Below are 1,122,984 nucleotides of genomic sequence, written 5' to 3'. Positions count from 1 at the left end.
TGGAAAATAGCAACAAAAGGCAAATGCAACAATACCTTGAGTATTTTACGAGTATGTGTGTTGTAGATGTGGATGGCTACGGATGCATGTTGCGATTTTGCGTTTAACGCAAGCTGGCGTGCTCACAAAGGAGACAATGCGAGTGCAAACAATTTGCATGCCTGCGCACAAGATGGACGCCACACGGGAACCGATTAGATCTGGATGAGTGAGAAGGATAAAGGATAAAGAACAAAAAAATGCGTACAGTACTGTTACAGTTATTATGCAGTAACTAAAACGTTAAATCTTGAATTAAAAAAAATATTTTTCTTCATAAATTAAAAAATTTAATTGAATTGAATAATAAACAAATCAAAATCACATTCCAGACATAAACGTACATTCCTCATCTCCAAAACTAAATGAAAACAAACACTGTGCATTTTGAGTTTAGTGAACTAAGAAAAAAAGAAAAATTGAACGCCCACTGCATATTATTAGAATATCTCATCTTCAAACGGCCTCGGGTTAAGCATAACAAGAACAAGACATTATTAATAAAGTAAACTTCCTGTCACTAATAAACTTTCAAGTTTTTTTCTTCTAATTTTCAGCTGAAAACGCGACTAAATTAACTTTTAGTTCAACTCTAGGAGATTATTAAGTAATTTTATAAATTTGATTTAATAGGAAATGATCTCGGTAATAATTATACACCACTTAAACTAGTATTAACTAGTCTTAAGATTGAAACCAATTAGATCTACGGTGAATGCGCATTTGTGCATCAATGACGCTTTGAATGAACTAGAATAATAGAAAGAGTTGCGCGCTGAATTGGTTGAGTAACGAGCACTGATTGCGATTATGTAAAGTCGGTTTAGTTCAAGGATTCGTGACGAATCGGATAATAATAGGAAAACTCATTATTTACTAACTTGATGATCGCCTCATCAAGTTTTCTATTAATATTTATGCGTTTTATGATTCATATTTTTTAAAAATGAATAGAAATCAAAGAAAAATAAATGTTATATTAATAATTATAATTTTGGTGGGTTTTCTTTATGTATAATGTAAAATATACAAAATTATCCATACAAATGCAACAGTTAGACGTCAAAAAGATCATTTTCTTTCCCTCGCATGAAAACACAATTCTACACTATTCAACTTCTTTATTTGCTTTCGTTATCCTGCATTTGGCGTTGTTGCCTGCGTCTGAACGTCTCTGTGCGCATGTAAAGAGGTGAATATTGTGCGCACCGAAATGAAATGAAAGACTGAACAAGTTCATTGACTGTGACGCGAGCGTGTGTTGGCTCAGATGCATTAATGTACAATAATGTACTATACTTGTATTCACGTGTGTGGTGTGCGTATTAATTTACTTGAAGTACACGTGCATGTTGCTGTGCTTTACAATAAAGTACCATCAGTGGTCGCTGGGTAGTTGGTGAGTTCTTGAACTGAATGTACGCACATGATTGCATCATTGCTTTATGCTAAACGCGCTAAATTCAGCCAAGCAAAGAACAAACATGCAAAATACTCAACTGGCGAATAACTGGTTGCTACATCAAGGAAATGAGATGAAAAAATAATAGAATTTTAGTTTATTTTGTTGGTTTTGTTTGTTTTGTGTCTAGAGAATGGAAAAATAAATTCTAGGGTTGGTATTAAGGGAGGGTTTTATGTCTCATGCACGTTGTGTTCATATAACAATGTGTTTTCTATTTTATTTCTGCATTTATCTCGGGAAAATCAATAAAATGCAGATATAATAAAAATTGTATGAATTTTAATTTTACTTTGAAAATTATTATTTTAAGCATTTTGCGAAAATATTTTCCGTTTTAATATGTATTAGCCGGCATGGAGACTGAGAATTAACCCTAATTTGCATGCATGCGAAAAATTAATATGCATGAGCATGTCTGTTTGCATTAAATTTTTCATTCTGTGTTTGTTGAGTCGTTTTTTTGCGTTTTTTGTTTGCATTTATCGCGCTTTTTAAAGCCATTTTTGCCCTCAGTCTAAACACAGTTTATTTTCATTCATTGTTATCTTGTTCAATTAAATTTTTCTATTTTTCATTTGCATATGCGCTTATATTAATCGTTTTTAGTACTTTTTTGATCATTTTTTCCTATCATATGCCACACGCGTTTGCAACACGTGCTGATTACATTCGAAATTTTTAAATTAAATTAAACTAATTAATTACTCTGCATTTTTATGGCTGCAAAAATGTCAAGAAGCAGTTAAACTCAAATAAAAAATAATTCTATTTTCTTCTATCAACATTAACTGTTTTTCTGGTACTTGAATATTTTTTATCGTTCGTTTCTCCGTTGTCACACTATTGTTGACTGTAATGATTTTAATGATTTATTGTTTTCGTCGCGTTCCCAACGAGCCGCGTCTCGTTATGTTGCATTTCTTCTCGTGCGGTATTTTTTGTCGATTTTACTGCAAAACTCAGCGCATACATTCTGCACATTTGTGTCGAGCTTAATATAAAAGTGTGCTCACTTACCGAGTATTATTTAGCTTTCATTTTTTGCGTTGTTATCACGAATTTAAAGAGCAAGCTGCTAAAAATGGCACAAACCATTATTTATAACTTAAAATGGTATTAAGATGAGATTATGGTTGGTAACAAGACAGATGAGTGAGCAAAGTAACACAAATCGGAAAGAAAAGTGCAGAAAAGTAGAAACGTAGAAACTTTATGTTTACCTACGAGTATTTGCAGTGTTTTTTATGGAGGAAAGGAAAACTTGTGTTGATTTATGTGCTTAAACTTGTGTACTTTCATTTGTTTAGATTTCCAACTGTTCTTTTAGATATTATTTAATTATTTTGTTTTCAATTTCTTTTATTTCATTGAACATCTGCTAACGTTCACTATTACATAAATTTTAAGTATAAAAAAATACAAAATAAAGTTATCGATCAATATTACAAGTAGTAATTTTATTTTTAGCATTTTTAACGTTTTCTTTGTAGAATTTATTACATTCTTTTAATTTTCCACTTGTTTTATATTCTGTATTGCTTACCTTGAATGTATTTTTATAACAAAGTTAAATATTTATAGAAAATGCACTCAAGTAAAAATAGTTCTTGTTTTCCACCGCAAAATCGGTTTGATTTTTTCATTCTGAATTGAAATGAAAATAACAACTTTGTGGGCTGCCGATAATAATATGACAATCATTTGAAGTCTAAACTGAAACCCGTGACTGATATATGTATTAACATTAGTAATTCTCGTTACAGTCATTTCGCTTTTTATATCCAGCGCAATTATTATTCATTATTTTCATTACTATTCATAACCATTCATTACTGAAATCTATGCGGTAAACTAGGAAAATGACTTATTTTCGTTTTTAATACTTATTAAATATTTCCCAATCACAATAGGTAATAAATCTATACTGGTATAATCATAATCGTAATTTCTGTTTACTTTTGGCGACGATAAAATTAATTAAATTCTTATGTAATGTTGACTGTCGCATGTTTTGCAGTTTAGTTTTGAGCGTGTAGTTGTAGACTTTTGTGAATTAGCGAGTTCCTGTAATCATCGACTTCCTTTCCTTTGCGTTTTTATTTTTAGTTTGTGTGCGTGTGGCTGGTCGGAACGAAACAAAACATTCGACACCGGACAAGGAACAAGCAGTCCAAACACATCTGTTGCTTTTGCTTACGCTTGAACGTGCCTAGTTATTATTATGCCTCTACTTTAGCTGCCTACCAAGGTGGAGCTCAAGGTTGTCGATATGAAATAAATGCACTCAAGCATGTTCAAGCAACTACTACCGTCAATACAATCCAATACAGGGTGTTATATAAAGTTAAAAGTCAATGAGTAGGAAAAAAAAGTCAGTTGATTAAATGTTTGTTCTCATGCTTCTTATTTTCGTGTGGTTGATTAACACGACATGAGCCGAAACGTTTTTCACCCCAAGTTTTCGAATTGAGCCAACTGTTGCTCATAAAATTAACCAGACACGCAATGTGGATTGTTCAAGTGAAGTTATCAATGAGTCAAGGCCCACACCCTGAATAAACTGAATAAATTCACGGCTTTCCAAATTAGATTCAGCTGTGTGCCATTTAATTACTTAAATTGGAATTTATAGCCGAAAAAACAGTAACCTCTAATAAATCATTCTGTAATTTTTAAATACTTTCTAATAATTGATTTTTTTCTTGTTTCAGGTATGTACCTTTATTATTCTTCTTCAAAAAGACAAAAAACCATGAGTAAAAACATGTAGGTAAGTCACATTCTTTATCTACTTTGAAATTTCCTTTTAAAAGTTTCTAGAATGGAATTAAATAGGGGTGAAAGTAAAAAATGTTTGATTTAGTGGTAGATAAAAGACAGAAGGGTCTTTAATACGTCCCTAATTCATTGTAATACTTTCTAAACGTTTTAAGTTAATACCTGACATTGTGACAATGGAAGACATTGTCCTATCATGTTTTCTCTTTGACCGAAGATCTTCACTAAACATGAATACAAATAAAATAACTTTAGGGTGACTAAAGTTATGTAAGCTATTAAATTTTACATCATACCTAAACAAATTATGGGATTTTAACGACAAAGAGACAACATGAATAGAATTTTTTGTTTTACAAGTTTTTTTTAGTGTTTCTAGTAGTTGATCATGAGAATATATTTCGGTGCCATATGAATATGTGAAATTTAACAGAGGGTTGAACATTTTTATAGTCTAATGCACGTTAATTTGTGCAGATGGTGAAATATTTCGGGTTGAATGAAATTTCAATCAAATTTTAACCGAAATTTTAGTTTTTGAAATAAAATTTTAAAATTTTCTGATAATTTTGGCATTTTACTAAATTTTAAACGTTTTTAGTGGCAAATTAAACAATTATCGTTCGTGTAACATAAATATCAAAGCAATTTTCGATATTTGCACCTAAGTACCGCAATTTATCATTCAGCACATACACGTAATTTCTTTCGCCATTTGCTTGCAATGGCCTTATTTGATTTTATATTTAATTCCATTCAATTTATTCAATTTTCATCAATTTTGAGCAATTGCAGCCCGCCAGTCGTCGTCGTTCGGCGATATTAATCTCGTTGCATGCACTCGCCTAATTGTATGTGCAAGGCAGTCGGTAATGGTAATAGCGGTGCGAGAGGGCCGCGTACTCTCGCAATGTAAATATCTAAATATCACGTCGATGGCAATAAACCGAGCAATCGTCGTCGTTAATATGCACTCGGAGTCAATCTCTCAATTACTGTAATGTGTCTAACAGTTACATCGTTACACTCACTATATTTATACTTATTCGCAGGCACGAGCAGCAGACATTTTATAAATCCAATCAATGTTACTGATTCCATTAAAATATGTGTTATTCTGATGTTATAAACGTGAAAATTTGTGTTTTTGTATGTTTGTGATGCTTTCACTCGAAAACCTGTGAATACATTTTTATAAAATTTTGTTTGGAGATATTTATGATCAAGGAAATGAAAATAGGGTACTTTTTGTTTTCAAAATATATATGAAGGGTGGAAAATAGAGGTTGAAAGTGGGTAGTTATAAAATTCGAATCGAGATGGCGCTAAAACCTTTTTTTTGCAAAAAAATTACTGTATTACAAGTATTATATTCACGCTTAATTAGCAATGGACACCTAGCAACTGTAGATGATCTTGAATGAACAACAATGTTGTAATTGTGCGTGTACTTTCCGAACGGACAATTGAGTCTAATTGTAAGTGCTAACTGTAGTTTAGAACTCAGCCCGCACAAAAGTGCTTCGTGTAATTATTTCAGCTGTAATTTAAATTACATGAGCAGTTTTAAGCGCGCACAAACAGATAAAGTGCACAAGTAAAGAATAAACAATAAAAATTAAAATGATGAATTAAAAAATTAAGTGAAGACAATACGAAACGCGCCGCTTGTTAACAGCAAGGCGTACTTTAGAAGTAATTGCATTTATAATTGGACGGTTAATTATGCTAAGGACACAATGCATTTATTTTATGCAAATTTTCAGTTAAACTAGGCAATGTGAAACTCAAATTATGCATAATATATTACTACTGGTTGAATATTTACTGTTTATTGACAGTATTCACCCCTTGAGGCGCTGGATTTAATGATTTGCATGCGCGTCAATTGTCGACGACGACGTGTTTCAAAAGGCGTTCGACCGGCAGTTCTAACGTTACCAAGTCATAACGTTGTATGCCTGACTCTTCGTGCGCGTTTAACTGCATTCATCGTCTGCATCGTAATCAATGCGCTTGCTATCGTCACATGTAGCACGTTCTCGTTGGTGTGCTCATGTGTGTGCACATTGCACATGCATCGTTCCGCTGCTATAACAAAACAACAGTAACGCTGTTTTGATTGGCGCTGCGCGTTGGCGAGCAGATGTGCTTGAACATCATGCGCATGAATGTAATACTCACGTTTATTCAAGATAACCACTAGCAAATTAAAAATCATATTTAGATAGTTTTTATATTAATTAAATGGTTTTGTATACCGTTTTGAATGAGAAATATATTTTAAAAATTTTCATATGTTTGTTCCTCGTTTACGGCTAAACCACTCAATGGATTTTGATAAATTTTGGTGTAGATATACTATAGACATTGGAAAATAACATAGGCCACTTTTTATTCCGAAAATATTACTTTAAAAGAGTGAAATTAGGGTTTAAAGTTCAAATTGCACTACCGATTTAATATAAACACTGCAAGTCTGAAAAACATGTGTCATCCAACACTGCGCATGTTCTGTGAAAGTTTAAACGATAAAACTACGAAAAAGTTTTCACAGATGTGCGCCCATTTTGATTTTAGATGGTTGCAGCATATTTTGATTGCATTTACTCGTTTAATTTCGAATATAAATCGTGTTTTGTTTTCTCGTTCGCTTTTTACTAACGTTTTGCTCTCCGCACGGCGTAAACTGCACATGTGAGCATTTAAAAAATGTTTGCTCTGTAATGTTCTGTAATCAAACACATTCAGGGGCCGCTGGTTTCATCGTAATTTGATCGCCATCAAAGCCCGCGGGCGCTGTTGAAACCTTAAACTTGTTTAATTGGGAAATATTTGCGCATTTATCGAAATTCACGCACATCTGGTAGAAATAAAACATCAAACACATTATATTATTCAATATTCAGTTTGAAAAATGAATGGAATGTTGTATGGTTGGATTGCCCCGGCGTATGAATAATAAACCGAATGTTAAAATGTGTAAAATAGAATATAAGCTGGAAGTTGAAGCGGCCAAACACGAAAATCAACGTGCTGCGCATATATTAAAGTTATTCAAGTGCATTTGTGTATGTTAATAATTAATATTCATTGCGAACACCTTATTCTTGACGGATTTAGCATTGACACTACAATACTGAGTATAAATATGTTTCAAAGTGGAATAATCTTAGATGTAAATAATGTAAAGTTGTTTTTATCTATAATTTCATCTTGTTTTTCACTTATTTTCTTGTAAAAATTAATTATGAATCGATAAACGAAGGAAATATTTGTGTTATTCGTTGTTAATATTCATAGAGATTGATATAGCTGATTATTTTTGAATTTATGCCGATAGATGGCGTATAAAGTATCAAAATGATTTATTCTGATATTATGACTATCAACATTAAACGTTCGAATGATTTAACATTTACATCAAATATATTAATGTTTTCAACACACATCAAAGCTGCTTTGCTTCTTTATCTGCGCGTAGAACGTTAAAGAATCGCAGGAGCGTCGAGAACGACAAATTTACCGTTTGTTTAATATCGACACACGTCGCACCACGCCATATCGCGAAACGGTTTGCGGTGTTCGATGCGACGATTTTCATATCTAACTGTTGTTTTCTACCTAAATTAATTTATACTGGTATTTCCGTGATTGGCACTGAGGCATCGAGTCACTGGCACAAACCAGTAACACAATCTAGCAAACCATCAAACGATAATTTATTTATATTAGGTCGTAGAATAAAAAAATATAAGAGATAGAAATTATTTTATACGTAGCAGAGTTTTTATATAACTTTTTATATCTAAATATTATTAAGAAATAGAACCTTGAAACGTTATGCATGTGACTGGTAATAACTCGTCACTCATAACAAACAATAAATTATTTATCAATATGTACTTTGAATAAGTATAATGCTTAAGTAGGTTTATAAAGCACTAAAATTATGCGCATGTTTCATTGTGTTACGTGTTGTTCGCGGTGTGTTCATTGTCATTTTTGCAACACATTGGTTTTTTTAAACTTGTCTTATTATTATTATCGTTTATTGCGTTTGTTCTTGATGCTTGACATTGCAATCACCAATTTATATCGTGTTTCGTAATCGAAAAACCCAACAATTTGAATTTTTGTTCGAAATTCAAGTTGTAGGTGTGTCAAACATGCAAATATTTTAAATTACAAAAAATAGTAAATAGAAATTATTTTTGTAACTTTTTAGAGCATAACATCGATTTGTGGTCGATTTTTAATAAACTGCGCCTTCTCCTATTATCATCTACGTTTTATGAACTTATTAACACTAGTTTTGGTGCTGTGGCTTTTTTCGTGTCTTGTAGGTGTGTCAGCGCCGAAACACGACTTACATTTTTAATATTAATAACTGTTAAAGCAGCAAACGTGCGCACGTCGCTGATTTCCTGCAAAACTTGACTTGTTTCAGCCATTAATTCTCTTTCGTCCACTCTGAGACATGTTTATAATCTCTTTAACTGCCCACTTCTTTGTTCGTCACCGTCTTTGTAAGTCCGACAAGTCTTTCTACACAACATTTTAAATATCAACATAATAAACTCAACATTGAACCCAATAACCCGCAATAGTAATATTCTCAATACAATCACGATTCACGAATATGATCACTGCTTGATATTATGTGTGTATCTGTGTTTGGGTCTGTAATTTTCTTGTGTGCACATTTGTGGTGAATCTGAATCTGGGTCACAGTTATTGTCGCATGCAGGACGGCAGCGTTACGTGGCCAGTAATCCGAGGTGTATTTGTGTGTAAGTCTACGAGTAGAATGCATATCGATGAATATCAAACGGCGCCAACGCGAAAACTGCGAAATGTGCTACGTGCAATAACATTTGTCTGCCGACGTCTCGAATCCCTCGTAAATGCTGTAATACGAGCCTATAATTTACATTTTCATCGTTTTCAAGACGCGTCTGGTGTCTGCTCGTTGAACTTTAAACTTTAAACCTTTGCTAAACTTCAAAAGTTTATAAAAATTTAAGAAAAACATAGCAAATTAATCTTCAGTTTTGCGCGTGAGTAATTTGTGATATTAATTAGTTTTCCTATGAATTGTTGGCAGCATGATTGTCTGATTGCAACATGTATGACACAAGCTGCTTCCAATTTTACTGCATGTCGAAATAATACGAGTAACATTCGCACTTTCATGAATCGATGAACTGCGCCGTGCAGTTTCCGGCGGCAGCATATCGCGTTGCTTATTTTATCTCAGCGCTCTGGGTCTTTGAACGAGAATATTGCAAATGAACTATAATTATAATTAGCGAACACACGGTGCAAAACATTGCACAACGTCATCTATTATAAGAAATTCTTTTATTTGTAGAATCTTAAAAGTAAAACGTTGAGAAATGAACGGGAACAAAATTTTATAAATATTTGAGCATTAATTTTATTTAAATTAATAATTTGGTCTGACGAGAGAAGAAGAAAAGACCCTGGAGAACTGCTGGACTGCTGGGCGACTCAGGCACGACTGAGCACGAGGCGCACTTGTGCAGCCCTTTTATACCTGCGGGTGACCCGTGAAAAGTGGTGGGAGAAGGTGCTCGCGTTGAGTCTCGAGCTGCGCCAGATACTCACTTTCTCCTCACCACTTTTAGCAGGTAGTCCGAACGAAAGGCGAACGCCTTGAGCACAACAGTGCTCGGTCGGAATCACATAGTAGCGGGTCACCCCCACCACTTTTTGCGGGTTGCCCGCAGGTACATAAGGGCTGCGCGCAGGGACCACCGTGCTCAGTCGTCCATCAGTTCAGTCGCTCTCCTCAAGGTTTTCCCCTTTCTCTCTTCCGGCCTGCAGTGTGCGATTCTGCAGTTAATTTCTGCGCTTTATAAATTTTGACGTAAACATTTGCAAATTACGAAAATATGTTTACTTGTAACTTATTTAAGTACCATGTTTGCAACAAGACTCAGAATTCTCACGTAAGAGAAGAAGGCATGAAATTATGAATACGAAATATTGCGTAACGTGTAATGTAGGTAATATGCAAGTACGCGTTCATCAACTACCATGGCAGATGCATTGTTAACTCTAGAATTATGAAAGGCAGGATGCAAATGTAAACGCTCAGCAACATCTGCGAAAATGAAGTCGTGGCGTGTTCCGGTGCGAATATAAAGATTGCAAGACGAAGAATGACTTAATTAATGTTTTTACATGTTCGCCTACCTCTTGGAAATAGCGGAGATTATCTTAAGCAGCGGAAAATGCAAAACAATGCAATGCGTGTGATTCTCGAAATTCATTCTTCGTTTTCAATCGATATCTCATTAAAAACAAAGTCAAAGAGAACAAAAAATAACATTTATATATTTTATGATGCATCTCTGTGATGATTTGTATTTGGGTTGTTTTATAGCGTTTCGGACATTAGTGGGTCCTGTGTAGGCGGGAGATACGCATGAGTACGCAAAACTTCCGTCCGGTCGGGTTACACACAAGCGTTTCCGGCGCATTTTGTGCTGTTTTTCAAAACGCATACTGTGTGGTGCGTGCCTCGGACAATTCCAACAATTGCACTCGAAATGAACAACGAGCACGTGCGCAACACAATCGTAATAATGAAATCAACAAGCAATCATCCAATCATTGAAAATTCACACTATTGCGCAATATTTTTGTCAATAATTTCACGTCAAGGCGAATTACATAGCAGTGAGTCATCAATATCAACTCACATCTAGGTGGAACTTCTTCGCAAATTCACATGCCAGCAAAATACGAAAGCACTTCATGTTGAATCACTTGAATCTCTAGAAAGAGAGGTCAGGAGGAGAGACCAAAGTCAAGGAGCACGTTTCAAGTTGTTTTTACTCGTACCTTATTTATGAATTGGCAATGAACTTGAACATGCAATATTAAATTTAAAACATTTAAAATGTTTAAATTTTTTAACTCAATTACTCATTTTTGTTTTTACTTCAATGTGTAATTCGGTGGCTTTTGCGCAGTAGTAGTCTATTACCGCACTTAACTTACTCATGCACTTTGCGTTTGCATACACTCGACGTTTGTTTTATTTGGTTTAAGTTGGTCTCCACGGTCTACGCCGGCTGTCTAGATATCTGACTAATATCATAATGCAAATATCTGCCGGTTGCAAGTGACTCCACCGTCACCAGCGGCTGCACGGCTTCACTTTGCTTTAGAGTAGAGCCGAAATGGATACGCTCCGCTATGACATCGCAGTAAAGTTGGAGCGGAATTAGCAAAAAGCGCAAAAAGTTGACAGGCGACATTCGCAGGCGGCTGCTGGAGAATTGAAGCTGTTTGCAAATAGTCACAGTTGACACTGACATAGAAAACTACCGGGATATTTAATATCATAGCAAGAATATCAATATTCAAACTTTATATTGAAATTAAAAAACTTTCAAGCGATGGTTTTTAATATCTGTTCATTTTTTTCTGGGTTTTTACGAAGTTTTTATGTAGAAATAAATTTCAAGTTGGAATTAGAATGATTACCGAGCTGGAAGTGCCAAAAGTGGCCAAAGTGCCAAGCGCAGCAACGCCCCATCGTGAAAACGAATCACCCAAGGCACACAAAAAGGCCAAGCGGAAAGTGGAAATGCAAACAAAGTGAAATTTACAACACGCCGCGGAGTCGTTCGTTATGCTGCGGATTCTCTACATCTACGAGTTTACTTTTTGGCCAGCCGACAACGTAACACTGCTGGTGTATAAATATCACTTTGCATCTAGCATCCTATTATCCCTAAATAATAAAAGACGTAAATATAAAACAAAACTAAATTTTACAAAGAAAAATTTCATTACACAAGTTTTAATTAGTAAAAATTGAAAATGTCATAATATGACAATGACATTTCCACGTTTAATTCCCAACTATGGAAATTATTGAGTATGCTTGATGTTGCAAGTGTTTGTGGACGTTGTGAGAATGACCTATTAGCACACATGTGCAGAATTTTTCAGCACTTGCAAATTCTATGTTTTTTTTGTTTGATTTTTGTGTGTTGAAAGTCAACATGCCAAGTTACACGTTAAAAAGTGTTACGTAAACTTTCGCCGGTCGCAAAACGTGAGCTCGGCGACGGTTTTGTGCAATAATCGGATTACGAGAATAAAAATTATCCGCGTTTGTTATTTTTAGTCATCGGTGCGTCGGCGACATTTTCACATTTTGTTTTCATTAAAACTCGTCTGCAGAGAGCCACAGTATTCAAATGTAATTCAAAACAAGCAAAATTTGTTTTTCGCTCATTTTTGTAGTTTAATTATAAATATTTAAATATTAACTAACGGGAAATGAATGGAAATTTACCAGCGTGCGTACGTGATATTTATGTATTTTTCATTTCATGAACGCGAATTATTCATTCATAAATATTTGAAATTGCTTCGTCATTTGCGTTGTGTAAACGTTATTTGTTTATTGCACGTTCTAAATTTATCAGCTCATCGTAAAACAAGACAATTTGCACTTGAAACATATTTTTTTTCTATTTTTGTTATGTCATAAAACGTAATCAGAAAGAAAAATTTTGTAATTGCAAGGAATGAGTTTTGTGTGCTCTGAGAAACCCACAAAGTTATTAAATGACTCACATGCTCGGCGATGTGGCAATTCGCCTCAAATTCGCCGTAACAAGCATCTGAAGTTCAATTGTGCTCGTTATTATTTGACCCGTGTTATACGCCCAACGCGAAACAACGCCTCACGGACGTCACCGACATGAAAACGTGGAATGTGCATTAAATAAATGTTCAAAAATATTATTTTCACGATACACCTACGTCAAGCAATTAAAATTTAAAAGCTGCTAATGTGATTTCATATTTTGAGATTAGATTAAATAGGTAAGTGTTAAACTTATCAGTAAACATTTTTTGCAAAGTGTCTACTTGTGTGCATTTTTTTATCTTGATGAGTAAATATGTGTTTAAATCAAACCTGCCTCTATGCGATTTATAAATAAGTAAATAAATAAATATCTCCGTATGAAATTAGTCGATTAATTGGCAATTATAATTATATTAGTCATAAGCCATAAATTTATATCGAAGTTTCACACTCGGCTTGTTTAAATATTTAAACTTTACGTTTTCACTCATTCAATATGTAAATATTAATTAAATGGAGTAGAAATTCATTTAAAGGAAAACTTTCTAAAAATAAACACTGTAAATAAAAATTTCTACACAAAATAAAATAAAAACATATTTTCGTTATCATGTGATTATGATATTTGATATGTTTTTGTTTTGTCTGCATTTTTCCCTTTTATTTTTGTTCGTATCGTTTGTGGTTTTTTCGAAAGAAGACAACGCAAAACCACATCGGTAAACCAATGGAATACCACAAATCAAATTACAAATAACAAAATATAATTACATTCAGTGAAACATTCTTTTATCAAGTTATTACTTTAATAACAGTCATCAAAACATAACCCAAATCACTTTTTCCGGCCCGATTTTTGGACCGCACCAATAAATATCAATTACATGAGTGTTATTGTTGTTGCGTGTTAATAAACTAATGATTTTTGTAAAGCTATGATTAATTTTCTATTTACGTACATCGGAAAGTCATACATATTTAATTTTAGCTCAAATGAATATTTACATTTTAAATGAGATGTTAATTATTTGTAAATCTGAAGCAATTAGCCATACATTTGTTTGTTCTGCTCAAATTCCATTCTTGTGTGCAATTAATTCGAGCAAGAGTAATACTTTTGAAACTTTTTGAAACGTTTTAAGGCGATTTGTTCGCGTCTGCTTTCTAATTAATTACAGCACGCGCGTATTTTAGAAATATTTAACGCTTAATTAAATCCGTGCTGGTCTTGCATCTTTTAATTAACATGCAACGCACGTTTAGACATTTAAAGCACACGAAAAAAGAAATAAATCATGGCGTGCAAACATCGTTTTCGATTTCCACGTTGATTTCATTAAAAATTCAAGAGTTTTAAATATTTTTCTCTCATTAAAACGCAAAAAAAGTTTGGTAACAGGAAGTTTCGTGTTATTTTTTGTTGTTTGCGTGATTTTTGTGTGCTTATTAAGTTACCAGACCAAAATACTCGTGTAATTTGTTACTTTTGCGTTGTTGTTGTTGTTCTTCCGTTCGGTTGTGTTCCGCTGCGTTTTGCGACGCAAGAATTCGTCGGAGATTTCTGATGTGCTTATAAATGCCACAATTTCCTCCTGCTGGAGATCTGAGTGTTCTTGGTTTACATCCTGTCGACAGGTAGACAAAACCACCGACCGGCGACAAGCCGAGAGTAAGAGTAATAAGAGTACGCCAATGACACAACAAAAGTAACACAACACTTGGGTAAAGAATGTTGGATCGTAAATTGAAGTTTTTCTTTAGTAAAGGAAGTTACAGAACAGAAAAAAAGTACAACTTTCGATATAATTTTTATAAATAAAAAAATAGTAGTATAATTCTCAAGTGTTTTTTGTTTGTTTTCAATGTTTATTATCTTTTGTTTGATGATATTATTGAAATTTCCACGCCATTACTCATACTGCGTTGAGAAATAGATTTCTATCGGTTTCTTGTAGTTGTAGTTGTACTTTTACAGTGTGACATATGTTCCACTGGAAAGAAATTAACAATAAAAGCGAACAATAAAAAGTAGACCGCGCCGCGACAATGACACACGGAGCATGAACAACAGTCACAATTAAAGCAGTTTCTCTCGGGGAATTACTGAAGAAATTGTGTGACGAATTGCAAAGACACGGAGAACACAAATCGGGAGCGCGAAGAAATCAAATAGACAATCATGTTCTGCTATACAATTAAACGAAACAACATAAAATAAAACAATGAAAATTTTATGTTGTCTGTGTAAAAAAATAACTAGAAAGGTTGGTTCTATTGAGAGAAAACGAAATTGAGACAGGAAATGAAGAAGTGTTACTAATCAAAGTTTATTTGAATAATAATTTTGCTATTTGCGTCGATGATTTATGCTGGATCAATGTAAACAAATTATATTTGCACATTTGGCAAGACATAATGTGAATTCTCGCAAAATTAGCATTCGCTAATTGTGAATGGAGCTTTGAAAACCTACAAAACGATATTTAGCAATGAACAAAACAGTATTTTGCTATTTAGTAACAATAGCAAGTGGGTGAACAAATGATGACTAGACTACCTACACATGAATGAATTTTGTGTTACCAAAACATAATTTAATGATACATTTCTATTTCTATAAGCAGAAGTCAATGAAATGTATTAAAGTGAGTCTTTCATTTATTTTTAGCGTGATGGGATGATCGGGCTGCAAGAAAACGGGTCCACGGCGCCCCCACGAGCGCCGGGCTCGCGATCTCGTGAGAGGGCCGCACAGGCAGTGGAATATTACAATACCCACCTGCAGAAAGCTCGTGTAAACGCAGGTCTAGCCGCCCCTCGTGCTTCGTTCAACGATCGACATCACCAGCAGCGTTCGGGTAGTGGCAGCGGCCGCCAGCAACTGCATCACCTAAACCCTGACCTGCTCTACCGCAGTAATTCCAGTTTAGAACTTGTGGATTTACACGCGGCGCGCCCCTCGAACAACCGATCGCCATCTTCGGCCGGGGCTACACTCAAAAGGGAGTACGGTAGTCACGGATCCATTGACGTGATTGATCGTCCTGGTCCTGGGTCGGCGGGTACCACCAGCGAGTCTTTCTTTGCCATGTTGCAGGACTACAGACCAACGGTGAGTAACAATGCAATCATTTTGATTGAGAGATTTTGACGAGTTCATTCGGTCTTATCAGTGTGAAACAATGCGATAAATGCGATAGCGATAAGTGCTATCAGTGTGCGCAAAATCGACGATTCTATTCGATGCGTACTCACTCAGGAATTCCGGCGTCCCAGTCGCGCTTATAAGCTCAGTTGAGTGTAAACCGTCAACCACGTACGATGCGTGTTAATCATCATGCCGGTTTTAAGTCAGCTTACCGAAGCTGTTGTTAATGTATAGCCTTTTTGCTGCTGCACTGTTGTGATGTGTTGGGTTTTCATTGATTGGTTTCGCCAGGTTTTGGGTTCAATTTGTACGGATCAACGCTCGCCGGGACCGAATGAATATCTTCGCGGGAAAGTAGACGCCTCTGACGGTGTGTCACACTCCAGCCACCAGTCCAACCACTGCATCGACGATAATCAAACACCACAGAGTCCAAAGCTGCGCATGAAGTTGTCCCGTCTCTGGGGTAGTGGTAGTGTGAATAACAACTCGGTAAAAAGTCAACGGAACGTAATGGCGGCCGCGATGGATGACAGCGTTGTGAATAGCAATAGCAGTACCAGTGTTGTGGTGTCTGCTGAAGCGGAAGAGATTGCTAGACGTCGAGCTTTCGCTCATTATGACTGTCAATCTTTGACGACTCATTTGGGGTACGCCGTGCGTATTAGAAGGAATTTATTGGCGAAACGCAGAAATACTACGACTGGTGCATCGGCGGCATCCATGTTGATTAGGTCATCTACGCCGGATGGGGATTCGAATGATGAGGATTATGGTGATGGGCAAGGTAACGATTTGGTTGCGAGTTGTCCATTCTTCCGGAATGAAGTTGGTGGTGAGGAGGAACGTGTGGTGTGTTTGACGCGGATGCAACACACTAAAAATAGGGTCCTGCATCGTCCCTATTTGGCTTATGGTGTGGCTGTTCTTGAATACGGAATTGGGGAGACTCACTGGAGGCATTCGACTTGTCCGTATCAAAGATTACAAAGGCCGATCGAGAATGTTGATCAGGGTGCTCACTACTACAGGAAACACTTTAAGGATCAAGGTAAATTACTTATATTAAGTCATTGTGGGAGTTATATAAGTTTGTTTACAGAACATCAAAATTGGTTTGGGATTGATGAACAACTCGGCCCGGTGGCGATATCAATTCGTCGCGAAAAAATTCCCCAGCCTGAGAATCAAGCGTTGATGATTCAGTATCAATATCGTTTGGTAATCCGCACATCTGAGTTGCTGACGCTGCGCGGCGCCATTTTGGAAGACGCCATTCCAAACATCAAAGCATCGAGCAGCAACAAATCTCACATCAACACCAAAGAAGTTCTAGAATACGTAGCGCCCGAAATTCAACTTAGCTGTCTTCGTTTGGGCACTCAATCGCCTGTTGTGGAGGATCAGTTGGTTAAACTTGATGAACAGGGCTTGACAAACAACTATAAAGTTGGTATTATGTATTGCAAAGCGGGGCAATCAAGCGAGGAAGAGATGTATAATAACGAAGAAGCTGATCCTGCTTTCACTGAGTTTTTGGAGACGATTGGTAAAAAGGTGCGACTGAAAGGTTTTGAGAACTACAAAGCTGGGCTCGACTATAAAAGTGAGTTCTTATACGCAATATTTAAATTCAAGTACTCATTTGTGTTTTAATCTATAGCTGACTCTACTGGTTTGTACTCAATTTACTCTCAGTACAAGGAGTGCGAGATCATGTTCCACGTGTCGACGATGCTACCATTTACGAAAAGCAATCGGCAACAACTGCTGCGCAAACGTCATATTGGCAACGATATTGTGACGATTATTTTCCAGGAACCAGGCGCTTTGCCGTTTACACCCAGGGGAATCCGCTCGAATTTCCAACATGTGTTTATTATTGTTAGAGCGATTAATCCGTGCACGGAGAATACACTGTACAGCGTCGCCGTGAGTCGATCCAAAGATTTGGAACCTTTTGGTCCGCCCATTAAGGAGGGTGCAGTTTATCCAAAAGGCAAAGCTTTCGCCGAGTTCTTGTTGGCAAAGGTCGTAAACGCGGAGAATGCTGCACATCGGTCGGAGAAGTTTGTAACAATGGCGACGCGTACTCGACAGGAGTACATTAAGGATTTGGTTGCGAATCATGCTACAACTACTCCAGTTGATATGGGCGGTGGTAAATTTAGTAAGTATACCGAAAGCTTATTTTAGCGCTGTCTTAAAATGTCATGTTTTTCCGCAGATTTGTTCAGCAAGAAAAAAGAAAAGATTCGTCTTAGATTTATCCCTGACATCTCCCAACGCGGCGCAATTTTGTGGCAGGTTCTTTTGGAAGATTCGGGTCAATCTCAGCGCATCGAATGTTTTCTGGGTATTTCTGCGGACACTCTTGTTCTAATTGAGGAACTTTCACGCCAAATCGTTTTTGTCGCGCCGTGCAAATCAATTCTTGGCTGGTCGCACGGTTCTGACTATTTAAGGATCTACCATCATCAAGGTGAATGCCTTACCTTTTACATGCGCGATACCAATGTTGAACGCGATGAGTTGATGGAAGTAATAGATCGTCTTAAAGCGGTAACTCAGGGCGTGAAAGTCGAAAAGTTGAGTCTCAATCGAAACATTATGAAACAATTGGGTTTTCATGTTCAACCTGATGGTATTGTCACTCTCGTTGAAAGTTCAGGCCCAGCAGCGATTGCCGGTTTGCAAAAGTTCTCCCGACTAGTTGAAATTTGCAAAGTAGCTGTCTCAACACTGACGTATGACCAGATGGTCGATTTGTTGAAGACTTCTCAGACGGTAACTTTAACTGTGATACCGCCGATCAGCGACACCCAACCTCGTAAGGGATGTACCTTACCGAATTGTAAGTACACCGAAGGCAACTACGAAGCGGATTATGAGAATCCCGAAGAGCAGAAGACACGCAAAGCGCCACAGAGGCAACAGGCCGTACCTGGTAATGTCAAAGTGTACGATAGAAGTTTTTCCCCTCCGCGATCAAGTAATAGCAGTGGCTATGGTACTGGAAACAGCAAAAAGTCTTTTTTAGGCGGGGAATCTAGGTATCCCAATGATGCCGCAAATCCCATGGACGAGGAGCGATGGATTGAGGAAGATAAGTCGGTGTACAAAACCTTGAACACTTTCCCAACGCCGTCCAAACGCAACAATGGGCAGAATGGCACTCATGTCGCTCCTAAGGGTTCAGTCTCTAATCAGGGGTCTAATTTGCAATTGTCCCAATCGCACAATCACTTTCCGCATGTGCAACACAACAAAGTGCATGCCAGTCATTCACTGCCATTACAGCATGTGAATTATACTCAACCGCTATCGGCAGCGTTGCACAGTAACACGGACTACGAGAGCTACAAGTTTGATAAAAACAATCTCCTAAAGCAACACAACGAACGTCAACGCGGCGAAAGAGTCGCAGAGAATGACGAATACATTGTAACGCGTCCGAACATCCGATCCGATTACACCACCATCACTCAAATTGGCCACGTTGGCAATGGCGATGGTCATTCCACAGATAGCTCTATCAGTGACCGCCTGTACGGGGTCGGAAGTGAGGAGGAGCTTTCTAATGGCAGCGGAAATGTCTCACCCCGTGGTACGCGAAGGGCAAAACATCTGGGAAGCATGTCTATGTCGTCTAGTAGGAATCAATCTCCCAGGTCGGTCAACGGTGAAGCCAAACTCCGTCCGGGTGTAACTTCCCGCACAGCAAATCGTAACAGCGCTAATATTTCTAACAATTTACAAGAAGAACTGATAAGATTGATCAGTCCTGACAATATTGAAAATGGTGAAGATCGGAATGACCATCATCCGAGGGAGAGAAACGGGGTAACTGGAAATACGGTCACATCCAAGAAGGAGAGCAAGAGTCGAAGTCGCGAAAATTTAAATAACGCCCCTTTGTCTGTTCACAAGGGCCCGGAAGTGATTTTTACCACAGCCCGCCCAGCAACAGTCATTTCCAACTCCAGCACCACCTCCAGTCCACTCTCAGGAGAGTTCAAGAGCAATACAATGGATAGACTTTCCCCTCGAGTGACGAGTCCTAGCAAAAAATTAACCGTAGGCTCAGTTGGACCAGAAACCATCCTGTTGCCACAGGATATGGACTGGAATAGCCTCGTGGATACCGCTAATCGAGTCGTGGGAACCACGGAAGGCGGTAAGGACGAAAGACATCGTTGGAGCGACAACGGGGCTCAGGATGTTTCCATCAATTCGAAGTAAGTTTTGTACTCGCCAGGCGAACAATAACTCCGCATCGCTTTTCTACGCTACTAACATTCTCTTCGCTTCACCGACATTTGACATAATCGCTAACACAGTATTTTTCGCTCATTATTACACAGTATTACAACCAGTTCCAGCGTTCCCGAGCTGCGCAGTCACGACAATGATCTGGAGTCCCGTTTCACGCATGAAATCAGGCGTAGATTGTCGCTCGAGGAGGAGGTGAGGCGTCTCAAGGACGAAAACCGGAAGTTGCAGGATCAAGCCCATGCCGCCATCCAACAACTGCGGAAATTCACTGAGTGGTTTTTCAAGAATGTCCAAAGCCAATGATCATGCACATCTTCATTACTTTGCAACAAAATGCATGATACTCTTTCATTTAGGAACTGTTGGGCGCAAATTCGAACATGACTAAGAAATCTCTAAACAGAAGCCTCATCTTTTAATATTTAACGGTTACAGGCAGTATGTATTTGTAATTTTGTACATATTCAAATTTTAAGTATTATATCACGTCGATTCTTTCGTGCGACCAGACAAGCTAAATTGCTCTGACCAGGTGCAGGTTGATCGAATCGATGAATTCCAAAAGTATTACTAAGCTATTACATGTAATTTTTAATTTAACCACGTAACTTATATTTAAGACTCGTTTTTAGAGTTACCACATAATTTTTTCACACATTTCGCAATCCAAAGTTTAATTTCTTAATGCTAACTGTAACAATAATGCAAGAAGATGTTATTTATTGCTAGTTAAATATCAAAAACTTTGCAAACATTGCGAATTTGATTTGTACAGCGTATGTAAACTCAGATTTGTAGTAGGTTTTTATATTTGCTGACAGCGATCACGCTCGCCCATTTTCAATTTATACCTGTAAATATTTACATATTTTCGTTGAAATTTTGTTTTATGTACATTCTGCGAAACGTAAATTGTATTATTAAATCGCCTATACTTATCGATATCAAATTGCGACTGTATCTTATGAATATATATCAAAAACATCACTTAACGAATGCAAAATACTTAAAACAATACGAACTTTTTATATGAATCAAAATTCGTGCAACACGACCGTATCTTATGATTACAATATAAATATCTGTATTAATCACGACATGATACACAATATGATATATACAAGTAGATATTCGTATGAGGAAAATTGATAAGATGATAATTAGTTATTTGAATATTATTAATTATTAGGAGATTTTTATCTATTTAATGAGACACCAAACATTTTTATTGTTAATTATATTATTATACATATAGAATATTAAAAACATATTCTTATTGAACGTTTTTAGCGTAAGTTTTAAAGTTTTAACTTTGTATTATTATTTTAATAAATCAATTATTAAATCAAACGCATACTCAAAATCTCAGTAAAAAGGATCGGTAATTTTGGTTTACATTTTAAAAACAAGCGCAGAATTGTAATCAGCAAACGAAATTTTATTTAAAAGTGACCTGTTATATGTTAATTATATTATTACAAAAATTATACATATAATGATAAAATTTTTACTGTGTTATTCGATTATTTTATGACCAAAAATCTTGACTGTTGCCTACATTGATTTCGCGTTTCGAATATTTTATTCGTACTATCGCAAATAGTAAAGTTATCAAGTTAAAACGTAAATAGAAGTTTTATTCTCGTCTTGTTTCCGTGCGTCCACGCGGTTTTCAAGGACGACAACAACTAAACTCTCCAACCGGCTTTCGGCATTCATCAATCTCTTGTCACGCCACAACTGCCTTATCTCAAGAGCATCGAGATACATAAGCCAGTTTATTGTGCGCTGAAGTGTTTAGTTTTCATCTTGAACTTGAGAATGCACATGAACGCATAAACCGCGCGTGTGAATTGCGAATTGTCGTCAACGTAATTTGCAACCAGTGAACGATTTACGATAACGCGCGCGCTCGCGGCAGTAATATTCAAATAAAACGTAATAAGTATTACTTTAGTGTACAAGTACAATGTGATACCAAGTGGGGGCTACTGTAAGTGTATTCGTGTATGTATTCAAGCACGAAACAAGGCTTCGCGATCGAAAAAACGTGCACACAGTCGACCCGCGCGTGTTCCGACGGACTGTCGTAGATTTTTGCCGTTCCTTTCCGTTAATTAATAACCCAGTGCCATCAAATCAACCATCATGCTGTCGCTACCTAGAAATCAGGTAAACTTTCATTCTATCGTTATTCTCACTTCATATATTATCACTACACACGCGATTCAGCACTGTGTGACTGCATAATTTACTTCCAAGCGTAAATCGCACGAAACGCAAGTAAAAGCGAAGTAAATTGTAAGAAATTGTTTTTCGAGTGTTGTTTTGTTGTGGGCCCCGAGCAGTTTGTTGTGGGTTTGTGCATCGTGCACATCGCACGATATTTATAAATTAGGCCAAACATAAACGGCGTGCATGAAATGTGATTTTCTTCGTTTTCACTTTCCGCGCGACGCGTGCGGCCGTCGCGCACGATTCGCAGTTTCCTTTGAGGATGCGGCGGTAGAAAACATCATTTCGAGTGAAATTAATTACACATCTTCAGTGCAACGTACATTCTGAATTAATAGAAAGAAAGTATGAGTGCATTAATTATAGAATTCAAGCAGAGAAAACAAAACTTCTGATTGCACTTGAACTCGAAATTTACTAGCGTTGAAATGCGCACACATATTCTGAAAATATCTAGTTGTGGCGTTAGATATTTTAATATCAACCGACCTTGGTCGATAGCGATGATGGTGTTCAACTTACACTCGCTACGCGCTCGATGTAAATTAATTCAAATGATTGGAGGCAACGGGGCAAACGGGAATTTAACACTTGGAACTACTTCGTCTACTGCTCTAAAAGATACGAACAAAGTATCTTGATTTATTCTGATTGCAGTAGTATATGCGCGAAAAACTTTATCTGCCGCCATTTTGAATTTAAAAATATGGGACCGATTAAAAATGTGTCTTCTGAAATATAAAACTGGAATTATCAAGGAATTTAAAAGTAGAGGTTCAGAACACTCTGTATGACTGGAATATATTGGCTATTATATTCAATGATCCCGTTCAATGAATTACAATGCATGGACTGGTGAACTTTAACTCATTCTTTTAAACTAAACCTGTTTACTACAGTTCTTCGTTTCATATGTTGTGTGTGTGTGTGGATTTTCTCGGTGCACAACTTAGGTTTTATCGTGGGACCGTGTCAGTTTTTCGATCAATTTCTTCAAAAAAAAATCTGTCTCCAATTTGAATACAACTTCATACGATTTTGTCCTGAAAATGCACCGCGTCATAGATATTCGCAAACATTCTTATTACATCATTTGATATCTGGTTATTTATTAATGCAATTGCATAAATATTGATTAAATTGATGATATTCGTTCAACGATTACGCAAACTGCAAAGCTTTGAACTTGAGCGTGCGGTTTTTGCAGATTATTATCGAAGGCAAAACAAACTCATTACGCATGTTTTTGCGTAATTTCAAAAAAGTTTTTATCTACACAAAACACTCCTAAGCGATATTTAACTAGCGAAAGTAATGAAAGTATTCACTGGTCACGACTTGGATTATTATAAAAAGTGATGATAAACAATGCGAAAAGTTTACTAGTAATTATACTGAAATTACCTGAAAATTAACTTAAAAAAACAATTTTGCTTGTAATTCAATGCCAAGAGTCAATTTCACGCTGTGACCCGTTTAAACGTTTGCAAATAAAGATTATTAACTCTACAATACACCATCCTTGAAACGTAAACATCAGCTGATTATTACTCGCGAGTCTTATCTTATCACGAATGTGAAGTTGTGTTTGAGTTACATAACACTGCAAATACATGGAACATCTCACATCATTTTCCAAGGCTAATTCATAATCACTTAATGCTAAATTGGTGGTTTACAAAAAAAAAATTGTACTTTCTAGGCAACGCAGCTTGCCAATGTTCTTCGTAAATATTCCTCGAATGTCGCACCAACAACGAAACTCTTCATCAATGGCGAATTTAAAGATTCCAAGGCTACGGAATGGGTGGATCTGCACAATCCGGCCACCAACGAGGTTGTTACCAAAGTCCCTTTGTCCACAAAGGCTGAAATGGACTCTGCGGTCGAGTCCGCAAAGGAAGCGTATAAATCCTGGAGACAGACTTCGGTCTTGTCCCGTCAGCAACTCATGTTGAAGCTGCAGGCTGTGATTCGTAGAGATATGAAGAAGTTGGCAGCAAATATCACCACAGAACAAGGCAAGACCTTGGCTGATGCCGAGGGAGATGTTCTCAGAGGATTACGTGAGTGTTTCAATGAAAATTTTGTAAAAAATGACTCTAGGTGATGAGATTTCATAATTTGTAGAGGTGGTTGAACATGCATGCGCTGCTGGTACCCTCCTCCAAGGTGAATCCCTCCAAAACATTGCCAAAGATATGGATATTGTGTCTTACAAACTACCACTTGGTGTGACAGCTGGTATTTGCCCGTTTAACTTCCCGGCCATGATTCCATTATGGATGTTTCCAATGGCGTTGATTGCCGGTAACACCATGGTTGTTAAACCCTCTGAACGCGACCCTGGTGCGACCATGATGATCATGGAATTGCTTCAGGAAGTTGGCGCTCCTCCTGGCGTTGTTAACGTCATTCACGGTACACACGACTCTGTAAACTTTATCTGTGACAATAAAGACATCAAGGCAATCAGTTTTGTCGGGTCTGACCGCGCTGGAAAGTACATCTACGAACGCGGAGCAGCTAACGGTAAAAGAGTACAGTCTAACTTGGGTGCTAAGAACCATGCCGTTATCTTGCCCGATGCCAACAAAGAAGCTACTATTGAACAACTTGTGGGTGCTGGTTTTGGCGCTGCTGGTCAACGTTGCATGGCTTTAAGCGTTGCCATCTTAGTGGGAGAGGCTAAGAACTGGCTTCCTGACCTGATTGCGCGTGCTTCCCAACTCAAAGTAAACGCTGGGCACGAACCTGGAACTGATGTGGGCCCAGTAATCACCCCACAAGCTAAAGAAAGAATTCATCAATTGATTGAGGCTGGTATTAAACAAGGTGCCAAATGTCCCTTGGACGGTCGCAATATTAAAGTCCCTGGCTATCCTAACGGCAACTTTGTCGGACCTACCATTCTCACAGACGTTCAAGTCAACCAAGACTGCTATAAAGAGGAGATCTTTGGCCCAGTGCTGTCGGTTATGACTGCCGATACATTAGAGCAAGCAATTGAAATGATTAATGCCAATCCTTACGGAAACGGTACCGCGATCTTTACTAGCAATGGTAGTCACGCGCGGCAATTTGTAAACGAAATCGATGTCGGCCAGGTCGGTGTCAACGTACCCATCCCAGTTCCGTTGCCCATGTTCAGTTTCACAGGATCAAGGGGTAGTTTCTTGGGAGATTTGCATTTCTACGGTAAACAGGGGCTCAATTTCTACACACAAACTAAAACTATCACATCACTGTGGCGCAAAGGAAAAGCAGTGGCTAAGCCATCTGTTTCAATGCCAGTTCATAACTAATTCACATGAAAACCGAATTGAAAATTGATGAAAACGCGAATTTGTGTTACCGCAACACAATAATTAATTGAATAAAGTATTTGATATTTTGTTGGTCAAATGAGTGAATGTTCAAATTCACTTATTTAAAAATGAATATGATTCCAAAATAAATGATATTGAATGTTTGTATTATCAGATTTATTTTCGTTTTATTACAAAGCCTTACTAGTCACAAATAAATAAAAACATCAGTGCATTACAAAAAGTGTCCGTCCTCTTGTACACACTTTGTACAGCCATTCTGATTTTCATGTCACATTCTTCTAAAACTTACAATAAACAATATGTTAATATTTAAGTAGTTACATAAAGCTATTCCAATCTAATTTGTTTCTAAATAATAAATAGGATCTTATTACAAGGTCGATGGTAACGTCAATTCGACGCTGTTAGTATAAGGACTGGTAGTCAGATACTCAGGTATTTCGACTTGTCGCCGTTTCCTCTTTCCGCTCATGGCCATTGGTACCAACAGAGCCATCCCAGCTGGAATCATTCCAGCTCCTACCGCGGCCAACACCGCGCTGGAATCGGACACTGAGCTACTCTGAACAGACTCCGATACAATATTATCTCCATTTTGAATTTGATACTGGCTTGACACTGGCTGCCTCAACGCTTGTGTTTTTTTGGTCCTATATGGTTCTAACTCTCCAAGTTGTGGCCGTACTTTCACTGGTCTTCTCTGCGGGCGTAACTTCAATCTTTGTCTCTTGGCGTGTTGCTTCTGTGCCTCTTCTACAGACTCGAAAGTCCCATCCACTTGTAATAGGCCCCCGTGGCTGGTAGTCATGTTGATACGGCCGTCATCCAGCGGTGGTAGTACTGTAAGACGCACGGATTTATGAGTATTCATCGTTTGCAAGGAGTTGTCGCCGCCGTCCGACACCGAGTCGGAGAATCGGAGCGAACGCTGGCGTGGGTTTTTTGGGTATTTGTAACCCTTAGTGGTAGATAACAACACCCACTCACCCTCTCCTTTAAATGGATGTGTGGCCGACGTAGAAATTGTACCCGACGCAGAGGAATCTCCTCCGACCCCGCGACGTCGATTTCCATAATCGTGTTCCGGGAAGTTTGCAGGTAGACCATCTGTTATAATACCATCATCGGGGACATTACCAAAAGAGCTATGACCAGGGTTGTGATGGTGGTGTTGGTTGTTGTTACAGTTGTCCTTGAATGGACGTTTGTTGCCATTTCCGGAGTGTCCGTAGGATTGTACCGTGTGCAGATTTACTTTGTGTCCATAGGTAGCACTCGGTCGTGGAAAACTAGGTCTTCTGTTGTTATAGTAATCATCATCAACCGGATCTTCAATGTCACCTTCTTCTAATGGATCGTCGTAATATCCGTTGGGACGATGACCACCGATGACCCCGTTTGGCCTGATTGGTTTGGGGTAATTCGGGCGTGGGAACTCTTCCTGTGATCCGACTTGGAATCTATCATTGTAAGGACGATTGGATTGGTCGTAATATCCATGATTATTTTGTTGCTGGTTCTGATATTTGTCTTTTTTGGGTTTGCCATGCCACTTAGATATCTTACTTACTGACCAAGGTACCGCATCCATTGAAACCCACCCTTTGTTATCTTGGGGTCTTTGTTGAATCTTATCAAAATGTAGCAAGTTCCAAGACTTTGACTTTTCTGGTTTACCTCGGTTTTCATCTACGGCGTGTTCTTCTGAAGGTATATCAACATATTTATCGCTTAAATGCAACTGGTCGTCATTTTCTTGGACATTGGAATTGTCAACTTGCACATTGACCTTCTTAACATTCTGCGCGTAAGAATTTAGGAACTTTTTCAATTTTTCCGAGTTATCTTCCTCGTCTAATCCAGTAGGAAATCTATCATTTCGATTGGAAATCACATCGGGTTTTAGAGTGCGGTGTTCGAAATCTGGTCGATGTTTAAATCTATCGTCCTTATCTCCTCGATGTGTGAAAGGTTTATAATTGTTTTTAATATCGTCCAAACCTTGTGTGACGCGATCACTTCGAACTCGGTCGTTGCGATGAAGCGTAGGCGGCTTTCTTGTGTTCAGGTCCCAACCAGGGTCGGCCTCGATAATCCTGATCGGTTTCGATCCTGGCACGTCCAAATCATATGAGCGCGTTGTGAATGCATGCACATTGCGCGTATTTTGAACACCTAAGAGAATCGCGAACGCGATTGTTAGCAACGACACACTCGTTGCACCGGACATTGTGGCCCGAGAAGAAGCTCGATAATAACTGAAGACGATCACCGCACGCGTCACGAATTTATGCCAAGTACACGGCCACAATGTAGTACAACGTGCCCCCTACCAAAAGATGCAAACGCTACGTGAACGCTTTTACTCTTTTCATGCTTCCGTTTTCGAAGAGGTGGGCAAAACAAAAACACGACGAGAAACAAGAGAGATAAAATTATTAAGAAAGGCAGCATTGATGTTTATAGCTAAATAAATACGCTGATTGCTTTATTGTTGTATTATAGAGTTTCAATTTCAATTCAAAAACACTTCTGATAAATTTTCTTTTCTTTTTGACCAATATTTTATAGCTATTAAACCATGACGATTTGAAATTTTCTCTCGTTGCGCTTGTTACCATCGACCGTGACATTGTCACCACGCGAATAAGCAAAACAATGGAGTAATGCAAGAATCGTGCCAGAATCTTCATGAGCAATAACGTGCAAAAATTATAAACGCATTACTCGCGGTCTCGGGCCAGATCGTCAATGAAATTTACTAATTTGCTTTATTCTCTTACTCTCCTCTTAAGTTTTACATTTTTTGACATTTTATTCAATTGTTTCTTTTTAGTTTTGCTGATGGCCGTCTCTAACAATTAGTTTTTTAATTTCTTTTTCACTTTGCATGTTGGTTATTCGGTCGGCGGTCCGTTTTCTCATTGTCGACGCACAAGAAAGCGCCGTTTAACGCCGATGGATGATTATCCTCAACGCCGACAAGAGGAAGCGACGCGCGAAGCGCCTGAAGAACTAACTCGCCGACTAGAAAGACGCTGATTGTGTTGATCTTGATCGTAACGCATGAATTGCACGCGAATCGTTTTGTTGAACAAGTAGTTCACTACGAATGCATTCGATTTGTACCTGGCAGGCTACAGATTGTTCCGAGAAGATAAAACTTTCCTTCTGGCGCGCAGTAAAACAAAACGTCGAGGAAAAACAATCGTAATAGATTAGAACAAAAGAGTAACCAAAAAATTGTTGACATAGGTTCTAACTCGACAAAAACAATTTGAAGTTTACGAAAAAATTAATCTGTAATGTTTTATCAACATTCAGCGTATTTTTTGCATTTTTAACTGTAGAAGTCGACAATGGTAGCTTACAGCTAGTGCATTTGTGAGTTGTTTAGCTTTTTTGCATTCTTATATTCATTTTTGTTTGGGTTCGTAAGTAGTTCACGGCGATTCGGATTTGTACTAATGATCGACACCGGAATTGCGATGGGATGCGAATTGCTGGAAAACTCCCACAAAATTAAACATGCTTTCGAACCGCAGCGTTCATAAATTACAAATTACAAGCTGTCACTCAGAGATAAATCGGTCAGTGATGCGTTGTGCTGTGTTCAGCATCAACAATGTAATCGGGACGTACAGTAAACTCTCAACGTCTCTTAAGAAATAATCAAAAACAGTTAACGAAATTCTATTACGACAAAAGTTAACACCAACTAAAATCAACACTTAATCTTCCTAAGTTTTTAATCGTTTTAATTGGACTGCCTGTTAATTTTTATGTTAGTAATAAATACTAATTAAAAGCTTTCGTTTAATCTACATTGCGCAAGTTAAATATAAAATCCTCACAATTATAAAATGATCAAGATCTGCAATGACAAATATAAATCTTGTTTCTAAATGAACTTGAACAAGCTTCTATAGATATTACAGTTAATTTATTGCTGATCGGCAATAGCAATCGTGCGAGCTCGCGAAATTGTTAAATCGTAAATTGTGATGAGCGATTTTTAAAGTTCGAGGCGGCACGCGCGATTGCAGTTTATTAGGCACACGTTCAGATGCAGCGGCAGATATGTAACGAGAAAAATATTTAAATAACAGTAACCACACGGTGCACTTGATGCACTTCGCCGCGGCCCCGCGAATGCAAAGATTTATGAACGAGGAAATACAGTTTTCAAGCGCAATCGGTGATCTTGCTTGCATCTCGATTAACGGTTTGTTAAAATTCAGTTTTTTGTTAATCATATAAAGCACAAAAAGAATTCAATTTCAGCTATATCATCAAATTATATCTAATAAAACCATTATTTTTTGGGGCAAAGTATGAATGAATACGAGTTTTGCACGTTTTCATGGAAAGTTAACATTTGCAATTTTTGTGGTTCTAATTGTTGATTGTCCTTGGTCACACTAGCATGAAAAAATTATCCAATTAGACTTTTACCAGTTTTGCTTTCTTCACCAACACGAAACCGCGTCAACATGACAGCTTAAAGACGACACGCAGATTAAAACATTACTTTCCATAAAATTCCGGAGCAAACAAATACTTACCGTGTTTATGTACTATGCAACAATTTAAAATCTAAATTGTATGCTAAGTAAACACGGTGTTTACAATTTAGTCCGCTTGAAATTATTTCACTAGTTCACTAGGTTCGTGACATGTCCGTGACGATGAGACCGCGAAAATCGCAGTTTATGACTGACAATCGCAAGAATAACAAATGATCAGCTATACCTGCAAATAAAAAGACGCAATGATGATCATGGAAGTGAATCAAGAATAACAAGACCATTGTTATGCTTCTAAGCGTACTTGGGAAAACTGCATGTACCTCAATCCACAATTACAATTGGACATTGTAATAACTAAACAAAAGAACTCGTGTTGCACGTATTCTCGGCCGCCCTACTTATTAATCTTATATTCAGTAAATATTTTTGAAGCAAGAATATTTCAATGTTTTGGATATGTAGTGTCCGTTTTTATAGCATGGAAATGATACTCATTAAAGAGTTTCTTTTTTACTTTGAGCTCTCTATTTAATGTCATCGAGTCGACAATTGAAAATAATCATAATATTTCTTATTTGAAATAAACGCATGTAAAACAAAAATTAAGAAAACTCTCGATGGTAATACTAGTCTTCAGAATTTTCTTCATGACGTGATGGTCCCTGAGTGTCTGGAGATCTCTCCCTTGCCATTTGACGAAGTAAACTTAAAGTTGCCAAATTTCTTTGCTGTTGTTCCAGTATCAGTTGTGAGTTATCAGAATCATCATAGTTTAGATATGGATTTCTGCGAGTTGGCTCAGCTTCATGTCTATTAGTAGAAGTAGAAGCCGAAGGCGACATCACTTGGAAAAGATTCCCTAAATAGAATACTCCATCACTAGTATCGTCAGAAGATGAGTCTACAGTCGAATAATGCACTTGTTGGTGCCGCACCATCAATGATGATGGCCCAGCTATGCCTAGTTGCTGTTCATGCCCTAACACATGAGTCTGCAAGCCCCTTGAAGTCTTATACTGTTTCTTACAGTAGACGCATTTAAATTCTTTTTTTGGTTTGACAGTCTTAATTAAGCTGCGATCCAAAAAGTAAACAGTATGAAAATATCAAAATAAGAAGAAGGGTGAATTTCTTACTCGCGATTGATTTCGTGAAAGTTAATCACATGGTACTTCATCCCGTTTTGGTTTTTGTAGCTTTTATTGCACCCGGGTACGGGGCAGGCAAACTTTTTATTTGACGTTGTCAATGCCTGCGACGAACAACTTTGATACACCGCAGAAGCAGCATCTAAGAGTTGTTTTTGTTCCGCCATCAACAGATTTTCTACTTCTTGTTGTCGGACTTCTGCGTGTTCATCGGGAGTGCCATATGGTAAAATTAAGCTCAAGGGAATACCTTTCGTGGGCCAGTCCTCCTGAGCGTCGTCGTCATTCAATTCTTTTTTTAGATTATCCTCATCAACATCGAATTCTATCCAAACACAAAATAATAGTTAACATTAAAAATTTTTTAATGATTTATTCAAACCTATATGAAGAGCCTCGATGTGCAACACTAAATTACGAATGTTATCAAATATTTTGCCGCAATATTCGCAGGCGTTGGGTAAATAGCCATCCATTTTTACACTTGTGGATCGTTTTATTGCTTCAACTCAATTTGTATTTGATCACTGATCTAATTAAGTAAAATTAGTATCAGAAGATTTAAATGATTATTAACAAATTAACGGAGGCTGTTTTTGTTTCTGATAAGCACAGGTTACTCGGATTTAAAACACGTGCTGATCAGTATTGCATGAGCTTCGCGAATGTTTGGTGTTTCAACATCGACTGACTGATTTTTTTTCTGTTGCAGTCTGGAATAAATTCGGACGCATGCCGAGTTTGTTTATTTTTCCTGCAAGCACACGGAACTTCGATACCCCTAAAAGAAGTTGGCGTTGCAGCTCATTCTATTATTCTATCTTTTCTTCTCTTCCCCGTTTTTAACCAGGTCCGCAAACGTTCAGTTCATGCTAACTATTTGTGCGAGACTGGGCGCAAAAAAAGAAGGGTACCAGTAAAACATGAGACAGACTCTTTAGCCAGTCGCGCAATAGCGCTGTATTGTCGCATTCGACGGAATAGACTTAATAAGTGTGCAGCTTAGTGCGACTTCTAACTCACGTGTTTCTTCTGTTTTAGTACTTTCTGTGATATCTCGATGAACTAGAAAATTTGTATACATTATTACATCATAATTTTTGTCTTAATGTCGGCTTAATTAATTAATTTTGTCATTTTGTTTTAAACCGCTTATGTCGCTGTATATATTCTACAATTTTCCAATTCTTTAAAGTTTCAAGGTACCATACGAGGGTGACGGTACAAGTGACTCTTATTTAGGGCACCGTACGAGTGTAGCGGTAGAAGTGACTCCCATTTAGGGCACTGTACGAGGGTAGCAGTGGAAGTGAATATTATTCAGGGCACCGTACGAGAGTAGCGGTAGAAGTGACTTTTATTCAGGGCACCGTACGTGGAAGAAGGCATAGCTTACTATAATTCGATGCACCGTAGAAAGATGAATGCACAGGTGGTGACTCTTTTTCAGGGAATCCTCATCTTTCCCATTTTACTTTATGAATTATTTTCGACCTCTAAAATATGTCTTAAAATTGCTTTGCATAGTCCACAATTGGGAATTTGAAAAAAATTATTTTTTTTATGTATTTAAAACTTAATTATTAATTTTATTGATATGCAATGTAAAAAACGAAAAAAATTTTTTTTCAATTAATTATGAACGATTAAAAATTGATAAATTTTAAAAAAATCATGACTTGTGACGTCATAATGTTAAAGCAATTATATTACAGTGCAGCGCTTACGGCTATTATATGTAACTTGACAAAAACATTGTAAATTTACTAGTAAAAAAAGATTTGTTACAGTTAATTTCATTCAGCTATGTGTGATACAGGATATATAAAAGCAAATTCTGATAACATTCCTGATGTTGATATATTTATGATCACCGATTTTTGAAAAAATGACCTGCGGTTTAATTCTGCCGAAGTTCGAGGTGTCAAGGCATCGAGGTAAGTCTGTTAAAAAATATTATAAATCACAATATTTAAGTATTAATTTTCTGAGTAAAGTTAAGTAAACACTTACTGTACGCTATACCCTCACAATATCGCCAAAAACGATATTTTTACTAAACCATTGCAAGTCAATGCAAGTATTTGTCAAGCCTGATGTGGATAGCTATTTCGACCATTAGAGGTCTCATCAGCACACCTACTGGCTTGACTGACTTGCATTGACTTGCAATGGTTTAGTAAAAATATCGTTTTTGGCGATATTGTGAGGGTATAGCGTACAGTAAGTGTTTACTTAACTTTACTCAGCTTATACTCACCCTCTCGTACTACCTACCATTGTATATTAATTTTCTATTGAATATAATTACCTATTAAATTAAATTTAGAGCATCACGTGAAAGTTACGGCGACAAAGCTATAGGTTATGTTCAACTTCGTCGTAAAAATGGCATTTGTATTGTAAAAGGACGTGTATGTCCAGAACATCGAGTTCGAAGTAAAGCTTATTCTGTTACTTTAACAGTTAATGAAAAGTTAAGAAAAGTTCATGACATTGAATGCCATGACTGTGCAGCTTCAGCAGGTAATTAGTACTCCAATTAAACTCAAATTCTTGAATTGAGGTTATGAACGATAATCATTTTTTATATTGAATGCACAGGTGGTTGTAAACATGCATTAGCATTACTCATGTGGACCCATAGCAGGAGTGAAGATCCGACACCTACAGAAGTTGCTTGCTACTGGAAGAAGTCTCGATTATCAGGCATAGGAACAGTAATTAAATATATTGAAGCTGAAAAATTGACAAGAAAAACCTCTGCTACTTCAGTTGACAATTTACCGGAAAATAATACATTTTTACAGGAAGTCATTGAATTTGCCCAAAATCAACAAATTAACTCTCAAATCGGACAGTTAAATTTTGATATAGACTCCAAAAAAGCTTACAGTTTATCGTTACATCGACTTATTTTTGATTTTAATAAAAATGCTGATTCGCAAGTTAAAATTTTTTAGAATTCGCTAAGACTGAAATGAAAGAAGCTGTATGTGCAGAAGCTGAACAACTATCTAAACAGCAAAGTGAATGTGCACTTTGGCATGAACTTCGTTATGGACGTATAACTGCATCAAAATTTTATGAAGCTGCTCATTGTAAAACTAATAATGGCTCACTAGTTCAACAAATTATTGGTGTAAGTAAAGTTCATGAAACAAATGCTATGGCACGAGGAAAAAATCTAGAAAAGGATGTAATTGAAGTTTTGGAGAAAGAGTTGAAAGTACAAATTACGCGTCCAGGGATTTATCTTGTACCTAGTCATCCAGTCTTCGCAGCATCTCCTGATGGAGTTACTAGTAATGCAATTATTGAGATAAAATGTCCCTCCAGTCAAAAATCATTGGACACTTTTTTGCCGAAAGGCAAAATAAGCTTAAAGTGTAATGCTCAAATGCAACTACAGATGTTAATGACGGGTAAAAGAGAAGGTATCTTTTGTGTTGCTGATCCAAATTTTGAAGAAAATGAACAAATTTATGTTAAAAAATTGAAATATGATGATGCACATACACAAGCTCTCATTAATAAATGTCTAGTATTTTGGTCCAAAAATATATTTCCAAAACTATTAAAATCTGTACAAACTTAAGCATTCAGTAGTCTTAATTAATTATTAATCATAATATTTTGATGTTGGTTTACAAATGCAATTAATAAAAAATATATTACATTAAATGAAACATACTCTTAGTCATTTGTTTTGTAAAGAAAATATTCTTACATTTAAGTTGAAATTATAGGCGTCTGTAAATTCACTAGTGCTGCGGCAGTGATAACAATATTATAGTCTGTTAAAGGCAACATATTATGATTAACAACCGCATGAGGTTTGAGAAAATCAAACTCTCTCATTCTTCCGATGACGCGCTCTATATGAATACGTAGAGCAGCGATTCGTTTGCCTTGTAAGACATCAGATTGTGATAATTTAACTCCAGAATTAACTGAAGCTGGTCGAATTAATTCAATATTTTTATCGTCAAGAAGTGAAACAATATTTTTGAATCCTCGATCAGCCATGACAGCACAAGCTCCGGGTAACTCTTCTAATAATCCGCTTTCTTGAAATAATAATTCATCTGAAATTCCACCTCCAAAGCCTTTTGATATGAAATTTATAAAACCATCTGGTGTACAAGATATTAAATACTTTAAAGTATTACACTTTTTATACTCTGCCCAAGTTAAAGATTGATACTCTGGATTACTTGGTTTTTCAATTTGTATCTCGAATGCATCAATAATAGCTATCACATGACTATATGAAGTTCTAAATGGTATTGGTAGTATTCTTTTTATGTTATTAAGCTCAGGCATGTAAACAAGTTTTTTAAAGAAATGTGCTGACACTCATTCCAAACTGTTCACTCAATCTTTCAAAGCTATCTTGGCGTCGTATTTTCATCAAAGATAATTTTATATTGGTAATATTGATATTAGATATGACACTAAGACGTTCTAACATCACATTCCAGTGTCCCTCCAGTGGCTCCAGTAGGCTTTTAAATTGTCATTAATTAAGTAATTTGTAACTTTTAGGATTTCAGCTTTTTTTACAGGAGACTGTAAGCTAGAATCCATAGTACTCGAGCCGGTATTTTCTGAAGGTTTATAAATCTCTTGAGAACTATTCGAATGTGCTGTAAAACTACTAGATGACAAGCTTTTCTGAGCATCTTCAAGTAATTTTGAAGTTAATTTCTGACATATTGGAGATGTTGCAGTACTGATGCTACCAGTTTTAATTGGTGAGCAGGATTTATCTACTCCGATTGATAAAAGTTTACATTGAACTGACACGCTACGATATTTAGGACGTCTATTCACTTGAACAGCAACAGTACGACTGTTAAAATCGGTTTGTGTGTGTGGTTCAACACTGACTTTTTGATGGGATATTACATTTAAAGGAGCAGAATCAACTTCAACATGTTCAACAGCGTTGACTGATACAGCATCAAAGTTTGGTTCTTGAGGATTACCAATTTCCATTTTGTCCGAAGATTCACTTAAAATTTCTTGAATTATTTGTTGTCTCCGTCTTTTTTCTGCAGCTGGTCTAAGAATCATTGAAGTCCCTTGTCGTTTACGATTAGGTTGACATTCGAACTTGTGTGGTACCACATCAATTTTAATCTTGGCTTTACCTCCCATTGTTGTGTAATACATATAATTTTCCATATCATCCTTTAGCTGGAAATAGAACAAATCATAAGAATTATTTAAATGTTTTTATAATAAGGAAACAAAACCATAAAATTTACTTTATAAATATTAATATAGTTCAATGCATAACCTAAAACGTTATAATATTTATTTGTTTATTTGTTTATTTAACGCCGCTCGGCAATTATACATAATAATTTACATAAAAAAAAGATATAAAATATAAAAATATTAAAGTGAATCGTAATTATCAGATAACGATTTATGAATTTATTATTTAAGCAGTTTAAATAATCAGTACAAAATTTTTTAAAGCTGTGATTTTAAAGGTTATGATTTGAAGCCCAGTCAAAAAACTAAATTGACTGAACTCTTTCTAGTTATTTACTTTGAACACTTACATAAAAAATAATTAATAACAATATGATTACGAAATACTTACATCAAAGTGATCTTCACAACAAAAAAAATTCGATTTTGTTTTAGGATTATCTCGGAGCACTGCTTGAAACCATTTTTTTCGACGTTTCTCGTCTTGAGGAACATTTAAAAACATTTTTTCAGGAGTTGTCTTTGTTGTATTTGTACATAATGGTACAAAACAAGAGCGATAACTTTTGAGATTTGACATTTTTTATATATTTTTGAGTATTTAACAATTACAGAATGAAATTAATCAAAGCTCAAAGCACTGTGCTTATTATCTCTGTCTCTGTATACTACTATTGGTGCTATTCTGAGCAGCACCCGAAGTGCTATAGTGTCGAACGAACGCAAATTGCAATTCTGAGTGGCCAACGGAGGTCTTTTGGAGGGTTCGGGTCGCCTCAATTTTTCGAGCAGCTTGAGGGTGCCGATAGCTTTCGTAACATGTTATACGCATGCGCTGCCTTCCTTGGCGCGGGTGAAACTGCTCTACCGCAGCCCCCTGTTCTCACTCGCACCTGCACTCCGTTGTCGGCTGTCTCAGTCTTCGCCTATTCATCGAAATTGCAAAGTGGAATAATATTTTGACGAGCCGTGTGCTCGAAGTAGATGTGAAAAAAAAAAAAGATGAAGATGACAAGGAATTGTGTAATGCATCGAGTGTAGGTATATGTATTTTTCTAAATGCAAATATCCACGTTTTCGCAAAATTTCAAATTTAAAAAATTCGTAAACCAATAAATTTGAGATGAATATTTTGTCGAACACTCTTTTTCAAGCAAGTATTTGCTGATAAGGAGCCAAATACGTAGCATATAAAAGATTATTTATATTTTTTTGATTGTGTTTTCAAAGGTAATTTAAAAAATCAAAGCAATGAACAATAACAACCTTTGATTACGACTTTCAACGCAATGTTGTTTCCAGCACCCGCAAACAGATAAGCGACAGAAGTTTTCCAACTCTTAGGAATTCTGTGTGGTGTGTTATTTATGCCGATAGTGCGTCGCCGCGAACTTAGACAATAAATACAATTAGTAATCACAAGACTAACATCATAATATGTATATCAACACTCTTAATGTTGTGAAATACAGTAGATAGTAAACACATTCGCAGATGAGCAACTACCACGTCATACGCTGACCCCTTGTGCTAACAATTATATATATATCGCTGCTGTATAGTAATTAAGCTATCTTAAGATTACAAATCACGAAGGGTCACTGCCCTGTAAAAGTATGTACGCGGCTAGTTTTACACCAATTTAGAGATGTTGAAAGAATAAAATTAGTAGTTACCGAGCAAGCATCGAGGGCGACGCCCCACCCTCCGGAGCACCTCTAAGACTCTCCGGCCGCCTTACAACCAGCGTAAAAATCCACACATCAGTCCTTCTGCTCTCAGCTTTGAACCCGGCGCCATCTTCAGAGCGCACGCTGGTTTGGCTACTGGTCCTTCCGAACCGGATAATGACGAAATTCAGGAAACTAAGGTTTGATTATAGTTGTTTCTTACTTTATATAAGCTCCACCAGAAAAGCGTACATAGGCACCCGGCTTCTTTACGACCCGTGGTACCTCGCGAATCCGTCCAGTTGCGACTTGTGATCGAGTAGCAAGTTCTTTTGATTGGTAAAAGAACTGCAATTGCACCCGGGCAGCATTACAAAAAGACAGAAGACCGTAACTTCCAAGCGCACTTCCAAAGAAGCACTGACTATCATGGAAGCTTCGCAAATTCTTTTGCTACAAAAGGCAAGAACAGATTAAATTACCGCATCTGAGGCTACAGCCGCAAAACGTATGAGCACAAATAACGGCTGTACAGTTTCAAATTAAAAAAGAATTATGGCCAGAAACGAGGAGTAACGTGATGATTCACTAGTTTCCCATTCAACAACATCTAAAAATTACATAACTACTTCAAATCAAACAATGTTGCCAAATGACCAATAAACATATGGAGTATGAAACCGCATTGGACAAGTCCACGGTAGACCCCATTCACTCCAGCAACAATCGCACAGCATCCACTGTAAGACAAAGGAACATCTACCCTCAAATATACCGAGGAAGAGATTGCTGGCAGCGTAGTTTCTCGACAAGGCGAAAAAGTCCGGAATCATTTAACGTCCAATTCTGATAGATGGAATATCCTGGAATGGTCAGCACGGAGTCTCCAATACCGGATCTACGGCGAAGTAGATCCAAATCAAGCTGACAATGATCGCTTCGAGACAAGTCGGAGAATCATCACCTCGTTTCTGGCATCGTTGCAGACACCAGCAGTAAAGAGTGCACCAGCAGCATCAACTCGTCCACCATTGCCACCCCCTTAACTGTCAATCGTTCCATTTGAGGGAGGATTCAAGGAATGGTCGGAATTCCAAGACGTGTTTAAACGAATGGTGCACAATCAAGCCTATTCGAAGGTAGAGAAACTACAGTATCTCAAGGCAAGTCTTCGCGGTGAAGCGCTGAAGCTAATAAATCAAATTGCTGTGACCGATAGCAATTATGAAACCGCGTGGAAAATTCTTGAAGATCGGTACGATAACCGACGGTTACTACTCGGTCAGATTTTAGATAGGTTGCTAGATCAGCCATCTTGCACGCAAGAATCAGTGAAAATGCTGAAAGAATTGCATGACACGACTAAAGAGTGCTTGGAAGTGCTCAAAAATATGCATATAAATATTGATTCCTGGGGTCCGATAATTGGACGAATCATCACAAGAAAATGGGATCAAGAAACTAATAAAACTTTCGAACAATCGCTGCTAAATCCGTACGAAATCCAAGATTTAGAGGATGTACTATCGTTTTTAAAAAAACGATTCCAATCATTGGAGTTGTGTATGCCGCAAACACTCTCCACAGAGTCGTCAACAAGATACTCAGCAGCATCATCAGCGTGTCAGTTTTGTTCGGGGAAGCACTCCCTCATCACCTGTTTTAAATTCAAGGAGACAAGCGCGCAGAGCAGACTCCAGTTCGTAAACAGCAAGCAGCTGTGCAGAAATTGTCTTAAGAGACATCAAGGAATATGCCAAGTGGAATCTCGATGCAACAAGTGTGGTAAGCAACACCATACATTAATTCACACCGATAGTTTCGTAAGGAGACCGACCAAGAAAAGCCACACCGCCTCAACACATGTTGAAACTAATGCGCTGCTGGCTACCGCAGTAGTGAATATCCCTACAATCCATGGTCACATGTTTACCGCGAGAGTCCTGATTGATCCAGGTTCAGAACTCTCACTGATTACCGAAAATGCAGTACAGCAAATCGGGATTCGAAAACAATCAGCCAGAGCAGAGGTGTTCGGAATAGCCGACGGGGAGCCCAAGATTTCCAAATCTAAGGTAGATGTGCAAATGTATCCTCGCTTCAGCAATTCAAAGGCGTTCAATAGCGAATTGTTCGTCATGTCCAAGGTCACCGACACCCTGCCATCGGAGCCATTAGACTTCAACACGTTTAAACTGTGGGAAAATCGCCCATTAGCCGATCCATACTTCTACCGTCCCGGCAAGATCGACATTCTATTGGGCGTTGGAGAGGTCGCTCAACTTTTATTGGATGGCCTAGAAAAACATAGTGGATATATGGCACAAAATTCAGAGCTGGGATGGCTCATCTCCGGTGGTTGGCATAAATCCCCACAAATCTCAGCACAAGTATGCACTATCAGCGGCCCCCAACCAGACCTAACACGTTTCTGGGAATTCGAAGAAGTAGAATGCAGTATTCAACCCACGGCAGAAGCAGAGAACTGCGAAGTATGGTACAAAGAAAGTACAACTAGAAGCAAGGACGGAAGATATACCGTGTGCTTGCCGTTCAAAGCAAACCTGGGAGAATCACGATCACGTGCACTAGTGAGATTGCGGTGCAATGCAAAATTAAGAGATGATTACCACACGTTCATGCGAGAGTATCTAGAGCTGCACCGTATGAGAAAGGTAAATAAGAGAGACTCTCAATTAAACGGGTATTATATACCTCATCACGCGGTGATACAAGAAGAAAGTAGCACCACCAAATTACGAGTGGTCTTCGATGCATCATGCCAAACATCGTCGAAGCGTAGCTTGAATGAATGCATGTATGTGGGTCCGCAGCTCCAGAATGACATTGCGGATCTATTGCTTCGATGGAGAAAACATGCAATTGTCTGTACAGCAGACTATCCAATGGTCATAGATATCATCAAAAAGGACTTCTACGTCGACGACGTGCTCTCAGGAGCAGAAGACTTAAAGACGCCCAAGAAACTCCAATTGGATTTTCTCGAAGTGATGAAAAAGGATGGATTCACTCTTCGAAAATGGTCTAGTAAAAATTCGGGATTAATTGAAGATCTACCCAAAGAACTGAATGACCAATCCACGTACGACGTGGGCTCAAGTGAAACGAAGAAAACGTTAGGGACCATCTGGGATCCACAAAAGGATACAATTATGGTCCGTATAAATAGGAATTTTTCCACCAAGATAACAAAGCGGGGCATCCTCTCAGACATTTCTAAAATCTTCGATCCTCTCGGATGGCTGTCATCCGTTATCATTGTAATCAAACTACAAATTCAAAAACTTTGGAGTGACAAGATTCACTGGGATGAAAACCTAAATGAAGAAAATACAGATAAATGGCAACTCTTCTGTCGTCTACTCCAGGACATCGAAAGTATTCAAATACAACGTTGGGTGTCTACAACTACGAACATGGAACTACATGGATTCTGTGACGCATCAGAAAAGGCATATGGAGCTGTCGTCTATTGCAGATCACCGAATGGCGGTAAGACGTATACCAATGTACTCCAAGCCAAATCAAAGGTTGCGCCGGTGAAAACCCAAGTCTCGTTACCTCGACTAGAGTTGTGCGCAGCAAAGATAATAGCAGCGGTACTAAGGAAGTTAAAGACCTCGCTAGACATCTCGAACGAAAACATCTACGCATGGTCGGACTCGATGATCACCTTGGCATGGAGTACCGGACCAGCGGAGAAAAGAGAGATCTGTGTGGCAAACAGGGTAGTTGACGTAAATCAAAATATTCCGACTCATGCATGGAGGCATGAAAGGACGCACGAAAATCCTGCTGATCTAATAACACGAGGGGTGGCACCAAACAAATTGAAGGAGAGCAAGCTATGGTGGCAAGGACCAACATGGCTGACGCAGGAGAAGGAAACGTGGCCAACGCAACCGATGATACGAAAGGTCATTCCTACGCCTTCAACGATAAATATACTTATGGTAAAACCAAACTCCTCAATCATCAATCGTTTCTCGACACTACACAAAATGTTACGAGTTCTAACGTACTGTCGACGATTTCGTACCAGAGACAAGGATGAAATAAAGTACGCAGAAATGGAATCAACCATGCAGACAGTCATCAGATTGGTGCAGCAAGAAGGATTTGTTGGTGAAATAAAGGCGTTAACAACTGAGGTGGAGTCTGCAATTCAAGAAACAAATGCACTGTTGGGAAAGGACAGCGCAGTGGAAAGTTCAATACTCGTCAGAACAGAAATGACATAGAATACGTCACAGGTAATCATTTTTGGCTATTTTCCCATCATAGCCAAAGCAGAATATTTAATGATGAAAATAACTGCAACTCCGCTTCATATAACAAATACGTCATATACTGTATATGATGTACCCAATGCCCTGACGGCGGTGAACTATGAACTTCAGCAGTACTATGAACTGAGCATGGACGACCTCAAGAACTGCTACGATTTGGGAGATAATCGGTTTGCCTGTTCACCTAGCTCAGTCCGCAAATTGGGATTCGATAAGAATTGCGTAGTGGAAGCAATCTACGGAAATATCGAGCCGTGCAACTAGCGGACCCAACTGACTTCGTTCTGTTAAAAAAATTTGGAATGTGGCAGATTTTGTTTCTCTCTATTTTATATTCGGTGCAAAAAATTCTCCTGAATAGAACAGGGCACTCCCTTGACAGGCCGCTTCCACGAACTTTCGCCACCCTTTCAAGAACAAATTATATTAGTGGGACCCACTAAAACACCCCGAATTGTGTCACATGCAATACTTAGTGATCGTAGATAATTAACCACTTTGCAGAGGAATATTCCATTAAGGTTGCAAAGGCGGAAAATCCTCTTTTTGGATTATTAATTGCCTTCCGTCTTTCATCATTTTTTCAAGATCTATGAACACGTGTTGTACCAACGCCAAACCCTCCTACAATTTTATCTAGATTTTTGGGGTGCAGTTGGATTAAAAATAACAGAGTTCAAAAAGAGTCTGATCAATTTGAGACGGCACTGTTAACAAATTTTCTGGAACAAACTCCTACAGAGAATCGAAATACCAGCACATACTTACAGGAACCAAAGACAAATATTCTTAATAGTGTTAGCTTATTAAAACTATTAAAACGAATTTATAACAGTGGTCAGATATATAATTTCGAACTGTTGAAGAGGAGGCTAAATCAACAGCTCATCATTCTTATAAAGAGATGAGACAAAGAAAACGCAAATATCCATATGATGAAACGAACAAAAATGATACAGCATTTTCGTCAAGAAATTTTTTTATTGTCAACATATATCATTACATCAATACATCATTATTGTATGTGATGTATTAACATCAGAAATTACTCGAAGGGGCGATGTCTATATCAATGTTCTTAACGATTTTAAAATTTCCAAATTTCCAAATATACACACAATACTGCAAATTTTTTTGACCTTGCCCGTTTCTAATGCAAGTGGAGAAAGGACATTTTCAGTTTTAAAACGAGCCAAAAACAATCTGCGCAATAGTCTTTTACAAGAGCACTTAAATGACTTCTGCATTAATGTGTTCATAGAAAAATGATATTTGAAAAACTAGAGTAATGACAAAATTATTAAATCTTTGCCCAAGAGAAGGCAAGAAAAAGTAAATTTGTAATTTGTATTTAAATACGATTACCGTTTTTGAGCACACGTACGATGAACTCGAGAACCAAGATAGCATTGAAAACGATAATCCCATCGCGGATAGTATGGCAGTCACTTGAAATATTTCGATCGGTCTTAAAAACAATTAACGCACAACCAGGTGCGAAGAGCGAATCGGAAGATAATCCATTAAATTTTGGAATAGTGCGTGTGGATTAGGCCTGCTGGGGGTACCACGATAAAAAAAACGCGCCACGTACTCTACCTCATGGTGATGTGGAAATGAGTTTTTGGCACAAACGAATGTTGAAGTAGACTTTGCAGCGCCCGTACGCTAAAACTATTAATTTTACTGGGCTAAAAACCGTTTTTGAAAATTTTCGGATTTAGGGGCCCCAAACTTGATTTGCGCCTAGGGCCCCACTGAAGCATAATCCGCCACTGGTAGTTACCGAGCAAGCATCGAGTGAAGATCGCCTCACTTCTCCGAGCACCTCTAAGACTCTCCGCTGCCTTACAACCAGCGTAAAATAAACACATCAGTCCTTCTGCTCTCAGCTTTGAACCCGGCGCCATCTTCAGAGCGCACGCTGGCTTCACATCAGTATAGAACCGGAATAGAAATAATAAGTATTAACACATATTTGTTGCATATTTGGATAATTGAAGAACCCATAGATTTGAAACTCGCGCGCTTTCTGTCAAATTCTATCGTGCAGCGGGGTTGACTTTAGGTAAAGTTACAGATGAGCGCACAGAATACCACTTAAGGCCGATCCATAACTTCGCCGTACGAAGCGTCTTGGAGCTTTCGTACGTTCGTTTGTTAAGTGGTGAACAGTGAAAACTAACATTATGACGTCACACGCGCTTGGATTTGTTCGGGAGTTGTCGGCGCGTCTTCGGTACTGGATTCAAAAATTAATTTTGATTTTGATATAACTGTTTAATTATTGCGAAAAAAATTGTTTTGTTATAAAACTTATATATGATCTTTCCATTAAAATAATAAAAAAAAATAATTCAAAAACCCAATTATCAATTATCGATTTGTCGTGGAAATCGGGTGATATCTCGGGAACCCTTCAGGGTATTTGGATGTTTTTTTTTTCAGATTTTGATAGCGCGAGAGTTATTATAAATTATACGTTATCGCCGCTCCCAGAAATCATGCGCTAAGTGCTATTTAATCACTTTGCAAATTTGACAATTTTCTAATATTTAAAATTAAAAAACAATAGTTTTACGTGAAGGTGTAAAGTAAACACTTACTGTACGCTATACCCTCACAATATCATTATGAAAACGATACTTTATTAAATAGCTATCCAGATCAGGTTTAATGAATACTTGCATTGACTTGCACTGGTTTTAATAAAGTATCGTTTTCATAACTGGTTCAGTTCCATGCTGCGCTCGTGCTACGAACGTTCGAACGTTTCAGTCTGTTTATATTTGCACGCGGCGCGACACCTTTCTATCATTCATTCCAATTATTTTAATTGCACTATGCTTTATCCTTAATAATCAGCATAAATATCGGCAGTTAATAACAATTGACGTTTACAGTGATTTGGATTGATAAGTTACGCATGAAATGATCATAATAAAACTCGTGCTTGGGCTGTTGGATTATTTCGATGCTAAGAATTGGAATAAGAAATATGTATCCCATTGATAATTTCGAGTAAGTGTAATTAATGTCAGTTCTCCACTGGATTTTATGGGAATAATGTCGGCCAAAATAGCGTGTGTCATGCTAGTACGTTATCCAACGGATAACGTTGGATTCATCCCTACTAATCCTTACTAATATTATAAATGCGAATGTCCTGAAGTTTATCGTGCTTTCACGCAAAAACTACTTAACAGATCATCATGAAAATTTGTACACATATTCTTAGTGGTCCCCGAAAGGTTATAGGCTACTTTTTATTTAAAAAAAAAATTATATTTTAAATAAAATAAAGAAATTGTTTAGTCAATAATACCTCGCAATCTGGCGAATACTTTAATGTAGCTCAAACCTAAGTACTATAGTACCATCACACTGTATTATCACACTGTATTACCGACAGCTACGTCAACATCAAATCCAATTGTATGGAGACTGTACACTATACTTCCATAGATTATACTTTCAGCCATTTTAAACTTCCCGCCATTCTACTTCATTGTTACTTCTTCTGTGTCTACAGACGCGTACGGAAGCAACTTCATTGATTTCTAATATTTATTTGATGGATTCAACGCGAGCGAAGCCGCGGGATAAAGCTAGTACTTGATAAAGGTGCAGCCCAATACGAACACACGTGCTTTTTCTGTTTCAGAACTTTCTGTGACTACCGGATGCACTAGTAAGTTTGTAAACATTATTACATCTCAATTATATTTTAGTCTTAAATTTTAAATCGTAATTTTTTAATTTTCTTATTAAATGTAGTGATTTTCTTCGTGTATCACCCTATGTACTTTTCTTTCGCTTCACTTTTCTTTTCGATTTATTGTTTTTTAAATTTGTAACACCCTGTATACTAATTTTCCTCAACCTAATTGCTATTTCCTAATGTTATACTCGTAGGTTAGTGTTTATAATTTGACACTAGTGTGTTTGTGCGCGATTATGCAGGTTGTGGGGTACATTTGTCTGGGCTTTGTGTTGGTACGCTCGGTCCGGCAAGAATGTTTAGTAAGGTGTCCGTTATTTCCCACATTGATATTTTTTTTGTTGCCGCCCTCTGAAGTTTTAGTTTTAGCTCTAAAATAATGATCCAACGTAAATTAGTTTTACTTGATGAAATAAGCTGGAACATGATATTTTTCCTTATTTAAATAACATGGTATTTAATGCCCTCCAGTAACCTACAGCTGACATGACAGATTTTCTGGATGTATACTTTCATAAAAGATCTTCTTTGGTTTTTCCATACAACATCTTTTAAAAGCATTTGCAATCAAAATTAATATTCACATAGTTTATAACTCATTCACAGCAAATTCTAACTGCGCCACCTATGGTCAATTGATCGAAACTAGAGTTTAAGTTACATAGTCGCGTATCGACAACGCGTCGATGTATACTTTGACCGCAAATAACTTTACAGGAATGTTTTTATGGAAAAACAAAGAGATCTTTTGTAGAGGGTAAAATTTTGCATTAGAATATGTCTTTGTCGTAGCTGTAGGTTTATTTACTTTGAGATAAAAAATTAAATGTAAAAACGTCAGGAAAATCCCATGTTATTTAAAATGGAAAAGTATCATGAATCCGGCACGGTTTAAATTAAGAATTAAGAGTTAATTTACGCTCGATAATTTATTTCTTTGAAAAACTAAAACTTCAGATGGCGGCAAGTCAAAAATAATCAATGGGAAATAACGGACACCCTAATGTTTAGTCTACATTTATTTTAGTCTGAACGAAAACAGAGTAACCCCTTGTAGTTCAAATGAATTGCTCAACTCAAGGCTCTTTGACATTTATTGGTATTCCTATTCAGTGGTATTAATTGCCGACCAGTCTGAATGACGTCTCGCCCTATTCACATTGAAGCAACGTATAAACACAAAGACCAGATGGTAGAAAAATTTCAGATATAAAGGGACACCCTCGAGAGGTGTTCCGTCAGTCAGTTCTTCGAGTTCATTTGAGGTAGCTGGTACTTATTAATAAACGCATTACCACAACTTCGTAATAAACTTACATCGTGATATTCAAACCAAGTGTCTTTGCATCAATTATAACCCACACTCACCGATCCCACAAGGTCATAAAACTTATTTCAAAATGGCGGCGTGAAGTTTCTATGTATTGTACTTACTTAATTGCATTAGATTTGTTAATAAAGAAATGTTAAAGAAAGACACTGTGATTTGTATTTTTTTTGTACCCCTTCTATCATTGCAGGTACAAGCCAGCACTTGGAAAATATTTCTCAGTTTGCGTCGACTCTCATGAGGTCGATAATATTTGTTCAAAGCCTTATAAGGATTGTCCTTGTAAGGAGTTCTCTCACCCGGAGATGATCCCCTACCATAAAAATTGTTGATGTATCCTAGGGATGCAGCGTACAGACATCGCAGCTGTAGACAGGGCTGTCGAGAATCGCGCGGGCCCCGGGAATCGGGAATCGGGCCCCTGGCTGTAGGACGGATCGGGAGCAATGGACGCATCGAAGCTGTGGGCGGTCGAGCAGAGCGTTCTGTGAGAGCGACCAGTAGACTTATAGAACGTCACGCCGCCAAAAAATTTAAAAATCGGATACCCACCCTTCTTTCGGGGTGGTTCTCTTCTCTAATCCTTTCTGATACATTCTGTCTTCTTCCTCTGCTTCTTTTAACTCCTAGTACCACAAGTTCTTCTTCCGCTTCTTTTTCTCTGCCGCTTTCCCGCTCTTTTATTCTGTATTGCATCTTTTCTCTATACTCCTACTTGTATTGCAATGAGGAGTTAGCATATGCAACCCACATTTCATCACTATCGAACCACCGACCCCGGGCATCGTAGCATATCCCATTATTACTCGGGTCAGGTATATATATATACAGTTGGCTTTAAAAAACTATATATACTCATAATGTTAAATATACCTACATAGAACTGCTGAAAATTAGTTAAAAATTAAAACCGTAAAATTTAAAGTTTCAAAACTTCATTATATCTAAAATCTGACTAATTTTGCAGAAGCGCCTTTCATATGTTGGTTAGCTCATTTTATTTAATTTCATTATTATTTCAACTGTCGCTGTATTGCTTTCCAGCAAATTTAGTAACTCAAGAAGTAAGTCAATTATATTAATGCCAAAGACTGTTTCTCTGAGTTTTGTTTTGTTCAAGGCTTTTAATACAGGCGATGCAATAATCACCTCCAATTGTTACAATCACCTCAAGTTTGCTAAGCTTGTTATTCAAGACATTGTTCAACGAGCAAGAAAAAAAGTTGTATTTTCTGCTGGTGGATTAGTAGAAATTAATCGTGTTGCATTTACTATGGAACATTCGATAATATTACTAATTTGAACTTAATTATATTATCTTACATCATCTGTATTTTCCAAATATTCAAGTGGACCTTATCTTGTTAATGCGTAATATTGAAACTAGAGTCTGACCGAAACTGGTTTTCAGCCGAAACCGAAATTTCGGTCCAGGCCTCAGTTTCGGCCGAAACCGAAACCGAAACTGTAACTTACATAAAAATATGTTTAATTTAAGTTTCAAAATTCAACGATTTCAGGAATGGTACCATAAAATTATTTACACTGGGCAGTATTAAGTAAAGCAAAGTGAAGTAATTGAAGATAGATTGGAAATTTGTTGTTTTGAGAATTTTTAGAACATATGATTGGTTGAGGATTCCCTTAAACCTCTATCGTGTGTCACTTCAAAATGAAACTACTATAATAAAATTCACGAATACTGAGTTTCGGTGCAGAGAAAGTTTCGGGCAATTTTTGGCCGAAAACTGGCTGAAACCGAAACCGAAATTTCGGTCGGTCTGTAATTGAAACAATAATGACCTAGTTTAAATATTACATCTATATTGGTTGATATAGATACAATTCTAAAATTATACAATACTAAAATTTATTGACTTGTCCAATCCAATTTTTTACGATTAAATAAATAAACTTTTGCCACATGTATAACTTTTGTAGTTGCACAGTCAATTCGTATATTAAGAATCGCCAATTATATTTATTGCCATATAAGATTACTTGTAGTGTGAGTTTCTAGTTTTCAAAATGCAGGTAATTGCAATTATTGTCAATGAATTAATGATAATTGTAAATATTTTATGAAACAATTTTCTACAAAACTCCTACTATAATTGAATTCAATTCTTTTGCTGAAACTAATTTAATTACAGTCTAACTATACAGTTTTTTATAAATTGACACAACTAAATTATATGCTCAGCATAATGTTGTATTTTTGGTACGAAAGATGTACATGTCTGACCTTCACATTCATAAAATTTAAATTACATGCACTTGTGGACCCAAGTGTCGTTTTTCTGTAATTGTTTAATTAAGTACTACTTGAGTACAAACAATTATCTGAGACACGTAGCGTAAAGTTTTCTGTTACCTAGTTAACATTTCTTTCAAATGAACTAGCAAACCAACAATTTTTCAAATGCTCTTTGATATCTGAAGAGATTAACAAAAATCAAGAATGTAATACGTTTTTCTTTAAAGGGAATGATGATATAATACATGTAGAAGGAGTTAAAAAGAAACTTGTGTTTATACTTGATTGCTTGAAGTAATCAAGAAAAAATACGTGAGTCTTTTAATATGGGTAGACTCAATGGTATTGATTCCTTTCATTTATGCCTAACTTATACTCCTATTCCAAAACATCTAACTCGAGATAACTCTAACTTAATCATATTGTGTAAACAAAATGACTTGAATCTAAAACATGTATATAGTGATCATGTGGGTAGTGATATGACGTTTGAACAGTTAACAAAATAGGTTATTTTTGCTGGTAAAACAATTTTGATTTTTTGCTAATAAACGAAGATAGTCCTGATGTTTGTTACACTTTCACGCAAAACTACTTAACCGATCATCATGAAAAATTTGCACATATTCTTAGTGGTCCTGAATGTGGTTATAGGCTACTTTTATTGCTTTTTATTGCGAAATTGTTGAGCCACAATACCTCTGCATCTGGCTATTGGACTACTTTAACGCTGGCCCGTAGCATTCCAGCAATGAAGCTCAAACCTAAGTACTAAAGTACCATCACACTGTATTATCACACTGTATTACCGACAGCTGTGTCAACATCAAATCCAATTGACTACACTATGGGAGACTGTACACTATACTCCATAGACTATAAAGTACTTTCAGCCATTATAAACTTCCTGCCATTCTAGTACTTCATTGTTACTTCAGTGTCTACAGACGGTAATGGAAGCAACTTCATTATTTTAGATATTCGCGAGCGAAGCCGCGGGTTAAAGCTAGTTTCTTGGATACTAAAATCTCACAAATTTTTGGACACAAACTTCTTTTATTTCTGGTAATGAGGGAAGGCGGTCAGCAAGGACCTTCAAGTTACTTCAGCAGTTGAGCAGAAAAATCAAATTATTAAACTAAAAATAAATATTTAAAAAACTCCCTTCTTCCTTTTCTTGGCCGCTGGTCGCTTTCGAAGCATAGGCAATTTGCCTGTTTATCATCCAGATTTGGCTGAAAAACTATAAGCATATACACATTCCCATTGGGTAGTAGCTAGCCGTTCCCAAAGCCGTGTTGGTGTGGTTATCGGAGCGTGCAGAGGTGTACGTATATCTCAGCCTGGATTTGAACCGTGGACCTATTGAGTGGTAAGAAACGACCGTACCACTCGGCTGCTACGCCATAAAAAGAAACTTATGGCATTAAAAGTAAACAAGTTAGAAAATGATCGCGAATTTAAAGAAATATATGCCCCGTTGATTAATTCGTTATAGTATATTAAGAAACAAGTGGCTAAACGAGGGAATTGCAGATGAGATTTGATTGAGAGCGAGCGTATCGAGCAGCCCTCTAGACAAGGTGGGGGACTCTCGACGCCGGAGCGGACCACCCCTATGCCAAGGACCAAGTTTTCCCGGGAAATTCCCGCTTGCACCTAATGGCGTACATCGACACCAACGGCAGTGCGAGACCAACCAGCCCGCGCGGCGAGACTCCCAGCTCAAGACAGGGACGGACGGCCGGTATATTTCCGTTGCCGAAGCTACGGTCATGTCGCCCGCTATTGCCATTCGCCTCCAGTTACCGCCGAAGTTAAACAGGAGACCTCCGGAAACCAAGCACAGTTCTACGTCGCCCTACCAGGAGAGGAGTTTGGCAAGTAAGTGAAGAAAGCCTCCAGAAGGGGGAAACCCCACAGTGACGGCATACGTCGATCCGGGGAATACCGTGTGCACGATCAGAGAGAACATCACGTTGGCAAACCGACTGAAGGTGCTGCAATACGTGACCTCTTTGCGAGGTTTTTGTCAAAAGACGGGTGAGACCAAGGGTATGGTGTGCGAGCAGGTACAGCTACTCGTCGTGGAAGATGCAGCCCAGCCTTTTGACCTGGTGCTGGGGAAAACGCTCTTAGATCTACCAGACGTTGCTTTCGTGAAAAATCGGTTTGGTGCTAAGGGTGGGCTACAGCTCCCAGGAAACGTTTCTGGCCAAGAAACTATAGAAAACTATTACAAATGATACAAATTTGTCTGTCAAAACAAATAAATCTTTTGAAAGACAACGTTATGTAATTGTTTGCTTCCAAACCAACAAAAAAATAATCACAAACTAGATGTAGCTAACTAACACTTTTCGATCACTGTAACATTAGAAACATAAAAGTATGCTTAAACTCAAAGCCTTATCCATATGATATCATCAATTTAGACTTTGAAAATAACAATAACAATTAATTTATCACTTTTTTACCAAGTTACTATAACTTGGAAGTTAAATCATCAACCTTTAGTTTAATTAACATATGCAGATTAAAAAAAAACATGCATTTTATGTCTTTAACGTAACAAAACAAAATTAAAACGTTAAATTGTCAACAATTAATTTGCAAATTGAAATGAAATTCAATCAAAATTTTCCAACATATCTAAACTTTTTCTTAAAGCGACGTGTAAATAATTGTGTCTACCGGTTCGTAGTAAAATCTTGTGTCAAGACTTTCTGATTTTGATAAACTGGATTTACTGTCCTGAACCAAATATTGTGTCGAACTCTTTGTTGTTGCTAAACTGATTGTTGTTGATGAACTGATCGTTGTTGATGAACTGTTGTGCCATGACAGATTGTTGTTTTCACCAAACTCCTATCTTTTGCTAATTGTTATAGGGGTAATGAATAAGAGTAGGAGTTTGGCGGTTGTTGATTGGTGTATGTGTAAGGGTAGGAATTGGCCGTTGTTGATTGGTGGAGTATTGGAAAGGTGGTTTAGCGCTGACCGATCAATTTGACAACTTGGAAGTTTGGAACTTTGGAACGTCTGGTTATGTTAGGAATTTCAAGAAATAACGGATGAAACACTAAATCTATTTACAATTTTTTTTTATTTTTTTTTAAATTTTAATATTCAACTGCCAGTGTTAAAAGTTCAGATGAAAATCATTCATTCTTTGATATTCCTTGAACCTCGGTTACCGCCTTGTTGACGGCGTCAATATAGATATGTGGGGACTACCATCTCACCATCTGTGCTAGTGAATTCTTCTTCTGCATTGCATGCAATTTTCCCAAGAATTCCTAAGATCTTATTTTTACTACTTTTCTATTAGTTTACAGCCTTTTATTTTCCAACTTTCTTGCAGTCATAAACTACCCTTAAAAAACCTAATCCCCGTGTCGGACGGTTTGGCACGCGGTATCTAGCGTGAGAACAGTATAATTCTGGCCATGAAACAATTTGACAAACACTAAAGAAATATAGCAATAATAATAATGAAATGAAAAGAAATTAAGAAAAGAATTAAAGAACGTACACATTGTTACAAGAATATGCTTGCGGTAGAAATGAATCATCCCAAGAAACCTACACAATACCTTTGCGATCTCCAACAATTTGAACTTCTTAAGTGAGGAAGTGCGATCTTTCTTATGATTAATGTCGTCAGCAATTCTTACTCCAATAAATGCGCCTGGTAAACCTCAAATACTGTCTCATCTGCATTTGTCACGCCATTCTCACTTAACCGCAACAAAGTATTTCGTTGAATTGGAAAATGCAAAAAATACACACTGCTTGCCCTTTTCACGATGAATTGCATCTTAGGTATATTTTTCTCTTTTTTATGTTGAGCCAAACATTTATTCATATTTAGCTTGACGTACTTATTGTCAGCATGCTAGATATTTTCTTTATTTGAGACTGAACTTCATTTGTAAGCAAAACCGCGCAATTTAAATTCGCCATGGAAACTAGGGCTTCAAGCACGATACCGACATTTTTCTCGTCTCGTCTCGGTTCTCGCCCCGGTAAAGCAAACGATACCGAGACGAGGCGTGTATCAATAATTTTCATGATACCGAGACCACAGTCCGAGTCTCGTTTTTGGTCTCGTTAAATTTTTTTATGAAGATGTTATTAGAAAAATGAGATAAGGTCCAATATTTATAATCTGGTGACTATCTGTGAAATATTTTATTGCACGTATATTCAAAAGAACAACTCAGTAACCGAACATAATATTGACTTTTTGAAAGTTTTATGAAAACTTTGTTTTTATTTATACCTGGAGAATTTCTATTTGTTTTTTTTTCTGTATTTGTTGTGGCAAAGATACGAACTACAATAAGTAATTAAGTAACAAATGGTTAAACGAGGGCATTACAGATAAAATTGAGAGCGAGCGTAGCGAGCGGTCAATCAATCGAGTCTTTAACAACGTTTAGCCACGAGGTGCTTACGCTGTTTTTTCTACTTCCACTCTAATTCCACGATGCGGTTTTTGTATTTCAACTTTTGTATTTTAAATCATCAAAATTTGCTCGCACACTTATTCAAACCGTAAGGTTATAAGTGCCATGCCGCGCGCCGGCCCAAGTGACGTTCGGTTCGTATCGTAGCGCAGTACCGGTTGCTTTGATGTGTTTGACTGTCGTGGAGTGGCATTAATGGCATGCGCAGGCGCTTGCTGCGTCACGTGCATAATGCAAGTATATAATGAATATTATGTTCGGCTTGGCCGTCCGTATATAAAGTACCACTTTTAGTGTCTAAAAACTGAGAAAAACAAGCGCTTTATAGGTGGAAGTAGAAAAAGATATTGTATACATTTGGGGAAATGTATATAATAGATCTTGTCAAATAAGATTTATGCTATAGTGCGTGACGAAAAATTGTTGACAACATTTTGTAGATTATAGAAATTCCCTAAAGAGTTATTCATCCGTTTAACGAAAGGTTTTGAACTGTGAAGATCTGCAATTTTTTTTTACCCTGAACACCATTAATTGTGAAAAAGAGCAAACAAAATATAAGAAAATGGGCTGCACACAATACCGAGATTTTTCTCGTGTCGTCTCGGTCTCGTATCGCTCGTACTTTTGATAGTCTCGTCCAGTCTTGTCTCGTGTGAAGCCCTAATGGAAACGCAAGTAATTTGATTTTGTCTAGAAAAACATCTTAAAATAATGTTTAGTAAAGTTGAATTTGGAGTTAGTTTCTCAGTTTTTCTTGATAGTAGGCACTGACATGTTTAATTTTGGTTTTTGTTTTTCCATGGCAACCGCGACATAGTCATAAAGATAAATAGCTGTATTGTGTGTATTCTGTATTCAGCCATCGTTGCAATATATCGGTATTTTTAACTTGAGAGTGCGTTTTTCCTGATTTGAAAAACCTCAAAAAACAAGCTTAAAAATTATTTAATTCCTGGTCGAGCAATTTCATGGAAAGTATGGAATTTGAGATCGAAGATACCAATGATATATTTACCCTGACACCGGGCATACTCATCGATATAAATTCCGATAATCAATCCTCAGAAATACCTAGGGAATCAAATAATTTGGTAAGATTGCCACTAGATAGTCGTTATTTTATTCGAGACACCGATCCGCTTCTATCGTCAACGGCCACCGATGATCCATATTACCTGGGCAGTTTGTCACCATTCCTCCCGGTAATGCATAAAACCACTTTTGAATCTATGGATTATGCCCCAACTTTCGGCAATTTATTGGATGGTCTGGACGCTGGCACTAATGATGAAAGTGAAGCGAATATTGTACCCTGCCAAATTAACCCACAATCCAATGTTAGTCCAACCTCAATAGATAATATAGCAAGTGCAATAGAAACTCGTAATTTTAATTTGCCGGACAACGACGAACAGTATAAGCGAAACCTTGCAAGAATGCATGATGATATAGATAATTTTTTGGATTACTTTATTGGGCCCAATGGGGGTCTCCAAAACAAGCAAGCTCAAACCCATCAAGCCAAGGGGAAAGTATCAAATAAAAATACCAATGTTAAATGATATTTTCGATTTTTTTTCTGATTAAATACTTATGTAAATACATAGAACATGCTAAATGTTGTTCTATGAAATAAAATATTGTAAACTAAATAAATCTCTCCAATTACCATCTTTGCTACCCCTCCCACTTTTCGAGTGGGTTAGTCGCTATCCCATTTAGTATAGAATATGTTTATTACGAAACTTCTATTTGCCTGTTTTGTTTTTTCTTAAATGTCACTCGCGAAGCTGCAACCGGGTTGGCTGATGATGGCAGAACTTCGCAGTGGTGGTGACGTACGGTGCAGCACAAGTTCATTTAAAGTTCCATATGCCGTGAGCCAACCTCCCATTATGCAGCTGCTGCCCATGCTCAAAATGGCTCCGGCGGGATGCGCTAAATATTTATAACCTTACATTTACAGTAGTGTGCGCGTATTTCAAAATTTAGGCCTTAAAATAATAAGTGCTTGGCAGTAAATTTATTGTATGTTTAACCTCTCACTGGTTTTGGTTAAAGTATCGTTTTCAAAGCGATATTGTGAGGGTAGCGTACAATAAGTGTTACGACGTAGCTTGTTATTAATACTCACCCTCTCGTGAAACTATTGTTTTTCAATAAAATTCAAAAGTTCAAATACAAAAACCTCAACGTGGAATTGGAAGTAGAAAAAATCCTTGTTACGCTCGATCTCAATCAATATCGTGATACAATTTTGTTTAACTCACTTGATTCTTAATATGCTATTAGAAGTGAGGACCATACAATATCTGCATGCTAAAAAATCATGTGTGCAGTTCACACGTGGTAGAAGTGAAATCTTCAGAACATTGCACTGCGAGAGAATGAGTAGAAAATAGTATCAGGAGTAGGATAATTATAGGGTTTATTTATTATACAATTTTATTAAAAATAATTAGTACTCAAAATAACAAAAATCTCTTCTTTGACCTGTTGCAGGATATTATATACAAGTTAAGCAGAGACAGGGAAGTGTACAGAACAGCAAAATAATCGGTCGATTTGGTGAAAGTGTGAAAAATGATAACGGGGCCGATTAAGAGTACGGCACGTACTTAAAACTACCCTGCAGACTTGTACGTAACAATAAAGCCGACCCTGCACAAGTAAAACACTACCATAACGTCATGTATACAACCTTGAAAAAAAACACACACTACGAGTCCGACGGCTGTGCCAGCCCCCATTCTTCGTATCATAACAAGTAACGCGCCTTGTTGGCGACATTTCACACGCATTGATTCTCTTTCTTCGAATGAGAAACGATAAGGGCGCCTTTGTACTGTTTTTGTTGAGTCTATAAGTCTGATCTCAAGTGTGCCCGTGTCGTTAATGGCATTTGGTCACAAAGTATCTTGTGAGAAACTACTTATCACGCTCTCGAGTTTGCTTTTGACAAGCAAGGAAATATGGGTTTCTAAAATCCTCTAATTTAAAAGTTGTGTTTTCTGAACACACGAGTAAACGTTTTCTCAAATGCTCTTTTTACCTTCATACGACCCATTGAATCAAATAAATACAAATCAGGCAAGACGTGAAACTGATCTCAGCAAAATGACTTTGAATTTCAACTTGACATAATATTTGCCTCAAAACGAACTAACTTTACTTGTACCAATTCCAATCAGTGTTACGGAATTATAAAATTTCTTTCCGTGCAATACTCTCTTTTACTAATGAGCATTCTGCTCCCGAATCAAATGAAAGGTAATGAATCAATATTATGTTTAAAGGTATTCATACAGGTAAATCAACTGCACAGGCGTTGACGGTCTTTATGGAACCCTCATTCTTTCTGCAGCGGTTGGCGAAGTGTCCGGTCTCGCCGCATTTGAAGCATCTCACGTTGTTTGACGCTCCCGATGTGGATGGTTGAGGGGTGAATTACTGGTCTTGCCTTTGCTTCGTAGGGGTGTCGGTATTTGTCGATGTCCAATTTTGCTGCAGTTGAAACATTTCGTCAGCTTGGGTTGGAATGATGGATAAGCATGTTGTGGGATGCTGATATACTCAAGTAAAACAAGATGAGCAAACAAATATTCTTCCACACTGTCAATGCAATTTGGTCGCTGGGTTCGTAGATTTTGGACTTGATGACAAATATCCACTTGAGCTTCCTGCTGTGCTTGTTGCATACAATGAACCAGTATAAATATAACCGGCGCATACATTATGCTTCAAGCAAATGTATGCAGAATTCAATATAGGACGATGGGCAAGTCTTTATCGTCTGAAGTAATTGCAGAAATGAATCTATACTGCGGGATATATTTGCGTCTCCATCTCTTTATCCCAATTCTTGTGAAGTGCAAGAAACGAGTCTGTCTTTACAATATTAGCTTGCTGAACTCGGAAAATGGTGTATCTTGTAATTTTTAAATGGGTATACTCTATAGCTGTTACTTTGATATTTGAGAGGAGAATTGATTCAATTGAGCGATGATCAGCCAATATTGAAAGCTTTTCCTTGAAAAATTTACAGTTAATTTTAAACCATATAAAGTGTTAAAGTATGCATACATTTTTATATCGTCTGTGCTCTCGCAAAAAGCACAATGTTTTCTATTTCTTCTATGATCATCTCCAAAACAGGTGTGACAGAAACCGTAGGGAGCTGAACAGAAAATATACGCCTTGTCATAAAAAGGACTCTTTAAATTATAAATTGGTAAAATTAAAGGCATAAGTAATTCCTATTAATAAAAACTTACAGCTATGTAAGTAGCATCAAAACACTCTACTGCTGAATATACATGACGCAATTTATCGATTTTCTGGGTTAATGCAACGATTTCATTAAACTCCGTGGTCAACTCGTACCCATTTGCCACGCTTTTTACATATTCGTGAAATTCATGTACAGCTACCAGTCTGGAACATTTCTCATTTTTATCTTCACTAGAATTGAATTCTTCCATTGCAAGTAGTTGGTCATCTGGTGTATTGGAATGTCGAAGATAGGGTGTGTTAGTGTCTTCTCTAGGACGAATATTCCTCCAGTACACGAGTATAAGAATAATATTTATTATTATTGTTGTTAAAAGAAAGAAAAATTGGAACATGATTGAAAACTCGGTATGTTCCAATTTGCTTTGTTTTACCAGATACCAATTAGATGATATTTGGTCATCTAACTCATTGACAATCAATATGCCTATTTCACAAAGCTCTCCAGTACAGTTAAATCCTGGTATTTGAGATAGGTTTATATTTACGTCTGTTCCGACAATGTCTTTGTATTCACTTTTCTGGTAGTGCCCAACAATCCAACATCTCTGTTTCTCTTTAATTGGAACAAGTGACTTATGATTTTCCCCTAATTTTTCTCTGCAATCGCTGGTATCGTCCAATTTATTTGCAGCAAGGAAAATTATGTACAAATTGCTAATTGCTTCATCATTTTGAATATTCGACATTGAAATAGTTATGGAATTGTTGTCATTTTGTCTTAGAAAGGGCTCAGTGAGAGATGGTTTTAAAATTGGACAAACATATTGTTGAGTAAGCAAAGCAGAAGTAAATTTTGAGTTAATTGTTTGTATAGAAACAGTTGTCTGACGAGTTTCAAATGTACACTTAAATGGCGTCTGAAAAAAAATTTTAAAAAATTATTTAATTATTTTTTTGAAGAATTTAGATAACTATATTATGATTATTAACTACTTTAATAGTATATGTCTTATTTTCTGGTACTTCGTGATAATATTGATGTCCATTCACAATGATTTCAAATTTTAAAAGTGGTCCATTTGTTTTATTGGGATGTTGCCATTGCAACTCCAGAAATCGAGACTCATTCCAATTTGCAACCAAATTTACTGGAGGTTGCGGGACTAATTAAAATAAGATTTTATCAACAATGCTTTTGCATATATTACACAAATTACCTCCAATCAATGTGGTTTCGTTTAAAATTGTTTCTAATCCATATTCTGATATACCCTGATTTTGCCCAGCAATTGATATTATGTAATTTTTGTTGGGTATAAGATTAGTTAATGTAGTGCAATACATATTTGTCCATATTTTACATGGACTCAAATAATTAATATAAGTTTGGGGCGCGCTATGTTCTTCTGAAGTGTAATAATATTTTATTACAAATGAATCCAGAATTCCAGTTGGTGGATAAGGTGGACTCCGCCTCAGTGACAAACTTGTTTCTGATAAGCTATATACTTCCGCAAATGGAATTTGATTTGGTACTAAAATCAGCATTAAATTCAATACTTAAATTTTTTTAAGCTAAGGCAAAGTGAACATACCACCTGATAATGTCATCCAGACAGTTGACCAAGATTTGTTATAATCATTAATTATATCCATTTTATTACCAAATATATTTACTTCTAACTTGTAATTTGTATATGGAAGTACACTATCAAGTGTAGTAATATCATTATATTGCATGTGCTTTGTAATATTAACCCATTGCATGTGCTTTGTAATATTAACCCATTGTCCTTCACACCATTCACTCATACAAATAGCATATGCATTGAGATAGATTGGACCATTCCAATGTTCACAATCAACAACTAAACCTATCTGAATTGAAGTTTCTAAAGTGATAATCTTACGATTAAACGTGTTTATGTCAATTGTTTCAGCTACATCAGTAAATCCTAAAATATTCTCAATGTCTCCTTGACCTTTCTTGGTAACTGCTGATACTGTTATATTATAAGTTGAATATGGTTTAAGATCACTTAATTCAATTGCAAGGGATGTTATATTTGTTGATTGAATATTTGATATTCTATTTGCTATTTTACAGCCTCTTTTATCAAAAAACTGAAATTACAATTTGATAATTAGACAATATTAAATTAGGGTATAAGCCAGTTACCATCCATGTGACCACATAATTGGTAATAATACCCAAAACAGGTGTTGGTGCTTTCCAGACAACATTAAGTTTACTTGATGATGAGGAAATAATTGTTAAGTTTCTAACTTTGTTTGGAGCTAAACAGAATTGTACCATCATATTTTAATTCTTTATCGTAGATTGTAATTGTGCAATTTGTGACACAATTAGTTTGAGTTGATGCTATCCTTGTTAACACTGGTAGATTTCTTTTCTTACAGAAGGGTACAACATATTTTAAATCATTGCAACCAAAGTAGCATTCACCATTTACATGATTGCAAAAGTTTGAAATGCAGTTTCCGCAATCAAATGCACATTTGCAACCATATTTTCCAATGTCGCATACTGAAACAATATAAAACAGTAATGTTTGCATATCTATTCCTCATTTTAAATTATTCTTATTACCCATGTCACAGTATTTTCCAGTGTATCCTGTTTGACAAAAACATGATTCCTCTTTACACGTTATTTTGTGTGGACATTCTGTAGTGTTGTAGAATTCAGTACATATATTACAACGATTCTGATTATCACTCGAGAAAACACCAGTACTTTCGTTTGGTAATGAAATTTTAAGTTGTGTGGTTTTGTGTCGAAGAGATGAACATTTGATAATATTTCTTGAATTAAAGTTGTACTCTAATGATGAAAAATGAAATTTGTCTGTTTTACTTCCTTTGCAGTCTAAATGCCGAACAATATTTCTGATTGCTACCTGATTATTAGGGCTAAACGAAATGCGTACATAATATTCAGCATCTTCATATACGTCTGAATAAAATGTTTTATAATTCCATTGTGTGTTTTGATCATTCTTATAGTATTCAGTTTTGATCAGGTCGTGCGACACATCATAGAGTTGTATTGTAATATCATCGGTGAATTTTGCAAAAAACGAAATACACAAGTGACTAGAATCCATATAAAACCAATTACTAGCAATAAAATTATTAATTGGTTTTTGAGGTTCATAATATGTATCTAAAATGCAACATTTTTGATTAAATATATATGCATTAAAATTTGTTTACATACAATCATGATATTTCCACATCGCATTTTCGGTATTTGAATGTATGAACAAGTTTGTTAAATTGTTAAGTTCTTCAGCATTTTTAGTAGAGTATGATAATAAAGGTTCGTTATTGATTATTACTTGTAATTGTCGATGTATAAAACGAACTGAAATTTGACTCCATTCCTCGGTTGACAATAATGGTGTATGTTCAATCTAAAAATGTCCTATATAAACTTCATTAGGGTTATTTAATATAGCATACCTTGTTTACAATATTTTCACATCCTCTTAATCGATCTTCAGAGTTTGTAGGAGATGCACCTCTCTTACATCGTCTTAAAACACTTCCTTTTCCATTCCACCCACCCACAATAAAAATAATGCATTCACCTCTTTTTATCAATGGGTTTGAACATAAGTAAATTTGTGCACTTGATTTTCCCAAAAATGAAAAATTTATTTCAAAACTATTTTTGATATTAATTTCTCCTAATTTTTCAAAGTTATAATTTTGTGTAAGTTGTGCCGATCTAGTCATAGTAATTGGAAACACTGAAGAAAATTTATTATTAATGTGTTATAAAATATATTAAATTAAAATATTACTTTCCCAAGCATAATCCATCACTGGACCATACGCTGCGTTGTAGGCTACTTCTATATCCCACCCATATTTTTTCCAATTAAAATCAAGATAGCGCAGGGTTTCATTACCTTTAAAGCAAGATTATTATTTGTGTTTAATAATATTTTTTGTAGTTCAACCATATAAGTGCCACGTTTTCACGGTATTGTGACCCGAAAAGTGACATTTTAGTCACGGACTTTAGTCATGGGTAAAGCTAATGTCTGCGTATTCGATTTCGGTGCATCACGTTGCCATGCGGCAAACTTACCCCAATGAATTCATAAAATTACATTTTTTAGTAGTATGGAAAGTCTGTTTATAGTGGAAATAAAGTGCAAGTAGATTGAATCGTGAGCTCAGGTGAATTTTAATATACTACTAGCTGACCTATCCTACACTTACTAAGTCTTATTCAAACAAACAAATCAATCGGGCAACTTCAACCAACACGTACAAACACACGCACGTCTATGCTTAGGGGGAAGCTACGAATCGCACACTCCTCTTTGTGATAAATAGAAAAAGATAATAGAAAACATTATATTTGTATGCTCTTTTTCTCCCGTAGGCTAAACCATATAAGCGAATATGTTTGTTTCCTTTTAGTGTCGTTTAGTGTTCTTTAAAGGAGTTTTCACTTCAAAAAGTATCCTAGTAACCTTCTCCAAACAAAAACATCAACCGGTCAACTTCAACCCACACGTACCCACGTCTATGCTACGAAGCATCGCACAAAGAGAGGAGACGGGGGTAATAGAAAACTTTTGTATTTGCGTTCTCTTTATTCTCCTCCCGCAAGATAATCCATATACGCAAAATATGTTTGTCTCTTTTAGTGTCGTTTTAGTGCCCTTTTAGAAAGTTTTCTTACTTCAAAAGTATCCCATCTTCTCCTGGCCATAAATCACCTCTCCACCCAATTTTAGCTAAATTGGATTATCCGTTCTTTTTAGTTATACTGGAGTTAACTACAACACGATCTTTCTTTTATATATATATTTATGACTTTCGCCCCTCAGCTTCTGCACGTGGAAGTAAAATGTATCAAAATCCAAGGTTATGTTTCAAAGATTTAAGTATACAAAGGGACAGACAGAGAAAGCGACTTTCCCTTCTCCAAACAAAAACATCAACTGTCAATCTCAACCTAATAATGTCTATGCTTAGGAGCCAAGAAGCACGCAACAAAGAGTGAGACGGGATACAGAAAACTTTGTAAAAATAACAACAGACAAATAATTAGCAAATAAAATTAAAATTAAGGACTATAATTTGAGATTTAAACTATCCTATCTCTCTAATTCTATCTGTCCGTACTATTGTGTGCGGAATTTTGCTTATAATCGGTTAAGTGGTTTAGAGTCCATTGAGGACAAAAACATTGTGATAATGAGATTTATATATATTAAGATAAGTACTAAAATACCTGAAATAGGGTCCAATCATGCTGGTACAGTGATCCATGTAAATTGCGTCGCTGTAATCAATACTGACAATAATGCCGCAATGAACTCTCGCATTCTTTCCAAACCTGGTGCAACACAAAGCAAAATAACAATTGTGTCTTTCCATTCACCTTATAAGAAAGTTAAAGTATGAAATATGAGTAATATGAACGATCTCATTTTGAATACTAATTTGCTTCTAAAGCACAGGCATAGGTTATCACCTTTACTTTTTTATCTAATCAATCATTGATAACTTGTACATTCCAGGAAAATATCACTTTAATCAATATTTCGCAGTATTTTTATTTATTTATATAATATTTTTTCAAAGAATGCCTTATCAAACGTATATTATTCTTGTGCAAACAACAAATATTGATATTTATCCAATTCAAATAAATAATAAAATTCAAGTAAATAACACATCTATATTCGTTGGCAAATATCTCCCTTCCGCTTTTTGTTCTCTTTATTCAATGCTTTATAAAAAGGGTTACAGTGATCGGATTTAGTTCAAATATGCGCCGTTTTGTTCGATAATCTGTTTCTATCTAGACGGCAACTTACAATACCTCTGTGGTATTCCCATGATTTTATCGGTATTTCTGCCAACACAGGTCTTCCGCCGGCTGGCTTATCCATGGTGTCGTTTTCACTGGCCTTGAATCGTCACCGAAACCATTCCTCCGTGATTTGAAGTGAGAGAGCACCATCCCCAAAAACAACTACTAATCTCACGGAACGTTTTCAGCGGATTTGCCTTTAACGAAGGAAAACTTTAAAATAGCGCGAATTTTGGCGTTAGTGAACCTTATGTTTACACGTCTATAACTGCTGGAACGCAATATCCAAACTAATCATGCATAGCGTCAAGTTTTGTAGGTCATGTCTTAGTACATAGCTTTTGTACATAGCCGCGAAAATCAAAAGACAAAAAGTGGCGGAAGGGAGATATTTCTTTCCAACCTTAGAAGTTAACGCGGTTAATGGCGCTGTTTCTAAGCTGAACATTTTTCAAGTGCACAATCAACGTTTTACGTAACACTGATTTGGGTTGTGGTTTCCTATAAAAATGTAACGTTTCACGCATCGGGCCAATGCTTAGAACGCTACGAATCGCGTAATGTCTATGCTTTAGAAGCTATGAATTGCACAAAGTGGGCAGACGGAGATAATTAGAAATATTTTCATTATATTTGTGTGCTCTTTTTCTCCCGTATTCTAAACCATATAAGCGAATATGTTTGTTTCCTTTAGTGTCGTTTAGTATTCTAAAAGAGTTTTACTCAAAAAGTATCCTAGTAACCTTCCAAACAAAAATATTTAAATCGTCAATCCCAACTCACACGTACACACATACACACGTCTATGCTACGAAGCATCGCACAAAGAGGTGACGCGGATAATAAAAAACTTTGTATTTGCGTTCTCTTATTCTCCCGCAAGATAATCCATATATGCAAATATGTTTGTCTCTTTTTAGTGTCGTTTAGTGCCCTTTTAGAAAAGTTTTCATTTCAAAAAGTATCCCATTACCTTCCCTGGCCCTAAGCTGCCTTCCACCAATTTTAGCTAAATTGGATTAGCCGTTCCTTTGAAGTTATACCGGAGTTAACCAACGCGACTTTCTTTTATATATAAATACTAGCTGACCTGGCGAACTTCGTACCGCCTTATTTATTTAAACTTTATTACACAAAAAAATAATATTGTACAAAAGGCGGACTTAATGCCGTAAGGCATTCTCTGCCAGTCAATATCGTGCTAACGACCCGCCCCGGTTTCATACACGGAAGTAAAACCGCATCACAAAATCCGTTGCGTAGTTTCAAAGATTTAAGCATACAAAGGGACAGACAGAGAAAGCGACTTTCCTTCCAAACAAAAAAACATCAACCGGTCAATATTGTTATGGCGGGTATGTTACAAATTACCACAGCTTCTTACTAAATAAGTCAGTCATGCGGAAGTTTGTATATGCGTTCTGAAATCTCACAATATTTAAGCGCACAACGGGAAACGGGTTTTATTTTTTTCAATCATTCTGAGTCATTTTCCCAATATTTTTCCGTAAGAACCTTCTGTACAGAGTATTAGAAAAACTGCTAAAAAAATCAACAGCCAATCCCTGGTCTAGCCGTTTTCTTTATGTGATAGCTTTCTGACCAGGCGAAACGGGTTTCATTTTTCTATATATGATGTCGGATACACCTCCCTAAACTACATTAACAACACATCTCCAATTTAAATTACGCTTACTTCTATTACATAAAAACAAAGTATGTCTTAGATTAAACAGAACGAATTGAATCGGCGTAACGGGATGAGTTCTGGGTGCGCGCTCAACGGTGCCTCAGAGTGAGTGTCTCTACACATACCGCCTTTCCCCGAAACCTTCGAATCTCTCTGCGCTTGTCGCCTTTACTCGAGGCAATACTACTCCAGACCACATCGATGCAAGACTGCACCTCTATTAGCTGATTCATCTTCTTATGCCTAGATGGCGTCCTTGTTCGTATTCGAATCTCGACACGGCCATCCTGCGCACACACGTCCTGGCTTATTCTGCCAAACAAAGTAAATCTCTCAGAATCTTAAGTTCTGAAAAATTTTAATCACCGGTCACTTCTGACTACATCTCTGTCATATCTCGTATATGCAGCAATATTACATTGTATAAAATAAATCTACTAGATTTGAATCATAAACCTTGAAATAATATGTTACAAAACTACTACAATGGTTTTCAACCCTGCACACCACAACAATGATTTCCAGTATCAAGCACAATCACTACAATGATTGACTTCAAAACAATTTCAAAACTTACCATAATGGTTGAAATTTACCTAGCTACTACAATGGCTGGTAGTCTACAACTAATTGGCTACACTAATGATTAGGTCTCATGTTACACAACCATTACCCAATGGTTGGCAAACCTACTCAACTACTACAATGGTTGGCAGTTCACAAACTACTACACCAATGATTAGGTCTCGCGTCACACAACCACAATTCAATGGTTAAGTAAATCACTCAACTACCGCTACAATGGTTGGTGTTCACAACCATCACTCCTAAATGGGATTAGGTCACACGTTACACAAATCTAAACAAAAAGAAAAATAATTTAGTCATAAATGGTACACATTATACTCATTCATCAAACTACAAACTGCTCCCATGCTTCAAAACTTCTATATACTGTTACAAGGTATTGGCAGCGGTTACACTCCCTGTGCACCCTCTTCCAATACTCCTACGTAGTATTGCTCTAACAATTCCTTCTGCCGCGACTTGTGCGTCCGGCATCTTTTGTTAGTCGATCGTGAAAGGTACTTGTACGTTCTCTCGAACTTAACGACTTTTAATTTGTATCTACTACTATCGTAAGTAGGTACCTCTATTACTCTTACAAGGCCCTTATACTTGGCTTCAGTTTAGTTTGATTACGCTCCTCATTTTGCATGAGCACAAATTTACCGGAAAACGCTTTATTTTTTGCTTTGTCTTGTCAAATCTTGCCTTCTCGTACTTTGCCAATTTTGAATTCGACGGTCGCTACACTTGTCGAATTAAATTACATCTATGTGTCATTTTCCCGCGTTATCTACCATCATTGCCAACGGTCTCGCTACTTTCCTATTAAGAGTTTTAAGGATTGCCTTGTAGTTTTACACTGTGCAAATTAATTGCTAATTGAATATTTCCTAACTCATTCTTGCCAGCGACTCTTATCTGGTGTAATTTCGATTGCCGTTAACATTGCTTTTAAAACGCCTAATACTCTATCCATTGGCCGTTTGCGCGCGACATGCTCCTGCCGCAATAAGATGTGGTTAATATTTTTGAATTACAATAAGTTTTAAAATCATTACTGGTAAAACATTTTACCATGGTCGGCTATACTCTTTTGTTGGAGTAGCACCAAACAAAGCATACAGCTCATTTAATGCGCGTCGATACAGCTGTTGCTATTGATATTTTTTGAGTGATGTAGAAAAAAAACAAATTTTGTGAAAGAGCTCCATTAATACGAAAGTGCGCCTGTCGCTTGCCTAGCTTGCCCGTCGCGTCACACATGTAAATAAGTATCTACCGGTAGTAGTCTTGGAATAGGTGTAATTCTGTCTACCTTGCCGCTCTGAATTTGGTTTCTACTGGAGTTTACAAGTGATGCAGTTATCTACAAAAACGCTTGGACAAGTCGTGCCATACCTTTGGAAAACCAATAGTGTTCCTGTAAATTTTTTCGAGTTGCCCTATCCGATCCTAAATGCATTATTGACTCCATGGTTATTTATGACCGACCACTTACCGGAGTGAGGAATTATTGGTATTGGATATGTCGATAAAGAATGCCCGATCTTAACCTGTATGTCACCGCTATGTTTTCTGTCTAATGTGTTATTCGCTAAGTCTAATTTTAATTTCGAAATCTCTTCACTTTCAACTGTTCTGCAAGTAGCCAGTTGTCTTGTAGTTCTGCTAAGTTAACAATTTTAAGTTCTTTTCTATTTTCCATTCGCGGTGGGTTTTTATTTTCGCCTAGGTGGTTACGCGATAGAAAATCTACGTGCCATTCGCTTTCCCTCCCCTTTACTCTATGTTAAAATGCAAACGTAAGAAATACGTCCACCATCGATGTATTCGTGGTGTTAAATCACATTTCTTTTGTGCAGCTTTTATGGAATTACAATCTGTAAATATTGTAAATTTGCGTCCGCTTAGGTATTGACGAAAATGTTTTATAGCGTTCACGGTGTTGCTCTGCTTCTTGCTATAATACGTGCGCATCTTCACATAAGCTTCTTTCCTTAAGTTCTTTATCTGCATTAAAATTCTCCATGACTGTCTGGCTATGCCCAAGTTCTTTTGACTTTCCCGCGCATTGATTCTCTTTCTTCGAATGAGAGACGATAAGGGCATCAGTACAGTACAACAGTACAACAGTACAAAGTTTTTGTTGAGTCTATAAGTCTGATCTCAAGTGTGCCCGTGTTTACGCGCGTTAATGGCATTTTGGTCACAAAGTATTCAGAGAAACTACTTATCACGCTGCCCACAGTCATAACTGCGCACATGAACAGTTGCTCACATGGCTTTTCCTCACATTGACAATTGCTCACAGGAGTTTTGCTCACACGGACAATTGCGCACACGGACAATTGCTCACAATTTAATTTTTTTATATTTATTAAAAAACAATGAATAATACGCAATATTTAAGGAGATTGGCAAATTTACAATTATTCATATATTATATTTATTTAAGCGTAATTATTAAAAATTATGTGTGCGGAAAGTATACTAGAAGTGAAACTTCAAAGAGTTATATTTATTGCCAACAATTAAGATAGAATGAACAAATAGTTTATTTTGAAAAATCAAACATCATTAGCGTGCTGAGGCCCCTAATTGTTATTATATATTTGTATATAAATTATTTTCTCATACCATATTCATTGTTAAAAAAGAATTTTAAAAATTAAACAGTGCAGCAACCGTCCGTGCGCGCATGGCGACTGCGGGCAGCGTCTGTGAGCAGTTGTCGTGAGCGATCGTCTTGGGGGGCAAAAAGTCCGTCACAATGGTCCGGCTTGGATGCGTTTTGTTTCAAACAGGGACATAGTAAGTGTAGGATACTTTTTTAATATTTTTTGAAGTGAAAACTTTTTGAAGATACTTCAAACGAGTTTTCTTCCGTCTCTTCTTTGTGTATGCTCTGTAGCTTCCCATGCAGCGACCCAAAACGATCAAATCTTATCCGACAAAACCAGCAATGCAACTAGGATCTGTGTTGATTGCGAAATGAAAGGACCGAAAAAGAACAAGAATTGCACGTGAAAAGCGAGGCAGAACAAAGTTTGCCGGCCTAGTATATTTTAGATAATAGATTTATTTCATTAACAATAAGTATAACTCTATTTTCAGTTCCAAATAAAATACCATTTGCTGATGTATATAGTTTATCAGAGACATCTTTGTCCATTCGATGGAGTGCACCTTATCCTCCAACTGGAAAATTGGACACATTTATAATACAATACGGTTATAATACTGAGAAAGAAACCACATTTCAAAACGTAGCAGTTTTAACAAGTTTTTGTGAAATATAGCCGGAAATGTTTTGTCTGACATTAACTGACTTAAAATATAACAAAACATATACAATATCAATAATTGCCCAGAATCAGGGAATACCTCACAATGCATCGGAAACTGTATTAAGTGAAACAACATTAGTAAAAGGTAACAGTGGCAATAAATATGAAAGAATACTAAAATATATACTTTAATAATACACAGTTCCACAACCACCACAACTAAATGCGATTTCTGCATTTAGTATGGAAACATCCAAATAAAACAAATGGGCCTCTTCAGGGGTTTGCAATCAGTATTAATGGTGAAAAGTTTTTTCATAAAGATTTAGAGAATTTGACCTACACTTACCAAGTAAGTAAAAATCTATAATATAGAAATGAATTGCAAAATCTGTTATTACAGTGAGAAATATTTGAATAATTGCCGGGTAAACTCTAAAGACATCCCTTATCTATGGGATAAAAGTTTGCATGAGATTCAATTATAGTTATAGTTAAATAGTTGAATCCAAGATGGCACGCTGAGGTGCATTATTAGCAATTCTTTATATAATTAATTTCTTTAAATTAAACTTACCAACTTATTGATAGAATTGGCACTTACTATATCTAGAACAAGGGAGTAAAACGAATTACATTTTTATTAAACGGTACCAGGACGAAGTCGCGGGATGAATAAAATTATAATTTATTTCAAAATATTAATTATTAAGTGAAATGCTATGTATACCTATGTATACCTAACATTAGGAATGAGCCACACAAACAACCGCAATGTTGTGTATTCTGAAATACCAGTATTGCTCAGTTCATCACATTACATAACTTCGGAAGTAATACCTCCACCACTTCCTATGAAAAAAACAAAGTCGGCCGCAAATATCAATGAAAAATGTTCTCGTTTTGTTGCATTAGCCGATTTGCATGAATATGTGAGGGATCTTGCTGAAGGGGATGATTTTATTGCGCAACATAAAAAAATTGTAAAATTGACTCCAGTTAATAATGAATATCATCTTGTGGAAACAGCGCCAGAGTGTTTCAATGCTAGTTACATAGCAGTACGTATTATTTATGTAAAGTGTTATTATTTACTTAATTATGTTAATTTGTAGAGCACATTATGCCGAAATGCTTATATTTTATGTTCGCTGGCATCCACTCCAAATCTTTATTACTTTTGGGAGATGATTATCAGAGAAGCAGTAGAGACCATCGTTCTATTTGCGACCTTGGCTGATATAAAAAATGTATTTAATAATAGTTTATATTGGTCCGACCTAATTAAACTTTGAATTTTTAGGAAAGGCTGTCAAAATACTGGGCTGATTTCCGTAGGAACAGAATCGTTACTTATTTTGATATTGAAGTTACGGCTTTGTCCGTAAAAATGTTCCACAACTATGAAATGCATAATTTTATAGTTAAACAAAGTATTCGTGCAAAAAAGATTAGTTTCTTCCATTTTACAAATTGGATAAAACGAGGAACTCCGATGTATCCGCATAATCTTACGTCATTCTTCCAATGTCTTCAGAAGATTGAGCATTCTTTACAGCATCCACTTTTAGTGCAGAATTTTGAGGAACTTGACATTTTTGTCTGTTTGTTTACATTGGTAGACATTTCAAACACTTCGAACCCAGCGATCACATTGCATTGAAACTGTTGAAGAGTATTTGTTGGCTCATCTTATTTTAGTAGAGTATATCAGTAGTATACCGCAACATGCATGCTATGTGAATACTATCCCATCATTTACTCTACATTAGATGATGAAAAATTGACACAAAAATGCAAAATATTTTAGAATCAATGTGGTTAGTTTACTGTCAACCCGAATGTCCTATTTTGTATCACAACAAAGCAGAAAAAAGCCGCAATCAAAGTATCAGGCCTGATCCGCCATGCTATGTTTTTCTGCGGCCTCTGGATAAGGAAGACTCTTGTTATATCAACGTTTTATTTGTAGATGGTTATCAACAGACTAAAAAGTATATTGTTACTCAACATCCACTCGCGAACACTGTTGACGATTTCTTGAAATTGCTGGTTGACAGCAATGTACAATTGATAATATCGCTACAATCTGAATACGATGTATGTTAAACAGGTTTAATAGTTGCATATAAGAAATCTTTTGTGTATTTTGTTTAGATGAAATTTTGGCAAAATGACGGTGATTTTATTACTCCAAGTGGATTTTCTCTAAAACATTTTAAAAATTCAAAAAATGAATGGATTCGATATTCACACTTTAAATATAAAACTCAATGAAGTTCCTATTGAAGTAAAACTGATAAACGAATGGCATTTGAATCAAGCAGTTCCGCCTGATATACGCACTTTGTTGACAATTCGACTCCAGATGAATAGAATAAAGTGTTAAGAATTTAGTAGCATTTTAGTGATGTGCAGGTATTTTAATAGAATAATTATTAACCGGATTAGTTTTTATCAGATGCAATTCCAGAAATGGTGCCACTGCATCAGGTTTATTTATTGCAATGTGTAGGTAATCTCTTGGATTGCATTGAATCCGAACAAGTGCTCGACGTGTGTACGAGTGTACGAAATATTCGAAATAAGAGGCAAGAATTTGTCGTAGAAAAAGTAAGAAATACTTACATGTAAACTCATAAATTATATGCATTTTCTATCAAATTTTTCATTGCAGAGTCAACTCCGAGCTTTGTTTGATGTTGCAACTTTGTTTCTAAATGATTTTGAAAAATACGCTAACACGGACACAACAATATCTCTGGTCATTTGACTAAGTCATACCTTGCAATGCTTACAGGTGTGACTTGATGTCGCCTTAGCGATGAGCTATTTGGAGTAAAACTTGTATGAAAGATGTTAGAGATTGATGAATGGATTGGATGAGTATGTACTTGAAACAATGTAAATAGAGGATTCAAAAACAGATGCTTGAAGAAAGTTTAAGGAGTGTGCAATTTTTGATAGGAAGAAAAAAAGCAGATAAACGAAGAATTAATTAAAATGACAATTTAAATAGATGTTAATGTGGGTAGCTACTTCGACCACTGAAAGTTCCATTAGCACACTTGTTTGACACACAACATTATATTTGTGTGTGTTAAAGCTTCCTTTGACATATGTGCAAAAGAAAGTGATAGGCTATCTTATATTACTTAAACTGTTGATACCTAAGTGTTTTGGTGTGTATAAAAAAACTCAAGTCTTGTTGATAAAAAGTACTCAGTAGTAATCTATCCATTAATACAATTGAAATTTCATCACTTATAGCTACAAAAATAAAAATACCTGATATGGAAGTACTTTAGAGATCAACATAATAATGATTCTCATGGCACGTAGAGATTTGATTATTACTAGCTGTTCTATTTTTATACATTGTGCGAGGTATCAACAATTCATGCATCTGATTTTTTCGAAAAATAGATAGTAGCCGATTCTCAGACCTACTGAACACGCATATAAAATTTGGTAAAAATCGGTAAAGCCGTTTCGGAGGAGTATGGAAACAAACACTGTGACACGCAAATTTTATATATATAGATCAATATTAGTTTCTTAAATAGAGTTAGTTGCTTGTTTCACGCTTCCACCCTCTGGATATGATTGCGCACATCGATTACGTGGTAATCTATCTGAGGGTGCAGGCAGTAGTTCCCTATTTGGGCTTTTTCTACGCAAGCAACAACACAGAGCTAACAGTTGACTGATGATACCGTTTCGCATTGAGACAGAGAGACATTCTGCAAGGGGGTGGTGGCGTCCAGATAATTTTCTTTTCGCACTCTTGTCCATCCGAGGGTAACACAAACACGCGGTACATTCCCATTTCTATTCCAACAGCCGCCGCCACCCTTCTGTTCTACACGGCCGTTTGTTAGGCGAGTGCTGTGGAGTCCGGTGGCGGCGTTTTCTCGCTTTTCTCGTTTAGTTTTCTCGTTATTCCGTGCCGTGCGACGGTTTGCAATGAAATGACCACAGATCATCCACCTAGTCGTTCGTTTTTCCAGAACGCCTGCCACTTTTGTTCGGTAAGTGGGCAAAGTAGCCCAACCAGCATCAGCTGCTACGTTTAGAAACTCATTTGCATGTTATTCCGATGATGCATTCTTCATGTAACACGTAAAATTTGAATTCACTCGCGGGATCTTTATGTAAATCATCTACCTTTTCAAGGAAGAGAAAAAACTTTTATTTTTCAAATTCTCTGCACAACCGAGCTTTAAAATAATCGCGATTTTTTCTATTTTTCCGTTTCAATACGAGCGTTGAATTTTTGATTGCCTCTCGACATTTGCCCCCATCGCATTGTATAAGCTCTTGTTGTTGGAGGCATAGGCAACGGGAGGCAGAAACCCGTGTCCGAACAACACATATGCTCCGGCGTAATGCGCGTCGCGCCGATAAAAATGTTAACGAGCGTTCATTTGCGGTCTCGACGCGCCGCCATCGCGCGAATAATTGTTCACCCTCCACGAACCGAAACGAGCGCGGGCACCAAACACACCAAAACGTGTTGCGCTTAGAATATGTACGATCGCACGCCTACACACAAAGCGCGAGCGGAAAAAAAAAACCAACGCGCATCCATCTACCATCCATAATCCAGCAACACCAAAACAACCCCATCGCTTTTTGTTCACTTTTTTCACTGACCAGCACGTCGAGTATCGTCCAGCGTATAGAGAAAAAAAAAACGCCAGTAACCATTTGATGAGTTGGCATATCTGCGATAGTGGTTTTTTATGCGCTCTTATAATAAGTCATTGTGTTGGCTGGTGTGCGGTGTGCAACGTTCACATTGTTTCCCTTTTCAGTACCGGCCAGTGCCGGTATATGCTATCTGGATGCTGTCGAATGGCCTCGATGGTCGGCTGTCGTTACGCGCTGAATTTTGCATAGTGCACATTGTCCACCCTTTTATTCCACGCGTCATGGAGCAAAATCTCCCCGAATCCTTTGCTTTTTGACCCCGAAAATAAAGAAAAAAACTAGCAAAATCAATTTTTTAACAAATTTATCTTATCACGTTACCACGATAAAAATAAATTCAGTAGATTTTTTTTTTGTTGAAAAAAATTTGCTAAATCGAAATAAATCGTTACTCGTTTAAAATCAATAGTATTTGTTTTCGAAACCAATCAATGAAATTGTATACGGACGTGAAAAGCTTTGGTTTGAGGTAGTATTAGTAGTGCGAGTCTATCGCTGGGTGTCATATAACATTAAAGAGCATTTTCCGTAATGGAAAAGCGGATAATGCGCACTTGCGCTCGCGCGCGCTCGGCCGCTAACATCATTAATCTTATATTACTGTTTCGTAATAACGTTACGCGCCGCACGCGCGCTCTATAATGCGATGTGATGCGATGTTATACGAATTATTTTATAATTTACCCTCGGTCGGGCGCACACCGTGCGCGCTGCCCTAAAGTGGGCACTAATTTAGCGCCGGAAAACAAATTTTAAAAAAGCTATCGATGACCGTCGTAATGATAAATGATTTTCATTAAGACATGTGTAGACTGCGAAAATAATCGCCGCCCCCGCACTGAGCGTGGTTTCTTTGTTTCCGGCGCGCTGTGGTAATTATTCACCCTCGCATAACCAAAATGCGCAACGGCTTGGTTTAATTAATGTAAAGGAAAAGTGCGCCCGCCATCCCCGACCGCCAAAAACTCATAGACATTCTGATGATTCCAAAAAGCAGCGAGCGCGGCTGAATTTCGCGCGAATTGCGAATTAATTGCGCGATGTCACGAGATAATCGCCGAGAGTGCATTACACGCAATGCCGGCCGCTTTCTTCACGATTCCGCAATTCACAATCAACATCAACTTCGGAGGCTGTCTTCGTGTGACTGCGCGATGCACTGGCTGACACTGCGTTCCATTTAAAAGCGGGAATTGCATGAATTGGTTGAAATATTAATGATTTATGAAGGCGTCGCTGGCAATCTCTGCGCCGACACGCTATCATCAACGCGCACAGTGGTGTGCCACCCTTTTTTTCGCAGCGAGAAAGAAATTGATTAAATTTGACTACAAGAAAAACTTTTATTTTAAAAAGTGGATTTAATCAAAAGTTTGGAAATATTTTCAGGGGGAAGGGATGAATGCATACCACATACTAACATAAAATCCTTTCACTGCTATTGCGTATATTTCTACATGTTATTCAGTGCGGTATCAGGAATCAGGATATAAAATTAGATTACTTTCCGGAGCAATGAATATCCTTGCTTCGGGCGATATCAGCACTTCAAAATGCATCAAAATTTATTCTTTCACGTTACACACGCATTATTTCTTCGCCCACTAAAGAATTTATCGCCATTTCTAAAAATATAATCTTAAAAACCTACATAAAATTATAAAAAATGTAAAAAATACTTTAAAAAATTAATTTTACTGAAAAGCGTTTAAAACTTTTGCAAAATATCTAAAACTTAATTTTTTTGATGTGCTGCAGTGAAATAAAATTGTACTATACTGTGTCGCAACATTTTGTCATTTTTCCCATTCTCATTATCGATTAATCATCAAAACATGATTGCAAACCGAGTTCGCCGTCTCGCGTATGAAAATTACATCGGTTCGCATGCAGACGCAAATTGATTTCGCCCGCTCGCTAGTTTCAGGCTTTTTTATTCCACTGATTTCATTGATGCACGCACACGACAAATAAATAGAAATCTCGTTAGTTACCTTCGCCGAGTGTCCTTTGTTGTGTAACGTTAATTCACATGACGTGACAACTCCGGTGAAAAGCCGCCCACAATTTCAACTAATTTTTTTCGTTTTATTCGCCTGGTACGGCGGTTGGTACATAATAATTCCCGATTGTAAATTATTATCATATACATTTATTTTTAGCGTTCCATCCGCAGACGAAATACATTAAGAATTAATAATCGCAAGTAGTGCTTAGTGCTGAAAGCTTAAGAGAGCAATCTAGATTTGAATAAAACACGCAAATAAAGTGGCCGTCCGAGAGCAGGACCATGGCGCGAGGGTGGTTTCCTTCAAAGGTGCCGGTCGGATGCGTCCACCATCAACACTAACTATCACCAGGGTAGCCAACAAACGCAACCGCATTGTATATAAATAAGCATGGAAATTAGTTGTTTAGATACGCCGTTTGTCGTGCAGTTTTGCGCTTTGAAACCCGCCGTCCTGGCTGCCGGTCCGGCCGCGTTCTAAATATTCATGAAGAATGTCGCGCAGTTCTCTGCGAGAGTATAGTTTTCCGGGGCGGCTACAGTACGCGCCGAAAAGTGGACTTGAAACTCGTTAACCGTTTTCGATAATGCTCATGCCCCTGTCAGAGTTGAATAAAACATTCGCTGACGGTGTTGTTGTTGTTGGGCGTGAGTTTTCGGCGGCGGCGCGGGTGTGAGCCGAGTTCATTGTTTTGTTCGGTGAGTTATTCACGCCCTGATATTTTTTATTCCAAGCGAAGCGGAGGCGTTAAAAAAGGCGCATACGGCGGCGGCGGAGGGCACTTTATCGCCAGCGCACAGCTTCCTAAGCACACACACACACACACATACACCCACGCAAACATTTCCACACACATCGTTTTCTAAGGTTGCCTTGCTGGCCATTTCCCACCTGAATCGTAACTCGTTTTATTCGCGCAATAAAATGTGCTTCGCTCTCCGACGTAATCTAGAGCAATATTCATTTTGGCAGCAAAACAACAACACTACCAAACTAATCAATAAATAATTATTTATATTTTTAAATATTTAATTAAAAATTAAAATTTAGATTTTCCCGGTAAGAAAATGCCACAAAGTAGGTGATTATTACAAAATCCACTTAGTTCATCACTCCGTATCTATGCTGTCGCCTAGAAAGGGCTAATATTAATAAGTTTGCAGCGAACCGCGAGAGCCACTCGAGAAATAATGCGAAATTATTCATTCTCAGGTGGAGTACGACCACCTCCGCGCGCGCGACACACCGGTTATTTAGTGCGAGCCGCCACACGCCGTGTGTGGATTTTCCCGAAGAGCTTAGCACCCGCCCGCCAACACCGGCGTACATCATCGCATCGGCAGGCTCACCAGCTTAGCTCACAATTTATAGTTGTTAACGGCGCTAACGCTCCCACGAAAGATGGAAAACGATGTAACACTACTACTTAAATAAAGTATATTTCAAAAAAATGCATTATTTCTTGAAAATTTTAAACTTAACTTGAGTCCGGTAAAGATGGAAAAAGCATGTCACAGCTAACTATACTTTTTTTTTCTTGAATTTGTTAGTATACAAATAGAGGTTTTTTTCTTCAGCCTCCTCTACAACCCGAGCGAAAAATATAGACAGTCGCTGTTTGGAGGTGTATTTATTATTTATAATCAGCGCGCTCGCGGCTTATTAAAATTGCAAAGCCGGCGCCGGCGCCCGTAGGCAAAAAAATATACGCGAACGTGTTTCCGGCGGCGGGCAATAACAGTAAATAATGCGAAATTGCACGTGAGTTTGTTTGCAATTTAAGTGCGCGAAGCGCGGCGAAGACGATGCGCTCGAGTCGTTTCGAAACTCTCGAAAGTTTGTGTGCGAAAAAATAAAATAAAACACACAACTCCAGGTCCAACTTCAACTTTAGCATCAACTTGATAATGTTTATTATAAAAAGAAGTCCAAAGTCGCGTTTCCGGTGGGAATTTCGGACGTTTTTTTTTTAGAGGTTACCGAGAAAAAGTAACGGTGACTTCGTGAGAGGTTTAATTGCTACGATGACAACTGCCGGAAATGAACAGACGGAAATGAAAAAATCCAAACACCTGTTAATATAAATTTTTTGAAAATATTACCTTGACTGATAATTGTTGCGATGTAAATGATTCCCATACTCAACGTACGATTCGGTTGCTTCCTTTTGAACGCCATTTTTTTTTTAAGTTTTAATTAAAAGTTCAATTGTGTTAGATGAAAATTCACTATTATGCACTGCGAATAATCCGTGCGGTTAAACCGAGAAAAAAAGTTCGGCTTGCTTTATTTTCAGCTGGTTGTGAGAATCACTGGAAGAAAAATGATCGCACGTGCTGCGAATGTGTGTTGCGCCGCGCGTCACATTCTGAACGTACACGACGAACGAAATTCTGCGAGCGACCGACCGGATGGTGCGATGCAGACAGCAGCTCGACCGAAACTGGCGGCGGTAGCAGCGGCACCGGCGGCGAACGCCCGCCAACCCGCCAATCTACGGCGGATGCGCAACGCGACGCGCCAACCAAACGTGCGCCGAGTTAATACGGCTTACATTACAATTATTATAAACAAATATTATTTTAGGCTAAAATTGATCTTAGAAGCAAAAATATGTTATTTTAACTAGTGTATAGTGAATATATCCGGATATTAAATTAATCACTGTTTGATTTATGAACGTGTAGAATTTTGTTTTGTAATTAATGAAATAAAGCGCATAATGCGGTTGCGACTCTTGAAGGAATGCAGATATCGTAGAAAACGGCGAACAAAGCTTGCTCTTTTCACTGCGCTCCCAGAAGAACGAACACGCGAACGGCGTTGTCGGCGGCAGTGGCGGCGGCGGATCCTAGATTATGCATGCAGCCGTTCTGCTGCATAAGACATGCCTTGTCTTGAGCTACGTGGCAATCCACTTGTGCTTGTACGTACACGTACACCGGCGGCACACCGGCGTTTTCACCCGTCCTCCGCCGCCGCCGCCGCCGCCGCCGCCGCCGCCGCCGCCGCCGAGTGCTGCGACTGCCTCGCATCAAACATTCATCCGGGTCACGGCGCGCTCGGCCCATCCGTCTTGCGTTTTGTCGACGCGCAACTATCATCCGTTTCTACCCACTGCCGCCGCCGCCGCCGCCAATGCTACCAACGTTGCTTAAAACATTGCGCGCCGTTTTATGCTTTTATAAGAGGAATACGGCTAGGCCGCGCATGAAACGAAGATAAACTCGAGTTTCCTTAGCCGTACCTTGCCGATTACGCCGCCTCCAGCAGCAGTGGCATCAACTGCCTGCGTGCGTGCGGTGTACTGCGTTTGTCCTGCGTGTGTCCTTGGGATACTAAAACGTTGTTACACGTTTGTTTGCCATTATGTACCTATTTGTGTCAAAGTTGTATATTTTTTTACAGAAAAATTGAAAATTTGTTTAGATGCAATATTTTGCATGTAAAAATATAGGAAAAGCACGTCATCTTTCTGTCTTTGGTCTTTGGACTTGGCGAAATCGACAAAAATTCAACACAGGCAGCAATTGCATTTGTTTTGCTCCTTTCATTTCCCGGCGCGACGCGACGCGGCCGCGCTTCGTTTTGCCAGCAATTTCGTTGTTGTCGGCGCGCGGCGCGCGACATCAAACGGATTTTCGAAAGCCGAGTCACTCGCATAAAAATTTATTTCGATGTCGGAAAGTGAATATGCTCGATTCGTCAGTGTCTCGTCGCGACAACGCAAGAGAATAAACTACATTTGCGCCTCGTATTCAATCCAAAAATCAAAACGCGAACAATGTAAATATTCCTACAAATTCCAAACCGGATGTTACCGGTTCCTCCATCTTGTCGACGTTCATTTATTATGAAAGTGGCGGGCAAATAAACCCGATCGTCGCCGCCGCCCTCACGTCCCGCACTTTACGATCGGCACGTAGCGGTACCCAGGTGCAAACCGATACTCGATTCATAATGCAGTGTGCACCGCGCCGCACGGTGGAGAAAACGACCGGCGGAAAGAACGCAGTTCCGTGTAGCCACAGCCAGCCGGGGCGATATCGAAACGATCTCGGTGACAGTGTGCGGTCGCCGGAGGTTTGCGGTTCTGCGTCCCGCAGGTCGTCTCCTGGTCGTGTGATTTGCGTCCGCGATTTGCTACCACCTCGGGTGCCGCATGTTTCCGGAAACGGTAGAAACGTGGTTAAGCCGGTTAAGCGCAACACTTCAACTTAATATACCTACACCGCAAAAAAAAAACCGGAAATGCAAAAGTAATCTATGTGCGTATTTTTATTTGCGCGCACGCATTCATCCAATTCACTGAATGTCCTTGCTTTGCACGCATGAATCATCGAGACATTTAAGACTCCTCTGGTCCCGCGGGAAGCGTTCCTGCAGCCAGCCTCCCAATCACTTATTACGCCCGGTAAGGAAAGTAAGCGTGCACTGAGCGAATACGAGTACCGGTACGCGTAGGTACGCTGGACGCATCCACCCCTAAGCTAGTTGGTCCTTTGCAGGTATAAGGAGTGGTAGTGGTGGTGGTGGTGGCGGCGTTTTACGACGGTTAAATTGCCGCCGCTGCCGATGTTGCAGGCCCGCAATTTCGTTTGCCTCTCTCCGGCGGGCGAACGGCGGGCTAAAGAGCTCAAGAACTCGAGGGTAGTTTACTAAATAAAATGTTGCCCCGCGTTGTAGGTATAGTACTCTAGGCAAAGAAGAAGGAGAAGAGGATAATAGCAAGCAAATGAACCGCACGCGTGCACGCGCACGACAATGTAATAGAGTCTCAAGCACAAACAACTCACCTATAGTACTCTTGACTTTTAATAACCAGTTTGCAAAAAAAAGGCAAAGGCGTATATTATCCAACTAGTGTAAATTTTAGGTTGTGCACGAAAATACTAACCTAAAATTTGAGATTCTACGAGTACTAATGAAAACAATAACAAAACTAGAAATACAACAATACTCAAAGATAAACAAAACAAAGCAGGAAATAACTATGCTTATTCTATTCCATAGTCTAGATTGTAGCCAATCAACTGCTGAAGAGGGGAAAATAATCTCCGCGAGCGCAAACCAACGAAATTGAAATAATCACCCCGGCTTGATTTGCGATGCGCACTCCAGTCGCCTTTAAGGACTCCATGACCTCGCCACTACCACCCACGCGCGCGCGGTGGCAAACTGTCGACCATTATGGTGATTCGATTTCGGAGCGCTCCAGTAATTGCGGTTTGGCGTGCAAGTAAACACTTACACACACATGCGGGGCGCACGGATAGTTGACGCCGAGGTGCGTCGAGTGTCAGACCATTAGTCGTCGAACCGACAATTTCACTTTAACTCGTTGATTCGTCAATTCCGTCCATTCCGTGAACGAGGAGAGGAGAGTCAATCAATTCGAAGATATCCGCTCTTCGATTTAATAACCGCGACTGCACACGTCACTTCGGAGGCTTTCATTCCCCCTATAGTGTGAACGGCCGGTCGGAGCTTTCGAGCGGTAATTGGTTTGCTTAAACAAAAACACGTTTCGGATGGCAGGCCCACCGCCGCCGCCGATATCGTGCTGATATAATGATTGCGCGATCCCGAGAGCTTTCACATTCAACGCATTCAAGATCGAGGGTGTAATTTGTCGCGTTTGATAGCTTCCATAGACCAGAGAAGAGAAGAAAAAAAGCACACACGCGAGTTAAATGCAAATTATTATTCCCTAGTTGTATAATGTGCAGCTGAATGTTTTCTTCTTCGTTTGCAGTTTAATTTTTTTTACGTTTTCATTAAACAGTCAAGTAGGAAAAAAAGCGCTCAACATTACAAAATATAATTCAACCCGCTTGGCTGGTTGGCGCTGGCGCTCGTCCTGAGGGCAAATTGCAATCGATTTGTAGCATTCATTGCAGTCGAGCGTAACGGAACGCACCGCCAGAGCGATTATCACTGACGTTGACGAAGAGACAACAGGCTGTCGACTAATTGCGCTTCTTTTGCGCGCCGTGCACCCCGTTCTTTCACCAAAATCTATTACCCCGCAATTACAGCGGCATGTCGTGCGTAAACGCGTAAAACAACACAAAATGCTTTTAAAAACATAACATAATTCGATCAAAACACTGCGCGCGTATACTACTCGCGTATCGATACAACATTTTTTATTGTTGTTTGTTAATTCCTAACCGGATTGCACACATATTTCGCAAACGCAACGCGTGCGGCGGTGCGCAAAATTGTGATGCGCTGCGAAGGGCAAACAACACGTGAATAATTGGCCATTAAAGCATTCATAAGCGTCGATCGCGCCCATTATTAAACACAATCAAAATGTAAAACAGCGGAACGCATTTGCCACAGTTTCGATTGGCATGGCCGGCGATTGGCTCACAGCATTATTTATTTAATATCAACAAATGTGTAATGAACGCAGGAGAGCCATGCAGTCGTAATTTATTCACAGCTGCTTTTGAGTTGTGTCCAATGCACTCGGCAAGTTTTAAGCATTACTAAATTAAATTAATTATAGTATGTGAAGATGTACACATCGCCAACAATTGAAAATCTATAATATTAAAATGAATGGTAAAATCTGTTGGTAAGCGCATCATTCAACAACGCCTTGACCAATTTGGCCAATTCTTTTTTTAAAATGTTCGTTAAATTCCAAGGATGGTTTTTACAGCGAGAAAAATTCGAATAATTTCCGGGAAAACCTTTAAAACAGCCTTTTACTATAAGATAAAAATAGGCATTGAGATTCAATCGTAGTTATAGTTAAATAGTTCAATCCGAGATGGCGCGCTGAAGTGCATTATCAGCAATTCTTTATATAATTAATTTTTTTTTTAAATAAAATTACCAATCTTATTGATTGAATTGACACATACTATGTCTAGAACAAGAGAGTAAAAACGAATCACATTTTTATTAAACACTACCGAGACAAAGTCGCAGCAAAAGCTAGTTATCGAGATTAATAATAATAAACAAAACAGTTAGTTTTGACGCTAAGCGACTAGAGATATCTCGACAATTCTTCTATTTCTATGCTTGATACATTTCCATAATAAATGCATGCGCCAATTCGCATGCACATGACCAGCGATAGCGAGCAAATTGATTAACGCGGCACCGACCTACCCATGCCCACTCGTTTTATTTAGAAAATATGTAAATACGAGTCATGCGAATCCCACAGACCTACACTTCCAGTTATCTTGACATAATTAACTAATCACATGCAAGAAATGACGAATTTTTCTATTTTATTAAAGATCGTTTGTCTTTTTCGGTATTATTTTTGGAAAGTCATTGGGTAATTCAACACTCTCGCAGCTGCAGGTCTTTGCGGATTACATTTACGTGTAACTTTAATTCCGCCAACGTGGGCGGCAGCGAAGAAACCGTTGCACCGTTAGTGGAACCTGCTGCTGCTGCTCGATTTGCATCTCGCGCAAACTCGCGCTAATCGCGATTCGAATTGAATTGTAAATCCTCGCGCGAATCTCTTCTTCATCTCAAATGATCTACAGATCTCTACAAACTACACTCCTTGACTACGAGAACATTCCAAAGAGCGACTTGTTTTTATCCAAGTGTATGTCAATTGCATATCAATTGATACATCTCTAAATCACCGTTAATCATTAGCATGAGCTTGTGGACCTTTGTGTCACAATGTCGATTGTCGACTACACATGTGCTCTTGTTGTCGAGAGCTTCAAACCCAATTGTCTAACCACTTCGGAATTGTAACAATGTGTATAGAATGTGTATTGAAATTAAGTCTACTAGTATTCTATTCATGCAAATGCAAAATAATTCGACTTAAAAATCAAATTTTCATCGTATTATAAATCATCTCCATGTCGCGCGGATAACGCTGTCGCAATTTTAATTAAAAAATTAAGCAGGCGAAGCAGGCAGGCAAAGCAGACATACGTCCTATCATATTCCGGCGCGAGTGTCCGAGCAAAACGCTTAAAATACGTTTTCTATTTGAACGTCCGACTCGTCCTGTTCGTCGGGCGCTCGTCCTGCCGGCCGGCGTCGTGTAATCCTCATGTAATATTGAACGTGCTCGACTGCTCGTCCGTATGTTCCACGAGGCCACACTCAAACACGACGCTTTTTGCAGTTTGCAGCAAAGCGTGTTTCTTTTTTTCTCTTGTGTCCACCACGTTCATGTCTTAATTGATTCGGGCGCTCGTTTTTTTCCCCCGGACCATTCCGCATCGTTTTGCGGGGTTTTTCTTTCTTAAGCTATTTGTTTTGTTTACAACTTGATGGACAATAGACTGCGCAATCAATGACACACTGGCCTCGGCTCGCATCTGCATTTATTACTATGCAGTTATGTTTACATCGCGCTGGGAAGCAATAGATCTTTCACAAGCGAGCAGGCAAAGAGGAGAAAGAAATGCGCGAGCGCGCCGCCGCACGCGGCCTCAGCAGCGTAATCGCATCTCGGTGAAGGGAATGCCGCGCAAAAATCGCCAACAGGTAGGTGAACACAAAACACCTTTGCACACGCAATTGCGCCGGCATATAAAGCCGACGACGGCTCTCTGGCGGGCATTTTGCTTGTAGTAGTGGCATGAATCTAACACCAATCACGGTAATCACATTCATCAACACGCTAATTACCGAATTACACAAATTAAACGCTACGAACACAAATTAAATCATTTGTTGTTATTAGTCAAATAGACCGCTGGTGTGTGCATGAGCGAGTGAGTGTGAGTGTGGCAGTGTGTTGAAATGTAAAAAGTTTGTGATGATAAATTCCAATTCCAACGTAAAGTTGTTCGAGCATAGTTCAGTTCGAGCAAGTTTTAAAGCGTGCAAATTATAACATCGCACACCGCGTGCGCAAAAAGTTCGAATTTGAATAAATTTAAATTCTTTTACCTTTGTGGAAACATTTGTTACACTTACACTGCTAAAACCAGATATTACACGCCTTTGACTCTCCCAACTCTTCCGCATCTGAAACAGAAAATATAAAAATGAAAAACGATCCGATTTGAAAAATATCTATTCAAATTTATTTCTCAACTTGCGAGTTAAACACCAAAAGTGATTTATAAATCGTAGTCAGTCATTTATAATGGTAACACGTGGACTAAACGATTGGAATAATAAACTTGTAACAATAGATTTAAAAAATTTATACGTATTGAGCAAGAAAACACCTTGAATTCAATAATAACCTTGGAATAAGACAACAAATGTTTAGCAAAAGTTTAACTTCTGTAATAATTTGTTTCTAGACATGTTAAAACTTCAAAAATGTTATGGATGATGATGATAGTGTGGTGTGGTGTAGGGGCGGCAAGAGCGCCAAAATATACAACGCACTAATCACATCCGATGAAAATCTATCGCCTAGCCAAGCTTTTCCGATAATAGAGCCTGTTTTACAAACAACAGCTCTGGGTGTTGCACCACCACTGTTTCAACCACTTGTAGTACATCAAACGCAACATAATCAACAAAATCAACAACAATCAAATGTAAGTTTATTTAAACTGTAAAATAAAATTAAAATTTTCATTTTTTTAATTTTTAGGTTAATTCTAATCCTGGTCCAGCAAATGTACAAAAAATACCATCTGGACAACCACAATTAGCATATCATGATGCATATTCGTTATATCCAGTATCCTATGATCCATATTTACAATATGGTTACCATCAAAATTATGTCTATTCACCGCCATTGCCATATTATCAACAACCCGTTTATATTGATTACGCACATCAAACAAATTACGCCAACGCACCTCAAAAACAAGAAAAACCGGAAATTGTACAAGAAAATCAACGACCGGTTGTACCAGTGCTGCCACCACAAGTACCAACAGCATCCGCAGCGCCCCCACATGTCAATTTTAAGAAAAACCCAGAAATTCCGGATGTTATCCCACCGCTACCATTCACATTGCGCAAGGAAACGAAACAAAAAATGAATCAATTGCAATGATTTATATGTCTATTGTTATTTTTATTTATTTTATCTGCAACATACAATTATCTAAGTTATTAGTGAACAATAAAAACTGATTAATAATAAATCATAATAATTTTGCTTTTGTTACGGCGATAATTGCTGCAAATCTTTGCCGAAAATCTGCACAAAGAACGCAAATCCTTTACCATATTTTGTAATCACGCCGATTTCTACGTAGTTATATCCAACACCACCTCCGGCGTATGATGGATACGCCCCGATACCAGGAGCCTCGTCATAGACATTCACACAGGATATTACAACATTTTTATCGGTTGCTACGTTGAACTTTAAGTAAAAAAATAATTGAATAATAGTTTTGTAATAAAAAATAGAAAAATCAGTGACTTACTCTCATAACCGCTGATAAATGTGAGTTCCCATCGTTATTTACGACAATTTTCTGTGCGTGTAACTCATTTTCGTTTTCCATACACCGTCCGATAAAGAGATTGTGAGGTTTTTCAATAACTTGCACATTAACTACATAAATAATAAAATAATTTCTTTTTGTAAAATTAATACATTTAGCGATTTATCTTACTAAAAGTATCCCGATATGGTTTTAATAAAGTATCCGACCCATTCGAGAATTTAATTTCACCAGTTTCGTTATCTTGAGACGTTACCAAAGTCCTAAAAAAGCTGTCTTTGGCAGGGGTAACTTCCAAACACAAAATAAGTGCCCAAACACACCAAACAACTAAAATTTGTAACTTTTTCATTGTTTTGACTTAAGTCACCAACCGCAAGTGAACGAATGACCAGTGAAAAACATTTCCAAGTGATGTGTGTACTCCGTGTGACATTTTAACCTTTCACACAAAACGCTCTATTGAATGCAGTTTAATCTGAATTCTATTCAAGTAAACACGCGTAAAATGGGACAGACAAAGAGGAAGAAGAAATGAACCACACATTGTATCAATCTTATCAGTATCATTAATTACACACACATTACTCAATCAGTAGTTACAGAATATTTCGAGATTCATAGGAAGTAGACTTATGCGGATTCAATGGTAACTGTGTCATCATCATCCGACAAATTCACACTGTCATTTTGAATATTTTCAATGGTATCTTGTGGGTTTTCAGTTGGGATATCAGTTGGAACTTGTGTGGGTGGATGACTTTCAGTTGCAATGGAATCTGGCACATTGGGAACACTTTCAACTGGTGTAACGGGAGCAATTGGTGCAGGAACATTTACAGCGTCTAAAAATGGTACGCCAGCAAACTGATGACCGCCCACGAAGGAAACACTTGGTGTATAATAATTGACAACTGGTGAAGCTACATGAAACTGATATGGATAGCCAGAGTAACCAGAATATCCAATTGTTTGCGCAAACGGAGAGTAAACGTGAGCTATTTGAGGCACTGGCGAAACATCAAATGTTCCCAATATTCCATGATAGGTACTCCTTGTTCCAGGAACAAAATGTTGAGGAACTGGTACTGATCCGACCGAAAGCAACGCAGAAATAAGAACTACAACGCTCTGAACACACAAAAAACAATTACACTTAACTTAAATCAATTAAAATTTAAAATCACACACTACCTTCATGATTATTAGAAATCTATTCAATTCAAAAGAGGTCTGAAAATTTGTGACGCTATTAATTTCGGCACTCGGCCTTATATACTACCGGGAAGAACAAGTCTGAAGTCTTTTTTTGTTGCAAACCCCTCTTTCTTTGATTTAAACTCAGGTCGTTTTCAGTGTTTGAACTGGAGGCACGATTGGTATGCGTGACATATACACACGCGTCACATAATTGTTTCATTCACACCATTCACACAGCGCATAATTATTAGTATGCTCGCGCTAGTTATGGGCTTGTGGGCTGGTTTTCTAACCAGCATGTTTTTTTCGGAGGAGTCTTCGGCCGCTATTGAACTTTAAAATGTGACAATTTAATCCCGAGCAAAACAAAATTGATATTTAACTATACCTACACAAAAATAACTCCACAACATTAAAGGAGTTCCAGTACTTATTTCCGTAAATAATAAATTAATTTCGCAGTGACACGAATTGTATCAACTTACGCCCTTTTCTAAATATGATAAAAACGCGTACATAAATAAGCCGGCGGTCATTCCGGACGTTTGGACTTGAGCCGGCAGGCTCAAGCACCAGATGGACGCATGAAGCGCCGTTTCAGAAAGAAGAAGAAACGCACAAAGCAAGGCAAGCGCGCAGTATTTACGATGACATTTTGTCACGCAAAAAAGTTAATGATTTATGTATGTGCAAGCGCGTCGGATTTACCGCGTAAATTCCTAAACACACACACACAGATAGAAATAAATATCCGAAACAATCGCATCAAATAAATCGTAAATAAATTCAAACTGAATATGTTTTGTTCGAATGTTGCAAAACCAACATGTCCGAAACTCGCGCGACTAATCCCAAGTCACCAGAATTGAACCCGGCAAACAGATTTGTTCCGGCTTCGAGAAGCTGAGGCGGCGGCGGCGGCGGCGTGCGTTATGTCCGCCGTGTGTGATTCGCCAATAAATCGACGGTGTTATTACATCCACATCCGACGGCTACGTGCGCGTAATTTTAAACAGAACGATTTTCCGCTCGAATGAAAACTGCCACCGACTGCCACCGCCATTGGGCACTACTCCAATGGTCAAGAACGTACATTGCTCTTCAAAAATTAAAAAAAACCACGACCTTCGAGAAAAAATTACTCTAGTAAAACAACAACAAAATTATGTAAATGTCAATGCTACAATCACATTTTAAACGTAAAATCAAATGTGACGTAAAACAATCTAAATTGCTATTTATAGATTGATTATAAAACAATTCCAATGCAAACATTATTCTACTCGGCATGAGATTTAATCACGACTGAAATCAGTATGAATATGGTAGCTATTTTTTAAATAAATTATGAGGCTATAAATTGCTATGCGGTTAATGACGGGCTCGATGGTTTCGATGATCATCGGGCGTGTCAGAACGCTGCGTAATTGATTGTGAATGATTCGAGCGTTGTTATTCCATTACCAAACGATTTATATTCCGTAATTGCCACAGCGCGATACAAAAAAGCGTCGCAGTTCTTTAACCACATATAAATATAGATTTATTCACATTCTACCAGCTCTCCTATAACATGTGATTACAATTCAATCGCTTCTCAATCTGATATAGTTATAAATTTATAAATTCCAGCGTCATTAGCATTTCGTTCGGACGACGACATTTTGAAAACATGTGTCGGCTGTGTTTAGAATAGAATAGATGAGAATATTAACAAGAGGCTTACAAGATGACAAACATGGCTATAAATCATTTGTTATCGATAGTAATATCTTTTTTTGTAAATTAATTGTTTTTATAATTGTGATATTAACATTTATGGAAATTGAGTGTGTGGAAAATGTCATTCAAAGTATAAATTAATTTTTTTGTTGGTGAAACTTAGAAGATCATAGAAAATAACAAACTTGACTTTTATGTACCTACATTTATATAAATTCGTAATGTTGTTTCAATCTACAGTTAAATCGTAAATATAAGATAGCCAATGAAAATGATTTTTTTTATCTTATCTTATAAAGTATTTTCTGAAGTTTCATATTCTTCAATTTTTAGTCGATATCGCTTTTAGCTTGCAAGATATTTGTTACCAAAAACTTTTTTCTTGAGAATCAACTCCTTCACCCTTTTATGCTCTGAATAAAAGTCACTTGTACCGCTCCCCTCATACTCGTTCAATGCCTTGATTGCGAGTCAATTATGAAGTAACCTTCGTACGGTGCCCTGAATAAGATTTCCCGTAGATAAAGAATCTTCAAACCGTTCCTCTCTATCGCCTTTAGTTTGCGAGATAATCGTAATCGAAATATTAATTTCTATTTTTCGCATGCTAGCGACATCGCTGGGTTTGCTAAAGAGTTATATTTAAGTATGATGTACCCAATGCGTGATTCCTCGTGCACGGCACGCAGATTCACTATCGATACAAACAACTAAACGATACGAACGCAATCTGCATAAACATTGTGCATACTAAGAAACCTTCTAACATGTGCCACTTGTTATAAATTTAAACAAATATAAAGTAGTGCAACTAGGATAACCGCATTCATTGCCTTTATTGCAACATGCAACGCTATAAAGTATTACAAGTTAACGCCCAAATCCGAACCAAAGCAAATTTAAATAATTCATTATCTATTCCCCATTTTCATATGTTTTTGTTTTGAAATTTTGAATTTGTATTAATGAGACGAATTTTTAAATAAATTCTGTGATAACTATTAAAATTAAAACAGTTTACAGCTAGAAATAATGAAATCAAATATAACGCAAGTCAAAATATTGACTTACGAACACACAATGCACTATCAACATCACAACACCACAAATTCATGGAACTAACAAAAAAGGTAAATACGCCGCATCAGGTGATACTGAGCCTGTTCAACTTTAATTTTTGCAAGTCTACGGAACTACAGTCGCCATCTCGCGACATAAATAAACAACTCCTTTATAAGTCATTGATGCGTAAAAGATTAACTATACAATCGCATGTAGATAAACATTCTATTAATAACTATGTTGTGAGTTGTTCAACTAAAACAAACACGCAATGTATCCTCGTTCCCACATTTTTCCCTATTAAACAATAAACTCCTAAACAGCACGATTGCATTTGAATTGCGTTTAATCCACGCAAAGTTTATTAAAGTTGATGTCATAACAGCCGTAACAGAAGTGATAAAGCTTTATTGCCATTATGCAAGTGGCGATAACCGAGCGAGAACTGGCGCATCAAGACGGACGTTCTCAAAGTTCACTCGCCGGCCACGAGCGAAGAAAACCATCCAAACACGTTTCAATTCCATCAGAAACAAGTAGGAACTAATTAAATGATGACTTATTGTCCGTGCACGGGCGAATACCAAACATGCGTGCGTTTATTCATCAAGCACGGAATTTCCAAACAAGAAAAGCAAAAAATGAGGAAGTTTACGCGTGGAATTTGCGTCGAATGTTGCGCTAATCAAGTTTTGTAATCAACTGATCAGTCCACGAGTGTGTTTTTGCTCTCTAGAGACGCAAAGTAGGGAAAGTCGGCCTTCGACCACGCCGCACATGGCATCGACACGATTTTCATACCAGAGAGCGACATTTTGTTGTATACATGCACGACTTGCATTCGCGTTGCTCGCTGGGGGCCGGTTTGTTGTGGGTCGTGCGAGAACCGAGGCCGGTTACTTACCGTGCTACCAGTTTAAGCGCGTCAGGCAATAATAACGCGCGCCACGACTGCGCCCAGAAAATAAACAAAGACAGAGCACCAAGGCGCAAATACCCAAGACTTTGGATTTAGAAAAGAAGGGAACCAAAACAGAGAACAGCTGCTTGCGTGCTGTTTCAGTTCGGGTCTCAGCGTCGTCGTCGTGCATTCAGCAGTAGTCGAAGTTTACTTTGCCAGAGTTCTTGTGACTTCTTGAGTTTGTGCTGCGGTGTGGTGTCAAGTGCCATCCAGCGTCTTCAACTGTTGACCAACATTCGAATTCTCAACTAACAAGTTAACTACAGCGAATCACAGAAGGTGTCAAACGTGTGTGGTTCGTATGTGCATAGTCTATTTGTGGTTCTAAACATCAACAACACAGCAAACGTGAGTTGAACATTTATTTTTAGACGTTAACGCGTATATAAATTAATTCTGCTTAAATGTGTACTTTGTATTCGGTGCGTTTGTGTCTAGACTTTGTTTCCGACTTAAGTGACTAAGTCCAAACTAAAGTCGCAATTTATTTGACTTTTATCACGGCGCGCATTTATCACATTCGTTCCATTTTGCAGCGCATTGTAACAGAGATAGTGCGGCGCCGTGGAAGGTAAACAATGAGTCTCTTCAGCGCTCTATTCGGCCACATTCAAAACAAGTTCGGCGAGGGTAGCGCGCTGCGTACGCCCGCACAGCGGCCCTTCCAACCCACGCCCGGTGCGCATCGTCCCAACGAAAAAGAAAGCGAGACCTACTTTTGGATTATGTAAGTATAAAAAAAAAACTACACGTGCATTTGCAATGCTTGAAAAGTTTTACTTTTTACTTCTTAGTCTACGTCCTTCGTGATTACATATTTTCTATCGTGCGACACACTCGAACGCTTTTTGCATACACGCATAATCACACACTTGAATTTTGTACTCGTGAAGCAATTCACTTGGAATTTCGCATTATAAATCATTGATAAGTAATTATAAATAAAAATAATTATTATCTGTAAAATTGGTTAATTAAGTGGTACTTAAGTGTTTAAAATTACATTTTTGCCCCGCCTACTTGATAGAATCCTCACTATTATACTACAAGTTGCATAAGCTTCAAGCAAAGTTAATTATCTAAAGTTTAAAACGTTTTAAACAAACATTTCCAACCGGCCTTCGAGTTCCACCGGCCAATACAAAAACGAGAAACCAGCCGATTGCACACACTCCACGTCCAAACATTGGCAAATCATTTTAGTGGCCGGCAGACTCGCATCGCGACGCAGAACATAATCAACATTTAACTATTGAACAATTACGCTGCGACAGTAGTCAACTCAGCGCCGAAATCAAACTCATCGTGCGCGTTAAAAATTTACTCACAGTTGCACATTTGCAGAGAGTGTGTTTGCGGCTTCTGGCTGTTCATTAAATTAAGAACACAACGCCGCACGCCTCTCGCACAGTTCCGCATTAAAGCGGCGAAACAATGGCGTGCGCGCGAAATGATCAACAAAAGCGCGCAAAATAGAACAACTCCGGGCGAGAGGAGAGTGTGTGATTATTACGCATGAAGTGTTAATTAAAAAAAGGCGTCGGTTGCGAGTGCATAAATATATATGTATACACATCGACGAAACGAGAGTACTTTGCGTGCGTGTGTGAGGTGCAAAAGTGTAAGTGCAAAGTTTTCACACTGAGCTTTCAATTTTATTTTCAAACTTCATCGCAATGCGATGTGCGCACGGTTTGTGCAACAGCGCGCTAATACAATGCTTTATTAAATTCCATGCATGTGCGATTAGTCTTTTGTTTACTTTGAGTTTCAAAATAGTTTCAGTGTTCATTTTCATACAGATTTAATTAACATTACTGGAAAAACATTTTGAATTATTTTTTATTGTGATATTTAGGTTTGTAATCTTTAAAAACATCACAATGATAAGAAAAAAACACAAATATTGTACGTTCGCGTTTGTATCGCGGCAGGTGTATAAACAAAGTATTTTATCAGAATTTAATGAAAATAAGTGCATCGTAGCGCCATCTAGGTTTAAACCCAAGAGTTGTATTTTAGTCAAATGTATACATCACTACCGCCAATAAACAACTTCACGCATTAAACAAGCAATATTAAATGCAAATAAGTGCATCGTAGCGCCATCTAGGTTTATACCCAAGAGTTATATTTCAGTCTCTTATGCACATTACTACCACCAATCAACAACTTCACGCATCAAACAAGCAATATTAAATGCAAATAATATTTTTAACAAAAAATTAATGAATTTTTATCATTTTCAGGTGGAGATGGTAACAATTGATGAGACTGACTCAAGATAACACCACCGACGCCATCGCAACATCTCACAAATGATTCTTCTGATACTCTTTGCGCTTTTCCTAGTGCTCTGCACCCCTCATTTCTTAATAGCTGCGGAAGTATGCTTCTCATGCCTGCTACAATTATTTCTCCGGCGCGTCTGCTCAATCCGATTCGAGTCCGTTTAGATTTAGATATAAATAGGTATAAGTTCTATTAATAATTAAGTTACCTATATCATTTTATACTATATAATTTACATTCATATATTATTAGATTTATTAAACAATCAATGCAATGGTAAAGGTAAGAGGAGATTGTGCATCCGAAATACCGACGTCTGTGATGATTTTTCATACAAAAAAATCGCAATGCACACCTGATACAAGATGTAAACGCAAAAGAAACGCATTTAACACTAGTCATGGCACTTTTTGCAGCCTTGGATCAGCTCAACTCAAGGCGCTTCACGTTCATTAACATTTAATTCATCATTCATGGTCATTAAAGCACTTATTGCAGCAAATATAGCTATAAAGTATTTTTATATTGGAATATTGTACGAATAAAGCACATTATTACTTTTATTAAACTTATTAAATCTTTATTTCAATTTTAAAAACCATATTTAGCCTGTGTTTGTTTTCTAGAATATTTATTAGAAGCCCATCTATTTTTCAACTCTTGTTCATTTGCCTTCCCCTAAAAATCACCGAAAATAAACTCCAATTTTTTTTTAAATTTAATTAAAATCATCATTACCTGTTGAGCTAGGTAAGTAATATGATGTTTCCTTTTACTCATAGCACTTATTGGCTCTCCTTCAGCTGCTGAAAGTCTTTCTACTTCTGGATCTGTCAGGGCTTTAGCTCTTATGATATCTTCATCTGTCATTACTTCCTCTTCATTTATATCAATGAATTTAATAGGAATTTTAGAGGAACCAACTAATTTTTTTAACTAAAATTATGTTTAATAATATATAAATCTATATTGAAATAAATAAGTAAAATATTAATCCTTACTGCTTCATTGTCTAAACCTTCATATGGCTTAGCAGGTTCAGGTGCAGATACAATTTCTGCTTGAATATTTTGTTCACTGTGATCAAACACTGGCACAATTGGCTCTGGTTTAGGTTTTCTGCCACAGACAGCTTTCCATGCATTCACATCAAACTCCTCTACTTTAAAATCATCATCTTCATCATCAGAAGTGACATTTTTACCTTGTGCAGTTGTATTTTGTGCTTTTGTTTTGACATTTCTTGGTATTAAATTATTTTTAGCATTTTTGGCAACTGAATTAGGTATTAAAGTCTTTGTTGTGACTGTTGCAATCTTGGGTGGTGGTAATATTGAAAATAAACCACTGGATTTCTACAAAATTATTATTTTAAGTTGATTTATCAATAAGAATGTATTGAATTTAACCTACTGAGACAATTTTTTGTATTTTATCTTCTGGTTCATCTTCTTCATCACTATCAAAGTCTTTCAAAGATGGTGCGATTATTCTAACAGGTTTTTTCACTGGTTTTTCAGTGGGTTGTTCTTTTTTCAACAGAAACTCATCGTTTTCTTCTGTGATATCCACAAACTGATTGACTGTTTTTGGTTGAGGTAAAGTTGTGAATCATTCTGGATTTTCAGTGGATATTACAGGCTTTTCGATTATTTCAACACCACCAGAAGGTAAATCGTCTTCATCATCAGTTATGTTATCACTATCACTATTAGCATAAGCAACTAACGCCATAATATCAAATTTATATTACGTTCTTTTTTCTAAAATATTGACTGGTAATGTTTACGTATTTTATGTAAGACAATTTCGAGGTTGTGTAGTATTACAAATCTTTACAAAGCGCATGCGTTGTTAACCCTTCCATCGCGTTCGCATCTTTACAACGGTTTTACTCTCATTATCACTCCTCTTCACCTTGAAATACGTGGCGTCAGTACGCATGCACATGCTATTCGCGCGCTTTTAACAAGCTAGTCCTAATCCCACTCATCAGAGAACGATCACCGAAGAGTGTTCACTTATATTTTTTGATCAATTCTAAAATCTCTCAGAAAACATGCTTTATTTTCTTATCAAATCAAGTATTCTAAGCAAAAGAAACGTGTTTGTTTGCAGGTAGTAACCTCAAACAAAATGGGCAAACAGGCGAAATGGGTGAAACCCGTTGAACCTGAGCCAGAACCAGTGACACACAGTATGCCGAAAAGCAAAATAAAGAAGCAATTTTTGATTGCACCAGAGACCCCGGTTGAGATTGTGAAACCCTCATAAAAAAGAACAAATCAAACTGAAGTTGGTAGCTACCATTTTGGGATACTGCCCCAAGCGGAAAGTGGGGTGAAACTGGTGAGTCATCATAAACACTCCAAAGCCGTGTTTCTGAAGAGAAATTACAGCCAATCTAAAAAGAAGCCGCAAGAAGAAAGAGCGCAAAACCAGTAAAAGTCAAGAAGATGAAGAAAGTGAAGAAGAAGAAATACATGTGTGATGTTGGATTCCACCAGTAATAACTGAAGAGAAAATATATGGCGATCCACGGGCGGGAATTGATTTGTTAGAGATTCCGTGACCTGCAATTATAACTAAATGGTATCCAAAAGTGTTACCAAGAGACTGAAAGTATCGCCTGGTAGAACTAAAAAATGGACTGGTATGCAGATTCTGTGATATTTAAAGTCCTAAAATGTACAATTTTCATTACAGGTTGCATTTGGTGGCTACACAGCCGAAAGATGCGCAAAGATCTGGAACGCGATCCACGGCAACAAAAGATTGGTATCGCTACATGTCTGAACTCACATCGAAGATGCTTTTGGTATGGTTAGACACACGCCTGGCGAAGCGCAAAAATAAAGCTACAAACAACTACCCTGACTTTCCCAAACGGCCTAAATCTGCTTTCCTTTATTTCTCCAAGATGCGCTAAAGCGGGCGTTTATACTGACACGAAAGACGAAAGTACGAATAGCATTGAACATGGCCAAAGGTGCAAGCAACTTTCCGAAGCCGCAAAACAAGCTGCGCTTGGACCGTGCTGCTGTAAGCATGCGCAAGTACGAACGTAAGTGGAACAATTCTACGAGAAACATCCACCGCAGCGCCAGGGCCGGTGATTAAAAGTACCCAGGACAAAACCCACGCACTGCATTCACGCACTGTTTCTGGAAGATCACTCAACAGGAGGAACATGTAGCTGGTAGCGCGCAAATGGCGTCAGAGAAACAGGCAGCGGGTAAAATGTCGAGAAGCAAAAAGAAAGTGCCATGGACAAGCGGTTGCAGAGCATACCGCAGAAAGTACTTAAGGCGAAGTAGGTTTATAACTTTCACATCCTACTGAAGTAGGTAAATACATTGAAACAATCCTCAACAAAGAAAAGAGCTGCAAATGTTGAATAAATCCGAAGGTAAACCATGAAGCCCTTAACATCTGCTTATATTCTATTTTCACAACAATTGATGTCTTCTGGTAGGTTATCGGGGTTAGCTGCCAAAGATCGCGTAAGCAGCAGTGGAATCAAGTGAGCAAAAGAGGATCACTTGATGAATGGTAAGTGACCTGAAAATTACAAAAGATTATAAAAGTAACCACCTGGATAAATTGCCAGGAAGGCGAACGGCTGGAGTTGTGGACATGGAAGAGAAAAAGAAGACCGAAAGGTGAAGAAGGAGAGAAAAAGACAATCTGTTTTCAATATAAATTATTACTTAATTATTTTCACGTTTTGTTGTTTTATATAAAAAAAATTAAATTCCCAGAACAATTTTAAAGCTTTACCCAGCACTGGTCAGCAATGAGTGAAGACGATGAAGATTTACATGTCTGCGCGCTAGCGAACCGCGTTCCGGGACGCTTCGAGACAGAAACAGCGAGTGTGAAAGTGGAAGAAAATGTACCTGGAGGACTGCCGACGATGGTATGATGAAGATGATGACGATGAGACCGATGCCGAAGCGGGAAGCGGCTTAATGACGATTCCGGTGAATCCGAGTGAAAGGCGACGCGTCTTCCGACTAACCAACTAAAGATTGTTACTCGTTCCTGTGCGGCGCGTACTTTTTTAACTCGTTTGATATTTTATTTATTTATTTTTTTGTATGTATTAGTAATGATAAGTTTATTGACGAGTTTATGACGATTCAAACGATTGTTATAACAAATTTATTGTACAGAGTATGTAAAGATGAAGAAATTCATTTGATTATTGAATATAACACAATTTACAAACAAGCGCCGGTTGCAAACGTATTAGATTAATATTGCGGTTAGCGCGAGGTAAAATGGCCGCGCTATAAAGGTTTGCGACGTAGCGCATGATGCACGCGATTGATTACCAATGCGGTAATGGCGACGGTTTAAGCTAGCAGGTTACCTACGCAGGTAACCAGATTATCCTGAGTAGTCGGTACCAAAACAGCATAAACAAAGGGGATGGCACTGGCTTCCGCAGTACGTGCAACTACCATCTGGATGCACTATCAACACCTCTGGTATTAAATATTCGAAATCATTTGCGACCGCGAAGATGTAATAAAATTCCGGAGGCACTTACTTGCAGAAACCGAAAACTTTGCGTTTCTCACCTCGGCAATCACATGGAAGAGAACAAAGAAAACAGAGGAAACCTCAGTTAACGGTAATCATGCCGAAAGTCAACTCAGTCGCGCATGTGGCGAATTGAAAGCCAGGTAAGAAGTACTTCAATGGTTTTGATGTGGACTATGACCTGATTATTAACCTTATTTGGGTAGGGAGCTTTGGATCACCAAGTTTCAATTTGTAGTGTTATAGAAATTTTCATCAAAAACACTAAAAGTTGTGGTTTTATCTGAGTATATATGATCAAGAATCTGATGAAACAGAGAAATAATCTCAAGACATTTTCTCCTACAATGGCTTTATCAAGTTTTGGCACAAGTAAGTCGTTTTTTTTCTAAAAAGAAAATCAACATTTCTTATATAATATGTAGAGAGGTATTAACTGGATATGAGGCAACTACTCATCAATTTCACAATACACTGGTTTTCATACTAGTATGAATTACACCTACTCAGCAATAGCCAACAATCATAAGATTGGGAAATAGCTGATAATATTGGTGAAACTCAGGGTAGTTTAATCAAACCTGAAGAATTGATCAAACTCAAAGAAAGTGAAGATTTAATGAAGATGTTTGGTGATATTGTGTTGTCATTTCAACTACATGGTTAGTAAAATTATTTTAACATAAAACTGATTAAAAAATAACTGAAATATTTGCAGATAAAGATAATATACCCACAAATATTTATGTTACAAAATGTGATTCAAATGAGGCGGCGTTTTTAGACTTTCACAAACGTTTCCAGGCGCTGATAGTCTTCTTTATTGATGCTGCATCAATCATAGACTACACAGACCCAAACTGGGTGTATTATTATGTCTATAAAGAGGTTTTAAAGGATGGCAAAGTTGTATCACGTTTACCGATTGGTTTCTGCACGGTTTACATGTTTACAGTCTCGAAACGTGCAATCCGATTCGAGTCCGTTTAGATTTAGATATAAATAGGTATAAGTTCTATTAATAATTAAGTTACCTATATCATTTTATACTTTATAATTTACATTCATATATTATTAGATTTATAAAACAATCAATGCAATGGTAAAGGTAAGAGGAGATTGTGCGTCCGAAATACCGACGTCTGTGATGATTTTTCAAACAAAAAATCGCAATGCACACCTGATACAAGATGTAAACGCAAAAGAAACGCATTTAACACTAGTCATGGCACTTTTTGCAGCCTTGGATCAGCTCAACTCAAGGCGCTACAATAGTCATTGACATTTAATTCATCATTCATGGTCATTAAAGCACTTATTGCAGCAAATATAGCTATAAAGTATTTTTATATTGGAATATTGTACTGAATAAAGCACATTATTACTTTTTATTAAACTTATTAAATCTTTATTTCTATTTTAAAACCATATTTTGCCTGTGTTTGTTTTCTAGAATATTTATTTGAAGCCCATCTATTTTTCAATTCTTGTTCATTTGCCTTCGCCTAAAATCATCAAAAAATAAAACCAATTTTCTTTTTATATATTTTAATTAATTAAAACCATCATTACCTGTTGAGCTAAGTAAGTAATATGATGTTTCCGTTTACTCATGGCACTTATAGGCTCTCCTTCAGCTGCTGAAGGTCTTTCTACTTCTGGATCAGTCAAGGCTTTAGCTCTTATGATATCTTCATCTGTCATTACTTCCTCTTCATTTATATCAATGAATTTAATATTTTCTGGGCGAATTTTAGAAGAACCAACTAATTTTTGAACTAAAATTATGTTTAATAATAAAACTATGTTGTTTAAATGCAAAATATAAATGCTTACTGCTTCATTGTCTAAACCTTCATAAGGCTTAGAAGGGTCAGGTGCAGATACAATATCTGCTTGAATATTTTGTTCACTATGATCAACCACTTGTACAATTGGCTCTAGTTTGGGTTTTCTGCCACAGACAGCTTTCCATGCATTCACATCAAACTCCTCTACTTTAAAATCATCATCTTCATCATCAGAAGTCATGTTTTTACTTTGTGAAGTTGTATTTTGTGCTTTTGTCTTGACATTTCTTGGTATTAAATTATTTGATGCCTTTTTAGCATTTTTGGCAACTGAATTAGGTATTAAAGTCTTTGTTGTGACTGTTGCTATCTTGGGTGGTGGTAATATTGAAAATAAACCACTGGATTTCTACAAAATTATTATTTTAAGTTGATTTATCAATAAAAATGTATTGAATTTAACTTACTGAGACAATTTTTTGTCTTTTATCTTTTGGTTCATCTTCTTCATCACTATCAAAGTCTTTCAAAGATGGTGCAATAATTCTAACAGGTTTTTTCACAGGTTTTTCGGTGGGTTGCTCTTTTTTCAACAGAAACTCATCGTTTTCTTCTTTGATATCCACAAATTGATTGACTGTTTTAGGCTGAGGTAAAGTTGTGAATAATTCCGGATTTTCAGTGGATATTGCAGGCTTTTCGATTATTTCAACACCACCAGAAGGTAAATCAAGAAAGCCGAAAACCGTTGAAGCCGTTGAACCTGAGCCAGAACCAGTGACACCCACAAAAATGTCCAAGAAAAACAAAAATAAAAAGAAGCAGACACCTATTGTAGTTGAGACTCCGGTTGAGATTGTAAAACCCTCGCCAAAAAAGAACAAATCCAAAACTGAGAAGTTGAATGCCTTAATTTTGGAGGACATAACTACCCCAAGCAGGAAGAGTAAGGGGGATCATGGCAATCATCATAAACACTCCAGAAATGATAGTGTTTCTGAAGAAAGTACAACCAGCAGTCCCAAAAAGAAGCACAAGAAAGAAAAAAAGCACAAAATTCCAGTAAAGGTCAAAGATGAAGAAAGTGAAGAAGAAGCCATGTTTGATGAGCTGATTCCACCAGTAATAACTGAAGAAAATGGCGATCCTGAGGCAGAGATTGATTTGTTGGAGATTCCAAAAGCTGACCTGCAATTACTCTTAAATGGTATTCAAAAATTGTTACCAGAGACTGAAAGTATCACTCCTAAGGCCAGAACTAAAAAACTGGACTGGGAAAAGGTAAAATACCACAGATTCTGTGATTATGTATATTTTTTGTTCCCCAGGTTGCATTTGGTGACTACACAGCTGAAAGATGCGCAAAGATCTGGGACGCAATCCAGAAACGACAAAGACAGTATCGCTACATGTCTGAACCCTGGCGAAGCGCAAAAAAAAAGCCACCAAACAACATCCCGATTTTCCCAAGCGACCTAAATCTGCTTTCCTTCTATTTCTCAAAGATGCTAAAGCTGACATTATGCGCGAGACGAAAGACGCGAAAATCACAGAAATCGCACGCATTGGTGGTCAAAAGTACAAACAACTTTCCGAAGCGGCTAAACAATGCTACTTGGACCGTGCTGCCGTAAGCATGCGCAAATACGAACGTAAAGTCGAACAATTCTATGAAAAACATCCACAACTCAAGACTGAAGTGGTCCAAAAGTACCCAGGACCAAAGAAACCACGCACTGCATTCACACTGTTTCTGGAAGACCACCTCAGCAAAGAGGAACATGTCGCTGATAAAAGCGCATACAAAATGTCGGCTAAAAAGAAAGTGCCATGGATTAAACAAGCAGTTGCCGAGCATAGAAAGTACTTGGACGAAGTTCAAGTTTATAACTTTTCACATCCTACTGAAGTAGTGAAGCCATTGAAGACAATCCTCAACAAAGAAGAGCTTCAACAAGTGAACAAACCAGCAAAACCACCAAAGTCAACAAACATCGCGCGTATATCTTATTTTCACAAATAAATTGATGTCAATGTATTGTTTACCGACGTTAGCCAAAGGGATTACAATGTTCTTAACACCACGAAACAATTATTTACACCCCGTTTAAAGGAACACAACCCCTCAATTGAATTAAACAAACAAGTCAAAGAACATTCCTTTTTCGCTCACAATCTTGAAATCCATGAACCTCGTTACGTTAAAAATTATATTCCAGTAACCTCTCTAACTTCAACTCGATAACTTAAACCTTGATAACTTAAAATTTTCACCGCTTTCCTGAACATATCGAGATTCTAATACTGTAGATACCCTCAGAGTACCACTTCCGGTGCCTCCTCAGCCTCTTAAAGGATTCGTAACGTAACAAAGCGGGATTAATTTATTTCCATTTTTGGATTTAATATTTGTACCTCTAACAAGCTTTATGTGTGCTATGTTTTATATAATTGTGTGATCGGTGTGAGTTATAATTGATAGAGTGTAAAAGACACGATGTTTAATTATCACGAACAGTGTGGTTATGGTATATTTGAGAGCATTTATTAAATGTAAACGACACTCTGTCAATTATCAATGAACCATTATGTTTAATGTTAAAGTTTACCAACTCTTGAAGAAGAGTAGAGTAAGAAGTACTGTAGAAGCGTTGCTTTAAGTGGAATAACTGATCTTCTTGATACCCTTGTCACTACCAGCAACCTTCAGGTGGTGACAAGAAATTTGGAAGCCAGAAAGCGATAGATTTGATTGGTAGAAGAAAGTGTGACATTGAAGAGAGGGAAAGTTGACCATCGGATTTGGGAACTGGTTGACCATCTGTTATCGACCGCACGCTAGATACAGCGTGCCAAAACCGTCCGACTCGGGGATTAGGTTTTCAAGGGGTGTATTAAAAGTAATTAGGAATTTTGGGAATTTTATACGAAGAATTATGGCATGCAAATATAGATGAAGAAAGTTATAGAGTGCATGCAATATAGATGAAGAAAATTATTGAGTTTGTAAATATAGAATAAGTTGTTAGTAAAGATCCCTACATAATAATAATTTGTTGAAAATGAAACGTAAAATTGAATTACAATAACTTGGTTGTATTTCAACCATTGATGAGAAACTCCAGGAATGGTTTCCACATTTAATCAAACCTGAAGAATTGATCAAACTCAAAGAAAGTGAAGATTTAATGAAGATGTTTGGTGATATTGTGTTGTCATTTCAACTCCATGGTTAGTAAAATTATTTTACCATAAAACCGATTAAAAAATAACTGAAATATTTGCAGATAAAGATAATATACCCACAAATATTTATATTACAAAATGTGATCCAAATGTGGCGGCGTTTTTAGACTTTCACAAACGTTTCCAGGCGCTGATAGTCTTCTTTATTGATGCTGCATCAATCATAGACTACACAGACCCCAACTGGGTGTATTATTATGTCTATAAAGAGGTTTTAAAAGACGGCAAAGTTGTATCGCGTCTACCGATTGGTTTCTGCACGGTTTACATGTTTACAGTCTCGAAACGTGCGAGAGTCTCGCAGTTTTTCATTTTATAATTTTTATAATTTTCATAGTGGAATGTCCATGTGAAGAATTTTCTATGCTCAGAGACAAATTAGACCTGGCATTCATTTGCAAATCTACCAGAGTTCTCAAAAGAATGCGTTTTGCAAGGCTACACACCCGCAATGGGCATTTTAGCGCAAAAACGCTGGAAGTTAACAAGCGAACAAGTGCGACATCTTGTGGCTGTGCTTAGATGTTACTATACCAAGACTGATCCCGAACAACATGAAATGTTCATAAGAAATTTAAAACTAAATAGTTATAATAATTATAAGGTGCGTGCACTATCATTCAGTCAAAACAATTGTTTATACATTTAAATATTTTTTAAAATTTCATTTCAGAAAAATTAACTCGAATCTCAAGCAAAGCAGCCAAAGAAGAGCGCGTTGCGCGTCTGAAACGCATCGTCGATGATGATTACATGCTGAACCGCACGATTCACCGCGACGTCGTCAACTACGTGAAGCGAATGCTGCCGCACATGAAATACGTCGAGAGTTTGTTAGCGCAAGCGTCATCCAAAGTTTAAGTGTTTTAAATCTGATAGTTTCTATGATGTTATAGCGAAACGGAATCTCGGAGTACGCCATCTTTAATTTATATACTATTGCATGTTTAACTCGATTTTGTTACGGTCAAGAAGTATATAATTCAATTGTTGGGTGGTTTCTCAGTAAATAATTCTATTTGGTCGATAAATAATGATGGGTTTGTAAAGTTATTTTACCTTTTTCGTTGATTCTGTAGCGGAATTGTTGAAAATCTCGGTAGCGTCGGTGGTGAACAGCTTCTTTGAAACAACCGCACGAAACTGTCGAAAAGTTTTGCATGTTTAACAGTGTTCTAAGCATTTTGACACTGCCAGCGCCATCTATTATTAGAATACGAACTAATCTATTATGAAACCCTTGCGTTTCTTGCGTTTTTAACATTAAAAACACTTATTTTAGATGAAAAAATGCACAGTAACATTTATTTAAATTATATATACGTTAAATATTTAATTGAAATCGTAACACGTAAAATTTTGTGTTGTTTACAAGTCGACGCCGACTGTAGCACTGAAAACAAATGCCTGCGAATGTTGTTTTTCTTCTTTTGTTTTTTTCCTCACCGCACATGGCAACTCCGATAAGAAAAGACACGATAAAGAGATCCCACAGTGATTCGAAGCAGTGTTTGGTACGCGTTCATCGTGTTTGTACGTTTTTGTGCTCGTATTGTCAATAAAAATCACTAAATCACGAAAAATTAATCAAAATGTCTTGCAAACAACGCAAAGTCGTTATAATGGGCTACAGATCAGTTGGTAAATCATCTCTGAGTATTCAATTCGTCGAAGGACAATTCGTAGACGATTATAATCCAACGATAGAAAACAGTTGAGTCAAAAAAAAACTTAAATCATTAAAAAAACTTAATTTTTCAATGTTTAAATTAACATTTGCAGCGTTTACAAAGCGCGCGCGTTTCAATTCGCAAGACTACGAGCTAAAGGTGATCGACACGGCGGGGCAGGACGAGTATTCGCTGATAACATCACAGTACGGTATAGATATCCACGGATATGTCCTTGTTTACAGCGTAACGAGCAATAAATCGTTCGAGGTGATTAAGTCTTTGTACGCCAAACTGTTGGACATCACGGGGAAAGTTGAGTATGTGTCGGCCATTTTGTTTTGTTGCATTTCATGTTTCAACTCGTGTCATTTTACAGTTTACCAATTGTTTTGGTTGGTAACAAGACGGATTTGCACAAACAACGTGCGATATCACCAGAACAAGGGCGCAAATTGGCCGAGGAGTGGAAAGCGGTGTTTTTGGAGACGTCAGCTAAACACCAAGAAGTAAATATTAATAACTAACACTTACTTTGTATAATAATCTATTGTATGTTGTTGTTTAAAGGATGTTCTTGATATTTTCAACGTGCTGCTGCGTGAAATCGAACGCACGAATGGAAACCTCACAGAAAGAACCAACTGCGCCGTGTCTTAACCTGAAACAGAACACAAGCAACAAACGCAAAAGAAAAGTAAACAAAAAGTAAACGTACCTAACATATTATTTATATTTACATAGAATAGGAACCAAAATAGTAATGACCAATGATGATTAATGACGTGTGCGTAAAATAGTAAAACTTTAAAACTTTCAAAATGAAAAACAAAAAAAAAAACTAACACTTTTAGGTAATTGTTTTATACTACTGCAGTATAAATGGTTTATAAATCATTTTATATATTTATATTAAAAGATGTATTTATGTATTTGTTATTGTCGTAGTCAAAACAATTTAATTAGGTTTAGGATGATCTGTTAAAAGTTCAAAGAAGTGACTTTTGTACATGTATTTCATAAGTATTAATCTTGTAAACAAATGAACATATTATGAAATTTACGAATTCATGATAATGTTTCATTGTGTTTCTGTTTTCTTATTTGTAGATGTTGTAGATGTAGTAGATGTAGACTTTGTAAGTTATTTAGTTTATAGGAATGTGATTAGTAGTGTTTTTGTACTTTAATATTTAAGATTTGTCAAAAGTTTGCAATATTTATCATTGTTGTCATTATTGGAAAACATGTAATACAAAAAAACAAATAATAAACAAATTGATATTTAGATATTGTTAAATAATAAAGCGCAAAGTAATAAAAGATAATAATGTACAGACTTTTATGTACATCTATAATATAAAAATGAACCGCAAAATTTGTTGGTAAGCGCATAACTCAATAACGCCTAGACCAATTTGGCCAATTCTTTTTTTAAATGTTCGTTCAAGTCCAAGGATGGTTTTTACGGTGAGAAAAATTCAAATAATTACTGGGAAAACCCTAAAGACCGCTCTTTTCTATAGGATAAAAGTTGGTATTGAGATTCAATCATAGTTACAGTTAAATAGTTGAATCCGAGATGGCGCGCTGAAGTGCATTATTAGCAATTCTTTATATAATTACTTCCTTTAAAATAAAATTGCAAATCTTATTGATAGAATTGACACATACTATGTCTAGAACAAGAGAGTAAAAACTAATTATATTTTTATTAAATACTGAATAAGGAAGGAAGAAAGGAACCTAGAACCAGCAAAAAGTGCAGGGAGGTGCACTAGCGCGTGAAATACAACTTATACACTATCCTAGCGCAATCGCACTTTCCCCACCACTCTTATCTAATTTTTTGTCGTTTTCTGAAAGAAAATTTATGAATCTCATGGTCAAGTGTATTTATTATCATTTCATGAACCAAAAAGGCCAACTGTTCACAGTTTGACAGCTCGCACAGTCAAATAAAATTAGAAAAACAGCGACAATGTACAAGGAAAAACATTAAATATATAATATGTGTATATATAATGTGGTATGTATAAAATATTATGTCATAAATAGTCTATGGCTTTCTCAAACTGAATAATATGTGTATGTATACCTGTTCTGCACTCTATTGTATTGTATTGTATCTGTAGTAATCCTCTGGCTATTGCTATTGCTTGTGATGGTTTGGCTCGAATCGAAAACGACTCAGTCGGATAAAAATTTTTAACAAATGATAGAAAATCTAATAATAGAATAATATAAAATACTAATAACACATCAATATTTTTTTCTTGCCTTGCGTATTCGATTCAATATTCATATCAGGATAAAAATAATTGTATGTGCTATCACTATATCCACACACCACACAATATCCAACATCACACCGCAGGCAATCGAATAATGCTGTTGTAAAAAAATATCTGACTACGTTTATCATTTCTTAAATTTCTTTTGTTTGTGTTTTGTTTTGCTGCATATTTGGTTGTCTAAATCATGCCACAGCGCGGTGTGCTTAACCTCTTCACTTTTTCGATTGATTGATTGATTGAGGGTGTGTATTAGAGTTAAATGTTACCTGGTCAATTGCGTGCGAGTTTATTCAATTCCACGCGCGCCATCGATTGGCATCGTGTGCAAAACCTCATCGAGCAGCTGCAGGGCGCGATGCAAATGCACTTCGATCCAACATGGCGTTTCTTTGATCGACTGCCGCGGGTAATCCGGGCCCCAGCCCTTCACGAAACTCAAACGTAGAATACACAATCGTCGCAGATCATCGACGCCAATTCCTGAAGCTGCTGATAAACCTATTGTTATTAAAGTGAAAATTAATAAAATTAGGAAAAAACAAAAAAATAAAATGACTGCTTTGAAGGAAACTTACTTATAGCTGGTGCAATTCCACCAACACTATGAGGTCCCGGTATGTGTCCAGCAACAGCAGCGGCCTGCGCAGCCGCCGCCGCTTGAGCAGTCGCAGCTTGCTGAGTCATCTGCCCGTGGCACTGCCGTAAATCAAACACTTTGATATACGCAGACGGATAAATCTTATGCACGGCATCGCCCGGAGCACGTCCAGCTTCCCTATCTAAATAATAACTCTGCACGAACACAGAGTGATCGCTTAAACATCTCAACCACACATCGCCTTCGCCGCGCAAATCAAGCTGAACACCTTTACCAATGTGCAGACGCGCACGCTCGCTTTGTTCAGTACGATGGACATTACTCAACGCACCGAGACAGAAACGATTACCACCGCTTGGATCCACATAACCATCGACTGTTACATTCGGACAACTCGATGGTACTTTGAATGTTTCACCCACTTGAGTGTCCAGCTCAAAATACGCTACGGAACACCAAAATTCAGGCGCTGGTTGATTACTTAGCAGTCCAGCGATGTTACCCACATCGTTACCGATTTGATTTGTCGAATTGTGATTCCCTGAAGACACAAAACATAAAAATTTAACTAAAAACAAGTAAAAAGATGAAAAAACTTACAGTAATTATTGTGATGATTGCGATTCTCAGGTGGTTGCATACTCTGTGTGTAGGTGAGAGTATTCGCACCGGTCCAAGTCCCACCGGCGCCCGTAAATGCTTGCCCCGAAGCAGGTGTGGCGGTTTGACCACCGCCCGTGCTCACATTAGCGACTGGTTGCTGTTGATTAGCGAAACCGTTCTGTTGTAAATGTGGCGACACAGGCGAAGTACTACCAAGCGTGGAATTTATATCAGCCACCTGCTGGCGCTCAACCTGCTGCTGGCCGTTGTTTTGCGGCGGTGGCGCCGCTCCATAAAACTGCCCCTGGCCAGGCCCGGCTTGCTGCGGCATCGCGTTGTGTTGGTGCACACCACCAGAAGCTGAAATATTTTATAACTTTAACTACAACCACATTGCGCTGCGATTCAATCGCGAATTACGAGCTTCTGTGAGGTGGAATCGCGCATGAAAAAAACACACCAACTCGGCGCGCATGTAAACAAAATGGAGTTCAATGCATCGAGCATTTACTTAACGCGTTCGCAAATCAGCCAAATGTAAATTGATATGTCGCGCACACGATACCATAACAAACAATTGTTTGCAGCGGGTAATTGCACATTACGCGGAAAGCAACGATAAGGAAACTTAAAAGAAAATCAAAAAATCAAAAAGTAATCGCTTACGAATCGGTAGATGCATACGTGAGGGCAGCCAATTGTTGCGCTGGTGCGCATCCTGCGCGGATGCGACCGATTCCAGCTTCGGCACCGTCGGCGGCGGGCCCAGAACCGGCCGATTACTTGCATAATTTATACTCGGATCACCTACGTAAACGAAATCAACACAAAAAATAGAAACAAACAAAACCAAAATCAAAAAACAGGTTATGTTTTTAGGTTAAGTTAATAATTATACCTCCAGGTGGCGGTGATTGTAACGTAGCTAACGTATACCCCTGTTGAGGTGGGTGATGTTGTATAGTCTGTGTGACTCCACCAGCCATCGCCAGCTCAGTGTCCACTTCCATGCCGCTGCCACCTGGGACAGGCCCGCCTGCGCTGTATTCATCTTTGACAAGACGCGCGGATGGTTGGATCGACAACCCTGAGAGATCAATGCCGGGCGATACCACGCGCTCGTAGTGGTATGGATTGACGCACACCGAATCGCATTTTAGATCGAACGCAAACTGGCAGTATTTTACGTGTTTTAGTTCGTTTTTATGCAGGTCTGGCCAGCGCCAGATTCGGGCGTAGATTACATGAGGGAAACCTTTTCTGCCAGCAACCTAAAACATAAATATTAAGTTAAAATCGGTCATAAATCAGAAACTAAAAGAGAAAACAGTGTAAATCTTTCACAGGGGTGTAGATTATCATGTATTCTATGAAATTACATAGGTTTGGAGGGGTATTTAATAAAATTTGAGGTTAAAATATCTAAAAATTACAAAAAGTGAATTTTTGTTGCAAAAGTAGTGATAATTACTAAATAAATCGAAATAAACTAAATATTTATGTGTACTGATGTTGCTAGGGTCAAAAAATATTCTTATTTATCAATTTTAGTGATAAATAAAGTTTTAGACTTAAAAAAACGCAACATTTATGCAAAAAAGAAAGCTAAAAAACACGAATAATTTCAAAATCTTGTAAATTTGAACTATTTCTCTAAAAATTTAAAGTAAATCTACTCAAAACCTACGAAATATTCAAAACTATCCACATTTAGAGGTTAAAATTATTTAGATTAATATAAATCTTGTAAATTTTTACTATTTCTCTCAAAATTTGAAGCAAATTGACTCAAAACCTATGAAATATTTAAAACTATCAACATTTTGAGGTTATGACTCTTTAGTTTAAGATAAATCTTATATATTTTAACTATTTCTCTCAAAATTTGCTACAAATTTCCTCAAAACCTATGATATATTCAAAACTATCAACATTTAGAGGTTATAACAGCAATTTTTCACCTGTAATCGCCCGTCTAGCGTGCGCTGAATCGTAACACATTTACTCGGATGTGCCCCATTTGTAGTGATGGCAGTAATGAGTGAGTCCAGCTCATCCCGCTTCTCCTTGAGCTTCTTCACCAGTGATTCAATGGCACGCTTGGCAAATCCTTCACTCTCACCACCCTGCCTATGGCACATCAAGCTGTGCACAATGCTAAGACAAGCATCAGCTGATGTCGGCGCGTTTGTTGCTAAACCCGACATCGCATCTACAAAACCCCACAAAATTAATAATAAATCATATCCTATGCTTTGTTTAAGTTTAAATTAATGTATAATGTATAACTTACATATTCCTGAGTATTAAGTTGAGGTGATGTTAAACTGGATCATCCTTTGTGTGTAATGATCACATTCCTAAACTAAAACACACAAAACAAATTGCAATTCGTTCGGAATTCGTATTCTTGATTCTTACATTGTGTTGATTTTGGTTAGCTTTCGCTTTCGCACTGTGCGCACTATGACTAATTGTTTACGCTCGCAGGCCGCTTTTTTGCCTAGCGACCGCTGCGTAGATTCACCGGCGAATGAAAAGAGGCCCTTTGCACACTGCGTGTTCTAGTAGTAGTAGTAGTAGTAGAGGTAGTCGAGGTCCCTAATCCGCTGAAGAAATGTGTATAGAGATGAATGCACTTGCCTCGCTCAACACTTGTACGGTCGTTGTGTATTTGTTGTATGTTGTACCCGTACCCGCAGTCCGCACCGGCCGTACCCTTGGCAGCAGCTTGAGGTTTCTCCGTTTCTGCACTTCGCGGAATCCGAATGCGAGCGCCCCACCACTCCTTTACGATTTATTTACGAACGCGATGAAAACGACGTTGTTTCCGGCGGACCGGCGGTCCACAACGGCACACAACTAACTTCAGGAGGATGGTTTTATTATGCGCTTCGTTTTATTTCATCGTGAACTTACGTTTTGCGTTTAGTCGTTGCGTGTGATCAGCGGCATGATGAACGTGGTAAGTCAATGCGCCGATGAGTTCCGTATAGGATCGTTCAAATTGTCGGCGATTTATGTAATGATTAGATTGGTTAATCTCGCGAGTCGCGAATACGAAGCGAGAGCGCGAACCGCGCGAGCAAAACAAAGGTTGTTTATTTAGTTGGCGATTTTTCCTGCGAGGGGCGCCACCAATCAGACAATTCATCAAAATGTCGGGAATTAAATTTAATCTTAGAAAAGTAGAAGTTTTTCGTTAATTACTTCAAATTTAGACGTTTTATATTAATTATTATTGCGTAAAAGTCTTCCTAATTAAATTTGACATCTATTATTACAAAGATTTAGTTGAAATTTGGTTTAATTAATTATTTACGACGCAATTTAGTTTTGTTTTTGTAAATTCTCACAAAAAAATTAATTTCGATTAATTTTGGAGTTTTCATTTTAATTTCTAGACAAATAAATATCATTTTTGTGATTATTTTAAATATAATTTGTTGCTTTACATCGTTTAGTATCAAAATAGTCGAAAAATTAGTTTAAAACACGAAATTAAACTAAAAAACATTAAAATAGTTGCAAATTAATTCCCATCTTGTTTATTTAAACAAATAAAAGTCTCCTTTGACCTTGTAGAATGAAATACGAGATTTTCCAACATTTGCAACCCAATATCCCGTTTTTTCATACTTCTACTCTTACAATAAACAAAAAATATAATAATTATATCAAGAACATAATTAAAACATTATGTTAAAGTTCATTATGTAAATTAGCGATGATTACAGCTATCAGCAGTAGTTACGTTGCGTATAAACATTGTTTTGAGTTGAATGTCACAGTTGTTTTGTAATTGACGAATAAATAACGTTGAGAGTTCGATGAATTTCAATTTGGGATGCAACTAAACATTTAAAGCGTCAAAAAACGATTAAAACGTACTCGCAGTGCGAAAAACGTGATTGTGTTTTTTAATCAACCTATGGCGCATAATAAAAAAATGCGTCGTGTATGAATATGTAAACAGCGGCTAACAAAAACGACAACTTGAGACGTTCGAGGTAATCGTGTAGTGTTATTGAGTGAAGGACTAAAGTTTCAAGTTTATTTTGAGTTGTTCACATTTAAAAAACACACAATTATTTAGTAAAAACAAAAATAAACAATTTAAAGTGATTAGTTGTACATGTTTGGGGTTAGTTTAAATATAGGCAACCAAGAATACCGTTTTACTTGTTTTGCATTGGTTTAACCATGTTTTAACCTCAAAACATTGATTTAATGGATAAAAAATCGTTTACTTTGCAAAGTATAATGCGTGTACAATGATAATTACCATCTACTTTTGCATTATTGAAGATATAAATAAATATTCCAAGCGATTCCTGGTAGTAATCGATTGTAAGTAATCAAAAAACACTAATGATGAGCAAATGTCCTTCGAGAATAAAGTTAATTACAAATAGAAAATAGATGCGTGCATTTAACTGCAAAGAAAAGGAATACATTTGATTATTATTATTATTACTGCATCAAATTAAAGTCTATAAAAGGTGATAACTCACTACTGCATAATTTTACTACCTGGTAACAAAGTGCAAACAACTAAAACAACTAATTAATAAGTTTTATAGCAAATTAAATTCAATTCAACAGAAAAATTACAATTTTTACAAAACAATTGTTAATTTATTTGATAAAAGAGGTAAAATTGCTTATTTTTTTCACTCTTTTGATAAGTTTACATATAATTCTTACTATAAACGCTTAGAAAATAAGTTTTTACTTTCAATCTAATCATTTCTAATGCAATTATAATTTCTCGTTGCACTTGCGTACTCATCACACGCTAATTATGCAAATCAATAACCAGTTAAAAAACGCATCTGTCACATAAACACCCATGACACAAACGTGTTGAATTACTTAAATGTACGACGCAACAACGACATATTACTGATTCCTTTCAATCAGAAATTAAAAAAGTTTCGGTTTTGTTTCGCGCTTCGCAGTCTTGCGACGCAGTTCGTGCGAGGCGGTCGACGCGCAGTGAAGAAGCGGACCAGACACGACGTGGTACAGTTACAACAAACAAGAAGAAAGCGGCGCCGATCAAGATCTTGACCATTGATAGTTATAGCAGAGGAAGAAGAAGAAGTGCATTGCCATGGGCGTCTTGAGTTCCAAGTGCAGGTCGACGGCGCGTCTTGATGGCAAAACCGTCGTTATTACTGGATGCAACACCGGCATTGGCAAGGAATGCGTTAAGGAGTTTTATCTGCGAGGTATGCACTGGAATTCGCTTGATTAATAATAAGGAAGTCGACGGTTAACATTTACAAGGCAATTACATTGCGAAACGTTGAGATTGAACTAGATTAATGCAATTAAATTAAAATTTCTGTTGTAATTTTGAAGAATTTGTGTTTATATTGCATAAAATGCATATTTGGTTGCATAAGTACTAAATTACCGTTCGACACAATTTGTGTTCGATATTTTTCATAATTACGCGTTAATATAATGTAGAAATATTGTATTTTCACTCATATTACATGTATAAATGTTAATTTGTTTGACCTAGTAAATTTTCTTGATTGCTCATTGCCGAATTCCAAGTGGACGCTCGAAGTTCATTGCTCAAGAGACTTGAAAAAACTCTAGATTATTACATAACGGAATAAATACTCTTACGCACCGAATAAATATTTGTACTTATTGAAATTTATGATTTCTTTTCTGTGCGATAGGTGCCAAGGTAATCATGGCGTGCCGAAATCTCGAAAAAGCCACCTCCGCTCAGACAGAAGTGGAAGACGAGTGCAAAAACGCGCCGAATGTGGGTTCCATCCAAGTGGTTAAACTGGACCTCACAAGTTTACGCTCCGTGCGTGAATGTGCGAAGAAAATCAGCGACAACGAAGAGAAAATCGATATTTTGCTGAATAATGCTGGTGTGATGATGTGTCCAAAAGATACGACCGAGGATAACTTTGAGATGCAGATTGGCACTAATCATTTCAGGCATTTTTGTTTACGCTGTTATTGTTGCCGAGGATTATTGCTAGTAATAGTCAACCGGCGCGGATTGTAAATGTTTCATCAATGGCGCATTGGCGTATATTTGGTAGGTGTAAAAACAAAATGGCGGCGTAGGTTATTGATTTTTTTGTGTGTTTTAGGTGGAAAAATGAATTTTGATGATTTAAACTGGAAAACACGGCGGTACAATTCAATTAATGCTTATGCTCAATCCAAACTAGCGAATGTTTTGTTCACCAAGGAACTGGCACGTCGTTTACAAGGTAAAACACGTAAAATTAACGGAAAATCTATTAAAAAATGACTAACAAGTTAATATAAAGAATATCTGCTTTAAAATAACCTTGAATTTATATTATTACACATTTTAATAGCAATCATCTTGAATTTTATCAGTTTCTGCTTTTATCTTGACGGCCATGTTGTTTTCCAACACTAAATCAGCTTTTTTTTGCAGAAGCTGGTATAAATCATGTTCACACTTATAGTCTACACCCTGGCGTGATAAAAACAGAACTTGGACGTAATCTAGACCAGACTTTCTTCAAAGGAGTGACATTTTTGTTTCTTACATTTACTACGTTCATGTGTAAGTCACCGCAGCAAGGCGCGCAGACAAGTATCTACTGCAGTTTAAGTGAAGACTGCGCTAAGGAAACAGGATTATATTATCAAGAGTGCAGTAAAACAAATCCTTCCTACAGAGCGAGGAACAAAGAGGACGCAAAACGCTTGTGGGAAGAAAGTTTACTGCTCACTGGATTGGGACCAGACTATAATTTTATAAATCCATAAAAATTTCATGCGAAAACGTACGATCACTCATAAAGTATTTCATGTTTAGTTAATCTTAGCTTAAATTTACTATTGTGGATGTTTTCGTGTTTGTTTAGTGATAATATTTAGTGTTTTTTCTTTGTGTTTGCGTTTAGTTTACAAACAATGTGTAAAAATGTGTTTTTGTTATTGTTTTCAAAACAGTTTGGATAATATAGGCAACACATGTAACACATTAAACATTGTTTTTGCTGAAAATCAGTTATTAATAACTTTAAAAGTTAATATTTGTTGTTATTCGTTAGATAATAAGTAAAATGTAAGAATTGAAGTTTAAAAAATCAATGTTTTTGATGTTTTGAAGTGATTATTATCAATCTTGATGCAAAAAATAGGATAAGAAGTTGAACATTTGCAAAATTGTGCAATATTATACAAAAAAGGTTGGAATGCTGAATAAATAACTTCCGGACCTAAGTATTTCATGTTTAGTTGACCTTTGTTTAGTGTTTTTTTTTGTGTTTGCGTTTAGTTTACAAACAATGTGTAAAAATGTGTGTTTTTTTTTTGTTTGGTTTAAGGTATTTATAACAAACAACTTACTTTCAAAGCAATTTGGTTGATATAGGCAACACGTTTAACACATTAAACATTATTTTCGCTGATAATCAGTAATAATTGATAACTTTAAAAGTAAGAATTTGTTGTTATTCGTTAGATTATAAATAAAATGTAAGATTGAAGTTTAAAAGATGATTGTTTTTGACGTTTTGAAGTGATTGTTATCTCTTTTGATATAAAAAAAATAGGAAACAAGTTGGACACTTGCAAAATTGTGCAATATTATACAAAAAAACGTTGGAACGCTGAATAAATAACTTCCGAACCTATTTTTTGTTGCTACTTGTGAAATTTCGCGAAATATTGCAACGTGAATTAACTGATGATGATTCACGTACATCTCCACAAAATGGACGCCGAGTTACGGTTCATGAGCCAATAATAACTCGCAATTATTGCAAAATACCATGACGTACCACAACCTTACGTGGGAGTGAAGGTGCGGAATTTAATTTTACACACAATGACGATGTTTTTGCTGTGGTATTGACAAGAATTTGGCGTTTATTCCCAACAACTCTTTTAAACTCAAATAAAATTCCTGTTTCTGTCAGTACTGTGTAGTTTATTAGATCAAATAAAAGCATAGCAATTTACAATAGTTCACAACAGCAGTTATCCAAAATTCAAAGTGAAAGTTGTTGCACACTCGCATCCGGAAATTTTGCCAATTGCCAGCGCATCGCCGTCTACCGTACATTAAAATAAATATCCATCTTTTAGCACACGCCGTTTTTTCGTTCTTTGCATTCACGGCTTTTATTGATACAAAAGCCGGGACATTTCCAAAAAATATTGTGTAGTAAATGCTTCATAAAAGTTGTCCCACGAGTAGGAAGTAAGCCTAAGAGTTGTACAGTATTACAAAAGTTTCAGTTGGTTTTGCTCGTTTCCCTATCCCGTACAAAAAAATATCCTTTAGTTCGGTAAATTTCATATAAATTCTAGACTCCGGTCATAATCAAATTAAATAAAAAACAAAAATCTGGAGCTTCTATGATCAAAAGCAAGAAAAATAAACAGAATCAATCACAAAGTCTCGTTATTAAAACCTATTCGAATTCTTTCCAGTAAATCGTAACTATGGAAGAGATAATATTTATTATATTATAGTATATATGTGCAAAAAACAAACCGGATGGAATTGTAAGTGGAGTCGGCTACTTCTTCTTCGTGCCTTTTCGGCGGCTTCGTGACCTTGCCGGCAGCGGGTCCTTGAATGATACGGACTTACGACACCGACAGCGACCGTTTGCCCCATGTCACGCACGGCGAAACGTCCCAGAGGTGGGAACTCCTGGAATGACCTCGACGCACATCGGCTTGACGGCTGCAGGATGACGATGGCAGCGTCGTACCACAGACTTGATGGCTGGTCTTGGGTTGTCCTCGGTGGACCTAAGCCGGAACGACGATCGACCTCTCCTTTGATCTCGGCGAATTTGCGCTAAATATGTGCGGTGTGGCAATCGAGCACAGGCGTGTAGCCGTTGAGATCTGACCAGGTGGTTGAGCACGATTACCTGAGCGGTGAAGTCGGCGGCGCCTTGGGTGGTTGCTGTTCTTGGTGTCTCCGGCGACGTAGCGCCACGACGCAATTCCTTAACGGAGACGTTCTGACGTTGAAACCGACATTGTCGCCGGGCACGGCTCCGTAAGGCTTCGTGGTGCATCTCCACGGACTTGACTTCAGTGGTCAGGTTAGCGGGCGAACACAACGACCATACCGGGCTTCATGACACTGGCCTTCAACACGCATCGACCGGTACCGTTCCAATACCGCCAATTTGTACACGTCCTGAGATAAATACACAATTAAACATTTGCCAACCAACCCATTTCCTAATTTGTTAATTAAAGCATAAATCAGTAAAGATTAAGCCATTAAGTCACCACTAAATAATCTGACCATTAAAAAATTATCATCATTTAAAACAAAAGCGGCAAAGATAGGTAGTAATTAATTACCTGGAGTGGCAGACGAAGGGGTTTCGGTGGGACGAGATGGGGCAGGATAGCGTCCAAAGCTTCGATCAGGCACTTGCCGTCAGCCTTGCCTTCCTGCGCTCGATGTTCCATCCCTTTAAACCAGGGCATCTTGCGGGAAGCTTCCAACATGTTGTCGCCGTGCCAGCCGGAGATGGGCACGAAAGCAACAGCGTCGGATTGTAACCGATCTCTTGATGTAGGAGGAGTACCCCTCTTTGATTTCGAAACGGCCCCTCATTGTATGGTACCGGTGGAGTCCATCTTGTTAACACCGACGATGAGCTGTTTCACGCCCAAGGTGAAGGCGATGAGCATGCCACGGGTCTGGCCGTTCTTGGAGATACCACCGAATTCACCAAGGTACCGCAGCAACAATCAACACAGCGCAATCAGCCCGAGAGGTACCAGTGATCATGTTCTGATGAAATCTCTGTACAGGGCATCGATGATGGTCACATACATAGTACCCTTGGCGGTTTCTGAACTTCCACAGGGCGATATCGATGGTGATACCATCAGCTCACGCTCGGCCTTCAGTTTGTCCAACACCCACGCGTACTTGAAGGAACCCTTACCCATTTCCTACTTCCCTTCGAACTCTCGACGTACGTTTACGATACCGCCGCATTTGTAGATCAAATGACCGGTGGTGGTCGACTTGTCGGGAGTCGACGTGACCGATGACGAGACGATGTTAATATGAACCTTTTCCCTTGCCCATGTCTGTTCGGAAACGCCAATGAATTCAATTAGGCATCACAAGAGACAAGATGAAAATCGATGATACAAGCAGGAATTTTGATGAAACATGAGTCGAAACACGTGATGCATACGCATATGGTTACCATGGCGGACGCTGTGCATAGCGGCTGGGGACACGTACACGTGGTGCGAATCATGTTTTGTAAAATATCGCGTGAAATAATACGTGATGAATCGCTTCAAATTGCATGCACTAGATGTGTAAACAATGATGATAAGAAATTGTACTTACTTGCTTTGTTTGTGGTGTGTTAAACCAAGTGCAACTTTGAAACTTGTCGGCGAACTAACGGAGTCAACCGCACCGGACGAAGAGTCAGACAGAAAGGAGGATTGAGCTGGAGTCGACGGCCTTAACGTGCTCCCACTGGTGTTACTGGTCGACGTCACATCCGAGCACGCGTATGCGCAACAAGTGGTTACACTACCGGATGTACGCCGAAGGTGCCCTCTAGATAAATTCAAAAGATAATTTCACAATATTTCGATAATAGATAAAAATATGAATAAAACATCGGAGTAAAAGTAAAATATATCTTATCATAGTATATTCAATGTCTCCATACACTTTAGTAGCATTTTTAGGTATTTGCATTGAAAACTATGAAAATGCTGCAATAACGTGGTTCACATGACAAACACGATGAAACACGATGGCAAAGCCGAGCATGGCGAGTCATTCAACCAGCTTGACCTTGATTATTAAATCAACGTGTTTTACATGCATTATTAAGCTTTGATTAGCTCCATTAGGTTCAAAATGTAAACCATGCATTATTTTGCAAGACTCTAAATTTGTTGCACGCCAAAATTTTAAAACTTGCATTAAAAAACTAAAACAGAAAGGGATTTTATATACTATTTGCAATCAAGTTAATGATTAATTTATGGGACTTAAATATACATTTAAACAATGTTAATTATGTTGTACTAGTTGTACCGTTTGCAAATGAACATTTCAACAAGTTACGCCATTTCTAACAAAATACAACCAATCAGCCACTCTTGGTATGATCTTCTACACCAATCCTACGTCTTAATTCACGGTTTGAATCTCAGCTATGTTAAGTTCAACTTTAAGCCACGCTGCGCCACCGCTATTCAACGAATTTCCCCGTTTAAATGGTAGCCGCTTTTACCAATGGTGCGCGTGCGCCGCGCCATCTTGTCGATGTTTGTCGATGATTACGCTCGGATTTCCATAGCATCGCGCGAATGTGCGCATCGTTTGTGTGTATGCGCACGAGAAGTACAAGAAGTACGCGTCGTGGGTGTAGGTTAATTCTCGTGACGAAGGGTGCATTCTCGGTGCGAAATAACGTCTTCGGCGTCCATAATCACCTACAACCCTGTGTGTGCAACCATCCATTGCAGTATTGTGCGTCGCGAATATCACCGCTCGTTTGGGCGAAATGCGCCTGCTGTAAGCACACGTACGACCTCCGCTGCGTAGATCGAATTCTAGTATTCGAGAGAACGATGCACCATCACAGCTATCCCAGCTCGTGGAATTCGTGTGCGTAAAACAACATTCGCATTGAAAAAACTTTCTTGGCAATTGGTTGTCACTGCGATTTGTTACGTGGGTGATGTAAACACAGTGATAAAACCGAGATAAACAACAAGAGCAGGTCAGTGCACCCTGAATTTGTGTTTGTGCGTCGAGACGGGATTTACAAATGCTGAACGTGATTGATAACATCAGCGTAAGTAAATTGATTTCATTTCTTTACTTTGGCATGAAAATAAAACGCGCAATCTGCCAGCGCGGTCAAAATTGCGGACCAGTGTGCATTGTGATAAAACAATCGCGGACCAATCACAAACAACCACCACCTCTTTAGCCTGTTTCCAGCGTAAACAAATCATAACAGGTATTACATGCGCAAAGAATACATCAGTGGGATATCTGCCGAAAGTTATTCTATTATCTGCCATCATATTCAATCATCATTTATTCGCATTGTGGTTGGAAGGAGGAAGAAACGCGTCGCGCGCGCCGAGAACATCTACACAGAAGCCAAAGCCCGCGCTGCTGCTTCTTTCTCTTCACTACTTCGGTCTGTATGGCTGCGCGCTGCCGCTGGTAGTAGTAGTTGTAGCACGAATGACGGCCCGGCCGGCCTCCTGGAAGCGTATTTTCGCGCCGTGCGTACACAACAATTACGGAACACACACGAACGCCCGTCGAAGGCGGAACGCAGTTGCCTTCCGTGCTGCTACGCCACTCTTTACACACAGACACACACAACACACGGCGTGTGCTTGCATTGCGTTTCGTGCTGCATGCACACTGCTCCCGGCCGGCGACCGGATTTGCTTTATGGCCTTTACGATTCGAGGAGTAGAACGCGCCCAGGAGCCCCTGTGAGCCCGGGGAACCCAAAGGCTTTTGATATTGAAATAATAAATCAGACATTGTACGCATTTTATTCACGTTCGGGAAAACACAGATAAATCTCTCATCTAAGGGTATAAAAGTCTATAAATAGATATAGAAATATCTTGAAATGTTAAAAACTTGAGTTTTCTCTGTTATTTTGGGAAAATATCAATGCAAAAAGTGAATGAAAAGTATAATTATTGATATTCAATTATTTTGTCTCATATTTTGACATTTTATAAACAAATTATTGCTATTTTTCTTATCCTAGAAGTAAATTAGCAAATTATTGATATGAAGTAACACATTTAACACATTAAACTTTGTTTCTTGTTATAATTCAGTGATAAACAACCTAAAAAGTTAATTTTATTTTATTTCCTTAGGTAATAACGAATATATACCAGAAAATTAAAAACATTATTATGTTTGGTGATATTTATATACTTAGTAATTAAGATAATTAATACACTTTGTTTGAAGAAAATCGCAAGCCTTGGTGTTGTAGCCCCAACACTGGTAGCCGATTTGCACAAAAGTGTACGCATGGCGGTAGCAGGAAATAAAACAACAGCACATAATGATATTTATGGTGCTCCAAACCCCTTTGACCACCGCCTTTTTTATTTCTGCGCTTGGTTTCATTCGACTTTTTTCCCTTTACGTCAGGCCATTACTTCTCATTGTGTTTGCCCCTTCTCGCGGTTGACTGTTTATGGCATTACGTTTTGTTTTCTGTTTACCGATTCGAGCTAATCGTTCGTCGATGCGTGCCGCGCACTTTCTATTTGTGCGCCAGCCACAACACTCGCAGAATATGTGCTGGTTTTTCGCGTTGCAGCAGCAGTTTTATCAGTTGCGACGCGTGCGGGAATTACAACTCGTCAAATATGCGAGTTGACGTCTTTGCATTCATAATAAAAATAACAGTAGATAACATTACCAATTGTTTGCGCGTTCAATTGGTAATTTTTCAGGCTTCTATATCAAAGGTCGCGAAGAGAAGAAGCAAACAAACGTTACGCTTGCCTTCGCAGCAACATCATCCTACCGAGAAGTAATAGCTGCAGAAATAGTGTCCGCTGCGTGTGTTTCTTTCAATCATTGTTTACATAATTCAGCATGATCATCAATGCTAACGCGCAGTGTATACACACCACAATACGCAATTGCGTTTAGCGCCAATGGTTCACTATTTGCATGTGCCTGTTCCCAACCAGAACCAGTGAAATAACACGAATTGTAAAAGCATCGCGCGACAATTTCGAATTTGGAAACAATTTCCAGGAAGAGATTTCGGTCGGTCGCGAATTTGTTTTGGCATTACACACGCGATGCGAATCAAGACGTGTGCTTCGGCGAAACCTCACACAGCGTAAGGAAATCAATGCAATACCACATAATCTAATCAACATTTTCGTTATGCAACAAACGATGATAGAGGCATATCTCTGATTGCAGGCAATCATGTCGTCTTCCGCGGAGCTTATTTAAACGCTGAAGTTACATCGCAGGATTTCAAAAATGGCGTGAAGTTGATTGCGGTAGCATTGCTGCGTATATAGCCACGGCGCAGAAAATGTGCGCCACTACCAACGGACTGGGTTACACATCTCCATCGGGGATATTCTCATACATCGCCAGCAAAGTGGACGATCTGGATCTGGAGTGTATTATTAACAAGCCGGAGGTTTGAGGAAGTATCCCAACACTGCGAATGATTGGCTGCAGTTTAAACACGGAATAGCCTGCTGAACTTCACGAAAGCCGGGCTGGGGATAAAAGTGAGGACTACCCGCATGTTGATGCCGATAAGCTGGGAGTGTAAATGAGACATGCCCGACGTATTCTCCGTGTTTGTAGGAGGTCGGAGATTGTGTGCGGACAAACGTTGTCTGCAAGCAGCGTAAGTTGCAACAGTGCAATAATTCAAAGGAAAATGTGTATATTTAATATTTTTGTTTTATTTTATTTCAGCACCACCGAAACCTACAAGGATTTTAAATGTATGTTATAATAATGATAATTTTACATGCACGTGGACTCATCCGGAAAACGGCATCAAACCAACGATTTATGTAAATGCTTCATACAGTACAAAAGTCAACGGTGAGTAAAACTTCATTTTTGCACGCATAAAAACATTGAAATTCTATTGCGGTTTTTGCTATTTAACAGACAAAGTACTGCATACACCAATATACAACATGGCTGACCGAAGTTACAAGTGTAAGTTCGACATTGACTTCAACACCATCCTATCGGCAGTCAATCTGAATACTTTCACAACATGAAACCTCACAATGGCATCTAATAAATTAGAGATTATAGAATAAATCTTCCTGTATTTCATCACTTTGCGCATAACCCCAACAAAACCCGAGGGTTTGGAAGCCAGAATAAGTACAACATCATCGCTTTACCTGCGATGGGGAATACCAGCGACCATTCAACACCGACGCTTCAATACCGCGTGATGTACCAATGCGGGTTGAAATGCCCGAAAGAGTACGTGATGGCATTACTGTAAAATGCCATCATTGACACTGTCAGTGAAAAATCTTCCTGGACGTTCACCTGACAAAATCTACTACATCCGCATGATTTGTGCGATGTGAGAGTCTCTGCTGCGCATTAATTACCCGCGAGATGAAGGCATGTGGTCGCAGAATGCTACGGGCTGCGCTGACAGCGCCTACGTGCCCGGACAAGGACCACAGGTACATGGGCAGTTTCAAGCATAGTTAACGACACCGCCAAAAGTGCGGTATCTATTGGTACCCCGTGCCGGCGGAGTTCCAACAACGGGCCGAACTCAGAATACGACGTGCGGTTGGTTCGCGGAGCTGGTAATGTGATTATCGATCGCACGCGCCAGATGAAAACTCCCGCGGTTATCGGAAATCTGACGCTCGAATCAGAATTACACCTTGCGGTATGCTCGAATGAAATCGACCGCAGATCACCTGCATGCGCATATTATTACGATCTCCAGCGCAGTATCAGCGTCGTATCGCGCAAGTGAGTTGAAAGATTGAAAAACACGAAAGGATTTAAGCTCAGTTGAAGCCGCGCTTCCCCGACAATGAAAACCCGATTGTAAACTATACAGCCGGTGTCGAGAGATAACTAAATCTTCAATGAGGATTGTAAATGGCGACTGGGAATGGGCACTGCGCCACGTGACCAGAACGAATCCGCGCATATATAACACCCCGTTGAATGTGAATATACAACATCATTCCGTGTTGCAATTGCGTCGAATCTGAGCGCAGCAGCGGAATGTTCTTCCCGACGTGTGAAGACCCCGGGGAACAGATACCATCGATTAATTTGATCAAACCCACGCAGTTTGGCGACACATCGGCAGAAACTCAACTGATGGTGAAATGCACCACTGAGGGGATCGCGAATTATCGATTGAGTATTGTATCGGCGATCAGGTTCGCACGATTGCAGAAGCAAAGAAGAGGTCGAGGTGAACGTGATGGTAGTGTTACCGAATTCACCATCGGTAATCTAACGCCGTACGCGACTTATCTCTTTACGATTTACCCGACGATGAAAACGGTGTAATAAAGGCAAGACATCTGATCCTGAGCGTAGTTACTAACAAAGTGGAAGGAAAACCCACTGAACCAAGTTGGATCTGATTGCTACCAAAGTTACGAATACATCGATTGCGTTGGAGTGAAAACCGGAGACTGCGAATGGGTTTATCAGCTACGATATTTTGAATAATAGCGTTAGGTGGCGTCAAATAAAGATAAATACTGTAAGTTTTGTTTAACAAGTGTTTTAAAAAGTAAGTGAATGTATTTAATAATGAATTATTTGTTTCAGAATTATTCACTGAGGGATTAAACTATTATGATCTTTACAATCTCACGGTTGTCGCGCACATCGAATAAAATGTTCAAACTGTCAACTACTTCTCTCAGGTAATATTAATGGGCAGCACGCTAGGCGTATCAAAAGCACCCACGGCCAAGTCTATCAACACCACGATATATTTATTGTTTGGAGCAAACCAAGGATCCTAGAGGGCCTGTCACCTATGAAGTGCTTCTGTGGATGATGGTGAAGTAACACATTTACCAAATAAATTAGGTAATTTTCTTTAAAATAATCTTTAAATGATATTTTACTAAATATCTTGTTTTTTATTTGTTCACAGAACTTCACCACTATAATGTGCCAAAAATCCACATCATTTACTCCGACGGTGCGTGCGGTGAATCCGCGACGAAGATCTCAACAAAACCTACTACGGTGATTGAGCATGAATTGCGGTAGTTGCTCGCCGAGCATGGGCTGGTTAATTCCGCTCCTCATTGTTCTGAGTTTTCCCTTGTTGGTTCTACCCAGCAAAAGATTCATACAATACGCCACAAGAAAAATGCAGGACATCGATGTGAAACTACCATCTACGCTTATCATGCATATGACATCCGTAATGGCCCCTCGCAAAACGATCCGAACATTCGTGATCCGAAACCTCCTTCAGCTGCTGACGAAGAATTACTCTTGCAATCGCGTCCGGAAGGTCTTAAAACTCCATATATTGGCGATTCGAGCGGTTGTAGCTCAGCACAAGGCAGCGTTACATCAGAATCTGAAGGCACTTTCTCAGCAGCTTCGGATTCAGGCACAGAACAAAGCGAGTTGCGCAAGCGCTCATTCCGCAACTCATCGAAGACCTCACTTTTGGGTGCCGAATGTGGCGGCACTGGAAAAAATGAGAGTTATTCACAGGTCGGGATGAATATGGGCATTGAATCGAATCCGCTCGCGGAGATGGACGATGTTATTCCGAAACCTTCACTGTGCACATACATGCAACCGTATGTCGATGCAAATCCGGTGGTTAATCGACCGCCGGAAACGGCGAATTCATCGTATGTGACTGTTGCTCAGGCGCGCAGTCTGCCCAAACCCAAAGAGGAGGCGATCACCGTCAATAAGCCGTACGTGCAAGTGGCGGACATCAAATCAGTGGGTTTGAAACGCGAACCGCCGCAGGTAGACGCGAATCGATCGTATGTAACCGTCGGGCAAATGCCGCAAATGAAGCTTTTCAAGGAGGATTGAAGACGTAAAGAGAGAAGAAAATGTGCAATGGGACGTTTTAAGTTTTTGACAAACAAACAAGTAGCAACGAATTTTGCGCCACACACAACTCATACATTAGCTAATAAGAGATATTTTTGTAAATAATTTATTTGCATACTTGTAATGCAGCAGCAAGCACAGCATGACTGTTCAACACATATTTTCCTAACCCTTTTATAATAATGTACTGCATGCTCCGATTTACCTGCGTGCACTGATTGCACCTCTGTAATTGTGTGGTGTACAACAACTCATATGGTATACGTATTTGATGGACTGATATTTTTTTTATATGAAAAGAAATCCACGTACCTATGAGCGATTGAGATTGAATGTGCCTTGCGATGCAAGCGGAAATCTTCGGAAGTGAATAATTGTGATGAAAGTAGTTAAGAATTAATCGGGCGTCAAGTATGCAGAGCTTAATTGCCATTTATATTAATTGTTATAATACTTACATAGTATATTTAATAATTGTAAACAATACTACAAGCAGACCTATGAGAACCGTCATTCTAGTGGAATTTAGTAACGAACTTGCCGCTGAGAATTGAAGAATTCTTATACTTGTTACATTTGTGAACTTGATACACATTTGTTATTCGTGTTACAATGGTTAAAAGACTATTTGAAGGTAGATGTGATGTCAATTCGGAATCCGGCCTTGCTTACTTAGGAGTTGCAAATTTTTAAACAAAGTTAATGGATTATTGTCTATTAGTGTAACACGCATTTATATACTTTGCTCAGTTCTGAATAGGATTACTTGAGTCTACTGCTAGGTTCCACCATGATCTTATTTATTCGTTAAGCCGCCGCCTTTTGAAACAAATGCACAACTCATTCGCATGCGCATTTTGACACCGGAATATTTGTTACGCATCCTGTAAATATTCATCATCTTATTCATCCAGCGCTAAGTTTTAACGTACACATGTATTGCGTCACACACAAATTGTAATCATTGAATACTGATGAAATGTATACTTAGAAATAGTTACATTTAGAGTTTCGCACCTGTACATATGTTGCCCCTACAAGCATATCATTGTTCCTTTAATTGATTTATGAATTTTATTGATTACGAATCTATAGAGATGTACATGTATTGTACTCGTGTGTACAATCAACTATTCAATGTATTCAGATTGATTGTATATCGGTAGGAATAGGATGTATTTTGTTACGAAACAGCCGGAGGGGAATGTTGTGGACGTGGATGATTGGAATGGAGTAAACAGGAGTGCTGGAGGAAGCTGCTTTGTCTTTATAATAATCCATGATAAACAAATATATTTATCGCATTTGTAATTAATTTCTTTGAATTCAGCCTTGAATAGAAGTTCCAAGTTGATTTAAATGCAGGCATGTTACAATGGCGATCAGTCTGTTGGTGAACGGTTAGGCAACCATTAATACACGGCTTTTAAGCAAAATTTTACTAAATAAAATCAATGTGGTAAATAATTACACTTTTATACGCGTTTTTTGATTTATAATACGGTATAAATACTAGTTTGGATCCTCAGTACCTTTGTTACACAACAAAACCAATTATTTAATGTTTTCAACAATATTGGAGCCTACAGCGACATCTGGCGCTTAAACTTATAACAAATTTAATGAAATTTTCAAAATAAGACGAAAATTCAGCCCTTTTTTGTACCTTACAGATTATCTCCCTGTATTTGTTATTAAAGTTAATTTATTTACTGTTTCTTATGCTTGAAAACTAGTTTTATGTGACGTTGTCTAATCCCTAAATTAAATTACACATGTAATTTTTTGTTCTCGCTGCAAACCGCCTGTCATCAACAGTTGTTGAGACTCGCCCGACGAATGATTAGTTTATTTACAAGAAACACAAATACACGGTTGTGCCACTGTGGCAAACCATTTGGTTTTGTTTAATTGCGTGCTTAATTAATGTTCTACAATGTTGAAACCTACACGCCCCTTGTATCTGGCCAAAACCCTGCCAGAACTCAGTAAACTCTGCACCAATCAGTCTTATGGCAAGAAACTACCATTGTAAGAATATTATTTATTATATTTCATTTATATTTTATTGTTTTATAACAACCTATTATATATTATAAGAATTAATATGGTTTTTAACTTTAAATAGTAAAGTTTATAATTTTTTTCTTTTAGGTTATACAGAGCTTCAGATAAATTAGCCCAGAATGTATTTGATGGAAATCTGGACCTTCCCGTGGATGAGGAAAAGCTTTATATACTTGCAATGCGTTATATTAATCTTATTAATACAATACGCGTCCAGGTACATGATGAAAAGTTCTTTTCAACAAGATTTGCATCCACCTTGAGGAAGGTTGAAGAGGTGAAGTTGGAGGTTTTAAAATCACTCACCCTAAGATATGATATGCTCACAACACCAAATATCGCTGCTGGTGAGATTAAATCAGGGCTGTATGATGGTGGCAATGCAGAGAAGCTTAACAAATCAAATATTGTTAAGGATAATGGTAATTACTATGTTTTTATTAAATTTTAAGCAAAAAATTGAATGTTTTCACTTAATTTAGCATGCAAAACTAATAAATTGTGGTTTTAGATGTTTATATCAGTCCTCATCAGTTGTATGCATTAATGAATGATAAAACAATAAAGCTTCTCATCATGGACGCGCGACCAAGCAACGAATATGCTCAATGTGCTCTTAAATTCAACAATATAATCTGTTTGCCTGAAGAAATCATTCACAAAGGGTAAATTTACACATTATTCACATCATTATTTACCAAAAAAATCTAACAAAATTTGTTTTAGTCTATCAACAAACACTTTACAACAAAAATTATCACCATCCACCTCAGAAATATTCAAAACTCGACACGATTTCGACTATATTGTCCTAACAGACTTGGACACCAATAAAATATCATACCAAACAACAAAACTGCATGATCTACGAACAATCCTAATCGAATGGGATCCCGAGCAGCGATATCAAACTCTTCCACTTATCCTCGAAGGAGGTGTGCGTGGCATGGCGGACAACTACCCAACACTACTGACAAACCCCGGCAACATTTTCAATCAACTCTTTCATCAATTCGATGATTTAATGAAGGACGACATTGAATATCCAGATGTTCAACTTTTGGAATCGCCTGTTTCTAAACGTATTCCACATCAACCGGATGATTCAGGTTTCACATCAGAAGAATACAATGATTATCCAGAAGAAGTACCAGAAGAATTAGAAGTTCCTTCGGGTGATAAACAAGTGTCTATTCATGCTGTAGCTCAAAGATTACTAACAGTCTGTGAACATCAAGTGGCACTTGAAGAGAAACTTCTTAAACTGACCAAAAAACGCTTGGAAACAAAACGTAATGCAATAACAGGTAGTTTATCGAAGAACGAAGCGCATACGATATTAAACGAGATCTCCAAAGAGATATCCCAGGCAGAATCTTATCGTTTGGAGATAGAAGAAAGGCGGCGATTGATCCGCAAAGATTTCGATGACAAATGTCAATCGGAAGATGTAGGCTACCTTGATTACATCTTCAAAGATGTATCATCACTGGAAAAGAAACGATTGTTGCGGTATCAGAAACGAAAACTGTTAGAACACGAAGAAGCAGAGTTTGATAAGAATTCATCGAAACCTGGCGAGCCTAAATATGACCCACGCTTGAAACCGAAGAGTTTAACAGGGTTGCCTATACCGGACAGATCAACAAAACCCCAAGCAGCCAACACACTCGAACTGGAATTAAACGCATTGATACAAAACTTTCCAGATTCTGGTATAACAGGTCTCGTAAACATCAAAAACACATGCTATATGAATTCTCTGGTACAATGCTTGAGATTCTGCCCGTCTGTGGCGTATTTCTTCACGATGCGCACCTTTCCAATCGGTAGATTAACCAATTCTCTCTCAGACTTGATGAAAAAACTATGGACTGAGACTCGCGTTGCCATTCGCCCGCATAACTTTTACAATGAATGCTGTCAGTTGCAGTCACGCGATTATTCCACCGGTGAACACGAGGATATCCACGAGTTCTTTCTGAATGTCACGAATGCGATGCATAAAGAACTCGCGGAGCCTCTGGAATCCTCGGGGGATTGCACGTCGTATCTCTTGGACTGGCACAAGCACTTCAAGAGTAAAATTTCGTTCATCAAACGTACTTTCTTTTATCAACTGGAGGTGACCACGAGTTGTTCCCGATGTAATTCACGAATTGTCAAGTATGAGTATGATAACAATGTCTTTCTGAGTATGGATTATGATCAACAGCGGCCAATCAACGTGCAGAACGAGGTGGATAAGTTGATTTATCCTAGCAAAGATCCATCCTCACAGAAATACTGCTCGAAGTGTGAGGTGGAAATGAATATTGCGCATAGAGTCACGTATTACCCGAATGTTCTGGTGGTGAATATCATGCGATACACTTATAGTATAAAAGAGAAGTGTGTGTTGCGGTCGTTGAATGAGGCGTATTTTCCGATGGAGTTGGCTTTTGGCAGCGCACGGTATAATCTAAGCGGGATTGCGTGCCACAGTGGGAATAGAGATCGAGGGCATTACACCGCGTGTTGTTATCATCCCTCAGCGAAGAAATGGATCGAATTTAACGATGAGAATTGCTCGGTGGCGAATGTGAAAGATTCCAACTATCGAGTGCGAGCTTTCTTGTTATTCTATTCGCTTGCGCCACAGTATGACGGTATAAACAGGCAGTTCTTCCAAAAATGATCATGATCATGAATCAGCTAAGATTTTAGTATATTTGGGTTGGAATGACTCGAATATATGTAAAATCAACACATTGTGATATATATTCTACATATTAGTTTATAACCTGCATTTCTGTATATTTGTTTAGTCATATTGTTGAATTTTATTGTGATTATGAGTTAGCTCACTGTTGTTGAATGCAAATGAATAATTCAAAGTTTAATTAACTAGTGAATGATGAAAATATGAGAAACTATATTTTATTATCGCATATATTTTTAGTTTTAACGCGAATGCCTTATAAACTAACTTAAAAAACTATTGAGAAGTGAAACAATGGAAACAATTGAGAGTCTGTATACAAATTGTATGGTTTTATTGTAATTTGATGTGGTTTTTAACTTTGTAACATCTTTCAAAGTAATAAAGTTTATAAAAATACACATCTGCATGAAAAATATTCAAATTAATACTTTTATTGCAAGTATTTAGCTTTTAAACACTGCAAAACTCAAATTTGTGATTAATTTTCATAAATTTCACCAAAACATCATTATTTTCATAGATAACAAGACAAAAACGTTATCGTTGATAATCTAATAATCGAAACATATTCACACAATGAAATAGACAACTATACAGTCATAATACCAGTGATAAAAGTGTGATAAGCGCGTAGATAGATAATCTTATCATGTATTATTAAGAGTACTTGTTATAGCCTCATCTGTACCTCGAATTTCCAAGCCTTTCAACGTTTTAAACAAACAGCGCACTGCAGTTTACCTCAATATCGATTATTATTCATTTGTTTATTCGTGGAATGCACAAAACACCTTACACTCACCAGAAACAATACATTCGCCATGTTTAAAACGCATGATTGTGACGCCGCTGAGGATCACACCACTGGTAACAACTAATCAAATCAATCATGCCATTAATATGTATTAATATCTAATAGAATATTTAGAATTGGCATCGCCGGTGTTCAATGAGCCAAATGATGATTTTCTTGTGTTGAATCAACCTACAAGCACACAAAATGAACAGAATGAACATAATGAACTGGAACAGTCTGATACTATGGATAGAGGTTTGTAAAATGAAATTTTTTCGATGTTTTGTTGATTTTGCTGTGTTTTAGGGACGAGGAGACAAATTCCTATCTCTACCATCGATTGGCAGAGCACTAATAGTAGACAAGTGATGGCCCGTGATGGAATTGACTTCCTACGTGGTATTGATCAACTTTACATCCAACAAACCGTCGAATTGAGTGATTGTAAGTGTGAAAAGATATGAATTGTGGTTATGTTATACCTGACGGTTATTTTGTAGTGATGGCGAATGTAAACTCTGAAAACCGTTACCGTCTCTCTGTCCCGCATGGTGAAACATTGTTTTACGCCATGGAGAACTCTTCAGAGTCGCAAAGGATGCTTTGTGGGTCAAATCGTGGGTTTAAAATGACTATGTATGATCACACGCATCAGGAGGCTTTGTATTTGATGAGGAGTGCTACATTTGGATGTTGTTCGTTCTGGTGTAAAATGCAAGTAAGTATTTTATTACTTAGTTGAAATTGTAAACAAAAATTAACCTAAAATTTTGTTTTTTCTAAGAATATGGAAGTTTTCATCCCGAACAAATGCATCGGACGCATCAAACAAAAGTTTTCCATGACACTGCCTTCCTTTGAATTGTACAACGAATACAATTCAATCGTGTACCGCATCGAAGGTCCTGCATCATATATGAGTTCAGCAAAGGAAGCGCATTTTGGGGTACGGCGCCATTTTGTTTTCTTTATCTGTATTCAATTTGAGTGTTGTTTCATGCGTGCAGATTTACTCAAACGACGGATTAACTCAGCTGGGCAGCATCAACCATCAATGGGATCAGGTGCAGAACGAGTATAACATTTCGATCACGTTTCCCAGCCATCGGGACGACCCAAAGTACAAGGCTATTGTTATTGGCGCAGCTTTCCTTCTGGTAATCTCTTTGTATCTACGCATGCGCATGTTTATTCAATTAGATTTTATTTGTTTTAGGAATACATGTATTTCTTCCACACGAAAAAGTCAGGCAGCAGTTGTTGGTGTTGAAAACCTATCGCTACGCATTATATTTTATTATTTTTTGACATTTATGAAGTGATAATCAGAGTATTTTTAGGTTATTGACTGTTTTTTGAAGGTTATGATTTTGATTTGTTTGATTTGCGCTTCCCAAATTGCTTGAACATAAAGAACACAATCGATTGTTGTTCGGTTCCTTCAGGCAAACACAAAATGAAGCCTTTTTTATGACAGAGTGGAGATTGATTAATAAATATTTTATGCCGTGTAGTTTAAGACGTCGTAAAGTGTCTCACTTTTAGAACACAATATAAAATCGTTTACTGTTTACAGCTTTCACAGATTAGAGCTTTTTGCATAGCTGGGATTCATGTCACGTATAACAAACGACAAGATAAAGTGATAAAAAGAGTGGAAATAGACTGGAGACAAGCGACAAATGGCGGCGAACGAGTAAATAACGAAAATGCGAATTCTTCGACTGCGAAAAGACGAGTTTTACAAATTGTAGATGGAGATTCGACGTGATAAAATCGTAATGGATGTAAATGGATTTGAGAGTGTTCACAGGACGGCTGGGAAATGTCCTGAATTTATTTACGAATGTCATCAGCATCCAGAAAACGCAATTTTCTTTTTTTTAGTGTTTTCTAACACGACCAGTGACAAATCCAATGCAATTCTAGTTGTAACAAGAAACAGTTTGTTTAATTTACTTATGCACGTAGTGTGGGAAGTCTAACCTAGCAGTTAATCAAATCAAGCGACAGGTGAGAAAGGAAATATGCGTCGTAGTGCAACCGGAGAAGCGGGCAACGCGTGGGAATGTCAAGTGTTTCAGGTGTGTTCAGGTGTCGAGTGTCGAACAAAAGGCAGGCGGCGGCGGCGGAGGCGGCGTGTGCGGCATAGGCGTGCGTGCGTGCGATATTGATTGAATCAACAGCTGGTGGGCGGTTGCGCGCGCCCTTGGTGTGCTGCGCGCCGCCGCCTCGCCGCCCAGCGTCGCTGCCGCCGCCGCCAGACACGACTCGAACCACGACCGGCGATGGTACGCGTGGCGATGGCGCCGCACCCGCTGCTGCTCGCCACGGTGGTGGTGGCCGTCGCCGTCGACGCCATAGACCTGAGCAGGCTCTATGGTCACCAGGGATTCGTCAAACGTACAGGTAAGTCTTCCTAAAAATAAATTTTTAAATTAATTTTACATTTAAACGCGTAATTATAAATAAACATCGTCAAACGAGTAAAAATTTATTTGTTTCGCTGGTTATTTTGATGTTTTTGATGAATTTTTACGCGTCGCCATGTTGTTTGTTGATTTACTGTAAGAAGTTAATGATTGTGCGGCATTGTGCGAGTGGTAACATTAGGAAAAGTTAATTTTCCGCTCGCGTTCAGTTGGAATTGTTCGGGAAGCGCCGCGCCGAACAAAAAGGGCAACCTGTTTGGGTGGCATCAACAGTTGTGTGTCGCAGTGCCCGTCATAAGATCGATAAAGAGGAAAAGGAAAGCGGGAAAGCGAGGAGCGGCGAAAAAGCGGCCAGAAATAGCCGCGAAAATGTTAAATCCACCCTGCACAATAATTTTTCATCTAATTTTGGTACATTTTTTTATATTTTTCATGTTTGAAACGCTATAACTCGAAAATTAAAAGTCGAAGATTAGTCAATGAGGTGTGCTTAGAAAGGCAATTCAATGAAGAATCATCGTTGAGAGTGGCAAATGTATACGAGTTGTCATTATTCTGTAATTAGAGAAAAAGTAATAATGTTGCAATAGCACTTGATTTGGTAATTGAAGTTGTAATCAGTGAGAACTCCTAAAGTAATCGTGATAAATGCAGTATTTTTATTTCTATAGGTAGATAATAACATTCTTTATAGTATAGATTACTTTTTGTTTAAATAAAATTAATTAATTTAGAGATATTTACCAACAAAGAAAATTTTTATGAACAAAATGACTTTTTTGTAAAAACCAAAATTATTGTATCAAATACTTATCAAAAATTAATTAACTTGTAATTTTTATACAGATAATACTCTAAAAAACCCATTAAAGTTTAAATTTTTGTTTTAAAGTGATTACAATAATATTTACAGCCTCTCAAAGTTCAAGCATGCTCAAAAACAACTTCAATTCTCTAAAAAATGATTAATCAACGTAGGCAATTTTAATCACACGTATCATTTTTATTCCCTTAAGACTACCTTGTGATTATACCGCTAATAATAATTTGAATTAATGGGTGGCGCTCGAATTTGTTCAACATGGCGAATAACAACCGAAACGAACGGAAACGTACATGGCGAACACAACAACAAACGGAAACTTTCCACGCTCGCCGGAATGTCAAGCCGGGAATTAATTACGCATGAAAAATGCACAAAACGAGCGGCGATAACACGCACGACACGCGACACAAATTCAACACGTTCGTTTTACACTATTACCCACCACACATAAAACTAGAATAAATGTTTGATTATGGTCATGTTATGCAACCCAATAGTCAATTTGCTATTGTGGGTTGCATACATTACACCAATTGTGAAAACCGTGCTATTCATCGAAGTTTAAATATTTATTTAATCGACGATGGTTGAACGCCGAGTGTAGAATATCGATGAAGTCGGGTTGAGGGTTGACATTTGATTGAATTTCTAAACTTGTGCATGCTAATCATTCGGATGAATACGCTATGATGGCGCTGTGGGTAACTCATGCGGAAAGTCAACATTAATGACATTATAGGGTTGCTAAACGAACCGAATTATATTTAACTTCATTCCGAACACTTTACCCTTCAATTTTCAACTGAATTTCAACAGTTAACATTTAACATTTCAAAATATTATTTGAATTGAAAAGCAAAGTTTTTGTGTACTTTTGGTTGCCTATATTATTTTATGATGAGCAAAACATCAACATGGTTATAAAGTCTGCGATATTTGACATTTCGATATATTCTTGCGTGGGCACACATGTGGCCAATGTGGACGGACGAAAATATAGATCATAAATCATGTTTCATGTTTCGTGTTGTGGGATTACGTATTACGTACTGGGATTACGAATTTGCGATGGAATTGAGCCGCTGGCTCTGGTAATATTCGCGGGCGTTTGGTGGGTGTTGGTTTTTCGGCCAAAATTCGGAATATTTTGTAAATCCTATAAGTTGCTTGCGGGCGGGTACGTGATTTACATTTGGAAATTTATTGGCTTTGAGGGTATTTTACTACCATCATAAATTTTGAGATTTTTTGGAGGAAAACGTCTAAAATTCAATATCACCTAGGAATATATGATGAATATCAGAATGAATGACATGGGGTTAGAAAATGTCTCGTAACTTTTGAGTTTCTGCTTCGATTTTCTTCTAGTTTTTGTTATTTTGAAGAAAATGAAATTTTTTATTGGTAGATATATTGTTTTAGAAATAAAAAATATTTGAACTCATCTAAATTTTCATTTAAATATTAAAATAAGTAGATTTTTTCTATTTTTTGAAAATTTTATGTTATTTTGTATTTTTCTTCTTTAATTTTAACCTAAACTTAATTTTTGTGCATTAAAAACAATTTTATATTATTTAATATTTTGTTTAACCTCCAAAAAAATATTTAAACAACCCTAAAATGCTATAAAAACCAAAAAAATGATGAAATTAAAAACTCTTACTTATCTTATTTTTTGTTTATAAAATCAAATTTAATTATACTTTTATTATTTCACTGAGTTTTTCATGCTAATTATTCCGCATGCAGAGTTTTCTTTAATTAAAATCATCCGTTAACAACTTTATTATCCCTCTCTCCACTTTTCCCTCCTTACAAAAAGTCTTCTTCATCTATTAGAAGTAATTTCTCTCCTCGACGTGTAAAAAATTCCTCCGCTTTACTTCACTTCCAAGGAGTTTTTAGTCGCTTCAGTTATTTTCCATCATCATTTCCTATTCCGTTTCGTTCTTCCAAATAACTCCGTTCAGCGCCGTTTCCTGCAAATTCGAAACAAGTCGAAACTTGGCACGGGCGCAAAAAACTCGCGTGCGTAACGAAGTTTGTTTCATTAAGGGAGCAAAAGTGACTCCCGTCGGGGTTAAATGTGTCTATTAGGTATTCATGATGCCGACGGAGCGAAAATTTAAAAAAAACTGCTCTAACCAGGTTAACACGTTGAGGACGGCGTGTACCACCGGTGGTACACACGCGTCTGGTCTGTGGGACGGCGTGTACCACCGGTGGTACACGGCTCATTGGAAACGAGACTTATTCATTTTTGACTACGCCACTGGGTAGGTTATATCTTCTCCTCGTTTCACCTATACAATCAGGGCCTTGCATCTTTGTCATCAAATGCGTCACTCAGATTACATATTATAATAAATAGTGACCGACCAAAGTTTCAGTTTTGGCTTCAAATTTGGTTTCGGCCAAAAATTGGCTCAAACTTTTGGCAGAACCGAAACTCAGTGTTCGTGAATTATCGTGCGTCGTTCGGCTAACTCGCGGCTAAGTCGTGGTCGTCACTTGCCGTCTCAGTTGGCACATAGTTTCGGTCGGACTCTAAAGATAAAGGCATTCATTACAAAGAAAATAAATAAATGGCGACGCAACTGCAAAAACAATCGCTTTTTGATACCGCAATGCATAACCACCAGTGGCGCACAGCTGAATTAATTAGACGGAGTTGAAAATGCTCAAACGCCGCCCGATGCGACAGACACCCAAAAACCGCGCCGTCCTCAACGTGTTAATCTTTTTTTATGTAAAAAATGGAATCTGTTGCTCGAATTCCGGGCAAATTGCAAAAAAATAAAATTTCTCGTCGAACTTTGTGATTTTTATCTTTTTTATCTACGGCAATGTGTTTTTTACGAGCAAATTTTCTCAATTTTATGTGTATCTACGTTTTGCGCTTACTGGAGAGTGGAGTTTTTGTTTTTATTTTGGGATATTGTTTCGAGTTTCGGGAATACGAGTATTTCGTTTCACTTTTTTTACGACTGCGTGGGAGATGTCCCGGGACAAGTGTAAAGGATATTTAAATTTCGGCTAGGGCTCTTTCGGCTCTCACATTTCATGGATGACAAAGTAAACATGTAAACAAAGTGTTTAAATAATGATCTACTAGGCTGGCAACAGGTTGACTTCATTGACAAAGTGATAGAACTGTCTTAAAACAAGTGTTGCATAGCTAAGAGCAGAAAATGATGTAAAATAAGTTGCCTATCAAGTTTAAATCACAAAAAAAGCAATGATATTTTTTTTTCTTTCACTTTTAAAAGGCCAGTTTTCCACGATTTTCAGACACAAAAGTGATACTTTAATCACGGATGACCAAAGTCGTGACTAAAGTACTTTAATCACAGGTATTAGTCACAAATAAAAGTTCAAATACAAATCAACTACGTGGAAATAGAGTGGAAGTAGAAACAAATAGCGAAAGCAACACGAGGCTAAACGTTGTTAATCATTCGATTGATTAATCAATCTCGTGACTAAAACTGAGATTAGTTACTTAATACTTAATATACTATTATTTAATGAAACTTAAGTATTAGAATATATAATAAGTAATTATTTATTAAATGTTAGGTTTATTCTTATTTGAACATAAAAAAAATCAAAATCTTGCAAAATTGTTAATGGAAAGCACCACTTCATTACCTACTAACATCTCCATTAAACTTTAGCACTTATAACATAAATATTTAATATGAATATTACTATTACTGAACTTATAATGTTTTACTGATAAAGCTTGTAAATTATTCACTCGAACAATTTTCATTACATTACATTCAGAACAAAACTTTGACACAAAAAGCTTCAAAGACATTAAAGCATTTATTAATGAGCATGCCGTTCAAGGACAATGGACAATTATAAAGTCGTTAAAGTTCAGTAATGTGAATTAAACTTGAAGCCGTTTAATTGTCCTTGATATCACTTTTGAAACATATTCCGACTGCAATCATTTGCATTTTATTTGCAAATTTTTATTTAATATTCCTTTTTATAACCTAAAATAGAGCATGAAACGCGGCTAAGGGTGACGCTCTCTGGCTTTTAGTTAAAATCCACGTCGGAGGACTGCGCGGGATGTAATAACTTTAATAAAACTTTGCGCTTTGCACTCCAGCCGGAAAGGAAAATACGTCGACGTGAGCTTTGTGCGCCTCTTGGGGTTGTTTAACGTTTTAACGTTTATGGCGTTCACGGTTCGTATGTCATTATAAAACCCAGCGCAAATAGAAAAAGCACTCTATTCGTGGTTATGTTTTGAGGTTACGGTTTAGAAAACATAGACAACCCAAAATACACTTTTTTCAAAAACATTATTACGAGTAATTACGTCACGTTTCCAACTTCCGATGTAGTTTACTTTGTTCTTCTTCTTCGTAAACGTGACACAACTAGTAATAAGCAATGCGCCAATACGAGCCGATAATGTCAAATGTCAGACGAAACGAAATTGGAAACGTTGCGGAAACTTTGCCCGAAGATTTGTTCTTCTGCCAACCGCAGCGCACACACGCGGATAATACAAATTACAAAGGAAATTATTGAAATTTCATCCCAAAGCAAATTCAATTTATTTCTTGATAATTGCTTTAATGCTTCAACATCAAACGCATTACAAAGCGGATTAATTTGTTTTTTTGTGTGTGTTTATGTGGAAAAATGAAGTATAGGTGAACTTTGACCTTTATAAATGAAAATCCACCTACATAATTTCCACATTTCCACATTTCCACCCCACGATGGGAACACATTACGCCTACGTGCACTGTACTTATGCAGGTGTACTCGTATTTATCATAATTTGCGGTGACAGTCAATGATTTCATATTTATATGATTCTACTAATACATTATTCATGTTATGAGAGTTGTGAGAGATTTATATTATAAATAATAATAATATTTCGGTATTTACGTGTCTATTAGGCAATATTTCACGGAATTTAACCATTTTTTGTACAAAAAACTGTAAAAACTGCAAACTGTCAAATGCAATTTTATGTTATTTTGGTTGCATACGTTGTTTTACTCACAGTGTACCATGTCACGTACCATGTATTAAATTAGGTAATGGATTTAGTTAGAAGTAGATGGCGCTAGAAGAAAGTCAAAAGTCTAAACATCTTTGTATCAGTCCTATTCGCGTAATAAAATTATTTTTGCTTGTTTAGTTCTTTAGAAATTTAATAATCTAAGTGCAAAAGCATGTAGGATGTTACAATGTTATTAATTACTCTTTGTCTGCCGCGATCGACGTGTTATTGATCAATCAATCTACCTACCAAGCAACCTTCGAAGCCTGCCAACGCATATTGACGCATTCCGCCGCTTCATTAATGCGCAATTAAAATGCAAGTGTAACACATGCGCTGCCTGCGTAATACCGGTAGAAATTATAACTGACGCCTTCATTTATTTATTAATTTATAAGTTTGACATTTTATTTTATTTTTTGTTGTTGGTGTTGTTGATAATATTACAATAATACATGCAGTTTTGTTATTTTTATTAATATTTTAGTTCTGTTACAATGCACACATTGTTCGTTTTATTTATTTATAATTTAATATCAATAATAGAAGTGTGTTTTCTTTATAATTTAATTTTTCTGTTTGTTTGCGCAAGCGACCAGTAGAAATACGTAGCACTAAAGTAAATTGAAGATAAACAGGTTTTACTTGGAATTTTGTAGAAAAAACGCGAAGAAAAACATAAAATAAAACGAGTTACGCGAATAACCCTATCTTTACAATTTGTTTCGAAAATAACCCGCCGACGGATGCACACCTGCCCCTGGACGCGTGAAAGCGAAACATTTGGGAATTCTACTCGCGCGTGACGCGAAGTGAGAACGAAATGAATAAAACACGCGCCGACGCTCACACGTTCGCCATTTTGCGTTTTAGCAAACACACAAACACAAACAATCCCCAAACAAACACCGAAAACAAGAATTAACATTACAAGTAAATAAAATGGACGCGCAACAAAAAAAAACAACAACACTGTTGATTCTTACCGCAACGACAAACGCGTGAAACTCCCGCCGCATTTGTGTTGTGTTGCGTTGGTGGAAATAAATGAAACGCAAACCTAATTACGTTTTCCATTAACTACCCTCGTAGTGTCTACGGTCGGGCGCCATTCATGACTCGCAACATGGTCACACCGGTGCATTACGTCTAATGTCCCAATGTAGATAACTGTAATTTTGAAAATAAAAACATTTACCATCTAAAAGCCAAATATATGCAAGTCATTTAAGTTTAAGGTTAAGTTATTCATGTATGTATGAAATTAGCACAAGTTGACTTTCGGCCATCTTGCTGCCCGGGCAACTTTAATATCCTACTGGTTTAATCCAGCTAAATTTAGTTAAAACTCCCTGCGGACACACGTGAAGCAAACTTTATTATCCGGACGTCACGCAGCGTTTGCAATTAAGTATCCGACACAGCGTCAAACGAACTGTGAACTCATTCAACAGTTTTATTCGCAGTTAACAAAATTTTAACTTCTACACAATATAGCCTTTCATGCATGGGTGTATAAAGTGTTGCCTAGCATAAAGATACACAACGCGATAAACCAAAAAAAAACATAAATCGTGTGTGTTGTGTGTGGAATAAAAAAATAACAAAAGCCGCAGGCGTAGGTGTACATACCGACGCGGTTATCAATTATTCAGGCCGTGTGGTTTATTGATTTTTCTTTTATCATACTCACGGTTCGTAGAAAATAAATAACAAAGTAGGACTTGATTGTATCAACATGATATAACTTGGAATGTGTTTTTGTTGGTTATGTTGCAGTCGGTGACGCTTGTCACCCGTACGAGCCGTTCAAGTGTCCGGGCGACGGCAACTGTATATCGATACAGTACCTCTGCGACGGCGCGCCCGACTGTTCGGATGGCTACGATGAAGATTCGCGTCTCTGCACGGCTGCGAAACGCCCGCCGGTTGAAGAAACGGGCAGTTTTCTCAAGTCATTGCTCGCTAGTCATGGCCCCAATTATTTGGAGAAGCTTTTTGGTAGTAAGGCGCGAGATGCGCTCAAACCACTCGGCGGCGTTGACAAAGTCGCTATTGCTCTCTCAGGTATGCAACCCAATACACATATAAGTTGATGTTATGCTATAGTTTTGTTTTGTGTTGTTATGTGTAGAATCTCAAACGATTGAAGACTTTGGCGCAGCATTACATCTGATGCGTTCCGATCTTGAGCATCTGCGTTCGGTTTTCATGGCGGTGGAGAATGGTGATCTCGGCATGTTGAAGTCATTGGGCATCAAGGACTCCGAATTGGGCGATGTGAAGTTCTTCCTCGAGAAGCTGGTGAACACTGGTTTCCTGGACTGAATGCTCGCCGACCCTGCTGTCACCGCCAACCGCCTCTTCTTCGCCCACCCTCTACCGCACGCGCCCCTCAGCAAGGACTTCTACTCGTATCTGCCGTACGACGCGGCGCGTCCCATCTACCGGCGATGAGAGGTAACATCCCATAAATGACATAACCTACATCTTACTCGCTTCCGGCAGCAGAGTCCTCTGAAATCCGTCCCTTTCCACTTCTAATCCTTAGAGAATGAGAATGAGAATGAACACTGAGAGCATCAGTGCAAACAAAATGGCGGTCCGCGTCTGTCTCCGCGCATCGTCCAATCAGCAATCAGCAAAACAAAAGATTTAAAAATCGAAACATATCAATATTTATATGCATTTATGGCATTTTAAATGAAACTAACAAGAAAGACGTGAAAGAAACACATATTAATTGTAGATTGTAAGCAATTTTGATTCTATACCAACACAAACAAAATCGAACAACATATCATTAGTATTAGCGTATAATATTCTTAGAAAATAAAATCTTCAATTAAAATTAATCATCAAGATAAAGACAAAAAACAAAACCATCGACGTGTAAAATATGAAAAAAAGAAGTGAAGAAAAGGTACGACGGACAAAAGAGGAACAAAAAATGAAACAAAACGACAACGGAATAAAAAACAAGAAGAAAATGAATTCGGGCGGCACTAAAATATAACAGAATTGCAATGTATGCAACCCAATGTGCAGCATAATGCGTGGACGCTAACTGATCAGTCGCCGTTTGACTACAAATCAAAATCGTACGCGTTGGATTGCTTTTTTAGGGCCTTGCGCATCCAACTCACACGATTTTAACACAGACAAAATGGCGATTGACCAGTGTGACAGTATCAAACATTATACTATTGTGATCTCTTGATGTACATACATATCTACGTGGATTTCAACAAAAATAGATTAGTATAGCATCTTTAGAGGTTAGAGGTTAGGTGACACTGCGTGTATCGGTGCGTGAATGCTGCAAGACACATCTATATGCAATTGATAACGACCTGACACATCACAAACAAGTGCTGGATGTGTCTTCCACCTGCAACCCACCGTACACCGCACCACTGAAACAAAGAATGACAGTAACTGTACTTGTACAAAACCAAAGAAATACAATCAGAATAAAAACAGGAAAACCTTTGAAATAATGCACAATCACAGCGTGAACAACAACAAAGTCAATACATATTGAATAAAAAACCATTAATTGGAAGAGTAAGTCGAGAAACAAACCAAATGGCGACGCGACGCGATGAGAATCACAGATGAAAATAAATCAATCTTTATTATATGAACGTAACTTAATGATAATGATGCATAACAAAATATATTATAAAGAAATATTGAAGAATATATTGAAATATATAAAGAAATATATAGAAGAAGCTAAGAATATATTTTTTCGACTCGTAGTGGAGCTCTTTGTGCCCGGTGTGAGCAACATTTCCGACTATGATGCAAATGATGACGAAAAGACAAGAAATTATTAATTAAATGTTATAGATGTACATCACAATACATATCTATCTCTATTTTACAAGAGAGGCTGGGGTTTCAAACTTGTAAACATCTCTATATCGCATACATATCAGTGCAAGAATTTTCGTTGAATTGAGAACAAAATCTATAAATTTGAGGTTAGAATGGAAGGATTAAGATTAATTAAGTACATAAATTGTTTATTTGTTATGTGAATTTTTCAAATCAATAAATATATGAACCGAAACAGTAAATGCATATTTTCAGATGATTTTCAGATGATAGGCAACCAAATATTCACACACGCTGGTTTTATTTTTATTTTTGAACGATATTAACATTCTGCGATATGTTGCGCTCGTTTAATTGGCTCATTTATTTCATAAGCTTATATTGCGCGATGCCCGCGCTGAGATAACGACAATAATATACTTAGGGTTGTAAAAAATTGTTTTTGTTTTCTGTATGATATACATTTTGTTTGTTTGGTTGCATTTTGATACACTTTGTATATTAATACTTAGTGTCTGCTTTTGTTGATGTTGGCGACTGAGGTAGCTATGCAGGAATCTCTCTCTGGGTTTTAGTGCGCTGCAGCCGCTGCAGGATTGTTGTGCTTGTAGATATTCGCCTGCTTTTCAGTGCCTGCGAAGATTTATCGACGCGTGTGCGGAAATGCCGCGAGTATAAAATCGCATAATGGATGCGACGCATCGGCGAGCGCATCTCGCGCATTTTTCAAATTCGTCTTCAATTCATCTTTGCACTTCGGAACTTTGCGCCGAGGATGGTTTATTGCCGTTGTGGACGTTTAGTCAATGATGTATTGGTAAATTATTGACAAATTTTATATTTATTGTGGTTAATAACCTGCAAAATATTAAAAAATCATTTTTTAGTACTTTGAAAAACACGGGTTTTTAAAATGCGGATATTTTATAAACGATTTGAGTTATTGTTATTTTCTTTTTTGTAATTTGTAGCTAAAGAGTTCCTTTTTAATGTTAACTGAAGTTTATTAATTAAATATTGCCAAAAATTATCTTTAAATTCAATTAAAATTGAAATAAATATTTTAGTGAAAATAAAAAAGTAAACTTATAAAATACTCGGTATACAATAAACTACATTTATATTTTAATCAACTAAATTGCATCTGGTAGCCAATTAAATTATCTTTCAGTTACATTTTATTCCAAACTTGTAACTTTTTGGGAACTACTCTATAATTAAATTTAAATATGACTAATTAATAAAGTTTTTAAAATCGCGAAAATGCTGGAAATTGTCATATAAAAACTAAACCAACAATTAAATATTAACTTTCTCAACAAAATTAATTACCTAAAGAGTCTATTTATATACCCTACACATTTCAACCCTTAATTCCATCAATAAATGCCCTTAAATTAATTTTAAACACTCTGCATTCTACAAAAACACTAGTTCTGTACACGTGTACACGTGGATGCCTACCGTTATAATTTATTGTCTTCCGAACGCTCGAATAAATATTATTCCTGCGCGAACTCGTATAGATTGTAGATTATCTCCCGACAGCGCGTCTCAATCAAAGATGATTTACAATTAGCGTAAAACGCGTGCGCTCAAGCGGAACATCAACATATTCGTCGAGATTAATGGACGCTGTTAACGAAACCAAGGCAGTAAGCACGAACATAACCACAATCCACAAATAGGTGCAGAAAACGATCAAAATGGGCGCGGATTTAATAAATTTTAACAAGTTGATATAATCTTTTAAATATTTTCAGTTTTTAGTCATTTTTGCTTTGTTTCTCCTCGTTTTTAACATATTTCGGTGGTGGCGGTCTGTCAAACAACTCTTGCAAGAATTGCAACACCATGTAGAAGACGTACATGCCAATCAACCATAATGCAACACCAAGGACAACAATATCGATCAATAAATACTCGAAAATGATTAAATCAGCACTTAGGGACCGGATGTGTTGTCCGCCATGTTTCATCGCGTATTCCGTCCAGTATACAGCTGCGTCCAATGGCGGGATGAGTCTATCCTTGAATATATTCGACAGTTTTACTGCGTGTGTTTTATATGTCTCGTTATTCATAACTGTATTGATGGCGTCTTGGAAATTAGTCGCGTCCAAGTAGCTGTAGTCAATTGGACGCCCGCCATCTTGTCGACGTAGTTCTTGACATTCACTTCTTGATGCGGATGGAACGGCATGCCTATTATTGGTGTTCCACAGTACGCTGCTTCTTGGATACTCAACAATCCACCGTGAGTGATGAAAAGTTTTGTGTTCGGATGACATAACACGTCTAGTTGTGGAAGAGTGTCTGCGATGTAGACATTTTTAGGTTGTGTGAGGTTATCCAAAGCGTCCTTGGGAAGTTTCATCACTACGTTTTGTTTCAGAGTGGAAAATACTTGTAGAATTGTTTTGAGACTTTCCGGCGAGAAAGTTCTCATGTTGATTAATGTACCCATGCTGAAGTAGACAACGCCATCTTTTGAATTCTCAACAAACGTTGCTAATTTCTATAAAATTTAAAATAACATATTTTGGTGTTAATAATATTTTATTTATGTTATATTACCTCTGGTGTTATTTGTTTAGGCGCGTCAATATGCATCCCACCAATTTCAATGACACCCGGTACTAAGGGTCGTGGATCATCCAAACTAAAATGGCGGTTGGCAAGTAATAACATTGTGTCCTTCGCAATGTTTTCAATAGGTGGCATGTCACCAAACACTTCCCGGCCACGAATCTCCGCTGGTAATGTTAAAATTACATGATACCTAACAAAACATGTTTACTTTTCATTATATGCAACCCAAAATACACTTATGTCCTACAATAACCTACCATGCTTTCGATGCGATATTCATCATTGTACTGAAACACTTTTCGACGAAATTCAACTTTCCGCGTAGTGGTAGAAAATAGTTTGGTATATACGCTGGATTATCAGGATTACCCATGCGTTCATCCGCCCATGGCATGATCCCCGTGCTCGATATTCCAATTATCGGCGCTTTGTAGATATGCGCGTATGGTAGCAGACAATCAGTGACAAACATCTCTGTGATCACAAGATCATATTGCTTTGATGGTGTTTTCAACTCTTGTATTAAGGGATGTTTCAATACAGACGTACACGCATCGTTACCCATGTTTGCAAACTCCAACGCATAATGCACTATAGTCTTCCAATCGTGATCGGCAATCGAGATGTTATTTTCTAACGTAGGCATAGACCCCGCTACACTCAGCTCATTGAAACTAGAACATAGGCAACCAGTTTTACATGTATGTTGTTATGAGGGTAATATAAGTACTTTTTGATGGTTTCACCACTGGGAAAATGTGTGATTACGTCGACTGTGTGTCCGCGGCTTGATAATGCGACGAGCAGCTTTTCATAGAAAACATAATGGCTGCGAATCGGCACAGGAAATAAACCAAGTATACGGGAACCAATTGCGCATGAGCAGAACCCAAGGGTGAGGAATATTAACACTGCATTACTTCGCATTCTTAAAATATTTCTAATTATTGATTTGTTTGTGTGAAAAGTTGAATTTTGTGTTTTACGTGTTATTCAACCAATGATCAACAGCGCAACCGACCAATTCAAGGAGAAATTTGGAACTGAGCGATACTGAATTTATCTGTGACCCACCGACGCATTACTCAAGGTGTGTAAGCATTGTTCCTCGGTGCATGTTAATTAATTAGTTCTATATTCGTAATTGCTCGTAATTTCCTTTCAATGATATGAATTATTACGATTTTAATTTTAAATTTTATTTCCTACACAGTTAGAGATAATTTCTATGTAGGCAACCAAATGTGCATCTTATTAGAAGTAAATACAAAGTTTAGGTTGTGTTGCGCATGTGCCACATGCTTAACACCCGTACGCTGCGGAATCATTCTCGCGATACGCTTGGTTTACGCGGATTGTGGAGTTCGTTTCGAAAGGCAAACAAAACGTCGCGAATTCGTCGGCGTGCGCGCATTCGTCGAGCGCTCCCGACCGCGCTCAACTTTAGCGCTGGTGAATTTTTCGTAAGTCGCTTGTGCGCGGTTCTATCGCGTTTGCGGTGCGCGGCGCGTTTAGTCGCAAGAAGAAGTCCTTCGTCGGCAGGTGAGGCGCGAGACGAGATAACGACCACGCGGTCGCGGACAAATGTCGTGAATCGTGGACGATCATAAACCAAGCGTGCGGTATCAGTGCGTATCATCTCTCATGGGTTAATAAAATTCGTGCGCGCGCGCCGCAAACAAAAGGTTTAATCGACGACGACGACAACGGCGAATAACAACTTTAACGATTGATAAATAATCGACCGTTGACCAAACAACCACTAGTTTTACACACATTCAATTTTATTTAACAGGTAAGTCAAAGTTTTATTAATAATATGATAATTTGTTATCTTGTTGCGGGTATTTGTTGATTTCTTAAGCAAAGATGTCGAAATCGGTGTGAAATGAAGCGAGAAACTTCATAAACAACTTGCAAATGTCGCCATTTCTTATCCAGTATTGCACAAACTCTACAAACATCTTAAATATGTTTATGAATAACAATTAAATTAATAATTTTATGGAAAAATGTGTTATTTTTGAATTTACAGAAGATTTAATAATAAAAATCGGTAATTAAACAATAATTAACAAAAATTTAGTTTTTATGCATCAAAAATTGCTTAAAATATATAAAAAATTATTTATTTATGTTTTAAACAAAGATTTGGGTAAAAATAATAATTATTTTTAATTTTACAGTCGATTTAATGCCAAAAAACAAGTAAAAGGTGTAAAAGGCAATATCACGCATTATTTATCGACCATTTCGAATATTTTTATGCAAACAACGTAAAACCCATTGCAACTCAAATAAAAACATTAATTGTTATTAGTTTTACACCATATTTATGCGTTAAAATAATACTTTTACGAGTAAACTCTCGAAGTAAACAACCACAAAACAAAACGGTAAAGTTTCCTGAGTTTCACACTCGATTTGTTCGGTTTTCGTTGATTTTAATGATTCACATTGATATTCCAATAAAAACAGCGCGTTATTCGCACTTTTATGGACATTGTGTGGTTGTGTTTTGAGTCTGGTGTCTTGCAGCACATTAGTGAACGTTCGCGAACGATCGTGGGTGTCTGAAGCATTCACAACTCAAAATAGATCAAAAGTATTTCATAAATATTTTTAATTTTGAATAATTTATTAAGAGTATTAAAAATATTAATATATTTTGGGAGATGTAGAGGAACAACAATGCGAAATAATTCATTGTTATTAATTTAGCAGGACGTTCTTATCACTATTTTATCACGTAATTTGCGCGCGTGACTTTTTTATTTGTGTGAGTGTTTTATTCGTGCGTAAAGTCGCTGGGTAAATAAAGTTAACGACGTAACGACATTAATTAAGTTAATATTGACCAGTAAAGCCGTATCCAAGGTGTATACAGAAAGATTTTATTTTAGATTTCGTGTAAAACCTTAGGAAAAAGTTAATTACATGTGGAAATTAAAGAAATTTATAATTTTTAGGTTAGAAATTAGATTTTTACAGGTAAAAACACAGAGATAGGTTAATCTAGAATATAAAATAGAAGAAATAAGATTGTTTATGATTTTATTGATTTTATTGTTTCTACGTTTAAAACACTGAAAAACTAAATAAAATATGATTTTGTTATTTTTATTCAAAAATCTTAAAAACTCAATTTCTATAACAAAGTTTTTGTCAACGTTTAGCCACGTGCTGTTATTTTAGTCATTACTTTAGTCACGACCTTGACCATCCGTGTTTAAAGTAGCACTTTTTGTGTCTCAAAACAGTGGAAAAAGTGGCGCTTTAAAGGTAGAAGTAGAAATTGTTAATTTTATTGAAATTTTTTATTTTAGTTGTAAATTTAGTTGTTACAAGTCAAATCAACGGTAAAAGGTCAATTTTAAAGAGAAAATTGAAGAACTTGAATAAATTTTGTTGTTTTTACGTTTAAAACAAAGAAAAACTAAGTAAAATATATTTTTTTGTTAAATTCAATTAAAAATTCCTGAAATTAATACAAAATTTCTAGAAAAAACTTAAATTTCCACTTTATTAATTGCATTTTTATTATTTTCAGAATAAATTCATCATTTTACTAAAAAAAATCTTTGTTTTTAATTGTCGTGTTATTATTTTATCAAGCACGTATGACCTGCGCACGCGTTTTAATTCATGTCACGTTTCAATTACTTGTATTATTGAAACTGTCGCAGAAAACATCGCGACTCTTGCACGAAGTGTTTACCTGCCGAAGTGCTGACACATGAAGATTAAGTACTCGCACTTGAATTAACACTTACTTAAATTATGATTAAATACGTGTTTAGACCCAACACGTTGCGTAAAACTAAAAAAATATGCGCAAAACAAAACAGTCACAAGCGGAAACAAGCGATATTCTAATCTGAGTAATAGAAATTTGGTTTTGCGGTTAATTTTGATATAAATTCGTCAAAATAATGTGTATTAATAATTATTCCGGATGTTGATTAATAGATTTTGCTGAGTATTCAAGTTTAGGATGTGTTTTGTTGTTGGTATTGAGTTTGGAGAGTGTGTCGAGGACAAAGGGAGTTTTCTCGACAGGAAAACTAGGGCACGACCCACTGACGAGACCCAGACCCTCGATTGACCCAATTAAATCTAGAACTTTTTGAAATTCAACCCCAGTTTACTTGGGGTGCATGTTAAATAAGCAATTTGTTTCATATAAAATTTTATACATTGCCATATCCATATTATTATTATTGTTATTATATTAATATTGATAACTAGCTTTTGCCCGCGACTTGATCCCGGTATTGTTAAATAAAAATGTAATTTTTACTCTCTTGTTCTAGACATAGAATGTGTTAATCGTATCAATAAGATTCGCAATTTTATTTTAAAGAAATTAATTATATAAAGAATTGCTAATAATGCATTTCAGTGCGCCATCTCGGATTCAACTATTTAACTATAACTATGATTGAATTTCAATGCCAACTTTTATCTTATTGAAAAGAGCTGTTTTTAGGGTTTTCCCGGCAATTATTCGAATTTTTCTTGACGTAATAACCATCCTTGGACTTTAACAAACATTAAAATAAAGAATTAGCCAAATTGGTCTACGCGTTGTGGAGTTATGCGCTTTCCAACAGATTTTGCTATTTATTTTTATATTATAAATTGATGATATTTATTTCCTTATTTTTTTCTTGTTTGAAGTTGTAATTCCGGGTGGGTGTTGATGAGCTAGACTAGGCTAGAGAGTTAGTTTGTGACCTAGCTAATCAACAAATTGTACAAATTGTGCAAATTGTGCAATTCCGTGTAATCGCGTGCGTTCCCAGCCTGGTAATCCGCGCTAATCACTGCTAATTGAATATCCAGCGCAGACGTGAACGCCACGCAGAGTTTGTTATCTGTGCGGCGGCAGCGAGCGAGGAAGTTCGTGATTTTGCGATGCGAAAATAGGAAATAAACACGTGGAAAGCTATATTACTACCTGAAACTAACAAATTGTTTATATGAATATAAAGTTTTTTTCTAATTTTGTGCAATACCTGCAATTATAAACCATATACATGTTTCAAATCGGAAACTAATGTTATATTGTTGGTTATTTTTTATTTTTACGATTTTATTATAATTTATTATAGAGAATTTCCCGTAGATTATAATTCTTCAATCCGTTCTTCTCTATAACTTTTAGTTTCCGAGATATTCGCAATTGAAAGAACTGTGAAAAATGTGCAAAAAAATTTTAAAAATTCTCAAATTTGTAATTTTGGTCACGTTTTCTGACCTTTTACTCCATGAAATTTATACATTTTATTAATTTGTCTTTTAAAAAATTTTCCAAACTTTCATGGTCTTCTATCCATTAGTCTCTATCTCTCTTTGTTTAGAAAATATTCGCTACCGAAATTACTTAAAAAAAACTTGTAACACAACACATTTGCAACATATTTTTCGATAAAAATTAATTTTTCCTTTATTAGATTTCCAATAAAAGTTGCTAATCTTATAGAGAATTTTTCGTAAATTAAGTATCTTCAATCCGTTCCTCATTATCACTTTTAGTTTACGAGATAATCGCAATCAAAATATCAAAAAAACAAATTATTCGCTAATTATAAATGACTTTCAGTAAAAATCTGAATATAATATGCAATGTTTAATGCTTTCTCATTATTCACGTCGTACGTTATCATTTATTTATATTTTCTATGAAAGCACAGTTAATAAATAATTCGTTTGGCATTCTTTCCATCCTTCCAAAGCACACTCTCTTTCGCTTTGCAGCAAACGAATCGTTCATGAAAAGCCTTTCACAGTTCGGAATATCCAAAGCAAAACGTCGTCGCTAAGCAATCCAAGAGTGAGTTACAGCCGAGACAAGTGAAGCACAAGCGAACGAAGCGAACACAGTTAGAATATACGATTTTGCAAAATCATCTCGTTCGTGTCATCTCCTTCAATTTAACATTCCACATCGTACCGCATCACGCATTCTTCCGATTCGTTTCAATCTCTTCTCTCTGCTTTGGCGTGTTTCATTTGTTTGCTACAGCAATGTGCGCCGAGCAAGTACAAGCACTTAATGTACGCTTAATACTGAATGTTCATGGTTGATCCATCTGCATGCGTTCGCTCATTGTTGGGTTTAGAGATGATGTGCGCGATTCATTTTCGAAAGGAGCGCGCACAATGCGCGCAATACGAACCGTTTCAATTATGCGGCGATGGGCTTTCAATTTTTGCGATTTGCCGAGTGGAAAAAGGCGAAAGAAACAATAACTGCGGCGGACGCGATTCAATCGATCGGCATTGTTACGCATAATGTAATAACGCATAATAGCACAACATGTGCACAAAATTAAATTTTAAAATTTTACACTTTCCAACTTTGAAACATGAAATATTAATATTAATTTCAGATAAAAATGTATATTCGAATGTTAGAAGAAAGAAAAACGTAATTTTGGAGATATTATTGGTCTAATTTATATATTTTTCTACTTCCACCTATACAGCGCCAGTTTTTTCATGGTTTTGAGACACAAAAATTCTACATATTTCTGTTTTATACACGGACGATCAAGACCGTTACTAAAGTGCTTTAGTCACGCACTTTAGTCACGGGGTGGATCAATCTCGTGATTAAAACGCCCGTTTAGCCACTTGATACTTAATATACTATTTTTGTCTTATTTTGGTTTGTTGTCGCGTCTTTATGTTTGGTGTTGCGTGTGACGTCATAGTTGAGTTAACAAATTGCTAAACTTGATGTTTACTGCATTTAATCTGCAGAAAGAACGCAATTTTAGTCAAATACAGCAAAGTTTCTATTATTTCTGACTTTAGTTTTAAGTTCTTTGCGCCAATTGGTATTTTACAATTGTTTTTTGTTTTTTTTTTCAGGTTATAATTACAATGTTTTTTAGGTTAGATGTAAAAAATTTCTAGGATTATATCAGTTCAATGAGATTTTGTATGTGTCATATACATAACCTTAATTTCAAGCTCGTGAAATTCTATTTTCCGCTAATTTCCAAGAAAACCACCGAAATTGTCGTTATTATCGATTCTATCATTTATTTGGATGTTAAGTGCATTTTGCTGTTTTCGTAATTTTAGTTGCCATTGTCGAATCGCTCATTGCCTCGATTTCAATTCCAATTTCGGTTTGATTTCACCAGTTTTAATTGTCATGCATCAATAATTATTAATTAATAATGATTGCAATTGGAAAGCAGGCAATTTGCATGAGGATAATGTGGATAAGGACGGAATAATTAGATACACACACACACAATTCACATATATCGTTGTTATGGCAACCATAAATTAGTACGTGTATAACATCACTAATAGTTGCGTTCGATACTTATACCGCAACTCAAAACTTATTACAACTTATTTTTAAATTTTATTTTTCTATTTTTACATTTAAATCGCCCGTTTTCCACAATTTTAAGAAATAAAACGTGGTACTTTAATCACTATCGACCAATGCCGTGACTAAAGTACTTTACTCACAGGCTTTAGTCACGGGGTGGAGCTTGCGCCTGGTGCAGCACAATCCCAAAACAAATACTCACGTTTAGTCACTTAAAACTTACTTTGCTATTATTTATTTCTTGTGATGTCATTATTATATATTCTCATTTTTAAAATGCGTCTAATGCAAATTTATGAATCACTAAAAATTACCACCTTTAAAAGATCAAAACATAATTTGTCATCAAAGCAAAATGACCTAATACATAATTCCAATTGTTACATTGTAATATTACTAATTGTTTACCAAATTCAATCAGAAATTTAATTTTTTTTGTTTAAGAAAAAAGTTGATTGAATTATTGATAAGTGCAAGTGCATGAAAGTAAAGAAATAAACATAAACAAGTGAAAGATGTGTCGTGTGAGTTAAAAACGAAAGTTTACGGCCAAACAGAGCACACAAGGCGGCATGAGACAAGACAAGGCGCAAATTGCATGCTCAAATTACACTTATGAACGCTTCCAGCCATCAGAGGCCTTCGAAGTAAAACTACCTCAACAGTTTAACATTTTAACGCTATTAACCATCTGTCGTCTGCGACCGGCAGGCGGTGTCGTATATTATACTCATTACTCGCATTTTCTTCTTCGATTTTGTGTTATTCGCTTTGGAAATAATGACAAAGCGGAAAACAAACAGTATATTTATTTTAATCAAATTAAAAAAATCGAAGAATTTAAGTTTTTTGGATTTTAAGATTAATTATACACAAAATAAATTGTTTATTTCCATTTTCAACTAATAATTCCAGTAATAAATAAGTTTTTCTACTTCCACCTTTAAAGCGCCATCTTTTTTCTTGGTTTTGAGACACAAAAAGTGGTACTTTAATCATGGAGGGCTAAGGCTGTGACTAAAGTACTTTAACCACGGGTTTTAGTAACGGGATCAAGATTATGCCTTGGTATTTGCCTACGATACAGCACAAGACGTGGAAATAGAGTAAAAGTAGAAAAAATAGCGAAAGCATCACGTGGCTAAACATTATTAAACACTAAATTGATTAAACGCTCTCCACTTGATACTTAATATACCTAAAAATACTTTTCTGTTAAAAACTTATTAAAATTTGATTATTTTTAATATGGGCAACCAAAATTACACTTAACCATCAAGCAAAACATGTTTAAAAATAAAAATAAATGATAACAACGCAAATATTAGAGATTTCGTTAATTAAATAATAACCAAACAAAATATAATGATTTTTTAACAAAACACCTCTATAATATGAAAATAAATTGCTAACATGATTTCAACATTTCCTTTCCATGTCTCCGCGAGATAAAAACTCTAAATCCCAATCGCGCAATCTCTCGAATCTCGAACCTAACGACAAATGAATAAAAGCTTCGTGTGGGCACGTGTCGTAAAAGCTAGGTACGCGCAAAACGAATTATCCGTGCACCGCGCCGCCATCGATACGACCATATTCGCAATCCAATGTTTAACGCCTCGCACTTGCCCATTAATGTGCCAACAATATTAACCAACGCAACGCAAACGCAACATGCATTCATTTCAATTAAACACACAGTAATCTAACAAACAGATAACTACGCAAAGTCATCATGGGAAAGAGTTGGCGTTTAATTAATTAATAATACTTGTTATAATTGTTATTGTTCAATAAATATTAAATGCACAATAGTGATATCAATATCATAATTCGTAATAATTAATGATTTATCATGTGGGTTGATGGAAATGGAAATGAAATGATTACTTGCAATTATTTTGTTATTTTGCTGAAGATTAATTTAATTCAGCACAAAAAAAACCTAATAAAAGAGGGATTTAATTAGTGGTAGAGTAATTAATTAGTGTTTTATTACATTTTTGGCATTATTTCTGTTATTTGGTTTGTTTTATTACTTTTCTGAGGTTATTTGAGGTTATAAATGGTTTTTATTGACATTTGACAAATATAACCTTTAAAACTTTTTTATCGGATGTGTCATTACTTAATATATGCAACCAAAGGAGCAAAATTCCCTATTTTTGCTATCTTGGTTCCATATACGGGTAAAATACAGGCAAATTATTAAATTAGTGGTAGTGTAATTAATATTAGTGTTTTATTACATTTTTTGTCATTATTTTAGTTATTTGGTATATTTTATTACTTTTTCTGGGGTTATTTGAGGTTATAAATAGTTTTTTTATTGACATTTGACAAATGTAACCTTAAAAATGTCTTTTTATCACATGTATAACTAATATATGCAACCAAAGAGACAAATTTCTCTTTTTTTGATGTTTTAGTTCTATTTAAGTGTAAAATATGTGCAACTGATTTATTTAGGGTTTTATAATATTTTTTGGCATTGTTTTTGTTGTTTGCTCCGTTTTATTACTTTTGCAGAGGTTATTTGAGGTTATAATTGCTTTTCTTTGACATTTAACAAATCTAACCTTAAAAACTTTTTTTTATCGTATGTGTCATTACATAATACTACATGCAACCAAAGAAACAAACCTTATTTTTGCTAATTTGGTTCCATATAAGTGTAAAAACGTGATTTAATTAGTGGTAGGGTAATTAATTAGTATTTTATTACATTTTTGGCATTATTTCTGATATTTACTCCGTTTTATTACTTCTTAGGTTATTTGAGGTTATAAATGTTTTTTTATTGACATTTGACAAATCTATCCTTCTTTTCATCACATGTGTCATTTCACTTTTAAATTATAACATCTTCTAGTTCATTGTGAATCGAAACTTTTCAATTTCTCTTCTTTTCTTCTCTTCTTCAACAAATGTACCCATTATATTTTAAATTTGGTTGTGTGGCTTTTGTTTGGTTTTATTCTGATGCATAAAAGAAACCTGCCGAATGAAAACAGTGTGACCGATTACTCTGGTCTGATAATTCCGCACGAATATATTTCATTCTATTCTTTTCTTTTCTTTTCTTCTTCACCGTCTAAATGTTCAATTGTTAATGGCAATTAATTGCAATGATACCTAGACTTTAACGCTCTGCGGCATAAATTTGAATGCGATTGTAAAATTAATGTTGAGCCAACAAAACGCACGGAATATAGCGGATAATAAAACCGAAGTAATGCTGGAAAGACAAAGGTGTGTTAAAGTTTAGTTTTGCGCCAAACTAGCGCCGTTTGCTCTTCGAGTGCAATTGCCCGCGATAAAACCAGCTAGGAATCTCGTGTGGGTGCACACAACCGTTGCAACGATGTTGATCCAAGGGGATCATTATTCATACGCCAACATGTACACAATTTACGAATTTATATCATATTTTAACATATTTTACACTTATATGCAAGCAAAAATAGGAAATTTTGTTGGTTTGGTTGCATATAGTACGTGAATTGAGATAAATGTGAAATAAATGTGAATTCTGAAAAAAATGTCATTATTAATTCGCTAAAATGTATAAAATTCACGAATTTATTTCTTATTTAAACGTATTTTTCATTTATATGCAACTAAAATAGCAAAAGTTTGAAATTTTGTTTCTCTGGTTGTATATAGTAAGTAAATGCAGAGAAATGTGAAAGAAATGTGTTGATAGATGAATTTTGGGGAAAATGTCATTTTTAATAGGCCAAAATGTACAAAATTTACAAATTTAATAAAAAAATAGGAAACTTTGTTTCTTTGGTTGCATAAAGTACGTAAATAGAGATAAATATGAAATAAATGTGAGTTCTGAACAAAATGTCATTATTAAAACACCAAAATGTTAAAAATTTATCAATTTATTTCAGATTTTAACATATTTTACCCTTATATGCAACTAATAGGAAACTCTGTTTATTTAGTTGCCTATATTAGGTAAATATAAAAACCTGGGAAGTAACGATGTGTTGATTGATGAATTCCGAACAAAATGTGTAATTAAATGCATCGCAATCCGTTTAATTACAGTAATTATAGTGCATTATCTCATCGCCTCGCACTGGTTTGCAAATATCACATGTAGCGATTATTTTCACATCACAAATTTCCTCACACATCCTGCTCATCAACATATTGCACAAGCAATATACAATATACAACCTTAAGCTGTCTTACATCATGGCGCAACATCTCGTAATTTCTAATTATTGCTGATGATTACTATTGATGTGCAGCAATACAAATCATAATAAACAACAACAACAAATGCTTCTTTTCGCCTAAAAATATAAAAGTATCTAAATTTGATTAGTTTTAATATAGGCAACCAAAATTACACATAACCACTTCAACTAAATAAAAAAACGAAGGTAACACAAAAAATATTCAAATTTAATTCAATTTCCGGTGGTTTTATAATTGAATTTCGTTATCCAATGAATAATCTCAATGATTTATTTACATATAGTTATTCGCTTTGATTAATTGATTGGTTTTTGGTCAGTCGCTGGTTTTGATGTACTGTTTCGGTGCGAATTAATATTCAAATGCGAATAATAAACTAATTGGATCGTTAAGTCATTCTTAACATGCCAATTTATGCGTAACTCTTTAGGTAACATTGTAACTTTTTATTGCGCGCAATTTCCATCTTGATTATTGCTAGTTCGGTGGTATTTCGATTCGGTTTTATCGATGGCGCGCATATTCGTGCGGTGAGCTAATTGGAATATTTAAATGTTTGCTTAAGAGAGCTGCGCAAAGCCTCCGAGGCCCAATTATCCATCGGAACGAGACGAAAACGCAACGACACGCAAGAATTATTTATTATTTACAAATTTGATGAGTTAAATAAACATAATTGAATAAAATTTATTGTATTTGTTAATATTTTGGTAATATTATCATTTATAACGGAAAATCATAGAAAATAACATAAAAATATATAAAATCTAAGCGCCCTCTATGAACCAGCTACTAAACTAAAACTAAAACTTACTATTTTGACAGAAATAAAGGTTCAAAGTTGAAAAGTTAGGTTAAATATAAAATTTTACAACAATGCTGAGAATTTTTATTATTATTGTTTCCCATAACAACAAATTTTATCTTCCCGCATAATTTTTTTGCTACAAACCTGTTAATAATACAACAAACGATAAAATATTAATTATTAAAGCAAAGTGTTATTGGTTCTCGCCGATTCGCATGGATTCCCGAGGTATTGCGTTTCCTTTAATGAAATTTTATGATCGTAGATGATTTACGCTCGTGCACAGGAAGTTATCGCAACCAATAGACGTTTTGTTTTAATTTATGACGCAATAAACCAACATAATACGATAATGACCTTCCAATCTAATAAAATAATTAGTGAATTTATATTATGAGGTGGATATCAAAATGGCCGACGACTAAACGATCGCATTAGCTTAATTATTCATAGAAGCAATGATTTAAGAGCGGTTAAGCGTATAATTATTAATTAGGAAATTAAAACGTGTTTATTCTGATTGTTTTTGAGTATTTGTTTAGTAAAATTTATTATTTTTTTGTTTTTTTTTATGTAAATAAGTTATTATAGGCAACCAGTTGTGTTCTGATTCATGACTGGTTGCATACAATACAAATTTTTATTTTTATTTTTTGTTTTTATTGTTTTTATTGATACATTCGGTATATATAAGTCAAACTTTGAATACGTGAATACGAACGAATCTTTTTCCTGTCCACAGCGAGTCTCCCTGAATCAGTAATGGAACGACCACGCTTCGTCGCATTGACACATTGTCGACTTTGTCGTACAACTCCGTACGTGTTCATTTATTCATGCAAATTTCGATTTAGGTATTCGGATTGTAGTTGTTTACCTTTGTTAAACATTCTTGTAAAGTATACACATGCAGATTGGCGTTTTTTCTAACGGAACGCCACGATCAATGCAATTCTACATCCGCCATTTTGTTGAATTTAATTTTTATGTTATTTTAAAGTATCTCCCGTTGTAATCTCACCACAGGTGCAATATAATGATTTCAATAAATTGCTGATACTCAATATGTCCTAATAACGAATGCAATTTTCTCACCGCGCAGGCCGCAATAAGAAATAATCAAGTGGGCACTAGTCATGGTAAATAGTAATGGGTAATTGGTGTGTTTATTGGTTCAAGGAAACCAGCAAACGCCAAGCGGCGCGTCGCGTTTAATGATCGCCTTGCATGTGATCATAACTCACGAATCTATTGCGTTTGCTGCCTTCTGTAAGAAAACCAACCTGCTCTTTGAATGCAATTGGCATTCCGGCGGTTTTCCATCATTAATTCATCCTTTCTAAACAGTATTAGAATGTATACAATTAATTTATTGCAAATAAACACAGATTTATGATATTTACGTTCAATTTCACTAGAATATTACTAATAAAGCAGTTTATAATGAAATTATATTATAAACAAACTATCAAAACATAAAAATGAAGTAATCTATAATTTTAAAATGAAAAATCTGTTGGAAAGCGCATAACTCAACAACGCCTGAACCAATTTGACCAATTCTTTGTTTTAAATATTCGTTAAAGTCCAAGGATCGTTTTTTACGGCGAGAAAATTTTGAATAATTGCCGGGAAAACACTAAAGACAGCTCTTTTCTATAGGATAAAAGTTGGCATTGAGATTCAATCATAGTTATAGTTAAATAGTTGAATCCTAGATGGCGCGCTGAAGTGCATTAATAGCAATTCTTTATATAATTTATTTCTTTAAAATAAATTTGCGAATCTTATTGATAGAGTTTACACATACATGTCTAGAAAAAGAAAGTAAAAACAAATTACATTTGTATTAAACACTACCGGGATGAAGTCGCGGGCAAATGCTAGTATATAATAAATTTCATATTTTACAATTGCAATATTAAAAATTGAGCAATAAAAACCTTATTTTACAGAAACTAACGTTTAAAACGACTCTCAATGAAATGATGCGATTATTTCGACGACGATGCTCCGACCCCAACCCCCAATTAGTGAGTTTATCACCCCTCACCGACGGATACGAAGACCAGACACAAAATGCCCAACCCACGCATCCGGCACCAGTGATAACCTCACAAATCACTCCGGTTCATTCCAGGGATGCATCACCAAAATCTAGTAAGACACATTTTAAGTGCATATTGGGTTGCCTATAATAAAACTTCCAGGTCGTGCAACATGGAGTAAACGCGTCGGTGAGAAATGGGACAAACTCAAACGTGCAGACTCTTCGGAATTATTAACAAACACACCAACGAGAAGAAAACAATACACACAAACACCAACAAGTAATCCAGTATCACCTGTGGTGCAAGAAAAACGCATTTCAAGAGTAGAATCTTTACGAAATCTAATCCAACGTGTTGGAGATAAATTTTCAGACACAGAAACGGATAATGAAGGCTCACAATGTAAATTTTTCGCGAAAGAATCTGGAAAACGCACGTTACGACACAAGAAAAAGTTTAGATCCACCGCGGATAATCTAGCATTGACTGAAGAACAACTTCTGAATTATTTATCGATAATTAAACCGAATAAACAAGAATTAATCGATATGTTATCAGATTTAAATCATGAACAAGATAAAGAGTTGCGGGAACGCGAAAGTCGTGATAAAAAAATGTCCAAATCGAAAGCTTTTTCGATTCTGCAAGATGCACAGAAAGGTACTCCTCGATTAGGCAAAAAATTCCGAGGTGTACGTAATATGTTCATGCGATCTTCTTCAAAATCAGACGATGAAGGTGATTACAAACGAAATTCTGCAACCAGTGTTACAAGTCTTTCAGAATTAATAAAACAATCACGAAAAAGTCTTTCTAACACAGAAATATCTTCAGTTTTGAATTCTCTGTTGATTAAAAGCGATGAAAGTGGTTATGGAAGTGATTCGACTCGAACCGGCTTGGATTCACCGCGAGGTTCGATAAAATCTGAACTTTCCGAGCACAGTCCGGATATGAGAGAAGAAGCTAATTGCACTGCAAATATTAACACTCCGATTGATACTAATGACATTACCATAACGAACGATACGAATATGACCAATGGACAGCAGACACCCGCACAGGCGACATTATCAACGACTCCGAAGAGATTTAACACTTACGAAGACGATACTGATACAGCCGAAGACGACGACGACGAGGATCATCATTCCACGTTGAAGATGCAACGAATGGCGGTGCATAGAGGTTCCGGTACGACACCGAAGAGGCCGAGATCAACGAGTGGAGATTTTGATACTTTGTTATCAAGGAAGAAAGCGTCGAAGATTTTTGGGAATAGTAAAGAGTATTCACCTGCGAATGTTGAAAAACATGTGAATAGGGATTTTATGAAGGAAGCCAAAGAGAAAGAAATGCAAGGTTAGTAAAATGGCCGCCATTTTGTCATAAAATATATGTTTTATGTTTTTTTTTAGAAGAAAAAAAGTTAAGTTATACTGAATTAAGTCATACTTTCACCGAAAAATTAGACCAGCTTAGTTTAAAACCGGAAAATCAAGTTTTATCTCCTGAGAAACGCACACCTATCCTCGAAAAAGAATATAAATGCGTCAGACTACGTTTGGATTCATCCGAAGTGATAGGAATCGAAATTCAAGTGAAAAACCCAGCGGATTATTTAAAATCTTACGTTGTAAGTGAGATAATTCCTGCTTCAGCTGCAGAAAGGTACAATACAAAACATAGCCTACATTAAATATTCATGTATATATGGTTGCCTATATTAAACACATTTTTTTGTTTTAATTCTAGAAATGGAAATATTTTCATTGGCGATGAAGTAGTAAAAGTAAACGGCACACGTCTGCGGGGCTCCACCCTGGACCAAGCAGTTTCCTCACTGCGTGCACAAAATGGCGAACTGGAGATTGTAATAAGTCGCTTCAAACCAAGCGAAAGAAAAGTCTCGACTGTTTCGGACACGTTCGGCAACCGTTTTGCTCAACCCTACTCACCTTCGTATTCAAAATACACTGCCAATGTGTCCGACTTCCAAGAATACGTCCCGCACGTCCGAAAAACCAGTCCAAGTCATAAATACTCCCTGAATAAACACCCGAGTAATCCTGTAATCAGTCCGGTTACAAAAACTAGTCATAACCACAATATTCCACATCAAAGTAATCAAAATGGCGTCGAGACACGGGTGACTTTCACAGATGGTTATGCAACGTCGACAAAATCGAATAATTTTAAAGTGCCCACTGTAAGATCACCGCATTCGTCATCAGCAAGTCAATTAGGTAATGGGAATAATGGAAATTTTAAAATTCCCGCCAGTCCGAAGAAACTCACCGGAATGCGGAAGTTCTCCTGTTCGAATTTGGAGAACTACGGAAGTAGGAGGTGTAGTATTGCTGTACCAATCCCTGCAGCACGTAAAACTCAGCAGGTTTACTCTGCGACATTCAGAAAAGGTCCCGGGATGAAATCTTTAGGGTTTTCTATTGTTGGAGGGATTGATTCACCTCGTGGACCGATGGGGATCTTCATCAAAACTATTTTCCCGCAGGGACAAGCTGCTGAATCAGCAATATTACAAGAAGGTATTGTTTAATTGTTAATTTATTGTTTTCTATGGAATTTTGTAATTATTTTCTGTTTTTATGTTCAGGAGATGAAATTTTATCGATAAACGATGCACCTCTTGATAATATAACCCACAATCAAGCGATTGTGATGTTTAAGAACATCAAGAGTGGCGATGTGGTGCTGGAAATCGCGAGGAGGAACAACTACCAAAGAAGGTCAGAATCTGTCTGAATTCGCTTTGCTTCTTTGCTTTTTCCGCAGCTACTTTACTTTTTCTAACGTTTTCTAATGTTTAGCTTTGGTGTAGGTTGAATTGAAGTCAATTTTGACGTTGAACTATGTTCAGGGGTAATTATATTAGGTTATGTTTACATTTCTCTAATTTCCATGGATTTCTGCGACACTTTTTGCTTGATTTGCTTCGCTTTTTGCTTAAAATGACACATGTTTGGTGATTTCTTAGATTAATCAAGTGTTTCATTAACAGGGCAATTAAATCCCGATCATGTGATGCGTTGGATATGTTTGACTGAGCAAGAATTTATTTAGTTTGTAATCTATATGAATTTACAATAATAATTTGACGATTGTGAATCAACCACGACTAGTAATTAAATAAAACCGAGTTTACTAATGTTGTACACTGGTCAGAGTGACTAAATACAATAAAATTGAACGATTGATTGATATTTGATGAAAAATTTGTTTGTTTTACAGGTTTAGGCGTTGAAAGACGTTAAATTATGAATTTTAACTACTGAAATGTTGTTTTTTATATGGCACATGTTTAAACCCACTAAATACTTCTCAAATGTTCGTTTTTAATTTTAAAACAATAAAATAAAGCAATATTTTGATTTTTAAACAAAAAACTTATAAAATACAAAAGTTTATGTTTTGATATAGGCAACCAACATTACAATAGAACACGTATTTGTTTACATATACCGCGAGTATGTTATAGTCATGGTAATTTTCCATTTTTAATTGTTAACCTATAAGTAATAGCAGAGTCCAATAACCCGCAGTCGGCGGGCGCGGCTTGATTAATCATTATCGCATGATTAATAGAATCAGATACATATCAAAAAAGTCAGTGTCAAGAAAATCAATATGTCCAAAACGTTCATGTACTTTGCGTACGGCAGCAATCTGCTGACAAAACGCCTGCACGTTCAGAATCCGTCGGCTGTTAAACGCGGATGTGGTAAATTAAAAGTAAGTACCTTCTTATGTAATCACATTACGAGTATTTGACGCTGTGTTAGGATTTTCAGCTCGATTTTAATTACTACTCAAAGAGATGGAAAGGGGCCGCAGCAACAATTGTGCCCAAAGAGGGCGCTTATGTCTGGGGCGCTATTTATGAAATCGACAACGAGCACATTCCGTCTTTAGATAAGTACGAGTAAAATCATATTTATAATTGATAGAAAGACTAATAAACACTTCTAGTCAAGAGGGAGTTCATGATAACGTCTATTTCCCATTGGAAGTTGACGTGGAGACGCTCGAAGGTGCATTCACCAAGTGTCGTGTTTATCAACAGTGCAACAATCCCCCAGCTTGTGATAATCTTGCTAATCTCCCAGACGATCGCAAACCTTCAGCGGTGTACTTGAATCTTATCAGGCGCGGCGCTGTCGAGTCTAATTTACCTGAAGATTATGTTAAGTTTTTACACAACATTGCTGATAATGGATATGATGGAGAGGTAGATGTTAAAATGAACATCACTTAAGTGATACGGTGATAATATAAATGTTTACAATAGTATTTTATGTTTCTTGTATGTTATTTTTAATTTGAATGTATTTTTTATTCAAACGTCCATTTTGAATGTTATTCTGCGTTCGTCAAGCGTCGTAGAACTTCGTGTTGCAAACTGCGCATATGCAAGATGGCCGTGCGCAGGGTCGAATTCATTTTCTGATAAATTTAAGCGTAAAATATGTTTAAAAAGTAGTTGAACAGTAAATTTATATGTGGGGATACTCAGAATAACAATATTTAACGATACAATGACCTGGTAAGAACTGTTTTCTTTAAATTAATAAATAAAGTAATAAATTTTGGATTAGTACGCACATGCGTAGTATTTAGGGCTGCGCCGCTGTCATTTTTTGTTAGTGGTTGCATGACATGCGTGTATGTGTCGTGTTTGTTTCAATTTGATAAATTTTAATAATTTCCTCAACCGCAGTAAAAGTTGGAAACCACCGTAACTAACGTTATCGCAACGCGTAAAAATACCGCACACACAAAATGCACTTGACATTGTACATTGTAAACCAAACAAACCGCTCGTCGTCAATTGTTATCCGCGACTTGAACTAGCGCCAAGCGTTTTTCTTGTTTGTATGTGTCAGTTGTGTGCGAAACGCCTTCGGGTTCGGACGCGATCAAAAACCTTCGCTGTCCGATAACTGGACGTCCTCAATCGAACCCGTTCGATCTCGCGCGCAGATCGATTGTTCTTTCGCTTCAATGGCAGCGCGGATGATTTGATGGGAAAAACACACTGGGAAAGCGGAAACAGGTCGTGCGCAGTGCGAAAATCCGGTATTGTTCCTGCAGGATCGTAAAACGCGATTTTTACGCGAACTATAAATAAATACGAAAGCAAACATCGCATCCGGTAACGCGACGCGAAACTAAACGCAGCGAAATCTAATATGTGAATTGTGAAAACACATCGCATGTCAGAGCAGCGATGAAGCACGCGCCTCTCGAGTCTTCCAGTTCCATATAAATTAATTTAAATTAAACATAATCAATCGTGTTGCGTGTGTGTGTGTCTGTATGGTGATCGTCGATTGCAATTGTTTTCGGCCAAACAGCGGCGCGGAACCTTCCAGAATGCGCTGACCGTGTTTTCCTAATTACCGAAAACCGCTGCCTGTATTCGCACGGTGTATACTTAACCGTGGTCGGGGATATCCTAATCAATTATTTGATAAAATACGCGCTTTGGATGTGTGTAGCAGATATAACCTTAAAAAACTGCGTATGTGTAACGAACGACTCGAGTGGAAACAAAATCGAGTCGGGGTTTCGAGCGTCCAACGGTTAATTAATACAATTACTTAATTTACCAACGAGTGAAAGACGCTGTCGGGCACGTTGTGAGTGTATTTGTGTAATAATTAAACGTTTAACAAGTGGGTTAGATTCTAGCAAAGATGGCAACAAGTTTTGATCATAATGATAGAAACAGGTATGGCATATTTTTCATCTGTTTTAGCCAAGGGAATTGCAATAATTTGATTGGATTTTTAGTTGGTACTTTGGGTCCATTACCAGAAGGGATGCAACAGATATTTTGCAAGCAGAGAAGGAGAGTGGTGTCTTCCTTATTAGAGACAGTGCTACAAGTGTAGGAGATTATGTATTATGTGTAAAGTAAGTAAAATTTACTGCAATTTTGTGTTTGGATGCTGTGATAATTGTCAGCAACCAAATATACAGGAAATTTATGATCATTCATATAAAAAGGATGTTATCATTGTGTTGATTGAGTAGCTTATATATATCAAAAAGTTTATGGAACACAAAACATCCACAAATGTATATGATTCGTTATAAAATGACAATTGACACTAAGCCAATCAGCAGCCGGAGTTATTGCACATGCGTTGAATCATGTGCAAACATCTTGAAAATACAAATAGATGTTGAAATTTTAGTAATAAATTGCTTATCTTTGTTATTTATATCTACAAACACTTAAAAATGTGATATAATCAACTGTATTTGACTGGTTAAAAGTTATAATGTAGTAATTTTCAAGCTATAAATATCCCAAAATTAAACTTTACAGTCAGTTAATCATTGTTTATTGTTTTGTTTTTATAGAGAAGATAGTAAAGTTAGTCATTACATTATAAATAAAACGCACCACACAGAGGATGTCTGCTATCGAATCGGTGATCAAGCCTTTACCGATCTGCCGAATTTACTGGCGTTCTACAAACTTCATTATCTGGATACGGTGCCATTAATTCGGCCAGCCAAGAAAAAGGTCGAAAGAGTGATCGCGAGGTACGATTTTGATGGACAAGTACGTATTAAACACAATTTTGCTATTTTAACACTATGTTTACATTTTATATTTATATTTTAGGATCAAGATGATTTGCGTTTTAAGAAGGGTGACATCCTGACTATAATCTCCAAAGATGAGGAGCAATGGTGGACGGCAGTCAACGGAAACGGGGAGAAAGGATCGATTCCTGTACCTTATGTTCAAAAAGTATTGAATTGATTGTAATTACTATGCACGAAACACACAACTATGCAATACAAATGAACATAACCAAACCTATGCATTAGTAGCACCCAAATCTAACCTAAAATAGTGTTTTTGTTTGTTTGGTTTGCATGTGATTGTAATATTTATATGTAGAAATGTGTTTGTGAATAGCTTGTTGTTTTTAAATGTTTAGCTGGAAGACGGACAAATAATGATGGATCTTCCACGGCCGGGTTCTGGTGGACCAATTGCACAAGCCATGCCACCGCCACACAACAATGATGCCGCTAATAAAAAATATCAAATTCAGGTTAGACACTGTTTAAATGTTTTAATATTTGTGGTTATAATGCGTTTAATTTAATTTTAGCATAAATATCAACGACAATTACCTGCGCGAGCACGCGTAAAACAAGCGCGCGTACCAAATGCATACGATGAAACCGCACTGAAGCTCGAACTAGGCGATATCATCCTCGTACACAAAACCAACATCAACGGCCAATGGGAAGGCGAGGTGAACGGCAAGACCGGCCATTTTCCTTTCACGCACGTCGAGTTCCTAGACGACGAGCCGGCGCCCAACGACGCGTAGGCAAACAACCGCGGACTGAAACATCGCAACAACGAATCAACACCACACTCGTAATTAATACGAAAATATTAATTAATTGTAACGAACAATGTTCTAAAAGTATAATAAGCTAAACGAAACCTAGTCTCCAATCACACAAACACATACACCCACATATTTTGTGTGAAACAGATGAAATTGATCAAACATGGCAGCTATAATCAAAGATAATGCCAATAATCAAAGAAATTCAAACAAGTTTCCTCTCGTAACTCTTAAATAACGAATCTAAAACGAATTGATTAGCGACTTTGCTGTTTATCCCAATGTATGTGCGGGAAATTGTACTAAGAGGGTGGCGAATGATGTAAAATGTTGTGTTTATTTGATCTGCATCTACAATGTATAAAAAGAAATGTAATTATGTTGTGAGACACTACTAAGCGCTTAGTATTTATATTTCCGGCGGCGGTGGAGTCATGGAATATGTTGCGGTTTGAGCATTTGTGCAAATTATCATCAAATTGTATTTTTCTTAATTACATATCATATTTAAGTAAAAAAAAATACGTTTTTCTGATGATAGTGTATCGGAAACATCCAGTATATATGTTTTTAGCTCTTTGTTTATTTCTGGTTTGATGATTATTGGGTTGCCTATATTACAATCGCTTTTTATCAGAAAAATTTTAAGTATTTCGCTTATTTAAAACAAAGTAATGAAACTATTTATTTAATTAGATGTTTTTAATGTTATTTGTATAAACAAAGTTGTTATTGCTGTTTTACTTTGACATTAGCACATTTTTCTTAAATTTTTAACGTAGTACGCAAATTTGTCGCCAGGGGGATGTGTGACGGTTAAATAGTAGAAATATTATTTGTTTATGCAAAAATGAATTCATATAATATTTAGTGATACAAATTATTGTTTCAATCAAGTATATTTAAGTGTTTTAGGCGTTTTAATGTTTTGTTTGGGTAAAATTACGCCGTAGGTTGTAAAATTGAAGGTTTTTCTGTTGTAGAGGGCGCTGCTTGACATTTTCAACATTTTGTGCGTTTCTGTGCCCGCCCGCTGGCCGAGATTTCAGCGAGCGCGCCTGGCGAGAGTGCGCGTGCCCATAGCAACGCATTCCAGCGCCGAGCAGTTGGCGTTTGGCGTACAAGCCTGACCCGCGCCTAGACACAAAACAAGATACACACAACGAGTGCAGTGCGTGCGCGTGCATCGTCCGCAATACAAAGCTTGAATGCGTGTGCCGCGAGTGCCGCGAACGCCATACGCTGTTATGACCGCCGACGCCGAGGAGCGACGCCGCGCGACCGGGCGAACGCAGGTGCGATGTGATTCTGGTGCGCCGCGGTGTGCGAAAATGGGACGATCGAAGTTCCCCGGCAAGCCGTCCAAGCACGGCAACCGGACGCGCGTGAACGTGCTGGCGACGAACAGTGCGACGGGGCCGGCGCCCGCCGGAATCGCCTCGGCCACGGCTGCCGCCGCTGCAGCTGCTGCGGGAGGAGCGGTAAGCACCAACGGCAATGCGACCAATCGGGCCACAGCCGCCGCGAGTGACAATAATCCAAGCGTGGTGGCCGTCGGCGTCGACGACGAGCTCGACGAAGATGAGGAGCGGCAGGTAAGCGCTGTTTATGTAAATTTCATTATTTTGGTCCAAGTAGTATACAAATACGCAGTGCGTAACTGGACGCCGCGCGCTAGTACGGCGGGCGGGCGAACGTGGAACGTCCCTGACCATAGACAGCCGAGACGCGCTCAACTCGCTTTTGTCTGATTTCGCCGATTTGCGATTCGCTGCGCCTTCTTAGTTAGTCACCGCGCGTGTTTTGGAGGCCGAGAACCCTCGCAGAACTCACGAAACTCGTCACTCACCAAACTTGTAACCTTGGGCGCGTGTATCCTTGCGTTTTGTCTCTTCACGCGTTCAAAAAACTCGCCAAACAAACACGAAAACAAAAGAATCAAGCGTTGGTGTTTTGTTTATTTACTCTAACCACCTAAACATACAGGACCGGCATTAAAAAATATTCACTAAAAAACAAATTTTAATTGTTTTTTGTTTTACTTTTGCAGCCAATCAATGACAACCTCAACAAAACAAGTGAAAATCTCAAAACATCCACAAATGAAACAATCGACAAACGTCCGACACGCGTATGTCGAACGCGAACGCAATTATCATCGAATAAGAAAAAGAAATGTTCGCCTGTCAAGAAGCGAGGACGACTTTTGGCGACAACCAGCCCCCACCCACGCCCTCTCACAAGAAGTCGAGTAACTCGCCGGACATCAATCAGCGGCGCGCAATTGAATCGCAGTTTACGCCGCGAGCGTTTAGAGCGAAAGGAGCGTGAAGTTGGTAAATTTGTCCTTCCAAGTCGAAGCGTGCACTCTTCCAGGGTGATAAAACCCAATAAACGCTTCATCAGCCTCGAGCAGGACACGCGTATCATACGAAAACGCGTCAAACGACAGTGTAACATCAATAAAACTGTCACTTTCGCTGATGAGGCCGAAATTATTAACAATTCTGACGATTTGATAACGACAGAAGTTAAAAAAGTCGATGGGAAGGCTAATGACAGTCCGACGAGTTTAGCACACGGTAAAGTCTTGCTTAGGCAACCCAGATTGCAGTTAAACTCGTCGAAAGTTTTTGGTACGAGTACCGAAGGACCTTTTTCGGTCTCCACGTCGTCTTCGCCGAGGACAATCACTTGTGGAGTTTGCGGTGCGGTTAGATTCTACCGTTTCGTGAAAAACGCGCGGAAGTTTAATATATTTAGTTGTGAGTCCTGTAGAAAGTTTATTTCGAAACTTATAAAGCGGACGACGATCACAAACACCACCGCGACGTTGAATTGCCTTAAAGGACAAGGCTTGTGCCATGTTCCGCCCAATGTGCGCTCGCAGATGCACAAATTCAACCAGCAGTACAACAGTCGATGTCCTGCCTGCTGGCTGAAGTTATGTCTGCGGTCTTTTCAAATCCCTATGGCGTTGAAAACAAGTTTAACGCAGTTATTGCCGAAGTATATGCAACCGAATGAGACGAATTCGCTGCCATTGTTGTCGTGGCAGGCAACCACATCTACACCAAACGGTGAGAAGGAGTTTGGTGCGATTTCTTCCAGAATATCTCTGTCGCCATTAGCTTCTACTTCTTCATCTACTACAAGTAATGTTGAGTGTACGTCACCACCGAGTACACCTTCTAGTACACAAATTAATACAAACTTGAGGCAACGTCCGGTGCGACACAAACAAAACGTTAAAAATGTCAAATTACCGGAGAAGACACCAGCGCCACCCGTGGTTGAAATAAAACGGGCGAAAGTTGATATGAAAGGACCGAGGGTAAAACATGTTTGTAGAAGTGCTTCGATTGTTTTGGGACAGTTGCCGGCGACTTTCCCGGTGGAGAGCAGTAATAACTCGTTGAAAATCGAAGAAAGTAAAGAAGAAACCAATAAAATCGAGGAAATTCGACAGAAAACAAAAGAAAAAGATGTTAAAATTGAATTGTCTCATTCAATTGATAAACCCGAAGAAGTCCAGTGTGTTAATCATGATATTCCGAAGGAAAACAATGAAATATTACCAGAGAAACCTGTTGTACCACCGCCTGTAATATTCGATGTTGAAAAGAAGCCGAAACAACCACAATCACAGCAACCAGTGCCTATTTCCATGCTTCCAATGGAGATTGTAAGTGTTTTTCATGCATTTTTGTGATTATTTAGTAATTTTCTTTGTTTTTTCATAGACAAACCCGTCCTTTAATAAGAAATGTAAAAAAATCACGCAGTTGGAGAATCCCAACCTGTTGAATATAGACTTTTGGGAGAATTACGACCCGGATGAAGTCGTCTGTAATGGCTATGGTGTTATATCTACGGAGGCGTTTCCAATGCGCGCGATTTGCTTTCTTTGCGGTAGTGCTGGCAAAGAAACATTGGTTCATTGCTGCGTATGTTGCGAACCGTATCATCCGTATTGTCTGGAACAAGGCCCGCCGAAATTTCAACGTCCCGAGCAGAGGTTTTCGTGGGTTTGTCCGAAATGCACCAAGTGTAGTGCTTGCGGTGAGGCGGACAAGCAGAAAATTCATTGTCAAAAGTGTCACAAGGCGTATCATCCACAATGTTTCAATCATAAGTGGAGGACTGACGACAGACCAACTGTAAGTTGATTTTTTTGTGTTTTTAAGTGAAAATTATTCTTAAAAAATATGTTTTTTCAGGTTTGTTCAAATTGTCTACGATGTAAAAGTTGTGGCACTGATAATATTACAAAATTCGTCGGGAATTTAGCATTGTGCTTAGCGTGTTTCAAACTTCGGAATAAAGGAAACTTTTGTCCACTTTGTCAGTGCTGTTATGACGACAATGACTTCGATACAAAAGTAATATAACTATTTTTATCCAATATTTACATTAAAAATTAATTATTTTGCTTACATTTTATAGATGATGGAATGCGGCAAGTGTAATAAATGGGTTCACGCGAAATGCGAAGGTCTCAGCGATGAACACTACCAGATTCTCAGTATTTTACCCGAATCAGTCGAATTCATTTGTTGTCTTTGCTGCACGGATGCGACTCCATTTTGGCGCAGCGCCGTCCAACAGGAACTGCGTTCCTGCCTCAACAATATTCTACGCCTGATGAGTAAGAATCGTATTGCGCGTGAAGCGTTTAAACTCACTCCGCTCAAGGCATCCACCCCGCATGTGCACATACACGGCCATTTGCAATCTGCGCGTCGGCTGCAATTCGTCGACGCGAACAATCCAACCAATCAGGACGACGTCGACGTCATTGAAACCGAACTAGAACAAGACAACGCAACAACGTTTAAGAACAAATTTGATTTTGGCGATAGTTTGAACACGAGCGCATCGTTTCTGAATGATTCCAAACTTCCAATTTCACCGCGTATGGTTGAAATCAAAAACAAACTCAACTGTAATGAATATTTTTCTTTACATGAGTTTAATGAAAGTATGGAGTCTGCGCTGCAGTCAACATCCGATGGAAAACTTCTAGAAATTTACCATTGTATACTCAAAAATGTCCTACCATGGTTTGATCCTACCGTGAAAGAAGACCTGAACAAAACAACCGCAGATCACGAAGGTAAGACGACGAAAAATATCGATAACTTTGAAATCGATGGATATCCCGACGATTTCCAAAGTATCGAAACAATCGACACGCGAGTATGCAACCTGTGTAAAGGCATCGGTGATGGCCTACCTGAACAAGAAGCTAGGTTATTATACTGCGGGCAGAATGAGTGGATTCACGCGAATTGCGCTTTGTGGTCTTCCGAAGTCTACGAAGAGATTGACGGCTCTTTGCAGAATGTACAAAGCGCGATTATTCGCGGCCGCTCGATACGCTGCGCGCAATGCAAACAGAAAGGCGCGTCGGTTGGCTGCTGTCTGAAAGGCTGCTATCAGACTTATCACTTTCCGTGCGCACAGAAAGCCAATTGTCATTTCAACGCGGACAGAACAATGTACTGTCACGTGCATGACCCAACTAAAGATTTCAACGTTACGCTTATTACGAATCCGCATGATTTCGCCATCAGACGGTCGGTGTACATCGAAGTGGATACAAAGAAGAAGAAGTTGGCTGATCGCGAGAAAGTTCATTATATGGTCGGTGCATTATCGGTTTTGTCTTTGGGTAAAGTCATCCCGAGTATTTCGGATACAGTGGATGCGATTATTCCGGTGGGGTTTGTTTGCTCGAGGTTATTTTGGTCTACGAATGAGCCATGGAAGTTGGTTCCGTATAAAATCACAACTTCTGTGTTTAATTCATCTACGGAAACTTATATAGATCGAAATTTCACTGTGGATCATTCTCTACCGAAGAATATCGTTGAGAGGAAGTTGAAAGAAGTGAGTCTGTGGCAGAAAGATGATCGCGAACGTTCGGATATTTACGAGTTTGAAGATTATGAAGAACCGCAGAATGCGGGAGACATTTTATCGCCGGAATTGACAGACGCCATCTTGGAAGAACTGCCGCATGATTTGTTAGAGGGCCTGTCAATGCAGGATATGCTCAAAGAGTACGAGGAACTCATGAATCTGGAATTCAGGAATGAGATCAATAGTAACGATAATATGAGTTTGAATATGAACGAAAAAGATGAGCAATTGGCAGATGCGAAGGATAAGGAGACATCAGTGAGTGTGAGAGAATTAAAACGATCAAAATCGGAGGTTTTTCAGAAGATTAAAGACCAGAACAGGTCTTGTAGTCTAGCGTATCTTCATTTGGATAATACACTATCACCAGCGATCAAGAAAAGAAAAATTACAACACCTTCCTTCATGCAGATTGTACAAGTTGATGGTGCTTGTGATTCTGGTTCAGAATGCGCATCACCAACGCATGAGGTGGAAGATCCATGGGCAGAAGACGGGAATGTCAAATGTGCGAAATGTCGATGCACATATCGCACCAAGATTAGCTATGAGCGCCATCTGGAGAACTGCGACGCCGCCATGTTTACCAGCGAGAGTGAGAATGAAGAAGCGAGCGGAATTACAACCGAAGAACAATCAGTCATCTATGAATCTTTTTCATTTCAAGCTGCAACAACAGCAACAGCGCAAAATCAGATAAAATCAACTTCTACTGTCCTGAATACATTGAATACTCAGACGATTCTTGAAGCGAAGACGCAAACCGTGCAAGGAGTACAAGATTCCGGTGTGGTTTATAACTATCACAGTCATCAGGCGCAAGGTGTGAAACCCAACATGGCGAATATAGTCACCAGTCAACATGGCGTCGTGGACAATGGTTTGTTACAATGTATTATTCCTGTTGACAGTATTCAGAACGGACAGGTATTGGGGCAGTCGTTGAATATCGAACCGATTCTGCAACCAGTTCAACATCAACAACAACAGACGCAAGCATTACCTTTCGCCACAACTCAAGATGTAAATTTTATTAATCTAGATCCGAAATTATTAGGTCCCGTATTGAATCTTCAACAGAATCAGTTGCTGGTACGTCCACAACACCAGCAACAGTTGATTCAGAAACGCGTGGTGCCAAAACCACGCGCTGTTATATCAAAACGTCCGATTGTCGCACCACAACAGCGGGTTGTACAGGTTCTACCACAGATTTCGCAAAGTCAACCTGTAATCTTACAACAAATACCTTCGGGTATCAATACAGTGAATGGTATGAGTATGAATATGTTGCCATTCGTTGATGCGAGCGGTTTTCAACAGAATGCCAACCAAAATGTGCAGTATGTAGTCGCCCCGCATGTGAATCCAGTACAATCACAACCAACAACACAACTGGTACAACTCCCGGATAATAACTTCCTGAGTTTGGTGCAAAATGTTCCACAGATGCAACCGACGATGATTATTCCTCAGCGGGTCGAGACTGGTCAGATTGTGATTGATAGTAATGGATCTATGATCTGGGCGCCGCCACAAATGCAACCGGTGTATTATGGTATAGAAACTGTTCAGACAACAGTCATGCAGAGTCAGCACTTTCTCCCCACTGCGATGCCTGGTATGATGACTACGAATAGCAGTTATTCAGCGACTACCCAAGTATTCCAGACTTCAAAGCTGGAACCATGTCTGGATGGCGCGTATGTTTTGGTTAATCAGGTGAATCAGAACCAGGTTGTGAATAATGTCCAGGTGCCACCTCAGGTGCAACAAGTACAACAGGTACAACCATCTCAGATACAGATTCAGACATCCCTGCCGAATGTACAACAACTGCAAAATTTGCAAATCAAAGCTGCGCCTATCCAGCAACATCATGTTGCTACTCCGGTTACTATACAGCCACAACCACAGCAGATACAACAACAGATTCCGGTTTGTAGTGTGGCGCCACCTTTACAACAACCACAACAACCGAAGATTACTATTCCGATAAAGGTTACCACAACGCCACAGCTTCAACAACATCAACAACATCAACAACAACAACCTGAAATGAAGACTTTGCAGGTCATTACAACTTCTGCTGTATCTTCATCTGGTAATCTCTTGGGTAATAATCTCATTACAACAGCGCCTGTTATGAATTCACTGAATTCCGCGACAACCAACTCTGCAAATAGTACAAGTACCAATAGTATTACACTTCCGGTTGCACCGTTCGTGCCTGAACAAGGTATACCCACGAATATTGTCACACCTACGCCTAAACCAATCATTCAGGTGCAACCTGCGCGGCCTATGAGTAGGGTCCTGCCTATGCAGACATCAACAACGCAGAAGAAACCAGTGGAGCCTGTTCTGGAAAAGACTGAGAGTAAGATTACGGTGATTGGTGAGGTGATTATACCCAAACATCATCATCAGAAAATACCGCAGGCGCTTCCTATAGAACCACAGCTAACTTACAAACTGGAAGTGAAGCAGGTGAATGTGGATGAGCTCAAGATGCGATCGAAGGAGAAAGGTAGGGATATGCCGCTGTTGGCCAAGGTGCATAAACTGGAACCGAACGATATTAAACTGTCACCCAAAAAGGTGGAGATGAAGAAAAGCCCGCAGAAAATTGAAGTTAAAAAAGTGGAGGTAAAGGAAGATAAACCGGAAGTCTTGAAAGTAAATAAAATCCCAGTGGTCCCTTTGCGACCTATTAAACCTAAACAACCACTGCTTCCACTACGTTCTGAACAAAACAAGGAGAATATTCTGTGTGATTCCACCGTGCATGAACCCAAATACTCTTCGAAGCGGCCTAATACTACTTCGATTTTCTTCAAAATTGAATCCACCGATGGTTTTGAGTACACGGCGACATCCCTGCCACAAATTTGGAGGAAAGTCTTCGCTGAAGTGCAAGCAGCACGCGCATCTCACAATCTACCACCATTACCAGATGTGGCGTTGAGGGCTTTCAATGATTTGGACATTATGGGATTGAAAACGAAAGGTTTACGGTTTTTAATTGAACAATTACCCGACGCTGTTAAATGCAAACAGTACAAACCACTGTATCATAAACCTAAAGATCCGTATCAGTTCGAAGATGATGACGATGAAGACAGCGCGAGGAGATGTGTAGCGTATGATAATCATCGAGAAAAGTATGACATGTTCGGGTGGTTGTCTTCCAAACATAGGACTTTGGAGATGTATGATCTCGACGCCATTTTGAAGTAAGTAACCTGAAAAGTTGAAGAAATTTGTGTTAAATTAATGTTATAACTTGTTTAGGAAAAATGCCAGCAGTAGTTTACCAATGGCGATGCGATTCAGAGCTCTCCGGGTGATTTCCAAGTATTCCGTTGGTGTTTATAGATCAGACATTCACGGCAGAGGCTTGTTTTCCCCTTCGAGATATTGAATCAGCTGAAATGGTTATTGAATATGCTGGAGAGGTTAGTTTTTCTACATTCTTTCTACTTATACATGTTTATCATGAATTGTTGTTTAAATTTGCAGGTTATTCGTTCAGTTTTAACTGATAAACGTGAAAAATACTACAATACCAAAGGCATCGGTTGCTACATGTTCCGCATTGACGATAATCTCGTCGTGGATGCGACGATGAAAGGCAACGCGGCGAGATTCATCAATCATTCATGCGACGTAAGTGTATTATACGCCATTTTGAAATGTAATGTGGGTTGCATATGTTTGTTTTCCATTTTTACAGCCAAATTGTTACTCGAAAGTCGTTGAGATCCTCGGCAACAAACACATCATTATCTTTGCGCTGCGCAAGATTATCTGCGGCGAAGAACTCACCTACGACTACAAATTCCCATTCGAAGAGGATAAAATACCGTGCTCGTGCGGCACGCGTCGCTGCCGTAAATTCCTCAACTGATATTCGCTTGAGTACGGTCTGTATGACATCACACATTGCATTTTCGACACGTTTTACATTAAGTATATACAGATACACGCGTTTTGTATCGATCGATTGCTTTAACTACGCACTTAGTCTTATTTAGTCGGCGCGCTTACATATGTTTGTCTTTATTTTTACAATTTACAAGGTAATATTGCTTATTATGCGAATAGATTAGTGCTGTACATAAGAGATATTTATAAATGACGCAATTTTGCAAAACCAAGCAGGTAATGAGAATCAAAAGACGAATGTTGAAACGAAGATTACGACGATAATAATTTGATGCCGGTGGGGTAAATGAGTGTGAAATTAAGAATTTAACTTATTAGATGTTAATCAATGCCGTAGGTTTATTCTTATTAATATTATTATATACGATTGTATAGTGTACAAAGCGACGCAGAGTGGAGGGGGAAGGAGGAAGAGAGAAAGAAGAAGAAATTCACACCTATTTATGCCATAAATTTGTTGTATAGATCTAAAAAAATCGTGAATTAAGTCATAAGTAAGAGTCGCGCTTGCGGCGCGCATGATTGCACAAGTTAGCATTATTGACATTATTAAACGAAAACGAAATTCAGTATTTTGTTTACGGACTAGTTGTGTAAAAAGTTTTTTAAAAACGTGTTTGGCTGTGAACTTAAAAGCTAAAGTAAAAAAATAATAATGACGAACAAGGAAAACATTTGAGGTTATATTTAGAAAAAAAGGCAGAGAAAACGATAGAAAAAGAAATATGTTTGTGTGCGTGCCATTTTGTGGCCTGGATAGGTGTAGATTGTAATTAATTCATTATCATTGATTCTGTATCTGTAAGGCATCCGACTCAACACACATCTAAATACACACACACACACACCGCCGATCCGAACCACTCAGGCTGCTGCTCACCTTTCTGTCCAGATATATATAGATAGATATTGTGCAAGATGATGAATTTGTGATACGATTTTTGTTCAAAACGAAAAAAACTACAACCGACAACTTGGCTTGAATATTTATGTCAAACATAGAGATGAAAAATTTATTAAGAAAATGATTGTGATAAAAATGAAAATTTCTAAAGAATGCGTAACGAGAAACCAAAATTAACGAAATTTTTCGCAGATGCTCTATTTTTGTTTACTCGAATATTTCAAAGGTATTTTATAATGTTATGCGCGGCGAGCGGAGGAGGGGGAGATGAGTTTAGTAGTTATTAATATTCGTACCAAGTGCTTCTACTCATCCGTAATACTTGTGTAAATTGTATTATAATTGTAAAATGTAATGAGATTAATTTTTAACGGCGATTTTGATCAAACCCACACCGTAACCGAGCACATTTTGCTTTTCAAACACAGTTCATCTTATTCTGGTTGACATTGAAATGAAAATGTGATTATAGCTTTATAATACATAGATTTAAATATGACGAATTGACAATATCGACATATCATAAGAATTCGGCAGCTTTTAATAACAAACACGGAATGATATAATATGATAGAGTAGATCTGATCGATGATTCAATTCTCAGCGTTAAGCACTAAATGAGTGATAGTAAAAAGCCTTGGAATGCAGTTTTATGTGCGGGAGAACGACGAAATATTCGAATATACCAGTGTCTTATAGTTTTAGGGATTCGTAACAAATACTTATATGAATATCGAGTTTAAACCACACCCACACACACCACATTCACCCGACCGCCATTTTGTTTTTATGTTTTTCTCTCATCTTTCGTTTGTTTCTGTACAGATCTTCTCTTAAACCAAAGACGACACATTTATTTCCTTGATCAAAACATGTTTATATTATCTATCTAGTTGATAATGTCTTATTTTAGTTGTTTGTTTGTTTTTCTTCATTTATAATATGTATGTACACACACACACACACATCACAGAATCTTTCCCGCGTGAACTCTCAACTTCTATTTATTCTCATCGATCAACAATCAATGCAAAGCAATATATACAACACGCACGAGACAAGTTTATGTACAAATCAACATTGACATTATTACATACGATCACATTTTACTACATAATTACCACATTTTGACGCCTTTATATTTTGCCCCGGTTGATACAATTTAGTTGTCTATTGATAGATCTGTATAACGATAGCTCTCCGTACATGTACGTGTACGGATGTATTTTTTCTCTTTTGTTTATAATACTTTTGCGTGCGCAATGACAGACAGCAATTAACAAATACTAACGAACAGAAAAACCGCTACATTAAGTAAGTTTATTTCGATGTATTATATGCAGTATGATACTCAATATAATTAAAAAAATATTTTATTTGTGTTTATTTCAGCAACCAAAATGGTTGATATTCAAGTAGCGGCCTTTTTGGTATCAATTTTATGATTTTTATTTGTGTAATTTGAGCATTTTTATATTTGACATTCCTGTTCCCAATTTTCTGGTAATACTGGTTGCAGCAATTCTTTTACCCGTGTCAAATGGCAACCATTTTGTCGACAACCTTCCAAATGTAGTTCTGTGGCTTTTCCATTTGGATTTTCCAAGTAAAAGAACTAAAACCAAATTAATTGCGTCACAAATATCAAAATTATCTTTTAAAATGTGTTTACCTTAACTATATGATCCTCTTCCGCTGTATATTTATGTAATTCAATGATAACTGTCGCTCCAAAATCGGGTTTAATCAATTCTGGAAACCCGAAAACTCTCATCAGTGTAACAATTGTTAAATCATGCCCGGAATACATGATCATTTTGCGATTAGGTGTTAACTTCTGCAAGGCTTTCATCTCCATGTTGGTAAGAATCTCTTTTGCTAACACACCGCCATGCAACCGCTTCATTTCGATTGTTTTAGTGAACAATGCAAGACTGGACGCCGCTAAGTCTTTCATTTTTGAGGGAAACACGCTGTTTGTCCATTCGGGGAGTTGGAAACCATTCAACTGTTCAATTTCCAGCGTATTGTAAAGTGTTTCCAATGTGCGAATGTCACGAATTTCATCACCGGTGTTCTCGGAGAGGTAATCATAAAGTTGACGGTTTTCCACGTTTGATTCGGCAAGAGACGCGTAGGATTCGTTGAGAGCACGTTGGAATGCAGGACAACTTCGTTTTATTGCTATTTTCTATAAATTTTTAAATTTTTAGTCAATTTATTATTAATCAAATAATAATCACTTACATTATCCATGTTTCTTGGTACGCTGTGTACCGGAATAGGCTGCCAACGTAAATTTTCATTCCAGATTTCACCACCAGAGGGTGGAAACAACCCGGCTAGTAAAAGTTGTGCACTCATCAAACATCTATCAGCATAACTACTCTCCATAAGGAATACTCTCGGATCGTATTCATTTTGTAAGAAGTTTTGGTATCTTCTGCGCAATTCTAAACCTAACGCATATTCTTGTTTCTTTCCAGTCTTAAAATTTTAAACACACTTTGAATTTGAGGTTATGTCTAACATAACCAACTTACAATACTCAACTGATCCCAACCTCCCGGCCATTTGTGGTTTTTATACGGATCATTCGTATATGAAGATGACGGTGAGCGTTCGCCATGTCTAAACAACTTTTAAAATTTCCATTCTCACAGTTTAGTTTTTTACTAATTTAATTACTACTCAGGTATGTACTTACTACGTGTACTAATTGTAATGTCTCTGTTCCGGGTGCGCAAACGTAAATTATAAACCCGGCGAGTAATACTGCCAGCACGGCGAATACGGTAAAATAGTTGCGCATCTTCTTGCGCTTCTGACTCGTCGTCATTTGAACGAATTACCAAGCGCTGCGCGTTTGTTTTAAAATCATCCACTCGTATCAAGCGCATTAACAACTAGAAAAAACAAACGCAATCAGCGTTCCGGCGCCGGTCTACATTTCATCCGTAGACACGGCCGTGGCGATTGTTTAATGCTAACTAGTGGCGAGAAGCAGAGAAATGAAAGTGGAACGTGTGTATTAAATTCATTAAACAAATGCCACTCGACAAGGCCAGCTAACCCTAATAAGGTAGTAAATGTGCATTATATTTTATTTCGCGCATTTATCAACAGATATCAGTATATCTACACACTAAATCTACGTAATACTTATTAAATTAAACATGTTGCGTTGTTTTCTTGCCTAAATTGATAAGAAATTCCAGTTTGTGTGCAGGGCAACGCTACCTGGTGTTGAATACTGGAAGTATTTCTAAGTAAGATGGCGATTTATGGAATAGAATAAGTGGGAAAGAGCGCGGTGCGTGATACTTGCGCAGCAATTTGAGTGGGAGTGGTGCCGCCGTCTTTCCCGCAGCACCGCGCAATCATCTCATCATCCCCAACACTTCGACGCTGACGCACTGATGTGATTCATACTTGGTGCGGGCGCATTGTTTCACGCCGATTTCTATCCGTAGTGTTTTTCTATCCGTTTACACACCGCTCAACTGTGCCAACGAAAGGTACGTACACCTTTACGACTACAACGCCCATTTCGTCATTCAGCACACAATCAAACAAGCAAGTCGCAGTCGTGATTGTCAATTGTTTGTCTTGCAGCTCAACAACTCAACCACCGACGATGGCCGACCACTTCGGGCTGAAATGGGATCCCAAGAACTTGGAGATTCGCACCATGTCTGTGGAGAAGACACTCGAACCGCTGGTGTTGCAAGTGACCACATTGGTTAACACCAAGGGTCCATCCAAGAAAAAGAAAGGCAAGTCTAAGCGTGCGAATGCACTTGTAAGCACCGTCGAGAAAGCCACCGAGAATTTCATCCAGAAAGGTGAACAAATCGCGTATGAAAACAAAGATATTACGCAGGAGATGCTCTCCGCTGTTGACGAAGTCCGCAAAACAGGTAATGCGATGAGTATTGCAGCGCGAGAATTCTCCGAAGATCCTTGTTCTTCTCTGAAGAGAGGAAACATGGTGAGGGCAGCGAGAAATTTACTCTCTGCTGTCACCAGATTGTTAATTCTGGCTGACATGGTGGATGTACACCTTTTGCTCAAGTCTTTACGCGTCGTTGAAGATGACTTACAGAAACTACGCGATGCTTCAAGCCAAGGAGAGCTTTTAGACAATATTAAAGCCTTTGGACATAATGCAAACGAACTTATGAATCAAGCTGCGAAACGTCAGCAAGAGCTGAAAGATCCACAGCTCCGGGATGATCTTGCTGCGGCCAGAGCAGTGCTCAAGAAGCATTCGACAATGTTGTTGACGGCGTCGAAGGTTTACGTGCGTCATCCGGAATTGGCGGCGGCGAAAGCCAATCGCGACTACGTTTTGAAGCAAGTCTGCGAGGCGGTGAACACGATTAGTGATGTAGCGCAAGGGCGTACACCACAACCGTCGCAGAATCCTTATGATGGGCCTGGGGAACTTGCTGCGGCGTTGGATGACTTTGATGTGAGTAAATTTTTTGTTAGATTTTGTACTTTTTATATAAATCTATATTATATTAATTTAGTTGTGTCAATCTCCAGATAGGGAACATTTAAACTTCGTGCTTGCACGTGAGGAAGTATGTTGTGTGTTGAGAGGCTTTTATAAAGTTTGTTTTGAAGGGTTTTACAAAAGTTTTCTGCTTTCAATGGGAGATTTTGATATTTTTAGAATTATTTTGGCCAGAATTTAGGAAAATCTTTTCAAAAATGACATAATTATGTTGTTTTAATGCAAAATTTAAGTTTTTTTGGATTAATTTTTGGCTAAATATGCAAAATTGGTTAAGATTTTCATGTTTCAGCATTATTTTGGTCAAAATTTAGGAAAATCTGTTCAATAATGACGAAATTACGTCGTTTTTATGTAAATTTTAGAGTTTTTGATTTAATTAATGGCTAAATATACAAAATTAGTTTAAAAATTTTATGTTCTAGCATTATTTTGGTCAGAATTTAGGAAAATTTGTTCAAAAATTAAAAAATTATGTTGTTTTACGGTAAATTTTCGAGATTTTTGATTTAATTTATGGCCAAATATGCAAAATTAGTTATGATTTTTATGTTCTAACATTATTTTGATCAAAATTTAGGAAGATTTATTCAAAAATTACAAAATTACGTCGTTTTAGTGTAAATTTTTGCGATTTTTTTGTTTAATTTATAGCTAAATATGCAAAAATAGTTCAGATTTTGATATTCTAGCATTATTTTAGCCAGAATTTAGAAAAATTTGTTTAAAAATGACAAAATTATTTCCATTTAATGCAAATTTTTGAGAGTATTGGTGTTATTTATACCTAATAATGAAAAAATAGTCAAAATTCTGTTTTAAAACATTATATTTCACTTCAAAATCTCCTTTTACAATAACTTGCTTTACATTTATGATTTTTATAACATTTTCCACATTTTTCTTCAACTAATTCATTTTTAAATCTTTAGGAACGTATGGAAATGGAACCACTGGCCTACAATGAAGTCCACACTCGTCCTTCACTTGAAGAACGCCTGGAGAGCATCATCAGCGGCGCGGCCCTAATGGCTGATTCAAGTTGCACGCGTGATGAACGCCGTGAACGTATTGTTGCTGAATGCAACGCAGTGCGTCAAGCCCTCCAGGACTTGCTCTCCGAATACATGTCGAACGTAAGTACACACTTTTCAATACATAATACTTTCAATATTCAATTCAGCATTTGGAAAGTTTGCGAATTTAACATTAAACTCATTAATCTCGTGTGTGTGGTCTTGTTTGTTTAACACTTGCCTCGCGCCCTCAGCAATTGCAAGTTTTACATGGAGGTACACGGGTAAATACCATTTCATGTTTGATTCTGTGCACTTTTGTTTAATTTCTACACTCAAACATCAAAGAAACCAACGTAATCTGACAAATTTGCTTGTACAATCACTTCAATCATCAAGCTTAGCACAATGTGTGTATTTGTGTGTGAGAGTTTTGCAAAGTTTTGATTGTAGCATGAATTTGTTGCGTTGCAGATGGGTAATAAGGACCCAAGCGACGGTCTGGGTCGTGCTATCGACCACATGGGACGCAAAACTAAAGATTTGCGTCGTCAACTACGCAAAGCAGTGGTAGATCATGTCTCCGACAGGTAATTATAGCAAATTTTTAGTGTTTTTTCACTAATAATCTGAAATTTGCAAAGTTTGTTCAATAATTTCTCTTTTTTTGCAAAGTTTTGTTGCTCTAAAGTGAGTTTCAACTAAATGTCTACTCATTTGTACTTCCTGATATTAATTATTGATAAATTTACAGTTTTCTGGAGACAAATCTGCCGCTTTTGATCCTTATCAAAGCAGCGCAGACTGGAAACGAAAAGGAAGTCGATGAAAACGCAATTGTCTTCACAGAACATTCGAATAAACTCGTCGAGGTCGCCAATCTTGTCTGCAGCATGTCCAACAACGAAGACGGCGTCAAAATGGTGCGCTACGCCGCCGCGCAGATTGACAATCTGTGCCCGGAGGTGATCAACGCTGCGCGCATTCTTGCAGTTCGCCCGCGTAGTAAAGTAGCACAGGAGAATATGCTTGCGTTCAAGGAGGCTTGGGAGAACCAAGTGCGCATTCTGACTGAAGCCGTGGATGATATTACCACGATCGATGATTTCCTAGCGGTGTCCGAGAATCACATCCTGGAAGATGTGAATAAATGTGTGTTGGCTCTCCAGGAGGGCGATAGCGATACACTGGAACGTACTGCCGGCGGTATACGAGGACGTTCACAGCGAGTTTGTAATGTTGTCGCTGCTGAAATGGACAATTACGAACCGTGTATCTACACCAAGAGGGTGCTGGAAGCTGTCAAGGTTTTGAATGAGCAGGTAATGCCCAAGTTTGGGCAGAGGGTGTCGGTTGCAGTGTCGGCGCTTGCTAGTAATCCGCAGAAAGATGTGGATGAGAATGATTTTATCGATGCGTCGCGTTTGGTGTATGATGGCGTGAGGGAAATTCGAAGGGCGGTGCTTATGAATCGCGCTGATGAAGATTTGGATCCGGAAGATGTCGAATTGGATGAGAATTACACTTTGGAGACGAGGAGTAAATGTAAGTTTAATAAAATTTGTTGTTTTTTATTTTTTTAATTTTAAAATTTTTGATTTTTAGCGAGTGCACACACTGGTGAACACGGCGTTGATGAGTACCCCGACATTAGCGGTATTACCACAGCTCGTGAAGCTATGGGTAAGATGCCCGAAGAAGACAAACAGAAGATTCTGCAGCAAGTGGAGTTCTTCCGCTCGGAGAAGCTCAAGTTTGATCGTGAGGTAGCGAAGTGGGACGATACTGGCAATGATATTGTCGTGCTGGCAAAGCATATGTGCATGATTATGATGGAAATGACAGATTTTACCCGAGGACGTGGCCCGCTCAAGACTACCATGGATGTTATCAATGCGGCGAAGAAGATCTCCGAGGCTGGTAATAAACTTGATAAGCTGACGAAGCAGATTGCGGATCAATGCCCCGAGAGTTCTACCAAAAAAGATCTGTTGGCGTATCTACAAAGGATTAATCTGTATTGTCATCAGATTAGTATCACCAGCAAGGTGAAGGCTGATGTGCAGAATATCAGTGGAGAATTGATTGTTTCTGGGGTAAGTTGGAGAAAATATTTGTGTTTTACTAGCAGAAAACGTCACGACACACCGAAAACAGAGTCGAGAAGAGCCTGGAGAGCTTTGGCGCGACTTTTCTGCAGGAGGACTCAGGTTCAGGGCACCGTAGTTGCTAGTGGTGAAAAGTGGTGGAGGTATGTGCGCGTGCCAATGCTAGGCACGCAAGCCGCGTAACGTTGCATCTACCACCACCACTTTTTGCGGGTAGTCCGTTGGTAGTCAAGCGCCACACAGAAAATCTACGGTGCTTTGACCAGTCAGAGTCGTCCTGCAGAAAAGTCGCGTCTCAAGCATTTTACTCTTCTCTCTGCGGGTTTTAGGTTTTGTCAGCGACATCGCGTCTATGTAGTGTCGTTTAAACCTTCTAAAATAAATAATTTTAATATTTTACAGTTGATAGCAACATCTTTAATTCAAGCAGCGAAGAACTTGATGAACGCTGTCGTGTTGACGGTGACGGTTTCCTACGTCGCTTCAACGAAATATCCTCGACAACCAGGAATTGCTGCTGTAAGTTTTATCTTTATTTCTTTGTAAATCTCAAAACCGAAAAATTCCTCTTCTCATTCTTTTTAACATTTTTTCCCTAACACTTATCTTAAAATTAATTCGGATTAATAGCAGTAAGTACGCCGTAAGTTACCAGCGTTTGTTTGTGCTTTGCAATTAAATATTTATTATTATTTTTGTCCACAGTCGCCTATTGTCGTCTGAAGATGAAAGCGCCTGAGAAGAAACCGCTCGTGCGCCTGAGAAACCGGAGGAAGTCCGTGCCAAAAGTCCGGAAGGGCTCACAAAAGAAAGTGCAGAATCCAATTCACGCACTCCGAATTCCAAAGCCCGACCGAATGGGTATAGATTTGCTTTAAAATTAAGAAAACAAAAACACATTATATAAAACAAATTCCGTTCGGTCTAATGATACATTCTATCGGCAATAAGAATACGTTTCTGAAACTTTAAATCTGACAAGCTGATCAACAAATACTATTATAACGAACAATGTTTGCCGGAATAATTTAAGTATACATACAGGAGTATTAGTAGTCCTTCAGATATATATCATACATTTATATAATCAGAGGCCGCCGAGTCGCGCATATATTTATTTTTTAGACTTTTGATGAGACGACTATGTATTTAACGTTTATTGTATTGTATCTGATTGATTCGCATAGCTGTAGACTGGTTTAGTGGTGTGGGAACTGAGTTTTTACACTTTTGCAGAAATTCCAAAGTTAATGACGTGTTTGAATGCTACAAAACGATTGCATATCGAGTAAATATGATTGCAGCATTATTGACGCATTGAGATGACGAAAATTATTCAGTCTGAAGCATGAAAGAGAAAAGAAAGAGAGAATGAAATTGATGGCGTTTTAGAAGCTTGTTGTAAATAATCATCGATTCTTACCCCCACATTGACTATAAATATGTAATTATGATGCAGTGGCAGCTGGGGCAAAAGGAAAAATGGCCGCAAGTGAAGTGCAAATGTTTGCTGTACTTCATTTACGATGCTATTGAAACAATTGGTGCGATGTCAAATTATCTTCTCTCGCGAACAAATTACAAAAGTGTAAACTGATTACGGCATAAATGTATTGATAATATAAGCTAATTTATAGAATGTCATAGAAAAGAGAATATCCAGTTTCCACTCCTTTAATTCAATTTTATTGCAACAGAAGTGAAGTTTAACATTAATGGTGTGGGATTGCGCATGCGCAGATTTAAAACAAGTGGACAGCTGATGAATCAAGACATAGCCTAAATGTGTAACACTAAAAACATGAAAAATTGTCGCTAAAATAATGTTTTACCAATAATTATTAGTTGCAAGACATTAAAACATACAAAATGGTTGATCGTAAGTCACAATTTAATATTTAATCTACTGAAAACAATAAGAAGTTGTGTTAATCTGTATAAAATGGAAATTTAAATGATTTTATTTGTTTACACAGCAAGAAGTAAAGTGAACATGAAAGAACTCGACGTGGAGTCGAAAAAAGACGCGACCAAGCACATTGTCAACCTGCTGCAGCGTCCTGGCCAGCTGGAGAAGGTAGCAATGTTTAAGAAAAGGTACAGCCGAAAGAAAGCATCTGTTGAAGCACTATTAAAATCAGCAATGCAGAGTCAACTCAATGGTGTAATTGATGGCCTTAATTTATTAGCAACAAGCATTGTGGACATGAAAGAGGTGGAAGTAACGTAAATATTTCAATTTTTTTCATTATTTCATATCACTTCCCTAATTGATGTTTAAATTTAGTTTAAAATCAATGAACAAGTACTTTGAAACACTCCCAACACTCTCTAACAATCTCCGAGAAGTTCGCGAGGAAAATATGCGTCATTCTCAATATGTCACTGCAAAAGAAAACCTTAAACACATCTTCACTGTACCAGAAAGCATTGAAAAGACTAATCAATGGATTAGTGATGGTAAACTTTTGCATACACATCAATGCCTAAGAGATTTAGAAAACTCTCGGGATGATTTGCTGTTTGAGTTGCATAAACTTCCAAATCAATCCATGGGAGTTTTAACTGTGAAGAAATATTTCTCTGAAGTGGAGACTTTGTCTACTAAGTTAGAAGGACAATTACGGTTGAATTTAACGCGGACATTGAATGCAGTAAGGAAGAAACCGACTGTTATTGTCACAGCGTTGAGAATTATCGAAAGAGAAGAGAAGAGCGATGAAGAGGCGATTAAACAGCATAAAAACAACGGGTTTATGCCACCTGGGCGTCCAAAAGAATGGAAAAAGATGGCGTTTAAGGTGTTGGAACAAGAAGTCGCATTGAGAATTGAAGGAAAATTAGTAGAAGAAAGAGCAGATGATAAATTATGGCTGGTGAGATATTTAGAGCTCATCAGACAGTTAATTTTAGAAGATTTGCGTGTGGTGAAGACACTTTGTGTTCCTGTCTTTCCGCCCTCTTATAACATCATTGATGAGTACATTAAAATGTATCATAAGTGTTTATCAAAACAGGTAAGCAATGTTTTTGCTATATTTAAAAGATTTATTTCTAAATATTCTTGAATATATTGCAGCTTAATGAAATAATCGAGAATGGTCTGGAAGGCAACGAATACGTCTCCATTCTAGCCTGGACCTTAAACACCTATCTTGGTCCTGAATTAATGGGACATCCCGATCTTATCGAACATACCAAAACCCTCCCTCCACTTCTAGAGGATGCAGTTCTAAAGAACTTAAAACAACAGTATTTGAGTAACATGGAGAAGAATTACACCGACTGGTTGGAGAAAACATTGGAGACTGAAGTTCAAGAGTGGAAATCGCATGTTCCGCCTATTCCGGATGTTATTCTGCGCACTTCCGGTCCGTCTATTATATTCGAAATGATCGGACAGAATTTAGAAGTCACCAAGACCATTAATCAAGAGATTACGAACGAAGCGCTGTTTTTGAGCATTCGACATGTGGAAAACTACTCGAGGATGTACGTACCGTTGAGTTCAAGCAGAGACACTTTGAGATAGGAGACTAGTTCCGTTTTTCAGCATCGGCAACACACAACAAGCCCTGCCAACCGTGGTTGAGTTGGGTGTGCACACGGCAAAAGTACGGAACCGCTAGTACAATGAGATGGATCGTGTTTCGAGTACCATAAAGGTATATATCTTTTGTAAGAAATGTTTTTCAATGGATTTTGTGTTATATTTTGTAAATATGATGTTTTTATAGGATTTACGAACTGAATCAAGTTCGTATCTACTTGCGAAGCGTTCCTGGATGTAGACAAACACTTTAATGATCTTTCCGGCCGCGGTGGGATTAACGACAGTACTGCGTTGGAAACGGTTACCGCTACTCTGGAGGATTATTTCTTTGATTGGCAAGGGATTGGTTGATGAGAATTTTGAGCTAATCATGAAAGAAGCTCAAGTAGTTAGTCGCGAAGCGTTATTTGGTCGCCATGTTGTCCAAACGCATCTCGTTTAAAACTTTCGAGGAGGCCAGGTGGTCGCGGCAATAAATAATAAGAGAAGCGCGAAAGTTGCAATTGGTTTTCAAACAACACCGTCCCTGCGAGCCTACGATCCTTTTAGAAATTATTATTATGATGGCGGAAGTCGTGAAGACAGATGATGATATGATGAGTTTAGATTTGCATCGCGTGGTTGAGAGATATCCGGATATTACTGAGGATCAAGGCGGTTGGCTTATTTGCGCGGAGATATTCCGAGGGCTGATATGCGTGATAAAAATTGTTTGGCGTAATTAATGGAAGTCGAATTGCTCCGCAGCGTACAATTTTCTCACAGCTTGTATTCCCCAAGTCGTTGATTCAGGATTTAAAGAGTAATATTCCTTGTAAAATGCGCGGCATATCCGCCATTTTGATAATTTGTTTTCTTTGCTTGATAAATTAATTTAATGTTTCATGGAGAATTACACCTTATTGAAAATGAAGAGAGAAATGTTAAGCATATGATGTGAAGTGTGCGGCTTTTGTCTCTAGTATCTGTTAAAACTTTTGATCGATGACTACTCCAATCCGTCTCTACAGTGACTTACGAGCAGTGCATATTTGTCTCTTGGAGGCGACCTTTGGAAGCGACGCCGAGGTTCCGCGTCTTCAGATGCTTCAATACTGCCGCGTCGTGTCTCGTGGCGCTGGGTCAGATTTTGGGAATTTCAAACCTGGCGCCAACTGTCGGACGGCGAATGTCAAATAACAAATGATGAAGAGGGCGCTGTCGACACGGCCGCGCGCCGCTCGACCAATGAGATGAAAGTTTGGGTCCGCCATTTTAAGAAACGATCGCGACGCAGTGTTTGCGCGAGCTTTGTTTGCCGAATTTCGCGCTAGCGGCTGCTGTTGAATCGCCGCACGCGCGCGCCACCCGACCAACGCAGGAGCGCCGCGCCGACGAGCTGTGCAAAGCGGGCGAGGAAGCCGCGCTCGCTCCTCCGGCCGAGTCGTTTTATGTTCGCGCAAGAAACATTGAGGTTAGCGGTTTGAAAGTGTCAAGCCAAGCAGGCGAAGCACGAACTCAATTGGCGTATGGTTTGAGTGCAATGTGATCACATAATGGCGGGTAAGGCTCTACGGTGGAAATGTGTTGCCGATCCGGCCGGCCCGCAACCACGGCCGCGGCACGGTCATCGCGCAGTTGCCATTAAGGAGTTGATGGTTGTCTTTGGCGGCGGCAACGAGGGCATCGTCGACGAACTGCACGTTTACAATACAGGTATTTAAGCGAGCGATTTGGCCCGCCGCCATCAAACATGGCGCGCGCGCGTATGTTTGTTGTTATTTATACTGGCAACGGGCGGCTTTTTTCCGCGCGCGGCTATTCGAAATTTAAACGCCACACTTCATCGAATAGCAGTTTCCATTAGCAAACGATGGAAATTGGCCAACGCTTCCGAATTATAGATTTTTTTCCTTTGAATTTCGCTCGCTTGTTATTTGCTTGCTATCACTATAAGATGGCGTCGCTTGGATGTAAACTAGAAGTTTGCGGCGACATTTGTGGTTTTTATCTAATTGGAACTAGATAAAAAAGCGTCAATTTCTAGCATAATACCAGATAATTTTAATGCATGCAACAGAAAATTGTCTCTTGAATTAATTTTTATATTTATTCCTTGATATGCAACCAGTTGCACACTAAACTTTCTTTTTTACAGCCACAAATCAATGGTTTGTGCCTGTGCTTAAAGGGGACGTACCACCAGGATGTGCCGCCTACGGTTTCGTGGTCGATGGCACGCGCCTGTTGATCTTTGGTGGCATGGTAGAGTATGGAAAATATAGCAGTGAATTATATGAATTACAGGTGCGTTTATAGTTTAAAATGTTTTTCGGTTTTTGTATTTATTTGAATATTTTGTGAAGGCTTCCCGTTGGGAGTGGCGGAAATTAAAGCCAAAACCACCGAAAGTGGGTCAACCCCCTTGCGCTCGACTCGGCCATAGTTTCACGCTTGTCAACGATAAGGTTTACCTCTTCGGTGGGTTGGAGAATGAGAGCGAAGATCCCAAAAACAACATCCCGCGGTACCTGAACGATCTTTACGCACTGGACATCCGCTCGAATCCGGTGCAATGGGAAATCCCAATCACAAATGGGTCACCTCCGCCCGCGCGCGAGTCGCATACGGGTGTCGCTTTCGTCGACAAGAGCACCAACAAATCATACCTAGTTATCTACGGCGGTATGAGCGGTTGTCGCCTGGGCGATCTGTGGTTCTTCGAAACCAACACGCTCACGTGGAGCAAACCGCAGATCTCGGGCATTACGCCCCTTCCGCGCTCTTTGCACACGTCGACACTAATCGGCAATCGCATGTATGTTTTCGGCGGTTGGGTGCCGGTGGTCAACGATGATGGCAAGACGCCTAACTACGCTAACAGCGAGAAAGAGTGGAAATGCACCGGGACGATGGCGTGTCTCAATCTCGAGACCATGCACTGGGACGACTTGAACATTGGCAGTTTCGATCAGAGTCTGCCGTGCGCTCGTGCGGGACACTGCGCGGTCGGGATCAACACTAGACTTTATGTGTGGTCTGGCAGGGATGGTTACCGCAAGGCGTGGAATAACCAGGTGTGTTGTAAGGATTTGTGGTACCTGGAGGTAGAGAAACCTTCAGCGCCGGGTCGAGTGAGTCTTGTTAAGGCGGGTACGAATTCACTAGAGGTCAATTGGAATGGTTTGCCATCTACGCAGACTTATGTCCTTCAGATTCAGAAGTATGACCTCCCGCCGACTGCGGCCGCTACACCTGCGCCGACGAAGGCGGTGGCGACTGCCAATCCTACGGTACGGGCAATTGCTCCACCAAAAGTGGTGCAATTGACACAGCAAAATCAGATTAAGCTGGCGCCACAGATTGTAGCAAATGCTCCGATTGTGGCTGGACCCATTGCGGTCGCATCACCGCCGCGGATTATAAATCCTATGGTGCGAAGTAAGTTTGTTGTGCGTAACGCGTCGCCTAAGGTGGTGACCGCATCTCCGGGTAGTATTGTATTGCCAACTGCGCAGATTTTATCGCCGACATCTACGGCTGATGGGCAAGTGGTGAAGACACCGGCCAGTATGTCTGGTATTCAGGCTTTGGCCGCTGCGGCGGCTGCCACACAGAAGATAACGGTAACTGGGGCACAACCGATCAAACTAGCAGGTTAGTTGTTTTAAAATACAACCAGAATTGGACTTTATTTTAATTTATTTTGTGTAGCTGGTGGTAAAATACCAACTGCTGGTACAATCATCCGTCAAGGGAATCCGCAGATGGCTGGCAAGCAGGTAATCGTTCAGAAAGGTACCGGAATTGTGCAGAAGGGTCCCACACAGATCGTCACTCTGGTAAAGACGAGCACCGGCATGGTGGCAACCATTCCCAAAACCGGCGGTGGTATTATTCAAACGCCGATTATCCAAGGCGCGGGCTCATCCAATAATATCGTCAAAATTGTACCTCAGAACGCTGCTAATAAGCTACTCACCACTGTGAAAACGCTGCCGTCGAACATGATCGTCAACAAACCGAACAAGATTGTTTTGCAGAAGAACGCCGCTGGCGGTCTGTCGACAATCGGTAACCAGCAGGTGATTGTTGTCAGCTCTGGTACTGCCATTCGCAACATTCAGACCATCTCAAACGCGCAGCCTGTCACTGTCACCCAGCCGAAGGCTTCGACGGTGAATATTATGTCACCGAAGGCGGGCGTTGCAAATCTACCCAATGTTAAGATCGCTGGGAAACCCATCATCATGCCACACTTTGTAAGTTGAGTTGAAAATTTTGAAATTAAAAATATTGATTTTTTAATTGTGGTTTCAGAAACACATGATGATTGGAGGTAAACCTGTTACTGTACAAATTGCCGACGGCGGCACGCGGAAAACGATAATCATGCCGGCGGGCGCCGGTGCCGGAAAGATCATCCGCCTTCCGACTGTCAGCGCTACTCCAACTGTTTCTACAACTATTGGAGAACCTGCCAAAGTTATGATGGTTACACGTCCACGACAACCAACAGCAACCACAATCGGTAGATATTTTTGATTTTTAATTTATAATTCTCACTAAAATTTTATTTACTTTTTATTTAGCTTCCACATCTTTTGATGAACCAGCAACCACCGACGCAGCCCTCGCTGCACTCGCAGCGGAGGCGGGTCTTATTGACCCGGAACCCGAAAAATCTATGGAGGTAGACATGCCACTGCAGACGTCTGATCTCAACATGGAGATGGAAGGTGATGGCGACTCGTCCGCCATGGAAACGGACGCTGCGGTCGGACTTTTCGGCGGTTCCATCAGTTCGCTTACTGGGCTTAAAGGTGGCGGGCGAATACGTCCACCACCTGTAATACCTTTCACCTACCGAGGTGGTCTCAAAGGCGGTGGTGATTCACCCCTTCACAAATCACTGATGACCCACCCGCTGAAAGTCAGGCGTCCGAAGAATCTGCGGAGTTGCCAGACACTGATGGATTAAATAACGGTGACGACAGCCAGGAGGGTTTGCCTCTTGATGAGCTCAATTTTAATGGGTCTGTCGGAGAAGGCGAAAGCGAAGATAAGAACATGAGCGTTGACGGTGAAGGCGAGAGTTCGAGTCAGGATGATTTGAGCGCAGAACATTTATTGGACCAACAAGGCGAAACTTCGCAGGACACTCCAGCTGAAGAAGAAGAGCAAGATCCCACAGCAGCGCTTGTTGCTGCAGTCGGGGATGATGAGGCAACGGCTGAAAGTCGGCAGGATGTTGGTGCACTGGACAAAATCTCTGTAAATGATGCGCTGATGCTTCTGAATGCTCAAGTCAACGACAGCGACGCAGAAATGAAAAGCCCTACTTCAACTGCACCTAAAAACGATGTTGGCGACGTGGATAACAAGGAAAATCACCTGGAGGCTACAGAAAGCAAGACTAAGAAGGAGGACGGCAATGCGCTGGCGGCGCTAGCGTCAGCCGCGCTCGATCACTCGAAAGAGACCAACAATAAGACTGACGCTCTCGCCCTTGCCACGCCGAAAGACTCCAAAGACTCAAAGGAGTGGTTTACGGTGGGATTCGTCAAGGGCACCAGCTTTGACGTGAAGAACTTCTGCATGCTTGGACAAGATGAGCTAGATTTGCTTCGTGAAGATAGCTTGCCGGATATATCGGCATTGACCAAGTTAACGCTTGAGCCGGGCACAGCGTATAAGTTCCGCGTCGCTGCCATAAATTCAGTGGGAATTGGAGAATGGAGCGAAGTGTCGGCGTTCAAGACTTGTCTTCCTGGATTTCCGGGTGCACCGTCGGCGATCAAAATTGCTAAGTCTGTGGATGGGGCGCATCTTTCTTGGGAACCACCGTGCGTCAATCAAGAGAATATTCTGGAATATTCTGTTTATTTAGCAGTACGAAATTCTGCAAAGGTAAAATGCTTTGCTTGTACGATTTTTATATTTATTACATTTTTATTTGTGTTAGGAACGTGCCAATTCAAACCTGGCCTTCGTCAGGGTATACTGCGGTCCGAGCAATTCGTGCACTGTTCCAAACTCTTCTCTTGCCGCTGCGCACGTTGACACCACCACCAAGTCTGCGATTATTTTCCGTATTGCCGCGAGGAATGATAAAGGATATGGGCCTGCTACTCAAGTTAGGTGGTTACAAGGTAAAACACGTTTTTTTATGGTTTTATTTTGTTTTATGGTTCAGAGTTATTATAAAATGAATTTTCTAGATCCGAATGCATCAAGCAAAGGAGCAAAACGAGGACCAGAAGATTCGCCAACGCCTGTAAAAAAGAAACAGTGAGAGTGACTGACTGGCTTGTTGTAAGTGAGACCACATAAAGACAAGACGCTTACTTCGTTACGTTGTCCCTGGGGCGCAGTACGGACGCACTACACTCTTGCGCTTCTTGCGAGCATTTTTCAAACGAACGTACTTGTTCGTGGCCGATCCGATCAGTGGGTGTCGAGAGTGATTTTAATTTAATGTAACATTTACAACTTATGTATGTTTACTTGTTTTTTTACTATTATTATTTTACAACGCCGATCTTAACTTAAAGACCTAGAGAAAGTACATTCACGTTTAGCTAATAGATGATGAAAAAAAAAACGCGATAGAATTCACATTTTCAAACGATGCTGTAAAAATCAGATGGAGCACAATTGTTTGCGTTGTATTTTCTTTTCGAAAACATTCGTTGGAATGTATATTAATTGCTTTTGAATGATAGATGATTGGACTTGGCAAATTTATGGGTAAGATTCAACTTCAAATGATTTTTTATATAATATGTAAATGTTAAGCATCCGCCATTTTGTTATTTACATTTCGTACCCAAGGCTAACGACGCGGAAACTTGTACATATTATACACAGAATATTAATTCGAAGTTAATATAATTATCGATGGCTACAAGAGAAGAGCCGGGTGCAGAGAATAGTTGCAGAAGTGAAAGAATTGATTCATTGACTACGCGCAACACTATGATTGTAATTTTGAAAATATTCAAAGGATTGCATATTTTCATGTTTATAATCAGTTATAACGATGTTGCAGGCATGAAAGAACTTGATGGTAGCGAGAAGTGGGCAAACATCTGAAAATGCATCAGTTTTATAAGCGTAGTACTAATAAGATATACATTTATAGTAGTTTAATTAGTTATTATTGCTATTCTGTTAAAAAGCAAACGCAATTTATTAATTGATGGAAAATCCATGTTCAGGAAGCATAAATGCAGTGGTGATTGTAACTACTTGCGGGCTTCTAAATTAACAATTATTGTTGAATTCACATGCTCCGCATGTCATATATTTTATAAATTCCGGACGCAAGAAAAGCACGACAAAATTCTTCGAAAGTACACCTGTAACACATTCGTTACTGTCTCATTAACACGGTAGAAATCTTTATGTTAGTTTTTAATTCAAAATAGTTTTGATAAAGTCTTAGAAGTTATTTCAAGAACACAATTCCGATGAGGAGTCACTTCAAAATTTCATATGTACATAAGATGTTTATTAGGTTTAGCTGCTCTGATAAGTAAAACAAAAGTAATAAAGGTTTTTATCTGTTTCTCATAAGTAACAAATGTGATTTTTATTATTTAATTGCGATTTTCGCACATAAAACAATGTAATACTCAAAGGTAAAATTGGGGAGAGTTGATTCCTGTAATACTCCAATTACAGTTTGCTGCATTGTAGTTCGAATCCCTGCAATTAGATGGCGATAGTATCGTGGTATTTATTGAGTTTTCTTATCCCACGTGTAGGTGGCGCTAGTATCGCTTTCTTTTGGTTCCAACATTGTTCTCAATCTAGCAGCTCAGTATTCTCTACGCCGTGGTTTGTGGTGTGCGTGTTTATTCCTCAACTTAACTTAACCAATCCGCCGCGTACCTCCATTGTTCTTTGGCGTAACAAGTCAATGCTTTGGTGCTAGCCTTATTGTTTTGTGCGTCGGCTATCTATATTTTTCTTAGCGCAATATGCGCTGCGATATCGGCTGAACGCATTTTCTCGTAATTTGTTTGTGCGCCGCGTGCGTGTTCATCGGCAGTCGTTTATCATCTCGCATATTGGCAAAACTTGGATTTATTATTAATTCCTGCTGATAGACAACGTTGGTGCCCAGTTTTTGATAATAGGAGTCATGGAATCTGCGATATCCATGAAAGAAGTGTTGGAGATGTGCATATTTTAAGGCAAGTCTTCTATGCGGCATTTAATAGTTGTCGATATTTTTTCTGTATAATAAATGTTTATATTTGTAAATGTAGTTAATAAAATAAAAATAATATCAATTAATATCTCATTCATATTTGCTTTGTGGTATCCTTTTTGCCGTTTTCAGTATATGAGCTTTTCACACAATCAATATAGACTATAGATATTAAACGCGTGCAGCAAGTGTAACATATCTGAGACTTGTGTTGTGGTTTTAAAAGTTACATAAAGTAGAAACATATAAATAAAAGAATCAAATATAAACGGTAAAAAACTCGGTGGTCGAGTGGACACGTGCACCTGCTGGCATGCTGGTAGACACGGATCGAATCCCAGGTATAGGAAGCATTTTTCTCAAATATAAAAATAACACGTGAAATTTGGGTTGCATATATGAACTGCAACGAAATATAAGAGAAATTGAAGTAACAGTGAGAGCAATAGTAAGTAAGTAATAAGTAAGTGGAGAAACGGAGGAACAGAGAATAGGAGAAGTAGAAGAAGAGAATTGCAGAGAAACAAGTAGAGAGGAGGAGATAGAAGAAAGAGAAGAACAGGGAGGATCAGAATTTTTAAATTTTTTGGCACGTGTCGTTATAAGACAGTCACAGGTCGATCTCCCAGAGCGCCTCCGGCGCTCTGGTCGATCGCCCACTGCTTCGATGCGTCCATTGCTCCCGGCCCATCCTACAGCTACGATGTCTCTGCGCTTCATCCCCGAAATACTCAGGCATATCAACAATTTTTATGGTGGGGGATCACCCCCAGAGAGAGGGAACTCCTTATAAGGACGTCCTTTTAAGGACTTGTAAAAATATTTCTAATTTTTAAGTCGTCTCAAGAGAGGGGACACTTACAAATATTCTTACAAGTTCTGACCTGTAGCTGAAATGAAAGATGGAGTATACAAGTCATACAGGATACCTTAACAATTTTTATAGTGGGGATCATCCCCTGAGAGAGGGACCTCTCTTAGAGACCTGTACCTGAAATGATAGAAAGGGTACATTCAAAGCAGAAGACATAATATTTCTTAACATTTCTTTATTAATAAATACAATGTAAAATAATACAGTCAACAGAATTCACAATTCGCTATATTGAAATTGGAATTACGACCTGCTTAGCCGCGTAAGTAAGCGCGTACTACTTAGTGAAGTTCTAGCGGGATAAAACAATTAGCAAAGTCAATTTTCTTCGTGATTTAAAACACATATACATAACTATCGCTGGTTTCTCACCGTTACTCTGGGAAACCAATTTTCAGGGCGCTACAAATAGAAAATTCAAAGTGCAAAAAAGTTAAATTCTAAAAACAGTCAAAGCAAAATTTTCAGAGATGAGAAGGAAAACGATTATACAAGGTGACACAAATAGAAAATTCAAACATTAAAGAGGAAAACATCTAAACTCTAAAAAGACCTAAAACCACAGCTGAAGGAAAGTTTTCACGGACAAAAGAAAAGCAAATATATAGGGTGTTCCAGAAGGAAAACCCCAAGTTTAAAACAAAGAACACTCAAAATTCACAAATAAAGGCGATTTACTAAGTACTGTTGGGAAAACTAATATACAGGGTGTTGCAAAAAATTGGAAACTACAAAAATGGTCAATATTCATATCATGTCGAGAGAAATTTATACCAAAACAATTTTAACATAAATTCAAAGATTTACCCGAAAATCATCGGAGAAGTTCAGTAAAAATGGTGTTACAAGAATAAAACACTTTCATTTTAATATATTGTGTATATATTTATTATTTGATGACAGCATCAACTGCATAAGGTAACCGACGGGTGAAGCATCATCATAAATTGATAGAACATCCGGTGGAAAACATCTAAATCAGCAGACGGCTATTTACTTACTATTTACTTGTAAGTATTAAGATGTATGTAGACTATGATAGCGAAAAACTATTCAACGTACAAGATTTTATTAGATCAACACGAAACTTTTTAATTTAATGATGATAAGAAGTGTAATTCGATTAAAAACGTTGACCACATAAATATTGTCATTTTAATAATCCTCAGATACTTTTTAACACTGTGAAAATGAAGTAAGAATTCTGATAAAAATGCTACCATGTGTTTGTAATCTGCAAAATGAATATCCCTTAAATGGAATAACCAATTTAAATTAAACCGCCTTAACTTCTTGCGACAAAAAGTGTTTAAACACCTACCAATGCATTGATGAAGAAATTTTAGATCCGAAAATATAATATATTATTATATTATCTACCGAAAACTCGCGCAGAGATTAACGGACACTTATTTCTCAGTTATGAACACTCTAACCGCCACAACTCATCAAACAAAACAAGCATACATGCTCGTAACGAATATTTTGCTGATGATGAAAAGAAAACACGACGATTAAATGAATAATTGAAGTCTGAAAACGCATGGCGATTAGAGAGACGCGTTCGCGAACCACGCGGTGAAACGACTGCTGTATGCGCTGCGCGAAGCCAAGTACAAGGCAGGGTACGTAGCGATAAGCGATAGCGTACGTAGCGTCAGTCGAACAAAAAAGTTGTTTATACACAAACGTAGTGGTAAACACGTAGTTAAGAAGACGAAAGTAAAAATTCACAATATTGAAATAACACACATACACGAAATCTACTTTTACTTTCAATATTTCTCGGCATAAGAAAAGAATATATTGGTTTTGGGATGCAATAAGGATGAAGAAAATCAGGAATTTGTAATTTACCAATACAAATAAATAATTCATTGTTTTCTAATTGTCTTTGCATAAGTTTACTGTATACCTAAGTTAATTAAATAATTGATATTTACAACACCACGACTTCAAAATTCAAATTCTTAATATACGCAAAATTTCCGATAAGATAAGCTAGCTAAAATGAAAATCTAATAGTAGATTATGAAATATTGGATATATATCTCTATTAGATAAGAATATAAAATTATTTAATTTAATGAAGTCGAAAAATGCGACTAAAATTGCTCAAAAGTGAAATTTTTCAATTTTTGCTCATTTCTTTCAATTACAAATATCACGTAAATTAAAAGAGATAGAAAGGAATAAACTGCAGATTCCTAATCTACGGAAAATTCTCTATAAGGCTAGTTAAAATGGAAATTTAAAAGATGAAATTTTAATTTTTGATGACAATTTACTGCCACGATTTTCAACAAAGTGACTTTTTATTATTGATTATGGAAGATTGAAAAATGCTCTATCAAACGGAAATTTAAAATAATTTAATTTAATGGTGTAAAAAGTCTAAAACAGCGACTGAAAGTGCTAAAAATGACAATTTTTCAATTTTCTCGCAAAAAATTTCAACACAGTGAGAATTAAATTCCGCATCTAAGAAAATTATTCCGAACTTACAGTAAGACCGCGTTCGCGTGTTATAATAAAAAAACGGCGCTGGCATAGCCGTCGGACTCGTAGTGTCTTTTTTGTTCAAGGTTATATACAGGATGTTATGATAGTGTTTTACATGTGCAGGGTCGGCTTTATTGTTATGTGCAAGTCTGCAGGGTAGTATTAAGTACGTGCCGTACTCTTAACCGGTCTCTTCTACCTCCCCCCACCGCCCCATAAATATTACCAAACAAGGCAGCCTACCTAACCACCATCCCCCACGCTTCCTAACGCAAGGAGTGCAAGAGCGTATACACATAACTATCAATATAACTCGCGTTACGGAATTTTCTCGCAATAAATTTCGATGCATGGCGATACAGAATTAAACTCCGCATCTAAGAAAATGATTCCGAACTTACAATAAGACCGCGTTCGCGTGTTATAATAAAAAAAACTATAATTCCTAGCGCAAGAAGTACAAGTGCGTATACACACAACTATTAATATAACTCGCGTTACGGAATTTTCTCGCAATAAATTTTGAAACAGGGAAATACAGAATTAAATTCCGCATCTAAGAAAGTTATTTCGAACTTACAGTAAGACCGCGTACGCGTGTTATAATAAAAAAAACTACAATTCATAGCGCAAGAAGTACAAGTGCGTATACACACAATTGTACATATAACTCGCGTTACGGAATTTTCTGGCAATAAATTTCGATTCAGGGAGATACAGAATTAAATTCCGCATCAAAGAAAATTATTCCGAACTTACAGTAAAACCGTGTTCGCGTGTTATAATAAAAAAAAAACAACAATTAGAAAAATTTTTCCAAAGTTACTGTGACACCGCGTCCGTGTGTTATACTATAAAAAACTACAATTCCTAGCGCAACGAATACTAAGTCACACACACACAACTTTCAATATAACTCACATTACGAAATTTTATCGCAATAAATTTTGACACAGGGAGATACAGAATTAATTCGGTAACTAGGACAATTTTTCCGAAGTTACTGTGACACCGCGTTCGCGTGTTATACTAATAAAACTAGAATTCGTAGGGCAACAAGTACTAAGGCACACACACACAACTTTCAATATAACTCGCGTTACGGAATTTTCTTGCCATAAATTTCGATACCGGGAGATACAGAATTAAATTCGGCATCTAGGAAAATTTTTACGAAGTTACTGTGGAAATGGAAACTGATGGAAATTTAAAATAATTTAATTTAATGGAGTAAAAGGCCTAAAACCGCGACTGGAAGTGCTAAAAATTGCAATTTTTCAATTTTTGACGATAAAAAGGAACGAATGGCAGAGTCTTAATTTACGGAAAATTCTCTGTAGAATAAGTTAGTTAAATTGGAAATCTCGAAAATGTCTAAAAGTCCTAAAAATTGGACATTTTCATTTTCTATTATTTTAATATCTGGAAACAACATAGGGCAACGGATTGAAAATTATTAATCTACTGAAAATTCTCTATACGGCAAAGTCTTAAACTAGTGCATGCTGTACCTCAGCGAAGCAAACACGGTCGCAACAGTTCTTGATAAGACTACGTGCTGCCCGAACGCGCAAAGCCGGCGCAAGGATGGCCGCGGCGACTGCCCGCGCACAAATTGCAATAGACCCGATACATGCGAACTAAACTAAACTAGAAAAGCAGAGCGAGGCGCGAAAGGATGGCAACGACAACACTCGGCAATCTTGGACGTTGCTATTCGCATGGCGTTAAAGAAAGTGGAATAATGATAAATTAAAATTCTATTTATGTAATTTTAAATTCTTATGGTGAAAGATTATTCGTTTTTAACATTAAATATTTAAGTGATATATAAATGTTACTAAGATGAGGTGATGAGGAATATTGCAATCTAGGTACACTACACTAACACGGCAAACAGTTACTATAAATAATGAAATTATTTTACATACCGGTTATGGAAGACGGTATATCGACGGCAAGTTGGCGAATACTGAAATAAATGTGAAACAAAACATAAGCTACAGCATTTTGTGCTATGTTGTAATGAATCTGAGTTCCGTCGGAACTCAAACTTTGAATTAAAATTCTTGTCATTCGCATAATAATCATAGGAATAACAATATTTACCAGGTAGCACATCCATGCTCCCATGATGATGACAAATACGTTTTTCACAAGTCAATTAATTATTAGCGTTCATAGCTTTGATATTTTCATCGGCCATCGCCCGACGGCAACGGACTCACGCACACGTCAATAAATTAAACACGCAAAATTTACAATTACGAAGATTACACACCTGATAAATAGCTTATAAAAGATCAGACACGTTTATGGACACTAATTATCACCGGCTATCAGTAAATATAACACGATTTACCGAACATACATCAAAGAATAACACAAGTCGAAAGTGTAGAATGTGCGCTCGTCGTTATCGCACCGTTTGAACAAAACAAAATCCTCTCGCTGGAATATTTCCAGGTAAACCTACATTGTTACGCCATCTGAGAACACCTTATAGTACCTCACAAAACAACAAAGTGTTTCAAACAGTGTGGCGCGCATGTGTGTCAGTGCGAAATTGTCTATGAGGCAGTGAGTAGTCACGCACTTAAGCAGCAGCGAACATGTGAGACACGTACAAGCAAGTGCGCATGCATCACCCTCTCTAAATAACTAGCAAATTTACATAAAAATGCAATAAGTCAAATCTATATGACGCATGATTTCAAATTTAATCTATCAAATAGCAAACACAAATCACAGACTGTTAAGTCTTTAAAACGACATGATGATGATGATGATGACAACACATAAATCAAATGTAAATAGATTTATTGTAATTACAATAGTCATAATAGTCTTTGTTGTAGAATTCATGCAACAAATAAATACACCCCGACGGCGAATTTAATTCCGCATATCTTGACGCCGCGCAGAAATTATTTTAAAGAAAAAAGGTGAAAAATATCACCCTTCTATGCAAATTTTCGCGTGTTGCAGGTCGAATTCCGGCAACAAATAAATACAACCCGACGAAGAGTATAATTCCGTATCTTCTGACACCGCGCTGAAGTTATTGAGCCACCAAGGTCGCGTACAAACCCGAAAAAATACTAACATTGAAAAAAGTTGCAAAAATCGCCCTTTTATGTAAATTTTCGCGGGTTGCAGGTCGAATTCCTGCAACAAACAAACACCACCCGACGGATAACTTAATTTCACATCTCTTGACTCCACGCTAAACCTTCACAATCGTCAGTAATAATTTTTAAAAATATCAACAAATTAACGCGAGGACACAAGAACACCTTTTTTGCAATTACTAACGGTGCAACCATATCTCCATCAACAAATAAATATAGCCTTATAGAGAATTAAATTCTGTATCTGCAATATCGCACTCAAGTTTGTGTAAGATCTTGTCCGCCGGCAATAATGAAAAAAAATCGAAATATAATTACGCGAACACTTCTACCACCACCCTTATACGGTGCCCTGAACACGAGTCACTTTCACCGCTGCCCTCGTACGATGCCCTGAACACGAGTTACTTCAACCACTACCCTCGTACGGAGCCCTGTACATGAGTCACTTCTACCGCTACCCTTATACGGTGCTATGAACACGAGTCACTTCTACCGCTACCCTTATACGGTGCCCTGAACATGAGTTACTTCAACCACTACCCTCGTACGATGCTCTCAACCGAGTCACTTCTACCGCGACCCTTATACGGTGCCCTGAACACGAGTCACTTCTACCGCTGCTCTCGTACGATGCCCTGAACCGAGTCACTTTTACCGCTACCCTCGTACGATACCCTGAACACGAGTCACTTGTACCGCTACCTTTGTAGGGTGTCCTGAACACGAGTCACTTCAACCGCTACCCTCGTACGGTGCCCTAAATATAAGTCGCTTCTACCGCTGCCCTCTTTTAAACTAAAATCGCAAGCGACCAACGGATCAAAGAATATGAAAGATAGAAAAATTCTCTATCAGGTAAAAATTAAAAATAATTTTATTCCGTGAGGTATATGCGATCAAAACTAAACTGAAATATACTGTATGCAATATGAGCAGCTGGCAACGCGACACAAAAATTGTTGTTATACACAAACGTTTGATAAATTTGAGCAATTTTTGGTTGATGCTAGTCATATCAATGAATTATACTGTAAATAAAAAGAAACCAATTTTCAAAATTCTCCTAAAAATGTAAATGAAAAACCTCTCAGTGAGATGAAACAAGAATTGTCCAAAGCAAATTTTTATTTAAGAATTATTCTCGACCTCTCTTATTTTCCCAATTTGAATACCTTATCTTATAGAAAATTTTCCAAAGATTTAGAATCTTCAATCGGTAATAATTCGAATTTTAAAAAAACGAGACAAAAATGGGATAGGGATGGTTAAGGCGAAATTCCGCTGTATTGCATCTTCAAGGTCAACTCTTGCGCTTTAGTGAAACCGTTAATTTTGAGATGTATCAGCCGAGTACGCGACTATCTCATATATTTGCAACACGCACTGGAACGCGATAAATCAAAACAACGAAAATACAATTTGATTTGATAATTATAAACTTACCAATGCACAACTCATGGACTCCAAGGCACGGCAAACACTGCAAATAAAAAAAAAGAAAAAATAAGTTAAAACAAAAATATTTCATACGACTTAGTAATATTATAATCACACAGTGGAGAAAAACAAACAATCTGTGCTGTTTTGTTAAAAATTATTTACATCATCACGATGGGTCATCCTAATGATGAATATCAAATCAACATGAAGGCGATACATTTAACCGGCATTTATGGACAATAAACGCGCAAACAGTAAATAGCAATTCTATAGTCGAAATTAAATAGTCGATTGATGATCGAATATACTGCGAATTTGGAAAGTAGATGACCGGACAAACAATACGAGTCGCGTAAAATATTGGATCAACCAGATACCGGCACGAAACTGGCTGCAAACTGTGCAAGCAACGACGTGACAGTTTATGATAAGAAAACAAGAGATGCGCATAGCCAGTGCGTCGATGTGACACGTGACCTTGTGCGCGAATCGCTTTGGCGCGTTACCCGCGATCAAAACTAAACTAAAATGCGCCAACATTCGGCGTGAGGGGATGGATCTCATGCCTTACATTCCACGCGACGAATGCGATAAGAAAGTGTAAGTTGTGTTCAAAACAAACACAATTCTCGTGTCGAATGCTCGCGCTTGCTGATAGCTACAGAAATAAACAATACATGTCTATTTTACAATTTTTGTTAATGCTAGTGCCATCTATAAATAATGCAAATAGTAGTCCCGGAATTTGGATTAAAAAAATTAATAAAAATTTAAAATCCGAATTATGTAATTCAGATTTCTTATATTGAAAGACTGCCCCATTTTACACAAATTATTTTTGTGATATTTAATTCGATAGAACAAGACGGAGTAAAGATTAAAATGAACGAATCGCAGATTCTTAGTCCACGGAAAATTCTCTATAAAATAAGCTACTTAGATTGAAAATCGACGAGATGAAAAACGGTGTATACGGTGCTCTAAATACGAGTGATTAACACTTGAAATCTTACCTTCTTTAAAAATAGACGGAAACAAAATATGGGTCGTCAAAATCCATAAAATCAACCAAAAGAAGGTGATGAGCCACGCGGTCGCACAATAACAATAATAAGCACAAATTACGTTGCATTCCAATTAAATGCAATGCAAATTATCGAATTATATTTTCGCGACCGACCCGACGAGAAGAACCAGCTCGACTAAACACAACAACGTATACCTGCGTTATCTATGCATGTGCACTCTAAACCGATGGCGTGAGGTATTGACCGCAGCGATATCAGAGGTCAATGCTGTGCGATTCAAAACAAAACAAAATACCTACATTCATTATAAAACTATTGTATTTTAACATAAAGGAAAATATTTGAAAAGTATTTACAAAGTACGTTCATAATACACATTCATCAATTAAAGTACATTATTAATAGTTACAAATACTTTCCGGCCACTATTGTAATATGTGTCCGCACATTATTACTGATATCGTGAATATTTTGCTACATTTACCTATTATTGCACTAATACGTTTTTAACTTTAATATACAAGTAATTACAAAAATCTCTTCAAGTCATCACAACTCTTCAGCGAACACATTCAGTCATTAAAACAATACACAACTTCGTTATACGCAACTTCATCGTCTTCAAAATGGAATTATCTTACAATTGTGAATAGAAAAATAATATCGTTAAAAGTACGGATAGTTTCCTGACTAATGGACAGAAGGCAAAAGCCAATCGACCGTTCGAATTAAACTAAACTAACCAAGCGCTAAATTAAGTAGTAATCAAGTCTAGTTTGGTGCATTTATAACTAATGTAGTAATAACTGGGACGCAAATACCTTAGAAATTAGACATTATAATAAAACAACCTTACAATTGCCAAAACTTAAACAAAGGTACCGAGTATATTAATCATCGTGCCGTTTGCAAATCTCAATACGTTAATAAGTGATGTGTGGCTTTGATTCATTTACGCATACGTATGTACAATTTACTTTTGTACTTTTGCATAGATACAATTACCTAATAGAATCACTGTACAATTAAAAAATAAAATATGTAAACAAAATAATAACAAAAAAATGCTTTGTTCAAAGTACTGTACTGGAATACGGATACGTTTGCATAACGCAATTAAAAACGAAAAACCGTCAAACAGTGAATAGAAAATAATTATGCTCGTTATTCGCACTTGACTTCCAGTGTTGATTGCTTGTTATGCTCGTTTATGGTTGTTGTTTTGTTCGTGGCGTGCCAAGAATATAACGTGTGCAAAGTCGCCCGCATTAAAAATATAGACATTCACGAGTACGTAAAAATATATGTAACGATATGCATCACAGTTGCTAAGAATACTTATTTAATTGAAGGGAAATCATTAAGTTTCACCGAATATTAATTTTTTTTTGCCCACAAGTCGGAATTGTATAAAATGTATAGCATGCAAATGAATGCGCATTTATTGCTTGCGCCTTGACTTTCAATTTTTTAACGTTTAACGTATTTCGCATTAGTCATGAATATAAGTAGTATGTATTTATGATGACACCTCGCGCTATCGCTTTTACCGTTTTAAGTTGCCCTACATACTTAAAAATGATTATGATCACTGATTCATATGATTCATACATAGAAATAAATAGGATATGATCGGTTTGTGTACATTTTAGACGATTAATATGAAAACTTTCAAACAAAACAACAAATAATAAAGCGCGACGCATAAATAAATAAATATTCCGTTACCCGGCCAGTTAATTAATTAAAAACTGGCAATTAAAGCTTGGTGTGTTTGACGGTGTCCGTCCAATAATTCTGAATAGTCATGGCCTCCAGACTGTTGAGGAATGAATCGTTGTCAAGACTGTACATCTCCTCGGAGTTGTCCTGAAAAAGATAGCAAAGATTAGTCATGCTTTTATTCGGTGTCCAAAGGCGATTATACCCTCACTGATGTGTCGTCGATGTAACCGCTGGAGTCGAGATTACTGCTGCGGTCGGTGAGTACTTGTGGTCGGTTGAAACCGCGATTCCTGTACCAAACGTAGCTGGCACCGCAGACAAGTGCGACTAGCATCACACAACCCAAAGTGATACCGGTGATACCAGCAGCGGATAATCGGCCGGAATCAGCAGCAGGAGCTGAACGATCAAATGCTGTCATGGATTCGTTGTCAGCCTCTTTGTACGCCGTCTCCAGCGTGGACAACGTCTCCTCCTCGGTGGCATTAAACGTGCTACTCGCGCTGGTTACGAGTGTCTCTATCACAGACGATGTCGCATTCGTCGCGTTCTCGCCTGCGGGAAGCAACATGACGCTCGCGTTGGTGATGTTTGCATTCGAGGGTGGCAGAGTTGCAGGCTCAACAATCGCCGCCGGCGGAGGGCTTTTCGTCGAGTTGGATACATTTTGCACCACAATGATTGTGGCATTGCTTGTGGAATGTTGCGTTGATGATTCAACATCACTCTCCAAAGTTTGCACATCTGTTTAAACATGCAAAGCATGTAAAAATTAAACCATTGTTAAGGTTGATGATGACAAATCTTTGTTTGTATTAATAACAATCGAAATGAACAATCGAAACAAAAACTCACATAATTATTTAGTGAGCAACAAAAACATGAAAAATGCACAAATCTAGCCTAATTACAAGGCGTGTGCTTAGACATTGAAACGCTCGCTCATGAAGAAAATTGCGACATTGTTGAAACTCGAGAGGCTCACCTGAGGTGTAAACAATGAAGATTGTTATCCAGAACCAATGTGTGTACCAAAACAGTATCATGACGCCATGTAAATAACGAGCGCTTTTCACTGAAAATGCGTTGGAAAGTCGCGCGATCACCCGCGACGTTGGCACTTAATTTATTTACCATTTACTGACCGTGTGATGCAAACGAGTACTTCACCTTCACCTATGTTTGGCAATCCATAGTAATGCAAGACGCTTTTGTGCAGACGATGTTCGCGCGCGTACTGCAAGCCGAACAAAAGACGACGCACTGAGCTGATATTAAAATGATTACAACCGTGCACGGTTACTTGGGAAACGAATGGAATTAGCACTGCCCTCGTCCTACCGTAATCGAATTTATCGTTTATATTGCGCGCAGTGGCTGACTACACTAGCAAGCGACGGCCGATCAACAACAATTACCTGCTGTTACTCATTGTCATGTTTACGTGTGTGGTGTGTGCGCGATGTGCAGCGATGTAGAGAATTAGAATGGGAGATTTTCACAGGGCGATCGCGATACGCCATCCGCACAAGAATGATTGCAGTAGGTGAATGACTATGTGCGAATGAAAATTATTATCCTGTGCGCTAGATATCTTAGTAGTGGGGAAATGGATCATATACCTAAATATATTTCCACAAAGAAAATAATTTATAAGAAATTATCCGCACATTTATTTAATTCACAGTCAGTTTTACGTTTTGCATGTTGATTTAAAATTGAATTGATTTTGTTTGTTTATTTTTTTGGATGCTATCGGATGTTGTGTAGATAAGGCAAAAAGAGAATGTGATAGATAAAATCCTTGAAATTTGCTTGTAGTCTTTTGTTATAGGCAACCAAACGAACAAACGCAACTTCAACTTTTAAAATCGCGCAAAACTATGTGTATTTAACTGCGGCTAAACATCGTTGAATGATGACTCACCGAATGAAAATGAAATAAAGCGCAGTTTTATAGATTTTTCTATTTAGTATTTGAAATAACTCCATTCAGTCTTTTATAATAACATAGAGTTTTACATTATTACCATTCATATTATTGCGAAATGCAATCGAGTATACACACAGTACACTATGGATACACTGTGCATGCACACCTAATATTTACAAATTATGTGACTGTGTAGCCAGTGCAAAATAATAATATAAATTCATTCGATGATTTGTCGACGAATACATACATACATATACAGTTAAAAAGTACATAACAAACAATATATAAAGTCTGCTGATACATATTACACTTAATGATTACAATTTGTTTTTCTTCGTTTCTTCAATTCTTGTTACTTTGCTTTGTGACTGACTGCGCGTGCGAATGTTGCGCTCGAAACAAACACACTCATCACATACACACACTCGAATTGCGTACTCTTCGGTAAAAAAAGCTATGAATCACACTGGCGTTACAGGCGCGCGCTCGCGCGGTTTTACAAAATGAAAATTATTACAAAGTCGAGGATTCTCCTCTTATCGAGGGGAGGAACTCTAGCAACGAAATGCAGACCAAGACAGACATTGACAGTGACAATTAATCGTCATCATCGGCAAGGACGGTTACAATTCGTATTCGATTACATAATGCTTTTTTTTTTTTGCTTTCTTTACGCACATTCAACTGATAAAACGACAATCATATTATATAATATAAAAACGTATAAATCATCATCATCATCATATCATATCATCACGCCTATCATGTTGTATTATGTACAGAATCCTCGAGTTTGGTTCGTTTGTTTCTCATTTTTGTTCAGCGAGTAGTAAAACATCTAAAATTATAAAATTACAGCCTCAAAACGTTGCGTTCTGGTTGATACTCGCCCGAAGCAAGAACTTCGAGAGGGTTGTGCTTTTCAGGTGTGGTCGAAGAGAGGCAGAGAAGGCAGAGAGCAAGAGAGATGATACAGAGATTTAGAAGAGCGACAGACTTGTGAATGAAGAAGAAGAGGAAGAGTGATTCTTTGGCTGTGGCTGGACAATAAACAGAAATGCACAGCCTTCGACACGTACACAGACCACGGCACACGAAACATAAATGGTTGGCGATACAAATTTCGAACACACCGATGATTGAAACGTCGCAAATAAACGCGCTACCATACACCCTGCTGGCTTCCTTCGCGCGCGCCGAAGCGCCGGAAGACAATCATATCATGATTCATGATTGCGATAAACAAATTATAAAAATATTATACCTGTACAAGGAGATAAATATAAGATAGATTCATTATACAATCATTTTAAAAAAGCATTCTCTTGTTTTAAGATTAATTAGACTTAGGTTTGTTTGTTTGTTTGTGTTTTGTTTCTTACGATGATAGTGATGATACGTTGTGGGGGAGGCAAATTACTCGCATGCGCATACACCTTTCCGTCCGAGTTCCAACTAGATGATGGTTTGAAGCCGAGATGTCTCGAGTTGATGCCAAAGCGTTAATTGACGATGTATGTGCATGTACTGTTATTACTTTGTTGCTTACTTACATTTACGTACGGGCTAAACGCTCAGGAATTCTTATAGGACAGGCGCGAAGACAGCAAGCGCAGTCTCTTCTCTCAGCAGATTGGTTGGTTGGTTGGTGGCGGGGGATCATAAAAATATCGTACACGAATTTCTTACGTCCTACAGCTTCCGCAACTTCCGATACTACTTTGGATTTGGGGTAGAAGGGTGTGTTTTTTGGTGTGTTAGAGAGAGAGATAGAGATAGATAGATAGAGAGAGAGAGAGAACGAAGGGAGAGACAGCACGGTTCACTCATTCCTACCAGAGGCACTTGAAGTCACTGAGTGCGCACCGCTCCAGACACCGAACGACTAAAACGGCAATCCAACAACATACATACAGAACACACACAGTTGTTCTCAAAGTTCGCATTTTGGGGGGCGGGGGCTGCTGGGTGTGAGGGGGAGATATGTATGGGGCTTATGTGGTCTAGCTAACACCTCGCGCTCGTACTCTGACTGCGGCCACGCCGCTCAGCAGGCCAGCTCCTGCGGTGCCGACGGCTGCATCGGCGAGAAGGGCGGTGCCGAGGGCCGCGTCAGGTCGGGCCAATATCACGGCTGCGTCTCACCCATGAAGTGCTGCACCTGCTCGAGCTTGATCGCCAGCCGCTGCTTCTGCGAGAACTCGTCCTCCTCCAGCGTCACCGTCAGCTGTTCGTTGTACTTGACTGCGTAATTGTACAGCTCATGCAAAGCGCAGTTCGTATTGAACTCGGTGGTGTGAAGCTGCGCCGAGGAAAGAAACAAGCGATTTACAATTAGCGCACAACAAGCAAATAGATGATGATTGAAAAATTGGAGCAATGATGACTTACCCGCGACTCCTCGGCAAGCATGGCGTTCATGTCCTGATCCGAGATGGCCGGCATTAATTTAATGTCAGAATAGTATCTCTCCACCCATTCCTTGTATTGCGGAATGTCTTTAGCGTACAATAACTTAGAACTAGGGGAATCTTTGCCTGAAATGTAAATTCAAATTAAAAACCCGCTCAAAATGCTAAAATAAAATAAATTTACCCAATCGATGATCGGACGTGGAACACGAATCCATAAACGTCTGCGCGACAACGCTCAGACACGAGTCGACAATGTTCGACTTGTGAATGTCGAAGACAAAGTTGGGATTCTTGATCAGATTCACCCAGAAACGCAGTGGCAGCGAATTGCTCTTCCACGTGTGCACGACCTCCGGATCGGAGATGCCATGTTGAATGGCCTGGTCGTCCAGGAAGTCGAACATGTACTTGATGGCGAGTGGTAACGCTGAACCGCGATGCGCCGTGCTGAATATCGTCTCGAACAAGTCGTCGACGAACTTCTGCATCGTACCTTTGGTGGCCAGCAGACGCGTGAGGTAAATCTCCGACACCATTTTATTGCCACGCTCGCCCTCACGCTGCGCGTCGGCATCGTGGTGCTTCACAAGATGCCAGCAACGCACGTCCTGGTCATGGTCGGTGTTGAGCGGACTGGTAGCGCGGCTCATCGGCGGGCTTGCCGAGCTGAATTTGCTCAGATTGAGCGTCTCGTACTTGTGCGACTTGTCGTTCTTCTCGGAAAAGATGCTCAGATTGTAAATTGAGCTCTGCTTCGACACCAGATTCAAACCGGCGCCGTCCTGCACGCGGTAGTGTTGCAGAGTATTGCGTCGCTTCCAGTTACCTTCGGTCTTTGTCGTTGTGTCTTCGTCGTATAAAATTAGTCTGCCGGACGTACCCGTTCTCCATTCTTTAAAGAAACAAAATTTTTCATATTTTAACACCGCTATGAATATAATTATTTGTTACTCACCCAAATCTAGGTCTTCCTTGCGTGGTCGTTGCGAACTAGGGGTCGCCCTGTAGATACTATCTAAGGATTTTTCTTTTACTTGGCTAATCGTATCACAATCTAATACTTTTACAGGAACATTTTCGGTGTTGTGATCCAATCCACCAACGAAATTGGTTTGTTGAGATATAGAAACGTAAATTGTCTGCAAATAAACAAATAAGTAACTAATTTATTAACAAATTTTATGGTATATGCTTACCATTGGTTTAAAATCTATGGATTGTCTTATCAACTTCTCCTCGCTGAGAGAATACCTCGCCTCGGAGGTGATCGAGTCCACTGGGCCCTTATCGACCTGCTGCTTCATAGCTCTGAAGAGCATAAACAGTGGCTCGCCCGCGCACTCGCGCAGAAACTTGTACAGCAGGAATGTGAACCATGCGCTGAGCATCTTTTCGGCAACGCTCTCAGTCCGCCGCAGCAACAGCTTCGGATGACTCTTACCCTCCATACACTTCTCAATCAAATCCGCAAGCAGAGTCTTCAAAATATCCGTGCAGTACTCCATTTTGCTCTGCAGTGTGACCATAATCAGACTGGCGACGTTGACGCGATCGCGCATCGAGAAGTAGCGATTACTCTCCAGTGTGCGGATAAACAACAGCAAGAACGTCTTGTTCATGATAAGCTGACCGAACAGACGCAGGCCTTTATCTTTGCGGAGTAATTCCGGCCGATCCCATTGTAGTACAGCGTGATCGTCCACGTTCGGGAAGAGTATTTTCATTGCATAAGTGCGATAGTCCAAGAACGGTATACCACCCGAGGTGAGATCGCCAGTCAGATCCGTCATCTCAGTTTGTAACTCAGCGAACGCCTCCTTACACTCGGCCGCCACACGCAGTTCGAGAATATCCATCTGTTCCTGCATGTTCTTGAGCACGCGATTGTTTTCAGTCGATTTGCGTCTGTACGCAATGAGGAAGACCACAAAGACAATGACAATCACCACGGCTACCACACAAACAAAGTAGACGACTGGTTTCGAAAACGAAGCGTTGATGCCTTGCGGTGATGAATAGGACAAACTCCCAATATTGAACTTCAACGATCCGCCAACAATGACAACCACCTCGGGGAGGACTTCGCCATTTACTTCTCCGTTCTCGCCGTGACCGGGCGGTTGAGTTTCCGGCGGACGGCAAGTCAACTGTTGTCGGGAGAGCGAGGTGACATTGCAGAAATTATTGCCGATACGAACCTCTACATCAGACTCTTGGCACGCCCTATCGATATTCAGGCCGTTGATGTTGAGATAATCAGACTTGTAGTATTTGACTTCCTTATCGAAGGGTTCGAACACAGGGTTGGGATAGAGCAGGAACGGATTGAACTCCCGATTCAGCGTTAGATTCTGCACTCCAGAGACGTTGTCCATTCGGAAGCCGTACTCTAACGCAAGCGGTGAGTCAGCATCCAATGTCGTCAGTCCTTCAATCTCAATCACAGGACTCTCGCAAGTCATGCTTGTATTGCTTATAATTGTGCACCGCTGTTGAATACAAATAGGATTAAAATTTCACAAAATACAACCAAAAAAAAAAGTTGTGTATACTTACACTAACAAACATTTTCTCCTCATAGTAGACATACATTTGCGGATTCTGAATGTAGGCCAGGTTTTTACCAGTCACCGAGATGTTAATCCCACCCGCCGGAATACCCTTCGGCTGTTTTACCTGACTGGCAACCCCCGATTCGACCGAATCGATGATCGGGTCCTCAACGTACTGAAACAACTCGTCCTCGCAGAAGCGATCGCCCTTGTCGAACTTCATGCGCAGCTTGCCGACGCTCGGCTTATCGCTGGCGCTCGTGATGCAGAGCGCCTGATTTTGGTCCGTGCTAAAAAACACACACGTCAGATATATCGTGTCGCATATGGTGCGGTGAAACCCTTGTCGATCGGACTACTTACGAAACTATTCTACATGGAAGATCATTGATATACGCCTGAATATTGCTACCAGCATTCATATACATGCCTGTGATTTTCAGCATGGTGCCGCCGCTTTTCGGGCCGTACTTTGGCGAAATGCCCTTGATTGCCGGATCGACAAAGCGGTAGTGTGTCTTGGACTCGCCGCGATAGTCCTCGACGCGCACGACGACGGGCCCTTGGCGCGGCTGGTTGGTACCGGGCCCGTCCACCTTACACACGATGCGTTTGGTCTTCACGTAGAGCTGCTCGTACGGCTGGCAGTTAATGCCAGCGATCGAGACGCCCGTGTAAATATCCTGAAATTGCTTGCCGAGATTGATGCCGTCGATGGTGATATTTGTATCGCCTTCCCACGGGCCCAAATCGGGCGTGAACGAGAGAATCTCCGGATTGGGGCACGTCTGTTGCCGGTTCAGCCAGACAGCCGAACCGCGCTCACATTGGTCTTTCACTTCGCACCGATCCGAACTCTGGCACCATCCGCATTCATACTTTTCCGAGAGCGCCAAACACATACCGCAGTTATCCGCCATGTCTCGGCAACGATAAATCACAACTAAAATCAAACATTTTTAACATCCTACCTAGACAAACACAAACAAAGAAAACAAAAAAACTTACTGTGAATATTATCAGGATTATCCAATGGTTTCGAACCGCCCCAAATCACAGCAAACGTCGCGGTAATATTAGGCGCCCGCGACGTGTAGGAAAACTCCATTTGATCGCAGTAGATCGTGTCACCCAAAAGATGCGCATTCACACTAGTGACACGTCCCTCGATGTTAAACTGGCAGACAAAGCGTGTTTGTACAATAAACTGCCCAATGATATGCACCTTCACCCGGATGGCCTTCTTAATTCCGGACGCGACCAAAATTTCCGGCGAATTGCCCACGGTGGCATTGATCGTCGGACAGAAGGCCGGTCCTGATCGATAACTTGGTCCCACGCGCTGCAAGCATTCCACATTATCGTCAAAGTACCCCTATCGCAAAAGTCCGCGCAACTTACATTAACTCCAGTTACAAGAATATCATTCCGGCAATTCTCGGCAGTGTCATGTGTGCACCGGTGTCCGTCCACGCACCAATCGCAGGGGAAAGACGAGGAGACGCATTGCGTGCATGAGCTGTACGTGTTGCAGTCAAAGAAGGTGAAGTTCGTCGCGACGAAATCCGTCCCCGAATGCATGCGCACCGAGAGCTTCGCAGTAAAGTGATCTGAAACGCCAGTATGCAGCACCAAATCACAAACGTGAGCCGAGCAAGGAAGGAAAATCAATGAATAGGGTGGAATATCTTACGTTGTCCTGGTGGGATCGACGGCAGCGAATCAGTCCGCGGGTCGTGCAGTTCACGCCGTAATTCTTCTTCGTCGCATTCGTCAGCAGGACTTTGTCCAACGCTGTGAACGCGCATTGAAATTGCCCAGGTAACGTGGGCAGGTTGTCGATTTGCAGATCCAGCTATCGAAAAAGAACCACACACATTTTCCGTTTGACTCAAAAGTCTAAGAATAAATAAATCCGCTTACAGTGCGTGCAGTGGTGCGCTGCAGTTGATTCGGAGTTACCGTGGTGATGCTCGTACAGCGCCCGCCCTTGCTGATCCAGTAGAGCGGATCCTTGGCGGCGTCCATGCAGTCCGAACGCAGGCTACACCTGTGGGTGGTACACGCAAATGTCTAGCAATTAATGTAATTAAGGAGGGCGCAAACTGTCGCCGTTTGGCTGAAATTTTACGCGCCGGAATGTTTCGAGCGAGCGCACATTAGTGCTCGACGACTAATGTCAGCGCTAAGTGGTCGAAATTACAATTCACAAACGCCACACAACACTACTACCACCATCACCTCTTTTGGTGGGTTAGTTGTAGGTGTGTGCGCGTGTGGACAAAATGCTTACTTGTTTTCCAGGGAGCACCAGCCACAGTACGGGTCCTTGACGTTCAGGCAGTCCAGGCACGATTTGTACACGCTGCATTCCTGTACTTTGACCTTTGATACCTAGAGAGCGAACGAAGAAAGACGGGTGGATGTTAATTTCACATTGCCAAGATGTTCGTACACCTCAGTGACGAACAATGGGGAAATGGCCAAACAATGCCACACTAAAATAAGCGGTAATTAAGTGACTACGTGACGCCGGACTAATCGGCATCAGGAAAACCGGCAAAAATTGCGTTGAACTTTGATTTCGATCGAACTGAATAAATGCGCACAAACAAAGAGATTGTGCGCTATCTGGCAGTGTCGCATACACACACATGGCAGCGCGCTTTTGCGATAGCCGCTTTGTTTAAATCAATAGCGGTGATGTTGAGTAATGGATGAAGCAAGTCAAATGTTATTGTAGGAAAGCGATGACTAACGAGTGAGAAAAATGCGCCGCATACTCATACCGAGTGTGACCTTCACGTTTCGCGTTCAAACGAATTGTTGATCTACACATGAATGTAACATAATCATTATTCAAAATAAATGTAAATGCTAGAAAAAAATTCACGCGCATGATTTCATTTTTTTCTTGCAAAGTGAGCACTTTAGCAGAGTAATGTAATAAAGATGACTAATCGGCGAGCGATTTTCGAATAACGCGAATTGGATTGGATCGGGATTGGGATGCGCGCTGGTATTTCGTTTCCCGGGCCCCGATGTAAATGTAAATAAAGTCGAGTGAACGGCGAACATGATATGTGGGTCCGATTCGTGAAGTGGATACAAGTTGTACGACTACGAGTGGTGCGCCGGCTGGCAGGTTGGGGGCGACGAGAGCCGCACGTCGAGCGCGGTTCGAGCTTCTCATGTCTCGCGTACTTTTCCTGCTTTTACTGCCCGCCCTTGCTTGCTATGCCTGTGCTGCCTGCCTGCCGGGCCGGTCGTTCCTGTTCCTGCCATTCCGCTTGCAGGCATGTGCGCGCCGGTACTCGAAACGGCAAAGGCGCGGCGCGCAGCGGGGGCGGCTGCTGCTGCTACCTCGCAGGCCACCGCTGCCGCCGCCGCCACCGCCTGCCGCTACCTATCAATGGTGTTCGGGGGGCTCGTTCCGGCACACGTACACACCTAGAGCGCCTGCGTTCCGTTATTGGGAGTACATACACTTTTCATTGATCATTCCCGTTCCCTATTCCCGTGCGCGCCGCTCGCGTTGGCCGGCTCACCACCAACTTATCAAATATGTATGTACGTGAGGTATTTTTTTAAATAGAAATTACCCACACCGCAGGCGCGCCTCCGACACCTCCACATCGCCTCTGCCAAAGTGCAAAAAAAAAAAAACCAGCAACCACCATCGTGGCTACCCATCGATAAAAATGATGACTTTTCCGAATAGGCGTGGAGCAACAGTGTTGCTCCGACTCCTTAGGGCTGTCGGATTATGGCCGGGCGCTTTTTACTCAACGGCGCGCTCGTTGGATGATTAATTTTCTTATAAAACAGCCGACGGAACGTGGAATAGAAACCGAAGAAAAGTGGCCGAAAGCGAATGGCGCGCCCCGCGCGCGCTCCAAGGACCATTACACATTCGAATGATGGAATGATATTTTTCCAGGTCGCAAACAAACGGAAATGGACGGAAACGGGAATCGCGGCGCGCTACGGAGAATATTTTTCCGGCGAGAGTTTTTCGAGAGCGCGCCTAAAGTAGAGAGGCGAGCGCGTAAAGGCACTTACCATCTTCTCGGTCATCACATAAAGATGCATCATTTGCGAATCGAAATGCAGATCTTGATTTACGGGCGAACCCTCCTCGATGATGAGGTCCCCGTACTCTATCCCATTCTCAATCGATTCGACTACCACCTGCGGGAAGAAAGAAACCAAACATTCGGCATTATGCATCACGGTTGTATATAGCCCACAAAGTCAGTCAAGTCGGGAGTTATCTTATCGGTTTTTTTTCGGCGCTTCCGCCTCCGTAGCGGTGGTTTTATACGCCTCATCCGCTACCCCCCCAACGAGGAGCTGGAGAGGAGAGCTATTCACTGCTCTTTAAATCCAAATTTAAATTGCTTTCTTTTCGTGCTTTTATTTCGGCAGTCGCGTACGTTTTTTCACGGTAGCGGCGGAGAGAGTGCTTACTCCCATTTTTTATACATTTGCATAAAATAAAAATGAAATTTATAGACGCGCGCGCGCGCTTTTTCGGGTCGCCAGGAAGTCGACGTCGACGACGGCAGGTCGCCGCCGAATAAGAAGGCGTGAAAAGTGCAAAAACACGCTGCCGTCGTTACATCTGTAACGATGTCGGGATGTTCGACCTCCCGGCGCGCAGAGCGTCCCGAAGGATAAATTAGGTTCGACCTTTCGAGATATATTCGAATCCTGCCGGTCTTCGCCGCACCTTTGTGACGGTTTTATCCACCTACTCAGGAGTGTTAAACCAACACTCGGGAGCGACGGCGAGGCGGCAAGATTGGAAAAACGCCACGAGTGGGGTTTATTCAAAAACCGACATTAAACGTAAAACGGTTTGCAAAACTCCAACCAAGAAAAAAAATCACGACTTTTGTAAAATAATTTAATTTCCGTATTTCCCGTCGAATTTTTTCGCACACTTTTATATAAAAAAAAGCTTTCTCATTGTAGCCGATAAACCGTAATAAATTAAAGAAATCGAAGCCGTACCTTTTTCAAGTGTCCCTTAGCGGTTCCGATAAAAACAACGGTAAAGTCGCCGGTGGAGGTGGCGGCGACGGCGGTGAGCCGCGACTGAAAATTCAGCACGGGCACCGCCGCCATCGGCATATCACCGCCCAGCGGCGTGTTGACGTCCAGTCCGCAGAAGTCCTCAGCGATGGTGTTCAACTTCTGTAAAGAGCACCACATATACACACATTAATTAAATCGGAAACAAGCCAGAACACATCCACATCTACTACAACCCGACTGACTTCCAAAGCTACCAAAAGCGGACGTCGTGTTTACATTGTAATACAAAACAATCACTAATTTGTCTTCATAATAAACACGCGTGTTAAACAGCCACACTTGCATTATATTTACACCGCGAGACGATGTGCATTAATATTCATGCGTCATCGCTTTTTATTTAGTTTGCATATACCGCAGCCATAGTTAATCCGCTTTTAACTCGATTCATTCACACATTCAAATTGTTATTCAAATTGTGGCTCGCGCGGTGGCGGCGCAGTTCATCATCAACATCCAACCACAGCCGATATGATGATGAAGAGAGAGTTGATGTAATTTTTAGTCAATGAAGGCGCCCGGCGCTGAATGAAACCGCTAAAAAAAGCCCTCCTCGACCGGCGCGCGGCGGTTCTCACACATGCGGCCAGTCCGCTGCGGAACGCGTTTGCTTTCTTTCAGGGCCAGCAGCCCAGCAGCCAGCAGCAGGCCAACAACTCCCATTCTCACATACCAAAGTTAACTGCTCCGACGAACGCGCGGCATTCATATGGCATATACCTGCGGATGAGCCGAACACGACGCAATGTTTGTTAAACACACGCCGAAACTAAAACCACACGCGCATCATAAGCGCGCTATTTACTTAAGTGGGTAATCTTCGGGACGTGCGATGAGCGCCGTTTTAGCATCACAATGCCATGCATGACGGCGAACTTTTCACACGCCCGACGCGAACCGCGCGCACGTGCGACGCATTCCATTCTTTAAGCGGGCGCGAGGCGTGTGATTAATCGCGATTTGCATTGAAACGGTAGCCTACTGACTTAGTGCGACTAAGAAAGTTGGCAATTTCCGCCGGCGCGGTGTACGCATGCGGTGAGCTTGAGGTAAGAGTGCAAAAAATCGCGCTTAAATGAGTGAAATTCGCAACAGAATGCAATGCCGGCGCGTTTTGTTTTTAGTTTGCGCGCATTGTGCGCGTGCGCGCGCGCTGCTAAGGTAAGCAAACACGGCAATTAGGTGAAGTTGACTGCGTGAAGTGAAGAAACGAAGACCGCGATTGCACATCTGGGGCACAGCAACTCGCATAACTAGAAGTTAAGTAAAATAAAGAGTACGAAGCATATCGGTGTTAACTTGAGCTAAGTTTTAGATTAACTTGACTTAACCCTGACATGGAAGACAAATTTTTGGTAACATTGCGCGTTACCATGACAACAGTTTTAACAATTTTTATAATAACCGGTAATTATTGCAGTAAATTAAGTAAAGTAAGAGTTTCTGAAGAATATGAAAGGCTTTACACAACAACGCTTTGACCGTTTGTACGTTTTCTTCCATCCACAGTGAAAGACCAAGAGTCGTGCGCGAGTCGTTCGTGTCTCTCTCCCGACGCGCACGGCCGCTGAAGAAGAGAAGAGTTTCTTCGGTCTCGCGTTACCTTTTCGGCCTGAGCGCAAGTCGTGTGCACGCCGTGGCTCATGCTCATCCTTTGTTCTTTTACGCTGCTCTCGCGCGCACGCTGGCTCTCGCAGTCACAACTTACTCATCTCTCGTGCGCCGTGAGTTACGAATCGCACGACACGTCGCGGCCAATCTGCGCGCATTCCGCGTCGAAAATCAAAAACCGTGCGCCGGGCGGGCGGGCGCGATGCGACGAGCGGAGCGTGGCGCACGAAAACGACCGGCCCGTGCGAACGCCAATTTGCTACGCGGGATATTTCGCAATAATCTAATTATTGCATGCGTTTCCGTTACGATTGGATTTTGTTTATTGCCGCCTGCATTACCTCCCTCCTCTCCAGCTTCGACTCCTTTCTTCATCTGTTATGGTTATGCCAATGGAGGAAACGCGAGTTTAGCAATACAACACAACACAACAACAAGCAAACGAACGCGATTTCTAATGCAGGCGCGCGCGCAGGCGATGAATGATGATGATGTTTTTATATGCGCCGGACAACAATGGATTTATTTAATAATCTGCTTTTTGATGGATGCACAGCCTGCCTGCCTGCTCTAGCGTCGGCAGGCGCATTATGCATTATCTTCAATAAAACGCTAGTTAGTAGAGATGTCGTCATTGTCGGTTGCGTCCGTTTCGAGATATCCTCTTAACGCTCGCAGCGGATAACACAGAGACAACGCGTAAAAACTGCGACAAATTTCCCGTCAATTCTCTCTTCGAAGAGTTTTATCGCGTTTAGCACACACATGGATGAGAGGAGAGGAGATTATCCTCTTCAGTTCAGTTTACTCTAGCCCTGACACGACTTGATTGTAAACTCTTACAATTACAACTTTTGCGCACTTTGTTTCAGCTGCAATTTGCAGAAAGACATTATAGAAATAAAAATGCTTCGTGCAGCCCACAGAGAGTCAGAGGAGTCAGCAATGGCTACAATGTAATGTAATGTAATATAAAACCCGGTGTGTATTAATGTACATATTTCAATGTACTCGCTCGCTCGCATCTCGCTGTGCGCTTCTTACTTTTCATGGACGCGAGCGAGCGAGCGCGAGCTGCGCGTCTCTTCGTGCGGCGCGCCATATCCTGTGTAATAATTGTTATCGTCTTTGTAACACAATTATTTTCTATTTTTAACATTAACGCACAAAGCGGGCCCCAGACGCCGCGATAGCAACAATTCAACGGTTCATTGCGTGCCCGTCAAGTGGCCGGCCACTAATTCGATAACAAACGCGAAAACGTCGGGAAAATTAAGCGCACGCCGCGCGAGCCATGTGGGAACACGGAAAACAACAGACACAACATGCCACATTACTTTTCAACATTTTGTTATATTACCTACAATGATTGTTGAGTTGAGCGGGTTTTCGGAAAAGGTCGGCAATGCTCAAGGTTATTAAGAAATGCTGCTCTTGCCCGTGCTCTTTACACACATTCGCGCATTCTGCGCCGATGTAGTAACATTTAATCGGCGTGTTCGTACACGTCGCCGACATGCGGCGTTCGCGTATTAATTTAAATTCGCCGAGGAGCGCATAGCGAGAAAAAACCAAGAGTAGAGGAGAAAAAAATTACAACAGCCGGTTACTTTGCAACGAATTGTTTTGTCTCGTCGCGAATGCGGAATGCTGCCGATGGTCTGAAGTGATGGTTCACACGACGCCCGGATGAAAGCGATTCATTGTGCGGTGCGTGCGTAGCGTAATGAAAGTGGCGGAAGCAGAATGAAGCAAAACGCGAATCAATAGATTGTGTGTGAGTGTGTTTTTACGCCAGAAACGGCAAACACACCGAGATGTCGCGCGACGAAAATCCACCGTTGGATATATTTCGAACTATTCTCCAGTCTAGTTTCGCCGTTTTTCTATCAAAATATTTCGTCGTGGCGAACACAACGCGCGCACATTGAGAAAGAATATCGGTAGAGTACGCTTTCTAGTCAACTCGGTTTGTTTGCGCTGAGTTGGTGGAATGGCATGGCATGGCATGGCACACTATTATTGTTGTTGGCATGTTGGCGACTTCCAAGAGCAGAGCGCGCAAACCAAAGACTCTCCTCCGCGGTTTGCTTTGCTTTCACATCCAAGTGCGCATTGCGAGCACGAATAAAGTCTACGGTTTCGTTCGTACGCGCGCGGCGTATAACATTTCAACTCTTTTTATCGAGACCATTATCTATCGCTGTATGGGCTAAGCTGAAGCTTGCGTTTTGCGCGCCATATTCGGCCGTCTCTATTAAGACTTTTCACAATAGCACGACGAAAATATTTGGGTTTATTTACGCATAAAATATAAGCAAATCAAATCAAATTCTGACCTCTGAGGTAGTAAAAACCGCAAAAATGGAAATGTTGTACACACGCAACTTTTTCGCCCAGACAAAAATCTATATTTATCCAGTGCATATTACCAACTTCAAAGTGTGATTTCAGACATTCATTTCCACCCTCATCACGCAATCAAATCACGCATGCGTGTATGCATATAACTTAATTCCCCCTGCAGGTTTCTTGCTTTCGTTCTAATGACACCGCCGCACTTGATATTCTGCGATTTTAATGTCCCAAGTTATTCCTACCTATGCAGCAACCTTGACGAAAACAAACAATACTAAAAGTCGACGTAACATGACGGCCCCTTTGAGCAAATAATAAATTTTACTAGGCAAAAGTAAATACCTAAAGCAAAAATATAAATAAATCGTAAAATCAAAAAAGAAAAAGAAGAAAAAAGCATTCATGTAGTTTTTCCTCCCCGGGCTGGTCTACTTTCGGTCCACTTAGGTTAATTAAATGTTTGCACAATGACACAGCGTTCGCTTTGAAGTATTAATGACGAAATCCGCTTAAATATGTACGATTTGTGGAAAAATGAATCAACAGCGCGTACTCTAGCACTATAAAAATATCGACCATTCCGTTGTTGTCATTGATTAATAATTACGTTTACGATTCCTCCACAAGTCGACACAATCCCGGCTATTTGCGCCGGGGCACACCGGGCGATTGCGCGCTCTGTGTTCGTCATAAAAATAAATCGAAAACGAATCATACGTTTTATCATGCATTACTCGTAAAAAACTCACAAAACAAATTACTGCACATACAGGCTAAAACGCAGTACACAGAGTGTGCGTAAAAACTGACACGTAATTTATCGCGCTGATGAATCAATATTTACGACATCATCGATACGATCGAAGCAGCGGTATTCTAATATAATTCAAACGTTTTTTCCCTTCCACCGAAATAAATTCATATTCTATGGGAAGATGTTATTTTGATACACAGAGTATATTAACATGAAAGCACACGCTAATGCTCATGTTTCTTTCCTTCGTGCGTTTTTCACGTGACTCGCGGCGCGGACCATTTTTCAATTAAACGAAAATTTCCTAAACGTTTTCGAAACGACGTTACAACATGCCATAACCATCATTCACGCGCACACGGGGGCGACAAAAGATGAAATTAAATAAATGTCGCTCCGGCCCGGTCGTGGGTCGTTCCGTAGGCACAGATAGCAGAGCGCGTTCGCGCGCGCGAGAGAGCATCCTGGAATTGATGTCGATTTGCGTTTTACGCGAACCGGGGGAATGAATCAACCGGACGGAACATATGCTATCGGCCGGGCGCAAGAAATAAAGCACCGGTCGTCGGTCGGTCGCGCCTGGCGCTGCAAAAAAAAAGCGGTGCTCGCTCCTCCAATTCCGGCGTTTATTTATCTGCCATCCTTGCGCGCGAGTCCTTTTTTAAACATTGTTTACTCCCGCCCTCGAAGCGCGCAGTGCATTTAGATTTAATCTGATTGTCGGAAGCCGGGCGCGTCTATATATAAGTCATCAAACAAACGAAAGAAATAATGCGAGCAGCGGCGTTGTGCTTGCACCCCGTGTGCGGCGCGGGGCGCTCACTGGAGTGGAGAGGAGAGAGCAGCGGCGCACAACCAGCTCCCGACCATTCTGCCGTGCATTAATGGTTCAATTATAGTCGAGAGAGATGCGAGAGATAGCCAGATAGCTTTTGTTAATATCCGCATTCGTCGGCCGGGCGCGCGCCGCCCGCCAGAGGAAGAATTCGCAACAACGCGCGGAAGGTGTATTGTGTGTATCGAGTGAAGAGCAGGAGCCATTGCGGCGGCGAGCGGAGCGTATAAGTAGGGGGTGTGCATCGGCGGTGATGAAGGTGCACGTCGCGCGCCCGTATGCGAATAAGAAGCACGGGATGCACGTGAATTTAGTGCGCGAGATGAATGAGCGGCGGGCGGGCGAGCAGCACACCGAGGCGGCGAGGGAGAGAAACAGCCGGGGCGAAACGACGAAACGTGGGCCGTGGTGGGCCGCGCGCGCACGGGGAGCGAGCCGGCGAGGGCTTGCATGACGAAGGCCCGGCTGAAATCGATCAATACTCCGGCGAGCGAGCGCCGCGCGCCAGGGCAGACTGTACGATTCGCTCACCGCCGCTGCCGCCGCCACCGCTACCGACTGACTCTCTCTCCAAAGCGCGAAGGGTGTGCAAGATGCACCCACACCTGGGGTGTACAACTTCCACCTTGCTAGACACGCATAAAGTACCGAAAAGGAAATGAAAACTTTCGTTTGGCACTCACCGTCGGCACGCATTTGTGGCTGGGCGAGATAAAGTCCAGGCCGCGTTCGCCCTTGCCGCTGAAGCAGTTCTTGATGTTTGCCATAAACTTCCGCCGGATGGCTTTCAGCGAGTAGACGCACAACGCACTCAGCTCGGATGGTTTACCCGTCTGCGTGGCGTCGCTCTCGCTAAACACGGCGAAGAGGACGTCATCCTGAGCGGTTATCCCTAGGTCCGCCGCCAGTTCCGATCCGGCTTTGCCCATGTACGCCGCCTGCACCAGATTGTACTTCCGGCCGCCATTCACACAGTCGATTGGTATCTCCGTGTACGAGTAGTAGTTCTCATCGTCGTGACATACCCTCACCAGCTTACTGATGTACTGATTCGAGGTCATATGCCTCATCTGTGTGGTGAGGAAATAACTAAAACCCTCCGAGGAGAACCCGTACACATAGTTGATGGGATACCGTTCGCGCGCCAGCGAATTAACAAACATCCTTGTACCGGTAGTGACTGCCGTCTGGGCGATGGTAAACATCTTGTCCTTCTCCAGCGAGCGACTGCTCACGGCAGGCACCTCCGAGCGATACGGCGACCCCAAGGTGAACGTCACTCCAACATACATCACTTTCGATACGGGCGGATTCGGAGGTCCGGGCGCGATGAACGCCACCGTCGAGGCGGTCGCATTGTTCGCCACGACCGCCTCGCGGATCGCCTTCACATTCGCATCGGAGATATTGTGCAAATTGCGCACGGTGCACATGCCCTGGAAGAGACTACCGCACGAAATCAGTCTACTATTGGTGTAATCGATGACGAGTGCTTTATTGACGTTGTCGGTGAGCTTCTTATTCACAGATGTGGTGCACTCCAGCACCGAGCATTCGTCGGCGTCCAGCTCCGGGCCGGTGGTCGCCGTGAGCACATTCTCCAGATCCGGCGAGAGTTGATAGAGGCGATTGACGGCGCCGATATACACGCGCCCCGTGTTCATATCGACGACGAGATGATTGAAGCGCTCCACCTCCGAGTCGGAGAAGTTGCGCACCACGTTGCTGCCCTCGCCGACGGCCAGCAGCAGGCAGGCCGCCAACGCGACGCACAGCGATGACCGCTGCATTTCTGCTACGACTCTCACGTCATTAGTGCCACACTGAAAGCAAACGAGAAACGCTCTCCAGTACATGGCAATAAGAAAACACACATTATCAACAAATCAATAATACAATCTTCAAATAGTGTTATCGTAACTGTACTTATCAGGTACTTGCTTCCCGTCATAGGAAATGCCCCGGCGAATGTAATAGCAACAAGAGACAAGTTATGTCAACATGTGTTGCGTTCGATATTCGAAATTTCCATAATTATAGACCCATATTCCGCAACGCTTCGTCGCAAACGCATAGCACCCTTCTCATCCTACCCTAATATTTATCTACAATGTCGTGTACCCGAGTTGATAGTGTTGTAAAAAGTGAAAAGGGTGTCGGGGACGAGTGTAACTTGCACACATATGTCCCCGGCGATCACCGGCCACCACCGGGGCCGATGTTTTATGAAGTGCGCCACCACCACCCCTAAAGGCGTCCCATGCTGTCAACTATTAAATCCATTCATTTTTGCCCTCTCTCGCCAGACGGGCTCGCAGCAAACAAAATGAGCGCGTATAAAGTCAAATTATCAATTACAAAAGCCCCAACCATGCAGCGGGCGAGCAGTAAGTTGGGCGAGTTTCGGAGAGTTTGCGAAGTAATCACAATCGCGGGCGGGCGGGTTGGCTGGCGGGACAGGCGTTGAGGAGGCAACAACGCCAGGGAATTCATAATTCAAGTGATTTCCCGTCCCCCCACACGTATACACACAGAGCAGCAGACACACACCCGCCCCCGCGTTCCAAAGTTTCGATGTAAGCCGGCCCGCGCACACAAACACGCTGTCTATCTGTGCTTCACACATCCTCCGGCGCGTTTGTGAAAGGCCGGATTTGCCGCTCGCCCGAATCTAATATCTAATATCAACGTCTGGTGAGCACTATAAGGCAATTAAGTTATGTGTCATCTTTATACAAATACGCGCGCATCTTTTGCGCCATGGGAGACATTAGCGCCCGACCGGGCGTCGAGTGCGCCTAGGGTGGTGGTGGTGTTGGTGTAAGTTTGTTGTGCGCTACGGCGGGCTGCGAGCGAAAGGAGAAGTGAAGTGAATAACGCAATGATGAATCTGGGGTCGGCGGAGCGCGTCGTCGTCTCACCCTTAGCTCTCAGCTCCTCTCCGCGTCCATATGTTGGCTGCTCACTGGGTTTACACGCGCGCACCCACAACAAAAATTTGAAGCCAGTACGCGCGCGGTCATTACTTTACGATTAGCCATCGGGGGCCAAGCATAACAATCGAGTGGCAAAACAAAAGAGAATATCCGCGCGATAGAAAGCGTTATGTGCTCAGTTTTGGTTCGAAAACGTTCGGAATATGGTCATTATCAATGTACAGTTACGCTCGCTTTTACGCGGTGTGCGCACCGAATGCTTGCCTGTTGTTACCCACCTAGTTTGAGAATGCGGCACCGGCAGACATGTGTCCTTTGCCCCCCTTCTCGACAATGTGCAAGAGCACGGCGGCGAAAGATGCGGATGCTGGGCCTGAAGCCGCGGCTCTCTGGCGTTTTGGTGTGTGAGTGTGTGTGATGCTGCAATCACAATCGTCACGATTTTTAACAATCGAACATCCGCTCGCTGCTCGCACACCACACGCACACACTGAGCACTATTCACAAAAATTAAAATATACAAGAGGGGAAAATAACACACGCGTGGCTAATTAAATCCAATTTTGTTCTTGGCGAATTGGTAAACACACTTGGTCGGCGTGCGCGGTGCGATATTGTTTTTGTCTTACGCCCGCGCGCGGGGACACGTCGGAGCGCAATCCACACCTTTAACACCCTGCGGAACACACACACACGAATCTCGCAGGTTGCGCGAAGAGGTTATTCCTGGGTGTTTATTAATTCATCGCATCTTCGACATCGGCATCGACATCTCGTCGCGCCGCACGCACACAGAGCACAAACACGCAGAGACCTGCCCCGTTTGCACACTCACGCAAAACAACTGCAACCCGCAAAGAATGTGATAACACTGGCGCGATGAAAGTGTGTCCAATGTTTGCAGCACTAAACGCGGCGTGCGCGATGTATAAAAAATAATTGTTTATTGTTTAGTCGGTCGGTCGCTGCGGTGTGGGTTGGTGCTTCGCCCCAAAACAGCACTCTCTCTCAGCAGCAGCGCGCAACGCGTCGACGCGAACCAAACCCAAGAACTGCGCTGGCCTAGCGGCTGCCTACTGGTACTGCTGCCTGGCTAGTTGCTAGATACGAAAACCGAGCGCGACTCGAACATTACCGAAGCCCAAGCTCAACTAAACATACTGCGCAGCGTTAGCACCAGACTCGTCTATGCAGCAGAAAGAGATAAAATCCTCAACTGGTGTCGTAGCTTGAATACGGGAAAGCGCACGCCGCGCACGCCTGTGAAATACCATCCGAGAGTGGCGAAGACTCGAAGCGCTCGAAGAGATCGTGTCGGATCGGCCGAGCAAAGAATCATAGATAAATAAATGCGCTTGCGACCGGTACGCTACACGACTGGCCGTGGCGAACCGTCTCATGTTGCGAGCCCACCGCGGCGTGGGCCGTTTTATTACGATTTATGCTACAATTGCACGTTTACCTTGTCCCCGCCGCCACCGTACGAGTTCCGTGTGTGCGCGCAACCTCCTCGCTAGATTCACACACCTTGGAGGCGACTTTTTCGTCAAAAAGGAGAATAATACAACTATGTATCCGTAACAATAGAGGAAAAACTAAATAAACAACACTATTATTGTATTATTTTTTATCGGGTGTAAAACGTAAACATTCCGGCGGATAAAAATCGTTATCGTCTCGGGGGGCATTTTAAAATGTAATAAAATATATTTCTAGGACACGTAGCGACATCTAGCGGTCGAAATTTGAAATGTTTAGTATTGCCATCTGAATGACGACGCATAAAGCATAAAATATGGAAAACTTTATAGGAATTTAAATTCTTTCCTCCATAAATTTAATAGTATCTCGTGCATTGATAATTTTAATTGTCCCGCATTCATCGGAGTTTACGATTTGGATATTATTGCAAATGTCGGCCGCAGCGATATAAATCTTTATCTTTCGAGTGATTTACGCTCCATTGCGCTGTATGCACCGAATGCAAAACCGCGGCGCGATGATTCCAGAAACCGCGCAGCTGAACGCTGACCCTTCGCCGTTCTTCTGCCTGTTTCTGCTGGCGGGCACACGAAGACGAACCGAAGAAGTGCGTCCGCTCCTCCGGCTATCGGCCGGCGCGACCCCGGTTAGAGTAAAATGCTGCTTCTTCGTCGCACCTAGAGGCGCACGTTCGAGCAGCGACTGTTGCGTTCGGTTGCTGGGGCCAGTCCCCGCCAGTCGCGTCGAAGACGTCGGGGAGCGCGGTCCGCTCTTCAGACACGAGCAGCGCGTTTTTCACCTGCGAAGACATCCACACCAGCGCACACCCGCCAACTATTTTTACACCTGGATTAATATTACAACAGAAGCGTAATTGTAATTCCGTTTAGATTATTGACCAGTGCGGGTGGATGCGTGCGCGATTAATTCTCCGGCGAAGAGGTGTGCGGTGTTTGTGTGCGTTTCGTGCACCGAGCGCGGCGCGTACACGCGGTCTGATTTTCAACTAGGATTTTAAAGTTGAACGTCCGAACAATGGTGCAAACGCTGTGTATTGTTCGAAATCGGCGCTGCCGCACCAACACCGGCGGCGATTCTCAGCCATTAATTAATTACTAAGCGCAACTAAATCAAAAGTTGAAAGAAATCAACAATTTAGACAATTAATCATCGTTATTCCTCTACAGAAATCAAGGTAACTAATAAACTACTTCAAAAATAAATAAAAAACACTCAGCGCTTTATTCAAATGGCAATGTGTTTAATGAGGTAAAATATTTACAACTTACAAAGTCGAGCGCGTTTTCTATGCATCCAACTAGCTTGGATGGCAATTCAGCGCCAGGAACAGGTAATTGCATGCTACCGCGCCGCTCATGCTCCAGCTTGCGAGAGCATCTATTACCGCGATTACCGTAAGCTGAACTTCACTCTGGGCGAGCGCATCTTCGCTTCATTTAGCCACCCGACAATTAAAATTGCGCCGCACGTGGATTATTTTATTCTGATGATTTTAAACACTCTGTATATCTCTTCGGCTGAAGAACTGAGACAATAATGACTGTGCATACGCGCCCAAGACAACAAACAGGAAGTTCGTCACGTTAAGTTATATCAACTCGCAGTTTTTTCCACAGTGAGTTTTTTGCGCTCATCTCGTGATACTTATATAAATTATATTGAATGTTAAAACTTCCTGCTTTGTTGTGACTCGATTAGAATCGAATTCGAGTGGATTATTGAGAGGATGTGATGTGTTTTTGGATTTTTATGCTTGCATTGGCATGCGAGAGTGGTCGAACCGCTCGAAGCGCTCGTCGGACAGGTCTGCGCCGGAAATTGGAAATAGCGGATATTAGAATACACGTTTTTGATATCAATTTACATGCTGAAAGCCCAAACGGCGCTAATGACTTGATCGAAGCGGCGTGATGGCGTTACGCCCTGCCTGGTGACACAACGCGCTAATAATAATTACGCTTTTATTGCGCTGCAGGCGATGATAATAATAAAATAATTTCTGCGCGCAGGGAGAAAGAAAATGGAATGCTTCTGCACGAAACCACGCGCTGTCACATGCAAGATCGTCCTGCTGGACGAGCAAGAGCTCGTGCACGAGATTCAGGTGAGTTGTGTGCATATTGATGCGTTCGCATGCGTATTTATTAAGAATACGAAAGTAACGATGGCGCGCGGGCATTATGCGGCAATTATGCGCCTGTGCGTTTTGTGTTTTTTCACCCGTTTGCCGGCGGCGGTGGTGTTCAACCTCTCGAAAGGTACAAGCAGCGTGAGAAATGAACCGAGGCGTTTTTCGAAAAAAAGAAAAACGTTTTTTTCTCCACGGCGCGTAATTGCCGGAATGCTTCCAATTGCTACGTGTATCGCGTTACACCTTAAAATGCAACACGTCATTGTTTATATTCTTTAAATTATATAAATAAACAAAGAGAAAAACGATGTAATTTTGAAGGATAATTCGGCCGGGCAGTTATTATTGGACGTAGTCACGAAACACCTCAACTTACTCGAAACAGCCTACTTCGGCCTACGCTACCTGGACCCGGACGGACAAACGGTAATTAATTCGCAATTAATTTAATCTAATCGCTAATTAAAAGCGTGCGCTCACACGGTTAACACACATTATAATGCCGCTCACGCGCACGCTCCTATAGCACTGGCTGGATCCGTCGAAGAAGCTCTCGAAGCAGCTGAAAGGCGACGCCGACAACACGCCGGTGACGTTCTACTTCGGCGTCAAGTTCTACGCGGCCGATCCATGCAAACTCCTCGAAGAGATCACCAGGTAAGTGTAAAATATAAAATGATTCAAGAATGAACAATATGGCTGTTGTTAGATGCTTATTACTTCGTTTTTTGTGTCTTGTGTGTTTGGTTTTTTTAAACGTTACCACACCACCACGGTCAGACGCGAGCGTTTTGTGTTCTAGTCGATTACAGTAATTGCTAGTTTGGTTTCGGTATCTTCGGACCTTGCTGCCGGCAATAACAACCCGAGTAAATCTCGCCCGTACGTGCGTGCCCATTTCCACCGGTATACAATGTGTCCGAAAACTTCTTACATCACATATTAAAACTATAAAAAAGTGAAATTCACATTCACTGAATAATGTGATACGTATGATGTCATAGCATCACCGAAAATGGTGTCTGTAATGCGATACGTCTATAAAGACAATGTTTATTGTCGTTGCTGGCCTTCTATCTCGTTATTTCGTATATACTGTATAAGATATCAACACGGCGAGTGAAATCAAAAGTTTTTGTTTTCGTTTTGATGAATTTCAGCGGCGGGATGCTATGAAATTAGCGCTCATAACATGCTTCCAACATTCGCATTCGAAATGAAACACGAATATTTAACTTATGATGACCTTCGTGTGTCTTCACACAGGTCCACACACACACACGAAACGTAATTACCGTAAACGCAACTTCATTTTTCTTCGCCTGTCTTTCATCGTTCAGCGTGCACGCTTTAATTATCGTGCTGTCAGTCGGAGGCGGTTGGAACACTTTTCAAGTATTAACTATTTGCTAGGTACCAATTCTTCCTGCAAGTGAAGCAGGACATTCTTCAGGGCCGCCTACCGGTGTCCTTCGAGTTGGCAGCTGAGTTAGGCGCATCAGTTGTTCAATGTAAGTAAAATTAACATTCCTCTTAAGAAACTGTACAAATAAATACAAAATTTCTTAGCCGAATTGGGTGATTATGATTCGCGACGCCATATGCCCGGCTACGTGTCCGAATTCCGCCTGCTGACGAACCAATCCATCGAGTTAGAGAACAAAATCTCCGATCTGCACAAGACGCTTGTGTAAGTATAACTGTTCACGACCCGCCGCTCATTATTATCGACTCATAATTAAAATTTCCGCTTGCGTTACGCGCGTTTTCGAAATGTTGTACAATCTTCTACAACGTGATTGTAAGAAATATATGGCCAGGCGAAACGTGAATGCATCCACAGTGTAATTTTCAGAGGGCAATTACCTTCGGTAGCGGAACTAAGCTATCTCGATAAAGTCAAATGGCTCGACATGTACGGCGTCGACCTGCATCCAGTTCTGGTAATAAAATCATAAAACTCGCGCGCGCGCGCGTTGTAATAATAAAAACGCGTGTGTTTGCAGGGCGAGGACAATGTGGAGTACTTCCTGGGCCTGACACCGAGTGGTATCATCGTGCTGAGGAACAAGAACACCGTGGGGAACTATTACTGGCCGCGCATTTCCAAGATCTACTTCAAGGGACGCTATTTTATGCTGCGCGTCACGGATAAAAACGTAAGCAACAATTTCCTACAGCAATTGTCGTTGGATCTAAATAAGACTTTGTTTAGAATGATGAAAGTACGTATGGGTTTGAGACACCGTCAAAGTCGGCGTGTAAACACCTCTGGAAGTGTTGTATTGAACACCATGCGTTTTTCCGGTTAGTGCAGGTGTCGCCAACATCTCCAGATATTTTTGCTTTAAGCTCACGTTTTCGATACAGGTGAGTGAAGAAAATAATGAAAAAAAAAACACACTGTATGTTTTGTAAAGAATGCAGGCGCATAAATTAGGTGTTGCGAGGGTGTTGTTGATTACGGGTTGTTTTTCCTTTCCTCGTAGCGGGCGGACAGAAAAGCAGGCGGTGCGTGATGCCCAGATAAAGGTGCGCACTCCGCCTTCGTTCCTTCGCGTCTCGTCGCGACGCTACCAGCGACGCGCCGGCGACGCCGCCACTGATCCAACACCAGCGGACAAACCCATCGAGCACCATCAGCCGGGCGAAGTCAAATACGTGTCTGTTCCGCAACCGGCTCATTTGTAAGTTGAAACATGTTCAAATGTAAACATTGTCTTCGCCGTGCTGTGACTTGAATTTTAATCAGTGATACGTGCTGTAGGGAGCAAGCCCCGCAGCCGAAATCCTGCTACACGCCTATGTTCGCAACCAAGGCGCCGGATTCGCCACGTAGTACACGAAGCGCACCGTGGACGCAACCGCATTCCAGAGGGTTGTACAACACTTCGCTTCCGCCCAGTCCACGATCGGTGCGGTCGGCCGGACCCAGGTATCGCTCCTCGTCGGTTGATAGTCAGAGTTCAAATGAGTCACGTTCGTGCAAACGTAAAAAACATCTGAGTCGGATCACTTCGGATAATGAAAGTGAATTATCGAAGAGTTCGGGACGCTCACATCGGAAACATCGTAGACATCGATCGAGAAATCGTAGAGATTCAGGTTCGGAACATGAAAATCAGTCGCATTCGTCACACAGAAGGAAGTCGCAGAGTCGTAGTCGTAAACCGGAACGCAGTGACAGCCATTACGAGCTGGTTGACTCCGAATCTCAATGGAAGGCGGTGCAACAGGCACAACAACGGAAACAACAAACTGAAGGCCAGCAGACGAATGTACAACGCGCGAATGTTGTACGAAATCGCCGGAATTATCAAGCTGTAGGTGCGGGTGTTCCAATTAATAGTGGTTTTCCCGGAAACCCGGAAAATGAATTGGACCAAGTGAATAATAATCCTAGCCTACCTCCAGCGAGTAATGATGGTACAATTGGCAGTGCTAGAGGGCGTAAAACACGCGCGGCGAAACCCACCGACGGAAATAAATGGCTGTCGGATGAACTGCGCAAACATTTGGAGTTTAAACTCATCGACACTACCGGAATGAGTGATTCCCAGCTGAGGGAGATTCCCTACACGGTGGTGCAGACTAATCATGCCAAGGCAATGAAAATTAAAGCATCACAGCATAAAACGTAAGAAACTACTTTCCTAAATTACGCTTCCGGTTTTCGGCAATTTTATTTATGCTTGTTTTTGTAGCGAATTTCCGCAAATTCGTGATTTAAAGCAAACCGAACGAAACGAGAGTCCCCCACCCCCATACACACCACATGGGATGGAAAACCGCCGCGCTGGCATCAAGACAAGCTACAAACCGGAAAACGATCCAATCGCAATGAGCATGTTACCTCGGTGAGCGGCGCGCACGCTGAACAAATGAATTTAATTAAATTACACTCATACTAATTAATTTCACAGCATTGATCAACTGAGCATCGAGGCGGGAGCAATGAGCCAAATGCCTAAATCCGGCCTGTACGCACCGTCGAATCCTTTCAGCAATGGCAATAATTTAATTAATTTAGGCAATCATAACGATAACGGACTGCCGCGCGTCATCCATCATGAGCATTCCGATTCAGGACTGGGAGGCGAACAGGATGATAGGTAAATTTATGCGAAACACGTTAATTAATTATTTTAACCGATGTGCGGCGTGTGTTTTAGAAATGGCAATCCGAAACATTTACATGAAGCTAGGAAGTCCACTATGGGTCACGTAAGTCGATAGCGCAACTTTTGCGGACATTTCTTTAAAATGGCGGCTTAAAAGGTGGAAAGAAAGCGCAAAGAATAAAAACCAAACGGCTTATTAATTAATGCATTAACACCGGTGGGAATATTCTCATAACATTTCTCATGGTTGTAAATATGCTTCTTTCTTTCATCTTGCATTTTATTACTCGCATCGAAAACAAACGCTGGTTTGCGAGGCGAGCGTGCGCTATATTTCCTATTTGCTTTATTTTTCACGCGCCTGCAGAGATGGCAAAGTGGGCGTAATCGGCACGCTGCTGCCGCCGCCACTACCGCCACCGCTCATATCGCTAAAACCCCACTGTCTTCGCTCTGTAACGACTCTCGCTCGGTCAGCTTGGAATACGTACTAACTCCTCTAATACGCAGCTATCAGTAAGTATACGCTTTTGTATCATACGGCGCTTTCGCTTAAAACACAATTCAAAACACAAACAAAATGGCGATGTAAAAATATGTTAAAATTCTTACTCTGCGGTGGTGTGTTGGTGAATTCTAGGTGTCACAGGCAAGTGGAGATGCCTCCGCTGCAGCCCCCGCGTCCACCATCGCTGCACTCGGAACAGGATCGCCGGTCGCGAACAAGAGAACGCCGGGATTACAGGCCAGCCCATCGGGAGTATCGCCGGTGAAGCACGCCACTTGCGCAGCGGAAATGAGCACCGAGCTGTGAACTCAACCTTCAACTTTGATACGGTGCGCATGCGTTGCCAACTTTTGACACTCTTTGACACATCTAGTGCAATTTTAAAGAAATAAGAATATAAACTGATTATAAACTAATTTACAATATGTACTTAGGTTGCGTTGGTGTTGTGTATCTCGATAACTTTCGAAAAGCGTCGATTTGAGGTTAAATTAACTGACATATCAGTATTTTACTAGTAGTGGTCTTCCGCCTCGCAGCCGCATTCCATGACATTTGATGATATTCATATTTATTTTTAGTAAGTTATGTACAAGACCAAAAAATGTATGCGCGTTGTATTCCTTAGAACATACCTTTTTGACCGAGACGGTGAAATTCCAAGTGAATGTACATTGTTTTCCATTTTTGTGTGTAATGCGAACGATGCAATATATTTTTACCCAGTAATTGATTAAAATTAATTTCACGCATATTATCACTTCATTGTTCCACTCTCTAAACGTAAATACTTTGAAACGTGGCCTAACTAAACGATGAATAACAATTTTTACAAGTATAGCACTACGGAACGCAATCGTAATAGAAAAAAAAAAACATCTCGAATGCCGAGAAGAAATTTGAAGCTTTGCGCATCGCCACCGTTCCCGATTAATCTCGATAATTCGTGTATAAAAACAAGTTATGTACAAATTTATATGCATTAACAATAGTTAAGATTATTTATCTTACGACACTGGCGTTTATCCGTTAATACCGCGCTCGGCGAGAGTGCGTTACATTATACTTGCATGTATCACATACATGTCTTCAATATTTATTTATTTATTTATCCTTATTCGCTAAGATTCTTTGCGTCTTCTGCTATCCTCTATCATCGGGTAAATATTTCACACGAGTGATGTTTCCGTTTGCGCTCGCTCAACGTTTATCATATAAATGTTTTCGTGTTTTTCCTGTTTTTTTTTGAATGGTCGTGAATTGTTTGCACTGTGCGCGACTGCACGTCGCGTCGTAAATACTGAAATCGTCCACCTTGGCGAGCGTGCGCAGCGTATTTACTTGGTGAATGTGCCGAAAACGGCCCACAGCACCTCGTTGGTGTTGGGCTTGGTAGCCTCCTGCTCAAAGTCGAGGTCCAGCAGCTCACGGACGCGCTTCATCGCCAGCTCGTAGTCGTCGTCGTTGAGCGGCGCGAATGCATTCTCCAGGACATCGCTGGCGTGCGCGAGGAAGATGAGCGCTAGCGTGCGTTGGTCCATTCGTTGTGGATCGTTCACCCATCGACTTAGAACAGCGTCTTGTATCTATAGAGAAAATAAATCATAAAATATTAAAATATTACAACTTCGAGGTTTATAAATAGGTTTAGTACCTTTTAACTAGTCTACTCTTGGCAATATTATCTGTCAGCGGATGTGTCGTCATGTCAAACAGGAGAAAGTTTTGTTTCTCCGTTGTAAGCACGCCCTTCTCAACTAGATTCTTCGCTAGACGCTCCCGGACGTTTTTCAGTTGATAACGCAGCTTAAGCGGGTTCCACGTTTCGCCACTCAAATACTCAATCCAACACTGTACCCCTTCTGGCGGTTGTGTTTCCTTTAAATGTTTTAAAGTCTCATCCAGCAGGACATCTCCGGTGGCAGAATCGTTTTTCAAAACGAGTTTTCGACTCTGTAGGCATTTACGTCGCATACCCGCTTTTTCCAGCTCAACTTTACCTTTCAAGCCCAATTCAATCAGGATACAACCTCTGAGTCCACTTGAAATGCAATCATTCCAAAACGATGTGTAGCCCTGGTATAACAGAACAAATATTTGTCAAGAATGAGGTAATTAGAATACGCAGATTATGGCTGTGAATGAACTCACTTCCTTATCTTTGAGACCCAGTAAAAGCACTTCTTCCATTAGTGTGAGCCGCGTCTCTTTGGAGTCGCCATCGTCGGCGCCTTCGCCTCGGTCGGCCTTTTTCTCTTCGGGTGAATTGAGGTCGCGAGGGGTGCCGTCATCACGGCCTTCGCGGAGAATGTTGCGCCGCTGCACCAGCCCGTCACCGCTACGATTCATGTTCGTTGCTTTGCAGCACGCACCCAGTCAAGGGATCGGTTTAAACGCAAGATCTCTCGCCGTCCACGTCGTCAAAACACGCCGATGGCCATTGGCATGACGCGGGTGTTTATTATCGGCGAGACACAGTGCACCCCGAGCGCAGATAGCAGTGGAAAACGAGTTCGCGGAGGCGATAAATATGGCGATCGGGTTGTTGAGTTGTTGTCCACAATCACCACAATCCACAAATAAAATGTGTGAACGTCAACAGATGCGCGTAGCGTCTGCGCAGTATTGCGCCTTACAAATAGTCAACCCAATATACAAAACAATAAAATTTAGTTAAAAAACTAATACTAAACTAAATATTCTTCGAAAACCGGTGAGATTTACAGAAAATCTGTTTAAAAAGTAGTAATTTAATACATAAATTCACATTTTAATGCAACTCCTTTGCCTCGATTTGTTTCAGTTAGTAATTTTCTTTGTTAATCAACAGCTGACCAAAATATTATAATACCTAATGACCTAATAAAGGTGACTCTCAGCCCAAAGTCTTTTTGTTTTCGTTTACTTTACAATCATCCATTCGAAGTTGTAGCGCTAGTGCTAGTGCTGTTGTGGAGATAACTCAAATAATTGTTAGTGTTAATAGATTTATGTGTATCACCAGTTAATTGAGAACGATTTTCATAAGCAAATGAATACTAATATTAATAAGACGACGCACATAGGAAAATATAAACATCGTTTCCGAACGCGCGGGTGGCTGCCGATGAGCGAACTAAACAACAACTACCGCCGCCCGCCATCTGCGGAACTAGCTGATGTTCGGCGTGAACTTCGACGGCTGGATTATGGAAGTTTTTCGTGCCGGGACGGTCTCCGGTGTGGGAATGGCATCGCCAGTTGATCCGAACGGATTCGCAGGGCCGGCGACTTTCGGTGGCTGTTTATTGATGCCAATCTTCTGCTTTGCCATCTGATAATCACCAGAATCAAAGAATTTTTGCTAAAAAACGGAAGAAATTAACATATTTTACTCAATATTTTAAGAAAATCGCGTGTGAATGAAGATTACTCACTCCTTTAGCAAGTCGTTTTTGTAAGAAAGCAGTGTGGCCACTGATTGACCTGCCTGCAGCCATTGCACCCGCCGGATACTTGGCCTTCAACTTCTCCTCTTCCATCTTCTCCATATCATGTGCACTCATCTGCAATTCAAAACCAACATACCTCAATTATTCACATGCCTACCTGGTTATCAACAATACAAACACCTCAAATTACGCATTACGCATTAGATTATGAAAGAACTAAAACTAAACCGCAATTGATTGTGTCTTACATTGGTGTTCTGTGGGTTTTGTGGTTCTGCTTCTTGTTCACTCATGCTGTGCACGATAAGGACAAGTGGGTTACGCGTTAAACAAAGTCGTTTTCGCCGAAGACAAACGACGAACGGCCGTTTACAATCTCTTCGATCCGCTGATAACCTACCGGACGCGCTCGTATTTCAAGCGCGCGGCGAGAATCAAGCCGATGCGTGAACAAAAACGCATAAAAAACGAAAGTACACTTGAGGTTGGCGGTATTGGCGCCGCTCACGCTTCTCGTGACGAGGATCTTCCCCGATAAAACGCAAAACCGACCGCTAGCGAGTGTTCGTTATCAAATTATCATCAAAACAATACAGTAATGCGCATGTACAAATTTTATGACAAACGCATGCCATAAAGTTCACTATTTCAACACAAGAGGCGCTGCGGCATTTGATACACCAATCTATACCGAGTGTTGAACAAAACATCCAAAATGTTCAAAACTAATGCCAAAAAGACTACAAATCATATTTTAACCCAAAAATATAAAGAACCCTTTTAAACAATCCATTAATATTGAAATCAAATACTTTTAATAAACTTTAAACATGCAAAAACAAGATTTTATTTGCTTTGTAAGCACAGTATAAAAACAGCTGAATCCTACTCCCTGACAATGTTTTCATCACTTGTTTAGTTATTTACTGCAGGAATTACTGCAAATAATGGTACCTCCACCGGTGGTGACCGGGCTCTCCCCCAATGAAGGCCCTCATGGCACACGAATAACAATTAGAGGAGAAAACTTCGGAACAAAACCCACAGATCTAATAGGTAGGTCAAAACTTATTAAAACAAAAATTTAGTAGGTTATTACTGATTTTCACTTGCAGGATTGAGAATTTGTGGTTTTGACTGCCTGCTATCAGCAGAATGGAAATCATCCACAAAAATCATAGCAATATCGGGTCCCTGCAAGGGTACAGGAGATGTAATCATCACCACAAGAATAGGTGGTGAGGGTACCTGCAATGTTTCTTTCAAAGGCTACTTTGAGAAAACAATTGGCCCTATGAAAGACAGTTCAGTATGGGTTGAAGAAGCACCTCTTTTTGTATGGGGCAGACACTCCTTATCACCCAGTAGTTATCAACAGGAGGATCCACTGGGTCTATCAGTAGAAGGAAATGAGAAGAAGTTTCCAGAAGATGAATTAATTGAACATTTTCCCAACTCATCAGGGGATATTTCATCAGAGAACTTTTCTCCTGGATGGTTTTTGTTGGAAAATCATCATGTTACTTCTTTTGATGATTTGCAAGCAGGGTAGTGTTAAAAAAAGGTACAAAATTTAAGAAAATAATAATTATTTTGTTTATTTTAGTATGGTACATCTAAGGAGGAAGGTAGATGGGCAGAAAGAAGGACAATTATCTTTTCTAAAAGCAAATATTTCATCTGTCATTGACCAATTGGACACTACAATGATCCTGGATGAGAAATTCAAAAAAGATGCAAGAATACAAGGACCAGAACCAACTTTAACACTGGAAAAAGCAATCAAAGGTTTGTAAACACTCAAAATTTACTTAATTTTATAAAACAAATATATTTTTATTCAGAATCGGAACGTGAAGCAAGAAAACTATTCGATGATGTCTTAACACGTCGTGATCGCGCTGAGAAGACCCGAAACGCACTGAATGTCCTATCACGTTTCCGTTTTCTCTTCTGTTTACCCTGCGTAATCGAACGCAATATAAAGAAAGGCGACTACGATATCGTTATCAATGACTACATGCGCGTTAAAAATCTATTTAATAAGAGTGACGTGCCTATATTCAAAATGGCGCTGGTAGAAATTGAACGACGTGTTGCTTTGCTCCAAGAAATGTTGCACAGCAAACTAACACGCATGCCAATCTCAGTCGAAGAACAAAAACGCCTCATTCGGCATTTGGTTAACCTGGAAGCAGCCTATGAACCAGCATGGGACGCTATACAAAGCCACAACGATTATTTAAACAAACGCGTTAAAGAATGCTACACAGAGCATAAACACGCCGAAGAAGCCACCCTGGATGAGAGTAAAATAAAAGGCAGTGGTAATAAATTCGCAAAATTCAATAACACGCCACAAGATATGACAGGAGTGCCGGAATCTGTCTTATTCGTTGAAGATCTATGCGAAATTGTCTCGCAATTATTCCCTAATCTATGGAAACTTGGTCAGAGTTACTTCACTGGCGAATTACACGTAAAAATAGAACCTGGCAGACAAGTGGAGTTCAAACACATTGTGCTTGCAATTATGGAGATGTTTTGCAAAACATTACGCGCTGCAATTATTCCACATACTTTAGATAAAAACTATGACAAAGCAACGTTCGGATCATGGGCGCAGAGTGATACAGAACTTGTAAAACCGTGGCTGCCGGCTTGCTTACGTCACGTGCGTGCAACCTACGCCATTTTGATTAAGTTGGACTTACCCAATGAAGCGCTGGATATTGTATTCACATTTATACTTGATTTGAGGATTTACTGTATGAATATTCTATTTAAACAAGCCGCGGAACAAATTGAACAGTTGTCGAAGCAAGAAACATGGCGGATTGAATTCAATGGCAAACACAATGGTATTACTGAATTACCGATTAAATTCGAGCAGGCCGTGCAGGAAGTGATCCAAATAATCAGGGAATCTGTGTTGACAAGTGAACAACGCGAAGGTTCATTGTTGGATAACCCCACAGCGCATAAAGAGCTTGATAATCAAGTCGACGCATTATTGGGAGTATTCCACAAGGTTTTAGCGAATTTAGCTGCGAAAGAAGAGAACGAAGATGACGATTCTTCGCCGGTGGTGTCGCAACTTATTGGTACACCTGCGAATTATCGAAACAACGCCAACAAGAAAACACTGCCAACGTGGGAGAAACGATTACTTACTTCATTGGCTAATTGTCAGTATACTCGACAAGTTGTTCTGAAAAATTTAGAAGAGAGTTTCGCGAAGAGTGGTTATCCTGTTCCAAAGCAAGCATTTGAAAACTGCGCATCTAAGTTAGAATCATTGGAGAAATCTGTCCTGGAGTATTATTTAGAAGAAAAAAGTGATCCGCTTGTGGGAACTATTGAACCGTCGATGTATTTGGAACGTTTTGATTGGGATACGAATATTACACCGAAAGATATTCGTCCGTACGCGAAAGAATGCATAAATAATTTGATACATGTGCATTGTGAGGTGAATTGTATCTCGCCTGCGTTGGTAGACAGTGTTTTACCACAAGTTGTGCAGACAATCGCTGAGGAATTGTATAGATTGATGGATTGCGTGCGGAATTTCAGCACGGCAGGCATTCAACAAGCCACGGCGGATATTCGAATGTTACGCGAGGTTTTCCAAGGATATTTAACATCGGAAGCGAAATTTTATTTTGATGAAGCTTTGGCCGCCATTCCACGACTTGAAAACCCCGGTGATAAAACGTAAGTTTGAGAATGATTAAAAATGACTGTTAAATAATGAATGTTGAATTACTTACAGGATCGTTGAAGATATCATCATCAAGTGTAAACAACGCATGCGATTGCAATTGTTATGTCTGCAACCGAGAAATGTATAAATAGTTTCGATATTGTAACCAGTTGTAACCGTTTTTCTGAAGTATAAATTATGTCAAACTATTGAAAGTTTTCAAAGTCCGAATCAATCCGGTCTGTCACGAATGTAGTGCGCATGTGCTGTATGCATACTGGTGCGTGATTCGTTGCGCATACCGCCTGCATACTCGTAACCCAGTTCTATTTCCGAACATTTTCTGCAGTGGAAATTAAAATACGTGAACGGCTTCCACACGCGCAAAATGTCGAAACGAGTGTGTCCTTTTGAAGATCACTGTGAGCCGCAAAGGAAACAGCATGTCGCTACGCGTGACATCGACTTACGCGACGAGTCATACAGAAAAAGTATCTATGGTAAAATTCGAGGTTATCTACGCCTCTTGCACCACTGCGACCGTTAAAACATTTTCCACTCACCTAATTATATTAATTCGCAGATAAAACCCTAAGTTTACTCTTTGCCGGTATGAATAACAACAATGTGTTATCACCAACAGGGGTGGCACTCTCCGATGCAAATGCTGTGAGTAAAATAAGAGATAGAAATGAAAAAAGTTGTGAAATAAGTTTGTTTTTATAGAATTTACCTCCTGCTCATCGATTGTGTGTGGAATGCAATGATATTAAATTCATCCAAGGGAATTGCTGGTTTTGTGAGGTGTCCTTGTGTCCAGAGTGTATAAAAAGCTGCAGTATATGTTCTGAACAATTTTGTTCCAGGTGTTGTGTTGCCATGTAAGTCAATTTCTGTAAAAATTAAATTTAATTATGTTAAATTGAATAATTTGGTTACAGATTTAAAAATGGAAACAACTACTGTTGCCTTACATGTTACTCATAGATATGTTATAAATTTTCCCTGAGAATTGTTTAGCCTGTAAGAATTAGCTAATTTATATTTGTTTTTCTACTTTGTAATCTGTTAAATTAGTTTAAATTGTGGCTGCTTCACACCCCGCGCTCCCGTTTGTGAAGAGGACTGATATTTTGTATAAATTTGCTGTGATTGAGAGACGATCCAATGGATGCTTTTTCGTAATCCTGTGCCGGTCCTGTCAATCTTTATTGACGGCGTCTTCGGTACCTGTGCGAGCTGTGCGCTCGGCGCAAAAGACAAACAAAGGCGAGGCGCAGAGCGCGCAAGGTGCCCCACACACACATAAACAAACACGGCCGGCTGTTGCGTAACACATGTGCTGCCTATTTCGAACGCTAGAAGATGCGCAACGCAAGAATTTCAACTTGCCGGCCATAAACAGCCGAAAATCAAGTTCGGTCGGGTAGGTTTTCGCCTGGCGCGGTGTTCGGAATGGAATCCGAATCCGAGCGTGCGACTGGTCGGAGAGCGCGGTGCGCCGGTCTGCGCTCGCGCTCCTCGTCGCAGTCGCAGTCCGGCGAGTTCGTCGACGGCGCGCGGAACGTTTCCACACGCAGATACCCAACACCAGCAGACGCGATCGCGAAGCGCAAAATTATCAACACGCGATTATTACCAATTTTTTTTTCGGTGTGTATCACATAATACACTATTAAATCTAAATCTTGCCGGCGTGTGTTTTGTCGAAGGACGAACGAATTTGTGACGCAAGTTATTGGATAAAAACCATGTTGTCATCGGTTGCAAATGCAGGTAAAATACGAAGCTACTACACTACTACTTGGGTTTTGGATTTTATTCTAGGTGCAGGTCTTTGCGTCGAACTAGATAATATCGTGGTGCGTCTAGCCGAAAAACGCGCTCGCTCGCGTGACGAGGACGAATTGTGGTGTCCCTTTCGCTTCGCGCCGTCTGGCGGTGCGTCTACGTCGACCGCCCGGCATCGACCGTGTGTGTGCGCACGCGAGCGCGCAGAAAACGACGCTTTTTCGATTGAGCGTGCACGCATCGTAAATATATTTTTATACCCTCCGTGTGTGTTGTACACAGACGCCCGCGCGGCCAAACATAAACAAGCCGCCGGCCCGCCTACGAGTGTGACTAAAAAGAAATTCATCCAGGAAAGTAGCGCCCCGGTATGATTGTATAAATACCTTTGTATTTATTTCATATTTGCGCGAGATAGCGATGCGGTTGCTGTGTGTGTGTGTCTGTTTGCTGGGCCAGACGGCGGCGGTCGCGGTTATCGGCGCGATGAGCCCCGCTGATGCAGGAGAGACGCGGACGACACGCCAGCAGCGGTTGGCCAACAACTTTTTATTTATCTCCCTCGAGAGTGAGAGCGAGACTCGGCTGGCGCATCTTACGACGTGCGATGCGCTCCAGACCTTTTTTTTTTTGCTGTGTTGCACAATGCTATGCAAGCGATAGCTTTGAATTTCTACATAGGTGTCGCTACTGTCGCTGCTTATAACCTAATAAATTTAAAACGCGTATAACTCTGTGTATAATTATCACATTTTAATGAATGTGGTATCATTTTATCGGCAGTGATGTGTGCTTTAATTTGATACCGAGTTTGTTAATGTAGTCATTGGCATTCAAATGTTCTAGCTAAAAATATCTCGGCTGCCACTTGTTTCGATCCGTAAACAAGTGCCGATTATGTTTACACGCTTCTGCTCGCGAAAAATGGTTCTGTGCAAAGGTGACCTTCGTTCACATTAAAACGCCGAGACGCAGTGGCTTGGCCGCGAAATTTCGGAAACCGAAATATCCATACACACACACAACACGGAACACACGACGTAGTTTCGGCGGCGCGCGCGCGCGCGCTCACGCGGATGGATGGGTCAAGGTGAAAATAATAGTAACAATTGAATTTCGGCAGGCCCGCCGCCGGCGCTCGATTCGTTTCGATGATTTCGTGCCGACACACTAAGAAACCACCGAAAAATGTGGTTCGCGCGCGCACGCACCGGATGTGATACGGCGTCTCGGCGTCGTCGGTTCCACGAAACAAGTCCGACAACAAGGCGTTCGAACATTTTTTGGACTTCGGCCCGACTTCCTCGAAAAACTCGGCTTGCAAGTCGAAATAACACACAGAGAGCACCCAAAGCTTACCTGACGCATAATACTCTACTCTAATATACATGTATGCAGGCGCGCAGGCAGGCAGAAAAACAGAAAACAAAATCGAAGCGAATCGTTTTGTTATGCGCTTGTTGGCTCGATTCGCGCCGCCGCGCGTCATTACCAATGAAACAATCAATCGCTTAACCATCCGGGCACTTAACACTCTTTAACTTATCGTGCACGAGATCTACGAGCCGTCTAGCCTAGCGAACGCACGCGTGACGCACAAACAAAGCGATGCATCAAACAATTAGCTGCATTAAAGCGACGATTAAAATCGTAACGCCGCGCAGCGCACAGTGTGCGATGAAAGCGAGAGTCGCAGTCTGGCGTCTGGCGAGTCACTCTCGCCAGATTTATTCTATGAATGGCATGTACAGCATGTACAGTTGCTCGCTGTGCACTTGTGCACTTGTATCTTACACCGGCCGGTAAGACACACGCATTTCACTGAAGAGACGCAACTATCTGCGGAACCTGTTTTACAAGCATTTTCACAAAATGGACTCGCGCGCATATTTGAGAACTTTATTATACGTATATCTATTTATACATCGCGCGTTATTTGCGGTGATAACTCATGCACTCGGGGCGTTTTGCAATTGTTTGTGCTTGCTTATCAGTGTAATGCGTTTGTTTTTGTGATTAATCAGCAGAACATGACTTTTTGACTCTTTACGTGTTTAAAAATATAAAATTTTACACAATTATGACACATTTAATGCAATTTAAATACAACTAATCAACTTTGACTCAAACAGAAAAGAAAATGAGAGCAGGGAGTCTACCCCTACCACTTTTAGAGGGTTTAAGTTCCCCCACCCCTCCCTGTGGGTCAATATGATTAATGATGCCAAAAGACATAACCTTAACCCAAACATTTTTTTAAATCAAATTAAAAGACCATAAAAATAGGTACTACACTTTTTAATGTTATAAATAGCGTAACACGCCTATATACTTTTTACCTTGTATTGAAGCCCAAGTGAGAGTTCTGTGCAGCGTTGCGTTGTGTTGTGTTGTGCTTTCCCTCTCGGTCCGCGTCGGAGCGTGCGCGCTCTCGCGCTTTTCATTCCCATTTCACTTTTCATCTGCGCGCGCGCGCGCGGCCATAAAAATAAAAATGTCCGAATTTGCGCTGAATTCCCGCACGAAAATAAACATGTTTACAATGCGCCTTCTTCATTCATCCGCACCGACGTGCGCTGAATTCACATAAACAAATGCTACAAATGTAGCAAATTCGTCGTGTTATAACCTTGACATTTCGAAAGTCAGACGAATTTATTCCGGTGCTCATCTACAACTACACCAACACACATGCGCCAACACTACGCGGCGAACGCATGCGATCGTTTATTCTCATTCGATTGTGTTGATAAATTTAATTCGTATCTGAATTTGCAATTTCACAACGTTGATGGGTTCATTGATGAGTCGAAAGTGGTTTTATTGAAAGTCAAGTTAAACTAAATCTTTTACCAGCGTTCAAATCTCTTTTTATTCTTCGGGATTTTCCGTGTAATTCCGCCGTGTGTCAGTTTTTTGACCCTGCGCGAAAAAGAAATCATACACTAACGAAAACCCAATTGAATAATAATAATATAATGGCGTTAATGGCGATAACAACGCAATTCGACAAGTGCCATTGTCCGCGGCGGATGAATGGCGAATTGTGTGCGCGCGCGCGCCCCGCGATTTTGTTGACGCGAGGGGGCGCGCCGCTAACACGAAACATGACAATGCGAATAATTCAAATCAAAGACCTACTCACACGACCAATCCGCTACGGGCCTCCTACTTGTGCTTGTACACTTACTTGCGATACGCGCCTATACAATGTGGACATTGTATAAATTGTATTGACCTAAATTCACTTCTGTTTGTTCAGATAAAATTGTTTGTTAATTATATAATTTGAAGAAATCGTATGTGCGACGTCTGCGCGGCGCGTGTTTTATGTGTATGGTGTTATAAATGTTACTTGTTCGGTGTAACTCGTCGCCCAACAACACAAATTCTATCAACGACGCACACTGCTTGTTGAAATAAGTTTTATTGACGTGTTTATTTGGTTGCCTATAGTGCCAACATCGCATAATACCCGACTACAGCGCCATCTGCTAAATTATACTCTAAAATTTTAAAACAGTGAAATTTTAGGGTTATTTTTGTTGTCCAGTTGTAAAAATTGTTTGTACTTGTATAAAACGTTTAAAATATAATCTAATTGCATGAATTGACATGTAGACCTTGATTTTTCAATCAATTTCTGCAAGATACTTGTGAAAACAGGTCAGAAAATATAAACTGCGTGCGTTTTGCTTCTATTTTTTGTTATTTCTTGCTTTATTATATGTTAAATTAAACTTTCTCGATTTCAAACGCATCCGATTGATAAATTATTGTGAGACAACTTTTCGTGCATCTAAATGTGAAATAATTAGGCGAAACCTTAATAGAAATTTAATGTCGGCGCGTGTTTTTTTTCTTCTTTGGTTTTCGGCCGCCGGCGGCTGCAAATCGCCGAAATCGAGCCGCGCGAAGTAAAAGTACAAGTAAACTCTTGACCAACTGAGAAAAATATTGAAGCGACCTCGATTCGGCGCGCAAAAGTAACACAGTTTTACACACCACACACAAAACTTTGTGATTAAGATGTGTTTTTATTGCGCGCGATGGGATTACCCCAAATATGATGTGATATGACATCTGGAGCAATTATCCTTTTTTACAAATTATAAATATTGGATGTGTGGTGTGATAAAACGCTTTCGAATAAAATGCGCGCAGCGGCCGGGTGGCTCTCCGGCTAACTAGCGAAAGTTGAGTGCACCCGTAGTAGGTCACACGCCGCCGGTCGTGGTGCGTTTTCGAGGCGAAGTTTATTTTCGGGCCCGATGAGACGCGTTAATTGTCTCCGCGAGCGGCAGGCGCGCATTCACGATCACAACCATCACAACCCACACCCGCCGCCTGTGTGCTTAGACCTACAACTACCGCCGCCTTCTACACCTCTATGCAAGAAGGTTATTTTCGCGCAAGTTTTCTCAGGTTGAGGCTTTTCACACCGTTGGAAAAAAATAAAGCACCGTTTTAAATTTGGTTTTTATCGCCGATTTCCATATTTATGCGTGTGTCACACACCAACGACACCAATCTGCATATTACAATCGTTATGGTTTTCGAAATGTTGAAATGTTCAACATGCAAATGTCGTGGTATTTCGTTCATCTGTTTTTTTTTTTTCTTCTTTTTCAAAATGGCGTAAAATTAATTGAAAAATGTAAGGTTAGATTCATAAATACCGGTTTTTATGTATTTAATGAAATGATAGTTGATTTGATTGTGCATTTATTTTAACTGCGTGTAAATTGTGCAGCATTTGTGCCGGACTAGAACTAGATAGATTGAAGCAAATGAGCACTAATCGATATTAATTTAGGGCGAATGCAACCAGCGATGCACGCCGCGCCGGCACGACGCGCAAATGACACAACAACTCAATACAAATGTTATTATCGACGAGTCAACATCGTTTTCTTGGAGTATTTCCTTAATTAATGATGTTTTTGTGTTAATGTCATAGTTTTCGGTGGGTTTTCTTGGGTTTTGATCGATTTCTGGGTTTTTCTTCGTATTTAAACTCATGATAAGTAAAAAACAAGAAAAATTAAAGTTGGTATTAACCTAAAAACACATTTTTGTGATAATTTCTCGTTTTTTCCGGGGGTTTTCTTAATTTTTGAGGTTTTTACATCAATTTTCTCTATTATTTCATAAATTTTCCTTGAAAAACAATGTAAAAGACGATATTATGTATTTTTCTTTACTATTTCATCATTATTTTCTATTTTTTAAACTAATTAAACTAATTTTTCCATATTTTAAACGATTTTTCTTACTCTTTCATTGTTTTCGTCACTTTTCGCAATTAAAATACAAGAAAATATTATTATTTCTCAAAATAAAACCTATTTATAATATTTTGCCGCAATTAAACAAAATGTCGCGATAATTTTCAGAATTTTCCAAACACTTACCTAGTTTTTACATTTTCTGTACTTCTCTATGAATGCTGTGGCGTGTAGAGCATGTGCCGGTGTTTCGGCAGCTGAAGAGATAACCCACATCCTCTCCGGGCGCTATCGGCGGCTTGGGTCACGCCGTCCGCGTCCAGTCCGCGCGCTGCATGCCGCGCACCATTATGCTAATAGTCGAGCCCCCCTCGCGGCCGGCCACCACGGCGCTCGCTCGCATGCCAATTCGCAGTGCTCGCCTGACTCTCGTCTTCGGAGGGTGCCCCGTGCCTCAGCGCACACGGAGAAAGTGTTCTTCACGCGCGAGACACACGCACGCGTCTCTCAACAAGTGCCAAACAAAAGTGATCTGAAACAAAAATTAATCACAATAGTTTTCAAAAAAAAAAACTTAAATAATAATAAACATGTTCACAGTGCGCGGAAAAATGTTGATACAATTTCTAACCGTGCGTTAAGTTAAGGATATAGAAATTGAACCGGCGTTTCTGAAGGTATGAATGAACGTAGCAAGTTAAAAGTGAAGTTAAGTTGTCTTGAGAAGAGAGGAGGACGCGCTCCGCCCGCGGGCCTTTCTCTTTCTTCGAGACATCGAAGAATCTCAAGTATCATCTCATCATCATCCCGCAACTCTTGCTTTTCGCATTAAATTTAAATACTTATTATTAATAGTTGCAACTTGTGCAAAAGTTAAGCAGCACACAACCACTGAGTGACGGGCCGTAAAAGGTGTGCATTAGATGTTTGCACGTACTTCAATCCTAACTGTTGATGCACTTGCCAGTTGCACCTTGCGCTGTGTGTGCTTCCTGGGCCTTTCTCGCATTCCACGTCGTAGTATTCGCAGTTCTGCAGCCGTTTGCATCTCCTCCATGCAGCGCCGCAGCGGCGTTTAATTTTAGTATGCATCGCGCGGCGGCGTCGTTTTTCTTTCCCAAACTACAATCGATATTCTTAGTTTAGCCTACATACATAAATGTTTGACGAAACGGCGATGACGTTGACCCCGCCGCCGCGCCGGCATGCCGCCACACGCGCTCGCAACATCAACGGTTTCGCGAAATTGCATGAATTCTAAGCGCCGAGACGTGCGCCGACATAATATTCACATCCAGGCGACATAACCTTACATATTGACTACTTTCAGTCACTTAATAGCCGTTAGTTTAATTCTAACCTCAAAATTTACCTGATTAAGTATGTAACCTAAAATTACTGCTATTGTTAACATGGCGTGTTGAATTTTTGCATAAAAATTCGCAAGTTACATTAAACAGTTGTTCGGCGAGGCAAGAAAACGCGAGAAAGTGACATTACGGACGATTACCGCACGCGCATGCGAGGCTCGGATCTGCGCGGCGTTTCGATTAATTAAATCCCAATTCACTTATGTAAAGATTCCACGCGACTCGGCCGGCATTTTAGAAAGCGGCAGGCGAGATCCACTTTTATTTCTTTTCCAAACACCGTGTACACGAGATTCGGACTTGAATAAAATAAATACCATCAAAGTTTCATTCCAATAACACACTATAAACGACCCATATAACATAGGCAACTTACAAAACAAATAAATACCAACTTATTCTTTTCTTTCAGTGATAACGTACTTGTGATAAAATTTACGTACTGAAATCATCACAGTTTGGTAAAAAAAATGGCAAACCCTGATGCGCCCACCGCTCCTTTGACCAATGGCAGCACATGGTCCACCTCAAACGGCACGAAAGCGTCGAATAACAACGCGCCCACCAATGGTAACGCCCGTTTGCACGCCCATGATGACGACCACCACCTACCCAGCGAGCAAACTCAGCTAACCCTACCGCAGAGTAAATCGTTCTCCGTCAACGGCGATGCTGATTTCGACGAAAGTGACACCGAATGCGGCCTAGGACCATGCGCGCCCAACTGGTTACAGAAATTCGCATCCAAGCAAGCTTTCCTCATGGTATTCTGCATTGCATGGGTCCTGCAGGGAATGTACCATACATATTTCGTCAGCGCAATTACAACCATCGAGAAACTGTTTCAAATCCAATCAAAAATCACCGGGATTATTATGAGCGCGACCGAAATCGGCCAGATTGGTTCCTCTCTTTACTGACCTATTATGGCGGTCAAGGGCATAGACCCAAGTGGATAGCATGGGGTATGGTCCTGTTTGCTGTCTCGTCTTTCACCTGCTCACTGCCACACTTTATCTATGGGAAACAATTGATTAACTCGAATGATTTGACTGGGATTCATAAAGATCCGAGTATTTGCAAGGCGAATTTGAGTGAAGTGATGGAGATGTCCATGTTGACTGATATGGAGTTTGATGGTATGCCACACATGGCGGAGAATTGGGTTGCGGAGCATCGGATACAGCCATCAGTGACGAAAATCGTGCTGGCGATATTTTTCATCAGTTTGCTAGGTGTTGGAATGGGTCAGACTGCTGTTTATACTTTGGGGATACCCTATATTGATGATAACGTCGCAAGTAAAGAATCACCGTTGTATTTTGGTATGTTAAAAGCTAAAACATGACATAACCTAAGTTTAACCTTAATTTTTTATGTGTTTTTATGTAGCTATTACAATTGGGGTTAGAATTTTGGGTCCTGCCCTGGGTTTCATCGTCGGATCACTTTGTACGAGTGTCTATGCTGATTTATCAGTAGATCCGAAAATAGACGCGACAGATCCACGTTGGGTTGGTGCATGGTGGTTAGGTAAATATTATATCTCAAAAAGTGAGGTTATGATACAATATAACTTTGTTTCTTTTTTTTTTCCCATAGGTCTAGTATTAATTTCTGGATTACTAATGTTGACTTCATTCGCGATGTTTGCGTTCCCGAAGCGATTGCCAAGCGCACCACAGCCGCGGATTCATCGCAACGACCGGAAGCATCCGAGCATTAGAGGTGAGCAGCGACATTTCGCACGATTTCACTTTATTGCTCAAAGTATACACACGAACACACAAGCACGGCGCGAACAACGCGCATGGCGATAAGCGCGCAGCGTGTGAGTAATAGCGCAAAGTCATGGCCCAACGTCGTGGTGGTCATTGATCTTTCTTATCGCCGTTTGTTTTTTAATAATCCCTACACAATACCGAACGAAAATCGCTAACTAGTGATTATTCGTTTGCATACGTGCAGGAACTTGACCAATATCAATACTTGTCATACTTTTCAGAAAAAGAGGTTATGTTTGATTATTTTGTATTTTCTAACGAAATTCACGCGTTTTTTTTTGTTTTTTTTTTGTGTGTTGCCTTATTAATTCACATAATAAATGTTTATTACCTTGCAGATTTCCCAAAGACTGTTAAAAGACTGCTGAAGAATGATATTCTCATGTTTCGGACAGCGAGCAGCGTGTTGCACATCCTGCCAATCGCCGGGCTGTATACATTTTTGCCTAAGTATCTCGAGTCGCAATTTCGGTTGCCTACACCTTCAGCTAACATGATATCTGGTAAGGTTAAAGAAGAAAACTCTTCGCATAACCTGTGATTGTTAATAAAACGATTAAATTCTCAAAGGTGTTGGTGGTATTCTCGTCATGGGCCTGGGCATAATCATCAGCGGGGTGTTCATCTTGCGAGTGAAACCAAACGCGCGATTCGTCGCCGCGTGGATCGCCTTTACAGCCGTAATTTATGCATTAGGTACGTTTCGCAGATAGGCACCATTATTACATCGTAATTAATGCGGTAATAATTCATTTCCAGGTATGGGTATACTGATGTTCATCGGTTGTCCGATGCATGAGCTGCAGGGCCACGGCCTGTCCGAGCCGGTGTGCAATACGACGTGCAGCTGCAGCGGCGACCGTTTTGCGCCGATCTGCGGGCAGGACGGTCTCTCGTACTACTCGGCGTGTCACGCAGGTTGTCGGAATTACACCGAGCGTGATGGGAAAATCGTCGAATACTCGGATTGCACATGTTTACGAGACGTCTATGATAATGCCACGCTTATTATTGCGGATGAGCCAGGCGCGCCGTTTCGAAGCGCGTCGATTGGCTCATGCGAGGCGCCGTGTAACAACTTCATCTGGTACATTATACTTTTCTCCGTCTTCGTCTTCATTCACTCGACGTCTGAAGTCGGGTCAATGTTACTAATTCTACGGTGTGTTGACCCAAGAGATAAAGCGATGGCGCTGGGGTTAATACAATTCGCGATTGGGTTGTTCGGGAATGTTCCGTGTCCGATCGTGTATGGCGCTGTCGTCGATTCGGCGTGTTTGGATTGGAAAACGGTGGATGACGAGAAGGGCGCGTGTAATTTCTATGATTCAAGCACTTTCCGTATGTTTTATCATGGTAAGCACCACAAAACAACATTTTACCTCACAAAATGGCCGCCATTGTAATTTTTAAATTTTTGTTTCTAGGGACAACTGGTGCAATCCTATTATGCGCATTTTTCGTCGATGTGATCGTGTGGTACAAAGCAGGCAGTATAAATTTCGTCGACGAGCAGGTGCCGCTCGAAGAGGAGTTGGCGGCCATTACAGCGAAGCAACGCGGCGCTGACAACTGTGAGTAGCGCTGCTGCACAACCTCGCGCTTGCGCAACCACTACATATATATTGTAAATAATATTTTTATCGATTGACACACAACACACAACATGCCGCAATACGCCGGATCATAATCAAATATCGAAAATCAAAATTCGTCGAGCAATGAAAATGAAAGTGAACGCCGGCGACGATTGGCGAGCTGCTGTTTTACTGAGTAAGCAAACGTGCATTGACGATCTGTGATATATTTAACTAGATACTTTTTTTTGTTTTTTTTTTTACTTTATATATATATTATATATTATATATGCGTTTTAGTAAGGATTTTATTAGGTTTCTTGGCTTCACATCTGACGATCACTTAAAACAAAAACGTCTTAATGATAACGATTGTACATACCGATTTTTATATTTACACGCGACACAAACAGTGTTAGGATGGACTATTTACAATATTTAACTCTTTAACTTTTATATATTGATTGTTACACCACTACTATTGGTATATGTAACAAATAAGTGTTGTTTCGTTGTACGGACATGTTTTTCACGAGTTATTCGCTTGCTAACAACTTACACTTCACTTTTTACTGAACTTTTTTAGGTTAAATTTTTAAAAAAACAAAAAAACTTACCTAAATCTCTTCGAATTGGCCTCGTGCAACACTGAATTGACTACTACCTACATAAACTATTCTTGATAATTGTTCGATTATTAAGTATTTAATCAGTTAATAACTTGATGAAAACATGTCTAAAGCACACTTTGCGAACACTTGCGCCTTATTATTTAATACTCTATACTACTTCTAACAGCGCTGCCTGCGCATGCGCAGTTGAATGCACTCGCCGCGCTTAGTTTAATTCGTTAGTTAAGAGTTACCATTATTATTATGATAACATAGGTTTTAGGGCGAATCTCGAAACCTGCCATAAAATAAACAAACGATATCACAATCAATCCAAACCAGCAAATCAACACACCACAATACCAAGTGCCATCTGTTGGTACTCTATATACACTTAGAGTGTTCAAATATTTTCAAATATTTAAAACAGAACTGAAACAAATGTAAACCAGAAGACTTGAAATGTTTAAACAATGGAACCACTACATCACAATAACCGAATTCTAACAAGAAGTATGAAACAAAATAATTCCAATTATATATTTGTAGGTTATATTAATGTTCTTTTTATATACGTCACGTTTTATTATGTATAGGTGTCTATTTCGAGAGTCGCGCACACACAAAACACTTACACATCACATCACACCGGCGACGAATAATGTAATTGTGTAATTCTATGGAACTATTGTAAAATATTGCTCAGAAATTTTATAGATAATTTTATATATGTATGTAAACGAATGGAACGATGGTGGAATGGTTAGATGGCGGCGCGTGTTGAAGGTGTCACTATGTGATATTTTGTTAACTCGTAGGTTTTTATTTAACATGTTGTTTTGCTATCGATGTAATGTGAGCTAGATAAGACACGGGTACAAGCGAGAGAACATTGTTATTGTTTAAATCGAACAGAAAACACGCAAATGAGACATTACTAATATAACTATTGTACAATATGTTGTTTTTGGGGTTAGTTTTTCTTGTTTTTGTTACCGTTATTTTTGTTTCCCATTCGGCTGAAGTATGGATCACCGTAGGCAGTGGCATGACTGCTGGCGACACCTCCTTTACCTGTACTGAATGCGTTTGCTATCGCAATGGCTGCGCCTGGGGGACCACCGCCGCCATTTTGACTTTTACCAAAAATTACCGGGAAAAAAGTGTTACCAGCTTGATTTCCTGGATTTCCAGGACGATTTGCATTGTTTGAACCTCTAAAAGGTGTTTCTTGATCTTCTTCTTCATCTTCTTCACTGTGATCAACTTCTTCAACTGGTTTTACTGTTGTGGTTGGTTTTCTTTTGTTCTTTTTAACTTTAGAAGGCCTTTTTGTTGTTGTTTGTACTTCTATCTCTTCTTCAATAGGTGCTTCCTGTTCATTTGGTCCTGATAAAACTTCTTTTTCATTTGTTTGCTCATTATTCAAATAAATAGGTGCTTCTTCACCAGCGAATGAATTCGTGAAGATCATATCTTTGTTTGCAAACGCAGACATTGATCCTTGATGTCCATATGATGATGGTTGACCATAGAAACCGGAAAACATCATCGCCTGCGGTTGTTGTTGATATCCACGGCGTAAACGTGGTACTTGTCTACTATAACCATAACCTCCATAACCTCAAAACATTAAAAACGCAAATATAACCAAACTTTAAACATTTTAGGTTAAAATTTAAGTTTTTACCTGCTGGTATCGCACTGGCAGTAAAAATAGTCATGGCATACGCCAAAACAACTACAATAATTGTCTTCATGATGAATCTTGCACTTCAAAGTCAACACTGATACTTTCCCATGTAAAAAACGTCTTTTTATATTGATAGGTAGTGAATTCCTCCCACTAGACATCGTGGTGACAAATTGTATCAACCCTAACAGGTGACAGACATTGAAAAATGTTCACGGATGTGCGAATACCGTAGTCAAAGTCGTTAATTTCATATTCAGTATTCAACGCGTGCGTAATTTCATTGATTTGCTTTTGTTTCGTTGGTTAACACAAGTCGATTTAACGTGATCTGATTGCATAACTGTGTGATTTTGAACTTCAGATTAGCGTTAGCTTGCATTGTGAATTTAAATGTAGCTAAATCCTGTTGCGTTTATGTTTTAAGCAAATTTAACGCGTATTTTTATGTCACATCATAATAAAACGGCGCCATTTTGTATTTTAGTCGCATGAGTGCTGTTTTCTGCACAGGAAAGACTCAAGTGTTGTCTAAAGACTTGAAAAACAATAAAATAAAGTGTTATTGGTATGCGACAAATGCCGATATGCAAATATTACGTAATAAACCTCACGCGAAGAGTTTCGACGCATTTACGATGTGACCAATCTCAACAAAGTGTAAATTTCTAAGATTTTACCTTGAATTACGATGTCACACACAGGTAGAAATAAATTTTACGTGTTTTTAGTCATTTTACATAATCCGCAAATAGATAAATCAATAAAAACGTGCAAACAATCGATTTTTAATTATTCATTCAATAGACAACGCAAAGTTCAACGCTCTAATCAATCTACGCATGCGCACTGCATATAAATCGCTTTATTTGTTATTTATTTATAAAATAGACAGAATTTATTATTATAATTAAGTGTAAACGCGTTTTGTGCCTTTTGGATGCGTGACGGTGATGGATGATGCGGACGAGTCGGAATTGCGGCCGTTAATAGCGGCGGTACCGCCGGAAAAGTTAACGTCGATTTTCATTCCGTTAGGGAAATAATAATGTTGCGTGGCTGCTAGACCAGCGGAAGCAGAAGCACCATTCGGGCCGAAATTGAATGCTTGATTTTGTGTATGTGTAGCTGAGGAACCAAAAGAGCCAAGAGGGCCGTTTACGTTATTGGATTGTGCGTGAGCGTCGGCGACACTTCCGCTGAAACCATTCCAAGATGGCGGCTTTTAAAACCTGGAAAACGATTAAATCTAATCACATCGTAAATGTTATTAAAAGTGTTTTGTTTGTTTTGCGAATAAATGAGTATGAATGTTGTAAGTGTGAGTAGAAAAGTATAATTAAGGTTATGTGTAGTTACCCTGATTGTCTTTTAACTTTTGCTGCTGTTTCAGTTGTTGGTGTTACTGTAGCAACTTTAGCAGGGTTTTTATTACGGCCTTGTCGACTTGCGTCGTTTTTTCTGCGCACAGTAAGGGAAGATTCAACGACTATTTCATCGAATACAGGCACAAACGCGGCTGAAATTGTAAAAATGTTCATTTGGTTGCCTATTTTTACGATTGTGAAAGTTATACTTTCACTATTAATAAAAGTATTGCAATTGTTTTTGAATATAAAGAGTTTTGCTTACATTGTGCTTCCTTAGGAGAATCCTTTTGCTCTGCAGGCGCACAGTTGCAGAGCGTCAGCAGGACGCACAGCGTCAACACAAGGAGCAGCGCTTTCTTCATACTTTTGCGTAATCTGCGTAATCTGAGCGCGCAGCTGCTGTTCTCCGTCGACTGGACCAAAACTAAAACTTGTCTTTCTACTTATGGCTTATTGATCTCTCTCGCATCGGACTGACCTCGAGGCAGCGAGAGTTTATCGCGCGTTAACAAAATCAACAAAACTGCATCACGACCGGTTCCAAATTTCCGATTTATTTCAAATATTTGCATACGAGACAAATATTTCTTAGAAAGGTGTAAATAAAAAAACAAATGTTATACGAAAAAAATAAAGTTTTAATAAGAATTTAACCTAAGGCGTTGGCATTTGCGTTACTTTTCGAAAACGTAGCCGAAAGTGGTCCTAAATTAAACGAAGCTGTTTCTGCGTTGGCTTGGGCATTGCTTCCGCCTCCAAAAGGACCACCGCCTCCGGATGACGCGGAAGCACTTGCAGATGCAACGCTACCGCCTCCCAGAGGGCCATAACCTCCATAACCACCTGGGCCGTATCCGCCATAACCACCATAGCCACCGCGACCATAACCTCCATAATTTCCACGCCAGCCAGGACCTTTGAAATGTTTATATCCGCCATACCCACGTCCGGGACCACCTCTCCATCCGGAATATCCGTAGTTATAATTTTCATAACCATAACTACCTCCTCCGCCAAAACCACGTCCAGCTACAAAATAAAACATTAAAAAAATTATTTTTTAGCAAAAATCAATGCTTACCATGCGGAAATGCCGAGCAATAACCCAAAATACATAATATTACAATAAATAAACTTATATTCGCCATTTTGAACACTTTTCAAGACGTCAAATCACGTAATAAGAATAATTTGAAGCATAATCTATATATAGTTGCTTCTAAAATAAGTGGGGACTCTGCCCAAGCGCTAATTGTTGTTTCAGAAGCGCAAAGTCAAAAAAACACCGAAACAAGGCGGTAATTATTTGTACAAACATTGACACAACATTATCCTACGAGTATGAGGTTGCGTTGAGGGGATTTACCAGAAATCTATCGCTCAATGTCGAACGACAAGCAAACATCTCGAAATGTTGTAAAATATTAATAAATTACTATACTCGCACATTAATCGTGTACAATATATATGTTGATTACAAATGTTATTCTTGTAAAAAGTGATCGAAAAGCTAAATTTGTGCATTGTTTTTGTTGTCAGCGCGCCGCTGAATTGCTTACTCTCGTCATGTAGATAAAATTATTAGTCAAGAATTATTCAATAGCCTCGAATTTGAGTCTTTCTAGTCATCGATTAGTACCATGTGGCCGTGGACTGTCGCAGACTGGTGATATCTACGTCGTGATGCAAAATCTTCATTGTCTTCGTTTAGCTGCGCTGAAGTCACGTCAATATTGCGATGTATAGGCGTCACTACGATTTGTTCATATTCATGGACACGTTTTCTGTAATTTAGGAACCAAATTAAGTGTTTTAGTCGGAAAAATGTGTTTTTTAGTGTTAATTTACCCGAAACAACGAAGTAAAGCATTTTTTAACCATTTGAAGAATCGAAACTCCGCAGCTAAACCTGGTTTTACTGCTGGATTAGTCGTCCCGATGTATAACCACACTAAGAATACAGCTAGGATGCTTGTTAGGGCGTAACCCCAGTTGACAAAGAACATTATGAAGAGTTTTAACGCTGCTCCGAAGAGAAAACCATCTGTTACATAATAAAGAGTACCAATTCTTCGGTTTTGAATGAATGTGTGTTTTTGGTACAATTGGAGTGATTTCTCCATTCTCATCTGGTGTAACAGGTGAAGTTGAACTTGATTCACCCTAATAAATATGTAAAATTGATATTCTTTCGTGCTTTTCTTTAAAAAATACAACTTACTCGTATTCTGTGTTGTGTACGTTCCGGAAACAAATTATCCAAATCATTTCCTTCGCTCCCAACAGGCGTGGTACCATTCTGTGATGGTTTCCGCCTCACAAATCGCTCTTCGCGTTGATGTTGCAAGTCAAACGTTTGCGCCAGAGTAAAATACGAGTAGTCAATACACGCGTACGTTAAAAGATAAGGCATTGTGACGATGGGCGCGAGCATGTTGATGTTACCAACGCAGATAAATGTTAAAGTGACGATGGCGACCACAGCCATCGCGTACAAAGGCACTTTGTTTGGACCACGGCCCATGCCGAGCATACCGATGCCCGGAATTACGTTCTCGAGCGCAATTGATTGCAACACACGCGGTGTGCCGTACATAGCGCCGAGACAACTGGACATTGAAGAGACATACAAGCCGGCGAGTAGTAAAACGCTTACTGCTGATACTTTAGCTGCGATTTGAAAGTCTTCCAAGAGGACTTGTCGTGTGCATGTTGCACCAAGGAATAAAACAAAAACTAGATATAAAAATGTGCCTGTGAAGAGTGCGGACAGTGTGCCGTTGGGGATATTTGTCGATGGTGAGCGTAAGTCACCGCTCATGTTGATTCCGGCGAGGATGCCGGTGATTGTTGGGAAAACACGCCGAAAACAGTAAACCAGCTGTAGTCTTTGTAGTCTGACCAGAGATTTGCGTGAAAATTACCGGTTAACCAGCCGGTAAATCCATGATCTGAAAATTTGTTAAAAAACAATAAAAACATAATTTCTTAACTAATTTTATTAATAAATAAATTACCTGGATCAATATGGGTGAAACTACCCACCATGAAGTCTAACCCAGAGAGTAGGAGGATCAACAAAAGGGCAAATTGTAGTTTGATCACCCACTTTACACCCGCCATGTTGATTACACTTAAGAGCATCACTGCAGCGCCTGCGATGCTTCTAACAGCCCAGGGGTAGTCACCAACTCCCAAAAGCAGGGCTATTGATTCACCGAAACCCAAAACATTCAATGCGCAACCCACTGCCTGTAAGTAAACAACAAAACAGTAAGTAAATGTAGAAAAAACGTGGATTTTTGTGTTGTACCTGTCCGAAACAGTATAAAAGTCCAAGAGATCCACCAAATCTTGAGCCCAAGACATGGGCGATTAAAAAATATACTCCTCCGCTCTCGATGCGACATCTTTCACAGATGCCTACGGCTGATAGTACTGATATTAAAGCCACAAACACTGAAAATAAAGAGAATAATAAAGTTTAAATGCTTGGTGAAAAATCGCTTTAAATCCTCCGCCATTTTGTTGATTGTTACAATTAATTGATTATTTTCTCACAATTGATAGCCAAATATACCTTATTCATTTCATGCTATAAATTAGTACATATTCTCAATAAAACAAAGAGTTTTTAAGGAAATACTCAATTACCACTCCAAAATTATTATCTCTAAAGCTTAAATTTGATTAAATTATTAATAAATTCAAATTTCTAGATAATTTAGGCTTAAAAATCAATGTAAATCTAAATATTTTACTTACCAGTAAATAAAACTATTAACACAGCACTAATAATCCCAGCCTGAGCCACAATCCAGCCAGATCTCAAGAACACAATCACACCAAAATGTTAATCAAGCAGGATGTGAACACACCATCCCATGTGCCAAATAACACCCTCTGTGATATAAAAAAGTTTGATTTCCACCAAGGCACCTCACCCTAAGCAAAAACACACAAAAATTAAACAAAATCTAATCTTATACTAATAACACCCTCACCTGCTCTTCAGCAAAGATCTCATTGGCTCCAGAAGCTTGATGTCCACCAGCTGCATACTCATACTCATTCCCCAGGTCCACAAATCCTCCAACATTCCCTCTTGATCGTGTGGCATTCTCACCAAGGCCATACCTGCCCCAATCCACGTTCTGTCTGTTGGTTTCCATAGCTTGCAATTGTTTCCTAGTCCAAAACACGCCAGGATGTAGTGACTAACAGATGTCTAATCATAACAAACGTTTGTTTTACACGCTGCACAGTAGCTGCGTCGTTTATCTGTGCAATATGCTGGTCATTTTGATTGCTTCAAGTGCACGCAATTCGGGGTATTGTTCTATGCTTGCGTACGTACCGATTCGATATGTAGTTTTTATCTAAATTTATCTAACAAAATATCACATTATCTTACATATTTTGAATCGCTCATCGCATCAGCCGCAAGCGTGAGTGAGTAATGACATCATTGTGATTTCTGATGCGATGATTCGCTCGCACGCATATCATTTGCATAGAAAGTTGACGCACGGTGAAATTCTCCGGATCAGAAAATCACATGGATATTTTGATTTATATGATCCACCACATACCATAACCCCTAAAACGCACTATTTTCAACATAAATTACTATTTTCTAGTCTTAAATGTCATTTTTTCAACGTTTTTTGATGATTGCAACATAAATATAACCTTTTTATATTAAAATCAACTAAATTCAACTAAATTTCAGCTATTTTTCGAACGTCCGACACAATCAAGATTTATTTCAATCATTCCAGATTATTAAATAGGCAAAATCATGTTTAATAGTAATAGAAAAATTACAATCGCATCCATTCTCGCATGAATATACAGTCGTGATCATAATTCAAGTATGCATCTGCAATATGGTATGGTATGTAAAAGTCGGTAGAATTGGCTATTTGGTAAATCCGCGAATAAACAAACAAACCGAAATAAAAATCGATCGATGCGCGCAATTAATAAGAACAATATTGTTTCGTCTGCATCGTGTCTCACACACACGCACACAGTGCCCATCGAAATCGTAACAACGCAAATAAATCTCACACTTAGCGCTTCAACGGTTCAGGCTACACGTTATTGTTTTGAATGAAGTGAGAGCTTAACTAGTAAAATTCATTGTAAATATTTTTCCGTTAATTGATCCATTCTGCTGCTTGCGAGTGTGTGCGTGCGAATGCGGGGGGAGGAGTAGTCTTCACATCATTATCATCATCATCATCACTTCTTCATATCGCTGGTGGTGGTGGCGCTGTTGTCTCAGCACATGCAGCCGCCCTCGGAGTCGTTCTGATGATTCTGCAGCTGCGGCTGTGTCTGCAGGTCGACGGCTGTGGGTGCGGCGGGTTAAGAAAATAATCCTCCCCTACGTAAGCGACTAACAAGGCTAACAAACATCGCAAAAATGGTGGCAGGATCTATGTATTAACACTTATTACCTAACAAATCGATCATTCGAATATCTAACTACGTTTTACACAAACATTCGAACGTGTCCGCCGATAATTTATAAAAATTATTTACATCTTTTCATCGTTGTCGTCGTTCGGTTGGTTATTGTTGCCATTGAATTCTTTTGGTTTACGATTATGATTAGTACATACAAGTTTCTTTAAAATATATTAAATGCAATAAATATTAGAGCCTTTTTTTCTTTCAGTTAATAAATGTTTTTGTTTTACTTAAACTTTATATCTTAGACTTTAAAGCGCTTTACGCTGAGCAAAACTTTTCATTTTGATTATTATTTTGCTTAGTGTAATATTACTTTAAAAGTAATATTTTAAAAACGAAATTAATATTTACCCAAGGCACGAATACTTTTTTCTCTCTTAGTTATTAAGTTTATCAAATCTGACTTTGATTTTTGTGTTAAATCTCGTTTTGATTAAATTATTAGTTGCTTGGTCGAGATGTTTGAATGCACCGGTACCAAATTAAATCGATAAAAGCATGATTCGCGCGGTGTTCATTTCAGTTTTTTTTTTCTTGCTCGGCAAACAAAACGAGGAAGGAATCAGAATCAACAAAATCGTCACTAGCATGCACAGCCTCCGTCCGGATCTTTCGCCTCGTTCGGCGTGTCTTTCAAGACGACCTCTTGCACTAGAGAAACAAATTGAGGAAAATACGCAATCAAAAAATAATAAAAATAATAAATAATTAACACATGCGCACACACTAGTAAGTCATGCACGTGCAAAATTGAAGTTTTTAAGTTAAAAAATCAAAGAAAAAATGCAATTTTTAGAATTATTTCGTAAAATAAAAAGGATACTGTCTTCTGGTGGCTTATTCTCCGTGGAATCCATGCCTGGCAATGCGGCGGCAACACGTCTAAATAGCTAAAATGTTAAAAAAAAACATAAAAATATCATTTATAAACAATAAAAACATATTTTTTTATGTTTTTCATTACCTGCTTAACATTGTAGCCAGCTTTCGCGCTGGTTTCAATAAACATCACGTTGAGCTCCTTCGCCTTACGTTCACCTTCCTCGGTGACAACCTGTCGCTTATCAGACAAGTCAGTTTTATTACCAACGAGCATAATAATGACGTCCGTGCCTCGCTCCGTCCGCACATCGTCGATCCACTTGGAAGTTTGATGAAATGAGTTGGCATCTAATAAAACACACAAATTTAATCCCATTTTTAATTACTTAACAACTCATACTCACTTGTAATATCATAAACAACCACGGCGACGGTCGAATCTCGAATGTATGAAGGAATCAGCGATCTGAAGCGTTCCTGGCCGGCAGTATCCCACAACTGCAGTCGGACTGTTCTATCCTCAAGGTACATGGTCTTGGATAGAAAGTCTATGCCTATTGTTGCCTGCAATAAAGTTTTTGGTAATTTTTTGTGTGAAATTTATGATTTAATTGTGTTTTCCTCACCTGATAAGTGTTATCAAAGCTATCATACATGAATCTGGTGATGAGGGATGTTTTCCCGACTGTAACAAATTGAAAACATTTATTTTATCAATATTGATTGGCATTGAAAGAATGAAAAAGAGGTTGAAGTTGTGTGGCCGACCCACCCACCCATGCATATGTTTGCTAGGTGTGTGGAAACTAGGTGGCAGGGTGACAGGACGTTTTGCAGGACGTGTGTGCGCGAGAAGGGCAAGGGCCTCTCCAGAGTCACACCTATGCATAATTGATGCCGCTAATGTGCGGCGAGGTAATATTGATTCGACGGCGCGTTTTGCGGATGATGTGTTTTTTGCGCCCCGGCATTCTCTACTCACCGCTTTGTTCGCCGAGGAAAACCAGCTTGAACTTCCGTAGTGGATTGCCATACTCGGACGATGTGGTCATCGCGGCGGCGGCAACGGAGGCGGCGTGCGGGTGTATATTGGTGGCGGCGGTTGTACGTCGGCGGCGCCCCCCGGCTTAGCTTTAAAATGTATCAAAAAAACACGTACTACAAACAGAAAGTGACAGCCGAGCGAACGGCCGAGTCGGCGGTGTGTGTGGACGACGACGCCACGGCGGCGATTTACCACGCGCATGCGCACCTTGTACTGACACGTTCGTTCTGCGAAGAAACACGAACTGCGTCATAGTTAATTTGATAAAACCCTAATAATACACGCGATAAAACCACAGTTACTTTAGTATATCACATACATTTTCCACTGTAAAACGTGCTGAATATATAAATAAGTTTATGTTTAATATTATAACATGGTAATTTAGTTTAAAACTTGCAAAATTTGAATTGGGTTGTAATGAAAACAAATGATGTTAGTTCGTGGGGGCGCCACCTGTGTCGTTCACGAGTACGGATTTACGGAACCCGCACAACTTCCACTTGCAAGCCCGAGTGATGTTCAGCTCGTTGCGCGTAATTTATTCATCAACAATCGGAAGTATCGACTGATGATCAAGCGCGTCTTCTCGGTACTTGTATGCACGAATATGCGCAAACACGCGACCGGCCGCGTCGCGATCGTGATAAACAGTTGAAGAACGCGCCGCCGTTTAGTGCAAGTGAGTCAGTCATCCGGGTGCCGCATGCTCGCCAGCAGCAGAAGGTCCCAATCGCAACAACTAAGTTAGCGGCGTGCCACAACTTCCGTATAAATAGCGATAACGGCGATAACGTCGTTAGTGAAGTGCGTCGCGTCTAGGCCAGCCTAATTGCAGACGCAATTCGACGGCAGTGTATGCGTATATGCTGAACGTACGTGTTTACATTGTGCGAGCGCACCTGATCGCGCCGATTGCGGGGCGGCATTGTCTGGCTGTGCGAGGGTGAAATTTGTCGCGACGCGCACACAATGCCGGCGCACACAATACGTTAATGAACCACCGCGCGTGGATTGAAATCGGCGGCTGAGCGCGCGGACAGCGGACGGAAGGAAGAGAAACGGAAAAGGTGGAAACGCATCGACGGCAACACACAACACGACGACGACGACGGCTTTATTAGCAATTTGTCGTCGGTCGAGAGTCAACACTGAATCAACACCGGAAAGCCGCGCACGTCATTGATACACGCCCGCCGTGTTGGGAATAACGTTCCACTCTCATCTGCAAACATAAATACGTAAGAGCACACTAATTAATTACGAAATTCAATTCAATTATATGCAACCCAATATACTTGTTGAACTGCAACAACAGGTTAGATAACTGGCAACCCATCATACACGCATGCATGCATTTCGCATAACTCCGGGGCGTACCAGTCAATGATTAATTAAATTATGTTTTTAGTTGATTAGATTAGAGTCATTCGAGAGCACACGCGGTGTACACACCCGTTTTGCGTCACGCCGTGCGAAAATTCGCAATTTACATGCACACAGATGTTTTTCCAGCGACACATGTCGGCGAGGCACATGTGTGCCACGCGAATGTTTGTTTATAACATTAAATTCCCAGCCTCTCGCCGGCTAGTACATAGTTGATAGTTTGTAATGGATAAGTACTGGTGTAGTGTGGCGCGCACGCCGACATTGCTGGTTATTATCATTATCGCGTTGTTGCTATTTTAAGTTTTAAGTGCCGCCCGCACTCGACCCAGCCGCGCGTCGAAAAACTCTTGAACGCGCGGCTTTAACGCTCTGTTTGTTGATACAGAGCCTCATTACGCAAGCCGAAACGCTCGCGGGCTGGCGGGGTGCTGGACGCTTCGCAATTACGCTTAAATACGGAGCCCCCACGGCGCAAAAGCTTCAAGGTATTTGTTTAGACACACACGCGTGCGCATACCGATAACGAAATTAAATAAAACAAATAGTTTGTGTGCGTCGTTCCAAATTTCATTCTGGTATTGTGTTCGGCAGGTCATCGTGGAGGGTGGCAAGGTGCAGGCGCCTCCCCGCAGCAGCCCTGAGAGCGCCGCCGGTTTGGCACCACCGTCGCCGGACATGGACGACACCAGCAGCAAGCGACAAGCGACCAGGTAATAAACACCTTCAAAATAAACATTTAATAAACATATTAACAATATAATAATCTCTGGTTGCATTACAAGTTTATTCGGTTGTAGAGTTTTCAAGAAGTCATCGCCCAATGGCAAAATCACGGTGTATCTTGGCAAACGTGACTTTGTCGATCACATATCGAACGTGGACCCGATCGACGGCGTCGTCCTCATTGATCCCGAGTACGTAAAGGATCGCAAAGTGTTCGGGCATGTCCTGGCGGCGTTTCGTTACGGACGCGAGGATCTCGACGTTCTGGGCTTGACGTTCCGCAAGGATTTGTATCTGGCTGCCGAGCAGATTTATCCGCAGGACCCGAACGCGACGAAACGACCGCTCACACGACTACAGGTAATTTGACCTCGTTTCCACTTCCTGATTAACTGCCATTCGCAGTGAGTGGATAGTGTAATAAAATTAGGGGTTGTGTCATGCTTTTACATTGTTGTGAGAGTGTTACAATGTTTACTCGTGAGTTTTATTGCGTTTGCTACGTGATGAAACAAAATGTTGCGACTTGGGTTATGTTAGGTTGTGTTCTAAATAGATTTACGTGTGTGTTTTAGGAGAGGCTTATAAAAAAGTTGGGACCAAACGCGTTTCCATTCTATTTTGAGTTGCCGCCGCATTGTCCTGCCTCTGTTACCCTGCAACCTGCTCCTGGCGACACTGGAAAACCATGCGGGGTTGATTACGAGCTGAAGGCGTTTGTGGGTGAGACGCAGGACGATAAACCGCACAAACGCAACTCTGTCAGGTATTTTTTTAATCAAATTTTGGGGAAATTTGTTTTGATTTTATAAATTTACAGATTAGCAATACGAAAGATAATGTACGCACCGAGTAAACAAGGTGAGCAGCCATCCGTGGAGGTGAGTAAGGAGTTTATGATGAGTCCCAACAAGCTCCACTTGGAAGCGTCGCTAGATAAGGAACTCTATCATCACGGCGAGAATATTGCGGTGAATGTTCACATAGCAAACAATTCGAATCGCACCGTGAAGAAGATTAAAGTCAGCGTGCGACAGTTTGCCGACATTTGTCTCTTCTCCACTGCGCAGTATAAATGCACTGTTGCTGAAACAGACAGCGAGTAAGTATTTGATTCGACTGGTTTTTGTGTTTCCCGAAAATAGTTTCAGGTTATACGGCAGCCATCTTGTTTTTTTCTTTGTTTGTTGACGTATGTTTTGCGATATTATCTAGAGCAGGTTGTCCGGTGTCGCCTGGTTTTACCATGTCGAAGGTGTTTTCGGTACGTCCGCTGCTCGCCAACAACAAAGACAAACGCGGCCTGGCACTCGACGGACAGCTAAAGCACGAAGACACGAATCTGGCGTCGTCGACAATGTGAGTGCGGCTGCGCAGCTGCGGCGGGTTGAGAAACTTCCTCTTTTAGATTTGTTGGCGCACTCATACTATTTACATATATTTGCGGTGTTGGTTGTAACTTTCATTCACGAGTCGCATGCCTCTAGGAGTACGCTGTGGTGTATAGGACGCAGCAACACACACACACTCACAATCGCTGGTGCGGATCTATCATATATATATATTTCGATATTGGGCGTAGTTGACGTTTTGATTTTTTGTATTTGATCATTTGTGTGTGTGTGTATTGGCTGGTGACTAAAGTGTGGTGTGATTGGGCAGAGAAGGCTGCCCCATTGGCCCCGGCTTCACCCTGAGCAAAGTCTTTGCGCTGACGCCGCTCTTGGCGAATAACAAGGACAAGTGGGGCCTGGCGCTGGACGGACAACTTAAGCACGAAGATACTAACTTAGCATCGAGCACCCTGTAAGTCTCTCACGGAGCGACCGAAAACAAAACACAAACAACAACCACACATATCCTCTCTATAAATATTAAACATTATCGCTGTTCTCTTATTTCACTTTGTTGCCTTTATTTTCTATTTGATGTCACCTGTCAAAGGATAATCTAGCACACATGCTTCTTACAAACTGTATGTACATATATTTCTATTTCCTCTTAGTTTTCCTCTTTAAAGTTTAAACTCGAACAAACACAACACAATGAATGTTGTAACAACCCTGAATGTTGCTGCTCTTATACTCTATAGCTATTACTCAACGCCATCTAGAATATTAACATGAACACGAACAATAGTGGAGTATTAATACGCACTGGCTTGGTAGAATAGATTTTGCATGCTGCTGGCTTTGTTTGGAATGTTTCTTTGCTTTATTTACCGTTTTGCGCGGAGTAAACGCTATTTTTATGCTAATTATTGTTGTAAAACGCAGAGTGGCTGATCCTGCTCAACGCGAGAACCTAGGCATCATCGTGCAGTACAAAGTCAAAGTGAAATTGTATTTAGGCGCTCTTGGAGGGTAAGATTTTCATGAAAAACGTGAATAATTCACGGAATGTATGCTAATTTGGTGTTTTATGTTGTTTTTACAGCGATTTAGTGGCTGAATTGCCTTTTATCCTAATGCATCCTAAGCCTGAAGAGGAATTACTACCCCCGCTGGACTCGTCCCGAAGAGAAAGCAGAGAAATGGGCGCAAATTCCGCCGACGATACGAATCTTATACAACTCGACACGTATGCAATTGTTTTGTGGTTTGTGTGCCAATAAAAAGCTAATTTTTGAGTTTTTGCAGAGATGAGAACAACGACGATATCATCTTCGAAGATTTCGCAAGACTCCGACTGAAGGGCGGCGAGACGGACGCATGAGGCGTCGACTAATCCAAACAAATCCCGAAATCGCGAAGCGGATTTGAACGAATTGTCTTATCGCGCCTGTAAAATGTGCCCTAGTCAAGAAGAAAAAAAAAGTATGAAACACACAAACACACAGAGCATGTGCCGTCAAAATGGCGTCCGGCGGCCATTTTGCCACACTCAACTGGTCAGTCAGTAAAACCAACCAACCAACCCAACCTACCCCTAAATACAAAATATATTTTCTTATATTTATTATTATGCGACGATCGTGGAGGAGATGCGCATTTTGATTTTTTCATGTTTGCTTTCCGCATTCTTGGTGGCGCCGCGCATTTACACTTACCTTAGCGCCACCACCCGCTTGGTGCGCTCAGTGTATTAATTGGAATTGTATGTATTACTAATCATTTATTGTTTTTAATTTGTCTATTCGTGTATTTATTGGCGCCGCGCTAGATTAGTCACCCGCCTAGTCACTTCACACTGACTTCGTGGAACGCAACCGCAACGTCCAGCATGGAATCAACGCTTACTTCTAATTACAATGTTTTATATTAACCGATTTACGCGCGAATCAATTACACATCGTTAATTAACTAAAGACAAGGATATAGACAAGCATTTTTTCCTATACAATACGACTCTATCGGACTTTAGTAATTACTGTAAACCGTTGTTATATACTTGCGTCGCAAACACACAATGAGAGGAAAATGAAAGAGAAAGAAAGTTCTAATTATATATAACACGCATCTATTGCATATATTGAATGTTGACTGTAAGTTTTTTGTGACGTTTTTAAATGTTTAAGCGCAGAGCAGAACTTAACCTTTAATCAAAGACGCAGTAAAAAAAGAAACCCAGATGTGTGTACCCACACACCACGAATTTATTGATCAAAACTTGTATGTAAAAGGAAAAAAAAACGTTTCTCATTGTATGACATTCGAACGCCGACTGAACACACAACACGGAACATACACACACACACACACCATACCATAAATATTAAACATATATTTTTAATGTTTGTATTTTCTAGAAAATGAAATGAAACTAAAAACGTGGAGCGCAAAATTCGGTGGCTAATATTCATACCTGTGTGTAAAACAAAACTGAACAACAAAACGATCACTAAACGAATGTGGAACAATAGACAAAAGGCATAACTTAATTCGGTTCGATGTATTATATTACGAAATATGTATACACTTAAAATAAACGTAAATAATATACAAAATGTAATAAAGCGAATCCTGCGAATATTTCGAATTAAATCAAGCGCACGGTTTGAAGGGGTTGAGAGGGTCGAAATATGAAACGCGAAGTTAATAACCCGGGCCGCCATCTTGCCATCTCGAATAAGCCGAGTATTCATATTGTAATGATGCTTTTTATTATCTCAAGTTGCAATTTGATTCGTGATGCTCACTCATGCGCGAGAGGAACAAGTGGAGCAGACGCAGAGACGCAACATTATCTATGATAACTTATAAAATATGTAATTTTATTCGCATCGCCGATGAATGACGAGATAATGTGATGACTTTTTGAATGTTTGCGCACTGCACGAGATCAAACAAACACGGGGATGGTGCTTTGGCGCAAAAGGTGCCGCCTCGTCAATATAATTGGAGAGTGCCGCGTGGCGCGCAATCATCTTTTGATGGAAGAGACACTCTAGATCTACGAATGCATCCGCCGACACATCACCCGCGGACGAGAAACGTTAAAAGACAACACTCGAGAATTATTGACGCTGATTAAATTAATTAACGTTTTGCTAACGTCTCAAGTATCCGTAGATATATCTACACTAACAATTGATTCAATAATAACATAATCTCTTTTAGGTTTTTTTTTTTATTATTTTGGCGGTGTTGTTAATTCGGTAGAAGAAAATATGGAATAAAATTGTGGTGGTTGGAAAGATCAAAAACGCGCCCTGTACAAAAGGATGCAGAATGGAGTGCGCACTTGAAATCTTCAATCTGAATACACGCGCAGCGCAAAGGGCCGTACCAGAACACACAACACACAAAGCCGCGCGCGGGTTTTTTTAGAGATTCCTTCATCAAAAACACCGAAATGCTCTCGGTGCGTCGCCGGAGCCTGAATTTATTAAGACATTAAGTGTTCTGTTTGTATTTTTGATCCCTGGCCTTCATTAATGCTAATGCACAGCTATACACCGAGTCAAAGTCAAAGCGAGGTGTGATCTTATCACTTGCACACCAGACTACACCACATTCATGGAACCAAAAAGGCTTTTCGTTTGATTAGCCCTGACTGCAACTATAGTCACATATAGATATACCTATGTGTTGTGTGTGGTTGTGCGTTGTGGAGACGGCGAACTCAGGTGAAGCTTCGAAATGGTATCCGAAGAGGCGAAGCGCGCATCCGCGCACAGCCAAAAAGGTGTACACCGTGCAGCTGGCGCGCGTCGTCCCCAGAGGGGTACGTTTCGCAGCTCCGCCTACAACGGCAAAAGGGCGCTGCAAATACGGCGCGTGATTGGTTACAGACTCGGTTGGCGATGAAATGAACAATGTGCGATTGGAGCGCTGCGCCGCGCCCTCAGGCCGTCGGGGCAGAAGGCATACGGCACACAAGGGCAGCCGGCATCAGCGACGCACTATACTCGTTGATAATGTGCATGTGAGCTTCGAAAAGTGCAAAACGCGAAGAGAGCATTTGGCGTGATCATTTATTATTAACAAATGTGCTGCGAACTGAAATTATTGTGCGACAAACAAATTTTCTGCTAAACTACATCAAAATCACTCGCAAAACACTTGGATATTATGTGCTAAAGTTTCAATTTGCGTAAATTGACGGTAAGCGTCTTTAATTTAACTAGTTTTCACCTCAAGGGTTGTTTCTCGTGTATGTGGTATTAATTCACACGCGCCCCTGATTAATAAAGCTCACCCTTTCGAATAATTTTCGATATTGCGAGGGCGTCACGCTGCGATAACGGCAATTAATTCCGAAATGCTTATCGCTTGTCGGATGTGCGCTGGAAAACATAAAAATTACTACCCTTACACCGGTCACAAATTTCAACTATGTAAATTTCTACCGATTTGCATGTTTAGTCATTTTTGTGAGTGTGAATGAGTGTTGACAGAAGTTTCGTTGTGTGATTTACAATGCGTCGCGTTTATTATATTAACTGCAATATTTTGATGGTTATCGGACGCGTGTGCGAGTGGAAATATGAACGCTGGTAGTTTATCGCTTCCGGTTCGGTCGCGCTTATGATTTAACACGGGAAATTGTGTTATTAATTACGTGTAGGACGCGTGCTGCGAGTTTACGCGATTACGCGTTTAATTCCCCGAGCGCATCGGTTATTAGATGCGTTTATAAACGCTATTAGTGTCAAAACATGCTGGGAATTTACTTTCATGCATAATTTTATGTATTTTGCCTGGAATTATTGAATAACAGTGGAAGTATTTAGGTATTGTTTTTGAGTGTTTCTTGACATAATTAGTTAAAAATGCATTATTTAATGTAGAAATTATGCAAAAATTAAGAAATGTGGAATTAATTAAAGATAAATTGATTTTTTTAATAAAATCGTTGTTTTAGGGTTGTTTTTCATTAAAAACTCAAAAAATAGTCATGGCACAGTAACAATTTTAAAAACAATTAATTCTACAATAAATTTAACAGCTATTTATGATTTTTTAAACAGAAATATGTGAAAATTTTACCCAAAGACATCAATTTCATAAAATTGGTGATATTAACTTAATTAATTAAAATTTCTGTTCAAATTCTACTGAATTAAATACAGAATTTAATTCTAAATTTATATCTGAAACAATTGTCACTTCACCTTAATTGGTTTTTAAGTAATTCAACTTATTTTACTCTTCTAAGTCTATTATTATTGAATAAAATCATAAGATGAAGAAAATTAATTTTTTTAGTAAAAACGTTGTTTTTCGGTAGTTTTACATTAAAAACTCAAAAAATAGTCATGAAACAATAATAATTTTAATAAAAATTAATTTTACAGTAAATTTGACACCTATTTATGACTTTTTGAACAGAAATAAATAAAAATTTTACTCCAAAACATCAATTTTATAAAATTTAAGATATTAACTTAATTAATTAAAATTTCTGTTCAAATTCACCTCAATTAAATACAGAATTTAATCCTAAACCTATTTCTGAAACAATTATCACTTCACCTTAATTACTTTTTGAGTAATTCAATTTATTTCACTTTTCTACATCTATTATTACTTGAATAACAACATAAGTTGAAAATATTGATGTGTTCTACAAAAAGCCAGCGATAAACAAGCGAAACAAAAGCATACTAAGTGGTCGATCGGCTCGAAGAGGACAAAACACAACATTCGTGGCACACAATGCGAACGCAGTGCAAATATTGATTGAATATAATAAATCCGCCGCATTGTGCATGTTTGCGTATGAATATGAGTGGCGAGCGAGCTGCACAATCTGTGCACGCAGGTTTTAAGTGCGCGCAATGCATCTGGGGAGCGCACGGCTCTTGTCTATTGTTTTTTCCGTCAGTCTTCCGTGTGCGACGCACAAGTATCGCTCAAAGTGGTCGCAAATCTTGGTAAATTCGCGGGGGGACTTCAGGCTGCAATTTTTGCTTTGTTTTAGAAGTGAAAACAAAAATTTACTACAACTAAATACAATTAGGGGGTATATTTACTTTTGAGTTGGTTATTTTTAGTAAATTGGAAAGAATAAGAATGCAAAATGCATACTTTCATGAATTTTAGTTAATTTTCTTTGATTTACACGGTAATAACCTATAATTTTGCATTTTTTCGGGGTTTTAATGATGAATTATGTGATTTTCATTGTATGCAACCAATTTTACTTGATTGTGAATTAATATAACCACGATTTTGACAGAAACGACTCAAATTGACAGTTTCTTGATTAAAACCGTGAAAAATTATTGTAAAAGTTAATTTTCTGTCAAAAAATTGTTTAAATGTCAAGAATTACTCTTCAAATTACCTAAAAACAAATTTTAAACCGTTTTAATCATATTTTTACTATTTTATTACCAATTTCACGCATCATAAACCAAAATGCACTCATAAAACGATGAGTAAATAAAATGTTGCTTCCGCAATTAAGTTATTACGCAAACCACGCGAAAACGACGGTTTATGACACGCCACGCCGCCTAAATTGTTTCGATGGGGGTGCAGCCACTCGAAACAAATGATACACATATAAAATGTGACACGAGCGACGCCACTAAACACGGCTCATAACTTATACAACTTAATACGAAACAATTGCCGGTTGTCAGTAACGAGGGGGCGTTCAACATGCATTGCATGCAAACCAAGCGTAAGCCGGAATTGCCGCAGGGGCCGCAGGGCAAAAGTTAAAACCTAAGGGTGCGTTATGTGCATCCGTTGGTTTCCTACTAATTTTACTAGCAATTTCGTGCGTGTTGAGCCGCAAGAATCAACCACAAGTGAAACTAGTGTTTGTTTTAATTAAATTTCTATAAAAATAGGTTATGTAGCTGTCAATTTCCTATACCTATAGTTGCAAACATTTTAAGGTTATTTGTGTATATTTGTAAGTGGTTTATTTTTGTGATGTTAATTTGCAAGGAATTTATATGAAAATGCAGTTTCGGTATTTGAATATTTGAGCATGAATGCAAATTAACTTCATATTGGGTGCTCGTGTCATGCGCGATTTGCTCGATCGGAAAAGCCAGTTTATCGAGCGTTATAGTATTCGCGTGCCGGCGTCGTTTCGGCATGCATTATGATCGGCTTATTGAAGTGCCTCGGCTGCCAACAACCGTCAATGTCGATTGGTGGAGGCGCCGCCGCCACCCCCATATCACCGTGGGGGGCGCGACGTGCAGGTCAATTGGCTATCGAATCAATTTATTGCCGCACAATACAACGCCAACTGTGTGTGTAGGTACGTTTTTAGTTGCAATTAAACGCCGCCGAAATCATTTCGCTGTGTGATTTAAGGTTAGACGTTGAGGTTATGTGTGGATGTTTATCAGTTTTATCAAGCCGCCGCCCGTCGTTTAACGTTAACCACTATGCGGAAAGCGCAAAGCGCACGCAAGCGCGCAGGAAAACTCGTAAAAGCGCTGCTTTTGATAAAATATTCACGACGTGGGCATTAAACGTCAAGATGGCCAACGGATCGATGGCCGAGAAAGACTGGGAGTCTACCTACCACTTTCCAAGACTTACGATAATATATCTTGAATACAACACGCGATGCGCTCGTAATTTATGGAAGTTTTGCTTGAAAATAGAAAAGAAAAAAGAAACCCGTCGAGAATTTATCATAACATTAAAAATAAATGCATTAATCGATGCATAATGCTGAGTATAAGTCACGCCGACGGCGGTGTGGTGATGGTGAACATTTTCCAATTGCGGCGTGTCTCTTGGGCGCGGCTGTAATTATCTTCGCCAAATATTTGCGCCGCATTTACCTTTTAACTATTCGGCGTGCGGATCAACTTAACGCCGTGAGGGAAGCTCCCCTCAAACAAAAACCGAACTGAAACTGAATATATTCGTATATGTTACTTGTACACAAAATGGCGTCTGCGGGTTTAATGTTGAAATATCGCCGCCATTTTGATTTCCGCCGTTTTTTTGTTCTGTATGTTGATTCCTCTTCCGGTAGTAAACAAAAGACACATCACACCGCCACCGCATTTGTACTTTTACACATACACATATTCACAGAGAGAGAATTTGCGTCCCCCGGTGGGTTCGCAGTGGGTGCGATTTTAAACGCGGCGATTATGCATTGTCGCCGCCGAGGGCTGGTGCGCGGTGCTGCGCAGCATCAATTCACTCTCGCTCGGCGTTCCCCTGCGGTTTTCTTCGATTTACCCGAAGCATATGTCATTATCACGTCCCGGCGACTTTGCGCCGAAACGTTAATAACACACTGCGCTGTGTGTTTGAATGCGAGCGCTCGCATTGTACATTTCAACGTAAAAACTCAGGGAGCGGCGGAATACACACGGACTCGTACTTGTTATAACAACATCTGTCTACGACTTGTCGAATTCTAGCCTCGGAATCAAACGTTTGGAAAAAGGGGAGCGGGAAATTCTTTTGCGGGATGCCAATTTGTTTTTTCCTAACAAGGCAACCCGCAGTACATGTTATTATACCCACTGGCGTTGTAAAATTACAGATTCCTGTAATGTCATAACTGAATTTTTGTGCTTTTGAGTAATATGGAAGTAAAAGTGAGTCTAGCGTCGGAATACAATTGGCAAAATTCCGTGCCGTGACGACTTGGAGAGCAAGACGACGAGTGAAAAGCTCGAAAGCTTTTCGAGTGTTTATTCAATGTCGCCGTCTCCGACTCCGCCAGCAGGTTAGCCGCTCTAATATGATCAACAATGGCAGCCGACGTCTGCGCGTAAACGAAAAATTTCTTTCCCCTCATCGTAAACAAAGATTTCGAAATGGGAATTATTCAGCACGTCGAAGATTTGGTAGACTTCCAGTCTCACTTCCGTTCTGCAAGCTGTTTCTTGAACTCTAGCAGTACTTTTCACGCCCTCTTGCTTTGATTGTTTTCTGCGCGCGCCCGAAATTGGCTTGGCTTCGCTTCCGGTTTGGCGTCCTCTCAAGAAAAGCAAAAAGAACAATGGACAATACGCGATGAAGACATCTGTCTACGAAAAGTAAACCGGCACGCGTCCGCGTCAAGGTGTTCGGACGTAAAGGCGTGGATTACAAGTAACTCGATATGTTGATATGAATAATCAAGAATTGTTGATGGTAACTTGATTATATCAAAATGTGCTTCTGGTTTGATGAATAGACCTGCATCCGGGCACGTGCCTGAAGAATCTTATAAGAGCACAAGCATTTCCGTTGTATTATTTTTCTTGTTCTCTGCGCAAATGTCGTGCAATACGAACATAACCTTAATATTAAGCTGGTAATGGGAAAAATAATGATCGGAGTGTAATTTGCGACTGCATTTTGCGACTGACATGCTGACAAGAATGATAATGACGCGTGTGATGACGAAAATCGTATTAGCACTGGTTGGATGTCATCGCACAAGTTGGAATCGTTCGGAGCGATTTATGGGGCTAATAATTTGCGGCGCGCGATCCAATTCCGAACGCGATTGAATTGAATTGACATCGTGTTCATTGTGTTGACGCCGGCAGACGAAATAGATTGCCTGCCGATGATGATGTATAGGGTTGGGGGGGCGAGCGTCAAGATTGAGATATTTATGTTATTGACTTGTATATTTGGTTGCCTATACTTTTTTTCACTGGTAGTTAAGTAATAATAACGTAAAAACTTATTTTTCGCCAGATTGAAGAGTTTTGAATTGAATGCGGAGTGTGAATGAATGAAAAACGTGGCGGGATTGACAATAAGCGTGTCGATCAGCAGCAGATAACTCTCGGCGGCGTTAATTGTCTGTGATTAGGCGCGCGCGCGCCCACAAAACCGGCAGTATCGCAGCCCTTGCTCCCCGGCGGAGAGTGTGTTCATGACGTCCGTACGCATCCTGCGTCCGGCGGTGTGTGCGCGCCTCGAATAATAGGCTTTGTCAGTTATTATAGCCGCATTAAACGGGGGCGTGACCGTCAGCAACGACGACACGCCGGATCATTCGGCTTGTTTGCGCCTAATCCCCCTCGGCTCCCTTCCACTTTGTGCACCCCTTGGCTCGTACACACACTCGAAAATGATTTATGTTTGCTGTGTTCTGTTCGCAGAGCGAAACCACCACCGAGATGGCAACCGGCACGGACGTCGACGTCACCGTCACGGAGGCAAAGGCACAACTCAACTTCAGCATCGCGCGAATTATGGAACCTGACGCAAAGACAACCAAACGCAAACTGGATAATAACAATAAATTCGATCATCTTGGCTTGCCGTATCAGAATCTCGAATCGGCGTTCAAGAAATACGTGCCGTCGTCGATGCTGCGTGGTCCGGAGTTCCTGCAATACCCGCTGGTGTACTACCCCAGCCAGCTGATGTGTGTCGCGACTACATCGGTGTCGGTGTACAGTATGTCCCCGGAGGATGCCGCCTCCTCGGCCGCTCCCTTTAGTAAGATCGCTGCTCAGGCGAAAAGCGCGGTCGAGACACGTATCGATCCGCGGAGCGACGCGCCTGCTGTTAGCCCGGCCGCCGCCGGTGCCGCCTCCGCCCCCACGACCACCTCCAGCCCGCCGGCGGCCAATCAGAGCAAACAAAAGAGCTTCGAGTGCGGCGAATGCGGCAAGGTGTTCAACGCGCACTACAATCTCACGAGGCATATGCCGGTGCACACCGGCGCCAGGCCCTTCGTCTGCAAGATCTGCGGCAAAGGCTTCCGGCAGGCATCGACACTCTGCAGGCATAAGATCATCCACACGTCGGAGAAGCCGCACAAGTGCCACGTGTGCGGGAAGGCGTTCAATCGCTCATCGACGTTGAACACGCACGCGCGGATTCACGCCGGGTACAAGCCCTTCGTCTGCGAGTACTGCGGGAAAGGCTTCCACCAGAAAGGCAACTACAAGAATCACAAATTGACCCACAGTGGAGAAAAAGCGTATAAATGCACGATTTGCTCCAAAGCATTTCATCAAGTTTATAATCTTACTTTCCATATGCATACACACAATGATAAGAAACCCTTTACGTGCCAGGTGTGCGGTAAAGGTTTCTGTCGTAACTTTGACCTTAAAAAACACATGCGTAAACTGCATGAGACAACAATGGGTGACATCCCCGGCGAGCGTGATTACCTCCCGAATATGTATCATCATCACCACGGGGGCAGAGATCGTGATTCTTTACATTTCATTAGTCCGTTTCTTTTACCACCGCCGCCGCCAGCACAATCTTCACGTCCGCCTGTGTCAATCTACAGCAGTGGGAAGTTATTATGACCGGTCCTACCTTACTAAAGAACAATCTTCGTGTAAATATCAAGTATGAACATTCCGCACTGAATGATTAAGTGTTAAAGTGTAAGTCAATGGCCGCTTTGTGAATCTGTGTTATCAAAGTAAATCTAAGTGTACAAAGTCTTAAACGTGCAATACATATAATAATTATATAAATGAAAAGAGATGACTTGCTGATTTATGCAAATATTGTACAAAATGGCCGTGAAAATGTGTTTCTTCGGTTTTTGATCTCAAACCTATGGATTTTTGGATTTCTAGGTTACGAAATGAAATGAAATGAAATGCTGTACTATATTCGACTACTATTATTAGTTAAATAAATGTTATTTGACAGATAATCAATGTTTTTCTTCATTTTATGTTTAATTTTAATGTTTAAGTTTGGTTGCCTATATTAAACATCACATTGGGACCTTCATTTTTGAATCAATTTTGTATATTAATTCAAAAAGTTACATAAATAATGCCAAAAAACATTTATTTTAATTAAATTCAACCTTGAAGAACATGATTTTCAAGTTTTTTTAATTTTAATCTTTAATTTCCGTTTATATAACCTCAAATTTAAACTTTTCACTTTTTTATTTGCTACATAGAAGTATTGAAAGTTTATGAAGCGGTGCTTATGTGGGATAAGACTTCCTTCCTTTCGAGTTGAGTGGTCAGCGACAAAACGGACAAGACGCAAACATATAATGGCGTGGAATCCCGGATCCGGGTCGATGTATCAGCCCCCGGTAAACAGATTAGCCGTGGACCCTGTACTGCGCTACTTTTGATCTTTGCCTCTCTGCCTCTTTGCCGAAAAAAACTCACCGCCGTGAACACACACACAAACATTGCAAAACAAGCGACGCACTGAAGTGTGCCCAAAATTCGCAGCCGCAAAACCGGACCAGAAACAGCGGAAGCAAACTATTGCATATTTTTGTATTGTTACACACAAAAGAAATTGTATTATTGCATAATTACGTACGTTGAAAACTCCAAACCAGCGTAATGCAATGTAACAATGAAAGTAAAACTTGAAAGCAGCGCGGTACGAAAACAAACAAACACTAAACGGATAACAATAGGAAACAAGATGGCCGTTGAGTTGGTATACCTGCACGTCAAACAATCTTACAAGTTTATTTTATTTTCCTAACTGCTACTGTTTGAACAGGTTTGCATGTGTAATATAAATATTAGGGATTATAAAATGTATGAGTGCTTATAACATTAATTGTTTTCGAAGTGCGTGTAATTTTAATTCGATTCAATCGTGTTTATGCGCGCAGTGCTTCCGCGATGGTTGGAAAAATACTTACTGCTCAATGCAGCGCAATCGGGGCGCTTCAATCATGTTTACGCGTATGGTTAGCGCGCACACATTGATTCTCCTCGGCCCCAAATGCCCTAATAATGCTAATAGCCCTCGGTGCGTGCAGCATGTTCCTCGAGCGCGCACATAATATATTTCCCTCTTGAATCGGCGCGTTGTGAGCTTCGAGTGGTGTTACGCTGTGCAACACCGTGACCGGCAAAGCATATGAAGCGATAGCACTGGATAACACGTATTCGTGTCATGTGTATGTGGGTTTTTCAACACATGCAATTTGTACATTAATTTATTTGGGCAATACGCATTGATTTGCTACAGTGTAACATTGGTTGTCTATATTGTGGGGCATTTTAGATCGTTGAAATCTTACAAATACAAGCAATAGTAATAAAAAACGAATAATAAAAATTCGTCGTTTTATGTTTTTACGCGTTAAAAACGCAGATTAAAAGCTCAAACGTGCTGTTTTGCTAAAATAAGCATTTTCAAGAATTTTTAGATCGTTGAAATCGTTCACATAGAAGCATTGATGGCTAATAAAAACGACAATAAAAATCGTCGTTTTATATTGTTTACGCAAGTTAAAACGCAGATTAAAGCTCAAAACGTGCTGCTTTACAAAATGCTACTTCGGGCATTTTAGATCGTTGAAATCGTTCAAATAGAAGCAATATTAATAAAAACGAATAATAAAAATTGTCGTTTTTATGCTGTTTTACGCGTTAAAAACGCAGTGATTAAAGCTCAAAACGTGCTGTTTTGCTAAAATAAGCATTTTCAAGCATTTTAGATCGTTGGAAATCGTTCAAATAGAAGCAAGGCTAATAAAAAACGAATAATAAAAATTCGCCGTTTTTATAAGCGTTTTACGCGTTAAAACGCAGATTAAAGCTGGCGTTTTGCTAAAATAAGCATTTTCAAGCATTTTAGATCGTTGGAAATCGTTCAAAATAGACGCAATATTAATAAAAAAACGGCAATAAAAATTTCGTCGTTTTTATGCTGTTTTACGCGATAAAACGTAGATTAAAAGCTCAAAACGTGCTGTTTTGCTAAAATAAGCATTTTCAAGCATTTTAGATAGTTGAAATCGTTCAAATAGAAGCAATATTAATAAAAACGAATAATAAAAAATTCGTCGTTTTATGCTGTTTTACGCGTTAAAAACGCAGATTAAAAGCTCAAACGTGCTGTTTTGCTAAAATAAGCATTTTCAAGCATTTTAGATCGTTGGAAATCGTTCAAATAGACGTGCAATAAAAATAAGAAACGAATAATAAAAATTTCTGTCATTTTTATGTTGCTTCACGCGTTAAAACGCAGAACAAAAGCCCAAACGTGCTGTTTTGCTAAAATAAGTATTTTCAAGCATTTTAGATCGTTAAAATCGTTCAACAGACGGCAATATTAATAAAAAACGAATAATAAAATTTCTGTCGTTTTATGTTGTTTTACGTTAAAACGCAGATTAAAGCTCAAAAACGTGCTGTTTTGCTAAAATAAGCATTTTCAAGCATTTTTAGATCGTTGAAATCGTTCAAATAGACGCACAGGATAATAAAAAAACGAATAAAAAAATTCGTCAAGTTTTATGTTGTTTTACGCGTTAAACGCAGATTAAAGCTCAAACGTGCTGTTTTGCTAAAATAAGCATTTTCAAGCATTTAGATCGTTGAAATCGTTCAAATAGAAGCAATATTAATAAAACGAATAATAAAAAATTCGTCGTTTTATGCTGTTTTACCGCGTTAAAACGCATATATTAAAAGCTCAAAATGCGCTGTTTTGCTAAAATAAGTATTTTCAAGCATTTTAGATCGTTGAAATCGTTCAAATAGAAGTAATATTAATAAAAACGAATAATAAAAATTCGTCGTTTTATGCTGCCTTTTACGCGTTAAAAACGTGCAGATTAAAAGCTCAAACGTGCTGTTTTGCTAAAATAAGTATTTTCAAGCATTTTAGATCGTTGAAATCGTTCAAATAGACGCAATATTAATAAAACGAATAATGCAATTTCGTCGTTTTTATGCTGTTTTACGCGTTAAAACGCAGATTAAAGCTCAAAAACGCGCTGTTTCGCAAAAAAAATAAGCATTTCAAGCATTTTTAGATCAAGCTGAAATCGTTCAAATAGAAGCAATATTAATAAAAAAACGAATAATAAAAATTCGTCGTTTCTTGCTGTTTTACGCGTTAAAACGCAGATTAATGCTCAAAACGTGCTGTTTTGCTAAAATAAGCATTTTCAAGCATTTTAGATCGTTGAAATCGTTCAAATAGACGCACAAAAATAAAACGGAAATAATAAAAATTTCGTCGTTTTATGCGTTGTTCTTACGCGTTAAAACGCAGAATAAAGCTCAAAACGTGCTGTTCTGCTATAAAATAAGCATTTCAAGCATTTTAGATCGTTGAAATCGTTCAAATAGTCGCATTATTAATAAAAACGAATAATAAAATTTCTGCCGTTTTGTGTTGTTTTACGCGTTAAAACGCAGATTAAAGCTCAAAACGTGCTGTTTGCTAAAATAAGCATTTTCAAGCATTTTAGATCGTTGAAATTGTTCAAATAGAAGCAATATTAATAAAAACGAATACCAAAAAATTCGTCGTTTTATGCTGTTTTTACGCGTTAAAACGCAGAATAAAGCTCAAACCGTGCTGTTTTGCTAAAATAAGCATTTTCAAGCATTTTAGATCGTTGAAATCGTTCAAATAGAAGCAATATTAATAAAACGGCCAATAAAAATTCGTCGTTTTATGCTGTTTTACGCCTTAAAACGCAGATTAAAGCTCAAAACGTGCTGTTTTGCTAAAATAAGCATTTTCAAGCATTTTAGATCGTTGAAATCGTTCAAATAGACGCAATATTAATAAAACGAATAATAAAATTTCGTCGTTTTATGTTGTTTTACGCGTTAAAAACGCTGACGTTTCAAAACGTGCTGTTTTGCTAAAATAAGCATTTTCAAGCATTTTAGATCGTTGAAATCGTTCATATAGACGCAATATTAATAAAACACGAATACGTACCGTCGCTTATGCTGTTTACGCGTTAAAACGCAGATTAAAGCTCAAAACGTGCTGTTTTGCTAAATGGGCATTTCAAGCATTTTGTGATCGTTGAAATCGTTCAAATAGACGCAAATATTAATAAAAACGAATACTGGTACCTCGTCGTTTTTATGCTGTTTTACGCGTTAAAACGCAGATTAAAGCTCAAAACGTGCTGTTTTGCTAAAATAAGCATTTTCTAGCATTTTAGATCGTTGAAATCGTTCAAATAGACGTAATATTAATAAAAAACGAATAATAAAAACTTCGTCGTTTTTATGCTGTTTTACGCGTTAAAACGCGGATTAAAGCTCAAAACGTGCTGTTTTGCTAAAATAAGCATTTTCAAGCATTTTAGATCGTTGAAATCGTTCAAAAGAAGCAATATTAATAAAACGAATAATAAAAAAATTCGTCGCTTTTATGCTGCTGTTTTTGCCAACGGCGGATTATTGTGCCTGCAACGCTGTTTTGCTAAAATAAGCATTCTCAAGCATTTTAGATCGTTGAAATCGTTCAACAGAAGCGAATATTAATAAAACGAATAAAAATCTGTCGTTTTGCTGTTTTACGCGTTAAAACGCAGATTAAAGCTCAAAACGTGCTGTTTTGCTAAAATAAGCATTTTCAAGCATTTTAGATCGTTGAAATCGTTCAAATAGACGCAATATTAATAAAAACGAATAATGTAAAAATTCCGTCGTTTTTGTATGCGTTTCATTACGCGCAGATTAAAGCCTCCGCCAAAACGTGCCTTTGCCAAAAATACATTTTCAAGATTTTGATCGCTTAAACGTTCAAAATGGTGCTACAGCCAATAAAACGAATAATAAAAATTTCGTCGTTTTATGCTGTTTTACGCGTTAAAACGCAGATTAAAGCTCAAACGCCGTTTGCTAAAAATAAGCATTTTCAAGCATTTTAGATCGGCAAAACTGTTCAAATAGCTTTTCAATATTAATAAAAAAAACGAATAATAAAAATTGTCGTTATGCTGTTCGCACACACGTTAAAACGCAGATTAAAGCTCAAAACGTGCTGTTTTGCTAAAATAAACATTTTCAAGCATTTTAGATCGTTGAAATCGTTCAAATAGACGCAATATTAATAAACGAATAATAAAAATTGCCACGCGTTAAACGCAGATTTTCAAAAAGCTCATAAATGCGCTGTTTTGCTGCTAAAATGCCATTTCGTGCCATTTTAGATCAAGCTACGGAAACGTTTAAACAGCGCAATAAGCGTTCAAATAAAAAATTCGCCGTTTTTATGCCGTTTACGCGTTAAAACGTGATTAAAGCTCCCAAACGTGCTGGCTTTAAGGTTAAAATAAGTATTTTCAAAGCATTTTAGATCGTTGAAATCGTTCACAAATAGACGCAAATATTAATAAAAAACGAATAATAAAAATTTCGTCGTTTTTATGCTGTTTTACGCGTTAAAACGCAGATTAAAGCTCAAAACGTGCTGTTTTGCTAAAATAAGCATTTTCAAGTATTTTAGATCGTTGAAATCGTTCAAATAGAAGCAATATTAATAAAAAAACGAATAATGTACCTGTCGTTTTATGCTGTTTTACGCGTTAAAACGCAGATTAAAGCTCAAACCGTGCTGTTTTGCTAAAATAAGCATTTTCAAGCATTTTAGATCGTTGAACGTTCGTACAGCAATATTAATAAAAAACGAATAATAAAAAATTCGTCGTTTTTATGCTGTTTTACGCGTTAAAACGCAGATTAAAGCTCAAAACGTGCTGTTTTGCTAAAATAAGCATTTTCAAGCATTTTAGATCGTTGAAATCGTTCAAATAGACGCAATATTAATAAAAAACGAATAATAAAAAATTCGTCGTTTTATGCTGTTTTACGCGTTAAAACGCAGATTAAAGCTCAAAACGTGCTGTTTTGCTAAAATAATCATTTTCAAGCATTTTAGATCGTTGAAATCGTTCAAATAGAAGCAATATTAATAAAAAACGAATAATAAAAAATTCGTCGTTTTTATGCTGTTTTACGCGTTAAAACGCAGATTAAAGCTCAAAACGTGCTGTTTTGCTAAAATAAGCATTTTCTAAAGCATTTGTGATCGTTGTTCGTTCAAATAGATGTAATATTAATAAAAACGAATAATAAAAAACTTCAATGTTTTATGCTGTTTTACGCGTTAAAACGCAGATTAAAGCTCAAAACGTGCTGTTTTGCTAAAATAATCATTTTCAAGCATTTTAGATCGTTGAAATCGTTCAAATAGAAGCAATATTAATAAAAAACGAATAATAAAAAATTTGTCGTTTTTATGCTGTTTTACGCGTTAAAACGCAGATTGTGCCTCAAAATCGCGCCGTTTTGCTGCTAAAATAAAGCCTCAAGCATTTTAGATCGCGAAATCGTTCAAATAGGAATATTAATGCCCGAATTGCGTACCCGTCGTTTTATGCCGTTTGGCCGCGTTAAAACGCAGATTAAAAGCTCAAAACGTGCCGCCGCTAAAATAAGCATTTTCAAGCATTTTAGATCGCTGAAATCGTTCCGCTAAATAGACGCAATATTAATAAACAGTCATGTACCGTCGTTTTATGCTGTTTACGCGTTAAAACGTGCAGATTAAAAGCTCAAAACGCCGTTTGCTAAATAAGCATTTTCAAGTACGATCATGAAATCGTTCAAATAGAAGCAATATTAATAAAAAACGAATAATAAAAATTCTCGTCGTTTTATAAGCGTTTTACGTTAAACGAGATTAAAAGCTCAAAACGTGCCGTTTTGCTAAAATAAGCATTTTCAAGCATTTTAGATCGTTGAAATCGTTCAACTAGAAGCAAAGATTAATAAAAAACGAATAATAAAAATTGTCGTTTTATGCTGTTTTACACGTTAAAACGCAGATTAAAGCTCAAAACGTGCTGTTTTGCTAAATAAACATTTTCAAGCATTTTAGATCGTTGAAATCGTTCAAATAGACGCGTGCAATATTAATAAAACGAATAATAAAAAATTTTGTCGTTTTATGCTGTTTTACGCGTTAAAACGCAGATTAAAGCTCAAAACGTGCTGTTTTGCTAAAATAAGCATTTTCAAGCATTTTAGATCGTTGAAATCGTTTAAATAGAAGCAATATTAATAAAAAACGAATAATAAAAAATTCGTCATTTTTATGCTGTTTTACGCGTTAAAACGCAGATTAAAGCTCAAAACGTGCTGTTTTGCTAAAATAAGCATTTTCAAGCATTTTAGATCGTTGAAATCGTTCAAATAGACGCAATATTAATAAAACGAATAATAAAAATTTCGTCGTTTTATAGTTGTTTTACGCGTTAAAACGCAGATTAAAGCTCAAAACGTGCTGTTTTGCTAAAATAAGCATTTTCAAGCATTTTAGATCGTTGAAATCGTTCAAATAGAAGCAATATTATTAAAAAACGAATAATAAAAAATTCGTCGTTTTATGCTGTTTTACGCGTTAAAACGCAGATTAAAGCTCAAAACGTGCTGTTTTGCTAAAATAAGCATTTTCAAGCATTTTAGATCGTTGAAATCGTTCAAATAGACGCAATATTAATAAAAAACGAATAATAAAAATTTCGTCGTTTTTATGCTGTTTTACGCGTTAAAACGCAGATTAAAGCTCAAAACGTGCTGTTTTGCTAAAATAAGCATTTTCAAGCATTTTAGATCGTTGAAATCGTTCAAATAGAAGCAATATTAATAAAAAACGAATAATAAAAATCGTCGTTTTATGCTGTTTTACGCGTTAAAACGCAGATTAAAGCTCAAAACGTGCTGTTTTGCTAAAATAAGCATTTTCAAGCATTTTAGATCGTTGAAATCGTTCAAATAGACGCAATATTAATAAAAAACGAATAATAAAAATTTCGTCGTTTTATGCTGTTTTACGCGTTAAAACGCAGATTAAAGCTCAAAACGTGCTGTTTTGCTAAAATAAGCATTTTCAAGCATTTTAGATCGTTGAAATCGTTCAAATAGACGCAATATTAATAAAAACGAATAATAAAAATTCGTCGTTTTATGCTGTTTTACGCGTTAAAACGCAGATTAAAGCTCAAAACGTGCTGTTTTGCTAAAATAAGCATTTTCAAGCATTTTAGATCGTTGAAATCGTTCAAATAGAAGCAATATTAATAAAAAACGAATAATAAAAATTTCGTCGTTTTAATTTGAACTTTCAAATGTTTTCCTAATAATGACTTTTTCAATTTTGACATTACATTCTTCCAGAACTTTGATTTTATCAAAACTTGATACGTTTAATTATCGCATTTTGATTTTTGAAAAGTGCGTCAATATTTTTGTTAATTTCTTGTAAATCTTTGTCATCTAAATTTCCGGTAATGAACTTAATTCCCGTTTCTACTACCTTTGCAATTCCTCTTTTATTTCTTTGGTGTAAATTGAATTTTGTTAAAGTATCCTCAATTTGTTCGCAGTTTGATTTTAGGATGTTCATAATTTGCAACGCATCACTGATATTAGCTGATTTTAGCTCGGCTATGTAAACATGACTTAACAACTTATAATACTTAGATTCTATTTCACTAATCTTAATATAAAAATATAACTTATGATATCTATCCAAAATTTTGGATCATCAAAGACCTGCAACGTAAAATATTTCATTTTAATTTTCTTTTGGTTTATGTTTGTTGGTTTATTAGAGCTCTCACAAATCCTTTCAACTTTATTATTATTACTGATCCGCGTAACATTTAGTTTGTCAAAAACAGGATCGGCTTTTCTTATTTTTTGTCGTCTGATATACTCCTCTGGTTCAATTGTTGCTATATCGTTTTTATTTTGTTCATTTTGTTCATTTTTGGTCTTTGTTTTCTTTTCTAACTGTTTTTGATATAACAACTCGTAGAAAGGTAATATTTCGTCCTTTCTCCTGTTATTATAATCTTGATATAAAGTTTTGTTTTCGAGTTGGTGAGCATTAAGATTGAAAAAAGGACCATATAAAATTGAAAATGGTGTGAATTCTGTTGATGAGTGAATTGTTTGATTGAACTTTGTTATTATAGAAATCATTAAATTTTGAGAGGTGTCATTTTGCAATTCTGATTTTTTCATGGATGGTGGAATGAAAACGCTCTATCGGTGAGTTCGAACTGGGATTGTAATTTGTGGTAAAATATAAATCAATTTTGAAAAGCTTGCAATATTCCTAAAACACACTGTTTTTAAATTCTTTTCCTTCGTCGGAAACAATGCTGTTCGGGTATTTGTGATGCGAAAAGTAATGTCTTAATTTGTTGAGTATGGTTATTGCTGTTAAATCAGAAACATAATAAGTTTGTGCGTATTTTGAGCCAAGGTCTATTATGGTAAGAAATTTTCTTTTGTCAAATGAGATTGTGTCAATGTGAATGACTTCGAATGGTTTTTTTTTTAGCAAGCATCGAACCTAACATTGGAATTTTGTAAGGTTTTCTATCATATTTAGCTTAAAGGCATAACTCACATGTATTGATTACCTTATTTGCTGTCTCGTGCATTTTTGGCCAGTAAACTTCCTTCTTCAGGTGGTTTACGGTTTTGGTCGTACCATTATGATTTTGCATGTGGTACTCTTCAACGATTTTATGTTGATCACTAGTGTTTGTAATGTCTTGACAAATCGTGTTAGATTTAACAATTTTGAGTTCGTCATTATAGATTTCTTGGCAGGCTTGAATAAATGGAATTTATAGATTTTTATCTTTAAAATTAAATGTAAAAATTAAATTAAATTAAATTAAATTAAATGTATAAATCTTTCAAAACCTTCTTTTTCTTGTCCGGCTCTTACCGTTACGTAAAAATTTTGTTTGTCAAAAGTTTTTGATATTTTTTCACTGAATTCGTCAGCTCTATCGATAATAATTCAATTCATGAAACAATTTACAGATTTTTTACTGATGGGCATTGTGAAAATTGGATGTTCTGCTGAAGTATGAACTATTTCACCTGATGAAATTTCGAGAATTTGATCTAGTTCTTCAGTGATTAACTCCTGGTTTTCATTTTCGTCAAAATTTGGTAAAATTGATAGATTATCATTATCGTCTAAATCATTTGCTTTAATTTCATTTGTATTGATTTCGACACGTGAAAGAGCATCTGCGACAAATTTTTCTTTTCTCTTTTTATAATTAACCTCGTAATCTAATTCTTCTAATTTCAGTCGCCATTTGGTCAGACGCAAATTTGGATCTTTGATTGAAAATAGCCATACTAAAGGTTTGTGATCTGTCTGAATCACAAAACGTCGTCCAAAAATATAAGGTCTAAAATGATTTGTGCACACAACAATAGCCAATAGTTCGCGTTGGATAGTTGAATAATTTCGTTCAGCGGAATTTAATGTTCTGGAATAGTAAGCAATTGGTTTGTTATCTTGTGATAATACACCTCCTAGCGCTGTATTTAAGGCGTCGCTGGTTAAACAAAAAGTTTTGTTAAAGTCTGGATAAGCTTGAAGATACTCTTCATCTTCAATTTGTATTTTTGAATTTTTCTTTAGACATGTTGTAAATGGTTGAACTGAAATTAAATGAAATGAAATGACTTAATCTCTTTGACTGTTTTTGGAATTGGGTAATTTTGAATAGCGTGAATTTTTGAAGGATTTGGTTTGATACTTTCTGGTGTTATGATATAACCTAAAAATTGAACTTTTGACGTGATAACGTCTTTAAAATCGTTTTAGTCGGGTGACTGTTCAGAAACTGTGTCGCGAGGCCTCACGAGGCCGATCGCAGGTATACCCCCCTCTCGTTATAACCTTAGGCTCGGCCGATAAAAAGTTTGTAGTGTGCGGGGAGCCTAACAGTAAAACAAAATGTGAAGTGCAAGTGAAGTGTTACAACAATTGCAACAAACAAAACTTATATCACCAATAAGACGTTATCACGTAAACATCTCGATCGTAAACCTACTTTACAAACAACCATTTTTTTTTTCTTAAAAATTCGCATTTTTTTCATTTGTAGCTTTAAATTGAATTCACGTAATTTATCAAAAATAAGGCGTATGTGAATTAAATGTTCATGCAATGATTTTGAGAAGACGACGACGTCGTCCATGTAAATAAAACACAATTTATATAAGTATTCTCTAAAAATGTTTTCCATAGCTCTTTGAAATGTATTTGGTGCGTTTTCTAACCCGAACGGCATGCGTAAAATTTCAAAATGACCATTGTTTACGGAAAATGCAGTTTTTTGGCTCCATTTCTATTTGGTGAAAACCTTGAGCTAGATCTAAAGTTGAGAAATAGGAAGATTTTTCAAGATTGTCAAAAATTTCCTCTACTCTTAGAAGTGGGTATTTATCTTCAATGGTTTTCTTATTTAAGTTTCTGTAATCTATGACAAGACGCCATTTTTTTTCCGATGCATCTAGTTTTTTTGGTACAATCCAAACGGTGAACTGTATGGTGACATTGTTGAGGTTTTTCTAAACCTATTGATGTTTTTCTAGTTAAGGAAAAACACAAGCTCAAGTTTTAATAACGACAATTTATTGCAACACTAACTGGAAAAGTGAAAGGAACAATGATGCAGCAGTTTATATACATATGTGTAGGGTTGACGCGGTTGCCATGGAAAAACAAAAATAACAAACAAACAATACAACAAACATAAGATAACATGCCAGCGCCTACTATAGAGTAAAACATAGAAAACATCAAATTTAACTTAACTAAACATAACTTCAACTTTTCCACTTAGTGTTGCAATAAATTGTCATTATTAAAACTTGAGCTTGTGTTTTTCCTTAACTAGAAAAATATTAATAGGTTTAGAAAAACCTCAACAGACATAGATGGGCTGATAATTTTATTATTAATAAATTTCAGTAATATTTTATGTGAAAGGTTCAAATTTGTTTGAATTTAATTCTAAGTAGAATGGAATTCTTTTATTTTCTATGCAAAGAAATGAATTTCTGTAATCGATTAATGCTTTTAATTATTCAAAATCATTATTGCCAAATAATGCGTCAAAATGATCATGCCATTCCATGACTAGGAATTCAAATGAATAATTGATATTAAAATCTTCTAAAATAGGATATTTTATGCAAGTATCATTTGTTCCTTTTTGCTTTAAGCTAGTAACTTCGAATTTTTTTTTTGAATTGAACATTTGAAAAATAATTTGAGACTGGTCCTGGATTAATAATCGAATTACTTGCTCCAGAATCAATAAGAATTTTTAAATTAAATTTTGAAATAATTATGAAAGGTAGTCGCGGTTTTGACTGAATAGTGTTCAAGTCTAATGTTGGTTGTCCGAGGCTTCTACGCAAAAATCCGTGCTTTGATTTGTATCAGAAAACATACGGTCTGTTTCCTCATATTCGTCTTCATTATGCATCTCGTAGTTTTGTTCGTCGTATTCTGTTTCATTTGTTTGTACATTATAGAGCTCCTCAGATATAAAGTTAGGAGGTCCAGTTTGTTTAAAATAGTTATTATTATTCACTCGACTCGGTACCCGATTTGTTCTGGCTGTAGAAACAGACATTGGCGTAGGAGCATTATTTTTATTGTGTCCAAAAACTTGGGAGTTTGTTGGATAGTTTTGTTTATTTATAATTGGTTTTGGCATGTTAATTGGTCCGCGTGGAAAATTCTGATTTCCGACGTAATTTTGTTGATGTGAAATTTTATTTGCATTATTATTTTGTTGAGGTGGCAAGTTATATCTTGCATTATAATTCTGTCTCGGATAATACGTGTTACTATTCCGATTAGTAAATTGCGCATTGCTAAAATTTGAAATTTATTTTTCTTTCCGGTTGCTGCGCAGTTTGAGTCTTATCTTTTCTTCGTAAGAATATCATAAAAGATGTTTGTGTGTTATGATTATCGAAACGTCGGCATTCGTAGATGCACGCTTCTAAGGTGCCATAAGCTACGTTTAGCAAATGAGCACAATACGGCTCCGTTACACCAGCCTTAAACGTGGCTAACACTTGGCCTTCATACATCGTGATTTTATGTTGTCTTATATCAACTTTCGCTGTCCTTAAGGACACGTGCTCGGTGAGAACGCGGAGCTTGCGTTTTAAATCTTCGTAATATAACTCGTAGGTTTCATTATGCTTTTGATAGCACGTCGTGAGATCGGTCGTGAGCACTTATTGCTTCACATTTGATTTTTGATGTAATACTCTCGAATAAAATTCTATTGAATAAGCACTCTGGAGGATCCCTCCTTAGTAAATTTAGGAAAGCTTGTTTTAAAAAATAAGGCAAGTCTTTCGAGCCGCCTAGAAATTCAGGAACCATGTCCTTTGCAAGTTGAATTTCGATATTACCCGGTTGTGCCTTTGTATTTTCTTCTTCTAAATTATATAAAATTCGAACGGGACTTCGTCTTCTATTTCTATTCACGGACATTAACCAATTTAGGTTTTCGTCTTTTTATAAATTTTAACAATTGTATGTCGGAGACGATGACGATGTCTGGACGAAATTCATTTGGATAAGTCGGTTCTCGAAGGTGTGCTGAACGTTTTGTGGAAGGTGCGATGTGGCCAACGCTCTTTCCTCGCAGGGGTAGATGCCCTCGTTTTAGTAAAGTTTATGTCTTTGAAGCTGAGACACTTTGGTTTAGGTAAAATCGGTTGAAGATTTGATAATCACCGTTTTTTTTTTGGTTTAATTAACACTACCGTACCGATTATTCTACCGGTTGCGCCAATTATATTGAACACTCGGATGAGTTTAAAATAGAACGTTTGTAATAATAATTTGATGTTTTTAATTATAATTTGAACAAATATCTTATATAACTTGAATTATCTAGTCGAGTTGCTAATAATAAGTGACGCTGCATTGCAGCGCGCGCCATAAGTAATCGCGGAGAATGCTGACTCCACAACTTACAAAATAAGGCGAGATACGCATAATATAATTATATAAACTCAAAACGTGCTGTTTTGCGATAATAATAATTTTCAAGCATTTTAGATTGTTGAATTCGTTCAAATAGGAACAAATCTATTCAAAAATCCAACAATAGAAATGTCATCGTTTTTATGCTGTTTTTCGCGTTAAAATGCATAGTTAAACTCAGAACGTACTGTTTTGCTATAATAATTATTTCTAAGCAATTAAGATCGTTGAAGTCTTTCAAATAAAAGCAATTTTATTAAAAAACAATCAAAAAAATGTCGTAGTTTTTATGCTGTTTTTTGCGTTAAAACACAGATTCAAGCTCAACGCAGACTGTTTTGCTATAATAATAATTTTCAAGCATTATAGATCATTGAAATCGTTTAATTAAAAACATTTTTTTTAAACCAACAATTGGAATTTTGTTGTTTTTATGCTGTTTTTCGCGTGAAAACGCAGATTGAAGCTCAAAACGTGTTATTTTGCTATAATAACAATTTTCAAGTATTATAGATTGTTGAAAACGTCCAGTTAGAAGCATATTTAAAAAAAAAAAAAAATTTCATTGTTTTTATTCTGTTTTTTTTTTGCGTTGAAACGCAGATTAAAGCTCAAAACGTGCTGCTTTGCTAAAATAATAATTTTCAAGCATTTTAGATCGCTGAAATCGTTCAAATAGAAGCAATATTAATAAAAAACGATAAATAAAAATTTCGTCGTTTTTATGCTGTTTTACGCGTTCAAACGCAGATTTAAGCTCAAAACGTGCTGTTTTGCTAAAATAATAATTTTCAAGCATCTTTTATTGTTTATATCGTTCAAATAAAAACAATTTTATTAAAAAACAAACAATAAAAATTACGTAGTTTTTATATTGTTTTTCGCGTTAAAAAACAGATTTAAGCTCAAAATGTGCTGTTTTGCTATTATAATAATTTTCAAGCATTTTAGATCGTTGAAATAGTCCAAATATAAGCAATTTTAATAAAGAACAAACAATTAAAATTTCGTCGTTTTTATGCTTTTTTTCGCGTTAAAACAAAGATTTGAGTTCAAAACGTGCTGTTTTGCTATATTAATAATTTTCAAGTATTTTAGATCGTTGTTTAGCAATACGTACACTTTTCTTCAATTATTCTCTTTTAATTTCTATTTATTTTTATATTTATTGCTACATTTCTTTTGTGTTTGTCAAATTACTTTTATGTGTTCATTATCGGAAAGACCAAATGTTTTAATAATAAATGTAAGCATTCGGGCAGCAGTACTTTGACCCCGACTTAATCCGTATTTCCATTAATCGGCATTTTTCAAACTTTTGGTTCGTCTTTCATTCTCATAAATCAATTAAATCTGAAACAATCCTGTCCAAGCACACAATGTCACATGATTTTCTTTCCTTAAATACCGCAATTTTGAAATCTAAGAACAATTCCTACTTATCTTCTCACAACTCGTCATGTTGCCCGAGGTGAATCTATCATCATTGAATCATTAAAGTATTTGTGTCTTGTGTTTCTTTGACGTAACATTGCTACGTACCACGATTTGCGCACTAAAGTGGTGACCCCGACGTGATTTAAATTTCCTTGAGCCCGCGGCACAAAGCTGCTGCTGCTAGGATACTCCAGCCCACTCATCAGCAATAAACATCCAACTCCCGGCATTTATAAGCCCAGACCTAGAATTATGGTTTGCGCAAGTGGAATTTCTTTTTGAAATGAACGGGTGCAACGACGTAGAAAAATATTTCAAATCCTTGGCTGTCGCGTTCGGCCCTCAGGAAGCAGCAGAGATGAGATATGTGATCATCAATGGACCGGCAACATTACCGTACACAACTCTTGAAAGGAAACTCATCAAGCGCATCGGCGCTTCACAACAGAAGAAGACGATACAACTTCTCGGGCGAGAAGAACTTGGGAAATGATCGGATGTTGCGGATGGAAAATAAATTTTCCATATTGCAAAAAGCAATTGCCGACCTTACCCAACAAGTACAACAACTCAAAACAGCCTCATTACAGCATAGCAGATTCCGCAATAGATCGTACTCCAACAGCCAACTAAGGTCTAAATCCAAGGAACCGGGTATGTGTTGGTATCATCGGAAGTTTGGAATTAATTCTACGATATGCAAATTATATTCCTCGTTTGTGTCGAGCGGTTTTATATTAACGATTTCGTTATCGACTCACGAGTTATTAAATATAATTTATTTATTTATTGGTTCGAATCGCGATCGCGGATTAGAATTGGGTTTAGACTTTGATGCACTTTTGTTGGTGTTTAGGATTTGTTAAGTGGGTTCTTGATGATTGATTCAGAAGAACTTGTTAACTTTCACTTGTTTATTCAACGAATTTGGATGATACAATAATCACTTAGGTCTAGGTCTGCACTCTATTTATATGGCTCTAATATGCGTTGCAAATAAATATGAAGAGAAGATGCGCAACGAAACAGGAAATGCGCAATTAGGTGACTTTAAGACAATGATTTCTAGAAGTTGATAATTACGTTTGAAATAAATAAGTATTGCGCTTGAAATAAATATCGAGATTGCGTCTTAACTAATGATTCTTGATTGGTCATCGGGTTCTGTTCATATAACTCCTCCCTCCCTCCCTTCACAGAGTCAACCCCGAGGTGGAACCGAGGAAGTTGGACTTCTTGGAGTTCGATGTCTTCGGGGCAAGATTTTTCCCGTCTGCTGTTGAGCCATCGTCGGAGGTAGGGGTGTCCGATGACAATGGTGATGATTATACCAAGCAATATGATTAGCGTATACTGGGTATAATCGTGAGCTTTGGTTTTTGATCGGAATGGATTGATTTGGGACCATTTTGCTCTTGCCTTTAAATCATTAATTTCATTAATATTTATTGGTTCAATATTTACGGTTTCCCAGTCTGCCTGGTTGATAGTATCGAGGTTGTCCTTGTTGAATGCAATGAACAAGGGCTGGCTAATGCCTTCGGTGATGATCGGCTGGACTGTTTCTTCATTGAATTCAAATTGACAGGTGACTGAAGGTCGAAGAAGGAATGTCCCCCCGGACAGATTGAAGTTCCCTCTTCTTTGGGCAATTTACTTTTAGTTCGGTGGCATATGGAGCAAACAATACCCAATATGCTGTGTCTTCTATTTCCTGAATTTGTGGTTCCACGATTTCAATTTCGTGTTGCACACAATTTGATAGATTTTGTTTCGTTATTATGTTTGTTTCACAATTGTCCTTTTGCACATTCTGTACAATCGTTGGTTTGCAAAAATACGTTCCGTTCAGAAGCTGACAATCTTCAGATTCGTGAGCTACCAGATTTCCGGCAAGTAATAAATATCTGGCTTGTGGAAGAATTACTCGGAAGGTATTGTCTTGTAGCCAAATTGGGATGGGATACAATTTGTAAAGGTCAAATGATGTTTCGTAGAACATTGGTACTTCTAGAATGAACACTATTCTAGTGTCGACAATATATGATTTTAACGTTATTAATTTGGAATAATTGATTACGTTTTCGTGTGAAACTTCAAATGGTAACTGATTAAGATTGCCTCTCGATTCTAAATTTTGCAATGAGGTATATAACTCATTTGTTGAAATAATACTTGGGTGCATGAGTCTTAATTTTGAAAAAAGTTAGGGCGGTGACCAAATTACTCAGCATGTGCTCAATTGTTTGGTACATCAGATGTAGTTGATTTAACGTATCTGTGACGTCATGAATTTCCGATTTTTCGATTTGATTCTTTAAATGTGTTTCAGCTCTTTGCAAGTGTAATTCCAGCGAAACTTCGTTTCTACTTATCGTTGCAATTGTCTTATTAAATTTATCTATAATTTCCGTTGATAAAGTGTATTGATCCAGAATTTGACTATTAATTACTTTTTGATTTGCTTCTAGATTTTTAATCATTTCCTCGTACTTTCTGCCATCTTCATTGTCAAGGTTGCCTGATATTGTTTTTATAACTGAGCCCAAGGCATTAATTAGACCTCGTTTAGTTCTTTTATTTGGAATTATTTCATTTATTTCTTCGAAAATAGTATTTTGTATATTCGTAATGATTTTTACATAATTACCCAAGCTTGATTCGTAGTGCGGATTTTTACCAATGGTCTCCAATATCTGATTGCCTCTAGTATTTAGCTCTTCGAAATAATTGATAATCAATGACACATTGTAATAATGTATAATCGTATGGTGATATTTTTGAATTTTTGCCTTCCCAAAATGAATTGGTAACAATCCAGGATTGGATTGCAAATTTTTAATTTCCACCTGCGCTGGTGCTAGGGTGATCAGTGCCAGAAGGAGGGCGAACCTGTAGGAGAACGTCCTGTATTATTTTTACCGGTTTTTTAATATTTCTAATATGATAAGCACGCTTTGTTGTTTTTATTAGATTTTTTGACGGATCTATTGTATCGATTTGTTCTTTTCCTCTAAATTTATTTTGTACCTTCGTGATTCTTTGCAACTCTTTTGGATAGAATGTCTCGTTTTCCCGTAATGTCGGTTGATTAATGTTTTCGTTATATTTTTTGGCAATTTGCTCCTTTTGATTTTGCAATTTTTCATTGATTTTTTGATATAGTAATTTGACCTTGTCTTTATGATTTTGAACATAATTGCTCATTAGTGAAATGTTACAGTCAATATCAAACGGATCTTCCAAATTTAAATGTCCTGTAACTATGTCAATAGGCCTTTGCTTAGTTGCTGAATGAATAGTATTGTTATAAGCAAGAATTGCGTATAATGTTTGGTTTTCTATTGAATCTCGAAATTGTTCTTTCAGTAATCTAATATGTTCTAAGAGAGTGCTATGTAATCGTTCAATCATTCCATTGGATTTTGGATTTTCAGGAGTGGTGAAATGAATTTCAATTTTGTGTAGGGCTAAAAGGTTTTTCAAATTAGTGTTTTTAAACTCTGTACCGTTATCGGTTATGATTCTTTTTGGTACCCCGTAGCATGAAAAGAATTGAATTAATTTTGAAACTATGTCTAATGAATTCAAACTTGGCAGTTTATATATTTGAGCAAATTTGGAAAAACTGTCAATGATCGTGAGAAATATTTCTTTCTGAATTTTTAGAGTGTCTAAGTGAATTATTTCAAAGGGTTTGGTAGGAGTTGGTGTAATACTTATTCCTGTTTTTATTGGTACCCTTTCGTATTTGGTTCTCTGACATATGTCACATGAATTTATATATGTTTGAACTGAATTTCTCATCCCAGGCCAATAATAAATCTGCCTAATTCTACTCTCTGTCTCATTTATGCCTCTATGATTGGTTTTACTTTCATGATATCTCTGTATTACTTCCGAAACTTCATTTTCAGGAACATCTATTAGTTTGTTTCTAACGCAAAGGAATTTAAAGCTAGGCCAACGGAAAGTTTTCCGAATTATTTCTGAAAATTGGTAATACATTTCCGGCGGTTTAAAATGGATGTAATATGTAACCTGTGGCACAATGTATTCCCGAATGAAGTTTATTATTTCTGTCTCGAATTTATCCTTGCTAATCTCAATTGTGAGTCTTAATTTGTTTGGAAATGGCTTGGTTAATTTTGGTTTTTGGGCTGAATGGTTTACTAATATGAACTCTAGCTGATTTTGACCCTTATTTAGAAGGCAAATATTGGTATTACGTTTTCTGGTTCTTCAAACTGATTAGAATGGTCAGTTTGACTCCTGAATGATTCGGGTTTTGAATTGCTAATATCCTGAATTATTTTTTCTTCATCACTCTCAACTGAATTTTTATCATAATTTACTATTACGGATTCCGAAACTTTTTGTGGTTGATTCAATTCCTCATAAAATGCATCCATGTACTCAAATATGTCTTTCGCGTTATCCGTTTCTTTCTCTTCTGTCCAATTAATATCGATTCGCGACAGCGCGTCTGCGTTTGCGTTTAATTTGCCCTTTTGTACTGTGACGTCATGAATTTCCGATTTTTCGATTTGATTCTTTAAATGTGTTTCAGCTCTTTGCAAGTGTAATTCCAGCGAAACTTCGTTTCTACTTATCGTTGCAATTGTCTTATTAAATTTATCTATAATTTCCGTTGATAAAGTGTATTGATCCTAAATTTGACTATTAATTACTTTTTGATTTGCTTCTAGATTTTTAATCATTTCCTCGCACTTTCTGCTATCTTCATTGTCAAGGTTGCCTGATATTGTTTTTATAACTGAGCCCAAGGCATTAATTAGACCTCGTTTAGTTCTTTTATTTGGAATTATTTCATTTATTTCTTCGGAAATAGTATTTTGTATATTCGTAATGATTTTTACGTAATTACCCAAGCTTGATTCGTAGTGCGGATTTTTACTAATGGTCTCCAATATCTGATTGACTCTAGTATTTAGCTCTTCGAAATAATTGATAATCAACGACACATTGTAATAATGTATAATCGTATGGTGATATTTTTGAATTTTTGCCGGGCCAATATGAATTGGTAACAATCCAGGATTGGATTGCAAATTTTTAATTTCCACCTGCGCTGGTGCTAGGGTGATCAGTGCCAGAAGGAGGGCGAACCTGTAGGAGAACGTCCTGTATTATTTTTACCGGTCTTTTGATATTTCTAGTATGGTAAGCACGCTTTGTTGTTTTATTAGATTTTTGACGGATCTATTGTATCGATTTGTTCTTTTCCTCTAAATTTATTTTGTACCTTCGTGATTCTTTGTAACTCTTTTGGATAGAATGTCTCGTTTTCCCGTAATGTCGGTTGATTAATGTTTTCATTATATTTTTAGCAACTTGTTCCTTCTGATTTTGCAATTTTTCATTGATTTTTGATATAATAATTTGACCTTGTCCTTATGATTTTGAACATAATTGCTCATTAGTGAAATATTACAGTCAATATCAAACGGGTCTTCTAAATTTAAATGTCCTGTAACTATGTCAATAGGCTTTTGCTTAGTTGCTGAATGAATGGCATTATTATAAGCAAGAATTGCGTATAATGTTTGGTTATCTATTGAATCTTGAAATTGTTCTTTTAGTAATCTAATATGTTCTTATGTAAGGCTAAAAGGTTTTTCAAATTAGTGTTTTTAAATTCTGTACCGTTATCAGTTATGATTCTTTTCGGTACTCCGTAGCATGAGAAGAATTGAATTAATTTTGAAACTATGTCTATTGAATTTAAACTTGGTAATTTATATATTTGGGCGAATTTTGAAAAACTGTCAATTATTGTAAGAAATATTTCTTTCTGAATCTTTAAAGTGTCTAAGTGAATTATTTCAAAGGGTTTGGTAGGAGTTGGTGTAATACTTATTCCTGTTTTTATTGGTACCCTTTCGTATTTGGTTCTCTGACATATGTCACATGAATTTATATATGTTTGAACTGAATTTCCGGCCCAAAATGAATTGGTAACAATCCAGGATTGGATTGCAAATTTTTAATTTCCACCTGCGCTGGTGCTAGGGTGATCAGTGCCAGAAGGAGGGCGAACCTGTAGGAGAACGTCCTGTATTATTTTGACCGGTTTTTTAATATTTCTAATATGGTAAGCACGCTTTGTTGTTTTTACTAGATTCTTTGAAGGATCTATTGTATCGATTTGTTCTTTTCCTCTAAATTTATTTTGTACCTTCGTGATTCTCTGTAACTCTTTTGGATAGAATGTCTCGTTTTCACGTAATATTGGTTGATTAATGTTTTCGTTATATTTTTTAGCAACTTGCTCCTTTTGATTTTGCAACTTTTCATTGATTTTTTGATATAGTAGTTTAACCTTGTCTTTATGATTTTGAACATAATTGCTCATTAATGAAATGTTACAGTCAATATCAAACGGGTCTTCCAAATTTAAATGTCCTGTAACTATGTCAATATGCCTTTGCTTGGTTGCTGAATGAATGGTATTGTTATAAGCAAGAATTGCGTATAAAGTTTGGTTTTCTATTGAATCTCGAAATTGTTCTTTTAGTAATCTGATATGTTCTAAGAGAGTGCTATGTAATCCTTCAATCATTCCGTTGGATTTTGGATTTTCAGGAGTGGTGAAATGAATTTCAATTTTGTGTAGGGCTAAAAGGTTTTTCAAATTAGTGTTTTTAAACTCCGTACCGTTATCGGTTATGATTCTTTTCGGTACTCCGTAGCATGAAAAGAATTGAATTAATTTTGAAACTATGTCTAATGAATTTAAACTTGGCAATTTATATATTTGAGCAAATTTGGAAAAACTGTCAATGATCGTAAGAAATATTTCTTTCTTAATTTTTAGAGTGTCTAAGTGAATTATTTCAAAGGGTTTTGTAGGAGTTGGTGTAATACTTATTCCTGTTTTTATTGGTACCCTTTCGTATTTGGTTCTCTGACATATGTCGCATGAATTTATATATGTTTGAACTGAATTTCTCATCCCAGGCCAATAATAAATTTGCCTAATTCTACTCTCTGTCTCATTTATGCCTCTATGATTGGTTTTACTTTCATGATATCTCTGTATTACTTCCGAAACTTCATTTTCAGGAACATCTATTAGTTTGTTTCTAACGCAAAGGAATTTAAAGCTAGGCCAACGGAAAGTTTTCCGAATTATTTCTGAAAATTGGTAATACATTTCCGGCGGTTTAAAATGGATGTAGTATGTAACCTGTGGCACAATGTATTCTTGTATGAAATTTATTATTTCCGTCTCGAATTTATCCTTGCCAATCTCAATTGTGAGTCTAAATTTATTTGGAAATGGTTTGGTTAATTTTGGTTTTTGGGCTGAATGGTTTACTAATATGAACTCTAGCTGATTTTGACCCTTATTTAGAAGGCTGTCAATTATTGGTATTACGTTTTCCGGTTCTTCAAACTGATTAGAATGGTCAGTTTGACTCCTGAATGATTCGGGTTTTGAATTGCTAATATCCTAAATTATTTTTTCTTCATCACTCTCAACTGAATTTTCATCATAATTTACTATTACCGATTCCGAAACTTTTTTGGGTTGATTCAATTCCTCATAAAATGCGTCCATGTACTCAAATATGTCTTTCGCGTTATCCGTTTCTTTCTCTTCTGTCCAATTAATTTCGATTCGCGACAGCGCGTCAGCGTTTGCGTTTAATTTGCCCTTTTTGTAAATAATGTCATAATCGTATTCCTCGAGCCTTAATCTCCATCTGACTAATTTTGAATTTGGCTCCTTTAATGAAAATAACCATTGTAGTGGTTTGTGATCGGTTATGATTTTGAATTTTCTTCCATATAAATATGGTCTAAAATATTTGGTTGCATAAACGATAGCCAAAAGTTCTTTTTCAATAGTTGAGTAATTTTTCTCTGACTCATTTAGAGTTCTGGAGGCGTATGCTACAGGTAGATCTTTTCCTATAGTTCCTTGTGAAAGGACAGCGCCTATTGCTACATTACTCGCGTCTGTAGTGAGATTGAATGTTTGAGTAAAATCAGGGTACTGAAGAATTGGTTCATTGGTAAGTAGATTTTTACATTTTTCAAAACAGTTCATATATTCCTCACTTAAGGTGATATTTGCATTTTTCTTGAGACATTGAGTTAGCGGCTTGGTGATTGTGGCAAAGTTATTAATAAATTTTCTATAGTATCCTAGCAAACCTAGGAAGCCTTTTAACTGTTTCTGAGTTTTTGGTACAGGAAATTGCTTTATTGCTTTGATTTTATCTGGGTTAGGTCGTATTCCCGATGGTGTAATGACATGTCCTAAAAAGTTTACCTCTTTCCTGAAAAATTCCGATTTGTCTATTTGAATTTTGAAATTCGCGTTTCGTAATCGATCGAATACTTTTCGCAAATTTTGAATATGTTCCTGTAAGGAAACACTGAAAATAATTATGTCAGTCCATAAACTATGTCTATTGAATTTAAACTTGGTAATTTATATATTTGGGCGAATTTTGAAAAACTGTCAATTATTGTAAGAAATATTTCTTTCTGAATCTTTAAAGTGTCTAAGTGAATTATTAAAAAGGGTTTGGTAGGAGTTGGTGTAATACTTATTCCTGTTTTTATTGGTACTCTTTCGTATTTAGTTCTTTGACATATGTCACATGTATTTATGAATGTTTGAACAGAATTTCTCATCCCAGGCCAATAATAGATTTGCCTAATTCCTCTCTGTCTCATTTATGCCTCTATGATTGGTTTTACTTTCATGATATCTCTGTATTACTTCCGAAACTTCATTTTCAGGAACATCTATTAGTTTGTTTCTAACGCAAAGGAATTTAAAACTAGGCCAACGGAAAGTTTTCCGAATTATTTCTGAAAATTGGTAATACATTTCCGGCGGTTTAAAATGGATATAGTATGTAACCTGTGGCACAATGTATTCTTGTATGAAAATTTATTATTTCCGTCTCGAATTTATCCTTGCCAATCTCAATTGTGAGTCTTAATTTGTTTGGAAATGGTTTGGTTAATTTTGGTTTTTGGGCTGAATGATTTACTAATATGAATTCTAGCTGATTTTGACCTTTATTTAGAAGGCTGTCAATTATGGGTATTACGTTTTCCGGTTCTTCAAACTGATTAGAATGGTCAGTTTGACTCTTGAATGATTCGGGTTTTGAATTGCTAATATCTTGAATTATTCTTTCTTCATCACTCTCAACTGAGTGTTCGTCATAATTTACTATCACTGATTCCGAAACTTTTTTGGGTTGATTCGATTCCTTATAGAATGCGTACATGTACTCAAATATGTCTTTCGCGTTATCCGTTTCGTCTCTGTCCAATTAATTTCGATTCGCGACAGCGCGTCTGCGTTGCGCGTTTAACTTACCCTTTTGTAAACAATGTCATAATCGTACTCCTCGAGTCTCAATCTCCATCTGACTAATTTTGAATTTGGCTCTTTTAATGAAAATAACCATTGTAGTGGTTTATGATCGGTTATAATTTTGAATTTCCTTCCATATAAATATGGTCTAAAATATTTGGTTGCATAAACGATAGCCAATAGTTCTTTTCAATTGTTGAGTAATTTTTTCCGAGTTTTAGAGTTCTGGAGGCGTATGCTACAGGTAAATCTTTTCCTATAGTTCCTTGTGAAAGGACTGCGTCTATTGCTACATTACACGCGTCCGTGGTGAGATTGAATGTTTGAGTAAAGTCAGGGTACTGAAGAATTGGTATTTACATTTTTCAAAACAATTCATATATTCCTCACTTAAGGTAATATTCGCGTTTTTCTTGAGACATTGAGTTAGCGGTTTAGTGATTGTGGCAAAGTTATTAATAAATTTTCTATAGTATCCTAGCAAACCTAGGAAGCCTTTTAACTGTTTCTGAGTTTTTGGTACCGGAAATTGCTTTATTGCTTTGATTTTGTCTGGGTTAGGTCGTATTCCCGATGGTGTAATGACATGTCCTAGAAAGTTTACTTCTTTCCTGAAAAATTCTGATTTGTCTATTTGAATTTTGAAATTCGCGTTTCGTAAACGATCGAATACTTTTCGCAAATTTTGAATATGTTCCTGTAAGGAAACACTGAAAATAATTATGTCGTCCATATAGACTAGGCACAATTCGTTCTGAATTCCCTTTAGTATGATATCCATAACTCTTTGAAATGTTGCCGGTGCATTTTCGAGTCCGAACGGCATTCTTATATATTCGAAATGTCCGTTCTCTACGTTAAACGCGGTTTTTCCGAATCGCGCGGATACATCTCGATTTGATGGAAACCTGAGACTAAATCTAAGGTTGAAAAGTACTGACATCGCCCTAGTTTGTCTAGGATATCCGTGATATTCGGTAAAGGATATTTGTCATTAATCGTCTTTTCATTTAGCTTCCGATAATCGACTACGACACGCCACTTTTGTTTTCCGCTCGCGTCTAATTTTTCGGAACTATCCAGATGGGAGAGGACCATGGAGTTACTTGGTTGAATGATTTTTGACTCAACATTTTTGAATTTGTGTTTGCACCTCTTGCTTATGAACAAACGGATATCTGTACGATTTAGTGTAGATTGGCATTTCGTCATGTGTTCTGATTTCGTACTTAACTTTATTTGAAAATGTTAGAGGCTTATCCTCGTTGTGGAATATGTTCGAATTTTCTTTTACTAAATTTTGAATGTAATACTTCTCTTCTGGGTTCATGTGTTCTGTTCGGATTTTCGGTATGTTTTGAATATTATCTCTTTTCGAATAACAGTTTAAATTATGAAATTCTTCCGGTGTATAAAGTTTTCCTTCATACAATTCCGCAGTTAATGGTTGTGTAAAGTCGACCACTGCGGCTTTGTCGTCTTTATTGACTATTGTGATTAATGCATTATAATTATTACTTTTTGTAAGACATTCTGGGATTTCGCAATTATTACTCTTTATGCTTGGAATGATTACATCTCCCTCTTTTAACTTGTTTTGACTTTAATAACTTGTTCTGTTCTTGGTTGTACCTCGTAACTATTTAATTTCTTACTGATTTTTGGTAATAAATCTGAATTTCGGCGTTCGGCGTTATTAACTTTCTGTATTTTACATCGATTGTTGCATTAAGGAACTCTAAATTATCTATGCTACTATTAATCCTTTAAAAATATTATAAAATTTAAACAAATTGAATTTCATGAACTCATTCGGTCTCTTAAACATTTTGATACAGGCATCTGGCCACTGTATTGATGTGCCGATGAGGAAAAGCATTTGAAATGATAAATGTGTCAAAATGATTGTTTTGGAAATATTTGTTCCGCAATGTCAGGGTCAATGAAAGAAGTTGTTGAACCTGTGTCAACTAGTAATTTTAGATTGTTATACTCTGGGAAAATTATGTACGATAGTCTACTTGTATTGTCACAACTGTTTACTTCTATTATTCTTGGATCTCCGAGGCTAGTGCTTGAAAATTTACGGGATTTTCCTCGAAATTGGTGTCATCATACGGATTTTGTTCGGGGTTACCTTCATCAGGTAAGGTTTCCTCACGAAACATTGACTCAAGCGATGAGTCTAAATTTTCCGATTGAATTTGGGTTTGCACTTCTTGCTTATGGACAAATGGGTATCTGTACGATTTGGTATAAATCGGCATTTCGTCATGAGTTTTTATTTCGTGTTTAACTTTGTTTGAAAATGTTAGAGGTTTATCCTCATTGTGGAATATGTCTGAATATTCTTTTACTAATTTTTGAATATGATACCTTTCTTCTGGGTTCATATGTTCTGTTCGGATTTTTGGTATGTCTTGAATATTGTCTTTTTTTGAATAACAATTTAAGTTATGAAATTCCTCCGGTGTATAAAGTTTTCCTTCATACAATTCCGCGGTTAATGGTTGTGTGAAGTCGACCACTGCGACTTTGTCGTCCTTATTGACTATTGTGACTAATGCATTATAATTGCTGCTTTTTGTAAGACATTCTGGAATTTCGCAATTGTTACTTTTTACGCTTGGAATAATTACATCACCTTCTTTGATACTTGTTCTGACTCTAATAATTTGTTCAGATCGCGCGGATTCTGACACCTTCGATCTGATGGAAACCTGAGGCTAAATCTAAGTTGAAAATATTGACATCAGCCTAGTTTATCTAGAATATCATGTAATGTTTGGTAAAGGGATACTTGTCATTAATAGTTTTTTTCATTTAGCTTCCGATAATCGACTTCTAACGCGCGCCACTTTGTTTTCCGCTCGCGTCTAATTTTTTAGAACTATCCAGATGGGAAGGACCATGGAGGATACTTGGTTGAATGATTTTTGACTCAACATTTTTGAATTTGGGTTTGCACTTCTTACCTTTATGGACAAATGGGTATCTAGCCACGATTTGTATAAATCGGCATTTCGTCATGAGTTTTTATTTCGTGTTTAACTTTGTTTGAAAATGTTAGAGGTTTATCCTCATTGTGGAATATGTCTGAATATTCTTTTACTAATTTTGAATATGATACCTTTCTTCTGGGTTCATATGTTCTGTTCAGATTTTGGTATGTCTTGAATATTGTCTTTTTGAATAACAATTTAAGTTATGAAATTCCTCCGGTGTATAAAGTTTTCCTTCATACAATTCCGCGGTTAATGGTTGTGTGAAGTCGACCACTGCGACTTTGTCGTCCTTATTGACTATTGTGACTAATGCATTATAATTGCTGCTTTTTGTAAGACATTCTGGAATTTCGCAATTGTTACTTTTTACGCTTGGAATAATTACATCACCTTCTTTGATACTTGTTCTGACTCTAATAATTTGTTCTGTTCTAGGTTGAACTTCGTAGCTATTCAATTTTTACTGATTTTCTGATAATGAATTTGAATTTCGGCATTTGGCGTTATCAACTTTTTGTTCTTTACATTAATTGTTGCATTGAGGAATTCTAAATTATCAATGCCAATTAGTCCTTTAAAAATGTTATGAAATTTGAACAAATTGAATTTCATGAATTCGTTTGGTCTTTTAAAAACTTTTGGTACGGGCATTTGGCCACTGTACTGATGTGCTGATGAGGAGAAAGCATTCGAAATGATAAACGGGTCAAAATTATCGTTTTGGAAAGATTTGCTCTGCAATATCAGGATCAATAAAAGAAGTTGTTGAACCTGTGTCTACTAGCAATTTTAAATTATCATACTCCGGGAAGATTACGTACGGTAGTCTACTCGTATTGTCGCAATTGTTTATTTCTATTACTCTTGGGTTTCCGAGGCTAGTACTTGAAAATTTACGGTATTTTGCTCGAAATTGATTTCATCGTATGAATTTTGCTCGGGGTTACCTTCGTCAGGTGAGGGTTCCTCGCGAAACATAGACTCAAGCGACGAGTCTAAATTTTCTGATTCGATGTTGTGGTATTGTTGCGTTCTGTAAAACCCTTGTTTTGGTTTTGAGAAATTGCTGTACGGTACCGATTGACGAGTGCTGGTACTCATGGGGGTTTCCGGATTTGGTTTATAATTCGGATTTGGTTTAAAAACGTTTGTGTCTTTTGAGAAACTCGGTTTTGCTTGCTCATTAAAAGGTCTCGTATTTACAACTTTATTCTGAGGCTGAAAAGGTCGTTTATAGTTTTGATTAGTGTTAAATCTGTTGAAATTGCCAGGTGGCGGATTTACTTTTTGGAAATTAGCGTTTGTATTTGTCTTGATTGTGTCTTTTTGATAATAGCGTACATTGCGTTCTTCATTAATGTACTGTAATGCTACTTGCATATTTTCGGGTCTCATTGCTCTAATTGAGCTCCCCAATGGCTCTTTCAAACCGGCCATGAAGGTTTTTAAAGCTAGTTTATTGTATAGCTCTCTTTTTACTCTTATAGCAATATCGTTTGATTCATGCGCGTTCAGATACGACGATAGTAGATTTTGAATACTTATTACTTTATCGTAATATTGCAACGCGGTTTCGTTCGTCTGCTTTAGCAAGACCATATCGCGTATGAGACATACTTCGTCTCTTTGGTCACTAAAGTTACGAATTAATGTTTCTTTTAACTCATTAAAGGTTTGAACTCCCGAAATGTTCACGGCGATTCGTGCATTTCCGGTGAGTTTGTTTAAAATGGATTTTAATATGAAAATATTAATGAAGTTGCCCGGATCGTTAGCGTCAACGAACGTGTTAACGATGCTTTCGGCGCAACTAAGAAACTCGACTAAATCATTTGTGTCGCCATTAAATTCTGGCACACATTTCAGGTATTCTGGTTTGAATTCGTTCGGCATCTTGAAACAATTTGAATTTTCTGATACTTGATTTCCCGAATCTAAACCTGAATCTATATTATCAATTTGGATTAAGTTTTCCAATGTTCGTGAAATGTCTAGGGATTGGAAAAGGTTTGATAACTCCAAGTCAGACATTAATTTTTATGCTCTCGGAAATCACTCACCCTCTTAGATGGCGTACCGGAGACATAAACTTGAGCAGATGAACTGGTGAACGCAAATTTTCCCGTCCTCGATTGGATGTGGTTTATTCAATGTTTGGAATGACCAACTCGGATTGCGGTCCAGTTTCTTCGTGCTCTTTGGATTTGATCTCGACGATGATTCTCGTGCTGATGATCTCACAAAAGTTCAATAGTCTTTTTCCACTTGAAAGTTCTGCTTTCGCGATTTACGATCTGAGTTAACTGTTAGAACAGCAAGATTTTCTCGATGAAAAACTTCTCAGATCCTACCGACTGCGCCAATTATATTCCCCGTTTGTGTCGAGCGGTTTTATATTAACGATTTCGTTATCGACTCACGAGTTGTTAAATATAATTTATTTATTTATTGGTTCGAATCGCGATCGCGGATTAGAATTGGGTTTAGACTTTGATTCACTTTTGTTGGTTTTCTTAGGATTTGTTAAGTGGGTTCTTGATGATCGATTCAGAAGAACTTGTTAACTTTCACTTGTTTATTCAACGAACTTGGATGATACAATAATCGCTTAGGTCTAGGTCTGCGCTCTATTTATATGGCTCTAATATGCGTTTTAAATAAATATGAAGAGAAGATGCGCAACGAAACAGGAAATGCGCAATTAGGTGACTTTGAGACAATGAATTCTAGAAATTGATAATTACGTTTGAAATAAATAATTACTGCGCTTGAAATAAATATCATGATTGCGTCTTAACTAATGATTCTTGTTTGGTCATCGGGTTCTGTTCATATAACTTGTATGTGCAAAGTAAGGTCCAGGTAATGGTACATCGTTCAAGAGGTCACAAACGTTACCCAAGGAAACGAGCAATTTCTTAAGACAATCTGTACATAATTTCACCCACTTTCATCGCAGATTTGACAAATTCACAATAACACGGAATTTTGAAAGTAATTTTAAGACAATTTTCGTGTTATTTCTGGGGGCGGCAATTGTGCATCATTAAGAATTACTTTTAGATTAAACGTAAAACTAAAATATAATAATCGGCTTCCAAGATAACATCTGATTTCCATCGCAAGGTTTGAAAAAATCGCAGAACCACAAAAATTTTACAGCAATTTATATTTATTTAGCCAATTTCTACCAAGAAGCTTAAAAGAACGAACAACAAAGAACAAACCCCAAATCAATAGTTTAGGTAAACTACGTGCATCACTGTGTCTCTTCTTAACTATATCTAAATTATGTGTCATAATGTGCTGTAAGTAATATTAGTGTAATGATTTTCGAATTGGTGCTCCCATCCACCGTTCTTTAGTGCCCGTAATTAAACCGGCTAACTTTCCGTCAAAAATTTCCATATGTGTTAGTATATTTCTAACTGAAATTTTGTCGCTTTCATCTGGAAATATATTATCTATATTATTTAAAATGCTGTAAATATTATTGGTTTGAATCACCTAATAAATTATGAATGGGTGACATCTCACATTTAAGTATTCCAAACGTATTCTCCAACTCAGTCATTAATATTTTAAGATTATTTTCTGATTGCTCCAGGCTTACTTCAGCATTGCTACTTTCCTCTTTAGCTACAAGAAGCATGTTTTCCAGCTCTTTCAGGGTTACAGCTTGATGTTCGTTTTCTTTTTTCTGTTGCTCTCGTTGTAATTCTTAATATGTATTAGCAATTATACTCTAAATATTTTTATAAATCTATTAATAAATTACCTATTTTCTTTTGTAGTTCAATAGTTTCATCTGTTAATGTATCAATTTCTCCATTCAGAATGTTTACGTAGTTAAATAAAGCAAAATTTTCATTTTCCTTTCTAACAAAAATTGTAGCAATGCGACTTATATCTTGCTCACCAAAAAAATCCTATTATCAAAATGCAAAAACGTGTATAAATGACGATTGAATTTAAAGTATTTAATAATATGAATCTTACACGTATTTCATCAATCATTCGCATATATGAGTCAAACTGATGCTGTTGACTGTCCCAAGCAGCCTGACGTTTCTCATTCTCTTTACGTTCAAGATCTGCCATTATACGACTACAACCTTTGGATCTCATAAACTTTCCGAGTTGTGTTTGTGCATCAAGATGGCGTTTCATTTCCGCCATTTGCTATAATGTTTAAAACAATCTTACTTACGATATTCATCAATAACATATTTTAAAGTCCCAAAATATACCTCTACGTGATCTGTATAAATTAATTTTGACTTGACAAAAAGTGCATTCAGTTTCTGCAAAGACTCTTCACGTTGGTCATACACAGATTTTGCGCTATCCATTGTTTCTAATAGCTGACGCTTACCTACTGCCAAATTTCTCACAAGTTTGTTATATTTTTCGTTAAACAATTGCCTGCATAAATGTTTTATTGAAAGTTATTTATATAATATTAATATTTTAAATCTGGAAACAAACCTATCTTTTAAAAGTGACATCACTTCTTTCCGCAATTCTTTATTATCTGCCAAAATTGCACAATACTGCTTGACCTGTGTTTCGAGTTTATTCTCAAATCTTTGGAGTTGACCTTTTGCATCAGCGTCATCGACTTCATCTTTATTACGCACATCGTATTTTCGGACTGCGTTAATTTTGCTTTCCATCTTTAAGCACAATATTTAAATAAAACATCGACAAATTTTGAACTATAGTTAAAACTGCTACTTTACCACTTTAATTTGGTTCTCAATCTCTTCAATTTCACCATTTTGAATTTGGATTGCTTTGTTATGTGACTCATAACAACGAATGAGAGACCTCACTCTGGCAACAAGACGGCGATCTTCAGCTGTACGCTGTGCTCTGGCTTTTGCCAAGTTAAGATCTGCAAGCTCCTGACGCATCGTTTCTAATATCTTTTTCTGATGCAAGGATTTCATTCCATATGCACCTTTTAGTGCATGTTTGTCGTTCACCAAAATGCGATGCTACCAAAATATATTTATTGAATTCTTTAATATAGAAATAGGTACATTTGTTTTTTACATACCTGACGACGTAATCGTTTTAATTCTTGTTCTTGTTCATCCATAATAAATAATTAAATAGATTTGCTCAAAGATCGACAAGAATAAATGAAACTACGAACCAGAGTAATTGAAGAGCAAACTGTTTATTTGGTAACCAAAGGATACCAATTGGGCTGTTGTGAAAACTATTTGGATCAATACAATACTTTTGTTCGACTATAATGAATGAAATTCTGCACCTCTCAATCAAATACATAAATTGCCAAGGGGGGTGCTTGATAACTTTTATCGATGAGTTTCGATAATTAATATCGCTTAAACTAAAAGAGATAGCAACCAACGAATTGCTGATTAAAGATTATAAAAGTGACATTTTTTAATTTTTGCCCATTTTATTCAATAGCGAATATCTCGTAAACTAAAAGAGATTAGGATCGGATCGCAGCGTCTTAATCTACGGACTATTCTCTATAAGATAGGATAGTTAAAACGGAAATCTGAGAAATGCAATTTTAATTCATAAGGAAAAATGGGCAAAATGGGAAAAGTTGTTATGAAATATTGAAAAATTCTGCATAAGATGAGAATTTAAAATAATTTAATTTCGTGGGAAAAGAGGATCAAAAACCTTTTTTGCCCTAGTTGTGTCCGACCGTGCCGGTCGTCTAATTTGTGTCACAGGTAGGTAGTACGGCATAAATAGAAAATTTGTTTATAAACAGCAAATGTAAATTTGACCGAAAAAAATAATTCAATTATAAGCTTACCAGTGTACAGCTTATCGGACTCCCAGGCACAACGAGTGCTGTAATTAAACGAAAACATAAATTAAAACAAAAATATTTCATACAATTGATTTATGTTATAATTAACAATCAACACAAAATAAACAATCTGCTTAGTTAAAAAATACTTGCACGAGCCTGATGGATCTTTCTTAATGATGAGAATCAACATGGGGGCGATATATATCCGATGAATTTAGTAACCGACAGTAAACACAACGCCGAGTGAAGAATGTTATCAAATCCACCATCACGTGACTTGTAATATACATAACAAACGCGATCAAAAACCGGCATTTCCGATCATTAAACAAATTACTATAGCCGCAAAGTACAAATAAATAGTCGATTGATCTTCGAGTATAACACAAATTCAGAATATTGAAATCCGAATAAACGATATAAGTCTCTCAAAACACCACTGGATTAACAAGCGACCGGCACGAAAATGGCTGCAATACACCGATAGTGCATGCCGAACCTGCGTAAACAACGACGGAACAGTATATGATAAGAAAGCAAGAGATGCGCAAAGCCGGCGCGTCGACGGCACGCGACACTGATCAAAACCAAACTAGACTTACTCTGCATGCAAGCAAGTTGATGCGGCGCTAGGAGACAGCGCGCGGAGACACATGCGATAGAAAGCATTGTATACAAAACTATTCTCGTGCCCACGTTTGTCGATAAATATAAAAATAAGCCGTATAACTCGATTTTATGATTTTTAGTGCAGTCTAGTGCCATCTATGAATGCGACAGATACGAGTCCCACAATTTAGACTATAATAGTGAATAATTAAAGTTTCCACGTATTTCCACTTTTGTATGCAGTACATATTGTCAATTAACATGTAGAGCGTCTCTTAAACTATAACATGGCCTTTAGAAACTCACAAAATTTGTATTAGTTCACGAGATACAGGCTGCTATCTAAGCCAACTTTTTGAAATGTGAAAATAATGTCGATTTGTAAGCCATTTTTAGGACACTTGTAGAAGGTTCAAGGGTCGGGAAGATGCGTAAGTTAATATGGAACTCTTAAATATCATATGAGCAGAAGATGTTGTGATTTGCTCCATTGGTACAAGATATATGGTGTGTTTTCCAGGAAAAGATATTTCCTTCCATGATCAACTTATACACAAAATTAACACATTGTCAAGAGTCTAGGACGTATTATAATGATTAAAAACCTCAATGTGATAGAGATAGAAAGGAACTTATCTCAGATTCTTAATCTACATCAAATCCTATATAAAATAAGACAATTAAATTGGAAATCTAAGAGATTAAATTTTAATTTATAAGAAAAAAAGGACAAATGAGGGTCAGCTATTCATTCATCCACGTAAGGTGCCCTGAACACGAGTCACTTCTACCGCTACCCTCATACCGCGCCCTGAACACGAGTCACTTCCACTGCTGCCCTTGTACGGTGCCCTAAACCCGAGTCACTTCTACCGCTACCCTCATACGGTGCCCTGAACACGAGTCACTTCTACCGCTGCCACAATTAACATTCAGAAGTACATGGAATGAAGAGTTACAGATTTAAATTACCTTCAGATTAGTAATAATCCGCAATGTGGGGATCTCTCATTCGCTTTCAGATACACCGCAACACGGCGATTTATTGAATTACTATTTTCAAACAACATCTCGATCGGTAAACAAACGCGAACAGAGCAACAGCAATTGAAGTCGACACAAGTCAACATGTCGAGCATGCTGAGTACTGAAGTCCGTGCAGCATTTACGAGGTAAGAGAGCTGGTATAGCAGCGCCGATATAGGGTAAAACACCCAATCGTTGGCACTCCTCCAATTATTGGCACTTTATATTTTAATTCGAAAAAAACAAGGAAACCATAGATTATTCAAGTTTGATATGCATTAAATTGTACAATAGTATATTTTTTCTGTTCAAAGTTGACTACACTGTTCCAATAACTAATATGGCGATTTAGATACAACAGCGGATATTTTGTGTTTGTGATTTGGTGTAGTTATTTTGTTTTTTTCTTAAGGTGAGACCTTTTTTAATCATTGTATATCGCAGCTATTCGGCTAATAGATACTTTTGCATTAATTTGATATTCTTAATTACACGTTTAGGCAATAGATTCAAAGATTAGTTCGTGAATATATCTTTTATCACATTGATTTATTACATGTGCATTTAGATCATGATCATGATAGTCATATTAGAACTAACAAAAAGTTAACAATAACGGAAATTAACTTAATGTTACTTTTTGGTTCTAGAACACTGCGAACTAGGTATATAAAATAGGGATGTTGAGTATTTGTTTTTAAGTAGGTTCATAATCCGACTCATTAATATTTTGTTGGTGGTTAAGCATAAATGTTAAAAGATCTCAAGGATAGCCATTTAAGTACTGATAAAGTGAAACTAGTAGCTAGAATAAAATAAAGTGTTTATGTTAGGCATAAAAAGTGAATTACAAAACATTTTTATGCACATTTTAAATACCTACTATAAGATAGATTACTTATGTAAATAAAGGCAGATATTTAATTAATAAAATATTGTTTTAATTATACGTTAAGTAAGTATTTTCAACTTTATTGATAGGTAGGTACCTACATATCTCCTACTTGAACTACATGCCAATAATTAGACGAGTAGGGGCCAATATTGAGATTTTCTATGCCAATAATAGGATTTTCTGCAGTCTTTTGGATTTTGAGCATATGTTTATTTATTATTATTCAATCACTTAAAAACTGTTATAAAAAAACCAAGGTTAAAGTATTTTCTTTGATTTTGTCACATGTTTTGTTTACTAACCAGTTCTCTTTTAGAGTGCCAATGATTGGGTACTTTACCCTACAAGCGATGACGGATATCCCAAATATAGTCGACGATCGCCAGAACAGGGTGGGCAAAATGCTACCGTTCGCTACCATGCTACCAATGCTACCATGATATTGATAACCGATGGATTGTTCCCTATAATCCGCTCCTTTTGAAAATTTTGATGCCCACATCAACGTAGAGTTGTGCAATTCAATAAAGTCAATTCAATATGTTAATAAGTACCATAATAAAGGCAGTGATCAAGCCACTTTCAGCATACAATCACCAAATGAAGTGGAAAAATATCAGTCTGGACGTTACATCTGCAGCTCTGAAGCTGTATGGAGGATTTTATCATTCGAAGTGCACGACCGGGCTCCCACAATTGTACACCTTGCAGTTCATTTAGAAAATGGACGAAGAGTATATTTCACAGAGAACAATATACAAGAAGTTGTAAATAACCCGCGGGATCCAACATTGACAACATTTTTCAACTTATGTGCTCAAGATGATTTCGCGAAAACACTGACATATGACAGAGTTCCAGGTTACTATACATGGAACCGGAGTTCCAAAACTTTTCAACTGCGAAAACATGGTACTGCGGTTGATGGTCTCCCCAGAGTAAAAAACGGATGCTCTTGGCAGAGTCTACGTGGTTCATCAACAGAGAATGCTTTTATCTGAGAATGTTACTGCATATTGTAAAAGGCCCGACATCCTTTGAACACCTAAGAACTGTACAAGGTGTTATATACAATACTTATCAAGCAGCACGCAAAGCTATGGGGCTCTTGGAAGACGATTCTCACTGGTAAAAAACATTATCAGAAGCAGCTGTCTATAGTTCAGCTACATCATTAAGATATTTATTTGCCGTCATAGTAGTGTTTTGTCAAGTAACTGATTCTGTTAATCAATGGAATAAATTTCAAGAAAATATGGCCAGTGATATTCTGATTCGGCGATGGCGAGAGTTAAACTCAGATGGTGTACAATATGATCAAAACATATTTGACGAAGCAATATTGGAATTGAACAAAGTAGTGCAATTACTTTCAGGTAAATCGATCAAGGATTTTGGGCAGCCGATGTCAGCTAATACTAGTAACTCAGATTTAACTAACAGTGCGGGAAAGAATGTGTTAATTGTAATGTATATTTACGTAAATGAAAATGCGACAGAAAAAATTGGAAAGCCTGTCTTTTATTTAAAGTCAGCCTATTTTGTCTCAATCATCGTCCATAACCGTTTCGACTGTATCATCATCTGAAGATCCTTCATATGTTATTCAAGAGAAAATGGAGGAAGAGTTAGAATTTGTAGAGTTGGGTTTTCCCCGAATCATATCGACACACAAATACTGTTGCCTTTGTGGATCATCATCAAATATTACTATAGTTCCATTTGAAGCTCGTAAGCAAGTCATTTCCAAAAGACGGCTCTTTATTCCCCAAGGAAATCGGTGTTGTAAAAATCATATCATTAAAAAACGGTTCTATGATAAAGATATTAACACTTTCCGAATCCACTCTCATACCGGTGTATTTGAAGTAAATGATTTGGAAAAATTACTTTGGCAGCTAGCTATTGGTACTGATTCGTCCATAATTGATAAAATTGGAGATCACTCGTTTTCAGAAAAACAGTTAGGTATTTACGGGTCTAAGCTAGGATGAATTGATAAAACTTAGTGAAATGTTAACGACGATGAGAAAATCAGTCAATCATAATGTCATTCAAGCTCTTGTTATTTTTTTAATTTAAATTACGTACTAGAAATTCAAACGCAGTGATATCTTCCGTTTTTGGTTTAGCTCGAGAACAAATGGTGTCAGACTATTGTAATGAAGTAATATCTTCGTTTGAAAAAGATGTTTTGCCTCACTATTTCGGAATTCATGCTATCAGCCGAGAGATATTACTCGCCAATACATCAAATACAGCTAAAAAGTTGTATCAAGTAAGAGATAACCAGTTAATATTCATTTGCGATGGTACATATATTCGTCATCAAAAAAGTGCAAATAATGAATATCAGAGGAAATCATATTATGGTCAAAAGAAGGTCCCTCTGTGCAAACCATTCACGATATGCACTACGAATGGTTTCGTTATAGACATGCTTGGGCCATACACAGCTAATATGAACGATGCTGAAATAATGAGTCATTTTAAATGACCCAAATGGTCTGATTAAGTTGCTCAAAAAAGATGACATCATTGAAGTTGATCGTGACTTTCGGGATGTAATAGTACAGTTAGAAGAATTAGGCTTTAAAGTGCTAATGCCTACCCTCAAAGGAAAACGTAATCAACTAACCACAAATGAATCAAATGAATCCCGTTTCGTTGGGTCGTTGAAGCAGTTCATGGCATAATTAAACAAAAATATAGGCTTTTAAATCATAAATTGGACAACAAATTGCTTCCAAAGACAAGTGTTTTTTGCAGAATTGCTTGTTTTTTGAATAATGAATTTGGTACAGGACTTGATTCTGATCTCGACCTCTCTGAGAAAATTATTGCTGCCATAAACTGAAAAAAAAATCACGATAATACCTTAGCCTCGGAGGTAGAAACTATTCGTTGGGCGAGAAGAAAAGTTCCTTTTGCAGCAATAACTTCAGATTTATTAACTGATTTTCCTGAATTGACGGAACAAGAACTCAAAATTCTTTTTACTGGATCATATCAAACGTGTCTCAAGCGGTGTCGTACTTAGCTGAAATGATGGATGAAAACGGAATGCTGAAGCTTTATTATTTACTGATCACTCCTAATATTATAAAATTCGAAGGCAGATCTCGACACATTAACTCAAAAACATATCGTTTTATTGAATATCAGCCAGACAAGAATGATATCTCTGGAATAACTCGATACTGTTGTGATTGTGCAAATGGTAGACGAACTGTTGGATGCAGCTCACCCATTGCTGCTATTATTTATTATTTATCTTACGCTCGATATTTAGTTAAAATTGTAAAACCTGCTGAGATACTTAGTCGTCTGTTTATCGATGAGAAAGTTAGTGTCGTAGTAAATGACGACCGTGATGAAGAATAAAGTTATTGTGTCTATTAAAATTTTTATATTTCTTGTATTCTAATTCAAAATTATTCGCAGTTGTTTGGAAAAATATAAAATTCACCTCCAAATGTGTTTTGAATCATTTATAGCCTTTTTCCATACTTAATGTTCGTGATCCATTATTTTTATCTTTTGAAATGATAGTTTTGGTAATAAAAATGTATTTTTTCTAGCAAAAAAAAAAAATAAGTGTGTTAAAACGCAGAATTACAGCGACGCGGATAAGTTTCCAGGGCTTCGCCCCTCGGTACGCACTGCAGCGTCTGCATTGCCACCGCTTGAACAATCTTTATCGCCTGCCCCGGTCGCGCTTCGCTCATTCTCTGCCAGCTCCGTCTGCACACATTACAGACGCTCTTTTACAGGCAATGCAGGGGCTAATGCCTATGTTCACCAACATGCTGCTGCAAGCGGTAGCTTCTCTCAGCCCGGCCCCCTCGCATCAGGCCATATTCCAACCGACACCGCTTTCGCAAACGCAGTAGGGCGTCTCTCCAGTTTCTTCTTCGTCCCTCTCTTACAGTCTTCTCTCTTCACTACCCGATAACCACGGCTAGGAAACCGCTACGCATCGTCACATGGAACGCGAACGGTATGCGTTCGCATACCCCGGAATTTGAGCTGTTCCTCGAAGACAACAACATCGATATTGCGTGCGTCACCGAGACGCGGCTATCAGGCAAGCACTCGCTCTTCCTCAGAAATTACGCTACAGTCCGCCGAGACAGGCCCGGCCCTGTACTCGCAGGCGGTGTCGCCATATTTGTTCGCAGGGGCATTAACTTCCAGCAGATCGGTTCCGACACAGGTACAGTCGAGACCGTCGGCGTCAAGCTCTGGGAAATTTTCACCGTTCCCAACAGCGCCCCAGTCATCGTTGCTGGCGATCTTAACGCCAAACACAGGGCATGGAACTGCGTCGGTAACAACAACAATAACGGTCGCAAACTTCATAGCGCGACCCTGCACCATAACATCGCGGTTTACGCTCCTGACGTCCCGACACACTATCCCGTCAACACCCGCTGTCGCCCCGACATTCTCGACTTGTTTGTTACGGCGAGAACAAACGTACGCTCTGTCGCGGTCCTCTCCGATTTAGGCTCCGACCATTTGCCGGTAGTTATGGAAATTCAGCAAGGTGCCCCGAATCTCCGGCAAGAGGTTTCCACAGTCGATTGGACCATGGTTCAGTTTCTGTTGGAAAAATCCTCCCTCCCGTGCCCTATCATTTCGTCCACTGACGACGTTGACACCGCCATAGACTCACTCTCAACCAAGCTAAATGCTATCGTCACCCGAGCAACTATCACGCGCATGATCCGGCCCGGTCACATCAGCCTTCCTGACGATGTGCTCGAGCTCATACGCCGCCGCAACCGGCTCAGAAAGCGGTGGCACCGCTCGCGAGCCAACGAACTGCGCCACCCTCTCAACATCCTGTGCAAAGAAATCAAGAGTCGGATCGCTCAACTTATGAGCGAACGTAAAGAGGCGTATTGCGCCGAAGCGGAAGAAAGCCCGAAAGCGGCGTTCCGTATCGCACGCAAATTCCGCCGATGGGCCACACAGCTGCCCCCTCTTCGCGTTGGTAACAGAATGTTCCACGCAGACGCGGAAAAAGCGGAGATATTTGCGGAATCGCTCCACAACCAGTGCCAGCCCAACGAGTGCACAGCAGAGCACAGCGAATTTCACCGCGAGGTCGAAGAATCTGTGTCGAACTTCCGCTTCCCACAGTTCACACCACGAATCGCCACTCCCGACGAGATCGAAAACCACATCCGTGCTTTGAAAAGCCGGAAAGCACCCGGCATGGACGACATCAGTAACAGAGTACTGAAGAGTTTGCCGAAAAAGTTCCGGGTAAACATCTGCGTCATCGTGAACGGCATGCTGCGACTCGGTTACTTCCCCGATGCGTGGAAGGAAGCCGTGGTCGTTTGCATCCCAAAACACGGCAAACCACACTCGCAACCGGACAGCTTTCGCCCGATCAGCCTGTTATCTGCGCTGTCCAAGCTGGCAGAGGGTGTCATACTTACGCGACTACAAGAGCACATCGACGCACACAACATCATCCAAGCCGACCAGTGCGGCTTCAGGAAAGAGCACGGCACACTCCACCAGGTACTCCGGGTCACCGAGTACGTCGCCGAAAACCTAAATCGGCGTCGCCATATAGCCATTCTCCTGCTTGAACAAATGTTAGACAAACCTGTACATAGCTATTTCGACCATCGGGCTTGACAGAGAACATAAAATGGTTGTACTATTATACAAAAATGTTACAACAACATAAATGTTTAATAATATTGTTAGAATTCAATTTTTCTTCAAATTTAGAGATCATTTTTTCAAAAGCACCTTGATTTGAAAGCAAGATAAAAATTTTCAAATATTTGCCTCAATATATATGAATCATTCAAAAGGACCAAATTAAATTGAGGAAATGTATAATAAATAACCAAATTAGTAAATAGTATACAGTAGAATCCGTTTATTATGACTCCGCCTATAGTGACCAACCGGTTATTATGACGTATTAGTGTAGATAGTTTAGTTTTCATATAAAATTCTTTATAAAAAAATGGTTGTTTGTAAAGTAGGTTTACGATCGAGATGTTTACGTGATAACGTCTTATTGGTGATATAAGTTTTTTTTGTTGCAATTGTTGTAACACTTCACTTGCACTTCACAGGTGCTAGTAACTTAACCTCCGGCTTTGCAAAACCCATGGGTACCGAATTGCAAGTTGACTGATGTTTCCGATCCGTGCCTGATATGTGCTTTACTCCAGCTTTTACCTTTTAATGGAAAACAAGATTCTTTCAGAGCTTGACAGCACTTCCATTCTCAACGAGGAGTAATGGGATCCGTTTCTGGCGGTCAATTCCCTCCAAAAGTCGACTCAACTTGGCTGCTTCTTTGGTTTCTTTAGCTTGCTTCCGGCCACAAGAACAAAACTGGATTAGATTGACCCCCTCGTGCAGAATTTCAACGGCGGCTGCTTGCATCATGATGTAATTAGAGTGGTATTTAAACTAACATGAATCGTTATAGGCTTCTGGAACCCATTTGTTGCGTCCTTACTTTCTGCATTTTTTCTTCAGAATGTACGAACAAATTCAAGTGGTTCTTAGCGTGATGCTTCAGTCCTCACATCCGCCTGTTTCATGCTATATTTGAAGAGTGTCACACGATGCCACTAGCACTTGTGTTGCCCGAAGCGTGAAATGTATTGAGCGCTTGCGTTGCCGACTCGCACTGAAGAAGAAGTCTGCAGCCACTCGTGCGTGCTTTGCCCTTAGTTCTAATTTTTCCATCCCTTTCAGATCGTCATCGAGCCTCGGAAACTTCGCCGTAGACGTGCGTTATGGTCTATGTGATGTCTTAGTAAATCTTCATACCGGAAAATGTCACAACTTGCTTATTCGATAATAGTTTTGCTTCCTAGAAGGAAGGAGCATTATTTGATGTGCTGCCTTGAGATCCTAGTTTTGTCACGGGAAAAATATCAACGCACCTCAAAGTTTTGCAAAAAGTTGCGCATGTTAAATTATAGCTCACGCGAAGATAAATGTAACGTGTATTGAAACAACCAAAAAAATCGCATCGGGTGTCCAGTACCAAGAGTGACTCACAAAAGCGAGTATGACTTCCATTAACATGGATGCGCTAGATGTGCAACCTTGTGCCTTGGTAAAGGTAATAAAGAAGCTAATGACAAAACACCTTGATTCTAACTATTCCTTGGTTCCTTTGCGTGCATCAGTAGATCCATGTTTCATCGACGGTCACGACACGACGCAAAATTTCTTCGGTTGCGGCTTGTTATCCGGTAGGCATACGCGACACCCATTGCGTCTACAGCTTCTTCAGCTATTTCGCGGTCTGCCAATACGAGATCGTGGACTTTTATCACGTTATCCTCCGGGTGGTAGCCGTTTTGGGGTACCTGGGCGTGGCTTATCAAAACCAACAAGTGGCTTTAACGAGGGCATTAAAACATATAAATTGTTTCGTGGAACAAACGTAGCGCGAGCGGTCAATCAATCAAATCTTTAACAACGTTAAAACAACTTAACAACAAGGAAAAACAAATTTTAAGCGCCTTTGAGTTTACCGCGCAGTTTCCTTCCAAAAACAAGAATCCGTTACGTGTGGCCTTGTGGCGTAGTCGGCTGGCTGCGCGTGTAAGAGCTGCGTGCGGAAGTAGAGAAGGATACTGGGAGTGCGGAGAGAAGACAGGCAGGAGGGGAGTCGAGTTGAGAACGCGGCAGAGTGACGGCAGTGTAAAAAGGAAGAAGTTGAGATCGTGAAAACTCTCGTAGACGTTGTATACTGAGGAAATAAACTAGAGATTTTAAATTAGGGACCATATGCAGAGTTATTTTAACATCGGAAGTGGGATAAATTGAGAATAGGGCTTCACACGAGGCGAGAGTGACGAGACTATCAAATATGTCTCGGTATCGTCTCGAAAAGCGATACGAGACCGAGACGATAATACGAGAAAATTTCGGTATCACATTTAATGGTTTTAAGTGTAAAGAAAAAATTGTAGATCTTGCTGTGTTCAAAAGTTTAATCATTTAATTGCTCCAAAATTACATACATAGTTTAAAATATTAATTTCTGAGTGCATAATTTTTAATTGTAAATATATTTTAATGTTTCAAATTTTAAACGTTAATGTACACAAGGGTACAATAATCAAGTTTATTTTGTGTTGAACTGGCGCACGCCCTCAATTCCTAATAATTCATCACGCACTATTGCATAAATTTTATTTGACACAATCTATTATATACACTTACTCAGTGAAATTTTTCACAGATGGTCAGCAGATTTTATATATTGGACCTTTTCTTATTATTCTAATTACAACTTCATAAAAAAAAGTTTAACGAAACCAAAAGCGAGACTCGGACTGTGGTCTCGATGTCGCCGAGAAGTTTTTGAAACAGTCTCGTCTCGGTATCGTCTCGCTTTTCCAACGCACGGCTCTAATGATTGCAACACCACCGAAAACCCAGGGCATTCTCGGGACATAACCATCGACGACACCACCGGCGGAGGTTTGAATTTGCGCGAACTGCTTTCGTGGACATACACCGAGAACCGGCGTCACAATGAAATCGTCGCCGGCCTTGCGCGCCAAGCACAACAGGTCTCTGCGACGATCATCATGCCAGACGTACTGCGAAATGGACGCACCTTCTCCGGCGTAAGCGACCAACCGGAGAAGTGGCTGGAGACCTTGCGCAGGATCACCACGCTCCACGTCATCCTGGACTCATACATGCTGGAGACGGCGCGCACCCGACTGAAAGAAGAGGCCAGACACTGGTATGCATTGAGCGCAACCCAGATGAACACGTTTAGCGAGTTTGTTACAGAGTTTTGCGGAGGCGTTTTGCGAGCATAAAAGCCTGACGGAGCGCTACGCGGTGATGATCGCTCGAGTCCAGCGCCCCGGCGAGGCGACCGACGCTTACGTATATGAGAAGGCCTCGCCGCAAACTAGATCTTAACCATGGAGAGACATGCGTACAGATAACGGTCGGGTTGTTTTCTAAAGACACAGCCAACGCCGTAGCGCTCAACCGATACATGAGTGTCAACGATTTACTTCACGACGTTTTAAGATTGGAGAAGATATCTCTTGACCGGCGACGGGCCCACAGGCAGCCCATTAGGCAAGGTGAGGGGCTCTCGACGCCGGAGCGGACTACCCCAATGCCAACAACCATGTCTTCCCGGGAAATTCCCACTAGCACCTCATGGCGTACATCAACATCAGCGGCAATGCAAGACCAACCAGCCGCCGCGGCAAGACTCCCAGCTCGAGACAGGGACGGACAGCCGTTATGTTTCCATTGCCAATGCTACGGTCACGTCGCACGCTATTGCTATTCGCCTCCAGTTACCGCCGCAGTTAAACAAGAGATCCCCGAAACCCAGGCACAGTTCCACGTCGCCCTACCAAAAGAGGAGTGTGGTAAGTACCTGAACGAAGCTTCCATAGGGGGAAACCACACAGTGATGGCCTACGTAGATCCGGGGAGTACTATGTACACGTTCAGAGAGAGCATCGGGTTGACAAAACGACTGAAGATGCTGCCACACGTGACCTCTTTGCAAGGTTTTGGCCAAAAGACGGTGGAGACCAAGGGTAAGGTAGAGACCACAGTAAATATTGATGACGTGTGCGAGCAGGTACAGCTACTCGTCGTGAAGGACGCTGCCCAGTCTTTTGACCTGTTGCTGGGAAAAACGCTCTTAGATCTATCAGCCGTCGCTTTCGTGAAAATCGGTTTGGTGCTTAGGGTGGGCTACAGCTCCCAGGAACCGTTTCTGGCCTTATGACAAAATGCGTTATCGCATTTTGAGAAGCCCAGGAAGGTACCAGTGCACACGCTGGGGAAAGCAACTCGTGACGGACCATACGATGCCTACCTGGTCCTTGTGGACTCCGAAACCGGTCAGCTGAAAATTCCCGCCAGTGCAATTCCCAAAATGCAGCCCGAGAGCCAAGTTGCAGAGATCCGGGAAGGGTTGAAGTCAACGGGGGTGTGGACAACCCCACCGAGATGGTGGGTGGATGGTGGTGAGATGGTTATCGCGTACCCATTGCACTCGAAGATTTGTGCGTTGGTACTTCGGACGTCGCAGGGCCCGCAATCGGCCAAGGGGTGTGTTCCGAACATGCCGCTATGAACGTCAATAATTCAACGTCTGAGCCTGTCGCGCAGTCAAACAACCACCAGCATGAGAATGACATGTCGAACGGACTCAGCTTGCTAATCAAGCACAAGAGTTTCAAGTCGGAGCATCGCGACAAGCATTGTGATCTCCAGAATCGCAGCAAGGACCACAAGAGCTCCAAGGACAAGGATATTCAAGGAGTACGAGAGAAGACAGGCCAGAGGGGAGTCGAGGAGAGAACGCGGCAGAGAGAGACGGCAGTGTAAAAGGGGAGAAGTTGAGATCGTGAAACCTATAGAAATAATTAGAGAATAAAATAGAGACTTTTGAATTAGAGACCTTATGCGGAGTTATTTCTTAACATGAATTTTATTTAAACTTAACTGCAATCTATATGATAACTTAAACTTAATTTTTGCTGATAACAATTACTTAACATTAACACTGCATTTCAATAAAGCTACTATTATCAGACGGAAGATTTTACATCACCTCGACTCACTTATAGTTAAATCAAGGATCATCAATTTTTTGAAAAAGTTACAATTTCAAAAGTGTAAAACACCTTTCGATTAAAAATATTGATGGATTACCAAAGTTAGTAGCAATAGTAAATTTTTCTTGAACAAAGATATCATTACTATTTATTATTTTGGCATGGTTGTTAGTGATAAGAATATAATTCTTTTTGCCACTCCACAATTAATCATTGACATATTTTTGAATTATTGTAATTATAATTCGGGAGTTGGTTAAAAAATTGCATTACATATATTAAATTATTTGGGTTCAAATAATATATAGAAAAAGATAGAGAAACTTGGGATATATCATCATCATCAAATATCGTTGGTAAGAAAGTCATAAAGTATTTTCACACCTATAATTTGTTGAAAGGTGAAAATGGATTTAAACTGGTAAACTGGTGTTATTAGATAAATCATTATCAGATATTGATTTTTATGCTGAGCGCGCTTCTATTGATTGGCATTTACAAGGTAAGTCCATTATTATTTTCTTACATCACTCGCCGAAATTGAAACAGTATAAATTTTAAATTAAAATGAAACATCATAAAAACACCCGCGTAAAATCACTGAATAAAGAAATACATAAATTTACAATCAAATTGAATGCGCTCAGATTTCGCACGAATAAATATAATGAACTCCAATGTGTTATTTGGATTGTTGGCTACATTTTCCAATTTTGGAATTATTGTAATTATAATTCAGGTTAGTTAAGAATTGCATTACATATATTAAATTATTTGGGTTCAAATAATATATAGAAAAAGATAGAGAAACTTGGGATATATCATCATCATCAAATATCGTTGGTAAGAAAGTCATAAAGTATTTTCACACCTATAATTTGTTGAAAGGTGAAAATGGATTTAAACTGGTAAACTGGTGTTATTAGATAAATCATTATCAGATATTGATTTTTTATTTTCAAATATTTTTATTTAAGGTAATGATAAATTCTAAAATTTTTCTACTTCCACCTGTAAAGCGCCAGTTTTTCCACGGTTTTTAGACACAAAAAGTGATACTTTATATACGGACGGCCAAGCAGCCGCCTGCGCATTTGCCTTCGGAGCAGCACAAGACGGTATGCTTGTATCGGAGGGGCACGATGTGAACCGAAGCGTCACATGGGCCGGTGCGCGTCATGGCACTTATAACCTTACAGTTTGTAAAAGTGTGCGAGCAAATTTCGATGATTTAAAATACAAAAGTTGAAATATAAAAACCGCAACGTGGATCTAAAGTGGAAGTAGAAAAAATAGCGTAAGCACCTCGTGGCTAAAAGTTATTAAAGACTCGTTTAGCCACTTGTCACTTAATATACTATTATTCAATACACTTAAAAAATACTATAGTATCTGATTGTTGTTTCCTTTCATACACTTATCTTGCAATCGTGCAAACCACTTTTTTACTAACTCGCCTACAAACACAATCGTTGCCAGCATTAATCCACAAAACCAAATTGACATTATTCCTGTTATTTCCTTAATGTTTATTTGCCTAAATTCATTGTTATCATCGGTCTGTTTTAAGTAATGTTGTTTTCGTGTATCATTTGCAATGTATACGGCCTAAAAATCGTTTCATTCACTAACTAATTAACTTACTAATGCATATTGATTATTTTATACTTGCCTGTACCTCCCAAAACTTAATTATTCCTGTATCAAGACATTTACTAACTAATTTATTGTACGTCGGTAAAAGTACAGAGTTCCTTCGAAATAGGGAAGCAATGTATTGCATGGGCATTGCTTCTCGCATTAACTGATAGTTACCGAGGCGTTCAAGCGTAAAATATGGATCGATCGTAAAAAAAGCTTAAAAATAATTACGTAAATTGAAATAGTTTGTAGTAACAAAATATATAAATACGTACAGTGTCTTGAAACGTCAATAAAGTACGCAAACTTCTTGTCATTAAGTGTTGGCAGGTCAACATTGTTGATTTTTCGGAAATTTCGATGTATTGTTTTAAATGGTTCCTGAAAGAGAATAAAATTTAGCAAATTTTCAATTTGCATCAATTTTAAAACGTACAGATTCTTCATATTCATATATGTCAGCTATACTCGAGAATTCAGAATACCATATTAAGTTACTTTTTGCTAGATGCTCAAATGTTTCAATCGCATCTATGTACCTGAAATGGTAAACTAATATTTAGAAATATAATATCCTAGTTAAAAAATTGTATTACCTGGGTTTCATAATTACTACAGCAAGTTTAGAGGAGAAAAACACGTTTATTATGATCGCAGCAATCAAAATCGCAGATAAAACAGCTTTGAAGTGATTCAATTCGGTGAAATTATTTGGTTGTCCAAGCATCGTACGAATTATAATCAAATATTGCATTCTTTTTCTAGAATGCATTATTTTGGATGTGTAACTAAAAATATTAATACATGTATAGATAATTGATTTATTAATTAAATTTATTTTATACTTAAATAATTTTGTAACTAAAAACAGCACCATATAGACAAGTAATGTTACTATCCATGTTTCTTTTTTAAAAATACGAATTATAATCCATTCATCAACCTCCCTAAAAATTGTTTATTAGATTAATTTTAAGAATTAACGTTTTTTTGTTTAGCATTTAGCATATTATTGAGTATACTTTGGTTTTGGTACGAGTAATGTTGGTTTGGATATTGATATTGTACTTGCATAGTCACCGTAAGATGCTCTGAGACTTGTGTATAAAGCAGCTAAAATTATCAAATGTTAATATTATATTGCATGAAATTGATTTTTTCCTGACGCACAGCTAGCAACATCTGCCCTATCTTCAGCAAACATCTTTAACACTCCTGTCCCTGTCCAGTTTTTATAAATATCACCTAGATTTTTTCTCTGACTCCTGTCAAAGTATACGGTTGCATTGTGATGTTTTGCATATTCGATTAACAAGTTTTCTTCTATAAAACAATTTAAAAACTAAAATATTCGGCTTTTTTGTTTATTAAAGAGCGAATTACCTATATACGTCTGTGGTAAAAAGTCACCAGCAGTAACAGTAATAACACGACCATATTGATTAGTAATCTTATCAGGAAACAAATTATTTCCGTTTGTAAAACTATAATTGTTAATATTCCATGTGTCTAACAAAATTGCTTCGTTATTATTTGTTTTCCCAACATATTTATGGGTATACAGATTAAATCGTTCACTAATTGGAGTTTCTTCGGAAATTACTAACAAGTTGGTGATAAATTTTATCGCCGGACTCATAAATATCTCATTAAACTTGTTAGACTCATTTTCTTTTAAGTAGAAAATATATTTTCTATTGGAATATGATATGTGTGGTATATGCATACGAATAAATCTTTCAAAATTTTCTAAAGTTTCTGTCGGATTGTCAGTTTTATAAATAAAAATGTCTTTGCATTGAGTATATTTAAAATCAGATGAATTAAATGTTTTGTTAGTTGATACAAACATGTTTGTTGTGGAATTCAAGTGAAGGAAATCGCCACTCGAAAATTGCAGAACACAATTTGAGTTAAAATATTGATTAATTATTAGATTTACTAACAGTATTAAATTTTGTTTAGATGACATATTCAATTTTTATATATTTATATTTATTGGTAGCACAGAAGTCAAAATATGAGGAACCTTTCAGCTCTACAATGAGTAAAAATGTTTTTCAAACGTTGGGAATAACCGAGCAATTTCAATAAATATATATAATTTCGAATGTTACGCTAGGGAAGTCACTTTCTTTAAGGTGTGGAAAAAGAAAGTAGTTCTTAAAATGACATGTTTGACAAAATATTTGATTTCGAAAGAAACATCTATTTAACATATCTAAATTGTCAGTATTGTAAAAGTTACAATAAAAAGTAATATTTAATTATATTAAAATAATATTGTTTATTTCTAAGTTTATTCAATTATTCAATGTGTTACACACCTAACACATTTATCACGCAACCATGCAATCCACTTTTTAGCTTTCGTGCATGCACTAATTGTTTCGAATAAAAACACAATAGACGCCAGACATAATCCACCACACCACATCATCAAAATGCCTGATATTTGAGCTACGTTTAATTGCGTAAATCGCTCAACTTCTTTGCTGTGTCTTAAGTAACTTTGTCGTAGGGTATCATTAGCGATATACGCCGCCTAAAATCGGTTTATGATTGCTGTTTATACAAATATATTTACGCAGTTATTTGTTTACTTACTTCTAGTTCCCAATATTTGATTAAACCTGTAGACAGACATTCGCCGAGCAATTTATTGAACGACGGTAAAAGTACGGCATTTCGACGGAAAATTGGAGAGATGTATTGCAGTGTCATTGGTTCATGCATCAATTGAAAGTTTTTAAACGCTCGTAAGTGAAATATGAATCCATTGTAAAATAAGCTAGAAATTTATATACATTTGTGTTAAATGTGTGTTAATTAGTAAAAATAGATTTTTATACTTACAATGCATGGAAACATCAACAACATAAGCGAATTGTTTGTTATTTAGTGTATACAAGTCATCATTGTCGATTTGTATATATTTTTGAAACAATCTTTTAAATGGTTCCTATATAAATACATTTAATTAATAAATTGATTGTATTTATAAAATTCATAACATACGTACAACTTCCTCTAATTCAAATACTTTTGCTGGTGCATAGAATTCAGAGTACCAAATTAAATCACTTTTTGCAAGTTGATCGATCGTTTCAATTTTATCTGTGAACCTAAGATTTAAAGTAAATTTGAAATTATTTTAAGTAAAAATATAAATATGATGCTTACTTGGGTTGCATAACAATAACTGCCAGTTTAGAGTTGAAAAATATGTGAAGTATTATTGTGCTTATCAAAATAATGGAAAATACCACTTTGAAATGATTTAATTCGGTGGATTTACTTGATTGTCCAAATAAAGTCCGAATTATAACTAAATATTGTATTCCTTTTCTATTATACAAACGTTTGGCAATGTAACTAAAAGAGTTTTAACTTTATTTCTGGATTTATATAATTAAAAGTTATATTTTACTTGAATAGTTTAGTAAAAAAATACAAAACTATATAGACGAGAAAAGAGAGTAACCATGCATAGGGTTGAAATGCGCGGATGATCATCCATCCATCCGGGTGCCTACGAATTCAAATTTTTGTTAGTGTTTAGTAAATTTATCGCCAGGTTGCAGTGCGAACCTGCAAATCGAGCAAAATTTCGCAGACATAAATGGACAGAAGGAAAGCAAACCTCGTGCCTCATGCCACATTCATCGTACGATTGTCAAGTAAAAAGTGCGTGTGTTTACGAGAAATAAAAATTGTGGTTTGGTGCGAACAAAATATTAGAAGTACGACTTTTAACAATAGTTTACAAATATATTATAAGGTATGATGTAGATTTTCTTCTAAATTTCTTGAATTTCACGCAAAATGATAAAAATAACCGCAATAAACTTGCCTTGGTTTGGGTACAATGCATGTCGACCTTGCAACTGATAACTGACTAGCCGAATCGCCATACATCGGTCGTAGATGTATATATAAAGCATCTAAAAGTATAATTATGAAGAAATCTTCTAAACATGCAAATATAATTTGAAATTCCTGGTTTACAGCTAACAATATCAGCTCGATCTTCAATAAAAGTCTTTAGTATTCCCACGCCAGTCCAATTACTATAAATCATACCTAAGTGTTTTTCATTTGTGTCAAAATATATCGTGGCATTGTGTTTCTTGCCATATTCTTTTATAAGATTAACTTCTAAAACTGATTATGTTTATTTTAATTATTATTGTTATCTATTTTACCTATATTTGTTTGTGGTAAATATGTTCCAGCACTAACAGTGATCACACGTCCATGCTGATTCTTCAACTTATCGGGAAATAAGTCATTTCCGTGAGTGAAACTCTCATTTTTAGCATGCCAAGTATCTAGAAACATGGGCTTGTTGGTCTCCGTCGTGCTGACGTATTTGTGTGTGTATAGATTAAATCTTGTTCTTTTATCAGTGGCACCTTCAGAGATTACCAGTAAATTCGTGACAAATTTCAAAGCAGGACTCTCAAATATATCATTAAATTTATTAGATTCATTATCGTTTAAATAGAAGATATATTTTCTATGTGGATACAGTTTGTATGTGTGCATACGAAGAAATCTTTCAAAATTTTCAAATGTTTCTCTTGGATTGTGACTTTTATATACAAAAAATTCCCCACATTGGTCGTAATAATTTACATCTGATGCATTAAACGACTTATTACTAGAGACAAATATATTTGCAGTATAGTTAAAGTGTAGAAAATCGTTGTTTGAAAATTGCAGCACGCATTTTGAGTGAAAATATTGATTGATTATTAAATTTATAAAGAATCTTAACATTTTCTTAGATTGCATTGCACTTTACTTATTCTGAAGTGTTGATAACTAGACACAGACTAATCTCATTAATAAGGCAGCAATAATTTATAAATTGGAATATTGTCAATTGCTAGTCACTTTTTGTTGTTGTTTATCGATCATTTCATGATTAATTTATTCGTTTAATTTAGTTTGACCAAAAAAGTTATCCAAAAAGTTGTCTATAACGTTAATAAGTACTAATTTGGATAAAGTTATCAGTATTTATGGAGTAAATTCTCGTTTGTCCCATGTTTTGAATCTATCTTTAAAAGTTTGATTTTTGTTAGTATCTCGATTATAAACACAACACTTGATAAACACAATCCAATGAACCATATGATTAGTATTCCGGAAATTTGTGCAACGTTTAAATCTATAAATTCATCAACTTCTTTGGTTTGACTCAAGTAATTTTGTCGCGCCGCATCGTCAGCAACTACATTTGCCTAAAATTGATTAACATGATCTCACTTGATATTAAATTTGTTTTTCTAATAAAAATTCTTACTTCTAAATCCCAATATTTGATGAGTCCAGTAGCCAGACATCTTGAAACAAACTTGTTTATCGAAGGAACGAGTACCGAATTTCGTCGGAAATAAAGTGATATGTATTGGTACGACAATGTTTCACGCATTATTTGAAAATTTTGTAGACGCTCCAGCGTAAAGTACGGATTTACCGTATAGAAATCTTGAAACAATTTCGAGAATTAACGTATTAACCTAACGAGAAATAACGTTTATTGGATTTTATAATTTTATATAATGAGTTTGACATGTTTCGCCCTGAGGGCATCTTCATAAACAGTTTATATAAAATTGTAAAATCCAATAAAAATCACGTAGAAATTTAATAAATAAATATTTTTAACTATACAATGGATTACGTATTCAGAAATGAAAGTAATCAATGAATTTAATTTATACTTACAGTATCTTGATACATCGATAACATAAGCATATTCGTTTCCTTTGAGAGTGGGCAATTGATCGTTACTGATTTCTCGAAAATTGCGATATAAAGTTTTATACGGCTCCTAAAATCAAATGAAAATTACTTGACAATATTTAACGTCTTTTAAACTCACATGTGTTTCAAATTCTATTGCGCTTGCCACGCCATTTGATGCCGAATACCATTTTAAATTACTCTTTGCTAATTGATCAAGTGTTTCAATTTTATTTGGATAACTAAAATTGAATAATTCAGTTTTATAATAATAAAAATATAATAAATGTTAGTATTTACGTGGGTTTGATAACGAGTACTGCAAGTTTCGAACTGAAAAACACGTGTAGTATTATCGTACACAACAGTATTGTGTATAATATTGCTTGGAAGTAATTATACTCGGTGTAATTATTGGGTTGTCCAATAAATGTACGAATTATAACCCAGTAGTCCATTGATTTTTTGGAATGCAAACGTTTTGCAACGTAACTTTAAAATAAAGTAGAAGTGGGAATCAAATTATCTTTAGAAGAGAATAAGTGTAACTTACTTGTAGTACTTATTAACAAAATACAATATTAAATAAACAAGCATTGTGAGTAGAAAAGCATCTACTTCGAATACATGAAGTATCATCCATCCATCTCGCTCGCTATTTTTTAAATAATTAATTAAAATGTAGTACTTTTATGTAAAACTTACTTTCTTTTTGGTACTAAGCATGTTGATTTAGATGTCGAGAATTGATTTGCAAAATCTCCATATCTTCCACCTAAATATGTATATAATGCATCTAAAATCAAGTAATTAACATTGTGAATAATTTAGGACTTTATACGTTGATTATTAAATTAACTAAGCATGCAAATGTTTTTTTCTTTGTTTTAACTTACTACTAACAACATCCGCTTTATCTTCTAAAAATGCCTTCATCATTCCCGTTCCCGTCCAATTTCCGGTAACAGAACCAACAATTTTTTCTGTTCGATTGAAATAAATCGTCGCATTGTGTTTGATTGCATATTGAGTTAAAATGTGCATTTCTAAAATTTATTATTGAATTTATTATTAATAATTGGCAATATTTTATCAAGTTATTCAATAATACCAATGTAGGTTTGTGGATAGACAGTGCCAGCATAAACAACAATCAAACGCCCCTGTTGATTACTAATTTTGTCAGGATATAAGTTGTTTCCAAATGTGAAACTATTGTTGGCCACATGCCACGTATCCAGCAAGAGTGCTTGGTTATTATCAGTTTGTCCGACGTATTTATGAGTGTAGAGATGAAACTGGTCATCTGTACGATTGTCTTTTATAATTACGATTAAATTCGTCACAAATTCTAATCCAGGGCTATCAAATAGTTCGTCAAAGTGGCCAATTTGATTGCTATCGATGTAAAATAAATACTTTCGTTTCGGAAACTTTTTTCTTGAATCCTTTCGTATGAAATTTTCAAAGTTTTCAAATGTTTGTCTTGGATTGTGACTTTTATAGACAAATATCTCCTTACATACGTCGTAATATCTAAAGTGGGATACATCGAATACTCGGTTACTGGATACTATTATAGTGGTTACATTATCAAACTGGATAAATTCGTCGTTTGCTCCAAACTGTAAAACACATTCCGGACTAAAATAACGATTCGCAATGAAATTTATGAGAAAAAGTAAACTTTGAAAGCTTTTTGTTTCCGCAATCTCAAACTCGTCCATCGCACCAAAATATTTAGTAAACATTGGATTAGAATATGTTGTTGTTGTTTTCCTGTAAATATAATTGCATGTCCGCATGTGGATCTTAATTAGATTTTTGAGTATATTTTTTTATTTCTAGTAACTAGGGATATAATTGATAAATATTTATACCGAAGAGTGCTAAATGTGGTAAATTTGTGTAAATGTCTTAATGTATTAGTATTGGAATGAAAAATCATACTTACTCGTGTACTTTCCGGAAATCTAATTGTTCGTGCTCGCGTTGACCCTACGGCATGCGTGTCGGTTAATGGTGTTACATTAATATTGTTGACCCGAACACTTACAAGTACAAATACATTAGTGGAAATTAGTTTAATGCGGAAATAAATAACTTAAACAATATCCTGTACGAGTACTTTAAATATATCTATATATGTAATAGAAAATAGTGTTTGGATTAGAAACTAAGCGAAAATTAGTAGACAATTGCCATCGTATATAACTCTACGCGTTTATCGGTTTGTGCTTATTCAAGCAACATAAAGTACCATAGCAAATAGTTCCTTTAAACTAATTACATTATTTCACTTCAGGTAACCACCGTGGCAGTAGAAGTGATGAGTCACACTAAGCGAGTTCGTCAAAAATCAATTCCACTTCGATCATCATCTCCGAAAATCAAATGACGTTTTCCGCCCAACTTGAACGATTTTCAGAATTACACTACCTAGTTGGAAATGTAAGTATCTAATATTTTCTTGCATTTGTAATTTTATAAGATACATCAAACAAGAACGAACTCATGTATATTAAAAATGTAGCAAAGTGTAATGGTTACGATCCAATAATTGTAAATCTAATTTTAAACAGGTTCAAATTTAAAAAACTTCAACGGGAAAACCTGACTTTAAACACGTTTAACGAAGCATTAGATCAAAAATACATTTTTACCTCCTTTCGATATAAATTAAATTAGAGATTTAAACAAAGTTTTGAAAAACGTAAATTTGGCAATCGCGTATAAAAACACCAACAATATTAAACAGTTGCTCAACAATATTAAACAGTTGCTGGTAACTCAAAAGATAAAAACAACATACCTATAAGAGAGTCAGAATGTCCAATTCGATTAGATAATTTGTTTTTGATCAAATATATTTCAAACTCTCGACAATTAGATTCATATGTAAGCCTAGAAATAATCCCATTACCTTTCCGCTATTTGACATAATCGCGTACAAACCATAATAGGATTAACCTAATTGTCGTGTGTTCGAAATCGAGTTTACCAAAATAGTTTTCAAAGTAGTGGGGGTGAATACTTAAACATGGGATTAAAATTTCGGATAAATTAGGAAGAAGACAGAAATTAGTTCAGTTTACAATTCTTTCGCTTGAAGAGGAAGGCTTAGCTTTCGAAATGCGCTTCGCAATCAAACAATTACTTCTGAGACTAAGTTACCTAAACTTTTCATAAGTGAAACTTATAATATAAATTAAAAATCGTAAAGATTACATGTGCATGTTTCTATCATTTGCTGTGTAGAACTGTGGAAATCTGCTTAAATTTAGGTGTTTCATTGTAGGTAATTTATTAAGCAGTACAGCATTGTATTTCTGTTGTATCCTTACAAGACTTTAGAAGTCTGTGTATAATGTGATTATTCTGGTGTTGTATCGTCCCATCTATAAAAGCACCTTAGTGTCTAGGGAAATAGTTATAGAAGTCTATGTTATCTGCGTAGAACTTTGATAATTTATTTGAAATGTAAATATTTTGTGTAAATGTATACAATTAACTAGTGTTGTCCGTGTTGAACTTCACGGCCGAGTTGAACATTTCAGGACTTCTTAAAGATATAACAGAGCAACTCAAAAAATATGCTAGGCATTAAAGAGGTACATCTCCAAAATATCTACATTTACCAGACCTTACAAATTTCTACAACATTAGATTAACAATGTTGTTACACATAATTTCGCGTATAATTTAGTTTACAATATAGGGGAGAGTAGGGTAATGGTAGTCAGCGGGAAATGGGAGTCATCCACGCATCCACGAAACAGGACAAAGCAAGTAACGCGTAAACGACGTCCCTTTCAAACCTTCAAAAGAGGATAAAAAAGGTTCTACCTCAGCACCACGTCTAGGACGATGAAGGACGATGAAGAAAATAGCTAATATTTTTTATGGTTGCACTGCTAACCAAATAAGAAAAGTGGCTTTTGGATATGCTGAAAAATTGAATTTAAAGCACATTTTTAATCAGTCCTCCAGAATGGCCTTTAGATTAGGAAACCAGAAGCGACCCGCATAAACCAAATCACAGCTTTTAATAAAAATGAAATAAGCTTGTTCTACTTGGCCAGCTAATGGATAAGTATAGATTTGTTCCGAAGAATACTTATAATTGTGACAAAACAGGCATTTAAAAAGTTCAAGCTCCTGGAAAAACTCTGGCTACCAAAGGACAGAAGAGAGTGGGATCGATAACCAGTTGGGAGGGAGGAATAAACATCACCTTGTTGTGTACTATGAGCGCGGCAGGCGGTTACATTCCACCGATGTTTATTTTCCCTAGGAAAAGGTTAACTCCTCTGCTAGAGAAGGAGGGTCCAGCAGGAGCGTTTTACAAATGCCCTAACAACGGTTGGTTTAATGAGAATCTTTTCCTTGAATGGTTGATGCATTTTAAACAGCATAGTCACATTTTTCTTTCCGTCTACGAATATTGTAAGTCCAATCACATTCATATGTTATCCCTGCCACTACACAGCACACAGAATGCATCCCTTGGACGTTTCTTTCTTTGGTCCGCTCAAAATGACCTACAAAAAAGGATATGACTTATTTTTTAAAAGCCATCTTGCCGAAAAGATAGCCCCCCATGACGAAGTATCTTTGGTGAGGAAAGCATTCAATAATGTTGCGCCTATTAGTAAAGGAGAATCAGGGTTTAGAGCTACTGGAATAGTTCCATTAAATCCTGAAGTGTTCACAGAAGAAGACTTCATGGCGGCAGAAATTCGAGATAACAACTTTTGTCGGACTTACGGAATGCGAAGGCGCACGTTCAAACGTCGGAGCATGAACGTACTTCTCCGCGCGCACACGACTATGAACGAATCTATAACTGTAGAAATAGAATACAGGGCAAGTCCGATGATTTCTAATAAGAAAAATTTAGCGTCTCAAATAGGCAGAGCGCTTAGCACGAGCCGCGCTCAAAATTGGCTCACCAAAAAGCGAGCCGTGCCTTGGATGGGAGACACGAAGTTGCATCCAATAAATATTACTATGGCTTTTTGACCAAAATTTGCAAGCTCTAACGAGCAAGGAAAACATCGGCGGTTGATACAATGGGCATTTCTATAGTGGCGCACAAATGCGAAGGCACCACGGGAGAGGTGAATTCCCATCCGAAGACTAATTTATACATCTGCGAGTTATTACTTTGTGTTTTGCAAAACTTTCAAATGTTACTACCTAATTGTCGAGGCTCGTTGCTCACGCAACATATTAGTACGAACCGTTTTGCTGAACACACGATCACTTTTCGCAATCATGGCTTCTGCACGGACTAGCATCATTGACATTGTCGCCACCGAAGAAGAGCTACGGGCATAGAGTTACATCGCAACGCACTTTCAATCAGTTGACAACGCTCCATATTCAATTTCTCGCATATGCTGAAAAATTGAATTTAAAGCACATTTTTAATCAGTCCTCCAGAATGGCCTTTAGATTAGGAAACCAGAAGCGACCCGCATAAACCGAATCCCAGCTTTTAATAAAAATGAAATAAGCAAGTTCTTTGATCTACTTGGCCAGCTAATGGATAAGTATAGATTTGTTCCGAAGAATACTTATAATTGTGACAAAACAGGCATTTAAAAAGTTCAAGCTCCTGGAAAAACTCTGGCTTCCAAAGGACAGAAGAGAGTGGGATCGATAACCAGTTGGGAAGGAGGAATAAACATCACCTTGTTTATTTTCCCTAGGAAAAGGTAACTCCTCTGCTAGAGAAGGATGGTCCAGCAGGAGCGTTTTACAAATGCCATAACAACGGTTGGTTCAATGAGAATCTTTTCCTTGAATGGTTGATGCATTTTAAACAGCATAGTCACATTTTTCTTTCCGTCTACGAATATTGTAAGTCCAATCACATTCATATGTTATCTCTGCCACCACACACCACATAGAATGCAACCCTTGGACGTTTCTTTCTTTGGTCCGCTCAAAATGGCCTACAAAAAGGATATGACTTATTTTTTAAAAGCCATGTTGTAGAAAAGATAACCTCCTATGACGTAGCATCTTTGGTGAGGAAAGCATTCAATAATGTTGCGTCTATTAGTAAAGGAGAAGTTTTGTTTAGAGCTACTGGAATAGTTCCGTTAAATCCGGAAGTGTTCACAGGAGAAGACTTCATGGCGGCAGAAATTCGGGATAACAACTTTTGTCGAACTTACGGAATGCGAAGGCGAACGTTCAAACGTGGGAGCATGAACTTGCTTCTCCGCGCGCAAACGACTATGAACGAATCTATAAGTGTAGAAATAGAATACGGGACATGTCCGATGATGTCTAATAAGAAAAACTTAGCGTCTCAAATAAGCAGAACGCTTAGCACGAGCCACGCTCAAAATAGGCTCACCAAAAAGCGAGCCGTGCCTTGGATGGGAGACACGAAGTTGCATTCAATAAATATTACTCTGGCTTTTTGACCAAAATTTGCAAGCTCTAACGAGCAAGGAAAACATCGGCGGTTGATACAATGGGCATTTCTATAGTGGCGCACAAATGCGAAGGCGCCACGGGAGAGGTGAATTCCCATCCGAAGACTAATTTATACATCTGCGAGTTATTACTTTGTGTTTTGCAAAACTTCCAAATGTTACTACCTAAGTGTCGAGGCTCGTTGCTCACGCAACATATCAGTACGAACCGTTTTGCTGAACACACGATCACTTTTCGCAATCAGCTTCTGCACGGACAAGCATCATTGACAGTGTCGCCACCGAAGAAGAACTGCGGGCATAGAGTTACAACGCACTTCCAATCAGTTGACAACGCTCCATGTTATTCAATTTCTCGCGCGGCATCAGATCCTGCGCAATTCCTTCGACTGCACAACGTGCGGGTTTGCGTGTACCTTTGTCGTGAGACAAACATCGCTGGACGGTTTTGTTTAGCAATGTCGAATCTGCGGCTCGAGTAAAAACATACGTGTAGGCACCTGCTTCGAAGATGAGCGGCTTCCGCTCATCACCACATTATCTGTTCTTCGATATTGGGTCTGCCTGCGAAAACCGTCTTAAAATGCGCGAAGAAAAGCCGCCGCGCGATTAAACTTTCACGGGAACAAAGTTCACGACTTCTGGGAGAATTCCTCGAGGAGAAAGGAGACTTTGCTATTGAGCTCGGCGAAACAATGCTTTTCAAAAGAAAGTATAAAGTTCATCGGGTTAAAAAGCAATAGTGGGTTTTTGTAGGAATTCAGGGCGGAACGCGAATGTGCTTCCTTAGAGAGGTACCGAAGCTACCACACTTCTTCCAATAATAAAAGAGTAAGGTAAGGTATTGACTTGGTTTGGAGTATCGTTTTGGTGTGGGCGTGGGGTGTAGGGAAGAGAAAGATGATACGATTTGATACAAACAAATTCACTTTCAGGCGTGTAGGTACTCCCCGAAACGCTGGGCGAATTAGACGGCCGCATCTACATGCACCACATAGTGGTGCATAAACGGATTTCGTTTCGTTCTTCTATAAGAAATGCTGCTACCTCAGCACCACGTCTAGAACGATTCACTATCTTTAGTGCTGAGACAGAAACCGGACTACCAAACTTGGTGATGAAAATGGCTAATATTTTTTATGGTTGCACTAGTCAAAAAGAAGTGTCTTTTGAATATGCTGAAAATTGAATTTAATGCACAATTTTAATCAGTCCTTCAGAATGGCTTGACGGGTTTGATTGCATGCGTTTATGACTAGGCATAACGTTTCTATTAGGAAACTGGAGTCGAGCAAACGAAGTCAAAGCACATCAAACGACGTTATTGGAATGTCTGAACAAGTAGGCCCACTTGATTCTGAACCAGATATTTCATCACCAGTGTCTGTCATGTCAATCAAAATTAATGCTAATTTGCATGATTTAATCAAGTTGCCAGCGAAAACACCTGTTATAGCTAAACGGTAGGGCCGAAAAGAGCAACATGCCACAATTTTAACTTCAAAGCCAATAAAAGAAAACTTGATAGAAAAAGAAAATACGAAAATGAAGAAAACAGGGGTAAAGAATAGAGATGGAAAGGTAAAGGTCAGTGAAAAAAGTCAACACAGAAGAAGGGTCCTGAAAAGGCAAAACGCCGGGTACTACAGGAAAGTAACGAAACTTCTGTATCTGATGTTGGCACTGACGACTTATGCCAGGACGTACAACGATTTTGGAAGAAACAATTAGATGTGGTTCAGATGCACCTCATGTGAGTTATGGGCTCATCCGGAATTCACTTGGTGGAACTCAGCGGAAGGTTATATCTGCGATATCTGTTAGATTTCGTTTGCCTCCGATTTTCCCCCAGGGTGACCACCATTATCCGCATGTCGGTGTAAAGAGAGTCAAATCTGTTTTTATTTCACATTCAAAGTTGTTTGCCAAAGTGTCATGATTATTTTTTCCACAAATAGTTATTTAAGTAAATAATGTTTAAAGGCGGTTGCAATAAGTATTTTTTTGTAATTGAAATTTTATTCTTTACTTATTTTTACTTTATTACGTGAAGAAACTCCACCGTGAAATAAAAAATAAATCATACAATATTAAACTATTTATAAATATACAAATTTAGTAATAGGATTAACCACATTTGCAATGCGCAGGCGCACGTTCAAAACTCGGAGCACAAACGTGCTTCTTCGTTGCACACGACTATGAACGAAACTATAAGTGTAGAATACAGGATAAGTCCGATGATTCCTAATAAGAAAAATTTAGCGTCTCCAACAGGCAGGGCGCTTAGCAAGAGCCGCGGTCAAAGTAGGCTTACCAAAATACAACAAAATACTACCCTGCAGACTGGAATTGTAATAAATTCAACATTGAGCTTTCAACGTGTGTGTGCGCGCGACACAACGAAGAAATACGTAACTTTTGTAAGTAACTTTTGGCGCACAAATGCGAAGGCGCCACGGGGGATCTTTTAAGTGGGCGGTGGGCAAGGTAAGGTAATGTAAGGAAATGGGAAATGGCTTGGTTTGGATTTACTTTTGGGAGGGCGGTGGAAGGAAAGGTAAGGTATGGTATAGACTTGGTTTGGAGTATGGGATATTTTGAAGACTTTCATATTCTTCGTCTAATTCCTCAATTTTCACTGAACCAGGTGGAATGAACTCATTTTCCTGATTGTGAACTATTTGATTTGCTTCTTTAAGATTTATTCGTTTGTTAGGTCTACGTTTCCAATAAACACAGGCTAAACTTGATATAATTATTATTAGTAATACTCCTGCTACTATACTAATAATCATAACAACATTCTGAGTCTTTTCCAAGTCTTGGGTGACAAATCGTAGCTTATTACTAATTTGATACCCATTGGTGGTATATCCACGGATGGCTAAGACATATTCGGTGTTGGGTTTTAGCGGTCCATTGCAGAACTCATTATTTTTACCAGTACAATTTTGAGTTCCAAGTTTAAAAAAGAATTTTTGAATAGTTCCTTTAAGTGGTTGCCATTTAGCAGGTGTTGCTTGATAAGGCAAACCCTCTTCATTCCAGAACTCATCATTAGGCCACTTGATACCATCCCAGTAACCACTATCTAAATTATTCTTTGTCTCCCACTTTGTTGCTAAGCCAACCAGTAATGCAAAGAACTTTACTTCACCATGACTGTTGTCAAAATAATCATCTCTCAACATGACCTCTACTTGTTTATCATAGATATGTGCAATGACTTCACTTTTGTTCAAGTTTGGCGGATTTGGTTTATCCGACTTTGTTTTAACATCACAAAATTCGTCTCTACTTTTCCAATCCCCTTTAGTTACAACATTAACATCTACTCTGTAGGTTGATTCATATTTCATGTCTGATATTTCAAAAAATGTGGAATTATCTTGATGTTCTAAGACTTTACTACCTTGTTCATCAAAGACAGTGATGCTATAATAATCAAATACACCGTTTGTATCACAAGGTGGTTCAAATTGTATGCTCAAACCAGCTGAGCCATTTGATGAAATTTCAGTAGCACTACATATCAGATTCAAAACTGGTTCACTTTGGAATGGTTTTGTACCAAATTCATATTTAAGTGTTTTTCCAACCATTCGAGAGGTAATAGTAGTAACTTCAAGAAAGTATTTATGATTTGGTTTGACAGTTGGACTAATGTGGGTGCTATTTGTTTCCAACAGTAATGTATTGTCTTGTTCATCACAGCCAAGTTTGTGCAGAGGACCCAAGGAAGTGATATTTACGTAATAAGAAACCAAATTTCCAAAAATATATGTAGGTTTTTCCCAGTACAGGTCAATTTTAAAAGAGTCAATCTCAGAAGATAATAATAATGGCGGACTAGTCACTGTAATCATAAAATGATGTTCAGTTAGTTAAACAATTGAACATTTTAATTCAAATAAATAACATACCTCCTTTGGGTGATTCAAATTGTAAACTGTTAGCTGTGCTTATTTGACTTGTATCTAAATTAATTGTGTAAACCATTATAGTGTAATTGGTAGATGGCTTCAATTCCAGATCTAATGTAAAATTTTGTTGTGGTTTATCAATGTTCATTGTTTCATTAATTCTTTTTGTTGTTTTTGAATTTTCAGCAATATGTATGCTGAATACAACTCTATCCCCGGATGTGTAAGTTGCACAAGGATAACTCCAACTTATTTGGGCTTTTGGTTGATTTATTTTTGAAGCATCTATGAATTTATTTAAATTTTCCACTTTCCCAGGAGCTAAAATAAATGAATAAGACATTAAATGTTTATATAAGCTAATATCTATATATATCATCACTACATAGTATAAAGTAAAGTCGCTTTTTTTTCCGGTCCCTTTGTTCGCTTAAATATTTGAAACTACGCAACGGATTTTGATGCCGTTTTTTTAATAGATAGAGTGATTCAAGAGGAAGGTTTGTATGTATAATAACATCCATTAAATAGTGGTGAAGTACTGTTATTTTTGAGGTTTCTAATGTGATGTCGTAAATACAAAGTTTTCGATTATTCCCGTCTGCTCTTTGTGCGATGCTTCGTAGCTTCCCCCTCCAAGCATAGACGTGTGTATGTGTGTACGTGTGGGTTGAAGTTGACCGGTTGATGTTTTTGTTTGGAGAAGGAAAGTCGCTTTCTCTGTCTGTCTCTTTGTATGCTTAAATCATTGAAACTACGCAACGGATTTTGATGCGGTTTTTTACTTCCGTGCGAAGCCGGGGCAGGTCGCTAGTCTATCTATCTATATATATACTAGTTAACCGGGCAAACGTTGCTTTGCCATATAAATTATTTCTAGTTTCTAGATAAATTTTAGTGTAGACAAAAAGTAACTTACTTATTATAAAAAATAGGGGTTGGTGATAAGAAACCAAAAATTTAGGGTTGTATGTATATTTTAATGCCACATTAAAAAAATAAAAACAAAAAATTTCGCCCAAAATTTAAAAAAAATTAAGGGTGAACAACCCTTATCACTTAGAGATATGAAGTTACCGATTCTCAGACCTACTGAATACGCATATAAAAATTTTCTTTGAGCGGGATGAAAAATGATTAAATTACTAAAATGTCTATAAAGAAATAGGGGTTGGTGATAAAAAACTAAAAATTTAGGGTTGTATGTATTTTTTAATTCCACATTATAAAAAAAATAAAAACAAAAGAATTTGTCTATATATAGATAAAATTTGCGTGTCACAGTGTTTGTTTCCATACTCCTCCGAAACGGCTTTACCGATTTTTACCAAATTTTATATGCGTATTCAGTAGGTCTGAGAATCGGCTAACATCTATTTTTCATACCCCTAAGTGATAAGGGTTGTTCACCCTTAACTTTTTTTTAAATTTTTGGACAAATTCTTTTGATTTTATTTTTTTATAATGTGGCATTAAAAAATACATACAACTCTAAATTTTTACTTTTTTATCACCAAACCCCTATTTTTTTATAGCCATTTTAGTAATTTAATCATTTTTCATCTCGCTCGAAGGAAAATTTTATATGCGTAGTCAGTAGGTCGGACAATCAACTACTATCTATTCTTCATACCCCTTAGTGATAAGGGTTGTTCACCCTTAATTTTTTTTAAATTTTGGACAAAAAAATTTGTGTCTATTTTTATACAATGTGGCATTAAAAATACATACAACTCTAAATATTTACTTTTTTTATCACAAACCCCTATATTTTCATAGCCATTTTGGTAATTTAATTTTTTTCATCCCGCTCGAAGGAATGAGACTGAAGTCGGTGTCCTGTTTCACTCTCACAATAAGACTTCTCCCACCTCCTACACAGTTTTCGGCCATTATTATGGTATATGTATCAAGTGTAGTAGTAACGTTTACAATTATCATATTGCTATCTCAGTGTAACTCTCATATTAACTATTAATTATTACTGTTTTATTCATAACTAGCGGACCCAACAGACTTCGTTCTGTTAAAAAAATTGGAATGTGGCAGATTTTGTTCCTCGCTATTTAATAGTCGGTGCAAAAAATTCTCCTGAACAGAACAGTCACCCCGTTGACAAGGCGCTTCCACGAACTTTCGCCACCCTTTCAAGAACAAATTATATTAGTGGGACCCACTAAAACACCCCAATTGTGTCACATGCAATACTTAGAGATCGTAGATAATTAACCACTTTGCACAAAAAACGAAATGAAACAATCGAACAAAAATGAATCAAAGAAAACTGCGGAATTTGTTTCGTTTGTCAGTGGACAAAAGACAACTCAGTAGAAAACACTTTGCGCAAAACACCATATAAAACAATAAATCAAAAATAAGTCGATGAAGGCTGCGGAATTTGTTTCGTTAATCGATTGAAACAAGAAAACCTCAGCTTTTCCCCGTTTTACCGGTAATTATTCCAATTTTTGTCGCCGTAGAAACTACCCTTACACTTTAATGAACATTTTAAAAGAAGAATTAACCAAATTGGTCTAGGCGTTGTTGAGTGAAGCGGTTACCAACACATTTTGCGATTTATTTTTATATTTTAGATAATAAAATTATTAATTTTAAGTGTATTTGGCACGATTAGTTCAGTTAATCAAGTTTTACATACTTACACACTTATAATATGAAAGTTACTTTTTGTCTACATTAGAATTTATCTAGAAACTAAAAATAATTTATATAGCAAAACAACGTTTGCGGGCTTAACTAGTCTATATATATAAAATTTGCGTGTCACAGTGTTTGTTTCCATACTCCTCCGAAACGGCTTTACCGATTTTTACCAAATTTTATATGCGTATTCAGTAGGTCTGAGAATCGGCTAACATCTATTTTTCATACCCCTAAGTGATAAGGGTTGTTCACCCTTAACTTTTTTTAAATTTTTGGACAAATTCTTTTGTTTTTATTTTTTTATAATGTGGCATTAAAAAATACATACATCCCTAAATTTTTACTTTTATATCATCAACCCCTATTTCTTTATAGCCATTTTAGTAATTTAATCATTTTTCATGACGCTCGAAGAAAAATTTTATATGCGTATTCAATAGGTCTGAGAATCGGATATTATCTATTCTTCATTTCTCTAAGTAATAAGGGTTGTTCACCCTTAAATATTTATTAAATTTTGTTCGAAATTTTTTGTTTTTATTTTTTTATGTGGCATTAAAAATACATACAACCCTAAATTTTGATTTTTTTTATCACCAACCCCTATTTTTTTAATAGCCATTTTAGTAATTTAATCATTTTTCATCTTGCTCGAAGGAAAATTTTATATGCGTATCAAGTAGGTCTGAGAATCGGCTACTATCTATTCTTCATACTCCTAAGTGTTGTTCACCCTTAATTTTTTTAAAATTTTGGATAAAAAAAATTTGTTTCTATTTTTTTTATAATGTGGCATTAAAAATACATACAACTCTAAATATTTGCTCTTTTATTACCAATCTCTATATTTTTATAGCCATTTTGGTAATTTAATTTTTTTTTCATCCCGCTCGAAGGAATGAGACTGAAGTCGGTCTCCTGTTTCACTCACACAATAAGACTTCTCTCACTCCCTACACAGTTTTCGGCCATCATTATGGTATATGTATCAAGTGTAGTAGTAACGTTTACAATTATCATATTGCTATCTCAGTGTAGCTCTCATATTAACCATTAATTATTACTGTTTTATTCATAACTAGCGGACCCAACAGACTTCATTTTGTTAAAAAAATTTGGAATGTGGCAGATTTTGTTCCTCCCTATTTTATAGTGGGTGCAAAAAATTCTCCTGAACAGAACAGTCACCCCGTTGGCAGGGCGCTTCCACGAACTTTCGCCACCCTTTTAAGAACAAATTATATTAGTGGGACCCACCAAAAACACCCCAAATTATGTCACATGCAATACTTAGTGATCGTAGATAATTAACCACTTTGCACAAAAAACGAAATGAAACAATCACACACAAATGAATCGAAGAAAACTGCGGAATTTGTTTCGTTTATCAGTGGACAAAAGAAAACTCAGTAGAAAACACTTTGCGCAAAACACCATATAAAACAATAAATCAAAAATAAGTCGAAGAAGGCTGCGGCATTTGTTTCGTTAATCGATTGAAAAAAGAAAACTTCAACTTTTCCCCGTTTCTCCAGTAATTATTCCAATTTTTGTCGCCGTAAAAATCACCCTTAGACTTTAACGAACATTTTAAAAGAAGAATTAGCTAAATTGGTCTAGGCGTTGTTGAGTGAAGCGGTTACCAACAAATTTTACGATTCATTTTAATATTTTAGATAATAAAATTATTAATTTTAAGTGTATTTGGCACGATTAGTTCATTAATCAAGTTTTACATACTTACACACTTATTATATGTAAGTTACTTTTTGTCTACACTAGAATTTATCTAGAAACTAAAAATAATTTATATGGCAAAACAACGTTTGCGGGGTTAGCTAGTCTATATATATAAAATTTGCGTGTCACAGTGTTTGTTTCCATACTCCTCCGAAACGGCTTTACCAATTTTTACCAAATTTTATATGCGTATTCAGTAGGTCTGAGAATCGGCTAACATCTATTTTTCATACCCCTAAGTGATAAGGGTTGTTCACCCTTAACTTTTTTTTAAATTTTTGGACAAATTCTTTTGTTTTTATTTTTTTTATAATGTGGAATTAAAAAATACATACAACCCTAAATTTTTAGTTTTTTATCACCAACCCCTATTTCTTTATAGCCATTTTAGTAATTTAATCATTTTTCATCCCGCTCAAAGAAAATTATTATATGCGTATTCAGTAGGTCTGAGAATCGGTAACTTCATATCTCTAAGTGATAAGGGTTGTTCACCCTTAATGTTTTTAAATTTTGGTCGAAATTTTTTGTTTTTATTTTTTTAATGTGGCATTAAAATATACATACAACCCTAAATTTTTGGTTTCTTATCACCAATCCCTATTTTTTATAATAAGTAAGTTACTTTTTGTCTACACTAAAATTTATCTAGAAACTTGAAATAATTTATATGGCAAAACAACGTTTGCCCGGTTAACTAGTAATATATAAAATTTGCGTGTCACAGTGTTCGTTTCCATACTCCTCCGAAACGGTTTTACCGATTTTTACTAAATTTTATATGCGTATTCAGTAGGTTTGAAAATCGGCTACTATCTATTCTTCATACCCCTAAATGATAAGGGTTGTTCACCCTTAACTTTTTTTAATATTTGGACAAAGTCTTTTGTTTTTATTTTTTTATACTGTGGCATTAAAAAATACATACATCCCTAAATTTTTATTTTTTTTTTATCACCAACCCCTATTTCTTAATAGCCATTTTAGTAATTTAATCATTTTTCATGCCGCTCAAAGAAAAATTTTATATGCGTATTCAATAGGTCTGAGAATCGGATATTATCTATTCTTCATATCTCTAAGTAATAAGGGTTGTTCACCCTTAAATATTTTTTTTAAATTTTGTTCAAAATTTTTTTGTTTTTATTTTTTTATGTGGCATTAAAAAATGCATACAACTCTAAATTTTTACTTTTTTATCACCAACCCCTATTTTTTCAGTAGCCATTTTAGTAATTTAATCATTTTTCATCTCGCTCGAAAAAAAATTTTATATGCGTAGTCAGTAGGTTTGAGAATCGGCTACTATCTATTCTTCATACCCCTAAGTGGTAAGGGTTGTTCACCCTTACTTTTTTTAAAATTTTGGACAAAAATGTTGTTTCTATTTTTATATATGTGGCATTAAAAAAATACATGCAACTCTAAATATTTACTTTTTTATCACCAACCCTTATATTTTTATAGCCATTTTGATAATTTAATTATTTTTCATCCCGCTCGAAGGAATGAGACTGAAGTCGGTCTCCTGTTTCACGCAAACAATAAAACTTCTTTCACTCCCTACACAGTTTTCGACCATCCGTTTACAATTATCATATTGCTATCTCAGTGTAACTCTCATATTAACTATTAATTATTACTGTTTTATTCATAACTAGCGGACCCAACAGACTTCGTTCTGTTAAAGAAAATTGGAATGTGGCAGATTTTGTTCCTCTCTATTTTATAGTCGGTGCAAAAAATTCCCCTGAACAGAACAGTCGCCCCGTTGACAGGGCGCTTCCACGAACTTTCGCCACCCTTTCAAGAACAAATTATATTAGTGGGACCCACTAAAACACCCCGAATTGTGTCACATGCAATACTTAGTGATCGTAGATAATTAACCAATTTGCACAAAAAACGAAATGAAACAATCAAACAAAAATGAATCAAAGAAAACTTCGGAATTTGTTTCGTTTGTCACTGGACAAAAGAAAACTCAGTAGAAAACACTTTGCGCCAAACACCATATAAAACAATAAATCAGAAATAAGTCGAAGAAGGCTGCAGAATTTGTTTCGTTAATCGATTGAAAAAAGGAAACCTCTGCTTTTCCCCGTTTTACCGGTAATTGAGCCGCTTATTTTGAAAGTGGCCTAACTCCATTTATCTTCAAATCGAGATATTGAAAGTTTTGCGCTTCAATGAATTTAAAAATATAGGTAAAAGATACTAAAGAGTCATACCGCTTAAGCGTATCTAAGGATGTTAAATTTAAAGTTCCTGTTAAAATAGTGGCAATTATTAAGTAAATAACGTGCGTTTCCTTATCAAGAATGGAGTTGGGCCACTTTCAAAATTAACAGCCCGATTCATTATAAAATTTGAGGATGCCCAAGTCCATTCAACATAATTTAAGATGTTTCAAATTGAAGAAAAAAAAACGTCTTCGTTTCACAGACAGCTTCGTGAAGTAATACATTTTGTTTGTTAAAGTCTGCCAAACCCCTAAACTTCTCAAAAATATTCTTTCTTTCTTCTTCATTATAATTTTTTGTGCACGCATTCCGACAACCACAATCTTTGTTTTCGAAATTTTTTTCTTGAACAATACTTCCGGTTTGACTGCAATATCTTTTTCCTGAATTCTGTTTAATCTTTCGCACTTTTTAGATATATGGTGCATCACTCTTTTCTGCATTGTTATTTGAATCTTCATCCTCTGACGAGGAATATTGTTCTATAATTCTTTTTGTTATTCGCTTTTTTTTTAATTATTAATTACTATTTCTTCTTCACTATATGAACTAAGTGGTCTTCTTCTGTTCTTCCTCATGGGTGCAATAATTTCTATAATTTAATATTAAATTTTAAGTTTTATATTAATTAAACGTACAGGTTAATTAACCAACGCAATTGTCCCAAAAATAAGGTGAACTTGTAAATACTAATTAATTGAAATTACCTTCATCGCTGCTTTCCGACATTATCAATAGTAAATAGCTTGATGTAACTATAAATGGAGTTAGGCCACTTTCAAACTGCACGGCTCAGTTATTCAATTAATTCGGAAAACTTATGTGTAAAAAATGTACCGTATTTTCTCTGAATATAAGCAATCTGAAGTGCGTCACTGATAAATAACATGAAGTTGTACATGTAACCATGGTAACCGGCAAAAATTTAAAAAACGGAGTTAGGTCACTTTCAAAATAAACGGCTCAATTATTCCAATTTTTGTCGCCGAAAAAACCACCCATAGACTATAAAAACATATTAAAAGAAGAATTACCTAAATTGGTCAAGGCGTTGTTGAGTGAAGCGGTTACCAATATATTTTGCGATTCATTTTTATATTTTAGATAATAAAATTATTAATTTTAAGTGTATTTGGCACGATTAGTTCAGTTAATCAAGTTTTACATACTTACACACTTATAATATGTAAGTTACTGTTTGTCTATACTAGAATTTATCTAGAAATTAAAAATAATTTATATGGCAAAACAACGTTTGCCGGGTTAACTAGTAAATTAATAAAACTCACATGGTGTAGATGTTTTATTAGTTATTGATTCCAACGGACCAAATTTACTTGTTATCGCTTTGATAGTAATGTTAAACTCGTAATTTCCAGGCAAATTTTGAAAAACAATTTTGATATTTTTATAAAGATCTTGATAAAATACTGGTGAATCATACAAAGGACGATCTTCCAAAGTTATAGTATAATTTGTGAGAATACCGCGAACATTTTTTGGACTTTCCCAATTTATTTCAAAACTCGAATCCGTTATATTAGAAACTGAAATATTTCTAACTTTACTTACATAAAACAATAAAATTTACAAAGTAACAATGATAAGAAGTAACTGTTAGTTTACTTACCACTTTGTTGAGTTTGAAAAGTAAAACTTGTATTCCCCACTGAATTATTGTCTTTAAACAACTCTCCTTGGCAAGAGTAGCTTGTAAAAGCTTCCAATCCAGCAAGTGTTTTAGCATCAGTGTCTTGTACATTAGTAAAAGTTTTATTATAACCAGAGTCACAACTTATTTGCAAACTACTGAAGTTGCTATGGCAATTGGTAGTTATTTTAATCTGTGCCTTGTTACTCTTAATTTTCTCCATTGAAATTTCAAAAGACTTGGCTGGAATAACAATGGAAATGGTTTGATTCACTTCATTGCCGCAGATATTGCTTGCTAATATATTTACTGTGTGTATACCACAGAGATCTTTGATAGGTATATCAACACCAGTTGTGTTTGCAAAACGTGTGAAGTCAAGATCATCATTAAATTTGTTCATTTTTGATGTATATTTGTATTGACAATTTAATTCAGTTTCTTTAATTGGATCCCATTGAATTTTAATTGTGCCAATTATAATTTGATGTTTTAATCCAAGAATTTCAGGGTTTTGTTTGCATTTGTCGCAGGAAGTCTTATAGTTGTTTTCTTCATCTTCTGACAAGTTATTATCTTCAACTTCTTCAACTGTAGAAAAATTATATGAAATAAATAAGCATTTATAGTTTTATTTATATTTACTACTTGGGCTTGAATTTAAACCATCTTTTGATGAATATCTTGAAGAGTTTAAAGTAGATTTATCTTCTGAATCACTATCCGTTGTAGTGTTTTCAGTTGTGGCTGAACATGTATTTAAAACAATTTTAGATAAAATTGAGGCCACTTACATGTTTCCCATTCCGTTGTTTTAGTAATTGTGCTCGATTCAGCAATTTTAGCAACTTCAGTCGATTCAATTGTTTGCTTCGAATAAATCGTTTGAATCATGAAGACACATGCAAAAAGCATAAACAATTTAATCCGCGTCAACATTGTTTCGTCTTTGAACCAAAACCCATTTGAATGCACGAATCACAATGTTGTTATGTTTAATTCGCGGCGATATGATATCACAATCACCAGCACTCGACACTACATCCAGACACGACGCGAAATTTGCATGAAAATTTCAACTTTTCAAATTGTTTTTTCGATTAATTCTCGATATATTAATTCGTCAACGTGTTGTGTCCGGATTACACGACGACGACACACCAAAAACTACTGCCTAACTACTGCCTAATTAGATAAGATTACGACCGAGATAAACCGTTCACACAAGGTATTCAAATATTGTTTATTTAAGTTATTCCCTTACCATTAGCCATTACCTTACCATACCTCACCTCACCTCACCACACCTCACCACACCTCACCTCACCTTACTATACCTTACCTTGCCCACCGCCCTCCCAAAAGAAAACCCAAACCAAGCCATTTCCTTACATCACCTTACCTTGCCCACCGCCCACTTAAAGATCCCACGTGGCGCCTTCGCATTTGTGCGCCAAAAGTTACTTATGATGAATCCCCGTGTCCTCAGCTCTTTTACGTTGGCACTGTCAATAATGCTTGAAATGTTATGGCGTGTTAAGAAAAACGGTCTGTACTGATATGTTGCGTGAGCAACGAGCCTCGACACTTAGGTAGTAACATTTGGAAGTATTGAAAAAGCACCAAGTTATTACTCATAAATGCATAAATTAGACTTCGGATAGGATTTCACCTCCCCCATGGCGTCCCCGTTTTTGTGCGCCACTTTAGAAATGACCCTTGTATCAACCGTTAATGTTTTCCTTACTTGTTAGAGTTTCAAACGAGCTTCAATATTTCGTTTACAGCCGTTGAAAATTTTGATCAAAAAGACATGTGTTTATGCTTTGAGCCATAGTAAAGTTTTTGGGATGCAATTTCGTGTCTGCCATCCATGACAAGGCTCGCTTTTTGGTGAGCCTACTTTGAGCGCGGCTCGTGCTAAGCGCCCTGCCTGTTTGAGACGCTAAATTTTTCTTATTAGGAATCATCGGACTTACCCTGTATTCTATTTCTACACTTATAGCTTTCGTTCATAGTCGTGTGCAACGAAGAAGCACGTGTGTGCTCCGAGTTTTGAACGTGCGCCTGCGCATTGCACAAGTCTGACAAATGTGGTTAATCCAAGATTTGCTAACTTCTATCTGATCGTTTAACAATAATCCCTTTTGGTTATAGTTGTTAATCTCTGAAGATTCCAGTAGATTTAATTTCATGCTTATTTACACCTATGTAAAATTTTAAAATTAGAATTGAATTTATGATTCTTTTTTAATAAATGTTCTGCTTACGATGATTATGTTGAATTAATTTTAAAAGTATGCTCGTGCTCTTTAATGCAGGCATTGACACTTAAATTAAATTTTTGTGCTTGCTTGCATTGTTTTTCTGTTTATGATTTTTTCTTTTAGCTCTCCTTTGCGTTTAAACTTGCATCCATGTCTTTTTTCTGATTTAGCTATGGCATTTGAGTCGAAAGCCTAAAGTTTACTTGCACAGTTTTTTGACCAAATTAAGTTGAATGCATACATTTTCCCAAGAATTTGATACAAATAATGGCTAAAAATAAGATTGCGCTTATTTCTAACCAACACAAATAGAAAACTTTGAATCAGATCTTCGATACAACTAAACATTCGAAATGAGATTTGTACTGATTTGTAATCGAATTAAATTGAAAGCAATCATCTCGCAAAGCATTTGACAGAAATAATCATTGAAAACAATATTTGCGCCGATTTCTATCCGCATTAAATATGAAAATAAACATTCGAGACAAAAATTGTGCGGGTTCTTAATTCGTACTGGTTAGCTTCATTCTTCAGTGAGTGTTCACAATTCTGGCAAATCGTATAGATGTTGAAGCTGATTCCTGGCCCTTATATCATTACGTTAAGAAATTGAATCTAAAAACACAGTATTAAAACACCAATCGTCAGTTTCCAGTCCCTGCGCGTAGAGAAGGTATAAAACTACATCACTTACACTTTTAATTGATTGCAGTTATGGAATCGTTCTTGGTATGAAGTATTTCGGAACTTTTCATTTTTCATTGAACCTTCAGAATGTGGGAAAATTACTTTTTTTACGGAAACATTCTGCGAAATCAAACTAGAAATAGTGTATTCGCTCGAAAATCTATATATATATAAAAATGAATTGCTGTTCGTTAGTCTCGCTAAAACTCGAGAACGGCTGAACGGATTTATCTTATTTTGGTCTTGAATTATTCGTGGAGGTCTAGGGAAGGTATAAAAGGTGGGAAAAATTCGAATAATTGCCGGGAAAATCCTCAAAACAGCTCTTTTCTATAGAATAAAATTTGACATTGAGATTCAATCATAGTTATAGTTAAATAGTTGAATTCGAGATAGCGCGCTGAAGTGCATTATTGACAAAACTTTATATAATTAATTTCTTTAAATTAAAATTGCTAATCTTATTGATAGATTTGACTCTTACTACGACTATGTCTAGAACAAGAGAGTAAAAACCAATTACATTTTTATTAAACACTGCCGGAACGAAGTCGCGGGCAACAGCTAGTATAAACTAAATATTAATGTGATATAATATAGCACACATGTAATGCTTACCACAACGCTGAACAGGCCAATTACTAGAAAGTAACTCAATTTTAAATTAAATACAAGTCGATTTACTGAATTTTAAACGCAAGAAACGCGAGATAAACGGTAGACTGGGTCAGAACAACAATGAATAAGACCAAAAATCTTACGAAAACACGATGTACCCCAATGAACACAAAATTCCGTCAACAGTTGATCAAATTAATACTATTTATGAAATTAAAGTAAAAAATGTGGCGACGCGAGAGGTAAGTAATCTACTAGCAACACCACGACGAAACAACAGCGCAACGAGACTGAAACGCGTGCAAGTCTGCAGCACTGGCGAGCAGGTAGAATAGAGGAGGTGCAAGTCACGGCAATTTGTCGCAAGGAATCGCTCGTCGCTGACAATGTTGATAAACTCTTATTTATAAGTTTGAATTTACTGTCGAATCGCTTTTAACTTATTACAAATATTTAGGTTTACTGAGCTTATCCCTATGTTAAAGTAAGCAAATGAAATTATTTATAGAACTCATGTTCGCTCTCATCCTTCTTGATGTTGTTCTTGTAACCCTTCTCAAAGTCCTTGGGCAAGACAATGTAACGATTTTCACGCACGGCGTGCATGCCTGCTTCCTGACAAATAGCGTTGATATCTGCGCCCGAAATTCGATCGGGTCGAGCGACAAAGTCTTCCAAGTCAACCTGAACAAAATGCCATTTCCCAATTAAATCAGAAACAATCATATCAATTTCAACTTACCTCCTCCGATAGATTCATTCTTGAAGTAATAGTGCTGAAAATTAAACGCTTTTGGCGCCGATCAGGAAGCGGAAACTCAATTTTCCTGTCCAAACGACCTGGACGTAAAAGTGCAGGATCAAGAGTGTCGGCACGATTTGTCGCCATGATGACTTTCACATTCGTCGTTTGGTCAAAACCGTCCATCTGGTTAAGCAACTCAAGAAGAATACGTTGCACCTCCCTATCGGCACCGGTCTGCGCATCAAAACGCTTCGTAGCAATAGCGTCAATCTCATCAATAAAAATGATAGCTGGAGAGTTCTCCTTCGCGAGACGAAACACGTCACGCACCATGCGCGGTCCTTCGCCCAAATACTTTTGAACAAACTCGGAACCAACAACGCGAATAAACGCAGCTGTAAATTGAAATTAAATTAAAACACAATTAAAACAATCTGTTTAAATAATTTATACCCGTTGTATGATGTGCAACCGCCTTTGCAAGCATGGTTTTGCCACATCCTGGTGGACCATACATCAATACACCTCTAGGTGGGTCAATACCAATCTGCTTGTAGAGCTCAAAGTGCGTGAGTGGCAACTCAACTGCTTCACGAATTTCTTGTTTCTGCATATCCATGCCACCAATATCAGCATAACTCACATCAGGCTTTTCATCAGCTTGCAGCATGCTAATGGAGGAGTCTGCCTCTGGAGGCAGCACATCAACTAAAGCATTGCTGTGTTTATGCAGTGCAACACTGGCAGATGGTTTCAGGAGTTCCCTGTCAATAGTGGAAAGAATTCTCACATAGTAATTAGATCCAGTTGTAGAGCCTACAATGCCAGTATTCTGATCTACAGCTTCAAGGAACTGCCCAATAACCAGTGGCACTGATTGGATCCTCTTGACCTCTTCCTGTGCATGCAGATATTCTTTCTTGAGATTTCGCTGCTCATCTTTGATGTACTCCTCTTGTACTTCAAGAAATTCCAACATCTGCTGGAGTTTCTTATACTTTGTGTAGAGATCTTCAGTGTCAGTGTCTTGAAGAATCTGCTTTGTCTCAGCCGGGCTGCCTTCATCCTGCAATTCATCCATTTGTGTCAACCAAATTATGGCATTAGTAACAATCAACCCAACCAGTCAAATAAATATATTTCTGAACACTTCAATTCTTGCTAGTATATTGTTTATAAAGAAGGATAACATATAAAAATGCTTACTTTCTCAGGAATAACAACTTCCATGGTTTCCATCTTCAATGACTTGTGTTTTCGCGACTGACGGCAGACAGAATAAATGTGGAGGTTATGTTACGCTATAACATAGCGGCGCTATAGCAGTTACAGGTTTCTATCTTTTCTTTACCGACATCAAAGTACCGTCAGGAGAAATAAAAAGCAGTACTAATATAAACTTAACATTGGACAAAACTCTCGCACAACTCACATTTCGTAAACTGTTTCGAATATTTGTACCCTTTAAATTAATATAGCCCATTATGATACACAATAAAGGCAAATAGTTTTTTTATATCGTAATGAAATGTTAAACATAATCACAACGCAGATAACAGAGTACATTGCTGGCGAACGGCGTAATATAATTAAAGTGCACCGAGTTTGCTCACTGATAATGACTATTTTGTCTAGTAAACACAAATTACGCGACGTTTCAAGGTAACGCATTACGTATGTCACATTTTAGCGACCTAGCAACTTTAACGCGCGCTAAACTCTTTCAAAGTTCACATAAATCACCAAATATATTATCCAAGTCAACAAAACGCTTTAATTTTTAATTATAACATTCCCGGATAACAATCAGCAATCGGAACAGCATTGAAATCATTGCTGCTGATGGAAATTAGCGCCGTAAACAGAGCGGATCGAAGCCGCGGGCCCTTTTTTCACTTTTTACGCGCTTATCGCGCGGCTGGCATCTCTCAAACAACGCTCAGATTATTTACATTTTGATTATGTAACACACGTAAATCTACCTGGGCGCATAATCGGACGCGCCGCCGAATGCTCAAGAATGGACAGGTAATGTTCTAGGCGCAGTGCGGCAAGAGTGTGCCGAGGTCCTGCGCATCCATCCGTGACAAAAAAAAAAGCCTACTCGCGCGAGGCCTCAAGAAATCGCGTTAGAACGCAAGAAGTTGTTAATCGAGCGGCCAAGGAAATTGGAATTAAATAAATAATCGCATAATCATGATATCAATGACGAAACGCGCACGAGAAAATCCAATCAGCGGACAATGTACGTATTTTATGCGTGCAGGAAAAAAGCCGAATGATTGACGACTTCGAGTGGTGTTTTTTTTTAAGAACAAATATAATTTTACGATATAAAGAATTAAAGATACAATTTTTTTCATCCTATAGCTACAAAAATATAAATATACAAGGCATTTATTAAGGGTTTCTTGCTTTATCTTTTCGTTTTTCCAATGATCGCACCGGTTTGAAGACAGCGAACGGCGTGACAAGTGTGAGGGCGCGCGCGTTCTTTTTTAGTTTTGCAGCTATAGTTAAGATTTTCGCTCTTTATTCAAATATGTGCTGCGCACATTTGGTCACCTACAGAGATAATATTGCAGTAGTATAGTAAATCGTAGTAAATATTAATATAAATAATAAGTTACAAATAATATAAATATTACAAATAAAAAATAATAATAACTACATAACATAAACACGCTGCGTGTTTCTCTCTTCCATATTTATATTTTCACTTGTTTGCGGGAAACATTTCTGAGTGTAGTAAAAAAGTAAGCACAAAAACACAAAAAAAATTAAATAATGATTTAACTAACAAAAGAGAAACCTTGCACGTTTGCATCGTTTTTAAATTAATTGCAAATAGGGAAAGTAAGAGATAAACAAAATTAAAATCGCATTCTTCGCCCGTCATTACCATCATCATCCACATCATCCCTCATCGGTCACCTCCACACAGCGCTTAAAAAGACATTCGTGAGGACGGCGGGGGGCCAACGTTATCATTCGTTAACTCAATCAATAGAAGAAGGCACATCACGGACCGAAAAACTCAACATGTTCCGCCAAAATTAAATTAAATAATTACACGATTAATAATAACTTAAGGTTTCGCCGAGTTTTGCTCTCTAGTGGTAGTACACAACGTATAAACATATCGGTAAAATGCGTCTCTCTTGAACAATTAATAAAATGCTGTTCTGTGTCGTCGTCGTCGTCTCGCAGAGTATGCAGAATAGAAGCAAATAAATAATAATAAATATATTAAACGTACAAAAGTGCTGTCTGGGCGCGCGCATGTGTTTGTTTCGAAAGCGTCCCCCACAATGGGCCGGCTGTGCGAGCAAACACAACTGCGCGCCAGCGTGTGTGTGTATGTGTTTATGTGCGTAAAAAAGTAAGAGAAGCGAGAAAAGCGAATAAATTAAATTAAATAAAACATGAATGCAAAACGCGAGCGCGGAATGTGTTTCTCTATGATACATTACGAACAATCAACGAAAGAAAGATCGGCCTGACCGGATCGTTCCTCAATCAGTTGATACACATACTACATGATTGCATATTTCAAGTTTTCACCATATTGTAAAACCAAACGAAACGAATATCGAGACATTGCCACTGCGGACCGATGAGACACGCCTTAAATAATTAAACCTAACTTGCACATTCATCGCATACTACGTTACGTTTCAACATTCATCAATTTGCGTTTGCGTTATTATCACCGAATGATATGTACAATTTCTTGGTTTCTTTTCAGTTACATTCAGCAAACAGCAAGAAATGTTCGTTCGTTATAGATATATAGAAATAATGTTGGCGTTGCGTCCTTACGTGAGCCCTAAGAGTTAAAAATCAAAATTGGAAGTTGGCGAAAACTAAACATCTATTAGTAACTTCTTGTTGAATGCTCGCTCTCCGCATAGTGTATCGCCGATTGCAGCATTTTTCTTGTCTGTCTCTTTTCGTAAATAGATTTTTATAATAATATATAATATATTATGATATAATATTCAATTACTAATAATAATAATATATTAAAAATCACACATTATGAAAATCACTCTGCACGTGAGCAGAATAGTAATATATAACATAAATAAACACTGCGGACTTGCAAAATTAAATAATCAGTAAATTGTCTTGAGTGGTTTTTCGATTGTTTAAGTTCGTGTTGGTTTCAATTTTTAACGCAGATTTCCTCCTTCCTGATCGCTGATCTAAGCAGCCCGGTTGCTGGTAAAGGTTTTAAAAACTTATGTCTTGATTAACGCGTGATGCGTCTCGGCGATTTCGCAAATAACATAATATAAATAACGAGGAGCGCGCGCAGAGGGCACTACAAGAGATCGGCGTGCGTGAGCAGCTGGGGGCCGGGGCCCGCCAACATATTGAAAACGGGCAGACGCTGCTCCTCGATGCCGGGCGAGTGAAGCTCCGGCTCGCTGCTAAAGAACGAGCCCATCGAAGAGGTGGGCGACTGGCTGAGGCTGCACGGCGGGCTGGACGCCGACGCCGAGTCGATGGAGAGCGCCGGCGAGAGGGCAGCAGGTCGTGCGCCGCCTCGTGACATTTGCATGGGGGTGGCGCGCGAGCTCGCCATCATCGAGGCGGCACTCGGCGCGCGCGTATTCTGCTGCATCACCTCCTCCTGGTTGTGTACAAAGTGGCAGCGCGGGCCATACGGGCAGAAGCCGACCGTGTGATAGGTGCGGCACAGCTCCGTCTTGTACTTGGGGTGGCGAGCGAGATTGCGCAGCTCATTCATGCCGTGCGCGAACTGACACTTGTCGCCGTACTTGCACACGCCAAACTCTTCGTATGGCCGGCACAACTCCGTCTTGTAGCGGGAGGTGTTGACAGCGGAGGCGGCGCTCGCCGGCAAGGCGGACGCTGGCGCCGGCGCCGACTGCGTGCGCTCAAGGCGCCGATGCTGCTGCGAGAGGTTGCCCAGCAGCGACGAGACAAGCGTGGCGGCATTGGTCGGCTGTGCCGGCGACGACGCCATACGTGTCAACGTGCAGCGCAGATGTGCGCCTGGGGCCGTTTCCGGGATTCCGTAATTCTGCAACAAAAAAAATTCAACAATCAGCATCAAACATTCATCAAACTCGACAAATTTCGCGCCGGCGCTCGCAGAGCCGGAATTGGCTGGCGATGTTTTCTCTGCTCGCGATATGTAAATCTTGATAACGCGCGGCGGAAGAGAATAGCATCCCAGTGCACACAGTGGCGCTGGCGCGCGCGCGCACTACACTTTCATCTCCCTGTTAACAATTGGTAAAAGTTCGTTCTACAATCCTACTTTCACGCAGTGACAACCACACACACACTACGCTTACTAGACTGGATGCGCGTTGCGGACGCTGCGTGGCTGTCGATGTGAAAGCTAAGTAAGATCTAGTGGGAGTCTCTCTCTCTCGGCGCGGGCCCAAGACGATGGCGACGCCGCGCATTTCTCTTTTCTCGCCAAGAGAAAGACTCGATTTCAGACCGGGATCACTCTTCCACACACCGACACATCCGATCGCGTCGGCACGCTCTAATGAAACGATCAATCTATTGCGATCAAACGGTTGCACTCAAACCGCAGCGCAAAAAAAAAGCGGCAGCCGTAGTGACGCAAAACATAATTTGCGAATAAAAACTCCAATCGACAAAAACTGCAGTCAAGAAACTCACAAACAGCTCTACAGATGAGTGGAATTGTTGGAGGTTTCGATTTTCGAAAGTTTGTTCACTTCATCACCTTGTGCGTGCGCCTACCAGAAAGTACTTGAGCGTTTTTACTTTTTACCGTCCTCTTCGTCCGGGTACATTTCCGTGCGTGACCAAAATCAAAAATTTCAAATTTGAGAAAAAATGGGGCAGAAAACCCCAAACATTTATTGGTCCCAGGCGATGGTTGGGCAAAGACGCCAATGTAGAGATACAGCGCACACACACACATCATCAGTTTTTACTGCTGGCACACCAAACAACAACAACCACGGCGGACGGCTGGGAGCCGGTTCTGCAGGCCTTGAATTGAAAATGTACTAACCCACAGCGCAACGCACGCCATCCATCCACACACACGCACCAAACACGAGCCGATCGGGCCGTCCCTTTTGCCACCAGCCTCTCTTCTCCGCCACTACACACTACCTGGACACACCACGCAACAGGTAGTTGGAAACCGTACGCCCGGACCAAAGAAACTAAGCAAAAAAAAAAAACACGGACGCACCACACAATGCTAGAGAGCAGCCTAGCATAAGCATGCATGATGGAACATCCGAGAAAAGGGAGAGACACCAACTACCTGCGAGCCTCAAACCCTTAGAGCAATCCAAGAACTAACAAGTGGTAGGAGCGGCGAGGAAAAAACATAGGCAAAAAAGGTGCAGCCAAAATATCCACCTTCATCTTCGTTACGAGAAGACGAAAAAAAAAAACAATCACAGCAAGTGTAGAAAAAGTTAAAGTGAAAAAGACAGAGAAACCATCAAAACATTAGAACAACGCAAAAATAAACGGTCAATCAATGGAATATTTCCTCATGCAATTAAAAATAGAACTATCAATTCGTAATGATGATAATAATGTCGGTTTTTTCCTCTTTTGGAAGACATTATACTAACGCTATCGCTCTGTATTGATTACTGCCACAAACAGATTTACCACTTGTGGCATGTGTATTGTCTCGGAAACATTACCAACAGGAAAATCAGCGCCGCTGACGAGCAAACCATGCTCGCAACAATCGAGAGAGCGAACGCAAACGACGTCGACGTGTTGCTCGTTTTGTGATTTGATTCACTTTCGAGTGGACTTTGTAGCTTCCAATTCAAGAGCTTCAGAAACTCGAGCGCGCAAGCGGCGCACCAAAACTAAATCTCAACGCAACTTCGTCGTCGTCGTCGTCGCCGTTCAAAAGTCAAGACCCACCGTCTGACTTGACTGTCTTGTCAACACACAACCAAAATGTAATGGAAAGTTTACCTTTAAAATGATATCGCCAAAGTCGTACATCCCGTTCTGTGGCATCACCGCAGTCGACATGATAATGTAATCCTTATTTCGGCGTCGCCAATCAGTTCGCGGGCGTTTGCTGGTCAAGTCGAATTCGATTCGCACGAACCCGACCAACTCTTGTTATGCAGTTTTCGCGTCTTTAAAACTACGCACAAACACGCGTAGCAAGCAGCTCTTCAGCGTCGTTGAGACGTGTCAGCGCGCGAACAACATTTAAAGATGCACACAATCCAACCAACAACAAATAATAAATATTCACACTAAGGGTGCACTCGCAAAACCGCAAATTATTTTCAATATTTATTACAAAAACAATATTCCAACCACGTGTGTGTGTGTGTGTGTTCACCAGTGAAAACTCGACTGCGTGCGTGTTGTGTTTGAATGTTTCAAACAAAATTGCGCCTTTTTCAACGTTGTCGCGTTTTCACCGCTTGCTGAGCAACTCAATATTGCCGCACGTCTTTATGCCAACGCGATCTTTCGCACACTGACGTTTCGACTCGCTCTGTGCTGGCTACTCACTCGCACGACGCAGCAACGACGCGCGCTTTACCAAGCCGCCCCACTACAATCGCGCCGGCGCGACGCGCAACGAAAAAGATGCGAAACGCTCCAAGCGCGTTCGAGAACTCGCGACGTCATTGGAGCGCCAAGCGTGCGCGGCTCGCCTGGACAAACAACGAAAAAACAAAGCAGGCGCAGAAAAAAAAAAACCGCCAAGTTCACGTCACACCAACATCGCCAAAACAAGGCGAATTATTTATAACTGATGAATGAAAAGAAGCAGAAAATCATCGGGAAGTACACATTTTTTCATGTACAATTTTTTTCGATTGTTTGACTGAAGTAAAACAAACACGACCTAGTCAATGATAAATTCTAAATCACGTCATAGTTTTGTATATGTTTTAGAACAAAAGATAGCAAACAAGTTCCAAGGAGGCACGGAAATGACGGAAAACCATGGGAATCTAGATGTTTACGTCGTGTAATACCAAGAAATCAAACAAAAACATCGAATGAAAGTGAATCCTGCTTATTATTAAATATTTCGATTGTTTTTAATCATCACCTACCTCGTGTACGGAACCATCCGAGGTGGCTGCGTGACTCTCCTGAATCTCCTCGATAGTCACCTCATTTTCATTCGCCTGATTGTTGGACGACACGTCGGAAAACTGGCGATTGTCGTCGGTGGTTTGCGCAATCAGCGAACGCAAGATATCCAGCTGTGTAACGTCCGGCATGGCCGGCAATTTCATCATGAAATTCATATACAACGCCGCAGAGGACGAGGAGGAGGCAGACTCCATCTTTGCGTCCATCTTTTTACGCGCACGTGTGTAAATTCAATTTGAAGTTGTGCGTCTCACACGCACCGCTTAGTTTAAATTTAATCGCGTTTTCTTATTTTAAAATCAACTACACTCACATTTAGAGCCTAAATTAAATAAATAAACAAATATTACGCAGCTGGCGACACTCGGGAAGCAGTTAAATATAAAAATTAAAACAAAATTCAAATCAAGCCAATTCTCTGGAAGCGAAACTTGAGAGAAGTAAAAATTTAAAATACCACACGTTGCACAAGAGACACGCCGCCGGTGAGAAAACGTCGTCGGCGCACGTTTTGCACGTTGCGATGATGGCTGGAATACGCGCCGAAACACTGAACACGATTGTGCACCGCGCCCGGCTCTTAAGTCCATCGCGCGCGCGCACACGTTGGTCTTATCGACTTATCAATTTGTTTGCGCACCATTGTCAAGGATTGCGCAGAAATCGGCGCACATCCGCTCTCAAATGATGCCCCTCTAGATCAACAAACATTTCCACACACATTTTAAAGGGGAGAAGAAGAAAAATAACACAACCAACGTAATTTATGTCTGTATGCAGCAATACGCGATGCTAATGCAATAAAACTTACAATTGAAGGGCCAAGCATCACGTACGACACCATGATTGCTCCGGAAGTTCCCCAAACGGTACTCCAGACACTCGTCAATGGTATATCAGCGCCGCATTTAGCTGCTGCTTATTTACAATCGTTCATCACAAGTTTATCATGAGCGACAATGATCGGCGACCAAGTCGAGCAATATCATCATTTAGAAAATCACTAATCTCTACAACTAAACTGGGAGGCTAGTTTGTACACTGAAAATTTGCTTCACACGAAAATTTGACAACTTGTTCTTTCACAAAAATTGACAACTGGATCAACATAGTGACTGCTTCATAGCCAACCCAATTTTATCACTTAAAAAAAGACTACTGCGTTTTTAGCAAAGCAAAAGCAAAAGAAAAAAGAGTTTTTATTTTATACCACCGGAAATGCAAATCACGCAAATGGAAAAATTCAATGTCAAATATAAATTTACTACCACGACAGCAATATATTAATAAACCGTGTTAATAAATTGATTAAATATCAAATTGCGCTCGCTACACACTTTATTACGGTAAACATTTGTTTTTAACTGAGTTACAATGATATAAAATGTATATTCACGTCGGCGAATTTAATTACCGCTCGCTGAATAAACAAAAGAAAGTATTTTATTATGAAAATACATATTAAAGGAATAAATACGTAGAATTCGCCAATTTGCGCGCGATACACACACACAAAGTTGAGTAATTAATTAGATTATATTACTGTATTAATAATATACCAGCATAAATAAATATTTCGGTAATTAATTGTCTGCGCGCAATATGTCGTAACATCGCAACACAGACGCGCGAGACAAATTGGCGCAGTGATTGCGCACTGTAATGATATTTTAACGAACTTTAAACTCTCTTCGTGTCCAATTTGAAAGTGAAATTGATCGCGAGTGCAAAAAGCAACAAATTTGATAATTCCGCCGCTAAAGACTTTGGAGTTTCTGGTGCGTGCGTGTGTGAGTGTATGTTGTGTGTGCGATTTCGATGGTTCGACACGCACAACTTTCTGACCATTACCTACGCGTATGACGCTCGCGGTGTTTCGTAACGCGTACATCATAATAATACGCGCTCACAAAACGAAATTACACGGCCATTATAATAAATAGCGAAAATGAAAATTTCACGAGTCACACACACACATACTCAGCAAGAGTCATGCTTGGACAGCGTGCGCGGGCATGGAAGTAATAATAATGTGATGGTGTGTTTACCGCTTGTTGGCCGCGTGGAATTGACATCGAAATTCACTTTCTTTCTTTCTTGCGGTCCGGTCGTTATTAAAGACCGATTAAAGTGCGCCAGCATCCGAGCAATTTATGTTGTATTACGAGAGGATTACTTTCAGATATGCGGAAATAAACAATTTAACAACAAATTAAGTTTTATGCTCCGCCCATAAAATTACTGCGCATGCGTTCGTCACTTTGTAAGTCAAAAAATAAAATAAAGACAGTGGAGTTTGCGCAGCAGCTCATCCGTAGAGATTTGTGCCTTATCAGACCACAAGTCATAAATAAATGATATCTAGTACACGACTTAACGCAACCATTAAAATTATCACACTAGACTTGCTTGAACTCATCCAATTAAACTTTAACCATCCGAGAGCCCGAAACAGAAAAAAAAACACACTCGCGCACGCAACAAACAAACACGCTGGTTATAATGGTGTAGTCGCAAATGAAACCGAAAGCAATCTCGATCACACAAAACGACGCGTTGTCTGTGTTTGTCTCGCATCTTCATTAAGCCGGCGCGCATCTTTAATTAGCGCAATACAATTTATAATTGACCGATTGAGCAACCTTTTTAATTCATATCGATTATCATGCCAATTGTGTGCACTGAGCGGCGAACGCGCTCAACAAAGTTCCTCGTCTCGAGTACAAACTACGACTTTCTCAATCAATTATTTCCTTATCAATATCGAGCATTGCTAATATTGCTGCATTTAAATTAACTCGAATTACGCGCGCGTTATCGCTTGGAACAGAAAGGTTCCTAAAATACGACTGCTACCAAACGCGATAAATGTGAATGTGAAATAAAGCAAAATCAAATTTTAAAAAATCGCATTATTGCGAAATGACTCGTTCCCTACTAATGACATGACGCAAATTTAATTGACGGCGCGCGGCGCAGAAATATGCCTCCATTAATTAGCATACCTTCTTTCTTATCTAATGAATGGCAAAAGCACGCCAACTGTAATTATTCGCTGTAAAATGTCCTTAGCGTTTTTTTCGCCTGATAAAACAAAGTTTTTCGCATAAAAATGTTACTTTTGCTCCGCCCACAGTTGTACTGCGCATGCTCCAGCTGAAAAAAGTCTCCAGTTGAATGTAACTAATTGATCTGCATTTATATTTCGAGTCCGCGCCTAGTTGTCAGTCGGGAAATGCATGTATGTCAGTTTTGCAGCTAAATCGACGTAAATCTTACACATTATGCATGCGGTTTCTTCGTCGCTCCGCAATCTTTACAACTTGTAAACAGTTAGAACAAGTGTGGGCAGTCGGCGGCGAGACGCGAGTCATACATTCGCCAGTCGATGCATTTTGAAACTACAATTTCGCACTTTACAGTAACTTTTGCATAACGTTTCAAAACACACACCAAACACATAGCTGAAAGTTAATTTTCGCCCAGGCCGAAAAAAAAAAACAGAATAAAATTGCAGCAAAAGTTTTTTTTCACACATGGATATTTACGTAATGTTTAAACAAGATTAAACTACTCAGCGCATGGTCATTCGACTACATTCATGACTTTGCTTCATCGTTTACGTCACACGCCAATGTGTGACGACCGAAAGTGCTAAAAGTTAACTAATGTTAATCAAATATGTAAATTTGTCAGTGTTCAGGCGGTGCGAGCGCGAGCTCTCGCTCGAATCCAGCGTATTAGTTTTTCTCGACAACGCAAACATCGATTTTAGAGGTGCTTCTTCGAAGCCATGTGCAAATTGTCGCAAGAATTCAAATTATTGAATACTTAACAATACTTAACTACACTTAGTTTGTGCTTGACATTTACTAAGAGCTCCGCCTATATTGGCTGCGCGCAGGTCACAATTTCAAACTTGCGCATGCGCAATTATCACAACATAACAATGCGTTAATTTTTCACATTATTATTAACATTTTTTGCCCCAACTGCGTTTTACATTTTGTCATGAATTATTCTATTGTGCGTTATTTATGTTATGCAGTCCGCTGGCGTGAGTCACGGCGCATGGAAGGAAAACGCCATATAGATAATGGACGACACATAAATTTCCATTTATTTCCATTTTGTGCGCCGCGCGTCCGTCCCGACAAATGGGTAATAATCATTTTTCAATATTCAAATCGCTCATTCATTTAAAGGGGCAAACTTAAACATACGAGTATACACTCAAGCGCCGTTTGAAAGTAAATTATTCTTTGAACTATAAAACTAAAACATTTGTGCATGCAGGAATTGCGATGACCCGTTCCTCACTTTGTTGTTGTTGTTATTTCCAGGTAGGTAGGTAGGTAGGCGAAGAGGCGACTAGGTAACTCGGCGACTCGTGCCCGCAGAAAAGCAACAGAACCAACAAGGCAAAACCAGAAACGAGAATCGCGCACGCAAAAGAAACACAACGCGAAAACGAAACAAAACACAATGCGTGAGTGTGCGCGAAAGAAGAGTCAAAGCCACGACGTCATCAGATAATTTTTTCCATTGTGCTCCGCATTGAAAAGCGAAACCGAGCAAAGAATATGAGAAAAGCACGCGCGAAAAGAGAAAACCACCAAACGCAAAAAGTTCAAGTACGTTCACGACGAGCGCACGACTTGAAAAACTAGAGCAACGACCAAATTCATTATTTCGCCAAAAAGTCACGCAGCCAGCCAAACACAATGAAAACGAAGATCGCGCCGTGCCTTCGCCAAAGAAATCGAAAACAAAGGAAGAAATCGAGAAATTAAAAGCGAAACACAAAAAAGAAGGCGAATGAGAAGCGGAATCGCGAAATAAAGGAAGAACAGCGACGCGAGCATAAAACAATACGGAATACGGAATAAACTCGCGCCTTCTTCTTCTTCATTGAAAGCACCAAACAAAACACAACCAACAACAAATGCGCGCTCGCGCGCGACTCACATCATGGCGAATCCGCATGAATCGCTACTAAAATATAATAACAAGGTTACGTAACTGTTAACTTCTCGCCGTTTTTACTTTGTGCTCTCATCCTCTCTTCGGAACGATGTCGAGCGTTGTTTATATCTGCGCGTTTCGACGATTTCGATTTCGATAACCTAAATTACTCTTAAAGTCTTACCTTTTTTTCGCTCTCAACTTTTGCTTTTGTTTTCTCAGCAAACACACAACACAATTTTAATAAAAATAAATTTCCCCGACAGAAAGTTTAATTTCTAGGAATACCGTCAACATTTTCTTTTCACGCTCCTCCAATCGTTAATTATAGATTTATAATAAAGTGTTGCTTAAAGTTCAATCGCTTGGGTTTCTTTTACTTTCTACACCTCTCCAAGAACCACGTCGCACGTTTTTGAGTACATCTCCTCTCGAGATGAGCGTGTAATAGACGGTAATTTAAAATCTTATAATTTAACATCAAATTGTTCGAGCGCGCAACAAGATAAAAAGCGAGACAAAGTCATTAGCAACACATGTTCGACTTCAACTCGACACTCTGGCTAACTGAATGAATCATCATGATCATCATAATGGATAATGCACTTGCACAAAATGTGGAAAACATTCCAATTTTTTCCCAATTGAATTCATCCATCCCAAAAAAAGATACGCACAAATATTATTCATATGAGAGATCTCGTTGACATCGTCACATGTGCGCGACTTATAATTAGTATTATTAGGCTCTGCTTCTGGATGGTACGCATGCATGACTTATGTGCGATGTGTTTTCGCCGTTGGACTTTTTGCTCGCCGCTCCATTCTCCATTCTCGGCGGGAGAGCGACAAAAATGACAAAAAGTCACCCAGCAGCATCCACAGCAGAGAGGCGCGCACAATGGAGCGATGCGAGTTGGTTAATTGTACGAGTCATTAGTGGCGCAGCACACATACACACACACACACTCACAAAAAAAGAGACTCATCAGTTGGCTGCTGCTGTTGTGCATTGGAATGATGGTTGGACATTCGTGCGACTTGAATCTTGGGCACACGTTAATTCTCGCCTTTTACGCTCACTCGTTTGGGCGAGTGGATAAACACACACAGAAAGACGACAGACACAGATCATTATGATGATCATGATCGTCGAGTGAACGTTTAACAAATTTCGCTACCGAGAATGTCACAATGCGCATTACTCGCGTGCTTCTTGCGCGCGGATCGCGAGACTATCATTAAGTGATACCATTCTATTGAACTTTTCACAAACACTCAGTTAGACAAAGTTCAGCTAGTAATATTTCAAATAATTAAGCGACGCCCGCGTGGCGCAATACTTAAGTAGCATGGATTAATTGTTACTAATTTGTTGGTGTTATTTTCTATTTATAGTGCTCCAAATTTCCATAATATATTAGGCAACTAATAAACTTAATTTCAAAAAAGATCCACTGATGAATGATCCAAATAAAGTCGAAAAAATCGTTATTGCAAGAAAAATCATTAAAATGCGCCTTAAAATTGGTCAAATTTTAAATGCTTCTAACTCAGTTATGTGAAAACATAGAAAATTGATTTAAATCTCAATTGGGAGCAAATATTCAAGAGATATTACCCACAAAATTACAATATTGTAGTAGCTATAGATTTGCTGCAATTAGCAAAAAACTAAAGTTTTAATCTTGTGCTCTTGTGCCTCTACTCAGACTCCAAGTTATCAAAATGTCACAATGACGGGTTAATATTGAAAGAAAAAGTGCGTAATTAATAATGTTAAAAACAAATGACAAGTGCACATACATGTGACCACACAATATGCAATATTGTTTCGATTCTTACGCGGTGAATGGAAATTCTTCGAACGGCGCAATTTACGATCGCTTATCTTTTACATATGCCTATGGACCGACTAGCGTGGCTTGCCAACGCTCATTATTTATATTTATTATGATTGCATTACGAATGTTTGTGTTTATTGCACTTGTTTATTTATACTTATGCGATTCTTGTTTGCTTTTGCCTCCCGAGTTTGCACAAAGCGCGCACAACTGATATTATAATGCGATGCGTGCGCAGCGCGCGCACAGGTATTTTGTTAATGTTTTAATGTCGTTTATTGAAATATTATGCGCAAGACTAAGTTGTTGACTTCATTCATCACACGCCGCATGTCACAGGCAAAAACTAAAAAATAACCGACAAGGTAATAATAGAAAGTAATACGCGTTGAATTTTTGTTAAAAAATTTTTAAGATGCGATTAATCATGGAAACAATGCAATTTTTTTGCGCCGGCCGTAACCTGTTTCTAAATTAAACCATCTCACATCTCGAACGCATTGCAATTGTGCAGATTAGTTTTAGATTGCAACTGAAATTGCAATGTTGATTGCGCGCCAGCCAGAGAGGAGCGCAGCATTTCGCAATGATGATTACATTTAACGATGTGTAACGGTCGTGTGCATTAATTTCACGTCGAAATCAGGTGTGTAATTTGGCGTTGCCGGCGATTATTATACGCGGCTCTAGGTGTTGCCGGAAATTAAGCGCCAAATATCCAACAAAACACAAACAAATTTATGTCAAAATTATACCATAGCAAAAAATAGCCAGAGCAGCATAATATGCACGTTTTTATTTATTATTACGGAATAATCAGCGTTTGCCGGTTGCGCGCGGTTTTTTTTGCGCTCGTCGAGAGATATCAGTCATGTTCTGTTCACTGTTTACACTTTACACAACACTCGGGACACATGTCCGCCGGTATTGGGTTACGAAAATATGGCGGAGCGCACAAGATGGCACCGAGGGAGGAATCCAGCATGGAGATACTAACCAAATAACCAAACCGAACCAACAAACCAGGCGGCAACTCGACCGTTTTTTTTTTTTCGGTCGTCAGCATTAGCTCTCATACTCACACTCAAACACACACACAGGACTCAGTATCAATATCCAAACATTGGATTACGTTTCGACCATATTTCCAAACATTCCGCTGTGTTTTCCCTCACTGGCCCGCAGCGCGCAAAAACACGTGTGCTTATCTTATTTTTTGCCACCGCTGATGCGGATGCTTGGACCCAGCCAACACAGAGTGTGCGTGTGTGCAAAACAATCGAAAGAAAAACACGCGGCCAATAGGCGTATAATGAGCGCAATTGAAAGCGCAGTGAGCAGCGACCCGACGACGACGACAATGCGATAATAATCGATGTTGATTTGTGTATGCGAGCGTCGCGACAATTTTATTCGGCTGCACAAACTGGAGACTCGCACACATCATAAATTCATTGAAAATCTTGACGCGCGAATCACGAATTTAGCGCGCTGACATAATTTCAATTCGGCTTCACTAGCGCCGAGCACGCGACAATTAAACAACAACAACATATACAATATACAAAGTGTTGCAGTTTCAATACAATACAAAACACAAAAAAATACAAATAAATTACTTCAAAAGCTTTTAGTTCCGGGTGCTGGTGTTGGAATGTTATTAAAACTTTAATACTCGAACGTAGTCGTCCCGCCAACGTGCCGGCAAATAACAAAACCCCAACACAGCGGTTTTGATTGTTAATGCAAAGCGTGTGTGACGATGTGCCCAGTGCCAATTGCAAGAAACCTGCATGACGTGTGCCGTGTGCTGCTGCGGGCACGGCGATTGGTCAACCTTCAAACTTTAAATAGCTAATCACTTCCTATAATCGGCAAGTGAGCGCCTAGCTACCAGCGACACACACCATCAGCAACAATAACAAATAATAGTAACAATGGCAATATGAATTTGTACAATCAATGGAAGACGAATCAAGACACAGTACACTACCAGTCCTCTCCAGGTGAACGATGATGGAGTTATATATGAAAATCCAACGCTAACGCGAATCAATAGCAATATAGGTATTATATGAGCTATGGGCTATAGACGTACAAATAGCCAGGATCGTATTAATTCCTTAAATATACTTAAAATTAAATTTTTAAATTAAATCAGTGACAATGCAATGCTTCAGTAATGAATAATTATTTTTATTAAATTTTATTTTGTGTTGTTTGTGAATTCTGAAGAGTCCACCACTGACCCATCGCGTTTTCGTCGTAAAACTCGCAACTCGCGACTCGCGGCATCATGTTCACGTTAGCCTTGAAAACACCGGCTCATACTTGGTTCACAAATGCGCCGAAGCAAACCAACATCAAACCACATATATTTATGTATATACTCGTACAAAGTGGTAAACTAAGGAGATGTAAGCAACAAAACTATCTAGGTATAAATGATCAAATTAATCAATAGAAATAGAAAAATCATTCATTCCCCAAAATACTAAAACAAATAAAATATGAAAATATGAAAGTAAATTTCTTTCTAACAAACAAATGTCAGCAGTAAATAAATAAATGATATCCATCACGATTTATTCCGCTTCATTAGCACACGTCGCCGGAGATTTCCTGCCTGTTTTTCAGTCAATTAATTTCCCAATAATTACCGCAATTTCCCCACGTTAATGATACATTAAATACATTTACTCCCAGCGTCTTGGAACAATGCATAATTGAACTGTTAATAAAGCAAATAAATATTTACCAACTTTCAACTTGATCAACGCATGATTTATAATTTGCGCATAAATTAAATGACCTTTGCATGTCATTTCCGCAATAAACCTGCGCGCATTTTATTTCTATGAGTGTCATCAACTGAAATTGTTAATTCCGTTAATAACACGCATGTTGTTATACAGGTATACACAGCGTAGAGCGCTCAACAAGTCTAAGACTTTACCGAGTGCAATAAAAACCAATACAGCTCGCGCGCGCGCGCAATATTCGTGTAATTGAGATTGTAATTGTAATGGCACTATGCGAATGTTGTTGTGAAAATCGCAAACAAAGCGTGGTAATGTGTGCGCTGTTAAGTAAGCGCCACAATGACAATGAACGTAATATTACGAGAGGTTTTCCTCCACGCAAAATTTTCCACCGGCGAAAAATGCACTCAAAATGTTTTCCATGTCATTTTTATATGTATTTACACAGGTATCAAATATTGCGCAAAAAAATGATTTAAAGAATTATTTTTTCTTATTTTTTTTTTGCCAGAAAATGCGCAAATCCGCTACCGAGTCCACATCACGATTGTGCAACAAACACACCACCTACAAACACAAGTTATCAAGAAAACGACGCCGAGCAAAGCGTTTTCGAGCGTCAAACAAACGCCAAGTCGCTGTGGTGTGCGATAAAAATGATAATTCCAGACATAATACGTGTGTGCGTGTGTGTTTGCGCGGTTGCACAAAACAACAAAAAGCCGAGGTGGCTCGCCTTATCACTCCGCGCGCCGAACCCACTTGCCCGACATATTCACATAATATATTGTCTTGTTTGTACTGCACGCGAGCGCCTTACATAAATATTTATTCATTATGAAACTAATCATTGCGTCGGGTTAAATTTAGGCACCGATTTTTTGTCATTTTCTATGAAAACAACAGACGAAAAAAATACACCAGATTTTAATGATTTAGCGATTCTTTTGTTGCTGGAAATACACATCGCGTTTCGCGTTTCGCCAAACAACAATCGACAGCAAAAATACGATTCTCATGAGGTTTTTCGGCCTGTTTTGCTGATTATTGTTTGCCAGCAAGTCAGTTATTGTCGGCTGCTTGTTTTTCTAGCATTTCGTGGCGTAATACAATCCGATACACATGAAACCAGCGTATGAGTGTCGAGCGATATTTGCGCCGCGGGCGAAATTTGCAACTTCCACTACGATTTTAATTTCACAAGCCAGCCAGTGTCTTTTCTAACAAAACTAGCAACTCATCAACCACTGAAACCAGCTGAAACCCACAAAAATCTTTTCGAAAAAAAAACTCGGAGATTTAAAAGATTATTTCATTTTCTATGCTTTCAATTTCTTTACGATCCGAAACGAAGGAAAAAAGAAGATGAAAAAATGGAATTATGTTACAGTTCCCACTTGCTTCACATGGCACATCGTAAAATCTTAAAACGTCAGTTTACGCGTGCATGTGTCCTCCGGCACCCCATTTTCGGGCGACTTCTTTTAATCTTCTATTAGGCATTCAAAGCATTCGACGATTCGACCCACAACTTGCACCCAGCGCATCAAGTGAATACACACAACCGTAAACATACAAAAACCAGCAAAAATAATTCCATCTTCCCCCATTTTACAGTGCACAAGTGTTTTCTAATCGTTTACCAAGGGGTGGCTTTCAAGAGCCATTCCCTGTTCCCAGCCATCTTGCATAGGAAAAAAACCACAAACAAGTGCAAGTAATTTACACAAAGTGTTGTTAAAACCCTATTACACCCTCAATTAATTAACCAAAGTACTAGTAGAAATCACCCTGTAGTCACATATGATGAATGTATAGCTATACACACCTGGAGACACAAGGGTAACCTTAGTCAACTCGTTTTCTCAACCGCCCTTCAATGGATTTACCCATGTACTCCCCCATCGTCTTCGCGTGGTGCGACACACGCGTTGCGCACGTTGTGTGCGTGCCTCCTCCTTGGATGTGCTGCTGTCGTCGTCGGCTTGTTGGCTCTCTCGAACGGGAGAGCCGTGGGAAAATGAACATGTGCAGCGCATCCGAAGCGAACCCACCACCAACCGCCGATGCGCACAAAAACGCATTTATTGGGGAAATGCTATTCATGCGTTGAAAAACGGTCCATGGCGAACAACAACACCCACTGCACACTCAACACATGCACAGTAATTCCAATAGTATAGAATCAGGTTCAAAAGATTGGTGCACGTTGCACCAACATGCCTCACACACGTGTTGGTCAGATTTGCAAACCGTTTGTTTACAAAGTGTCCCACCCGAGTTGATTTAGGTCAACGGTCACCCTAAAATGTGTCACTTAATACTTATCTAACCGTTTTGCGTGCTGTTATGTGCAACTGTTTGATATTTTTATTTTTATGCAAAAGTCAAAAATTTTTAGACCAGAAAAATTTGTATAATATTCAACCCTCTTCTCTACCTGCAGCTACCTCCTTGGTCAATGTGTAAATTACAACTTTACTACGCGTAGCATTCAACGCACTGACAGCACCCAACACCTGTTCAATGCGTCATCATTCCCTTCTTTCTTATTTTTATAAAAGTCTATACCTTCCTCCTCATTTATACCAATTTCTATCAGGTACCAGAGACGGACCTATACCCTTAAATTTTTATTCAGTTCAGGTAAGTAATCTCTGTTATATTAATGATTAAATTCGGTTCTGATCAAATCTCCTTCTGTGTAGAGTCCGCAGACCTGTCCAGATTGAAATGAAAACTTGTTGCTCGCAGTGATTTCGAATCTTATTCAATCTTCTATTACCAGCACCGCAGCACACCACTATTACCTTTTCCCCCTTCAACCTTGCTCAATGCACCTATTGATGTGGCGGAGATGTGATGCGCCGCCATTGGACGCCGAGATGCAGGTGTTTCCATCGCGATGAATACCCGACTAGAGCAAAGTAACCAAATAGGGTGTTGGGCATTAAAGCAATAAAATGCTGAATTAATGCCCGATTCGCCCCGAACCCGTATACGAAAAAAGATACAAAACTGGTCGGAAAAATACTACACGACTGAGTAAAGTAAAGTGCAAGACACATGAAGAAACCCGTAACCGTTGCCTTTAATTAACATCGCCAGCGTCCAACAGATCATTAAATAATTAATTAATTGGATTTAATCTGCGTCGATTAAATGTAAAAATGCGTCGCACTCGATTCAATCCGTTAATCGCGGCGTGGCGCGCACATGTAACGAATTAAGCAATTGCCAATTATTATCGGAAACATTATTAGCTAGGCACCACACACTTATGCATTACTAATTAATATGTAAAGCCTAAAATGTGAGCAAAAAACGGCGAAAAGAAAAAGTTTCCATGCCTCGTTTCATCACTTTAAAATGTGTGCTTGCGTAACAAATTTATTTAATTAATTTTTAAGCGATTAATGTATTCTAGAAAAGAAATTTCATGTCGCAACACGCAGTCAACAAGAAATTTTTAGGTTTTAACCAGCCAGCAAGTACAAACAAGTCGATAATATAAAATAACATAACAACATGCAACAATACATCATCTGTGTGACGTATGATGCACGTTATAATAAAACCATAATATAAGAAAAAAACAGCGAACTATAGAGGGCAATTGAATTACGAGTACACATAAAAGAGGGGAAATTGCAGTGTGTGTTTCTTAGACACTTCCAAAATGACGTCTTTGTTGTCTCCTGCGATTCCTGCATGTCTATAGGTATAATCTACCAGCTGTTGATACAAGTGTACAAAATTCATACCATCAAAATAAAATTTTGAAAAAAATCAATAAATTTTCTTAAAAAATAAAATTTCAAGCGTAGAGAATACGTTTCTTCTTCTTTGAGCATGCGGGGCATCGACAGCGCAAGCATGAGCGCATAATCGTTCCACTTTCGACCGTATAAAGAAAGTTGTTGAATAGGGAAAGTGAATCGCACACATACACACAAACACACGAAGATGCCGCATGCGACCAACCAAACAACAATAACAACGCAAGACGCAGCAAAGCAGCAAGACGGCAAGGAAACTTTAATACACAGTGCCACACATTATCGCAGACAGTCAGAATAACTGTTCTAGCTGCGGACTGCCTGCGAAGACTGCTTTTCAAGAATGAAGAACGAAGCGCACACATACAGATACCTACACCTGAACGATGGACGAATGCACGAGCTGTAATTACGCCTAGGATGACTGGCGTACAACTTGTAAGTACACTCTATGTGTGTACGACTGGTAGCCATGCCACAACTAGCAACAGTAGCTAATGATAATAAATTAAATAACAAATGTAACCAACTAGTAACTAAGGCACACGCATATTTTCATTTTTTTCAATATGTTGTAATTTTTTCATTTAATAACACCTTATCAAATTAAATATGCATAAATACGTGACGTTGGGAGATAATAATGTTTGCCGACGAGTGGCGTGCGCGCGAAAATGCTCCTCGTAATTATAATCACTAATTAAAACGACACCTTTTCAGTATCATCGTTGTTATCGTTATAAATCCATCGAAATTGCGCGAAATTGAGCGCAGCGCACGAGATGCGTGACTAATTGTTTGATTACCACGAGATAAAAACAACCAAAAACTCATAAACTCATAAAAATGATAATACAGATAATATCGGGTATTAATCAAAAAAAAATCCAACTTGTTATGTTTTCTAGCTGTATTTAAAGCTTAAAAACAAAAAAATTCTCTATCTCGAAAAATAAAGCACGTCAACGCCCATTTGTTGGATAAACTTCTAATAACTGACAATTAATAACCTGGGACAAGTTGGCTCCAGCTATTCAAACATTCAAACACGGATTTTTAAGAGGTTTAAAGCTGAAAAGTATCGTATTACACGAGGTCGGTGCATGACACATGGGTCAAAATGACACCCCGGGATAATAAATACAAACGAGACACCAATTATACACCCTCGGAAATTTCCACATATAAGTAGGTACATATTTGACAATATTTCAGAGAAATATCAAGTGAATAATGAAATGTAAACACATTATATACACAGGTAGTATACTGCGCATGGTACAGGTCTCGAATTTGGAACGCGCGCACATCATTCGTTTCCGTATTCGATTATATTCACCATTGCCATATACACCAACACCAAAACACCACCGCCGCCGTATGGTGAAAGTCAATATTTGCAACTTCCTCCTTCGCACTTACTTAGTACCGAATCGAATTCGTTGCAATAAAAACTCAACGCAATTTAATTATTTAAAGTAAATTTTATTTTTTCTTACCTTTTAACAAATCCAAGGTCCAAGTCGTGGTCTTCGATTATGTGATTGCGGATCCAACAACAATCTACGAAAAAAAAACATAATGTAACTCATTACAAGTGAGCGAAACGAGATGCACACATTAAACATTCGCGCCGAGTGTAATTTAATGAATCGCGCGATTATGATTTAACGCGAATCCATTTGCGTTCGAAATAGAATTGCGATGCATTGTGAAGCGATGCATATACATGCACACGCGACGCCAGGAAATCGCTGATGATGATCATTCGGATTAGAGTCGGTTCGTTGCATAATCATCTCTAGGAGAAGGAGGAAAATATAAAAAATGCGCAGGTGATTGCTAGGTTGGTAATACCTTGAGTTTAGATGTTTAGAAGTTTATATTCCTGCCATAAATAATCTTTGCTTCTTTTTGCCTAATTAGTTGTTATTTAATAAATATTTAATATTTATTTATTGTTGGTTTAGGGCAATACGCAAGTGATAAAATTCATGCAAAAACTAAACGTTTCAAATAGAAATCGGCGAGATTTTCGTTAACAAATCCAAACGGCGTAACACGTACACGCTAAAATCAACAGGCGCTTGCGACATTAAATTACAAATAAATAGTTAATAGGTGTAAGTAAGCAGGTAAGTGCGGTAGCGTGTGCGCCGGTTTGGTTCAACGAACGCCGCGCGTTTCTCACTTTTATTTTCTACTTTTTTCGTCCTTTTCGTACCGCTTTCGTAATGTGTTTATTTATTGTAATTTTCGATAGAAAACCGCTATTAATTACCCATAATTTCAATGCAATTATTTAACGCCTCGAAGAGAGCCGATATTGCGACATGGGCGCTAATGAATGCGAATTTAGAGACACCACAAACAAACAGAAACAGAATTGCAACAGAGTGACAGACGGAAACTAGTCATGGCGGAGAAATTGCTAAAGAAAACTGCATTCAACTCGCAACAAAACAAAACGACTCAATAAGGCACATGGGTGTTGCTGAACGACTTCCGAGAAGCCAGCAGCCAACCTACAGAGCAGTAATTAAATGTTTAAACATCATAAAAGAAAAGTTTGTAATTTATAGCTTAGTACGACTCTGAGAAACGTAACAAAACTCTGCTGTGTGCATTCGCGCAGATGCATATAAGTCAGCGCAAGCACAATAAATCGTTTCATGAGTTTTACGAGCCGGGGCCAAATTTCACAATTTACTCGCCGACCTTTTAACAGCACAGCACTTGGGATCTACTCAAGTAGTCCGAGCCCAACTTCCGGTCCAACTTTCGATGCTCACAAGCGCTCACATCACATGTCTCAACGGTCGAAAAAACTCAAAACTCTATTTTCAACAAACGCACTACTCCTAATTGCCTATTAACATATTATGCAATTAACGTCGAGTTACACCTCAATCGTTGATAGACAGTTGAGTCACGACCTTTCCGCAGCGCTAATTACGTGCGCACCTCCAGATGCATTCAATTTCGCTTTTTTTTTTCTCTCTGTATGTGTAAATTCATGCGCACAAAGAGTGCAAGATGAACGTTGATTAAACGCACAATAACGTCGAGCAATACATAAAAATCAGCGCGGCGTATTAATGAAATAATGCGCGCTACATTTATGGCGCGCTTAAAAATGCAGCACTAATATGCAAATTCGTTGTTGCGCGAGCTGCACAACGTGCAACCATGACTAAGATGTTGTTCTTTGCAAAACGTTTTGCATTCAGGATTCGCCAATGAAGACGTTTCGCAATATGCCGCGCGCGCGCGCAAGACCGATTGTTAATTAATTACGGACTGCAATCGCATTAATTAACATATTACGAGCGTGTAAATAAGAACCAAGACGCCCACGTCGCGCGCGCTGGTAATGCATAATCGCAATCGCATCTAAACTTACATCTACAATTGTAGAAAATGTAAATTTACGAAACAAACAGAAACAAAAAATGTTTTAATAAAAAAATCGATTCGTGATCAAGCGGAAATAATTTATTGTCTGCGAAAGTTTTTATCAGGAACAAAGTAAAGTTCTTGCAATTAAAAGGAAGGCAAGAAGGAAAAAGGAAGTGCACCAGAGAGACTTATTGCTCGCCAGGTTATTATCAAAGCAAACAAGCGCGCACTAATGAGTTAAGCCAGCGTAAAAGCGGCGTAAAAGCGCCTTTTGCACCGAGTTAAAGTACGGCAATTCGTCTTTTTGCGAACGCAAACTGTCTACATCGAGACGTCGACGACACTCCGAGCACTAAAGGCTAATCAATGAAATGAATAGACTTTCTATACTTTTCCTCTGTGTCAGGTATTTTTCGCCAAAACAAGCACAAAAATCAACGCCGGTTGATTCACGCAATTATTCCTACCATAGAAAATTTATTTAGTTTCATATTTTGCAATTTAATCGCAATTTCCTCACGATACACACACTCATTTTCGTAAATTGTGAGAAATTTTCAATACAATCGCACAATGACGACAAGACGATGACTTTTCGTTTTGTTTCGCTTCTCATTCATGGTGGCAGACGAAGGCATTCACATTTTGGAAAGCGCGACGCGGGCATCAATCAGTCAATCGCGAGACTTTTCTATCGTTTCCGCCATCAGCGAGAAGACATTTATACACGAGCGTAAAATCGCCGAAAATCAAAAATGTACATCACAATCGCCAACCGCGCATGCCAATCATACCTATTCAAATAAAACGTATAATTAAATTGTGGGCGGATGAACACGCGTTAACTAAAAAAGATTAATTTTAATTCCAGCAATGATGAGCCAAAAGAGAAACACAAGATATTAAATATTTAATGATTTCTGCACGTTCGTGTAATACTCATGCACACATATACGCGATGCGTAATGGGAAAGTAACGTTTCTTTTCTTTTAGTACTTCTCGAAAAAATTAAATTAACTCCACGAGTAATATTATTAGTTTTGTGGTGCATTTAGTTAAACGTTATTAATATCGCACATCATTAAGTGCCTGGAATGTCCGAAGGCGAGCACTCGGCAAAACATTTCGAGCATTTAAATGTTAATACAATTTCTATTAAAAACACACACTCAAGAGAGGCGCAAACGTGGAAATTATTCGTGTTTACAACACACCTGACTATTTAACGCTCGTAAAATAAATGAAAACATAATATTTTAGAAGAAAAAGTGTAGAAATATAAATTTATAAAGAATAAAGAATAAAAAGCCGCATTGTTAGCGAAATTCTACTGAAATAAATGAATGCATTCAATGCATCCAAGCGCGCATGCAGCGAGAAACAAGTCAAGATATGGATAAAGTTAATTAGTTTGAAATAGAAAGTGCATTACACGCATGCGCAATGCTACAATTCGCAAAACATGTTCATACAGCATGTACAACACGAAACAAACAAAGAAACTTGTATTATCTTATTGTAAACAATAAAAAACGAATCTGCAAACATTTATCCAACAAGAAAACTTAATTAATAGTAATTTATAAGTTATATTGATGCCCTCATGAACCATATAAGTCCTAACCGCTATTTCTAAATTGCACGCACTCGTAAAACTTAATATTTAATCCAAACAAGAGTGCTCCTAAATTGCTTGATGTGATTTAAATTCAGCGCGTAGGTGCCGCACTGTCGTGCCCAAACTGTCTAATGGTTAATTGCCAATTTGGAGCGCTGCGTAGACTGCAAAATAACAATTCATTAACGTCCACAAAGACACGACACAAGACTTATGATGTGTGTTATGATGCATCCAAGAAGACGCATTACTCACCACTCCAATAATAATTAACATTTCGCCATGGCTCAAATAGTTCAAACGTTCAAAAAGAAATGAAGCAATTTATGTACTGACGTGCAATCAACCCGGAAAGTATAATTCATTTTGATTCGACTTGAATGAAAATCCTTGTTAATCCGTTTACGGACACGAGACTTCGTTTATCGCATACGACAAGTAAGTATTGTGCACGTGAGCAATCCAAAATAAACCTCGCACCGGCAAACCTTCAACATCATTTGCACCATTTGCGCACACGCGGAAGGAAACAAAAGTTTCGACACTGTTCGCGAAAAAAAACCACACACACGTAGTACCTTGCCATGGTTCATTGATATTTAAATACAAAACACACATGTGTGGGCAATACACATGCTCGCTTAAAACGTAAAAGTGCGGGAGGTCAACGATGACGTCGCCGCGTCCCATCTCGCATCGTCGTCCTGTCTCCTACGAGCTTTTCAAATCCGTCATATGTGTACAAGCAAAGAGAATAAAAAACAGCCGCACACACACTCACACAAGTATACAGCTTACAAACCATAAACTTGTATTGTTAAACGACGCATTTTGTTCGCGTTGTGTCGTCGATGTGTAGGTGTGTTGTATACGCACATGTGTCATATGTGTAGAGTACGGCGGAGAGAAGTGCATATAGTTGTATACTTGTACTTACAAACTGCGCCGCATGCATGTACGCAGCTTTCTGTCGTACGTGTGCGTGTAGAATAACATTGAAGTGGTCGTTGGCCTGCCGCCGGTTTATCGAGGACGCACGCACTCTACACCATCACATATTATTCACGCATACAGGCATAAGTTAATATTATAACGAGTGTCTTGTATAATCATCAAAAAACTAACAAAACATCATTTATTTTAATTACTGATTGTAACTAGCGCCATCTATCAAGCAATGGTACTCATAGAACCATTATTTACTGGGCTAAAACGCGAAAAATTGAAAAAAATATATTTTCTTGGTTAATAATACTTATTCATCTTATTATGAGCCCTTATAATAGCACACTATTATAACAATAACAAAATTTCAATTATTTTGTTCACTGGTTGCAACTAGCGCCATCTATCGAACAAAAGTTTGAAGAAAACAATTTTTACTAGTGTAAAATTTTTGGAAATTGAAAAATATGTAGTTTCTCACCTATTGCCCTTAATATGAGCATTTAATTTGTTACTTGCCAAATATTTCATCAAAAACAATATAACAATAACAAAATTTCATTTATTTTAATTACTGGTTACAACTAGAGCCATCTATCGAGCAATGGTTCTCAAAAAACAATTTTTATTGGTTTTAAAAATTGAAAAAAATATTTTCTGGATAAATAACACTTGCTGCTTATGTTAATTTGTCATTTGCCAAAGTTTTCATCGAAAACTATTAGCACATGCTGCTTTGTTTCGCGCGCTTGCTCTTTTTTCGCTTTTTAATCAGCCATTAATTTCGCTTTCTAAGTAAGCGGTTACGTTATGCACGCTGGCGACGCGTGTGCATGCGTGCGGAGCCACGCCAAAGTGCAATTGCAATAATATACCTACAACCACTCCATACAACTGCAACAACCAACAACACAACAAGTGTCGTGCGTTTTGTTTTCTGCCCGCTTTGCATCGCGCAAAAGAAACAGAAAAACGGCCGACGCGAAGCGAATAAAGTAAGTAATCATAAGTGCTCCCGCTCGTTACTCGTCGACCAACAATCGCGCTTATTATACTTGCACAAACACGCATATAGAGGGTGTCGTCATAAAAAACAATAATAACTTAATATCCACATTCAGCATCATCAGAAGCGACCATAAAAGAGATTTAATCACTTTTTTTCGTTTCTGTATGTGAGAATATAAATGTTTCTATGTATATAATGTAGAATAAGGAAAAAAGTGACGTGTGACGTGTATGTCGTCAAGTAAAAGTCGTCTTTTCAGTTTGCTATGTTGAGCGTGAAAACGAAACGCTTTTGTTTTACTTTCGTGCAACCGCTCTGCATGTGCGTGTACGTATCGTGAACAAATTACTCTGCATATTTCACTTTTCTTGCAATGTACGCTTCGGTTTTTCCTCGAGTGCTATCGCTGGTTTAGTCTACATGGGTAGTTAAATGAATTTTGCCTTGTAAAATTAATTTGATTGCGCATTTGTCGCCGGCGAATACAAAACACATAAAAAATTACAATTTACATATCTGACATTTTCAAGATAAGTTAATTTCTTCCACTTGAGTAAAATATAATTAAATAAAATAAAATTCAAGAAAGTTGTTGAAAGTTCCAAAGTGGCATGGAAAATTTTAAATTTTTTCAAGTTTAAGAAAGAAAGTTTTTTTGTGAGAGATATTAGCAAAAACTCGTAAATTTTTATTTAATTTCACGCATTGACTGACTTTTAAAGGTTTACGATTTTTGGTGTGAGTAAAACTAAAATAAAACACAATTTATGCATTGTTTCAAGTATCTTCTTCTTCATTTTTACGACCGACAACAATCCATGCACGTGTAAACAATGAAATTTAATTTCGTTAACAAGTTAACATGATTTAACGACGAGTTTCGTGAAAATATCAAATTGTCGATATTCAAAGCAAATAATTCCGACATCTCAATTTCATAGTAGGTACATGACGTCAGCAGACATAAAATAAACTAAAATCTCTTCTTTTGTATCGCGTGAAATCCAGCAGCGTTAATAAATCGGTTAAGTGGACTTAGCGTTTTTAAATCCGCCGATGTGAAAAACTTTCGATTTTCGAACACAACACAACACACACAAGTGCGATCCGGTTTTTTGTCGTAATTTATACTGTCTCACCTGACAGAGATTGCGTTTCACAAGCAGGCACGAGAGTTTCCTTTAATAATTTAATCCGGTAACTCTCGTAATTCTTAAATCTCGTCGCGGGCGCGCGCGCGTTTCGAGCAAAAGTTAAAATTCATAACCCGGGCTGGAAAAATCCTTGGCGCGGCATGGCACGTCTAATATGACGATTCGTAAGCAAATTGGATGCAAAGCCGATTCGAAATCCAGCTGGCGGTATAAATTACCAAACACTGCTTCCAGCATTGAGCCCCGCGAGTCGTAAGACAACAAAATCGACGAAATTACTCTTAGGTGTCTAGCCAAAGTCTAGTTGCAGACAAATTATTATTTCAACAAACTTCCGCATTCCGTACATACATGCAAACACGTTCTATACTAGCAAATTAGTAAATTTTCAATTAATGATGAAAATATGCGAAGTTGAAAAATTGCCAAAACAAAAAAAAATTAAATTTTCCATCGATAGTTCAATTGCGAATATCTCGTAAGCTAAAAGCGATAGGGACCAACGAGTCAAAGAATATGAAAGTTTGAAAAATTCTTTATATGACAAAATAATAAGGTATATAAATTTCATGGGGTAAAAGTTCAGAAATAATGAATAAAAGTGCTACAATTACTCAATTTATTTACTTTTTCCTTTCTTTTTGCGAATATTTCGGTTACTAAAAGCGATAGAGAGGAACGGATTAGAGATTCTTAATCTACGTCAAATTCTCCATAAAACAAGATAATAAAATCATAAAAATTTGAGAGAGACAGGGAAGAAAAATGGGCAAAATAAAAGTCACCAGTGCATTCAATCACGTACGGTGCACCGAATGAAAGTCACCGCGGTATTGGCCCTCCTACGGTGCCTTGAATAAAAGTCATCCGTATATTTTTCAACTGGAATCATAACGAAAAGATGAAACTAATATAACAACAAATATACAATTAACAACACAAAAAGTCTATTGATGTTGGGAATTTAATTTTGAAGCAAAAAATAAGTTATTTATTATAAAGAAAAATGCTGGCAAATTGTAAATTGTAAAATGCATGACACAACAATTTTGAAGCGTGCAAAGCAACATCTAAAAATAGCTGTGAAGCACAGTAAAAATGTGACATTTCTACGCAGTTAGCGTAATTAAATAATGGCAAACGATTAACATCGCGCAATCTGACGATGCATTTGTTCCAACGACAACGACGACGCCACAACGCTAAAAAGGTTATCTGAAAACACTCAGAGTTGTTTTCAAAAACAACTCACATTTCTCGCGTGAGAGGCGACCGGAGAGATCATGAGTGTACGCACGAAAATCATGTGATAACATATTTTATAATTAGACAGGCTCGAGACTTTTGACTCGGGTCGTAGTCATTTTATCGCCGGAGTCACACAAATCACAAATCATTCAAATTAAAATTAGCGCATTGCACATTTACAAAATGTATGGTTAATTTCCAATGCGAAACAAGCAAATATATTCACCACTAATTGCAGTCGTTTGTAAGCCCATTGTTTAGATGCTTAATCTTGGTAAACGAGAAAATATTAATTATTGTTTAAGGATGTGCAATGAGCAAGCCAACCAGGCATCATCAACGCGGCTGCGGAAAAGAATGAATGAAATGCGCGTGAGCCATGAGAGGTACGTGAATAAATGAATAATACCACTAGTCGTGCCGCGCCGTTTCGTTTCCAAGGTGTATAATTAAAGTGGGACGCAACGAATGAAAGTAAAATTTATTTACCTCTGAATAATTCCGCAGCGAAAAAAAAACATCAACAATTTTTGTTTCAAATTAATTTCTGTTTTCATCTACAACTCAAATTGAATTTAAAACTCATAATCAGTAAATAATTATATTTTGAAAAGAAAAGAAAGGTATAATTCTATATTTGTGTTGGTGATGAGCGTGAAAGCAAGTTACGTCATCATCATCGACGTCGACGAAAGTCTGCATATGTTTTATTCTTGATTTTTTCGCTTAGCGACACATTTCATCCTTCGCGCCGTTCGTTGACGTCGCGCGCTCGCTCATTACCTGTGTTACCTTGCTGATGGCAAATAGAGATCGTCGTAAATTTCAAAACCGCACCAAAAATCCAATATAGAAAGTCACAAACTTAACCTAGCTCAAGATTAAATTTATTCTCTATGCAAATTCGGTTTCTAAGCACCGGAAATGTGCAAATCTCAATGACACGTAATGACATCTCTTACAAGACAATTTAATTAGCTAAATATACTGTAATTTTACGTGCGCCAGCAATAAATCGATTTAATTGCATTAAAAAAATACACAAAAGTAAACAAAACAAACACAAATAATTTAACCTTGTGCAAATATATAATTTGAATCATGCGCAGGTTAAAACTAGCACGAAGCTGACAAACTTTACCTAGAAGAGAATAATCATAAGTCACCCACAGATATACGTATGTATAACTTTATGAGCAATTCCAGTAAATTTACTGCACAGTTGCAATTGCAGTTTCAATTACAGTTGCAACAAAGTAGGAATGAAAACAGAAACTTTACGATACGTACACGACTATTGCGCATGCGCATCGGCATAAAACCTCGCGTCTTAAAATTATACAAATTGCTTACAGGCCTTAGCGAGCTACCGCACTTAAGTAACTTAAATACCAATCGTCCGTTTGTGAACAAACACACAACGGCGCAAAAATTCAAAAATCATAAATAAATATTGTCAGCCTCGGAAACCGCAGTCAGACCGCTGAAATGCGTAGAATATGTGTATGTATTTGTTAAAGCACTGAACTGCAATCAATGCAGGTACTTGTGCGACGGTAGCGCACCGAGTATTTATAGTTTATAGTAGCCGGCATGCACGTGACGCGTGATGTATCTTTACTTAGTCCGGCGAGTGCGTAGGTAAATTATGAATGAACGCTGAGTTCAGAGCCAGACAGACACACACAGTGGGTGCAAAGAACGGGGACGGCAAATAATTGCGCGCATTCGCTTTGTCTCCGATACAGAATGGGTCATTTTTACGCGCATGACTAACCTGTTGTTTTAATATAGTGCTACCACCCAAGCTGCTCAAGTCAGTCGCGCATGCGCCGTACACAAATGGGCGGAGCAAATCAGCATATATTTCATTTTTTCATGTGTTATTCCACTTTTAGTTTGTTATTTTCGTAAAATATGGATAACCTCGTGGTCCCACAGGCGATAAATACATACGGTCGCCCTGGAAGCTAATATAACAACATTTTCATGAATTCATCGTTATACACATATTCTTATCACATCAACCGATAACTATATTTAGAATATACTTCAAATTCTCCCACAGGAATCCTTACAAACTCGAAAAAAATTAAAAGATAACATCAACATCGTGGATGCTGAACTATCAACAAGCTCAAATATTTTCTATCAACTCTATAAATCAATATTTACCAAAGTCATCGGTGATAAGCGGGGATTTTTTCGAAAATCGAATAAATAATAAATTTTCATCATATCGTGTCACAGTTTGCCGTATTTACGAAGCGCGCACGCTGCGATAAAGGTCAGTTTTGAAATCGTTATCGCCATGTTTGTATAATTCATTTCTTGCGCTCAACTTCGACATCAACATGGAACATTCGGTTTACGAATAATTATGAATTATGAATTTATTAATGATGTTTACGAGCTTACACTCCACATCAAGTATTCCAGTACATTCCTACAACCAATCAACTTGAAATTATTAAGAAAAAAAAACTTGCCTAGCAATTTATCGCGTTATAATATTGCTAATAATCGTAATGTCATAGAGTTATCTATATTGCTCGACGATACATCAGATCATTCAATAGAACTATCTATCAATAGATTTTTTGTTACATAAACACGATACTTTGCAATTCAACTGATAAGTCACTACACACTTGTAATTTATAATTAAGATAATCATAGATAGGTGAATAGTCCAATCAATTGTTATCTGTTATTAAAAATTTCACGAAAATACATTCAATAAAAATAGCCGTCTGAGAATTGGGTGATTATAGATTAAATTACTACCGATTAATCAGCCGGAATCCACTCGAACTGTAAAATCAAAATTTTCCAAACATTACCACGTTGATATCAAAACGCTGATAAATTTCACGATAAATTACAACTTATTCCAAGAAATCTAAAATCTCGCTACTGCAGTGCAGTGTAATTTGCACAAATATTTACATACAGTATGTTTAAAGTAAAATTTATAAAATTCATAAAATTTTCTTAAATGTAAATTAATGCCTTTATTATTTCTAGTGTGGTATCAAGTTGTGAATAATGTGTATATGTAATATTATGCTCCTTAAAGATATAATATGACCGCATCGGAGCTGAAGTTTTCTGCCTTCGTGTGAGTGCGTTGTGCATGCGCACGAACTCGATATCAACGTTTATCAGCGATACTCGGGTGCGCGCTGAGCGCGTATCGCACTAGTGTGTGTATTAAATGAACATAAGTCGCTTTGCATTATCTTATAATATGCATGTCGGTTGTCGCTGGCCGCGCGCGCTCGCCGCTTGTTACTTGTTACCGAGCTGCGGATCATGCGAGCAGCGCGGCGCGACGCCATCGCTGCCAAAGGGGGCATTGCCCGATAATAAACGGTAACGGGCCTTTCGCCTTTTTACGAGATAAGAGCAACAGTTTTCATAAATCCTGTTGGCTCCCCAGCAGGGTAAAAACACTCTCCCATTGGTGGATATTCTTTAGGGGAGGCTTGAATGAAGAAATATATTCATTGGGCGTCGCGACGCTCGATAATAGTCATGCGCATTATGAGAAAAACATGGAGTATGTTTAAATGTTATAATATTATACTCTGATCTATATCTATGTCTATATCTACATCATTACCGGTTGACTTCTTTCTTTCTATAGAGTTGCCCGTTGCCCGAGAAAAGCAAAGCAAAAGAAGGCACTAGTGCCCGTTGCGGTTCTTCGCCGCCAGCGCACGGGAATCGTGTGGGTCGCTGCGATCCGACTAACGGAACGACCGTTGTTTTTACCTTTTCTTTTACGCGCACCTACCGGCGCGATGCAACTACAACCGATGCTTTTCCAACTCTGAGGAATCGCAAGTGCGCGACGATGTTATGTAAGAGGACGCGCCCAGAGTATCATCACCAGACACATACAGACACACTAAATGCGTAAGTGAGGACGCAGAGGTGAAGTGAAAATGGTGGATGAGCGTGAGTCAAACAGGAAGTTTTGTAACGGAGTAATGCACTAATGCACAAGTGCAGCAAACCAAGCAAAAGGGCCACAAAAACAATCATTTACTACCGAGTGTTTCCATAAAACATAAAAACAGAAAAAATAAACACAAACCAAAAAAGACTAAAAAATAAAAATAAAATACTTGGCTAAATTTTTACAAGAATTTTTGACCTATTGAAACACTCGGTATATAAATCATAAACACCACGAATTGTGCATCCATCCATTAGTAATGAAACCAACACGAGAGCAAAAAAATAAATAACAACCAGCCTAGATAGATAAAAACAGGAAGAGGCCGCGAGTATCATTTATAATAACAGTGCGCACGCGGTGATCCAAACGTAAGAACGGTAGGAAGTTAATTAATTAAACTTTTAATTATACCATTCACGTAATCAGTAGATACCAACCAACGTGCACGACAGCCAGCGAGATAAATCACTCACGGCGAGCGGGCAAAACAACTCCATAGTTCTCAGCTTTTTTTTTTATTTTCAAAAACTAAAAATGTCTACAATTACAACCAACAACAATGCACTTTGCACTCAGAAATATGTTTTTCATATATAAAATTTATGTGAAATAAAAGCCGGCGTGATTTACGAGCACATCGCATCCATTGGTGAACGTTTCGTCGCGCATCGAAAACTCCAATATGTGAGAGAGGTTCCGTGAGGTGAGAGAGGTGCCCGAGACCCATTAGGAACTTATTTATGTAATAAGTAATAATAATGAGTGTTTTATGGATTCGATAATAAATCGTTTGTTCCTTGGTCATGCCATTACCATCACATTCACAATCCACATGTATTACAACGATATTTAATAAATATTCAATTTTTTTTTCGAAATTTTTGCTAAAATTTCCTTTCCTACAAATCGTGCGGATATATTTATTTATATTTTACCATGCGCACGTTTTATCGCAACTTCGTGTAAGTCACGTTGTAGTTTCCAAACGTAGATAAATATTAATTTCAAATTTCATGCCAACCCAAGTCGGCGATATTTTTCCACACTTTTTTACCGGAGTTTATAGCTTCGCCTGAGTCATCTAATCGAATTACAATTATTATTTCACCAACGCGCAAACGCCCAACACACACTTATGTACTCGTATATAATATATTTCCTTGCAGCGCTAAAAAGTTTAACTGACCAGCAGCCAGCGAACCATTCGAGCAGTGATTTGTTTTTATCGCTCAAGCTCAATGCTTTGCTGCGCAAGCAATGTACACTACACGCGTTCGGTGTGTGTTTGCAGTTTTTCCCAATCATAACGAACCGCGATTGCGAACCAAACGGTAACGTAATACGTTTTCCTATTAATTTCTGCTTGATCAATGATGCGTGGCATGCCCACTTTCTATCGCGTATCTTGAACGCGCCAAGCAGACAAAAAACAACGCACAAGTACGAAATTCATACGAAAACCACTCTGTTTGATATTAGATCCATATTTGTACAAATTGATAAAAAATATATTTTTGGTAAAAACTATTTTTTTACAACTAAGGATGTTTCTAAACAGACAAAACATTCAAACCACGCCAAACATAATTTATCGAAGGATGAACATCAGAATTTCAATCTTTACCCAAACCACCACACATGCCCGATGCACAATGCACATGCATGTTTATTATTATTATATTAGCGTCGCCGTCGTGGGATTCGTATGCGCAGAGAGACGGCCATCAAAACATCAATCGATTTTCTTCTGTTAGTACAACGTGCACGCACTCGGTACGCAAAAAGCACGTCAACACAATCAATAAACATTCAGCATACGTGTTGAACACGACTCTTCCGTCATCGATGTTATGATGATTATTAATTTAACATCAACGGATAGAAACATGGCAGCGGACGAAGCAAAAAATACGCAAACCAAAGTTAATTTCGACGTAAATCGGCTGCCTTATAAGGGATGATTGATTGGTAGAACTTGTTCTCGTTTCGTGCGCAGATTTTAACCCTCAGAGTAAAAATAAAAACAACCATAATTTTAAGCGTTCGCTCGTAAAAGAAAAAAATAACAAAATCAACGAGCGTCCTCACCACGTAGAGACGTAGAGATTGGAACCCCCTCGAGGGCGATCCGAGTTCGAAATAATTCTGACCTGCCCGAACCTTCCGCTGTGCGCATATAAACGACCCACTCACAAACAAAGCCCCATGGCAGAGAGAAGAGGTAAATCTGTGGTAAATATTCCGCTCGCTCGTGCAAAGGGAACCAGGCACCAGAAAAAAAAAGAAATCCGAGCCCTCCGAAAGGCGAGATGTTAAAAAAGATAAATTTTAGCCCCTTGTCAAGAAAAACTCGCCCAACAAAACCCAATTTGTTCCGTCCTTCTCGGGCACCAAGCCCGAAAAATGCTTTCGACGTGGGCCTCGGAATCACGGTCGCCCCAAGTCGCGCGCTTATCTCTATCTGACTTGAAAGTCTCGCTGGTCGCGCTGCGCGCGCGCGTACGGTTCAAGGGTTCCCCACGTCGCCAGCGCAAGCAGTTACTGAGCCACAAGTGTTCACAGTCCACCAACTCAAACACTCCTAGCGCAACATATAGAATCCATCGACAGTCGGCGACTGGTCGCATGCGCTCGTAAATTGTAGCGTCCCTAAAGTAGAAAGATTTAAGCGAATGTAAGTATACTACGCGTCGGCGACGTGGTGCTAATGTGCCTCATGTTTGGCTAGCAGAGAAGATGATAAAGAGTCGCCTCAAAGATGCACTTTGAACGCACACACACACGCATACAAACACAAACGCATCGAGGGTTATAGCTGAGCTAGTCTCCCGAGAAGTGAAAAAATCAATACATAATGGTCATAACAACCGCCCGGAGATAAATGCGTGAAATATCGCTCGCAGCGCTCAAATTGCGGGCTTAATTTCTGAATAAATAACGTGTGAGTGTGTGACTGCTGACGAACTGACAAACAGATTACAAACAAAAAACACACCATGGACCCATATTAAAATTTCATATCTAACGCCGCAGCGCATGATTATTTATGAATCTCTTCATAAATATTTTAATAGGACGACGTTTTCCGTCTTGCGAGGCGCGTACTGTACTTATTTCACGTTTTACGATTAGATAAGACGTAGTGTACGGTTGTTTTGTTTGCGCTTGTAAATTTTATTGAAAGCAACTAAAGCGACCCCTATTTTTGTTCGCGTCCACGGCCTGAAAATAAATAGTCATAGTTGGTAATATAGATAATAAATAATCACAAGCGCTCATTATGCGTTGGCCAGTGTAGCGGGCGATATTGAGTTACAAAAATAAATTGACAAACAACTTCCTTAAATAGCCCACTTAATGTCTACACACACAAAGCCATATGCAGTAATAATGTTGATTTCGTTTAATGTTTAATCACTGTTGACTCGACACACACGCCGCAATCGCTTCGTAGAAAGTCTTTTATTCGGCAAAACCGTCGATAGATTACTAATAAATTTCATAACGTCGAAAACTTGCACGCACAAACTATCATACGATATGTAAATATACAATCGCAAACGACAATTTAATTAATTATGCATTAAATATTGATTTGAATCAAAACGAAAATGAAATTGAATGTGTTTCCAGTCTTTTTATTTAAGTTAAGTAGCAGTCTTGTTGGCTATGCGCAATGCATTATACGCGTACTCGTAAATTCACTTTCACTCGTGTTCGACGCGTAATTTCTATCACTTGAAACACCTAGTGCACACACACCGGCAGGCAGCAAATTGCAATTATTCGAGCCAAACAAACACAGTTACCAAACAAGCTCGAGGTGTTTTCATGAATGTTTAATGCCGTTGTTATACAATTGCCGGCGAAATCGCGCGCCAAATAATAATATCGTAAATTGAAACTTATACTTTTGCTAGATATCAAAAAGGTTGAAATAAAAAAAATCCATAAAAATCATTCATATAAACAGAAAAATACAAACTTTCATTACAATTTACTTTCAACTATCGCAATTTTTATCGTAGGTAATGATTTACCGTGGGTAAATGTCAAACATTTGAAGAAGTTTATTTCCAAAATAATATTCAAATGTCACCGAAAATTACAATGGAATCATATTTCAAAGCATCTAATGTCATAATATGAATGCCAATTTCACAATAAATTAAACAATCAGTTAATTCAACTCGATGCGGTGGAAAAATACGCGTTGGGGAAATATTCTTAATTACATTTAATTGCATTTTAATGAAACACAAAGAAATGTAATAAGGAAGTTTAATTAAGATGAACACATGTTTATGCCGTCGTCGTTTAATCTTATTAAACGGTGGTAAATTTCAAGATGAGATAATTTACCTAAGTGCTCAAGAGAGGAAAACCGAAACAAGTTGTCGCTCGACCTTTGGCATTATTAAATTTTATAAACACATAATTACTAATTACTGGTTGTAATTACCGCTAAGATGTGGGAAAGCGAAATTCAATTTCCTATGCAATGCAATGCAATGAGTTGCCATACAAGTACCGAACATAGAAAAATACTCAACACATACAAAAAACACTTGTCTCGAATGGTTGATCATCTGTACAATATCAATTTATGATTAAACGTTGATATGACAATTCATATGCCTGTCCCTCATAGGAAACGCGCTTGAAAACACACCGCTCGCGCGCGCGCTCGCACACAATGGAAATAATAGTGTTCGGCGCACACAACACACGAAAACGAAAAAAAAAAAGCAAAACAACGCGACCGGCAACACAAACCGGCGCGAGCGCAATTTAAAGGCCAAGGTTGTGCCCGCATCGAAACGCGCTACTGGTCTACTAGACGCGCTCTAATGCTAATAATAATAGCGCGAGCCGCGTTATTATCCTATCCTCTCGTGCATTATCCTGCACATCATCACTCCGAACGCCCGAAACACAAACAACGCAAAAAACAAGCAGCAAAGAGCAAAAAATACGAAATTACTTGAGAGTAACACATAAATGTTTAATTTTTTCCATCCACACAGTTAAAATAACTACAAATATTAATTTTAAACCTTTACGAGCTTGCGAATTGCAAACAAGAATTCAAAGAAAAGAAAATGCAATAAAATTTCGTGAATAAAAACTTGAATATTACTTGAATACTATGCAAATATAACAATAAAATAAATATTAATATCGCACCAGCATATGCTCATATATGAATTATTAATTAACAATCAAAATGTTTAACTTTGTTGTGTCGGCGCATGGTTTATTCTGTTTCGACAAGATCATACATTTATTGTGTACTTTTCTCGTGCTTCAATTCAATTTTGACAGAATGACAGCGCAGAAAATACTCCAATATCAATGTTGCTGATGGTTTTATTCAATTGCTCATCGATTGACGCACTTTCGACTAAATTAGCGAATAACGATAAGACGTCAATTTACTGAACCGCAAAATGTGAGTGAGTGAACTTCGATTTGTCCATTACGACATTCCACAGATCGAAATATAATTTTCCACAGAAACAGAAGTGAACACTTGTATGTTATTTTCATACAATTTCATTTTTTTCTTCATGTACGTTACATTAAATGATATAATTATGGTATTTGGCGGGTAAACACGATAAAAAAATGCTCAACTGGCAGCAAAACGAGTGCGCCGATAACACACATGGCTGTGCGTCACGTTTTTACGCTTTTCGCGTCGGTTTATCGCCGCTAATCATTATTTGTTATTCAATTTTTTTTATCTGCTTCATATAGTCAATCGGCGGGCGAGCGTCGTGTTTGTTTTCGGATTAATATCCGCGTTGCAGCATCTGTGCGGTCACGTTATCTCCTACTATCAAAAGCGCTTACATATATTATTAGGAACTTAATTGAAAAACAACTTGTAAAAAAACAACAACATTCACATGTTTTAACGCAGACCGTGAATGAAGCAAGTTTCGGTTGAATTATCTTCGTTAAAAAACTATATATTAATATTATGTAAGTAAATATTTATTGGGAGATTATTTGACGATAGAAGTTTTGAGGTTTTTTGCTCGTTTGTGGTAGCACGCTGCGAAACCGAACCGGCCAAGCATTTAAATGGTTTATTTATGCGCGAAAACCCGTCCTGAACAACGCCAAAAATCGCAGCGCGCGCAAAAAAAAGAATGAAAATTCACTTTTACACTCTGCGCACAAGCCTTTAACGACTGTGCTTTGGACACAGTGTACTTCAAAAATTTCAAGGTTAAGGCGCAATTTATGCCCGCTTTTTTTTTAGCAAACACTAGGAATAAATATCCAGAAGCAGTATTCAAGTGCTGTTTACCAGCATCAAAAACTGGCGAGGAGTTTTTATCACTCCGAAATCGTGCGCGCCTCATTTGAATAATTAAAATTTATTCCCAAGTCGCAACTCTAATTCCTTATTCTAAATCAGTTGCCATGTAAAGTCTCAACAACCGAAAAAACAAATGTTAACGCTGATTTAATATTAAGATGAGATGCGAATCAATTCTATATTCCGCAGATACTTCCTAGACTTTTATTTGTTGTTTTTTTGCTCTCAAGCTGCTTACTGGTTATTTAGTGGTTAGCCAAATTGAAACCGAAATTTCTTGTGCCAGTGTGTGTCTAGTCCAACAAGTGTACGAAATTACGTATTCAAGGCCGCCGCGCCACTAGACTGGAGCATTTCGCATTCGATGAGGACTTCTTTGCGGCGCAATTTAAATGTTAATTTGCATGTCAAACACGCATACCGCATGCACTTTAGGCGCAAAAATAATTGACAAACATTTTTTCACTTCCTAAGATAGGAAAAATGTAAAAAAAATGTTTTGGTTAATTTTAGATATTAAAATAATCAAACTCAACGGTTTTACTCATTAATTACCCTTTTTAAAGGGTTCTTTTAGTTTTTAAATACTTTTAACTTGTTTTGTGATTGTAGGATTTTTTTAAAAGGCCCTTAACGTGGCCGTACGTGATAAAAAAGAAAGACTGCAAGCCTGCGTTTGGTCCCCTTCGTTAACTCTTGTTTTTTCCCGTGTAGAGTATCAACGTATCAACAAATCAAGACCGACGTTTTTCATACATTATACACACCACAGCAAGTAAAAAGCTTTGAACGCAGTAATACGTCCAACTTCCAAAAACTATACTTAAAATTCACCGTTCAGCGTCGCCGTCGTCGTCCAAGCCTCTCGACAAACACAGCAGTTTTTCATAACAACCCTCCTCGGTTTCTCAAGCGTCAAGTGGGCTCTCCGAGAAGCCCAGGCAGCAGTCAAGTCAATCGACAAACTAGTTTTTTAAATGGCCTGTTTTTTATTTTCAAGCGAATGCGCATGAATTTAAAAGCAATCGATGAGTCCACATATACCGAGCGATACGCACGTCACACACATAGTGTTGTATAACCAATTGCATAGCAATATCAATCTAGTTACACTTTGTATAATCACAACAAGGAATAGTTTTACGTGTAAAAGGGTAAGACGAGAAGGCAAAAATGCAGGTAAAACTTAATGGCAACTCTTAAGGTAACTCTCAACGCAACAAAACTTATGGCATTGTAAGTAAGTTGAGGTGAGTTAAGATAAGCGCGTAGAAGGTTTATGGTTGGCGCGACTTCATAAATGTGTAAATTATCGAGACGATGCGGATGATTTATTTTAATTAACTCGGGGTGAAATAATGAAATAATCCCCAATAGATTTATTTCATTTCATTCCATCTACTACTCGTGATAAATAAATGAGCAGCGAGAATTCTTCGCTTCTAATAATGTCAACTTGTGCAATAGCACTACAAGTAGCCAGACAAACGAGAAAAAATTAATATCCTTGTTATCCTTAACCCAAAGAAAAGAAAATGTTTGCCAACTTGAGAGACAATCAAACGCAATCGAAAGTTGTTCATCGGTCACTTCTGAAAACAAATAAAATAATAGAATTACTCGAAAATAAACAAAGAAAAAATATTTGTGGTTAATTATCTGGCGCTATATGATTACATATTCACGTGTTTATGGCAAATAATGAGTAATTCTGTTATTCTTGCCGGTAAACCGCATGAATCAAGCGCGCAATCATCAAAACGACTTCCGATTCGTGTCGACGCGAATCTTCTGTCTACAAATTGCGCGAATCGCCGGCCGTACGTCATCAATTTACAACTCGAGTGCAAAAAAACAGCAATAATGACAACTTGCGACACATGGCCTACGGCTGTTTGAGTCATATTCATATCGGACGTGAATCATATTCGCACTACACATTCATTGCATAACATCGCATTGTTTTTATTTAATTTATAGATATATTTACAATTAGTGTAAAGTGCAGTATCGTATGATTCATTTAGTTTTTGTCCGTTGATTTCACAATTAATTTCAATTATATCTAAATAAAAACCTGTTAATAACACAAACGTAGAGAGGCGAAGCATGTTTATCTCCTCGGATTTTATTTGTACATGCATTTACCAAGCAGTCAGTCAGTCCGACCGAGCGATTATGTAAAGCCAAAGATGTCACGTACCGTCGACAAACATTCGACGGCAATGGCGACGTAAGAAATTATTATAAACGACGTGCAGCGCACAAACAACACGTACCGAATGCATCGTACGACTGCGCAACATTATTGTTTTCTTGGTGACGGACGAATTAATAAAATTATGCCTAAATTTTCTTCGTTTTTCTTTTTTTTTCTTTCTCAACACCCGCACTGCCGACACGACAACCGCAGTCGAAAACCTTTCAGAATACTCTTGGCTGTCATATTTACAATTCGTTTTAGCCGCTCGCTAAATATTTGAAGATCAGAAAGTCACGGACGGACACACACCACACGCACACACACGCAGTTAATTCTTCTTTGTATCATACAGGATGTTAAATTTCTATGCATATAGTAAAAGTGGAAAGAATCGCCAGTTTATATCTCGTTTTATAGCTAAAAATGTTTGCATGGCGGATCCTGCGGGCCCTGCGGCCCCGGTTGGCTGGTTAATGTCGAAATATATAAAGTCGCGACTTGTTGCAAAGCGTTGCCGGGCGCACCGACCAGAGACGAATATGAGAGACAGGTTTTTCAAGAGTTTATATATGGTCGCGGCGGCGCGAGACTGGCTCTTCGAAAAGGTAATGGGCTATCCGCTATCGGTTTTTGTGAGCCGCGCGAGCGCTCGGCCGTTTTAGTCTTATTTTTCCTTCATTTTCGTTACTCCCTACAGCTTTAATACACTCCGTCACACGTCCACGTCATCAGTTTATTGCAACTGGTATCTCATCATCATCTTCATCTTCATTTTCATCGAAAGCAATACTATACTTTATCTTAAGCAAAAAAAAGCACGATATATTTTAATCATACAGGCTGCAATATAACAGCTCGTGTAGTTAACACCAATAAGGAATAAAACCAGTTAAGATGAAATCGAAATTGAAATTATTGCAAAATATTTCATGAATGAATGACACTTTTCATATTTTTAAACAGTAAGGAAGAAAAAAAATTACTGTTCCCGATCCAAAGCAATTAATCAACAAATAAAAACATTAATAAATCGTGCGATAAACATGTTAATCATTAAACACCAATCACCATTACAACACATTCTATACTAGATTCACATCCCTGCATAATAGACGAACACGTTTTCCTTGAAGCGCGAGCGCAATAATAATAACGTAATTAAATCGTGCAAAAATAACAACAAATAAAATCATAATCGCTAATAACTAGAAAATAAACTAAACACCAACCATACAACACACTCGTCTAAAAAACTACACCTAATCAACCAAATCAGGCGAGTGTCGCAAAACGTCAAACATGCAATGATGATAATTAATGAATTGCATTCCGGGCGCCGCTCAATTATCCTATGCGCATAACAATTAATTGCCGCTGATTATGCCAACGTGTTTGCGCACGCTTCTAAACCACAAACGCACACATCACACTTTGATGACACTGTGCATCTATTGAAATTATCGCTAATTACACCGAAATCATTTTCACGCAGTGATAAAAACAAGTCACGATCAATTTCGACAATCAACAAAATCTATGATATAAATAGTCAGTGTGCCAACTGAGTAGACAATAGGCGCGTAAATATTACACTCGAGACGCTTGACAACCGAAAACTCGACAAAACCGAGACCATAACCCAAATATTATTCACTGTGTGCATTTCTTATCTCAATTTTTGAAACCTTTCATATTTTATATCAACTTCCTTGAAGAGAAAGCATAAACACTTAAAACTTAAAGGAGTAAAATTTGTGGCGCCATCTATGCGCATGAAATAAAACTATTTATTGGCTATTCTTGAATGTATATATTTAATAGACAATTTTGCGGTTGTTACGTAAAGAAAGTGAATCGTAAATCGAACAAAATTCAAAAAACGTCCTCGTTCGTAGCGTATTTGAATACCTAAACGCTCGAAATGTGTGTCGCGTGTCTCAATACTCGAAATTTGTCGAAAACCGCGACGCCGCTTCTTCGGTGGTTGCATAAATTTTTACTACTTACATCAGCCGACCGGCACTGCTGCGTTAAATAACAATTGTGTAATTGTCACGTGCTGTGCGTCTCTTCGATTACAAATGTTTACAAATAATTAACGACTATCAATTTGTGGGAGCTTCTTGTCGTATAGCCTATCTATTTTCGTCATTCGATTGTTTGCATTGCGAGATTTGTAAATGCACACTTTGTAATCGGTATTTATTTTAAATGTTTGCAAATTTACAAATTCCAAGGCATAAATACCTACGCATTAAATAATCCTTAAATTCACTTCTTTACTTTGAAATACATGTAAACAAAATAAAAAGTTGTGTGATGTGATTTCTGTGGCTGTAGTGATAACAAATCATCAACAAGACAAGAAAATCTTAAAAATATCTATTGCAGCGACATCTATTCTCACAAAAATGAAACAAAATTTAAATTCCTTGCTTAACATGACAATGAAGTTATTCCAACAATAAAATTTTATTTTTCCTCAAAAATCTAAATATAATTAAATATAGTAGAGGCCAACACATAAACACGCATTATTTATGCTTTTTGAACAGCGAAATATCTGCTTAGTCAGGGAATTTCTTAACGTCTCATTCTTCGCAGCCACCTTTTGTAAAACAAGCCCGCATGTACATAATGTTGGCACAAATTCAGGAAAAACTCCAATGCGTGATTCAGTCCTGCACGTTGTGTGCGGCAGAGGCAGACGAAAACGCGGCCCCGAAAATAGACGCGCGCGCGTTCGAGAGTCGCGTGCTCAACACGCTCGACATTGACTTTGTGCGCGGATCGCGTATAAATATAATTCCGGCGCGAAGAAGACCAAAACACGGCCGGCGCTAAAATTAAACGTTAATGAGTTATTTTCGGTGCAACGCGCTCGCCACCACGCATTTAAATACAAAGCGCACAGTTATACCGAAAGGACGAGACAAAAACAATGCCACCGTTTCAAAAAAACACTCTGCAAGAGACCAAACGAAGCAAAAATGTTAAAGCGTAAACTAGATTCACTTAAAAAATAACAATGAAACTGAAAGTCATTCATGGATTGAGATATCTGACAAATATTTTTTTACCATTTACACCAAGGTTCTAGTAAGATCATCCTGGATGAGTTTAAATTTTTATTTTTTTTCGCTTGTGAGATTAGTTTCTTTGGTTTGGAAAATAGAAAATAAAATAAATAAAAAGGGTCAAGTATTCAAGGTGCATTCGACCCACTCAGGTGCTGCCCAGCCCACACTAGTACCCGGTAATATTAGTAAATGTTTCCCTTTACTGCGACTTTGATTCCGCCTCAGCGCAAAAGATTTATCGCAATTGTTTGCACCACACACGGGCACCAGGCGCGCAATACGCTGCAATAAAAAGCGCTATAATCAAGGCAGTAGGCAGCACTAGCAGCCAGCAATGGCAGCAAATCTCCGCTCGAATCTCAATTATTTTCCGATTACGCCGCGCGCAACTATACAGCGGCACAAACACGACGCGCGCGCATAATAAAAACAACAAGCTGTTAAATGGAATAAAGTAGTTCGTCACGCTCAGTTGCTCGGTGCTCTTGCAGTGGCCGACATGAAATCAAATTACAAATTATACAAAAGTATAAAAGTGATACCTTCTTGCGATAAACGGCGAAGCGTTAAAACTGCCAAGTGAGCAGGAAGACAACCAAACACGTCGCGCAATATAAGATTCTCAAACATCACGCTTCATGAGCGGACGACAATTCGACTAGATTAATGTAATACAGCTGTCATCAATTGTTTCATATTTAATGCGCGTCCATTCGCGTCCATTGTTGAGGTCAAATGTGTTTATCTAGGGTTCTGGCGGGAATATAAACTAGCCAAAGCAAAGTCACTCAAAAATTAGCAATAATGCACACATATGTTGCTGCAATTATCAAGTCTGGCGTATAGACGAAACTTTTTAATTGTATTTTTATTAGTCATCGCACCCCATGCGGGCTAATTAGCTTAATCATCCCCTATCTCAGTGTTTCCCGTCGCTCCACTTTAAATTGATATTAATTTGTTGGAATTAATAAGCAACTAATGTGATGCAAATGTCTGGAAAGCTCAAGGGAAACAGAAAACATTAAAAATATTTAAACTTTGTTTTTTTGTGTTTTAAGCTTTTTTATAATTTTTTCAATATTTTGATTTCACTTTCATGTCAACTCTTAATATTTTTTATTACTTCTGTTGTCATTGAACAAAAATGACAGTCAAATTAGAAATTATTTCCGCATTTCATTTCAATTAAACTGTAAACTCGCCGCCGAAAAAAATTAATTATTAACACAGGAAATAACAAAAACAAAATGCAATTAGCATACAATTCGTCGGTGAAAGAGCCGCGCGCGTGAGTTTTGCGAAACAAAAACAATAATCACATAAATATAATCGTTAGTTTATGTTTTCTGAATTCTTACGAAATCCAAATTCATTAATTCATACAAATAGCTCTTTCGCAAACAAAAAATATTATAAATTAGAATAATTTACAATAATTATAAATTAGAAGCACTCACATACACAGAGTTTAAAGGAAATATATTTTCCTGGTTAATATAATTTGCATTACTAATAAATTTGATTAAAATTTATAAGCAATCGCTCTGTAGCGTGCGTTTACGTAAGCCAACGAAATTGAAACTTTTTCACGGTTGTGCACTTGCCCCTTTTTTGCCTTTTCTGCCAGCAGCACATAATACTACCGCCAAGAAGGTGTGTGCAACAAGGTTGGTGTTGTAGAAATTGAAAAAAAAGTTGCATAAGACTTTTTCTCAACTAATTAGTGCCCGATATTAGCATAGTTAGCAGTAGAGCAGGAAGTGAGAACGCTGGCGAGCGCTAAAAAAACGTGCGCGCAGCTCACAAACAAAAAATTGCCGAGAATTATTCGAATCATGCGATTTGTGTGCACTGGAGTTAGCTGTAATTGATGTTATAACACTTATTATCACTTTCTATAGAACAGTTTTCTTTTTTTCGCCATAATTTTGATAAAAATAGTTTAAAAATTGTTGGGTATGTTGAAAGTATTTTTGCGTGCAAATAATTCAAATTCAAAAAATAAGCCGTCATTTTAAAAGAGAGGTAATTTCGTAATTTGACGAGCGTGCACCTACACGTACGTCAATTACGCTTTGTGATGACGACAGATGGAAAATGACAGCGTGCTGCATTTTAACTCTGTTTTCCAGCAGTAAACGTGACCACACAACACACGTATAATTACGTAATTGCGATAATATCATCGCCTAAATATTCCCCACCAAAACATCGCTCACATTAATTTTTTCTGTAAATAAATTCAAAAGTTCCAAAAGTCAAGCGTATTTCAATCAGTTAAAAAATTAAAATAAAAATAGTTTTGTTTTTCCTTGAAAAACAGTCAAAATCAGTGTGTGCGCATACTTAATGAACCCAAATGAATTGATTTTCATAAATTTACTTTCAGGCACCAACGAAAAAAAAACCTGTCCGACGTCAAGACTGGATTTTTAATTAAAACTAGTCAAACCCCAACCAATTCTAATTTGAGACGCAAAAAATAGACGCTAGGAAACGGCTCTGCTTCAAAACGCGCATATTGTCAGAGAGCACAATTAGAGCGGACGAAAAACAGGGAAATCGTTAAATTCAACCATCGCGCAATGAAAAACCGCGAGTAAATAAATCATCAGCAAATAGATCGTAAACGCGAGAAAACCAACGACCTATCCCAACAAACGAATTAGATACACTGGCTATAAATACAAAAACGTAAAAAATACATAAAACATTCACTTGCATCGCATATATTTTTGCCAAGACGTGCTCTGACCGAAACCTTTCATTGAATGTTTTTTCAACACTACCAACACCACACACACCGACTAGAGTTAGATAAGTGTCCTTCAAAGAGTTTTTGTTGGCTTCCAATCAACTTTAATTAACGGAAGTCGTCTCATATGATGCGAAGCGGCGAGGCTAGAAATGCATTTCGTGATTTATACGTTTCGAAACTCATATATTTCAAGCGTTATGATTTGATTTCGGTTTCCGTCCACACAGGTAGACAATATCACCGTAATTGCCACTTCCTATTGTGCATCGCTGAGGCATCTCGCGCACGCAATTCGCGTGTATCGCATATAAACAAACACCCACACATCCGTAATGTCCTTGTCGATTTCCTTGCATGATTCGCGTGTTTACACGTTTTCTACACAATTTCCTTCATCCGCGCACGTCATCATACCCCACCGCACACAACATCCTTCGCGTTATCTTATCATAGTGATTATTTCTTTATTATTATGCTATATTGTCGCATGAAATAATAACAAATGTCTATGCACCGCAATTGTATGCGTCTTATTTGATTTTCTGCCATCTATTGTGGTTTAAATTAAAATCTACAAGCAACAATAATGACAAACAAGTCAACAAACAAACACAATGCACAGAGTGCTGCTGCTGCTGGCGAGCACAAAAGGAGAGTTGCCTTTTTACCAAAACCGCCAACAATGGCCGCGCACTCTTGTGTTCTCTTGTTCTCCGATTGTCTCGCATTCAGACTGTCAATTGAGCGATAAATTTTAATTTGCCCAACGCGTTTTGCTCCGAATCGCACTAGTTTATTGTTTTTTATTTTGCTGCGGCGCCTGTCTCATTAGCAACTATTCTCACTTCTCCGAGTGTTTAATTTCTTGATAAATGCATCAATAAAATATACAAAAGGTAATTTAACACGATTGCATGCTGGCAATACCAAAATTAAAACCGAAATAAAACCGTAAATGGCACAGGTTATTAAGGAAATAAACGCCGATTGGATTGATCCATCAAATTCGTATTAATATGGCGTGCGGGTTTATTATTTGTTGTTTGCCACTCGCCACTCGGTGACACAACACCAGCCAAAGCGCAAACAAATGCCAAGGTTAATCGCATTTAGCGATCGTTCCTGCACAATAGATAGGATATTAAAATTGTTAATACATTTATTAACTTTCTATCAATAAATATTATTCGAAAAAAATTGATTTGTTGCATAAAACAACTTATAACTCAAAATAAATAAATACCACTGAGTTTACTTTTTTCTTCTTGATATTTTTTAATTTTACTACTTCCACCTTTAAAGCGCGTGTTTATATGGTTTTGGGACACAAAAAGTTGTAGGTACTTTAAACACAGATGAGCAAGGCCATGACTAAAGTACTTTATTTTCGGGGTGGAGTTTGCGCTTGCGCATTTACCTACGGTGCAGCACAAGACCATGTGAAATGTCATGCGGCGTCAGTCAAACATAGCCTTACATTAAACATAACCTTATAACCTTACATTTCTCAGTAGTGTGCGCGCGAACTACGAAGATTTAAAATACAGAAACCTCAACATGGAAATAGAGTGAACATGGCTAAACGATGTTAAACACTCGATTGATTAAACGCTACGCTCACTCTTAATCAATCTCGTGACAAAAACTCCCATTTAGCCACTTGATACTTAATATACCTACTTTTAAACTCTAAAAATACTTTTATTACGAAAAAAATAATCAAGTACTTAAAATGATAATAGGTTATTAATAAAATTTAGCAATTAAAACGACGTGCGGGTATGATGCGTGAATATGGATTAACCAAAAAACAATGCCATTGTTCGAGTGACATTGACACAGAATCGAATTAAATGTGCCCTCCTGCCATGTCTACCTTGCGTTCGTCGCACTCACAACTTTAGTCACTCACACATGGATAAAACAAAAATATATTACGATGAGTTTTCGCCAACCACAATGCACATTGTGTTCGGATACCACAAAGAAAGGCTAACACACCTTCAACATAAATTTGCATGAGATATTCTTGTTTTGATAAATACGAAAAAAAAAATTAAAATTTATAAGCAAAAGTAAATTACGAAATTTCCAAAAATTAATTACCCACTCTATGCGTATGTACCTATGTGTGAATGTGCATAAATGAATAAACTTATCAGCGAAACGTATCGTATGATAATTAAGCAGTAACGTAACTTCCAGCATGATATTCATAAAGCAGGCAATTCAAAGAAAACTGAAAATTAAATTGCCTAGTGATAAGATACACGTCGTCGTGCCAAATAATAAAAAAGTGTGTTAATGAACCTTCTTATCTCTCATACGATTTCAACGCGTTTTTTTTAATTCAAAAATTATTTTCCACTTTTATTAATAACACAAGCACCATTCTTATGTAAAACGCGATCGCTTCGTGAAAGCACATAAATATCATTGGTTATGTGTATTAATGCACGAAATTACGCTGGAAACGACCGCGGCGTGCCACGGTCGCTGCGCTCTTACAGAAGAAAGAAAAGAAAAAAACACAGCGCATTTCTCCGGCGATGGTGAAAGTGATCACTGATCACCGTGCGATGCCGTGTCGTCTCCGGCGCGCACACGCCGATGGAAAAAGAGTGAAAACATCGCGCCGTGTACGACCGTGACCCAGTGCATTGCACGAGAGATGAAGAAACCGACAATCAAATATTAAAATCTGTCCGAATACATTATTTATTTATTTATTTATTAGCGCACGCGTAGTTGGGAAAATGCAAGCGCATTTCCCATAAAATTCCGCAATTCATATCGCGTCGATAAACGCGTGCAATTAAACAGGTAGCCCCCACGATTTCTCGCACGATAAACCGCAGAAACACCAGAGCAATAAAACAGGACCGCATGCGCGCGCGGACGTAAATTTCGTGCGGTTTCACGCACCATTGTCACTCTTGCAACTTGCGACATGAAAAAGGCGCAGAAAATTCTGCGTAACGCGTCGCGCACGTGCAAATTCCAATCGGCGAATCCACCCAAAGACAGCTGCCATGTTTGCAACACTTGGTAGGCTGTTTCTGTGTGCAAAGCAAAAATCGCAACATCGCTTTGCGTTTTGGAATCACGTACCTGCCGCGCGATTACGCGTTTTTCCAATTGGCGCAATTCTTGCGCGCGCGCGCGACTCTCACTCGCCGGGCTAAGGTAAACGCATCGCCTAATAAGTGCCCATTCAAAGTGTGTGTTGGTGTAAGTCTGCACGCGTCGTTTAATCGAAACAATATGCCATAATACGCGGCCGCATTATAATTCCGAACGCGGCGCAGAGTAATCTAACAATAACACGTCGCGCCCCTTAAAAGGGCACACATAGAAATTCGATGACATTATTTCCGAGTAACGACACATCCACCTCATTACCAACACCATACTAGGTTAGGTTATGTTAGATTACCCAAAGTCACTTGCGCATGCGTAGTTGAAACATGGGCGGAGCGAAATTTCACTTTTGAGCGAAACACGTGAAATTATAATTGCAAAATCGCCCATTTCCGTGTCCACTTTGACCATAACTTCGATGTAATCACAAGCGCAACGTTAAAAAGTAAACATTTGTCTAAAAAAAAAGTTTATTATTCGCGTTTGTGGTGAAAGTTTTACCGAGCGCATCAATCATCATCGTTCGCAATGAGCGAAAATAATCTTGTCGCAATTGTACAAATACAAAATTGTTTAAACAATTGATTCGAAGCGCTTTCCTGACTGCGCCGAGCATTTCTCAACAATGTGCATGGTCAATAAAATACCGAGCATGGATTACGCGATTCACGTAATCGATTTGTGTGCGGATACTTTTACCCGGCCACTTTTTCCAACACGCTCATTGTGTCTCTCTACTTGCAATTTCATCGTTATTCTTCCATTGTGTTCTGCAGGCAGTTACGGCTGAATGACTGATGATTTCTAGATTTTTTTCCGGCCCGCACGTAGATAGATAATCTTACGTAAATTAAGCAATTACCGAAAATGAAAAAGAAAAGCAAAGAGAAAAGAGCACGCGCCGTCAAGCAACAACTCGCACGAATAAATAAAGAGAAAAGCGGGCGCGCGCGCAGTGGCCACACTTTATGAAGCAATCGAAAACGAAATCAAACCATTTACAAATACGTTTAGCTTCGTAATAATTGTCGGCCGCAAATGGACGCAAGCGCCAAACTTCAATTTGTACGTACACACTTCGCAGAGAACAAAAACGGACAATAATCGTCGAGTGTTGCATCAAAAGTGCCATAAAACGAAATTAATTGCACATGTACTTTGAAAATGAATTTCATTTCATGTACGAGTAATATGACGAATGATTTTACACACCTAGACAAATATGGCTAGTGTGTAGTGATAGAGAGAGAGAAATTCATTATCCACATTCGTGCGGCTATCGCGCTGTAGTTTCATTTCGATTTAATGCTTCGACAATTAGCTGTCTTAATGATCCAGCCAGCCACAAGGTGCATGCATTTCGTGAACAAGAAAAAAAGCAGCAACAAGTGTGTGCACGATTATGGCGTGTTACGAAATGTCGCCGCGAGAAAAATTTCTTTCACTTTCACTCATCGACCGCCATATCCACACACAAACTGGCATCGCAAAGTAAAAGCTGCTCTCGCACGACCACCTTATAAGCCTCATCGTTGTAGAAACATTGTAAACGTCATTAAACTCGCCGGAATTTCCTTTTGTTTCCACGTAAAACTTTAAAATTCGCAATTTTTCGTAAAAAGAAAACAAATTTGATTCAACCTTGAATTTTTAAGAGTTGAAATGGAAAGAACACGGATCTAGATTCAACTTCTTCCTTCAACTTCTCAGAATCGTGTGCTATTCATTGCTAAACACGTATTTTTTCTAACGAATGCCAGGTATTTTTGCATTGATTTGTATTTAATATTCTATACATTATAGCAGTAATTATACCTGTAGGAAATGTACGTAAACACTTCATCGATAAAATATAAATGTAAAGTATGTAAACCACGATGTTCGCGTTAATCATTTAAAATCAACATTTATTTTTCCTGTTTATCTACAGCTAATATACGTACGTTGCACAACAAAAAATAACAAATATTTCTATTTATTACACAGAAAAAAGGAAAAAAATATGATGATGAAACTTTTTTGTGATAAAAAATCCTAAGTTTATATTTATTGTCATATTTCACAATTTCGACAACTACTAAATGTTATTAAATGCCACAAACACTAAACTCGCAAAGATATTTAACCATTGCGCAACTTGACGACATCCAATCATGTCTAGAATGTCGCAAAAATTCATCCAAACATTTTTATATCAAAAATTAATTAATTTTCAACGCGTCCCGTGCTGTGTTTGCGTTGGCTTGAAATTCACAGATAACATACATACAATGACGAATAATCTGTTTTGTGAGCACAAACAAAACGCGCGTAAATGCACAAAAGAGATGAAAGTCATTGCGGGTCATTCATTTTGCTCTAATTACCGTCACAGCCGCATATGAGCTGCTGGTGCTGTGCGCGTGGCGCAAATCCGTACAAAACGATTCAGACACCAAACTCATCATCTGGTTGTGGTGGCGCGTCGAGAGAGTTGGAGTTTCCACGCTTTTTGGATCACTTTAAAAACTTTCGAAACTTTTACAATGACAGCACCGGCAGCAGTGTCATCACATATAAATATATTAATTCAACCACGGCGCACCGACAACAACAGCAACAACAATCGACTGTATATTATTAAGTTAAATGTTTTGTGCCCACACGCGTATATTATTTTGGTCATCTCTAGTGTCATTGTCATTGTCCTGGCGCTCTCGAAATTCAATTTGTAACTGTACCACATTTTTCGGTTCCTGTTTCCTGTCCAATATAAAAATACGCATTGAATCTAATTGAAAGTTACAAATGACGACAATATTCGATTATTTCTCACAAATGTAGCTTTACAATCTGGTGAATACGAAAAGTAAAACTATTTTATGTTACAACGCGAGCAATATTCATAAAGATATCCATATCTGTAGACAATTCGTAAACGCCTATCCAATTTCATTCTCTCTTGCGCACGTACAATGCAGACACATTTTATAATCCTTATCTAAGTAAACGTCGAGAACGACGACGCCGAGCCGAGCGAACTGAAATCGAAACTTTGAGCAAACACACAATGCGCCTTCGATAAATAACGATAATCAAAGGCATCAATAAACGTCTCTGTTGCGGGCGAGAAAGCCCGCCAGAAAAGTTGGAAAGTTGCAAGCGAAATGATAAATCACACACAAGAAGTACCTTTTAATGACGAAAAATGCTTAAAAACTCCGGATGCCTGGCGAGTTGAGTTGCATATGCGTGCCGAAACAACTGCGCAAGAAAGTGCTTTCACTTTCTCGTGGCGCCATCGCCAACAACTTGAACTCAATCAGAAAAAAAAACGCGAAGAAAAGAATAAAAAATCCATCGAGTCTTATCAACTATTAACTTGTTTACGAAACAAAATGAAAAGGAAGCTATTACTGTATATAAATTATGTTAATTTATTAACAATTAACTTTCCCGCGCGACTGTTGCCTGCACCGCGTTGATAAACATGTGTATACTATAGGAAATTGATAATATTTTAAAAGGTTGATAACAAAATGCGTGAGCACCACCTACGCTACCGCGTAGCGAAAAACAGAAAAATGCGCATTACATTTATGATTAGCCGCGCGAGTTGTTTGTCAAACGACTGTACTTCGTTCGAGCCATTATCGCCCGCTTATGGGGCGACCCTTCCGGTTTCCTCGACTCTATATCCGACATCCGGTTGTGTCGAAAGTACAAAAGCGCACGTCGAATGTAAACAGCGATTATCGTTACATACACAATCACAAAAATAGCAGACTGTAAAAGCTAAAAATATATTGATAAAAATTTTCAAAACTCGTCGACTGTGCTCGTAATTGATAGTTTGATTTTCCCACTGATTCTTGACGCATAGGGGGCATTACGCGCCCGTATTTCCGGTATTTGCACCCGTTTAGTCCCCTTGTACATTTCTCGAGTGCCCTCAGTGCCCTAGAGGGTGTGACACGACGTGGGTCATTGAATAATCGTTACCAGTCACTGGTATCACCATTAAATCCTCGAAAAAACGCATCGAAAACCCCCGAAAACGTCCAAAAATCAACCCCCATTGTAAACATGCCAATCACACCACAATCGCCGCTTTGATTAGCCAACAAACGCATTCAACAAAATCTATAAATATGAATTCACATGCAAATGCGCATTGATAACCAATAAGGTAGGTAATACCTAGATAAAAATAGATAATAAAGGCGGCGTACGATTACTCGCCGGGGTCAGGGCTCAGCGCGCGATCGGAAACCGCTCGGGGTCGCGGCGAAACATAAACGAATGAAAAATGTAAATAAGCTGTATGCGTGTGTGTGTGTGTGTTTTCGTATTCCATCCAAGCCTACGAATACGACGCCCAGCCGGCGATAAAAACGCATGCATGCATGCCATGCACCTTTGGATGCGGCGAGGTGAGGTAGGTGCAGCCCGCATTGCAATTCAACACTTATCCGTACGCACACATGGTGTTCCAATCAATACTCAGAGTATTAATAAAATTATGCTCCGAGAGTTTAAAGCTGCATCACTTTGTATCTGACTGGTAAGCACATAGGACACACACAAGTGAATGAATTTAGTGGAAGTATAAAGAGTGAGTCTGAATATTATTTGAGTAGTACACGAGCATAGGAGTATTCATATCTGCGCATGGAACGCACGGTTCACTTATTATTAGGGTGTGATAAGTCCCCCACAAAGAGAAACATACGTTACATGTTTAAACTATGAAAAAATACGTTTTTATAACTGACGAGAATAAAAATCTAACGAAATAATCAAGATTTTGTAATTTAAAGTAGTTTCTACAATATTTAGACTGAAAATTAGTAAGTAGAAGGTTTTGAAGATTGTTTATTAGATTTTCTAACTAATTTCCGCTTTATTTAATGTTTTTTTCTAATCCAGGGGCCAAAAAACTTGAAAATAATTGAGATGTCGCGTTATTTCTGGTAAATAAACATTTTTTGTCTTCAAACTTTTTCGTTTGCAAAAAAGAAAGCACCCAAACACATGTTAAAATTAATTTCTCTCCCTATAAATCTCACCCTTAACTTTTCCATTTCTTTTAATGGTTCCCAAGCTTTTCACAATACTATCAGATCGTATAATGGCAATTAATGTTGATAAATACGTTGCGCGAATTTTCTCATGAAAAATGCTGGTTGCTCTCCAAGCATCAAATATTACAATATATAAATCGTCAAATTGGGGTAGTCAAGACACCCTAATTCGCATTCATAAAATACTGACCCCATCACGAGCTCGTGTCTTCTGTCAGCAGTGAAAAAATAAACAGTCGCGTGCTCTACCAGTATGTTTATTGAGAGTTGCAATATGCCGCACGTCACATGCCTACAATACTCACACAAGTGGGCATTGTTGGCAAATTAAAACCCACTTAAACTAGAAATGGAAGACTCAAGGGATGCGCAACGATGCATGGACATAAAAATCATTCCAGCGCGTCATCTGGACACTGAACAGACGAGGAGATTTGCGCGTGCATACGGGTCACGCGTAGATCAAAACCATCCCCTTAAACCACTTATTTAAATAATTTTTTTACATCACTACAACTTTAAAAGTTAACAGAGGAAAGGTGTGCGTGCGCCGCGCATCCCCATAGGGGTCATCATCGCGCCAGTACACAAAAGAGGGTTGCTTAATTGACCGCACAGCCCCACCAATTAGGGGATGATACCCACACACTACAAACGCTCGCGTGTGATATACGACTCTAGCTAAATGCGACATTCAAGTACCTACACCCCACATTTGAATAAAAACGAATAACTTTTATCACACCACGCGAGAATACAATCCGAAATAAATTGATTAGGGTGAATAATTTTTCAAGTGCAATAATATTACTTACAGCGTGTAAAACCGTTAAACTGATTGCAATATATATATTATAATATTAGTATCAAAGGCTGCGAGAAAGGTGAATACGCTCGCAACCTTCATTCTTAGCGCAGATAAATAAAATGATTGCAAAATAAAACGAGCGCGCGCGCCAGTCGCGACTTCCGCATAAATTAATTGTCATCGTGTCACCGCCTGTGCTTAGTGCGAGCGGCTATAATTTGTTGAATATTATACGAACCGTCCACCGTCCACCTACATATACGTGTGTAAAGTGTAAACGCATGGCGCGCCTATCTTTATCTAAATCAGCGCTTTACGAGCGCGCTAAGCGCGTTTAATTCCGAATTTATTGTTTTCTGCGCGCGCCTCTCAGACTGTTCATGTTTCTTCCTCAATATCATGTGCAAATCCCTCACAAGCAATCATTTTCAAAAGAATTTTGTTTTATCTAACAATAAAATACGTTCAAAAAATGTTTTGAGCTCGTTTTACCTTTGTTTTAGTATTTAACATCCCTAAAATTAAATTTTCTTAAAATTTTACCAAGGTTTTCGTCTCTGGAGGATGACAATGACCGAAAATAAACCACAACACACGTTATTTTTAACCCCATCGCATTCTGCATTGTTTACGAGTCTACGCGTTGATATTTTGCCGAATGCAAACTATTTATACATCAAATTTTGCTTATTACACTGCATTATATCTATTTATACCGATTTTTCAATGACGCAGCATTCCAGAAACCGCACCAACCGCAAGATACACAATATTCAATATGCAATACAAATTTCCATCGGTTTGATTATGATCAATTAAATCATAAATTATTTCTAACCAATACACAGCAGCATAGCTATGAATTTACGTGGCGAGTGTTTGTTGTTTTTGATTCGCAGCATCGCGGCATGCCAATTTGTACTCGTCCATTTGTCAGCTCGCCAGCTGTGATTGATCGCCATGTCGATAATTGCAATACTTTCCATTTCTGTGCAGTAATTAATATACTCGTACTCGTACTCGCAATCAAACAGCATTAACATTTCGCATGAACATGCACGCTACATCAACCAACAACAGCACGATATACCTACGAGTCATACAATATTTATTGGAAGACTGTATGTTTATCCTGGTCGAATTATAATTGGGTGTCGTGTGTCGTTCCCATAATGGCCATTGTCTCATTGTTGCTTTATGCAGCTATGGGCAAATGATGGCGATTGAAGCGAAGAGGCACGCGGTGAATTTACGAATGCATGAAATTTCGCCGCGGAACAATAAAGGGATGAATAATTAAGAACGTGTACTCACGATTCGTCGGCTGGAGGCTCGCACACGTCGCCATGGATGGCACATCAGGCACTTTTACTTCGATTAATCGAAGACGACCGTTAACTTGCAGCACGCGCACCATTTCTTCAGTAAGTTCTGTAAGCACAAAGTAGTGATAACATTTTTCTATCAAGCAAAGTAAAAGAAAAAGATCTTAATAAAACAAACACAAAAACAACGTATTTGAATAATGTTATTTTTGCATTATTCATTCATCCAGGCAATAAATGGAAGTGTATTATGTTTCTAATATTATATTTTGCTATTATAATTACTAGTATTGATTTTACCCACTGTACAATTTATATTTTATAAATTGTCTCAATTTGGTATAGTTAGCGCAATCTATCCATTGCTTTACTAATAAATTATAATATCTCGCACATGCCGCGCCATCTAACGAATTTATTTCGTAGTTCTAGGCAAGACTAACCACAAATAATCCGACAGATAGGCCAAATGTAAATTAATAAAATGATAATAATTGATAAATTTGTTAATAAAAACCTGAATTATTTTTATAAGACGTAAGCAAAATATAGTACCTACAATGTACCAAAACGTTGATTTATTTCTTTTCTCAGAGTTTATAGAACTATTCAAAAGAGATATTCTTCGACAACACAAGTATCAAAGGTTGATTTAACTGAAATTCCCTTGGAAAGAATACGAAATTTCAGTATAATCGCTCATGTAGATCACGGAAAAAGTACACTAGCTGATCGCCTACTAGAATTTACTGGTGCCATCAAATCAACTGGTAGCAATAAACAAGTTTTAGATAAGTTGCAAGTTGAAAGAGAAAGGGGCATTACTGTGAAGGCACAGAGTGCTTCACTATTATATAACTACAAGGGGAAGATTATTTGCTGAACTTGATAGATACTCCAGGACATGTTGATTTTTCCAATGAGGTTTGTACAACTTGAAGTTTTTGTTAGAAATCTTATTGATTTATTTATTTTGTCAAGGTTTCAAGAAGTTTATCAGCATGCCAAGGAGTAATTCTCCTTGTAGATGCTAATGATGGTGTTCAGGCTCAAACAGTAGCCAACTTTTATCTTGCATTTGGCAATGACTTGCGCATCATTCCGGTTTTGAATAAGATTGATTTGAAGAATGCTGATCCAGAGAGGGTGTGTGGACAATTGAATACACTATTTGACATTGAAGCAAAAGATGTTCTGAAGGTAACAATTCCTCATTTTACTTTACAAAATGTTGATTTTGAAATAGATTTCAGCAAAAATGGGAATCGGTATTCAAGAGGTAATAGAGGCAATAATTGAAAGATTACCGCCACCAGATGTTGATAGAAATTCAAAATTTCGTGCCTTAATCTTCGACAGTTCCTTCGATAAATATCGCGGAGCATTATCATTGCTCTACGTCAAAGATGGCTCAATTAAAGTCGGCGATTCTATACAATCATGTTATACTCAGAAAACTTACGAAGTGAAAACACTTTCAGTTTTAAGACCACAAGAAGAAAACGTTCAAAAATTGTAAGTATTAACTAAAACAACCAAATTTACCTATTAAAGAGAAAAATTCTAATTCTTTAATAGAATCGCAGGACAAATAGGTCTTCTGGGCTGTAACATGCGCAGTAGTAAAGAATCATTCATCGGCGATACAATTTTCAACACAAATGCACCAACGGAAGCTCTGACTGGTTTTGAACCACCCAAACCCATGGTTTTCGCTGGGATTTTCCCATTTGATCAGTCACAACATGTTAATCTACGGAGCGCAATCGAGAAACTAGCGCTGAATGATTCGGCTGTGTCAGTAAGCATTGATTCAAGGTAAAATTAGTGATAATTCTTAATCAAAACATATAATGCAATTAATATTATGCAGTCCTGCGTTAGGACAAGGTTGGCGTTTAGGTTTCCTCGGTTTACTGCATTTGGAAGTTTTCTCACAGCGTTTACAACAAGAATTCGGAGCTGATCCGATTCTCACCGCGCCATCAGTGACTTACAAAATAAAATTAAAGGAAACGAACAAAACGCTTAAAGAAGGCGTTGATACACTTATGATTAACAATCCGGCGTTATTTCCAGATGCGGTTAAGATTAAAGAAACTTTTGAACCAATTGTAATAGGTTTGTTTCACCCATAATTAGACATTTATAAATGTTATTATATATAAATAATGAATTTCAGGGACTATTATAACCCCAGATGAGTATCTGGGACAGGTGATATCCCTTTGTACAGAACGTCGTGGCATTCAACAAAACGCACGCAACATTGACAATGAACGCATAATGCTGACCTATGAGTTACCGCTGAGTGAGATTGTCGTCGACTTTCACGACACTTTAAAAACTATTTCGTCTGGTTACGCTAGTTTTGATTATGAGGACGCTGGTTATAAATCAAGCCCTGTTGTAAAAGTACGTTGGCGTGAGTCGCCATTTTGTAACGGAAGTTTTGAACTTTTTGGTTATGTTATAGATGGCAGTACTGCTCAATGGCGTCCCAGTTGATGAACTAAGCATAATAATCCATGTCTCCAGAGTACAAACAATTGGTCGTAGGCTTGTATTAAAGTTAAAAGATATTATACCACGTCAAATGATACAAATTGCGATTCAGGCCGTTGTCGGTGGTAAAGTTATCGCCAGAGAAACTTTGAAAGCATATCGTAAAGATGTTACAGCAAAACTTGTAAGTTCTAACTGCAAAACCTCAATTTTCTTGTTTAATTTGAATTTATAAATATTTTCAGTATGGCGGTGATGTAACGAGACGCATGAAATTGTTAGCGCAACAAGCTGAAGGTAAGAAAAGAATGCGTAGCGTAGCAAATATTCAACTACCTCGTGAGACGTTTATCGATGTCTTAAAGAAATAATGTATATAACTAGACAAATAAATTTTGTTAAAATAGATATTCAGGTTTGATTTTTCCATTTTTACTTTCCCAAAAGGTGAAAAATTATATTATATTTCGATGTACAAAAAACAGTCTAGAAAAAACTAACAACTTGTGCACATTTAACAATCTTAGGCCTAAATGTTATACAAAAATTTATAAATTTATATCATATACATTATTGTGATCGTGTGATATGATTTCAGACGTTTTTCTTCGAATTTTAACTTAAGTTTAACTTATTTTCCTAATTTTCTACTTGTATAACATAAACAATATGAACATTTGATTGGAACTTACTTCTAAATGCGTTTTAAATTGAATCTCTTGCAGTATTTGATATTATATATTATATTAAGTGTACTTAGAGTTAATTGTGTGGATAAATATAATATATTCGTGATTACTACGGAATTGTATTAAATTATTCTATTAAAGCTTAAAATTGTCTCAACAGTTTATTGTGTGTGTGGTTTTAATTATTGTGTGAATATTTGTAGTTTATTTGTAAAATTTTGTACGTTGGAGTAGCATAATCACTGATCTGTAATCACCCGAAAGCAAACCATAAGAGAGGAATCTAGAGAGCTGCAACTGGAATGCACTACGATTCAGGCACGATTGAGTGCGATGCTCACTGCGCGTTCGCCTTCTATACATGCGTACTACCCGCTAAAACTAGTTAGGATAGGAATTGGTTCTGTCCGCAGTTTGTGTCTTGGCGCGCGCTTAGTCAACCGTACCCTCCCCCTTCCACTTTTCGCGGGTCGCCCGCCGGCATAAAAGCGTGTTCAGTCGTGTTTTAGTCTTCTAGAAGTGCATTCGCTAGTCTCGGTGGTCCCTGGGTTTCTATCGCGATTCTCCTTTTCTTATTTCAACTCCTAATATCATAACTGGCTTGTTCGCTTTCGGAGTCATTACAGATCAATGATCAATTCAATTAAATTTGATCAAAAATGTTGTATATTGTATAAACCTAGTAATAAGTAAAGTCAAATGGGGACGGAATGAACTGAAATTTGTAAACTAGTCGAAACATTGAGCTGCTTAACAAATGATTGATGAATCATGAACTAATGAGTGAATGTTTATGATTTCTAATTTGTCCAGGAAATACACCAATTTATGTCTGCTACACAAACATTTTCTTCGTTTTTTATATACTTTGATTATGATTGTTTTGTGTTTTGTTTTGGCCACGTCGGAATGTGTGCTTCGTAAAAAAATAAAGTATTCTGTGTGCGTCAACGTTATCGTGTCAATTTGTCAATAATGTTAGTTGTTTGATTTACTTTAGCTTCGTTTTGTATGAGATTAGAGTTAAATGCAAATATTAGGGGGGAAATATATGCACTTACTGGAAGCTCCTCCTAAATTTAGCAGACAATCGCGGTGTGTGTATTTCCTGGGCCGTATCCTAGAAGCGCGACTCCTTGTGACTGAGATCTGGTTCTTGTAAGTAGTGTAAATCTTGCAACTCTTGCATTTTCTCATGATCCCGAATGTGTGCGTAGTTTGCTGACAAGCACATCAAATAATGAACCTGAACATAAAAGAAATTCAGGTTATATAATCAATCCTGTCGCGTTACTATGGTAACAGTAAATAAATCATGAAATTGAAATATTTTGTTTGATAAACACTTAAAAGTACACTCACCAAACTTAAAATGATCAAAATACATGAAACTGTAGCCAAGATAAACATAATCTCGGCCTTTTCAACGTAATCCTTGCAGAATAATTTAACATTCTGCGTGTCGCATACTTTCATGTGTTCCTGTTTGTGTCCATCAGGAAAGTAAAAGTCTGAAACAATTGAATTCACAAAAATGTTACATGTGCACACAGTGTAACTAGAGTGCAACCTACAAAATTGTGTAAAGTCAATGCACGTTTTGCCGGAAGAGACGTGGTCGTTGGCGCACATGAACCAGAACGTCGTGAAGAGGAACGTGACGACTACGAGAAAGATGAACATAAAGATCCAAGCAAACTGCAAGATGTAAGTGATGACCATGAACTGGAACCAAATTAAAAATTCACCATAAACACTTAAAATATCTTCACATTATGTTAAATAACTTGAAATTTTTGTGTTGCTTACCACTGCACAGCTAATTCTGCCACCAATTCTAGACCCCCAGGCTTTGTATACTTTAAACCTGGTTGCACCAGTTGTGAGACACCCAACAGTCAAAATCATGAATCCCAATGCTCCCATACAAGCACCAATGATCACAAAAGTCATCTGCACGGCCTCGATCCAGAACAGCCGAATGTTGAAGACTTGATCAAACATGAGCAGCGCCAGCGTTGAACCTCGGTACATCGTTACGCAAAATACGACCACCCCCAGCACACACATGATGGTGGCTATGAGGGTGGCATACGGGATTCGCGTCATACATGAATCACATCCGCCTGGAAAATAATCACACCAGATTAGTCACTGCACCTGTCACTAATATAGAGTAAGTATAGTATTATAGTATTTAGAAATGCCTTTTTTCTCCACTTCTTCCTCGTAAAAGTAATCATCCTCGGGTAGATTTTCGCCATCTGCACCACCGAAGTGTGTTTCGTACAATGGCCTGGCCTCAACCATTGTGAGTCTAACTAGCTAGTAGAACACCTGCATAATGCGTCAATTCTCCGGACTAATTGCGTGCGGCGATAAAATCGCTGATAAAGTCGTTATCTTGACGAACTTTGTCAAACCACACCTCTTTTACCTGTTACGTGGGAGCGCGCTAGATTTAGTATATGAGGGATGTATGGACACTTACCCATCTTGATGCGGCCGCGATTCGCTCATTGACTAAAACTAATTGAAGAGTTCGAGTTATTAATCAACGTGATGAATTGGAATTAGTCATGAAACGAAACAAATGAATGTTATGAAAAGGTGAATGACATAAACAACATGACAACAATCCAGCCGAAGAGTATGGGGAATTCTAGGGGAATTTAACAGTTTCAAAAGAATTATTGAGACTTTTATTTAATTTTATAAACAACGCAAAGAATAAACAAATTATTTATTAAGAAAAGCATTAATAATGTTTAAACAATGTAAATCTATCAATTATTTCTATTTTGGATGTTATTTTATAAATTAAGACATTATTACTTCTGACAGTTGGTAGTTTGTAAAAAACAGTTAAAAACTTTCGTTTATTTTATCCTTCAAAATTTAAAAATGCTAGAATCAAGGATAACTTCTAAACTAAACGCCTTTGTTGCATGTTTGGTTGTCCAGCATAATTATTTATTTTATTTTAACATATGTAACATTAAGAAACTATTTTCTTCATATGTACATTCACAGAACACCAATTCAAAAAATTTACAATACATATAGACTAGAGATCAGTCAATTATACTTTAATAACTCCTTATATTGCGGTAATCACGTATCCTCTATGTTCATAGATTTGGCATTATTGATTTTATTTTGTTCGTCATCCAAACTTTTATTAGTTTTTCCTTCATTCTCGTCAGTAGCTTGATTCACTTCGTTAAAAAATTCAATTTGTGTGTCACAATTATTGTTCTGTTTAGATATCACCTTCATTTCTATTAAATTCTCCATGTTTTCATAGATTGGATCTAATGGTTTTATTTCTATAAACAAAAACAAGTTAAAAATCAGAGAAATCATAAAAAATAAAATGTACATACCTGTTAATTCCACAGGTTGTAAAATTTCATCCAAAATACACTGATAAATATATAAATATTGTGATTCTGCTTGTACCATCTTCATCCGTTGATGCCTTAGAGCTACTACAGTACCATAAATATCAATATCCTTTCCATCACGAATAGTTTGCAGAAGAATATCAACAGCAACAAGTGTTCCTGTTCTTCCTACACCTGCACTGCAATGCACCACTGCTTTACTATTATTTACTTGCATGTGCCTTCGTAACCTCTTTGTAAACTGCAACATATTTGTTGTTCCCTCTGGACAGCCAAAATCTGGCCAGTTCAAGAACTGTAGATGTGTAACAGCAACTTGTTTCTTATTAACTTGCACAATGATTTGCCTTTCAATGTAGTAATCAAAGTTTAAGGCATAGGAACATCTCACCATCATTTCCCCACCATCATCTAAATAAAGCTCCATTTGTTCTCTACAATCTGGAAAATATCGATGACATTTAATCTTTTTCTGCTCTTCGAATTGGGCAACCATCGCGACCACACTGCAGTTTTCATTTACTACCATCATCCAAAAATCCGCAACTGTAGACTCTAAAGGTCCTTGTGTTGCAATATATTCCACTTCACCAGAATATCCTTTGATGTAGGATGCGTTAATGTAATCACTTTCACAGCCTTCTAAACATACTCTCGAAGAATTGTCTAAAATAAAAAGTATGTAATAAGTTGTCTTATTATTACTCTGATTTTATTACTTACAAGGTAAAATATTAATGTATCGATTCTTTTTTCGATTTTCTGCTTGTGATCCAATAGTCCTTTCATAGTCTCCACCGATATTTTGAAGACTTTCATATTCTTCATTTAATTTAAACTTTCTTTCATTGTAATAAGCAGGGAATTCCTCAATTTTCACCGAACATGGTGGAATAAACTCAATTACCTGATTGTGAACTATTTGATTTGCTTCTTCAAGACTTATTGGTTTGTTAGGTCTACGTTTCCAATAAACACAGGCTAAACTTGATATGATTATTATTAGCAACACTCCTGCTACTATACCAATAATCATAACAACATTCTGAGTTTTTTCCAAGTCTTGGGTGACAAATCGTAGCTTATTACTAATTTGATACCCATTGGTGGTATATCCACGGATGGCTAAGACATATTCGGTGTTGGGTGTTAGCGGTCCATTGCAGAACTCATTATTTTTACCAGTACAATTTTGAGTTCCAAGTTTAAAAATAAATTTTTGAATGGTTCCTTTAAGTGGTTGCCATTTTGCAGGTGTTGCTTGATAAGGCAAACCCTCTTCATTCCAGAACTCATCATTAGGCCACTTGATACCATCCCAATAACCACTATCTAAATTATTCTTTGTCTCCCACTTTGTTGCTAAGCCAACCAGTAATGCAAAGAACTTTACTTCACCATGACTGTTGTCGAAATAATCATCTCTCAACATGACCTCAACTTGTTTATCATAGATATGTGCAATGACTTCACTTTTGTTCAAGTTTGGTGGATTTGGTTTATCCGACTTCGTTTTAACATCACAAAATTCGTCTCTACTTTTCAAATCCCCTTTAGTTACAACATTTACATCTACTCTGTAGGTTGATTCGTATTTCATGTCTGATATTTCAAAAAATGTGGAATTATCTCGATGTTCGAAGACTTTACTACCTTGTTCATCAAAGACAGTGATGCTATAATAATCAAATACACCGTTTGTATTACAAGGTGGTTCAAATTGTATTCTCAAACCAGCTGAGCCATTTGATGAATTTTCAGTAGCATTACATATCAGATTCAAAACTGGTTCACTTTGGAATGGTTTTGTACTAAATTCATATTTAAGTGTTTCTCCAACCATTCGAGTGGTATTGGTGGTGATTTCAACAGAGTATTTATGATTTGGTTTGACACTTTGACTAATGTGGGTGCTATTTGTTTCCAACAGTAATGTATTGTCTAAATAGACTTCATCACAGCCAAGTTTGTGCAGAGGACCGAAGGAAGTGATATTTACTTTATAAGAAACCAAATCTCCAAAAACATATGTAGGTTTTTGCCAGTACATGTCAATCATAAAAGAGTCAATCTCAGAAGATAAGAATAATGGCGGACTAGTCACTGTAGTCATAAAATGATGTTCAGTTAGTTAAACAATGAAACATTTTAATTCAAATAAATAACATACCTCCTTCAGGTGATTCAAATTGCAAACTGTTAGCTGTGCTTATTTGACTTGTATCTAAATTAATTGTGTAAACCATTATAGTGTAATTGGTAGATGGCTTCAGTTCCTGATCTATTGTAAAATTTTGTTGTGGATTATCAATGTTCATGGTTTCATTGATTCTTTCTGTTGTTTTTGAATTTTCAGCAATATGTATGCTGAATACAACTCTATTCACAGATGTATAAGTTGCACAAGGATAACTCCAACTTATTTGGGCTTTTGGTTGATTTATTTTTGAAGCATCTATGAATTTATTTAAATTCTCAACTTCCCCAGGAGCTAAAATAAATGAATAAGACATTAAATATAAATATAAGCTAATATAAATTAATAAAACTCACATGGTGTAGATGTTTTAGTAGTTATTGATTCCAACGGACCAAATTTACTTGTTTTCGCTTTGATAGTAATGTTAAACTCGTAATTTCCAGACAAATTTTGAAAAACATGAGTTTTTACATCAGCGCTCACAGAAACAGGACCAATTTTGATATTTTTATAAAGATCTTGACAAAATACTGGTGGATTATACAATGGACGACCTTCCAAAGTAATAGTATAATTTGTGAGAATACCGCGAACATTTTTAGGACTTTCCCAATTTATTTCAAAACTCGAATCCGTTATATTAGAAACTGTAATATTTCTAACTTTACTTGGTGCTACAAATAAACATTAAACAATAAAATTTACAAAGTAACAGTGATAAGAAGCAACTGTTAGTTTACTTACCACTTTGTTCAGTTTGAAAAGTAAAACTTGCATTCCCCACTGAATTATTGTCTTTAAACAACTCTCCTCGGCAAGAGTGGTTTGTAAAAGCTTTCAATCCGTCAAGTGTTTTAACATCAGTGTCTTGTACATTAGTAAAAGTTTTATTATAACCTGAGTCACAACTTATTTGCAAACTACTGGAGTTGCTGTTGCAATTGGTAGTTATTTTAATCTGTGTCTTGTTACTATTAATTTTCTCCATTGAAATTTTAAAAGACTTGGCTGGAATAACAATGGAAATGGTTTGGTTCACTTCATTACCGCAGATATTGCTTGCTAATATATTTACTGTGTGTATACCACAGAGATCTTTGATAGGTATATCAACACCAGTTGTGTTTGCAAAACGTGTGAAGTCAAGATAATCATTAAATTCGTTAATTTTTGTTGTATATTTGTACTGACAATTTAATTCAGTTTCTTCAATTGGGTCCCATTGAATTTTAATTGTGTCATTTATAATTTGATGTTTTAATCCAAGAATTTCAGGGTTTTGTTTGCATTTGTCACAGGAAGTCTTATAATTGTTTTCTTCATCTTCTGACAAGTTATTATCTTCAACTTCATCAACTGTAGAAAAATTATATGAAATAAATAAGCATTTATACTTTTATTTATATTTACTACCAGGGCTTGAATTTAAACCATCTTTTGATGAAAAAGAGTTTAAAGTAGATTTATCTCCTGAATCACTATCCGTTGTTTTAACATCACTTGTAGTGTTTTCAGTTGCGGCTAAAACAAGTAAAAACATGTATTTAAAACAATTTTAGATAAAATTGAGGCCACTTACATGTTTCCCATTCTGTTGTTGTAGTAATTGTGCTCGATTCAGCAATTTTAGTAACTTCAGTCGATTCAATTGTTTGCTGCGAATAACTCGTTTGAATCATGAAGACGCATGCAAAAAGCATAAACAATTTAATCCGCGTCAACATTGTTTCGTCTTTGAACCAAAACCCATTTGAATGCACGAATGACAATGTTGTTATGTTTAAATCGCGACGAAGTCGACAGGATGCGGCGATATGATATCACAATCACCAGCACTCGACACTACATCCAGACACGACGCGAAATTTGCATAGAAATCTCAACTTTTCAAATTGTTTTTTCGATTGATTCTCGATATATTAATTCGTCAACGTGTTGTGTCCGGATTACACGACGACGACACACCAAAACTAACTCCTGCCTGATTAGATAAGATTACGAGCGAGATAAACCGTTCACACAATGTATTCAAATATTGTTTATTCAAGTTATTCGGTTTTTTTTGCGCGTTCTGCGTGTGTGCGCGCCGAGTGTTTAACGACGGCTGAATCATGCGCGCACATGAACGCGTATCACTTCATCATTTATTACAATTTTAATTGTTCGATGCGTGATGTGCTCCGCACACACATCGGCGTTGATATCCCCCGAGTGCAGAACGCTTGCTATAAATAGAAGCATTTGTTTTACGTACTTTTCATACAGATTAAATTCTCCACATGCATGTGTGTCGTATCTCTTCGTTGTTGTCGCGCGCGCACACACACGTTGAATGCTCAACGTTGAATTTATTACAATTCCACTTCCAGTTGCACTGCAGCAGCATCGGTTATGCGTGTTTTAATGCATGTTTCGTTTTTTTTATTTAATATGCATTACGATAACATGATATTTAATATAATATCACTTGAGACGAGCATGCAGACAGGATACGCGCACGACACGACCGGAAAACCATAACCGAGAGATCTTTTTTGTGTTTTTTGGGTGTTTATTGATATTTATAGTTTTTATTTGAGTGATTTTGGTGACCGCAACACTTTCGCGTGTTGTTGGTAGCGGAAGAGCAGAAGAAAACCAGAAGGCGTAGAAGAGAAGAGACCTGAAGCGACGCTGAAGAGTGTACTAAAGAGGAAGATCAGCGAGGGCTATTTCGGTTCGAGAAATATACCTGCTCGAGTGGTTTAGGACCCTTCTCACCCACTCCAACTGCGACAGCTAAAGCAAGCTCAAGTCGGCATGAAAGAACAAGTCTCTTTACGGTCTTTAGGTTGTACAAGCTGTACGCCAGCAGCATCCTCATCCGCGGCTCAGCTGCATGCGCACATCTGGCTCTTACATACAATTAAACCGAATGCGCTTAATAACGTTGTGGACGTGCAACTGAAGTTGTCAACAGTAGTTGCGGCTCTAATAAACGGATGTTCTCGTCGTTACTACAGATTATATACGCATAATTATAATCTTTTTGGTGGGAAGCGTGAACAAATAACTCCAAAAATTAATATTTTCAAATTAATTTCATGATTAAATTCGTTAACAAATTTTTCTCTGGTTATATAAGAGTGTATTGAATAAATTCAGCTTTCTTTTATCAATAAAATAAGAAGAATAGCTATTTGTTTATAATCACTGTGGTAAAACGCGTGAAATAAGAAATTAGTATCAAACAACATTGCTAGCGACATCTCACGACGCTCCTGAGAACTTCCCAATAATAATATACAATGGAAGCGACACTAGCAATGCAAATATTATTTTAATTCTAAATTGTCCTGGGAATTACATAGAAAATTACAGTGATAAATTTTTTTGTGTGTTTTTATTGATACGTTGATAGACGTAAACATAGAAAACTTAGTACAAACGTTGCGCGGGTCCCATCGACGATTTCACGTGCAGGGAGCGCACGTTCTGCCAATGCTTCTTCAGCAGCGAGACGAGGAAGTTGACTGACAAATGCACATTTTGTACAAGCTCATCCTCGCTCATGTTGACGTGTCCAACGGCAACAGACAAACACAAGACCTAAACAAAATAGTTATTGTTAAACAAAATTTCCTTTTAAATCGGCATAAATATTAAGATATTAATAAAATTGTATGCATTCACAATGATAAAATTTAAATAATAAATTAAACATTTAAAAAAAATTGTGAATGCAGTTATTTTAGCACCATGCTTCCGTACAATCTTGAGTTGGTATTTCCTCAGTTTGTTGGCTTGATGGTGCATAATAAATTGAATAAATATACAAGAATTACATACCTTCTTCATCTGGAACTTGATGGTGGCCTTCACCTCATCAATTTTCTGAGTCATAGACTCCTGGTGAGACAAGAGACCAGGGAACTTGCCAGCCTTGTTAAGACCGGGACCCAATAGACGCGGAATCTGCTTGATGAGGGCTTCAGAAGCAAGGAAAGCATCATATTTCTTTGCTAGTTTCTTAACCAACTTCTTGTTTTTGTTGAGTTTCTTGAGAGCCTCAACATCCATGTAAGGTACATTCTGTGCCTTGGCCTCATCACAATGCTGCTGATCTCCAAGAACACACACTTGCATCTTGGGTCTGGGGATGTTCTTTAGCCTGAGGACAAATGTTATATTGCACAAACAAAATACATCTAACTTCATATCAAAAAGCATTTTAATAAATCCAAATTTGTTTGCTCAGTTTGAATGCTATTGAAGATAGCAATTTCCCTTACCACAATGCTTCTGAACCTGAATATTTAATAAAGAATTTTTCGATACGCCACGTTAAAAACGGACAGTATCTCCCCAATTATTTTAAGACCCTGGGTGCAGGTCCGCCAGTGAGGCTTCCTGACGTACCAGAAGAATACACATCAATCGTTAAGCACACAAACGTGCTCTACGCGTTGATGGCAAACTTCATGTCAGGTGTACATACTTGACGGTGCCGCTGAAACGCTTGTCCTTCTGGGGATCATAATTCTTCAAACCGATTTGGATTTCCACAGTTTCAAGGAACTTCCTTCTGTTCTGTTTGGAGTTCTTTAAGACGGCGCCTACACATTCGTAGAATGTGTCACGCGATACTTTGGACCTGAAAAATTCATACAAAGCGGATTGGTAAACATAAATATTAGTGAAATTATAATCCAGGATGTTAATAAAATAGGGTAAACGATTAATATTAAATTAAAGGTGAAGGATTGCTTAAATATCTACAGATTTATAACTCACGTCATCTTGGTAGGCTGGTATGATGTTACTCACACGCGACCTGGAACGGAAAGAGAGAAGCCCGTCAAATCGAATATAAGGTTAAGTTTTGTACCGTGCTGCGCATGCGCAGATGTTCACTTTTTACATCGGCTACATTCGGATTCATTCGTTAGATTTAAAAGTTCGCAACTTCAATACACGAAAATAAAACTTTTTCATTTGTTTAGAACATTTTCCTCGTTTTCTATTTATGAATATATGGGATATAACATGTTTACATTATAGGTAATAATATGCAGTACCATACAAAAATTTATATCAGCATCTTGGCTCTGATAAGCAGTAATAAAGTTTCTCCTTTCAATATAAGAAAATACCTCTATAAAAACAATTACAACTTGTTAATGATAGCAAACGCATCAACACGCTCCTCTTCGAGTTCCTTGGCGGTGGCTTCCATCATTCCCTTAGAGTAGGAATCAATTTCAAGATTCTTTACGATGCTCCACTTGCCGTCTTTAAGAGTAACCGGGAACGAATAGACAATATCCTCAGGAATGCCATAGCTGCCATCACTGACCACCGCCATTGATACAAATTTCCCAGGCGCAAGTCCACTGAACCAATCCTTCATGTGATCAGCAGCAGCTTTCGCAGCGGACATCGCTGAAGACATTTTCCTCGCAGCAATCACGCTAGCACCGCGCTTCTGGACAGTTTCAAGGAAATATCCCTTAAACCAAGCATCATCCTTGATTTCACCCGGGACTGGACGCTCGGTTCCGTTAATTTTAACAAGTGCATGCGACCCATCGGGATATTGTGTAGAAGAATGATTTCCCCAGATGATAACGTTAGAAACAGCTCCAACAGGTACATTCAACTTGTTTGCAATCTGTGCTTGAGCGCGGTTTTGATCCAGTCTGGTCATAGCAGTAAAATTCTCTTTAGGAATAGAGGGTGCGAATCGAGAACAAACAAGAGCGTTGGTGTTCGCTGGGTTGCCTACGACAAGAACTTTCACGTCCTTGCGGGCGTATTTATCGAGTGCCTCGCCTTGCACCTGGAAGATTTTCACATTGGCAGCGAGCAGATCCTTCCTCTCCATGCCCTGCTTACGCGGCATTGAGCCAACCATGAAGGCGGCGGAGACATCTTTGAAAGCCACTTCGGGATTGTCAGTGGGGATGACTTCTCTGAGCAAAGGCAGGGCGCAGTCTGTCAGCTCCATTACAACACCTTCAAGGACACCCATCATTGGTGGAATGTCCAGAAGATGTAGGATAAGAGGCTGGTTTTGGCCGAAGACATCTCCCTTGCTGATGAGGTAGAGGAGAGAATATGCGATTTGGCCTGCGGCGCCGGTGACAACGACACGAATTGGTTCAGACTGAAATTCACCACAAAATAAATGAACTTATTCAATAATCAACAAATATTATTAGAAAAACTTACCATTTTGTTAAATTAGCTCAAAATTTAAGCTATAAATTGGCTTTGAAAGAGGAGAATCGCCGTTTGACCGCTTGCCAGTAGCACTGCCCTAGAAAATGTGATAAAAGCGACGGAACGTTTGTCAAGGTGAATTATTGCACACGATATCGTGGGTACATGCTAGAGCTAGTAGCTAGTCATTCAACATTCACATGCATGATGACGTTTTATCATGATTTGAACGTTGAACCCTATTAAGCACTCCTATTGCTTGTCCACAAGTGACCGAGTGAGATAATATTATAACATGCGTGGTCGGAAAAAAGATGTAGCTAACCGGTTTAGTGATGATGTTGACGATCTTGTTATTGGTTAAACACTCCACGCACTTCAACAACAACTTGGGAAACTGTATCTGTTTACAGTGGTTATTCTACACTCAATTACATCTACGATAAGCAGCGGTGCATTGCGTAATTCTGAAATGAGCTAACAATTAATAAACAGACTGTTTACTGCTGATTTCTTCGTAAGGTGACGTCAACCGGCGTAATGAAATAATTTACATCGAGGTTAACTGTTTCAAGTTTTCACCACCAGATGGCGGCTGTAATGTTTGAAAGTTTGTGTAAGAACCATCGATAAATTGCGTAAAATCTTAAGAAATGAATAATTACTTTAAAAGAGAGAAAGTTTTAACGTTTACGTAAGATAATAATCGTTTTATACCAATTTGTACCGAAATATAAGCAAAATATAGTGAAATCGTTGTAGTCTGCATAAAAATGCCCAAACACCTAGTCGCATTCTTTATAAGTATTCTTTTACAAATTCACGTATCCAACGAAGATTTAGTCGATTTCCTAACAAATACCCCAGAAGAAGTCGGTTTAAATATTGTAAGTTTTAAGTTTTCTGTATGCTTTATCACTTTTTTATACTTTCATGGCGTTTTTAGTTAGAATTAGTCCCGAAACACGGTTATAGACTTGAACGCCATCACATAACAACCGAAGATGGCTATATTTTAGAAACGCATCGTATTTTACATGCGAATTACCCCGATTTCCAACCAACTAAACCACCAGTTCTTTGTGTTCCAGGCGTTGGTTCATCCGCAATTGATTATGTCAATGGCGGACCAAACAAAAGTCTAGTTTACGCACTAGTAGGTTTAGGTTTTGATCTCTGGTTGGCTAACACGCGCGGTACAAAATTTAGCAAACGCCACGTCCGATTAAATCCAGATGTAGACAAGAAAGAATATTGGAATTTTTCGTTTCACGAGTTTGGTGTCTATGATAATCCAGCCATGATCGATTATATCTTAGCGTTAAGCTCATGGGAGAAATTGATTTATATAGGGCACTCACAAGGAACAACTAGTTTCTTTGTGATGAATATCGAGAAACCTGAATATAATCAGAAGATTTTGTTGGGGCATATGTTGGCACCTGTTGCATTCTGGAGTAATATTATTTCACCACTGTTCAGATATGGGTTGCCGAGTATTGAGGAAACTTTAGTTGTAAGTATTTATATGTGTTTGTTCCGCCATTTTGCATTTTTGATTGTAGTTGCAACAAGATAAGATTCAACTGTATGAATTTTGCCTAGAACAGTGAATGAAATCTTTTGGCCCACAGTGTGTGTTCCATCATCGCCATTTTTTAGCATTTGTAAATTTATCTATGGTTTCATCGTTGGTTTCGATAATAATCAAATAGAAGATGTAAGACTTTTGATGTTGGATGTTATAAAATATGATAAATGTTCAAATTTGTTATTTTAGGATCTGATTCCTATTATAACAGGATCACTGCCGGCAGGAGGCTCAATGAAACAATACCTCCACTATTCGCAACTCGTAAAAAACGGTCGTTTCTGTAATTTTGATTACAGAATCCCCTCAAAAAACATAGAAATCTATGGGCAATTATCACCTCCTGATTATGACTTAAGTAAAGTCACCGCTCCAGTCGCGGTTCACTACGGAATGAATGATTGGCTACTTCATCACAAGGTAAATTTAAAATATTTGATAAAATCTGATAAAAATGAACTCATTTTACAGGATGCCGAGAAAACTATCAAATCCTTGAGTAATGTTGTCGTTCACAATAAAATCAAATACAAACAATTCACACACGGTCATTTCCTGTGGGCGAAAGACGTTTTCCGTCTGCTGTACGACGATATCATAAACATAACACTGCGATATGTCTGAGATTTCTATTGTTATTTCAGTTTGTTATCGTTTCTTTGCCACCAAAGCAATAATAAAATAAAAAACAACAACAAATGCTCCACTTTATATAAAACTTCTACTTAATATCATTTTTTGATTCAACGTCGCGTCCGTAAAGCAAGAACAATATAAAAACAAACAATAATTTCATTCATCATCTGCATGATCATCATACTCAACGCGATTAGCTTTCAATCTCTTGTGTATCATCATTCTCGCTCGCTTATTGGCAAATGTATAATTAGAATATAATATTGTTGTTAAGAGTACTCATTACAATCGATAATAATAAAATTAATGTATGTACAGAGAGATTTTACAAGAAATTAAACTTAAAACTGAAGAAGAAAACGCAGGTTTTGTGTGTGTTTGTTTGCCTTTGTGTTCTCGTGTATGCGTAATCCGTAATACGTAACTATCCTTATAGTTAGATATCAATAAAACTTATGGCAAAAATGAATTACATAACTCCGCGCGAGTACCATATCAATTTTTACAGTATGTATAAAACTCCTCCTCCGCAATATCTTCGACTTCGACTTTTTACAAATGTGTTAAATTTAATTTTGTGTCTTCTTACTCATCATATATATATCTATATGTACACGATTTGCTTCTTTTGTTTTGCACGCACGCAAAATAAACGACGCTAAAATTAGGATCGTAGAATATAACATTTAAATCTCCTTTCAGTATTGTTATGTACAGTTTTGCGGTATGACCTCTTAGTATGACCTACGCTTGAATAGTGTTGATACAAAGTTACGTCTATGTGTCTAGGTTGCTTCTGGTGCTCACGTTTCAAGTCTTTTATCACTGAATCAACTGCGGCCGCTGCAGGAACAGGTGCTCGATGCAGTCCACTTCGCCCCAGTATTTTCTCACATATAAAAATAGCTGCAACCAAACATACACAAAATAATATCGTGCTAAAATAAATCTTTGTTTTGTGATTTTTACCTGTCCTAACCATCGCTCATCAGCGAGGAGTTCATTTAAGATGCACGTGGTGTCCTTCTGGCCTTCCTTGACGCGTTTGTCCTGCACGCGTCGCGCACATTCCAAGTACATGAGATACTTTTGATGCGCGATTTTGTTGTAGAGTTCGACGCGTTTAGAACATATCCGACACATCATAAAATCCTAGAATTTAATGTTGATTTTATTGAATAAAATGTATTGCAAAACACAAACCTTTTCGTTTGGTGCATTGATATCTGGTGGACACATCTCAAGCGTGACATCGTTATACGGCTGACCGAAAAATATCAGCCGTACAGAAGCGCCAGGCGCGTCGCATGCCGCACACCGCTTTCCCATTGCATCCACACAATCCGTGTATGTATTGAAACATGGCCATGTGCCAATCACGCTTAGTAATTGCATCGGCCACCGGAAGCAATACACCAACTTGTTCTTTTTGCTCATGGTGAGATCGTCGATCATTTTTACATTCGTCAGAAAATAATCATCTATCAAAGCACAAAATTAAATTTTAAACATCAAATGTCAAACATTTTTATGGTATTTTTACCTTTTTCATGAAATATTTCCTTCAAAAAATTGCAATCCAACGCTTGCGATATCAAGGTCTGTATGTACACCTCGAAATTATCCTGATACACTTCATGAGATTTGATTGATTTCTCTAGCACCTCTTGATCGTAGATAACCAGCTCGTTCCGCAGAAATTCCACCACTGTTTCCAGCTGATTCTGCATGCGGAACTTGACAGGCACCGGCACGTACATGTGTTTACTATCCGCCATTAAAGAAGAATACTAACAAAACAAAGAAAAATATTAATTTAAAACAATTCCATAAATATCAAATAAATTATTACTTACAGTTGATATATTTTTATATAACCGTATGCCATTCTCATCGAAAGATTCGTATTTCTGTAGGAGATTCTTCCCGTCGATGCGCCACAGCGCCGGCGGCCATTGCAGATTCAACTCCGTTTTCAACGCGAGAAACTCGCCGGGTTTAAACGCGCCGTCAATACTGGAATTGCTTATCGCGTATTCTTGCTTAGCGACAGCCGTAGCCAGATTGTCCTCCATGGTAAGCGCAACTTTCGTCCCCTGACTATCCATCACAGAGATGCCGGCGTCGTGCGCCGCCGCAGAGATCAAATTACGTGGTGATTTGTTTTTGAATGGCGGTCGGCCGCGTTTGCGCTTCACTGGTTCTTCTTCTTCGCCCACAGGTCGCTCTGCAGGCGTCCATGCTGGATCCGAATCGGAATCAGGGAAATCTTGCTGTTCGTCTAAGCCGCCATCTTCATCTTTCATCGAATTCGGGTTTATTCTATCCTTGGCTGCGCGTTTTGTTAACTCACGACGTGGAATATCCATTTCTGTAAAAATAAGTCAATTTTTAGATTTTTAAGAAGTACTTTGATTTTTTTAAGAATATCTTTATAAAGGATGTGTTTTTAAGGTGGGTCTTAATGGTTTTACCATTGAGGGGTGGTTCTAGGTCGATCGACTTGGCGCGTTTCTTGTACGGGCGACGTTTGCGCTCTTTCTTGTGCTTGCGGCGTGCGTGTTTGTCACCCCTGGAGGGCGCGTGAGCGCCGCCGATGCCCATGTCAAAGAACTCGTCGTCGGACGAGAGGCCGTCGTCGGAGCTGTCGAACGCGCACTGCTTGCGCACTTTGGGTAAGGGAAAGTATCGGGGATCGTCTTGCGGATCGCCTAGAACGGGCAACATGCAAACATTGAGTTGATGTGTGCGGCGAGTGAGAGAAGAGGTTATTTCAATGAGTATATGTACCGTGCGTCAATTTTACAGCGTGCGGCGTAATCGCTGAATGCTGATGGGCATGCGGATGGCTATGTGGACCAGTTGGCAGCGTAGCTGACGCCGACGCGCCATTCATTTCCTGTCTGCCGGCAGCGTTCGCATCCGGCGTGTGTTTATTACTACGATTCCAATTGGATTTACGTCCTTTCGTCACCGGCGGCGGTGAATGGTCGCGTTCTCCCTGCAAGAACTTGAGATAGCTGTTGATGAAGCCCTCCTTGCCCTTGTTGGGCATTTTCGAGTCGGGCTTGCCGGGCACTGGTGAATTTATTGCTTTGCTTTGCAGCACCTGCGGCGGTCGAGGCGTTGGCGGTGTTGCATCATTGAGGAAATTCAATTCTTCCTCGATATTTGGTACCACCACCTTCACCTGGTCTTGATCGTCGGGCGGATGCTGATATTGCGCGTTTGGTGGCGGTGCCGCCTGCGCATGGTTTTGATTCTGCTCGTTGTAGTTCGTGAGCGGTGTCAGTTCAACAGACTGATACTCCGATGGTGGCGCGATGTGAAAAGGTGGAAAGTACGGCAGGCCTTGTGTATGCGCAGAGTGTATATGCGGGACCATCAATGGCTGATGCTGTTGGATCCCCTGCGACGTAAAAATCTTCGCCGGCGGCGTTGGAAGATTCCACCGGTCGAAATCAAAATACGCGCCATTTTGTGGTGCTTGTGGGTTTATCGCCGAGCTATGCGCAGGCGGTGGTATCCGACCAGGTAGTTGTTCAGGCGGTGGTTGCACTTTTTCAGTACTTTTCCGCCGCTTTTTACTACTCTCTGGCTTTACCTCAATTTGTGGTATTTGACATTGCTGTTGTTGTTGCTGTAGGTTTTTGACGATACTCATCGGGTCACCCCGACAACTTGACAGATCCTGCAAGGTCACTTGGTGACCCGCTTCGAAATACGGCTGCTGGCGTTCGGGAATGCCAATGAGATTACGCTGGGGTGGTTCGGAACGATTAGGCACGTCGATTTGTCGCGACGGAATCTCTATACTATTCCCGGTTTGATAATTGTACTTGCGGCGTTGCTCGTCCCAGCAGTTTTGATTATTGGCAGGCGCACCGGGTCGCTCAAAGCGTTCGGGCACACGTTCCGCATTAAGCGCGCGCGTAATTACACTAGGATACGCTCCGGAAGGAATCTGCGCAGTACCCGGTCGCGGCACAGTCACATCCAATGGACTTGAAGTGGCCTGATTCGTCTGCGGGCTGGAGATCTGCGAGTTTGAATTCATCGGACTATTGTACAACGGATACGCAGGACTGGAGGCGTGTCCCAGAGGAGAAGCCTGTGAATGCGCTTGCAGGGGGCTAGGTCGTCGTGGTACGACCACATTACAGTCGGGGCCGTTGGAATTATTCGATGAGCGTTGAAAATCCGGATCGGTATTGATACCTTGTTGATATTGCCTTAAAAATAAACAAGTTTTTATTTTACGTGTACACTTGGTTGCCTACTTAAGCACATACCTGAAATTGCCTTGAAAATTCCGTTTCGCGTTTGAATTGTTGTAGTTGAGGCGCTGTCCGTCCATGATGGAAAAACTTATCACGCTCTGTTGTTGTAAATTGGAGTCTTCGTTGGGTGGAGGCGGCGCAGATCGGCGGTCGCTTTGCGCCGTGCCGATATCGTAGATTTTCGTCTGCGCCTTGGTTTGTATCTGAGGTGCAGCCGCTGATTGCTTCGCCGATTGCGGACCACGTGCAGTGTTCGCCACTTGGAAAGCAGCGGAGCGTTGCGGTGGTTGCGGCACGCGGTACTCTTTCGAGTTGGCGTTTGGCGAAGGATGCGACGTGCTGACAATACATGTCTGTTGAATGTTTGGTGAATTCGTCTGTGAATTCGCGTAGGATTTATTACTAGACGATGAAGATTCGGCGTTTGAGTATGTCGTCGTCGGGGCTTGATAAAACTGACTTTTCGTTACAGAAGCCTAAAAAGTATGCAATTATAAATAGAAAAAAATGTGGGAGTATTAATTTTAGGTCTGTACCTGTGCAGATTGATTCCTAGCAGCTGCATTTTTAGCCGCCGCCAGAGAATTTAAGTGATTAATGCTCTGCGCAGCGAAATGCGCGTTAAAGTTTTCATAACTCTTCGCGATTGTTGTGGAAACGACGCTCTCGTGCGGCAAAACCCCAAACGGGCTGTTCTGCTGCCACGCGCCCGAGTTCTGATCAAAAAAGGCCTGTGCATTGTGGAAGTCGCCATCGGCGGTTTGCTTGGCGGCGACGGCTTGCGCCTGTGCCTGCGCGATTGCCTGCCGCTGCTGCTGAGTGATGTAGTGTGTGGTTGGCTTAGCGACGGCGTTATGAAAAAGCGGACTGAAAACGCTTTCGTAGCCAGGCGGCGCCGGCAGAAAACTACCAGGTAACAACTGCGGTGTGGCGCTCGTCGTGGGCGGCGCGTTGCCGGCACCGGCGAGGTGATGGTGCAGCTCGCTGCCACTTGGCGTGCCGCCCTGCACGCCCGAGAGCCGGTTATACGCGTACGCTGACCATGGTCCGACCGGGTCCATTGCGAGTTGTGACACGTGCTGTCCCTCTTCGCGATCGCACTAGCACAGCCATCCCATCTACAAGCAGAGAGAAAAAAAACAATAAACACCGTGAATTACAACGTAAACATACTCCCGATGTGACGAGATCCCATTCATTCACATATGCATAAATCGATATCATGTATGCACGCGCGGGCCGCCCTCCGCCGCCCCCAGGACACTCACTTCTAATTCATCGGGCGTCTGCAAATGTGCGTCGTCCGTGCGCCCCGTGTGAAGATGGCCTCGCGCTGCGCGCATGTACTCCACACACATATCACGCCACGCGCGATTTTTAGTGTCTTCACCTAAGCGGCGGCGGCGTCGAGGTGCATCCGCGGCCGGACGCTGCAAAACATGTTACACACCAATCGCGCACGCACTGCGTGTGTGCACTCCGGAGCGCGCCGTCGGCGGACGGACGATGCGCTTGTTTGGGGATGCGGATCGGCGGCTCACCTTAGCGGCGGACACGCGTCAGTGGTCATCGCGGCGCGGACGCGCCTCGGACATTTGCAATTCGCTCGCGAACGGCCGCAGCGCGGATGCCCATTTAGTAATTTGCCTCGCGACGCACTCACACGCTCAGAGCACCAAGCTGCGTTCAATCGCCATCTTGGGAATTTACTAAACAATAGGACCACTGGCGCCACCTATCGTTTAATGACGATCGATAAACGCAAATTTCGAATTTTTCATGCAAACACTCTTAAAACCGCACAAAATCTACATTATTTATATAATATTCAACCAATCACATCATCACAAACAAATTAAAACCATAAAACGCACAAAATTTATTCAAAAAAGTGAACTTATTCAACTTGCTGCTCAGAAATAAAACAAAAGGTGCGCATTTGTTTTCGCGAATGTTTGTAGTGTTGGCAGCACTGTCGCTTTAGCCAAACAAGTTTGCAAAAATATTTTAAAAACATAAATCAAAAGAAAACAAAACAAATTCTTTCTCGCATCAATTCTTTATAAATTTACTTTTATTACCATTTAATTTCTGAATATTACGTTAGTAATAAGTTTTATTTTATCATTTTCTTGCTTTGCATTTGTTTCTGTTTTGTGTTGGACTTCCATATTGCTAACGACGAATTATCTTCTTTAAAACTTTCTTTCAAACAATCACAATGAGTTTACACTTATAAATATTAATAATATCAGTATTATTAACCATTAGAATTTGTCATACTCTAATATTCTTGTCATTTTCTAGTCAAATTCTTCACCATACGATTAATTTTACATCTATCTACAATTTATTCGTGGTAGTCAGTGATAATATCCTGTAAAATCTAATTTGGCATAAATATTCTTACATCCAACATCGTCTTGCAATCAGTTTCTCTAAAATCTTCAATTTCCAGCGTGAGGAATGTCGGTTTGTTTTGATTATTGTTGTTACATTTTGTTTTGGTTGCCATGGTTACCATGCATGAGTACAATAGCACAAGACGAAGCTACTCTTCAACTATTTACAGTAAATACACGTAAACTACCACAACTGCTACACTCTTTAAACCAGAGATTCTCGCAACTTAGTAATACACTTACATCGACATTTTTGGTATATTCGAGCTTAAACTATTAGAAAAATAAACGCAACAAGTTTGGTCTTGAAGCCATTTCAAAAAATATTTGTTCCATGCCTCGCGTTCACTTAAATAATATTCGATTAGAGCTAAATTAACGAATAAATTAAACTTTTCTTCTTGGAGTGTCAAAGGAACATGTGATTATTACAGTAGTTATAAATTAATCATTCGAAACACTTGTTACGTGATGCAGTAACGTGGTAACTAAAAGCAAGAGAGAATCACATTAATAATAGTACTAAAGTTTAGACGGCAAGATCTTGATATATCACTATGTAACTAAAAGTAAATATTGAACTAAACTACAGGTACTTAAACGTTGCAAAAATAGATTAGCTGTCTTTAAAGTTGCCTACGTTGAGTATTATATCAATAAATGAACAAAAATAGATTTTTTGTACAAAAAACGTTGCAAATCATTCTACCAATGTGTGATCCTGACATTTTATGCGTGAATTATTTGAGTTGTTTGCTTTTGTTTGGTTTGTGTGCTTTCGTTTTGACTTGTATTTACGTTTTGATAGCAGTTTCTTTCGATTATCCATGAGTATTCAAATAGCCTCCAATCGTTTCTTTTGTCTTTAACGGATCATGACCAGATCATTGTATTAATAGTAAATTTAAACGCGTATTAGCTGCACACTGCGACTAGTTATTGTTAATGCACGTTGGCAACGAGCGAAGTGATGCCATGCGTGACAGAGTTCTCTAGGACTACATCTAGTTCATCCAGAGGGACGAGAATTTGCCGCAGGAAGGTGAGAAGTCCGCGATTGCGCAGAAATGAGTTTTCTTCGTACATTTCAGAAGTCACACGACATGTCGCCATTGGGGTTAACATTCTGTGAAGTAAATGCTCTCTAGAACAATAGAAACATAAAAAGTTAACAAAATATGTTAATAAATTTACAAGTTTTTAAGAGTACCTGACACTGAGACAAATAAATAACTGGAACTTTCCATCTTTTCCTAATGCTTTACTCGCAGTTTGAATTTCATCCACCAGATGGCAATAACAACGCCACACAGCAAGTGTCTCCTGATGATTTCTCTCTAAACTTGCACTTCTACATCCGGAACTCTCCTCAATCAAATCCAATTCGAATTGTTCCTTTACACGAACTAAAACCACACATATTTAGCGAAAAATATTCAATATGTCAAGTAAATATTTACCAAAATAATCCCAAATGTAATGATTGAAAACAAAAAGCCGCGCAGATTTAAATCCCAACAAGAAAACCAACTCCAAACATTTTACTAGCCCAGCATCTCCACAAAGAAGAGCTGTAAGAGTAGTATTCCTTTCCGAATTTCGGCGATAGTGCCATTTGACAATGTTATTCACACAATCGCTGAGCATATTTTGTATCTGCGACGGTTTCATTTCTGTACGCGGCGGTCCAGGCGATTGACACCTAGGTGTACGCCGTCCGATGCTGCCAGTTTGCATCCCGCCGCCTGTAACAGTGTGTTCTTCGGCCTTCACACTAGGAATTAATGTACCAACGAGTAAACGCTCAGTAGAACCGTCGTCAACTCCACGGCCCAACCAACGACCGCAAGGAAATTCATAAGTGTGACCTGTTACGTCATTTCGAACCAAAACGTGGTCAACTTGCCACTTTGCAGACATCCCGGTGTTATCATGACCAATTCTCAACGTTGTCAAAACACCCAAATTTTGATTCTTTAAAAATAACAATTTAGATGAATGTTTATACAAAACAAGATTATTTGATTAGATTTTACCTTAATTTGCATACTAAGACTACCCTTTTCAACCGCAATACGTTTTGTTTCACTGAGTGTACCAGAAAGCACAATCCATACATTCGCCGAAGTTGTGGTTCCCCTCTTTGTAGGTACTACTATGATTCGGTATGTTATCACTGCAAAAAATGTGAGAATATGCTTTAAAAAACAGTTAATTTTTCGCAATTATTACTTACCAGTTGTAGGATAAGTGCTGGTGAAGCAAAAATAGTCGACAGCGTTCAACGAAAGCAAGTGGTATAGAAATTGTTCGCGTTCTTCCTCGCAGCGCAAAAAGGCGCTGCGTTTATATTGTCCCCTGAGTAGATTTTGATCCGAGAGTAGTACCCGAAAATGTTTAGATAGCTGCTTTTTCTCGAGTGCAAGGCGTACCCATGCACGGGCCATACCAATACCTGTTTTTACATCGGCCATTGCTTGTACATTACTTAAAAAACGTAAAATTAAATTTTATCGACAAAAAATGCAGTTTTTTGTTGATTAACTTACGCCATATCAAAAAGTAAGCCTTCTGGAAGCGGTGGTAAATCCGCACGTTTATTATCCACGTTCTGCGTCGACCAGTTTTCAAATCTTAGTGCTAATCGTGTAAATTCAACTAAAATATATTTTTTTTTTATTAAAATCAGCAAATTAAACGCTATTTTTCATTTATTTTTACCTTGTGCGAGATATTTCGAATCCAATTTACTATTGCCTTTGTTAATATCTTGATAAGCGCACATATGCGACCACAGTGCGGATTTTCCTCGTTTTTTATGCAAACCATGCGACCAAACCCTCTCCAAAAAGTCACAGAGTGATGTGACAAGCGTGCATTCCTCCACAGCTCCTGAATGATCCGATGTGTTATTACTTGATAATGTAACTCCCTCAGCACCCAGCTTCGCAAGCAACATTCTTTTCGTTTTGGTTTTACAATCCTTCAACAACTTCTCGACAAACAACCAATTCGCTTGCGCTATTAACGCCGGCGACATATCTTTATTATGGTCGTTATTTTCTTTATTCAATGTTTTATCATCAGGCATCATGCTTTTCGAAAAACACTTTTTCATCGCGCTCGCACGCGGGATGCTACCTTTATTAACCACGGGCGTTTTATTGAGAACTTCTTTATCTAGTAGTGGAAAATGCCTCGAAAACGTCGATTTTGATATCATTATTTCTTTGATGGGGGGTGAATCAAAGTCAGGATTGTTTAATCTTCTATCTAGAAGTTTCTGAGTGTCATGTGAGATTGTACAAGGTTCATAACATAATGAACGCATGAGATTCTCGCCTCCGTAGCGTTCTTTCAACATTTTAATTCGATAATCAAAGATTTGGAGATTATAATCCTGATCACCCCATGTCGAGAGTATTTTGTTGTCAATTAGAGTCGCAAACATTTGAGATTCAAGAAAACGCCATAAAAATAGTCGATGCTGCTCGGGTTGGTCAGATAGAAACGAAGCCTTGTCAAAGTTTTGCATAGAGTCACGATTACTAAGCCAATCTTCTTTGCCTTGATTCGGTTGAATGACAAAATTCTCATACGTTTGAAAAATATGCACGAAACGATTGAGGAATATCTCACGCATTGAATTATTGAAGCGTAAATCTTCCGCGTAGCTATCAGTGGGTTGAGTGGTTCCGTTTTGATCTAGTGCGACACCAGTACGTCGCACTAGGTCTGCAATACGTTGGAGGGCTTCAGAACGGGCTGAGCCAGGTGGTGATGGTGGTCTATCAGAGTCCAGAGTGTCATGGATAGATAACTTTCGCCGATTTTGTGGGCGGTGGGGTAATGTACAAGAACGTGACATTATTTCCTAAATATTATTAATATTTAGTTTAAAAATAGAAAAGTTCAAAGATTATCTAAATGCAGACACGAAAAATTGCCCATTAGGCAACCATCAACACTCAATTTCAACGAATATAGTCACTATCGCAAAATACTCCCAGTAAAACGTCTGCAATATAGAAAAATCACGTATTCACACGCATTCCCAACCTTTAGAAAGATGCAGAAATAATCAAGGCATTGCGAATCTTTTGTGATTATGATTTTAGATATGATGGTTGCCTATTCGCTCGCCAACTGGACGATCGGCCATATTGCATGTAGATGATCTTTGAACTTCGCCAGTTTTAAAAACGTAAAAATAGTAAAATAGTTAATATTTACATGACTAGCTCGATTACATTCAGCATTCGGTACGTGAACACTAAATTTATCCAACGCCGAGTAAATTTCAGCGGTGAATGCTTCCAGATGCGGAAAAGTAGCTGTTTCTTCCGGTAGTATCACTTTACACTTGTCAATATCGACAAAGCAGAGCGTAGCTTCACTGGGTAACTTCGTATAATCAGGTGATCCATGTAAACCTATTATTTATCGAATTAAAATCAACTTTAAATAAATAATTATGATTACCCATTAGAAAAGGAACCGGAGCATCTAGGAAATGATGCAGACTCGCTGGGAGTATTGGCACATAGACGTGCGGCCATGTGAAGGGAAACAACAGACTGGATATACCCTCAGCCACAATCATTAATCTTTGGCAATCTAGAAAATAAACAATAAAGTTATTTCTTTTAAGTTTCAGTTATTTTTTTCTCTGCACTTACCAGTACTATAAAGTAAAACTTGATTCTCCAACAACAAGCAGGTAAATAATTGCAAAACAATATCAACCCCCAACCAAGTAAACATCATTCTCATCGAAAAATCCAAATGCGGTAACTCCAACGGCGGTGCAGGTGTTTGAATAACCACACTAGCCAACGGTAACGCTGGATCCCCAGGCGGAAGATTCATTAACAGACTCTTACCGGGTCCCGGCAACTGCACCTCATATAATAAATTAAACACATAGCTCTCTAGACTTAGCCCATCAATATTCGTCTGACGCCTTGGCACGCATCGATAGAGATTCTCCAAGAATGTTTTCGCTGCGTGCACGTGCGGTACCTGTGCTAATATCGCAATACTCTTTGATACAAATAATTTATCCTTTGAGATATCATAGTATGTTAACGCTGCAGCTGATGGGCCAGACGGTGTGCTGATTTTAAAGTGTCGTGGTAATGAGCGACTTTGTGGGCCATGCTGTTGTTGTACCTGGCGGACGCGATCGCCGGAGGATAATTCAGTGACATACATTGCTTGCAGCGTTTGCATTGCGGTGCAAATGTCGCGGTTGCGTACTTCTTCGTAGAAAACCAGGCTGAAGCCGTAGCAGCGTTTGCCATCTTCGCGGGTGATAACAAACGGGTGGAAATTTGGCGCTTGAGTTACAGAATGTTTTTGTGTGCGGAATTTTAGGCCACTTGGCAAACATAACTAAAAAGAAGAGAAATTATGTTATTTCTTTTTAAGAGGAATGTGTGATATTTATGGTTTTAACTCACCATAGACACAGCTGATGCATCAAAAGGATTTGATGGTAAATTTTCTGGATAATGTGCAAGAACTTTATTTTTATATGGTCTTTCCAATGGTGAGCAGTGTAGATTATCACCTAGAAATAATAAAAAAACGGTTTTAAAATACACATTTTAACATATAAACAAATGAAAACAACTTGTGTTTCATAATACTTGTCATTCTTTTGTTTTCTAACTTTATGTTTTCTATTTACCTGACAATCTGTCTGGCTCCAGCCCCGAATTCAGATCCAATCCGCATATTACAAAGTAATCAGCGAATCTGCTCATAGTTTATGCGGCAGTTCGGGGGCGTTACATTAAAATTTTAATTCGTGTGTTCCAGGAAATGTTAGGGTAACCTCAGATGTGTAGCTCCGTTTGTTTCGATCACAGCTGGCTGACATGTCACGTCGTGCGCCTCGTCCGCTATCAGATCATTTTGTGTCGATCAGCATCTTTATCGCTGCCGCCGTTCGACAGTCACTAGGAACACGCGAGAACTTGCCATGGGAAAAATCACACACGCACTTCACGCTCTAGTTTTCAGAGCGCTTTTCGCTCGCATCAGCCATTTTGTGTTTTGATTTATGAGAGATGACGACATTGTACGAAGATGTGCGAAATCCAGCTGGATGTATGCTTGGTTGTCCACATTTGCAAATTGTTTAAAAGTTTAAAGGAAGAAAAATGTTTAAAAACGTGTTTAAAATCAATAATTAATCAACAATTATATTAATATTACATATTTTTAAATTTTATGAATGATATAATAGTTTAAACTTTAATTTAAATGCGCATGTTCAAGATTTTTTACTTAATCCCCACCTAAACAAGTAGTGGTAGGCGTAAAAATCGCGTGGAAGTGTCGAAATGTTTAAATAAATATTATTTTACTAATTATAACATTCACCAGACACACACACACAAATATTGGCTTACGTAACACCTGCGTATATTATAACACTCATTAAGTAATATTTTCGCAACAAAATAGTGTTTTTTTCACTTTTGCACGTTGTGCACTTTATTTTTTCGCGTTTCTCACTTTTTTAGTTTTAATCTTTATATTCTGTAAAAAGAAATTACATCACAAATTGTTCAACCGAGTTATCGCATGCGTTTTATCTTAAAAGGTACAGTAGTGAGTGAACTTGAACACGCCACTCGAAGCGTGGCGTTTAATAATAATTTTCACAGTTTACGCTTTTAATTAACAATATTTAGCTAAAAAATATTTATTTACAAAAAACTATAAACAAAATGTTTGAAATTAAAAACTTTGCCGAGTTAATTGAGCCACATCTTGATTTAATAGATAAATCAGTGAAAGTCGCATTTTATTCAACGAAAAATCTTGTTCCTGTTGGTGAAAACTACGGAAGTGTTATTCTAGCAGTGGAAGTAGTGCTTACAAATGAAGAAAAGAAGCAACTTGTAGCAAAACTCAACCCAACATCAGAAATATTCAAAAGAGTCTTCAATATTTCAATTGCATTCAAAAAAGAAGCTGAATTTTACAGTGTTATAGTTCCAATCATGCACAACTTCCAAAAAGAAAACAACGTTGACATTTTGGACTCGTTTCCTAAATTATACGGATACAGATATTCTCTAAGCAAAGAAGAAGATGTGTTTGATGATGACGCATGTTTTATTATGGAGAATCTACGCTTTCAAGGTTATTCAAGGCCAAACCGACGAGAATTATTCAATTTACAGACTTCAGAATATATTATACGCATGTTAGCAGAGTTCCATGCACTTCCGGTGGCCATTAAAATGAACAAACCAGATGTTTTCGAGAAAATCAAGTCACATCTACCTTTAAATCCAACAGATCCAGAAATAACAGCGCAGCACTCTGCAAGAGTCATGTCCATGGTTGAAAAATTCCTTCTTGAAGACCCGGAAACGGCGCCCTACACAGAAAAAGTGATAAAAGTAATGAAACATGGCGTAGATGATTTCGTTCAGATGAAAGTACTTGGTAGAGAGCCATTCAACACAATTGCACATAACGATGTTTGGATTTCAAACATTCTGCTTAAATTCGACGAAACTGGAAAACCAATTGGTAACAGATTAGTGGATTATCAAACTGCAGCGTATGGAAACCCAGCTAATGATGTTTTACTCTTTTTACATTCAAGTACCAAGCCAGAAATTATTACAAAACATTTTGATCAATTGATTGATATTTATTTTGATGAATTCATCAACAATTTGAAGAAATATAAAGTTGATACGAAACAATTTACAAAAGAAGCATTTATGGAAGAAATGAACTTTGCTGCAATGAATATGCAGCTGTATCATGTAATATTCTTGAGTGTAAGCGTGCATTTTGAAGTACAAAAGAAGCAACAAGCGAAAATCTTCTTAAAGTTGATTTAGCATCGAGTGTTGATTGTGATTACTTTAATCATTTAAAAGCAATTGTGATGAATTGGGTTAAACATAATTGGCTGTAATTAAATAAAAATTATATTTTTATCCAATGTAATAAGAAATTATGCAATCTTTAACATCACACATAATCTGGTCAATGTCAAATTGCGTTATTTCTGCTTTTGCTTTATGAGCATTTTTTGCACGTTCTTCTTTATTACTCGTACATTGTGAAAGTTTTGCTTTTACTATGTACAACCAAGTAGTCAGTCAGTCAGTCGGACGGTGTAATCGCAAGTGTTTGAACAATAAATGATATCACGTAGCGGTTTAATCTTAGCTGAAATTTGCTTGTTTTATCAGTTATTTTACAAAGTGTAAACACAATTTCTGTAAATTTTAGCGTGTGTTGTACGTACTTGGATAATTTACGTTTAATAAACAATTTCTACGCAGTTAACTACGCAAGCTCCTGAAAATAGTGCTAATTTGTTGTGAAAATGATTGAAATTAACAAATTTGCTGAACTAGTTGAGCCAAACCTAAAGTTATTGGATAAATCACTGAAAATTGCATCATATTCAACAAAAAATCTTGTTCCTGTTGGTGAAAACTACGGAAGTGTTATTCTAGCAGTGGAAGTAGTGCTTACAAATGGAGAAAAGAAGCAACTTGTCGCAAAACTCAACCCACCTTCAGAAATATTCAAAAGAATTTTCAATATTTCAATTGCCTTCAAAAAAGAAGCTGAGTTTTACAGTGTTATAGTTCCAATCATGCACAACTTCCAGAAAGAAAACAACGTCGCCATTTTGGATTCATTTCCGAAATCATACGGATATAGATATTCTTTAAGCAATGATAAAAATGCATTTGATGAGGATGCGTGTCTTTTAATGGAAAATTTAAAGTTTCAAGGATATGTCAGTTCAAATCGTCAACAATTATTTGATTTATCTACTTCTGAGTATATAGTACGTATGTTAGCACAGTTTCATGCACTTCCGGTGGCCATTAAATTGAAGAAACCTAAAGTTTTTGAAGAAATAAAGGTACATCTACCATTGAATCTTACTGATCCAGATATTACAGCGATGCATTCTTCACGTGTCATCGCTATGGTGGAAAAATTACTTCTTCAAGATCCGGAAATGGCGCCACATGCAGAAAAAGTCATAAAATTACTGCAACATGGCGTAAATGAATTTGTGCAGATGAAAGTACTGGGTAAAGAGCCTTTCAATACAATTTCACATAACGATGTTTGGATTACAAACATAATGCTTAAATTTGACGAAACCGGAAAACCAATTGGTAACAGATTAGTAGATTATCAAATGGCGGCGTATGGAAACCCAGCTAATGATATTTTATTCTTTTTACATTCAAGTATCAAGCCTGAAATTATTACCGAACATTTTGATCAATTGATTGATATTTATTTTGAAGAATTCATCGAGAATTTGAAAAAATATCAAATTGATACAAAACAGTTCACAAAAGAAGCATTCATGGAAGAAATTGACTTTGCAGCTAAAAATATGAAGTTGTATCATATTCTATTTATGATTGTTAATGTTTTTCTAGAGGTGAAGAAAGAAGCAACAAATGAAAACATTCTTAAAGATGATTTGGCTTCCAGTGTCAATTCTGGTTACAATAAACATTTAAAAGCAATAATTAACAATTGGATCAAACATAAATGGTTATAAATTGGTTATAAATCAACAAAACATGTTTATTTAAATATTATCAAAAGTTTTATTACATTTTTTCGTTTTACTTTGAAAATTTAATCGTATTTGTTCATTGCTCACTCCTTTTGTCTCCGGCATAATAAAAAACAACCCTGTGCCACCAACAATGGTAAAACATCCAAACATAAGAAACGCTACAACATGCCCTAAATTATCAAATATCATGGGCACCAATTGACCACAAGCAAAAAATAAACCAAAGTATAACATTCCTGATAATGTAGTACCACTGGATTTACCTATACCAGTAAATAATTCACCCATGCTAATAATAGCCAAGTTAATATAACCTAAATTGAAGAAGAAATTAAACGTCCAAATTGATATCAACGCTATGGTACTACATCCACTCCAAGAATCTTTTAAATATAGAGATAAAGATATCAAAAGTAATGTAGTAGAACATAATATTGAAGTGAGATTGATGGTAAACCTCACTGAAGTGTATTTTAGTAGGATATTGATACCAAACGTAGAGATAAGCCTCAAAATGTCAGTGATTACAGTTGTCATATACTCATCAATAGATACCACACTTCTCATGATCTCAACTGAGTACAGGGAAATCCCAACTCCACCTGTACACATAACAGTTGTATTAAACCATAAAACAACTCCGAATGGAACTAGGAATTCCCTGCGTTTCCATTCTTTTAATAACTCTTCATAGGTTATGGTAATCTGTGCTATTTTTTGTTCCACACGGAAATCTTCTTCACTTTTTGGCGAATCATCTTTATACCAGAAGTATAATTCTTTCGCACGTTCAACGTTCCCGCGATGAAGGTACCACACATGAGTGTTTTTTAAATAAAGCAAAATCAGGAAATATGTGACAGCTAGCGCTGAAAGCACATATGCAGAAATCTGCCATGCGTAATAGCTTCCCATGAGATCAACGAATAGCATTCCGAGAGCACATCCTATGTTCATCATATTCAACAGGATACTGCGATATTTTAAATCTACTACTTCAGACATGAAGCAGAATCCCACAACGAAGCCTAACCCTGATACTAATCCTTGAAACGCGCGTCCGAGTAATAGATGGCTGACTTGGGTGCTCAGCGAGAGTAAACCCCATGCCAAGGCGTTTGAAAAGGATATTATGGAGAATGCCCATTTGCAACCGAAGAATTGATGCAACATTCCACCGAGAAGCGTGCCAGGAATACAAGTTAGACTTGATATTGAAGCTAAAAATAATAAAATTGTTAATTTAATGTATTAATGGTTATGTAGACGTGTATTTTGGGTTGCCTATACTTACCTATCCATGTTTCTTCGTTTCTTGTTACATGAATTGTTGAATCTTCATTTTCTAATTGTGGGAGTAAAGTTGCCGAGAATGTGTAGCCTGCACCGACGAGGATAACATCTATTGTTACAATTACTCCCACTAAACACTATAATAATTATTAAAGACATAATTATATTTTGGTTATGATTAATATTCATTTACTTACTTGTCTAAAATTGTATTTATTCCAGTTTAAATGTAACATACGTGGATTATTTATTTTTGTGTAATTTGATTGTGAATTCAGTGGATTTTACGTGTTTTTTGTGTTATCACACAAAAGTATTGTTTGAATTTAATGTAGCTGCGATAATTTTACGAACAATTACCGACCGTACTCAACGGCTTAATGGATTACGAAAATAAATGCCTAAGGATTTTTAGAATTCGTTCTTATAAATGATTAGACAACATATTTCATAATCAATACCAATCAATCAATTTAATTGCATCGACTAGACATCAAACAAATTAATAAATATTAAATATAATAAAAAAGATAATAAATCTTATGTGGCAGGAATTTCCGCAGAAATAGTTTGAATGGTTTTACATTTTTGCTTTTTACTTTGGAAGTTTAATCGGATTTGCTCATTGCTCACGCCTTTTGTTTCCGGCATCATGAAAAACAACCCTGTGCCACCCACAACAGTGAAACATCCAAAAATAAGAAACGCTACAACATGTCCTAAATGATCAAATATTACAGGCACTAATTGACCAAATGCAAAATACAACATAAAGAAATACATTCCCGAAACAGCAGTACCACTTGATTTTCCAACCCCAGTCAAAACTTCACCGATGCAAATATTACCGAGGTTTACATAACCTAAGTTAAAGAAAAAGTTAAAGGTTAGAATTGCTATTAAAGCGATTGTGTTACACCCACTCCATCTATCTTTCAAAAAAAGTGACAAAGACACTAAAAGTAATGATGAAGCACAAGTTATTGAGCTTAAATTAATAGAAAACCTTACTGAAGTGTATTTTAGAAGAATATTAATACCAAACGTAGAGATAAATCTTAAAATGTCAATGACAATTGTTGTCGTGTACTCGTCAATTGCAACCACACCACGCATAATTTCAACTGAATATAACATTATTCCGAAACCCCCTGTACACATTGTTGTCGTGGTAAACCAAGCCATCACACCCATAGGAATTAAAAACTCTCTTCGTTTCCATTCCTTGCGTAACTCTTTGAAACTCACTTTAACTTCAGCAAGTTTGCGTTCAATACTAAACTTCTCCTCACTTTTCGGTGAATCATTTTTATACCAGAAGTATAATTCTCTTGCGCGTTCAACTTCACCACGTTGAAGGTACCACACATGAGTGTTTTTTAAATACATAAATATAAAAAGTAGAATAGTGCTAAACCAGTCAAAACGTATGCAGATATTCTCCAAGAGTAGAAACTTCCCATTACATCCACAAATAACATCCCGAAAGAACTTCCCATGTTGACCATGTTTAGGAGCACACTGCGATATTTTAAACCTACTACTTCACATGCAAAACAGAAGCACACAGTGAAACCTAATCCAGCTGTTAATCCTTGAAGCGCACGGCCGAATAGAAGATGCCAGACTTGTGTACTCATTGCAATTGTACCCCAGGCAAAAAAGTTTGATAATGCGATTAGGGAATACGACCATTTACGGCCGAATACTTGAAGCAAGAAGACTCCGAGAATTGTGCCAGGAATGCAAGCTAAACTTGACATTGATGCTAAAATAACAACAGTTTAAACAAGTTTATAGGTTGTTTTAATCATATAATTAATACCAATCCATGTTCCATCTTGTCTGGTGAGAGGAATCTCAGAATTTTCAATTTCTAGCTGTGGGAGCAAAGTTGCTGAGAAGGTGTATCCTGCACCGAGGAGTATGACGTCTATGGTTACCACAACGCCAACTAAACTCTTATAAATACATCAAAGTTAATAATATAGTTGTAGATAATTTATAGGTTCTTACTTGTCTAATATTGTGTTTATTCCAGTTTAATGCTAGATTTAAAGGAAACATTTCACTTTCATTTGATGAAAACAACGTTTACTTTACCGTTTACTTAGTAATGATGTGGAAATGTTGAAAACGGTTTGAATGATAAAATTTAGTGGAATATTTGCGTTATCGCAGAATAAGTATTTATTGTTTTATGTCCTTGCTATTGTAATTTTGCACAAAATCATTAAAACACCGTTGTAAAAGAATATATGTTAATAATGCTTGATTTAATGATTTATTTAGATAATTACATAGTTTTTATCATAAATTTCATCAGTATAAAGAACTAATATAGTTCTAATCTCTATGAAGTTGTCTAAATAAGACATAACCTAACTCTACAACATATATAACCAATTTAATGTTCTTATCAACAGAAGAATTAATGGAAGATTCCACCGAGAAGTGTGCCATGAATACAAGTTAGATTTGATATTGACGTTAAAAATAATTAAAATGTTTATTTAATGTATTTGGGGATATGTAGATGTGTATTTTGGGTTGCCTATCATTACATCTGCATGTTTCTTCGTTTCCGGTTGCCTGAATCGTTGAATCTTTACTTTCTAATTGTGGGAGTAAAGTTGCTGCAAATGTATATCCTACCCCGACGAGGATAACATCTATTGTTACAATAACTCGTACTAAACACTACAATAAATATTAAAGATTTAATTATAATTTGGTTATGTTTAATTTTTTACTTACTTGTTTAAAATTATATATGTTCCAGTTTAAATTTAACATACGTAGATGTTTTATGTTTTATGTAATTTAATTGTATATTCAGTTGTATCTACGTGTTTTTATGTTAAAAATTAAAGCATTGTTATATCAATTTAATTCCTTAATTTTAATAAATTTCATTATTATGAAGAACTAGTAAAGTTCTAATGCCTAGAAAATAGTTTAAATGTGACATAACCTAAACTATAACCTATATAACCTATTTAATGTTCTTAATCATAATTATTCTATAAAAATCTGCACAAAACACAACTTGATTCATAAAAAAATGTAACGGAAACTTACCCAAAATATGCTTGATATTTTAAAACTATGATTTTAAACATAAAAATGTCTAGTAAATTTTTGTAGTACAATTTTTGGTGCATAATTACTTTTAAAATATTTTACCAACCCGTAACGACGCAATACTCTCAAATTCTTTTTGGTGACTTACCAGACATCGAAATAACTCAAACTGAGTAAGTAACTTAGCTTAGTAACATAAAAAAATTCAGCAGTGATTTACAAATCATGATATATCATTACATTCCGCATGCCAGAGACATTTTAAATGACATGTAATTACATAGACCTGTATTTAAACGCAAAAAAGCGCAATGTACTTTAACATTACATCAAACACAGACTTTGATTCAGTATGTTCCATTTGTTTGTTAGGAGTACATTCTCACCGAAAGTTATGATTCCTTCAGCGGATATCAACAAGTACACCATTAGACAGGTAGATATTAATTATTAAATCGTATATACCGAAACACTAACAAATATGTTAGCTTAGATTAGGTTAGGTTTATTATTTTGACCATTTAACCTTAAAATACATTGTAACACTAAATTCTTTATGTTTGCAGGCCACAAATGAATCACAAATGAGAAATGGACGCAAAATCAGTTCCAGTTCTTGTTCTAGCAAGCAATGGCCTAAAATTAACTAAAATTTGTTAATTTCTTATTTTCTTTTGTACCTGCAAACAATAAACATACTAAAATGAAAATTTTAATGATTAATTCTTTATTATTTACTCCATAAGCACTGAAAAGATAGGTTAGACTCGGTTATAACACAATATCAGTTAAACCTAACCTAAAAATTAACTGTTTTTCTGTTTAATTTTTAGTGTTTGCTTGGAACTGCAATCGTAATTGACCTTTTCCTTGGTGGAGCAGGTTACACATACTCAGCAACATTACTACCAAAATTAGATCACTTTAACGTCTCAGAATCTGATCAAGTATGGATTGCTACATTACCAAGCCTAGCCTGTATGCCAGGAGCAATTCTAGGTCCATTTTTCTTGGAATTCCTCGGTCGAAAATGGTCCTACGTAATAATCGCCATGTGGAACTTAATAAACTGGACAATACTCTCTTTTAGTAGTGCAACCTGGCATATTTTACTAGCCAGAACAATGCAGGGTCTAAACGAAGGAATGAGCTACTCTCTCAGTACGTGTTTCATCGTAGAAGTGGCACCTTTACAATACCGTGCAAAATTACTCAACACAATCAACGTAGGCGTCGCCCTCGGAATGTTATTCGTTGATATTGTAGGCAGTTTCAACTCCTGGCGGACTTCAGCTTTGATTTTAGCATGTTTATCACTTATAGATGCTATTATCCTACTGTTTATGAAAAATACTCATGTGTGGTACTTGCAAAGAGGTAGGATTGATGATGCCAAGATGGCGTACTTTTGGTACAGGCCACAGACGAACGAAAACACACAGATATTAAACCAGGAGATTGAAATTTATACACAAGAAGCAAATATATCACTGAATGAATTATCCAAGGAATGGTTAAAGAGGGAATTTTTATTTCCATTGCTAATAATGATTTGGTTCACGGCAACAATGATGACCTCAGGTGGTTATGCCATAGCTCTTTATTCAGTTGATGTTATGTCGAATGTTATCGCATTGGACGGGTACACAATCACGATAATCATTGATGTAGTACGGGTTGCCGCATCAATAAGCACTATTTTCTTATTGGAAGTGTCTCCAATCAGATGGATGATAAACGCAGGGACATTTGTGTGTTCAATATCACTTTTAATACGAGCTGCAAGTCTCTATTGGGAAGAAGTATGGAGTGGAATGCCGATTATTACTTTAACCATGATATTTATCTATACCGTATTCTATAATCTAGGTTATGTTAACATGTGGTCCATTTGTCTTGGGGAATTATTCACGGGGATAACAAAAACAAGTGGAACGGCGTTAGTTGCAAGTTGTTTCTTTGGAATACAATTTGGTTTAGGTCAAGTTGTACCAATCATGTTTGAGAATCTTGGAGACGCAACTTATGTAGTATTTGCTGTTTGTACATTCTTTGGTGGTTGTGGTCTTGGATACTTCATGCCTGAAACAAAAGGTGTTAGTAGTGAACAGATCCGAGCTAATTTCAGAAAGAAAAAGCTGGTTATAAATAAATTAGAGAAATATACCGGTACCGGTGCGTTTTAGGTTAGAATAGGTTATGATTACCCAATCATTATGTAAATAATAATATATGCCACCTACATTATACATAATCATGTTTATTTATTATAAATGACAAATATAAATAAATAATAAACAAATTAATCCAACTTCAACCATCCACGCTTGACGAAATCATCCAGACAGAACTCCAAGCGTGCGTAATACTTTTCATGGTCCATTTTGGATCTGTCATTAATGGCGGCCATGTCCAGTTCACTCAGTTCCGTCGCCTTTTCCTTCTTAGCGTAAATCGGAGTCAACATGAAGAGAGTATGATACATCTCTAACCTTATCATGCATCTGTCAATCTCCTTCAAATACAACTCTTTTGTAAACTGTCCCAGGTCCTCCACTTTGTGATCCTTTAATACTTGAATAAAAGTATCATAATACAAATCGATAAACTCTTGGTAATGTTCCTTCAAAACCGGAAGTTGCACGCTTGAATACAAGAAAAACATCAAATCGGAAAATGGGTTAGCGTAGATCAACATCTGGAAGTCTACGAAGCAATTAGCAATACATTTTCCGGAAGCGTCTTTCTTGATCATGGTATTGTTAGTCCAGTAATCCGAGTGGACAATTGATGCATAGGGCTCAACAACATCATTTTCAGGTTCGTAAAACTGTTTGGAAGCTCCAATCATCATTTCCTCAATTGTACCAAGATGTTTCCGGTATCGTTCAATATGTTCAGCACGCGCAATAACCTCCTTAACAAATTTCGTAGCTTCTTCTTCCGGTAGTGATACCCTGGTGTAGTTAGGTTGACGGATATTCTCATAAATCAGTTTTTTGAAGTTTTCCGGTTCTCGCATCTTGAACGCCACTGGTACCGCATGGAATTTAGCCAGGTCCTGTACCAAAAACCGGGAACAATCCAAATTGAACCCTACCATACGATCCTCAATATCAAAACCTTTGACTTTGATGTTTTCAAGGATCAGGCAACATCCATCATCCACTTCCGTCTTGTTGGGATCTAAACTATAACGAGATCCGTAACATTTCGCGTAGGAATTGAATGGGGTGCAATTGTTCCTACGCTGGAAGTCTTGTAATGTTGGCACGATTGTTTTGTACAACACAACTTCCTTCTTGAAAGTGACACCGATGTTGAACATTTGTTTGATGAATTCAGACGTGGGGCACATTTTCGCCACCAGGTGGAGTTCCTCTTTGGTGTCCAGGACTAAATCCACTGCTAGCATGATACTTCCGTAGTTTTCGCCATTTGCAATCAGGCTTTTGGTCTTGCAGGAAGTGACTTTAGCTCCATTCAACATGGGTTTGATCAAAGAATCCAATTCTGGGATGGCGTCCATTTTGCACTTAGATATAAGGTATTAGCGAGTTAAATTTAGTTTGGATTTTGATCGATTAACAAGTGGTTGACACGCGCGTGCGATTACGTTGCGTTTTCGAATGCGGATGGTCCCCGCACGAATCGTACTTAGTACTTATATCAATCCCACTTTTGCGCGTTCGCTTAAATATAATTTCGCTTAAATGATCGCCGGCCGCGTAGTGGTGATGTTTTTTGTGATGCATCATTAGATACGAGCATCATTACATGCGAAAATGTCCGTCGTCATTGCTCGAGTGTGACGGCAGCCATTTTGTGGTAATCGCACGCTACTGAATAGGTTAAAGTTGAAATTTCGAGCGTTTTTGTTTTCCCGGACGCGTTGCAGGACCTAGGAAAGTACAGCGAAGTGAAATTCGCGTTAAATTCGTATGAGTTAATTGGCAGCCACCGATGGTTATCGCGCCAATTAACGGCGGGAACAATTGGTGCGCAAAAACGCGCGTCGTGACGACACGATGCCGAGATGCAATAATTTACTATTGAATGCGAACGCGTTGCATAATTTATTCATTGAAGCACTGCAGTGCATGACATTCGAATGATTGCTACACTTGGAGAATATAAGAATGAATCTTCATAAGTGTTTCATTGCTATAATGCAATCTTTGACATCTTTTCAGTTTTGAAAGGATGTTAAGCGTTAACCTTGCTTGAAATAGACTAATTTTATATGCATAACTAGTGGTTATGATAACATTTTACTTAATCTTAGTTTTCTTTTAATCGTCTAATGATTATAAATTGCAATGTTTATGTTCATTCAAAGCGATAACACTATCTAAACTTACATGAGAACATTTAAAACTTTCGACGAGACCGTTTAATCATAGTTTTTGACACATTTCTTTGAAAATAATCTGTTGAATGTCAAGAATTTGAAGTGGACACTCAAATGAAGAAACTAAACAAAACAAATTGAATTAACTTGACCGAATTGCAAGTTAAAATAGAAAACAAACTCAAGTTGAAAGTTCGTGCAAAGTCATGATTTTCACTGTGATGTGAACCGACCAATTAATCGATTCGTCGATAACTTTATCAATGAAACATTTGTTGTTGTTAATTCAGTGTTTTATTACCTATAAAATTAATCTTAATGCACTTAAAGTGGAAAAGTTCAAGTTTAAGTTATTTTAAACTCAAAACGATTTAATTTTTGTTTTTCTTGTTTTTCAATAAAGATGAATAGATGACTTGCACGTAAGATATGAGATTATTTGCACGTACGAAAATTATCGATGTGGATATACAATAATAATACGAGTCATTGTTTTAAACTAAGTAGCAAGGTCGTAAAATTGAACATGTGTCAACGAAATTGAATACGCAGGATATATGTAAACAGAACAGTGTAAATACAATGAAACTGGTTAACAACTACGAACTAATTATTGTAAACTGACAAATTGAGATAGTAATGTATTGCTGTTGGATGATTTGATGACCACTTGCTATTAATGATGATTTTTTAAGTGTATGTGCTAAAAGTCAATATTGGTATGGTTTTGGACGGTTTGATTACTCGGCAATAATGCAAATGATAATTTAATGACTTCCACATTTTGTTTATTGCGTAAACAAATTTTGGATGAGTAAAATATATATTTGGATGTTATATTAATGTGTTTTTGGAGGACACTAATGTTTTGGAACGACGTTTGTCCACAAACCGAAATAGAGAGAAATGCGTCTCTTGCAAGTTTTTTCCCCACTATTTTTACTGGTGGACTGGTGAGATGTGCGAGCATGAAGTGTCTCAACGCTCCCCCTCCAGTATAACACGCGGCTGACTTCGTATCGCACGCATAGCCCCACCATTTTTTGCGGGTTGTCCGCAGGTATAAAAGGCCGATGCGCAGCGACCTCTGTGCTCAGTCGTATCTGTATCGTTCAGCAGTCCAGTCCTTATTGAAAATATGCCAACATGCCATGGGGTTTCAATAATTCCCCATTATTATAGTTCCCTAAGTCCACAATGTCATGAAAAGTCAAGAGAAGTTATCAATTTTATTACTTTCTATGTTGAATACGTAATCCATGTTGTATATGTTTTAAAAATATATTTATTTATTAAAATTACAGTTTCACAGTTTCTGAAGATGCCTTCAGGGCGAAACATGTTAAACTCCAAAAAAAAACTGTACATCCAAAAAATCACGTATAATTTGAATAAATAAATATATTTTGAAATTATTAATGTTGAAAGTTTATTTAAAAGTTGTGAAAGCTTAGATAATAGATTGTTCTGGAAACTTTAACGTAGACAACCAGTCCTACACGTCCGACTAGCACGCGTTTTTAATCGATCGATCATTTCTCTCGTGCGCCTCACACCCGCAGTGCATTAGTTAGTGAAAAACGTGCGAGCATGGCTTCGATACTGCGCTCTTCGAAATTCGTGCGGTACATTGCCGGCTTCGCGCGTAACATCGTTGTAAACACACCACGCGAGTTCGACGGCAGCATCGTCAACAGCTCGACATGTCTTTGCGGTGCCATACCCAGGTAATTTCCACTCATTTTACGCCGAAAATAGTTTAACCTCGCTGTACTCGCCCGGCAAGCATTTGGCATTGAGCAACATACAACTCAAGCGCTTCTTTTCCATACACATATTATGCAATGACATAACATCTTGTTCATTTAGATCACTTGCAACGCAAGTCCAGCACGACCAAACACTCGACTCTTGTCTACGACGTCTTGATCAAGATGTACGCCGCACCGGTCGAATATCCCGTCGTGACATCGAAGATGTCCTCGAAGAAATCCGCCACACGCGCTCACCGACCAGCTCACAGAGCCTGCTAGTCATCCGCTGCTGCGGGAATCTTGTTCCTGAAGAACTCCCAGAGACACGCACGAAACTCGTTCAAGAAATATGGAACACCCTCAACAAACTCAATGTACCCATGGACATTTCACACTACAACGCACTACTGCGCGTTTATCTAGAAAACGAACACGAATTCACACCGACAGACATCCTGGCTGAACTTGAAGCCAAAGGAATCGAACCCAATAGAGTAACATACCAAAGATTGATTGCTAAATATTGTCAGAGTGGTGACATTGAAGGCGCAACCAGAATCCTCGAATTTATGCGAGAAAAACAACTGCCAGTCAATGAAAATGTATTCAATGCATTGATTGATGGTCATTCAAAGACTGGTGACATGGAATCAGCTCATGGTATCTTAGCTGTCATGCTACAAGCTGGGCTGGACCCATCTGCTGACACATATACCATTTTAATGTCTGGATATGCCAAACAAGGAGACATGGAGACCATTAAAATGCTCCTTGAAGAATGCGACAAAAGGAGATCTTTTTATTAGATAAAGATTATCTTGAGATTGCTTATTCTTTAACAATCAATGGTCATGAAGCGCTTGTACCTGAGATATTAACAAAAGTCAAGAAACAATTCGGGTATAACCAAGACGCGATCAATGTTATTTTCCGGTTGATTAACAAAGGATTTGACGATACAGCGTTTACTATTATGAGGACAATGGTAAGAAATGAGCGTACAGATGGAACTCAACAATCTATGGGTGCATTCTTCCTCAAACAAATGGTAAAAGCAAACCGGCCAATTGAAAAAATCCTGGATGTTTGCAAACGTCTTGAAGAGGAAGAACTTTTTGTAAATCCAATTAGTTACATCACCGAACGCGCTTTAGAATTAGGCAATGAAACAGTTGCCTATGAGTTGTTACACAAGATGAAAGAACAAGGATTACCAATTAGAAATCATTACTTTTGGCCTTTAATCATCTCGAAAGCAAATGATCCCACTGGTGACGGCATTATTGATGTTTTAATCGAAATGGGTAAATTTGACGTGCATCCGAATGCGGAAACAATTCGTGAGTACGTTTTGCCGAATCTAAAAGGCAAGAGTAGTGATATTATCTCGAAGTTGCGAACGGCGAATATTTCGATTGGTTCCGCTGCGTGTAGTTTGGCGATTTCATTGATTCAGCGCTTTGATTTGGCTGAGGCGGCTGTTATTATGCAAACAGTCCAGGCTTATTATCAACCTGATTTGTTGAGGAAACCTTTGACTGCGGCTTTTTATAAAACAAAAGATGTGGAGAATTATATCACTATCGTGCGGCAGGTTTATGAGAATATGGACAAGAAAGCTGATTTCGATAATGACGACAAAGCCGTTGATAAATCTCCGGTCGTTGGACGATTTATCATGGACTTGGCTTCGCATGGACGACAATTTAACGATGTATGTATATTTTTTTACATTTTTATATAAAATATGAAGAAAATTACATTTTTGTGCTTTATTTAGGTTGTCATTCCTGTTTTGGAAGCTTTAATCGCCCAAGGATTGAGTATTAGTACATCAGTCGCTGAGAAAGTACAAGAAAGAATCGGAGAGAAAATGACACCGGAAATATCCGCCATGTTGGCTCGTCTATCATCCGGAGAATTAATTCCGTCACCGATTGAACGTAAACCACCAGCGTACGTTCCTTCTAGCCAGATGAATATTCCACAACTTGAAATGTTGATTAAGAACCTCACCGCGAAGGGTCAAGACACAAAAGGCATGAAACGTCAACTCCTCAATCTTTACTATCGTAATAAAGAACTCGAAAAGATGGAGGCGCTATACGCTGAATTAGAATCTTCTCCCGATTTTCAACATTCTACTGGTGTATATGCACAATTACTGGACACTTGTGCCTTTCACGAGAAATACGACGAGACTATGAAGTACCTGAAGCGTATTGAAGAATCTAATCCGGAATTTCGTCTGGATGATGCTAAAGTAGTGCGTGTTGCTACTGTGATGGTAAAAAATGACAAATTGAACGATGCTGTTGAGTTCTTGAAACGCCCGAGGGAAATTAGGGAAGAAAGGAACTTTATGTTCAATTCTTTGTGCTGGCGTTTGTTGAATTACCTCGCTGATCAAGGAAATGTCGACGATTTGCAGCTGGTGTTTGATACGATGCTACAAAATGGTTATTTGGAGATGAATAATATCATTCTGGGTCCGCTGGTAAAGGTTCACATTGTTAATAAGGATATTAACAAAGCCCTGGAGAAATTCGAATGGTGCTGTAATCAATTCAGAGCTACACCATGGAAAAATGAATTGGCTTGTCAGTTGATCCAAGCGGAGGATGCGGAACGTTTACAGAAGTTGACGGATTTGAGTACGGCTGTTCACGGGGAGATTAACAGTTTGTATGATTTGGTGTTTGCTTTCGTTGAGTGTGGAAGGGTGAGACAGGCGAGGAAAATTTTGGAAACGCCTGGATTACAGAGTCGTCCACAGAGGATTAATGTTGCTTGTCAGCGATATCGCGAAGAAGGTTAGTAGTAATGCTTTTACTTCTAAAAATATGATATTTATATTATTTTGTGAATTTGCAGGAATGATACAACCTCTTGAAGGTCTCTGTGAAGCAACCAAAGATTTAAACCACATCGACCGCTCGGATATTTATTATCAGCTTCTTTTGAGCTACACAAAGCAAAACGACGTGGTGAAAGCCGAACAACTCTGGACACAAATGCAGGAAGAAGACATCACACCCACGGATCAATTCTTAAACAAACTCGGTAACTTTTTAATCAAGAACAACATAACTCCGCCGTTTGTTGTACCACAAATTGCAACGACCCCTAAATCTTCTAACGCACAACAAAAAAGTGCAGCACAAAATACGCAACCTAGTCAACCCGTTGCACAGCCGAAAAAAATCGTAACAATCTTCAGAAATTGTGTGAAAGCCGGAGATGTTGACAAAGCTCTCGAAATTCGAAAAACCACCGACGAACCTCTCACAGCAACAGATATTTCGCTACTCATCGAAAAATTGGTACAAAACAATCGTTCTAATGAAGCTACAGCGCTGACTATCGACGCGCTTGAAAAAGGCCTCGTACCTATCACCAGAGTATTCAGATTTTTACTAAACAAACTCGCGAATTCAGGTGATGTTACTTCGATTGAAACAATCGGTAGTAAACTCGACTCTGAATTGAAAAAGATAGTTTCGTTTGATAATCGTATTTGTCACGCGAATTTAATCGCTGGTAAAGCTGAGGATTATCTCAAAATGTTGGAGGTGGAATTGGACAACGCAAAGGAACAAGACTTAGAATTGATTGGCGAAAAGTTCCCGCGAGGTGGCGCTGTGGGCATTCTAGAGCGACATCCAGAACTACTCGAAAAATACGAAGAACTCTCATTTAAATACGCCAAACGCGGAATCATCGCACCCGTGAATGTCTTATGGTCACATTATTTCATTAATGATCAACCTGATAAAGCAGACAAGGTCTGGAAGGAGTATCTTGAAGGCGCGCCGAGGATTATGTTCCAACGAGTTGTACAACACGCACGAGAAGTTAATGATGAAAAACTTACAGAGAAACTCATTCAACACTTAAAGACTTCCAAGGTGACTGAAGGTGCCTTGGGGAATGCGTACAGTTGTTATCTAGATGTGCTTGTCAATAAGGAAAAGCACGAAGAGGTGGTGAAGATATTCGAAACAGCGTTGAAGTCTGTTTCGGTTGATTTCATCAATAGAACTGCGGTTTTACGCGTTAAGGAATCATTTGAGAAGCTAGGTAAAGAGTTTAATCATACAATACCGCCAAAACACAAAACACCCGGTGGATCTGCACATGGTGCGCAAGAAAGTAGTAGCAGTAGTAGTAGTGATGATGATTTGAAGAAAAACGCGAGTGGTAAGTAAACAAGCAGCTATTAAAAGCAAGAAAAGAAAAGCCGCATGATAGTATTTTGATTTTTTGGCGGTGGATGATACCCTGGGCGCGTGCATTTATCCTCCGGTTGAAATGCAACCAATGATAGATTATGATAAGTCGAACAAATCGGATTGGCCGAATTTGTTTTTATTCCTTGTAATTACCTAATGTTTATTTTCTAATAAAAATATATTCGTTGAAAATGAAGTGATTTTCAAATCCGCGGAATTTCAAATGCTCGGTTTCATCTATTGTTTTAATACATTATGTTCTTGTTTTGCCCCTAAACGATAACAAGAGATATTTATAAAAATCTATCACCCATGACGTTATTTATATTCTTAATCGTAATAACACGTGTTGTTGTTGTTTGTCATTGCATTGTCAACAGGATTCTGGTTGAATTCACTTCTTAAGCCATAAAAACGACGAAGAATATAAAGAAGAATATCAGCACCGCGAATATCTTTATCATTAGCCACCGGTTGGATGTAACCGATTGGAAATATTTGAGGATTTGCGTGTGCGCCGCTTCTATGTTTAATTCGGCGTCTTGCACGTTGGAATCGATGCGATCGACCATTTCTTCTTGCTCTTTTACCATATGCGCGAGTTGTTGGAATATTCCGCCGAGTTCGACGATTGTCGACTCGATATTTTGCATTGTTTCAGCGCGACTGTGTAGATAATTATCGGTTTGGTCGTGCATCAGCGCCATCTGCATTTGGTTGCGTTGTTGGGGCATTAATGCTTGCGTATTGTCGAAATTTATCGACACTTGGTCTTGTTCTTGCAGTAATACACTATCTGAAACATTTAATTAAAAATTAACCATCTGAAAGAGTAAAAACTTTGTGAAAATTAAGATTTTAAAATTTACTTTGATTTTGTGCAGTTACAGAAGGTGGTAAGCTGCTATTAACACTGCCATGTGAAAATTGATCCCTTCTACTCTTCTGTTCTTTCAAATTCTCCGTCCGCACTTGCAGAATTTGTTTGAAATCGGTTGACATCGTTGCCAACTTAGATTGCAGCGTCAGTACAACGCTGCTCGAATGTGATAATAAGTGCTTGCCATTTACACTATGCTGTTGCCGCTTGGACACTTCTTGTAGTTTAGCTATCTGTTGATTTAAGGAACTCAGATCTCCTTTTATGATATAAGTTAACTCCTGAATCTCTGCTGTTCGATCATCAAACAGAGATTTTCTTTTTGCCACTGAAATTTTTCTTATTTTAATGATTTTATGTGCAAAATTAAACATTTCTTACATAAAGTTAACTTTTCCAGTTTAGAATAAGTGCTAGATAGATTCTTGCCCACATTTTTAGCAATGAGCATGAACTCTGTATGACTTTGAATAACTTTGGACTTCTTGGGATCCCTGGCAGCCACTGCCCGGGCGATATTTCGGCCCTGCAGTGACTGAATGGTGTTGGCAAACTCTGCCGTTCGGTCGCGCCCCGTCATAACTGGTTCCGGTTCCGGCTCTAGGACGAATTCCTCATCTAAGTAATAATCATTACCGACGTTATTTGGATAGCTTGCGTTCACTGCATTGACACTCTGCCATTTAGTGTTTTCGTCAGGGATTACAATGAAAGGCTCGTTTTCGGAGCCGATGTAGCGTCTTCTTGCTGGCATCGCATTCTATACGCTGAATTTCACAACTTTTAGCTTTCACCTATCAGCAAATTACAACAAATTAGCTAAAAAAATCGTATTTAGTGATGCAAATCAGCTGTTACCTTTTTAAAACATTTGTCAGGCGTGGAAAAATAAATAAAACGAGATTATAATAAATATGTGGGATTGGAATACAGTGGACGTTAACAAAAGATACGGAGAACAATATGTTTACACTTTTTAACTGTTTTTATAGCGAAAATAAGTTTGAGGATCGGATGACGGAATGCGAACACGTCTCAATTGTCACAGATGTTTGTTTGACAGATAAATTTGACGTTTTCATCCTGCAGCGAACAAAAACGAAATTTTCTATGCGGAAATTAAATTATTTAACAAATTTAACCGAAAATATATACATTTCTTCCGAAATAATAATTTCATGCAAATAATTATCTCCACTGAAATATATATAATCGATTTTTTAAACAAAACTTATTGCCAAATGTCAGTGAGATTTTAAATTTGACAGACGTCAGAGTACTGATTACAAAATTAACCAAAAATTTTCACAAATCAGTGAAAAACTAAAATTATTTAACCATGGCAACAAAATCGCTCTTCTCCTTCTCGCGATTGACAAAAATTCGCGCTTTTTCATCCTCGCAACGTAACTTCAACGTTGATCGTGTGATCTACAACAAGCCATCATCTGCTGGAACATCTTCATCAAGCTCAAACCCGAATGTAACAGGATTGAGCAGCAATTGCATTGCACCCTCTTCAGGACCAGTGGGTCCCGGTGCATCAAAGGACAGCCCAAAGTACAAGAACCCAGAATACTTCCTATACAATACTATGAGTTACCATGAGGCTGAGATTGAGATGTTAAAATACAGATGCCCACAGCCATCAAATAAGAAACCATTCAAGCAGGGACAAAGTTAAAATTCAGGTTCAGACTTTAACTTAATTCAAAGTAGCAAAAGTACTCTGTGCAGGAGACATATGTGTACTAATGTTGTAAATAAAAATAAAATTATGTGTAGTACTTGAACTTTTGGGCGAATTATGACATTTTGTTACAGTTTTCAATTGTTACTGCTGCTTGTTTGTACAGATGTGCAATTTGTGGGTTGTTGATGCATGTGGTACCTCCTCCTCTTTTCTTTTGGTGTTCCTGGATCACAAACAACATCATTTTATGGGAATTATTAACAACATTGATAAATAACTTACAGCTCTGTTAATATCTCCAATACATATCCAATTCTGATTTGTTTCTGATGATACTGCCCACTTTGAATGGTCCAGAGATGATGAAAATGAAACATCTGCTTCCTTTAAGGTGATTTCTTCGATATTTTTCACACTAAAGTCAAAAAAATTTAAATTTAATTGATGGAATTGATTTTTAACGTTTTACTTGCCTAAAATGTTTACTGCAGTTTGATGCCAGTTTCCCTGGACCATTTAACCATGATTCCACTTCCAGACTACTATTTAACCCAGGTGCAACTAAATCTTCATATAATTCCTTTGAGAAATCCTTTGTCTTGGCAAATGAAACAAATTCCTGTTCTTTTAAGGTCTTTAAACTTTGAATCATGAACCAAGGCGGCGAATCAATTGATTCATGATCAATTATCCTCTTCATATTAGGGTAATAAAGCATTAAATCTGAAGGAAAATTGCTAGAATAAACTTGGGGTTGGTCATAGAATAACTGTAAGGCGGCATTGTTTAGATTCAAAGTATCTAGGGAAATACACAGGATGCTTTGGCCATAGACAGTGCCTGATAAAGGATATGAATAATTATCGTTTACACTTGGAGGAAACGCGGGGGTTGAATGTATTAACCAAAAACCGCCTTTTTGATCAGTGGCCAGTGCTCCTTTTGTGTGTCCTTTGGTGCCTTTGTTACCACCGCTTGGTTTTTCATCGTTGTAGAAAATGTGTGCAATATTATTATCATTCTGGAATAATTGGAATGTATTTGTTGACGCCGCCATTTTGAAACCTTAAATTTACCTCCGATTGATACACTGGTGCCAAAGTGGTTGCCAAAAACGATTTTTCATTATCCATGATGTTTATATTTGATAAAGTCCAATTCTCATCGTTATCTGATGTTAAATACATGTATGCGAAGCCATTCTTGATAAGTTCGCTCGGTGCACCTTTCTTTATATGCGGAATTTTGTACAAAATATACCTAAACACATTAAACTTCAATTAAACACAACTAAAACTAAGTTTTCAAGTAAATTTTGACTTACCAGTCGACAGGATTGTTATTTTCATCCATACATTGCAAACTTTCAACTTTTTAACAATTCCAAAGAAAAACGCACAGAAATAAAGTAAAAAATACTTCATTGTGATTTTTGTGTATACCAAAAGTGAAATACAAAACCGTACTGTGAAGTACAGTAGTTTATAAGTGGTCAATCTGCTGAGTTGAGAAAATAAGCAAACAATGCACCCAACACATAATCATTTGTGTCATGCACAAATGTGAGTCACTGATAGGAAACAAAGGTCAGTTCCTGTATAGTTAACACCACATAAGCATTCAGAAGCACAATAAGATTAATAAAATAAACAAAATGTTTTTTAGATGATTTGTAAGCAAAATAATCAAATTTAAAGGTTTACAATCCCTGTACTTATCACAATTGAATACAACGCACAATACACATTTCCAAAAACGTTTTCACCATTCATACATTTATGTGGAACATATAATCTAACTTATTTGATATATTTACATTCCTCCGGCACACAGGAGGTATAAATGTGTAAATGCTTTAGCACAAAATGCATTTACTTGTCTATTAATAATTATGATATAATAATTGGCTATGAATTACAATTACAAAGCAAGGAGACAGCCGGCGCTGTGGACTTATGTATTCGTTTTCGAAATAACCAACCATGAAATGAAGAAGTAAAATAAACAGATTGGATACACTGCAAGAACTTTCCTGTTTGGTTTTTGACTGTCTCCTAAGAAAATCATCGATGCTGTAATTAAAAATAGAATATTAAGAGTTTTTATTGTTTTAAAATTGTTTTTTGTTGTCTTACCATATGTTGCCCAGCAAGAACCACTCATAGAAACAAAAAATCGTAAGAAAAATAAAAAGTACGTTTGTTCTGTGAGTAGGATTACTCTACATATCAGTAGAGCCACTGCTATAGGCAGTAAACAATATCCCAACACACAAACACTCTGGAAAAATGAGCTGGAAACAAAAATAGGCAATTTTGGTGTGAAACAGTTATATAAATATGTAAAACTTACATGTTACCACCTAATAACTTGGAATTCAGTGTGACTACCATGGAACCAACCCAAACTATGACAAATACTTGTGCAAACTCTGGTCCACCATCATTTGAATTATCTGCTGAGCCTTCACTTTGCAAAATCCTGAAAAATAAATAATTATTCATTATTTTACTGAAATTTCTATACAAATACTATACTTACATGGCCATAAATGTGCATAACAGTAAAGGACCCCATAAATCCCCTAGAATAAATTAGATTTTAAATTAATTTGATTCTCAATAAAATATTAACAAAACTAGTTACATTCTTTTAAAAGTGCTTTCTTTTCTTTTGGAAACAGCACATGTGCAAATTTTACTCCAACTGCCTTAAGGTCTCTCAACTAAAAGCACGATTTTGTATGTATTATTAAAATTATTCTGCCTTTTTGTTAGTTTTGTAACATACAATTGTTTCTCTAATTGGTTCATCCAAAGTATTAAAATCTGGTTCTCCTGGCTTATTGGAACCCCTGTGGGAATGTTCATTTCACCATCCACATATGTGCCAACATCATCCAGCATCTACAACCGTAATAATTTAAATAAATTACTATTTATGTGACTATGTTTAAGTGGTTTACCTCGAGTCTTGCTTCATTCATTGTGACAGGCTTTAATTATAGAGAAAATACTTGAATAAACTAGACTTGTGTGTTTTATTTGTTGAATACTAGATTGTGTGTTTAAATAAACACTATTCTTATCTATTCACTGCAAACATTTAATAATTTCCAGGCGGAAAAATGGGTTTTGATGTGTTGTTTTATTTTTGACATTGTTTGACTGTACACGACGCATATTTGACAAGATTATTTACCACTTTTGACAGTGCAATCAATTGAAGCAATTTAATTAAGTTTATGGATGTTTTAATAATTATAATTGATAATGACTATAAGTTAAAAGCTTAATTAATTGATAATGTAAGATAATATTTTGATAAATAATAAATTAAAGGTATTATTTTAAATACTTTATTGTGCTTGTCATCCGTTAGTACAGCAGCGCCAGTTTTGACAGTACTCCCCCTGTCCCCACGCTCCCTGCGCGAGGTATTAGTCGTGTTTATGGCGTTGGTGTTTTTAGAGCTGTTAGTCCGGTGTTTGTATCCATTTTGTGTTTAGTTTCACCGCATTTCTGGATGTTTTATCAATATAAGGTATGTAAACAACCTAATCACTTACGATTCACTTGTCTACATTGATAATACACCATTATACGTCGATTTCTTACTTAGAAAAACCCGTTTAATTCGCGGAAGTCTGTGCAGGTTTGCTTGGTAATTGCAGCGAGTCGAAGATGAGCAGTTATCGTCGTAGCTTCAGCCGTGAAGACCCGCGTCTCAACCGGCAGGCGTCGAACACGTCTCCGAAGGCTGCTAAAAATCCTAGTGATCCCAGCCATTCAACTTCTAACAATGGACAAGCAGGCAATGAGGGATGGAATGCCCAGACTGCAAACTACAATCATTCAGCTGCCCTGCAGACTGCATATCAGTCATTGCCCTATCACAATGTAAGCTAGATTTTATTAAATTTTTACAAAAAACGAAGAAATCTGCGATAATAATTGAAAATGGCGGATTTTTTTCAAAAATATCGACGCCATTTTGTTACCCTAAGCGGTTTATGATGTTATATTCAATATTCTGTTAATATTTTATTATTTATAGACCGGAGGACATCAGTATCCCACGCAAACGTATTACACGGGTTATCAGAACTACAGCTACAACCCCTACGAGAACTACCAGGCCAGCCAGCAAGCGGCCTACATCAATCCAGTAAGTGGCGTATTTCTATCGACGCACCTTGCTTCGTTTACCTTAACGCTTATACCAGTGACCAGTTGCATTTTCACGCTCAAAATTTTACAGAAGTCATCAAATTATACAGAATGCGTCAATATTATAGACATGTTAGTATTAAAATTAATCAAATTAATCGCGGCAAACGCGCTTGTAAGAAAAAGGAGAAGTATGGTTATTTGAGGTAAAATGACGTGCTCTCGTAAGTTGGTAAAAAGACATGGTATGCTTCCCTAGTCGACGATCTTTGTTGTTAAGTTGCGTGTTTTGCAGGCGGATGAACCACGCCCGCCGGGCGAGGAGTCGCAGTATCCGCATGGGTCGTGGACAGCGTCGAATAATTACTCCGCTGGAGTGCCACCGGCTGAACCGGCGGTCGCACCACAGGTCGCACCGGATTTTAGTAATTCCACTGTGAATAATGATAAGAAGAAAACTGATGGTAACCAAAGTTGCAAATTTTTATTTAGGAAAATGTAGTTTTATTTTCGGGGTTTTTGTTTGCATTGTTTTATTTAAATTGGACTGTTTTAACGTAGCTGTTGCAGAAGAGAAAATCAAGCAACTAGCGGGTTTGATAAAGGAACGCGAGACTTATGAGGATCGCGTTTCGTCGTTGAAGAAGAAATTGTGGTTGCTTGTTGCGCAGAAAGAAGATCTCACCTCGAAACGCTCACCTGACAAGGAAAATCTTCGTATTATTAAAGAAAATACAATATTACAGGTTGGTTTCTAAAATAATTTAAATATATTACCAACAGATATTGATTATTAATCGTTTGTTAGGTTGAAATTCAAAGTAAAATCAAAGACGCAAATAATGTAATCGATATCTTGTCGAATCTGATCGGCGATAAAAAGAAATCGTCAAAACTCGAGTCAAAGTCGTCCAAGGACGATGTGCCCACACTGCGCGGCAGCGAGAAGATCAATTTCAAGCACTTCGACCCGGAGATTCACTGGTGCCGCCTCTGTGATGTATTTCCGCAGTCTGCAAAGGAGCTGCTGCTGCATCTGCACAGCAAGACGCATCAGGCGCAGGCAGCCGCACAGGAGGAAGTACCTTGGCACAAGCTGCCGCCGGAGCCCAAGTTTCCCACACACGATGGCGCCCCCGTCAAGCGGGTGCCGATCAAAGGTAACACCTAGGTTTAAGTGATTATTGTAACGCGAAATGATGATGGTGTACTCACGTGGAAATTGTAAACGTGTGTACGTGTGCGTCTGGTTTAGTTAGCATTGTACGATGTTAGGAATTGGCTGTTAGGCGAGAGCGAGAGTAGTGACTAAGCGGTGGTTGCATTTTTAGGACAAACTTGAAGCGCCTTCTCCTCCTTTAAAATGTTTTATTGTTTACTTGGAATTCCTGCCACATTGTGACAAAACGCAATTATATATGACGACTCTGGTTGCATAAACGTAGGCAGATTGATTTACGCTTGAGGCGCGAGCAATGTTGATAAATGCGGCGTGTTTGTAGGTCTGCAGTTTTTCGTCGCCTCCACGGCGTGGTACTGCCGGCTGTGTGACGTCTGGATCGGCGACCTGCATTGCGCATCGCAGCATCTCATGTCGATAACGCATTCGCAGAATTACACAGTGAGTGATAATCACTTTTTCTTACATTTCATTAATTTTATTTTGATTTATGTAGAATTTTGTTGAACAAAACCCACATTGGGAAACGGAGTGGATGAAAGATCGCGAGAAGGCACTCGATCGTATCAAACGCAACAAGGACGATTCTGATTCGGATGAGGCAAGCAAACGTCGTGATAAGTATTCATCTCCTAACGCGGTACAAGATGGCAAAAAGAAGAAACGGTCGAAGAAGCGTAAGAAGCACTCCAGCGATGAGTCCTCAAGCAGTTCTTCATCTTCTTCTAGTTCCGAAGAGGATAAAACTAAATCAATCCGTGTCGCTATGCGGAATAAACTACTCGAGAGTGACGGAAAGATTGATTTATTGGAGAAGATCCGGCAGGGTAAGAAAGATGATATTCCTGAGGATAAATTGCTCAGTCAATGGATGACTACCGCGAATGATACGCCTGGTAAAGATAAACAATTGTTGGACAATCTTAAAGAGAAATTGAAGCAGAAACAAGACGCCGAGAAGGCCAAGATTGCTTATGAGGCGGAAGTTATTCGCCGGCAGAAGGAACGTGAGGAAGCGGAACGCAAGGAGAGGGAGCGTTTTGAAAAGGAGGCGATGGTTAAGGAAGAGGAGAAGAAGCACAGGGAGAAGATGAGTTTGAAGCTTAGGCAACAGCCATCTATACGGGAATATAGGTTTGTCATTATAAACATTAAAAAATTAAATAAAAAGCTGATAATACTTAATATTATTTTTTCAGGCGTCGCAGTGGTTCAAGAAGTCCTGAAAAACGTCGTCGTCGCTCACGATCGCCTTCACCTTCACGCAGAGGGCATCGAAATGGTCGTGATTATGAGGATCGCAGTCCTCGTTATGATCGTAATCGAAGAAGCAGAAGTCGAAGTCGTGATCACGATCGTCGACGGCGTTCACGCTCCCAATCACATGAATCACGCCGGGATAGAGACCATGACGATGATCGCAAGGACAAGTCCAAGGGGCAACATTCCAGTAAGAAGTTGCCTTTCATCGGCCGTATGCCCCTCTTCAAAAACGTCAAACCCAAGTCGAGGGATAGCGAAAATAAGCGAGAGATACAAAAGGAAGATTATGACGCGCCGAGGAAAACTCGTTTCCAGCCGGGGAATCTCGCTCGAGCTTTTATTCCTGAACCTGAGGTTGTTTGTTTCCCACAGTTGAGTTCTCTACCACCGATTCCACCACCTCCACCGCCTATTACCGCCCCTGTTAAGGTTGTGAGCGCACCAGAACCACCCAAGATCAGTACTCCTAAACCTCCACCACCACCGAAGTTGAAAGTTGTCGCTGAGGAGGTTAAACTTGCGCCGAAAGCAGAAAGAGCGCTTCTGGAAGCTGCTAGAGAGGAGGCGGTTGAAGAGGAAGCCGAAACTGAAGATGCTGATGATGCGGCGAAATATGCTCAGCAAGATCACACCGCGTCGGAGGATTATATGTTATATGAAGATCCAACCAACACGATGTATCAGTATGGTTCAATGGATTATAATAACATGATGTACTCGTCGGCAGCGTATAATTTCATGCCGGTGCCTGTTGTTAATCCTCCCGGAGTGGAAATGGAGGTATCTTCGGAGCCGGAACCGCCCAAGTCGCATTCGCTACCGCTGGAACCGCCACCATTGCCCCCGGATGATCCTAATGAAGATTTAGCCATGTTGGGCTTAAGTTCCGATGATATGGCCGTGCAGCAGTTTTTAAGTTAAGGAAATAATTTCGTTTCAGTGTGGCGCATGTGAAGATGAATCTGGCCATGGTTGAGTTGATTGCACTTTGAATATTTGTTTTTTAAGTAATTTGAATAGTTTCATTTTGGTGGTACATAATGCATAGTGAATTAAAACACTCGCTTTCAGTGATGTAAATATGACTATTAATAACATTAAAATAGATTCATTCGCATTTATCGGTGTGTTATTCATGAAAAAATTATAAAAATGTGATTTTTTTTGTTGAAATTGTCTAGTAGAGTAGTGGTGTCTAGTGACTTTTAGTTTTATCACTAGACGGCGGTCAGCCGGCGTACTTTCTCCGTGTTTTCGGCGTTTGTTCTGCGCACTCCTGACAGGTCGTGAGAGAAGAAAGCAGTTCCAGCGGCAGAAGTGTGGTTAACTTCGTGCGCTGCAGTTGGGTGTGTGTCGCGACAGGCGAACAAGGACCGCCAGTGGTGAATATCGCGGCTCCCTTAAGCAATGAAAGCCGCGATCGCGCCGAATTGCTAACCAACATCGCCGCAGATACCGCTCTCATCAGGTAAGCGCTGATTTTCAATAAAATTTCCATCTATTAATCGCGCGGACGTTGCTATCCAACGCTGCAATAAACAAAAAAAAACAGAAAGACTGGAATACTGATAGGCTGGTCAAACGCGCGCGTTGAGGTTGCGATGTCTTATCTTATCGGCGAAGATTTTGCGAAACAAGAATGGCTACAGCGCGTTTTCACACACGCTGCTTCTTTCCAATTAGAATTAAAATTAACGGGATATTTAATTCATTTTAATGTTTGTTCAAGAAACAATGGGCTTTTAAATTAAATGCATTGAAGTTAGTTTAGTTTTTAATCATGCTTGAAATATAATTTCTTCTTCGTAAAAAATATAATTTAGATATAAAAGGATCTAAAAGTGCTGAATTAACTTTCAGCACCATGGATCCAGCTCAAATGCGCGACTACTCAGAATTCTGCGAACAGCTGAATGACATGCGATTGCGCTTCCAAAAGTGGGACGGTTGCGAGCAAACGGTAGCTATCTATTACCTGATGGTGGGTCTTCCATACGGGAACGCCAAATTCCTGCACCATGCGCTCGACAAGTGTGTAAAAGCCCTGACTACCCCCGAGGCACTGCAGCTGGAGCGCAACGCTAATGATCCTGCATTCATTTGCAGCTTGCTGTCTGAACGCCCACAGGTCGCCCTCTCAATACTACAATCCCACTTGCCGCTGTTAAGACCAGGCAACAAAGAAACCAGCGATTGTTACCTGAAAACAATCCGGAAAGTTCTCTCGGACTTTATCACACCGCCGACGAAAATTTATAACGAGTGCGTTGAGATCATGTCGTACGTTTTTGTTCATCCTGCGTTTGGCAAAGAAGATAAAAAGTCATTCAAACATCTTCTCAAACAAGTCGTACATCGTGTTACACCGGAGAATTTCGTGCACTCTCCGATGAACGAGAGCAGCGATGAGTCGGCGAGTCCGAAACCAGAGGTGAACAATCGTTTTGTCAGCGACATGCAAAACATTCAGAACCGCTTGAATCGGCGCTCGAATAGTCTCACACCCGCGCAGACGAGCAGCCATGAGAATCTCTCACCAGCGCCTGATGTGTGGTCGTCGCAGGAAAATTTGCATCAGCAGAGCATGAAACCAAGGAGTTACTCGCTCTCCAGTGATAAGACGATCAATTTGCATAATACACTACAGTCTAGCAGTTCGGAGACGCGTCTACAGGACCTGCAGATGATGAATAATCAGCCGATTATGCGCAGTATCGTCGGTTGGTTGAAATCGCTACGATTGCATAAATATAGTTGGGTATTTAATAATTTAACGTATGAGAAAATGTTGAATTTGACTGATGATAGTCTCGATAATATTGGGATTACGAAAGGTGCGCGGCATAAGCTGCTCTTGAGTATTTCTAAACTGCGTGAGAGGAGTCTGGTGCTTACGATGCTGGAGACTGAAGTTATGAATGGTTGTGAACTGCCTGCGGCGTTGAGGAAGTTGAAGGGTGTGATGATGAGTCCGCTCCTTTTGGTTGCACCGGATGAGGATTTGCCAGCGCAGTTTGTCAAGGTTATGGGGAAAGGTAAAGATATGACATTTTTATGCTCACAAATGAAAATATGCTTATTTTTGTTGTTTTTTATTAGTTTGTACGCAATTATTGATGTTGCGTCAACCGTCAGAAGAATCTCTGAATAATTTCGTGACACTTTGTGACCGCGCTGAGACCAACGACGCCTTCACGGCCGAACAGAAGCGACGATTAACTTTGTGGCGCGGACAAGTCAAGAATTCACCACAAAATGGCACCACCGCACAGAATCCCAATAATAATTACAGGTAGGTGATTTAGGGGATTTAAGGAAATATTTTGTTTACTAACATATGAAATGATGATTTTATAGGCATCAGAATCAATCGTACAACTCGACGTCGTCAACGAACGCAAAAAATCTTCAAATTTTCAATCACAAAAGCTCCTCGTATCCGAATGTGCAGAACCAAAGCATTATCGGCGGCCATCGCCATTCAATCGGCAGTATTCAGCTGAATAGCATGCTGCCGAACATTTACAAGAACGACCTGACCTACATTCATAAACCCCACGCGCACAAACCCGCCACGATTCAGTCCCAAGCGTCGAACGCGAATCTGAACGTTAATATCAGCGTTAACACGAGTATGCCCCCGCCATCGCTGCCGCTTCCGCATCATCATGTTCGGTTTCAAGAAACCGAGACCGAAAATGACAATTTGCGTGCGGAGATGCGCAGTGATGCGCCTCTGCGGAGCAAGAAACCGTTGAAGAACGTCGATATTGAGAGTAATCTCGAGTCGCTCTGCTTGCAGATGATGGAGCATGCGCTCGGCCCTTAAGAGCAATCACGCGAATCTATTTTTATGACAATTATATTTTATAAGCTGTGGCGTCAATGATACGAACGAAGCGCGAGATTTATTTTTGTTAAGAAAGCTTGTTATTTTTGTACGATGTAAAATGTCCGATGTTTGTTTAGCGTGTTTCGACGGCCTAAGTAGTCAGAGATTTGATTTGAATCGCGTGCTAGGTTTGTTTTGTGTTCAATTTTTAAATTTTCTGTTGATCCGTCCATTGTGATTTAGTTTGTTCGAATCGACGACGCGTGGAGCAACGATACGATGCGCGGAGGCAGGCGAAGTGAGATAGAAACGTAAGGTGACGTAAATAATGTAATATTTTATATATTTATCTACTGCTGGCAGATTTGATTACCTTTTGAGACAAATGGGCACCGGCGTATGTGTCAAACGTGCCTAATTAACAACTTTTATTACTAGTAGCGTGACAGCTATTATGATTTGAAAAATCGTTTGTTTAATATTAGTAAATTAAGTGTCTCGAAGATGAAATTATTTTATATATTATTATTTGTACTATTACGCGTCTTAAATGTGTAAACGATTGCTTTAAGTATGAGACTGCATGCAATATTATATGTTGATGTGGAGGGCGAAGATGACAATGATGATTTGTATTACACATTATTTGTTTCGTTGAAATTGCGTGGTCGTCGCTTGCGTTCGTGAATATTTCGTAATTTCTGTAATGCAAAGTTTTCTCTAGTCTTAATCGAAACAAAAACTTTTAATGTTTGCTAGTAAATCGAAACGAACGAAAACCAATCTGGAACGATATGTGAAGTAATTAATTGTTCTATTTTTGTTTGAATCGCGGTGGTGGAAGGAAAACTTTGTAAACTTGTGACTTGTGGATGTTTTTGTGATTTGTCTATGTGTGATACAAGTTGCCATGCGGCTAAAACTGATGCAAAAAGACTGATTTCTAAATAAAATCTAAATGAATTAAAATTTAAACGAATTCCGAGCGCCTTTTTCGTTTGAAAATCTTGTCTTTATTGGTTAACAAATAATTTATAAAAACATTATTTAAGTTTTGCGTAAGTTAACATAAATTGTTCTTGGCGTGCATTAATTAGTATATTGAACATCGACTAATTAAAACCGAGAAAGGAAATTATGAAGAAAGTGCAGCGTGCATCGGAAGCAGTAAACAAAACAACTGTTTGCACTTATGTAAGTTCAACATGAGAAACGAGTTGGTTTTCGTGCACGCTGGAAGACAACAGCTTGCAAACGTAGCGAGCAATAAAGTCGTCGTCGTCGTCGAGAAGAAAGCCAGTTTTCATGGTACATAAGTGGCGACAATCCCGACCGCTGTTTATTGAATGTCAACCGGACATTTTTCGATAAATGCGAATTTCTTTTTCTATATAGTCTACTTCCGGCTGATATCAATAACAAACAATGCTTGTTTTTCTTGCCACGGTCGACATACGCCACGATATTGGCAAAAAACTTTCACACAAAATTCATTCAGAGACACGTTTTCACACCGCACATTCGTGACAATCGAGACTTAAGTAAGTGACACCTATAAACCTACTTAACAATGCTTAAATCTAAACAAATTTTTCAGGATAGTATTAATAGTGTTCACCGCTTTCTTCGTGACCCTGTTCGTAGCTACCATGCGCACCTTCATCACCCTGTTGTCCTTCGTGATAATATGAAGCGTTTTCGTCGCCTTCATGCGCCGCTTCCTGACTGTATTGGTAATGGCCGCTGGGTTCCTCCTGGCTGTGTGCTTCATCCTGACCGACTTCTTCAGAGTATCCACCGTGGTATTGCGCAGGTTCGTATTGTTTAACATCAGCATGTTGTTCAGCTTGATGCTCCTGATGATCGTCATGTTCGTAAGAATGTCCTCCAGCAGCGACGAATTTATGTCCGCCATGATGACCATAGATTTCGGAGTGGATGGCGGCTACGGCGTATCCTGGTTCGTGTTTGCTGCCATGATGAACTTCCACTTTGGATTCGGTCTTCCCCTCACTGACTGGATGCTCAAGGTAATGCATGTCTTCTTTTTTTGCGTATGTCGGTATCGGATGGAAGTGTTCCATGTGGATGCTTTGATATGATGTGGCTTGGTGATGATGGCCATCGTGGATAACTCCACAGGCGGCAAGTGATGCGAAACTTACTAGTAACACCTTTATTTGGCATTTTAGATTTAAGAAAATAATTTTTTAGATGTTTATGATTACTTACAATAACTTTCATTGTTGTTTGAGGAGTTTTGAACACTTGAAACTTGAATGAACGTGATTATTATTGTTTGCACTAACGGCGTGTGTGATATTAGCTTAGATTTTGCCTTGGGTTGTGCTGGCGTTTGGCGAAAGGAAAGTTGCAACTGATTTTTTCATCCTCGCGCGCTGCGCTTTTATATTGCCGGTATTCGGTCTTCACGTGGCGCGTGGAAGATGGTAGAACGTGCGCGTTCATGGGGTGATGGTGATCTCTGGACTTATTAACCATAAATCTCCTTGAAATGCTTGTTACGTTCTACTATTGACAGTGTTTTGCAATATTCGAAAACAATAAAAACAAAAGCGCTTGAAAATTGATTTTGCAATTTTCAGTTAATAAACTTGTGAAGGAAATAGTATAGAATACAAAAAATAAAAGATTCCTGCACTTTTTATAGCAATTTACCTGACCTGCTAACCTGTTGCTTCTGCATATCTTTTATTTTGATTTCTTGAAGAAACGAAAGTAAAATCCAAAAGTCTAGTGAAATACGGAGAGAACAAAAAGACATTTGGTCTTTGACGCGACATTTCAGGAATATAAATTAGCCTACACTCATTTCTATCAAAATAATTACACCTTTATTGGATTCTTGAATTTTTCTTCAATAAATTTGATCTATTATCTCGTTCAAACAACAGTTTTGTACAATGATTGCAATTTAATATCCCATCAATCACTTTTATTACACATTATCTGCAATCGTAAAGATTTAAATTACCGCCATCGGTAATTATCAATTACCTCCTTACTGTTATTGAGTATTTGCGGCCGTATAATATTCTACTCATTGATTATGCATCCAAGAACCTATTAAAGTATTAATTGTAAAGATATGCATCGTCTTGTGCTCGATCCATAACACTTTCTATTACGCAATGCGCCAATCCGCATAATTATTTCGCGAACCGTTGCAAGCCGAAGAAATGTGCAATGAAGAAAGATGGAGGCGCAGAGCGCGCAGAGAACGACTTCCGTTAGGCCATAAAACAACGCCGGGCCCATTATGGCTATTGATGCGTTCGATACGGTGCATCTTGGCTGCGGGAAAATGCCAAGTTTGGCGAGAGTCGAACGGAAATTGATGAGGCATTATCTCAGCCATGATAAAAACACATTTGAATGTCGCAACTTGAATCTTAACCACGTTAAACACGCTTTCGCCTTAATTTTCATTCCTACTTGGCAAAATTGTGAGATGTAGAATTAATTTGATCTAATAATGTCATTTATCAGGTCAAGAACAAAAAATAACAAGTATTTTTTATAGAAATAATATAAGCTAAGATAATTCAAGGCGTAACACATTATATTACATCTTTTACATATTTCAAACATCTTGTAACAGTTGCAATAAACCTCGATGCACGCACGTAGGAAATAAATATAAAAAATGCGCTGAATTAAATTAAATATAGGGAACTGGAGTAACGCACTCGCGTGCAACAAGAGATGCATTGCGCGCGTTCACTGCGCCGGCGATTACCTTTAATGCTTTTACTGAGCGCATTATTAATCAATTTCGGTTACGCGATGCGTTCGACGCGAAAATGTAGCGCAAACCCACGAAAAGCAAAACCACAAGCAGTCTGTGAGTATATAATGCTTCCACATAACTTAAAGTTAGTCTGCAGGTAGAAAATTAATGTAATTACTAACTGATAAATGTTGAGAGTGCATTATTTCCTCTTGTGTTACATAAACCTAACATTTTAAAGTTTAAAAATGTAATTTAGTTTTCAATTATCAAGTTATTTCTACAAACAAATGATATTAATTGCAACTATGTTTATTTATTTTCAAAATTTGTTTTTATTTATTGTTAATTTTGGAAATCTTAAAATTAGTTTAGGATTATTTTTTATTAGTTAATTATTGACGCCTAAAATATAATTGGATGAAACCACCGAAGTCACTTCGCATTTCGCACTTTTGCGCGCTGCTTTCTCTCAAACTCGATTAATTACGACGCACTTATCTCGCCAACACCACAGCGTACATTATTAAAGCACTCGCTAATCATAAAAACGAAATTGATCGCGCACGCAGATAAATATCGCTCCTATTTTGATCGGATTCGCGCTTCTTTGCGCCGGTTTCCAAATCGCACGTTTCTACTTCCGTTTAATAACACACCGCGTTATTAAATATTTGCTGATCTGCTTTATTCAAATCGTGCTCAAATAGCATTATTGCATAATGTTTGTGATATGGTAATAAATTTGTTTCCTGACGCTGTACGTTACCGCATCTCGTTTTTACGGTCTCGTTGTGTGGTCGCTGTTTTGGTTTTGTGCATAATTGCAATTTTGCAATTTTAAACACATGATACAAAACTTATGGACGCATATGGAGTGAAGGCATGAAATTGGCATGAGAATTAAATTTTCATTTACATGTTTACAAACGTATTGAATAATAATGGGTCACAATGAAAGGAAATGAAATGTGAAGAAAATGATGATGCAAACAAAGTTTTTCCTCATTATCAAGTGAAAATATCTGATATTGATGAGAATATTGAAGATATTTGCAAACAATTAGCATTGCGTGCTCTTGTTTACGTATTCAAGGAAGTATTTTTCTAAACTGACTAGAAATATGTCGGTATTCAAAATGTATAGTTGACTGTAGGCAACCCAATATACATACTTTCATATAATGTATGTGGGATGTCTATTATAAAAGTCTAAATTTATTTAAACGATATTGTTAAACATTTAATTAAAACTAAATATTTTTGTGGTTGACGATAAATTAACATAAGAAAGTTTTGAATTAATTAAAAAGTCTTTATTAACAATTAAAATATATAAGATAAAAAGTTAAAAAACATAAAACAACATTCAACAGTTCAACAAGTATCAATTAGTTAACAAATGATTATAAAATCGCATTAATTTACAACGTTTAAATTAAATTAAAATTTGGTATTGTTTGCAAATTAGCTGTGTTCTTTGCATTCTCGCATCTTCCACGAACAAGCTCGGACGATTCCTAAAGTTATACTTTGGACTTTTTGGGCAAGTTTAATGCTTGCTGTGATGGTAGATGATTTTATAGACGGGCACTTGCACCGGTACAGGTTTAGGGACGGGGATACTGATATGTTTCTCCACATGAACTGGTACGGGTTTTTCAACTGGATAAGGGACGGGTTTCTCGACAATGTATGGTACAGGTTTCTCCACGGGAATGGTAATTGTTTTAATCACGGGTACGGCAACGGGTTGCGGCACATGGATGTGCACCGGGTAGGGTTGAGGCACTGGAATGGCAATTGGTTTCGGGATGGGTACTGGCACAGAATGCGGAATGGGCACGCCGACATGTTGATGGACGGGAATGACGAACGGTTTGTGTATTTCTACAGTTTGTTGAACCGAATGGCCACCGTGTCCACCATCATGACCCTGTCCCTGACCGGAGCTACCATATCCGTAGTCGTGGCTGTAGCTGTGACTATCGCCGCCTCCACCGGAACTACTGAAGTGTCCACCTCCACCACCACCGCCGCCGGAACTGCTGAAATGGCCGCCGGAATCGTCGCCGCCATGTCCGTAATTGCTATTGGCGTAGCCGGCATTTACGGTTGCGATTATGCAGAATGCAAATACACAAATCTACAAACAAACATAAAAAGAATGAATTGATAAATTGACTCAACACTTTCTGTATGTATGGTAAAAGTGGATTCATCACTATTACTACCGATTTGCAGTCATTGCAACCGGAAATTGTATGCAATTCTCAAGTTATTTTCTATCCGCTCTTTTCTATGGTAAATTCTAAACTGCATCTGTAGTCATTTTACTTTCAACAATTTTTTTTCCCGAGACTTGGTACACGTTCACGTTCAATGGCATCCGATGCTGCATTAAACTCTAATTTGTTCATTCCCAGCTTGATAAAAACAACTGTTCATTAAATTAAATTGCAGTTGATCTCTTGCTACTCCTTTGAAAATATTTGTAATCATGACATTATGTGTTGGATTCGAAAGTTTTAACGGATTTTTAAACGTTTCCAGTGTTTTCAAAACCATATTAAAATGTTTTTATTTTAAGGTTTGGGTTTTTACACACTAGAAACTAATTTTCACGCTCTGTTGATTTTATAAGTGGTATTAGAGACTTTCTTTAAATATTTGGTAAACAAAACATTTATTTTTTTGGTCAATGGACTAATTAATTAATTCCTATTCGTTTAATAATTGGTTCAAACGGTTAGAAACTATTAGAACTGAACAAGTTTATTATAATTAACACAAAGAAAGTGTGAATTGATACAAATTCATGTTTTCTTTGATTTTAATAAATAAATTTACATGATTTACGTGATATTGGAAAATCTACTTATCTTATTGATTAAAAATCGTTTAAAAGCGTTTTCTTTGATTTATATGTATAAATCTTAATAATTAATTTGTTATTTAATTTTGTAATTGATTTGTTTTGATTTATATTTGTTTGTTTTTGTACTTACGTATGAATTCATTGTACACTGACTCGGGGCGTGTACGTCACACAAAAAGGGAGAGAAAAACCACCAAAAAAACCAAAAGTCAAGGTCCTATCGACGAAATTGAACAAATTGTTCAATCTGGTGATAGCGGCGAAAGAGTTAGATCGAACTGATGCCACCTGAGCGCGCGCGACGTTCTTTTATACCCGGAATAATAATGTGCTTTCACTAATACACTAATACCGCGGCCGGCGTTTGTTGTTCACGTTCATGTTGGCAATTCACTACTTTTGCGCTTCTTTTTCTACTGTCTACAATGAGATTTTAAAGATTGCAAAGCCTGCAATCGATCGAAACAAGTTCAATTTAATTCCGATTCACTTCCAAGCTTAATTTCAACTTTGGGTAATTTGCATTTAATCACATCTGTTGTTACAATGTGTTTCATCATGCGTTCTAATGAGCGAATGCGTTTTAATAACTTAATTTCTGTGCTTTCAAAGCACCGCGAATGAAATGAGGTGTGTCATGTTTCTAATATCATTAAATTAAGATTAATTATCGCATAAATTACTGCGGTAGGTCGTGTATGGATGATTGAGTTGTCCAGTTTTATTACTAAAACAAAATCGTTTATGTCTTTTTAAAACATTACATTTTTTACTGTCGGAAATAAATTATAAAGAAAATTAAATGATTTATTTGTTTAAATTCTTAAAGTTCTGAGTTCTTAGTTACTTGTCACGCATTGTTAAATTCTGCATGCTTGTGTGACAACAATTAAACAAAATAATCCTTTACAGTTCACGACACGACCGAGGAAGTTTTATAATAGAGATATTTCGCATTTAAACTTTTACGCTTTTAATTAAATTGTTTTGTTTGTTTTTTCTTCTTTTCTTCTTCTATTGTCATGAATACTATTGTTGTTAATTAAATAATTGTGGTTTATAAATTTGTTACAGTTATACTTGCTGTATAATTTATGAGATGCTCTTGTTTGTCTGCTGTAAACAGAAAGCATGCACCTGAAGAAAAATCAATAAATAACAATAAATGAAAGTAATAATACAAACTCGATGACTTTCAAAGTCTTCCAGAAGGTCTATAATTCTAAATTACTTTCTTTTAGTTCTTTCAAAAATTTTTGATGACAATAAGAATTATTATTAAGTGAGCTGTCAAAATTGTGATATATTGATATTGCTTTCTAATAGTTTGCAGCAAAAAATTGACCATAATTTGCATTATAACATTATAAGCACTGTAAGCGTAATAATAATTATGTGTTATGAATACATGTGTATTTATTTGGAAGTAAAAACTTTCAAATATTTAATTTTTACTTAAATTTCATCAAAGATGAACAGTTATATATTTATCTTGTACTTCTGGTGAAGTAAAAGGTGTGAAAAATTAGCATGCACAGTTTTTCTATTAATTTCTATCAGGTTAAACAACTTTTATCAGATTTCGGAAGTGAGTTGCGTTCTCTTGCTGCACACGCAATTAATAAAAATTTTCTATGGCTTCACACGTCTTGCAGCGGATTTTGCGGGTCGCACGTACGACAAAGCGCGCGGAAAAAATGTTAGTATGATGTGATTGTGGTCCGCAATCGAGCGTTGCGCTTTTAATACACATTCAATCTGCGCACAGCGAGTGAATGTGCAATGTAAGGATATTGATATAACTTATAACAAATGGCCGCGAACGAGAAAACGATTTCTGTGCGCACGGTTCCGTTTTTACGTCTGGTTGATGGAACTTCACTTACTTTGCTTCACTTTACTTCCCATTTTAGTTGCTTGTAAGTACATATTTGCAACTGGTATCTTTAACTCGGTTATTTCATTATTGAAATCGCTTTCGTGCATTAGCTGCCATTGGATGAAACAATTTATAAGTCGATTTCCGGTTTTGCAAAGGTATTACAAAGGTTAAGTAAGTTCATGTTCATGTCGGTTTGCATTAGTGCTGGTCGTGATCTCTTCGGCATTAAGTGAGTATAAAACCACAGAATAACGAGCTTGTCCAACCCAATGTGACGATCAAGCGTAGTAATTGTAATAGCAATTTTATTAATAAAACGCCGGACCAAGTTGAAGTTTGCAGTGAAAGCAAACGTCGACAATACATCGGATGTTATTCAATGTTATTTATTGAATGCTGAAATTTAAAATTGCTCTGCGATGTAATGCGAGGCATTAAGTCCGCATCGAGAGTGCGAGAGTAAAAGTCGATGGGAGTTGATACAGAATCGATCATAACAAGAAAATATTGCAAGGTGAAAAGAAGCTAAGAGTGAATGTTATACACTACCACTAATAGACATGAATAAGAGTGGATTTTACTTTAAAAATCATCTGTTAATTGTTAATTAATTAATTTTTGTTTCTGAAACCGTAAAGAATTATTCTTGAATTTGAAGATTTCGGTTTCATGACGTGCTTCAACAATTCAATTTTTGTTATGTTTTTTTTTTTGAGTTTTTAACTGAAAAATTGTGACTTTTCAGATTTCCCAAACAAACAAAAACTTATATGGATGTGGGGTCTACACCAAATAGTGATTAACTAAGAATTATATATTTTTTAATTTAATTTAATGTCTGGTAAAGTTTTGTTCATACAAATTATAATGTGACCCTTATTTCACAGAAAACTCTGGGGAAAACATACTGTATCTTTTGTATTGATAGAGCGATGTAGGCTGTCTCATCGTCATTTAGTAGTTAACGAGTCATTTTATAACGTGCGTATCTCCCCAACTCTTTAAACCCTTGGGAAGTTACAATTTTTTGTTTATTTTGAAAAGATACTATGGAAAACAACTTATACATCACGCCCTAATTAAGTCATTTTCAGTTTCTCATTGCCATTTTATAGTTTATGAGTGCTTTTATAAAGTGCTTTTTGTAAGTCCTCGAAAATGAGCACTAAAGTTGCTGTTCATTTGGTTATTTTTTATTTGTTCGGCTGAAACACATAGCCTAAATTCTGAGTCGAATCCTTTTCGTAAAAATTATTTTTGGTCGAAGAACAGAGTCAAATTTTCGTTTTTTCAAATTATTTTGAATAAAAGGATGAAACATTTAAAGAAAAAATCAGGTTGAAACTGTCGAAAGCGCCTCCACCAAAAAAATTATCTCGAAAACTAAAAGGATTACATATTCTTAATCCTTGATTAATTTTCAACAAGATGGCATATATGTTATAAAATGAACAAAATTGAATAAAAAAATGCAAAAAAGATTTTGTTACGAGGAGAGGCAAATCTTTTCACCTTTTTTAAATACAAAATTAAAAGTTGGGTTTTTAAATTTATGATTGCGGATTCTAAGCAAACGATTAAATTTGAGCAATTAATCTACATTTTACATTTTTTTATCATGACTTGGTTAGGTCCTATTGGGTTGTAAAGATTACATTTTACTCGCAACAGTCCTAGTTAGTCCAGGGCTTACGCTTGATTATTTATTGGCTCAACAACTATTTTTTAAGCTAGAGAAAAATGGGAAATGCTATTCGATAAAGAATTGCAGGAGGATGTAAGATATTCAATCAGTTTTCCGATAGCATCAATGTTTTGGAAAATGCAGGGTAAAGTCAAAACTAATTAAATAAAACAACTTCTACGATTGTCATAACACTTTCCAGTATGGCATAGAATGGTGCAAGGAATACATTAATACTGGTCTGGTTTCAATGATACAAGTAGTTTTCGTGTTAAAGATTAATAAAATTTATTGCATTACTGTAGATAATTGAAAATTTTTTGGCATATGAATCTGAAAACCATTTTCTTTTAAACCTATTTCTTTCCAAGAAAAGCAACAAACGGCATTATTATTTTTTCCATCATATTGAAAAAAATATTGAAAAAAAAAACAATTGTTTTACGAGAGTAGTAGCGTACAGTAAGTGTTTATTTTACTTATCTTCATCATTTCATCGGTGAAAAATAAAAATTTGTAATGTAAACTTTTCATTGAAGAAAATTGAAAAAAAGTAATTTGAAATATTTTATTTTACTGGTACTTTTTTCTACTATAGGTCGTTTAAGCCCTAATCACAATTACTAAAAAAATTAAAATTACTAAGAATTCAAAATAACGTTTTCTTGAGGAATTTGTAAGGAAGACTGTTTTAGAATGGCTTTTAGCCAAATTTGCAGAATTAAAGTACTAAATCTAACATTTTATAGATCTTTGTTAAGGCATGAAGAAAATGCAATAAGTATGGTTGAAACATTTATAGTTTTCGCTTCTATTGAAATACACATTTTTAAAATCCTTATAGAGAAATGATTGCTGAATCCGAAATCGTTTATTGTTTTTACTGGAATACACATTTTATTTAAAGCCATATACAAGGAAAACTCTTAGTACTATTAAGTGAAAAGTTGTGTATATGGGGTTATTAAAAGCTACTCAGTGAATCAATAAATTGACAAGATTTACAAACGTTAATTAAAATTAAAATAACAGGCGCCTCCGCCAAATTTTTATTATCTATGTTCTCTTTTCAGAAACTTAAAAATATTAGAAGTTTTAATTGCGGATTATAATAGGAAACAGTTTTATTGATAAAGTATTTCAGTATACATTTATCACTTAAGCTGCGGTTCAAAAGTTGGAGTTTACGTGTCATATAGAGAATTAAGGTTATGAAGTCCGTTTTTAGTTTAGATATTATTAGCATTAAAACTTGCTAGTTTAATTTGAATCGAAAATAATTTAAAAATTGGATTTGGTTCTGTTGCTTACGCAAAAATTATTTTAACCAAAGAATTTATCTCCGCCTTTCAAACCAATTTTGCTTTTATTTTAAGAATGAAATAGCACATTTTAAGGTACTTCCTGAAAGTTTAAAGGGTTAAAAATGCATGCATTCTGTAAAGGAAACCTCTGCCTATCAAACAAAGATAAAAAAAATTTAAATTCTTTATTGGTACAGGAGATACAGAGTGTTTAATACACAAAATTATCATGTTTTGAGAAGAATTACAATTAATTCTTATTTTGTTAAATACAATACATATTAATAAATAATAAAGAAGTAAATAATAATTTTAAGTAGCAATTTACATCAAAATGTAACAACCTTGTCGTTTGCAAAAGCTATCAAGTATCCTTATAGAATTTAAGTTTCACAATCGATTATACACGTATTACAAAACGCAATAAGTAATAATATCTACTAAGAAAACGTTTAACATTATTTTACAACATTCTAATAATTGATACTACGCTCGAATTTGTGCTATAATAATTATTTCAATCAAGGAAATAGTTATTATGGCAGTTACTCATTCAGTTCTATTAAATACAACCGAAGCTGTATGTTAAGTAGGATAAATATTTACATATTCTTTGAATTGATGGTCTAACAACAAAGCTAAAACAAGATCATTACTGTTTGATTCTTATAAAGTTGGCTGTTTTGAATGGAATTGCCATTGGGGGCGGTCTTAGATCCATTTCGATGTTTGTGTATTCTCTCACAAGGCGCTTATTTCCCGATTGCAAAGGAATACCCTGTCCACCTGGCATTCTAATAGGAATACCATGTCTCATCTTTTCATACTGATGTCGCATAAACGCATTTCCAGGCTTTCCAAACACTTTAAACTTAACCATCTGAGGTTGCGCATGATCAGGCACATGTTCCTTTACTTTGTACATCTTAAGATGTTTGAGTAATTGTGGATCAATTGCTTTGATATTTCCTTGAGGGGTGAACAATACCGGCATTTGTGTGGGATCGCTTGGTTTTGGCACCATCGCCATGATGGGGTTAAACAGACCATTTTGTGGATAACTAAATGTCATATCGTCATGATTCACCTGCCTAATTTGACTTGCATCTGTAAGTTGGCTTTGGCTTTGGCTTGTTGGGGCAGGTTGCAGATACAAAAGTGGTTTTGAATGTTGTTGCTGTTGTTCTGGAGCACTTTGTTCCAAATGAGGTGCCATTGAACTTGGAATCAACTGTTGGTAATTGTGATGTTGTTGGGACTGTTCCGCAAGCAGGTTATTGATCTGTGCCAGATTCTCTTGGTAAGTAGACCCCGGACCAGCAGAAGGTGCATCATTGGTAAAGATTTGGCCATACGCATTGCTAATATCTTTGATCAAAGATGTATCAAAATGAATAGGGAGTTGGGTACCATGAGGCTGCATCCGGTCTTTATGTACAGTCAAAAATGGCTCTCTGATCAAACTGGTATCAATTGGTAACTTTGGTAACGCAGGGATTTTATCAATGGGACCACTTGGTACACCAGAGTGAGACATTTGAAGGTATGGTGATTGTGAATCACCTTGGGGTTGTAATTCTAACTGTGCCTGAACTTGGATCTGTTGGGTTTCATGACCCTGCTCTCCAGAAACAGTATTAAGACCTGGAATAGGAAGATAACCCTTGTGCTGTGTTCCTTGTGTTGGCAGAACTTTTACAATATTCCCATTATAATCAACTGCGTTGGTGTAGTCGAACCCTTCGCTTTTCCCAATGGCTTTCTCGTGATCAAAACCATAATTTTTTGTAAACGTTGAACCACTTGGTAAAGAAATCTCTTTGCTTCTGTAGATTTCAACAGAGGGACTAAGATTTTTCCATGGGAAATTACTTTGAAGTGGTTCTTTCTGTACAAACTTATGACTCTGAATATTTTCTAAGAAAGCCAGTTGTTTCTGTGTCTTAGGAGTCAAATTAGCTTGAGATAAAATTTGTTGTGGGTTATTTGAAGACGCAGAGAAAAACTTTTGATCATCTTGTTGATTTGAAGCAGGGAAACGGTGATGGGTCACCTGTGACAAATGCGATGGTTTGCTAACCTCCTCTTTATGTGACCCAGTAATAATATCAGAATCAGGTCTTGTAGGTTTATAAGGTTTCTTCCTTTGACCTTGATCATTACCAAACTTCACACTGTATCCAACATTAAAAGACTGTGTCTGCCCTGAACCCTCATTATGATTTTGATTTTGATTCTGATGGGTAAATCCCATTGCTTTACCAGATTTCACCGGTTCCGGTTGGTGATAGATTGCTTGAGTATACGCTTGAGGTACCGGCAGTTTATGATGCGTTTGATGCGAGTGACTTCCATGAGATGCATGGCTAGACCTAGTTGGAGCAGGTCTATACACCTGAGAAGTAGTCTTGGGTCTCGGCGTACTCAAAACCCTTTTAAATTGTGTTGTGGGATGTTGAACTTCAATTTTATGATTGGTTTCAGTAAACACAGGTTGTGCATAGACCTGTTTATAAAAAGGTTGATGATTGGGATGGGTATGTTGAGATGAATGAGGAGATTGATCATGGGTATGACTCAATACACCTCGATGACCAACCGATTGCAATCCTTGATGACCCTGCTCAAAATGGAATGTTGAAGTTGCTTGAGCTGCGTTTTTCCCATAAATTACATCGTCGTTTGATTCATGTGAAGAATGAGGTTGGTCCTCAGGTTGAACTTGACTAGAACCAGAATATTCGCTGGATTGCGGATGGAAATCATACTTGGGAGTTGTGTAATAGCTCGCGGATGGTTTGTCATTATGTATAGATGATCCTTTGACATCCGTATTGAGACGGAAGTCTATTGAACTCGCAGCATCTTGTTCCGGATGGTTTGGGTCACGATGGATGACGCTTGATGAGTAACTGACGCCATCACGACGGTTTGCAGGTTGTTTGGTTTTCAATGAAGTGGAAATCTTTTCGTTTGCTTTTATTGTCGATGGTGTGAGGTGTGACGAAGCTGACGTTACTTCTGGCTTGTCAGAAGTGACGAAGCCCACGATGAAAAGTGCGGTTAATACCTAAAACACAATAAAAATGAATCATATGCATTTATTAACATTTTTTTCTTTTGTTTGCGCTTGTAATAAACATACAACTGGTACAAAGTAAGTTATTAGAACATTACGCTATCTTAATTTGCGAGTGTAATAAATGTAGTGAATGTTAGTGCGGAGATAACAGTAAAAATGATTGAAGATCTTAGAAACTCGAGCATACGGATAATATTCACAATCATTGTTCGTCTGAGTGCGCCGAAGACATGCAGATTAGTCGCGCTCCTATAAAGGTACTTACTCATAAATTACAATGACTTTCATGTCGTTTTGCTAGCAACATTTGCATTGTTTTCTTTGATCTAATTTTTATTTATTTAATGCATTAACTTTTCTTGTTGCGGAAATCTATCTGTGATTTTTTACACTTGAAGAAATATCTAAAGTATTTTATTGTAAAGTGCGTTATTTGTGTGTTTAGTAACACGAATTTTAATTTTTGGTTAATTAGTAATTTGCACATCATGCACATCGTGAATATTCGTGGTAGTTTAACATTTTAAGCATCTGGGCATCTAGGTTGCGCTGCTCACTGTTTGTTCAGCATTAGCCAGATTAACGCCGCCGGAGCAAGTAGAGCACCGCCGGACACGCGCGCCTAACACGAAAGCGATTTTAATTGTTAATGAAGATTTGCTAATTAATTGCGCGCCGCCGCACGCGCTCATATATGCATTTTTATACCGCACACGCGAACGTACGAATCAAATTGATTTTTTATATTCATAAATTCATGCAATTATGATCGTGATTAACTTGATTTATTGCATTTGCGTGTTTAATTCAATTAGCAAACGTCTGCAATTGTATTTTTGTGTATTTGAATTATTAATTATGCGCAAATTTAGGTTGTTAAATATTTAACGTTGACATCATTTTCATAATTTATTATTCTTAATTTTTTTGTTAAAATTAAATTATATGACTTTTAACAAATTGTTTTCTTCTTAAAAATGAAATTTACTTTGTTTTCGGTTATTTTATGCGTTTTTATTGTAATTTTATTATTTATAGTGTCATTAAGGCCACAGAAGAAGCATTTTACAACTTTACTACTTTATGACGTGTGTGACGCGCAATTTAAAAAGAAAAATGAAAGAAACTCAGATGAATGGTGCAAAGAAGTAAAGTTTACAACAACTTTCATCGTTTAGTGCCAGTTTTGTTTCAGTGAATTTATTCGTTTAATCTTTTTGTCTAAATATCTTCTGTTGACGACGTCAATGTCAATGTTATAAATATTTCTTTCATGTATTTTTATGTATAAAATGTTTATACTTACAATCTGCTTCATAATCCACAAAATTAATTAACGAGTTAAAATAGTATCACAGATGTCGACGAAATCATGCAATTGTTCGCAAATAAAAATTAATTCTATTAACATTAATCTAATATTTTCTTTTTAATAAATCAAATGCAACACAATCACTAGCCACATCGCACTTTGTTTTGTATATAAGCGAATTATATTAGGATATGTGACCGTGAGGCGCAAAACGATGGAATGATAGTCGCCGACTGATAAAACCGTCTTTTAAGTTCATAAACATTCCCCTCCTTTCCTCCGCTTCTTCTACTTCGTGAGGCGCGACGGCGCTATGCCGCGACTTTGACTTTGACTTTGCCAACGCTCAAACTCTCCGCGTCTTCAAAAAACTTTTGATTCTTAAAATAATATTTATTTAAATATAAAGATATCATATTGATGCATAAAATTGTATTGGAAAGCAAAAGAAAATTCAAAAGTAAATATATTTCCTCTTTAAACTGGTAAACCATCTCAACTCAAACCCAAAACGAAAACACTATAATTAGTTAAGTTTTTAGACGTTTTATGCTGGTTGCAATTAACCTTAAGACTACACCATGTACGTGCGCATTCCAGCGCATATGGTTTTTCTTCAAGAATATATGCAATTTACAAGCAGTCGTAAAGTGTAAAGGTAATTTCATAAACTGAATATAACCTTTAACTTCAAATAGAACACAGAATAGCACATATATTCGAAGATAGGTTAAGCGTGACTGGTTGCCTATATCTAATTTGAATTAAAACGTGTTGCGAATGCAATAAAAAGTGAAAATGCATTTTTTAGTAAATTAATTGTATTTAATAAAAGTGTTACACTACTAATTAAACACATTTTCACGCAAATATAGAAAACTCAGTAAATATCTTCAGCTACGATTCAGTTACAATTCATTTGCGTTTAGTGTTTAACGTTTATGCGTGCGCTTTGTTTTTATCTGATTGCAAGTTTCTATTCGTTTATTCGTTTTATTAATCGCGTGACAAACGCAATAATTTACGAAACGCATTTTTCAAATCAATTCATATAAACTAAAAGAAAATTAATAAAAGAAACAAAAGTAAAAGTTTTAAACTCCGATTTTGGTGGATTTAAATTTTTGTGACATGACAATAGCAATTGCGTGCTGGTTAAACACAGAAAGCAATTTATTTAAATAAAATTTGAATGTGTAACGAAAACGAAACAAGTTTCCTTTTTCTAGATCAAAACTTTTGTTTTGATTTTGAGGTTTGAACTAAAAAAATAAATAAATCCGTTTTTAAGTAGTCAATTCTTTTGTATCACACAGTCTTCAATTATTCCATTAACGTGCATGTACGTTTATTTTGATTTCTAATATAATTGGTACGTTACGTTGTTTCGATTTCATGCAAGTCAATTTTGATTGTTTCGAATCAAGCGGCAATCAAGTCAAATGAATTGGAGCACTGCGCACACACATATTAAATATGCATTACACATTACGATTTTCGATTTTCTTTTCAGCATTTAAACAAATTTTATGCTCATTACTTTCAGATGTACTAAACCTCCGAAAGTTTGCTACAGATAGAGTGTTTTTGCATCATTTGCAGCGCTGGTCGCGGTGAAATCTCGTTTTCTCGGCTCAAAATCGACACGATATATTCAACTTAACGCGCAGCTACTTAGAACGCCGGCAAACGACGCAAAACATCAAATATTTCATGTTTTGAAAGTCGCCGGGCTTGCTGAAAACAAAAACGCACGAAACAAAACGTATTTAACTATATTTGGCGAGCAAGTTTAGGAAACTAATTGAATTTTTTCGAAACGCGCATAATTTAGTCTCAAAATCTACAACGCAAGTCGATTGTGACGATATACGCCTATAAATTTACTTATGCGTTCATCCATGATTTCATTAACTTTACCTATAATATAATTTATACAATTTTAGTGAGTGTATTGTACAATTGGGGCAGAAAAATTATTTTTGGAGAAAAATAATTATTAATATCTTCTATGAAATAAAATTTAAAGATTAGATTAGAAAAGCAGAAAAAAAGGGCAAAAAAATTTGAAAATAAAAATTTAAAAAGAGATTTTATGTTTATTTTGCACTTAATTTTGTTACTTGAATCTAAAATTTATATAATTACTTAAAAATTCATTTATTTCACACTTAAACTTTGTTTTAAGTTACTAAACATGTATTTGAAGTATTTTACGACTACCTAACGTCTAATTAATTGCGTCTGTGCACACACCGTCACAGAATCGTATAATTTTTATTCTTTTTTGTTTTCCTCAACTAGGTTATTGTGTTACTCGCCTGTTAGCAACACGTGACGATTATACAATTGCATATTTATCTAGTCTGCATTTTTCAGCATTGAAATCAACCAAATCGCAGCTGGTGGAAAAGCAGAGACAACTCTTGCCCATCTGGTCGGAAAATTAGAAATCATCGGCGTGATTAATATTATCAGCGTTGCACAAAGCGATAAAATCGAGCGCGGCGTGTCAATAAAACCGAGCGAAACTGAAAAACGCGCGAATTATTCGCCGCAAATTGACAATTTGATGCATAACTATTTATGTAAATGCTTTGCATTATACCGGATGGCAAGCGACCAGCATGCTTATCATTTATAACATATTTTAATCTCTGTGCGGCGAGAATTTATTACTTTTCAATACTTGATACTCGTAAACATCTCACGTGCGCAGGTTGAGGAAGAAATTTAGTCATTTTCGTGTCAGAGTCATTTTTCACATTGTCTTCGGTGATTTTCTTGTCAACTTTGAAGACAAACTAAAACTTAATTAATAATAATTACTTAATAACGCTGGCATTAGCAACAAAGTTGTTTGACTGAAAATATTTTTAACTTTCTTCAAAAACCACGCAAAAATTTTAAACGTTTTGATATTCAAATGAATAGAAACTGCAATTAGAAGTAATTAGCTTTTGTAAAATGGAAAACACCCAGTTCGAATGTTGAATCGAACGACGGGATATGCAAAAATTAACAAATCGACTTCGCAATGATTAATTTCGAGGAGCGCGTGATTAACTCACGACGCTTTTACTTTCATCTCGTTTTGCACGCATAAGAATGTCGATGTCGATGCCATCAAAATCACGATCATGGCTGCACAGTCAACTGGAAATTGCAGCGACGAGTGTTAACTTGCAATTTCTAGCAAATTTCTACAGGTACCCACCTGAATTATGCGGCAGAAAATTAAATTATTACTCTGCAAGAAGCCAACACTGATATTACAAGTGTACACCGTGCAGAAATGCACATGATAATAAAATTTCTTTACATGGATAGACATGTGGACCAATAAGAATAAAATGAAATGACGTATTGCTTCAACTTTCAGTTTTTCGCATATACACTCGATAGTTTACAACTTGAAACGTGAAACATCAAAATTGCATTATGAAAAGTCGTTGCTTTTTTAAATTAACAAAGTCAATGACTTTTCTGATTATACTGAAGTTGGTTATGTGGTAGCGGGTATAATTTGTTTACCTTTGCTCGAAATTAAATTAATCTTAATCACTGTACTTCTGGTAAATGTGTTTCTTCTCTTGTGCTTCACTCAAGACATACATTAATCAAAATTGGTTGTTGGATGCACAAAGGCATGACTTTAATTATTTTTAACTGTAATTACAGCCAAAATTACACACGTTGAATGAATGAAATACAAATAAAACGCACAGAAGTTCAATATCTTGCTTTTCAAAGAGCTTTTCAAATCACTTTCAACACGTAGAGAGAAAATTAAAACCAAGTAGAAACTTACATTTATGAATTACCATTGAATATGAATGATTCATATTCGATTATAAACTAATAACTCAATAAATAAAAAAGTCAAAATAATATTTAAAATTTTGTAGATCTTTTTATGTAAAGTTTAACGTTTCAAAGAAGAAAGTGAAACGATTGCACTCGAGTTAAAACAAACTTGAACAATTGTGAATACGAGATGAGTTCGCAGCGTGCATGTTAACAAAATGGCTGCCGTGCACTGCACGCCATGATGGCATCGTGTCCGGTGCCATTAGCGTTGATTGCCGGTGTGAGTGACACCTCAAGTGACACAATGCAAAGGCGAGAAGCACGAAGACTTCGAATACGCAAAACACGCTCCCACAGAGATCCGAGAAGTCGTAATTGAAACGAAACGAAACGCAAAGCAAGTAATTAGACTACTGCTACTTATAGTCCTACTAGTATTACTTGCAGTCATTTAAAAGCGTTCGTATTGTCTGAGTAATCTGTGCGAATTTATTTGCAAGCCAAAAACGGCTTGATTTCCGCAATTTTCATTTGTACAATGTTTTCACTTTCTTTTTGCGCGAGTATTTAAAGTAAAACCGCATAAAAGTGAAATTAATTTGTTATTAATTTCGTGGATTTTTTTAAAAATCAATTTGTGGTATTTTCACGCATACCACACGTTTTATTTTTCGACAATCCGCCAGACGCGATCACTATTACTATTACTATTACCATAGAAAAGCGTAAATAAATAAGTACCGTAAGAACTAAGTAAACGAACTGGACGCAAGTAAAGAGTAAAAGAGTAAAGTCAAACGAAGTGAATGTATTTTCTTTCGTGCGTTTCTTCTTTACTCGCTGGTTTTTCTCTTCTGCAACGGTTGGCTGCGCCTGCAAAAAGACAAATTTCAAAGAGGTTTTTGCCTTCCAACTTGCGCCAACTTAAAAGTTGTGAAGGTTTTCAACTTGAACTTGTTGAACTTGCACTTGAATGTCACTTTTCATCAATATCTGAGTTTTGTAAAAATTAAATACTTATTATACTCAAATAATAATTCTGCACGACTTTATAACATTCATGACATTTATGATTGGTTTTCAATTGGAAAGAGAAATGTTTCATGTCCAAAATCACTGTTAAAATGTTATTTCTGTTGCTTTTTTAAAGGAATATTATAAAAAATAAACATTTTTATGTCTCAAATTGCATTTTAAGCTGAAAATAATCATATTTGTTATAAAATTAGACCAAGAATTTATAAACTTTTTTCTGTGTGATTTAAAATCACTCATGAAAAGATTAAACGTAGGCAACCAAACATACACTTTATATAATACTAGTTACTTTCTATGAACTAAACACACAGAAATTATTATAACGTTTATTGTAACATATAGATAATTTATAATATAAAACTCGTAATCAATTTACACAATCATCAATCATCAACTAATAAAAAAAGAAATAATACTTCAACATATTGCACACGTTTCATTTCACATATAAATCACTTAAAAGTAACATGATTACTTATTTATACAACGCACAGAAAGAAAAATGCTCGCAGATCATCCATAAGTCATTAATCAGTCATTGCTTCATTAATTTATCCGAAATATTCCATCATTTACTCTGTATTACATAACTATTGCTTCTTCTCTAACGTTTCCATTACATCAGGAGCTAGAACTAAAGGCACTCGATTCTTCCGCTGCTTCCTTTCGCGTTTCTTCTTTGGGGTTCCTCTTTGTTGTTCAGGTGCCCCATGCGCGTGATAATTAAAAAGTTTGGGGTGTAAATCACGCCCCGCATCGTTTGAGTGCTTCACAATGGCGAATTCTTGGTTTTCTGCACCTGGTTCAGGACGTTGCACGTATTGTGCTTCTGTACCTGCAGGATTCTGGTAGCCATGTTGCCCCGAAGGATCTACTTGAGCATGCGTTGGAGTCTGAGCTTGTTGTTGAGCTTGCTGTTGAGCATATTGAAGATACTGCTGGTAATACTCTTCTGGAATAGGTGTACCTTGATGTTGCTGTTGTTGTTGTTGTTGTTGGGCTTGATGTTGTTCAGGGTCAACATTGCTAGGATACGTAGCAATCTGGACATATTGTTTAGCATCGTAATGTTGTTGAGGTTGTTGTTCTTGTTGTGGTTGTTGCTGTTGTTGTTGTTGAGGTGGTCCGTATTGAACATACTCTGATGGCACAGGTTGTACAGGACGTGCATGTTTACCACCCCCACCTTGAACATGTTTCTGGACTTCTTGTGGTACCTGTTGATATTGTACCAAAGATTGAATACTTGATTGATACTCCTGTTGGCTGTGTGCCGAGGGATGTTGAGGTTGTTGTTGGTACTGATCATATTGTTCAGGCTGTTGCTGGTAATAGTATTGTTGTTCATATTGCTGAGCAACTTGTGGTTGCGCATACTGAACATGTTGTTGTACATATTGACCACCATCATGTGGACCTCCATAGGTATGCTCCTGTACCTCCACTTTACTATAAGTATTCTCTGGGATGGTAATCTTAAACTTCTGTGGGGGTCTTGAATGTTTACTCTTTGTTTTTCCACCAGTAGCAGGTTTCTTAAAGATCACCTTTGTATGTGCATCATCCGGGTAGTTTTCGTTTGTGAGCAAACCCGTATCATGATGCTGATGTTGATGTTGATGGTGAGAATGGCTTTGAGTTTGGGGTTGATTACTATAATGAGCGTGAGTTGGGCCTTGTGGAGCGGGTTGGTAATACTCTTGTTCTACTTGAGGAGAATGTGAAGTTTGTGGACCAGGATCATAATACTGCTGCGCACCTTGTTGATGTGGATTATTCTGCACATAACCCGCAAGTAAACTCTGTAAATCCACACTGTTTAAATTTGCGTACGGATGGCCTTGAGGAATATTGGCATGTAAAGCATTTTGTCCTAACTGATTCGTATACACCCTTAAAATAATCACAGGAACCATAGGCCCGTGATTACTGGGAACTTGAGAGGACAATGAGCTTAATTGACCATTGTGGTCCAAAGAAGAAAACAAGGTTGCTCCATTTTGATAATACTGTTGAAGATTTGCTCCCTTTTTAGGAGCTCGTTGTTCGTAAGCAGGAGCTGTACTTCCAAGGTCATATTGAACAGATTTTTGAATTTCATAGTTTGGTGCATCTGGACTACCCCCACCATGTGATTCATGTTGACTGTAACTAGTCGCCCCTGTTGGTCCAGCATGTTCACTTGATCCATGTGCATGACTATTATAATTCTGGTAAGTATCAGGGTAAGTTTCTACTGGTACATGCTTCACTGATCCTTTATAAGCTGGTATATCTTGTTGGGAATACTTGTACACCTCATATTTTGGAGGTTTTGGTTTAACATCAAAAAAGTTTTGATATCCGCCGTTGTATCCATATCCTAACGCTGATTCTATAGTTCTTTTACGACCTTTGCCTTCCTTGGTGGTATTCTCGCTGGGATCTACCACTTCAATGGCTATAATGGCATTTTTTGGCAATCCGGCCCTTGGACTACCTGTAGTACTACCATCTGATGAGACATCTTTTGACGTTGTTATAATTTCTTTCTCTTCAAGCTTTTTGGATGATCTTTTGGTGTTTCCGTGGACTGCACACAATACTACAAGCTACAACAGAAGCAACGTCAACAGTTAGAAATCGGTTACTAATTAAAATCATTTACGTTAGTTGGTATAGTAATTAACAAAATTAGAATCTACCAATTTAAATTTACTGCAGTTTTACGAGCGGAGATTTAGCAATATGCAAAATTGGCTTTCACCAGAAAAGTACGAGAACAATGCAAATATATGTTACATAATTAGATTAAACTTCCAATTAATTCCCAAATTAGATTTGGATGTTTTTGTTATTCAATTTGTTGCTGAAATCATCTACTTCCATGTGTTATAACATAACCTAACAAAACATAACCAATTATATCATCAAGCAATATCACATCAAATTAAATTTATTGTATATTATGGCTATTGAGTGTGGAACACCCAAAAAATCGTAATTCCATCAGTTCAGATTGTTTACGCTTGTCTCTGAACCGGATATCGGTCTGGCACGCCATCTGTCGTACTTTCACCCGACGCATACCGAGCGCGAATACAAAACGCAGACTTATTCGCCTCGAATTATCGCTCAATTCTAAATGATTTTAATTTGGTTTTGCTCGCCGTCTGCCTGTTTAATGCTCGCCGTGTTTTACTTTCTTTCTTACGCATCTCCAACTGATGACCACATTCGGCGGCTAATGATAATAATTAATATCTACGATTTTGATACCCACAACTCTCCTTTCACTTTATATAATATATAGGTAGGTATCTACGTCTCTAGTTTACCAAATAAATAATATTATGTGGTTAAACTCTTGTTTGGGCGGATTTTCATGGGTAATTAAATGTTAATCTCTGATTTAAGAATATTAGCTCTCTAGGTTTACTCGTACTGTTAATTATGTTATGTGTTGCATAAATGCTTGATTTAAGTGGGTATAAACATTAGCAATCCTCTTTTAATGATGTAATTCATCCTACACACATTTCACATCTTCGTGAGTTCTTGGGCAATATTATAACAGTTTTAAAAATGTTATAAATTTATATTAAGCTATTAAATTACGCGAGGAACGTGTTAAACTAAACATTTAAAAAATTCACACAACAAAATGAATTAAAAATATTTCTTGTTTTTATTTTTTAGTGAATATGGTAATTAATCATTTAAGTTAATGCGTAAGCATCTAAAAGACGAAAGTAAACCTGAGAAAAACCACAAGACGCAATAAAAATATGTACGCGATGAAAATTCCGACGTGCACGCATTCGCCAGATGCGATTTTTGCGGAACCTGATTAACATCTGGCTCATCTTCGCATAACTTTTCACTTTTAAAATTTTCACTTGAAATAAAAATCGAAAATAATATTTTTAACGTTTTCGCGTAAAATATTGCTTAAAAGTCAATAAACTTCCTATACACTTGTACCTCTTCTCTATTCAACGTCTTGTTGATCTTCCAGTTCGCGTGAAATGCTATTCCGTCCTTCCGGAATCTGGCGAGTGCGTCACGTCGATTGCTTTTATTTAATACTCTACATACGTGTGCGATGTGCACTTTCTCCTTCGCGCATGATTTACCAATCGCATGTTGTTGTTGTGTTTGCTTTGTCGTGCTTTTTCATCGCACATTGCCAATGACGATATCACGCGAATCACTTATTAATCGCGTCTGCACATCGATTAGTTTTCTGTGTACGCAACGTACACGCGAGATATTATCTTACATGTATATTGTATAATCTAAGGTAATGAGTAAGTGAGTCTAGTAACGAGCGGTGTGTATATAGGAATACAAAAGCGTGAATCTCGACGGAAAAAGTAACTTATGCAATGGCGGTAGCGCAGTAATCTCTTCTCCGCGCGCAAATGTCGCAAAAAATCAACGACCGGAACTCGTGCTCGATGAAATTGTAACATGCGTTACATTCAAGTTATCTAATAAACAGAATTATGTGTGCGGTGACACATGATCACATTAGAATTTGTTACAAAACCAGACAAACAACTATTTTCTAATTATTCAATAATATAAAATAAGTTTTTTTGTAAAAAACACTAATTTCTATAAAATTATCTCCAAAACATCTAATTATTACCCAAACATGTAAATAAATATTAAATTATTCACAAAAACTAATTTTATTTGCCATAGACCGTTATTCTGCACTTAATGTTTTTTCACTTTTTTTCTTAATAAATAAATTATTTGACTTACCAATAATGTGAGTCGCATCCTATAGTAAACCAACACCATCTTCACGAATTTGGCTGCGCGGCACAATGAGCACTGAGCCCACAGACGAACGGGGAGACAGTTTTATACCATCACAAAACTCTTGGGCAAAAGTTCTTCTCTCTTCGGCGGTTCTCCGCCGACGGGCACCAGCTTCACCTACAGAAAGAAAGCAACAAACAACCATCTCACTTCCACTTATAACCCATGCATCTCTAAAGGAAGTCAAACAGTAGTTCACTTTGCATTGCCTCGCCTTACAGAATAAGCTTTAGTTAAATGTCTTGAGTCTGAGATCTTGATCTTTCAACTTATCAACTTTACAGGTATTATTAAATCTCCACAAATAGAGAGAAATCAAGATGCAGCGTCTTTGAATTCCGATTTTATTCTTATAAAGTAGTTAGTAAACATTTTAAGCGTTAGCTGTCAATTCGGATGTAAATTGGTGTAAAATTAAGCGATTGATGCCTTTTTTAATGGAGTCATTAATTGGACGTAGCGAGACGAATGTGAAATTGTTTAATTGGATGTTTCCTACCGTTGAAGCACGAAATATTCTTTTCTCTTCAAATTGGAATTCATTTCGTTTGCTATTCAAAACCGTTTAATTCGATATTTAGCAAAAATAAACACACAAACGAAAATTGTGTTTACAATGAGGAAACAATTTTCTTAACAGTGATAAATATTCATGTAGTAATGCGATGAGTTATCAGCCTTTCGAAAATATCTTCATGCAGCTGATTCATTGATCACGCAGTTGTAAATTTCACTTCTTTCTTCACCACTCGTAAAAATCTCCAATTCGTCAAAAAATTTATCGCACACTTTTGATTGATTTATGTAAATGTAAAGATTTCTAAAATCTTTTACACCTACAACCTGATTAATATTAATTTTAAGTTTATGTGATTGTAAAAAGTGGTTTACGCATCTTTAAATTGTTCTCGCGGACGTTATGAGCGCTTATTTTTAATTTCAGTAAAAGTACTTTTACTTTAACCTGCAGTTCTTCACTTGGTGCATCAATTTGTTCTGTATTTATGCCATTAAAACTCTTCCTGCTCAAAAAAGCAAAAATGTATTACATTTGAGTTAATTTAAACTAAAGTTAATTTAATTTAAATTTAATGTGTTTTAACGTTCACTTGCATACGATTACTATTAAAGATATACGTTGCAAAATGTTTAGTTGCATTATATTAGCGCAAATGTTGCAAAACACGCGACACGCATTGTTACATAAAACAGATAAGAGAAGATTCTTTCTTCTACGGTTGACTAAACTTGCGTTACCTAGAATCGCCCGAGATGGTACTCTCCGGTCTCAGCACACACAGAAAAAGTAATGTACGAAGTGAAAAGTAATAGTAATCTCATTATTCGAAGTAATTAAAACAGTTCAACAACCATCTTCTTCGGCGTCTATTGTTATAATCTATCTGACGTATCTTTACGAGCGCATTTCCAATCGGTTTTTTTTTGTTTTTAACCATTATTTCAAATAAGTTAACTTGTTTCAAATGACAGAACAAACAACAATTAAGTATTTCTTTTTGGTTGTTAATAATTTTGACAAAATAAATGATTTATTGCGAAAAATACTTTCATTAATTATATTTACTTGTCATGAATTGTAGCAAAAATACAATGGCAGTTAATTTTATTGCTTTTTTTGTTGGATGTTGCATTTGATGAATTGGTTTTTTGTATGCATTTTAATGCATATTCTCATGTTGCTTTCATAAATTTCGCATACAGCGTGTAATTATGCATCAATTCTGAGTGATATGGGAAATGGTTTTATTTTTTAAATGCAACACAATGAAATAATACATCGCAATTTTTATATTTTTAAATAAAATTATGAAAATCACTTTTTTTAAATAAATTCAACTTTAATGTATAATAACATCGTATAATAACAAAATATCATGCTAATAAACACTAACAATCAAATTATTAATCATTTAAATATCGTATTTATATTTTATTTATATTTATAAATGCATTGATCATGCACAGCCTTTGAAATAGTTTTTCTAACAATAAAAATGGCTTACATTCTTTCTAAACAAATATATTAAACCCTGATGTCACTTAAATTAAATATTTTTGTATAATTTACGTCTTAAACTTAATTTGTTTCATATATCACATGGTAAATTAAACTATTAATGGATAACTTTAAATATTTTCATTTAACGCTGTGCTGTGAGCTTCCACCGGAGCAAAACAAACGCCATTATTCTCAGGAAGAACAAAATGATCGCTAAGCAGATAATATCATTCCAAAATTGATCTCCTTTCATGTCAATATCTTCTAAGAATTTAGTTGGATATTTATAATGGCAGTATTTGTCTTCTGGACATTCTAACGTGTTCCGATTCAAGCCATAAATTGCACCAACAAAACCTTCTAAACCATATCGTAGGTATGAGATATAACTACCCCAGAAGAGATAAGATGGAAGGTCTTTTAATGCCACACCAAAACCAGCAAACATCATCATTGGCACTGAAAGGGTCGGACCCAAAAATGTTCCATTCTAAAATATACAAAAATGAGGTTAATTTTTTAGATTTAAAGCATTTAAAGGTTATGTATATATAACTTACAGTGACATCAAACACAGCGCCAATCATAAGTCCAAAACTCTGCGCTACAAACACCACCAAAACACTTATAGCAGTAAACATCCCGAATCTTTCTAAACTTGGTGGTTGCGCTGTCATTGTGTAGATAATCACGGAGAAAACCACACAGCAAAACACCTACAATCATCATACATTATAACAGCTGTAATTTTAGGTTATGTTAGGTTGCCTTACAGACAATGGAGCGTCTACTATCGTAACCGAAGTATAGTACATCTTCAACGAATACCATCTATTAAAATGTTCTTTGGTTAGCACCGACATCTCATTGGGAACTATAACAAGACAATAGACAATAAAAAACAGATTAATAAGTGTGCAAAACTCACAAGACAAAATCATCAACATCATTGTCGACATCATATGATGCATGAGTATAGAAAAGAGTAGATTGTAATTGTCCAAGACTTTTGATCCATCAATACCAGCCTGCCAATAGAGGGTACCCAACATGATACCAGTCAAAATGTTTACCATGATTCTGGTGTAAGTCAACGTCTAAAACAAAGCAAAGAATCGTGTTAATTAGCGCGTGACGTAAATGTAACGTAATTTAATCTTACTGAATCACGTTTGGCCTTAAGGAAACCTCGCCCGAGCAGAATCTTGAGCTGATGGGACGCTGAGGTCGCGTGCAGTGATTCACTTCCTTCGGATTTTTTAATCGGGCCGAATTTTTCTGTAATATACAAGACATTGACTTTTAAATTGGATTATGTTTCTTTTTTGTTGAGATTTTACCTCGAAGTGTTCTTGCTGATGGTAAACTAGCGTGGTGTTTCATCCATTGTAGAGTTTTACCGTTTTCTGTCCCTTTGACCATGCGGTCGATTTTATCCGTGCCATGTTCACCACAAGCCAATTCAATAACTAAAAAGTGTTTATTACCATTAATTTTGTTTGTATTTGTTTTAGAAAAAAAATTAATTACCATAATCAGCTGGGTTGTGGTACATTGGGCATGGGAAACCCACATCATCAAAAAAGGGTACCATCATTTTGGTACTACCTTGGTAGACACATTTACCTGCGGCGAGGACGTATACCTGGTCGAAATTATCGAAAAGTGACGCGGAAGGTTGATGAATGGTGCAGACAATTGTTCTGCCTTGACGAGCTAAGACTTTTAAAAGTTTTACACACTGTCTGCATGAAGAACTGTCCAAACCACTAAAAAAATCAACCAATATTATTTTTTCTTGTTTTAAAACAAAAAAAGCAACTTACGTTGTTGGTTCATCCAAAAACATAACCAAGGGATTATTAACCAACTCCAAGGCAATAGATAACCTCTTTTTTTGTCCTCCAGAAAGCCGTTCAGCACGTGTATGCCGCGCTTTGTACAAACCAAGCGTACAAAGAATTTCCTGAATCTTTAACAAACAAAAACCATAAATTAATATTTACATAAATAATCCACGAGTCCGTTTTGAGCAAATAATCGTGAATCACACCTTGTACGAGTACATTACCATAAAAAAGTCATAAATATACAGAGATACGACAGATATCTTCATAAATAAATAACTACGGTTAAAAAAAAACAACTTAAAACGCGATGTAAAAGTGTAAAAGTTCACTGACTTGATGCATATCACAATAATTAATTGTTTATAACATTACGCGTATATATATTCAAGTCATAAAGATTACATAGTGATATTTTTATTGAAAAAATATCGAGCGTGTGTTGTTCTACTGCGTTTGCATTGTTTCTTGGTGCAAGTTGCTCGTGACATTGATAACAACGTGTTGGGAATATTAATGTTGACACAATATTTAAACGCAAAGATTAATGTGTATATAAATATGTAATTTTAAATAAAACTTTAATTAAACTGGTTTTGCATTGAATATTCTTGCACTTTTTGAATAAATTTATGTTTTTTGACGTTGGTTGCATTGTGAATCAACAACGTTTAAGTTAAACATTGCGGACAAACTTCCGCGGATTGTATGTTAATGCAAATGCTTTAATCAAACGTTAAAACCGTGTTTAGTTTTGTATGTCAAATATTTAAATATATTTCCATAATCTGCAATGACATAACCTAACTTTTGCTATTGGAAACTGCGTATAAAACTTGCAATACACAAAAACAGGTTTTTTTAATAAAAATACTATTTTCTTTTACTGGCTTAACTCGATTTACCAATCTAGTCCGGTAAAAACACAAAATTTTATAATTTGTGACTTTATAAGGTTGTTTTTGTTGATAATTCCTTGTAAAAATGTAAATATTCGTAATTATTTATAAATAAATAATAAATCGCAAGGCTTTACACCCGGTTTCCCATCGGATGCCTTCAAATTAACATCTTTCGCAGTTTCCATATAAAATTCAAGGCAAACCAGTAACATTATAAACAATCTTGCAGATAACACATAGTTATAATAACTTACAATGTCTTCCTTCTCCGTAAGTGGTACATCGGCACCGAGTTTAAGATCCGCTGCTACCAACATGTTCTCCATGACCGTGAGCAGCGCCTGTAGTCGATCGTCCTGTGTGATGTAGCAGGAGAGCTTCCGGAATGCGTTTAAATCACGCGGGGAACCATTGATCAAGAACTTTCCTCTTGTTCCAGTGATTGAATATCCACTCAATGCGTTTAGTAGTGTGCTTTTACCGGCACCGGATGGACCCATAATGGCGACGAGTTGACCCGGTGGAAGCCGGCCATTAATCGAGTGGAGAATTTCTTTACTTTCTGCAACCAAACATACAGCAAATTATGAATTATTAAAATTCACATGATTTGAATTAAATTAAAATTCAATGGGTTAAAGTGCATTATGAACAATATTTATGTTGAGTCACAGCGTTCTAATCTCATATCATTTGAACTGTTGTTAGAATGTGCAAAGTTCATTTGTCGCAGGTTGGAATACAACGTCAATACTAATTTATGTGCAAAATCAACGTAATTATAAATGAAATCAGTATTAATTTGCTGCTGTAATAAGTAGTCATGACCTAAATTTACAATTCTAGTTAAATCATATCGATAGCAACAATATAGCAATCATATATTCATAAATACATTAAAAAAAACAAAGAATGCGGCACGAGTTTGAAATAAAATTTAATTGAATGTCCAATAGATAATCTACGCGTAATCAATTTTGTTATATTTATTTTATATGTTATTTGTTTCTAAATTGTTTATGTTGCGTATTTTCATCAAACTGTTTATGAACTGATCTAGTTTTTGTAACACGCTTAAACATAAATACGTTCTAAACAACTTAAATTCTTATTTTCATAGTTTCCAACCGGTTTTTCGTCACTCTACGACTCTTACAATGTTTAAAATGGTCTAAAAAGTTGAAAGAAAACTCTATATTTAGCCAATCAGGTTTTCGTGTGCCGCGTGCTCGATTCAAACGCAATTCCAACTTCATTTACGGTTATAAAAGTTGTGAGTGCATAAAAGTTACGCAAGTTAATTAATTGCGCTGAGGCACTACGTTTTTTCAACAACTTGTGCGTTATTTTTTAGAAATCTGCAACTTTAAGTCAATTCGGTAGCTTGCGTAGTGTAGGTAGGTAATATACAGCGTTATGTTTCGCACATTCGCTTTAATTTAAACTTTTATCTCATGGGTTACTTAACAATGGCGCAATCAATGCGCTGTAGTGTTTGCTTTAAGTTTACTTTGCGTTAGTAGCTGGATAGATGGCTACTTGGCGCACGAGTGTATTACTTAAGTGTGATTAGTAGCAAAAGTACTTTTTAAGACTTATATTAAGCAGTTATGGCTACTTAAGTTGAATAATTAAGATGTAGGATTAATTATTTTATAAAAATTGTAAAAAATGTTTTTTTCGAGTTTTTAGTCAAAGTTTTTATCCAAATTTATCCAAAATTGTCAGAAAACATGCGGAAAAAAATGCCCAAATTTCAAGTTTTAAGTTTTTAATTATTGGCTCGTGGCAAAATTAAGAAATAATTAAAATTAATTCACAATACAATACAATAGGAAATTTTTGTTACGCAATTTAGCACAAATCAGATAAAAGCAAGTCAAAAACAAATGATTAATGATAAAATTAGGTTTAAAGTTTGATTGCGTGAATTACTTGAATTGCATAAGCTCGTGTTACAATGTGCGCGTCACAAACGCCACAATCATCAAATAATAAAGGTCAATTTTTATCGCATCTTATCGAAATCCTTTGTTCAGCGACTATTGTCATCTCGAGATACTTATCACATTTAATGCAGCTGATAATTGTGCTCCAATAATTAAGAAAACCATAAAAAATACAAGAAACCCGTACAATAAAATTTTCAAGGTCAAAAAATAAACTTTTAAAGAAAGTAATAAAATTTGAATGCCATGTTAATTTTTAATTGACTTATTGTTTTTGTTTGAAATTTTAATAACACAGAGAAGAAATAATGAGATTTATTATAGGAAATCTTATAGGAAATGACTAAGTTGAATTAATTATCATATTCATACTGCGCTATCAGCTGATGTTTACATGTTTCTGACCGATTGAACCGAATGCGCATAAAGCACAACTTGAGAAATATTCAAGTTAACAAAACAACAAATAAGATAACTAAATATTTCAAAAATTCACTATTTTTAGTTTATAATTGCAAAATAATAAAAATAAAATAATAACACAACTTATAATTATTTTTAATTAATACCTTTTTTAAATATCCCTTTGGTAGCAGTAAACCGCACGTTTTCGAATTGTATATCAACCGGATCGTCCTTAGGGAGCATGCTGAACTTGGTGGGTTCATCGCGTTCAACCTGCGAGATCATCGACACCGCATCCGAGTTCCTCTTCTTTGGCTCTTCGCCCTCGGGCGCTGGCGATTGCTCGCGCATCTGCACTTCTTTAATCTCACCGCTGCCGTACACAGCCGTGACGGCTTCTTGAATCACCACCTCCATCTTGCGCACTTAAGTCAACTTAATCCAACTGGGTATTGATCACTTGCGCTTTAATTGTTTATTGCATGCTGTGGACGCGTTCGCGCGCGCGGATGATAATCGACGGACTGCGGCCGGGCGGCGCGCGTTGTTGTTTATATTACGAGGAGGAGCACCGCCATCGAGTGTGGTGCATGAACACGGAGGAACGGTATATGGATGGGCGTCTCGGGCGGGTGCTGCGGGTCCGTTTAAAGTCCATTCAGCGCGCACAATTCGACTCAGTTGCAATGTGCGCGATTACTAATGGTACAAATTTCATTAGTGCGTTTCAAGCAAGCTTTTTTCAGCGGACACATAAAATATATTTTTTATGAGGTATAATGAAGTCAAATACCATACATTATTCACTAATTTTTAAAAATATAAGAAAACGTCATTTTTGAGTTAGAAAAACTTAAATAAAGCATTTAAATATTTTTATTTAATTAATAAATACAATTTTACGCATAATATAACTTAAATTAATACTATACTTTATTCACTACGTAAAAAAATGTTTAAAACTAATATTTTAAATTAATTTACACTTTAAAAGGGACATTTATTAAATTATTAGTATTAATTGATAATGAATGATCATATTTACTTTCATGAAGATAATTGAGTGAAGATTAGTGATAATAATAGAATTGTGCAATACTTGATAAGTTTGCTATTGAACTCTAATCATTGTACTCAAGTTTGCATTGTTAACTTATCTCCACATATAAAATCAATCATTTTATTAATTAAATTCTAAAATTTTCACGTTGAAACCTGTTGCAGTAAAATGAAACTGAATTTTCGGTTTCCATGCAAGATTTTTGTTGTTTTTCGACTATAAATATAACTTTATGATGTAATATTACTCTAATATTGAAAGTGTAGCAAATCGGCGATTAATAATTGTCGATTAAGTAAAAAAATTAAGCAACGCAGCTGATCATCACTCATTAATCATAAATCATAACCAGTAACCGGGTTACGTGCATAACCATTGATCATGCACATTTGTGTGATTTCCATACGAAACTTGCAAGTTTTGGAAATTTTACTCAACCTAATAGAATAAAGGTCAACTGAGTGCAGTTGTATGTCTGGGAAACGTGAGATATGTATACGTTTGCAGTTGCAGGAAATGACTAGCTAAATAAATTTATTATTTTTAAAAGTGTTAAAAATTCCATTGAGAGTACTAAAAGTGTTGACTTTGTTTGAGACGTAAAAGATTTATGTGTGAAATTTGCGACTGGAACGAAGATCATACACGTAGCACATGTTTACTTGGTTTATTTTCGCTGATTAGTGAAGTTATCGGTTCATCAACGCGTGTTTAGTTTATTTGTTTATAATTGTCGGTTGTACGTAGCATGGCCACATCAAATTTTATCTGAGTTATGTGATTTTATTTAATTTATGTTTAATAAAAGTTATTTTGTTATATTACACACACTTATGTACTTACTACACACTTATTACACTGTATATTTCCGATACTAATTAGATAATTTGAAGTTTTATAATGTAATATTGTAGCTTAGGATATCTTTTAGAACGTGGGTATTTATTCAACCCTCTAAACACGCCGGAAGTGCCTTAAAATGCTCTTCAAAATGGCATTTTTTAAAGAAATTCATGATTTTTAAGAGAAAACACACTATATCTCTTGTACTACTGGGCTAATTTAAAGTTTCTCGACTTTATATTATACCTGAAAGGACCCATAGGGATTATATTCAACCCTTTATTCCCAAATAAATTACCCTAAAGTGCTCATTAAGATGACTATTCTCTTTAAATACATTAAATAAGAGTTTTTAGCTAAAATTGTCAATAAGGCCAAAATCAGTGCTAAAATAGAGTACGATAAAATACAAAGTGGAAGCCTAATAACAAACACGTTAATCCATATTAATTTCATTTAACAAACGATTTATTGTATGCAGCCAACTTGCCATTCGCAACTTATCCTTTGCGTACTTGCCTGGTAAGCATTTGCATTAAGATAGTTCAGTTTTCGCCAATAGATGGCGATACCTATTCTGATTTCTTGTTTATGCGGAACGTAAGATAATACAACACTACTATGACACTCTTTCCAAGTTGACTCGAATTTCGCAATACCTCGCCTTGCTACATTCGCAGTAAGATAGTTCAATTCTTGCCAACAGATGGCAATACCAATGCTGATTTTCAATTTATTTATGTTTATGCAGAATATACGATAATACAACACTACTTTAACACTCTTTCTAAGTTGACTCGAATTTCGCAACATTTTCCACTTTCCTTTTACGCAATCACATAAACACGCAAATTGACAACTAAATGCATAATATCTTCAACATCAAGCATCATTACAGATTGAAATAAACTTCATTTATTATCATCGATAACAATAACACTAATAATGCAACAAATGCAAATAATTAAAGTTTATTATTCAACATTAACCGGTCTTTATGACTCTATTTCCACTTTAGACTAAAGTAGCGTATGATTGCATGACACAATCTAGAAGAATCCTTCTTGCGGTTGGTTGCTTGGACATTTTCGCTTTGTTCGACCTGAGACTTGCATCATTTCGCATGTAATGCTTCGGTGAAGTGCACTTGTAATGAGAGTGAGGGAAAACTAGCAAAATATCGCGAGTTGTTTGTGAGTCGTAACGCTTGTTGACTCTGCGTTCGCTTTTCGCATTTCGTGTTGGTCTGTTTGGGAATACGAACGCACGAATAAGCAAGATACTTAATAGAGTTGCTAAGAAGCAAATACATTACAAAAGTGCAATCAGAAATATTTTATAGTGATTTTAATCAGTATTTTATTGAAAATTAAAATGAATAAAGTGATTATTTTGTTTATTGCGACGTTTTGTGCGTTTGTGGTGGCTGCTCCTGCTAATAATGATCAATTAGACAAGGTATAAATCACTTTTATTTTTAAATGTTTATAATTTAAATTCTATTAGTAATAAAATAATTTTGTTTTTGGGGAATGACTAACAATTAGTTATATTTTATATTTACTTAGTTTTTATGTAAATTACCTTAATTGTTATTGTTTTATGCACGTTTTAACAGTCATAAACTAACAAAAATTTAAAAAATGTCAGGCTTTCTAAAAACTTTAATAACTATAATAGTATTTAGAGTAAATAATTTGTTGTTGCTGAATTTTAAAGAAAATAAGTTTAAGTTTTTAGTTATTAAGTTTTCAAACCAAAAATTTAATTATTGTTAATTTTATAAGGTTTAAAAGATGAATTATTAAAAGTAAACATTATATTTTTGTATTTGTCAGTATTTTATTGCATATTATATTATTTATAGGCAAATCTAAACAATCCATACGTAAACGATGTGATTGCAAGCAACAAAGCAAAACTACAAGAAGTATCAGCACCAGTAAAACAACCAGAGGACACAACAACAGAACCCCACAAAGAATTCAATCCGAAGCCGGCCGGAACAGCGTTCGTGCGTTTGATTGACGATATTTTCCAGGTAATTAAATTATCAGCCAATTAAACCGCAAAAAACGCAAAAATTGAACAAAACAAACTTTCTAACAACGACCTACACTGTTGTTAATAAATAATTAGAAGCAAATTTAATCTTAATCGTTATTATACAGGCTGAGCTAATTATGCACTTGTAATCTGCGCATCTAGATTCTCTAGAAGCACGCAATTATTAATTTTATTGCGTTACGAATGCACAATATCTCTATACAAACACAAGGTTAAACAATTCATGTTGAATACTAAAGATTAAATATGTATTAACGGATTAAATGAAAACTTATATGAATACAGAATACGAATTTGAAATGGAAAGTTGAAATCAATTCAAGTCACGTGATGCAGGCACATAGGAATAAAGTGACCGCAAAGTACTCAAATGAATCAACTAACAACTTTGATAATTGCACCAACATATGATTAATGCTTAATTGATCATATAACATGATTGCTTGATCTGAAATCTGAATATTTATGTTGTTATGTTTTAGATTCCGATCGGTGTGTTGCAATCCGTTGCAAAACTGCTGACAAATCCGTTTAAACAAATTTTACATCCGAAAGAGCATTCGACACCGCAAGATGGCGCTACCAGTACCGCATAAGAAGTAAATTCACAGCATTATTTGTAGCTTAATTAATAATATAGAGTTTTCTTTAAGAAACGTTGATGATTTATTAAAAATAATAAATAACTTGTCGAATTAGATGATAACAATAACCAATTAGGCAATACACATACATTAATTAATTTTTACACGAATTTAAATTGTTTACAATAAAATATGTAGTTGGATGTACTTATTTTGTGTTTATAGTAATTTTTAGTATGATCTGTAATTTTTGTTGATGGATACTGATCCGCCAGCAGTGCCAAAGGAATTGAACAGATTACCAACGGCTCCTAGAGTAGCGACTGGAATCTGAAATGCAAGCTGTGTGAATCAAACAATAAAGATTAAATTGGTTAACTGGAATACTATTAAAACACTAAAATGTTACACTAGAAAGAAAAAGAATCAAGCAATAGCTTATAAAACACAAAAGTAAATATTGTATTGGTTTAAAGAAGAAAAGAATAAAGTAGAAATGGTGATGCCTAGAATAACAATTAAGTATTACGAGTAAGTCAGTATTTGTGTAGTATTTGTTTAATAACGTTTAGTCACGTGATGTTTACGCTATTATTTCAAATTTCACTCTATTTCCACGTGGAGAAGCGCATATTTTGACTTGTTGGACTGACAGCGCACGACATTTCATATGGTCCTGTGCTGCGCCGCAGACAAATGTGCGGGCGTAAGCTCCACCCCGTGACTAAAGCACGTGACTAAAGTAGTTTAGTCATGATTTTGGCCGTCTACGTTCACTTTTTGTGTCTCAAAATCGTGGAAAAACAGGTGCTTTAAAAGTGGAGAAATAAGTTACACCGTGTGTTTGTATTTTTCTGTGCTGATAAAAGTAAAAATACCGTTCTCGTGCTGCGAATAAATTGTTTAGATATTGCAAGCGCACTGTCAGATAGTGCGATTATTAGGTCAATAGAATATTCCACCCAAAACCAGAAATCAACATTTATTTGATTATAAAATATTGACTCACATTTAAAATGTTTCCAATTAATCCAGCACCACCTCCGGATTTATATTGAACCTGTACGCCGCCATTTCCTGCGTTGGTGTTGCTGCTTCCTGCATACGCGCCGGAAGAAGCGCTTGCGGAAGATGCACTGGCTGCGTTAGTACGAATTCCGCTATGAAAAAGTCCGAAAAGACCGTGTTTATGTATACTAGAAGTGCATAGAGGCAAAACAAACGGATCGATTTAGAAACAAAATTTGGTACGTTCAAAATTTCAGTGCGTGGAAGCCTTCCAAATAAGCCAATTAAGCATATAATTATTAAATATTCATATTAAACCGGTTGCCAAAATTAGTTTTGCTCAGCGCGTGTGTGTTTTTTTTTTTTTTTATAGATTTGATAACTTACAATTGTTTGTTGGCGTAAGTGTTGGGACGTTCTTGCAATTGCACTTTTCCACTTGCATAAGATCTAAAATATTGTTATTAAAAAAAGCTTTTATCATTTTTAAGTTAATTTTAGATTTTACCCTGCGTGCGCATGCGCAGTAGCTCCAGCAGAAGCATGTGCGTTTTCTTCGTAAGTCCTCTCTTCTACTTTCGGCGTAACAGGAACACGAACCTTATGCTCGACTACAGTAGGCACACGAATAGTTTTCTCCACATAACTTGGCACCTGGATGGTTTTCTCAACATATTGCGGAATTACGGTTTTTTCGATGACCGTACGTTGCACTTGAGCTTGACCTTGTATCGTGTGCTCGCTGATCACCTTGGGAGCTTCTGTGAAAGTTTTTTCGGCAACAATCTAGGCAACCAAATATACAATTAATAAATATAGCATTAATATTATTATTTTAAGAGTTTTAAAACTTAAAATTTGCCTAAAAATACAAAATATCTACGTTACAATTGTATTTGTTAGCTACAACATAAACATTTGGTTTTAAGAGGCAAGAGGACGCATTGGAAGCAACAAAATGGTAAATACAAGCAGGATATAACACACAAATATACACAGAATAGAAAAAAGAAGGAGACTAGCACCATTGTCAGGGCAAAGGTGGTGAAAAATGAATGACTGCTTACTTCTGTTTTTTGAGGGATTGTTTTATGGCCATAGGTAATTTCTTTCTCTACTATTGCAGCTCCTGCGCCTGCTCCAGCGCCTGCATGACTACCTGCGGTTGCTGTGGCGGAGGCAGAAGCGAAAGCTGCGGCAGACGAACCAGCTCCAGCTCCAGCTCCAGCTGAACCTAAAAAACATAAAAAATATAAATTTCACAAACAAAAACACAACAACAATTTTTAAAAGTATTTTAAGTCAATTACCTGCAGATGCGTCAAAACCACCAAAATTCACAGCTATATCACCCTAGAAATAAAAAATATTTTAACATGAAGTTGTTATTTACGAAAGTTGTGATTTTTTTTAAACTTACTGATCCACCACTGCTTCCGCCTCCTACTGTGCTCACGGTTTTTTCAAAGTGCACCGTTGGCAAGGCAAACGACATCGAAGCGCAAAAGAACACCATTAATATACATTTATTCATTTTCGCCATCATCTATAATCAAACAGAATTAAAATACAATTTAATACTATCACATAAATTTTTAGATTAAAAAAGACGCAAACTAAAAATAAAAGTCTTCTTCTTCATAATTTAACTAATTTTACGATTTTAGACGCGCAGAAAATAATCCCAAAGAATCTGGTTATATACGGTATAAAATTAATTATGTAGCAAGGTTACTTTGGTGGGTATCAGCAAAAGAAACACCAATAATGGCCGGAATCAAGGTTCCAAATAATTTAAACATCTTATTATAGCGACTAAAATGTATAAAAAGGTGCTATTATTCACGTACAGAAACGTAGTTTAATTGTCTCGATCATTACATTAGGTAATTGTTTATGTGTTCAGCAATAAACAATAATTCTATGACGTTGGTACAAAGTTGACTTTGTGTATAAAAAGTTGTAACTGTTTTTGTGCACAATCTAAACTAATTAAGAAATTTGAGTAATTAATTATTACTAAATGCAGTTTATGGTCGTGTGATGTGTTTGATCTACAAGTTTAAGTTGCAACTTTAAAGTGCGTTTTTTAGAGTGCATAATTAATATCTTTAGTATTTATTACGTATTTCGTAATTAGGTGCACATGGTCATAACAATTTCGTGAATTGATAATTAGTTTGTTTGGAACTATAAAAATCCAAAATACGTCGGGAGGAAAGTTTCCCATAGACTATTAATGATTGTATTAATTGATTTCGTTGGAAATTTGAAATAAATTGTGTTTTTCATGTTTCCAAGAAAATAATTGCTTCACAATATTTTTTACTTTTTTGGCAATAATTTAAAAACTCCGTAAGTTAGAAAAATAATTCTTGAATAATTGAATGCTAAATTAAATTCTGCGTTCACTTGTGAAAACATTTTGTTAATATTTTTGTTACCAATAAAGTTATCAACAAAATAAACTATTTAAATAATGTTTTTAGTTTTATTTTAAGATATTTTTGTGTAAATAATGATTTAAAGTACTTACGATAATTCCTTTTTGAAATATTCACTAGAAACTTCAACAAGTACACTTTAAAAACTTTTTTCTTGTTCGTAATTATCCAATCAACAACGTTTTAAAGTCCAAGTTCAGATGTCGACTGTGCGCGGACGATGCGCGATGGCGATGTGCACGGCTCGGGTGGCAAATGTGGCAATTATACCCAAAGTTTATGCTGGTTTATGCTCGAGTCTCAAGGTTGACATTGTGCCACCACGCCACCACAAACACACCGATTAGCATCGCGAAGAAGTCGCGCTTACGTCAAAGACCGCCACAAAGACATCCGATTCGCATGGCATCGAGATTACCATCAGACGTAAGTAACAAGTTATTCAAACAATAAACTCAGAGACCAAGAAATTCAAGAAATAAAGCTCAAAGTGGATAAAATTTGAATTTTGCAAAACAACTTTAATTAATTGCCACCTGGGTGCTTTAAAAAGAGATTTTGATCTCTAGTGTCAGTGGAGTGAATGTGATTTCATCAAAAATGATATTGACTACAATTTTTTACTCGTTATATTTCATCATTGCCTAATTACTAATTACACACGCACAACTAGTGGCATTACAACGATCGCAACGATTAATGGCACTTAATTGTACAGTATCAGCGTGAAAATAATACGCACAACGAATTTAATTGCCCACAGATTAAAATAACAAATTTTTTTATTGCTATATTTGTTTACATTAAAGCAACAATAAAATTTGTTAATAAAATTTAAATTTCCGGGATGATTTTATAAATATTAATTGTTCATTTAATATATTGATACGTACAGTAGATAAACTTTTGTGTTTCATTTAAAAAAGTATAGTGACTTAAGATAAGTACTCACAAAAAATAGAAAATTACGAGTGATGCACTTTAAGTACATTATAAATGTTAAAAAATCATTAAATGTCAAGATAATCATCATCAGTAACAGCAAAAACACGCAAAGGATTAAACTGGGACAAAATAAAAAATAAGTAATTTGCGCATGCGCAGTCATTATTTTTTGTTACATATTATACAATATATACAATTTCCAATCACAAATCAAACGTATACAAGATTTTGAAAAAAGTTTTAATAATGTCATTCAATTAAACTCTTAATAAAACTCTTGAGCTGGATCCATCTGATTGTACTTCAGGTCCTTCTTGCAAAGGCAACATTGATTCCTCAACATCTTCATCTTCTTCCACAGAAACCACCGAGGGTACTTTCTTCAATGATTTTTCTTTACGCTGGTACTGCTGCTGTTGTTGTTGCAGTTTCTTTTTAGCTTCATTACTGCGACGCGTGCGCGCTGCAGACTCGCGCAGGCGCTGTATCACCGGACGCGCGCTTTGGATAAATTCGTTGACTGCGTTTAATGTCGAAATCGGTACCTAAAATATAAAAATAATACAAATTAATAAACATTAATGATTCAACAGTAAAGTAACTTGCGCATGCGCAGTAATCGCAATGGGCGGAGCAAAAGTTACACTTTCATCGTGACTCAACACTATGATATAAACTTAGATAGTTATGAATATGTTAATCGGTATGACATGAAATGAGAAATATCCAGCAAGCGAAAGTTGGACGCAGTGAATAAAAATGAGAAATGAGATAAAATGACAACATAGTAATTTTGATCAACTTACTGCTTCAAATTTTCGCCGTGATCACATACCGATGCGCATCGTGCATTGCTTTGATGCGCGTTCTGAACGCGCTTTCGTTCTCATCCTCCTAGAAAACCATAATTTCAATCAATCAAAATCACAACAACAAAAATCACATAAATCAGCAGAATAGAAAGTTAATACGCGCGCGCATGCGCAACAAACAACATGTTCCATTCGATACAAACTTATATCATATTACGTTTTAGATCATAGATACTTATATAACTCGGGTAAAGTAAAAGTACTTCCTTGATATTAATACGTAAATTATTAATTTCGCGTACGTTTTACATAATAAATAATAAATTAATTAGCGAAGTAGAGTTTTCACTCGTGTTTAATTGAAAAGTTGTAAAATTGAAAAATAAAACGAACCTACGCTTTATAATTATATGGAAATTCAACTAGGTAGTGCAGGTAATTAGCAATAATTTGCATTTCGTGCGTAACAAATTAATAAATTAATTATATGCGTATGCAGTTAATGCACTTACATTGAAGAGATTGTCGATCAATGGAGATCGGTCGCCTGCCTGACGTTTACCACGTACGCCATGCAATTCTTCCTGGTGAATTGGTGCATAATCATTATTTTCCTAAAAAAAATGAAAACATTAAAAATTTTTTTTCATTTTTTCCAATTTTTCACAGAAAAACAAAAAAAAATTAATTTCAAGATGATATTTATAACTGTGATATAATAATTGAGTTAAATACTATTCTTTATTCCTTATTTTACGTGCACTTTTACTTTTTAAAATTAAATTTCAAATCTTACAAAATTTAATATCTAATAATACTTTCACTGGTCAAATTTCACTTAATACAGACCCGCATTTAATTCCGTATCCAACAAAAGTGAAATCGATAAAATTTTCTCAACTTTAAGTCCGGTACATCTTTCAACAAACAACAAAAGAAAGTAAGTGAATCATGGACACGCACCACAATGAATAATCGAGCATGCAGTGCAAAAACACAATCATAACAATATGACTTTACTAATCGTCACGAATTAGCAATGAAAAATGCTATTGTGTATTGTTAACATAACAATAACAGCATAACTTACCTGACTGTAAAAATGCAATTCTCGCAGGGAAAAATCTTTGGGTCCTTCGACGACGCCTGCGATTTGCAGTGCTTGCGAGGTGAAGATTGCAACAATCAAAATCCACACGAATTTGTCCAGAATGTAAATAACAACCTTAAATTAATTGTAATTTAATTTAGTAAACAATGGAAGAATTGCAGTTTAAATTTCAATTAATTTGTCTGCGTGTGATAACATCCAATGTCAATTGTTGAAGTGACAAATATTTTAATTGTTTAATAATAATAATTACTAAATTAACACTTGGAGGTTAAGATTAAAAATTAAACAATTAATTTTTATAATTAAATAAACTTACCTTCGACATATTGCAGTACTCGTACAATTTTTTTATTCTCTGGTGAACAGTTCGTCCGCCGCGTGCAGACTGAATGGTTGTCTTCGTTGTCTGTCTTCCGGTTGTGTGCGTGGTCGTGCAAAAGTGCAGTTAACTTGCGGTACATGCGCAAATTATATATGAGTATGTGAGCTGCAACGCAACGCTGAACAAAACGTGTGCGACCGTTCGCAGCCAACGCGATATTGTGAAGTAACGCCAAGCAAACCTACCATCAACAACTCCTGGTGTGAGTTTAAACCCGAACACCACCTTTCTCCACTTTCTCCGGCATGCCGTATCGCACCGGCAAACAAAACTACAACACACGTTCGCGTGTTTATGCGTTTATGATACCGCTGATAAAAGAAAACGCAAATAATCATAATATTCGGTAGGTATAATCACGTGAATAATCACCACTCGAGCCGAAAACACCACAAAATATAATATTTCTGTTGTTTGTGATGATTTTTTTAGTGTAAAATATGACGCTGCTGCTGACGCAAATCTGTGTGTTAATCATGACGCAGTATAAATTAATGATTGGTTAATAATATCTACCTAGTTATTTTTTTACTGTTTAGGTGTTTTTAAGTTAAGTATACTTAGTCAACAGACGTGTTGACTTCAATCCACCGGATGTTCAATTGTTTTTTTCCAGGCCGACAAACGTCTATGAATTTTAATCATATTTAACACGTTTAAAGTCATGCAGACGAAATTTTAAATCAAAACTAATACTTATGGTATTACATCATTAAAATACTATACTTTATTCACTTGAATATAATTTTTTTTAATTTATAAACATTTGGTATATATTCTTAATTGAAACTAATAATAATAAAACGTGTCTAGTCTAAACTCAATAAAATTACAATTAAAACACAATCAAACTTTGTACTTAAAGACGTAAAAACTAATTAAAAGTAAGTTTCTCGTTCGAACCACCCGCCCGGCCGCCATCTTATCAACGCCTTCCGCATCTCATCCATTAAAACTATACAAAGTGCAAATGGTATCGCCGGTGCTAAGACGTAGATCTGCACAGGCGAAAACGAAAAGAATTCATTCACGTACGGACAGTAGACTAACATACATGCCAAAACTAATTCGAATAAAAGTCCGAAATTCATCACAGTATTCGCCATACCCTGCTGCAGAATAGATATTCTTCTAGTTTTAGCAATAATACACACGGAGAATTGTGTAACTACTATTCCTAAGAAATAAGCAGAAAAACCTTTCATTGTTAAATGTCTACGTTCTTCACTGGACCATTCACGTTTATAGGAATCTACTAAATCATTTTGCGATGAATACCATTCTTCACGGATACCATAAAGTCTATTAGGAAGAAACCCATTTTCAGCCATTATAAAAAACCAACATGAAAATCCAGCGAAGGTTTGCACAACACCAATAATCAAATTCGCGTAGTAAATCATCCGCATTGTTACTAATCTGTCAGTGGAGACATCTCGTGGTGGACGGTACATGGTATCCGCTTCTGGTTCTTCATAAACCAACGAAATCGACGGCCAGAGATCAGTCCCCACGTCAATTACAAGAATTGAGATTATACTTATAGCTAATGGAATGTTTATAGTCACATGCAACACAAATGGCATTAGTTCAGGACATTTTGAGGTTAGGAGGTAGGCAATGGCTTTCTTCATATTGTCATAGATTAATCTACCTTCTTCTATACTTATCACAATTGTTGATAGGTTATCATCTAGTATAATCACATCAGAAGATTCTTTAGCCACATCTGATCCGGATTCACCCATAGCAATACCTATATCAGCTTTCTTCAAAGCAGGGGAATCATTTATTCCGTCCCCAGTAACTCCCACAACATAACCTACTCTTTGGAATGCTTCTACTATGTGTAACTTTTGTTGGGGACTTGTCCGTGCAAACACTATTTCATCATAAGTCATGATTATGTTATCAAGTTCATCGGAATCCATCTCCCAGAGGTCACTTCCGGTGATGATTGCTGCGTCACATTGGACTGTCATTGCTTCTGTGATCTTACTAGCTGATATGTTTCTTCTCAATGCAATGTCGAACACTGTGAGGCTTTCGGGAGATATTAACCCTACTTTTTTAGCGATGGCCATTGCTGTAATTGGATGATCACCTGTTACCATGATGACCTTAATACCCGCATCTTTACACTTGGTCACTGCTTGTTTGATCCCGGTTCTAGGTGGATCTATCATGGATATAAACCCTACGAATCTAAGACCTTCTGTGGGGAAGTCATCCCTATCTAAGTTAAACTCGTAATTAGCTTTGTATTCCTCAGAGAGTAACAGGTCAGCAAAACCAAGAACCCTTTCGCCCATATATGATAATTCTAGAAGTGCAAGTTTAAGTTGTCGTTTCCTCACAGCAGTAAGTTCCTCAACTGTTTCATTCATTGATATCCATGAACATCTCTCTATTACTTGCTCGGGAGCTCCTTTCATGACCAGATACAAACGTGGGTCATCTGGGATTGTATGAATTGACAGTTGATACTTGCTTGTAGAATTGAAAGGAACTTCAAATATCTATAAGAATAAAAGCACATTAGATTCCCTGATATAATTATAGGCAACCCAACTTACTTTACGATGTTCTCTCCGTATATCTCGCGTTTGTCTTCCTGTGAAAACCTCCAGACATTTCAAAACAGCTGATTCACTAGCATCTCCTTTGGTTGCCCTATTTTTAACCGGGAGATGTTCCTGTCCTTCTTCAAACTTTGCCCGACTACACAAAATCCCCACCAAACACAAATTATCAAACCCTGGGGTATTTGCAGGAAGATACTTCTCTGTCAACACATCAACATTCACTCCATCATAGTACATATGTGATACTGTCATGTTATTCTGTGTCAGAGTTCCTGTTTTATCCGAACACAACACTGAAATACATCCTAGGGTCTCAATGGCGTTAAGGTTCTTACAAAGACAATTCTTCTTATAGAGTTTTCGGGCTGTCAACGTCAAAGAGGCAGTTAAAGTAACCAATAATCCTTCTGGTATAGCAGTGACAACGATGACAAGTACAAATATAAAAGATTCGAAGAAATTGTTTCCGAAACACATGCAGATTACGAAAAACGAAACACCTATGACTATTGCTATTGCAGTGATAATACTGAGAAACCTAGCGAGGTCTTTCTGGATCGGTGATTGTGTTATTTCTAAACCTGCTGTGAGTGCAGCAATATGGCCGATGCAGGTATCATCACCACAGGCGAATATGATACCTCTACCACTGCCTTCAACAACCGTGGTACCATTAAAAGCTATATTCATTGTCTCCAAAGGATTTAAATCAGTCATATCAATAGATCTCAACTGTGGTTCATTTTCTCCTGTGATGGAACTATTATCCACTTTCAATCCGGATGCTTGGGTTATCCGGATATCAGCTGGTACGCAATCACCTGCTTGCAGACGTACCAAGTCCCCGATAACAAGATCTTTTGAATTCACATACATAAGTTCTCCATCTCTGATAACATAAGCAAACTTCGGCATTAGTTTCTGAAAGGTTTCTTCAATCTGCGAATGTTGGGCTTCTTGGTAATACCCGTAGATACCAGTCGCCATGATAACAATGAACAAAACAATCGCTACATAAACCTGGTGATATTTCGTTTCTTCTGGATTGTGAAGGTATGATACTGTGAATCCTGTCAGGGATAAGATGATTCCAATCCATAGTAGGACCGCAAAATTGTAGAACATGTGGTAGGTCAATATTAAACATTTATGTGTTGCCTTTTTTGGTTTGATCATATTGGGACCGTGGAGAGCTAAGAGTTCATTCGCACTGACTGAGCTTAGACCAGATTCTACATTAGTTGAGAAGCGTTTTTCCAACTCGTGGATGGTGATAAGATGGTCGTCGATTTGAAGGTCTTGTTTGTAGGATTCAAGGTCATGGCGTTTTTTTGTTAGGGTCCGAGCGGATGGTCGTGTGAAAACACTTTGCATGTTTACATTAATCTGCATTTTGTGTTGTTGAATGACGGTAATTTGTCAGTAACTGAAAAATTATGACAGTGACTGAGTATATAATACAGTAGCGCCATCTGTGTTTGGATTATATAAATATTTTAATAAGAATCAATCCAAGAATATAAATTAACAATACCCAGAGTAATAATAATAATAATAAGATGACTCATTTGTACAAATTTACAAAATTGACAAAAAAATAAAATAAAATCAATTAGAATGAAATTGTGATTGGAATTCTATCAAAATAAATATAAAAGTTGCAAGGAAGTAATTTTAGCTATCACAGCTTCATTTATGACTTATTTTGACGCTTGTCAAAGGAATTTGGAGACTTCAATGGACGCATTCCGTTTGTACTCTGCCCAATTTTTGTCCGATTGCTAAAAATGAATTAAATTAATTTATTTTGTTCATTAGTGTTATTTTAAAACTAAATATATTCACTTTTAAAGCATCTCGCAATTCAATGTTATATAAACGTGCTAATCCTCGTAGATTTCGTTGGACAATTCTGTTAAATTCGCTGCGTGTGATTTTATATGGCGCTTTTGTTGTTGATACATTCGGATCTATACTTGATGGAGTTGTTGAAACCACCTAAAAATATAAAACGCGTAAAATATACGTTTAATAATTTAAAATTTAAATAATTAAGAATAAACTTACTGGTGGTGCATTCTCTGGTAGGAAATTATCATTTACCAATGAACTAATTTTATTTATTGTATATTTAGTGTCATTATATTGCTGAAAATTATTTTATTAATGTTTTAATGTAAATTTATTGTGCTTTTTTACTTACATCAAAAACAACTGAAAATAATGTTCTAAAAAATCCTGGTTTTCTTGAAGCTCGTTTCATTCGTTTGTGCCTTTTATGTAGAGTTGATGCAACCATAAATTTCTAAAAATATAACATAAATATTTATAAATAATTGAATTTCAAATAAAATAAGTTTTGATTAAATCAATTGCAGAATATTTTAAAGATATTATAAAAGATTGTGCAACATAAAGTGATCATTATTCAATTAGCAAGCATTAATGACACTTTAATTTAAACAATTAGCGATTATTTTCACTTCTTTACGCATTCTAAGCGTTTATACTTATGCAATCACTTTATAAAGTATGTTTAAGAATAGCAATGAGTCTATAAAACGATAATGTTAACAATACATTTATTACAAAGATATAAAGTCCAACTAACTTAAGTTTAAACAATTAATTGTTTAGTTGTTTACTAAAACCGAGTAAATTCACCTTAAAATGATTTTTTTAAGAAAAAAAGTTTTAAGAAAAATAAATCACAAATGTTAAATTAAATTGTTACTTATTATCAACTAATTATTTTACTAATCATTCCAATCAGTGTCATCAAAATTAATTCAATGGTTTTTACGTGAAAAATTTTTTCTATCGATAGTATCATAAATTGTCAACGTAAAGTGACATTGAGAATGGAAAGTTAGCATCCAGCATCTCTTCATGCGAAAATTCTAAAGTTAATCGCTTAGATGTTTTTATAAACGATGAGAATATAACACATTATAATAATTTATATTGATGTCGTATTAAAGTGCAACAATGCTGAATAACGATGAAAACTTTCCTCGGATGATAGCAATTAGAAGTCACTTAAGTGTCGTTTAACTCTTGACTTAAAAGCGAACAAGAGAAATTGTTAATAGAAATAGCATAAAATAATAAACATAATATCTGTATATTATATTAATTAGGTAAGTTTATGTCGGTTTTTGTTAAATTTATTATACAATCTAACATAATATATGTTATTTTATTATTTAATTGTATATTTCTGTTATGTCTTGAGGAAGCGACAAAATGTCGCAATACATATTAGCTTTAAAATGTTTAAAGCACTTTAAACAATTTAAACTAAAAGCGAATGAATGAATTAAATTAGATAATATTTAGTTGGTATAATAGGTGAATAGGTCAGAAACATAATCGCACCTTTGATATTTCGCCATCGTCGTTGTTTGCATCACCGGCGGCGACATCTTCGGAGAATTGCACCGAAATGGCGACCAGCGTGGTCACCACCAAGAGGAACAGCAGCGTACGATTGAAAACCCGTGTCATATCCTAGAGACAATAAATAAACACACAAAATACAATGTTGTAATATGTCATCATGGATTTTCTACGAGCTACGAATGTTATAACACATTTATGCAAATCAAATTGTGCGCGGCATGAAAAATGAAATTTCACGCACAACGGCTGCTGGAATTCCGATATGAATAATTAATCGACTTTCTTTCGACACTAAAAACATTTGTAATTTAAATTCTGCTGTTTAGGCAACCAAGCAAACAACAAAAGCAAATAAAAGCGTCGTGTGGTTGAAACTAACCTCAAAAATTTATTCGTACTCCAATTTTATTATGCGTGCAATGAGATTGAAAGTAATGGATGTAATAAGACATTGAATGCCTCGAAGCGCTCATTGATGGAGCGTTAAAGTGAAAACGCTGTCCAAACAGGGCGTTGAAACTGTTTATTAACAAATGTCGCAACTTGGTGTAACAAATAGCAAATAGTAACAACTAATCAACATTTCAATTGAATTAAATAAATATTTTGTATTTTATTTTAAATAAAATGATTTTTTCATTTGATATTTAAACCGCAACTCCAACATTGGCCAAAAATGATTTTTTTTATTACGAAATAACGTAAACTTTGATGAATCACGATTTTTGGTAAAGTTAAAAACTTTTTGATTAAATTTAAGATTACACAACAAAATTGAAAGTATTTCATAAATAATAAATCCAACTGAGATAATCATGCCTTTAAAATGTATATTTTTCAAATTGTGAATTTGATGAGTGTAATTTCACATGAAATTTCATGTCAAGTTTTCTCAATTTCTCTGCATAACGAGTCATTACATGCATCTATCATCATTTGTCGTTTGCAAAGTGCACATGCACATTACTCGCGTATAATTTGCAACGACATATGCATTTATGTAATGCAAGTAAACATTAAGTAACAACTTTCCTTCGAGGCGCACGCTCGCATTCGAATCGGATTCGGTCGCATCGCAAATATCAATTAGACGCGCAATTAGTTACGTGCAATTGCTGATATTCTACGCGCGTAGAAAATGTTGATAATGTTGATGGAAATTAGAAAAGAGAAACATGCATCGATGTAGAGCGAAAAATTATCGTAAAAATTATAAGAATGAAAAGTAAAAGTTAATTAACCAACAACAGTTTCTAATTATTTATTTTTCGCGCTGGTTCAATGTTTCGATACGTAAAATATCTTACTTAAGTCATGTTCTGGTTTACCTTCTTTTCTGTTTCACGCCGATTCGCCCTTGATCATTTTTTTGCACTTTGCTCCCGCATTCACATTACATTGAAGAATTTTTTCTAGTCTCGCGCACAAATCAAGCAATTAACAATATGCAATTATCCTTGGAACGGCGTGCCCAACTAGAACACGTTTACTTTCATACGATATTTTAATTCATTGCTTATCTGTCGCACATTGTTTTGAAAAACACTTTGTTTCTTTTTTTCTGTTTAAAGTTTAGTTGTAGACTTGTAGACGCTATGGCACACGACGACGTAATGAACGCGCAAAACGCGTAATGAACGTCCGAACGTCGATCGGCTGCAATGGAAAGCAATACCTGGACTTAAGTCATGATGGCGGTTAGACCCGAGACCGGTCGGCGAAGAATGACTGCAAATGCTGCAACGTGACCAACATGACCGGCAAGCTTACGAAATGTCGTAACTGGCTTAAGTCAACTGACTTAAGACAAGTATCTGACTTAATTTTATATCGGAATTTCCATTCGTATGTATGTATAAACTATAGTTTATAAGAGAATGGAGAAAAATTGCGAATTGCTAAAATTATGTAATGTGACTTAAGTCAGTTTTACCAATAAGTCATTTAAAAATTCAATGTTTCGGTTAATTTTAGATTTAAAGTAAAAATTTCTCACAGGTAAGTAATTATTTTCATCACTTATGCTCTAATTTCATCATTACTTAACTCACTTTGGATGGATGCGCGTGTTAATTCGTGAATACGTTAGGTAACACATGTACAAGTGGATTGTTTGATTGTTTGCTAGCGCGTTTTCACCTCATGACACATATTAAAGCCGACGCAATAACCAATGACTAACTTAAGTCACCTCACTGGACAAAAACTGCGAATAATAGTCTAATGACTTAAGTCAAAGTAGGAAAAGAAGAGTTACCTTCTTTTAATTAATTCCTTTTGTATCGTAATTCACAAAACACTTAATTTAAGCAATATGATTTAAGTTAAGTAAGATGCGCATTTAAATGCATTTAGACTTAAGTCAAAACAGCAATTTATAAATTTACCTTTTTATTTTGTCCCTTTTGTATGATAATCCACAATACACTTAATTTAAGCAATATGACTTAAGTTGAGTAAGATGCGCACTGAATGCACTCAGGAACTGCATCAACGTGGAGAACGTGCGCGTCGAGTGGTGCTCACGTCGCGTCTTCGAGTAGATTCAGTGTTTCAACCTCGTTTTCAACCAGTCGGTTAACACCGTGCGTTTCATTCGTCTAATGAGTCAAGGCCGCACAGACTTAATGCTTCTTGAGCTTACATAATCACTCAGCACGCTTCTGCATTCAAAGAAAGACTCATAAACCTAAATGTTGACTTTTCACAACTTTTAATGTATTCACTAGAGGTTACAGAATTTCTCGCAGAACACCAGCCTGATCAGTAGTCAACTGTTGAGGAAAGACAATATCAAAGGTCACCACAAGACTACCACGTCTCAATGGGTCTTTTATGAAAGGTAAACCATATCCGTTGAATTTCTTTACCGTCCGGGGAGTGATTATCTCCTTGTCAATCTTCAAGAGGATATTACCATCAGACGGTTGTAAAGTGGGTATGTTCATGGAAAATCCACACAACGCTTGTTTGAGGGTAATCTTCGCTCGGAAAGTGATATCTTCACCTGACCGACCAAACAACAAATGTGGTTTGTCCCGAATTACAAAAACTATATCAGCTGGTATGCGATTCGGATATCTGTCACCTTCCTTGGCGAAGGTAATCTTGGTACCCGCTTTCCAACCGGGTTTAACGTAGATCTCATGTAATTTTTCTTCCGTTTTGAACGCACCTCGACAATCATAGATCTTCCGAGTCACGCGCATCTTTTTACACACTCCAAGGAGTACCTCCTCTAGACTGACCTGGATCTCGTGCTCAATTGCATTGTCTTGTTGTAGAGTTCTATCCGATTGTAACGTTGGGCCACCACCAGTAAATGAAAACATACCAAAGTCATCATCACCAAAAAATGAACCAAATGGGTTTGAATTGCCGAAGAACTGCGCAAAGGTAGCACGTGGATCACCGTGAAATTCGTAATGGAAGTGGGTGCTTCCGTCTGTACCATCAGTTTGCCCGGTTGGACCACCTTTGAGACCTTCTTCGCCGTAGCGGTCGAATATGTCACGTTTACGTTTGTCTGAAAGCACTTCATAGGCTTCGGCAATTTCCCGAAAGCGGGAATCAGCATCGGCTGATTGATTCTTATCAGGGTGGTACTTAAGTGCCAGTCGGCGATAAGCCCGCTTGATTTCATCGTCTGTTGCGGTTTGATTCAGACCTAGGATTTGGTAATAATCTTTCCCCATGATATGAATAAACTGACATTTAATAAAACAAAAGGAACAAAAAAATTGTCATGGTAATCAATTATATTTTAGAAAGAATACATGGGGTTACACTTATTATAATTCAAGAACCAATGGACCAATTTTTAAAATCTTTTATTTTTCATCTATTAATATAGATAAATAATTAAAATATAGACAAAAAATTAAGAGAAAAGCTTCACTTTTCCTCTTCCTTAACAATATTCTTAATATCAATCATCAAGTTGGCGGTTTTATCTTGTGCCCCGAACCCGATATATATCAAGTCAACGCTTGCGTCGATTACGTAAGCAGCATCTGTTTGGTCTTCGATATTATGAAGAATCAACTCGTGATGGTATGTGGGAACCCCGGTTGTGACCTCGGAACCTTCTGTAGTGGTTGTTGTATCAATAACTTCTACAATTGACAGCTTGTAATGCTGGAATGAATTTGTCAGAAATCCGAAATCCTCGGTTTTAGTGTCTACTCCTAGACCTTCTTTGGTCAACACAACTGAGGCACTGTCCATATGCAATTTGTAGTTGAACAGTTGGTTGGATTCAATTGGGTACATGGTGAGGGATATTTTCAGTGTGCCTTCGCCTTTGGCGTAGAATTCAAATTCATTATTGATAAATGGGAAATAAGTGTAGTTGGGATCGTCGAAAGGTACATTACGTACATCTGCGTCAACCAGGAACTCGTAATCAAAGTTATTAGAAGGAGCATCTGTAGATGTTGATTCTTCAGGAATAATACCCAAGAATATGTCTAAACAAAAACGCACATATTAAAAAAACACTCTAAATAACATAAACATGGTTAATTTCACTTACGTAACAAATTATCCTCGCATTGGATGGAGGTAAGACATCCAAGCAAGAGAATCGCCGATACAAGCTTCAGGTGCAACATGATGACAGATATATATCCAATCCTATTTTGATCAGCGTTTATATACACACATCTCAAGTGGTTACGACATTATTTCTTAATTATAATCAGTCCTTAAATAATGAGATAACAAAATATATTAGAAATAATTGATTCCAGTTATTTTACAGAATCTTTTTTATCATCAAAAAAATAAAAATTAACGCGTGAACGTTTCAAGTGTTCAGATATTTATTAATAATTAAATTAAAAGACATGAATTAAATTAAATTAGGTTCGTTCAGTTTCTAAACGTCGTTATCGCCGTTTGGATCTGAAAAAATCGGCTTGTCAGTCGTGGCTTCAATGACAAGTCCTTTTGCACCAAAAATAGCACGTAAAAATGGCCGCATAGACTCCAATAAACGTTGCGTACGCAATGCTGAATTCTAAAATATCAAGCAACATATTCCATTATCTCAACAAGTTAATGAAATCGTAATCAATCCACTTACAATCATGAAATCACCGACGGTTTCCGATAAGTTCGTGACCAAATTAAAAGACGATCCGAATAATTCGCCCGGAAAATCTAACGAAACTGGTTTATCCTTTTCGAAAATAACAATATCCTGTGTTGTTGTGGGCTTCTTCGTGGTAGATGTGAGTACTCTGGGTTTACTCGCTGCCGAAGACGGCTGAAATAGAGAAATAATTTTATTACTACTATTCATTGGATTGGAATTAGAATCGAAAGTGAAGTAGACTACATGAAACTGTAATTTGGCATTCATAGCTACGAAATTGGTTAGTTGTGCAATACGTGAGCACAATTTCGAGAGGCGTAGTTGTTGAGATTTATATCGAGCACAAATTGTGCAATGTGTATTTAGCACACGTAAACGTCGACAACGAAATTTGACATTTACGTCGACATAAACTAGAGTAATTCAAGGCATAATAAAATTATTCGAGTTTATTCAAGTCTTACGGCTAGTACATTCGATTCTAAAACTATTTACAGATTATTGTGGCAGTAGCGCCCTCTGCAGGTCGGCAGCGGTCGAAGAGAAAGGTTTTTTCGTTTTTCTTGAGCAAATCGTCGGCGTGCAAATGTTTTAAATACAAAATACAGTAGTTTACGCATAGATAATTAGCAGAGTTTATGAAACACATATTACAAATAATAAATTATGTACAAAAGTAGGTAACTATTTTCTTTTATAGTTTCTAGTGACGTAGTGTAGCTTAAAAGTTTTAGCCAGCGAAGGCGTTCACTTCGGCGTGTCCCTCCGCCTCGATGCCAGCTGAAGCACCGCCACCACCACCTCCGCTAAGCCCACCCAGAAGGGAACCAATGTTGAAGCCACCGCCTCCACCCGACAGACCGCCCGAGCCGGATGTGAGCGTCTGCACAGCCACGCCGATTAATGGCCCGGCGGCTTGCAGTTTCTGCCCGATAGCGCCGGAGATGACGCCCGAGAGGGAAGTGACTGGATCGGCGGGCGGGTGGATACCATGCTGGGCGTTCTTCGCCACGTTCGTACGATCCAACTGGTCGATCCACAGCGTCTTTTGATCGATGAACGAATTGATTTTCTATATGCGCAGAGCATACAGACAAGTAATACCAAATTACAGTTTTTTTGTTGCAAATTTTTTCAAGTGAAAGTGATAATAAAATGTAATAATTCAACTTACATTGAACACAAAGCCTAGGAGAGCGTTCTTCACGCCGAATTTAACATCCTGATGCCGTTTGTCTCTGACAATGTCTTCGCCTTCGACCTCCTAGAAAAAAAATTTTGTAGAGAGAAAAAAAATCAAGATGCGCAACAAATGGCAAAGAAAGTGAATAGAAAGTGAAGTCGGTTGTCCTTGTTTTCAATGTTCAGGACAAGCACACACGTGCGTTTGCAACATCCGCGTACCAAAGACGTTAATAGCTTAATGAACGCAAACGCAAACAGTATTTCAATGTGAAAACACATCGATTGCATAATCGCGATTTTTATCAACGTTGAAATTATGATATAGCATATCGGATCGTTGAGTTTATCCTGATGACGTTTTATTGTAATTTTATATCACGGAAGATAAGTTATGCAATTCCGCATATCGCACGCGATAAAAAAACAACGAGAAACAAAACATTTGTTTACAATTTCCTCTTGATAATTAAACAAAATAATCGTGACGTAATTATTGCTTCTGTATTTGTTTTAAACAAGTTCTGGTGAATATATGCAATTTGTTAATTGGCATAATTGACACTCGCTTGAAGTGTCGCTGTAGTAGTTGCATATTATTCAAATAACACTCCTGCACGTCCCACACGTTTATTGGAAAAGTGATTGCTGAGGTGTGAAGGACGAAATGCATTGCAACAATGCAAACAAATTGCAATCGAATAATTAGTTGCAAAATATTTTTGTTTAAACTTGTTAAAACGTTTAAAATATTCTGTGAATTACAAGAAATTTGTGTTAAATGCGTAATTGATTCGTCCTTTTGCGGCTCATGTGAATATTGCAGACATAATTTCATCGTGGGATGAATTAAAGTGAGCTATTAAATTCTTGCGCAAACGCGTCTATAAAATTCGTCAATTTTACGATTATGCAAAAACCGCACAATTTTTGTTCCCAAAAAATTAATCACAAATAAAAGTTAATGATCTGTAAAGTGGTTTGCGTTCGTAATAAAATTGATTATTTTTAATATCATCTTGAAATTGAAATTGCCTAAAATATGTTTGATTTAAAGTTCAATGGCTTACTTCAACTGAAAAGTAGCACGATGGTGTTATATAACACGAGTGACTTGAATAAAATGTGTGCTACTAATGTAAGCTTAATGCGCATGCGCATACGCATACATGCTTCAAATTTGAATACGAATCGAAAATGCAATTTTTGTTTGATTGCATTACATAAATTTATACGAGTACATTATTCGCATTTGGTGCTTTCGCTATGCATTTAATTAACTCACTAATTAAACATAAGCTCAGAACCAGATCAGAATATATTAATATGGCGTGAAAGCACACTGCGCATGTTATTTAACGTTTTACTTATTTTTTTCTTATGTCTGTATAAAACAATAAAACGTTAATAAATCAATGGTTATTACCCTGTCGTGAATATGTAACATATACGAATATGTGTGTGTGTGTGGCTTGTGGTGAACGGCGAAATGCAAATCGTAAGTCTATTTAAGGACATTCTAAGTCACGTTTAATAACATGTGGTTTACTAATGTAAGTCAAACGCATAAGATTAACTTAAGTCATGTTAACAGATGATTTTAACCAGGAACTCGAATGAAATTGAAAGTAACAATTAAATTTACTATTGTTGCTATACAGTGTGTTTAAATATGGTGGTTTAAGATGTAAAATTTCTAAAAAATTCGGTTTCGTTTTCTGTGAGACTTGAAACTTTCACTCCGGTCACCGGACGACACTCGGAAATAATGAACTCCGGTCTTAATTAAATCACCTCGACTGAGCATCTTTCCGCTTTTCGTTTTAGCGCTCCGCGCATGCGCAACGTACTAAATTTACTTTTAATAACAGCAACCGGTTATTATTCAATTACAAATCGCACTCGGTGAACTAATTTGCAATTATTCATAACTGTCGGTTAATTAGAATAAAATAATGACGCAATACGCGCATGACTTCAGTTTCACTTCTTGAATACATGCAGAATTTAGTGGTTTAAGTCACTTACCTGCAGAGTAGGATCCAAATCATCGTAAGCGTCGCGTTTGACGATGGTTCTACCTTCGACGATGTAAAACAAGGCGCACACCCCTATTAAAATCCATGTTTGTCTCATTTTTCGGCTGTGGTCGACGTCCAATTAGATAATAAATTAAATTAAGCCTAATTCAGTTCCTTGGACGGTGCAGGATCTAAAACAAATCAAAATATTTTATTTAAGTAAAGTTTACTTAACTTAAGTCACACGGTTTTATTTTCTTTAAATGTTTGTTTGTGATTTGACAGTGACTTAAATATGGCGACCCTAATGAGGTCCTATTTACTTCGTGCGTGTGTGACCGTAGATGGTAAAAAAAGGCGTCCGATGCGCGCCACGTTCGAACGTTCAGTGCGCGGTTGTTGGAAAGTGAATGCGCGTAACGTAATAGAGTTCTTCTTATTTCTACTCCCGGCGGAGACTTGGTGCGCACGCCGCGGCCGCACTCTTGCTTTTCTTCGGCGGGCGCGTATAATGTAGGTCGGTGTTGAACGCGCGCGCGCACCTGACTTAAGCCACTTTTGGGCACACAGCTGACTCAAAAATCACTTGGAAAAAATCACATGCACTTTTTTTTTTATTTGAGACGATATAGGTCAAGGAAGGTTCAATAAAACAACAATGACTTAAGTCATATTAAAACAAGCTTTTAGAACAGAATACTTAAAATCTATGAACATTTAATTTTTTAAATAAACTTTAAAATTGACTTAAGTCACATTAAACTATTACTTAAAAAATACTCAAAAAAATATTAACATTTAATTTAGATGTAAATTCCGATATGAATAACAAAATCTTTTTTATTTTTTACTCAGAATTTTTTTCTATGACTTAAATTTTGATGAATGGCTTTTTAATTTTTTAATTTGGAGCACACGTTGATGCAATTTGGAATAAATTAATTGATTGATGTTATTGACACACAAACATTGATTAGAGTCGTGTGTGTAATTTGATGCAGGTGCTTGACTTAAGTCACTTTACTTAAGTAACTTAATGACTTAACTCAACTTTACTTAAATATTAAAAAATGTGCATAGTATACTTAATGCACAAATATTATTAATATAATCAAAGTGACTTAAAAAGTGACTTAACTCACGTTATTCAAAAATTTCGCTGCAATTTTTGTTTGAAGTTGAATGTTTGAAGCCCAAACGTTAACTTGCAGTTATCTAGTGTTAACATTTAATTATATAGCTGTAGTTCACTTTAATTATTTATTAATAAAATGGATTAGTGTTAACCTAGATTGAGATGTTATGCAACCAAATGCATTTTGAGTTTTAGTATTGCAATTTAAGTAATCTATGAATAAATTAAAATTCGTCCTTAAAAGGTCACAAACAAAAGATTGCGAATTTTATTTAATAAAATTGCTATTTACAAATGTAATTGTTTATTGTAATATTTTAATTTTAATTAATTTCCTGTACGCATCTAATTCGACTTTTATTTAGTTCATTCATGACGATAATTTATTAATCACCTTGAATTAGGAATGGCATTAATCTAATTTTTAATAAACATTAATACGCATAAAGAAAAAAAAACAAAGTATTAAGTTGTAATTACTTGAACTTAGTTCATAACATAAAATGTATCAAGGTTAAATGTCGGTTTTGTTTATTATAACCTGATCATTTTCATAAATAAATAATTTATTTAAAAAAAATGCGCAAGTGACTTAAGTCACTTAAGAGACTTAAGATGCAATGGTTTATGAGTTTGTTGACATTTATGCATAAAATAAACTTGCAAAACATGCATCAAAATAAAACAGAATTCATTTTACGCGTAGTACAAGACAAAACAATGTAAACAATTAATTATTAAACAAAGTGACATTTCATGACCGTGCAACTAGAAGAATTCATAATTTACAACCAATTAGGTCATATCTAAGCAATATTTAATTATCTACTCATCAAGAGTAAACATTACTTTAATGACATTAGCTAATTGAAAAACAATTAAATAATTTCGTATAACTTGTTATAATATAATTAAAAACAAGTACTTTAATCAAATATTCATTATATTTTAATGTGTTATCTGCTTATTCATGCGAAATTGTTAAATTTCGCAAATTTCACATACATTGGAACACTCTGTGGAAATTGAGTCACTTTAGTGTTATCTAAACGTTAAACTTTAGCCATTAATATTTATGAACTTAGGTTTCATCAATTTCGACACAATTAGCAATAATTAGGCAAGCGTTTATGTTAATGGAAGTTTAATCATCTGTGTACATCGTTATTTTTCACAATTTTTGATGATTTTTATCTTGATTTTTGTGTTAAATACTATTGTACAATATTTTTTACTAGCAATTATATATTACTGGCTTTTGCCCGCGACTTCGTCCAGGTAGTATTTAATAAAAATGTAATTCGTTTTTACTTTCTTGTTCTAGACATAGTATGTGTCAACTCTATCAATAAGATTCGCAATTTTATTTTAAAGAAATTAATTATATAAAGAATTGCTTATAATGCACTTCAGCGCCATCTCGGATTCAACTATGTAACTATAACTATGATTGAATCTCAATGATAACTTTTATCCTATAGAAGACAGCCCTTGTCTTTCAAGTTTTCCAAGCAATTATTCGAATTTTTCTTGCCGTAAAAGGCATCCTTGGACTGTAACGAACATTATAAAATAAAAATTGGACAAATTGGTCAGGGCATTGTTGAGTTATGCGCTTACAAACAGATTTTGCGATTCATTTTTTTATTATGGATAGAAGATTATTCTATACAAAAAAATGTTTTTTTAATGATATAGATGATTTATTGACTTAATTGACATGTAACTGTGTATACTAACGCCATCTACAAGTGAAAAACGGAAATTACTTAAACACAAATACGTTCCTGTGTTTAACTTCTTCTTTCTGATGTTTACAAAGTAAAATAACAGTTACACATTAATAATAAGAGTAAAAGGTGATAATAGTCGTTACCTTGAAAGATATTCGATCGCCAATGGGCTCACAAACTCGTTGTGCTGAACTTAATTCAATTGCATTCAACAACGTACAATCCCACGTTCAACTTCACTCAGCGCGCAAAAAAAATTGTTTAAAGACGCTCACAAACACAAACGTAGTTAAATGTAATTATATGATATAATGGTTCAAAGTTTCATTGACTTTCAATTTTTTTCTTTGCGTAATGATGAACACACCAAATATTAATGTGAATCTCGCACGATTTTCTTTTTTTGAAGATGCAGTGAGCACGGCACAAGCACATCTATCGCACGCGATGACCGCGAGCACACTCTCGACACTCTCTTTTCTCCTGATGACACGTAATGCATGCAGCATCCGTCGCGCGGCAGAAGAAGAAACGCGAGGTCAAGACACTAACGAGTAGATGCTCATAGAAAGAAATGATTCTAGCGGCGTGTCGCGATGATCGCCTTAGACTAGTTGTAGACGTGTTGTCCACTCACAGTTTGAGCTCGAAATTTCTTCGACATTCCGTTTAGGAATAATGTAAGGAAAGTTCGTTCGATTTGCGAGGCGTGTAAAAAGTAGAGAGAAGTGCTATGCGCGGCTGCACGTTGCTTGTTTTATAATTTAAACTTTCTTCGGGCGGTTGAGTTGGCTGCAATGGATGCCAGTTGTAAAAGCAGATTAACTACGTGTTTAAAATGAGTATAATTAACGTGTGACAAATAAAAATAAATGAGATAGTCGTATTTATGAGGATTTTGTATTTTTTGAAGTTATCTTGTGTCAATTCAACGATAGATGGCGTTACTTGGCAAACAATATATTATATTATTAATATATAATATTTTATTGACACTCAAACACTTATGAGAGTTTTGGGTGTTATTGAAGGCAAGTGCTTGACTTAAGTCACTTTACTTAAATAACTTAATGACTTAACTCAACCTTACTTAAACATTAAAAAATGTGCAAAGTATACTTAATCCATAAATATTATTAATATAATTGAAGTGACTTAAAAGGTGACTTAACTTAAATTAATCAATATTTTGCTGCAATTCTTGTTTGAAGTTGAATGTTTAAAGATTAAACGCTGACTCGCAAGTTTTTAAGTATTAAGATTAAATTATATAGCTGTAGTTCCCTTTAATTATCTATTTATAAAATGGATTAGTGTTTACTTAGATTGCAGTTAACAACATAACCGTATTTATTAGATTTTTGCATTTTTTAAAGGTTATATTGTATTAATCCGACGACAGATGGCGCTTTGTACTATTAGCTATCTTTTAATAATATTCCACATTATTTTTTTCTTGATACTATCACATTTGACCGTGATTTAATTCCGTTGCATTTAAACACCATCAAATTACATAATACACTCTCATTTTTTATAGATTAAATTTTTTGTTCTTACTATGAACATTTTTTATTATTCAATCATTTAGTCTAGGCGAATATCTAGGACACATTTTTAATATTTATATACATGATGAACTAAACATTAAATGAAAGCTTAATTTAATTTATAGCTCAAAGTATTTTATTACATCTTCGTTTTTAATTAGTTCTTCTTTAAAATATTAAACATTTGATATTAGTCAAAACGTAGACGGTTACTTAATCCGCTTAATGTTTAATTAATTAATTTTACGGAATTCCATTCATGACGAATAGCTTAAAATGAAACTTTCTTTTCATATTATAAGATATTGTTAGGTTGGCTGCATAACCCAAACAAGTCTGAGACAATAAATCTATCAACACGCTATAAAAACACAATAAAACATAAAATAATTAATACAAACGAATATAATTAAAACCGTTTTTATTTTTTAGTACAAACTCAAATGTTCCATAAAGAATTCACAATACTTTCTTTTATTGTAATTTTTTTGTTTGTTTTGTTTCGACGTTGATAAAATGTTCTGCTTTGTAAACGTTAAGCATCAGTATAAAAATAAACATGAATAAATTTATAAATTCACAACGATATTATGTTTTTTTTGCATTCAAAATGGAGGTTTAGTGTTTCCCGCCGAACTTCTGCGAGCTAGCACCGCTGCTAGCGCCACTTGCTTGTGAAATCCCGCCTGATGAAGCACCCAAAATGGAGGTAATCAGTCCGAATATCGTTTTGAACAGTTCTTGCTTCAACTACACACGAAACAAACATTAGTAACATCACTAGTCTCATCATTACATTAAAATTAAATTAACACATTCGATTAACAGAAGTACTTGACCAAAACCTAGATAATTTATTTATTGTTTATTGCTTACCTTCATGAAGAAACCTGCAGAGCCCATTTTGTGATTATCAGCCTAAAAATGCTCGAAATTAGTCAGCAAGCTGGCAATGCATGTGAAAAGAACGTCAAATGATGTCGATGCAACAGTAACACATTTATTTAACGCAATATCAACACTAATCTAATTAATTACTTAAATAATGAGTAATTATGGTCTTTTACTGGACCCCGCTAACCGCTATTACAAATATTAACTCTTAAGTTATAAAAAATAATATGAAGTAATGATATGAAGATGATTTTTGTTGGTTTTGTTTGTTTTCACCATTTACTCACCCCGTTCATAGGATGAGACCCACTGCTGGTACCACTGGACGCACCCAACATACTTGTGAGTAGCCCAGCGAGAAACGAACCCGAATCAATGGGTTTACCTGGTTGCATAGCGCCGTTACCTGCTTCCTCTGACGAAGATGGCGGCGGCTACAATATAGGCAACCAATTATACTCACAAACATCAAAATCAACTTTTTAAAACACTTACAGGTCCACTTAATCCAGGAAGGATACCAGCTACTAAATTACCTGTCAAACGTCCTGTACCTTTCTAAATATTAAACAAATTTAATAAAAATTGATTTTAAGGTTATATTTACTTACTGGTCCTGGAGGATTGGCACTACCTTGAATTATAGCTCCAAGGAGTCCACCCAAGAAGGCTCCTACATCAGATCCACCCTCACCGTCTCCATCACCCTGGGAAATGAATTTAAAAAATTTATAATTTATAATAAATGTTTAATTGTTTGACATTTAAAATTCCGTTCTATTTTATTTTACAATTTTATTTTATGACTGCGTTTAGCATGTTGTAATTGTTGAGTTAATTGCAAAATGCAAGATTACCACAATCATGATTTACCACCAGGTGCAACTTTAACGGCATTATTATTAATAATATTTCATTAGACTATTAGAGTAATTGTACCTTTCATCTAGCAGGTGATTAAATAGGTACTTGATTATCTCCTGCTGTGAATGGCAATGTGAGCCTTTCATAAACATTGCACACTTTGCAAGTGACTTACTTTCAAGTCATTTTATGAGTCATGTTATACTTACCCCTAGGAAGCTCTGCAGAAGGTCAGTTAGACCACTGAAATCAAAGGTACCATCGTCTCTTTGCTAAAAGCACACACAAAATAAAAATGGCATATGAATAAGTGACATAACCTCAATTATCAGCTACTTACCACACTTAGACCACTGACTAAAGCAACAATAGCATCAACATCAACAGCACCATTAGGTTTACTCAAACTTCCCAAAAATGAAGAAAGTAAATTTGCAACAAGATTACCACCACCTTCTTGTGAAGAACTCTGTTGATCAGAACTCTCCTCTTGTCTGGCAGTGACTTCACCAGGCTTCATTGTTGTAGTGGTAACTTTCGGAGCAATCTGTTCCACATCTTTATTAACATCATTTTCATCTGAATCTTGATCATCTTGATCATTGATGGTATTCTCGTCATCACCACCTTGTCTCACAGGTCTGAACCTAGCAGGCAACCCGCTATCCAATTCAGCAGATGTCAATTCATAACCGTTGTTTTCCTTATCCGATATTACAGATTTCTTTAATTCTGCTACGTGTTGTACAATACGCGCCATTAAAATAGGATCAGTTTTCGTTTTTTCTTGACTATCTTGTTTTGGTATTAAAGGTTTCGCTGATTTTGCAATCCTATTCAAAAGAATATCCAAAGCTTTTGAGATTTGTTTGATTTTCTGTGGACGTCCTTCAATATTTTTATTTTTTGACAATAATTCAACCTGAGTAGAAATGTACTGCACTAATTTTTCAGTTGATGTTGTATTGCTGATTTCCTCATGGATTTTTTCATTTCCATGTTGTTGTATGTACAATAAAGCATTATTAAGTTGTTTGATCATTTGTTCCAGTTCAGACGTGTCGGCGCGAGGTGTCGCTACTTGACCCACATCCATTTTATCTTGCATAATAACCATAGGTGTCACTATCGCTATTGATTCAGTCGTGGGTGTTATAGTTGTGGTTAGGATTTCTGTAGACTCAGTTAATGGCGATTCGGTTGTAGTTGATTCATTCTATAATTAAAATCGAAGTAAAAAACGATTATTTTTTGTCTAATTGACGTATTAAGTTATTATATAAGACTATATCGTTATAGCCGACGCTTTAAGCTTAGTTTTTTCGTGTATTTTAAACTTTACCTCGTGTCGTCTCGACCGGGTGAAATTCTTGAGCGTGTCGACAGCATTCGGATCGATGGGACGTACGGCGCTCTAGAAATAAAATTAATTGACATCGATTAGCGAACGCGCGCGCAAATGATCGTCATAACTAGTTTTGCCAATAATGTAAATAGAGTGTAATTAATTCGTGTGCAATGCTACAATATTTTAAATTTACACTTACTTCATAAACTGGCGGGACAAGATTGTCAAAGAAGTTTAAACCTGCTACAACTCCCTAAAAAAATCGTTTTTTGTAAAAATTATTTAAAATAATTTTCTGCTTACATTTGTAACGATATCAATTGCTCCTGGTGAAGGATTCCGTGTAACTCTTGGATTAATCATTTCACCAATCAAGGCAGGACCTACATATTCGTAATCCTGCGATATCTGCAATTACACATTGCGACAACACTCAATCAATACACATTTGTGACAAAATTACACACTAATTAAGTTACAATATGTCTTAGAAAGTGTATCAGCGTTTTTATGACTCATTTTTCAGAGTTCAGAAGACTTTTATGTTTTATGTGATGTTAGATAATGTTTTCCTGTCGGCAATAGGTTAGCAGTGTCGATGCGTGTTGTCTGTGATTAAAAATCTTTACGCCCGAAATCGAATCAGTGTGATGTGAATTGTGAGCAAGAGCACGTCCGTGTTATGTAATTGTTTCGACAAAATACAGAAAAATATACAATATACGCATCACTGTGGGCGATCTATGTTATTGCACATGATCATTTTTTCTCTTTGATTATTATGTGCGCGTAGTTGTGGCCGTAATGAGTTAATGATTCTATAGGATGGTTGCGTTAAGTGTCTTGCGCAAGCGCACTAGCGCAGATACCTGTGGCTCCCCGTAGTGCGCGAAGGGACTCCATGGTAACTCAACGGGTGATGGCGCTGGGTAGGCGTGGCTCCCGCAACACAACAATATCACGCCGATAGCCAGATGCATTTTTCGACGTTTGCAATCACTTTTTCGGCGGAAATTAGTGCTGGAAACGCAAACGACACTAAAAAGCCTTCTTTCTTAGCTATCTGCAACATATAAACACTGTTTTAAAACACTTTGTACACACTTTATGTTTAAGTGAAACACTAACCGAACGTGAATATTGAAATCACCCCCTTGTATGCGTGTGGTGCGGGTTTTTAGCGTGGAATGCGATGTGACAAATGACGACGATCGATATTTATATGCGTGTAGGAAAAAATACGAACGCTTCCCTCTTTGCCGGACAAAGGGAAGCGACGTTTTCACAATAATGGCACTAATGTGTGTCTTTCGCGTGCGTCGCATCCTATAATTTGTGCGCCACCCAAGCGAATAAATCAAAGCTGTTCCTCGCGTTTTTTGACGGACGGGCGACTCGCGGAAGGCAAATTATACGTATTTGATCACTACCTAGCGGACAACTAGACCTGACTTTCATATTGAAGTACAAAACAAACTTTATTAAAGATGCCAAACGTTTAATCTAACACCATATTAAAATGAATCAGGTTACGGACTTTCAAAGTGTCATAGTGCAAAAATTAGGTTATGTTTTACTAAAGTTTTATTTTTATTATTATCAATGTATACTCAGGGATAAATTAATTTATGGTAAAATTAATTATTTCCCACATTAGTCACCGTGTCATTGGTCGCTTAACACGCCGCTTACTTATACTTTCAATTTTATTTTTATTTCATTCCTAGGGACAAAGAATTGAAATGGAAATAATTTTATTTTTTTTATTTTTACTTAATCAAGGCGAATGAGCTGCCATTTCATGTTTTGCTTAACACTGTTAACAATCCGCTAACAACACATGTGCATGATAGTCATTCTGTCCTACTTCTTGCTCACTTAAGTCACATACAGATGGCAAAAAAACACACTTCTTAAACTTTGTTATCTAATATTTGTCTTTGACAATGTAATAAATAAATTTTAATGAGTAATAGTTGCTTTGTTTGCAACATTTTTTGCGAGACAATTTAATGTAATGTGACTTAAGTAATGTGGTGCAGAGTGCAGTTGAGTAGATTTAGAAAGTACGAATTTCAGTTTTTCGATAATGAGCCACAGAGGCAATTATTATTTGAGGAATGTGCGTTTTGTAGGGGAAACACGTGGAAATGTTTAAGTCGATTTAAGTTGACTCATACACTTGTAGACAACAGGCGTATATCTTATGACTTTAACAATAATCGTAATATTCATAATAAGTATAGGTTTGTGTGATAGTGTAAGTGTACTCACTTTCGTTTACTGCGAACCTGGTGATTGTGATGCATGAATAATGCAAAACTATTCGCTATGGATGACTTTCCAATGACAACAAATATTAAACAAAGTTTAATATAAATTAATATCAATAAATTCAAAGAAATTAAAGAAAAAAATGTGAAATATGCAAAAATTTGAGAAAATTTTATTATTAAAATGTTAATATTTGTTTATTTATAATGATATTATTAAACAATTTCCTAGAATCAATATTTTAGTATATAGGTGTCACATTTACGGATTATAATATTATCTAACAACTATTAAACTAGTTCACGCATGTCGGCACACATTTCAAAATTGATCGTGGATTTCCTATTGCAAATTGTGAATTGCAAATTATTTTATTGATATTTACGTCATAACCTGCAAAATAGCTCCATCTATTAGCATACGTCTGGAATTTTCCTCTTTTTCTTTATTTTTCCTTGTTTTTAGGTAGAGACTGTGATTATTTACTCAAAAACATTCTTCATTAATGTATTCAACGATAAAATTCCTTTAAATATCTAAAAATTAATTTTTTAAAAGTTTTTTTTTGTAAAAAATCTATTTTTTATATTTACTTTGGTAAATGCTCGTTTATCAATATCAATAAGTCCTCCAGCAGTGAATATCAGTCGTTTGTGTGATCTTTGCATACAATTCATCACGACATGTTTCAGTTCCGGACTGTTATCATACCATGGACAGCTATAAATTGCTTCTGCGCATTGCTCAGACTACGGAATAAAAAATCTATTTTTTTATTAATTAAAACATAAAAACAAAATAATAAAAAGTTTATTTAGTACCTACACCTAAATGTAGATTAATTACTGCGTGATATTTTTTAGTGGTTTTTAGTGTTAAGTCCTTGAAAATTCGCGAGGATCATCGAAATAATTATTGAAACGTGACACGCATTTTAAACTAATTGAATAAATAAAATTACGAGCGAATTAATCAAATTAAAGGTCGTGTACCTTAATGTTTAACATCAATGCGAAATAACCTTTAATTAGATTATTTTTTTCAGATTTTAATGAATTTATTTATTTAATTATTTCGTGTTTAGATGGTTTACTTACGATATCATTTACAGCGTCAGCCGGGAAGCAATAAAGCGCCAATTGAGACGTCAACATGCAGCAATAGATTACTCCAATTATCATTCCGACAGTATCCCTGAAAAATAATTATAAATTAACATAAAAAATTTTTTTTTGAGGTAATGAAGTCAAATACCTTTTAGTAAAGATAAAAATCTCTATACACAGCGAATAAGTAGTGACAAAAAATTGAAATATTAATCCAATTGAATACATGTGAATTAAAACATTTGTATAGCTTAAAAAAACAATTATTGAAACAATTTTACAAATTATTAATTAAAATAGTTAAACTTACTGTAGTAAAAAATTATGTTGTTTGACACATCTAACAACTTCATTGTTAAGATCAAAATTTCTATCAGTTTTCTTCGTTCCTAAATTTTTAAGCCGATTATGAAGAATCACAAACTGCGCATGAATATTCAAGCAAGCTCCAATAAAAAACGAATCACTCCCACATACAATAGTTGCATCAAACGACAACATTATAAACTGCAACGCGTAAATCAAATAATATCCGCCTGTAAACGACGGAATCCATGTGACAAATGGTAGTTTATGAAGAATAAACGCCACCGGCACGTAGGCAGTGTATGTAGCGATGATAAGTCGTTTATAAAAAAGCAAAACATTGATTACTTTTCGGTAAAAACTCTCTATTGATTTTGTTTCGTCATTTGTAGACCAAAACAGTGCAGATTTCGTTGTTAACCATAAAAGTTCTTCTTTATAAAATACTATAGGTACTGTAGATTTTAACCCCTTAAATTTATACACATTTTAAGGTTATGTGAGGTTATGTTATGTAAATTTAAATTAGGTGTTACTTGTGTGAATGCTGAAGCACTTGCAATAACATCAATAATCACCATTAAACTTTTCGCTTCCGGTAGTAAACGTAATGCCAAAACAACCATTGTAAGACGTAGTGCTGTAAGGAAAATGGCCGACATGTAACTTATACGTCTCTGTGTTGGTTTCATTAGTATATATTTAAAATATGATGGTCCCATTTCCAATATTTGTTTAGGTAAACTTAATTTATCTTCATTGTCAAATTCAGCCATTTTGATGCTAAAGTATTGAATGTTATGATTTGAATGACAAGTTTTAACTGATTGCGCTTTATATAAAGCTTTCCCGTGTAAACTTTTGACCCAGACAGGTGATGAATAAATGATTTCCTAATTCTGATCAGAGTCATGTCGCTAATGTGTCTAATTAGTGAGATAATTGATTAACCAAATTAACTTACTATGTATTTAGATAGTACAATCATGGAGTTGTATAAAGTTTACAACTTATTTAATTTTTAAGCGTTTAGAAGGCATTCAATCAATAAAACTAAATTTTTGAATAATAATCAGTGATTTCTGTCATTGTATGAGAATATTTCGACATGTCAACAACCTTTTACGTGTATATTGCGAAATTTAATCGTTTACCTTGATTTTAAAAGCCATTAAAACACGTAAAACACATTTGTTTAAAAGAATCGAAACAGTTTGCAACCGTGCAACGATTTTCGGTGTTTTCAACCGAAAAAATCTGTTTCTTAAAGGTTACAACTTATTTTGTTGATACATGTTCAATTCAATTATGTAATAAATCTTTTTACGCTCTGTTAACATCAATTGAAGTTGTGAAGATGGTTCAGATGTTAAATCTCGTAATAATTGCGTGGATTTTCGACTTTTTGACGAATGCTTGCCGGTATTGCGTACACATCTTTTACAGCTGGTTACATCTTGTTAATTGACGTTTGATTACATAAAAATTGATGTTAATTGAGATTAAATCATTTCATGACTAAGTTTAGAACGTGTATTTACTCCAGAGAACAATATAAATTATTATAAATAAATCTCAACGCGACTCGCACGACACTCAATTGTTTTTGAGGTAAATTTCGGTGTCACTTTAAAATAAAGTACTTACTACTTAAGTACACGTTACTTATTTCACATTTGCATAAAATGTTAGATTTTTTCGTTTTGCGTGTGGGTTTTAAGTATCAATTTAAAAATAGCTTTCGTTTGTGATATCGAGCAAGTGATAAAGAATAAAAATGCGTTTACGCAACAACTCAACGCGAAATTCAATATATTAATATTACTTTTGAATATTAGACGTGGATTATTGTTTAATTCAATGTTCGACTCGGCGAATTTCACAATTTCATAATATAACTGCCAATCATTAGCTTTGCATACAATATAATTTACTCGTAGATACATCGATTTGAATAGTGCACAAAGACATATTTTGATAAACGGCTATTTGTTCATTTAGTGCATAAAATATTAGTTTTAAGCATGTCTAATAATGCGTATAGTACTAAATAATTAATTTTGAGGTTTGGTGGCTGTCAAAATATGTATTCAAGCAAAATGTTGACAGAAGGTGTTTGTACATTTGTTTTAAGCACTAGTGTGTAAAATTCTAACCTAAATTGTAAAATTTTTATTGTTTATAGGTTAACAGTAGTTTTCTACCCTTTTTCTACAGCTACCTTCAAAGCGCTAATATCTCTACGCTTTTGAGACATAAAATTTGTATTTTAAACACAGAGGGGCAATGCCGTGACTAAAATACGTAAGTCACGTGTTTTAGTCACGGGATGGAACTTGAGTATGCGCATTTGTCCACGATGCAGCTCCAGACCATTTGAAATCTTTGAATTTTGAAGATTTAAAATACAAAAGTGAAAATACAAAAACCTCAACGTGGAAATAAGGTAGAAGTCAAACAAATAATGTTTGCATCTCATGACTAAACGTTTTTAAACACTCGATTGATTAAACATTCGCTACGCTTGCTTATAATCAATCTAGTGATTAAAACTCTCGTTACATATGCTTAAAGGGTTTTAAAAACAAAATTATTTACATATTTTAAGGTTAATTTTCGGTCAAAACACGGATTCAAGCAATGTTTTGACATAACTTGTTTGAACAATCATTTCGAGCTTCAAATGTGTAAAATCCTAACCTACATCATACATTTTAATTGTTATTAGTGCAACAGTAGTTTAATTGCCTTTTATGTTAATTAAACACTTTGCTTATTGTTTTATTTGGCCAATAAACAAATATTACCATTCATAAACACAAGTTTGACAAGGTGTTATTCCTACCTTGATTCAAACATCTAATTTCCACCCGAAATTGCAAATATATATTAATTTAATTCCGCGCGTGTTACATTTACGACTAATTGGACCTACAAATAATTAATGTTTAATAATTGTCCGACAAATGCGAATGTTAATGAAACAAATATTTTGATGCCTTGCGATTAGGTTGTTCAACTACGCACAGCACTAAAACCGCTTGAAATTTATGTCAGGACGTAATTTTAATAAATAAAATAATAAATTTAATAAGCAGTGTGCTTAAATGTTGCAATTAAAACCATTCGTCTGTGGACGGTGTTCATGACGTAGTTTTCTATCAAGGAAGAATAAAAAAATATCACTGAAGTAATAAATTAATGAGGCATGTTATATCCTAATCAGCCAATCGAAAGTTATCGATATTGATCAATTGTTAATGCAAAAGATTGAAAATATTAAAATTATTGAATGCAAAAAAGTGTAAATGGCTTTATAAATTAGCTTGAGCTAGAAAATTCGGAACATGGACGCTAATTATATAGTCAAACTTAGATTTGAGTCAATTATTGCATTTCACGGCTTGCAAAAGGTTATTTTTTGCATTTTGTCGTTTGTTATGAATTTATTGATCTAGAAATGTTTAATATTTAATGTGGTTGTGTTAGTAGCTGTTTTTTATGAATTATGCGATGCTATTTGCTATTTGTGCAATATCTGCACCTGGATCTATTTATTTAAATTTCGAACATGTTTAATTTGATTTTAATTAATTACACAACATATTTTATCATTATGTATATCAGACAACTATAAAATCAGTAATAAAACAAAGTATAACATAAGAAAAGCAATAATATTGCAATGTGGACTTTCTTTAGATCATTTTATTGCAAATTATACCTACAATTTTATTCGCTAGGTGGCGCTAAATGACGTTTCTCAGTTTTCTGATTTGCCAATCAATCAAAATTTAGAATTCATTAATTTAATGTGTTTCTAAGCTTATCAGCGTTAAGTCTTTGTAATATATTGAATATTATTGAATATTAATCATTAATATTTTAAAGAAGTATTCAATTTCATCCGCCAGGAGGCGCTAAATGGTGTTTTCTATTTCCTGTGGCACGGATCATTCTAATTTCTAAGTTCTCTTATATTTACGGGTTTCAATGCTTATCAGCGTTATTTCTTTGTAATATATTCATTAATATTAATTATTAATACAAAATAGAAGCGCTTGACTTTATTTAGATAATGTTTTTCAAATTAAATCTACAATTTTATCCGCCAGAGGGCAGTAAACGTGGTGTTTTTTTTCCTGATGCACGGCTCATCCTAACCTCTAAATTCATTCATCCTGACGAGTTTCTATGCGCATCAGTGATTTTTCTTCGTGATGTGTTCATTAATATTAAATATTTGTTATTGTTCAAGTGCCATTTTCACTTGGTGTGTTTATTGGTTGAGACTTTGCTCAATATTGAGAAATGCGTAAGCGTTTTGAAAATAACTTGTGTAACGGTTTTCTTAGGATGATTGAACAACACTTGCACATAAACAAAGTGTCTTAACGCACACCTAACTGGAAAGTATTGTTTATCTTATCTTGATTTTGAGAGATTTTCATTGGACGCAAAGTTTCCGCAATGCAGAAAAAGCAATATTCAAAGAATTTGAAAATTTCATATAATTATGGAAATGCACTGACGCATTTGATGTTACATTGAACTAGTTACAGCATTGTGCAATAATTAATACTTTGACGGTTGTTTAAACCACTTGGTGCAACAATAGTTGGTTTAATTGTACAAATTATTGTGTAAACTGATTAAAACACTGATAAGTTAGCCAAAAATTAGATAAAATCATATTTGGGTATAGCTAGATTACAGGTAAACTGTAATTTTCAGCTAATTTACAGTTGCGTCATTTTGATAATACGGAAAATACTCGAACCGGAAGAAAATTTACACACTTAAAAACTGATTGCTATAATTTTACATGCAGTTAAAGTGTTAAAAGTAAAAATAAAAGTAATTAAAAGTGAGTAATATTTGCAAGCGTGTAATTGGGACATTTCTAAACATTTCTCACACGCCGCGTGGCCAAAAATTAAAACGACATTTAATGTCGTTTCATTACACATTACACTCGCTACAACCGAGATTGCATTAATGTAATTACAACGAATTTCATATCTCGCGGGCGCGAATTGTTTAAACCGCGTGGTATTTTTTTGTGCATTCGGGAAGTGAGACAACTCGCGCTTTTAATTGTGCGGGTGCTAGCGCAATGGATGTCGATAACCGAAATTGTAACATAAACACACCGTGTGCAATTGACTCACGCGTAATTGACTCATTAACTTCTGGCCCGAATCTGATTGCAGGCGCGCCGCATGCGTATGTTGTACAAGCAATGAAGAAGAAGAAGAAAGAAGGTAGGTGTTTTTAGTTTGGCGGACCGCCGCCAGAGTGCCTTTGGCGCGCGCGGCGCTGGGTTTAAAGAGAGATTGGCGCTCGGCAGTGCCAACATTCGGTTGCTATCTCAGTAACGGGCAGTGTCCATCAACCTCTGTGCTTGTGGTGCAGTGCGAATACACGTATTTATTTATAAACAAACGTAAGTACATTTTTTACTTTATAATCCACAAAACAAAACAAAAATTTCAATTTTTTAAATTTTTTATTATAAAACAAATGAAATCGTTATATTTTTATATATACTCATCAAAAATATTATTTTTTACGGTTTTTAATTAAATTCCACGCGTTTTTATTACAAATTTTATTATTTTGATGAATTTATTTAGAAAATTAAGTTTTGTGCATGTTTCACGACATCTATCAACGTTTTCCCACACTTATTAATATCCACTCATTGGAAAACCTTGAAATTGCAATAGGACCGGTACGCTAGTAAACAAACAACAATAGATAAAAATAAATCAAGACTTTCTTGCTCAGGAAAAGGCCTGAGAAATAAATTGCAATAAAAATTCGTGCATATAACGCTGGCATCCGCGTGTTGAAGATGTGAAACTGTTGATTTCGTGTGTGTGATGTGCGTTGGTTTAAACTTTTGAAGATGTGAAAGTGCTACTTTCCTATTATGTTTATTAGGCAGACTTATTAAACGATTTTGAGAAGATCTCCGGCATTGATATCTCCGTAACTTTTTGTTTACGAATTGAAATGCCGAGTGTTTTAAAAGATTTGTAAGACATTTTTGCATTAATTGGTTTAATTGCAGTTGATAAACAAATAATGAGAGATGTAAACAATTCAATGTAAATAATGCGAGGTTATAAGGCGTATTTTTTTGCATAATCTTCATAATTTTCAACTCTGTCGCACATCTACATCTCTGATATTGTTATTATTGTTATTTATTTATTTCAACGAAGGCAATTTTATTGTTTGTTTATTGTAATATATATTTGCATCGCAAATTACCGGAAATTATGAATATGAAGAGTTGGCACAGTTTTTACAGTCTACAGTGTTTGGTATAGTTATCTATGAATAACTCGATAACAGATCAATAAATATTTATAATTTTTTATAAATAAATTCAATATTAAAATCTACGTCGAATAGTAAAAATATTTCATTAAAAAAATTAATTTTCAGTAAATTAAAAGCATTTTTAGCGCAACTTTATATTTTTTGACAAAATTTTAAAAAGTTTTTTGTTTATAACTATTCTTACATTGATTGTATCTATGAAACATTAATCTTGGCGTATGTAGAATTAATTCTCTGTTTATGGCTGAAAGAATTATAATTTTACCATAAACAGTCTTAGAGTAATTCATAAAAAACAAAATAAAATGAAGTAAAAGTAAAATTCCTAATAAGTTTAATTTATTTGCTCCAATTTTTTACGTCAATTAATTGCTATTAAACTAGATAGTTATGTATAACAAGAGTAATTATTTTAATATAATGCTGAGATTTCATCTTAAACAATGGAATTAAATGAATAAAAAGCTTTTTTCTGACGAAATTAACACATAAAAATTATGAAAATAATTTTAGTCACTTTCTAAACGCCGTAAAATACTTTTTAAAAAATAGCTAGAAATTACTTCCATACTTCATCACATTATGACAAGGTTAATAAGACTCTTTCAGAATTTAAATCACTTCCATGTCTTTATTTACGTTTTTAACGCATTCATTATTAGTTAGTCATTAAACACATACAAGTAGAAGTTTAAATATTACATTTTAAGGTAACCTTCGCACTTTGCCTAAAATTAAAATCAATACAGAGTGTTCCAAAGTGAAAAAAATTATATTTTAGTGAAAAAAAGTTAATAACTTGATTATTTCATGTTTAAAAAGAAATTTAAACAAAATTTCATCTAGAAACCTCAATATTTTCGTAATTTTACTTGTCTATACGTATTTTCTGTCAATACACGTGTGTATTGTGTGTGAACCTTGCAAATTAAGGACGTCATCTTTTTTTTATGCAATACACACATGAAACCACGTGCGAGTAAGAGACAACCAACAAGATTGGATGGAGATGTGGTGATTGTAGCTGTGTGTGTGTTCGGTTCGACGAAACAACACAAATTGCTCGGACGCAAAGCGTGCCGAGTCAGTGCGCTACCGACTGCGACATCATTCCGATCGAGACGATCTTCAGTTTCAATTTCACTTGCTCAGTTCACTTTTGCTTGCGTTTACGTCGTTTACGAAAAACGCGCCACTTGCGACACACCAACCCAGACCAGCTCGATAGACATCGCATATTATATTATACATTATTATAATATAGCAACGACATACGAAATTAAATTTCACGTTTATTGCAGAGTTTTCGAGAATAATTTCATAAGTCGAAATACAAGTGAAACAATTTCTTGGGTTTGTATGCACTAGAAACACTAATTTAGTTTTAGTTTACATTTCATCATTAACTATTTTTGCACGTATATTAACTGCAGTGTACTATATTTGGACAGAAATAAGTGAAAAGTGTGTGGAATACGAGTGTGAGTCATTTAGAAATTTAAATTTTCAACCAGCTTAGACATTTCTTTGTCCTTGTGCACGTATGATTTAAATTTGGCATAGTTAATACTTAATTAGTGACATTTCAAGTCCAGTTTGCTCGTTAACTGTGTTAAAAGTGTGTAATGACAGGTTATTACCAAATTTATAAGTTTACTACATGTTGTAGATCATATAGATCACGAAAACCTGTTTCAACGCGTTTTATTTTCACTTTATCGATATTTTTGCAAATCAATTTATTTTATTTGTGTGAATTTACTTAATGAATTGAAACTTAGTAAAGTAAACTAAGTACGCGTACTTTCTCTTCGAGTCTTTTGAATTTATCGATCGCATTCACTCACCTAGTCAGCTGCGAAATTGTCTTTGCATACCAATCATATTTTTCGAACGTTCGCGCGTAAAAACGTAATATTTTATAAATAATTACACTAGAAATGAGTACTAATATCATTAGTGACAGCGTGGACGGTTTGTGAGATAAGTAGTGCACTTACTCGAAGGCCGAACGATCAAGGCCTTCTTCTTTTCAATCGATATCAATGAAATTGAGTTTTAAATTAATACAAACATCTAAAAACTACTAAAATTCATTCATTTAATTTTTTATTTGTATTGGTATTGAATAATTTTGTATTTAATCGGTGCCAAGGTAAGGTGTAGAAGAAAGGATTTAGGTTTTGTCTTTTGCGAGAAAACTTTGCGAATTCTGCAAACTTCAAGCGTCCAGCAATTGCAGAGATAATACGCGATGCATTAGTGCTGAATGCGTGAATGCGATTGCATTATGTTGACAAGAGGGGGACAATTATTGCACATTAAAGATGAGCAACACTTAAATCGTGCTTAAGTGCGTAACGAGACGCAATATCAGGCACTAAACTATAAACTAAAGAGGAGAATTAACAAAAGGACGAGAGGAATAAGTTTAGGCATGCGTATAATAGGATTTCTGCCATTTAGGTTAGTTTTAAACATCGTGAGTCAAGATGAATATTTCACGTATGAATTCGTTTAGTTTTTATTTAATAACTTCTAAACTATTAAATATTAATGAATTATTTCTTCAGAATCTTATTAAGCATTAAATTCTTGATCATTATTCTTAAAGTTATTATTTATAGCTTATTTTTATTACTAGTTATTACCAAATTTATAAAAAATATTAAAATTTTATGATTAAAAATTTTATTTGTTAATAACTATAACAGAAATATTGTTAACAACAAAAAATTTATTTAGTTTTGTGCAGAATTTAATCATAAATCAATTTATACAAAAATAATTATCTTATCATAAATAGTGTTTGAGTAATTAATTAAAACCTAAAATCAATTTTTTTTTAAAGAGTTTTTTTAGGTTTTCAATCATTTTGCAAATTTACGTCTTAAATAACATCCTTTTAAACAGTAAACTTAAAATGAAAGTACTTATTTAACGATCGGTTTTAAATTTAAACGTAAATTTGTTTTATTTTTGGCTTGCAATTTACTTGTCAGGATAGAGCTGTACGTTTACGACTTGAATCATTTGATGTGTGTAATCGAAGTTCGAAAAAAAACCGAAAGTTGCACTCAAGATCAAATTCAAAACCCAAACATATGGCATGCGTTAAACTTACCTTCGATTTCTTCAAGTTAGGAAACACATACCTGCGAAAAAAAGTTTGCACTTTTTTTATAATTCGGTTCAAATTATTATATTGATTTGTGTAGCAAGTGGATTACAAAACAGTTGCATGAGTTATTCGAGTTATTTGTGTGTTTGTTTGCATAAAGTTTGTTAACGCAGTTGAAAAGTAGGTAAAGTCGTAATCTGTTGAAATTAATTGTTAACTAAAGCGTTAAGTTTCAAGTATTACCGGCTGTTACTAAATTAAAACCAAAACCAAAATTTACTCACGATTATTTTTCGATTACATTTAATTGATTTCGACTTTGATTGACAATTTTAGATCACTTTAGCGATTGAGAGTAAAAGTGTGGTGACAAAATTAATCAGTCAATTAGTGATCTAATAGATTTAACAAGTTATGTTGGATTAATTTCAGGAAGAAAATATTGATATTGCATAACGTGAATTTCATTAAAATTATTTTAATATTGCAAGGAAGTGTGAAAAGAAATAAATATTTGTTGAGTTAAGTAAGCTTAAAGTTTGGCTTAAGTCAATTCAGCATCGGGTGAGAATTAAAACTTAAAAAAGACCGAAAATGGTCAGTGGTATTGTCAATATTGTGTCTTTTTGTTGTGTATGACACGCGTTCGAACATGTGCGATCGGGAATTAATGGATTCGTTAATAGCTACTTAAGTGAGCCGGGCATGAATGCACATGCACGCGAACGTGTCACTTAATTAATTAAGTACTAGTTACCACATCACTTCATTAGACACTTGTCCTAATACTCTTAAGACTGACTTAAATTGACCTAAGAAATTATTTTGTAACACATGCGAAGCAAGAAATAATTCCAATTGTAATATTTATTTAAAGTTAAACTTTTATTCCGAATAAAATGGAACACAAAGTAAAGTTGAAAGTAAAAGTGACTCGGGCAGTAAGTAGTCGGTTCTTGACGTGTTTGTAGGTCAGTTTTATTAAAATGCTAGTCAACATGTTCTACAGTAATATAGATTTAATCAAAATTTATAATTTAATAGTACGCGTCTATTACGCAGGATAAATGCTAGTTAAATATTGAATCGAAAGTGAATTTTATTGAATAAAGCAAATATCTGCAGAATATTCCTATATTTGTTTATTTTATACTTGATAAACTCTATGTTTGTTTCTTGCACTTTACAAATCTTACGCAAGACAAGAAATAAGAGATTAATTTAGCAGAAAATTTGCATTTATAAATTTCTAATTCGTTAATTCGTGAAACGCAGAGTGGAAAAATCAATGTCACAATGTTTACAAGTTGACAGTAATTGTCTGCATTGTTTGCTTGCATCTTAAAATCGAAAATTGCATTTTGCATTCACTTTCCCTCTGAAAATAACGCGATTTAATTAATTTTTATTGCAGCTTAATATTTGAGTAGGTAAATAAGTAAAAGTAAATTAAGTAAAGCAAATGCAATATAACCAACCACAATTGCTCACTGTTTGCGGTAATTCTTCATAACTGATGTGAGTGTGTTGGCGATTCAAATCCGTATGATTTACCTGCCGGACTTACATAAACCGCGCGTTGTGGCGTCGTCGTCATCGTAAACTTGCAACACACTCTTTGGTATCTCTCGGTTCGCGTTACTCCGTTACCATTTCTTGTGCACACAAGTCCATCGCGTATTCGATCGGACCGATTCGACGTGCCGAGCAAAAGTAAAAAAGCGAAATCAGTCTCTAATTAAAGCTGCGAGCGGTCGGCGGCGCGTTCAACACACTCACAATAAAGCGATTTCATTTCGTACGTTTATTATTATTATTTACCAGCAATTAAATTCCTTAAAAAAATTTAATTATTGTGCAGTGATTAATTTTCTGTTTTGGTTTGTTTCAGGAGTGATAACCTAGTCTAGTCAATATGAAATACTTAAGTGTCGTGTGTGCTCTCTGTGTGTTGGTTGCTCTTACGAATGGCGCGCCTATGCCACAAAATGATCAGGTACGTTATCATCAATCAATTAATTCAAAAAGTTTCACGTCTACTTTATACCTGAAACTTGTATCATCAATAGTTGCATGTTTTAATTATTAAATCGCATGATTTACATGGTTTTTGGTGAGTTTTTTGCACGGGTTTGGGGATAATATTTAGTTTTAAAATTCATTTGAAGCCAAAATTACAAAACGAAAGTGCTTCGACATTCGCTTACCTATCACATTGAAAACTTTTCTTCCACGAACTAAAAACAGACGATGTGCATGATTAGATTCGGTTTGTTTGGTGAACACGAGGAATGTTTTTCTTTTTGTGAGACAAATTTGGTCCGAATTCGTGATTTTGCCGATTCGTTATCACGCTCAGCATTTAATTCGGATCCTCCGAACGTGAAATACTCGACGAGTCGAAGAAGAAAGTAAAATAAGTGAAAGTTTCCCCTTTCTCGATGCGACGCACGTGATGCTCGTACCACTACAATGATAATAATCGCTAAAGGATGATAAACTTGTGTCGTGTGTCATTGCGGACGTATTGCATCACAGAAATAATTAAAATTCACTTTTGGAATTTTTATTCATTTTAATCCAACACGGATGTTTTAAATGGTTCAAATTGACGCGTTTTTAACTTGCGCGTCTTGTTTGACTAAGAAAAACACACAAATTACGCCGTCGGCGACACACCGCACACGAAATCATGCTCATGATTATTTACAGCGTAATAAATATCTCTAAACGTCGATTTTGTTTATGACCGTCATTAGTAACAACAATTGCTTGTACTTATATTACCTACTTCCATGTCACACACAATCGAACATAATGTTTGACGAGTTAAATGTATGCAATTGTGCAGTCACACGTGTGTAGTGGGTTGCAGTGTTGCCATTCGTTTTTCAATAATATATATATGTAACTGTTTGTGCATCCTCGTTAGCGGTAGGGTTATGTTTCTGGCATGCAACATTGAAACCAGCTGGATCTGAACAGTCGATTGACGACTAGATCTCCATCTCAAAAGCAAATAGTCCAAGCGTTTGTGGACTATCATCACATCACCAGTATCTAAACGTAAACGCATGCGTTGTTGTAATGTTGTAATTTGGGTTGTATTTAAATGTGCGTCTCCGCAGGATAATGGAGTGGACACGCGCGCTCAGACGACGCAAATCGTCAACGGAATTAATAATAAAATTAAACTGCTTCGCCAGTATTGTCCGCAACTCTTTCAGGTAAATAATTAATTTGATGAAGAACTTGATCTTTTTGAGAAGAGAAAAAAACTATTATGACAGTTTTATGCAAGAGATGATTTCGACTTTTCTCTCATTTTTGTTATGTCTCATGTATGTTATTGATTTTGAATATTTGAATGTATAAGTTATTGGAGTTTATAAAGTGATCGGTTGACCAACTTTTCTTTTCACTTCCACTTCGCACACGTCTCACGCGATTACGTAACGCCGCATTAAAATTCGAAATTTTACGCGCGCGCGCCGCTATTACTTTTTGTGTTTTGTTTGCCACTCGCCGCGACAAACACTTTCTAATTATTAAGCAGTTATGAATAAACGCAGCGGTGCATTTTTTGTCGCACCGAGTTCGATATTGATCAACATTTGCATTCCGTTAAGAGTAAATCATAAAAAAAAATAGAAATTAAATTATAAAAATAAAAACTCTTCGATTAAGTCATTCGGAAACCTTGTTAGAGCACGCTTTTTATTTCCTAATTGAATTTATTGCTGAATATCGAGATGCAATTACAAAATTTCCGATTGCGTAAGCAATTAGCTCAAATTACTCACTAAATTACGCATGCCACTTTATAAACTTTATGAACTTATGTGTCTCTATGCAAGAGGCAAGAAAAAATAGTACAATATGTCCAAAATCCCAGGTGATAGATAACGTAATACAGAACGTGACCAGCACGGCGTTTAGAGTGATCGGACGAGTGGTGCTGCAGAGCGGCGCGCTTGGCATTGGCGGCGGAGGAGGTGGCGGCGGCGGTAGCAGCTCGGGTGGGTCTCGGGTCAGCGTCGTCCTGCCGACGTTTGGTCCCGATGACGACGACTATGACGACGAAGAGGAGGAGTCGAACAATCTTGTGGCGAGCAGCAGTACTACTGAGGCTAGTAGCTCATCCCCCACCACTACTACTACTACTACTACTACTACTACATCATCATCAGTCGACAATGCAGATATCAACATTCGCATCGACGACAAGCGCAACCTGTTGGCGACTAGCGCCGAACACATTTCTGACACTGCACCGTACACAGTATGCAACGAAATTCAGTCGTCCTTTTTTTTTATTTTGTTTTCAAGACCAACCATTTTGACAGCGTTTGGTCGTTCAATCGTTTTAATCGTGTTCATTGAACATTCCATCATGAATTATGACTCTGTGGAATGATTTTAATTTTTTTTTGATTTTTTTTCTTTTTATTTATTTATTTAAAAGCTTTGTTTAACCGTACACGAGACAAAGCTTACATTAACATTGATTACCTACACTATACTTATTATTGCATGCATTGCTTCGCTTTTTATCTCATATTCTGCATTGTTTTCATTTCATGTCAATTATTTTTTATAGTTTTTGGTTTAAATGACTAAATATTGATAATTTTACAGTCTCCGGCAAGCGAAACGCGATCAAAGCGCGAAACAGCCGAAAGGACGATAAGAGCAGCCGAAGACGCAAAGGCCAGCGATCAGGAATCAGCCGCCTCCGGCGGTAATGCGTTGAACCCCTCTGATGATCTGTCTAATGTGGAGGCGGACGACGCGGACCGCGACAAGCGCTTCTTGCCCTTCGGTGGTAGCTTTGGCGCGTCCGCCTCCGCGGGCGGCTCGGCCGGCGGCTCCGGCAACTTCCTCTTCGATATTATTCGGGTAAGCAACGATTAACAAACAGCAAACTTGTACATGTACAATTTCTGAGAGAAAAAGAAAAGAAATCAGAAGTTTCTCCTCCTTTTTAACCATTAATATTGTGTTATTGTGTATTATTGACTAATATTAATAACTCTACGAGAAGGTTACAACGGTTACAGTTTAAATTAAAATAATTACTTTGTTAGACTTTCATGAGGAGGTAAAAATCGGCACGCAAATGTTTGCGTGTAAATTGCATAATTAATAGCATAACACTAGCTACCATACTATTTTTTTATATTGTCTACAATTAAATAATATGAGTGCATTTCTGTTCAATTTCCTTCAACAACAGTTGCTCGTAAAGCGCTCGTTCACTTTCGCTCATAAAAGCGTCGAACAAAAATTGCCACACCAAGTGAGAACAGAGAGGCGCATCATAGCAATACTTGTAATTAATGATCTGGCCGTAAACTATTAATACCCACTTGCTAAATGATTATTTACAACGCGACGAGGAAGCTCCATAAATCATTTACGCATGTGTGTGAATTTTTTTTGGAAATCGTTTCAAAATGTGGCCTGTTGTTAATTAAACGGCGTTTTTGGGTTCGTAAAACTGAAATTTTATAGTGTCAAGGTGTCAAGGTGATCTGCAAGCGATCCGTGTTGATTTGTGCAATCGGCGATTTATTAAAATATCGCGCAAGACCTCATTTTACCAACTAATTGACATTTAAAACTTATTACGTACGCATGCCTGCATTAATAATTATTTATTTTTTCCTAGTAAGAGATGTTGATTCAATCGAGAATTGTTTGTTTAATTCTTTTCATCACGATTTTTACGTTCACTTTTCAAAAATCAATCATTCAAAGAGTATTAGCTATGAAAGGTAATCTTGTAGGTGTTCACGAATTGCGATTTCTTAATTTAGTCGGCAGCTACTCCGATTGCAGAACACTACATAATAAATGAAATTAATGCATAAAATATGTATTAATTATGCCACAATACGCGCGCGCGAAAGTCCGCGCGCTCGGCCGCACGTTTTGCGCAATCTCGAAGGTTGCACTCGCGATTCGCGAAACGCGAGCACGAAGAATAAAATATAATAGAAACGGTTAACGACGCCGTTAACTTACGACAAATCGCCGCCGAATCTGAACCTACATGTCCAAATACGGCTCCAAACGGAATCATATCGCATATTGCATGTAGTGCAATGCAATGCAATGCAATTGTTGTCGTCGTCGGGAAACGACATTCTTGTAACTTGTACCCGCCGCCATCTTGTTTTTGTTACGTGACACAATGAATGCAAAGTGTATCAATTTTGCTGTGTTACGCCATCGCAAAACTCCGACGAAAACTCATATACTTAGACAAGAGTATCACATAAATCGCTTTCACCTACTTGACTAGATCGAACGAATGCAATATCTCTGAAAATAAATACCAGTAATGTTGTGCGTGACAGACTACGCCCTCTATCGGCTAAGCTGATGAAATACGACGTGGCCATGTTAGTAGCTGTGTGTAATAACTTATTAATCGACAGAGAAGATGATTGTTTGAGATGTGTTGTTGTCCCACATATGTTTTTGGGTGTTGTTTAGAGCACCGCGGACGGAGCAGCGAGGGCGGCCGGCACCGTGTACCGCATGATTGCAGGCACTGAAAACGTCGGACTCGGTTTTACAGCAACTGCCTCCTCGGCGAGAACGTTCTTACCTCAGGTATTTTCTATCCTCAAGACGAATCTTCCCTCAAACACACCTCCAACATAGCTTGATAATCTTTCGATTAATTAATTTAATTAACTCTCGTTATATTTTTCCGTTTTGGCGCAAGACACTTGACAACTTTTTTTAAACAAGAAATTTTTCTGTAAGAAAAGAAGAAAGCATTGTAAGAAAATTTCGGTCAACTTTCTTGTGACAAAATCGATCCAGTCTCTTTTTCTTGACTTCTTGACTAGTGGTTGAACTTTCGTTAGTTGGTGCTTTACTCTACGTCTCTAAACTTCACGCTGTTTTCTATCGCAAATTGTACAAATCATTTTTTATTAATTAGCCACGGTGTTTGTGATATTGTTTTTTGTTGTTGTTGTACGTGGTATTTTTGTTATTAAACTTTTCTCCAACGTGTACATACACCAGCGGCACGGTTTCGGTTTTCGATTTTTCATTATGTAATTAATACTATTTTATGCATATTTTTTTATTTATATTAATTCAACTGTTTTGTGTTTTCGTGATTTTTTATTTTTGATTCAAGTTTTTTTTCGTATTGATTTCACTTTAAATTCGACACTTTTACATTTTTACCAAACATTTGCGAAATTTGAGTTGCATGTTTATACACACAACAAATGTTATAATGTCTGGTTGTTTCGCTACTACTTCTTTTCATTTAGCTCTGATTTTCTTTGATTTGCTAACATTGATCTCTTTGTTAACTGTGTTGCTGCCTCTTCCTACATTTACTCTCTTGATTAATGTTTGTGCTCGATTAATTCATTAATCTTCCTTTTTCTTCAGCTCCCAAACAGCCGCAATCTTTATTCATCGTCCAAATCTCCTGACAATCCTCTCGACGATGACAAGCAGACAGACATAACAGACAAACAAGACATTTGACTCGACAAAAACTGACTTAGTATTCAATTGTTAAAATGGCGACTTGTTGACAAACAGCGCCATCTAGTAACATGTAGCCGACAAACGACGATTGAGTAGTTGCTGTAAAATTTACGCATGTAGACCAAAAACATTTTTGTACATTCGTAGTAAAAATTGTGCCCTGACAATTTGTTGTAAATAATTTTTAACGCAATCCAACAAATGGAAAATGTATTCCAAGGTCGGCAAGGTAAGTATTGTCCATATAATTGCATTGAGTGCATTGTAGAATAAAGTCCTGTGTAAAAAGAAAACCTCGACATAATAGATAATAGAAACATTTTGGATAATCAGCATGCAAATGTACATAATGTAAATTGTCCGCTCGTAGGCATTGTTCGATATCTGCTATTTTGCGATCGCGAAAACGAAAGTTGCGTCTTCTCGTGCGCACTCTCTTCCAATCGGACGCGCACATATGCTCGTTGGGTTGTTCACATTTAACACGAGACGGATGGAAGTGAAAGCATCTCCTTTCACATCGCGCATCATCTTGTCGTCGTACTCCCGCGTCGTAAAACAAACAACGCATCGTAATGAAGGCGATACGTGTTTGTGTGTTACCTCATCGCGGTTAGAAAAATGCCCAAATCGTAATCGACTGCGTAACTCTTCGAGAACAAGGAAACGATTCGGCTGGAACACATGCAAAATCGAGCATTAAAACGGCAACGGTAACTGTTACATGGCGCTGGCGCACTGTTACAGCCATTTTGAGTCATTTCCGCCGTCACACTTACGCATATTTTCAATTCTTTTATTAAATAACACCGAGTAATTTACTTATATTTCAATCAAATGCAAAACACCACATAGCACAACGGGAATTTATTAAAATTAATTTCATTGCGTGTCGTAATGGCGGTTATTTTGAATAATTTCACCGTAAATTCTGGTACGATGGTGCGCGACGTTATGCAACACATATTACAAGGACGTATCGCGAATAAAACCAACACCTGACTAATTAAATCAACGAAAACGGCAGAAAACTCATTTAAAAAATGCATTCTAATGCTGCAATATTATTATTGATTGTCGCAAAGGCATAAACAGCAATAAATCTGTTTAATTTCTGCGCACGTTGTGGTTGTGCTATTATTTTATTGACTCTTTTGTCTGTACATAGTTAGGAATCGTTTGGACGCAAGCCACGCGTGAAGCATTGTTTCATTTTGTCAGATTTATCGCCGATTGAGTCCGAGCAAGGATTCGATTAGGAAATTAAATTTACATTGCGCGGCGCACATTGTGTAATTATGCACGTACAACCAATGCACACACTCTGTACATTCACCAGTCACAATTATCGCATAATTATTCCGCGGTTCTAATTAAGGATACGTGCGTCACACGTGCGTTAATTAATCAAATGCAGAAGGGTGTAACATATTGTAACATATTCTAATTTAAGTGCCACGTAAATGTATATATGGATTTAATAGTTTTATAAATTGGAATTTTGTGCGTAGCAAGCCTTGTTTGTATGCGAAGGCTAATCACTTAATCCAAACCACATGTAGAATAGGAAAACAAATGTTAAGGTTGATAGATTGCGTTACTAATTGCTTGTTTGTACAGTTGGTTGCTGGTTCGGGCGCTACCGAGGAATCCGACGAGAAGGACAACGCACCGGCCGGTCCGGGCGGCGTGGTTGAGATCGACGTCGCCAAGGGTTCCACTGAGGGTATTCCCGGCCCCATCACTCGTCTCTTCGTACTCGCAAACCGAGGCATCGCCAATCTCATTCAAGACCTGATCTTGGTAACGAAAAACAGAATTGCTTCATTATTTTCACGTAGAACGTAGAACGCCATCTACACGGTTGAACGTAATCATTGCTTTGTTTTACTAGTTATACTAACAGAGAACCTGAATGCTGAAATTTAGCTTACTAATATCTACTTGACCCTTTTTGTGTCTCTTATGTTATGTAACTTTGCTTAACGAGATCCCGGCGTTCGCATAAATTCAATTTAAAGTGTGTAAGTTTCCGCAAGAATTTAGAAAGGCTTAACGTTCGGGCGCGGCCTTCCCAAGAAACCACACCACGTTGGCGTCGGTTCGTTTAAGGGTAACACACGCTCACAACTCACAATCACCTTGCATGCACGATTCATTTTTCTCCGTTTCAACTCCGGTTTGAAAACTGGAGCAATAAACGTTTGCACTTTGCATATAAGTAGTCATTACACGACGGTGAAACCAGTTTAGTGTTAAGTATTAGTTATTATTTAATTGACATTTGTATCTGTAGCGTTAGTAAACGTGTAACTAATTTAATTGTTGTGATTTGTAGCGCATAGCCTCCACGAGCGAAAGGATTGTCAACTTCAAGGCGAGATTGATAACCGCCCTGATCTAAGTTCCAACAACCTAGCATCCATCGAAGTCAATCAGTCACCTCTCATCGGCATCATCGAGCGCGTGCGCCACCACCGCCCTCTATCGTCTAATAGCCTCCATAAAAGGCACGGAACCCACCGCCAACGGACGACGTCATCGCGCGCTCGCTGATGATCGCTCGCTCCGTCTTCCAATGTGCACGTGCTGGCAATTCATCGGCATTCGCATCGACATCCATTGACCATCCGTCCTAAATAACTACTACTTAATTAAGACTTGCTTAGGCGTTGGATATGTACATAGATTAACGCGCGGCGTTTGCCTGTTTTCTTCATCTTTTTTGTCTTTTTGATGAAAATGGGAAAGACGCCGATATCACGAAGTTGCTTATAAATGAAAGTGCGAGAGGATGTGCAGGAGCGCCCACTACCTACTAGGATAGCCGTTATCACCGATAGCACAAACATCAGCTATGAGCACGAATTAGCTTATCACCTGCCTTAATATCACTACAACTTATGTTATTTTCTCTTTTTCTTTTCTCGTTCCTCCGGTATTTCTTCACTTTTACTTTCTACTATATTGTCGTAATTGTAATAATTTAATTAGTGACATTTTTTGTAAATACGCTCTTCTTTTCACCACATTAGAAACTTGCCATCGATGAATTGACATTCATAGAAAGAGCTCAGCAGCAAGAGAACTAAAGAATCTAAGATAAAATCATCTACAAAGAGGATTTCTATGTTATTCAGGGTTTTGGTGTTTTTACGATTAATCGCTGTGGATGATTTTATGTTTTCTACTTAGCTCGTTCGTATAACAAATTCTTTTAGGGAAATTTATTATATTTTTTATTTAAAACGTTTGGAAAATTTGAACACTATCATTGGCGGACAAAATCGTACAATAATTGTTTATGAATTATGAAACTGAACGATTGCTCATTCAACCGTATTATGTATTATGTTGGTTTCTTTTCTGATTTGTGTGTGCGTACACGTTGTAACTGTATATATCTATAAGTGATGTGTTTTACTATTACTTTTTCTTTTTTTACGAATCATAAGATTAGCAAGCGCAACATTAGCAAGCAAGAGTAATAAGAAGCTAAACAAAACTAAGCAATGCCAAGAAGGCTGAAGCTATGCTATGAAACTTTTTTGTAGCTGTGTGAAGGCTGTATGCAAGCAAACATGCAAATGAAAGAAAAAAATGGTGTAGATAATATTTATAGACATTTTGTAATTTTAGAACTTTGTAAATAAACACTAAATTTAAACCACGTGTTTTACTTATTTGAAAATTAATTCTGTTGCATGAATGAAATTTGTTTTCAAATTCGCACGCTTATCAGTGTTCGTATATAAACAACTTTTTTATCTCTTTGACCAGTTTCATTCTGCACGCGTGCTATGAAAGTTATAACGTTTCGGTCTTTTCTTATTTGCACGTAGCTTGCTACCTTTCTTTCATTCATTTCGATTAAAGTAATTGCATTACATTTTATCGATTAAAATTGTGATAAATATCGTCAGTTAATGACTACTGTGTTTTGCTAACTATGCGTTACGCGAGAAATGATTATAAAACTTCTGTGTTTATCTGAGAATTAGTGGTGCGGGTGTTGTAACGGGGCTCTAGCTTGTATTAATGCGAATCTCTCTTATCAACGAAATACTATGTTCATATGAGTTTTATTAACAAAGGGAAAACACGGCTGATTGAATAACAAATTGCACTGTTGTGTAGTGACTGTTCTTGATGAACTGGATCTTACCAAATCTTGTGTCCAATTGTTTCTTGTTGATGAACCGATTGTTGTTGATGAACTGGATGAACTGTCGTGAACCAAACCTTTTGTCGAACTCTTCGTTGTTGATGATCTGATTGATGCCTTCTCCAAACACCCATTTTTGGCAAATCGTTGTAGGGGTACTGAGTAAGGGTAGGAGTTTGGTTATTGTTGATTGGTGGAATATCGGAAATATGGTTTAGCACTGACCGATCAATTGGTCAACAGCGCTACTTGGAACTTTGGAACGTCTGGTAATATTGGGAAATTCAAGAAATAAGGGATGGAATACTAAATCAATTTACAAGAGTTGTAAAGTAATGAAATGGAATAATTGAAGATAAATTGAAAATTTGGGATTTAGAAATTTTTTGGAACATGTGTTGCTGTAGATTCCTACAGTGGTTACGACGGCTATTGGATTATTTTGATACTTAGAATTAAAATAAAAAATATGCGTCCTGTTTTTTTTAAGTTTTGCTGTAATAATTGGGTCTTATCTTAGAGACCCTGCGAGTACATGAATTTATTCTTTTTATTCTGATAACGCGAGAGTCGATCTTAAATATACGCTATGAGGATATGGGATGTGAGATTATACCTTCGTGCTGCTACGCCAAACGTATAATCACCCTGCTTGCCTGGCGTGTCGTGAGCCACCTGCAATAGTTAGGTTGAAAAGCCATCTTGCAGGTTTAATCTTTAACCAGATGCCGAATGTGGTCATGTTTCGCTCGCAGATAGTGGAGTCTTGGCTTAACCGCCTGGACCATCCGGGTCGTCAGAATAAACTGCATCATTAGTAAAGGGCAATATGCCCCTTCATGACGTCATAAGCGGAAGAAGTAATAGTATATAAGCTGAGTAATTTTAACAACCCATCCGAAAGGGCTAAGCAGCCTTCGAACGCTCACAACCCTGACAAAGGAAAACGAACTTCTAGTCTGCAACGATGAGGAGTTACTTAAAACAGGCTACGGTACACCCCAAAAATGCTAGGCTAAGCGGTGCGGGGAGGAAGAAAATGAAGTTCCTTATCAAAGGTAGTATGTTGGAAGAGGAACCTAGAGTAAAGCCAGTACTGCTCTTAAATCCTCTGGTGTCCGAAGACGTGGCCAGGGGCGCGAAAGCGGACAAGAGGCAGCACTTTTTGATGGCAGCACTCCGGAAAGACGTCTGGAGCAGCGTACCAGAAGGTAGGATGTGTCTATGTCCCGTGCTATTGCGTCCAGTTCGAGTGTCTCCGCAGGAACATCATACATCCAGCTGGCCAACACCGTGAAGGTTATGGTTATCCCACAAGGATTTCCCCGTATCCAAATTAATGAAAGCCAGGTAAAGATTGTTTGAAAAGCCATCCTGGACGTAATATTCGCACTAAGAACCGCCTTTTTGCAGGCTCTTCAATGGCCTGGATTGGGTAAGGAGCTTAATAGCCCAACTCAAACTATGGGAAGGAGTAGACGTGAGAGTAGTTGAAGCAGCTGAAATGTAGCACCACAAAATTATCTTCGTTTACTTGCCAATCAGTGCAGGTAAGAAAGCCAAAAGGGTCCTGGTTTTAATGGGGGCTCAAAACGAGCTAAACAACTCCTTGTGGAGAGTGCTTCATTAGCAGACCTTGGTTTTAAAGTCAACTACGACTTTGGCCACGCTAAGGAAAACACGACTCCTGGACAGGAGGTAAATGTCCCTTCCAGCAAGAAGCCGGGTGAACCAGTGGGAAAGGACATTTCTCGAAAATATAAAAGTGAAAAACCGCCTAGGAAATCGAGAGGACAAGCTTAAAACCGTTATCCGGCATGGTGTTGGTGTGCCAAAAACCTAACACCATTCAAAGGCGGTGTTCAGCGCTTTACCCGGAACATTCAAGAAGCAGGAGACCCACCCAATTGTCCGAGGCCAGCAGCAGTGTTAATGCTCAGGAAGGACATTAAACATAATCCTATTTCAGAATTCACCACATGAGACCAGGCGGTGGCAGTGGTGGAGATCCCAACAGTAGGCGGGAAGAGGCATATAATCATGGCCTCAATAAATCACCCAGCTGACGAGGTCAACCCCTATCAGGCGCAACCAAACACCTTGTGAAGTGGTACAAGGGGAATAACAGTCACTACATTCTTGGCTGCGATGCCATGCCAACGCTCATTATACAGTATGGGGCAGCACGGACGTAAATACTAGAAGTAAGCAACTCCTTGAACATTTATTTCATAACGATGTAGAGGTCGTTAATGAGAGTAACAAACACACCTGTATTAACGCCATCAGACAAGAGGTTATCGACCTAACCTTAGCCGGTGCGTTTACGAAAAGTGACAAACCATTAAAAAGTAGAATTCAGCTTAGATGAGGTAGATATTGAAACAAGGAGTGCCGAAAACCTAGGCACACCAACGAGGAACTCTACCGTGAGCATCGAAGGGAAGAAACCAACAGGCTACACCTCAAGGTTAATACATGAACGAACTGGAAGCAGCAACGTCCCATATTATGAACATAATCAAAAATACTTAGGAAAGAAGTAGGCTCGTAAAAAAGAGACAATTGTCCAGAATAGTGCCCTGGTGGAACGCTGAACTTGGGCGCCTAAAGAAAACGGCAAGGAAAACTTTCAATAAGTCAAAGCGAACAGGCAACTGGGATGCTTATTGAAGCGCACTCACTGAATTCATTAAGGAATTGAGAAAGTCTAAGCGCAAAACCCGGCTGAAATTCTTTGAGGGGATCAATCAGCTCGTCCCAACAGCAAAAGAACAAAAGATGTTGGCAAAGGACCACTGAAATGACATAGGGCTACTAAAAAAACCAACGGTGAATACACATAAGATGTATACCAAAGCCTGAGTGTTTTACTACAGACACACTTTTCCGGATCTACAGAAATATTCATCAGTGAAAGGCTACGTCGAACGGTTCGAACAACCAGAGTCGGCCGGAAACTGTCTTAGAGTATACTCACTGTCGCAAGCTTCTACCTCTATTGTGGTGTCTGATCGTGGACGACCTTCTAAAAGTTTTCACGGAGAACAGAATTAAAGCGATGACTACTAGCCTGGCCCAGTGCGCACTTAATATTATCAGCTATAGGAGCAAATAGAACGGACTTAACGACAATCCAAAACAGCGCTATTTTGGACATTCCTATTTGGTAAAACATGGGCATTGAATACTAGCGATTCAAGATTTACGCAATAAGTCTCTTAAACAGATTATTTACTTTTCCAGGAAAGTTGAGTTTCCATGGGAAGAGTAAAAGCAGGGTTACCCACCCGCAGTGCAGAAATACTAACTCAAGCAGCCAATCGACCCCTACATACATGTTCACGAGGTTGTTGCGGTTTGTGTTGGAAATATATTTAGTTCCAACAGACATACAGTACTTGCAAGTACAGTACTCTTGCATTTGTATACCTGACCCTTCCCCTTCCATAGTTCCTTGAACCCCTAATATTGTTTCTCTGTTACAGGCGTAAGTCGATATCAACGAGTAGAGTCAGTCGAGCTGATCCCTCTTGAAGCAAGCGGTCAACTTACTCATTGTCATAGATACTTTTGTATACTGCCTTATTGTAATATAAATAAAACTCAGATATTAAACCTAATAATTGTGTCATCAATTACTAGATTTAACAGGTTATGGGCCCAGCACGCTTCCACTGCGCCACGAGTTTTATTTGATAAATAAAGCAGTAAATAAAAGTGTGAATCCGCGAATCCTAGTTAGAGTCTAGTTAGTTCGTGGTTGAGTGTTACGAGTTCTAGTTTGAGTCAAGAGAACAATTTGGTGTGTGTTGGTGTAATTTGTGTATAAACTACCTGTGAAATAAAACTGTTTACAATGACTGAGAAAGACACCGCGAATTTGATTAAATTAGACGGAAAGAATTACGAGATGTGGAAATTCGGTATTACCTTCCTACTGGATGCGAAAGAACTGTCAGAATTTGTTGAAGGGGCTGATGAAGAACCTGATAAGGCGAAAAATTTGAATGAGTGGAAGATGTGGCGTAAGAGCAGATCACAGGCAGCTGTGATTCTACTGACTTCCGTCGAACAAGCACTGCATCCAAATCTGATCAACTGTAGTAGTCCCCAAGCCATTTGGGACAAGCTAAAAGCACTGTATGGTGAAGTTAGTGAAGACGCAGCGGCTAGTGCGTGGCAGCAATACTATGATTTTAAAATTGATGATAATGAACCAGTCAATGTTCAGATCGAGAAGTTTGAAAGCATATACAAGAAGCTTGAAAATATTGGTGAAAAGGTATCAGAGATGTCCGTGATATCGAAACTCCTAAGTAGCTTGACTCCAAGATTCTCAGCGTTTAGAATGGCATGGGAATGCACTCCTAAGGATGCACAGAAGATAGAAAATCTTACTGTGAGAATCATTCGTGAAGATAAACGGTTGAAAGAAGATCACGAGAGTGAGACGACGCTGGCATTACAGGTACAGGCCATGAACTTGAAGAAACAAGAACCAAAGAGGGAGTATTTGACGAAAGCTCAAATACAAGAATTAAAAAAGAGAACACGGTGTAAAATTTGTAAGAAAATAGGACACTGGATGCGAGAATGCCCAGATAACGTCTTTGAAGATGATGGAAAGCAGGGGGTTAAAAATGATGATTTGAAGACAATGGAAACTTACATTTGTGAAGTTTCAGCATTGAGCTCGGAGACAACCTGTAAGGAGAAGGACATCTGGATAGCAGATTCAGGAGCGAGCATGCATATGGCGTGGGAAAGAGAAAGTTTCACAACTCTGCAGCCTTCAGAAGAGATTACATTTGTACGGATTGCTGACAACAAGATACTGCATACAGCTGGGATTGGAACAGTGGACATTCAAGTAACCCTAGAGGGACAAGTTTACGATAGGCAATTAACCAATGTCCTCTTGGTGCCAGACTTAAGAAGGAATCTATTCTCTGTAGGGGTGGTAAATAATAAAAACTATTCTTTTCATGCTTACAACGATCGCTGTGAGATACGTAACCCAAAAGGAGAGTTATCTCTAGTAGGCACACGGTACGGAAATCTATTTCGCATGTTGTTCAAAGTTAAGAAACAGATGGAGTGTAATATTGTTTCGGTTAATGTAGCCTCACTTAAACTTTGGCATGAAAGGCTCGGCCACATAAACATTAGAAGCATTAAGGAAACGGAAAGGTTTATGGCGGTTGAGGGTTTAAAATTAGCATTCAATAATTTTGAAGATTTTTTGTGAGCCCTGCACTTTGGGCAAACAAACACGAAAGCCCCATAAATCAATTGCAAGAAACCGAAATTTTAAACCGGGAGAAATGATTCATACAGATGTTTGTGGCCCCGTGAATATTGAATCACCAAAAGGAACGAGATATTTCGTATTGTTCAAGGATGAATGTACGGGTTATCGCGCAGCATATTTTCTACGCCAGAAATCGGAAACCTTTGATCAATTTAGAAAATTTGAAAGCCTAATTATGAGGCAAACGGGAAACAAACTGAAAGTATTGCGATCTGATAATGGCACGGAGTACTTATCAACCCAGTTCAAGAAATTCATCAATGACAAAGGAATTGTACATGAATTATCTTCACCCTATATTCATGAACAAAATGGGCGAGCAGAACGAGAAATCCGAACGATAGTTGATAATGCTAGATCAATGATGATTGCTAAAAATGTGCCTAAACAACTGTGGCCTGAAGCAGTTAACTCTGCAATTTACTTATTAAATCGTGTGGTCACAAAGCAGAGTAACGGCAAAACCGCGTATGAGAGTTGGTTCAACTGTAAGCCAAATGTGAGTCACTTACGAGTTTTTGGTTCTGATGCATATTTAAGTATACCAAAAGAAAAAAGGACAAAATTTGATGAAAAAAGTCGGAAAATGATCATGGTAGGCTACGATGGTGAGTCTCAGAATTATCGCCTATGGGATAAAGAGAGCCGTAAAATTTATGTAAGTAGTGACGTTGTGTTTAATGAAAAAGAAGATGAAAACATAATACCCAACGACGAAACGCGCAAAACATTTGACCTGAGTTTAGCCCCCATAGAGGAAGAAGAAGAGAATGAAGACAAGGCAGCAGAAAATGAAAATAATAGAAATGATGAAGATCAGCACGGAGAGAACAATGAAGATCAGCACGGAGAAAATGATGGAGATCAACATGAAGATAATGAAGAAAATCAAGAAAACCGAACGAATTATGCTCATAGATTAAGGGAGAGAACACGTCTTAATCGCCCAAACTACTACGGTGTACCTGTGGCGTATACTGTTGACACTGCCCCAGTTTCTTACACAGAAGCAATTAAATCACCGGAGAGTGAAAAGTGGATTAAAGCAATGAGTGAGAAATGTGTGTTTATTGCAACCATTGATGGCAATTTAGTCTATCTTGCACTTTATGTTGATGATGGGTTAATGGCATCAAAATCCAAAAGTGTAATCAATAAAGTTCTCCAGTACCTAAAGACCATCTTCCAAATAACGGTCGACGAGGCAGATCAATTTGTAGGATTTGAAATTCAACGAAACCGTGAAAAGAGACTACTGAAAATAAAACAATCGAACTATGTTAGGAAGATCCTGAATAAGTTCATGATGGAAGAAGCGAATCCTGTAGGTATACCTGCTGAACCAGGACTACACCTAAGTGCGACAACTATAGTCGGCCAAAAGAACCATAATGAGTATATCCCGTATCGTGAGGCCGTCGGTTCACTTTTATTTGCAGCAAGAGTGACACGACCTGACATCGAGTATGCAGTTAACACAGTCAGCCAGTTCTTAAATAACTTCAATGAGACCCATTGGAGTGCAGTGAAAAAGATTTTTCGTTACCTGCGTGGGACAATAGATTATGGAATAGTGTACGGAGCAAGTGGGAGAGAGACACCAGAGCTAGTAAAGGACATTGGAGCAAGTGGGAGACAACTAGAATTAGAAGGATACACTGATGCAGATTTTGCCGGGTGCGTGGATACCAGGAAATCAAGAAGTGGTTTTGTATTTATGCTAAATAAGTCACCAGTGAGTTGGTGCAGCAAGAGACAAGATATTGTTTCGTTATCTACCACAGAAGCAGAATACATTGCACTAAATCATGGAGCTAAGGATGCAGTCTGGCTGCAGAAGATTTTAAAGGAACTGGATGTGAAATGCAAAAGTGTAATAGTCCAGGTCGACAATCAGTCGGCAATTAAATTAGCAAGTAATCCAGAACTCCACAACAGATCCAAACATATAGATGTCCGTTATCACTACATCCGTGATTTAGTGGAGGATGAAACAATTAAGATTAAATATGTGCAATCAAAAGAGCAGGTGGCCGATATCTTTACCAAACCACTGCCTAAGGAACAGTTTGTTTACTTGAGAAATAAACTGAGTATGTCTGATAGGATCTAAACAAGTGGGAGTGTTGGAAATATATTTAGTTCCAACAGACATACAGTACTTGCAAGTACAGTACTCTTGCATTTGTATACCTGACCCTTCCCCTTCCATAGTTCCTTGAACCCCTAATATTGTTTTTCTGTTACAGGCGTAAGTCGATGTCAACGAGTAGAGTCAGTCGAGCTGATCCCTCTTGAAGCAAGCGGTCAACTTACTCATTGTCATAGATACTTTTGTATACTGCCTTATTGTAATATAAATAAAACTCAGATATTAAACCTAATAATTGTGTCATCAATTACTAGATTTAACATCTTAAAGTGGAAAATAGTATTGCTAGCACACACTCTGGATAACTTTTCAACATTATATTAATTGAATTACAGGTATATATTCTTTTTTAAAGTGTCACCCTGTATATTTGTTTTTCTTGATCAAAATAATTGAAATAAATTTTTTAATTAACTGCAGTTGTTGTTTCCAGATTTTCGCGCCTTGGTCGTATGATTTTCTTTTAAAATGTTGTCATTTTTCTTTGAATGATCCTGTAATCTGGATTTCCTTGATTTCCAATTAGCTACTGACCAAGTTTGTTGTCTGTTTTTCTTTTTGAACGTCATATTTTCTTTTTGAATTATACAGTATATCACATTTCTGCCATATCCTGTAAAAATGAGTAAAAACACCCTGTATATTATTTTTCCTCTAATTAATTGCTATTTCCTAGTGCTATATGTTTATAATTTTATGCTTGTGATGCTGTATAGATGCGGATATGCAGGTCGCAAGACTTGTTTCGAAATGGCGGCACAAATTTTCTATGTATCGTACTTATTTAATTGTCTTACATTTGATAATAAATATCTACCTAGGTATATACAAGTATATAAAATTTGCGTGTCACAGTGTTCGTTTCCATACTCCTCCGAAACGGCTTTACCGATTTATACCAAATTTTATATGCGTATTCAGTAGGTCTGAGAATCGGCTACTATCTATTTTTCATATCTCTAAGTAATAAGGGTTGTTCACCCTTAAATATTTTTTTTAAATTTTGCTCGAAATTTTTTGTTTTTAATTTTTTTATGTGGCATAAAAAATGCATACAACCCTAAATTTTTACTTTTTTATCACCAACCCCTATTTTTTTAATAGCCATTTTAGTAATTTAATCATTTTTCATCTCGCTCGAAAGAAAATTTTATATGCGTAGTCAGTAGGTCTGAGAATCGGCTACTATCTATTCTTCATACCCCTAAGTGATAAGGGTTCTTCACCCTTAATTTTTTTTTTAATTTGGACAAAAAATTTTGTTTCTATTTGTATATAATGTGGCATTAAAAAATACACACAACTTTAAATATTTACTTTTTTATCACCAACCCCTATATTTTTATAGCCATTTTGGTAATTTAATTTTTTTTCATCCCGCTCGAAGGAATGAGATTGAAGTCGGTCTCCTGTTTCACGCACACAATAAGACTTCTCTCACTCCCTACCCAGTTTTCGACCATCATTATGGTATATGTATCATGTGTAGTAGTAACGTATACAATTATCATATTGCTATCTCAGTGTAACTCTCATATTAAGGGGGTATTCTACTCTAGAGGCATGAATTTCATGTGATTTTTGAAAGGCCGTAAAAAAAATCAATTAATATTTTTACTATCCATTTTTTTAACACTTATTTATTAATGTTTTGAGAATACAAAAAAAAATAAAAACTGAAAAAAGTTCAAAATTTTAAATTCCAGCAGGTGATGAAGTGGGAGGTCCCAAAAAATTGGCAGGTGACCGTACCCATGATTTTAGCCCTCCAAGTGATCTGAATTAATCTAGAATAATTAATTATTAATCTAGAATAATGTCGCAATCATATGAACTACGGACAAGTGAAAAAAAAAAGTTTTTCACAAAATGGCGACTGTTTGAAAAAATAGTGATTTTTTCAACCTTATTTTTTGATATTCTAGATTTTTTTTGGAATATTTAAAATCGGAATTTGGGGATAAGCGTAGTTCATCTTAAAGAAAAGTCTATAAAGAAGACTCTGTAAAAATTTCAAGTAAATCGGTTCAGTAGAAGTTGAGAAATCGTGGGTACCGTCTCGAAAAATACAGTTTCGAGAAAAACACGTTTAAAGTTTCGCGTCAATGCGAACCAATATGGATGCCGCGTCACCAAAACGGCAATATCTCGGAAAATAATTTCAATTTTGAAAAATCCTCTTGTACACGTATTCTTGAATAGTTAAACTTTGAAAATATCTAGAGTAGAATACCCCCGTAACTATTAATTATTACTGTTTTATTCATAACTAGCGGACCCAACAGACTTCGTTCTGTTAAAAAAAATTGGAATGTGACAGATTTTGTTCCTCTCTATTTTATAGTCGGTGCAAAAAAATCTCCTGAACAGAACAGTCACCCCGTTGACAAGGCGCTTCCACGATCTTTCGCCACCCTTTCAAGAACAAATTATATTAGTGGGACCCACAAAAACACCCCGAATTGTGTCACATGCAATACTTAGTGATCGTAGATTAACCACTTTGCACAAAAAACGAAATGAAACAATCAAACAAAAATGAATCAAAGAAAACTGCGGGATTTGTTTCGTTTGTCAGTGGATAAAAGAAAACTCAGTAGAAAACACTTTGCGCAAAACACCATATAAAACAATAAATCAAAAATAAGTCGAAGAAGGCTGCGGAATTTGTTTCGTTAATCGAAAAAAGAAAAACCTCAGCTTTTCCCCGTTTTCCCGGTAATTATTCCAATTTTTGTCGCCGTAAAAACCACCCTTGGACTTTAACAAACATATTAAAAGAAGAATTAGCTAAATTGATCTAGGCATTGTTGAGTGAAGCGGTTACCAACACATTTTGCGATTCATTTTTATATTTTAGATTATAAAATTATTAATTTTAAGTGTATTTGGCACGATTTGTTCAGTTAACCAAGTTTTACATACTTACACACTTATAATATGTAAGTTACTGTTTGTCTACACTGGAATTTATCTAGAAACTAAAAATAATTTATATGGCAAAACAACGTTTGCCGAGTTAACTAGTATATACATATTAAAGGACCCAGCGACTAGTATCATTTGTGTACCTTTCTCCTGTCATCGCTGGGGGGAAATTTGTTCCGAAAATTCGCAACATATTTAGGAGTTGTCCCTCTCAGGGGATTCCCCAACTTAAAAATTGTTGAGATGCGCTACGCCGGGCCGGGCGCCATCAAACAGTAAGTGGTCGAGCAGAGCGTTCTTAGACTATCAAAAATTTGATTCCATCCTGTGTTCTCGTGGTGGTTTCTTTTCTTCTCCTACTATATTCCCAACTTACTTCTAGTACTGTGCCTTCTTCTACCTTCTTTTTCTCTGCTTACTGTTACATCTGAAATTGAAACGGTGTTGTAAACACAAGGATTAAATGTGAACAAGAACCTAAAATTAAAGTATCCTTTATTCACCGAATTATATATTCATTTATTATTTCGGGACACGCGATAAATCACTCAGTCTATATTCGACTTTTGTAGGCTTTTTCGTGAGCTAATCACAAAAGTTATTTATAAAAATAATAAAGAAAATAATTACTTACTATCTGATGATAGAATTGTAGGGCTCAGGTGCAAAACAATTAAAACAAACAAAAATCAGTCCTTCGATATACAAAAATGCAATTTATGTAGACTCTTTCGTGAGCTAGTCACTCAAGTTATTTATGAAAATGATAAGAAGAAATGAGATACTTACAACGTGATGTCAGAATGGTTCTCCTATGATGACAGGCTCAAGAGCAAAACCCCTGTTGCTTTTTCGTAAGCTAATTACAAAAATTATTTGGAAAATAATAAATAAATTCAATCTAATGCAGGAATAGAATTCATTTGATGTCAGGAATTGGATCAGGTGTAGATGAGTTTAAGTTCCTCATTATACACCTCTCGCGTACCTGATCGGTAGAGGAATGAAACCTAAATGCACAAAACCAATGTTTACCAGCACAGAAACACGTTCAATACAAAAAACTTTACGCAGGTAGATTAATAAGTAATATAATTTATTTATAATCAGTATCCACATATTGATAAAAAGTGGTTATTATTAAATTCGATCAAAACTATAACATTTCTATTTTTCTACACTCATTACAACTATCTTCCACACATCTTTATTGCAATATAATTACTGACAAAGGACGACAGAACTTCGAAAAATAAAGTAATGAACGTTTAATACCTCAAGCGTAAAATACGAAACCTTGAAATGCCGCAGCACGCTCAGTCTTACAAGTGTGCACATGCAATTAGTTCGTTTTTGGTATTTAGTTATTTCTTTTTAGCATTGCGTGCAAGCGCCGAAATCAAGTTTAGCATGCGTACGTGCCGAAATGCATGAGTTTAAAACTAAGCGTGGATAGCAATAAATATTCAAATTAAATTTAAATTCCATCGCGTTAACATTTAATTCAAGGTCCAACACACGCACACAATTATAAATCATGTGTGATTTAGTTTAATGCAGAAGGTATCTGAAGATATTACACTAATAGATGTGATTAATCTACAAGTTATTGTCATATTAATAATAATTGCAACATACACAACATTTTAAATGCTATTCGTAAACTAAAGTTTTATTGTGAATCAATCACAGATATTTTATTAATTTAAAAGAAAATTACATGCTTTATAACTTCATTGTCTTCTTTGTTGATATTTTCTTTTTTTTTTGTATTGAAATCAAATTTTCGAATTTTTTCTTGTTTTGTTTGTTACCAACCATTGTAAATCTATTCTACTTAATAAATTCATAAATAAAAACAAACATTTTGATTGATTAGTAAGGATAGCAAGATATTAGCCACAGCATTTCGGTTTTTAACCCAAATAACTAATAAGCGAGTAGCAATCGTAAAAAAAAACTTGCATTGCGCTTGTGGTGTGAGCATTTGCACCAATAGTGTTGCTGTCAGTTACTAACACTATTTAAACTTTGATTTGGCTTCAACTAAAACCAAAGAACATTGCGCAACGTCAAAGTCGCGCGCGCCGCCGCAGTCGATTGACCTTGTGACGCAAAATCGGTACTTTAATTATTTCAAAGTGCGTGCCATCGGAATGGCGGGTAATAAAACCGCCGAATACTTGAACAAATCGCCGTCGACGCCATCATATTAATAAACAACATCGGAAATTACGCGAGGCGTCGAATAATTATTTATGTTAATTTGTAAAGTAAGTCCGAATGTAGTAACTTAAGTACTTAATTTTTTTATTTGCAATAATTACCAACCATATAAAGAAATAATGAATAGATTGACTAGGCTGATAGCTAACTAAATGTGTGTATTACAGTCAATTGTCCGCCAAAGAAACAAGTAAAGGTAAAACATTCGTATTGCACTCGAACTTGAACTACTTTATGCTTTAAATTTAAGTCATTCGTTAAAAGTGCGTCGAAAAGTTGAAATCTCGAGTTGAGTTTAAGGCAAACTGGATTAATTTGGTTTTATTGATTTTTTTTAAATTAACATTTTATTTATTATTTTTAATCAACACCGAAAACCTGTATTTTTATGTTCGTATTGCACTTGTATGCAGGTTTTTTTTTGATTATTTTATTATTTTCTATTTTCCATGACGAAATCAAGTCGCGCTCTGAATGCAACTGCATCGCAAACTGCACACAAAAACTTTAACTTTCAATATTGTTGCATGTAATTTTTTTTACATTAAGTTGTCTTGTCATTTTTCGCGCAAGGCTGAAACATGAGACGACAAATTTATTATTCATTGTTTGTTCCTATTTGCCTTGTACGTTCAAGTTGCTTCGAGCATTTCGGCAAATATTAAATAACGTGCAGGTTGTTAATTGATGCGTCTTTTGTCATGCGTCAAAGTCCAGTGTCACCGTGGAATTCCGCCAAATAATGTTTTCTAATAGCATAAAAATTTAATCGTTTACTTTTCAATGAATTGAATGCCAAATTCTTTAAAGTAAACAATTAAATTATAAAATTTGAAAATAAATGACCTCCATAAAATTAAATAAAATAAAATTTTTGTTTTGAACAGGAACAAAACGTCACTTTCGTAATAAATTGCATTTTTACTACAATTAATAAATTTGTTAATGTTATCGCGAATTAAAACGCATATATTACACACACGAATGTGTGTGCAATTATAATTAGCGGGAGTAACGCACATGTGCGCGAAAGAGAAAGTTCTATGTGCGTTATCACTTTGTCTTTATCTTTTAACCTAGTGGCACTCATTTATGTGCATTCGGGTGGAAGCGCGCCGCGCATGCTGAGCTTAAGTAATGCGCGGTGTGAAGTCGGCGAAGTGCGCCAAGAGAGGAAGGAAAGGAAACGGGTGGACTCCTCGATACCAGCGATACTTATCGCCCAGTACGAATTCGCGCGTGCGGTCGACAAGAACCAAAACGGATGTTGAATTGTTTAATCTATTAAAATATCATATTGATAATATTGATATAAGATTACAGTGTTTTTAAAGTGACTAAAGTGTGAAATTTCTTTTGTCTGTGAATAGTACAAATCAATTGGAATGCTTACAAATTCAAAAGTAAGTTTTTAAAATAAAATTTAATTGAAATGCCATTTATCTGAATTAAGTCCACGATGATTAGTGTTCTTTTTAATAATGATTGAAGATGTCATCTTGTAAATTGCCTTGAAGTTGAAGAATTTAATTATTTTCAATGATGATCGACAATTATAAGCCATCATCAAAGATTATGCAATTATTTATGTGCTCCTACGAGTAGTTGACATATATTGAAGATGTCTTGACAAAATTACAATTAAAAATAAAATTATTTCGCTTCGTATTGAAAATCAAAACGAATTCATTCTTGAGAAATGTATTGTCAACAAGAAAGAAGTCTTCGTCATGGCAGAGCACAAAAGTTTCATTCAACAATTGCAGCAAACCATTCACGCTTTTTAACTTGTTTTTTGTTGAGACTTATTGATTTAATTCGTAATGTCGCCTCGTTAACAAGATGCGTTTCCCAATTGTATTCTAGAGTTGCAAATTTTCGCAATGCACCAAACCGAAAACAATTGAACGATTTTGACACTCTCAATACATTACACACACTTTTCATCAATCAAGACACAAAGTTAAAAACTAGATTTGGTACGATTTGGCAATAGAAATGCATTTGGTCAAGTTTGTAAATATAAAGAATGCAGTTGGTTTCGGTCTCGATACCAGATTCTTGCGCGCGTTGTTGTTTGCGGCGGTCGTCGTCAACCTTGTACGGAACTGCGGATAATTAACAAACTCGATGTGTGCGCAAAGTGTTCAAACATTTCGGACCGCGCTTGCCGCTATTATGAAACAGTTCCGAATATTAAACACAAACGTCCGAAAACACCTTGACATAAAATATTCATAGAAAGTACACGGCGCATTCGATCAACGCATGCATGTATCAACCGAAGTGTAATTGTAACAATTAAGTTCAACTAATATTAAAACAAACAAAAAATTAATGACAAATAAAAATAACTCGTTTTTTAAACTTTATTAAATGTTCACTTAGCAGGGTTTTGTGTGCGAAGCATAATTTTATTTGTAAAATGCAAATAAAATTGTGAATGCACTCGCCACGACATTCTAACGTTGCTCAATGCTCAATCGCTCAATGCACAATTGCAACATGAGTGCATTTCATTGCACACTGCAACTGCAGGTCAGTAATGTTTTCACCGAAGTGCATTTTGTTGCAACTGCAACTTGTACTAGTTACAAGTTGATAAAATTACCAACAATACAACTTATTTTACAGAATTATGCAAACTTAAATCAAATTTAAGTAAATTTTAGTTTTTAATTAATTTATCCTCCGATTTAAAGGGTTTTTATTTTTATCAAAAAAAATTTATCAAATTTAATCAGATATTGATATTAAAAACGACCTTGCATTCAAAAACTTCAACATTAATCAAGTAAAAGTAATAACAGTACAAAATATTAATAGAATGGTATGTTGCCTGTCTAATAACTGATCTGTTACACATTTTATGTGATCAGCCTTGGCATTGGCCAATTTTTCGCTCGTAAAGATCATGTCACGTACTCACGAAGCAAAATATGCGGTGTTACTAATAAAAGAACATAATATATTCGTGGATCGTTCACGTAACGCGAGAAGACATTGATATTGAAAACCGACTTGCGTGCAAAGCAACGAATTCATTCAATTGTATCCAAATCAAATGTTGCGTGCGATAATGTGCCAAAATATTCAATTATGTCCGAATTAATAAAACCGGAATTAACACAATATTATTAACACACCGAAAAGAATAAAATACTATAAAATACATATTTAATGTCTTAATTTATTTGTCGATGTTGAAAATGAATTAATTAATTTCGAGTAATTTTTGCAATAGATTGATAATTATAGTTTATGCAAATTGATACGATTCTATTAGCCAAACTGCATCAGAACTGTGTGAAGGTCGAGAAACAGGTGTCACTTAATACAGTAGCCAAAAGTAAGTCACGTTCACGTTCAAAAGACGTATTTTTAAAAACTAGTTTTAGAAAAACACGCGCGAAACAAAGCAAGCGCACATGGAATTTTTATTTATCTAAATATTTGATATAGATTGACATTTGTTTTAACTACGAAGCAAAAAATAATTAGAACAAGCTGATTACAGTACTCAACAACATAATTACTTAAATTATATTAGACCACTGTTTAATGTCTTGGATTTCAATAAATTAACTTCTCAAAAAGTCGCTGCGGCAGTTTTACGCAATCCGAATAAAACTGTAAGCAAGTCAAGGTTAATCCAGATAAATTGTGAATTTCAAAGCCATATCAGTCGTAAATTTTATAAAAATTCAAACAGAAATAAAATAATTTAATAATTCATAAATACAACCTGTAGACTTATAGATTTAGACGTTGGGCATTCGTTTTTAACTCTTGAGATGTTTAATTACATTTGAAATTTACATAAATTGCATAATATATATTTTATATATTTATTAATAATTTCTAGGCCATGGATTTTCGATTTTTCACATGTTTCACATTTGTTTTGATGTGCACAACTTCATTTGCTTATCCTTTGGGATTAGACAACGCCATTATTGGCGGTAGTCAAGTTTTAATGAATTTCGGAGATGGTTTTCAACAGTGGGGTGAAAGTAATAAGGTAATAATTCAATTATCATCGAAAATTTCGCGAATTATAATTGACAGCTATGTTTGCTTTATGTTTTAGCAACAAGTAGTCCCACATTACGGTTCCTATGGTCGTGAACGAGCTCTACTTGAAATGGAAGGCAAAATCTCCCAATTGGATTCGGCCTACACGCGCTCGCATCAATTCATCGCCGAGATCGTCGGCCACAAGCCGCTAATTGACATTACACAAGAGCATGAAAAGTACGGAAACGACGGCGCGAAATCACGTCGTGTCGCGACTGCGCTAATCGGAGGCTTCGACGGTGTCGCAAATATTGTCAACAGCGTTCTAGACGTGAGTTTCACTTAAAAATTTAATTAAATCATTAATATTTGATTCATTTTTCAGGCGCCATATGATAAAGCGCGTTATGCGTCGAAACAAGCGACATCTGCGCTGAATGCAATCGGAGCAACTTTTGCAGGACTTTAAAATGTGAAAAATTTAATATTTAATGATTTGTTCAAAAAGCCACACACTGCAACTTGTAACTGCATTACAAATCGAAATTATCTTGTCCTGCGGTTGATGTTCACATAATTAAGACTGAGAATTTTAATTTAAGTCACACGAAATTAGTCAGTGTTTTATATTAGCGGTGTATGCGTAATTTATTTTAGTTTCTGTGTATATAGCGGTTTATAGAATTAATCAAGAAAAACTGGTGAAATGTCTAAACAATAAATGGAAATATGTGATGAGTTTTACTAATTTCCCCCATAAATTATGTTGATTACCTGATGTGACACTATAATTACATCAGGAATAATGTGTTGTTTGCGTTTTATGCAAATACAGTTGCATAACATCGATTAACTTCAATTAATCGTTTTTTTCCGAATGTACGCAATCTACAAATGAAAATTTTAGCACTATAAAAGGACCAAAAGGTTTAATATCCAGGTAGACTACACATTATACACGATTGCATGCATCTTGCATAAAAATAAACAAAACTATGACTAATAAAGCATAAAAAGTAGTAAAAATGCAGTTTGCATTAATTACATTCCTCATTACATGATTCAAGCATTGACCAATTGAAAATGTTGCTTTTTAACGCTAAACATGTTTATAATAGCAATTATTTTAAAATGTGACGTATAAACATCCGATGCAAACTTTGCGGGTAAAAAACATTAATTAGATTATTTGAGCACGCGACTAAGTATAATTTATGCATCCAAAGCAATTTTTTAATAATTTCAATAAACTTTACATAAATCATATCGCATGTATGCTCCAGTCAAACTTCCGTACTGATTGCGTATCATTTGGTTTAAGCCAACTTACAAGTCGTTTATTTAATCAGTAACAACGCCCAAACAAGTCGCGGGCGTGGATAATAACAATTCATTGTTTAAATTTTAATGACTTTGGCGGAAAACTGCCGGAAATCACAGTTAATACGTTTTTAATGCGCAAAACAAACATTTATCTAATAAAATTCTTAGAAAACTTACATTTTAAGTCAAAATAGAAGCTAGAATTATTCAAACGTTGAAATAGTAATTCAAATCAATTCAGGGCATTAATGTCTAGCCCAAACAAACCAATTGAATACGATTGGTAAAAGTGAACAATGCCGACAGGGCGACAGGTCTCCTCGACACACGCACAACTCAACAATATGCATGGATTAGTAACAAGTTACAACCAATAACGATGTGTAATGACGAGGGAATTTCTTCGAGCGCACGAGTCGATGACTAATATTCGGTACGTCGTTTAATAAATAATGCGGGCTCAGCATCTTGCGCATTGCGCGCGATGTGCGCATACGTTCCGCATTCGTGCCACAAATCACACGGACGCAGCACATTGTTTCGACTTTTGAAAAATTTTTATTCGCGACATTTGTGCGTTATCAGTGCATAGTGCAACAGTTTGTATTGTTATTGTGGTTAGTATGAATTGTGGCATACCAAACGATAAAAAGTGCGCGCACTGTTTCATTATTGAAGCTAATTAAGATTAATTTTTAACCATCCGGCGGCGGTGGCGTACACAAGGGGGGAAAACGCAGCCCGGCAGCTGTTTACACATCTCCATCCTTCCTAGGGCAACGTGCTGTGCGCCCATCCAGCCATGGGCGCGAAATTATTGTGTCGCCGATTTATCAATTTTAATTTTCATGCGCGCGAACCGAAGTGAACGTCAGTCAACTCTACACGACACACATACAACAAGCATACACTTTGGTTTCGTAGAATATGTACTTGAAAAGAATTTAATCATTGTAAATATTCTAAACAAACACGAAACTTTATTTAACTCTATCGTTGGATAAACACGTAAAATTTGACTTGTACATTGAATCGAATCGGAATTAAATTTAGTTAAATTGTGAGTGCAATACACGTTGGATTACTTGAATATTCAATCATGGAGGGTGACGATTTGGATAATTCACAGTTTAGCGTTTTAGTTAGGTGAGTTATTAATTAATTTAAGCATAAATTAAACTTTTAAAAGTATAAAAAGTATTTGATGTTAAATAAACATTGAAAATCTATTTTGAATTAAATAAAAATTTTATTTATGTTCCGGTTTACAAATAGCATTGCAAATATACAAACATTAATTTTACGCAGATGTTTTACACTTGAGAAAGTAAAACATAGACGAGACGATGTCAATGGAACCTCTTTCAATCAAGATAACAATTTTTATTTTTAAAATTCATAATATGTCAATAATTTATTTGTAAACATTGGCATTGTTTGTTATAGAGTATTTTCCTTCTTTATAAGTTAATTCATTAAATAATTAGTACAGTTTCAGTTCATCGGCCAGTGTGAGTCAATTTAAAACAAATTGAACTCGCACATTGCGCACAAAATCGAGAAAAGCGAATGCACGATAGAGAATAGAGCGCGCTTTCGGCCGAAATGCAAGAGCGTTTGGTCTTTCGTTAATTAATTTATTAGCCATTTAATTTGTTTTAATTGATGCAAGCTCACAGCGGTTAAGGCGTTCTCCACTGTCACAATCACCAATATAAATATAAATAAGTTTTATCTCTATTGTGACCTCAATATTTGAATTTTTGTTTTATTAATTCGCCACTAAAAACCGTTTTCACGTATAAGTGTATAATGTGTTGCCTATATTGATCTATATTGGTTATGTTGTATGTGTAATGTTGTGTATATATAGTAACACGTCTTCCAGACGGATGTTATGATGACAAAGCTTTGATTATACATGAATATATTGTAAAGCTCCCATTTTGTGTATTCAACCGCAAATGATAAGATTAACAACTTTGCTTTGCGCCATGGGCACATTTCACTTACTTTGCGGACATGGCCGCGTCAACTGCGTCATGATTCTACGTATTTTCTGGTCAAATATTACGCTTGTATCGAAACGCAAAAAAAATGTACGGAAACGAGATCATTCATATTTAGACTGTCAACAAATCAAGTTGTACTTAATTAAATATTTAAAATGGCATTAAACAATAACACGCAAATAAATAATGGCCCTGTACGTACAGAGCGCTATTATATTATGCTCGAGTAAGAAAATCAAAGAATCACGTTTAAAAGTTATAAAATTTAATACATTTTTAGATATTCAGAGGGAATGATGACTGCAGCCGGCGTGGTGACATTATTTATCATGATAATCGGCGTCATCGGCAACTTACTAACCGCCATCGCACTGCTGAGACATTCAAAGATAAGAACTGTTGCTGCCGCTTTCATTGCCAGGTAAGAACAAAAAAATCAATCGAATGATTCATTGTTCATTCATAAAATAAATATGTACCTGGACATGGTCATGATGCGATTCGATTTAATGATTCAATCATGATTACGATGACCTTCATGTGTGGTCATCACTAAATTCCGGTTAAATGAAAGTTTTTACTGTTTTCGCACAAACATGATTCATACTTATGATTGTTTTTCTTTTAGTTTATGTGTTTCGGATTTATTATTCTGTTGCCTGGTGTTACCCTTCGCAGCAAGTCAATTTTTCCATGGAAAATGGATTCACGGGGACGCGTTATGTTCCTTAGTTCCTATGATGAGGTATTTATAAATATAGACTAATAATATTCAGTATTTTTGTTTATTTTGTTTATATTTCAACTTAGATATGGTAGTGTTGGTGTGTCATTGATAAGCGTAGCCACAATATCAATCAATCGCTATATTCTCATCGCATATCCAAACGTCTATCCACAAATCTACACGAAAACCAAAGTAGCGCTCTACATTGCCGCCATTTGGATATTTAGTTACGGTTTGATGATGCCTACCTTCTTGGGTGTCTGGGGCACTTTCGGAAGAGATGATAAACTTGGAACTTGTTCGATTAATCGTGATGCAAATGGACGATCACCAAAAGTCGCTTTGTTTATGTTTGGCTTCGCTATGCCATGCTTAGTTATTATTATTTCCTACGCGAATATTTACTGGGTTGTCAGACAATCGCAAAAACGTGTCGCGCAACATTCGTCGAGCAATCTAAACACGCGACGCAGTGAGATGCACATTACTAAAATGGTCATTGTTATTTTTGTCGCCTTCGTTGTCTGTTATCTCCCCTTGACAATCGTGAAGATATTCGACCCGCAGTTACGATTCCCGGCGATTCACATCACGGCTTATCTGCTGCTCTACACTGCGTGTTGTATTAATCCGGTTATTTATGTTACGATGAACAAACAGTATCGTGATGCTTATTGGGCTACTTTAAGATGTACATCGCGGTCTTATAGATTCGATTCGAAGAGTCCGGATAATGTGCAGAATAGTAAATCGTTTATGTCGGTTAGTTATTTGAAAAATATGGTTGCCAAGAATCCGAAGGGATGAAAAAGTCACTGAGATTTTGTAATCCACGAGATATGTGTTCATGAAGAAACAGTAATGATGTTACCGTTATTCGGTAATCGCTATTTGTATGGATTGAAAACTATAGTATTAATTTATTTGATTTTTGTATTTGTACATATTGTATTGAATTCCAAAGCCATGCTAGTATTAAATACGCCAACATTATTGTTACATTTCATTTGTATGGATATAATAAATATTTAAAACTTACCTTGATATTTGGAAGAAAACTATTAGCCGAACAGCATGCATTGTTGAGGATGTTTGTAAACACACGAAGCCTTACTCACAGATACTATTGATATTATCTTATCACTTGTTTTGAGTAGTTGGTCAAAACAAGTCTGCACTCTGCGTAAACTGATTTATTCAGTGTTCTTGAAACATTTTAAAACTTCATCGTTATATATTTCTAACTTGGGCAACCAGTTATACACATTTCACCATAAAACTTTACAGAATTCAAGAAGTGTTATATTTACCGAATATTTCAAATGTCTGGATTCAATTTCTACGAGTACATCGAAATGATTTCACAAATCTTTCGAATAGCTATGTACCCTGCTGCAACTTAAAATATGGTGTTTATCTGTGAATTAAAAGACATAGATTGAATTCTTAATGTACATTATTATTATTCTCACTTAAAAATAAATCCATTCCATTTTTCGCTGACCATCGTTCAGTGTAACACGTTTTTAAATATCTTTGCTTAAACGGTACGTTAACAGTAAATATATTTTGTTTGTTTCCTATTTCCTGCACACATTTCGCTCTTGTCTCGTCGCTGTTTGTTTCTCTGTCAAAAAACATTCGTTATCGCTACACTGCTAAACTCTACCTAACAACTAATACATTACTTCTTAGCCTAAGCGCATAAATATAATAATATTTAATATTATTATAGTTTTATATATAAGGTAAAATCACATTCGTTTCGTTTGAAATCATATCGAGAATATCAACAAAACACAATTCCTAGCAGCGATCAGCGTATAAAATAAAACTTGAACTTCACTTTTAAATCCTCATAACAAATACATAGTTAAAAACACAACAACGATGAGAAGCCGCGGATTAAGAAACAAATAAAAATCAAATCACCCACTCACGCGCAGTAAAAAAATCGTATACATTGCACATTACACATATGCAAACAAAAGAGAAGAATCTAAACGTAATTCGAACGTAAAATTGTACGCCATCGTTCAATTTGAACGTGTACGAAATCGTCAAATACAAAAAAACAAAGTACAAATAAAAAACATAATCACACGTGTCATTCATCAATCATCAATCTTCACTGTTCACTGTTTTCATTCAGTTGCATTCTAATCGATAATGTTTGAAATTCAAACTTCCAACCACGCTTCATAATTAATCATTTTCCATGTAAAGTAAAAACGCATGAAATTTGCGCTCGATGTCATCTCAACACTGCAAAAAGACGGGTTCTTCATCCGTCTCCGGTTCGGAGTCATCCTTAGCCTTCAGGTGCAGGAGACGTGCGAGGGTTTCAGCGTTCTCCTCCTGGAATGAAATCAACGGATGCAGTGCCTGTCGAATGCTGGCAAACAACTTCGGCACGTAAAGCTCTTGCTGAGCCAAAAGCTGCCTGGCGCGCTGCCGATCTTTCGAGATGTCCGGGCAGACGTAGCTATTCAAAATGGCCGGCAGATTCTGATGCGTTACGAAATTACGCAATACTTTATCGCGTAGGTAAACAAATGGGCGTATTACACGCAAATCATGCTCTCTGTAAACAAACAAAACATAATTAGACATTTTACCTATAAATCTGTGTTTAAAAACTTACTTAATATAATAATGCGCTTTTAAAGTCTGCAACTTTCCTGTATGGAACAAATTCAAGATGAAATTCTCCACTAAATCATCCAGATGTTGTCCAATGGCAAGCACGTTATATTCGCCACTCTTAGCTGTAGAATACAGACGATGGCGAAGTTCTCTTGTTGCAAAACTGTAGAAAGCTTCTTCAGTTTGCGTATTATCATCTAAAAACACATTATTAACAACTCTTTCATTCACATATAAAGAAATAATACCTTCAGATGTTTCATTGTGACCATCCAAGACATAATGCACTCCCAACGACTTCAAATGTTGAACAAGAACGCAAGGATCACATCCTGGTTCATCCGAATCAATGGTAACAGCCCCAATAGAAAATTCTACTCCTTTGGTTAACACAACGCTCTGATACTGCAGTAAAGTATGCAACAGACTCAACGAATCTTTACCACCAGATAAACAAACCATAACACGATCTCCATTACGAATCATTTCAAACTCATCGATGGCTTCAATAGTACCCTCCCAGATATTCTTCGGAGGACATGACCATTTACAACTGGAAACTTCCTCGGAGTTAATCTCTTCCGGTTTATCCTCGCTCTCGCTGTGAATTTTAAGATGTAACTTCATATTTCTCGCACGTTCCGACCTGGATTCCGTACTACTAGGTCTACGTGTATACTCTTGTCCTTCGTGTTCTTGGAATGACAGATTAATACCACTGTCTTGTGAACTTAGATTCGTGTGCATGTAACAGGGCATCATTTTCTTCATCAAAACATGATCGTCGTCATTCAATCCATTGGTACTGTTGGATTTGTTAATCATTTGTATAACAGTCTCACTGCTTGATCCAGGAGTGTATCTATCTTCTTTTGCGCTGGTGGTTGATATAGCGCTGTTGGCACCTTTCTCGCTATCGCCAGAACTGGAAGCTCTTGAGAACGAACGTTTATCGGGGGTTATATAAACATCCACAGCGTTGAAAGCATCGCGGAATTCACTCTTGACTTCATTCGCCATCTCCTTGGAGACTTTCTCGATATATTCAGCGACTTCCACTGCAGAAATAGAATCACTCCGGCCATCATCACTTCCTGATCCACCACTATTAAAACCGCCATGTTTGGTATAATCTGACCCATCTAAAGCATCCTCGACTTTATTAATAACCTCACGAATCTCAGACTTGATATTAGTTGCCAGTTCTTTGGTCATTTCTGTGACATAAGTCTGCAGATCGCTTGGTGATGTCCGGCCTAGATCAAAACTGCCCAACACATTCATGCTATTCATGCTGTGCGTTGGGGACATCTGTGCATCCGAATCTAAGGATTGGAAGTCTTGTGCACTGCTACAACTGCAGTTGCGTTGCCTAAGACCCAAACTCATTTTGGTTTGAGGGCTTAAAATCGGCTGCGCTTGTGTACTGATGGGACCACCAAGACTAAAGCATCTTTCTCGACTAAACATCCCTGGATGTGGGGATTGTGGCACTGGATTCAACACCTGCGTGGAAACGCATTCGCCAACAGCGAAATTCACCGGTCCTTGTGTTGTGTACGACGTGGGGAAGTAGAAACTGTTCATATCCTGAACAAAATATGGCACTGGGGAAGAACTGGTAAGAATCCGATGGTCGTCGATTGCCGGGAGACTAAAATGGCGTGGACTACTTGTGTTCGACACCGGATGCGGAATACTATTACTGGTAATCTTTTCATTCTCCTTCTCGGTCCGTTTTGACCCGCTGAAACCCTGCGGGTTGAAGGGTACATCATGTTTGATATTCTGCGAGTTACCGGTGAGAATATCCTGCGCTTCATGCTGCAGCATAAACCATCGTAACTTTTCAGCGCGTGTGTCAAACTTGATGCCTTGTTCATCCGAAGAACTTCGCATGGCGATCTTACGCGCTCGATTGAATAAATTACGTGCAGTCTGCAGGCATTCGGGGTAACTCTGAGGGAATAACCCAGGCCCGGAAATTCGTCTTTCATTCATTGTCATTTTACCATCAACATAACGAATGGATCCCAGCCATTTACGATCACGAGAAATTGGATTCGTATGGTGTCTCCATTCGCCAGTACCGCCATCAACGGTGTATTGTGGTAAAAGTTTCCAACCTTCGGTTGCCACCATCTTAACGGCTTCCATTATAAACGCCAATTCGTTATCATTAATGAAATATGGAAGACTAATTCGGGTGAAACCAGGACGGAGTAATTCAAGATGTGATTTCTCCATGGATAAATTCAACCTGCCCAAACGTTGATCCTCCAAGATGATGTTTTCGTATTGCGTCGCTAAGGACTGATCAATCCCGAGTAAATCCTGTGCGTAGGCACCTGAACACGGACAACCACCGCGTGCCTGAATACCAAATACGTCGTTCAAGATGGCACAGACAAAATTATGATGTAGAAATGTCCCACGGGGATGGCGCACCATAAAAGAAAACACCGGGATTCTTTTCAACCCAGTGGAACTGTTACCCAATAATATAATCTCTGGGATTGTGCGAATATGTTGCAGCATTTGTTTGGTGATTTTGTCTTGTCTTGCCACAATATTCGCCACTGTGACTGATTCTTTCAACTGCATTACTAACCCAGCACGAATAGATTCGATAATGGCGGCTGATGTGCCTTCCTCTTGCAGTTCAAAGCTACGATTCTGTTCGTGCAACGCAAAGAAACCTTCGGGTTCGAAAGTGTTGACGCGTTTGAATAAGGATTTCTTAGCTACCAGAATTCCAGGTGTTTGTACACCGCCTATGAATTTATGTCCGGAGAAGTAAATGGCGTCTTTGAGTACCAATGAAGTATCTTCCACTCCGGGGACTTTGGGATTCATGTTCATGGTAAGATACGGGGCGGCTAGGTTGTAGTCCCAGAATGCAAACGCGCCATATTGATGGAGTAACATCGTGGCTGCCACGTCATCGACCAAAATACCGGTTACACTGCTCGTGGCTGCAAAACAACCCACCAATTGCCGACCGGAGTTTCTATGCAACTTGAGTTGTTCTTCCAGGTCATTTAGATCAAGATGATTTTGTTTGGTTTCAGCTATTCTTATAATCTATACACAAAAATATAAAAATTGTGTAAAAATGTGATGGATGTATTTTTTAGTGTTGATTAGACTTACTTGTGCACCAATTTCTTGCCAAATTTGTAAGTTATCCTGATGTTCACTAGCACCTACGAAAACAGTAGGAGCGTCGAGATCCAAAGCGTTGACTAATTTCTTAATGGCGCCTGCACAACCATGTCCGACGAATATGACAGCATCGTCGTCGGAAGCATTCACGGCGTTTTTAATGATATCCCTCGCTTCCTGCCTGAAACCGGAAGCATAGAAAGCGTTATTTGAAGTTGTTGAATAGCTCCTCTGAGGTCTTTTTTGTAATATGAGGAAAACGTGCCGAAGGAGATGTTTTCTAGCAGACCGCGAGCGAAAATCGATGCTCGAATGCACTCTAAAAAGAAAGTGGAGTCGTGCGGAGTGCATGAAAAATGCCCCACATTCAAGAATTCTACAAGCTTGCAGAGTGGAAATCTTTGGAAAAATTTTATCTATTTTGATAAATATTTATGATGTTTTTCTGGAACGTCTGGAGTAAGCAAGTTTGGCTCGAGGCCAAGAAAGTGCGATAACACGTGCTGACCCTAGTTGTGTTGTTTTGCAAATGCAGAAACTTCAATGGCGGCGTAGTACACTCACCGAAATAAAGTGCTCTGCAACGAGGTGATATTCGTGGTCGAGTGGGTGTTGCCATGGCACGGAAGTACTTCTCGTTGAATATACTCTTCGATGAATTGTAACGATCGACCGGATGCCACATAATCACAGAATACAACTGCAAAAAACAAAAAAAAATCACTTCAATATAATATATATTGTAAGGTTATACAAATAAGGTTATGTGAGGGTCACTAGCGACATCTGTAAGGTACTATAATTGTTTTGTGCTATTTGCACCGGCTGGCAAACACACGAATTCGCCGTGAATCGATAAATCCTGGAAGAGTCCAAAGTTCCCGGCCGCGGGGATTTGGAGCGCGGCCAATCCGGGGCCAATGCGCGCGGATGCAGCCTGATGCAGAAGTGTGTCGCATTCGCGAGCGACCGCCAAGGTCAGGGCGATAACGCAATTGCATTATATTTAACGCGTGTGCGGCGATAAAAAAGCGAGCGCCTCTCTTGCAAATTGCATCGCGACGTGAAAATATCAAAACATCATAAAGCCTCGCCTCCACCGGCACAAGGCACAACCTCGGCATCTTTTAATATCAAGCGAGTTGCGAGCCGAAAATAAAATGCAAAAACAAATTTCGATTTGTAATGCACATTGCGAGGCCGGGGAAGGAAACATCGTCGTAAATAATGTTTATTAAGAGAAAAAGTAATGATTACAATGAACAAAAGCGAATAATAGTGCAGTAAGTAAACAAAAACGTAGTTGATTCATCACTCAACAACGCAACATGAATTTGATTTATTCTTATTCTAGTTGTATTAAACACAGAAAGTAAAAGTGCGCATAATTAATGTGTAATGTGTAATTCCAATTCAAATTAAGTAAAGTAATATTACTTTTACTTTTTTTCGCCGTAGCAATACAAAACCGCATCGGAAATGAAATGAAATGAAATCCATACGCGTGTAAACGCTTACAATTTGAATCTGTAATGCTTTCGTAGTTTAATCGAGCAAATTAAATATTAATTGAAGGCAGTAAACTTACTCGCTCGGCTTGCGAAAACCAGGAAATCGTTGAAAAACAACATAAAACCTATTTTCTCTTACTACAAACATCTTAAAACTCTATTCATAGATGTGAATGTCGCAATTCAACGTTTCATTGAATATGCCGACGCGTATTCAACGCGTTCAATTGAAGAATTCATGTAATTGATGAACTTGAATGTAATGCGATGCATATATTTAAATAAACAAACAAAAACACCGGCGACACGTGACTAACCTCGTGAACCTTGTACAATGCCCTAAGATGGAGGTAACCTCGCTATTCTTTTCGACGATAAGGAAGAAATATTGGAGATGTGCGTAAGCAGGCGTTTATGAAATAACCTTGAAGGGTAGTTTAGGGTCATTCGTGCAGGAATACGCCGCAGGGCTTTTCGTGTCGCCGCGTTTTGTCCTCGACCTATTTCAATGGTTTATGTGGTGTACAACGCGTGAAACGCTTTTCGTGTAGCGTAGAAGTTATTTCTGTGCACCCTTCAACTTTTGCCTTGGGGGTAGGGCTGCCAAGTGCAACAAAATAATAATAATTTAGGTGTTTTATTAGTAAAACGAGCAAAAAGTTGTTTATAACTTTTGAAGTACTTGAATGACATAAGCGCCACCTATAACATTGTCATGAGTGAAAAATTATCTACAAAATGATGTATTATTTATTTCTGTACTTTATATATTTTATAAATTATTAAGAGTTAAAGAATAGCAAAAAGTTTTTATTAGGAGAAAAGCAAAATTTTTGCTTTGGAGCGCTATAATTATGAAAATATAAAAGTTACACCAACGCCATCTATTTCATTGTCTTCAGTGATAAATTATCCTTAAAATGATGATGATCATTGATTTCTGTAATTCAATTACTTTAGAAACTATTAAAAATTAAAGAACGCCAAACATTTTTATTACTAAAAATCCGAAATTCCACTTTTTTCGAATATAATTAAGAAACTACACCAGCGCTACTTATCTCATTGTCATCAGACAAAAATTATCTCTAAAATGATATATCATTCATTTCTGTACTTAAAATACTTTAGACATTATTAAGAGTTAAAATAAACCAAAAAGTTTTTATAACCAAAAACAAAATTTTAATTTTGTACGACTATAATTAAATTATAAATTCTACACCAGCGCCACCTACCTAAAAAGGTACTTTAATCCTTCCTCTTTAAATTAATATATAAACATTGTTGGTACCCTTCAAAGTCTCAGAGATATCACGTTATTAATAAAACTCGTTAACGTTATCGAAACACTGATGCTCTCATAAGCACGTCAAGTGCGATTATCACCTTCGAAAACGTGCGATATCCGAGCACATATAATTCAACAATAACCAAAACACATACGCGGCGTATTCATCCGGAATAAATCCGCGACGCAATAGAATCCGTATTGCAAAGTCGCTGATAACAGGAAAGAGCGCGTATTGTAACCGAAGTAATGTTGTCGTAAAACACTTTGATTTCGCTGATTCGGCATTGATTTTTGATATTCAACTCACACCCGAGCAGCCAAACCAGCACAAATAAGTACTTAATACGCACACATTGTTTACGCACAAATAAATAAGAGTAGAAAAAAATGTAAATATGTAGGTATATTGTATTGTCGTGTTGGAAAAAGAGAAATGTGTCGCTAATTAAATTCAATTTCTAATTCGAGCTGTGCACGATTTAAATTCGCTGGCATTCGTTGGCGAATTAATCTTGGCTCGTGTCCTTACGTCAACTGAACACAACACAATCGCTTTCGTTTTATTTTTATTCGTATTTCAATAGTCAAGTTCAAAAAAAAAAAAACTGATATCAATAAAATTAATAAATAAAATAAAATTCTAAAACTCTATTATTGTCTAAACTATAAATAAAGTGTACTTTACACCGAGATTCCCATTATATCGTTGCTTATGAGTATGACAGATGCATATCTGAGACGCAAATTTCTCAAGTGGAAAACTACTCCACACGCAGTTCTATAAAACTTTTCGCAAACGTGCGCGTCTAGCAAAAGTTTAATACGCGTGTGTTATGCCTCAGTTGTCGTTGTAAATCTTTCGTTTTAGTTTCTTGCGCGTGTGCGCGACTGCGAAATGAATGTTTAATTGTTACTATTGTGGCGCTAGCGACTTTTACCCGACCGCAACGTGGTAAATACGTTTTATAGGCTGCACGTGTCGGGTGTGATCGAATGGAAAGCACCAGAAGCGATCGGTAATAAAATGCCAAGCGCACACACATGCAATAAACAAACACAGCACACACTGTGCCACTTATTATTATTTCTCAAACATATCCGCACGCAAAAGTTAAAATTTTCACGTATAGATGGCGCAAGTTCATACATAACCTCACTAGTTATCTATTTGCCAATATTTTAAATTTTCATTACTAAAAATTTCAATTTAAATCGATTAAACAAGGAAAAAAGTTAAAAATTACAAAAAATAATAAAAATTTCACGTATAGATGGCGTTTTATGTGCATGCATAACCTTGCAACTTATCTACTCGCCTTGATTCTAAATTTTAATTTGATTGATTGATGTCTGATAATGTAATACAGGTTTTATGAAGGTAATTAGAATAATCATTAGATGATTAAATGGATTAACGAGGAAGAGGCGTGTGGTTAATTTTACAACGCGTTTTTACGAGTCTGAACGCGTGAAGGACACAAAATTCGCTAAATTTCAATATTGAGTTCAAGGTGAAGGTTCTCTTCATCAATATGCAAAAATACTTAACATGACAATTACATTCCCCCTAAAAAAACAAAGAAAACTTATAAATAATTGCTGCATTGTTGGATTTTAAACTTTATTATTTCATTATTCATTGATTAAGAATAATTATTGATTGGTTATATTTATAATAAAATAATCCGCGCGTTGATAATGTTAATCATACGGCGATAAACCTATTTTGTATTCAATTGCGATTATGCTTTTTGTTTTTATTGCAAACCGCGATAGAGCGTTGCCTCCGCTGATAACTTTATTTTCGGTGTTGTCAACGTTCGCAATGACCTTTGACTCGCTTCACATCTCGAATCATTACACACGCATTCCATTTATTTCCATGAAATGCAGGAACTTTTGCACGAAAGCTGCACATGTTTGTTTAGGCGGCTAATATGAGTGTGATAAGTGATAAGCAATCACTCACATACATTCAAACACATCATAAACGTCCAGAAGTTTGCTTTTCGTGTAGTTGATAACTTCACATTGCAAAACTTACTTAATTTACTGATAGTGATAACATTTTCGCAAATTCTAGGTATGTTTCACTGTTATTTTCCACTCTGGTGATAAATATCGGATGTAAATTAATTGTATTTTTGTTAAAAACCGGAATCAACTCGAGAATGAAAAAAATATGCGATGAGTATAACAAAAAGGTGCGATTTTGATGTGTATTTGCTTTTTGATAACACAATCTAGACGTAACTGGTTGTTTTTTGATTACTTTCGAGTGGTTTAAGTGTTTCTCGAGATGAAAAACACAATGAAAAATGTTGCTTTTACAGAATTCATAAGTGCAGCACTTAATAACCTCAAAATTGCGTCCATAACGCTTACCTAACCTCAATTTTATACCAAAAAGCAAAAACTTTAATAAATCAATTAAAATGCAAAATATAATATTATGCACGAGTATTACGTTTGAATTTAACATTTGACTGTCAATATTAGCAACAAGTAGTGTGTATTTATGCAAATGTAATTTTCGCAACGCATGTTACACTCGAATGCACATAAAGCAAAAAATTCGAATGAGTATAATCATACAATCGCATAATGTAAACCGAAATTTACACGATTTGATTTATACGTGGCGCAAAATTTGAAAAAAATATACCGCCCTGTTATTAATTCGCGTTTGTTAATTACAACTTGGAGTGCCATGACCTAATTCTAAGTTCGCACCGCAACACACCACACACCACACGCAAATTACGCTCGAGTGTAATATAATTTAGTAAAATGTATTTGAGTGCGAATGTGTATGTCTGTGGTTGAATTACACGCGAATTTCGTGTCTGAGCGCTTTTTGGAATGCTCGTATGTTGGCCAAACTTGTTACAACCATAGCATGCAACTATTAATTTTCGTAAATTGTTCGCGTGCATAATTATACCCCAGAATATGAATGAATTGTTAATCTTAGATCTTTGTGCAGAAAACATTTAGATCCAGGTGTAGAGTTCTATTTGTTTGAGGAAGTTAAGTTGGAATTTGATAGCGAATGTTTTGTAAACTTAGTTTATCACTGGTTGTAAATCTTGCAGAAAGAGATAAACACGAGGAGGATAATTAAAATTTTGGAAAAACACTTTTAATGCATAAACAAAGTATAGTGTTATATAATTTTAGGTTAAAAATAGCTTCTATATAACGTAAACCTCAACTTTTGAAAAAATTGTGTTCATTTTTGCAAAATGAGATAAATACAATCAGAAAAAAATTAAAATTTAGAAAAAACACATTTTATGTCTTTGAAAAATGTAGTTTTATACAATTTAAGACTAGAAATACCTTTATTTATAAATTTACGCTCATTTTTTGATAAAATAAAATTGCCCAAAATGATATTAATTAAAATTTAAGTAAAGCACATTTAATGTATTTACAATATGTATTTTTATATCATTTGAGGTTAGAAATGCCTCTTTTTATAAATTTAATCTCACTTTTACTAAATAAATGTTATATTTTGACTTCTATTTCGCAATTCATTCACGTGAACTTCCCGTTTCTTAATCTGATACTTTAATCTTTAAATATTTCCTTGCACGCGATCCTCACTCCAGGAGTTTAGTCGTTTCTCGTCGTCAACCGAGCGATATTTATAAACTTAAACTTCATTCATGCACACGCCATACCATAAAGAGTGCACCCGTATATTTTCTTTCCTTTGTGCGGCATTTTCACGTTTATTTGCACTTTGCTCGCCCGTAGCTGTTACTTTTTGCACTTCTTTATCGCTTAATCCGTTTTCTTTACACGTGTTTATTGTCTCGCGACGGTTCGACGCTTTCCCAACGCCATTTTGAAGTCGTATAAGCGCCATTTTAACGTTAAATGCACGCGCGTGCACTTATATTACAACAAAAAGCTATTTATAGATTAATTTTAGTATCATTTGATCTAGACATAGATAAAAACTAAATAAAAACGAAAATGATGTGGATATTAATATTTTTAGTGCAGTCATAACCTATATTTTTAGGTCTCATCCGGATAATAAACTTGGCAAATGGATGTGATTCATGTTTCAGACGACGAGTTGACAAGGACAATACTTGTGGTTGTTGTGGTGTCTTGGATCTTAAAAGCGCATTGCGGGACACAAGTGCATTGGGGCAATGGAGCATTGGGTCGACAACACCAGCATCCTACGCGCCAAGCGCCATATTAATCTTAAATCCGTCTGTATATCTATATCTAAATCCAGTTTAACGTTCCTATTAAATTGCAAGTCAAGCAAAATGGTCACGTATGCGTTTTTACGGTTTATTTTTGCAATTTAAGGGTGTTACGTTGAAATTTATCATGTTTTGTTGACATCATTGGCTAGGATCCAAAGAAATGTAAGAGGATTTAATACGACAACAAATTTTCAAGTAAAATTGATACTAAATAATTAATTTTAAGTCTTTTAGAGACATAAACGTGCAAATAACGTGATATTAGGCAACCAAATGAACAAAATGTTAGTTAGGCAACCAAAATATCAATATACCTCCATTAAAATTCAACTTCTAAAGAATTTAATAACAAAGCAAAGTTAAAAAAAATTCCTGTGATAAAAACAACAATAAAAATATGTAATAACAGCACAGACATAATGAAAATGAAAGCCAACGATTGTTCCAAGCGAATAATTCTACAAATGAAATTGTATTTGCGCTAATAGCTTAATTGTTTAAACCTAATTGTTTGTTGAGTTGAATACGCGCACTGCTGACATTGCAGCCGACCGCGAAATTGTTTATTATTAGATCGCGGATCACAGCGCGATCGATTGCTAGATATTGCTGGTAGGTGATTAGATGTCAATGATAATTGATTAGTCGCAACGACGGCCAATGTTTATTTTCGTCCGTATGTCAATCTTAACACAAACAAACTCATCATGTTCAACCTCACAATGTAATTATAATTAATTTAAAAGCATTTTCAATGAAAAAAATTCAAAATATTTACGTGTGCGTTCAAAATAAATTTAAACCACTTCTGAATGAACTTTAGAGTGAAAAAACTCGTTTGGTTTTTGCAACTGGTACGAATATCTCGTTTTTATTCGCTAGGCGTGAAACAAGAAACAAGACACGTGATGATGTCATAGAAAGCTTGTCGGTGTGCTCTATTTTACAATATTTACATTTTTCACTCAACACAACAAAATACCAGCGTGTATTTTGAATTTTTTTATTTCCTTGTTTGTAATTTATTTGTTTTTATTTAAAACGAAATAATTTCACGTTGTAAATTCATTCTAAAATTTCGTCTGTTAGATACAATAATTTTGAGACACTGAATGCGAATACATGACGTCAATGATTTTTATAGTTTGTAATTTATTACGGCGTGTGCCGCGTTGTCACACTAAAAGCAAATTTTAGAAACGTCATCGCATATTCATATAATTCGCCAATTTAGGTATATCCGAAAATATTTTCTGTTTACATTGTAATGTGTGCGATTAATATAAATATTGTCGGATATCACTTTCGAGGTTATGACGCACTTATTACAAGTACACTCAGTGTAACACTTGGAATTTAAAACTTAGCCGTTATAAACAGGATTATAGAGAAAGGACGCGTGGAATTTTATTTAGGAGAGGAGACGAGTCCAAAGGGTAAAGTCCCAAGTACAATCTGAATTATATTTATGTAAGTATTGTGCACACGCAGTTTCCGTTTCGTTCGATTTAAATGGCCGACAAGGTTTTCCAAATCATCTGGCAAGTGATCAACCAACGTGCGCGTTGGGTAATATGGATATATAGCATTTTAATTCCACAATGTTTTGATACGTCTCAATCTACACCTCGAGAATAATAGGATTGTGGGATCGGTGAGTGAGTGCAAATGTTATAATTGATGAGTGAGTAAAGGACACGATGTTTATTATCACGAACAATGTTTATTAAGAAGTCTTGAAGAAGTATAGTTAAGAAGTATTGTAGAGAAGAATAGTTAAGAACTGTAGTGTTTGAAGTAATGTGAAGAACTGTCCTTCCTAAACCCTTGTCACCCACCAGCAACCCTTCAGGTTGATGGGTGGTGACAAGAAATTTGGAAGTAGGAAGAAAGTAATAGATTGGATTGGTAGAAGAAAGTGTATGACATTGAAGAGAGGGAAAGCTGACCATTGGATTCTGGGAATCCGAGTCGTGCCAAACCGTCCGACTCGGGGATTAGGTTTTTCAAGGTAATAAAAGATATTAGGAAATTTGGGAATTTTGGATGAAGAATTACGGTATACAATAAAGATGAAGAAAGTTATAAAGTTTTGAAATACAGAAATAAGCTTTGGGTAAAGATCCCCACAGGATTTTGTTTATTTTTCAAGAAACTAACGCCATCTAACGAAAATATTTCTCAGAAACGTCATTAAATGTTGTTTTCTCGCAGAGAGGACAAAAAATAATATTTATTAATTGATATATTGCTTTCTAGAGAGAAATTTCATAATATTTTGATAATCATTCTATACCTTAAGAATATTGGATTTTTGTGTACTTTTTCTGGAAACTAACGCCATCTGGCGGAAATTTCACTCAAATACTTCGTTAAATGGCGTTTTTTCGCTCCGAGGACAAAAAATAATAAAAATAATTGAGAGATTGATTTCTAAAGCACAATTTCAAAATATTTTGATATGTATCTTTTTACACCTTAAAAAAATTTGATTTTTAAGCATTTTTTCGATGCTAAACTAGCGCCATCTAGCGAAAATTTTGATCAACTACTAAATCCTCTCACCAAAGATATTGTTTAATTAATACAATGTTTAAAATTGATGAATTCGATTCTAGAGAGTGATGATGTCATAGAAAGTTGTCGGAAGATATTTTTTAATTTTCTGTTCCACTTGAGAATAAAATATAAAGATTTCACTTAGCGAAAACATCACAACTAAACCGCACGCTAAGCAAGTTTGCTAATACAAAATTCTACATTATCATAAATTCCCGCCAGCGGTGTGTTATTGTTTCGCACGTAAGTTAACTTAATCGAGCGTGTATTACATCCATTAATCATTCATTTTCAGCGTGAATTACAGTCAGTCCGGAAAGTTTAGACTAGAAATTACTTTAGTAAGCACGCAAAATCTGCCAAATTTTCAAATGTTAATGAACTTTTAGTTTTAATTTTTGATTTTTTAAAGCATTTTAGGTTTTATTTTAAAATGTTTGAATGTTTTTCGCAGTCTGTATGCAAAAACAAGTTTTATTAAAGTTTGCTGTTTTCTACCCTGTGGATAAGTGTTTGGAGTGTCTTTTTTTGTTATGATAGTTCAGCATGTTTTCGCTAGCTGGAAAACGGACGAGACAAATGACTTTTTACTTCTTATTCGTTTTGTCCGACGGGTGTGTGCTGCGACGAATGCCAATGAACCCTTTTTCGGAGAACGAAAAACACCTCATTAGACGTCTAGCTTTAGCTTTAAGCTTTACTAAAGCACAAAAAAAAATACACAAAATTCAAACAAAAAATCTTTACTCTACAGAATAAAATTTCTATTCATAAAAGTATCTTTAACCAGGAAATAGAATATCACCAAATCTCTAATAAGCAAATAAAAATAAAACGGAAATGGTGTCTACTAGACCAAGATGACATTTCCATTTCTAACCTATATTTAGATTTCCCGTCCAGGTGATGTCGATGTTAATCTCCGACTAAATCCGACTTCACACAAAACTCAAAATTTACATTACATTCATACATTTTTCGTGTTTTGTGTAATTCAGTGTGTAGAACAGCTTTATTTAAATAAAGTATGCATAATTACGAATATGAGTAACGCGCTTTTTGTTTGTGTCTGCTCTTATGTCTATTCTAATAGTATTGTAATCACGTTGCGTGCCTGAGACCTGTTACCATGCTTTTACATGCAAAATGCCTCGTGTACAAGCCGAGAATATCCATATTTATTCATTTGTTTCGTTGGTCGTGAATAATTTATGTCGCCCGCGCGATTATTCAAGCAGACAAGACAATAAATAATAATAATAATCATAAACAATGCATACCAGCGGCAAACAAAACAATAAATCGCCAAATTTTTCATTTTAACAAAAGCTTTAATATGCACTAATAAATTTATTTATATTTTTATTTATATGCTAATTAGGCTAAAATTTTATTAATTTATGAAATAAAATGCATGACAATGCTGACATTCATCAAGGACACACAAAGCTATAAAAATTGTTTTCCACGTTCGTCACACATTGTTTTTAGTTTGCGCCAATCGCAAACACAGAAAACGTGCGCTCGTCAGCTGAAATACGATAGTGGCATGCATGGCGGCCATATTGTTTCACTCTACATGTATTCAGGCACCAATCCCAGAGTAGTAAATAATAAAATTTAGAAATAAAATCAAAAAAGATTTAATAAAACCCAGTCAAACGTGTTTTTAATTTGAAATTTTCAATATAGTTGCATAAGTAGTAATATTTTACATCAAATATATTTATAAGATTCGTTTATGATGATTGACACATTCGACAGATAAATATTAGTTGATTAATTCGGTATTTGACCTACTTTTTATTAGACACTTTGAATCTTAGACAGATTTCCAAATTTAAATATCAATAAATATGAGTGTTGGCCATTTGCAATTTAAATAAACTATGGCTAAACTATCAAAACAATTGCTATTTGCCATTAGTATTTTGCATTAATCATCGTTGAATGTTAGATGTTAATATTTCAGTGACTCCGCCATGTCTGCCAGCTTCAGATAAATAATTAAAGATAAAACTAAACAAAAACAAACAAAAAAATAAAAATATTTACGCTTATAGTCGCGGTGGCCTTATATATTTTTAGTTTTTTTTGTAAATAACTCACAACTTAATTGTGTTAAAATAATAATTCTTTTAAAAATATAATCTTAAATAAATTTTGTATCAAACTAAGCTTATATTTTGTTTGTAATAGTATCATTTTAAGAGTTATAAACAATTAAAGTAGATTTTGTAAAATTTTTAAATATTTTTGTTTTTTATCAATAACTCCAAAACTATTTAAGATAAAATAATAATTCTTGCAAAAATACATTCTTAATTAAATTCTTTATCAACCTAAGGTTAACTTTTGTTTATAAAATTATTATAACAAAAGTTATAAACAATTAAAGTTGTTTTTGTAATAATTATAAATATTTTTAGTTTTGTATTAATAACTCCAAAACTATTTAAGATAAAATAAAAATTCTTGCAAAAATACATTCTTAATTAAATTCTTTATCAAACTAAGGTTAACTTTTGTTTATAAAATTATTATTACAAAAGTATTAAACAATTAAAGTTACATTTTATAAAAAAATCTAAAATCTCAAAAAATATCAAATATCTCTTAATAAAATGCTAAAATCAATAAAATGTTTTTAAACATTGATACAGAATTTAATCCTTTATAGATTAAAACAAAAATCAACATTTTAACTCAATTACTTATCGAGTTATTAATTTAATAACCATAATTATGAACGTATCATACCCGTTCCGTGACTATATCCACTGTTTACGTAATGCAAGTCAAGTTGATGTTGAATTTTCGTTTGGTTTTGCGTTGTTGAACTTGAATTCGTTTACATTCGACCTTCGCATTTATCACCCGCGTTATAAATTTTACTGCACCATACTCATTTATGCTTCGTAGCGCGCACGGGAATACAAAACACAGAGAAACCAGTATGCAGGCTGCTTACAAGCACAAAGCATTTTATTAAACGCGTGCACCAACGTGATAAAAGCTTTTTTTTCGTTAAACAATACGCATGTGTATTGTGTGTACATGTGTGCAAATGTTATCGAAAGTTGAGCGCCTGCTGAATGATTAAAATATTTAACAAATTAACAAAAACAACATGAAATTAACAAAAAAATTAATTAATTTTTGTTTTTGTGGGTTTATTTATGTTTCTATTTGAAATTAATGCGGAAGTTTCGTTATTTCAGACATTTTAAAACATATTGCATGTATTTTGCGATTACTTCATCGTCATTTGCATAAATAACGCGTGAATTTGAGAAATTCAAACACAAGTCAAAGTCCAACTTAAAGTTGTTACTTTGGTGAGTAAGATATTTATTTTCTACTCAAACAACACTCAAAAATCACTAAAAATATCGACATAAAGTTGTAAAGACGTAAAAAACTAAAGTGTTATAAAATTTAATCGTAAATTTATAGTATTCTACGCATTCTAAAACTATTTTTGATCCATCAGCATAAAATACACATTTTTTAATAACATTTTCTCTGTATTTACCTGTTACAATAATATTTTGTAGCCAAAAATAATATTTTAATGTGTTTCTCGTCTAAAACAACTGATTTATAGCTTTTAGTTGTACATTTATCCACGTCTAAGGCGAGAAAATGTTCACGTCAAGTGTGGAAATTCATTGCTAATTTGCCGTCGGCGATGCGAGACAATTTATTAAATTTTTTGCGCTACAATGAAACAATATGCCAGGTAATATTTCACTTGATACAAAATTAAATTTTTGTGCATTGGTTTTTTCTTAATTGAACAAGAGAAAAAAATCTAGACGCGTCTGTCGAACATGGCACATTTTTAAAATAGGCAATGACCTTTTCCGCCGCTTGAACCGAACACAAACACAACCACAAAACCGCCAGCCGGTCTTGTTTGAGTTTGAGTTTAACTTTGCAACGATATGATGATGACGACGTGGACGCCGATTTTATTATTATTATGCCGGCGCTATTTTCGTCACGATTCGTGCCAAAACTCCACACCAAACACTTTCGAATCGTATCGAACGCGAATCAACGCTTCGTAAAAGTTGTATTTTTTAACGCGGCGTAAACACAACTTATGTAAACTTAAAAAGAACTTGAGTAAAAATATTTTGAAAAGCGTTGAAAAACATTGTTTTCGATGGAAAATTATACTTTAGGTAGATTAATTGGTAATATTGGAATTGATCTTAAATTGATTGAATTAATCCGAGTGTCGTAACAGAGTGTTATTCCACTGAGTGGGCAATTGCTTAACAACTTGTCTATGATTACATAAAATGATGAACATCGGTCGAAACGTGGTAAACAAAACTATAAAGTTGATTAAACCCACAACATCGGAAAAATTACGTGTGTAACGAGCGCAAGTGATAAAAAAACAACTGATAACAAAGCACACGCATAAAAAACAATCAAAACTATTAATTTATTAAAGTAATTACTACTTTTACTGAAGTTGTATGCAATTTTAAAGCAAAATAATTTGATTCATTTATGAGACAAGGTTGGAGATGCGGTACATCAACCGAACATAGCTTAAAAATGTAATATTTTGTAAGTTTTTGAATGAAAATCGATTATACATGAATAACGTAAGATAATATCATGTTCTGAAGTAAAATATTTGATTTTATTTTGGAGACAATGTTGGAGAAGCGGTACATTAACCGAACATAGCATTAAATCGTAATATTTTGTAATATTTTGAATAATTTCCGATTAAACATTAATAACGTAAGATAATATTATGTTTTAAAGTAAAATATTGAATTTTATTTTGGCGACAATGTTGGAGATGCGGTACATCAACCGAACATAGCTTTAAACTGTAATATTTTGTAATTTTTGTCATGAAATTCGATTAAACATTAATAATCAGACATTTTGATGATGCATGGATGATTAGATAACAAGTATTGATCTCATCACGAGCTGTGAAAGTGAAAGTGTTGCTGTTATCATGTAATGTACAAAATAAAGTCTGGCAAAAATATTTTTATTTTCGTACTGAATCAGTTTAACGGTAGATAAATTAGTTTATTTTGTGGATTGACGCATTTCGCACGAATTGATAACGGAAATATTTAAAGCCCTCATTAACATATGTGTATCTACTAATGCATGCAAAAATTTGCAATATTTGTAACAAAAATAAACCAAAAAACACAAAAATTATTTTTACTGTTTTAAATTAAGTTAATGTTACTTAACTTGAGTGCAATCGAATCTATATTGTGCAATAATAATCAAAGCATAAAACATTTAAATTCACGTTGTGTTGGTTAGGTTTTTCTAGTAGATAAATTATTATTACGCGAGTAATGATCACAATGATTAAGTATGTTGGAACAAATTGAACATGGGAGGATATCGCCGGTGTACGCCGCGAGGCATGAAAGGAGACGCTGTGTCTAGGCCGGTTCAAACCGCCTCATTACAAAATTACCGTCATTACACACATCACATGTTACGGGCATGACTAAAATGCGACTTCAAAAAAAATTACCATCGCAGATATAATTTCTATTATAAAATAATATCCTCTGATTTTTTTTATTTTCTACAATTAATTTTAATCAATATAAACCGGAAATATTGAATGCAAAACCGAATGACGTAAATAATGTGTTAATTGTTATCTGTTTAGACCGATTTACAATTCACGGCCAGCACGTGTGTACACTCATGCCAAGAGCTTCCTCGCATTGTTTATGTATTTATTTATTTATGCGTCTACTGCTTGTCTCCGTCAATAAATTAAATTGTGATTTGGTATAAATAACAAGTGCGTGCAGTGTGTAATAAACAAAAAACTTAATGGTAAGTGAATTAAACGTGTTTTAACCCAGGAAGAATACGAAAAACATAATTCGTAAATTGTGTCGGTTGAAGTAAAATTTCAAGGGTAAATTTACGCTCTAAATGTATGGTTCAATAAACATGTGCTACACATCCACATCCGATCTCGCACGCATTAATATTAAATATAAATAAATCGCGCTCCGGCGCCGTCCGCATGTTATGTCGCAAAACGCAAATAGACGCTGAATATTTTCTCATTCGTACATTCGCGGTCGAATCTTGACTGAGTGTGCGTGTTTTGCATTGAGGATGACAGTTTTATGCAAAGCGCGACATTGAAATAAGCGTTTATGAAGTTATTGAGTGTTTTTTGTTTGATTTTTCTTGAAAAAATTACTTTTTAACTTCTGGGCGAAAAAGTATTGTGTGTATGGTATACTATAAAGTCAAAAATGGTATAAATGTATTTATGATGATAATAAAATTAAATTTAAACCAAATTTCTATGTAATTTTGAGTCATTTTCTATTTTTGTGCAAATTCATACGTGTTTTGGCAACATTGACTAAAAACCGCCGAAATTCTTTGTTGTCTTTGTCTACTGCAGAAATACAACTGACAAGATGGTGACAACTGTCACGCATTTTCGTATTTATTTAACAACCAAACATAAATCACGCATTTTATCTCCGCACAGCAAATTTCCATGATAAACACATTTTTTGCATTTCTGGCAAAACCACATTTTATAAATATTTTAGTCATTAATACATAGTAACTACATTGATCGACATTTCGGACAGATTTGGGCTATGCGTAACTAATGTGATTGCTTCGAAAAGTTCATCGACCCTGCTCGCCAAACAGGAATTCAAATGCGAATCACTTCCCTAATTTGAAGCATAGCGCACGCGATGTCGAATTTACGAGTTTTGTTCCCATGGTTTCCCGTTTCCCTTCGCGGCGCACGGCTCAAATAGAGGGGACGCCTTCGCATCCTTTGCAGGAGCGATGCCGCGAGACCACACAACACACGACTCACAGCTGGTCGTTAATTTAATGTAGGTCAGCGTACGCACTCGCTTGCAAAACGTGTTTGTATGCGGTGTACACTTGTACGTTGTAGCTTGAGCTTGGATCTTCAAAAAGTGAGCTGTGGACTAGGATATTTTCATTTTCTGACGTCATCTCGTAGTCAACAACGCAATTCAACTCGAGTTACATTAATGATTCATTAGATTTGATAAAATATGAAGATATTGATTAAAAATAGTAAAATTTAGGGTTTTATGACCCTAGGGAAGCAAATTGGGGTAAAAAAAGGGTAGATATCCATTAAACGCATTAAAAATCAAAAATGTAAAGATAGAAAGAAGGGGGAGACCCCTAGGGACTAGCTGGATGACTCATGCACGACTGCGCATCGTACAAATTGCTAGCAGCTCTAGTATACCTGCAAAAAGGAGTGGGGGTAAGCTGCAGCGTGCTACGATCATCCTTACGATTACTGGTCGTCCCCGAGAGGTCACTATTGTACTCTGTCGAGTTTGAGTCACGCAGAAATCCGTTATAAACGAATGTAACCCTGTAAAGTAGTGGGGGAACGAGGAATCATCCTGCAAGTATCCTTTCCTCTAAAAATCGTCTCACTAGTTCCCAAAATTAATATTTTGGCATAAAATTGAAGAAAAATATATTCAAAATTGTCACAAACATTAAAAACGTAATTAATCATAATTTTTGTATGTTTTCTAGGTCATAGATTAATGCATTTCACGTTGACGCATTGGTTCGTTGGCTTGCCGGCCATTTAACGTCCTTGAACATCACGCATTAGTCAAACACAATTTTAATTTGAACTATTCGCACAAAGCAATTCGGCAGCACGTCGATAATTATAACTTATTAGAGACGCAACAGACGCGCAAAAAAACCTCATCTATTATTATCAATTGACCTAAATTTTTTCGCGTGCCATTTTTCGCCAAGCATCAAAATTTTAGCGTCTTGCATGTTGTTTTTTGGTAATAGTAATTAATAGCTATGCTAAAAGAAATGTGCGTACGCGCATAAAAACGTGGAATAACAAACAAACGAGTGTTTGAAGAGTGTGGTAGTTATGCTATACCAATGAAAATAGCAAAGGAAAAAAATAGAAAATAAGTAGCACACACGTCTGTCTACTCTCACTGATCACACGTTTTTCGCACGCGAAAATTTTTCGTCAAATTTAAATTTTAATTCAGTTTTCTTTGAATTGTAAGCCAGGTCGAGCGTGCAACCTGTTTTTTTTTAATAGATTTTATTGCAAAAATAAATCGTTTGAGTTTAGTTGGGAGAGTCAGAATGAAATGAAACAGATGTGTACGCCTTCGTTTAAGTTGTGGTCGCGGTTGGTAATTATGAGAACGCCAAGCTGTCTATCAGTGTTTTTGATGTGTGTTTACGCTTTGAAACGCGAGCAGGAGGGGTATCAGTATTGATTTCATCTAAATTTAATACAGATTATCATATTGCATTAATAAAAATCACGCAAGTGTAAGAATATTGTCGATAAAATTTGTTTTGTAATTTTTTGTAGTTTTTTCTGCTAATTTTAAAATAATTAAGAAAATAAACATAAATTAATATTTAAACTTATAAAAACGACCTAATTGATAAATATTATTAATTTATAACTTTATACAGGGAAATCAGTTATGATGAACCAAAAATATATTTTTTTTGCAATTTTTTGCAATTTTCGATGATTTTCTCATTTTTCGATATTTCAATTGCGAATATCTCGCAAATGAAACGCGATAGAAACAAACGGATTTAAAATTCTAAATCCTGGTGAAATTCTCTACAAGATAAGCAATTGAAATAATGATAATTCGATCAATGTGTCAAAAAAAAATTTAATTTTCTGGATTTCACAAATGTAATTTAATTTTATGAGTGAAAGCAAAATATCCATATAAAATTGAAATTAATTATTCTCGATCGTGCCGAAACTCCTCTCCCAAGATAAGATATAGGTAAGCGAAAAAAGCAGGAAATGAAAAATTTCGCCGGATTCGCTAGGAAACCAACGAACGAAAAGGAAATCGAAGAATCACGACGCGTGCACTTTCGTAAACATCTGCGAGCCGCTTTGCCACGGCTGAAACACAGAAAAGTAACAGTTTCTGTTTGCCAGTCGGCACTCACACTCACGATACATCTAACGATTACATTACGATCTGAGGCGATGATGCCGCCTGCTGTCGACAGTGGAAAATTTATTTCCTCAATGCTTTCCTGTGTGTTTAAGCGCATATAAACACTCTTACTCTCTGTTCCGTGCTGCTGCTTCCACGATTATTAAAAATTTATGATTTTATTTTTTCCGCACCGAAAAAAACATTTCCTATTGATAAAAACATAATTTTCTAATCATTTAATGCATGTTATCACACATTAAGCGCCAATCAAGCGAATTATACGAATATATTTCTGTTTACATATTAATTATGATGATAACTGATAAATAAATGAACAGATGACATTACAACTCTTGATTATTTCGGCAAATGTAATAAATTTAACTATAATCAATGTTTTATGTGACCCGTAGCGCGTCTTACGTAATAAAACAATATTTTATTAAATCTTGGAATAAATTTCACACCGCGTAGGTAAACAAAACAATTTTATTAATATTTATAGTGCATAGTGTAGAATCAGAATAAATTAATTAAATATTCGCGAAATTTGCGCCCACGTCACAATACAAAACACAAAACAAATAAAATAAACAACAACGTAGTAAACAATAATATTTTTGACCTGACAAGTAAATAAATACGGTTTTCAACTGTATAATGGTGGTTTTAACAGTTTTGACTCATCGTATCAACTTTAATTGTATAAATATTAATGTTTAAAGTTGGATGACTTTTTAATAACTTTAATTTTGTTTATGGAATATCAAAACCCAAATTAATTTGTTTGTTTTAAATATTTTTGATAAAATATTGCAAAAAAAATTATTATTTTGCGCGTTTTAGGGCGCTCCTGGGCTGCTTTCGTAATCCCTTGCAAGAAGGCAATGACTTCACGCGTCGCGTTGTTCCGATCGATGGCAGGAGAAACAACCTTGGCCCGAATTTCGCGAGCAAATTCAACAACCACCGCATCATCTCTCTCTGTTTCTTTCTTTTTGGTTTAAATTCAATTGTAAAACATTTCAAGTCTCTCAAAACATGAAAAAAAAAACTTGAATATTTTGCCTTTTTAGCCAAATTTTACATAAAAAAAAATTAAATAATGGTGTGGTTATGATGAAAATGGAAATGGTTACGCTTGGAAAACTTTCATTCCCGAGCAAGCGAGCATGCCAGCCAGCGAGACGCATCAAAATGAATTACGCGACCTTGAAACGAAGCGGCGAGTGGCCACGACTCGACTAACACACTCCGGGATCACAATATCACCACTAACCGCTACTCATCTTCTTCACCATCTCATTCTACGTTTTTTTTTTTCGCCTTTAAAACCAGCAAAAACAGCTAAAAACCTTTTTTGTAGGTTGTTTTTCAGTTGTTCCCTAATTTTTCATAATGGCGGCTTTGTTTTTTACAGATTTCTGTATTTTTTTTTTAATAATATAAATATTTACTGACCTTTCCTGCGTCCAAAAGGTCCCAAAAACGCACTATTCTTCCCAACGATATTTTCATCAATGTATTTAATTAATTTCGCAATCTCTTCGCTTTTGCGCGTATTGCCGCCCCCGACCGTGGGCGCATTGTTCTTTTTCACGAGGCGATAATAGTCCTCCGCACAGGTGCTAATCTTCCGGTTGCCGTACGACTTCCGGACGGTGGTTGTAGACGACGTCGATGTCATCCTGTCATTATCCTCCGCCAGCGCACTCACAAAAAGTTTACAAGCGAAAACGTTCACAAGATAAACCGCAAAAAATCCGCGCGCGCGCGAAGAAAACAGCTGATGCTGCTTGCAAACCGTTGGAAACACTTGAGAACAAAATTATTATTCAAAAAGTAACCAGTATAACGCACAGGAATACCTTATCTATAGTCAAATTCTTTATCGATGTCCTTTTTTGTTTAAAATAACACGCACTGTGACCAAAATTGTATTTGGTAACTCGCCGCACGTGAGGGAAATAATTTTGAATATAATCCGCAGCAAGCAGAGCGTTGATGGTTCGTTCACTCGGCTGCGACTGGCAGCGAAAAGTGCAGAAGCAGAAACGCGAACAAAAGCGCTCGCTGCTGCTGGCACTAGCCGATGTGGAGTAGCAGGAACCAGCAGGTAATTACGCGCATGCGTGTAGCGTTAATGTCTGATGACGCTATCGATCGCGACCGAGAGAACACGATCGTAACTTTATATGATAGACTTACTGCCAGCACTAGGCAACCAATTAAACTAGCAAGTAAATTATCCGTTTTTATTTATAATAACTGATCGAATACTTTTTATTTTTATTATTGATTTGAATAAAAAATATCACCGTGCGTTGTCGTCCGAGTTGGTTATCTTACTTCACTGGTTTCATTTGCCATAAGCCGTCGTTCAAGTAATGGCAGTTTTCGATTCCGATTCCTTTGTTGACCTTTGCGCTGTCAAAAGTTTTCAAAACATAAAATTGTTTCGTTTCAGAATTAAATTAACTTACATATCCTCAGTTGATAGAGATGTAATACCAATTGCCAGTGCATGTTCCTTTCCTTCAGCCATAATTGCCTAAAGTAAATAAAATATTTTAACAAAAGTGTGAAAAATATTGAAATTTTACATACAACTACAGTTCCTTTAGGCACTTCAGTCATCTTTGCTCCTGGTGATGTTAAACCTGGACACATTATGTGTGCTCCACTCAATACAAAACGTATGGCACCTTTATCTACTTGTTGCATTGGCAAAAAGAATGGATCTATAAAAATAATTAATTTATACATGCAACCAATTATACACTTTGCCCCAGAAAAAAGAATAAAACACAAAGAATTGAATTATAACTCACATTTGTGTAATAATTTAAGTGTAGGCATCCATGGTCCCTCTCTATGCCTGAAGAACATCAACTCACCAGCATTGTTAACAATAATTTCAATGTGGTCATGACTGCAAGTAAATAAAAACATAAATTAATCATAGACAACAGAAGGAATTAAGTAAACTTACCATTTAAGAATTCTAAGATTATCCTTCTTAGGTAAAATAGCATCTATATAGTTCTCCAAATGTTCATAATGTTCTAAAATTTTAGCTCGTATCCCTTTCTGCACTGAGGATTTCAGCTGCAGCATGCTTGAAACCGACTCCTTTTCATCAAATCTTCAAAAAATGCACGATTAATAATTAATATTAACATAAAATAAACTCGGGTATTTATAGAATCACTCACTTTTTAAACATTTTAACAGATTTTAACGATAATTAACTACGAAGTGCATGAAAAGACGGCTTGCTGTTGCGTTTTGAGTAGTTTTGAGGTTATTGGATTGTCAAAGTCGTTCACAAATCGGCCGGAATTGCTACAAATGTCAAATTTTGATTCAAAACTTTCAAACCAAAGAAATATTTATAAATAACAATGTTTTGCGCTTGCAGTTATATTTTAACTGTGCAGTATAATACGAATGCCTAAAACAAAAGTAAAAGAAATTATAATCATGTCTAGGAATTATTTATTTAAAAAAATGTAATTTAGCGCCATCTCGAGACAAACGTCACTTTTGTCTGGTTAATGTCAACATAAGTTCCCACCGTTGTTGAGTCTGATCAGGAATTTCCCTTGTGAAAAGTTATTATTTAAAGAAAATATTAGTTTTACCACGTTTAGTTTAAGTTATTGGATTTACGGATGAAGTCCCACCCGTGTAAACTTATTAAAACCCATCATTAAAGGCGGCACGAGCGAAAAAGTGGCTTCAATCCAACCCTAGGAGCTTGAGGCATTCAAAGTACGTACCTCAATCAATTCTTATCACAATAAACATGAATTCTCTGCCAAATTGTGCAAAATTTCCGGGTATTTTATGTGGGATAATTATAATGTTCTTATAACTTACCAGTTTTTACGAATGCGCCGATTAAAAACATAAAAAGCAGTGAATTTTAAGTGCATTTGTTGGTTATTACAAGCCAAACATCAATCAACAAGGTAGGTTTAATTCGATGTTTAAATTTAATCACAATCAGTGAATATTTTAAGTTGCGATGTATTTGTATTTGTAGAGTGTATGAAAAGAGATGTCTTGGCCACAATGGCAGCCTCCTGCCCAGCCTGCAATGCCTATGATGAACAATGCTATGCCAATGGGCATTCAGTATTCAGCTGAGCAATGGCAGCAAATGCAGCAACAAAACTGGCAGCAGTGGGCACAATGGCAGCAGCAATATCAGCAATGGCATCAACAATATGGAGCAGAGGTATAAGAATATTAAACTTTATTTTTTTCTTGTGAATAACATAATTTTTTTATGCTTTAGTATCAAAAATCATTAACTGCAATGGCAAATATTGGTACAATAAGCCCATCAACTCCAATATTGAACACAGCAGTACCACCTCCTTTACCAAATGACGCTAAACCTCCGCCACCACCTGAAGAACCTCAACAAAATCAACTAAAAACAAATAAAAACACATTTCAAAACAATGCAAACATAAAACCTGCATATGGATACAATTCTCTGCCTCCACAAAACAATCAACAAGTGCAGAATCAGCAACAACGCCAGCTTCAAGGTAAACGTCAAGCATTAGAGCATCAACCTGATATTGCTTCATCAAAGAAAAATAAATTAGACTGGCAACCGCCACCTACAACTAATACACCACAAGTTGGTCCACAATTACCTACAACTTCAGTGCATCCTCAACCACAACCACAACAAGAAAACAAGGAAGATTTATCTGATCCAGAGAAAAAGTTTATGAAACAATTCGCTGAGTGGGAAGCACAGTTCAATAAATGGAAAGAACAAAATCAAGATCATCCAGATAAAGCACAATATCGCGAGTACGAGAAAAAATGGGAAGCGTGGCGGAATCAACTCCTAGAAAGACGAGAACTAATGCGTAAGAAACGCTTAGGTTTACTTCCAGCCAATGTCAATATAAACACATCATTAGAAATGAATAATGGCAACACTACAACCAATTCGAATCCAAAAACATCAACAGTTCACAATGCCTTGAATACTGATACAACAGATGTAAATAAACCGATTAATACTAATGCATTATCGACGATATTCAAGAGTAATTTGAATGATGGCATACCAGGTTTAGATTTGGTGGATGCGCCGGGTCAACCAGATGATATACCACCAAATGAACAAAAACCTGCAAATAATGAAGTACAACCTGCGTTAAACTTAGAAGCATTGTCGAAGAACCTGAATTCAATTCTGGGGGATCAGAAGTTATTGAATATATTAAGTTTAGTTGCTCAGAATACAAATCCTGGTGCAGCTGCAATCAAAAATGAGGTTATATCTACTCCACCTGTTGTTGCACCGACTATACCTAGTGGTATTACTCTTGCTCCTGCAAAAGTACAACTTACTGCAGATGATCAGACTTCTAACTGGTCGACGAATACTAATACCAGTGGGAATTCTACTGCTTGGAGTCAGGAGAAGGAACACAAGTTTGATCCAAGTCAGAATAATAGATTTGGGGTTATAGATTCACGACATGGTGGAAATAATGATAGGAGTTATCAAGAAGTGAAAAGATTTGATGAGTTTAATAGGAACGAAGCGAGATTTGGGCCGAATAATCATAATAATAGCTTTGAGGAAGAATATTGGTCACCGAATGGAGTACAAGATGATATTGCGCCTGCGCCGCCGACGATTGCCAGCTTTGATGAGCTTTTACAAATTGATAAGATTGTTGATTACGATCATAAAACAAAGAAACAAGGTACGTTTAATAGTTTAGTGTTTATGTTAAATTAGGTTATAAATAATTGAAAATGGCGTCTTTTTAGACACAACCGATGTGCGTGTGTTTACGCCACGATTATTTGACTACCGCCATAAACTTGTCACGCGCATTCCTCTCCCTGAACGCCCAAGATGGTTATCTGAGACGTTTCATAATATACCAGAGTTTGATCCGCCTATAAGTCGCACTGCGCCGCCATATTTACGCGATAGATACCCGCCTGGTCCATCTGGTAATTATATAGATAATCAATTTAGTCGGCGTCCTTTCCCTCCTCAAATGGGTGGTCCATCGAATTCTCCGCTTGATTATGATATGTCTTATCGACCTGATGATGACTTCCGAAGGCGGAATAATTCTAATCACACAAACAATAATAATAAAGATGATTATGAACGGTTCAAGCGACAGAAGTGGGTTGGTCGTGGGGATAACCGTGATAACCGGTCTCAGGATTCAGATAGGGATCGGGAGCGTGATCGGAATCGTCTTCGAGATAAAGAGGATAAAAATAAAGATAATAAAAGAGATGTTAAAGAGTCAACACCAGCGACAAATGCTAATACGAATAGTTTTGCGCAAAACCAACAATTATTTAGTGCTGCTTTAAAAATGGACGGGAATAGAGTGAGTCAAGCGGTGCGGACAAACATTGATGATCTCTTAAACAAGCCAGGGAGGGCAAAACGTCCTCAAAGGATTGTTATTGTTTTGAGAGGACCGCCAGGCAGTGGAAAAACTTTCCTAGCCAAACAAATTAAAGATAAAGAGGTGAAAATTTGAAAAAATACAAAAATATATAATATTTATTAAAATATTGATTTATAGACTGAAAATGGTGGTTCAGCACCAAGAATACTCTCACTCGATGATTATTTCATGGTGGAACAAGAGAAAGAAGTTGTCGAAGATGGCAAAACAATAAAAGTTAAAGAAATGGTTTACGAATATGAAGAATGTATGGAAGCATCATATCGCCAGTCATTATTAAAGACATTTAAGAAGACTATCACAGATGGATATTTTCCGTTTATAATTGTTGATAATGTCAACGATAAAGTGAAGTATTTTGATGGCATGTGGTCGTTTGCGAAACAAAATGGCTTCCAAGTAAGTGTTTTCATTTAAATTTATTTATTTTCTTCTTAATTAAAAATCTTTTCAGGTTTACATATGCCAACTAGATCTTGACGTACAAATTTGCACGAAAAGAAATATACACGGCCGTTCCGAGGTGGAAATTCAACACATTGTAAACGGCTGGGAGGAAGTGCCATCTCATTATGGTATTCTCGACGCGACGAATCTGATTCAAGCCGGGGCGATAACCGAAGTCGAGATGGAAGAGATTAACTCACCGAATGATGACTTTGACGACGAGGAAAATGAGGTAAGAGCGTGTCCCGCATTGGTGAGCAAGTAATCTTTTCATTTAATTGTTCTGTGACAGTTTGCATATGTTAATTCTTTAATTTAGCAAATTCAACAGAGTTTAAAGTATCTTTACGATACAATCTACACTCGAACGAATTCAATATGTTAAATTATTATTATTAATATCATACATTTGCTGCTTGCAATTTGCCGGTTTTCTGCTCTTTGTTTATACTTGTAACGAACGTTGTGTACAACGCATTTGAGCGTGTGTGAGCGTCACTAAAATTTAGAGAACCTCTTCAGGAGCAAGCGTGCAATAGCAGCAAGTGGGACAAATTCGAGTGTTCCATTGATAATCTCGGTAAGTTGCATTTAAAATACAGATGACACACATGTATATGAATCTATTTATACGATTATGTCTTTATTTCGAGTTGAAAATGAATGAAATTTTGTGATGTGTGGCGTTTAAAGTGCGCGTGTGTGATGGTTTGAACATGGTGTGATTGCAGCCAAGCTTGATGGGATCAATAAACCCCTCCGCCCCGCCGGAACGATGGAAGACTACCTCCAACTGGATGAATGGACCGTCACAAGAACGGAGACCAAACCAGGACAAAAACGAGTATGTAATATGATAGTTTAGGAGTGAAACTTTGATGATATGTTATGGGGTTTGTAAAGGTGCGATGGGCAGACCTGGAGGAACGCAAACAACAGGATAAGATGAGAGCGATTGGATTCGTCGTTGGTCAGACCGACTGGGGACGTATGATGGATCCAACGCAAGGTGGAAGTCGGCTTACGCAAACGAAATACATCGAGCGTGTCGGTGTGCGCAAGGTGAACACGTAAAACACGTTTGCTATTCATCCCTTACATAGGTACATGCTTATGTATATAAGTTCCTTTTTTGGTTTAATCATTGTTTTATTTTCTATATCTATGCGATTACATTACTAATAATAATTTACTACATACTTATGTATAGGAATTATAAATGCGGAAGTCATTGGGACTATTTTCTTTACACACCACAATTGAACCTTTTTTGTGTAATTTGGTGTTTAAATATGTAAAATATGCGATAAAAGCTTAAAGGAAGAAGTGTTTGAAGTTATAGTTATATAATTTGGTTTGAATTGGCGCTAGGATGTCTTATTTTGTTTAAATATTTGTTTTTGTGTATAAGTGCACTTGTTTTTTGATATTAGTGAGTTTATCGTGTAACCTCACTGCATTTTTGAAAAATAATTCTTTTATTAGCGCCTTGATGACGCTACAATGCACTTATGTGAATTTATTTTGTTTGTTATTGGTGGTGAGTGTTTAAAGATCACTTGTCACTCTAGTACTATTTGTATCTAGATAAGATTATGGAATATTATCAATGCGATGCATTGGTATGTTTACATCTGCCGCATCTATTGGATATGCTAAACCTTGAATGGTGTTTTTTCCTGGTGTCGGTGCATTCCGATGCTGCGCTTGTTGCTGCTTATTTTCTTTCTGTTGTTTTTTCTGGTTGGTTTTCTTTGCGCGCGGTTTATACACGCGATTCTGCGCTTCTTTCTGCGCCATATGCGTTTTAATAGGCCACTGACCTAAATCTTCCTCTGATAGTGGAAGTAGTCCATCATCACCTTTCGGGTTGTTTCTACCGTTGCTGTTGCTGCTACTGTCGATTACAATCACATTCGGTAAATTGATGGTTGTATTGCCATTATTATTTCCTTTGTATTTTCCCTTCATTTCTTGCATATGCTCTTGAATGCAATTTTGCAGGATGTGCAGGAAGAAGAGGAATGCAAGTAATGTCAGCGCGGATAGTGCCACATTACCCTTTTTACCTTTTGAATGACCTCTTAAATTAAATAATAAAATTAACAAGTTTAAAATTTATAAAGTGATTGCACTTACTTTGATGTCCATCCATGATGTTCTTCATGATATCGTTCCAATTGCGGTGGTTTTGTTGATGAAGCAAGACCTAATCCACCGAATGCACCAAAACCCAAACTTGGAGAATGCGCACCAAAAAAGTTATTGATTGCATTCGCAGCCATTGCGAAATTTTATATTATGTTTATTATATAAACTTGTGATTGTAATGAAACGAAGAACTGAACTAAAGTTTTGTTTCTTGTTTCCTAGCGACTCAAGTGGAATTCGATTTCTGTCCCCAGAGTAAACTGGGAGTAATCTGTGTGCTCGTGTGCCGGAAATAATAGAATAAATGTGTAATTATAAGGGGCACGTGCGCGTGGTTACCGCTAGCTGACGAATGTACTTTTCCGTGTGACATCAAAGCCCAACCGAGCAGAATATGCTCGCAAATTTTGTGCTTATTAGTGTAAATCTTAATTTATGTCTTCTAGTTACATGTTCGTGACTTATATGAACTGGTTTTTCTTTGGGAAGAAGGTGAAAAAGGCTAAAATCGTTACTTTTAGTTGGAAATTTAATAAAAAGTTACTTTTACTAGACATTTACTTGATATTAAGTATTATATTCCCGAAATATAAAAGAAAATCACAGGATTTTGCTTAAAAACTTTTCTTTTCTTTAGTTTCATTAATTCTTCAATGAATAATTAACGTTTCAGTAAGTCTACTGCAATAATTTGATGATTTTCAACAAATTTATTTTAATTTTCTTATTAAAAAGTAGTTTTGAGGCTAAAAACCCTCGTAAAATGGTTCCTTTTGAAGTTTTGAATGGAAAATTAAGTAAAATCACAAGATATAATTATAAATATTTATTTATATTAAACATAAATAATATAATATTAAATTACATTCGTTTTCCTTACAAAAATTACCAAATAAATCATTTTATAAAACATAAATAGTGCCATCTCGTCCAACATTCCATCTCACCACTCTCCACCGCCTTCATTACGTATAAATATTTATAAATTTGTATAAATAATACTCTCCTAATACAATAAAGATGATTGCCTCGCTTGTGTCTCTTGCCACTCCTTGCTCTACCGCTAAATTATTGACTCATTCAGAACTCATGCATTCGTTTTAAAAAAACTAATCTATCCACTCACACATCACGCATCCAATTCATTCATATTGGTTCATTTGCACGTTAAGTTAAACATAAACATACATAAATAACATTTGATTGGTCCCTCGCGTTAGCGCGCGGGACGTAACAGTGCTGTAACCAAGTGTAACCAATTCAAACATACTACATAATCACTAGCCACCTCAATACAAAATGCAATAATAGACAAAATGTAAATTATCAGTGTTTAGCACGCCAAAATTCAGCCTGGTGAAAATATATATATCAATATTACAAAGTCGTATTAGTAATTTAACGGAAACGGAAATAAATAATCGCGTGGGAGTTGATTTTGGGTAATATTTACAATATTGTAACAACGTGCGGGTTAAACAAAAGGGAATAAATTAAGTTATTGTGAGCACGTCGCGTTTCGAGTGAAATTACATTGCGATCCTGATTGTGGTACAAAATGGCGTCCGGGCGCCATTTTACACCTCATTACATTCCAAGTAAGCTTGGTGACAGTTGTCTCCGGACCTTCCACGCCTGCCAGCCTCATAAAGAACCTCGAAACTTTGACCATTTGTTGATTTTTCTAACATGTAGCTTGTAGCATAGCTAGAAATCAAAAAAATTAATTTTTAAGAAAATATTTTAAATTTTTTTTAAAAACTTACGTTCCAAGTTGACAGAAAATGCTAGTTTGGCCAATGTCTCCTGAACATTCAGCGTTGGCATCACACAGGTACTTCTTGGTGCATCCACTGTTAACAGTTGAAAGGGCCCGGATGTATCCCTTGACCATTGCAATACTGGCAACGGTAGCGTCACTGACTGAATCTTTTCGGCCAAGATTACGCGCGGCGAGTGAACGATGCGAGAAAGATGTCTTCAAAGCGTCCAAAAGATTCACAACGATGTTAATGAACTGTAAATGAATAAATATTTAATTATTCATACAAAGAAACATAAAAAATATGTAAATATACAATGTGTGTTTTGAAAATTAATTAATTTATGATACAAAATGTTAGTTTTTATTAAGTTTTTATTAGTTTTGAGGAACGTACCTCGCCAGCTTGTTTGGCCATGGTGTTCACCTGTTCGGGATTCTGGGAGCCGACAACCGCCGACAAGACCGCCGCGAGAATGCCCTGTGCAAAAGCGAGAAGCCACTACTAGTGCAATTGTTCTTTTTTGTTTTTTATATAGCTAGCTACGCCTTAAGCCTACGCCTTATTCGTATGTAAATGTGTTTCTGATTAGTGTGAAAGGTGTGCGTACCTGCATTGGGGATCCGTTGTCGACTTTGTCAATACCATCACCACCGGCGTTACCGCCGCCCAAGAACGCGGTGAGGATCTTCAAACCCACTGAGAGGAGATTAGCCCATGGGGATGGGGCGATGCCATTGTCGTCTAAACCTTCGGATTTGTTGGGGCCGACGTGTTGACCACCGCCTGGGTTGAAGATCATTTGCATGACCATTCCTTTGATAAAAAAAATGTTTTTTGTTAAATTTACGAAAAATTTTTTTGTGAGATTATTAATATTTTTTGTTTTTGTTTGGAAATGTTAAAAGATAAAATCAAAAAAATGCCTTACCAATAACTTCCTTACCTAATAAGTTGGACCACGAGAAGCCACCAGTAGAATCCGAGATGCTGTTGGTGTTGACATCATCCAAATCATCCAGAGCTACTTTTTTGATGGCGTTTGGTTTTTCGGCGAATTTACGCTCGATGCGTAGCGATGGTAATTGTGGAGTCCTTGACGGTACGAAACTATCTGGATAGTTTGGGTAAGCGAAGGTGCTGATCAAACAACTGCTTACTATAAGGGCGCAGTACGCCCAGCCGGTGACTTGCTTATACATCTTGGAATCTTTAAAAGAAACAGGCGAAGATTTTATAAATTTTATATCGTACTGCTCGGTTAAGAGGTGTGTTTAAGACTGAGACGTGTAAGTTTAACGGTGCGACTCATAGTGTGTGGTGTGTGTGCTCTTCCGAGTTTAATGAACTAACGGTGCACGAAACTGTTACAAGGTCATCGTGCGCCGAAGAGGAGAGACCTAGTGCCCTCCAACCTTCCTTGCAGCGCGTTCCGTACGCGGAGGAATGCGGATTCGAACGCGGAAGAACGATGAAATTTGTTTCAGGTGGAAATTGTTATTGTTTTAAGGACTAGACTTTCATTTTGTTATTTTTTTACAATTATCTATGATTACGCAAGTGTAATTTGTTTTCTTTTTGAAGTTTTGACTTCGAAATAATCTAAATTGTTCTAAATACGCTTTTAAAGAAAACTAGGCCATGATTGTGTTTGTTTCGGTCATTTCACGTCCGATTTAATTATTCCACCTTCTAGAATGTCTTCAGTGCATACATTTTATGCACTATACATTCAACAACACCAAAACGCGTTTGTTTTTTTGTTTTTATGTAAAAATATTAAAATTAATGGCGCTGAAACACAAATGTTTTGTGTTGTGTTGCGCTTTGTGCTTAATTTGCACTCAAGTTTAAGCTCAACTTTGGTCTATTTCGCACGCGTAATTAATCAACTTCTTCCGCGCACTGGTAAATTATTGCTGGAGTGTAAAGAGTGCTTTTTAGTGTTCTTTCACATTCAGCAATCAGCGATCGCGATGATGTTCTTGTCTTAACTGTTATTAACAGTTACTGAACCGAATGCTAATGAACTGTTTCTTTTATTAGCCGCGTCCCGACTTGTCTTCTTGGTTTTTGTTTTGTTTCATAGCTGGTGTTATTGCAATAATATACCAAGTTAGACCTGCGTGTCAAATTCAAAATGGTCGCTTCATGCTGGTTAGGTTTTTATGTATAAATATGAAATTTGTTTATTGTTTTGAGTAACAATCGGACGCGAACAATGCGACAATTTCGAATATGTGCGCGAAACAATGATTCATGTATCATCCATGAGCATGTGCACACGAGTAATGATGATCTTTATTACAGAATAAAATATTACAAAATGTTCTGGTTGGGCGCGAACTTTCACGTTTCCTACATACAAATTTTTCTTCAAAAATTGAATTAAAATTTTATTATTAAATTTAAAAAAATAAATTTTCTTGTTTAATTGACCGAAAATAACGTTACAAAATAATAAACTGCATGAATTGAATTGATGGGTGTGAAAGACCGCAGCTAATTACCATCAGCATCATTAACGGTGATTCTACAACAAATCGAAACTAATTGGAGCGGATTGGACCGCCTGGGAACCAAAACTAAAACCACCATTAATAAAACTACATCAACTACACCGGCAATATATTTTTTTCAATTTTATTTTCGTCACTTCCGGATCACTTTCACTCATATAGGTACGCGCATGTCGAGTGTAAATCATCCGCGTATGCTTCAATTTTAATCTGCACACGTGCGTCGCGGCTTGCTTTCGTTTCGATCTCGATATTTTATTAACTTTTCATCCGTCGAGTGAAAAGTAAAAAAACGAACCTTCAATTAAAACCCAATCAAAACGCGGCTTTGAAATCAAGTTCAATTTCAAGTTCAATTTTACATCATTAGAAAGAAGTGGCTGGTATTTTTACGAGTTGAAAATTAAAATGTGGCCTCAAGTGAAACACCGTTAAATATCGTGTGTATTGAAAGGTAATTTACACCGGCGAGAGAATGTGCGAGCGTCTTATTAATAATAACGTTATGTGTACTTAGGAAGGCTTACAGCAGCTCATATCACTAACTAGCTGTAAGTGTTAAGCTCACGGCGTTTTTTTCTGCGCAAGGCACACAAGTAGCTGTAATTTATTTGATTTGGACGTGTTTGCGTTGGCGCAAGTACGATTTTCGTGTCGAAACAGTTAGAACTCTCTTTATGGTTGATTGACATTGACAAAAGACCCGAAAATTTTGTTACACTTTACAGTTATTAATTTTTTCTTGTTTTTATTTGCAGTTACGTCCAATACAAAGCTCTATGTGAGGAGGATTTCACGGAAAATTAATGGTGAGTGAACATAATACTGAAATTTACAACTGAAAGTCGTCGAACGTGTTTATAATAATGGTCAACAATGAATGAAAATGTCATGCATAAATAGCTAACAACTAAAACTAAGAACCTCTGAAGAGATGCTTATTTTCTCTCCGAGAAAGTTTTCGATTCGTATACTCGTATATTCAATAGCTATTTGTTTATTCATTGATATATCATAAAACACAAAAAACTTGAAGTTGATTGTGTTGGAATGACGAATTTCAATTTGTGTTATTGACACCTAGTAACCTGGAACTCTAGAAGTCGAAAAAGTTTTAACTTGGCTCGAGGCATTTCTTGCTGTCTTGTGTGTTGGCTTTGATATTTTTTAGTGTTTCGTGCGTCGTGCGGCGCAGACAAATCGGCGATTAGCCGATTAGAAAATGAATCATAAAAGAAAGTATTTTTCAAATATTTGTCTCGTATCGTCGAGAGAGAAAAAAAAAACGCACGTACACATCGAGAAATCTAGCGTTAAGCGCTGGAAGTCATTAGCAGCTTTCCTGTCGGCGTGTGTTGCACTTTTATCGATGAAAACAAGATTTGTAGCAAGCGCACAGGAGTAAAAAGTAACATGTGAGCTGTGAGTTTCGCGTGCTGCGTTCTGCTTAACGCGCGTTTGCATGATTTTTCAATTGAATCGAGGTCATCTCGACCATCTGAGAGCTTCGCGACTGCAAAACTTTTACGCGCATGTGTGCACTGCTTACGGTTTGATATTGTAAAGTACGTTAACCTTCTTTTTAACTGATTCATATATAAATTGTATTTTTTTCTTAAATTTTTAATAAAAAATCAATAAAAATTATGATTACTTACCGATTTATTGGAATATTTTAAAGTAATTCACTAAATTTCTATCGTTGCGATGCGTTCGCTTCGACTGCCGACGAAGATGTGCCGCACCAAAGCTCCAATGGACGTGCGGGAGGTAAATGTAAAAGAACCAGCAACAAGTGTACCGATTGCGGTAGGATTGTCAGCACACGGCACTACGTACTCGTCTCTCGACGTGCTTTTGAAACGAAATGGCCGCTGAGATACCTTGAACTTGTATTTATATAGCGTGACCCACTTACCTGAAGGAAGAGATGCACACGCGTGCCAACGACGCAGACGCAATAAACTTTGGGTGGGACGGCGGCAATAAAAGTCTATTACTTTTGCCAACTTTAATTTCTTCATCTTTTGCAAAGACTTCTTCAAAGTTTTTGCATCTTGTTAGCGACTTAAGTCACTTCAAATTTTAAAATATCTTATAAAATTATTGGTTTCGAAAAAAAATTCTAATTTTCATATTTTTGCCATTTCCGCACACTTTTACTCACATTGCTCGCATTATTCATTAGTTGATTCATCTCATGCTCTTTAAGCCATTGTAAATTGTGTGTGTCGTGTGCCATCATTGAGGTCTCTCTCGCGGCTCGCCACCAAACAGGATATGAAACGAAATATGTTGCGGAAAAAACACCTCACATCGCGAACGCAACACAATCGTTAAGAAAACTAGTAGAACATGGCAATAACGCGGCCATCGGCGAATGCAATGCAGCTAATCGTAATCACGATACACCGAATCTCAACGCGCTTGACAAAAGTAAGATACGTGGTTTTTGTTACTCTCATCTGTTCGCAGAAGGATATTAAAATGAGCGCAGATTCGAGGAAAGACCACAAACACGCAACTCCCAATTTCATATAATTCTTCTCAAGATTACTTCCGACTCGTCATCAGGTCATCAGGATGTTTTGATTGTCTTTTTATAAGACACACTTTTTGAACAATTGTATATTTTAGTGTAATTGATTGTAAAATTATTAAATTTCATCCACCTGCGTAAATAAATGCAATTAGGTGTGTGTGCTAACTCGAAGAAGAAAGGTAACAGTAAATATTAACACATTATGTATTTATGTGCTTCAAGTTCAGCGGAAAGCTCGACAGAATGAACAGTAATGTTGTATGTTTTAAACGCAGCGAAATTATCACTTATTAATTTACTTACGGACTTGTTCAGTTCCGAAGTTCGTTGGTGCTTCTAATTTTGGCTTACAAATTATATAAATTACTGTAACAAGTGTTAAAAAGAGTCACACGGGTGTAGGTTGCTCAAGACGGTTAGATTTTAATTAAATGTACTACATAATTACTATTTTTACTTTATTTGAGTGTGTAAAATAGAGATGTACGCACGCAAACAAAAATATTTATAAAAAAAACTTTTATTTGTGGAATTTTAACAAAAAAACTTACAAAAACACAAACAATACTATTTTAATTTTTTTTATTAAAATAATTTCAATATCAACAAATCGAATAAAACCGATCGCATCAAAGTATGCGTTTACAGTTAAACGCTCGTTCGCTCACCGACTCACTGGTCGGGTTTTTCATAAGCTTCTTGCGCTTGCGTGGTGTACACATATTCGCGGTTTGCATCCGTGGCAGTCGTGGACAAGGCTGAAAATTATTCGAAAAGCATCACATGCGTTGATGCGCGGCGCCGAGTGTGTCCGTTATGTCACATAATAAAATGTTTGAATGGTGAATGTGTGTCTTCATTCGCTGGCCCAACTACAACTACATTTATGATATATATCGAGTATCAAATTGGTCCGAGCGATTACACGCCTGCTTGGACGTTTATTTCCTTCGCTTGATTTGTACGATAAGTAATAATTATATGGTTATGGCGCTGGAGAAGATGTGCGATTAAGCTAACAGTTTGTTATTACATCATGGTAGTTTAAAGTAGTTTTTTATTTATTTAAATTATAAATTTGCATAGTTTACGATGTATTTTTTTAAATTTCAATTTTCTCACTCTTTTAGATGTTAATACAACTTCCTCTTCCGTTTTTTGCGTATATTTTGTATGATATTGATCATTATATGAAGTTATCACCGCTTTTGACTTTAAACAATCGCATATTGTGCAATACACGAAAAACAGCCAAATGGTAAATTCCAGTTAAATAATTTACCGCAGTAAAGAAAGTAGATAGACAATGGCGACTAGTCACCATCGTGTTTTCTTGTGTAAAGAACAATGAAAATATGAATGGATAAAATTAAACACGATGAAATAACAAATAAATGACAATGATGAAAATTATCAAACGAGTGCACAAGAACAACCGATTCTAAAGTGAACTAAATGTGAAATTATATAATTTCATACTCATATGACCATCATTTCTATCGTCTACTTTCTTTTATTCTATTATAAAATTATATTAAATTAATTTTTGCAGAGATTTGTTATGTTGATAATACAATTATTATAATAAGTTATTTTGTGCAATTTGCATTGTTTGGCTTTACAGTTAATTTTTCAATTATTAACAAACACAATCGGTTGCAATATATAATTTGACTCTATTGGTATAAATTGCAGAAACAGTTTATTAAATTAAATGTTTGCTTGAAAGCAAACTATATGTACGATTTGTTCTTCCGTGGCGATGCGCATGTGGAACAGAACGTGTAAACACACACACTTATGAATTATTTATTAGTTTGCACTATGTTTTAGTTTAAAAAGATGCGAAAACTGTGAGAAAAGAATTTAAACATCAATTTTTATATTCATTGCACCTAAATTGTTGGTTGCCTATATTAAATCAGATAAATACACGGAAATAACCTTAAAATTTAATTTTCTCATGAAGTATACACAATATTTTTTCGTAATAATAATAAAATTGATTTTTTTATAAGATTTTTGACTTGTCAACGCACAGGATACCTATTATTTCGGTTATTTTGATGATCATTATTAGCGTTATTATTTGGTTCTTCTTGAAAGAATCACGAACCACACAAACCATAATAATTTATAATAACGAAAACAGCAATGGCACTACTCATGGTAATGCTAATAGAAGCACATAACTGTACCCTGTCGGCGAAACAATAAGCCCATCACCTAGATTCCACAAAAATTTAACCATACAAACGCGCCGCGTATCATAATGCACCGTCATAACGTCACAAATGAATGAGGAATGCGAATCCACCATCTCTCATTAGATTTTACAAGATATTTTACTTACAAAGCGAATATTCTAGTTTACATGTGCAATTTTTATAAAATATGACTAATAATAATTTTTCTACTTCCACCTTTATAGCGTCAGTTTTTCCACGGGTATCCACACAAAAAGTGGTACTTTAAACACGGACGGCCAAGGCCGTGACTAAAGTACTTTAAAGCCACAGTTTATCCACTTGATACTTAATATACAATTAATTAACTGATTATATATAATCTAAAATTTGGCAAATGAATTGAACGAATAACAATAATGTCTTCTAAATATGACTAAGTATAAATTTTATGTACAATATAAATTATAATTTTTCTACTTCCAACTTTAAAGCGTCAGCTTTTTCACGGGTTCCACACAAAAAGTGGTTCTTTAAACTTGGACGTCCAAAGCCGTGACTAAAGTAGTGATTAAAGAAGTTTAGCCACTTGATACTAAATATACTATTAATTAACAGGTTATTTATAATCTAATATTTGGCTAATGAATTGAATGAATAATCATAATGTCTTCTACCGTTACTCATCCGAATTATTTTCCTTTGTCGTCGATTAACTATACACAGTCTTATAATAATAATTAATAAGATAAAAATGACTATACTTAATATACTGGTGATGAAATAAATATTTCCTGTTAATTTACTTAGAAAATCCAAGGAATACGAAGCCAGTGTAAGATTTTCTTTTGGATTTTTCGGTTCAGTTTCAAACAAGTCTATTGGACGTTCTGTAGTTCTTCTTCGAGGCTAAAAAAAACACAATTTAATTAGTATTTAATATACTTTAGATACTTTTACATCAACTTACCATTTTTATGTAATTTTTTCTTTTGAACGGAATACTTGCGATGTTTCTGTTAACCAATGTTTTAGATGAGCAATTTAATGTTATACCGTTGACTAGTCTACTTGCATGCTCAAGTAAACGTGATAAATGGCTTATCTCTAGTAAACACACGATATCTGCCCGTATCAGTCAGTTACAACTAATGTAAGTCGCGATATAAATTATATATAAATATAATTATCATAGAAATATGTTTATTATTATTAATATTACAATTTATTCCATTTAAACTTAGCATCTTTCTTAAGTACATTTGTCATGCGCATTGTGTGGTGTTACTCCGAGTCAGCAACAGTATCGACATCTATGAGCGTTTCGTCTTGCGTTGAATCAACTGCGCTGTCGCCTTTGAGCGACTCCTTCGTGTGGCGCCACTTCATGCGGCGGTTTTGGAACCACACTTTTACCTGTGCGTCCGTCAGTCCCAAGGTGGCTGCCAGTTGCCGACGATCTGGCTTGGTAATATATTTCTGTAGTTGGAAACGTCTTTCGAGGCCTTTGCGTTGTAAATTACTGAAAACTGCTCGGGACCAGGAACGTTTTCGTTTTGCTGCTGATGTTGCACCCGCATGATGAGGGGCGGCAACTTGCATTGGCGGTGACTGTGCGGACAATGTCGTTGGAGATAGCGAAGATAATCCAGATAAACGCACTGAAAATAATATTGAATAAATTATAAAATACAATTTAGAAGATCGAATACTTGGAATTATTTTATGTTTAATTTGTTTTACAAGCGATTTATTTGAAAGCTAATTTAACGACATAAATATTTACGCGCTGAGGCTTGAATGAATCACATTCTGCCCTTGTTGCGCACAAAACAGCTCGTTCTTCATTCATAACACGCCTCGGAAGTTGATACATAGTTTTGCGCTGCTTGTTGATAAAGTGGCGTAATATAAATATCTCCAAAATAACTCACGATTTGTTTACACGTCGCAGCCTAATACTGTTTTCTTAATTCCATGTCGCAAGTAAATTACATCTGCTCCACTGCTTCGAATTTCATGTAACATTAGTTGCCTACGAGTCATGTCAATGCTTGGCTAATGTTGGAGTGTTGTAATCGAACATACGAAATTGTTGAAATGTTATTCCACAAGTGTTTTTAACATTTTTTTAAAACTACATTTGTTAATTAATGTTCAGAACACAATTTAAAGAAAAAAACGTAAATATACGTAAAATTACAGTCTCGGTGAATTTTTAACCGATTCATTATAAAATCTTAAAAAAATATTTTCAATAGTTTGCTTATTTTAATGTAATATTGGTTGCATATGTGTGATGTCAACGCTTGGCCAATGTTGGAGTATTGTTTTGGAACATACAAAAATTTTTATTGGAATTTTCTAATTGGAAATCTCAAACATTTAAAGATACTCCACGGACATTTTTAATACAAAACAATTTTTTATTTGTTTGTAACTCTTTAGAAAACACATTTAACGGTTTAAAATTGTAAAAATGTATTTTTCATTATTAAATCAGGTCTTTCTTCTTGTCTTTTTCAATAATTTTGTTTTTTTAATGTAATATTGGTTGCATATGTATGATGTCAACGCCTGGCCAATGTTGGAGTATTCTAATCGAACATATGCAGAATCTGATTATAATTTTATAAGCCTGTTGAGTGATTTGTACAAAGCGCTCTCGGATTGATTGAATTCGTATTTGTTTTCACAATTTCTCCGCTATTTAGTGCCATATTGCATGTGTTTGTTTCCACAATGATCATCGCGCACATTGCAGATGATTCCCACTGATCTTGAAAACAATTTTCGAAATGTGAATTCAACGAATCGCATAATCGCCACTAATTGATTTTCGTGAAATGTTTTTTAATGATTAATAATCCATAAATCGATGATTTATCACCGGCCAGGATGACATAATGATTTAATATCTCGGCACAAGTTACTGCTACAATCACTCGCGAGTGCGTAAATGTGAGCAGGTTTTTTCTCCCGAAATTTTTCGGTAAATGTTTATGTTTCGCGTGCGCCGCGCGGCGATTTGATTTAATTGCCGTCGATAGCTTTTATTGAAAGCAGATGTAACGTGCGCACACATACACTTTGGGAGCTTTTATCGATTTTCGAATATGCTCGCAATATGCTTGAATATAAACACATTTCAATTACCTACTTTCAAAATGTTTATTGCAATGTAATTGCTACAAACTGAAAGAAATTCCTCGCGGAGATTTTAATTTGCTGTAAAAAGTCATAAACCTCAAAAAAAAATTGAGTTTTGTTTACTTGGATCTAATTATTTCGGTCGAATAAATGCAGCGATTGTTTTTGTTTTATCTTCTGTGGAAGCGCGTGTTCTTCGCGTCGTAAACTTTTATCGCTTCTTCTTCATTTTTGGGCTTGCTGATGCTTGTTGAAGATGGGTTTTGAGTTAGTCCTTTGAATTTATTTTCCTTGCGCACGAATCCATCGTGTTTATTGCTCGCCGGCGAAGAGGACGCTAAGTGTTTGTATAATCGATGTTAATAGACGCGCGGCTTTGTTTACGCGTTGTCTATTAGAGAGGGTGCGCATCGAACATTTGGTTTTTATTTCGCTTTATTATCAACAGAACGCGCACGATGCGGTAAACACGACCATTTCGACCATTTATTTATTTTTATGCGATGTGAGAGAGGAAATCTCAATCGTTTCGTCGTTATTCAACCGACATTTTTAATACGAAACTATTTTTCATTTGTTTATTAATGTTCGGAAAGCACATTTAAAGGTTAAAAAGTGGAAAAATACGTAAACAAACAATCACCCCGAATTTGGAACAGTTTAATTATTAAATCAGTTGTTTTCATCGTATTTTTCATCAATTCTGTTATTGAAATACAATGGTAGGTAGTACGAGAGATTCTGTTATTTTTGTGTATTATTGGTTGCATATGTGTGATGTCAATGAATTGCCAATGTTGGAATATTGTAATCGAACATATAAAAATCTCATAATAACTTTCTAACAGGAAATCTCAATCGTTTAAAAAATATTCCTCACACATTTTAAACGAAACTATTTTATATTTGGTTATTAATGTTCGTAAAGCACATTTAAAGGTTAAAAAGTGGAAAAATACTTAAACAAACAATCACTCCGAATTTTAAACAATTTCATTGTTAAATCCGTTGGTTTTCATTGTCTTCTTTATCAGTTTTGTGGTTTTTGTGTAATATTGGTTGCATATGTATGATGATAACGATTGGCCAATGTTGGAGTATTGTAATCGAACATATGAAAAATCTCATAATAATTTTGTAATAGGAACCATTAATGGTTTAAAAGATATTCCACAAATATTTTTATTACGAAATTATTTTTTATTTGTTTATTAACGTTCAGAAAGCCAATTTAAACGTTAAAAAATGTTAAAATACTCAAACAAACAGTGCCACCGAATTTTTTAATAATTTTATTATTAAGTTAGTTGCTTTTCATTGTCTTTTTCATCAGTTTTGTTATTTTTGTGGAATATTGGTTGCATATGTATGATGACAATGCTTGGCCAATGTTGGAGTATTGTAATCGAACATACGAAAAATCTGATAAAATTTTTTTAATAGGAAACCTTAATCGTTAGTCAACTGATATTATCATTTTTTTATTTGTTTATTAAAGTTCAAAAAGCCAATTTAAAGGCTAAAAAAACAAAAATATCTAAACTAACAGTAGGTATAATAACTGAATTTTGAACCTATTTATTATCAAATTAGTTTTTTTGTCATTTTCGTCTTCATTTTTCCTATTTTTTTTACTAAAAAAATTTCTTCCCCATATTTTTTTGTTTTACTCAACATAAAACCAATACCTACATTTTTTATAGAATTTAGTAAGTGGTGTCCTCTAGCGGCCATAAAACAAAATATTTACCTTGTGGTCTTGTGGGATATGGCCGTATAGGAGTAGTATACACATTTCCGGTTGTAAGCACCCCGAGTCCATTAAACCCATGCAGAAAATCATGTCCGTAGGTATTTTCCGGATACGAATCATTATTTCCGCCGCCTCGGATAGCACAACATCTATACATTGAAGTGACACACTCCACACAGGGCACCACGTGTCCATTATGGTCATGCCCGTCGGATTCATGACTCGCACATCTTCCGGTCTCCACACGCTTGAATCCACGTGCTTTTTCATTGTTTTCTGCATCCGGATTACTCGCCAAGAGTCTTTCAATACCAAACTTGAGTTTAATCTTCTCCGGTTTATTGTTGTTGTTATTACTGTTTGTCACACTGTTGGTCACACTATCACTGCTATCGGACATGATGAGAATTTTGATGTTTTGGGTGGTCCTGTCAATCTGAGAGGGTGTAGGGTGTGTAAACACGCGCGCGCGACACGTTTTGGGCGCTACCGACCGGCGTGTTGTGGTAATCGTCGTGCTAATGAAGCGTAATGACTCGCAACACGCATGCGGCGCTTGCTGAACGCGCTGCGAGTAGGCGGAGCAAGGCGGCGAGGCGTTCCAAGGCGCGCAGCTTCTTCCAACCATTTATCTGGCGATTTGTCTTCATCGGACACACACATCGGACCACATGACTTAAGTTAAGTCACATACGCATGCATGTGTTCATAATTTTTTCTGTGCGAGTTATATGTGTTTGATTTTGATGAAGAAAGGATTTTATGGTTTGTGGACTTTGGTTTGCTTAAAAGTTGGAAACGGCGAACGGAAGCGATGTTTGCTTTGTGTCTTTCAACGCCATCGAGACATAAATAAATGCCGAGGTTTATTGGATTAAGGATTAAGGAATGATGAGGAAATTATCGGTGTATACTTAAATTGACTTTCAGCTTGACTGAAATTAAGTTTACTTAAACTTTATTTAGTTATTTCCAAGATATATTATGATTATTGTATTATTGTTTTTTGTCAATTTACACCGCGAGGTGTTCACAGTTTTATTCGTCCTGGCTGGATCCTTTTTGCGCGTACACACGAAGTGTGCAGTGCGCACGCTCCGCCAATCCGCAGGAGGTATACACGGCGTGCAGGTATACCCGACATAAATAATGCTATTAAAGGTGAGGTCCTGCCAGCAGGTGATCGCGCGGCGCGACTCCCGCGGCGAGAATTACTGCCCGAACGAATAACTATATACTTTATTACATACTAATAACGTGTTCACATTAGCCCGACCGACTCATATTCAACAGCGATTAATCACACACCAACACACACATTCAACACGCATATGGTATGAATATGAATCCTCGCCAATAATGCAATACCAATATCGTTTGCAAAGCAGGGTTATTTACACTATACATAACCTCAATACAGAGTCAAACGTAAAATCTACACTTTAAATTAAATTTTAAGGTTATGTAGAATTTAAAACGCTTGGTATGTGAATGTTTATGTGTGATTTGTTTACGAGTCGAAGAAAGAGCGATGCGCAGCATAGATATGCGCATATATGAGCCCTTTCACTACCGACTGCGTAAATTAGCAATCACTTAGCGACGCGCAGGGCTTTGGTGTTTAATGAGCATAACCTCACTTGGGCGCTTTTTTTTTTCTCTCTCTGCGCATGACAACAACGCTTAGCATCAATTTCGCATTGCGCAGTCGCACGACACGCACGCGCGCGAATTATGCACCATGCACGCGATCTGCAAATGCAAACACGGTGGTATTATGCATGTCACTCGCCCGTTGGCATTAATTAACACGGTGGCAACATTTATTTTAATTGACAAATTTCATCTCGTAAATTTCAGCTAATTTGTATTTGCAGTGAATAAAGTTTAGTATTTTATATTGTATTTGTTTTATTTATTGCTCGTTTGCATAAGTTTATTTCAATTTATTTGTAATTTGAGAGGCAACTGTTTGCGCTCATATTAAATCATTTTTATTTATTTTTATCTTTCTTTGTTTTATTTGACATTTATGCAAGAAATGCTGAGTTTTGAACACCTTTTATGACATAATAGTTATGACAGTATCCATTACACAAAACTTATTAGAAAATCTACGATAGTATCATTCAATCAATAACCAATTGGTGAAGATAATCGAATTCGATATCATAGGAAACATCGGAAATCTTCGATATAAATAATATTAAGTTCTATGTGTGTGCGTGTGTTCTAATGGAAGGAAATCAGCGTGAAATCCGAAAAACGATGCGAGGCACCGCGTCGCCTGCGCTTTGGACAATTTACATTTTTATGAGGCCCCGTCACAAGAGCCCCACGAGCGCAGCGCCCAGCGCGCCACGTGATTTATTTATTGCGTTTAATGGCTCGTTTAAATAACGCTTAAACACATATACGAATATCGATGCGACGCTTTTTTATTGCGGCGCGCGCGCGCGCACAGCGTTTATTATATTTCTTATTAATCACGCATCTTCGCCATCAGGAGGAGGATATCTCCTGCGCGCGCTTTATTAAATCATCGAGCGTGTCACATCGGCAAACGCGACGTCACAAATCGAATTAAAAGTTCGTGCAGCGTGTGTGTGTTGGTCAATCGCGAGTGGTTTATGTCTTTCGGGGCATTCGACACGTCCACTTCGTGCGCGTTCGATTAATTAATTTACATGCGATAATTGTAAGCAACTCGCGATCGTAAATCATTATAATTGGCATTTGCATGGAGGTAATTTTACAGGGTTACCAAATTTACTTAAAATCTTACTTAAATATTGCTTAAAATACAAATTTTTGTTTTTTTACTTCTAAAATCTTTGTTTTTAAGAAAATAATAAAGAAAATTTTAATTTACGAACAAAAAGCAGGATTTATTTGTTGTTTAGTTTAATAATTGATGTAACTGTTTTTTTCTTTGATAATTAAATGACATTCAAGCATATTTTTTATTAAAGTTTCGTGGGAGAATCAAAAATGCGTTATTTTGTGAATTTATTTAATTTTATTTTGTTTTAGATTTGGGAACCCCTGATTAAACAAGAAATCTCTTAGCTATAATCAAAGTTTATTAATTTATGATATTATTGACTAATGACATAATGAACGCAAAGTGATTAAATTTATTTCTACGTCTTCTACTGCTTAGTCTTTAGCATTAGCGCTTGAATGACGAAATAAAAATTACAACGCGAGGTGAGGTCCGCCGAGGTCCATCATCATAAAATTCATAAGTCACCATCGCGCACAATGCTCGTCCTATTAACAAAACGATGAAAAAACTCTCCTCCACACGTTGAGTACGCGCACAGCGCTTAAGTTTGTTAATTTCGCGCTCGAGTATAATTTCCACATAATTTACGAGTTGGAAACGACTGTTTATTATATTTCGGTGGACAACCGGACAGAGTACAAGTTGATTAAGGAAATATAAGTCCGAGGCGCTCGTAAATTGTTTGCGAAACGCAGCGAAACGTAAGAAAAACACCTTTTTATTAGTTTATCTCATCGGGATGCGGCCGGAATCGGAATGCGTGATGGTATGATTAGCGCGCGATTAAAGACGCTGGTTTGTAATTCGATAATTTAATGGTTTACTAATATTACCGGATTTAAACCGAGTGTTTCAATTTGTTATTACCGCATGTGCGGTAAACTATTTCTTGGAAATAGTTTGTGACGCTGATTATTTGCTTTAGATAAGTATTTGACAATGCGTTTGGGCAATTTCACGCAAGTGTACGCATGACGTCGGCGTGGCGGCAATTAACAAATTAGCGCAAAAATGTAATGACATCATGGCCGAATTACCGAGTTAAGCTTCAAATTTATGCGTACTCGTCGGGTGTTTTTTACCGTTGTACTTTACGCAACAAGAACTATGCACAAACCGTGATTAGTATTTACGCAGTTTTATGCGTTTTCGGCGGAAAGCAAATTTGGCCACACGCATGCGTCTTTGAGGAAGTTTCTTGTCGAGGTGATTTAAGCCCAGTGCGCACGGGAGCTCGTAATCTTACTTTTGACGTCAGCGACGGATTTATAAGCTTAATATTGATTTATGTTTTCTTCATTATTTTTTATTTATTTATTTGCATCCACTACAGTTGAAAAAAATTAAAAACTGATTTTTACAGCTTACTTAGTAACTTCACGACCTTACTTAGCTGAAACAAACAAAACGTTTGATAAAATCTTAATTATACTAATGTATTATTTCCTATGTGTGTTTTTTTTATATCTAGTGTATTATTAACATAACTGTATGACATTTTGCGCACATGAAGTGACAAGAATAATTATACTTTAATTTAGTTGTAAATTAATTTTTAAAAATATTTTTCATTTTTTAATATATTTTAATTATTTTCAGGTGTAGCCACCTCTAAAAATGTCCACAGAAGAATATAAAAGGTATTATGAACGAAATGAATTATTTTTGTATTTTTTGTAATTGAAAATGAAACTGCACGCGAAAAAAGAGAAATTGCCATCACGAAGCGCCGACCTTAAAGCAACCTTAAGCAGAAAATTGTCATTAAAGATTTAATAGCCCACATAATTTGCTTTCTCGTGTCTCGTCTGCGGCCGTCGTGAATATGAATAATCACATGCGCACGTTCCATCATTAATTTTATTAGGACTAGATGCATCCTTCGCATGATGACTGCTGAATACTTTCTTTCTCAACTAGGTACTCTCCATGAAACTGAATTTATTTTATGCTTAACAATGCAAAAAATTAGCCTGAAAATAAATAAAACTTAAACTTAAAACTTATTAAATTTTGTTCCACTTTATACACGAAAATATTTGAAAATGTTGGTGGTATGTAGATGCGCTGCGCCTTCTCGTGTTGCATTGGATTTAAATTTGTTTTGAAGGCTGCGTGCGTATCGCTGTCATAAATATACTGATCCTGGCGTGCGACCGACCGGCACAATGCTGGAAATATCACTTTACACTTTATTGGTGGCGTTTTATAATCGGTTATGGTATGAAACGCGAGGTAATCTAGTGTTATTGTGTTTGGGAGTGCGTAATTACTTGTGCTCATACTTTTCAATCATGTAATAAAACATTCAATTGTTATTTTTGGCATTGTGTGATATTTTCATACCGGAAATAGAATTATATTACCTACTAATTCAAAATTTTAGTAATTTATATAATAAACACCAAAAAATCACTTAAAACATTTATTTTTAAAATTACAATAAATATTAAATATTATTATCTTAATCTGCGAGGTAATTTAACAATTAATCAAGCTGTTATTCACATGCATATCATAAATATAAATATAAATAATTTTTGAGCCCTCAACTAGCATCTACACACACCAAAATTTGTTTCCACATGTTTCAGAACTAAATTAAGTTAATTAACTACATGAATGCGTCCCTTGTTGGTTCTTCGTGTAGCCACCTACATCTTGGTTGCATTCCGGGCACAATATTGTTCGTTCTCGTAGCATTTGCATGTCGCCGAGCGCGGGAGAGCGTGCACGCAGAGAGTTAAAGTGTAACATGACACGAATAGCTCGCGATCGCTTCGGTTCGGAGTAAATTACTTAGAAATGTATAATTGTCTGATTGATGCGGCGGTAGTCGACGGTGTGGTAGCGCGTGTACGCCTCGGACAGGCTAACCAGAGCGTCAAGCATCGCCTCTGCGTTGACATGCGGCGTCATGTCCACGGTAGGCCCGTCGAAATTCAGCCCACCTTGGTTTTCGTACACGGTGCGTTTCTGGCGTTGTGGACGGCGGATACGCACTGGTCTTCGACGACGGCGGCGACGTCTGGCAGCCGTCGTCACTGGAGCTGCTGTTGTTTGTTGGATGACAATAATCTTCTTGCTGTGGCCTTTGTCCTTTAGACTCTGTACGACGAGACATAGGAGATATCCACCGAAGGCTAGGAAGGCTAATGTGGTGATGGACATTTGGAAAATTGATCCAATGCCTTTTTTTCCTTTTTCCTCTGCTTCCCAACCGCCTCGATTTAGGGATGTGCTGGTTTTCGATCGTGGTTTTGATCTTCTTCTAAGCGCCATAGCGACTGGACCCGAGGAGGTATTCCCACGTGACTCCATTTCTTCAATATCTTCTGATTCGTCTTCATCTGGGATGTCCACTGATGGTAACTCAAACTTGTTTTTGACACTCAATAACTGATCGATTGATAGTTCGCTTAAGGTTCTGATGTCGTAGGAATTTGAGAAGTCCTGTGAACTTGCGATTTGTATCACGATTAGATAGCATGTTAGCCGCGCGCCGCGGAGCATCTTGCATCGGCTCCAACGAGCGTCGGATCGCAACTAAACTCATTTTTCGCGAATCCGCGCAAGCATGGCAGAAGATACCAGAGCACACATTCATTTCTTGGGTGTCTTCATTTCTATCCTCTTCTTGCGAGCGCTTTTTGCTTGCTGTGCGCGGTGTGTTGAAAAAAGAGGAGCAATTATCCACGTTGACATGGAAAATTATCGAAGCTACTTTACTCTTCTTTACTCTTCGAACAAAAGTAATTCGCCGTCGGTGTGTTGTCGCACATGACCTACCAAGAATACTCAGCCAAGCATGTGCATGTGCTTTATCTCACTCACTTCTTTGTGTGGATGCGCGGGTTGTTGTACAGCGGTTTGAGTTAGTCGTAATCTGTCTGTCGCAAAATGAACATCAGGACGTTGGCGATATTTCTGCTAGTAGTGTTTTGTATTGGTCCTGAAGTAGTCAGAGGAGATGAAGGAGTTTTTGGGAAGATTAAATCAGGATTTGCTTACGCTGGGAAGATTCTTGGTTTGGATCGGGCTAGTGAGGTGGCCCAACTTGTCAGTCAAGCATTCGGAGGAAGATCCGCTAGGAAAGGAGATACTGGAGACCCTGGGAATACATTATTCAGTGGGTTCCTGAGGGTTTTAGGGTTTGATACCAAAAGAATTGGAGCTATTGCAGTTAATGCAATAATCTTCATCGCACAAATTGTAAGTTTAATAAAATAACATCCTCCTAACTTCAATACTGATTATTTTTTAGATAAGTACATCATTAGCAAAACCTCCCCCGGCTTTTGTCTCCTCTGAAAGAAATTTTGATGGTACACCTCTGGATTGGATGCTGGCCAACTCCCAAGTACAAAGTTATCTCTCCCACGCCAAAAACAAGAACCTCCCTAATAGAATCATCAATTATCTTCAAGATGGCAACGAATATCAGAACACAGGATGTATCCAGTTGTTGATTTGTAAAAGTGCTCCTTTCATCTGGGGAATGCAACGCGCCCTCAACGCCAAAGGCAAAAATATTAAAAAGGGTAAAGCTGTGTTGACAGAATATCTGCCTACGTATGATGAAATTGCTGATCATGGAGATGCTTGTGAAGTTAAGTATCCTCATTGTAAACTTTACATTTAGGAATATATTTAATTAATTTATTTATTTGACGATTAACGTATGTGGATAATAAATATCTAAGTAATTATTTGGCTTGTTTTTTCACTCCTATGAAGTATTCTTCTTCCTCGCGGCATAATCGGAGTTTGTCATGGGATTTTCCTGATTTTAAGTCACAGATCATTTGAAAACGGCATTTGTTTTCTTTGCATGATGGTCGTACTGGACTTGACTTGAAAAAATATCTAAAAAAATTAAAAATCAATAAAAAACAACAAAAACAAGAAAAAACATTTTTATTTTACCTTTGAAATTTATTGAAAACTTTATCATCAATAATCATTTGATTGACAAGATTTGACCAATCTGCGGGACGTAGTGTTCTCATACCATAATCAGCTCGAGCTGTATATAATTTCCTCCAATTCGTTGGGGTTTCTTTAGGGGCGGAATTTGCTTTATCCAAATCAAGAATCCACGTCTCATGATCGATGACTTCCTAAAATTAATTTTAAAAGAAAGTTTTAAGAATTTAAAAATTCAATTTTTTAATGTTTTAAATCGCGTTGTAGTCTTTCTGGCCTAGTTCTGAATTTTGCTGAGCAATGTCACAAAACTAGATGCCCATGCGGGTGTAACTCATTAGCCGCGCACGAAATACACTTTATAGAAATGGAAACATATGGAAACTCACTCTCAACGAGCTTGGATGATCTCCATCAACATAATAGATCCGATAACCAGGATTCAAATTTTCATACGTGGTCACTGATGGGCCAATATAGGCTATAGCAGTTGCTCTACCTGAAAGCTCAACAAAAAATCAGGTAAGTGATGCAATTATATCATACGCAGGTTCCAAAGATGACTGCTAATAATAGTTATTATCAACTTGTTAGTTAATATCCAACGAGTGGAACAATTGTCATTTTGTAAAACAAATTATGATCAAATGATTGCGTTTCGCTTTGAAATCAAGACGTAACAACGCCGCAGTCAATTTGAAAGAAACCGTAAGACATCATCTCAAAAGTGTGTTGACTTACTGGTGAACTCATCATCGTAGAACAATTCAAACTCGTCATTGTGCGTATGCCCGAAGAACTGTGCCACGACGGTGTTGCGGAATCGGTTGATAATATCGTAATAGTTCTTCGACCATACTTTGATGCAATCGCCGGCGCCGGGTGGAATGTGACCTGCGAATTGTTAAAGCACCATCATCACAAAAATCGCGACGCGTGAAGAGACTTGCCTATGATGTGCACCTTTTCGTCATTGCTTTCAGCGGCAGTCAGTTCATACACGAGCCATTTGAGCTCCTTGGCCGGATCGGTGCTGTTCAACACCAGCCACCTAATCGAAAACGACAAAGCAGATAGAAACGATGCGCTCATTAGACACAATCTTACCAGCTGAAAGCGTGGCAATAGTTCATGTTCAAGGAGATGAGACGAAATTTTGGCCGGATTAGCACCGAATAGAAGCCGCCGTGGATTAGCGTCGTGTTGGTTTCCGGCGGCAGCCATTTTGCCCACTCGCGGGAAACTGCTTCGTAGACCCAGTCAGCTGATTGCGTTTGGGCTTTCATCCATGGCGGTGGAAAACTAATAAATTTACAATAAATAAATAATTAATCATGCAAGTCATTGCTATAAATATGCAATATCATCATTAATAAACAAATATTTAATATTCATTGCGAGAACTTGTCGGGTTTCGGGTTTTACGTGTTTTATTTAGTACACATCTTGTCGAGTCATGTTTGAAATGTTGAAATCGTGTTAAAAAAAGAAATGAACCGGTGAGAAACCGCAAGGTGATCTTGAAAAATATGTTTACAAGAGCATGTTAACAATTCTAACAAAAGTGAAACTTTTTTTTTGTATATTTTTTATCCTAAATATAAAGTAAAACAATTTGTCGCAGTAATTATCACCTAGAATGTCGCAAATCGATGTGTATTAATTTTTAATAACATGTTGTTCATTTCGCAGTTAATTGCGCACGTTTGATTGACTCAACTTAATGACAGTGACCAGTTTGTTCACTTATCGATGCAATGGAAATTTTGAATGGTTATATTGATGTTTTTAATATTCATGTTCATACCAAAGTCTAAGTGTACTTGAGAAAGTGTATATTAAACGATAAATTGTCAAAATTTCCAATTATCACACTTAATATACAATAGAAAATTATTTTTAGCAAAGTACGTACTTGCCTGCGGGTACACCTTCGTGATTCCCCAAGGTCGGGAAAATTGGCACGCCTGGAAAAGCCCCAACTAAGTCCCCGATTGTGTCACGAATATTTTCTAATGTTTGTTGTTTGGTTTGACGCCATATGTCATGCGGGGGAATGTCCCCGGTCCAAATAATATAATCAATGTCCTTGAAATTGAAATTTATATAATTTTACATTAATTATAATTAATTTTTAAAGATATTACATTATGTTTCGTTGAGATGTGTTCCAACATGTTATCTATGAGTAATTTCGGTGTATCACATTTTAAATAAGATCCATATCTTAAAAAAAAGTTTTAAAAGTTTTATTAAAAAGATTTTTTAAATTTCTATTTGTAATACCTTCCAGCAGTAACAACACTCTCATTTTTCATCGGAAAACTACTAAAATTACGACAACATAAAGGTTCCTGGCAGTTGGCAACACTGCCCTCTTGATATTCAGGATCATAGTGCGTGTCGGACAGATGCAGGACTTTAAACACCGGTCCATCCTCCTACAACCACAATGCCCATCTAATATCCATTAAATTCCACTCAAAATATGTAATCAACAAAAATCACACGCATACGGAAGGTCACCTCACTCGGATTACGCAACAACACCGCGAATATTGTAGTAATATCGTAATAATAATAGATAAACCTATATTAGAATGGCAATTAGTTGTTGGCTGGTGTGTTACTGTATAGGAGGTAATTGTACAATGTACGTGTAATTACGCGCGGTTTGTTTATTAATTACAATTCTAGCATTGTGGTCATACGTACCGGAGGTGGAGGCGAATCCCAGATATCGTAATTGTAATCGTTGTTACTCGCGTGGAAATCGCGCTTCGGCTCCGGTGGCAACTCAATATGCCAATCGTGTGTTGGATTATCAACAAGGCCGCATTTTTCACCCAGTAGCAATGCGCAAATCTTCTCTGAGCCTAAATTTAATAATTGTAATTAGCACATTTACGCACGCAACTTGCACAACAAACAAACAAATAAGTTTTGTTTAACTAAAACTATAAATTATTAAAAATTAAAAAAAATTCTTAGAATGTTTTTCCATGTTTTTAAAAATATTATTGCCAATACAAAAATAACTATGATAAATATTATTGCAGACGTTAAATATGCAAGTAGTTATTTTTTTAATTAGTTGCATTTAATAAACAGTCACTTACTGAGCGTGCATATTTTCAAAGCGGGCAAAACAACAGGTCCGTAGGTATCAAACATTCCAGAACAGACAACTTCGACGGCGATGTTCAGCGACACACAAACACCCACAAATTTATCTTTCAAGTCTTCGATGGTCGCGTTCTCATTGTTGACTTCGCCTCGCATCAGTGTTATACCTGTAGATGTGTTGAATGTTGCAATATACGCTTGATTATATTCTTTTACTTTAATGTTAAGGCCACTTTACGTAACACCTAAGATTGAGTTTTAATGGAAAGATTACCTAATCGGCAAGAAGCACAAGACAGTTTGGATGTGAGCGTCTCGAGCTGACTGTGCAAACCATCAACATCTTCATCTTCATTTTCATCTAATTCTTTATTCTATAAAAATATTTTTTAATTTTTTTGCTAAATTTTATTTTGAATAATTACATCTTTAGTTTTTTGAGGCAGTGTGTGATTTTTCGCATTCCCAGCTTGTAAAATCGGTTCGTTGTGTTGAAGTTGTTGGTAATCCCAAGGATCATCAAAGTTCTCGATCGTAATCGTTTCGATTGGTGTTGCATTCACTTCACTTTCATCTGTTAGTATTGTAATTAACACTAGAAATCCTAACAGCACTAATCGCGTACACATAGTATTATTATGATGATTAGCGCGCATTTTGTGTTACTAGCATGACCGATTCGCGACCCGACGCGATGCAACAATTAGCCGCGACTGACCTGGGAGACAACTTGCCGTTCTTTATTATTGTCGATTTTTTCCCAACTTTTTGTGACCCAAGGCTAACTACTCACACTCTCGCAGGTCGCATCGGACTTAGCCATTAAGCACGCCGTTGGTATTATTACAGCTAGTAATGTGATCGTGTTCGGAGACATAGAATAAAATTAACGAAATTTGTTTTTAAATTTTTTTGATTTTGAGTTTTGATGTTTGCTGCTCAGTTGCAGGCGGCAACTGATGAACTGCAATGGAAATTGTAACTCACTCACGAACAGGACAAAATCGTGCAGGAAGCTCTTATCAAGATCGAAACTAATACAAGTTTAATGCATTCCGCATTGTTTGGTAACATTAAACACGGCGCAACTTTAATTGACTTAAATATTTATATGAATAAAACATTGGGTATAAACAACGCTATCTAAATTATGCAAATCATCATTTGATGCTACAATTGTTTTTGGCTCGGAATAGTAATCATGATTAATCAGTAATCGGTAAGTAATAAATATGTGGATTGTTTTTAGGTCGACTATTCTGTTTGATGAAAATGTACCTGCTGCGTATTACATTACGTTGCTTGAATGAACTGCAATTAATTATGATTAGGTTGCATAATTCTAGGAAACTTTGAACAAAAAGTGCGTTTTGTGCGATGTGCAAACCGCACTAGCATTGCAAACATACTAATTATTAATTGCAAACGTCATAAATAGATAAACAGTTGTTTCACTGATGTCACATGAGACAAAATAATTACAGAAATTATGATTTATTGTGCCGAGAAACCGCAAATCACGGATATCTTCTAGACTATAAGCACTAACAACTAACGGATCGAAGTCTATGAATGTTCAGAAAAGTATTTATAGGAAAAAAAATTCAGAAATCATCTAAAAGTACTAATTTTCTAACTTTTTTTAAATGCGTATATCTCGCCAAATAAAGACAATAGAGAGGAACGGATTAAAATTTCTCAATCTACGAGAAATGTTCTATTATCTAAGCTATTCGGTAGATAAGGCATTCACTCTGCATTCACTCTCATACTGTGCTTTGTTTTCAAGATTTATTCGAGAAAACGCAATATATCTCTGGTATCAATGAGATAATTTTGGGTTTTAAAACGTAATATTGTAGTTTATCATTTGTAGATTTTTCGTATGTATTCCACCCTCGAAAGCTTCCAAAAGTGCTCTAAAATGCCCTTTAAAATGAAATTTTTTTGAATATTTTCTGCTTTGTAATGGAAAACATCCTATATCTTTTGTGCTAAATGGGTGATAGAAATATATGCTACGTCATATTATACTCCAAAGGACCTTATATCACATGGATACATATTCTATCATGTATCTTTCTGGGAATATTTTAAAATATACATCAAAAGAGCTACTTATAATCTTTCTCAATAAATTTTATTTTTGATCGAAGAATAACGTCAAATCTTTTTTTCCTAAAACTTTTTTTTTCAGAATGTAGAAGAAAATGTGATTTTGAATACTTTATCTTAATAAATTTTGGTTCTATTATTTACCATTTTATTAATAATCATTTTATTTTAATTCGCGTCTGTGCGAATTCACACATTTTTCGTTAAACTGGTCAATGGGCCGAAATGATCAGTGCTAGTATAAAATTGTTTTGAAATATTTTATAATTGAAATTTAACAAACTATCAAAATCCGAAATCAGAACTTGAAAATTTAAATTTTTAATTTTTGATAAAATAATGAAAAGTATTGCCATTTTTATGGCCAAATATTTTTACGGTTTAATGATTTTTATGACATAAATTATGAAATTCTGAATTTTTTTTATTATAATAAATCAAAACAGTGCAAATTATGTATTATAGTAAATTTTATTTCTACAATCATTATTCACAGCCCTATTGTCGCAGGAATTGATAAAATCGAATTCAAACCAAATTTAGCGTATACCTCTTAAACCAAAAGTGTAATTAAAATAATGTACCAAAATATTTAATTCATATAATTGTGCTTTTTCATATTCATCTATAAAAACTTCATTTTTTTAAATTTTTTGTGCCAATTTAAATAATTAATTTAAATGTGGCGGAGGTGCCGGCCGGGGTTTAGCAAATTGTACAATTTATTTTTAAAAGCTAATAATACCATTGGGTAGTAAAACTTGTAATTACCTTATTTACCAAACTTGCAACTTAATAACTTTAATCGTTTACCAAAGCAAACGCTTGCATTGATTTGCCATCGTTTTAATAGAGTACCGTTTCACAACGATAACTTGTGAGGGTATAGCGTACAGTTCAGTGTTTACTTTGCTTATTATTATTATATACTGTTAAATAACGTATACTTGAAGTCCGATTCAATCATCAAATATCTCAAGAACTAATAAAGATAATCAAGAACTGAAAAGTACATTGCATTTTGCAGGCGATACTGCAAATTTTATTTTTTTGATATTCTTTGCACAAAAAGATTTTAATAAAAAGTGTGGCCCCGTCTTTCGATTGAAAACAATTTAACAACAATGAACTTACTGAACCCAGTTTCAGTAAGCATTTTAGGGTAAATACAAAAGATTTAAAGAATCAGAAAAGCACTCACATAATAAATAAACAATGTAACTATTACGGTATAACAATGATGCAGAGAAATTCGAAATAAGCCCATTGGTACAGCAGACACAAGTAGATTTCCACACCAAGTTTTAAAACACTTCCTAAGGCGTTAGAATGGCGAAAATGTATCACATGGCAATGAAATAATGCTGAAATATTGCAAAGAAAACATATTAGAAATAATCAAATGTGATTCGTCCAAAAGAAGGCACATTCAAACCCCGTTTAGTTCTCAATTTATTTTCCTAATACATTTCCATTAAGAAAATAATTAGCAGGTTGCAACAACAACAATGTTACATCGATAATCTAAGCGGACGCCATAGGGTCCTGTTTATATTTTAATCATTATTATTTTATATACACCTGATTTTTATATATACAATAATATCGATAACAAACGTAATCTTTTCGAATAAATCATAGTTAATAAACATCGTACACATGCGTCTAAACAGAACATATAATCGCACTCGCTTCGACACAGTCACTTAAAAAAATATATACCAATATCATATATAGTTAAGTATGTATACATTCCTTATAGGTTTCTTGTAAATTAATTAATTTTTGTTTAATTACGTACGTTCTGCCGAGAGGAAACACAATCCCTGCTACAATCCAGCATCCAGGGATTGTTTTCCGTTAAAAACTAAAAGTCAGTACATTGTCGAAATGCACAAGAGATTGCACCTAATAATACGCCTAATAAAATCTATGTATTCGCGTTGGGGGAAACAATAAAATCGTCCTAAGTGAATATTGCCATTGCTTCGCTTTGTTCAACAACTGATAGGAATGCGTCGAGTAATAAAAGTGTACAAACAGAGCGCGTTCATCATTATTTTTTTTTGTTTAGTATTGTTCCTAACATCGAATTTTAAAGTTTAGTTTTGTCATGCCAGTGAGAGCTCATTGATGTTGTATATGTTTACGGTAATAACACGGTTTGAAAGTCTGCATTGAAATGTTTCACTACAACAACATCGTCTCGCTTACAATTTCTTTGTAGTTTATATAAATTTGAGTTAGTCGCGCACGATCAGTGCGTCAATAAAAGGCTAGGCAATATATTCTATGATCGGAACAGATAACACACTTGTGTAATGCTTTTATGCATCTCCTCCCGTTTTAGGTTTTATAGCTTTTCGTTATAGTCCTCATCGTAGCTCTGCGCGCTATAAATCCGTGGTTTTTATTTATTTACAGTAAACTCCTTATTGCCGACCTCCAGTGTTAAATATGTAACTATACAAGTAGCTCGTAATCATAGTAATAAATAGTTTCTCTCGTTTTGTGTTTTATCTCAACATGTTTTCTGTTTTAGATTTAATTAAAGTCGCGGGCCAGCAGCGAAAATCACAGCACTCATGTGATGTTTGTTTTTTGTTTCTCTGTTTTGTTTTTAGTTTGTGTGTCGTTCCGATGGCAAACTCAACGAATGCATACAGTTGAAAAACGTGGAGTCTCGAATTTAAGATTTAATCATTATTGATATGCGTCATTATAGGAAACGATTACGGCGACGCTGCTACCGTTTGCCGCCGGACGACATTCCGAACGACTAGCACCTCAAGATTATAATTTTTTTTTGTTACGCCCGTTTACTTATTTCGATCGAATACGTATTGTACTTCTTCTGATCTGCTTCCCCTCTTCTGCTTGTCGACGAAGCAAACAAGTCCAATTATCGATAAGAACAAAAACACGCACGCGGCTATCATTAAGTAGAATGCATCGTAGAAAAAATTCGAAATTTGTTCAACATAGAGTTAGGGGTTTCTACACGATTTTCTCGACATTCGCCATCAACTAGAGTGCCTTCACCCACGCTGCCGGTACCCATTGCGGTTCGCGCTCCAGGCTGTTGATCTCGCCGAGGAGATTCTGATAAGCTCGCTCTGTGTCATTGTTGATGATGATCATGTCAAAGAAGTGGCCGTATTTGTCTTCCATTTCACGCGCCTTTTCGATTATATCCTTTAAATCTTCCTCCTAAAAACATTCATTCAAATAAAAACAATCAATTCTTTTAAATTTGACGTTTGAGTTAAAATTATTTACCTTATAAGTTTCCCCAGTGCGTATCTTTTTCTGCCTCAACTTCTCAAGACTGGGCGGGGCAATAAACACCACGTATGGTTTTAAATCCGAGGTCCTCAAGATCTTCAAACTCTGCGGATGGAGATTGAGCACGCAGATCTTGCCGGAATTGACCACTGATCGAATGGCGTCCAAAGAAGTTCCATAATAAGCTTTCTCGTACTCGCCGTGTTCCACAAACTTCCGCGACAAAATGTCCGCTTCAAATTGAGCACGTGTTATGAAATGATAGTCTTGCCCGTCGACTTCGGTGTCTTTTCGAGCTCTTGACGTATCTGAAAAGTAAATAAACACAATTTATGTCGATCCGAAAAAATAAATAAAAAAGGTAAAAATAACTTACGTGGTATTGCTGCAGCGAATCGTTCAGCGTCCTCCATCAATTTCTGACGTAATTCGTGCCTTCCTATATTTGGTGGTCCTATGAGTACAATCGGTCTCTTATTGTTTGCTCGCGGATAATACAGTGACACTTCTTCGTAAGTTAAAATTTCCTCAGGTTCAAATTCTAAAAATAAAAAAATCGATGGATATTAGATTTAGAAAATGATAAACAAGTTAAATTCGTACCATCAACTGCATTCGAATACATTGGATATCCAGATTCGGCGTATGAACCCTTTTTCTTCTTCCGTTTTGCAGTTTTACCGCAGAGTAAGGTGGTGGACTTACGCTGCGGCTTCGACATGCGTTCCTCGGCCGCTAGTCTCATACTCTCTCGTTGATGCTGGAAGCTCTGTGACGGTACCAGTCCGGCGAGCGTCTGGTCCTCCTCCCCTTCGCGGTACGCCTGCCACCAATTGGGGTCCTCTTGGCTGATGATGTGCAACACGTCACCTTTACGAAATCCGATACCCAACTCACGACATGGAATATACATGTCTTCTTCGGGGTCATAATCAAAATGGGCGCGCACGTGCAGCAGCGACTCGCGACTAGAATGTCGGCTGCCGGGTGTCGCCGGCACGATGAGGAACGTTAGGGTGCCTTCCATCGCCGCCAAAATATCACAGACTGCGTTCACACTCTTTCCACGCATCTCGATGCCGTTTACCTCTAGAATTTCATCACCTTCATGCAGCAGGCCGCTTTTATCAGCTGCGCCACCACGGACAACTCTACCAACAACCACAGCATCACCTTCATTCCGCACGGTTGCACCCAAGGGTTCAGTGCTCTTTTCAATCTTGACAATTTTGATATTGTCATCTCCATAGTGCTCCGGCAGTGCTGTTTTACCCGCAATGGTTGAATTGGTGTCCACTTGGGCAGGCGAAGACACCGGTGAGGTGGAGTCTTCAGGTAGGGCGGATGCCACACCATCATGAGCAATCATCAGCGCCTCAAACTCATATCCCGTGAGGAGGGCAGCGAGTTCAACAGCGTACGCGCCTTGAGACGCACCCAATGCATCCAGGCAATCACGGAGAGCACTTTGTGCGTTCGCCGTTGGCCTGGGCGCAGTCCGATTCCTCACCGTTTGCACTTTATTATGTATAGCCAGTGCGCGACCAAACTGCGGTGACAAAATCAACGACTGCACTGCAGCAACACGTCCTTCCAATCCACCCAATCCACCACCAGTACCCGCTTTCTTCAACTGCAATTGCAGCCGCTGCACTGAAGCCACCAACTCTCCATAGCCTAAATCAAAACATCAAAACAACATTACCAACTCATCCAGATACACTTCCGGTTGACTCGTTTTTGTGTGCGCGCCGGAAGGAAGTTCATTCCGAAGCCATTCATATACAGAACAATGCTTACCGTATGCAGCGTGAACAAGTTCCTTATCCGAGCTGGGCGTCCCCGGTCTGGAGGTAGACTCGCGCCGGCTGCTGGAGACGGTAACATCGTCATCGACGGAAAACGCCTCGTTGTCCGCCCCCTGTGCCTCTCGACGACTCTCCAACGCATGTAGCTTACGCGAATCGCGTAGGGACGTGCGCAGGAATTCATTCTGCGCGGCAATTCGGTCCTCATCCTCCTTCCGCTTCCTGATTTGTTCCTTTAATAACAAAATACACTAGTTTAACAAACAAAAAAATCTCTCTGCGAAAAAGGGCATCAGCATCGGAATGTCGGCGACAGTGCAAACATCCGTTAAATAGTTTATTAGCAAATAACCACCGCGCACAATGTCGCAGTGAACTCTGAACGAACCAAAAGTGGAAGGTTGCAGACACCGTTATCAAATATGTACGTGCCTCTTTAAAACATTCTTTCGCCTATAAAATATCATTTGCATGAGCCACTCGGTTGCGCAAGCCTGGCGATATTGAAGGAGTTTGCGCGCGCGAAAATTTATTACAAAGTCGTGTCGAACGCCACGCCATTTAATCCCTAATCGCCTCGCGAGACGTGTGCGCTGCGACATGCGTTCGTTATTACCCTTTAAGATATTGTTTATTTTAAATTTATCGTTGAAGAACTCCCAGCGTAATCCCACAACGAGAGAAAATTCCACTTTCTACAAAGTTGCGTTTTCACATCACACGCGTATTCTAATGAATTGCATAAAACTACAACAAGAAAAAGTTAATTACGACTCATAATAGGCAAGTCCCGATCATCTTGATTAAAATATTTCACACGATATCTAATTTGAAGATTTATTTTACATAGGTTTAGCTTTCCCTTTTAGATTTTATTTACATGGATTGAGCGAACGTGTGCCCCAAAGAGAAATGCATTCGACGTAATTAAATTGTTAATCTAATCAGTGCGAATGGCAATAATTGAGCTGATTAAAGCCGCTTCGGGCAGAAAGTCGTTAGTTGCGCCGCACAAAATCGCAAATTAAATTATATCGGCACAGATTTCAAATGTGACCAAGTAACCAGGTGAAATAGTCAATGTGCAGGTACCTGCGTGTAATAATTGTTATTCCGTGATACCGACAGCGCCGTCAGCGTTTTGTTGGCGACCATTTTTTGATTAACTGTACATCGCGGCCCAAACTTTCGCACTACAACTGCACTCTTATCATATCGTGATTTTATCAACTTCTTAGTAAATTAACACTATTTATAGATGATTATTATCGTTACGCGTTGGTGTCGCGCCACACACTAATCATAGGAATATGTTTACTGGTTTTAGACTTCGCTGGCGTTGTAAAAATGGTCGGGGGGACGCCCGGTGAGAAATACACACACGCTGCTTCGCACAGGTACAGGTAGTCACACGACAATTGCGTCATGTTTGTATTTACACGCTGCCTCGACTCGCGACTCCCACCTGCTGGCATTTTTTACGTCGTCGGTGCTATCGCTCATTGACTCATCGAATGCAATTCCCCTTCTACAATCGTAATATTCCCGGTGACGTTAAATGAATATAGCACAACAAATATTTTCGAGAATATAATCTCCGATGAAAGTTTAAAACTTTTGACCGGGGACCGTAGATCAATATTGATTCAAAGTTGCGAGTGAGTTTCCCATTGAAAGTGCAGACATTCCAAAGCGTCGCACACCCCTGTGTTCGCTGCCTGTACCATCGAAAGAATTTTCATTCTCTCGACACTCTCGACGCCCCCGCCGTGGATAGTTTCCACCCGCACGTCAAATCAGTTCGCGTCGAATGCAAGAACTCTGACAAGCTAACGTCCAATTTCGGGCGCACAATTCGCATTAGAAAATCGATGCTCCGATTGGAAATTCATTCAGTTATCGGTCGCGTACAAATAGCGCCCACTCAGCGCGCTGTTCACTTCAGCGATATTAAATAATTCGCCGAGCAATTGCACGACTTTCAATACGACTCCGCTCTTCCTTATTAGTAAATAATGCGCCTGCCATGGAGGGCTGCGCCGGGAATAGCTTAAATTCCGCGCGACGGTACAGTAATAAGCGTTGGCCTTTTTAAATAACTAGAAACGCCTTAAATGGCACGAATTCCATCGCTGGCAGCGCCATTAGGAGAGAGGAAATAATGTATGATCCGCCCGTACGGCCCGTGAGATGAAAACGAAAAGGCAAGCATCGAACGAATTATCCGCGCCGTGAGGCGCACCAAGGTAAAACTGGCGCATGCTGCGGTCATAATTTCATATTTCATGTTCCACCCGCTAGTTTCACCGCGCCTAATTGGTTTAATCAAAAATTTCGACAAACAAAAAATATTTTTTCAGGTAAGACGAAAATATTGTTGTTTTCCTCCCCGAAAATACATATTTATGTGTTTATATTGATTGCTATAGGTCAGCAAACAAATTGTCTCTTGGAAAATTGAAACCAGAAACCCGAAACACGGAAGCAAAAGAAAAGCAGCGTGGAATTGCATTAATATCGCGTAGAAGCAACGCAATAACACGTAAAAACGCCAAAATAAAAACGTAATGGAACGTAATGAAACCGATGGAGCGCGCTCCCGCTCCTGTGTGCCGGGACGAGCGAAAAACTATGAGCATCATTTTTCATCCCTTAATTTCCGTGTTTTTGCGCGCCAGCGGCGAGTTCACTTTTCATTACTTATTACGACCGAAGACTTCGTGGAAAACGAAAATAAACAACTAATGCAGTTACCTTCAACCTCTCTACACATCTACGAGTACTTCTCGGAATGCGATCACGATCAAGAGTCTTCATCTTCATCGTGAAACACAAGTTTCGCCGGAAAACTAATCGTATTTCATTGCGACGAGAGACGCTACACCGCAATGAGCTATGACATCTTCCCTCATATCGCCTCTTCCCGCTTCCGAGTGGTGCCCGTCTTGATAGATTGTTATAAATAAAGCCTTGTATGTTGGGATATTTTCATCGCATCATTACGAAGTTGCAAGTGTCGGGCGTTGTTGAAGTTACAAGTTGTGCGGACAAGTTGTTGGCGGTTGACGGTAGCAACGAGCATGTTATGCCTTAATACGCCATTATGCATGCCGGAGACGGGAAGGAGGGCGTAAAACCGGCGGTAGCGCAGAAATGAACGACCCGAGTGTGTAATTTATTGCACGCAATCTATTATTACGTATTTTTTTGCTTACATTCTTGAAGAAACAATCGCGTTTTTCTTTGAAAAATGACGCGTTTTGAGATTAAAAGAAAATATAACTGACCTGATATTTTTTAATACTACTAAGTTGTTCCTTGGTCGGTTCGCCAGTGGTAATATCCACCATTGTTGGCGACGCAATACCGGTGGCAATGTTATTATTGTTGTTCGCAATGCGGCTGGGCAGTTGTGGGGCGGCGGATTTGTTCGTCAGTCGTCCATCTTTGATGTGATCCCGCGGCGGCGGCACCGGCTTGCTCGGCACCGTCGGGGCGGAAATTTGCGTCGAGTTGCCATTCACTCCGGGCTATACAAAGATTAAAGTAAAAGTCAGCATAATATTTTTCGAAAAATTCCATAACGTAGCGTCACTAATAATTCAGCAGTAAAACATTCGATGCTATTGTTGACTGGTTAAATTCTTGAGAAGCAAAGCGCACTAATTATTGACACTTAAACAATGCATATAGCAACATATTTCGAATGTGTTGTTTTTTTGTTTTCGTTCGGAATGCAAGCAAGTGAGAAGTGGGTTCGTGGTGTGAGCAATTATGATTGTTAAAAATTAAAATTGCGTTAAATGTGAACGAAAATTAAAATGCAAATGAGCTACTATTCGTCAATGACTCTACTCTTGAGAATAACCACGAAAAATAACTGAGAAAATACTTTCGAATATATTGCACATGAAGAATGCGAGACGTCGAAGCAATATTAGTTGAAATTTAGCGTTTTTTAACGCTCCAGACGCGATTTATCGTCGCAATATTTTCCCCATTTTATTTTCGACTTTTCCAACTTTTTGTTTTTCGCCCCGCCGAAACGTCGAACGTTAAAACCAAACCATACGAGTATATGCGTGTAAAACATGGCACTTTTTCATCTGAATGTGACCTCTTTTTCCATAACGCCACCCTCCCGCGACCGCGAGCGTTCTTCCCGCCCCATTTATCTCAAATTTCTCGCCGGCGTTTCATTTTTTTATCGCTTTTATTGCGCGCTTTGCATGTCGGTCGTTGTCGGCTCTCGTTCACTCGTAAATGACTGTCGAGAGTAAAAGTACCTTAATGATGGTCGGATATTTCGGTGGCGTCTTTTTGCGCTCGACGAAATTGTCGGGCACGTCGATGGCGCGCTCCTGGTTGCCGTCTCCGAATGTCACGCCCAACAGCCGGTCGTACCCCACCTACATGATGATGATGCCGATGATAAAACAAAAAAAAAAACAACGAAAATAATGATTGTGCAAGCAATGAAATAAATGTTAGATATTCATGTTATTTATGTTTGTGTGTATGTACATGACAGGTGAGGAGGTGAGTCAAGGGGATGATCGATAGCACAACAAATAGTGCGCCGATGAACAAATGAACATGACAAGTGTATTATTACGCCTATCTTGCGAAAGGAGAATGATGAATCCGACCATAATGCCGACTGTAAATACAATCAAGACGCGGCAGAAGCGGAGAACAAGAGATATCGAATTGTAAAGCTGCACTACACATTCATATTGTTCATATGATCAATGTTTGCATGACAATGAAATAAATATTTGCGACATACAAACAGCACATAAAGAAAATTCTATAAAATAAAAAAAATTAAATTTTCACTTACCGTAAGAATAGGTTTCGGGGGTGGATATCGCGGCGGCGTCTTGTTGCGGGCAATGAAAGACTCCGGCACGTCGACGGCCATCTCCCGATGCGGGCCGTTGTCGCCGGCGAGCATCATGCCCATGTTGTACTCGATGGCGGCGACGTCGTCCAGCAGCTCATCGGGCGGCCGCTTCACCGTGTGTAGATCACTGTCGCCGATCACCACGATGCTACTACCCGATCTTCTCCGTGGCCTGCAATAAAATATAAAATTCAACGTCAACTAAAATAGAATAAAAATAAAAACACATCACGTGCACTTTACACGTGACGATTATGTTCGCAGAAGTCGGTATATAATTTTATTTCAACGGTGCGTAAATGTAGACGTAGCCGCTCCTTAATTAAACAAATAATTAATAAAATGTAGCGCGCAGAAATTAAATAATTGCACGAGTGTGGAATGTGGTAATTACGTAAAACTGTTGTCTAGAATTTAATTAAACAACTTGATGTAAAGTAAAATTTTATTGTCCGAATCTAATAGAAAGTTTTTTATTTTATTTTTAAACTTACAAATGCAATTATGATTTGATTGTGATTATGTTGTAGTTTTACTTTTATTATTGTTGGATTAAATTACTTCTGGAGTTTATTTCGAATCGAAAGAAGTACCACGTAATTTTGTGTGCGCGTAAATTTGTAATTTGTTGTGAATGCGTTAGTTTTAACCGCACGAAAGCAATTTATTGGTTATTTATCCAACCTGATATAAATAATTGCACACAGGCACTAAATTTTGAACGCATAGAAATAATAAAAATAAAAATAAACGTCAATCTAGTTTCCAACGAAGAAAAAAAAACATACACAGGACAAAACAATTCTTTGTCCGCAGAGTTGAAGTGCTTTTACGCTTACAATGCACGTATGTGCGTCGTTTCAAAGTTAAGAAATTCTTAAACACCGGAAACGAGAAGCTCGCGCGCGCGCAAGGTACCCATCCGAAAAGGGCTCGTGGTTCATGCAAGGGTGAATTTAATATGTGTCTTCCCGTCCGTTTTATTATGCCCCCTTTGTTTTCTTTGCCTTTCAGCGTTTTCAAGTTTTCATTTCTGGATAATCGTCAGCCATCACGTCTAGTTTTTATACGCAGATAGAAATCGAGTTAGGTGAAGAAATGGCAAAAGACGTTAGGATCCACTGCCCCGTCTGTCGGGGCATAAATCTGACGACAATGGAAATGCACCGGCGGCAGCCAGACGGACCGTCCTCGACTACCTGTCTTGTGTCGACAAAAAGAAAGCTTCGGACGGGGCCCATCCAACGTCGTCACAGCAGGTGCATTTCAATAATCCCAACGTTCATCACATACACATAATCACACATGAGTTTCAAACCCAAACATATTTTTTTTTTAAAGTACACAGCTGACTTTTTCTTTTATAAAATTAGATAAAATTTAACACTTCATGGAAGAAAATATGAAAATTTTATGCAAATGACGATAATCTTCAATTTCTAAAGTCGTAAAAATAAAATTTTAACTTTCACGGTGCAGATTTACGACTGGAAAATCAATATTCACTTTGCGCGCAGCTTTTCCTCTGAACCATTAGCAACAATTATTAATAACAGCCGGATTAGTGACAATCCGATGCTTACCAATAGTATTTGAGCACCTTCATGTCGAACTTCATCCTGGTCGAATTATGATTATCACGTTAGCGGGCGCTAATGCGATGCGCAAGTTGGCGTAATTCAACTTTAATTAGTTATCGCGCGGCCGTGATTGTGTTTCGCGCAGCAGCCGGTAGCATTGCGCGCACACGCCGCATTCCAGAGCGTCGGTCGCGATGTCGCAACACGAAATTTGAAACGTTAATTAATTCGATTCCCTCAGTTCTCTTTCTCGTACAACACTAAAAACACCACACGCACACAATCGCACTGAATTAACTCAACACGCTTCACGTGGATATCCAAAATGCAGGCACTAATTACAGAATTGCACTCACACACAGCCGCACGGGTTTTATTTGAGAGGATGTGAAACAAGTCGCGTTTTAGTTGATTTTATTCTCGTAGCGAAATTGTGAGACAGGTAAAAATACTTGGCGCAACGAAGTTAAGTCACTGAGTGAGTAAAGCAAGTGTTTGAGCTCGCGCAGCGGCTAAAGTTACTCGGCGGTGTGTTGAGTTAAGTTGGAGGGAGGTTTCTCGACCGAGCTGGAATGCGCGCCGCGACCGAGATGAAGTGGGTGGCTCGCGAGCGCAGGTACGACGTACTGAGTACGTGAGCAAGACGAATTTTACCTTCCATGCCGTCAGAGCTTTCCGTTGAAAAACAATTTTTGACTGTGCATACAAAGTGTCCAAATAATTCACCAAAATAAATAAAAATTTAAAAATTATTGAAAAATCACTTTAAAACTAAATATTTTGGTTGTTTTTGATTTTTAAACACCTTGTATATCAGGTGTGTATTCCCTCTACGCTTCCATACCTTCATTCTTTCAGTGGCGGCTGCCTGCACGTCGGAATTCCACGCCGATCTTTTCTACCTGAATATTTTTATGACTGAGGATTCCAGGGTGGCCAGACCTTTTCCGTTTGCACAACCCTACACACTTGCTGCGTATACATTATTTTGTTTACTAAAGCCTCCTATACTTAAGTCATGTTTAACGTTTTTGTTTAGCTTCGGGACTCAAGTGGATAAAAGTCAACATAAACTAAAAATCTGAGATTAATAATTACACCCTTGAATGTGACTTAAGTAGGTTAGTGCCGAGGTGGGTGTGGGTTGTGTCTGGAATTTTAATCGTGAGTCACAACGTTTACTATGACTGAATTCCTGGGAATTTCATGATAAAATTTTTCATTATCATCATTAAATTCTGTTGAAACAATTTTTGCCACTACATGATAAAAAATAAAATCAAAAAAATCAAAAAAAAAAGTTTTTCGTCTCTGTAGGTTGTATTTTTGTATTTTTTGAGTTTTTAACTTGTGAGTTGAGAAAAACCAGAAGCATAAATTATGATTTATTATCTGAAATCGTTACCAACGCAATACCACCGCCTATAATCCGTAAAGAACGCATGAATTACGTAACAGGTAACACGTGCTGGCAACACGCTCGGCTGCATCCAGACGTTTGTTTGTTGGTGCATTTTAATGTTACAACTTTAATCTACTACCGGATCACATTGCATTTAATACCTACACCCATATTTGATTACATTTATTATTTCATAACCTACTCATATATTCATATGCTTTAAGTCGGTTAAATCAAAATTATTCAAGACGTAAACTTTATGCCGTGGCTAAGCAGGCAGCTTAGAATACATATACTCATTCTATGCGAGATAAACATTGCTTGAATTGTTGAGAAACGTTCGTATTTGTTGATTGCGAGTTCGTTGCACCTAACATGCTTACATTCCTTGTTGTGGTTGTTCAAAGTGTGGTAAACAATGGAAAATATGCCATAAAAACCAATCAGAGAGGTGGACCTGGTGCTGGACTAGTAAAAGGTTTGATTGTTTGAGTATTTCGGTAATTAAACAACGACGTAGAGTGGATATTTATGGTATTTGTTACTGTTTGGTGGTAATTAGAAAAAAACGGAATTTATTTCTGTGTTTCACTTGATTTCTAATGTTCTGTCATGAGTGGATTAAGTGATTTGATGTCGATGTTGATGTCGATGTGCGCTTGAACACAAGGAAAGTTGTGTTGTGTTGTAAAATTGATTAAACACGTAACTGCAAAAATTCTACGATTTTACTTGAATGCTAAGTGAAACACTACCAATTTTGTAGTTGAATGTGGAAAGATTTCACTTGCTTTCGATTCGATTTGCACTTGAACGTAGCTAATAAATCTAAATATGGTGAATAAAAACGTCGATACGATCAAATACATTCGTAGAATTCCAATTTATTTCGATTTGTAAAGAAAAAACAGTTTTCGAAAAAATTTTGTTAAATTTTCAAATTTTCAGGTTAGTCAAATCAAAGTAACATCTTATTTTAAAGTTTTACCCAAATTTACGACAAAAGAGATAGAAAAAACGAAGAAAATGCAATTTTCAAATAAAAACATAAGAAAATCTGAGTGTAGACGTATAGATTAGTAATTTATGGATATTTTATGCAAGGTTTGTGTTTCTAGAACAATGGGTTAATATTTTAAAGCAGAAAAACACGCAAAAATTTTACCTCAAAATTTGCCAAAAAAATAAAATAAAATTACAAATTTTTGAGATACTTCAATAATAACCTCAACAAAATGTAATGCAGATCTCTTAAGTTTTAGTTTGTCTATAATTTGACGCTATTTTCACATTTATAGGACAACAGATTAAAATTTAACGGACAAAAAAACAACAAAAAATCACCAAAAAGTTCAGAATTTGCTAAAAAAAATACAGGAAAACAACGAATTTTATAGATTATTCAGTAATATTCTACTCTAAATTCAATCTAAATCTGATTTGACTTCAGATTTTCTTTAAAAACTTCAAATTTTGAGCAAAATTTATTCAGCAACTTCAAATTCCACATTTTTCCCTTTTCTTAAAGAAATGCGCACGTAAAAAAGTAATATTTTCACAAGACTTGTCATGAGATGTTAACATTCGTCATAACATTTCATCATGGCACTGGCGTGAAGTATAGAATTTCAAATATTTAACGCTTTCCGTGTCAACGTGCACTTTTCGTTTCCCATGTCACTTCGGGTAACACTACGCGCGTCTCAGCGTAAGTTAAGCACCGAGCGCGCACTCGTTATAATGTCGACTAAGATTTTTATTATCAAATTATCACCGTACGTGTGTCGTGATTGCGCTCGGCTGCAAGTTAAGCGACGAGTGCGCTTGTAATCATAGACGACAGTCGCATCTAGACGAGAGAAAAAAAGTGAACACACGACGAGCCAGACGCTTTTAATGCGCTCACAAAAACAAAAAAGGAAAAAATTTAGTTTTAAATGAAATTTTGTTTATTTTGAACCAAAAATAGAGGTGATTATAGTTAAAAATTAATGATAATATGTGTAAAATAAATGATTAATCAAAAATCTGCTTTAAATTCGCTCAAAAACACAAAAAAGTAAAAAAAAAAAAATTTTGGATCAACAAATGATAATTTAAAATAGATGATAATAGATGTGAAGGAAATGATCAATCAGAAATCGTGCAGGAATGAAAAATAAATGGAGCGTCCGTCCGCAGGGCGTGTATAAAGTTCGCATAAAAAGGGAGCCGAGAAATAATGAAATCTCACGGCATGTAGAAGGCAGAAATGCATCCAGCGACCTCCAACAAAAAGCGTAATAATATCTCGTTATGTCTGGCGGAAAAACCGAACAATGTAAACGCGTATAAAGCACGTCGCACGTTGCTTCCTATTTCGCTCCTTGCTTGTCATTATCAAATTGCTTCAAATTGCAATCTGCAACATAGTTTCATCTATCCGCATATCCACTAAGAATACAAGAGACATGCGACAGTTATTTTGTAACAGAGGTGGTAGATTTTACATTTCGCGTTCAAGTTCGACGTTGTCGTTCGCGTGTTCATTTTTTATTTTCTTCCATTCAAAAACCGTTCTATGCACTCAACAATTGCACGCTGCGTCTACTCCAGTAAACACAACAATCTCTTTAATAGTGAATAATTATTGTTACGCCTAAATTGCAATATTCTCGTTGAGGATGTTATAAAAACCCGTTGGCAAACATGTATGCGCAACGTACGAGTGCGTTTAACAACTTCACCGTGCAATTTCGCGTTGCATTTTGCCAAGTTAGCAATGTGAGCATCATCTCCATCTAACAGAACTAGGTATGTACAACGGATAAATGCTTCCATCGTTTATTTTCAATGCGCATTACGTACCTGCATACTCGCGTCTTATTATTGTTACGCACGAACACACCTGATGATATGCGTGCGTGTGGAAGACAGGATGAGCCGGCGCTCAATTTACATAACACAACGCAAACAAATGACTAACCGAAATACCTCTCGGATGTTTGCGAATTGTGTCGCTTCTCTTTCGAGGATTTACATAACTAATTGAATATTTAAACTGATGAGAGATCAAAAATCCGTTAAGTGTTATTGAGAACACTGAAAAAACACCAAAATTGGCAAGAAAAAGTGCAATTTTAAGCAATTCTCTGCAGAAAACTTCAGAAAAGTTTGGTGTAGATGAGTAGAGATGGAATTTAGCTATATTTTTATGTAAGTTTTGCGTTTCTAGGACAAAGGGTTAAGATTTTATAGCAGACAAACAAACAAAAATTGGTAAAAATTGAAATTTCCTAAAAAAAATACAGAAGCATTGTGATTTTTTGAGATTTTTCAATAAGAACCTAATCCAAATTGAATACAGATCTCTAGAGTTTTAGTTTATCTATTATTTGACGTTATTTTCACATTTATAAGACAACTGGATCAAATTGAACGAACGAAAAAGTTCAAAAAAGTTCAAAATTTGTTAAAAAATGCAGGAAAATAACAAATTTTATATATTTTCTAATAATATCCTACGCTAAATTTTATGTAGGTTTATAGAATTTTACTTTATCTATCGTTTGAGTCTAGTATCACAATTCTAAGACGACTCATTTAATTTTGTCGAACAAAAAAACAAACAAAAAATCAAGCAAAAACATGAAAAAACGATTTTTATTAATTTTCTAATGATAATTCTATAAAACTTACTCGAAAATCAACGAATTACCTTGAAATTAATAAAATATTTAAAGGTAAAAAACTCTCAACATCGTAAACAATTCTAAGAAAAAGCAAAAAACGCCCCATTACGAAAACACACCTGTGAATGATTGTACATTTTAGATTTTGGGAGAAGTCCAAAAGTGCACGAAACGCTTGTATTCATTTGGCAAACACAGGCAAACGTACAAAAAGCGTCCAAGTGAATGAGACACGTTTTGTCCGCGTTTTTATGCCCTCCCATTGTATCCGAAATACTCCCACGCTCGTTTTATTCTATCTTGTTTTGATCTGATGATCACATACACATCGAAAAAAAGTTGGCATGCTGAAATTACCGGTCACAACACGCCAGAACAATGATTAACCGATATTAGGTTAAGTTAGGTTAGGTTACGCACACATGGCGTGAAAATAAAACGAAATGAAAGAAAGATTATCAAGTAAAAGTGGTGCTCAAATAGCAGCAGTGGAATTCCGTGAAAATACTGAACGGAATACGTTCTTTGTCGTTTTTAATAGAAAAACTTAGAAAATAAGGAAAGTTTTTCTATGAAATATGCTACCGAAGTCAGGGGCTGCAGGCAGACAGCAAAAAAAGCAAGCACTCACAAACGTTTCGCCAAAATTCCATCTGGATTTCCTGCAGTGTCATTTCGTAGCGTAGGTTTCCACATCCATATTTCAATTTATATTCTGTGTGTTGCACGTGCAGTGTGCTACTGTGCGCATAATTTTTTCCTGCCGTTAACCAGCAGAAACAATTTCGTCGAAGTTCTTCTTCCAACAGAGTAATTTTAGGAATCCTAACCCTAAGATTTGTATTTCTCGCAGAATTTCGTTTGTGCGAGACGTGAGTTTTTAAGAAACGCGCATAAAATGGCTTTTGAATTCGCCGAAAAACGCATAAAGGCGGCGAATAAAGTAGACGGAAGAAAAGAGAGCGACTTCAAAAGCGAGGCTACTTTTAAATTGACCAAAGCGAGGCGTTCTAAGAGAACTTCCCAACGAAATTCCACGCGGTTAAGTCATCGTCGGAACGCTGGAACGTGAAACGAGTAATCTAATGTCAGTTGTGAAGAATTTTGAAGACCTACCACACGACTATTAGCACACGAAAACAACAAAAACATCATAGAAAATTACAACGTCGTATTTTTCACTGTTTTTACGTAGAAAAACACGCAAAAATCATAAATATCCAACGTATAAAACTGAAATTTTGTACTTTTGTTTTTGTACTTTTGTTTTTGCACTTTTTTATTGAAATAATTTATTTAGGATTATAAAATCTGCATTAATTTGTTTTTAATAAAATTCCTCATCTAAGGAGTGCTTTCTGAATCCAAAATTCATACTAGAACTGAGCTAAAATTGCAATTTTATTCAATATTTCATCGTAAAATTAACTTTTTTTCGATTTTCAACTTTTAGAACGCAACGAATCCTTGTAAAGGCATAAAATTAACGTGAAATAAAAGCTAATTAACTTCACTCTTACTTGAAAATTAATTTTTGAAAATTTTAAAACCAGAAACTATCACAAAACACAAAAAATTATAAATTTCCAACGTATAAAACTAGAAAATTGTTTATTTATGTTTTATTTTTGCAGGCTTTTTATAGAAATATTTTATATAGCATCATAAAATCTGCATCAATTTATTGTTCCTTAAATTCCTCATCCAAGTAGCGCCTTTTGAACCCAAAATTCATAATAAAAATGTGCAAAAATTGCAATTATAATCAATATATCATCGTTAAATTAACACTTTTTTGTTTTTCAACTTTTAAAACACAATAAATCCATGTAAAAGTATAACATTTACGTAAAATTTTAGCTAATTCAATTATCGTTTCCATAATGATTAATTTTTGGAAATTATAGAACCCGAAAACTATCAGAAAACGACTTTTTTCATCACTTTTTACTGTTTTTACTCAGAAAGCGCAGAAAAATCTAAAATTTCAAACGTATAAAACTGAAATAAAGATTATAGGAATAGTGTCGACAGAGTTTTGTTATTCCGAAGGCCAAAGATCCAACGAAGGCCCTAGAGGCGAAGAGTTAAGGCGATTTCCGGTGCGTGTGCGATATCCGCAAAGCAGATCACGAAAAATAAAAGAATGGCATCCACGTCTGAAGACTCCCGACACTCTTCTCTTCGACTCTCTAGAGTGTTGTCTTATTTAAGCTTCATTTGCATACAATACCAAATATATTCTCAATTTCTTTCTCACCGGTGTGAAAATCATAAATAATAACACACTTTGTGTGTGTCGCCGTCGCATTTATCATAAATAATTCAACTAGACCTACCTAAAGGTCCATCTTTTTGCAACAACACTACAAACTAATTTAGGGTGCGGCTGCATTTGCATATGTCAATCATTTCATGCACGTGTGAAGCACGTTTTCTATTGTCGATTGTTACCGTGTTGTAAAAGATTTAAATTTGAATTTAAATTGGAAATAAGACACAAAGGAATGATGACTAATACACATAAAAAGCATTTCGATGGAATTTGATTAAAAGGAAAAGCTGAAATTGGAACGAATTGACGCTCGAGAGCTAATTCGCCGATTTCAACATTTGAATGGTTCGTTTATCTGTGTCAATATACCGGCGATTAGTTCCCCGTTCTCTCCTCTCTCGCTGAGGAAGTTTACGACTAGCCTTGATAGTTTTAGAACCCGGAGTGAAGAAAATCGATTACCACTCGGCGGATAGTTCGTCCGTACGCTAACTCGATTAAAACATTCATTATCAAAGCATCTTCGCGAGCAAAAGTCGCGTGATTCAATTAATATGTTTACAAGCGAGTTGTGCGCGCTGTTCACCCGCAAATTTAAAAATAATTGATGAAATTTGCGAAAACTTACCGTAACTCCGGTTCGATTGCTAGTTTATTATTGTTGTTCTCGATGATTGCTGTTGTTTTCAATTTGTTGTTATCTTCGGCGCCGATTAGTAGCTCAGTACGGCCGTTTTGAAACGGCGATGAAGCTCTTCGATCGTCTGTTAAAGACACCCCAAATGTATAAATTAAATTTGGCGGTTTGAAAATCTACAGAAATAAAAATAAAAAATAAAATAAAAATAAAAACAAAATTTTTGTAAAAAAATATTTTACCTAGCGATGCCCTTCGATCATCCAATTTCCTCACATCTAAAACTTGTTCGCTACTAGTCCTAATATCGTTTGGCACTTGATGCTTCACCACCGCCTGCAATTCACCGGAAGTGGCAGCAGAAGCAGCGCTAAATTGTTGTTTAAGTATAATCTCCGAGTGTTGATCACGATGATGTCCGTTCGTCTGACTAGTCGGTAATAATTTTTCTCGACCGAGTGTCGACGATGGTGTTGTGGTGGTTGTTGTCGCCGTAATCACAATTCCACCCTGCTTGCATAAACTATTCGGATTGTTGTTTAGGTTTTCAGTCGCAGTCAGTGAGGTTACGTAAATTGGTGAGTTGTTGATGAAACCGTTCAGTTCTTCGTTCGACGTGGTTTGTTGATTCAGCTACAATACAGAAAAAAGAGTTGTTGTATTGATGCAGAGTTATTAGTTATGCATGTGTAGGGACCACCAATCTAATTTAGTTCCGGCCAAATTGGACAGAATATTGCTTTGCATCGGCTGCGACCAACGCGAATATGCAATTACAAAATTTAATTATTTTTGTTGTTATACACTCAGATTTAAATGTGGGTTGAATTTCTTTTTAGTTTTTGGGTTTTTACTGGTGAAATTATTTATGTAGGATTACAAAAATCAATTTATAGTTAATTGAATTTCTCAATCAATAAGTTTTTTTTAATTAGAAGTTTATAGGAGAAATTAATTAAAATTGCAATTTTAGTCAATATTTCGTAGTAAAATTTTCATTTTTGCATTTTTTTCGTTTTTGGCTTTTAAAACGCAATGAATTCTTGTATAATCATAAAATTTAAATGAAATTGTAGCTAGTTAAATTGTCTATAAAGTCATAATTAATTTGTAGGCATTTTCAAACCGGCAACTATCACAAAATGTCTTTTTATAAGCTAAAATTGCAATTATAGTCAATATTTCATGATAAAATTTACATTTTTCGTTTTTTGACTTTTGCAATGCAACGAATAGTTGTATAATCATAAAATTTACATGAAATTATAGCAAATTACATTGTCCCAAAAATAATAATTAATTTGTGCTTATTTTCAAATCGGAAACTATCACAAAATGTCTTTTAAAGAGGAAAAATTGCATTTTTCACCAATATTTCATTCTAAAATTTAAATTTTTGCATATTTTCGTTTTTCAAATTTTAAACACAACGAATCTATATATAATCATAAAATTTACATTAAACTATAGCTAATTAAATTCCCTATTACCTAACCATTAATTTTTTGAAAAAATCTAACCGGAAACAATCACAAAATGTCTTTTTACTAAAAATTTATGAAAAAATTCCCTTTCTCTCCCCTAATATTATTTCAATATAACCAAAATGTCCATAGCAAATTGATTCTGGTTTGAAGCCAGAAAGAGCGCTCAAAACGTCTCAATGCCAGACGATAATGGCGGTAATGTCAGTGTGGGCGCCACGGCTTCAGTGTTCTGCAGTGTGATTTGTGACTGGAGACGCAGACGCCTGTCGTACGTGTGCATATTGTAAGACTTCTTCTAGGTAAGTACCGCACCGATGAGAGTGACACACTGACGGAATAACAAAACGTAGCCATGCATAATACATAAACGCCACACCACAACCGAACCAAAACCAACGCGATTCTTGTTCCTCCGGAGATAAATTGTAAAAAGTGAAAAGTGAAATAGGAATTTACGCCAGCCCAGCCCAGAGTAACGTAACGCAACGAAACAAAGCAAAGATCATATTTCCGAAATGTGATATATAAGAGTTTAAGTTTTATACCACTCAAAACTACTCAGAACGAAAAATTTAAGTGGCGCCACTTGGAAGTAATAAATTTCGAGGTTTTAAGGGTGAAATTGCCATCAGCACTCTCAATGCTCATGTGTTTGGCTGGATATTGATACGTTTTGGTTTTGGCATGTTTTAGGTGCGTTAAATAGAGCGTCAAATTTGTGAGCATGAGCATAATATACGTACGAGTATTTGAAAATTGAATTGCGTCGTTCACTCGGTCGTCGGCTGGCATGTTTGTGCGCACCAGCGATATTAATACCCTTTATCGGCTGATTGTATTTATGTTTTGAGGGGCGGCTGGACAACACGTCGTCGATCGTGCGTGAATAAATTTTGCGGCAACACACATGCGAAAATATAAAAAAACAACAACAACGCGCAGCGAGCGGCAACTCTCGGTCGTTTATTGCGTCGTAAACTTTCGCGTTTCGAGTGCATTAACGTGTGACAACGTATGAGTACACGCACTGCTAAACCACTTTTGTCTACAAGTCCTTTTATAGAGACTGAAATTTTCCAACGGGTATAAATTATGAGGGAATTTGCTCTGAAATGACGGTTAGAATCATTAGAATTGTAAAAAGTTTGATTTTTCTGGAAAACATCCTGTATCTTGTGAATTAATGACGTAATTTTAATTTTTTCAACGGATTATTATAATTTGTTATGTTTCCAATAAATTGTGATAAATAAAAATCCATAAAATATCTTCGAAATAGCTTAAAATTGGTCCTAAATTGTTTTTAAAGTTTTTTGCAAAATATTGTTTTGCTCTACTAGACGCCCTGTATCTCGTGAATTAATCAGGCAATTTTAATTTTTTCACAGGATTATTAAAATTTGATATGTTTTCAAAAAGGTTGTTGTAAATTATAATCCATGAAATATATTTAAATTAAGTTAAAATAGCACCCAAACTTTGTTCACGTTTTTGGCAAAACGTAATGTTTTGTTTCAATAAACGCCTTGTATCTTATAAACTAATGAATTTAAATAAACAAAATTAAGTTGAAATCATAGTTTAACTAAGTTTTATTAATCTTCAGATGAAATTTTTATTTTGTAGGAGGTTTTTTATGTTTTTCGCAAAAAGTAGTTGAAATTACGTAAAATATATTTTTTCCTGGAAAACAACCTGTATCCTGAGAATTAATGACGTAATTTTAATTTTCTTAGCGGATTATTAATATTTGAGATATTGTCAACAAATTTTATCAAGAAACATTTCAGAAAATATATTTAAACTAACTTAAAATAGCTCCGAAAGTTTTTTTTCTGCATTTTAAGAGCAAGAATCATGTTTTGCTTTAATAAACGCCCTGTATCTTATAAACTAATAAACTTAACTAATCCACATCAAGTAAAAACGTAGTTTAACAAAGTTTTATTCTCCTTAAAATGAAATTTTTATTTCCTAAGTAGTTTCTGTTGTGTTTTTCGCAAAAAAGTTGTAAAATGTCGATGAAAATGATGAATTGCTGGCATTCTGGCCTACTGGGCATGCAAGATGAATGAATTGTTCAAAAGCGGACTGCTCCTCGTAACCGCAGCGAACAAGGTTTTAGTTTCAGCATTTCGCCCCGCTTTGGGGTTGGATGCAAATACAAACTGGCCGATATCAGCGGCGATCCGAACAATGCATATGATTTGCCAATTTACGATCGAACCGCAGGCAAACTCGAATTGCCACTCAACTCAACACATTATCCGCATCACTTTACAAAAATAATATAAAACAAACGAAACACAATCAATAAATAATATTTTCACAGGCAAACGTCCCTAAAAAAACACCCTGAGGGCTGGTTTTCATGCATGTAAAATTTATTTGCGTGTGTAACGTGGCCTTTTGAGCAATCGCTTGGCGTTAGTGGCTGCACAAAACTTCCGGGGATTCAGAATCCTGTGGCGCGCTTCCCCACAAGCCCAAAGGTTTCCAAAAACTGGGCTGCAAAGCAAGGGACGGACAAGCAATAAACTACAGACAAAGCAACCAAGGAAGTGCCACCCCCACCGCCCCAACCGCGCACATAACGCGTATTTAACTTGAAAACTATCAGCAGCGCTCATTGTGACATGCTCTAGCCTAGACAATTTCCCGCTGCCTCCCTCATTTGCATTTACATTCACATTCATGCAACCCACTCGAACCAGACAGACATATAACTAAACTACTAGTCGAACACCATTCATTTATGCCTAAAACAATTCATTCGAATCATCTGCGCATGCGTACATCCATCCATAAAGGTCACCATGTCATCGAAAGCTCAGCTTTTATGTCAAGTGGATTCTTTCGGACCATTTTCCCCTCGAGATGCCACAAGTGTGCGCTTCAAGTTTAAAAGTACCCCTAAACTCATATCAGCGCATAAATCTACCGATAAAACACATTCAGATGTCAAATTTCATCGAAATTGCGCCTTAAATCAAAGCGCAAGTTAAATCAACACTCGTATTGTTTAATAATCTGCATTCGCGCACACAGCGCTGAAGTTTAATTGCGGATTGCATCGACAATCGGCAAAGTTGCGATTAATTCGCGCCAGCTGGGTGTAATTACCTGCTCTGACAATTTAGTCATATCGATCGGTTTGATCCGCTTGAGGGCAGAGAGGCGTTCGAGACGTTCGCGCGCCTGCTGCTCCACGGCGATGACGAACGCATCCTGCACGTTGCTGGCGAACAGGTCCAAGTCCACAGCTGCAACCAATGAGACACGTGTTAGCCCTGTGACGTCACCATTACAAAACAGCGCCATCTATTGACGCAATCACACAAAAACAAGTTTTACACGTGGAAATTATTACAAAACAGTTTTTAATTACGACATCATCTTGGGGCTATTGAAATACATAACGGTATGTGAATTGCAATTAATTCGTAGCTATATACAGGGTGTTGGATATTTTATTGTGAATGTGCTGCAGTGCGTGAAGAACGATTTAAGTAGGAAAACACAAAACAAGCTTTGCAGCTTCCTGAAGCTTATATTATGTGCGCTATCGATCGCGGCTGCAAACACATTTTAATGGCGTATGCTGATGGCAGTTATGCCATATGCATTCGACGATATAACTCCTGCACAAAAGCAACAGATATTGCCGAGTTCACGATGATACTCGCGCTCGCGCGCCATGAATGCATTAGGTACATCTAGCGGTTTCGTTATTATCTTGTCACTTACGGGTGCCGCGGTGGCTGGCTACCGCAGACCATAACATAGAATATTTCTGCTCAAACATCAAACATATAATGGCGGACTTACTTTTTTGTAACGAAGGAGAGAGTAGTGTATCGGAATCACCTGAAACGAAGTGACTTCCATCAGTATTGCAAGTATTATCGTCATGTGAGTGCCAAAAATCATTCATGTATGTTGATGTATGTTGATATTGAGATGGAAATTGTGAGATGTGACGAAATGTGAACTGTAACCCGTAGCTTTTGACTGTAGGCAACCAATGATGTATTCACTTGCATTTGAGAGTATGTATAATGCTAGTTTACTATAGGCAACCAATGATACACGTAAAAAGCGGTCCTTTTCAAGTCGAAACAAATGAATGCTAGCAATTGTCTATTGCGAATGTTTGCCGTTTGCACTCGAGAAGATTTCGACTCGAAAAGCACAAAACACATACGTTTGACAATACGGCGAGTGCTGGAGCGTGCGCACAACGAAATGCAGACGAGGACTTGATAATTGAATAGCAGACGTGTCCTCGACACATTCATCACTCGTCGAAAACAAAAACGCACGCCAAAATCGTCATTGTCATCAGCACAAACAACTTAAAACTAGAATTTTAAACAAAACACATACAACATCAACAAAACAATATAGTTTTGATTGATTTTATTTACGTTTTCAATTATTATTGAATAGACTCGGTCGAAAAATAAACTTTCAACTTTTATGACACATTGCTGGAAAATGTAACGACGAATAAAACACAATTGTTCGGATTCTCAGCGGACTTATAGCATTAACCCATAAAAAATCGCGAGCGCGCTTCGATCCTGACCGATTCGTCGGGATTGGTGAGCCGTGGGCGCACTTCCGGTCCGACTATTTCCGGCTCTCGCTTCGCCGATGTCATCGGAGCCAATTGCGCATTCGGCACAATTGTGTGAGCCCAACAATACATGCAATAAATTTAATGCGAAATTGATTTATAATTAATTTACACAATGAGGAAAATTTTCGAACTAATTCAAAACTTGTGTTTTACATCCCAGCGTGTGCTGTAGGCTATTTTACCTTCGTGGTGTTATTTATTCACATGCAATGCATAACTCCGTGGACGTAGAATGTGAAACTGGGAACTACGAGAGGAGACTCAAGTGTTCTCGACATTTTTATAATAGTCAACATGCCAACGAAGCCAAGAGAACTACCGCAGTAGCGCGCAGAGAGCAGCGAGAAACCGGAAAACCCCAAAGTCTCGTTTTCTTCACTTTGCGCCGGACAATAAAAGTCTCTCAACGCGCATATTTCCCGCTTGCTACCAAACCGGGAGACTCTCTCTGGTTGGTTTTATGCGCGACATTACTCTATGACAAACTATGCCACGTCGCACGCTAGGTCCGAATTGTTTCAGCCGGAAACTAAATAATAAAAACACCGAAATGGCGTATGAAATGTCTCCAAAGTGCCATTCGGTTTGCGGAATGAAATAAGACGTAGAAAAGGAATAATGTTAGAATATCTGTGCATTGATGCGGCATATCCTACAAAAATGAGGTTAGGTCAAACTATCATAGTGCATATGTTAGGTTAGAATCATTTTTGACAGTTTTACAAGGTCAAAAGCATAATTTAGCTTAGAATTTTTCTGTTTTTAGTAAAAATAAATCTTGCAATGATAAAATAAAGTTAAAAAACTACTTATGCAAGAAGTAAGAAGTTAGAAATGAGGTTAGATCATACTATGTTATCACGTACGTTAGGTTACAATCATTTTTGACAGTTTTACCAAGCCAAATGAAGTATTTAGTTTAGATTTTACTGTTTTTGGCAAAAATATATCTTACAATGATAAAACAAGAAGAAAAACTGCTTGTTCAAGAAGTTTGAGGTTAGAAATGAGGTTAAGAAATGAGGCATAGCACATATGTTAGGTTATAATCCGTTTTTGACAGTTTTTCAAGATTAAAAGCATGATTTACCTTAGAATTCTTCTGTTTTTAATAAAAATAAATTCTGTAATGATAAGTAAGGTTAAAAACATCTTGTAAAAGTAGTAAATGATGTGAAAAATCTGTAATCAAGTTACGGTTCTAATATTTATGCATTGATGCAACATAACCAATAAAAATGAGGTTAGATCATATTATAATAGCACATATGCTAAGTTATAATCATTTTTCACTATTTTTGAGTTAAATTTTACTATTTGTGGTAAAACTACTTCTCGCAATGAAAAAATAAATCTTCCTTTAGAAGTAGATGTGAAAAAATCTGTAACCAGGTTGGTCAGTGACCTCCTTCGCGCGGTATTTACATGAAAAATTGAAATTAAAGTTATGCAAGTATAGCTCGCCTGCGGGCGCGGTGCAGAGCCGTTCCTTCGGCTTCACGTCTTCGCGTGGTGTTCTTCTTGGGATGGCCGCGCGCGAGCGAGCGCACATCTCGTTAGCCTTGACTCGCAAAGTTCAAACGCGACCTGGACACCGAAAGCACCAAGCCTCCGCACCATCGAAGCCAATACCGCTTTGATTCCTTCTTCTCTCTCAATAACAACTCGTGAATATTTCACATTCAGCGTATAAGTTTCAATAAAAACGAAAATACCGAATGATGCAATATGCAAAGATGATTTACGCACGATTGGATGCGTGTCGCGACTGGTGACTCGAGAAAACTGTTCAAACGACGCACGTGTTTTCTAGGTCGGCATAATGACCGTAATTTGTATGAAAACTATCAGAAAAACACAGGTGTGTCAGTGTGCTTGATTTACACTTCCGGTTATAAATCAAAATGGCATTTAGACCAAGTTCACGCGTATAGATGTCGCTAGTGTTTTTTTATGTGAAACGAAAATAAATCTCCGGATCACTAATTAAAAGAAGAATGCAAACCGAGATAAAGCAGGAAGACAAAAAAAACTCCTGGCAAGACGATCGTTTAAATTTACATCTTGAGTGACTCTTTAATTAACACCCCCTTAAAAAAAAAGTCTTGACATGTTTGCAGCGCGCGGAATTTGCGCCATCACACGCAGAACATTAACGCGCAAAAAATACGTCTCCGGAGTCACTGTGAACAAGTGAAACCCGAAAACCCAAAGAGTAAAGCCCGGAAATTATTCATTGCATGATTACTCCGGACATTATCTATATCTGGTCGACAATTTGTTACCGCTCTTGAGTGAGCAGTAAGCCGCTTTTCGTGCGTTTTAAGCTTTTATCGGCGTACATGGCACACTTTTCGCCTCCTACACGAAACGGGGCGGTCGCAGGACGGCCATCATGCCGCGTTAACTGCACTCCTGTGACGCCCGGCGATAAATTCGGGCCGTGCGGATGAAAATCTTGGGGGACGCGTCACAAATGCGTGATTACGCCACGCCGGTTAGTACAAAACACACGTCACGTGGTTATTGTCTTTCCGGGAAAATGGCCGGCGTGATATACGAGCTCAAGACGGTAAAAAATTGGTTAAGGTATATTTTCGTTTCAAGGCGCGCAGAACTCTGCACAGAAAACTAGAAAATGAAAAATCCTTGTTTTTGTTACGTGTCCGTCTTGAAAAATACTTTTAACCACAATATACAACTGTCAAATGTCATTTTTATAACCTCAATTTAAAGATATCAGTATTTTTTGCAGTTTTATAGTATAAAACTACATTTTTAGAAATTACAGGAAACTAGAGATGAAAAACATGAAAAATCTTCGTTTTTATTACGTGTCCGTCTTGAAAAATATTTTTAACCACAATATACAACTGTCAAATGTCATTTTTATAGCCTCAATTTAAAGATATCCGTATTTTTTGCAGTTTTTGAGCATAAAACCACATTTTTTATGAATTACAGAAGACAAGAGATGAAAAACATGAAAAATCTTTGTTTTTGTTACACGTTCATCTTGAAATTATTTTTAACCTCAACATGCAACTGTCAAATGTCATTTTTATAACCTCAATTTAAAAAATCTGTATTTTTTGCAATTGTAGACAGTAAAAACACATTTTTATAAATTACAGAAAACTAGACATGAAAAATCCTTTCTTTTGTTACTTGTTCAACTTAATAGTACATATTATACTTCTAACCTAAACTTGAAACTGTCAAATGTCATTTTTATAACCTAAATTTAAAAATATCTGTATTGTTTGCAGTATTAGTGTGCAAAACCATGTTTTTCATGAAGTACAGAAAACTAAGCATGAAAAACCTAAAAAATCCTAAACATGCATTTATCAAATGTCATTTTCATACCCTCAATTTTAAAATATTTTTTTGCGGTTCTGGAGTGTAAAACCATATTTCTTATGAGGAATTGTGATCTACACTCACAATAAAGTTCACTTTACAGTTTTACAACGTTTAAACCGGTGCAAATCAAAGAATAAAAGGCTCGAATGAAGAAAGAGAAATGCGAGCACACGACGGCGGCACGTAAACAGAGTACTCAATTACCATTACACGCAGAAGCAGCGCGCACTTCCCAACAGCCGCTACCGCCGCCTCAGCCGCCTCCGCCGCCACATAAACCAACTATTATCGTTGGCTTTATTGCGACTTTCCGCGCGCAGTCAAAATTGTACTTAATTCACTTCACCATTGCGTTTATTTTTATTTTTATTCACATCTACCCTACTGTAAATCAAACCAGCGTAATTGTACATCTAAAATAATCTATACTAAATAATTAGCTTCATAAAATGGTCATCGCTTTCTATTTGTTTCCATTTAACTGTTTAATTTGCATGTGTGATAACTTTTCGTGCGCGTTTACAAACTCGGTCGCACAGCAATTGCTCATAATTAAACGTTTTAATTAGCGCCGATTACAAAAGCATTTCCTAACGAGCAAACGCATTGTTTGCGTTTATTATAAACGCAGGCAAATGCAAAACAATAAATAATTAGTATTTGATTGTTGCAACTTGGAAATATTCAATATTTATCTTGTTGCAATGCCAGCGATTTTTGAAGCGCAAGTATTGCTTAGTCGTAGGAATTAGTATCAATTATATTACATTCGATTATTTAACGATTCACAATTACCTTCGTCGACTGCAGACGAGGAACAGAAACAAGGACGATTACGCAAGCTGCACTACCTTTTAACTGCCTTTAATGCGCGCTCAAAATGCGATTACGATACTCGAGTCGCGTCATCAGTTTTGTCGCAAATGGAATAAGTAAACGATTAGCACTAGCGTGACAATAATTGCAAATAGTTAGTACAAATGATTTGTAATATACTGTCATGAGCAATAAAATATACATATTTCATTGGCATAACTGTATAATTGCTTGAAAATGTGTGTTTTATTTTGTAAAAAAATTAATAACTGAAGAACTATTAAATTCATCTTAATGATTTTTTCCGATATATAATTAGAATTATATTCTTAATCTAATACTTTAAAAAAATTGTTGTTAACATTCAATTTTAAATGCTAATAACATTTTGTTTACCCATTGTATGAGTGGAATTTTATCTAAAAAGATGTAGAATTTAATAACAAACCAGTTTCTGAAACAATTATAAATATATCTCATATATTTTTAGAGATATTTGTAAAAAAGTGTCGCGACTATAAGACTAGTTTTTGTTCGACTTATTCGTAAGACGCGGCGCATCGCGGAAATAGTTCAGTATTTAGTGAATAACTAAAGAACTATTAAACCTATCTATATGATTCTTATAAAAATGTAATCAACATGAAACTACAAATCAATTCCTGAAATGATTATGTTAATAACATAATTTCCTCAAAAGTTATAAGCAAATTTGTGTCAAAATATACAAACATTTAACTTTCATTGTTAATAACTGTTTGTTTAACAATTGTATGCGCATAATTTCGTATGAGTAGATGTAAAATTTAAGAACAATTCTGTCTTCAAAAGAATTATAATAATATCTTATACAGTTTTTGAGATATTTATAAAAAACTGTCGCGACTATAAGACTAGTTTTTGATTGACTTACTCGTAAGTCGCGGCGCATCGCGGAAATAGTTCAGTATTTAGTGAATAACTAAAGAACTATTAAACATATTTTTATGATTCTTTCAGAAATGTAAGCAACATTAAACTACAGATCAATTCCTGAAAAGATTTTGCTAAAAACATCGTTTTCCTAAACGTTATAGGCAAATTTGTGTCAAAATATACAAAATTTCAAATTTAATTGTTAATAACATTTTTGTTTAACAATTTTTTGACCATTATTTTAAGTAAGTAGATGTAGAATTTAAATACAAATCTATTTCCGAAAAAATTATAGCTTTAGGAATGGTTAATTAACATCTATTTAAGTAAAAGTAATAAAATCACGTGCTTGATTAAATAATGATGAGGATAATACAATGTCTCATAAAATTAAACAAATTTCAAACATCTGTTATTACGCAAATAAAAATAAAAATAAAAATTCAAGTTTCCTTCTCATTTCTAAGAATTCTAAGCATTTCAACACGTCAAAAAGTTTTTATTTCCAATGCTCATTTCTATAGTGTTGTCTTCACCTTGAAAGTGAATAAATATATGCTTCCATCCGACTAGTTCCAGGCTGTAACTATGACTGTGTTAATATTGGATACGGAATTACATTAAAATGCCACGACATTGCCACGACATCTCAATGTACCTATATTGATGCCGATGTTGATGTTGCACACGTATTACGCGAATCGCGACGAAACCTTGAGCGCACATAATAAATAATCTGCACGTAGCCACCGCGTAACAAAGCAAGACGCCTGGCGACGCATCGTGCCGTGCTTTAATGAAGAACAAAAAATCGCCGTTCGCGCAAAACTAATTATTGCTATTTGCATCTTCCACAATAAAAGTATTCTTGAGTGCATAACGTTATTTTTTTTACTTTGATTACAATTACAAAACTAGTGTTCCTCTTCACTATTCACCATTCTTTACTCTAGAACATTTTTTTTAAACAATGGCGGCTGAAACTGTAGCAGAATAAATAAAAACGTAATGTTAAATGTTAAAACACACCGTTATAGGTAGCTATATTTCTATTTCGTGACTTTTTCTTGTTTGACTGTCGCGTTTTAGTTGTTATTAGCATTATTCAGCAAAGCGTTACAAATTGGTTGAGTTAATAATAATAAATTTGTTGTTTTTAAATTTGTCCTCTGCGTAGTGAAACTTTCAAAAAGTTAGAGGAACTTTTGTGACAAAATATACAAACATTTTTAATAATAACTCGAGAATTATTAAACATTTTGTAATGATTCTTTTAGAAATCGAATCAAAATTAAACTGCAAATCAAATCCGGCAAAGATTTTGTCGATCAAATTTATTTCCAAAAAATTATAAGCAAATTTGTGTAATAATAAACAAAAATATAACTTTGAATGTTAATAACTTTTTGTTTAATGGAAGTATGTTCATAATTTTATGCAAATAGATGTCGAATTTATATACAAATCTATTTCCGAAAGAATTACAACAATATCTTAAATAGTTTTTGAGTTATTTATTAAAAAAAACTGTCGCGATTATAATACTAATTTATCTCAAATAGTTTTTGCTTGACTTACTCGTAAGTCGCGGTGCGTAGATGAAATAGTTCAGTAATTATTGAATAATTCAAGAACTATAACACTTATCTTAATAATTCTTTCAGAAATCTAATCAAAATTAAACTGCAAATCAAATCATATAAAGCTTTGGCCGATAAAATTTATTTACAAAAAGTTATAAGCAAATTTGTGTCAAAATATACAAAAAATCAACTTTAAATGTTAATAACTTTTTGTTCAATAGATATATGTTCATAATTTTACGCAGGTAGATGTAGAATTTAATTAAAAATCTATTTCCGAAAGAATTTCAACAATATCTTAAATAGTTTTTGAGATATATAAAATAAAACCATCGCGACTCCAATACAGTCGCGGTGCATAGATGAAATAGTTAGTATTTAGTAAATATCTCGCGAATTATTAAACTTATCATAATAATTCTTTCATAAATCCAATCAAAATTAAACAACAAATCAAACCATGCAAAAGTTTTGTTAAAATTTGTTAAATTTTAATGATATCTCAATTGTTTCTAGGCCGGATTCCACTAATAGAAAGCAGCACATGACTCACATTGCACACATTGTGATAAAATGCGATATCACTCGCGATTTCTGCGTGCGACATAACAATTAAACTGGGCGTGTGTATCGTATGACGCCTTATCACATACATTACCTCCCGGCTGCACATTCATTCACTGTTTATTATTATTTTCAATCCGTAGCGCAAAATATTGTTTGATGCGATTTTCGTATTATCCGATAAACCCGCCAGGAAAAAAACAACACTGTGGAGCGAGCGAAGCCCTAGATTCCCTAGAATGCCTAGCAGCACAAGGTATATACGTATATAAAGCCTCGTAATGCCGTTTCAGCGATATTCGAGTGCGGCTCGACCAGACATCGACCCATCAGAGACAAAAGCAGGCTAATAATTTATTAACGTATTAATTTTTTCTGCGCCGTTGTAATAATGCTGTGAATCGACTCGGCAAAAAACACCAATAACATTTAATGACTTCATTCGAATTTGTCATAATACCTTGTAGATATTAGACACCGCAGATATTCTCATCGCAGGAAACGCAATAGACTAGAACTAGTAATATATTTGCGACGGTTTTTTATAAATATCTCGAAAACTATTTGAGATATTATTTTAATTCTTTCATTAATAGATTTGTAATTAAATTCTTCATCAACTTACAAAAAATTATAGTAATACAATTGTTAAACAAACAGTTATTAACAATTAAAATTGATTTTTTGTATATTTTTACATAAATATGCTTATAACTTGATCGAAAATTATGTTAGCAACAAAATCTTTGAGTAATAGATTAAGAATTTAATCCTTAATATATTTCTGAAAGAATCATTAAAATATCCTTAATAGTTTCCGAGTTATTCAACAAAAACTAAACTATATCATTGACGCAGCGTGACTTAAGTCAACATAGTTGCATTTCATAACGTTGAATAGCACTGAACCAAACCAATCGTTAAGTTTAAGTCAAAAGTCGCTACTTTCTAAATTCCTTCCTCTGTACTTCCATCAAAATAGTTTTCACTTAATTTATTTATCAATACCAATAACAGGATGTCGACCATATAAGTTACAAAGAGACAATGATTAACCCAGTGCATATTAATTAATTTATTAGTCATCTTAACTGGAAACAGGATGAAGTCAGTAAGTAGTCTGGCTAAAAATAAAATTACCTAGAATTTTATGAGTGCTGCCAGCGGTTGTGACTCGGTGTGTTTCAATCGAGAGCTATTATCCGATATTTATTGAATCGTAAACATTCCATGCGAGTCACACACTAAAAACACACTTTTCTATCAAATACGCACTGCGCACGCGCGTTACACTTATCCTCTCATCGCATTTAACACAAATCAAACAAGTTAAACTATATTTTAATGTAATTACGAAAGAAATGGCACTGGAAAACACCGCAGAAGTGAAAATTTTAGAAAAAATGTTTTTAACGCGTCAGAGTGTGCCGCGGGTCGCGTTTTAATGAAAACTGGTAACTAGTAACAACTCGGCGAGTCTCTCTGAGCCGGTATGCGTACAACTCGCGCGGGTTCGCCGTTTGTTCGGCGGTTCGCGTTCCGCGGGATGGACGACGACGGATCGGTAAATAAATGGTGTGGTATGGCCACGACCGCGTCCGCGAGGTCGACAAACAACACTCACACACGCGCCCAGCTCAAAACCTCACCTAAACGCGCGGCTCACGAAGAGAAAAGTAAGACGAGCGGCGGAGGCGAGCGCCCGACTGCGCGACTCGCGACTCTACTTGCAGGTAACCAGGTTCACATGCAGGTTTTCCACCGAGCGAGCAAAAAATATCCGCGTACACACACGGTATTAATACACTTTTTGTTTCGGATACAGTTAAGTATGCGCGCACTTTGTATAAATGCATGGAAAAGTAGTGGAAGCACTTGTAAAGTAAGCGAATAAGCGCGAGAAACGAAGGAAGAAGTCGCACGAAGTGTGCCGACGGGTGACGAACGCCGAGCGGATTTTAATTACGGATAGTGCGGTTGTAATGATTACGTAATGAACACGCGAATTCTACAGCGGTGACGCGAAGTGTAGAGAAGGTACTGATGTTGCAGTATAGTGCCTGCTTTCACCAAGAAGTAATATTGATCAAGACTTTAGTTCTTAATGATTTAAACTACGTGTAATCACTAATTTTATATTTATTTGCATTTTTATAAATATTTGTTGTTTTACTTATTTTATTTGCTTGTAAAACAAAAACTATATGAAACAGAATTATATTTCTTTCAGAAACAAACCCGTAATTAAATTCTACAACTACTTGATTATGATTATGGTGATATAATTGTTAAACAAAAAGTTATTAACATTTAAAGTTGCATTTTGGTATATTTTGACACAAATTTGCCTATAACTTTTAGGAAAATTATGTTATTAACTAAATATTTTCAGAAATTGATTTGTAGTTTAATGCTGATTACATTTCTGAAAAGATCATAAAGATAGCTTTAATAGTTCTTTAGTTATTCACTAAATACTGAACTGTTTCCGCAACGCCCCGTGACTTACGTCAAACAAAAACTATAGATAGACTAGTATGATAATCGCGTTTCTATAAATATCTCAGAAACTATTAATGATATAGTTGCAATTCTTTTAGAAAAAAATTAATAATTAAATTCTACATGAATTTACTTAAAATTATAATCATGCAAGTATTAAACAAAAAGTTGTTAACATTTAAAGTTAAATTTTGGTATGTTTTAACACAAATTGGCTTGTGAATTCATGGAAAATTATGTTAACAATCAAATATTTACATAATTAGATTTGTAATTTAATTTTGAGTAAATCTCTGAAAGAATTATTAAAATAAGTTTAACGGTTTTCAAGTTATTTGAGAAAAATTAAACCATTTCAGTAACGGACCACAACTTAAGCGACTTACTCGTATGTTATGAAATACGAGTAAATTGAATATTATTGTACAAATAATAAAATAAATAAGAGAACTTAATAAAAATGGCAATAAAAATTATAAATAATTAAATACTATATATTAAATTTACAGCCTAAGTAATAAAATACAAATTTAATTGCAATTTTTTCAATTTTTACTTAAAAATTTACTAAAACCTTTTAAATTTTCTTTGATAAATGTTTTACCAAAATAAATTAGTTACAATTGACCCCTATATGGGCACTTACAAACTTTTTTACAACTTTTCGCTTAGTAAAAGCCCTAAATTTGTGTTTTATTTCCTTTTTTGCATTATTAATCATTTTAGTGCTCTTTTTAATGAATTTCTCCTGCGTATCCTTCGGCACCTTTCACACTAATCTACTATTTTTGTATCATTCGGTTCATTACGATAATTGCCTGAATTACACCTAGTTGTAACTCGTAAACACCCGTAAACTTTTGCTTTCAGCCCAGCTCCTCCACCACTTCACCCTGCGCGCCCTCTGATGGAAGGCAAGAAGCTGATATAAAACCGAGTCTCGCTCCGCCTCTGCCTTAATTGTAATTAATGACGGCGATGCGAAAACACGGCTAAACTAAGACAAACCGAAGCGAAACTGAAACTGAATCCGAAACTGAAAGCCATACCTTCTAATCCAATGTTCGCAACAATATATACGCACATACAGAGTGTGCGCCGATGAAATTTTACGTTGAAGAGTTAACCAAGCATGATTCGATGATAATCGTTATGAAATGATTCACGCTGTATGAAGGGACTTGTGTACTCACCGAATTTCGCACCGGTTCTCCGCTTTACTCGCAGGCATATCGTCCTTGATCGGATGCACTGCAAATTTAATCGCCAATGCAATAATTAATCACCAGCGACCTCGCAGTGAGCAGTTTAGAATGAGGCAAAAGGAGGATAATACCGTGGAGCATTTTTAATACGCAAGTTACTCACCTGATGTATATGACTGATGACTTCCGTGTGCGTCGCGTCCTCCAACGTCTTTCCGTTCACTTCGAGTATTTCGTCGCCGACCTCTAGATTGTCTTTGTCGGCCGGCGATCCTACATAAATACACAAAAACATATGGAATTTAAAAGGTGTGTATTTGGTTGCTGATATCGCGTTAATTTAATTTTACTGTTTTACTTGATATTTATGCAATTTTTGATTGTTTTGTTAAACTAAATAGTAAAATCAAATAATACCAGAGGCGTTATGCATGTATTCGAAACAAAATGCGGTTAATTAAGCCGAAAATCGTAAATTATTAATAAAACGAGCCGAGCTGGAATTAATAACAATGTGAACGAGTCAGCGGCAAAGCACAAAATTAAATTTAACGACCAATTTCACACGGTGCTACGTATTCAACATGAATACAAAAAAAAATGAACGGCTGCGAATCGTGAAGCACGTTTGAAACAAACGGGATTTTTAAAATTCGTCTCTTTTTTAGGCGTTTTGAGTTGTTACGAGGTGATTTATGTGCCAATCGCTTACATTTGATTAGACTAATTGGCTAAACTTTAAAATGTTATGTTTACGTAAGTTTTAATAAGAATTATAACCTATTTTAAGTTTGTGAAGGTTAAAATGAGGTTATGTTGGTTATAATGTCATAAAATTTATTTTATATGAATTTATGGTATTTATTTAATAAATTAAACGTATTATTTGTCATTTTATACATTTTGACCTCGTAATTTTCATCCTGGACCCTTGATTTATCCCTTTTATTTATTTATGTCAACTTCGTTTTCATCCTTTCTGTGTCAAATAAAAATGCACTCTTTCGCTGCATGGCCTCGCCACAAAATGGATCAATTTAATAAAAACGTTTTCGACTCTCAGTCCTCTTCGCCTCGACTTTTGACACAACCTCGCCGGCCTGAAAAAGCACGCCATCGAAAACAGACGTCTGAAAAGCATATCAAAACGACAAAACTTCCACACGGCTTTTGTTTCGAGCGAAATCTTCGTTGTGACTGAGTCAAGCGCGCCGGAAAAAAGAGTAAAAATACGAAGAAAATCCTTTTAGACGAATTGTTTCTTTAAAAATGCATAACGCCGTCATAAAAATCATAACAATCCTTCAAAAGGATCTGATAGTGACATCTAATTAAATTATCTAAGAGAAAGGATAAAAATAAGTACGCGCCGTCCACCGCAAGACAGAACAACTCACCGTATAATTTAATCTTCTTGTCCTTGGTCTCCACCAGGATGATGACGTATCCGCCGAGATCGACCATGTTGTTGTCTTGGGGTAGCACGTGCGCGTGCTGTGTCTGCAAGCAACCAAAGAACAACGTCACCCACAATCACACAAATTGCATTTAAATAAAACATTAATTTAAAACATTAAAACCAGAAATTAAAGAAAATAAAAATTATTTGCCCGGCGCCTCCACCAATTTTTTTCTGAGATTACTCAAAGCGTGTTTAACATCAAAGAAACATAGGAGCTATGGGGACAAGTGAACAAGACACCAGAGGAAATGCAGTTCGTCGAGATGCGCCGATAAAGGGACAGCCCGCCAGGCTCGCTGATTGCGAATTGTTTGCTGGAAATTCGGTCACCGTGTCACACGCTAAACTTCACCCCAGTGGAATAAATGGGTGCGTTTGTCAAAAATTAACTAAATTGATATGATTTTTAATATTAAAATGTTTACCTTTTCTGGTTAAAGTTGTGATTGAAGTTGTCTTGGTCTCATTTTACGCTAGTTCCCTGTTTATTTTATATCATAAAACTTAATTTATCACAATTACGTTTGTTGCACATCTGGACCACGCACGACAATGATGTAACACTCCGCGAAAAACGTTTTCGCGCACTAAAACAGTTTCATCTCAAGTGTCCGGCACGTTTTTCCCTTCGCTCATCCGCGAGTGTTCGTTAGCGTCGATGATGGTGCATCACATGCTGTTTGGTGCGAGATGTGCTGTGTGGAGATGGTGTTGACACTCGATTCGGGGCGAGAGCAAAACGAGGAGACGGCGCGCCGCGGTGTCGTATGTGTGTCGCGGGCGGGCGGCGGGTGTTGTGTGCTCGCGGATCGCGGGCGCCCTATGCTTGCTCCAGCCGCCGCGCACGGCGCCGCATCGTGGGTTATGTAAGGGGGATGTGCGAGATCCGTGCGTGCGTTGCGATGACCGGGTGCACAGTTATGTGATCAATACGGCGGCGGGGTGGCCTGCCGCTCCCGCTGCCGCACAGCATCCCTGCTCCACGGCCACAGCTGCGGATCTTTCCCCCACCATCTTTGTGTTTTGACCTGACACTGCAGCGGGTGGAAAATTCAAAATTTAAACAATATTTCATTAAAAAAAGATAAATTTTAACGGTTTTTAACAGAAAAACATTTTAAAAATATTTTAAAATTATTTTTGAGATTAATTTATACAAAATCATATAAAACAACCTTTAAAATATAATTTTTACTAAAATTTTATAAAAAATGTAATAAAACCTATTTTATCGTTATAAATATAACGGTCTTCAATTTTTTAAACTTTTTAGTTTTAATACTGCCGGTTTTTGCCCCTTCCGGTTTCCCTATTTCCGCGTTTAAGGTCCTGCCCGCATGAAGTCGCTGCACGTCGCCTGGTTTGTTTGTATCGTTTTCCGATACGCAGCTACTGTCGGTGTTGTCGTCGGCAGTCGCCCACGAACGAGGACAACAACAAAAACGCCTCCGCCCCGTGCTCAACGCCACAGCTGCACCCGCAGGAAAGCAGCTGTACACTGCTGACACTGCCAACGTTGACGTTGACACCAGCTAGCAGTCAGAAATCATTAACGACGCCAAAATTCGAGGATGCGTTGAAGCGGGAAGCATGTCCAGCGCGAACAGCATCGTTTGCGAGGAGATCTTCGATGAGGGCAGTACTCCTTCCGCGGAGGGTGAGGCACAAACATAGAATTAGGGCAATCTATGAAAAATTATGTAATGTTTTGTTTGATTTTAGAAATCAAAGCCTATGCGACGAAACTCGGCATCGATCCGGACAATGAACCACAACTATTGTCCCTCGCAGCTGAAGGGCTCATGAAAGCCCTTCCACCCGGTTGGAAACCAGTGTAAGTTGATAAATACAAAAATTTTAAAAAAATTAATTGTTTTTTTCTCTGTGTGTTAGATTGGATGATAAATCAAAATCTTATTATTATTACAATAATGTTACTGGTAAGACCCAGTGGGAGCACCCACTTGACGACATCTATCGAGGTTTGGTCAAAAAGAAACGTTCTGAAAGTCAGTCACACAGTATTGGGGAACCGAATGAAGATGCTACTACTCTTAGGGATGACATGCCCAGTTTGGAAGAACCACCGTTTGCTAGTTTAGGTGCACGTCGTAAGGAACCCAAGTTATCACCTCTCAATCATGGAGCTAAAATTCTTAGACAGAAATCTGAAGAGAAACCCATCGCGGCGTTTGTGCAAAATCGTAAAATTGGGCTTTCTTTATCAACCAGTTTTGATGGAAAGCCGGATAAGTTACAGGAAAGTCCCAAGAAAGATTTTAAACTTAGTGGTGGGGGTAGTATGTTTCTGAAGAAAGCTAAAACACCTTCCATTGAAATGCTTAACATCGACGATGATAAAACTGAAGATATTATCCCTGAAAACTTTCCAGAATCTTCAAAACCTGAAGAAAAAGAAAAAGAAGAAGAAATTATTAAAGAAAAAGATGAAATTGCAAAAGATGATCCCAAAGAGACTCCGAAAAGTATTCTGAGAGAAAGAAGTTTTGTTATTGAATCTTCTAAAACAGAGGAAGATGACGAAAGGAAAAATGTACGATTTTCATTAGATGTAGATTCTGCACTTAAATCTCCCGCAAACGATGTAATTCTACCGATTAGCAGTTTGAAAATAATCAAAGCAAATCCCAAAGATTTCCCAAAACCAAGAAATAGATCAGATCCAGAAATCAGTATGGGAATCTCAGACTCCGAAGATGATTCCATCATGAAAAGTTTGGATAAGAAAGTGAGCAAGAAATCAGAATTGAATATGCAAGATGAAGAAGAGGAGATTCATCATAATATTGCCGAGAAATTCCGGGAAGATAACGAAATAATTCTGAATAAAATCAGAGATAATGCCGATAAAGAATTGGAGGACATGAAGAAAACCATCTGGGATGAAACTAACATAGAAATATCAAGATATCGACAGGAGTTGCACGAGTCACAGAAAGATGAATTAGAGAGGATTTTAACTACAGAAAAATTAAATTACGAAGCAAATATTAAACGGGAATTAGATAACCTACGAATTGAGATGGAGAGTCGGAATTTAGGAGCGTTGAAACAAGAAAGACTTAAATTAGAAGAAGAATTATCTGGTGCTAAAGAAGGATTAGTCTCCGAACGTGAAAAAGCTTTCGAAGAAAAAATAAAAGCTTTAGAAAAGAACTACGCTATAAAATACGAAGAAATTGAGAAGGAATTATCGCGGGACCTAGAAAAACGGAAAGATGAATTGATTGTTTCCCACAACGCCATTTTGGATCAAATGAGGAAACAGCACCAAGCGGTTTTAGACGAGATTAAACTAGATTTCAAATCTGAGGTAAAAATTGTTAAAAATGATTAAAAGTGTTTTTATAAATAATTTTGTAGGAAAAAATTCTACGTCGGGAACATGAGTCAATGTTAGCCGAATTGAAACGAAAAGTAAATGGCGGAAACCTCGATAATGAAATGAACTACCAAACGAGTTCGAAAGATAAAGAAACCGGTGATGAGCGACTCTACGAAAAGGTGCGATGTGAGAAAAGGTTGTTAGAAGACAAGTACAGGTGTTTAAAAGAGAAGTACATGAAGTTAAAGACGGATGTAAAGCTTACGATTGAAAAACGACATAGAAAACGAGAACAAAGTTTGACTACGACTACAACTGGTTCCGAAACAGAGAAAAGCAACTCTATCAATAAAGAAAAGTAAGTTTTTTAAATATTTACATAAAATTATTATAAAAATCGTGTTTTTAGGTCACCTAATCGTTCGCCAACACACATGAAACCACCTTTGAGTAAACCTGAACTTTCTTCATCGAAATTACTAAAACCGGAGGCCAAACAAGCACGTACAGTAATCATTCAAGATTTGGACACGTCAGCGAGTGATCGCAGTTTTAAAAACGACGGAGTCAACTATGAATCATCCGAAGAAAATGCCAATTTTGGCCGAGGAAGAAAAAAGTATTATTCGCGAGTAAAAAACACACCACCAACGCGGAGTTCGTTGAAATCTAAGCGGACACCGCGTACGTGCTCCCCGGTTGAGAACCTCCGACGACAGTTACAGAAATTGGAAGATTTGGAAGATCAATTGCCACTGGCGCAACACGCTCAAGCTGACACCTACCACTTGAGGTAAACCTTGATTAATGTGTTGGCCTGCTCCTCACAATCTTGTTTGTATGCGCAGTCCCTCCCAATACAATCACCACGATCAATAAGTGTGTCTTCTTAAATTTGTTGTATTCTTGTTGTTGTTTGATCTGCCCTCTGCTTGCGTTCTCGCTAAAAGACACGTCATTGATGATATCTTGCAGCAGTCACGTGTAATTTGCAGATATCCGTTCACCGACGGTCAGAAGTTCGAGGGCAGTTCCGAATTAGAGTTTTTTAGGCACCGCATTCACCTGGAGCGTGATTCCATCAAACGGGCTAAGGAGAGTCTCCGCACGCAGAAGTGTCTCTTCCAACAACGCCAGAATGACCTCAAGTTGAAGCATGGATCGATGGCACGTCATACCCTCCAACAATTATGCCAGGTAGCATGTGACGTCCGTTTAACTCCCCAGAGTGAAAAATTCGATAACGGCGAGTTTCAGGAGGAGAAAGATCTTACAGACATGGAGGTATCTCTTCATCGGACACGGTCATTGCTCGGGGAGAAGGTGATCCGTCTGAGACACCTTGAACAAAGCCTACAAAGAGCTACAGCTGCTTCCAATGAGCCGAAAACTGATGAGGCAACGCTGAGTGATCTTTCTTCGCATAGTGCCAGTTCTGGGATTAGTTCCACTGAGTTTGCTACAGCTGCTGATGGTATGAAAGCTGCGGTACTTCGCGGGGAACACCTGCAGGAGTCTTCGGAGATAATTCAATCTTTGGAGAATCTAAATTTAGAAATTCGGGAGATCTGGGAGGTGTTGAATCAACAACAGAAGTCCGGAAATATGCCTTCAGGTACCACACGTTGAGCAACCTACCTTGAAATGTTGAACTCGTAGATTAATTGTTTTAGTTCTGCCTCTGCCATTGGTATACCCGGATCTTGGATGGCCAATGCTTGCTGGTACGGCAGCTGTGCCTGCCCCACCGTCCATTCCAACTTTGGCGGACCGTCTTCATAATTATCGACAACATGTGGCGCTTGCCAATGCGCAGAGTACGGTTGTCACACATGCTGCTAATCAAGGTGCGACTACAACTCTGGTTGAACGCACCCGCAACTTGAGGCACTGGTTGCGTCAGGCTGGCATTGACCCCAATACGGATGTCACACCCCAGGCGACTCTCTAAGCTCTAATATCTAAGATAAGTACATTTCTCTGATCACTTATCGTCCCCGAATTGAAACCTCTGAACCTGATGTTGTTGGAAACGGAAGCGAGTGCAATTAGACGCGAACAAAGAAAGTTATTGATGTTGATGACTAGATGTGATACGAACGATATTATCTATATGATCTACAACACTTTATTCGTTTATATATTGTTTATTCTTTAAAAAATATTTATTTTTCTACACTTTTGACGTTTTCATTCGAATTCAACAGACAACTTGATGTTGAACCTTTATGCTTTAATGACAATGATGTACTGATGACACTTTGCCTTCCCGAATAAAAAAAAAATGAGAATGTAATGTAACGTCACATTTAAAACGTGCAACGCTGTATGATTCCATGCATAACTGGTTGCGGATTATCGCCTAACATGATATACAGTGTTGCCAAGTTATTGTGACGTGACTGGAACTGTTGATTGTTGAGATTGTTGCATCCGAAAGACTTGCAGACGCAAAACATAAAAAGCACTGAAACTTTTATAAGATAAAAAGACTTGAGTAGAATTCATAAGCCGAACGATTTCCAACTAGAAAAATATGTAAAGATCGTAGCAAATCCACATCTTTGACTATTGTAGCATTTAAAACAAGTTATCAGCACCTTGCAACTTGCGATCTCCAGCGAATAATCATGAAATAATCAAAATTTAGATCGTATCTTAAGAAGCGTTCCAGCTTTAAGTCGTTATTGACTACAGATGAATAACTTCGTACTCGAAATGCCAAAAAATAGAAGAAATCAAGCTTTTTCAGCAGTGACATCAAACGTAAAACATGCAACACTGTTGAAATATGTAATCGACAGTGTTGCCTTTTGTTTTCGCGTCACGTGACTGAAACTGCTTCATTCTTTCACTTTTATTTTAATGCAAATCATAGAGAAATATTTAAATTTTTAGCAAATCTAGTCCAATAGTCCAAAAAAAAACGTACATTTAAATAAAATCAATACGATAATAGCAGCGTTTGTGCCAATCTTGTCTTAATTTTTAACTGTCACAATAAATACGGCATAAAAGTCTACATTAACAATAATCAATGGAAATAATCGAATAGAAAAGTACAAGTTAATGTGTCAAAAACAATAGATATAATAAATACGCACTAATTAAATCAAGTAAACCCAAATACAAGATAATATTACAAAAACGGTGACTATATTTGAAGCTGCGAGCAACACATCTCAATATATTGCACAATTATTCAATGTTAAAATATGAATATTTTTCGTAATATTTTCGCACATGTATATTGATAAGTTTAGTGATTTTACTGTTGCAGAAATAATACAAAATATTCACAGAATCAATTAAACCCCGTCCTAAATGCCAAGTTTTTGTTCTGTTTGCTGCAATAATTGTTGGAAAGTGTGGGAATCAATGAAACTTGTGAGAATCAGAGAAGATTATATTGTTGTTGCATTTGAAAAATTGACTTTTTTGGAATATTTGTGTTTTTGTTTCAAAACTGTACTGGTATGCTTTAAAATGTTGATGAAGTCAAAACAGAACAATCCAATAAAATAAGTAATTAAAGAATAAAGCAACAATTGTATTATTTACAACCAAAGATGCATTTTTATCGATTTCGCTTTGATTGCTGCCATATAATTCCTTTTTCAAAAGATAAACACGTTGGTGTTATGTTGGTTGCCTATAGTATTTTAGTAAACTCAATTTTCTAACCTCTGTACACATTCACTACATTTACTATGTAGTTTCTCAAACTTAAAAATGAGTAAAAAGAAAAAGTTGGACTTAAGAAAACTCCGAAACTAACAACAAAAGAGGAGTTATTAGACTTGAATAAAGAAGTGAGTTAATTGTACTACATTCTTTTGATATAATATTGATTTTATTTGTTGTTTTTATTTAAGGAACTTGTTGCTCGCTTTCTTTCTCTTCAAGCACACAATCAACAACTTAAAAACATTATAAACAAGAACAGCAAGTTATTACAAAGTAATAAACAACCAAAACCAGAAGAATCACTATATAGTAATCAAAGATCATTTGATTTTCAAAAGTATAACTGTTCTTGATACAAATATTTACTGATAACTAAAGTTTTATATATTTTAAATTATAGATACACATTCAGACATGTTTTACTGAAATTTTACTATCTTGGTTGGGATTATCATGGATATGTGATACAGGAAGACACCACTAACACCATTGAACACTATATTTTTGAAGCATTGATGAAAACATGTCTAATTAAAAGCAGAGAAGAGTCTAACTATCATAGATGTGGAAGAACTGACAAAGGAGTTAGTTCATTTAGTCAAGTACGTGCAGCATGCAAATAAATAACTGAAAAGTATTAATAACTTACATACATATAGGTAATATCAATTGATTTAAGAAGCAAATTAAATGAAGATAATAAAAATAACTTAAATGATGAACTTAATTATTGCCAGACTTTGAATAGAGTCTTACCTGAGAATATTCAATGTGTTGGTTGGATGCCAGTTGAAGAAGGTTTCAGTGCAAGGTTTGATTGTAAACACAGAGTTTACAAGTACTTCTTTCCAAAAGGATCATTAAATATTCAAGTAAGTAATAATTTAATACAAAATCATTGTTGAAACATGTATTATATGTTTGTAACTTTAAGAAAATGAATGAAGCATGTGAATATCTTCTGGGCCCACATGATTTTCGTAATTTGTGCAAAATGGACGTCGCTAATGGCGTCACTGAATTTATTAGAAGTATAGAACACATCCATGTGCAACCATTTGAAAAAAATCGAGATAACGAATCGAAATGCAGCCAGGAAACAGGTAATTTTGTTAATTTAAATAAAAATGTATACAAAAGCAATGATTTTGTGGTTTAAGAATATTCTATGTATGTTTTTACCGTTCAATCAAAGGGATTTTTATGGCATCAGATACGGTGCATAATGGGTGTGTTATTTTTGATTGGGGAAGAAAAAGAATCTCCAGAAGTCATCAAAGAACTTCTCGACGTTCAAAAAAACACCAGGTAAGTAAAAATTTGACTTTTTTTTACGTTAATTTATATAAAAAAAGAAGCAAAATCGATTTTTTAAAATCAATTATGGATGTTTTAGAAAACCAGATTATAACATGGCATGTGAAACACCTTTGAATCTATTTCATTGCGAGTACGATCATGAAAATCAATGGCATTACGATTTGACAGCTTTACAAGCAGTGATTAAAGTGCTTCAAGGACAATGGACGGTCGCCAATGTCAAGTAATAGATTTAAAAACTATAAACAACATAACTTAGTCTTGTTTTCTTTCTATCTACATAGATCGACTATGATGAAAGCAATGTTATTCGAACTAGGAGACATTCAGTCGCAGTTAGAATCGAACAATGTTGAGCATGCAAATAAATTCGCCAACGTGCTCAACCAAGATAACAAAACGAAGCGATATGTTCCGTTAATGAACCGACCAAAATGCGGTACGTACCTATTTCCATACTCTAATAATATTTGCGTGTTTAAAATTTCAAAATTATTTTTATCATTGCATGTCAATCCGTATTGGGCAATACACAAAACAGACAGCCTGGAAGTGAAAGTAGAGCACTATCTAAAACGTCGTAAATTGGAAATCAAAACCGATAACAACAAATAAAATTGCTACCAATTAAAACCAATGCGTATATATTGTCTTTTGTTTCGTGTTTCTTGTTAAAAATAAGTTTTACATTATTATATAATATCAGTATGTGTAGGTGTAACAAATGGCTTAACAAAATATTCGCGGCCCGACAAATTTCGCATATTTAAGTTTATCAGTTATTAAATTACAAAATTGTAGCAGCAGCAGCACTACATTTCTCTTAGGTTTAGTGAATACTTTCCGTTTATTTTGAAACATGCATCATGTTTGCTTCAATTCTTTAATTGTGTAACCAAAATGGCCACCAAAATAATCGCCACCACTGTTGCTATGAATACCAGTATGCATAAACGACGTCGATATCGACTTTGATAACCAGAAGCTTTCAAAAGCTGCGCGGCACCTTCTTCTACATGTCCCGTGGCGTAATCTATACTGTTTTCAATCGTATCTATAAAAATATTAAGTTGTTAATGTTTACACATAGATATATTAATAATATTTAGTTTCTTACCGATGGTTTGACCTTGTTCGTGCACAAGCGAACCTAATTCGCGCATTATTTGATTGACATCGATGACGTCGGCCTCGATTTGCCGAATACGCATTTCCCGATCGAGGTGCATGTCATTTTCGAATGCCATATCGTGCAGCACCTGCTGTTGTTGCTGCTGCTGCTGAAACTGGTCGGCGTTTTCCACGACATTTTCGTATTCGATGTTTGCGCGCACCAGAAAGTTGGATTTTAATTTATCTGCTACTTTCTGAAACAAAATTGCAACAAAACGTATTAATATTATGTATTTTGTTGTTTATTAAGTAATTTACCTTCTGTGTGGCCGAATATCGGGCGATTACTTCTTTGAAACTTTCAGTCAGACGCTCGAGTTGTAACTTTTGTGCTTTATCAACATTTCTCGCCTGTATACTGATTATGGAAATCTTTCCTTTAGTGACGGTGATTGCTTCATTAGCAGAGAGTTGTGTTTCATGGCTAGTGATAAAAAATAATTAATTATTGGCAAATAAACAAATAAAAACGATGAAAAAGAGCAAAAACTACGTTTTTCTTAATTATCTTCATAATTCAAAAACTATGCAACTTTTTATACAAATATTAACAAGTTTGCAGTTTTTTACAAGCTACTTTTTATAAATTGAAATATTCTAGAAGATTTTTTTCTTACATCGTGTCTCTGAATGCTTCACTGTCCTTCGCGGTGCCTATCCTCTTATAGGAGGCTTCCAAAGTTTTCCAGCTCTGTGAGATTTTGTAGATTTGATTCGAAATCTCATCGCACAGGTTAGCAAAGTCTTGCGAACCGCTCTGCCCGCTGAATTGCACCTCCGACGTGGATGCCATCGTTCCATAACTCGTCTGAGCGTTCCGATTCATTGTTTACCGCAAGTTTGTGCGCCGCGCACGCTTAATCACAGAGATAATTAGCAGATAATGTCTTATCAACACTTCAGCGTATCGAGTTCGGGTGCTAAGAGTACCGTATTAAACACTGTGCACCCAACATGTGATTCGTTGAGTTGTGCGAAATCGGCAAACCATAATTATGACTCACTAAGTTGTAAACGTTGTTCAATGTTATTAATGTGATGTGATGAATCGAGCTGCTGAGGTCGCAGAGCACCGCACGCGATTGAGTGTCGCGCAAAAACAAGCTGAGCTCATGCTCATGGAGTAAATTATGGAGTAAACACGGTCGGTGCGTCGACAATCGCTGAATGCTGAGCTAAGTTATTTCCATTTCGAGCTATCTGACGACGAATGTACAAAAACAACAATGAAATACCGATGAGCAACGATGTCAAAGTCAGCTGTTAACTTTGACGTTGTTATTAATTTTATTTAAAAATATTACGAATTTTTAAACCAAAGATTATAATATCTTTTTAATTTGTGTAATTTAATAACATTTAATTATTTGTTTCTTGTTTGGGTAAGGAAATACGCAGTAATTTAATGATTAAAATGTTTAAAAAACTATTTAAATGATTTTAAAATTTAGGCAACTTAATATACCCTTAATACCAACATGGTTATACCGCATAACCTTTAAAAAAGTAGCACTGTCTAAAAATGCCCAATTTAAAGTAAACCAAAACCAAAAACTAAATAATATACAAGTTTTTACATCAAAATATATAATACACAGCATGACAACATGCAAAACTCAAAAAGACTATGTGCTTTATTCACGAAACGCCTCGCAACAAATCGCATCAGAATCAAACAAACTTTTTTCTCAGTCTCATCTGCAATACCCAACAACACAAAACTTATAACATCAACAACAAGTAATAACTTCTGTGACAAACATAAGTTATCACCGGGACGTTTATATCATGATGATCACTACACGGACGGAGAAGATGATATCGATACAATCTATCAGGATCAACCAAAGTCAGTAAAATACATTTTATATCCAAATCATGATGATCCACTGCTTCCATTGTTGAATGGCTGTGCATCAATACAAGAAGTATTCAATTTCCTCAAAAAATATCATCACATTCTTCAACCTATGCATCTAGCTCAATCTGTACTTGTCCTATGGGATTTGCAAAAGATTTTCCAGCATGTTACAGAGTTGACAAGCATGGATAAAGTTGAAAAACTTATGAGTGACTACACAAATGAACTTCTAATGAGAAATGAATTTAAAGTACTGTTAGAATTATTAGAACAGAATACACATGGGTATAATGCAGATGAATTGAGTAGTGTTTATATTTACTTGAATAAAATAGGTGTGCCTAGAAATGGCACAACTATGCAAAACTTATTCACAAAATTATGTGAACTAATGCCTAATCATGATGGATTGACAGCTTTGTCAAAGTTTATGATTGCAGTCAATTACAACAAGCATAAAGAAGCATATAACATGTGTAAAGACAAACTATCATCAATTTTGAACAAATTAGGTGAGTTTTACATCTAAAACCATAAAGCAAACACTAAAATTGTTTATTTTTAGAAACATGTGTAACTTCTGAAGATATAAAACTTATTTCTGTATGTTTAAACGTGTTAAACAAAGAAATAACACCAGATATGCTGGAAACCTATCAAAATAAACTTGAAAGTTTATTATCTCAAGAAATAATCACTGCAGAAGACACAGATGTCCTTATAAAGGTAATTTTATTCTTACACTATCCACAATGGCGTCACAAACACGCCGAACTACTGTCAAAATGCATTTTGTTACTTAAACCAAAGATAAGTCAATTATCTTTGAGTGAAATCTTAGTTTTAAACGAAGTTATCGTGAAAACGCAAGAACCAGCCAATATTCTCTTTGAATTACAACGCTACACAGCGAAATTAATGCGTGAGCTTGAAGAAAACGATAGCACAGCTTACCAAAAACGTTTAAAACTTGCTAACTCTTTAATTCAACTCTCAGCGCCCACGCAACGGCCAGGATCTGAACTAATGATCAGAAAATATTTTCTTTATCCTCTCAATGGAAAATGTCTGATAGAATTACTAAAAGCTATGCAATATATTAAAATAATGGATCCTTTATTCTGTAAATCATTCTGGGATAAAATACTCACTGAATTAGAGCATGATGATGAATTTAAAAGCGAATACATGATGAAAGTGTGTTATTTATACATGTCGTGCCATAAATGTCTTCCGTTCAGACATTTCAAGCTTGAAAAAAGGTTAAATCAATGGATTGAAGGATTGATTGAGACTTCTCCGTTGTTAGAAGACACTAAGAATTTCATTAGTGTTGCATCTTTTGTTATTCCGTACGGTAATGATGTTTCGATAATAAATTACATCACGAATATGTTCAGAGACAATTGGGAGAGATTTGGACCGTTGGATTGTGCAGGTTTGGCGCGTGGTTTGCACATTGGGAAGAATATCACGAAAAATGTGCATTTAAAAGATCGATATTACAGTATTCTGTGTAATACTAGCGATAAAATTATTGAGAAAGTATTAGAAGATAGGAAACACGATGAAAAACATCCGATTGATGTGAATATTACAAATGTTTTGATGAAATCGTACGTTTATCGCAATAAAATGGACCATTCAATGGTGGATAAACTGTTGTTAACATACAAAGATGATACGTATTTGTCATCGAAACAGATTAGAAATTTGACGATGTGTTTATTATTGAGTTCTGCACTGCTTCCTGGAATTATTGACAGAATGGTGGATTATGTCTGCAAGTGTAAGGAGAGCATCATGGCGTTTAATGCTGAAAAAGTTGCCTTTCTCTGTTATTACCTGGGGTATATTCCAAAGAAGTCAGAAGTGTTTTCAAAGATCTTGGTTGACTTAATTTTAAGGTAAAGTTTTGTATATTTTGTTAATTAATTTGTTTTACGAACGTGTTTACTGGGATTTTTAGAGATCAAGAGAAGATTAATGGCTTGAGCTACTTACAAAGTTGTTTGGCGCTTTGTTTCTTTAATAACATGACTAGTCCTCTAATTAAACAAATATTTAATGTGCACTTCATGGAAAAGTTGGATTTAGAGTTGAAACATTGTTATGCCAAAGTAAGTATATGAGTTTTCTTGCTATTATTTGTTAAATTAATTGTTTAAATTTGTATTTTAGGATGTTTATCCAAGTCGTGTACGTCAGAAGTTAATGCAACTTAATAGAACAGTGTGTATAGATTATCCTGAATTAAATATTCCGTGGTTTCATCAAAAGTTTGTTCAACAATCAAAACATGGTAATTTTCACATGCTAAACTACTAAAAACCTTATACTATATTTTTTTTACATTTTAGTGACGTTAAGTGATCCAAGTTTTCTAAGCAACGTTGAAAACTATTTAAATAAAATCTTCTATGATTGTGATATTGAGACAAATACATTGACACCTTATGGTTACAATGTTGACTTTACGATATCATACAAAGATGACAATGATAGTATGATCAAGTAAGTTTATAGTCGGTTTATATAATAACTTTATTAATAGTAGTTTTGCTTTTAGGTTAGGAATATTGCTAACCAAATCAAAGCACTATACACGAATTAATTCACAGTTAAAGGGTGCCATGCAAACGAAAATACGGCATATTGAGATGCTTGGCTACAAAGTCAAACTTATTTTTTACAACGACTGGAATTGTTTGGTGTATGCTGAGGATAAGATCGCGTATATTAGGAATTTGTTAAATTTGCCTAGTAGATATCCGAAATTTTATTACCAAATAAATAATAGATAACAGAAAGGTAAATTTGATGTTGAATTAATGCGTCTTTATTTTGCGTATGAGGTGATTTTATTGAAATTGTATGTTTTTAGTACAAAGTTTTTGAATATTTTCAGGATTTTTCTAGAATAACACGATTTCAAGCGAAGTGTTTGCGACTGCGCTGGCGACTGTGCTGCCCCCTCACCAATAATACTAAGAAAGAGTAGGAGTATAACAAGATTATATTTGTAAGAAAGAAGTAGCACTATTGTAATATCAGCTGTTTTGCTACTCCCACTTTGATTGCTATTAATTCGCTGCCAGCGATTGGCATTGTTGCTGCGCTTATGTCAGTTTCCTGTGCTGCGCTGATCTGTCTTCAACGTTTCCGTTCGCCTGCTGTCTCGTGCGATGTGACTAGATGTAAAATTACCGTCTAGATGACCCACAGGTGACATAAGTATTGGCGATAGTGATACGCAGTACACAAGATGAATTTCGAACGAACCATTCAGACGGCGGTGCAGAAAACTGCTCAAAATAGCAAAAATCAGGTCAGTATGGAATAAATTGCATTCCATGCATACTCCAGCGTTTTCGGGTAGAAAATTACTAATAATTTTCCACAGGTCCGGTACTATTCCACCAAATTTGAGCCTCCGAAAAAATTGGAACGCACTAAGAAGCTTTCCGCGAATATCCAAAAGTTTCTTGCGCGTAAGGAGGAAGAAGAGAAGCAGAAATCCATCGAAGCTCGCGACCGACGCGATAAGCTGCTGGAATTGCGATCGCATGTAAGCCACACCATAAATACATAAATATTTACAATTTGTGTAATAATATTATTGTTTATGTAGGATAAGAAAGCAACGCGGCGTGTAAATGTCATGTTAAAAAGGACCAAGTCTGCCAATCAGTCAGCTATACAGGATGCAGTTACTGACCACACTAGTATCACCATAGGTGGCGGGCCAAGCCAACCAGACGAAGATGATTACGGCTACGTATCGCAATCCGCCGCTGATTATTACAACAAAATGATGGAGAAGTACAGCAGCATGCCTGATGAGAAAAAATGGGATTTCACGAAAAAGAAAACAAATGGCAGTCTATCCAGTACGAAAAACAGGGTGAAAGATGCATTGAATAGGGAAGAAGAGGAAGCTATGCAGCCACATCGACGAAAAAGAAAACACGCTGACGGAGAGTCCACAAACGAACCAATTATTGGTGAAGATAAATATAAAAAGAAGAAAAACCGAAACCGAAGATAAAAGCAGCTCCGGTGATTAATTTTAATGATTTATTAAAAATAGCTGAGAAGAAACAGTTTGAACCTATCAAAGTAGAACCCAAAAAGGAGAAGAAGGAAGAGGAACGTCTCCTCACCAAGAAACAAAAACGCGAACAAGAGAAAGAGCGTGAATATCGCGAGCAACGTGAAAAACGCGAGAGGGAACGAGCTGCGGGTGGAAATCCCGCGCGGATTCCGAAATTAATAACAGCCGAAACAAAATCTCCAGCGGTGCCTACGAAACCCAATGGATCTGCAAGTACAATCGATAGGAAACCAATTCCACAAACAAATTCAGCCAATCTACAGCGAGGAACAAGCGCAATCAAAAAGGCACCACCTCCAAAATGTGATATTAACAATAAGCGATCTGAGTTACCCAAAACAGCAATTAGAGATGCGAATAGTAAACAGATACCTAGAGATCCAGCGCGGAAACCTACCACGTCGATGTCGAATGGTACTTCTTCAGGTGCACGTCCACTAGTTAAAGATAACAAACCGAAAGAATTCCCACCGCGTGATTTGAAACCCAAACAATTCCCTCCAAGGGATTTGAAACCCGCTGGTGGAAGACAATTTCCACCTGAAGATGTCCGTAGGAATGGACCGCCTGTTAAACGGAAAGGTATGCCTGCAGTCAAAGGTAGGATTTATGACGATTCCGATGAAGATTACGATTCGGAAATGGACGATTTCATCGATGATGGCCCTGAAGAAGAAGAGATTATTCCAAACATATTCGTGAAATGTTTGGCTACGATAAACGAAAGTATAAATATATTGACGATGATGATGATAATATGGTATCGTCGTTTGCGCAGCAGATGCGCGAAGAGGTAATAAGCACCAAGTTGGGTATCATGGAAGATTTAGAAGAACAGCGCAAGGAGGAAGAACACAATCGGCGGAAGGCGCTGATGCGGAAAAAAAGGTAGGACTATTTCTCGTGCCTAAATTTATCTGAAAAAAAAAATTGGTTAATTTGATTGAAAATTTGCATTTTTTTTGAATATCACTTCGTTTTTTGTGGATTTCTATGAAGTATTTGTACATAAAAGGGTTAAATTATGTATTTGTTAACGTTTGTAACACGCAAATCATTGGGTAACAAGTAAATTTAACAGTTTTAAAGCTACAGGGTGATGCGCAGATGTAAATTCATACATTTTGTACTTTAAAATATAAGAGAACGTCGAGAATTAAACGCATTGATTCAATTTCTGCGTTTTTGTGGCCATCGCAACATCAATGTCGTTAACAAATAACAAATAGACATTTAAAACGTTTCAAAAATAAATTGTTGCTATCATAACTACCGTAAAATTAATAGTGTGCTATCCGGTTGCTTGTTTTTCTTCATTTCTGAAGTGAGTTTTAACCGGGACTGTCTTCTGTTAGCTCGAGTAGTAGTGATTTTATGTCTTCACTAATTTCCTCTGCTTTTGGCACTTCAGATAGAACCCAGGCGTCGTCCTTACCATCCAAATGTTCCCTGCATATTGGACACGTGTCGTGGTCTTCATTCCTGCCCAGAAAATATTAATTTTTAATGTTAAACATTGATTTTACATCAGCAAAACGAAAAAATATTACCATTCTTCAATACATTGCACACAATATGTATGTGCACATGGCAGAGAAATGTCAGGTTTTCTTTCCAGGCAAATACAACATTCTGTAGCAGATTCCACATCTTCATCAGATCTGCCTGCAATCTCTTCCAAGTTATTGTAAATTGTTGAAACAGTTAAGTCATGCTGTTTGCTTTCATCAGCAATTTCTTTCTGGACTTTTAGTGTCCTGTAGATCTGTAGAAACTTTCTAAGGTCAATTAGTTTAAATGAGTGGATTTTTTGAGTCTTTGGATCAACTTTAACACAAGCTATGCGGATGGTGACCTTCCAGAAAAGATGTTCTTCTGTGCCTTTCTTAATAATAAAGAGTAATTTGTTGCCTGTTGAGTCTAAACATTGATTGGACCTGGAAAGTAGGTAGTCAGGGATTTTATTGTTGGGTTTGTTGTGGGGTGTTATTTGCTTACAGTTTATTGAAATCTTTCAGTTTCTCTTTGAATTCGTCATAAGTAATCGTTAAAAACTCGTCGGCGATCGAGGACGATGCATGTACATCGGAGCATATCGTTTTTATCGAATCAACAATGTCGTGGATGTTGCTCGATTGTTGGCCCATTTTTAAACGCAACAAATTACATTTTCTGTTTTGCGTGTTTGTTGTCTGCGAATTCTAACCAGAAACTCGCAGGATTCGCAGGATTCGCTGTGCTGACGCAACCTTGAACATGTTTGAGCAACAATTTGCATGCGCAATGCAATGCAGTACGTTCGGTTGTTGTCGGAATTGAACAACAAATTAAAACAAATGATTTTGACAATTTTTCTACTAATAAAACAGTGGCGACTGTTTTAAGTATATGACATCTGTTAATTATTTTAAATTTGGTGAAAATTGCTATGAAAACGGTAATTAATATCGGTTTTGAGTTTGAATTTCCTACCAAAGAATTGATTCAATGTTTGTCCCGAACATTCCCGATTGTCGTAAGCAACGTCACGCGAACAAAATGGAAGATATGCTCGGCCAAGTTGCGGTGAACAGCGCAAATTCATATTAGAATCGGTCGCTTTCGAGAGAGGGTGAACCAAAGTGAAGCGAAAACGCGAACAAATATTAATCAGTGCGCGCTCTGTGAACAATCCTAATCCGAAGTTTAATCGAACGTGTGCGATTGACGAGCTGAAGAAAAGTATTCGCATGTGCATCAGCGTTTCGAACGCATCCGAGCGCATCGAAAGCCGCTTTCGACGTCGGGCACGAAGCCTAGCGAGGTAAGCAGAAACAAAAAAAAAACGACAATTGGTAGTAAATTTTACGACGTAGTAACGCATTTTTGGCGATAGCAATCTGAAATCACCCTCAACGTGCAAGGAATGCATGTTTTTGCCCTCATGAATTGTATTAGCGAGTGCATGTTTGGCATCGTTTACGTTTGTGCGCGCTGCGCATCCGACTCGATCGGGGCCATTTTATTTTTAAACACATCGGCACACCGACGCTAAAGAAATCTCCAAACATCCGCGTACAATCGCTAGCGAGAGCCGAAGTTACATGCGGCAAACTTTTACTATTCATCGGCGAATGTATTTGCGGCGTAATTTCTGTTCGATTCGGTGAAATTTCGCCTCCATAACCTTTTGTTCCAATTTTACGTGTCACTCACATAGCGACGGTTCACCGACACCAAAATGGTTGTCTATTGGTTTACGCGCCGAGTTTATTTTTTGTGCGATAACGACTGCTGCAGCTAATCGCTCTCATATGTTGTTGGTTTCTCGTTACACAGATATCAGCCATAAGCGAAAATCGCCCGCAAACTTCGAGTGCAGACTGCGCGTGTTAACTCTTGAGAGCACGGATTTGTCCCGGTGTATCCTACATATTGTGGGCGACAAATCGCGTGCACAAATCGTTGGTTTTTGGGCTTTGGAAGCCCGCAAAGTTTGAAATTAAATTCTGAAATCATCCAGAGGCAGCCATGATGACTGACACATTGAACTCAACCAATCATATGATTTCTTCAATACAGAACAAAGGGTTAGTATTCATTTATTTGCTTTTTTTTTATCGTTTTCATTTGCATTTACAGTACATCTGACCAAACTTAATTCAATGTTTGAGTTGGAGGGACGTAAATGCCAAAACATACTTTGCTACTTTATTAATTACTATTTTTATTTATTGAAAATGGTGAAAAAGTATCAAGACAGTTTAAAAATCAAATTTTCATGCATTACCCTAATATTTTTATTCTGTTTGTAGTGATATTGTTGACAAAATGGACGACATAGGCTGGAAAGCCCAGTTAAAGATACCCCCAAAGGACAGAAGAGTTAAAACTACTGTAAGTTGATTATTTGACACATTAACATTAATTTAATGATAATTTTTTTCTTGTTTGGTAAATAGGATGTCACAGACACTAGGGGTAACGAATTCGAAGAGTTCTGTTTGAAGAGAGAGCTGTTGATGGGCATCTTCGAAAAGGGATGGGAGAAACCGTCCCCGATTCAGGAGGCATCTATCCCGATCGCTTTGTCAGGCAAAGATATACTTGCTCGAGCCAAGAACGGAACAGGTACGCAATTTTAAAATTTTCTTGCTTTATTAGCATGTACAGTACATCTGACGCGACTTACTTCAATGTTGGAGTTGGAGGGACGTACATGCAAAAAAATAATTGTTACTTTTATTAAATAAATTGATATTCAATCAAATGTCTCTTTAAAAAAAGTAACAAGACATTATATTATAATTTTTTTTCTGTAAGATGTATTATTAAAGTTGTTTTGTTTGTTGTGCAGGAAAGACTGGTGCTTATTGCATCCCGGTCCTGGAACAAATTGACCCTGAGAAAGACTGCATCCAGGCGCTAATCATTGTGCCGACGCGAGAGTTGGCTCTCCAAACGTCGCAGATTTGCATCGAGCTGGCGAAGCACTTGAAAATTCGCGTGATGGTTACCACCGGCGGCACAAACCTACGCGACGACATTATGCGCATCTACCAGAAGGTGCAGGTGATCATCGCCACGCCCGGTCGCATCCTTGATCTCATGGACAAGCAGGTGGCCAAAATGGACCACTGCCGTATTCTCGTGCTGGATGAGGCTGACAAGTTGCTCAGCTCCGACTTTAAGGGCATGCTCGATCATGTTATCTCGCGCCTGCCACGCGAGCGTCAGATTCTTCTGTTCTCCGCCACGTTCCCGCTCACTGTCAAGCAGTTCATGGAGAAGCATCTGCGTAATCCGTACGAGATTAACCTCATGGAGGAACTGACGCTGAAGGGCGTCACACAATACTACGCTTTTGTGCAGGAGCGGCAGAAGGTGCACTGCCTCAACACGCTTTTCAGCAAGCTGAACATCAATCAGAGCATCATCTTCTGCAACAGCACGCAGCGCGTCGAATTGCTCGCCAAGAAAATCACCGAGCTGGGCTATTGTTGCTATTATATCCATGCCAAGATGGCCCAGGCGCATAGGAACCGCGTCTTCCACGACTTCAGAGCTGGACTCTGCAGGAATCTCGTTTGTTCAGATCTATTTACAAGAGGTAAGCAATTTTTTTCATTATAATCATGCGCATTTAGTACATCGAACCAGTCTTAATCAATGATTGAGTTCGAGGGACAAATGTGCGAAAACATAGTCATGACATTGATCAATTTACTTTCATTATATTTAAGATCGTAATCTAAATCATGTCAAGTACAATTTATTAGAATTTGATTGATTTTGCGTAGTTTATTAATAAATTACTTTCCAATAGGTATTGATGTGCAAGCCGTGAACGTTGTGATAAATTTCGATTTCCCGAAAATGGCCGAAACCTACCTTCACCGTATCGGTCGATCTGGTCGCTTTGGGCACCTCGGTATCGCCATCAATCTAATCACTTACGAGGACCGCTTCGCTCTGCACCGCATCGAGCAGGAGCTGGGCACGGAGATCAAGCCGATCCCTAAGGTGATCGACCCGGCCCTGTACGTCCCCAGCATGGACGATGATCAGAACAACGACGATCTGTTGAAATAGACGCGCACGCACCGGCGAAGTGTTCGCGCTCGATTAAAAACTTGTACATAGTGAACTAATTTTGTGTGGGAACTAAAAGTTATATATTATAAAAGAACCGAACAATTGCGGCGGCAAACGTAGCGAAATGAAAACGTCATTAGACGCGGCGCGAACGGAACGAGACGAAAAAACGAACGCAAATCAAGAAAGAGAAGGAAAATGAGGATGGTCACTTATGTTTTATGTTTTATTTTAATTTAATATTTTTTGTTTCGTTCTCGGACAATTTCGTTGACGCGACTTCTTTCGGCTATGTCCACCCGCGGCGAACCGCCACCTGGGCTTTTGTTATGCATTAGTTCAATGCAGAACAATAACTACAAAAGGTAAAAAATGGTAAAACAAATAACAGGCAGATGGAAATATCGCACGCACAGACAGACACACACACACCACACTTAACGAGTGCGAGCAGAAAAATCGAGATGTGCGCAGTATTAGAAAATATTTCCGCATATTCTTTATATATTTATATAAACTATACAAGAGAAGTAACAAAACAACCTAAAAATTTATCTTCAGTGGATTAATGCCAAAATTTCAGAACGCATAAAAACTTGTACATAGAAAAACCACATTGAATAACTTAAGTGAAAAGGACAAAAGAAGTGACAATGTTTAAAAGTTTTCGTTTTTTGTAACATGTTTAATTTGGATTTGCAATACTTAGCCGGGGAACACACCGCATACGAATTATTATTTATTTTCCAATTTGAATACGACGAGCCACTTACAAAAACGGAAAATGTAAGCAAAGCAAACCTAACAAAACGTTCGTTTCTTTTGAATGATCATTCAATGAACTAAATTTTCAAGAATGCTGGTTAATTTTTTCGATTAAAAATAATGTAAAACTTCACTTCTCTCTTGAGAATGGTCGGACTTGCGCGGCGCGCGCCTAACCACCACACACTACACCGTACACATTTGGTATTTATTTTCTCATTTCTTCAGAATAATCGTGGCGCACAATGCAACAAAGCGCAAGTCCAACACGCGGTAACATCTAGGCTCCTGCGCGAGCTGTATATCTACAAACTAGTAGTTTGTATGAATTTGTGATACAAATCGACAAAGAATTTCGAAAATTTTTTGTACTGTTCAAGATTTGATTACGTTACGGTCAGAATAACATCCGGGATGAATTTTGTATAACATCGAGAATCTCCAATAACGTAATCAAATAGTGAAACATTCCAATTCAATCAAATGTCATTTGTCATCAATCAATGTAAAATTATGTAGTAAGTAAGCAAAGTGAGAATGACACCGACGATGGAATTGTGATAGTGCTTAACGAGCGAACACGCTAACTCAAAAAATACTGTGAATTATGTTAAAAATAGTGAAACGTGAAAATTTTTAAAAGAAAATGCGGGAACTATGTTGCCCGAACAAATTGATGAAGATATGCGTAGGAAAGGAAGAACAAGTGCGAACTCGTTTGGGCAACTGTCGATGATGTCCATCAAACGACTCGAGATTAACAACTTGCTTAGCTTATGAATACATTCTTACGTAACAACATTTATTGTACTGATAGGAAGGAGATTCTCAAAATGACGCAGAATCGGAAGGCGTCTGCGCTTATTTACGCAATGAGTCATTGCATGACTAAATTGAATGCCTTTCAAAACACGTTTGGAGGTTTGAGTTGTTCAATTCAACTGAAAATCTTGTTGCGCATTGAATGCGCAAGCCTTCAAACAAATACCTGCTGCGCTTCCGACTTGCATGGTATCACTGGAACAGATTTAGGGGTTTTATCGAAATTTCTACTACAAACGCTTTAATTGAACACAATCGTGAAAGCAGCAGGTATTCAATAGACCTTGAAAAATTGTGATAAATTCTGATATCATTTTGTTGAAATGTTCAAACAAATCATATTCATAGTGCCGATACTGACTGCACAGAACGTCAGCGGCAGTTTTATTTCGCAGAAAATGGCCGTAAAAATAATTGACGCGTAATTTTGACCGACGGTCGGCCAGTACTTAAAAGAAATCATTTGGGGGGACTTGCAAACACACAAAACACACACTGCAAAAGCATTATCGTAACATTATTTTAATTCTTTTTAGTACAACATGCGCGCAAAATGCAATAAATTGTTTGTAAGGGTTTCCATGAGTTTCAATCGAGACTCACGGGGATCTAACACGCGATCTTTTAATTTTGTAAGCAAAAAAAAGAACACCGGAATACTTAAATAGTCTGGATTAAGTAATTTTCAAATTTATAAAACAAAAAACATTTTCGTTTATTTTCAAATACTCTGTTCATTTCATTTATTCAGAATAAACAAAACAATCTGCAAAATAATTCATTGAGTGCATAAAATGTAAGCACAAATTTTATTTTAAATGATTTACTAATAACTTTTGAGTTGAACTCACTGTGTGCGACTTTAATATTAACATTTTATTTTAATTTACAGTACAATTTATATCGGAGGCGGTGCGACATTATTAATTCGCGCTATTTTCAATTGAAGTAATTTTACCATCATGTCTGCAAGCTGTAGTTCTGCAGGAATCAACTCTCCTGCATCCGGATTAGCCTTGCAATACGCCAGCAGTGCCTTATAAGCATCTATACTCTTCTGTATCCGGTCGGCCAAAACAACCCTATCCGACGTGGCGTATTTCGTCTGTTTAGCTGCTATATGAAAATACGCCAACAGGAAGACCTTCTCCCCGCCATCCGAAATCTTACTCGGTAAATCACCACTCGCGTTTCGAAAACTATCGATGAACTTTGTGAAATTCGCAACAGTCTTTTCCACAAGCGTATTCACTTTAGTCATTTCATGCTGCGTGGGTCGCGAGGTACCGCTTAGTTTCTCCAGTTTAATATCCAACATATCCGAGTACGTACTGCCTAAATGATACCAATTCTGGCGGCAGTAACGCATGTAATACTGCGGGTTAATCGCGCTCTGTAAATCCTCCAAAATATCCGCGGATCTTTTGTAGATTTTACAGCGCACATCCGGGTCTTCGGCGTAAAACGCCAACACATCATACAACCGACTGTAATCTTGCATAATCTCGACATAATCCGACGCGTGTGTGTTGAGAGTATGATATTCTATCGCGGAATTTACAAATGACTGCGCAAAATGGAATACTTTCTTAGCATCGTCCATAGTTAACAGAAAATGATGCCCCACACGACTATCATACTCAGAAACGTCCATATTTTGAAAAATCATCTTTGACATGTCTTCTTTTGTGACTTCAAACTCTGATAAATCCATCTCAGCTAGATCTGTGCATGTACAAGCAGTCAACTCAATATTTTCCGTGTTTATCAATCTTTCCTTTGAGTTTGTGAGCAGATTCAATGCATATTTGATCCAACATCTACTCACATCCCCTAATCTATGTCGATAAGTCTCTAATTTCGCTTCGTATTCCTCACCCTCATCTACTGAAGCATCCACCATCTTTTTATATTCATCAAACATGAATAATGCAGCACTTAGGTGATGTTTTGCTTGTTTGAAGCCATTTCTCACCATGAAAAACTGTGATAATGTGGCTGTATTCAATGCCCAATCAATATGCTCATAGTCTTTGCTATCAAACTGTCTCTGGAGAGTTTGATGGCAATAAACAGCACTTTTTAATGGATTGCTTGAAGCATATGCTTGTGCAATATAAAATAATATTAATGTGTAGGCCTTCTCAAGTTTTTCTTTAGCTTCTTCCTCATTGAAAGTGAAATCATTCTTGAAATAGTCTGAGTAGTCAATGGGGATCATATTAATTTCTTTGAGTTGTTTGCAGAAGTCTTCAGCTTGTGATAAATAAACTAATCCTTTAGCATAGTGTCTTCTGCCCCAGAGAATGCCCAATTGCATGTATAAATTCAAGCAGACAGAGGCTACTTCAACAGTGAGGGTATGGCCATTGATTATTTCAAGACATTCATCATAATGCTTATCACTCAATGATAATTCTTCAGTTTCCAGGGCAATTGTACCAAGTTGTAGTTGAATAGCTCCAAGCATCCCTTGATAGATAAAAATATTGAGTTTTTAAGTTAATATAATGCATAGCATGAGAAACATACCAATTATTTTATTATGCAGGATATCATTTGCCTCATTTTGAGATTTTACTTTATCCAGAAGAGTATTCATTGATTGTAAATGTTCTCTAGCAGCATATTTTGATGTGTATGGTGCTGTTTCAGGATCCGAGTTGGAATTATCAATTAATTTCTTTACTTTATCAAACTGTTCTTCGAGATCGACCAATGTTTCCTTTAATGACATTTTGTCTAATTTGCAAAAACTTTTAAGTTTCAGATTCGGCGAGTAACCTCCATACGAAAATTTCGACTCCAGTATGATAATAAAATAGATTTGTCGCTATGATGTCGATTAGGTCCGAAGATATACGAAATGCAACGATGTTTGATAATTCAGAAATCTATCCAATAAGAAGCGGGTTGTGAAATGTCTGTCGAATGTCAAACGTCATCCCGTTTATAAGTCGAGGTTAGAAAGTAAAATTCGCACAGCAGCAGCGCCGAGCACACACACAGTGCGGTGCATACGAGTGGAGCGACTGTGGAGAGGCCACAAGAGAAATCCGGATCAAAGATGGTGTGCTCGTATCGATCGGGCTCGTTGTAAATAAATCGCGGCCGGGTGCGCGCCGCGATGTAAACATGTAGTTGCGGGCGGACGAACGTGCGCGTGTGGCTTCGACGGGGGCGGCCGAGTGTGTGTATTATGCTCGACGAGCATGACATGAGCTCGCAAACGTTGGATATCTTGCGCCAGGGGGTGTGGGCCTCGCTCACCGGCGGCTGGTTCTACGACCCCCATCAGGACGTGTTCTCGAACACGTTCCATCTGTATCTTTGGTTGTTCTTGCTTTGCTTGCCGTTCACGATTTACGTGGTGAGTATGCAGGCCATGCAATGGCTGCTGCACTAAACAAACAGATGACATTTGTGTGTGCTGACCTATTTTTGCTTGCAGTACTTTCCTCCGACTGAATTTCTATGGTACTTGTACTGCACTGCCATCACAGTGGTGTTTGCCACCATCAAGCTCATCAACTATGGTTTGCACCACATGTATGATCATAATGAGTGCATACATGAGCAGATTGATGATGAATGGACTGAACCAAAGAGGTAACTTTCACTTTATGATTTTAGAAATTTCTTATTGGAATTACAAATTAACTTTTCTGTCAACAGAGAGGATGAAGGCATTGAATTACAAGTGTTGAATGCAACTGGTAATTCAACAGAATGTGAATTGAAGACAAAACCTGAAGGATGCTCACTGCAGTCCTTTGGTGGTGAGATTGGAGTGTGCAGTACTGACATTGATAGTTTTGAGTCAGGGGAATACCAAAGAATGGAAGCTGTTGATGCCAAACAGTCAAGCACAATAGGTGAGTCATAATTGAGAATTTCCCCGAATTTATTTATTCATTGATGATTGGAATTTCCAGATTTAAAAGCAGACGTGCATCGAAAAAACTCATCCGAGAGCAGCGAAGAGCTCCCGGATAACATTCAAACAGTGCCCGATAACGACGCCTTCCACGTGCAGATCGTCCCGGAAACGACGCGCAAGGAACCCAAACGGCACGTGAACAACAGCACTGAACCTAATCTAAGGAAACTCTCCCCGCCGGCGGGCGTGGACGTCAACGAGGCAGAGTTTGCCTTCTCCGGCGCCATCGACTACCGCCGACATTCGAATTTCAGCCAAAGTTGGCTCGGTATGGTGGCGCGACCGTCGCAAATGACCGCCACCGGCTCCTTAGAATTGAACTACATCGATAAAAAGTTCAATCAAGCGCTCATCGACGGTTACTTTAGGTACAATAATGTTGGCGTGCGTCGCATTCGTTCCACTGCGCTGGAAAAATGCTGTCCGCCGCCAGCGCTATCCGCCCATCCGAATAGTTTGGAGATTATCGGCGTTGGTAGCAGCGGTGTGAAGACGAAAAACCCGCTGCCACCGCCGAGTAATACTCTCACACGCAATCAACACTTAAATCTATGCCCTTACTACGGATCGGAAATAGTTTATCCCATAGCTGAACAATCGGACGAACACCAAACCAGCCATGGACCGGACACGGACTTGGACTCCATGGCGCATGTGTCTGATAGTGATTACGAGGAGAATCGAGGTAGTCGGTCTCCGCTCTTGTTGCGAAATATTTACCTGGAGGCCGAGAGCCTACGGAAAAAGATGCAGTCGATGGGCGACCGGCAGAGTGCGACTTCAAAGGACGCGCTTTTAGATAATGACAATTCGAATTCCAGTGCAACGCCGGAGATACAGGACGCGCGCGTTGATAACTGTGATAATGACAGCGAGAAGAAACTTAGTGACTTATCGAGTGGTAGTTCGACGAGTGTGGACGTGGTGTGTGAGTTGCGGGCGGAAGAAGCGCCCTCGACGGCGAAACGAACAAAGATTCAGAGGGAAGAGGATGCCGTTGTTGAAGATGGTGCGAAAGCGCTCGAGCCATCAACCGGTGCAATCAAGCGGCGGAACTGTCGACGTAATCGTAAGAAAAAAGCGGGAGATTTTAAATCGAAGCGACCTGCGACAACTTCCGGTAGTAATCATCGTCTAGGAGAATCAGAAAATAGTCTTGTCGAATTAGACCTCGACTGGTTATTTGACGATGAAAACGAACACGTTAAATACAAAGGTAAGTAATAGTATATTAAGTATCAAGTGCGTTAAACGGCACTTTTACCTCGGGTTTGAAGTACTTTAGTCACGGTCTTGGCCGTCCGTGATTAGAGTGCCACTTTTTATGTCCCAAAACCGTTGAAAAAGTGGCGCTTTAAATGTGAAAATAGAATAATAAACAAATTTATTAAATACTTTTTTTGTCTTAAACAGATGGTAAAAGTGATTGGTGCGGTGGACGACCATCCGGATGCGTAGAGGAAGATGTAAGTAAAGTTCTTCAAGAAGCGCCACCGCGTAGTCTAGGCGCAATTCCGAAAAAACGCGAAAATCGTCGCCATAGCAGCGCGGAAGAAAAAACCCGCAAAGTTGCGAAGTCTGATTCTGAACGTTCCGAACGACATCGTCGCAAAGACGAGCGTTTCAATCGGAATCGGTCTGTGAAGGAATACGTCAGTACACAGACGTGTCTAGTCGAAAGCCCCGTCGAAGGCCTGGAATGTCTGGTAACGCAACCACGCCATCGCAAACTGAGCCACACGCGCCGCCATTCGACGAAACCCTTCATTGAATTACCCGTCGACACGTATCAAGAAGCATCGTCGAGTGGTAGCAACACCGAACTCAGTACCCTTCTACCCCCACAAACTTTCCTGCAAGCATTTCTCGTGTCACGAAGGGAATTCTCAATGCTACCGGTGTGTTTACCGAATGAACGGAGCACATCACCCACCGCATGTCAACGAACCAGCGCGCCAACACATCATCATAAGTTGAAACGCAGCGCGCAGATATGCTCCCGTGGGACACGCGGGCGCATGTCGCAGAGAGACAGCGCCATTTTGACCACGCTCTCATCCGGTCATGGTACGCACTGCGCGAAAAGTTTTAATGATACAAGCGATGGATCAGTGCATTGCTTTCAAGACGAGCATGGTAATTGGATAACGTATACTTTTGATGAGAAAGGCGTGGGTACAGCAAACATGGCGGTGACCACCGCAAGTAAACCCGATTGGGAGAATAATACTGAACCAGTTGATAATAATTCGGTCTCTATCATTATGGATCCACCTCAGCGGTCGCTGATGTTTGTCCCGCCGAGGCAAGTCACCCGGGCGAGAATTTACGCGCATCCTATGCAGGTAAATCTCGATATGGACGATCGCCGGATACATAGATCTATTTCCGAACAAGTCCGGCAGCGAATGCTTAGCGCGCAGGCTACATCCGAGACTAATCCGTTATCGTTGCGAGAAATGATGAATCCGCTTCAATATCGCATGCAGAATGCGGCGGACACGCTGAATAACAACAATCCACGTACAAAGAGCTACTATAAGTTTCGACTATTTCCGTTTTCATTTGTCAAAGTCAAAATGGATCGCCTTAAGTTGTTGGCACTCTTGGATCGGAATCTAACGCTGTTTGAAACAGTCGTGGCGTCGTTACTGGGCATTTTCGTGTCTGTTTTCGGCGCGTTGTTATTGTATCAGCAGTTCTACACGGATATACATGCATTTATCTTTTGTTTCATTATTGCGGGCAGTCAATACTCGCTGATGAAAAGTGTGCAGCCAGATGCCGCCTCACCGACGCACGGCTTCAATCGTGTGATTGCATATTCACGCCCGATTTACTTCTGTTTATTTTGCGGATTAATTCTACTTGTTGATGCGTGCGTTGATGAGGAAGAGGATTTTACGGCCGTTTCACTTTATGGTGTGACGTTAACGAACAACGAAGCATTAATTTTGACGCGCAACTTTTTGGTCACATTTGTATTGTTTTTTCCGCTATTGTTCTCGCTGGGTTTGTTCCCGCAGATCAATACGTTCCTCCTCTACGTGCTGGAGCAGATTGATATGCATGTGTTTGGAGGTAACGCGATGTCCAGTCTCTGGGCGGCGTTTTATTGCGTGTTCCGTTCGATGCTTGCTGTGATAATCATGTACGGATTGGCGTATGGTGGACTGTGTGAACCGAAAGGCTCGCAGCATGTTTTATTCTCGATATTTTGCGCGTGTCTGGTGTCTTGTTCATATCACCTCAGCCGGATGGCGAGTGATCCGACACATGTGTGGAATATGTTGAAGAAGAATCTTTGGCCGCCGGATATTTACAAAGAGCATAAACGTACCCCACGGGTCAGCAGCGATGAGAAAATTAATGAAAGCGGTGAAAAAACGAAGGATACAAATGTTGATTGTGATGATGCTGATGTAGAAAAGGGGGATGTGCCGGACGTGCGTGAAGCCGACACCAAAGAGGTGGATGTCGATCCGTTGCCAAAGAAGTTACAGAAGACAGTAAATGCACGCCTGACTAGTGATGTGCTCCTGTGTGGAATAATCGCCATTTTGGTGTTTGGAATTCACGCCAGTACGGTTTTCACCGCTTTGCAACCGGAATTGAGTCCGGTTTTATGGGGTACTGCGGCAGCAATGGGGTTTCTGTTGCATTACATCATTCCACAGATGAGGAAACAATTGCCATGGCTTTGTATTGCCCGTCCTGTGCTTAGATCACTTGAGCATTATCAATATCAAGTGCGGGGACCAGCGAAAATCATGTGGTTTGAACGGGTTAGTATATTTTTCAATTGTTTGTTTAATTTAATATAAAATAATTTTCTTTCTTTTGTAGGTTTTTGTATACTTGTGTTTTATTGAGAGGAATATTCTGTATCCGTTGTTATTTCTTGCCGCTTTGACTGAAGAAGCACCGAAAGTTGCGGAGAAATTCGGTACGCTGTTGGGAGCGTTGATTGTCGTCGTTTGTGGATTGAAATGTTTGAGGAATTCCTATTCGGATCAAGGCTCGCAATACCTGATACTTACGTTTACTGCGTTGTTCTCCAAATACGACTATAGCATCTTTCAAGAGAGTTTCCTTGTGGATTACTTTCTCATGGGCATTATTTATAGTAAAACATATGAACTTTTACTAAAGGTAATTAATTAATTTTACTTTCTATCATAATCAAATGATAATTTGTTTGTTTTTAGGTGCAATTTGTTGTAACTTACATTGCTCCTTGGCAAATCACATGGGGATCAGCTTTCCATGCCTTTGCTCAACCATTTTCAGTTCCTCACTCTGCCATGCTCTTTGCGCAAGCGATTATTTCAGCCATTTTGTCAACGCCATTGAATCCTTTTTTAGGTAAGCTGTTTTATTCCATATTTAACTTACAAAAATAAATTATGGGTTTGTTTGCAGGGAGTGCAATTTTTTTAACATCTTACGTTCGACCCGTCAAATTTTGGGAGCGTGATTACAACACACGGAGAGTGGATCATTCAAACACGCCACTATCATCACATCTGGAGCGTAATCTCGGCGCGGACGATAACAACTTGAATTCGATTTTCTACGAGCATCTGACGCAATCACTGCAGCATTCGCTCGCGGGAGATTTGATTATGGGCCGCTGGGGACCGATTAGCCAAGGCGATTGCTTTGTTCTTGCTTCGGACAATCTCAACTGTTTGGTGCACATTATTGAATTGGGAAACGGCTTGGTCACATTCCAAATGCGAGGATTAGAATTTCGTGGGACGTATTGTCAACAGAGAGAAGTCGAGGCTATCACAGAGGGGGTTGAAGAGAATGATGGTTAGTTTTATGACGAACATTTTTAATATTTGCTCAAAAACCATGTTTTAGGATGTTGTTGTTGTGATCCTGGACATTTACCGGGCATGTTAAGCGTAAACGCAGCGTTTAGTCAACGCTGGCTTGCGTGGGAAGTCACAGCTGCTAAGTATGTCCTGGAAGGATATAGTATATCGGACAACAGCGCAGTGTCCATGCTGCAGGTGATAGATTTTCGTAAAGTACTAGTCACATATTACGTTAAAGTAAGTTTGCAGAATATTTTATGATATGAACAAGTCGATAATAATTAAAACTTTCAGAGTATCATATTTTATGCTGTACGTTCATCGAAACTGGAAGATTGGTTGAGTTCCAGTTCGATTCTAAAGGCGCTCGAGCCAATGCAAGAACGTAACTTTGTTGATCTTGATCCGGTGTTCAATTTTAACTTTGACGAAGACTTCGACCTAAGTGCCTGCGGCATGACACGCTCCATGTTCTTTCAGATTTATAGCGAATGGATTGCGTACTGCGTCAGTAAAAATGAGAAGAATATTGATGTAGCTAACGGTTCAAGCTTGGTTCTTTTGTGTTTTGCTTTAAGTTTACTTGGTAAGAAATAATTTTGCATTTGTATTATTTTATATATTTATGTTTCGTTTTTATTTTGTAGGACGAAGAACATTGAGTGCAGCATCCCACAACACCGTATCCAGTGTGGAGTTTTTCCTGCATGGCCTGCACGCTTTGTTCAAGGGTGATTTTCGAATAACATGCGCCCGAGATGAGTGGGTCTTTATTGACATGGATCTCATACGCACTGTGGTTGCTCCCGGTGTTCGCATGTCTCTAAAACTGCATCAGGATCATTTCATGACGCCTGATGAGTATGAAGAGTTGCCGGCACTGTACGAGGCGATCTGTAAACACGAAGAGGAGTTGGTGATTTCACATGAAGGTGATCCGGCATGGAGAAGTGCTGTATTGAGTGGCACTCCAAGTTTACTAGCATTAAGGTAATTATTTATATTTGTTAAACGCAAAATATAGGTTTAATTTAATTTATTTATTCATTTAGGCATGTTCTGGACGAAGGCAATGACGAATATAAAATCATCATGCTGAATAAACGCTTTCTAAGCTTTCGGGTGATAAAAATTAACAAGGAGTGCGTACGCGGCTTGTGGGCCGGCCAGCAGCAGGAGCTGGTGTACTTGCGCAACCGCAATCCGGAGCGCGGCAGCATACAAAACGCCAAACAAGCTTTAAGAAATATTATTAATTCATCTTGTGATCAGCCCATCGGGTACCCCATTTATGTCTCACCGTTGACCACCAGTTATGCGGAGACCAATGAGCAGCTAAATAGTTTAATCGGTGGGTCGGTGAGTCTTGGAAAGATTCACAACTATGTGTTAAATTTATTCAGAAGGTACGAATTTCTAAGCAATCTTAAACTATTAATAACTAAATATAATTAATTTCTATTTAGGATTCGAAAACGTTGCGGTGAAGGATGTTCAAGCGGTGGATCAGCGCGTGATGAGTTAGGAATCGGACATGAAGGAGTCTACGCAATGGCGCCGGTAACAACTTTGACAACGCATAACACTGGTAGCCAATCGACGGATGGATCTCATCTTTGTGGAAGTATCGGTCGTGGTTCCAGTTTAAGTCGAACTTCATTGGGTATGTAGTTTATTTTATCTAAATTGCTAAGTAATATTTATTTATTTATGTTTTAAATAGCTGCAAATCGAGGCAGTTTAGCGTCGATGGGCAAACCGACAAGTTCAACATTAGCGAATCTCGCTGGATTGTTCAAAGACCGCGATGATCGTACGACTATTTCGCAACAGTCGGACAAATCAACCAGTGAATCTCAACAGGAGACGGAGATGATCGAAAAAGACGCTGTTTTATTCCAAAGAGTTAAAGTAAGTAAAATAGTAAACAAACTTCTGCATTTTTAATCATTTTTGTTTGGTTAGATTGTAGATCCAAATCTAGTCTACGACGGTATCAATAAAGGTCGACGCATTGACGTCTGTTGGCCGAATGAAGGCATGCGACATCGCGGCGGACGATCTTATTGGAATGACTGGTGTCCGGAAGTTGGTATGGAAGGATTAGTTGTTCATAAATGGATTCCATCGCACCGTGATCTCAATCGGAGATCACACGTAGATAGAACCATTCTTCTTGTGCAAATCGAGGACAAATACATTCCGATTGGCGAGAACGGCGTGCAGCTGGTCGCCATTACTACGACGACGACGACAATGACCACCACGACGACGAACACCATCCCGAGCAGCGAGCGTGAAAGCTAACAGACATGCTGTATCGCACGCGGGTCAGGTACAGAGGTAATCTTACATTACCCCGACTAAAATCACAGTGAGACTATGTTAATTCGAGAGACGCGAGGGAAGGACGACTAGCATAACTGCCATTCGAGAGGCATTCATCTACATACAGGAATATCACAAGTAAGCATTCAACTAAACAATCAGTAACATTTGTCATTATCCTAGCAGCTCATATAACAGGAAAAAATATGAAAATTGATACACACACGTTGTAAGGCTCTGCTGCCTGTATGTTTAGGCTATTTTAGTGCTTCCCAAAGAAAGTTACTCATACATTTTGCTTGCATAACGAGCAAACGAGAAATAATCATTGACAAATGATACAAGTTCATCTATCAAGATATATAAACTAATATAAAACTAACATTTTGATTGTTTAAAGTTAAACAAAACCAGACAAAATGAGCGTAACGCGATTGTTTAAAGTTAAACAAGAAAAAGGATTTAAAAAATACGATGTTGCCTTAAGATTGATAGACTGATTTTTATGTGTATTTATTTTTTTAACAAAGCCCAAAATAAGGATAACTAATTATGTAAATATTATTAATATTATTACCTATAATTAAAGGAGTAAATCACTACTGATGAAAGGTCAACAAACTAAAAGCCAATGACAATTTGATGAGGTGTTGTAAACACTTTTTGGGGTTTCAGTAACATTAATGTTTTGACTGTGTAATTAGTTTATGCAAAAAACTAAAGAAATACTTGTTATTGCTAATTGTAATTAAGTCTAGAACAATGTTTTCTTTTTTTTTTCCTTTTGAATTTCATTCTTGTGTTTCACACATTTGGTTTTTGTTAAAAATCATATAAAAATTTATTTCATTGGTATCTTAGTTGTGTTATGTATAATACATTGTTGCTTGTTGTTTCATTCTTCCACTAACAATAACTGGCCTATGAAACAAACTAGAAAAGTTTATGATTTATATTTAAGTACAATAAATATTTCTGAAAGTTGTTTCTTTGTACTACTGTTGTAGAATTATGAATTAATGGGCCGCCGGAAGAGTAGAATGTGTGGTTCTGGTCCATGAAGCATGTAATGAACCCAATTGGGACTCTGTTGCACACCTAGGTTGCGCCATTCTGTTTCAGTCATCAAATGCGGTCGTGGTACAAGCTTAGCCAGTTCTTGTGGGAGTATTACATGTCTGTATTCGTATTTCGTGTCGCTGTATTTCTCGGAGTACTGAATGTTCTCAACGGGCATTTTTCACTCGGGAAACTGAATCGAGAACTTTTTGATATCAAAACAATCAAATTAATTTGTGGTTAGGCCCCGAACATGGCCGGTGGTTGGAATGTGCTGCGGCCTGGTGGTGCTTAACATAACTTCAGTTATGTTATTCTAAATCAGCTGTTTTGTCATTAACTCTTATCATTTTAAACAATCCGTGTGTTTTTATTAAGAAGCATTGAAACATGGAAGAAGTAGATAATATAATAATAGACTCGCTTCGAAACATTAACTGGTATGTCTATATACCTTATTAAAGATTAATTAATTTCAATCTCTTTTACTTTCAGTAATATTGATGAAGAAGTAGCTTCACTAAAATCCTTCTCTGAAGATGATGTTACATTGGCAATTGTATCCTGCCTAGAAATTATAATACCTAATGTTAAACTACCTACAAAGATGCCTGCATCAATGAGTGCTAGACTGAAATATACATCACAGCTTGTTGAACACATCAAATCTCTAGGATTTAGAGGTGACATTGGCTATCAAAGCATTTTATACTTCAATGAGATTGAAATCAGAAGAATATTGATGTTTTTGATTGAAAGATTGCCCAGAGAAAACAGCAAAGTAGCTGTTACAGAAACTATTGGATATGTTCCCATGTTAGTCAAAGAGATTGAAGATAAAGTAAGATTAGCTTTGTGTCAGACTTGGATTCCACCAGGTTTGCTGCAAAGTGGTGCCAGGATTGTCAATGGTTTAGTTTTACAACAAAGCTTTTCAAATAGCATTCCATTAACATGTAAGCACATAGAAATTCCTCAAACAAAGAATGCCACTGAGGAATTAAAAGATTACTGGGTGCATTGTCTGCCTGCAGTTACACAGCAGTGTAGTAAAGCACAGCTGATTCCGTCGTTACTTTATAATGGTGATGATTTAGATTTCTTGGACAGCAGACTGAAACATTATGTGCAAACAAAAAGAGATCAACTCAATCCTATTGATGTAGAGGTACAGACTATGCAACCAGTTATACCTGTAGCGTCAGTTAATTTGAATAAAACTGTTGACACAGCAACTCAGAATGAGAATGAAGTAGAAATTCAAATTGCGAATACTATAAAAATGATTGAAGCACAAAAAATAACGTTTGCTCAGCTACAGAATGATGTTAAACATGTTGAGGCTCAATTAGTTCAAACACGAGCGTTAAAAGATCAAGAAGATGCCGTACTCAAAGAGAATCTGAATACTTTGAAGATTAAATCGCGTACATTGACAGTGCTCTCTAAAGAAGAGAATATGACAAAGTTGAAAACTTTAGTCGAAAATGGGAATGAAAGACTTTTAGACCTTGCGAATCAGTGGAACGAAGTTCAAACACCGTTGATTGAACAATATCGCTCTTTAAAAACGAGTGTCAGCCAACAAGAACTGAAGCAACAAGAAGAGCAAGAGAAACTCAAGTTGCTCAACGAGAAAGTTAAACAACTTGATGACGAATTAGTGTCCAAAGAGGGTTTGGAATCTGTTTTGTTGGAGGAAGTAGCGAAGATTAACAAAACCAATTCGCGAAATTCGTATACTAAGCGCATAATGGAGATTATTGGCAATATAAAGAAACAGGATTGTGACATTGCCAAGATTCTCAAAGATACGAAAGATGTGCAAAAAGAAATTAATACTCTTTCGGGTCAATTAGACAGATCTTTCACTTTGTCTGATGCGTTGATTTTCAAGGATGCTAAGTTTGATGAGGTTGCGAGAAGGAGTTATAAACTGCTGGCGACGCTGCACATGGATTGTGAGGCAATTGTTCAGGCGGTAAGCGACGTCGGACTAATGGAACGTGAGTGTCGTAATGTGGAGGAGCAAATCGATGCGGAGTCGAATCGGGAAGTGGCCACGAAGTTGAAACGAGTAATGAATGATATCGAACAGTTGCGAAATGAAGGTGCCAAGTAATTTTCTGCTAACTTGTATATTTTTTCAAAATTGTATGTCTAACAACAACACTTTTATTAATTCCATTAAAATGTGCATATTATCTATGAATGCAGATTATTTTAAATATATTTTAATTGGATTATATATTTGATGTTTCAGCAAAATGTTCTGTTAAGTAAAAGAGTTGCCCGTAGCAGAGGTGAAAGGACAAAGAATAAGTTATACGTTATAGTTATTTATCCCACAAACAGTTTGTACACTTTCATTCCTCTTTTTCACGCTTAAAGAATTATTCGCGGATTTTGTTTATCAGTGTTGTACCAACACAGCATTTTATAGCGCTTCGAGCGCGTGTTATTTACGCATCTTCTTCATGATGTGAAAAACTGTATATCCTGATGTAATTGATTTTTTTTTGGGTTCTCACCGTCATGTCAGAACTCGAGAGTCCCTCTACATGACGTACTAAATATACCTTTAAATGACCTTTAAATATTATTATTTTTCCAAAAGAAATTTAAAACATAGTGTGAGAAACACCCTGTATTTCGTAAACTAATTGACTTTATTAATGTTTGTGTAGTGCCTTGAAATGCCCTTCAAAAGTTGGCAACTTTGTGAAAATTTGTAAAGATGATGTGGAAATTGCCCTTTTTCTTGAAAACTAACTGATTTTTTTTAAGTTTCTCAACGTCATGTTAAAGTTTGAGAGTCCCTCTACACTATGCATACCTTTTTAACTTTATTAACCCTAGGGAAGTGTCCCAAATTACCCTTAGAATATCGCTATTTTGTCCAATAAATTTCATTTTTTGGTCGAAGAACAGGGTCGAACTATTTTACTTAAAAAATTTTCGATCGAATTTTTTTGTTAAAATTTTTTCGGTCGAATTTTTCTGTTAAAATTTTTTCGGTCGAAAAACAGGATCGAACTTTATCTAATAAAAGATTTTCGGTTAAATTTTTTTGTTGAAATTAATTCGGTCGAATTTTTTTGTCAAAAATTTTTTGATCGAATCTTTTTGTTAAATTTTTTTCGGTCGATTTTTTTTGTTAAAATTTTTTTGGTCTAAAAACGATCAAACTTTTATACTTAAAATTTTGTGTTAAATTTGTTTCGGTCGAAAAACAGGATCCAACTTTTCTACTTAAAATTTTATGTCAAGAACGAAAAGGTCTACGTAAAAGAATGCATTTTTCTCTGATATTGTAAATAGGGTCTAAACGGTTAATGTTAGTTACTAAAACTAAACGATGTAGAATTAAATTATCTATAACTATACGATTAAGAATTTAATAAAAATTTATAGTTCCATGCATACTACCACACTGAAAGTATCAGTGTTTACAAACAAACAAGTTTCTTTGTCCCCTGCAGTTTTGTGCGGTCGCCACACGGTTGGCGTGCGAACCACGTTAGTCTAATTTTTGTCGTCAGGTGATCTGGACGCACATTTTCTTAACAATAATTTGAGTTCCTTAATTTTTTGTCGCGTTATTACGTACTGTTTCTAAATCCTGAGTGAGCGTGAGTGATGTTTCTTCGGCCGTCGGATACTCTTTTTGTATCATACGCGTTCTTCATACTTGTTTCGTATTTTCTTTGGATATGCCAAACGCGCAAAAATTTACTTTGCATCAAGGTATGTTCTCGCATTTCTTCAGCCAAATGCAAATCAAATTCATTATTGACTTTACTTGTTTTTACTTCAACCGCGTGGTTTTTAACCACCCAAATAATTTTTATCTCTGTTTCAATACGTTGATTTGCAATATGTAGTCGATACGTTGTTTCGTTTGTGTTCTTAATTCTTTGGCGGCTTTTTCCGGCAAAACCCACTACCCACCATTATTAGATACAATTTTTAATTCTGAAAATAAAAAAGAGAAATCTTTTGCCTTTTTTATGATGAAATCTTCTTTTCAGCTAGTGCAGCTTCTGAAATAATTGGAATTTTTAAATTCTGTTTTTGGATTTTGAAAGATAATTTAATTCTTAATGATTATTTAAGTAATTATGTTTCTACCTAGCCAAAATGGCTATCAACAATAATTGTGTTACATGTTTCCGATTTAGAATTTAATATACAGTGGAGCGTCGATTATCCGAACGTCGCTTAACCGAACGACCGCTTATCCGAACGAAAACATTTCGCAACACTTAGAAAAATTTTCGATTTTTTTCGATTTTTTCGGCTAAGTCCGAAAATCGACACTTCGAAAAATTTTCAATATTTTTTCATTTTTTCGACTAAGTCCAAAATTTTTTCAAAGTCCTACAAAATTCATTATATTATGAATTCAAATTCAAATTCAAAAATTCAAATTATTATAGAATCTGGATTTGTTGAAATAAAACATTTCGTCATAAAAAAGGCAAAAGATTTCTTCAAGAAGTTCCATGCATTGTACAAGTACAATTCTTTTCATGTACTGCATTACCACACTGAATGTATCAATGTTTACAAACAAAAAATATTCTTATCTCGGGCAATTTTTGTGCGGGCGACACGCGGTTCGCCACGCGGTTGGTGTGCGTACCAACTCAGTCTCATATTTGTCGTCGGGTGACGACTCAACTGCGTGGTCTTTAAGCCTACAAATAATTTTTGCAGTTTACCGTTGATTTTCATTACGTATTTGATACCTTGTTTTGTTTTTGTTTAATGTACAAATTTAAAAGATTAAGATCGTCGCGTGCCGTCGGCTGCGCTCTTGATCCTCTGGCGGCTTTCGGGGCTCGTTGCTGGTCGCTGGTCATGTAAAACGACGATTTAACATATCATGAATATCATATCAAAAAAAAAATACAATTTTTGAAGTGTTCTATCATTTTGATTTTTTTAAATTGTTATTGTCGCCTTGTTAATTGTTTACATCCGTTTTTCTACTTAAACCTTAATTTTTCTTTGTGTATCACTCAGTAGATATATTTTCCTTATCATTTAATAGACCATATTTATTAGTGTTTGGGCGTTTTACATTTAAAACTTAGAGTTTTTGTAACGCCCTGTATATTAATTTCCCGTAGTGTCAACAGGGTAAAGATGTATGTTATCTCATTTAAACTTAGGATTTACCTTTAAAATATTGTAGTTTTCTTTTTGTATCACCTTGTATTAAGGTTTCCCGTAGTGGGTTTGTCAAAAGAGGAAAGATATATGTTATCCTACTTAAACTTAGGATTTTCTTTTAAAATATTGTAGTTTTCTTTTTGTATCACCCTGTATTATAACTTCCAGTAGTGGTTTTTTTTGTAACAACTTGTATACTAATTTCACGTGGTGAATTTGTCAAAAGGGCAATGATGTATGTCATCCCACTTAAATTTATGATTTTTCTTTAAAATCTTGTCGTTTTATCTTTTCATCACCCTGTATATTAATTTTCTTTGATTTTGCTTTGACTGTGATTTTGATATATGTTTCCCTACTTGAATTTTGCATTTTCTCTTTAATGTTATTATATTGTTTTTGGAACACCCTGTATAATAGTTTTCCTTAATTGTCGCGAAGATTATGCAAAATTTGTTTGTATTATATGTTTTTCTTTGATATTTTTTACCCATGGTACTTGACTGCGTGTTCGGGTCTACACTAGAGTTGCCACGAATAGTGATTTGGCCGAATACCGAATACCGAATATTCGGCAATGCTGTCGGCCGAAGCGCCGAATATTCGGCGGCCGAATATTCGGCTAAGTACGATTCTTTTCCACGTCGTAAGAAGAGAAACTTGAACGAAAATGATAAGACATTTGAAATACACGACAGTTTCTGGAACTGCTTTGAGGAAGTCGCTAAAGATAATATGCGAAATAGTAATAGGCAAATGAGAACGATTTTTATTTGAAATCAAATCGCCTAGATCGGAAAGCTGATCCTTACAAGTGGTGGTCAGCAAATGAAAAACAATACCCAAACCTCTCGAAATTTGCTAAAGTTTATCTTTCTTCTCCCGGGAGTAGCGTGTATAGTGAGAGGTTATTTTCTGAAGCTGGTACCATTTACGACGAAAAGCGTAATCGTTTGCTACCGTCAAATGCTGAAAAGCTTGTTTTTATCCATCACAACTTACCGATGATTAATTTTACTTATTAAAGTATTTTAATTTGATAATAAATACATATCATGATTAATATGATGTGTTTTTTTTCTATGATTTGGTATTCGGTATTCGGCCTATTCGGCCGAATACCGAATAGTAGCCGAATATTCGTGGCACCTCTAGTCTACACTGCTCTTATAACTATATTCAAAATGGAATAAAGAAATGTTAAAAGTGATTGTGCCTCCTATGATTTGTGTGTACCCCTTCTATCATTTCAGGTCAGAACTTGTAAGAGTATTTTTATGTGTCCCCTCCCTGGAGGCGACTTAAAACTTAGAAATATTTGAACAAGACCTTATAAGTATTGTCCTTATAAGGAGTTCCCTCTCTCCGGGGGTGATACCCCACCATAAAAATTGTTGATATGCCTGAGAATCGCGTAGAGACATCGTAGCTGTAGGTTGGGCCGGAAGCAATGGACGCATCAAAACCGTGACGGTCCCTCCCTACGCACCTAAAACAACCGAAAATTAGCACATCGAAGCACAAAAATGACATTTTGCAGGTTTCCGGTGTACTAGCTAATCACACAAATTATTTATGAAAATGATAAACAAATTTAATACTTACAATCTGATGAAAGAGTCGTTGTTCTAGGACAAACGCTTGACACAAATAATTAAAGATATTTATATCAGAATTAAATTGAAAGTAAACATTTTATCAAATTTTTCATACAAATCAACATTCCATACGATCCATCTGGTGTCATCTATATGAAAGGGTACGAACTAGCAACTTGCGCAACTTAATCAAATTTAAACTATAACTCTTAAATAATAATTCTCAGACAAATAAAATTTTAAATACAAATTTTCAACTTTCTTTCATAGGCAAATCAAATGTAAACTACTTTTTACTTTGTCCGTGTTAACGCCCGAGACACCGAAAGGAAAACCGAAAATCGAAAATAGAAACTTCGTTAAAAGTGCATTTTGCAATTAACGAACCCATATTTTGCAGCTATAGCCAAATCAATACAAGGTCGCTATGTAAAGTGAAAACTAAAAAATAACAAATGTAAAAGTTTTGTATGTAAATCTACAAGCGTTCGCGATTATAGATGCAAATGCGTGCAAAATGAAATAATGCATTAGACGTAGTAAATAAGTGTCCAATAGATAACGCGTAATACTTATCGTACGATGTGTGACCAAACATACGATTATATAATAATTATTCAATGTACCTAGACATAATCCCAACTGAATGCACAGTGTTTACGAATGATTTGCATTATAAACTTCGACCTCAACTTACCAAGTCTCCACTGATTTAATGGAAGTAGAACGCTTTTCTTCTATATTCGGGCAGTATACGCCCGAACAATCCACAATGAGCACTTGCAACGCTCCCAGTTTGTTCAGCGATACTTGTAATAGTGTCGCCGGCAATGTCGGAACAAGTGCACAACTCTTCATCCTGTTGCTGAACACAATCGTCAACGCGAAGTGTTCATTTATTGGCAAGAATGACTTCCCAACGAACGTCGCCGAAACACTCCAGGATGGTGACGAATTTGATTTCATCGTGCTGGGTGCAGGAAGTGCCGGATCGGCAGTAGCAAGCCGTTTAGCTGAAGCCAATCCACAATGGAAAGTATTACTTGTGGAAGCCGGCAGTTATCCATCGATAGACTCACAGGTCCGAAATTATTTCACTAAAAATAAACATAATTATTTAAAAAAGAAACAATATAATATATTCATTTTAGATACCTGGTTTCTTTGCGATGATACAAGGCGGTGATCATGATTGGCAATATAAACCTCGCCCATCCAAAGAAGCATGTTTAGGTTTCAAAGATGGACAATGTCGCTGGCCGCGAGGAAAAGTCCTCGGTGGTACATCTGTTTTGAACGCGATGATCTACGTCCGAGGACATGCCGCTGACTATGATGGTTGGGAAGCGGCTGGAAATAAAAATTGGAGTCATGATAAAGTTCTGCCTTATTTCCTGCGCGCGGAAGGACATGTCGCCAAAGACAAACAAGATGAACAAAAGCATGGTTTTGAAGGTCCGCTAACTACTTCGCGATATCATTCTGATTCTGATTTAAGAGATGTGCTAATCCATGCATCCCAGGAATTAGAAAACAAAGGATTGGGGCGTGATGAACACGGATACGGTTTATATGAAGCACCTAGCACCATTGTAGATGGGCGACGGTGTTCAACAGGTAAAGCGTATTTAACAAGAGAAGAACATAAAAATACCAAAAACTTGGTCATTGCAACCGATACCGAAGCAATCAAACTTTTATTCAACATGGAATCCAATAGTGTCCAAGGTATTCCACGCGTCACTGGCGTAACTTTAAATGTCGCAGGGAAAATAGTTAATGTCAAAAGTAAAACGGAAGTAGTCGTAAGTGGAGGTGCTCTCAACAGTCCAAAATTATTAATACAAAGTGGTATTGGTGACAAGAACACAATTCAGTCACTTGGTATACCCTTAACTGCACATGTACCTGGTGTTGGTAAAAATCTCCAGGATCATTTATGCTCATTTGGAGTTATTGTCGAAATGGACGAACGCAATCCCAAAATAGATCCAATTGACGAAATGTACAAATACCTCAAAAGAAACGATGGTAATTTTGCTGGGATTGGTATTACCAACATGGTGTGGTTTATTAACTCCGATCAAAATGCGAAAAAAACGCAGCCAGACTTACAATTACATTTCTGGGAATTTCCAAAAGGCGAGCATGCAAATGTTGACCTCGTAGGCCATGTTTTAGGATTAAACGATCGCAGTACACAAAGTTTACATGAGTTGATAGATAGAAAACGCTTCATGATCATACTTATCACATTATTATATCCCAAATCTATCGGACGTTTGGAATTCCCATCGAAAACAACTGCCAATGATGGATTGGTAAACATGGACATTATTCATCAATATTTGACTGATGAAGAAGACATGAATGTTATGATCAAAGGAATTGATTTTGTACGTCGTATTGTAGAAACCAAAGAATTCAAAAAAGTCAACGCATCATTTGCAAAATTCGATACAGTAAACTGCGAGGACAAGGAGCACGCGTCCAATGACTATTGGAAATGCAATTTCAGAAATTTTGCCAGTACGCTGTACCATCCAGTGGGGACCTGTAGTATGGGCAGTGATGTTAATCAAGGGGCGGTCGTGGACGATGAGTTGCGAGTCCATGGAGTACAGGGGTTGCGCGTAATGGACGCCAGCGTGATGCCGAAAATCGTCGGTGGGAATACCAACGCGCCAGCAATTATGATCGGCGAGAAGGGAGCAGACATGATCCGCATTGCACACATGGCGTAAACAAGTTTGATAATTTAAAATGTTCGGCAATAATGCCTGAATTAAATACAATTTTATACCAGAGCATGTAATTTTTTAAAATCTTAATAATGAAAGGTTGAAAAAATGTCATTTTTATATCTTGAAGCCATTTTTAACAGCATATAACCTAATCAGTTTATTAACTTATTGATCGAATGTGAGCAAGTGTGCAAGGCAACAAACCGCAAGATAATTGGGTAGGGCACTTGAATTCATACGCTTCCCATGCAATTACGATTTTGTCCACTCCACACTAATGTTTGGTAATCTCATCACACTCGAATTCCCCTTCTCATCGCTGCGCATTATAGATATTAGCGTATCATTATTTCAATAGCATGCTAATCGGTATGCTGCCGGTTCAAGTGCTTACACTTCGCGTTTAAATTCAGTACGCGTGCAAACACATTACGACTACACGACTACAACAATTCTGTGCACAAAAAATTAATCGAATTTTTGTATTTACGTGAATAAAATCATTATTTTACTTGTATTTATAATAAACCTGGAAAATAAACAATTGCATTGGTGGTTGCATACGTTAAAAGAAGGATGTACACTTTATTTACAATTGTTTGTTGCATCGGTAACAATAAACTCGCGTGTTTTGTTTGCTTACCAACTCGTTTGCTCGGTTATGTTTACAGCAACATTAAAAACAACCGCTGCGTACACATCAATGCAGGATTTCTTCCCGGAAGTATTTCAACATGGCAACCTGTCGGAAGTTACCTGGGACCATGCCGTCAACAGCAAGCAACTGCTGACAGACGCACTCGCAAGTAAATATTTTATAATTTATAATACTCGTAATACACAATATATTTATCATTATAAATTAATATTTCAGATGATAAACACATGATCGAAGCTGATGTTCTCATCGGATACCTGATAAACTCAAACCCTCGAGAGTTGACTGTTATCATGGGCCATCCACCAATAATAATCTCCGATCTGAGTTTAGAACAATTTTTAAACACTGTAATCGCACACAATGCGGATCCAACCAAACGAAAGAAAGGAGTCAAGTTAGATTTTAAAGGAAGCGACGCCTACGCCAAAGCAATGTCGGGAGGATTTCTTTTGAACACCGATGAGACAGCTTTCCGTGAAGAATTCACCAAATTTCCACTCTGGATCAACGGAGATATTGCAAAGGGCCCCGCAGAGAATTGGAACAACGGGGTCGATCTGCAACTAGCGCAGATGAAGTCAAAGCCAGCGGTAATCAACGCCGCAACATGGTCCCTCGGCTGGACCACCGGGAATTACCAAGAAGGAACCACCTACACCATGGAACAGATCAACGCGATGAAGACCACAGTGCAAGGCATCGCCAATGTGACGTTCCCGGTGCGCGCCATGTACGCGGCGAAGAGTCGCGAGGCAATGGTCGCCCTGCTAGACGTCGGCACTCTGACAATCTGGTCTGGGAAGCAGGACGACGAGCATGTGGACGTCGCACAATTGGCTAAATTAATCGCGGACTATTTGGATAAAGTTTATGTCGATGTGCCCGATACACTATGGCAGCGTCTGCGCGACGCAATGCACTGACGAACTTCTGCGTGCGTTCGCGAATTTTATATGCGCATAATTAAGCGAGCGCAAGATTAATGGCGAGCAATAAAGATTTATGAGAAGCACACGATGAAAATTTTATTTATTTGATGAGCAGACTGTCGTAAAATTAATTTCAAGTGATGAAAACTATCGAAGTCCTGCGGCACAGTCACATATTTGTTATTTTCCTAGGAAATGAGATAAATTTATTGCTGATTGATGCAAATATATCGAAATTTGGGTCGGTTAAAATAAACTTATCAAATGATACGTAAATATTACAAACACACAGGAAGTTTGGATGATTTAATTTGAATAAATAACGGATTATGACCGAAATACCTATTTTTAGATTTAAAAAAATTCTAATTGAGTTGTATGGTAGAGATTAGAAAAGCAATTACAACAAATTAAAATATTTACAAAGTATATGGCAGCAGTCGTGATAAATGTATGCGGTTTCAATTTTTGCAAAGTAGTTTATCGTTCAAGGGGCGGTCTGCCGGCGCATTCATAACTCTCCAGAGTATTCTTTATGGCGAGCGCAACGTCCCGAAGTCAGCACGCGGCCACGTTTTCCCCCGCCGGCAAAACGCGCAACAAAAAAACTCAAATAAAAGCGCATTTGCTGTGCACGAACTTTGGTGTTTTTCGCACTTGCAGCTTGCGATGGTGTGCGGTTCGCGGCGTTCCGCGCCCGATCAAGCATATTCCCATAGCGGCGGGCCGTCCGACCGATTCAGTTGTTCCTCGTCGAGAGCCGTGCGCGGCAGAGAAGCCTCCTCCGCAGCGAGAGTGCCAGCAGTGTCGCGAACGCGCTCACGCCGATCGGGCCGCCACACGAAATATAAATTTTCGCTGAATATAAACTTTTGCCGCATCCTTTCACGTCTCGCGCACAACTGTGTGTACGATGTGGCGCGCCGCGACAAACTTTTGCTAAACTTTTCGTCGTTCTTTTACCCATTGGCGACCAACGACAACAATGCGGTACTTGTGGTGCGTGTCGTTGCTGCTGGTGTGCGGTGTCCTGCATGCGGAAGCCGTCACCGTGGACAATCCGAGCGGCGCGACAGGTAGCAAGGCCGGCCGACACCGGCATCTTCAGCACTTTGCGCGCCCGTTCCGCGGCGACGATTTATCGCCGACGGACGGTTACGAGCACAGGAGCGGCAATAAATTGAGACATCACGCGAGTACTTCAGCAAACAATCAATTTAAGCCGCACGCCGATGCCGCAACACGTCCCAACTTTAAAATAAACTCCAGTTTTTCCAAAGCGGACAAATTTCCAAAACTCAAACAACTCGGTAAGCGATTGGAAACATTGCGGTCTCCAACAACATCGACAACCACCACCGACCGTAATCCGTACTTCTTCGCGGCAAGAACAAAAGATCGTCCGCGATGGAAATACGTGCATGATTATGACGAGGAGTACGATGCCGAAGAAGACGACGCCGACACCGATGACGCCTATGTCGACGAAGTTGCGCGAACAACGGTAAGCGTTAGCATTATGACAATGACAAATTCCTGTCGCGTTTTTATTTCAGTAATTAATAATATAAATGTTAATGTTAGCCGCGTATATTTCCATATATAAACTCAGTCCGCGACGAAACGATTAGCGCTCGCGCTGCATGCAACTTGGCGGCATGTGTAAAATGGGACAACATAATAATTTCTTGCGTAATTGTTCTCAGTTTGTTGTTGTTGATATTTTCATGGCATTCCAGTCGTGGACGCTTACAAGTGAATGGATAACTACGATACCAGATTACACAGATCACTGCAAAGGCTCTCAATCATTTTTGCGCAATTTGTTTTCCCTGCCCACGCGTGAATGAAATCAACATTCGATATCATCTCACACACAACTAACTCGTAACAAAGTTGCTGATTTTATGATGGAAGTTATTGTTGTAGACACATTTACACCAAAGCTCTTTTTGCGTGTATGATGTGCGATGTGTGTCGCGCTATTTATAGAAAACGCGAGCTCGTCTGTCGCGATGTTTAGTGCAGAAAGTCGCGTAATTTAGCAAATATTTGTCGCGCGCGGAAAAAAATGCTAAGCTTTCGCGGAAAAGCATTGCGACGCTAAGTACGCGCATAAAAATGAATGATATGATGGTTGAGTAACACGCGCGGGCCAAAAACGCACTTGTAAAATAAATACATTAATCACTCAAGACGTGCCCAGTGCGCCCAGAGCCAAATTTTATTTCTTCGTTCTTTACTTTCCTTTTGTAGCGAAAAGTTATCATATTCCCGATGATACAACTTTCCCCGAGAGGTAATAAATTGAAAAGTTTTTCGTCTCAGATCTTCCTCTGCTTCGGAATAAATTAGTTTAGGTTTTCCGCGTCGGATAAAAACGATACAAAGACATCAGGAACTTTTTTCATTACTCCTCAACCAGAGAAACTTTTTGTCGCCGCGCTTCAAAAGATGGAACTCTCGCCACTAACAGTTTAAAATGTTTCCAATGTGAATAACGACATAATCAACAAAAGCGCATAAATGGCCGTGGTTGGGTTTCGTTGCGGTCAGCATAGAATTTTTATTACGTTCGTTGCATTGGCAACACTCGACGCAACGATGATGCCATTATAGAAAATATGACAAGCGCGCCTCTTTCGGAAAAAAGAGCTGCGCTCATCGCGCACTCGTATAAACATTTCGAAATCGTATGTGCTCTTCGGTCTAGCACTGAATGATGGCCAAGCTAGCAATACTGCGGCCAAGTTTTCTCGTTGCCGAGAGCCGAAAAAGCACGCACAATTAATTTTTAAAGGTGCTTCGCGCCTTCAATTCGTCATAACCGAATGTCGTAAAACAGTTTAATGTCAAGCGACGCTCTTTGATGCGTTGTAAACAACTTTACGCGCGCGCGTCCTCGTTTCCTGCTCGCTCGAATTGATTTTTCCACGGGGTGCAGCGCGCAAACAAAACGCACAAAAACCGGGAACCCTAGTGAACTACTAATCTACTGCCATATAAAATCCTCGACGCTGGCGGCAGTTATAGAATATGGTTGCTCGTTACTGCGTGAATGCTAAAATCGAAAAGTCGCCGGAATCAGGTCAACCGCCTCGCCCCAGCGCCCGCTGGGAAACGCAAACAACCCGGGATGTAGCCGCGCGCGCTCTCGTTATAAATCTTTTTTCCTCGGACGCGCGTTTGTTTGGTCTCTCGTCCGCGCTACCATTGTGAATCATTGCAGAGTTTAAGTCATCCGGAGATTAACAGAAAAGAAACGAACCTGTCTGACGGAATGCCATTGTTTATGGTTTCAAATTTATCACAGGAGATTAGATTATACGTGCTGCTGTATCATATCAGAGCGCTCATAAAGAAAAAAAAAGATCCAGGGCAAATAAATATCTTTAGGGGACTAAGCAGTCAGCGAAATTAAATAAATACAACATACATTTGAGGAAATGTAACAAGAAGTTGAAGATTCAAGAAGTAAAGCAAATGTTTGTTATGTTTCCGTACAATTACACGCTTTGATTGTTGTGGTATTCTGTGGGCTGCACGTCACGCGAACGCCATATGCGTCTGTGAATCTCAGAATAGAAGAATTAAATTTTTAGGGCGGCGGTATAGGGCGTTCTTTGGTTACCGGTAGCCGGTAACATGATATCGAGAACGTGGCCGAACAATAAGAAAGTGCACAAAGGGCACACCGTTTCAACACTCCTACACGGCAGCATCCTCGTTCGTGTTCATTTCCATGTACATGCTCCACACCGTTTACAATGCGATCTCATCTGGGCCGTGTTATTATCGTTTGCTTTTGGGAGAGCACTTCGTGCTAACAACACGTTCTATCAGATTTTCAAATTAAAATAAATTCGAAAAGCGCTGCCGCAGCCGGAACAGCCGTTTGTGTGCGGTAAACGTCGGGGAACCAATAATACAATTCGCTCCCTTTTTTCGTTTTTCGTGCACTCTGTGTGTAGTTATTAATAATATCTCGCGCCCGGCGACAGAATGAATAAGCCATTGTCGTCGCCGGGGAGTGTGATCGTGCAGAATGTGAAGATTGCCGAAGTCGGCACGTTTCGCATGTTAGCAAAATTGTGGCGCACATTTTATTGCACGCGTCTGAAATTACAGCGGTGCGCGAGCGTGTCTCGTGAGCTTCGCAAAGAAAGTCGTTGACGGCCGCGAGATAATCGCATGCAAAGACGCTTTCGGCGCTTTTCCGACAATTACACCCTTGCACGGATTATCAACAAATGATACGCGCAATTAGATTGGCATCGCGTTTCATCGCGGCCAGCATAGATTTCTGCAGCGCCGCGAGGCACCGAAACGAGTAACGAGACCACCGACAACGTACTTAGCACACAAGTCCCCGCCGTCGACAATTTGCGTGCTCGCCAGCTTCTCTCGTCGGCGATCGGATTGATTAAAACCCGACGTACGCAACGCACCTGCCGATGATAAATCTTTCATCGGTCACTCGCGCCCGTCATCATTGACAATTCAAAAACGAGCTTTCACTGAATGAATTCCCAATCGATCGGTATGAAATGATTCGGCAGCGAATGCAATAATAAATAATAAAGACACAGACAGATGCTAAATCAAATACAAAACGGTAATTTGCCATCTTGAAGAGCAACGCGCAACAGAAAGAAACACACGTGTCGCAATCACGTGTGCGATTTCCAATTAAATTTACATGCGGCTCTCTTAGACGCTCCGACTTTTACTTTAAAGAATCGTGCATCGACGGCCCGACCACGCATTTTCAAGACGATAAAAATGATTAAATAACGCACCGAGAGCGCGGTGCGTAATCAACTTGAACAAAGAAATACACGTACGAAAACTAGTTAATACTATTAGACCTACTCACAAGTGTGCTGTGACGAAACAGAGAAAAGTTTGAAAGAAGAAAAAATCTCCAATGCCAGTCAATTGTCATCAGCTTTATTCATGCGCTGCGCGCTTACATTGAGATTTATTCGATGTTCATTGAATCTACATAGTTACCGCCACATATCATCATTATTTCGTGATGGCAACAAGTAACAAACGGGCATAAATGATGCATGCGTTTCGAAGAGATGTCGCCCGGGAATTACATTGATTCGATAAGATTTCTTCTTAACCCACAAATACTAAAGCAGGCGATAAACTTCAAGAAAAAAAACTTAACTGAATATAAATGTAATAAAGGGTTAAGAAGTTCTTCGTAGAAATCTTCGGATATAATTGCGTAATTATGCTCTGCTACTGTCGTGTCTTGCAGCTTCAAAAATGACATAATTCTTTGGTAGATTGTCTCACAACGTTCACAAATGAAGCAAGCATTAATGTTTGACTCATAAAAAGATGCATCATGCTAACACGGTAGATCGGATTAATAATCGTCGCTTATCAAATGATTTACATATCATAACTCTTCGCGTCGCTTCTCGAACGGACGTGCGACACGTTCGTGCGCTTTACCAAGTTCGCTATCTCGCGCGCGCTGCACTAACGCAATTATGTCACCATATACGTGCGCAGCGGCGCGCATCTCTCGAGATGATACATTAGCATGTAATAAATGGCCAAAATGAATGAAGCATGTTGATGAGGCGCTCGCTCGCGAGATAACCCCGACCGAACCTTTTCTTTCGACGAAGGCTAGAGCCACTCCACTTCAACTTGAACTAAATTCGTAACGAATTAAATTTCCATTAATCAAATTTCGATCGATTCGAATTGGGGACCATCAGCAATTCGTCGTCTGGAGGAATAAATTCGGGCGAGACAACATCATGAAATCATGATGTTGCATTCATGGAAACGTGACTAATCTGTTATGCGATTACTAGTTGTAATTTGACGCACGCCGCGGCCGTAAAACAGGCCGACGTGTATGCAGAGCGCGCAAGGACTGCGGATGAAATTAGCAGAAATAGCCGGCGAATTGCAGCGGGATGCAGGAACGGGATGCACAAACGGTAGCAATGAATGCGCACCGTTGTCTTAGATCGTGCGCGCAAACCAAGCATTTGTTGCCAGTGTAATATCAGTTTGCAAACAAGCAACTCTACTAAGAGAAGAGAGCACTACGAAGCACAAACGATGTGCTTCGGATCGGAATTTCGGGTGAACGCATTCGATATTTACATTCACGCCGCCCGTACTACGATGGCAAAACGGAATGTTTCATTCGGATCGGATTGACTAGCGAGATGTGGGCTCATCCGTCTGGAAGCCGTACTCTCGCTTGCAATCAATCCATTCCACTTCGACGACGACGACGATTTCGACTCGTATTGCACGTTATTTGAAAATAAAATGCACGCGGCAGCGTGCAGCCGTCCGCCGGCCGTCAGACAAAACAGTAAACGCGCGGCGCGTAAACGAAACCAAATGGCATGTGTCGTCCCGCACGCCACTTTGGCTACCGGCCAGAAATTGTTTTCAAAGCCGCGGACGCATACAAATTAAGCTCCGATCGCGCAACGGGCCGATGGCGTGCACATGTGCGCCGCGTTTCTCGATCGAATTCATCATCGGCCCACCCGCTTAAGAGATACACGCCGATTCCGGCACTTACGCGAAGAAAATTCAAACGCGATACTTATAGGCCGATGATGCCATGCGCTAATTGATTTTCGAGCGCTTTCCTCGCTGGAATCCCAGTCAATTTTTAGAGAGCTGCATGCTGCACCACATGTATGATGTCATCGGGAATGTTTGCGGATGCACATGTGCAAACGTGCAGCAATTTTTATTCTTGTGTTTTCAGGAAGTTGCCACCAAGAGTAGCAGAATTATTACCAAAGCCAGTCATTCGGCCTCCTACGAGGATGAAACTGTCGACGAGAATACCAACGACGATTACTACGACGACGAGATTTTCGCCGAAGATACCCTTCGACCACAGCACGACGTACAGGCTGAAGAGGGCCAGCATGAGCAGTCGCCGATGACGCAGTACAAATGGAAGAATTACGGGACGCGGCAGGCGTTGGAGGAATCACAGCGCAGCTCAGACTACGGCAACAACGATCGAAGTATGCGAAAAATAAAATATTTAAATCATAAAGGTAAACTACGCAAATCGTTCAAAATTTCTCTGTGGGATTCCGCCATTACACAATTCAAAGTTGCGCATGCGCAATATAATTGCACACAGTGGAAATTCCAATCTCGCGCGTAATATTTACGATATTTACCAGAGCGCTGTGGAATTTTAATTTTAAAATCCAGGTACGCGATCGCACCTGGCCTCCAAAGCCCACAGCCACTCTTATTAAGCGCACGCCGTGCGCCATTAAAATATCTCAATCGTTAAAACTCCACCGCTACAAGCCGATTACGATTCGATTGCCACTGATTGGCGATAATTTCGCATTTCAGAAAACGTGCGCGCCGCCAACGAACACTTTCTGCACATGAAGTCGGCCGCAAAATGCCGCCTGCCACGACCGCGTGTGATCAACGTGCAGGAAATCCATCAGTTGCCCGGAAAAGCATTCCGCCCGCACTGCACCGTCCTGCATCGCTGCGGGGACGACACTGGATGCTGCCAGGGGCCGGGCAAAAAGTGCCGCGCCAAGAGTCAAGAAGTTATTTATTTACCCTTCTACGTATATGTAAGTTCCACGCGAAAATGCCATCAATATTTTAAATGTTTCCTTCCAGAGCACGACATTCAGCCAGTCACAGGCAGTCGAACGTCTGGCTTTTCACAATCACACAGAATGCGCGTGTCTGGACGAGGAAGAAATGAAATTGGCGCAGAGATTAATAAGACCACGTGCTCAATTGAGCCGCAATAGTTTACAACAGGACAAACCAAGGTAATAACTCCCCCACACCGTCACCCAAACTAATCTGATAAATAATGGACTAATGCACTTACTTGGTACTTTACAGCTGCACATGTCCCGAAGAGTTCATCTCGTCGATGAATCATCGTTTCGGCCGCTGCGCCTGCGATTGTCCGTCCGGCAGCGATTCACTCTCCGGATGCGCCAATATGAAACGCGGCAAGGAGCACCTCTCGCTTCGGGACCGCAAGTGCATCCTCGAGGAGAGATGCGCGCCGCCCACCTGCGAGTACGGCACCTACGCCAAGCAAAAAGGCAGGTGTCCACGACGCCAAGAGGTCCCCGCCGGCACCTACAACAACGCGCTGGGCTCGCGAAGTGATAGTGATAATGACGATGACTCGATCGAGGATTAGTGTGTCTTTGTGTGCATGCATGTAACCTGCTGGAAACGAAAGCAATACAGAAAAAATGATACAGACTGCGGCGTGCGCGACGCGAAAACAAACAAAAATTAGCAAACATGTAATGAAACTTAAATTGAAACGTATAAAACTAGTCAAGTGTCAACTCAAAGCTCGTTCGGTGCGCGGGAGCGCGAACGCTGCGACATACTTTGTGTAGTATTATGTAATTTGTATGCGTATAATATGCAATAGGATAAGAGAATAAGCAATGAGAGTATGATGTGGGTTTCGCTTAAGTGAAATGACGTGAAAGCAAGCGCTACGTGTGTAGATTATAGCTGTACCTCGATTTGTACCGCATGAAATTGTAGGTGTCTCATCAGATCACAATTTTTATGTATTAGAACTTCTTTTTTTTTTACTTACGAAGAGAACATTCATAAAATATATAAATCCACGTAATAAACATTGTATACCAATTTTCTAACAAACATCTACGTCAAAAAGCTTTCACTAGACTTCAGTTTTGTGTGTAGACATCATAAAAATTTCAATATTCATATTTTTTGTTTTCTTAGTAGACACCAACATATGTATTATTAATATGGCAGTGATATTAAGGGTGTTTCACGACGAATAGTTGCCGCTCCTTTTCTTGGCTTAAATTTATTGGCAAATGTGCAAATTTGCAGTGTGTGGCGCAAGTGTCCAAAGAAGAGCAGTTCACATTCATATTGCAAATAGAATTCGAAATCAATAATAACAATTTGTAATTCTCCTCCACCCCTTTTTTACGGCCTTTTTCCCTCGTTTGCAAGCGCAAGCCAAATGTTAATTGACGTTTTATTACCCTATAAGCTCTAATACCATCCGCTTTTCTACCCTTCATCACACACAATCTACTCTTTCCTTGCTTGCTCTGGTAACTAATGAATTTACTCTTAAATGTACTAGTTTCATTTGGTATTTTGATTGCTAAATTTTGTAATATTCATCTCTTGTATGTACTAGATTCATTTAATATTGTCTTATTACCTTCGGCTTCATGCAAGATGGCCGCCTGACCTTTTCTGCTAATTGTCTCTACATCAAACAGCTTTCTCATAAGGAAGGAGTCGTTTTATCCACTCCATCAATTCCTGGAGCTCCTTTTTCTTGAGCTCATGCAGTGTGTTGGACAATGGCACAAATTTCCCCTGCACACCAAGATCTTGCAGGCATTTAAACGTTTTCTCACCCCATGCTTGGGGTACTAGTGTGTCTCTATCTCCATGGAACATTAACAAAGGAATTTTTGATGGATTCTGTTTAAGGTGTTCATAGACAATGGAATTGTGATTAAGGAATGAGGACATGGCAAACACACCAGCCAAACCTGGTAGCCAATGATAGGCAGTGTGTAGGGCCAGGGCACCACCCATTGAGAAGCCACCCACTACAATTTTATCTAGTGATATGCCAGATTTGATTTCTTCATCAATAAGCCTCCTTACTTCAGAGCCCATTGATTCCAGTGTGGGTTTATCTTCTGGGACATCCGGAGTGATGTCCAGACGATCAAACCAAACGTTACTTTTCTAAATATACAAAATAAAATTAAAATCACATTCAACGTTATTTATTAAATAAATAAACAAAGTACCTCTCCATTTAGTGGTGTGTAAGGTCTGGATGGAGCTGTAGGAAAAACAAACTTGATATGAGGCTGTGAAATGTCCCCAATGAGAAATTTAACCCAGTCGTAGATTCCTGAGCCGGTATCGCCTGCAAAGAGATAAGACACATAAAAAATGATTCTTATCTGATGCCATAAATAACACCAGCACACAAAACTGTATCACATGAGAAGATTTTATGAAGAAAGATGAAATAAATGCTCACCTGATCCGTGAAAGAATATAACAGAAGCTTGGTGTGCTTTGTTAGTTGCCCTGATTATTTTTAACGAACTAATTTTGCCTGCCATTTGGGAATAAACTAAACAACTGAATGTGGTTTACTGGGACGCTACGCGAAGTTGAAACAATAACCTACTACGACGACATTTACCGCAGTAATAGCAGCAGCGCTATCGCAAAAACGCGTCTTTGTCCTAAACTAAACACATGCAAGCAGTTAGTTATTTTCTTCTGGTACAACTATGGCCCTCTATGTGCCAATTATCAAACTATTTTAAGAGAGTGCAAATACTGCCATCTATGAATCAATTTTACAAAAAATTATAGTATTCTGTACATATTAACAGACAAGCTACCCAATTTAAAACATGACAAACACAAAATAAGTACCAGACACAAAATTGAAGTACAAACGTATGCTCCTGTTGTTATATTGATCAGGGATACTTATTAGCAAACAGCCACATTCGTTATAAAAACTATCTTCAATTACCTAACCTACTATAGTATAACTTAATTATATAAACATGAAATCGAGTCGATTTATATCGAAAATAATCCATCTCTTTGCATAGAATGCGATACTCGAAGGAGATAATCATACAGTGTAATGAGAAACACAACAACCGATAGACGTCGGCGGCGGTTGTCTCGGTTAGAGGTAGAGAATGTCGTAATGGCCGGGCCGGTACAACAAATGCACGAGTGGCGTCGTCCCTTCGGGCAGGTCATGTTCAGTCACTTTGTCGCCGACGCCGCGATCCATGTAGATTACTTTCACGCCCGTTTTCAGCACCGAGCATGCGGCAATGATGTGTATATGGTCACTCTCCTTGTACATTGGCTCAACTTCTTGATGACAAAAGTCAGCCACCTTTAAAAAAAAAACATAAAAATCCATTAATACAATATTTTTCAATAGAAAATTGAAATAGTTATTACTTACAGATCTATCACCTTCAATGAAACATGTGAAAAATGCTTCCTCCTTCTGTAATTGTCCACTGGTAAGCAGTCTTAAATAAACAACCATGTAATCTGAGTATCCTTGCTCATTAAAAAGTGTGTGCATTTCCTTCTTGGCCTCATCAATATCTTTCAACTCACTAATCCTCCTGAGCACCTCCATGAAAGTGTCATAGAAGTCCTCTACTGTAAACTTTGGAAAACCTAAATCTACCAGCATGTCTTTACTGCCCTCAGCTAACTTGTAAAATGCTTCAAAGTCATCTCTATTTTCAAGCAGTGTTTCAATGTATGCATAGGTAAATGCTCTGAAGAAACAATTGCCATCTGGTCTTGTCCTTCTAATGTGCTTATACTTGGAAGACAGGTCACCAATCTTGCCCAAATAGACGGTGTCACTGCTGTATTCGACATTGAGCGATGAGATAAGATCCAGTTCGCTTACGAGCGGAATCGAGTCTGAAATCTTTGCAAAAAAAAAAGAGAACCGCTTGAATTGCGCGCACGGCAACTTGACCTAACCTCCAAGAGATAAATAAATGATAATTACCTCTTGTTGGATTTGCCGCTGCTGCGCCAGGATGAGTTCGTCCTGGTTGGTTTGATTCTCCTGCTTGCTGCTGTCGTTGGTCTGCTCGCCGTCGACCTTTTCCTCCATTATCTTGGCGGTGGGTTTTAGCTGGGTGGAATTGTTGCGCTTGGCGCACGCATGCAGAGAGAGAATAACGCCGAAACCGAAGCAAAGAGGAATGACATTTATAAAAGCGCCGCTGCCCGGCGACGAGTGAAGTGGACCTGGGCAATTTTATCAAGTCAACGCAACTGCAGCGCCATCTAATAAACATCCATGCAAACTACTTACCAGGGTAGGCAGGGTTGGCTTCAGGGGTTGTTTTTTAAATTTAATCATTTCTTTAAATCTGTGTGTTTGAGTTTGTCGCTGGAATTGAAAAGGCTCTACGCTGCTGTGAATTGTTCCGGTTCACGCCTGCGATCAAAGAAGTTGTCGTGCCCACCGAACAAGAAGATTCGCGTTTCTTGAACATGTTGACCGTTTGATACAATCTGGAAAACCAAAGAATACATTTCACACATTAATCGCTTTCAATTCTTCACATATAAACCGTTAAATTTAAGTTATCGCAAAAAAGTAAATATCATATCTGGTATTTACTTTCGTAAACAAATTTGATCTTAAATAAAATGTTCCCACGTATCAAACGCCAAACAAAATGGCGATGATTTGTTTTAACTTAAAAATCAATAATTTTCAGACAAAATACACCGAATGACATTTTTATCATTTTTCTACTGAAATATCGTCTGTGCGAAGTGTTGTGATAAAAATCTAACCTAATGCTGTCGCCTTTCGATCGCCGGGACCAATCACGACTGCTGTTTCGATTGCGTTGACTTGATGATCTCTGTGATAAACTGCGATGAGTATGCCAGGAATTAATGTGATGCGTAACTGTATTTTTCACTTCGGTATTGAGGAAGCAGTAAAACACAGCCACGGTAAAACCCTGCAATGATACAATATGTTTAATTTGTATTAGTAATTATATCCGTCATCCACATCCGCACCATGCAAATATCAAATTTGGAAAATTCCGGATACAGTCACGTATTTTTCGGATAAATTTAAGTTCAAATTTACTTAATTTAAAAGTGATAAGCACTCAGCCAAATCAATATTATTCCTTGGCAAGCATATAATATTTGTTTAAACTTTTTTACCTTATTTTTTAATATCAATTTCAACATGGCGTGAGACATTTACTTAATGTTAATTTTGATGATAACCGCGTGTTACGCAAACAGATCGAGAAATTGGTTTAAAAAATATGACAAATACTTGAAAAATACGATGTACGAACTTGAGTTGATAATAAAACGGCGCGTAAACACTCGTAGCAACTGCGAAGAAGTCCCGGTTCGCTGGGACCCACCAAAACCACAACGTATGTCATTCCTAACAAAGGAATAAGCACGAGGAGAGCTTTGGCAGCTTTTTGATACTGTTGAGTTTCAACTGTGTTGGCAGATCGTAGTTTTGTGATTAAAACCTATAAAAACAATACTTTTATTTCTGCAATACATTTTTTCATGAATAATCAACTTACCCACATAATAACAATCAAAAATATAACATTTGCTATCAGAACAAATATAGATGGCACCTGATAGATCCAATCTAATCCATCACTCTTCCACGGACAACTCTTGAGATGTTCGAAATCATGCGGGTCTTCTTGATACAAATTCCATGCTTTTGCGATGCACCATGTTAAAATAAACACGCCGGGGAGAATCCAGCCGACTATGACACAAAGTGGGAGTTTTATGCGGTCGCCACGAAACGTTTTCACCACCAAGACGTAGAGGTACATCCCTTCCACAAACATCCAGAAGAAATTTGTTAGGTGGAAATAATGGAGAAGAATAATGAGAAAGATGCATGTGAAGATTTCCTGCGCGAGGAAAACTTGTAGAAGCAGTGTTCCGATCCAGACGAAGTCCACTAGGATGAAACTGATCATTAGGTTCATGTGGATTGTGTTGCGCAAGCAACGTAGGTCTCTAAACAGAGAAACAAAACATGAAACAATAATAAATTTTTAAATTTCAACTCTCAGGATGTGCTAGATACATATTGTAGGTTATGTCATAACACATAACCTCATCTATTAAGTTATTTTCTATTTTTCAGGGCAGAAGCAAGTACAAAACAATCAAAAAACATAAAACTGGGTCCAGGTGTTCTTTAGTTATAAATAACACCAATGTGAAAATATGATTGATTTATATAGGTGTGTTTTACAGATTATTCTGAAGTATTTCTCATTAATCTCTGACAATTAAGTGTACATTTTTGTACAAGCGTAAAATTAATTGATTTTACGACGAAAACTCGTCTAATCTTTTTAAATCCCATCAAATATCTATTATCTTGCATATTATGTTCCCACTTGAAGTTCCTAAATGAAAACAACTTCAAAATTAGTTTCAATAAACTAAAAATCAATGCTAGGAAGTAAATTGAACTAAAACTAATTAAAAAATAGAATTAATTTGTAAGTGCTTCCTGAAATCCATTAAAGCTAGAAAACGTGACAACTTCAAATCCTCAAACTACTTGTATTGATATTAATTTACTAATCAAGTAAACGGATGATACTAGATGATCAAATATTTGTCATCAAACTAAATAATCCAAAGATTGCGAAACATTTTAAACACAATTTTGAGAAATCAACGCGCCCAAATCCCTTCTCTTTCTTATTTTTATCATTCAATTACACTTATCGAGAACAAATATGCCGGCGTATTTAATGCGCGCCCAGATCAACTTCGATCTCAATGTGTCACCGACTGCTTCACCAAAGTCGCAAGTTAGCCGTAAGTTACCTGCAAGGTGGAAGCGTGGATCTCGACAGTGGATATTTTCTGTCAGATCTGACACTTCTACAGTGCAGTGAAAACTTGAAATTCAACAATCAACAAGTAAGTTATTTCCAAAACTTAATAACAATTCAAAACTTAGATTAGAGACTGTTGCAGTTAAACATTAACATTAAACTAGTCTAGAGTTATAATTCAAGCATTCTTGGGAAAAGAAACACATCATAATAAACTAAGATCATGATAAGAATGAGTCGTTAAACAAACGCATTATAAGTCATATATTTAACTTAGATAACAAGCACTTGACACATCTCGTGTAGTCATCTTTTACGGATCATTCTCATCCTCTAAGGTGCGGTGTACCCACCCAAAGTGTTTAAAAAAACGTAAAAATAATTTTCGATGTCATTCAATGTAAAAATGTAAAAAACAACATTGTTTTTAGTGTGAGTGGAGAAGTGGTCTCTTCGCTGACATTAAACTAGTGAGATTCTACTCCTCCATTTCACATTGAAGACAAAACTGCACCAGATTCGATGAATACTCACTTGTATCGACAGAAAATGTAAACAGCCACAGCGAGCGCAATCAGACTAACAGTATATCCGAAGAGATAAATTGTGGTGGTGAGTTCGATCGAATGCGACACGTGATCGTTGACGATGTGCTCATTCTCCAACTCGCGACAATTGCTGTAATCCGTGTATTCTGCCCATGTACCCGTTGAGAGACACTCCCGCGTTGCATTCTCTGTAATAATGTGTAGCAATTTGTGTGTTTTTTCTGATTAAATCAATAAATATTACAAGTGATATCTTATGTCAATAATTTTGTTTGCTCACATAACTGTTCACACCAGGATCAGGTATGTGATAAGCAAACAATAATCATACACTACCTTTATATGCATTTAAAATGGTTTAAAATGTAAAATTTAAAACTCACGTGTTGTGTCGTAGCGTATTCCGTTTAAATGTGCAAAACAAGACATGGTCGCGACGCTGTTTGATGGCGTCCGGGGCCAGCAGAGTAAAGAATCAAAGTTTTCCGGACAATTTGTCCAATCGTCTGCGTCGGATGTACTCGAAGCGCATCCTGCGCTCTCCGCCAATCCCGAAACCATTTTGGATTTCTTCAGAAAGACTACCGCCACTTTTATTTTCACTCTTGCGCTAGATATTTGCTGGAAATCTAGCGCCTGTCCATCGCACAGCGAGGTCACAGCGCTAATGACTAATTACGCGAAAATTTGCCGAAATTATACCCGGAGTGGTGCGCGGCTTTGCGAAAACTAAAAGGGTCGCGCGGTGTCCGGTGCTGTGCGCTTCATTAAGCAGCACCCCTTCTGAAAAGCGCGCCACGCGCTATTTAAGCATGTTGACGGCGCTATTTATAGACGTGTTTCCGACATAAAATGAAAACTCAATAGAGCGCTATTGTCTAGCTATATTGATAGATCTTGCGTACCTTTTAACACATATGTGTGTATGAAACATGGCCCAGTTCTTCTCTATCATCAAAATTTATTCGCTATAAATCACCTTTACTTATTTTATGCATTTCAATTAATGAAATATTTCCGAAGTTTGTTTGCTTCATTAGACATTTCTTCCAGACTTCGGATTGGGTCTGGATTTGAGTCGCGATCGTGTTTTGCTAAATGTTCGTAGATATCATCGTTGCGAGCAAAATCGCCTTGCTTTCGAGGTAGAATATGTACGTGTACATGCTGTAACAAAAACCAAAAAGAAAATAGTATTTTTATCGCTGTGTTTATATTTTTCTGTTACCGGTACTGTTTGTCCGGAATGTACGCCATCTTGAACACAGATGGTGGACGAATTACAGTTGTGTTCTGTTTCCAGAGCTTTTTGAACACGCACTACCATTTGAAATAGTTCACTGACTTCTTCCGGCGTTAAGTCAGCTAAACGTTTCGCAACTCTTAAGGAACTCACCAAAACATCTAAAATAATAATGCCGGACCTGATGATTTGCATACTTTAATTGATTTGCCGCAAGATGGCGTTGGTATAACTTACGTCCAGGTACTACACATCGAATGTTGGTGAAAGCAAACGCGCACTGCGATTTACAAAAACCGTCGACGCTGGAATTGGTTTTGTTGCAAACATGAATGTTTCATTATCATAACAAACACTTTGATTTTCGTGTACTTGTTTTAAAGTATAAACGTCGTTGCGTCTGTGATTCAACACTGGCATTTCAGTGCGAATTTGATTTAGTTTGTGTAAATCGATTGTAGCGATTGCAAAACTTGCATCGGTTGTTTTCTGATCATTTCCAGGAGGAAACGACTTGCATTCAGCGATTATTTGACCCCACGGATTCACCACCTTTACAATATTTCAATTAGAATTCAAATTTGTATAAAAATTATGTTTTTTACCAAAGATTGACCGTACGATTGACGTTTGTGATTGTGCTGTCCATATTGCGCTGCGGCAATCACATAACACTGATTTTCAATTGCTCTGGCTCTAAGAAGTGATTCCCAATGAGCTGCACCAGTTGTTGTTGTAAATGCGGATGGAAATGTTAATATTTCTGCGCCTAGTTTGCGTAAACACGTGCTTATTTCGGGAAAACGCATATCATAACACTTCAAATGCAAAGAAACATGTTTTACAAACTATATGCAATAAAATCGGCTAAATACTTACAATTGACAATCCTAGTTTGCCAATTGGAGTAGTCACAGGAGAAATAATCTTATTCCCCCTTGAAACATAACTAGATTCTTGTAAATTAATATTTTTCTCTGGAATTTTCACATCAAACAAATGCACTTTTCTGTAAATGCTTACTATGTCACCCAAATTGTTAATTATCACATGACTGTTGAATATATGCTACAAATCATTAACAAATAGCAATAAATGTTAATAAATAATAATATTTACATACATTTGGATCATTAATGTTCTTTTCATGAAATCCTCCAATAGACAACCAAACATTGTTTGCTTGAGCACACTTTTTATACTGAGTCATTATTTCCCCAGTTAATTCTTCAGCCATAGCAACTGATTCTTTGGGTGAAGTTGCCATGTAATCAGCAGCTTCAGGAAAGAAGATAAACTATAAAATACATTCATTCCATCATCAATTCATTCAACAATTAGCTTAAACATGCGTTACCTTAACGTCATTGCTTGCACAAGCATCTTGAACAAGTTGTTCAACTGTTTTCAAATTTGTTATCTTGTCTTGCACACTGGTCATTTGACACACCGCTATTTTACTCATTTTGCGTACGTTTTGAGGGAACACGCGACTTAGAACAAGTGACAAATGTTGGCGGAGCATAAATTACGTTAAATTTAACAAATTATTTACGTAAATAATAGTTCACAAGAAATTTACACGAATACACTATGAATAACCTTGAAAAAGAATAACAAACCGTTGAAAGCGCACCCAGCGGCGAATTTTAAAACTAATAATACAGTACCGAACTTGTAGTCAAAACTATATGATCAGTGATTTTGATTGTATATGATCACTGAGTTTGCGAAAACATGTAAAATCAAAAATGGATAGTTTATTAATTTTTCCAATGGAAAGTCGATTTCCAAAACAATATAAGTATTATATCAATAAAGAAGTAACATAAAACGCTCTATAAAAGATGTCTACCATCAAGTGTCATCTTCAATTTTAATTTTAACCAATTCATCCTCATTAACCATTTTTACCGGTGAGTCCGCACGCATGGCGACTTCCGGTTGTAATAAGCGCAGCATACTGTTTTCCTCCTCGTCGTCGGAAATCGCCAGCGGATCCTTCTCGACGCTTGGTTTGTTTAAATTAATAAACACATTCGTATTGAGATTATTCGCAATTTTAATCGTACCAATGCCACCAGCCCGCTGATTCGTCGACTTACTGGTCCGCACCGTGCCGTATGATTTGATCGCCGGCTGGGTTCGATTATTTTGCGGTTTATTCGGGATTACCACCGATCCCTTTGATACGCGAATACCGGGTTGTACAGTTTGCAAAATGACGGGTTTCAAACCTTGCAAAGGCGTCATATTGCTGTGGAGATTCATCGCTGGTCTGACTGCAAGTGGGGGATGACCAGGTCTCAAAATTACCGGCGGTTGATTAGGTCCAGACTTAAGCAGCATCGGCTTGTTGAGAATTTTCAAACCAGTGGGTGTTGTTGATGTTTGTACTAAAGGCGCGTTCTTTTTAAGAACAATTTGACTGCGATTTGCGCTGATGACAGGCACAGTTACTCCTCCAGCCGATTTAATCGCAGGCTTAACAGGTTTTACTGCTGGTGGAGTGGATTTTACAACTTTTGGTGTTGTTGTCGTCGACGTAGTCGTAACAATCTCACATGCCGCAGTAGAGGCTGTTGTGGTACCATTACGACCTACAGACGAATGCGAAACGTTGGTTTTCGAAAGATATTCGAGAAATTCGCGATGCATCTTCTTCCGCGTCTCAATCAGAAGATTCGTGCAATGTGACATGCAATGCTGCATCTTGTTATGCAACTCTGCGAGCTCGGCGGGGCTTTTTGGAAGAGTAGAGTCCTTTTCAATCTCGTTATATGTTTCCAGAAGTGATCTAACACCAATCGACGATGATGATATGGCTGTTTTCAACCAACTAGTGCGATTGTATTGATTCATGCGCCATTTTTGATTTATTGCTGAACGCAATGGCGGTGATCCCTTGTCCGCATCCAGTTTGGCAGAGTTGCCAGCAACAGATAATCGTGATAGAGGAGGTGCTGATGTGGGCACCAGTGGAGGAGCGGATGTGCAGATAAGTGGTGGTGGTGTATCAGACGCGCTCATGTTTACACGCAATCTCAGCAATGTTTCCTGTTTGGATGAATTTGGTGTCGCAAGGCTTAGACGTTTCAAAATGGGTGGAGTTGGAGCGATTTTACGCAAGTGCGAGGAAGGATTGATAATCTTAGGTGAAGCTTCGGAGGATTCATTCTTGGGATCTAACAGGAGGGCGGTAGGTATGGCACGTATTTTCATGATGGGCGTTAGCGATGGCATGGAATCGCCGGGTAGAAGAGAAGATGTTGGTGTAGATGATGTTACTTTCGACTTGTTCAGTAAAGTAACTCTGGGAGATTGCGTTATTTTCGACTTCTCGAGATCAGGAGCAGAGGAATCAGCTTCGTTTGAAATACGAATCGTTGGTCCGGTTCTTTTCTTTGGAGCGGGTATATATTCCACTTCCTCCTCCTCTTCTTCTTCTTCTTCTGAATGATGAATTTCTTTGCGTTTGCGGGAATTGTCTGGTTTGCAACACAGCGAAATGTCTTTTCGTAAAATTTCCTCATTGTTGTTTGATATTGCATATCTAAATAACAAAAACACAAAAATAATAATAATTTGAAATAAACAAGTTGATTATTTTTCGATAAAACTTACATTATTTGCTTCTCAGTATATTCATACAAAGCTGCTGTAAGAATATGCATTTTCGTCAGTGGTAAAGTATTACAATTGAAGCAATCCCAAGTGTCTGCGTTTTCTATTTCACTTAGCACATCTGCACCCAAATTTCTCAAGATACAATCCTGAAATATCAAAAATAAATAAATTTTTCTTCATTTTTGAATATGTGATTCAAAACTAATAATAACTCAATTCACACAAAAATGAATTAAAAATTAAAAATCAAATTGTGATTACCTTGCAGAATACCAATGGACATGAAGAACAGCACATGACAGTGCCACCCTGGGCACACCACTTGCAATAAATCTCACTGCCATCTTCATCCTTAGTAAATTCACCAGTATTATAAAAGTGAAAGCAAGATTCACACAGTAATGTGTTCAACACTGGGTGAGTAAATCTATCAAATACTTTCAGTGGCGATGTGCCCAAATGTTTGTCACATACAGTGCAGTGAACTTTTATTTCTTTAGTGGCACTTGCAAATGCCACCTCGGTTTGGATTATTTCTCTGGATACTAATTTTTCATCAGCTGTGGTTTTCAATGGTACTTGGTCTTTTGTAAATCTAAATTTATTATCTAATATCACTGAAATTTAAAATTTTCTATGAAAATTACTTCAAGAATTGTTGGGTTTTACTTACAATTTATTTTTTCCTCATCAGCCAGATCAGATAACATGCCAGATTTTGGCTTTCTATCTGTAGTTTTCTTTTTATCTGAAGTTGCAACTGTGAAAGTTTTTGTATTCAATGCTTCATTATTTACATCAGAAATTGTATCATTATTATCTGTTGATGTTTCAGAAGTTATATCCACTGTTGTAGTATCTTCAGTTGGTTCTGTAATTGTTTCTGGCTTTTTAAATCTAACTAAAGTATAAAATAAAATGCTAGGTTATATATTCTACAAACAGGCTAGAGCATAATTACCTTGTTCAGGCCTTCTCCTGACATAGACTTCACCAGGTAGTCTTGTGTTTGGTGTGATTTCATTGCCAAATATTTTTGGTACAGCACCTTTTATCAAAGTAACAGCTTTTTTCCCATATGATAAACTGCTCCTTGTAAAGTGTTTCACACAAATAACATCCCCCTCACGAAGGTTTTCCAGCTCTAAAACAGAATATTACCAAATTACTGAATGTCATTCAGATTCATTGGATGTTTATTGTGCATACTATATTTGCCCTGCAATATGGTGAGCCATTTCCTTCTCAGTGTTATGGAACGCGGAAATTCAAAGGAGGGCTGTGCTTTACTCCCGCAGAGAAAGCAAGACCGCATCCTGTCCAAATTAATAAACGATTTGTTTGCAGACGCGGTCATAACTGTTGCAAATTAAAATGGCTACTGACAGGCGATGCGAACGCCAACTGAACAAAAGCTTGCCGTACGGTGGCGCCACCAAATTGACATTTAGGTTAGATAACACAAGTCAAACTGAGTGTTGAAAATTTCTTCAACTCTAAAAAAAACAATAAAATGAATTTAAACTTGTTTCAAAAGCACAAAAACGTATACATTACCACAATACTAAACTTGAAACGGTTGAAAACTTATAGAAATGTTTAGTAGTACGCAGTTATGGAGACATAAAAAATGCACTAGTTGACTAGTACCTACTAATCATACAATGTATTCCGGATGTGTCATAACAAAACACCAGGCGGCGCGCAAATCGACCGGATATAAGGAGTGGGAGAAAATCTTCGCCGAGTAAGCCCTTCTTTCATTTGTATATATAGCTATATATTGTCAATAACGCACGTTATTAATATCTCATCCAAAAATATCATCTTGTAAAAATATGTTTGATATGTACAACGAAAAATGAAAGGCACTTGAAAATTTTGATTTCATAACAAAACCTAGAATAGTTAGTTATAAACGTTATTACGATAAAAATAAAAATGCAATTAGCTAAGAGTCATAGTGCAAGCCGGGCGACGCCACCGGTGACGGTGGAGGCGGCAGCGGGCTGAAATACGTCGAGGACCGAGAGCCGGGCGACGGCGGGCAACTCTCCCTCTCGCTGTTGCAATGAGATCTTGGCGTCGGCGGCGGTGGGAACGGCCCGTCGTACCGCCTGTCATCGTAGCGACTACGACTTGAATAATTATAATCGCTCTCGTCGTTTATGTCAGTCGAACATGGCGTTGGTGGAGGCGGTTGGTTAATGGACCTGATATACAGAAAAATACAAAATAATCGCTAATAAATTCTGCGCATGCGCATAATAAATACCTATAATGCTTATAAGGTCTGTAACGTGATGTAGGTGAATTCGCACGCGTGCTAGCCGCTGTAGTTGCCGGACTCGGCGGTGGATTCAACGTTTCTCTGGGATAACAAACCAGACTAGAACCATTGGTGCTGCTGGAAGCTCCTGTGATGTGTCCGCGGTCATAACTACACGCTTGTGAACCCGCTAGCATTGACATGTGCACCACATCCGGTATACCTACCACCATTTTGTAATTTAAAACAAATTAATGTCAATATCTCATTGGAAAACTTACATTTATTGCGCATCTTTTGTATCTTCATCTGCGCCTGCGCCTGCGTGGGGTTCAATGGATCCTGCGCATGATCCACGACATTCGCCGCTTCCTGATTCAAAAACATCGCTCTTTTGATATAATAATACGCTGCGAGGAAAATAATAATCACGCCGACCACAGACAAGAAGATCCAGATATTCGACATGCTTGCATGTGGGGAAGCATACGGTGCATATTTGCACACGCTCGCCATTTCGTCTTCACCATTCGCACAGTGATCGATTCCGTCACAGAGCAGATTCCGCATGATACAAACCTGCGTGCCGCGGCATTGAAACTCATGCGGCGATTTGCAGCAATTCGTCTCGTCGGATTTATCCTTACAATGCGGCTCATTATCGCACTGGTGTTTGCGATCAATGCACTCGCCATTGTCGCATTTAAACTCCTGCGGTTTGCATACATCCGGACATCCTTCTTCATCGGAACCATCAGGGCAGTCTTTCTGCCCGTCACACTTCCACGAAATCGGTATACAATCCTTTTTATTCGGCTGTTGCACATTGCAGGTAAAATGGCCGCTGCCACAGTCAGGTTTAACCACACACTGCATTTCATCTTCGATTAATTGTAAATCCAACGGACAAGAACACTCCGCTTCACCATCATCGTTCAAAATACAAATATGCGAACATCTTTTCGTCGCGCAGGAGTGATTCTTCTCCGGTTCGTATACAGCGATAAGATCGGAAACATCCGCGTCCATTTCCACAACAACAGCACTGGTATTACCTCCAATCATTTCAATACGCTTCAGACTATCACTGTCCAAATAATACAACCATCCATTCAATACAGTAAGTTGATTAATGTTCGCTGAAGTTTCATTCAGCAGGAGTTTCCTTCCAGTGCCGTCAATATTGCACTTGTGTATCACACGCCCTTGGGCCCAGACTACAAGGTCATTCTCAACATCGACCGCCAGCGCTAAAACATTCGACGCCTTCGGAACGATTACCTTCCTACCGGACCCATCCATATTCCGCCGGATAATTTTAGGTGGATCACTGATTTCCGTGTAGAATAACAACCGCCGCGTTGAATGTATCGCCAACAATCGTGGACGCTCACCTTCATCGCGTGAAACAACCCCGACAGTTGAATTATTATCGACTCTTGTAACATTAATCACGTTTTGGTTCTGACAGGACCAAAAAAGCAGTCTGCCCAATGCGTCAATGACGATATCAAAAGGGTCTATTTGAGCAGGACCCATGATGACTACACTTACATGCGTACCAATGGTTTTCGCGCGTTTAATAGACCTGGCTTTACCTTCAATCCAATAGAGAAACTGTAAATGCGGGTCAAAGTCAATAGCCCGCACAATTTTCATCCCTTGAATGGGTAAAACCGCCTCGAGACATTCTGAAGTGTCTGGTAGAAGACGCACGGCAAGATTCTTGTGACTGTAAACCATGAAACGCTTCGGTGGGACGCAGGTGTTATTCCGTAGGGAGTAATGCGTTGGGCATGCGCATGTATAACTCGGATCGCTATCCGGCAGAGCAAGACACAAGTGTGAGCAGTCCCGTTGTTTATGGCACATTGATTGGTGATGGTTTTGCGTTTCGTGTTCGACACGATGAGCAGATCGGTGGGATACGACCACAATTGTTGAATGCTCGTTTTGTTACCGCCTGTTATCTTGTTAGCGCGGAAGACTTGAGCTAAAGGTCCATGCGGTGTTTTATTCTTACTTACTTTCGTATCCATCGAGGATATTATATCCGTCCAGTAGATATAATCTTGATAGACTGTCAATCCAACAGGCCGATATAATTCGGAATCATCCACTAGAGTTGCTTTGTTTAATCCATTTAAATCCGAAGTGAATATTCCTGCTGTCGGGCGGGCTATGACCCAAAACAGTCGTCTCCGTTCGTAGTCAATTGCAAACCCGCTGGGAAATCCTGTAAGTACAATCAAACTCTTCGGATTGCTTCCGTCCATAGCCGCCTTTTTAATCACATTATTAGGTACGTCCAATGGTGCCAACTCAGTCCAATACATGTAACCCTCTTGTGGATCCAAGACAATAAAGTGTTGTTCTACATTACTCGCCTGCCAGAGTAATACTCTCCTACTAGATCCATCCAGTCTAGAAACTTCGATTCTATGCAGAGCTGGATCAGCCCAATATACATTCAAGGCAACCCAATCAACAGCTAAACTCGTCGGTGATTGCAAACCTAATTCAACCACTTTCTGTGGATCCGAACCGTTGATATACGAACGCATGATTATGCGTTGGCGGATATCACTCCAATAAACCCGCATATCATTCACATCCAGATCCATTGAGCTGGCGTTTTTTATTCCTCCGATGGGTAAAAACATTTCACGCTCACCGGTGCGATTCGCCTGCTCTATACTTACACGAGAAATACCGTCTTTTTTAGTGTAGAGGAGATACGCGTCTGGAATTCGACACGTTTTTCCATCGGCTTGCAATTCGTAGCCGAATTGACATACGCATGTGCGGTTTCCACGCACGTTAAGGCAGATCTGGTCGCATTCATGGGACGCGCATGGATGGGGGCGGTTGTCGGGGACGTACCGCGTGCCTTTTATTGCTTTCAGACCCATTATGTTGGGGATTTGTTCGAGGATATGCTCACGATTCCCACCTAAAGAAATAATTACATATTTATTTTAATTTTGGTCTAAAATTAATAAAAATTTAGAAAAACTCACCGGTTTCTTTATTAACCCGTGCAATAGTCCTGCGTTGCCAATCAGTCCAGTATAAATAATCCCCAAAATAGACAAACCGAAAGTATGCGGGATATTATCATCAATCAGTACCATTCTGTCAGTTCCATCGAACTTAGCATGCTCGATTTTATCACTCTTGGCATCACACCAATAAATCCTCTCCTTGTCCATATCCAGCGCAAGGCCATTCGCCCATCCCAAGTTTTCCGAAACCAATACAATGCGATTATTACCATCTAATGTTGAACGCTCAATTTTAGGAAACTTTTCGCTCCAATCCGTCCAGAATAAATACCCATGATAAGGCGCGACTGCAATCGCTCTAGGATTAATCAATCCTTCATAAATCAACACTTTCCTGAACTTTCCAGTTAAAGTAGCGACCTCTATGCGATCCAATGATGAATCTGTCCAGTAAATATTCCTCGCAATCCAATCTATTGCAATACCATCCGAACTTACCACTTCATAAGACAGAAATCGGTTTGTTCGCTGCCATCGAGTTTAGCGCGTTGTAATTTCGAGAAGTTTGTGTCCGTCCAATAGACGTACCCTTCCACAGGGTCATAGTCTACTGCAACAGCGTGTTTCATGCTCGTTAAATTCAGAACTTTGTAAGTGTAATCCGGTGAGTCTAGATAAACTAAACCGAGTTGTGTACGTCGCGCGAAAATAAGTAGTTCTTGCGGAGCGTCAGCGCATTGAAATCCGTCCATTAATTTAATCCCACTTGGGCATGCACAGCTATAATATGGTGAGGTAGATGATAACAGGCATAGATGTGAACAACCGCCATTGTTCACCTCGCATGGCGTCGACTTGTATGGTTGCCTACGTGCGTCCAGGACATGGATATCCATCGGAACCGTGTCCAGGGGTATGAATTTCGACTGTTTGTTGCGCGTGTGATTATCGTAGACGTAAATACCCCATTCTTTCCAGTCGGTCCAAAATAGACGATGGTTGAAGAAAGTTAACGCGTAGGGGTATTTTGAAATACTTTCGAGGACAGTCTCGACTTTACTTCCGTCGTATCCGACGCATTTAAGGCATAGTAAACGTCCATCGACCCAGTATAATTGTTGTCTATCGTAGTCGAGGGTGAGACCATTAGGCCAGAAAATGTTCTGGTCAACGATGACTTCACGTGTGGATGGATCACCATTGAGACTGGCGCGTTCGATTTTTGCAACGTCACCCCAATCAGTCCAGAATAATAACCTGAAAGTTATGCAACCCAATATACACAATGTAAGATATAATTCCAAAATGGTTGCCGTACACTTTTTGACAATTTTGGTCAATAATATAAAATAAGTAAATATAAACACTTACCCTCTGAGTGGATCCAATGCAATGGCCCTGGGTTGATCCAAATCCTTCCAAAATAAAACTTTCCTATGATGATCCACCATTGAAACCACCTCAATTTTGTTCAAATCTATATCAGTCCAGTATAATTTGTTTGTGAGCCAATCACAGGCCATCCCATCCAGGGAATCCACCTGATTGGTGATCACCTCAATCTGGTCAGTGATAGCAGTCTCATTGAATGAGGCACACTTGATTGCCTCCATGGGCTTATCAAACCAGCATATCTTTGATTGCTTATAGTGATAATGAAATGCTGATCCCTCTTTAACGTTTTTAATTAATGATAAAATCGGTCTATTCTTGGCGGTTGTCTTAGTGGTGTTCGTTATTCTTATATCGAAACCGGTTGAATATAAAAGTAGTGGACCGGCGATTTGTGATCGCACCGCTGCAATAAACAAATAATTACAGGTTAGGTTTCATAATAAAAACAAAAGAATCACGAAAAAATATTATTTACATGGGATATATTTACTACTTACGTCGTATGTATGGCACACATGTTGCGATTAAAATTACGAGCAGGAAGTAATACTGATAGCGGGCGAGTCTGGATAGATCGTGGATGGACATTTGTGTTAGGATTTAGGAGATATGATGAGCATCCACATTACGAACACTCCGATTGTAACAAGTTTTTTACGGAGAAAGAGCGTGAATCACATGGCAGTAATCGCGGATGCGTGTTATCATTTGGGTTTGTGGTTTATTTATCACTGCGCGGATGTGTAAAGCGGTTGAAAACAAAATGTAAACGAAGCGATTTGATGTAAACAATCGCGGTGCAACGCGCCACCATCTTACATTGCGCGACCTTGGACAGGAAATAATACATGCCGACAAACTCGCGCATGCGTAGTACATCTTGACATGAGTACTAAATCTTTAAAATTAATTAATAACTAGTGCAACAAATATAAAAAGTAATATTCTGTTATTATAATTGATTTTTATATGTTGTATAATATTTTCTTTGGTAATATGTGCTTATTTTGTCTTAAAACATGTTTATTGTGATGGTTGCATATATACGTAGTCTATTCCTGCTGTAAAACTACTAGCGCCATCTACATGAGTAAAGGTAAAGCTGTATCTGTCAGTTTCACGTTTATGGTTACGCAGGTTACGCACTTCGGCAGTGTACTCGTCCACGCATCCCACACTCGTCCAAAACCGATCACACCATTTCGCACCACATGCTCGCGACGACGTGACGACGTGTTGTCAATGTGGTAAAACTCTTCAACTAGTCGCGACACCGTTCGTAAATTCGCGCACTCCGATGGTGAACAACACACAACTTCACCTTTAGCCGGGCGCCCAGGAATATCGGTGATCACCAGTCATGATGATGCGCAATTCGCACCTGCAGAGTTCAAGTTAAAGTTGGAAGCAGTGCAAAATAGTGTGCAAACTGGATGACACAACAACCTAACTAATAAACGACAAATACCCACTACGATCTCTCTTTGCAACGAAAACGTGCACGACGAACATGTTATACCTGTAGTGATGAAAAGTTAGAGTAAAAAATTCTAATTTAATGCACATATTCCTAACAAGGTGATAAACTGAAGGTCTGTGTGACACCGCAACTATTTCACACTGAAAGTGATTGTATTTTGGATAGTTTAGTACTTGGCATATTGCTGAATTGAATGACTCATGATGAAACTGTACAAGCAACGGTTGCTGACTGATAGTCAATTAAAAAGGCTTGGGGATCACAAGTATTCCTGCACCAGTGCAAGCCTTTGTGATCCTGTCCTGCAACCATGGTGGACATGGCTTGTGGCAAGGACACCGCTCTGGCTGGCGCCAAATTTGATTACTGTAGTAGGTTTATTAGTTAATATACTGACTACTTTGATACTAGTTTGGTAAGTAAAACAATTTTCATTGAAGTTAAACTAGTTTTAGTTGCAAAAAAGCATAAAACACCATATTTTGCTTTGATTCATGTTTGGATTATACTTTTAGATGAGTTTATGAGATAATACTGAAAAAAATGAATAAGTTGTAAAAAACTTGATTTTTTAAGAATTTGCCTGAAAAATGTCTTTTATTTCAATATTTTGTTTATGAGAACTTAAAATATGAAGAATTTCAAGTGTTTTATGCTTTTTACAACCAACTTTTTAAATTTATGGTTTATTAGTGAAGAAAACCACTTTTCATGTTTGTTAATCTTGTTTAAATGTCAAAAGAGGCGAAAAATAAAATATTTGGTCTCGATTCATGTTCGAATTATACTTTTTGATGAGTTTATGATTAGATAAAACTGAAAAAAATAAAAGCAATTTGTAAAAACCATGATTTTTAAGATTTTGCCTGGAAAATGTTTTTATTGAAATATTTTGCTTGTCAGAACTCAAAATAACAAGAAATTCAAGTGTTATATGCTTTTTTTCAACCAAATTTTTAAATTTATGGTTTATTGGTGATGAAAAACATTTTTCATCTTAATTATACTAATTTAAGTGTCAAAAAAAGCAAAAAAACAAAGTATTTGGTCTAGATTCATGTCCAGATTATACTTTTAAATGAGTTTTTGAGTAGATAATACTGATATAATGAAAACAAGTTGTAAAAAACACAATTTTTAATAACTTTACCCTAAAAAACGCTTATTTCACAATATTTTATCCATAATACTTATAAAAACTCAAATTTCGAGTAATTTATATTAATTTCAACAAACTTCCTAATTTTATTCGAAATTATTAACAATTATTTTACCTCCAGCATAAAAACGAATTACTTAAGTAGCATTTGTCGGAACATGTTATGAAAACGAACGTAACAGACGCAAACATCGCAATAACTCGAGATAAACATTGAAAAGTGCTGAGTCATTATTGACTTTCAACTTCAGTTTCCATTACTTTACGAACAACTTTTGTACCGCACTTTAATTAAAGATAACTAAAATTGATAATTGTGTTTGCAGGTATTCCCCGGATGCAAGAGCCGAACCACCACGATGGGCATGTGCGTTATGTGGCCTCGGTCTATTTATTTATCAAACATTGGACGCCATGGACGGGAAGCAAGCCCGACGCACTGGCAGTGCCAATCCACTAGGAGAATTGTTTGACCATGGGTGTGATTCCCTTTCGACTGTATTCGTCGCCCTTTCTGCTTGTATCGCTGTGCAGTTAGGACATCATTCAGAATGGATGTTTTTCCAAGTAAATATAGCAATATTTAATAAAAACAAAGCGTTTATGTTTGATTTTGTTGTAATTTTTAGTGTTTTTGTGCGATGACATTGTTTTACTGCGCGCATTGGCAAACATATGTATCAGGCACGCTGCGATTCGGCAAGGTGGACGTCACCGAAGCGCAGTTTACCATCATCGGTATTCATATGATATCAGCGATTTTCGGGCCAAATATTTGGACGACTGTGGTAAGTCAACGCTGATAACACGAAATTCATTACCGGTTATATACATTTTGTGTGCCTATTTCTTTATCTCTAGCATTTACGGCGTTTTGATGGCAATTGATGCAAATATGATGTGATTATGTGATAATATATTGTTTTCCTTTAGTTCTTTAACGGCACTGTAGAGCTATGGTACGGAATTCCATGCTCGACGTTCGCGTGCGGCCTCTGGTCGCTTTACAACATGCTAACCGTGATTATAACCGGCGGCATCGGCAAGAACGGATCAACGGTTGCTGTAAGTCCCTTCTTCCACATACAACACCCCCAACAACAACAACTACAATACTATGGACTGTGATATCTAATCTCTCCGACTGACAAATATTGCTCCCCCTAAATTTGGTGGCTGATTTAATCTTGCACGAGAAACCGCCGAGGTCGTTTACTTCTGTTTTTTCGTTTCTAAAAAAACCGCTCGCTTTGCGCATGCAACTTGGTTCATAACATAATATATTCTTTCTTTCCTACGTTACAACACCGACAGAGTGGGGTCAAACGAATTCGATTGAATGTATCGACGAGATTAATTAAAAGCTTGGCGGACTTGAGTGGATTTAATTAGCGCGTGGGATTGAAATCATTACGTTAGTCATCATTTGCATTGATATGGATAATTTGATTTTCATTGTTTTTGTTTTCTATAGATATTTTTATATCCAACCAGGTTGAATATTGGAGCTCTGACCGAAAGATATTTACACGCACGAAATTTGTTTCTGTTATTCTAGGTGTTCGATTTTATGAGCGTGCGTTTCTTGGATCTCATTGTCATTTTCTCGACGATGAATATCTTGCGCAACATGTTACTAACTGTCATGCAAATTGTGCGCGTTCCCGGCTGTGGCAAAAACGGCTCCACTGTAGCAGTAAGACATTCAATAATGGAATAATCTTCGCTTACAATATACATTCTGTTTCAATCGCAAAATTAAAACAAAATCATTATTCATATGCTTCCGTGGCAGTTGACGTGGTAGTTCGAAAGTCAGCGATGAGATATTTTTAACCATTTTGGCCTTTTTGCTTGTGTGTTCTGGGTTGGGGGTTGCTTTGATCGGCAGATTCCAGGCGTTGAGGTGACACTGCGTCTCGTCTTCGTGTACGTCGCGTGCTTAGTCTCGTTGAAGCTCGCCTACGCCACCGCGAAGGTCGTGCTCGCCGGAGGAGTAGGCAAGAACGGATCCACGGTGGCTGTAAGAATCATCATCACGAGTAGCACAAAACAATCAAATAAAGTTCTTTAAATAAACGCACTTTACTTGCAAACTCGTACAGTTGACCGACTAGAACAGACTCTAAATATATATTAGCGAGAAATAAACGTTCATAGATGCGGTTTTGACTCGATTAGATTGGTTTTGATTTTGATTTTGTGCGTGTGTGTGTCTTAAATGTAGGCGATGTATATATCCAGCGTAACGCAATGCTCCACTATCAACCTGTTTGTTTTCGTTGTTTGCATCTACTAGCTTTCATGATCAAGAATAAAAATATGTTGCTTTATGGAATGATATGGGTATGGGGTATGTTAGGTACGTAATTGCATGCTTGTGCTGCACGTTTTGTCACCCTACTACACTTTTGCTAACAACTAATCTGCTAATATTTGCAATTTAAGTTATTTTCGGCTTGTTTTAATCTGGATATTGTTTAGGGCACGAGTGTTTTGTCGCCGATCATTCCATTCTCCACCGTGTTGGTGCCAGCCTTCATCATTTACAGAAAAAGTACCGAAATGGTCTACGAAGCGAATCCTTCACTGTATATCTTGGCGTTTGGTTTTGTTGCTGTGAAAATTACGAATCGTTTAGTGGTAAGTTGTACAACACAATAAAATTTGATTTTATTATAAAATTGTTAATATTTAGGTGGCGCATATGACTAAATCTGAAATGGATTACATGGATTGGTCCCTGCTTGGTCCTGCAATGTTATTCCTCAATCAGTACTTTAACACTTTCATTCCCGAATACTACGTACTGTGGATATGTTTGGTAAATAATTATTTTCTTGTTTTTATTGTTAAAAACTTAATTTCTAATGGTTTTTGATAGATTTACGTAACAATCGACATGCTGCGCTACTGCTATCAAATCTGTTACGAGATTTGTCAGTACCTCAACGTGGAACTCTTCCGGATACCATACCCGGGTGGACCACGTCCCCACAACGTGCACGTGCAAACCAGCGCCACCGGCTCGGAGAAAAATGGTACGAACAATCCGTCGCGAAGTATGAAAACGCGGGGACGTAGCAAAAATCACTAAGTAATAGTATTTCACTTTGAAGCATCAACAAAAAAAAAACTAAACAAAAAAAAACTATTGCCACTATCGATTAGGTGTTTTATACATGCATAAGGACACGATGCATCGATTTTAAAAGCAAGGTTCTGTAATTATGTAAAATGGTGCAACACACTTATGATTGTTTTTTAGTTTGTAATCTAAGTAGGATGGTTACTATGCAAATATCATTAAGTCAGAAGTAATACGAATATAATTCGAAGGCATATAGTATTTAATAATTGTTTAGCTTTGATTTCTTGCTCTATTATTGTGTATCATTCGGGATAATTGAATTGAATTAAGTTCATGTTCACATAACCAGCTGAAATTTTGGTCAGAATTGATGCGGATATCTTATCAAATAAGTAGAGGTGTTGCCAAACAAACCGCTCGAATGTTTAACCATTAATAACACGCCCCGATGTATATTTATTAAATGTGTAATGTTACATAGGTACATCACAGTGTTTTATAAACTAGGCATAAAGTTCGTTTTTGCTAAATGTACTTTGTGTGCCAAGTGAGTGAAAAATGAAAGAAAACTACCACGTGTTTGTTAATATTGACGATTTGATGACTTATTATTACTTTTGGTTGATTGGTGGTTTTGGTTTAGCATTAGTGGATATCGATTTTTGTTGCTTTGTATATTAACTTTCTAGCACTAGCAGCATTCTATGTAACAATTTGATTTGTACTTGCATGCATTGACGACACGGCACACATTTTCGCAAACGTGTCGTGTCATCTTCGGCACACTGCTTGCGTCTCTGTCTCTTTGCTCACTCACCTGAATTGCTCGCCGGTACTTACCTACATGCAATGAGTTGTTTCAGGACACGATTCACTCGACAAACCGGCGGATAGCGTGCCGTTATTACTAGCGCAATCAGACTCTGATTAGCGAAACACGACAGATTGAGTGAGATTACGATCGCGTTGAAAATGGACCATATTTTAAGTACAAATGTATTCGTAGAATTTGTATTGTAAACGAGCAGCAAGCGACTTTATATTATGATGATGTTAGCATGGGAATGAATTATTGTTTAAATATATAGACATATTTAGACTAGGCGAATTCATTTTCTTTTCGTTTGCGTCGAGAAATAAATGCAGTCCATGAAATGTGCCTGATGAATTACTGTGCTTGTCAATAAATTCATTACTGTGAATGATTTTTAGACTTTAACTAGCGACGTCGTCCCGGTAGTGTTTAATATAAATGTAATTCGTTTTTACTCTTGTTCTAGGCATAGTATAAGTTAATTCTATCAATAAGATTCGCAATTTTATTTAAAGAAATTAATTATATAAAGAATTGCTGATAATGTACTTCAGCGCGCCATCTCGGATTCAACTATTTAACTATAACTATGATTGTATCTCAATGCCAACTTTTATTCTATAGAAAAGGGCTATCTTTAGGGTTTTCCCGGTAATTGTTCAAATTTTTCTCGACGTAAAAACCATCCTTGGACTTTAACGAACATTTAAAAAAAAGAATTGGCCAAATCGGTTTAGGCGTTGTTGAGTTATGCGCTTACCAACACATTTTGCGATTCATTTTTATATTATAGATTTAAAAGTTTAATATGTGTGAAGCAAATGAGGATACAAATCACGGGCGTTTTACAGTTTTCCACAGTGGTTTACAACGTTAATGCAGTAATTTGCGCGGCGGGCGTTTTGATAAGAACTTAATGATCCCAGCCACCGAAAGCACCTTCCAAACGCAGCACGCAGATGAGCATAAATTGTTGGCATTAAAAGAGGTCAGACCCATAAACCCAGGCCGCGACCCAGCTATCTTCATAACGCAAGCACTAAATTTTCCAAATCCGAAATCCTCCTGCAACCGGAATGTCTGTGCTTTCACCTTTATGCCTTAATATAAAGCAAAAGCAACAATGCGCATTTATTGAGATATTGTCCTGGCCTCAAATATTTAGTTAGGTCAATCATTAACCGCAGTCTGGGATCCGACAGTAGACTGAGATTCTGTGTCTGGTGTACCGGCCGGATTAAAACTAAAAGCATAGTAATACGGTAAATAATGTTGTATTAAGACTGATGTGGGGTTGAAACTTGAGGCACTGAACGCTATTACCATACTATTAGCGTTACCCTGGGTGCGTGGATGTCTACCTCCGTTTAGTCGACGAATTAGAATCACTTTGCTTGTGTTATTGTGTTATTGGGGACCTTTGCGTAACGTTTTGTGCGACCACAAAGGACGACGGGCGTCAAACGTAGCAAACGCGTCAAGAAATAAGTTAATATTTAAGTTGTGAGCGTTTAAAAGTCAAGTTTTTAAGATTGAGTGTGTTATTATGATTTATCTGAATTAAAAAGAGTTGTTTGTTGGACCTGAGAGTGTGTATCACTTAAATTTGCGCATAGATGTCGCTACAATGCTTATTTTAGCATTAAATATTGTTTTGTTGTGTGCACGAAGTTTCGGGAAAAAACACTGCGTTAAGTGGAGATAGCGCACCATACTTACGTATAACTCTAGATTTTGACGTAAGATGGCGCTTGCATGCACTTTTTCGTATTAAACTGAACTACATTTGACACTTCCAATCACAATCGTTTGACAGACATACAATCAGTTAGATATTTTGTTCGAGTTTATATTTCTTGTAACAAAAACACGACACTACCTGCAATTTATCTTTTATTCTCCTATGAATTGTAAAATTTTATAAAACCCAGATTTTACAAATATTTTCAAACGTAAATAAATATTAAATAAAATCACTTCAAGTCTTTCTTTTTCATTCACGGCGGTGATTTATTAATTCCTTTACGCTTAGCAGCTTGAAGTGCTTGAAAGAAACGGGGTGCGCGGCGCGAAGTGCGAGGTGTAAAGTGGTGAAACGCTTCGGTTGATTAAATTCAATTTCCGGCTTATGGTGCGATTCTGTGTTCACCACTTAACAAACGAACGTACGAAAGCTCCAAGACGCTTCGTACGGCGAAGTTATGGATCGGCCTTAAGTGGTATTCTGAGCGCGCATCTATATCTTTACCTAAAGTCAATCCCGCTGCACCCTAAAATTTGACAGAAAGCGCGCGAGTTTCAAATGTATGGGTTCTTCAATTATTCAAATATGCAACAAATATGTGTTAATACTTATTATTTCTATTTCGGTTCAATACTGACGTTTGAAAAGTCGCAATCAAAAGTTGTTATTGTTCATTGTTTTGATTTTTAAATTACCTTTGAAGAAACACAATCAAAAAATATAAATAATCTCTTATATGCTACGTATTTGGCTCATTATCCGCAAATACTTGTGAAAAATTGACAAAATATTTATCTAAAATTTATTGTTTTTAGGAGTTTTTTTTTTTAATTTGAAATTTTTGCTTGAAAACGTGGAATTTTGCATTTGAAAAATACAGATACACTCGATGCGTGCAATTCTTTGTCATCTTCATCTTTTTTCACATCTGCTGAGCACACGGCTCGGCAAAATATTCCACTTACCAATTTCGATGAATAGGCAGACTGAGACAGCAGACGACCGAGTGCGGTTGTGGGTGAGAACGAAGAGCTGCGGTAAGGCAGTTTCACCCGCGCCAAGAGAGCAGCGCATGCGTACAACATGTTACGAAGGCTATCGGCACACTCAAGCTGCTCGAAAAATTGAGGCGACCCGAACCCTCCAAAAGACCTCCGTTGGGCACTCAGAATTGCAATCTGTGTTCGTTCGACAGTACGGCACTTCGGGTGCTGCTCAGAATAGCACCATTAATTGCCGACCGAAGCGCTTTTGATTTATTTCACTTCTTTCTTTTATTCGTGCGGTTTCTGCAAACACGCTTCGGAGAACTGTCTTAATAAGTTATATGATACGTAGCGAACATCGGTAAGTTCATAAATCAATATTTATATGAAATACGAGGACATTGGGAGATATATTTTGTTTATTTTTGCATGTTTCCATCGACAAAACGAAAAAGTTTTTACCACAATATTTACGTATTTATTCATAGTTATGTAATAATTTCAAGCGTTAACAACAAAAATTACACGTTTTTATTCATTTTATTGAAAATGTGTTTATTTTTACTGCTTATTTGCTTTGTGCAAATATAATTTGTTGTAATTAAACATTTCAGGACAATTTCAAACTGTTTAAATTGTTTCCACTTTGTTTGTAGGTCAATGTGTGTCCTAAACCTTTGTTTATCAACAAACAGTACCTACCACATTGCAAATTGTCTTTCGTTCAGGTCTTATTTATTTATTTCTATAAATATGAAAGATTTAATTTGATTTTAATGACTTTTACTTATAATTATTTCAATTCTTATTTTATAATCACAATTTATCTAACTTCAATCGAAAATTAATGCTTGTTAAAGTTTAATCGTCTTTGCATTCTTCTCAGGGCACTTTAAGTAGAAATTTCTAAACGCCATTTATTTATAAAAGCTTGTTGAACATGCAAAGCGTGTTTCGTGTTAGATTATTCGCGTGTCGCTCAAAATTTCGCTCTTTTCGCTCATCTCATCAACGAAACACGCCCGAAACACCGAGGAGGAAAATGCTCCGGCCTTGTTTCGATACATCAAGCAAGCAAGCGTATTGCATTAAACAAAATAAATGAATAAACTTTTGAAATTAATTTTTGCCCGAAATAAAATGGCCCTTGTATCGCTTCAAAAAGTTGCCGCGGAGCATTTCCGAAGGATAATTTGGAATGAAACGCGTTTGCGGTGGAAATAAATTGACGCGTGCGAAACAAGCGCGCGCTTTTCTGCCTCCACCACCACCGCCACCAGTGGGAATGTTTTGAGGCGGTCGCTGGTCGGCGGCAGTATTCCATCGAGCGTCGTGATGCGCGTTGCAACGCCGCCGTTCGGTAGATACGCCGCATTCGCGTAATTATCACAAAAAGTAAATTTTCTTCACTCAAAAATAAAAAATAAAAATATGTCTGCAATCAAAGTCTTAAACAAATCAAAATATTCCGATAAATTTCCAAACAAATAAAAGTTGTAAACAATCGGGACGATTCAATCGAGTGTTTCTGACTGTTCGAGTTGAAAATTTTTAAAACTGAACGTAAGTACTTCAACAACTTTTTCGACATGTTTTTCTCTTTCATTAAAAAACTTTCGCCGTCTTTAAGAGTCTTAAAAAATACTACACAACAAATTTGAACTTTTAATTATGAGATTAACTTGAATTACTTTTAGGCAGGGAATATTTTGTTGGATTAATAATTATAATTAAAGCGTTGCATGTTGATACGTTTTGCATGTCGGAATTTGATTGATGCCGATTCGAATCGCAAGCGGAAACGTAAACATACATAAAATGCTGGAAGGTGAAGGTTGATTTGCGTGCCGGGTGCCTGGTGCCGGTTTACCGGCATGCGGATGTATGATTGACACGTTTATTCCGGTTTCTGTGATGAAAATATGTCAAAAACGGTTTTTGCACGTTCGAAAAGTGTCTAAAAAGTTATTGTACGCATAATGTTTATTTTGTTAGATTTTAGGTTAGTTTATCATGGAATATATGCAACCAAAACGTCTAGAAAGACGGGAATTGAGAAAAATATTGTTTTCCGGTTTCTATGATAAAAATATGTCAAAAACGGTTTTTACATTATACTGAAGTGTCTAAAATGTTGTTTTATACTTAATGTCTATTTTTATTTAATTTAAGGTTATTTTATCATGTAATATATGCAACCAAGACGTTTTGGAAAACAAAAAATGAGGAAACTATAATTTATTCCTGTTTCTGTGACGAAAATTTGTCAAAAACAGTTTTTGCACTTTCTAAAAGTGTCTAAAAAGTTTCTGGACACATAACATATAGTTTTTTTACGTTTGAGGTTAGTTTATCAGGGAAAATATGCAACCAAAACGTTTAGGCAGGTTGGAATTGAGAAAATATTGTTTTTTCAGTTTCGGTGATACAAATGTGTTAAAATCGGTTTTTGAATTTTACTAAACTGCCTAAAATGTTATTTTGCATTTAATATCTATTTTTATTTAATTTGAGGTTAGTTTATCACGTAGTATATGCAACCAAAATGTCTTGGAATACGAAAAATAACAAAAATACTTTTTATTGCAGTTTCTATGATGAAAAATCTCAAAAAACGTTTTTTTTTACTTTTAACATTTATTTTTGTTAAATTTGAGGTTAGTTTATCTTATAATTTATGCAACCTAACTACCCCGGAAAACGAAAATGACAAAATATCGTTTTCCTATCTCGCATTCATAACACCACTCCCGCCGAGGTGGATTTCCGTGTGCAGCAATCAATCAATCAATTTGCGATTGCATTTAGATACTTGCACAATCCCCCCGATGCAAACAAAAGCTAAAAAAGAAAAACCGCTTGCCGCAATCTCGCCGCGCATAGAAAAAATGGCGCGTTTCGAAATTACTGCCTTGCTTGCTGTAATTGCTAGATTATGGTAGCAGTTTCCAGCGGGAGGGTAAAAACACACACACAAAAAAAAAGAACAACAAAACCTAATGAAAAATGCAAAGCAATGTGAAGGACGGGCGAGCGCTACACGCGGCTACATTCTAATAACGAACTTCGATGAATAAAATATCGAATTTGCCGACGACCTATCTATCGGTACGATGGAAGCGTAAGAAGTAAGAACGTCGCATGGAAATTACGTTTAGGTTTCGAGAACGTTGTTATATCGTTTGTAGGTTTTAAACTCATACTCGTCGTATATCGAGATACTTAGAATTTCCAAATACATTGATTTTTAAATTGAATTTTTTACTTCTACTCCCACATATCAAACGGTAAAAATTACGTCGTTGTAATACTAAAATATTTCAGAGAATTTTTAGGTTAAATTAATTTAGTTTAATTGAAGGTTTGGCCATACTTATACGCCTAGGTCCTTTATAGGCTCACCCAGAGTTAATCCTCATGAGAACGCATGTAATTTGGCAATGCGTGGCATTGGTTAATTCCTAATTTGGTCTAATCTATCATTACGTTCGTCATTAATGCAACGCACAACGCGCGCAGCGCAGTTAGGATTGTGTCAAACCGCAGGCGTTCGCACAATCTACTCATTCGCAGGACGTGAATTCGTCCTGCGTGCTTTGCGAGTTTGGAATGACCGCTTGATGGCTATTTGCATAGTTAATTTGAAATTGGTGTAATTATAACTTTGAACTCAACCTTCTCAACACATTTTTGACAGTTTTCAAGTATTTTTATGCGAATATATGACTTTGACCTTATTCTTCTGTCAAAATTGATCATGCAATTGATATTCTACACTGGTGCACATGATCCTACGTGCCAAGACAATTTATTGACATTTCCCTTGCCAAAAAGAATTTTTATTGCATATTTTTGCAAATTTTCCAATAACATCTGAAATAAAACGAATTACTCTGTAATTTAATGTATAAATAAATCCACATAAAATAGTAATCACATTGTAAGAAGTAAAAAAAGACCGTTAATCTCACTTCTATTAAAATAATTGTGTCTATAAAAGACGTTAAGCTCTAATCTCACATCCGTACGCCCTCGCCTGTCTCAAGTAATACACCTATATAACGACACAACGCATAACGCATAAAGTCGAATTGATTTACCAATGGGATTATGATCTGTTTCATCCCTTCTCGCAGCTCGCACCCGACTAATCTTTCTTGGCGTCGCTCTTTTCGTGAGATTTCCTTACTCGGGGTAAAAACGAGTGACGCGCGTGGATTTTCCTGCGAAACGTTTAATAGTAAGCTTTACTGGAACTTGAAATCACTCTGCTTTAGATATTTACATTCACAAACGTTTGAATTACAAAATAATTGTATTTATACGTCGATTTAGTTATAAGTTTAACTTCAGCATATGATGAATTTGAGATAGGCAACCAAACATACATGAAAGTGATTATGTTTCCATACTATAGCAATATCACGATGATGAATGATTGTTAATTTTCGGCAATATTTTTCGCTTTTAATGAATGATGACACATCAAATCGTATATTGTTATATTAAACAGAACAAGGTCACTACAAATACGTGTTCTTATTAGGATTAGTGAGGGATATAATTATGTTCTCCTCCGTTTTTATTATATTCTCGAAAGAGGGCAGAATGTCGATACGACAAAACCGATAATCAATCAAGCGTCCAAATTATATTACGGCAAGTTGTATTAGTACATTGTGCTGACCCAGTGTTATTTCGTGCTTGAATGCTTCACATTTACACAATAAAACCTGCACGACGTTCAATGTCAATGTTTCAAAGCAACAAACATTTACAAAACCTCACGTTTGATGCGAAAAACTTTGCGAGTTTTGTTTTTCTTTCAAAGTGCTCTTGGAATTTCCGAAAATTTGCGAACAAGAATAATCTCCTAATGCCAAAGACAAATATATGTTAAGTACGAAGGAAAATGTTAAAATTTAAAATCAAATTTTAAAGCAGACGAAAATTCTGCACATGAAAACGGTAATAATCGAATGCATGCGGATTGAATTTTGATCGGGAATATCGAGGATTCAATTGTAGATGCTTCCAGCATTGTGTGTGAATCAAATTTGGAGGTGAATCAATCGAAGCATTAACACCGAGTGAATTATAGTCCGCAGAATCTCATCGGGATGGTGGATACGAGTATTGTAAGCTTGATTGATTTCAATTGGAGAATTTAGACAATGGCGTGTTGTAAATTCTACAAGACAATGAAAAACAAAGTTTTATAGGTTAGGTTAGGTTTATTCGTGTTAAAAGTCTATAAAATCATCAACTCTAAAACATATCATATCATCTTCTTGTTCATCCTCAGCGTGATTAATAAGCTTGCTCTCGATAAGAATGCTTTCCATCTGCACCTTTGTAATCCGCACGGTTTTGGTAATATTTCTCACCGCCATCTTTCGCCCTATAACCGGCATCCTGATGATTGTATCTCCCTTTATCAAAGTGTCCTTTCTCTGATTGTTCTCCTTCCTTGTGGGCACTCGCGTGTTTCCCACCTTTGCGAAACCCACCCTCTGCGCTGGCATGTTCTTTGTGTCCTTTACCATAGCTGTCAAAATGTCCTTTGACATCCTTCTCGTCGTAGAATGTGTGATCTTTTTTGTACTCATCTTTGCGATAGATCTTATGATATCCACTGGTTTTGGATCCTTTTTTGTGTGATTCGGCATGTGAGTGTGAGCCGCCATTTTCTGAACTTCCCGCTGCGTGTCCCTCTGCGTAATGTCCGGCGTCCTCATGGCTGGCGGCTTTGTGTCCGCCTGAAGCTGCGTGTGATCCAGCTGAGTTTTCCTCATCATGCTCACCGGATGCGCCCTTGGCGAAGTTTTCTTTGTTACTGTATCCTGATTGTCCCTTGGAGCCGTGTTTTGATGAGGAGGCATCTTCGTAACTTGACCCGTGATCTTCCTCGTAGTCTTCATCATCGCTGTCATCATCAGAGTTGTACTCCATGTGTGTGGGACCTTCGTTATCTTCGAAAACTTCAGCAGCGTTTGTGTACTTATCATTCTCGTCGATTTCTTTCTTGGTTAGGTGTTTGGTGATCGGTGGAAGATCCGCTGGTATGCTATAAACTTGTTGCTCAGTTTTGGCGTTTGCGGAGGGTTTGAGCGGGCCGTAGGAAGTCTTGAAGTGCACATAACTAGTGGGTCCGTCGTGACCTGTCGTTTTGTACATGTAGCCTGAACTGGAGCCGCGTTGGTCCTCGAATCTTTTCGTCCTCACAAGGTAAACGTTCACGTTAGCTGGATTTTCTTCTCTCGCTGCGTTATCGACTTCTTTTGTTGTCGGGAAAGGACTCGCGCTGGAAAAAGCACAATGCGCAACCAAACAGAGCAATAACACTAAACTTCCGTTCTGAATCTTCGCCATAATCATTATCACTGTTTGCGCTAGTGCAACCTCAGCTAATCTTTATAGTTTCAATACTTGCAAACAGTTGTTGTGGTCCGCGGTTGATTATACGAAAGTTTCCCGTACGATATTTGTGCGGAAATTACACGGTAACTTTCGGTTATTCGGTCTGACTTGAGCGCAGCTGGATAATTGAAGAAACTTGATGCACAACCGCGCGAATGCCACCGGGCTGATTAATTAATTCGTGTTGTTGATTATGTTATCCAACTTTGGTTTTGTTTTCATTTGCAGACAAACTTTAGCTTGTTATTCGTAGGAACTAAGATTGTATTATATTGTATCTTGAAGGTGTCTTGTCTTTTATACAAATTTCTTCCTCCACTTCATATTATAGTGTTATTGCAATAATCTTAGAAATTTGCAACTTTTAGACGTAATTTCTTAATTTTAGCTCAAAAAAACGTTGATAAATAATTGCATGTGCACACTAAAGAGGTTTTCGTGCCTCTTGTGAGCCGCTGAAGGTCGCATTAGCAAACTTCGGTTAATGCACACCGAGTCAGAGTAGGTACTTCAAACAAAGCGGGCTCGATGAACCGAGGCGCGCATTGACAAACTTTAATTTTAGCCAAGGTGAGGCCAGAAAATCGATGCGTTTGCCAATCATCTTTCGACACTTTTCCAATGACCAGACGCGTTTAAGGTCACATTTATAACTAAACTTTAAATGTAACATAACCTACATAACCTATAAAGTTCACTTTTAATTAAATTAAGAGTATTGATCAAGATTGCACAAAATGCATCCTAATAAAACGTTCATTTAATCATTGATCAATAAATCGAATTAAATGTGCGTGTTTGTTCCACGAAGTAATAAACTAAGCGCCATAACCTCAATTGGGTTATCATTAGTTTGGAATTAACTGCACACAGCGTCCATAATAAAATGATTGCAATGCGTTTAACTTCCGCATGCATTACCGACCGGATTTAATCGTGTCAAATTACTCGTGTAATGAAAATGTTTACATGAATAGCAATTTATTAATGAAATTTCGAAAATATGCGACATTGTAAATATGCAAGAATTTCAGCGTTGTAAAGTGCCATATCAATTGTAGGCATTAATTTAAGCACAGCATGACAGCAGCAAATTGCGAAGCGTGCAGATGCTAAAACGAGCAAATCAACCCGCCATGTAAATTAGAACAGCTTGGAATGGGTGAGGAGCACAATGTGCAGATAATGCACAACAATTATATATAATGGTTGAACAATGTGATATAAATGTTATTAATTTATATCAATTAATGGTGGCGCAGCGATGCGGTCAGACACGTTGACGCAGATCAATATTATCTCACGCGTAAATTATTAAAACATAGCTAAATATAGTTGTCATATTGTGTGTAAATAAATATAACCTATAATTTATTTGTTTTGGTGGTTGCCTATCATGAATATAACCAAATTTCTCTGCGTGTTTTATTCTAATGTGGATTAAAAGATCTAAATGCGTTGCAGGCGAGAATTTCACGTGCGCGTTTCTCACAGAATGCACATTTTGTATTATTGCTGGAATGTGGCAAAACTTTAGTTGTGCAAGCACACAATGCGTCCCGCAGACATCTTGGGTTACAAATGTGTCGAGCAAGTGCAGAGTAGTGGAATATTCTAGTTTAATATTTATTATTCTACACGGGGACAAATTGAGGAATAAAATTTAACGCATAATGTGCGTTTAAATTAAATGTAATTTTAGTAAAGTGCATTTTTGGTTCTTTGATTGTGCGAATGTTTTTTTTAACGCGTGGACGTGATGATTCGATTGAATGAAAATTGATGCGTAATAAAATCATTGAAATTGCAGAATTTTATTTGAATGCAACATGAATGCTAATAAATCCACTGAAATGCGTGGAATTTTTTGATTTTTATACAAAAAATAGCGAAATATAACTTTTTGTTATAAATTTTGAGATTTTTTTTAGTTTTTACTTGATTTTAACTTGTAAAAAAGCATAAAATCAACCTCAAATGCTTGGAATTTTTTGATTTTTATGCAAAAAATTACTTTTTTTTAGTTTTCACTTGATTTTTACTCTTAAAAAGCATAAAATCAACCTCAAAATACAAACAAATATTCCCCTAGTGCAAAGGTTTTTCCACCTCCAATAAAACCTCCACCTTTGTCTAAAAATTTCCCCGGAATTGCATACCGAATAAACGTGCCTTCTTTCCGCTGAAGCGATTCGGTCCTTTGCTTCGAAAACGTCTATGACATCGAGTATTACTATCCGGAAACGATTCCCACTAGTGTCACACTTTCTTTGGCTTCGTTTCCGCCATCATCCCGCTGTTCTGCATGCATAAAACGCTAGCTGCATGCGAATTGCATAAATTTCAGCGCAAGTTTCGTCGTTACGCTCCACACAATTTCCGCTTGCAAATAACGAACATCATCAAGTCAAAAACGATAAATATTTACTCTCATACAAATTTTATAATGGAATACAGTGTATATGTCTTGTGTGGAACAGGTGAAATTGGTAAATAAAATACTCAGAGAAGAAAAGAAATAATAAAAATCAAATTCACGTTTTCACCAAACTAAAGCTTTTCTTGACTGTATTACTAGTTGGATTTCATCTTGTCTGCTCATCTGGCGTTCCATTTCCTGCACAGAAGCGAGAATTGTGTAGAGTGTAGACTGAATGAGGTATTCTCGGCGTTGGAAATCTTTCGCGGATCAGAAAACGACAAAGAAAAATCAAATGTGGAAATATCAAGTCGGCAACAAATGTTGCCTAGATTTCGACTAGACGTAGGGAGATGTTTCATGTAAATCTTTGCGTAAATCTACGTTTCGCACACTGCTAACATGTTGATGCGTAGACAAGATTGCTATTGAGATATTTGGATTTCCGGAAGAAAATTCCCAATCTGGAATGCAGACATATTCACTCGATTGCGTTCACATATAGAAAATTATGTCACTAACGCCATCTAGCGTCAACTTGGGAAAATCCAGTAACGCATAGCGTTTTAATGGTTTACTCAAGTGTAAACTTTGTATTTTTTATAATCCACTGCAGTACTATTAACGCTTCATTCAAAAACAGAAATTTACACATATACGGCACTCTTGAGAGTGCAGCATGCTGCAAAATATCCGCAGAGTATTGAAATAACGTTTATATCCTGTGTACTGCGTTAAACAACTCCCCAACCGTCGAGATTTCTAAATAACGTGTAATTGCTGTGCGCAAATTTGTTTCAAAATAGAAAAATGCGAAAACACGCCACAACTTGCGCACGATATGAAAAATAGAAGCAGACGATAATGTTTTATCCGTTTAGACATTATTTGGATAAGGTTTAACAATGTATGTAGTCTGCAGATAAAACATGACAGAAATAACTAACTGAAAATAGAAATGTAAACATGCTATGTGGGTTGTCGAATGTTAGTTTTTCATTCCACGCGTAAATAATGAAAGAGTAAACCAATTAAATTATGTATTTAAAAAGCTCTTGAACTAAAACTAAACACTTATTACGTCTGAACTTAATAATGTCGTATTCTCTTTATTTCGGTTTATTCTTGGTAAAATATTAATTGTGGTTTACATGCTAGGCAACTTGTTATACAAGCCTAGATTCAAGTCAATATGAAGTAAGAAATATGTTCGAAACAATTCGAATGGAAAATCACATCGCCTAAAAACATAATTACGAACCCAACTCCACGGAGAATCAAAAGGAGATGGTGGTTGAGGATGAGCGCAAACAGCTGATTTGCTTTTGGATATAGCACCGAATCCGCTTTCAACTCGTTGCTTTTGATCGTTATTTTACGCCCCGCGCACGGCTATGATGCTATGTTTTCCCAGTTCCATCCGCTCCTTTTTCCTCTCTCCTCAATGTGTGTCGTGTTTGAGTCGATATTCGGGGTAAACTTGCGCGTGAATGTTTAGCTTCCAACTTCCAATAATTACGATGCGAGTTGTGAGATGAGCTAGCGATGAGCTTTCGGCTGCTGCCGAAAGAGCAACACGAAATTATCCGCAGCGACGAGTTATGAGTTAAATAACTAATCAAGCGCGCTGAAATTGCGCCCGCATGTGGAAGATTCCAGCACACACACACAATGCGAAAATTGCTAACCAGGCAGAACAGTAGATAATTACTTAAAAATATTGCGTACAATTAAAATTTCGCTATAAATAAAAAAAAAAGTTTTGCTACAAGTTTGCAAGTAAAGTCAAGTTAAAAGGTCGCCAGCTGCCAAACACCGAAAAACTAAGTTTTCGAAAGTTCCCGGCGAGCGATTGCGACCGATCTCAAGTCACAACCCATGCGACTCTCGCATTATTTATTAACGGACTAATATATTAAAGTATTCAACTTTTTTTTGCCTTCGCCTTGATTCCAGTGCGCGTGGATCCTTCAAAGCTTAATTAATTATTCACTAGTTATTCATCAGACGCCACGCAATCCTCATAACTCGTAACTTATAAGTAATTACTTTATAAGTGTTATTTATTAGTAGGTATTACCTCATGATAATGCTACTAATCATTATCTATTAGTTGAGTATATAATTATTAATTCTCATGCTTAAAAAATTAATTAATTTCTAAGAATAATTAACTATTTAACTTTTACCCTCTTTGTTCATACTTTTATACTTTTATACTTTTATACTTCTATACGCATTGTTGTAATTTGCCTTTGTGCTCAATAATTAAGCCTTTTATACAATTTTCCAACTTTTTCTTATTTCTCTTATAGACTTAATAAAAAAAGCCTTGAAAAAAATGAAAGTTAATTAAATCTTTTTGTATTCGTTGAAAGAATTTCACTGTAAATAATATGCTTGCCTTATGTGTGTTATCAAATTACTTTGATAATGCATGTGATTGTGTGTGTGTGATTCTGCGATCACGCCGCAATACTTCCGGCGAGCGGCAATCTCGTTAACGCTTTTAATTATGATTTGATGAGATTCGCTCACGTGCCGTGATGCCGCCGATGTAACCGAACACATAATGAACGCAGAAAATAATTAAAATGCGAATTAAATACGAGACCGGCTCTCGATTTCTTACTTTTTCGCCAGAGAACTTCATTTAAATATTCGAATGGAATTGAAAAAGTCCGATTTGAATATTTAGCGGATTAATTTTTTCATCTGCGCGAAGGAACTTATCAAATAAATTATTCATAACAAAGTTATCGAATTAAAGAATCAGGAAACTGAATAAAAGGAAGTATATCGTAGAAGAAATGTGAATGATCTACCGTGCTGCCCTCTAGTGGTCGTTTCACGAATGAATTAATGTAAACTTGTAAACCTTAGAAACTTTTTCATTTTTGAATAAAAGTTTGCTAATAATCTTAAATTGATTCGGGTGGGGGATTTTGCGGTAGGTTTCAATTTTTGTAACAAACTGCGAGCTATAGCGCTGCCATCTGGTGGTCGTTTAACGAATGAATTACTGAAAACATTTGAAATCTTTTTATTTTTGTATAAAACTTTGCTAAAAACCTTAAATTGGTATTATTGTTATTTTCATTGATATTTTGGTTCAATTATCTAATTTTATAACAAATTGTGAAAGAATATTCAACAGATTAATTCTCTATCGGCAATAAAATTACCGCGCTGCCATCTGGTGGCCGTTTGACGAATAAATAAGTAAAAATTAAGTTGCCTACGTACATATTTAAGTATTCAAAATATTTTAATATGTGGGTTCATTGTGTTGGCGGTTTTGTTCGGCATTTCATGCGTTCTGCTCATCCCTGAGGCGTTATCTACGCCGCTGGCCTCTTTACCAGGAATCTTTTATTCATCGCCAGCGATCAGCGCTGCGCAGGCAGGTCGAAAAATAAAACCGCCGAAACCGAAAGCGATAAGCACACTTGTGAAACAACGCATAAACACAATAGCGGCGCGCACAGCGCAGCAAAAGTAATATAATGAAAAACCTTTTTCCGTTTCGGAGGCTTCACATGCATGCGCAGCTATCTCCAGCTGCCACAAAAAAAAATAAAAGGTTCAGCACGTTCTGACTTTACGATAAATTAAATAAAACGTTAACTAGAGTGGCGAAAAACAATGCATTTAATTACGCCGGCGTTGAAGAAGGTTGAATTTCATGTAAATCACGACCACTGTGACATTTTCCCGAAGGACTCTCCAGTCGTGTATGGTGCGTTGTTGCTGTGATTTTATTTTCTAGCGTTATTTACGCGCGACGCTACGATTTCTTACAGGCGTTATTTGTGCGAATGTAGACTTTTACATTTTAGGCTCGTATTTTAGGCGCTCGAAGGGCGTGCGAGATTTGCGCTTGTTCAACAATTGTGCGGCAAAGTTTCGAGAGTCGCAAAAGGCGTCCTCGAGCTGTTTCAGCGTGCGGCATAATCAAGTAATTCGGTTAAACTAATGGCATGCGACTCTCTTGCGAACAACCAACCAATCGCTTCGAGCGTTCGAACTAACAAACACACACTTAACATAAAATCTACCAAGTATACAGTGTGTTTTAACGCAAAAACAAACAAAAATTTAAAAAATATTCTATTTTCACATAAATATCAACAAAATATTCTTTGTTTTCTTATTAAAAAGTTAAATTAATGTAGATTTTTAATGAGACACTTGGTATACACTTCTTTGGCATTATTTCGTGCGGGTTTCACTTGGAAGAAGAGTCGAATCGTCTTCGCGGACTCGTTCAAGTGCAAACTGAGGAAATCTAACGGTGCCGTTAACACTATTAGGTTACAAGCGTTACAAGTGAGCGTGCGCGCATATAAAGAAACCAATCTCTCCAATCTGCACAAGGCACACGCGTTTCTTCCAGCCGGGACGCAAAAAAAGGATTCACTAGACCCGGGAGGCTTCTTGAGTAGTGGGAGTTGGGCACATGAATGAATTAAACGAAATTTATTCCGAGAGTAGCTGTACAAAACAGAACAAATTGAATTTAAACTACTACTACGTTTCAAAATGGCGTCCAATGTTACATAACCTCAATAAAAGTAGGGAATTTCTTTTTCAAATGTATTTTTGCTAAAAATGACAATATTTTGGGTTTATGTCGTAAAATATACCGGAAAACTAAAGAAATAGTCTGTAATTGCCTGTTTGAAGCAGAAAACAACAGTTTATCACAACATTTGTCACTACATATTCAAATTCTTTAACCTAACATAACCTAACTAAATTATACATTTAATAATCAGTTATTTGAATATAATTTGGAATAAATAGCCTTGCGAAACAAAATAAATTAAAGTTTAACTACTATATTGTTTCAAAATGGTGTCCAATGCTACATAACCTTAGAAAAACTAAGAAATTTCTCGTTGTTTATTTATTTTTGCTAAAAATTATAACATTTTGGGTGAATATCGTAAAATATAGCGGAAAATTAAAGAAATAGTCTGTAATTGCCTGCTTAAAGCAGATAATAACAGTTTATCACAACAATTGTCATTACATATGCTAATTCTTAACCAAACATAACCTAACTTCATCATACATTTAATAAATTGTTTTTTGATTAGAATTTTGAATGAATAGCTTTAGAAAAGAAATTAAATGAAAGTGTAACTATTATAACGTTTCAAAATGGCGTCCAACGTTACATAACCTCAGAAAATGTAGGCTATTTTTACATTTTTGCATTTATTTTTGCTTAAAATGATAATTCTTAGGGTTTATGTCGTAAAATATACCGGAAAACTAAAGAAATAGCCTGTAATTGCCAGATTGAAACAGAAAATATCGGTTTATCACTACAATTGTCATTACATATGCGAATTCTTAACCTAACATAACCTATCTTGATCGTACATTTAATCAACTGGTTATTTGATTATAATTTTGAATAATTACCTTTGCGAAACAAAATAAATGCAAGTTAAACTACTACAACTTTTCAAAATGGCGTCTAACGTTTCTTGACCTAAGAAAAACTAAGAAATTCCCGTTTTTTAAATGAGTTTTTGCTAAAAATGATAATATTTTGAGTGAATTTAATAAAATTTCCCGGAAAACAAAGAAATTGACCACTAAATGTCATTTTACCTCTCACACAAGTAAAAATAACATAAAATACTCTAACCATGTTAAATAATATATTCGATTGTTGAAAATATTCGCCGTTTTTTGCCCGGTTGATAAAGTTCACAAGAGCACCGAGGATTCATGTCTCGCGGGACACAATGGCGGGTTAAATAAACTGCGCGTAAATAAAAAAAAAATAAAGAAGCGAGTCTACAAGCCGACCAGACAACAAAGGCCCCTCGAGAGCGCGCGAGCGCACGAGTTCTTAAACTTTTTCTATTCCATCATTTTTTCCGAGACGAGAGTCGGCCGGCGAAGAAAAAAAACGGCTTCCAAGCGCATTGTGCGTCGTCTTTCGCGCGTCGGCGTGCATTGTGACTTGTGTTACATCAATTCCGACGGGAATTGTGTATGAATCTCGTCATCGGCCTCTCGCCTGACATCCTATTTACACCCACCACAATACACCTATCATTTTTACCGAAAACTGCTACGTCCTGGAGTGATAAATAAAATGAAAACCTATGAAAAGTCTTTCAATTTTTATATAAAAATTTGTATCATAACCTTAAATTGATACTATTGTTTTTCACGTGGATATTTTGCGTCAAGTATGAAATTTTATAGCGAATTGGATACTTGAGATGGGAAATATATGCGCACACGTTTAATGTATATCGTTTAACGGCTGTCTTGATATTAGAAGTGAACACTAATGGATTTTTGATGGAAATTTTTAATCTTGTTCGTGCATATTCATATTTATACACGCAGCGAGAGGAAAATTCGAAAATTTCATGCTTGGGTTAATATAACTCTCAATTCTAACCTATATTACCAAGCATAATACGTAGACATACAATAGTTTCACTATAATGTGAATTTGGTTGCATATATTACACATCAAAACCTATATTAAATAAATTTCTCAGAACTAATTCAATATCTGGCTGATATTGACATGTGAAAGTAAATAAATTCAATATGTCTGTGTGACATCAAAGAATTCGATTTCCATTTAGTATCTACGACGTTAAAAGTACCAATATGACAAGTCTGTAGTTGGCAGTTAATTGCGACACAACGTACGTCTTTGATTACGCCGTGGGACCGCCTAGGTTTGCGTCGTTAAATTACCAACTCCAACCACTTTGATAATGATGGCCTGATAGCATGGTGCGAGTGCACTTGATGTCGATGTTGATGTCGGCAAGTCTAGATCGACTCTCTGGTGACTTTGATACGCGCGCGTGGTCGACACAATAAAATCCATTACGATGCGATGCGTAAAAGCCGCGCTAATGGATTGCACCGGAAGTATTCGAACAACGCATTAGCCATCGACTATTGAGAATAGACACTGACTGGAAGGAGGCTGTGATACACCGCAATTGACATTACATATGCCAATTCTTAACCAAACATAACCTAACTTCGTTATATGTATAATAATTTTATAATTTGATTAGAATTTTGAATGAATAGCTAAAGAAAACAAAATAAATTAAGGTTAAACTATTATAAGGTTTCAAAATGACGTCCGACGTTAGATAACCTAAGAAAAATTAAGAAATGTCATGTTTTTTAGTAATTTTTACGAAAAAAGAAAATATTTTGATTATATTTAAGAAAATATACCGGAAAACTAAAGAAATTTCCAAAAATTATCCGAAAATAACAGTTTACCACTACAATTGTTATTACATATGCCTATTTTTAACCTAACATAACCTAACTTTATTATATGTTTAAAATCTTGATTATTTGATTAGGTTATTGAATGAATAGCTTTATAAAACAACATAAATTAAGGTTAAACTACTATAATCTGTCAAAATGGCATCAAACGTGGCATAACCTAAAAAAAACAAAGAAATTTCCATTTTTTAAATGTATTATTGCTAAAAAACATAACTTTTTGGATTATTGCCGTAAAATACACTGGAAAGCTAAAGAAATTGTCAGTAATTACCTGCTGGTAAGAGAAAATAACAGGTTGTCACTATAATTGTCATTACATATGTCAATTCTTAACCTTACATAACCTAACTTGATATACATTTAATGAATTTGTTATTTTATTAAAATTTGGATTAAATAGCTTTAAAAAACTGAACAAATAAAATTTAAACTACAATATGATTTCAAAATGGCGTCCAACGTTTCTTAACCTAAGAAAAATTCAGCAAATTCCAGTTTTTAACTCATTTTTTCTAAAACTTATCATTTTTGCTTTATATTTTGGGTATTTAGTAAAATAAACCGAAAAATGAAACAAAATTAATCGTTAAAAGTCTACCAGAAACAAAAAATAAATATTTTATCCACAATTGTCATTCCAGATGTCAATTTTAGTAACCTAACTTAACATAACCTAATTTAACATTTAATTAAAGAGTTATCCGTTGAGAATTTTGAAATGAACAAAATAATAACGACGATAAATCACAAAACGCTGTGCGTACGGAGGTGGTAACATATTAGCCGCTATTATAAGGTGAATTGTGGGATAAATGCCCGGGACGCGCACCGGAGCGAAGGAAAAACACGGACAGGAAATAAATGGCGAAGTGACTCCGTGAGCCCGGCTAAGCTGCCCTGAGATTTCGCTTCCGTCTGGGGAGGATATAATAATACACTCCATCAGTAGATATCACGCAAAGTGCTAAACCAATAATACATTTAATAAAATGTAAAAAATTAAAAATAAAAAAAATTCTAAATCCACAATCTGTTCTGTCTGCATCTGTATGTAGGCGTACTAAAATGAAAGGATTAGGTTACATTTTGTAATCCCTTAAAATAAGAGCTTAAACGTGCTTATAATTTTTATGCCAGCAATATGTTCGGGTGGGCTTTTCGTATAAAAAGCATACGTCGCGCGCAATTACAGGATTAAAAAGGGTAATATGTATCTTTTTATTGCTTCCTGTTGGTGTTTTCATGTTTTTACGCTGCGGCGGCATAATTCGGCTTCATATTTTTCAGTTTCTGTCATTTTTATTACCCCGGGGCGTAAAAATTCCCTTAAAATAATAGACTTGCATAAAATATAAAAAATTTCTTTTCTCAGCTGAAATTTTTCATATTTATTTTCATATTTAAAGGTTATGTTATTACAGAAGTATTTTATTATAGATACTTGTGAGTTGCGATAACTTTGAAAGCAGAGGACTGCACTTGGAGTGTAGTTATATAGTTGCAAAGTGGCTGTTGAAAACACATGCAGTCGTCGGTTTAGCACTGACGTCATACATACGTCCAAACATAGCAGTAGCTTTACTCTCAGGTACGCCGGATGAAAACAGAGAGTCCTTTATCCTTTAGTCCACGGGCACGCTCCATTGCATTTGAATTTTGTTGACCGAGCGGACCGGGAGTATTACTTTACAAACTATATTCAGTTTATGCATATTTAATACGTACTTGTAGATATATTTTACATACGAGTTTGGTTATTGACGTAATTGACGCGACGCAAGCGCCACACCGTGACGAAAAACAAAATTAAAGTAAAAAATATTTTCTGGAGATAAATTAGGGTAATATATTAAAAATAAATAAATTTGATCTATACTTGACTAATTTTATAGTAAATTTATGTTTTTTTTTTGAAAAAAATCTTTCATGTTCGTTTTTCTGCAATAAAAAGCATAATTTTGATAATTTCATTAAAATGTTTGTAAATATTGAACAAATGTATAAATTTAATCAATTTAAAGTAGATTTTTTGGTTAATTTATAAGAAAAAGTAAATAAAAGTTGTAGATTTTGATGCAAAGTTATTAACGTACTTGACGCGACAGTAGCGCCACACAGTGACTAAAAACGAAATTAAAATTAACAATATTTTCTGGAGATGAAATAGAGTAATATAATAATAAAATAAATATTAAATATTACTCATTAGTCTATATTTCAATGCTATTGACGTAATTGACACGACACTAGCGCCACACTGCGACAAACAGCGAAAGTTTAATTTTTAAATTTTCTGGGAATAAATTAGAGTAATATAATAATAAAATAAATATTTCCTATTGCACCAAAATGGTAATAATTAAAACAATGCATAATTAATAATTCTATTCGTATATTTATTTACTAAATATTAATTATTACTCATTATTCTATATTCCATTGTAATTCTGCCGCACGCAAATACACAATGAGAGGTAAAACAAAATTTTACGTTTCGTAATTAAATTTTAATTATACAGTAAATAAATAAAACGCAAAACACAGATCCGATTAGTTCGGCAACTATAGTATTTATCGTGTTTCATCGCCATGCGAATTTTATTACCTAGCCGGCGGAAATAATTTTAATTACTTTTTGATTGCGTTTCATATCAAAACTCGCACCAAATCGATACGCCAATCACGTGACGCGACGATATTAAACTAATTAAAGCTGCGTTTGAATGAAGATTAATTTGACGTCTGATTAAATTACTCGTATTATAATATTATTATTATTATTAGAAAGCTTTAGAAATAGGTTGGGGAATTTTATTGATTCGTGTAACGTCTGCAACCCAGCGAACTTATTAATAGTGGATGTAATGCGTCCTTTGATTTTGCAGTTGTTTGCGTTCATAAAAGCACCGTGACATAATTCAGGTGATTGGCAGCGCAAACTAATAATACATTCAATGTCAGGCGCACTGAAGTTATAGTGTTATCGCGTGGGTGGAGGCGGCGGGGACGGCAAACTAATAAAGTCGCGCTTACGTCTGCGACGGGCGGCGCGCAAACTTCGGTAATACGTTTAGTTTGCTAAGTCGAATTAATGTGCGAACAACGGACGAATGCCGAACATTGAATTGATCGCTGAATGAGAGGAGGAGATGCGGGGACAATCGAAAAATTTGCATAAATTGTGCAAACGCTTAGACTCGGACGGCGATTATTCACGTCCAATTGATTTTCGAATAAGTAACTTATTAATTGTATATTGCATCATAACTCAGCTATTTATTTATTGATTTTATATTTTTATACCGATAATTTTCTAGAAAACTAGTTTTGCCCGCGACTTCGTTCCGGTAGTGTTTAATAAAAATGTAATTCGTTTTTACTCTCGTGTTCTAAACATAGTATGTGTCAATTCTATCAATAAGATTTGCAATTTTATTGTACAGAAATTAATTATATAAAGAATTGCTAATAATGCACTTCAGCGCGCCATCTCGGATTCAACTATTTAACTATAACTATAATAGAATCTCAATGTCAACTTTTATCCTATAGAAAACGGCTGTTTTTAGGGTTTTCCCGGCAATTATTCGATTTTTCTTGCCGTCAAAACCATCCTTGGACTTTAACAAACATTCTAAAAAAAGAATTGGCCAAATGAATCTAGGCGTTGTTGAGTTATGCGCTTACCAACAGATTTCGCTATTCATTTTTATATTATACAGTAGAGTCCGGTTATAATGACATCGAAGGGAATTGACAAACACGTCATAATAAGCGGACGTCATACAAAGCGTTTTGTGAAATGAAATCCCTTTTTTATGTAAATATGTACATATTCATACATATTAAATCAAAATCAAAATTGCACGTAATCAGCACATTATAACACATACAAGTGTATTTTTTACTTCAAGTAATCTGTAATTTTTTTCTGCTTTTGTTTTTTCATTTAATTAATTTTCTTGTGATTTTCGAAGCCTCTTCGGTTTCAAAACATTTGAATTGAACGATTGCTTAATGCGGTTCTTGTTTTTTAAAAAGCATTGAGATTGTCGAATAACCCACGCCAAATTCGGAATAATGGAAAATACGGATTAAGTCGTGGTCAAGGTACTGCTGTCCGAATGCTTATATTTATTATTTAAGCATTTGGTCTTTCCGATAGTAAATACATAAAAGTAATTTGACAATCATAAAAGAAATGTAGCAATAAATATAAAAAGTTCGCCACGTGTCGAACGTCGTCGGGTATCAACGAACATTACCGGAGGTGTAAAGAATCATGTTGGTCAATATAACCGGACATAATCTGTTAAAAATGGGTCATAATAAGCGACATGTCACTGTAAGCGAAGTCATTATATCCGACTTTTTTTATACAGAATTTTATATGAAAACCAAACTTGGTAGTGTAGGTACGTCATAATAACCGGTTGGTCAATATAAGCGGAGTCATAATAAACGGATTCTACTGTAGATAAATTTATAAGAGTTGAAAAGTTTTAATGAATGTTTCAAATGATTCCATTCGCTTTAAATGGGAATCTGCGTTTGAATTGTCTGAAACATTGGTATTTAATGTTGTAAATGAATGCGAAACTTAAACTATAATGCCCTGGTGACTCGTCAGTGAGAAACATCGCATGAATAATGCACAAAGCGCTTCGAATGAGATCTATTAGTTTTGCGTCTCTTTACTGTTTCACTCTGTCGCAAACTCATGAAAACCCTCGTGAACTGTTAAGTAATAAATGATATAATGTCAAATAAGACCCCAAAGAGCAGATTTAACTTTAAATGTTACATTTTACATTATATTTTAGCAAAAAAATAAAGTTTTATTAACAAAAACAGCAAAAAAAAAAAAATTTTCTGCTTTAAAATTTTTATTAAAATTTTTTTAACTTTAAAAATGAAGTTAAACATGTCTTGTTGATGCGGATGGGGATATACGATGCGCCGATACAATTTCTGAAGTAAATATTGTGAGCCGCATCCGCTCTGCGCGCTCGCAAGTCACAAGTGAGTAAACTTATAGTTTTCTAATATATATTGAAGGATTTACCTTGCGGCAATTGATCGGCCCTGCAACCAAGGATGATACTTTTGAGTGAACTCCATTTTACTTTCATGTGTGCACGAAATCTCGCAGATTAATTCCATCTTGATCATGGAGTGACGCCGGCAACTCCGCTACCAAGATTGCATTCAAACGCGTGACGCGCATTTGACACAACGATTATAAGCTTCTATTAGGTTAGGTTCAACGCAAGTTAAAGTAATAAAACTTAAATTATTCACAAATATTTGTCGTGAGACTATCTACACATGAGTTTAATTATGTTTACTTAAATACCAGACGATCATCTTGTTCACACCTATCACAACTGCGCAAACATGTTGAGTAAATACTCGTGTCGTCTCGGATGCAATGTGCTATGTATACAAAGATAGATCATGCTAATATCAGCCAGGATTATATGATTTGAAATGGATAAATGTATTTTTATGGTTTGAATTTAGTTAAATTGAGTTTAGAAATCATTTCATTTAAGAAGAAAAGATGATAATTGAATCAAGAATCGCAAAAGTTAAACTTTCTTCATATTTTCACGCATTTTACAACTTTCAGTTGCAAAAGGGTTTAATAATAGGGTTCTATGTGCCTGCAGAGTTCGAAAATAAAGTGGACGTAATTTTGGCAAGTTAATTAAGTTTCTTTTCGAAGCATGAAACTTGATGCGCTCGAAATGATTTTCTTTTGCGAAAATCAAATTCAAATATTGTTGAAAATTAGTTTAAATACTTCAAAGCAATTAATTAGTATTTATTTAACAATTTGAACTTTATTTAATCTTTATAAACAAAGTTTTTTACTTAAAAATCGTGTAAAATCTTTTTTATTACCCTGACGAATCACATAAAACGTAAAATGTAACATAACCTTGCCTAAACCAAATTTGTTGTTTTATTACATCCTGCAGTATTTACTATGACATAAAATTTTCAAAAGACAACACAGCCCTTGTGTCCCCTGCGTATAATATCATCTTGTTACTTTTTATGCGCGGTACTAACTTTTACTTTGAATAATTTTGAGTTTTTTGCATTTTTATTAAAATTTATTTAATAATTTGCTTGAAGTATAAAAACCTTTCATTCTTTTAACATTTTGATATTTATTGAGTGATTTTGTTAGTGTATAAAGTAAAATAAAATAAATTGCCACCGATGATTTGTCAGCATGCGAGTTTTTGAGCGGAGAAACTTGTTCGGCAAATAAAAGCAATAAAACGCTTTTTTTATCCACTTGACGCTTTCGTGTGATATCTTTGGGGCGTCGCTCATCTCATTCTAATCGTTGACTGAAGTTTCGACGCTTGACTTTGGACTTTTCGACACTTTGAACTTTGCAATTATCTTTTGATAGACTGCGTTATTTAAGTAGAATTTTCATTGCCTTTGATGATACGGGCTTTCATTCAAAAGCAATAAAAATAAAATTTTACTTTAAAACACATTTTTCACTTTAGGGCGCAAAATATTAAAAAAATAATAGTTTTTACTGTGAATACATTTACGTGTGTTATATGCAAGTACTTATTTGAAATATTCCCGACACGTCTAAACAAATGTGCCACTTTAACGCATCTCCAGCTGTTGTTGCCCGGCGCCTTCACCACTCAACACTCAGCATGAGCTTTCTCGTCCTACATGTTTTTCTAATGCTTCACAAACGGCAAACTTGTTAAAAATAACAATTCCAAGCTAAAAATAGAAAAATGAAAAATAATAAAATTTTTATTTGTTTGATTTGCAGATAAATGTAAAGAAAATGTTATGAGATGATGAAGTCAACAATCCTGCATCCCTATGAACACGTGACAATTCTGCGAGGATGTCGCCTCATGAACGCCCGCCATGCCGCCCTCACGTCGGCAATTTATACGCTGGTAAGTGGAATTCCTGCATATTGTGTATCGCGTTAAATTAAAACGCTGCGATGTACATGAAACGCGTAAAAAGCGCAAATTGTGTTCAAGTTCAGTGCTTTATTTGATTCGCGGCGCTCGACGTGTGCATGTTCACGTTCGCTCATCAATCAGATAAATTGGATGGACGCGAAGTGGATGGTCCGCGCGCGCGCGTTTTACTCTCACGTCTACGATTTTACGTCAGGAAGCAACTATTGACTGTCAATCAATCAAATAGAAACGATTTTTTACGTTTTTGTGAAAAAATATTACAAAATAAAGTTTTAGTTAGTTTTTGAGTATTTTTCGCGAATATTTCCACATGAAAATACTTGAAAATGTCTGCGGGGCAAAATATAAAATGGAAAATACCGAAAAACTAAAAAAAATTGCGCACTATCAACATTTGCATTTATGTACAAGTGAACTCTGTTGTTGCTTTACTTTGCAGAATGTTCGCAACATTTGCTTCATGTTTGCATACATATCGCCTGTTTGCCCTCTTCCTCAACATTTGCGTTTGCACAGGAATATTCCGCAAACAAGTTTCGAAAAAATTCAAACAAATTTTGTTTTATTTTTGCAGAATATTTCGATACTGGTGGTACTTCTATACAGTTGGCGTATTGGTGTGAATATTAAAAAGTACGCAAGTTTAGAAGATGTTTATTATGGTAAGAAATTAAATATATTAACTAATGATTGTATTTTCACAATTCTTTTGTTGTCAAATTGCGATTTTGTGTATAAAAGTGCAAAAAACAATATTTTTGATATTCAACTAAAAAAATATTAATATTATTTATTTGTTTAACTAATAATATTATTATTGTTGTTTGATTTTGCATATTAATTGTTTATAAACAAACATTCTAAAATATAAAAATGAATCGCAAAATCTGTTGGTAAGCGCATATCACAACAACTCCTCGACCAATTTGGCCAATTCTTTTATTAAAATGTTTGTTGTCCAGGGATGGTTTTTACAACGAGAAAAATTCGAATAATTGCCGAGAAACCCCTAAAGACTGCCTTTTTCGATAGGATAAAAGTTGTCATTGAGATTCAATCATAGTTATAGTTAAATAGTTGAATCCGAGATGGTGCGCTGAAGTGCATTATTAGCAATTTTTTATATAATTAATTTCTTTAAAATAAAATGGCAAATCTTATTGATAGAATTGACACATACTATGTCTAACACAAGAGAATAAAAACGAATAATATTTTTATTAAACACTATCGAAACGAAATCGCGTGCAAAAGCTAGCTTTTCCTATAAATATTGCGAAGTTTTTATTTATAAGCTTAAAAATTGCAGTTTTCGATATGCAATGCAAAAAATACGCCTCTTAAATACTCAAATATAAAAAATTTATAATTTTCCTGATTTTAATATATAAAAATAAAATAAATGATTTTTTTTAATATAAAAATATTCCCTGAAGCAATTTTTTTCAATCTTATAACGATAATATTAAAAATAAACTTTCTGTGGAATGTCAACCGTTATTGCATTGAATATTTGCACAGACGGTCCAACTTTCCGTCCAAGGCAATTTTATAGCCACAAGCACAAAAAGTGAGCCACAAATACGCCCACAAAAAAATATAACTGACAAGACGATCTTCACACTTTTTGCGCTGCAGTTTGCGTGCATTTTTTACTCCTTTTACGACATCGCCGTAGCTGCGGCTTCGTATTAAAACACTAAAGTACTTTCCTCGCACCCACCACACTCCGTCCGTCTCTGCGCCCCTTTTGCTTGTCATACAGAAGAAAAATAGAACTCTCTACGGTCTGCACGCGCCTTTTTTACTCACTTATACAAAGTGTGCAAGCAATTCGTGTATGTTGATATTCTCTACGGTGTAGTATTGTGTGGTTGATTGTTTTGCAGGAGGCCTCGTATGCGAAGCACTTGAGTTATGGACGTTGTGTGTGCATGAGCATAATATTTTTACGAGTTTTCCGCGCAGGTTGCCGCCGGCACTTTCAGGCACGGCGCAAGTTTCTTAAAGTGCAGTCGTTTTCCGCTCGCGCGTGGATTTCCATATTCTCATTTTTGCCGATGGCGATCAAGGAGAGATGTGGTTTGCTTGCAATGTGGTGCATCTAAAATAGAAATGGAAATTTCAACTTGTTTTATGTGCGCTTTGGGGATGTCTATCTGATATTTTCATATCGAAACAAATGTTTTTCAGTTTTATGCTAAAAGTGATACAAAAGTATGCAACCAAACACACATTCAGTAATAATTACGTTTGTTAAATCCTAAAATAAATAAAATTTTAACTAAATTTACTGTATTAGTATTTTTTAATGAAATTTAATAGTTTTTGCCTTAATTAGTGTTTTCTTATTCGTGGAAGTAATATTGCAGCAAGATTGTGTTTTATTAGGCAGAAACCTGTACTAGCTGCCTTGTTGTTCACTTTATTACCAAGTAAGCATATTTATTCACTGTTTGCGAGACAGGCGTTAACCGACAATATATAAATAGCTAGTTGAGACGTTTACGCCGTATATGGACGTTGTGCATGCACGCGATGCTAATTTACGACCCTAAAACAACCCTTAGCATGCACACAAACATAAAATTTCAGTAAAAAATTAATAATTCCTCCAACATTTACAAAATTAAAATTTTTTATTTTACATTGAGATGCACTATGTTCGATACTTATACCGCAACTCAAAAACACTTCAAATACAATTTCTATCAAAAAAATGAATTTTTCACTAGTTAAACTCAATAATAGTATATTAAGTAACAAGTGGCTAAACAGGACATTACACACGAGATATGATTGAGAGTGAGCGTATCGAGCGGTCAATCAATCGAGTCTTTAACAACGTTTAGCCACGAGGTGCTTACGCTATTTTTTCTACTTCCACTTAATTTCAAGTTGTAGTGTTTGTATTTCAACTTTCGTATTTTAAATCATTGAAATTTGCTCGCTCACTTATACAAACTATAAGATTATAAGTGCCACGCCGTGCGCCGGCCCATGTGACGCTTCGGTTCATATCGTGCTCTTCCGATACGAGCAGCAGCAGCGCCTGCTTTGACGTGTTTGACTGACGTCGCTTGTCATTTCATACCGCCTTGTGCTGCTCCGTAGGCAAGTGCGCAGGCGCTTGCTCCGTCCCGTGCATAATGCAAGAACATAATGAATTTTATGTACGGCGTGGCCGTCTGAATATAAAGTATCTCTTTTTGTGTCTAAAAACCGTCGAAAAACTTGCGCTTTATAGGTGGAAGTAGAAAAAATGAATTTATTACTAGTTAAACTCAATAAAATATGTTTTAAACATCTGATAACAAAACATATTCACTATTAACTGTTTGCTTATATTCTACGTGAAAAACAAGTGATTAAAGTGAATATGCACATGATAAGCATAGTAGAACAACGGCTGCACTGCGTCGAGCAATAAGATGCGAGTGTATTATGTCTATAATTCATTCCGTTTTATAGCCATTGTGCTAATTAAAACGCATAAATAACATCTCGTGTGGAGTCGCGACAAAAACGTCATTCCGACGCTGCGGCTAGGCTCCGTAATAAAACATGCAGTGCAAACGTACGCCAATTCAATGCGAACAACAAAAAGCGAACATTGTTCTATCTGCATGCAAACTTGCGCCATGCACGAGTTGATTACTGCACATTAATGTTTTCATGTATGAATAACTTCATTACGCTGGAATATCAGCAATAAAAGGACGATAACGTTTTTGATTGGAATTTATGCTTATTTGTTATTGCAGTTTTATTTTTGTCAACAAATTATAGGTAAATGTATAAATAATATTGTGGATAGTGAATATTTTAGGTTAGGTATGAAATATTTTTAAATTAAAGGTTAGAAATCATGAAAATCTGTTATATAGATTCAAATATAAAGAAATTTTGTGTTTTAAACGATTTGCATCATAAAATAATCAAAATAATTATTGATTACTTTTAAAAACGGTTTAATTCTATAATGAAATATTAATTAAATAGTTTTTGCCCGCGATTTTGTCCCGGTAGTGTTTAATCAAAAAGTAATTCGTTTTTTACTCGCTTGTTCTAGACATAGTAGGTGTCAATTATATCAATAAGATTCACTATTTTATTTTAAAGAAATTAATTATTAAAAGAATTGCTAATAATGCACTTCAATGCGCCATCTCGGATTCAACTATTTAACTATAACTATGATTGAATTTTAATGCCAACTTTTATCCAATAGAAAAAGGCTGTCTTTAGGGTTTTGCCGGCAATTATTCGAATTTTTCTTGCCGTAAAAACCATCCTTGGACTTTAACGAACATTTAAAAAAAGAATTGGTCAAAATCAGTTTGATTATATTAACAAATGCTAATTAAATTCACAATAGTGCATATTTTAGGTTAAATAGGTAGGTGCTATTTAATTTTAGGTTGGAATTCTAGAAAATATTTTTTTCTATATACAGACATAATGTAATTTTGCATTTTAAACAGTGTGTAATCATAAAATATTGACTTTGATTGAAATTTTGTTTCAGGAGTGCAAATTGCCTACTTTGCCATAATCGGTACGCAGCTTTTTATGATCGTGCTGAGCGCGCTTCTATTGATTGGCATTTACAAGGTAAGCCCATTATTATTTTCTTACATCATTCACCGAAATTGAAACAGTATAAATTTTAAATTAAAATGAAACATCATAAAAACACCCGCGTAAAATCACTGAATAAAGAAATACATAAATTTACAATCAAATTGAATGCGCTCAGATTTCGCACGAATAAATATAATGAACTCCAATGTGTTATTTGGATTGTTGGCTACATTTTCCAATTTTGGCATTTATTAAATATGTAATATAATAATACCCACATACACGATATGTTTGAATTCGTAATTTGTAAATATGTAATTTATATTCAGATTCGGATTCGGATTTATGTTGTGTGTTATTGCTAAGCTGTCCGTGGCGATTTACACACTCTGTTATTAATTAAATACCTTTTAATTAAAACATTCCTGGGGTTGTACTAGTTTATATTATGTTAGATATTGCAATAAAAAAACATTTTAATATTTTTGAATTTTTTTTAGTAAGTTTTCTTTACTTTAATAGTGTATTAAGTGTCACAAGACTAAAAAGGAGTTTTTCTCACGAGCATAGCGAGCGTTTAATGAATCGAGTGTTTTACAACGTTTAGCCACGTGATGCTATTGCTATTTTTACGTTTAGGTTTTTGTATTTGAAGTTTTGTATTGTAAATCTTCTCTTGCACACTACTGGAAAATTTAAGGTTATAAATGCAGTGCTGCACCGACACGAGCAGCAATAAATAGTATAGTAATATGATCTTGTGCTGCATGGTAGGCAATTACGCAGGCGCAAGCTCCATCCCGTGTCTAAAGCCTATGACTGAAGAACTTTAATTACAATTCTGACCGTCCGTTTTTAAATTTCCACTTTTTATGTCTCAAAATTCAAAAATGAAAGTAAAAAAAAGCATTTTAACATCTTTTCAATATTTTTACTTAATTTTTCTTAGTTTAAACCAATATTTCCTACTTTCCTTGACGTGGTATGCACCATTCGTCATTCTTAGCACCCGTAATTCTTAAAAATGATATATGATTACCTGGCGCGTTCACGCTTGTCACCCGGCAACAATGAAACATATTTGCGTCGCGTGCAGAGAATAATAACACATATTTCCAGAAATCAAACCATAATCAGAATAAATACGCGCAGGATGAGCTTCCATTTTGTCGTGATGGAGCAGTGCGGTCGTGCTGTCATTTATTTAGCAATAAACTTGTGTCGTTGCGGGTTTGTTTGTTGGCACGTACGGTGCATTACGCTTGTCGATACAATTTCGCTCTGTGTGACATAAAGTGGACGAAAGTAAGCAACGGTCAAAAAATACTCAAACAATGTTTTCATGCAGTGTAATAAATAACAAGTAAACAAAAAACAAGTGGAGCTTAAATTAATTAATTTTGGTATTTATTAGAATAGATTATTGATTAAAATTGTCGATATAATTTAAAAACATAGTTTTTTCTACTTTCACCCATATAGCGCCAGTTTTTCCACGATTTTTAAACACAAAAAGTGGTATTTTATATACGGACGACCAGGCCGTACATAATATTCATTATGTACTTGAATTATGCACGGGACGGAGCAAGCGCATGCGCATTTGCCTACTGAGCAGCACAAGGCGGTATGAAATGACATGCGACGTCAGTCAAACACGTCAAAGCAGGCGCTGCTGCTGCTTGTATCGAAGGGGCACGAAATGAACCGAAGCGTCACATGGGCCGGCGCGCGGCATGGTACTTATAACCTTACAGTTTGTATAAATGTGCGAGCAAAATTCGATGATTTAAAATTCAAAAGTTGAAATACATAAACCGTGGCTAAACCGCGCGCTACGCTCGCTCTCAATCAATCTCGTTTGTAATGCCCTTGTTTAGCCACTTGTTACTTAATGTACCATAAAAACATAGTTTTTTTTGTTTTTTGGAATAAAACTTTTAAATTACTTCTTTTATTATACGCGGTTTTCAACTTTTTTTCTTGCCTGTTTTCGATTTGCTGAGGCTTCAAACTTTAAGCTGCGATGCAGGAGTGAGTTTGTTGAGTCAGTTGAGTGTATTGCAATTTTAGGGGTGAAAGCATTATCAGACCGCAGATGGATAGACGTGAAATCGTTTTTAATTAAAAACTTTAAAATTACAAACTGTATTTGAATTTAATACCTTCGAGGGCTTTCAAAATTGACATTTACTACACTAACACAATAAATAAAAAACAGAAAAAAAAGTGGATTTTTATGTTTATAAGCCAAATTTGTTTGAATATATTTTCTCAAAAGAACTATCAAAGGCAAAAGATAGAATAATATAAATTTCCGCGCTTGTGAGCTACGATTTCCTTTTGCGATTTTATTTTTCATCACTATCAAAATACGCAAAGCAACCAACGAAGGTAGCGCGACACCGCCAGAAGGACACGAGGTTTCTGCGAATGTGAATAATGCATAATTCAGGTTTTAACACCTCGACGCGCTGGAATACACACCCCGCAGACGTGTATTTCCCTCGAGGACGTGGCTTCACTCTCGTCCTTTTTCGTTTTCACTTCTCAATGCCTGATATATTGGTGTGCGTGGTAAAGAAATACGAACGCTTCTACAAAGACCTACAAATGTTGTCAAAAGCCTTCGATTCAAGGTTAACAACAAAATAAAAATTCACAATCAAATATTTTTCAATATTTAATTCAAATAACAAAATCAATTTAAATAATTTTAATAATAAATTAAATAAATTTTTATTAAATAAAATTATTGAGTATTTTGTAACACTTTATATGTTACCATTGATTGGTCTGTTTGGGATAGAAACCCGATAGATATACGGGAAACGGAAGAAGCGGATTGAGCTACGCCACGCGATTGCGTATGCGTCTCAAGGGATGTTTCCGTGTTTTATTAGTGGCACCATAGTGTAGCCTGTGCCGAAAACGGAAGTTCAAATGTGCAAAGCAAACGGAAACGATGCCAATATCTTTAGTAAAATAACAGCCATGTTTTTGTATACAGCGCCCTCTATTAATCATTAGTTCAACTTTGATTTTTTGTTAATAGATGGCGTTATTCTCCAAAACTAAACTCGCGTGAAAAAATAAAATAAAATTACATTTTTAACTTTTCTACTTCCGTGTTCCTATTACTCGCACTTTTCCTCATTCGTTCGCTGAAGTTTTCCACCTACGTGCCAACTCGTAATTTTTTCCATCTCATATTCCGCGCCGAGATTCATCTCGGCGCACTTCCCCGAACACGTAAATTCATTCCGTTTATTCGCCCATTCATGATAATATAATCATGTTCGTCGGTCGCGGATGGCGGCCAGATAGATATAGATAGAAGACGTCGTGATTGTGGCGCGGCGACGAAAAAAGTTCGGCGCGAACGCGAACGCCGAACAAGCAAACTTTTATAAAGTCACGAACGCGCCCGGCGAAGAATAAGAAAAGTGAAAAAGAAATACGCCGCACATGCTGCTAAGGAAGCAAAAAAATTGCGAGGAATAAGCGCCGAAATGGGAGAAATTCGTCGACGTGTTTGCGGGCGAAAACTTGACTTTGGTGCGCATTATGCGCGATTCTTTTTTTTAACACCGTCGTGAGAATAATTCGATCAAATGTGATTAGCATTTCCTCGATACTTTTTTGCGACATTCAGAATTCAGATTTTATCTGGTCCCTAGAGAAATAAAATCAGTTAAAATGAAAGATTTTAATGTAAAAATTTATTTTTTGATGAAAAATGGTAAAAATTTAAGAAAAAAGAACAAAAATCGGTCTATTGTAAGTAAATAAGCTTGTCTTACCCTTCGAACAGGGATCGATGAGGCTTACCAAGAGAATAGGTATAAAAATACCCTTTTTCTAAGTTTTTTGCTTATATTTACAGCAAAAATAGTTTCTAAGCCCTGAGAAATATTTATTTTTATTATTTACACCAATTTATTGTAATTTTATTAATTTATTAGTTTTACTCTGTAAAAACTCCAAATTTTCTGATTCATAAATTTTGTTTTGTTAAGATTATCCCTAAAATTGAAATAATAATGCCGGCTAAGCAAAAAAGATAATATCCTCTCCGAAAGGACCAAAGGATTAGAAAAGAAAGAATGATGCAACGCATCATTGGCTCTTCGCTTCCGCTCACTTTTTACCTTTTTCTGGAACTACTTGAAACAAGTTTAGCCGGCAAAAAGTCGTCTCCAAAGTCCAGCGCAAAAACTAACAGCAAGAAGAGATTGAAAAAGCGTCCGAGCTGAAACCGGACGTTCGCTTTGGCGTCGTGTTGATCTAGGAGTCCGTTTAAACTTCACTTTTTTCCAGCCCGAATGCAAGAGTTTTCTGCGTTTTATGCGCGTTACTTTACGAGTGGCACGCATTTTACGACTCGGACTTTAACAGTCGCAGTGAAATTTTCAAGCCTTAAAGAATATTAGCGCAAACATCATAAAATTGAAAATTTTGTTGATATATCATAAACGTGGGTGCAAAATGTGGAGTTATAGCAAATTTTTCCAATAAAAATTTATATCTCATATATATTATCACGAGGAGTGAGATGATAATGTTGTATTGCAGTAGAAATGGAATAAAAACTATTTTGTGTATTCATGCATAAATAATATGCTCAAATCGGAATACGGCGCAAATAAATTTCGCGCTCTGCAGAAATACACAATTGGGGCACGTTTGAGATGAAGGTGCAATTCGCCAGCATCGATTTCAAGACGAGGACGAAGATGTGCAGAAACGCTGCTAGTTTAATTTGCCAAACGCTTATCTGTCGCAAGCGTGTCGATTTACTACATTCAGTGCTAAAATACTGGCCTACGTGGACTAATCAACGTGCAACACTCGGAGTGTCTTCAAAGGACATCAGGGAATATTTAACTTGAGAAATTACCCAAGAAAAACACGCCTAAAACGATAAAAACAATGCGCAAAGAAAAAATTTAGCGAGGAAAATAAAACTAAAGCGCAGATGAAGTTTAAAAAGATTTTTGCTACTAATAGCAACCTAAGGGGGAATAATTAAGACGTAAATTGTTATGCGTTTACGGTGATAATTAAATTCTAAGCGGAGGTCGGTTGGTAATTAACGTCCCTGGCGTTAACTCTGTTTAATTGAAATCTGTTTCCATTTTGGGCATTATTCTAACAAAAACTCAAACTACCGAAACGTAAAATTAATCAAATACATTTGTTTGATTTCTATAAAATGTATTTCTAAATTTTCTATGTTGAAAGTTACTTTGAAGATTGCTATTTGCTCTCGACGTTTTCCGCAGTCAAGGGTTCTCTAATTAATTAACAGTTTCTCGTCCTCCTAGCAACGTTCTCCACCTGTAATCACATATATCCTGTGTTTCATTTAGTGTGGAGAGTCTAGGCACACAGGAAAATATTAACACATTGAAAGGGAGAGCGAATCACACAAAGTGGAATCCACACGCAATGTTTCGTCGCGAGCAAACATCACCATCAACATCAACACGAAATGATCAAAGTTACATTTGAACTACACACATTTAACGCTGTTTACCTCAAGGCAGAGTCCTTTAATTAACATAATCAGGTTAATTCCTGTTTAATTGACTTTGATTTATGATATTTAATTGAAATTTATAATTTTTAGTGATTTTTGCTCGCGATTTCTTCTCAGTAGTATTTAATAAAAATGTAATATGTTTTTACTATCTTGTTCTAGAAAAATTATGTGTTAATTCTATCAATAAGATTCGCAATTTTATTTTAAACAAATTAATTATATAAAGAATTGGTAATAATGCACTTCAACGCGCCATCTGAGATTTAACTATTTAACTATAACTATGATTGAATCTCAATGCCAACTTTTATCCTATAGAAAGGTTTTAGGGTTTTCTCGGCAATTATTCAATTTTTTCTCGCGGTAAAAACCATCTTGGGATTTTAACGAAAATTTAAAAAAAAGAATTGGCCACATTGGCCAAGGCGTTGTTGAGTTATGCGCTTTCTAACAAATTTTGCGATTCTTTTTTATACTATTTTTATTATATTTACACCGGAAATTATGCCTTTCGACGCCACAGGTAGGAAAAATGAGTGTTTGAGATGAAAACAATAATAAAGCTGCTCATTTTTGTGCGTTTTCTTTCATGTCCGCTTCCAGATGCCACGCGGAGAGTAGATTTTCCGCCCCAGAGTATTATTTCACTTGTTTCAATACCCGTTTGTTTAAACACGCACGTATTTGCTCAAACGGCACCGCTGCTGATATTGAGATGGTATATTTTTCTCGTGAGTACCTCAGACGCAAGGTAATATGATTCTGAAGAAGGCAAAACAAGAAGAAAAGCTGTTGGAAGTTGCGTGTTACTATGTAAACGCAATAACATCACACGTTTCTTCTGTAAATAAAGCAAAGCAAACACGTTAGAAGCAAAACAAAACAAAAGCTGTGAGTTGGGTTGCATAAGTCTTAACTATAGTTAACTATAATATAAGTTACGTTTATATAATTCTAGTTTTTGCCCACGGCTTCGTCCCGGTAGTGGTAAATACAAATGTAATTCGTTTTTACTCTCTTGTTCTAGACATAGTATGTGTCAATTTTTCAATGAGATTCGCAATTTTATTTTAAAGAAATTAATTATATAAAGAATTGCTAATAATGCATTTCAGAGCGCCATCTCGGATTCAACTATTTAACTATAACTATGATTGAATCTCAATGTCAACTATTATTCTTTAGAAAAGGGCTGTTTTGAGGGTTTTCCCGACAGTTTTTCGAATATTTTTCACCGTTTTCACCATTCTGGGACTTTAACGAACATTTTAAAAGAAGAATTGGCCAACAGATTTTGCGATTCATTTTTATATTAGAGATATACATTTTGAAAGGCTTGCATGTGACACTATTAATTTTTATTAATTATCTTCATAACAGAATGGAATTCACAAGCGTTAAATGAAAATATATTGTGAAAGCACACTGAAAAATGGCACAATGTGCATCCGTTCAGCTGCATCATGAGAATAAAAATGCATCGCCTAGAAAAGTGGAGCTTCCTTTTGTTGGCGCATTTTTCCGCTTTTTGTGTGCTTTAGTTTTGTTGTTTTTTAGCACTATCGTATTGACATACACAAAGAACATTGTAAGAAAATGACAGCAACCGGATGCGGAAGATAGTATGGCTGTTCCTTGAATGCAAATTGCTTTCAATGCCAGGAAATTTCAAAAAGAAAGCAAAGAAAAGGCACGCAGCGCAAAAACGAGCGTCGGATTTAATTTAATTTCAAACTTAATGAATTTGCTAGTGGAAAAAGTGCGCTAATGAAAAGAGTTATTCAACTGGTGCATTCAGTTTGAATTCGTTATAAAAACACGCTACATTTTTGAGGTTATGATGAGTCTCTTTTGTATTATAGGTTAGTTTACTTCCAACTCACCTTTCTTTTATTTTATTCATGTATATTTTAATCAAATCATCGAGAAATGATGAAATTTTTACAGAAAATAAAAATAAATTGAAAGAATTTAAATTATGATTGATAAATATATATTTTTTTTACTTCCCATTTTAAATAAAGAGTAACGTACTTTAGTCACAGGCTTTAGTCACGGGGTGGAGCTTATGATTGCGTATTTGCCTACGATGCAGCACTCCCGTTGATCCATTTAATATTTAATATTCTATTATCAAATTATTGAGAAATAATGAAATTTTGACAGAAAATACAAGCAAATTAAAATCTATTAAATTTTGATTGACAAATATGTAAATTTTTTACTTCCTCCTTAAAAACTCCAGTTTATCTACAGTTTTGAGACACAAAATAAGGTACTTTAAACACAGGTTACCAAGTAACAAACGTACTTTAGTCACAGGCTTTTCTCACGGGGTGGAGCTTGCGCATGCGCATTTGCCTTCGATGTAGCACTCCCGTTGATCCACTTAATACTTAATATTTTATCATTAAATTATCGAGACATAATGAAATTTTGACAGAAAATAAAAAAAAAAATTAAAAGCTTTTAAATTATGATTGACAAATATGTAAATATTTAATATTATATTGCCTGAAATATACATTTTTGAGACTCATGATACTTATAAAAGTTTTAAGCAAAAAATGGATCCATAAAGAACAAAAGGTTCCCGATATCATTTGAAGTAGCCTATTATTAAATATGAGCATGCGAATATGAATAAGCCTATAACCCAGCTCACTGTTCACATATGCGTAGCATATTCGAATGCACAAAGCGTAAGGAAGCGTAAGGACCTAAGGACCCTTTTCACATGAATCACCTTTATGTGTGCAGATTCGATTTTCTTCGCATTGAGTGGCTGCTTGTCTTGTGCGCAAGAAACACGCGCGGCAAATAATGATTGAATGCAGTAAATGCGCGGATGGAAATGCGAAATTTCTCCTTCGGCAAAGATCGACGCCGAACAATGGACTCTCGATGCTCATCGCTCGTCTATCTTTGGATTAAGCTGAGCGCGAGCGATGAATGGTGATAATTTGAATCATATTCATTCATCGCTGGGAATTGGGAGTGGAAACATGGCGTTCACGCACACGCAAAGAGACAGATGTGTTCGTTCGTAATTAGGGACTGCTTCAATTATTCGAATCTGATTCAATTTGCAGCGGATATTGGCGCAAAAAATTCATTTTCTGACTGGATTACTTGTTGAATGTTCAATTTACCGTTTTAATTGGTCATTATAATCATCAGTAACCCACTTAATTTACTTTTTTCCTAATTAAACACAAAACGCATTAAAACTTTGTTTTGTTTAGCTACAGTTGTTCAATATCAACTTTTAAGTAATTTACATTGTATATACTTATGTTTGTATTATGTTTACACAAGTTGGGCATTATTGTACTCACTTGTGTGCTTACTGCATTGCGATAGTTTTAAGTCCTTCGGAGTCAAAAAGCCGCACGCGCGCCAAGCGAATATGATGAGTTCAGCGAGTCGAGGCGAGTTTAAATAAGATTAAACTTACGAGAATGAAAACCAAGCGCGGGCGAGTCGGTAAAGAAGACACGCAACGCGCGTTGAAAGCTGATTCGGGGCGTAGGAAGTTTGAGCACGTGATGAAAGTGTTAATTAACCGAGCTAGGTGGGTACGTAACGCATAGCTCTAGTTACTTTGGTTACCTTAACAAGTTTCTTTACATTTTGCGTCTTTTCTCTCTCAAGAAACGAAAACATAAATATGAATAGCAATATGCCAAAGTTCAAAGTAATCCTGTAATGAAAACTTTAAATCATTGACGTGAGAGGGCAGCACTGATGAATTTCGTGAATGTATTGTTTGTGTTGCATAACCTCTTAATATTTTACAGTTTTCTATAAAAATTGGACTTTCTAAGATATTTGCTATTATTAATAGTGGAATTTAATATTTGTGTAATAAAAACTTTACATTCCACGATAATATTTCGCGATGTATAAAATATGAAAGTTATGGACAGCGTGCAGAAACCGCAAATGATGCAAATTGGAGCGAATGAAATAACTTTTCCGCTGTTTGTGTGTATATAGTTTGCTCCCCCCTGCGTGGAAAATAAATTGTATCTAACGCTGGTAACGAAATTTATAAAATTTATATAGAATGCAGCCGCAAATTGGATTGCTTCGGGTGGGTTTGTGCGTCGATCAATTTTCGTTCATTACGTAATATACTGCAGCGTCGACTTTTTGATTCATCCGAAATCAAATTTACTTGATTGCATTTTCTGATCAAATAATTTCATTTAGTTTCTATTTCTGCACAATGATGACAGTTTTTATCAAGTTGGCACATTTTAAACTAAAATTAGTCTTTGCGAGTATTTTTGTTTGTTTTGTGTTGTATCTGCAGCGTTGGTGTTTGCGAGTTGAAAATGCCAACAACAATTCGCATGCATCGTTAGGTGCAACGAGGAAATAAGTTCAAAGCTGGTTATTGTCGAGGCCGTTTCCGCTTTTCTGGCTGCCATGCGCTTTTTTTTTCTTTTCTGCTTTGTATTCGACGTGAGTTTGAGTTGATCCATGGTGCAGCAGCATGGAATTTTTCACTCTGCGATAATTAACCTAAAAACAACGCGAGTTCATAAATTAAACATGAATAACACGAAATAAATTAAAAGTTTCCTCAAAATATTTATGTTTAATAACAATAATATATGAAATATATATTTTTATATCCAAATTGAAGGTTAAAATCGTAAAAAATTGAATACGAAGCGCGCATATTTAAATTACGAAAATAAAATTCAATATTCGTGACGGGAAGGAACCCGCAAGAAAAATTACAAAAAACCAACGCCCCGGGATATACGAGTATGCGAGGACAAATGGTAAATGTGGAAATTGAAAATACGGAATTTTCCAGTTTCTGCGCAAAAGTTTTATTACATATATTTATTGACACAATGCGTAATGCTTCATAACGAGCCAATATTTATCTATAATATGAAAAATGGTTGTTTGTAAAGTAGGTTTACGATCGAGATGTTTACGTGATAACGTCTTATTGGTGATATAAGTTTTGTTTGTTGCAATTGTTGTAACACTTCACTTGCACTTCACATTTTGTTTTACTGTTAAACATTCAACGAAAACTTAACCGCACGAGAAAATCTCCATTCGTTTGTATGCCGATAGAGTGAGAGAGACGGAAGATCGGTCCACTCACTCGAACGCTATGCCTGCCTCCGCTCGTGTGGATTCCGCGTGTCAAGTTTCACGGAATGACTGGCAGCGCTCGAGATGAGACGGGAGATCGGTCCGTCTCTCTCTCCTATACCTGCTCTCTCTCTTATACCTGCGATCGGCCTATTGAGGCCTCGTGACACAAGTTTCTGAACATGTCACCCGACTAAAACGATTTTAAAGACGTTATCACGTCAAAAATGAATCGCAAAATCTGTTGGTAAGCGCATAACTCAACAACGCCTAGACCAATTTTGCCAATTCTTTTTTTAAAATGTTCGTTAAAGTCCAAGGATGGTTTTTACGGCGAGAAAAATTCGAATAATTGCCGGGAAAACCCTATAGACAGCCCTTTTCTATAGGATAAAAGTTGGCATTGAGATTCAATCATAGTTATAGTTAAATTGTTAAATCTCAGATGGCACGCTGAAGTGCATTATTAGCAATCCCTACTAATATTATAAATGCGAAAGTTCAGATGTTTGTTACACTTTCACGCAAAAACTACTTAACCGATCATCATGAAAATTTGTACACATATTCTTAGTGGTCCCCGAATGGTTATAGGCTACTTTTTATTTAATAAAAAAATTATTTTTTAAATAAAATAAAGAAATAGTTTAGCCAATAATACCTCTGCATCTGGCTATTTCTCAAACCTAAGTACTATAGTACCCAGCGGCGTAGCGTGCCTTGTCGGGGCCCCGTATAAAATTTTTTTTGGAGGCCCATATATGGAGGTATAAATTATTCACAAAAGAAAAAAAATATTGTGAGAAGAAATATTTATTTATCACATAATTTACCAATTTTACAAATAAAAATCGAATTTTAAATATTCACTCTCCTTGCCTTTTTTTCGGCAAACTGATTTATTAAATCATTTATGGCTGATGATGATTTTAGTTTTTCTAAAGTTTCTGCCTCTATGGACAATAGTGAGATGTCTGACAGCCGTTCTTGTCCAATCGAAGTTCTTAAGTAATTTTTAATTAGTTTTAATTTTGAAAAACTTCTTTCTGCCGTTGCGGCTGTAACTGGAAGGGTCAAGAATAAAAAGCATGTTGTGTTTACCTCGGAAAAACTGGATGCAAGACTATTGAATTTTACTAGCAATAATTCAATGAGTTCTTTAATGGAAGAAATTTTGTGCACTTTTTTTATAACCTGGTCCCTTTTCTGTTTAATTTTTCTTTTCTCAGCGCCGCTGGGATAATCTCTTTTCCTTTCACTCATTTCTTTTACAAATCGCTACTAATACTGCTAAACCAGAAGAACAATATTGTTTGTACTGAATTACAATGTAATGCACATTTATATAAAGCGCGTAAATAAACAGTGCACTGCACTCCGTGGTTTAACATCCAATGCAAAGTACAACAACGATGTACGTGTATCGCGATATCGATGAAGGATTCCCGGGGATTCCCCGCTGAGTTGAAGATGAAGTAAGTAAAACGGGGTTCCCGCAGCCCGCCAGTACGATGTAGTGTTGCCAACTTTTGAACGCACGCTTAAGGCGGGAAAAAAAGGAATTGCTTTATAGAATTTTGTCATTTGTAAAAAAAATGGTTGTTTGTAAAGTAGGTTTACGATCGAGATGTTTACGTGATAACGTCTTATTGGTGATATAAGTTTTGTTTGTTGCAATTGTTGTAACACTTCACTTGCACTTCACATTTTGTTTTACTGTTAAACATTCAACGAAAACTTAACCGCACGAGAAAATCTCCATTCGTTTGTATGCCGCTAGAGTGAGAGAGACGGAAGATCGGTCCACTCACTCGAACGCTATGACTGGCACGGAATGACTGGCAGCGCTCGAGATGAGACGGGAGATCGGTCCGTCTCTCTCTCGTTATAACGAGAGGGGGTACTTTAACGCCATCTAGCATTTCAGCAATGAAGCACAAACCTAAGTACTATAGTACAATCACACTGTATTATCACACTGTATTACCGACAGCTACGTCAACATCAAATCCAATTGACTAATACTATGGAGACTGTACACTATACTTCCATAGACTATACTTTCAGCAATTTTAAACTTCCCGCCATTCTACATCATTGTTACTTCTTCTGTGACTACAGACGCGTACGGAAGCAACTTCATTATTTTAGATATTCGCGAGCGAAGCCGCGGGTTAAATCTAATTCTTTATATAACTAATTTCTTTAAAATATAATTGCAAATCTTATTGATAGAATTGACACTAGAACAAGAGAGTAAAAACGAGATACATTTTTATAAAACACTACCGGGACAAAATCGCGGACAAAAGCTAGTATTTTATATAAATCATCAAAATATTAAATAAATATTAATTAAATTAAAAACTTTTGCAATGAAAATTTCACCATTATTAATGCCTGAAATTTACGACCGCTAGACTAACGCAAAACGCAAAAGGAGCGCAAAGAGGACATTTGCGATGTGTCGCAGAAAGTGGCTTTCCTCTATGGGTAAATATAATAATGAGGGTCCTTTCGGGCGTGCGTCCCTCGCACAAATTAAATAACTCCAAACAGACAACTCATTGTGTGTGCGCCATGGTTCCGTCAATGAAGGGAAGCTTCTGTCGCAATTATTTACGACCCACGGGTAATTAAGTCATTTCAATGCTAATATGTCCAAGTTGTGGGTGTTTATATTCTCCATCTTTTAATACCTATATTTAGTTAAATATTTTACGTCAAATTTATCTTCGTAGATTAATATGTGTTATTTATAGAGGAAAACATAAATCACTCACCGGCGATGCATAAATCAATGTGGATATTGACATGCATTATAAAATTGATATTAAAACACTTTAATAATGAGATTATTTGAAATTTGATGAATGTGTATAAAACATTGTGTGTTGTGTTGAGCAAACCGCATAATATCGAAATTAGCACGTTCGAAAATTCCGCCCCGCGATTCGTGCCGCAATTATTCGATTATGCGTCGCGTGTTGACGTGATCGAGTTATCTCCTGATTAAAATTACAGCGTTGGGCGTAATCTCCGATGCATTGCATCATAATCGTTATCCTGCATTCCTTGATACGATTTAATTAACTTTTTGATGCATTTAAAGGTTAATTTCATTACAAAAACTGTTATGCAACCAATATTACACTTATGCAACCAAATGTCATACGTTTATGTGCAAATAATCCTTAAAATTCGCTTTAAAGTAAAATAAGGTTAGGTTTTTAATTAATTTAAATTGTTTGTGTAATTATCCGCCCCATTTACACAATTAAATTCTAATCATACTAATGGATACAGTGGAATAAAGATAAATGAAAGACAAAACATTTTTTGCGTTCGAATGTTTATTGCGCGCATAATTTCCAACCTCTGGTGTACGTTTCCACTCGATTGTTTATTTTCCGCGCCGGGTCTTGTTTTGTATCCGCGCACAAAGTGTGCATTTCCATTCCATTACGAGTACGGAGCGTACAACTTTTAACATTTAACATTTTGAGCAGCAATTTTACATCCGCGCGCCCGACATCTGCCATCTGGTAGTTACCGTTCGACGCTTCAAAATGCGTCAAATGGATTGCAAACGTTCTGCTCGCGTATCATGTAGTAAAACAACGAGAAAACGTGAAACGCTTTTGCTGCTAAAATCGCTGCAATAAAAGCAGTTCTGCAAGCACTAAAGGTATCAGCTTGCACACTATTAGTTTCACGAATCGTTTCGAAACAGTTACAAACATTTGCGTACAGCGAAAAGCATTTCAAAGTTTTACGTTTCGCGAACTCAAAACTAAGCAAGTTAAGCAATCAACGTTTATGGCAACGTATTATTTTTGTTTTTAGTGCTTTAAAACATTCAAAAAACACAAAAAACTTTTTTTATTTTTTATTTAGGGTTACATAATACCTCAATATGTTTCACGTTGAGTTGGTTGCCTATGTTACCGTCCATGGCAGTGTCATAACCACACACGTTCAATGTCAGGGTGAACATGCCACCGGAGCACGGATTTATGTAACTGGGTCGCCCTTCGTCGCTCCCGCCGCATCCATTATTTATCAGGGCGAATGTTTACGTTTATCAACTGCTTCGAATCGTGCGCACGTCATGCGAGGGCTAAGCGAAAATGCGAAAGAGGAAAACCGGCGCGCACGCCACACCACGTTCACATCCTTAACGATATTCAGCAGCGTTGTCATATTAGCAAGATATTACAGCTTTCCAACACCAGTCATCGTATGATTAAATAAAACGTGAAAACAATGTATTCATGACGCATACAAACACTGATTTTAGTCGTACGTTGACATTGTGGCGTAAAACTAAAAATAGACGCTTTGGATAATTTAATTAATGAGATAAAAGCTGACAGTGATTGATTAGTGACGCAAAAATGAGATAATTAATGATTTTGCGCAAATAACAAAATAAATTTTCTTCGACTTGAATTTCTTCGCATCGAAGTAATTATTCTACGCTGAAGTTGTTTAAAACTTTAATTGTCGATCGATTGCGCCATAAAAATGTACCAAATTTAGATTAATTAACACTTTATTTGATTAGTGAAGCGCGCGCGTAAACTTTTCATAATTAGCGAACGGTTCATTAGGTAAATTGCATTTGCGAGCAATAAATCATTAACTAACATGCGGGCGACACTAACGCTTTCCAACTTTAAACCCTTTTGAACCAATAAAAAGAAAGTTCATTATTAATTCTTAAATTTACGTGTCTAATGTATTTTATAAGATGATTAATGTCATGTCACACGATTAATGATTGATTATATCGATTGTTACAGGAGAATTCGTCGCTGATCATACCATGGATCATCGGCTTCATCACGTTCATGTCGTTGGAAGCTGTCGCGATGGTCTACTCCAATGTGCTGCGTGATCACGTCAATAAAGTAAGTCGTCTGAACAGTTTGATTTCCAATCTGGTTAAGCATTAATCAAATAATGCGTTGAAAACAGAAAAAACGTAAATTTTGCTGCAATTTCTCTGAAAATAACCTAATTTTATAGGTTTTATTGTGTAGGTATTAATTTTAGTTCAATTCTGCGCCGTAGATGGCGCTGGAGGCGCTTAATCTACAAAAGCTCTATTTCCACACTAGCTATTTGAAGATTTTAATTGAAAAACGCTAAAAAACAACGAAATCTCTTCAGAAAACAGAAAAAACGTCAATTTTATGACATTTTCTTTAAAATTATCCTAATTTTATAGCTTTTATTGCGTGGTTACTTATTTTAGTTCATGTTTTACGTCGTAGATGGCGCTGAAGGCGTTTAATCTACAAAATCGCTATTTCTTTACTAGCTATTTGAAGATTATAATTGAAAACGCAAAGAAAGCAATGGAATCTTTAAAAAAAAAAAAACAAAAAAATTTTACGACATTTTTCTCCAAATTAACCTATTTTTATAGCATTTATTGCGTAGCTATTAATTTTAGTTTATGTTCTGCGGCGTAGATGGCACTGGAGACGTTTAATCTACAAAAGCTCTATTTCTACATTACCTATTTCAAGATTTTAATTGAAAAACACAAACAAAGCAATAGAATCTCTTTAGAAAACTAAAAAAAAACGTAAATGTTACGACATTTTCTTTAAAATTAACCTATTTTTATAGCATCTATTGCGTAGCTATTAATTTTAGTTTATGTGCTGCGCTGTAGATGGCGCTGAAGGCGTTTAATTTACAAAAGCTCTATTCCTACACTAGCTATTTGAAGATTTTAATTGAAAAACGCAAAGAAAGCAATGGAATCTCTTTAGAAAGCAGGTGTGCGTTTGCTAAGCTGTGGGCCAAAGCCTGAAAGGCGAAAATTGAAATACGAGAATGCCATTTCGCTGCGCCCGAGTATAACGATTTTATTAATTTCGCCTCTCGTCGACTTTTAATTAAAATTCTGCGCCTTTTGAGCGCGCGCGTTTTCACCACCTGAACTTGCAAAAAATCAACAAATTAAACAAAATGATGAAAATAGAAAAAGTTTACAAAATACGAATAGAACACAAGTCGCTGAAGTGAATCCACCTGAACTGAACGATACTGTAAATAATGACGCAAATTGTCAATTAAAATTTATATTGCGCTCGGCAACTAAACGCAGCAGATAACGAAAATATTTTCGTTTTAATTAAAATCGCTGCGTCGTCGCCGGCGTTGTTTATTCAATGCGCGGATGATACCTCCAAGCCGGGGATTAACATCGGAGTAATATCTAATTTAACGAGACGCTTAGAAGGAACGCCCCGAAGGCTGATCGTTCGTGAAAATTACAGAAAACCCAAACAAGATAAAATGTTGCGCGAAGTGACAGAGGTTAATGGAATGTTTTACATTTCTTGTGAATAAACAATGCAATAAACCTAAATACAATTATTTACGAATTAATATTAATTCATTACATTACTGCGTAATTCTTCATTTGGTGGTTTTCATAATTAATGCGCAAAGTTTTCGCAGGTGTTGAGAATTGTGACACAGCTTGCAATTTGTTTGTGTTTTTTGGACAAAAGTTTCTCCAAGTGAATAACTTTGCTACACGTGGGAGACGTTAATTTCCATGATAATTTAATTAAAATTAACAGTTTATTACTTTGATTTATAAACACGTTTCCAATTCGCGAGCGCAAAAAGTTTTAATTGCGTTCTCATGTGAAAGTGCTCCATTAGTAGATATTCGTGTATAAATCACCGTCGACATGCACGTTTGTTAACTAATTGCACGCGTAGTGCTAAATTTACAAAATTTCAATTTCAATCCGCGTGTATTTTACTTCGGAAGTTTCTAACCTAAAATATGGGCCATGTTTATAGGCTACACATTTCGTATACAAATTGGAGTTTGAAACAGTTTTCTACGGTGTAACATCAGTCATTTGTTATGCGCTATCTGCACGTACATCTCAATTTGTTTCCATTGGTCATTTTGCGCACCGCAGGCAACACACAAAGCTTGCGTAGCTATTACGGAGATTTGGAGAGCTTTACGTGCGCGGGCGCGACGCTGATCTCTTCATTCGTGCCGGGCGCGCCGCTTATGGAAGTAATATTTATGCTCGGGGGCGGCTTGCGGCAAGCGGCATTTATTCACCGCAGAAACCAAACGGCAAAGTGGCCCTCGCCCGAATCGCCATAATAAATGTATGGGTGAAATATAAATGGCAGCTGGGAAATGAGAAAAGTGGCGGTTTCGGCTCGGGGGCGGCAAAAACAACACCGAAAGCAATCTTACTCTATGGGGTCATATTAGATTGTAATCTTTGTGGAATTTTTCGCTGTTTTAATAAATTATTTTCATTTTCAGCAATTCGACACTTTTTGTAAAGCCGAAGTTGCCTTCTTCATATCACGAACACTAATTAATGTAAGTAGAAACCATTTTGAATATTACCATGTGAATTGGCATGAATTCTGTGAGTGTTACGATGCTTGACGCGTCGTAATTAAAATCCTTTGATGTTATTAAATCCTGCAGGACGCCGAAAGCTAAATAAATTCTCCAGTCAGTCAGTCGAATAAAATAAGCGCAAAAACATATACGTGGAAATTTATTCCGATTATCCCACGCTGGGAATTTAATTCACTCAGCAATGCGCGAAATAATTGCGCAAAACGATAGTTGCATATTGAATTCCCTCTACTTGGCATGCACAAACGTGGCGACATAAATTCGCCGACAAATGTTAGGGGGCTGCCGCTGCTGCTGTGCTGCACGCTGAAATTCAGACGTGAATATGCAATTAGCATCCGCCTTAGTGCGTCTTAGCGTGAGCCGTCCTCGGGCGCACTCCGCGCAATTAATGCATATTTATTACATCCGCACCGAGCAAAGGGCAAGAACAAGAGGAGCGTTTCGCCAGCGAATAGCTGAGTAGGTATTTCTCGTGTTATAGTGTTACTCTCTCTTAAGTCGATGCGAAAGGAGCTTAATTAAAGATGAACACAACAAAAGATACAGTTTTGGTTTAACTACCAACGCCATCTACTTATGAATACATTAAACAGTATTTTATACTTGGAATTCAGTTAAGTTTGCGTTGCGTTGTGTAATAACCTCAAATTTACATTATTACACTACAGAAATGTTTGTCTTTGTGTGATGAGCTCGCGAAACTCGCTTATAATTGGAAACTTCGATTTGATAAGCACGTCGCGCACGTAAACATTGCCATCGATGTGATGGAGGTTGCAGGCATCGAGAATCATTGTCATGCATGAACGCTGCGACGCCCCGTGGCGAACGTGCAAGATGATGTCGACTGGGTAAACATGGCAGACATTGTAAATAAGCCGAATGGAAAGCGGGCGATAGATGCCTGCAAGATTTTGGACGGCGGACGTGATCACTAGCCACCGCCGTCGACGCATTTCAATTCAGCCGCCGAACGCTATCATTGTTTGGTAACATATTTTGGGATTACGTTTGAAAGCTTTCGCTTGGATAAGCACGTGTTAGAGTTTAAGCAGCAAAGCTAGTGTTGGAGCTTAATTATTCACAGAGTGATGAAGAAAATTTCAAAACTCTGCAATTACCAACTTTGGTGTTTCATTAATAAACGTGGCAGGTATTTGATATGAAGTGTGAAGTGATGGTGTAATCAAAGTGCAGCGCGAGCATTTTGCGTTGAGATGAGCGTAATGAGTAGAGAAACAGGTGACCTGTGCTATCTAACTAACCAAAACTGCTCCTTAGCACACTCTGCAACGCTGATAGTGGAGGTTAATGAGAAGTTGTATCGCAAAATTGAGTACCAGCGGTAACAAGATGAGCTTCACCAATTTTAGAACGATAATTATGCCTTGATCGAGTGGTGCTGACATACAAACTCTACGTGTATAACTGGTTGCCTATATTAGATTTTTTGTTCACTGAGACATAATTTCCTCTTAGGGGTTTCAATTGTTACTCTTAATGATTTCCTCCCAACTCCCACCCACTCTTATGCCATTACTGTTGCTGACAAGCATGTTGAGAATCTCGCATCCCGCAAATGTCCCGACATGCATATTAATGACGACCGCTCGATAATTAATAAACGTCCCACGAACAAGCGGGCCATTTTGCAGTCGGCGGCAGGATGGCCTCCACAAGTGGCACAATGTTCAACCACACACGATGTGCGCTCAAGCACCATCAGCAGAAGATACGAGTACGTCTGACGACTTCATAAATGCCCACGCGAACTAATATATACCTCATACCTCTGCTCTACGTCAACCATTAATGAATACACAAAGGCGTACAGTGAAGTATCAACGCAGGGCATCGAAAATGTTTGCTCTAGTCTTCAAATATGGTTAGAATTTCATAGAATTCGAGATGGATTAGAATAACATGTGAATTAATAGCGGATTGAATATTTTCAATCTACAGGAAATTCTATATACTTCACAATAAAAAACGGAAAATTTTAGTTTTTAGTTTTTATCAATATTTTGATTGCGGATATCACGTAAACTAAAAGTGATAGAAAGAAACGAATTAAAAATTCTTAATCTACGTAAAATCACTTTTATTGTTATTCTTGTACAGTGCACAGAATGAGAGTCAATAGTGCCCTGAATCTATAATATAAAAATGAATTACAAAATTTGTTGGTAAGCGCATAACTCAACAATGCCTAGACCAATTTGGCCAATTCTTTTTTTAAAATGTTCATTAAAGTCCCAGGATCGTTTTTACGGCGAGAAAAATTCAAATAATTGCGGGGGAAATCATAAAGACAGCCTTTTTCTAAAGGAAAAAAGTTGGCATTGAGATTCAATCATAGTTATAGTTAAATAGTTGAATCCGAGATGGCGCGCTGAAATGCATTATTAGCAATTATTTATATAATTTCTTTAAAATTAAATTGCGAATCTTATTGATAGAATTGACATATATTATGTCTAGAACAAGAGAGTAAAAACAAATTACATTTTTTATTTCAATGAATACCAATTCTAACCTCAAAAATGGTTTCCGCTTCTCCAGTACTCTTGTACCTACATTCCCCGCGTTGTATTCTATGTGCTCCTGCGATGCGTGAACATGTGTTTCGTGTTTTGGTTACGCTCGTGGTATTACATGTTACACGCTTCAACATGCTCCCCAGAGCCGAGATTGAAAGGAGTTGCGGTTCAACTGATGCGACATTACACACAGGAGCACATAAAACGCACGTGTTGCTGATTTATCGAAACGAATCACAGGCGTAGGCGGCGGCAGCGCAGCCGGCGACAGATGATGCCGAGGATGATAAATGAACACTTGATTAAACATCAAAATACATAAATTTTATGTGAGCCACCAGTTGAGAAACTCCAAGCTTCAAAGGATCAATCAAAACACATCTTTTGAAATTTGTTATGAAATTATCAAAATTTCACGTCAAATATTTGGAAAATATTGTATTTATCTATATTCTCAATAATAAATCAGAGTTTTTGATAAATTTTTGATCTTTAAAAGCATGTTTTTATTCCAAGTGCTATATAAACGAGGGATTGAACCATAATGTGGTTTGTGGGTTCAAGAAGCGATTATCGATATTGTAAATCAGATGAGAAGTGGAGAAAACACCAAACGTTTCGCTGAGAACCTCCCTTGAGGGTGAGATTGCAAGAATAATGATGGGTGCTAGCGTGCAACTGTCATTAATCATTCCTATCAATAACATACGGTTGCGTTTTTCCTTCTTTTCCTGTTTGCTTCCTTTTCGGCCAGGATTTCGGCGGGATTTTTTTGTTGTCGTGCCAAAAAATAACAAATCCACAAGAATACAATAAAATTACAAACTTACGAATTAATATCACGGACACGTCCTTCAAACAACAAAAGAAAACGCTATATCTTTTAATATAAAAATAAATCGCAAAATGTGTTGGTAAGCGCATAACTCAAGAACGCGTTGACCAAATTGGTTAATTCTTTTTTTATAATGTTCGTTAAAGACCAAGGATGGTTTTTATGGCGAGAAAAATTCGAATAATTGCCGGGAAAACCCTAAAAACAGTCTTTTTTTATAGGATGAAAGTTGGCATTGAGATTGAATCATAGTTATAGTTAAATACTTGAATCCGAGATGGCGCGCTGAAGTGCATTATTACCAATTCTTTATATAATTAATTTTATTAAAATAAAATTGCGAATCTAATTGATAGAATTGACACATACTATGTTTAGAACAAGAGAGTAAAAATGAATTACATATTTATTAAACACAACCGGTACGCACTCGCGGGTAAAGCTAGTCGTTAATAAAAATGTAATTAAAGCATTATTTTAGTATAAAAATTATTTTGAAGTAAATAAAATTGAATTTTAATGAGTAGAAAATGTAATTTTTTTATAATTGTGTAAATTTTTATAGAATTACCAGATTTATTTAATATTTTTTGTAATGTTCTCATTACGATCCTGTAAACAAGTATTCCAACTAAAAAACAATGTAATTGAAACGCGACGTGCGTGAAATCTAAAATATCCGACTTTCCCGTCTGGATTTTTTTTTCGTTTTTCCGCAACGCCAACACATTCAACGCGCTTTTAATAAGTTAGCGATGGTGACACTGCAGTGAAAAACAAAACACAAAATCTCCTGAGTATGTGTGCGCTCCTGCAAGTAGAAATTACGAAACATGTGACACCGGCGAGCAAACATTGCAGGAGCAAAGTGTCACTGCCACGCAGACAATGCACGAACTTATTAGAAAACAACGCGCGCGAAACACAAAACAAAAAACAACACCGAGCGGAAAAAATACAAGAAAGATGAGAGAGAAAAAAAACAAGCTAACAAACACGAAAAGTAGCGGAAACTGCACGAAAATAAAACACCAATTGCGGAAACGAAAAGAAAATCGAAAAAAAAACTTGCCGCCTGACTCTTGTTCGGTCACGTTTTTGCAATATTAATAAAAACCCAAATGGAAAGTAAGAAAAACCTAGCTGAAAATGGCTGCTAGCCTTCATTAATTATCCAGTAATTGAAATTACGAAATTAGACGCTTGTGAAGTCGCTTTTTAAAGATTAAATAACAAAATTATTAATGCTTTCATGAAAATTGTGGTGGATGGTTGAAGTAATTTTTCTAGTCGTTTTTTTAACTCTGATGAATTGCACGATTGCAATTGCAGTCAGTAAACACCCGCCGGCGAAATTGCGCCGCCTCCCAAACCGTTAACTTGTCGCTCAGATAAATGGATGATGCAGCAAAATGAAATACCACGCTAAAATACTCCTACTTAAAAAAAATTTAAAGCAAAATTTTTATTTTTTCGTTTTTTTACTTACAGATAGTGGCGATAGGTGGCGTAATGCGATACTGGAACCTACTACGCGCCGGAATCACCTGGAAAGGACCAGAAGTAATCGAGCTATGATCGAGGAACAACGCCCGGTATGTAAGCCTCAAGTCGTCCTTGGCACGGTATGTACCCCACAGCATGACCCGCCGCCATCACCGCAAGCCACACACGGCCCACCATCGCGGTTGCCGTTGGAATATCGACATGGGCACACTGGAGGAAACCGAAGAAGATGAGCTAGCCTATGAGGAAGACGACGATGATGACGATGATGAGTTGGCCGACGATAGCAACTGCTCCCTGTTGGTGGCGGCACCTTCGTCGCCCACCTCTCTTACCAGTTGCAGCGGCAGTGAGTGCTCCACTGACTTCGTCTGACAACAGAGTGAGGATGCACGCAGTCGCGCAAGGGGATGAAAACTCCTTCGCTGCGTTTAAACAAATAACAAACGCAGAACAAAAGAATGAAGTAAGTGTGTAAGGGAAGTAAGGGGGAAAGAGGAAAAGAGGAAACACTTGTTACGAAGTGCACGCTTTTGAGGACTTTGAAGTTGTTGGTGGAAAGTTTAGACGCCAGCGCGCAAAGTATAATGTTGTTGTATAAAGTGTAAAATTAGATGTTGTTAGCTTTTATGTTTGTTGTTATCGCTAGCGAGAATCGTGCCAAAATGCCAATGTTTATTTTTATGCAGAATCTAAGAATTAACTAAGCAGATAAATCATGTAATTAATGTAAATAAGTAAGGAGGATTAAGCTACACACGAACAAATTGTGATTCAGCTTGGAAATATCCGTAAAATTATTGAGAATCAAAAAAATATATAAAGAATATTGTATACTGAAGTTTGGAAGATGACATTTGAGGTTATGCTCATTATATACATGCTATTTTTGCTAATTTAACTTAATTCTTACAAAATTTACATGAGCAAATAGAAAAACAATAATATATTAAGTATCAAGTGACTAAACGCGAGTTTTTGTCATGAGATTGATTATGAGTGAGTATAGCAAGCGTTTAATCAATCGAGTGTATAACTAACGTTTAGTCACGTGATGCTTACGCTATTTTTTCTACTTCCACTTTAGTTCCACGTTTAGTTTGTGTATTTCAACTTTTTATTTTAAATCTTCGAAATTCGTTGGCAGATTACCGAGAAATGTAAGGTTATAAATACGCAAGCTCCACCCCGTAACTAAAATCCGTGACTAAAGTACTTTAGTTATACCTATGGTCTTTTATGTTTAAAATACCACTTTTTGTGTCTAAAAACCGTTGAAAAACTACCGTTATAAAAGTGGAAGTAGACAAATTTATTTGTTTATTTATTTATTTACCAATAAACTGCAATAGAAAGCAATGGAATGAAAACAAAAATAAAAAAAGAAATTGTGTAAAACGTATTCGATATCTGTGATGTTACCTAACGTAAATAGGCTTAATAAATATGAAATTTATTTTCCGCGCTTTGAAAAATAACATCAATCAGGTACAAGCTAGTCAAATATCAATAAAACAATTTTATTTGAATGAAAACATAAATACAAAAGTAATAAATAAACTAAACTAATTTCATTTTGATAGATTTATTCAATTTTTTGATTAAATTGTTTGTAGCTACATATTTCTACGATAAATATCAAAGTACTTGTAATTTAGTTAAACAAATATCTATCCAAATAATTTTAGGCATCTAAATTGTAAAATATCAGACATAAACAAATAATATATAAATCTATATAAGCATAAAATGTGAATAAAGTTTATAAGGAAACAATTTCGATATTTTTTAATTTTATTTGCGTTAAAAATATTTATAGAGTACTAGCTTTATCCTGCGGCTTCGCTCGCGTTGAATCCATCAAATAAATATTAGAAATCAATGAAGCTGCTTCCGTACGCGTCTGTAGTCATAGAAGAAGTAACAATGAATGAAGTTTATGAAGTTTAAAATGGCTGAAAGTATAGTCTATGGAAGTATAGTGTACATTCTCCATAGCGTAGTCAATTGGATTGAATGTTGACGTAGCTGTCGGTAATACAGTGTGATAATACAGTGTGATGGTACTATAGTACTTAGGTATGAGCTTCATTGCTGGAATGCTAGATGGCGTTAAAGTCGTCAAATAACCAGATGCAGAGGTATTATTGACCAAAAAATTTCTTTATTTTATTTAAAATATAATTTTTTTTATTAAATAAAAAGTGGCCTATAACCTTTCGGGGACCACTAAGAATATGTGTACAAATTTTCATGATGATCTGTTAAGTAGTTTTTGCGTGAAAGCATGATAAACATCAGGACATTCGCATTTATAATATTAGTAGGGATTAAGTAACAAGTAACTAAAGGAGGGCATTTAAATATTTAACGATGTTTAGCCCCGAGGTGCTTACGCCATTTTTTCTACTACCACTCTTGTTCCACGTTGCGGTTTTGGGGTTTCAAATTTGTATTTTAAATCATCGAAATTTGCTCGCATACTTCTACAAACTGAAAGGTTATAATTGCCATGCCGCGTGCTGGCCCATGTGACGCTTCGGTTCATATCGTGCCCCTCCGATACGAGCAGCAGCAGCGTCTGCTTTGACGTGTTTGACTGACGTCGCATGGCATTTCATTCCGCCTTGTGCTGATCCGTAGGCAAGTGCGCAGGCGCTTGCTCCGTTCCATGCATAACGCAAGTACATAATGAATATTATGTACGGCTCGGCTGTCCGTATATAAAGTACCACTTTTGTGTCTAAAAACCGTGAAAAAACTTTTTTGATGAAAGCAGAAAAAATATTTTTTTTGTCTAAACACTAAAGTAAAATAATTTCCTAGGAAAATAAATTATTCCTCTTTATATTCAATTCAAAATTAAAAATTTGAATGTTTATTGTTTGCTCCAGCGTGGCTTGGAAAGATGATGAACGATCGCATTCATGTTGATTTACTCGACCACGTCAACTTTTTCCAGCGTCGCTAAACACGCACATTATAAACCGAAATTAAAATATTTCCATAACAGCGACGCCGCCGACGCACTGTTTATCGCGTTGTTTTTCATCCCTAAGTCGCAAAAGCAATTTAAAAAATTTCATTTAGCGAGATGGATGGCATGCGATGATCAATGAGGTTATGTTATTCAAATAATTTATCAATGTAAGAAAATCTTTTCAAAATATACACCGAAATACAAAATAAAACACAAAAACAATTTTCTTCATTAAATTCAATACGAATCCAGTAAAATGCAGTTGAAATCATGATTTTATTTCATATCGAGAGCAACATCATTAAAGTGACAGCCGAAGTGTGATTTCCGCACGATTAAATCGTCGTAGGAGTATTTGTGACGCCATTAGATTCGCATCCTTTTGCCCGGTTTGCAAAATTGTTAGAAATATCTGTCATCCAGGACGATGGAGTGGAAACCCTCGTTATCCGGACCCTTTTCAATGAATACATGACAAACATATGTTACGATATCATCGTTTTTTTGTACAAATACTTTTAAAATAAAATAAATAAACATTTGTGATGCAGGGGTATTAACGAGGCGAAAATTACGAGATAATGTCGCGATAGGAAGCGCGCCAAAAGCTCTCGGGCATCGATTTTCTTCAATCCAGATACGGATCATCCAGATCCACTTAAAAGAGCGGATTCTAGTCGATTCGCAAAGCCACAGCACGTACACCCACGCCCAGCCACACTCCAACAATATACTTATCTATCCACGACTGTTTTCGTTTCATTTTGTTCTTTAATTGAAAATCCACAAACAACTACACCAAGATACCAAAGAAAAAAAACAATGATATTTCATTAGTTGATGAAATATAGGAAAATGTCTTAAATTTGTCATCATTCATAATAAATTCACAAGAAATAAAGCCGTAAATCCGTAAATATCATTTGTAACACTCAACACTCAAAGTTTTATGCGCCGCAAGATGACAGCAGCGCGTGAAAAATGCTAAAACATTTAGATACCGCTGGAGCTGTTGAAGTTGTTGAAACTTTTGCATCGCGTGTGGGTGCGAAAATGATTTTTTAAAAACCGCCGGATATACGAATGTTGAGTGCCGATGCGGCGCGTGGAGAGTGACGAAGAGCCAAATGGAATGTAATGGATGGCAAGAGGCGCACAAATTAGGATGTAATTAATGATCGCCGGGCGTAAGTGGTGGGCGTGGCGCGGCAGGTTGCATCCGAGCATGTAGCGCCACTCGAGCTGAAATGCTAGAAAGGCATAAATAGAAGTTGAATGCCGAAACGTGTCGACGCTTCCGCACAATCGCAAGCGCAAAACTTCGTCCGACGGGTTAAAGTGATTTAAAACGTGCTGAAAAGTTGAAAAAATAACACAGAAAAACCGCGTTGAGTTTAATTTAAACTTTTACTTTAAACGACCGTCAATTTCAAAGTTTAATTACTGGTTAAAGTGTATTAAATAAATATTTATCCAGAGCACGTTTAAAAAATAATTTTTCTGGTGGATGTGAAAGTTGTTTTTTTACATTAGGCTCTATTATTTGCATAGCTTTCGTTTTGCACGATATTTTTTCACCTTTCAGGCGCGCAAACATTTATTTCACCTTCACCTAAACGCGCACGATTAGAGCAGATTCAAAGCTCACCTCGGCAAAGCTTGAAAGCGCCAGCTGAAGCACGCAAACATGAAAGCCCCAACTGGCGAAACGAGGAGAATTAGCATTATTATAAAAATGTTTGCTTAGGATTGTGCCGGACGATTGGATTTCTCTTATTCAAACAAGCCAGCGACAAAGAGCAGCAAATACAAAAAGCATATAAATACACAAGAAATTCTATAAATCAATTTTTAATCGTAAATCATGACAAGTTTTAAGATGTTTTTCTGTAGATCAAAAAATAGTATAATTGTTGAAAATGCATTAGAGTTTATGCATCGCACGGAGAGGACGAGCACGAACGCTCGGCGAACGTGTCGCCACCGAAAACTGCGTAAGTACTTTCCTCGCAGGCCTGCTGGGCCACTGAGGACGTAGTCACGACGACAAAGAGAATAACAAGGAGTGGAAAACGTACGAAACGTTCCGGATACCTTCGGCTTCCTATATGCGGCATATAAAGTGCACAACTCTGAGAAACTAAAAAAAAACGAAGTAAAGAAGGAAGAATGCCATGGTTGGAAACGTGAGGACGAAATCTAAATCCAACGATAATGATCGATATTTTAGGTTACGTTACTACGTGCCACCTAATAAAAATAAAATAAATAATAAAAACGTTTTTTCAAATATTGAAAAGTAAATAGTTTATTAAGTATCAAGTGGCTAAACGAGAGCTTTTGTCACGAGCGTGGTAAGCGTTTAATGAATCGAGTGTTTAATAACGTTTAGCCACGTGATGCTTACGCAAATTTTTCTACTTCTACTCAATTTCTTCGTTTGAGTTTTTTTTTAACTTTTGTATTTTTAATCTTTAAAATTCGCTCGCATACTACCAGGGAATGTTTGGCTATAAATGCATAAGCTCCACCCCATGACTAAAACCCATGACTAAAGTACTTTAATCACTCCTTTGGCCGTCTATGTTTAAAATTCCACTTTTTGTGTCCCAAAACCCTAAAAACTGACATATTAAAAGTGGAAATAGAAAATATATTTTATTTGCGAATAAAACAGCCAGCACATTGTATAAATCAATGTTTTATTGTAACAAACGTGGCACACTGTGCCGTTCCCGTTCGTTTTGTTTTCTTACCATCGTTATAAATGTGCTTTATGTATTTTTCCGATACGTTACGTATATGAGTTTCTGAGCTTCATGCAAAGCGCTAGAAAACGAATAGCGATGCGAACACGTTTTGCAATATTTATTAGCACAATTTCGTTTTCGAACGTTGCAATATATTACCGGCTGCAAATTTATATTTATCTGCGATACATTATTGCAGAGTTTTACGATTAGACTCAGAAATTCCTGAAATTATTTTTCTCATCATTATTATTATTTCAAATCAATGAACAAAAATAATAAAAATAAATGTATGTGATTTTCGTGCATTGGTCTAACAAGCAAGATTTGTCTGGAATTTTGTTTTGGAACATTCTACATGTTCTCGAAGACATAATTCTTTTGTTCGCAGCGTCTTGTTTTGTTCGCTTTGTCCTCTGTCGCCTTTTCAATTACGATTGCTATTTTCATTTGTTATCTCTGCTAAGAGTCGTATTTAATTTGTACGGTTTTTCATTTCCTTTATTGGCCCTGATTTCCTTGTGTTTCTTTGTCGGGCTTTGTTGTACGCAATTGATTGCGCTACGTAGGTGCTTAATAATAGCTTTTTCCACCATGCGGAGCATTGTGTCCCGTGTAATAGTATAAATTGCTCGCAATGCAAACACACCACTTTCAATCGTCAACATTCATGACAACAAAGCGGTCGAAGTCGAACCCCGATGGCTCCACCCAACGACGATGCGTTGTCGTTGAAATCGGTGAAAATCGGCGTGCGACTTTTGCTCCTCGTCCAGCTCTCCATGTGTTTAATGGTCGAGATTAAGGGACTCAACGCCGATTACCAAAATCTACGCAATGCGGACGGTATTATCAAAGCTAATCACATTCAGGTAGTAACTAAAACATTTCCTAGATTTATTTTAGTTGAAATTATTCCGTAGCCATTGGATAATGAAGAGAATCCGGACGTCAACAAAGACAACATTCCTCTGACGGCGGAAATCAACACTCTCAATCGAGTAGGAGTGGACACAAGCTATGATAATTTCGCTCTTAATGAAATACGTCAAGCATCTCCAGTTGCCAACTCTCAGGAGGGCCAAAGACCGCCGCAGGAAAAAAACACGCGGAACATCAAGAACAACCCGGGTGCTGGAACTTCGGCCGATGGCGTTTGTCACATGGACATCGAGTATAAACTAACAAAGCGTGTCCTCGGGCGGTGCACCAACTTGGGTCGGACAACTCGCGGTTGCATGGCTGGCAACTATTTGCAGATCTACCATTCGGCTTGTTTCTAAAATTCCAAAAATTCCAAACTTTCAAGACGACACTTTGGCGCAGAAAATTTACAGCGCACTATGGCACTATTTCTACTACATAAAATATAAATAAATACACTTTGTAGAATGTAAATTTATCTATAATATAAAAATGAAATGCAAATTATGTTGGAAAGCGCATAACTCAACAACGCCTTGACCAATTTGCGCAGTTCTTTTTTTTAAATGTTCGCTTAAGTTCAAGGATGGTTTTTACGACGAGAAAAATTCGAATAATTGCCGGGAAAATCCTAAAGACTGCCCTTTTCTATAGGATAAAAGTTGGCATTGAGATTCAATCATAGTTATAGTTAAATAGTTGAATCCGAGATGGCGCGCTGAAGTGCATTATTAGCTATTCTTTATATAATTAATTTTTTTTTAATAAAATTGCGAATCTTATTGAAAGTATTGACACATATTATGTCTAGAACAAGAGAGTAAAAACGAATTACATTTTTAATAAACACTACCGAGACGAAGTCGCTGGCAAAAGCTAGTATTTATAATATAAAAATTGTTAAATCTGTTGGTAAGCGCATAACTCAACAACGCCTAGACCAATTTGGCTAATTCTTTTTTTTTTAATGTTCTTTAAAGTCCAAGGATGGTTTCTACAGCAATAAAAATTCGAATAATTGCCTGGAAAGTCCTAAAGACAGCACTTTTCTATAGGATAGAAGTTGGCATTGAGATTCAATCATAGTTATAGTTAAATAGTTGAATCCGAGATGGCGCGCTGAAGTGCATTATTAGCTATTCTTTATATAATTAATTTTTTAATAAAATTGCGAATCTTATTGAAAGTATTGACACATATTATGTCTAGAACAAGAGAGTAAAAACTAATTACATTTTTATCAAACACTACCGGAACGAAGTCGCAGACAAAAGCTAGTGATAAATAAATAACGGAAAAATGTTGTGTGAGTTGTTTTGTTAAAACCCTAAAAGAAAATACAATTTTATATGCCATTGACGGAAATTGCCCGCGAAGATGAAATGTTGTAGTAGAAAATTTGAATAAAAATGAAATTCACTCCCGAGTCAACTCGTTTTTGATTCCGTGAGAGGGTGATGACGACGCCGGGAAAGCCGCGACTAAATCATCGGGAAACTCTGACAGTCTAACGCAAATAGGGAAAAAATTGTAACGCGTAAAGAGCGGAAAAAGGCGAACGCAGTCAATAACGGAGCGATAATTGACGGTCGTATACATACATAACGACGAGAGCTATATGCGTACCAAGATGCGGGACAAACCGGAAAATAAATGGCTTGCTTTTTGCCAAAGACCACCCACGACCATAATACATGTTTTATTTATATATAGTTATAAAGAAATTCATAACTTTTATGATTTATACTTGTTCATCTTCTTTGTGTTCTGAATATAAAATTATTATTACCGATATTTCTTTGAAACTTTTATTAAAATTGAACAAAAAAATAAAAAGAAAAAAATGTGAAACTTGAGTCCAATCATATTTGCTTCCAATTTCCATTAGGATAATACATGCTTCCTATCAGTCAATATAAAATCATAAAAAAATAATCCGGAGAATATAAGCTGAAAAATAAAAAATTCAACAAAAAAAATTTTATTTTGTTTTTTATATTTTTTATTATATATTAATGAATATAAGCATATACATTAGATCCAGGAACATCATTCAGTTTGTTGTCTTGATTAACGTCGGAAGTACCGGAAGGAAAGCGCCCGACGGAAGCCAAACGGAAGCAGGCACGCAAATAGCTTTCATGTTAATTGCCAGATAAAGCTAATTCAATTAAGCGGCATTAAAACTTGCTAAACGCTAAAACTATCGCCGCGTGCATTTTACCAAGCGCAAAGTTTCTGCAAGTTAACTGTAAGCTTTCGGTGCTTTCACTGCGCCATGTTCCGTCCTTTATTCTACCTTTAAAGTTACGTGGACATTCATGTTTCCAGCGGAACGGAAGGTGATAACTTCCAGTTGCCAACTAATTGTATTTCACTTCTCGCTAGAATGAGTTGCTTAAGTTTTACTACAATCACGAGTGGGTGATTGTACATCTTAAGTTAATCGTTTTAACTTGTCGTTAACTTAATTTTATTCTGCGCAGAGTTTGTTTTTTGAAATTTTGTGGATATTTTGGAGTTGTATGCATGTAGTACATGTGGGTGACAGGAAATAATGAAAAAAATAAATCCTGCTGTCTTTCAAGTACGTGTCTTGTTTCGTCTTGTTTGAGCCAGTTTATTTGTTACGCTTGAATTGGTCGAGACGAGGGCGGCGCGGAAGAAATGGCAGAAAGATAAGAGCCTTCCTGTCGGCCCGTCGGCTTTGTTGCCCCGTCGATGTTCTGACAGCTGCAAGCCGGAAAGCAAGTCGGCGGAAAACTATAAGTAACATTTTGGGAACATGACAGGCACAAGGAAAAACAGGTGGAACTCACAGGAAAATGTTTTGAATAATCGTAATTGGGGAAAATTAATTGTGAGTATAACAGGTATTATATACTGATTAACATGTTAGATCTAATTTTTAATAAAGTGTCATTTTGAGATATAGTTGTTTTCATCACAAAATTTTAGAAACCTTTAAAAATACAACTTTTAGCTGGAATTTTATTGCACTTCCGGCAATTTTAGAACCAAGAAAGGGCACGCATATTTTAGCAAGTTTCTTTGAATGAAATATGCTGATTAGAGACCTAAAATAGCCTAAAATTTACCGGAAATACAAGCGTTTTCTACATATGCCATTATTACCATAGTTCCATAATATATTTAACAATATCTGATTAAATATTGTGATTATTAAACAACAATAAAATTAAATACCTAAAATCATGTTTTCTCTTGACATCTAAAATGAAAAATTTTAACTTTAAATAGTTATTTCTTCAGTAGAAGTGATTGAGTAAAGTTTTCCGAGTGAAATATCCGTCAGAACGTGACATAGAGCGACATCTCATGGCAGGAATCGTAGTTATTATAGTAAACTTCTAATAATTTAAATAATATTAGCATCAAATTATAATGAATTTAGTAAAACCTGAATTAAAATCTTAAGCAACTTGTTAATTTATTATCCAGTTACAGCCGAAGAGGACTCATGACACTGATTTTAGTATACATGTCAATATCAGCATAGAAACTGAATTAAGCCGATGCATGTGGGAGATGTTTTGATGACTTGGACGGTTCTTATTCGTTCCTCCGTCGGCTTAACTGTAGCTATTATTACAACATTACGCCGATCAGCAAACTAGCTTCCAGTCAGTCTTCCAGTGTGCTGGTAAATCGCCGGTTAACGCGTAAGTACTCAAATTACTACTGCTTGCATTTTGCACGTATTTTTTAGGTTACCACGTACATACAAACGCTTCTACTCTTCACTAATTTAATTTAATATTAATTAAAAAGCTGTATATCACAATAATAATAATTCTGCAATTACTCTACTTATTCAGTGCACTAGCAGAGAGCATGCACGCATTTATTTTTAGTTTATTATGTTTAACCCAATCACAAACTGCCACATCTTCCTTTCCTCTATTTCATAAATGTTAAAAGTAAAATTAAAATTAAAATCAAATCAATGAATGTTTTTTAAATTTAAATATTATTCTTCTAGAATATTCTATGGAATATTCGATAATTTTTATCTCACAGCACATGCTTGTGCTTTTTAAGATAAGCTGAGATGATGTCAATGCCTGTTAGCCCACAGATGATTTTCTAATCAACTTGGTGCTAAACAAGCCATCTTTCAGTCTCAGTGTGGGTGTTTTACTACACTTTGTGTCTTTAGTAATGAACTGGTGACTTAATCTAATTGAGTTTGTGTTCAATTGCTTTACAGATTACAACAATGAAGGAACTTTACTGCTTTGTGGTGACTATTTTTCTCATGACTGTTGTGGCTATCCCACAGTCAGGTACACATGAGAAAAAAGAAAGAGTGCATGATGCCAAACTCAGTGGCCAAGAACACTATCAGAATGAGCAGCACAATACTCAGTATGATCATGAAGCCTTCCTGGGTGAAGATGCTAAGAGTTTCGAGAGTTTGCCACCTGAAGAATCTAAAAGGAGACTAAGGTTTGTTTTTTACAATTTTGTTAATAAATTTTATAATAAATCACTTGTTACAGTGTAATTGTTGATAAAATCGACACAAACGGTGATAAAATCGTCTCTCTAGAAGAATTAAAAGACTGGATTCGTTTCACACAGAAACGCTACATCATGGAAGACGTAGAACGTCAATGGAAGCAACACAATCCAGAAAACAAAGACACCATTCCATGGGAAAACTACAAGAAGTTAATCTACGGATTTCTCGACCATATGGACCAAGCTGAGCTCGAAAAAGAAGAGGAAGGCTTCAGCTACATGTCGATGTTGAAACGTGACAGGCGTCGTTGGCAAGCAGCTGATACCGACGGAGATGAAGCACTTACCAAGGAGGAATTCGCGGACTTTTTACATCCAGAAAACAGCGAACGATTGAAAGAAATCGTTGTCGTTGAGACGATGGAGGACATCGACAAAGACAACGACGGTAGAATCTCCGTTTTGGAATATATCGGTGATATGTACAAGGCTGACGAAGGCGAGGAAGAACCAGAATGGGTCAAAACAGAACGTGAACAATTCAAACTGTATCGCGATCGCGATGGTGACGGTTTCATGGATCAGGATGAAGTAAAGACGTGGATCTTACCGCCGGATTTCGATCATGCCGAAGCTGAGTCAAGGCATTTGATTTATGAAGCAGATACCGATGCTGATCAACAGCTGAGCAAAGAGGAGATACTCAATAAATACGACTTGTTTGTTGGTTCGCAGGCTACCGATTTCGGGGAGGCATTGTCACGACATGATGAATTCTAAGATGTTTTGCACGTTTATGAAATGAATCAACTTTAGATCAAGCCAAAATTAATTTACTGCATGTTTACTATTTCGGTTCCTGATTAATTAATGCAGTACTTAGTATTTAAGCAAATGTGTTCAATACCATAAATATTAATTTCAATTATCGCTAGTAGATGTCATGGTAGGTATTATTTCTGGCTTTTAATGTGCATTTATGATTTTTATTACTCGGATTAATGCAATTTGTATTTTTATAGCATTTTTATGTAATTAAAACGAAAGATCTGAACTAAAACAAATGTACTGAGGAGGAAATTTGCAATTCTCATCTAGAATAAGGTAAAACAGTTATATCAAGAAAATATTGTATGTTCTATTAGGTTATGTTGTACCATTCTTATTTTCATTTCTGTAAACAAACAATGAGTTTAAACGTTTATCAATTTGATTTTGGATAAATAACTATCAATATTGTGCGGACAGGTGTAAAAATAAAACACAAACATTTGTATAACAAAAAGACAACATTTAATTTATTTAATGATTTTATTTTACATTTTTCCGCATTTTCTCCTCTTAATTCAAGCAGAAATCTGTATTTAACTTTGCCAAATCCATTTATTCCAAATAACTAATAGAGTTTTATATTTCTGCATCAGTTTTTGCCGTTTATGCTTTGTTTCAGCTTCGTATAACTAATCGCTTAAATAATATGTACACATGAATATCGTATTCATAAGTTAACTTAATTAAAAATTTGTTATCAGTGAATAATTACAATCGTATCGTTAGTAGCTTAAATTTATCGTTTATACTTACACGTGTTCGTCATTAATAACACATAATTTACATAATAATTAACAAAGAGCAAACAATAACAGCAATATTTGTACAAATCATAATTTGAGTTACACGTTTTACGTATATTAACTTAATTGAGAATAAAACATTCAAATGTATTGCAGTTTGTATAATATTTATGATGATGGCACTGAAATGTTTCGAAAATGACTAAATCCTTTGAAAATATTGTTAAAACTAACGCAATAATGCATAAAAATGAGATATGTATCCTTTTTGCATTTGTATTCATTGTTCTTATAAACTTCTGTGTCAATTGGAAATAATTTGATGCTTTTATCTATTGGTTCATCTAATTAGTTCATATTTACATAGTGTCTTTCATCATCGTGCGATACTGTGATGTCGATTTGTTTCTCGCCTAGCTTTCGATCACAGCCTGGACATTAACTTGTAAATCGTAGTTTAATAATGAGAATCTCAGTGGGTGCCGTATACTGTATCGCCATTTTACATCATCGTATTTGAACGTGCCTCGAAACATTTAAACAATAGTCAAACTATGTACATTGTACAAACATGATTTAAAGAAGATCAAATAAGTCGACAACGCCGCCATCTTGTCGACAATATTTACAAACTGTGTTTTTGTATTCATTCGTATACGTTTCAATATTTTTCGTCACGTTGATAGTCATTTGTTATTGTTATTAAAGATTAGACAGTTTATGTGTTTGTTTTTGGATTGGACTAGCACATTTCCACTCGATGTGAGTACAAGTCAACATTACGTAAATCGCATTTTAATTCTTCGTTGGAATGATTGGCACGGTCATTGCGTGGCCGTTGGTAAGTCGAGCGTCTCGGAGTCCGGCGAGCCGTAGCCGCTGGAACCGTCATCGCGTTGGCTACTGGGCGGCGGCTGTGGCCCTAGGTGCTGGTGGCGGTGGTGGCGCCCCACCGACTCCGGCGCCGACGACGACGAGCTCTTCTCGCTGCAACACGAAGCAGACGGTGCGGTCAGTGCGTGCGGATGCAAGCCGTGGGTGTGCACGTGCGCCGGGTGCAGTGGCGTCGTGCCACCGCCTCCGCCGCACTGCAGCTGCGCTAGTGTCACGTCTCCGATTGCCGACTGAAATCAAGTGCATTTCGTTTTTCAATTTCACTCCGAACGCATCCAAGCACTTTTATATCTTTAAATCTAAGTGTGAATGATGTCGAAACTAGTGGATTGTGTAATGAATGAGGGTGTAATGTCGAAATATAATGCGAATTATGTTGAGGGGTGGCGGTGGGATGCTTGTTTGCTAAAGGTATTTTCCTGTATGGCCATTACCTGTAAATTATTGACTTGCCTTCGTATGTGCGCCAAGCTGCTGGGATTGTACGCCATGTTGGCGAACACGAGGCGCTCCTCGTAATCGTACTCGCAGAGAATTTTATTGTCGCAGAGGTAAAATCTATCGCCCACGCAAAACCTGTAATAAATAAACATTTGTAACAACTCAGATTTACCTCATTATATAACAACAATACAACAAAACACGTTTCTTAAATATTTCACAGCAATTAAAAGCAATTAGAGGCGCTTGCTGATGAAATTTCGTAATGACCGTAATGAGTTCAGACCTCGCGCGCCATTAGTTCCAATTTGGTTGAATTTATGCGCAACTGTCTTGCATTGTATATATAGATATAAATTGTGTTGATTTTGGCGTGGGATTTCGGTGGCTGTTATTAAAGCTCGTTTGTTGCATGTTTGGGGCGGCGCGTTCGGCATGCCGCACATGTTTCGGCATTTTCATTCTGCGGCTCGCCAGAATTTCCAACGCTAAGGATAATTGCAGAATGCATTCGTTGCGCGAAGGAATTTCTACATTCGTGTAATTCAAGAGCAGAATTTCAGTAATGACCTAAATGGCCCTAATGCCATCTATGGCACTAATTCACTCAGAATGAGATAGAATTAGACTTTGGACAACATTTTTGATACATACCGGTGGTTACACTGCTGACACGCAAAACACTCCAGATGATACACATTGCTTTTTGCGCGCATTACCATCTCGAATGCCGGTATCACTTTGTTACACGCTGCGCAATAACCAGTCGTGCCGAATAATCTAAAACATATTCATTGTTGTATTGGATTTTTTAGGTTAGGTTAGGTTATTCTATAGTTACCTAAGATAATCACGTTTGCATAGAATAAGATCGGCTTTCGTGTATAACGTGGATCCAACTTCACCAAGCCGACAGTCACAGCAGCCACACTTGAGGCAGTCCTCATGCCAGAAGAGGTCGAGGGCTTTCAGCAGGAAGCGTTCGGTAATTCGCTTGCGGCAGCCGGCGCATTCGCGCACGCCGCCCCCGTTGAGCGTCGCCGTGTTGGCCGACAACGAAACAGATCCGCTCGTCGCCACCGACGTCGTCGTCGTTCTTTGCTCCCCTCCTGACTCTGCGAAAACGCACAAAATTCATTATTAAACATTTTACACCCAAAAAACTAATTTCAAACGAATTAAAACACAGCGAGCAGAAAAACGCAGTACGTTGTGATGTCAAATAAAGATACGTCTAGCATTCTGGCGTGTTTTGGGGGGCGAGTCTCGTTGATGGTTTTAATTATATGCAAATTGGATTTGCTTAAATTACTCGCAACGTCGCAACTCGATTCATGAACGATGAATAGCTTACGCCCCGGCATTATACACGTTCATTACGAGTACATACAGCATGTTGCCGATCAAGAGCATACTTTACTAATAATCATTTTAAAAAACCGGCTACAATCACGCGGCCTGAATTGAAAATTGATTAAAAATCGCGTGTGTTGGTTACAGTTTGGAAGAAGCGCGCATTTTTGCGCAGTACGTGAAGAAATTCAGTCGGTAGGCAGGCGGTGGTGGCAGTGTACAAAGCCAATTTTAATTAAAGCGATAATTAAAAAAGATAGGTATCTATTCTTCGCCCGGTGCGATGCTCGCGATGTACACGCGTACACGACGGTGCAAAACAAGCAACGAGAAGCGCGAGGGGTAGTAAAAAGTGTCGGTGGGGGTGGGAGAGAATCAAACTGTAAACGCAGCGCCTGCACATTCAACGAGCGGGAATAAAGTTTGCCAACTCCACTGCAAAATGCTAGGAAACAAAGTTTTTATGGGTAGTAAATGGGAGAATTTAATTTGATTCGTTTTTTTGTTTGTTTACTACGGGTTTTAAGAGTGTGTGCGATTTAGATAATTGTCAGACAGTGGAGAAGAATACAATGAGTGTAAAATAATGTTTTGAGTGTGAATACTTTGAATATACCATACGCTAGGCAACCAGCATTACATGTCAATACTGGTGTCAATATATATTTTCATTATACAACACGCTAGGCAACCAACATTGCATGTTACTACAGTGCTGCCACCATTCCAATGTGCGGCTATAGAATAACATGTCATTTTTGGCTCATGCGTATATTAAAAATAAATTTTATGTTTTTAGTAAGAAAATGTGTATAAAACAATGTTTTGAGTTTGAATATTTCAAATTCACAATACGCTCGGCTGCATTTTGTGTTAATTCATTAACGCCTGCTTCCGCATCGTGCATTTCATTAGCAATCCGAACAAATACGCTTTACTATTTAGAGCTGAGCCGTTGTTATTCCCGCAGCTTTCAAAGCAAACACAAATGTTTAGGGTAATAATTATCAACCAATTGTACAACCAACAAATCAACTGCATGTGTTCTTTTCCCTGCCATTTTACAGCTAGAATGCTGACATGCGTACGTCTGAAATAAAAACCATCGCAACAAATCGCTGTTCGAAGAGCTTCGCGCAGTGGCGGCACTAATTCAACGTGAAATATATTTTGCTTCGATTTTCCGCCGCCCGCCCCCGAGACGCTTCAAGCATTTCAACGCGATCCGTTCTGAAGGTGTGTGTATAATGCGCGCTCGTAAATTCGACAAAGATTTAAGGACGCCGCAGCGAAAAATACTTTAAACTACTTTATTATCGACTGCACACTTTTCCGAAAGTACTTTTTGCGCTTAGGAGCGCTCGGGGGATAACAAACAAAGACATAAATCGCTCTTTTTGATGATCATGCGGATGCCACTCGTTATACGTCCGCATTACATGTTACTGCAGTGCTGCCATCATTCAAAGCTGCTGCTATACAATAAGACTGGTCATTTTGACGCATGCGCACTGAGCAAATCAGACACAAATTTGATATTTTGACTAAGACGCAAAGTGCAACAACGTTTTACTAATTTAGATCAACATCTGCATATCGGAGTGGGATCGTAATGCGCGTCCGGACAAGTTTCCGAAACGGAAATGCAGGATGACGTGTCGAAACGTCGCCGCCACGCTCCCGATAGTGCCGAATTGTGTACCTACCTTCGCGAATCATCTTCAGCTATTAATACATTAAAGCAGGCGACAAACGCGCGCTGACAACTCCACCCCCGATCCTTCTCTTATCGGAAATTCGTCCTTCATTTCCTAATTACATGGATGGCGCTGATAACAGTCGTCAACTTAATGATGTGACGTTCGCGCGGATTCGGAAATTAGGAAAAGCCATTATTTGCGTTAAATATTCATTTAAATTTGCATAAATCGGCGAAACTTATGTGCGGATATTTTAAGTCGAGTATTGAGGTTATCAAAATGTCAAAACTCCATTAAAATAATTAGATCTGCATAGTAAATCAGCCCGGAATTGTATTTTTAGACATTTTTGTTAAATTTAATTTGTTGCAAACACAAAATGTTCAATATACACAAAGTTTACAAGTGCTGTTTGCCGCTGGGGAATGAATTAAAATGAATTAAACATAAGCGTCGTAAACGGAAAGCAATTTTATAGATTGAAAACCGTTTCCTTTGGTAAACTAAATTGGATTATTATTTAAATTCCACGCGTACTTAAATATATTAAATTGGTATATTGTGTTTCAGTGCATTTGCTGTAAAATACAAGCAGTTTAACAAACAAAAACGACGATTTCATCATATCATATCATTTTCATGATGACTGATGCGCAAACACACGTGACCTGTGTGCGCGTGTAATTCGTGTGTAAACCACCTCGAAATCACAAGCAAACACATCATAAACATCACGCACTCAGAGACGCTTTACACACCTTCTTGCGGGCTGGACGTGTGTGCACACCGATTCGGGTTATGTAAATGCAATCAATTAGTCGAGACACCTTTTTATTTGCGCTCGCAATTAGAGTACGCGAGCATTTTATTTCTCTGCCCACATTTCATACATCTAGTTATCACGGTGAGTGTATGTGTGTGCTGTGCGTGCGTTTGTGTAAATGTGCTGCACTCGGGCGAGCAGAATGTAGCAGCAAATTACAGACGTGAATTATTTACGACTCGCATTTAGCGTTTAGCCGTTTACGGCGCGGATTGTGAATGTGCGATGCGCGCAGCGCACAAAAAGGGACAATTAACACTTTTCAGGCTGCTACATGCGTTCAGTTTTAGAGCATGCATCGCAAATTAGCACTTAATTATTTAATTATTTATTTATGATGCATTACGTTGTAAATTGTGAACTATTCCACATTTAACGCATTGATTTCAACAAGAATACAAATATAAATTAAATTAAAACTATTTTCAGCCGAATTACAAAAGTAAAATTATATTATTTTGTGTTATATACCTGTGTAGAATAGATATTGAGTCCATAGAATATCAGAACAATGTTTATTTAAGTTTTTTCTTGAATATTTGAGCCCGAAATAAAGTTTCTCAGGAAGTTCCTGATTTTACCTACAGAGGGCGCTAGTAGTGTTAAAAAAAGATTTATTTTTATTATACAACTCTCAAATCTAATTAATAAAACAATTAAATAGTAAATGTTGTATAATTAAAACACAAAGTGGAAAAAAACATCAAAACAATCGTAAAACAAACACGTTTCGATTTAATTGCTTGAATAATCAATTAAATAATTTAATTGCGTTGTTCCCCGTTTATCCCATACACTTTTCAATTTGATTATATAAAAAACACACAAACACAAACACTCCACTTGAATCCAGTTGGTATTTAATTATGATTATACTAATTTATTAATTTTGTATAATTACGCAGCGCATTCTACGCATTCAATGCATGACTGCATTGAATTATGATGTACGGAGGTAATTAATTAAATTTTCCACTTGATGCACACACAACATTATCAGTATGCGCGCGTATTAAATTAAATAATAAACATTATATAAGTGGAATGTAATTAATTCCGCGCGCAAATAATTTCGAAAATTATTCCACTCTCTGGATATCATCAAGTCACAAATCACAAATCAACATTAATATGAATTTATCACCAAGCGCGGATGGTGTAAGTTAGGGTGGTGTTGTTTCAAAGTGAATTATTAGTTTATTAGCTTCTGACTGGCGTGGGCTAATAAACTAATAACACGGCGCGTGCTGATTAGGGCACTAACAGCCGTCTAAATGATAGTTACTGCCAATGCAGCCTCTGAGAGTCCTGATAATGGCATGGTATTGGATTTGGGATGATGGTGGTCCCTGTATGCAAAGCTGCGCCTCTTGCACTTAGTCTCGCATCACAATTACAGGGAGTCTAATGGTTTATTAGAAGCAAGAAGGATGAAGGATAATTAATATACCTAAGTGCTACCTAAATATACCTAAATATAGTTTATACTAGTTTTTGCCCACGACTTCGTTTCCGTAGTGTTTAATAAAACTGTAATTCATTTTTATTCTCCTGTTCTTTAGAAAAGGACTGTTTTTTGGGTTTTCCTAGCAATTATTCGAATTTTTTCGGCGTAAAAACCATCCTTGGACTTTAACGAACATTTTAAAAAAAGAATTGGCCAAATTAGTCCAAGCGGTGTTGAGTTATGCTCTTACCAACAGAATTTTGCAATTTTTATATTATAAATACTAGCTTTTGCCCGCAACTTCGTTCCGGTAGTGATTAATAAAAATGAAATTCGTTTTACTCTCTTGTTCTAGACATAGTAAGTGTCAATTCTATCAATAAGATTCGCAAGTTTATTTTAAAGAAATTAATTATATAAAGAATTGCTAATAATGCACTTCAGCGCGCCATCTCGGATTCAAATATTTAACTATAACTATGATTGAATCTCAATGCCAACTTTTATACTATAGAAACAGGCTGTCTTTGGTGTTTTCCCAACAATTATTCGAATTTTCCTCGCCGTAAAAACCATCCATGGACTTTAACGAACATTTAAAAAAATAATTGGCCCAATTGCTCTATGCGTTGTTGAGTTATGCGCTTACCAACAGATTCTGCGATTCATTTTTATATTATAGATTAGTTTCAAAACAAAACGAAATTTTTTACTTGTGGACAAACAATAAACTATTTTCAAACATTTATGGTTGCTGGTAAATGTCAAGATGTGAACCATTTAAGTGTGAAATATATTCGAGAGTGCATTCTGTGATATCCTTTTAAAATTGTTGTATATCACTGCTCCTTGCGTCGCTTTGTTGTCGTTTCCTCCTTCACCTTCTCAAAACCGCTTCTTTTTCCAACGCATTAGATTTTCATGACCGGGAAATCAGTTGTTGCAGACCGCGCGATGAAAGTAAGACGAAAGCGTGCGACGAATTGCGTAAGTGCAGCGAAAAAGCAAGCCGCGTTTTCGAAATAATAGCGAATTCTTGTAGCGGTCTATTAGCGCCAGGGATTTATTTTCATTTGGGTGGAAATGCGCAGTAAGCAATGGCTCCCAAGACCGATATAAACTATTTCACACCGGAATAAATCCTTGCGAAGAGATACGTTTACATAACCTGAAAAAAATGCAAAGTTTTTAAGTTTTTCTCATGCTGAGAATAATCTAAGACATTATCCTTCATTTTACTTGTATGATTATGCGAGGTACTTAAGAACTAATCCTCTTGGCGGAAATTGCACGAACAATTATCCACCGCCCGCTTCCCAATTTCCTTTCTTAGATATACGGGTTTATAATACCACGCACGCTGATAGTTGATATCCTTGATAATGCCCCTTAATTATTCCCGCCTAGATTAATCCTCGAAGAGTTTCGCAACTTTTTTCCTCTTCTTTATAATATTCGAGTGCCATTAAAGTTAATTATCCAGCGGAAAATGTGATCCTTTGTCCTTGAAATTCAATCCATCATCATTCGGAGCTCTAATCGTTTTAATCAGGCGCTAGCGAGTGAAGGATGTCGACGGCAGAGGTGGATGACAGGTAAGCGCAACCCCTTCAAGGCGTTCAACCTCTTCAACCTCGTTTAAAATCTTCATTAACGATGTTCATTAACGACGCCAAAGGACCCGGTCGAGGACTTAGAAGCATTCCAACTTTCCGTAAGACGCGATCCGATGGAGTTCTCGCCGCTTTGTAATTTTATATCCTTCGAGGTGATATCCTTCTCATTGAAAACTTTGTTTTGTTTTGATTTGCAGCTCAAGAGTACAATTAGTTGATTTAATTTCTATCACGTTGTATATATGAGAATATTTTTGTGTATGGTGGGAAGTCTATATTGGAACGACATGACCAATGTTGATGGGCGGCCATTTGCTAATGATACGCCGTTGATTTTAAACAATTCGTTGATGGAAATGCGTAAATGGAAAAACTGTGTGCGTCGCGCCGCTTTCGGCTGATGTGAAAGCATCGCGTGATGGACACGCAGAAACCACTTTGGCTAAATTGCCTGCGCGCTTTCAGCCGTCGTAATGTCGCACATCCAAAAGCGGCGGGCACGGGCGCGCACTTTGCGTTCCACCCGGCGGCGGCGGCAGCGGCCGAAAGCCGCCCGGATGCGCACAACTTTCTACATAATACATAATGACAGCCAACATTCAACACGAAACAACACTCGTTTGTTTCCATAACTTTTTATTATTTATTGTCGGCTCTTTCATTGCTACTTTTTGTCGCGCTGAGCGTTTTTGATTTAAGTGCCTCACTTAACGAATAAACACTACACATTATCCACATTTAAATACCAAAAAATCAAGCATTTTGTAGCACAATTTAAAGTTAAAATGAAGATTTGAAGTTTTACGCAGAGAGTAATTACGTTCTTGGGAGAAATTAAAGATTTAACTCGCATGAATGTGTAACGTGTGCAATTTAACGAGGCACGCTTGTCTTCGCTTGCGGGCGGGCGAGACTGGCGAGAGGGATTGAAAGAGCGTTCATTAGTATTGTATGTGCAGTAATTATCTTTGCCTAGTCGGCTTTCGCGCCCCGCAAGCTCGCGCATCGCCGAAAAGCGACTGGAAGACACGATCCCTCAACAGCCTCAACGTTAGACGTGATTCCAACTTTCTGGGCGCGCTCCACTTGCCAGTTTTACAACATCTACAAATCTACAGGGTGTTGTAACCTCCAAAACCTCAAACCTAACTTTATTTATCTACCCCTATAAAAATATTCATTAAAAACATAAAATTTGAATTGTTTTAGGTTGTAAATATTGAAATACAAGAAGATACTTGATAGTTGATACTTTTGACGCTGAGAAATTGCGGAAACAAGAGGTGGTCGTTGATTCCCACACCCCGGGCACCAGCTCCTTTGGCTCTGAGTCTAGTCTAGTCCCAACACTCCCAGCGCAATTAGCAGAGTTCCTTATTAATTAATGCGAGCCGCTTAACTGGCAGTTTGCTTAAGATTCGACTCGACCGTGAGCACCCGCTCTCAGCCCCCTCGCGCGTAAGGGGGTCTTATAGCAGCCTTCGCGTGTGTCCTCTCTAACAGCTTTCCGAGATGAGCGCGCAATGAGCTGAACCGAGGCCGGATATGAGATCGTTGCATGGCGTCGTCGGGCACATATCCCGGTCGCCTAATTTCCTAATATCCTCATGCGGCCAAACAGCCAATCCACACCCCGAGTATCACTAATATAGACCCCAATATGGAATTTAATATGCGCACTTTATCGTTCAATTAATTGAACAATACCTAATTACGAATTGGTCCTTTGTGCCAATGCGGAATGGGATTAGCTAATACAGGGTGTGTATTGGGGAAAAAATTGCATGTATTTAAAGACTTTTTGCTCTTTATTTTAGTTGGCGTCCGTGGGGGCGAAGCAGAAGAATGGCAGAGGAAGAAAAAAAACGTGGACGAGTCCTTTTTATTGACGCCTTTCATCGCCGCCACGCCGCGATCGCTAACTGCCATTATGGGCCTCTTAAGACTTATAAAGGAACCAATTTCGTTGCCAATTTTTCACATTACTCCAATGGCTCCACAACTCCAAGTTCGGAACTTTGGCACGCTCGAAATTTTTATTCATCACGTTCAAGACATTCGGGACATTCAAGATGGGTTGAGTTTTCATTTCTCTGGACTCCACGAAGGTATAATTTAATTTCTACGCGTTATTTAACCTGTAGTGTAATGTGGGTTGCCGAGTGTGAAATAAGCTTACAGTGAATTTTAAAATGTAACAATTGATTGCAGGAGAGTAAAAAAAACAGGAGTTTTATGTAAATTGTGAGGGCGTTTATGCGAAATGCATTATCAGGGACTAAAATCGGCCGCCATCGCAGGCCATCACATCGCATCAGAAGCGCGTGCGATGATGGAAGGAAAATACTAAAAGCTCATTCATCGCCGCCGCCACCACGCCGCAGTGCTGCCGATGCGCTGATAGCATTTACCATTCCGCGATGAGCGCGGTTTATATTTGCTGTTTGGTTTACACTTGCACACAGCGGCGGCGCGATGGGTATTAGCGTCAAAAGCGCTCGCGCCGCGCGAGCTTTCATTTACATAATGGAAGAACAACAAATGCATTTCGTATTAACTCGAGTATACAATATACAAGTTTACCAACAACGAGTACGGCTTCATACAGTGGAGAAACACTCAGCGTGAATTTTGCGTAAACACGCCGCAATCACGACGAAAAACCACGGATTTAATTTTATTAATTAAAAATTACATCCGCGTAATTATTTTCATTATATCCATCATATCAGAATATGCGCGTGCAGTAATAAATCAACAGATTTTAATTACTTAACGTCGAGGCGTTTTTCCGCGTTGTGTTTAGCGGTCATTTTTCATACTACAATTTTATAGAGTATTCAAATATACGGTTCTTTGAAATTTGTTAAAACGGGCAATTTTCCTCCGATGCGGCTGATGATGATGGCTCTTCTTCGCGCAAGAAAAACTTTTATGATTAATAACAATAAATATCCGTTAAATGGATAGCCGCCCCCCTATAATATGCGGCCTCTTTTCGGGCGTGTAATAAAAATAATAATACTCTAAAGAGCGTGGAGTGGAAGCGCGCGCCACTCGCCTCTAAAAGAAAGTGTTATTAGGAAAGTTTGTTTATTACGCACGGTGGTGAAACCGAATGAACCGTATGTTACTGTCTGGATATCGCATCCTGATCGAAGTAATAAAAGAAAAATTTTAAAGCCACACGAACACATTGTATATGAAAATTCGTTTAGTCCTGTCGGTCGGTGGCGGCAAATTGAAAAAATTAATTAAACTCGTAGCTTCTTTCTTTTTTAACTCACTTTTACTCACGACGAGATTGTCCCAGGCAAGACAAAAAGCCCTCGGCTCGTTTAATTACAACCGTCGAAATTATAATTTGATTATTAAAAATTTAAAAGTCTCCGCGCCTCGCATGTCGCCGGGCGCGCGCGAATGTTAATTAAATTGCGCTTCTCTCTTTCGCCAATTTTCAGCTGGCGCAAACTTTTTTCCATCTTTTATTATGCGCGCAAATTGGAAGGGGTGTCGAATAAAGTGAAACTCTTTCTTGCCCTCCTGCGTGATTTCGACAAAGGCGCAGGACGAGCGAGTTGCGAAAGGAGAGGCTAATGAAATGTCAGGGCTCGAGAGATTGTGATTAATTGTAAGATAGCCAAACCGGTACAACGTATACAAGCAAGGCGAGGTGCCGGAAAACAAAGGACATGAAATGCAAGATAATTTCACAGACATAAATAGAATCTTGGCGTTTTTAACTGGTTTTTGGTTTATATCAATATATTTATTAGTTATATTTTAATTAATTTTTACTTTTTGGTTTCTCGGGCTCAGTATGCATCAATTTCATCAAAAAAATTCACAATTTTATGTCACAAATATTAGAAAAACAAGTAACGCCATCTCTGATTGACTTATTTAACTATAACTAAACCTCGTAATTGTGTGTCAAAATGTTAGCAAAGCTAGTGGCGCCCTCCATGATTGAATTATTTAACTACAACTAACCTTAACACACTGTAAGTAGTAATTTTAGTTATTTTAATAGTTTTCTGTTGTTATTACAGGAATTGAATCCAAAATCTCCAAAATTGTTTCAATAATATAGATTGTAATAGAAAATAGGTTATGTCGCGCACGTTTATTTTGTAATGCGAGAGTAAATGAGATTTACGATTGTCACGTGTTGTTGTCGGTGTGCAGCTCAATTTTCGTTATTTTCGTATATTCGATTGCCGCCGTCGGTCAGGCGCGCACGCGGGTGGCATGCCGCCGCCGCTCGCGCTCGCTTTCCGACAGTTTTCCTTTCGATTTATTTCGATTCGTTTTATCGCGATCGCCGCTCGCTCGCGCGCCCGAGCGGAACGCGGCGAACGCGATAGAGACGTACGCCCGCTGCCGCCGCCGCCACCTAGCCGCGCGGAATCGAGAGGTGGTGTTGTTTTCAATTTTCCAATCGCTTCCAAAACACGCGCGTTTCGCTACAAAGAAAAACACGTATCGAATGTCTTCGTATATGGAGGTCCAATGTTTCCAGTTTTTTTCAATTGCGAATATCTCGTAAACTAAAAGTGATAGAGACGAACGGATTGAAGATTCTTAATCTATGTCAAATTCTCTATGAGATTCAATTGAGGAGGACAACAACCACAGAGTGATTCAACGGTTATTTGGAATTTTTATTTATATTCGTAAATCACAATAATAACAATTTAAAATATTTTTTTTCTAGTTTCACCATTAAAACGTCAGTTTTTCCACGGTTTTTACACACAAAAAGTGGTACTTTACACATAAACGGCCAAAGCCGTGACTAAAGTACTTTAGTCATGAGTTTTAGTCACGGGTTGGATCACCGAGGCTAAAAATTGTGAAACAGTCGATAGATTAAACTCTCGCTATGCTCCCTCTTAATAAATCTCGTGAGTAAAGCCCAAGTTTAGTCACTTGATACTTAATATCCTACATTAAAAGATTTCTGAGTGAAATATAAAAATTGTAGTTTTGTTATTGATTTTATTTGTATTGAATGTGTGTGTGTTTAGATTTTAGAAGGATTTAGATGCGACACGGCTGCGAAATCATAAATATCACGAAAAATCAAATATCCTCTGACATATTCTATAATTCCGCGTCCGATTCACCGCCGGTGGCGCACGTGCGAAGCGTGCTGGATGCGAAGGCACTCACATATCACCCGAACAGCGTCAGGGCTACGAGGACGTATTGCTTACATTCGTCCTGCTGCGTCCTTTCGACGCTTTTTTAATGCCTTTTCGAGTGTTGAAAAGGATAAAATTCGCGTCGGCGTCAACACGCGCATATTTGCACGCCGCGTGAATTTCAAAACAGCGAAAATATTTTCACATTTTTAGAAAATATCGTCGATTAGTTGATTATAGTAGAAAATAGGAGAAAACTTACCGGTGCCATTTTCCGTGCTATGCATCGCCGATGCTTCCGGTGCGGAGTGGCGGCAGGCCGCTCCCGACACTCTCAAACGCCAACGCCGCCGCACCGATCACGGCGCCTCATTGTCCCGATGCACTTTGTGTCCGTGTGCTCACCCCCGTCGGCGTGCTGTGCAGCCAATTTAATTTCGCTTCGATTTGTTTACACTTTCGTCGCGAGCGTGGCTGCGTCTCCGAAAAAATCGCATCCTGTAAACAAAATTCTAATTAATATAATATACAGTGTGTCATTGCACAGAAAATACAATATATAAGTTTAACAAGCAACAAAAACTGCAAATTCAAGTAAAAGAGTAAAGAAAAGCCGGAAAACCATGGGAAACGATGCAGAAAATTGACAATTCGATTGTAGACGATCTATTTTCTCAATTGGACGTAATATTTGACACAAAATATCAAAATGGAAGACGTTTTTATTCAATGTTTAACAAAAAATTGGGTTTTTTGGTGTTTTTTGTTTAAAATGATGAAAATTATTGTTTTTAATAGAAATATTATGTGTTTTTTGGTATCACTCGGTGATTCTGTAAATAAAGCGAGTAAACTGGGTTAGATATCATTGGAAGTTATTCAATTTAACTCAGACTATTGGAGATAATGGTAAAAATCCAATTTTACTCGCGAGTGCCTTCGCCTCCCTCCCGGGCGGTGGCGCGCGGCCTCCACCGCCGCAATCGCATCTTCGTCGTTTTCCCTCCGCGCCGTTTCGGTGCTCTCCTTCGCATCTTTTCTCAAGCGAGTGAAGGGTAAGAGCCTTTGCTTTGCGATACATTAAATAAATCTTGCGCTCTGATTTTTCGAGAAGTTTTAATGCCGCTTGACAAATAGACAATTAAGTTGTCTATTCTTCAAGTAAAAAAGTAACATGTTTAACAGGTAATATGTTTATTGTTGATAATTACAAAAAGGGGGTCATCACGACGGCCACGGTTAGTGTATCAGCTCACGCGGTTCAACCGGCATGCTGGGCCTTGGCGACAACGGTCCAAATCGCTGGCCCAGCCTATGCTCTGTCTGTGGCTCGTAACTGGCATACATATCGTTTATGCATCATTCCACCAGAACACCGTCACTGCTAGACTCCGACCCTTGGAGTAGCACCTGCGGTTCGACTTGACTCTTTCCCGAGCGCGTACCGGACCCCCGATGTACTATGCAGACATGATTGTATTTATACCCTAGATGAGTATAAGTCTACAGAGAGAGAAGTATTGTTTAACATTGAATTTAAACATGTTTACAAACAAATATTCAAAATTTACTTCTACAATATTGTTTAAAAATATGTATAGTATTGTATATTGTTGTTAATATATAAAGTTTATATCTAATTTGTTTAAAAAAATTAGTTTTAGTATAAAATGTCTCTTTGGCAAAAAGGGTCCACGCGACGGCCACGGTTAGTAACCACCAAGAGGCGAGATTACTTCACAAGTTGTGAAGATACGATTTCGTGCGTAATCAGTACTTGACGCTTACTGCGCGTCAACCATTTTCCGACACATTAGACGATTCTTTAAACGTTCGATGATAGATTGATATCTTCTACTAGTTAAGTGATTCAACACAGGCGGGCTAGGCTTGCGCCCTGCCCTTATTCTCACGCACCGGTAACATGAGATTTGGGTTTTTTCCCCGAGCCGTACCGGACCCCCGGTGCCGTTGCTTCACATCGCCATATTTGTAATCATTAATAGAATGTTTTGTAAGAGAGAAACATAAGCTATAAAATAGCGTTTAAAATATCAACAAGTAAATGTATTATATATTCACTTCTACAAACAGCTTCGAAATTACAGCAAGTGTCAAATACCAGCATTTATAACCAGAAATATTTATTAGTTTACTGAAAACAATTGTTTTTATACTCTAAACGTTGCGGAGGATGTGATAGAGTAAGAAAGAATGTGACTGTCTCCAGACTGGTTTTCGCACTGCACACGAGTGACCCTCAAACCACTCAAAAAACGAAGATTAACGAAAATAAACGAAGTGCATTCATGGATGTATTCGCAATTCGCATTCGGTGCACTGGCAAACGTTCATTTAATTAATTGGTGAAACATGTACTACAACTCAACACGAAAATGCAATTCAGGTAAAATTTAAATAAATATGATTGTTGTTGATCTGAAGATGTTTTTGAATCCGACAGATAGCGCTGCGTTCGCAGTGCGAAAAATTCAAATTTATTTCAATTTCAGTTTATCCCGGTGGTGGCGTTGCGATCCAATTCATGAAAATTTTGCAAGTTGTGTTATTGTTGTGTTAAAATAAATCACGTACTAATTGAACAACTACAATAAGTTATAATTAGTGTGTAAATGGATTGTGCAAATAAATGACTACATCTTGCAGATTAAGTGAGTATTTTACCTGCTTTTTTAATGAAATTTACGCGAACGTACGTCAACAACCATTCTAACCTAAACATTTATTTGTGAAGTTTATAAAATTCATTTACATGTAAATCATTTCACTGTCGATTATCATCCGCGATTCTTTTTATTAAAGTTATCGATCGCGGATCACGGTCGGCAAGTGATACAGAATGATGGAGCGGCGTCGACGGCGATAACGTATTGTGTAAACAATAATTACAGCGCTCTATTATGTTCGGCGCGCGCGCGCTCACCGGCCGGGGGCGGCTTTAATTACTCGCGTCATTCGCTCGAGCGCAGCTGAACGCGCGCGCGCGTAATTAAAACTAATGAACTAATTCATCATTAAACTAATTTGCGTTTCGCAATCGCGGCGTGGGCGCATATTGTTTACTAATTGCCCATTACTCGCACGTTTAATGTGTGCTCGAAAAACGCGCCGGTACAAATTAGCACTACTTGTAATCAAACAATTGTTTTTTAATAAAAAGGATCTCAGCCAGTGCCACGGTTCGTAGTTTTTTCGGAGTTCCTAGCTTATACAGCTTTTACCAACGACGACGGTACCGTCCAGTAGACAGACCAGGTTTGTAAGCACTCATGTTACCGGTGAGCATACGCTTAGCGATCATAACCCGAGCACGTTGCGGACCCCTGCGCATCACCTAACAAGTTCCTCTTTTATACCTGACGCATATAAGATTCGCGCGTGCAGAAATATTTTATTTGTTTTAAAATTACGAAAAAATTAAAAATAATCAAATTAATCGATCTCTACAGTATGATACTAAATTAAACAAAGATTGTTATGTTGAAAGAAATATTTAAAAATATTGCGTGGTTTTTGCGTAAAAATTATTTTTACAATTGTTTTGTTGCTATAAGTAGTTAATTAGTGTAATCACCACATCTCGGAAATTCTCCGACAGGCCACGCTGGAAATTCGATTGTTTCAGTTGGGAGGTCGAAGTTGGCAGTTGGCAGATGGCCGTTTTCGGCGCAATTAGCAATTTCGTAATGTGTCGACCGAGCGCCGCGTAATCCACTAATCAAGGCGTTTCGTTAGCGTTAGATAATGGGCGGCCACCGCCCGCTCCGCTGCCACCACCCCCGCCGCCATCAGGCGTCGTTAAGCATTTTCGCTACGTGCGTTCCGCGTTCGTTAAGGTCGTCGTCGGGAGCGAGAGCGTCTATTTGTCTGTCCTAATTAGTCGAACGGCGCGGCTCGTTAGCAGCGAAAACGAAACGAATCTGCTCCCCGAGAGCAATCCGACACAAGCCTCCGTTTGACGGCACGTAATTCGAGTGCCACCGGTCGTTATCCACAAACAAACAGACACAACTCGTCGAAAAACAACTCATAAACACTGATTTCACGCCGAGAAAAACCAAAAAAGTAAAAAACTCGAAAACACTCGGTGTATTTGCTAAGTAACATGTCAGAAATGGTATTTTTGTTGCTTCGGCTTGCTGTTGCAAGTGTTGCGACTCGTGATGGTTTCTAATGCGAGTCTTGGGTGTGTCAGAGGGGTGGAAGTGGTGCGAGTATTCGAAATGGAAAATCTAAGTGTGTTTTAAAAGCTTTTCTGACATCTTGACCGAAACGGACGTCGGCGGAGACACGGAACGGCTTTCAATACGCTTTTCACTCTTTTCACTCTCGGCTTGTTCCCCCTCAGCCGCGCCGCCGCCCCACAACACCCTACACATCGACACTACTTTCCTTTTTTCGGCCCTTTTTCCAGCTTCTTATTAAGCCACTTCAACATTCCAACATTTCAAACCGACGACGACGCACTAAACATTAACTTAAAAAAGCAACGCAAATAAAAAATATAAATGCGTGATGTGTGATGTGGGATGAGAGTTGTGGCGAATGCTGCGAATTTGTTTGAAGTCGAAGAATGCCGGGCGTGAAGAAAAAAATACAACAAAAAACCCACCACAAGAAGCAAGAGGAAGAGTGAAAACAACCCTTCGCACTTAGCGTACTTCGGACAAGCATTTTAAACCGAAATAATGTTTTGTACTCTCGGCTCTCCACTCAATCTACTCAGACTGCGCTCGGGCGGGCGCTCCAGTCGACTCAATGTGCACTTACATACACTTACATCCACTTAAGATTAAGGCGCTTTTTTCGCTTCTTTTCAAGCATTGTATTTTCTTATACTCCTACTTTCGCTTCAATTCGCGATTCTTTGGCGTTTTATTTCAAGCTTTCATTACTTCGACGACATTTATACTACGGGGACGGGAAATACCGGTATCGATATTGGTATACCGGTATTTTTTGGGTAAAAAACCGGTATTTTTTATTATAATATCTTGATTGCAATATTTAATAACATATAAATTAAAAATTAATATTTTTTTAAAAAATTAATATTGGTCTACCGAAAAACCGGTATTTTTCTGTCAAATACCGGTTAAAAAATAAAATTTTATAAATACCGGTATACCGAAATACCTGTATTTTTGGTTCAAATACCGTTGTTTTTTTCAATATGATCTTTCGATTGCAATATCAGAAAATAAATTAATTAAAATTTAAATTTTACAAATACCGGTATTAAATAAAAATTTCACAATTTTAACCTTTTCACACATAGATGACGCTGCTGGTCATACAATTAAAGAAGTAGCATCAATGGATTTGTGATCAAAAATTGCATTGTGTCAGATTTTTCACATTCAATTATGAAATTCGTTAGCGCACGCATTCAATAATAACAGACATTGATTGGAATTACCGACTGCGAATTGTGTCGAATTGTAACACAATGCGAATAACGTGTCGCCGTCCCCATGCCATAATCAACCCTCCCCATACACAAAGCCCAGGCGCTCGCAATTGTGACGTGTCCAATTTTCAATTTTTTGTTTAATTTTAGTTGTGCACGCGTTTATAAACCTATAGCGCTTCCAACTTCAACCGAATCCGGCGCGTGGTTTTGATTGCGTTCGACATGCGTTTAATTAAAATTTCACTTTTTGCCTTTGGTTCCTAATTAATTTCTTGTCGCAATGCCAATTAGTGCTAACGACCATTATACGCGTGCGTGTGTATTTGCATCCGATGAGCGCAAAAGTATCGAGAATTGCTCGAAATGACGAGAAAGAAAGAGGCGCGCCATTTGCGTCTCTTAAAAACTCGACACGTGCCCCCTTTGCGGACGCTCCGCAATTTTCGCATTACGAATTCTATATAAAGAATGCGCGCACATGGAAAACTAAAATGTCTTTGCATCCGGAATGCAGGCAAGCGCGCGCGCGCCCAGATAGAATTTAATTAGTAATTAGCTTAATTAGTTAAAGTCGTAGAAAATGAGACGATCTCGTCGTTCGTCTGTACGTGCTGTCGAGAACTCAATATACCGAGTGTTGTAAACACGTAAAACATTGAAATCTTCACTGTGTGTGTTTTATACGTTGATGTTATTTGTTCGGAGGGTAGACTACGACTGTACGAGTACGAGTTGCTGTTGGAGGCCGCAAGATGGGGACAAAACGTGAAGACGCGCGCGCGCGAGCGAACCGAATGCCCGCATCTTATTTCAATTAGTTTAATTAATGGCGGAAATGTAATTAACGTCGCCGTCTTACGCCCGTTTTCGTCTTCGGCGAGCGCGTCACGCGAACGCATGCGATTGTATAATGCGATGCAATTGCGGTCGAATTGCGGCGCGTCTAAATTCGGTAATTAATGGTTGAGATGCTATGTTGATCATTCATCACACAGACAGTTTCTCGCACAGCAAAATCTTAATAAGATATGCTAATTTTTTTTGTTATTTTTGGAATAAAAATAAATTTTTTATTGAATAAAATTTTTGCGGTGAATAAAAAATTCGCAATCAACAAAATGCATTAGATTTCGACAGGTCATACATCAGTTGTATCCATCAGTGGGTCGAAAGTGTGAAATCGAACTTTGTTCTCAGTCGGTCCACGCAGTTGAGCTGGGCGAGAAAAAAAAAAGGGAAATCGCCCCTCGTTTTCGTAATAATGCGCCGCGCTGCCGGCAACCCCGGGCCGCCCTTTTCGCTTCTTGCCTTTCATCCGACGCGCCACGCACGCGGGCAAAACGATTTCGATTTCAATCAGCCGCGGCGTCGGCGGCGCCAGACGAAAATCACTTTAGCGCTCGCCGCGCGCCGAGCACGTTTCAGACGTTCAACTGATAGCCAATCAGTAATCGAAATTCAACAAATCCGAGCCGAAAACGCCGCCGCGCGCAAATGAAACATATTGACGCATTGAAAAGTCAACAAGTCATTTTTTCCATCTTCTTCGCGCCGCGCCACGCCGCGCCAGGGCTAATCAATTCGCTGGAAATGAAATAAAATATTATTGTCGAGCCCCTCTCTCGCGGATATTAAAGCGCGCGGAAAATAAACCAGAACGACAGAGTGAAACAGACGCAAATATCAAAAAAAGGGAAGAGGAAAAAATGCAGACAAAACGAATGACGAAGGTCGTGGAGCACAGGCCGATTTCGATAATAAACCAATTTCAATTTCGTTTTCAATATGATCGCATCAAGATTAGAGGCGAAGGGCAAGCCGTGGAACGTGACGCGCAAGGGAGCAGAGAGCGGAGAAGAAATATCAATATATAAGTGCCATCAATAAAAATGATATAGGCTTTTACTCCAGCGATACAAAAATATTGCATAAATAGTTACATCAACGTCGTCTAGATGGCGCTACACTGTCCAATTCATTTAATTCCTCGTAAATCTCTCGTTATTTGATTGAATGTAATCTAAAATTAAATAAGACGAGATAAAATATAATGACGTTGAGTAGTAATATAAACCCTCGGATATCGCTGCGCGGAATCGAATAGAAGAGGAATCGAACGAAATTGCAATTTTTTTCGCATTTTCTTTTGCTTCGATTTTATTTTCGTCATTTTTTGCCATTTCGCTACATATTCCGACGTTTAACCATTAAACTGCTTAGGCAATAGATAAATAATTTCACAAATCGTATTTGTATCAGACTGTAGGTAGTTAAATAGATTACTTACAACGGTACAATCGAAGCAAAGTTAAGTTATACTTTCGGCTTGATTTCTGAACGAGGGGAGAAACGAATATTGCAAATGTATTTTTGAAGGAATAGAAATACGATGGAGATAGCATAGGATGGAGGCGGAAAGAAGGAAGAGGAAAGGAAAAGCGGGATACATCCAATTTTAAACTATCCAATTTTTCATTTCGGATTTAATAACGTCAGTCGAACGGGCGAATTGCCGCTCGCGTGGCCGCTCCCGATGCTTTCTTTTCGTTCTGTCACTCTCGGCCGCGATGGACAAAGAAAAAATACATCGAAGACGTGCGTCTTGGCTCACACACAGTCCGTTCGGATACTTTTTTCGGGTACGATATCCAAGTCGGAATCGAAATCGAAGTGATCTTGATGTTAAACTGGCCAAAAGACACAAGTTTTAATAGATATAATAGATTTAAGGAAAAAAATTGTTTTTTGTCGATCTATTAAAATAAATTGACACCTGGCGGTATACGATGGCTTCTTGTTACGCGTCGCAGTCCTTATAGAGTTATCATTAAACCGCGCGAGAGTGAATCAAGAGCGGCGGCGACAAAAAGCAGAGAAAAACGCGGCGTGCTGTCTTCGTATATAGTCTGCGTCGGTGGCGGCTGCTCGTTAATAATAACGACCACAAATTTTCACCTTGTTTGCAACCATTTTTCATTTTTAAGAGAACAACTTGTCTGTTTTTTTCATAAAAAATTTATTATTTTGATTTTTTTAAGAGAAAAAAAATGAACTCAATGCAAATCGAAGATGATGTTGATGTGTTTATGGTAATGAGTGAGCGGAGCGAGGATGACGCGTTATCGAAATGCTTTTAGCGACGGCGGCGGCAGATCCACCCCGCGCGCTTCCATCGCAACCCTTTTAGTGGAAAGTGCTCATAGATGCTCACCGCTCACTCAGCGTGCGGCGTTCCCACCACGTCACACCGAAACCATTCATAACAATATAAAGTTTACATTTTCGATGCAATTCCATATAGATTGCAAGTATTTTCAACTTAAAGTAATTTTTTGTTTTTATGAAGATAATTATCAGTGCAATCAAGTGAAGTTGTGCTGCAGCTGCATAAGCTCCACTTCACAAACACTCAATCCATTAATGGCTCGTAATAATAGAGGGCGGTAGTGTATATATGTAATTCCAACACCATTCCTCTCAATTACAGCAGATTAGGCAACATAACCTAAGATAAAATGTATAAAAATGTACGGGATATAAAATATTTGTTTCCGGTGTTGTAATTTTGATTTATCACCGCATCTGTGTGTATCTTCGCGCGCAAATTTGTAATTTAATAAAGTTTACTTAGTTAGATGAGGTTTTCGATGTCGGCGTGCGGCTCCGGGCGCTTCCGGCTTTGGCGCACGTCGTGTTATTAGAAAATGACTACCTATCTAGCGCGGCGTGGATGTATGGGAAAACGGAAACGGAGCATTTGTCAAGTCGGATCAACGCCTTATCTCTGTACAACGCCGCCGATGCTGAAGTCGGGCGGGCGGGCGGGCGGTGGGCTTCGTCGTTCGGTTGTCGTGTCGTCGCGTGTCCTAAGGGGGGCGGCGAGTGCGCTGATCCTGCGACAAGGCCGCACGGACACGGGACACACGTCGTCGCCGTCGGCGGCGCGCAAGCCCTTTCTGCGAAGGCTTCGACATTCAATTCGCTCTGTTCATTACCGGCTTACGTCGCTTTGACATTTAATTATTTAAAGTGAGCGCCCGAAAGCTGGCAATATCGAAATAAATCCACTGCGAATCCAATTTCCCAATTTCGTCACATTTCCTCTCTTCTGTTTCGAGGTGGAAAACGTAAGAAATGAGCCGGATTTGTGTTTGGGGGTTTAGGTGTGGTTTTCAGCCTGTCATTTGTCAGATTACGCAGACTTTATGAAAATGTTGCCACGGAATCATTAAATGTCCGTTTTGCGACTTTATCTGCGCGATTTTCGAACTTCATTACACATGTATGGCAAATGTATCAGCTCAGAAGTGACCATTCGTTCCCTAGCGCCGCCCCCCACCCACCGAATCGAATGCATTTCGCATTTGGCGTTTTCAGACTACGGACTGACTTTCCATTCCATTCCGACTGCTCCAATCCAATACTCGAAATAGATTAGATAGCCGGCCGGCCCGAGTGCAATACACACACACACACACCAACCGACCACATTCACAAGGAGACGTATCACCTCTTAGTTGGATGTAATGCGTATACAGGATGTGCAATTTTTAATATTTAATGCGTTACCCAAGCGTAATTTGTCCAGAATGCATTCGCCCTATGCTATATACTATATGCAACCATATGTACATTAGTTCCAAAGTAAGGTTAGAATTCGCCAGTGTAGGCAGTGCACTTTGCACTTTAGGAAAGTGACCGAAAGGTTGCCTACCAAAAGGGATGGTCACTACTCGGTGTGTGCACTTTCGGAAAGACGTCGCTCGTCTCCGCCGTGGAAGGCACTTAGTTTAATAACACTACATCAACACACACCGCGTCCGACCGAGGGCGGCATTGATCTCCACTTCACTTTACTTTATTTCGCACATACGGAATGCAAGCAAGGGCCCCAGTCGCCGCCGCTCTTTGTTAAAACCACCAGCGTCGGCCACATAAATACTGCATGCGCGCCGGCCGCCACCGCTGCCGCCGCCGCCGTCGACGTCGTGTAGGTGGAAAAAATCACTCAGAGCTAAGAGCTTATCGCTGCTCTCGGACTTCGGGAGTTGATATCGCATACAAGGTATTCGAAAAATGCATTAGCCGAACTTTCCGAGCGCCACTTTCGATACAGTGACAATCCGCATTCGCCAAGTTAATTAAACTTTTACTTTGAGTGCTTCCAGCGCGTAAACTAATAGTGCTAAAAATATGGATTATATCAGAGACTACGAGGAATTTCATTAACATTTATCTCACGGTAAAACATTAAACATACACAGAAAACTTTCCAAGATATAAACAAAAACAAAAATATTAAATTTTTAAATTTTATATTGACATAATAAAATTGAAATCAAAATAACTCAAGAACTAATTAAATTAAATATGCGCTCTAACCTGTCAAATGTGTAGAATTTAATCAGCTTTCATATACAATTTACAGAAATTAATTATCTCTAATGCATTCGGAGTTATAAAGCAAATTCGAGGCGAAACTACTAAAATCCTAAAATTTAACATGTTTCTATAAAATATGGAAATAATTCGCTTGTCAGAGATGATTATTAAAATACCACAAGTCCAAAACACGCTCAATTAAATACTCCATCATATCAAATGTCCAAATTACGTGCTTAATTAATCCGCGCGTCTGCAATCGTAAATTTGGACGCACAAAATAGATTTTCGAAAGTTGCTCACACACTGTATAAACTGTATAAAAGACCACCAGGTTGTAATGGAATTAATACCACACCGGCCGGTAATACCTGCTAAGTGAATATGTGGATTTATATCCTCGTGTGCGTGATACACGTACATCTCTTAAGAAGAAATTCTGTCGGTGTTTGCGTGTGTGTGTGTGTTCCGTACGTGCGCATCGTCTCGTCCGTCTCGGCGTCTCGTCGGGGCACCGTGTGCGCGCACGTAATCCATATCGGGCGAAATTAATTAAAGCGATAAATCATTCCGAGTCAATCCGAATCGGTTAAAGTGAATTAAAAGCTTCCACACTCACATATTCACACATACACACACGCGTCATGTGTATGCGGGACGCTTACCGAAAGAGTTGAATTATATTTTTGCGCCCGGCGCGCATTAAAACAAAACGGCAAGAAATTGATTGCTCAGTTGAAGGCTTCGTAGAATGCGTGTTAAGCAGCGGGGCCGATTATTATCCCGCTGCGCGCTCGACCCGGCCGCAATAATACGGAATCATTAAGTTTACTTATTATGGTGCTTGACTGCACCAGCACCGTTGCTATGCTTCTAGATGTTGCTCAGTGTCGCAGAAAATACGAAAAGTCGAGTATTATCCGCTAGAAACTCATATAATGTAAGGAGGGATAGGGTATAAGCACGTCAAGTGGCGCCACCTAACGGAACATATCCTTAAATTTTGTTAAAGTTTACATTGCGATAAGTTTGTTATTTAAAATCATAGAAATTTGATTCAAAGGTCATTCGAAAGGTAAGGTTAGAAGATTAATTGGCAGTTTAAATAAATAATCTACAATGTGTCAGTTTAAAATTACAAGCAAAAAGGCAAAAAATGTACTTTTGAAGTTAAATATTTAAAAATGTTGAATTTAATTATATTACAAGTGGATAAACACTAAAACGTGAAAAAATGTTTGAAATAACAAATTTCCCCAATGCAAATTCAAACGCCTTCGAATTCCACGCACATTTCTACGTATTCCGGGAGTAAGATTACAGTGTCGCGCCGTGTAGCGAGCTTAGCAGGTGTAATGCGTGCTAATAAATCTTAAAGTTCTTTAATTTGATTAAAGCGGCGGATAAAAGCCGGTGCGCCTTCGTGCCGACGACGCGAAACAACAGCGCGCGAAGCCCTTCCGCGTTGTGTAGACGCCGCACAAAGTTCACCACCACCAACCAACCCCCGCCGCCCGAACGGCATTTATAAGGCTTTCGCGTCCTTATTTCGCTCTATTTTAATCCCCGACAAATAAGCGTCGCGTCGCGCACTCCGCCTTGGACTAATGGCTCATAGAAACGGAAAGCATCTAATAATGTAATAAAAGGGTGCGATATCAGACGAGAGAAAAAAAAAGGGGTGCGTGCCGTACATTATAAAAACTTTGCGTATTGTTGAAGCTTGTTTCGTTTTTAAACGCGACGTCGACTTTTCCTTGGCGCATGATTTACGAGGTTTAATTAATAATGCATCACGTGATAAGCATTTTCCATTTTCGGGGTTAGTTAATATTAAGGAAGTGTGAAACGCGACGAATTGAAAATTTCGTGTGTGCGTCGATTAAAACTCGGATTTAAGCGAGAGAAAAAATGTTAATTTACTTTTGCGCGAATAAAAAAAGTAACGTAAACTTACCAACTTAATTAACAGTTAATTTCTTGCGTCGACGTTCTTGAACTTTCAGCGCGCGCTGGAATCAGAAGAAGCAAAAAATAAAACGTTATTGCATTTTGTTGCTGCGCAAACATAAATAATGCATGCTTGCAATCAGCAATCAGCACACACATGGTCAGAAAGTCAGCAATTTGATTAGTTCTTGTTTACGCGCCGCGTACAATGTCGCCAAGCCAATACACTGCCATAAACATAAATACGCCGTGAATTAACGCGTTAATTAACGCGTCAACCATGGCGACTTATAAAGCGATGCGCCTTCGAAGAAGTCATCATCCGCGAATAGCGCTTAATGCGACATTAATTCAATTCCTTTTAGACCATGTGCAGAATTCTGTTTCACCGTTAATGCAGCTGTTGAACTATGCAACCAAATACACACGGCGTGCACCGTTACGCGTAGGTATAAATAAAGAACGAGAATGAGAGACAATGAAAATAAGGATCATAAAGGAGTCCTCGGTGGATTATACGAGGACTATGAGGACAATAAGGACGAGACCTGTTGCTGCACCGAACACATTCGTACGCAGCGTGGTAAAAATACCTGCAAAATTCTCTTCTCTGCAAAACTACAACATGTAATTTTATTATTTACTAGCTTTTGCCAGCGGTAGCGTTTAATAAAAATGTAATTCGTTTTTACTTCATATTCTAGACATAGTATGTGTGTCAATTCTATCAATAAGATTCGCAATTTTATTTTTAAGAAATTAATTATATAGTGAATTGCTAATAATGCACTTCAGCGCGCCATCTCGGATTCAATTATTTAACTATAACTATGATTGAATCTCAATGCCAACTTTTTTAGAAAAGGACTGTCTTTAGGATTTTCTCGGCATTATTAGAATTTTTCTAGCTGTAAAAACCATCCTCGGACTTTAACAAACATTTAAAAAAAGAATTGAGCAAATTGGTCTAGGCGTTGTTGAGTTATGCGCTTACTAACAGATTTTACGATTCGTTTTTATATTATAGATTACTCTACGATACTTTATTCAACAAAATATGGTGAAATTTTAATGACATTCAAGAAACATCTTTTGATTCTTTACTTTGCGCATCTTTTCGCTTGTTACAAAACTTTCCCGCTCTGCGATTTTTTTGTGCGTTGTTATTGCGATCATAATTACGGCGGATAACGACGATATGATAGCGTTTATCTCTGTGCGGCGCTTTTTGATAACCAAGATAACGACGTTCGGTGGAACCCCCAGCGTCCCTTCTAATGACGATAATGATTATTATAATCAGCTTCGTTTATTTTCCCCGGACGGACACCTTTTAGCGCCCTGTTAAACATCTTGTAGATCATTATTTCTTTTTGTTTTGCGCTGCTTGGATTGCATGCCGTGGACACGCTCATTATTTTAATTCGCGCGAAAGTTGTGCGTATTTTTGAGTTTTAAAGGATAGGGAAATGTGTGCGTGTGCTGTCTATTAGTTTAGCAACCCTCCGAACGCAGCAGGCGGGAGAGGAGTATAGAGTGAGAGTAGTATCGACGCTTTAGTGAAGCTTAAGTAAGCTTTCCTCGCGTGGAAAAAGCCGCCGCGTGCGCTCGTATATTGACTGGTTGAGACCCGCTTTTCTGTCTTTTTCGTTCTGTGTGTGTGAGTGGGTGTATGAGGCTGGGCTGTGAAAGAGTGTCGTGTTACATTACATTATTGCACCGGCGGCCGGCCGGTGGATGCAGGAGGGCGGCGGCACGTGTGTGCGAGAGTGGCCGGGAAATGAAAAATCCAATTTACCTTATCGCCTGGCTAAATCTTGACCAGCGGAATGGAAAACTCGTGTTAGAAAATCAACCTTCGACGAACGACCGACGCCGCCGCCGCTGCCGCCGACGAGCGGGCGAAAGTGCGCGCGTCCTGTCTCTGCGAGAATATTATATACACTCTGTTCGGTTTTGCAGGCGCATTTAATAACATCAAATTGATAGAATTATTATTTTCATTTATTTTTATTTTCAAATATTAGCAACTTTTAAACTAAAGAAATAATTTGAATTTTGTTGTCAGTATGCTATAGATAATTTATTTAACTATTTATATGCAAAATTTCAGTACTATTACTTTAATATTTACAAAATGGCGCTTAAAAAACTAAATGATTTCAAAAAATGTACCAATATAATTAACTTCAAATTTAAACTTTAATAACTTTCAAACAAAATTAAATATTTGAAATTTGTTTTTAGGAAACGCTAGATAATTTATTTAACTATTTATATGCAAAATATAAATGCAATAACTTGAATATTCACAAAATGGCGCTGAAAAAATAAAATGATTTCAAAATATTTACAAAAATAATTTACTTCAAGTTTAAACTTTAATAACTTTTAAAAAAATTAAATATTTTGAATTTGTTTTCAGGAAACTGCAGATAATTGATTTAACTATTTATGTGCAAAATTTAAGTGTTATAACTTTATTGATAACAAAATTGCGTGTCAAAAATGAAATAATTTCAGAAATTTTGAAAAATAGTTTTCGTCAACTTTAACTTTTAATAACTTTTAAACTGAATTAAATATTCCAAATTTCCTTCAATATCAAATTTAGAATTTATCAAGTTATAATCCTACCAATTTGTAATAATGTACCATTAATATTAACCAAACTACACACTAAAAATGTCAAACGCGCAAAAATAAGTTGTGCACTAAGTCAGTTTAGCAGTAATATGGATTAAAACCAATTTCCAACACGTAAAACTAACGAAAATGCGTCTCCTCCACAACGCGACGGTAATATTACAAAAGTTGTAGCCACCGCCACCGCCGCCGACGACGGTCGTAGGCGGCCGTAGTCACAGTTGACAACATATTAGGTCTTACTAGTTGACTTAGTCCGACACCCTCCGAAGTCGTTGGTTCGTGCGGCGTTTCGTGTCCTTAAAGGATTTGCCATGCAGCGTTTTAGTCCTTCGCCGCCTGCTCGCATGCCGTCTATATATATAACGCGCATAAAATCCTCTCGTCCTCCAACCGGCAGGACCTCCCGCAACGCGACGCTATCACAATACATCCAGTTAACGTTAAATACACACCGAACGCATAAAACGAAGCACCGAACGTAAAATATTCTTTATTGCGTTTTTCCTTCCGGGTTTCCCGGCCAAAGTCCGCCCTCCCGACTTTACTACGACTACCGACTCTCTGGTATTCAACTTGTCCGTCTTTAACACTAGCAGTTTTTCTACTTTTCATGCGGATAAGCACATAAATCGCGTTTTTTTCTTCTTCTGCGTCTTTCGACGGCCATTTTTAACAAATTGTTATGACACATCGTATGGAAGGTCATTCGATCAATTTGCCACTCAAATCTTCTTCGGGAAAGTGCGCGAGACTGCTTTTAGGGGCGAAGTTTAAGAGATTTTTATTGAATTTAAAGTTTGCTCTTGTGTCTCCGTCTTTTGCGCTCGAAACGAAACAATATACAGCTTTAGAATGGCGTTTGTGGGTGTATGTGTGTAGATGTGGGTGTGTACGCCGGAGAAAAATGGGGGAAATTTAAAAAAGTTTCCGGCCAAAGTTGAGAGTTATAAAACGAGTCTGCTAGTCGCATAAATTGCTTTGTATTAGCTGCGCGCCGCGCGAAACGCCGCCGCTCGATGGGAATTTGTCGTTTGGACACGTCTCGGTCATTTTCACGATTTTCATGATATTACTCAGCGGGTTCATATCGTAAAAGAGCTTAATGGGTGTAAAAATCACACTAGGACAGGTTTTACATTTTATACTTTCATATAAAATTCATTGAAAAAAGTTGTTTACTTTTTTATTTAAAAATTGTAGAAAATTGTATTAAATGTCGTTGAAAAGAAAATTTATTGTAGAATTGAATTGGAAAATTTTGATAGTGTAGGTGTCATAGCTTTTGTCTGAGAGAAGAAAAGTACGGGAAATAAAGAAGAAAAAACAGAATTTTTTATTTTTAGCTAAAACTAAAAGTTGTTTATCTTTGGTATTAAAAATGGTGGAAAATTAATTCAAATATCATTGAAAAGATAATTTATTGTAGAATAAACATGCAAAATTTTGATATTGTAGGTGTCATAATTTTGGGCTGAGAGAAGAAAAATTAATTATTAAAAATTAAAAAACTGAGAATTTTCGGTTTTTAGCTAAAACTAAAAATTGTGTATCTTTTTTTTATTAAAAATGACTGAAAACCTATTCAAATATCATTGGAAAGATAATTTATTGTAGAATATACCTGCAAAAATCTGAGAGCGTAGGTATCACGGTTTTTGTCAGAGAGCAGAATAAGTAATGGGAAAAAAGATGAAAAACAGAGAATTTCCTGTTTCTAGCTAAAACTAAAAATTGTTTATCTTTTTTATTAAAAATAACTGAAAATATGTTGAGATATTATTGGAAAGATAATTTATTGTAGAATCAACTTGCAAAATTTTAAAACTGTAGCTGTCGTAGTTTTTGTCTAACACAAGAAAAAGTGACAGAAAAAATAAAAAAATTAAAAATTTTACGTTTTCAGCTATAACTCTTTACTAAAATCGTTATAACTTCAAAACTAATGAAGTTTGCAAACCAATTATTGTTTTATCGTATAGATCTCATCAAGGACTATAGAATAACCTACTTAAGAAATACGTAGACATAATAATTTGTCAGTAATTTATCGAAATATATAAAGTTGAAATTAATTGTAATTTTAATGAATCACACAATATAACAAGAATAATAAGCGCGACTAATTAAAATCCGCACTAATTGAATACCTCGGTAACGAATGTGAGTTTAACGTTTCATTCGGCCGGTGTCTGATGTCCATTAAGGCACAAGCGTGCCGTAAGCCCCCGGCGTGGCGCGTCCACTCGAAGCATTAATTAAAGTATGACATTAAGTTCGCATCTCGGCGGTGCTGCTCTCGTTGCATTCGCGCTAGTTTTACTTCTTCCATCTTACGACGCACACATGGCGATCGTACATCGCGCGACCGCGCGGCAATTAAGGCGATTGCGATTAAGTAGTGGCGATTAAAAGTCACTTAAGCCGTTTCTAATTGGACAAGTTTGTGCGCGGCTATACTTGGCCGAAACTTGCTCATACTTCTTGTGTGCGCGCGACACAACAAAGTGACCGCAACATTGCGCTTAATTGATAAATTTAGTAACATTTATAAGCGCGCCGTTTCTAAGCCCCGCGCTAACGACTACAAGCACTTATTAACGTTAATAATCTTTCCAGAGAATGGGCTTAATGTTTACGTATGTTTAAATGGACTTTGATGAAATTAACGAATTCCTTTCAGGTCGACAGTTACGAGCAGTTTGTGTTCGAGTGGTTATTAAATTGAAGGAAAGTTTTCTTAAGTGGATGTGCGCGCATTAAGAAAATTTCTGATTGCGTCGAAACGATTAAAATTAAAAAAATGTATTAAGACGTTAATCGCACACGTCATTCAGTATTAAATTTAAAAATTTGTTTTTGAGTTTTTTTTTTGCGTTTCTTGTTTATTTACGCCCCGGGTGCAAATTTTGAGTGAGTTGCGAGGTCGCCGTCTTCACGTCTACGCAGCGTCGCCCTCTGCCGATCTAATTAAGATAAGACGCGACGCGGTAATACGCCTACACTACCCTAAAAAGCGACTCAAAGACGCTACGCATGGCTCACAAAAGCTGCAAGTTGAAAAAATATATTCACTTTATATACACTGTAAAAGTTTGTTTAAATTTCGCGTGGTTTATTCACTTGAAAACGCCGTGCGGTTAAATACCGCGCATTGTTCGCGTCCCAGTGTAGACATTAATTATTTCCGGGGAACACAGCAGAGCTTTAATATCATGCACGGCGCCACAATGTGAAGAACGACGTTAGTTACAGTGAAGTTTTCCCGCATCACGTCACCAATTTGAGTACACATCATAAAACTAACCACGACATAACCTCACATGTAGGTAGAAAGTTTTAGGAGTAGAAAATGCATTTGAATATGGTTGGAAAGAAAATTTATTGGAGAATAAACCTGGGAATTTTTGAGAGTGTAGGGGTCATAGTTTTTATCTGACAGAAGAAAAAGTAATAGAAAAAAGAATTTTCTGAATTTTCTGTTTTGAGCAATTACTAAAAGTTGTTTATCTTTTTTATTAAAAATGATAATAAATATTTATTTAAAAATCATTAGAAAGATGATTTATTGTAGAATAAACCTGCAAAATATTGATAATGTAGTTTTCATAGTTTTTATCTGACAGAAGAAAAAGTAATGAAAAAAATAAGAAGAAACTGAGAATTTTCTGTTTTTAGATAATACCAAAAAATGTTTATCTTTTTTATTTAAAATGATAGAATATTTATTTAAAAATCATTGGAAAGATAATTTATTGTAGAATATGCCTGCAAAATATTGATAATGTAGGTTTCATAGTTTTTGTCGGAGAGAAGAAAAAGTCGTGGAAAAAAAGAAAAAACGGCGAATTTTCTGTTTTTAACTAAAACTAAAAGTTATTTAACCTTTTTATTAAAAATGACAGAAAATTAATTCAAATATCATTGGAAAGATAATTTATTGGAGAATAAACCTGGGAATTTTTGATAGTGCAGGTGTCATTGCTGTTATCTGACAGAAGAAAGTCTTGAAAAATAGAAGAAAAAACTGTGAACTTTCAGTTTTTTGCTAAAACTAAAAGTTGTTTATCTTTTTCATTAAAAATAACAACAAACTTTATAAAATATCATTGGAAAGATAATTGATAGAAGAAAAACCTGGAGATTTTTGACAGTGCAGGTGTTATAGTTATTTTATGACAGAGGAAAAAGTAATAAAAAAGAAGAAGAAGAAACAGTTAATTTTACGTTTTTTAATAAAAAATCATATTAAAATCTTCAAAACTTTCCTTCAATAGGAAAATAATCTTTGTTTTAAGGTATAGATTTCAACCGTAATTTATGGAAATAAATGAAGTCAACATTTTGATGAAAAAAGAAATTCTTAAAAATTTCTGAAATTTCATTTAAAAATCATTGAAACCGTAATATAACCTCACTTTTAAGTAGAAACTTACTCAATAAAGTTGGTTATGTTACGCTTAACATATAATTTTAATGATTTTTGATGATCCTGAACTAAAACGACAAAAAGACCAAAATTTTCACGAAAAAGTACTTTCTAGAAGAAGTTATGTTTTATTAAAGCACACTATGAGACGAAATGGTATTTCTGGAATTTGTAAGCGAAGCAATCATGCAATAAACGCAATAAAAGATCAAAACCGGATGTGGAATATAGAATATAGAATTGAGAATGTTGAATGTTGAATGTAAAATTGTAAAATGTAAAACACAAGACCGACGTACGCCGGTTTGGGAGTCGAGTAGTGGGTGGTAAAAGGTGGAGAAGCGGTCTGCTTGAGTCCCACGGGACTGGCGACCATCTTAATTGAACTGGACCGCAATTTCCGCAACTTCCCGTGCGCCGTCGCGCCACGACTTTTCAACCTTTCGTGCACGACGTGCGCTCGTTTCGCTTCTTCGACAGCGCGCGCTTTTCATCCGGCATTTTCCGCACATACAACAACATACTAAACATTTTATGCACCCAATTAACTTTTATTCTATAAAATATTTCGCTGGTACTTATTTTCTAAAAACCGAGTAACGGAACATATTGTATGCAATTATTAATTGTTAGCGGCGGATTTTTTAATGTGAGCAATTTACAGTCGACGGATGTAAAACGCGGATATAATCTACGAGCGCGCGCGTTCGTCAGTTGTAATTCAGCATGAAGCGGGCGCCATTAGGGCCGTAACATCATAAATGTTATTTAAAGCCGCCGCTTGCGCTCGGGGCTCGCGCTGAAATTTCAGCAACACATTGTCGAAAGTGCCCTCTTAGTTTTTATTTAATTTTCGCGTTGTGCTGCTTTTTTGTTGTGTTTTTACGTAGCGTGGTGGAAATTCGTACGGGCGTGTAATAAGCAATGAACGAAACGTTTTTCCTTCGTGGTGCGTTTTTATGCAATTTGATTTATGAATTACAATTACTGACGACGTGTGCGCGTGCAATGGAGAAGTGGTGCGGGGGTGGCTCGCTACTAGCCGGCAGCTATGGAGCGCTTGAGCGGCGTGCGCGTTAAAAGTTAATTACTGCGCCGCCGAAGCCAGCCGACGAACGTGCGCGAAAGAGAGCTTATTGTTCGGTAAATTATATCAACAATTTACGAAATTAAATTGCGAGCGAGCGCGCAAGCAACACTTGAAAATGAAAACAAATTCCGCGGGTAATAAAAGCACAAAAAATCGTTATTACTCGAGACGTCAGAGGCTTTCAGCCGCCATCGCCGCCGGCCATTGAAGTGGGAATTAATATGTTTTCAACGTGCGCACAAAAAACGCAAAAAGAATGGGAACACAAGAAGAAAAACATCGAAAAACACATTTTAATTATAATTAATACTTGATTACATGTTTTTGCAGACGTTTTAATTAAAATTAACATTCAACACTCAGAAAAATGTCATTAAGTGACACTAGGCAACCAATTATACATTTAGTACGAAGTGTGTATATAAAGTTGAATAGCAATTAATTTTTTGAGAAGAAAAAATGAAAATAAAATTAGAACACATTGTTTATCGCTCACAGCATATGCGTCCGTCGGTCAATGTGTGCGAGATTATTACATTAATATGCAAATAAGACGGAAAACGCGACGCGCGCGACGGCGGAAGGAGGAGGCGTGCGGCGGCGGGGCCTCGCGCGCGATTTAATTATATTTCCGTGATGAGTTTCAAAACACTCCTCGTTACACAGCACCTCGTTATTGCACACACACACACATGCGCGCAATCACACCCACACGTTGGTAATGTATATATTTACGTCTCTAACTCTTAAGAGGCATTATTACACGTAAAATATATGCAATTATAAATATACACTATGTTCAAGTAAAAATTCATTAGTTAATCATATGATAAACTAACTGCCAATAACTGACATAACCTTATTTCATAGCCAGTCTTGGGTTATAAGTAAAATTATAAATTTTTAAATGTTTCAATTTTTCTTGAAATCTCTCCAAAATTTTTTTGTGGTTTAAAGTTTAAAATCACCGCAGTTTAATAACAAATAAATTTTGAAAAAATTAATCAAATCGGTTGAGACATTAAAAGTTATAGTGACATAAATAATAAATTTCCAAAACACGCTGTATATTAATGTGACTCAGCTTAATATCTAATTTAACGACGGAGACGCGAACACATTATTAATATTAACACTATTCATGTTCGACGCGTTCACTATTTATATGCATATGTGTTGCGGGGGGGATATAGATGTAGATGAGAAGATTGAAGCCAAGTTGGGTTTAGTTAGCATTTGATTTTGATTCATGCATAATAATCTCATCGCCGTCGCTCCTCGTCTGCCATCCACTCACGGATTTCTCTCGCTTTTGTTTTACGTCGCGTCGATGTGTCGTTATTTAACGAACCCATATGTTCGTTAACGGCGTGCGATGGCTAATAATTGGAATTTCCAATGAGACACCACTATTAGAATATCAATGATGGTAAGCACGATGTGAAGGCGAGTAGAACGAATTTAACTTAACGTCAGAGACTCAAAGAGTTTAATAACGAATTTAAATTGGATACAGATGAAGCGTTTAAGGCTGTTTAAAGCGATTTAAGGCACTGATGCGCAGATGTTGGATGATGGGAGGATGAGGCGGATGATTTATGATGGACATTAATGTGATTTTTAACGGGTTTTTAATCATTTTCAATGAGTAATTGTATGAAAATGGATTTTTTCGAGTGCAAAATCGAACAAGTGATTTCTTGAAATGCATAACAAACAAAACGATGGATGAGTGCATGAATGGAATGCAATATTGAAGTAACAGTGCGTTGGGTGGGTAGCTGCGCAGCTTAAACAATAAAAATCCAATCGAAAAACGCAATGAAAACGCTCAATAAAATGCATTACGAAGCACAACTAACAATGCGGCGGGCCGGGCACGCGATAAATTGCATTTTCGGACAATGCGACCGCTCGTAATGTAATAAATGCCATTATTCTCATTTCTCCCCGTGCCCGGACGCGCTTTTACATACGTAATATACGTACTTAGATATTAGAGTACTGCCGATATTAAAGAAATTGGTCGCCGGGCGGACGCAATTTCGCCATTCCAATATTCACCAAAGCGAGTGATAAAAATAGGGACGCGAAAGAATTATAAGAATCGGCGTCGGAATCAAATAAGGAATCTTGCTAAGAAAGGAATAAAATCAATTAAGAAATATTTAAGATGCGAGCACAACAACAAGAGAAAAAAATATTATATGCGTGTAAAATACTCGATTTTATTTTATTCAATGTTAAATCGAAGATTTCCAAAGATATCTGTTGGATTTTATTAAAATAACCAAAAAAATCGCATATTTTCAATGATTTTCTTATTTTTAGATTATTTAATTGCGAATATCTTGTGAACTAAAAGCGATAGAGACAAACGGATTGAAAATTCTGAATCTACGGGAAATTTCCTATGAGATAAGCTATATTTATATACATTTATAATACTATATTTTATCCACCAAAATAATTATATTCACCAGAAAAATTCTTTTCCATGATTTTTTCATTTTTCGAATTTCAATTGCAAATATCTCGTAAACTAAAATCGATATGAAAAAACGGATTGAAAATTCTTAATCTACGGGAAATTGCCTATAAGATGAGCTATTTACATATTATATGCATTTATAATACTATATTTTATCGACTAAAATAATTATGGTGAGCATTAAAAAAATATCTTTCACAAAATTCTAATTTTTCGACATTTCAATTGCGAATATTTCAAAAACTAAAATTAATAGAAACAAACAAATTGAAAATTCCTAAGCTGTGAGAAATTCCTTATAAGAAAAGCTATTAAATATTTTATGCATGTAAAATCCTATATTTTATTAAATCCAACCTTAAATCAATGATTTTCTAATCAATCTGTTTGTATTTATGCTGGGATTGAAGTCGATGCAGTTCGCAAACACTTTACATTAACCAGTTTTAATTAAATTCGCTCGCGAGATTGTTGAATTGCTAATTATCGACGTGAAGTTTCGTTCGCGCAGCGTCAGTCAGTCAGCAAATTAATTGCAGTTAAACGGCTCGCGCTCACCGGCGAACAATTTTCCTCGATTGCGTTGCGTTGCGCGCACCGATCCCGACCGACAATGTATAATGCGATGTGTTTTATGTTTACATTGTATTCAACTTCTAATTGCACCTTCGACCGTAGACCGTTTGCTTTATAACTCGCCAATGAATGTGTGCGTAAATCAGCGATTTAATTTGCATATAAATTACTTCGGCTCGCCAATTAGTTATTAGCTATAACCGATTTATTTGTTATTATTCGCGTGTAATTTATATAATGGTACGTTTCGAAATTCAGCCGCATGCGGGCTTTGTATTACGAAGCCAATTAAACTATACGTACGTATTTATTGTCAATTATTGTTCGATGGTTAATTATTTAAAAATATAAACGTGTGTATATTTTAAAAGTAATTAGGGGAATTGCGCAAAACATATTGTAAATTTTTAATAATTAATGTATTAAAATTTAATGTCATATTGTTTATTCAATAGAGAATATTTACGTGTATTGTGTGTTGCCTAATTGCAATAATATACCCAAATATGCACATTTGAGGTTAGATAATCATTATTATCGACAAATAGTAAATGTTTAGCATGTTTTCTACCCAATGACATTTATATTAATCGATTTGTGGCTGGCAATTGTTATTCCAATCCGCTAATTGCTAATAACTTTGTTAATACCTAGTTAATTGTTTAATTAATCTTGGTATTTCTATGTCTGAATATTAATAGCGATTTTAAACAAAAGATTCACGATTCACTATTTGTTATCTACGAGTATTTTATGAATTTAATTTCTTGGTTTGCATCTAATGTTAATTAAATGTTATTTTTAGTCGAGAGCCCCGTGCGAGCGTATTCATAGACCAGGATAGACTAGAATATGTAAGTACTAGACAATTACTAAATTACGACTGCGATTCTAATTAAATTAAATTTATAACAATGCAGGCTAGCTGCTACGGTATTTAGCTACCGACTGGCTTAGCCGGGTTGGTAAGCGACAGCGAGCAACGAAAAAACAAATTAACTTCGCATGCGCCGGCGTCGCATTCGGCTGCATCTAAAAATATTTAATTAGGAATTGCCACTGCCGGTTTAATTAAGGTATTACACCTGTGCGTAATAATTATTTCAAGCAGTGTCATAATAGAATCATAGCACAATAATTAAATAGATTTAATTCTTAAAATTGCAATATTATTAAAAATATATAATTATTTATAAATAATTATTTAATTAATTAACAATAATCTTCATTATAACCTAAATTATTATGAATTTATTCTGGTGTCCAGAATGTTTATGCAAAATTTCGACACTTGGACCGCGAATATCTTGAATACTAAAAACAATAAAAAGAAACCGACTGAAAAGTTTAAATTGTCGGAAAATTCTCTATAAGATAAACTTTTCAAATTAAATCATTAAAATTTTATGAGTCGATAATTCATCATTACGAAAAAAATCAAAGAGAAAAACTTCAACTTTTTCGTTATTAAATTCCCAATATCTCAAAAACTAAAAGCGATAGAATGGACCGGATTGAAAATTCTGAATCGTTGAAAAATTCCCTATAAGATAAGCTTTTCGCATCAAATTATTAAAATTTAATCAGTCGATAATTGATCAAAACAAAAAAAAATAAACAGAAAATTTTTGTTATTTAAATTCCCAATATCTCAAAAACTAAAAGGGATAGAAACAAACGGATTGAAAATTCTGAATCCTCGGAAAATTTTCTATAAGATAAGCTTTTAAATTAAAATCATTCAAAAGTCGTTCACTCGAAAAATAATAAATAAATATTATTATAATGTAGTTTTGTAGTTGTGTTATGTTGCACTTGTGCATCGGTACATATTGCATTTACGACAGATTATAAAACCAGCTGTACAATCGCAGGCACGTTGTGCATTCGGTATTATGCAAATGGTGGCAAAAATAGCGCCGCGACGTTTGCACTTACCGCGAACAAACACCACGCATGCAGTGAGAGGAAATCTGTTGTACGTAATGCGAGAGCAATTGAAATGCTGATCGCTTACAACTGGAGTGAGTACACACGGCGTGTCGAATGCCGTTACGCACTACACACACATGCGGAACACACAGAGAGTTTAATTTTAATTGACATTTACATTTCCAATTTGTTTTCTTGTTACAAATTTTAAACCACTTTTAAAGCATGCAAACAAATTACAAACAAGTAACATTTTCAGTGATAACTCAAAAATTATTAGTGATAAGAGAATAATTTTTTCACAAATATATTCAGGAATAACTTCTTTATCAAACGGCAAAAAATCAAGTAGGTATATCACTTTATTATAAAATAAAGTTATGATGAAATAAAGTTAGATTTTGTAAAAATTCAGAAATAGGTATCTAACAAAATCACACAAATAAATGATCATTTTTTTGTGATAACATAAAAAATATTAATGATAAAAGAATAAATCTTTCACAAATAGATTCAAGAATATATTGTTTATCAAAGTGCAAAAAATCAAGTTTATCACTTTATTATTAAAAAAGTTATGATGAAATAAAATTTGATTAAGTAAAAAACTATAAAAACCGAACAATATCACACAAATAAATGATAATTTTTCAGCGTTAATTTCGCGTTAAAAACTATTAACGATAAAAGAATAATTCTTTCACAAATATATTCAGGAATAAATTCTTTATCAAACTTCTTAATCAAATTTATCACTTTGTTATAGGTAAATGAAGTTATGAAAGACTAAAATTTGATTTTGTAAAAAAATTCTAAAAATCAAACAAAATCACCTGTATCTTTGAATAAAATAGAAAAATCACTAACTTTTATACATAATTAAATCCGTAATTTAATCCCAATTAAACTTTTAAATCATTAATGTTTGTTGATTACTTTTCGAGTAATTAATTAATAATTATTGCTATCGACCTAATCGGGCTCTACAGTAATTCCGTCAATTCGTTATTTATTGATGCGATACATTTGTCCGGTCAATTATTAGTTATTAATGATTTTCATGATTTGATTAACGAATAATGATCTATTAGTTTCCATTAATGCCCACCCCGCATATTTGTATCTCTAACTACGCCGCGATAGCGTTCTTGTAATTAAAAAAGCAATAACTTTACCTTTCTGTCATTACACGCGCACACAACTCCTACAAGTGAACGATGACCGAACACTAATGATATTCGTTTATTCATTTATGTTTTGTGCCATTAATTTATCATTCACTTCCAGCACGTTGTGTGTGTTTTTCATTATTCAAACATTCATTTTTAAATGTTTATTAATGAACGCAATGGAATGTAGTTAACCGAACGTGAGTTCCATTAATTACTTTATTAATGCAGTGTAATTATAATTGCATATAAATTTTATTTGCGCGCATGCGCGGGTGTTCATCAATTTTGATTACTTCGAAATGAGATAAATATCAGCATCCGGTAATTACTTCTAATTAGAATGCAATCAATCAATGAGCAAACGACTTTTTAATCCAATTTTTTTTCCACCCCCCTGGGGCCGCGGCGTAACAATTAAACGCGCGTCTGTTTTTATTCCTTTTATATCTTTTATTCGCCCCGGCTGGCAATCGCATCGAGTCGTCCCCGGATGACTGCGCAGCGGACGCGACGCGAAAGGATGGAAAATAATAGTTAATTAAGTTTAATTGGCAATTAATGGTGATTGCGTCGATGGTGGCGGTGGCGGTCGGGGCGGTCGTGCAGCCGTTCACCAAGAACTCAACACCCACCACCATCACTACCACCACCACCACCACCCTCACAAAACCAATATGTTTAAAAGCGTTACGTTACGCGGTTAGCCCGCAATAGAAAATCGAGTCTAACGTAAAAATATGTGCGAGTATAATGGGGGGCGGGTGGTGCCGCAATTTCGTAAATTGGCGACTGCTGCAGCGCGTAAAATCGAAGGTTTTAATTTATTGCTTTAATACTCGTTAGTTGGCTCGTCTGCATAAGCTAATTACTCAATTATTGCGCCCGAGTTGCGCCGCCGCCGGCAATACGTAGAGAAAAACGTTAATTGCCATCAATAGAATTGAAACGCGTCGTGTGCTGAACGTCCTCGAAAATAATTAGTTAAATTTTCATATTAATTAGCCAACTATTTATTAATACCAATAAAAATCGAATAAATTTTATTTTTGTGTGTTTTCGTTGGCAATTTTCCGCCTTGCACGTAATTATTTCATAAAAAAGTTGATAGTTGTTAGCTAACGAGCGCTTGTTTGCCATTTCCGCCAACATCGACTGCGTGTTCGTCCTGCGTCCTGCATCCTTCGGCCAGCGCGCATCCTCGTTTCGGCGCGCGTTACACATTACACGTCCGGACGTGGTATCGTCGGCCAGGGGGATGAGCAAGCTTCGGCGCTAATGAGGAAAGCGCCCGCACACGCTGCAGCGACGTGAAAAGCTCATTACCGCCGCCGACAACAACGCGCCGCGTCATTATCTTCTATACAGTCTGTTAAAAACCCAACCAAAGCATCAAAATCATCAAAAAACAACCGAAAACGTCAATAAAACAAATAAAAATTAATTTTAAGTATATTTTAAAGAGAATTTAATAAAATAATTAAAATATCAAGTGAAAATTCAATGTATTTTAAAGGATATTAATCACAACGGTCAGTAATACCATTCATTACACACAGAGAGCATTGTTTCCATTGTGTGATGGGTTGCGCACTCGGTAGGCGCATTCAACGCGCATAATCGCCAATCAGCAGCGGCATCTTCATGCGAAGCGAATTTACTCAACGCGCACGTCAACCTAAACTTTGTTAACCTCCACACTGTCAAATCACGAATTATTTCCAGATACGGTTATGTCACGTGACACTATGTATATTAGGGTGTCCGTTATTTCCCAAAATGGATTTTATTTTTCAGACGCCCCCCAAACTTTTAGATTTTGACCTAAAAAAAAATATGAGTCCCATTTCAGCCCTTAAAATTGATATTAAACCGTGCCTAAATCATAATCCTTTTCTCATTTAAATAACATGGGATTTCCTGACGTTTTGCATTTAATTTTTTATCTCCAAAGTAAATAAACCTACAGCTTCGACAAAGACATATTCTAATGCAAAATTTTACCCTCTACAAAAATGATCTCTTTGGTTTTTTGCTTAAAAACATTCCTGTAAAAGTTATTTGCGATTAAAGTTATACACATAGTTTATCTCATTTACAGCAAATTCTAACTGCGCCACCTATAATCAATTGATCGAAACTAGAGTTTACGTTATAATAATCGCGTATCGACAACGCGACTTAATCTTTGAATAATTTTTACAGGGTTGATTTTATCGAAAAAAGTATTCAGACCTTTTTTGTAGAGCGTAAAATTTCCGACAAAATATGTTCCAGCGGTATTTTTAGCTATATTTGTTTCGATAAAAAAACAATAACTGTAAAAAGTGCAAAAATCCCATGTTATTTAAATGGGAAAAGGATTATGATTTAGGCACGGTTTAATATCAACTTTAAGGGCTGAAATGAGTCTCATATTTTTTTTTAGGTCAAAATCTAAAAGTTTGGGGGGCGTCTGAAAAATAAAATCCATTTTGGGAAATAACGGACACCCTAATGTATATACATACCTACATATAAATTATTTACATCTTCATCTCATCGCCGTGAATGGATTTTAAATGTAAAAATAGCCTCGTCTGCCTTTAATGAAGTAATGCATTAAAGTAATTAAGTCATTAGCATATTAATTAGATTAGCATTAAAATCTCGCATTATTCTTACATTTTCGTGTGCTGCTTGTTCTTCGATTTTTCCTCCTCAGCACGGCGACGTTTTAATTTCGCCGTGTTGCATTAAATTTAAAATATAGACAGAGAGCGAAATGAAGTCGTTAAGATAATGAAAAATGCAAATGTGGCGCGGACGCCAGCGCACAATTAACACGTACGCGACGTATTAATTCTCGTTTAACGGCTGCGCGAGTTAATCAACTTATTAACGTAATCGTTAATTGTTATTTTATGCAACGAGAGCGGGGCGACTGGTTTTTGTTTTCGTTGGAGATAATGAAACCGTTTTGAAATCGATCGACCTGCTGCGGTGTGTGATGATGGAATTTGAATTTCAGTATCGAGTTACATTAACATTTAAACAGATTAGCGTTATTGTTGTGTCGCCGACGTTAACCGCGACTTTTTAAAGCTGGTTTTATTTGTGCTGCCGTTGCCGAGATTATGAGTTTATTTGCGAAAGGATGTTAATTAACTCGTTGATTGCGGCTGGAGCGTGAATTTTTTTTTTCTGTTTCTAATTGAAATAAGACTTGGACGTGAGTTGGAAAGCTTTTCATCTCATTACAAACTTAATTAGGCAAATTATTTAATTAAAATTCACAAAAATAAGTTGCGACGATTATTTATTTTTTCGGTTTTTAATTAATTACGCGTCGACACAATGAGCTAGACTGATTCTTTTTTGCAATTCATTTGTGGGATTTAATGTGGATGAGAATAGCGAAGAGATGATTAACGTAGCGTGTTTTGTTTAAAAGTTATTAATAAAAACTAAAAAATTGTTTTAAATTTTCAAAATATGTGATACAAATTATCCCCGAACGCAACCAAACTTACTAGCCAGTTAAATTCCCCATAAACCGCACAATTTAATTTTACAATCGAATGACGCATTCCCGTTCCGCGCCTGAGATGCCTCTCTACGGGCCCTCGTGCATGCACACGCTCGACACGCCGCCCCTCAACCGCCCCCCTACACACATAATGCCCCTATGCGCGCAGTGCATAATGGCGTCGAGGGATGTAATATTGTTTAGTCGAATTTAATTAAAATTATTAATTAACGAAAGCAATTGTGCGGCGGCGGCGGCGGCGTGCGAAGCATGCCGGCACCGCACAAACACACACACACCCGCCACGCTTTGCCTCTCCCGCTTCCACCCTCGGCCAGGATATAAAGCACTTACCTTTTCGACGCCGAAAACTTTCCCGCTGCTTGCACGCGCCCGCTCTCACTCACTTTTTGTTTCGCCGCTCGCAGCGTAATCCTTTTGAATTTTCCATTCACTTTTGTTCACTTCGCAGTGCCATTGCGGCGCGGTTTTTCCTCTCCGCAAGGCGGAAATCTAACGTAATTAGGATTGTGTGTCTGTGATGCAAAGTTCCGAGGAGGCTGACGAGACAAGTATGAGCACAAATCCGTCGAGGACAATTCAAGACGCGTATTATTTATTGAAAAAACTTTTTTACCTTGCAAATTATGAATCTGTACAATTAGTTTCTAAGACTTGTTGTTTTCTTGTGTTTATATCCGCAAAGTTTTACACTTTTTATCAAGTTTCACTTATTATTTATAGTTTTATAGAGTATTTTGAGGAATATTTTGTTTTTTATGAGATTTATTTGGTTGTTTTGATCGACACGCGACTTTGTTGTCTGTTGGCGTAAGCTGCTGGGACGCAGGAAAGCTCGCGCACGCCCGCACTGCTCGACGACTTGCAGTCAACTGAACTGGTTGTGTTGTCGTCGGTCGGTGATAGGAAATGTGGGGGCGAAGCGCAAAGCGCGCAGCAAGCGAGGAGCGCGAATCGCGCGCGCACCGAACGCAGAAAGCACAAACAGCGCACTTTCCATTACAATTCTTCAGTTTTTCACTTATTTCTTCGTCAAGGAGCAAAATATTGCTAATAATCTTAATAATTATTATAATATATCTATATATTCTGTCAATTGATAGGCTTAAAATTTAAATTTACCGTCTATTTGACTTAGAAAATGAATTTTATAATTGCTGTGTTTTGGGTTGCATATAGTAAAAAGCAAAAATATTAGGTTATGTTGCTTTAAAATTGTTCTTTTTTCTTTTTTTTTCTTTTTAGGTTTTCAAAAGCAAAATATTGTGAATATTTTTCAAAGTTACAAAAAATATCCTATATTTAGTCAATTTATTGGCTTAAAAACGTAATTTATCGTCTATTTGACTTAGAAAATGAATTTTAAAATTGCTGTATTTTGGGTTGCATATAGTAAAAAGCAAAAATATTAGGTTGCGTTGCTTTAAAGTTGTTTTGTGCATGTGATGCTTTATATAAAACGCAAAAATTTTATTATTATGCTTTCAAAAGTAAAATATTCCCAATTTTCTTTAAAAAAACAATAAATTATCTTATGTTTTGTCAATTTATTAGTTTAAAAACTAAATTTATCGCTTTATTAACTTAAAAATTAATTTTAAATTTAATGTACCTGTGGTTGCATATCTTAAATTTGGTTATTCTACGTTTAAAATGGTTTCCTGCGTGTTATGTTTGATATAAAACGTAAAACAATTAAATTAAATGATCCTAAACAAGAAAACAATTTTCCGTTTGAGTTTGGCCGAGTTTTATCGGCGATAACTTTCCATAAACGAGCTTTATTAAAATAATGTTTATCGCCCGCGAGTTCCATTATTCGAATGGCTTTCTTATTACTTTTATTGCCCGAAACTCACAAATGTGTCGTTCCTCCGAACTGTCCAAAGTATACATACTTCATTTCCTTACACGCCTTCCCCATGCCCTCACTTTTTTATTGTTTTATCGTCCCATGTGCAGATATGCTCCTATAATCGACAATGCTTCATGTATCATTGGCTCGAATGCGTTTTTCTTCACTACAACCAGCCAAACAAAATAAAAACAACAATAACAATAAGAATGCGACACTTATTTTTATTTCCGCTTCTGCGTCATTGTTTTATACATCAATGTCGCATTAACTTAACTGGAAAAACACACACGAAGAGCGTAAAACGCGCAAAAAGTTGGGTTTTGAAAAATTAATCCGGGGAAATTTGTTGTTTTCTGGATGTGGAATAAAAATAAGTGGAGAGGCTTGGAAGTCAAGTTTATTTATGCATAAACAAAGGGCATGGAGGCGACCAAAAGGTAAACGGGACAACTTTTGGGAAAGCGCTGCGTATTTTTTATTCATTTCGTGTGTTTTCCCTCTTGTGTTCTAAATATGTTTGACTTCTAATGTTTTCTTCATAATTTCATATAAAATTTACTTGTTACGTCACAGGAATTACGAAAACTTTTCATAATATCAAAAAATTACTTTTTTTTACTTTCACCTATAAAGCTTCAGTTTTTCCACGGTTATTATATACGGACGGCCAAGCCGTGAGTTATATCCATTATCTACGAGCATTATTTGCGGGATGGAGTTTACGCATGCGCATTTCTATGATTTCAATGATTTAAAATACAAAAACCTCAACGTGAAAATAGAGTGAAAGTAGAAAAAATAGCGTAAGCATCACATGGCTAAACGTTGTTAAACACTCGATTGATTAAATGCTTGTTACACTCGTTGTCAATCAATCTCATGAGTAAAGTTCCTGTTTAGCCACTTGATACTTAATATACTATTAAAAGCAATAAAAGCTGAAGAGCCAATGCTTTGAGTTGACGTACAAGTATCGAACATAGTGAAAATTTTATATTAAATAGTTTAATTAGTTATTTTTTTAAATAAGAAATTACGTTAATTACTTTCGCAATCATTGTCGCATAATTGATAAATTAAATTATAATCACCGATTTGCATAAACGCATTAATTTATTAATTTACGTCTGAGTTTACAATAAATTGCGCGCGCAAACAATTAAAATGCAAATGATTTTCCTTATAATTTATAGAAATTATTATTATAAAATGTGAATATTGTATATTACTGCAATATAAATCTGTCACAGCTCTTTTTTTATTTTCTCGTTTTAATTGAATAAACTTTGACGGTAATAAAAATGTACGATATTCGCGTTTCGTAGGTAAATTCGAATCGATTCCAATTAAAACGCCGCCGCGTTTCATTAAAAACACCTCGCGCGTGCACGTCAATTACACGAAATAACTGGATGATTTGATACATATTTCAATATCGGTGCGCTCGCATGTTTTATGCAAATTTATCGCCAGCGTCGTGCGGCGCATCGCAATGTCTTGGCATCGCCATCATAATAAACCAATAAAATACAATTAATACGCTTGACAATTAAGTTTTAATTACTCACGCGGTGTCTTAATATGACTGTAAACAAACGGTGAATAATTGCTCGTTTAATTAACTAGTAATTTACTGCATATAAATTGCTATTATTTATTTTAAGAGAGGTTATGAATAAAGTTAGGTTAAGTTAGGTTAAGCAGGGTAAAATTAGGTTAGATTTGGTTAGGTTAAGTTTGGTTAAATTAGGTTAGAATAAGTTAAGTTAGGTTAAGTAAAATTAGATTTGATGAGGTTAGGTTAGATTGGGTTAGGTTTGGTTTTGTGAGGTTAGATTATGTAACATTAAGTTAGGTTAGATTAGGTTAAAATAGGTTAGACAAAGTTTAGTTAAATTAAGTGACATCTGCTTAAGTTAGGTTAAGTTATGTAAAATTAGATTAGGTTATGTCAGGTTAGGTTATGTAAGATATAGTTAGGTTAAATTAGATTAGATTAAGTTAAGTTGGGTTAAGTAAAACTAAATTAAATTAAGTTAGATGAGGTTAGCTGTTTGGTTTTGTGAGGTTAGGTTATGTCATCTTAAATTAGGTTAGATTAAGCTAATATAGATTAGGTTTGATTTTGTGATGTTAGGTTATGTAAGATTAAGTTAGGTTAGATTAGGTTAGGTTGATGCAAAAAACTTTTCCTTTTCTTCGAAAAACAAAAATTTTCTTGACGAGATTTTTACATTAGTGTCGTAACATTAAGAAAAATATGAAGAGTGCAATTATGTGTATATTAAGACACTAAGCTAAAAGCTTTCGAAATTAAGATTTAATATCACCGGAAGTATCTTTTTGCCCCTGCGCTTTCGCGCGTCTACAAACAACAATGCGACGCAATCCGACAAAGAACTGTTTGCCATCATCGTCCGGAAAAAGCCGGCTGCAGTCAAGCGCGGGCGTCATTTGCATACGTTAGTTGATTTCCTAACGGCATTAGTGCATTAATGCTTTTTGCCGTCTTAATGCGCCGCGCTGTCTTTTTCTTCTGCCAGCCTGCGCCCGCCCGTGTTTACATTCGCCCCGTGGAAATGTACTTTTCTTTTCTTTGCAGCGGGTTGAAAGCAAGCAAAGAAAGCCGAGGGAAGAGAGGACGACCGGCACACACGAGATGTCCATTACCTTAATGCAGTGTTCTCGTCGTTTGCTTCCACTCTGATTAATATTGCATTCCGCGCAGGACGAGAACGGACCCGAACATCTCAACTCGAGAAACTACACCACTACACCGGAGCTTTTCGGGACGGATGATGGAACGCGACAGGAGTGTAACTTTCGTGTGGTGTCTTCGGTGTCCTGATGCATGTTACATGTGTTAAGGACGATTTCAAGTATGATAATGACACCAGACATGACGCGCGCTTTGACCTTTCTGCCCCTTTGATGCTGTGAGATGCACGCAAGCGCTTCTTTTTTCAGATCTTTTGGCAGAGTGCTAAAGTCGTTGAGTTAAAGTGACGTCTTCAACCCTTCTAAGTCTTCCGTTTTTATTTCTACTGCGACCATTTTGTATTTGCATAGTGTAGGTACCGCTGTTTTTACACAGGTTTGCTCGTGTTTGTAAAGAGACATGTAGCACATATATAAGTTACGTGTGGGGTGACCAAACGCGCACTCCAAACATCATGAAACATGAAACGCCGCCGGCGCACGTCAGGGGGGGGGCGGCGGTGTTAAAGATTACGTGAGGCATCTCTTCAAGGCGAGGGCGCAAAAAGTGATGTGTGTCCGAACTGTCTGACTTACTTAGGAAGGTAAGAGCCTACAAATAAAATCTTGAGTGAAAATAAAATGTGAAAAAATGATACTTTTACGCACTAGAGTGAAAAATTATACTTTTAAAATCATAAAATAAAAAAATTTGTTAAAAAATGCTTAAAAGTAATATTTTTAACATTAATTTTTATTCAAATGAACATAAAATGCCTAAAAATACACTTTTGTGCACTAGTGCGTAAAAATATTCTTTTAAAGCAAGAAAACAAAAAAAATTAACAAAAATCTGTAAAAATAATATTTTACAACATTTATTTATTTAAACGAGAACTTTAAGCAAAAAGTTAAAACAAAATGTGTAAAAATATACTTTTAAGCACTAGGGCGTAAAATTATACTTTTTAAAACATAAAAAACAAAAATAATAAATTTCCTAAAATTTTTATTTAAGCAAAGGACTTAAAGCAAAATTTATAAGTAAAATGTGTAAAAATGCACTTTTAAGCACTAGTGTGTAAATTTATACTTTTTAAAGCAAAAAAAACAAAAAATTTAAAACAAAACCTGTAAAAATTGTATTTTTCCACAAATTTTTTTTAAACAAACCCAAAGTTTTCAAAAAAATGAATAAAAATATATTTTTAAGCACTAGTGCGTAAAATTATCTCTTTTAAAACATCAAAAAACAAAAAAATTCAATAAAACCCTCAAAATTCAATTTTTACCACAAATTTGTATTTTATGCACTTGTTATACAATATTTCTTATTTCCGTAAGTCTTAAATACATTTTGCAGACTTCCAGGACATAGTATACTAGTGTAGTAGTGTGTGCATTTTGCTCCATCGCCGTCCGTCTTTATTCTTGCTCCGCGCGCTCTCCACTTTCCACTTTAATTCGTTGCTGCTCTCGCGCCGCCCCCACGACTCGGCTGGAAGTTGTTTAACGCGCGGCGCGTGTGCTCGCAGCCGCCGCCACTTAAATTTTAAAACCTATCTGGAAATTGCCTACCGCGCACGCCGCGCCAACTTCTGTTTTCTTTCCGTTTCCGTCTGCGGCGGCGGCGGCGGCAGTGGCAGTATGGATGTTTTTGGCACGCGGCGGAACCTTTTATTCACTCTCCGATTCGTATATGTATGAGTCGATTTTCCTAAGTGAACGCGCCGCCACCTTTCGCGCGCGGCTTTCAGTCGGCGGCGGCGCGCTTGTATAATTTGTGAGTTTTGCGGCATTTTATGGCCGAATGTGTTTGGCTTACGTTCGTGCAACATGTTATTCAGATATAGCCTAATGGTATTGTTTTCCATCTTTGAAATTTCAAATTTCACTTTGCACATTATGCATTTATAAGAATTGAATTCGGCGTGTTTTTCTTCCTGTTTGGAAACTGTTTTTTTTTTGCTGTGAACGGAAAATTCTTACATCAGAGTTAATTTCCGTACAGTATTGAAATTTCCCCCAATTGGCAATTGAATAAAATCGCAAACGATTGAACGCGAAACGATTGAAGGTAATTTCGTATGTAAACGTCCTTGCGCCAAGGGTGGCGACGAAATGTCGAGCACCTTCTTTTCTTCTCCAAGCCGCTCGCTTCTCTTTTGCAGGAAGAGCAGAACAGAATGCTTAATGTGCTGTAAAATCGATTATGTGCACGCAATAAACGAACTTTCGACGCCGCTCGACGCAAAGATTCCTTGTGAAGAAACACAAGGATATCGATACTTGAATAACTCGACAAGAAGAACAATAAAACACACGTTTTACAAATACGCTTAACATTTTTTACCGAATCTAATATTTTCTAATATTTCTATTTGTACAACAGTAATAAATTAGGCGCACACGTGGCATAAAACAGAAAAAAAGAAGGAATTGTGTCTATATAAAATGGATAGTCCATAAAATGTAATGACTTTGCGTAACATATGTTACCTAGGGGTGTGCTACTCGTCCAACTTCATCTGGTAACAACCAGGAGTGACCAATAACATCTAAAAAAGAAGAAATCATCTTGTTTTTTATTGTTACATAGACTATTATAGCTTGTTTAGTGTGTGTAGTGCGCCTAAATATATGCAACCCAACATACCCATAACCTTTTTCGTTCTTTGTAATTTTCTGATGAAATAATGAATAATTATGTTTCAGGCAGTAATTAGAACATGCAGTGTGTAAATGTTAACATCAATTGCATCGTGTAGAATGCTGGAAGATGAAGGAAAGACGAGAAAGCATCAAAACATCGTTCCATCCTCGTACTCGTCGTGTTTATAGACGTGAACGTTAATGGTCGGCACCGTTCGTGAAATCCAATTTCGTGCTTAATTAAATTAATTAAACGTCCTTGTTGTCTTGATGACGGCGGCGCGACGGGCCGATCGCAAACTCTCATCCTCGACGACGGCGTCGTCGTCTTCGTGTCCGGCCTCGGACCGTGCTCGCCTTCTCGATTTCTCCATCCTACAACAAACATTTATAATCAAGAACTATACAACTACAAAACAAGAAGTTTGCCACCCGTCGTAGTAACTAGCACGCACACAACGAAATATTCAATTTCCCAGCGCACAAGTTTTACTCAGCTACAACTTTGTATGCGGGGCGGCGGTTGAAATTGAAATTTTAGATTTTAATAAATCTGATGAATTAATGAATGGAATGTGTTCGAGCGAGCGCGCTTTCGATTCGTGAAGTCGCAAAAACGCACACGGAATTGTTCGACGGCGGCGGGGAGGGCGCGGTGGCGGCTTTGGCAGCTTTTTCGCGCTCGGCCAGATGGCGAAATGTAAACGCGACGGCGATCCGCGATAACGCGCGCTGCCGGCCAATTAAAATATTAATTGAAGCACGTTCCCGCGCTCGCATGCACGCGCCGCCGGGAGGCAGCGTGGGGGCGGGTTGTGTGTGGCGTCGGCAGCAGCGTGGCCACATTATCGTCGAACCATCGATTTTAATTAAAGCCGGGCGCAACAACACTCGCTTGCACGTACTTACATTTGCCACCAATTCGCGACTGTGCCGCCGCCGCTGGCTCTCACTTTCGGTTTCAAATTAAACCAATCTTTATGACTTTCATTATGGTATCACGTTTTAAAATGCTCACAAATTATTCTATGAATTTTGAAGGCAACCAACAATACATCAAAATATTTTTAGCTGTTTTGTTTTGTTTATGCGGGTTGCACTGCTAGAAATAATTAAATTACTTATTAAATTAACATAAATGTTATATTTATTAAATTGTTTTGTGGGATTACTACTCAAACTATTAAAATAACGAAAGTTTGAATTTTGAATATTTGAATTTTACTGGCGTTTGCACAGTGCTGCCCCCTCACCACTAACGCTACTTATCTGCACACTACAAAAACTAAAAGATTGTTTACTCCAGTTTCGGCCGTGTTAAGAGTAACAATTGTGTGTAAAGATGTCACGAATTAGTGCAAATACTTTAAAATAATTGTGCAGTGAACTACTGTGGGTTGTTCTTGACGAGGTATGTGAATATTGTTGTAAATTATTGTCTAAACCACTAAAATCGTTATAATTTGTAACAGTTGATTAATTTTATTGCACAAAAGCAAGTCACCATTTTTGCAAGCGTCTGTACGGTGCTGCCCCCTCACCACAAACGTTTCTTATCTAAAAAACTTGTTTGTTTCAGTTCGACGAGTTGGCTTGCAAAGAAAATAAATATACCACGTACCTAGTATGCATTCATTTCAATGATTCCTGCCCAAGCAGCTATAGGAGGTAAGTGGATGTCTTTGATAATGATATCAAGGTCAATCATCTAAACATTGACGAAATAAAACTGCAGTAAACAGTTTTTAACTTGACGAAACCATAATAATTCGGTCATTGGCTTTATTTCTTCGAGAAACCCGTGGGCAGTTACACTTTTATTAAAAGGGTGCAACAAAACGCACGTCCAGCACGCGAGAAATTAATAAAAAAACAAAGTTAATTTCTTAATTCTCCACAGTTGGAAGTTTTTGCGCACTCGCTTCTACTCCAGCGCAGCAATGCATCTGGTTTCGTGTTCTTTTGTTTCAATTTTTCATGCGCGTCCACAATTTGCATTTACATTACGTTACGAAATGCGCTGGTGTAATAAGAGGTAATACGTTTAACATTGCTACATTGCGATTACGTGCACGTCGAGAATTAAAGCGAATGCAATTATACGCGGTAAACACGCACCCCGCGTGTGCGCGAGCCCCGAAGTTAATTACAATTTCGTCCGCGATGCGTTTCGTTTTAATGAAAACCAACTGGCGTACGTACCACAATCGGCCCCCGCTCGCGAGTTAAAAGCCAAGTTGAGGTGAAGCCCGTAAAACATGTAAAACTTTGCAATTGAATTCAGCGAAAGAACGGAAACATGAAACCGAAGAGTATTACAACACGCATTTAACGTAGGCAACCCAACACACACCGCAACTATTTTATACTGATATAAGTAGCAAAAATAAAAAGAAAAACGGAAAGATTTTGTTGTTCTTTTTTAATAATTGATTGATAATACATGAATAACATTTATACAAGTACAGTGACAGAATAGCATAATCAGCGTAATCGAACACGTTCGAAATTCATCTTTGATTTTCGTCATTATTTCGTAGTTTAATAGTTTTAGTATCATGAATTTTGCATTCTTTTTAAGTTTGCGATTCGTTCGTAATCTTGATGTTAGAGTCTTCAGAAAAACATTGAAATATCTACCCCATAATAATAATGCGCACCCTTCCTTCCTCACACTCTCCAAAGAATAATTATGTAAACAAGTAAGTAATCAAGTAATTAATCGATAAGTCTTATCTACGCAAAAAAGGAGTCGTACAAAAAATTTACACTCACACACGTTAACAAAGTATTTTGGTAAAATAGCCCTAAAGTAAAAATAAATTAAGTAAAAGCCTAGAAAGTCAAGCAAGTCGCTTATGGTATGACACAATCAAGCTCGCCTACTTGTCATTTATGGTTTTTGGTCAGGTTGTATTTTTGGGTTGATTTGTTGTTGTTTTGGATGACGATGTTGAATAGACAAGCGATGATTGCGCGTTAGGCGAAGTGGATCATTGCTGGACGAGTAAATAAAAGAAGTTTGGAGAGATTTAGGCCATCGTCAGTGTGCCTGCGCCCAGGCCGAAACCAACACCCTTCGGGCCGTAGAATTTGGCGTAGCAGCCTCGGCAGTAGATCTCACCGTTGGGTGCGTCGTTCAAGTTGGTAGAGTCGAGACTGCGGCTGCATTCACAGCAGGCGAAGCAACGCTTATGCCACACGCCGTTCTTGCTGATCATTTGCTCAGCGGCGTAGACAGCGTAGCCACAACGACGGCATCCTTGGCCTTCTGGTGCCTTCTGGCCGGAGTTGGGTCTGGCGGAGTGCAGTGCTGGTGCGGTGGCATCGGCGCATACTAGAGTGGGGGTATGGCCGAAGCCGAAACCCTTGGGGCCGAAAAGTTTGCCATAACAGGCGCGGCAATGGATTTCCTTGTCGGGGCCATCGCAGGCCAGCATTGAGTCGAGTGGACGATGGCATTCGGCGCAATTGAAGCACTTCTTGTGCCACATTGTGCCCTTGGCGAGCTGTTGCTCGGCGGCGAAGACCATGCCGCCGCAGCGGGGACAGCCCTGCCCTTCAGGGGCTTTGATCGAGGTCGTGTCGGGGTTGTAGAAGGGTCGTGCGTTTGAAATTTGATCCTCACTATAAATATATCATTAATAAAGCTGGTTTAGAGGATGAAAAGGGTTGTAACTTACGTCAAACCGTCGGTTTGAAGGAATCCAGAGCCGCAAGCAAAACCATAACCGTGTGGGCCCCACTTCTTGCCATAGCAGGTCTTGCAGTAGACATCCTTGTCGGGGCCATCGCAAGCGATGATCGAATCGAGAGTCTTGGTGCAGTCCTTGCACTTGAAACACTTGCGATGCCAAGGACGGCCCTTGGCCAACACCTCCTCAGCGGCGAATACTACGCCGCCGCAGCGAGGGCAGCCTTGGCCGGGTGGGGCCTTGATCTTGGCAGTGTCGATGACGGTCGTCTTGGGAGCTTGCTCACTGCACAAACACAAGCACAATCAACAATCCCATATAAACTATATCACAATCATAAATTAGCTTTGCATTTTGGAGACTTATTTAAGGAGGAAAGCGAGGGTGTCAGTACCTTTGCACATCTATATCCGAGGCATCTGACATCAAGCCAAGGAAATTGCCACCGGCGTGTCCGACGCCTCTGGGACCAAAGCGTTGCGCATAGCAAGCTAGTGGGAAACACACATCAGAAGCCGCAAACCATCAAATTCAGGCGCGTGTGTGCGTGTGCGAGATTGTATGATTGACAACACACGATGTACAATAGGCGTGCGCGCAAGAGTGCTAAAAGGAGGACAGACAGCTCGTGAGAAGCGCCAGAAATCACAACAGACAGTCAACCACACGAACGAAATGGTACGTACAAGTCGGCGTAACAGTCGCTCTGCAAGGTGCCTCCGCCCTGGCCGTAACCGTAGCCCTTGGGACCGAAGCGCTTACCATAGCAGACTATAAATTGGAAAGTCGGACAAAATCATGGGTGACATACAATGGGCATGTTAAATTATCCAACAATGATTAATTCTTTAACCCCCGAACGGGCACCCATTTTACAAACTTGTACAACCAGAAAAAATTTGACACAGGGTACCCGTTCATACAACTAAAACCTGGTAATTTTAATAAACCAGTTTTAGTCAGATGGTTAAATGGTTAATTCGAAAGAAACACACACCTTTGCAATAGATATCCTTGTCAGGACCTTCGCAACACAAAATGGAATCCAGTCCCTTTTTACAGTCAGCGCACTTGAAGCAAGACTTGTGGAAAGCCTTGGAACAAGAGGACAGAAACACAAACATCAAAAAAATGTGAGCATCCAGTGGTGTGGTGGAGAGACATACACAAGACCAGAAATTAATACAAGTTTAAAAGGAGGACAAAAACGAACATGTTTGATGGTGTATGTACACATTGGTGCGCTAGTCGTCGATTGTCGTTAAATTGGTAGAGTACACGGACGACACAGGTACATACAGTAAATTCCATGCCCAAATTAAAAACAAAAACATTGCCAATCAAAAAAAGTTTCGGTTTGGTGACAAAAATGTCGACAAAAAGGAAAAAAAAAACTGATCATTTACAAAGTGTTGAATCTTTGAGTATTACCACACTTTGTAAATATCATTGCACAATTTGATATCGCATTCAAAAATCAAAACACGATGATGTGATAACAAATTGTGAGTTATCTCTCTCTCTCGCATGAAAAGTGTGTTGGTTGAATACCTCGACAATACACCTCCTCGTCGGGGCCGTCACAATGTGACGTCGAATCCAATGTTCTATCGCAATTGTTGCACTTAAAGCATCGCCTGTGCCATCCCTAATTTATATGCGATAGATGCGTTTAATCATCACCTCTCCACGAGACACTTCACGTGTACGCAACAAACATGTGCGGCCGGATACTCACCCTGCCTCGCGCCAACATCTGCTCGGCGGCGTAGACGAACCCGCCGCATCGGGGGCAGCCCTCACCGTCCGGTGCCTTCGACATGGCCTTCGGCGGCGTCAAGGGCACGCGGTTCATGATCGGGTCTCTAAACACAAATCGAATATTTAGTTTATTGTTAGCAAACCACTTGAGTGGTTAAGTCACACACCATGTTGGGTTAATTTTTATTCTTATTACGAACTAATAGAGTGAGTCTGTACAAAACTAAGCGAAGCTTTAATATGCTTTCTGGAAGCCAATGAACCACGGTGCTCTGTGTGTGTTTCTACAAGTGTTGTAATACAAAATAATAACAAAAACAAATTGTTAAGTAATTGGATGGCAATTATAACACAATTATGCATTACGAAAACGAAATTATGTGTATCATTAAAAGAGATGAGAGATGTCTGAGAGAAAAGATAGTTTCAAACTTGAGGGCAGCTTCCCTATCCCCCACACCCATGGTGATCGAATAGGGAAAACACTTAATCAAATCATTCGTCGTTCGCAGTCGTAGTGTTTATATCAATCTTTAATTTTACTGGGATTAATCGATTAATGCGTGTATGCGTTTCGTTATTTGCAGAGATTATTCGCCAAAAAAATTGTCAACTACACAACGTACAAGAAAAACTTGTTGCGTAAAGTGCCCCCAATCGGTGTGTGTTAGATCGATTAATTCAATGAAAGTCGTATTAATACCGAAACGAAGAAGCCATGCGTTTTTCTTTTTGTCAAAGAACGAAAAGATTGACAAAAATTTTATCTCACCAAAAAACCGGCCGCGTTTTGTGAAGATTGCGATCAATTCTCGTCCGAATTATAATTTTTTTTCTCTGTGCAGTTATGTGCTGTTTCTTGCGTCTCTGTTGTGTTTTTTTCACTTTAAATCCTTTGGTTGCAGGAATCAGGACGGGATTAGTTTCAAAATGGCTCGAAAATCAGAGCAATTTTTTTTTTCGTATTAAAAATTTTTAAAACCGAACACGATTAGTGTTTGCTCTTGCCCTTATTTTCGGCATTCTATCGGCTAATATTTGAGAAATAATAAATCCAGCCAGTTGTCGATTTGACATCAATGTTTATTAATTTGTTTCTTAAAATTTTCTGTTCAATTCAACCGAATATAAGCGCTAATCATAACAAATCTATTGTCCTAAGCAATCGGTGTGAACGTTTACATAATTTTTGACGCTGTTTCTGTTCTGTGGTGAATGTGAAACTGAGATTCAAACGTAACTTATAAAAAAGCTAAACGTACAAGACAACAAACACTTAACTAACAACACATAATAAATTATTACAGAGTAACAAAATACGTTACGAAAAATCTGCGGACTGGTCGGAAACAACAAAATCCAGTGTGTTCTGTGTGCGTGCAGGTAAACTCATTATCAAATCTTATACAAATTCATTTCGTTTTATCAAAGCATACCAAAAATAAATTTTCATCTTCAATAAGTTAGGTTTTTTTTGTTTGTATTCTAAAAGTTTTGTCTCTAGGAAAGCGAGGGGCAAGGGTTCGAACAAGGCAATTTAAGCTAAATTTATAAATAAGGAGAGCATTTTTTGTGTGTGAGAATGAACAAGCCGTTTTTGCGATCTTGTGCGCACTTTTTTGCTCATCAAATTGCTATGTGTGTGTGTTTTGGATAGATTTAGATCGAATTTGAAGTTTTGTTATATTTGAACATCCCCGATGTCGATTTCCTACGAGGAGCTATAACAACAAACAGGGACACAGTGTCACCAACATGCACAAACTCAACAGACTGAAATGTTCACAGTTATGACAACGAATCAACAAAAAAAAAACGAGTCGAAGACAAGACAAATCTCGGAAGACGAAAAAACGGACACAAGAAAGAAAAAAACAAACAAAAAACATTTGGGCTTCCAAAGGAGGCAATCAAAAAATATTCAAATAAAAATCATAATCAAATGAGAAGTGAAAGCAAGCGCATAACACATCTGATTATAAAGCCAAAAATAAAACAAAGCAAATATTCCTCATTTTAAACATTTAAATCATCGATCGGATTTCGTCTTCATTTTTACAGCTACTTTCGTGTAATCAGAGGTGTTAGCTTGCTTTTTAGTGTTTTCTTGGTGTTTTGCGATACTAGACTTCGGTGCAAATTGAACCAACAAGGGGGTGATAAGGAAAAGCCCTCAAATCTGATTGATTAACAGCCTATCATCTGTTGTTCGATTTTATGCCCGATAGTTTAGACGATTTTTGTATTTGGCGCGCGGTTTAGAATCATTGAGATTAATTTTTAATTTTTAAGAGGTCGATTGTGAGATAGTGAAACGCATTTCGACACTTACCCGCCCAAGTGGGAGCCGGTGTCCATGCTCAAGCAGCCCGCGCCGCCGCCGAAGCCGTAGCCCTTGGGTCCGTACTTGCGGGCGTGGCAGTTCTTGCAGTACAATTCCTTTTCGTGTTCGGCGCAGTTGGTCGAGTCGAGCATTTTACTGCACATGCCTGTAGAAATTAATTAAGTCATAGTAAAATATCCTTATAAGGTTATCCATGAATACTCCAGATGTTTTATTGCACAATCACGTTTCCTTTTCGAGTATAAATTAAATAATACCTATCTAAATTTGGAATCGCGCTGAGTTGAGTGAGTAATATAATAATCAAGAGTAGTTACTTACCGCACTTGAAGCACGACTTGTGGTATTTGTAGCCGCCTGCAACGCGCTCTTCGGCCGCGTAGACGGACTTTTCGCACTTGGGGCATTTTGGGTTTTCAACTGGCTTGAAAGGCATCTTGACTGTTTCTCGTTTACTTTGAACGGCCTAAATGAAAATATTTGCAAGTTTTACTCTTTCGAATAACATGATCAAAAGAAGCTGGTATGTTATTAGTGCCTTGCACTGGAAGATTTTATGTAATAAGATCTTACACACTTGGCGCTTGTCCAAATCGGAGGGCAAGCGGCGACTAAGTGTTGGATAACCGGCGTACCGCGCCGGCGTTAGTGAATTATAGATTTGGAAAGTCAAAGCTGCGATGGTGATACGCGATAGTAAGGCACACAACGCGTGCACATCGCCGGCTAAATTTAGATCGCATGCGTGCGAGTGCCGAAAAAAGCGCGCGGCCGACTTGCAGCCGACTCTTTCTCTTTGGATTCTTGCCAAGTACGCGCACGCCAAATTTGGAGAAGCGCAACGCTGACGACCTCGGCAGGTAACCCGAATCAAAACTCATCCAAGTGTGTCAGGACTTTTCAAAATTTTCAATTATTTTCGCAATAAATTCCCAAATTTTCAAATTTTTTGCAGTTAAGTCTACTTAGCAAGCCTTTTTGTTGGTTTTTAGGGGTTAATTAAGCACTTGTAATCCATGCGTACGGGGAAGTAGCTGTTAATGTTGAGAATGCGCTAGTGAAAAGCTCTTAAAACGGCACTTTGGAGGTTGAAGCACTGTGATTAGAAGCACTCGGGCAATTTCTTTCGACTTTTTTCTTTCTCCTGAAGCACTATTAAGATTAAAGCACTGACACTTTCTTTTTTTGCGGCTCTTTTCGCTGCCGGCGGGATTATTTCAATGAATTATTTGCAATCAGAGGATGGCTGAGATGCGTACCTGGTCGTTAAATTCGGCGAAGCGTTTTCACACACTTCTTGTTAAATATTTAACAAATAAAAAACTAAATAAAAACGGCTGACTAGTATCTGTCACTGACTGGTCACCGTTATTCGAATGAGGTGCCTGAGGCCGGCGTTGCTCCTAGTCTATGCACTAGTTTTTGCACACGACCCTCGCGCGTGAATTTGGTGGGGCGGCAAGATGAGGTGTTCCACCACGGCCCACCTTCCGCCGCGTCCAGCCGGCTTCCAACTCTCTCTTTGTCGCCTGCGCGCGGTTTTCTTCGTCCTTCGCGCCCGCCTGCCCAAAAGTGCTAGAAGAAAATGAGAAAACGTGAAAACGTGAGCGCACCGGCTATTTTCGTCGCCCATGTATCGGCTGTCTGCTGCTGGGTACTATATCTTTATGCACACCGTTGTCGTTTTGGTTTTTCGAGATGAAATCGCGCTTTTTTTGGGTAACACGATACACCGTCACCTTATTTATCAGCAATCATATATTAAGAGTTTATGTTATAAAAAAAAACTGCAGAGTAATCCTGTGGATGTAGCAAGTTTTGTTTTTTATTTGCCGGCCGGCCGGTTGGGATGTTTTTCTTTTTCGCAACGTGTTGTGTTCAACAACAAAGTTTTCGCAATTTCGCTGGCATGCGTGTTTATTGCTTTCTTTCATTGTAAGGTAGACATTTACGACAGTGTTTTAATTACAGCCGTTTTCATTAAATTAAATTTAGAAGAAAAAAAGCATAAAAGTTTATAAAAACAAATAAAACGTTTAGTTTTTTATTTTTTTAAATATGTTGATGTATAAATAGAAAATTATCGCATCGAATTATAAATATTGCCACCACAATCGCCACGTAATAAACTATGGACGATTACGAACAATGATATTTTTAATCCGCGAAAACTAAGTGAGTCGGGCATTTGCGTGTTGTTACGCCAACGCGTAAGCCGCCGTGCTTTTCGCTATCGTCTCGAATTAGAAGTCATAGTTCGATGGTGATTCAGTGCTTCGGTAGTTTGCGCGTTAATTTTAGATTCATAATCATCCTCTCGCAAAATCCGTCGTGAAATATTAAAAACCTGAGTGATAAGTAACCTACAACTCAACGCTCTCGCAAAACATAACAAAATCTTATTTTTTGATATTATTGGTACACTAGGTGTATAAATTCGAGTTTTATTTTATTTTTCTAGATTAGAAGCATATTTTAAACGTAATACTCTTCGCAGACGCGTGAACCGTGTGTTATCCTTTATTGCAGGCATATTTGTTGGCCGTCCTTTCGAGAATCTTATGGTTATTACGAGCCGAGTGCAGGGTTTCACTCACTTCGGTCACTATTAATAAAAATCAAGACTGTCCGCCGCGTCACGCCGATATGCGGTGTGCCAACTTACCTGAAATGGTCGTTTCTGCAGAAAAAAATATGCCGAACTCATTTATTTGTTTCATCAGCGACAATTTTTTGCATTCCGCGTTACGTTTTCATGCTTCTCGCGGAGGACACAAATAGAAATAGAACGAAAACATGAAATGATTGAAAATAAAAATCTATTTGTAGCATTGTGAGGAAGATTGAGTCATATTAAATTGAAACATTTTTAATTTTAGTCACACGCTAATATTATTTAATTTCGGAGGTATTTTTACACGCAAATTATATCAAAGGATATTAATCATTTCGATATGTTGCTGAGATACGAGTATGCTATTTCTTTATAGACTTGCTGTGAATGTGAATAGATATGTTAGAAAAATGTTTTTCCGCTGGCAAGCGGTCAGTCATCAACGCCGTGAGTTTAAATATTCGTTAACGGCTTAAAATTGGCCGAATAATATCAACGATGAATAATTTCATGAATAGTTTGTTAATTGATTGCTATTTTTAAATATGTTATAAGGAATTATTGATTTTAATTTAGTTTAATTTAATTTCTGTGTGTAAAAATCGATTTTAATCGAAATTTAGTGTTTTATTTATGTTTATCGGTCGTCGGTGGCACACTCTGTCAGTCTTCCTATCGCGACGCTTTTTCTGCTTGGCCGGGAGTCAAGAAAAGGTGCATATAATTAGATTCCTAAATAGCCGTCCTCAATATGCATTTGTCTCTTGAAAACGTTCGCGTGCTCGGCGCAACTCAATATGCACATGAAATGCAACACAAACAAAAACAACATTGGTCCACATCATTATAAAATATTACAGTTTCCCAATTATTTCTTAAAATGTACAGATTATATTTTGACATTTCTCGCTTAATTTAATTTATATCCAGTGCACAAATTTTCTGTTTTGTTAAAATTACTCAGCTACGAGTGAGTTAAGTAGCACTGTTTACGTGTTATAAAATAGAAGACATTAACAATGTTTTCCAACATAGTAAAATAAACAAAAATGCGTGCAAAAGTAAAAAAAATTTCCCGCTGGGTGATTTCTGACGAAAAACACATTCCAGGATGAATAATTCCTTTTCGTTATTGATAGTTCGAGGTCATGTTACAGGATAAAATAATTATTACCCCATTTAGTCATTAAATAGTCTTTTAAAGTTTATATGTTTAATTTCGAGTTTTGAATTTATTTACTAATGATATATGCGGCTGGCATACGAGTAAGTAAAATCTTACATTACGCGTCTCCTTGAAGTGAAGTTTATTAGATACTTTATACATTAATATATTCGAAAAATCGGTTTCATAATACTCGGCTTGGGTTATTCGGCATCGTGCGAACGTGGCGCATTATTCATCAAATAATTTTAGAAACGCTGAAATCGTCGAACAAACCGCCTACGCGCGCTTTGCCGGCGATGCGCGAACCCAAAAATTATCACGACTGCCACGGGATTGAGTTTCCAATGGGATAAATCACCTGGATGCGATTGCTGCTTGCAAAATAGATTTTTTTAATGCAATTAAAATTGTTTTTTAGGAAATATTTCAGACCCCGCTCTTTACTTTTTATAGTTGTCATGACAAGTGTTACTATTCGTTGAAGTTTGAAGTAATATTTGTTCGATTTTAAGTGAAGAGCTTAAAATATACTCACGCGAAGAAAATGTAACGATGCATAGGTATAAATAGCTTTGGATTATGTTTCGATGCTTTAAGTTTTTAAAAGTTGGAGTATTTTTAGCATTGTAGAAATATTCAAGTATTTGAAATTTGGCTTTTTGAAAATTAAATAGTTGAGGATAAAGTAGCAGGTTTCTGTTGCGTTGTATTTAAATAGGAATGGATGAGAGGGACAGAAAACTGGATGTAGAAGTGTAGGGGCGGGATTTATTCTGGATTGCAGTGGTTTGCGCGCTGAACTCAGGAGTGCGCTAGTTGTTCAAAAAACGAATTTTATTTTTGAGAATTTTAAATATGACAGTTTCATATTTTACTTAATAAACTTTTTTTTGTTTCAGATGTGTTTCTATATTAATGGTCCCAATATATGTGATATAATTTTCGGTGAGTTTTTATTTTAGATTTTTTTATTGTTTCTGCTTTTTTTCAGTATAATGTTTTTAAAAACAATGTGTTTTGCAGATTTTGTAACTTAGAACCTCCCAAATATAACTGCTGCTTGTTAGTTTAATAATAAGTTGCATGTAGTAATTAAATATGACATGCAGATTGTTTTGCCAACGAAATTAGACAATGTATAAAACAGGCAACAGGCGGAACATTCCTAGACACAAATCATGTTTTACAGTAATATGCATAGCCAAGAATAAATCAAATTAAAGCTCATTTTGCTTACTATATTAAGAACTAGGAACTAGACATGCGACTAGGTATTCTTTTGTACTAAACGAATCTGTGTCGAATGATTCAAACCCCAGCTCAGGGCACTTTACCCCCACTCTTTTATGCGGGTTCTACGCAGGTATAAAAGTAAAATGCACTGCGCTATCGTCTAGTAGTCCAGTCACAGGTCTTCTGGTTCTCCTCTCTTCTTTCTTTTTAGTTGTACTAGAATTGCGCATATGGGATGACAAGGTCCTCTAAATCTGCACCATATGCACATGAAATTTTACGACTATTCTTCAAAACAACGATGTAATATAATTTTTAATGAAATATTGCATGGCGAATGCAGCTAACATTTTTATAGACCCTAAATAATGCTAGGAATATTTTTAGAAACTTTATATTTAAATACGCGTTGGTTTATTTGGCATTTCTCACAAGTGAGTACGTACTACAGGAATTGTTCATTCATTAGGAATCTCATTAGTCGCAGTGAATGAGTCATCATGCAGATAATCGCAATTTGTCAAAAAGTTAAATATATCTCATCACATCTACACTATTCGCTCACAATTTCACACTGTCTAAATACTTTATATATTTTCTCTTTTTTCAACATCTGGTTATCCTTAATTTTCATCCGAGAGTGAACTTGAAACTCAGCTACATTTTCTAATGATCTTGAAATGTATACAAACTAGCGAAAAAACAATCAAAATGTTCAGGAACGCAGCGAAGTATAAACGAAACGCAGTTCTTCAAAAACTATAAATAAATAAGTTATTTTGGGACATTCGAGTAAACTCTGGAAATTTTCGGTTTTAAGTATAAACTTGTTCTCAAGTTAAAGTATTATTCTCTTTTAATGTTTTATCGCGCAAAAAATTCTGACACATGTCGAGCATATTTTATATTTCGCGTATTTATAATAATTCCGTAATGTCCCATATCGTGATATTCCACGCTCTCCACGTGTCCGAAAATTCGCGCGACCTCAAATCCCGCAACACTGTTAATACGTTGTTGTATGTGAAACCCGAAATGGAACGAGTCCCAATTTAACGCACCTGCAGCAATTTCGCGTTTGTAATTACACATCGCATGCCAAAATATATAAACCGTTTTTAAACGCGTGCGCTGATTTAGCAAAGCGTGGAAAATGTATGTTCGGTGCTTTATGGGTCTGTTTCATGTTACTTGTTGAGCAAACAATCGCTTTTTGTTTTTATAAACAAAAATAGTAAGTCATTTATTTCATACAAGAATATACATCAACATCGTTTCGTATTTGGTTGCGTAATTTGTTGTAGTGTAGTATTTTTTGCGGTTTTTTTTTTATCATACCCTGCGTTTTTTTATAAACTCTTAGTTAATAAATTAGATTTCGTAATAAATAGTTAGTGGTTAGAATTATGTGTACAAGTTGTGATAAAAAATGTGTTGTCTGGTTGGCTGGTGGCGCGTGATTTACTTGCCGAGCAAGATTTTGCGACCGGCGCCCATGTTTTGACCAGCTTGGGTGGCACCCTTGTTGGAACCGGCTTGGAGACCGATCATGGTCTGGCCAGCCTTCATCTGCTCCTCGGTGAATTCACGTTTGTTTTCATCGGATGGTTTGGGGCCAAGGTAGGGTCCGTTCCATTCTGGGTGTTTGTAAGTCTAGAAAATTTTAGAAATCAAGTTAATTTTAGTTTTGAGTAAGAATTGTAGTTATTTGTTTACCTGACGGCCCAAAGCAAATACGGTGTTTGTCACTTGAGCGATATCCTTCTTCTCCCACAAGTCAACAGTCTGGAAGACATCAACATCGTTGACTCCATACGCCTTCAGCGCATGCTGGAAGTTGTTGATGTTCTCCATCATCTTGAATTGACCACCGCTGGTGTTGATCTTGGGGATGGCGTTGGGTACGAGTTTGTTCATCAGCTGGCAGAGGACGGTGCCGTCACGGATGACATCCTCATAGAGTTCGCCTGGGGGAAACTTGGCTCCCAAGATGGTTTCGATCCATTCCTGGGCTTCTTTGTCTTGTTCAGCATTGCGTTTGCCAGCAATCTAAATAATTTTCATGTTTAATCACTTTTACCCAAATTTTGAATAAAATTTTCTTACCTTGGCGCGGACAGCACGTTCCAGAGACATTTTTTTTGTGTGGTGTGGTTGTAGTGGATTAAACACGTGAGTTTATCACAGTTTTACTGATTGCTAGTAAAGTGCACTTTGCTCTAGCTTCCACTTGAAACTGACCACAACGGCGGTGTTCCGACGCTTTTATACCATAACTTTTGCATAAATATTTGACGCGTCCATGTTCGTCTCCCCACCGGCATCTCCTCGTCACCAGCGGGCGAGAATGTTCGAAAAGCACGGCACGCAAGTTTCGAAAACTGTATAAGGTCTCCCACACGCGTGGGATAAGGACGTGCGTATTTTTACGTGTTTTGCGTAAACGCTCCTCGTCATCCCGACGAGCTTGCGACGCTTCCTCGGACGCTTGAGGATTTTTCGCGAAAAGCGTAAAGCATTCGGAGAGCTATTTTTGGTCGATTATTCAAAATATTATTATGACACACTCGCATGCCGAATGCCGCTTGGAATAACAAGTCAAGGCAACATCTCGACACATATTAAATTGACTAGGCGCTCAGATAAATGTACAAATAAGGACAAAATATTTATTTTTACAAATTAGTCAGTTTTTTCAGAAAAATCTAAAAATAATTGAAAGGAATGATAATGACTAATTAGTATGCGTGGTTAAGTGGAAAATTACTTTGCCAAGCATATAAAAATTAAAATTGTTGGCAGCATCTTCAAAAATGTTGATTATTTTGTCATCCTTCGTCAACAGTTTGAAAATATACACATCATTTACGTGCTAGTAAACAAGCCAATTTTTCACAACAGGTCAATAATATACTAATCATTTAATGGTATATTTTAATGGTTTATTTCTGATAAATCTTAAATTTACATTAATTTCATTAAATCTTAATAATACTGGACTAGAATTCATAAAATCGGACTGTTGTTTACCATACGCTTTCACTGCAATAAATTTTCAAGTTCCTCCTTTTGATTTGTTTCATCTGGACTTTAATGGACAAAATTTTGTGTTTTAGTAATCACGATCCACACTCACAAATAATATCACTAGGTAATTATGTTAACGCAGATGATAATAGTAAGAAAACCTAGTTATGCTTTCGTTTCTTAGCTCATCCATCATCATCGCACTATATATCATCTTTTATAAACACTTAATACGTTTGTACAAAATTTACAGTTTCTCATTCGCGTTTGCTTAGCGTTATTTTTTGGCTCTTTGTAAGTTTGAATATCTACTATCATAAAAAAAATCATAAAACTATTTATAGTATACATAAATTCCATTTTCGTATTACATTTGCTTCGATTCTCTTTGAATAAGTGCTCTACTCGTGTAGAAAAACAAAAGAAATCGACGTATACTTAAGTTATGTCAGTATACATTTATCTGTAATTTTAACTCGCGTTTTAGTTTCTGATTTTCTTTCTTCAATAATTTGTGTACAGTCAACTATTCGCTAAGTATGTATATAAATATGTACAATTTGTGTGGCTTCATTTCAATGCAATTAATTTTTTATTAACAATTGATTCATGACGGAATAATTGGGTTCTTCTCTCGGGTCTCGTTGTATACTGGCGGCAAAAGAGGGTTTGAATGCTTTAAAAGAGATGATTGGCTGCCGGCTTGAGATGGTCGCCGAGCAGGTAGGAGGCGGCGCCGCCGCCGGCGCCCAGCAGTGATGTGAACGGCGCGGCTGAAAGCGCCGCCGCCGCGGCCGCCGCTGCCGAGTGGTGTGTGCCATGATGGTGTGACTGTAGGTGCGGGGGCTGTGACGAGAGCACTTTGTTCGCCTGCTGCACCAGTAGAGCAGTGTTGCACGAGTTGGGACTCATCGACCATTTGTTGTTGTTGGAGATTAATGCATCATCTGATAATTTCCCTGCAAATAAAAACACGGGTTGAATTTGTTGTTTGTTTTTTCTCGGTTTATATTTTGCCAATTTGGCGTGCCGGAAAAAGCGAAACTTTTATTCGGTGTAATTTATTATCGCTGCGCAGGCAATACGTAAAACGACAAGAAAATTCCATCCGGAAATATATCAAAAACATATAGACTGAATAGACTGAAACTTTTATGGAGTATCCCGAGACAAATATTCGTCCCTACACATTCACACTCACACGCATCGAAAAAGCGATATCCGCACGAATCGAAACAGACAATATTATTTTTATATTCGGGTTATAAATCGTTCTCGCAACGACGTCGGCGGTGGTGGCGCGAAGGGGGCGGCAGGAGTGAGCAGCTGGTGAGCATCACAACATTTTCATATCCGCTCCAACACAGGTTTTATCTATATATATAAAGAATCCGAAGCTCGTTTTTCATTTTCATTTTCGGTTTGCCGTTTCCGTTTTCAATTCAACTCGCGACTGGAATCTGAGCTTTTGCACTATACATGTGAATGTATTTGTTGTGTGTGGGTATATTATTGCCGGCTGCGTTTATCGAGGCGCACAAAAATGAGGCCTGTTTGCCTGTGCTTCTTTTCGTCCTTTTGCGCGCTGCTTGTGTGTATGTATCAATTGGAAATTGTTCGTTGTGCTCGCGGGGGCGGCGGAGAGGGAAGTTTGAGAAGGGCCTCGCGGCGCAGCGGCGGCAGGACAGCAACGCCACGCCACTCTGACATTTAATCTAGAAAATTGCCCGCTACCGCTCATTTATTTCCATTACTGTCAACTCTTTAGTTCGACTCGGGGGCGCGCGCGGCGCACACCCGGTGCGGGCGGCGAGCAATCTGATGTCATATTACTCGCTGCCCGCGCCGCTGCCACCATCTCGCACTTTGTTTTACGTGCGCTCACCGTATGTGTGTGTCATTGTCGTTGGCGTTAGGACCTTTTAGGATCCACACGGTTTTCCGGCTCTAGTTTTTCTCTTGCAAGGACTTTTAGCGTTATCTTTACTGTTACCGTTCTGGTTACATCCCACCTACTTTCGAGCAATGATGTAATAATGGATATGTGACGGTGTTTTTTTTTTTTAACATTTTTTTGTTTAAAAATTACGCGGTTTTTATTATTAGTAGAATTAAAGCTAAGGAATTGTAATAAAAATATTTTCATACATCGATAATTACCGTTCATTGGCTTGATGTCGCCATTGGAGGAATGATGGGAGGTCGAACTGGTGTTGGAGTTTGGCGTGGTCGATATGCCGGAATTGGGGGAGCCGGGCTTGACGTCCTTGTTGCCGCCACCACCCAGATTAACGACGCCCTTGACGTTGGTGTTCGTCCCGCCGATGCCGCCCGGATTGCCCACGCCGTTGCTGCCGCCCTCCGCTTTGATGTTCGGCTGTTGCGTACCGTTGGAATCGTTGCTCGAGTTGTTTGTTGCTTTTTGTTGGGCGAGCCGCTCTTGCTTTCGAAATTTTGCTCGCCGGTTTTGAAACCAGACCTGAAAAGCGCAAAAACATTGGTTATAAATGGTATCATGGCTAGTTATGGAAATAATTGGCTGCGAATTGGGAAAAACACGATTAATTTACAGCAGGTCACGTCGGCCTAGGATAGTTAATTTCGGCGCAGCGCTAATAACAATCTGCGCTTGTTAGTTATCTATCTGGAACGGTGGACGCATTCTGCATGCATAAACTGGTGTGCGCATCGAATGCGATTTCGTTTCGCTCGTCGAATTTGTTTGCGTTTGCACAAAGCGCGGCCGGGGAAACACAGTGGACAAATTCGCCGAATCGAATGCGTAGTAGGCATGCATGCAGAGCTGCATGGCATTCTCACGGTTCGTCTGCTTCGGAAAATTGATGCGTGCCTGCCGCCGTCGATCATTACGATGCGCGCTCGCCGCGCTTTGGTCATTTGGTAATTTTCGTGTGCACGTAGCGTGTGTTTTGCATGTTTGCGCTTACTAATGCGCGCCACGAACCAGAGGGGCGGCCCCGTACGGCGGCAGCGCGCGTTCTTTAAATATTATTATTCGGTACGGGTGATTGGTGTTTACCGAAACGATGTAACAAATCATGCACAATGCACACACTCGTGTCCTGTCGTCGAGTGCGCAATGCTCAACGTGATGTGATTTCCATTTTCCACGACTAACATTTGCTTATTGTGCACTTGATTAAGCTTTCCTCATTAATTGATCTTTGTCATTTGTATTGAACTCATGTTTGCATTTATAAATTCCGTGTAAATATATAAAATTTATTTTTTTGAAAAAATAAACGTTTTTTGTGCGTTGCATTTTTGGACGTTTCGTTGAGCTAGCAAGGACCAAAAGGTCAAAACGCGGAAACTGTAGGCTCGTGCACATCCAATCAGACCTTGTAAACACCGGCACGCCGTCCGAATACGGGATGACGCTTAATTGTCTCGGGCCCTTCTCAATAAAGGACACGTTTTGTTCTATTTACAAACAATGACGCAAATTGCGCCCCCATAAATTCTTGCACAACAAAAAAATAATATGATTGATTTTTCGCTTAAAAGTATTAACTTGAAACACCTAGTATTGATATGTTCTGGTTGAATATCCGGCGGTCGGTTGAAAATTGGAAATCACCGCATTCGAGCTGGAGACGGACCCGAGAAGTTGATTTCGGCACAATCAAGCGGGAAATCTTTGGGTACACTTTGCTACGTTTGCTGGTCGAAGTGAAACCGAAAGATTTCCAACCATCTTCTATTCTTTTCCTTTTTTCCTGTACGATTCTAAACGTGCTGGAGGGAGAAAACCGAAAGAAACTTGACTGCCCCAGAGAAAAAAGAGAATTGGGCAATTTGTAATGAAGATTGTGAAAAACTGTGTGATTGCGGAAGCGATGGGATCGGACGATATAAAAAGGAGAGGAAAACAAGCGGAAGATCTTCTCAATTTTTGATTGCGCCCCAATGTGCCGACCAGCACACCCATACACACAGCTACAAAAGCAGCAAACTGTTTCTTATCTTATACAAATACCAATCAACCGGGTCAAAAAAATCCTGAGCTGTTTTTAACTTTTTCCAACTTAATACCATCGATGAAATCATCTTGAAAGAAAATATTTTCATACACTTATTGTATCTTATCCTTGGCGTTCATAAAGCCCTCCCTACAAGCGAGTTTTCCTTCAATTACCACCCCTGTTTTTCGCCCTTTGGATTGTCAGCTTTCAAGCTTCTTCTAAGCCGTTGTGTGTTTATTTGTTGTCCTGCGTCGCAGTGCATCCACCCGAACGTTTTACGCACACACCACCACCACCACCCACCCACTTGCTGGAGGAGACAACATGTGTTATTTATTAGCAATACGTGTTCGTATCGGGGCTGTTTATTCAAGAGCTCGCGTGAATAAACTCGTCAAACATGCACCATCCCCATGCATTTGGGGGATCGCAAAAAAGAGCGAGACCCTTTGTACCACCGGCGGGCGCTTGCTCTTTACACATTCATACGTGCGCAGCGGTCCTCAGTTTTATACACCACTGGTGTTAAACGGCGTGCAATGCGCGTCCCTCGACCATCTCGGAGACAACCCCTCCGGCCGGGAAGCGTTTAAGTTATCGACGCGTTCGGTAAATACGAGTTAATAATGAACCAGCGTGTTTATACGGTTTGTCTCGGTGGCTGGGAGGACACCTGCTACTGTTAGTCCTCTTTAGAATATTACCAGGGTGGTTTGTAACAAGTTACAACACATCGATAAATATGTTGAGTTTTGTGAGCTCTGCGTGCTCATGTGGTCCGAAATGAAAATTAAGTAACTGAATATGTGACAATGTGACATGTCCGCTGCTAATTACAGATGATTAACGAGAATATTTCATGACGAATGATCTTTTCGCGCTCCGCTCACTCGGACAATTTTTTTTTGTGTTGTATGTGTGTTCAGTGTGATTCATTGCTATTTGTTTAATCCGCAGCTTCTTACTTGCATACGGTGTGTTCTTGAAATTATTGCGTTGAGGGTCTTCGGGATGGCCTGCGGAGTGTTTGGCACAACCTGTCGGGATTGAATGCGAGGGATAATGAACGGACCGAAACGGCCAACCCTCATTAGTCAAAAGCGCGGCGGCGCCGGCTGCTTTCTTGTGCTGCTCGTCCGTTCGTCTCCAGCGTTTCGCTTTCGATAATTAATACGAGACGCGAGCGCAGCCTTGAATTGACGCGGATGAAAACGTCAAGCATTTGCTTTTCAGCGCTAATTAACAATGCGCGTTTTCCTACCTTTAATTAAATTAATTTTTAATTTTATTAACTGTCTTTGAAAAAATATGAATTGTTATTTCAAATGAGAAATGTGAAATGTGAAATTACGTGTAATATTAAACTCTTTGGAAATTTTAATTTTTACACGTTATATGAAAGTATGCGTATGTTCAGTGGAGTTTTCTGGTATTTTCTCCGCGCTGGAAGAGCGAATGGTGCCTCCCTTGTGTTATTCTGTTTGGATAATCTTTCGTTTGCTCGTTGCGCCCGCACGAAAGTAGATTCCTCGAGTATTTATACAGTAGATTAGCCCCTTCAGTAGGCGCGAGGCGAATTCGACGGAAAAACCTGCGCGGCACGCATTCCACCACGACCATCATTTATTTCTGCGTGCCACTTGCGCGCGCGTCGTTTGTTCGTTTATCGAAGGCGCAAGCGGCACTTGTTCCTTGTTTCGCGGCGAGCAAACATGAGCATTCCCGAAACCGGCACCCTTTCGAACACAGAGTCCAAACTCTCTCTAGTTAGTCTCTTCGCTGATACGAAATGCGAGGCGAGCAAGGTGTAACAACGCTTTGCAAATTCAATGCGCCGGATGAAGTGGGAGGCAAGCGTGAGCGAACTGAATGAAGTTGAAGCTTTCGGAGGAGAGCTTGAGTTGAAGCGGCGGGACGACAAACGTAGGACATTTCGTATGCAATGTGTATTTAACAAAGTGGCGAGGGAAAACACGCCGCGCAATATTAACGCTTTCCTCGTTTACTTACTTTATTTCGACTTTATTTTAACAACGCTTTTACATTTTCACATTTCGCTAGCGTCAAAAAAACAATAGCAGTTATATCATATAAATTTTTTGCGTATTGTCAAATATTTTTTATTACGTTATGATATAAACACATCAATTACGAAAATGATGTTCCACGCGGAGCGTAACATGACTTTATGCCGGCTTAATTGTACGTTTGACACGTTTATCTGCCACATTTCTCTGCGCCATGCATTCTCATTCTCAAGTACGTGGAACATGTGACAAGACAACGCGCGATTTGCCTTCATTCCTTCCCCATTTAACATTTATGCTCATTTCTAACTTGGAAGCGTGATGAATAATAAAACGATTATTTTGCTTCAACATTTATTTCTTAATCCGACATACGGCGCTGGAATGACAAGTGTTTTTTTTGGTGAATATAGATTTATATTTTTATCTCGGCTTTAATGCGTTTAGCCACGGTCTATTACCATGCGATAATCTCATGTTAACACACATGTTACTATTTTTCAGCGTGACAACTTCATTATTCCATTCATGTTCACTGGACTTAATAAAATCTTGTATCACTGGTAGTAATACCTTTGTCATTGGGGTGCGAACAACCCCTAGTTAATACCGTGACATGTTAAAGTAATAAACACATGTGTTAAACACAACAAAATCACAAATTTAAAGAGTTTGAATTTAAATTTATTTAATTACGTTGCTAAATTAAAATTACGTTGTTTCGTTGTTTAATGCCAATTGATATTGTTAATTAGTACGGATTGAACTCGCCGCATGGCTGTCAATTCGTGCGAATTTCCGAAGCGTAAAAACGAATTGACTTTTGACTGCATTCGCGCAAATTGCACCCATACACAGACACACACACCGAGCGCGATTGTTTAATATTAGTAATAAATCGATTGTTTTATTAGTGTTGTTTTCAATTATTCGCATTGTCAGTGCAGTGTCACACTCGCGCGCCGTTTTTGTTAATTAAGCGTGCACACTGCGTCGCGCACAAATTTTAATTTGCTTACGAGCGATCGAAAACGAAGCTTTGTTTTTGATTCGTAATTTTATTGCCAAACGCATTGAATATGCTAATTAAAAAGCCCGCGAATAATTGCAAAAATAAATTAAATACATCGAGTATAGTTTGATTAGTTTGAGATTCATTTCTAATCGAATAAATAGCTATTGAATTGCATTGATGTAATACATTTAATAAGTCATTCATCCTGTCGGCTTCTCTTTCTCGAATGTTGCACATGTTCGTTTAATAGTGTTGACTGTTGAGGTTGAGGAACACTTTGCCTCGCGCGCGCTCAACTGTCGTGTTCGGTTCCGGCTTGTGGTCGCATTGTTCGGCATTGGGGTGGAACGGGCGCAGCGCCCCTGTTTGAGCCGAGTCGTTCTTAATTGTGCCGTTTTGATTAATAATACCCCGCTTTCGGAGCAGTCAACGAGTCATCCGCTTCTCGCATCTCTCAACTAGCCTTAACCCCACCAACTTACACTACACTCTAAGATGATGATATATAGAGATGAGGGCATTGAAGATCCCGGAGTATTTCGGAAGCATGGCAGGCGATGAATTATGATGCTTATAGGAAAGCAACACTTTGTTTTATTGCTGTGGTATGTTTTCTGTCCAAACTAATATTTCGCAAAGTAGTTTTTGATTTCTCACGTTCATTAAACCGCTTCTTGTTGATATATTTTTGCGAATGTTGTGAGCGGTGATAAAAACGTAATTTAATATACCTCAGGGATGATGACACCCTCTAAGGGGGTAATTGTACTGCGCAATTGAATACTTTTTGTTCCATGCACATATGAAAGTGATTGCTGATGGTGCATGTTGGTGGGTAGCCTGTTGGGAGTTCTATTTTTGGAACGCACGGATCGAAAAAGCGACGCGTAAAATTATTGCCGTTGCGCGTCTTTGGGATTTGGCCCCTTTTGTGTTTTCGCGCGCGGGTTTTTGATTTTGCGCTTTGTGCGCTTTGGAAAACCGTGTGAATCTCAACAGCAACACCCTCAAGCGTCAAGTGAAACATATTCACACGTTTAGAAACACATTAGACAATCCGTTAGCGTTGGGTGACAATGGTTCCTTTGGGAGTCTTGGGAAAAGTCAAAAAGGCCCTTTCAGGACCCATTACTTCATAAAAATATGTTGATTAAATTAAATTAATTTTTATCTTGATAAAAAGTTGTATTAATTACTAGGCTTTTACGTTGTCTTTGCGCTTTTCATATTCTGACATTCCTCGACACCCCTAGTGTTTGAATTTGTAAAGGGTTGGAGTTTCAGAAAAGGGTGGAAAATTTCGCGGAAAATTGTAATAATAACCCCATGAAAATTAACGTCGGGGAGATGAGGGTAACGCGCACGCATAACTGTAATTGTTATGATTTACGAAAAGGGTTGCTTGGATGTTTTTCGCTTCACCTTTCGGGGATATGCTTGCGAATAAAAGTAGAAACAGAAGTACCAAACAGGGTTAGTTAATTACTTTCTCTAAGCATTTTAATTTACATTTTCAAAAACTTTCGTAACCTTGTTTTGAAAAACTGACATCGCAAAGATAAATAATCTAAATGTATCACAACAGACGTAGAATATGAGTGTGATTATCACATGTCGTTTAGTTAATGTGCTCGCAATTAACCCTCGAGTAATCCGACATTTTTCATCACATGTGTTATTTGGTATCTCACATTAGTAAACTTCCCGTGTCAGATATTCAGTTATCAAGCAAGCCAGTAAATATTGATGCTGGAGTGGGCATCGGTCGAGTCTCAGTCGGTCTGTCTATCAGAAAACGAACGGACAGAAAGACAGCACGCACCCGCCTGCCTCTGCGGCAGCCGACTGACCAACCGACCGCAAACTAATCTATTTAAGCGTTAGCACACATCAACTATGCATGGGGCCCTCTTTGTTCGCAGATATGCGCGAGTTCGAAGCGCCACACTGGGCCGCTTGTCATGGACGCAAATCTGAACCATTACACAATCATAACAATAACACGCCCAATGTTTGTACACATTTGACATCCAGGGATGCATCTACAATTGACAATCACAAATTATATAGTGTAGAGGACGAAAAATTAGGTTATGTAGATAATATACAAGCAGTGACTCAGTGAAGAAGTGTAGTTTAGTTTAAAAAGTGGAAAACTTTCGGAGTTTTCAGTAAACTTTGTGGGTCCAGCAGTGTCGTTGTTGTTAATGTATTAGAAAATGCTGCATTTGCTGGGTGAGCCTACGCCGGGAGTGCCACAGCTGTGGCGCAGTCTCAAGCGGCCGGCCTTCACTCGGGAAAACTCATCTCGTCTCACTTTATCATATTCAGTTAGGAAATATATGCGAAACCGATGCTGGTGCTCTTCTCTTCTCTACTCTTCTCCTCACTCGTATTGTTTTGGATATTGTGTGTGGGCGAGTGGCCGATGTCCGGCTAACTCGTAAACTATTTAAATGTCCATCCGTCAGGCGTGCATGGCGTGCCAGCCTGAATTAGTTATCGCGCTCATATTATCTGCCATAATGCGAAATTTCTGCTCTTGTTCTATTTGCCAAACGCAAAAAAAAATCGTCCAATTTTGTCATATTGGTAAATTTTTCACGGTGCGTAATTGGATAATTATGAGTAACATCCAGTTTAATCTAATAATTTAGTAAAAATTTAAATCGAAAAAAACTAGCGCTTGTTTTTGCGACTTTTTAAAAGAGTGTCGGTATTTTTATGTTTGTTTTTAACAAAAAGCAGGTGCATTATGGATCAATTATATTAAGTACAGATGAATGTAAAAACACTAAAAGCATCGTAGAAGTGATTAGACAAAGTGCATTCGAGCGCCATTAAAGCTTCGCCTGATACAATCGACATTTATCTATCCGTCTGGTCTGCTACTGCTCTGTTGCCTGCTGCGCCCTGCGCAATGCAAAATGCGAAACGCCACATTTGGCGCTCGCTCACCATTCCCCATTCGAGTTCTTATTGCCCTTGTTGTGCCGCTGGCCGTTTTGTTTTGTGTTTCAATTACGGCCAGCTTCACGGCGAAACGATTGCTAATAAAAGTGTTTCGTCATAAAAGTTGTGCGTCCTCAGCTGTCCACCTCAACAACAACTCTTGCTCCACACTCCACACTCCTCACTGGGTTTTTTGATCAATAGATCGTTACTCTAATTTTGCTCGCAATTCCACGCTTTTATGATAGATAAATCTTCAAAGTCTCGAAAGAATGGCGGAATGCGCGAATAAAATCGTTAGTTTACAAGTTTTACTAGTAGGTACATGATCAGTGCGCTTCTGCCAACGTTATTATAAAATTATTTATTTTAATCGGCGCGCGTTTCGGGGCGACGCGTTTTGAGAAATGCGTGATTTTATTTTCGGATATTTATTGGAACTTGGCCTGATTTCGCGAAGGTTTTATGGAATTTGGTCGCGGCCGCGTGTATTCGCTTTCGTTCATTTTTTTTGAGTTCCAAAATTATCAAAAACGATTCATACAATAAGAAAAACACATTTTTACACGTATAACTTAAATTTTTATTTTTTACTAGCTTTTGCCCGCGACTTCGTCTCGGTAGTGTTTAATAAAAATGTAATTCTACTGTCTTGATTTAGATATAGTATGTGTCAATTCTATCAATAAGATTCGCAATGTTATTTTAAAGCAATTAATTATATAAAGAATTGCTAATAATGAACTTCAACGTGCCATCTCGGATTCAACTATTTAACTACAACTATGATTGAATCACAATGCCAACTTTTATCCTATTGAAAAGAGCTGTCTTTAGGGTTTTCCCGGCAATTATTCGAATTTTTCTCGCCGTAAAAACCATCTTTGGACTTTAAGGAATATTTAAAAAAAATAATTGGCCGAATTGGCCTTAGCGTTGTTGAGTTATGCGCATACCAACACATTTTGCAATTCATTTTAATATTATAAATAAGTGAAATATCTAAAGAAATAAAAATTTGTGTGAGTTGATCATAAATCTTGATTGCAATCAATACCTCATACAGATAATACGACGATTAGTTTTGATTATGAGACGTTAATTGCAACAGAAATATCGCTCAGCTTTTACGAGTGTGCTTTCGGCGCTGGTTTTGCATTTCGCGGTCGTGCGCCCGCAATTTTACAGCCGCGTCGTGGTGGTGTCCACATTACACATTTGATGCTCATATTCTCTTGAAACACATACGTTTTGGCGTCGAGCACAGCGCGTATATTGGTCGATTCAGCCCAATCGCGGGCCCCTTCTGGTAATGTATGTGCTGAAATCGTTAAAACCTAACCGGGTAACTGCCCAGCGGACGTGCAATTCCGCGCGTAATTCAGATATATGCATTTGATTTTCTTCATTTTCGCAGTGACCGCGCGCGCGAAATAAAGTTCTCGCCATATGTGCGGCGGGCCATAATTTTTGGGCGCGTGCAAATTATAAAACACACACATACGCCTGTTATTCACAGTTTAATTGTAAAAGATTGCATAGACCTAGTCATATCTCATGCGTGTTTAATTTGTAAAAAAAAAACTCAGATATTTCTTTAAATGTGTAAAAATTTCTTTTATTTATTTTATGAAGTTTGTCTATTCAATAGTGACTAATTGTATAAATTTCTATTCTTACACAAATAATTTTCCATGAATATTTATGAAATACGAGTTTGCGAGGCCGGTTTCATGCGGTGCGTTGTCGGCTGCATGGAATAAAATTTCATTGGCTAAATTCGAATCTATTGCTCCCGAATCGTCTATAAATAATTTTTCGAACAACGCACTCGCCTTTTACGCTGGCCGAAGCTTTCGAACGTCGGGCGCAGGCAGGCGATGACTAATGAACGCGCACGCTACGGATAATAACTAATTGCAACATTTGCCAAAGTCGAAACTAACGTTAACACAAAAAACAAACAATAAAAACGATGATTGTACATGATCGTATAAATCATTACTGGGCGCGCATTCATCTTTTAGTTGCGTATAAATTTCAACTACAGTTTTAACTTTGTGTTCTCTAACGGAAAATTTCCACGTGTGTGTGATAAAAATACTTTCGGTGTTTAAAAATACCTGAAATATTTAAAAGTGTCTACAAATAAGTACCATGTAGACATGTAGACATATCAACAACAACAATCAAGAAACAGGTGCAGAATGACTTTGTTTATTGAGATTTTCAGAAGTAGACTATATTTGTGCACAAATTTTCGTGTGAAAATGAAAATTGGGACAGTTTCTACTCAATAACACGTCGTGTGAACATGCATCGTAAACAACCGTATCAAATTCCATTTCTGCTATATTAGGGCACTGCAGATGAGAAATACAACATGAACACAACAAGCATATCGAATCTCATTATGCACACCACTCGAGATTGGTCACACCAAATTGCCGATTAAGGGTCAGAGTTGTCAAGGCACCAAGCGCCCCATGAAGACATCACACAAATATTTGATTACCGTATCGAGATATGAACATATTAGCGATAAAAATCTACCCTTGTCATCGAGGAGTGAGTTATTGTCACGTGCGGGACACACTTATCTCTGCTTGTTTTATTGTTCGTGTAATCGGTTCAAGTAGTGTACTTATTGGAAATTAACGCATTGTAATTTGACACGGAAACAACAATGTTTTGGTCCTTTCTGAATATTGTATAGCTGCTGGGTAGTTTTGTGCTATCAACTGAATGAATCCTTTTTGTCTGGTCTTGGGAAAAATCCCCGCGTGGTGACCGACCGGCCATTCGGCTAAAAGTGTGAGCAGTGAGCACTTTTAGGTAACTTTTCCGGCATTCGATGGCGGACGACGCATCGTCCTCGACGTAGAATGTCGCTTCGAGTGTAACGTTACTGCCAGGCTGTAGCGGTAAAAGCTACTCTACATCAGGAGCCACTTAGGGTGATTAAAAAGTCCTTACGCTCACGTCTTTGCTCGCCGCACTCCAGCCACACTGAGCGCGCCGGCAATAACGGTGCGCAATGGTTCGATAACTCTGTTTTTATATCCGTAACTTTGTCTAACGCAAGAACAATTGGATAAATTCGGGGCCAACAAATACAGAATTACAACTCATTCAAAAATCTGTCGATTATTTCTGGTCTTACCTGAACACGCGCTTCGGTGAGATCGATTTTCATCGCGATTTCTTCTCGGGTGTAGATATCGGGATAGTGGGTTTCTTGAAACGCTCTTTCCAGTTCTTTCAGCTGTGCTGAAGTGAATGTGGTGCGTATCCGGCGTTGTTTTCGCTTCTCAGTTAAAACTCCATCATGTCCCGGATATACTTTGTAAGGCAGACCACCTGCAAGCAAAATTTCTGTGTCAATCTATATCACAATAGTCGCCAACAATTTCTTGCATAATTAATATAACAAATCGAAACTCGCTCAGCGTGTCTCTGAGCATGTGACGAGGGAGAATTTCGGTGAGTTTTCTTCGCCGGCGAGGAACGCCTAAGTATATCGATCGGCGGGGAGAGAAAACGGCCGCGCGCGGCTGGAAAACGACTAGAAACTGCAAGTAAACGCCTGGAGAGAGTGTGTTGTGCAGGAGGAACGTGCGCCCTTGTAAGAAAGCATCCCTATTCCTCGCTTGCGTCGCCTCCTTCGTGCTTCCTGCCGACAGTGTGCCATTTTGTAGCAACGCGCTGCGAGGGTGTCTTCGGCGTGGAAGACCCCGCAGGCACGCAATGAAAAATGTCCGCCGCGTCTTGGCGAATCTGTCTGCTGACAAAAGTTTATGGCACGTCATTATTTATCGACATTGTACTGTACTGTCTATTCTTTTACTTTTTACGAGGATAGAAAACTTTACCAGCTTAAAGTTTAAAAAAAAAATAATTTTAATTTTTTGGCCACATATAGAAATCAGAAATTTGTGTTATTATTCATTATTCATCTGTAAATTAATGGTTAATATAATTTGGGTTGTAGATTATAAACAGGGATAGGTCTAAACTAAAGTGAGCCTATTAAATGCTTGGAGGACTAGTGCGTGCAACCGCAAATTTAGTATTCACCTGCAAACCGCATAATTGGGCGTTGCTAGCTCACACCTCACAAGTAGTCGCTGGTAAACGTAACTCGTAAGCACATAAACCTACCTATATAGTTGTCATGTCCTGCCACTGATAATAATAGACATTTTCGACGATGACACGAAAATATTTACAATTTTATGAGCGCATTAGGCACGAGTACGAGTAGTAAAGCGATGTAACATTACGGTACAATCTCGATGCCTGTTTTTTTTTTCTTTCGACGATTTCTTTATCTTTGACGTCTGTTTTCGGCATGTTTTTTTCGTCCTGTGCGTGTTGTTGTCCTTGCTTGTTGCAAGCGTCCGCCGGCGAGCGACATGTAGAATACTGGTAACTTTACGGCTCTGGGAAGTTTCTTTTATGGCTTTGTTTTATCGGAAAACTAGACGGGACGTGCACAGATGGACGAACGCAAATATTACATTCGAATACATCACGGAATGTGCTCTCCGCGTCGAGACAAAGAAATAAGAAAGAGACACGCTTTCCACTCGGTGTCACTAAAAAATGTAAAAAGTATTTTTATGATGCAACACGACATCCAGCCATTCGGATATTAGAGTTATGGCCGGATGGGAAACAGGTAGAAAAAGAATCAAAGATATTTTCATCTATTCGAGCATAAAAATATTCCTTTCTGCATAATGTTGTGAGAATCAGAATTAATTGTTTAAGGTAGTTTTCCGTGGATTTCGTTTTCATGATTTACCAGCGTAACAAGTTGAATGAACACAAAGCGCGGAAAAAGCGCGAATAAACATGATTGTCGACGGGGCGGAAGCAGCCAAGAATCTAGTGAAAATATTCCGCGAACGTGAGTGTGAACAATATGAAAGACGTGCCACTTTGAACGTGCACAGTGCAAACTTCCGGGGTGGAAAAAAGCGTGAAACGCGCGCTCTCGCCACTTTTTCACGCCGACGAGTTGAAATAACATGCGTCAACGTTTTCTTTTATCCGACACACACGTGTATGTATGATGATCATAATCATACGGTGTGAAAATGATGAAAAATGTGTGAATAACATTCACACCATGAGAAATATACGATTGTAATGCTGCTGAGGCAGTGGAAGCAAAGCAAATTAATTAATTAAATGCACTTTAATTAACATTAGTCACTTGCATCTTTGTAAGTTATGGCGCTGGCGGAACGCACGGCTTCTTGCGCTCAACATTAAACAATCACGAGCGCCCGGGAGCCAAACGGCGTGAGTCAAGAAAAGCATTAAGCAAATGAAAGTTTCTTCAGTGTTCTAGTTGAAACTTTGCGTTTCTTTTCCGTTCAAGTTTTGATTAACCCAACTATTGTGTAATAAGTTATATCTAGTAGTGGATAATATTTTGCAAAGTGGCCGGTTTTCTTTGTTGCTTTGCATGGGTGCAAGAGAGACGCTCATAAATTCGGATCGATCAAGGGGAAAATATCTGCGGGAAACACGCCATCCGATTCAATTACGCGGCCAATCTTTCAAGTGCTAAGTCTAGGGACGCGCTCCGTCGCTTACTACGGTTGCCAGCGCCTCCACCAAAGCTGCTGCGGTCCGCGCGTCGGGCTTTTACTTTGTTGTTTTTTCTGCACGCCGGCGCGAGCGTATTAATTATTCACGCACCAAACAATGTATTAAACAATTACGAAAACTATAGGTATGTATTTATTTGTTGACTTACTTTGTAAATTCATGGACGATGGAAACATGGTTGCCCTATGCACGTCTTGCACGTGGCTGCGTGCACCCATGACAGCACATTGTGATGCTGCCGATCCGGGATGATGTACCCCCATGCCGCCGGCACCGGCGCTGGGGTTATACGTACGCGCCATGGATGCCGCTGCGGCGGTGTAGCGATATGCCGCTTGCGACATTTGACTGCAGGACGTTAGGTCTCCGTAACTGCATGGCATGTTTGACAGACCCGTCGGATCCTGCATGCTCTGCAGGCAGCTGGAGTCGAATCCAGCCGCTGCTGCTTGATTCAGATACGAGTAGTCCATTTTTGATGCACAATGAAGAATATCCGCGCACTTTCCACGCCGGAGTTAATTTTCGTGTTTGTTCGTGAATGTTTTTCAAAAGATGCGCTCGCACAAATCGCGTTAAGGAGTTGTGCGCTGTCGGTAATCGAATTTGGGGCTCGTGGATCCGCGCGTTATCAAATTACGCCGATTACGAATGATATCGGCTGATATCGAGTGGTGGCGCGCCGGTTTTGTTTGTCGACGCTTCGTTGGCTCCGCAGTTTTTCAATTTTCAGTCGCCTCGCGGCGGTCGCGCAGCGACGAAGGGGTTTGCAATGCGTCAAGACGTTTGCGCCTCGGCGCGCTAATTGATGGCTGATTAATTTAATACGCGATCGGGATTGCGCGCCGCACACTTAATTTTTCGCGGTCGGGCAGAGCGAGCGAGCGCGCGCGTCGCGGCGTTTTGTCTTGCGGCGTGTAAGGGTTGTGAGATGCCTATCACTTTGCTCGCTGCTGCTGCTGGTGCTGGTGGCTCCGGGAAGTTTCGAGCGCGCGCCAAACAACACACCACCGACTCTCGACTCGCGCCGAAATCAAATGATAAGCTTAATTCAATAACGCCGCCAGAAATGCGCTCCGGCCGCGTGTGTCGTCCTCGGCGAGCGCGCGGAGGGCAAAACCACCCTCTCGCGCTTTGTCTCTTTCTTTCCTGCCCGAGCACGGCTCGTTTAACTCGCTTTTGTGTGCGTGTCGCGAGCTGCCAGTTGCGAAAAGTGAACAAGTGAACAAGCAAGCGCACGACAGCGGTGGAGTGCGCGGGGGTGCGCTGGTGGATGAAGCAACCCCTCGGTGGATCAGCGCTTACAGAGATTGCGAGCGGTGAAAATGTTTTCGGAGGGTGCTGGGCGGAGCTACGGGGTGCTGTGCTGGCCAATCGTGAGCGTTGTGAGTACATTTTACATGAGCGCATTGGCCGTCGGCGGTCGGCGTCGCGACGCGCTTCAGCGCAGTTCCGGGGTGGCAGCGTTGTGCGCTCGCTTGCCGGCGACACTTACGCTTCGATTTTTGCTCGCTCTCGTCCTCGCCGGCGCAACGGGCGAAGACATTTTCCGGCGGATACGCGATTCACAAAAATAAACGGCTGGAAATCAAAACTACAAAATACCAGGAATATTAAAATGAAATTTCATTTGAGGAAAGAAATAAAAATACAAAATTTACATTTTAGCCTGAAAATTTTATAAAATTTTAAACATCTTATAAAATGTATTGAAATAAGCATTAGGTTGCTTTAAATCCATAAAATTTATTTAAATTTTTACTTTTTTGAAGAAACGCAATGAATTAACGTAATTTTCTTTAGATTTCAAGGCGTGCGCCGTGCCGGTCGTGCCGATAATAATAATTAAGTGCAATTAAGGGTAATGAAAAATTATGTGGACAGCCGCATGAATATGCAAAGAACTTGTTGCGTTTTTCTTCGCAAGCCGCTGGTGTTCTTCGTCGAGTTGTTTTTAACTTGCTTAATTACTTGGGGTCAATTTCTAATTTTGTTTATTTTAACTAGATTCACTTGATTTGATAATACAAAATTGAAGATGTAATCTTAACGGCGTGGGGGCTTAATGAAGTGGAAAATATGAAATCTGGAAGCTCTCAGGATTTAATCTTGTATGAAGAATGAAGTGACTCGGGCGCTGCGAGTCAGTCGAGGCAAACAATAAACAGATCATTAATTTGCGCATGCGAAACGAACGAAGCAACGGAATCAAATCGTATTGATACAGAAAAGCGATGGTGTGGAACATTCAGTTAACTCTATTGAATTGTCTTGAGATATTTACAGTCTAAAATAAATTTTATTTAACAATTTACGTAATTTCGTAATGTCTAAATCGATTTATACGCAGGGCAAACAATAATCTAATGAATCAAACAGTTTAGCAGCTAATAAAGTAAATTTAAAGTTATTTTACGCGCTGGCTTCGGATGTGCACATGCAATAAGCGAAGGCACGGTCTTATTCCCGGCTCCAAATTGACAATAAGACAAAAGAATATGCAAAGTGTACAAAGTAGAGCGCCGAGTAGGCGAACGATGGCAATTTTCTAAAAAGCAATTTGTTCCTCGTGCGCGCATACACATGCACCACGGGCTCGCGGAGTATTTGCTCGCCGAGACGCCGTCCCCGAGACTTGCGTGGGGCGACACGTCGCGCGGGGATGATTTATAAAGTGCCAAAAGCGACGCGAACGAATTATGCGAACGCATCCGGGTGGTGCTACTTTTTGCGGCGTTTTTTTCCTCTCGCCATCTAACACCGCATCTTTTATCTTTATGCTTGTCGCCGATGCAATGCTTGGCAATTTTTAAAACTACAACGATTACAAAAACTTGTTTTTCTTTAGTTGTGAATATCCAATGTGAATTTATTTCGCGCGACTTGAGACAAATATCTCGAGGAGTGGAGCGCGTTGTGCGAGAGCACTCTCAGTGGAAATAAGCAGGAAGGACGACGCGCCGCTCGCCGGGAGGGCCGAAAACTTCCCGAGACTGATTGTCCTCATTGCCGCGGGACAGAAGGCCATCTAAGATTTCCCGACTTCCCTCCAGACTCGAGAATTACGCTCCTGCCTTGCTCCGACATTGTCCCATTCCGGCTGTCGCCAATTTATCCGAAGAGCAAACTATGAGAATCTAAATTTCTCGATGAATAAAAAAAGAATCTCGATAACTATTTCGTCGAACTGAACCATCCAAAGTTAGTTTATCGATGTGTTTTTTATCTTTTGTTGGGAAATAGTGAGAAAACTCTTGCGTTGCAAAAACTTTCGCCGTTTCAAACAACATATTTACTCAATTAATTACAATCGATCTCTGGAAGAATTAATACTTTATTTTTCACAAAAATGTTGAAGTTTCCAAGTCGAAAATGTTACTGTTCACGCTTTTCCCGTGGGTCTTGGTGATTTTCGTAGTCCTCGACCATATAACCTATTTCTGGTCCTACCTTCACTTTGGATACGCTCGACAAGAAGTGCTTTCCGACTTTTTGTGGTTTTACGTCTTTTAGGTGTATAAGTACGTCTGGGTTTCTTTTTGGGAGTCCGCCCTGCATTGGTTCTCTTATTTTTCAAATTATAATCGCGAATAACTGAAGGTATCTTGAAATCTCCAACGTCTATCTCACTAGGTAGGATTTCCCGAATGATACTCGGTGTGTACACTTCCATATCAGTATCATCAGCTATCCGGGACAAGTCTATGTCACAATTATCACCACTTTGGAAAGATTTTATCGTTGTTGGTGTCGTCGGTTGTATTTGAATGTTTTTATCACTAAAACGTTCATGACTAAGCCGAGCAGTATCTAGACCTGAATATTCAGCCCGCATTGGTAGTGATCGACGTTCATATATATTACCATGGACATCATGAAGATGAGTCCTATTTGGTATTTGCAGATCAAGACTAATGTCTCTATTATTGTGGAATGTTGGAAAAGGCGTTGACATACGTAGAGAATCAAGATCAAAACGGTTGTCTTCCGGACATATCACACTGGAACTGGGTGAAATTAGTGGACTGCCCATAATTCCCGGACTCGTTTGACCACAAAAGTTAATAGTATTGCGTTCTGCATTTGCTTGCAGCATCGGAGGTGCCGAGATGGTCGTTCCGTCGTTTTGGCGTAAAATACTATTCGAAGCAATGTTGTAACTTCTACGACTTGCTGATAACGAACAGTGTTTCAAGTATGAAAGGATTTTCTCTTCGCGATTGAATAACATACGAATGGAAGATGGTGGTTTGGGTCTTGGACGTCTTAACAAACTACAAATATTCATATAATATTTCATGTTATAAATTTATTTTTCTACTTCCACCCATAAAGCGCCAGGAATTCCATGGTTTTTAGTCACAAAAAGTGGTACTTTATATACGAACGGCCAAGCCGTGCATAATATTCATTATGTACTTGCATTATGCACGGGACATGCCATGCGACGTCCGTCATGGCACTTATTACCTTACAGTTTGTATAAGTGTACGAGCAAATTTCGATGATTTAAAATACTAAAGTTGAAATAGAAAAAGCGCAACATGGAACTAGAGTGAAAGTAGAAAAAATAGCATAAGCTCCTTGTGGCTAAACGTTGTTAAAGCATTCGTTTAGCCACTTGATTCTTAGTATACTACTATTTTAACATTACCTGCTTGACGTTCTATTTAAATTCGAAGTTCTTGAACGTCTGGAAATGATGCGTATCATCTTGGACTTTTTCAGATAGCAAATGAAGCTTGTAGCGGCAACCCCGATGATATAAACGTGCATCCCATTGAAACGTAAAATCTCCCGGAGGATTTTCTGAAGAGTTCCGTAACCATTAGGCAATACCAAGTCCTAAATATTAACTTAAATTGTAAATTTTTAAGAAAAATGTTAGAATACCTACAGTTATGTCTCCATATACTCCTGTATAAGTATCCAATAATTTTCTAACAAATATGGACACCATCGCAGCAGGCAAATTGAAAAAACGTGTTGGGTTCGCCATGATACGCATCATACGCAACTTCTTATATGTTGGACTTATTGTACATTATCACATCCATGCGCAAAACTAAACAAGGCACATAACAAAACAGAAGAAAACGAAAAATCGTGAACGATGGATATATGAATGTCTAAACTGAAAGTGTCATTGTCGTATGCGTATGTCAAGTGTGCATCACATACTTGATGTTTGCTAATTCGGTTGTTTTGTGTGCCGCACGTGGTATTATCATCCTGTTTGTGTGTTTGAATTGTTAGATTTTTGTAACAGCAGGGCAGGCGCTCTCTGGTCCTAAATTGTACAGAGCGTCGTCCGCACGCGGCGGCACGTGCGTCGCTCATGTTTGGTGCTTTTGGTGCCGCACATCCCCGTCGCAATCATTATCAATTGCAAGCGGGGTAGTGATTATGGCCGATACGCATCGCGTCCGCTGTCTTTCCTCTCCGCATGCTTCTGGCGTGGCGCAAATCGCGATCGGTAGATAATCGAATTTCGGTTGTAATTTTTCCGTTCCATTATCATCCGCATCCGACGCCGGCGCGACACGACGTCCGTATTTTCGTGGCGTGTGTCGTCTAGGGTATGTACTCATACGATGATTATTTCGCATTAGAGTAATTGCTTTATTGCTCGTTTGGACGTCTTTTTATTATCACATTATTGAAGTATAAATATTACACAAAATACGTAAGATATTAATTTTTGTGGTTAAATAAGTGATTGTTGAATATTTTTCAAACGCGTGTGTTGGGTTCGGTAATATTAAACGCCATTAGAGTACGAAATGGCTCCTTATCTGATTAACAGCTATGAAGAGCCACATTAACCGTATAATTCGCTTTTACATTCTAATTAAATTTTGCTTCCTCCCACGCAAGTTGAAGACGTCCGGAATAGGTTTCAAGCAGATATTCTCACGTGTTTCGCTCAAATCCTGCGTGCTCTACATTCAACCCTTAAGCTTTCAAATGTCGGCCGCGGGTGCATTTTATAGTCCTGATCCCTTTTCTTATTGTTATTACCTGTTCCATTTTACATTTAAAGTAATAGACAAATGATAATAGACAAGCGATTCTTTGATTTTGTTGCCTAAAGTCTTGGATGTATATTTGTGTGATTTTAAACTGGCGTTTTGGATAACGTTTGCTGCAAGCAGGAAAAGAGCGCCAAAAGCGGCGCGACGTGAATATTGAATTAGATTCATGCTCCCTTTAATAATTGGATGTTGGGACATCGATTCCGTCTCCCTCGAGAGCGAATACCCGCCCGGTCGGCAGGAGCGGCAGGAACGCGGTGCGTTTCGTTGCGAACGAATCCGCAGCGCCGCAAAGGCCCAACGGCGCTCGTCCGTTTTCCTGCCGAGCGCGCGCGCTGCCAGGATACGATGGGAAGGCGGCTGCGACGTCGGTCACAAGCGCCGTTATTCCCCTGAGCCGCTTCGGGTGGTCCAGGCGAATATGCTGCGCGATAGTCACATTTTCGCATGACACTATGACGCAAAAATTTTTCCTAACGAACATCGTGGCAAAAAAATCTTTACGTCGAATTTTCTATTTGCGGAAAATTCAAAAAATACAGTATTTTAGTTTTTTTAGCAAAAGTTATGTTATACTGAATGAAATAAAAGTCAGAACAAAAATAATGGCAGCAATTGAAGGGAAACCGTGTAGATTGAATCCACCAGCGGAGGGCTCTTGATTAAACCCTTTTATGCGCGCATAATTACTTTCTAACTCGTTATTTTACGAGCCGAGCTCATCGCACTCGTTATGCACCCCGGCAAAACAAAACAAGCACTTTTGCGCAGTTAATTTCCACGTAATCGTCGTCGTGATGATTATGTCATCACCTCATCCGCACATATCTGCGAATATTCGAACCGCTAATAAAGTTTACAATATTTTTATTACGCCGAAGTTTATTAACTCGATTAGTTCATATAATACACACTCATGCAACTTGTAATATTTGATGATTAATCAAATTGTTTAATGTGGTGTGCATGAATAAAAACTTGCATGTTGTGTGCACTTTTATTTAGTTGTGCCAGATGTGGTGCGTGGCGTTGCGAGCAGGTTGTAAGAGAGGATAATCATGAAATCATTTGGAAACGAGGATGCGGCACGTGACGCTTAACATTCGACATTTGTCAGCCTTCAAAGTGTTCATAGCTATAGAATAGTATTTCGAAACTGTTTCGGTCACACTTCATGACCTGCGGATGTGCCCCTTTGCTGAACAACCCCCTATTTACTACCCTTCTCATTACCAGCAAGTTATTTAGTTGGTACAAAAATATTAATGCGTAGATATTTGTTTATAATATAGAAACACATTTTTAGTTTCTTTTTTTCAATTTTCTTCACATTTTCTTTTTGAATATTTCTGTGGTTCATTTTTAACGTAGGCAACATTGATTACACGTTCAATGTTTTCATTGGCGTTTTATAACCCCAAAGAATGAAGTTACAGTAGACAACTGAAAAATCTTATATTGAATAACTTTTTATTGCCAAAGGAAGGTAATAATTATTTTATAGTAACTATATTTGCAATAAATATTAATTGTTTTCTTTTATTTTAGAATGGGGAACCAGAAAATGACACAACTTCATTAGGTGAGTTTATTTCACATTATTTTGCAAACATTTAAACAATAAACATTAAAAACATAACATAAAATATAAAACTATTCAACTTTTAAACATACTATGAATTACATTCACTACACCATTACACTTGGCAATAATAAAATGTTCCTGAATTTTGTGTTCACTGTCATGCCATGTGTAACTGAATGGATGAATAGAATTACAAAACTCTAGAGAAGAAATTGTGCCTACTGAAGCAAACTTGCCAATGCCAGTGTACTCATACACTTGAAGCATGTCTGTTGGGCTATTCCTCAAGACATATAAAAATAATTCATTGCTTGGCAGGACTGAAAGATGCACTTGTAATGGAGCACTTGCTCTGAACACTTGCCAATCAGTGTATTGTTTCATATCATGATCATATCTGAAAGTAAAGTTTTAGTTTTAGTCTTTTTATGGTTTATATCAGTAAAAACGTACTTTTTGATGTCAATTTGTCCGGAATACATGGTATTAACAAGATGTCCACTCGCCACAGCTAAATATTCATCATCATTATGTTTCACTGATGATATACTGATGGGTGTCGACGTGAAAATTCGTTGTTCTTCGTTGAATAACTCTGTGTGCTCGTCATACCTCCAAATAACCACCGCAGGATTATTTTCATGCTTCTTGTGTTTTGTATGATGCTTGTAATCCATCGTGAAATCTTGAATATTTTTTCTATTGCGTGGATTTCCAGTCGATTGGGATAATCAGCCACTTCGACTTGTAATGCGTTGACTATCGGTAGACTTTGGTGTAGTTCCATTTTAAATTCTCCTTTGCAATAAATATCCATGTTATTACTCGTTGCATGTACCAGTAATACACAAGTTTTCTGTACGTTCGGTAAAAACAGCGGCAGAACTTTTCGAGTACCATTATTGGGAATATCCATGTTAATTTCATATGAACTTGTGTTCTGGTTGCTCATAATATACCCCACATGACTATGTTCAGTATTTTCGTAATTCCTCATTTCTACATAGAGGTACGTCCCGTATTTGTATTCTAATGGTGCCCAGTTGGTGATTGGTTCGTGATAAATGATTTCTCGCATGGCTGTATCGATTGAGAAGACTCCTGGGTTTGGAATCCATTTGAAAAAGTCCATGATGTAGCTGTGATTGTCTTGTCTGAGCGTTGCAAGGTGTAAATCTCCTTTGACACTCCTCATTGGTACAAGATCCAAGAGAGTTCGGAAGTTTATCAATTCACGGAAGTGATTCAAATAGTGTGCTTGGTCTGTAAAAAATACATTATTCGTGTAAAAAGTGTTAAAAAGAATTTTAAAAGAACTTACTACTTAATGATTTCTTAACAGCTCGCGAAGCATCTCGTAGTTTATCATAATTTTCGTAGTAGTTTTCAACGAAAGCGTTGGTTGTCAAGTTATCCAACAGTTGTTTAATATTCACTCCTCGATAAAGTCCTTCAAAATTAACATTTTGTGCAGTTAAATTCGTATGGAAATCAATGGTATTTGCAAAAGTATTATCAGTTGTTTTCATTGCTTGGTTCTCCACCAAATCCGAAAATTTAACACCGTTAATAAGTCCCTTGAATTTTATATCGTTGAAATGTGGAATATTATCGTGTGAAGTAATGAAAGTTTTACGCCCTGTGATGGTTTGTGCTCTTGACTTTAGCATGACTTTATCTTCGGTAAATGTTTTCCTGTTTAACAAACCAGTCAAACCTATACCTTTCTCGAAAATTGTATCATTTTCAAAGATTATTCGACCTTCTATTTTATAGCTCCCTGATCTTAGTACACCGTCTTTAGTCCATTGTTTCAAATCAACATTTTGTACTTTGAAGTCCCTCTCAGTGCTTAAGACATCAACTTCGAGATCATCCACTGTTACTTTACCAGTAACAATATTTTCCGCATCATAACGCATGACATCCGTTTGTAAATTAAGACCATTTACACGGTAGTCACCTTGGATGTCATTCACGGTTATTGCTTCGATAAGAAGTGGTTCCTCGAAGGTTTGGTCCCATCCTTGCAGAATGGACGTTCGAATAAAGTCGTTTAAGTTTACATCGTTGATTGATGGAATTTTTCCTGTGGGCGCATGTAAATTTCCCTTGATTGAGACACCTTCTTGGAAGTTGATGTTTGCTATTATCGTCTGATTGGAAGTCTTGCTGAAATAGTTGTCCCGCAACCAATACAAGTTTGTCTCCGCAACGTCTCCTTCTACAGTTACATCATCGAGGAAGCTGATTGTTTCGGCTTTCAGGTCAGCGGTGATGTTACCAGGTTGATCACAGTACCAAACCGTTGTTTCTAATGTTTTCATATCTTTCCCGTTAATATTTTTGATGATTGGAGCTTTCATCATGTTTGCATTATGTTGGAGAATCAGAGTTTTACGTGGTTCATTTGCAGATGGTTCTGAATATTCACACAAGTGGCGGAAGTTGAAATGATTGATAGTGCCAGTCAGGTCTGCGGGTGTGGTTAGAATGACTGATTCTTTGAATGTTAGCGTATCCGTCTGAATTTCTTCACCTCCATCAGCAACGATGTTGTTAATGTCTAAATTTTCTATATGACCCTGTAGATCTATCCTTGTTAACGAAGTCACGGATTGATCTGTTGAAAATTATCAAATTTTAAGTATTAGATTATTGGAATTCAAGTTTTTGTGTAATTTACTTACCAAAAGTTACTTTTTCAAATTCGTGGTCCTCGTTAATCTTGACAGTGTCTTCTACTAGGTGACGTAAGTTCAGTTGATTTATCTGATTGCTATCAATCAGTAAATTGCCGAAGACGACCACCTTGTCGAAACTCTGATCACCAACAATCGTCTGCGCTGAATTTCCATTTAACCAATTATTTGCGAAACTTTCTACAGACATGTTATTTAAAAATTTGCCGAATTTAATGTTTTCAACTCGGATGCCTTCTGGAAGCTCGAAACTAGCATCACTTCCTGTTATTGCCTCGCCACGTTTGATCAAATTAGGAATACGGTTCATATTGATACTTTTCCGTGACAACAATGTTTCAATCGTCACATTTTCAAATGTTTTCGGACCTCTGACTTTGGCGTTTTGCCCCTTGAACAAAGTATCTTCTAACATTGGAATTACCGGAATTCCATTAAACCGCCCTTGTACTTCCACATTTCCGACTTTCAAGTTTTCGATTGATAGCTGTCCAATAAAAACGTCACCCATATCTTGTTGAATATCCTGTGTCAACATCTCTTCGAGTGTGTGTTGAGATTGCAAAGTAATATGTGGACTTTTTATGGTTCCAGCTACGATGGTCTTGAATTCATGTTTTCCGGTAATGATCTGATCCCCATCTACTGTTAGCACATTATCAAATAGGTTTGACAGAGTAATTTGATTTACAGTTTGAATATTTGTATCTCCTGTAATGGTGAGATCTCCGTTAAAAGTCTTCCATCCTTTGATATATTGCGCATCATCTTGGCCATTCACCACCCAACGATGTGTATCTATATCGTTGATTTTTTCCGCAAATATCTCATCGGTATTTAATTGTTGGGCAAAGTTAAGATGAACTGGCACTTGCTCTTCTGTTAGTTTCAATCCATTTTGCTTTAAATTACTTATTGAATAGTGTTCACTTCCTAAATCAGGCGTTAAGAGTTGATCTTCTATTGTTACTAGTCCCGACATGAAATAATCTCCGACAAATTCCATGGGTTCGGATATTTTTGTGACCGGATTCAGTTTCTGCATGCTTTTGCTGTCGATTTTACCTTGTAGCAACATTGGCTTGAGCAACTCCACTTCTTCAATAGTTTTCTTACCATCTATGAATTGCATTTCTGTTGTATTCTTTCTGAGCACATCTAATTCGCCATTTTCTAGTACTATAATATTATTCAAACTTTCACGGACTTGCAGATTTTGTGCCTGTAAATCATGCTCTAGCTTAACATCTTGATTGATGAAATATTCCCCTTTGTCAATACGCACTAAATCTTCGGGAATTGAAATGTTATTTAATTTCTGAGTTTGGAAGTCTTTCACAGATAATTCATTGAAGATATAGTCGCCTGTGATTTCTTGATTTCCGCTTGTTTTAAGTGCGAATTTATTTAAAGTCGGAAGGTCAACATTATTCATGTATTCCGCAATGGTAAGATGTTTAACTCTCAAGGTATCCACATCAAATATCTTAACTGGTGTGCGTTGCGCCTGTTGTGGTTGACTATGCAGATTCAGATTATTCAAGAATTTCGCTGTTACATTATCAGCAATCAAATTTTGCGTTGATAAATTTCCCAGGAAGAATTGATCGCCTTCTCGGAGTAAAACATTCGTGGTGTTGAATTGTAATCCGTTTAGAAGTCCTTTCACTTGGAGATTCGTCACCCAAAAATTACCATTAATGACTAAGTCGTTGACTACTAAATTATCAACGTTTTTATGAAGTAGGTCTTCCTGTGGTCGTCCGTTGATATTTCTAAGACCTGCGGTGATAAAGTTTTCAATAGTTCCTGCTTGCAGTTCTAATCTTTCTATATTTTTCTCCATCGGATGCTCAATTGGTACAATTCCTGATAAAAACGCAATGATATTCAAATCGTTTAATGATTCCCCAATTAATTCATTGAAGAGAACTTCATTATTAATGATGACATTTCTAACTAGAATATTATCGGGAATTATTAGAATTTCTTTTCCTGATTGCATGGAGCCGTTTAATTTGTTTTCGATTGAATCGATTTGTTGTTGTTGATTCTCCAACTGTAATTCTAGGAATGCAAGATTATTTTCGTGATTTTTATCGTTGCTTAGATCAGCTTCCACAGCCCGTAAACCCATTGTGTTTGTATTACGTTTAGTTTTGGAATTTCCTGTGAAAAGTTCTTTAGCCGAATGGCACCAATTTAAAAGCGTATTGTAGTGTTCGTTGACTTGATTTTGTAACTTGAAATGTAATTCGAAAATATTGTTGTCGTTGTGTTGAGGATTTGCCACCACGATGACATTTTTGCCTTTATAGTTGTATGAGTGTAGAGACTGTATGCCTGGAGAAAATGCGGAGTGAGTGTACTGATTAGCTGTGGGTTGAAATTTCCATCCGTTGTATTGGTAGGTTTTGAGTCCTTCGAATTTTGAAGCTGCCAATAAGACAAATTCTTCACCGGAACCCTACATTTTTTTATAAAATAAAGTTTAAAGTTTATACTTTGAAGGAAAAAAAATTAATATCTTACGATTGCTGGTAGCCATTCGGTAACCGCTGGTAAATCAAAACTTTGAAAGGGTAGGAAATATCCTTCGACATACTTGTACACAATTGATTTGACATTGTAATCAATTACATCAGTTTCATCTAGAATTAATCAAACAAAATTGTAATCATGTTTCATTTCGAGTTATTTTCTACTTTTTTTCCACTGACATACCTTTAGAATACATATTAGCTATGACAATATAATAATCCTGACTCCTTTCTGGTCCTGCCGTGCTTCTAAACCCGAAGAATTTAATATCATTAGCTCCCCTTGTTGCTATTTTCTGATACGAAACAAACTTCTCCTTTGCTAAGTCATATTTGAAAATCTCGGAGAAGGTATCACTGGTACCATCATCTCCTTGATTTGCAATTGCAATAAAACGTGATTTCCCGATTGTGAATGGTGTCAACCGAACGGCACATGTTGTGTTTATGTGTTGGATCATATCAAAATGACCACCCAGCCACTTATAGATCATACTCTGCGCTCCGCAACTTAATTTTTTGGACTCGGCTTCTTTGTACTGTTGAACTATACCCATGAAAATCTCATTCGTATCACTCCAAATTGAGATATCCGTCGCGTAGTCAAGATGCAAGTTTTGAACTTTCTCCAAGTTTTCATTCAATGCCAAGCGGTAGACGGCGGTTTTTTCGTAGAAATCGGATCGTGTGGTGTTTTCCGCCACAACAATGAAGGTACCTGTGGTGGGGGTTGTGAATACGGCGAGACGTACTGCCGCATGGACTTTGCGCTGATGAAGTTGATGAAATTCATGCCCCTTTAATTTAGATTTCTTATTTAATAAAATTTCCACCTTTGAATATTGAATTGAATATCTTACATTGTGTTTGAAAATTCGAAGTTTGTCGTTATCCTGCAGTGCAGCAGCATACCAGGTATTCGATTGATTGGTAAAATGTTGGAATAATTGGATATCTTTCGGGCTTTTTACCGGAATTTTCTCTATGGGTGTTACACCTTCCAGTATATGCACCGCTGAAATATGTGTGTATTTTGTATTTTCAGAAAAACTGCAGGAGAATTTGCAGAAACAGCTAGATGAAATCGAAATGTTGGAATCCATCTTCCCAAAGGAGTTTAAATTTGAAGAAGGGACAAATAGTGATTGTCTTCGAAATTACCTCGAAGGTAAGACGAACGACCCGCCTCCGTTTATAGACTTTACCATCAATGTTACCAACGATCAAGCGCAAAAATTCGAAATGTGCGTAACGCTGTCTCAAGACTATCCGAATGCTTTGCCTGACATTTACCTGCGCCATTCGGAAATGTCACGTACACAAGCCTCCGCTCTCAATAAAGCATGTTGTGATTATTTAGCAACCCTTGAAAGGGGCGAGCCGTGTATTTACTCCGCAGTTGTATGGCTTCAAGAAAGTGCTCAAAATTTTACTACTAATATAGTGGAGACAAAATCGGATGATGGCGTAAACTCGTCGGAAAAATTAGTTCGTTACTGGATCTATTCGCATCATATTTACAATAAAACCAAGAGACGTGAAATTCTCTACTTGGCCGGACGATTAAACATTACTGGTTTTTGCATGCCTGGAAAACCAGGGATTATTTGCGTAGAAGGACACGAGTCCGATTGCAGCCAGTGGTGGGCCAGTATTCGTAGCATGACATGGCAAAAAATCATGTGCAAAGTCACAGAGGACGCAAAGTCGCGACGCTTTCAGACATTCCAGGAGGTCCCGTTTCAAACGCATGGCTCGCGGAGCAACCACAGCGACCTGGGTGAGCTGTACAAGTATTTACAGCAGCACCAATTGGAATTCATATTTAAAGAGTTGTTTGGCATTGAAGGTGGAAAATAAATAGTTGAATCGACTCACCGTAGTTTCCATCGTTAGCGGTCTCGACAATCTGACGCTTGGTACGCTTTTCCTCGCCGCCCGCATGCTGTCGCGTCCTTATCAAATCGACGAAATTTTCCACCTGCTTATCGGTGAAGACGATCGATTCGTCCGCCGGAAGTCCAGCTGAATGTAAATTTAAATTTCAAATTCAATTGCGTTAAATTACGTAAATTAATTGTTACCTTTTAGATGGATTTCTAAGTTTTCAAAGAAATTCTCGGCGAGATCTTGCAATTCGTTGGTATTTATTGTTGGTAACAGCAGGAATATTCCGAAGAATAGTCGGAACATTTTGAGCGGAGGATGGACGCACGAGTCGGGCACGTTTTACATTTAAAGAAGCGGAACACGTGTTTAAATTAGACAAAAAGATGCGAGGTAACTGATTAATCGGAAGCGACGAAGTGATGTATATGTATTTGAATTTGAAACTAAAACGAGTCTAGCGGCATCTTGCGAACTTTTCTGTAACAGCGCTGTACAGAGGGCGCTGGAGAGTCGTTCAAATAACTTGATTTTCGAGTATCTTGACGCAGCGTGCAACACACGAAAGTGCAACAGTTGGAAAATTTGTACCTCGGGTAAGTACAGCTTATTTATAAGGTTGTTTAAATAATTATGTTATAAAATGACTTTGCATTATTAGAAATGGTATTTTGGGTGCTTAAAATAACAAACTTTGCAGTAATGTTAATTTATGATTAATTAAATGTGGTAGATCTTTTAACATGTTGCACATACAACCAGCTTTGTCTCATTGAATAATTGTTAACGAATGCAGAGCATTTTAGGAAATTACATTACAAGAAGTCTAGTTAATATTCAAAGGTTCAATTCAGTAGGAAATTACGGTTGCATACCAGCATGACGTGATTCCCCCTCTATGCCAACTGTACAACGTGCACTTTGTAATGTTTTGTTTGTTAGTTTTGGTTGAATGATTGCATTGTGTGCATGCCATATCATACAATTCATATTCTTGTTCGGTTTTTCCTTTCTGCTGCGTAAGTACAAGTACAGCCTACTTCTTTTGACGGCTTACGTTTGCACATTTATAATACGCTTTAACAGTGCTGCATGTGTGGTTAATTGATGTTTCTCCGTCAAATTAGTACCGGATATGTGATAAGCCTGATGATAAGCATGTGATAATAATGCAATTTGTTTTGAATTTTATATATGCCTTGATCTGTAGCGTTATGCATGTACAACTTTCGATTAATATCAGTCACATTCTCAAGGTCACTCGTTATTTTTATAGGCGGACTACGTTGAGCTGTGAAACACAACTCAACTTGGGGCACATTGAGTAAATTACATTGTTTTTAAATGCCGGAAAGCGAACAAAGTTGAGCAGTACATTCTCGATTGGCCTGTGAAGTGAACGGCAATATGAGCAACTGTAAGGGTAAGAAACAAATTATTATGCATTTATGTTCATTGAGATTTTTTTAGTAACATTTAAGCAAAGGTTGTTGGAGTGTATAAGGGAGTACCATAAACAAGGTTTCATCACTGACAATGAAATGTCAAAAGGGCTTGTAAAAAAATTCCATAATAAGCATCTTAAGCATGCAGGTCTATTCATGTTGGCATTAAGGGGAATGCTGAAACAAAATATTGTTTTCCATCCGCAAGAATCTGGAAAAGCAGACAAAATTGTTTTTAAGCCAGGAAAACTAGACTTAATTCTTGATGGACAAGGTAAAATGTTGCATAATTATATTAGTTGTATTTGTGTGTTTAAAAGTTCTACATTTTCAGATGCATATATTACAAAGAGTGAAAATAAGTATGTGGTTTCACAAGAGATTGGTTTTCGCGCACCGAAAAAAACAAATGAACTTGGTTGTACTTTTTGTAATAAAACATTTGGATCCAAAGCAGCCTTAAAACAGCATTCTCGTGCTAAAGGTCATGTTGTAGCTAGATTGAAGAAACTTTCGCAAAATCTGGAGCGGTAAATAGCACAATATTTCTTATTTTATTTAAAACTTTAATTGCTTTATCTTGTTGAAGTTATGATGAACGAAGTATGGTTTGTGCCGAAATAGTGCGTGGAAAAGGCAATGCTCCAGAGACCGTTTTTAACAACGATACTACTTTTGGAAAGATTCTGGTCATAGTCAATAGAACATCCAGTGCCATAACACTTGATAACATTGATGGCGTAAATACCGACTTGAATCGATTTATAAACATCGTTTTTGAGTCCGGTGTCTCTATTCTATCGGGTGGAACGTATGATATTCAATTAAATCTGAATTTTGACGCGCGACGTTCCTATAATATGCCACTGATTATCACTTATTCGGATGCTGCGAATGATACCGAAGGTGGTGTTCAAGGAATTGACAAGCATTTAGTGTTTGAAATAGTTTCAAATGATTATGAAAGACTACAACCTACTTCGCCATATCGCCGACCAATGCGTATTGCTTCCGATATGGATGAGACTATTGTACCAGGTGAAAAACCAGAGTAAGATTGTTTGATTATATTGCTTGCATATATTTTACATTTGTGTTAATTGAAGGTTCCAGAGTGATTTCGTACCTATGTATAGACTGCAAAAATATGAACTTACTGCTGAATTAATAAAGATCTTGAATTCGGGCTTGAATCCTGATAAAGTTGAGGAAAGATCGAGATCACGTTTGCTAGAAATAAAGGCGTTGTTGAATGTGGAAGATCCAATGGATTGTTTGACGAGGTTTAACTATCGAGAAATGCTTGATTTGTTATTGTACTTAGAAGAGCATCAGATGAAGATTGATATTAGGAACTACGACACCATTACCGACAAACTTTTTCATATTCGTGGAAATATTTATGAACTTGAAGTTCCCGATTTATCTGAGAATCGGCCATCTTTGATCGTGGGTGATTCGGTTTTCGTGAAGCAGCCTGGGTCAGAGATTAAATATGAAGGCATTGTTCATGAAAAGTACTTGGATCGGGTTAAGTTGGGCTTTAGCCACAAGTTTGCGGCGGTTTACGTAAAAAAGATGAAATTTGAGGTATCTTTTGGTTACAACAGGACCACATTAAAGCTTGAACATCAAGCAGCCAAGTTGGCTATGCACGCGGCCGAGTATTTCTTCCCGGAAGAAATTCCACCGAGCGCCCAGCAAGATTTAACTTTGAATTGTTATAATAGAAATATAAATGGCAATGAGCAGCAATTACAAGCTGTTAAAGAAATTGTGAAGGGGACGGCTAGTGATGTACCATATCTGATTTTTGGTCCGCCTGGCACCGGCAAAACGATGACAGTCGTTGAGGCAATTCTACAAGTGAGAAAACATCATCAAGATCAACGCATTCTTATATGCGCGCCTTCCAACAGTGCAGCGAATCTTATCTGCACCCGACTGCTTAAGTTTAGTTCGTTTTCCGAGAAAGATCTGCTGCGTTACGTGTCGTACAGTTACAGCGCTTCTGAAATTCCGGATGAAATGCGTAAATACTGCAACATTAAAAACGGATCTGTATGCCATCCTACGATGGAAAGCTTAATGGAATTCAAACTGGTGATTACAACATTGACAACTGCTGGCAGATTGTACAACATTGGGATACCACGCAAGCATTTTTCCTACGTATTTATTGACGAAGGCGGACACGCCACCGAGTCCGAAACTCTCATTCCCATCACCGCGGCCCTCGTAGACAAGGCAATCGTAACAGGTCGTGTTATTCTCGCTGGCGATCCGATGCAACTGGGTCCAATTATTCATTCATCTCTGGCGTTGAAGTATGGTTTCGGTGTTTCTATGCTTGAGAGATTGATGACAAAATGCACGATTTACAAGAAACACGACGGCGTATATGACAATCGAGTGCTGACTAAACTGCTTAATAACTATCGCTCACATCCGGCAATCATTGCCTTATCCAATGAGGAATTCTACGAGAATGAGCTGATCAGTCAAGGTAACGAATTCAGTAATCTTGCGTTGGGTCATGATGTTTTACCCAATAAGAAGTTCCCGCTGATTTTCCACAGCGTCCTGGGTACTGACCAGCGCGAGAGCAACTCGCCTAGTTTCTACAATATTCAAGAAATTATAACCGTTTTTAATTATTTGGATCAATTGGTTGGAACCAGGATGAGCGGTACTGTTGTCGAAGCAAGTGATATCGCAGTGATAACTCCGTATAGGAAGCAAGTGCAGAAGATTCGCCAGATGTGCCAAGGTCAGCAACGTTTCGAGCACCTAGAGGTCGGAAGTATCGAGAAACTGCAAGGACAGGAACGACTCATCGTTATTATATCCACCGTTCGTTCGAAGCCGGAGTTTGTTCAACATGATGTTAAATTTCATCTTGGTTTCTTGAAAAATCCAAAGGTATTTAAATTTCCCACTTGAAATTTCATCTTGAAGCAAATATAATAAATTGTAAATTTTGCAGAGGATGAATGTGGCTCTTACAAGGGCTAAGGCGCTGCTGATTGTAATTGGCAATCCGAATTTGTTGAAATACGACGACAAATGGCGAAAGTATATTCAACGTTGCGTCGACAACAGTGCAATTGCAGGTGCACCGTTTTCAATGGACATGGAAGACGATGCGGAACTGTTGGAAGGTTTCGAAAACATTCGGATTGACGGTAGGTCACTTTTATTACTTTTTGTGTTGTTTATTGGGGGTTTGTACTTGAAAAATAGGAAATTTAAAATTGATTATTTGAATTTGCAGATGACATTCATTTCGGAAGGGGCAATCATTAACCATAAGTTTCATTGCAATGATTATACATAAACAAGTGTATAAAAATATATATTTCATATTGTTTTATATAACAAAATATAACCAGAGCATAAAATCAAAATTATAATGGCTTTAATTATCGAATTGTTGAAAATTGCTGCAGTGCCACTGTGGAGAATGTGTTGAAATTGTTGATGGCAATGTTTTGACACTCAGTTGGGCTATGTATTTGTATTTGTCTAATATGGGTATCCCTACCGTTTTGGTGGTTACTGGTGACAGCAATTTGTACCATAAACATTCTAATTGGTTTATCTCTAATATCTTTGATAGGTACATGAACCCAGCCTGATGGTTCAGATAACATTACTACTTCTATTTCTTGTAAATCATTGAAGTGTTTACCGACTCTGATTGATATTCGTGACGGGGTGTAGCTTTCATCTAGTTTATAGTCAGTGAAGATGTAAATATCACTGACTGTTGTCTTTCTTTGGAATTGTATGTTGACTAAATGTGGTAGCTGTCCGTCTGATTGCCAATAAGTATCAATCCTTTCGTCGCGAAGTTGTTCCACTCCAAAACCTGTTTAAATCAAATTAATAGATGAATGTGTATAGGATGTTAAATGTAATTTGAAAACATTAGAACATTTTAGGTTACCTGGTTTGCATGATGATAAACTCCAAATTGCTTGGCTGCCTACTTCTCTCACACTGCCCGAGCGCTCGTGTTTGATGGGATCTATTTCGTAGGAATTTTTAATCGTGGGAATGTTATCAGCCATTTCATAAAATTATTGCGCCAATTATTTTTGTTTTCGTTGTAATTGGAATGACAAATGCGGGAAAACTTATCGGGTAACAATAATACAGGAAACTGTCCTCTTTTACGTTAATTGCTACGTTTACATATAGGTGCCGCCAGATATATAGAGTTTTGCATTTACATATCTGCTATCTAACTGTTTTTATGAAGAACATATTTGTAATCGGTGTGAGATTGCTGCTTGCCTCGTTCACCTGCAGTCTGGTAAATTCTCATCACCGATTCGCGCGGGTGTGTTGTGAGTCGCTATATTTGTTACGAAGTTTGGCGTGAAAAAAGTTGCGTGAAAGTTTTACGCATCATTTATATTTTTTAGTGCAACGAAAACAATTTCTAAATGCACATGAATCATGTGACTTATGTGTAAATCAGCTTGTGTGCACTACTATGTAAGTTTATTTAGATTTCTCATAAAAGCGTGTTTCTTAGTTTTTTTTAACTATATTTTATTGACAGTATACAGTGGAAAGCAAAGATTTGCGCCAATCTTAAATTCTGTTTAAATTATTGTTTGATACAGTTAATTATTAAATACAAGTCAAAAGCAAATTTTTAACCGAACTCAAATTGAAATATTATGCCATATACGTACTTATTACAAATAATCATTAAAGGCTTGATTGACGCGAATTATTTTGCAAGTAACCACCATCTTGTCAAATATTTGATACAAATTAACATTAAACCTCAGGCTTATACTTATCAAATGGAATTAAATTGTAAACAAATATTTTGTCAAATGAGTGATACAACGAAACAATCAACGCTGATTGGTTTTAAGTAATTTATTTCCATAACTTAATATTTATAACTCCTTCAACAACTTTTCCGTATATTTATCATTACGTATTGTATATAGAGTGGTATTCGTTGTGAATACTACTAAGTATATTTGTTTATACTTGTTATTGCATGGAAGAATAGATTACGGTACTTACGGTCTATACCTGAACGACCTTCACCATACTGGTCGCGGGGAGTGGGAGAAAGGATAGTTTAGCGGACTGCTAGCAGTTTCGGGCCGATTGTCAGCTGATACGGTGGCTGATGCGCGTTCTTCACTCGCGTGGCTGCAGATACATTTGTTTTTATTTCGATTGTTGCATAGGTATATCATATTTTTAATATCAATTAAAGAGTAGCCGTTTCAAGAAGCGTAATAAAAACATGGTGTGGAAAACGCCCAGTATCTCGTAAATTGTTTCATGTTAGAGCGGGAGAGTTCCTCTACAAGATGCATACCCCTCCTACTTACCAGCCTTCTTGGAAGTACCCCAAAATGCCCTTAAAAAATGAACAATTTTAGAAAATTTTGAAAATATGGTGTGGGAAACACTCTGTATCTAGTGAACTAATTGACTTGCTTAGAGATTCTCCACGCTAGAATAGAGTTAAAAAGTTCCTCTACAAGATGCGTACCCGCCAACCTCTCAACCCTTCTGAAAGTGCCTTAAAATGATCTTCAAAAATGAGCAGTTTTAGGAAAATTTGAAAACCTTGTGTGGAAAACACTCAGTATCTAGTGAACTAATTGATTTTCTTGAAGTTTCTTAACGTCATGTTAAAGTTCGAGGGACCCTTGACCCTATGCATACCTTTTTAACCCTATAAACCATTTGGAAGCGTCTTAAAATCTCATTCGAATATCGCTATTATTGTTCAATAAATTTCATATTTTGGTCGAATAACAGGGTCGAACTTAAAAAAAATATATTTTTCGGTCGAAGAACAAGGTCGAACTTTTTTCCTTCAAATTTTTTCGGCCGAATTTTTTGTTAAAATTTTTTCGGTTGATTTTTTTGTTAAAATTTTTCGGTCGAATTTTTTTGTTAAAATTTTTTTGATAGAATTTTTTTGTTAAAATTCTTCGGTCGAATTTTTTAGTTAACATTTTTCGGTCAAATTTTTTGTTAACGTTTTTTCGGTCGAAAAAGAGGATCGAACTTTTTTACTTAAAATTTTTCAGTCGAATTTTTTCGGTCGAATAACAGGGTCGAACTTTTTTTTTAAACATTTTTCGGTCGATGAACAGAGTCGAACTTTTTTACTTAAAATTTTTTCGGTCCAATTTTTTTGTTACAATTTTTTCGGTCGAACTTTTTTGTTAAATTTATTTCGGTTGAATTTTTTCGTTAAAATATTTTCGATCGAAAAACAGGGTCGAACTTTTTTACTTAAAATTTGTTGGTCGATTTTTCTTTGTTAAATTTTTTTTGGTCAAAACAGGGGACGAACAGGGTCGAACTTTTTTACTTAAAATTTTATGTCAAGAACAAAAAGGTCTACGAAAAACGAATGCATTGTTTCTACAATTGTAAATAGGGTCTAAACGGTTAATGTTAGTTACTAAAATAAACGATGCAGAATTAAATTATCTATCTGAATCCGAGAAAGACTTTACTAAAAACCACACCAAAAATTTAATATTCATCTGCCTGATGATGCCACAGTGTGGCGAAACATGTCGCAGAGTGGTAAAAGTTTTTGTAAAACCCTTTTATCCTTTCTTTCAACGATTATAATGGAGTTTCATCATGTAAGTGCCTCAACAATTCAATATTTAAAAATTAATAGTTCCATGCATAGTACGAGTACAATTCTTCTCATGTTCTGCACTACCACACTGATAGTATCAGTGTTTACAAACAAACAAGTTTCTTTATCTCCTGCAGTTTTGTGCGGTCGCCACGCGGTTGGCGTGCGTACCAAGTTAGTCTCATTTTTGTCGTCAGGTGATCTGGACGCAGATTTTCTTTATAATATTTTGAGTTCCTTAATTTTTTGTCGCGTTATTGCGTACTGTCTCTAAATTTTCCTTTTCGATTGTGCGCGAGTGATGTGCGGCGTTCGTTAAGCGCGGATTGTACACACGCAGAGGTAAAGCGTGAGTGATGTTCCGTCGGCCGTCGGATACTCTTTTTGTATCATACACGTTCTTTATATTTATTTCGTATTTTCTTTGGATATGCCAAACGCGCAAAATTTTATTTTGAATCAAGGTATGTTCTCGCATTTCTTCAGTCAAATGAAAATCAATTCCATTATTGACTTAACTTGTTGTTACTTCAACCGCGTGGCTTTTAACCACACCAATAGTTTTTACCTCTGTTTCAATACCTACCGTTGATTTGCAATACATAGTCAATACATAGTTTCGTTTTCGTTTAATGTACAAATTAAAAAGATTAAGATTGTCATGTGCCGTCGGTTGTGTTCTTAATTCCACTATTAGATTCAATTTTTAATTCTGAAAATAAGAAAGAGAAATCTTTTGCCTTTTTTTATGATGAAATCTTCTTTTAAGCTAGTGCAGCTTTTGAAATCATTGGAATTAAATTCTGTTTTTAGATTTTGAAAGATAATTTAATTTTTAATTGATTATTTATGTAATTATTATTCTATCATTGACGGTTTAGGCTCTATTTGCAAGTTTAATTTAAAAAAAAAAGATTTTTAAATGCCAAAATGATTTTAAACTACAATTGTGTTACATGTTTCCGATTTAAAATTTAATATACTCTCAAAAACCAAAAACAGAATTCAAAAATTATTACAGAATCTGTATTTGTTGAAATACAACATTTCGTCATAAAAAAGGCAAACGATTTCTCTTTTTTATGTCGAATGCAGTTTTCACTAAAATTAGCAAATAGGGCCTAAACGGTTAATCTTTGGCAAAAAGTTACTAAAATAATCGATGTAGAATTAAAAGAACTGTTTAGTATTTATTATCATTACATTGAACGTTTAGGGCCTATTTGCAATTTTAATTTTAAAAAAATAGGCTTTAATCTATAATTTTGTTACTGGTGTCCGATTCATAATTTAATCGAAATTAAAAGGTCCATGCACTGTACGAGTACAATTCTTTCCATGTTCTGCATTACCACACTGAATGTATCAGTGTTTACAAACAAACAAGTTTCTTATCTTGTGTAATTTTTGCGCAGTTGCCACGCGGTTCTCCTCGCGGTTGGCTTGCCTACCACGTCAGTCTCATATTATATTTGTCGATGGGTGATCTGCACGCACATTTCCTTCTCAATAATTTGAGTTTCTTAATTTCTTCGCGTCATTACGTAATATTTCTAAATACTCCTTCCATTGTGCGCGAGTGATGTGCGGCGTTCGTTAAATGCAAATTGTTTATACGCAGAACGCAGAGGTATAACGTGATGTTATAACCGTTATAATATAACGTGATGTTTCGTCGGCCGTCGGATACTCTTTTTGTATGATACGCGTATTTCATCATTTCTACAATGTGGATAATTAAGGTCCTTACAATTTATTGGATAGGCCAAAAGTGCAAAAATAAATTTTGTATCAAGGTATGTTCTCGCATTTCTTAAGCCATTTGAAAATTAAATCCATTATTGCCTTTACTTGTTTTTACTTCAACTGCGTAGTCTTTAAGCCTACAAATATTTTTTGTCTGTTTCAATACTTTTGATTTGCATTACGTATTTGATACTTTCTTTTGTTTTTGTTTAATGTACAAATTAAAAAGATGAAGATACGTTGTTCCATGCCGTCGGCTGCGTTCTTGATCCTCTGGCGGCTTTCCGGGCTGGTCGCTGGTTGTTTTGCATGATTTAAAATAAAATTCTGCTTTGGGCCTTATTTTTGTAATGTCCAACCTATCACCTTTCCTTTATATCCAAAGAAAATACAATTTTTGAAATGTTCTATTTTTATGTTTTCTTACTTTTCACTTTTCTTTGATTTCCGGTCTAAACATTTTGATTTTAAAAAATTCCTGATGGCTTTCTTCTTATATTATCTTGTTATTGTCGCCTTGTTAATTGTTTCCATCCGTTTTCCTACTTAAATCTTAATTTTTCTTTGTGTATCACTCAGGAGATATATTTTCCTTATCAATTAATAGACCATATTTATTAGTGTTTGGGCGATTTCCCGTGGAGTCAAAAGGCGAAAGATATATGTTATTTTACTTAAACTTAGAATTTTCTTTTAAAATATTGTAGTTTTTTTGTATCACCCTGTATTATAATTTCTTGTAGTAGATTTTTGTAGCACCCTGTATACCAGTTTTCCGTGGTGAATTTCTTAAAATGGGAAAGATATATTTCATCCCACTTAAACTTAGGATTTTTTTTAAATTTTGTCGTTTTCTCTTTACATCACCCTGTATATTATATTATATATTTCCCTACTTGAATTTTGCATTTTCTCTTTAAATGTTATTATATTGTTTTGGAACACCCTGTATAATAGTTTCTCGTAATTGCCTCAAAAATTATGCAAAATTTGTTAGTATTATATGTTTTTCTTTGTTATTTTTTACCCTTGGTATTTGTTTATTGCAAATCTATCGAAAATTTGCATTAAAAGGTAATTTTTTAACCCTTTATCGTGAAATATTTGTATTTTTTCGCGTTTGCACGCGACCTTGGGGCTCACTAACTTCAGCGCGCCGTCTGGAGATGCGGAATTAAATTCTCCGTCGGGCTGTATTTGTTTGTTGTTGGAATTCGATCTGCAACTCGCGAAAATTTGCATTAAAAGGTGACTTTTTTCACCCTTTATCGTAAAATGTTTGTATTTTTTTCGCGTTTGCACGTGATCTTGGCGTCTCAATAATTTCAGCGCGGCGTCTAGAGATGCAAAATTAAATTCTCCGTTGGGTGGTAACTGTTTGTTGCAGGAATTCGAGCTGCAACCCGCGAAAATTTTCGATAAAACGTAATTTTTTTCAGCCTTTATCGTAAAATGTTTGTATTTTTTCGGGTTTGCACGCTTAATAACTTATGCACGCGTCTAGAGATGCAGAATTAAATTCTCCGTCGAGTGGTATTTGCTTGTTGCTGGAATTCGACCGGCAACTAGCAAAAATTTGCATTCCATGGGGTTTTTTTCACCCTTTATCGGGGAATATTTGTATTTTATCGCGTTTGTACGTTATCTTGGCGTCACAATAACTTCAGCGCGGCGCCTAGAGATGCCGAATTAAATTCTCCGTCGGGTGGTGTTTAATTGTTGCAGGAATTTAGCCTGCAACGCGCAAAAGTTTGCATATCAGTGTAATTTTTCAACCCTTTTTCGTAAAATATTTGTATTTTTTGCGTTTGCACGTGATCTTGGCGGTTCAATAACTTCAGTGCGGCGTCTAGAGATGCAGAATTAAATTCTCCGTTGGGTGGTATTTGTTTGTTGCAGGAATTCGACCTGCAACCCGCGATAATTTGCATTAAAATGTAATTTGTTCACCATTTATCATGAAGTATTTGTATTTTTTCGCGTTTGCACGTGATCTTGGCGGCTCAATAACTTCAATAACTTTCATTATCTTCAATCCGTTTGCCTTTATTTAAAAGATATTTGTTACCGACTATACAAAAAAAATGACGCAGCAAATAAGCTATACAGTAAACTACGAAGACAATAAATTATTTATTTGGAATGGAAAATTAAATTCCTGTTTTTCTCAATCTTATTACATCCCAAAGCCAATAAATATTGAAAATAAAAGTAGATTTCGTGTATGTCGGTTATTTCAACATTGTGAAATTTTTGTTTGGTTTTTTCAACTGCGAGTTTATCAGTAAGTTTGTGTATAAACAACTTTTGTTCGGCTGACGCGTATTATCGCTACGTACCAGCCTTGTACCTGGCTAAACGAAGCGCACACGTCGTTTCACCGCGTGGTCCGCGAACGTGTCTGTCGAATCGCCATGCGTTTTGAAGTTTTAATTGGATTAATCGTCGTGTACTTTTTCGACCATCAGCAAAATATTCGCAATAGTCATGTGTGCCTGTTTTGTGGGGTTTAGAGTCTCCTTAAATAAGAAATAAGTGTCCATTAATCTGTGCGTTTGTTTTCAGTTGATAGAATATATTCCAGGATATAAAATCCCCTCATCAATACATAGGTAGGTGTGCAATTAAATTGAGTGATATGAAATTTGCATGTATTATCTTGCAAATCACTTTGCCGTCGGCCGTCGGCTCATCCATATTTTCGCTGAACACGTGAATGTTTTTAATCGTTGAATAGTTTTTCGTTTTCATAGTCTCCAACTAAAAATAGTTACGTTTATCCTCTCGGACAACTGTATTGCTACGCGCCGTCGCTTGCCGTCAGCTGATTTGCATGTTTTCCGCCGGATATTCTATCAATTTATGATGATGCTTCACCCGTCGGTTACTTTATGCAGTTGATGCATCAATTAATAAATATACATTCCCTATATGTTAAAATGTAAGTGTTTGATTTTCGTACCATCTTTTTGCTCAATTTCCCGATGATTTTCGGGTAAAATCTTGCATTTTATATTAAAATATTGTTGTTTATTTGTAAATTTCTCTCTTCATGTTGTGAATATTAACTCCTTTTGTAGAGTCCGACCGAAATTGAATTTTAGCCAAAACCGAAACCGAAACCGAAATTTCGGCCCTGCAATCAGTTTCGGCCGAAACCGAAACTAATTTACATAAACATATTTTTCTACTTTTACCTACACATCGCCAGTTTTTCCACGGTTTTTAGATACATAATCCATTTCGGGAGTAAAGTCCTCGTTTAGTCACTGGATACTTAATATAGTATTAATATGAGCAAACTAAGATGGCAAGCAACGACCGCCATTAGCCGCGAAGTTAGCCGAGCGACGCACGACAATTCACGAAAAGTGAGTTTCGGTGCGGCCGAAAATTTCGGCCATTTTTGGCCGAAACCGAAACTGAAGCCGAAACTCGATTTCTTGGCCGAAACTGGCCGAAACCGAAACCGAAACCGAAATTTCGGTTGTAGTTTCTAAAGTTATCTTTTTGTAACACCATGTATATTAGTTTTCCTAACACTACGTACAAAATCGCCGGTATTTGTGAGTTTTGAGTGTTCTTTGTTTCAAATCGAAATTTTCTTTCTGAAACACCCTGCATATTCATTCTTTCTTTGTGTCCGTAAAAATTTTGCTTCAACTTTTGTTTTTAGGGTTTTCCTCATTGCCGTTTGATTTTTTGTAACACCCTGTATATTAGTTTCCCTGATCGTCGAGTGAAAACGAGCGACGTTTGTCGTGTTTAGAGTTTTTGTTTGCACTTTAAAATTTCCTTTTGCAACACCCTGTATATTTGTTCCCATTTTCTATCACGTAGAAAATTGACAATTTGCTAATTCCTTTATCCCGGTAGAACTTAGTAGGTACTTGCTTATAAGTGCGCGGCTAAGCAGGTCGTAAGTCCTGTTTCTATATGGCGACATGTATTTTGTTGACTTGTAAAATCTAAACTTGTATTTTATTATTAATAAAGAAATGTTAAGAAATATTATGTCTTATGCTTTGAATGTCCCCCTTCTATCATTTCAGGTACAGGTCACTAAGAGCGTTCCCTCTCTCAGGGGATGATCCCCACTATAAAAATTGTTAAGGTAACCTGTATGATTTGTGTACTCCTTCCTTCATTTCAGGTACAGGTTAGAACTTGTAAGAAATATTAAGAAATATTATGTCTTATGCTTTGAATGTCCCCCTTCTATCATTTCAGGTACAGGTCACTAAGAGAGTTCCCTCTCTCAGGGGATGATCCCCACTATAAAAATTGTTAAGGTAACCTGTATGATTTGTGTACTCCTTCCTTCATTTCAGGTACAGGTCAGAACTTGTAAGAATATTTTTAAGTGTCACCTCTCTTGAGAAGACTAAAAACTTAAAAATATTTGAACAAGACCTTATAAGGATTGTCCTTATAAGGAGTTCCCTCTCTCTGGGGATGATCCCCACCTTAAAAATTGTTGATATGCCTGATAATTTCGGGGATGAAGCGCAGAGACATCGTAGCTGTAGGATGGGCCGGAAGCAGTGAGGCATCGAAGTAGTGGGCCGTAGACTGTCTTTTAACGACACGTGCCAAAAAATTTAAAAATCTGATCCACTCCTGTTGCTCTTTCTTCTATCCCTCCTCTTCTCTACTACTCTGTTCTCTTTTCCTTCTACTCTTCTTCTTCTACTTTTTCTATTTCTCTGTTCTCCGTTTCTCGACTTACTTACTCTCTTATTGCCTTCAGTTGTATTGCAACATCTCATATATTTCGTTGCAATTCATATATGCAACCCAAATTACACCTGTTATTTTTATATTTGAGAAAAATGCCTTCTATAACTGGGGATCGAACCATCGATCTAAGGTATAGCAGCATATGCTGCACACCTGAGAGCCACGCGGCCTTCTTACCAAACTATATTCGTTTCTTCTATTTATGTTTTCATATCTTATAGTAAAATAAAACAGCAACATACATATACTACACTGCACTATACTATGCCGTACTATGGTATACTCTTTGAGTTGAACGGGACTTAATGCTAATCCTGAAAACGACTAAGTAGGGACACATGTAAAAACGAATGTGAAATTAAATTATCCTTTATTGACTGAATAAAAATAAAACTAACTAAATAAAAGTAAAATTCTACTTGATGTTACTTACTCCTTTGTTCTTCTATCCATAAAGAACTAAAGCGCACAAACACGTTTGCGCAAATTGTAAGTTGAATTGATGATACGCACTTCTTTACTATTCCATGCGGATATCACAAATGGAAAACTTGTACTCACATCAAACACATAACCACCGGCGGAACATATCCGACGGACGCCACGCACGCACCGCAAAGGATTTCTCAAATCACTCGTTGTGAGCTACACTGAGCTGTTACTACTAAATTTCTCTGATGGTCAACCGATTCTAGCATTAGCATAGAGAATTAACATATTAAGAAACGCGTAAAATCGTCACAATGTTTGATTAATGAATAAAACACGTGCGCACCACGAGACAGCGCTGAACCGACTAAGCCGGAATACGCAGGTAAGAGAATTGATAACCGACCCGCAGTTGGAGGGGCATTCTTCTATCTGCACACGACAAAAATACTATTACAAATATATTGCAAGTTATAAATTTATCAGTTTACAAACAACATTATTTGGAAGAAAGGATTTTAATTAACGTACTGTGGAAAAATACCACATATGTTGGTTCCGCTTGTATTAAACACAAATGTTGTATATAACAATGGTATACAATTTGAATATGTACTTATGAAAGAATGGTTGTTCTACGACATCGCGTTCGCCGCTAGACACCTAAATCAAGCGAAAATTAAAACACAAAAATCGAACTTTGGTTACTTTTTGTTTTGTTAAACTTAAAAGTTATGTATAAAAGTGAAACAAAAAACTAAACTAAAATTAAGCAAGATTTTAAACCAAATCGATGGCAACGCCATCTGACTGTTGCGGAACTAAAAAAATGATAGCTGACACGAGCGCCATCTAGGTGTGGCGGAACAAAACATAATAGATAGCCGCTGGTATCGCCCTCTAGTTTTAGGACAACAAACTTTAAATAAATTACCAAGAAATCTGCAATGCGTCTGCTAATATTTAAAACAACTAAATTAATTCACTTTCCATTGTATGAACCATGGAAACTATTCATGTAAATGACAAACAATTTTAATACTTACAATCTGATGAAAGAATCGTTGTCCTAGGGCAATTTGTTCGCCTGTTAGACACCTAAAACAAACAAAAATTAGCACATCAAAGCACAAAAATGATATTTTTGCAGGTTTCCCGTGCGCTAATCATACATATTATTTATGAAAATAATAAACAAATTCAGTACTTACATCCTGATCCAAGAATCGTTGTCCAAGGACAATTTGTTCGCATGCTAGACACCTAAAACAACCAAAAATTAGCACATCGAAACAAAAAAATGACATTTTTGCAGGTTTAGCGTGTGCTAACCACACAAATTATTTATGAAGATGATAAATAAATTCAATACTTACAATCTAATGCAAGAATCGTTGTCCTAGGACAATTTGTTCGCCTGCTAGACACCTAAAACAACCGAAAATTAGCACATCAAAGCAGAAAAATGACATTTTTGCAGGTTTCGCGTGTGCTAATCGTACAAATTATTTATGAAAATGATAAACAAATTCAATACTTAAAATCTGATTAAAGAATCGATGTCCTAGGACAATTTGTTCGCCTGCTAGATACCGAAAACAACCGAAAATTAGCACATCGAAGCAGAAAAATGACATTTTTGCGGGTTTCGCGTGTGCTAATCACACAAATTATTTATGAAAATGATAAATAAATTCAATGCTTACAATCTGATTAAAGAATCGTTGTCCTAGGACAATTTGTTCGTCTGTTAGACACCTAAAACAACCGAAAATTAGCACATCGAAGCAAAAAATGACATTTTGCAGGTTTCGCGCATGCTAATCACACAAATTATTTATGAAAATGATAAACAAATTCAATACTTAAAATCTGATAAAAGAATCGATGTCCTAGGACAATTTGTTCGCCTGCTAGATACCGAAAACAACCGAAAATTAGCACATCGAAGCAGAAAAATGACATTTTTGCGGGTTTCGCGTGTGCTAATCACACAAATTATTTATGAAAATGATAAATAAATTCAATGCTTACAATCTGATTAAAGAATCGTTGTCCTAGGACAATTTGTTCGCCTGTTAGATACCTAAAACAACCGAAAATTAGCACATCGAAGCAAAAAAATGACATTTTAGCAGGTTTCGCGCGTGCTAATCACACAAATTATTTATGGAACTGATTAACAAACTCAACACTTACAATCTGATGAAAGAATCGTTGTCCTAGGACAATTTGTTCGCCTGCTAGACACCTAAAACAACCGAAAATTAGCACATCGAAGCAGAAAAATGACATTTTTGCAGGTTTCGCGTGTGCTAATCACACAAATTATTTATGAAAATGATAAAAAAATTCAATGTTTATAATCTGATGAAAAAATCGTTGTCCTAGGACAATTTGTTCGCCTGCTAGACACCCAAAACAACCGAAAATTAGCACATCAAAGCCCAAAAATGACATTTTGGCAGGTTTCGCGTGTGCTAATCGTACAAATTATTTATGAAAATGATAAACAAATTCAATACTTAAAATCTGATAAAAGAATCGATGTCCTAGGACAATTTGTTCGCCTGCTAGATACCGAAAACAACCGAAAATTAGCACATCGAAGCAGAAAAATGACATTTCTGCGGGTTTCGCGTGTGCTAATCACCCAAATTATTTATGAAAATGATAAATAAATTCAATACTTAAAATCTGATAAAAGAATCGTTGTCCTAGGACAATTTGTTCGTCTGCTAGACACGTAAAACAATCGAAAATTATCACATTGAAGCACAAAAATGATATTTTTGCAGATTTCCTGTGTGCGAATCACACAAATTATTTATGAAGATTATAAACAAATTCAATACTTACAATTTGATGAAAGAATCGTTGTCGTAGGACATTTCGTTCGCCCGTTAGACACCTAAAACTACCAAAAATCAGTTCATCGAAGCACAAAAGTTATCTTTTTGCAGGTTTCCCGTGTGCTAATCATACAAATTATAATCATATCAATGCAATTGAATGCAATTGAACTGTAATTCTACTTAGATAACAAAAGGACTAAAAAAAAACTCATTTCCACACCACCTTGAGGTAGAGTACGTGGCGCGTTTTTTTTTTTTTTATCGCAAACGCACTATTCCAAAATTTAATGGATTATCTTCCGATTCGCTCTTCGCGATGGACCAGGTGTTGTGCGTTAATTGTTTTCAGGACCGATCGAAATATCACAGGTAAAATTTTCTGCCATACTATCCGCGATGGGATTATCGTTTTCAATGCTATCTTGGTTCTCGAGTTCATCGTACGTGTGCTCAAAACGGTAATCGTATTTAAATACAAATTACAAATTTTCTTTTCTTGTCTTCTCTTGGGCAAAGATTTCAATAATTTTGTCGTACTTTAGTTTTTTAAAAATATCATTTTCTATGAACATTAATGCGAAGTCATTTAAGTGCTCTTGTGAAAGACTATTGCGCAGATAGTTTTTGACTCGTTTTAAAACTGAAAATGTCCTTTCTCCACTTGCATTAGAAACGGGCAAGGTCAAATTTGCAGTATTGTGTGTATATTTGGAAAAGTTGATTTTAGACCATTACTTAATGTTGCATACATTTCATGTGGATCCTTAATATTTTCTTCTTGTATGTATTTTAGAAAATGAGTTAACTCATCAGTGAAATATTCTGGCTCAATATCTTTTTTCATACTTAAGACAATAATCGCTCTACACAATTATTAGTCTCAACACGGCTTAATTTTAAATCAAAGAACATTTTAAAATCGTTAAGAACTTTGATATAGACATCGCCCCTTCGAGTAATTTCTGATGTTAATACATCACATACAATATAAAAAATGTTGACAATAAAAACATTTCTTGACGAAAATGCTGTAGGTATCATTTTTGTTCGTTTCATCATATGGATATTTGCGTTTTCTTTGTCTCATTTAGCCTCCTCTTCAACAGTTTCGAAATTATTTCTGACCTCTGTTATAAATTCGTTTAATGATTTTAATAAACTAACACTATTAAGAATATTTGTCTTTGGTTCCTGTAAGTATTTGCTGGTAATTTCGATTCTCTGTAGGAGTTTGTTCCAGAAAATTGTTAACAGTGCCGTCTCAAATTGATCGAACTCTTTTGAACTCTGTTTTTTTTTAATCCAACTACCACCCCAAAAATCTAGATAAAAATTGTAGGAGGATAAACGTTGGTACATCTGCGGAACGATGTGAAAAAATGATAGAAAGACGAATTAATTAATATTCCAAAAAGAGAGTAACCTGCCATTTTACAACCTCAATGGAATATTCCTCAACTCATCTCCTCTACAGATGTTCGAAATTTAAAAAATTGGCAATATACTACTCGCATTATAGCTACAACTTTCTAACGCAATATTCAAGAAAAGGTCACAAAAATTCGTGGCAGAAAACATCCAAATTTTATTTTAAACAGTTTGCCATAAAGACATAAAATCGGAGATAAATAGTTTTAAGTCAGCTATATATCCGTGACGGTTGCTTTGCGGACACGTGTGAAATGCCGTTTTGGGCGCCAAGTGAAAATCAAGAAAAATGACATTTTGCAGGTTTCGCGTGTGCTAATCGTACAAATTATTTATGAAAATGATAAACAAATTCAATACTTAAAATCTGATTAAAGAATCGATGTCCTAGGACAATTTGTTCGCCTGCTAGATACCGAAAACAACCGAAAATTAGCACATCGAAGCAGAAAAATGACATTTTTGCGGGTTTCGCGTGTGCTAATCACACAAATTATTTATGAAAATGATAAATAAATTCAATGCTTACAATCTGATTAAAGAATCGTTGTCCTAGGACAATTTGTTCGTCTGTTAGACACCTAAAACAACCGAAAATTAGCACATCGAAGCAAAAAAATGACATTTTTGCAGGTTTCGCGCATGCTAATCACACAAATTATTTATGAAAATGATAAACAAATTCAATACTTAAAATCTGATAAAAGAATCGATGTCCTAGGACAATTTGTTCGCCTGCTAGATACCGAAAACAACCGAAAATTAGCACATCGAAGCAGAAAAATGACATTTTTGCGGGTTTCGCGTGTGCTAATCACACAAATTATTTATGAAAATGATAAATAAATTCAATGCTTACAATCTGATTAAAGAATCGTTGTCCTAGGACAATTTGTTCGCCTGTTAGACACCTGAAACAACCGAAAATTAGCACATCGAAGCAAAAAAATGACATTTTTGCAGGTTTCATGCGTGCTAATCACACAATTTATTTATGAAAATGATAAACAAATTCAATGCTTACAATCTGATGAAAGAATCGTTGTCCTAGGACAATTTGTTCGCCTGCTAAACACCTAAAACAACCGAAAATCAGCACATCAAAGCACAAAAATTACATTTTTGCAGGTTTCCTGTGTGCTAATCACACAAATTATTTATGAAAATGATAAACAAATTCAATATTTACAATCTGATGAAAAAATCGTTGTCCTAGGACAATTTGTTCGCCTGCTAGACACCCAAAACAACCGAAAATTAGCACATCAAAGCCCAAAATGACATTTTGGCAGGTTTCGCGTGTGCTAATCGTACAAATTATTTATGAAAATGATAAACAAATTCAATACTTAAAATCTGATAAAAGAATCGATGTCCTAGGACAATTTGTTCGCCTGCTAGATACCGAAAACAACCGAAAATTAGCACATCGAAGCAGAAAATGACATTTCTGCGGGTTTCGCGTGTGCTAATCACACAAATTATTTATGAAAATGATAAACAAATTCAATATTTACAATCTGATAAAAGAATCGTTGTCCTAAGACAAATTGTTCGTCTGCTAGACACGTAAAACAATCGAAAATTATCACATTGAAGCACAAAAATGATATTTTTGCAGATTTCCTGTGTGCGAATCACACAAATTATTTATGAAGATTATAAACAAATTCAATACTTACAATTTGATGAAAGAATCGTTGTCGTAGGACATTTCGTTCGCCCGTTAGACACCTAAAACTACCAAAAATCAGTTCATCGAAGCACAAAAGTTATCTTTTTGCAGGTTTCCCGTGTGCTAATCATACAAATTATAATCATATCAATGCAATTGAATGCAATTGAACTGTAATTCTACTTAGATAACAAAAAGGACTAAAAAAAAATGTGGAAGATCTATACCAAAACAATCCCAACAATTTTACTCTTCAAGTAAAAAAATACGCCTCCAAATTTTCGAATTTACCCATGTTGCAGACACAACTTCTGCAACATACTAATACAACTCCATGGAGAATTTAATTTGACATTTCTGTAGATGCCCCCTTCTCGAGTTAAAGCTAGACAACTACCAAATAATAAAAATGCGTCTCACAGACAGTGCTCACGGATTATGCGCAACCGAAACTCCACAGGAAAACATTAGAATTTGAAATACGCTCAAACAGTCTAATTTAACTGGATCGAAAATGTGTACGTTCTTGTTATCATTTTTTTTTCAAAGCAGCACTATTGCAGTCAAATAACATAAATATTAAGTATGTACAAACAAAGTATGATTTATATCGTTTTCCTAGACATAGCATAGCATACCATTTCCAAATGTAATTGAAACACAACTGTAATTTTCACGTTAAATGCACAAGAGTCAACCTGTTGAATTTTCTGAGATATCATAAGAAGCCAAATAAAAGTTGAAATTTCGCAAGTACGAACCTCACAGGCATCCAAATCGCATGACAACAATTTACCTTAAAAATCAATAAACAATGCTTTATGCAACTAGGACTTGCATGCAAATGCGCGTGCACACGTGTAAAACATGTACAAGTGCAAACATCCTTGAAAGACCTTTATCTCTATCGTCGTTGCTGTCAGTTCGTGAGCTTACCACAACATAACCTCGATATTATAAGTGACCACAACCAGCTTTCGGCCAGGGTGAATGATGTTTTTCACAAAAAAAATCCTCGAGACTCGTTAGAATAATGCACACGAAGCTTGCATGGCGATTGTGTTTACTTATTGTGCAGACCCATGCGTTTACGCACTGGATCGTCACGGAAAATGGACGAATTGAACCAAAGGCAAGCAATGCAATCAGTACCTTCTACAACTTGTGGCACATCTAATATATTTAGAAACAATTATTATGCTTGTACTTTCAGCTTAGCTTATTAATATAAAACTGTGTAATATAAACCTGTTTTTGTAGTTGTTTTTTTAAGATTTATTTAAATTTTCTAAAAACCAAAAATTATTATAGCTTGACACGCATTTTTACATGCGTCGCCCTTACGATCTCATCGCTTTACTGGACCAAGAAAAGCGCAGAGATGAACTTGACGCTCTTGTGCAAGACATGGAGAAGCAGCGAAATCTTATCGACCACAAGTCGCTGCAGACGTCGTTCATCTACAATCAGGACTGCGCGAAAGTACCCAAAGACATTCCGAATAGCATCGTTGCAAGTAACGCCAGCGATCGCGTTTTCTACAGGCTACAACCAGCAGAACCGCATGTAAAAGTCGAAGCGATGTGCACGCGTTTTCACTATCTGCCGTTCAGTATGCGCACATTTGAACATCTGGACGCGATGCAGTCGCGGAAGGATAGTAAAGAGGAGACTTGTGAGGATTGCTTACCGGAAATGAACTGGGAGGCTGTGGGCCCAACTATAGTTTCCGGCCTGGAAGAAAACAGCACTTCCTGGGTGCACTACAATCTTGGTATCTTATACTGGTGGCGTCTGGGCAACTTGTACGAAGCTATTGAGTGTGCGAGACGCGCTATACACTTTGCGCCACTGTAAATTAATTTTAAATTAATGCTACATACGAAAAATATTAATTCAGTTTAAATTAAAGGGAATATATCGACATTCCATTAGCAAATTTGGGTAATCTCTTATACTTGCATGGGGAAAAGTTCGAAGATGCTTTGATGGTTATTCGTGCAGCGATTGACCACGCGCCGAATGAAGCCAAATATTATTTACTACTGGGAGAGGCTTACATTCACAAGGGCGAGTTCGAAAGCGGTGTCAAGTGTTTCGAAAAGTTTAAAACCCTGCACATTGCAAAAAATCGATTGGAGCGAGGGCATCTTGAAGATTCTGCTGCTTCTGCTCTGTCAATGAGCTGTATCTTGAAGGCTTTGATTGGAATGAAAGAATATCAAGAGTAAGCAAAATATTACTAAATCTAAAATAAAAACTATATTTTTTAACTTGTGATTTAAGTATGTTACAAGGCATTCTCTCAGACCTTCATGACTTTCACACTAAACAACAGCGATGGTTGAGTCTGCAGGAGCGTTTTTTCTGGGAGATCGCCCCGAATGAATTCAAAATGTCGCTGGCGCTCTCCGAACAGTTGACGGCATCGTCGCTTAATATTAACACGTACAAAGGCTTCAAGAACAACATTGAAAAGATGTTGGATAGTTACAAAGATAAACTCGGCCAGAATGAACAAACTCCGGAAGCTTTCAAAGTAATTTCTCTCGAATATTATTTAATATTAGTTACCAAACTGATTTTAATAGGACGCGATACCAATACCATTAGAGAAAACCAAAGACGAACAAACCGAAGACGAGAATTTGGTGCAAAAGTATCCGACTTCGATGAATGTACCTGATAATTTATACTTCGACTCTTCCAAATGGCCAAGCAGAGAAGAATGCACTGAATGGAATCTACCTTTGACTGAGGAAGAAGATTTAAATCTCCCGATTGTGCTTCCGCCGGAAAACAAAGGATATGAGTACGTTCAATACTATCAATTTATTTCATTTAATTGTTTTAATAATTCTATTTCATAGCATGATAAAATTTTTATCAACTGACATCGATATGCCAGAAGATGAGGAACACCCTTTACCTTGGTATCCTCCAGTTTGTGAAACTGCTGGTTATGATTATGTCGCAAAGTTTCTTCCGGATGAAATAAAGAATATTGTCGATAAGAACAAGCCGTTGACAGTGAACAAACTCTTCAAGACTCATTTTCTTAGTTATATAAATCAGGGTAATAGTAATGAAGCGGAAATAGGCCAAAGAATAGTTTCTGCAATGAAAGCAAAGAAAGCCCCTGCTTGGACGCTCGCAATCTTGGCCAATATGTACTGGCGGATTCGCGGTAACACGAGAAACGCGATTCATTGCCTCAGCATGTATGTCGAACCAATGGCTGGGTCCGCAGATGTGGCGTTTGTTTCCTTGGGATCTATGTTATACCAAATGGGGCTGATTGATAACGCGTTAAAGTTCGCTAACTTAGCTGCGCGAGTCAACTTCAACGAACCGAGCACAAATTTCCTCTTGGCATTGATTTACTACAAGAAACAAAATCCGATCAAAGCGTTATTCTATTTAAAGAAGGTGCTGCGTGTGGATTTTGACTATTACGATGGCGAAGCCGAAAAGTTATTGAAATTATGGGAGTGTCGTATTAAACTAGGCGAGTACGAATTAAAGCCAACTGAAGAAGATAAACCTGGTGATATTTGTACGGATACATCGCGCAGCGAAGGTGTCATTTGCTCGCCAAACGGTGAGCAATGCAAGACTGCGGCTATCCAGTGCTTCAAACAAGAAAAACGCCAAAAAATTATACACATGAATAAAGAGCTTGAGGAGAAACAATGTACGAGTACTACGAATACAGCAGTAGGGCCCGGATCTTTGATATCAACTATGATGCATTCTGGGAGGGATCCGCAAGAGTTTCAAATGCGGATATTGTTTGGACATGATACCGATGCGTTAACTCAGTCCGGAATGCCAGAAAGCTCACTAGGAGACTTTTATGGTAAGAAATTATCGTGTTATGCTAAAATAACGCAATAAAACTTTAAAACAAAAAAACAGTTTCAGTTGCAATGAGTGAAGAACAAGGTCGCGAAGTAATGCTCAATGTGTATGATAAGTCTGGTACTTATGTCCTGTCAAAGACAAAGTGCAACGATATCAAAGAAGCTGATTGGTTGCACTTCACATCTCTATGGGATGCATTTGCTAGTCGAAATATTGAGTGAGTAATGAATATATTTGAAATTATTATTATTAATGCATTGGTTCCGTCCAGTATTGCACCTTATTTGATGCCCTTGCTTCGGCAAGCGTCAGAGGTACGTCCATATTGTTTAACTTCGGTTAAACCCGAGTCAGTGATTCTGGATAAGATTACTGCGATGATATTGCGGCGGCACTTACCGCACATTCCGGAGGAAGGCATCGCGAAATGGTTGGGGTTGATGGCGTCTGATTTAGAGGCATCTGTCGCTGAGTTGGGTGCGAAAATCGGCACAGCTCTCAATGAGGTGATTGTTTTCACTGTCCGTAATATTTTTATTAGAAAAAATCTCTGGATACAAAAATATTCGCCTAGACTATAATCAGTTAAATATTATTTAGTTTCTTATATAAATATTCTAAATTTGTTACTTCTTCATCGATTGTGCTCTAATTCGATGATTTCCAGAATAATACGTCGTGGATTCTCGCCACTGCAGCCGCATTGTATTGGCGCGTCGTGGGCAATACCGAAGAAGCCGTCACGTGCATACGGCAAGCGCTCACTTATGTACCAGCCGATATGAAAGACATTCCGCTTACGAATCTCGCCAGTATCTTACAAAAGTATGTTCCCATCAATTGTTTAAATTTCATTGCAAGTTGTATATATTATCATTTTAGGATGGGACACTTCCATGACGCACTGGAAATAATGGAATTGGCAATGCAGGCCAACCCCAACTTCGTCGTGAATCACTTCCACGCCGGAAACATTTACACTGCTCTGGGTGACTACGAGAATGCAGTCGCATTGTACCGCTCCTCGCTAGCTCTGGACGTGAATTTCGAGCCAGCGCGCAATCGCCTGCAGGCAATCCTCTGCACGCTGCTCTTCGACGAGACGCGAACAATTCGTGAATCTAGCGAATCCTAATACTCTGTGTACCAATATGAATCATATTTTACTACCGAATAGCTCTCAAACTGAATGATCTCAAGTTGATGTACGTACATATGCTCATTCTTTACAATTTATTAATAAGGCTATTTTAAGATATTTACTATTGACATTTCCTGACTTTACAATGGTTTTTATTCCCTATGACTGATTTTTTTTCTATTTGCGACTTATTATTCGAAGGCTTACTTAAAAGGATACATGTTAACATGAGTTTCAAGAGACAAACACATTGTCACATATGTGTGTAATTATTCGATGTTACACATACAAACAAATAAATAACAAACAAAAGCGCCATGACACTGAATCCTGTTTTCTTCAAACTATTTTCTTCTTCTAAATAAAATCATAGCAAGAGTGGTTAATTTGTAGTCAACATATTTAAATGAGATTAATCAGTTTGGCGCTGCTCATCAAACAATTAATAAATAACTATACATACATCGATACTTTATCCGCGTCGTCGTCGTCGGTTTGTTGAGTATACATAAAATCATGGCACTAACAAATACAGTTTGTTTCTGAGCAATGTAACAATTTTTGATATTTTGCGCTTCTTCTGGCTACTTTTTTATTTACCGTGCGCGCGTACGCCAATACAATAATAATAATAATAATATAAGTATAAAAATAACTAAGAGTTAAAAATTGACGTAAATAATGCTTAAAATGGCAGACGGCGATATTAGCGTAATTAAAAACTCTCGAAATAATTGAGAGTTATTACCGAATACTGTGACAATGCATGAATGTACAAATTCATGTTGTCTGCGGTCTGCGCATGCGTAGTCGATGCGTTTGCACTCTTATAAAATAACAAATTTAAACTTACACTCATACACAAGGCATTTGTCGTACTCAGTCGGCTTAAAATTTAAAATTTAGCTATGCGACGCCTATTTCTAAATTGAGAAATACTCGCAGAATCGCATCAATCGAAGGCAATGATCTTATCGGCGGGCGCAATCTGCGACACGTGCAAATACTTACCTTGCTTGTACTTCTCCTGGATGGCTTGCTGCGGTAGTGTGGCCGCTTTGCGGTGCAATTCCGTGAGATGTTCGACAGCAGGACGTAGTTCTGCGAGAGTATAACCGGTGTTGGCTGTCAGTTCGGGTGTCCATGCGGTCTCGCCAATGGCGTTGCGTGCTACTGCGATTGCGCCAGCGGCCATTACCGACGGAAGAATCTCCAGCGTAGGTTCAGCTTCTAGAAGCGCCAATTCCGAGAGAAACTGGGCGAGGAATGTTGATTTCTCCGAAAGGCGATTAGCGATGCTCAATGCTGTGATGAATGTGTATGGGGTAGGCACCGACAAGTCAAAGTCGAGTACTTTCAAGATGAGGACTTCCATTCGGATCACCTGACGCTTTGAGTATGTATCATCAGTGATATAGACGAATTCACTGACATCTGGCGGATAGATTTCTTCGTATTTCCTATAATTTCGCACGGAATGTCAATTGGAACAGCCATTTCGAGAAATATGATAACTTACGCAGCAATAAACATGGCGGCTGTGCCGACCAGCTGGAGTTTCGCACGGACAACTGACATATAGCTAAGGAATCTATCAATATAGTTGATGGCCAAGTAAAGTGTCTCTGTTTGCAGTTTGTATTCCTCAGAGACCTCCACCAACCAGTCAACCAAAATGGTCCTCATGTTGTGGGTGATATCTGGCTGTTTGCGCATGTAATTCGGTTTTGCGCGGTGCCTCAGCTGAAAAATTAAAATTTATCAACAAAAATTTTAAAATCCAAGACCTACTTTAATCTTACCTCTTTTTCTCTTAAATATTCATAAATGTCCTCCCTATATTCATCCAACTCAAAGAATAAGTCCTTGTTTCGACTAACATTGACTTGTGCCCCCTCAGTTTCTGACTTATTTGCTGATTTTTCAATGCTCATTGGCACTGGCACCTCAATAACTTGTGGCTTTGGCAGGTCAAAGATACCAGACTGCTCCAAAGCCTCTTTCTTGGTGACCAGTTTCTCGCCGGCGGTACCCTTGTAGAAGTTTTGGAAAACTTCCTTAATGCGCAGCGATTCGTACTGCTCGACCTCTTTGCGTTGGTTCTCATATCGGACGGGTTTCTTGTCGTCGGCTTCTTCGTAAACTTTAAACGCCTGGAACTGCGCGACGGGAATAACAGGGGCCTGCTTGTTGGCGAAAGGCTTGCACACCGCATTTTCATCATTCACCACGTTTTTGTTGCGTACTCCTAGAGGCTGTTTATGAACACATGTGTTAAAATAAAAAAAACTTTTTCCCCGAAAAAAGCAGGCGCCATTGTGGCGCGATAAGATGTTTTACCTGTTTCGTTTTGAGCATGCGTTCGGGCTTGTTGTCGATGGTGCCGAGCACGGTGCGTTTTTGCTGCACATTTTCCTTGTTCGCGAAGAGGAAATTCGTAGCGCGATTTTCTTGGTCGTTATGAACTTGGAAGGAAGCCATGTCTGCGACCGGATGCAGCGGGCGGGTGAGCGTAAGACGAAGATAAAGATATGCGTCGCGTGCGTTCAAATAAAATCAACGCGCCGGTAAATAGACAACGGATGAGTTTTTGAAAGTTCTCAAATGGCGTGGAGCACAGAGCACACGATTTCGCACGCCTAGCAACTGATCTTGAACCGCGCAACGGACATTTGTGCCGCCGAAATGCAAACCGAGTGTACCCACCGACCTTGCTTCCTTCAACAAACCAACAGCTGAGTGCGACGAACGAGTGACCGTTGATTGCCTCAGCAGCCGTTGCAAGTTTTCGGTTTTGCCCGCGCTCCCCCAGCGAACCAGCTGTCACGACCAATCAATGCGGTTCTACCTGGGTCATGTGTTACACATGCGCCGAAGGCAACTATGCAATTTTTGAAACAGATGTCTTCGAGATTTATACAAAAACGGAAACTTTACAGCATCTTAGAATCAAGTTTTACTAGAAAATGCGCTTATTATATGCCCATGTTATTAGAAAAGCTTTTTTTTCTGGAATTCGTTACAAAATTATGCGCAGCGAAATAATTTTAATCTATTCTAATTTTTTTTTAATTTCTATAAAAACCCTTAATAAGAAAGTTAATATCTTTGTATTTTGTATAGTGTATAAAATTTAATTTCTTTTCCAATGTAAACTTATATTGCTTAAAAAATATTGTTGATTGATTTGTGTTTGTGTCCATGTCGCACGTGTTAACATAAAAACATACAGTTTAAGGTTATAGTCATGTAACTGAATGTTTCGATCACACATCAAAAATTCAAAATTATTGTAATAAATAATGGCTAAACAATACAAGTATGATGTCCTATTTAAATACCATCATCTTATGCATCTTGGCTGATAATAATCATATTCCAGGACGTTATACCCCGTCAAATATTACCGAGATTATGTCGCACACAACATTCGTCCAGACGGGCGCGAATTTGACCATTACCGTCCGGTCATCCTCAACTCAGACTCGATATCAAACTTAGAAGGATCCGCAATTGCAAAAATTGGCAAAACAACAGTCATTTGTGGAATAAAAGCAGTAAGTAGCAGATCACTTTCATTTAAGTTTTAGTATTGTTGACTGATTGATTGATTGAAGGAATTTTGTCAACCAAAACCAGACAAACCTAATGAAGGCTTCCTGATACCCAACTTGGATCTGCCACCTCTATGCTCACCAAAATTCAAATCTGGCCCACCTAGTGATCAAGCACAAGCTGCCACCAAAGTAATTGATGACATTATTACAAACTCAGAGTGCATAGATTTGACTGATTTGTGCATTCACAAAGAAAAGCTTGCATGGTGCTTGTACACAGATCTGATATGTTTGGATCATGATGGTGCAATTATTGATGCCAGTTTGTTGGCATTATTTACAGCACTGAAGAATGGTGAGTGAAAAACTCTTCATTTATACATCACATAATAAAGAAAATTGTTTTTCATATAGTAAGATTACCAAGTGTGGAGTATGATGCAGCACTGGACAATAAAATTGTCAATCTTGAGCAGTGGCATCACTTGAAACTTCACTGCACACCAGTTTCAAGCACATTTGCCATTTTTGAAGAGTAAGTTAACTGATTTAACTGTTAACTTTTACTTTAATAAATAATTGTTTTCCATAGTGTGATATTTATGGATCCAACAGCAGAAGAAGAATCTCTCTGTCAAGGTATCATTACAGTAGTGACAAAAAATGATAAAATCTGCTCAATATTGAAACCCGGCGGCGCCACCATCGCCGAACCGAATCTTTTGGACTGCGTGAAAATGAGCACCGCGCGCAGCAAACTCCTCACAAAATTAATGGAGACTGCGAGTGAAGAGTCCAAAGATGAGCCGATGTACATGCCACCGAAATTAGAAGTATTATCCGCTTAATAAATTCCACTCTCTGTATTCGAAAGTAAGCTATTATTTTAAACATGAATAAAAGACGAAGCGTTCAATAAAAAAAAGTTTAATCATTGTATTCAGAAAGAATGAATCCCTTCAAGGTGTGTTTGTTAATGTTAACCATTTCTGAACGAGGACTTTCCGCCATGAATCGTGTGAATGTTTCTGCTCGAGAGATTAATACAATACTAAAAGGTATGTGACTAAACTTGCCGTTTACAAATGAGTGTGTGTTTGCAATCAATAATTTGACAAATGTTTCTTTCATTTTTTACACATATACAATTTGTTTTCAATTTGTTTCCGTTACCTAATTTATGCATTGTGAATCATCGATTCTCGTATTTTGTCGATTACCAACAGGACAACATGAGTTTTTTAGCCGAAAAGTTGAAATTTTTTACACATACGTAGTTAATTAGTCGTAATTATTATACAATGTCTTCGTCTTGTTTGTTTTTCGCATCTGCATCTGCCTTCAATCGTAGTCTTACATCATCTAAACATGTTTGTGTTCATTTTTTTACAATTTCAGTGATTAACAACAACTTTGTAAAACGAAAAAGGGTAAATAATAAAATAAAAGAAAAACGATTTCAATAAATAATAGATATACGTACAAATCATTGCTGCGTAGATAATTTAGCAGTACCTACTACAACGGACGCGTCAAAAGAAACTATGTACAATATTTAAAAAAGAACTTGCTTTGTTACAAATATATAATATTTATATATATGCAGTATGTATATATATATATATAGATAATTCTGGGAGTTGGGAGCGGAGGAAAACAATGTGGCTATTTACATTTTACAAGAAGTACCTAACACTTAAGAAATTTAACTAATCCGTAATTTTTGTTTTTCGTTTGAAGGCGCTGCCGTCCCCGATTATCATCGTCTTCGAAAATGAAAACAAAACAATTTACAATCTTACGCTGCGGTACAATTCCTTTTGCTCAAGATCCACATTTAAATGCATAATAATATAACACAACCCAAAATCCGTTGAAAAGTAGCGTCGGCCATTTTGAATTCTCAGAAAGAGTATTTGAATACATTGCATCATATTATTACATCATTTAAACGCCGCACATCAATCGCATGCTATTTACATGATTTCAATTAGTTCATTTCGCTACCTAATAACAAATACAACCTTAATTTGTGTTCGCGCCTTCCACCTTAACCACCGAGAGTTATTTGTGTTCCACTTGTCGGTGCTCGTTAGATTACTTACATTCAGAAATACAGTATTGTAAATTTTTTTCCACCAGTTACAATTTATAGGATATCCTCGTATCTACCGCGAATAGCTATACATTTGTTGCGCTACGTAATTTTGTTGGATCTAGACGAAGTGAATGCACTTTGTGATCTGATAATAGTTTGTCTATGTTAGGCTGGTACGCAGGGCGAAGAGTGCGTTTGTGATTACAAGTTTTGCGTACGCGCGCAGTTGGAACGAACGTGTGTGTTAGGCCCTCAAGTTGCTTTCGACACCGATATTGTCTTATCAGTGCGTTATTCGTTTGTTTCGCAGTTACATACAGTTCACGCCAGCACAACGGATGCAAGAATTATTTTCAAAATGATACACTATCAAAATTATTTGAAAAAAAGATTGATTAATTGAGCCGTTAGGATTTCTAGGGGTTTGAGGTTTGAATTCCTGCTCATTGCATCCAATCCGCTGGCAGCGCTTAGGAACAGTCGAGTTTCTGTGCAAAATGAAGAGAATTGAACGATAGCACATAATACAAATCTAAATAATAAAACATTTAACGTTTTCTTTGATTAATTAACAAAAAATTAATCTTAATGAGATCATAGTTTTAATATGATTGTGACAGTGACGTTTCTTCAGCTCAGGTGGACTTTTGTGGTGTGTATGTGTGTGTATTTTGTTTGGTTTCAATTGTGTTGCTTGGTTGGTTGTTGTTAAGTTCTATTTTGTTACTACGTTTATCAGTCTTTTGCCCTTATTTGTTTCGCGTCATTCGTGTGTCTGCGTGTCTGTTAAGTGTGTTCATGATACAAGTAGAAGAAAAAAAAATGTACAGATTAACAGTGATCAAATAAATTAATAATTAAAACAAAATAATGAGAAAAATAAAATTAAAAAAATCGGCGTGTACCACGATATCTATCCGGCTAAGACTAGTGTTATAAAAGTATTTACTCCCCGGGTGCGAGACGCGATCATTTTCCAGCATGGATCGCGCAACTAATTATTAAAAATGTCATCATTTACAATCATCACCAAGCGCGTGTGTGTCTTGTGAGCATTCATCGCGTTGCGTTACTGTTAATTAATTAATTAAGTGACTCGAATACTGAGCGCGCTGTTCTATGGAGGGTCCGACACATTTTGGCTAGATCTTCGCGCGATTTTGTTGAGGTGAATGTGCTGCGGCTGCGAGGCGGTCGCCTGATGAAACTGTTGCTGATTCGTAAGCTGCAGCTGCACCTGTTGATGCTGGAATTGCTTCTGAACTTGCTGCACGACGTTCTGCGTCACATCTAACACAACAAGAAAAAGTTCAATTAATAAAAGCATATTACAGTATTAGAAAACAAATTACAAAAGATGAAAACAAATAAACAAACAAAAAGAGAAGAAAACCCGTAATCTACATTAATTCCTAAAATAAAAACAATAAGTAAAAAAGAAGATCCCATCGCCATAGCACCATGCATTTTATAGAAGTGAATTCGGCTGTTAACTGACTTGCAGATTGCGCTGAAACAGCGCCACCAGTGGCGGCCATTTTGATGGTGATAGGCATCTGTCGCTGGACCTGCTGCTGGAACTGCAGGCGTTGGCCTTGCTGAAGCTGGCGCGGTCGTTGAATAGGCGTGACGAGCTGCAGCGGCGTGCTGTTCGCCGCCAGCACCGTGCCCTGCACCCCCGCGCGCTTTACGTTCACCCCCGTCGCAACTAATTGAGCTGTTTGTTAGTGGTTCACAAATGCGATTAGTTACGGCAAGCGACATGGCATGTTAAACTATCTCCGAAATTCAGTTTACTCACCTAAATTGCTCGTCCCTGCATTGCCCAGCACCACCGTCGGCGTGCCCGTTACATTACTGACGCTGATCGCGTTCGCAACGTTGCTATTATTATTGTTCACGCACTGCGTCACACCGGCGCCGGCCGCACTGTTCGCTGTCGTCGTTACCGGCACCGTCACTACCAAGCTCTGCCCCTGCAGCCCACCGGTGGATGCGACGTTTAAAAACGCGCGCATCGGCTGCGAGAAACCAGGCAGCTGCACCTGCACACCCTGCAAGCCTTGTATCGTCGTGTAGTTGAGGCCCTGCACGTTAATGGTCTGCGTCTGTGGCGGGGGCGACGCCAGCGGTGACATCTTCGGGCTCTGCACCGCGTATTGTTTGGGACTTTGGATGAATGTCGGGCTGGTGGGGTGTTTACTAGAACCGGACGAAATGCCGGCGAGCTTTTCAAGAAGCAAAGAGTTGGTGTTTGTCGACGCGATATCGGGTTGATCAGCGGCGGCTGTGCCCACAAGTAATGCAGACAGCGCCGCTTTACCGCCGTCATTGTGAGCGCGCGTTTGCTGCTTGGAGACCGTCACCGTGGTGAAGAAATTGCTGCCAGACACGGTCGATAGCGTGATCTGCTGCGGCTGCAGACCGGACGTGTCGCCGAGCGAACGATTGTTGTTCACCGATATCACATTAGCGGCGTTGAGTACGCGTGCATTCGTAGACATATTCGCCACGGTTATCTTACGCCCGACAAACTTCGTGCCCTGCTGCTGGCTGAGCAGCTGCGAGTTGTTGATGGCGTTTACGACCGCCGCATTCGCGTCGCTGTTGATATTGCTCGCTGGGGAGCGATTCAGGAGGTTTATTATTGCTGCGTTGCTACAGGTTGACTTTTGCGTTGTTTGCTTCGCGTTTGCTACAAAAATCCGAACATAAATTACATCTACATCCAAAATTAATTCAAATAAAACCTACCTGCTTGTATTTGTTGCACTGAATTCATCAACTTCGTGGACAATACGTTAAAAGCCAGTTCAGAGTTGGCATCCTGAGTTTGTTTATTCGTTTGCAGCTGCGCCTGCTAAAGAAACACAAGATTTAGCATATTTTTCGTGTGATTGTAAAGCGCATCTCACCAAAATGGGAACAGAAGCAGAGGCAGTTTGATGCGTCGGCAGCAAGTTGACGGTCGTGCCATTGACGACCGAATTAGCACCAGTGCCGGGCAGAGGTTGGTAGGAGACAGCTACGCTAGGCTGCAACGTAGGCGCCGACGGTTGAACAGGATGCTGGACGCCGCCCGCCGCCTGCTGCGGAGTCTGCACCTTAAAGCACACCTAGACATAAGCGAACACTGCGAAAGCGTGGGAAAGTGATCAAATTACCTGCGGATGGTTCTGCGCAAAGCAATAGTTAACTCGTACCGATTTACGCCCGCTCTCGGTGAAGATCTCCGTGAATTGCTGGATATATCGGTTGGCTTGCACGCGCGTGCCCAGACTAAACCGTGAAGCGACGCCATTACGCTCGCCTTTTTTATGATCCCTATCAAGATATAACTCGCCGAGGTATTCGCCATTGAGCGGTCGCTGCAGTATCGACAACTTCATTTGATACACGCGTCGTTTGTCCGGTTCCTTCGAATGCATGTTGGTTTCCAGCACGTATTCTTCCACGAGCTGCGGCTGGCAGTTCTCCATGTATTGTGGGAAGCCTGCATCGTCAACACTCTCGCGAGTCTCACGCGTTGGTGGATACGCCTTGAATTCAGCAATATCGACACCCTGTGAGGGCATCGCTATCGAAGGACTATCAAGACACGGCGCAGGAATTGGCTTAAGTTCTTCCCGCCTAGGCAGTCTCACCGTAGATGGCGCGCCGGTCCGCGACCGAGCTCGCAACCTATTCATATACTCATACAACTCCAGACCAGGCCGCTGCGTGTGCGACATCAACTTCTTCTTGCGATTAATCGTCACCTGCGAGTACTTCATCGCCGCACGCCGAATGCGATTCGTCACAAACAAATGCCGATTGTGCTGTAAATGTGCAGTACGCTCGGCCACCGTCGTCGATTTACTATCGAGGCAGAGCGTTGGATGATGCGCGAGCAGTATACGACTCTCAAGCTGCGCTCGCTCCTCGGCGCTCTTCTCTTCGGCAAGCTTTTGCACGTCCGCGAGTATACTTTGAAGCGTCGGCCGTAGCAGTACGTGGTGAATGGTGGCTTTATGCGCTGGAAACGCCTGTCGATAGTCGCGCACCTTCGCGATGATACAGCCGCTGTAGAAGAGGAAGCCGTACGCCGGCTCGAACAGATCGACGAGAAACGCCGGCAGTTCTTCCAGGTCTAGGTAGCGTAGCAACTCGGCGTCTTCGTAAGGCCATGGTTTGGTCTCCATCGTTTCGGCAGTGTCGTCTGTACATGAGTCGCTCAAGGGATGCATCGGGAACGTTATTGAGTAACCTTTATTACCTACAAAAATATTTTTCCCGTAAAATTAATTTCTTCTTTAAAACTAAAAATTTTACACAAACCTGGATATAAATTTAGAATTATTGTATTCAGTCTTTCTCTCGCAACCAATTTCTCTAATAAGTGCGTATTGCGTTTTAGTCCCTAAAAAAACATGTTTAAATGTGTTTTTTTTTTTTTTAATTCTGGTTAAGGATTTCTTACAGTTCTTAATTGATTGGGATCCTTGGCACACTCTTCTAGGTAAAGGTGCAGTAGTTTAGTGTGTATACAAAATTGAGGTTTCTGAGGCGTCGTCGAGCCGGCCGATGCATGCGGTGAGTCGTTATATGTTGGCACATTGTCCAGCACGGACAAGGAGGAGCGTTGCGTCGACAGTTTCGCTTTTTTGAAGCTTCTCTACAAAACCAATCACACGAAATTATTCATGCCCAGTTCAACAGTTAAAAAAAACTCATTGATTTAATTGCGCGCTGAAATGACTTATGCATGCATGAATTGCTGGCAGTTAAATTGATTGCTTACATTGTGGGTGCAGACCATTTTGAATGAACAATCACACAAGGAAGGTGTCACCTCACCCTCCTCATATGAGGCTTCCAGGCTTTGCATATTTCTCACCACTGCAATTCAACATTCAGCCCGAGTTTTCGTACAGATGCACACAATCAGAAACCAACTGCATAGTGCAGGTAATCTGAAACAGGACGAATTGTATTCTATTGCACTTGAGGAACAAGATGAACAGATGATTTGCATGCACAAGGGGAGCAAACAGCTAACCTCAACAGAATAACATTGTTTGTTGTTATTTTTGTTGTGTGGGTCGACGGTGCACCGTATGGAAAGCAGGTTTTCCACACGCGCGCACACCGAGTGGAAGACTTGCACGCGCGACGATTTCCCTTCGTTAATTGTTTATTGCAATTTGTAGGTCATTCGCCGCGCGCCGCCGTGTCTTGGGGAGACTCTTGCGGTTTGGTACTCACGCGAAACGTAACCTGCCGTCGTCGTCGATCCGCGCATCGTTCACTTACGCCGAGAGCGCGTCTTCGGCGAGCAGGAGCATCTCCTGACGGCGGCGCGATTCATCGACTCTCGCACCGCCACTCTGCGTGCGAAATCCGTGTGTTTTCCTCGCGCAGCACCTAACCCCTTTTTGTCAGATCCACCTAATCTTCGCACTCGGCGCACTCGGGGTTTTCGCTCTCAGGCGAGCGGCGCGTACATCTCGACGCCGGACGCGGTGCTGGATGCTGGCGCTGGTCACAGGCTCGCGGGATGCCTCGCGCGATTCATGGGTCCATTTAAAACAAACTTTTAGAAAACCCAGTTTACAAACATACTCAGCTCGTTCATACGGTACTGGGCAACTGCATGCATACACACCACCGCGCACACACACCGACGACCGGCGCGTGCATGAACGCAGGTGGCTCACGACCATCAGTAAAGTGCGCCTTTAGTTCCGCTTTCTGTCGCTAGGTTGCTCACGTTGTACTTATGAAAGATTTGTATGATGTACAAAACGTTGCGTAAAGCCAATATAAAATAAGACAAACTAAACTGTTTATTACAGTAAAAACAATTGTAAATAAAACTAAATTTATTATATTTGAATTTATTTTTACAAATTTAATTTAATTTTAATGAAATAAAATGATAGTGTTGACTTAATTTGATTAGAAAGTAATGAAAGTTAGTTGCCAACGTACTCTAACGGCGGTTTATTGAACTGTCATTTACTGGTTTTTCTTTGGAGAGAAATAATGTTTGAAATCAATTATTTTTATTTCTTCTGGTCACGCTACTCACTATTGCCACTAATAATCATCTTCGGTACTCAAAAACAATGCAAAAACAAACCAAAAACAAGAAATTGTTTTGTTTCAAGTTTTAATGCTTGTTTTCTAGTATTAGCTGACAGTCATTAGCTGTTTTTATCACCAAGAACTATGTTTTTGCATTGCGTGCCATTCGATTTAACTACGTTGAGACATTGAAAATACCTAATTTTATTCCCCTCTTTTGTTTTATGTTTCGAATCGTGCGAGTGTGACCGTCATTTTATTTTATTTGTGCACTGTACGTTTGTGTTTGTTGAATGTTTGCACACACTGTGAAAATAATGGCGTGGGAACAAAATTTACATTTGTTTCTGAACTATAATGTTAAAGAATAAAATATACTTAAACTTTTGAAGTATCTTTGTTCAGTAGCTATTCAGGGATATTCATAACGTGCAACATTAAAGAGATTAAAACACGGATTTTTTGCAATCACGTCACTTTTATTAAGCAAAATTCGTAATAAATCGTAATTAATTGATTGATTCAAGGAAAATGCATATGTTGTCGTTTTTATTAGCCCATAAATATTTTAATGTACTTTATATGTCCTTTGTCTGCTTAAAAGAATATTTAATGAGTGTCTGCGTTTATGTTTTCTTAATATTTACTTACTGACCGTTTTTGCTTTTTGCTTTCAGTTCCAGTTGCACGAACACAATTTTCACTAAACGGTCATCGATTGCGCATAGATATTGTTTTATTTGTACAGAAATTACGACAAAATGATAAATATTATGCCATTGTTTATTGTACACGTGTCTTAGACCAATTATTCATATAAAATGCATAAAATACATTCATTTTATTCCATAAACAAAGAAGTAAATTAAAAAATAAAAAGATAAAGTTTCATTTAGATTGCTCTTTTGTTTTAGTATGAAGTAGTGAGTAAAGACTATGTAGAGGCTAGACGAATAAATATGTGCGTCATAAAAGTAAACAAACAAAAAAATCAATTTATGTACTTGATTTATTACTTTGTGTTATCGTCTCTTCCAAAAAAGTAATAAGCATGTGAGAAATCATAAGAAAAATATTATATTTTATAAAAAAAGTTAATAAACACCTGTTTAACATATTCAATAGTTTTTAATTTGTTAAAAACACTTTTAATCAGTTAATTTGTTAAAAAATAAAACTTTTGTTCTATTGTAATTGAAAATCCATGTAATAAATGTTTTTTCATTATGTATTATTTTCGTAACAACATATTTAGACAATGTCTTGTTGTAATTTGTTGTCTGTCATTACTTTAGGGTACAAATTATTGTGATTATATAGGGAGTTCTTAATGTTCATAATTATTTTCGGATTTCTGTTATTGTTAAAATCAATTTACAACTTTAATAATCAAGAGAGTATTATAGTCATATATTTTGACCCAAAATGTCCCTGGGATGCACTTATTTGCTTTAAAGTTGCATGTATGTGAGTTGTAATAGTGGATGCACATTGAGTTGCAAAAGCCGCGTGCTGTGAACTCAAGCGCTGTGCGCATCGTTCTTAAATATAACTCTAAAAATGGGCGATAGATGTCGCTAGGATGCACATATTCGCATTCACGCGGACTTATCTTTCGCAACAAGATAGCGATAAATTGTGTTTGTTTACATTTTATGCAGAATTTCGTCAAACAGCAACATAAAACACAATTCAACTTTGTTTATGTCTAAACTATTGTGTTTTGGATAAACTAAGAATTATAATAGTATATTAAGTAACAAGTGGCTAACGAGAGTTTTAATCACGAAATTGATAATTAGCGAGCGTAGCAAGGTTTTAATCAATTGAGTGCTTCACAACCTTGATGCTTGCGCTATTTATTCTCCTTCCAGGTTTTTGTATTTAAACTTTTGTTTTTTAAGGTTATAAATGCTGCAAGCTCCATCCTCTGACTATCACCCGTGACTAAAGTACTTTAGTCACAGTTTTGGTCGCCCGTGTTTAAAATAGCACTTTTGTATCTCAAAACCGTGAAAATAACTGACGCTTTAAAGGTGGAATTAGAAAATAATTTAATGACTTGTCTAATTTTTTAATCTTTTCTTCAAATTTCAATTTTTCTTCAATTTTCTTCAAAGTTCAAAGAGATTTTAGATTTTGGTGCGTTTTATCATTGTTATAAAATATTTATGTAATTACACCACCTAATATGTTTCTAATGACCTGACCTTAACCTTTTTATTATTTAAACAAGTTTCAGATTACGACATTATTCAACTTCATATTATATTCATAAAAATAATTTAAACTAAAACAATTTATATTATTCACTGATATATTCATGCTATTTATTTAAATGAATTATAATATAACATTTTTCCCATTCTTTCTATTCTATTGTACCTATTGCATGCATAAATATAATAATAAAAAACCAAAGGTAGCATTGAAGGGTTGTCATGTCCGCGTTCGTTCATAACAATGCCCACCGCTTATGAACATATGGACATCCACCAAAGTGCTTGTTGTTATAAAATGGTCGATTTTATTTAATGGCGCTGGCGTGTGTGTATCCTTTGTATCGTTGCGGGGTGCCGCTTTACTTTTCACACCCCCGCTTGACCAATTGTCCTTGCATGTTGACAACAGGCTCGTTAGTTCCTCACCGTTCTTCGGCCGAGTCAGTTGGATATTTTTCACAATGACTGACGACGAGCCCTATGATCTGTGAGCATGAAAATGTCCCCCAGTTATAAGTACAGAACACGCACAAAAATTTAAAACAAGAAAGATAAATTAATAACGGACGGTTTTATTTTATTTTTTGATTTAGTGTAAAAGTGTAATATTTCATAATCAAAATGGCGCTTGTTGAGTACATCCTGCCACTTTTGTGCACAAATATTACCCTGATGCAAAATTATTGGTGTGATGGAGATGAATTATATCCGAATGGATTTAAACAAGGTAAATTTTCTTATTTTTATATTTTTTTTATAAATAAAAATAAATTTTTAAAATTTGAATTTGAATTTGAATTTTAAGATATAAGTAAAATGCGTAAACAACGACTGGCTGAATTGGCTAATGAATTGTCAATGGAAACATTTAATATTACCACAGTGGATGTAAGTTTAAAATGAAAATTTTGAGTAAATTTATAATCAACTTACAACGTAAATAATTTATTACAGAATATGCCTTTGAGTGGATTTAATGAAACAAATCCTGCAGCTATTCAAGGAGCGGGTACAGCTTTTGATTTCTTCAATATCATCCAAGAAAAGTACGGTTTTAAAGTAAATCTTCTCAAACCCAAAGATAAATCCTTGGATTTGGATAAAGGTGGAATTATGAGCATGGTACAAAGCGGGGTGAGTCTAAAATTGAAATAAATTATTACCTTGCCGCCATTTTTAACCTTCAACATAAACTACTCGATATTTTTTTACTCACACGATAAACAAATAACTTCACAACATGTTTAATGTTTTCTTTTAACATAAGTGCACTTTTTAATCAATTTCATAATAATAATATCAAAAAAACGTTAATTGATTGAATTTTAAACTGTAATAATCAATATTAAAATGGTACCCTTGAATGAACAAACAGTTAGGTGTGAAAATCGATGATAATCATGATAATAATTGATTTTTTAACTTCCTTTTGTTATAATCATAAAAATATCCACGTATAACGTGAACTTGTATGTTGTCACACTCAACACACCTCCATTGGTAAATTGACGTGACTTTACAAGCCCGTTTATCGACCAGTGGTCGCTACAAGTGTGAATACATTGAAACGCATTAACGATAATAAATATAGAAACACTTTTTTCATTTTTCCCTTGAAAATGTTTTTCTGTATAAAAATTGATGAAATTCTTTAGGAAGTTGATCTTGGAGTGGCTTTCCTACCGGTACTGACAACATTCAAGAATGTGATTGATTACTCTCGGGCTTTGGACGAGGGTGAATGGGTAATGTTAATGAGACGTCCCCAGGAATCCGCGACAGGATCAGGATTGTGGGCACCGTTCACGTTGGACGTCTGGTTATTAATTCTGCTGTCTTTGATTGTCGTTGGTCCTGTTATCTACGCTTTGATTTTATTGGAAGTTAAATTATGCCGTGATGCTGATTTCCTTTGTACCCGTTACCAGCGTGCGTTTGGTTTGTGTACGGTGCTTTGCTCAAACAAGGAAGCACTTTATCACCAATTACAGGTAAATATTTAATGTTTTCCTGCCTTATTTTGTTTTATTTTAATGAATTTTTGTAATAGATTCGTCACGAATGTTGTTTGCTACCTGGTGGATCTTTATTACCATTCTAACGGCCTTTTACACAGCGAATTTGACTGCTTTCTTGACTTTGAGTAAGTTTACGCTGCCCATCACCAAACCGGAAGATATTGGCAAGAAAGGATACTCATGGGTTGCCCACGTTGGAACTGCTGTTGATGAAAGCATGAAATCAGAAAATGTAAGTATTAAAATAGTAAATAATTTGTTTTTAATAATTTTTTAATTAATGTTTGAATTTTCAATTTAGTCAACACTTCAAAGCTTGGCAAAAGGCTCAAAATATGAAATTGTGGACATGGAAGGACCTAGCATCTTAACAGATTGGGTAGAACGACGAAATTACATGTTCCTTGGAGAGAAACCCACTGTTGAATACCTAATGTACGATGATTACCGCGCAAAGACCAATTATTCAGAAGACAAACGCTGCACGTTTGTTATAACTCCATTTACAGTCGTTACTTATTCCCGAGCATTTGCCTATCGTAAAAACTTCAAGTACTATGAACTGTTTGATGAAATGTAAGTTTTTGACAAAGTAAAACTACAAAAAATACAATTATCATTATTTATATTACAGAATACAACATCTCTTTGAATCTGGCATAGTAAAATACAAAATGCGTGAAGATCTACCCAACACCGAGATTTGCCCGATGAATTTGGGCAGTAAAGAACGCCAACTGCGAAATTCAGATCTCTTGATGACTTATGTACTTGTTGGTGCTGGATTTGGTGTAGCAGCTGTAGTGTTCATCATAGAACAACTTCTGCGATTCACCGGTGCTCACAAATCAACGCATGCATCAAACGCGCCGAAGATGAACAACTTCTTCTCGGAGAAGAGTATTCTACGCAGTAACAAACGCGATGGCAAATTCAAATTCGCTACTTTCACTGATAATAACAACGTGAAGGGTACACTATGGCATGAGATGAATACAGGCTCGCAGGCTCCAGCACCACCGCCATATCATGCCTTGTTTCAACCACCGTTTCCTAACAGTCCTAATGGAGCTAAGAAGAATATCAACGGACGTGATTATTGGATTGTAAAGTCGGTTTATGGCGAGACCAAGTTGATTCCTGTGCGCACACCTTCAGCACTTTTGTTTCAATATAATAATAATTAAGATATTTCACTATTTTGATGATAAACTTTCAGCCGCATCAAAAAACGCACAAGGAATAAATTTTACATTGAAACAAAGTGATAGCAATAATATTACGCACAAAAAAACGATTGAAAACATGAATGAACACAAGCAATTTAAATTTTAAGTAAAACAAGTGATTATTAACGTTTATTTATAAATTAGCGTGAGTGTGAGATGTTATTATTAAATGCATGTCAAAGAAATCTATTCTTGTAATAATTTTGTTGTGATCTCACAGAAATAAAGATTATGTTGTGTAGTGTGTAGATAATTACAATTCTTTTAACTTAACCTTAAAATTATTTAATAAAGCAATGTTTAAGCATGATTCATAATGATTATGATCAAATTATAAATAATTTAACATAGAAATTAGTATTATTGTTTGGTTGGTACAAAATGTTGATAATAGTTTCTTGTGTAATCCACCATCAGATCCATTTGACATTCTGGAACATCACCGACATGTTGAGCTGGTGATCCTCCATATCTAGTGAAAGATGGAACTACAGTATCAGGTGCTAGGATTGTGTTATCTTCAATAACACAGCAATCTTTCAAGTGGCACCTTCGACCAATCACACAATTTTTACCAATGTATACATAAGATCCAATTATGCCTGCATTCACCACTGTTTTCTCTCCAATGTAGACATGATCTCCAATGTTCAGGGCAAAATATGCAACACTAAACAACGTTTTAATGTGAATTAAAAAGTAAGAATATATGTCTAAATATGTAAAATGCTTACCCAACATTAAACTTTTTGTGTGATGGTCTAATTACAACATCTTTGCAGACAACACCAAACCTCCCCATTTTTATGTTTGCCAAGTCACCTCTAATAACTGCATCTTCCTGAACTATAACTTTGCCTAAGAGAATGATGTTTTGTGAGCCGCAGAGAACAGTTTGGCGGCTTATTTTATTACCAGATGTCTATTAAAAGTAAAATAAATTAAAATTTTGTATATAGTGTTGTTTAAAAACTTACTGTTTCAATATACGATCTTAAAAGGTACGGCATATCGTGCATCTCCATGATTATTAAATATTAATAATAATAATACACTAGAAAATAATATTCGTCTAAGTTTAAATTACGAATTGTTGTGAATCGTTCCTTAATGTTGTTATATTTTGATAAATTGCTGACTTTCTGATCAGATGAAGGTTATACTGTCGGATATCATAAAGCTTCATAAAATGATGTATAGATGTCGCTGGTACCCCGAATTAAGAATTTATTTTATTTTTATGTTCGTAAAACTAGTTTAAACGTCTATAAATAAATAAATACAACACAATCAAAACATAAGCATCAAAGCTTATTGAGTTCAATCATCTTAAAAGTAATAGAATCATGAGGGGGTTCAACTTTAAACAAACATTTCTCATTTTCTTTCAATGCGTCATATCTCATTCTCCACATTTCTCGATAACCGCAACTTTCCAGTAATTTAGCGCTGTAATAACTCGTGCAAATACTGTAAGCCAAGTCACATTGCAACTCTTTAGTCATTACACTTCTAAAATAATCCATTGCCATTTTACAAACGCCGTCTTTCAGCCATTTTGGATGCGTCGACGCAAAACAATGCTCAATAATCTTCTGTGATTCCGGATATTTTCCAAACAAATCCGTTTCATTCTTCAATCTCTCCGCTAGATTATTATAAGCTTCATGTAAAGCACTCGGTTTTGCAGTGAATGTCCATGAACTACATTCGTCACCAGTATTCTTTGATCTAGTTTGGATTTCTTGCAAGTAAACTCCTACAATTTCTTCAGTCCGCGCATCCAAGGCAATCACATTCGCATCCGATTGAATACACCGTTCAAATACTTGTTTCATCACAGTTTGATCATTTTTATTACCGGTTATATTAATACTCTGAGAAATAGGTTCGTTGTTGTTGAAATGATCAAGTAAAAAATCCACCGAATTAAAAACTAAAGAATCGGTTTGTTTCAGCCATTTTAGAATGACTGGACGGTTTAAAACCTTTGTTTTATACAAAACACTACTCATATTTACTGAAATGATGTTTAAGTAAACACGCAGAAAGTGTGTAGAAATATATAACACATTTTATCTAAAAAAATACAAGTTTAAAATGTATTTAGCACAAAATATGCAGAATTTATATTTCAAGGGTGAAATTATCAAAGATAAACTAATTTATAATTTGTTTAAGGTTGTTTCTATTACAAACAAAACAATAACATTTAGTTTAACATAAGTTATGAATATTTAATTTAATTCTAATAATTTACAGGTGATATTATCATGTGGTGATTCAGTTGGAAACAAAATATTTCCATTCTCCTGATAATCTCGGAACTTTTTCGACCAAATCTCTTTATATCCGCACTTTTCAAACACTCGTGCGCTGAAATAACTCGAACATATCACAAAAGACAATCCACAATTGAATTTTTTAGCAATCACACTACTGTAATACAAAAAGTAATCAATTAATCACTGAAATAAACAGTTTACTTTGACTTACTTGGCATAATCAACAAGAATCTGACTAATTCCATCTCCTTGCCATCCATCTCCCACGGATAAAATAGCGTGATCTAAAATAGCATCTACTTTTGGATACTTTTCAAACAGGCGCATATCCTTTGCGATTTGCGGGATCAAATCCAAAAACTTTGCATATCTTGGCGTGGGATTCCAATTCGGATCCTCACCTTCTGTCTCTGTGTGTTCATCTGCGTTGCGTTTCAAAATGTCGTTCAGTAACACACCGACAAGATTACCATTTTCATCCAGTGCTACAACTGACGCACCGTGCGGAAAACAGTTTTTATAAAGTACATCCAATGTGGTTACATCTTGCGGGAAGCTCATTAAATCAATGCTGCGATTCAGCGGTTCATTCGGATGAAAATTGACGCGTAAAAAGTCCAATACTTTCGCTTCAAGCGCATCGTTAACGTTCAACCATTTCAAAACAAGTTTTCTTTTTGTGCGTAGCGTCGTGTGATGCGCCAGGTATTTATCGTTGCTCATGTTGACGCAAATGTAAATCTAAGAAGGTAATAATACTGTTTGATTCTGTAATATGGACTGAACTGAACTACTGAGCTCAATTCAGTGTTGATCAATTGAGGCGCACTGAATTGGCAATTTGATAACAACGTGATTATAAAATAGTTATGTAACTGAGTGGATGGATGGCGGCTAATCTCAGTGATAAAGTTGTTTGTTGTTATACAAAACGAATCAAAATACGCCGGTTTGTTACTACTCACCGCGGTGTGATGCGTATGTTTGTGTCGCTGAATCAAGGACAACGAGTTCGAAATATTTCAATACATAAATACATAAATACATAAATAACATTGGACGTGTTGGTTGTTGGACGATAATGGCAGCGCATAATAACATGTCGGTTATGACCGGAATGCACAATTATATACAAACACAAATATAAATCAAATAAATTCTTTAGTTTTATTTAAGATAAGTGAGCTCTGTAATTACTGTCATAAATTTGTCATTTTGAAATGAAAAACACAAAAATTCAGTGGAATTAGATAATATGGTCTAAATTATCGTATTTTTTAGTAAAAGCTTCAATTATGGGAGGACAAATTGAACAGAGTAATTTTCTATATTATTTATAATTATGTGGAGGTAATAACTTTATTTTAATGGTGTTTTAGTTGCCAAAATAGCTGTTTGTGCTGTCATTATTTTGGCTTGCGTAAAAATAATTTTACGATAGTGATAAAAATTTTATTTTAATTTCCTGTAAACTGCAATGGGAAGAGACGAAGAAAACGGTATGAATTAATATAGAATTAAATGTACATTTAATTTAACCACATATTATTTTAGCTCTGAAGATTGTTTGTTTTTTGTTGATTGCATTGGCTGTTTTGAAAGTGATGCGTTAAACACCAGAAGAAAATTGACTTAAGAAACAATACTTTAAAACAAAAATGAAAAATAGCAAATTTGTTCTTGTATTTTGACTTAAATGTAAAAAAATAAAATGTATTGAGGCTGAAAAATCAATAACTGGTTTGAAAATGTTTGAAAGCTCACACAGAGCCATCTAATAACGCAGCTTTCAAGTTTCACAAATGGTTTGAGTTCTAGATAAAACAGAGCTTTCAAAACTTTTCTATTACAGTGCGTAGTATGCAACCTTACATTCTGGTATTGTATTCATATTTTATCATTTTATAAGCGTATAAATATTGTTTTTCTATAAATAATAAACTTCTGTTTTAAGTTTTCTATTGTTTACAGTAAAAAGAAAGCAGTTAACAGCATTTTCACTGAAATAAAACTAAATTTACCTAGAAATCGTCAATATTAACGCAAAATTAATGTTTTCCGAAATATTAACTAAATTCTATGTGTTTAAAATTTGTATTTAATTAAATATTTAAGCGCTACTTTAAACAAAAGCCCTAATTCGTCTAAAAATTATTTATAAACTCAAATATTTGCAAATAAACGAATTTATTTCACAAATATAAAAATTTTGAAACTTTCCCACAATCCAAACATTCCCACCTAATCAATTCCAATACACAAACGTGCGTTATCCCTAAAACCAAATTTATTTCAATAATAAATTGAATGTCACACTTGGTCATCCGATATTTACACTTTCCGCCGATGTCCAAATAAGAAAAGGATGTATTTAGACGCACACGAAAATCCCGAACGTGAGGTGCATTGTGAAGACTGACACGTGAAGACCGCGCGCACCGCACTGCTGGGCATTCGCGCGGCCCGGGGAAGTTGAGAAAGTCTAAAAGAAATCCGGAGGATGCTTGAAGGGCAGGTGTATTGTGCGCTTGTCGAGTCCAATCATTCCCCGCAAGAAGACGGCCATTCACAGAGGTGTGGACAGCCATAGAGCGCTTGTCAAACAACCCGTCAACAACAGAGCAGAGTAGTACACCACGGTCCTTCACGTGGCGATCCAAGGAGACTCGCGTCTGCATCATCCGCAAAAAAGGAATTTATTCTTCTTTTATTCAAGCTCCACGTTTACCGATCGACATTTCAATCTGAAGATCAAACACAACACGGTTATACAGATAGATATTGATTAATTCGTAATCAGAGGAACATCAGGATCACGCATGATATTGATTTATTCATCGTAGGTGAGTCATGCGTGGAGGAATTCTAATTGAAAGGTGAGAATAGGGCAAGCGATGAAAGCATGAATGGTACGTCATTATGCATTCGGAAAACCGCGCATTTTTTCTGCATAATACGAAGAATTCGCAAGGGCAACGAAGGGACTCTTAATGGAGACGCGGGCGGCTTGCAATTAGAGATAATTAGAGCTGCAGTCGCCGCGCCAACACTTTAACTCTTCAAGTGGCGGCTGCGCAGATTAACTAACGATGTTTAATTGGATAAGGTCGTTCGGCAGTGTTTAAAATTAAACTCGCGCATGAATTTTTATTTTTGTGTGGAAAATCACAAATTTCACCATTTAGCCAACGGATTGCAGGAAATATCAGTCTATTAAACATCTGTGAATTCCATTGACATGTGCGGCATGTATGCACACATTGGAAATTCTTGTAATGCAATTTATAATATAATTCAGCGCAAACATTCATCAAGAATCTGCGCACAGCGCTGCACAAACGACGTAATCTTGCTCCTCATAAATCTCGTAATTAATAAAATAGAGTGACTTTTGTGCGATTGTAGCATCACGGCGAATTCAAATATATTAAACGATTAACAATGCGAAGAATGCGATTCTTGCGCGCGCCGCATGATGATTTGCACTTGCGAAATATTTTAATTCACCTCTTACGCTGAATATCGAATGAATCATGAATGAAATCGAAGGAAACGAGCACAGAGCAACATCTGCAGATGTGCGGAGCATTCTTTAGCCGTTTATAGCGCGTTTATAGAAGCTTTATCTCTGCGAACGCTGCACATCTTCATCTTCATCCGTCGGCAGCGCGCTCGATATTAACACTACAATTTGTGCGCCGATCGACACAAAAGCCACACAATGTCGACGAATTCAACGCATGTATACAGTAATTTTATAATAAACTCAACAACACGCACACCTTGTGCCCCGGACAAGAAAATAAAAAAAAGATGTGATGCAGATGATGCGATAGAATAAACGCGATGACAAACGAAACTGCATTTACCTGCATCTGCGTGCCTGCTGAATGTTATTTTCGTTTTAAAAACAAGTGCGGCTAATTTAACCATCCGGGATGATGACAAAAGGATGCCCTCGTCACTTTTCGGCTGACATAACCACTCACTAGTTGCAACTTATGTGTGATACGATGAAGAGCATCAAGTTTTCGACAATGGAGCTTCGAAAATGCCGAATTTTACATTCATCGATGTGACAAATATAATTTTATACTTTTTTCTGCTTTTGACAATGTATTTATATTTATTCTTGATGTAAAGATGTTTACTTTTTGTGTTGACACTGTTTTGATCACTATTTGATGTATTTATAAAGAAATCTAGATATTTGATGCTTGTGATTGAAATTGGAGCACAGCACAAACACACAAACACAGATTTTAGTTTTATTTGGGTACAGTTCTCGTCGAGGTTTCAAAATGACTGGCGAGGGTCAAATTGAAGCTTCAAGCTCAGGATGCTATTTTGAGCTTGTTAAAACAATGCTGGCCAATCGCTTACGAACCACATTGTTCTGTGTAAGTACTTATAACCCTTTGGTAATATTTTACAAAAAAGTTTTTGCTTTAAAATTGATAAATTATTAAATGAAAATTAAAATCCTGAATGCTTCATTTGAATATTATGAAATTATCAGAATTTCATTTTGGTGTTCGGCTTTCTAGGCCCATCGGGGATCAAATTCAAAAAGTAGAAAAGTTTATGATTGCGAATGTACTTTCAGCCATTGCTGAGCAGCACCCGCTGGGAGGCAAAACTCGCGCAATCCGCATAATAAAAATCATACTTACATCTTCGTCTAACTCAATAATTATGAAATCTGCTGGTCGTGTGGATGATGTATAATGGTGATGTTTGTCGTATGCTGCTAGCTCACTTCTTCCTGTGGGGTTTCTTGGGTCCCTCGTTCCATCCGAATCAGAAACCCCTTCGTTTGCACCCCGTGCGCCGCACTCCGCACGCCTTTTACGCCCCCGGTGTGAGCTCGCCTTTGTCGCAGTGCTTCCCTCTTCCCCATCAACAATATAGCCATAATACAGGCCGTTTCCTTCTGACGTATGCGTTTTTTTCATCCGCCACGTAGGAAATCCTCCCAATTCGTCCTCCGCCGCGCCTCCGCAAACACTTTTTCCGCACGCGCTGCGCTGGGAGGCGCGGCAAAGAATATTTGCGGAATTTCGTCATCTTTCGTATGCAAAAATATGCAAATATCAATGAAAGCTCTCAGCGGAATGAGCTTTACAATTCCGCGCGGTCGTCAGCGGCGGGGGAGAACGCCGGTGGTGGTGGCGAGAAGAGTTGCGTGTGATTTTTTGCTCTCCTTTCGTCACTTTCTTTGCGTTCCCCTCTTGTGGCACACAGGATGGCAGGAACGCCCCGTGTTGAGGGAACACACCCAGGAACAGAGTTGAAAAAAGCAAGGAGCGTTGCGACGACGCGGCGGGCATTAAAAAAGTACGCTTCGGCAAGCTTTTCACTTCTCTGCCCATTCAACAACTGCAGGGCGCGAGGGGGAGAACAAATGGGACCCGAGTAAACTATGGTTTACCATTTTGCAATATGGAGGACAACCGCATATGTTCATATCAAATATAAAATAAATTTCAAAAAATATTCACGAATTTTTTTATTTTGATTTTTTTTAAGAAAAAAACAATAACCTATGATTTAAAAAGATTATGAAGAGACCACATAGTGAATAAAAAGAGAAAACGATTGAGGAATTACAATTTGAAGGAAATCGTGCGAGATAAGTTCAGAAGAAGGCAAATTCAGCGTGTAATGCGCAACGCTGATGAAGTCGAAAACGAAGGGACGCTTCACCGCAGTTGGCACGCCGATAAAGAAGGGTTCTTCCCTTTAAACATTAAGTAATTCACTGATTGCAAACGCCATTTTGTCTCATGTACATATATTTAACAAAATACACACCCTACTGACGTTTTTATACGTTTTAAATAAAAAAATATTTTTTTCAGTTGCTTAAAGTACGTAGATGATGTTCCTGGGAAAAAGTAGCGTAAAAACGTTCGATAGTCACTTGAAGACGCTGAAGTATACACTGCGCTTCTTTACGAGGTACGAGGAAATCGAATTTGGACGGAAACGAGATTTACTCACTCTTGAAATCACATTTTACTCATACCTACCCCTATAACTTTAAAGCAGATGTCAAAATTCTACAATAGCTGCAACTACACCTAAAAAAATATGATGAATATATCTATAATTTAAAATTGTCGGCCATTACGAAATTATAACACTCGAATGACATCGCCCCATGACTCTTCATGTTTCAATTAGTGAATTAAAACGTAATTTGACCAAGCGAGCGACTCTTTTCAGCACGCACTCTTGAATGAAATTGTTTGCAACCCAAATGTCGCCTTGTGACTCGGTGCTTTGATTAAAAAGCTGTCTTGTCATCAGATTACGAAATCGCCAATAGGCTTCTGGGCCTGCGGGGTGTACACATCCATACATTTCATCTTTCATCTGCTCTTGCGTCTCCTGCGACCCAATCGCAATTCGCCGAACGGAAATGTAAAATAACTTAATATTTCATGCATAAATTCACAATCAGCACGCGCGCGCGTTTGCGGTTATGAGTTACGATCTTAATAGCGCGATATTCACAGCTCACAGCATCACAGAATCACGCATAAATTTATTTTACCCTCATCCGCTAACGACACATTCGCATCATTTAAAAATTTTTTTTTTCTTTGCATAGAAAAAATATTATTCACAAATGAATGTGAATTTCAATGTGAATGTTGAAAGAAACCCTTTTGGTTTGATTTGCGTGCGCGGGACGAATGCACTTTGCTCGTTAAAATATTGCAATTAAGACCTCGGAGAACGATCGACGCTGAAGAACAAACACATGAAAAATTGCGAGCGCGATTTAAATGAATATTACAGTGGCACGCCGCGAAACGTACGCACATACACACGGCCGCAATTTCATCTGGCTATTTCTCATTCATCAGCGGCGCCTGTTTTAACGCTCGCGCTTTCAGTGTGTGTTGGGATGCATACGGAAGGAAATCCAAACGTCGGCAGTCATTATAGTTGTGCAATCTTGGTGGTGGCATTCTCATTTCGGTGCTTTCAGTGATGCAGGGCTCTCAGATAATTATTTCTTTTCTGCGTTTTGCAAACGCACCGCAGAAAAAAAAATCATTAAAAATGAATGGGTGCTAGTTGCATATCAAAAATATATCAAAAACACTTGATAATCAACTTGAATTTCAGTTTTTAAAATTAAATTGTCATCCACTTAAAAGAAACAATGATATCTTTATTATTATGGATATAAATATTATGTGAAGTGGTAATTGATAAGATTAGGAGTATTTAGATAATGTTTCAATTGCGTGTTTAGTGTAAATAAAAATTAAAACATTTTTTTGTATTTTTCTTTCAATTTTTTTCATTTTTTTCATCAAAAAACACCAAAAATCACTCACAAGTTATGTTTACACTGACATTTAAACTTAAATGACTTAACAAGATAATATACTATTAATTTAATGATAAACTTGTGGATTATTATTAATTATTGACTATTAGATAATTAATTTCATGCATTTCATGCGCGTAATGCACATAACTCATAATTATTTGGCGTAAACAACTTGAGATTGCTCTGCTTTGTACATCAAGTGCAGAATAACAATGTTTATGATATTATTACTACTGCGACGTTCTATTTACGCTGATTGAATATCAGGGACAATGTATAATGCTTATTTAAGCTTACCTCCAACAACATCAACATCAACATCATCATCATCTCGATTGACCCTTTTTTATAACGTTGGATCACGCAATGCTTGCGTGTTTTATATGTGTTATTATTTATTTATGGTGGGCAATTGCTCTGGAGTTAATGTAACAACTGATCTATGCCTCCAGCCCCCTAATGTTTAACAATTTGTTGCTCAAGTACTTCGCGAATTTAGTTTTGGAAGTTATTTTTGCAGTTGCTTTTGTTGTTTGTTACGAGAGTGTTGTTGAATTTAAAATTTTAAAAATTTTTGCTTTATTGTAAGATGTGGTTTGTGCTTGGTGGCTTACTTGCTTGCGTCTTGGCAGTGTTTTATATTTATGTGAAACAATGTCATAGTTATTGGGAAAATAATGGTGTACCATACAAAAAACCAGCATTTTTCTTTGGGAATATGAAAGAATGCGCATTTGGAAAAAAGACACTGTTTCAGGCATTTGGAGATGTTTATAAGTAGGTACATAATTATTTTATATATATTTAAAATTGTGTATAATAATGTAATGTTTTTTGTAGATCATTCAAAGATTGTAAATATGTTGGATTTTATAAATTTCTGGACCGTGCTGTGATTATTCGAGATCCAGATCTGTTGAATGAGATGTTAGTCAAAGATTTTCAGCACTTTTCTGACAACGAAATCGTCGGTGATAAGGATATTGATTATATTATGTCAAGGAATATTTTTGTGCTTAAAGGACACGAATGGAAATACACGCGTTCGTTATTAACACCAATGTTTAGCAGTGGAAAAGTATTTTATTCAATATTCAAATAATATTTCTTTATTTTATGTTAAAAATAAATAATTACAGCTAAAATTCATTTTTCCACTTTCTGAAGAAGTGGCTCAACGCATGACAAAATACATCCAAAAAGAAATAGATGCCAATCGAGGACAATGCATGGATGGAAAAAATTTATGTCAAAGATATACAATCGAAAATGTAGCAAATTGTGCTTTTGGAATTGATGCCAAAGCATTTGAAGGCGAATCAAAGTTCTTCATGGTCGTCCAAGACTTCAATGACCAATCATATTTAAACGCGATGAAGTTTATGCTGGTGTTTTTATTCCCTGGATTAAATAAATTCCTAAAAGTTAAATTCTTCAAAGATGAAGTTGAAGATTATTTGACTGCTGTAGTCGGGGAGACGATAAAATATCGCCAAGAAAATAATATAATACGTAATGACTTCCTGGATCAAATTAGAGCTTTAAAAGACAAATCAACAGAGTATCCGTTTACGGATCGTGATGTGGTCGCACAGGGAGCTGGATTTTTCATTGACGGCGTTGAGACGAGTTCTCTTCTTGCTAGCTACGTTCTTGCCGAAATAGCTTTCCATCCTGAAGTGCAAAAGAAAGTCCGTGAGGAAATCCGCAAGGTCAAAGCTGCACATGGTGGAGAAATAACGTACGAAGGTCTTCAGGAGATGACATATTTGGATTGTGTTATAAATGGTAAAAAAATTTATAAAAATAATCACAAAATTCACAAAAATTGATTTTGAATTATATTTTAGAAACTTTACGATTGGATAGTCCAGCTGGTGGCTTATTAAAAGTCTGTACCAAAACATACACTCTTCCAGAAGTAAGCAAGACAAATAAAACTCGTCTGGTGTTAAACCCTGGCGATACAATTTATGTACCAATCGACGGCTTCAATTTCAACCCGGAATATTTTCCTGACCCGAAAGATTTCAAACCGGAGAGATTTTTCGAAGAAAACAAAGATAAATTGGTAAAAAACACGTTTATTCCGTTTGGACTCGGACCACGACATTGTATTGGCATGCGTTTTGCATTATTACAAATCAAATTAATTGTGAGTGCAACAATTGGTAATTATCAAATTGATATCAACAAGAAAATGTTACCTTATGAGGTGCATCCGATGTCATTTATGAAAGCACCTTTGAATGGTTTCCGGTTTGATTTCAGTAAACTTCCACATTAAACCGTACAGATTTTTATAAATAAATAAAACATATGATTGATAATTTTGTGTATCATTTTAAAGTGCAAGTCATCCTGATATTTATAATTGTCAATGTATTGAAGTGCTAATATTAAGTAGGTACTAATTCAATATAATTGCCATGTAATGGTGATATGTAATGGTGACTAGCGGATTACATAAATTTACTCTTGTTAAAAATTGCGTGTTGGCAATTGGTATTAATCTAATCGTGTCAACTTGTAGCTGTTACTATACTCGTAAAAACACAAGTGATGAAGCAACATTTACGATCTGTATATAAACAAATGATAATGCTTAGAGTTTAGTAACTTGCAGTTACAAATACAAAAAGTCAAGATGTGGTTTGCACTTTGTGCACTTTTGGCTTGCGCCATAACAACATTTTATATTTATGTCAAACAATGTCATAATTATTGGGAGAAGAAAGGATTACCGCATTTGAAACCTACATTTTTTGTTGGTAATTTAATTGATTGTGTGACTGGAAAGAAAATTCTTTTTGAAGTCATTACAGATGTTTATAAGTAAGTAAAAATTAAAAACTAAAAAATTTATTTTTTATTTATTATTATTGTTTGTTTATATTACAGTAAATTCCCTGATTGCAAATATGTGGGATTTTATAAATTCTTGAACCGTGCGGTGTTAATACGTGATCCAGAGTTGATAAACGAAATGTTACTCAAAGATTTCCAACACTTTGCTAGTAATGATATAGTGGTCGATGAAAAAATTGATTATATCATGTCGAAGAACATTTTCGTGCTCCGTGGACACAAGTGGAAGGCAACCAGATCCCTAATGAGTCCGATGTTTACCAGTGGTAAACTAAAAAATATTTTCCCACAATCCAAGATGGTTTCCGAACGTATGGCGAACTACATCGGCAAAGAAATCGACGCAAATCGTTCAAAATGCATCGAAGGCAAAGCACTATGTCAAAAATACACCATTGACAATGTAGCATCAGTTGCCTTCGGTCTGGATGCGAAAACATTCGAAGGCGAAACAAAATTCAAATTAGTTGCGGAAGCTTTTGCGGACAAATCCTACTGGAACGCGATTAAATTCTTATTAATCTTCATGTTTCCCAGTTCAAATAAAGTGCTGAAACTTAAAATCTTCAGGGAGGAGATAGAAACTTATTTAACCGGTGTGGTCAGTGAGACATTGAAATATCGCAAAGAAAATAACATCGTACGAAATGATTTTCTCGATCAAATCGCTGCGTTGAAGGAAAAATCGGTTGATTTTCCATTCACTGATCGTGATATTGTCGCGCAAGGCGCCGGATTTTTCCTGGATGGTGTTGAGACTAGTTCGAATGTTGCCAGTTATACTCTATCAGAACTCGGGAGGCATCAAGATGTTCAGAGGAAACTTCGTGAAGAAATTCGAAAAGTTAAAGCTGCGCACGGTGGAGAATTAACGTACGAAGGACTTCAGGAGATGACATATTTGGATTGTGTTGTAAATGGTAAATAATTTATTTTTTTATAAAAATTTTGCGATTTTTAATTTTTAATTTATTTTTAGAAACTTTGAGAGTAAACAGTCAAGTCGGTGCATTATTCAAACGCTGCACAAAAACTTACACACTTCCCGAAGTCAGCGAAACAAATAAAACACGTATTGTATTAAATCCTGGTGATGCAGTCTTGGTACCAGTTGATGCTCTTCATTTCGATGCTAATTATCATCAGGATCCGGAAGTGTTCAAACCCGAACGATTTTTGGATGAAAATCGTGATACAATGACCAAAAACGCGTACATGCCTTTCGGATTAGGACCTAGGCATTGTATAGGCATGCGTTTTGCACAGTTACAAATCAAATTGATTGTAATTGCTGTTATTGAAAAATATCAACTGGATATCAACCAGAAGATGTTGCCTTGGAAGATGCATCCAACTGCGTTTTTCAAATCACCTTTGAATGGCTTCTGGTTTGATTTTAGCAAAGTTCCTGAAGATGCAAAGTAAAAAACATGGTTTACAAGGTCATCCACTATAATATTAAATATTATTATGTTATTATTATGCCCGCATAAACACGTAATACCAATTTATTTAGAGTTGAGTTTTGACTTGTGACTCGAGTTGAGGTTGAACTTAATTTAGCCTATCTAATCTCCCTGCCGCACCATTTGATTCGTTACATTCGCTTAACACATGATTAATAGAAATATTCGGTCATTTGTTTTGTAGTACCAGTTGAAACATTAGTTGTGTTGTGATCGCGTGTTATACACAACGTTAAAATGTGGCTTGCGCTCGGGGCACTTTTGGCGTGCGCCATTGCGACGTTTTATATTTTTGTTAAACAATGTCAGAGTTATTGGGAAAAGCGTGGGGTTCCCTTTGATAAACCAATGTTTTTCTTTGGTAGTATGTTGAATACTACACTTGGAAGGGAGACATTGTTTCAGACAATTACAAAAATTTATAAGTAAGTTTTTTTTGTAAAAAAATTTTTTTTTGCATTTTTTGAATATTTTGTTGTTTTAGTAAATTTCCTGATTGCAAATACGTTGGGTTTTATAAATTCCTAGCTAATGCTGTTATTATCCAAGATCCAGACTTGTTAAACGAGATGCTAGTCAAAGATTTCCAACATTTTTCGGATAATGAAATCGTAGTTGATGAAAAAGTCGATTATATTATGTCGAAAAATCTTTTTGTGCTCAAAGGACACAAGTGGAAGTCGACGAGGTCATTATTAAGTCCAATGTTTAGCAGTGGGAAGGTTTGTTATTATATTATTATTAAAAAAATTTAAAAAATTGTAGAATTTTTTTTTTAATTTTAGCTAAAATACGTTTTTCCACTTTCAAAAGAAGTCTCCGAACGTATGACAAATTATTTAAAAAGAGAAATAGAATCCAATCGTGGAAAATGCATAGACGGAAACACATTATGTCAAAGATTCACCATTGATAATGTAGCATCATGCGCCTTCGGTCTAGACGCAAAAGCATTCGAAGGAGAAACAAAATTCACGATGATTGTAAAAGGCTTCAATGACGCATCATATATAAACGCAATTAAATTTCTACTAATCTTCATGTTTCCAAAGTTAAACAACTACTTAAAGATTAAATTTTTCAAAGATGAAGTTGAAACATATTTAACCGGTGTAGTCGGTGAGACTTTAAGATATCGCAAAGAAAACAACATAAAACGCAATGATTTCCTCGATCAAATCGCTTCGTTAAAGGAAAAATCGATGGAATTCCCATTCACTGATCGTGATATAGTCGCACAGGGTGCTGGATTCTTCATTGACGGCGTTGGTACGAGTTCAGGTTTCGCGAGTTATGTTCTAACGGAAATCGGGCTTCATCCGGAAGTGCAGAAGAAAGTACGTGATGAGATTAAAAAAGTCAAAGCTGCACACGGTGGAGAATTAACATACGAAGGACTTAGTGAAATGACATATTTAGAATGCGTAATAAACGGTAATAAAATATTTTATTTTTGAAAAATGGATAAAAATTAATTTTTTTTGAAATTTTTAGAAACTTTACGAATGGATAATCCAGTGGGAGGCATGTTGAAAGTCTGTACAAAAACATACACGCTTCCAGAAGTCAGCGAAACAAATAAAACTCGTCTGGTGTTAAATCCCGGCGATGCAGTCATGGCCCCAGTTGACGGATTCAACTTCAATCCGAATTATTTCCCTGACCCACATAAATTCAAACCCGAACGATTTTTGGACAAAAATAAAGATGATTTGATAAAAAATACTTTTATTCCGTTTGGTATGGGTCCAAGACATTGCATCGGCATGCGTTTTGCTTTGCTACAAATTAAAATGATTGTCGTGTCTACAATCGAATGTTATCAACTGGATATTAATGAGAAGATGCTGCCACTTGAAGTTCATCCAACTGCGTTTCTGAAAGCACCTTTGAAAGGCTTCTGGTTTGATTTTAGTAAACTACCAGAATAAAAAATAAATTAAAAACTAATTTTTTGCTTTATATCTGTTAATTTTGTTGTTATGTAAGTTCTATTAATAAATATATCAGACATGCGCAATCGCTGAGTGTTTGAGTGTTTTATTCATTAATTTAAACTACGTTGTATTTATTTATCTGGTTAGTATTCGTTTTGCTCTCGGCGGTCGCACACATAATCGAAAATGTGGTTTATACTGGTTTCACTTTTATCGTGCGTGATTGCGACGTTTTATATTTACGTTAAACAATGTCATAATTATTGGGAGAAACAGGGTGTGCCATATGTGAAACCAACGTTTTTCTTTGGTAATATTAAGGATACCGCGCTGGGAAAAAAGACTCTTTTTCAAATCATCGCTGAAATTTACAAGTAAATTTAAAAAAAAATTTTTTTAAATTTTGTTTAATTTTTTTATTTTATTTTAGTAAATTCCCGGATTGTAAATATGTCGGAGTTTACCAATTTCTGGAACGTACAGTAGTTATCCGTGACCCCGAATTAATTCATGAAATGTTAGTCAAAGATTTCGCGCACTTTTCTGACAATCCAATGGGTGTAGATGAAAATGCTGATTATATAACAGCGAAAAACTTGTTTTTCCAAAAAGGTGACTCGTGGAAAGCAACCAGACCTTTATTAACTCCAATGTTTAGCAGTGGTAAAGTAATAACTTCTATTTGTTGATATTTTGTAAGTATTTTATTAAATTTGTTTCTTTTTTGTTAGTTAAAGTATATTTTTCCTTTCTCGGAAGAAGTAGCGCAACGCATGATAAAATACCTCGCAAAAGAAATCGATGCAAACCGAGGAAGTTGCATGGACGGTAAACTGTTGTGTCATAAATATACGATTGATAATGTTGCGTCATCAGCATTCGGATTAGATGCGAAGGCGTTTGAAGGTGAAACCAAATTCAGAATGGTTGTTCAAGGATTCAACGATGTTTCATTTCTAAACTCAGTGAAATTTTTGTTATTGTTCATGTTTCCTAATTTGAACAAATTTTTAAAGATTAGATTCTTTAAAAAAGAAGTTGAAGATTATTTGACAGAAGTAGTGAGTGAGACATTACGTTACCGCAAAGAGAATAATATCGTACGAAATGATTTCTTTGATCAAATCGCTGCATTGAAAGAAAAATCAACAGAAATTCCGTTTACTGATCGTGATGTTGTTGCGCAAGGCGGAGGATTCTTTGTGGATGGTGTTGAGACGAGTGCTAGTGTTGCTAGTTTTGTTCTAACTGAAATCGGGCTTCATCCAGAGGTTCAAAAGAAAACTCGTGAAGAAATTAAAAAAGTTAAAGCCGCGCATGATGGCAAATTAACTTATGAAGGTTTAAATGAAATGCATTACTTGGATTGTGTTATAAATGGTAAATAATTATTATTATAAAATTTTTCTTTTTTAATTTTTTTGTTTTTTAGAGACTTTCCGAGTGGATAATCCATCTGGAGGCCTTCATAAAATGTGTACAAAGACTTATACGCTTCCTGAAGTAAGCGAAACAAATAAAACTCGTCTGGTGTAAAACCCTGGTGATACGATTATGTTACCAATTGACGGTTTCAATTTCAATCCTGATTATTATCCAGACCCGTACGAGTTTAAACCGGAACGATTTTCTGATGAAAATAAAGATCAATTGGTGAAGCATATATTTATGCCGTTTGGTATGGGACCTAGGCATTGCATTGGCATGCGATTTGCCATAATGCAAATTAAATTGATTGTTTGTGCTGCCATTGAGAATTATCAATTGGATATAAATGAGAAGATGCTACCGATTGAAGTTCATCCGGTTTCGTTTTTGAAGACACCTTTGAAGGGATTTTGGTTTGATTTTAGTAAACTGCCAGAAGAAGCGTAAAAAAATGTAATGCCATTTTATTACTTTCATTTGTGAATACGTAATCCATTGTATATTTAGAAATATTTATTTATAAACTTTACGTGAATATTGGATTTACAATTTTATATGTAGAGTTAACATGTTTCGCCCTGAGGGCATCTTCATAATGTTTATAAAATTGTAAATCCAATATTCACGTAAAGTTTATAAATAAATATTTCAAAATAATGCTATTTTATAGTTTTATTATCTTTAAGTAGTTGTTTTCATATTATTGGCTATCATGTTATGTAAGTTCTATAAATAAATATACAGATGCAGTACATGTGATCAATTTAAAGTGAGTGTTACGCGTTATTAATTGATGTTTAAAAGCTATTTCCACTCTGCACTCAGTACTCAGCATTTTTCGTTTGACATTCGTTGGATGTGCTACGAATTACGAATTAATATTTCAAAATGTGGTGTGTGCTATTGATGCTTTTGGCTTGTGCTGTTGTGACGTTTTATATTTTTGTGAAACAACGCCATAGTTATTGGAAAAAACGTAATATACCTCATGAAAAACCAAAGTTTTTCTATGGTAATATGAAAGAGGTTGCTCTTGGAAGAAAAACACTGTATCAGCAATTTCAAGACATTTATAAGTACATAATTATTTGATTTGTATTTAAAATTGTGTAAAATAATGTAATATTTTTTGTAGATCATTCAAAGATTGTAAATATATTGGAGTTTATAAATTTCTGGACCGTGCTGTGATTATTCGAGATCCAGATCTGTTGAATGATATGTTAGTCAAAGATTTCCAGCACTTTACTGACAACGAAAGGTTCGCTGATTGATTATATCATGTCAAGGAATATTTTTATGCTTAAAGGTCACGAATGGAAATACACGCGTTCGTTATTAACACCGATGTTTAGCAGTGGAAAAGTATTTTATTCAATATTTAAATAATATTTCTTAATTTTATGTTAAAAATATATTTTTACAGCTAAAACACGTTTTTTCACTTTCTGAAGAAGTGGCACAACGTATGACAAAATACATCCAAAAAGAAATAGATGCCAATCGAGGACAATGCATGGACGGAAAAAATTTATGTCAAAGATATACAATCGAAAATGTAGCAAATTGTGTCTTTGGTGTAGATGCCAAAGCATTTGAAGGCGAATCAAAGTTCTTCATGGTCGTCCAAGACTTCAATGACCAATCATATTTAAACGCGTTGAAGTTTATGATGCTGTTTTATTTCCCTGGATTAAATAAATTCCTAAAAGTTAAATTCTTCAAAGATGAAGTTGAAGAGTATTTGACTGCTGTAGTCGGAGAGACTGTAAAATATCGCCAAGCAAATAATATAATACGCAATGACTTCTTGGATCAAATTAGATCTTTAAAAGACAAATCAGCAGAGTATCCGTTTACGGATCGTGATGTGGTCGCACAGGCAGCTGGATTTTTTCTTGATGGCGTTGAGACGAGTTCTGGTATTGCTAGTTATGTCCTAGCCGAAATTGCTTTACATTCTGAAGTGCAAAAGAAAGTCCGTGAAGAAATCCATAAGATCAAAACTGCACATGGTGGAGAAATAACGTACGAAGGTCTTCAGGAAATGACATATTTGGATTGTGTTATAAATGGTAACAAAACATATAAAAATAAATTACAAAATTCATTAAAATTGAATTTTAATTGTATTTTAGAATCTTTACGATTGAATAGTCCATTTGGTGGTTTATCAAAAATTTGTACCAAAACTTACACTCTTCCTGAAGTAAGTGAGACAAACAAAACTCGTCTGGTGTTGAATCCTGGTGATGCGATTTTTGTACCTCTTGACGGTTTACATTATAACCCAAAGTTTTTCCCCAATCCAACTGAATTTAAGCCAGAAAGATTTTTTGAAGAAAACAAAAATCATTTGACAAAAAACACATTTATTCCGTTTGGAATTGGTCCACGCCAATGTATCGGAATGCGCTTTGGTTTCTTACAAATCAAGCTGATTATCAGTGCAATTATTGCCAATTATCATGTTGATATTAACAAGAAAATGTTGCCATACAAGGCGCATCCAACAGCATTCCCCAAAACACCTCTAAATGGATTCTGGTTTAATTTTAGTAAAATTTAACAATTAAAATGAGAACATTTAACGTTTTAAATTCTATTGTTCAACTACGTAAAACATAAAATTGCATACTATGTTAAATACTTAGCAAACACATTTTGCGTGTACTGCAAGAAGCTGAAGAGTACCTGCAGAGCGAACGAAGTACTCTTGTGGGCTTGCTGACACCTCAACACCCGCTACACTGTTTTGAGTGAACTTGAATATAAAATTCTCTATTTTACTGTTTTATTCAAGCCTCCATTGTCATAAATCCTCAAAAGCAATAAAAATAATTGTAAAATTACTATTTTTCAATTTTTTATTCATAAAATTCTGATTTCTTAAATGAGCAAATGCAATGATTAGAATTAGTGCGCCATTCGTTGAAATAACGCGATGATGATAACGACATGCCATTATATCGTTATCTATAAAATACATCGCTCGACGCGAATCGAATTCCATTTGAGTCGCGTCGTGCTTTCAATGCGATTCCACATCACATCGCATCGCAGCCAGCAGCGACGGAAGAGCCTCCAGAAAACGCACAATATCTTTCGTCTAACCGCAGCTCTCATCCCCTTCAGCGCCCACCCGTCGCTTCCGCCCGGACCGCCTAACGCAACAATGATAAAATAAATTGGATTAAAGGCTGCTTCTTCTCCGCACTCGGCTTGCCTGCTCCTGCTAGTGACTTGTAGAGTTTTCACAATAGCTCATCATTTCGAAAAGTGCTGAATGCTTCCCGCAACCTCTTTTCCACGCCACCGAATTCTCATCCTTAGATAACACCAACATAAAGTTACATTTTCCGTGCGGCTGGGAAAGAATGTTTACGGACCTGTCATGGATTTTCTAAGAAAATGTCATGGGAAACAACGTGGAACCTGCAAAAATCCTTCTACTTCAACGCACACGGAAAGAAAACGATTTTCTCAACGCAGAGAAAGCACTTATTCAATTTCATCGGATGTACGTTAGACAACCAAGTATACATGTATATCACATAACTCTTTTCTAATACCCGGATTTCTATTGTAAATTATTATATTTCCACACCGGAAATGGGCGATCACAACATCTCAAAACAAATCGAGTTAAATTCCATCGAAAAATCATTGTGTGGGAGGCTGGAGGAAGCAAAACAATGCACGAACGTGAAATTCAATCTGATCAATCGCATAATGGCTGTCACAACACGCGCCACGTCAATTAAGTTAATGAGATTTGATGTACAACCACCAAACAACATTTAGCGTTCTTCCAACCCCTTTTAAAATTAACTAAATTCACTCAACGAATGGATTTTGAAGGGCAGATGTTCGTTTTTTCTTCTTGCGATTGTTTATTCACAAATTGCACGTCGCTGACAGTCATGGCGATAAAACAGATAAAATCTATATTGATGTCAAATGTTACAAGACATTGTTAACTTAATTGCGCACACGTGCAAACAAAGCTCATCATCAACATCATATCATCATTGTATAAATACTTGAAATATTTATTAGAAAACATCGGCCATTTTTGTTTTGGGCGGGTTTTAGTCATAAGGGATGATTTTTTCTGTCTTTACCCCAGGATTAGTAATGCCCAATGATTTTTTTATTTTATGACAGCCAGAAGGGGAACTTTGATGTTTTGCATGAACGCCGGCAACCAAATCAACACATGAATGACGAATGATGAATAATACGTTGCTTTATTCGTGTTTATAATGACATTTCACACCTTGCTACCCTTCAAAATTATGAACCCTCCCATTTTAGACCAGTAGCTAAACAAATATGTAATTATTTAGTTTATTAATAGTAATAATTATAAAATATTGTTTAAAATAAAAAAAATGAAAAATTATGTGAGATATTTGTGTGGATATCAAAAGAACACCTTTGATGCTCCAGCTTTCGGATTGGTGCCTGGTGAGGAGCTTTTCATGACGTCGTCGACGATTGGGCGAATGCAGCTTTTGAGTTTTTAATTCACGCACGTATCGTGCATGTTGATCCAAAGGTAAGGTAACCCCCGGCACATGAATATGAATAAAGACCGCTGTGATGAAAGCAAAAAAGAGTAAGAGAGCAATTGGACATTGCAGTTTGACTTAACGAGTTTCGAGCTTTGGCACCATGCTAAAAACCGAGAGGGAATATACCAAACGCAAAAGGTTTAATGAAGATGATAAAAATGGGAATGGGGGTCGTGTTTTGCATTTTTTTGCCTTTGAAGCTTCGGGTTGCGTACGTGGAACAGCACACCGCAAAAGCGTTTTGATTATGTGCGCGCAAAGGTTAAAAAGAAGCTCGCTGGAATTGTGAAACACAAAAAGTCGCGTACATTCCATGATGAAAACCTTTGATCTACATAATTATCAACACACATCTTTCTTGTTACAGTTGAAAACATGTCAAATCATGATTTTAACAATAATTACATAACTATCGTGATAAATTTATGAACAATTATTATAGAGTAAATAATCGAATGTAATAGTTCGCGGAGTTAAACGACGCAGCACGCAACGAATGTAATTAGTAAAATATTTGCGAAAATATGACAGCGACGTGTCAAGCGGGGTTGGCAGGCGAAACGCGTGTGCGGTAAAAGTACGTGTCTCCGGCAAATTCGGGCCTTTTCCCGACGCGCGCGCGGAGTTTCGCCCTCGTTGCGCGCCCGGCCCGTAATTTCAACAAGTTGCTAACAATGTAACTAAGTTAATTACAGATTAGGGCGTCACACGCGCACAGATTCGCACGGGAATGAGGGGTTGCGCGGCGGCGCGTGTGCGAACGACGCTGCCTCGCGGCGATTCTCCAACATTCTCCAAACGCTAATGTGCCTGGAACAATGCTAAGAAAGATTATTACGCGATTATGTCACGATTCTTCAACGCAAAATTTCACAGGGTGCAAAAGTAGGCATTTTGGGAGCAAAAATGTGTTTTTATATTTAGTGGACGTGATTTGAGGTTAGATTTTAGGTTATATTCACGAATTAACGGATATAACTCCTTCTATTGTTTTAAGAACAATGCTAAGATGTTTTATTACATGTTTAATCACGATTGTTCGACGCAAAATTTTATAACCTAAAAATTGTCATTTTAAGTTCGAAAATTTATTTTTACGATTTTGAGACCAAGTTTTAGATTATATTTAATGCTATATTAACAAATTTATCATTAAACAAGATCATAATAGTGATTATTGCATAATTATGTCAAGATTTACCTACATAAAAATTTATAACCTGAAAAAATTGTCATTTTAGTGAAAAAAATTATTTTTAGGCTTACTAGACATGATTTGAGGTTATATTTCAGGTTATATCGACAAATTATTGAATATGCATGGTTATAACTTTTGATAATGTTTTAGGAACAATACTAACGATGATTATTGCTTGATTTATCTTCACAAAATTTTATAACCTAAAAAATTTGTCATTTTAAGTAAAAAAATAATTTTACGCTTATAGGCAAGATTTGAGGTTATATTTTTAGTATATTGATAGGATATGATCCAATTTGGGTGTCCGCTTCCTTTTTCGAAAGAAATCCGAGACGGTTATAAGTTATAACCTTGTTATTTTATAAGTCCTGTCGGGATATCTCGATGTCTGGATGCGACGGATACTTATTGGCTCAACTTGTGATATTTGACATCCAATTTTCTCCAATTGCATTTGTAGTTTTGCGTGAATCATCACTACTTCCAAAAAAACAGTCAATAAAAAAGATTTAAATGAAAATTTTAACAATTATTGATTTTTAAGACAAAATATTAATGAGAACAATAAATGTGGTGATAAAAAGTTAAATAATTGGTGGTCTGAGAATTTGGCAAAGGGTGAGAAGTTCAAGAACCAACTCAACTTGATTGAAATAATTAAAAGTTTTCTTATTCGCGCCACGAATTTGTATCTGATTTTAATTGCTTAGATTATTGCTCTTCATTATTTTACTTTTTTATACTAAAGAATTATAAATTGACGAACAGGAACATGGAGAAATTGAACATCGTGGATTGACGAATGGACGGATATACAGGAACATGATCACTGGCAATCGCTTTAATTCGACTTATTTGCCAGATCCGCCACGCCGCCTCCCGACGTGCAGGTTGCCGGAATGCGTGCCTCGTGACTTCCGCAGCGGCGGCGCGCATTTAAATTGCAATCATTTGTTTCGGAAATGAAGCCGGCGCGTGTTCGAATTCGCGGTGAGCTTGTTACGCAGCGCCGTCGTCTGATGATGAGGAAAAAGATATGGGAGATAAATCGAGGCTTATGTCATTTGCGCATAAATACTTCAAAATTCAGAAAAAAAGGGTAAAATCAAAAATAATGACGGACTTAATTCGAATTGCTGGGTTTATGTCTACTGAACGAGCTTTGTGTGAGATCTCTCCGAGTTTGATCTTACTCGTATCTTATTTATTTATCTCGGAAATCACTAACGACGTGATAATACATTCTTTTGATCGTATATTAAATTTTTCTGCGCGCATCGCTTACCTTCTTTATAACATCTTTATTTTGTGCGTCGGTGATCTCCCCCTAAACCTAAACGCGATGACTTGACGCTCATCCTCATCATCTTCGCCCGCCCGCCGGTTTCTTTTGATTATTATTTATCATCTCCAAGCGATATCGAGTTACCGTTCGCGTTCGTATTCTAGATTTTCGCCTAGTGATGAGTTCGTTTCATGTTCCACACACCAAGCGCTCTTCTTCGGCTTCCTTTGAATAAATAATCAGTGTCGTGACTTCTTCAACGCCGCCGCTTTAGCGTTAATTACTGCTTTAATAATGCCATCATAATTTACTCAACAAAAATTAAAAAATTATCAAAATAAAGTTAAATCAGTCAAAAATAAGTTTTGGAAAAGTTTAAAATAATTAGTTGTTTACTTGTTGTTGTAATTAATGAATGTTCAACGTTCAATTAATTTGTTATTAGTGCTGATAAATTAACGATTTTATATAAATCGAGCAAAGTTTGCGTGTGCCTGACGCCGAGCGCATTGTAAAACGTTCGTTTCGTTTGACAAGCGAAAACGGTCTAATTTATTAGCGCGATTACACGTTTAATTAAGTAATTTGTTCATCGATTAGTTATTTGGCTGCATGGCTACACAGTTGATCGAGTTTTCGGCTGTGTTTCTGATTAATTACTAATCGGCAATTTATAAGCACTAACTAATGTTGGAGCACTTGTTTGTTCACCTGCAATTTACAACTAATCAATTTAACAATTACTCCAACTCCTAAAACACAAAAAATATAAATATGTAAATAAAAAAGACTAATACTAGAAAATTTTAGTTGAGTGCTACCCCAGTCGCCACCTAGAGGTGAAAAGTGAAAGTTGACTGAATCTCACCAATCTACTACTGAATCTAGGAACATCGCTCGATATCTACTACCCGTTTAGAAAACATCTCTGAATTCCAGCGGTACTGAAACTGTTTTTTCCTTCGGACTTCTTAAAAATTGCTTGATAAGTAAAAATTATCTTTCCCCGGCACGTAATTTATCCGCTCGTTTGGAAATTTGTGCGCTTTCAATTAATTCCGCGCGCGCTTTTGATGTGCTGCAACCATACGAACGCAGCAATTTGCGCGAGATGAATATGAATATGAAGAAAATTGAAAATCCTCGTTTCTTCGGCGCGCGCGGGCCTGCTTAAAACGATTTGCATGATTACTGAAAAGGCCGCAAAAGGGGCGAAATGATGAGACGACTAAACTGGACCGCATGAATGGAAATATGCGAAACGTTCGCAGTCGCTGATGATGACAGGAGAGAGAGTCGCACAGGACTATCATAAGCGTAAAAAGTAATTTACCACTGAGGAGGCGGGCATTAAGAACGAGATAGGCTCGGAAAAAGTTACTTCATTTAGAGCACAGCGCTGCGTTTGCATTCAAGAGGATACAAGCATTATAAAACTGCGATGCGATAATCGGCAAGGATGCGCGTTCATCATTCACATGCTTAATACTTTGAAAGCTTGTAATTCATCGGTGCCATCATTAGAATCAGTGTAAATAAGATTTTATTTGAATGTTTAGATGCCAGCCACAGACTACATCGTTATAATTGAGTTTTTTCGTTAAAATTTCTTGAAATTTCAAGCACTGAACAAACACAATTGAATTATTTGTGTAAACTACTTCACACCAATCACAATACAGTTAAGTACTTATTTAAAACCATTGTGACAAATTGTTGCAGTGGAATTACAATAATTGCGCGCAAATTATTCAGAAAATTGTTGAAAAAGACTCGAGGAACTCGCTTGAATCTAAACAAAACATAATTTGTATTCACTGCACTATTTCACACATAATTCAGCAATCGGCGGCGTTGGTGAATTTGTCGTTTAAGCACATTTTAGCATTTTGTATTTAAAGTTAATCCCTTATAAGATATAGAAAGCTTTGAACGAGTAAACATATTTGTCGAAATTATATTTATGTATTTAAACGGTGATGAAATGAAATGCAGAAATCGAAATATCCAACGAAAGCAGAAGCGGAAAGCTTAAATTTTCCTTAAATTCATTTAACGCTCACAGCCGCAAATGCGCAGCATTTTCAATTTATCCGTTTCGTGTCGATTATATTATGAAATACGCTCTTAATGTGTGACAAATGCGAATGGGATTAATGCGGCTCGTAATTTAAATAACAAGCAAATTGCTGATTGAGCAAAATAACTAAGTAACCCAACGACAAGTGTAAAAAATAAATAATTTAATATTCCATTCAATAAAAACATCAAATTGCATTTTAGTTGAAAAATAAATTAAGCAAATTATTCACTACACACACAGAAAAAATTTTGAATTTTTTGTTGTCACTTCCGCTGAATTTCAAGCAACAAAAAAATCGCAGCCATTTATTTATTCCTTGTGAGTGACAGAGTGACAGCGAAATACACCGACAAAATTCGCCAAAGCCACAAAAGACTATTAGTAATAATAGATGGCTATTTGCAATAATGTGAGGTGTGAGGCTGACATCTGAGAGTTGGCGAATTCTTTTTCATCACTCAGGCGACCAATCAGATGCAAGCACACCGCAGACATTATGGCCGTGTGAATTTTTAATTACGCGCCCGGCCCACAGCCTTTTGTTTGTCTTCACCGATGCGGTGCACGCATTCAGAAGCGCGGTGAGTATTCAAGATGGTCGCAAGGGGAGAAAATCCACTTAAAACACATAAATTTACCAAAATTAATCAAATAACAGAATAAAGGATAAAGGAATATAAATTTCGGGTGTAATTACAGGCCAATTTACAGTGCAGTTTTAATTAAAATTGTTTCCGAAAACAAGGTAGACAACAACAAAGACATTGGAGGTCATTCCAATTAGGCAACTAAATATTTGACTGTTATTGTCAAAATACGTCGACGTGATTAGGGATTACTGGTGGAAAGCGATAGCAAAACTAGACTGCTCCCAGCCGGAAGAGAGAACGATGTGGCGTCGCGACGCCACCGCACACACACACCTACACCCAGCCATCACTCCTGTAAGCCCCGCCTAGTACTAACCGGTTGCAGCATGTTGATATTCTCTAAAACTTCATGGTATTATATTACGTATAGCAGGCGAACATAAGGTTGAGTTTGCTTTGTGGTAGGAAATGGTGGATGCGCGCGCATGAATCCAATGAGACCATTGGAGGCATGCTCACTCCCCGCCTACGTTCCCCGTGGACCGAGGGGTCCTTTCGCTGGATAATCTTCGTAGGGGAGAGTGTGTGTGGCGCGCGCGGACGACGCACCGGGTACCGGAGGTCCTTTTCCAAATTGGAGTCGTCAGTTTGCAGCAACATTCGCTCACGAGCGGTCCAAGGCCTAACTCTTGTCAGCATCGGTGACAAAAGGGCAAAATTCTACAATTGTCTAACGAATTTACTTAACTAATTATTATTTATTAACAAGAAAAAATAAACAATGTGTTCATATTAATAATTTGCTATAATTGTGATAGTGTTGAATTGACTTTGGACATTTTTTTAAGAATATTCAACGAAAAAAGTGAAAAAAAAAGTGTAAAATGATGAAAATCTCGGAAAATCGTCTTCCGTCGCTCGGCTGACTCCAAGTCCGTCGGGTGTCGCACCAAAACACATCTCCAGCAGTGCGTCGTGCAATCCAACTTGTGAAAAATGAACAATGACAGTTTAGAAGGTACCGTGCACGTGACCGCGCCGAGTATTCTCAACAAACCGTCACAGACAATGCCGCAGCGGTCACCGTTCGCCATCCAGGAGTTGCTGGGTCTGGGCGATTCACACCATCATCGGTCACCCGCCGCTGCAGTGTCGGCGATCACGCCCAACATCTACAACCCGCATCAGCGGCATATGCAAGTGCCGACATGTTTCCCGTCCGAGCATACCTTCAACCATCACCATATGACGATGGCGGCGAGCCGGATGGCGTATTTCAATGCGCAGGCAGCGGTGGCGGCGGCGTTCCTACCGCATAACATCGCTGCCGCCGCCGGGATGAATGGAACACCTGGTGGGGCATCACCGGCGACGGTTCTTGGACTGGCTGCACACGCGCAAGGTACTAATTCAGGTAGGATTAGTTTATATAATGTGTAATGTGTGTTTTATCCGACGGAGAAGAAAATTACATAAATTTTTCGATGTTAACACCTTGAAAGCGTGGTAATTCGATAAATTTCCTGTTTATTTTATTCACATTCGTACAATTTACATAAATTGTTATGCTTCACGTGCGCCTGCATTGTGTTTATAAGAAAAAGAGAAACGTAGACAATTAAATTGGTCGTGAGGGCTGCGCACAGACATTTAACGCGCTGATGCTAGCCGTAACGAAGCCACCAGTGTGTTATAACAGGCGTAAACTAAACAATTACGATTGTTGAAAAGTGTGAAAATTTTTGTAGAGTCATTTCACGATCCAGAGCACATACACACGCAGAACGTGATAATTTACAACGGTTTTTAACTACAAATTAATTCATCATCGTTACAATTACAATTAAATTGAAGTTTTAAATTTTTAAAACAATTTTTTTCGTCTGTGGAATGGAGTTGAAACTGTAAATTTATAAAACAAATGGTTATTAAATTTGTCACTTCACTTGCAAGCATGTGTGGCGTTTACACGTCTATTATCCCACGTTTAATTTCGCAACAATCGGACAACAATAAAAAAGTAATTACTTACGGCGCGCGCGCGCCGTGCCGTCGCGAAAAAAAAACGCAATTCAAATTCAAATTCGAATTCTCTCCACACTCTCACACACATACACTTATAAAACGCGCACATTCACACGTAGTTAAAATAAATTGTGCATTTTTTGTTCGGTGAGTTGGTTTTTTTTCTGCACGCGCCTTTTAATCAACAATCCGAAACTGTTGCCACGTCCGGGAGCTCATCGATTTGTTGCCTACGACTTTAAAACAGCACTGTGCCCACCGAGGGCCCGAATTCAACTTCCAGCCTCCACAACTGCACGCCGGGCGAAAACCGGCTCGGCAGCGAAATATTCGTGGATTTGCACCTCGGTTATATATTTTTTTGCGCGCTTTTGTCTTTATTCGAGCGCTATGCCAATTTTATGTGTGGCTGTGTGTGTGTATGTTGGGGTTTGTATGAGTTGGTGCCAACACACGCACCCCCTCTTCGCGCTTCGCGCCTCGCGCATTCTGCATTCGGGGAACAACCCCGGCAAGCGCAGCTTTTTCGCTCGCACCCGCAGATATTCCCCGGGCACCCGGCAGCGCTGGTGGCTGTGGCGAACGCTTTGTGCGCTTGTCACCAACGGATCATTCGCGTCTGCCTGCCGTGCGCGTTACGGGCATTACTACTAACTCATGCATAGCTTACCATCTACCATATGAGACCAAAACCATCAAAAACTCTTTTGTACAAATAAAAAACAACATAAAAATATCTAAAAATTTAAAACTGTCTTAAAAATTATAAATTTATTTGATTTGGTTTAAAAAATTAAAATTAATGATTTTTGAGAGAAATATGTTTCGGAACACTTTGTATGTCCCCATAGTATATGTATGAATGTCTGGAACGCAAAGTGGGTCCGCGTTTGCTCCCCGCTCCCTAAAAATCCCTCGACAATACCAGCATACCAAGCGCAAGGCAGCCTGGAACCAAATAACGATCTAAATTTAGACGAAATCATCAAGTTATTAGCGATTAACCTCCGCACAAAACAAAAAACTCCACCTAATAGATTAGAATTGAGGTTAGTGCAACTGTGTCCACGGAAGGAACTAGCGTTCATCTATGCGCGTTAAGTATTAAAAGGGTTGCAGTAGAGAGTCTCCGCGGAATGCAAGGGCTTTGCTCTACGTGCGAAATTAGCACTGGAATGATTAATACTCTACGAGGCACGTTACGAGTGTGGCTCGAAATGAGTTTGGCGCACACACACACACACATACATGCGGATGCATTCCACCAAAGAAAAGGGGGGCTAATTAACGACACGAAATTCCTTCAAGATTTTTTTACGTTTTCACGCGCACGACGCGCGGAGGAAAAGAGTTGAGTGTGCACAACCCCGCGAGGAGAGAAGGAGTTGTATGTTGGGGTGAATACACAAGGCGAGAGAGGTAACGCTCTCGCACCTCGCTATTCATGCTGTCTGAAGGCATTACCATTGCACACACGTCACACACCGGCGCAAAGATTTGCTCTCTCGCGGCAGCCGCGCACGGCAATTCAATGGCAGGAAGTCCCCCGCCCTGCACTTGACATGTGCTAAGCTGTTCACACGTTCTATTGCCTCTCCTCGTCTCACCTGATGATGAACACCATGGGCCTAAGGCCGCATTTTGCATTTCATTGATGATGTGCGTCGGTATTCATCTCGCGCGAATATTTCTTAGGAGTTATGAAGTGCTCGACGCGATAACGCACAATGGCCCAAGACATGGGCATGAATGAAGGTGAATTATTTCAGGTACGCGTTGCTCATAATAAGAAAACGAGCTGAAATAAGTGCACGGATAGATTTCTAAGTTGAGATTGCGGTGATCAATATTAGTTTATCCAGGTGTTGAAATTTTAAATGTTAAACTTAAACGTTTTGGATATAAAAAAAGGAGTAGGCAACCCATGTAGCAAATTGCAGTACAATGTGACAAAAGTGACAACACTTTTTTCTTTTGTTGCGTTCAAGTCACAACAGATAAATGGTGCATGTGCAACTGTAACGGGATGCGGTGTGACAGTGACACACGACACCTGAATTGGAAAGATGTTCCGCACTTAGAAATCTTTCAAGGGGATCTAATAATCCATTTAACAACACAATGCGGATACTATTTCAATACGTTACAACTTGCAACCGCTTAGGATGTGCTATGGGTCAGATTAGCAATGGGTATATTGATCAGGGTAGTCGGAAGTAATACTAACCTCAAAATTTTAACATAAAATTTTTTATTTTTAATTTTCTTGATTTGTTCTTAATGTTTATGTGTAATTAAATGATTTTGTTGGTGAATACCAAGCTGGTAGTATTTTCTATGGGCCTGTTTAGGCAATATATCTGTCAAACCTCGCTGGGTATATATGACCTGTTCGGAACACTATGCTTTCGTGTTTCCGTGAAGCGTAAAACCTTAGCTACAATAAGCCATATTCACACCGTCGTCGGGTGCCGGGGCATGGGCGCAATTACTGTTTGGAATTTCATTTGCATTCGTTGGCGCGACGAGTCGCGAGGTCGCAAATCAGTAAAGCGGGTAATTTCGACCCAAAGCGCGTCTCGTAACTCTTGCCCCTCTTGCTGTGGACGACCACGACAACAACTGTATTCGCTACTGAAGCACCCGCACTCATTGAAGGTGCTGCCGGGGGTTGCAAATGCACGAAAACAGATTAAAATTAGACAAAGCGTTTACATTATGTTCCCCGGCGATCTTTTACTGTATTCCACCAAGAATTTACTTTCCGGAACATTTTTGCTTAAATTAAGTCTCCGTTGAGCGCGTAAGTAAATAATTAAATAACCAGCGAATTTACTCGTCCAAGGAATTCGCTTCCAACGTGTCGGAATGGTATAATTAAGAAATAAAACTTAGAAAAGAATAATTATAAAGAATTTACTCAATGGAATGTTCATTATTACTTCATCATGAAGCACATAACCTCAAAGTTAACGGTATTGTGGCTCAAAATGAAAAACGACTCCGAATCTCCGCATTCCACGTTGATATTTTTATTGGAACACAATTGCTCGCATTGTATTCTAATAAAAATATCAAATGACACCCGGAAAGTGTTCACCAGTCGAGCAAATCAATGTTTACAGAGATTTTCCTCTAAGAATAGAGCTGTGATGCTGTGAAGCTGATCATTTTACTCCGGTGTTGTATTCATGTGGTTCTCTTCCGTAAACCGACACGAGCAGGACACGGGACACAAAAGGCCGAAGCGCGAGGTTAAGTGGCCGTCAAAATGTTGACAATATTCCACATCTAAGCGTGCAGCTCAACCAAAACACAAATTTTCTACTAAGTGTACCCAATAACCTCAGAATAACATTCAATAGAAGTTAACACTGGATTTGTGGTGACACTCAAGTGCGACCTGACAAAGTTGTATGGATAATAAGATCTACTAGAAGGCTTTTCATCTAAATTGGTCTCAAACCTCGTTCGCTTTCTTCTTTACACTGGCCTATCTTGGAATCTCCTCACAACCCTACAGATCTTTTCTATGCGCCATTCAAATATAATAAAGCGAATAAAATCCGGTGTGTTGAAGAATGTTCGGGTGTGCGTGGCCCGAGTTAAGATGCCGTAAGCAGGGATCGATTTAAAACTATTTTGACCACGAGCGTTGGTGGAAGTTGGTGCGCACACAGAGCGGCGATGCGCTTTTGTTCGCGCACAAAAGACGTTAGAGATTTAATGGGATCTCGGCTGCCATTCAGCAGATCTGCGCAGAGCGTTTGATAGCACGCAATACAAAATTTGCTAAAACCGGAAGCGATTTTTTCCATAATAAACAAGGTCATTGATAGATTTATAATTACTGAGTGCCCGCAGACACTAAAAATTGATTTGTGAGATTGCGATGAATGTAATTATGACACAGAGTGGCTTCCAATTAAACGCGTAGTGCGTACCTCGCGGCAACATAACATAATCAAACACATTGTGGAAAGGTGTCGAACCGTACCGGAACTCTACCTCCCCGGGGGCGGGCGGCTCGCGAAGAGTTATCGGAAAATGCGCGTGTGGCGGCGCGGCGAGGTTTGGCCCGATCGAAACAATGCAAACGCGAAAACAATGAAAGCACCAGCAGCGGCGGCGGCGGTGGCGGCACCCTATGCACACGCTGATTCGCAAACGTTACTGTTGTTATCGAGTCATGGTAAAACCCAATATTCCTCGGCGTGTAGTGGTGTGGAGGCGGCGAACGTAGGAAATTGAATTAGACGAAAACAAAGGGTCGGGCGAGAATTCAATATGCGTGTGTTTGTTTGCATCACGTCGGTGTGCGAATGCAAACGGGGGTAACACGCCGCTGGTAGTGGTGTGGCGGCGGTGGTGGCGGCGGCGGCAATACCGACTGCCGGCGGTTCGTTCTTCGTTAGGGCATTAATTAACTGCGACTCGATAATTAATTAGTTCCAACGAGCGCTGTTCGGCGGCGCCATGAGTTGCACATCATTCTCACTCACGCGTAACATAACCAAACATAACCTGCAATAAATAAAATTTAGAAAAATTTGTGTTTAAAATTTGTTATATGCGCGTAGGTAATAAAATAATGAATGTGCAAGACTGCCAGAATGGAGAAGAGAAACGAGCGACACATTAAATGTTAGAGGCACGCTATATAGCGACCTAATAAAACACGAGGGTTTAATTAAACTTATTCATCTCCCACTAAACTGGCGCTGTGCGTCGCGTCGCGCCGAGCTTCTACCTAAGCTCATTCCGGCGGGGGCGAATAAGCGTCGTCCGCGTCGGACGCCAAGCGCTGTCTCGGCGAAAACTGCATTTAATTAAGAAGTTCACATTCTTAGCATTTTTGACGTAATTAAGTTCGCGCGCTACTAGGACGTCTAGCTCACACCGGAGATACGTACCTAACTGCACTGTCGGTGTGAGGCGTTGCAAAGAATGCTAAAGAAGTGAATTAAGTCTTTTCGCGAGGTGTATAAAGTTATAAAAGGTAATAAAGGGATACAAGTGACTTTAAAATGTGAAATTAACGTTTAAAATTACAAAAAAATACAAACACAAAATAAAACATAAATTATTTAATTCAAGTCACGATACTATGTGTAAACCTGTTAAAAATTATAGAAAACAACATCTGATAACAAATTTGTCGATTCAATACATTTCATCTTCCTAAACATCACAAAACACATATTAAATCAGTTACTGACGATCCACGCGACGTGAAACACGTGCAAATATAAATAAATTGTAAGTTAAACACGTTCAAACAAATATTACAACATTATAAACATGAATTACTAATTAAAATAGTTTTTAACTCAATAATTTTCTTAAATTTTTAGTTAAATGTAATAAAAGTTGCCTATATTAACAAAATAAATATTTTTATATTGAATTTTTGTTTCAGGTTTTCCTCAGTTAAAATCAACTTTTGGATCATCTGGACCAGGCTCCTGCTTATCAGGTAATAAAAAATTTATTTGTTGTTATGTACAAGCTCGGTCCATTTAAAATCCGCGCACATTCCATCCGAATGCTTGAATAGTGTTGGCGTGACAGACATGTGAATAGATTAAAATCGCACACTCGAGAAATCTTTGCACCTTCACACATCCAGACATCCCGTGCACCCACAAGCACACAAAGATGTTGTTCTAAAGGTCAACAAAAGAAATTTTAAAATAATAAATACAACTGGTCCCCAAAAGGTTTTATAAGTATTTAGGCAACTAAACATACATAATATTTTTGTTACTTGAAAAATTTAAATGTTTTATGCTCTTAACTGCGTATAGTTTGTTAGCTTCTCGTGCGGAAGCTTTTTGTGTAAGCTAGGCGTAATGGTGCGTGAAATATTTGATATTAACTAACTGGAATTTAATTTTATTAAAATGCAAAGTACGAGCGGACGGCTTTTGCATACCACACATTCGCATCACGAGCTTTATTAAATGACGTTTTCGGAAAACGCTGTCGCGCTGGTTGCGCTCATCGCCGGTGGTGCAAATGTTGCATTAGCTTAATCTAATTACGCCGCGCTGAAGTCATTTATCAGGATGTTTTATAGAGGGGTAGGGCCACCAGGAACCCGCGCGCGCTCGTCCGACGTGCATTACACGAGCCATTAAATGCCCAACAAAATACACAAAGAACCTGCACACCGAGTCATCCGCCAACAACCAACATCCAACATTATCACAAATAAATTTCAACAGAATTACGCGACAATTTAAAATCTTAGATTTTATTTTTTTTTAATTTTAAATTTTTATCTACGCTTGGATTGTTTTCATACTGAAAGCACACACACAGGATGTGAGAAAAGGGAAGTATTGGTAAACGTAACGCGCATTGATGCTGGGTGCCAGTTCACGACGGCTTTAACGGGCCTGCAGAAAACAGCAGCGAAACGAAACAAAACACGCGCAGCCGAGAGCCGCCATTTTCAAATATGGTGCGCCGTGCACGTCGCGCAGTCTTCTTGCTTCTCGCGACGCAGTTCTCCTTTAGCTTCTCGCATTGCGTTCGAAAAACGTTTTGAATACGCATCACAGAGATTTTCTATTTCTTTGTTTGGGCTTTGTTTTGTCGTTTTTTCAATTTGAGAGCTTGGCTTTGGTTATAAATTCAACACAATGAGGTTTATTTTTTTCAATCTTGCTTATTTTATTGTAAAATCAATTTAAATTTAATATTTAAGTCGTAAAATTGTGTTTTGTGAAATTTGGGAACTGCTGGAATTATTTTTTGCAACTTTTCGCAAGTTTTACTCCAATTGCACACAACCCCCACTCCATTTTGAAGGTTAGTAGGTTTTACCCACTTCCCCTTTAACCATACCTTTAATCTCTCCACATTTCTCCTCTTAAAACCTCTAAAAACTTGAAAATTTTCAAATATTTACAAATCAAAAGAAAATCTTTGGAGTTTTCGACATTTTAAAGTGCAAAAGTGTATAATGATGATGTCAACAGTCCGTAGTGCATCTAAATCTTGGGTAAATTTCGCCCCCGGTTTGCATGTGCGCCACGTTTTACTCTCTTTGACAGCGGCATAGGAATACTTAAAAGGCTCGTTTTTCTCTTTAACACCGCAGTTCAAAAACTTCGATGAGTGCGCGACACGTTGAACGAAAATAGCAATACATCAAGTGCAAGGGGATAAAAGCTAACAAGAAAAACGCCAACGCACAAAAAGTATTGAAACTACTTCAAATATCCTGCATTGAAATGCTGGAAATCATATTAATTGGCAATTAAATCGGAAATTCACACATTCAACCAGGTGTTTCATAAAAACCCTTTCATTTTACAATAAATACCAACAAACGTAAATAAACGCCTCAAAATCTATTGTAACATTCACCCCGTGAGAGGACTACCAATGAAAACATTTATTTATACTTTTACAAGAGGGGCACAACAATCGCATGACTCGGATGAATAGAAACATGGTAGGCAAATAACGACATCTTCTAGGATTAACTGGCCTAGGATTGGGTCGGATTGCACACTGCAATTGTATCCATTTTTCAACCCTTTCCCAAACGCACACAATACGCTCACAGAGAGGTAAACGCTGCTGATCGCACATAATGCGTAGAGGGCGTTGTCGATTTCGAAGATATACTGAGGTGAGGTTGATCGAATCGTGTCGTATGCATTATGCATGTGTGTTCGCGTTCGATACGCGCGTGAAAGGCGTGAAGGTGGGACGCGCGGCGGACGGCGACGATTATTATCATCATAATGGATAATGACGGGTTGCGAACGCTTCACGGGGAGGTCTGTTGACAGATGTCTTTACATTGTAAATATGAAAATGTCGGCCGCGCAAAGCAAACGGATTATATCTAAACCCATCAATATACCGAATCAAAACAGCTTTTAGCTGTAATTTCATTAAAACTTGCTTTATTCTTCGGAGAATTACAATATATTATACCTAGGCAACCAAAATATCATGTTGGTTCATTTTGGTGAATTTTAGGCTAAAATTGAGTGTAGGCAACCAATTATTCAGTTTTTCAATTGAATAACCAGATTAAAACACCTTTTAGCTATAATTTCAATGATACTCAGTGGCGGATTACGGCCTAGGCGCACTAGGCGCGCGCCTAGGGCCCCGGCTGCCTGGGGGGCCCCGGCTGACTGAGGGGCCCCTGGCACTTATATGTCCCATATAGATATAGTAATTTCACAAATACTTCATCAGTTGGTTTTGACCTCAGCCTTTATGAATAGCGTATCGGTTTTCGCTTGGCGCCCAAAACGGCATTTCACACGTGTCCGCAAAGCAACCGTCACGGATATATAGCTGACTTAAAACTTTTTATCTCCGATTTTATTTCTTTCTGACAAACTGTTTAAAATAAAATTTGGATATTTTCTGCCACGAATTTTTGTGACCTTTTCTTGAATATTGCATTAGAAAGTTATAGCTATAATGCGAGTAGTATATTGCCAATTTTTTTGAGTTGAGGAATATTCCATTGAGGTTGTAAAATAGCGGGTAGCTCTCTTTTTTGGAATATTAATTATTTCGTCTTTCTATCATTTTTTCACATCTGCGGAACACGTTGTACCAACGTTTATCCTCCTACAATTTTTATCTAGATTTTTGGGGTGGTAGGTAGTTGGATTAAAAGAAAAACAGAGAGTGGTCAGTGAGTCTTGAATCACAACCCCGACAACACTAGTTCTACAAAGGTTTTTTCTCGAAGTTTTGTGCATAGACGATTTGGCGTGGGTGATTTTCAAAACTGCAGTCAATAATCAACAAGAGCTTCTATAAAGGCACTGTTAAATATTTTCTGGAACAAACTCCTACAGAGAATCGAAATTACCAGCAAAAACTTACAGGAACCAAAGACAAATATTCTTAATAGTGTTAGTTTATTAAAATCATTAAATGAATTTATAACAGAGGTCAGAAATAATTTCGAAACTGTTGAAGAGGAGGCTAAATCCGTAACAGCTCATCATTCTTATAAAGAGATGAGACAAAGAAAACGCAAATATCCATATGATGAAGCGAACAAAAATGATACAGCATTTTCGTCAAGAAATTTTTTTATTGTATGTGATGTATTAACATCAGAAATTACTCTAAGGAGCGATGTCTATATCAATGTTTTAACGATTTTAAAATTTTCTTTGATTTAAAATTAAGCCGTGTTGAGACTAATGATTGTGTAGAGCGATTATTGGCTAAGTATGAAAAAGATATTGAGCCAGAATATTTCACTGATGAGTTAACTCATTTTCTAAAATACGTACAAGAAGAAAATATTAGAGATCCACATGAAATGTATGCAGCATTAAGAAATGGTCTAAAATCAACTTTTCCAAATATACACACAATACTGCAAATTTTTTGACCTTGCCCGTTTCTAATGCAAGTGGAGAAAGGACATTTTCAGTTTTAAAACGAGTCAAAACTATCTGCGCAATAGTCTTTCACAAGAGCACTTAAATGACTTCGCATTAATGTTCATAGAAAATAGCTTCTCGCATTGCGTTCGAAAAACGTTTTGAATACGCATCACAGAGATTTTCTATTTCTTTGTTTGGGCTTTGTTTTATCGTTTTTCAATTTGAAAGCTTGGCTTTGGTTATAAATTCAACACAATGAGGTTTATTTTTTTCAATCTTGAATATTTTATTGTAAAATCAATTTAAATTTAATATTTAAGTCGTAAAATTGTGTTTTGTGAAATTTGGGAACTGCTGGAATTATTTTTTGCAACTTTTCGCAAGTTTTACTCCAATTGCACACAACCCCCACTCCATTTTGAAGGTTAGTAGGTTTTACCCACTTCCCCTTTAACCATACCTTTAATCTCTCCACATTTCCCCTCTTAAAACCTCTTAAAACCTCTAAAAACGTAAAATTTTAAAATATTTACAAATCAAAAGAAAATCTTTGGCGTTTTCGACATTTTAAAGTGTAAAAGTGTATAATGATGATGTCAACAGTCCGTAGTGCATCTAAATCTTGGGTAAATTTCGCCCCCGGTTTGCATGTGCGCCACGTTTTGCTCTCTTTGACAGCGGCATAGGAATACTTAAAAGGCTCGTTTTCTCTTTAATAGTGGTTCAAAACTTCGATGAGTGCGCGACACGTTGAACGAAAATAGCAATACATCAAGTACAAGGGGATAAAAGCTAACAAGAAAAACGCCAACGCACAAAAAGTATTGAAACTACTTCAAATATCCTGCATTGAAATGCTGGAAATCATATTAATTGGCAATTAAATCGTTTTTCATTTGAAATTCACACATTCAACCAGATGTTTCATGAAAACCCTTTCATTTTACAATAAATACCTCCAAACGTAAATAAACGCCTCGAAATCTATTGTAACATTCACCCCGTGAGAGAACTACCAATGAAAACATTTATTTATACTTTTACAAGAGGGGCACAACAATCGCATGACTCGGATGAATAGAAACATGGTAGGCAAATAACGACATCTTCTAGGATTAACTGGCCTAGGATTGGGTCGGATTGCACACTGCAATTGTATCCATTTTTCAACCCTTTCCCAAACGCACACAATACGCTCACAGAGAGGTAAACGCTGCTGATCGCACATAATGCGTAGAGGGCGTTGTCGATTTCGAAGATATACTGAGGTGAGGTTGATCGAATCGTGTCGTATGCATTATGCATGTGTGTTCGCGTTCGATACGCGCGTGAAAGGCGTGAAGGTGGGACGCGCGGCGGACGGCGACGATTATTATCATCATAATGGATAATGACGGGTTGCGAACGCTTCACGGGGAGGTCTGTTGACAGATGTCTTTACATTGTAAATATGAAAATGTCGGCCGCGCAAAGCAAACGGATTATATCTAAACCCATCAATATACCGAATCAAAACAGCTTTTAGCTGTAATTTCATTAAAACTTGCTTTATTCTTCGGAGAATTACAATATATTATACCTAGGCAAGCAAAACATCAGGAAATATAACTTTTTGGTGTATTTCAGGCTAAAATCGAGTGTTAGGCAACCAATTATTCAGTTTTCAATTAAATAAACAAGTTAAAACACCTTTTAGCAATAATTTCATTATGATTAAGATTTATTCTTAATAGAATTACAATAAATTATACCTAGACAACCAAAACAACGCAAAATAAAAGATATCCGTGAATTACTTGTTAAATTCTAGTGTTAGGCAACTAATTATTCATTTTTTCAATTAAATAACCAAATTAAAACACCTTTTAGCTATAATTTAATTGAAACTAGCTTTATTCTTCATAAAACTACAATATATTATACCTAGGCAACCAAAACATCATGTAATAAACCATTTCAGTGGATTACAGGCTAAAATCAAGTGTTAGGCAACCAATTATTCAGTTTATCAATTAAATAACCCAATTAAAACACCGTTTAGCTATAATTTCATTAAAACTTGCTTTATTCTTCATAAAATTACAATATATTATACCTAGGCAACCAAAACAACATAAAATAAAACATTTCAGGAATTACTTGTTAAAATCAAGTATAGGCAACCAATTATTCAGTTTTTCAATAAAATAACCATCAAATATTCAATGAAAAGTTGTCTGGCGCCTAGTTAACGTTTTTTTAAACGTTGTAACATGCAACTGCACCAAATGTGTTGTGTTGCATTCTGATCTGACGCGTCCACAACCAATTTGTATTAAATTACCCAATTCGCCGACGCACAGCGCCGCTTCTTCCTGTTTTCTTTGTAAACATATTTAGTTACGCACTTAGCTACATCTCTGGATGGCCGCGTATAAATTGTAACATATTGGACTGAATTACGGTGCGCCTTTTAAAATTATATCATTAGGCGACGAGCGTTTGTGCGCGTCGAGTGCTTATTATATCGTCGGCCGGCGCTTAGTTGGCTGCATCTTTCGACTTGTTGAAAAAAACTCTCGGCCCATCGATAATATTAATATTTATTCTACACGTCGCAGCGCTACGGATGTGAATGATTGCGTCTCATAATAGGCAATTACAAAGTCGTTGAATTCAAGTCAGATTTAACTAAATTTCTATTATTAAATGAGTTCAATAAACGGTGCTTGAAATGTTTAGAAACAAGTTTTTGTCGAGTATTAAAATTGATAGATGTTATGATTGTTATGAATGAATAAGTTTTTTTTCATGGGTTGGTTGTGATGATGGTGGAAATCTTTGTGGAAAATATTCGTCTAATGTCCAATTTGAAGCACGGCGGCCATTATACATTTCTGCTCGGTTAAACTTTCCGCTCCTCTTTTTTGCAATATGCCCGTTCTGTGGTGTTTGTTTGTTTGTGCGTTTGTGTTATCTCTGTGTGCGGTTTTTCACGCGTATCTGGCGCGCGCATATATAACGAGAAAAACGGCTCAATTTAATAATTCAATTTTTATTCAAAACCTAAAAGCAGCGCGCTTCGCGGATGGCCGAACCGCAATTTCTTTCAAAAGTTTTCCGCCGTTTCTTTCATGTCGTCGACTAACAATGCTAACAATGAGGACGGCCGCGTCCGCAGTGCGCGAAGAAGAAGAAGAAGACGCGCTCGAAGGAGTTGCGCGCCCGCCGAGGCGAAGTCAACGAGCGAATTTCTCCAATTATGAAATTACGTCTGCGTCGCCATCGTTAGCGTCCGATGCAAAATCGTAATTGTCGCATTAACGAATTAAACTTTTACCACCGCTAATTGCTCCGCCTGATTTATACAATTCACTAGGCAAACTTGTTTTTTGTGTTTGTTTTGTTATACGATGGCAATTGAAGTTTTTTGAGTTAATTATTTTTTGCGTTTGAGAAATAATAGCATCGCTGTGGCAGTGGTAGTAGGTGTGCGTATGGCAAAACGTGATATTGATCCGAAACACGCGGAGTGCGCAGAAACAAGTGGGAATTCGGGAGGCGAGGAGGCGGCGAAGGGAAAAGGCATGCCCCGGAAACGCCACCAGCTAAACAGATATCCGCTTGCGTGCAAATCCAACAAATCCACGACTTTCTCTTGTTATTCTACGCAGATTATATTTAGATAAGTGAGTTTAATAAGATGTCAAAAGTTATGAAACGTCACACACGTTCATTAGCACTTAAAACGCTTTGAAACGCATCAAAACGCAACAAAACGCATCGCATTCTTTTGTCGGCTGCGAATATTTGTTATTTTTCCGTGTTGCATCCTAGTTAAATATCAAACACTTTGAAGACGAAGGGCAAAAAGACATTGACACGTCACATACGTCCAAGGCGCGTCTGTGAACCTAAAATTAAGACATCCAATTCTAACTTTAACTCAACGCACTCCCGATATCAAATTACGCTGGAGATTTCTATCTTGTGCTCAAATCATACTTGAAAATTTTACAAAAATAATAAACCATCATCCGGCGCGACCGGGCCGAAAAGAAAAGACGATTATAAAAGGTGTGAAGTGTGAATCAGAACGAAAACGAAAACAAAACCGAAACGTGTGCGAAATCAAACGAGAGCAGGACCAAAGGAACCACACAGCCCCAAAGAGACAAAAGGCTGAATGGGTTCGAGAAACAGGTCAGGTGATGAAATGGAGGTGTCGAAGAATTAAAGGAATGAAGGTGTGAAAAACTCCACCTATGCGAATTGTATGAATATCACCTTGGCCAAAATAATAAACAAAAAAAACGACATAACCCACACATATCGTAGAATATCCATAACCTCACTTTTATAACCTCACTTTATAAAAATTTATTTTTTCATTTTTTTTTCGATTTGTTTATTATTAAGTTGTAGTAATTTGTCTCGTTAATGAAATGTCAATTGAAGGGGTCTCGAAAGTCATGATGGATGACTTGATTGCGGAAGAGAGAGGGATTCATGCTCATGCAGATGCTGGGGAGGCTTTGTGATTGCGAGCATAAAACACACCTCACGACATACAATGATGGCAAATCGCAATATTAGTCGAGGGGATTTTTGCGCGAACGCAAACTCTGGCACTCGATAGCCCAACCCATGAAATCATGAGTGATGTCAAAGATTTGCATGATGGTTGACACTACACAACACTACACAACAAAAAACAAACCGAGATGTTTTAATTCCTCCAAACGTAAATATTGATATAATCTCAATGTTTATTCAATCAACATCGCATTTGTAGTCCCCTACACGTCTCGAATACATTATAATCTATTTTATTTGCACATAAATCGCTTGAATTGCATGTCTTTGAGATTGCTCATGTTCCCATTTTATAATATGTTCTAATGTGGCTGGGAGAGAATACAAACGCACTTAATCTATGATCCCCGAATGGTTCGAATGTGAATAGTGCTGGGCCCGCGCCCAAATATCAATCGACTTAATCTACTATGCGTTGACACAATTGGATTTGGTCGCGGACCGCCCGCGGCGGAATTTACAAGGCTCACCCGCTTCTTGTGCGCGCATAAATCCACACTGATTGGATGTTATGGCCGCAGCCCGCCGACGACGTATATAGTGTTTTGGCTGCGCGGACTGCTCCGCAAATTTAATAATAATTCCTGCGGTGGACAATTTACTTTTCCGCGTCGATTGCTGCCATGAATCTTGGGGAACGGAGAGATTTCGTAATCGTAATCTTAGACATTCAGAATATAAGAATATAAAATTTTTGATTTTTTGCTCTTTTGAGTTGGTTTTTATTGCAAAAAGGAAAAATTATAGAAAACGTAAATTTATTATGTTTTTAATGCGTTTAATGTTAGAAAATTCACAATTCAAGACAAAATTTTTAATTTTTTAGGTTTTTAGCGTTGATTTTTAATGAAAATTAATAAAAATGATTAAAAACTTAAATTTATTGTGTTTTTAAAAACATATTTACGTTTTTAACTCGTAAATCAAAGTAAAATCTATGAAATTTACAAGAAAAAAACGTAAAATCTTTAGTTTTTGATGTTTTAGAGTTGATTTTTTACTACAAAGTAACAAAAATTGAAGAAAACTTAAATTTATTTTGTTTTTATAAAGCTATTTATGTTCTTAACGCATTTGTCAAAACAAAATCTTTGAAATTTGAATTACAAAAATTTAAAAAATCGATTTTTAAACTTTTAGAGCTGATTTTTCACTACAAAGTAATAAAAATTGAAGAAGACTTAAATTTTTATGTTTTTATCAAGTTAATATCACAATATCTCTAATAAAAATGTTAGAAATTTATAGTTCAAGAGTAAAAATATTTAATTTTTTACTTTTTATGATAAATTTTTCATTAAAAATCACAAAAATGGTCAAAAACTTAAATTTTCAATGTTTTTAAAAAGTTATTTACGTTTTTAACTTGTTAACCAAAGTAAAATCTTTAAAATTAACCAAAGGAAAACATAAAATCTATAATTTTTTTACCTTTTACAGTTGACTTTTCATTAAAAAATAACAAAAATGGTAAAATATTAAAATTTACCAGGTTTTTGAAAAGCTATTTACGTTTTTAATTTGTTAAACAAAGTAAAATCTTTGAAATTGACTAAAGAAAAACATAAATTCTTTATTTTAATAAAAACTCAAGAAATCATAAATTTATAAAATTTTTAACACGTTAATATCATAATATTCCACTTTACTGACAGCAAAATCTCCAAATCAAAATATTCAACAATTCGAGTAGGCACTAGACAATCTATTTGATCTCTGTCTTTACATCTTTACATCTCAAGCAGTTTGTTTGACTTGCAAAATACTCATGCGTATTTCAACACACATAAGAAACAAACGCAAATTAATCGAAATATGTCACGTTTCACTTCTCGTGATCACTATATAGCCGAGATGAGTTGTTAAGCTGCATCGCACGGCACTAAAGTTAACATGGCATATTATCAAGTGGTTCGTTTCGAGTGCGAGTGAATTTAAATCCCAGCGCGCGCCCCCGATGGGGACCAGCGCCGCCTCAAGGGAATCCCCTCTGGCGCGCCGTTTCAATAATTGAATTTTCGGCGGCGGATGATGAGAAAAAAATATATGGAAACGCGCGCCGGCGAGGATATTGGGTTCGATTAGTTATTTGCCACGCGCGAACTTGGATTCCAAATCCGACATATGGGCAATTTTCAATTACGCACATCCGACGTGCAAGAAAAACTCCGGATTATCAAAGAATTTCAATGTATAAGTATCAATATACAGTTAACTAGATTTTTTTTGTTGTTGTGAATTCAATTTGCGCAGCTCGTGGAATAAAAATGCGTCGATTGTTAATTAAATCGCTTTAATGGAGATTGAACATTTTTAATTAACGCGTTGCGTGCGCATGAGAAAAAAAGGTGCGAAAAATGTGTCGCCTTTACTATTTTTACGCAAAACCAATTAAAATCCCGACGCAGCCGAGACAGCGCTGCGCCTCCGGGGCAATTAAATTAAAGACGTTAATTATTCAAGAAAACGCCGTCCAATTAGTCCATTGTGCGCGCTTTGCTCTGCCTTCAAGACGTAACTAACTCGAAAGCTTCGAAAGCTTCTACGCCTAATAGCAGACATGGCAGCGCTAATAGCTTAGCGAAACGTGCGTCAAGCTCACGAAAAAAAAATAAAATGGAACAAAACCCAAAGCAAAAGAAGAAAAAGAAGAAAAAAACGTACTATATGTCTATATAAACGTGCTTTTCCCTTTTAGTAAATTATTTCATTTCGTCGTCGTCACTATGATTAATTAATGCTTATAATTAATTGAAAATAATTGTCAATTATTCGAATTGTGCGCAATTGAAGCATGAAAATTTTATTGTCATTAATAATTTTATGATTAATCAATTTGACGCCATGGTTAATTAATTAAAACCACTCAATGTTGTACAAACAAACGAAAAAAATCGTTTTATTCAACATGCATAAATAATACGAGTACATTTTTATGCGCTGTGCGAATATTTCTCGTGTCGAGTTGTCGAGTTGGTTTATTCGCGACGAGGTGTAAAGTTGCGCGTCGTATGTCGAGGCAATAAAACCGAATGGCCACGGCGGAACACGTCGGACACGTGATGGGACGTGCGCAGCCCACAACCACCTTCAACAACCACCTACGACTTACGGCGTCGAGTGGTTGGTCCGGTCGTATAAAGTGAATTACTAATTCAGGAGTTTTAAAATGCAGCGGAGAGAAATTGCGCCTCGCAGTGGCAACCACTAAAGAAAAACAAAAAAAAACACACAAAATGCTTAAACGTTTCGTCAGCCAAAGCACTCAGTCACGTATCATTTGGATAAGAAAATTTTCAGAAAAAAATTTTTTTTCACTAAAAACATTTTAGTTTTAGTTTTAATCTCGTCCAATTTTCGTGGGTTAGCTATAATCAAATTGATGAAGTGTACATTATACTCTCCCGGAGATGAAGCCCCGAGTGGTCCTAATGCGTGTCCGAACCGTACGAACTCTAACCCCCGACGTAAACGACCTTAATCGACCGTCAAGCCGTCCCCGGAGAATGCGCCTGCTTTTATTTGCGCACAACCCCAAAAACAAGACTATCCTGGATATATTCACGCAGAAATTCTACAATAAAAAAATTTTAGTGATTCATTCATTCATCAATCAATCAATCAATCAATCAGTTGATTTTTTCGCATTGATTACTACTAGTTGTGCGCATGAATTGCAAACGCTAACAATGCGAATTTCCGGAAATACTTTCTTGTATCCATAGAATTGTGAACAATGCGCGCGCAGCAAATCGATGTAATTTGCACAAAAACACAAATTGAAACCGCCGGTGTAGGTATTATTTTGCTCGGCTGGTTCTTTTTTGCAGTGTGTTGAAAGCTAAACAAAAGCGCGTTTTCGACGTTTTTCCGCTTTCACCGAAATAAAGCCGGGGTGAAATTTAAACTCCAATTTCGGCGCGCTAGTCTTAGATACGATATAGTCATCTTGCTGGTGGTGGTAGTGGTGGAGCAGCTACCTAACGCACCCCGCGCTAAATGAAGTCCTTAAGGCGAATAAATGGGATCTTTTTAGACTACTTCTCCGCGCGGCAACTTTGGGAGGGTTGTTTACATCCGCTTTTTCGGCGTGTCGTGCACTCCCCCTAATGCGCTATTATCACGTTTCTTTTTTTACTGAGGGAAGGTAATGGAGACGTTGTGCAAATGTATCAAAATCGTAAATTTTCACAAATTAATTAAAAATTTATTTTTTTATTTTTTGCAGGTCAACTAGACAATACCAAAGACTTTTCAATTACTGACGGTTTGGGAGGCTTCAACAAGAAGAAAAAGAAGAAAAGGAGACATAGGTAAATAAATAATCATTTTATTAATATTTATTTATTGTGTTTATTGTAATTTAATTGCAGCCGGACTATTTTTACGAGTTATCAATTGGAAGAGCTTGAAAAAGCTTTCAAAGACGCGCACTATCCGGACGTCTACGCGAGGGAGATGCTAAGTCTGAAAACAGATCTTCCTGAAGATCGAATACAGGTTAGTACTTAATTTTTTATTCTTTTTTTGTTTCGTCTGAAAATTAAAAACAAATACACAGTCAGTGTTTGTACAACATTTTTAATAAGACTATATACCTATGTAGATGAAAGAAGGGTGGTTATGGTGGGGTAGTTTTTTTCTTCTGCTTGTCACCCCCACCTCAAAAGCCATTGCAAGACGTTGGAGGGCAAGGGTGGCAACGGAAAGGGCGCAGCGCGCGGCAATTATAAATCATAATCATACGCGAGCGCCCCCCTTTCGCCAGCGACGAAGCGCGGCCCACTAATTATCCATTCCTTATATTCGCAGTATGCATGCATACACACACGCACAAAGAGGGTGCTGATGTAGAAAGGCGACTGGGGTGGTTGCGGGGTAGGTAGCTGTGTGCGCCGTTGTGCGTTCTGCATGTGTCGAGAACAAAAAGCGTCCGTTTCGTTTCGTGCTTGGTGCGCGCTGCGGCGCCGATTGGCGTCGCTTGTGCGCCATGTCTCATTGGCCCCACGCGCGACGCCCCATAATGGCCGCTATTGCTGCGCGCACAAGTACCGGACAAATCTAAGCGAAAAGTATACAGATCAACGTCTAAGATTAAAAAAATAAATAAAAAATATTTTGTTTATTAACCAATTTAAGAGCAAAAACATAATAAATTCTTGGTTTTAAGGGGTTTAAAGGCAAAAAAAGTTTTAAAATTTTATTTATTGCATAGTTTTAGTTTGTGCTTTAGTTTGACTAATGAGTTTCTATCAAAAAGCCCGTCAACAAATTTTGCGCGTACAGCTCGTCTCGAAAACTTGCGAAACTTCCGCGCAGCGTTTTACCTCCGTCTTAATTAAACTTACGCCAGACATTTTGTACTATTAGTTTTAGTTGGCAGGAATTTTACTAACGAAGTAATTATCGCCGACTGCTAATTGTGCGCGCGCACACTTACCAAATGCATGCTTCGGTTCGGTTTTAATTTGAATTTTAAGAGAAACCGAATTTTTTTGTTTTTCTACAAAGAATTAGGGTGAAAGAAACGAAATAATACGCGGTTTAATAATGACGTAACCCGAGTAGGATTTGCTTAGTTTTAATGAAGCCGGCCGATATTAGGCATTGATGCACTGCGAGTTACCCGTCCGTCAAGAGCGAGTTGTTGACTTTTAATTGCTTAATGTAGCAATTTATTATTTCGTTATTGGTAATAGTAGCTGCCGTGTGCGCTGCACTAATTAAGCGAAAAAGTTTCGCATCGAAACATTTCGTTATTGCCCATTATTTTGTTGTTTTCGACGAGAGAGAGGTTAAAGGCTAATGGGTGATTAACAAATTTACGAAATTTACGCAAATAAACATATTTAATGCTGTCGGGGGCTGAAAGTGAGCATGAGTGTTCAGAAATAACATGAAAAATGTCGTTACGCTAACGGCAAGAGCAATCGAACCGAATAAAGTAGATACAAATTGATCTGCCACTCGCAATTTGTCAGATTTATCGAATCCGCACACATACTGCGTGCAGGCGTTCGTGTTTTATTTTTTTCATCTTGCAATGCTACGAACAGGAATGCGACTGCTGTTGGGGAAAGAGGAATTGTCACCTCCACACTTCGATTCTTGTTGGTGCAGTGTGCGGATAATTCAAATCCCGAAACAATTTCACGATTGATGGTTTGATCACAATCGTTAATTTACACAAACGCAAAAAACACACATATTCTGCATTCGTTACGGCAAATAAATACGAAAAGGGTTTGCAGAGGGGAAAATTCACCCTTGACCAACACAACAAAGGGTTGTGAAATTCGTGTGACGAATAACCGAATATTATCACTACCCAGCTCGGCACGGGTTGGCAAGAGGACAATGCGTAATCCGGAAGTCGATAAGCCGATCGCCGAAGCACAGTCAATTGACCGGAGAGCGAAACGTAAGTCCCGGCGTCGTACAAATTAGATGCGACTCGCCGCAAGAACTTCCTTCGCGTGCAATATGGGCTTAATCGCGTTGTGTGTGTCTCGACACGCTTGAACTAGAAGGGAAATTAGTGTGCGAAAATTAGTTTCCAGCTTCAACGGGATTAGGACTTTCGTGTGCTGAATTTAATCAATCAAAACAAGCCACTTCTCTTCGTATCCTGAGAGAAAAATAATTTTCTCACACAAATAACTTATTCACAACGCAATGAATAAAAATGAGATTTTATCGAGCGCGGTGACAATAAGTAAATTAAACGACGTTGGGTCAAAATTGATCTGCAGTGGCAAATCTCCGGAGACGTTGACTAAAACGCGAAAAGTGATGTTTACCATCATGTTTAGAGCATCGAATCGGTCGGCATTAGCATTCATTTGATCGAGGAGTCCCTCAGGAGCGAACACGTTACACGTTGTTACATTTATGCAGGCGCACTCCCCTTCTGTGTTCGGTATTCTTCATGTTAACATCCCTTGTGTCGAGTTAATACCAGCAACACACAAGGAAACTTTTTTACTTTTATTAAATCGATAATATACAAGTAATGCTTTTTTTCTTTTGGGTTTTTGTGTTATTGCGGGTGAAATCAGGCGAGTTGGGCACAATTTGTTAATTGAATGCTTAATGTTTGGAAATAACATCAATTTTCTTTATAAATACAGAGTAAACACTTTTTTTCAAAATTTTTTCAAATTTTTGGTAATTTTTAATTTTTTTGATTTTTTAACAGCGATTATCTTGGAAACTAAAAACAATAGAAACAAACCGATTGAAAATTCTGAATTTTAGCGAAATCCTCTATGAATTTGATAGAAAAAATTGTAATTCTGTTATTAATTAATATTGGATTTACTTATAATTAATTATAGCTGCTCTGTGTGTGGGTTTCGAAACAAAAACGCGAGTTAGTTCGGAAATTCGCCGAATTGTGCGACAAATGTGCGACAAATGGCAAACAGTTAACTGGCAAATGGAATAATTACAACCGTAATAATTAATTTTCGCATGTTTCTCGCCGCCACAGTGCCGCCGCCGCCGCCGCCTCTTTCCAATCGCGCCCGGCTTGCTTTGTTCGCTCGTGCACGCGGCGCGTTTGCTTGGCTTTTAGCGTTCTCTAGCGGCGAGAGAGTTTGTGCGCAAATAGCAAAAGCAATTAATGATTTGACGCCCCGCCCCGATATATAATTTAGAATTTAAGCATACCGTAGCATACACGCATCACAATAAACACAACAATTTATTCAGTTCAACTTAAAACAAAATATTTCTAAAGAAAAAATGATTTTCAGTCGATTTTTGTGTAAAATTGAATTTTTATAATTTTTTGTAAATATTATTCATTTAAACAGTTGGTATGTAATTTATTTCTGGGTTTCGGCATTGTGAGGGTGTTAATGTTGTGTTTTGCATCGAATTTAAGCGCTGGGCCGGCGGGGACACTCGTAGGTAAAGTTTATTCATTAAGTAACAACTGGTAACACACTTGTAAATTAATTTCGGTGTAATGCCCTAATGACTAGCTGTTGTGTCCCCCTAAGGGGACGTTTGCAGACCCACCAAACCCTATACACATCCGAAAACATATATCTCTCCCCCAGTTTCGGGGCGCGCAACAATTACACGCGTATAACAACCCGACGCACACTAAATGTGAACTTTGGGCATTACTCATAAAATTCACATAAACATGCGCAAGAAACGCTGGCGGGTATAAAATAAGTGTAAGAAAGTGCAAAACATTAATTCAAAGGGAATTTCCAAGCAAGAAAACAAACGAATATCAAATGTATTATTCCATTACCACTTTTAGCAAAAAGCCAGCAGCCAGGAGGGATATTGTAACAAGTGTAACACAAGTATTACACGTAAGTGCGTGTTGCAACCCTCTTGTTCGGTTGAGGACAAACCATCTCGGCTCGTCCCTTGTTCGACGGGTGCTAAACGGGCGTGAAAACTATCAACTGTGTGAGTTTCCTCGACGCACCACACCCGGGAGAAGAATGATGGAGTGCGTAATCGACTAGAGTAAATAATCAATTACATTTCGGGTTGATAAGTTGATTTCACTGATATCTATTTATGTTTTTAAAAAATTTTATAAAAATTTAATTCAACGTTTTAATTCCGTTTGATGAATGATTAAAATGACTTGATTGTCATGTGTCTGTGATGCCGAGGGCGAAAGTCCGTGCCTCCCTAGAAAATAATAAAAGTGTGACTTGTCGTCGACGACTTATCTCTGGGGGCAATTGAAATGCCGTCACGTACGCGCGCGTCAATTAAACTTTAATATGAAATGCAAGAATCCGGCGCGCACAAAGCGCGCAGACAGCTTTGCCAGACGAGAATTAATTGGATACTTATTAAAGTCACTGGGAATACAGATTAAAACATTATAGGAAATAAATTAACTCTTATTAACTCAAATAAACTCACATAAATCGAACGGGTGCATGATTATACGTTTTGGTTGCTGCGATGACTAATTTGTAAGCACGGTGTGTGTGGCAAGATGCCAGCGACCACAACGACGTGAAAAATATTAAAGGAAACGCGAGAATATCTTGAGTCCGCCACTCGAGCGCGTCTCGTGAAGGTATAAAAAAGATCCCTTATCTAAATAAACAAACTCGTCGTAATTATCTCGTTAAAAACGATTTTGACGAGCGCGCGTCGAGTGGACGCCAGGCGCGCCGCTCAAGTGCCGTTTCGGCGGTTTCGAAAATCGAAACTCATCCTCCCACCCGCCAGTTGTGAGTCGGTGTGCACATCTTGAAGACGTCGCGCCGACTAACAATCCCTATCTTTCTATTATTGCGGCGCATATTAAAACGCAACCAAAACGTGTGTCACGACTGAATAAAAATGCGCCACGACGTTTGAAAGACGCCATTGTTCACATGGAAAATGAGAAAAATCGCAGAAAAGCAAAGAAAATTATTACTACTGGCGTCGGATTTGGTTATGTGTGATAAAAAGCAAGGGGAAGATTAGAAATTTGTTTGGTGCGCACAGCGGGTGTGAGCACGTGCCCGAAAATAAATGAGACGGATTCCCAGCGCCGCAAAACGCAAAACGTGCGTGTTACATGTAACGACCAGCTCACCCTTTTTAGCATCACATTGGTTATTATAATTAATAATAACGCGGGGTATCATGAGTTTAAACCCTCGAAAAATCAGAAAACAGCGGGATATTTAAGGGTAACAAGCAGATTCACACGCGTTTTTATTTTTTACATATTTTGAACACTACAATATAAAAATGAATCGCAAAATGTGTTGGTAAGCGCATAACTCAACAACGTCTTGACCAATTTGGCCAATTCTTTTTTAAAATGTTCGTTAATGTCCAAAGATGGTTTTTTACAGCGAAAAAATTTGAATAATTGCCGGGAAAACCCTAAAGATAGTTTTTTTCTATAGCATAAAAGTTGGCATTGAGATTCAATCATAGTTATAGTTAAATAGTTGAATCCGAGATGGCGCAGTCAAGTGCATTATTAGCAATTCTTTATATAATTAATTTCTTTAAAATAAAATTGCGAATCTAATTGATAAAATTGACACATACTGTGTTTAGAACAAGAGAGTAAAAACAAATTACATTTTTATTAAACACTACCGGATCGAAGTCGTGGGCAAAAGCTAGTATTTATAATATAAAAAACGCAAAATGTGTTGAAAGCGCATAACTCAACAACGCGCAGACCAATTTGGCCAATTCTTTTTTTAAAATGTCTGTTAAAGTCCAAAGATGGTTTTTGCAGCAAGAATAATTCGAATAATTGCCGGGAAAACCCTAAAAACAGCCTTTTTCTATAAGAAAAAAGTTGGCATTGAGTTTCAATCATAGTTATAGTTAAATAGTTGAATCCGAGATGGCGCACTGAAGTGCATTATAAGCAATTCTATATATAATTAATTTCTTAAAATTAAATTGCAAATCTTATTGATAGAATTGACACATACTATGTATAGAACAAGAGAGTAAAAACAAATTACATTTTTATTTAGTATTTAATACTGACAAAAGCTAGTAAAAAATAAAAATGCAATTTCGATTTATTCCATTGTTGAAAATTAATTGAATCCCTGCGGTGGTGAATTCACTTTAAAGTATCCAGCGTAATATGTTATCATCATCAAAAAGAGAATGTACTTAGGGATGAATCCAATATAAGAGGGTGTATATAGGTTCGTGAGGTTGGCGAGCCAGACGGCCGAGGAATATATAGCGCATCACTCGGATTAGTCCGCTGGTGGAATAGCAATTGCCCATTATGCTAGGAATTAGTCAATTAAGAAGCCCTCGCTCTGCATTCCTGCACGATGAGTGCTCCACTCGGAGTGAATCGCCTGTCTATCTAATCCGGGACTCTCTATTACACAGTCAAATTCGAACGAACTAAGCACTAAGCACTTTGAGGGTGCGGTACGGTTATTAATTTTTGTATAAAGTCATTTCGAAAATATATAGATACTCGTATCGCTGAGTACTTGCGAGATACTCCGGGTATCGAGAGTATTTCGTAGCGTGTGCTCGAGTCGGCTAACAATAACAACAATTCAACAATACGTTTCCCTCGGTCGTGGTCTGGAAGACTAGCAACTTCAACATGGACACAATGCGCATTGTGTGCGCGCCTTTTTCCGGAGGTCTTCGGGCGTTGGCATGACCATTCTACACTCTTCAACTTTCGCCCCGAAAAACTTCACCAACAACTGACTCTGCCTTTTGTGCGCGCGGACAGCGCAGACGTTTCTTTTTTCCATTCGATATTGTTGGTAAATCGACGTAAACACGGATCAATTCGATGGGAAACTCCTTAAAATGTGATTAGAAGATGGGGAGTGGTTGATAACTTGATCTTCGTCGTTGGGAATTTAGTTTTCAGCAGTTTTTCAGTTAGAAATCGTTTTATAATGCGTGTTTTCCTACCCGTCTTGAGTTGCTCGCCTAATGGAGTAGAAAATGTCCGAACATAAAAATGTCCTGCGACCTGCTTACTGCCAGCGCTCCCTTTTGCGCCATCCTGCGAGTATTACGACTTTGTGAACTATGCTTATCCGTTTTTTGGTCGGCAAAGCTCCCTGTTCTCCAGAAGCAGGTCTTTAGCGTAACAAACGAGCGGAGTTTTGCATGAGCTTTGAATAACTGATGCAAATCGGATAATAAGGGTTAGAAAGCTGGAAACGATCAAGCTTGAGTTAAAATTTACATTTGCACAGTCGGATATTTGAAACATTTTGATATAGTTTCAAGTAGCTATTAGTAATCGACACTGGCGCATCCACTTCATTCAATTTACCAACGTGAAATGCTCGCGAAAAGTGAGCGCTGCAAACGCTGAGTGCAAATATTAAATTACACGCTTCATTGCTGTTCGGATGCATTTTCGAGCGCATTGTGCATCTTTTCCTTTTCCTGTCTGCAGTAAATTTTACCCTATGTAAACCAATATCATCTGATAGTAAATATTATCAAATTATTGAATTCTCCACTATATGCAACCAATTATACACCACATAAACTTACTATGTGTCATCCAAGTGCAAAACACAGTGAAATACGATTAGCATTAAAAAAGAACGCAGCGGGAGAACTTGTTAGATACATTTTTCAATAATTACACTCTAATAACACCGCAAAGTAATCGAACCCCGGGCGGACGACACGCGCGCCACATCGTTAAAAGCTCGCGACGCACTCGAAACGCTCGCGCCACGTGTCGCGCACGCGACTTGCATTGTACGCAACACGCACTAAATATCAATATAACACTCCATCGGACTGATGCAGTTTGTCTTCTCTTTGTGTTCATCCGAAAGCTCGCCTCCAGCACATAACCTATAACTATATCAAATTTAATAACAACGGCGTGTGAATAATGATGAATGGGAATACATTTCACTAATATCATTAATAGATTAATATGGAAAATATAAATTAATTTGATTATTGCTTGCGCGTGGTGTGTAAATTCGGAGACGTTTCGTAAAACTCGCACAAAAGACGCATATTAATATTAGTTGTATGCATGAATATTCTGGGTGGGCAGAAACTCACTAAACTAATAACTGGTTCATTTATTATGCGAACGCAATGAACGACAAGTGTACACAAGGCAGGCGTTGATGTAATTCACACTAGAATTTGTCATTTTTATCAAAATTCATCGTTTATTTACGCGTAAAATTAAAAATTAAAAAATTAATTAAATTAAACGTTTTACATATCAATATCTCATTTTGATGGACAAGCGAAAGAAATAAGACACAAGTTTCATTCATAGCTGATGTGATGATTGTTCAATTCTCCAATCCTCATCGCATATCAATGCCCATTCTGTCAGTCATTGTATTCAATGGGCATGTCGCGTGAAGCACCTTCGTCGAAGTAATAACTTAACGTCCTCAGTCAATATCTTGTGTCCTTTTCGTGTTTACACATCGCATCGCATACGAATTGATTCAATGAAGAAAAAAATATATAAAGAATTGGAAATGATGACACGTGTAAAATAGTCATAAATGTCATGTCTATCCCGGTGCCTAATTTGTTGCGGCGGAAATTAACGAGACACTGCATATATCGATGGGTACCTACACTACTCATTTGTGCGCTGTTGGTCAAAGTGGCAGTCCTTAACGAGCGAGACCCCTAACAAGTATCATTATATCATTCGCGCGCCGTCATTCAGACGCAGCACCTAATTTAATATAAAAATGGCAGCGCGTTGAGAGCAAGAGGAGACCACGAGCGTAAAGGGCTATCCAGAGGGCAGAATGCGGCGACGAGTGGCCCGCGATGTGGGGTGTCGAAGGTGTAGAAGGTGTTAATCATTCTTTAAAATGATGACGGACAGGTGAATATGTTCTTCGGCAGACTATATTATACCATGCGTTAATTTTTTTCAAATTTTTTTTTTTTATTTTTAATTTTTACTTATTAAAAACACATCACGATGATTTAATGAGTGTAATATTTGAATTTATATAGATTACGATTAGCTTTATTGTTTTTTAGGTGTGTTTATAGTGATTGTAACATTTTGTGGTTTTTCTGGTTTACACGACGCGTAAATCTCAATAATATCGCGTAAGAATGGAAAATCATGCTTGGGATAAAGTTTACGATGTGAGTTTATATGCATGTCGTTTCTTTTCCGAACGATTTCACAAACAAATGTTCCTCCGCCGGCGCCCGCCCCCAGATTCGGTCGTTCTGGTCGTAGAATTTTGTTATGAGTTTTCATCTCGAACAAACACGCATTAAAAGCTGATTTATGGCCGCACACTTTTCAAACAAATCATATTTATACGCTGGCGTATAAAATATAGATTCACGACGTTCTGAGAGACATTTAAATGGATATTATTAAAGGTAAAGCAAAAAAAAAGAAGGAAAACTTTCCAAAGAATATAATATTATTATTAGTAACTTGCCTAGTTAAAAGTTAAACGTCTCGTTAACGAACGCAATTATGGCGTGACGTTAAAACTCTCGTCGGTTCGTTATTCACTTCCTTTGGTGCGCGCGCGGAAAGAAAATGGCCGCCGCCGCGGCAACAAATTAAACAATTTCTTGTTGGCGGTTGCAGACAGGTGTCATGCATTTCCGGCCAATCATACACGAAGCGTGTAGTTACCTACGTACAAATTACAAACACGTCTTTTTGTGCGCCGCAAAAAATAAGGAAACGCAATAATAATAACGCCTCATGATGATAACAATCGTAATCAAATTACGTCTGTTGGAAAAAACAAGCAGGTACGTAATCATCACGACAACAAGCGTGTGTGAATGAATGAATAAATGAAAATCAAGTCGCAAAGTGGCAATTTTTATTTTTATTTTTATTTTTCGGTTTTTTATTTATTTTCTACTCGGAAACAAATTACAGTTATTAGAAATTACAATTTAGTTATGTAAATAATAAATTTGAGCGGATGCAAATTGTTATAAAGTTATCAGCGAATATTTATCAACTTTTGATAAAATTTCCAACAACGGAATATCCTGTATGTCGTTATATGTGTGTTACAACTTGTTGGCGAGTGAAAAATAAAAAGCGTCGAGTCATCCAGCAAGCTTTTGTTAGCTCAACGCTCAACACCCGACGCCGTTGTTCCACGGCGAGGTTTTTACACGCGTCAAATCATACAGAATATCTAAGATAATAATTATCGTGTCAGCCACACGCCCGGCTAACGAGTTAATAAGCGACAAACCGCCGACGCCGAGCCAAGAGACAAGAGCCCGTCAACAAAAACGATAATTGCATATCGTTGTGCTAATCATTCAATAACCGCACAGCGCCAATTTGTGTGGATATTTATAGGTTATATCTAGTGATATAATGAAAGATGAGAATTGAGGTTATGTGTGTGTGTGTGTGTTTGGGTTGGTAGCGAATCAAAAGAATAATTAATATCGCAATAATGAAATTACGTAAAGTCGTTATCAATCATCAACCGACCGCGATTAATTCGACAACTAGCGCCAACATGCGCCGCACGATAAATCACGGCCATGCGCAGTCGAGTAAATCAATTCTCTCTCTCGACGGCGGCGGCGTTAATTCTATATTCACTTTATTTGGTGAACGCGATTAGAAAACCTCGCAAGTTGTAACATTGTGTATGACACTGTGCCACCCTCTCTGAGCTGCGCGAGTTCCCCTTTTACTCGGCAATTTGTTTTTGTACCCTCGTTATGTCTCTCCCTCGCACATAAAACCGAAAAAAACACGAAACACGAAAGAAGCGGCAAACAATTATTAAATTAAAAGCTGTTTTCTTCGTGCGGTTCACTGTGATGGCAATGTTTCAATGTTTCACTTGAGTATTTTGTATTTGCGTTGATAACGTCATCAATCCGGGAGTTGCTTAAAGTGGTATGGCTGTGATTGCTTTATTGCTTGCTTATGCGTGGTGAAATGTTACAAGAAAGACGAGAAACATTTGCGAAGGAAGTGAGTTTTCTTTGCTGGTGGGGATAACGATGGGGAATGGTTGCAACCCTCTTGGATATGACGTTGTTCAGATTATCGCGTTTATGCACATAACGCAATTATGCAAATGTAATTGTAACAAATCGTCCGGCAATCGCGATGCGCATTTGCATTAGGCATTAAAAAACGCATTACGAGTCATCTGGGGCAGGGGGTGGATATTTTTACATGTCGCACATTAACCGACTACACGTAATTTAATTTGTGTTCTTAAAATAACTTTTAGTTGAAGAAAAAATTTAAAATCACCAAAAAAATTTTTTTAGTGTTTTATGTATTTAACACTCTGTATCTCATGTAATAACAAATAATTTTAGCATTTTTAAGAGTAATTTGATTGTTAATAACCTAAAAATAAATTTTCACCCGTTTAAACCTCAAAATATGCCATAAATTGCTGGTTTTCCAAAATTTTAATTTTTTTTTACATTTTTTCACAAAATTATTTACTCAATTTGATTGCTTCCATGTAACAATCCAATTTCCAAGTGCGTGAATTCATCTTACGTCAATTTCCACGCTTGCGCCGCCGTCTATTGAACGAGTTAATTTCTAATTTAATTTGTTAATTAATTCCTCGAGCGCCGTCGCGACTGGGGGCTAATCGGTTCCATTGTCGCACGAATTACATGTCTGCCGCCCCCGCTACCAGCACACTTACCTACTCACACCCTCTCGCAACATCATGTCTTTCTTAGCTTAGATTTTCACTAAACAGTCACGAAATAAATTCCCCAATGCAATAATCGAACAGTGAATGCAACAACTAAAGCAATCGCTATTCCACAAACGAAAATTACACATTACGCACGATACTCGCACTGAGCACACACAATGATCAACGTGCGCACGTGTGAATGCGTCAATGGGGGTTCCGTCGCCGCCCACACTACAAACGCAGAGATTATTTATGTCAACAGCAGATAATCATACGAAACTAGCGCGCTTTTTTTGTGTTGTGTGTGCGTTTAATGTTTCAATTTATTAAAAAAAGGTTTAATTAAAAAGCAATGTTTGGAATAATTCAATTTTAATCAAGTTTACGCATGAATCGAATTGCAACATTTAAAAAGCTTAATACTATTGAAAACAAACATGCGTTTTGCGCGGACGTAATTAATAACCAACCAGCAAATGCGATTATTTTATTGAATATTTTAATGTTCGCCACGGCGAATTAAATAAATCTGCTTGGCGCGTTTTTAGTTGCATATTCAATGGAAGTGAAAGAGTGAATATTTGTGCGCTTTAATTAAATTTAATTCAAATAATAATCGCCACGGCGCGCCGGCGGACGCTAATGATTCCATAAATCAAGCACACAACAAAACGCCTAACAGTAAACCTGAATAACACACACACACACAGCCGATGGTTGTTATTTTGTTATGACGCGCATTTAATAACTGGTTAAATGCGAAATGCTTTTAAATCGTAAATAAATGAAACTTTTCAATTGAAAAATTGCGTTTACTCACAATAAATCTATAAAACATAATTTTACATTAATATTTAAACAAATTAAAATTATTTCTATAATTAAAACAGCAAAATACGAAGAATTATCGTAATATTAAACTAAATTCGAAAGCGTTTATAGGTTCATGGTATACAACCGAGCTTGCGTGTATAAGAAGTTGCCTATCTCAATACACCACATTGACGATTTTGTTTTTCTTCAATGTTTGCTATGATGATAAAATCAGCGAAACCAAATAAACAAATTAATGTTTTTCTAGCGTTTTACTCATCTACGACGTTGATGGTTTTATAAATATTTGTTTAAACATTGAAAAACGCGTTTATTCCCATCTTGTAAAACCAAGGATTGGAATAAAACACATTTATTAGTTACAAGGATTGAAAGGCACATTAATGTTAAATACAGATAAAGTAAATCGAGGACGTTGCCTTGTTTAGCTATTTATGTGATACGTGAATACGGAGCGCTCTTCGTACGGAACCAAGTGACACCGTTATAAATAAATATCACTGGCATTGCGCGCGTTGCTGAATTTATCATATTTTTTCGTTTTTACAAATTTGCGATTTTATTTTTAGCTCTGTGTACGTTTTTATCAGTTAAAATCAATATCATAAATCAATAGTCACCGCATTTATCCTTGTATACAAAGAAAAACAATATTTATTGTTTATTAATTGTTATTAATGATTCTACGTGATGTTTATATAATGATTGATTGTTAGATGTATGAAATAATGAAAATATGAATTGTTTTTAGGTGTGGTTCCAAAACCGACGTGCAAAATGGCGAAAAACCGAGAAATGCTGGGGCAGGAGTACAATAATGGCCGAGTACGGATTATACGGCGCGATGGTGCGGCACTCGCTGCCGCTCCCGGATACAATCCTCAAGAGCGCCAAGGAGAATGAGAGTGTTGCACCCTGGCTCTTAGGTAATGACTGTATGTCCTTTTTAAACAATTGCCCTTACTCTAAACTATTTATCCACTCGTATATGTTCAGCATAAAATTTTCCCGTTTTTATATTTTATTTAATTCATAAATTAAAATATTTTTTCTCTACTTGGTGGTTTAATGGCATAGAAGGTTAATTATTTAAAAAGCATTGCATGTCCGCCATCATCTTCACATCTTTGAAACCTGCAACAAAAAATGAATACATTAATTAACGCCGCGATGAGAAAAATCCCGCGGATGTGAAGCGTTGAATGAATTAATTGTAAAATAGTGAAATGTAGAGAGGTTCAAAATCTTTTACTATCTTCGGCATGCGCATCAGGCACAAAACTAACTGTAAATTTCCGCTTTCCGCTAGCGGCTAGTATATAGATATAATAGAAAATGTAAACGTCACTACGCTGCGCGGATACATTTTTTACAACAAACCGAATGCGTTTAGGATCCGCGTGAGGGCGCCACGCAGCAGTCTAGCGATCCTTTTTATATTACAACCGCGCTGCGCTAAGCACGCCCGTTACCGCTACACACACACAACACACACACATATAGACATTCCGTTTCATTCTGAACTTTGCCTGCTTTGCCTGCGAGTCAAGCGCGCGCGCGGCGTCGCTCGACGCAGTTTCCGGCCCCGTGCGGCACCACACTCACTCTCGCTTGACTAGCGCCGTACGCCACAAACTTCGCAACACCCGACACCTTTTGACTCGCGCGGTGCATGCCTGCGCCTCGCGTGTTTTACAACACCGCCGCGCGCGCGCGACGGGCGTGTTGTCCTACCTAGGCCCCGCTGCTTACGTGGTTTCACGCATGTTGCTTGCACTGAGTAAGCTGTTTTAGCCGACTTAGCTTCCAGTCCTCTCCTCTCGCGACCTATGCATATCGGCCCGGGCGTGCAACAACGTAATCTACTTACTGCGCGCATTTTAATCGCGACAGGCGACTTTTTATATTTGATGCACACATGTTGTGTCTCAACACTCAACACACACACAAATCTATAATAAATTAATCTGCGTTTTAAAATTCGAAAGAAATTTTCATTTAGCGTTTTTGAGTTTTGTAGTCTGGTTGAGTTTATTTTTACGCAAAAATCCCAAGGTTTTTCTACCTGCTTGCGGATCGCAGACCATTATCCCACTTGCTCCACGATACCACCACATTACTTCTCATCATTCATAATTATTTCGTATGGTTTTCCATCGGTTGATAGAAGTAACGATGTGTCAAACACATTCTATGAGTGTTTTCTAGTGTTTAGCAGGATGGAAACGTCGCTGACGTGAAAGTTGCTTTTGTTGTGCGTTCGTTTTGCTCATTTATTCATTTTGTGGCGAAGCAATATAGTTTTTGCATTGTGCTCTCTTCCGATTTCGCAAACGCGACGCAAATCGTGGAAGAAATTGCACGTAACAATGAAAAAAAAAATTCATGCGCTTAATGAATTCGTCTGTGTTTGATTTCTAGTTAATCACTGCGTAAACATTCAGATTACAATTCCGACAATCCATTGATATTTAAGCTCGTTGTTCTAAACAAAACAATTATCAACGCGGAGGAAAATTTTCCACTGCGCAGTTGAAACACGTTGCTGATAACGCGGAATGTCCACTTTTATTTTATTATGTTTCATTAAAGGGGCAGATTTTCGAGTGTTTTGCGTGATTGGTGCTATTATGAAAGGAATTGACAATTTCATGCATTAATAATAAATCAAATGAAACGCACGTAATCAATACATCGATTTCCCCAGCATAAAAAACACGACTAAACCTAGAAATCTTTGCAGGAATGCATCGAAAGTCACTGGAGGCGGCGGAACACCTCAAGGACGACAATTGCGGTAGTAATAGTGAGCACGAGGACACGACGAGCATGCGAACGGAGGAGAGTGACGCGAGCGCCACGTCGATTCCACGTGCTCGCTCGCCGTGCACCCAGCCGCCCCCGCCCCCACCGGCTAACCATCGAGATAGTCCCGTGAAGATGGAACAACAGCAGGCAGCGCAACCGCCGCAACCACCACAACCGCCACAGCAACCACAACCACCGGCGGCGCCGTACGTGGATGATCCGGAGGCGTTTCGTAATAATTCCATCGCGTGTCTGCGCGCCAAGGCGCAGGAACACAGCGCTAAGCTGCTCAGCCACCATCATCACCTGCTGATGCACAGCCGGATGGCGGCGGCGGGTAATGGCGTCCCGCCGCACATCGTGCTCAACGTTGATGGCCCCCCGGTGAATCCCGCGCAGGATGCCAACGCGAATAATCTGCATCAGGAGGACGCCAAACCCAGCGTGTACTGATATCGCACGTTTTGTCCATAAATGTACTCTAATTGTATAAAAAACACACTTATGATGAGCGGATTATTGTTTAAAGGGGTGCTGGTACTTGCAATTTATTTTTTACGTCAAAATCTGAATAGTTTCGCTTTGTAGATCAAGGTAAACAGAAACCTACAAACGTAATGTGGTTACTTGAAGGACAAAGGAAACATTAAAAGCGTTTGCTGCTTTTTAAGTGCGGCTTTTGAAAAAAGCGCTCGGACAGCCGTGCTTATAGTGTCCGCGGTGTTAATTCCACAAGAAGCCATCGTGCATAGAGCAGAGAAACAGGATTTATCATTTTACGACTCAGTCCGTCATACTCTTACACCATACCAGGCGACTTCGGCTAATAAACGAAGAATTGTGAATTGCGTTTGCAAATACAGATTAGTTCCAGTTGGCGTGGTGGAAAACGAATATTTAAGGTCTAAACAATGGAAATCCACAACGAAGCATTAATTTGACGCAACCCCTTTTTGACTGTTCAACGAATCAATTCCGAAACACTCAGAACTAAGGATAATATATTCGCGGTGACTTTTATTTGAAATAACTCAAAAACTAATTAACTTAGAGTAATGATCTTTTTAGAAAATTATTTAGTATTAAATTCTGAGTCTATGTATGTAAAAATTTTGTTAATAACTATTTTTTAACAAAAGTTATAGAAGATTTTGTGTTAATTTTATAAATTTATCAATATTTTGCTTTAATAACCTATAACTTTTTGTGCAATAATTTGATAAACAAAATATTTTAACAAATACATGCAGAATTTAATATAGAATCATTTTCTGAAAGAATTATTATTTTATCTCGAATGGTTTTCGAGTTATCTTCAAATAACTGCGCAAATTGCTTGCTAGGATAATAATTTTCGTAGTGCAATATATTTTGTGTTGAGACTTGATACAAACAAACATACCAAACTACATTTTGTCGGTGTGTGCATGTACATAATTAATTCTTAAGCATTTACACTAAAAACACAAACACATAATGATTGTACAATGATTTGTAAATATTTTCTAAGTGTAGGAGTGCACGTCTGCGATTCGATTGAATTTAACGACTCACAATTTATTGCAGATTTTAAACGTTTAAACCCGCACGAAACGAGAAATAAATTCAACTAACATTACAACTAACACTCGCATTAAAAGACATAAACAAAAAAAAACAAAATGGCGCGCGATATGATGATGATACTAAAGTGCAAATACTGCAATGTGTAAATATTACATATTTAAATTCTAACTGCGATGCTGAGAATATGTGAAAATTGAATTTTCTTCGTTTGCGTTATCAATTCAGCGTTTTGCAGTTTCATAACGTGAAAATCTGATAAGCGGCAACCTGTAGCTTTATTTAATTTAGATAAAACGAACTTTCCTGCAAGCCTCTCTCCTAAAACAACTAACTGTAGATATTTATCTTGTATTACAATAAGTTCTACGAGTATAAGCTGTAATTGCGAAGAATTGACGCATTTTTTAACCTGCAGCCAAAGCAAAACGACGAAAATCAAACGCACCCTATACGAAATTGTATAAAAACCGAAAGAAATTAAAAACTTGTACATTTTAAGCAAATTATTAGCAAATAACGAGTTTTCCAACAATCACAGGCATATTAAATGCATAATTTGTCTATGATTGTCGGAGAAATCGATAAATTATTGAAACAAAATTAAATTATAATAAATTATTCACGTAATGAGATAACGAGAGATTTTTATGATGGAATGCAAGCGCACGTTGGCGACTTTTCTGTTTTTCGAGTTTTCGACGAGTGGTGCGTGTGTTTGTGCTGATTAGCGACTAAGATAAGCATTGAAACCAAATTTAGTGATCGACACTAACTATATGAATGAAGAATGAAGCAGTCACACACAAAGGGGACGAGAAATAATGTAAATTATAAATAAATATTATGTGTATTGTACGTTTTAAATTATGTCTATATGCATAGCAGACTACACAATGAATAAAATATTTAATTAAAATTATAATTGATTTGTATTCAAACATAATTTTCATTTCTTTTCTTTTGTAATGTTTTACTCACTTGGAATATGAAGATAAATAATGAAGTTGTTTCAAATTATCATGAATAATTGCTGAAAGTTGCGTTTTTTGCAGCGGGGTAAGAACAACACCTGCCGCAAGGACACGCTATTTATAATATGCACAAAAAGTGACATCATCGACACGCCAGCTTGTGCGGCACACTTGCACAGCCGACAAATCCGCTCCTGCAAAGGCGTAACACAACGAGGTCAATGTCGTGGATCGCGGCGAGACACAGCTCGGAAAACGTTTTCTTCGTTTCGGCCACTCTACCAACGCCCAAGACGAAAAATAAAACAAATTTTTCATTCCACGCGTATTTATAGCAGATGGAAATAAATTTAAACGTAGGGGTTGGGGATGAATATGATCCGTGGTGATTTCAACCCCCTAATTGTGAAACAAGCTGGAATCCGTGAATATCAGAGAAAGTTGGCTTGCAAAGTGGAAAAATTATCAATGTGTGAGAGTCTTGAGGGGAAAAAGACAAGAAGATGTTGGTTTATGTAGAAGAAATGCTTCTGAAGCCAAGCACACGCAGGTAATCAGAGGATGGAGAGTTTTATGCTGCACATCTGCCGTGTCGCATTTCGCTGCCGCTGTTTCTCACCCCACCCGGGCCCGAATGATCGTTTTTATTATTCCGATGCCTGAATTGAAGGTTGCAACTGGTTGCAACTGATCTACGGCATGAAATGCAAGAAGTGGTCGTTGCATGCGCCTCCAACATATCTAAAACACTTGAATTATGGAAAATTTCGCTTGTGAAAGTTGAAAATTACCTATTTTTGTTGTATTTTGTTGTTTTTCGTTTATATTTGGTTTAATTTCGATGTAAATTGTGTTTTTATGATAAAATATACGATGTGGATATTGAACCTTGAACCTATCTCGCCGTGGCGCCTGGAAAATGAGCTCATTACGAAAAAGTCTGATATCATTAGTTTTGTGAGCAACATAAAATGGTCGAGCGAGTGTGAGCGCTCTGCGGCGAGTACGCGAACCGCGAAACAAGCGGCGGAACGCCAAGCTCTCCGCCACTCGCATTCCTGGCGAAAGAACTGCGCGTCCCTATCTCCGCGCTGTGTGCCGCTTCGCCGGCGACGCCGCTGCCGCAGCTAGTCGCGAGCACCACGAGCGTGCGATACGGTTCGCATTCGTACTCGCTGCGCGAATTCAACGCTGCTGTGTTTCGGATGCATATGAGCAACGCATTCGCGCTCTACATCACACGCTGCAGCAAGCGAAAAGAAATAAAACGCAATTTCCACTCGGTGCATTGCGCGCGTGTCGGCGTGGCATCGTGACGTCCGCCGCTCGGGGGCTAAATTTTCCCCGAAAATCCGTCGCCACTCGACGGACCGCCGCAAGTCGACCCAAGGCTGTTTCACTGGCGCGTTCGCCTGCCAGCGCGCGGCGTAGAGAAGAAGGAGGAGGAGGAGGCGACCGAACGCTGGTATCGTGCGCCTCCGTCATCCGTCGGCGGGCGGCTACGTGCTTTCGCCGCAGCGGCGCGACGACGCACAAAACCTGACTAGGTGGCGTTCGAGTGCTGCGTGCGTGAATCAGGGAACGTAAGTAACCCTTAGCATTGTTTATCTCCGCCGCCGTTCGTCTAGATTAAGTCGAGTGTGTTCGGGCCCAGCGGCCGCCGCCAGCCCCATGATGTATCGGTCAACAATGTGAGCCGGCCACGTCGTCCCCCGTCTGCACGCCGTCGCCGAGAGAACGCGCAGCGAGAAGAATGTGTGCGCACGGCGCGATCGAGCAGCGCCGAACGAGGAGATCGCCTTGCTAACAGGTCACTTTTACGTACTACATACAGCTTTGTTTATGCGTGCATGCCGTCCTCGGTGGCGCGGCGCCGCCGTCGACGTTAGATAATCGACGGCGATGTTTTCCACCGACGACGTTTTAACCTAGAAATCGCCAGCAGCTAGAGAAACTCGTAACGCTTGAATCGAATTCTTCGCGGAGAACCGGGTTTCTTTACATTGCGTCAATCATGTAGTCATGTAGAAGTATGCCGTTTGACTTTTAAGACGTCAGGACGAAAAACTTTTCCGCGGGCGTCAACTGTTTGTGTTTGTTGTTTTTGTTATCGGGCAGGTCGGGCATATTGCCAACGCTCCGCCGGAGTCACAGCAGCCCCCGGACTACTCAACGGAGTGGGGCCGCGGCCGCATCCTGGCTGATGCAGGGGGCGCTGACATTGAGTTTTATTTCCGTTTTCGCCGGCTGGCTTCGTCGCCGCCGTGCGCCGCAGTACTTTCCGCACGCTTCGTGACGCGAATGCCATTTCGCAGCGAGTGAGCGGCGCGCAGCGTGATTTTTCTCGGGCGGCCGCCATCGTCGTTTCGGTTTCGTGCTTTCGCGCACGCTACGCAACAAGTTACCGCGCGGGTGTCAGGACGACAGGAGGCGGCGGAGGATATCATCGTGACGCAAACGTGTTATCCTCGTGTTTTTTTTTAACGACAAACATGGACGATGCTACCGCGATAGCGTATGATTACAATTATTTCATATTATAAATTAACACTTTAACTATAAATAAAAAAAATTTTTGCATGACAAGATGGATGATATAACATAACTACCCTTAAAACTAACGACGTAATAAATATTTTTCTTATTTATAAATTGTAATAAAACATTTTTGTATTTTATATGTTTAGCGTTTGAAGCGAACTCGGCGGCTCTCAACGCAAAATAACTGTAATTGTGTAGCGTTATTTTGTTTTTGGCTGCCGGTCGGCGTGTTCTTGCATTGTTCTTTTCTCGTTTCCCGCAGCCCGCCACATAATGTTGTAAAAGCGCCGCGCGCGCGCGCATACGTTACCATACTGCGATACTTGCTCATTTTATTGTTGTTCGTTTGCAAGTTATTTGGAAATAAACGCGCGCGTTACGATTCCTTTTCATGCTGCACTTTGGCCGGCAATATTATAAGCTCGCCCGGACTCATAAATCGCGAAAACAAAATGGCCAAACAGCGAAATAGAAAGCGGATTCTATTTGTTTCGCCGCTGATTACTCTGTCTACACAGGCTGTTTAACGAATATTCACTCGTATATTCCCCGAACTCAATCGTAATTGTTGTTTAATCCTGTACCTTCTACCTGAATTCGAAGGGTATTTATTGAACGCCCGTAGCAACCCCCGCATGTTTTTCTGCTGCCAGTTTTGTCACAACACGTGCTTGTGTCGCGTCGTGCACTTCTTGCTTTGCTAGTAAATTATTCGGTTCAGTGTGTTGAGCCTGTGTGTGTATGTGTGTGCGTTTTCAATTTCGTGTTTCATATTATCTGCGTCTGCATTCAGATATAATGTATGATGTGGCACGGATATCATTCCCGACGTTACTCCAGTTGCGTTCCACGGGCGAACGCACAGTGCGAGTTATTGAGCCGCTGTAAGTTTATAAAACGAAATAAAATGCAATACACATCTACTCCTACAAGTGGTTCAGATGTGCTCGGAATAAATGTCGATTGCAAGAAATAAATTTCGATTATTTTGTTGTATTTTATTTTTTCGTTGCTTTTACTTGGAAAAATCAATGTGGGTGGTTATCAAGCGCGTATTACTCGATGTAAATTAATTGCGTCATATACATTTTCCAATAATTGGATATTTCCCATGTTTAGAGTGTGTGGGTTAATTGTTAGGGGTTGCTCGAAGTGTAAGTTAATTAATGTCCGCTGCCTCTGACACAAGCGTTTACAATTTCGAATTTTTCACTTTTGTTTGCTCTGTGGACGCTTTAATATAGTTTCGAATTTGTAACTTTGCAGACGTCGCGCTGTGGGGTAAATCAATACTTCCGTGGAGACTTTGATGCCTGACACAACGAATGACAGTAGCCTTGTTTCTCTCGCCAAATCACCTAGATCCGTGTGGTTTATGTTTGTTTGGTTCTCGCTTGTTGCAGATCCTGATTTATATCTACCAATGTCATGGCAAGTCGTGAAAAGAAGTCGCCTGTAGGCAGAAAGCAAGCTACGACGGCTTCACCACAAGTCTCGCAAGCAAAGGAAGAGGGTGCGGATATTTCCAAGGGCGAAAAGCCGCTGGAGGAGAAACGAAAGCCTGGTGCGCGTAAACGCGAGCCGTCCACGGCTGCCAAGGGCGCTAAGAGTACGCTGTCGCTGAAAACAAAGTCAAAAGCGAAGATTTCCAAATCGAAGCTGCTTGCGAAGGGCGCGAAACGCACCGCCGTCCAGAAAAAGGCTGCGCTGATCAAAAATGGTGCCGCGACAGTCGCGGCCGTGATACGTAAACGTCCGCTTAGTCTACGCGAACGCATTATACCGCCAACGCCGAAGGACGTAACTGTGAGCGCCAACGACCGGCAGAAGCGACGAATCAAACAGGAACCTGTTGATCCTGACGAGGCGCTACCGGTTACGGCCAAGCCAGCGGCAGCCAAAGCCATTAGAAGGATGAAAAAGGCGAAGGAAGCTGAAAATGACTCTGCGCTCTATGAGGTCGTGATTAAGAAGGAGCCGGAAGATGAAGACGTGCCCATGCCGGCGCCGCCGCCGCCGCCGCCGCCGGTTGAAACTGTTGAGATTATTAAGGAAGCGCCGAGAAAAGGGCGGCCCCCGAAGAAACACAGGGGTGCTGCTGCAGCCCACATGGAGGCTGAGCTCAAAAAGAAAGAAGAGCTGAAAGAGGATGTCGTCGATGTTGCCAAAGAGGCTGTTAGTGATGGTGACGCTGTCGCGCCCTTGCATAAGTTGGATGCTTCCGATAACAATGTGATAGACTGCTTGAATTTGGACGTCACCAAGGTGGCGAAGACTGACGTGCCGCGGCGACATAGCATCGAGAAGATTCCAGTTACGCATAGCGATGTCAAAGTGCACGATGACTCAGCGTTGATTGTGAGCGTGCCGAAAGCCGGGGCTGCGAAAGCGCTGAAACGGCCTGGCCGACCACGGCCGAATTCGGAATCGAAGGCGAAATCCTCCACGCATTCCGGACGATCGGATTCACCGATGCGAATTTTGCGCAATGGAAAAACCCGACGTCTGCAGCAGTTTCCGCTGTTTGATGGACTCGATTCCGAGTATAAGATGCGTCGGCGTTTGGCATCTGATTTTAGTGGCAGTGAAATTTCGAAACTCTCGGGGTATGAATCAGACAGCAGTCTTTCCTCCTCGGTGCATGATACAAGCGCTACTGTTGTGGAGGATAAAGAAAAAGAACCAGAACAGGAACAAGCGCCTATCAAAGATGCATTGGAAGCTGATAAAGAAAAAGAGTTGCAGTTGAAGAAGGAAATACTGGAAACTCTGGAGAATAATCAACCTGATACTGAGGAAGGGAAGCAGATTGTTGAGAATGTTTCAGCGGCGATTAAACGCAGCCTTTCGATGGAAGCATCTTCTGCAGCAAGTGTTCCGGTCCAGCCTGAAGTCGAACGTGATACAAACGCAAATTTGACAGCGAAAAGCGAACCCACAACGCCAGTCAAGACAGATTTTGTATCTGACGTGCCAAAACTACTTGGCATTATGAAACAGGCGTTCAATGATAAGGGTGTTACCATTACAGAGGAAATACCCGAGGTGGCTAGGAGAAAGACGCGGTCGTCAATGAAAAAGACTAAATCTCCAGATAAAGATGTCGCGAAAGATGCACCACAAGTGCCATCGACGATTAGCACCCTCACTGCGGTCGGAATTGCACTCGGACCAGATATTACAGTCACTGCCGAAGAAGTCCAAAATGATGGTGAACCTATAGCACCAGAACAGTCTGAGTCTCAGGCTACGATTGAATCTGAAGATCAACCACAGCCGGAGGCGATGGAGGAGGATACAGACACAGTCGAGGAAGCAGAGGCTGAACTTTTAGATATATTGGCACAGAAGGAGCTTAAAAGTAAAACACCAGTGAGCACGCCGTCCACAACATCAGTCAATGGTGATTCGCCCGCGGACGAAACCAAGGACAATTCGTCACCGGTTGGTGATTCGTCTGATGCTTTAGCGGAAAAGTCGCAGATTTTGAAAGCGCTCGGCTTGCAAACGCTGCAGGAAGCTGAGGAAAATCGCAAGAAACAAGTGCCCAAAACTGCTGACAACTATACCGGAACGCTAAAACAGTAATTAAGTTGAATAGATGCGCGGACAAGAAGAAATCTACTCGGAATCCTATCAAGATGACGCTACAAAAGAAAGGGCGAAGCAGTGGGAACAAAGATAATTCAGACAAAGTAGATGAGGATGAATACAAGATTATGAATGAGGTTAGTGTTGATTTTTTTTTGTCAAGAAAATCTGTTTTCTGATTTGTTTGCTATTATTTACAGAGTACCAGTTGGAAACATCATGGAGGACAATCTTCAGATACCGCTGGTGCGCAGCGCAAATCACACTATTCTAATCGCTCTAACATGGGTAAATAATGGTTTTGGGCATAAACACTTTTTCTTCATTTGATAGCATTTGCAAAAATTAGCCATCTTATTTCATTAATGATATTAATCATAGATTGCACTCAGTTCTTTTTGATTGCAGTTTGCATGCGCAGATGAATGATTATAATACAACCTCTCTTAGTTTTTGATTAGCTTTTCATTCTAATCTTGCACCACTAGTCTAGTAACGAAATCACGCATCGTTAAACTTATGAAACTATTTAGTGAATTGCCTTTCAGACGGTAGTAGCGAGCACACGTCTGACGGCGACACGAATCAGAACGATGAGGGTGCCGCCCCGGGTAAGCTACTCGTCATTCCGGAGAAAGCCAGCTCCTTCAGCATTCATCCCGGTCGGTTGTGCAAGGACGAATGTTCGTACTGCTTTGGCAAGTTTGGCCTCTTTGATACGCCGTGCCACATTGGGCAAATTAAAGCCGTGGAGCGACAAGATAAGATCCTAGCAAGTAAGTGTAGCGCGCGCGCTTAATCTCGAAGGGGTTCTTTGCTAATTGACACATTGCAACAATTAGATGAGAAACATTTGACGCGCGATTCGTGCCTGTGCGATGCCTGCTATCGTCACGTCGATCGTAAAGTCAACATGATCGCCTACATGAGCAAGTCTGTGAAGAGGAACGCGCTCATCGCACCAGCGCCGCGTCAAAACCACTGCCATGTCTTGGGGTGCAACGAGGTCGCGTCTAATATCCTTAAACGCAAGTGGTTGATCAAGATGCGCAAGGCCGTCTGCAAAGTAGTAAGTTTTAGTTGAAAAACAATCGATACAACCAGGTTTTCATTTGGAAATTTATTGTGTATTATTAGATTAATATTGATTTGGATAATCCTGGCTTGCATTCGATACCGACTTGTAAAGAACACTACGCTGCCGTTGAGCATCTGATGGTGTGCGCGATGTGCAAACGTCGACTTGCGCGCAATCACATTTATTATTTGGGCTCGGAATCGAATGAGTTGCAGAACGCTCTTAATTCCATGAATATACCGGTGAAGCTCAACGAAAAGCCGGTGGTGTGCAAGCTTTGTCGTTATTTTGCGACGCTTGTGTTCAAGAGCGGCGAGCACTTCTCCAATAATGCGCAATCGTTTTTCATGGACTATAAAAAGAGGTAAACCAGTCGATGATCAATATTTGAGCTTGATTAATTGTGTTTGTTGGGGTTTTGTGTAGATTACTTCATTTCCACAACGTGGAACCAATGGAAGACTGCGAAACAACAGAACCAATTCTAGCGCCCATGAAATCCCAGGATAAATCCGACACATCCACGAAGAAGCGCAAACGGCGACATAATCACGATCCACCTGTGTTGGAACCGCAGATTGATATCCACAGCGATGAACCCAATGATGCGGTGCCTTCTTCAGAGTCCAGACCAGACAGTCCGAGTGATTATACTGTTGACTACAGAAATCTTATACCTAGCATTGCGATTGAGTGTCTTAACGATGTTGAGATTACTAAGAAACAATCGCAGTCTTCCACGTTGTCCATTCGCCGTATTTCCAAAGCGGAGGCTCAGGAGAAGAAGCGAATGCGCAGTGATATTGCAGTGCAAAGATTAGGTTCGAATCCGTCGATTTCCATTAGGCAAATGTTCCCCGGAGAGGAGGATGTGCCGCTGAATGGCAGCATTGATTTCAATAACGTAAAGGAGCGCACGCCAGAGGGTTGGGAGAAGTGCACCAGTACGATTCAGTACGATCCTGACACAAGGGCGCTCTGGCAAGAACTGCAGAAGCCGTATGGCAATCAGAGCAGCTTTCTGCGACACTTGGTTTTGTTGGAGAAGTACTTCCGCAATGGCGACTTGGTCCTATCACCGAGGGCAAGTAATTTATCAGTTAGCTACACAGAGTCTGTTCAAAATCGTCTACGCGCGTACGATAACATATCTAGCACGGCCGGTTCCGTGCAGCCTTTGACTATGCTGCCTTTCAACAATCCCAAAATGTCTTTTAACACGCCAGGCGATCATGGTACGTCGAAGCAGGCGGACAGAACCTTGGAGAAAATCGACAAATTGCAGACGACGATTATACCCATGGCGATGTCCACTCCGAATGCGGCTGTGGTTGTAAACAACGCGCAATTGCCTAAGAATATTCCACTCACCCTTGCGCAGGCAAACTCGATTGCAAGCGCGAGTGTAGTGCCTGCCCCGGCGATTGTACTTCCGACTGCGCCGCCAGTACTACGGTCACAAAGTCCTGCAATTCAACCAATCATGGCGACCCCGACGCCTCCACCACAACCACCTTCGGTAACTGCAACAGTTACTACAGTTCCTGCACCAAAGTCCAAACCGCCCGGACTTATTTCACTGCAACAAGCGAGCAAATTACCTGGAAACACATCCAATAAACCGCAATCGCAAAAAATCAAGTTTCCCATCACCAAAAACTGGCGACCAAAGTTAATCCCCATTGATCCCACGGTCAAACCAGAGAAGAAACCTGGTCTGGTACAAGTCATTTCCGGCGGTAAACCTTATCATATTACAATGGAAGACTACAAAAAAATGTGCGCCATCAAACGCACCTATGACTTACGACAGAAACGACTTCAAGAAACGATGAAATCTGGTTCTCCAGCTAATCCAAACTCACTACTCAAGTCAACCGCGAACAAACTGAGAAACAGAAGTCCTATCACTTCGGACCAGGAAGAAAACAACTCAATGGACGGAATGAAATACGAAAAATCCGAGTCCAAAGCAATTACTATCACGCCCACGCTGCCGCTAAGCGTCGACAATAAAATGCCGATAAATCTACCCAAGATACCCAAGAGTCTCACCGTAATCCCACAGACGGTGACCATCTCGAACAAAACACGCTCGCGACCAAGCAGTCCGGGTCAAACCGCGAAGAGTGCGAAAACAAACTCTTGATTCGCGCTCGCGGGGACAACCATCAACGTTAAATTTGTTTTACGCTTTATGGCAGCAATCAATTACGAGTGTGAATGCGGTCGAGACGCGTAATGAATCCAAAAGTGCCTCATTCAAGCGAACTTTTGTTAGACTTACATTTACACTGATTCGAATGAACAAATCGTGTCAGATTGATGTGAAACGCACCAAAAATTTATTTACACTCGAGAGATATAAAAGGACTAACGATGACTGTTGACCAATTCGCGAAAGGACTTGGACCTGACTCATCAGATTATATTTTTGACACAGAGAAGCAGTTTGTATATATTGTAATTATAATTATTTACTTATTTTCGATTCTACATCATCATATTCTCCTGTTCTGATTGGATTCTGATCAGCGGTGTGAATATTTTGCGATTGTGGCGGTAACGGACACAAATGTACATAGCAAATACTAGTATCAAGAGTAATATGAGTGAATCTTGAGGCGTTCATGCTGTTAGAGAATTAACAATGCATTATCATTACGATTACGTGATACATTTAATTTATTTCAATCAACCTAACACATCGTTTTCGAAACGCAGCCTAAAAATATATCGGCGTTGTGCTACTGACCATTACAATAATGACTGAACTTCCATGTAATATCAAATCAGGCGGATCATATATAATTGATCGTACATAATATCAAAGCTTCCTGCAACTGCAACTGCAAACCACAGGAATACTACACTACGATTCTTGCACATTATGTTTTATTTATATTCGAAATTATTGCACATTTGATAGAATATTTTTGTATTAATACAACAATTCATTGAGATAACCATTGTTAAAGAATGTTTAATAAGTTATGAATCATTTTGATTATATTTGATTTGATTGAATACCTGTTAACATTGTACATAACTATGAACAAACAATTCGACAAATTCCTCTAGGATTAGTAATGATATGACGCGTCTTGTGGAAGCGCCGCGAGACAAATACGAAAACACAATATGAGTGCATGTAAAATGTATACGAAGTGTTTACTGTGCACCACCACTTACTAATAGAATGGGAAAGCGTTGAGAAAAAGCAATTTTAAGGATTAGGAAGCGAAAACAGTGAGAAGATAAGGGTGATCTAGACTAGAGTTAACTTTTTGTTAAGAGGGAAACATAGAAAAGGCTGATTAGTAACGAGAAAGTGAAGAAATTGACGCAGTGAGGGAAAATGTTATTGTTATTGCTTATCTGTTTGAAAATTTACCCAACAGAAGAAAATACGCCGAAATACCACCGTGGCATTGTTACATATTTACTTGGTACTACTTGCATTAGTTATTTTTGCGTGGAGAGATCACTGACGTAGACTTTTTTTTAGACGAATTGATTTAGGTTTCGTTTCAGTTTATGTTTATTTGACGGTATTGTAAAGGCAATGCGTTCGCTATCCTGTAGTATGTTAAGTTCTCTTTTTTCACCTCACACATACACTACTTCTTATCATTTACGGTTTAAAATAACGATCAGTAATCGATTTTATTTGTATTATGTACATATTCGTGTATTTTAAGTGTTAGGAAGGACTACATTATTATGGGCTCGTTCTTTACAACAAAATGCAAAAAAATAAATGATTTTTTCATAACAATTATGGTTTATTACGCACCTAGCGTCGTGAATTTTTGGTGGAGGCGCCTGGGAATATTTACAAGTGCGAAAATAACGCGTACGCGACGCAAAACTGTTGTCGCGATCACAATCTTGTTGTATTTTCAATAATTTCATGCACGACTTGTGTTTATGATTAATCCAAATGCGACACACGAACTGCTTTCGACCAGTTCAGTAAAAAGTGGCAATTTCATGAATTCGCTCGTTTATTTTTCTGATTCGTGCTTAGTTTTATATCGAGACTTTTGCCAACTTGGCTACCTAACAAAATAAAACGTGCATACCGAATTTCATTCAACTTCGTAGTTCGTGTACGCTATCTGCGACGAAAAATTCGTGTGCGGTCAACGAATAGAACCGCGTATCAAGTTATTCAGTGTTTGATGCTTGCTGGATGCAACAATCCACGTCGACGATTTGTCTGTCTTTATGACGCATATAAACGCGTGTGCTAAACATAACGTTTTGCGTTTCTAAACGCAGGATTATCCAAAACATCAACGATAACAAACTGTAAACATATTATCTAAAATTAATACGCACTACAAGTATAAAACAACGAAAAATAGATTTGACGTGATTTATATTCATATTTTTCAGTAAAATGTTAATTTTGTATTTATTTAAATTGTTTGTGTTTAAAATATAATTTGGCAACCCTAGTTTGCGAAAACTACGCGGATTTTTGTGGCTAAATTAAAATCGCGCAACATCTGCAAATTGCGCGCGAGTCAAAAATCCGATTCTATTAATTGCGGATGACGAGTATGACGATCGGCTGTCTACTGATAAACATTTGCTGGTGCATATGCAAAACGTGATGAACTTATAATAATTAATTGATTGATAAGTCGCGTAGCGATTATCGTCGCTTCGATTGGTCTAGGACTGTGTGATTCGTGTGCGCGCTTCCGTCAAATTCAAATGTTCACGTAAGTGCACATTTTTTATTCCTGAGCGTGGAAAGTTTTAGTTTCAAAATAAAAAAACGCAAAAATTTATAAAACTTTACTATAAATTGCTATAAAGCGATGCGTGGTGGTAATAATCGAGGGATTCGACGTGAGCCCGCATTGGAAATCAATCAGTAAAAGTTTGTCATACTTTGCGCAACATTTTCGACCTTGGACATGTAAAGTACACATACAACTGATGCAATCTTATAGTTTCTTATGTTTATTGTTAAAATACTACGCACAAAATCAGCTTAAAACTAAAATAACAACTGTTGTATGCATTGTTTATAGTTACATCCAGTGTTTATAAAGAGAAAAGGATTGTGTACGGTCGGGATCACCGGGAGGACAATGAAGGACGTTTAACACGCGTACAACGTGAGCATCCGCACGTCGACGCATACAACCCTGCATGCTTGGCTTGTCTGCAACCAGCAACAGCCGGTGAGAAGTCGCACCGCTCCGCTCCTGCAACGCCTTCACCGCCTGCGCGCTCGCATTTCGTCGAGCGCTGCAACCGCAACCGCCAGCGCCAGCCAGCCGAACGTCAAAAATTCGAGTGTCATGTGTAAGTACAAGTAGTAAATAGGATTGCGGAATTGCGGCAGGGCAGGCCAGTGGGTGCCAGCGAGGTGCCAGTGCGTTTCTACCTGTGCGCGTCGTGCCAAATTCAACGTTGACTCACGCCCGAGGACCGATGATGCGGTGATAACAACACGCAGCCAACAACACCGATCGGATTCGTGCAGCGGACGAAACTTGATCAAATTCTGGGTACGGCGTACGCTGACATTCTAGACATTCTAGCGCCGCACGACATAAACAAGTCTTTTGTTGTGTGTTTATCTCAAGAATTAAGACGTAGTTGCATTTAATTACATTCGTTTTTAAAGAATAAATGATTTGTAAGATTTGTTTAAACGTTGAAACGCGTTATTTTGTTTCTTATCATCGTAATGTTACATGATAACATCGGTTCGGCGCCTGCCGCTAGGCGCAAACAGCTAAAAATAAACCTTGAATTCTTTTGTTTTCATTTCAGTGAACCATATCAACGCCACCGTTCTAACGCGAGGTATCATGGACAACAACACCTTGGCCAAGCAGGCACACAAGCACTACAAGAGTCCAATCATTCTGGAATCCTTGGACAACACACTGAATTCAATCAAGAGCATTGACATTCAATCATTGGACAATCACATCCATCATACAGATCTCACCTCCTTGGATATCAATGCAGATGAGGACAGTAACAGCAACAGTCTGGAAACATGTTTCCTGCTTTTAGATGAACAAGAACAGCTGAGAGTGAAAACTCCTCAGCACTTTATCAGTTGTCTGAGGATAACTGATCCGCGGACCAAGGTGAAAGTAGTGGCGATTTTCGGTAACACCGGCGAGGGCAAGTCGTATACGTTAAATCAAACGTTTTTCCATGGCCAGGAAGTGTTCAGGACAAGTGCAGAGCAAGGATCATGCACGCTTGGCGTGTGGGCTGCCTATGATCCAGTCATGCAAGTCATCGTCTTGGACACGGAGGGGTTATTAGGCGTCACGCGTAATGAAAATAGGAAAACACGCCTTTTATTGAAAGTTTTAGCCGTTTCGGATATTATTATCTATCGCACGCGCAGCGAGAGATTGCATAGAGATATGTACACATTTCTAGGGGGCGCGTCGAAGGCATACAAAGAGCATTTTCAAGCGGCCATTCAGCAAGTATGGCGTAACAATGAGCAGGAAAAACCGCCGAATAGCCTTGGCCCAAGTGTCTTGATATTCCACGAGACTATTCATACAAATACTTTACAATCCAGCGCTGGGGTGACTGAATCCCCGGAGGATTTATTACGCGCTCGATTCGCTGAATTAAATTTGGAATGCGACTCGTTTTCGTCCATTAAGTACATTGGGTTGCAGACTAAGGGCAAAGAAACCTCATTCCATGAACTCAAGACTGCTCTTCAGCTGGAGCTTGAAAATACTACTGTCCGCTCAAAGCGACACCCAGAAGTTATTCTCAAAACATTAAAAGTATATATTTAATTGTTATCTATACCAAACATATTAATCTCTTTTATTGTTTGCTTTAAAAGGGATTGAATGATAAATTCAGCAGCGAAATCAAAAGTACGCCCCCGCATTTATACCTCAAGGAGTATTTCACGTGCCAAACCAAGTGTCAGTCTTGCAACATTGGTTGTAGTCTGTCAATGGGCCATTGCGAGGCCGGCGAGCCGCATACCACGTCAACTCGCTGCAAGTATCAACATCAGTATGAAAATTGCGTGTATTTATGCAAGGTAAAGTAGACTTGTATTTTTAGTGACAATTGTATGATTTTAACTTATTTTTAACAGCAATGTCACAAAAATGGACAACGTGTGGTCGTGAAACAATGCGGTTTACCCAAAGAGTCATTTTCGGGAATGTTGAATTACATGTGGAGCGGATACGAGATCGAATGCCGCAACTGCGGAATTATCTATCGAAGTCGCCAGCGTTGGTTCGGCAACGAATCGCCGGAGGAGCGCGCAGTCATTGCGGAGATCGTCCATATTTGGCCTGGGGTATGCGACGTATTTTAGACTCGTAGATTTTAAGTTTGTACGCTTGTGTAGCAAAGGAGCTAATTTCTGGTTGTTTATTAATTGCTCTGTTGGTGTCACTCACGTCGTGTTTGGTAACTGGGCACTCTGCGGTGTAACTTGGTGTTTAATTCGCTTGCGTCGCGGATGTCTTTGACGATGACAAACAGGTGGAATCCTTTTTCCAGGAGCGGAACTACCTCGGCACAAACAATTCGGCGCAGCGCGTTGTCGACGGCGTGACGATGATAACGGACGCTGTTGGGTCGGTGATGTCGCAACCTACGAAGGTCGTCTCTAATTGGGTGACGGATATTATTGCGCCGAGTTACTGGAGGCCAAATAATGAAATAACAGTATGTTTACAACAATATTTTCATTAAAATTTTATTAATTAATGGATGTTTTATAGGAATGCCATAAATGTAAGATTCCATTCGCACCAACCGCAACGAAGCATCATTGTAGAGAATGCGGGGAAGGTTTTTGTGAGGCTTGTTCATCCCGATCGCAGCCGGTGCCCTCCCGGGGCTGGATGGACAACGTGCGAGTTTGTGATGATTGCTACAAAGAAATCCCACCGAGTCTTTCTAATGAAGGTGATGATACTGACGTCCGAGTACGTAAATATGGCGAAGTTGTGGCTAGTTCCATCTCAGCTGTTGCTTCCGCTTTAGAAATACCCAAAGGTAAATATTTTCAACTTAAAATTTAGTTTTGCACCAATTGGTATTGATTTTTATGAATACAAAGTTTGCTACCTTGTTTACACAGATATTCTTTCAGGATTTATCAAAGATTCTGTGCGTCCGGCGTACTGGACCCCGGATTCTGAATGCCTGAATTGTGAAGTATGCAGTAATCCTTTTGGAAGACTGATACCGCTGCATCATTGTCGTGAATGCGGCAAGGGTGTTTGTGACGATTGCTCTGTCAGCAAGAAACCTGTACCGTTGCGCGGATGGCACGAACCGGTGCGTGTCTGTGATAACTGCTGCAATAAATAACTGCCCACAGCATAAATGCGCGGTTTTTTCACCACACGTTGGCCAGTCGCGTCCGCCATCGTATTAAATTGTTTCTCATTGTTACTATATCCGCATATTGTTTATATTTAGCTTTAGGACCAATGGCAATGAGTGAGAGTGACAGCAGCGTGGAATGGGGAGGAATCTATGAAATGAAAGTGATATACAGATATATTTGAACTTTAAAAAATATAGAAATATTATAGTGCGGCAACTGCATGGTGAACCAGAAGATATATTTCAAATTTAAACAAATTAAGATGCTAGACATTTAACCTTTATACTTTTATATATATATATTTGATTGACGAAAAGATTGATACCATCTTAAAACTCAAGTCCCAACTTATTGTAATACTAAGTATAAATTGCACAAATTTATTGACTCACAACTCGGTTTTACGCTCAATATTTTCATTCCTGTTGGATTCATGATGATGATTTACAGTGGCAAATGTTTTTGTGCAATGTGTGTGACTCTAGATAGTTTTTGGAGGATAAAATATTTAATAAGATCTTAAGATATGAACCTAGTAGGTTGAGAAATTGATTCTGTGTACTCGATTTTGTTTTCTTTATCATGTGTGATATGCATATAGGCAAAAGAAGAAGCATGGATGTAAAATCTTCACTTTATTGCATTAATAAATAAACATTTTGTACCAAAATATTGATTTTATTCTGCTATATTTTATAAAGAAACATTTGCGTCGCATCTGTTGCTAATGGCAACCGTCAAATAACAAATTAATGTGCGCGTTTGATTAGGGGAAGTTTTTGCGCGTTGTTTCGATTTTATGCCTGAAATCTTTAGTTTTATGTGTTAGTATCTATTATATTGTTATGTAGACCGAATCTACTAAACAAATGAACTAATTTGACAACCGGATATCATCTAAAACTAATTGGAAACTGTCAAAAAGTTTACTCGCTGTAAATACTTGAAAATCTTTTATTTTGAGTACTAAAACAGTAAAACAAAGGTGTAACTTGTTCTAAGGTATGTCTAGATGATGTAGTTAATGTTTATTATGATTCTGTGTTCTTGAACAAGTGTAATTGTTAATAAAAAAGTGTTTTTCGAATTTAGCGCTGGCGCTGTTCGCCAGACTGACACTCATTTCGAATCGGTGCTGTCACCGCAAATCCGCGAAGAGCACGACGCCGCACGATCGTCCACAAACAAAATCACGACCTGCTTGTGTGTGTATCATATGTTTGTTGGCAGAAAATGGTGCATGTACCTCGAGTTCGCAAAGTTGATTTGTGATTGTTCGCCGCTCACGCAGAAGGTAAATACCAAATTCAATTAATCAATCGTGATCTATTTACTGGTGGCACGCGCCGACCACCCTCGATGTTGATCGCGATGTGTTAACGCCGTATTAACCTAGCAATCGGTCGAAAATGCACGTTCACATTTAACATTTTCATTCTCGCAAATGGCCGAAAATTGACCTACATCGTCGGCACATTTATTTCCGATTGTGACGATGTATGCACGTGTACGTTTCCGTTGACCGATCGTCAATCAATCGCCATTTGTTTCGCATCGCAATTGAGAGTTGTGAAAATTTTTCATCGGCGTGAAAACGTGCTGGAAGTGCGATTAGAGACTCCCTCGGAGTTGGCAACTCGTCGGGTTGGTTAGTCGCATGCCATCAGCGCGAATTTGGCTTCGATTAAACAAAAACGCGTTCCGACACTGAAGTCCATACACGTCGTCTAATACCGATACATGGCGATGCGCCGTTTTCGGTCGCAATCATCAGCGGGTTTCGAATGCGCGTCCTCGACCAGCACGAGAAACGTGCCCGCATTATATAAGCTAGAGGTTAGAACAGATGCTAAACAATTCGCCGAGTGCATATTTAAATCGTAAACAATCATCGCTTGCGACCCCCGACGTCGGCGGGCGGCTCGCTCAACAGTTGCGACAGCGGCGTTCATTTTGTTTACACGCTTTGGCGAAAACAAAACACTCGCGTCAGCCAGCCGTCGACGACAGTCATTTTGTTTTATTATTTGCGCTTTCGCATCTCGCGAGCGTGAAAGTGCAAGAACAAATCCGAGCGCATACGATCATCACATGCATCGATATCGTGTTAACTTAATCATTGCTCGAATCATCGAATTCGGTAGGTTCGTTTGCCCCGCGCGCCATGGTGCTGCCATCGTAGTTACGTCAGTGCCTACGCCGTCGTCATGGCAACGATGACGCGCTGGATGCTGACCGCGCGTAGGTCGCGGCGCACCAAGACGGTATTGAAATGTGTAACTATGACAACCTTGTGTCGTTAGTGAGTACATGTGATCGGCGCGCGAGAGCACCCAGGCCCCGAGGAAAATCTATGCGATGCGGCATAGATAATTTTACATTTCTGTGCGTTCCGCGTGTCGCGTCGCCTCGCAGGCCGCGGCGTCGTCCTCCTCCCGCTGTAATCGGATATATAAATACACCGCGAAATAAAGGGAAGACAAGACACACAGGAGCGAAGGTGTCGCGGGTGATATATTTTTCGCGCTGGCCGTTTGTTTGTTTGCGTTGCGTGGTGGAAAATGTGGCGAAATCGTCGATCCGAGGTGACGGCGGGCGCGAGAGTGCGTTAACTCGAAAATACCAGACGGGGCAGACGCGAAACTCAACTACGATCGGGCGAAAACATTTATAACTCGCACAGGACACAGGGAATATCTCTACACGGCGTCTTGTAAATTGATGCGTGCTGCGTAAGTGATTGTTAAGTGATAATGAATGGAGCACATTTGTTCGTTCGTGAAATTGGTTTTTATGGTAACTGCACTCTAAAATGTCGATAATTAGGACGCTTTTCGAGTGTTTAGCCTTGTTTGGCATGGAAAACCCTGACATTGTATTTATTCAAAGAATGTTCAGTTAGTTATCTTTTTTTTAATGTTAAAATACTTCTATTAATGAAGTTTTAAGTTTTTTTTATATTTAATCGTAATTGCAATCCTTAAAAACACCTGTAACTTTAATTTAAAACGAATTTGACAATTTTCCACCGGGTTACGGTACTTCTGGTCGCGTAGAGAAGCAGATGTGGAGGGTAATCATGCCCTGATCCCAAAAAAAGAGGAGGGGGTATCCAGAGAGCTTTAACTGAAGTGGTGGAGGACTCAGGCACGACTGAGCACTTTGCAGATGCCAATTGCCCTTTTATATCTGCGGGTGACCCGCAAAAAGTGGTGGGGGTAAACCGCTGCTACGTGATTAATTACACGCGCAACTGCGAGCTACGGGTCCTAAATACTTAACTAAATAAACAATATTTTTTATTTTATTACAAACGAAATGTAGAAAATTACTGAAATATAATTATTCCAATATTTCATTGAACAAATCTATAAAAGTAATTATATCAACAATTGCTAATAATTTATTGATAAAATGATGTAGCATTGATGATCATTCGATCGTCATATTCATCACCAAATCAAACCGCAATTAATTTCAACGTACACGTTTAACAATGATGCAACAATGAGATAAGTACTTGCCAGTAATAGATATAAATAAATCACATCAATAAATAATTACATTTTGTGTACAAAATCATATATTGAACTAATATTGTCTGTGCTTCGAAACAAATTTAATAACTTGAACTATACGAGCAGACACAGAACTAGAACTGGAAGATTTCCGGAAATATGAAACTTGGAATGCGCCGAGCGGAGCGCCGAGCAACAAGAATAATATGCGCGATTTGCATTCGTAATACGCATTCATAATTGCGCCCGTTCGTGCAAAACATACATCGCGCGCGTTGCGCCGTGGATGTTATCATTTCATTAATGCGACTAATACGCATTTATTTACTGTCTGCGCGACTGCGGCGTTCGGATGTGTTATAAAATAAACCATCGATGGCAATTGTTTTGGTGATTGGGATACTGCTGCAATAATAATAATAATATGTAGCGGTAGCGCACATCAAGGATGCGCGATAACGATGATTACTTATCACTCTGCGCGCTCACCAAACTTATCGCCAAGCGAGCGCGCTCGGTTCGAGTGAAACGTGTGCGCAATGCAAACAACCCGAAACGACATCGTTGATTTTTCAATGTTTGCATTGAATTTATTTTCATTTCACACAGTTGCATCTACCGCGGAAATGTGTGGTTTGCGGCGTCTCAATCAGATATCGCTTGGAATTGTGTTTTTTTTTTCTGTTTGTTTGCCATGTGCATTATTAGTATTCATTGATTTACGGTCGCAAATCGGGCGCGCGAAGAGTAATGCTTGCTAATAAACGTCGAAACGTCTAAAAATATAAATAAATGTACGCGAGGGGCGGCGATTATCGGTCCTTCCGATCGCTAAACTTCTCCGATCGGTCGCCTCGGTCGTTCGGCTCTGGTGTGTGTTGGCGAGTCGCCATAGCGACGGGGCGCGTTCGCATTTTAATCGCGTTTGCGAAACGATCGCGGGGCCGGTGCACACGGCGTCGGTGTGCTTGCGGATGAGCTCTCTGCGGAATGCCGAAGAGAGTCTGCAAACGAGGTTTGCGCGCGCTAAAAAACGAACGGTAAAACAAAAATGCTTTCACTAGGTCACGGAAGCGTGCCTCCAGGATGTAGTACAACCTGTGCGACACGATTCACTCTGATACGGACAATGTAGTCATTTGTTTCAAGGCTATTTCCGCGATGCGATGAGAAAAACTGCAGTTTTTGCTTATTTTCATCTCGAAACTTAAATAAAGTTGTATTCAAAGCTATAGCACGTTTATTTTAACGCAAATTCACAATTCCTATTGGAATTTCAAACGGGATGTGTTCCCCTTTTGGGAATGCAAGTAATAAGTAAATTCATTAGGTGCTCGAGTGGCATTTAGCGCAGTGGCTGGCCATTTATCGATTGTCATTGTTTGGTTTTCACCTTGGCAACGAAGTGTGTGCGGCTGCCGTGTGCGTTATTTGTCGAAGGTGAATGCCGTTAAACGGCCGCGAGTGCAGAGACGCAACAAAGTGAACAAAACGCTGGTAATTAACGCTTCCGACGCGCTGCGGCTGATACGGTTAATTTTCCCGACGACAATGCGGACGTGCCGAATGATGCCTCGCCGCACTAATGAACTACCCACTCGACGGGTACCCCCGCGAAGATTTTTTTTGAATAAACATTAATTAACCAGAAACAACACGCTGGAATTTTACGCAAACATCAAACAAAAATTTATTTAAAATTTGATGAATGTTTGTTTAAAGCTTTAAAGTTTTTCTCTCGCTTCCAAGGAAGGAATAAATGTTGCAATATCTGTAAAGGGTTGAATTTTTCAAGTGGAGCATAGCGATACCTTTGCCGGCGCTAGTGCCGCTTTCATAAAAAAATCGTTTTAATTTTAATGACGCCGCGAGAGACGATGCACACTAATACACGGCGAGCAGGCGCCGCCGCCGCCACAAGCGTCGTGTCGTCGAGGTAAACGTGGCACGTCGAACGCGCGTCGCCATGCCAACGCAACCCGCGCACACGTGAGATGAGTTTTCCAGCGGCTCAGAAATACCGTGCATATTCCAGTCTAATAGACATGACGTGCGATCGCTGCAAAGGAGCTGCACGTTTGTCACCTTCATCTCCCTTTTAGCGCGCGCTTTGCCTCGTTTTTCTATTTCCGCGTCCCATACACCATACTCACACAAGCGCACGCGCATATGACTTTGGTAATTATGTGTGATTGTCTCCAACGGAGCACCATTTTTGATTTTTTTCCATTGCCACGTGAATAATGCTTGGTTTTCGTTGGGTATTTTTAGGACTTGGAGTGAATAAGTTTGTAGAAAGAGGCATGTCTCCGGAACGGGCAGGTACCCCGCAGGAAGAGAGTGCCACGACGCCGAAGATGTCCGTTCCTGGTAGTCCGGTGGCTGGTACGCCGTCAAGGGACGCACAATCTGCGTTTTCGTTTCTACTGGCCGTGGCGCAGAGCCAAACGCAACAACAAAATGGCACCGCTAATAAGACGCCTGACGATGATCTTACAAGTCTCACTTGGTTACAAGATAGAGATTTATTGAAAGGTTTGTGGTTTATTTTGTATTTTATAGTTTTTAAGTCGTTCTTTAAATTAAAAATTAGTAATTTAATTAGGGGGCGAAGATAACATTGTTACCTAATTGTTAAAAATATATTAGGTATGAATTTAGTCAGTCAATCACCGTCGAACAGCGTGCAAACGACACCGAACAAATGGAATGCCACTACGAATGGAATTCTCAGCGACCAGTCGCCAACGAGCGACTACGTCGATGATTCGTCCATATCGGCGGCGGACTCGTCGAGCAGTTCGCTCAACTCGCCCATCCCCCAAACGCACACGCTGCCCACGCCGTTGCAGCAGCAACAGATGAAGCAGCAGGCGCAGACGCGCTACCGCCACCCACACACGATACCCTACGATCCGATGGTGCACATAACGAATAAACCGCCGTATTCGTTCTCGTGTCTCATCTTCATGGCGATTGAGGACTCGGAGCGCAAGGCGCTGCCTGTCAAGGAGATCTACTCGTGGATCATGGATCATTTTCCCTACTTCAAAACGGCGCCCACCGGCTGGAAGAACAGCGTGCGGCACAATCTGTCACTGAACAAGTGCTTCCAAAAGGTCGAGAAAGCACCGGTACTTATAAATGTTTTACCCAGAATGTGTGTTGGGATGTTAGTTGCAATGATATTTCGTTTCGGGTTTACAGAATCTCGGCAAAGGCTCGCTGTGGAAGGTCGATCAGCAGTATCGCCCGAATCTGTTGCAGGCGTTGACGCGCTCGCCGTTCCATCCCTGCTCGACACTGGATCCGGGCGATTACTATAACAAGGCCAAGGTGGCGGAAAAGACTTATTCCTCCAGATTGCCCAATCCCGAATTCTTTCCTTTTCTCTCCAACGAGATGAGCAAGCTGGTAAAGACGGAGAATTCTGACACGGAGTCTCTGGATGAGGCCGACGCAGCTGCGGTTATGCTTAGCTTGCGGAATGGTCCGCGACAACGCGCCAACAAACGCATGATTATCACGAATTCGCCTAGTCAGGATCATACGTACAGCGCTGCGGAGAATCAGAATGGCTCCAACGACGAAGCTTTCGAGAGTGACGAGGAAAAGCTTAAAATGTAAGCGGATTTGCTTAAAAATGTAACTAAATTTGCTCATCAATTTACTTTCCAGCGTACCTATTCCTGCACTATGCGTTAAAATCGATTTCGAAGACGACGAACAGCGTAGGATAAAAGAGAGTGCCGAGACGCTGCTGCATCTCGCCGGTGTCGGGTATGACATGCGAAAGCGCCCCTCCGACACCTACTATGACGAGGCGTCTCCGACGAAACGAACACACCTGCTGCCCGACGACGGTGAGTTAGATATGGAAATCAAGTGCGAGCCCGAGGAGGTGCTCGTCGACGAGAAACCCGTGCAATTTCAACCGCGCATGCTGCGCAAAAAATCGCGCTTCCCGCCGAACAACAACAATAGCCTCATCGCGCCCGATAACGAGTGGGCGAAACAGCGGCGCGAACTGGAGCTGGACCAGAGCAGGTAATGGCGGCGTGCGCGCGTTTACTAAAGCCCATCCGAGTAAATTACGTAAGGGTCGAAAGCGATTTTATCAAGCAGCGGTCAACGAAAACAATTGCTATAGTAAATACGATTTTTATACCGACACTGCGTCCGTTTTTATGACGATTGTGCGCGGACCATTTGCTCTAGTTAGTGAATTTGTTAACAATTAACATTTAGGGAATTTAATGATTTTATATATAAACCATGATTGCGATTATTCTATCTATACATATATATATCGGCGAACGGACTTGAATCGCGACACTATTTCATGAGTTTTGAGCATATATCTATATATTTTATCATTTGTTTTTATTGCTATTATATTAAACCTATTAGTGTGCGCGTGCAGCACAAAATTGAAATGTTAACATGGTACTTTTTATTATTATCATATTACCTAGGATTGTTTATTTGTAAGCGAGCTTTATCAATTTGAAACTTATCATTAGTTACGCACACACGATGCCTGTTTACTTGTTAGGCTAGTACGAATGGAAAATTTGAGCGTGCGGAATGGAGGAGATTGCAAGTAGGGGTTGCAAGTTACCAAACTACGATATCAAGTAATTTCTAAAAGCGATCGCAACACTCGCACACCCTAAAATCGTAACCAATTTTTAACTTATTGTATTTAATTAATTGTTAACGTTGTTGATTAACAATCACTTAGACAATTTACATATTTATTTAACTAATTATTTTGTCGACAACATACTAGATTAATTTTGAAACAACAAACAAAATTTATGGTTAATGGTGCTCGAAGGAAGTAACTTGAGAAGCAATAATTTGTCTGTCATTACTACTACTACTACTAAACAAAGTTTACCAGATTGTGTGTTTCAGATAACGCATCAAAAAAGACTTGGCACATTTCGACTCTTAGTGGTTTTAGCTGGGTAGACTTTTCTACATAACGTTGATGCGAATTAGAGAGAGATGATGAAAATTTAGCGGATATTTGTATAAAGTTTAAAAGTATATCATAAAAGTCTAAATAATAACACTATCATTCACATTATTGCATGTCGTTCGAGGCGTGGAGGTGAAGCAAATTATAATTACAAACAAAAGAAGAAACAAACATAGCTTGTGCGTGCGCCAGATGAGAAACGTGAACGTAAGCTATATATTTTTTCTATCACCCGTGATATTTGCTCTTCCTAACATATATACATATATAAATAATAAAATTGATGAAGAAATGGTATAAATTTAAAACTATTATTATCGTATGTGAATAATCTGTAAAATAATTGTAACATACCTATTTGAATGACTACTGTTTTTGTAAAATAATTGCGCGCGCATGTTGAGAAAGTAATTGATGACCATAGCGTTCGTTCTAAGTTGATAAGATTTACGCGTTAATGATATATACCATTCTAATTGTAATGAGCAACAAACAAACACAATCATTTAGTGCTATTGCATCCTAGATGCGCACCGAGACACTATTTCTGTGAAACGCTTAGAAGTTTATTCGCATCGTCTTCATTCGGCAATGAACACAATTCTAAATCTACAAGAAGCAATACACATTAATTATATTATTTGAAAGAAGTAAAGACACACAAATGAAACAAATATTTCCAACTTTTAGTCGGTCTCGTAAAAAATGTAAAATGTGCCAAAATATCTATTTAAGCTAAATGTTTTCACAACCTACTTGCAATTCGATGTATTGTTTTCACTGTCAATGCGAGACTAGCTTTTCTATTCGCAAGTACATAAAACGTTAGCCGTCTTCCACTTTTATATATGAAAACACACAAGAATATAAATGAGAATAATAAATGCGAGATAAACAATGCTGAAATGCAACTTAATGGTGTAGAGATGTGTGTGTCTATAACACGATTACATGTTTAACGCTGTAATATCCGAGATCTTTTCGTTGGTTTCGTTTACTAGAAGCTAAAACGCCACTTTTGCAAAGAATGACAACACATTTACGAGCAGTTATATTTCATCTAAACGTAAACAAATCGACAATGATATTTAAATACCATGTTAATTATTTGACGATATAAATGGAGATGTAAAGAATATGATGATGGGTAGAATATGTAGGAGGCGAGTGGTGATTGGAGGAGGATTGAAAAATTAAAATATCAAAGATGTAGCAATAATATCTATAAAATGAAATAATTAATAAAATTATGAATAAAGTCGTTTATACCGGTGTTATCAACAAAATACATGTGCTTTTTTTAATCTTAAGGTAATAATGTGCTGTTTTGTGTAAGTTTATTCAACTGAATATTTATATTTTAGTTATGTTTATGTGGTTGTCTAACGTATTACCCAAAAGTATAATTTTTTTAGTTTGGAGGTGTTATGTGGGTTGCCGTATGTCAAACACTACAATTTGTAGTATTTTGACTTGAGTTATCATCCTATGTTATCTAAAAGTTTGTAAACAAACAAAAACTAGTTATAAACAAGCAATAAAACTAGAATAACATTTACAACGTAAAATTATCTAAAATATTGCTCTAGTTTAAATTGGAAACAAGTAAATAGCGGTTATAATTGCTGTAATTCTCAGGTTGCTTTTAACTTGAGTCAACTTCACTCGGCTACGGAAGTCTTTGCGCCTTGTACGCAGGCGTAGCTTGCTTGCCGGTTTCGGAGACAGAGACGCGCTTGCAGCGGGCCGGTCACGATTGTCGATGACCGAGCTAAGCACAGCGTGCGCCTCCAATCGCAACCTCAGTCGGTCTCGGTGCATCAACGCGTTCGCAAACACTTGCCCGGTGGCTCACGGCGTTCCGCACGCCAAAGAAAGCGATTTATAAATAAATATTGTCGTGTGCGCGCACGCTGCCGGCTTTATTGTGCGTGCAGCCACAAACAACATCACAATCGCGCAGCGTACTGAAACAATCTCGAAGATTACAAACAACCAGTGCGTTTGAACATCTTCGCGTCGTGTGTCTTCTTCGTCTGTGGGTGTAAATAAAGGTTGCTGCTACCAAACCGAGCGCGCACACCGGGAGCTGAAGAACAAGTTGACGCTACTTATATATACGCGAACAAGGGGACTCGCTGCATAGCTGACAAGGTAAGTTAGTTAATTATTTTACGCCAAACGCAGACAATTCCTAAAATGAAGATAAAAATATTAGCGCGATAAGCGCTCGTAATCAAAACAAAAGTCGTCTAGGTTTTAAGAGGAGGAAGGAGGCCGGGCGCCGATATTTTATTTCTTTGTGAGGAATCACCTGCGAGGCATGCCGTGTAATAAAAATATGCTCATGGTGTGTGCGAGAGATGCGGCCTCTTGTGAGACGTCTCTGACCATTGCTATTGCTTCGCGGTTCACGGCGAGAGTCGTCGAATCTTCGGCGCACAGGGCAAAGTCAATGCCGCGCGCGCTCAGCGAGAGATGCGCACGCCGTGTACCTAAATCTTTCTCTCGTGTGCGCGCTCCGTGCACGTTCACGACGACGACGGTGCGGGTACGGCCGGCGCACGGTATTCCGCATTGCTTTGGAAAAGATGAAAAGAGCGTCGAAATGCAGGCAGGTTGTGTCGGGTTGCTGCACTGCGCACCGCACCGGCACTACCGGCATACAGGTTTGTTCTTCCTCTCACCTCTGCACGAAAATATCTCAGTGATATTTCGAGTTGCTTAAGTCTTATAAATGATTTAATTATGATGCAAATTTCACCGCGCCGGATTTCACTTAAAATATTTTTACTGCGTCTTGGGTTTTTAATCCGCACAATAAGCTTGTTAGTTTATACGCATTTCCATAAATGAATTACATATGTAAGTCGTGTGGTGCTGGACCAGTGGATGTGGATGATCATCCTGGGGCGTGCTGTGCTCGCACCTATTTTGAATAAATTCCGTTTAAATACGCATTTTACGATCGCCGCGCAGTGCGCCGAGACAGATTAATCTGCGTTTTATTTTCGTCTTATTCTTTCGATTTGACCGCGCGGCTGCTAAGAAGGCAGAACGAAACGGGGACACTTCTTGTAAGTTGTAATGCAATCTAATGCGATGCCAATTACGCGCACGGCACAGAAGCTGCAATTCAAACCCCGCGACGTTGCAAGCGAAGAAAATCACGCGGTTATCTTGCTTGATATACGAAGCGAAACGCATGAGAAAAACTAATATTTGCGCAGAAATTATCCAATCACTTTTAATCTACAGTATTTAGTATTTCAGCTTACAACAATGCAACGTGAAGACGTGAATGCTAATTAACAATTAGCTAGGACGTCGTAATTAAATATACAGGTGCGCATCGCAAACTGAAATCGTCAACAAAATGTTTATGCCGCTTGTCACGTACGCGTAGACTCACTAGGAAATTTAATACATATCTAATATGCATTAACTAATGTATTAAATTCCAACTATGTCTTCAATCGTAAAATTGCATGATTATCATTAGATGACACATTCACTTTTATTATTGATATGCGCGGTCGCATCAAGATTCACTCGATGAGTAGTTGAGTAAATAAGTCACGCGACTTTTGTTTAATATTATGCGCCATCTTGCAGTTTTCATCGTTTATAATGCGTTGTTTTTATGCGTGTAATAAGTAGTTCGTCAAGTGGCGCGCCGGTGCTGATTAGTCAAGTGATTGTGGGACGCGTGCTTGAAGGTTCGAGTGTCTGCGCACTTCAAATATTTGACGACCAGTTTGTTAGATGTTAGGGCAAGGATGCTATACATGTTGTGATTGAACGAAATTTAAATTTTAAAGGTCATTGTTCGCATAGAAGACTAAAATTCTTCTAAATTATTCTTTTACCATAAATGTTGAGTCAATAAAAAAACAAATTGTTTTATAATTGAACTCTGCATTAAACGAAAACAATTTTATTGTTATTGCAATGTCCAACACACGTACACTAACGGATTTCTTATTATATTGCCAATAACCATAAATGGAATGGCGCTAAGATAAAATTAACAGCGTGGATGTGTGTGTGTGCGTCAATGCACAATTCCACACATCACAACCAACCGCCAATTATATTAATATCAAACCGTAATCACATGCGCTAACTCGTGTCGGCCATATTTGGCGATCGACGGTGCGCGTCCGTTAATGGCCTGTTCGCCGGTTCTATTAACAAACATCTAATAATGAAAGAAGTTTACGTGCAAAGCCGCTCGAGTCACACACACACGATTCTTTCTCTTTCCATCGTTTTCTCTTTCCGTGATCTGTGCGCTGGAGTTCTAGTAAGAATTTTTAGGCGAGCACGTGCTTGAAACGCCTCCGCAGTTTCCACATTTCCATATTTACGAATCGTATCGCATGTCGTCGATTTCGAATACGCGCCTGAAGAATCTTCTAACGCGGCGGACATTACATGAATCGAACGTATAATTAAACGAAAACGTTTAATTCATGTATCATGTATCCAGTTATACTTTTATAAACGATGTTCTTTGCATCTTGGGCTTGTTCATCGACGAGGATTAATAGGTGGATGCCCAGATGGCGCGCATTTGAATAATTGAAAAGTGTGCCCGGTTTGCGTTCATCTCGTTCATCTCCAATTATGGCAATCTAATGATATGCGTCGACCATGGCGGCGTCGTCCATTCACTAACTCCGCTTGTCATGTCGTATGCAGTGCGTTACAATCAGCACACCAAACATAACCTTAATTCAACGCCCTGTTGACGGCTTCGAGTGTGTGTGTTGAATGTGTTGTATACCTTCTCGCATTTCTGTTTTGAAGTTTCCTCGTTCCATTCCACGCACGACATTTGGTTATTGGCGATTCTAAAGAAGCATAAAGTCATGTACCGTTCGCATTCATCTAATATATATCCGCGAGTGAGTCTAGGCGGCGTTTGTTTCATTGAAATGTTTAGCGTAATGTCGAATTGTCGATACATGTGCGCAGAATGCCGAAAGGAATTAATGCCGACATTCCTTTCGACGTTAAGTTTCAGTTTATATATTTATAGGCCGCGCTTACATGCCGCACAATTTTACGATTTATGTTATAATGTCATATTAATTGTTGTTTATTTGCATTTTGCGTGTGTGTACGCTTTGGGAAACATCCGGTGTGGAAATAATTGAGATTTTTTCGAAAACCACACAGCTATGAAATAACTTATTCAATTAATTTAATCTTAACTATCCGTAAACTTGTGTAATTTGTCTTGAGTGTCTTCATGCGCTCTTTGCACTCTATTTTAAAATTAGATTCCATGATTTTGTTTCGTTTTGTTGCGTGAACTGTTGTTGTGTTTGGTGTTTATCGTGTCGCTGAGGCTTTTTCCAGTCCAGTTCGGAGATATTTGTGTAATAAGTACTTGAATGTTTCCTTGTTTTGTCTATTTTACGGCTGTGGCAGTGCACTCGCTTGTTTATTTTTTTCGAGCGACATACCAGCTTTCCGAAGAGGTGGAACTCGAGGACAACGCACGAAACGAGCGGTGACGAGCGGCAGGTTCACCTAATTAAGCATATCGACTTTCGGTGCCCGGTCGAAAATAGTTTTCCTTAAAACAACAGAACATGGCGACAGTGCCGGACCACACTTATCATAAAAAGACATCGTAAAATAGTTTTCATTTATTTCTCTCACAATTTTAGATACTTTAGGATTACAAAATAGAAAATACACATAGTTGAGTAGAGATTTAAAACTTTTCTGTGGTTTTTCAGTTTTCAGCATGAATGGAACTCCTTTGATGTGAGATTTGCTGTTGAAGCATTTTCGTTTGTTCATACCAACAAATATAGGTAGCTGGAGATATTGTCAGGTATATTGTGTTAAACACTGTTAAATACTTAAGCACCTAATGCACCTCTCCGATGCCCCCGAGTTTTTTTTCTTCTCTCCTCCAAAGGTTTGCTTGTTGTCGGTCGTAACTAAAGCGGATTCGGTACGTTTCATTAGTTTGATGGGTCTCTATCGAGATCGTTTTCTGGCTCGGCCTCAGCCAACGCTTAAATCACTCATTCTTCTTTCTCTTTGCCCTGCGTACACCTATCTAAAGTACGTGGTGCTACTAATGGCGCCCAGCCGGCCAGGCTCAAAGTGTCTGCATAAACGACGCTGACGTGTCATGGCTGCCATTAACTTGGAGAAACGCGGCACGTTAAAAATCGAAGGAATGCCGTGTTTTAGGTAATGTTTCATACTGGGTGGATACGCATCAATAATCTTCATAATCTTAATGTTTTTAACAACTCGCCAACATCGTTCGGGCAGGTAGATTCGAATGCGAAACGAAATTCTGCTGTGCCACGTCGAAAAATAAGCAGAAACAAATACCGGGTCAAGACAAGACAAAGGAGTGGCAGAGTGACGGAAAAAAATTAACGTGCTACGAGATTAAAAGGTTAAAAAACAAACAGACCCTCGAAAGTCAACCACAGGTGTGATTAATTATTGAATGCATCTTCTTTTTTGTTTGAGAATGAACGTAGGTATATGTATCCTAATAAATTTAAGCAAATTCATTGCTTTTATTTTATTTTTTACTTGTAAATTTTATTTTTGTGTGTGAACAGCATGTACGACACATATTTTATGTGAGTTTTATTACATAAAACAAAATTTGAATGTCAAAAACTCAGAAATAAGTAAATATTTATAATATCACGGACGTAAAGTGTGAGAAACCGACAGGAATTTTCAATCATCGACTTATTTATTAGGTTATTAAATATTAAACACGCGACAGTTTAATAGTTGCGTTTTGGCGAGAAAGTGACATTTGCATCTGTATGCAGGCGTTAACGTGGACGTGGATGAGATAATAAAATCGCTGGCGGCGTGTGGGTTGCCTAGATTTTGTTTAAGAAAGCGGAAACTTAAATCAACATTCAAAGAAATTCAACACTACGTTTTGAACGACACTTTACGGACGGAAAAATCCGAATTGACATATTGCCAAAATATTTAGCCATTTTCCGCGTGTTTCATAATTTTTGGCATTCTGCCTAACTCGCACATATTCATATTCATAATTCATCAAAGCTTAACGCCGATAGTTTTTGTTTTCTTAACTTTGGGGACCACCAACTAAAATGAAAAGATTATTTTAGTTGATACTTGAAATTAGTACAATGAAGGGTTAAATTCTTTTTTCGCCATAAAACGGTGACATGTTGCATAATTAGCAACGCGTCATAAAGCATCATAAGAACAAAAGATGCCGAATGCGCGGCACTGCTAAACCACATGCCAAAAACCGCAATTATATTCGTTACAAATCTTACGCCGCGTGCAACGCGATGCACGCGTTTCATCATCGCTTTAAGCAGTGCAACTCGACCATTCAAGAGCCGCAAGAAACTTCAAAGTTAATGAAGTTATTAAGAGGCCACAATCGTTTCGGCTCACGCTTGTTTCGCGCGCAGTACTAAACAAAGGATATGCGCGTTTTATTGCGTCGCTGATCTTTTATTGCCGCGTGTGAAAAATCACATTTCATATTTAGCATATTGTGCGACAGTCGAGCAGGTTATTAGCTCTTTGGGTGGACCTCAACCACACTGACCACACCTATTTATATCAATTTCTATTTGTTTAGTTCAGGTGCGCAAAGCAAGGTTTCTGTCAAGTAAATTTAGATAGTTTCAAAATGCAAGCCGCGGGCAGGTGACGCTGTTGAAATTCGCTGAGTTTATGCATATTATCGCAGCGTCAACAAATTTCACGCATTACCCCAATGAATGCGTGCTGTTCAGGCTGGGTCTTTTGTCTCACCTCTTGGAAGTCGCGTGGTGCGTGAGCGCATGCGGCATTTCTGCATATTGTACGCCCGCGTTCGCATCGTTGAGTATTATGTCTCGCTTCACGCCTTCGGAATTTCGTCTGCGCCGAAACTCGGCCAGTGTACACATGGTAAACAAATAAACGAGAAATTTTCCACCATCTTCACCTGCATTCTTTGACCCATCAACGCGTAAGATTTATTTGATGAGATTACAATTCGGGTCGGCACCTACAAAAATATTTTCAGAAGCTCAAAAAATGTGAAATTAGATTTCCGGGTATTATCGTGCAGTGTTTTCTGAATGTCGTCTCCCTGGGGGCACGAGTAGAATAGATGTGGAGCAGACAAGCAGATACATTGTTTGCACAAAAGGTTACATTCTCCACGATTTGCTGCAGAGGTGACATTAAAGGCACGCTCTACATGTCGACATAAAGCATTTCTTTGAGATTTTCACGCCAATCGTACCGTGTGTAAATAGTAGTCGCAAAAAATCATTGTAAATTGTTATCTGTAGACAACAATGTGTAAAATTTCTAAGCGTCGATTATATTGGATACAAATAGTGTGTCATTGTTGTGCTGGGTGAGATTTTTGGTAAAATTTTACTACAACGCAATATATCCGTAAATATTGACACTCTAAATGTTAATATTAAGCTTATCAATATTGATAAGTTAATTTTTGTGTCTACTGTCACATAAAAACATTTTTAACATTGCGTGACAAATGGCACTCAATTCCAATTCCGTAAAACTTTCTGCAATGTGTTTCATTTGCATACGTGGCTTGCACACATTAATCAACGCAAGGGATGCCTTCAGTTCATTTAAATGATCAATGCGACGCGCAATAATTCGCGATAATAAATCGCCACCGCGCGCACGCTTGCGGGCTCGTTTATTAATCGCAGCGAAATGCGGATTTTAATTAATTCAATATAAGATACGAGCGGAGGGCTCGTGTGTCGTCTGGTTGCATGCGGCGCGCGCAGGTCGCACTTATTAATAAACGACCACGATCGACAAAGCGACTTGTGTTCGGTATGCGCGTGTAGCTCAAGTGGAAAACAAGAAAAACAAAAATCAAGCGAGAACTCAGCGCTGCAGGTAAAATATGTTGTTATGTTGTGTGTTGCCTTATCTATCGACACCGGATAAATTGCGATTTAATCCGGGATGACTTAAAGTCAAGTCAAGAAATTTTTTTCTTCCTAATGATCTTTCCGGTTCATCTCACTGCGGGTATAATTTGATGACAAATGGTCAAATGTCATATTTAATTCTATTTTCTCATTTAGCGCTTCCTAATTAATTAAAATTCTTGATATTAATTAAACCGCATTCTTTGCGCAATGTGCACTTAGCGCATTTTCAAAACACGATAATTTTAATTTTCATTAAATCGATTGCGCTTGGTTGCTAATTACTGAAACATGCGCACTTTTACGATGTTCTGCTGCAGCGATACATCCGCATATCGAATGGCAGCTATGTTAAGAACTGAATCCTCTCTTGCGTTTTTATAAATAGCGTGCGTTAATTACGATTCCAGCGCGCGATAATATACGGTCGTAAATTTGCGCGATGATACCGTGAACGAAAAAGAAGTTTCGTTTCACATTTCACATTGCGCAGAGTGGTAGGAACACAAAAAACAAATTTAAGGTATGCGGCGTCGCGACGCGAACGTGTTTATTGTTCGCATGCCAGGGACGTCGACATCACGCGCCAAATGGGTCACATCGTCACATGCTTTTTCGTTTGTGCACTTATAGTTTTCTTGTAGTTTCTTGTGCTGTATGGGTTTTTCTTGGACCTCACATAAATCTCAATATCGTTCAATCTCATTTAAAGCATCATTAAACGCTGTTTTTATTTACTTTCCACAATAAACGTGTTAAGTGATCCATTAAATCGTGTTTCGATTAGAGTGTCTATCTCAACAAATACATTGTGACACAAAAAGCGCGTTTGATGTCAGTGGCGTGTCCAGTAAAAATATCGTCACATTGCAAATGCCCATGGCATGTTGCCAGTGCTGCCACCCTATAGTTACGCCACTGTTTGATGTACTCGTAGAGTGTATACGCGTTTCATTTTAACAAAAAAAAAAATTAACGCGGAAGTCGCGCTTGAAGATTTGCAGTGCATAACAGTACACATTTCGGACATTATATGAATATCACTCTCCTGTCATATAGTTTCTTTGGTTACTTTTGAGTCTATGGCATTCCGTGAACATATTTTAGCGTGTTTATCGAGCTGCAGCGGCGTCGAGCAAAGTGTCTCGTGGTTTAGTTTCATGGCGTGCATCGGCGCCGATCTGCGGATAAACAAACATTAATGTTTGTGCACTTCTAACGTTTAAAGCCTCTCAATAAACTGCCAAAGAGGAAGTTCTTTTTTAGCTTCATTGTGTTAAAAACGAGGGAAGTGTTTTTGTTTACACATCCGTACTTTACTGGTTTTTGTAGATCTTTTTTCAAAATTTATTTATCGTGTTAAATAGGAAGCGCATGATTAACACAGGAGAATTGAGTGTAAATTAAATTATACCTGCATATTTCGACGACTGTAGCAGTGAAAATAATGATCGTGAATGGAAATTTGATTTATTGTTTTACCTTCGTATAAAACAAAGTAAACAATCTTTCTTCTTGCGTTGTTATTACTTAGGCCGCATTGTTTTACACACTAATTTAAAACTGGATATGGTAAAGTTAGAATTAATTAAATTCTGTGAACACCTGGATATAAATTTTAACTTTAGTACTTCGGGTTGAATCATGATTTCCTGTGGAAATTTTTGTCGCATATTTTACTATGTTAAATTTTATTTTTGCAACAAAAATTATTTTATATCTTTCTCCACCGCTTTATCTCGCTATACGCCAAAATTCATCAAAATTGTTGTAGTGGTGCACTCGTGAAAAGGAAACACACATATTTTATTTTCTTTTCCGTTTAAATGTCTAGTAATAATATGGTTATCTACAGGTTTTTCCTTTAATGGAAAAACTGCGTTTTGATTTATCTCCGCCTTGCATTTTTTAGATTTCCTAACATTTTCTAGATTTAACATTAAATATTAACGATATTAGACGCCCACCTAAGCGCGTTCGCTGAGGCAAATCCCACGCTTTATAATTTCTCACTTTTTACGCTCGCCGCGCGCTGCACTTGGAAGTCGACGGCACAAAACATAATACAATTTCCAGTCGAACGATCCAAACGAGCCAAGACGCTAGGTATAGGCTCTAGCCGCTTTTGTGTGTAACTGCTCCCTTTTTGTAATTAATGATTTTCTTTGCTTTCGATCGTTGCCCAACGGGCGGCCCGTATTTGGTGGTAATGTAATTTTTTAATTGAACGTGGTCGTCACAAATGGACACTTTCCTTTGCCATGTTTACTTTGACTCCAATTTCTTTTATTCTAACAAACAAATGTTAGCATCAGCAACTTTTGTTTGTGTCTACCTGTAGCTTTATTCCATGCAAGAAATTCGAAAAATTACGACGATTACAAGAGTTATTACATTATTAAAGATATAAAACACATTCTAAAGTCTAAACGTTTTCACGTGTGGGCGATGGCATTCGTGTGCAGAATAATAACTCGAATACTCGAATCGAATGAATGAACGCCGCATGAACAATGCATAAATATTAAATATCTCAACTTTATGGTCTTAGTTAATAACTTTACCCGGGCGTAATTCACTCTAGAGCTGTCATAAAATGAACAAAACAAAAGGAACAAAAAATAAAAACACTCGTCTTATGTTTTGCCTGCTTGTGGTTGCATTTGCTTATGATTTCATTGAGCGCGTGCGAACATTTAAGATTTTTTCGAGATGGAAATCACGTAGCCGAGTACTACGATACGCATATGTGAACTGTACGCGCATATGTCAACAACACGAAAGTGAACATGTGCTTTTTTACCAATTGTGCCGGCTGTGAATGGAAGCCGCGTGTGCGTAGTCGTGTGGCCATAACAACAAAGTTTCGTAACGCGATACGCGGCGGTGCGTTCGAGAGCGAAATGCGAATGAGTCGCGAGACGGCGCGCGGACAAATTACGGCGCGTAAATATGTCGCGTAGGTTTTCCTTCAATTATGACCACAGGCATTCGCTATCGCGGCCATCGAGCGCGAACGCTCGCCGCATTTGGCGTTCGTGCACTTCTTACGTGCGCGTGAGTTTCATTCAGCTTTTCTATTTCTATTTTTACTATGTTTAATTAGCATTTTACGAAATGCAGATTGATGCGAAGGCCAGATGGTCTGTTCTCGTAAACAACATCGTGGCAAACTTGTGATGCAAACTGTTTTTGCTTCATTCATAAAACCTTTGATTAATTTCCTTCATTTTCTTATAATTTTTTGTACAATTTTGCATAAAATACAATTTTTACCACTTTTTTAAAACCGGGGAAAAGAGAAAGGAGAGCCCGGGTACGACTGAGTACCAAATGCCCCGAGAGCAACCTCTTTCTACCGGCCGACCCGCGAAGCGTGGTGGGGGTAAGCTACTAGGTACGTTAGCGGAACGTCAAGGGACAAGCCGCTACATCGTGTAAAATCCTTTGATTAGAGAGGGGATACTTTGGGATACGATCATCATTCGGTGTACCATAAGCAGGTGAATGCTCAGGTGACTCTTATTCAGGGCACCGTACGAGGGTAGTAGTAAAAGGTATCCAGTCTGGAAGTTATATGGGGTTCTTAGTTCCTGATAAAAACACTTTTATCTCATTTTTACCGCTACTAAACGTTTGTAAAATATACTCATTTTTACCGTCTGAAACTAAAGGGTAAACTGGAAGTTATATGGGGTTCACGATAAAACACTTTTATCTCATTTTTTACCGTCTGAAACTAAATAAACACACGTGAAAACTTTGATAAAATTTTATTTTCTTCATTATTGAATATTTGATAATATTTGATAGTTGATAAAATTGTAGCTCATCATGTCATGTCAATATTAACAATTTGGTATCAATGGCCTTTCGAAAAAAAAATCGGTAATCGTTGATGTTTCACAACACCTCAATTAATCCCCACTTTTCTCCTCACACGAACACACAGGAGGCTTAAAGCAAACGAGCAAACATCTCCAAACTTCGTTCAGATATTTTTTCATGTTTGTCGAAATCATCATTCTTACGGACGTTTAAATATTAAAATATTTAAGGCAGAGTTATTAGTGTCTCGACATACAAGTCCATAAATCGGTAATGAATTCAATAAATTACGAAGGCAGATAAACGCTATAAACTGAAGCACATAACTGTAAGCGATGATCTCAAACGTAAATAAATAAATAATCGAAATTCCAACGGCTGCGATTTGTATCATATCTGCGGCGCAGAATTCTTCGAATAACAATTTGCGCTGATTGATATTGCCACGACGTTTGACTGATTTATGTCGTCTGTTTGTTACAGGAATTGCAGCAATTATGAGACTCTTGGATGTGTAGATGTGCAGACCCAGAGCCGAGGCGTAGAAAATTCCTGTACAAAAATTGTGATAGAAAGGTAAGTTCGTAGAATACTTCAATAAATAAATATTTTATGTACCTATGTGTATGTGAGGGACTTAAGTGTGTTTAAAACTCCTGAGACTGTTCGCCACGAATTCTTCTCAGCAGCGCATAAATTATAGCCCGCGTGCGCAGGTCTCGAAAACTTAGCTTGCAATTTGTCAGCGGCGGGTGCAGCACAACCCTATTTAAACAGTTGGCGTGCACACACGCTGCGAGTAACTTCGGCGCATAATTACGTTTGATGGATCACCGTGTTCGCGGCGGACGCGTTAACAACGCGCCAGTTGCTTAGCAACAACGCGCTTTCGTAGTCTTTATACGCGCTCATCAGCGGGCGTGAGTTGTTGGTGAGCAAACCGCAATCTGTAAAGTACTAAAGTGGTAAAGTGTAAACACTAAACACACGACGCCGGACGCTGCGGTCCGAAATGTGCGGCTTGGGAACAACTCCAGCGGGCCTTACTTATGTTATTATCGTGTTCGCTCGTTAGAAGAAAGACTCGCGCACTCTTGTTCGAGGGCACGTAAGGTGTGCGCGAGAGGATACAATAGGCGTGCATTACGTGATTATCTTGCGAAACCAGTCGGGGAAAAATCCAAAGTAAGTAGAAAATCAAATTTGATTTGAACTTGTTATATAATATCGATGCGTAGAAAATTATAATGTCTAACGTGTGAAAGAGTAAACGTGTAAATTATCCACCCTCGGCACCTCCTACATATTAGACGTACCTACGTATGCGTGACGGAGAGTTCGATGCGCGAGCGCGCTTGGCCGAATCCGCGCATAATAAGCATCTGATAAAAGGCTGAGCGTTTCGTAAATTATGTGGAATGCGTTCGGGCGGCATGTGTGTGTGTGTACCGATGCACTTGTTGTGCGCTCGGCCACAGTTCAGCAACAAGCATCACGCGACTTAAGTCTGCATCTCTTCGTGCGGTTGAAAGTTCCTCGGGTTACCTGCGGTGTGCTCTCTCAGATAATGTAGATTACGGCCAGGTAACACGCCACGCATTCACGCACACATGTTTACCACGCGCACAATGCGCCCGGCGATTGTAGTAGTCGCGACGCGAGAACAAAAGTGAGAGAGAAGGAGAACTCTTGGGTCCAGTGCTAGTTTTATGGACTTATGGTAGTGGTAGTGGTGTGCTGGACCCATGTTCCCATGACGTGTGTTATTTTATTAATTTACACTGGGTGTAATAAAAAATTAAACATAAATAACACTAGTTCCTAAATTAGTTTATTTTTTTCATCCGAAAAATAACTCGTGTGTGAGTTCAAGATGACTTTGTGATAATTTGTTTCACGCAACGCCGTATCTTCATAACGATGATTAATAACACCGTGTTGGCATGCGAGAGGCGTCAGCCGGTTTTATCTGTGTGCATCGTGTGTTTGCAATTGAAGAATTGTATTGCATTCCCCGGCTGAAATTTGCAACTCGCCATTAAGTTAAGTGGAAAGCTGCTGTGAGCATAAAGCTCGCATTCGGTTCGGAAACCAATAAAATTCCGATAAGAAAAACCTGCGCCGGAATGCCGCTTGGTGAGAAACTCGCAAATTACTTCACTACCATTATCTATATAACACCAGTGCATGACATTTCGATAATCGGAAAATAATGAAGAAAAATGCCCATAATTTCGAAAAGGAATCGATAGATTTCGGGCGAGACCACGGGTGTGATTTTCGAAATCGGATTATGGCGTCGTCTCCATGATGATGAGTATGATGATGGTGGTGTCGGTGCCAGCGCGATGCGATACGCTTTAACTTGTGATAATACTTACCTTCGGCCGTGTATACTTACGCGATGCACACGCCCGTACCCTCTAATCATAACAAGTCGTACGGCTATAACTCGCCACGGTTGCCACACACTCGTATATTGATCATAACCCATGATTGCGTGATGATTTCGATCGATTTCGTCTTCGTGCTGCTTTTTTTCTGTTTGTTTTTTTACTTCGGCTCTCTTTCCGTTACGTTGAAATAAAATCTGAATGATGCAATTGCCGTTTCGAAAAATATAGGACATTCCACAGTGGATTAAGACAAATGGCCGTCAGTGGCGCAGCAAGTAGTCGCGACAGGTGCTTAGAAGCTTACGAATGTCGCGCGGTGTCGCTTAATCTTGATCCGAATGCACATTTCAATTATATTTTATTAATGCTGCAACAACTATCGAAATATCTGTGACCGTTGCGCGCATACAAATACACCTAATTAAATTGTAAGCCGACATATAGCAATGCGGAACGAGCGAATATTAATGATCGACTGTGACGATTGACAATCGTTGATAAAACGCATCGGACGCGAGAATACACACACGCGAGCTTTCATGATTAATGTGCAACTTCAATTCATGAATCGCGCATGTGAATCAAATGACGAACGTTGGACTAAAGTTTATCGCGCCCTATCGCTCACAACAATCATAATTGATTTCCATGTTTTCGCTACTTTACAGTTGTTTACCGCGCGTAAATGCATGTTATGACACCGCATGGATGCAGATTTATTTCCTAGACCGGAACAAGCTGTCAGATGTCATTAGATGATTGTTTTCCGAACGTGTACGGGCGGTTGAATATGACGTTTAACTGAACTAATGACTCGTGCGTACCTAAAGTGCAATTAAGGCACGCACGCGGTTATTTATATCCATCCTAGCTGTGCACAACTAGAATTCACGCAGCAGCTACTTAAGTAGCTTGGGTATCATACATTCTGCGGCAGTGAAAGAAAATCATCCAGAAAATTACTTGTAATATACGCAATTACAATAATAACATGACATGCGGCTACTGCTGCTAATTTTTATATATATTCGTGAACAAATAAACAAGTTGTAGAGACGCTTGTAAAGTGTGGTTTGTGTTAATTTGTGCGAAATTTACACGTTTCGCAGTGTTGCAGAATGCCAAAAACTTGTTTTTTCCGCGTGTTGACGACGACAAGAAATAAAAATCAAAGACACAACGGGCTGACATTGCTAACTCAATTAAAGCCTTCGCGAAGGTATGAATTTAGACTTATGCGAGAGGAGAGCCGGTATAATCCGGCGACGACGACGGCCACGACGAAGGCGCCCGCCGTTTCGCGGCTATCTCGTTTGCGTGGAAGCGGCGGGGCGCTGTGCTCGTCGAAAATTTATCGCGTCTACCTTTCCGCTCGTTCATCTCTCGTGCGTCCCGCACGCCCGACTGTTATTTTCTCATTCTCATACGGTGGCGTCGTTTCTTTTTTATTGGGCTTCTGTGTCCGACCCGAAAGAGGAGCCATAAGTTATTTATAAATCGCAGCGCATGCAGGCTGTATACGAGTGGAAGGGCCATATGAGCATTCCGGAGATTTTCGTACGATTCGAATGTAAATAAGACGACGTGTCTGTTAACGAGCCGCTTCGTCATCGATTAACAGCAATTAAACACGGGGCGATGGTCGGTTTTCTCGGTTTATCGAGAAAACACGATTAATCAAACTTTGCTGGCTGCGGTCACTGGTCAAGCGTAATGCTTGCTTAATGACGGCCATAACTCAGCTAGTTACATTCGAAAAACAATCGTACGCACACGCGGCATGCATGGAAATTCTTCACATGGTGGACAGAAGTGAAGGAAGAAGAGAACACCGAAAACAATGGACATTGATTGTCGATCGATTATTATTTATCGATATAATGCGCGGCCGTGCCGCCGTTGCCGGCGTACGCACGTGGAATTTAAATGGTTGAATGATTGATTGCGCGTCGTGCTTGCTCTTGTTCCCTTGTTGTTTCGAGTCGCTTCTCAACTTTTTCCATTTACGACCGACCGGAATGTAATTTCACAAAAGGAAAATGTAGCAAGTGAAAAAATTTTCAGACGCGCGGAATGCGAACATTTGGTGTGCTCGTAATTTTCGGTTTAAGGCGCAAAAAATGCAAATATTCGACGGCCGCGCACAGGTGAAATACGGGAGCGGTGAAACAAAAGGGCTACCGTGAATTGTTTCGTCCTGTGTCTGTGCTAGTACCTACCACTGGTACGTTTTCCAAGAAAAACGCACCGCAAACCAAACTGGATTGAATTGTCAATTGGCCGCAGAGAACCGCAGGGTGAGCGAGAAGCGAACGTGTAAAAAAGCCGCACCGTCGAAACAAGAGCGCGTCGCGTCTTCGCGTTTCGCGCAACGGCGTTCGAAAATAAATAAACGAAAAGCGGCGGGCCGCGAAGGTAGAAAAAATAAAGCACGACGTGTATGTGTGTGTGTTTCACGTGTGTGCGTTGGGCGAGAGTAGTTGTCCGACGGCGCGCACTTTAATATATTGCATCGACGACCGGCCGGGGCAGGCACTCGGCACTTCGTCTCTTCGGTTCTTCGTTCTTGGTTCTCCTTGCCTCCTCCATCGAGGGCGAACGCGATTGTGTGCACGCCGGTATGCGACCAGCATCCTCGCGACTCCACCGCTTCACCGATGCGTCGGCATTTAACTTCCAATGCTTCTTTTTTATTGCATAAAATATATCTTCATACGGCCTGTGAGCTGCAATGCTTCGACAAGAAAGCAATGCCATGTAAATGCATGCTGGCTATCGGCCCATCGCGCCGCTCTCCGAACGCCATAAATGGGCAATTTCAACTATTTCTCGAGCGCAACGAGCATGCGAACGAGTCGCGGGGACGATAAACTACGTTAACTTTGCATTAATAAATTACATTAGAAATTATTTCTTCTCTTTTTACGAGAGAAGATCACAACCGACCCGCGAATTTATTTTTTGCCAACTTATATGACGTTGTAACACTAAATAACGCTTTTGTTGCGCACCTGAGTGTACAAGACGTGGAGACGATTGTTGTCGGCGTGCTGACTTGCCGATTTGTACACTTGTGCAGTTAACCCTTATTAAACCCGCCACACAATGGCAACATCAACATTCTCCGCTTCGAACCAGCTTCATATCAACATTCCTCACGATTTTATTATATTAATAATTCGTTACATCTAACACATGAAGAAAATAATTGAGTTTTTGTAATCTTTTCATCTCGTAATCGAAAGTTTATGACGCTTCTTGTTGCTGCATGGAAATTAGGAGCTTCGGACGGCTGTGATTGATAAAATTTATGGAAGCTTTTAGAGCGCGTGTTTCGTTTTTGATTTATTTCACTTTTCAGTCGGCTGCTAATAAATAAAGACGAAAACACATTAAACCTGTGGACCGACATCCATGATGGCCGCGCACCTAATGGAAACGAAATTAGGTTGATAACGAACCGTTGAGAATCCGATTCAATCAATTAACCAGCTATAAAACGTTGAATTTTTGAGATTTTACGACCGCGCTGTTTCATTCTTATAAATAAAACAGTTAATCATTAATAATATTTCTCTTTGAGTTAATCAGGTGTGAAAACTATTGTTTGTTTTCGAATATTTGCAATATCATTGTATATGTTGCGGCTGAGGTTAATTTTATGCTTGAACAAATTGTCGGAAAAGATTTGTTTCAAGCGCAGCGCCGAGTTGGAGCTTTTACAAGCGCTGACCAAAGGGTTGGCGTTGGTCGTAAAGCCGTTTTACGTCGCATTCGTTATGCGTCGCCGTCGCGTTAACACAGCGCGTATTTTTATGACTTAATCGCGACGCTCCATCGAAATTAATTAAAATTCCGCTTTAACAAATAATAAAATTTTACGCGCTTGATGTGTTGCGTCGTGCAGCTTATATACGCAAACAGAAGTGGATGTGGTTGTTTTTTCGGTCGTGAATTTTGATGAATTTTAAGCCGAACAAATGCCAGCGTTATCTCGGCATACATCATTTTAAAGTTTTTAAATTTTGTATTGTGGCTGTGTGGAGAACGCGCGCTGTCAACTTGTTCATGTTGGAGACATCAACGCGCCCCCGGCCGACGCATCTCGACATCTTCGACTCATCATCCACTCGTTGACTCGTTATTTTATTTTGTTCGTTTTATGCTTGCCTTTGCGGCTTCTTAGGTACTTGGTAGTTTCAGGTTAGACATCGCATTAAAAATTCAAAAGGCGACTCAAGAACCAACCGCATCCCTATGACGATTATTTTATTCTTCATTTTATATTTTTCTTTGGGGGCTTAAAAGTCTACCACATTGAATTTTAAATTTTAATGCACCCTTTGTTCTGTCTCTTTTACTCGCATGAAAGAATTAACTTAAAAATTAAATTCCTTAGACGTTGATGTTGAGATAAAAAATATTTTAAACCGTTCTTTCATCCCTTAAACTAATTCTTGTGGTTGGTTGTTGGTAAAACAAAAACTGCTTCATTTTCATTTTGATTACTTTTTGTTTTCACTTTCATTCCGTCATTAATCTCTGCAATTATAGGGGATATCTTTAATTTGATCTCGCGATATGACGATAGCACGGCAGCAATTATAAAACTTCATTTTATTTGTTTCGCAAGCTTGTAATTTTATGTTATAATTTTCATAACGAGCGGGAACGGCCACAACGTCCATTTACTACCAGCTACTATTTTAAGAACGCTAAGTGGAGTACTAAACAGGGTGTAAAATAAACTAGTAACACTAAAATATCCACTGCAATATAAATTTATTATTATTTAATCATTATTTACCGCTTTGTAATGATAAAATTATGATTTCTATTAATTTTATTTATGACGTGAAGATTTACTTTGAAAAATATGTGTCACATCCTGTGACGTGGATCTATCTTTGTATTTGTGTTAACTAGAATATAAGAAAGTCATCATCGAGGTGGAGAGCGCGTAATAAATCGGCGCGCACCGAGTGCTCTCGGTACCCACACGTACACTTTTCAATACCGCAATTATAACGTCTGGGAATGCGAATGCTGTCCTGCAAACTCGCTCGGCGTCTGCATGTGTGCGCACATGCACGCAGGTTTCTCGCTGCGGATGTCGCGCGTTTTCAGCCACACGTAAAGCCAAACAAAACGTGAATGTTGTTCTTCTGACCGGCGAAAAATTAGCATCGATCGCGTGCATTTCGTACGCCGAATTGGCAAAAACTCGCCCAATGTCTTAACTTCCACGAAGGCGATTTATTTCGTTTCGGCATTGCGACGAGATGAATTGAATTGAATTGAATGCAGGCCCATTAAAACGTGCCATTTTTGCTGTCTACCTACCGCGCATCGCGGGAATTTTTTAATTGCTGCTTCTACAGTTCACTTCGACAGCTCCTTAACGAATGAACGTTTCAATATTCATTAGTTATCATAAGTTCATCCGCGTATTGCACTTGAATCAAACTCATCACAGCAATCATCGCTGCACATAAATAAAGCTTGATTTTATGCGCAGAGCGCTGCGATTGATTAAGTGATACTTGAATTGAAGCATCACAGATGTTACCAAGTTCTTCAAGTTTAATTATTGGGTGAAAATGCCATAAACTAAAATTTCTCCTCTGTTTTAAGTTGAGTAACACATCGTAGACACGTTGATGTCTCGCTGCGTGTGATTTTTCCAACATTTTTGTGTTTAGTCTTTTTTATGGCTCGCGCTGCGCACGAATCATAAATCACGCCGAGATTACGATCGGCGCGTTATGGCGAAGGGGGCGCGATTAATTAATTTCTTTCGACGACGAGGACCCGATGAACAAACACGAAATATGCGCGCATAGGGTACACACACACACACGCCGCGTGCAGGCGCAGCAGTGGCATTCTTGAGCGTTGACCAGCTTCCATTTTTCTTGTGGACCACGCTGCGCGCCCAACGGTTTTTTGTCCGCCCGTGACCATATTCACCACATACGTGAAGCAGAAGTAAAAAGGTTTAATATTATATTCATAGTGCGCTTGTTGCTGGTTGCACTCTGGCGCATTGCAGACGCGTCACCTTTAAATGTGCATATAATAAAATCCCAAGTTGCGCGTTTGATTTAAGAGCCGGTTTCCGATTTACGAGCATTATTACCGCGAATGGCGGCGGTTGGCGCGCCGCAACGAAGGGCTTTACTTCGTGGTTCGCACCGGTTTGCCAGGCGCGATATATGCGAGAAGAATGCGCGGCGTAATTTACGTTTATTGCAAATTGCAAATGACTTGCAAACGATGCGAACTCCACGATAGATTTCACCGTGTGGAACAAATAATATTTCACAAGCGACCGAATGCAGCGAAATTCATGGCTTAACATTTAACCTCTCAACTTGTATATTTCTCAAGACATTAAAAATTATCCACCTGAATGTTTTTATTCTCAACTAAATGGATAATCGCGCATTGTGTGTAATTAGAAGTAATTTCATAGAATCGCGAACAAAAGTGTCGCATCCGCAATGCATTGCGAGTCAGATAAATTAACGCCTTGCAAGCGGATTCTCGCTCAGTAACAATGTCACGCTCGCTGCTTCCTTTTATTTACGTTTGCGTCAATCCGTCACGAAGTGCACTCGATGTGTGCACATATTGCATAATATGATAATAGTTTATTGCACGTTGCTAATTTTGAGTGCTAATCGCGCTCCGCAATTAAACAATTTGTTGATTTCCGGTCCGTACGTGGGCATTCTTACAACTTCGCTGTGCTGCTTTCGTTTTCCTTTGAGGCGAATCACAGAAACTTGGAATCGTAAGTAGAACGCGCAGAGGTGTACGCGATAATTCATCAAACGCCAACTGTTTTCCGTTGCGCCTACTTAATCATCTAATTTATGAAATTGCACACTGCGCACGCGACGTGTGCTTACACGCACACGGTTATTATTTGCGGAAAACGTGTGTTTATACTGTCGCACATTGGGCGGCATTAATCAACGTTTATTGACAATTTAATTGAAGTGGCTACTTGAAAGCTTTAAATAAGCTATTAAATGAAGATATAAACTATTTCTTACTGAGTTGTTGGTAATAATAATCATTTAAAACAATGTGGATGCTTTATTAAACATGATTAAATTCAATTACGTAAATTACATGATCGTATGAGACGATTTACGCGTGCGCCAAACTAGTAAAGTTAAAATACGGTTTTGATTTTAAAATGCACGGTAAAACTTGGAATCAAAGGTTAAAAACGTGAGTTCACTTATGTTGATGAAGGGACACCTGAACCATGAAAGCCTGAAATGTAAACCACAATCTAATGTTGAAATCAAACCGCTGCTGGGTTATAGAATGAAGGAAACCCTTCCTTCCGTACGCACACGACTATCGCGTCAAGTTCGACTTCCTGTACGTGTGCTTAGGGCCCCCTAAGTTAAGTTACTCTCATTGTGGAACTTTGTAGACCTCACATGTTCGCGCAGCGACGTGCGCTCCACTTTCAGTTTAAAAAGCTACTCTAATTAAAATTGGTAAGATTGCGCATCTTGCCGGAAGACATCCCTATCGAAAGTGGGGTGAAAGTAGGATGAACATTCTGGGTGGCATTTAATACGTTAAAAGACGACGCGCTGCGCGTAATTAACTTAGTACAACGTGAGTTTTGTGCTTGCAGGGATGCTGAAGAATGAAGCGGGCGATGGGAACAACGCGAACAACTTGGGAATGGACGACGTGGATCCTCATCTCTGCGACGACTCTGACACTTCTTGACCTCGCCATGGCCAGCACGGGTAAGTGCAAAACTACACATGCATTTGGCTACCTTTCGAATAGATACGCGGATTGCTTTGTAACGTCATTTGTGCAAATGGCATGCGCGTAGCAGCACAAAAAGCTTCCTGCCGGCGAAGTAGTTGTCCGTATTTTTGCGGTTTTACTCGTTTGCTCACGGCCGGCCATAAACTAGGAGTACAAGACTCAACAATCCAGCGTGCGGAGGGAGGCAAATAATGGCTGGTTCTTTCGTTGCGTTCAATTTGCCACGTACGAAATGCTAAACAAAACCAGACCCTTAAATGAGACATAACTCGGGGACAAGACGTGTAATGTGCATGAGTAATGAAACTATTTGAAGCCTAAGCAGCTGCGGTTATTTTTATTTGCGTTTATTACCTACGTACGTGTTTAAAAATTGTTCATTTTTTTCGGTTTGCAGGCAGCATCTATAAGATTACGAACGCCACGTCCAAGGAGCTGCCTTACAATGATGAAACAGTGCTCACCTGTGAAATGACAGTGGTGCCGGATCTTTTCAAGTGGCGTTTTTATCCACTGGGGCGGGAAAACGCGTCAAAACCGGATACGCCGCTTGATCTTACGCGGACCGATTTCATAACACTGGACACGCATAGAAATGAAAAGAAACGGTCCACGTTGAAGGTGTTGATGACGAACGATTCATATGCGGGTGATTACCAATGTCTTGCTCATTATGGCGCGCGTGTCATTGCGTCTGTTCCGGATAGGATCACCGTGGCAAAATGAGTAACTTCCCACCGCAAAAGGATAGTTTTCTGACTATAGCTACCGGGAATACAATCATGTGGAAATGTAACACGCCCGAATCCAACCCACCTGCTTATATAGACTATTCAAAAGATGGTAAGTTCGTGCCGCAGCTTCCGGATCCCAAGAGGACGTCACTCATTAAAGCCAATGCGACCGTGGCGGATACTGGCACGTACAAATGCAAGGCGAAGAATGCCTATCTCGACGGCAGTGGAAAGGAGAGCAGTTTTAGTTTGAATCTGATAGTTACCGATAAGGCTTACACGGAGATTCCTAGATTTTGGCCAATTCCTGCTACAAGCTACACTGTCATAAAAGGTATAAATATTATAATTTGGTTATTTTGTATATAAATACCTAACAGTTAATAATTTCTTTAGGAGAGGCGGTCTTCATCGAGTGCAACGCAGTTGGGTATCCAGTTCCTACGATAACATGGACCAAATCTGGAATGAGGCTACCTACAGATAGGTTCAAACAAATCCCTGGTGGACTTTACATTTTAAATGCTACTGCACAGGATGCAGGAGCGTACGTTTGCGAAGCTGCTAACCGGATAGGCAAAATTCCTACTATAATACACTTAATTTACCACGAGCCACCTCAAGTTATTCAGGGACCAGAGAGTAAAATCGTCAAGGAAGGCGATACTGTAGAGTTATTTTGTACAGTTTCCGGCATTCCCACGCCTAAAATAGCATGGCTACTAAACGGAAAAACCGTAGTTAGAGATAGGACCATTGAAGTGCACGAGAACCACATCAGATTCAACTCGTTTGGGAAAACTCAAGGTGGACAAATTCAATGTTTTGCTACGAATGTCGTGGGTACCACTTACGCTGGCGGTGAGTTGAATGTTTATCCCAAGCAAGTGCCCAATGCAGAGTCAACTGAGGTTTCGGTGGATCACCATCAACGCAATCATCAATCCAACAATCACAGAAAGAAACCGGTAAAGAAACCAAATAAAAAGCCAGGATCATCGGAAATGATACCGCCTAATAAGCCAACAGTTTCTCGATCAAATGATGAATCTGTAGTGGTCCGTTGGACAGTTCCTAATAACAGTGGGCTTAAAATTATATTCTTCAAAGTACAATATCGAGAGCTCGGCCCTGCAAATAGCAGCGATGGCGTGCAGAAAGGACGAGCGGCAAGATGGAAGACGAATAATTCCGACATTGCACCGAATATTCGAAGTTTTGAGGTGACAGGCTTAAAGCCGGATTATTTGTACAAATTTCGAATTGCTGCGGTGTACAGCAACAATGATAACAAATTGAGCCAGAAAAGTGATCGATTCCACTTGAAGCGTGAAGGATTCTATACGAAGAATCCATTGCCAGTGCCATTCATCAGTTACCGAAGAGCTATTAATACAACATCTGTGGAAATTTCATGGACAGTAAGTTTACTGTTAGAGTAATAACTTGTAATTATTTTAACACACGTTTTCACAATTGCAGTCCGACAAGCCGAATGTAACTATCGATGGATTCTTCATCAGCTACATGTCGGCTAGCAGTGCCGGTGATTACATGAAGGCGACTGCCGAGGGCGAGAACAGCACTAGCTACATCATCACTCATCTGACACCGGATACTGTTTATGATATTAAGATGCAAAGTTACAACACGTTTGGCGCGAGTGATTTCAGTACCATCGTGAAATGCAAGACTCTCAGTATGTACATTCCAACTAAACTTATATTAGTTATACTCAATTACTAATCTTTTAGAACCTCCATCTCCTCCGACGCCGACAATAAACAAAGCAAAGGATACGTCCGACAACGACACCCGAGTGTACGTTTTCATCGGATTGGGCGTTGGTACAGTAGCGCTTATTCTGAGCGCCATTGTGTGTTTTATTACCTGTAAATGGAAACAGAACAAGGAGGCAGACAAATCGCGGGGGGATCGAAGTGATAAACCCGCCGTGGAGGAAATAAATCATCACATTCAGGCCGAACCGAACGACTTTGATTATGTCGTTAATCCAAAATCGCGTACGAATGGATGCGCGTTACCCGGAAACCGGATAACAATTACAGCCAATCCTCTAGCAGACGCTGACAACAAGGTAATAACATTTGCAAATTCTGACTGAGAATGGTCATTACTTTGCTAGTTCTTGTTAGAATTTGATTTCAATTGTTTGACCTGTTTTTCCGAAATATGTTTTTAGTAAGAATTGAGTGCGCAAACCAAGTTTGTGCACCATGGAAATGGTGTTTCATGCGATGGACTCTTCTCTAGATTACAAAATATATTATTTATGGCGTCTTTGGCGCTTCAAAAACTATAATGCATGTAAGAGTCTCTTTCGTTTCTCTATCTGTATAAGCAAATCATTAATCATTGCACTGTAAAAGCGCTGTAAACGCACTTCACTTTCGCCTCTGCATTTGCCTAAGTTTCGTATAAACGCACTGCTTCAATTTGTGTGCGTGCCACCACCGCTAGTTAGTGTCATTTATACTAAACCACTAATTCCTTCACTTGCATATGTTTGTCACCCAGCCGCTTTGCTTAATTCTACGCTTTGTTTGTTCTTGTGTGATCCGATTTCAAGTTATCCATTTGTTTTTGTTCGTTGATTTTATTTTTTGCAAAGAAAAACTTATATAACACAACACTAAAACTAGGTTAATTTGGTCTTATTTCCAGAAATTTCTAGCTCGGATTTTTTCCAGAGTCAAAATATGATAGAAATGTCTTGTTTATCCAACAACAATTGCCCCACGCCGTCCGCTAGCACCGAAGACGGCGAGGCGGCAGAGCCACACGCCAACAGCGTCGCCACGTCGACCAGCAATGGTGGCGTCACGAAGACGCCGGGCGTCGGAGGCAGCAAGCACAAGAAGAGTCGCGAGCGAGAGCACCGGCGGCGCAAGCAGCATCATAACTTGGAGAGTCCCCAGGGACCACCGCCGATTGAGAACTACGTATAACTACGAAATTTGTGATTTTATTGCCCTAAACGATTAATGCGATCGTTTCGACAAAATTGTGATTTTATTTGTGAAGTTGTGACCGCATTGTGCTGAGTATCTATTAAGTTGTTTATCAAAAGACAATTTGCCATTTCGAAGAATTATTTATCGATTACGTTGCCCGCTTATGATCACTCGCAGAGTTGTACATATTTATTGTTTTTGAAACATTATTGCGAGTCCAATGTAAAATATTGCCTGAATCGATAAGACTAACTTTCCACACTTAATATTTATATAATTTATGAATAATTTTAGACAGTATTATAATTTTGGGCGCGGAACCAGCGCTCGAGGGTGTCATATTAAAATTATTATAGTTTTGGAATTTGAAACAGTGACAAACTCAGTATTACACGTTTAGTGTTCAATTCAGTAACAACAAGTATCCAGAACAAAACAATCATGACTAGCGGTATTTATTATTTAATTTTGCACATTGCATTTTCTATGATACGAGAAAATGTTTTTACACTAATCCTGATTATTGAAATAATGTAAGGAAAGTTTTGTACATATTATTTATAACGACAATATTGTATATAAGTAAGGTCTTTAATCTTTTAGGCTACTATTTTATATAGTGTATTACGTTTGAACCGATCACAAGTATGTTCTAGATTCTAGATTAGCCGAACTACACCTGTTCCATATATTTCGTGACGTGCCGGATGCTCTATTTCAGACATGCTTTAATATTGTAATTGTAATATGCTAGAAATATGACATTTCATCTGTTTCTCAATAAACTAATATACTACATAGTGAACAGTACTTTTATAATCTATGTATCACTTTTTTTACTTCACAATCCCCGTCAAAAATTCATATGATTTGATCTGATAAATTCATCAATTAAATATTGAAAATTAAAAGTTGGATTTTTTAAATTCTAATTTCAGATTCTTATTGATTGTTTAATTCTTCTTTGATTATTTAGGTAACATTTTGTTTTGTTTTGAATTCTAATATCTAATTATTTCGTCATAAAAAAGGCAAAAAATTTCTCTTTTTTATGAAGAACAGGGTCGAACTTATTTTCCTAAAAATATTTTTGGCTGAACAACAGGGTCAAACTAATTTGTTAAAATATTTTTGGTCGAAGAACAGGGTCGAACTTACTTTCGTAAAATATTTTCGGTCGAACAACAGGGTCGGACTTTTATCTATAATTTTTTCCTTGACAGCGGCGAAATTAAAACGCAATTATCTCGAGAACTAAAAGGACTACAAAAAAGGACTTCATATTCTTGCTCCTTAAAGAATTCTCTACAAGATGGCACCCATCTTAAAAACGACGAAAAATGCATAAATTTAACGAAAAGATTTTGTTATAAAAAGGACAAAAATTAATAGTTCCATGCATAGTACGAGTACAATTCTTTTCATGTTCTGCACTTCCATACTGAAAGTATCAGTGTTTACAAACAAACAAGTTTCTATATCTCCTGCAGTTTTGTGCAGTCGCCACGCGGTTGGTGTGCGTACCACGTTAGTCTCATTTGTGTCGTCAGGTGATCTGGACGCACATTTTCGTTACAATATTTTGAGTTCCCTAATTTTGTGTCGCGTTATTACGTACTGTTTCTAAGTGATGTGCGGCGTTCGTTAAGCGCGGAATATACACACGCAGAGGTAAAGCGTGAGTGATGTTCTGTCGGCCGTCGGATACTCTTTTTGTATCATACGCGTACTTCATATTTATTTCGTATTTTCTTTGGATATGCCAAACGCGCACAAATATATTTTGCATCAAGGTATGTTCTCGCATTTCTTCAGCCATATGAAAATCAAATCCATTATTGACTTAACTTATTTTTACTTCAACGCATGGTCTCTCCACACAAATAATTTTTGTTTTTTTCTCAGTTTCAATATTGGTATATAGCAAGGCGGGCCAATGGATTCTCCTGGAGGGCCAATTTTTTTAGAATGCGGCAGCACCGGGCCATAGACTATGGCCATTCATACATAAAATATTATACATATACAAAAGTTCCAACTTTGGTTTGTGCGGCGGGCAAATTCAAATGTCCTGGCGGGCCACCTCGTGGCCCGCGGGCCTGGGATTGGCCAGCCATGGTATATAGGTTTCATCAGATTGAAAATATTGAATTTGTTTATCATTTTCATAGATAATTTGTGTAATTAGCACACGCGAAACCTGCAAAAATGTCATTTTTATGCTTTGATGTGTTAATTTTTGGTTGTTTTAGGTGTCTAGCGGGCGAACTGAATGTCCTTGAACAACGATTCTTTCGTCAGATTGTAAGTATTGAAATTGTTTATTATTTTCATAAATAATATGTGTGATTAGCACACAGGAAACCTGTGAAAATGTCATTTTTGTGCTTCGATATGCTAATTTTTGGTTGTTTTAGGTGTCTAGCGGGCGAACGGAATGTTCTTGAACAACGATTCCTTCGTCAGATTGTAAGTATTGAAATTGTTTATTATTTTCATAAATAATATGTGTGATTAGCACACAGGAAACCTGTGAAAATGTCATTTTTGTGCTTCGATATGCTAATTTTTGGTTGTTTTAGGTGTCTAGCGGGCGAACGGAATGTTCTTGAACAACGATTCCTTCGTCAGATTGTAAGTATTGAAATTGTTTATTATTTTCATAAATAATATGTGTGATTAGCACACAGGAAACCTGTGAAAATGTCATTTTTGTGCTTCGATATGCTAATTTTTGGTTGTTTTAGGTGTCTAGGGGCGAACGGAATGTTCTTGAACAACGATTCCTTCGTCAGATTGTAAGTATTGAAATTGTTTATTATTTTCATAAATAATATGTGTGATTAGCACACAGGAAACCTGTGAAAATGTCATTTTTGTGCTTCGATATGCTAATTTTTGGTTGTTTTAGGTGTCTAGCGGGCGAACTGAATGTCCTTGAACAACGATTCTTTCGTCAGATTGTAAGTATTGAAATTGTTTATTATTTTCATAAATAATATGTGTGATTAGCACACAGGAAACCTGTGAAAATGTCATTTTTGTGCTTCGATATGCTAATTTTTGGTTGTTTTAGGTGTCTAGCGGGCGAACGGAATGTTCTTGAACAACGATTCCTTCGTCAGATTGTAAGTATTGAAATTGTTTATTATTTTCATAAATAATATGTGTGATTAGCACACAGGAAACCTGTGAAAATGTCATTTTTGTGCTTCGATATGCTAATTTTGGTTGTTTTAGGTGTCTAGCGGGCGAACGGAATGTTCTTGAACAACGATTCCTTCGTCAGATTGTAAGTATTGAAATTGTTTATTATTTTCATAAATAATATGTGTGATTAGCACACAGGAAACCTGTGAAAATGTCATTTTTGTGCTTCGATATGCTAATTTTTGGTTGTTTTAGGTGTCTAGCGGGCGAACGGAATGTCCTAGAATCACGATTCTTTCGTCAGATTGTAAGTATTGAAATTGTTTATCATTTTCATAAATAATATGTGTGATTAGCACACAGGAAACCTGTGAAAATGTCATTTTTGTGCTTCGATATGCTAATTTTTGGTTGTTTTAGGTGTCTAGCGGGCGAACGGAATGTCCTTGAACAACGATTCTTTCGACAGATTGTAAGTATTGAAATTGTTTATGATTTTCATAAATAATATGTGTGATTAGCACACAGGAAACCTGTGAAAATGTCATTTTTGTGCTTCGATATGCTAATTTTTGGTTGTTTTAGGTGTCTAGGGGGCGAACGGAATGTCCTAGAATCACGATTCTTTCGTCAGATTGTAAGTATTGAAATTGTTTATCATTTTCATAAATAATATATGTGATTAGCACACAGGAAACCTGTGAAAATGTCATTTTTGTGCTTCGATATGCTAATTTTTGGTTGTTTTAGGTGTCTAGCAGGCGAACAAATTGTCCTAGGACAACGATTCTTTCATCAGATTGTAAGTAATGAATTTTTTATCTTTTGCATAAATAGTTTATGTGATTAGCACACGGGAAACCTGTGAAAATGTCATTTTTGTGCTTCGATATGCTAATTTTTGTTTGTTTTAGGTGTCTAGCAGGCGAACAAATTGCCCTAGGACAACGATTCTTTTATCAGATTGTGTGTAATGAATTTGTTTATTATTTTCATAAATAGTTTATGTGATTAGCACACGGGAAACCTGGGAAAATGTAGTTTTTGTGCTTCGATATGCTAATTTTTGTTTGTTTTAGGTGTCTAGCAGGCGAACAAATTGTCCTAGGACAACGATTCTTTCATCAGATTGTAAGTAATGAATTTGTTTATCATTTTCATAAATAATTTGTGTGATTATCACACGGGAAACCTGTGAAAATGTCATTTTTGTGCTTCGATATGCTAATTTTTGTTTGTTTTAGGTGTCAAGCAGGCGAAAAAATTGTCCTAGGACAACGATTCTTTCATCAGATTGTAAGTAATGAATTTGTTTATCATTTTCTTAAATAATTTGTGTGATTATCACACGGGAAACCTGTGAAAATGTCATTTTTATGCTTCGATATGCTAATTTTTGTTTGTTTTAGGTGTCTAGCAGGCGAACAAATTGTCCTAGGACAACGATTCTTTCATCAGATTGTGAGTAATCAATTTGTTTATCATTTTCATAAATAATTTGTGTGATTATCACACGGGAAACCTGTGAAAATGTCATTTTTGTGCTTCGATATGCTAATTTTTGTTTGTTTTAGGTGTCTAGCAGGCGAACAAATTGTCCTAGGACAACGATTCTTTCATCAGATTGTGAGTAATCAATTTGTTTATCATTTGCATAAATAATTTGTGTGATTAGCACACAGGAAACCTGCGAAAATGTCATTTTTGTGCTTCGATATGCTAATTTTTGTTTGTTTTAGGTGTCTAGCAGGCGAACAAATTGTCCTAGGACAACGATTCTTTCATCAGAATGTGAGTAATGAATTTGTTTATCATTTTCATAAATAATTTGTGTGATTATCACACGGGAAACCTGCAAAAATGTCATTTTTGTGCTTCGATATGCTAATTTTTGTTTGTTTTAGGTGTCTAGCAGGCGAACAAATTGCCCTAGGACAACGATTCTTTCATCAGAATGTGAGTAATGAATTTGTTTATCATTTTCATAAATAATTTGTGTGATTATCACACGGGAAACCTGCAAAAATGTAATTTTTGTGCTTCGATATGCTAATTTTTGTTTGTTTTAGGTGTCTAGCAGGCGAACAAATTGCCCTAGGACAACGATTCTTTCATCAGAATGTGAGTAATGAATTTGTTTATCATTTTCATAAATAACTTGTGTGATTAGCACACGGGAAACCTGCGAAAATGTCATTTTTGTCCTTCGATATGCTAATTTTTGTTTGTTTTAGGTGTCTAGCAGGCGAACAAATTGCCCTAGGACAACGATTCTTTCATCAGATTGTAAGTAATGAATTTGTTTATCATTTTCATAAATAATTTGTGTGATTATCACACGGGAAACCTGCAAAATGTCAGTTTTATGCTTCGATATGCTAATTTTTGTGTGTTTTAGGTGTCTAGCAGGCGAACAAATTGTCCTAGGACAACGATTCTTTCATCAGAATGTGAGTAATGAATTTGTTTATCATTTTCATAAATAATTTGTGTGATTATCACACGGGAAACCTGCAAAAATGTCATTTTTGTGCTTCGATATGCTAATTTTTGTTTGTTTTAGGTGTCTAGCAGGCGAACAAATTGCCCTAGGACAACGATTCTTTCATCAGAATGTGAGTAATGAATTTGTTTATCATTTTCATAAATAATTTGTGTGATTAACACACGGAATATCTGCGGAAATCTCATTTTTGTGCTTCGACATGCTAATTTTTGTTTGTTTTAGGTGTATAGCAGGCGAACGAAATGTCCTAGGACCACGATTCTTTCATCAGATTGTAAGTATTGAATTTGTTTATCATTTTCATAAATAATTTGTGTGATTAACACACGGAATATCTGCGGAAATCTCATATGTGTACTTCGAAATGCAAATTTTTGATGATTTTAGACAACGGTCCTATTATGATATTGTAGGAATTGAAATTGTTTCTCATTCTTGTAAATAATTTTCATGTTTCATGCAAGGAAAAGTAAATTAAATTAGTTATTTTAAATATAAGCAGACGCATTACAGATTTCGTCTTAATTCGTTTCAAGTTCGTGGTCCCAAAACTAGATGGTGCCACTATCAGGCGCTCGTGTCAGCTAGCTATTTTGTTTTTGTTCCGCCACGGCCAGATGGCGCTTTCATCGATTTAGTTTGAAATCTTACTTCATTTTTGTTTAGTTTTTGTTTTATGTTTAAAAAAACGAAAAATAACGAAAGTTCGATTTTTGTGCTTTGAACGCCCTAATTTTTGGTTGTTTTAGGTGTCTAGCGGGCGAACGTGATATCGTAAAACAATCATTCTTTCACAAGTATTCAAATTGTATAAACTTTGTTTTATAACTTGCAATATATTTGTAATAGCATTTTTGTCGTGCGCAGATATACGAATGCCCCTCCAACTGCGGATCGGTTATCAATTCTCTTACCTGCTTATTCCGGCTTAGTCAGTTGAGCGCTGCCTCGTGGTGCGCACGTGTTTTATTCATTAATCAAACATGGTGACGATTTTACGCGTTTCTTAATATGTTAATTTTGTAGTAATGCTAGAATCGGTTGACCATCAGAGAAATTTAGTAGTAACAGCTCAGTGTAGCTCACAACGAGTGATTTGAGTAATCCTTTGCGGTGCGTGCGTGGCGTCCGTCGGATATGTTCCGCCGGTGGATATGTGTTTATTGTGAGTACAAGTTTTCCATTCGTGGTATCCGCATGGAATAGTAAAGAAGTGCGTATCATCAATTCAACTTACAATTTGCGGAAACGTGTTTGTGCGATTTAGTTCTTTATGGATAGAAGAACAAAGCAGTAAGTAACATCAAGTAGAATTTTACTTTTATTTAACTTTTTAAATCTTACAGGCACCATATTATTGCTTTATAATAATTGTAAATGATTCAGTCAATAAAGGATAATTTAATTTCATATTCGTTTTTACATGTGTCCCTACTTAGTCGTTTTCAGGATTAGCATTAAGTCACGTTCAACTCTAAGAGTATACCATAGTACAGCATAGTATAGTGCAGTATAGTATATGTATGTTGCTGTTTTATTTTACTATAAGATATGAAAACATAAATAGAAGAAACGAATATAGTTTGATAAGAAAGCCGCGTGGCTCTCAGGTGTGCAGCATATGCTGCTGTACCTTAGATCGATGGTTCGATCCCCAGTTATAAAAGGCATTTTTCTCAAATGTAAAAATAGCAGATGTAATTTGGGTTGCATATATGAATTGCAACGAAATATAAGAGAAGTTGCAATACAACTGAAGGCAATAAGAGAAGTAAGAAAGTAAGTCGAGAAACGGAGAACAGAGAAATAGGAGAAGTAGAAGAAGGAATAGCAGAGAAGAATAGATGGAAGAGAACAGAGTAGTAGAGAAGAGGAGGAGATAGAAGAAAGAGCGACAGGAGTGGATCAGATTTTTAAATTTTTTGGCACGTGTCGTTATAAGACAGCCCACTGCTTCGATGCCTCCATTGCTCCCGGCCCATCCTACAGCTACGATGTCTCTGCGCTTCATCCCCGAAATTATCAGGCATATCAACAATTTTTAAGGTGGGGGATCATCCCCAGAGAGAGGGAACTCCTTATAAGGACAATCCTTATAAGGTCTTGTTCAAATATTTTTAAGTTTTAAGTCGTGTCAAGAGAGGTGACACTTAAAAATATTCTTACAAGTTCTGAAATGAAGGAAGGAGTACACAAATCATACAGGTTACCTTAACAATTTTTATAGTGGGGATCATCCCCTGAGAGAGGGAACTCTCTTAGTCACCTGTACCTGAAATGATAGAAGGGGGACATTCAAAGCATAAGACATAATATTTCTTAACATTTCTTTATTAATAATAAAATACAAGTTTAGATTTTACAAGTCATATTGAAACAGGACTTACGACCTGCTTAGCCGCGCACTTATAAGCAAGTACCTACTAAGTTCTACCGTTCTACCGATAAAGGAATTAGCAAATTGACAATTTTCTACGTGATTGAAAATGGAAACAAATATACAGGGTGTTACAAAAGGAAAATTTAAAGTGCAAACAAAAACTCTAAACACGATAAACGTCGCTCGTTTTCACTCGACGATCAGGGAAACTAATATACAGGGTGTTACAAAAAGAAAATTCAAAGGGCAATGAGGAAAATCCTAAAAACAAAAGTTAATCAAAATTTTCACGGACACAAAGAAAAATGAATATACAGGGTGTTTCAGAAAGAAAATTTCGATTTGAAACAAAGAACACTCAAAACTCACAAAAACCGGTGATTTTGTACGTAGTGTTAGGAAAACTAATATACATGGTGTTACAAAAAGATAACTTTAGAAACTAAAAAAGGAGTTAATATTCACAACATGAAGAGAGAAATTTACAAATATACAACAATATTTTAATATAAAATGCAAGATTTTACCCGAAAATCATCGGGAAATTCAGCAAAAAAATGGTACGAAAATCAAACACTTACATTTTAACATATAGTGAATGTATATTTATTAATTGATGCATCAACTGCATAAAGTAACCGACGGGTGAAGCATCATCATAAATTGATAGAATGTCCGACGGAAAACATGCAAATCAGCTGACGGCAAGCGACGGCGCGTAGCATTAAAGTTGTTAGAGAGGATAAACGTAACTATTTTTTGTTGGAGAATATGAAAACGAAAAACTATTCAATGTACAAGATTTTGCGCGGTCAACAAGAAACTTCTTAATTTAATGATGCTAAGGAGTGCAAATCGATTAAAAACATTCACGTGTTCAGCGAAAATATGGATGAGCCGCGGCCGACGGCATATCACTCAAATAGAATTATCAATTTAAGTAAAACCGGCGTAACTTTCCGTAAAAACATTTAATTGCACACCTACCTATGCATTGATGAGGGGATTTTATATCCTAGAATATATTCTATCAACTGAAAACAAACGCACAGATTAATGGACACTTATTTCTTATTTAAGGAGGCTCTAAACCTCACAAATCATTAAACAAAACAGGCACACATGACTATTGCGAATATTTTGCTGATGGTCGAAAAAGTACACGACGATTAATCCAATTAAAACTTCAAAACGCATGGTGATTAGAGAGACACGTTCGTGGAACACGCGGTGAAACGACTGCCGTGTGCGCTTCGTTTAGCCAGGTACAAGGCTGGTACGTAGCGATAATACGCGTCAGCCGAACAAAACAAGTTGTTTATACACAAACGTACTGATAAACTCGCAGTTGAAGAAACCAAACAAAAATTTCACAATGTTCAAATAACCGACATACACGAAATCTACTTTTATTTTCAATATTTATTGGCTTTGGGATGAAATAAGATTGAGAAAAAACAGGAATTTAATTTTCCATTCCAAATAAATAATTTATTGTCTTCGTAGTTTACTGTATAGCTTATGTGTTGCGTCATTTTTTTAAGTATAGTCGGTAACAAATATCTTTTTAATGAAGGCAAACGGATTGAAGATTATGAAAGTTATTGAAGTTATTGAGCCGCCAAGATCACGTGCAAACGCAAAAAAATACAAATATTTCACGATAAAAGGTGAAAAAATCATCTTTTAATGCAAATTTTCGCGAGTTACAGGTCGATTTCCTGCAACAAACAAATACCACCCGACGGAGAACTTAATTCTTTATCTCTAGACGTCGCGCTATATAAATATTTCACGAAAAAGGGTTGAAAAATTACACTGATATGCAAACTTTTGCGCGTTGCAGGTTGAATTCCTGCAACAATTAAATACAACCCGACAGAGAATTTAATTCGGCATCTCTAGGCGCCGCGCTGAAGTTATTGTGACGCCAAGATAACGTACAAACGCGATAAAATACAAATATTTCCCGATAAAGGGTGAAAAAACCCCATGGAATGCAAATTTTTGCTAGTTGCCGGTCGAATTCCAGCAACAACCAAATACCACTCGACGGAGAATTTAATTCTGCATCTCTAGATGCGCGCATAAGTTATTAAGCGTGCAAATCCGAAAAAATACAAACATTTTACGATAAAGATTGAAAAAATCACCTTTTAATGCAAATTTTCGCGAGTTGCAGATCGAATTCCAACAACAAACAAATACAGCCCGACGGAGAATTTAATTCCGCATCTCTAGACGGCGCGCTGAAGGTAGTGAGCCGCCAAGCTCGCGTGCAAACGCAAAAAAATACAAATATTTCACTGTAAAATTTCATGTAAAACAACCAGCGACCAGCCCGAAAAGCCGCTAGAGGATCAAGAACGTAGCCGGCGGCATGGGACTATGTTAATCTTTTTAATTTGTACATTAAACAAAAAAAACATGGTATCAAATACGTAATGCAAATCAACAGTATTGAAACAGGCAAAAATTATTTGTAGGCTTAAAGACCACGCAGTTAAGGTAAAAACAAGTAAAGGCAATAGTGGATTTGATTTTTAAATGGCTTACGAAATGCGAGAACATACCTTGATGCAAAATTAATTTTTGCGTTTTTGGCCTATCCAATAAATTGTAAGGACCTTAATTATGCACATTGTAGAAATGATGAAATACACGCATCATACAAAGAGAGTATCTCACGGCCGACGGAACATCACTCACGTTATACCTCTGCGTATAAACAATTCGCATTTAACGAACGCCGCACATCACTCGCGCACAATAGAAGGAGCATTTAGAAATATTACGTAATGACGCGAAGAAATTAAGGAACTCAAATTATTGTGAAGGAAATGTGCGTGCAGATCACCCGACGACAAATATGAGACTGACGTGGTAGGCAAGCCAACCGCGAGGCAAACCGCATGTCGACCGCTCAAAAATTGCACGAGATAAGAAAACTTGTTTGTTTGTAAACACTGATACATTCAGTGTGGTAATGCAGAACATGAAAAGAATTGTACTCGTACAGTGCATGGAACTTTTAATTTCGATTAAATTATGAATCGGACACCAGTAACAAAATTATAGATTAAAGCCCTATTGGCGTGTAAACACCTATTTTTTTTTTTAATTAAAATTACAAATAGGTCCTAATCGTTCAACGTTAGGATAATAAATACTTAAACAGTTCTTTTAATTCTACATCGAATATTTTTGGTTATTTTTTTTCCTAATATTAACCGTTTAGGGCCTATTAGCTAATTTTAGTCAAAACTGCATTCAACATAAAGAAATCGTTTGCCTTTTTTATGACAAAATGTTTTATTTAACAAATACAGATTCGGTACTAATTAGAATTTTTGAATTCTATTTTTGATTTTTGAGAGTATATTAAATTCTAAATCGAAACATGTAACACAATTGTAGATTAAAGCCATATTGGCATGTAAAAATCCATTTTTTTTTTTAATTAAAATTGCCGTCAATGATAGACTAATAATTACTTAAATAATCAATTAAGAATTAAATTATCTTTCAAAATCTGAAAATAGAATTTAATTCCAATTATTTCAGAAGCTGCACTTGCTGAAAAGATGATTTCATCATAAAAAAAGCAAAAGATTTCTCTTTCTTATTTTCGGAATTAAAAATTGAAGCTAATAGTGGTGGGTAGTGGGTTTTGCCGGAAAATGCCGCCAAAGAATTAAGAACACAACCGACGGCACACGACAATTTTAATATTTTCAATTTGTACATTAAAAAAAACGAAACAATGTATCAAATACGTATTGCCAATCAATGGTAGGTATTGAAACAGAGAAAAAAACAAAAATTATTTGTGTGATTAAAGACCACGCGGTTGAAGTAAAAACAAGTTAAGTCAATAATGGATTTAATTTTCATATGGCTGAAGAAATGCGAGAACATACCTTGATGCAAAATAAATTTTTGCGCGTTATCCAAAGAAAATACGAAATAAATATGAAGGTCGGCCGACGGAACATCACTCACGCTTTACCTCTGCGTGTGTACAATCCGCGCTTAACGAACGCCGCACATCACTCGCGCACAATCGAAAGAGCATTTAGAAACAGTACGTAATAACGCGACACAAAATTAGGGAACTCAAAATATTGTAACGAAAATGTGGTGCGCACGCCAACCGCGTGGCGACCGCACAAAACTGCAGGAGATAAAGAAACTTGTTTGTTTGTAAACACTGATACTTTCAGTGTGGTAGTGCAGAACATGAAAAGAATTATACTCGTACTATGCATGGAACTATTAATTTTTATTAAATTCTTAATCGGATTCTGATAGATAATTTAATTCTATATCATAAGTTCGATAAGCACGATAACACACAATACATAAACACTTAACACGCAGAACACCCCATAATACACAGATGCCCTCAGGGCGAAACATGTAAAACTCTAAAAACAAAAACTGTAAATCCAAAAATCACGTGGAATTTTAATAAATAAATATATTTTTAATACACAGAAATAACTCAAATTCAAAAAGTTCCTATCACTAGCGCCATCTAGTTGTGGGTAATTTATACATAGCAGATTTCTGCATTCAGACTTGAACTTGACGATGATCACGAACCGAGAAACGATTTAAGAAGATATTATTAAAAATTCAATACTACAACTTTCTGTTACGTTAATCTCTGAAAAATAAAGAATTGAACTAAAACAACCAATATTTTCAGGCAAAACTTCACCACCTAATAAAAATTCACCAAGAAATTGAAGATACAAAACATTAAACACAAATATAAATATAATTAGATGACAACCACAGATCCACGTAAACAACGAATCAATCGTTCACAGATATTAGTCGAAAAACGAATATTCGAAGTCTAAAAATTACAAAACCAGTGAACCCACAATAAGAGGCAAAATATTAAGAAAGGAAAGTGTTACCCAAACAATATCCCATGATAGTTGCTTGTGTGACCATCCAATAAAACTGCAGATATAAATAAAGTTCTTATTTATTGAATCCTTACTCCTGTGTAACATCAACATTCTCAGTTTGTAAGCCCTTGAATCCAGCAACTGGTATATATGTTACCAGAGTGAATAGCTTGTTGACGGAGTCCTCATCATCGTTCCTCCTGCGCGACAATCGCACGCGGATGCGGAATGGAACATTACGGATACCCTTGGACCACAGTTGCTTGTTGAGGCGGGTGTCAATACGCACATCAGGTGTGCCCATTTGCTTCACCGCGAATTTGCGGATCTCCTTGATGGCACGCGGTGCGCGCTTCTTGAAGCCAACGCCATGCAATCGCTTGTGCAGATTGACGGTGTATTCGCGTGTGACTACTTCATTGATGGCTGATGTGCCTTTCTTTTCACCCTTTTGCTTGGCCATTATTTATAATATAATTGTCTAAAACAAAAAAATAACATTAGTAAATACGAACATGATCAAACATAGAAAGATTTTAAAGAGAGTTGGCTATCACAGAAGACATAACCTCCTACCGCGACAATAACAAACCATTTTCTTGAATATTACGGTTGTATGAATGAAAATAACGTACGAAATAGTTGCGGAAGACGCCAAATTATCCATAAAACAAAGAAATGGGCTTGATTTATGTATAAACTTACGGATGATTGAAGATTTTACAAAATTATTTTCCTACATACCTTCTGCACACACAGATTGACAAGAGAAAGAGAGGTTCCCACTTCGGGAACCCACGTGAACACTCGGCTTTAACTTCAAGTACTATCACATCGAGGGCGCTAGTAGTACTGGTTCAAAAAATTTAAAAGTTTGCTGCTTATACGCGCCCTCTGTGTTAAAATTCGGAACTATTTCCATACAATTATCGCAATATTAGGATGTATCTATCAAAACATCTTCACATTCGCATATAAACTGAATGAGGATGATATTTTATATTAATAGGCTAAAAATTTGTTAATTTAAAAAAAGAATTAATGCAATAGTTAATATTTGTTTGATTATATCATCAAATATGCACGTAAAACTAACTTAACTATAAAAACAAAGTTTGTCACCGTACACTACAAGACGCAACGAGTTCCCCAACAGCCAAATAACGAAATAACTTATCTATCAGTGCGTAAATGTTTGTTAAATGTCTGGGCGAGTGCGAGTCGCGTCGCGCAAAGAAGCCAAACACAAGCAGCGACGCGGCGCGCGATGCGTCCCCGCACAACCCCCGAACATCTCCTCGCGCCGGCATCGCCTTACGCAATAAATGTGCGTGACCTCCAAAGAACCTCTAGAGTTAGGTCATTGAATTTGGGCCCTTGTCCTTCAACGCGAACGCGCACACAATCACAGGGACGTGCACGCACCGTGCGTGGAAGTCGCGGGCCGCGTTTTTTTCGGCGCTTTCGGTGGGCTCACTCTGCTCACTCGCCGCGCGACGCATTGCATTCGGCGGTGCAATGGCCTCCTAACCCTAGGCGAGCGCGCCAATGCCATCCAATCCGCCATTATAGGCACCGCCAGGCTGCGGCGTGCACGCCGCGATAGAATGCAATAGAATTTTCGGCTTGTTTATACCAGTTTCCTGCTGGCGACGTGATGCGTCTGCGGCGTACCAAATGTTGCGTGAAAATGCACACACTGCCTTTATTTCAATCTATCCAAAATCTATTTGCATAAAAATCTTATTCCAAATCTAATCCGGAGTATAAATCTACTCAAAACTTGCATTTAAACTTTAAAATTGACATTTCTAATGAAATTACTTTATAAATGCGCACCGAGTGAGTTCCTTAGATGTATTTTCATCAAAACATTGTTTTACTTGTTTGTTTTGTTTTCCAGAACACTTTGTAGATGTGCTTGCTCGCCGCTTGCCGAAGCGCTGAAGTCTCGATGTCTTCTTTCGCCCGCTGCGTTTCATTCCAACATTTTCGTGCATGAAACCGCCTCATTCATTAAATCATGAATAGCGCGACAACTCGTCGCACGCTTTGCGTTTGAGCCTTTCATGGCATGCTGATGATTTGCCCAAGAAGCCACAACAGAAACGTTTCTTTAAGTTTTACATAAATCCTTCAAGTGTAATGCAAGTTGAATACCAAGTAAACAACATTAAAAAGAATTGCAAATTAAATTGAAAAAAAAGCTTTTGAAATTATTGAACCAACATATCAATCATAGTCAATTGCAAGAGTGTGCAGTAATTTACAACCGAATTACACACTGTTGATAAATGGTGATGGTGGTGGCTGATCATTGTCTGCATGGACGTCTGTCAGTTTCTGGCTGCGTCTGCTGTTTGCGGGCCCTTCGCTTAATTCCAACCTACCCGTATGCAGGCCTTATTAAAACGGTTTACATTAATTGGCGGCGGTCATTAAATAAATTGTCCCATGTTTCTACACTCGCCCAATACGCATGGTATTTGTTTATAAGACGCTTCATAGGTACGTGTACACGAAGAAATAGAATGCTATTTTTAATTTCGTGCAGCAGTTCTATTTACAAATGATAGTAATTAGCATTTTTCTCGAAAATAACATTCGACTGGTTTTTGAAGAAAGGGTTCGGTGTTCGGTGGGACTTTGCAGGCTTCCTTTTCTGCTTCACTCGACGCCCATGCAATATGGAGCTCGTGAAGTGTGAAGTGGCACGAAAGCTGAAAGTTGCGCGGCGACTTGCACCGGAAAAACAAGCAGCTACTTCACTGCTTCAACAACAACAAGCATTTGGAAGGGTTATGAATAGAATAGAAAAGAATAGGCCAGAATCAATGATTCATACCAGTACACCAACGCAACTTTGTTTTAGCATAAACTGGTCCAACTAGCTCGAGAATAAATTACCAAGGCGCCCACATTGATATACAAACGCGGAATAATATAAAACATCCACACCTATGTCATTTATTTCATCCCTTTCATTTGTTTTCTGTTTAGTTTTAAGCCTACAATGCTTTCAGAGCTATGCTATTAAAAAAACTTTTTTATAGGGGCATCCGCGATGTGTTCGTGCTGTCGGTGTTGTCATTATTGCCGGTTCTGGTTGGCTTGGCCAGCCTGACACGAAACGCAGTTTTCACCATGGCGCACGGGAATGCGACTTGCCCTATCCGCACGAGAGCGTCGTGATGGTGTCACGGTTCACGGTTGAAGAACGCCAGAGAAGTCATGTGCCCATCGTGACCATAAACCCATGAATGCAACAAATGCGATGGGATAGGTTAAGCATCAAGGACAAAACTATCAAAATTATCAAAACACTAGACAGAAAGCCTAGAAAGAAATTTTTTAAGTTATAAAAAGAAACAAAAATTTTATTCTTAAAATTCCTAATTATAAATCAATTGCAACATAAAATAATTAGTCAAAGAAATCAATTTCCTCTCTATATTAATTTTTTTATATCCGACGTGTAAATGTGTAACAATAGACGCCTTAAAAGACGATGATTAATTAGCAATAGCACATTGCATTGCACGCCGCAATAAAAAAGCGAGCCATTATTATCCATTAGATTTACGAGAACGCTCGGGAGGAAACGCCTAATGATATTTAATTGGGTTTATTAAAACTGATTACGAATCTAGCATTATATCTTAAACTCGCATTCACATTCACGCGTCGTTCGGTGTTCTGCGCATGTATATGCAGTTATTACGCTTCGTCCGGCTTTGGCGTTTTGGACGATTTTTCGGCTCCGGGCGCGTCGCCTAATGCCATTCGCTCGTAATTAAGTCCGCAGAATTGTTCCGTTGTGCCCTTGTGCGTAACGCTGCGTTAATTTCTCTCACGGACGCACACACACGCACTTAAACATGGCAGCCGCATGACTTAAAGAGCGCATTGTTTATGTTCATTCGTACAGTGTTGCTCGGGTGCCATTTTTAATTCTTTGAACTTGGGGAATATTACAACGTCTTGTCTAGACGCGTGGAATTTCCAACTACGCACATAAAGTGCTGATTATAGAACCATGTAAACACTTTTTTCTTTAAATTTTGATTTTCGTCAATTTACCAACGAAAAATGTAAAAAATATGCAATTTTTTGCTGATTTAATTTTTTTAGTAAATGTTTTAGCAAAAATTGAGTTATTTTATATAAATATTTAAGTGATTGCTTGACATGTGCAATGAAATAAAAGAAACGTTTCAGTAAATTGTGCTAATCGATATTCAATTATGGCAAAACGTGAAATTAGTACTCCCCTCGCTTTCCTATCAATTTTTTTCCTCAGCCGCCACAACCTTGCGTCTAGCAAAAACTATATTAATTACGGAAAATTGCTGGAGATACAAGATAGCTTTGTGTCGGTCGGTCGGTCGGTCGAAATGTCTATTCTAGTCGTAATAAATAAAAAAAAAACAACGACATTACGACTATTCCATATTGATTTTCGTTCAGCGCTATTCTTACCGAGTTCTTACTCATTTCATACGTTCGCAACATTTAATTACACGCGTCTTCGTTGAGTTTCTAAACAGGTGTACCACAATCTACGCCTTTCATTGTTTGGTTTTTAATTAAAAAAAAACTGATGAACTTTTCCAAAATGAATTTTCACTTTGCGTGCTTTACGCACACGGCAAAATAAATTATCAGTTAATTGCGTGTGCAGCCTACCATCCGAAATGTAAATCGACGCGAGTTAATAGCCTTGGGCTTCGCGGTCATCTCTGCGAAGGAAAAGAAATGCACCTGAGGTCCGCGCGCACACCCCGCGCGTCGCTCGCCTGTCTGGCGATGATAAAAGAACGGGGTGAAAATGCGTAAAAGACCGCCGAAATTCCTCTCCCAAACAACGGCCAGACGAAACTCAATCGTCTTTGAAACTGTAGCCAATCTCGGACGTGCGTCTGGAAACCTGAAACTTAAAATCACGATTTACAACAACTTTAGCGAGTCTAGCTTTTTATGCGTGCGTAGTGTGCTTTGATCCGGTGTGGAAGGTATAAAACGCACCCTCAACCCTCGAGGAATTAAAAAAAAACAACTCCAAACAGGTACATTGTTGTCCGTTTTTATATATATATTGTACATTTTGGGGGAAACTTCTTTTATTTTGCCCTGCGACACGAGGAAACGAAACTCATCCACCTGACACTTTTACTTTTGTTGACTTTCTTTCTTTAAAAATTTCAAAATCCAGCATTTAAATTTTTACTTGAAGACTCAATGAATATGCAAGAGTAAAGTCTGTAAAAATATCGCTGGCATTGTTTGTAATCTTAAAAATAATTTTAGCGACCCACAATGACAATACAAATCGCATTATTGCATGAAATGACATTATCTTTATCTTCTTGGAAGTGGTTCAATAAAAATAAAAAATAAAAACAGAGAGCAGAGTTCAGAAAATCAATGAAGGCACTGATAATTTTTCCATCGCGTGTGTTTAATAAGCGCGTTCGTGCCATGCTCGACAGTGCGAATGCATAAATGTGCATAAATGTTGCGCGATTAAAAATGCACGCGGTCACCTACCTACCCGCGAGGCGTTTTTCTATGTTTCCCATGAATAGACTCACCGCACGACATAATCAAAGCGTGTGTGTCTGCAATCGAGCGCAAATCGTTTTTATAGCGCTTTTGTGTGGGAGGATATTCCCAGTCCGATTATGACGTTTTCACGCTGCGACACAATGCGAATCTTTCTTTTTATCGCACAACAATACGCAGGATGTCGCAAGGTGGTTGAGAAAAAAATATGAAAGGGTGCTATCATCGTGAGAAAGTTTTTAGCCACGCCCCTAGTATGCGGCCATGTTGCATGTATAGGTTATGTTACCATTTGACAGATGCAGGTTATGAATAATAACGAGTAATCCGGAGAAATTGTGATTTTGCAGGAAAGCAATTTATAATAAATCTCGTAAAATTACAGAATGCTGTGCACGGGGCGCTAAATAATTCATTCGTTATTGAATTTTGCAAAGCGGCCGCATGCGCGGACGTATGATTGGCATGATTGCATACAATTGATGATCCGGCCAGACCGAAGACAATGGGCTGGCGCGCGCGAATGCGCCATTTGTGAATCAATTTCATGGAAACGAATTAAGCTGATTGGATTAATAGCCCATAGGCTAGGTATAATGATAGCCTTAGCAATTCCGACATGCAATACATTTTTCCACCGACGTCACTCACTTCGGCGATGCTCTTGGCTTCCGGGAAAATGTCGCTGCATAAATGCAAAAGTTGGATTTCCGGCCGAAAATTGAGTTTCGCAGAACAATCGACTTCAATTATTCAAATGTGCGTGCCTGACATAATCGTAGGTAACATCTAAAACGTTCAAATTACTCGAAATGTAGGTGGGTATATTTTGACATATGACAATTCAATAACCTCAAATTACTTCCTAGTATACAGATGGCGCTGCTCACACCAACGTAGATAATATTATAACAGAGTCTAATTTAAACATAATGAACGTGTTTGAGATAACGCTGCACTCGGCGTGCACTTTCCCGCATCGTCGGGAATGTTTGTACAGAATTTAGAAACGCGAGTCTGGCTGATGGAATTTCGTCGGCGCTGTTTAGCGTCTGGCCGTGGCCCGTTTATTGCGCCTGAACTTCGCCTGCCTTCCCCTCTCTGGTTTTTACACTCATATCGCGCTTAGGGCGCATGATTCGTATACTTAAGCCAGATAAGGGCAGCCTGTGTGCATGCGCGTGTGTGTTACTCACGAGATCGATTATTATGCAACCAGTCGGGATGCAACACTGTCTCAATGTGTTCCTACTTGCACCGAGGTCACTGCACTTTCGGGGCCATACGAAAATTGCTCCAAGGACCCACCCAGAAATCGTGGAGCTTCAAAAACTACATACGCACATGTGGCTAGATCATACCGAATTTATATATTAATGCAACGTCACCAAGAAGCGAGCGAAATGTGAAAATAACCGAACCACATGCTGAGAGCGCTGCTTAAGACCAATAAATGAAAAATTCGCCCAATAGAATTTAATGAAAATTAATGATGTAACAGTATCTGCGCCTACGAGTTGTACAAACTCGTTCATGTAAGATTTAATTGCATGCTATTTTTTAAATAAATCTCATTTACTTTTAATGAGTTAGACACCTTATAACCTTAAATATTTGTGTCTTAGACATACAGCAAAGTCATTTTTGTTGGTAAAATATAATCTCTAAACCTTACACATGGAAATGTTTCCAAAATTATAGTTATGACACGTCTTTTCGGCGTATTGTCCGCTTTGAAACGCATTTCGGCAAGTGAAAAGGGCAAAAAGAAAAAGAAAACGCTTAATGCTGGCGTTGTACTCATCGAGCACGTCTCGCGATAGCCGTGATAATTGATATGTTTACAAAAAATATGGCATTAGCGGATGTGTGCCAACGGCAGACATGTTGTTGCATACTTTAAAAGCCGTTTTGGATGGCTCCGACGGTGGCAATTTATCATCGAACGCGAATAACCAGCGCTATATATTTTGTAAACTGCCTGCGCTTTGAAAATTACACACTGTGCGCCTTTGCTAATAAGCGAGCAATAAAATGCATTATACCAAGTGCACATACATCAAAATAGTAATATTTTCAAGTACATTTTCTAAGTACCTATATTTCCCTTTGTTGTATAAGCAACCATATGGCCAAGAAAGAAGAAAGAAAAGAAGAAGACATTTCCTAAGTGAATAAATAAAATTTTAAAGTGTGCACACTGTACATGCGTATTTTCCATATGCATATTTTGTACTCAGTTGTTATTTTACAATTTACTCCACATTAGTGATTAGTCACTTCGATGGCTAGTTATCTATCGAAATTGGTCAGCCCGAACGGTGTACGTCCACGTCCGGGATAATCTATATATAAAGTGGTTAAGAACACTACGCGCGGCTTGATTCTAACCGTAAATCCCCCGTCTAATTACAGCGCCGGTGCGCGAGCATCGAGTTATCAAAATTTATGACTTAATCAGAAATCGGAATTAAAAACGAATCTATCGCGCTTCGAAAAGTTCGACATTTATTATTCCATATTCCATTGTGAATTTCCCAACCGCAAAAAATAAAACAAGCTTTATATTTTTTTTCGGTTGCTATTATTATTATTATTGTAAAGCAAGTTTTATTGCTGGGTGATGGTCATTATTGATTGTGTGAAAAAAATTCCATACCATCAGCGTGTAGTTGTTTTCCGACGCGTGTTTGTGGCAAAAGTGACTTTGCGATGTGTGGCGATCGATCGTTCGAAAATAGCCATTATTTGCCCGCGCGGCGGCGGTGGTGGTGGTGGTGGCGGGCGCGCATTAGCAATTAAATATTTATGTGCATGCCGTGCGGAGTTGCCGGCGCGCTAATGTTACTGCTATCTATCTCTAAGTGCGTCGCGTTCTCGTGCGCGTTTTGCCATTCGCTTCGTGTCGTAATTTTTTCGTCATTACAACCGATACAACAACAACAACAATCACTGTCCCACCCGCCCACGCGCACCATATATGTCCAAACACATTCACCGCAAGAAAAGAAAACCGATTGGCACACAAACATATTCAATTAATTAATTATTTACGTTTTTTTCTTTCAATATGAAAACAAAAAACAAGAAATTAATGTTTTGACATCAATACGTAGGTATTATAAGTTATAAGATCGTTTCCTTCCGCATCCGGATATTATCGGAGTTACGCTGGTTGGTGGTGCAACAGGTGGTTAACAATAGGGGTGGTAGCAGCGTGTGCATGACTTCTGCGCACATTGCACCACCCCGACGACAACAACAGCCTCTTGAAACGCATTCGTAAAAAAGGTCGTCTTACTGACACAGTGTCTTCATGGGGGGTTGTTTTACGATTTGTTAACTTTTTACACAATGTATCTGCATTGATTGTGTGCATTTGAAATCCCTGTTTTGACAAACATTGACTAATAATACTTTGACGCAATGACAAAAAAAGAATAAGTAGGGTAAATGGTGACACGCACAAATTTCTGTTCTCCACGACGAACGCAATTGTTATTGATCGGTTAATTATCTCCTCACCCCCGAGCGCAGAGTTTGCTATCAACTATCAATGCCGTGTATCCTTGCGTGGCAATTTCGGGAATGCTTTTTCGGTGAAAACAAATAACTCGAAATTTATTATTCATTACGCACATGCTTGCCGACCGTCTGGCGACGCGCGGTGTATTTTTTGTTCTTCGAATTTGTGCGCTATCGAATAAATTGATAGCGGGTAATAAAACTGTTTGCATTGTCGGCTGCGGCTGGAATCTAGGATATTGTTGGCATTCGAGATTTTCCTATAGCCGTGAGCATTTATTATTAAATGTACGTTCGTAACAATCATAACACATTTGTCACAATGTATTTACTGTGTATTAACATATTATTAACGGTCGTAAAGTACATTTTTTCTTCGATTTTGTTTATTTACTTCATAATTTCCACTTCGTAAATTGCAAATATTTAGAAAAATAATATTAACTACTTTTATATCTATAATACCGATAAAAATTAATTGCAAAATCTGTTGGAATGCGCAAAACTCAACAATGCCTAAACCAATTAGGCCAATTCTTTTTTTAAATGTTTGTTAGTGTCCAAAGATGGTTTTTGCGGCGAGAAAAATCGAAAAATTGCCGGGAAAGCCCTAAAGACAGCCTTTTTCTCTAGGATAAAAGTTGGCATTGAGATTCAATCATAGTTATAGTTAATTAGTTGAATCCGAGATGGCGCGCTGAAGTGCATTATAAGCAATTCTTTACATAACTACTTTCTTTAAAATAAAATTGCGAATCTTATTGATAGAATTGACTGATACTATGTCTAGAACAAGAGAGTAAAAACAAATTACATTTTTATTACACACTACTGGGACGAAGTCGCAGTCAAAAGTTAGTAATACAATAAAATAAAAAGTATTACTGGTTGCATACATCACATTTTAACGCATTTACGAGTATATTGTATTGTATAACTTTATAGTATGAAGGTATATGTGCATAACCTAGTATTTAAATAAATATAATTTTTACTACCTTTACAAACCGATAAATTTATCGTAACAAACGTTTTTCCTTGAGTTACAAGTTTGATAAGTTATTATTATGCTGAATTGGCACTTTAGAATCAAGAAAAATACAAATGGACAATACCAGTGAAAGTCCATCGAAAATCCTATCAAATAAATCGCCTGCGAAAAGCAAAACGTCCCGGCATAAATAACCATTTGCGTCACAGTTGATCTCGTTGTGTTGTATGATTAATGCGTTTCTCTGCACACCGAAACACGCATTTTTGATACACGAATATAAATCCCCACTGGGAAACGCATTTCTACGATTTGTGCTGCTGCGCCTACGCCGCGCGAGCTTTAGGTAGAAAATCAAAATCAGAAAAAAGATGTAAACTAATCTTGTAGAATTTGCCACTCATTCGGCATATCGTGTCGCTCGAGAGGTAGAAATTCGAACGAAACTAAATAAATATTATACACTGTGGAGACTGTGGACAAAAGATAATTATGCGGATAAAATACCGTTAGTTTTTAAAAATGCGAAAGTGCCTCGCCATGTAAAACCACAATTCGCATCTCGCAATGTGTGAGTGTGTTTATTTATCGAGACAAAACCCACCCTCTTAGCGTCTATCAATCAGTCTGCGATCTCGGCCGAGGAGGCAAAAGTCAGATTGTCTGGGAAAAACGTGAGGGTCACATTTTTTGCTACCTACCTACCTACTAACCCCCAACACTGGTGTTTTAAACTCGTCTGGTCGTTTAAATTTCAATAAAAATCAGCGCTAACAAACACTTTGTATATATATTTATAGTTAAGATTCTTTTGCACCGCACATCCACCTGTGCGCTGTTTTATAAAATTTTATAAGGTTTTATAGGAATTTATAAGCTTTTATACCGATGCATCTGCATCCATAAAGAAAGCAATATCAAAAGATTCACATGGTATGAATTTTGTTGCACTTTCTTCCAAGATAATAAATAATCTTGATCGAAGACGTTATTCTGCTCCTCAAGTGAGCAAACTATCAAACAAAACAAAACAAAAAAGGGTTGTGTATTTTGATGCGTTCGACCTTGATGCAACGCTGTGGGAAAAAAGTTGCTCGTTTTGTCTAGCGAGGGCGTTTTTTACCCTTTTTAATGCTGCGATCTTTCGCTAGGCACTTGTCTCGATTATTTCGTCGTCTGGGTTGTACCCACACACTAATAGAATTGGTGATGGTTATGCTGGTTCGTTTGGCATTCCGCGTTGTGTTGCGTTCAACTTGATACGATTACGCAGACCCTCTCGCCGACCTCCCCCAATATGTTTGGAAAGTTTGAATATTTCAGCCACGCTCGATTTAATCTCGAAAATATGTTTTTTGTGATGTCTCGAGAGGCTGCGAAGCAACAATTCACGACCGGCATTTCTGATAAAATGCGTAACTCACCAATTTCACGTTCGGTTTATGTTTTCACCATGAATATTTCGTATTATGATAATAACCGGGTCATAAATTAACTTTTTTCTGTTTTATCTACTCAAAAATGTGATAATTTTCGTAAAATAAATCAAAAAATTAAATTTTCTTTCTGCACTGCAGTAAAAAATATAAAAACAAGTTGTGCGAGCGTTTAAAACATTTTATAGCTTCCGAGTTACGAGCCGCGAGTAAAAAACCAGTTTTAATGTATCGGGAAGCGTTTAAACATTAATGCAGGAAAGAAGTTCGTGTGACACGGTGACAAAATGACAATAAAGTGCGATCGTCATGAATTCGTCATGAACTTCGCCGGACACTTTCGCATGCCAACCACATGCACGACACGCTCTCCACCAGCCGTCCTACATCGTTCGTCCATTTATTTGTGCACATACTCGCCATTTACGTACCGTTTATCCGCGCATTCATCATCGCGCGACGGCGGCGGCGACACGCGACATGACCCAATGGTCGCAAATAACGTCCGCGAGGCGCGAGCTGTACGCGCGCGGCCATTTTGTGTGTGCGCGCTTTCGCAACACGAAAAAGGTCAAACACGTGGTTGCATAGCGACACTTGGCGAGCCGGCTGACAACAACAACAGCAAGAACAACGCGCCGATGACAAAAACGCGCATATTTTTCTATCTCGTCCTCGTACGCGAGCAAAATAACAGCATTATTACAATAACAATTGCCGCACACCCCCGCAATTCCATTATTTCACATACTTAAGCTCGCGATGGTAAAAATATGTTTATATTGACAAGACAAAGTCTATTCAATAGAAAATATTGCAAACTGTTATAGAATTGATTATTCTATATATGTATGCGCAGTAATGGATTGTTAATTATGTGTAAAATTATCTTGGCGTTAACACGTGCGTAGGTAGTTGCTTTTTTCGATATGCGCGCGTCACTTGTTCCGTTGTTCCCTGCATGTGCTCATTAATATTTAATTAATATATCAGCCAGTGCCAGTTGTAGTCATATTTGTTTGTTTTCCTTTCGGGTTTTAGCAAAATATGGAAATATTTCGTGAAAACAACTGTACATTATGCTAATTGCACGCCTCAGTGCATAACATTACGACTTTTTCTATAATTCTCAGTTTTTAATCATAACAAATAAATAATGAGAATAATTTACATTAATTGTATATTTTAATGATCTTCGTAGTGAAATTTCGAAGATAGATGACATTCGGGTATTTATATTGCATTATTGGTTGCCTACAGCTAGACAAACAGTAAACTTGCTATTTTCGGCTCGGAATAAATTACGCGCGGTATAAAATAATAGCCAAAATTAGATTAGATTTTAATAATAATCAAAGAAAAAAATTACACGTTTGCAGTATGTGTGTGCGTATAGCTGGATCAACTTTTACATCTCGAGGCGCGGAAAGGATTTTTGCCGGGCGAGTGATTTTCGTTTGCGTCACCGCATCGGGCCAAGTTCGAAAACTGAACGCGAGCGTAAATTACGTCGCCCCGACTCCGACTACTACCGGCTTCTTATTTTTATCTAGCGTTGTGCATAAATAATGCGCTATCGCGCGCTCCATTTATACGCACGCATTTTTTTTTCACGTGGTATTTGCCTTCTGCCGCAGCGCCGATTGCGACAGCGAGTGTGGTAAACGAGGAAACGCAAAGCAAATAATGTATAACGAAATGCGCGTGCAAACGTGTCATCGCACTCGTCCCTTTTCCGAGTTTTGAGTGTCAAAAAAGTAGAAATTTTATGTTATTCACATTGCAGGTCATATAGTGCACTATAGAAAGTGACATGGTAATGTAAACTTAAAATTATTACGGTTAAATTCCAAAATTATTCAATTTTAAGGCAAAAATAGCAAAAAATTGCAAAAAAAGTTGCATAACTCAAATTCCTAAATATATTTACATTCCAATTAAAAAATAACTGCAACTATGCAACTTATTGTACATATAAATAAACTTGCATAATTTTAAGTGTCAACCACACAAGATTTGATAAGATAACAGTAGAATAACGTTTATTTTATGCGATTTTCACGAATTTTAGACACTTGAGACACTCGTGATGAATCTCAGCACGTGTATGCAACTCGTACGCATGCAATAGGTATGTGGGCATAAGTGTGCAGTGTAATTCGTGGCCGCGTCGTTTGTTTTGACACACGCCGAAACGCGGAGAGATCCGCGGGCGCGACCAACGCACAAAACGCGCAACCGCGCACTTACGAATAATCCGTGTACAAAAAAAAGTTCAACTTTGCAAAGTTCATTGCACTCGAATGCGCGGTATGCGCAGCTCTGACAGTGTTTGTGCGCTCATGTGCTATCTATTACCACTCGTATTATAATTTATAATATGTAATATGTAACCGAACAAAATCTATGCGAACAAATAAAATAATGAATCATGCATATGTGAGGTTATAATGTAATTTACGCGGTTACTATCAGATGGCGCTAGTGTCAACAACAATATTGACGTTAATCACTAAACTTTAATCAGATGTAAAGAAAATTACAATGAGAAGTTGTGCAGGAGAAAAATTAAGAGGCATTCGACGAAAAAAGCGCACTGTAATAGACGCGCCGCGCGGCAATTAATCATTTCCATGTCAATTTTAATTATTCACGTTTTGTTTGCTCCGTAATTATTGCACACACGCACTCTAACTAGCGACGGCGGCGGCGGAGTGGCCTACAGGACTAATTAAAATTGACGCTTCGGACGGACGCCGGCAACAACAAACCTAGTAGCGTACCAGCGCTCCGCACTTGCTTACACAGTAATGATAATAACGCAAATAATTGGAAAAAATGACGAATCGAAACGTGCAACGCATTCGCCGCGCGATGACCTACTAATGGCGGCCGTCGCGCAATCGATGACCATCTAATTGCTTCTTTTTTTTTTATTAAAAAAAACTATGTGTTTAACTTTTTACATTTTTATTGATTTGAAAGTAGAATTTTAAAATTTTAAAATTTTTAAAATTTTATATTCTCACTGGGTTTTAAGTTTTAAGATAACGCGCTGAGTAAACATTAGATGCAACCCCCCGGTGTGATAAGGGTACGAGGGCAAAAGTGCAGTGAATCGCACGATTGTACCCAAGAGTCCCGCATCGCCAAAAGTTATTCACGTCGCATGCATGCCCGTTGCGTTTTGTGCATCTCCTAATGTGAGTCTAATTTCGTCCCCGCGCTGACAATGGCCATATTATTTTTATTTCGCTGCGGCCAATGTGGGGGTCCATTTTTTATCAATTTACGAATCGCCGGTCGGCGAATAGGAAAAAAATGAACGCACACGCTTTTCTACTTTCGATCCGCACGCAGCATAAATTAGTAAATTGAGAGAAATTTAGTTATGTGGGCATCGAAGGCCAATCAATTGATATCGCCATTATTACTAACTAGTAAAATGGTAATCGATGTGATTTGAATTCATCGAGCGGGCATGTGAAACTTTTTTCAACAACTGTTAGATATACTTATAGGTATATAATATAGATATGAATCGCAAAATGTGTTGGTAAGCGTATAACTCAACAACGTCCAGACCAATTTGGCTAATTCTTTTTTTAAATGTTTGTTAAAGTCCAAAGATGGTTTTTACGGCAAAAAAAAATTGAATAATTGCCGGGAAAATCCTAAATACAGCCTTTTTCTATAGGATAAAAGTTGGCATTGAGATTCAATCCTAGTTATAGTTAAATAGTTGAATCCGAGATGGCGTGCTGAAGTGCATTATTAGCAATTCTTTATATAGGTAATTAATTTCTTTAAAATAAAATTGCGAATCTTATTGATAGAATTGTCACATACCTACTATGTCTAGAACAAGAGCGTAAAAACGAATTACATTTTTATTAAACACTACCGGAACTAAGTCGCGAGCAAAACTAGTAATATAATAAAATAAAATAAAAAGTATTACTGGTTGCCTACATCATATTTCAACGCATTTGCGTGTATATTGTATTGTATAGGCTATATAGTATCAAGGTATGTGTGGATGTGATGATGATTTCAATATTTATAGCTTCATTATATCGAGAAAATTGCTTTAAATAGATAATTTAAGGTGTGTAACATCAAGCATGGTATTTAGAAGTGATTCAGAAATCCACGCAGTCATTAGAAAGTGTAGCCGGCGCGCGCGTTGTCGAAATAAATGGCAAACATGACCAACATGATATTACGCGCTTGCAACATCTTTTTTACAAGTTTATTGCCATGCTGTGGCTCTGCCGATGCGCGCCGCATACAAATAACGTTTTCCTTTGTAGGAATTATGAATGTGTTTATTAGTTATGTATGCTAATTAAATTATACGCTTATGCGCTCTGGGTAAATACGCAATATTTTCATTTTTTTTTTTTATTTTTTTTGTTGATGCACACATTCGCAAAAAAAAAAATATAATATACAGTATAGAGATACAAATGTTGTGTTTATTTACCTTTGTAGAAGAAAATCCTCGATGATTGTGTGAATGCGATGAGGAATTGCACGCGTGTTGACGCTCCGGTTGCATCCGTTGCGGTTTTTCGGGAGCGGCTAATAATAGCAGTGCTATTACGTCGCGTATCTGTTTCTGCTCACGGCGCGGCGACGCGCAATGTGAAAATTTCCCGTTTCGTCGTGCGATTAAAAATACACGTCGCTCGCACTCGCGCATCGCGGGCGTCCGTGAATGATCCGTGATTCGGTTTTAATGCGCAAGGTCATTAGCCCCGCTAAACAACCGAACTTCGGTTGGCCTAAACGGCATGTGCATGCTGCGCATGCAGCTATTTTCGGTCGCGATTTAAAAATATATTTCGCGCTGCATGCAAGCGGCTTCATCTGCAACCGAAAACACCGAAAGTTAGAAAAATTCGAAACATACCTGCTTAAACTTGTAAATGTTTAAAAAGTGCAATTTTAAGAGTTTTGCAAAGGGTTGTAGGTTGTATAAAAAAGGGTACAATAAATATTTGCCAAATAAAACGAAAAAATGTAAAAAATTCGTCGTAAAAAAGTTGCGCATCTTTTTGCTTTTATAATTTTACCGAAAATAGTGATAAAAAGAGTTTGCAACCTTTACAACCCCTAATAAATTTATGGTAAAGT

General features: G+C 37.6%; 142 protein-coding genes, 26 long non-coding RNA genes and 2 pseudogenes across 281 annotated transcripts in view; 80 read left to right on the top strand and 90 right to left on the bottom strand.

The window, feature by feature from the left end:
- LOC135792968 (signal-induced proliferation-associated 1-like protein 1) overlaps positions 1-21,850 on the top strand; it is a 35,662-nt gene extending 13,812 nt beyond the window's left edge. Inside the window, exons 2-8 of one of the 3 annotated variants that reach the window (XM_065303795.1) lie at positions 4,216-4,274; positions 15,592-16,035; positions 16,363-17,122; positions 17,174-17,677; positions 17,735-18,241; positions 18,299-20,309; positions 20,436-21,850. In XM_065303795.1, coding sequence (XP_065159867.1) covers positions 15,601-16,035; positions 16,363-17,122; positions 17,174-17,677; positions 17,735-18,241; positions 18,299-20,309; positions 20,436-20,649 — 4,431 coding nt within the window. In that variant the 5' untranslated portion in view covers positions 4,216-4,274; positions 15,592-15,600 and the 3' untranslated portion in view covers positions 20,650-21,850. The remainder of the gene's footprint in view (positions 1-4,215; positions 4,275-15,591; positions 16,036-16,362; positions 17,123-17,173; positions 17,678-17,734; positions 18,242-18,298; positions 20,310-20,435) is intronic. The other 2 variants (XM_065303796.1, XM_065303794.1) reach the window with 2 other exon arrangements.
- A 306-nt stretch (positions 21,851-22,156) lies between these two features.
- On the top strand, positions 22,157-26,065 carry LOC135792970 (probable methylmalonate-semialdehyde/malonate-semialdehyde dehydrogenase [acylating], mitochondrial). The gene is made up of 3 exons (XM_065303798.1): positions 22,157-22,518; positions 24,284-24,647; positions 24,712-26,065. The coding sequence occupies exons 1-3, from the start codon at positions 22,495-22,497 to the stop codon at positions 25,884-25,886; spliced, it is 1,563 nt and encodes a 520-aa protein (XP_065159870.1). The 5' UTR covers positions 22,157-22,494; the 3' UTR covers positions 25,887-26,065.
- Positions 26,050-28,192, bottom strand: LOC135792969 (uncharacterized). Its single transcript, XM_065303797.1, has 2 exons — positions 26,901-28,192; positions 26,050-26,753 (listed from the first exon to the last, which is right to left on the bottom strand). The coding sequence occupies exons 1-2, from the start codon at positions 28,141-28,143 to the stop codon at positions 26,284-26,286; spliced, it is 1,713 nt and encodes a 570-aa protein (XP_065159869.1). The 5' UTR covers positions 28,144-28,192; the 3' UTR covers positions 26,050-26,283.
- Positions 28,193-30,991: 2,799 nt separating this feature from the next.
- LOC135792551 (uncharacterized) lies at positions 30,992-32,290 on the bottom strand. Its single transcript, XM_065303214.1, has 3 exons — positions 31,973-32,290; positions 31,579-31,915; positions 30,992-31,516 (listed from the first exon to the last, which is right to left on the bottom strand). Exons 1-3 carry the CDS (start codon positions 32,064-32,066, stop codon positions 31,069-31,071), a joined length of 879 nt encoding a protein of 292 aa, XP_065159286.1. The 5' UTR covers positions 32,067-32,290; the 3' UTR covers positions 30,992-31,068.
- A 964-nt stretch (positions 32,291-33,254) lies between these two features.
- Positions 33,255-35,279, top strand: LOC135792552 (uncharacterized). The gene is made up of 3 exons (XR_010548381.1): positions 33,255-33,527; positions 33,920-34,116; positions 34,195-35,279. It is a non-coding gene; the product is annotated as an uncharacterized lncRNA (long non-coding RNA).
- Positions 35,280-39,378: 4,099 nt separating this feature from the next.
- LOC135792069 (uncharacterized) lies at positions 39,379-43,060 on the top strand. The gene is made up of 2 exons (XM_065302691.1): positions 39,379-42,716; positions 42,792-43,060. Exons 1-2 carry the CDS (start codon positions 39,599-39,601, stop codon positions 43,058-43,060), a joined length of 3,387 nt encoding a protein of 1,128 aa, XP_065158763.1. The 5' UTR covers positions 39,379-39,598.
- A 10,131-nt stretch (positions 43,061-53,191) lies between these two features.
- LOC135792418 (uncharacterized) lies at positions 53,192-53,970 on the bottom strand. The gene is made up of 2 exons (XR_010548312.1): positions 53,640-53,970; positions 53,192-53,573 (listed from the first exon to the last, which is right to left on the bottom strand). It is a non-coding gene; the product is annotated as an uncharacterized lncRNA (long non-coding RNA).
- Positions 53,971-58,541: 4,571 nt separating this feature from the next.
- Positions 58,542-60,565, bottom strand: LOC135792066 (uncharacterized). Its single transcript, XM_065302690.1, has 6 exons — positions 60,408-60,565; positions 60,030-60,347; positions 59,806-59,975; positions 58,854-59,729; positions 58,663-58,793; positions 58,542-58,608 (listed from the first exon to the last, which is right to left on the bottom strand). The coding sequence occupies exons 1-6, from the start codon at positions 60,550-60,552 to the stop codon at positions 58,542-58,544; spliced, it is 1,707 nt and encodes a 568-aa protein (XP_065158762.1). The 5' UTR covers positions 60,553-60,565.
- Positions 60,566-85,491: 24,926 nt separating this feature from the next.
- On the top strand, positions 85,492-87,020 carry LOC135792638 (uncharacterized). Its single transcript, XM_065303300.1, has 3 exons — positions 85,492-85,552; positions 86,208-86,450; positions 86,507-87,020. The coding sequence occupies exons 2-3, from the start codon at positions 86,232-86,234 to the stop codon at positions 86,918-86,920; spliced, it is 633 nt and encodes a 210-aa protein (XP_065159372.1). The 5' UTR covers positions 85,492-85,552; positions 86,208-86,231; the 3' UTR covers positions 86,921-87,020.
- On the bottom strand, positions 86,921-87,715 carry LOC135792640 (uncharacterized). Its single transcript, XM_065303302.1, has 3 exons — positions 87,492-87,715; positions 87,300-87,430; positions 86,921-87,235 (listed from the first exon to the last, which is right to left on the bottom strand). The coding sequence occupies exons 1-3, from the start codon at positions 87,670-87,672 to the stop codon at positions 87,032-87,034; spliced, it is 516 nt and encodes a 171-aa protein (XP_065159374.1). The 5' UTR covers positions 87,673-87,715; the 3' UTR covers positions 86,921-87,031.
- A 179-nt stretch (positions 87,716-87,894) lies between these two features.
- On the bottom strand, positions 87,895-88,612 carry LOC135792546 (uncharacterized). The gene is made up of 2 exons (XM_065303210.1): positions 88,515-88,612; positions 87,895-88,451 (listed from the first exon to the last, which is right to left on the bottom strand). Exons 1-2 carry the CDS (start codon positions 88,518-88,520, stop codon positions 87,954-87,956), a joined length of 504 nt encoding a protein of 167 aa, XP_065159282.1. The 5' UTR covers positions 88,521-88,612; the 3' UTR covers positions 87,895-87,953.
- Positions 88,613-94,756: 6,144 nt separating this feature from the next.
- LOC135792279 (nucleolar and coiled-body phosphoprotein 1-like) lies at positions 94,757-96,403 on the bottom strand. The gene is given in 4 exon segments (XM_065302907.1): positions 94,757-95,235; positions 95,296-95,493; positions 95,559-95,912; positions 95,971-96,403. Coding segments are annotated over 4 exon segments (960 nt in total). The 5' UTR covers positions 96,292-96,403; the 3' UTR covers positions 94,757-95,148.
- A 4,102-nt stretch (positions 96,404-100,505) lies between these two features.
- Positions 100,506-101,629, bottom strand: LOC135791990 (uncharacterized; the record flags this gene model as incomplete). The annotated part of the gene is made up of 4 exons (XM_065302605.1): positions 100,506-100,610; positions 100,678-100,883; positions 100,959-101,304; positions 101,363-101,629. Coding segments are annotated over 4 exons (924 nt in total), but the record flags the coding sequence as incomplete, so codon positions are not given.
- Positions 101,630-101,632: 3 nt separating this feature from the next.
- LOC135792488 (uncharacterized) lies at positions 101,633-102,657 on the top strand. The gene is made up of 2 exons (XM_065303136.1): positions 101,633-102,176; positions 102,224-102,657. Exons 1-2 carry the CDS (start codon positions 101,688-101,690, stop codon positions 102,527-102,529), a joined length of 795 nt encoding a protein of 264 aa, XP_065159208.1. The 5' UTR covers positions 101,633-101,687; the 3' UTR covers positions 102,530-102,657.
- A 1,345-nt stretch (positions 102,658-104,002) lies between these two features.
- On the top strand, positions 104,003-104,334 carry LOC135792132 (uncharacterized). Its single transcript, XR_010548199.1, has 2 exons — positions 104,003-104,126; positions 104,183-104,334. It is a non-coding gene; the product is annotated as an uncharacterized lncRNA (long non-coding RNA).
- A 1,139-nt stretch (positions 104,335-105,473) lies between these two features.
- Positions 105,474-107,099, top strand: LOC135792639 (GTP-binding protein Rheb homolog). The gene is made up of 4 exons (XM_065303301.1): positions 105,474-105,854; positions 105,924-106,131; positions 106,191-106,320; positions 106,382-107,099. The coding sequence occupies exons 1-4, from the start codon at positions 105,734-105,736 to the stop codon at positions 106,469-106,471; spliced, it is 549 nt and encodes a 182-aa protein (XP_065159373.1). The 5' UTR covers positions 105,474-105,733; the 3' UTR covers positions 106,472-107,099.
- Positions 107,100-107,691: 592 nt separating this feature from the next.
- Positions 107,692-112,383, bottom strand: LOC135792631 (mothers against decapentaplegic homolog 4-like). 3 transcript variants are annotated; one of them, XM_065303291.1, is made up of 9 exons: positions 112,229-112,383; positions 111,731-112,175; positions 111,603-111,674; positions 111,271-111,521; positions 110,208-110,580; positions 109,976-110,116; positions 109,307-109,669; positions 108,684-109,247; positions 107,692-108,606 (listed from the first exon to the last, which is right to left on the bottom strand). In XM_065303291.1, exons 4-9 carry the CDS (start codon positions 111,514-111,516, stop codon positions 108,395-108,397), a joined length of 1,899 nt encoding a protein of 632 aa, XP_065159363.1. In that variant the 5' UTR covers positions 111,517-111,521; positions 111,603-111,674; positions 111,731-112,175; positions 112,229-112,383; the 3' UTR covers positions 107,692-108,394. The 3 variants fall into 3 exon arrangements, with proteins under 3 accessions (XP_065159363.1, XP_065159365.1, XP_065159366.1); XM_065303293.1 differs by having other exon boundaries at positions 109,994-110,116; XM_065303294.1 differs by lacking the exon at positions 109,976-110,116.
- A 1,466-nt stretch (positions 112,384-113,849) lies between these two features.
- On the top strand, positions 113,850-116,554 carry LOC135792634 (retinol dehydrogenase 13-like). The gene is given in 6 exon segments (XM_065303297.1): positions 113,850-113,963; positions 114,271-114,543; positions 115,009-115,287; positions 115,290-115,385; positions 115,441-115,563; positions 115,758-116,554. Coding segments are annotated over 5 exon segments (954 nt in total). The 5' UTR covers positions 113,850-113,963; positions 114,271-114,425; the 3' UTR covers positions 116,096-116,554.
- Positions 116,555-118,145: 1,591 nt separating this feature from the next.
- LOC135791630 (elongation factor 1-alpha-like) lies at positions 118,146-119,266 on the bottom strand (annotated as a pseudogene).
- A 9,486-nt stretch (positions 119,267-128,752) lies between these two features.
- Positions 128,753-132,113, top strand: LOC135792478 (ubiquitin carboxyl-terminal hydrolase 8-like). The gene is made up of 4 exons (XM_065303126.1): positions 128,753-128,975; positions 129,099-129,433; positions 129,523-129,676; positions 129,738-132,113. The coding sequence occupies exons 1-4, from the start codon at positions 128,881-128,883 to the stop codon at positions 131,686-131,688; spliced, it is 2,535 nt and encodes an 844-aa protein (XP_065159198.1). The 5' UTR covers positions 128,753-128,880; the 3' UTR covers positions 131,689-132,113.
- A 281-nt stretch (positions 132,114-132,394) lies between these two features.
- On the top strand, positions 132,395-134,030 carry LOC135792194 (phospholipid scramblase 2-like). Of its 2 annotated transcripts, none has more exons than XM_065302808.1 (7): positions 132,395-132,582; positions 132,644-132,766; positions 132,818-132,955; positions 133,012-133,229; positions 133,296-133,457; positions 133,519-133,668; positions 133,728-134,030. In XM_065302808.1, exons 1-7 carry the CDS (start codon positions 132,537-132,539, stop codon positions 133,779-133,781), a joined length of 891 nt encoding a protein of 296 aa, XP_065158880.1. In that variant the 5' UTR covers positions 132,395-132,536; the 3' UTR covers positions 133,782-134,030. The 2 variants fall into 2 exon arrangements, with proteins under 2 accessions (XP_065158880.1, XP_065158879.1); XM_065302807.1 differs by having other exon boundaries at positions 132,635-132,766.
- A 655-nt stretch (positions 134,031-134,685) lies between these two features.
- LOC135792195 (IDLSRF-like peptide) lies at positions 134,686-144,898 on the top strand. Its single transcript, XM_065302809.1, has 3 exons — positions 134,686-134,920; positions 142,593-142,880; positions 142,948-144,898. The coding sequence occupies exons 1-3, from the start codon at positions 134,800-134,802 to the stop codon at positions 143,139-143,141; spliced, it is 603 nt and encodes a 200-aa protein (XP_065158881.1). The 5' UTR covers positions 134,686-134,799; the 3' UTR covers positions 143,142-144,898.
- A 1,500-nt stretch (positions 144,899-146,398) lies between these two features.
- On the bottom strand, positions 146,399-148,310 carry LOC135791974 (UDP-glycosyltransferase UGT5-like). The gene is given in 6 exon segments (XM_065302591.1): positions 146,399-146,812; positions 146,815-147,174; positions 147,234-147,438; positions 147,506-147,922; positions 147,979-148,176; positions 148,235-148,310. Coding segments are annotated over 5 exon segments (1,569 nt in total). The 5' UTR covers position 148,176; positions 148,235-148,310; the 3' UTR covers positions 146,399-146,422.
- Positions 148,311-148,673: 363 nt separating this feature from the next.
- Positions 148,674-165,030, top strand: LOC135792714 (uncharacterized). Of its 2 annotated transcripts, none has more exons than XM_065303401.1 (7): positions 148,674-149,043; positions 161,587-161,791; positions 161,842-163,044; positions 163,101-163,353; positions 163,438-164,231; positions 164,300-164,432; positions 164,935-165,030. In XM_065303401.1, exons 2-7 carry the CDS (start codon positions 161,617-161,619, stop codon positions 164,945-164,947), a joined length of 2,571 nt encoding a protein of 856 aa, XP_065159473.1. In that variant the 5' UTR covers positions 148,674-149,043; positions 161,587-161,616; the 3' UTR covers positions 164,948-165,030. The 2 variants fall into 2 exon arrangements, with proteins under 2 accessions (XP_065159473.1, XP_065159472.1); XM_065303400.1 differs by lacking the exon at positions 164,935-165,030 and adding an exon at positions 164,705-164,906.
- A 125-nt stretch (positions 165,031-165,155) lies between these two features.
- LOC135792717 (gamma-glutamylcyclotransferase-like) lies at positions 165,156-166,048 on the top strand. Its single transcript, XM_065303404.1, has 3 exons — positions 165,156-165,435; positions 165,486-165,619; positions 165,673-166,048. Exons 1-3 carry the CDS (start codon positions 165,331-165,333, stop codon positions 165,956-165,958), a joined length of 525 nt encoding a protein of 174 aa, XP_065159476.1. The 5' UTR covers positions 165,156-165,330; the 3' UTR covers positions 165,959-166,048.
- Positions 166,049-166,371: 323 nt separating this feature from the next.
- Positions 166,372-169,482, top strand: LOC135792716 (adapter molecule Crk-like). The gene is made up of 6 exons (XM_065303403.1): positions 166,372-167,434; positions 167,497-167,619; positions 168,073-168,277; positions 168,341-168,469; positions 168,663-168,779; positions 168,840-169,482. The coding sequence occupies exons 1-6, from the start codon at positions 167,400-167,402 to the stop codon at positions 169,062-169,064; spliced, it is 834 nt and encodes a 277-aa protein (XP_065159475.1). The 5' UTR covers positions 166,372-167,399; the 3' UTR covers positions 169,065-169,482.
- A 708-nt stretch (positions 169,483-170,190) lies between these two features.
- On the top strand, positions 170,191-181,236 carry LOC135792713 (histone-lysine N-methyltransferase trithorax-like). The gene is given in 9 exon segments (XM_065303398.1): positions 170,191-170,683; positions 171,139-172,773; positions 172,832-173,248; positions 173,309-173,470; positions 173,535-178,249; positions 178,308-178,422; positions 178,424-178,471; positions 178,536-178,682; positions 178,750-181,236. Coding segments are annotated over 9 exon segments (7,800 nt in total). The 5' UTR covers positions 170,191-170,296; the 3' UTR covers positions 178,924-181,236.
- LOC135792715 (prostatic acid phosphatase-like) lies at positions 181,172-182,902 on the bottom strand. The gene is made up of 5 exons (XM_065303402.1): positions 182,573-182,902; positions 182,409-182,504; positions 182,113-182,352; positions 181,538-182,056; positions 181,172-181,480 (listed from the first exon to the last, which is right to left on the bottom strand). Exons 1-5 carry the CDS (start codon positions 182,702-182,704, stop codon positions 181,337-181,339), a joined length of 1,131 nt encoding a protein of 376 aa, XP_065159474.1. The 5' UTR covers positions 182,705-182,902; the 3' UTR covers positions 181,172-181,336.
- Positions 182,903-183,070: 168 nt separating this feature from the next.
- LOC135792065 (catenin alpha-like) lies at positions 183,071-188,234 on the top strand. Its single transcript, XM_065302689.1, has 9 exons — positions 183,071-183,383; positions 183,481-184,339; positions 185,320-185,523; positions 185,658-185,687; positions 185,878-185,993; positions 186,158-186,948; positions 187,009-187,499; positions 187,914-188,030; positions 188,217-188,234. The coding sequence occupies exons 2-9, from the start codon at positions 183,503-183,505 to the stop codon at positions 188,232-188,234; spliced, it is 2,604 nt and encodes an 867-aa protein (XP_065158761.1). The 5' UTR covers positions 183,071-183,383; positions 183,481-183,502.
- A 712-nt stretch (positions 188,235-188,946) lies between these two features.
- LOC135792064 (exocyst complex component 3-like) lies at positions 188,947-191,043 on the top strand. The gene is made up of 4 exons (XM_065302688.1): positions 188,947-189,390; positions 189,488-189,737; positions 189,799-190,528; positions 190,591-191,043. The coding sequence occupies exons 1-4, from the start codon at positions 189,381-189,383 to the stop codon at positions 191,041-191,043; spliced, it is 1,443 nt and encodes a 480-aa protein (XP_065158760.1). The 5' UTR covers positions 188,947-189,380.
- Positions 191,044-191,314: 271 nt separating this feature from the next.
- On the top strand, positions 191,315-191,937 carry LOC135792063 (exocyst complex component 3-like; annotated as a pseudogene).
- A 352-nt stretch (positions 191,938-192,289) lies between these two features.
- On the top strand, positions 192,290-198,629 carry LOC135792037 (host cell factor 1-like). The gene is given in 9 exon segments (XM_065302664.1): positions 192,290-192,759; positions 193,202-193,350; positions 193,410-194,700; positions 194,758-195,305; positions 195,364-195,574; positions 195,636-196,022; positions 196,025-196,953; positions 197,009-197,195; positions 197,265-198,629. Coding segments are annotated over 9 exon segments (3,936 nt in total). The 5' UTR covers positions 192,290-192,599; the 3' UTR covers positions 197,339-198,629.
- A 4,574-nt stretch (positions 198,630-203,203) lies between these two features.
- LOC135792828 (uncharacterized) lies at positions 203,204-208,533 on the bottom strand. The gene is made up of 3 exons (XR_010548476.1): positions 208,225-208,533; positions 207,215-207,251; positions 203,204-204,609 (listed from the first exon to the last, which is right to left on the bottom strand). It is a non-coding gene; the product is annotated as an uncharacterized lncRNA (long non-coding RNA).
- A 6-nt stretch (positions 208,534-208,539) lies between these two features.
- LOC135792822 (uncharacterized) lies at positions 208,540-211,507 on the bottom strand. Of its 2 annotated transcripts, none has more exons than XM_065303578.1 (3): positions 210,950-211,507; positions 210,167-210,708; positions 208,540-210,108 (listed from the first exon to the last, which is right to left on the bottom strand). In XM_065303578.1, exons 1-3 carry the CDS (start codon positions 211,008-211,010, stop codon positions 209,998-210,000), a joined length of 714 nt encoding a protein of 237 aa, XP_065159650.1. In that variant the 5' UTR covers positions 211,011-211,507; the 3' UTR covers positions 208,540-209,997. The 2 variants fall into 2 exon arrangements, with proteins under 2 accessions (XP_065159650.1, XP_065159651.1); XM_065303579.1 differs by having other exon boundaries at positions 210,173-210,708; positions 210,950-211,505.
- Positions 211,508-211,916: 409 nt separating this feature from the next.
- On the bottom strand, positions 211,917-238,961 carry LOC135792814 (plexin A3-like). Its single transcript, XM_065303562.1, is given in 18 exon segments — positions 211,917-214,202; positions 214,292-214,437; positions 214,496-215,206; positions 215,270-215,453; positions 215,511-216,803; positions 216,871-217,156; positions 217,230-217,809; positions 217,875-218,208; positions 218,268-218,476; positions 218,560-218,601; positions 218,604-218,721; positions 218,790-218,916; positions 219,160-219,260; positions 220,929-221,057; positions 221,883-222,065; positions 228,208-229,347; positions 230,739-230,880; positions 238,828-238,961. Coding segments are annotated over 16 exon segments (5,724 nt in total). The 5' UTR covers positions 229,315-229,347; positions 230,739-230,880; positions 238,828-238,961; the 3' UTR covers positions 211,917-214,028.
- On the top strand, positions 232,691-240,338 carry LOC135792815 (band 4.1-like protein 4). The gene is made up of 16 exons (XM_065303563.1): positions 232,691-233,137; positions 233,973-234,067; positions 234,416-234,520; positions 234,621-234,751; positions 235,508-235,605; positions 235,664-235,784; positions 235,950-236,037; positions 236,101-236,253; positions 236,310-236,464; positions 236,584-236,781; positions 236,862-237,731; positions 237,799-237,951; positions 238,018-238,206; positions 238,267-238,318; positions 238,583-238,731; positions 238,856-240,338. Exons 2-16 carry the CDS (start codon positions 233,984-233,986, stop codon positions 238,986-238,988), a joined length of 2,679 nt encoding a protein of 892 aa, XP_065159635.1. The 5' UTR covers positions 232,691-233,137; positions 233,973-233,983; the 3' UTR covers positions 238,989-240,338.
- Positions 239,278-241,347, bottom strand: LOC135792826 (Golgi phosphoprotein 3 homolog sauron-like). Its single transcript, XM_065303583.1, has 3 exons — positions 240,875-241,347; positions 240,379-240,799; positions 239,278-240,311 (listed from the first exon to the last, which is right to left on the bottom strand). The coding sequence occupies exons 1-3, from the start codon at positions 241,070-241,072 to the stop codon at positions 240,061-240,063; spliced, it is 870 nt and encodes a 289-aa protein (XP_065159655.1). The 5' UTR covers positions 241,073-241,347; the 3' UTR covers positions 239,278-240,060.
- A 110-nt stretch (positions 241,348-241,457) lies between these two features.
- On the bottom strand, positions 241,458-242,786 carry endos (endosulfine alpha). The gene is made up of 3 exons (XM_065303582.1): positions 242,403-242,786; positions 242,140-242,268; positions 241,458-242,066 (listed from the first exon to the last, which is right to left on the bottom strand). Exons 1-3 carry the CDS (start codon positions 242,445-242,447, stop codon positions 241,875-241,877), a joined length of 366 nt encoding a protein of 121 aa, XP_065159654.1. The 5' UTR covers positions 242,448-242,786; the 3' UTR covers positions 241,458-241,874.
- Positions 242,787-243,029: 243 nt separating this feature from the next.
- On the top strand, positions 243,030-247,023 carry LOC135792816 (exocyst complex component 2-like). 2 transcript variants are annotated; one of them, XM_065303565.1, is made up of 8 exons: positions 243,030-243,210; positions 243,270-243,702; positions 243,761-243,942; positions 243,999-245,871; positions 245,930-246,351; positions 246,444-246,529; positions 246,587-246,741; positions 246,802-247,023. In XM_065303565.1, exons 1-5 carry the CDS (start codon positions 243,102-243,104, stop codon positions 246,006-246,008), a joined length of 2,676 nt encoding a protein of 891 aa, XP_065159637.1. In that variant the 5' UTR covers positions 243,030-243,101; the 3' UTR covers positions 246,009-246,351; positions 246,444-246,529; positions 246,587-246,741; positions 246,802-247,023. The 2 variants fall into 2 exon arrangements, with proteins under 2 accessions (XP_065159637.1, XP_065159636.1); XM_065303564.1 differs by having other exon boundaries at positions 245,930-246,360.
- On the bottom strand, positions 243,727-256,458 carry LOC135792827 (uncharacterized). 2 transcript variants are annotated; one of them, XR_010548475.1, is made up of 6 exons: positions 256,365-256,458; positions 253,066-253,411; positions 249,991-250,573; positions 246,594-246,753; positions 246,424-246,527; positions 243,727-245,987 (listed from the first exon to the last, which is right to left on the bottom strand). It is a non-coding gene; the product is annotated as an uncharacterized lncRNA (long non-coding RNA). The 2 variants fall into 2 exon arrangements; XR_010548474.1 differs by lacking the exon at positions 249,991-250,573 and having other exon boundaries at positions 256,365-256,451.
- On the top strand, positions 253,402-259,180 carry LOC135792817 (solute carrier organic anion transporter family member 74D-like). The gene is given in 9 exon segments (XM_065303566.1): positions 253,402-253,556; positions 254,662-255,158; positions 255,161-255,574; positions 255,642-255,782; positions 255,852-255,977; positions 256,372-256,536; positions 256,604-256,729; positions 256,793-257,389; positions 257,461-259,180. Coding segments are annotated over 8 exon segments (2,163 nt in total). The 5' UTR covers positions 253,402-253,556; positions 254,662-254,719; the 3' UTR covers positions 257,616-259,180.
- On the bottom strand, positions 259,093-260,263 carry LOC135792821 (uncharacterized). 2 transcript variants are annotated; one of them, XM_065303577.1, is made up of 3 exons: positions 259,912-260,263; positions 259,671-259,844; positions 259,093-259,610 (listed from the first exon to the last, which is right to left on the bottom strand). In XM_065303577.1, the coding sequence occupies exons 1-3, from the start codon at positions 259,979-259,981 to the stop codon at positions 259,195-259,197; spliced, it is 660 nt and encodes a 219-aa protein (XP_065159649.1). In that variant the 5' UTR covers positions 259,982-260,263; the 3' UTR covers positions 259,093-259,194. The 2 variants fall into 2 exon arrangements, with proteins under 2 accessions (XP_065159649.1, XP_065159648.1); XM_065303576.1 differs by having other exon boundaries at positions 259,093-259,844; positions 259,912-260,256.
- A 1,670-nt stretch (positions 260,264-261,933) lies between these two features.
- Positions 261,934-262,432, bottom strand: LOC135792062 (uncharacterized). The gene is made up of 2 exons (XM_065302686.1): positions 262,366-262,432; positions 261,934-262,313 (listed from the first exon to the last, which is right to left on the bottom strand). Exons 1-2 carry the CDS (start codon positions 262,430-262,432, stop codon positions 261,934-261,936), a joined length of 447 nt encoding a protein of 148 aa, XP_065158758.1.
- Positions 262,433-262,696: 264 nt separating this feature from the next.
- LOC135792819 (solute carrier family 12 member 8-like) lies at positions 262,697-265,804 on the bottom strand. The gene is given in 10 exon segments (XM_065303567.1): positions 262,697-263,068; positions 263,133-263,321; positions 263,323-263,447; positions 263,506-264,143; positions 264,146-264,235; positions 264,302-264,536; positions 264,598-264,743; positions 265,050-265,136; positions 265,139-265,229; positions 265,289-265,804. Coding segments are annotated over 10 exon segments (1,932 nt in total). The 5' UTR covers positions 265,457-265,804; the 3' UTR covers positions 262,697-262,905.
- Positions 265,805-266,019: 215 nt separating this feature from the next.
- Positions 266,020-268,853, bottom strand: LOC135792824 (ras-related protein Rab6). Of its 2 annotated transcripts, none has more exons than XM_065303580.1 (6): positions 268,570-268,853; positions 268,214-268,272; positions 267,992-268,151; positions 267,730-267,935; positions 267,589-267,655; positions 266,020-266,641 (listed from the first exon to the last, which is right to left on the bottom strand). In XM_065303580.1, exons 1-6 carry the CDS (start codon positions 268,637-268,639, stop codon positions 266,571-266,573), a joined length of 633 nt encoding a protein of 210 aa, XP_065159652.1. In that variant the 5' UTR covers positions 268,640-268,853; the 3' UTR covers positions 266,020-266,570. The 2 variants fall into 2 exon arrangements, with proteins under 2 accessions (XP_065159652.1, XP_065159653.1); XM_065303581.1 differs by having other exon boundaries at positions 266,067-267,416; positions 268,570-268,845.
- Positions 268,854-269,110: 257 nt separating this feature from the next.
- Positions 269,111-274,702, top strand: LOC135792820 (beta-arrestin-1-like). 7 transcript variants are annotated; one of them, XM_065303568.1, is made up of 10 exons: positions 269,111-269,873; positions 270,616-270,734; positions 270,807-271,107; positions 271,323-271,513; positions 271,568-271,849; positions 271,963-272,106; positions 272,410-272,553; positions 273,024-273,110; positions 273,184-273,327; positions 273,387-274,702. In XM_065303568.1, exons 2-10 carry the CDS (start codon positions 270,700-270,702, stop codon positions 273,460-273,462), a joined length of 1,404 nt encoding a protein of 467 aa, XP_065159640.1. In that variant the 5' UTR covers positions 269,111-269,873; positions 270,616-270,699; the 3' UTR covers positions 273,463-274,702. The 7 variants fall into 7 exon arrangements, with proteins under 7 accessions (XP_065159640.1, XP_065159646.1, XP_065159643.1 ...); XM_065303571.1 differs by having other exon boundaries at positions 269,114-269,873; positions 270,822-271,107; XM_065303569.1 differs by lacking the exon at positions 269,111-269,873 and adding an exon at positions 270,246-270,509.
- Positions 274,703-276,228: 1,526 nt separating this feature from the next.
- On the top strand, positions 276,229-283,758 carry LOC135792012 (fez family zinc finger protein erm-like). Of its 3 annotated transcripts, none has more exons than XM_065302637.1 (2): positions 276,229-276,293; positions 282,230-283,758. In XM_065302637.1, the coding sequence occupies exon 2, from the start codon at positions 282,248-282,250 to the stop codon at positions 283,397-283,399; it is 1,152 nt and encodes a 383-aa protein (XP_065158709.1). In that variant the 5' UTR covers positions 276,229-276,293; positions 282,230-282,247; the 3' UTR covers positions 283,400-283,758. The 3 variants fall into 3 exon arrangements, with proteins under 3 accessions (XP_065158709.1, XP_065158707.1, XP_065158708.1); XM_065302635.1 differs by lacking the exon at positions 276,229-276,293 and adding an exon at positions 279,127-279,410; XM_065302636.1 differs by lacking the exon at positions 276,229-276,293 and adding an exon at positions 280,709-280,854.
- A 30,312-nt stretch (positions 283,759-314,070) lies between these two features.
- LOC135792366 (outer dynein arm-docking complex subunit 1-like) lies at positions 314,071-317,972 on the bottom strand. The gene is made up of 10 exons (XM_065302992.1): positions 317,473-317,972; positions 317,323-317,360; positions 316,576-316,728; positions 316,256-316,513; positions 316,002-316,189; positions 315,764-315,938; positions 315,513-315,695; positions 315,292-315,442; positions 315,021-315,233; positions 314,071-314,962 (listed from the first exon to the last, which is right to left on the bottom strand). The coding sequence occupies exons 3-10, from the start codon at positions 316,615-316,617 to the stop codon at positions 314,832-314,834; spliced, it is 1,341 nt and encodes a 446-aa protein (XP_065159064.1). The 5' UTR covers positions 316,618-316,728; positions 317,323-317,360; positions 317,473-317,972; the 3' UTR covers positions 314,071-314,831.
- A 14,199-nt stretch (positions 317,973-332,171) lies between these two features.
- LOC135792949 (uncharacterized) lies at positions 332,172-332,632 on the bottom strand. Its single transcript, XR_010548496.1, has 3 exons — positions 332,546-332,632; positions 332,385-332,490; positions 332,172-332,325 (listed from the first exon to the last, which is right to left on the bottom strand). It is a non-coding gene; the product is annotated as an uncharacterized lncRNA (long non-coding RNA).
- A 4,495-nt stretch (positions 332,633-337,127) lies between these two features.
- On the bottom strand, positions 337,128-338,653 carry LOC135792058 (uncharacterized). The gene is made up of 6 exons (XM_065302682.1): positions 338,569-338,653; positions 338,164-338,355; positions 338,003-338,105; positions 337,846-337,951; positions 337,421-337,605; positions 337,128-337,358 (listed from the first exon to the last, which is right to left on the bottom strand). Exons 2-6 carry the CDS (start codon positions 338,319-338,321, stop codon positions 337,128-337,130), a joined length of 783 nt encoding a protein of 260 aa, XP_065158754.1. The 5' UTR covers positions 338,322-338,355; positions 338,569-338,653.
- A 7,678-nt stretch (positions 338,654-346,331) lies between these two features.
- On the bottom strand, positions 346,332-357,705 carry LOC135792656 (phosphatidylinositol phosphatase PTPRQ-like). Of its 5 annotated transcripts, XM_065303316.1 has the most exons (6): positions 357,334-357,705; positions 357,188-357,250; positions 356,519-357,130; positions 356,178-356,435; positions 348,242-348,562; positions 346,332-348,174 (listed from the first exon to the last, which is right to left on the bottom strand). In XM_065303316.1, the coding sequence occupies exons 3-6, from the start codon at positions 356,940-356,942 to the stop codon at positions 346,847-346,849; spliced, it is 2,331 nt and encodes a 776-aa protein (XP_065159388.1). In that variant the 5' UTR covers positions 356,943-357,130; positions 357,188-357,250; positions 357,334-357,705; the 3' UTR covers positions 346,332-346,846. The 5 variants fall into 5 exon arrangements, with proteins under 5 accessions (XP_065159388.1, XP_065159387.1, XP_065159386.1 ...); XM_065303315.1 differs by having other exon boundaries at positions 357,185-357,705; XM_065303314.1 differs by having other exon boundaries at positions 357,188-357,705.
- Positions 355,171-355,852, bottom strand: LOC135792226 (uncharacterized). Its single transcript, XR_010548220.1, has 2 exons — positions 355,596-355,852; positions 355,171-355,480 (listed from the first exon to the last, which is right to left on the bottom strand). It is a non-coding gene; the product is annotated as an uncharacterized lncRNA (long non-coding RNA).
- Positions 357,706-360,514: 2,809 nt separating the features above from the next.
- LOC135791515 (26S proteasome regulatory subunit 6B) lies at positions 360,515-362,250 on the bottom strand. The gene is made up of 4 exons (XM_065301909.1): positions 362,066-362,250; positions 361,313-361,925; positions 360,857-361,254; positions 360,515-360,798 (listed from the first exon to the last, which is right to left on the bottom strand). Exons 1-4 carry the CDS (start codon positions 362,096-362,098, stop codon positions 360,613-360,615), a joined length of 1,230 nt encoding a protein of 409 aa, XP_065157981.1. The 5' UTR covers positions 362,099-362,250; the 3' UTR covers positions 360,515-360,612.
- A 1,125-nt stretch (positions 362,251-363,375) lies between these two features.
- Tis11 (Tis11 zinc finger protein) lies at positions 363,376-370,061 on the bottom strand. Of its 3 annotated transcripts, none has more exons than XM_065301912.1 (2): positions 369,798-370,061; positions 363,376-365,912 (listed from the first exon to the last, which is right to left on the bottom strand). In XM_065301912.1, exons 1-2 carry the CDS (start codon positions 369,828-369,830, stop codon positions 365,187-365,189), a joined length of 759 nt encoding a protein of 252 aa, XP_065157984.1. In that variant the 5' UTR covers positions 369,831-370,061; the 3' UTR covers positions 363,376-365,186. The 3 variants fall into 3 exon arrangements, with proteins under 3 accessions (XP_065157984.1, XP_065157982.1, XP_065157983.1); XM_065301910.1 differs by lacking the exon at positions 369,798-370,061 and adding an exon at positions 368,944-369,526; XM_065301911.1 differs by lacking the exon at positions 369,798-370,061 and adding an exon at positions 367,832-368,379.
- A 2,426-nt stretch (positions 370,062-372,487) lies between these two features.
- On the top strand, positions 372,488-374,310 carry LOC135791920 (uncharacterized). The gene is made up of 2 exons (XR_010548156.1): positions 372,488-373,147; positions 373,330-374,310. It is a non-coding gene; the product is annotated as an uncharacterized lncRNA (long non-coding RNA).
- A 20,648-nt stretch (positions 374,311-394,958) lies between these two features.
- LOC135792011 (uncharacterized) lies at positions 394,959-396,534 on the top strand. Of its 2 annotated transcripts, XR_010548184.1 has the most exons (3): positions 394,959-395,272; positions 395,360-396,045; positions 396,104-396,534. It is a non-coding gene; the product is annotated as an uncharacterized lncRNA (long non-coding RNA). The 2 variants fall into 2 exon arrangements; XR_010548183.1 differs by having other exon boundaries at positions 395,360-396,534.
- A 6,783-nt stretch (positions 396,535-403,317) lies between these two features.
- LOC135792407 (uncharacterized) lies at positions 403,318-421,047 on the bottom strand. 2 transcript variants are annotated; one of them, XR_010548305.1, is made up of 3 exons: positions 420,949-421,047; positions 420,379-420,495; positions 403,318-403,600 (listed from the first exon to the last, which is right to left on the bottom strand). It is a non-coding gene; the product is annotated as an uncharacterized lncRNA (long non-coding RNA). The 2 variants fall into 2 exon arrangements; XR_010548304.1 differs by having other exon boundaries at positions 420,945-421,024.
- On the top strand, positions 420,797-423,302 carry waw (Translation factor waclaw). Its single transcript, XM_065303028.1, is given in 10 exon segments — positions 420,797-420,926; positions 420,984-421,258; positions 421,261-421,313; positions 421,371-421,589; positions 421,636-421,904; positions 421,968-422,207; positions 422,263-422,510; positions 422,572-422,804; positions 422,866-423,078; positions 423,140-423,302. Coding segments are annotated over 10 exon segments (1,929 nt in total). The 5' UTR covers positions 420,797-420,873; the 3' UTR covers positions 423,266-423,302.
- A 13-nt stretch (positions 423,303-423,315) lies between these two features.
- Positions 423,316-426,228, bottom strand: M6 (neuronal membrane glycoprotein M6). 2 transcript variants are annotated; one of them, XM_065303030.1, is made up of 6 exons: positions 426,075-426,216; positions 425,791-426,020; positions 425,393-425,709; positions 425,158-425,308; positions 424,946-425,094; positions 423,316-424,829 (listed from the first exon to the last, which is right to left on the bottom strand). In XM_065303030.1, exons 2-6 carry the CDS (start codon positions 425,891-425,893, stop codon positions 424,704-424,706), a joined length of 846 nt encoding a protein of 281 aa, XP_065159102.1. In that variant the 5' UTR covers positions 425,894-426,020; positions 426,075-426,216; the 3' UTR covers positions 423,316-424,703. The 2 variants fall into 2 exon arrangements, with proteins under 2 accessions (XP_065159102.1, XP_065159103.1); XM_065303031.1 differs by lacking the exon at positions 425,791-426,020 and having other exon boundaries at positions 426,075-426,228.
- A 295-nt stretch (positions 426,229-426,523) lies between these two features.
- LOC135792401 (receptor-type tyrosine-protein phosphatase eta-like) lies at positions 426,524-432,009 on the bottom strand. The gene is made up of 8 exons (XM_065303027.1): positions 430,770-432,009; positions 430,604-430,711; positions 429,935-430,546; positions 429,544-429,864; positions 429,161-429,481; positions 427,714-429,093; positions 426,970-427,656; positions 426,524-426,912 (listed from the first exon to the last, which is right to left on the bottom strand). Exons 1-8 carry the CDS (start codon positions 430,912-430,914, stop codon positions 426,698-426,700), a joined length of 3,789 nt encoding a protein of 1,262 aa, XP_065159099.1. The 5' UTR covers positions 430,915-432,009; the 3' UTR covers positions 426,524-426,697.
- Positions 432,010-432,553: 544 nt separating this feature from the next.
- Positions 432,554-434,098, bottom strand: RpL10Ab (ribosomal protein L10Ab). Its single transcript, XM_065303032.1, has 4 exons — positions 433,964-434,098; positions 433,668-433,823; positions 433,019-433,340; positions 432,554-432,778 (listed from the first exon to the last, which is right to left on the bottom strand). The coding sequence occupies exons 1-4, from the start codon at positions 433,966-433,968 to the stop codon at positions 432,608-432,610; spliced, it is 654 nt and encodes a 217-aa protein (XP_065159104.1). The 5' UTR covers positions 433,969-434,098; the 3' UTR covers positions 432,554-432,607.
- Positions 434,099-434,156: 58 nt separating this feature from the next.
- Mdh1 (malate dehydrogenase 1) lies at positions 434,157-435,863 on the bottom strand. The gene is made up of 3 exons (XM_065303029.1): positions 435,717-435,863; positions 435,401-435,488; positions 434,157-435,335 (listed from the first exon to the last, which is right to left on the bottom strand). Exons 2-3 carry the CDS (start codon positions 435,401-435,403, stop codon positions 434,337-434,339), a joined length of 1,002 nt encoding a protein of 333 aa, XP_065159101.1. The 5' UTR covers positions 435,404-435,488; positions 435,717-435,863; the 3' UTR covers positions 434,157-434,336.
- Positions 435,864-436,164: 301 nt separating this feature from the next.
- Positions 436,165-437,606, top strand: LOC135792057 (lipase 3-like). Its single transcript, XM_065302681.1, is given in 4 exon segments — positions 436,165-436,278; positions 436,338-437,111; positions 437,172-437,402; positions 437,454-437,606. Coding segments are annotated over 4 exon segments (1,272 nt in total).
- LOC135792400 (uncharacterized) lies at positions 437,598-443,593 on the bottom strand. Of its 3 annotated transcripts, none has more exons than XM_065303023.1 (10): positions 443,167-443,593; positions 442,435-443,016; positions 441,911-442,374; positions 440,409-441,850; positions 440,093-440,329; positions 439,475-439,989; positions 439,162-439,408; positions 438,822-439,099; positions 438,588-438,770; positions 437,598-438,524 (listed from the first exon to the last, which is right to left on the bottom strand). In XM_065303023.1, exons 2-10 carry the CDS (start codon positions 442,957-442,959, stop codon positions 438,441-438,443), a joined length of 3,975 nt encoding a protein of 1,324 aa, XP_065159095.1. In that variant the 5' UTR covers positions 442,960-443,016; positions 443,167-443,593; the 3' UTR covers positions 437,598-438,440. The 3 variants fall into 3 exon arrangements, with proteins under 3 accessions (XP_065159095.1, XP_065159097.1, XP_065159098.1); XM_065303025.1 differs by having other exon boundaries at positions 443,440-443,593; XM_065303026.1 differs by lacking the exon at positions 440,093-440,329.
- A 361-nt stretch (positions 443,594-443,954) lies between these two features.
- pns (DENN domain containing pinstripe) lies at positions 443,955-450,133 on the bottom strand. The gene is made up of 12 exons (XM_065302141.1): positions 449,993-450,133; positions 449,763-449,872; positions 448,980-449,694; positions 448,783-448,917; positions 448,534-448,733; positions 447,022-448,174; positions 446,850-446,958; positions 446,537-446,787; positions 446,337-446,476; positions 445,761-446,274; positions 445,511-445,706; positions 443,955-445,444 (listed from the first exon to the last, which is right to left on the bottom strand). The coding sequence occupies exons 1-12, from the start codon at positions 450,066-450,068 to the stop codon at positions 445,243-445,245; spliced, it is 3,801 nt and encodes a 1,266-aa protein (XP_065158213.1). The 5' UTR covers positions 450,069-450,133; the 3' UTR covers positions 443,955-445,242.
- On the top strand, positions 449,935-450,575 carry LOC135791673 (uncharacterized). The gene is made up of 2 exons (XR_010548098.1): positions 449,935-450,047; positions 450,124-450,575. It is a non-coding gene; the product is annotated as an uncharacterized lncRNA (long non-coding RNA).
- Positions 450,576-450,605: 30 nt separating this feature from the next.
- LOC135792056 (uncharacterized) lies at positions 450,606-453,959 on the top strand. The gene is made up of 2 exons (XM_065302680.1): positions 450,606-452,164; positions 452,668-453,959. The coding sequence occupies exons 1-2, from the start codon at positions 451,041-451,043 to the stop codon at positions 453,878-453,880; spliced, it is 2,337 nt and encodes a 778-aa protein (XP_065158752.1). The 5' UTR covers positions 450,606-451,040; the 3' UTR covers positions 453,881-453,959.
- On the bottom strand, positions 453,886-455,575 carry LOC135791670 (facilitated trehalose transporter Tret1-like). Its single transcript, XM_065302142.1, has 3 exons — positions 455,392-455,575; positions 455,196-455,331; positions 453,886-455,121 (listed from the first exon to the last, which is right to left on the bottom strand). Exons 1-3 carry the CDS (start codon positions 455,428-455,430, stop codon positions 453,911-453,913), a joined length of 1,386 nt encoding a protein of 461 aa, XP_065158214.1. The 5' UTR covers positions 455,431-455,575; the 3' UTR covers positions 453,886-453,910.
- Positions 455,576-455,640: 65 nt separating this feature from the next.
- LOC135791671 (uncharacterized) lies at positions 455,641-457,324 on the bottom strand. The gene is made up of 3 exons (XR_010548097.1): positions 457,211-457,324; positions 457,020-457,155; positions 455,641-456,962 (listed from the first exon to the last, which is right to left on the bottom strand). It is a non-coding gene; the product is annotated as an uncharacterized lncRNA (long non-coding RNA).
- A 1,135-nt stretch (positions 457,325-458,459) lies between these two features.
- Positions 458,460-458,988, top strand: LOC135792009 (uncharacterized). Its single transcript, XR_010548181.1, has 2 exons — positions 458,460-458,714; positions 458,845-458,988. It is a non-coding gene; the product is annotated as an uncharacterized lncRNA (long non-coding RNA).
- Positions 458,989-459,170: 182 nt separating this feature from the next.
- LOC135792348 (facilitated trehalose transporter Tret1-like) lies at positions 459,171-460,338 on the top strand. Its single transcript, XM_065302973.1, has 2 exons — positions 459,171-460,080; positions 460,148-460,338. Exons 1-2 carry the CDS (start codon positions 459,259-459,261, stop codon positions 460,196-460,198), a joined length of 873 nt encoding a protein of 290 aa, XP_065159045.1. The 5' UTR covers positions 459,171-459,258; the 3' UTR covers positions 460,199-460,338.
- A 184-nt stretch (positions 460,339-460,522) lies between these two features.
- LOC135792345 (uncharacterized) lies at positions 460,523-461,972 on the bottom strand. Its single transcript, XM_065302970.1, has one exon. The coding sequence runs from the start codon at positions 461,805-461,807 to the stop codon at positions 460,581-460,583; it is 1,227 nt and encodes a 408-aa protein (XP_065159042.1). The 5' UTR covers positions 461,808-461,972; the 3' UTR covers positions 460,523-460,580.
- A 2,168-nt stretch (positions 461,973-464,140) lies between these two features.
- bsf (bicoid stability factor) lies at positions 464,141-468,807 on the top strand. Its single transcript, XM_065302962.1, is given in 5 exon segments — positions 464,141-464,356; positions 464,499-465,169; positions 465,172-466,097; positions 466,164-467,196; positions 467,258-468,807. Coding segments are annotated over 5 exon segments (4,101 nt in total). The 5' UTR covers positions 464,141-464,219; the 3' UTR covers positions 468,592-468,807.
- Positions 468,808-468,832: 25 nt separating this feature from the next.
- Positions 468,833-470,707, bottom strand: Syx5 (syntaxin 5). Its single transcript, XM_065302971.1, has 4 exons — positions 470,354-470,707; positions 469,877-470,289; positions 469,485-469,823; positions 468,833-469,411 (listed from the first exon to the last, which is right to left on the bottom strand). Exons 2-4 carry the CDS (start codon positions 470,247-470,249, stop codon positions 469,017-469,019), a joined length of 1,107 nt encoding a protein of 368 aa, XP_065159043.1. The 5' UTR covers positions 470,250-470,289; positions 470,354-470,707; the 3' UTR covers positions 468,833-469,016.
- Positions 470,708-470,745: 38 nt separating this feature from the next.
- Positions 470,746-471,288, top strand: NdufV3 (NADH:ubiquinone oxidoreductase subunit V3). The gene has a single exon (XM_065302975.1). It carries the CDS (start codon positions 470,835-470,837, stop codon positions 471,177-471,179), a length of 345 nt encoding a protein of 114 aa, XP_065159047.1. The 5' UTR covers positions 470,746-470,834; the 3' UTR covers positions 471,180-471,288.
- DNaseII (deoxyribonuclease II) lies at positions 471,228-472,737 on the bottom strand. The gene is made up of 5 exons (XM_065302972.1): positions 472,513-472,737; positions 472,265-472,448; positions 471,662-472,209; positions 471,471-471,603; positions 471,228-471,411 (listed from the first exon to the last, which is right to left on the bottom strand). The coding sequence occupies exons 1-5, from the start codon at positions 472,539-472,541 to the stop codon at positions 471,301-471,303; spliced, it is 1,005 nt and encodes a 334-aa protein (XP_065159044.1). The 5' UTR covers positions 472,542-472,737; the 3' UTR covers positions 471,228-471,300.
- A 141-nt stretch (positions 472,738-472,878) lies between these two features.
- LOC135792349 (protein YIPF6) lies at positions 472,879-474,381 on the bottom strand. The gene is given in 8 exon segments (XM_065302974.1): positions 472,879-473,260; positions 473,324-473,481; positions 473,541-473,669; positions 473,730-473,772; positions 473,835-473,913; positions 473,979-474,046; positions 474,049-474,094; positions 474,154-474,381. Coding segments are annotated over 8 exon segments (663 nt in total). The 5' UTR covers positions 474,175-474,381; the 3' UTR covers positions 472,879-473,141.
- A 210-nt stretch (positions 474,382-474,591) lies between these two features.
- LOC135792342 (zinc finger matrin-type protein CG9776-like) lies at positions 474,592-478,917 on the top strand. Of its 4 annotated transcripts, none has more exons than XM_065302963.1 (9): positions 474,592-474,731; positions 474,843-475,087; positions 475,245-475,355; positions 475,653-475,821; positions 475,919-476,103; positions 476,166-476,517; positions 476,860-476,978; positions 477,034-477,671; positions 477,737-478,917. In XM_065302963.1, the coding sequence occupies exons 2-9, from the start codon at positions 474,872-474,874 to the stop codon at positions 478,719-478,721; spliced, it is 2,775 nt and encodes a 924-aa protein (XP_065159035.1). In that variant the 5' UTR covers positions 474,592-474,731; positions 474,843-474,871; the 3' UTR covers positions 478,722-478,917. The 4 variants fall into 4 exon arrangements, with proteins under 4 accessions (XP_065159035.1, XP_065159036.1, XP_065159037.1 ...); XM_065302964.1 differs by having other exon boundaries at positions 474,624-474,731; positions 474,834-475,087; XM_065302965.1 differs by having other exon boundaries at positions 474,630-474,731; positions 474,810-475,087.
- A 141-nt stretch (positions 478,918-479,058) lies between these two features.
- Positions 479,059-482,611, top strand: smg (sterile alpha motif domain containing protein 4 smaug). Of its 2 annotated transcripts, XM_065302968.1 has the most exons (5): positions 479,059-479,268; positions 479,661-479,831; positions 479,907-480,835; positions 480,900-481,092; positions 481,158-482,611. In XM_065302968.1, the coding sequence occupies exons 2-5, from the start codon at positions 479,665-479,667 to the stop codon at positions 481,627-481,629; spliced, it is 1,761 nt and encodes a 586-aa protein (XP_065159040.1). In that variant the 5' UTR covers positions 479,059-479,268; positions 479,661-479,664; the 3' UTR covers positions 481,630-482,611. The 2 variants fall into 2 exon arrangements, with proteins under 2 accessions (XP_065159040.1, XP_065159039.1); XM_065302967.1 differs by having other exon boundaries at positions 479,661-480,835.
- A 433-nt stretch (positions 482,612-483,044) lies between these two features.
- LOC135792044 (uncharacterized) lies at positions 483,045-491,965 on the top strand. The gene is made up of 3 exons (XR_010548188.1): positions 483,045-483,173; positions 483,230-483,662; positions 490,889-491,965. It is a non-coding gene; the product is annotated as an uncharacterized lncRNA (long non-coding RNA).
- Positions 483,121-484,088, bottom strand: LOC135792043 (histidine-rich glycoprotein-like). The gene is made up of 2 exons (XM_065302669.1): positions 483,865-484,088; positions 483,121-483,806 (listed from the first exon to the last, which is right to left on the bottom strand). The coding sequence occupies exons 1-2, from the start codon at positions 483,874-483,876 to the stop codon at positions 483,237-483,239; spliced, it is 582 nt and encodes a 193-aa protein (XP_065158741.1). The 5' UTR covers positions 483,877-484,088; the 3' UTR covers positions 483,121-483,236.
- LOC135792190 (zinc finger protein 512B-like) lies at positions 486,678-488,528 on the bottom strand. Its single transcript, XM_065302802.1, has 2 exons — positions 488,392-488,528; positions 486,678-487,529 (listed from the first exon to the last, which is right to left on the bottom strand). The coding sequence occupies exons 1-2, from the start codon at positions 488,401-488,403 to the stop codon at positions 486,936-486,938; spliced, it is 606 nt and encodes a 201-aa protein (XP_065158874.1). The 5' UTR covers positions 488,404-488,528; the 3' UTR covers positions 486,678-486,935.
- A 1,336-nt stretch (positions 491,966-493,301) lies between the features above and the next one.
- On the bottom strand, positions 493,302-497,742 carry LOC135792667 (uncharacterized). The gene is made up of 2 exons (XM_065303327.1): positions 497,520-497,742; positions 493,302-496,201 (listed from the first exon to the last, which is right to left on the bottom strand). The coding sequence occupies exons 1-2, from the start codon at positions 497,529-497,531 to the stop codon at positions 493,784-493,786; spliced, it is 2,430 nt and encodes an 809-aa protein (XP_065159399.1). The 5' UTR covers positions 497,532-497,742; the 3' UTR covers positions 493,302-493,783.
- Positions 497,743-502,789: 5,047 nt separating this feature from the next.
- Positions 502,790-507,164, bottom strand: LOC135792055 (putative mediator of RNA polymerase II transcription subunit 26). Its single transcript, XM_065302679.1, has 2 exons — positions 507,126-507,164; positions 502,790-504,964 (listed from the first exon to the last, which is right to left on the bottom strand). Exons 1-2 carry the CDS (start codon positions 507,162-507,164, stop codon positions 502,964-502,966), a joined length of 2,040 nt encoding a protein of 679 aa, XP_065158751.1. The 3' UTR covers positions 502,790-502,963.
- Positions 507,165-509,023: 1,859 nt separating this feature from the next.
- Positions 509,024-514,884, bottom strand: LOC135792097 (ATP-binding cassette sub-family G member 4). Its single transcript, XM_065302715.1, has 10 exons — positions 514,473-514,884; positions 512,209-512,516; positions 511,032-511,177; positions 510,736-510,974; positions 510,546-510,674; positions 510,368-510,483; positions 510,134-510,302; positions 509,979-510,079; positions 509,766-509,921; positions 509,024-509,695 (listed from the first exon to the last, which is right to left on the bottom strand). The coding sequence occupies exons 1-10, from the start codon at positions 514,723-514,725 to the stop codon at positions 509,348-509,350; spliced, it is 1,965 nt and encodes a 654-aa protein (XP_065158787.1). The 5' UTR covers positions 514,726-514,884; the 3' UTR covers positions 509,024-509,347.
- A 2,486-nt stretch (positions 514,885-517,370) lies between these two features.
- LOC135792278 (uncharacterized) lies at positions 517,371-519,069 on the top strand. Its single transcript, XM_065302906.1, has 3 exons — positions 517,371-517,669; positions 518,079-518,252; positions 518,761-519,069. The coding sequence occupies exons 1-3, from the start codon at positions 517,586-517,588 to the stop codon at positions 518,872-518,874; spliced, it is 372 nt and encodes a 123-aa protein (XP_065158978.1). The 5' UTR covers positions 517,371-517,585; the 3' UTR covers positions 518,875-519,069.
- On the bottom strand, positions 518,921-522,573 carry LOC135792277 (merozoite surface protein 2-like). 5 transcript variants are annotated; one of them, XM_065302901.1, is made up of 8 exons: positions 522,407-522,573; positions 521,291-521,416; positions 521,181-521,223; positions 520,938-521,104; positions 520,379-520,656; positions 520,258-520,320; positions 519,872-520,058; positions 518,921-519,204 (listed from the first exon to the last, which is right to left on the bottom strand). In XM_065302901.1, exons 2-8 carry the CDS (start codon positions 521,414-521,416, stop codon positions 519,094-519,096), a joined length of 975 nt encoding a protein of 324 aa, XP_065158973.1. In that variant the 5' UTR covers positions 522,407-522,573; the 3' UTR covers positions 518,921-519,093. The 5 variants fall into 5 exon arrangements, with proteins under 5 accessions (XP_065158973.1, XP_065158974.1, XP_065158975.1 ...); XM_065302902.1 differs by having other exon boundaries at positions 518,921-519,192; positions 522,407-522,572; XM_065302903.1 differs by having other exon boundaries at positions 519,872-520,022; positions 522,407-522,571.
- Positions 522,574-523,403: 830 nt separating this feature from the next.
- Positions 523,404-525,969, bottom strand: LOC135792624 (uncharacterized). 2 transcript variants are annotated; one of them, XM_065303288.1, is made up of 5 exons: positions 525,502-525,961; positions 525,162-525,296; positions 524,584-524,685; positions 524,066-524,153; positions 523,663-523,804 (listed from the first exon to the last, which is right to left on the bottom strand). In XM_065303288.1, the coding sequence occupies exons 1-4, from the start codon at positions 525,508-525,510 to the stop codon at positions 524,070-524,072; spliced, it is 330 nt and encodes a 109-aa protein (XP_065159360.1). In that variant the 5' UTR covers positions 525,511-525,961; the 3' UTR covers positions 523,663-523,804; positions 524,066-524,069. The 2 variants fall into 2 exon arrangements, with proteins under 2 accessions (XP_065159359.1, XP_065159360.1); XM_065303287.1 differs by lacking the exon at positions 524,066-524,153 and having other exon boundaries at positions 523,404-523,804; positions 525,502-525,969.
- A 302-nt stretch (positions 525,970-526,271) lies between these two features.
- Positions 526,272-529,544, bottom strand: LOC135792053 (sodium/potassium-transporting ATPase subunit alpha-like). Its single transcript, XM_065302677.1, has 2 exons — positions 528,144-529,544; positions 526,272-528,086 (listed from the first exon to the last, which is right to left on the bottom strand). The coding sequence occupies exons 1-2, from the start codon at positions 529,542-529,544 to the stop codon at positions 526,446-526,448; spliced, it is 3,042 nt and encodes a 1,013-aa protein (XP_065158749.1). The 3' UTR covers positions 526,272-526,445.
- An 85-nt stretch (positions 529,545-529,629) lies between these two features.
- LOC135792036 (uncharacterized) lies at positions 529,630-534,120 on the bottom strand. 2 transcript variants are annotated; one of them, XM_065302663.1, is made up of 6 exons: positions 533,942-534,120; positions 531,531-531,662; positions 530,356-530,457; positions 530,220-530,300; positions 529,998-530,150; positions 529,630-529,933 (listed from the first exon to the last, which is right to left on the bottom strand). In XM_065302663.1, exons 2-6 carry the CDS (start codon positions 531,657-531,659, stop codon positions 529,868-529,870), a joined length of 531 nt encoding a protein of 176 aa, XP_065158735.1. In that variant the 5' UTR covers positions 531,660-531,662; positions 533,942-534,120; the 3' UTR covers positions 529,630-529,867. The 2 variants fall into 2 exon arrangements, with proteins under 2 accessions (XP_065158735.1, XP_065158734.1); XM_065302662.1 differs by lacking the exon at positions 533,942-534,120 and adding an exon at positions 532,883-533,424.
- A 130-nt stretch (positions 534,121-534,250) lies between these two features.
- Positions 534,251-535,293, bottom strand: LOC135792033 (dnaJ protein homolog 1-like). Its single transcript, XM_065302658.1, has one exon. It carries the CDS (start codon positions 535,247-535,249, stop codon positions 534,287-534,289), a length of 963 nt encoding a protein of 320 aa, XP_065158730.1. The 5' UTR covers positions 535,250-535,293; the 3' UTR covers positions 534,251-534,286.
- A 75-nt stretch (positions 535,294-535,368) lies between these two features.
- On the bottom strand, positions 535,369-536,237 carry LOC135792034 (uncharacterized). Its single transcript, XM_065302659.1, has 2 exons — positions 536,089-536,237; positions 535,369-536,023 (listed from the first exon to the last, which is right to left on the bottom strand). Exons 1-2 carry the CDS (start codon positions 536,165-536,167, stop codon positions 535,449-535,451), a joined length of 654 nt encoding a protein of 217 aa, XP_065158731.1. The 5' UTR covers positions 536,168-536,237; the 3' UTR covers positions 535,369-535,448.
- Positions 536,238-537,086: 849 nt separating this feature from the next.
- Positions 537,087-540,318, bottom strand: LOC135792035 (uncharacterized). Its single transcript, XM_065302660.1, has 4 exons — positions 540,179-540,318; positions 539,863-540,046; positions 537,827-537,916; positions 537,087-537,724 (listed from the first exon to the last, which is right to left on the bottom strand). Exons 2-4 carry the CDS (start codon positions 539,968-539,970, stop codon positions 537,383-537,385), a joined length of 540 nt encoding a protein of 179 aa, XP_065158732.1. The 5' UTR covers positions 539,971-540,046; positions 540,179-540,318; the 3' UTR covers positions 537,087-537,382.
- A 4,359-nt stretch (positions 540,319-544,677) lies between these two features.
- LOC135792187 (uncharacterized) lies at positions 544,678-548,576 on the bottom strand. The gene is made up of 12 exons (XM_065302799.1): positions 548,508-548,576; positions 548,249-548,442; positions 547,683-547,787; positions 547,579-547,632; positions 547,374-547,445; positions 546,372-547,247; positions 546,241-546,303; positions 545,779-545,874; positions 545,663-545,725; positions 545,455-545,601; positions 545,150-545,191; positions 544,678-545,023 (listed from the first exon to the last, which is right to left on the bottom strand). The coding sequence occupies exons 2-12, from the start codon at positions 548,357-548,359 to the stop codon at positions 544,892-544,894; spliced, it is 1,761 nt and encodes a 586-aa protein (XP_065158871.1). The 5' UTR covers positions 548,360-548,442; positions 548,508-548,576; the 3' UTR covers positions 544,678-544,891.
- Positions 548,577-549,967: 1,391 nt separating this feature from the next.
- Positions 549,968-551,359, bottom strand: LOC135792674 (odorant receptor 22c-like). The gene is made up of 5 exons (XM_065303337.1): positions 551,070-551,359; positions 550,908-551,009; positions 550,751-550,847; positions 550,247-550,402; positions 549,968-550,189 (listed from the first exon to the last, which is right to left on the bottom strand). Exons 1-5 carry the CDS (start codon positions 551,258-551,260, stop codon positions 550,136-550,138), a joined length of 600 nt encoding a protein of 199 aa, XP_065159409.1. The 5' UTR covers positions 551,261-551,359; the 3' UTR covers positions 549,968-550,135.
- Positions 551,360-556,429: 5,070 nt separating this feature from the next.
- On the top strand, positions 556,430-571,731 carry LOC135792235 (uncharacterized). Of its 3 annotated transcripts, none has more exons than XM_065302846.1 (7): positions 556,430-556,511; positions 562,429-562,533; positions 563,666-563,764; positions 564,433-564,666; positions 565,176-565,436; positions 569,685-569,867; positions 570,403-571,731. In XM_065302846.1, the coding sequence occupies exons 2-7, from the start codon at positions 562,453-562,455 to the stop codon at positions 570,466-570,468; spliced, it is 924 nt and encodes a 307-aa protein (XP_065158918.1). In that variant the 5' UTR covers positions 556,430-556,511; positions 562,429-562,452; the 3' UTR covers positions 570,469-571,731. The 3 variants fall into 3 exon arrangements, with proteins under 3 accessions (XP_065158918.1, XP_065158919.1, XP_065158921.1); XM_065302847.1 differs by lacking the exon at positions 556,430-556,511 and adding an exon at positions 558,495-558,769; XM_065302849.1 differs by lacking the exon at positions 556,430-556,511 and adding an exon at positions 562,174-562,335.
- A 13,135-nt stretch (positions 571,732-584,866) lies between these two features.
- LOC135791959 (uncharacterized) lies at positions 584,867-589,601 on the top strand. 2 transcript variants are annotated; one of them, XM_065302574.1, is made up of 4 exons: positions 584,867-584,896; positions 588,715-588,870; positions 588,940-589,197; positions 589,252-589,601. In XM_065302574.1, exons 1-4 carry the CDS (start codon positions 584,882-584,884, stop codon positions 589,333-589,335), a joined length of 513 nt encoding a protein of 170 aa, XP_065158646.1. In that variant the 5' UTR covers positions 584,867-584,881; the 3' UTR covers positions 589,336-589,601. The 2 variants fall into 2 exon arrangements, with proteins under 2 accessions (XP_065158646.1, XP_065158645.1); XM_065302573.1 differs by lacking the exon at positions 584,867-584,896 and adding an exon at positions 586,009-586,252.
- A 1,071-nt stretch (positions 589,602-590,672) lies between these two features.
- On the top strand, positions 590,673-593,966 carry LOC135791489 (G-protein coupled receptor moody-like). 3 transcript variants are annotated; one of them, XM_065301881.1, is made up of 4 exons: positions 590,673-590,806; positions 592,482-592,622; positions 592,830-592,946; positions 593,012-593,966. In XM_065301881.1, exons 2-4 carry the CDS (start codon positions 592,495-592,497, stop codon positions 593,733-593,735), a joined length of 969 nt encoding a protein of 322 aa, XP_065157953.1. In that variant the 5' UTR covers positions 590,673-590,806; positions 592,482-592,494; the 3' UTR covers positions 593,736-593,966. The 3 variants fall into 3 exon arrangements, with proteins under 3 accessions (XP_065157953.1, XP_065157952.1, XP_065157951.1); XM_065301880.1 differs by having other exon boundaries at positions 590,673-591,335; XM_065301879.1 differs by lacking the exon at positions 590,673-590,806 and adding an exon at positions 592,048-592,427.
- Positions 593,967-594,366: 400 nt separating this feature from the next.
- On the bottom strand, positions 594,367-619,453 carry LOC135791488 (uncharacterized). 2 transcript variants are annotated; one of them, XM_065301878.1, is made up of 6 exons: positions 618,820-619,452; positions 599,304-599,439; positions 598,728-598,920; positions 595,823-598,658; positions 595,573-595,771; positions 594,367-595,512 (listed from the first exon to the last, which is right to left on the bottom strand). In XM_065301878.1, exons 1-6 carry the CDS (start codon positions 619,043-619,045, stop codon positions 595,188-595,190), a joined length of 3,915 nt encoding a protein of 1,304 aa, XP_065157950.1. In that variant the 5' UTR covers positions 619,046-619,452; the 3' UTR covers positions 594,367-595,187. The 2 variants fall into 2 exon arrangements, with proteins under 2 accessions (XP_065157950.1, XP_065157949.1); XM_065301877.1 differs by having other exon boundaries at positions 595,573-598,658; positions 618,820-619,453.
- Positions 619,454-619,599: 146 nt separating this feature from the next.
- Positions 619,600-620,703, bottom strand: MCTS1 (malignant T-cell-amplified sequence 1 homolog). Its single transcript, XM_065303786.1, has 6 exons — positions 620,574-620,703; positions 620,351-620,503; positions 620,190-620,290; positions 619,966-620,099; positions 619,842-619,909; positions 619,600-619,785 (listed from the first exon to the last, which is right to left on the bottom strand). The coding sequence occupies exons 1-6, from the start codon at positions 620,582-620,584 to the stop codon at positions 619,704-619,706; spliced, it is 549 nt and encodes a 182-aa protein (XP_065159858.1). The 5' UTR covers positions 620,585-620,703; the 3' UTR covers positions 619,600-619,703.
- Positions 620,704-621,126: 423 nt separating this feature from the next.
- Positions 621,127-625,613, top strand: ZAP3. Of its 2 annotated transcripts, XM_065303774.1 has the most exons (9): positions 621,127-621,332; positions 621,407-621,601; positions 621,662-623,105; positions 623,173-623,900; positions 623,958-624,239; positions 624,295-624,519; positions 624,810-624,867; positions 625,019-625,131; positions 625,191-625,613. In XM_065303774.1, the coding sequence occupies exons 2-9, from the start codon at positions 621,422-621,424 to the stop codon at positions 625,359-625,361; spliced, it is 3,201 nt and encodes a 1,066-aa protein (XP_065159846.1). In that variant the 5' UTR covers positions 621,127-621,332; positions 621,407-621,421; the 3' UTR covers positions 625,362-625,613. The 2 variants fall into 2 exon arrangements, with proteins under 2 accessions (XP_065159846.1, XP_065159847.1); XM_065303775.1 differs by lacking the exon at positions 624,810-624,867 and having other exon boundaries at positions 625,191-625,377.
- A 50-nt stretch (positions 625,614-625,663) lies between these two features.
- Positions 625,664-626,778, bottom strand: LOC135792959 (uncharacterized). The gene is made up of 2 exons (XM_065303785.1): positions 626,427-626,778; positions 625,664-626,370 (listed from the first exon to the last, which is right to left on the bottom strand). Exons 1-2 carry the CDS (start codon positions 626,570-626,572, stop codon positions 625,881-625,883), a joined length of 636 nt encoding a protein of 211 aa, XP_065159857.1. The 5' UTR covers positions 626,573-626,778; the 3' UTR covers positions 625,664-625,880.
- Positions 626,779-627,249: 471 nt separating this feature from the next.
- Positions 627,250-632,582, bottom strand: LOC135792955 (uncharacterized). Of its 4 annotated transcripts, none has more exons than XM_065303777.1 (6): positions 632,379-632,582; positions 629,133-629,411; positions 628,812-629,017; positions 628,598-628,681; positions 628,205-628,455; positions 627,250-628,145 (listed from the first exon to the last, which is right to left on the bottom strand). In XM_065303777.1, exons 2-6 carry the CDS (start codon positions 629,401-629,403, stop codon positions 628,016-628,018), a joined length of 942 nt encoding a protein of 313 aa, XP_065159849.1. In that variant the 5' UTR covers positions 629,404-629,411; positions 632,379-632,582; the 3' UTR covers positions 627,250-628,015. The 4 variants fall into 4 exon arrangements, with proteins under 4 accessions (XP_065159849.1, XP_065159850.1, XP_065159852.1 ...); XM_065303778.1 differs by having other exon boundaries at positions 629,148-629,411; XM_065303780.1 differs by lacking the exon at positions 628,598-628,681.
- Positions 632,583-635,588: 3,006 nt separating this feature from the next.
- H2.0 (Homeodomain protein 2.0) lies at positions 635,589-640,860 on the bottom strand. The gene is made up of 3 exons (XM_065303782.1): positions 640,349-640,860; positions 636,419-637,109; positions 635,589-636,357 (listed from the first exon to the last, which is right to left on the bottom strand). Exons 1-2 carry the CDS (start codon positions 640,749-640,751, stop codon positions 636,733-636,735), a joined length of 780 nt encoding a protein of 259 aa, XP_065159854.1. The 5' UTR covers positions 640,752-640,860; the 3' UTR covers positions 635,589-636,357; positions 636,419-636,732.
- A 4,691-nt stretch (positions 640,861-645,551) lies between these two features.
- On the bottom strand, positions 645,552-646,652 carry LOC135792957 (uncharacterized). Its single transcript, XM_065303783.1, has one exon. It carries the CDS (start codon positions 646,650-646,652, stop codon positions 645,939-645,941), a length of 714 nt encoding a protein of 237 aa, XP_065159855.1. The 3' UTR covers positions 645,552-645,938.
- Positions 646,653-647,039: 387 nt separating this feature from the next.
- LOC135792958 (uncharacterized) lies at positions 647,040-647,848 on the top strand. Its single transcript, XM_065303784.1, has 2 exons — positions 647,040-647,351; positions 647,404-647,848. The coding sequence occupies exons 1-2, from the start codon at positions 647,040-647,042 to the stop codon at positions 647,779-647,781; spliced, it is 690 nt and encodes a 229-aa protein (XP_065159856.1). The 3' UTR covers positions 647,782-647,848.
- On the bottom strand, positions 647,785-652,215 carry LOC135792954 (sphingomyelin phosphodiesterase-like). The gene is made up of 13 exons (XM_065303776.1): positions 651,617-652,215; positions 651,466-651,565; positions 651,185-651,358; positions 650,781-650,941; positions 650,352-650,506; positions 650,213-650,291; positions 649,981-650,153; positions 649,173-649,367; positions 649,016-649,116; positions 648,807-648,959; positions 648,455-648,564; positions 648,066-648,259; positions 647,785-648,005 (listed from the first exon to the last, which is right to left on the bottom strand). The coding sequence occupies exons 1-13, from the start codon at positions 651,845-651,847 to the stop codon at positions 647,846-647,848; spliced, it is 1,986 nt and encodes a 661-aa protein (XP_065159848.1). The 5' UTR covers positions 651,848-652,215; the 3' UTR covers positions 647,785-647,845.
- A 2,525-nt stretch (positions 652,216-654,740) lies between these two features.
- Positions 654,741-692,216, bottom strand: sdt (MAGUK p55 family member stardust). Of its 4 annotated transcripts, XM_065302223.1 has the most exons (16): positions 691,838-692,216; positions 691,348-691,450; positions 690,114-690,223; positions 689,939-689,996; positions 678,186-678,224; positions 677,481-677,620; positions 673,113-673,503; positions 672,862-672,997; positions 663,243-663,477; positions 662,686-662,808; positions 661,687-661,929; positions 658,392-658,632; positions 657,195-658,268; positions 656,968-657,132; positions 656,586-656,899; positions 654,741-656,516 (listed from the first exon to the last, which is right to left on the bottom strand). In XM_065302223.1, exons 2-16 carry the CDS (start codon positions 691,412-691,414, stop codon positions 656,334-656,336), a joined length of 3,519 nt encoding a protein of 1,172 aa, XP_065158295.1. In that variant the 5' UTR covers positions 691,415-691,450; positions 691,838-692,216; the 3' UTR covers positions 654,741-656,333. The 4 variants fall into 4 exon arrangements, with proteins under 4 accessions (XP_065158295.1, XP_065158296.1, XP_065158298.1 ...); XM_065302224.1 differs by lacking the exon at positions 662,686-662,808 and having other exon boundaries at positions 691,838-692,213; XM_065302226.1 differs by lacking the exons at positions 689,939-689,996; positions 690,114-690,223; positions 691,348-691,450; positions 691,838-692,216 and adding an exon at positions 687,384-687,870.
- A 568-nt stretch (positions 692,217-692,784) lies between these two features.
- Positions 692,785-698,187, top strand: Cep164 (centrosomal protein 164). Of its 3 annotated transcripts, none has more exons than XM_065303006.1 (8): positions 692,785-693,069; positions 693,135-693,246; positions 693,306-694,746; positions 694,797-695,116; positions 695,168-695,551; positions 695,811-695,955; positions 696,016-696,373; positions 696,432-698,187. In XM_065303006.1, the coding sequence occupies exons 1-8, from the start codon at positions 693,003-693,005 to the stop codon at positions 696,707-696,709; spliced, it is 3,105 nt and encodes a 1,034-aa protein (XP_065159078.1). In that variant the 5' UTR covers positions 692,785-693,002; the 3' UTR covers positions 696,710-698,187. The 3 variants fall into 3 exon arrangements, with proteins under 3 accessions (XP_065159078.1, XP_065159077.1, XP_065159079.1); XM_065303005.1 differs by having other exon boundaries at positions 695,754-695,955; XM_065303007.1 differs by having other exon boundaries at positions 695,754-695,955; positions 696,418-696,551.
- A 247-nt stretch (positions 698,188-698,434) lies between these two features.
- On the top strand, positions 698,435-700,402 carry LOC135791903 (tRNA pseudouridine(38/39) synthase). Its single transcript, XM_065302474.1, has 9 exons — positions 698,435-698,570; positions 698,634-698,782; positions 698,846-699,047; positions 699,105-699,317; positions 699,380-699,548; positions 699,606-699,753; positions 699,842-699,988; positions 700,050-700,204; positions 700,307-700,402. Exons 3-9 carry the CDS (start codon positions 698,961-698,963, stop codon positions 700,378-700,380), a joined length of 993 nt encoding a protein of 330 aa, XP_065158546.1. The 5' UTR covers positions 698,435-698,570; positions 698,634-698,782; positions 698,846-698,960; the 3' UTR covers positions 700,381-700,402.
- Syx13 (syntaxin 13) lies at positions 700,393-702,119 on the bottom strand. The gene is made up of 4 exons (XM_065302478.1): positions 701,556-702,119; positions 701,197-701,362; positions 700,883-701,132; positions 700,393-700,819 (listed from the first exon to the last, which is right to left on the bottom strand). The coding sequence occupies exons 1-4, from the start codon at positions 701,762-701,764 to the stop codon at positions 700,641-700,643; spliced, it is 804 nt and encodes a 267-aa protein (XP_065158550.1). The 5' UTR covers positions 701,765-702,119; the 3' UTR covers positions 700,393-700,640.
- Positions 702,120-702,205: 86 nt separating this feature from the next.
- Positions 702,206-705,615, top strand: LOC135791891 (FAST kinase domain-containing protein 1, mitochondrial). Its single transcript, XM_065302460.1, has 6 exons — positions 702,206-703,311; positions 703,365-704,706; positions 704,769-704,919; positions 704,981-705,101; positions 705,160-705,313; positions 705,369-705,615. The coding sequence occupies exons 1-6, from the start codon at positions 702,546-702,548 to the stop codon at positions 705,601-705,603; spliced, it is 2,769 nt and encodes a 922-aa protein (XP_065158532.1). The 5' UTR covers positions 702,206-702,545; the 3' UTR covers positions 705,604-705,615.
- Positions 705,616-705,883: 268 nt separating this feature from the next.
- LOC135791896 (protein SPT2 homolog) lies at positions 705,884-708,087 on the top strand. Its single transcript, XM_065302468.1, is given in 5 exon segments — positions 705,884-706,127; positions 706,203-706,367; positions 706,431-706,815; positions 706,818-707,596; positions 707,599-708,087. Coding segments are annotated over 5 exon segments (1,599 nt in total). The 5' UTR covers positions 705,884-706,064; the 3' UTR covers positions 707,806-708,087.
- On the bottom strand, positions 707,926-709,181 carry LOC135791909 (RING finger protein 141-like). Its single transcript, XM_065302481.1, has 3 exons — positions 708,912-709,181; positions 708,464-708,850; positions 707,926-708,395 (listed from the first exon to the last, which is right to left on the bottom strand). Exons 1-3 carry the CDS (start codon positions 709,058-709,060, stop codon positions 708,245-708,247), a joined length of 687 nt encoding a protein of 228 aa, XP_065158553.1. The 5' UTR covers positions 709,061-709,181; the 3' UTR covers positions 707,926-708,244.
- A 260-nt stretch (positions 709,182-709,441) lies between these two features.
- me31B (ATP-dependent RNA helicase me31b) lies at positions 709,442-714,851 on the top strand. The gene is made up of 6 exons (XM_065302473.1): positions 709,442-709,716; positions 710,232-710,482; positions 710,708-710,789; positions 710,855-711,023; positions 711,250-712,002; positions 712,219-714,851. The coding sequence occupies exons 2-6, from the start codon at positions 710,424-710,426 to the stop codon at positions 712,482-712,484; spliced, it is 1,329 nt and encodes a 442-aa protein (XP_065158545.1). The 5' UTR covers positions 709,442-709,716; positions 710,232-710,423; the 3' UTR covers positions 712,485-714,851.
- Positions 714,852-714,929: 78 nt separating this feature from the next.
- LOC135791894 (KIF-binding protein) lies at positions 714,930-716,932 on the bottom strand. Its single transcript, XM_065302466.1, has 2 exons — positions 716,607-716,932; positions 714,930-716,546 (listed from the first exon to the last, which is right to left on the bottom strand). The coding sequence occupies exons 1-2, from the start codon at positions 716,809-716,811 to the stop codon at positions 714,973-714,975; spliced, it is 1,779 nt and encodes a 592-aa protein (XP_065158538.1). The 5' UTR covers positions 716,812-716,932; the 3' UTR covers positions 714,930-714,972.
- Positions 716,933-716,953: 21 nt separating this feature from the next.
- On the top strand, positions 716,954-726,152 carry pcx (pecanex). Its single transcript, XM_065302458.1, has 15 exons — positions 716,954-717,444; positions 717,526-717,683; positions 717,750-717,949; positions 718,010-719,230; positions 719,428-721,799; positions 721,861-722,166; positions 722,223-722,379; positions 722,437-722,832; positions 722,884-723,077; positions 723,135-723,426; positions 723,488-723,830; positions 723,893-724,246; positions 724,307-724,503; positions 724,564-724,751; positions 724,806-726,152. Exons 1-15 carry the CDS (start codon positions 717,274-717,276, stop codon positions 725,145-725,147), a joined length of 6,891 nt encoding a protein of 2,296 aa, XP_065158530.1. The 5' UTR covers positions 716,954-717,273; the 3' UTR covers positions 725,148-726,152.
- LOC135791910 (cyclin-dependent kinases regulatory subunit 1-like) lies at positions 725,666-726,405 on the bottom strand. Its single transcript, XM_065302482.1, has one exon. The coding sequence runs from the start codon at positions 726,403-726,405 to the stop codon at positions 726,178-726,180; it is 228 nt and encodes a 75-aa protein (XP_065158554.1). The 3' UTR covers positions 725,666-726,177.
- Positions 726,406-726,537: 132 nt separating this feature from the next.
- On the top strand, positions 726,538-728,473 carry LOC135791895 (coiled-coil domain-containing protein 22 homolog). The gene is made up of 2 exons (XM_065302467.1): positions 726,538-726,667; positions 726,723-728,473. The coding sequence occupies exons 1-2, from the start codon at positions 726,618-726,620 to the stop codon at positions 728,347-728,349; spliced, it is 1,677 nt and encodes a 558-aa protein (XP_065158539.1). The 5' UTR covers positions 726,538-726,617; the 3' UTR covers positions 728,350-728,473.
- A 2,228-nt stretch (positions 728,474-730,701) lies between these two features.
- Positions 730,702-733,575, bottom strand: LOC135791911 (uncharacterized). Its single transcript, XR_010548149.1, has 2 exons — positions 733,011-733,575; positions 730,702-732,894 (listed from the first exon to the last, which is right to left on the bottom strand). It is a non-coding gene; the product is annotated as an uncharacterized lncRNA (long non-coding RNA).
- Positions 733,576-733,652: 77 nt separating this feature from the next.
- Positions 733,653-735,810, top strand: LOC135791893 (glucose dehydrogenase [FAD, quinone]-like). Its single transcript, XM_065302465.1, has 2 exons — positions 733,653-734,084; positions 734,155-735,810. The coding sequence occupies exons 1-2, from the start codon at positions 733,719-733,721 to the stop codon at positions 735,745-735,747; spliced, it is 1,959 nt and encodes a 652-aa protein (XP_065158537.1). The 5' UTR covers positions 733,653-733,718; the 3' UTR covers positions 735,748-735,810.
- A 37-nt stretch (positions 735,811-735,847) lies between these two features.
- On the top strand, positions 735,848-737,420 carry LOC135791904 (protein FAM151B). Of its 2 annotated transcripts, none has more exons than XM_065302476.1 (3): positions 735,848-735,965; positions 736,419-736,553; positions 736,622-737,420. In XM_065302476.1, the coding sequence occupies exons 2-3, from the start codon at positions 736,451-736,453 to the stop codon at positions 737,329-737,331; spliced, it is 813 nt and encodes a 270-aa protein (XP_065158548.1). In that variant the 5' UTR covers positions 735,848-735,965; positions 736,419-736,450; the 3' UTR covers positions 737,332-737,420. The 2 variants fall into 2 exon arrangements, with proteins under 2 accessions (XP_065158548.1, XP_065158547.1); XM_065302475.1 differs by lacking the exon at positions 735,848-735,965 and adding an exon at positions 735,972-736,357.
- A 578-nt stretch (positions 737,421-737,998) lies between these two features.
- LOC135791897 (uncharacterized) lies at positions 737,999-746,003 on the top strand. 2 transcript variants are annotated; one of them, XM_065302469.1, is made up of 5 exons: positions 737,999-738,841; positions 744,104-744,404; positions 744,718-744,953; positions 745,003-745,160; positions 745,237-746,003. In XM_065302469.1, the coding sequence occupies exons 1-5, from the start codon at positions 738,323-738,325 to the stop codon at positions 745,544-745,546; spliced, it is 1,524 nt and encodes a 507-aa protein (XP_065158541.1). In that variant the 5' UTR covers positions 737,999-738,322; the 3' UTR covers positions 745,547-746,003. The 2 variants fall into 2 exon arrangements, with proteins under 2 accessions (XP_065158541.1, XP_065158542.1); XM_065302470.1 differs by having other exon boundaries at positions 738,001-738,841; positions 744,104-744,371.
- Positions 745,928-747,622, bottom strand: LOC135791908 (lysophospholipase-like protein 1). The gene is made up of 3 exons (XM_065302479.1): positions 747,419-747,622; positions 747,180-747,301; positions 745,928-747,114 (listed from the first exon to the last, which is right to left on the bottom strand). The coding sequence occupies exons 1-3, from the start codon at positions 747,501-747,503 to the stop codon at positions 746,626-746,628; spliced, it is 696 nt and encodes a 231-aa protein (XP_065158551.1). The 5' UTR covers positions 747,504-747,622; the 3' UTR covers positions 745,928-746,625.
- Positions 747,623-747,836: 214 nt separating this feature from the next.
- LOC135791906 (ubiquitin thioesterase otubain-like) lies at positions 747,837-749,195 on the bottom strand. The gene is made up of 3 exons (XM_065302477.1): positions 748,952-749,195; positions 748,382-748,867; positions 747,837-748,309 (listed from the first exon to the last, which is right to left on the bottom strand). The coding sequence occupies exons 1-3, from the start codon at positions 749,057-749,059 to the stop codon at positions 748,091-748,093; spliced, it is 813 nt and encodes a 270-aa protein (XP_065158549.1). The 5' UTR covers positions 749,060-749,195; the 3' UTR covers positions 747,837-748,090.
- LOC135791900 (diuretic hormone receptor-like) lies at positions 749,057-753,214 on the bottom strand. The gene is made up of 7 exons (XM_065302472.1): positions 752,755-753,214; positions 752,358-752,559; positions 750,528-750,984; positions 750,282-750,470; positions 749,755-749,927; positions 749,264-749,466; positions 749,057-749,196 (listed from the first exon to the last, which is right to left on the bottom strand). The coding sequence occupies exons 1-6, from the start codon at positions 752,930-752,932 to the stop codon at positions 749,316-749,318; spliced, it is 1,350 nt and encodes a 449-aa protein (XP_065158544.1). The 5' UTR covers positions 752,933-753,214; the 3' UTR covers positions 749,057-749,196; positions 749,264-749,315.
- LOC135791912 (uncharacterized) lies at positions 751,773-752,621 on the top strand. Its single transcript, XR_010548150.1, has 2 exons — positions 751,773-751,908; positions 752,255-752,621. It is a non-coding gene; the product is annotated as an uncharacterized lncRNA (long non-coding RNA).
- A 98-nt stretch (positions 753,215-753,312) lies between the features above and the next one.
- NitFhit (NFT-1 protein) lies at positions 753,313-755,237 on the bottom strand. Its single transcript, XM_065302471.1, is given in 8 exon segments — positions 753,313-753,538; positions 753,600-753,775; positions 753,852-753,905; positions 753,908-754,166; positions 754,220-754,432; positions 754,494-754,682; positions 754,738-754,911; positions 754,972-755,237. Coding segments are annotated over 8 exon segments (1,401 nt in total). The 5' UTR covers positions 755,140-755,237; the 3' UTR covers positions 753,313-753,370.
- A 117-nt stretch (positions 755,238-755,354) lies between these two features.
- On the bottom strand, positions 755,355-758,900 carry LOC135791892 (uncharacterized). Of its 3 annotated transcripts, none has more exons than XM_065302462.1 (7): positions 758,799-758,900; positions 758,451-758,737; positions 758,203-758,385; positions 757,915-758,142; positions 757,503-757,858; positions 757,239-757,387; positions 755,355-757,167 (listed from the first exon to the last, which is right to left on the bottom strand). In XM_065302462.1, the coding sequence occupies exons 2-7, from the start codon at positions 758,596-758,598 to the stop codon at positions 755,472-755,474; spliced, it is 2,760 nt and encodes a 919-aa protein (XP_065158534.1). In that variant the 5' UTR covers positions 758,599-758,737; positions 758,799-758,900; the 3' UTR covers positions 755,355-755,471. The 3 variants fall into 3 exon arrangements, with proteins under 3 accessions (XP_065158534.1, XP_065158535.1, XP_065158536.1); XM_065302463.1 differs by having other exon boundaries at positions 757,915-758,124; XM_065302464.1 differs by having other exon boundaries at positions 757,915-758,112.
- A 96-nt stretch (positions 758,901-758,996) lies between these two features.
- arr (low-density lipoprotein receptor-related protein 6) lies at positions 758,997-764,751 on the bottom strand. Its single transcript, XM_065302459.1, is given in 9 exon segments — positions 758,997-759,454; positions 759,517-759,733; positions 759,792-761,363; positions 761,366-762,463; positions 762,531-762,593; positions 762,596-763,027; positions 763,030-763,772; positions 763,887-764,313; positions 764,408-764,751. Coding segments are annotated over 9 exon segments (4,905 nt in total). The 5' UTR covers positions 764,499-764,751; the 3' UTR covers positions 758,997-759,192.
- A 295-nt stretch (positions 764,752-765,046) lies between these two features.
- Positions 765,047-770,845, top strand: bbc (choline/ethanolaminephosphotransferase 1 bbc). Of its 5 annotated transcripts, none has more exons than XM_065302361.1 (9): positions 765,047-765,805; positions 766,876-767,116; positions 767,179-767,337; positions 767,483-767,614; positions 768,441-768,572; positions 769,034-769,192; positions 769,248-769,373; positions 769,434-769,590; positions 770,504-770,845. In XM_065302361.1, the coding sequence occupies exons 1-9, from the start codon at positions 765,591-765,593 to the stop codon at positions 770,569-770,571; spliced, it is 1,389 nt and encodes a 462-aa protein (XP_065158433.1). In that variant the 5' UTR covers positions 765,047-765,590; the 3' UTR covers positions 770,572-770,845. The 5 variants fall into 5 exon arrangements, with proteins under 5 accessions (XP_065158433.1, XP_065158431.1, XP_065158430.1 ...); XM_065302359.1 differs by lacking the exons at positions 767,483-767,614; positions 768,441-768,572 and adding an exon at positions 768,108-768,245 and having other exon boundaries at positions 765,048-765,502; positions 765,561-765,805; XM_065302358.1 differs by lacking the exons at positions 767,483-767,614; positions 768,441-768,572 and adding an exon at positions 768,108-768,245 and having other exon boundaries at positions 765,048-765,502; positions 765,556-765,805.
- A 3,667-nt stretch (positions 770,846-774,512) lies between these two features.
- On the top strand, positions 774,513-825,656 carry LOC135791864 (uncharacterized). The gene is made up of 7 exons (XM_065302423.1): positions 774,513-774,747; positions 796,149-796,281; positions 796,889-796,976; positions 800,843-800,928; positions 816,373-816,480; positions 818,892-818,951; positions 823,866-825,656. Exons 2-7 carry the CDS (start codon positions 796,174-796,176, stop codon positions 823,950-823,952), a joined length of 537 nt encoding a protein of 178 aa, XP_065158495.1. The 5' UTR covers positions 774,513-774,747; positions 796,149-796,173; the 3' UTR covers positions 823,953-825,656.
- LOC135792050 (uncharacterized protein DDB_G0290685-like) lies at positions 778,495-779,659 on the bottom strand. Its single transcript, XM_065302676.1, has one exon. The coding sequence runs from the start codon at positions 779,560-779,562 to the stop codon at positions 778,495-778,497; it is 1,068 nt and encodes a 355-aa protein (XP_065158748.1). The 5' UTR covers positions 779,563-779,659.
- A 4,593-nt stretch (positions 825,657-830,249) lies between the features above and the next one.
- On the top strand, positions 830,250-831,041 carry LOC135792276 (uncharacterized). The gene is made up of 2 exons (XM_065302899.1): positions 830,250-830,482; positions 830,534-831,041. The coding sequence occupies exons 1-2, from the start codon at positions 830,312-830,314 to the stop codon at positions 830,891-830,893; spliced, it is 531 nt and encodes a 176-aa protein (XP_065158971.1). The 5' UTR covers positions 830,250-830,311; the 3' UTR covers positions 830,894-831,041.
- Positions 831,042-834,036: 2,995 nt separating this feature from the next.
- scf (Calumenin scf) lies at positions 834,037-836,309 on the top strand. Its single transcript, XM_065302022.1, has 3 exons — positions 834,037-834,217; positions 834,766-835,004; positions 835,058-836,309. The coding sequence occupies exons 2-3, from the start codon at positions 834,775-834,777 to the stop codon at positions 835,797-835,799; spliced, it is 972 nt and encodes a 323-aa protein (XP_065158094.1). The 5' UTR covers positions 834,037-834,217; positions 834,766-834,774; the 3' UTR covers positions 835,800-836,309.
- Positions 836,290-881,528, bottom strand: LOC135791587 (LIM domain only protein 3-like). 5 transcript variants are annotated; one of them, XM_065302023.1, is made up of 7 exons: positions 880,976-881,527; positions 862,788-862,842; positions 850,277-850,512; positions 838,770-839,043; positions 838,583-838,708; positions 837,922-838,063; positions 836,290-837,717 (listed from the first exon to the last, which is right to left on the bottom strand). In XM_065302023.1, the coding sequence occupies exons 3-7, from the start codon at positions 850,299-850,301 to the stop codon at positions 837,418-837,420; spliced, it is 867 nt and encodes a 288-aa protein (XP_065158095.1). In that variant the 5' UTR covers positions 850,302-850,512; positions 862,788-862,842; positions 880,976-881,527; the 3' UTR covers positions 836,290-837,417. The 5 variants fall into 5 exon arrangements, with proteins under 5 accessions (XP_065158095.1, XP_065158099.1, XP_065158097.1 ...); XM_065302027.1 differs by having other exon boundaries at positions 836,290-837,580; XM_065302025.1 differs by having other exon boundaries at positions 881,259-881,527.
- LOC135791589 (uncharacterized) lies at positions 852,556-885,844 on the top strand. The gene is made up of 4 exons (XR_010548057.1): positions 852,556-852,686; positions 853,196-853,290; positions 874,818-874,866; positions 885,103-885,844. It is a non-coding gene; the product is annotated as an uncharacterized lncRNA (long non-coding RNA).
- Positions 885,845-887,763: 1,919 nt separating this feature from the next.
- Positions 887,764-888,521, bottom strand: LOC135792070 (uncharacterized). Its single transcript, XR_010548193.1, has 2 exons — positions 888,282-888,521; positions 887,764-888,224 (listed from the first exon to the last, which is right to left on the bottom strand). It is a non-coding gene; the product is annotated as an uncharacterized lncRNA (long non-coding RNA).
- Positions 888,522-890,256: 1,735 nt separating this feature from the next.
- Positions 890,257-897,068, bottom strand: LOC135791612 (muscle LIM protein 1-like). Of its 5 annotated transcripts, none has more exons than XM_065302055.1 (8): positions 896,909-897,068; positions 895,971-896,115; positions 895,638-895,794; positions 893,283-893,409; positions 893,096-893,192; positions 892,231-892,315; positions 891,533-891,829; positions 890,257-891,476 (listed from the first exon to the last, which is right to left on the bottom strand). In XM_065302055.1, exons 2-8 carry the CDS (start codon positions 896,083-896,085, stop codon positions 890,882-890,884), a joined length of 1,473 nt encoding a protein of 490 aa, XP_065158127.1. In that variant the 5' UTR covers positions 896,086-896,115; positions 896,909-897,068; the 3' UTR covers positions 890,257-890,881. The 5 variants fall into 5 exon arrangements, 4 of the variants coding, with proteins under 4 accessions (XP_065158127.1, XP_065158126.1, XP_065158128.1 ...); XM_065302054.1 differs by lacking the exon at positions 893,096-893,192 and adding an exon at positions 892,542-892,638; XR_010548089.1 differs by lacking the exons at positions 890,257-891,476; positions 891,533-891,829 and adding an exon at positions 892,542-892,638.
- Positions 897,069-901,874: 4,806 nt separating this feature from the next.
- Positions 901,875-902,933, bottom strand: Mp20 (Muscle protein 20). The gene is made up of 3 exons (XM_065302029.1): positions 902,771-902,933; positions 902,381-902,713; positions 901,875-902,317 (listed from the first exon to the last, which is right to left on the bottom strand). Exons 1-3 carry the CDS (start codon positions 902,798-902,800, stop codon positions 902,126-902,128), a joined length of 555 nt encoding a protein of 184 aa, XP_065158101.1. The 5' UTR covers positions 902,801-902,933; the 3' UTR covers positions 901,875-902,125.
- Positions 902,934-903,664: 731 nt separating this feature from the next.
- LOC135792099 (paired mesoderm homeobox protein 2B-like) lies at positions 903,665-919,766 on the bottom strand. 2 transcript variants are annotated; one of them, XM_065302718.1, is made up of 4 exons: positions 919,442-919,766; positions 916,835-917,031; positions 905,840-906,170; positions 903,665-904,650 (listed from the first exon to the last, which is right to left on the bottom strand). In XM_065302718.1, exons 1-4 carry the CDS (start codon positions 919,764-919,766, stop codon positions 904,370-904,372), a joined length of 1,134 nt encoding a protein of 377 aa, XP_065158790.1. In that variant the 3' UTR covers positions 903,665-904,369. The 2 variants fall into 2 exon arrangements, with proteins under 2 accessions (XP_065158790.1, XP_065158791.1); XM_065302719.1 differs by having other exon boundaries at positions 905,852-906,170.
- Positions 919,767-922,609: 2,843 nt separating this feature from the next.
- LOC135791857 (uncharacterized) lies at positions 922,610-924,446 on the bottom strand. The gene is made up of 3 exons (XM_065302414.1): positions 924,191-924,446; positions 923,948-924,138; positions 922,610-923,567 (listed from the first exon to the last, which is right to left on the bottom strand). The coding sequence occupies exons 1-3, from the start codon at positions 924,302-924,304 to the stop codon at positions 922,676-922,678; spliced, it is 1,197 nt and encodes a 398-aa protein (XP_065158486.1). The 5' UTR covers positions 924,305-924,446; the 3' UTR covers positions 922,610-922,675.
- Positions 924,447-926,885: 2,439 nt separating this feature from the next.
- On the top strand, positions 926,886-934,028 carry LOC135791701 (RWD domain-containing protein 2A). The gene is made up of 2 exons (XM_065302184.1): positions 926,886-926,910; positions 933,201-934,028. The coding sequence occupies exon 2, from the start codon at positions 933,245-933,247 to the stop codon at positions 934,013-934,015; it is 771 nt and encodes a 256-aa protein (XP_065158256.1). The 5' UTR covers positions 926,886-926,910; positions 933,201-933,244; the 3' UTR covers positions 934,016-934,028.
- clos (closca) lies at positions 926,903-934,376 on the bottom strand. Its single transcript, XM_065302187.1, has 10 exons — positions 934,240-934,376; positions 934,034-934,180; positions 933,016-933,170; positions 932,340-932,952; positions 932,148-932,266; positions 929,604-932,082; positions 928,235-929,536; positions 927,604-928,176; positions 927,367-927,544; positions 926,903-927,310 (listed from the first exon to the last, which is right to left on the bottom strand). Exons 1-10 carry the CDS (start codon positions 934,346-934,348, stop codon positions 926,986-926,988), a joined length of 6,000 nt encoding a protein of 1,999 aa, XP_065158259.1. The 5' UTR covers positions 934,349-934,376; the 3' UTR covers positions 926,903-926,985.
- A 121-nt stretch (positions 934,377-934,497) lies between these two features.
- Positions 934,498-938,894, top strand: LOC135791700 (putative helicase mov-10-B.1). 2 transcript variants are annotated; one of them, XM_065302183.1, is made up of 8 exons: positions 934,498-934,638; positions 935,319-935,459; positions 935,513-935,761; positions 935,822-936,017; positions 936,077-936,538; positions 936,594-938,409; positions 938,474-938,672; positions 938,762-938,894. In XM_065302183.1, exons 2-8 carry the CDS (start codon positions 935,450-935,452, stop codon positions 938,791-938,793), a joined length of 2,964 nt encoding a protein of 987 aa, XP_065158255.1. In that variant the 5' UTR covers positions 934,498-934,638; positions 935,319-935,449; the 3' UTR covers positions 938,794-938,894. The 2 variants fall into 2 exon arrangements, with proteins under 2 accessions (XP_065158255.1, XP_065158254.1); XM_065302182.1 differs by lacking the exon at positions 934,498-934,638 and adding an exon at positions 934,918-935,061.
- APC10 (anaphase-promoting complex subunit 10) lies at positions 938,827-939,644 on the bottom strand. The gene is made up of 2 exons (XM_065302186.1): positions 939,437-939,644; positions 938,827-939,358 (listed from the first exon to the last, which is right to left on the bottom strand). The coding sequence occupies exons 1-2, from the start codon at positions 939,558-939,560 to the stop codon at positions 938,910-938,912; spliced, it is 573 nt and encodes a 190-aa protein (XP_065158258.1). The 5' UTR covers positions 939,561-939,644; the 3' UTR covers positions 938,827-938,909.
- A 3,772-nt stretch (positions 939,645-943,416) lies between these two features.
- Positions 943,417-947,891, top strand: LOC135792629 (uncharacterized). Its single transcript, XR_010548408.1, has 2 exons — positions 943,417-943,932; positions 944,112-947,891. It is a non-coding gene; the product is annotated as an uncharacterized lncRNA (long non-coding RNA).
- A 1,859-nt stretch (positions 947,892-949,750) lies between these two features.
- On the bottom strand, positions 949,751-956,084 carry LOC135792743 (uncharacterized). 9 transcript variants are annotated; one of them, XR_010548451.1, is made up of 10 exons: positions 955,946-956,084; positions 955,017-955,068; positions 954,359-954,410; positions 954,194-954,245; positions 951,251-951,302; positions 951,086-951,137; positions 950,758-950,809; positions 950,428-950,479; positions 950,263-950,314; positions 949,751-950,149 (listed from the first exon to the last, which is right to left on the bottom strand). It is a non-coding gene; the product is annotated as an uncharacterized lncRNA (long non-coding RNA). The 9 variants fall into 9 exon arrangements; XR_010548447.1 differs by lacking the exon at positions 955,946-956,084 and adding an exon at positions 955,771-955,907; XR_010548448.1 differs by lacking the exon at positions 955,946-956,084 and adding an exon at positions 955,237-955,505 and having other exon boundaries at positions 955,017-955,074.
- Positions 955,922-960,342, top strand: LOC135792735 (tetratricopeptide repeat protein 17). Of its 3 annotated transcripts, XM_065303434.1 has the most exons (10): positions 955,922-956,141; positions 956,321-956,862; positions 956,922-957,236; positions 957,296-957,548; positions 957,601-957,821; positions 957,880-958,868; positions 958,928-959,090; positions 959,145-959,379; positions 959,541-959,698; positions 959,756-960,342. In XM_065303434.1, the coding sequence occupies exons 1-10, from the start codon at positions 956,043-956,045 to the stop codon at positions 960,006-960,008; spliced, it is 3,228 nt and encodes a 1,075-aa protein (XP_065159506.1). In that variant the 5' UTR covers positions 955,922-956,042; the 3' UTR covers positions 960,009-960,342. The 3 variants fall into 3 exon arrangements, with proteins under 3 accessions (XP_065159506.1, XP_065159505.1, XP_065159504.1); XM_065303433.1 differs by having other exon boundaries at positions 958,934-959,090; positions 959,541-960,342; XM_065303432.1 differs by having other exon boundaries at positions 959,541-960,342.
- Positions 959,384-962,791, bottom strand: CycA (cyclin A). Its single transcript, XM_065303441.1, has 4 exons — positions 962,355-962,791; positions 961,817-962,269; positions 961,534-961,757; positions 959,384-961,474 (listed from the first exon to the last, which is right to left on the bottom strand). Exons 1-4 carry the CDS (start codon positions 962,493-962,495, stop codon positions 960,967-960,969), a joined length of 1,326 nt encoding a protein of 441 aa, XP_065159513.1. The 5' UTR covers positions 962,496-962,791; the 3' UTR covers positions 959,384-960,966.
- Positions 962,792-963,173: 382 nt separating this feature from the next.
- On the top strand, positions 963,174-964,496 carry LOC135792741 (exosome complex component RRP43-like). The gene is made up of 5 exons (XM_065303442.1): positions 963,174-963,333; positions 963,397-963,571; positions 963,632-963,926; positions 963,986-964,106; positions 964,164-964,496. The coding sequence occupies exons 1-5, from the start codon at positions 963,317-963,319 to the stop codon at positions 964,417-964,419; spliced, it is 864 nt and encodes a 287-aa protein (XP_065159514.1). The 5' UTR covers positions 963,174-963,316; the 3' UTR covers positions 964,420-964,496.
- On the bottom strand, positions 964,483-971,323 carry Spt20 (transcription factor Spt20 homolog). 5 transcript variants are annotated; one of them, XM_065303436.1, is made up of 10 exons: positions 970,708-971,323; positions 970,450-970,621; positions 970,129-970,323; positions 969,987-970,068; positions 968,834-969,924; positions 968,585-968,785; positions 968,424-968,529; positions 967,471-968,364; positions 967,168-967,386; positions 964,483-966,959 (listed from the first exon to the last, which is right to left on the bottom strand). In XM_065303436.1, the coding sequence occupies exons 2-10, from the start codon at positions 970,534-970,536 to the stop codon at positions 966,787-966,789; spliced, it is 3,048 nt and encodes a 1,015-aa protein (XP_065159508.1). In that variant the 5' UTR covers positions 970,537-970,621; positions 970,708-971,323; the 3' UTR covers positions 964,483-966,786. The 5 variants fall into 5 exon arrangements, with proteins under 5 accessions (XP_065159508.1, XP_065159507.1, XP_065159509.1 ...); XM_065303435.1 differs by having other exon boundaries at positions 970,914-971,323; XM_065303437.1 differs by having other exon boundaries at positions 968,585-968,773; positions 970,914-971,323.
- Positions 971,324-974,319: 2,996 nt separating this feature from the next.
- On the top strand, positions 974,320-977,457 carry LOC135792738 (glutamate receptor ionotropic, delta-1). Its single transcript, XM_065303440.1, is given in 8 exon segments — positions 974,320-974,684; positions 974,763-974,845; positions 974,912-975,091; positions 975,613-975,864; positions 975,867-975,948; positions 976,008-976,207; positions 976,277-976,551; positions 976,610-977,457. Coding segments are annotated over 8 exon segments (1,731 nt in total). The 5' UTR covers positions 974,320-974,578; the 3' UTR covers positions 977,163-977,457.
- On the bottom strand, positions 977,299-978,384 carry DCTN5-p25 (Dynactin 5, p25 subunit). Its single transcript, XM_065303443.1, has 3 exons — positions 978,182-978,384; positions 977,939-978,126; positions 977,299-977,874 (listed from the first exon to the last, which is right to left on the bottom strand). Exons 1-3 carry the CDS (start codon positions 978,227-978,229, stop codon positions 977,565-977,567), a joined length of 546 nt encoding a protein of 181 aa, XP_065159515.1. The 5' UTR covers positions 978,230-978,384; the 3' UTR covers positions 977,299-977,564.
- A 984-nt stretch (positions 978,385-979,368) lies between these two features.
- Positions 979,369-980,355, bottom strand: LOC135792395 (arylalkylamine N-acetyltransferase 1-like). The gene is made up of 2 exons (XM_065303021.1): positions 979,701-980,355; positions 979,369-979,643 (listed from the first exon to the last, which is right to left on the bottom strand). Exons 1-2 carry the CDS (start codon positions 980,210-980,212, stop codon positions 979,442-979,444), a joined length of 714 nt encoding a protein of 237 aa, XP_065159093.1. The 5' UTR covers positions 980,213-980,355; the 3' UTR covers positions 979,369-979,441.
- Positions 980,356-980,485: 130 nt separating this feature from the next.
- Positions 980,486-981,226, top strand: LOC135792397 (uncharacterized). Its single transcript, XR_010548302.1, has 3 exons — positions 980,486-980,806; positions 980,869-980,988; positions 981,044-981,226. It is a non-coding gene; the product is annotated as an uncharacterized lncRNA (long non-coding RNA).
- Positions 981,227-987,278: 6,052 nt separating this feature from the next.
- LOC135792049 (uncharacterized) lies at positions 987,279-991,219 on the top strand. Its single transcript, XM_065302675.1, has 8 exons — positions 987,279-987,617; positions 987,681-987,918; positions 987,980-988,628; positions 988,691-989,126; positions 989,374-989,387; positions 989,450-989,675; positions 989,742-990,628; positions 990,688-991,219. The coding sequence occupies exons 1-8, from the start codon at positions 987,430-987,432 to the stop codon at positions 991,131-991,133; spliced, it is 3,084 nt and encodes a 1,027-aa protein (XP_065158747.1). The 5' UTR covers positions 987,279-987,429; the 3' UTR covers positions 991,134-991,219.
- Positions 991,220-991,336: 117 nt separating this feature from the next.
- LOC135792087 (probable cytochrome P450 9f2) lies at positions 991,337-993,194 on the top strand. Its single transcript, XM_065302705.1, has 4 exons — positions 991,337-991,599; positions 991,659-991,896; positions 991,960-992,608; positions 992,669-993,194. The coding sequence occupies exons 1-4, from the start codon at positions 991,412-991,414 to the stop codon at positions 993,103-993,105; spliced, it is 1,512 nt and encodes a 503-aa protein (XP_065158777.1). The 5' UTR covers positions 991,337-991,411; the 3' UTR covers positions 993,106-993,194.
- Positions 993,195-993,263: 69 nt separating this feature from the next.
- On the top strand, positions 993,264-997,391 carry LOC135792048 (probable cytochrome P450 6d5). The gene is made up of 8 exons (XM_065302674.1): positions 993,264-993,485; positions 993,542-993,779; positions 993,843-994,491; positions 994,646-994,984; positions 995,420-995,615; positions 995,675-995,810; positions 995,966-996,614; positions 996,678-997,391. Exons 1-8 carry the CDS (start codon positions 993,298-993,300, stop codon positions 997,106-997,108), a joined length of 2,826 nt encoding a protein of 941 aa, XP_065158746.1. The 5' UTR covers positions 993,264-993,297; the 3' UTR covers positions 997,109-997,391.
- Positions 997,392-998,870: 1,479 nt separating this feature from the next.
- On the top strand, positions 998,871-999,538 carry LOC135791963 (uncharacterized). Its single transcript, XR_010548164.1, has 2 exons — positions 998,871-999,100; positions 999,186-999,538. It is a non-coding gene; the product is annotated as an uncharacterized lncRNA (long non-coding RNA).
- Positions 999,539-1,004,872: 5,334 nt separating this feature from the next.
- LOC135791962 (visual system homeobox 2-like) lies at positions 1,004,873-1,042,495 on the top strand. Of its 3 annotated transcripts, XR_010548163.1 has the most exons (7): positions 1,004,873-1,005,689; positions 1,011,720-1,011,776; positions 1,024,490-1,024,574; positions 1,024,635-1,024,761; positions 1,037,989-1,038,163; positions 1,039,981-1,040,576; positions 1,040,634-1,042,495. XR_010548163.1 is itself a non-coding variant. In XM_065302577.1 (6 exons), exons 1-6 carry the CDS (start codon positions 1,005,272-1,005,274, stop codon positions 1,040,496-1,040,498), a joined length of 1,368 nt encoding a protein of 455 aa, XP_065158649.1. In that variant the 5' UTR covers positions 1,004,873-1,005,271; the 3' UTR covers positions 1,040,499-1,042,495. The 3 variants fall into 3 exon arrangements, 2 of the variants coding, with proteins under 2 accessions (XP_065158649.1, XP_065158648.1); XM_065302577.1 differs by having other exon boundaries at positions 1,004,873-1,005,677; positions 1,039,981-1,042,495; XM_065302576.1 differs by having other exon boundaries at positions 1,039,981-1,042,495.
- Positions 1,042,496-1,044,112: 1,617 nt separating this feature from the next.
- On the top strand, positions 1,044,113-1,053,570 carry east (enhanced adult sensory threshold). Its single transcript, XM_065303873.1, is given in 8 exon segments — positions 1,044,113-1,044,392; positions 1,046,527-1,048,697; positions 1,048,700-1,048,851; positions 1,048,915-1,049,002; positions 1,049,263-1,049,490; positions 1,049,557-1,049,783; positions 1,049,852-1,050,156; positions 1,050,219-1,053,570. Coding segments are annotated over 7 exon segments (4,869 nt in total). The 5' UTR covers positions 1,044,113-1,044,392; positions 1,046,527-1,046,551; the 3' UTR covers positions 1,051,942-1,053,570.
- An 824-nt stretch (positions 1,053,571-1,054,394) lies between these two features.
- Positions 1,054,395-1,058,836, top strand: LOC135793037 (zinc finger FYVE domain-containing protein 1-like). 6 transcript variants are annotated; one of them, XM_065303875.1, is made up of 8 exons: positions 1,054,395-1,054,525; positions 1,054,841-1,055,117; positions 1,055,592-1,056,586; positions 1,056,649-1,056,855; positions 1,056,913-1,057,122; positions 1,057,311-1,057,496; positions 1,057,553-1,057,829; positions 1,057,915-1,058,836. In XM_065303875.1, the coding sequence occupies exons 2-8, from the start codon at positions 1,055,114-1,055,116 to the stop codon at positions 1,058,145-1,058,147; spliced, it is 2,112 nt and encodes a 703-aa protein (XP_065159947.1). In that variant the 5' UTR covers positions 1,054,395-1,054,525; positions 1,054,841-1,055,113; the 3' UTR covers positions 1,058,148-1,058,836. The 6 variants fall into 6 exon arrangements, with proteins under 6 accessions (XP_065159947.1, XP_065159950.1, XP_065159946.1 ...); XM_065303878.1 differs by lacking the exon at positions 1,054,395-1,054,525 and adding an exon at positions 1,054,608-1,054,725 and having other exon boundaries at positions 1,057,329-1,057,496; XM_065303874.1 differs by lacking the exon at positions 1,054,395-1,054,525 and adding an exon at positions 1,054,608-1,054,725.
- A 484-nt stretch (positions 1,058,837-1,059,320) lies between these two features.
- Positions 1,059,321-1,067,957, top strand: LOC135791981 (uncharacterized). Of its 4 annotated transcripts, none has more exons than XM_065302598.1 (5): positions 1,059,321-1,059,460; positions 1,063,956-1,064,219; positions 1,064,334-1,064,803; positions 1,064,892-1,065,307; positions 1,065,363-1,067,957. In XM_065302598.1, exons 2-5 carry the CDS (start codon positions 1,063,988-1,063,990, stop codon positions 1,065,733-1,065,735), a joined length of 1,491 nt encoding a protein of 496 aa, XP_065158670.1. In that variant the 5' UTR covers positions 1,059,321-1,059,460; positions 1,063,956-1,063,987; the 3' UTR covers positions 1,065,736-1,067,957. The 4 variants fall into 4 exon arrangements, with proteins under 4 accessions (XP_065158670.1, XP_065158667.1, XP_065158668.1 ...); XM_065302595.1 differs by having other exon boundaries at positions 1,064,334-1,064,818; XM_065302596.1 differs by lacking the exon at positions 1,059,321-1,059,460 and adding an exon at positions 1,060,448-1,060,898 and having other exon boundaries at positions 1,064,334-1,064,818.
- A 12,662-nt stretch (positions 1,067,958-1,080,619) lies between these two features.
- Positions 1,080,620-1,094,178, top strand: LOC135792238 (interference hedgehog-like). The gene is given in 8 exon segments (XM_065302853.1): positions 1,080,620-1,080,644; positions 1,089,519-1,089,636; positions 1,090,062-1,090,382; positions 1,090,385-1,090,732; positions 1,090,795-1,091,819; positions 1,091,881-1,092,097; positions 1,092,153-1,092,496; positions 1,093,110-1,094,178. Coding segments are annotated over 7 exon segments (2,619 nt in total). The 5' UTR covers positions 1,080,620-1,080,644; positions 1,089,519-1,089,530; the 3' UTR covers positions 1,093,368-1,094,178.
- Positions 1,094,179-1,094,923: 745 nt separating this feature from the next.
- On the top strand, positions 1,094,924-1,096,009 carry LOC135792305 (uncharacterized). Its single transcript, XR_010548254.1, has 4 exons — positions 1,094,924-1,095,166; positions 1,095,626-1,095,677; positions 1,095,791-1,095,842; positions 1,095,956-1,096,009. It is a non-coding gene; the product is annotated as an uncharacterized lncRNA (long non-coding RNA).
- A 300-nt stretch (positions 1,096,010-1,096,309) lies between these two features.
- Positions 1,096,310-1,097,162, top strand: LOC135792306 (uncharacterized). The gene is made up of 4 exons (XR_010548255.1): positions 1,096,310-1,096,336; positions 1,096,779-1,096,830; positions 1,096,944-1,096,995; positions 1,097,109-1,097,162. It is a non-coding gene; the product is annotated as an uncharacterized lncRNA (long non-coding RNA).
- A 115-nt stretch (positions 1,097,163-1,097,277) lies between these two features.
- On the top strand, positions 1,097,278-1,099,842 carry LOC135792497 (uncharacterized). 16 transcript variants are annotated; one of them, XR_010548351.1, is made up of 13 exons: positions 1,097,278-1,097,325; positions 1,097,438-1,097,489; positions 1,097,603-1,097,654; positions 1,097,768-1,097,819; positions 1,097,933-1,097,984; positions 1,098,098-1,098,149; positions 1,098,263-1,098,314; positions 1,098,428-1,098,479; positions 1,098,593-1,098,644; positions 1,098,758-1,098,809; positions 1,098,922-1,098,973; positions 1,099,087-1,099,138; positions 1,099,779-1,099,842. It is a non-coding gene; the product is annotated as an uncharacterized lncRNA (long non-coding RNA). The 16 variants fall into 16 exon arrangements; XR_010548350.1 differs by lacking the exon at positions 1,099,779-1,099,842 and adding an exon at positions 1,099,252-1,099,541; XR_010548336.1 differs by lacking the exon at positions 1,099,779-1,099,842 and having other exon boundaries at positions 1,099,087-1,099,235.
- A 42-nt stretch (positions 1,099,843-1,099,884) lies between these two features.
- On the top strand, positions 1,099,885-1,100,439 carry LOC135792322 (uncharacterized). Its single transcript, XR_010548264.1, has 2 exons — positions 1,099,885-1,100,322; positions 1,100,376-1,100,439. It is a non-coding gene; the product is annotated as an uncharacterized lncRNA (long non-coding RNA).
- Positions 1,100,440-1,106,392: 5,953 nt separating this feature from the next.
- Positions 1,106,393-1,107,222, bottom strand: RpL31 (ribosomal protein L31). Of its 2 annotated transcripts, none has more exons than XM_065303129.1 (2): positions 1,107,076-1,107,222; positions 1,106,393-1,106,812 (listed from the first exon to the last, which is right to left on the bottom strand). In XM_065303129.1, exon 2 carries the CDS (start codon positions 1,106,792-1,106,794, stop codon positions 1,106,420-1,106,422), a length of 375 nt encoding a protein of 124 aa, XP_065159201.1. In that variant the 5' UTR covers positions 1,106,795-1,106,812; positions 1,107,076-1,107,222; the 3' UTR covers positions 1,106,393-1,106,419. The 2 variants fall into 2 exon arrangements, with proteins under 2 accessions (XP_065159201.1, XP_065159202.1); XM_065303130.1 differs by having other exon boundaries at positions 1,107,037-1,107,133.
- Between the last annotated feature and the right edge of the window lie 15,762 nt (positions 1,107,223-1,122,984).

This window comes from Atheta coriaria, unplaced genomic scaffold, assembly GCF_025399875.1.
Source record: "Atheta coriaria isolate IRGN ID8LTWV9N9 unplaced genomic scaffold, Caltech_Dcor_3.1 hic_scaffold_5_pilon, whole genome shotgun sequence".
NCBI classification, from domain to species: Eukaryota; Metazoa; Arthropoda; class Insecta; order Coleoptera; family Staphylinidae; genus Dalotia; species Dalotia coriaria.
The sequence above is the reverse complement of the archived record's forward strand: the minus strand, read 5'-3'. Positions and strand labels throughout refer to the sequence as shown.

Excerpts from the sequence above, each read along its gene's own strand:
- LOC135792366 (XM_065302992.1), bottom strand. The coding sequence starts at position 316,617 with ATGGATGAACAAGAACAAGAATTAAAACGATTACGTCGTCAG. Across the intron at positions 316,190-316,255 it reads TTGAGAACCAAATTAAAGTG|ATGGAAAGCAAAATTAACGC; the intron begins GTAAAGTAGCAG and ends TTGTGCTTAAAG. Across the intron at positions 315,696-315,763 it reads TTTATACAGATCACGTAGAG|CAAATGGCGGAAATGAAACG; the intron begins GTATATTTTGGG and ends TAAACATTATAG.
- LOC135791670 (XM_065302142.1), bottom strand. The coding sequence starts at position 455,430 with ATGTTACATTTAAACTGGAATAAATACAATTTTAGACAA. Across the intron at positions 455,332-455,391 it reads ATAAATACAATTTTAGACAA|TGTTTAGTGGGAGTAATTGT; the intron begins GTAAGTAAATGA and ends TAATTATTATAG. Across the intron at positions 455,122-455,195 it reads AAACGAAGAAACATGGATAG|CTTCAATATCAAGTCTAACT; the intron begins GTAAGTATAGGC and ends TATTATTTTTAG.
- LOC135791488 (XM_065301877.1), bottom strand. The coding sequence starts at position 619,045 with ATGACATCGACGTCGTCTACAACCACCGTCCGGAAGTCGTACGGCAAC. Across the intron at positions 599,440-618,819 it reads ACCTTTTGGACGCAGGAAAG|TTGTATTCTGTGATTATGTG; the intron begins GTCAGTAAATAT and ends TGTTTTTTGCAG. Across the intron at positions 598,659-598,727 it reads GGCAAGAAATTGGTGCACAA|ATTATAAGAATAGCTGAAAC; the intron begins GTAAGTCTAATC and ends TTTTGTGTATAG.
- LOC135791962 (XM_065302576.1), top strand. The coding sequence starts at position 1,005,272 with ATGAACAATGACAGTTTAGAAGGTACCGTGCACGTGACCGCGCCGAGT. Across the intron at positions 1,024,575-1,024,634 it reads AAGAAGAAAAGGAGACATAG|CCGGACTATTTTTACGAGTT; the intron begins GTAAATAAATAA and ends ATTTAATTGCAG. Across the intron at positions 1,038,164-1,039,980 it reads TGTTGCACCCTGGCTCTTAG|GAATGCATCGAAAGTCACTG; the intron begins GTAATGACTGTA and ends AAATCTTTGCAG.
- me31B (XM_065302473.1), top strand. The coding sequence starts at position 710,424 with ATGATGACTGACACATTGAACTCAACCAATCATATGATTTCTTCAATA. Across the intron at positions 710,483-710,707 it reads TCTTCAATACAGAACAAAGG|TGATATTGTTGACAAAATGG; the intron begins GTTAGTATTCAT and ends TTCTGTTTGTAG. Across the intron at positions 712,003-712,218 it reads TTCAGATCTATTTACAAGAG|GTATTGATGTGCAAGCCGTG; the intron begins GTAAGCAATTTT and ends ACTTTCCAATAG.
- LOC135792954 (XM_065303776.1), bottom strand. The coding sequence starts at position 651,847 with ATGCGCGCTAATCATCATAATAATACTATGTGTACGCGATTAGTGCTG. Across the intron at positions 650,942-651,184 it reads TTTGAAAATATGCACGCTCA|GCTCAGAGAAGATTTGCGCA; the intron begins GTAAGTGACTGT and ends TATTAAATTTAG. Across the intron at positions 648,006-648,065 it reads GTTTTCAATAAATTTCAAAG|ATATTTTTTCAAGTCAAGTC; the intron begins GTAAAATAAAAA and ends TAATTTTTTTAG.
- LOC135792277 (XM_065302901.1), bottom strand. The coding sequence starts at position 521,416 with ATGATGGCGAAAATGAATAAATGTATATTAATGGTGTTCTTTTGCGCT. Across the intron at positions 520,321-520,378 it reads ACTGCGCATGCGCACGCAGG|ATCTTATGCAAGTGGAAAAG; the intron begins GTAAAATCTAAA and ends ACAATATTTTAG. Across the intron at positions 520,059-520,257 it reads ACTTACGCCAACAAACAATT|TATACATAAACACGGTCTTT; the intron begins GTAAGTTATCAA and ends ATGCACTTCTAG.
- LOC135792066 (XM_065302690.1), bottom strand. The coding sequence starts at position 60,552 with ATGCAATATAATGATATTACTACACTTGATAGTGTACTTCCATATACA. Across the intron at positions 59,730-59,805 it reads ATAAGACATATACTATTAAA|ACGCCATTTAAGTGTACATT; the intron begins GTAGTTAATAAT and ends ATTTTTTTTCAG. Across the intron at positions 58,794-58,853 it reads TTGATGCTACTTACATAGCT|AGTCCTTTTTATGACAAGGC; the intron begins GTAAGTTTTTAT and ends TATAATTTAAAG.
- LOC135792069 (XM_065302691.1), top strand. The coding sequence starts at position 39,599 with ATGGTGCACAATCAAGCCTATTCGAAGGTAGAGAAACTACAGTATCTC. Across the intron at positions 42,717-42,791 it reads AAAGGACAGCGCAGTGGAAA|CCAAAGCAGAATATTTAATG; the intron begins GTTCAATACTCG and ends TTCCCATCATAG.
- LOC135792036 (XM_065302663.1), bottom strand. The coding sequence starts at position 531,659 with ATGACACGGGTTTTCAATCGTACGCTGCTGTTCCTCTTGGTGGTGACC. Across the intron at positions 530,301-530,355 it reads TATTTTCAGTTGTTTTTGAT|CAATATAATGACACTAAATA; the intron begins GTAAGTAAAAAA and ends AATAATTTTCAG. Across the intron at positions 530,151-530,219 it reads TACCAGAGAATGCACCACCA|GTGGTTTCAACAACTCCATC; the intron begins GTAAGTTTATTC and ends TTATATTTTTAG.
- LOC135792400 (XM_065303023.1), bottom strand. The coding sequence starts at position 442,959 with ATGGACCCGGTCGGACCATGGTCAGCGTACGCGTATAACCGGCTCTCG. Across the intron at positions 439,409-439,474 it reads TATATAAAAATATATCAACT|TATTCTTCTTTAATGGCGGA; the intron begins GTAAGTAATAAT and ends TTGTTTTGTTAG. Across the intron at positions 438,525-438,587 it reads ATGAGCGATGGTTAGGACAG|CTATTTTTATATGTGAGAAA; the intron begins GTAAAAATCACA and ends GTTTGGTTGCAG.
- LOC135791700 (XM_065302183.1), top strand. Across the intron at positions 936,018-936,076 it reads CTTTCGCAAAATCTGGAGCG|TTATGATGAACGAAGTATGG; the intron begins GTAAATAGCACA and ends ATCTTGTTGAAG. Across the intron at positions 936,539-936,593 it reads GTACCAGGTGAAAAACCAGA|GTTCCAGAGTGATTTCGTAC; the intron begins GTAAGATTGTTT and ends TGTTAATTGAAG.
- LOC135791892 (XM_065302462.1), bottom strand. The coding sequence starts at position 758,598 with ATGACCGCGTCTGCAAACAAATCGTTTATTAATTTGGACAGGATGCGG. Across the intron at positions 758,386-758,450 it reads CATATTGCAGGGCAAATATA|AGCTGGAAAACCTTCGTGAG; the intron begins GTATGCACAATA and ends ATTCTGTTTTAG. Across the intron at positions 757,859-757,914 it reads TGATGAGGAAAAAATAAATT|TGATATTAGATAATAAATTT; the intron begins GTAAGTAAAACC and ends TTTAAATTTCAG.
- LOC135792488 (XM_065303136.1), top strand. The coding sequence starts at position 101,688 with ATGTCCAAGAAAAACAAAAATAAAAAGAAGCAGACACCTATTGTAGTT. Across the intron at positions 102,177-102,223 it reads AAAAACTGGACTGGGAAAAG|GTTGCATTTGGTGACTACAC; the intron begins GTAAAATACCAC and ends TTTGTTCCCCAG.
- LOC135791895 (XM_065302467.1), top strand. The coding sequence starts at position 726,618 with ATGGAAGAAGTAGATAATATAATAATAGACTCGCTTCGAAACATTAAC. Across the intron at positions 726,668-726,722 it reads TCGCTTCGAAACATTAACTG|TAATATTGATGAAGAAGTAG; the intron begins GTATGTCTATAT and ends TTTTACTTTCAG.
- ZAP3 (XM_065303774.1), top strand. The coding sequence starts at position 621,422 with ATGTCTTGGCCACAATGGCAGCCTCCTGCCCAGCCTGCAATGCCTATG. Across the intron at positions 623,106-623,172 it reads TCATAAAACAAAGAAACAAG|ACACAACCGATGTGCGTGTG; the intron begins GTACGTTTAATA and ends GCGTCTTTTTAG. Across the intron at positions 623,901-623,957 it reads AACAAATTAAAGATAAAGAG|ACTGAAAATGGTGGTTCAGC; the intron begins GTGAAAATTTGA and ends ATTGATTTATAG.
- LOC135791864 (XM_065302423.1), top strand. The coding sequence starts at position 796,174 with ATGATGAAGTCAACAATCCTGCATCCCTATGAACACGTGACAATTCTG. Across the intron at positions 796,282-796,888 it reads CGTCGGCAATTTATACGCTG|AATATTTCGATACTGGTGGT; the intron begins GTAAGTGGAATT and ends TTATTTTTGCAG. Across the intron at positions 818,952-823,865 it reads TATCACGAACACTAATTAAT|ATAGTGGCGATAGGTGGCGT; the intron begins GTAAGTAGAAAC and ends TTTTACTTACAG.
- LOC135792815 (XM_065303563.1), top strand. The coding sequence starts at position 233,984 with ATGGAATGCTTCTGCACGAAACCACGCGCTGTCACATGCAAGATCGTC. Across the intron at positions 234,068-234,415 it reads AGCTCGTGCACGAGATTCAG|GATAATTCGGCCGGGCAGTT; the intron begins GTGAGTTGTGTG and ends GTAATTTTGAAG. Across the intron at positions 236,038-236,100 it reads TCGACCTGCATCCAGTTCTG|GGCGAGGACAATGTGGAGTA; the intron begins GTAATAAAATCA and ends GTGTGTTTGCAG.
- LOC135791893 (XM_065302465.1), top strand. The coding sequence starts at position 733,719 with ATGGAAGTAGAACGCTTTTCTTCTATATTCGGGCAGTATACGCCCGAA. Across the intron at positions 734,085-734,154 it reads ATCCATCGATAGACTCACAG|ATACCTGGTTTCTTTGCGAT; the intron begins GTCCGAAATTAT and ends TATTCATTTTAG.
- LOC135792478 (XM_065303126.1), top strand. The coding sequence starts at position 128,881 with ATGTTGAAACCTACACGCCCCTTGTATCTGGCCAAAACCCTGCCAGAA. Across the intron at positions 129,434-129,522 it reads AAATATTGTTAAGGATAATG|ATGTTTATATCAGTCCTCAT; the intron begins GTAATTACTATG and ends TTGTGGTTTTAG. Across the intron at positions 129,677-129,737 it reads GAAGAAATCATTCACAAAGG|TCTATCAACAAACACTTTAC; the intron begins GTAAATTTACAC and ends AATTTGTTTTAG.
- LOC135791897 (XM_065302469.1), top strand. The coding sequence starts at position 738,323 with ATGCGGTACTTGTGGTGCGTGTCGTTGCTGCTGGTGTGCGGTGTCCTG. Across the intron at positions 738,842-744,103 it reads ACGAAGTTGCGCGAACAACG|GAAGTTGCCACCAAGAGTAG; the intron begins GTAAGCGTTAGC and ends TTGTGTTTTCAG. Across the intron at positions 745,161-745,236 it reads TTACAACAGGACAAACCAAG|CTGCACATGTCCCGAAGAGT; the intron begins GTAATAACTCCC and ends GGTACTTTACAG.
- Syx5 (XM_065302971.1), bottom strand. The coding sequence starts at position 470,249 with ATGCCAGCAAGAAGACGCTACATCGGCTCCGAAAACGAGCCTTTCATT. Across the intron at positions 469,824-469,876 it reads ACTGGAAAAGTTAACTTTAT|TGGCAAAAAGAAAATCTCTG; the intron begins GTAAGAAATGTT and ends GAAAAATTTCAG. Across the intron at positions 469,412-469,484 it reads TGTAACTGCACAAAATCAAA|ATAGTGTATTACTGCAAGAA; the intron begins GTAAATTTTAAA and ends TAAATGTTTCAG.
- LOC135792056 (XM_065302680.1), top strand. The coding sequence starts at position 451,041 with ATGTTTGAAATTAAAAACTTTGCCGAGTTAATTGAGCCACATCTTGAT. Across the intron at positions 452,165-452,667 it reads CAAGCGAAAATCTTCTTAAA|AATGATTGAAATTAACAAAT; the intron begins GTTGATTTAGCA and ends ATTTGTTGTGAA.
- LOC135792735 (XM_065303432.1), top strand. The coding sequence starts at position 956,043 with ATGCACACGAAGCTTGCATGGCGATTGTGTTTACTTATTGTGCAGACC. Across the intron at positions 957,237-957,295 it reads GGAATGAAAGAATATCAAGA|TATGTTACAAGGCATTCTCT; the intron begins GTAAGCAAAATA and ends TTGTGATTTAAG. Across the intron at positions 957,822-957,879 it reads CCGGAAAACAAAGGATATGA|CATGATAAAATTTTTATCAA; the intron begins GTACGTTCAATA and ends TCTATTTCATAG.
- LOC135792062 (XM_065302686.1), bottom strand. The coding sequence starts at position 262,432 with ATGGCGAATATAAGTTTATTTATTGTAATATTATGTATTTTGGGTTAT. Across the intron at positions 262,314-262,365 it reads TTGCTCGGCATTTCCGCATG|CTGGACGTGGTTTTGGCGGA; the intron begins GTAAGCATTGAT and ends TTTATTTTGTAG.
- LOC135792821 (XM_065303576.1), bottom strand. The coding sequence starts at position 259,981 with ATGAAGACAATTATTGTAGTTGTTTTGGCGTATGCCATGACTATTTTT. Across the intron at positions 259,845-259,911 it reads TGCCAGTGCGATACCAGCAG|GTTATGGAGGTTATGGTTAT; the intron begins GTAAAAACTTAA and ends TAATGTTTTGAG.
- DCTN5-p25 (XM_065303443.1), bottom strand. The coding sequence starts at position 978,229 with ATGGAGATGCACGATATGCCGTACCTTTTAAGATCGTATATTGAAACA. Across the intron at positions 978,127-978,181 it reads TAAGATCGTATATTGAAACA|ACATCTGGTAATAAAATAAG; the intron begins GTAAGTTTTTAA and ends TACTTTTAATAG. Across the intron at positions 977,875-977,938 it reads CACAAAAAGTTTAATGTTGG|TGTTGCATATTTTGCCCTGA; the intron begins GTAAGCATTTTA and ends AACGTTGTTTAG.
- LOC135792955 (XM_065303777.1), bottom strand. The coding sequence starts at position 629,403 with ATGTATAAGCAAGTCACCGGCTGGGCGTACTGCGCCCTTATAGTAAGC. Across the intron at positions 629,018-629,132 it reads ATTAGGTAAGGAAGTTATTG|GAATGGTCATGCAAATGATC; the intron begins GTAAGGCATTTT and ends TTTTTATCAAAG. Across the intron at positions 628,456-628,597 it reads TGGCCAAACAAGCTGGCGAG|TTCATTAACATCGTTGTGAA; the intron begins GTACGTTCCTCA and ends ATTCATTTACAG.
- LOC135792551 (XM_065303214.1), bottom strand. The coding sequence starts at position 32,066 with ATGGATGGCTATTTACCCAACGCCTGCGAATATTGCGGCAAAATATTT. Across the intron at positions 31,916-31,972 it reads CATCGAGGCTCTTCATATAG|AATTCGATGTTGATGAGGAT; the intron begins GTTTGAATAAAT and ends GTGTTTGGATAG. Across the intron at positions 31,517-31,578 it reads TTTCACGAAATCAATCGCGA|CTTAATTAAGACTGTCAAAC; the intron begins GTAAGAAATTCA and ends TTTGGATCGCAG.
- LOC135792624 (XM_065303287.1), bottom strand. Across the intron at positions 524,686-525,161 it reads AATTGCATTTTTACAGTCAG|GAAAATAATGATTATGCACC; the intron begins GTAAGTTATGCT and ends CATTTTTTTTAG. Across the intron at positions 523,805-524,583 it reads TGATCGACAATCTCTTCAAT|GTACCGATTTCGACATTAAA; the intron begins GTAAGTGCATTA and ends TTTATATTTTAG.
- RpL10Ab (XM_065303032.1), bottom strand. Across the intron at positions 433,341-433,667 it reads CGTTTCAGCGGCACCGTCAA|GCTAAAGAACATCCCCAGAC; the intron begins GTATGTACACCT and ends ATTTGTCCTCAG. Across the intron at positions 432,779-433,018 it reads TCAAGTTCCAGATGAAGAAG|GTCTTGTGTTTGTCTGTTGC; the intron begins GTATGTAATTCT and ends TATTTTGTTTAG.
- CycA (XM_065303441.1), bottom strand. The coding sequence starts at position 962,495 with ATGGCTTCCTTCCAAGTTCATAACGACCAAGAAAATCGCGCTACGAAT. Across the intron at positions 962,270-962,354 it reads GCATGCTCAAAACGAAACAG|CCTCTAGGAGTACGCAACAA; the intron begins GTAAAACATCTT and ends GTTCATAAACAG. Across the intron at positions 961,758-961,816 it reads AATATTTAAGAGAAAAAGAG|CTGAGGCACCGCGCAAAACC; the intron begins GTAAGATTAAAG and ends TTAATTTTTCAG.
- bbc (XM_065302361.1), top strand. The coding sequence starts at position 765,591 with ATGATGAAACTGTACAAGCAACGGTTGCTGACTGATAGTCAATTAAAA. Across the intron at positions 767,117-767,178 it reads CAGAATGGATGTTTTTCCAA|TGTTTTTGTGCGATGACATT; the intron begins GTAAATATAGCA and ends TGTAATTTTTAG. Across the intron at positions 769,591-770,503 it reads CACCGGCTCGGAGAAAAATG|GACACGATTCACTCGACAAA; the intron begins GTACGAACAATC and ends GAGTTGTTTCAG.
- LOC135792345 (XM_065302970.1), bottom strand. The coding sequence starts at position 461,807 with ATGGACGCCATCCCAGAATTGGATTCTTTGATCAAACCCATGTTGAAT.
- LOC135792631 (XM_065303291.1), bottom strand. The coding sequence starts at position 111,516 with ATGTCGGGTTTAGCAACAAACGCGCCGACATCAGCTGATGCTTGTCTT. Across the intron at positions 109,248-109,306 it reads CAATCATCACAATAATTACT|GGAATCACAATTCGACAAAT; the intron begins GTAAGTTTTTTC and ends TTGTGTCTTCAG. Across the intron at positions 108,607-108,683 it reads TGGAATTGCACCAGCTATAA|GTTTATCAGCAGCTTCAGGA; the intron begins GTAAGTTTCCTT and ends TAATAACAATAG.
- LOC135792187 (XM_065302799.1), bottom strand. The coding sequence starts at position 548,359 with ATGCATCTGGCTATCGGCGTGATATTGTTGTGTTGCGGGAGCCACGCC. Across the intron at positions 545,726-545,778 it reads GTGCCAATCCTCCAGGACCA|AAAGGTACAGGACGTTTGAC; the intron begins GTAAGTAAATAT and ends TTTAATATTTAG. Across the intron at positions 545,602-545,662 it reads TTCCTGGATTAAGTGGACCT|CCGCCGCCATCTTCGTCAGA; the intron begins GTAAGTGTTTTA and ends CCTATATTGTAG.
- Syx13 (XM_065302478.1), bottom strand. The coding sequence starts at position 701,764 with ATGAATCGGAACGCTCAGACGAGTTATGGAACGATGGCATCCACGTCG. Across the intron at positions 701,363-701,555 it reads GAAGCATTCAGAGACACGAT|CCATGAAACACAACTCTCTG; the intron begins GTAAGAAAAAAA and ends TTTTATCACTAG. Across the intron at positions 700,820-700,882 it reads CGAACAAGGTCAAACCATCG|ATACGATTGAAAACAGTATA; the intron begins GTAAGAAACTAA and ends ATATTTTTATAG.
- LOC135792049 (XM_065302675.1), top strand. The coding sequence starts at position 987,430 with ATGTGGTTTGTGCTTGGTGGCTTACTTGCTTGCGTCTTGGCAGTGTTT. Across the intron at positions 987,618-987,680 it reads GCATTTGGAGATGTTTATAA|ATCATTCAAAGATTGTAAAT; the intron begins GTAGGTACATAA and ends TGTTTTTTGTAG. Across the intron at positions 989,676-989,741 it reads GTCATTACAGATGTTTATAA|TAAATTCCCTGATTGCAAAT; the intron begins GTAAGTAAAAAT and ends TTTATATTACAG.
- LOC135792012 (XM_065302635.1), top strand. The coding sequence starts at position 279,246 with ATGCATTATGATCGGCTTATTGAAGTGCCTCGGCTGCCAACAACCGTC. Across the intron at positions 279,411-282,229 it reads ATACAACGCCAACTGTGTGT|AGCGAAACCACCACCGAGAT; the intron begins GTAGGTACGTTT and ends TTCTGTTCGCAG.
- smg (XM_065302967.1), top strand. The coding sequence starts at position 479,665 with ATGGATCCAGCTCAAATGCGCGACTACTCAGAATTCTGCGAACAGCTG. Across the intron at positions 480,836-480,899 it reads TGTCAAGGTTATGGGGAAAG|TTTGTACGCAATTATTGATG; the intron begins GTAAAGATATGA and ends GTTTTTTATTAG. Across the intron at positions 481,093-481,157 it reads AATCCCAATAATAATTACAG|GCATCAGAATCAATCGTACA; the intron begins GTAGGTGATTTA and ends ATGATTTTATAG.
- LOC135792820 (XM_065303568.1), top strand. The coding sequence starts at position 270,700 with ATGGACGACACCAGCAGCAAGCGACAAGCGACCAG. Across the intron at positions 270,735-270,806 it reads AGCAAGCGACAAGCGACCAG|TTTATTCGGTTGTAGAGTTT; the intron begins GTAATAAACACC and ends TTGCATTACAAG. Across the intron at positions 273,328-273,386 it reads AATCTTATACAACTCGACAC|AGATGAGAACAACGACGATA; the intron begins GTATGCAATTGT and ends GAGTTTTTGCAG.
- LOC135791701 (XM_065302184.1), top strand. The coding sequence starts at position 933,245 with ATGTTGGAATCCATCTTCCCAAAGGAGTTTAAATTTGAAGAAGGGACA.
- LOC135792099 (XM_065302718.1), bottom strand. The coding sequence starts at position 919,766 with ATGGACTACTCGTATCTGAATCAAGCAGCAGCGGCTGGATTCGACTCC. Across the intron at positions 917,032-919,441 it reads ATCGTCCATGAATTTACAAA|GTGGTCTGCCTTACAAAGTA; the intron begins GTAAGTCAACAA and ends TTTTGCTTGCAG. Across the intron at positions 906,171-916,834 it reads TCACCGAAGCGCGTGTTCAG|GTCTGGTTTCAAAACCGGCG; the intron begins GTAAGACCAGAA and ends TGCGCTTTTCAG.
- LOC135792970 (XM_065303798.1), top strand. The coding sequence starts at position 22,495 with ATGCTGTCGCTACCTAGAAATCAG. Across the intron at positions 22,519-24,283 it reads TGTCGCTACCTAGAAATCAG|GCAACGCAGCTTGCCAATGT; the intron begins GTAAACTTTCAT and ends TGTACTTTCTAG. Across the intron at positions 24,648-24,711 it reads AGATGTTCTCAGAGGATTAC|AGGTGGTTGAACATGCATGC; the intron begins GTGAGTGTTTCA and ends CATAATTTGTAG.
- LOC135791891 (XM_065302460.1), top strand. The coding sequence starts at position 702,546 with ATGCAAAACTCAAAAAGACTATGTGCTTTATTCACGAAACGCCTCGCA. Across the intron at positions 704,707-704,768 it reads TTGGTTGACTTAATTTTAAG|AGATCAAGAGAAGATTAATG; the intron begins GTAAAGTTTTGT and ends TGGGATTTTTAG. Across the intron at positions 705,314-705,368 it reads GACAATGATAGTATGATCAA|GTTAGGAATATTGCTAACCA; the intron begins GTAAGTTTATAG and ends TTTTGCTTTTAG.
- LOC135792342 (XM_065302963.1), top strand. The coding sequence starts at position 474,872 with ATGAGCAGTTATCGTCGTAGCTTCAGCCGTGAAGACCCGCGTCTCAAC. Across the intron at positions 476,518-476,859 it reads CAAGCGGGTGCCGATCAAAG|GTCTGCAGTTTTTCGTCGCC; the intron begins GTAACACCTAGG and ends GCGTGTTTGTAG. Across the intron at positions 476,979-477,033 it reads CGCATTCGCAGAATTACACA|AATTTTGTTGAACAAAACCC; the intron begins GTGAGTGATAAT and ends TGATTTATGTAG.
- LOC135792741 (XM_065303442.1), top strand. Across the intron at positions 963,572-963,631 it reads TCATTTGTGGAATAAAAGCA|GAATTTTGTCAACCAAAACC; the intron begins GTAAGTAGCAGA and ends GATTGATTGAAG. Across the intron at positions 964,107-964,163 it reads ACATTTGCCATTTTTGAAGA|TGTGATATTTATGGATCCAA; the intron begins GTAAGTTAACTG and ends TGTTTTCCATAG.
- LOC135792401 (XM_065303027.1), bottom strand. The coding sequence starts at position 430,914 with ATGTTGACGCGGATTAAATTGTTTATGCTTTTTGCATGCGTCTTCATG. Across the intron at positions 429,865-429,934 it reads TTTTCAAACTGAACAAAGTG|CACCAAGTAAAGTTAGAAAT; the intron begins GTAAGTAAACTA and ends GTTTATTTGTAG. Across the intron at positions 426,913-426,969 it reads ACAACCTGTGGAATTAACAG|AAATAAAACCATTAGATCCA; the intron begins GTATGTACATTT and ends TTTTGTTTATAG.
- LOC135791515 (XM_065301909.1), bottom strand. The coding sequence starts at position 362,098 with ATGGAAACCATGGAAGTTGTTATTCCTGAGAAA. Across the intron at positions 361,255-361,312 it reads GGTTGCACATCATACAACGG|CTGCGTTTATTCGCGTTGTT; the intron begins GTATAAATTATT and ends TTCAATTTACAG. Across the intron at positions 360,799-360,856 it reads GAATGAATCTATCGGAGGAG|GTTGACTTGGAAGACTTTGT; the intron begins GTAAGTTGAAAT and ends CATTTTGTTCAG.
- LOC135792957 (XM_065303783.1), bottom strand. The coding sequence starts at position 646,652 with ATGCTCCGCGGCGCGCGGCTAACATGCTATCTAATCGTGATACAAATC.
- Tis11 (XM_065301910.1), bottom strand. The coding sequence starts at position 369,192 with ATGGACGCAAAGATGGAGTCTGCCTCCTCCTCGTCCTCTGCGGCGTTG. Across the intron at positions 365,913-368,943 it reads CGGATGGTTCCGTACACGAG|AATTACGGAATCCCGGAAAC; the intron begins GTAGGTGATGAT and ends TTTTTGTTGCAG.
- LOC135792033 (XM_065302658.1), bottom strand. The coding sequence starts at position 535,249 with ATGGGGAAAGATTATTACCAAATCCTAGGTCTGAATCAAACCGCAACA.
- RpL31 (XM_065303129.1), bottom strand. The coding sequence starts at position 1,106,794 with ATGGCCAAGCAAAAGGGTGAAAAGAAAGGCACATCAGCCATCAATGAA.
- LOC135792348 (XM_065302973.1), top strand. The coding sequence starts at position 459,259 with ATGCCAGGAGCAATTCTAGGTCCATTTTTCTTGGAATTCCTCGGTCGA. Across the intron at positions 460,081-460,147 it reads CAAGTCTCTATTGGGAAGAA|GTTATGTTAACATGTGGTCC; the intron begins GTATGGAGTGGA and ends TCTATAATCTAG.
- LOC135792053 (XM_065302677.1), bottom strand. The coding sequence starts at position 529,544 with ATGCAGATTAATGTAAACATGCAAAGTGTTTTCACACGACCATCCGCT. Across the intron at positions 528,087-528,143 it reads TACGGAGAGAACATCGTAAA|ATATTTGAAGTTCCTTTCAA; the intron begins GTAAGTTGGGTT and ends TTATTCTTATAG.
- DNaseII (XM_065302972.1), bottom strand. The coding sequence starts at position 472,541 with ATGGATGAAAATAACAATCCTGTCGACTG. Across the intron at positions 472,449-472,512 it reads AATAACAATCCTGTCGACTG|GTATATTTTGTACAAAATTC; the intron begins GTAAGTCAAAAT and ends TAATGTGTTTAG. Across the intron at positions 471,604-471,661 it reads AACTGCAGTAAACATTTTAG|TGTGAAAAATATCGAAGAAA; the intron begins GCAAGTAAAACG and ends TTTTGACTTTAG.
- LOC135791894 (XM_065302466.1), bottom strand. The coding sequence starts at position 716,811 with ATGTCATTAAAGGAAACATTGGTCGATCTCGAAGAACAGTTTGATAAA. Across the intron at positions 716,547-716,606 it reads CCTGCATAATAAAATAATTG|GGATGCTTGGAGCTATTCAA; the intron begins GTATGTTTCTCA and ends TTATCTATCAAG.
- LOC135791910 (XM_065302482.1), bottom strand. The coding sequence starts at position 726,405 with ATGCCCGTTGAGAACATTCAGTACTCCGAGAAATACAGCGACACGAAA.
- LOC135792640 (XM_065303302.1), bottom strand. The coding sequence starts at position 87,672 with ATGAAAAAGTTACAAATTTTAGTTGTTTGGTGTGTTTGGGCACTTATT. Across the intron at positions 87,431-87,491 it reads ACCATATCGGGATACTTTTA|TTAATGTGCAAGTTATTGAA; the intron begins GTAAGATAAATC and ends TTATTTATGTAG. Across the intron at positions 87,236-87,299 it reads ATTTATCAGCGGTTATGAGA|TTCAACGTAGCAACCGATAA; the intron begins GTAAGTCACTGA and ends TTTTACTTAAAG.
- sdt (XM_065302223.1), bottom strand. The coding sequence starts at position 691,414 with ATGGTCGATCTCGGCGGATACGTCATCATCCTGGTGGAGACCAAGGAC. Across the intron at positions 677,621-678,185 it reads CTCTCCTTCGTTACAAAAAA|CTGTGGACTTGGACCTGTTC; the intron begins GTAAGTCCGCCA and ends CATTGGTTGCAG. Across the intron at positions 662,809-663,242 it reads CCCCGAAACCTATTCTTACG|GTGGGGTACGACCGGCTGTT; the intron begins GTAAGTGAAAAT and ends ATCATCATGTAG.
- M6 (XM_065303030.1), bottom strand. The coding sequence starts at position 425,893 with ATGGTTGAGGCCAGGCCATTGTACGAAACACACTTCGGTGGTGCAGAT. Across the intron at positions 425,309-425,392 it reads GCAGAATTAGCTGTGCAGTG|TTCATGGTCATCACTTACAT; the intron begins GTAAGCAACACA and ends ATTTGGTTCCAG. Across the intron at positions 424,830-424,945 it reads TTTTGATCATTTTAAGTTTG|GTTCATTATTTGATGTGCTT; the intron begins GTGAGTGTACTT and ends TTTTATGTTCAG.
- scf (XM_065302022.1), top strand. The coding sequence starts at position 834,775 with ATGAAGGAACTTTACTGCTTTGTGGTGACTATTTTTCTCATGACTGTT. Across the intron at positions 835,005-835,057 it reads GAATCTAAAAGGAGACTAAG|TGTAATTGTTGATAAAATCG; the intron begins GTTTGTTTTTTA and ends CACTTGTTACAG.
- LOC135792717 (XM_065303404.1), top strand. The coding sequence starts at position 165,331 with ATGTCCAAAACGTTCATGTACTTTGCGTACGGCAGCAATCTGCTGACA. Across the intron at positions 165,436-165,485 it reads GCGGATGTGGTAAATTAAAA|GATTTTCAGCTCGATTTTAA; the intron begins GTAAGTACCTTC and ends ACGCTGTGTTAG. Across the intron at positions 165,620-165,672 it reads CACATTCCGTCTTTAGATAA|TCAAGAGGGAGTTCATGATA; the intron begins GTACGAGTAAAA and ends AAACACTTCTAG.
- LOC135792816 (XM_065303565.1), top strand. The coding sequence starts at position 243,102 with ATGGTACCTCCACCGGTGGTGACCGGGCTCTCCCCCAATGAAGGCCCT. Across the intron at positions 243,703-243,760 it reads TTTGATGATTTGCAAGCAGG|TATGGTACATCTAAGGAGGA; the intron begins GTAGTGTTAAAA and ends TGTTTATTTTAG. Across the intron at positions 245,872-245,929 it reads GAAAACCCCGGTGATAAAAC|GATCGTTGAAGATATCATCA; the intron begins GTAAGTTTGAGA and ends AATTACTTACAG.
- LOC135791904 (XM_065302475.1), top strand. The coding sequence starts at position 736,324 with ATGTACACTTTATTTACAATTGTTTGTTGCATCG. Across the intron at positions 736,358-736,418 it reads TACAATTGTTTGTTGCATCG|CAACATTAAAAACAACCGCT; the intron begins GTAACAATAAAC and ends TTATGTTTACAG. Across the intron at positions 736,554-736,621 it reads GCTGACAGACGCACTCGCAA|ATGATAAACACATGATCGAA; the intron begins GTAAATATTTTA and ends TTAATATTTCAG.
- LOC135792065 (XM_065302689.1), top strand. The coding sequence starts at position 183,503 with ATGGCCGACCACTTCGGGCTGAAATGGGATCCCAAGAACTTGGAGATT. Across the intron at positions 185,688-185,877 it reads TTTTACATGGAGGTACACGG|ATGGGTAATAAGGACCCAAG; the intron begins GTAAATACCATT and ends GTTGCGTTGCAG. Across the intron at positions 187,500-187,913 it reads GAGAATTGATTGTTTCTGGG|TTGATAGCAACATCTTTAAT; the intron begins GTAAGTTGGAGA and ends AATATTTTACAG.
- LOC135792087 (XM_065302705.1), top strand. The coding sequence starts at position 991,412 with ATGTGGCTTGCGCTCGGGGCACTTTTGGCGTGCGCCATTGCGACGTTT. Across the intron at positions 991,600-991,658 it reads ACAATTACAAAAATTTATAA|TAAATTTCCTGATTGCAAAT; the intron begins GTAAGTTTTTTT and ends TTGTTGTTTTAG. Across the intron at positions 991,897-991,959 it reads CAATGTTTAGCAGTGGGAAG|CTAAAATACGTTTTTCCACT; the intron begins GTTTGTTATTAT and ends TTTTAATTTTAG.
- LOC135792050 (XM_065302676.1), bottom strand. The coding sequence starts at position 779,562 with ATGATTATGGCGAAGATTCAGAACGGAAGTTTAGTGTTATTGCTCTGT.
- LOC135792048 (XM_065302674.1), top strand. The coding sequence starts at position 993,298 with ATGTGGTTTATACTGGTTTCACTTTTATCGTGCGTGATTGCGACGTTT. Across the intron at positions 993,780-993,842 it reads CAATGTTTAGCAGTGGTAAA|TTAAAGTATATTTTTCCTTT; the intron begins GTAATAACTTCT and ends CTTTTTTGTTAG. Across the intron at positions 994,985-995,419 it reads TAAACTGCCAGAAGAAGCGT|ATTTCAAAATGTGGTGTGTG; the intron begins AAAAAAATGTAA and ends TTACGAATTAAT.
- LOC135792097 (XM_065302715.1), bottom strand. The coding sequence starts at position 514,725 with ATGGAGGTGGTGATTCAAGAAGCCGTCACGGCTGTGTACGGCAGCGGT. Across the intron at positions 510,303-510,367 it reads TTAAGGCCAAACGTGATTCA|ACGTTGACTTACACCAGAAT; the intron begins GTAAGATTAAAT and ends GCTTTGTTTTAG. Across the intron at positions 509,696-509,765 it reads GCGCTGTGTTTGATGTCACT|AATGGAACATTTTTGGGTCC; the intron begins GTAAGTTATATA and ends TGTATATTTTAG.
- Mp20 (XM_065302029.1), bottom strand. The coding sequence starts at position 902,800 with ATGTCTCTGGAACGTGCTGTCCGCGCCAAG. Across the intron at positions 902,714-902,770 it reads AACGTGCTGTCCGCGCCAAG|ATTGCTGGCAAACGCAATGC; the intron begins GTAAGAAAATTT and ends AAAATTATTTAG. Across the intron at positions 902,318-902,380 it reads TATTTGCTTTGGGCCGTCAG|ACTTACAAACACCCAGAATG; the intron begins GTAAACAAATAA and ends AAAATTTTCTAG.
- LOC135791612 (XM_065302055.1), bottom strand. The coding sequence starts at position 896,085 with ATGCCTTTCAAGCCAGTTGAAAACCCAAAATGCCCCAAGTGCGAAAAG. Across the intron at positions 893,193-893,282 it reads AGATGTTGGCGCGAGGCAGG|GGATGGCACAGGCGATGCTT; the intron begins GTGAGTATCCGG and ends CATATAAATTAG. Across the intron at positions 891,830-892,230 it reads AGCGACTGTTACGCCGACTT|TGAGCAAGCTCCCAAGACGA; the intron begins GTACGTACCATT and ends GTGTTTGTGCAG.
- LOC135792958 (XM_065303784.1), top strand. The coding sequence starts at position 647,040 with ATGAACATCAGGACGTTGGCGATATTTCTGCTAGTAGTGTTTTGTATT. Across the intron at positions 647,352-647,403 it reads TAATCTTCATCGCACAAATT|ATAAGTACATCATTAGCAAA; the intron begins GTAAGTTTAATA and ends ATTATTTTTTAG.
- LOC135792639 (XM_065303301.1), top strand. The coding sequence starts at position 105,734 with ATGTCTTGCAAACAACGCAAAGTCGTTATAATGGGCTACAGATCAGTT. Across the intron at positions 106,132-106,190 it reads GACATCACGGGGAAAGTTGA|TTTACCAATTGTTTTGGTTG; the intron begins GTATGTGTCGGC and ends GTCATTTTACAG. Across the intron at positions 106,321-106,381 it reads CGTCAGCTAAACACCAAGAA|GATGTTCTTGATATTTTCAA; the intron begins GTAAATATTAAT and ends TGTTGTTTAAAG.
- LOC135792055 (XM_065302679.1), bottom strand. The coding sequence starts at position 507,164 with ATGGTGTTGGTTTACTATAGGATGCGACTCACATTATTG. Across the intron at positions 504,965-507,125 it reads GGATGCGACTCACATTATTG|CTTGTAGTATTGTGTGCAGT; the intron begins GTAAGTCAAATA and ends CTTCTGTTGTAG.
- LOC135791900 (XM_065302472.1), bottom strand. The coding sequence starts at position 752,932 with ATGGTTTCGGGATTGGCGGAGAGCGCAGGATGCGCTTCGAGTACATCC. Across the intron at positions 752,560-752,754 it reads AATACGCTACGACACAACAC|AGAATGCAACGCGGGAGTGT; the intron begins GTGAGTTTTAAA and ends ACATTATTACAG. Across the intron at positions 749,467-749,754 it reads TCGAAAGGCGACAGCATTAG|ATTGTATCAAACGGTCAACA; the intron begins GTTAGATTTTTA and ends TTGGTTTTCCAG.
- LOC135792034 (XM_065302659.1), bottom strand. The coding sequence starts at position 536,167 with ATGTTGCACCTGAAGCTTGTATCGGCGATTCTCTTGCTTGGATGTCTT. Across the intron at positions 536,024-536,088 it reads ATGCGAGGATAATTTGTTAC|ACATATTCTTGGGTATTATT; the intron begins GTAAGTGAAATT and ends GTTTTTGTTTAG.
- LOC135792715 (XM_065303402.1), bottom strand. The coding sequence starts at position 182,704 with ATGACGACGAGTCAGAAGCGCAAGAAGATGCGCAACTATTTTACCGTA. Across the intron at positions 182,353-182,408 it reads GTTGGGATCAGTTGAGTATT|ACTGGAAAGAAACAAGAATA; the intron begins GTAAGTTGGTTA and ends TAAAATTTTAAG. Across the intron at positions 182,057-182,112 it reads TACCAAGAAACATGGATAAT|AAAATAGCAATAAAACGAAG; the intron begins GTAAGTGATTAT and ends AAAAATTTATAG.
- LOC135792235 (XM_065302846.1), top strand. The coding sequence starts at position 562,453 with ATGAAATACTTAAGTGTCGTGTGTGCTCTCTGTGTGTTGGTTGCTCTT. Across the intron at positions 564,667-565,175 it reads CGAGCAGCAGTACTACTGAG|TCTCCGGCAAGCGAAACGCG; the intron begins GCTAGTAGCTCA and ends ATAATTTTACAG. Across the intron at positions 569,868-570,402 it reads TCATTCAAGACCTGATCTTG|CGCATAGCCTCCACGAGCGA; the intron begins GTAACGAAAAAC and ends TGTGATTTGTAG.
- LOC135792194 (XM_065302807.1), top strand. The coding sequence starts at position 132,537 with ATGTTTAAAACGCATGATTGTGACGCCGCTGAGGATCACACCACTG. Across the intron at positions 132,956-133,011 it reads AACCGTCGAATTGAGTGATT|TGATGGCGAATGTAAACTCT; the intron begins GTAAGTGTGAAA and ends GTTATTTTGTAG. Across the intron at positions 133,230-133,295 it reads CGTTCTGGTGTAAAATGCAA|AATATGGAAGTTTTCATCCC; the intron begins GTAAGTATTTTA and ends GTTTTTTCTAAG.
- Spt20 (XM_065303436.1), bottom strand. The coding sequence starts at position 970,536 with ATGCAAAGCCTGGAAGCCTCATATGAGGAGGGTGAGGTGACACCTTCC. Across the intron at positions 970,324-970,449 it reads AAATGGTCTGCACCCACAAT|AGAAGCTTCAAAAAAGCGAA; the intron begins GTAAGCAATCAA and ends TTGGTTTTGTAG. Across the intron at positions 968,786-968,833 it reads TTGCGCAGAACCATCCGCAG|GTGTGCTTTAAGGTGCAGAC; the intron begins GTAATTTGATCA and ends GCTTATGTCTAG.
- NdufV3 (XM_065302975.1), top strand. The coding sequence starts at position 470,835 with ATGGCAACAAAATCGCTCTTCTCCTTCTCGCGATTGACAAAAATTCGC.
- LOC135791857 (XM_065302414.1), bottom strand. The coding sequence starts at position 924,304 with ATGATGCGTATCATGGCGAACCCAACACGTTTTTTCAATTTGCCTGCT. Across the intron at positions 924,139-924,190 it reads GAGTATATGGAGACATAACT|GACTTGGTATTGCCTAATGG; the intron begins GTAGGTATTCTA and ends GTTAATATTTAG. Across the intron at positions 923,568-923,947 it reads TTAAATAGAACGTCAAGCAG|TTTGTTAAGACGTCCAAGAC; the intron begins GTAATGTTAAAA and ends GAATATTTGTAG.
- LOC135791909 (XM_065302481.1), bottom strand. The coding sequence starts at position 709,060 with ATGGGCCAACAATCGAGCAACATCCACGACATTGTTGATTCGATAAAA. Across the intron at positions 708,851-708,911 it reads CTGAAAGATTTCAATAAACT|GTCCAATCAATGTTTAGACT; the intron begins GTAAGCAAATAA and ends CCTACTTTCCAG. Across the intron at positions 708,396-708,463 it reads GTGCAATGTATTGAAGAATG|GAATGAAGACCACGACACGT; the intron begins GTAATATTTTTT and ends TTTTCTGGGCAG.
- MCTS1 (XM_065303786.1), bottom strand. Across the intron at positions 620,100-620,189 it reads ACTTAAATTATTACACAAAT|ATCCATTCTTTTTGCCAATG; the intron begins GTGAGTTATAAT and ends TTATTTTTATAG. Across the intron at positions 619,786-619,841 it reads TCTCTATCAACTGAGGATAT|CGCAAAGGTCAACAAAGGAA; the intron begins GTAAGTTAATTT and ends AACTTTTGACAG.
- LOC135792395 (XM_065303021.1), bottom strand. The coding sequence starts at position 980,212 with ATGAGCAACGATAAATACCTGGCGCATCACACGACGCTACGCACAAAA. Across the intron at positions 979,644-979,700 it reads ATTCTTGTTGATTATGCCAA|TAGTGTGATTGCTAAAAAAT; the intron begins GTAAGTCAAAGT and ends TTTGTATTACAG.
- LOC135792064 (XM_065302688.1), top strand. Across the intron at positions 189,738-189,798 it reads ATGAAAGAGGTGGAAGTAAC|TTTAAAATCAATGAACAAGT; the intron begins GTAAATATTTCA and ends GTTTAAATTTAG. Across the intron at positions 190,529-190,590 it reads ATAAGTGTTTATCAAAACAG|CTTAATGAAATAATCGAGAA; the intron begins GTAAGCAATGTT and ends AATATATTGCAG.
- LOC135791906 (XM_065302477.1), bottom strand. The coding sequence starts at position 749,059 with ATGGAGGAAAAGGTCGACGGCGAGCAGACCAACGACAGCAGCAAGCAG. Across the intron at positions 748,868-748,951 it reads AGCGGCAAATCCAACAAGAG|ATTTCAGACTCGATTCCGCT; the intron begins GTAATTATCATT and ends TTTTTTGCAAAG. Across the intron at positions 748,310-748,381 it reads TCATTGAAGGTGATAGATCT|GTGGCTGACTTTTGTCATCA; the intron begins GTAAGTAATAAC and ends TTTTTTTTAAAG.
- LOC135792058 (XM_065302682.1), bottom strand. The coding sequence starts at position 338,321 with ATGGACTACTGGGTTATAATTCGTACATTTATTGGACAACCCAATAAT. Across the intron at positions 337,952-338,002 it reads CAATAGAATTTGAAACACAT|GAGCCGTATAAAACTTTATA; the intron begins GTGAGTTTAAAA and ends ATTTGATTTTAG. Across the intron at positions 337,359-337,420 it reads TCAAATATTGGGATTTAGAA|GCAAATGTAGTTGCTGACGA; the intron begins GTAAGAATTTTT and ends AATCAATTTTAG.
- LOC135791908 (XM_065302479.1), bottom strand. The coding sequence starts at position 747,503 with ATGGCAGGCAAAATTAGTTCGTTAAAAATAATCAGGGCAACTAACAAA. Across the intron at positions 747,302-747,418 it reads TATATTCTTTCACGGATCAG|GCGATACCGGCTCAGGAATC; the intron begins GTGAGCATTTAT and ends ATCTCTTTGCAG. Across the intron at positions 747,115-747,179 it reads ACACACCACTAAATGGAGAG|AAAAGTAACGTTTGGTTTGA; the intron begins GTACTTTGTTTA and ends TTGTATATTTAG.
- LOC135791587 (XM_065302023.1), bottom strand. The coding sequence starts at position 850,301 with ATGCATAGCACGGAAAATGGCACCG. Across the intron at positions 838,709-838,769 it reads TGCAAACGTGATTATCTTAG|ATTATTCGGCACGACTGGTT; the intron begins GTAACTATAGAA and ends AATATGTTTTAG. Across the intron at positions 837,718-837,921 it reads GGCAAGTCAATAATTTACAG|TCGGCAATCGGAGACGTGAC; the intron begins GTAATGGCCATA and ends ACTTGATTTCAG.
- LOC135792969 (XM_065303797.1), bottom strand. The coding sequence starts at position 28,143 with ATGTCCGGTGCAACGAGTGTGTCGTTGCTAACAATCGCGTTCGCGATT. Across the intron at positions 26,754-26,900 it reads ACATCCATTTAAAGGAGAGG|TACTACCACCGCTGGATGAC; the intron begins GTGAGTGGGTGT and ends TGCGTCTTACAG.
- LOC135792716 (XM_065303403.1), top strand. The coding sequence starts at position 167,400 with ATGGCAACAAGTTTTGATCATAATGATAGAAACAG. Across the intron at positions 167,435-167,496 it reads GATCATAATGATAGAAACAG|TTGGTACTTTGGGTCCATTA; the intron begins GTATGGCATATT and ends TTGGATTTTTAG. Across the intron at positions 168,780-168,839 it reads ATAAAAAATATCAAATTCAG|CATAAATATCAACGACAATT; the intron begins GTTAGACACTGT and ends ATTTAATTTTAG.
- LOC135792276 (XM_065302899.1), top strand. The coding sequence starts at position 830,312 with ATGGCTCCACCCAACGACGATGCGTTGTCGTTGAAATCGGTGAAAATC. Across the intron at positions 830,483-830,533 it reads TCAAAGCTAATCACATTCAG|CCATTGGATAATGAAGAGAA; the intron begins GTAGTAACTAAA and ends ATTATTCCGTAG.
- H2.0 (XM_065303782.1), bottom strand. The coding sequence starts at position 640,751 with ATGTCCGATAGCAGTGATAGTGTGACCAACAGTGTGACAAACAGTAAT. Across the intron at positions 637,110-640,348 it reads ATATCCCACAAGACCACAAG|TGCGTTTATCTGGATTATCT; the intron begins GTAAATATTTTG and ends TATTATTTTCAG.
- clos (XM_065302187.1), bottom strand. The coding sequence starts at position 934,348 with ATGTTCCGACTATTCTTCGGAATATTCCTGCTGTTACCAACAATAAAT. Across the intron at positions 928,177-928,234 it reads TGTTAAGAAATCATTAAGTA|ACCAAGCACACTATTTGAAT; the intron begins GTAAGTTCTTTT and ends TATTTTTTACAG. Across the intron at positions 927,545-927,603 it reads CCACGCAATAGAAAAAATAT|CTGCGGTGGTTATTTGGAGG; the intron begins TCAAGATTTCAC and ends ATGAAAATAATC.
- APC10 (XM_065302186.1), bottom strand. The coding sequence starts at position 939,560 with ATGGCTGATAACATTCCCACGATTAAAAATTCCTACGAAATAGATCCC. Across the intron at positions 939,359-939,436 it reads TTTATCATCATGCAAACCAG|GTTTTGGAGTGGAACAACTT; the intron begins GTAACCTAAAAT and ends TGATTTAAACAG.
- LOC135792674 (XM_065303337.1), bottom strand. The coding sequence starts at position 551,260 with ATGTTGTCGTTTGATGCAACTATTGTATGTGGGAGTGATTCGTTTTTT. Across the intron at positions 551,010-551,069 it reads CAACATAATTTTTTACTACA|CTATACAAATGTTTTAATTC; the intron begins GTAAGTTTAACT and ends TGTTTTTTTAAG. Across the intron at positions 550,848-550,907 it reads ATTTTTATCTTTACTAAAAG|GGATACTGTCGGAATGATAA; the intron begins GTATTTGACTTC and ends ATTATTTTTCAG.
- LOC135792826 (XM_065303583.1), bottom strand. The coding sequence starts at position 241,072 with ATGAATCGTAGCGGTGACGGGCTGGTGCAGCGGCGCAACATTCTCCGC. Across the intron at positions 240,800-240,874 it reads TGGGTCTCAAAGATAAGGAA|GGCTACACATCGTTTTGGAA; the intron begins GTGAGTTCATTC and ends CTGTTATACCAG. Across the intron at positions 240,312-240,378 it reads CAAGAGTAGACTAGTTAAAA|AGATACAAGACGCTGTTCTA; the intron begins GGTACTAAACCT and ends TATTTTCTCTAT.
- LOC135791489 (XM_065301879.1), top strand. The coding sequence starts at position 592,357 with ATGGCATTAAACAATAACACGCAAATAAATAATGGCCCTGTACGTACA. Across the intron at positions 592,428-592,481 it reads CGCTATTATATTATGCTCGA|ATATTCAGAGGGAATGATGA; the intron begins GTAAGAAAATCA and ends ATACATTTTTAG. Across the intron at positions 592,947-593,011 it reads TCCTTAGTTCCTATGATGAG|ATATGGTAGTGTTGGTGTGT; the intron begins GTATTTATAAAT and ends ATTTCAACTTAG.
- LOC135792035 (XM_065302660.1), bottom strand. The coding sequence starts at position 539,970 with ATGAGACAAACATGGATTTTAATAGGGGTGTGCGCCTTGTTTTACATC. Across the intron at positions 537,917-539,862 it reads ATTTGGATCCTACTCTGCAG|GAGGTCGAAGGCGAAGACAT; the intron begins GTAAGTGACTTA and ends TTTTTTTTCTAG. Across the intron at positions 537,725-537,826 it reads TCCTAGGCTTTGTGTTCAAT|AAAATCAATTCGTTCATCGA; the intron begins GTAAGTTGAATT and ends CTGCGCATATAG.
- Cep164 (XM_065303005.1), top strand. The coding sequence starts at position 693,003 with ATGTCCAGCGCGAACAGCATCGTTTGCGAGGAGATCTTCGATGAGGGC. Across the intron at positions 693,070-693,134 it reads CAGTACTCCTTCCGCGGAGG|AAATCAAAGCCTATGCGACG; the intron begins GTGAGGCACAAA and ends GTTTGATTTTAG. Across the intron at positions 695,956-696,015 it reads CCCTCCAACAATTATGCCAG|GAGGAGAAAGATCTTACAGA; the intron begins GTAGCATGTGAC and ends GGCGAGTTTCAG.
- LOC135793037 (XM_065303875.1), top strand. Across the intron at positions 1,057,497-1,057,552 it reads GGCCAAATAATGAAATAACA|GAATGCCATAAATGTAAGAT; the intron begins GTATGTTTACAA and ends GATGTTTTATAG. Across the intron at positions 1,057,830-1,057,914 it reads CGCTTTAGAAATACCCAAAG|ATATTCTTTCAGGATTTATC; the intron begins GTAAATATTTTC and ends TTGTTTACACAG.
- LOC135792714 (XM_065303400.1), top strand. The coding sequence starts at position 161,617 with ATGATGCGATTATTTCGACGACGATGCTCCGACCCCAACCCCCAATTA. Across the intron at positions 164,232-164,299 it reads ATCAGCAATATTACAAGAAG|GAGATGAAATTTTATCGATA; the intron begins GTATTGTTTAAT and ends TTTTATGTTCAG. Across the intron at positions 164,433-164,704 it reads AGGAACAACTACCAAAGAAG|GGCAATTAAATCCCGATCAT; the intron begins GTCAGAATCTGT and ends TTTCATTAACAG.
- LOC135792278 (XM_065302906.1), top strand. The coding sequence starts at position 517,586 with ATGAATAAAGTGATTATTTTGTTTATTGCGACGTTTTGTGCGTTTGTG. Across the intron at positions 517,670-518,078 it reads ATAATGATCAATTAGACAAG|GCAAATCTAAACAATCCATA; the intron begins GTATAAATCACT and ends TATTATTTATAG. Across the intron at positions 518,253-518,760 it reads TGATTGACGATATTTTCCAG|ATTCCGATCGGTGTGTTGCA; the intron begins GTAATTAAATTA and ends GTTATGTTTTAG.
- LOC135791903 (XM_065302474.1), top strand. The coding sequence starts at position 698,961 with ATGAAAACATGTCTAATTAAAAGCAGAGAAGAGTCTAACTATCATAGA. Across the intron at positions 699,754-699,841 it reads GACGTTCAAAAAAACACCAG|AAAACCAGATTATAACATGG; the intron begins GTAAGTAAAAAT and ends TGGATGTTTTAG. Across the intron at positions 699,989-700,049 it reads TGGACGGTCGCCAATGTCAA|ATCGACTATGATGAAAGCAA; the intron begins GTAATAGATTTA and ends CTATCTACATAG.
- pns (XM_065302141.1), bottom strand. The coding sequence starts at position 450,068 with ATGAGCAGATTCGCTGATTACTTTGTAATATGCGGATTGGATCTGAAT. Across the intron at positions 449,873-449,992 it reads GGAGCCAGACAGATTGTCAG|GTGATAATCTACACTGCTCA; the intron begins GTAAATAGAAAA and ends TATTATTTCTAG. Across the intron at positions 448,734-448,782 it reads TCCGGTTCCTTTTCTAATGG|GTTTACATGGATCACCTGAT; the intron begins GTAATCATAATT and ends GATAAATAATAG.
- LOC135792824 (XM_065303580.1), bottom strand. The coding sequence starts at position 268,639 with ATGACCACATCGTCCGAGTATGGCAATCCACTACGGAAGTTCAAGCTG. Across the intron at positions 267,656-267,729 it reads CTGGCTACAATGTTAAGCAG|CTATTTAGACGTGTTGCCGC; the intron begins GTAATGAAAAAC and ends TTAACATTTTAG. Across the intron at positions 266,642-267,588 it reads GAATAAGCCACCAGAAGACA|CCGTCGACCTGCAGACACAG; the intron begins GTATCCTTTTTA and ends CCGCACCCACAG.
- LOC135792822 (XM_065303578.1), bottom strand. The coding sequence starts at position 211,010 with ATGATACTGTTTTGGTACACACATTGGTTCTGGATAACAATCTTCATT. Across the intron at positions 210,709-210,949 it reads CTTCATTGTTTACACCTCAG|ATGTGCAAACTTTGGAGAGT; the intron begins GTGAGCCTCTCG and ends ATGTTTAAACAG. Across the intron at positions 210,109-210,166 it reads TCGACGACACATCAGTGAGG|GACAACTCCGAGGAGATGTA; the intron begins GTATAATCGCCT and ends TATCTTTTTCAG.
- LOC135792656 (XM_065303312.1), bottom strand. The coding sequence starts at position 357,478 with ATGTTGACGCGGATTAAATTGTTTATGCTTTTTGCATGTGTCTTCATG. Across the intron at positions 357,131-357,333 it reads AACAACGGAATGGGAAACAT|TTGAAGAAGTTGAAGATAAT; the intron begins GTAAGTGGCCTC and ends ATTTTTCTACAG. Across the intron at positions 348,563-356,177 it reads TAATAAAACATCTACACCAT|CTCCTGGGAAAGTGGAAAAT; the intron begins GTGAGTTTTATT and ends CATTTATTTTAG.
- LOC135792638 (XM_065303300.1), top strand. The coding sequence starts at position 86,232 with ATGGATGATGATGATAGTGTGGTGTGGTGTAGGGGCGGCAAGAGCGCC. Across the intron at positions 86,451-86,506 it reads AAAATCAACAACAATCAAAT|GTTAATTCTAATCCTGGTCC; the intron begins GTAAGTTTATTT and ends TTTAATTTTTAG.
- LOC135791959 (XM_065302573.1), top strand. Across the intron at positions 588,871-588,939 it reads AGTGGGGTGAAAGTAATAAG|CAACAAGTAGTCCCACATTA; the intron begins GTAATAATTCAA and ends TTTATGTTTTAG. Across the intron at positions 589,198-589,251 it reads TTGTCAACAGCGTTCTAGAC|GCGCCATATGATAAAGCGCG; the intron begins GTGAGTTTCACT and ends TTCATTTTTCAG.
- pcx (XM_065302458.1), top strand. The coding sequence starts at position 717,274 with ATGCTCGACGAGCATGACATGAGCTCGCAAACGTTGGATATCTTGCGC. Across the intron at positions 722,833-722,883 it reads GGGGGTTGAAGAGAATGATG|GATGTTGTTGTTGTGATCCT; the intron begins GTTAGTTTTATG and ends ACCATGTTTTAG. Across the intron at positions 724,752-724,805 it reads TTTTATTCCAAAGAGTTAAA|ATTGTAGATCCAAATCTAGT; the intron begins GTAAGTAAAATA and ends TTGTTTGGTTAG.
- LOC135791981 (XM_065302595.1), top strand. The coding sequence starts at position 1,063,988 with ATGTCTCCGGAACGGGCAGGTACCCCGCAGGAAGAGAGTGCCACGACG. Across the intron at positions 1,064,220-1,064,333 it reads AGATAGAGATTTATTGAAAG|GTATGAATTTAGTCAGTCAA; the intron begins GTTTGTGGTTTA and ends AAAATATATTAG. Across the intron at positions 1,064,819-1,064,891 it reads AAAAGGTCGAGAAAGCACCG|AATCTCGGCAAAGGCTCGCT; the intron begins GTACTTATAAAT and ends TCGGGTTTACAG.
- LOC135792195 (XM_065302809.1), top strand. The coding sequence starts at position 134,800 with ATGGTACGCGTGGCGATGGCGCCGCACCCGCTGCTGCTCGCCACGGTG. Across the intron at positions 134,921-142,592 it reads GGGATTCGTCAAACGTACAG|TCGGTGACGCTTGTCACCCG; the intron begins GTAAGTCTTCCT and ends GTTATGTTGCAG. Across the intron at positions 142,881-142,947 it reads AGTCGCTATTGCTCTCTCAG|AATCTCAAACGATTGAAGAC; the intron begins GTATGCAACCCA and ends TGTTATGTGTAG.
- LOC135792959 (XM_065303785.1), bottom strand. The coding sequence starts at position 626,572 with ATGGCTGCGAATGCAATCAATAACTTTTTTGGTGCGCATTCTCCAAGT. Across the intron at positions 626,371-626,426 it reads CATCATGGATGGACATCAAA|AGGTCATTCAAAAGGTAAAA; the intron begins GTAAGTGCAATC and ends ATTTAATTTAAG.
- endos (XM_065303582.1), bottom strand. The coding sequence starts at position 242,447 with ATGAGTGAACAAGAAGCAGAACCACAAAACCCACAGAACACCAAT. Across the intron at positions 242,269-242,402 it reads AAAACCCACAGAACACCAAT|ATGAGTGCACATGATATGGA; the intron begins GTAAGACACAAT and ends TTTGAATTGCAG. Across the intron at positions 242,067-242,139 it reads AAAAACGACTTGCTAAAGGA|CAAAAATTCTTTGATTCTGG; the intron begins GTGAGTAATCTT and ends TCCGTTTTTTAG.